The 1,127,981-nt window shown below is 39.9% G+C and overlaps 4 protein-coding genes and 2 non-coding genes across 15 annotated transcripts; 2 read left to right on the forward strand and 4 right to left on the reverse strand.

Moving 5' to 3' along the window:
• The first annotated feature begins 70,179 nt into the window (after positions 1–70,179).
• Syt1 (synaptotagmin 1) lies at positions 70,180–575,972 on the forward strand. 2 transcript variants are annotated; one of them, XM_028873036.2, is made up of 11 exons: positions 70,180–70,576; positions 173,625–173,725; positions 247,504–247,569; positions 384,475–384,657; positions 431,595–431,779; positions 437,837–437,959; positions 441,633–441,800; positions 445,233–445,400; positions 487,844–487,961; positions 569,350–569,483; positions 572,809–575,972. In XM_028873036.2, the coding sequence occupies exons 4-11, from the start codon at positions 384,492–384,494 to the stop codon at positions 573,013–573,015; spliced, it is 1,269 nt and encodes a 422-aa protein (XP_028728869.1). In that variant the 5' UTR covers positions 70,180–70,576; positions 173,625–173,725; positions 247,504–247,569; positions 384,475–384,491; the 3' UTR covers positions 573,016–575,972. The 2 variants fall into 2 exon arrangements, with proteins under 2 accessions (XP_028728869.1, XP_028728871.1); XM_028873038.1 differs by having other exon boundaries at positions 437,846–437,959.
• Trnaa-agc lies at positions 103,043–103,119 on the reverse strand. Its single transcript has one exon. It is a non-coding gene; the product is annotated as a tRNA-Ala (tRNA).
• Positions 374,047–377,823, forward strand: LOC114695639 (lys-63-specific deubiquitinase BRCC36-like). The gene has a single exon (XM_028873039.2). It carries the CDS (start codon positions 375,110–375,112, stop codon positions 375,986–375,988), a length of 879 nt encoding a protein of 292 aa, XP_028728872.1. The 5' UTR covers positions 374,047–375,109; the 3' UTR covers positions 375,989–377,823.
• A 51,272-nt stretch (positions 575,973–627,244) lies between the features above and the next one.
• Positions 627,245–627,363, reverse strand: LOC114695672. The gene has a single exon (XR_003734896.1). It is a non-coding gene; the product is annotated as a 5S ribosomal RNA (ribosomal RNA).
• A 34,631-nt stretch (positions 627,364–661,994) lies between these two features.
• Positions 661,995–691,049, reverse strand: Pawr (pro-apoptotic WT1 regulator; the record flags this gene model as incomplete). Its single annotated transcript, XM_028873098.2, has 5 exons — positions 661,995–663,181; positions 664,719–664,823; positions 667,193–667,343; positions 682,361–682,395; positions 690,894–691,049. Coding segments are annotated over 5 exons (534 nt in total), but the record flags the coding sequence as incomplete, so codon positions are not given.
• A 110,830-nt stretch (positions 691,050–801,879) lies between these two features.
• Positions 801,880–911,203, reverse strand: Ppp1r12a (protein phosphatase 1 regulatory subunit 12A). Of its 9 annotated transcripts, XM_037196780.1 has the most exons (27): positions 910,816–911,203; positions 872,119–872,249; positions 858,694–858,812; positions 850,060–850,219; positions 846,412–846,556; positions 839,814–839,888; positions 839,145–839,233; positions 838,663–838,820; positions 836,759–836,883; positions 831,386–831,499; positions 830,799–831,014; positions 829,508–829,602; positions 829,108–829,212; positions 828,058–828,225; positions 827,478–827,654; positions 821,928–822,018; positions 820,694–820,894; positions 820,310–820,484; positions 818,968–819,092; positions 817,275–817,340; positions 814,687–814,703; positions 813,429–813,564; positions 812,641–812,745; positions 810,240–810,287; positions 808,316–808,346; positions 807,534–807,584; positions 804,201–804,290 (listed from the first exon to the last, which is right to left on the reverse strand). In XM_037196780.1, the coding sequence occupies exons 1-26, from the start codon at positions 911,050–911,052 to the stop codon at positions 807,553–807,555; spliced, it is 3,141 nt and encodes a 1,046-aa protein (XP_037052675.1). In that variant the 5' UTR covers positions 911,053–911,203; the 3' UTR covers positions 804,201–804,290; positions 807,534–807,552. The 9 variants fall into 9 exon arrangements, with proteins under 9 accessions (XP_028728864.1, XP_028728863.1, XP_028728865.1 ...); XM_028873031.2 differs by lacking the exon at positions 808,316–808,346 and having other exon boundaries at positions 801,880–804,290; positions 828,058–828,189; XM_028873030.2 differs by lacking the exon at positions 808,316–808,346 and having other exon boundaries at positions 801,880–804,290.
• Positions 911,204–1,127,981: the final 216,778 nt, after the last annotated feature.

Here is a 1,127,981-nt window from a genome sequence, read left to right on the forward strand (position 1 = left end):
CTGAGCAAAACTATGTCGAAATATGGGCCAAATTGATACACTGATAGAAATGAGAATCTTCCTTCTAACTATTTCAGCTTTTCCAGTGAAGATGGAGTACAGACACACAGAGATACTGCTCATAGTTGACTACCACTGAAATTCTTAAAGGTTCTTCGACAAATCTTGTGCTGGTTATCATTTGAACAGGAAACTGATATTGTACTTGTGGATAATTAAATACATGCTCAGAAAAGAAAATGAAAAAAAATCCAAGATAGAGCATGCCTTCAGTCCTCAGTTTTCTCTGCTTCAGAAAATAGAAGGAAATAAGTGGGTAGATGACTTCTCTCTGGGATGTATTTTGTGGGGACTCTGTTTATGCGTTTGTGCTTTGTAGATCTACTGAGTTCCTCACTATACAACACTCCTTTGTGGCATCCACTTTTGGTGCAGTAACAAACAATAACAATATAGACAAAAGTCTTGTTCTTGTGGAATTTACAAAGTAAAAGATAGAAATTTAGCAAATACAGAATACAAATACAAAGCTTTTTAGAAAGCAAATTGAATTTAGATAAACTCCTGATTATAACATGTGTGAGCAGTCAAGACAAATCCTCCACAGAAAATCCCATTTAATATTTTAGTATATCATGTGAATATATGTGTGTGTGTATAGATACATATATATATATATATACATACACAACTACATATATGCATACAATAACAATTAATGGAAAAGAGGTCATGAATTTGATGGAGGGCAAGGAGGATTTTGAGGTAGGAAAGGGAAGGGAGAAATGTAATTAAATTACAATCTCAAAAATAAAAAATATTATATTAATAAATATAATAGCATATTACATATAAATATAATAAAACAATATATATTATCATGCTGATAATACTGTAGTCATCTGAGAACTATTAAAGTAACAAGAATTTGGAAAGCACACTGCTGAGCAATGAGCAATCCCAAGGTTAAGTGAATCCACAGTTTAGACAGGCTTTTTTTTTCATATAGGCTCCTAGCACAGGGTAGAGATCAGAAGCATAGCATGTGCCTGGATGGAAGTCCACTACTAATAGATCCTGAAGCAGCAGAGCTTTTAACATCACCACAGGGACAGAGACAAAAATAAAAACCTAAGGGGCCAGATTCCCAGTTTAAAAAAAAAAAAGTGTTATGGAGAACCAATATCAATACCCTGCCAGGATCAGTGAGGGTACAATATTAAGAAATAAAGCAGAAATGTAAAACAAACAAACAAAAAAAAATGAAGATTTTTCAGAAGCCTGTGTATAAAGGAAACCGAGATGAGGGTTTAGAATTTAGTTGTGAACATTTCAGATTTAATCAGAGTGCTACACCCGTGATTGTAATAAGCCAAAATGAGAAAAAAAAATCCCTTCATAAAAATGAAATTACACTCAGCACAGCACCTGCTTGAATTTTAAGAGTCATGTGCAATCAGAGCAGAATTATTAGATATTTTAGGGCAGACTTTCGGCTTCTTTCTTTCATTTCGTGGGGGGGGGGACAGGAGGGGTGTGTTTGTTTCAGTAGCCCTAACTATCTCTATGTATTGGAAGGTGCTCTTGAAGTTCTGCTCTTCCTGTCCCTCCTCGGTACAGGGATAACAAGTGTGTACCATACGTCTGATCAGTGCTTTGCTGCTCGTGGAAACCAAGCCTTCATGTACACTAACTAGGCAATCACTTCACCGCTGTGCTGTATCTCCAGATCTTACATCTCCTCCATCTTCTTTCTTATCCATAATGCCTGAAATGTAAGTTGTTAAGAAAGGAATTGTGCATTTAAAAATGTAAAGCTCCAGCAAAGAAGAGGGAAAAAAAATTAAAAAAAAAAAAAGAAGATTCAAGAGGAAGAGGATTTTGTTCCACAGACAGAACTTAAAAATAGCTTTGATTAATCTGCTCAAGGAGGACCAGGAAAACAGATTTTTCCTGAGATCCTTGAAACTGGTAGAGATAAAGTTAAATTCTACAGCTGAAAAAAAAATCAGCATGATAGACACTACCAGGAGACAAGATACAATTAGCTGTACCTTCCAAAGATGACTTCAGGATTTTTCCTGTTGGTCTTATTTTGCTCTCAGTACAGGTTATGGAAAATAAGTCTTTTTAGATCCTTTCTGTAACATGTAAGAATCTTTGCATGGATTTTTATACCCAGAAAAAGAAAACAAAATGAGAGCAACTGATCAGGCAGTCACAAAATCACAATTGCTTAACTGAATGAAAACCACAAGTCATGATGTCATCATACCTTTATATCTCAGAGAAAGACCTACCTATGGAAAACATAGACACTCTTAACAGAATTCCTTCCTGTTTTATGCACTGAAATATTGAAGTGAACTGATGAATGTTGCTATTTACTGACAGTGATGGTAGTTTTGTATATGTGTGTCAACTAACCACAAAATAAAACTAAGTGAATAACTTTTTGTCTTACTTTTCTGAAATTCTATCAATATAGGATGATACAGCCTGTCCTTACTGCTCATTATTATTACTAAAAAATAATGTTTAATTTTATCAAATGCCATTATTGCATCTTTTAAAGTGACCATGCAAGCTTGACCTCTTTGAGTTAAGATCTATGAAACTTGTAAATATGTGTGTCCAGACTTCTTACTATGTATATGTCCAGTTGTTAAAAGAGAAAAGAACCTGTATTTTTTGTGTGTAAATTATTAAGTCCTCACTGTCTGGAAAATGTGCCTGATATACAAAAATCCATCAATAAATGTTTTTAATGGATAATGCATATCATAGTTCCTATATTAAATAATTCAAAAAGAAAAGAAAACCATGATTGTGACTAAGGCAGTGTCTTTTTAATATATGGTTCCTTCCATCTGAAGGTGATCTGACTGCAGCATCTGGGACCGTATTTCTCTGTAGGGATGATTTACTGGGTCTAGCTCACTAAGCAAGTATAGTCTTCATTTGCCAATGCTGCATATGTGTCCCTGTTATACATGCATGCTTAATGAAAGATAATGCCATTTCCTAGTAAAGAGGACCCATCTTTGGGCAAGAGTACAAGAGTACCTATACCCCCCTGCTTGAACTTCCAACAATCTCTCAATCCATGGTGATCTAAAAGAAAATGATTTTGGACCCAAATTTTACTTACTATGTATGTCTTATGCTTGGCTTCATGTTTTATTTTGTCTAAGTAATGAAGTCAGGGTTTTGAAGGATTTCTACTGAGATGATATTGGTAATGCTATTAGGAGGGAACCACAAAATGGATATTGTTTGGATATTTAATCTTGTATTCATTAAGGTTCCAGAAAACATCGTAATAAATAGTAGCTTGTATCTCAGTATTCTGTCTACTTCCTATTAAACAAAGAGTTCCTTAGATGGTTCACCAAATTCTTACCAGGAATTCAGCTCTTATAGCTAGAGTCCATTGGTTTTAAACCAGTGAAAGAAAACATTCATTTCATCTAACAGCTATAGAAAAAGTGCATAGTAATTAGGTTAGTTTTGTTGAATTCTTATGTTCCAGAAAAAAGAAAACACTAGACATTTTAACTTTAGTTATATCATTTAATCTTCATAAAAATCTTGAAAGAGGCAGATCTAGGGTTGAAATTGAGCTCTGCTTCACTAAAGAGCACAGTTAGAAGGACATCAAGGACTTTTTTAGGTAAGCCTGGGAAAAGGATGGAAGAAACCCTCTTACAGGTTGAAAAATAGTACAAGAATCCCTTTAATCATATTATTAACCATTTTTTTATGTTTGAGGAGTTTTATTATCCATTGACAAAGGTCACAACGTTTGGAAAAAGTGGAACCAAATTGCTTACTATTTCTGAAATGCTTAAATGAATGATTCTTGCAACCTTTCTGCACATTTTCTTCAATGTCTTAGGTGTAGGATTTATATTGTAGGCCTAGCAACTGAGAATGGGCACTCCTTGGTCATTTGTCTACATTTTGTTCAGCTGTGACACTCTGTACTGGCCTCTATCTGCTGAATAAAAAAGTTTACTTGATGAAACTTATCTATGGATATAAACTTTAAGTATTTGTAGTACTTAGAATACAGTTGAGAATTGGATTTGCTTTGAAAAATTGCTGTAATAGTTCTTTTCTAGGGTCTATGGCTTCTCCAGCCATAGGTGGTTGGCTGGGTTTTCAGTACTGGACATTGATGCCTTCCTTTTAAGAAGGGCTTACATCCAATTAAACAGTTTTTTGTTACCCTCCCCCCTCAAGATAAAAGTCCCATTATTGCTTTATTAAGAATAGTTTGCCAAGCCAATCATTTATTTGCAGGTAGGTAGAACAAATTATGCTTTTCTCTATTGGTAGCTTAATCATTACTTTCTAGTATTCTGAGAGCTAGTCCTCAGGGAAGAGACTCCTAGGACCATTCCAGCTTGGTTCCTCCAAGTCCTGCATCTGAAGTATTTGCTGTCTTCAGCAATCATATCTTTTCTTCAAATTCTGGGAAGAAACAAAATTCAGTGGCAGAAGCCTATATTATTTTTGGAAATTCTTGTATTCCCCTGACAAATAATTCAAAGGAAGTTTCTCTGGCCTGGCACTGGGATTATTGTGAGATAGTCCCTGGCTCTTTGTCTTTGGGGAACATTATCACCCCTTACACTACAAATATATATATATATATATATATATATATATATATATATGTACATATATATTTGTGTGTGTGTTGTGTGTGTATAAATAAATATATGTATATGTGTAAATATGTATATATATACATATATATGTAATGTTTTGACAATATATGTGTGCATATATATGTTCACATGAGTCCAACTATTCTCAAAGCCAGAAGAGGACAACAGATCATCCTTAGAGTTGAAGTTACAGGTAGTTAAGAACACTGATATGTGTTCTGGGAACCAAACTTGGATCCTCTTAAAGAACAGTGATGTCCCTGTATCTTATTATTCCCCCCTTTAGATTTTTCTCACCCCCTCCCCAATTGCTTTTTACTTTTTAGGATTCTGCTGATTAAGAATGTTTAATTTATTCTTAGATATTATTCCTCATCCATATCTTACTTGTAGCATCCCATCACATATGTGCCAAGAAATGGTGTAATAAATAGGTGTTAATGATGGGGATCAAACCAACAGGTTTTAGTATACTTCCCCAGCATGTCTAACATAGTCTGTGTGCTGAATATTGCACTCTTAGCATGTAAGTATTTGCAGTATAAAGTAATTGCAAGTCAACTATCAATACTCACCACCTGAGTTTAAGAAGTATTCTCAAATTTTATTAAATTGTCTTATTATTTAATAGAACAATGTTTGTTAATAATAGGTGGTGGGTTAACTTACATTATTTCAAAGTTGATTTTTATGAAATTTTATACTAAGTACTCATATAGATAGAGATTTTCTTTAAAGACTGTGTTCAACCCAAGTACAGTGGCTTATGTCTGTTGAGGTAGAGAGAACAGAACCAAGACTGATTTGCATTTAGTGGTAGCTCTACAATATGCATAATCAGAGGATATATAATTTTGAAAGCATGTGTAGTTTTTAAGTCAAGGGGAAGAAAAAGGAGTAATGTTAGAATTGTTTTTAAAGATTAAAGGTAGGGTTGCTATGCTGGTCACGTTCCAGTGAAAAATCTAATTTTATTTTCCTGCACTGGTTGTTTTAGCATCAAAACCATAAAGTCACAATTTTATTTTTAATTGTGGACTCTCAAGTTTCATGCTTTACATATCTTGATAGAATTTCCCTTGCCAGTATGCATCCCAGAGTGACAGTCTCATTTTCTGTAACTTGTGGAAATTTATGAAGCATACTTCTTCATGAGTTCTTAAAATACTATTTTCTTTTGACCTGCCATGTGAAAATATTGGAAGCCGGTGATAATACTAAGCCCATTTCTATGGAAATGTTGTGGCTATTATTTAATAAATCTTCCTGGATACTGAACAATTCATGAATGGCTTGTTGAAATGCAATAAGCTGTTAATGAGCGGTTGAATTGCAGGACTCTGTTCTTGTGGGATAAACAGAGTGGGAAATACCACCAGTGATGAATACTATCCCTTCTATCTCAACTGGTCCTGAAACACCCCGGGTTTAAACTTCTCCTGAGTACATTCTCAGCAGTAAGAAGGATGAGGTGTGACTGCAAAGTCATGACCTTCATTTTCTTATGGTGCTTAGAAAGCCAGCCCTCTCCCCACAGCTCAAGAAGAGCTCAAAAATGGTTCAGACTACAGCAACGTTCTTTTAAGCGACAGTCTGTCTCTCAGGGCTCTTCCTAATATCAACACTCATTGTGGTATTGGTTAATAGTCATTCTTGTTATCGTATTGTCACACCTTGTAGGTTGGTGTCAGGCACTTTGAAACTGAACACATATCCCTCCAGTGCCCTTGGAAAGGACTGTGCAAGGAGCCTTGTTCATGTTTGAAGAGGGCTGGTCAAAGAAAAGAAAATCCCATTCCTTGCATCATCAGGGCACATCTCCATCCTGCCGTGGATACATTTTTAATTGCTTTCCTTAAAAGCTTGATCTGAAAGCCTTTGAAGTAAACAGCTCTCTGCCATTATCCCATTAGAAGTGAAAGGCCTCTGGATCCTGCCCTCATTTTCAGAGAGAAAGACAGGGGGAAAATAAGCATTTAGAAATCATTCTGAAATACAGTTTCTGCTGAACATTTTCCTGTGGGTGATCTTAGTAGCCTATTAGACACTGGTAATCACACAGAGCTTAAGCTACGGAACTGCAGGCATGTTAGCACGGTGGTGCGTGATCTCAGAGCTCAGAAGGCAGCCAGGATTCACGGTGAGCGGATTTCCAGAACTGTAGCAGGCCCTTGGGGAGCTGAGGCTGCCAGTCCACCCTCCTATCTCCCTTGGAGAAGAATAGGTGGTAACAACAGTCCATGTGGGTGGAAAGTGAAGAAATGGGAAACTGAAGTAGAGGAGGAGGGGAAGTTAGATCACGCTCCACGGCTGTGGAATAAAGGACACAGCTTGAATTCAGCCCCGCTTTCTCTCCCTGTCCTTAGACTGGTGATGTGAATTTTTTTTTCCACCTTCCTTTTTAAATTAACAAATCTAATCCTTACCAAGCACCTGGATGCCTTGCTCCTCAACGGCATCACGCCCATGCCTGTCTCCTTTCATGTCATTTTTTTATCCAAAATATGAATGCAGTCTCACTGCTTCAACAGCTTCACTGGGAGACCGTTGCGTCTCCACCCTGCAAAGCTGAGAATACTTAAAAACACATCTTTGTCTCAGAATTCTGAGAATCAGAACGATGAAGGAGGGATGACAGCAATAAATAAACAGGTTAGGAGAAAAATCACAGTCTACCTTGCCCAGAGTGACAGCTTTAAGAATTCTGAGGCTAGCACAGTGTCAGTGTGGAATAGCAGATTATCAGGAAATGCTATATTCCCGCTTTTGTTTCTTTTCTTCCAAAGGAAGGGAAAAATTCATAGGACATACATAGCACAAATTTTCCAGCATAACATAAACAGCCCAACTATAGAACTATATTTTACTTGGTTTGATAAATACTGAAATTTTTGTTTTGTTAGTCAGTCGGATGCCCCTTTCCTTCATTAGCATGAATGCAAGTGTTTGAATCTCTTTTAGACAGTCATGTGGATTCAGTCCAACCATTAGTCCTGTGCGTTGTTGCCATTAGCTATAAAAACACAACTCCCAAGGTTCACTCTTTGAGTCTGGGTGGAAATGTTTTGGCATTTCATCAGTACAATCAGATGGGCTTGCTCACGTGGCCCACAGGAGTGTACAAAGCCATGGTGGTTTGGACTACCTACAGTCTTCTCAGGATTGCTTGCTATGGTAGGCAGTCATTAGTTAATATAGTTGAGTCTAAACACAAAGAAGGATGGGAAAAATGTGAAAGCTTTAAGTATTCCGATCATTGTAGGCTCCAGAGGTTTTCACAGAAGCGACAGATCAGCCAGATTTGTGTGTTGGCCTGTGTGGTTCCAACCTACTGTTCATTTGCCATGGCGGCTTCTCCTTCATGTTATGTGAAAGCTTACATACTAATGGGGATTCATGACTTTGTATCAACACAGATGGTGTGTTAGGCACTCTGCATTGCTGTGACAAAATGCCAAAGGAAATCAACTTGAAAGAGGAGAAACTTCTCTTGACTGATCCCAGAGGTCTCAGGCCATGGTCAGTTAAATCCACTAGAAAGGTTATATTATGGCAACAGGATTATGAGGCAGAGGGAAGCTTGCACTTCATGGGAAACAGGAGGTTGAGAAGTGTGAGTAAAGGAAAAGAAAAAAAAAAAAAAAACAACGGCTAGGAACAAGTCGTATCTTAAAGGCTCCCACTGACCTACTTTTTAGACTAGGTCCCACCTCTTAATAGGACATTCAACTGTAAATATATCAGAGGACTAATCCACAGATGAGGTTACATCTCTGATCCAGGCTCTGCCACAGCTGCTAGCTAGAGGCTAAACCTTCAACACTTCAACATCAGAAAAGCAGTTTCTTATACACTATCCAAGATACTTTTAATGGAAACATAATCAGAATGTGAATCTGGTTTTTAAAAAGCCCAGTAATTAATGTATTGTAGAAGATATCCAAATATGTGGATATTTCAGCATGTTTAAGGAAATTCCACGTCCAAAATGGTGGTATGCAGTTCTCTTTAGCCTGAGATAGGACTGTGAGTTTGAGACTAGCCTGGGCTAAGTGGCAAGACCATGTCTCAGCAAACAATGAAAAACGAGTGTTGGTATAGATAGCACATTAGCATTTGGAAATATTTTAACACGTCTCATGTTTCAGGTGTATTCTTCACAAGTATGCTGCATGGCTGATGTGAAAATAGCTCAGTTCCAAGTATGAACTCTTACTTCTGCTGCTGCATGTATCCATTTCTGAAAGTAATTAGATTGCTTAATATTGTGGAAGTTTCTGTTTTAAAAAAATTCATGAATAAAATACTTACCAAGGTTGTCATTTGACAATGTGTGAAATAAGGAATCCTCCTGCCACATTCAAGTGATGAAATTATAATCTTGCATCTGATTAAGCATATTCCAAATGCGCACTGGAGGTCTTTGAGTTACATCATTATTTCAGCTCTAGTAAGCACCATGGCCTTCACGATTCTGGTGAAAGTTGATTCAGTTACAGGTCTGGCTCTTCATAGGAAAGACGAGTTCACCTAAGCTGTTAAAAGCCTTCCATACGTTGTGTCAGGTTCACAGGAGCATCTGTTTAAAAGATAGTGTGAACACTTGGGCAGCTTTAGTAGAGCGTATGTATTACTTGATGGTGTATACTATTAGTCACAGGCTATTGATTTAGAAGAACTGGAATTTCACTTGATGGCCTACTACACAGCTGCTTTTATGGCCTGAAAAAACATGAAGTAATCAGTTTCATATATTTCATACTTATAAAATGATGATGGCAAAAAGTTTGAATATGTTATTTAGCATAGTGGCTAGTACATATTAGATATGACATGTCTACTGTGATTCTCTCTCTTTCTCTCTCTCTCTCTCTCTCTCTCTCTCTCTCTCTCTCTCTCTCTCTCTCTCTCTGTCTATCTATTCAGGTTTTTATTAAGGTGGGCGTGAAACCTCATTCAGCCCAGGATGATGTGAATCTTGGGTTCAAAAAGTGCATTCCATCTCCTTGGCCCAACCATGAAAGAAAGTATTCTAATGCAGTTGATTTAACTTTATAATCAATTAAAGGCTTTTTTGAATGATCCAAAACCCAGATGGTGTATTTTAGATAAGAAATAGCTAAGTGTTTTACCATTTAGTTTTTGTTAACTATGGGCTGAAAAGGATTAGTTTACCTTTTAGTTTTATGGCTTTTGTTATGCATAAAGGAAAGAAACTACCAGTCCAAATCCCCCTTTCTGGTTCTTTCTTACTAATCTGTGGCAAGCAGTTTGAAGTTTTACTGCAATATTTGCATTTGAATTGTTTTTCACTTTTAAAAAAGTGTTTTATATTTATTATTTTTTCCTTTTATTGAAAATAGATTCTTTCCACATACAATATATCCTGAGTATAGTTTCCCTTCCCTCTACTCCTCCCAGCTCCTCCTCATCTCCCCTCCCCTCCAGATCCACTCTGTTTCTGTCTCTTATTAGAAAGACCAGGCTTCTAGGAGATAACAATCAAACATGACAAAATAAAATATAATGAGACAAAAAAAAAACCTATCATATTGAAGTTGGACAAGGAAACACAACAGAAGGAAAAGACTCTGAAGAACAGGCACAATAATCAAACAAAATTTTTTCACACTCAAGAGTAACATAAAAATACAAAGCTAAAAGCTATAATATATATGCAGACGACCTAGTATAGACTCATATAGGCCCTGTGCTTGCTGCTTCTGTCTCTGTGAGTTCATATGCAACTTGTTTGTTGATTCTTAGGGCCTTGTTCAACAGTCCTGGTGTCCTCCATCCTCTCTGGCTCTTAAACTCTTTCTGCCTCCTCTTCTGCAGGATTCTGTGTGTTCTGAGGGGAGGGATTTGATGGAGACCTCCCATTTCAACTCTCTCCTTGAGTAATCTCTGGCTGTGGGTCTTTGCATCTGTTCCCATCTGCTGCTAGAGGAAACCTCCCTGATGATGACTGGATAAGGCATTGATCTATGAGTATAGGAGAATGTTGTGATATCCTCTTACATGGCTAAACCCTTTTTTTCTCCTTAGTTTCTTGCCTTTTAGGTTGATAATGTCTTAGTTCACTTTTCCCATAATCTCATGCTCAAAGAGAACAAGAAAAATATAAGAAGCAAACTCAATAAAACTAGTTCAAAAGACAATTCTATTATTCTATGCTGGAAATGAGGTCTTTGAGAATAGGTTTAACACTCCACCATTACAGAGAATAATAAGATGAGGAGACAAGAACATGGGTACCACATGATTCATCAGTTCTCACTGGAAATTTTGGCTCTTCAGGTCAGTAGATCAAATGTGATCTCAGGTGGTAGAGCAGATTAAATATACCCGTTGTTTCTGCAGTTAAAATGGCAGGGTGTGATTAAGCTCTCATCCCACCCAGGTCCACAGCAAACTCAGCTCACCCAGCAATGAGTCACTTGCTCAGATGCACTGATTGCTCTGGGCTGAGCCAAAGCAGTGATTAAATAGCTCAGAGCTTTGGAGCTGGAGGGAACCTCTGAACTAATTCTCCTTCATGCTTAAATTGAAGCTGATTCTGGAGGCTAGCCAGTGATTGCTAGGGATTTAGGAGGTTGGTCTTCTGCAAACCGTCCCCAGGAATCATGCCAACAGGCTCTCTACCGAGCAGATGAACTATGGGCTGGGGAGCCCTTGAGCTAATTTGTTTTTCATATATGGCAAATGTTTTCAAATATAAATTATTAATTGTACTTTAAAAGTTAACTCTATAAACTGAATTTTCAGTTAACCTTCTCTCCAAATGGCCTGCAAAAATAACTAAGATACAAAACCTTCCTTTACTCAACATAAGATTGATCTATTCTTTTAAAACAAAACACTGCTATTTTCTCTATACGAGAATAGTTGAAACCAGTTTTGTCACACAGAAAGGCATTATCATAATTATCCTGAAACTTCCTTTCTAAAGTACTCAAAACAATAGATTAAAAATGAAATGGTGCAGCAGGCTGTGTTGGGTGCTAGGTACTTTTATTAGTTGACCTTTGTGATAATGTTGCCAAGGTTGGTTTAAGTTCTGTGTGTAGGTTGCCAGAGACAGCCATGCATTCATGTCCAGGTTATCCTTGGATACCCATAATTTTATGCCCAGGTTATGTGTGGATACCTATGCATTGTATATTCAGCTCTTCATAGAGAAAATTTGGTTTTATATGTATTTGTGCACAATTCCAAAATTCACAAGAATATTTAATTGCTCAAGCCTGAAGTGTAAAAAGAACTTTAATCAAACTATCGCCACTGTGAAAGATTTTAAGTTAAATATATTTTCAAGGATTATAACCACAAAATGCATTTGCTTTGTATTTGTTGTGATTTTTGAAAACAGATCTTATTATAATGAGATACCCTCCAGAAATGTGGGGCAGGAGGTAAACATGACCTCATTCTTGGAATTGTCCAGCCTCAGGCTCCAGAATTGCTAGAACTACAGCAATGTGCTGTCATGTCCAGCACATAATGCATGTATTAACAAGGTGACTCAGATCGAGCCAGAACTCTACAGGCTTATAATTAAGAGCAAACAGAGCAAACAAAAGAATGGCAATATATAGTATTATAATGGTAAATGATATATTAAATGCATCCATTTGGATATCATTACATTGTGAGCATTTTTAAAAAGTACTTCTAGAAGAAAGAACAAAAATAATACAAAAAAAGCAGTGTGCCTTACCTAAGATCTCACTGTCTGATACATACACTTCTCCATAGTCATGGTTTCTAAATTTGATTTGATGAAAATATCCATGCACAGTGGAATAAGTGGGATCGCCATAGTGTAGAACACAGATCTGAGCTTGCTCCCAGAAACTCAGTTGTCTCATTGGAAGAAAAGATGAAATTTCTCTATGCCTTGAGTTTCTCTTTTGACAAAGCAGTTTGCAAGCAACAGGGATTGTTTAAAAACAACGTAATGTTTTCTGACTTCTTTTATGCCTGGCAAAACCCCAGATATTCACTAGGTGAATATGGGGTGCAAAACTGACTTATCATTTTTAATTTATATATTTAAAATAGTCTCATATTCATATTTACCTTAAAAGACTCGAAAGTAGGCTTTACATATCTGGCTAGTAAGACTCATAGAAGATCAAATGATGTAGGAAAATCATAAGGGGAAATATATATATATCTATGCTTAATGAAAAGCAAGTATTTCTTTCATTGGCTACACTTGTATGAAGAAGTAAAACAAACATACACACACATCCAATGAATATCTTAACAAATCATAAGCAGATCACTTTCTCTTTCCCTAAGTCATTTAATACCTAATCGTTTCATTTTTATAATATACTGCTGTATTGCAAATCACTCTTATGATTAAATCTGCATGCATTAGATGACTTAGTCTTTCTGTCCCCTTATATTGCTTAACAGAAAGGGCAATCTTAATTAGTAGACATGTATTAAAATTTTTTCCGATAAGTTTCCTAATACACATACATACATACATATAAACATTATATATTTTGTTCTCAATTTAGCACTAGAGAGAGAGTATAATATGGGAATAATATTGATTTGCATGTCACATATGGAATGTAGCACAAATTTATGAGTTAAATTCAGAGATATTAAATTAAACTACTGAACTGCAAGTCTATAGCTTAACCTGGACTTTACAATAGACTATACAGAGGATACAAAAAATAAGACTGGGTAGATAGTTCACTGTAGTTGAAGAGTTTTCTCCCACCAAGCCCTGGTAGTCCGACAGCCCATTTATAAAATAAACACCCAGACGCTTATATTATTTGAACTGTTTGGCCTAATGGCTCAGGCTTCTTGTTAACTGTCTTTTATCTTAAATTAAACCATTTTTATAAATCTGTACCTTGCCATGTGGCTCGTGGCTTACCAGCATCCTCACATGCTGCTTGTCATGGCAGCTGCTAGCAGTGTCTCCCTGACTCAGCCTTCCACTCCCAGAATTATTCTCTCTCCTTGTCCCACCTACTTCCTGCCTGGCCACTGGCATTTCAGTGTTTTGTTTATACGGAGCGATATTCACAGCACATCACCCCTTTTTTTAAAAAAAAAAAAAAAGGAAGGTTTTAACTTTCACATAGTAAAATTACAGATAACAAAACAATTACCAAGCAAGAATTACAGTTATAATATCTAGTCTATTTATAATAACTATTTTATTTGGCAAAATTAAAGATGTCCTATCTCTCTTATATTTGTGAGTCTAAGGTTTTATATCTAATTTATCTTTTATCATAACTAAAGAAAATTATATCTAGCTTCATCTACATCAAAGACCTCCAAAGGATATAATATTACCTGAGAAATGGGAGAATGATACAAGCAACTTTTGGGAGTCTTGCAGGATAGACAGAGACACCTGGCAGCCTGTACAGTCATCCAAAGTTCTCTTGTAAAGTTGGGGCACCTGTCTTCAGCCCACAGGGCTAGAGTCTCTCATTCATTTTCTCTGTGTCCTGTAGAAAGTCTAGCAGTTTTCTCTGTGAAGCAGGAACCTAAAGGACCATTTTGCCAAGCAAAGTTCAGTGGTCACCTTTTTATGGGTCTTGTATGTCCAGTGGATCAAGCAGTCCAGGCAAGAACAGTTTCTTGTCCAAATGGCTATTTTTGCCAAGGTGAAGATAAACTCCATATGCAGTATCTTTGATGCCCATCCTCCTCTCTGAAGTAAATTGGTGCTGCCAGGAGCAGACATGTCTTACTGTCTAGAAAGTCTAAATTTTTAAAATATTTTAAATGCCATATTCTGTAGGTCTTTGAAGTATTTGAAGATTACCTATCTGAAATATATCTATGTATACCTAGAAGACTTAACTAACATGGCTATGAGTATGATTATCATAGACGATTAATTTTAGAAAGAGATCGTATTTATATTCAACCTGTTTTAAATAAAAATATTGTTTTTGTTTTGTTTTGTTTTTTGTCCCATACCAGAGGGCTCTTTGGATTTGGGACACAAGAATCTCTTAATCTGTTTTGTTTTGTTTTTTGTTTTTTTTGTTTTTGTTTAGCAATATGTCTGGGTTTAAAGAGGGAATGAGCAATTCCATCTCCAAAGCCAGCTTGGTATATTTGGGAATTTGGGCATAGCTTTTCTTACTACTTCCTGTTGGAAGGGGGTGCTGTATCTTATGGGGACACAAAGAAAATTTTAGGATTATGGAGTAGTCCGTGAGGGTGTATCATCTGAGCCAGTTGCCTTGAAACAGTTCTGGATGTTGGATTATCTGGGCCATGGAAACCTTTCAGGCCCATGGAAACGATTTCAGGAAATCTGAGACCTTTCAGGTGGTCTTAGCTGGTCAAACCTGATGTATCTTAATCTGAAACAAATATATAGCCTCTGACTTTCTTTGAAAACAAAAGTAGAGCCTCCTTTCTAAAGCAACATATCCTTACATCCAAATTTTGAAGTTAAGATATCTTTAAAGCATACATTTTGGCATAACTCAACAGCTTTTACAATCAAATGTATCATTATATTCCTTCTCAGGTCTTTGATGGGATTGAAGACTAGCAGTTATAGTTACAACTTTATATATATATATATATATATATATATATATATATATATACATATATATATTATATATTATCTTAGATAGAACATATTAAGTATTAGATTCAGGTTCTTTAGCATAGGACACCTTTTGGAATGATCTTTGTAACATGCCATTTACCTACGCTCTAGACTTCTCTGGATTTTAGTATGTTTTCTTGCTTAATACTGTTCGCATTGGTTGTAGTTCCATCTTATCTAGGTCATTAACCCTCTTTACCCCTGGACAGTATTTGATAACCTTTCCTTGTATATAGTCTTGTATTAGGTTAGAACCTTCTTATTTAGACAAAAGGGGGAGATGTAGTGGGTAGCCATTCCAACCTTGATCTGGAAGTTCCAACCCCCACTGAGGCTTCGGTAACTGTCACGCCTACAAGGCGGGGCCAAGAGAGGACCCTCAAGACCGGAGACCTGGATACGCTGTCTCTCTTGGTTCCCGGACCCTAGACGCTGGAGGTAGACTGAGCAGTTTTCCAGAGAACACCGCTGGACTGTGCTACATCTTTCCCAGACCCTGCAACCTACCTATCCCTTCATTTGTAAGTTACGCCACTAAATAAACCTCCCTTTTAACTATGTGGAGTGGCCTTAATAATTTCACCAATAGTTCACTAGTATGGTGTTTGAAGCATGGGGACCTAAGTTTGCATTTCCAGAAAAAACTCAGGCATGATTGTGGATGCCTGTAACACTAGCACGGGGAACACAAAACAGGATGATGACAGTTCACTGGCCACCTAGTCTAGACAACCTTTGTGCATTGGGCTATATTTCAAAAGTAAGATTTGGCATAATAGAAGAAGACACCTAACATAGTCCCCTGTGTGGGGTCCTGTTCTCGGGTTCCTCATGGCTTTACCCAGCAGGTCCACATAGAGGATGATTAGGACCACGGGCCTGAGTGCAGGTATCTGAGATGGTCTGCACTTGGCTGTGCTGGGCGAAGAGGTCTTTTGCTCCACCCCTTGGCGTCTCTATAAAAATCCTGGGGCAGAGACAGTCGGGCCGTTAGAATAGGTTCCAGACCCTCTAGAGGCTATCTTTTATTTTCTATCTGTTTATCTCCGCAGTATTCTCCGCAATAAATCCTTCTATCTAATACTTCCTGCTGCTCACACTCAAGAAAACTCTGGGGAACTGTGGGGGTGATGGGTAAATGCCCCACACCCCTGGCCTACACAAACACATAAGTACATGTACACAGACAACCAAAAACACACATTCACATATTTACTATACAGAAATTTAAAAAATGAAATAAAATAATAAATACAAAAATAAAATAACAAGCTTTAGCTCAGCTTACTAAAGCATTGTGTAAGAGCATATCAATCCCTTAAAGATGATAAAATTAAGAAAAATATTTAATGCGTGCACGTGTGTGTGTGTGTGTGTGTGTGTGTGTGTGTGTGTGTGTGTATTTGTGTGGGGGGGGGGGGGGGGTGAGAGAGAGAGAGAGAGATAGATAGATAGATAGATAGAGAGAGAGAGAGAGAGAGAGAGAGAGAGGTGTGTGCAGGTAGCCACAAAGACTAGAAGAGGGTATCAGATCCCCTGGAACTGGAGGTAGAGTCAGTTGTTTGCTGCCCAATGGTCCTGGGAACTAAATCATGGTTACCCAAAACAAATGCTCTGAACCACTAAACCATCTCTCAAGCTCTTTAAGTAGATCCCTTTCAATTCAATTCTTATAGTCAAATTTGGTTTCTGTTTCTATTTTATAGCATTTTCTTTATTTTCTAAAATTTGACACAACTCCAATTTTTAAGCAGAAGCATGCCCATTCACTGGTATTCTAGTGTGACCCATAGTCTAACAGGGGGGAAAAAGGAGGTGGTTGTACTGTTTATAGGATTGCTAGAGTACAAGATAGAAAAAAAAAATGTTTTTATTTCATCTTTTAAACTTTAATCTAGGCCTAATTCAGCTCACAGAACTTTTCCACTTTTTATGTATCTTTCCTTTGTGAAAGTAATAAATGTTGAAAGGTTCTGTAAAATACAAGCACTACCTGATATGCTGATAAAACACATCTACGAAGAGTACACTGCACAGACAAGACCCAATTGAGCGTGAGTTCTAACTGTAATCTTAGCTGACATTTATCTCAAATTGTCTCCAACTTCGTCATTACACTATTCCAGGTACAAGCTTTGAGTGGCCCATAAATCAGGCATTCTCTAATTCTGTCTGAAAAATCAAGGCTGATTTATTTAAATTTATCTGAAGGCCCAAGGTCCTTAGAGAATGGATTATTAAATGGAGATGTATGGCTCTCTAAAAGGTGGCAGACATTTGCACTATGGTCCATAAAAGTTCCACACTTGCTCTAGACTCTTCAAACCCTTACTGTGTTTGAAAAGCTCCAATCCATCCCATGCCATTTCCTTATACATAATATCCCTTTAAGTCATGACTAGTTTTGTAAGAGAATGCATGTGTATGCGTATACATACATAGATTTTATATATATGTAAAATCTACTCCAGTGAAGGGATCACTACCAAAGCCCTGTCTCTCAATTTCTCCCTCTGATAGTGTTTTTCATTTACTGTAGGCAGTCATAAGAAAAAAAATTTAGAAATTTTTACATATATTAAATTACTCTCATTCTTTATTATATTTCTAGACCAGTGTTTCTGAACCTGTGGTCATAACCCATCTGGAGGTCAGATGACCCTTTCATAGGCATTGCAGATCAGATATCCTGTGTATCAGAAATCTACATTATAATTCATAACTGGAGCAAAGTTACAGTTATGAAATAGCAAAAAAATAATTTTATGGTTGTGGATCACCACAACATAAAGAACTGTGCTAAAGGGTCACAGTGTTAGGGAGTTTGATAACCACTGTCTAATAAATTGTCTTTATTTTAGAATAAAAAGATTTGGGCTTTTAAAATGACATCCGAAAATAAACTAATGACTACAAAACTCTAGTTTTTAACTTAAGCCATGAACAAAGCTGTGGTTGAATGATTATCTGTATGTCTTATGGTTTCTCTGTTGCCTTACACATTCCTATGTGAAATTTTCATCTGAATTTAATAACTTTTGTTTCACAAGATTTATATAAGCAGTAATTTTAGTTGCTCGGCAATTCATTTAGTAACTCAGTGGAAAACAAAATTCACTAACTTGAAAGCCTCCAGAAAGCATTTCTTTCTGCCCTAATTGTGCCTTCAAAACATGAAACTATAAATTATGCATTTGAAGGAAACTATATTTTAAAGCTAGGTTGTCAAGATTATATTCTAAACTAAATATACTGGTGAAATAAGCATTTTTTTAATCCAAAATTGTCTGCCAGGTAAATTTACAAAGATCACCTTGCTCCTGAATCACCACTAATTACAATAGCTCCCAATAAGTTATTCATATAGAGATCTAAGACAGAAACTGTGTGCTGAAATTCTACATAAAAGCTCACCAAGCCTAGAGCCTTCACAATGGAAAAGTCCTGTTACGACTCATCAAACTGTCCTCAAAAGGGAAGGACATCACAAGGATCCTTAGGAGTCAGTGATGTCTGTTCTTCCATCTTCTCACCTTTCATTCTTCCCCAAGGTGAGCAACAGAAACATTTGTTCCTTGTCCCCAGAATGGATCATGTGATAATCCCTTTGCTCAGAGCCAACCATGAAGTTAAAAATAGTATTCTGATGTTCCCCTACTGTAATAATAAGAGGTGGTCACAATGAAATTCTGATGCCTACATTGATTATAGGCCATGAGATGATCATTCAGAAAGGGCTTTGACCCACACCCATGGTAACAGAAAGAGTTCAAAAAAACCAAGAAGTACTTGAGAGGTGGCCCTTGCTGTATCGTACCCTCCGTCTATTACAATTAGGTACTCCTCTTTTGATTCAATCATATTTCTGCACAGCTGTCCATGCATAATTGAACTTAAGCACAATATTTGAATTGAAGATCAGAGATCGACCAGGAAATATTCAAAGGACTGCTTCAAATTAAAATTTCCTATATACTACCCAGGGTAACAGATGTTTGTAAGAGTGCAATATACTTGAAAGCATTTGAAGATGTTTTATTAAGTTAATACATAAAAGGCAAATTTGTAGGTCATTTAGTCAAAATAATATATTAAAAAAAAAAAAAAGCCGGGCAGTGGTGGTGCACACCTTTAATCCCAGTCCCCAGGAGGCAAAGGCAGGCAGATCTTTGTGAGTTCAAGGCCAGCCTGGTCTACAGAGCGAGATCCAGGAAAGGCACAAAGCTACACAGAGAAACCCTGTCTCGAAAAACAAAAACAACAACAACAACAAAAAAAAAATAATTCCTGAATTTTTAACAATTGAAGAATTCTGGCAGCAGGGTCAAAATGTTGTATTAAATTAATTTTTAAAGTTTCATATATTTGTACTGTATTTATATAAGTTCTCTTCTCTCTCTCCTGCCTTCAACATTCCTGTACTCAACAACTCCTCAATTTTATATCCCTTTTTTCTTTAATGAGATGATGATTGTTGCATTATTTTTAAAATTATTATCATCCAGTATATAATCACATAATTGTTAATTTTATCTTATATAATTGTTCATTATTATTGTTGCATATATGTGTGAATAAAAATACATAAATACAACATGTTAATCCATTTACTGTGGATCCTATATGTATGGTTTTAGAGTTGGCCATTTGGTAGTGGATAACCTATTATGAGGCTCGATCTTTGGAGAAGAGGAATCTTCATATCAGCCATCATTAATTGCTTATAGCTAGGGGTGGGACTCTTGAGATTTCCCTACCTAGGCTGGCTTGTCTGCTGGTGCTGTCATTAGTCAGGTCTTGATTATGCAATGATAATGCTGAGATTTCACGGGGGGATAGCTTCTCTAGCACAGCTGGAAGGCACAATTTCAAGAAAGTCTTCTTGGTCCTCTGACTCTTACAATCTTTCTGTCCCCTCTTCTGAGATATTCCCTACTGAGGTGATGTTGTAGATGTTATCAGCTGGGGCTGAGCACCCCACAGCCAATCATTGACATTTTGATCAGATGTGGCTTTCTGAAAGGGTTTCTACCAACTGCAGAAAGCATCTTTGATGAGTAGTGAAAGCTACTCCTGTCTGTGGGTAAAAGGATAAATATAAAGGAATTAGTTATCCATTACATAGGCTTAAGAAATTGGAAGCAGCAGGTTTTCCTCTTGGATCCATGACCTCACTAATTGCAGGTAGTCGTGGTCATCTAGATTTTCAGTGCCAGGCATGAATTCCCTCTTATTGAGTTGCCCTTAAAGGTCCAATTAGACAGCTATTGGTTACCCAAGATATAAATGCCACTATTGTGCCTTTGAAGGTAGCTCGCCATGCTGGTCATTATTGCAGTTTATGGGTGTCACAGCCAGATAGGACTATTGATTCCTTTTCTATCTTAGCAGCTGGTACTAGGAAATCTAGTCCTTAGGGGTGAGGCTTCTGGGTCAGATCCATCTTGATTCCTTGAGTCCTGCGTCTGAACTACAAACCGTCTTCAGGCATAGAGACTCAAACGTTCAATTTCTGGGGGATAACCAAAGCCAACAGCAGTAGCTTATGTTGTTTGGGAATCTCCTGGACTCCTCTTACCAATGACTCAAAATGAAGTTTCTCATGCCTGGCACTGGGGGTTTCATTAGCTTATCTACGGCTCTCAGTGGGGAGCATTACTAGTGCTCCCTCATGGAAAGAAAGAGGAAGAGAGAGAGAGAAAGGTGAACAGAGCCCACCTCTTAAAGCAGACTAAATGCATGCACAAATTGGGTATGTAGGATGACGTTATCAGCAGCCTGCGGGGGCCAAGGTACTGCCTGCTTACAGGCTAGGTCCCCAAGGGGCCATCCAGGTGATATCTAAATGCTAACAACACAGAAAATTGCATATGAATAATCACGCCATCTTATTCCTGTTCACTACAAACTATAAAGCCCAATGCCCCTTATTTAGAGATAAATAAATGGTGGCATGAATCGTACAATAAAACTAACCATTTTGAACAGTAAGATTGCATATTGAAAGCATTATATAGTAACTAGAAGAAACCCAAGGCTAATAAGAAAAATCAAATGCTAGATAATTACATGTATATGAAATTTTATAATAGGTGAATTTAACAACAATTGTAGGTTTGTGGTGAGAATTTACAAAAGATGTATTACAAAATGTTTAAGGTGCCAGTTTTGAATGTTGGAATTATTTTATAATTTCTTCATGATGAAGTCATGAGTGCAATCGTACACATTTGTTTCAAAGCTCATCCTATCATTTACTTAAAATGGGTGAACTCATTATATATTGGTTATGCCTCAATTGAAACGATTATAGAATTTCTTTAAATTAGTGTTTTTGAAAACAGAACTTTCAACAGCCATGAAGATGGGGCAGAAAGATGGCTCAGCCTATGAAGACGCTTGCTTTGCAAACCTGGTAACTTGAGAATTCGATTCCTGGAACCCTAGTGTGTGGTGGTATTCTAATTGTACTGAAATGTGATTTTGATTGTATGTTAATAAATAAAGTTGCCCGGGGGTCAGAGCTATTAGAGCCATAGACAGAGTGTGGCGGTGGTGGCACAAGCCTTTAATCCCATAGATCTCTGTGTGTTCAAGGATACAGCCAGCATTGGAGACATATGCCTTTAAGAAGTAGGGGGCTGTAAATTCAGACAGTGACGAGGCAGTCACGTGTTTGGGTTTACAACCAATGAGAAGGCAGAACAATAATACTATAAAAAAGACGTACAGACAGGATATAGCTCTCTTTTGGGAAGCTGGGACAGCAGAAGGAAGGGTGAGATTTTAGCTCTGAGTTCTGACCTCTTGGCTTTCTCTTTTACATTGTTTCTGTGTTTCTTATTTAATAAGACAGTTGGTTACATCAACACTAGTGAGGTGAAAAGAGAAAACTGGCTCCTAAAAATTTTTCTCTGAATTCTATATGTATTCTGTAGCACATGTCACCCCTCACATCATTCACACATACACAATAATAATAATATATTTTTAAAGTTCACTAAATAAGTAAATTAGTACAGTATAAAAAATATATATCCAAAATATTTATATGAGGAATAGCATTGCAATGAATAAGTACAACATGCATGTAATGAATTTTTAATTTTAATAACTATAGAATAGATCTTCTAAGAAGTAGAAAAATTGAGATTTATAATTATGGCATCAAGCAGTTATAATGAGAAAGACACTGGACAGCTCAGTGCTCAGTGATAGACATGGCTATAGAGAGATGTATCTGGCTTTTAGTGGTGTTCGCTGGTACATATTTATTTATTGCAATGAATTTAACAATAAGTGAAATGTACAAAGTACTGACAATGATGAGTACAAATAATGAGACAGGGTTTTTAATTCACCTGATTGGATATCTATTTTGTATTTTTAACAAAATTAAGAAATAACTAATAATCACCAAGTATTGTTTTATGTGTATGTATTTCAAGATGGCATGGAATACTGGAATTTTGTATTTAAACTCTGTAACTTTTTATATTGGCAAGAGAATAGTTCTTTAAGGAATTATTAATGTTGGGACACATACTGCATTGCAACTCTATTTCATTAAAACTTTTAAACATACGAAGGAAAAAAAAAACAGACATATTTCTTTGTAAATATATGTTAGGACTGGTCAATATTCCTGCCAAGGGAAATACCTGCACCATGTACAAATTTGTATGTATAATTTTTATATATTAACTATCAGGGAGCCCATACTGTATTTGTATTAGTATATATACATACACGGTCATTGTTCATTATAATAGTAAAAACAAATTTAACTTGCTAATCAAAACACTTCTCTGTACCACCATAGGAAATATGCCACTTAAGGAATATGTATAGATTATAAATAAAATGTGCTGAATACTTTATAAAATCTAAGAGAAATCAGAACTAGCTCACTTACTTTTTCAGTGAATGTGTGCTTACAAGCCCAACAACATAAACTCATTACATCTTTTAATCCTTGAGAAATGCAATTGACTCCCACCACAAATGTGCTCGGTGGCTCATGGCTTTAGTCCCAGCTACTCAGGAAACTGAAGTAGGAGGATAGCTTAAGACCAGAAGTTCAGGGTGGCCCAGGCAATATACAGCTTGTCTAAAATAATGATAATAGTAACGACAACAAATTATTGACAGTTTCATAAGAAAAATAACAAGGTCCAAATTTTTAAAAGGTTTAAACCAAGTATTTTTATTCACCTACACTGACACTTGTTGTGGAATATTAAAGATGTGTTATGTTAATTTATGTTGTGGTGTATTTGTTTAATGATGGAAAGATGTGTTGCATTCTTTTATGTTGCATTTGTTTAACTCTGTGAAGCTGTGTTACTGTTCCTGTCAAAAGCACCTGATTGGTCTAATAAAGAGCTGAACAGTCAGTAGCTAGGCAAGAGAAAGGACAGGAGAGGCTGGCAAGCAGAGAAAATAAATAGGAGGAGAAAATCCAGAAAAGAAGGACAGAGGCCTCCAGGAGCCTCTGTGTACCCAGCTACACAGCAAAGTAAAGAAAGGTGTACAGAAGAGGAAAAGATAAAGGCCCAGAGGCAAAAGGTAGAAAGGATAATTTAAGCTAAGAAAATCTGGTTAGAAACAAGCCAAACTAAGGCCAGTCATTCATAACAATGAACAAGCACCATGTATTTATTTGGGAGCTGGGTGGTGGGCTCCCCACCCCCAAAAGACCTAAAGAGTAAGAAATAACCAATAGGCACTTCTTTATCTTTTACAAACTTTGGAGGCTTTCAAAATTTTGGTTTCCACTCAGAAAATACATTTGAATAGGTAACTACCTCCTCACTTAGAGCTACACATGGAGCCCACCTGCATCTGTATGGAAATACAAATCTCCTGGTTCATCTCATCCATCTCTCATGAGTTTCTATTGGAATAATCAATTTTGGATGCATATGTGTTCTGATTCTACAAGACCTTGAGCATCCGAAATGAGATTCTGATGGTTTGAAAGAAAATGGCCCCCATAGGGAGTAGAATCTACCTTGGAGTAGATTTGGCCTTGTTGGAGGAAATGCATCACTGTGAGGGTGGGCATTGAAGTCTCCTTTGTTGAAGCTATGCCCATTGACACTGTTCACTTCCTGTTACCTGTGGTTCAAAATTTAGAACTCTGAGCTCCATATTTTTTCCATATCTGCCTGTGTGCTACCATGTTTCCTGCCGTAATGAAAATGGACTAAACCTCTGAAACTGTAAGTGAGCCTCCGTTTCATGTTTTCCTTTATAGAAGTTGCCAAGGTTATGATGTCTCTTCACAGTGACTGAAACTCAAACTAACACAGACATACCACAAAATTGAAGAAATAAGTCCACCAACCACATTTTAAGGAGGTAAGCTCAAGAATAGTTCACTTCTGGCCGGGCAGCGGCGGCGGCGGCGGCGGCGGCGGTGCACGCCTGCCCTTAATCCCAGCACTCGGGAGGCAGAGCCAGGAGGATCTCTGTGAGTTCGAGGCCGGCCTGGTCTACAGAATGAGTTCCAGGAAAGGTGCAAAGCTACACAGAGAAACCCTGTCTCAAAAAACCAAAACCAAAACCAAAACCAAAAAAAAAAAAAAAAAAAGAGTAGTTCACTTCTTACTCATTTATCAGTTGGGCACATTGATTCTAGTCTTCCATTATCTCTTCTTTGAAGTAGAAAACAGGTAACACAAGGGAGTACTATGTGTAGCCCCATCTTACTGTTAGTCTTTTTAGCATTTGCAGTCTGTGTAGGGATAAAGAGCAGAATTATACCAGCAGTCTTTCAGGGTGTTTGGTTTTCTTTTTGAAACAGGCTCTTATGTAACCCAAGGTGGCCTCAAGATCAGGTTCACCATGTACCTACCAGAGACTGGCCTTGATCTCCTAATCCTCCTGCCTCTACCTCTCAATTACTGGGCTTATTGCTCCACCCATCTTTTTAACCCTCATCCCAAACAAGGAACTTTGTCTTTGTTCTGATCAATTCTTTGGCTACATTCCAAAGCTTATTTATGCCTAACCACAAAGATTAGGGCTTCTAGTCATATTGTATGCCTAGAAAGAAAACAAGTAAATGTCAATAGCTGGATTGCAGGTTTGATAGAGCAATTGATTAATTTTGTATTATATTTACATACCTACTTTTAGTAAGGTGAGAAATCAAAGGTCCACTGTTGGAAACCATGTAGCATAACTTATAAAAAGAAGATGAACTAGGAGTCATAATTCCTTGGGCTGGGCTATCTGTTTCTACCTTTACAACAAAGTCAACAGGCAAAGCATTGATTCTGTTAAATTTCCTTTTCAGTAGTTTTTTGACTGGATCAGTTAAGATGAGCTGCAGGTTTGAAATGTTCTAGTGATACTTTCACAGTTTCAGAGAAGTACAACCTAACTGTACTAAACAGCAAATTGGAAAAGCTGTTAAACTTTTTTGGCTACATGTCTGATGTATTATATGTCAGAAATTGTATATTTCTTCTTTGAAATTAAAATGAAAGTGGCTAATAAAATTATATACCAATTATTTTAGCCATAACTTCAAATATTCTATCATTTTAATTGACATAATTGCACATATTTGTAGACCAGATTGTGAGATTTGAGACATGTATATAGTGTGTACTGATCAAATCAGGGTAATTAGCATTTCCAAGTCTTTAAACATTTATCATTTCTTTGTGTGAGAAAATGCCAAACTGCGTTTTTCTGGTTCCTTACAGAATAAGGAGTAATTTGCTATATACCACAGTCACTCTACTGTGTGCCTGGACACAACAATGTAATCCTCTTTTCAAACTATTTTTTGGTACCCTCTATGATGATTTTTCTCTGTTCCCCTTTGCCATAGTTCCTTGCCTCTAGTATATATTATTCTAGTCCCTGTTCTATGAAATCCACTTACTTTCATTTGATTCTACACAACGAGACCAGGTATTTGTCTTTATGCATCTGGCTTATTTCATTCAACACAATGTCCTCCAGTCGCTTCAAAGAAATTATAGTTTTGAAGCATTGTTTGCTGTCGGTATTTCTACCAGCACATAGTGCACACTCAGTATAAACTGAAAAAATAGAGATGGTAGAGTGAATGCAAATTAAATTTAGCCATTCTGACCTAACTTGGTATCAAAATCATCTCTTACATAAGCCTTACCTCCTTAGGTACATGAAAAAAATATTAAAAATCTCATATGAAATTTTATATTTATAATGCAGGTTCTCCAAGTTTCCTGTCTCAGAGTACTTTAAATTAAATTCAGATTGGTCTAATTATTAAACTGCCTTTAACAGAAATCTAAAAATGGTAATTCCACAAATGGGACTGGTAAATGCGTAGGTATCATGTAGTTCAAAAGAAAGGGACTGCATTTCCCACAACATATTATATATCAGAATTGATATTTTCAAATAAATTTCCTAAGGGAAAGAACCACAGAAGAAAAATGGAATATGTAAATGTTGGTCCTATTTTTATTCATTATTTAAAATGTAATAGCAATTGAGTGTATAAAGTGAGAAGACCTACATTCTGAATCCAGCAGGTTTCCAGACCTTGTAACTGACACATTGACACATATTTCCTATTCTAATGTATAACTTTATCCTGATGCCCACCATCTCAGAGGACAGTCTGCCTTCTCAGGTATTTCTGAGAGGGGATGATTCACTTACAGAAAGTGCAAGACAGTTCTTCTATAAGCTTATATAATTAATTCCCACATTTTTTCATTTCTCAACAACTACTGGCCAGCAATTACCTTGGGGTAGGCACAGCTTTAGATCTGATTACATAATATGAGCTACAGACACATTTTTCAAGGCAAATTTGACATTCAACAGTTGTAGAAAGCTAAAGAATCCAAAGCCTAAAATTAACATAAAAAAGAGATAAATGAAGTAAATTAAAGGAAGGTTAAATCTTAATCCCTCTTAATATTGATATTCAAAAGTATATAAAATGTTAGAAAACTATGTATATATTATAGATATAAAAATAAAATTTTAAAAGTTGATATTGTATATTAACTCATTCTGCAAATATTTATTCAGTTCTCATTCTGGGACAAACATATGAATGTTTAAAATACAGACCAAGGGAATTGGGTATGACATGGTCTGGAATATCTCACTCTCATGTTAAGATTACTAACAGAGTTGTAAGAGGAGTCACAGATGTTCCAGAAAAGGAAAACATAATTGGCAAAGGTATAATAGCAAAATCCTCATGACCTTTGACTGCGTGAAACTGAATGTCCAGTTTGGTGAATTTTTAGTAGAAGAGTTATTTATTATAGTAAGACCTACCAACTATTTCCCAGTAGGGCATCTTCCCTTTCTCTCTATGTTATGTTGATAAAACTACAGAGTGGTATGGTTTTTCAGTCTTACATTGTGACAAATAGAATAATGATATCTACTGTGGATATCAATCGCTCTGTATGCTGTGAATGTATTGCTCTGATTGATTGATAAATAAAGCACTGATTGACCAGTAGCCAGGCAGGAAGTATAGTATAGGTGGGATAGGAGAGAGGAGAATTCTGGGAAGTGGAAGGCTGAGTTAGGAGACGTTGCCAGCCACCACCACCATGAGAAGTAAGATGTAAAGTACTGGCAAGCCACAAACCACATGGCAACTTATAGATTAGTAGAAATGGGTTAATTTAAGATATAAGAACTAGATAGCAAGAAACCTGCCACGGCCATACAGTTTATAAGTAATATAAGTCTCTGTGTGTTTACTTGGGTCTGAGCGCCTGTGGGCCCAAGTGGGATTGGAAAAAACTCTAGTTACAGATATCTATTCACCCAAGACAGAGCACAAAAGACAGACTTAAGAAATAATTCCACTCAAGTCTAACTTAGTCAACCAGTGAGTTTGTTGGAGTTATTTACCAGTCCATGAGTGACTCAAAAGCAGATCTATCACCAAAAAATCCACCCCAGCATACCAGGAACTCCTTGTAGTAATTACAGGCAGCTGAGCTAATGGCAGCATCTCCCTAGCAATTGCTAAGTGCTTATAACCTTGGGTAGGGGTTTTGTGAATCCTGTAAGTTTCATGGGTTCCCTGAGACTTGTAAGTTTCATTTACTTCCAAGTCTTTAGACTTCCTCCAGAAGAGAATATTTTAATTAAGGAGAAATGGCTGCATAACAAGCTAGAATATAGAGGGTAATAGAGATAGCATGTAGCTACCTTCCAGTCAATTCTCCATGAGGATGAGTGTTGCCACAGCATGAAATATATCTTTATTATAAAGTGGTGAGGTGTTGGTTCATGATAAGAACATAAACTAATCTAAATTTTAGAGCCTTCCCTTGAAAGAGTCTTCAGGGAAGACTCTTCAGCCTGGAAAAACTTGAGAGGCAGAGACAAGCAGAGCTCTGTGAGTTTGAGCCAGCCTTGTCTACATTGTAGGTTCAGGTCCAGCCAAGACTACATAAGGAGACATTAATAAGGATATAAACAGCAAAATTTGAAATAAAACCCACATCACATGTAGTAAAAACACTCCAATTCAGACCATTTAATAATCTCAGATCTAAACTGACACATCCCAGGCAGCATTGTTGGTGTCACATGATATGACAGTGTGCATACCACAAAGTGCTCGTGTTACGTTCAGAACCAAGGCTGCAGTGTAGTCCTGTGACACAACATAGGCAACCACTGATAGAGACAACTTACTCTGATTATGTGATTTGATTTTGAATTACATTTTGGTTGTTGGTCATTCAGAAACTTTTTACTGTCTTCAGATATTTTATGAATTCCACATGCAGTTATCCTGCCCCACAAGACATTACAACTCTCGGCTTAAGAATATGTGCAAGCTAAATAATCTTTTCTGGTTTTATTACAAAGACATTAAAAGTAGAGCTTTAGTGCAATGTCTTCAGTCCTTTGATTTGAAGTTATGAGTCTCAAAGAATGTTAAATATTATAAAAAGATGATACAGGGACACTTCTCTTTGTGAAGCTAATCTCCAACTCAGATACAGCACTCAATCCAATCCTCAGGATCTGTTTTCTACTGTGGTAAGATGAAAAAAAAAATGTATTCTGAAAACCCTATTTTCATTATTGATTTTGAAGTATTTTCAAATATTCTACTTAAACCTTCAGAACTCAATTTCAAAGGCAACAAAGGAAACCTTAAAAAAAACTAATAATGGGTTATTTTACACTTAATAAAACTACTGATTACTTTTCAAATTGGCACTTGAATGAGTATTTTGACAGTAAATTGACCAATTGTATCCTGACCATTGAGAGGTAGTATGTACCTCCAAGATTTCTCAGATAAAAATATGCAATTGTCTGAAGCCTAAGGAAATTTTTGTTGATGTTGACACAAGCTTAGTGTACATCACCTTGAAGAGAAACAAAAAGCATTGCCAATTTTGTCTTTCTCTGCCTACTTACGTTGATTTTTTTTTAAACCTGAAAATAATGAAAACAAAATTAACAGTTTTACCCATTGTATGTGAAAATTGCAAGGAAAGTCTCGTATTATTTGCACATGTTATAAACTCTTCCTAGAGATTCCAGGACTAGATATTGTTGTCACAAATAAACTACATTTTCTAGTTTTAGAGTTCCCAAGATAATAAGAGACAAACAGAACATGAGAAAGGTAATTTTGTTTTAGGTCATATAGAAGATAGAACTACACTTACAAAGCTTTTTCTTCTGTGTTTATTTCATTTTCATGGAGGAGATGAGTGCTGTTTCTACATGTGCTTGATAATTGTAGTATCCTATTAATATTTTTTTAAAGATTTATTTATTTATTGTGTATACAGCATATAACTGCAGGCCAGAAGAGGGCACCAGATCTCATGACAGATGGTTGTGAGCCACCATATGGTTGCTGGGAATTGAACTCAGGACCTCTGGAAGAGCAGTCAGTGCTCTTAACCTCTGAGCCACCTCTCCAGCCCCAATATTTTTTGATTGTTTATAATTATGTTGTTTTCCACCTGTATCATAGGAGATATTAAATGCATTTGTATTTAGGGCCAGGTTCCTAAGTAACTTCTAAAAAAAAAAAAATAAAGTCAGTGCATTCTTTTTTCGTAAATGCATATTTGAATGTCTGATTTACATAAGGATTAATTAGCATATGAAAATTGCATGACACTTTCATTTCAGATCTTGCTGTGCAGCCCATTTGTCTTAATCCTCTTAAAATAGGGTCTATCCTTTTGATTAAGGCCTAATAAGATTGCCTAGCAAGGACCTTTGTTTATTAAGTATTATTAGAAATAAGTCTTAGGGGTTCCATGAATAAATTTTTGTAATTAACTTTTTCAGGTCATGCTATAGGCATTTGTCATATACTTTTTACAGTAGACTATGCTAGAATTTCCCTGCTAAGGTAAAACTATAGGATAAGAATTACCATAGTCTCTTGCTTTGCCCCGGCACATACAGTACTGCAGCAGTTTAGATACCCACGGCCACTCACTTGTTGAAGGTGTCAACTGAAGTGGTTACAACATAATTTGGATGTTATTCTTTGAAAGAATATATATGTTGGTCATTGCCTGACTTAAAAGGTACTCTCTCCAACTTGGGTAATCCGCAAAATGAATTAACTCTGACTAGTTAGAATCCAGTAAACAACCGATAAATGTGGAGAAATAAGATACATTTTCTATCTGTGTATTGCATTTCTCCAACAGGTTTTGTTGATTGTTTTGACAGTACTAATGTTCTATTAGTCTCATTTTCTTGTCAAAATGCTTGCAGTGAGATCATTGTATGAACAAGCACATAACAATGAAAGTATATTATAGATTACAAACTAAGGTTATCTTCAAGTTTGTCAGTTGTACATTTTATTAGTTTCCTAAATGAAAGAATGATAAATCGTAGTAGTGTCCATTTGTCTAAAAGAACATGAAGCTATAAACATAAAGTTTAAAATCATAACTAAATGTATTATAGTGAGCTTGATAATTCATGGCGTTTTAACACAAACTGGCACTTGGCTAAACTCATGACAAGGGAAAAAGCAACATTTTCCTGGAAAATAAAAATATTCGAGGATCTTGGGATACAGGCTAGTGTGAGTTTCAGGCTGGCCATCAGTTTGTCCTGTAGCCCTTCTCTGTGAGCCCACACTCTCTACTGCTCCTCTGTATCCTTTATTTTTGTCCCATGTTCTATCTTATTTTTCTTGAAAACTCCCCAGGGACTGCAGACATTTTTTCCTAACGGGTAATTTTTCAATGAAATGTCATTTTGGCTTTGTGAGAATCCTTAGTGGCATGTACCAAATGACTCATTTCATTTGTGACCAGAGCCAAATTCAAATTTAATTTTCCAGAGGGGACAAGTTAATGTATAACCTATTGTGCCACCTGGCATCCTAAATTCAATTTCCTGAACTGTTTTCACTGAGAGCAGAATCAGCTATATTTTTTTTGTAAAGGCATTTCCAAAGTGTCAGCTGTATCTGCATTCATATTTACATCTATTAATTAACTTGTGTGTTATAATTAGTAAATGACAAATACCAGGATTCTTGATTCAGAAAAAAAATGGCAATCAGATCATTCAGTTCTATGGGTCTGTAATTCTCAAATATTGAGCATCATAGAAATTTCAAAGCCTTTTAGTTGAATTTCCATCGTAAATCATATATCCAGATGATGAGCATCCTGAATACTCTCATATATGGAGAGTTACATTAAAATAGTTTAAAATTCAGAGTAATGATTCCCAAGTTTTCTAAAACCCATGCTTTCCCACTGAATAACAGTAGGTATTTTATTTTTGTAGAAAGTGTAAACAGCATTATTTTTTTATAGAAAATAGTTTATGGTACACTGTTATGAGACACAATGTTCTAATAACACTATATACATAGGATAAAACATGAGATTAGGCTCAATAGGTTTCTTAAGAAGTTCTGATTAAGGCCATTTGCTGTCAGAGCAACCTGGCATGTCACCAAGACACAGTAATTATCTCCAGAATAATATATACCCTGTAACCCAACAATTTACATTCCAGCAGTAACTAACTCAATTTATGCAAATTTTTTTTTACTTAACTGAAACAAAAAAATGAACCATTTCCCAATAGCAAATGATCACTTAACATTGTATTTAAAATAGTTAAGTAAGAGGTGCATTAACTAAAAGGAAGTAGTATCTTCTTTTGTCCTGTATTTGACGTTTCATTTCTTATTAATTAATTTTGTTCTTTAGCAGTTTTATTCATGTATATAGTGTATTCTAATTACACTCTTTCCTATCATCTTTGTCTCCGTTTCATTCCTACCAGTCCTATCCTTCATCTCTATCAATCCCTTTCCTGATTCTTGACTTTGGTTTTGGTTTTGTGACTCACTTAGATTAACTATAGGGCCATCTCTGTAACCGTTAGACTGGAGCTATTCATTGGATCCTTATGGAGATGAATACATCACTGAAGGGAATGATTCCTCCTCACCTTGAATCTACCAGTAGCAATTAGTTGAGCAGTTAGAAGTAGCACGGTCCTCCTGTGTTTATCCATGCCTGACTATTAACAGGTCCGTTGTTGTGCTGACCCACTGTAGATACTCAATGCTATGAGTTCATAATTACATTGGCTGTGTCTTGCCCAGAAGATGACATTTCATAAACCTTCTCCCTCTTTTCCTGCTGTTATATTTTTTATCCTCCTCTTTTGCAGTGTCCCCTAAGCCTTTCAGAATTTTAGGGATTAGACATTGTATGAATGTCTTGTTTAGAGTTGAGCACTTATCAATCAGTTACTCTCTAGTTTAGGTACCTTTTGCAGCCATGAGTCTCTGGATTCAACACAGTTCACTGGAAAGAGAGACTCCTCTGATGAAGGCCAACAGCAGCATGTTTATATGGATATGAAATATTTAGAGAGTAGCCTAACACTATGCCAACTTACTAAGCAACAGTATTCAGTTTCCCACAAGGGTCTATGACCATGTTTTTGTTTTTTAAATCAGGTTTACAGTACCAGGTGGAGATTCTGGACTGAATCTCAAATTCAGTTGTTTTCCCTCATACCAGTTGTAACATGACTGCACAATTGAGTGCCTCTTGCCTGGCAAGGACTACTAAGGTTGGAGAGTTTTAAGCAGCTTCTTAGTTTCTTTTCTGTTACTGTTATTAAAAAAAATAATAGCGTGATCAAAAGAGAAATTCGAAGAAAAAGGCTGATTTTACCATGTCTACTGTTGTGGAAAAGTCATCACAGAAGGAGCTTCCATTGCTCCCATTGTTTTTGTAGTCAAGAAGCAGAGAAGAGTGAAATGATCCATGCATGCTTGGGATCAACTTTCCTTCTCTGATCATACCTAGTTCAGGATCTGCTCCCTAGGGAACTGTGCCACCCACGGTGGATAGGTCTTCTCACATGAGTCAGTGTGGTCAACATAATTCCCTGCAAACATACCCACAAGCAAACTCGACAAGAGAATCCCTTATTGGGACTCTCTGGGTGATTCTAGACTATGTCAAGTTGACAATTAAGACTAACTATCAAATAAAAGAGTAGTTGAGAGACGAAAAGAGAAGAGGCACAGCAGAGGGTTGGCCAAGAGAAAGATATGAAAAATTACTGTCTTGCAATCAAGTTAAAAAATATAATTTATATCTAAAAAATGAAGGGAGATACCAGGCATGACTGAAAAAAAAAAAAAAAAGAAAAACATATTCCCAGCAGCCATGGGATAGTAAACAAAAGCCCTAACGCCAGGTCTGTGATACCTCCTTACAAATGGTTTGTCAGGGAGGTACCAAAAGCTCCTCAAATAATACAGGCTTTTGCCATTCCTGTAATTTTAACTAGATTACAAGTCCCTGTTGCTGATGGCATTATATATATTGGATGCATAATATAGCCAATCAAACTGGAAATGAACTAGTAGCTTCCTCCTTGCTACTCTGGAAAACCTCCAGTTTTCAGGGTGCTGAAAAGTGCTATGCCCACTGCCAAAGGAGAAAGGTCAGGCATCAGTAGCCTTCTTCAGTCTTATTTCAGAAGCATATACTTGCCTGTTTCTTTCCTAAAAGGTAAGATATTTAGCCAAAGTTAGACAAGTATTCAAACTCCAGGTCCACCACCTCTCAGCTTGGTAACATTGGGAACTCTACCAATCTCTCCCTGACATTGCTATAATTTGCATATTACAATCGTGATAGTTTAGTTAAGCAGTTATGAAAATTTGGCCATTTTGTTTCAGTGAAGTACTGCAAAAAATCCCTGCATGTAGTGAGCACTGACAAAAGCCTGTGTTATTACTAAAGACTTCATATTTGTGGCATTTTAGCATGCCAGATGATCAGTTTATGACACTTAGTTCTGTGTTGCTTTTTGTCCTCTTTGCTTTATTTCCTCTGACAAGAAATTAGAAAGAATAAAAAACACAATCCATAGTGTCTCCATCCAAACACACGTGCTACAAATGTATAGAAAGAAAAATATTTCTTCAGTGCCTCAGGAATATAAACTCATACTCATAATGTAATATAATGCTCGCTTTTACTTTATTAACATAGCATTCCAACAACAGAAAATTCTACTTACCAAGAATCATGTAGACATTATTTTAAGTATTTATGGAACTGATTAAGCCATGAATATATACAAAGTTATTCAACTATCTTCATTTTGCGTATCACTTATTTCCAGTCTTTTGCTTACCATTGCAGATAATACTTTGGATCAGTTATTCACAAAAGAGTCTTTTTTGACCAGAATATTAATAAAGCCAGACTATAAATATATGTAAATTAATATAATATAAATCTCTCTGTTTGAGGCCAGCCTGATCTACAGATTGAGTTTGAGGACAGCTAAGCTTAGGCAGTAAAGGAAACCATTGGAAACAGATAGCTGCTGCTGATATAATCAAATGAGGGGGCCATGTTCCAGTCCCAGAAGCCAGCAGAACTTGGCAGTTTTGGCCATGTGGTTCTGGCTTTAGAGTCAAAGATAGAAGAAAGTGGTTATGGAATCTCCCTCTGTGACTCAAGATCGCTACTGAAGCCAGGTATATGTCATGGGTGACCCTGCATGGAGGCCAAGAGGTGCCATTGCGTGATGCTGTGAAGGTGAAGCTTTGATTGCCTTAGAGACCCCAAAATGTTGGAGTGGCCAGAGCCATGCATACCTGCCAAGGAGAGCTACTAACAAGGAGTGGAACCAGCCCAAGAGAAAGGAGTGTGTTGCAGACAACAAAACTAAACGGAATTGGAGATCTGAAGAGCATCTTGACATCCGACATGGAGATGTAGAGTATGGAGCTTGCCCAGCTGGTTTTTTGTCTTGCTTTGGTCCAGTCTTTCCTCTCCATTTTCCCTTTCTCCCCTTTGAGATGGTAATGTATATCTTATGCCATTGTTTGTTGGATGTATGTGATCTGCCTTTTCATTTTGATTTTATAGGGGATTGCAGCTCAGAGATTACATGAGTCTCAGAAGAGACTTTGAACTTTGGACTTTTAAAGAAGTTTGAGACAATTATAGACTATGGGGACTTTTGAAGTTGAACTAAATGCATTTTATATGGCTATAAGCCTATGAGGACCAGGGAGTGGAATATGGTGGTTTGAATAAAAATGGCCCCAAGAGGCCCATATGGAGTGGAACTGTAGGTGTGGCCCTCTTAGGTGTGGCCTTGTTGGAGCAGTTGTGGTTTTGTTGGTGGAAGTGTGTCACTAGGGGGCAGGCTTTGGGGTTTAAAACGTTCAAGCCAGATATAGTATGAAATGCACTTCCAGTTGCCTGTGGATCAAGATGTAGAACTCTCAGCTCCTTCTTCAGCACCATGTCTGTCTGCATGCCACCATGCTTCCTGTCATGATGTTAATGGACTAAACCTCTGAACTGTAAGCCAGCCCCAATTAAATGTTTTCCTTTATAAGAGTTGCCATGGTCTTGGTGCCTCGTAACAGCAATAAAAGACTAAGACAGGAAGAAAAGAAGCAATCAATGTACTCATGCTTTTTGGTGATGTTATATCACATACAAAGATTATAAAATCCTTTACACTGATATGAAATAAATGGTCAGGCAAGATACAGGTACAGAAGAAAGTAAGGTAGATACAGGGTACATTTGGAAAATTTCCTTGATGTGATATTTGAATAAAAGACACTGGAATGAAATGATGATTCATTCATAAAAGATATAAAGCATAATTTAATATAAATCTCTTTGAATATATCTATACTTATGCAAGGCTTAAACATCAATAAATGTAGAAATCCCAAATAATTGCACTTTATATCCTGAAGTATTCCCAGAAAGCATTTTAAATGAGAAAATCAATAACATGACACCATCTAAGCCATTACAAAATAAGCATATTCAATCACTGGCTAGGAGATGAGACATACAAAATATGACTCAGAAGTTGTATAATTTCTGAGGCTGACTTGCTCTTCTAATAGGTCAAATATCTGAAAACAGACTGTAGCTTTATATTTAATAGCAAAATTCATCATCACGTGGCCTGGTGTGGTATTGCATGCCTGCAGTCCTGGAATTTGGGAGGCTGAAGCAGAAGGATTACTGTGAGTTCAAGACCAGTTTTGAATACATAGTGAAATCTTTTATCAACCAAAGTAATTAGATAACTAAATAAAAGATTTTTCTACATCTAAGTGTGGTGACTCATATTTGTAACCTCAGTGTTTGGAAGGATGAAACTGGAGATTTAGAGCTACTTTGAAGCCAGTACAGTGAATTCTAGGCTAACGAGGTTAAAGAAGAGACTCTCATTCAACCCCCTACCTTAAACTTTTTCATCTATTTATGAAGGAATATGTGATAAAAACTCCTGTTTGTGTCCCCAACAACCTAATCTCTTTTTGAGTTCACTGGAAATGACCTAGTTTTATATATATTTACACTAATAAACAATCTAAAATCTGCCTGTGGATCCCAGTAGCTAGAAACCTATTCTATCTGTGAGATACAGCCCACAGAGGATTTTTCACAGTCAGGGAACATAATGGAGGACATCCCTGCTTAGAAGTTTATGTAATCACTTAGTCAGCCTTCTTGCAAACTTCCCACATTCAGCACTGTGACTCTTTGATCATAATGCAATAGGACAAATGTCAGGAAACATATTCCTATAAAGTGAAATATATCTCGTTCTTTAACCCAGAAATGACTACAAACATTACTTTCAGGAGAATTTCATTCACAGCCATATTTTTAGATTCTGTAAGGGGAGCACTGAATGGTAATTAGGAAGTGGTGTTTTTAATTAAGGACAAGATTAAACTTTATCAGATTCTCAGGTAGTACAAGCTGATAATTTTCTGCTGTATGTTACAGTAAAAACATGACACTTTGACCTCAAAGCATTTGGGCTTTATAAGATTTTTTTCTATGGCTAAAAAGCCTGAAAATAATTTTAATCCTTTCTCAAGATAAGAAAGTACATACAAAAACTGTGTATATATTCTTCTAGGGCATGTATGTTTGGATATGAAGTCCAGAATAGGCTTCATTTCGTTTGCTATGATGTGGTATAGAAAGTTGCTGAGCTCAAAAACTAAGAGAGAGCCATGAGTTCATCTGAGTCTTAACTGGGGACATGTTGGATTTGAGAGTGGAAAGTGGAAAGGAAATATGAAAAGTCAACAGAACAAGCTTGCAAACTGTAGGGCAGACTCCAAAGGAATGATGGACATATAAGAAAAAGAAGGAATCAGTGAAAGAAAAAGAAAATAGACATCAGTCCTGGGCATATACGTACAAGTGACATTATATAGACTGAGCATGTCGTATTTGTGTATTTAGGAATGTACATATGTATGCATGTATGTATGTCACAACATTTAGTGAAAAAGAGTTCATGGGTTTGAAAGAGAGCAAAGAGGAGGATGTTGGAAAATTTAGAGTAAGGATAGGGAAGGGGTAATAATTTAATTGCAATATAATCTCAAAAATGAAACAAATAATTTAAAAAGGCAATGCAACAAAAAAACTAGTTAGAATCAAAGAGGCAAAAAGTCGAGTATCACACTAGGTGTCGTGGATCATACCTTTAACCCAGCACTTAGAGTTACTGCCAAGCAGATCTGTCTGTGTTTGACTTCACTCTGGTCTACATAGTGAGTTCCAGTATAGCCAGGGCTATATAGAGACACTGTCTTAAAAAAAGTGTTAGTGGGTGTTGTCCTCAGCAATGGGGCCCCACTGTCAGTTTGCAGAGAGCATCCCATTGTCTTAGAATGTCTTAGCCTGCAATGTTTGGGGATTTCTATGGGGCCCCTTTTGGTGAACAACTCAATGGAATGCAACCCAGTCTTGATAGTGGAAGCCTCAGTTCATGATGAGATGGCCAGTTGAGACTCCATAACCCCCCTTACTAGGCAAGCTCATTAGGATCACCTTCATATATTTTAGGAATTTTCTACTTCACTAGGTCTCCATTTCACCCCTCAAATGCCTCTCATTCCAGCTGACTCTCCCTGCATTCTCTCCTTCTAACCAATCTCTTCTCCTCCTCCCCATCCGACCCTCCCATTCCTGTCCCTAACTGCCTCCTGTCCACTTGTGAAATATATTTCCATTTTCCCTTCCCAGAAAGCTCCGTCTGTCCCTCCTAGATCCTTCTTCTATACCCAACCTCTCTGGGTCTATGGATTATAGTTTACTTATCATTTACATAATGGCTAATATCCATTTATAAGAAAATGCTTACCATATTCATCTTTCTGGGTCTGGGTTACATCACTGAGGTTGCTTTTTTCATAGTTCTATCCTTTATCTGCTGCAGGAAAATCCCTTTGTACACTGTAAAGATTTATCACTTGAACCGGTTTAGTAAAATGCTGATTGGCCAGTAGCTGAGCAGGCAGTATAGTCAGGGTGACCAAACTAAGGATGATGGGAAGGAGAAGTGCTGTGGATATCGCTATATGTAAATAAATCTGATTGGCCGATAGCCAGACAGGAAGTATAGGCGGGACTAACAGAGAGGAAAATTGAGGTAGGAGGAAGGAGGAGAGAGACTGCCTGGAGCCGCCGCCAGGACAAGCAAGATGTAAGGTACCAGTAAGCTGAGCCATGTGGCAAAGTATAGATTAATAGAAAAGGGCTAAATATAAGACTGAGAGCTAGACAATGATAGGCCTGAGCTAATGGCCAAGCAGTTTAAATAATGTAAGAGTCTGTGTCTTTATTTTATAAGTGGGTTCCGGGACTGGTGGGATGTAGGAGCTGGAGAGAAATTCTCCAGCTACAAATGGCGCCCAACGGCTCGAGTTTCCACCTTAAACCTGAGAATATTTAATAACCAATTCTAAACAGAGCCAAAACCAGGTTCCTGCTTCTTGTCTCATATGAGCAGCTAGACGCTGCAAAACGCAGGTTTGAACACTGGCGGGTTCCTGGCGAGTGCGTTTGACCGGCAGTATGGCGGGAATGAGGGGTCTGCCAGAGGCACATTATGCTGTGTAGTAGATTTAGTCTTTACTAGTATTTTTTTTTTAAAAAAAGGTTTCTGGGCTACATGCTGCTTTGATAAAAGCTTAGACCCACTATTTCTGAAACTTGATGACTCCCAGAGCTGGCGGAAAACGTACCACTGCCATGTTGGGAAGCTGAAGTGGGCGGAGCCAGCAGCCACAGCGCTGTTTCAGGCTTAGAAGGATGCAGTTTAAAGCAATAGGCTCACAAAAAGACTGATTCAGATAACATCGTTTACAATGTGTGTAAAATATACGTAGGCTTGAAAGAGACAAAAAATTAATGTAAAAAGACACATAAAGATGAATATTACACAGACAATCTGGATTGTGTTGTCTTTGGTATTTTTAACTGCAAAAAAACATTTGATCAAAAAAGATGCTGAATTAAACCAATATGTATATTTTAAAGGTAACTTGACTTCAAAATTTGGATTTAAGGATATGTTGCTTTGGAAAAGAGGTTCTGCTTTTGTTTCCACAGAAAGCCAGAGGCTATGGATTTGTTCCAGATTAAGATACATCAGGTTTCACCAGCCAAGACCCCCTGAAAGGTCTCCGATGACACCATGGCCCAGATGATCCAACATCCAGAGCGGTTTCAAGGCAACTGGTTCAAACAATACAGCCTCACGGACTACCCCATAGGTCTAAAATTTTCTTTGCATCCCCATAAGATACAGCGCCCCCCTCCAGCAGGAAGTAGTAAGACATGCTACGCCCAAATTCCTAAATATACCAAGCTGGCTTTACAGGTGGAATTGGCTCACTCCCCCTCTAAACCCAGACATATTGCTTTAAAAAAAAAATGGTTAAGAGATTCTTGTGTCCCAAATCAGAAGAGCCCTCTGGTGTGGGACAGAGAGAAACCAATATTTTTATTTAAAACAGGTTGATTATAAATGTGATCTCTTTCTAAAAAAGAAAAGGGGATATAATATAGATATATAGGAGGATATGGAGATGATAAGATAAAAGGGTAGATTAATGAACCTACTTTTAAAGAACAACTTGTTTAAAATGTTTTACATTGGTATAGGTTTTAGTTTATGTTTAAAATGTTTTACATTGGTAAAAATTTTAGTTTATTGATACAAGCTTGGAGTTAATTTTGTTATACTGTATATATATATATTTCTATTCTTGTTTGAGGTATTATGTTTAACTCATTTAAAATTGTAATGGATGTTTAAAAATAGATTAATAATCAGTCATCTATGATAATCATATTTGTAGCCATGTTAGTTAAGTCTTCTAGGTATACATAGATATATTTCAGATAGATAGGTAATCTTCAAACACTTCATAGACCTAGAGAATATGGCATTTAAATAACTTAAAATTCTGTTGATGTGAGACACAATTGCTCCTGGCTGCACCAATTGATCCCGAGAGAATGTTGGGCTTCTAAGACATTTCCATTTGGAAGTTTGTCTTTTTGGCACAAAATGGCCTACTGGGCAAAGAACTGCCCTTGCCTTGACGGCTGACAGTACAAATGCAATGCTGTCCTTTCTGGACAAGCGGGACACAAGGAAAGCGACCACTGTACTCTGCCAAGACAGGGTAAGATGGTCTCTCAGAATTCCTGCTTCTGAAAATGGTCTGTCAGATACTCTAGGCCTGTAGCCAATTTGAATACACCAACAATGCTGAGAAACATCAGGTGACTGTCCAGGCTGCCAGCTGTCTTGGTCTACTCTTGCAAGATTCCCGAAGTTGCTTGCATCCGTCTACCATTTCTCAGGTACTATTATGTTCCTTCTCAGGTCTTTGATGTGGTTGAAAACTAGATAGTTGTAATTTCCTCAGTTATGATAAAAGATAAGTTAGATATAAAACCTTAAACTCACAAATATAAGATAGATAGGACATCTTCTTTAATATTGTAACTATAATTCTTGCTCGGTAATTGTTTTGTTATATGTAATTTTACCATATTAAAGTTAAAACCTTCCTTTTTAAAAAAAAAGAAAAAAGGGGAAGTGCTGTGGATATTGTTCTATATAAATAAAACACTGATGGCCAATGACCAGGCAGGAGGTAGGTGGGACAAGGAGAGAGGAGAATTCTGGGAAGCGGAAGGCTGGGGGAGAGACACTGCAGCCACCGCCAGGACAAGCAGCATGTAGAGACTCTGGTAAGCCACCAGCCACGTGGCAAGGTATAGATTTATAGAAATGGGTTAATTTAAGATAAAAGAACAGTTAGCAAAAAGCCTGCCACGGCCATACAGTTTATAAGTGATATAAGCGTCTGAATGATTATTTTATAAGTGGATTGTGGGACTGCGGGGCTTGGGGAACCTGGAGAGAAGCCCTCCAGCAACAGAGAAGGGTGGAGTTACAGAATTGGTGGCAAAAGCACAGAAACAAGATGAGAACGCCATATTGAGAAAAGGCACCAAGCCATGTGGCTAAGCATAAATAGAAATATGGGTTAATTTAAGTGTGAGAATTAGCTAATAATAAGCCTGAGCTATTGGCCAATCACTTATAAATATTATTAAACCTCCAAGTCAATTATTTGGGAAGTGGCTGCCAGGTATTTGGAAACAGGGAGTTGGGACAGGAAATGTCCATCTATAATTATCTGCAAATTTCATGGTGCCATTTTTTTAACAGTTGAGTAATATTCTATTGAATAAATATATCCCATTCTCTTTATCCATTTTTCTATTGAGGCATATCTAGGTTGTTTCCAGTTTCTTACTATTATGAATAAAACATCAATGAATAAAGTTGAGTATGAGTAAGGTAGGATTGGGTGCCCTTTGGGTATTTGCACAAGAATGGCAAGGCTGGATCTTGAGACAGCTCAATTCCCAACTTTCTGAGGAACTGCTATATAAATTTCCATAGTAGCAATACAAGTTTGCACTCCCACTAGAAATGGAGGAGGGTTCTGCTTGCTCCACATCCTTGCCATCATGAGCTGCCACTTGTGTTCTTGATCTTAGAGATTCTGACATGTGTAAAATGGAGTCTCAAAGTAGTTTTGATTTGCACTTACCTTATGGCTGAGGATATTGAACATTTCTTTTACTGATTCTCAGCCATTTGTGATTCCTCTACTGAGAATTCCCTGTTTAGATCTCTACCCACTTTTAATTGGATTATTTGGTTTTTTAAAATCTAGTTTCTTGGGTCATTCATATATTTTGGATATTAGTCCTCTATCAGATGTGGAGTTGGTAAAAAAAAAAATCTTTTACCATTCTGTAGGCTGCTGTTTTGTCCTAGTGACAGTTTCCTTTGCCTTACAGAAGCTTTTCTGTTTTATCAGTACATATTTGTTGATTGTTGATCTTGGTGCCTGTGCAACCAGTGTTCTGTTCAGAAAACCATTTCCTGTGTCAGTGTGTTCAAGGCTGTTCCCCACTTTCTTTTCTATCAGGTTCTGTGTACCTGGTTTTATGCTGACATCTTTGATCCACTTGGACTTGAATTTTGTGTAGGGTAATAAGTATAAATCTATTTGCATTCTTCTACATGTAGACATCAGTTTGACTAGCACCATAGTCTTTCTTCCAATATGTATTTCTAGCTTCTTTATCAAAACTAAGGTGTCTATAGGTGTGTGGATTTATGTCTGGGTCTTCAATTCAATTTCATTAATCAGCATGTCTGGGGGGTTTTTTGCCCATATGATATAGTTTTTAATTACTATAACTTTGTAGTACAACTTGAAATTGGGAATAGTGAGACCTCCAGCAGTTCTTTTATTGTTCAGAAATATTTTAGCTTTCCTGGGGCTTTTATTTTCCATATAAAGTTGAGAAATATCCTTTCAAGGCCTGTAAAGAATTTTGATGGAATTTTTATGTGAATTGCATTGCGTCTGTAAATTGCTTGTGGTGGGGTGGCCATTTCAATCTTTACAATCCATAAACATGGGAGATCTTTCCAACTTCTGATACCTTCTTTAATTTCTTTCTTTAAAGACTTGAAGATTTCATCATTTAAGTCTTTCACTTGTTTGGTTAGTGTTACCCCAAGATATTTTATATTATTTCAGGCTATTGTAAAAGTGTTGTTTCCCTGATTTTTCTCAGTCTGCTTGTTATTTGTATATAGAAAGATTACTTATTTTTGTGAGTTAATTTTGTACCTGGCTATTTTACTGAAAGTGGTTATTAGCTGTAGGAGTTTCCCAGTGGAATTTTTTGGGTCATTTATGTATTGGTATCATACATCCTCAAATAACACTATGTTGACTTCTTCCTTTGCAATTTGTATTTCCTTAATCTACGTCATTTGTCTTATTGTTTTTGTTTTATGTTATTATATTTTATTTTGTCATGTTTGGCTTTTAGCTCTTAGAAATTTGTTCTTTTCTAATAAGACACAGAAACAAAGTTGATCAGGAGGGGATGGGAAGTGGGGAGAAACTGGGAGAAGTAAAGAAGGGACTCTATAACTTGGATATATATTATGACAAAAATCTATTTTAAATAAAAAGGAAATAAAATATAAAAATAAAGAAAAGGAAAATATGCAGTCAGTTTTAAAATTCTTAGACCAATTCTTTAGAAAAAGTGTTGAGTGTAGATTAGATTAAGTTTTAGGTAGAAATAACAATTCAAAATCTGTTTTGAATTGAGGTAATCTCAGAGAAATCTCTGTAACTTTTATTTAGTTGATTTTTGTCACTTAAATTAAGAGGGACCAAAATGTAAGATCTTCCTTTCTTTCATGGGATGCTTGAAGCAGAGAAATAAGTAGCCCCTTAACTCTTTGGAGCCTTCTTTTCCCTTAAATACTTTACTAGAATTTTCATTATAATAAAGTAAATTGTATAAGCTTTTTTTTAAAAAAAAAAAAAAGAAAGAAAGAAAGATAAACTCATGAGGGCTGGAGAGATGACTCAGCAGTTAAGCTCACCAGCAACTCTTTCAGAGGTCCTGTGTAGTTGTAAGTTTTCTCTGGTCCTGCCCAACTCCTACAGCACCACGGTCCCACTCCTGCTTGGACCCAAATAAACACACAGATGCTTATATTATTTATGAACTGTATGGCCTAATGACTCATAATGGCTTTCACTAGCTAGCTCTTACATCTTAACCCATAAATCTTATCAGTGTTTAGCCACATGGCTTGGTACCATTTCTCAGTTCTGAATAGAAAGAAAAGGGGAGATGATGTCATTCTGCATGCTGTGAATATGTGTTGCTATGATTGGTTAATGGATAAAGCTGTTTGGCCAGTGGTGAGGCAGAATAAGGTTAAGCAGAACATTCTAACTAGAGAGAGATGAAGAAAGAGAGCAGAGGAGACACTGCTAGCTGCAACCAAGAGAAGCAAGATGTAAAGATACTAGTAAGTCACTAGCCATGCGGCAAAACATAGATAAGAATTATGGGTTGTGGTGTTACACCTTGCACAGCCTTGGTGCAATGGGAAGGGGCTTGGACCTGCCTAGGTTCAGTGTGCCAGGCTCTGCTGACTCCTCATGGGAGACCTTGATTTGGGGGATGTGGAGATGTGGGGTGGCTTGGGAGAGAGGGCTGGGGGGGAGGAAGGAGATGGGGTCTGTGGGTATATGCGGAGTGAGTAGAAAATTTCTTAATAAAGAAAAATTTAAAAAAGAATTATGGGTTAAATTAAGTGTAAGAGCTAATCAGTAATAAGCCTGAGCTAATGGCTGAGCAGTTATAATTAATATAAGCCTCTGTGTGCTTACTTGGGGGGGTGCAAGTGGGAGAGATTTGTCCCGACCACTGGCTGGCTGGGACACAGGAAAATCTTCCAATTATGGTCCTGAGTTCAATTCCCAGCAACCATATGGTAGCTCACCACCCTTTATAATGGGATCTGACATCCTCTTCTGGTGTGCAGATATGCAAACAAAAGCACCCATATGCATAAAATACAATTTTTTTTAAAAAAGGAGAGGGGTAGCATTCATAGAGAAGAGTTCATCAGACCTCAAAAGTAAGTAAATAAATATTATCAGTAAAACAGACAAAGAGAATGTTTCAGAAAGATAAAAGAGAAAGTCTAATTCAAAATTTTTAATTCAGAACTACACAGACCTTCATTACAATAGGTTGACAAAAAGAGAAGGAGATAAATTAACAAATACCTCATAAGAGTTCATCAGGATTTGGGAACATGAGCCATGGAAGCTCAAGCAGATCTTCCTGAGGACCAGGTCCAGGCCCTGAAGGCTGACAGCACCAACATCTCTCTCCCTCCTCTTTTTGCTACTGGCTCCAGACTCTGTTCTTTGTAGATTACCTTCTGGTTGGAAGTTTAATTTTCTCACAGTTGCCACTTCTTCTTCTACTCAGGATGATTAACAGCAAAAAATGAGATTTTTTTTTTATTTCAACCCCCAAATTATCCAGGGGATTTTTATTTTCATCTCATTGGTGTCTAGGCTCTACCTTTACAGCGAGCCAGCTAAACAAGGAAGTAATAATTCAAGGGACATTAGTCTCTGACCTATTATGGGTCCGTTCTCTGAGAAGGGACTGAGCGAACAGACAGGGAAGTCTCTTCTTTAATTATCATTTTGGGAAAATTATAATTTTTTACTTATTAATTCTTAGAATTTATTCTTCCATGAACAAGACCTCTTGAGGACAAGGATTCTTCCATGAACAAGACCTCTTGAGGACAAGGACAAACTTTTGCTTGCTTTTGTGTGCGTACTTTTTTCAGAGTGCCAGGTACGTAATAACACTGAAGGAACAAATGTACCTTACGGTCAAGGTGGAGGAAAAAAGTTCAGAGGTGTTGTTTGTTTTAAGCATTTCCATAAATACATTAAATAAACACTGTTTGTAGACAGTAGTAAGATTTATTATAGGAAAACAAACATTGTTGGGACTCCTATGTAATTCTTTACATCAGATATCTCTTTGTCTTTTTTTTTTTTAAGGCCCAGTGAGTTGGCTTAGCAGCTAAAAACATTTGCTACTAGATCGGCAAACCTGAATTTGATCCCTGGGAAACACATGGTAGGAAGAGAGAATCAACATTTGAAAATTGTCCTCTGACTTCCACAGGCATGCTATGGCATGCAGTCCCATGTATGCACACACATAAACAATAAATCAATACATGGGGTTTTTTGCTTTTAAAAAAAAATGTCTTCTGTTAAGTAAATATTGTTTTCCCAATAGGAGAGACTTTGCTAGTGAAGATGAATACCCAATAGCCCATTGTACAGATTGTTGTGTTCGTTCCCTGTGATAACCCAACAAAGAGTATCAGTTTGCATCAATACTGAACAGAGTGGCAAGAACAAAGTCTAGAGCAGGAAGAGCTAAATCATCTTCCTTATTACTGACAAAGGCTAGGTAAGGATACAATGAGAAAATCCCACTGCCTTCCAAAGGAGACCCTGAGAAAATGGTCACTTTACCTAAGAAGCTACACTGCACTGGGCCACCCACCAATGCAGAAGAACCTGCCACCACAGGAACTAAGACATGACCACTCTCAGTACTGAGCAAAGAGAAGTGACTTGACTTCTATAGTATTCTGAGCTAGCACACTTATATAATAAGTAAAATTCATGAACTGAGACCCTATCTACATGATCTACAAAATAGCTACAAATTATAAGAAAATTTAGACAAAACCCAAACATTTTGTTAAAATGTCCGGAGTAGATAAAGACTTAAAATTCTTCACAAATTATACAATTGATACTTGCTAGTAATTAATATATCATTATAGTTTTTTCATTTCTTAATGATAGCAGCTAAGGCTCTGGTTCTAAATTCTTCCACATTAATTTGGTGGAAGCTATCCAATAGCAATCTATTAGATTTTCCCTGTTAAATTAGGGTGATGGACTTTTAATGAATCTTAATAAACAGCATGATGATCAAGAATATTGTGAAATCAAAATAACTCTCAATGACATCTCTCACTTTGTGTAGTATGTCCTCAATGTCACTGGCGATGTTAGCCCTCTGAGGGTACCTCAAATGTATGATTAATATATTTCTGCATTGCAAGCAAGACAGATGACATAGTAAACAGATTAATCCAAATTTAACAAGATTTAAAAGGCAACTTCTTTAGTACGAAAATGCAAAAATTTTAATTATGATTTCCCACTCCTATAATCTTGCCCAATAAAGAGCACATAAGTCAGTGGGGCTTGACTTCAAACTGAAGATGATAGATGAGCTACCTATTTGTATTTATGTGTTACGTTTACTCATCAGTGATCCAGATCACCCACAAAGACAAATCATGGGGGTTTAATTTAACTGGATTTCAAAATGGCATTTCCTCTGGGATACAATTCTTAAGACCTCGGTGTGTAGTCAGAGGCTGTGTCTCTTTGCTTCTATGGGTAATAGAAATCCTTGGATTGGTAGAAACAGGACAGCTTTGTTAGTTTAACCTGGCTTATGCTCTGAGACTCCTACAGGACATACCCAGAGTCTCCTAGGATATAGTTTAAAGACATGTCTGCAGGTAGCTGAGAGCTGTCCTTTATGCAGCTGCAGGAATGGAATGAAATGTGCTTTCTCTGGGAACAATGACTCTATCATCCGTAAATGATGTGAGCTCTACTTAAACAGTTTGTATTGCTGCAGGGACAGGAGGCCTTATTGATGTTTTCTCCTAGAACCCCCTCTTGCATATAAGCATTGGACTTTCTATGCAGGAAAGGCAAATTGCGTCACAGTCTTTGGTTGATTTTAATTACATTTTTATGACTCATGTATTATCACTAAATAAAAATAAAATATATATAAGAAAACAAGGAGGTTATGTTTTTCCTTGAGCCAACATTTATTTATTATTTATGTATTTTTACCTTAAATATCAGTTTCACTGAAGTACTATTTGCATCCAATAAGATAGATATTTTATTGCCTTGGCATTGGACATGCCTGAATAGTTATAACAGTTACACATTACAGTTTTAGAATAGTTCCATCATACCTGAGTTTCCTTGTGCTATTTTGCCACCAATCTGCTCTCACACACCTGATCTCTATAGATTGTTAATATAACACTGAGTTTTCTAAAATCATATTTAAATAGAATTATGCACTAGATAGCCCTCTGAGCCTGGCATGTGCACTTAGAATCATATATTTAAGACTCATCTATGCTGTTGCATGTGTATTAATAGTATGCCACTCTAGTATTGGTATTTAATTGGATGAATGCGCCACAGTCTTACTCATTCACTAGTTGAAGGAGTAGTTTCCAGTTTTTGATTACCATTATTAGTAGGATGGCTATGAAAACTCTCTCACATGTCTTTATTTGGACATTGTTTTAGTTTGTGTCCATAAATAACTCACATGGGATTTCTGTATCCTGTAGATGTATATTTGATTTTACTAGAAGCTACCAAACTTTTCCAAAATGTTTATAGCATTTTTTTTCATTCCTGAAAACATTGCATAGGAGTTCAAGTTGCTTCACAATATCACAAACAATTTGCACTGCCAATTTATAATTATGTTTACCACAGAAAATGTATGCAATGTTACACTGTGCCTTTTATTATTATTATTATTATTATTATTATTATTATTATTATTATACAATCTGAGCCCATCCATTTTCCAGCCATTGGTCTAGGTTACCTCACTCAGCATTTTCTTTTTTATTTTTCTATTATTGAAAATATATTTTTCATACACTATCTTCTGATTATGGTTTCCCATACCACAACTCCTCTGAGATGCTCCTCTCTGATCCAAATCCACACCCTTTCTGTCTCTACTTAGAAAATAACAAAAAAAAAGCATTTAAAGAATAATATTAAGCTGGGCGGTGGTGGCGCAAGCCTTTAATCCCAGCACTCGGGAGGCAGAGGCAGGAGGATCTTTGTGAGTTCGAGGCCAGCCTGGTCTACAGAGCGAGATCCAGGAAAGGCGCAAAGCTACACAGAGAAACCCTGTCTCGAAAAACAAAAAACAAAACAAAACAAAGAATAATATTAAGATAAAATAAGGTACAAATAAACAAAGAGAAGTAAAGGAGATAAGAAAACAAACCCAAGAAATAAACATGGACATACAAACACATTTGTACACACAGAAATCCCATCAAAACCCCAAACCAGAAGCCAAAATATATCCACAAAGGAGCTGTAAAATAAAAAATAAATAAATAAGTAAATAAATATTCCTGGTGAAACAGTATGAGACAGATAACCTCCAAAGGTGCCATTGAGTTCATTTTTTTTTTTTTTTTTTTTTTTTTTTGCCATCTACTGCTGAGTATGGGGCCTGTCCCTAAGAGTGGCTTGCATCTATAATAAGACTTCATTGGAGAAAACTAATTTGCAAGTGGTTATCGAATGGGATAACTTCGGGGTTAGGAACGGGGACTTGGATCCATTTCTCAGCACTGGGACCTCCATCTGTCACAGATCCATGTAAGCTCTATGCGTGCTGTGACAGTCTCTGTGTTTTCATATGTGTGTTGGTTCTGCCTGTTTCTGAAGGCCTTGTTTCTTTGGTGTCTTCCATCCCCTCTGGCTCTTATAATCTTTCTGCCTCCTCTTCTGCAAGGCTCCCTGATCCATGAGAGGAAGGATTGAGTGCTTCATGGCCTCTCATTCTCTGCATATTTCCTAGCTGTGGGTCTCTGTATTTATTACCATCTAGTTCAGGAGGAAGCTTCACTGAGCAAGGCACTGATCTATGAGTATAGCAGAATGCTGATAGGAATTGATGGGAGATCTATCTGTCCCCAGTATTCCCTTGCTCTGTACCTAATCTCTGTGCTTATATGGATTGTAGATTGCTTATTAAAGACTTAACAGTTAATATCCACATATAATCAAGTACATACTATATTTGTCTTTCTGGGTCTAGGTTACCTCACTCAGCATGATTTTTTTTCTAGATCCATCCATTTACCTCTGAATTTCATGATTTTATATTTTTCAAGGCTGAGAAATGTTACATTGTGTAAATGTATCATATTTTCTTTATGCATTCACCTGTCAGTAGATATCTAGATTGTTTCTAATTTTTGTCTATTATGAATAGAAAAGCAATGGACATGACTGAGCGAGGGTTTCTATAAACATATGTATTTTAGTTAATAACTATTCAGAGATTTATATGATAATATGCATCCTTTAAAAAACCATCTGATTCCCAACTATATATAAAGATTTAAGTTGTATTAATCTTAGGCTTTCTAAATGAACTCAAAATTATAGTAAACTTTGAAAAGTAATCATATACATTAGGATTTCTTCAAATCTTTGATTTTGAAATAACTATCAAAATATTTCAAGATGTTACCATGTGTTTTACTTTTTCCAGTTTGTATGTTGCTGAAAAATTGGGATAATTGAACAATGTTACACCATATGAATATAAGTGGAATGATATCACTACCATATTTGGCAAAGCCAGTTTCTTTGAACATAGATTTCCAGGCTTTTCTAAGGAGGACTAACAGTTTTGGTACAACATAGGAAAATTTACTTAGTCATATTGAAGTCTATTTTGTGTTGGTGAATGGTAGTAACATCTACCTCAAATAGCTGTTGTAGAATCAAGAGCACTCAACATTTCATATAACTTATATAAAATGATTATACAGTACTGTGTAATTTTAAATGATATTATAGACCTAGTATATAATATTAATTATATACTTTAAAAACATTAACTGGGTATAGTAACACACATCTTTAATTCCAGAACTTGGGAGGTAGAGGGAGGTGGATCTCTGAGTTCTAGGCCAGCCTGGTCTACAAAGCAGGTTCCAGGACTGCCAGGGCTACACAAAGGAACCCTGTCTCAAAAACAAACAAACAAAAAGTCTTATTTTGTTATGTTTACTAAATGGCTTTTCACATCAGCACTTAAACCATAATATTGCTCTGCCGTTCAACCTTCATAAACTTTCATAGTGTGTAATAAAGTATTTTCATTTTTTAAAGTATATCTCCAACTGAAATAATTATAAATGTATCTTCATTCGTCAGTTTATTTTCTTAGAACACTTTGCTAAAGACTGGAAATCAAAGAGTAACTAGTATTTTCACTTTTTAAAGTATATCTCCAACTGAAATAATTATAAATGTATCTTCATTCGTCAGTTTATTTTCTTAGAACACTTTGCTAGAGATTGGAAATCAAAGAGTAACTATCTGAAGAATTTTAGGAAACAGAGAAACCTGCCTACTTAAACATATTTGAATATTTAAAAAATATGAATAAGTACAAATGAGTATCAAAATACTTTCTGATAGCAATATATGTCTTTACTTACATTTTTTATACAGAGAAATAATAGAGGAGAGTCATTTAGTATCTTACATTCTCATAAATAAAATAATCCCTCACTTACCAAGTTGCTTTCTAGAAAATTTGTGCCATACATCTTCTGTCCCTTAATTACATGTTTTTGAAATATTTAGGCAGAAATATAAATCATGTAGAACATAGGAATATGAAGAACTGCTGATGCATAAATATGTTGTGTTCACAGCTTTAATATTCAAAGTGTTATTAGTTATTTAGAATACAACTGTCCAAATGAGGCACTAATGACGTATGCATTCTAGACTACATTCCAAATATTTTCCAATCCCATAGTGTGTCAGAAATTAATAACCATGTCCCCCAATCTAGTACTGAAAGCAGTTGCTCACAGTATGAAGACTATAATACTCCTAACTCTCCTAATACTCAATATTATTACTTAAGACTTGGGAAGGTTGACTTTCCAAAAGAAAGTCTACCACATGACTATGTGAAATTTGGATGTAACAGAAGGATGGATCCTGATTTCATATCCATTCTGTTAGCCTGTATCTTTTTATAGGTGAATTGAGTCCAGAATGGCTAAGATCAAAAACACTGAAGACAGCTTATGTTGGAGAGGATGAGGAGCAAGGGGAACACTCCTCCACTGTTGGTGGGAGTGCAGACTTATACAGCCACTTTGGCAATCAGTATGGCAGTTTCTCAGAAAATTGGCAATCAATCTACCTCAAGTCCCAGCTATACCACTCTTGGCATATACCCAAGGAACGTTCAGTCATAGCACAAGGACACATGCTCGACTATGTTCAGAGCAGTATTATTCTTAATAGCCAGAACCTGGAAACAACCTAGATGCCACACAATGAAAGAATGGATTAAGAAAATGTGGTACATATACACAATGGAGTACTACTCAGCAGTTTAAAAACAGTAACATCAAGAAATTTGCAGGCAAATGGATGGAACTAGAAAATATCATCACGAGTGAAGTAACCCAGACTTGGACAAACATGCCTTTCTCTAGTACCTGATGGAAGCAGATGCCTAGATCCACAGCCAAACACCAGGCCAAGTTCTAGGAGTCCAGTCGAAGAGAGAGAAGAGGTATTCTGTGAGCAAGGGCATCAAGATCATGATGGGGGAACCTACAAAGACAACTGAACCAAACTAGTGGGAACTCATGAAATTTAGATCAACAGCTGTGGAGTTTGCATGGATCTAGACTAGGCCCTCTGCATACAGGAGACAGTTGTTTAGCTTGGTCTGTATAAGGGACTCCTGGCAGTAGGATCAGGATACATCTTTGGTGCATGAGTAGGCTTTTTGGAGCCCACTACCTATGATGGGACACCTCACACAGACTTGAGGCAGGGGGAGGGGCTTGGACCTGCCTCTACTAAATATAATTCCTCATGGGAGGCCTTACCTTCTTGTAGGAGGAAATGGGGGGTGACTTGGGAGAGGGAGCATGGAGGGATGGGAGGAGGGAAGAGGGGGATCTTTGATTGGTATGTAAAATGAATTTAAAAATTGCTTAATAAAATAATACCAAAAAAAAGAAAGAAAGAAATTTGGAGTGGAAGAATTAGGAGAAGCTAGAAGAACAGAAATAAAAGCAAAAGAAGTGTTTAAATGAGAAAGCATTCATTTAGAAATTACAACAAATTTAGAAAGACAACTTTCTAAAATTCTGAAACAATGATGGGAAGAAAACAATACATTATATAACTCAGTGACTTCTCCTTTCTGAGACATACATTTGATAATTTTACATTCCCTCAAAACAAGAGACCACAAAATCAAATCAAGGTGAATGAAAGTAAAAGAATGAGAGAAAAGAGGAAAAATACACAGGATACTATAAATAAATTTATCACTGGCTATTTTTAGCTTCAAGGATTGACCCCGAGGCCTCAGACATGTTCCTCAACTGTTCTTGACATACCCTGACCTTGATTTTTGAGACAGAGGCTCACAAAGTAGACTAGGCTGGTCTGGAACTCACTGCTTTGCCCACGTTAGTCTCAAACTCCCAGTATCCCTCTATCCATCTTCCGAATGTTGGGGTGGCCGACATGTTCCACTATGCCTGGCTTTATCATTTTTTTTAAAGCAGGTACTTCTTTTTGTTAACAGATTAATATCATCAACCTGCATAACAGGAAACAAAACAAATCTGAGATCTAGGTGTTGACATGCACAAACCTAAAGAAGAAAGCTTGAGTCCAGCACACTCAGAAATGGATAAGCAACAAGTATGGGAAGCCAGGAAATAGTAAGGAGAAATAAATATAAAGCAGAGGAAGTTTGAACAGCACAATTAGTATGTTTGATCGAATTTCTGTTTGTAACTTGTTCACTAAAAGATTGCAGAATGCATGTTTTTGTTTGATGTTTAGTTTTTGTTTTAGTTGTTTCTGGTTTCTCCAGGACTTAGAACTTGTACAAATTAGAACACAATTGATAGCAATAAACAATTTAAATTATGTTTCAAAAAAGTTATAATATTTGGCGGATTAGACATGACCTTTTCCACTGTAACACACCTAACTCGGGAAGAAGCAAACTAACAGTAATTTTAGAAACAACATGCTTTTGTAAATGGAAATCACACTTCCAAATTACTTGGTGTTATGCAATAGGGCATAATCGAATTTTGAAATATGGAATAATGATAATGGATACAATGGCAAACATTGAAGGACATAGCTAAAGTGGTCACCCATGGAGAATATACCAAATTTCAAAGGTTTATGTAAGAAAAAAATATTATCTGGGCCAATAAGATGGCTCAGCAGGTAAAATTCTTGACTCTTTAGCCAGTGTGATACCAGAATTTAATCTCGATGATCTGAGTTCCATCAGGGGTGGAAGTAGAGAACTCATTACCAAAACTAGTCCTCTGAGCTCCACATGTGTGCCATGGCACACAGCATACACACAGTAGTAATAATAAAAAATAGATAAAAGCTTATATTTTGGGTTGTGAGCCTAGCCTTTAATGGCTGAGCCATCTCTCCAGCCCAGGAAGCCTTACCTTCTTGTAGAAGGAAATGGATGGGTGCGTTGAGAGAGGAAGGCTGGAGGGGCAGGAAGAGGGAAGAGGGGGCTCTTTGATTGATATATAAAATGAATAAAAAATTCTTAATGAAAAAAACAAAAAATAAAAGCTATAAATAGCTATAAATTAACAAGTCAAATATTTAAAATGTTTAAAAACAGAAGCAGAAATGGAAAGAAACAAACAATGAAGATGATTGCAGAGAGTCAAGACAAAATAGAGATGCAGATATATTATTCTAAAATATAAAAATAAAATCGTACGTGGGGACATTGGTCAAGAAAAGAAGAAATCATAATGAAGACTGCTAAGAGATGAAAAAAGCAGACTACAGGATGACATTTACCTGAAATTGAGTGTGCAATCTCAACTTTAAAATGTCCCAAGAACATCCATGAACTGATGGACTGGCAAAACAGAAGATTTCCATAAAATAATAAAAGAATGTCTTTTATATAACTGCACAAACAGCATGATATTTACTGTAAACTTTGTGACTACTAATCCAAGACTGAGTAAGAAAGAGGTCATTGCTCTCTGCATAGACTCAACTCTAGAGCAGCCAGGAAAGGTGGGGAGTGAGAGATGAGCTTGTATTGGAGACAACCAAATGCGTAGCAATCACATCTGCAGATAAATCCCCAGAGTTGACGGAAGTTTGCTAGATGGTACAAGACAACAGTCCATTGTACTTTTCTGGAAACAAACCAGACATACAATTTGAAGAAGCAACATTTACAAAGGCATGAACATGGGTAATTCTTTGTAACAGGTCTCACAGGCAATGAAGACTTTCATGGAAAAAAAAATAATGTTGGGTGCACACATTTTAAAATCCTAGTGCTGTCTTCATTCAGCCTTTGTTCACTGCTGCATTGAATTCAGGTCAGCAGGCTTGCTTACGTGGCGAGTGCTCTTACCTGCTGAGCTGTCTCGCTGGCACAGCTACTATGCCTTCCTTACATTAAAAACCTTTGCAAATCAGTATCTTCCCATGTGTGAATACTTGAACTCTATCCTTCAATTTTTACTGCTTTCCCCATGAGCATCATTCCATGTTTTGAAGTTCCATTGTGCTTTGTAACAGCACGGAGTAATTGAGAAGTCTGATTCTTGCCTCCCAAAAGTCTCCAGAACATACTTGTATTAACCAGTTTCTGATCCCCAAAAATATTGGAGAAAATCAACATAGAGGAGGAGAGGTACATGTTTTTTTTTCTCCCTCAGGATCTGAGAGGTTTGATTCTACGATCATTTGGCTCATTTGATCCTGATCCTGTGGTGAGGCAGAACATGGTAATAGGGAGCTTGTGGCTCCCATATTGCCATTATGAGATGGAGAGAGAAGGGAAAGGAAAGGGAGAACAGGAGGAAGAGAGAATCTCCAAGGACACGATGCTTCTTGTTGGCCTCATATCTTCAGTTTCCACTATGTAATAGCCCATCACATGACGAGCCAGGCAATTAGGTCATATACTGATGAGACCATATCAATCATGATCCAGCCATTTCACTAACGCCTGCCTCTGAGCATGGTATAGTTCAGGACTTTCAACACATGATCCCCTGAGGACATTTCTGGCCTAAGCCATAACAAGAGCATATGCACAATAAATACTTTCAGTGAAAAAGAATGAAAAAGAAAAATAAACAATCCAAATTCTTGGGAGGTAGAGTGAGGAGGATCAGGGGTTGAAGGTCGTCTTCTGCTATACAGTGAGTTCAAGAAAGCTTGAGCCAAATATATATATATATATATTTTTTTCCCTGAATAGTTATAACTGGAGTGATGCTTTAACACATCCGTATTTTATAAAACTGAACAAGACAGTGCTAAAATGTGTTTAAGGAAAATAATTTTTTAAAAGATATTTTGAAGACAATTAAGGAAAAACCACTTGATCGAGGATCTGTTTTCCATAGCAAATGCATCATTGGTCTTGATATCAACAGAACATGAGGGTTGTGATTTTTTTCCATGTCATCATTGGCATCTATACTAGTGGATGTGAAAGAGTGTATCACTGCAATTTTGGACTTGATTTTCTCAATCATCAATCTTAATGTACATTCCAAGTGACTGTTGGTTATTTGTGTACCTTATCTGAAAACAGTAGTTGGTAAATTCATTGGCCTGTTTACTAATTTGGTTGTTTTTTTCCTTAACAATAATATTCTTTATACAGTGTGGCTAAGACTCAGATACAGGATTTGCAAATATTTTCTACCAGTCTCTAGCCTGCCTTCAGCTCTCTAGGTCATGATCTTTTATGCACAGTTGGCTGACTTGATTTTGGTGATGACTAATTTGTCTACTTTCTTTGGTTGGTTGTACTCTTGGTGTCATATCTTAAAGGAACTGCAAAATCTAGTCATGAGGGTTTGCTTTTGTTTTCTTCAAAAGTTTATGTAGCTCTCTCTTCTCTTTCGGTGTCTGGTGCATTTGGATTTGCATTTCACTTGCAGCACAACTTACTCATCCCCGCATGAACATCCAGCTGTCCCTGTGCCAGTTGCAGACAGGGCTAGATTCCTTCCCTCGATGAATGCTTTTGACACCATCAGTTAACCGTAGGTATTTAGTTTACTTGAACATTCTCACTTATTCGTTGGTTTATATGTCCATCCTTAGAATAATGCTAGACTGTTTTATTGCTGCCACTGTGCTGTTAATATTCCAGAGTGTGAATCCCTCACTTGTTAGTTCATTCGTTAATATTTGACCATTCAAGGTTACTTGCAATATTTTATTAATTTCAGTATCATATTTTCATTTCTTTATAAAAGGCCCTTAGCCCTTTTTAGATTGGATATATTGAAGTTATTATGTAGTTGATGATGATTTTGAACTTCTGATCCTCCTGCCTGGGCATCTTGAATGCTGGTATTACAGGTGTATGCCACCATATGTAGTTTACATGGTGCTAGGAATTGAAGATAGGGCTTCATACAGGCTAAGCAAGTATTGTACCAACTTAACTGTATCCCCAAGCCCAGGACATTGGCCTCTGGGAAAAAGATATTATTTGATGTGTACATTAAGCCACTCATGCCATTTTAACAGTATCAGATTATCCAGTTCATAAACATGGAAAGCATTCCCATTAATTTAAGTATATTAAAATTCCTTCTGGTGATATGCTTATAGTTTTAGTACACAAGATTTACTTTTTTAAAATAAAATTTGACAATTTTATTTTGTGGTGCTATTTATTTCTGTACTTCCTTTGTAGACTGTTCATCAATGATATATGGAAATATAATTTATATTTGTGTATATATGAAAATTCTTTCTAAATTCATTAATTGTTGTATTATGTATTTCATAGAGTTTTACATACTTTGAGATTATTTTGTCTGAGGTAGTTTTACTTCTGTTCCAATTTATTGACTATCTATGTATTTAGCATCCTAAATGCTTATTTTTATACTTCTATTATAGCTCTGAATAGGGTTGCAAAAGGGACATCCGTGGCAGCCTGACTACCTTTACAAAATGGTGTTGGATTTTTGAACTGCAGTTTATGTATCGCTTGAGGTGATGATGTGGATTTCTTGTTGTGTATGCTTTTTCTTTCTCTCATTAGTGGGACTTAATGTGTTGCCTTTTCGGTGTGGAATCCATCTGCATTCGTGGAGTAAATCTCACTTGGCCAGTGGTTTATTTCTTATTTGGTCAGAGTGTATAATCTCTGCAGCATGTTGCTGTGTAACCTTTGCTACTGTATTCCACAGTTAATCTGTGGTCCTACTGGCCATTGTCCAGCTTCCTTAGGCTGTCTTTGTCTGGTATTTTATCAGACTGACCTCGAAGAATGAATTACAGCGCTCCCTTCATTCTTTCATTTTTGAAAGTGTTTGAAAGGAATTGCAATGGAATCTTGGTTAAATGACTAGGGATAGTGATTAAGTTGAAAAGTTAAATCCACTCTGGATAGATACATTTAGATTGAATTTCCACATTTACTATTAGAGATGAACTCCATTATAAAACTAAAGAAGCAACAAATTATTCTGGGGGAGGATACTAAATTATAAATGTCCATAAGTATGAGGGAGAATGCCCCAAAACCTAGCAGTGATCCAAATACTGGAATTAACAGATAAGTACATGGAAACATTCATGACTGACAGCTAAAGAAACCAATGGAAGCATTAGGAGAGGAGAGACATGACTAAATATATTATATGAAAAAAATATAAATAAAAAGGTAAAGAAATCAAATAAAAAGGGACCTATGTGAATAGTGAGGAAAGATGTGGTAAAAGGGAACTGGAGACTGTCAAATGAATCCAGTTATTTATAAATAAATTATAAAACATTCAGAGAAGCCATAAATCATGCTTTAACCATAAGCCCTGGTTTAGTATCTGACATTTAAAAAAAATACCTAATGTGTATGTAAAATGCCTATTGTGTATATATAATTGGAAATGTGAAAAAGCAAACAAGAAGACTACAACTGCAATGCATGTAGGGATCACTGGCATATTTTTATATTGCATTAATTAGAATTTGGACAGAAATTTGGGAAACACATCCCACAAGAAAGAAATGAGGCATACTCAATAAGCATATGACAGTTATTTCCAATTTTCTCAAAAATCAGAACAACAGTAGTTAATAATTCAAAAGTGTATGGTTGACATTCACTAAGTAAGACCCATTAACATGAGCCATTGTTTCCTTTTTTTAATCCAAGTAAATAGCCCCATCCATGCCTCAGCTAGTGCTACTTTGCTCTTTTATAAAGAGGAAATTATGTAAATTTCAGATCCACAGAAACCAATACCAGCTCTTAACCTGGGTATACTCAAGAGAGGCTTCTGCAGATGAAAAACAGGGAGTGTTGAGCAATGTTCATTGCAGCTTTGTACATGATACAAAATATTCAAAATTGGAGGGAGACTCCAGAATGGGAGGAACTGAGAGGAGTTGAGAGAGGGGAATACATGATCAAAATATACTGAATGAAAACCTTTTAAATAAAAATAAATAATTTTTATATACATATAATTAAATATAGCACATGAGTCAACTATGGAAAATGAAACCCAAAGCCTATTGTTTTCATTTTATTTTATTAAAAATTTGTCTATGTGTGGTGTGCGTGTGTCTGCATGTGCTTGTTGAGGTACACGGGTGTCTGGAGGCCATCATTCTCTTACCTTACATTTTGAGACAGTGTCTCTCACTGAACATAGAGCTTGCTGTTTGGGCTAGGAGGCTGGCTGTCAGCCTCTTTCTGTCTCCATACCCAGCAATGGGTCTGCAGATGTGAGCTGGTGCTGTGCCTGGCTTTATGTCACTGTTAGAGCAAACTCAGGTCCTCATGTTTACATATAGTAAACACTTCAGCCACTGAGCCATAGTGCTAGCCCCCTGAAGTCCAAATCCCTTCAGTTTTGTTCTTTACATTTTATAACTCTCTCTCTCTCTCTCTCTCTCTCTCTCTCTCTCTCTCTCTCTCTCTCTCTCTCTGTGTGTGTGTGTGTGTGTGTGTGTGTGTGTGTGTGTGTACCAGCAATGGATGTCAGAGGACATCTTACAGAACCGTTAGGTTCTTTCCTTTTACCATGTGGGGTCTGAGGATCCAACTCAAGTCATCAGTATTGGAAGCATGCAACTCTAACCTGCTGAGTGAGCCACGTTATGGGCCTTTAAACCCTACAATTCAACTAAAAAATGTCTCTATGTGTATGTGTGTGTGTGTTTATACACATGGCACAATTCTATTATAAAATCTTCAAAAACAGGTACACCTAGCAATGACATTTTTATATATACATACATACAGATGTGGTAAAACTGAATAATGGCTAATCCATAGTAAGTAAAAAATACAGGACAGTAGTTCACCTGCTGGTGTAGGCTGGAAGGAACTATTGAGGACAAAGATGACATTTAACACATGAGCTTTGATTATGCAAGGTAGACTTACTACTAGCTTTAGTATTCTTTATTCCATTCATACTATTTCATTATGAAATTTCCAAGACTTCCTAGGTTCACAGCCACCGCTCAGTTGGAACCTCATTCATTAAGAGAGTGACTGATAAAAGATTCCTGTCCTTGCTTGAATTTTCCAATAAAGGGATAATTATACTAATAAAAGTTTTCTGTTTATTATTGCACAATTTCCCTAAGTTATTAAGGATTTCTGGAGTCTCCAAGAGGAGAACTTGCAGTCCTTGACATAGTCACAGTTATTTTTGGTGCATCTTAAATGTCTATTAACCTTGTCAAGTCTGTGTGGTTAAAATGTGAAAGGTGGAACATTTGCCAGCTGTTGATCTCTGGAAGGTTGCTTAATATTTCTGCATCTCCATTGTTGGTGAAAATGTGTGTTATTTATACTCTTGGTATCCTAATTCTTCAATCTATGCCTCCAGCTCTACTTGGCACTCATATGAGATATACATATAGGATACAGTACAACCTTGATCCAGGAGATGTTGTTAGCACTAGATCCATACAGAACATCCCTCAGCCACCTGGAATGGAAGTATGCTTCTAAGGAAGATGAGACATCAATTATCCAGAGATCTGTCACCTGCAAGCTGTCTTCAATATCCCAAATTCTTGAAATGGGAGCATATCTTGATCTATAGGATGTTAGCTTTTTATTTATTGTCATGTTAAGTTAGAAGAAATTAGACCAAGCTTCATGTAAACAAGAAGGAAATGTACAAGATCCAATACTTTCCAAAAGCAATTCAGAATGAACCAGTTCTTTGCTTTTACAAATCTGACCGTGAACCACAACCCAATCAAATCATAAAGTGCAGGCTTTCATTGTTGATTATCCTTTATCCAGAAATAATATCGTTAAGTCATTTTAGTTTGTTGAGAACACAGACTCTTGTCTTGCCTGAGGTCTGACCCTTCCACAACTTTGGATAAGTCAATTACTCTGCATAGTCATACTTTTCACATAACTTGAATACAGCAGGTGAACTATCATTCCCTATGCTCAGTTGAACAGAAACCCTCCCCCGATTTCAAATGTTGTTCTTGCTTTATTAGCAAGCCAGTTTTCAGTAGTTTTCTTGAACGACAGAGTATTCAAAAAATGTATCAAATGTTTCCTTTCTCAGCCTGTTGCTAGAATTAGCTCAAAATACTTTTATTTTGCCTTTGAGATAGATCCCCCTAAATAACATTTTCTTCACTAACCTCAGCAGCCTGACACCATATATTGCTTTTTGAGTCACTGTTCTTCTTTTCATTACCAGTATTTTCCTAGCTATGTCTTTAAGAAAGGGCTTTTGTGAAGCCACATTGAATACTGCTAGCTCTTTGATTTCTTTTATCTGCACATCCATTGTAAAGTACTGTGATTCGGGTATGGGACTCTAACTCTGCAGCAGACTGGCTCTGTCTGACTTCATTTTCTTTTCTTTCCAATTTGAGCTTTCCTATCTTAAACATCATGAGTGTTTACTCAGAAAATCCATGACTTCATTTCTTTTCATTTAATTTTGATATAGAAAGCCTGATTATTTATCTCTTACTCGACTAGCTATAAAATCATTGGTGGTCTTGGTCGTATACCCAAAGGATACTTCATCTTACCACAGAGACACTGGATCAACAATATTTATTGCTGTTCTATTCACAATGGCCAGGTTTTTGGAAACAATGTAAATGTTCCTCAACAGATTAATGGATTTTAAAAATGTGGTATATTTACACAGTGGAATATGATGCAGCCAGTAAAAAGTTAAATCATGAAACAGACAGGAAAATAGATGGAACTAGAAAAAATCAACCCGAGAGAGGTAACACAGGCTCAGAAAAACAAATATGGTGCATATTCATTTATTTGTAGATATTAGCTGTTAAATCAATGATAACCTATTCAGAGGGCCTGATCCAGTTGTAGTTAATTGGCTTGATCTGTTTGGGAAGCATCTAGGCAGTGGTACCAGGTCCTGTGCTCATTGCATGAGTTAGCTGTTTGAAACCTGGGACTTATGCAGGGACACTTGGCTCAATCTGGGAGGAGGGGACTGGACCTGCCTGGACTGAGTCTACCAGGTCGATCTCAGTCCTCAGGGGAGGCTTTGCCCTGGAGGTGGTGGGAATGGGGGGTGGGCTGGGGGAAGGGGAGGGGGCAGGGAGGGGGAGAACAAGGGAATCTGTGGCTGTTATGTAGAACTGAATGGTATTGTAAAATAAAATAAAAGAAAAAAATCAATGATAACCCAAGCTACAATCCATAGAAACATGGAAGTTAGGTATGAGGAGAGATCAGTCTCCCTAGGAATGGTAAATGGTAAATAGAATAGATACCTATGGATAGATAGGGGCAAGATGTTGGACTGGGAGGATCAAGTGGTAAAGAGGAAAGGAAGGAGAGAAGAGGGAAGGAACCCAGGGAGACATGGCTAAAATTAAGGGTCATTTGAGGGATAGTAGAGAAACCTAATACAGTAGAAGCTTCCAAAATATATATGCATATATGAAGGTGATCTGAATAAAATAACCAAATAATGGGGAAGCCAGAGCCCCAACTGGACGTCTCTTGTCACCAAATGAATCTTCCAGTACTGAGACTGAGTTATATCTAATTGATTTGTTGACCAAAGGTGTCCCATGGGAATCCCCAAACAATCCTGGATGTTGCCAAGACTATAGATTGTTCTCCAAAAACTGACAGCAAGGCCCCATTGCTAAAGACAACACCTACACAACTTATTGAACATGGAGAAGTTCAAAGATGATACCTATATGGAGCCTCACCCCTACATGCTAACATCTTTGGTAAGGGAAGATACTCTGCACACTACTGAAGGAGAAATGTAAACACCATTCCAGCTACAAAACTTTGATCTACAGTGATGTTTTACCTGCAAGACAATGTTGTCACAAAGCTTGTGGGAGTAACCAATCAATATCAGATTTGACTTAAGGCCCATTCTGTAAGATGAAACCCACACCTGACACTGCTTGGGTGACCAAGAACCTGAGACTACATAGCCTAGGGTCCTAGGATAAAACTAAATGTGACTGTTCTAAGTAAGTAGATAAAGTAGCAATGAAATGACTCCAGATGACATTGTGCTATACTCATAGATCAGTGCCTGGCTCTGCCATCATCAGAGAGGAGCTTTCTCCTGCAGCAGATGAAAACAAACACAGGAGCCCACAGTTAGACATTAGCAGAGAGTAAGAGACCTTGGAACGTTCAGCCCTAAAGAGGATGTCTCCATCAAATCCCTCCGTTCGGGGTTAAGGGAAGAGGAGGCAGAAAGATTGTAAGAGCCAGAGGGGATGGAAGACACCAAGAAAAGAAGGCCCTCTAAATCAATAGAATCAATGAATGTATGAACTCACAGAGACGGAAGCAGCATGCACAGGGCCTGCACAGGTCTGCACTAGATGGGGTTCCAGTGCCAAGAGGAGAAGTTGACACATACCCCTATCCTTGACCTAGAAGCCATCTCCAATTGCTAACCATTTTCTAATGAACATTTAGTTTTCTCCAAGGGAGTCTCGCTGGGGCAACAAACTACTGTTAAGGTTAAGTCAAATGTCCACCAGGAGATGGGCAACAGAAACCAAACTCAATGGTGTCTTTGGAGGTTCTATGTCTCAAATAGGATGTTTTCTTTCATATATATATATATATATATATATATATATATATATATGTGTGTGTGTGTGTGTGTGTGTGTGTGTGTGTGTGTGTGTGTGTGTGTGTGTGTTTGTGTGTATGTATATTTACCCTATGGGTTCTTTGCTTATATGACTTGTAGTTTTTAAGGGATTCTTGAGTATGCAAACCAGTTGGCCTCTGCCTCTACATTTGTTTCTTGTGTGGTTCCATGGGCTTTTCCCCTTCTGTTTGTTTGTCTTGTCCTATTTCAATGTATTTTTGTTTTATTATGTTGTATTTTATTTTATTATTATTCCTTAGAAGCCTCACAGAGACTGAGACTGCACCCACAGGGCCTGTATGGGTCTGCACCAAGTCCTCTGCATATATATTATGGCTTCCAGTTTGGGGTTTTTATTGGATTCCTGAATGGGTAAACAGTGGGTCTTTGATTCTTGTATCTTTTCTTGGGCTCTGTTCATCCCTTTTTCCCCACCTTGTCCAACTCCAATATGTTGGTTTTTGTTTTATCTTATTTTATTCTGTTTTATTATTATCCCTGAGAAGCCTGTTTGTTTTGTAATGAAAGACAGAAAGGGGGTGGATCCAGATGGGAGACGAGGTGGGAGGGACCTGGGAGGTGTAGAGGGAGGAGAAACTATAATCAAAATATATTATGTGAGAAAAAAATCTATCTTCAATGAAAGGGAAAAAGAAACATTAGTGGTCATGCCAGGGCAAATGATCTTAAAAGAGAAAGGTAGAAGAAAAATCAAAATAGAAGGCTATTGTTGTCTTTAAAATATTGTCCAGGGAAAACAGTGTCCATCAATTATTTTGCCATTAGAATAGGAGGTTTCTTCATTTTCAAGACTAATTCCAATGAAAAATGATGACGCTTACAATTTATCACCTTGAGAACAACACAGGGAAGATTGGAGACTCTTGATATTTCATTATACACAAGTTGTTTTTCTTTTCTTTCTTTGGTTTGTTCGGTCTTTATTATTCATGTGTATGTGTATTATGTATTGTGTTTATTATGTATAAGTATGTGCCCGCTTATCTGTATGCATACCATAAACATGTAGGCACCCATGGAGGCCAAAAGAGGGTGTCAGATCCCCTGGAAGTAGAGCTACAGGCAGTTGTAAGCTGCCTTACTCTGATGCTAGGGCCCAACCCTGTGTCCTCTGCAAGCGTGGCACAGTTCTTCACAGCCAAGCCATCTCTTCAGCCCCAATGACCAAGTTCTTGCAGATTTTCAAATTCAGGCAAAGATTCTGTCTCAATATTGGCTTAAGTAGATGACACGATAACAGAAAATTCACCCTCTCAGCAACCTGGGGGGAAAAGAAAAGAACTCAAGGTAGAAGCAATGAGAGCAATATAATGATAAAGTAATTAAAATGGTTAGTGACCCTTATTACCTTGTGATGTGGTGGGAATTAGTACCTTCTGAGCAGTGTTTTCTTTATCTTTACAAAAACCCTCAAGGTGTATGTTACATATTATATATACATGAGAAATGTGAATCGTTCAAGGCCACACAGCCAATTAGTTGTAAGGCTTGGCTTCTACTAAATTCTCAGATAAGAAAAAAAAATAATGCTTAGTCAATCCCCTCTTAAAAAGAAAAACCCGAGGAGAGGGAGGGGCAGTATCTTAAGAAGCCATTACAGAAAATGAAGTTAGAAGAACCAGCTATGAATCTATATAAAGAATGACAAAATTAGAAAAGTTGGTTATTTCTCATTTTTCACAGCTCTGGGTAATGATCTTTTTGGGATAGCTTTTAGAAGATTACTGGCTTAACAATTAAGGATGTAAGGTTAATGACATGTGAAAGTCCTGATGAACTGGAAATGTATGTGCTATCGATCAATTGGCTATCACAGCCTTTCCACCAAACTGTGAATTTTATTGATACAGCTCTCATGCAAGTATCTTCTGTGGTCCACAGAAAACCTTGGCTGGGTTTATGCTTAATGCTTCTCTAGTTTCTAAATTCCCTAATTCCCTCTCTTACCATAAGACACTCCTCTCTGCTCTTTATCTCCATCTAATTTAGTTTCTATTCTGATCTTGTAAGCTAAAATAGATGGCAAAAAAAATCATTAAAATAGGAAACAGAAGAGTTCAGTAAGAAAGGAAATTTTGATAGTGAGACATGATTCATAGTAAAGTAAATATATGTATGTGTACATATATATACATACATATGTGTATAATTCTCTCTATATAAATATATATGGGGGGGCTTTATTATGAAAGAAGCAAAACATCCAAAGTGGAAAGAGTTTCCAAAATAACAAGTAATTAAGATAAGACTCCACACCATAAACTCAGGAAAGGAGTTGTTTTGGCGGTAATGGAGATAGAAATCCTAAATATGAAAGTAACTATAAACAGGCTAATGAAAGTGAATGGAATGAGACAAGTTTATTGAACTGACCTTTCTTTTTAACAAAGGACAGTTTGATAAAAAGATGAGAAACCATATGCAGAGTCTGCAAGAGAAATGCATCTTGGGATTAAGGAGATAGCTGGTAAATGCTTGTCATGTAAGCGTGAGGACCGGAGTTCAATCTCCGGCACCCCCATAAGAGCCAGGTGTGACAGTGGGCACTAATAATCTTAGCACCAGGAAGGTAAAGACAGAAGATCCCTGAGGCTCAGCAGCCAGCCAAACTTAGGAGTTCCAAGCCAAAGAGAGATCCTGTCTCAAAGAAGTTGGATGGTATTCCGATGACGATATGTATTCATGAAGATGATAACCAAGTCATTCCTTGGCCTCCACAAGCATGTATACTGGTATGCATATATGTGCTTTCACAGACAAGCAGACACATAAACACACACACACACACACACACACACACACACACACACACACATACACACAAACAAACAAACATATTTTTTTTTAAAAATCTCATGAAATACTAACCAAATAGGGCCTGGCAGGGTCTTCAGTGAATTCCCCAATGTTGACAAGAATATGCAAATGGAAGAGAATAAAAAACTCAGTCCTTAAAAAAAAGCTACTCTATATCCATAATCAGTATATAAAGTTTTCTTAAGTAAAAATGCCATTAATTCTAAAATTAAGTACACTGAAATAGGTTCACAGCCTAGTTCTTATTGTAGACAGCAGTCCGCTTCAAGAAACACTATGATTAAAAAAAAAAAAAATCTGACACATTCATGCCCTCTAGAATGGTACCCACTGAAGGACACTGTTGGGTATGATATGAGGTGGGCAGAAAAATAAGTTGACTAAAATGATGATAAAATCAGGGTTTGGAACAGAAATTCAAAAATGACATATTCCTATTCTATTCATTAATATGTTCTTCTTTTCTCTACACATTGCTCTTGGTAACTAGGCAAAGCATGCAGTTTTTAAACTAGAGAACCTAAAGAGAGAGATGGGTATATTTTAGAATACAATTTTCTGTTGGGTGGATGTTATAATGATACTCTCGTGCACACATCTTTATTGGAGAACACAGATAAGATACTGCCTCCTCTTGAAATGTCCCTACCCCTTGCTCATCTTCTAAGGTCTCTCCTCTCCTTCACCAAACGTTTAAAATCAACTTTAAGTGTTTGTTATTTCCTTTCTTTGTCTATGAAACTATTTTCAAATAAGGGGCTATTTTGGAAAGCAGAAGGTAGATATTAACATAAAGTTACAATTTGAAAGTGTATTGTTTTCTTTGTTTACCTATCTTTCTAAATTCTTAATAATACAAACATATCACTAAACTCAGGCTGTGTGTCCCAGGAGGATACACTTATACGACGGTTGTCTTCTTTCCCCGTGTATTTAGAATAACGTTCTTAATCTTAAACATTATATAAATAGAAGAGATTTAATTAAAAACCCGAAGAAATGTGTTACCGTTAATTGAATTCTCGCTACAGTTACCTTTGCACACCAGTGTTAATAAAACTCCAGTTCAAAGTGGATGAGTTTGGGGAATTGAAATAGCTATTTATTTCCTTACCTGAGATGCCAAGATCATCCTGTCGGGAAAATAAAGAGCCCAATTAGGAGAGTTCTCATTTGTGGCTATTGATCAACTTTACACGAACTGCTAAGATTTCTAAGCAAACAAGAGGTGCAGAGGGCACAGAGCAAGGTCGAGTGAGTGAGAAAGGAAAATCCCTTTTAGCGTCATGAAAGCCTTTTACCTGTGGAGCCAAGGTTCCTGCCCTGGGGAGCTGGGCTCCACTCCGGGCCATCAGCCCGCCCGCCCGCCCTTCCCTCCAAGCCTCTGAACCTCTGTTTGGCACCTCTTGGTATTACCAAGCTATAAATTGCCCGAGAGCTTAGAGACAATCAGGTCAGCACTGCTCTCACAGGGGAAAAGCTTCTTATTTCCGAGCAGAAGGGTTCAGCTAGGAAGAGTGGAGAGAGAGAGAGAGAGAGAGAGAGAGAGAGAGAGAGAGAGAGAGAGAGAGAGAGAGAGAGAGAGAGAGAGAGAGAGAGAGAGAGAGAGAGAGAGAGAGAGAGAGAGAGAGAGAAAGAGAGAGAGAGAGAGGAGAGAGAGAGAGAGAGAGAGAGAAGAGAGAGAGAGAGAGAGAGAGAGAGAGAGAGAGAGAGAGAGAGAGCCCTTTGGTCCTCACTGCGCTGGCAAGGGGTGGAGAGACACGCGGGCGGGGGCGAGCGCAAACACCGGAAGATGGGGAAAGCGTGCCTAACAAGGTCGCACTTGACCCAAGTCTCCAAACTTATTGGTCGCTGCGTGGAAACTCCCCGGGCACACTCCACAGCCTGGCAGCTGTAGCTGGGTGGAGCCGAGCTCCTCCGCCCCACCTATGGGACGGACCTTGCTTACATCCCTGGTCCACCACACCCTTCCAGGACAGTCTCCAGGCATCTAGCTGCACTGACATTATCGGAGCCTGGCTTCCTACCCCAGCCCAGATGGAAGGATGGGACTGCTCTCCCAAAGCAAGAAGAGCTACCTCCGTCTCAGTTGGCCCTGCTTCCCCAACTCCGCCGGGTCAAATGACCAAAGACAAACTTCTGCCTCTCCCGTCCCAGCTCCCACCTTTTCAATCTAGAACTCACACATATCGAAACTCCTAGGGTGCTGTGGCAATCTGGGCATGCTCAGTATCAAGGCAGGTTTTGATTGAAAGTAAAAAAAAAAAAAAAAAAAAAAAAAAAAAAGCTTTGTATTATGCTTGCTTCTTATCCTGTGCATATGGCTTACTGAACAGGTTGTGGGCATTCCCGAGTCTGACCACCGGGTTTAGCAAATGTCCTTTAGTGTTTCTCCTTGGGATCTGGTCCCCTCTTAGTTCACCCCACCCCCGCCACCCTCCTAAACCCCTCTCTCTTCAGGTCCCTGTCCGCTGTGGGGATGGAGAGACACTAACAGAACTGGGCTGGGCTCCGTTGCCTGAGAGGATCCACCTATTATTAGTGCCCTCTGATTGGCTCCTCTGAGCAGCGTACCTTGGTGGGAACCAATCAACAGCTGGGGCTGGGAGATGATGGGCGGCCGCCTCCTCACTGGAGGGATTCCTGGAGAAGCTGCAGTGTGGGGATGCTCTGACCGAGTTCAGCCCCCAGTCTCTTTCCTCCTCCTCCTCCTGCAGCGACCGCATCCGCAGTTAGCAGTGGGCAACTTGAGGGTGTACCCGGGGCAAGCCCCCAGGGTCCTGCTCATCCGACAGGGGGCTCAGCGCCCCGAAGGGGTGTGTGCAGGGTGGGGGCGGCCAGCTGGGACCAGCTGGTGGCCCTAGAAAACCTCCCCCACACCCACACCCACACACCCCTTTTGTGTGTTGCAGGCTGCCCCTCTGAGAGCGGAGGCAGCGAGAGAGTACTCGTGTTGCCTCGCACCCGGTCCGCGGTGAGAGCAGTGAGGACCAAGACCCGCACCACCTCCCGCTCCTCGCTCCAGGTAAGGCAACCCGACTGGCAGCGTGGCCACCTCGGTGATACCTCTGAGCTTGAATCTGTCGAAAAGACCTAGGTACACTTGGGTTGTGGCGGTGGGAGACCTAGGGAGGGGATTCCCCGGTAAGCCTATTGTGAGAAATGCGAGACCACAAGTGCATCTCCTGGAAAAGCACTTTGCACTGGGCTGATGATTCAGAACCAGGAGTTGATGTTGGGCATCCCCCATCTTCTTGTTTCTTCCATTCTCTCCTCTGTCCTCCAATCCCCAGCACCACCCCCCCTCCTCTCCTTCCTCCCATTCTAAGCCAGCACAGGGGTTCTTTCTCTGGGAAGATTGTCTTTCTTACAGGGAAGAAGGGCAGTGAGGAAGAAAGATTTCTTTCTGTTGGAGGGCAGGGTAGAATGCAACCCCTGTGAAAACAGGAGTCCAGGAAGCGATGAGACCGCACAGGGAATTACACTGAATGAGAGTCGACAAGGAGCCCAGCTCCTGCTCTCAGAAAGGAAGTGTCAAGTTTGACTCCATCACCTCCTTGCAAGAGGCTACAAATGGAACAAAAATAAACCAACACTCCAGCCCACTTTCAACTGCTTAATTGCTGCTGCTTCCCTGCGCCAGCTAACTGACTCTTCTTGTTTGCATCTGCCCTATGGGGCTGACAGTTTGGGATTGCACATCAGTGTCGCTGTCTCTACTTTGAGGGCTTCTTGAGTTTATAAAATGAAAACTGGATCATTACTCTCCTGGGGTTCCTCCATGCAGCCTTCATAGTGGGATGCAAAAAAAAAAAAAATGGGAAGTTTTTTAAACATTCGCAAGTGACACCAGCATTATCAGGAGGCTTGGGTTTTACTTTGAGATTGCTAAGCTGGTTAGCTTTTGTGTACGTGTTGATGTTCACTTCCCCAACATTAACCCTCTGGTGAAACACAGGAAGTTTAAGTAGCTTTGGTGGTAAAGCTACTTTTGTGTGGCGTTTAATTCCATTTTGTTTTAGCCTTTCTAGGTTCCATTTGCATGCTACCATCGGGATATTGAATTCATGTCTTGACACACTTTCTTTTAACATGACAACATTCAATGGATATAAAGTGATGTTTCTTCAGTTTCCAGGCAGCTTTCAAAAGGTAGATGTAGGTTTAGTTGACAGAATCCTCTTGGACTAGAAGAAAGTTTAGGAAGTAATGGAAGGAAGGTAGTCTCAATTTTAAGAGGTCTTAAGAGGGAAAACAATTCTCTTCTCACATCTTGTTAAAGGAAAGGCGACTTCTTCATAACTGTCAGAATAACAGGTCAAGCACATCTTGCTTGTTAGGCGGAGTCTTGACAGTAGCTTCTCTAATTCCATCATCTCTGGTCTAAGCTTTGTTTTCCTACTATTCCTCAGAGACTGATAAGCGATTACTGTCAGCTGGGAGGGGGTGAAGAGAAATATCCAGTTAAGTGTAACGGGAAAGCACTGCAAAGCGGGTCCTGCATGAGCAGAGAGAAGTCAGCAGATGCTCGTACCAAGATAAATCATTTTTATCAGGAGAAATGCCAAGTCGTAGTTTTTTCTAGATGTCCATTAGAGATAAGTAGAAATCTTCCTTAACTCTATCTCACCTTCCACACCAGCCGGGGGACCCTAGGAACTCTTCTTCAATTACATACCTTTCATATGTAAGTTTCTACACAAACTTAGAAAAGAGCTGAGTTCACATGCTATCGGTGATATTGATTTGTATATTGATTAATATTAATATTGTACATTATTTTCAAAACCATTTTCCACTCTAGGCAATTATCTCCCCTACCTAAGCAGACTTCACACACATATTCATGTACACACACACACACACACACCATACACATACCACACATACACACTCACACATATGCACACAAGACTATTTTCCCTAAAGCTTTAATGTCTAAATGACTTCTAAAAACATACTGTCTCTGCTGAAATATGTCACTTTTCAGAGGTGACACTTTCTGGTTACAAGGACAAAAGGGTAACCACTTAATTACCTCATGTGTGTGTACAACTGAATTAACAAGTTTAGACATGAGAAGACATATAAAAAGAAAGGACTAGTTTCCATGTGGAAAAAATAAGGCTCTGTTTGCTTGTTTTTCCACTGTGTTGGGGAAATGTGAAAGTTTGGACTTGGTTTGTGACATTTATTTACGTGACTCTCTAAAATATTAATTATAGCACTAGCATGTGGAGAGATGCTTATGAATGTGGGGTTTTTTCATATGCTGAAAAATTGAGCCTTTATGTACATCTAGTCATATCTCATTGTAACATGTAATGCGCAGATTGGAGACTTTAAATGATACAGAAAATTTATGCTCTCAATTTCATACCGTCTTCATTTTTCACCCTTTAAGATGATGTTTTGGTAAGTCTTAGTAATGCTACAGAGTGGATTTGATCATTGTAATTGAAAATGTCTTTATCAGCGCTGAAGATTTCAACTACAGAAGGGGAATCCTAAAGTACTGAAGTATCACATAATAAAGAGTTATCAATATTAGTTGTGAGCTCTGTGTCTTGATAAAAGGTGTTTGCTAGTCTAGCTGATTAAATTATTGGGTGGCTCTGATCTGGTGGTTCAAGACATGCTATTTACTCTCTAAGACAGGCATATTAGACTTGTTGCTAATGAAAATAAAACTAGAAGAGGGTAGCTTGTCTTAATTATGTTTGCAAAATGAGCTGTAAGACTAGTTAAAAAAATGAGTGCCTTAGAAATCTGAAAGTTAATTTGAAATTCCTGCTAGTGTAGTAACACATTGAAATAATAACAATTCATCTCTTTATATGTCAGTGTATCAAATCAATTTAGAGTGTATCCCCAAAACAGATTCTTAGAGCCATCTAAAGGGAAAAACAAATTCGATTTCAGGAGACAATTTATATGGCTGTCAAACTCTTCTGATTCTTGTTCTTTCCAATGTATGCACTACCTGGGAAGGGTTATTGTTCATTGTAATTTCTAACAAGATATTTATCTTCCTAATGCTAATGATGACTTGGTTTGGGGATAAAAAAAACAAAATAAGACAATTTGATTATATAATAGAGAATTTTATCTAATATTATGGGTAACCAGATGAAACATAGACTTTTTGCCAAAGTATATAATGTAGTTATAAGTCTTACAAGCATTTTGCAAAAATGTAATGGATTTTTGTTTCAATATCTTATCCACTTGTAGTTTAAAATGTTTAATATTTATTAGTCATAAATGGATCTGCACTGAAAGCTTAATAGATATGAGATGATTCCTAGTTGAATTTATTTTCATTAAAATTAGTCAAATCTATTTATGCAGGGGTAAAACAAATGAGTATAAATACCTAATTTTAATTTGGATTCAAATATATTCTTTTTCATGCACAGACATATATTCTAAAATTATGTAACACTTTAAAAACAGGTGAGAATTTAATGGGCAGTAGGCTATAGTGTGTTGAAACTCGGAGGGTACTCACTTACCATGTACCAGCCGAAAAAAAGATAACAACAACATGTTAGGGATGCTTGAGTGAGTCTTTTGGTAGAAAGACAAGGAATACCTAGAGACAAAATTAGTGTGAGTCAAGAGCATTGCTTTTACTGGCAGATTCTTCCTCAGGTTGGGGAAGAAGAAATGGAATGACTCCTCAGTATGAGAAGGTATTCCTCTATGCACATTTAGCAAAAGTTGAAATCATCACGTTGTTTAATTTTGGATATGATCAATGATGAAGTCCGTAGGGCTTTTAGCAGCTGTTTCAGTCACCATTTATTTACATTTAGGTAAACTTGTTCATCCAGTTTGATAATTTTATGTAATCGATGGCATGATTATCATGTCTTCTTTGAACAGGGAATCTTCACATCTAATTCTTCAAGGAATGATCTGTGGTTTTCATTCTGCTTCATAAACTTAATCCAAACCTTTTCATTTAACGTGTGCATTTTCCTCCAGAGAATTTTAATATTTCCGAGCAGAGAGGAAACAGCAATTTTCTTTTAGTCTCTCAGAGAGGTCTGAGGCACTACTTTCATTAGCAATGAAGTAAACAATGATAGTCTGGCACGTGAATAGAACCCTACTCCAATGTATGTATTGGCAGTGGGAACATAAAGTTCTTTCAAATTATGAAGGTCTGATATCATAATTCAGAAAATGTCCTTTTCTATCTATATAAACAAAATGTTGACTTTGGCTGCTTTAATAAAAAATGAAAACTCTTCCTTTAAAGCAGGGTCATCCGCCACTGTAAGATGATGTTGTTTTAGACTGCACTCATAGGTACCCTGGAACCCATGCAGCCTGGCTGCATGTTGAACCTGAAAGTGTACAAGAAAATAAATTGCTGTGTTACAGAAATAGTAACCACTGAAAATGTTGTTTGTGAATTTTTAAATATAATCTTCAAAACCCATTGCAAAGGAAACTTTATAAATGACATTCAGTTTTTATTCATTTGGAAACAATACTGAAGATAGTTATGAAAGGCTATCAAAAGTAATTTATAATTTTTTTAAAAAAGCACATTTTTGGTACTGTTACGAGTTTCTGGCCATGCCCCTGAGAAATAAAAGCTCACAAAGAACAGCAATTTCTGTAATTTTCTATTTAATTTTTATCTCAAGTTCAAATTGTGTAAATTAATTCCAATTCTCTTTGATTTTGTTTTGTCTCTCCAAATACACTTAGTGCTTAGAAAAGGTGTTGGCTCGCTGGTTATGGTATGAAGAGCAAAGGAAGCGTGCTGGCCATTTCTGTAAGTGCTTTGACTACAGACAGAATGTTTGTTGTTCTGATGGTGTACATAGGGAGGCACTATGTTAAAAGGGGTCTCCAGAAAATTATGACACTTGTGAAGATAAAAAAAAATACCGCCTAGTTCTTAACTGTTTGTACTAAATGAGAGATGGAGGAATTTTACATGCAGTGAGAATGGCCTTTAAGTCAGCATCAGAATCAGGTCAAATTGTTGGCTGAAGATGTAATTTAGTAACTTTCTTAGCAGACCCATCACACAACATTCCATAGCATGCACTAGGTTACGAGCATGCTACTGAAACCACAAATGATGCACATGAAACACATAGCTAAGTGCCTCAGTCAGGAATTAATTCTTCATGGAAATATCTGATGGATCCCATCCAGGTTTGTATAGAAATGGCCATCCGGTGTCTTTGTGAAGGTATTGCTCTTATTTTTGAAATGTACCTTCATGAATGTTTCCAACATGCCTAGTATTCATATAATTAATTTTACCAATGGATATTATATAAGGGAAACTAGTTGTATATTATTCTCTGTGAGAACTATGTGATTTATTTTCCCACTTAAACAATCCAGCTACTTAATCAAGGATAAAATGTGCACACATACTCAAAGGCAAATATAATTGAAGATTTTGAAATGTCAAACATACTTTCCCTGAATTGCTTAAATGAGAACTACTGTCTTTGTGTTTTGTCTTCCCCTCCCTGACCATAGCCATCATTTCAGTTGTGTGGGAACAGAGAGAAGAGCAGACATACCCACTTCAGTTCTCTGGTGAATTTCCTGGTGCCCCTGCAGGTTGCCGCATCCTGTTTTGCCCGTGGCTCATTTCTTCCTTACCTATGATCCCATGCCTACCCTAGATAGGAAGCAGGTAATTGGATTTACTAATTGCTACTTTGAGATTCCTTCATCAACAAGAAGGCAAACGCACATGGAAATATTCTGAACAGGCACAGCTGTACGAAACTCATATTAACCCTTTGATGCATGGTACAGACACTTAAGTAAAATTTAAGGCCATTTATAAAACAACTTCTCCAGGAATTTCTTTCAATTCCTCACAGGTTATGTAAGCCAAGGTCAAGGCTATTAAACCAGGAGTTGCTAGAGCAATTTTACTTAACATCTGAGGATAAGACTGAAATGCCTATAAATAAGGAGTTCCAAGTTAGGCATGGTGGTAGACACTTGCAACCCAGGAACTAGGAAAGTTGAGGCAAGGGGATCAGGAGACCAAGGCCATTCTCAGCTAAATAGGCTAGCCTGGGCTACAGGAGACCCTCTACCAAACCACACCCCTACCCCAGAAAAGACTTCCAAAACAAACCTTTTGGAATCCAAATGTGTTCAAGATTAAGACCTTTAAAATGGTAACATATTTAACCCTCTTTAGCAAAAGATACTTGAGATTATATTTGTTCTTCCGGATGTTTAGGGTCTATGTTGAAGCAGCAGCACATACAACAAGATGGTTTTGAGGATGCATCCTTAATAAGGCATTTTCAAACAAAGCTGCACATGCATTTACTTCACAGGTTACCAGCAGCCATGCAGCAGGGCACAGCCACTGAGACTGGCATTAGGAATTGTTTGCTGATAAAAGAGCCAACTGAGCATCCAGTTCTGGTGTACTGGCGTCCAGTAGTCTATACAGTGAAGTTGGTGATGGGACGCCATTTACTGCTATGATGAACGGAAACTGCATAGCTGCCTATCTTTGAGAAAAAGAAAAAAAAAATAGAATAAAATCCAGAAACGCTCTTTAGACAAATGGTTTACTGTCCTCTGAAGCTAGAAGAAGTGGGATAGCAGGGTATTCAGGCACAGTGGGGCAGCTCTAGATTTTAGATCTTGAGTTAGCAACGTTCTTAAGAAGCCAAGTTGACACAGTTTCCTAGTAGCAAGGCTGGGTCGCAAAGCACTGAAATCTCTTCCTGATGTGCAGTGTATGCCAGATCCTGGCTTACCAAGCTGGCTTCCTGCCTAATCCCTAGCATTTTCATCAGATTTGAGAAATGAATAAAGCCAGACACTGGGCATTAGAATATATTTCTAGAACATCTAGGACCTCTGCTATAAATAGAGTTGCCTCACCATGCTACTTTAACAAATATTAAGAATACAAGGCCATGGATGTTAGATTTTTAAAAGTATGTACACCTAAACAGGACTGCTGTGCACATAAAAGTGATGATGTTTCAACTCTGTGTGTAGATGTGTGTGCCACAAGGTTAGGTTTCCACATTCCATAAAAAAAAAATAGCCCTCTTTTAAGGGCTTTTTTAAAAAAATGTTAAATTTTTAAAGTTAAATTAAAGCCTACATGTTCCTAAACCCAAACTACATTGCTTATTTCAAATTGTTTTTATGTATGTCCTTCCAGCTTATGATAATTCTTTTCCCAAGGAGTCATAGAGACTTTTTGAGCAACTCCTAGATAACACAAAATGAATATTGATGGTAGGAGAGAACTAAATCCTCCAGGAACAAGGAGAAGAGATGAGTTCTTCTGTGGCTTTGAGATTCTTCCATCTTGTATAGATTGATCACAGAGCAACCATCTTATTTCTCTTGACTCCTGACTTTTACACCTGTACTTAGGCACTGAAGCATTTTGCTGCTGACTGCATGAGCAGAAATAAATTATTTCAGTTTTCTGGCTGTGACAATACTCCAGGAATTCTCTGCAGTTTCTTCCTTCCTGTGTGTCTACCCCCTCTTTCAATATTCCCCTTCCTACTCAGCCCTTTTTGCTGCCCACCCCCGACTTTTTAAATTTTTTTTAAATTTTCTTCTCTCCTCACCTTTCTCTCTTTTTGATATCTTCACACAACTTTTCCTATAAATGCAGTGACAGGAGGCTCCTTAGTCTTAACTCTGTTGACACATCTTTTACCAGCTTGGGTTCAGTTTATTTTCTACAACCAAGACATCTAACTCCTACTGTGTATACATTAGCTTCACAAAACATGCATACAGATGAGTACAGGCGCAAGATCTTAATATGTTTACCTAATTAACATGCTTAATGGAATATGCCATGACTTCAATGATGTTAAGAATGTGCGTGTTCAGGCCTCTTGTGTGACTGATTGCAGAGAAAAATGGATAATTATGCTTTAAAACCAAAAGTGAGAAGCTAGCATGGAATGCACCCTACCTTTGGTAGTGTGTTGCTGTTGCCTTGATTAGTACGTGGTTCTGTATTGTGGAAATATTTGTGTTGCAGTATTTAATCTTTACAGTAGGTTTTTCCATTGTGCAGATGCAATGAAGAAGACTCAGGCGCTAAGTTAGGTGGCTGCAGTTACATACTTAGCATGGTTTTTTGTTTGTTTTGCTTGTTGATGTATGGTGCCTTGGTACTTAATAATGAGAATCCCATGTTTCATAATCATCTCCAGACAAAAGACTTAGTTTGCTCTTGCTTATCAGAAACAAACAAACAAAATCTATCATCATCACTGAAAATTAAAGTCTGTGCCTCATTGAAAAGATAAGGAAGTTTTAATATTCTGTTATTTCAACAATGCTAATTTTGAGGGGATTAAGTTTGTCTTTTAAAGTTAATCAAGGGCACTTTCTTAGTCTATGATTAAATAAAAAAAACTCAAAGCCTATGCAACTACCTCAGTTTTCTTTTAGTTACCACTGTATTACTATGATGTCAGATTAATCATCTTTTTCCTCCTTCTTTCAAAACTCTGTAGTTCTAAAGTATCAGGTAGGACTCAGAGACTTGTGATTGGAATAATAGGATATTGTTTATATTATTAGTAGGGTATTACTTATATTATTAATAATTTAGCTGTGCCATGGCTTCCTGAAGCCCCGCCCCTCCTTTTCTGTCCTTGGCACTCATTGATACGGTTTCTCACTGTTCCTCAATTAACACTAATGGAAGCTATTGAAGCTGTGTGATGCTAGTCTTACCTTACCTCGCCTTGCGTTGCTGTGTTCCTATTCCTATTTTACCCCCAAGAGAACATGTTCAAACCCTAAGTGTAATTTATCCACTGTGTGTAGTCTCTCTACTGGCAGCTTCTATGTTCAGGAGGAAACATTAGTACTCATGAGCATTGGGATATGAATTAATATCATTGGCTCCATGGTTACTCTTAAATAAGGAAATGAGAATTTTCATTGAGAATGGGTGATAGAAATAATGGACTCTTGGATGAAGAAAACCTCACCATATTCTTATTTCTCCCTACATATCAGGTACTTTCCCACATGGTTTGAATTCTGAATCTTATTTAATATCACTGATATTATTGATAATACATCCATATCTTTTGATTAGAAAACTATGGAAAAGCCCATTTAAGTAACTTGCCCAGGGTCATAGGATGCAGTTTGGCATTGGATAAAATCCAAGCCATCTGTTCACAGAGGCAATATTTATCTATAAGCTTCATATTATCCTTGAACTTATAAATGGAAGATGATGAAAGAATAGATAGACGGTGACCCATACTGGCTAACAATACAGATAGAAAAGTCAAAGGCTAACTTTTTTACCCCAAAATTTGCATCAATTTGACCGTTGTGTCACTGAGATAAAAGCATGAAACATAAGGCTTTGACATAACAAAATTTAAAGGGATATATTACTGCTAAATATTTATTCAGAAATAGAAATGTGACAATGTTACTACTTGTCTAGTACTTGGTGGTATGTAACATATCAAACTACAATGTTATGTCTTCAGTAAGTACAATGATGTGACAGTTGTATGACAAGTGCTGTTTGGACGTTGGGAATATAGAAGTAAACATTGTGGACAAGTATTCTATTTTTATGAAGTTTACATTTTAGGAGAAAAGACAGAAAATTAATAACAACAACAAAACAGAACTTCAGTAGCTTCACATAGTAGTAAACAACAGGAACCCACCCAGGAGGCTAATAAATCAAACAACTATAGTTGGGAGTATGAGAAAACAAAGATATAGAAGTTGAGATGGAAAAGGAAAAGGATCCAGCCCCATGAATGTCAGGCAAAGGCATTGTTGTCAAAGGAAAAGACAGTGCAAATGTGAGTGGAACCAGCTCTCAATACTTAAATATCCAGTACTGCTTCAGTGAGTTTTAATCTGCCTTAATATTCTAATTAAAAGCATTCTGCGAACGATAAGAAATATCCATTGTTCTAATCATAGATGATCTCACCATGTTCTAAATTTATGGGACTTGTTTCTGTATATTTCCTTGATTTGTATATGTGCTGGAGTGGCTTCAGAGTTATAAGTATGGAGCATGAAGTGAGTGGAAACTATTTCTGTATACTCTACACAGACTCAAATCCACTCTTGAATGTTTTATAGAAGGATATTTTTATTCTCCGTTATTATGTGTTGGAATATACTCCGTATACACGTTCCCAATTTCTTTTGTTAAGTCTTAGTAACTTTTCTCCTTTTCCATAATTTATGAGAGAATGAAGTACATGCTTTCACCCAATTTTATTATTTTTATGGATTTAAGTGAATGCGATAGGTTTTTTTTATCACAGTAATGACTTTTCTCAATGTAATTTCCTCTTGAGTATATTTTTTATTACAGCCTACACAACTCTAATTTAGATTTTGAGACAAAAGTAAATAAATATGGAGAACATAATGAAACAAATCATTTTGTGTCGATTATCATTTAGACAACACAGATCTTGAAACATTAACCGGAAATTATTTTGCCTTTATCTTGTTTCATATCCTGGTTTCAAGAAGATAATAACCCAAGCCTGCCTGGGTCACTCTGTGATAGTCAAGCAGGTGTTCACAAATGCCCATTGTCCTGTGCAAAACCACACCGCCACTTCATCTGCTGCAGCAGTTATTAAGTGATAATTAAAGCATCAGTCTTAAGTGGCCCACTTTTGTCCTTCCCTAAGATTCTTTATAAGCTTAACACTAACAAGGTATTTTTAAAATGGAGTTATGTTTGCTAAGCTAAGCAGGTTGGTCTGCAATTGACAGGGATATATATATATATATATATATATATATATATATATATATATATTCCTTGTCAGTAAATTAAAGAGCCTTGTGTTCTTTTTTTTTCTGTTATACATGCATGTGTATTCAAATTTTGAGTTTTAGTTCATATGAAACCAACGTGAGTTTTACATGATTTTTCAATATTTTTATCACTTTGATTCTTAATTCCCAAGAAGACAATAAGGAAACCTTTGAAAATTTAATTACTGAATCTATTAGTGATATTTTGTAACATTTTTACTGACATTTAAACTTACTACACAATCAAATGGACACATAAAAATAAGAACAAATATCCTAAGAAGTATTTCTGCTTCAACAGTCTCACACCAGATATTTCATTTTTTTACCTAGTTCATTTAAAAAAAATTACTGGTCACTACCAACTAAGATGACACTACAACACACAAAAACCTTTAGGAATTTTTTTTTAAAGATTTGTTTGTTTTTTATGTGTATGTGTGCTTGAATACACACACACACACACACACACACACACACACACACACACACATACACACACACACACACACACCCCTTATGGGTGCAGGTGCCCTTGAAGGTCAGAAGAGGGCATCAGATTACCTGGAACTGGTGTTACTGGCTGTTGTGAGTCTCCTGATATCAATGCTGGGAACCGAACCTGGGTCCTTATCAAACATGGGAAGTGCTGTTACACACTGAGCCATACTTGCAGCCCCACAAACTAAGACTATTTAAGACTATTGTATTTTTTCAATGAATAGCAATGCATTTAAGAGATCTTCATCATATGGCTACAGTGTAAAAGGTAGGAATTGCCAGTGTCAATATATTTTAATATATTAACTATAAATGTATAAAATGTAATGAGCGCTTTGTTGAAATTATGCTATTTTGCAATATTCATATGTTGGTAATTTTTGTGAATTTTCACATTTATGTTTTTCTTTCTAATGTCCACAGACCATCTGGCACCACTGTCTATTATTCAGTGGCATGTTGTTCTGCTGCATATGAGAAATTCAGTTGATAGTGTTCATGTTGCCTTTTGTTTGAACAAGGTCAATACCTCGAACTCCTGTTTACAATTATGGATAAACTTCCTTGTAGAATAGAGACAGTTTACACACACTAACTGATTCTCTGCCTAACACACTGACTGGAAAATTTGTCTATGAAACAGTGAAGACTGAGCAAAACATTTAGAATTTTAAACATTAATGGAAATAGTTAACATGGTCTACAAGGCCCCTTATGACTTATTGGCCTAGAATCTCTACATTATTTATTACTCTAAAGACTTCTCTGCTGTTCACTCTCTGTGAACATTTTCCATCCCACACTTTATCTACTTTATATGGCACCCATCATGTATCATTTAGTTTAAATTTATATTCCTCAAATAAAATTTCCTATCCTGTGTCTTTAGTTCAGAGTTTATGTTATGTGCTTGATTTTTTCTAGCATTACATTTATCTATTTTTTATAATTATCATTTTATATGACCATCTACTTGTTAGTCAATAAGCCCAGTAGGGTTAGAGAGTTAGAGAGTTTATCTTCCTAGATAGATAAAGAGTACTTGGACTTGGACTTGGATACACACTATTAATCCTTATGATATCTTTTTTTTTTTTTTTTTTTTTTTTTTTTCCCGAGACAGGGTTTCTCTGTGTAGCTTTGCGCCTTTCCTGAATCTCGCTCCGTAGACCAGGCTGGCCTTGAACTCACAGAGATCCACCTGGCTCTGCCTCCTGAGTGCTGGGATTAAAGGTGTGCGCCACCACTGCCTGGCTTTTTTTTTTTTAATGATATCTCATTGAACAGAAAAAGGATCCGTCTTCTATAGTAGGCACACAAACTAGGCAGTGTCTAATTTTGTCTAAGATAAACCTGATTCTTTCATTGGTCATTATAGTGTGGGAGAGAGAGAGAGATTACTGTGACCTAAGATGACATAAAAACCACACAAGCAGAGCTCAGTAATTATCTTCAAAGGAAGTGAGAGACAGGGCAGGGGAGGAAGCTGAGGAGAGAGAACAAACAAAAAATTCTACCTGTGGATGCATCTCTACCCTGAGACAATTTCAAAGCAATTTCTCTTCCACCCAAACTAGATCCATCCCTCCAGCATGCACTTCGGTCATAAAAGCTGTTTCTGATCTCTTTAAGAAAATTTTACCTCCCATTAATTTCCCATAGCATTCTGTATTTTTAGGGCTCTTTTATTTTGTCATTATGTATTTATGTATCACACACTATGAGAGACCATTAGAAACAGAAACTATAAGATATGAGGGGCCATTTATGTCCCCTGTTGTCTTCTTCAATGCCAGCCATAATACTTGGCTTATTAATAGTTGTTTAAGGTATGTTTGCTATCGTGTACCCCAATAAAACTTGCCTGAGGATCAAAGGACAGAGCCAGCCACTCACTAGATTAGACATGGAGGCCAAACAGTGGTGGCACACACCCTTAATCCTATCACTCTGGAGGCAGAGATCCCTCTGGATCTCTGAGTTCAAGGAAACAGAGCCAGGCAGAGGCAACACACACCTTTAATCACAGGAAGTGACAGCAGGGTGGAGAAAGGTATATAAGGTGTGAGGAAACAGGAACTAAAGCAGTTCAGCTGAGACCCTTTTGGGTGAGGACTCGGAGGCTTTCAGTCTAAAGAAACAGGATTGGCTGAGGAGTTGCCGAGGTCAGGTTGGCTGTGGCTGCTCTGCTTCTCTGATCTTTCAGCTTTCACCCAATATCTGGCTCTTGTTTTTTTTATTATAAGACCTTTTAAGATTTGTGCTACACTACTATGACATCTGTAGCTAATTAAATTGTATGTGAGCATTGGCAAAAAAATAAATAAATAAAGTATGTTTGCTGGAGGTCATTCCCTAGAACTTACTCACCCTCACACATCCACATGCACACACACACACACACACACACACACACACACACACACACACATCAACTAAGTAAATGTAATAAAATATTTTAAAATAAAAAAAATTGTCAGGGAGTGTATGGAGATATAGCTCAGTTGATCAAATGTCTGCCTACCATTCTCATGACCCTGGATTTGGTCCTAGTACTGAATATACTAGATGTGGTAATGCATGCCTGGATCCGTAGTACACCCAAGGTAGATACAGGAGAATCAGTTCATGGTTGTCCTCAGCTACATGAGCAGTTCACGACCTGTGTGTCCTAGGTACTTTAATCTCATAAAAATGACATTTGTTGAATGGATGAGAGTATGTATCAAAGCATGTAGACTATGTGTACTTTGAATCAGTGCCTTTTCTGTTCCCTACTCTTTAGACAATAGATTCCATCTATGGTGAATAGAGAAAAGAAAATACATAGTTAGACATGGTTGAGGTAATATAACCTATGCATTGTTAAAATACATTTTCGAGCATTTCACAATGACTCTGTTATACTTCAATAAAAGTTCAAGATCGGTATGGATACAACTACTATAGGTAATCACATAGATTGTAATTTTAGACCTGTAAGGCGACTCTATATTTTTAGCTGAGCCTGGAGACACATGACTGTAATTTCAGGGACTTGAGAAGCTGAGGGAGGAAGCTCCCAATATGAAGGTCTACCCACGAAGCTTTGAGTGAGACCCTGTTTCAGAAAAGGAAATTTCACAAAAAGATGTTAGATGTATAGCTTATTGGCAGAGCACTGGCCCAGCACACATAAGGTCCTGGGTTCAATTCCAAGTGCTACAAAGGAAACAAATAAACATCAGCCAGTTCTCACATTTCCTCTAGAAATGTCAAGGGTTGGCAAATATTGTGTGGTAGATGCTTTTGTGCAGACTCTGAAACCTTTTTATATTTTTGGAAATCCCAAGTATGATTTAAGTCTGAAAATGTTGACTCCTTAGCTGATTTTAAAGATGTTACAGATCCATATCTAATAGATGAGGAGACTAATTTTAGTTGAAGGAAATTTGAAGTAGAATGTAGAGAAATGATCTACATAAATGCTGCTACATTTTTGACTTAGGATTCTTCCCCAATTATTTTGATAACATGTATTCTCTCAAAATCATAGCATCACAGTTTTTTTCCCTGTTTGTTTCTTTTCTTTGTAATGGGAACAGTCTGTGATCTTACATTCTCTAGGTGTGAAAACACATCTTCAAAATCTATCTGAAAAAAAAAAAACAGATCTTCTAGATAAAGATAAAATTGTGAAATTGTGAGAGAAAGGCAAACATACTGTTTTTAAATATTTCTGATTACTTGATTTTTTTTTCACTTGAGAATAAATAACTGTCAAAAGTCCCCAAGACTTTTTTCTCTATTTTTCTTCCAGTAAAAGTGCATCAAATTATGAAATTAAACCAACAAGGAATCCATGCTTACCATACCAACACTCTGACTCAGACTGGGCTTACATTCTGTAGGATGTTGGATAGTTTCTGTGTTGTTTCCATCATACCCCAGAAGCCCACCTTTTAGGACATTGTGGGAATGTACTAAGGAAGCACACATAAGCTTCTGTTGGATACTGCTGAGTGAATTTGCCTTCTGATTTTTTTTTTTTTACCATGCCCGTCGTACTCATTTCCAATTTCCCTCTAACTCCTGTGCTTGTGTAGTTTTGATAATAGGAACCTTACTGGACTCAATATTTGTCAGTCAAGTCTCCTCTGCATCCAAGGTAAGATGTGAATACCTTTCTCTCTGCTTAACACTGTGTGCCTGTTTCGGATATGGAAGAAGGATGCATTCTCAAATAGGACAGCCAATACATGTCACAGATGAGTATAAGTCTGAAGCAGAGGCACAATTACACTGGTCCGATGGATGCCTCTAGTTTTACAGCAAAACAGAGACCAGATGTGTCATGTAGAGTGGGCTGAGGAAACCCAGCCAAAGCCATACAGGTCTGTGTGGTGCTGGGCTTGTTAGCTTTTATTCTGATTGCCTTGGGGGGAGGGGGAAGCATGGTAGATTTTCAGTAGAACCATAATACTTTCCAACCTAGAGTCTTGAAGAATCATTTACAAAAGACTATTCAGGGCCAGGTGGTGGTGGTGCATGCATTTAATCCCAGCACTGGGAAGGCAGAGGCAGGTGATCTCTGTGGGTTTGAGGCCAGCCTGGTGTCCAAAGAGAGTTTTATGACAGCCAGAGACAACGGCCAGAGAAACCCTGTCTCAAAAAAAAAAAAAAAAAAAGGAAGGAAGGAAGGAAGGAAGGAAGGAAGGAAGGAAGGAAGGAAGGAAGGAAGGAAGGAAAAGACTATTTAGTAATTAGAGCTGGGATGGAAACAAGGAAAGAATTGGTTTTTGTGTGTTTGTGTTGAAGCAATATGTTGCAGATGTTTTCTCTGTGAATTTCTGAATATGTCATAGCCACTGGATTAGCAGAGCAGTGGGCAGCTCAGGATGGTGTTGTCACCAAATTTAGTTTTCTTGTTTTTATTAAGAATGCAGCTAAGCATCTCTCCTATGTGGCCCCATTTATAACACTGGCTTGATTTTATTTTTAGCATGGTTTATGTGCTTTTCTCATCCATGTGGTCAGCAAATGTGTTGCCTTTGGGCAAGTACATAAAAATTGGGCTAACTTCAAGGCTTCTGGAAATGTGGCAGGTAAAAAAAAAAAAACTGAAACACTAAATACACTATCTGACGTCAGAAAAAGACACATGTAGGATTCATGAATTTAGAGTGAACGTGATTGGTTCTGAAAGCTATCCTCCACAAAGCACCTGGTCTGCTATTGCATGTCTAGAAAATTATCTTGAGGGAAAATTACTCTTCAGTATTTTCTATTTGGTTTCACTTTAAGCAAAAAAATACAACACTATGAGCATTCTAAATGGTATTCCTTCCACTCAAGGCTGATTTGGAAACTTGCAAGATACCTGATACAGTGCTTTAAAATTAACTGTCACATAAATGTTGCTGACCATATTCAAATACATCATCAAATTTTCAGTTAAGGGGTTCTAAGACCCAGATATATGTGAGGCTTTGTTTTATTTAGTGCATTCTCCAAATTTTTCTGATAAACACTATTTATCCATCGCCTAATGCAAAATCAGCTGGTATTTAGGTGACAGACCAGAAAGCTTTCTTCACTTGACTTTTTTTCTTCAGGGAGAAATTGATATGATACAGTTAAAGAGCTAGGAAAGACTCAGAAACTACTTTCAGAGAAATGTGTCAGCCTGGGCATTTCTTATTGCAATAAAGAAAAACGGACACTTAAGAGGCATGCTGGACAAGGAAACCCCTCCTATTTAGGGTTAAGGTATTTGAGTTTTCATAATCTATGCATGTTATTTTGTGATAGTCTCTGGATACCTGCATTCAGCAAATAAAAAAGCATGCTAGCTGATAGGTGAAGGTTTAGAAGGAGTTTTCATTGGAGTTGAGGAGATTTCTTGTGACACATTTTCTACCTCATTACAGTTGTGTGTGCTCCTTATCTTTTCTATTAGAAAATATGTGACCAAGTGTAGAAAGGAAATCTACTGGTATTATTGAATGTATGTGTATTAACTTGTATGTGTAGTCTCCTGAAACACTAAAATGTCATTGCAATGTGTATCTCTTTTTTCAACACAAAAGTACAACTAATTCTTCTTTTAAAAAAAAAAAAACTGATCTTTTCTCAAATGGGTATGTGCCTTTTGGTCCTGTAAAGACTATATGTGCCGAAAGGCTGTACTTATATATTTAGAAACAAGTATGTATATACAAATACATATATATATTTATGTATATATATATATGTATGTATGTGTGTGTGTGTTAAAAATGAAAACAAAAGATGTTATGAATTTGAAAAAGAGCAAGGAGGAGTTGGGGGAAGATTTGGAGAGAGGAAAGTTAATGTAATTATATTATGATCTCAAAATTGAAAGAATTAAAAATTAAAAAGGGAAATGTGTATGTGGTAACAAAACATTACCAAAAAAAGAGTCAGCCATGATTAGGTTAATTTCTAAGGCCAAAGCTTTTGTTTTTCTTCCAAATCCCCCACTCTTTCCTCTCTGGAGACCATCAACAATTTCATGCCCAGTTCTATCAGAGTGCCTGGTTGAATCAGTTTTATTAAACCAATAGAAAATTAACTAAATATCTAAGGTTAATACATGCACAAGTATATACTGGATTCTTATTTCAGTGTGGATGGTGATCAAGCATTAATTCAGTTATTTTAAATTATTTATTTGCTTACTAGTGTTTGTGTGTGTGTGTGTGTGTGTGTGTGTGTGTGTGTGTGTATGTGTGTGTGTGTGTGTGTGTGTGTACAGAGGACAGTTTAATGGACTGGTTTATCTCCTTCAAATACTTGGCTTCCAAAAATCTAGCTCAGGTCATCAGACTTAACACAGCAAATAATTTTACCCACGGAGACATCTCACCAGCCCCAATTCAGAATTGTTTAACCCACAGATCATGTTTCCACAAGAATTTGGAATATTTTCTCTAAAATTATACATACAATCAAATGTGTACATTTGCATAGGCATGTTTTTGGAGAAGAAACTCTAAGGTTTTATCACATTGTCAAAAGATTGTGATTCCAAAGTGTTTAAGATTCACCCAGCAGGTGAGGAAAAATAGACATAAAACATCCCTCCAGTTGAGGACCTTGTGAGGTAAGGTATGTTCATACCATAAAGTGTCAGCATGAAAAGGATTGTGAATGGGTGTACAACATGTGAAAAAGAGGCACAGTTAGTATTCATAAGGTGCTGTGGGATGTTCTGTATGTCTTGTGGGAGCCCGTTCTTGGGTTCCTCGTGGCTTTACCCAGCAGGTCCGCATAGAGGATGATTAGGACGACGGGCCTGAGTGCAGGTGTCTGAGATGGTCTGCACTTGGCTGTGCTGGGGGATGGTCTGTATGTCAAGTTGCTCTGATTGGTCAATAAATAAAACCTGATTGGCCGTGGCTAGGCAGGAAGTATAGGCAGGACTAACAGAGAGGAGAAATAAGAGAACAGGAAGGCAGAAGGAGTCACTGCCTGCAGCAGCCACCAGGACAAGGAAGATGCAAAGTACCGGTAAGCCACCAGCAGTGTGGCAAGTTATAGATCTGTAGAAATAGATTAATTTAAGCTATAAGGACAATTAGCAAGAAGCCTGCCATGGTCATACAGTTTGTAAGGAATATAAGTCTCTGTGTTTACTTGGTTGGGTCTGAGCGGCTGTGGGACTGGCGGGTGACAAAGATCTGTCCTGACTGTGGGCAAGGCAGGAAAACTCTAGCTACAATAAGGGAAATGAAAAATTGAAGCCTCACAAGAGTTTAGAAAGGCTTTTTTTTTCTTATAAAAGTTCTGTGAGGCTTCCATCTTGTGGGAAAAAAGCATCAACAGAACCTTGAGGTTAATATTGATCAATGTTTGGGAGCATAATAAAGAGCCCATGATGAGGGCAATGCTGATCTATAAATAAATAAAAGTTATTGGACATAGAAGACTGTAATGATTTTTATAGATTGAAATACTGAATAGTAAAATAACACATTTATAGTTCAGGTATTATGATTTAGACTGTAAAACACCAATTTTGAAAATATAAATCATTATTTGCCAAATAACTTCTAATAGCAATGATCATCATAAGATATATAGTTGAGAAGGACACTAGTCCAATTACCAGAGAAAATAAGCACAGTTGTTTAATAGCAAATAATATCTCATTTATAGTTCAGGGTTTTTTTTTTTTTAAGTATAACCAGTACATTTTCTCACTGAGCTTTTCTTTTATCTGGTTTGAGGAAGCAGCGTTGAAATTTCCCACTTGATTTCTCCAGTATGGTGTCAGAACTAATGGGTTTTGAACTCGATGGCTACTCACGATGCGCTCCTCCCTCTTCATGTACTTTTCCCTTTCCTTACTGCGTGGCTTTATCCATTGCAGTGTCTTTGGGTCTCACTATCTCATCCCAGCACTGTCTCCCTCCTGTCTAAAAACCTCTGTCTGGATGTTTTCCTTTTTTTCCATCTTTCTCATTCTTCCAAATCTGGTAGCATTTCTACTACCTCTCCTTTCTCCAGATCCAGACTCTTTCCTCTAGATCCTCTAGATCAGTTGAATCTTCAATGCTTATGTGAAATGCAACCATTGGCTAGGATGTTGCCAGCATTAACCACATGCTGTCTATCTTTCGGTTGTTTGTTGTTGTGTTCAGAATCAATTACATTGATTCTTCATCTACTTATTCTCTCACCTGTATCATCATAGTGTAAGCAGGACCAAGTGTTCTTTGTTCTTAGTTTATTGATTACCTTGCTTTGTTTTGTTTTCATCAGCCAGATCATTAGGCACAAAATGGATTCTTGATATTCCTTGATTTCTTAAGACATTGGCATGGTTTTAGGGGGGAAATGCAAATAACTAATAACCACAAGTGTATGTTGCAATTTCCACTGTGCAAAGGACTTTCACATATTTCTTTCTCAATTACTAAAAGGCCATTATATATCATCATCATTTTTCTATGAAAACAGGTTTAGAGAGACTCATTATTTGGATCAAAAATCTAGATACTGGCTGATGCAAGCATTCAATGCAATAGGAGGTTCTCTGGGCTCCCCATAGATGTGATATAAGGTAGAAGTTTATGTAAAAAAGTTCTAAAAGTGCATAGTTCTTAACACCATCTAATCAAATAGAAATCTGAAACATTTGTTGAGGTTAATAGAGATACTAGCTGTTAGTGGGTTTTTAAGTACAACAGTGAAATAGTAGTTATTGAATGTTTATGTATAGCTAGAAGTCTATTTTGGGAGCTTTTCAAGTTGTAAAACTTAAGACATCTCAGAATTTGGAATATGAATGTGAGATGAAAGGAAGCCTAGAGATTTCCAAAGAGATCTTTGGAAATTTTAATTGTGCTTGGGAGGAAGGCCACAGACCACAGACCACAGCTTTGGTGACACCCATTGAGTTGTCTTTGCCCAGCATCCCCTCTTCAAAGGCTGAGTGAAAGCTACTAAAATATATCAGGCTCACCCCTACAGTGTATGTTAATCTCAAGAATGGCTTACTGTATCTGCTAAGCCAGTCCTGGGGGATGGGGTTTAAGTGCTGATAATTATTTTAAGTTACTTTTCTGTATGTGAAATGTGTTGAGGAGATACTAGAACATCTAAGATAACAATGAATAAGTTCACAGCTATGTCATATATTTAAACTTTGGCTTCTATTTATGCTATTCTTGATGTGTGTTAGCTGTGTCTCCATGCTATGAATTCAGGATCAAGGTAGTCTGCTTAGTTGCCCTTCCATATCTTGTAAGATATACCAAACTGTGAATTTAATGAGTCCTTGCTGAACTTGAACCAAGTGGTACAGGCTAAATGGAAAAAGGTTTTGCATAATTAAAAATGTGAACCTATATATTAACCTCTTTTCTTGGATTCATTGCTATGAACATACCATATTTAAATATCTTAGCTTGAAAGGACAACTTTATCAGTATTCAGATTATAGCGCATGTTGAGTTCTGGACATAATATTCTTTAAAAAAATCAGTTTGATCACCAACAGCCTAGAGATTAGCCATTGCAATTAAATGACCAAAAAATGTTTTAACCCAATCCTCAATAATATAAAATATGGAAAACATTGCTGACAGAAGTAAAGAAGAGTAAAGCAAGTGGATCTTTAGTTGAATGTGGGCCACTCACTAAGTTGGAAGTTAGTGTTGAGTATCTGTCTCAACAATAGTCACTAGCACAAGAAGGCAAGCTCTTAGCTCAGCTTCTTCTCTCCATTGCTGAACATACTCTTCAACACTGAAGCTCCCGGAGTTTTAGATTCTGACAGAGAGAAGACTTGATTCTCCTATAGGAAATAACGCTTTGTTTAATGGTCTGACATGGAATTCAATAAAATAATAAGTGCATGCAGTGAAACTGGGAAAGAAGTGGAATTTAACTTGTATCTTATGATACAAGTCTGTGTGTGACTCAGCAGCACATTCATTCACCCGGTTCTCTCAAGGAAAACCATTTAATGACTCGAAGCAGTGAGGGAAATTCATTTTGAAATTCTCATAACAGGAATCACTGACTATGATTCCTAATATGAGAAGAGTCACTTTGAAAGTGAACTCCAGGCATACTTACATCAAAGTTTTGAATTAGGAAAATAAGATATCCAATATCATTGTAATGCTGTCACCACATTAACTAAATTTTCAGATGAGTTGCTCTGCTAATGAACTGAAACATTCAGAGTGTTTGCCAGCCCTCATTATAATTCCCATCACCATAGCCAGTATGGATGCTAGGCAGGTGCAAATAAGTGAAAAAAAGTTCCTGAGAATTTATAAGCAATTTATTAACAGCAACAGTCATGATAGTGGCAACTTTGTTCCTTCTTTAAATCAATAAATCATAGTTCTAATCATAATCTACTTTTATTTTCCTTTTCATTGGCCTGGAACAGATTGGCTGAGGTGGTTAACAGATATTAAATGTGTTATTGTCTAACACTGAAAAAAGTTTTTCAGAATCTAAACCAATCAAATTTCCCAACAACATACTTTTCATCTTTTCTTTTGCTGCGTTTATATCCTAACCTACCAACTTGAACATACAAGGCATACTATGCCACTGAGGAATGCCATCATTGTAACAATCATATTTTAAAACTGAATTCTTTAGAAACCCCAAAATTAATTAATTGATTAATGTAAAATTTGAATCAACTTTAAGTGTAACTTTCAAAGCCAGTTCATCTAGGGATATTCTTTCCCATGTGTATTGAGGAATAGTCTAAGTAGAAACATTCTCTAGCTATTCATAAATTAAAAGGATGCAGACAGATCTTATGAACTCTAAGTTATTATGAGCTAGAGGCAATAATATCCTGGCTTTCATCTGAATAAAATTCTATATGAGTACTGTCAAAATTGGGAAAATGGATGTTGATGTATTACTGGAAATAGCTTCTCTTAACTAAATATACAGCCTAAAGAGACAGGTCTGTTTAAGACTGGAATTTACCTGTGTTGCATAAATAACCCATGAAATACACATCAAGATACATAGAAATAGGTTTAACATGTATTTTTAGAGACGTGTTCCTGCTTTTGCTAAGGCAAAGATAAAACATAAAGAAGGCTACCCTATCACTTTCTCCTCTGGAACTCAGCCTTTAGGGTTTCTCATGCAGGAGACTTTCCAGGAATGTAGGCAAATAAGGTTAGCAATGGTGAGTCCTTTCATAAATGAGCAGAGATAAAATACATTCCACAGTTAGCAAAGCTACTAGCTCCTCCCACTTACCTTTGCATTCATACTGCTTTTAATATTTTGTTTTACAAAAGGGTCCTCAGACCTGTGAAATATCAGGAAATCCAGCACCTGGCCCAATGTCTACCCTGCCTATATTCTGCCTTGAATTTTTTTTTAACAAACATTCAAGGTATACCCCAAAATTTTCCTCTGCCTAGCAATGTCATGTTTCCTTTGCAACAATTTGAATATGTCTACTTGGATCATGTGTCTTAGCCTTGACTTTTTTTTTTATTAAGAAAAATTTTCCATTCATTTTACACACCAAAGATCCTCCCCTCCCCTCCTCTCGCCCCCCAGCTTCCCCCTTCCATCCCACCCATTCCTCCCCACAGGAAGACAAGGCCTCCCATGGGGAGGCAAGACCAAGCCCCTCCCCCTGCCTCAAGGCTGCGGGAGGTGTCCCATTATAGGTAGTGGGCTCCAAATGCAGACAGTATCTTGTGTTGCCCAATCTGTTCTTGAATTTGCTGTGTATCCAAGAGAGACCTTGAACTCTTGACCTTCCTGCCTCTACCTCCCACTTTCTGGAATTATTGGTGTAAGCCACAATGCCTATCTCAATCTTATTACAAATTTATAATTGTGACTTTTTAATTACTGTTATCTAGCAACAAAAATCTAGTAACTTGGGCTCTCACCCTAGAATTAGGCTTGACAGTAGCTTCCTCCTAAGCCTTGTGCATTCCTTTCTATGTGGCATGGAGTTCCAAACTTTCTTCCTTTCTCTGAGCAGGAGTTCTTCACTAGCAAACGGACATCAAGATAATACTATTTGCTTCATAGACTTGTCAGAAATCAAGAAGAAGGTACCGATTAAATGCTTATCAGAGAGCAGACAATAGTAAAAATTAATTATGAGCTAGTCATTAATGTAACAGCATTTAATGCCAGACAGGGGGAAATAAATACAACATGACTCCAGTTGCATGTAGAATTGGAAGTGGAATTCCAAGGAACTGGAGAGATGGCACATATGGTATAAAGTGGTTGCTGGGTAGGCATGAGGATATGAGTTCAGATATCCAGCATCCATATTTGAGAAAGCCAGGCTTGCTGGCTAGCCAGCCTACCCTACTTGGGGAGTTCTTTTGAGGGTTGGGAGCACTGGAGAGATGTTAGTCAGAGCACAAACTTCCCATTAAAGGCTAGATTAAGTTCAAGTGATCAACTGTGTATCATGATGACTACACTTAAAAACAGTATGTTACATATTTGAAGATTAATGAGGTTTGATTTGAGTTTCATCATTAAAGACTATAACTATAGACATCCACATAACCTTGATTTAGCTATTCCACAGCATAATTGTGTATAAAAAATCATGTTCTATATCATATATATATATATATATATATATATATATATATATTTATAAAATGTTTATTTGTTAAGTAGTGTTCATGTTAATTGCATTGGTTTAAATGTTCCAAAATATATTCATATGTAATTAAACATGTTGTATACTGTGAATGTATTTAATTTTGGCAGTTAAAAAAAATAAAGTTAAAAATTAACATGTTGATTATTTTAACCAGAAATGGTAAAAAGTTCTTTCAGTTTTCCCAAAGAATACAAAAAAAACACATTAAAATCGCTATTTATTGAAATGAATTATTCATAATAAAATGGATTCTTTTGAGAAATAAGACCATTGAATACAAAATGAGAAAAGGTAATAAAAGCTTACTCATAAAACTAACTTATGACATTTAGTATTATACGATTAAATAATCAACATTAAATAAAACAACAAAAAGTCTTCAATTATAATGTTTATTTTGTTAAATGCTTAATGTAAAAAATTTGTTTTAGGAGTTACCAAAGACTTAGCATTTGCGTACCTCCTACATAATAAGCAGAATCTAGAAAGACTTGTTTGGTGCCTTGAAATACAGCATTTTACTTGAAAAATAAAATGTTGTTACAGAGCCATTCTCGTTTTAATTATTCCAATTTTTAAATACTTGTAATTCTGTAAAAAAAAAAAAAATTCTACCTTTGAGTTGTGGTTTTTTTTCTGCTGCATAGCAAAATATTGCATCCGGTGCCATAGGACACCCAAATGAATGCTTATGATGTATATAAAATACTTGAAATTGGCAGCCAATTCTAAGTCTAGTTAACACAGAGAAACATGAAAGTTACAGTAACCATCAAGATACTTTCTCTGGACATTCAGACATAAGCTGCAGTGCACATCCTCAATAACTAGATGGATTCCATCCAAACCACTAGACTGAGGCCTTCATAAAAAATATGGTAATGATATAGATGAAAGAAAATAGGTTAAAGAAGTGAAGGGCGAGAAGAAAACTCAGGCATTTAATTGTCAAGCTGGGGGAGGTTATTGGATTCTTGAGCTTTTTTTTCTCAAGTATAAAATGGGAGTTATAATACATGCTTTTAAAGGCAAATGCGACATAATGCACAGGGACCAGTTTCTTATATAGTCTATGTGGTGGTTTTAATGAGAATGTCCCCCATAGGCTCATATATTTGAATACTTAGTACCATATTCAAATTCCATTGGTGGAACTGTTTGGGAAGGATTAGGCCATGTGGCCTTATTGGAAAGGGTTTATAAACAGGGGTTGGGGGGCAGGCTTTGAGGTTTTTCAAGGCCCACATTATTCCTTTAGTTCTCCCTACCTCGCAGTCATGATGGTGTGAGTACTCAGCTACTGGTGTGCCTACCTGCCTGTTGCCATGCCTCCATGGCCCATGGACTCTAACTCCCAGAAACCATAAGCCTCAAGTTAAATGTTTTCTTTTATGACTTATCTTTAACATGATGTCTTATCGCAGCAATAGAAAAGTAACTAAGACATTTGGTTTGAACTGTGTGAATAAATGAAAGTGTTTGTTTCTAGAAAGCCAGCTCTACCTATCATAAAGTCCTGCTATTGATCTTTATTCCCAAACTATTTAGGGTAGTACTAGTACCATGCATTTACTTTTTGGGCATTTTGATGCATTTAGATTGGTATGGTTCCTTTCTGCACACTTTCATGCTTGCTTTTACTCTTCAAATAAAGAACTGGCTATTTCCACTGTTGAACCTACCAATGAATGCATGGGGTTCTCACTGACAGTATGAGAAAAACACACTGAAAACATACTTAAAAGAAAAAAAAGATATATGATAAATGACCAGGAAAATTCCTATAGATATATTAGGAAAATAGTGTAGTTACTCTTCTGTGTTGAAAAAAAAAATAAAAAATGAGGTCAATGAAGAAGAGTAACTCTATCACAAAATATTTACTTGTAACAACTCCAGTTTCATCTGAATGTTATTCTTCATAAGACATTAGATACATATCTTCTGAAACGTAAAATTGGGAGCTTAATTGGAAATAACTCAGCCATCCACCGCAAGATAAAATATTTCCCATCTGTATAGCCTCATGAAAATTCAGAATTTAAGAGTTAATGATAGTTCTATTAAGTATTTATAATATGCATATGAAAATCATTTAACTTTTACTTAAAATAATATAATATATGATACTCCTTAAGATATTAAAAATATGAAAAGGTATCTGAATTATCCATACTTTTCATTGATGAGTATGAAAAAAGGTAAGAGCAGTAATGTTTAATTTACTGTTTGGTACTTTTAAATGAATAATGAGGAAATTCAGATTCAACCTATAAAACTTCCCTCTCTTCTGCAAAATTAACAAAAATCTTCAGTTATGAAATTTATCTTTCCTCAGTCTCAGACCTTAAATCCACAAGCCCCTTCTTCCTATACACAGTAAATCCATGACAGTGTTCACAGTCCACTGAAAACAAAAATTTCAAGATCAATTCTATTTTAAACTTAATTTGTTACACATATTTCATATAAATACCCAACAAACCCTTTAAATTAATCCATAACATTATCCTGAATAAATTAATGTGTGATATATAGAAGCCTTTGCACTTTTGAAATATATATATATATATATATATACATATATATATATATTTCACTTGAATAATATTCAGGCTTATTTGTCTCTAACATATGTCAAATACCAGTATAATATTAATGATGTTTTGGAGCTGAAAAGAAAGATGATGTTTCTTTCTCTTCAGTTCAGAAGTACTGAGTTAAGACTATACTTAGTCGGAATGGGAGTCCTTTGAGTAATTTCATTCGTTATTGTTCTGGTTGCTGTGATAAAATACTTTGACAGAGGACAACATCAGGGAGAAGGAGTTTATTTTAGACCACAGCTCAAGGTTTCAGCCTGTTGTAGTGGGCAAGTACCGAAGAAGGATTTTAAGGCAAATGATCATATTGCATCCACAAGCAGGAAGAAGAGAATAATAATTGCTCTTGCTCAGCTTGCTTCCTCCCTTTTATGTTGTCCAACATCCAAGCCTATGAGAGAACTGTCTGTAATCAGAGTGAGTCTTCTCACTTCAGTGCATCCAACCAAGAAAATCCTTCACAGGCATGCCAAGAGGCTAACCTGAACCAGATAATCCTTCACAGATCTACACAGAAGTTTGTCTCATGGTTGAACCTAGATCTTGCTAATAGGACAGTGTTAACCATCACAGGCATGTTTAGTTTTGCTTTGTTTCTTTTGTATTGTTTGTGTACAGGGTTTGGATGCAATACAAATCAGGAAATGGATATCTTCATTGCCTCATGAAACTCTGCAAGCCTGATAAATGGCCATCTATGATTTTTGTGTAGATACACAGGCATGGTTTATCCTGATCCCTTAAAAGGAGCCTGATGATAACTGAACACCTATTCAAGTGCCATCCCAAACACTGATAATCTCAGTTACACTCCAGACAATCTATATAGTTTATTAAGCACCACAGGCATCCTCTGTTTTAGGACACTACATATATCAACTCCAGCTCTTGCAAAATTATCACTAACCTGTTAATAAGTAAAGATAAGTTTCAAATTAGAAATTTGGGAGCATTCCCTTTCCACCTGGAAATACTATGTTGCCTAGGGGATGTAGATCCAAGGCTTTGATGTCCTCTTATGTTGTATTGTACAGAGCATGTAAACACAAGCCTTTTTCCTGGGCAGACCTGAAATTACCAAGGTAGAAAAGGAACCCAGAACAAAGGCCACTCCGAGGCTGTTCCAAACTCCTGCTTAGTTGGTCTTCCTTATTTCCTCCTTGAGAAGATGGACCTTGCAAACTGAAAAGCCTTGCATTACCAACCAGCTTCCCCAAGGCATTCATGAATGCTTGGATGTCAATGAATGTGGCTTATAAATCCTTCCCCTGTGTGGCGAAGTGTCCCTGGACTTTTGCCCTCCTACTGCAGTGCTGAGTTGGTTATTTGATCTGGCTTCATCTTTCTTGCCTGTGAAATTGAAATAAGCCATGGACTACTTCATAGCCTTGTTTTGAGATTAGAAGTGCCTTAATAAGCACCAGGATTCTTGGACAAAGACCTAACAAAAACATTGTTAATGCTTTTGTTATCATTTCACCTTCAGGGAATTCCTGTAGCAAGCTAAAATGGTTCAATTTGAAGAAAGGAAAAATGATAGTTAAAAAAAAAAAAAAAGGTTGTTTCCTGAATGTTTACCTTCTATTTAGTTTTTTTATCATTGTGTCAAAGATGGACAAACAAACATAATCTCCATTCTGAAAACTTCCTCAGCTCTCTGATCTTTCCAGAGTCACAGAAAGTAGGATCTGAATGGCTTTAATCCAGTTTGTCTTAGTAATAGACCCACAGTCCATCAAGAAACAAATGCCATTCTATGGCTCTAGTTAAACAGAATGCATGATTGTTTTTTCCCTCAGGACCACATTGCAACCTCAGCCGACAGTGGCAGCCAGCCAGAGGGCTCTGCCTGCCAGCTGGCTCGCTGCTGTTCTCTGGGTTTTGGAGAACAGGAGCACAGATATTTTTGATCCTGCAGGCGAATTCAAGCATGATTTACAAAGAAAAAGCAAACCTTTGACAGTGATTTCACATGGAAGGAAAATAGGATTTTAACATCACAGAGTCCCCAAATTCCTTAGTCTCTGACCCTTCCAAAAGGACCTGTGGCAACTGTCAGTTAACCTGGACATTGAAAACACATCACTTTTTCCAAGAGTTGATTCCTAGTCTGTGAAAGGAATACAATGACATAACTTTTAATACTGTAATATTTTGTTCACTCTGCTCTAATTCATCTGTTCAGTCCATTTCCATGAGGGACTACAATGTTGCATTCATTCATTATTAATGACATGACTTGCCCAATTCTTCTGTAATAGTGTTTCTTATAATTACCAGCAGGAGAAACTCTTGTTTACTGTATAGAATCACTTTCAAGTAGGATACAAGATTGAAAGTTATCCTTGAACTCTCTTAACAGTAGAGATTACTGGTAAGTTTCTTCTGAGTGGCTCTCTTGTAGGGGACTCAACCTTGTCCTTAAAGTATACTGTTGAAGCTAGAATAGTCCCTGGTGCAGATTAAGAAACATCCAAGGCAGTATATAATTTGGTGAGTAAATATGAAAATCTAAGCAATATAGAATGTCAGACAAATCTCAAGGAATAAAAAACTACAAACACTGGGCAAAAATGTTTTTTTTTTTCAGAAATCTCTGTGATTTTTTTATAAATAATTTCATTTTTTAAATTGATATTAGGTGCAATCAGAATTTAAATATTGAAGGCAGATGCCATCTACTTCAACTGCAAGTTTTTAAACTGTAGCATGACATATTAGTATTTCCTCCTTAGGTGATGATGATGATGATGTGGGGGTGAAGTTGGGGGGTATCTTATTCAAGAAGTTTTTGTCTTTGAAACTTAATGTCTATGTTAAAAACAGGGGTTTTTTTTTTTGCTTAATGTACAAGATTTATATAGTTGGTATTTCTGAGTTTGCTTTTACAGCATTGTGAAAATATTCCATCAGATATATTTAGTGCGTTTTATATTTTTAATATTATTTAAGGGAAACTACAGAATTATTTTTTATTTCATTTTATTTTAATTTATTTGGTCCTGCAGACCAAATCTAGGGGTTTTTTTTTGTATTTGCTAAGCACCCTACCATTAAGCTACACCATTAAATCCTCCAAAATAATCTTACCAGTGAATTATTTTGTAAGTAAAGTGGGTTATTTTCCAATTATGAAGGCCCCTTGTAGAGAATTAATTATTTTTTTTCTAAAATTGAATATATCTTCTAGTTTTTTAAATGTAAGGTAATTTTTGAAACACAAGCTAAGAAAATTATATGAGAAGGCAGTTTCCTTATCTAGATTAAAAATATCATTATCTTCCAGTATCAAAAGCAAGACAAAATAAAAGTTTTATGAAACATATTAGCCAAGTAAGTAGTTATTGAAAGTTGCTAGTAGGTAAATGTGAATAGATGACTAAGGAGGCTGTAGTTGAAATAGCTGTGATTCCATAGTTTCCTGGAAAGATTCCAGTGTTGATAGCATTAAATCACTAAAAATATGTTTGTTTATGTAATTTTTCTTTTTTATCTCACAAATATTTTACTTGATTGTATTGTTCTCTTCTGTCACTAAGACTGTATTTATCAGCAAGCTATATAATACACCTATTCTCTTGGAACTTATTTTCAGGAGAAGACAGATATTAATACCTATGAAGACATAGTGAAATTAAGCAGATTAACCCGTGAGAAGGACGGAAAGATTGGAGAATGACAGTGGGGAATAGAAATTTAGATTAGAGTCAAGAGAATCATCGTTGTAGAAACACAGCAATTGGAAGATCTCAGGTACTGTTCTCTCAATGAAGTGAGCTATAGAGGTCCCAAAAGAGACATGTTCTTGGTGTTTCTGTGGAGAGGGAAAGAAAGCAGGTTTGACTAGAACAGTGGCATTGAATGAATGGGTAGAGAAGAGACTTGTGTGCATGCTGCATTTCATTCTCTAGTTCTTATAGGCCAAAGAAAGGCACACCGAATACCAAGAGCAGTAGAGAATTGCAAATCACCTTGTGGCAGGATCTTACTTACATTTTAAAAAATCTAACTATGTAAAAATGAATTGTTCTATAGTACTTACAGTAATGTGAATTTGGGTCTTTGTTGCTGATGCATTCCTGTTTCTTAATTTAAATGCTCAACACTGTCAACTATGCATACAATTTTAATGGGTTTCACGAGAACACTAGCAAGCAATTAAAATCACTTGACATAATATTTTCCTTTTCATCCTATTTCATGAATGCATCTTTACGTTCTTTTATGAGATATTTCTATTGAACAATACCCATCCTTTTTATCTCACTGTTTTCTTTTTTACACAAAACTACACATAATATTTTAAAGGTATGTGTATCAGTTTCTCTATCTAATTGGATTGATACTAATCCATTACTTCTAGAAAGAACATTCATGAACACTGTCTTTTAGATGCAAGCACCCATTGTGTCATGAATGTTTTTATGAAGATAAAAATTAACTGTTTTCTAGAAACATTAATTTTAAGTTGCGTGTGGAGCTCTTAGGAGGAATTTTGCCTAAATGAGAGCATCCATCTAAGATTGATGAAGAGTACTGTTGGTTACTCAGTCTGAGATTTTATTTTGGTGTGGTATTTTTCCTTTTCTTCATTTTCCAGACATGAATATCTGCCAAGTGAACACTATATTTAAACCCCTGAGAAGTTCAAAAGAGATTGGAGACAGCAAAGGGAGTTCTTTTATATTTCAATATCCTCTGTAATTAACATTTCTGTCTCGGTATTAAGAAAACTAAGCTTTGCCTGCTTTTGATTTTCATTTTAGTGGTTGAGGCCATTATTATTTGTGTGAAAGGACAATCTAGCTGTTAATAGTAACACAAGTGTAAATTGGAGAGTAATTGGAAGAGATAATTTGTTGTTATGAAAACATGTCCAAATATTTGTTCATGTAGTTGTCAACAAAATGGTGAGTGTAAGACCAAGCAATATTCCCCCACAAACACCAACTGTGTTGTTGAAGGTCTGCCTTCTACTAGCCATGTGATCAAAATATATCACATGTCATTTAAAATGGAGTATACTCTTAGTAAAAGAAATATGGGTGTGTCTGCCTAAGCACTTTCTTCTTAAGAGAGCATCCAAATACTTTGCTGGATCTCTATTAACTATGACCATATATGATGCTTAAATTTTAATATTGGGTGTATGATAATAGCTACTGATTCTAAAAATGAAAATACATATGTTTAGACAGACTGTTAAAGTTTCTATTAAAGGCAAGCTCAATAAATGAAATGCATTTCAGGGTACCTCTATATATGCTGTAGCAGGAAAATAGTATGTAGGAATTTATATAGCCATCTTCTAGAGTATGTGCTTTATAAAGACCATTGGTTCTCAACATGTGGGTCATGATCCCTTTGAGTCACTTATCAGATATCCTGCATATCATATATATTTTTTTTTTTTTGGTCAGGGCTGAGGATCGAACCCAGGGCCTTGTGCTTGCTAGGCAAGCGCTCTACCACTGAGCTAAATCTCCAACCCCCTGCATATCATATTTTTACATTGCAATTCATGAGAGTAGCAAAATTACAGTTATAAAGTGGCAACTATATATTGTTTTGGTTGGGGGTCACCACCTCATGAGAAACTGTATTAAAGGTTGTAGCATGAGGAAGGCTGAGAACTACTGTTATAAATAATAAAGTAAGGCTTCAGCTATATCTTGGTGTAGAACACTTAGCTAGCATAAGCTAGGTCCTAGGTTTGATCCCCAATATTGCAAAAAATTAGCAGGTAATATAAATTTGTAGAGTGATTAAATTATAGAACAGTAAAAATAATTTATCATTCATAATAGCTCTTACTGAATAATATCTTTTAACACATCAAAATTATTGTGTTTTTCCTAAGATTTTTGTTTTTTGTTTTTGTTTTTTTTTTTTTTTATAAAGTGGAAGACCATCAGTGGTACAGAGCATCCCAATCACAGTTTCGCCTACTTCCACAGCTTCCCAGTCCCCGCCCACCTCTGCTCTCCTCCAGATCCACTCCTCCTCCTTTTCCCTTCAGGAAAGAGCAGGCCTCCCAGGGATACCAACCAAACAGGGCATAATGAAATAACAATAAGACTAGGCACAAACCCTCTTACAAAGGCTGGGCTAGGTAACCCAGTAGAAGGAACTGGGTCCCAAGAGCGTCAAAAGAGTCAGAGACACCTCCACTCCCACTGTTAGGATTCCCACGAAAACACCAACCTAACAAGGACAACATAGATGCAGGGGACCTACCTCAGACCCATGGCGACTCTGTAGTTGCCACTTCTGTGTCTGTGAGCCCATATGAGCCCTGCTTAACCGATTCTGTGGGCCACGCTCTCCTGATGTCCTTGACCCCTCTGGCTCCTGTAATTCTTCTGCCACCTTTTTGACAGGGTTCCCCAAGCTCCAAGAGGAGGGACCCAATGGAGATCTCCAACTTGGGTGCTCTCTCTCTGTCTAATGTGTAGCTATGAGTCTCTGCATTTGCACCCATCAGCAGGTAGAGGAGGAAGCCTCTTGGAATAGAGAATCTTAACTGAGAAAAATGCCAATGTAGAATAGGCCTGTAGCCAAGTCTGTGAGGTATTGTTTTGACTTGTGATTGATACCTACTGTGGTCAATGCCACCCCTGGGCGGGTGACTCTGAGAGCTATAAGGCAGGCTTAGGAAGCTACGAGGAGCAAGCTGGTAAGTAGGGTGCTTTCATGGCCTCGGCTTTAATTCCGCCTCTGGCTTCCTGCCCTGGCTTCCTCCCCATTTTAGCCTCTATGATGGACTGTGATCTGGAAAAGAGAAAATAAACCCTTTCCTCTACAAGTTCCTTTGGTCATGGTGTGTTATCACAGCCATAGGAACCCGATTAAAGCATGATGTAGAAAGAGGCCTGACCTCTGCACCCCAGCAGTCAGCATTATTTTTCTCTAACATTGCCCAGAGATGAAATTCACCAATTCTAGAATTCATCATGACATGCAAACCAGCATCAAACACAGTGAAACTTTCATTGTTTAGAAACTCTTTAAAAATAAAAGGCTTCAGGATATTTTCTTTGACATAGGGAGGCAAAATACCAATATTCCCCACTAATAAGAAACCGTCTGTATTTAGTCTTGTTTTATGTATAATGTCACATGAGCTGTACTCTTCAAAACATAAAAATATACAAAAGCATATACTTTGTGTCCTAATAATGTGCACAATCTGACTCCCACATCAGATTTTAATTATTAGTTTTATTACTTGGTGGTGTTATTAACTTTACTTAATAAAACTGTTTTTAGAAATAATTTCTTAGAAAATTCCAATATTTAAATAGAATTAATTTGTTTTATTTTTAAAGACATTTTTATTTCTAAACCTTTAATAGTTTTTAACATAATTTTTTAGTTTTTGAGTCACGGTGTTCATGATAGTTTTGAATCACAGAACTGGAAAAGCAGAAGATTAATTGAACAATCCACCAAGTAAGAATCTCTTGCAACTCTAGCATATTGTTTCTCAGATCTTGTTTGAACAATTGAAAATCTTTCTTTTGTATGCTAATCAAAAATTAATTTAAGAGGCACATTACTATGCAATTAAAACTATGTAAATAGCTGATTGAGGTGGTCACACTATAATCCCAGTACTTGAGGGGCTGAATGAAGAGGATCACAGTTTTGAGGCTGACTTGAACTACTTAATAAAACCTTTCTCAAAAAGTAATATTGTAACATATTGCCCATACATTAAACTTTAATATGGAGCAAAAACATTTTAATTGTACGTGAAGTAGCATCAAAGAAGTATTCTTCATTGCCCCTAACTCATGGGATGCTCAAATAAAAAAAAATATTGCCTAATAAGTGCATGGTTATTTAACTTTTGACAAATAGCCATAAATATCAGCCCAGTTTTGAATGTTATGTATTAAAGACTTGCCAGTAATAGAACAGAAAAAGCTGTCTGTTTTCCTGGAACTTGTCTGTTAAAATTTTGGGGAACACTTTTATATGAAAGCATCAGATATTCAACACATAAGGTAGCAAGCTAATATGGAGAAAAGAATAAAGAAAAAGATCTGTGGTCAGTGTCAGAATGAGTAATCTATGGGGCCACCATTAATTGAGGAAGTTTGAGAGGTTTGAGAGGTAAGCTGGAAGTCCTTAGCTCCTGTGAGATGGGAAGATACATTCTGCCTCTTGAAATAGGTCGTGATCAGACTGGAAGCATCCTGGCAGAGGACATGAGAAGATTCCTTCCCAGAAAAGGCAATGTTCTAGGCTCTGTCTTTATTCTGCCAAGTGCACAGTATTCCTAGATCATATTGATGACTCTGTCATTTCACTTCAACTTCTCATCACTAAAACATTGACTTTGGAGCATGTCACACTGTAATGAAGATTTTACAACTACACATGAAAAGCTTCACTTCTAGTACCTTCATATCCTACTACTGGTAGTATATTTTACTGTAATTATTTAAAGATAAGTTTCTGATTTTGGTTAATTTAAATATGCAATCATGGCAAAATGTGCTTACAAAGGGAAATCACCACTGAGGGCTGTCACTGGTTCTGGTTCCTGGAGTGGTTGTTCTATACAACCTACTTCCTAAAATCAGTGCGACAGCCCTATGGGCTACATGTCACAAACCCGTTTACAGTAAGACCATAAAAGATACAGGCAAGCTCCACAGACAGCTGACCCCAAAGTCATTATTCTCTGTGTAAAAATGTGCTGTGTACTCAAACCACACAGTAAAATAGATTCACATCTCTCAATGATATTGTTACATTTTTACACACAACAGGGAAGAATTGACAACATTATAGAAAAATGCATCAAACCGTGTGATGCTGCGAAGTGAATGAATGTATTAGTTCATTAGAGTGTCCTAGAGTGTCCTGTTCTCTGATGAAGGACCCAGTGAGAGAGTTTGTTGAGCAATGATGGAGTTGGATGTGGCTGCTGAGGGATTTATGTCCTCAAGGCAGTCCTTTTTGCCAGAAGTTCCATAGTTATTAGAGCATTAAATGCTAAATTCTGCTTTTATGTACTGATGGAAGTCTCAAAAGAGGAGCTGTCTGAAGCCAAACTATAAAATGCCATATGTGGTTAGGTCAAACGCTCTAATCTGCTTCTCAGTTATTACTGTCACGAAGCTACTTTTTATTTTGTCAAGCGAAATGAAAATGTGAGGTTGCCTGGGTCTTGACAACCAGAAAAACATCATCAAACCACGCTTTCCTGAACTTAACAGAAGCAAAAGCATTAGGAGCCTTGCTTATACAAAACACCGATCCCATTCTTAGCTCCATGCTTTGAAGGGATGGCTTATTTTAATTACCTCTCAGGTATAGAGGGAGAAGCACTTTTCTCCAAACAGCTTCTAGAGTCTGAAATCACAACTTGCTTACCCAGCAGCCCGGCTGCTGCCTGGGAATATATGCAAATTGTGTTTCCTGCAAAAAGGTCAAAATAATTAACGGGATTGGTTAGTAAGAAAAACTTTCACATTTCACAATAGTCTTATTTTTGAAATTCTGCTTCTCTTATCACCCTGTTTACATGCAAGAAGACACACATACCTTTGTATAAGCAATTGTCATACAGTTATATGTGTACCTGAATTTATTTTGTCTCTGGAAAAACACAGAAACGCAAGGAAAAGAATTTGTCAAGGATTTTCTAGGTTTCAAAACTAACCTTTATTGGGTAGAAGTTGAGTCAGGAGGGAATCACTTTATCTCCATTAAGCTCTGTTTCCTCTTATCTATAATCTTCAAATTTTCTTTTCAGTCAACTAATATGCATGGGATGTCTATCTTTATACACAGCAGATCTTTCTTATTCCACGGTTTTAGTGAAATGATCATCATAAACTTGCAGAATTTGAAGCTAGATGTGTTTTATTTGAGGACTAGTTATGATATTCCCATATATAATATCACTTTAAGGGTATGTGGTACAACCTCAAAAAGCAGGCAATCAGCCCCTGCCAGTATTGGTAATCTAATACCTCTATGACTTAAAATAGAGCAGAATTCTAAGGTCCCTTCTTAGATGAGAATTTGTACCAATAATACTATTCTACAGATCTGAACTGAAAGGCCAAGATTTTCCCCTAATCACTAAGACACAATTTGCCACATTCCATTCGGTATTGATAATATTTCCAATTTATCTTATAATATAAACCTGTTTTATAAACAAAACAGGCTCAACAAAATCATAGCTGTTACAACTGCAAAGAAAACAGGAGCTGGTGAAAGGGAGAGTCTGTTGTTTTCATCCTAATCTGAAATCACTTCAGGAGCCGGGGCGGCGGTGGCACACACCTTTAATCCCAGCACTGGGGAGGCAGAGCCAGGAGAATCTCTGTGAGTTCAAGGCCAGCCTAGTCTACAGAGTAGGATCCAGGACAGGCACCAAAACTACACAGAGAAAAACCTTGTCTCAGAAAACCAAAAGAGAAAAAAAAGAGAGAGAAAAGAAAAGAAATCACTTCAGTAGGCAATTGAAGTTTTCTGTTATTTCTACTAAGTCAATTTTGTTTCTGTACTTGGGGATTGAACATTTCTGGATAACCATCTTTATTGCACACATCCATAAGGAACCCGTTTAAAATCAGATCACAATTTACTTATGTAAAATTGAGGGCTTTTGATCCAGCAAAAATTTATAATCCCTACAGGACAGGAGGACTTTTGAATTACAGGTTATTTCTATTTCTTATTGAACCAACATTAAACCAGTACATTACAATTCTATTTTTTTCCATACCCCATAAGCACTCCATGCTCTCATTCCCATTTCCATTAACCTCTTGTAACTATGATTATCTTATATATGTGTGTGATTAGTTTAATGACTTTCTGAGATTAGATTTTCCCTTCATTTCTTATCAGACATTTTTCGAGGCATCATTTAGGGTGAGTTATTTTTCTTTATCTCTTTGTTTCTTTTTTAAATGCATACCATTTTATAATTATGAATTTATAGAATATATACATTTCCATTTTCAGGTGATACACACACACACACACACACACACACACACACACACACACACACAAAGCTTTACAAAACTGAAAATAATGTATTTGTGAAGCAGAACTTGACAAGAATTCTCAATTCCAGGAGCCACACTCCAGTGATTTGTTTCATTTTTTCGATGTATGTGGGAGGCAGTGAGGGGGAGAGGGTAGTATAATATCAGCACTAGAGACATCGTTTCATTGTATAAGTGACTTGTTTGAAACTCACCATATAAATCAAGCTGGCCTCGAACTCATGGATGGTTCTCCTGCCTCAACTGAGATTACAGCTGTGTACCGTTGCACCCAGCTCCAACGTCTTTCTTATGCTCAAGAAAGCTGTCAAATTCCAAATGTAGCCTATCCAATAACAAGTTAACAGATTACTAATTTGAGAAGGACTTTGTACCATAAGATGCACTAATGCTTATATGTGCTGTATATATGAAATGTATAAACACAGAATTATAAATACAAATAACCATAATAAGGAAATGCTTTTTCAAGTGAACGATAGTGGTAGGGCACTCAGAGCCATGTTTTGAACATTGAGGATGCAAAGCAGTCATACAAAATCTCCTTCATGAAGGCTTCAGGAACTAAAGGGACAATGAACCACTTAATTTTAGCTCCCAAGTAAAATATTTTCTTCTCTTCCAATTTCTGTCTATTATGAATAGAGCAAAAATGAGAAAGGCTGAGCAAGTTTCGCAGTGGTAGGATGAAGCATTCTTTGAGTATGTGCCCAAGAATGGTAGAGCCAGATATTTAGATAGTTTGATTCCTATCTTCTGAAGGAACCACCAAACTGATTTCCATAGTGGTTGTAGAAGTTTGAAGTTCCCCCAGCAATGTGTTTCCATTACTTTACATCCTCACTGGCATGAACTGTCATTTGTTTTATTGATTTTAGCCATTCCGATGGTTGTAAGATGAAATCTCAAAGTAGTTTTGATTGACATTTCTCTGATGGTAAAGGACGATGAACAGCTCTGTGTTTCTCAGTCATTTGAGTTTCCTCTTTTGAGAATTCTCTGTTTAGATGCATATCCCATTTTTTAATTGGGATATTTTTTTCTTGATATCAAGTTTCCTAAGTTTTGTTATTGGATATTAGTTCTCTGTCAGATGTATAGTTGATTAAAAAAAAAAAAACAACTTTCCAATTCTGTACATTGTTGCATTCCCAGAATGACAGTAACCTTTGCTGTGCAGCTTTTCAGTTTCATGAGGTCTCATTTATTAATTGTCGATTTTCATGCCTGTGCTAATGGTGTTCTGTTTAGAAAGGATTTCCCATGCCAATGAGTTTGAAGCTATTTCCCAGTTTCTTTTCTATCAGGTTCAATGCATCTGGTTTTATGTTGAGGTCTTTGATCCATTTGGAGTTGGCCTATTAGCAAGAATGGGACATCAGAGTCTTCTACTATCAGTATGTAAAGGTCAATGTGTGATTTAAGCTGTAGAACTGTTTCTTTTATGAATTTGGTTGTCCTTGGTTTTGGTACACAGATGTTAAGAATTGCACTATCCTCCTGGTGGATTTTTTTCTTTGATGAGGGTGTAGTGTACTTCTCTATCTCTTCCAATTTGTTTTTGTTTGAAGTCTATTTTGTGACATATATAATAGCTACGCCAGCTCACTTCTTAGGTCTCTTTTCTTGGAGTATCTTTTTCCATTCTTTTACCCTGAGGAAATGTGTACCTTTGGTGTTGAGGTACATTTTTTGGATGAAGCAGAAGCATAGATCCTGTTTTTTGGATCAATTCTATTAGTCTGCATCTTTTTGTTGGGGAAAATTTCAACCACTGATGTTGAGAAATATCAATGAGCAGTATTTGTTGTTATTTCCTTGTTGTGGTGGTGGTAGTAATGGGGTGTGTGTGTGTGTGTGTGTGTGTGTGTGTGAGAGAGAGAGAGAGAGAGAGAGAGAGAGAGAGAGAGAGAGAGAGAGAGAGAGAGAGAAAGAGACCTTCTTTGATTTGTTGGTCTGGTTATTTATTCCTTGTATTTTCTTGTGTGTTATTAACCTCTTTAGGCTGGAGTTTTGTTTTTAGCACCTCCTGTAGGACTGAATTTGAGATAGATATTGCTTAAATTTGATTTTATCATGGAATGTCTTATTTTCTTCATCTATTGAGAAAGTTTTGCTGGGTATGGTAATCTGGTTTGGCATCTGTGGTCTCTAGAGTCTGTTTGGCCTCTATTAAATAGCAACAGATGACTCTGTCCAGAAAAGCATGTAGGCTAACTGCATATCTTCACTTCTCCCTCAGCTCCCCTGAAATCAGTCCCCCAGTCTTATTGCAGGCTCTGTAGAAGACCACTCCCCATCATTTTTTCCAGTGAGTCACACAGATCTTCCCTTCCAAACTTCATTTCCATGGCTCAATGTTTTATCCCAGCCCCTAACTCCAACAGGCATTTCCTGGGAACAGGAAGACCACTCCAGAGAGAGAGAGAGACAGAGAGACAGAGAGAGACAGAGACAGAGAGACAGAGAGAGAGAGAGAGAACATAACTGCAGATCCTCACCTCTCCTTCTTCCCCTCAAAATCCAATCCCCTAGTCTTATCACCAGATCTGTAGCAGACCTTCCACTGTGGCCTCTACTTTCTGCCCTATTCCTAGGGGACTAAGAAGATCCTGGTGGAACACTTTGCTTGCCTCCACCTGTGGACCTCAGCCCTGCTTCCTGGCCTACCCTCATTCTTAAGTGTCAGCTCCCAAAACCTGGAAACAGATTTTTACTTGGAGCCCAAGTGGACACATCTATCAGGATTCAAGAAGAATTTCCTACCAGGCAACACACAGTGGCCGCACTCTCTTAAGAATTAGAAAGAGCAGTAGAAACAAAGGAACAAAACATCTACCCAACAAAGACATCAGCAGCTAGAATTACATTATTCACAAACCCAGTGTTAAAACATAGTCAAAAACAGTAAGAACAAAGTGTCATGATTATTGTAGCATAGCTGAAGAACAAGAAAAAAGACCTTAAGGCCAGGTAATTGTGGATCATGCCTTAAATCTCAGCACTTGGGAGACAAAGGCAGGCGGTCACTCAATCTGTGAGTTTGAGGCCAGCCAAGTCTACAGAGTGAGTTCCAGGATGGCCAAAGATACACAGAGAAACCCTGTCTCTAAAAACCCACAAGAGAAAAAAGAAAAGAAAAAAAGGTAAAAGAAAGAAAGAGTTTAAAAGAGCTTTATGAATATGATAGAGGTCTTAAAAGAGAAAATGAACAAATCCCTAAAGAAATCTATGAAAATACAAACGGTGAAAGTGAATGAATAAAACAGTTCAAGACCTGAAAGTGGAAATAGAATCATTAAAATCCAAATTGAGGGAAATCTGGAAATGAAAAAATTTAAGAACTCAAACAGAAACCGTAAAAGCAAGCCTCACTAACATAATACAAGAAATGGAAGAGAAAAATCTCAGGTATTGGGAACATGATAGAAGAAATGGATACCTCTGTCAAAGAAAATGTTAAACCTAAAAAAATCCTGGTTCAGAACATCTAGGAAATCTGGGACAACGTGAGAAGACCAAATCTAAGAATAATAGGAGTAAAGGAAGGAAAAGAAACCCAGGTAAAATATACAGAAAACATTTCACTTTCAACAAAATTGTGGAAGAAAATTTCCCTAATGTAAGGAAGGAGATACCTATCAAAGCACAAGAAGCACACAGAATACCAAACAGACTGGACCAGAGAGGAAATTTGTCTTGGTACACAATAATCAAAACTCTAAATGTACAGGGTAAAGAAAGAATATTAAAATCTGCAAGGGAAAAATACCAAGTAATATATAAAGGCACACTTTTAGAACACCTGAATTCTCAGTGGAGACACTAAAAGCCAGAAGGACCTAGACAGATGTTCTATAGACTCTAAGAGACCACAGATGCCAGCTCAGACTACCATTTGTTTATCTATCTATCAATTTTTTTCAGGAGATAGAGAAGGGTTTTTTTTTCATCTTAAGAGTGTAATGAAAGTCTGGCTGTGACAAAAATAATGACTACAAGATTAGGGTTTATATACAGGGGAAAAATAAAGAGACATCTGTGGTGTTTTTCCTTCCACCTAAAGATAACTGTTGTTAAAACCTATCAGATGTACTTGTTGACACATTTTCCTTATGCTGAGGTCTTGCTGGCACCCTAAACCTGGGTAGACTGAGATTCCAATACATAATATAAAAGCATTGTCTTTGTTACCCCATCAATGAAGGAAAAAACACCTACAGTGACTATAATTAATATCCTATCTCTATTTTGTTGAACAATGTCATTATTAAATTTTTACTTTGACTTCTGTCTCAATAAAATCCATTTTGTTTTTAAAACTTTATTTTACTACAGTCTATAGTATTCCATTTTAACTTGGCCAGCAATGTCAAATGTCCCATAGAGAGTTGTTATTTTTAAGTTGTTCTTTCTTCAAAAGGCAATCAATATGCCATAAATATGATACCCCAAAACATGTTACCTGATTCCTTCCACTTGTGTTCAAGTACAGCAAGCCTGAAACCTCTGCTCTACCAGTCTCCATGTTAGATAATATGTTTCTCCCAGAGACACTAAAATCCAAACCCACTGAGAAGTGAGAAGCTGTTTCCTCATTATTGGCTGTGAGCTGGTAATGCTTCACCTGTTGGACTGTAAGCTTCTTATAGGCAATACTCTCAATTTGTATCCAAAATGGGTAACATAGGATAAAGTACAAATAGGTGTTTGGTGCTTATTAAGTAGATGGCTGAATGACTACTTAAATAAACAGAAGATGAATCTAAGCTGCTGCTATCTTCCAACCTCATGTTTGTTACATCTTTTATCAAATAGTCCGTGTCTCCATTAGAAAATATTGGTTCTCTGCCAAAATCCTTCTATTAAACCCATGTCAACTTTCTAAATAAGAGATGGCCTAGAGATTTCTCCTGCCCTACTGATTCAACATCTCACCTTAAACTTCCGTATACTTGTGTGCCTCACCAATTCAGGCAACCACTATTCATTGGCCATACATTAGTCTTGTGTTTATTTATGCGTGATGTATTACTAGAATTTTGGTAATAAGGGCGAGTAAAAACAAAGAAAGAAACAAAAAATAAATCCTTGTCTTTCAAAAATTATAGTCTAGAAACAGAAAAAGTGAATAATAGAAAAATGATCATAAGAAATGCCAAGCTATAACTCCAAAGTAAGTGCTATTTTGGGTCAAGGGCTGTATGTGTTCTGAGAGTGCATCACAAGGTAGTATGACCATATGGGGAAATTCAAGCTTCTCTCAGTTAGGCAAATGTGACCTGGTCTCTGAAGGACAAACTGGAATTTAGCTAGGTAAGACCACAATAGATAGAATGTAGGTGAACCCTTGAGACAGAATAAACAAGGAACTGAAAAGGCGACAACATGGTTCAGAAAATGCAGAAAGACAGGACATCATCAAAATCATATCCGTCGAATCGGATCATACAGGGCATCTCAGGTCATGTGGAAGATTTGTTTGAGAGCAATGGGAGGCCACTCAAAGGTGTTGAACAAGTGACGGAAACAGGCAGATTTCATTTTTAAATTATCACCAAGCCTCAGCGTTGTGGCCAGACAAAAGGGCATGAGGTGGATGTGGATAGATTAGTTTGTTGTCAAGGTGAGTTTTCAGGCTTGTGCAACTAGATGGAGGTGGGTGTTATTCACTGTGATAGAAAACACGCTGGGTTGTGTGGGAAGACTGAGAATTTGATTTTGGACATGAATTTGTGTTGGGAAATAAATCCTAGGAAAGATGTCTCATAGGAAATTGAACATATTGGTTCAGCACAGAGCAGGTATCGCTTGTGTCTAGATCATAATTCAAGTTGTGGAAGGAGAAGATTGGACAGGATAAAAAGAGGGGAAGCCTGAGACTGAACTTAGGGTGCTCTATCATTCTGTGTCTTTGTGCAAAATAAATAAATAAATAAATAAATAAATAAATAAATAAATAAATAAATAAATAAATAAATAAACTCCTCATCGAGGAGCCAACACAGACAAGAAAGGGAAATGAGGCGAAAATGTGCAAAAGGCCTGGGACGTTCCATTTTAAAGAGAAAAGATGGTGTATTTTAGAAACTCGGTAAGACCATCTAAAAAACTGGAAGTGTCTAATAGAGTCAGTGACATAAAGATCTCAGGGGTATCAGCAAGGTTTGTTTCACTGGATTCATGGAGCCAGAGGTCATGAAGGTGTGGGAATGAGCAGTGCCTGAAAATGAAAATAAAGTATAGACAACTCAAGCCTCTCTAGGATTTGGGAATTGTGATATTGACAATACCTTGGGATAGTAAGGAACTTAAATTGGTCCTTAGGAAAGTGCTTGTGATAAAAAATATATATATAGTCTACTCATTGAATTCTCCTATTTTCTTTTTTCTTTCTCGTCTCCTCTTTCCCTCTTCCTCTTCCTCTTCTCCATTTTCTTTATCTATCTGTCTATCTATCTATCTATCTATCTATCTATCTATCTATCTAATCTATCTCTACCTCTCTTCCAAAAAAAAAAAAAGTTAACTCCGGCTGGCCTCCAAATCTATTTCCCCAGTGCTGTGGTTGCAAACATGTCTGCAATAAACTATTCACTGTGTGTTGTATTGGAGATAGAACCTAGAGCCCCATGCTTGCTAGAAAGACAACCTCCTATTTATTTACATCTTCAGCCCTGATTAAATTACCAAATATGATGAATATTTTGACATTATATTTCCTAATGTGGATCAATAGAACCTTCATGTCCTGTAGGAAGCTCAAATACACTGTAATTCATGACATTGGTGTCTGACCCCAATATCTTTCATCATGTTTCTATGGTATTTTTGTAAGAGACATTGAATTAAAAATTAAGGTGCAGAAGAAAGGTAGTAACCTAGATGAACTATTAGATTTCAATGATTAGTGATAAATCACAAAAAAGAAAACGGACCTATTATTGAATTTTTATTTCATTCACTTCTTTTCTTCTTTCTCTATATTCTCTCTTCCCTTCTTTAAATTTTCTGTTTCATAAAGGAGTATCTAATGCATATTCTGTAAATCACAAGGGTCTAACTGCTAAAAAATGAAATTAAGAAATAGTAGCTAGTACATTGAAGGCAGTATCTGCATAAAGATAGAAAATAACAAAATAGAGGAAATAGGTGGGAAAACACTGTTGAATGTACGGTTAAGATAAGGGGCAATCAGAGCACCATGGAGAAGACAAAGTTGAGCAGAGATTCATGTAGAAGCTCAGTGGAGGTCTAAAGGAAAGAAATGTTATTTACTATAATCATTAGATATGTGTCTTATGAAGGAAAAATAAACAGAATGAAAGAAATGGAAGCATTCTCAAAACTCAGTAACCAAAACTGGAGATGTGCTAAAGATAAATGTAGTGAATTGGAAGTCATTTACATGAAAGCCATCTTAAAGGGAGCTGTGTAGACTTCTTATTGCCTTTTGCACATCATGGATTGGCAGGACACCCAAGTGTATGTGTACATGTATGTAGACTTATGGAGAGATGGCATCAGAAAATGACCACATACTTAGAATTTTACATTGCAGCCATATAACTCCAAATTCTCATGAGATCTTCATAATTAATATTTTTAATATGCACTCTAGTTTGGTAAAAGAAAGTGAGAATGTCCATTGACTGAAAATATATGACAGATCTTTTGAATTATATTTGCTTACCTCAGATGGGAACATTAGATTATACTTTTAATCATAGAGTAAAATCATTTTAAATGTTTTCCTTTCTGGTAGGTTTTGTTAAGTATTCTTAGAAAATATACATAGAACATTTCAACTTTGTTGTAAGAAACCATAAATGATAATATTAACTACCCAGGGGTATTTTTTTTATAAAGAAAGCTTTTTTTAAAGTATTAAATTGTTTGCATTCATTTATTTATCCGTGTATTTGTGTATGTAAATGTGATGGTTTGCCCATGCAACGGAACACATGTAGAAGTCAATGGAAAATCTGTGGTAGTCAGTTCTCCCCTCCTACCATGTGGGCCCTGCGGATCAAACTGAAGTCATCAGGAAGTGTCTTAGTTATGGTTACTATTGCTGTGATAAAACAGCATGACCAAAATCAAGTTGGGGATGAAAGAGTTTATTTGGCTTACACTTCCACATCATTGTTCATTAATCAATGGAAGTCAGGACAGGAACTCAAACAGGGCAGGAACCTGTAGGCAGGAGCTGATGCAGAGGCCATGGAGGAGAGCTGTTTACTGACTTGCTTCCCATGGCTTGCTCAGCCTGCCTTCTTACAGAATCTAGAACCACCAGCCCAGCAATGGCACCACCCACATTTGGCCAGGGCTTCCCAGATCAATCACTAATTAAGAAAATGCCCTACAGCTGGAACTTATGGGGGCATTTCCTCAACTGAGTCTCCTTCCTCTCTGATGACTCTAGCTTGTGTCAAGTTGACATAACACTATACAATACACCAGGCAAGCATTTTACCCACTCAGCTGTCTAATCAGCCCCAAAAGGTTTATTTTTAAAGAACCAAATTTTAATTTCATTCTTTTTTCTTTTATGTACATGTTTAACTTACTTTTTGAATTTTTCTTGCAAAATAATTCGTGACTATATACATTTGGCATCAGTTTACATTCACTGTGAAATATGATATTGACTGAGAATTGTTATATAAACTGAGTGTAATCTCTTTTGCCTTATTATCTGAGTGAGTGCTTGAAAATAACCTTAAAGATTGATATAAAAAAACCCTATTTTTAAAATAATTAAATTTTATTTAATATAATTTCAAAACTTGGATAACTAAAGAACTATGCATTTTTTTGTTTTAGGTTTCATAATGACAACATTCATACATACTTCAACATGCTTCATTATGCTTACTTTACAGGTTGTTTAATTTCAGATTAGTTTTCAAATGATGGTTTTAATATTAAAATTTAAGTTTTAATTTTGTGTGTGTGTGTGTGTGTTTGTGTCTGTCTGTCTGTCTGTGTATGTGTTTATGTAAGTGTAAGTGCAGTACCAAGGATGGCCAGAGAGGGTACCAGATCTCTGGAGATATAGTTCATGTTTGTGAAATATCCCACATGAGTGCTAGGAAATAAGCTTAGGTCCTCTGAAAGAGCCGTTTATTCTCTGGACCACTAAGCCACCTCTCTATCCCTAGTAGTAATAAGTTTTACAAAATATAAAATTCTTCCCTCACTCCATCCTTGGAACAAGTTCCTCATTTGGTTTTCCTTGTATAGACTGTGTGGCTTTTCTCTTTTCTTTCTCTGTGACTAGTATTCAAATCTTGTGTAATAATTACTTGATCACGTAAAATATATGATTTACTTGACTCAATAGCAGATGCAGGAAATGCTTGAACTCAAAATAATTGAAGTCCATTAACCAAGAATATAGTTGACGAGAAAAGTAATCTTATATGTCACTAGTCATATACTCAGAAAAATTGGAAGATTGTAATGATTTTTCCCTGTCTAGATTATTGACTTGGTATCTGAAGTCCTATAAAAATTTCAATATGTTTGAGAAAACCAGGTAGATTTCAAAAGACATGGAATTGGGTTTGCTTTGGGAAAAATCTGGATTATATTTCATTTTAGTTTTCTTTATTTCTAAAATACAGATCACACATCCCTGTCACACAAGTTCCTTCTATTAAGATAATCTAAATGATGTTTTTGAGCCAGAAAAAAAAGGATATTAATATTTTTGTTTGTTTTTCTTACCTATTAATTCCATTAACTAGCAAAAAATTGAGGATGTACAGATATGTTTGAACAGGGATTAAGGATCTTTTATACTGAAGGATAATGAACTATAGTAAAGATGTACTTGAATTATTTCTGGGGTAGAAGGTTATGCTAATACTGAAAACCGAGATACAACCTGGGCACTAGAAACAGTGGAAAGAAAATTGTCTTTGCTGGTTTGCCTCTCAGATCTATGCTGCTAACAGTCATGACCTCTGTGCCAGCTATTTTCAAATGCCTTAGCCACAGGGAATTTAATGAGTTAAGCCTACTTTAACAGCAACAAATTATACAGTAATTTGTTTTCTTCTATTGATGTATATGTTATATATGTTTCTACTTTAATGTCCTCATTTACATAAGTTTAAATAGGCATGTGAATTACAGCTCTGAACCTGGTCTGACATAGTTAATGGGTCCCTACACTGTGGATGCCTGCTTGAATATATATGCGGCAGGAATTCAGTATTAGAAGCATTTGGGGCCCTGTAATATAAACTGTGCACTTAGCCCTGAGTTCAATATCTAGAATAAAAGAAAATAAAGAAAAAGAATAAAATAGAAGCATTTTTATTACTCAAAAACATTTAGTTTTAATCTGAGTCTATTTTGTACATTATCTCTGCAATTGTCTGTTTTTTAAGATATATATGTAATATTAGAGTCCTCATTTTACTTGTACAGCTAATTATGATGCAAAAGTGAAAGCTGTTAATAATGTTATACACTAATGAAGAAGGTATAGGCATCATGGAGAAAGTGGTTGTGGAGCTGCACCTCAAACTGTCAGAAGAAATTTTTTTTAATGAGACTGTGTATCAATGACCATCAGTTGGGGGGTCTTGGAACAAGGACATTGGAGATGTTTTTGAGACAGATTGAAATGGAAACTGGAGCCATGTAGATGTGAAGGCAGTGGTAGATTCTATTGGTAAATGATCACTTCCACACTAGTCACAGACTAAAACCTTCCTGCCCTAGAAGCCCCTGCACAGATATTTTTTAACTGAAATTTCTAGATTCCTTGTCTGAGGCTGACTCAGGGTGTCTGAGACATGGTGACTCCAGAGGCAATTTTTAAAACCTACAGAACAGATGTGACACACAGTTCTGGTTAGGGTTCACGGGATAAAGCAACTGGCATTCACGATCAAGACTAGAAACAGGATAAGGAGAAAGTAGAAACAGAAGAAGAAAAAGGCTGCAGTGAAATGAAATACTATTTATTAGAATTACGTTCATTGCCTCTTGTTCCGTGACAATTTATGGTCACTTGCATGTATATAAAGTTCTCATCCAAAGTTCCATCATTTCGTTACTACATTAAGGTCTCTTCCCCTCCTGTGTTCTCTTTCATTTTTGGCACCACAACACATTGTGTCTAAATAAATTAAAAATATTTCTTCTTCCTATATATTCTGTCTAGAATTTTTAAACATCCTTTTACAGCTACGTTTATGTGGATAATGACTCTATTGCTAACATGGATATTTTTAGGGAGAAAAATTTCATATGAGAAAACAATTATGTCAGTGAGAGTTATAAAGGCTTTGTTCTCATCTTGGGTTCTATATTAGGATTCTGTGAGTCTCAAATTCTGTGTTTATTAAGATTCCCAGATGCATAAAGATAGAAGCAGTGATCTATTTTTAAATGTTCATCTGAAGTATTGCTGTTTGTTGGTGTTGCATCAATGGAGTGTAATTCTAGACTTTAATCAGATGTTTCTTTGCCTAAATGAAATCTAGTCTTTTTTAATTAAATAGTAAGACATGCTAAAAATGATAGGGAAGCTGCAGACAAAGGACCCCAGTGGAGGACTCAGGTTTCCTTGATTGCCTTTGTAAATGTACAGTCGTCAAGTTGTCTTGTTGAACCTTCCAGGCTGGTTCTGAAATCATGGTATGGGACCCATCTGCTGACTTATAGCTTGAATTTGTTTAAATGATTGGATAAATTAATTAACCTACTATGTGGTCTTCTGTTTAATATCAGTACCTTAACAAAACCTGAAATTCTTAGGTAAAGCAAATAAAATCCTTTAAAATGTAATTTTCATACAAGAATATCTGAAGAGGGAAGATTCAGTTATTACAACCAACATTCCTTTTGTTGATGTATTACTCTTTTTTACCCCCAAATTCCCCTTAGCTAAATCCACTTATTATCCCCTCTGTCCTTCTCACCTATTTTCTGCCAACAAACAGCATTTTGTTCATTACTTATTTGTCCATCTGTTCCCTCCAGTGACTTCTTTTACATCATGTACATATGAAATGACTGTGGTGTTCTCTATTATGAGGGTCTTGGTTAGTCATAATTATTGAAATTATCAACCCCCTCTCTTAATTCTTAGAAAACTCTCTCTGTAAAATACTGCATTTAATGTATAATATTGATGGATTACTGTCAACTACCTAAATCCCTTTGATTTTTAAGAATCCTTTTGGAACAGTTTGAATTTCACAACAAAGTCAAGAAGCTGAAGGTTGGCTGTATGGTTTCCGTGCCCATATATGCATTTCCATTTTGTATAAAATGTGGAAACTTGAAACTTTTCAGTCTTGATATAAATGTTCAAAGCATTTACTTGTCCTTTACTAGAAAGGTCTTCTTATATTGAGTTGAACTGTTTTCTTGTATTTCCATCTATAGCTCAATCCCTTGTGGCTATAAAGAGAAATTTTATTCCACACAACAACCCTTCAAGTATTTGAAGACAGTTAGATTCATCCTGTACATCTGCTCCAGGCAGTTTTCATGAGTCATGGCTTTGATTCTTTACCACCCCGTCTTCTGAATGCATCCTAATTAGTCTCTGCACCCAAAGGTGACTGCAGAGCCCCCAAGTTATTCTGAACATCACAGAATGAAGTTGGAACTGCTCTCGTGAATTCTCACTCTTGAGAATTAACAAAACCCTCCATGCCACCCACCCACATTTACTGACATACCTGCTTGATCACATTAGCTCTTTACTTAAATGACCGTTTCATAATTTTGGTTTCCATTAAATTTAAATCTCATTGGAATGGGCCACTGGAATAGAACTCAAGAATATGTTATGAAATGGTAAAAACAAAGGGAGCTGGGGTCTGCTTTGGAAAAGAATCTTTTAGGAATTTAAGAACCCATCCATTTATTTTTTTGTAATTTATAAGTTTTTGATGAGTTTTTAAGTACTTTCACATCTCATCTTATGTACAATAATTACTTCAGAAATATATAAATAAGAGTAACATGGATTTTTAGCTTAAATAAGAAAACAGGTTCTGTAACACACAGCGTCTATTAAATGATGCCAGGGTTCTTTTTTGGGGGGGTTCTTTTTTTGTTGTACCTGATAACAAGCTAAAAAACGAAGTTGAACTCATTCATTCTTCCAACTTTTGCAAGAACAAAAGTGGAAAAGTAGCTTTGGTGTAGAGGATGGAGCGCATCTGTGAACTCTCCATGTTCAGAGTGGCATGTTCCCTCCAGGGAAGCAATGATGTGAGAACAGCCTTTGCCTTGCCATTCTGTCTATTCCAAGCAGGTCATCTGCCAAAAGGCTCATCCCTGTTGCTTCAACTGCCAGCATTAGTTCTTGGAGCATGCAAGTATAATTTTTTTTTTTTTTTTGGAAAGCCATATCAGGGCAGAGTTGACTGATTGAGGGAATTAAAAGATTCAGGCTCTAGGACAGGAGCACTGCCCTTTGGGCACATGAACTAGTTACATATTGGTTCCTTTTCAAATCAGAGAGTGGCAGTTCTTGGTAGGCACGCAGAGTAGGCTAAAAGAGCTATTTTGAAATCACTGTCAATCAATGTAAATGATGCTCACTATAGATGCATTTTTCATATGGATCTCAGCAGAACCCTACCTAGACAAAAACAAAACACAACAATGAAGACCAAGACTGTCTGGTTCCAAATTTAAGAGAAAGTGTGTTTTGTCTAGAATTCTTTACATTGGCTACAAAAAGGCAAGCAGTCTAAATGGCAAACATTTATAGTAGTAATTATAGCACATTCATAGCAGAAGACTTTTAACTATTCACTCATGTACAGCAATGCTAAAGAAAGAACTTAAATATTTTCATGAGAAGATATTGTAAAAATCAGACATTAATGCAATGTACATATTTTTTAAAATACATAAATGATGTTAGAAAACAATGGAGATCAGAGATGGGAATAGAGGAACAGATAAAACAATTACAAGCCAGACACCCTAAAGATGTCTTTATGTTGGACTTGCTGATGATTTCTGGGCACTTTGTGACTTCAGTCTGTACATATGTCTCCTGCACACATCCCAGAGATACTAAAGTTACAACTTTTCTTATGAAAGGCTGTCTTTTGAAATTTTTAGACAGTAATTGTGACAGCAAGAAAGGTAAATTGTGTAGGTTACAAACAGCCAAGAGCACCTCTGGGGCACTAGAGCCAGAAAAGGATGCGTTAAGTGGTCACTCAAGAATATGCAGAATCTAAGGATGGCTGGATCATGTTTAGAAAGAAGTCTGGGAAAGAATGAGACAACCAGACTAATATTCATATTTATGTGGCACATAGGAATCTGTCTTCTTCCTAGTACTAGACTTAAAAAAAGAGAAAATTAAGTTTCAATCATGCAAACGCATAGGTAGATTAATAATGTAGTGATACCCTCTTCCAAGAATAACAACATTGAATGAAAATATTCTGTTCACTTTTGTGAACTGTTTACTGGACCACAAAGGAAGTTGTAGACATTAGTGCCTGGTACTGTTGTTTTATGAACTAACAGACAAGAATCAACTAATGAAAATCAAAAACAAAGACATGTCATAGACAAACAGTTTACAATGTCATTTATAACACGTGCTAAAGAATATTTGATGACGTTTGCACATTGCATTTACTCTAATGGCATTTAAGAAGCCGTAAGTGTCTCAATTCATATATTTTAATTTCTTACTATTACCCATTCAGATGTATTTTGTAAACTGTTATAACCAAAATATTTCCAAATAAGAAATTTTATTTAAAATGTAAAAGGAATTTTTTCACTAAGGAAGATGAGAGCTGTGAATAGTTCTTAAAATATTGTTACTACTTTATTCTATGTAAATGAAGTCTTATTATGATCTATTCTGTTGACATCAATTTCTTCCTTCCCCTTCAAGTCTCCACTGAACTTTCCCTTTATCTGTATCACCTGATTCAAGTCTGAATTATATGAAGCTAAAAATAGTGAACTTTTGATGATTAGTGGAGCAAAGCTTAAATAGATTAGCTAATTTGTTCAAGTCCATTCGCCTCATAAATAAGGTACTAAATTCTATCCTGAGCACTCTGAATATATTTCTAATCCCTATATCTTGGATATATTATATCTTTCTTCTCTGGATCATCATTTTATTTTGAAGTTGAGGTATCTATCTCATTAGTAATAAGATTTCCAAAACACTGAGGATCATAGTAACTTAAAAATAAGTACAACTACACAGAAATGTGCCAAAATATTCACTCAGTTGTATAGTGTGATTATAAATAATTAATCTCATCCCTTAACTGCCTTAATGTACTTTCCTAATATTCCATAAATGAATAGATGTCTGTATAGGGAAATAATGAAGGACAAAAATCTTAGTCCCATTGGCTTTTACATTTATATGGACTAATTATCTATTAAATACATTGTTATGTATTATGTTGAGTTATAAACATAATTTTTATTCATTAAAAGGACTAAAGTTATTAGTAAAGGGGTTATTTAGTTCTAAGAAAGAAAATACATTATTTATAAAAAATAAAGAATCATATACTATAATTAAGAAGTTATATAAATGGATTTTGCCAATTATGAATGCTACTTGCTTCAATGTTGCTTCATGGAAGCGTACTAGTGCCACTCATATCAGGAAATCATAGACTCTGTACTGAAGGTGACCTTCAAATGCATTCAGTTCAGCCATACTTTTGGTACTCTTTAACCCAAATAGTGACCTGATGGATGTGAGAAATGCATTTAATTTCAAACAAAAGGAATCAACAACTAAACCACCAATATTTCCAAGACTTGCTCTGTGAGTCATAAAGGTGCAATCTTTTGTATTCTTTTTTTTAACGTCATTTAATCCTCTCAAAATCCCCTAATGAGGATACCGACTTAAAAGATGAGGAAATCTAAACAAAACAAATGTGAAGCTACTTGCTCAGAGACTAGTAAGTTACCTCATAAATCCTCCAGTCTGAACCTGAATCCAGATAACCTCAAGTTCATTCTCAAAGTCAGCACAATTATCAGTCCCCAGGAGACACAGACTATAGGAACACCCTTGGCTTTGGGGATATAATTGGAGATGAAAGCGAAGCGAGTCTTTGCATTATTATCACTGTTTAGCATCTGAGCCAGCTCTGTGGAACAGACCTTTGTGTGCTCTGTCTACACTCTCCTTTGACAAGAAGTCCAAGGGGCTCTTTTCAAGTACTTAATATCTAGCCAGTGTGACAAAAGAACCAATGTTTAAGTTGTAATAACTTATTTTAAAATATTTTGGTTTCATATTTATTATTTTAATATCATTGAGAATGTCATACACTGTGTTTTGATCATGTCCATCCTTCCTCCAATTTCTCTCAGTTTCATATCTTCCCGCCCCCCACTACTCATCCACCTACGTGTCCCCTCCACCTCTGTATTTGAAACCCTTTTTTAAGTCATAAATTCCAATTTGTGCTGCCCATATATTCAAGGATATGTGGCCATCCATGGGAGTGTGGTCAAACTAGCAGGGCCACACCCTGAAGGAGAAGTCTCTCCCTCTCCTAACAGTTATCAATTGCCAGCAGTTCACCAGCTATGGATGGGACTTCCTGCCCATTTTCCCCTCCATGTTGGGATTTTTTTTTTTTCTTTTTTAGAAGATATACATTTGAAAGAATGCTAGTATCTAGAATTTACAAAGACCTCAAACAAGTAAGTGTTAAGAAACAACCCAGTTTTTAAAACGAAATATGGAAGTAAACATTGCACTTGATGGAAACAGATGCAGAGATCCACAGCCAAGTCCCAGGTGAAGCTCCAGGAGTCCAGTTGATGAGAGAGAGGAGGGATTTTATGAGCAAGAGATATTGAGACCATTATGGGGAAAAGTACAAAGACAACTAGCCAAACTAGTGGAAACACATGAACGTGAACTGAACAAATAGCTGAAGAGCCCCAATGGAACTGGACTAGGCCCTCTGGATAAGTAAGGCAGTTGTTTAGCTTGAACTGTTTAGGGGACCCCCAGGCAGTGAAACCAGGACCTGTCCTCAGTGCATGAGCTGGCTTTTTGGAACCTAGTGCCTATGGTGAGACTCGTGTAGCCTTGGTGCAGGGAGGAGGGGCTTGGACCTGCCTCAACTGAATGTACCAGGCTCTGCTGACTCCCCAGAGGAGACCTTGCCTTGTAGGAGGTGGGAATGGGGGGGGTGAAGGGGGGGAGGCTGGGGAGTGGGAGGAGGGAAGACAAGGGAATCTGTGGTTGATGTGTAAAATGAATAGAAAATCTCTTAATAAAAAAATTTAAATAAAAGAAACAACCCAGTTTTTAAAATGAGATATGGAAATAAACATTGCACTTGAAAAATGAAATACAATTGGCCAAGAAACATTTAAAGAACTGCTCAGCCTCCTTAGCAAATTAAATTAGGGAAATGAAAATTAAAACTACTAATACTTTTAGGTATTCAAAAGAACTGTATCTTAATGAAGAATTTTTGTAAATTAAATAAGTGTATAAGATGACTTCAATGCTTATAGATTCTATATCAAAACTCTTCATTTTTGTCTTTTCTGGCATAGGTGTCAGCAAAGCATGACATGTGGCATGCATATGTTAGACACTTTCCGGTTGATGTATTCTGGCAAGATGAGTCAAAGTAGTGACTAAGGATTTAGATGTTAAGCTAACCTACACTCAAAATTTCCTGTAGGTCTTATAGTGTGTTTCCGTGCCTGGAGCTGACATACCCTTAAGTTGTGATCATTGAATTATATCATAAAACTACCTTGTTAAATTCTTTTTGTTTTGTTTTGTTTGTTTTCTTTTGAGACAGGGTCTTGCTGAGTAACCCTTGGTAACCTGGAACTTGCTATGTAGACCAAGCTGGCCTCCAACTAACAGAGATCTGGGCTGCCTGTGCTTCTGTGTGCTGGAGTAGAGTGTACATCATCACACCTGACTTGTGAGAGAAAGGGAGAAAGAGAGAGAGACAGAGAGAGAGAGACAGAGACAGAGACAGAGACAGAGACAGAGAGACAGAGTGTGTGTGTGTGTGTGTGTGTGTGTGTGTGTGTGTGTGTAAGGGTGTGTGTGTGTGTGTGTGTGTGTGTGTGTGTGTGTGTGTCAGTCAGTATTTTCCTGGATCATTTAAGAGTAGGTTGCAGATAAGATTCTCCCTTCCTCTACTACATACTTAGGTGTATGTTTCCTAAAAATAAAGACATTATCTTATATAAATCAGAAAATTAACATTGACTAGTCATAATACTATTATCTAATCCAGAGATCTTATTAGATTTCATCAGTTGTCCCAATAATGTCTTTCATATCCTGAGAAGATACCACATGATGCTCTGCCTTCCACGCTCATGTTAGGGTTCCTTTCCTCTTCTTCTTTTCTCACATTCACAGCTCCCTTCTCTAAAAGCTCAAAGCTGGCTCTCATTATCCATGACATACCTATTTATTTGTTCATCCCACAGTAATTAGAAATTTTAAAATGTGTGTGTGAGAGATAAAAAGAGAGACAGGACAACAGAGAAAGAAAGACAGAGACAGGAAAGGTGTACACAAGCGAGGTCAGACACACTTGTGAAAATCAAATAATGACTTTGTTATTAATCCTTGCCTTCAGTTCTCTTTGAAAAGCTCTGTGTTGTTCACTGCTGCATATGACAGGCTGACTGTTCCACTAGCTTGCTGGGATTCTGCTTCCTCAATCCCCCACCTCCCTACAGGAGCATTAAGATGACAGATGTATGCTTTGCATGAGTTCTAGGGAGTTGGACTTGGGTCTCCATATTCACATAGCAAGCAGTTTGCCCACTGAGTTTTTCACTAGTCCCATTCTCAATTTTCTAATCCAAGAATTCTAAAGAAAAAAAGAAAGACTAGTTGTTACACTTCAATATTCACTTAGAGCACATTTGGCTTCTAACTAAAGATTAATCATGTATTCTAAAATCCACATAATTCTAAAGTCAACTGAATTTGTCCTGATATGGTGGCTGTTACTCATTTGAATAACTTTTGTCATGCTTTTGTTTTAAATGTTTAGGTTGAGCTCCACCCACCTCATCCCCATGCTTGATGATTTTTTTTTTTCTTAAGTGTATGGAATCTCAACATTTTCATGCTTAGAATTTTAGAAAAACTGTACTGGGGGATTATTCTTTTCCCTCCGTTATCTGGTATTTCTTTGGAGAGTATGTGAGATTATGAATATTTAGACTCATATTAAGCTCTCAACAATCCAGTTTATCTATTTATCTGATAATATTGCTTTATCTGTGTTCCGTTTCACACATACTGGGTATTTTGTACCCTTTTCTCACATCTGTGAAGGCAATCATAAGGTTAATGTTGCAGAAACTCTTCTTACACGTTGGTATCTTGACTCTTAAGAGTAATGGAGTACTTGAAACCTTGTCACAGGTGTTCACCAAATACTGTATTTACTTTCCCAGGTTAGAGCCAGTGGCCTGTTTTACTCCTTAAAAGAGAAATGCAATTAAGGCTTATGGCACATACGTAAGTGTGATCTAAGAATAGTGTAGAAACCATACCAGGGTCAGACCTCTTTTCAGTGGTGTTTTTCAATTGAACAAAACAGATATAATTCTGTAGGAAGGTTATAATTGTTTGACTGGAATGAAACAAAGACTCCTCAGGCATGTCTGAAAAGATGAGCTGATTACACGCTTAACAAATTCAAGAAGATAAGGTTTCCAGATTAAGTCATGCTCTCACAGGAAACAAGAAAGGAAGCATTATAGCATGAGAATCAATTTTATTTTAATGCATTCCTTTAAATCAAAAGCTTTGTTTCTGGAACTACCTAATATACTGTATTTTCTTCCTGAAGTCTTTTGTGCATAGCAACTGCTGGTCTAATATGTGTAGTTCACTAGTAATAATAATAAATGAATCAGAACCCATTCCTTTTCCTGGCTAAATGTTTGCAGTAAAGTTTATGGATCGAATTGGACATATTTCTTACATTCCATGAAAATTATATATTCTTAATAAAGAACCTTTTTTACTTTTTTATGATCATGCATTAAAGTTTTGAGTTTCATAAAAAAATTTTAGGACACATTTAATTTTACTACAGTCTCATAACTGAGGGGAAGAAAGAAAAAGGAAAAGTATGTTCATGGGCTATTTAGAAATAAGAGAAAATAATTCCAAGTCATACACATTTATGCAAAGCAAATTGAGATGGTTGTGTATGAAGAATTTAGCTATACAAGTTATCATCAACATAATAGGAGATTATGAGAGATTCTTTTTAAATTTACTTTTTATATTCTTAATCATATTTCAAAACATATTTATTTCCCAGCTCTTAATCAAAGCATGAATTTAGAGTTAAATTATCAGTTGTATGCACCTACAAATGTGTCTCTTAGAAAAAGCCTATTCACATATACATAGATTTTTAAAGACTATTCCTTAAGCCACACAACTATGCTTACCAATTGGTTTGTGCCCAATTTTCATTATTCTGAGATCTTGTCTTCTGAAACAGAGCAGTAGAGCAACCCTTCTCCAGTAAAATATCTCAGAATTGAAGTACATCTTTGCAGCATGTATAAGCTATAATCCCAGTACTTGTCATTTTTATTTATCTTTAGAAGATATCAAGATAATTTATGACCTCCAGTAGTCTAGATTTTCTCTCTTTTAATTTTGAAATTATTGTGAAAAAAGTGAAAATGCTGTCATCCATTTGCCGCATATTTTCAGCAGGATGCTTCTGTTCACATTTGCATTTTGTCTAATGATACCCATCACAAATCCACTAAAATAAAATCAGTGGTTCGCCACATATTTTATTTTTCAGTTTTTCCTCATTTCATCTGCCTGGAGTAGAAAATGCACAGTTGAATTCAAGCAAATTATTCTAATTGGCAAAAAGTATTAAAAGTATTCTAACATAAGGTGAGATGTAAGAACTTCTAAAAATGTAATTTGCAAGAATAATAAAAGAATTTTGGACATATTTTTCCCTCTGAACTCATCTCCTTAGTGACTATTATACTGTCTTAAAGTGTAAATATTTGACTCACTCAGTTGAGAGTAATTTATGTAAGATATGCAATATTTTACTTTTGAACACAAAGGTTTACACATATTTAATATTATAAAAGATGATAGTTTCTGAGTATAGATAACTTTATATGTATTTCTAATCTTACTCAACTCTTAGATCAGTTAAATAATTTAATATACACAAAATTCAATAATTTAGTAAGACCATTACTCTATATTTCATTATGTAGAGAAACTTAAAAAGGTATCATTAAGACCTGTGCTTTAGGAAGAATTTAGAGTGAGCTGCTAATAATCAGATTCTGTCAAACGAATGACTGGTGTTATTTTGATTGCGTGATCTGAACACCAGCGTCTTGCATGTAACACTGTTGTCTAGGCCATGTAAGGAACCAACAAAGAGGAAGCATTTGAACTTTGTATAGTTCTGACCCTAACCTAAGACTGATCTACTTTTAAGAATGCTTCCTCCACCTGCAAGATACAGGGTAGTTTTAAGGTGAAAGTTAAGATTATTAACTGAAAAAACAACCAAAACAAAAGTTATAGAAATTGCATGTATATTTATAGTCTGTCTGAAATACTAAGGATAACAAATTAGAAAAATTTAGGCAAATAAAACATTTTACAGTAATAATTGTGTGAAACACAGGGAAAATAGTTATTAATTTTATTTTTAAGTTGACAATTTATGTCATGTTTTGATGACTTATAATGAGCATCCCTTTTCTATTTTATTTAGAAAAAGCAGAGTAGAGTTATAAAAGAGCCTTATGACATAATAAAAAAAAGTAGTAACATGAAATTAGTTCTAAGGTGTATACAACTTATAGACTCCTAGATACAGTAGAAAAAAGTGGAAGCCAAGACCAATATAGAGACCTCATGTTTCAATGGGATTGGTAGGGGTAGATATGGATCCAAGAGTACAAAGTTTCCATGAGGTGATAGATATGGTAATTAACTTGACTGAGTCTTTCTACCTTGCATACTTAGGTACACAGAGAAAGAACTTTAACATGGAGATCATCTGGGAGGAGTTGGAAGAGGGGGAAAAACATGATCAAAATTATTGCATGAGAAAAATTAAATTAAAAATGCTTCCAAAAAACTCAGATTCCATCCCTGGTGTATGAGCAGGCCTTTTGGAGCCCACTTCTATGATGGAACACCTCGCACAGCCTTGAGGCAAGTGTAGGGGCTTAGACCTGCCTCTGCTAAATGTACCTCCCCGTGGGAGGCCTTACTGTCTTATAAGAGGGAATGGGAGGTGTGTTGGGAGGGAGAGGCTTGAGGGGTGGAAGGAGGGAAGAGGGGAATCTTTGGTATATAAAAAAGAATAAAAAGTTCCTTAATAAAAAAAGAAAAAGAAATAAATAAAACCAAAACCCATTTTATAGTTTTATAAATATATAGTTATTGTTTTTAAAATAAAATAATGTTTTTAAAATAATTTTAAAATAAAAAATAAAATATGGTAATTAAAATAAATTACCATAAAAACATTAAAAAATTGAAGATAGAAGTTGAGGAAAAGGTACAATGAAAGTGTATTGGATGGAATACATATTTAAACCCGATAAAATAGCTGCTGTTTAGTTCTCAAATAAGAAAGAACAATTGAAGAAAATTTTACACAGTCAACAAAGAAGTTAAAATTTAAAAAATAAATAGAACAATTGACAATGTGATTTTATAGGAAGAGATGTAAAGCTCACGAATGGCTATTAGATTAAAAATGAAGGTCAAGGTCTCAATCACACTCAAATATTAGTAATGACAAAAGTCATGTTGATAATGTTTTCTAAGACTGTCCATTTCATAGATATATAATGTATTTAATAATAGCTGGAGACTGGGGGAACAAGCAACAGTTAAATATAGTTTGATGATGGAGGTATAACTTAATCTATTGAGCATAAATAATGATTCCATGGCTTTGGGTTATCTGCACATCAGGTGAATCAGGTAAGCATTACCATATAACTGATGGATCAGATGAAGCACAGATCCACCTTCCACGGCCGTGCCCTCTTGTCTAATTTCTTTTTTCTTCGTTGAACTTCAACTTTTCTTAATTTGTAAAATGTGGATAAGAATACAATCACATAAGGTTATCAGGAGAAAACACTAATGTTTTAATACTGATATTGAACCAACACTCACTAAATGGAATTTGCTTGCAGTTGTTGGAAAAATAGACCAGGGTTTGGGCATCTGATTGGAGAAGTGAACTAGTCACAGAGCTTTCCTTCCTGCCATGGACTCGGGACCTTCAATATGCAGCTTTTGGTTATTTTGGTTATTGATTATTCACAAATGAGTGAACATGTGTGCAGGCATGGTGTTGATTTATTTAGTTTTCTCTTGGTGGTTAGTTGGACAATTTTATTTCTAAAATCCTAACAGACTATCTGACCTGTCCTATTGGCAGGCTTCCATTCTTTACCATCCCTCAGTGGAAACTTGGGACAATTTATGTGATATCCCTCCAGAGAAGACTCAGGCCATTGGGTGCAGAGTGTGCCCATCATTACAGATGACTCCTCTAGTATAATGAAGCAGAGAGCAGAATAGTCAGGACACAGTGCTAGTCACGGCCGTCTGTTCTCTGCATGCACCTGTGCCATCTAGGCGTGAATTGGTAGTACAGATTTCTACAAACAATCTTAAAAGTTGACACATCTTGACAAGAATGGCATGCTGTGGATTCCTGCATGCAAGTCTGTTCATGGCTGGACTTAGTGCCTGGACAGCAACTTTCCACTGCTGCAAGTCCCTTTCCCTTTTCATTCCCTACAGACAGCTGACTTGATAAATAGTTCCTTGCCAGTGAGGCTATAAGACACTATAAATATTGTTCATCCTCAAAATTATATCTTAAAAATATAGCCTAAATATATAAATTTAATTTTCAGTTTCATTTACCTTTCTATCATCTATTATCTATCAAACTACCATTATTCTAATTATTGATCAATTGATTATCAATTGACCTATCAATTGTTTTGTCTATATGTGTCTGTCTCTGTCAATGTCTCTATCTATTCCTGTTACTATAAGGCCTTCCAAAATGGAAACTTAACTGTAATATATATACCAATGCCGTCATAACAATAGAGGAAACATAAATGCCTACTTTCTTTATCCTTTCAATGACTCAGTATCTTCATACATATTAATATGACATATGTCAATATCTTTTACATGTTTGATAGGATTATACTGAAATCCAGTTGTTCTTTTTAAAATAAGTTTTTGAGATTATAATATAATTCCGTCATTTTTCCTTTGTACTCTACCATGTAATGCCTCTACCTTGCCCCAATTCATGGCTTCCTTTTCTTTAATTGTTACTACAAATGTGTGTATGTGTGTGTATTCCTGAATATATAAATATAACTTCTCTCAGTCTTTAGCATTACTTCTTTGTATGTGTTTTCAGAACTGACCATTTGGTATTGGAGAATCAATCAATGTGCTCTTCCTTGGGGAAGGCTGTTTCTCCTGCTCTCGACATTGTTTAAGTTACCTGTAGTTCTTTGTGTAGCACTGAAGCCTACTGGACTTTCCACTGTCCATGTTAGCATGGCAATTGGTGTCGCACTTGTTTGGGTCATATTTAGGCAGTCATGACGGTGAGACTTCTTACCTTAGTGATAACTAACAGCTCTCTAATTGAACTTATGATCCACTCAACAAGAGGGAATTGTGCCTGGTACTGGAAGTCTAGCCAAATAACAAGGGCTTATGCTTCTTCTAAAACATTTTGAAATGTTGTGCACGGAGACACATTCATTTAATGACGACTACTAAAGAGTTTGACACAGAGGGATAAAAGGTGAAGGGACTACCTGAACAACTTAGCAAGACCCAGACTCAAAACATTCTTTTAACAATGTTGAGATACAGCTCAGTGGTAGAGTATTTACACAGTATGAATGAAGCCTTCAAATTCGTCACCAGTACTGGAAACAATATAAAGATATTCGCCACTTAGGATTATCTGTTTTTTCAATTAATAACTAATTTTAAATGATCATGTTTTAATATGCCATTAGGTTTAATATTTATATTTAATTGAATTTTACTGAAAGAAAGCAAAAAAAAAAGACACCTCAAAATAAATTTCCTCTATGAACTTTTGCAATTTCTTATGTGTGTGTATGTCAGTGTGTGTGTGTGTGTGTCTGTGTGTGTGTGTGTGTGTGTGTCTGTGAGAGAGAGAGAGACAGAGACAGAGACAGAGACAGAGAGAGAAGGGGAAAGGAGAAGAGAGATATTTGAGAATTGAACTTGGAACCTCACCCGTGCTAAGCAAGCCCTCCACCACTCGGCTATGTGTCCAGCACTTTTTACGTCCTATGTTGACACACTGTTTCTCTCTGAGCTTTCCTGTCTTAGCCTCCCATCAAGAGGATCATGAGGAGAACATAAAAGTGTCTGCTCTGAGGAAAATGTGAAAATGACTGCTCAGATAGGAAAAGAAATTAAGTCTATAAGATTTTTGAAATCAAAGAAAATTAATAAAATTTTGTGTATTCCATTGTAGTGATTTAGTAAGTAAATATTGCTATCAGAAAAGAACATTGTATTTTTTTAATCTCATTCTTGAACTTGAAAAGGCCTCTCAACCAGTCAGACCAATTACTAATCCCCAGTGGCCTAATATTTCTACAGCCCAGCTCTTACCAGTCTCTGTTTTTGAGGAAGTAGAGACCCACTTACTTCCAGTCTTTCTCTCCTATTGCAGTAACCTTGAATTGACTCTTCTTTGTTGATGCAAAACAGTGGCTAAATACAGAGAAAATGACAGTCCATATGTGTTCATAGTTTATTATATTAATTATTTGGGTAGTTAAAGAAGAAACTGCAAACCAATGAAATAGCTAAAGAACAAAATGAGAGGCTAGAAAGATGATTGACAGCTATTGAGCATCCAATACAAAGTAAGCTCTCAACTATGGACATACAGACAACAAAAATGGACTCAGAAGGTTGGATTTATACATTTGTGCATGCACATGCATATATCTGTTACAACAATAATAATCAATAAAAAGAGACTACCAATTTTACAGTTGGGGATTAATGGGAGGGGTTGGAGAGAGGGTTCCTGAGAAAGGCTAGGGGGAATGAGAAAGAAGGGGGGAGGTGATGTAATTCTATAGTAATTTTAAATGTATTAACATTTTTATGTAAAAGTGCTCTTTTGGGTCATAGGAGTTCATTTCCCAGGACCTGCATTAAAGAGCTCAAAGTGTCCTTCTGTAGCTCCAGGGTATCTAGTGCTGTCTGTCCTCCTTGGGCACAATATACACACACACACAAACAGACACACACATACACACACACATACAGAGAGAGAGAGAGAGAGAGAGAGAGAGAGAGAGAGAGAGAGAGAGAGATAACAATGCATAATAAATAAAAATAAATTTTAAAAAATAAAGAGCAATTGGCCTAGAGAGATAGTTCAGCAGTTAAGAGCATGGGCAGCTTTTATAGAAGACCTGAGTTCAATTTCCAGCACCCATATGGTGGCTCACAACTATTCCTAACCTCAGGCCCAGGGAACCACCACCATCTATTGGCTTATATGGGAAACAGGCATGCATATGGTGCAGAAATACACTCAGAGAAAAAATATACATAAAATAAAATAATAAATTTAAAAAATAAAGAGCAAAATGCATACATTAAGAGTAAGTCTGAGTTGCTTTGGGGATTGGACACTGAAATGTACCACACAAATGAGCCCTTATTGTTTCTATGGGTTATGAGACATAAGCCTTAGCTTCAGAGTACAGCTGAGAGATTGCCGCTTGCCCTGAAGGTGGGTGAAATCTGGAATGGTTGATTCCAGAAAAGGATGTCTACTCATCAACACATAAAATTTCCTGTTTATAGTTGAGGAATGATAGAAAACCCCAAAGGCCAAGATCCCGACTTGCACTCCACCGGAATCTTGTCTTACCCCCATCCAGATTAGGGTGAAGCTAATTCTATTGAATGATAAATAAGGACGCCAGAATAACTCAGGTCGAAACATAAAAATTGTAAGAGTCAAGGTGTAAAAACAGCTTATTCTGGACGTGGGGAAGGTGACTATGTCTCTGGACCGGAGCATAAACACGGAGAGCAGGTGGGCTCCTGTGGTGGCTGTAGAAAATCCACTTCCCTGGGTGCACTGTTGCTCCTCAGGAGAAATGCTTTGAAGTCCAAAGTAGAAGTTCTCAGGACTGGCTCTGGGTCTCATTGACTCACTGAATTACTCACTCAGTTAATTAATTTTTGAGCTCCTGCTATGGTTTGAGCAAGATGTTCAGCCCTGGAGCGTCAGTGTAGGCCTGGTTCATGCTTTCTGCAACCAAAATTATATTGCTTTGGTAAAATTAATGTTATTAATCAAGTGAGGCTAAAGACTAAATTATAGAATAGAATAGAAAGGGGACCCTCCAAAAGTGGAAATAAATGCTTAAGAATGGAAATTAGAATGTAACTTTAGCTCAGGTCAATAAAAATATAGAGCAAATTAGTCTTTCCTTTCTGCTGAGGACAAAGAAAAGCAATCTGTCATATTCATCCTCTCCATGACTAGTGCTTTTATACATTGATCAAATTTGCCATTTACCAGTATAAGGCTTTTAACGAGAAATTATAGAAACCGAAGTGAAGACCTCTTTCCTGTGACACCAGGTGGTTAGGGGAAAGAACATATATAAGTGAATATCTTTGTTTGAAAGTCATTGGAGAGAGAGACTTCTCTACGGTTACCTTAGTGCAGTGGTTCTCAACCTGTGAGTCACAACCTCCACAGGGGTCACAGATCAGATATTTACATTACAGTATCAATAATTACACTTACGAAGCAGCAATGAAATAACTTTATGGTTGGGGTCAGCACAGCATAATGAATGGTATTCAAGGGTCACAGCATTAGGAAAGTTGAGAACCACTGTCTTAGTGATATCGGAGGAGAGTAATCACCACCTGATCATATATTGTAGAGCTCAGAACTTTATAGTCCCATAAAATAATTCAAAGTATGAAGAAGTGACTTTTCCTTTAAAGTGACAAAAGAAACGTGGTGGTTAAATTTGTGGGTCTGAGATGGGAAAATACTATCTAAATGAGACATTTTTCTCATTATCCTTAAAATCAATAATTTAGATTTATTGTATTCCCTTCTTTTAGAGATGGGTGGGTGAAACTCAAAGCTTTGTCTTTTCTTTGTTTACAAAGGCGAAGTGATGAAAAGATCCAGTCCTATGTGGTAGTGTTTGCTTGTTAAAGACGGAGTGCTTATCCTCCCTCACCTGTAGCACCTGGTGTTTAAGTCAACCTTACCTGTTACCTAGTAACATGAACAATGATTTTGTGAGCCCCGGGGAGTCAGAAGTTCAGTGATAACTGGTATACTTACTACTACATACTCAACAAATGGAAACCCATTATTTTAGATTTTTAAAAAACATTCTATAGATAGTACAGCTTTTGAACAGCTCTGATGTAACTCACAGATTGGCCTTGAAGATATAAATGTTTATGGATGCATTGGGAAGAGTATTAGATGTGTTTAAGTATAATTTGTCCTTAACAAGAAGCCAAATGTTAGGCTTCCTCAATGACTTGAAGTGTATTACTTATGATTTCACATGGATAATCATTTTCTCTGTACCTAACCCACCTTGACAACTTTTTGTAAAGAATACGGCCTATTCAGTCTTTGCGGTAGAGGAGAATGGTGGGAACTTAGTCCAGCTCTATTCCACTAAAGCAGCAGAAGGTTCTCAGAAGCTGGACTGGGAGACTCTTCTTGTTTTATTAATTGGCTCTCTAGAAAGAAAAGGACACTTTTCTCATCTCTTCAAGGCAGCTATGGAGCAAAGGAAAGTAGACATCAGACTTCTACCTTCCCCCTGGAGATTTCAAGGCCGAGTACCATTGACCTCTATGGTAACAATTCAAAAGGATGCTCCCAGCACCCTCCCCTTCTTCTTTTTTTTTTAAAGGCATTTCTAGTTTAGAAAACTGGAAAAGGCTTTGGAGAAGATTTACATTTCAAAGGAAGAATGATTTTGCAATTACAAATTTTCTATAGCTATCACTTTCAGGAAGGAGATCAAGGACTGAGGATCAGGACTCAGCCGTTTGAAGGACAGGGAATGTTGGTATCAGCTTGGTCACTAGCTAGGTTGTGATTATGTTGTATTTTATTTCCCAAGGTCCCTTCACTGTGGACCTTCTGGGTTTGATATTTGGACACTCTGAAAGAGAGAAAAGACTACAGGTGCCTCTCTCTCTCCCTCTCTTTCTCTCTCTCTCTCCCTCTCTCCCACCTCTGCTCATTATTTCTTCAGAGATAAACAACCTCTAAATTTCACCAAGTAGATATTAAATATTTATCATAGTAACAACAATGAGCATACCTTCAGTTGTGGCAACTGGCCGGAATATTATCATTGAAAGAGAATTAATCGTCATCTTTTTAGGACTTTCATGCACCAAAACCATGGTGGTGACTAGGAAAGGGGTGTGGATACATTGCAAAGATGTTGTCTTAAGGGTGAGTCAGGATGCACAATGACTCCTGTACACTACTCACATTCTTATGTGACCAGCTGCTTACCTTCAAACAGGAGTTCAAAGGCAAAGGGTGTCTGTGGCTCATTTTCCTAAAGAGCTGTGATAATTCTAAAGTTGTCTTTGGTTGTTTTGGGTTTTTGTTGTTGCTGCTGCAGCTGCTGTCGCTGTTTTTGTTTTGCTTTTAGCCAAGATCTCAGTCTGTTCCTCAGACTAGTCTGGAACTCACTTTGTAGACTAGGATGTCTCCTGTTCACTGAGATCTTCCTGTCTCTGCCTCCCAAGTGCTAATATTAAAGGCATGGGGAATTGCCACAGCTTTTTTGAAAACTCTGTATTTCTACAATGCCAGAAACTATTAGATAAGCATTTTTTAATTGTCAATAAGAAAAATGACTCAGATAGTTCTCTGAAAGTTATGGATTTATTTATTTATTTATTTATTTGGAAGCTGTTTGGGGGTAATTAATGGGCTTTTCCAGTTATTTGAGCAAGAGCAGCTATGACTAAAAATCGTGAGATCATAATTTCATATCACTAATGTGATGCTGATACAATGGAATGGGATGGTGAGATAATTAACTATTTACGTAGAAGTTTTGGGCTGGGGGTCATAACACATTCACAGCCAGGGCTGCAGACCCCAGTACTTTCCCATTCCACTCTTTCCTTTTTCAGTCTCTTTCTTCTTCCCCATAGTAGTGAAATTCTTGGGATCTTTTTCTTTCTTTTCCAGTCATTTTCTTCCATTTTCCCCTTTAGTGTACACACACACACACACATGAAATGACACAAAAGGATTTCCAACAGCCATTAGGGAGTAACTCCTAATCATGCCAGCACTCAGCAAGCCATGTCTGAAGACTCAACCTTCCGTCTACGTTTAATAGGATAAAGCTGTAGTGGCATAGAATTGAGAAATGTGGTTGTCGTGATAAGGAAACCTTGCAGTAGGGTGTGAATTAGCAGCAGTTCACCAGATTGCCTTCTGGAGTGCCCCATTGCTTTTGTGATATCCCTTTTATCCTTGGGTTTCTATGGACATATGATCCGGCATAATGGCCCTCCATCTATTTACACAGGTGCAAGGGAAAAGGGAGAGGGAATAAAACGTCTGTTCACGTTCACATATATGTAGGCGCACCAATTACAATAAATTATGGAAAAGAATAATGCATCAATAATGTAAGTGTGTTGAGCCCTGTGACTATCCTTCATGATTTACTCATAACAGAAATTACGAAGTAAATTTGACGTAAGTTGATAGCACAGAGCTAAGCTGTCTGGGAAGTGCCATTCTGCACAGTAGCACTGTGGGAACATCTGTTGTTTTGTGTAGCTCACACAGCAGCTGCTTTTGTAGAGTAATGAGGACAAAACCAATTAGCAGAATAGAAATTTACAGAAATCAGAGGTACTCTGCTTAAGAATGTTAAAAATGAATAATATTTCTGGCTAATGTTACTCTTTGTTCCTCTAAGGGTTTATTGCATGAGGGTGTTACCTGTGAATACCTGTCTCTTGGGAGAAGCATCTATCATGCCTTTAGCAAACACCATAAACAGAGGGCCAGCTTATCAATCTGGAAATTCTGAATTCCCTGCCCCAGCCTAAAACTTTTAATCGGGTGTTTCTCTAAAATAAGATAAGCCAACTTCATAAAATGAAGTGTTGAATAGTTAAAAAAAAAAAAAAGAAAGAAAGAAAGCATTTCAAAAGATATTTCATTTAAATGCAAATGTGGACCATGAGTTATTAAAGAGAATGTGGCTTTTCATATTCTTGTTTTCCAGACACCTGGGATCAAAGTCACCTTCTGAACTTGCAAAGCTCCTACTCTTAAATCTTACTGTCAGGATTTACGTTTTTTATTTTCAGTGTGAAAAGGCAAGTGCTTCCTAAAGCTTTATCAGAAGCATTCATTTTTCCTATAAAGACAAGGGAACTGCATTAACAGGGGAAAGAGTAGGACCCTAGAACATTAAGGTCATGGCTTTGGAAAGAGAGCCCAGTAGTTTTGTACATTGAGGATAATTAAAATCAATACAGAATAATTACACAGCTCCAAGGAGATCCATATTCTTAATCCAGTCCCCTCTTTCCAGGAGAAACTAACACTAAAGTCCACAGGCAATTGCACTGTATGGAGTGAGAAGGACCTATGTTTATTTTCATATCCTGAGAGAAGTAAGGATATCATTAGTGTCACCCAGTGATCTACAGTTGTGAGGTAACAATAGAAGGTTCTGATGGCCAAAATCATTCTGAGATTTTACCATTTCCCACAGGTTAAACAGGTCTGCTGTGTTTGGTGTATTTTGTATGTCCAGATCAAGTTGCACTCCCCCACTGTTTTCTTTGTGTACTAAGGCTTTGGGATATATATGTAGCTCTGTAAAACAGATAGGCATAACTGCATAAAGTAACTTTTGTCATTTATCCACCTAAGTGAGAATGCCTTCAATGCTTTCCTTAGCCAATACCCATTGAATGCTAACTAACAATACTTATTTCTTATTCTGATCGAAAATAATTCTTTTTGCTGTTCTCCAATCACAAAAAATGTTGGATCTCCTGACAGATTTTAATTCTCTATTCCAATATTATGATTTCCTTTCTTCTTTTTAAGCTTCCCTTTTTGTTATATGAGATCAAACATCATGAGAACGAATTAAAGCAAATATTTCCAAATTAATTCAATGATTTTATTTTATCTACATAAAATATAGCATGACAAAATTACTTTGCAACTGAAAATCATAAATGATCCCTTGCAGTTCAATTTTATTTTAGGGGGTGCATTTTCCTAAAGAGAGAACAATGGTCAAGGCAGCTTTTTATAATTCAGTAAAATTCAAACTCTCTAAAGTAATATGTCAAATTAGATTAGTGAACTAGTCCAACAATACTTCTCCTTTCAGAAAGGTCAACATTCAAACCTTATGTGCATCTGTCTCACTAAATTTAACTGGTGATGTTGAATATTTAATTGTTCATTCTGTTAGAATAATTTGACCAGATTCATACCATTTAGAACGTTCCTTAATAGAACACACACACACACACACACACACACACACACACACACACACACACACCATTTAATATCTTACCAAAAAAGAGATGCCATTTTTCATTGTGAAAGAAACTCTTAGAAAAATTTTATGTGCTCCATCCATGACCTTCTTTGGAAAGATAGAAGATATCACCATCCAACAGCAGCCCCCTTAGGGAACTGTACCATATCCAGTCCCATGTTTCCTTAGCACTGCTGTTCTTTACTACTCTCTCTCCCAAAAAAAGACTCTTATTAGAAAGATTAATCATCATTTCTGCAATTAAATGCCAACACAGTTGCTTTTTGCATTCTCCAATCTACATTCTTCATTTATATCTAAAACATTCTTAAGCGAATGGAAATATGACTATTTTATCTGCAGTCAAACAAAGGCAACCCAAGTGAAGGCAGACCACTTCCTTCTAAAGGGGAAAGGTATATAGTTCTTCTCAGTTCCCATTGCCACTCAAGTATCAGCAACTATATCTCATGTAATTTTATGATCATTAAGAACAGTAGAATCTGGCTTACTTTCTTCCTTTTTGCTCCAAACCCAAGAATAAAATGGATTTGTGGAGAATTTATCAATTTATCCCAATAGCCTGCATCAGCTCTCTACTCAGGAAATAGAATCAAAGGTCAGATAGAAGGGAAATGGCCTACTTTCATTGGATTCCTTGTTAGAATCCACCCCCAGCTAGTTAGCTCACTCTTCTGTCTCTCCTCTCTCTCCTCTCCCTCTGTCTGTACCATCCCTTTCCAGTCCTTATGTTGTTTAACCCTTTAATTACCAATTCCCTTGACCCAAAGCACAAAACTAATCAATGGAACTGCTTCTCATGACACATGTCCCAGCTTCATCCTGTGGCAACCAATAACCTTCAGAGTTGCTACTGTACTATGTCTACAATATTATCCAGTAATTTCCCAATTAGACCTGATTCTCCAGACTGAGTCTTCTTATGACCTATTTCTGTCTTTTCTAACATCCTTACAGGGAAGAAGACAAGTGAAAAAAATGACAGCTCTTTCCTTCCACTACATACTACAGGGCTAGGTTTACATATGACTTTTTAAAAAGTCTTCAGTGTTAGTTTTCCACCCCATACCCCCCACTTTACCTGTCAGTTAGTAAAATGCATCCATAGTTGAGTAACATAAAATATGAGCTATGACTTTTGAGTTAATTTTTTTCAGAGAATTTGATGAATAATAGAAATGTCCCATGTAAAAATGAGGATGGATAACAAAATGCAGAAAAAAAGATATAAATTTTCTACATGAAATCACCCACAAATATTTTAATCATTTAACTAGGTAAAGAACACATTTCCCAGGTAACTTAAATCAGATTTACTATAATGTATAATATTAAAGTCCTTCAAAATGAATAGCTTAGTCATACAATAACACTTTCAACAATTAATGACATATTTAATTTTCATTTTTAGTCAGGTTGCTATCTTTACTCCTAATCTAAATATAATTTAGAGAATGTACTATTTCATCCATAAGTTAACAGCTGGCTTGTAAGAAACACTTAAGTCAGGTTAATTGCAGCCTTTAAATTTTTTATAATACAATGCAACAGAAAATTAATGATGCTTGCAGTATTTAGTAGAGTTTATAACCTGCATTTTAATGAAAATATACTATTAATGATTCAGATATATGCCAATTGCTGATCACTTTATATATTTCTTATATAATACCACAAATGAAGGCAGATTTATTCTGCTTATTAACTTAGAGTTCATGGAATAAATCTGCATTCATTATATTTGTGTGTATGTAAGATTATATGAATTTAATCAATCCAAGCTTGACAAGCAGTGTTGACTGGCAGCTTCTCAAGATTCTAATCTGGTCAAGATGGCATTTCCTTTCATCTTATCACAGGCATATGAGCATCATAAATGAAACTGAACATGTTAGCATTTCAAATAGTACCTTTCAGTTCATGTGCACAGCACAAACAAACAAACAAAAAAAAAAAGAGCTAAGTATCTACACAATGTTCGGAGAGGTGCTTCCATAACACATTCTAATATCTAATGCCGGCTGTCTCTAGTTCTGCTTTCTCAAGTGAAAGTTTCTTACAGAAGCTGAAGTTAAATCCCTTTGTAAGAAAGAAAGAGAGGGAGAATGGAGGGAAGGTAGAAAGAAGGAAGGAGAGAAAGAAACTAAGCAAAGTCCTAATGATATATCATAACAAATATGTTCCTCAAATAGGGTCACATCTACCTTTCATTGGCAAGCGATTGACTGCAGAACTTCTCCTAGCCAAACATGACAATTATGAAAAACATTTATCCCAAGGCTAATATGGGTAGTTGTTTTGGAACTGAAAATATTAAAGTTCCACATAGCATGCATTAGAAGTTTTATTGTAATCTTGGGAGATACAGAATTTTAATGGAATACTTGTGGGAAAGCCAGTTAATTTATTGTATAGATAATTTCTATATATTGAGTATGAAATAAGATTTCCACTACCTTTGTAAAGCAATGTCAAATGATTTCTGGGCAAAGATATGATAATGCATAAATTGTGTCTACTGGTTGTGAAGAGTCTTCCAAATGAGAACAGAAGATAGGAGTTCTCACAAAGTCATTCAGCTCAGCTTTGAAAACCTAGCACTACTCACTTGAGGAGACCTCAACCAAAGCCCCCATTTCATTTGCTGTTCATTTCCAAGTATCTGTGCTCTAAAGGTTAATGGACAGTGTGCTTCTGAGTCACTGCTGGAGAAAACACCTAAGATGCTGTACAGCAGAAATCATAAAATGGAACTGCAAGAGTTCCCAGTATTTTTTCTGTAGACAGAGGGACTTTAAATTATACTTCTACAAGAGATTTTGATTTGTTACATCATAACTGAAGAAGTTCTGAATTTCATAAGATTGTGGGTTATTGTAGAAATGGGTATCTCTTATTTCAAGAGCATTTCTTAGAAATTCATTTCTGAAGGACAAAATGTTGTAGACATTCAACTCTTTCTGTCTTTCTTATTCCATACCTTGAGGAAGAAACTAAAGGGAAGGACAGTGTCCACAGAGGGGACTAATGGGGTGCCTGTTTGGTAGCCTGAAAGAGCAAACAGGAAACATGAGAAAATGGACAGCCTAAATGATAGGTGATTATCTGAGGAATAACCTTGAGATATGAATTTGCTTCTTATTTAATACAAAGATCAGTGTGGAAAAATGTAGTTCAGTGATGAAATGCTTGCTGGAAGAGTAGATGAAGTGGCCATTATTACCAGTTTCTTCATGGAAGAGAATAACCTTTATCTCAAAAGTTACATATATTTTAGTTTTTATGTTTAATTAATGTTCTCTGTTTAAAAAAACACAAGAAGCAACTCTCAATGGAATTATGTCTCCTAATAGTAACTGTAGTCATCAGTTTGATATAAAACTTTCTAGGCTCTTAATAATTTATAAATATATAATTTTACACTGATGACATTTTTCTCTAGCACTCTGTCTGTTGCAGGTCACCACTGCAGTCAGTAATTTAATGCATGAACATACCATGTCATTGTGTTAACCTCCAGTGGAACTCTTCCTTAGACTGTTTCTTGAGTATATGCATAGTGGTCCATTTAGTACAATAAGATGTCTTTCTGGAATGTATTTTCATATGCTAAAGTGATAGACAGGGGATGAGGCGGTGCATATATTTCTAGTGGAAATGTATACTTTGACAGGATCCAATAAGCCTACGTGATGCAATGCAGAGCTAACTTTTGGCAGAGGATACAAATTGTCCATGGCACTTTTTCATGTGTTATTTCCTGAAGACCTAGCAACACTTGTAGAAGTTGTGAGCATCTTTTCATAGCAATAGACAACATGTTTCAAAGAGGCTAAAGACGTCCATTAAAAGACACTAGCTAAAAAATTTGACAAAGCTAAGACACAAAATAGTTGTGTTCAAATACTTCCTTGCTTATCCCAAGTTCACAAACCACAACAAAGTTATTCCAAATATATAGTATCACTTGAATAGATAGTGCCTACTTAATTAGGTGGTTTGGCTCAAATTGGTTCTCTTAACCACAGTTCTTGGCTGAACATTTTTATGGAGTCAATAATTGTGTTTTTCTCCTAGCATCCCTAAAAGACAGCCTGAATTTTTACATCAAAATGGAGTAGCCATTGCACCAAGGAACAAAGGATCAAATGTCAATTACTTCAAAGGGGAATAATAAGTTTTTGGTTTCTGTGTTTTTTTTTTTTAATTTTGAGTACAAAACAGCATTAGCCATGGACATCAAGACATGCACTTCTATAGTATAATGGAGCTACATAGTTTGGGTAAGAAATTAAGTGATCCTGTTTTGATCAGATGATTTATTTCCCTGGAATAATTAAACCCAGACTCTTAATGTGAGTTGACATTTTTGCTTAGTTTAGTCACCAAATTATTTCATGATAAAACCTTAAAGTAAACTTTTTTATAAAATAAAATTTTTGGCTTTGTGGTCAAAAGTTTTCATCATCTCCTAATTATTTAAATGTCACTCTGTTATGGGGCCAACAGCTTCATTTTACTTAATTTTTAAGCAAAACATATAAGATAATTACTATATATTGAACTCCAGGACCCAAACACAGGTGAGACATAAAGCTGATATGTTCATGTAGTAGATACCAGTTTAGTAGGCAAGAAAGGTACGTGAGTGAGTAACTGATATGAAACAAGATGTCAGGGGAATTAAGAATTCAGAGACTATTTGGAGTTTTACCATCAAAGTCAATGAGTGGCTGGGCTAGTAGGTCAGTAGGTAAGAGCACTGGCTATACAGGTGTAAGGACCTGAGTTCGAATCCCCAGTCACCACACAAAAAGCTCAGTGTAGCCGCATGCTTGTCTATAATCCCAGTGGCATGGGGTGGAGGTGGAGGATCCTTGCACCTTGCTGGCTGCCAACCTAGCTCCAGCTGCATTGAGAGACCTTGTCTAAAAGAAATAAGGCAGAGAGAGAAGAAGCTTCTCATGGCCATACCTGGGGGTGCACATTTACCTCCAGCCAAGTCAAATGAAAACTGGTCTTATTTACATTTTCAGAACGACTTGAGATTTAATAATGTAAAAGTTCCAGATTGGCTGGTATCTACTGCTAGTGCTAAGTGTATCATTTCATATGTGATGTCACTCTGTACCTGCGTAAAAGATGGCTGCTTAACATAAATAAGACTTTTCATATATACTGAGTCAGTGCAGAGACCGTGATCTTTAGTCCACTGTTTAGCATTGTGGTAAATAAAAGACAGATGAATGACCTGATATTTGTGTTCACCTGAGTGAATATTTTGCTCTGTGTCACTGCGGGTGCCACACTGCACCCCATGACTTGGCGATGAGATGGCTTACTGGAGCATGTGTGTCATCTAGGGTGTCTCTAGTGTCCTCCCTTCTGCCTGCTCTAATGACCACACGCAGCAAGCTCCGGCTTTGGAAGGAGACTCCACTAATTAGCTTAGCCGATAGAGCATCTGGTAGCTGGTTGGTGAAATAAACAGGAAAGACTCCCGAAGTGAAGGGTAGAGAAATGAATTATCCATACCATAAAAACCAAAATAAAATCACCAGCATACAACCCCAAGCCATGAGCTCCATCGTTGAACTAGCTCCCTCTTAACCCATGGCCCAGCTCGAAAATCCCAGGCCCCAAATGCAGACGATGCAGAGAATTACACAACACTTGGGACTCCAGCTTTGTAATGTAATAAAACTTATCATTCATGAGCCTGTCTGCTTTTCTTTTTTGACAAACCAAACAAAATAAAACTGAGAACAATTTGATCTGTCCCGCTCCTGCAGACACTGATGCAGGTGGTTTGAAAACAAAGCATTTCATCAGGCAGGGTTTTACTTAAGCTACCTGATGATTCATCATGCAGCCCTGCTCAGTGTCAGCCGGGCGTCTCCCAGCTATTATTTATAGAATATTTAAAGAGCCTGGACCACATGTGCCTCTGTCATGGGTTCTATTGTACTATAAATTATAGCTCCAATTTGCTTCCAATTCAGCACAAGTTGTCAGGACGCTGTGACTCATCCTCTGTGCAGACGAACACTGTATAGTGGCTATACCAACAAGCGCCGTTGTCACTGTTAATTTATTGGCAATTCTAGAATATTCCTAGACAGCCGTTTTGTCATGTTTCAGCACAATAAAGTCACTCTATTTCTACAACCCAGATAATTTTTTTTTCTTTTTCTTTCCCGACAGAGCAAAGATAAATCAATAGTTTAATGTACACTGTAGCTTCTGGTCTCCTGAAATGGCCACTACTATACAAAGATGTCCCAGATGTCACTCTGTTTCTCTGCCATGAAAAGAGATTTGGGGGTTGCATGGTATTTACTGCATAGAGTGCTTAAATCACAATCTGCATCCTGGAGTGCTTTGTTGTTGATTTGTTCATTTCCTTTATTTGATTTTTTTTTGTCTTTATCCATTTGTGTGTGTGTACAAATGGATATGTCTAAAAGAGAAACGAGTCCTGTGGTTGGGTTGTAGCATAGAGAAGCTGGACAAAGGGCTCCGAAGACTAGTAAATGTAAGGTTTGGAGCAAGTACTGGAGCATGTGATGTAGACAGAAGCTGGAGACACTGAGTGTGTACTGGCCTGACTCTGTCTCATCAGGAGTGCCCCTCTTCAGTACAGCATGGTAAGCACGCTCTGTTGTACCCATAGCTTGTGCTGGATGTAGCTTGAGGGGCACTTAGATGCAACTGGTTCCTCTCTTTATTTCCACAACACTGTATATTTCTAAGTCCTGAGAGTGTTTGTATGGAGAACCTGACCTATATTGCAGTCCAGCACCGTCCTCATCAAATGCTAAAATCATGGCCCATTTGAACAGAGTTGAAATCATTATCTTAACATACTATAAGCTAGCATACACCAGAAGCATTGTTGAAAGGAATTTGGGTATCCAGTAAGCGCAAAGTTTTATATAGTGTGAAAGATTAAAACCAACAGAGTGAAATTGACCAACATAAGCAATATTTTGAAGGTGGAGATATTTCTATTTTTTATAGAAAATTCAAAAAGTAAAGAAGAAAGAACACAAAAAGAGAAAGAATATAGGAAAGGGAAGGGAGAAAATAATGCATTAGAGTTTTTATCTGTGCTGCTTTGGGTTGCTGAGGTCCTTCATCAGTCCTAATTTTTATTTTTGTTTTGTTTTGTTTTGTTTTTCGAGACAGGGTTTCTCTGTGTAGCTTTGCACCTTTCCTGGAACTCACTTGGTAGTCCAGGCTGGCCTCGAACTCACAGAGATCCGCCTGGCTCTGCCTCCTGAGTGCTGGGATTAAAGGCGTGCGCCACCACCGCCTGGCCCAGTCATGATTTTTAAACTTACTCAGACATCAATAGCAATCCTCAGTGATATATATGCTGGCATTTTAATTGATTATATTTTAGAGTCACTGATAGTCAGGTCAAGTTGTAGATTTACATGGCAGACACGGGCACTTGGTATACTCCTTGGAAGACTTAAAGAACAATAGATACATTTTTCCTTGCTACTTCATCTGTGGCCCCAACGAAGGAATGCATTAATCTGCAGAAAACTGTGTCTTTTCCAGGATGTTTACCTGAGGTGAAACGTGTAATTAGACATTTAAAATTGCACGTCCCTTCCACCCACAGGGCTGACACATGTTGTTTTCTCTGCGGTGCCGTTCTGTGTGAAGATTCACTCAGGATGTCCGGAAGTCACCTTGACAGTGGAAACAAGGTCGCTGCACATTATCACTGCAGAATTAACTCCAAGTGTCTCCATTACTGCATTCTCCAACTGAAATAAACAAATACTTAGTTTAAAAAAATAAAACCTTTGTGTTTGCTTTTTAGGTACTACTTTTACATAAACTTCATATTTGAAAGTGTAATAATTAGTCCTCGAGATGATTAGTATTGAGTGGCAGACATCAGTATAATGGTCTCACATGGTGCTCTTCCAATCTTTTGCTCTGATAAGACTATATTGGAAAGTAGAGAGGGAATATAAATGTATGTAAGTATAATAATAGTGAACTAATTTTAACTTTACCAGTACTTACATATAGTAATTATGGAGGAAATTTTCCTTTTTTTTTTTTTAGTAATGGAATGTTTGTTAAAGTTAATAAATGCAAATTTATCTATTTGCTTCGTTATTTTGATTTTCTGAGGAAAGGTCTCCTACAGCCCAGACTGATTCTCTGCTCTCAGTGTAGCAAGGATGGCCTTGAACTCCTGATCATCAGTCATCTACCTCCCAGTTGCTGGAATTACTTGCAGGCATCACCATGCACAGATGTTAATTTAAATATCTTTAATTGTATATTTTTCATTTAAGATTGTCATAAGTATAGTACATGAAACAAAGCATATAGGTAACACATATATAGGACACAGAAACACATGCGATATTAATTTGATAACGTGTGCTAAAATGCAATATTGCCTGTACTGCATTTCTCAACCCTTTCATCGCAATGTGAATCTGGAATTTAATTTCTATTTTGGGCAGAAGATCATCCTTGAGGACGATGTGAAAAGGAAGTGATGATGGAATTTTTATTTTAGTGTTAACAACAGTTTTGAAGGGAGCTAATTAAAATCTTTATCTGTACCTTGAAGAAGGGGGAGCTGTGAGTGCAGACGCTCCGTTCATGTGCCTTGAGAGATTTTTCTTTTCAGTTTTATAATTTCATATTTCAAGGGCTTTTATTTCATCCTTTCTCATCATTAATTCGGCTTCATTTTGATGTGACGGTTAAAACAGGGGTTCTAAGATAATTTTGAAATAGTTAAAAGGCAAACTTTTTTTTCCCCAGTAGATAACAATGCTTTAGGAGTTTTGTGCAGCTCTGGCCAGCTGCTGTACAGCACCACATATTGAGGTAGCATCTGGAAAGCCAGAAGGGTCAGAATTCAGGAGGTGAGAAAAGCATTACTTGATCTGTGTTCAAACACTTTATTCTGGCCCTGACAGTAGATCTTGAGTAGTATCAAAAAAAAAAAAAAATGGACTTCAAGAAGAAGCATGTGCTTCCTTTATCATGCTGGTGTCTGGTTATTATTTCAGTGCATTCGAAGTGCTATAACAAAATGCTTTAAGGCCAGGTAATTCACAAACAACAGAAAAGCGTTAATTACAGATTTAGAGTCTGGGAAGTCTAAGATGCAGACACCTGCTTGTTGAGTCTCTTCCTTTAAAAATGGCATCTTTTATGTGTCTTTTGCTTATATATTATGGTTTCTGGTTCTGTGTTTTTATGAGATTTTTGTGTGTACAAATATGTGTCTCCTCCATCATGGAAGCATTGACAGACAAGCTCCCCAGGCTTATTTTGGATGAGCACTAATCCCATGCCAGAGTATAGGACCTTTATATGATAATCATTTCCCAAATGCCCTCACATCTGATCAGGTCACTTTGTGGGGGGTGGGGGTAGATTTCAATATTTAAATTTCTTTTTTTTTTTTTTTTTTTTTTTTTGGTTTTTTCGAAACAGGGTTTCTCTGTGTAGCTTTGCGCCTTTCCTGGAACTCGCTTTGGAGACCAGGCTGGCCTCGAACTCACAGAAATCCGCCTGCCTCTGCCTCCCGAGTGCTGGGATTAAAGGCGTGCGCCACCACCGCCCGGCCTAATTTCTTAAAGATTTATATTTAATTATATATTTGTATGGGGAAGAAGGGGGGATGTGCACATGGTGGATACAGGTGCCTGGGGTAACAAGAGGGAGACAATGGATCCCTAGAGCTAGAGTCATAGATAATTGTGAGCATCCAGATGTGTGCACTGTTACCAGAACTTATATTCTCTGGAACAGCAATATATGCTCTCATCTGCTGAGTGATCTCTTGGGCCCCTCAATATTTGTGTTCTGAGTAACACATTCAAACTATACTACTTGGTGAAATTGGTGGTGTTGGTGTTGTTGACCAGGAAGAAAGTAGTCTTTTCTTGCCCTGTGTCTAGCAGATTTAAGTTGGGGGGGGGGGAGATGCATACATTGTTCTTCTGCACTGTGATCATCTCACAACCCAACTGTGTCTTCTCACATCTTCTGAAATTTTCAAGGTCAAATTACAGCTTAAGACTAATATTGTTCTTTTGCTAAAATTAAATTAATGTATGTGAATGATTTGGTATAAGAGGTCCGGGTGCATGGATAAGAGTGGAAACTTTCAGGACAAGAAGAAACAACATAAAACCAAGATGCTTTATGCTGTTTTGAATGTAGGTACATTCTTTCTCTGAATAGAATTGAAATGTTTTGTGTGAGAGAGAGTTCCTTTGTAATGATGGGGTAGCTGGTAGTATGTGTGCATTTAATCATGTTTCATGAAAAGTAAATAATATTTTGAGAAGTAACTGTAACATAACTTTAGATATTTTTCATATACTATATTCAGATTACAGTTTTCCTTCCCCCAACTCTTCTCAGATCCTCCCCACTTCCCCACCCATCCAAATCCACAACCTTTCTTTCTCTTTCTCAGTAGAAAACAATCAGGTATCTTAAAAAACAATAGGAATAATAAGATAAAATAAGCTAAAATAAAAACAAAACAGGATGAAAGTAGGGTGAAACAAACAGAAAAAGAAAAGAACCAAAGGAAAACCACAAGAATCACATACAGACACAGAGACACACATTTGCACACATACACAAATCTCATAAAAACACAGAACCAGAAGCTATAATATGTAAGCAAGAGATCTATAAGGGAAAAAAATCACACACAAAGCATTAATCATTATAAGAAGAAAAAAAAATTCCAAAAAAAACCTTTGAGTTCATTTTGCGTTGGCCAACTATACTGGCCACAGGGCCAGCCCTTAAGTGTTGTATGAACGCACTGTCAGACTCCAGTGGAGAAAATTGATTTTTTTTCTTCGAGAACTGCTGTCAATTAGACATAGCTTCTCGTTTAGGGATGGGGGGTTGTATCTACTTTCCTTCTCACTTTTGGGACCCTGTAAGCTTGGACTTATGCAAGCCCTGCACATGGCACCATGCTCTCTTGGAGTTCATATGTGCCTCAGTTCTATTATTTCTAGAAGGCCTTGTTTTTTTGGTGTCTTCCATCACCACTGGCTCTTACAGTCTGTCTGTCTCCTCTTCTACAGAGTTCCCTGAAGGGAGGGATTTGATGGAGACTTCTAATTTAAAACTGAGTCTTCCAAGGTCTCTTCCTCTCTGCACATTTTTCCAGTTTAGGTCTGTTTCTATCTACTACAGGAGGAAGTCTCTCTGACAGTGGTTAAGCAAGACACTGATCTATGAGTCTAGCAGAATGTTGTTAAGAAATATTTTATTGGTACATTTCTTTAGCAGAATCATAGTAGTGGGTTTTCTCTTAGGCCTATGGCCTATCTAATCTCAGTTACATCTATATACATCAGGCAGTCAAGGAATCTGGAGACTCACTGCTTATATTTCAAGTCTGGCTTCCTCTCTGTTATTTTCTTTTCTTTTTAATTATTAAATTGACCTTATTACTTAAAAATTTTGAAAAAAAATTATATACCAAAATTAACCATATCCAAACCCTATACATCACAATGAACATGTATGTGTTGTGTGTGTGTGTGTGTGTGTGTGCGCGCACACGCGCGCGCGCGCGCGCGTGCATTTAGAATAGGCATTATGAATCTGTAGATCTTCACATTGGATTTTACACTTTCACCATCAGGTATATATAATATCAGATATCAGCTATTATCTATTTTATATTATATATTATATATGTGGATTTGTTGACCAGGTGTACATCCACCTTCTACCAGGCATCTATTGAATGGCAAAAGCTGATGGACAAAAATGTGCTTAGTTTCCATCTGCTGGACAGTATTTATGTATCTCCATTATTGAGACTACATTAGAGGCACTTGTTTCTTTTCCTTTTTGTTTAACTGAAAATGCTTTTTTTCTCTCTACCTTAGAGAAACCTCCCCTGCTTTCTCATTCTGCTACCTGTGAAGCACTTAGGCGCCTTAGCTCGATCCTCACATTATTTCGGCTAATGCAAAAACCCTCTGGGATTAAGAAATATTACTTTATTTCTGCAGCTTTCCAATGGGCTCAGAAAGATTAAGTAATTTACCTGTGGTCATACAGCCAGTAGGTGGGTAGAGCCAGAATTATTTTTTATTTCTTTCAAAAGGAAAGCCTTTGTTCCCTCCATTTTTTTTTTTTTTTTTTTTTGAGAGCCAGAATTCTCTGAGCTGGTCCAAATATACTTTTTCTTTTTACTTTATAAGGCAAAATGTACACACACACACACACACACACACACAGAGAGAGAGAGAGAGAGAGAGAGAGAGAGAGAGAGAGAGAGAGAGAGATTTAAGGTATTTTTAAATACTCAGCAAATAAATACTGAACCCCTGTGAAATGGAGTAAGTCCTTAACAGTAGAGGAACTACATAGCTGAGAACTCATTTTTAAAATCAATAACTGAATCCTATTTCACCCCTCATACGCTAACGTTTCCTGAATTTCCTCTTACTACGTAAATCATTATGGAGCTCCATTTGATAGCAGAGGCTTTCAGGATTCTGTGCACATTGTCATGTTCAAGAGAAAGAATCGTCACTGGGGGGCACATTTGACATCTTATCATGTGATGAAGGTTGTAGTCTAAGATAAAGATCTCTTCCTTTCCATACACCCTTCAGTTAAAGGGTTGCACTTTGGAGGCACGGGTGGCCACAAGCAAGACAAACACTGCTCACGGGGCCAACTGCCTAATAACCTCGGAGGAGCAGGAGACAACCAAGGAATCAGCAAACACATCTCTTTGACTTCACACACAGAGCAAGGCTTATGTGCCATCTCCTTGTCATAGTTCGGTGTTGTTGTCTTTGGGTGATGCCTGCCTCTCCCACAGTGACACTCAGTTGTTTCCCAAAGGTCAGTGGACATGTATGCATTCCTGCCAGTGCTCAGGAAGTTTTACTGCTTCTTTTCTACATGTGGGTATAATTTTAAACAAAGGAATGGGCACCACAGCTTGTTCCATTTATGCCCCTCTGAAACACTTTCAAGATCTTTATAATTCCAACTCAGAAGAGTCTTCACAGGACCTAAGGATGTTATGTTTGCATGATCTATGTGAAATTCTTCTCATATCCATTTATTATTATAGTATGCTCAACTTAGAGCTCATTTCGTCATTTTTACCACAAATTGTTCAGTCACTCAGTTTTTTTTTCAAATACAAAATGCTGTCCCCAAAAGTGCTCTTAAGTAATGACTGATTCAACTAGAGCAAAGAATTTTCTTATTAAATATATGTGGTTTTATTTTTATCAAGTATAAAATTACATGTAACAGTGAATTTGTCCATTTAAGATGTATGCTTAGAGCTGTTGAAATTACATTTTTTAATAATGTTTGTAATTTAAAAAGCTGTCTTACATGAAAAGCGGGCTTTATTGAGCTTCAAATAGTCTTTCATCCTCCCTTGTACAGCTGATATCTCAAAAGACATTGTTTAAGAATTGGTGCTGCAACTTCTAAATGTAAATGAGAATATTTTCCACTGGAGATACTTTCCTACCAACTATAAAAGGGAGACTTCATAAGCACAGTATTTCAGTGGATAATTCTAGGAAGAGATGCCAAAAAAAAAATAATAACAATCAATCAAACAGGGTTTAGTTTACAATACAAAACATTAGATATAAGGGCTTTGTAAGAATATGTGTACCCATCACAGAATGCTACTGATGTCTACCCCATTTCAGACTAATAAAAACACAGTTGTGCTGACTCTTTAAGCTATGAAGGGACTCAGTGGAAAAGTGAGATAACAAACAGTTGGAGGCGCCTTTATGTCCTCTGTAACTCTAAGTACATTTGAATGTGATGTTGTGATCAGAGAGGCCCCAGAAGCAGGCCATGTTCTGAGGGACGTTTTTCTAAAGAGTTTGAACTCCAGGATCCAAGAAACAAAGACATGCTGCAGTGTCTCTGAAAGCAAGTCACAGCCACAGGAAGAACTGGCTTCTAGAACGAACTGCTTTCACGTTTCATTTGAATTCAAAGTAATTTGTGTAGACCTGAAAAATCCTATATTTGTTTTGCAGTCTAATAGTCACATGTTAGCAAAGAAATTGAGCAAAATGACAACTTTCCTACTCATATGTGCTGGGAGTTTTGCTTGTCATTAAAGAAAGTAAAAGGTGAAGGTGAAAGAGAGCTTAATTGTTTGGGATTTTAACTTTGTTAAAGTTCACTCTTTTATAGATCTTTTTGACATCCTTGATTTCTCTAAGCTACTATTTTAAGTAGCAGCATGAGTTCCAGATCTTTTTGTCATGTGTTTTTTTTTTTTTGGCTGTAATTTAAATATATAATGCAATCTTCAAAGTCATGACTAATTTCCTAAGTAAATAAATAAAAGTATATGAAACTTAAAATGGGAACATCTTTCTGACATGGACTTTCAAGCTTCCTCACTTACCATCCTTCATCAAAAGAAAAAGAAAAGGAATAGCAATAAAAATAAGAATGAGGAGGAAGAAAGGAGGAGGCAGAGGAGGAGGAAAGAGGCAGTCTTTTAGCAACTAATAAAACCATTTGGTGAGCTAGACATATAAGGGATAGATTGACTTACTCACTGACTCAGGAGCATCACTTTCTCCTAAATAGGACCCTAGATTTAAAAAAAAAAAAAAGCCAATATAGAGTGAAACCATTAGTGTCTTGTTAAAACCAGGTCATGGTACATGATGAGGTTTACAGGAAGATTCTCTTCTGCATCAGTTCAGCTAAATATGGCATCTGGGAAATATGAACTGCAATGATGAATGACCTAGAAATTTTTCAAAGAACCAATAGGCTAGCTAAAAATTGTAAAGAAAGACCTTCCATGTGTTCCCAGGAGAACTAAATAATATTAGTTTATACTGTAATGATAAAAGTTTTATTAAGCCTAATGGTCTACACAGTGGCCCCAAGGAACATGTGGAAGAGGTAGAAAGTAATATAAAACTATTAGAAGTCTTTCTTTTATAGCCCAATATGACTCCTTCACCCATTAATTAGCTAAAAACTTTCTTCAATGGCACATATATCTTCGTTCCTCCTCTCTAAAGTAGACCATGTCTGCGCCCACACACCCATTGTGTGGATCAATTTAGTATTTATTATGCCGCAGTAGTCTTGATCTTGTGTCTTCAGTCTTCCTCTCTAATTCTACTGAAATAAGATAATGTGAAGAAGTTCATGTTGTACCAAACAGTTGCTTTTATGTTTAAGGAATTTAACCATGTTCCCTTTATCTTTCAAGACACTGATGATGTTGCCTTTAAAATCATTTCCTCTGTGCTTCCTTGGATCCCAAGCATTGAAGGAAATACACACGAGTAGGTGGTTGTCGGTTCCCGTGTTTAATAACGAGGACTTATTTAAGCTTTACTAAGCCTTGCAAACTGCTCAGGTAGAAGAGTTTTTAATACCAGGTAAAGTGATATCAACTGCATTCATTTTACTCAGAAACACTCAAAACTGAGAGATTAAAACACCCCTAAGATTTTGTAAATATTCCCTATTTCCTTTGAGAAGTATATTGAGATGGACTTACCAGACTGTGGAGTTGTATTGCTGCTCTACATCTTTATTCCCTTTTCTGTTGCTATTGTTGTTTTATATGTTTATTCCCTTGGTTTTGGAAATAATGTGATCCAATTTGTTTTAGTTTGGTGTTAATTGGCTTCCTTCAACATTTAGGGCTGTACTTATATAGGTAATCTGTGAAGTTTGAGTCACTCTTCTGATTTAGGTAATTATTTCATGAGGGTATACAGTGGATCACATATATAAACAGAAGTTATTGGCTATGATTCTCACAAAAACTAAATTACTTAGTAGTATTTAAAGTACTTCCTAGAATAGGGTAGTCACTCTGTAGCATTCTTTCTGGAATTTAAAAATCAATATACTACCTCTAGAGATGGACTATTTTCACTTTTTCTGTTCATGCTTATTACATATGACCTACAACCCAATCAATGAACACTGAACATCAGTACTGGAAAACTATCTCAAGGCTGCATCTACCAAGATGAACCAAATAGATCAATTTTGTAAAGAAAACAGAAACATGCAATAGATGTGTATGAGTGCATACACATATGTGTAAACACATGTGTGTGATTATGCATGTGTATCTTGTATGGTAAGAGTAGTAAAGTTTAGCCTATGTGTGCTCTCAGTCTTGATCTTCACAGGATATAGTATGAGTTAAGCTACCAGAAACATCTTTCTTAACACTAAGCCATATAAGAACAAGGAAATTAATCCTGACTGTAAGTAAATGACATCACTTTCCTCCAGCATCATTGTGTCCCTGAAGTCTTTTTACCCTAACATACTCGGTCCCCCAAAAAATAAGACATTTTGAAAAGTCAACACCAATTGAGTTGAATCCTCTCATGCTACTTGAAAATCTTTATTGTTTTGTTGTATTGTTTCAAGAACACTTAACAAAGCTATATCATCTCAGGAATGATTTGATTTGAATATTAAGGATCAAATCCAGGGCCTTGAACATGCTAAGTGTGAAGTTTACCATGGAATTATGCCCCTATCCTCCCTCAAATGATTTTTAAGGATTTTAAACAATATTGTAGACCATAGGCACAATGTCACTAGAACTCATAAATCCTCCATACATTCAGGCAAATTTCTCATTCCCCTCCTTCCAGCCTTTCTAGTTGGTTTACTATGAGCTTGACTCTGTTGTTTCCTATAAGTGGGATCATACCGATTTTATCCTTCTGTGACTAACTTATTTCACTTAGCAGAATGTGTGCATATATTCTCTTGTGTTAGGTTTGTTTTGGGTTTTCCGTGTTTTTTAAAGCTGAATAATATTCCATTCCATGCAGACGCCATATTTTTAAATCTGTTTATCTGTATTCTGAGAAGAAACAAGGAGACATATGACATTGGCCCCTTCAATGGTTCCATGGATGTGAAAATATTACAGAAGCAGCAAAAGCAAAAATAGATTAAAATGGCAGTGCAATCAAACTAAATTATCTGTGCACCACCAAGGAAATAATAAACAATGGAAGGAAATATATGCAAACTATGGATAATAAGGAGTTATTTTCCGAAATAGATGAGGAACTTCCAGAAATCAATTGTAAAACAAGTATTAACCCGATTGAAAACTGTCCTAAAATCCTAAACAGATATTTCTCTAAAAGTAACATGTAAACCGCCAAGTATGCGAAAAATTACTGAACATCCCCGATCATCGGGGAAAGGCAGATCAAAGCTACAATTATGTATACTGTGCTTCCACTAAGAATGGCTAGTTCCAAAGAGACAAGTGACAGCAAGTGTTGGTGAAGATGTGGCAAATAGAACACCTACATGATATTGGTGAGAATGGACAGTAGAACAGTTATCCTTAAAAGCTACATAGAAATGACTCAAAAAATTACAATTATCAGGTGGTCAAGAAGTATCACGTCTGATTTGTTTTGTTTTGTTTTTTGCAGACCATGATTGAAACTAAGATCTTGAAAAGTTATCAGCATGCTCTCATTCATGGCAACATTATTGACAATATCTGAATTGCATAAATAACCTGGCAGATGAATGGGTGAAAATAATGTGCATACGTTGTGCTTGTATTTAGCTTTTAATAACTTTCTAAAGTGTAAGGAGAATGAGCCAAACCCTCCATTGACATTCAGTGCTTGGGATAAATCCCTCCTCCTAGCTTTAGGAATCAATATTCCTGACTGGTCTCTGTGCTTCAGCTCTTCTGGTCACCCTGCTCACTGCCTTTGAAACCTCTATTCATACTAAATGTCCCTGGAAACATATCCTCCAAGCTCCACGCAACTAAGGTTTCAATTATAACCTAAATCTCAAACATAGCCTGTAAGAAAAAAAAAGTGTTACACTATTACATAAATAATTAATTGAACATGTATTTTCTAAGAAACATCAGAAAGAATAAACATTTTCCTTGTCTAAATCATCTATTCATCTACCTCAAATTTGAAAAGGTGATAGTAACAGAAAAAAAAAAGAAATTATTTATTATATTATCTTTAGCTTTAGGGTTAGTATACTGGCTATAGGATGGTATACATTCTGTTTTTTAGAATTTTGGAATATTTATATACAAGGTTCAAAGATTACTCAACTGGAATGGAATTGAGTGCACACCACACTTTTATTGAATGGGTAAAGCCATAAAGATATACTATATGTACCATTAAAAAGGGTTTTTCTAGATGAACTCTACAGAATATTAGCAGTGGTGGCACACACCTTTAATCTTAGCACTCAGGAAGCAGAGGTAGGCAGATTTCTTAGTTCCAGGCCAGCCTGGTCTACAGAGAGAGTTCTAGGAAGGCCAAGGCTACACAGAGAAATCTGTGTAAAACAAAACAAAACATATAAAGATAAGAAATAGTTTTTCATCTAATTTTTCACATTTATCTATTTAGTGTGTACACATTTGTGTGTGAATGTGTGTATGTGAGTGTGTGTGTGAATGTGTTGTGTGTGTGTATGTGTACATACGTGTCCACATGTATGTTTATGTGCCATACTGCATGTGAGAATTCAAAGGACAACTTACAGGAGTTGATTTTCTCTTGCTACCATGTGGGTCCTAGAAATTAAACTTGGATTTTTAGGCTTGCTTGGAAAGCACCTGTGCTCACTGAGCTATATTTCTACTACAAGAAAAAAAAATCCTTAAAAGAAAATAAAAATGTATATGGAAGCATTATGGCATTAGTCTCCTGCAATAGTCCTGATGCCATCTCACCATAGCCTGGGTATTTTTAGACAAAGGAATTGTGAATTTACCTGATAGAAAAGATATCTGTTTTCTCCTATTTCTGGAGGATAACAAAGGAAGAAGCCTACAGCCCTGCTGCCCTTCTCTCGACATAGAACATGCTAGCTGTGAGCAACTGAATGTGAAGGATATAGAGTTATGCACAAGCCTGGAATATTACCATAAATAACAAGATTTAATTGTTAATTACCTAAGGTTTATTGTTACTGAGCATACTGACATAATTTATGCACACTAAGCAGGCAGATGACTCAATCTAATAAAGAGAAATTACTCTTAATTTTATTTTAAGATGTAAATTACTTTTAATATTAAATCAAGCTTTTACCTCCTGTGTCCATCTCCTTTTGTAGCATATCATCTCAAAAACAATATTTGTAATTCATGAAAAAGTAAGAATTGAATTTTGTAAGATGTTTAAGCCTTGAAGAAATACCATTTTCTTTAGCAAATGCTTACATATCCTGGTTAGGCTGATATTGTGGACATGAAGGTAGAGAATATTAAACACATGACACAGAACCCAGGGTGTCCGAGAGAACACAGTCTCTAATCCTCTATTTTAACTTCCTGATGAATAGACCTACTTGATTTACAGGTTGATATTTCAAATAATCCATGTTTAAGTTCAATCAAATACATTTCTTCCATCAATTCTACCTTTACTGATTCTCTTGCTTAACCTCTTTAAATATTATGTCAGCTATTCTTTATAGGAGATGCTTCTTGAGGGTTTTCACTGGTGAGAAATAGATTAGTAGAGCTCAGGGACTTATCAGTGATCTCACAACATATAACCACAAAGTTAGGTATAGAGTAAGGGAATAGGGGGAGGATTGGATCACCCTAGGGAGGGGAATTGGGATAGACAGATACAGATGGATGGGTTGGGGCCGGAACAGGAGGACTAAACAGGGAGAGGGAATGAATCGGAAGAGGCAGGGAATTCAGATGGACAGCTAAAACTAGGGGTCATTTGAAGGGTCATTAAAAAAAAGACCCTAGCAAATTCTGGAATCACTTAGTTGCTATGTCTCTTAATCATCATGTGATAGAGTGTTATCAAAGATATGACATTGCCTAGAACCAATTAGGTCATCAACAAATATTCTGAAGTAAATGAAATAGTGAATGCTATCTTAAATCGGAATTCACAGCTATTGACCATGTCTGTTGTATGTCTTGTTGGTTTAACAATTATACACCTGAGTCATTCATCATACCCCATGTCATTTAATCCCTGTAGCTGTAAAGCAAGCACCGGTACCATAATTTTAATGATGAAAGACTCAGTGATTTAGCAGTAGTCTCAATATGTCTGATCTAGTTGTAAAGCTGCAGTCAAAACTAAATCTCTCTAAATCTCCAGTTTTGCGGTCTGTCGTCTTTTCCATCTTGATTTATTTTGCATAATAATTAGTTTTCTCTTATTTCAACTTTCGGCTTTGGCAGGGTATATGTTGCATGTATCTATCATATAACTTATGTCAGATCACGAAGAGTAAGAGCATACTGACAAGGTAAGTCATGTGTGCACTTACAGAGCTTTAGTCTGAACCCAGAATTCTCAAATTCATAAAGGTAGATTAATTCCCCATTCTGGTATCTGGTATGATATTTAAGAAAGTATTTCTTTGTGTGTTCTTCATCCTCATACAAAGCACAAGTTAATATTCATGAAGATCAAACTTAACTGTAATCATCACTGATTTTTTGCCTACACATGAAATCAGTATATGGTTTCAAATTCTCTTAACTTTTCCAGTATGTTATTGAATAATTCCTTGCTCAAAAAATAAATAATAAGGGCAATAAATATAATCTTAGCTAATATTTGCATGTAAAGCATTAAATATAACAGTGTCCTTAAATTTTCATGTGTCAGAACAAAGAATGACATCTCACCCAGCCTAGTGCAGCATGATACATTTGTTGAATGGTCTTTTCTCACGTATCTTTTACTCAACTTAACAAATATATATTGGGTTCATACTGTGGCCATGGTAACAGTGTGGGAGCTATGAGAAAGACTAAGATATCATTTGTGCCCTTGAGGAGTTAATAACCTGATAGCAAAAGTTGACATGTATACAATCCAGTGCAGTAGTTTCAAGGATAAAGTGAGTGCTTTAGTAGTGATAGAAAAGGCTCTGTTAGCATAAAGAGTGCAAGGCTAGAGGGCAGAGCAATGCAGAGCTGGCATTGAAGTGGCAGGATATTAAAGGCAAGATATCAGTCACAAAACCAAAGCGCATACTGACCTGAATTACTTAGCGAGCTGATGGTATAGAGGGAAAACTCTCGGGGTCATTTCATGGAAAACATCAATAATTCGTGACACTTAATCAGATTTGCCAGTGAAAATTGGGAGAGGTCAAAGGTCGATTCCCATTTCTTATCAGATCCTGAGATAGAACACACAAAATTAGAAAATGCTCTGGGGTAAGTACGCAACTTTTCATTTGAGAAGAAAGCCATGAGTAGTTCATCATCACTTGGAAATTTTGATCAGAGGTGCAGCAAAAACACCAGCCCTAAAGAGACAGTATTGAGATTATTGGTGTGCAGTAATATCTGAAACCATTAGAGGGACATAGAAAGTTATGGAAAAAGAGCAGGACTAAAGATCAATAACTGGGGAGTCAAATACAGATGTAGTATAAGAAAAAAAGAAAAAGAAACAAAATACAGATCTAGGAAATCCCCCAAAGAGCACACACTGACACATAAGCAAAGGTTTAAGTGGAGCAGAAAGGCATCCAACAGTTTAACCATGTGGAAGTGTTCCAATGTGAGAATAAGGAGTAGGTTTGATACTCAGAAGGTTGATGCTGATATCACGGAATGGGATAGGGAAGCAAGATTGCTGAAGATTTTGTAGACACAAGTAATTAAATTATAAAAATATATTTTCAAAGACTCGTTTTAAGGATGAGAAAAATGAATATGTGGTTCAATGAGTAGGCAAGGTGCAATTAATATTTTGGCTTAATTTTGAAGACATTGAGCATACTTGTTTACTCAAAGGAACAAAAATGAGGGGAAAAAAAGACTCTTAACCATGTGTCCAGAGAGCCTAGTCCTCATTTGGGCTATAGATTGTTTATTTCCTGAGAATAGAAACAGTGTATCCAGCATATGTAATGTTTTATTTTCACAATGACCTGTACACCATATAACCCTATAATTACCTCAAGAAAGGAGAGAGGAAGAGAGGAGGGAGAGAGGGAGGGAGGGACTGAAATTTCTAAATGAGCAGGCCATTTTTCGAACAATGGTCAAGGACACAGAAATATAGTGCAAAGAAATGTGTGTTCTACATCATTTTATTTGAAACTCATCTGTGAACAATGTTCCTGGTACAATTTGTGTGTGTGTGTGTGTGTGTGTGTGTGTGTTTATATAGACGCATGTATGTATATGTGTGCATGCACAGTGCCCATCATGTTTGAAAGAGGGTGCCAGATCCCTTAGAGCTAGAGTTACAAGAGGTTGTGAACCACAGCCATGATGCTGAGAACCAAACTCTAGTCTTCTGCAAGATTAATGTGCACTCTTAACCACTGAACCATCTCTCTAAATTTCACCGACACCCCTAATCCCCCATTTATAAGATATAAAGAATGATCCTCTTCATTCCCTCTGAATTCTGAGAAGGAACTAGATCTGAAAGGTCGGGTAATATGTAGACATCTGTCAAACTGTGGTCCTTATGTGCCAGGTGTATCATGGGGTCCTTTTTGTTTGTTTGTTGTTTGTTTTTTGTTTTTCAAGACAGGATTTCTCTGTGTAGTTTTGGTGCCTGTCCTGGATCTCGCTTTGCTCACTCTGTAGACCAGGCTGGCCTTGAACTCACAGAGATCCACCTGGCTCTGCCTCCCGAGTGCTGGGATTAAAGGCGTGCGCCACCACTGCCCAGCTGAGTGGGATCCTTTAACTCAAGAGAATACCTAAGCAGGACTTGAGGGGCTTCTTAACAGTGTCATATTTAATACTGTTGTTTTGTTTTTTTTAGCATACATAATAGTTAAGCTGCAGTGTGAAAACAAATTTAGAGAGAACTTATTTGGGATAGAGTCTAAGTTGTGGTATTTGGTGAATGAATAAAACAGACTTTTCTACTTTCATGCATTGTGTTCAGGGGAGAAAAATTAGTGAAGAAGCAAAGGTCATCTATAATGTCATGTGTTGACATTATAAAGAAAATATACACAAAGTAAAATTACTGGGATGAAAGGGAATGTCCCTATACAAAAATGACTTTTGAAGAAAGACTAGGATAAACTAAAACAATATACTGCCAATGTCCAGGAAAAGACCATGAAGGAAGACAAAGTGTTTGGAATGAGAAGAGGAACAAAGTATGTTGAGCTGGAGGAGTGGTCAATGTAGCTGGAGAGTTTCTCACCGGGTCCCACCAAGCCCCCACAGTCCTGCAGCCCACTTATAAAATAATCACTCAGAAGCTTATATAACTTATAAACTGTATGGCCGTGGTAGGCTTCTTGCTATCTAGTTCTTATATCTTAAATTAACCCAGTTTTACTAATCTATAAGTTGCCATGTGGCCCGTGGCTTACTGGTATCTTAACATCTGTTTCTCATGGCGGTGGCTGGCAGCATCTCCTGACTCAGCCTTCCACTTCCAAGAATTCTCCTCTCTCCTTATCCAGCCTATATTATACTTCCTCCCTGGCTACTGGCCAATTAGCATTTTATTTATCAGTCAATCAGAGCAACACATTCACAGCATCCCCAGCAGGTCAACATAGCTAAATCAATTTGGGAGGATGGAGAATGATACAAAACACTGTATGATGTCAGGCATTTGATAAGAACTACAAGTTAGGCTAGAGCAAATAGACTGACTTATTCTAGGTGTTGATTTGACTATGGTGTAAAACTTGACAAAAGTATGAACAGGTAGAACTGGAAGAGCCAATAGTGCCCAGAAAATAAAATGTCATTAAATGAGTCCAGATGTCCTAATCAAAGCTTGAATATTTTAAGTGAGCAAGTGACATAATTCATCAGTTTTTGCATTTTTAGCTTTGTGTTTCTACTACACACATCATGGAAAATGCCTTGCTAGAGAATCTAGATTGTCTTCAAGAAGAATATGTCTAAATTATGTGCCAGAAGTTGTTATCTATTGCTCTTTCTGCCAGCATCTTTCTTGATAATGGAAATGGTTTTCTAATCAAGTGCGTTAGGAAAATTAACTTTATATTGGTGTTTAGCATGGATCAGATGTAGCAAGTTATTCCAGAATTTATCTCAGTCTCTAAGTATAAAGTGATAAAGATTTGAGTCAGTGTTCTCAATATTAAGAGTGGAAATGGAGAGCAAATGTGTCTTTTGCAGACATAGGAGAAATCATTGGCAGAACTGTGGCTGGTTACAGACAAAAAGAAGGAGCAAAGATGGATCGATCTGATATTCATAGCGAAAGTATCTGTCCTTTGGATTTATGTTATTCACCTATTGTAAAATGGCCAGGAGACTGTTTAAAGTGAATATTGGATGACCAAGTAAGGAAGAAAAGACAGAAGGTGAGGGAGTTGTCTCTAGTCTTAGGCATTTAGAATCTGAAGAAAAAGTAGAAAAGTCCTTACCAGGATTAAAACAAATAGTTATAGTCTATTTTGTTCATTCTGTCTCCTCTGTTGACTTAGCCAGGAACAACTGTCTTTCATTTATATAAAGATGTGTTATGGTCATTAGCCTGAAGGCAGACAGAAATCCAGTCTGAGCTCAACTTCCATCTAATAGTGTCACAGTGAGCATGTTACATAATCACTTTATTCCCAATCTTCTTAATTGTCCAGTGAAAATTGTATTATCTTCCTCATAGGAAAGTAAGAACTAGTACATCAAATAACCATTTCACAGGGGTCACCCAAGACCATCAGAAAACACAGATATTTACATTATGATTCATAACTGTAGCAAAATTACAGTCGTGGAGTGTCCACAATGTAAGGAACTGTATTAAAGAGATGTAGCATAGGAAGTTTGAGAACCACTGTTGTACATGATCATTGTTAATGAATTTAGCAATGTCCCAGAAATCTGTGGTTTGCAGATCAAAGATATCATTAGATAATTAAACAGATTAGATTCTCAAAGAAGATACTGAATTGAATATGAATTGATCTCTTTGTACAAAAAAAATTAAGTACAATGCTTTTTACAAAATAGATACATGCTTAGATAGTAGTATATTAATATGATTTGCCCTGTTTCTTATACCTAAAGAATAAGAGGTCTTAAAGAAAACATTGCATTAGTTTATCAGTATATATTCTAAAAGAACATGGAAATAATGAAAGCCATTTAACATTTGTTCGTTTTATATAATGTTCTAAAATTTTATCTGTCATTAATTGGACTTAATTATAAACACTATAAAATTCTAGCTTCAATAGTTTGAGTACCTCTTTGGGAAATGCATGCTACTTACCTAGCATGTGGAAAGCCCTGTCTCCAAAGCCAGCACTACAAACAAGAGAAGGGTCTCTTCATAATGCTTTCAGAAGTATGAAGTAACTTTAGAGGGTAGTGATAAGTATTAGGCCTCCTGAAGGCCTCTCCACCGTCGCAACAAACTGAATCAGACCAAGTCAGGAAAAGCCCAGGTTTAATGGGTAAAACACTCCCAGGCATTTCCAGGCACCAGAGAGGAGAAGGGGACAAGATCTGAAGAACCACAAGTCAATTTTCAGGGATGCTGCTTATGTAGCCCCTATGGGAGTCATCCTGAGCCTCTTTGCGGGAGGAGCTGTGTTTGTCAGGCTTAGAAAGGGTGGGTTTGGGGAGGAGCTGTATGAGGTGGAGCTCCCACCCAAACATTCCAGACCTTTTGGGTATGGTGATGCCAGGGTGCCAGGGTGAAGGGGTTGAGGTGGAGCTCTCACCCAAACAGGTAGAAGTCAGTTTCCTAGTCTTTCTTTTATCCAGTACAATCAATTAACTAAAAATCTAATGGGCTTGGGGAAATCTAACTTGTTGGAATAAATTATGGCTTTTTACATTTGATGGGAGAAACGTGTAAAAATATGCAATTGCCCAATTAAGAGTGAGGCTCATTCTTTCCCTTCCTTTGTTATTACCTAAGGAATATGAGGATTCCAGAAGTGGGTAGCTTAGGGAAATGGGAGTGAGAAGGTCTCTGTCATTACTCAACCTGTATGAACAGCAGTTTTCTTGTTCTCTTGGTACCCACTGTGTCCGGTTTTCTTCCTTAACTTCTGAGGCTTACTGTGAAAAGTATAAGCTTAGAAAAAGCAAAATAGTCTATACAAAATAGACAATTGTATGATAGTAAAATTTGAAAATGACTGTAGTTTTATATTTGTTTCCATTAATATGATGACTTTTTTTTCCATGGATTAAAGCCCCTTACGTAAATTATAAAACTATATATGGTGGCCTAACTACCACTATCTCCAACATAGTTTCTTTAAGATTACTTATCAACATAAAAAAAAAACACTGTAACTTATTCACTTGAAAATAATACTTAGCCATTCAATCACCATAGATTCATTATAGGTGCATGCTGCCTTTTTGTATTTTGGGTAACATTTTGTTGGTTTGTTTTTCTTTTTATGTGAATATCTATGTTGAATTGGATTAATTCATTCAATGTCCAGAATAATTATATTGGAAAAATGATTTAACATATTTTTTGGTGTGGAAAAATCAAAGATTGAACTAAATTCAAGTTCACTTGTTATACTTTTAAAAAGAAAGAATTCCATGGTAACCAAAGACTAACAACATTTAGCAATCAATTAGTGAGGATGAACAAAGCTCTCAAAAGATTTGAATATCACTCAAAAGGGCTTTCCCTTCTGGACTTTGACCACTAATTCCTTAACTTAAATCTATGGTAAAATAAATGGTAATATATATTTCAATATATTATATCACACTATTTAAAAGCTTACATGACGTATACAGTATGTTTTTTTTACTGTAACATTCAACGGGCATCCTTTAAAAGCATTTGGATCTGAGGAAAATCTTGTGTCAAGATGCTGCAGGTTTGAGCTTTGATGGCGCTGCATGCATTCTCACCTCTAGGAAAGGCTGTCCATTCTCTTCTCCTTTGCCATTCACTGCTGTCCCTCAGTCTGCTGCAGTTCTGAGCTTAAAGGGTTGATTGTGATTGCTGTGGGAAGTGAACTTTACATCTCTTTGCTTATTCAAATGAGACTGTGACTGGATCTTAACGTTGGTGGCATGAAACTAATTACTAGGACTTTAGTTCCTACCATGAGGGGGAGGGGTAGAGAGGAAGAATCAGCTTGTATGCTTATGTGCTTTATCCCCAGCTCTGTTGCATATGCTTTGGCTCAGTTTACCTACATTCTCACAGTGATGGCTATTGCTAGACAGACAGCTCTTGGTTACCTAGTAGCAATATGCCACTGTGACTCCACAGAGCTGGAGCTTAGCGTGTGTAGCTCTCTCACAACCGGTGGTTTCAGCAAGAAATCTAGACCATTCTTTGCTAAATAAATATATTCTACAAAAAGGTCTAAGCCTCTTTTGAAATATTTGGAATCAAACTTTAAAACGAATTTACAAAAGAAAAACCACATTCATTAGTCCTTGCTAACAAAGGAATAGCAAAAGTAAGCTAATCAAGCGAACAAAACCAATTTTTAGCAATTCACAGCATAGTATGTGTTAAGATTTTAGAATTCAAAAAAATACAAAAGCAGATGATTTTTTTTCATGGACTCAATCAGGCAAGAGAGACAACCTTTTCAAATTCACTTTTATCTTATAATTGTACAATGAAAAAGTATATGAAATACCCTTGTGCTTTTCATCTCACAAAGAAAACAGTTATAAAAGATTTTTTCCCAAGCATTATTGTTAAAAGACAAAACACCTTAGTTTTAATAAACCAAAACTTTCTAAGTATCTTTGTTACTTTAAAAGTCTGAATTTTTAGGTAGAGGTAATATGTAATGCTGGTTTGATGTAGTCTGTGTGTAGTAGTGGGGGCAATGTGTAGTCTATATGACAAGGGTGTCTGTCACTAGGTTGCAACCTAAGAAATAGGGCTCATAGTTCAGTTATACCACCAACCAGCTGTACATTTGGGCATCTGAGTTTCCATTCATGATCATCTTTTCAAGGAGCAGCATTAGGAAACTTTGTTGAGTCTATAAATAAGCATATAAACACAAGCAATTTGGCAAGCTGTATTTGGAGTTATAGTCTTTTACAAGTCTATTACAGACTTGGAGTTATTGTCCATAAAGGAGGTAATAGCAGGAAATGGATAATTCCTGAGGCTTTTGTTTGGTTGGTTTATTGGTTGTCCTTTTGACTTTTTTGCTTGTTTGTTTGTTTTTTATTTGTTTTTCCTTTCTAGGTTTCTAATACAATTAGAAAAACATCTAATCTTAAATTATTTCTTCAGCTAGGAAAAAAGAATTAAAAATTCAGCTTTACCTCTTTCTCTCCTTCATTTTTCCTTTGCCTATTGTAGACAAGATTCCTCTCATGCAAATATAGAGCATTTGGGGGGGGAAAAATCAAGTATGATTATTTTTAAATGTTCATGTCTTGGGTAATTGACCGATGTATTGTCTGTGACTTGCTTATCCATGAGGTCAAATGCATGAGGTCAGGCATCCTAAACTAATTATTTCTATTTGCATTTCGGAGGTTCATTGAATCCGTTACCCTACATTGACTTCTCTAAAGTTAATTTTCTATACTAAAGTACTATTCAAATTAGCCTTTTAAAAATTACACTATAAGGCCAACCATAGACAAATGGGACCCAGGAAATTACAAAGCTCCTGAACAACAAAGGGAATAGTTAACTGTGTGAAAAGACAATCTATAGAATGAGAGACAAGTCTGTCAACTGTACATCTAGCATATACAAAGAACAAAAACTAAACAAGAAAACAAACCAGTCTAACACACTGTTTTCAAAAGAAGGCATACTATCAGCCAGTAGGTATTTTTAAGCTGTTCAATATCTTTAACCATCAGGCTAATGCAAACTAAATCTATTTTGAGATTCTATCCTACACCAGTCATAAAGGCTGCCATCAAGAAAACAAATAAAAGCAAATGCTGGGGAGGATGTAAAAAGTGAAAAACTCTTATTCACTTCAGTGAAAGAGTAATTGGGTACAGCCATTATGGAAATCAGTGTAGAGGTTTTCCCAAAATAATAATCGATACTCTGTGATACTGAGCTCTCTGACTCCTGGGCATAGTCCTAAAGGTCTCTCTATACTACTACAGAGTTATTTGCTCATTTTTGACCTTCTGACAACAGCAAGGAAGCAGACTAAATCTAGTTGCCCATCACCTGACGATAGATAATGAAAAGGCGCTACACAAGGGAAAGCTATTTGGCCACGAGGGAATATGAAATTATGCATTTGCAAGAAAACGGACAGAACTGGGAAGTACGTAAAGTGATGTAACCCAGGCTATGGAAGGCAAACACTGCATGTTCTCTCTCATCTGCAGACCTTAGCTTCTAATATTTTCATATGTGTCTTTATGTGGAGTGAGTATAGATGTCAGCAAACTGGAAAGGGGCCTCCTCCATGACAGGGAATAAAAAGAGGCCTTAAGGGAAAATTGTAGGGAGAACATAGAGTACATGTGCTGTGAATGTGAAAGGGGAATGATAGGGACACAAGGGAGGGAAATGGGACAGAGAAAGCAGGTTGAGATCAACCCAAATCAAGAAAGTGTGACACTGCCATAAGGAATTCTACTATTTGAATGACAACATGAAATAATTACTAAAAAAAAAATGGAATGGGGAAAAAAATGAACACATGTCAAAATTAAGGGCATCCTGAGGAAGTCATTTGGACAGTTTTTCTTGGAGGAAAAAAAAATGTATCTTAAGTACATTCCCTCAGGTTATTTAAGATTCTTAGACTATTAGAGGAATCCATTTCTAATCTAACAAAATTTATAATACATCTGTGAAATAGGTGAAAACAATTGATAAATTAAAAGGCATCTCATTCCTATGACAGTCTGCCAATCATCTGATAGTGTCATTGAGATGGAGGTAGCATTAACTATCCTCTCCATGCTTTGGACTCTGTCGGGCACAGACTCGGCCTTCAGCAAACGGTTTATAAGAGAAATGAAGAATGGATTTCTATAGAAAATGTCTTCAGTTGATAGCATGTTGTTTTATGCAGCTCATGGCAGCGCTGTTTCTGGCCAGAGCTGGAAATTTTCTTTAACCCTGTGACTTTGCTAACAATTCTTCTAGTTTAGTCTGTGTATGGAAGTCTATGCTTCCACTGTCTCTACTGCAGACTGCTGGAAGTCCGTGGCTCGTGAGTAGCCCCACAGTCCCAATGACAGATGGCTTTTAATCTCTACAGTTTGGCTCCCAGAACTCATATGCTTTGCTTACTCATATATTTTTCCTCATTGTGGAGATACTGATGCTGGTGGCCCTCTTTTCTGAGGAAGTAATAGTTTTGAGACACAAAGTCAAAGTCATAAGAGCAACATTATAGATGTTTGCTGGTGGGAAAAGCTACTTTGTGCTGGAAATCACTGTTGAAAAAATAATCCAGTTGTGAAGGGTTACAATTGTGTAACTATCAAGCAGTCCCAGGTTGTAATAGCTCAGAAATGTAGTGTTTGATTACCTCATGCCTGGTAATATGCTGAAGAATACACATACACCCATCTTTACCTATGTCAGTGATAACCTCTTATACTTCATTCACAGTGAGCACCTATAATTATCCTTGAGAGTGAAAAAACATTCTGTGTGTGCCTTGGCATATCCTATATATGCATTGAGCCACTTGGCAATTTCTAATTTTTATTTCTATATGCCTGATTTTTTTTTTTAAAGAAGAGAGTGTCTGTCTTTTCTCTTTTTAGTCTCTAAGAACTCCCTGCCCCCCAAAAAAAATGCAAGGCAAAAATAGTCAAATTTCACTGAATAGATTACAGATTTTAAATTAGTAGATAGAGATAGCCTGAGTGAGAGACAACTAACCTTGTTCTGTTCTAGCCAGGAAACTGACTCAAAAGCCACTCAACAAGTAAACTCCCATGTAGCATCAGTTCTTTTAAATCAAGGGCTTTGATTTTCCCAAACCCAGAAAACTATCACCTTGTCAGATGGGTTTACGCCAGGGTGATCCTGGTCCATCAGTTGGTAAATAGTGTCACTTAACAACTGCAGATAGATTACTAAATTGTATGTGGACTGTGGCGAAAGCTGCAGGGAATTACACAATCACTTAGGATATTGTAGGAAAACTTGAATCCTCAAATAACAGGGTGTTGCCATGTAAGCTTCCTCCAGAGAGTTGAAAACCAAACTGTAAATAGAGTAGCATTGTCTGCCTGATGTCAGCACATCAATTCATCTTTTGGAATTAACTTATTTATTTTCATTGACAAATGGCAAGCCATGTGCATTGATGGTGTTCAACATGATGTCCATGCACAACCTTAATTCCAATTTAGGATGAAGTCCTTACTTAGTGCTTTACTTCTTAAATATAAGATTGTAGGTTTGGCGTGTAGAAACAGGAGGTCCAGTTATTTTTATCTTTATGTCAACTAGAATAGAAAAGGGCAACAGGAAATAGATTAAAGGGAACAGAAAGGGAAGGTGTAAAAGAAGAGAGAAAATACATGATTAAAGGAGCTTAGGAAGACAGTGACTAAGGACGGGAAGCAAGAATTGAGCCTCTGGAATACTCGACACAGCATCTTTACCAATCAGATGCTTATGTACAACACACAGCATTTCAATATCTTCCCTGGGTAAATAGCAATGTCTTTCCTTTTTATTAACTCTGCTGCAGCTGCTGTGGCTCACAAAAGAGATGCACAAATCAGAATAGACTCGGTTTGCTTTTCAATGATTCTAAAAAGGTGGGGGAACATTGCCAGAAAAGGACAGCTCTCCGCTATCCTAACATGGAGTCTTGTTAGCAAAACAAAATGTGAACTGCTTGGAGATAATTCCCTGTTGCTGGTAATTCCACTGGGGACCTTCTGTGGCAGCGGAGGCTGTTTCTCCTCTGTGGACCCACGCCATTGAACAGCATAGATCTGAAGGAATATAAAAAAGTTGCCTTTAAAAACCAAGTTGCTCTTCTGAGATGTCTATTCTTCTAGGTTTTTGTTTGTTTGCTTGATTGTTTGGTTGGAGATTTTTAATGTCAGCATGAGTCATACCTATCGGTTCTTAGCCTGGAGCACCCAGCACAACTAGGAATCGAGGAAGCTGGAGTCGCGAATGAATAATGAGTGGGCTGTGTAAGCAGAAGTCTATATTCAGTCAATAGTAAAAGCATGTGCAGAATTGCAAGCCAGCATGTTCATGGATTCTCTCTGTTTTCTCTCTCAAGGAAAGCAAGAGCCAGTGAGCACTTGAACAACCAACACCTGCATTCAGATCGAAGACTCTGCCCTTGCCATCCCGAAAGCTCCACTGGACCATCTCATTAAGGTATTCAGGGGGAAAAAATGATGTTTTTGATAGGTTTTGCTGATTAACAATGTGCATCCCATCCTTATCAGGATGTGGTGGGGGCATTTGTGGAGATAATGAAACTGTATTAGTTACTTTTCTTATTGTGTTTACAGAATTACTCATATTAAATAATTTATGGTAGGAAGCAGTCATGTTTTGCACAAATGGCCTTTTTTATGCTATTTTGTGCACTATTCAGTCTTTAGTTATAAGCAGGGTATAGTAGAAAAGTTCACTCCACAGCATGCTGGCCAGGAAGCAGATAAAGGGGGCTACCTTTCTCCTTAACCCCTTTTATTCAGTCCTGGTCCACATCTATGGTGGGTCTTCCTCTGTTCAGTTAATCCCCACAAATACAGAGAGGGGTGTGACACCAGTCTCTGAAGGAACCCTAAATTCAATCAGGTGGACAATGAAGATTAGCCATCGCAAATTGTGTCTCTTTAAATTTCTTTTTTATATTAAAGGGACATTATTATTTGTCATGCATTCTGGAATTGTGACTTTTTTAAATGTGTCTGAAGTGCTAGTTTAGTTAGTGGGGTACTTAGATAGTACTTTGGATGTTTCCCCCAGTTAGTTTGGACTTTGTCAATTCCAAAGCTGTCACGGTTCATTATCTACAGATGATCTTGAGCAGCCTTGCATTCTGAAAGAATATGTCACGGCATCTGCCTCTGTGCTTTGGGGGCCTGCGACACAGATGATATTTTAGCTAGAATACTGGGTCGGGGGGCAGGAGGTGTAAGCAAAATTTGTTTCAGAGGAGTGTTTTCTGGGGCCACAGCATGTCCCTTCCTTTCGTTTGGTGCCTAATCCAGCAACGAGGTGAATGTATCACATTGTAACGATTACATGTGTTCGAGTGCATAATGGGGTTGTAAAGTAGCTGCTTGAATGTCTTATCTAATGAATGCCATCAAATTCAATTATCACTCTTAGACTCTTCATTAACCAATCAAATTACTCCTTTGCACTAAGACATTTCGAACACACTTTTACTAGGCATACACACAATCCTTTATAGTATATTGGTGACTCACAGATTTTTACTTGGACTTCTGTGTTCCTGATGTTTAGGATTCCTAAAGCATTGCCTCTGTCATTACTGTCACTCTATGTAAGAGGAATATTGTTATTATGAAAAAAAATAATCTTTGTATCTTTATTTCACACTACTTATATCCATACTAGGAGTTATACAAGACTGGTATGTGGCCCTGTGTCTGTAATCCTAGCACTCAGAAGGCTGAGGCAATGGGATGGCTATAAGTTCAAGGTTGTCTTGGACCACTGAATGAGGTTGTTTCTCAAAGCAAAAACAATAAAACTTTTTAAGTAAAACAAAAATGAGTATATAGGAACTATGATTTCTTTTTGTTCAGTGGGATCATGTAATAACAAAAGGTTTGGGCTTTAGAGATGAACTATTTCAGTTCTAGAACTGTCTGTCTTCCTCATAGGAAGATGCCACTGTATAGGACCATACGTGTTATTGTTGAACTGTGCTTTTCTAAATTATCAGAATTTCTTCACATGGGTTATTAAAAGAGTGGTCCTAAAACTGCTCATACCTGTTGTAAATAGCACCTTCATTTTCTATGAAATAATTACAGCAGTGCTGATATGTAACAGAAGCATTTCATAATAAGAGCTGCCTGCCATCATAGGGTGATTCTTACCATACAGAGCTTAAAATAGTTCTGTTTGGCTGTCTTCTACTTTGATGTCTTTAGCTGTCTTCTGTCTGCAAATATTTTGGAAACATTTCAACAGGTAGCCTAAAATCAGGCCACAGGCATGGATCAGAATCTTTGGGAATGGACAATAGATTTACTGTTCAGTTATACCTATCTGGTTATTGCTCTATACCACAACATTCAATGAGTACTGTGTAAGAGCAAGAAAACAGCTGGTAGGAAATCACAGTGAAACTATGCATCTGTCATTGACAAAGAAAATAGAAATGCTGAAATTAAGTTTGGATTTCAATTTTCTTATATACATGAATTTCCTGAGACTACACTAAACAATATAGGTGACTTAACTTATTTGCCTTTTACTTATAAATTAATATTTAGAAATTAAAAATTCTGTATTTGTTGTTCATTAATGAAGCCAGAGGCATACACATTGATTTCAAACCTTCTAGTCAGTGATCTTTACCATAGTGAATAAACATTCAATTTGTCATCTGTACAATCACTATTCTCTTTGACTCCATATCCTTAGTTTTGTTAATATTTCTAATTAATTAGCTTATATGTTAACATGTTCTTTATAACATAAACACAACATAACCTTTTGTTATGACATGATTCCACTGAACAAAAGTCCAATAAGCACTGTTTCTTCAAGAATTCCAGCGTGTACTTTTAATTCATCCAACTGGGACAGCTCTTGTGGGTGTCTAAAACAATGCAACACTGGTAAGATTATGTAAATCATGGAGACTGAAGTTCATGATTTCTTCAAGAATAGTCATTCTTGTCTGCCGAATTTTCTCATTGTTTTAGTTTTAGTGCAAACGAAGTAGAGTATGCCAAGCTCTAAAGTAAGTATACATGTAAATGAGAGTTAGGGGACAGAGCACTGTCTTCTGAGCTGTGAGAATACAAAATGCTGTGATTACCTCGGGCACATGGGAGAAAGCAAAAATCACCACTGACACTAGCAGAAAAAAAAAAGACTATTTGATGAATATTTGACCCATGAAATTAATGCTTGCCTCCTCCATGGTGAGTCCACTGAGGCAAGGGTCTAAAAAAGAAAAAAAAATGGCCACAACTTTACTTTTGCAGGCTGACATTGTAAAAATGATTGTATCTTTAAAAGATAGGGATGGGTTAAATTGTTTTTCCAAATCCAGGAGCATCCTTGATAAATCAAAAGGGAAGAAAGGAAGGGGAAAGAAGAGTGAGGAAAAGAAAGGGCTTTTGTCAGCTCCCTTCAGGACTGCCTGTAGAGAAAAAACAGGAACTAACTTAAAGTGTGTCGTTTTCTGAGTTTTATTCATAAATTAAATATTTGAAATCTAAAACATATTCTACATAAAAAACAATGCTATAAATCATGTTTGACGCATTGATTCATTTTTTAAATTGACAAAATTATACTAAAATTTTATGATTTGTAATACTTGAAGTGAAGAGCAGTAGAAAACAATGTTTTCTGATTCCTAAGATTATACCAATTAAACTAAATGCTTCCAAATTACTTATTTGCTCTAGATATCAATACCAAAGGAAAGCAGGTTTGATTATAACTAGACTCAAGACTGAAAAGGGATATAAGCTATTTTTCTAAAATGCAGGGATTTTCTAAAATGTGGGGTTTGGGTAGGAACTGTGTTCTTCTGAGCAGAGAAAAGGGAGATGGAGAGTTGAGATGTTGATAGAGCTACTGGAGGAAAGAAAAAAATGCCCAAGCAGTACAAGATAGTATTGATATCAGGCTGGTAAATAGAAAAGATGAAACTGGGAATCATTCTTCATCCCTGGGATTCCAGCACTCAAACATCTCAGACAGAAAGGTTGAAAGGAACCCAAGACCAGCATGGGTTACTTAGTGTGTCCTGTGTCAAAAATAATAATGTCCATTAAAGGTTATGTCTGTAACTTGGGAAAATAGGTTCTCTTTTTGAGAACCTTACTATAGCAGCACCATATCCATTTAGAACTCAGGTAAGGAGACATAGTGAGCACAAACACTGATTTGGTGGATCTCAGTGGACCCCGTAAAGAGAGAACTCCTCAGTCCTTGAGTTTCTACTGATGCTGTTCCTCAGAATTGCTCAATACACAGCTCAGGCTGTATGATCTCCATTTGTAAAAGAGATTTGATACTTTGTGTCTTTCAAGAAGTAAATAAAGTGTCAAGTAAACAAAATTCACTAGTTCTTGCCTTTATCCACATAGCTATTCAGTTAATTTATTAAATATTTACTGAATATGTACTGTGTATTAGGATCTATGCAAATTTTATAATTTATAATTGGCATATTAGGACACAAATAATATTTTGTTCTATTGTTTTAATTTCTATATTTTATTTTACTATTTGATGTTGTGGAATATTTGTTTACGTTGTAAAGATTTGTCACTGCCTAAGGCAAGATTGGTTTAATAAAGAGTTAAATGGCCAGTAGCTGTACAGGAGAGATAGGCAGGATTTCCAGGAAGAGAAAGAAAGAAAATGAAAACTCTATGTACTGGAATTACACTAGGGAAACACCATGAGACTCTAAAGAAGTTGGACATAGTGTACAAAGTAGAGATAACCAAGGCACATGAACGAATGTACATTAATAAAACCAGGCTAATTTAAATTATAAGAGCTAATGAGACAAGCCTAAGCTAATGACCAAGCTTTCATAATTAATTATAAGTCTCTGTGTCATTATTTGCATGCTGGCAGTCCCAGTGAGAAAGTACTGCTACATTTTATTTTTATTTGTGTTTATTAAATCTGAGTAGTTGGAAGGAATAGGTGGTGTTAGCGTTTGGGAATGAAGGGCCAGGAGTATACAATTACCTCAAGGAATAGCTTTCAACTCAAGTATTGTCTTATTTCTTTTTTATTCAGACATTTTTAGGAGGTTATAGTGTGCCTATAAAGATCCCCTATCACTTCTGTGTAAACAAAACAAGAGGTTGAGAATGGTAAAGTCAACAGAAGTATTGTTCATAACTAAATTTCTCTATTCAAAGTGAGGAAAAGTTCATAAATTCAAGGTAACGTCCTTCCTATAGCATCTCTTTATTTGACCTAAGCCTCACTGCTTATCTCCAGGATAAGACAGAAACTCAAGAGCAATCATGGAAAAACAACAGCATATAATTTTTGATCGACTCTAGTTTAAGTTAAAGAAAGCTAGGAGAATCTGTGTTCCTAGTAGCTTCTATGGAAAGTTACCATGTAACTCTCTAAACCCCTCAGTGTTCAATACATCTTGCCTTGAAGAAAGCTGTCAGGAAGGATCTTTAAATGTGACCACAGCTCCTTTCTATCATGTTCTCAAGAACTATAAGCAAAATATAGACTAGAGCACTGAAAACATGTGAGGAGTTTTAGGACAGACAGGCAATGTTTCCTCTCAATCTCTATTTAGTAGCTTCCAGAAAGTACTGTACAAACCTGAGCTTAATCAGATAACAGTATTATTGCTTTCAAACCACATATAAATGTCTGGGGTCAGTTGATTACCCATCTTTGGAAGTGATGGTTCAAAGTTGCATGAGTGATACTATAATGTCAAGTATTGTCACTGTCACATATGAAATTCCTTGATAATGGTCCTTGTGTTTAGTTTTCCAATCAGCTTGTCTTTGTTTTATTCTTCCCTGGTCCAACCAATCTTGCCCATGATGGAGCCCGAGTCCATCAGGCTTGAGCCTGCAACAATAATATTGCTAAGGTCTTAAATTCCAGTTTCAACAGCAATCTCTGAGTACTGGTCCCAGTTCTCAAGGAGATTTCAATTTTTTTTCCCCAGAGACATGGATGATTAATAAGGGACAAATACACCAATTATCAGACCCACCAAATGTTAGTGTACACTAATTCTAATCATGTGGTCTCTTTGCCATTTCCCCACTCAAAAACCCTGTTTCCATTTTAGCCTCACTGTTTCTTACTGTGTTCAACCATGATCCAAAATCATCTGCTCCACTTGTATTAATCTTATAAAAAAAATACATTGATATAAAAGTTGTGTGAGTTGCCTGAGAAAATCCTTAGGGCCGGGCCTAAGTAATGGCAGGGTGCATGTAATGTGTCATTTGTGGAATCATAACCCATAGTCTGGGCCGGAAAGGCCTTTTATCTAATCCTGAGCCTCTTCTTAATTACATTTTACAGCAACTAAGTGTACTACTCTGATACATCAAAATAAATATTCCATTCTCTGTTGTTCGTCTGGCAGAGTGACTTTGGCATGTATTAAATTGGGCTAGCCAATTCCAAGTTCACTCAGGACTGTGTGTGACTACTCAATATAAAAATAACAGGCTGGACTTCTGAAATTTTGTTCACTTAAAGAAAATGATTGAATTGGGATAGTAGTGATAAATCAGGGAACTGATAATAAGACAGGACATACATCAACTTTGGAGAATGTTTACATTCACTGAAACAAACCAGTGACTTGAGAGGTATAGAAATTTCATAGCAATGTTTCATCATTTCCTGTAAACTAGTGATTGATTGAAATAATATCAGTTAAAATGACCTAATAAGTTAAAAAATATTTATTTGAGCACTACTTTAATAATAAAAATTTCTTTTTAAATTTTATTATGTTGATATTGATTTCCACCAAATAAAGTGTTTTATAAAAGTTTTTTCTATTTTAAAGTAATAAAAGAAAAAGTTTTCTTTTTATTAGTTGGCTTATTTGGTGTTGATTTATATTATCGGGATGCAGTTTTGCAAAGTATTTGAGACATAATAATAATCATATTGCCTGAACCACCTTTGAGTTGGTGGCGTCCTCAGTATCTTGACTTAATCTGTGTCAGCTCTGGTTTGTATACTTTGTTCGGGTTCTGTCAGAGTGTGGGAAACTTCATTAAATAAATGCAAATCTATAATTACTACAAAACTAAAGGTTAATTCAAAAATATTTAAAAATAAAGTTTATATTCAAATCAATAAAAAAAAGAATTATCATTTTGCCATACATACAATCTCTTTAAATACTGTGCTGCTAAACGTAATTTGAACACCCCAGAAATGTCACATGAACATGGAAAAGATCTTCCCATAATTCCATTTAGAAGCATAAATGAAGCAAGAGCAAGATCAGTCAAATGGAAGAATATTTTCCAATACTCAGTAAGAACACAAGGCGACAAAGGGAATCACTAAAACATAAATTCACTTGGATCTCTATAGTTATGAACCTTGGGAAGCTTTCTGTACTGCTCCCTGAGGCCTGCTCTCACAGAACACCATTAGACGGTGAAGTTTATGAACTATAGAAATGAATTTACCAAAGTTCTCTGGGCTGGGGAGTCTAAGGTCAGGGTGCTGGCAGATTAAGTATCTCTCAATGGCCTATTTCCTACAGGACTGTCTTTCTGTGGAAGCCAAACACAGCAGGAAAGGCCAAGGGGTCTCTCTCAGGCCTTTAATGTAAGAGCATTAGTCCATAAACATAAAACAGTTGGTGAACTCATCACCTTCCAGAGACTGAGGGGTTAGGATTTTAACATAGGAATGTGGGGAGGCAAAAACATCCAGGTCATAGTACTGTCCTTCTAACATTGGCCAAGTGCAGCATTGTCTGATTTTAGTTTGCATCTAGATTCCCGAATCGTCACCAACAACAAAGTTGCTTCCTACAGGCAGTGTTGGTGTTCAGCAATAAGAAAATGATCACCTTGATTGGACATATACATGTCTTACTCAGAATGTGAGCATTCCTGAAGACACACATCAACTAGAAATAAACAAGCAAACAAATTACCCTGAAGGCCAGAAAAGGAAAAGTCACAGGCACCGCTCAAGGACTAAGGGCTGATGTCACAACCATAAGGGGAGAGGTAGATCCCTTTATCGATCCCTTTATCGGGTCTTCGATGGCAAAAGGTTTAGTGCTAAACTGGTTAGCAATCATGAACTGAAAATCTTGCATAGATCCATATCCATAGACATGTCACTGATTTCTAGAAGCAACAAATGAAATGAACATAGTAGCCAGGGAAGGTGCCCAAAGCTTGTGTACTTGAGTATCTACATGCAACAGAGAAGAAACAGGAGAAAAACAGAATGTTAACCATGACAAGGCCAGGCCTGGGCCTACACACTGTGAAGCTTGACTATACGTGCTCTGTGTACATGTGTCCTTCAAAGCCTCATATAGAGACACTAATGGAAACCCACGACTATATAAAGGAACATCTTTGATGCAGGGCACAAAGGACCACTTTAGAAGAAAACCCAAACAAAACCGAGGTTCATCTTACAATGAAACAGCTAAGTGATTCATGTTTCACATGAGACCCAGAGTAACGAAGACCAAGCAGGCTGCAAAAAGGTGAGACTTTTAAAAAAAAAAAAAAAAATTGAAAGCACATATAAACCATTTTAAATTAATATAAATAAAATAATAAATAGAAATCATTATAAATACTAGGACTCAATAAAGGAAAAATAGCTCTTTTAGAAAAGCCAAATTTTACATCAAAGAAAGGTGCAGTTTTCAAACTTAAAATTGAATGGAAAGATCTAGCAAAAAAAAAAAAAAAGGAGAAACAACCAAACAGGGCATAACGGAACTGTGAGTCATATCTAAAGAGCTTTTATGGATTGCTCACATGTGGCAAAGACTGGAGATATGAAGTTAAGAGACACAGAGGGAAAGCTAACTATGTGCCTTCTAGGACTTCCAAAATCACATTATGAGCTAATTCCAAATAATTTTAAGATTTGAAAAAAAAAAAATTACTTTACCTGAAGAATCATTCCCAAAGTGATTTCATCATGAGCCAGATGAAAACAACATAGGATTTCTGTAGCTTTCTGTAAAGTCTAAGACAATGCAAGGATCATAGAAGTCAGAACAGTTAACATATAAAGAAGACAGGGGGGGGAGAAAGAATGGGCACCTTAACAATAAAAATATGATAAGATAACCAAAAGAATAGACACGGTGACAATGAGGGGTAGCCTCGGGTATTACAGGGGTTAGCCTCAGGTATTAAGAGCAGATCATCAGGAAACTCAAGTTCCAAACTTACATGAGCTCACTATCAAGGATGAGAAACAAATAAATTCATCTCTTCAGAAAATAACTAAAGAAGTCCTCCACTCACAAATAAGATTTTCTTATTTGTTGTTGTTTGCTGCCTTGAGACAGTCTCATTCTCTTGCCCAGCCAACCTTAACCCCATGGTGACCTTCTGCCTCTGTCTGTCTAGAGCTGAGACAGCAGCATTGAGCCACCAAACTGGCTTGTTAGACATAAGTAAGTAACTTGGAGTAATAAAGCAGACATTCCCTAACATTTTGGTGAAGCCCTGGGTGTGATATTTAGGCAGGAAAACCATTTTTGTTCTAGTCACTGAATTAAATGTTTTTATATCAATGAAATTATGTGAAAACCAGCTTTATTGTTTGATACAGCTAATCAAATGTTTGGAATCATAGCAATGTCAGAGTAGTGCCTTCCTGAGAGCCAGCCAAGTGTTCTGAAATAGTAACTATACCACATCTTCACCATGTCATGATTTGATCATTTAGTCTTTACATTGCCATTGTCTTTTTTTTGTTTTGTTTTGTTTTATTGTTTTTTGTCTTTTTGGTTTTTTGTTTGTTTATTTGTTTTTTCAAGACAGGGTTTCTCTGTGTAGCTTTGTGTCTTTCCTAGATCTCCTCTGTAGACCAGGCTGGCCTTGAACTCACAGAGATCTGCCTGGCTCTGCCTCCCGAGTGCTGGGATTAAAGGCGTGCACCACCACCGCCCGGCGCCATTGTCTTAAAACCAATTTTAAATGTGAAATCTTTGCTCCTATGAGATTTCCCTTCTAGTTTTTGAAGTATCCTTGGATGTGATCTATTGTGTTTTGAAGATTTGCATCCAGTATTTAGAATTATGCATATGCAAAGCCCTACTCTGCTCAAGTATCCTGGAATAGTGGAAAAATCTACAAGTTAATTAGTGGACATACCTGCATGCCATCCTTTTGCAACCCCATGTAGTCAGTATAGAATGTTTGAGCTAGAAAACATGGGAAATGCTGTTAGGATAATTGGAGGATGCTTCCAACATAAAGTTTATAGTCACAGACAACTTCTCCATGCTGAAAAGTGATTTCTTAGAAAATAACTAAGGAATTGGAACTATTCTTGAGTAATAGAGTACAATATCATTCCATCTAATTAGGCAGACAGACCTGCAATTAAGTGTGGTTTATTAAGAGTTTATCTTGACCAGGAACAGAAGAAAATGCCTGGAGACAAACCAGTTAATAAGAAAAGGAACTCGTAAAAAATATTTGTAAAGAGGGCTAAAGAGATGGCTAAGTGGTTTGGAGAATTGGCTGCTCTTCCTGAAACACTGGGTTTGGTTCTCAGCACCTCTACTGTAGCTAACAACTATCTGAAACACCCAGTTGGAGGACATCTAGTGCCCCCTTGTGGCCTTCGTGAGAAGCAGGCATAAAAGTTGTGCACAGACAAACATGCAGGCAAAACACCCACTTGCATTAATTAAAAATAAACATGAAATATTTATAAATAACTTTACTAGCTTATGGATGGAAAATTAACAAAACAATTGCAGCACTTCGCATACCTATGGTGTGGTTTCTTATGCCCTGGACATAACTTACCAAGATAATTAGAAATTAAGAGACCTTAGCAACATAGTAGCATTTAACCATTACAATATGTCCATTTTATTATCTTCTTGAATATAAACTGTACATGTAAGTTGTTATCAAGAAGCAAAAATAAACAATGGAATTTGAGAGAAAATATTCTGAAAGTCTATATCCATGAAAGCAACTCATTATATGACACAACACTATTGTTATTAGATACATAGAAAATTAGGGTTTTGGTTCATCATTTATGAGAAGCATAAACTGCTTAAAAGTAAACATTATTTCAAGGTATTCAAATAGAATTATCATAAGAATAATCCTAGGTATGTCCACTTTATTAGAGACTTGACTTTTTAAGTCTCATAATTCAAGTTTAAGTATTATTTAAATCTCATAATTGAAAAAAAAAGAATATAGAAAGAGCAGTATGACCACACTTATTTGCAGGTTGTAACAGAAGAATAAAGAAGTTTCAAAATGCTAAAATAATAAGAAATAAAGATATATTAATTGTGAACCCATACCATCACACACACACACACACACATACACACACACACACACACACACACACACACACACACACACACACGTATATACTAAGACCCAAAAAGATTTAAAACAGCTTAAACAATAAAAAGAATAATGAACATTTGATGGAGAATGTACTTCAGGCAAGAATTGAAGTCTGTTCTTATCATATTTGAATGAGAATTATTTAGCTTTTCGTGGAAAAAAACTCAGTACGATTCTGGCTGACAATGAGAAATACATTTTGTAATACTTTATTACTCAACTCTTTATAGATAAGAATTGAGACTAAACAGTACAGGAAGCCTGGGGATTTCCTGGAATATTAAGTTGTATGATAAACCTGAAGTTTCTGAAATATGAGCACAATATCGCAATTCTCTAGGTGATAGGATTTTGTTACTTCACTCACTTGGAATGAGGAAGGGGTGTGAGCAGGCAGAAAGAGGAAACAAGAATTCTCTAAATCTGCTCCCTGTTGTGATGGCAGCTGAGCCCAGGAGATAAATCAGATTAACCCTTCGGGTATTATAATGGTTTTGATGTTAGGTAAGAGGAAGATTGGCTAGTCCACAAGATATTTCCACAGCTCTTCCTAAAGCAGACTAGAATCAAACTGTTAACCATTCCTCACAGGCCCTCCTTCATCTTAATAGGCAATTGCAAGAAGAACTTGATAGGTTTCTTTATGTCATTCAAGGACTTTAACTCTAACAATATTGGAGGCTTTACCTGCCAGGTAACTTCAATATAAATGTAAGAAAATTCTAATTATAATTGAATTTATAATTTAGACTCTGGCATAGGACACTATAGAATGATTCATAATCAGTATAGCTCAAATTTATATGCACTGCCTAATGTTCTCCGTGTAAAATCTACTGTACTCAACCCAAAATATCACCTCAAATTGTATTTTTCCAATGAAAATATCTGTAGTTAACATTTTGTAACTAGTTTATAACAACATCTCTCTTCCTTACTTAAAAAAAAATAACACTTTAGAGGATTGGGAAATATTTTTTTTAATGGGAAAGATACATTACACACAACTTTGAAGAGTGTATGTTCTTGACCTGCATTCTGCTTGGCCAACACTCAGATTTACATGGTCTTCTCTGATCCCATTCTGTTGTAAACACAGGGGATATTTTCCCAGCAGTTCCTTCTAACAAGATGAAACATTGAAAACAAAAAGCTAACATTGTATTCTTCCAGTGCAAGAAGTACTTTGGTGTAGTATGGGAGAGGATTTATGTGCATATGCCTGACCTTATAAAAATAATCCCTGTGTTTACCATAAAGTTGAATCACATTACCATCAAACATTTCTTCATTCCGTTATATCTAATAGTCTCTCTAATTTGTAGGTCTCTAGTGCCTAAGAGCATATTCCATTTTAAAGAAATTCATGGGTTTCCCTAGAATTCATTTTGTCATTTCCTCTTAATGAAATAACAATGGTTTCTTTCACAGTTGTTCAAATTTTTGCAATGTTTTAGTCATTATATTGTGCTGACTAAAAATTACCATAGTTTCCATTGTTCAGAACTATAATATTAAATATACTGATTAATTGACAATTATATTTAGAAATGACAGTGAACATTATTTGGTTTCCTGTGCCTGTAATTCTTGTTTATATATCATGCAATTCACATTTTTACTGCTGGTGAGAAAATACTGCTCCTTTGCATTAATAAAACCTTTCTATTCATGTCCTGAAACTACATTTTTTAGCTCATGGAATATAAATCATCCATTTATTTGATACGGATGCTGAAATTTAGTTCGTGAAACAGAATATCTGTTTCTATGCCTCACTGTAATAGGATTCTGGACTGTGGCAAAAGATTTTCCATATATGCATGGAGGAATAGATACATATCTCTCTCCTTTCCCTAGCTCCCAACGGCATTGTCAGTCTCACAAAGTAAGTGGAAAAACTGCCTCTGTGTTTCTAGTATTTCTTATTAAAAATAGTAATAATGAAGTCTTGAGAAATACTAAAATGTTGTGCAGCATAACAATGAAATAATCATATTTTCAAAACAAAAGCTCATTCCTGGATCTGATATGTAAATAAGTCTTGACGTTCACTATGAACATCTTGGAGTTTCATTTCAAAATAACTTTCCTATCACATTTTGGAAGCTTTTCAGGCCAACTTTATGCACCAGGAAGAGTTTTTCAACATAGGCAAGAAGGCATTGTGTTATTAAAATATGTGCCTCATGGAGGGGTCTTTCCAAGAGTTGTGAACCTTCTTTTAATGAGTCTGTCTTCTTCAAATATAATGGGCTTTCATCAAGTACCTTGTTATTTAAATGGCGCTTTTTGTTCCAAACCATTAGATATATCTATCACATAGCAAGGGGAATCTGAGGCATATGGGCTCATAAAGTCCCATTTTGGATATCCAGCCTCATAGATTCATGAAGTTGAGGTCCCATTTAAGGTTCTGGTAGACCTGATAGATTGCATCCAGATTTTATGTTTTTAAGGTGTGGAGGGGAAAAGGAAACAAGGAAGGATAGATTTAGGCTAATCAGTGAGAGCATAGTCCCCTGTTTTATTCGCCTCTTTTTAAGATATTAGCTCCATCTTATGTCATACAGCACATATGGCCCTTACTAGAAACCATAGCCTTTCCTTTTGGGCTGTAGCACTTCACTGCCACTCATAGTTCTATGCAAGTAAAGTTTTCACTCGATACTTACTTTGGATTATTAGGATTATGTAAAACTGGTCCTAAGAAACCAAACTCAGACGTGTTAATTAATAATTTTTACCAAACATTTAAGAGAGCATGCTAGTTTTCTGTAGGATCTCCAGAAGATATAAGCATAAGGAACTCCTACCTCATTATATGAGACAAGTATCACAAGACAACATTCCAAAAAATACGAATGACAGATCAGTGTTTCTCATGAACATAGACTCAGAAGTCCTCTGTAAAGCCTACAAGCTTTCATGCCAGGTAAAAAGGGAACTAAAACTAAACAGAGCTGAGCATGGTGAGCATTCCTGCAATCGTAGCACTTTGGTAGTAGAGACAGAAGGATTTGGTTCCAAGATCAACCAACTTTGGCTACATACTGAGTTCTAGACCAGCCTAGGCTACATAAGGTGCTATGTCCAAAAAAGAATAAAAAATAAATAAAAATAAGTTGTAATGCCCTGCCTTTGAGTATATAGTATTCCATTAGTCAACTAACATATAACCCTCTGCACACTTTTTTTGTATTAGCAAGTTATCAGAATTGTCACCATCTCTCATTGTTCCTCTACTGATTAATTCACTAATGTACTAAATATCCTTAATGTACAGTGTGTTAGAGACATTACTGAGAAATTCAAGAGTGAGAAAAATGGGTGAATTCCTCACATCATGGAGCTGACATATTCTTAGGGAAAAAGACAAGATGTATTTGTAGAGTGCCAAGTATGCCCCTGATAAATGCACTGGAAAAATTGTCTGGGTATAGAAGTGAAATTTATTGTAAGAAAGTAATTGAATCCAAAAGACATTAAGGAGAAAATCTTGACAGTGTCTCCTAAAAGAGAGGCCAACAAGGAAGCAGTGTGCAGGGAAAATGGGACATCTTTGGAGACCTGAAGTCGGAGCCTTATGTGAAAATCAAATCACATGAAGATTTGTGGCAAAGAGTTTGGATTTTCAACTAGGGCTGAGGGAAATTTGGAGGGAATTTTGAACAGCATCACCATCATAAAATGAATGACAGCTGTAAAAAAGTAACTTCTGGGATGGTGTGAAACTTTAGGTCTCTAGACAGTAGATAGCTCAAGACAGCAGATAGAAAGCAGCAGGCTGTGTGGCCATGCTCTACATGAAGTAGCTGCCAGGTTTTCATTAGACTAGTAGCTGTGTAATAGCAAAAAGTTAATAGAATTGAGATATGCTTCAAGTAGAAGCTACATGCCTTGTAGGGTTAGATGAGGGGATGGGGACTACATGGAAAATCAAGGCAATGATCCCAGTAAAGAGGAGTTGAACTTGGCTGGCACCATTTACTATGAAAGAAAGACTCTAACAAGAGCAGATAAGGAAGAGGAAGGGAGCAGTGTTGTCCTCACACACTATGTTTGAGGGCTTCATTGGCCTTCTAAGAGATACAAGATGACAGGTACAGGGAGCTACAAGTGAGAAGAAGGTTAGCAATGGAGATGTTGGATGAAGGATTCTATCGAATAGGATGTTCTTAGCAACATGCTAGAGAACCCTTTAGTAAAAGCTGCTTAAATATTTACTTGTTATTTGTTATCAGCTTATCGTATATGCTTTAGGTTGATCTATCAGGTGATTAACATCGAAACTCAGCGTTAGGGAGTGTTGGTGTGTTCCCCAGAGTTCTGTTAATTATTTAGCTTCTTAAGGCTCAGGTTCTTGCATAGCAACAGAGAGAGCAGGGTAGATGATGGGAGAGTATACAACAGAAAATTTATTGTATTATTATTATTATGAAAGTTATTATTTGTCTTAACAGATAAATTGTATGTGTTTACTGTGGACAGTGTGATATTTGGATATACATCTGTGAAACCATTAAATCTGGGTCATTAACATGTATTACTTCAGATAGTTACTTCTCATTGGTTGTAAACCCAAACACATGACTGCCTCATCACTGCCTCTAAGGACAGCCCTCTAGGTCTTAAAGGCGTATGTCTCCAATGCTAGTTGTATCCCTGAACACACAGAGATCTATGGGATTAAAGGCTTGCGCCACCACCACCACGCTCTTTCTATGGCTCTAATAGCTCTGACCCCCTGGCAACTTTATTTATTAACATACAATTAAAATCACATTTCAGTACAAATAGAATACCACCATATTTCCCTTTTTCTATTTTAATAAAAAAAAGCAAAAGGTTATAACTAACAAAAGAAAAACTATATATAAAAGTACAATAACTATATACAATATATACAAGTAATAAATACCTAAACAATGTCTAGTCCATTTGTATTTGACAAATCAGAGAAAATAATTCCATTATCTATCCTATTTTGGTAAGTCCAAAATGTATCTAATTCACTTTCTATCCTAGTTAATCTTCAACTATAACTAACTAATCTTCAACTATAACTAACTAATCTTCAACTCCCCCAGAGACCCAAGAAGGAAATAATATTAGCTAACAAAAATAAAAACAGGAAGTGCATGCAAGCAACTTCCAAAAAATTTGTGAGTTGACAGAAACAGCCAGCTGCCTGGTCAGTCACCTGAGGTTTCTCCGCAGTGTTGGGGCATCATTTTCAGCCTATAGTTTTTATATGTGAACTTCATCTTCAGCCTATATATTTATATGTGAACTCTTTATATTCACATTGTTGGTATTCTTCAAGAATATATGATATTATTAATTATAGTCATTATTTATATATTATATATTTATATGAACTTATTCTTCCCAGCAACCTAAATATTTTAGCTTTTGTTCAACATTTCTTCATCCTTCAAACATTCTCAGACTCTGATAACCACTATTGTGCTTTCTACTTCTGTTCAATGAAATTGTACCTTCCACATGTGAGTGACATCATGGGACACTTGTCTGGTTTTTTGTTTGTTTGTTTGTATTTTGCCTAGCTTATTTCAGTCAATGTATCCAAGTGCTTCCTGATTGTTACAAATTTCAGGATTTCACATTTATGGCAGAATACTATTAAATTCTATGTGTCTATCTGTTCTCTGTCAAAGGAGTCACTCATGAATACTTCCATTGCTCCTATATCTCAGCAATTGCAAATAGTGTTTCATAATCATGAAAGTGTAAATATCTCCTTGACTTATTGACTTATTTTGTGGCCGGTAGAAGAATAAAAGTCTAAAATTGTAAAAATAAAAAAAAAAAAATTCTATACCCCGAAATTTAAAAGTATGACCTAAACTTTGATCAAGGATTTTTTTATTAGATAATTATCTAGTTATCAAATACAGTTGATAATTGATAGGCACAGAATTGTATATTATTATTCAAATGTGGTCAAGACCTTTGAGTGTTCAGCAGCCTATTTATAGATAGGGCATGAGGTAATATGAGTAAAAATCTGAACATAAAGAATACGGGGAAAATAAAACACAGTGAGGAAACATTTTTGAGGAGAAAAAACAAAACAGTTTTGTAGACGAATTTCTAAATGGTCTTATTAAATAAAAAATATGGAGCCAAATATAGGGGTGAAAGCCTTAGATCAGGGAAATAGGAATAGCCACCAGCCAACCTTACCTCACCAGCTATGCAGCTTCCAAATGCAAGCTACTTCCTGTCTGCCTTGATGTTCTGCCCTCTCATTGGCTCTTAGCCCAGCTACCTCACTTCCTTGTCACTGCCTGTCTGTACAGACCTCCAGGTCTCCATGTTTGGTACAGGGATTAAAGGCATGTATGTCACCATGCTTGGCTCTGTTCCCTAGTGTGGCCTTGAACACACAGAGACCCTGCCTGCTAAGTGATCAGATTAAGGGCGTGTGCTACCACTGCCTGACTTCTGTGTTTACTTAAAATGGCTTGCTGTTTCCTTCGATCTCCAGGCAAACTTTATTTATTAACATACCAATAAAAATATCACCACAGTTTAGGTATAGATATAACTGATCTGGAACTATACTGGAGAGAGAATGAAATCAGCTGGGCGGGGGTGGGGGGGGGGGGGGTGGGGGTGGGGGTCGGGGGTGGCACGGCGCGAGGAGGCAAGAGAATACGTCTACCCTGAACTTGGACTGAGGAATCCCAGCTAGGCTATAGCAGAAGTCATAGAGAAGCTTAGAAAATTCACTCAGGGGAAGCTGAGTGGTACAAAGTAGGTATGTGGGCATGAGCACAAACGGCAAACAGACATTAGGCGAATTCAGGCTCCTGATAAGAATGAGTTGGTGGCCAATCACTGCTATTCCTGAGTGGGCTTAATATTCATTAACTGCCCCGTTATCTATTGAAACCTCCAATGTACTAGGGACTGAGCCATCAATAAGTCAAAGACAGAAGTCCTGCCCCCAAAAGGTCAGAATCCTTGATGAGGAATTGATTAACAATATCAGAAGGTGTTTGTCCCAACCCGTTTATTACTGCACTCTTTTTCTGATTTTTTTAAAAAGCTATAACACAAGCCATCTACTGTCACATAAATCATGACTATCCTCCCATACAGTCACGTTGTTCTGTTACAGAGCAGACAATGCAAGGTGCTATCTGCATGTATTTTTAAGTACCAACTCTTATCTGTGTCTGCCATTGCTCACTATGATGAGCAGCCCAAAATTTAGAATCTTTCTTAAATTTAATTATCTGGTACTTTTCCCACAACAGCCTGTCTCCTCTCAACATGCCAAATTTCATTTTGTTCACATATCTCTTACGTGTGTCCCCTTGATACTGATAACGGCGGCTGGTGTAAGTGCTTATCTCCCTTTGGTTCTGAAGAAAAAAATAATAATAAAGAAGGAAAATACAAAGTAACAGCCACATGTACTAATTATTCAAGCATCCATCATCCACTTTCTGTATCAAATGAATGTTGGGGGAAACATGGCATGCATGTCCCAGAGTGTCAGCTCTGCGGGAAAACAGAGAAAGGCCTGTGGCAAGGGACTAGGAGATGGAACTGGAGAGAAATGCAACCAGGACCGGAATAAGAAAGGGTAAATGGGCCTGATGAGAGACTTCGTTCTACTTTGAAAGCCCTGTAATCTTTGAATGTGGCTCATGGATCCTATTACTCTTTGTAAGCTTCAGAACAACAGTACTTTCATTCTTACCCAAAACTCATGAGTACACATAGCAAGAAATTTAGACAATTGGGAGATATTTTATGATTACTGCCCTTTGATTTTGCTCTATTAATATTTTTTTTCCAATTTAATGTCATCACAACTAATCATCAAAATTAAAGTTATGCTTTAAAAACTAAGTCTCCTTTGAGAGGGGACTTTTAGGTCTGGCAGAAACTCTCAACCTTACGCTTAACTCAAATCTTTGTATTCAGATTACTGCTGGTTTCTTCTTTTTTCCCAGGTAATTGGGAACATTTCCCAGAGTGTCATGTGTCTTTGACCCATGGCCAATGCCAAAAGCATATTAGTTAATTAGCACAGAATTTTAAAATTCTGGGCTCATTGATTATTTGTTTCCTTTAGATTTTACAGATGAAAATAAAATTTTATTTGTACCCAAGGGAAGAGAAGGATTAATTATTTGGGATCACATTTCATTTATGTGCAAGAGGGAAAGAAAGATGTATCACCATTGACTGAAAATCAGAAATCAGAGATCTTTACTCGAGACAATGCCACAGAAATATTTTTTCAATTATGATTTTTAAAATGCAGACATTCAGCAATGCCCTTTCCCTGAACCCTTTCTTCAGCTAGCAAGTTTTTCCAAATGAATAATTTTTAATGCTTCTTATAAAATTCGTACTCATACACTTAAGGATTTTGTAAAATATGCTCAATTTCTGTGTGTAAAATTTCTATTTATGCCCAGTTGATTTGGCTGTGTGTTGATTGTTGTTTGTGAGAAAGACTGATCTTTTTTTAATTAACTTAATTTATTTTACATCCTGACCACAGTTTCCCCTCCCTCTTCCTTTCCAATTTCCTCCCACACACCCCCTCTGCACCCTCCCCAATCCACTTCTCTGTTTCTGTTCAGAAAGTGACAGGCTTCACATGAATATCAAAAAAAGCATGGCATATCAAGTTGAGGTAGGATTAAGCACCTCCCCTTGTATTAAGACTGGGCAAGGCAAACCGGTATGAGGACTGGGTTCCCAAAAGCCAGCCAAAGAATTAGGGACAGCCCCTGCTCCCTTTGTTAGAAGTCCCACAAGTAGACCACGATACACAACTGTCACAGATGTGTAGAGGGCCTAGGTCAGTCCCATGCAGGCCCCCTGGTTGTTGGTTCAGACTCTATGAGTTCCTATGAGCCAGTTTAGTTGTTTCTGTGGGTTTTCTTGTGGTGTCCTTGACCCCTCAGGCTCCTACAATCCTTCTCTCTCTCCAGCAGGATTCTGCCCCTGTGTGCATTAAATTTTATTAAATTATCCCTCACTATTATAAAAAAAATGTATATAGTTTTTTTTCCTGAGAAATCAGGACAGAAATACAAGTTAAAAAGGAAGCCAAAATACATGGCACATAGACTACAGACCAGTACTCTGGATAATGGGGACAAAAAAACACTGATTGTCCTCCTATCTGTGACTGCCTGAGGTCTCTGACACCTTATTATATCATACAGAGACACTGAGCTGTCCTGTTGCATACATGTGGTACATGGGCACTCACCTGTGACATCATCTGTACGATTATAGGAGGAAAACTAATGGATTTGTGCATCTTTATGTATGTAAGAAGTGCTTTGGGGCATTTTCCTCAAAACCCATGACAGAGTGATGACTATTGAGAGAATTTTCTTTGTCTCCTTTGTGAACTTATGCATTCATTCTTTGACTGGTTTTTTGTTTTGTTTTGTTTTGTGTTGTGTTGTCTTGAGGACAAAGATGGCTACTCTGTGCTAATAAAACCCTGGTACCTTGCTCTACAATTCATCCATCCTAGAAAGCTCTATAGCTAATGATTTAAAGTCTATATTAAATATCTCTATATTCGGAAACAGAGTGTAAAGCTGTCAGCCCTAAATTATCCTGGACCCCAATCTGTGTAAGAACACATAATGACCAGGGAGATATGTTCCCTTATCAGAAAAAAACAGCTGTTCCCAAATATTGACTGAGCTGCATAATCATTTGGACCTAGTATATCTTGCAAAGAAGGACAATAATGTTCCAATATCTATATGTTTTCTGTGATTTTTGTGTTTTCCTTTGGCATTAAGAATTTTCCAAGTTCTGGATGAAATCAGGTTGATGTGTTAAATCATCCATATTTGAACATATGAAGGCTTTGACATTAGATCATGAAGTGTTATTTGAATATTGTTTACTAACACTGATCCCAGCCAGAAATTCAGTTTTTATACTGGAACTCTTATTTTCTGTTTGTGTGTGTGTGTGTGTGTGTGTGTGTGTGTGTGTGTGTGTGTGTAGGTTTAGGAAGAGTTACCCAACTATAACATTTGTTGTTTTTTTCTAGAGAGAAAAACAGCTATTCTGCACTTAATTTACTCTAAACCCTTTAAAATAAGAAAATGGTGAACACACACACACACACACACACACACACACTCACACACACACACACACACACACACACACACACACACTTATGAGCCATATGAAATTGCTGATATTTGACATTCTTGTCCTGTAAGATTGTGATTTCATTTAGTTTATTACAATATCACCTTCAAGAAGTAAGGTAATATTAGATATTCAATTTACAAGATTTTTTTAAATATATATATATATCCTAGGTTCTCTGATTTCAGGCAGGATTACATGTCGTCCACTCCTTTCTTCTTATATTTAACGACACTTCCCTAAGTTACTGTTTGGCTTGGAACACCAGTCAAAGAGAAAGCAGATGCACACTCTTGGGACACATGTAACTTTTTAAATTTTTGTCTTGATTAACAGCAACCTGGAAGCAAACACAAAAAGTTATATGTTTCTTTTGCTCACAAAATGACACAAAAATCAACTCTCACAAACGCATGCATTTTCCTTGAGCATTCTCCGAGCTTGGGACTGCCACTACCAAATGTTTTTCGTTTCTTATCCCTGTATTTATTTGTCCCTGAACAAATTCGCCTGACAGTCAGCTTGCCAGGGTAATTTCATCTTCCCCAGGTTTTGTTCTCCAATCTTTAATATTGATGGTTTTTTGCAAGGATTTAACCACCTCAGGTCTCCCTGTTCCTTGAAGCATTAACAAGACTCTCATGCAAGTGTTTTAACATTTTAGCTGCACCAGTATTGATTGATAAAATAGTAGATGTTCACCTTTTTTTTTCATATGTGGAAGTAGAATAACATGTGGTAGTCTACACACTCCCCTTTTTGTAAGACATTCATTGAAATGTCTGCCTTTGGTTCATGTACAGCTCCGTTCACATTCACATTAGAGATTGCGTCACACACGATTGCCTTTTCTTCCTTTTCTGGTTCCGTGGTTGGTAGCACTGAAGTGACTGTATCTTATTGTCACTCCTGGATGCTACACATCTTTTGTTTCCTTTGAGGTGTTCCCATTGGAACTGCACTGGACCAGTACAGCAGGATGATGTACAAAAGCCAGAGATAATCAACTTTTGCATCCTGTTAGAATCAACCACCTAGGAGCTTCAAATGCATGCCTGGCTTCACACCCAAGATTCAAATGCACTGGTCAGAGCAGGCCATTAGGAATTTAAGCAACTCCCAAAGGATTTCTTAATGCCCAGAAAAGTCTAAGAACCAGTAATTTATGTTTTAATAAGACTCCCCCAGCGTAGGTATATGGCTGTAGCTTCATTAAGGCCAAGGCCCAAATGTAAGGGTAGACAGAAATGAAATATTTGTGTTCATGTTCAATAACCAGTTTAGAATTAGGCTGCTTATCGTTAGAAAGTTTTCACCATCCACCATCTGTGCCAAGCCCATCAGAATGAGGCTCAGATTTCAACTGGGTGAGAAACATTATCCGTAATGGCCTTCAGGACACTCTTTGGTATCCACACTAGATCATTCTGCTCAGCTGACAATTTGGGCAGCTTTCTCCTGAGAGTAATTAGCATCTGTGTAAAGATGTAATCACCTGAAGCAGCTATGTAAGCAAGGGCTCTCTCAAGAGCTTTTGTTTCCAACAGCAGAGAAATTGTATTACAGCAGCATTTGCTAGCGTATCTTAGACAATCAGTGTAATCAGTTTTAGAATGAAGCATTGTGGGACCAAATAACAGAAAGAAATTAATTTCTATTGAATATCTACGGCGGGTTGGTTCGCTTAGGCTAAGGAAGGCTAATGCAGGATTTTACCCAAGTTCCTTTGAGTCTGTATCCAGTTCCCTACGGCTGCTGCTGAGGTTCACCAGACAGAGGAAAAGAGAGACAACAAGTGGCCCCAAACATGTAAGTGATCCCTTCTTTAATCACTGTCCATCCGAGCTGTAGTACGATTTGGAATGCGTCTTGATTTACACTGATCATATACATGTTGGTTTATAAACAAAGATGGCTTTCTTTCTCTGTAACAATATTCACTTTTTTTTTTTTGCCAGTATTCACAACTTCTTTAATAATCCACGTCTAGCTGTTTACATTTGTCACACAGAGGACTAGTGATGTAATTTTACCTCTTGCTACCTTTGTGCCTTGTACATAAGGAGGGTTGGAAGGTTTCTGTCGGATTCTGCCACGATGTTTCCATGCCTCCGTACCTCAGGTGCACTTCACTAACAGGCATTAATAAAATAGTTCAGCAAATGTATTTCTTTTCTATATCCAAGTCTGTCTGCTCTCACATGAACTCCCCAACCCCTCTGTAACTATGACTTGGATTTTTTAAAAGTATTTCTAAGCACTGACTTCCACCTAAAGAGATTTATATGGGGGCGAGTCATGGGGGAATCATCCAAACACACAGCCATTTTATATTGATACCAATTATAAGAGGAGAGCATAAAATGGTAACTCTACTAGGCTTCTGCTTTGTTATAGCGTCAATAAAAACTGTTGGTAAGGGCTTTACACAATCTTGGTGGTTGTTGATGATTGTTTGTTTTCTCCTTGGAGGATAAAGTTTTATTGACAAGTCAAGGAAGGAACTTGGGTAAAGGTATCACCATAGCTATACCCATCACCAAGAGTATCTTGCTGCCGCCAGCTCAGATGGCTTGGGGGTGGGTAGGTTGTTATAGTGGGTTTTTGTGGCCTCCAAGTAGGCTGTGGTAGGTGGCCTCTCCTGCTCCAAAAGTGACTTGATGTCCATAAAAACTGTCCATACTTCTGCTACTGCCTAAGTCAGCGTGCGCGTCACATGGCTCAGCTGGGCTTCAGTGATGCTGATCACAGACCAGATCTGCTCCAGCTAGTATCCATTGTGGACCTCTGGGGGTGGTTTTTACAGCTGGTAGTAATGTAGGTTCTTAAAGGAAAGTCCATGCTCTTTCTACTAATCAAGAGCTACGTTTCTATATCAGCACGTGTGTGGAGTAAGCTCAAGACTGCTCTGAGATGAAGATTCTTTCCAGCCCCATGCTGTTCCTTACAACTCTCTCCCTGTCCCTGTCCCCCTCCCTCTCCTCCTCCCCTCCCCCTCTCTCTCCCTCCCTCCCCACCCTCCTTTGTCTACTCAACTCCAGTTTAGCAAAACCCAGAAAATGGGGCAGGAAATCAGAAAGAATTTCAAATAACTCAGAAATGCATCCTTGGAAACCCAGTGTTCCAAAAGGAGAGAAATGGAGTTTGGCCTTTCACTGGTTACACAAAAGGCTCACAGTATTTGGGAACCCTAAGACTTCGAAGCTTTTGACTTTGCATAAATCTCTACGATTTTATCTGAAGAAACCAGGAGATCTACAAAATCCAAGACAGCGTGAAACTTTGTGTATCACAGATGCAATGTGAAGCAACTTTAATGTGTCCCCCCTAAGGCCCAACAGTTGAAGACCATCTCAGTTTCCAGGGAAGAGGAAATCTGTTCGATTTTCCCATTTGAGGTTAAGGGCCATCTCATAGTAATGAACACTGGTCAAGAACATAGCTCTTGAGAGTCAACCATTTCTCACCCAGGAGGACCCAGACAGCTAACTTACCAGGATTCTATAATCATTGTCAAAGACACATTCAACTGAGAGAGACAGACAGACAGACAGACAGACAGACAAAGAGTCAATATCCATGTTACTTCCAATCCTCATACATTTTGACTTAGCCTATATTTTCTTGTATCATTGACCAGTGAATTATTACTGTGAACAAAGAAAAGATGTTGATATCTTGATTTGTTAAAACAGAGTTCAAGGAGTTCCAGAGAACACAGCTATATTGTTTTTCTCTTGAGCTTCTTAGCACCGGAGGGGAAGAAAGAGTTGGCTCCTAGGCTTTGCCTTGCCATGCTCTAGTTTCGTCCCCCTCTGCTTGGTTTTCTTCCCTATTTTAGGAAGATAAATGGGGAAGGAAGCAATCAAGTGAGGGAGACAGAATACATGGGAAGGAAGACAAAGAGAAAGCTGAAGATGAGAGGGCGGGCTGGGAGAGAAGAGTCTCTTTGAGAGGTCTTATGATCCAACAGGCATTCCCTCACTCTGTAGCCCAGTGGTTCTCAACCTTCATAAGGTTGCAAATCTTTAATAAAGTTCCTCATGTGACCCCTTAACCATAAAATGATTTTCATTGCTATTTCATAACTGTAATTTTGCTACTGTTATGAATTGTAATGTAAATATCTGATATGCAGGATATCTGATATTGGATCCCTATGTTTAACCCCCAAAGAGGTCATGACCCACAGGCTGAAAAACACTGCTGTAACCTAACAGAAGGTGAGAAGGATGCTGTTTACAGGAACATGCTAGATAGTTGAAGCTGGCCTAGTCACAACTGTCCATTCTCACAAATTTAATCTAAAGTGACTTTATAGAAAAACCCCAGAACCTGTAGCCCACACTTACCAAAGAGTGACCAAGTGGCTTTATAATCAAAACCTTACTGATGGTGTCACATCAAATCTTGATAGCTCTGAAAAGGAATAAATGAATGACATTATCCTGTCCTTAAGTGGGGGGTTATGCAGAATCTTTGAAACACCCCAGAAATAATCTCAGTTCCTTCATAATTTGACTAATATTGGCCTCGATTAAAAGAAAAAGCTAAGCTGACCGGTAGTGGCACATGCCTTTAATCCCAGCACTCAGGAGGCAGAGGCAGGGGGATCTCTGTGAGTTCGAGGCCAGCCTCGGCTACAAAGTAAGTTCCAGGAAAGGCACAAAGCTATACAAAGAAACCCTGTCTCAAAAAAAAAAAAAAAGAAAAAGAAAAAGAAAAAGAAAGAAAAAAGAAAAGAAAAAGCTGTCAATAAGGAACAAAAATATTCAAATTGCAACTAACCCAGCAGATATTTTTATAGATACTTACTTTAGGTAAAGGAATTTTGGCAAGACACAGGAATTAGAATTTCACTAAGAGATTAATTTCCCTCCCCTCCTTGAGTATTTCTAGAGTGGAATTTAGCGTAACAGTTCTTGGAAGTCTTTGCCAGGGAAGAACACAGCTGGCTTTCTGTAGGGCACCGAGCTGTGGGATAATGTGAGAGCATCCACCATGGCCTGTCAGCTCTCGGTCCCCAGATGCTAGCACGGTGCTTACATGAGCAGGCACCGAGTGGCATTTGCTGGAAGTACAAGAAGCCGCAAAGCAAGAGTGAGACTGGGTAGAGAATCTTGAAGAGCAGTGGAGTGTCAGCTCCACAGTGGAGGTGTGGAAGCTTCTAGTTCAGCTAAATTATTCAAATCATGATTCTGCCATTTTCCAGCCTGATGATCCCTGCTGATGGGTTTAACCTTCTGAATCCAGCTTCTTCCTCTGCAAACCCAGGGATAATGGCATGCGATTCCTGCCTCACGGGGTTGTCCTTAACAATAAATCAATGATTAGACATGAAGCATGTAGTGCATCTGTCACCCAGTCACACTCAGACACTAAGTATGACCAGCAAACAGGGCTAGATGTCAAGCCCCATGAAAATTTAATCGATTTCTTGAGTTGCAGTGTTGGTAAGGGTTGTTATTATTATTATTATTTTGTCCTATTCTTTTCTGATCAAGGAGTGAGTAGAGTGAAGATCACGAAGAAAGATTTTCTTTGTTGATTGCATTGCTATTCTAAGGTGGCATCATTGAGTGACTGACAGAATAAGGCTTATTACCGTCCTCAGTTCTGTCTACTAGCCACTGAATTGATTTTCAAATATTCCGGTAGGAAGCCCTGATCCAGCATGTGCTTCTGGAATTCCTATGTGCTGTTTTTGTTATATTAGTGTGACTCGAGAACATGGACCTGCTCCTGGCTGTGATCCTGAGTGTTTTTCGGTCTCCTTTTGTCACATCCACCACAGAAGGTGGCTTATGAGTCAGTGACAACGTGATGAGATCTGGAAAAGAAAATTTTTTTTTAAATTAATTTATTTATTGCCGGGGAGGGAGACACACACTTGCCACAGCATGAAGGCCCGAAGACAATTTAGCAGAGTAGAACTCACATCCTCTCGGCCTTGGTGACAAGTACCTTTGCCCTCTGGGTCCTCCTGAGGCTGTTTATTTGGAGGATGCTTTTTGCTTTTGTTTTTCAACTTGGCCAGTGTTCTGCCATGGGCTCCAATCCCAGGTACAAGGGGAAATTGTTCAGTGGATCAATAGTGACACTTTATTATGCTTATTTTTAAAATCCACCTTTGACATATATATATATTTGTCTCAAAGTAGGAGACTAATGGTCCTGATCCAAACCAGGATAGCCATGCTGAAAACTCCGCCAGCCTTCTGACGACAGGCTTAATTCTGATTGGCATCATCCCCGCCATTTTAATCCCTCCTGCCTGGCAGAGAGCCTTTACTTTGGATTAAAATTGTGTCTGTCAGAACACAAGTGATTAATAGCAAGTAGAATTAAATTAATCCCACACTCAGTATTTGAATTCACATGTTATAGAACGGATAGATGTGTACAGTGCAGGGTCCTGAAAAACACTCCTGCACACTGTGTCACGGGTAATTCAAGAATCAGTCACTGTCAGGAGTTAATATATTCAGCCCTGGTGTGGGGAGGGGACATCAGTAAACTCATGGAAGCTCACTCACATTCCTACTGAGAATTCATTAGCTCCAACAAGATATGATACCGGCAAGGACGATTCTATCGACACACTTTTAAATAAGTTCTTGTATTTACTTGGTGGCCGGGCTGGATTATGCAACTGGGTATTTCATACTAAGAGAGGTCTGAGTGTCTGAAATGCATCAGTGAGGTTTGTGAGACTATGCGAAAATGGAAAGAAAAATCGACACAAGTATGACAGCTATTATATGAGATCATATTAAATTGTATTGGGATGTGTTAAAATACAACAGTGCGTTTCTAAAGCAATGCAGAACATATTCACCATTACTAAGATGTGATTCAGCTGTAAGCTAAAGGGAAGCAGCTATTTTTTTATTCTTATAAGCAGTGGGAAGATTTAGAATTATAAAAGTACCTCTTAGAAACAAAAATTTCCTCTTGATTCTGAACATAAATACCATAAAAATTACTTTTTAGAACTCTATTTAACCATCTTTTTATTTTTAAAACATAAAGCCATCTTTAAAGGGAAGTCATGCCTCTTCTCTACAGTTCAAGTTATCAAGGCCTAGGCTGGATTTACTGATACATACTATCTTGTAGCTAAAAGGTTCCAATCTTTGTTCCCAACAGAACATTATGCCATCATGTTTTTATGCGAGGGATCTTGTTAAGACCAGGCAGTATAAACTTGATATCAATATACGTTAGTAAGGTATCTATTTACTTAAACAGTCCAAAAATCCTCCAGTTTAAATTTTCCAGGGTATTTTTTTCCTGAACATAATGAGGGAACAGTAACTATCTTCTTGGTCACATTTTCAGAAGAAATCATTTAAAGTAACATAGTTAACAGCATCTTCCCAAGGATTGTGCATGCTCACTCTCAATGTCAACCGACACCAGCATTGTCCCCACTTTAATCCCAGTTCTCTTCTCCAGTGGAAATGAAGGTGCACAATAATTGTAATATAACCTTTTAATTAACTGTAAGTACTTAAGACATAAACAGTTCACCTGCTTATCATAATTGACGGACTAAAATGATACTAGATGTACCCTTTATCCACTATAAAATTAGAATTGTGTTAACAAAATAAAAATTAAAAATAAATTCTGAACCACCACCACCACCACCTTGCCATGCCTACCTAAAGCTCACACTGAAGTAACCATAGAACATTCTGAAATTTCAACATTCCTGGACAATATAGAAGATAAATAACATCCTAAGACTGAAAGATTCAAAACTTAATGCTTAGTAAACCATAGCATACAAGCAAAATACCAGTAAGAAAAAAAAAGAAAAAACCCAAAAAACAAAACAAAATAAAAACCAGCATGAGATAAAGTCTACAAAAACACCATTTGAGTTTGTTTATGGCCATCTAATGCTAGGCATAGCCCTGCCTTTAAGTGTGGTTTAATATACTCCATGAACAAAACTAAATTTGGGGGTTTTGGGGGTTTTTGTTGTTGTTGTTATTGTTTTTGGTTGGTTGGTTGGTTGGTTGGTTGGTTGGTTGGTTGGTTGGTTGGTTTTGTGTTGTTTTGTGAGCAGTCATTAGCAGGAGATAGATTCTTGATTAGGGGTGGGAGATAGTGTCCACATACTGCTCTCTGGGAGCTGGGACCCAATAGGACTTGAACCTGTACAGAACCTGTGTATGCTGCCATAGTTTCTGTGAGTTCATACGTGCATCAGTCCTGTTGTGTCTGGAAGTTTCCTTGGAGTCATCCATCCCCCCTGGCTCTAACAATAGATGTTTCTTGCCTTATTTTTTTTCCTTTGTTTCTTTTATTCTGGTTTGATTTTTTTGTTTGTTTGTTTGTTTTTTGCTTTGGTTTTCTTGTTTGTTTGCCTGCCCATTTGTTGTCTAAAGAGAGTAGCGGGCAGGGAATCGAGGAAGATCTGGGAGGGATTGTGGGGCGGGATATGTGATCTGAATATTTTGTATGAAAAATAAATTTTTCAATTAAAAAAAAACTTAAGGCTTAGCATTCCCCCTCCTCCACCATTAGTGCACATTGTTTCAACTCTAGATTATGTTCTAAAGAAGAGAGCATGTTATCTAAGGCAAGATGGAACTGCAGCCGGGGAGACTGAAGATGTTACAAGACTCTCCCTACAGTCCATCCTAACCTGTGAGAAGATGCTGTGCTCTTAGTAACTATGCAAAGGCTACACAGAGTCAGCATACCGCAGTTATCCTACTAATTGCTTTGTGAAGTGCTTTTAGAAAAATTGGAACTGAAAGGCACTCTATACCACCAATTTATGGTCTATTCTTAGTGTCAATGATGTCTGGGAGAACAGCACTTTGTAGAGTCTGCTTATTTCGGATGCTAATGTTTTAGTCAAAGTGATGCAGATTTTAAAGGACTCTCTCCCTGAAAAGCACCTGTGTTATCTTTTGGTTTTCCTGATGGGAAGTTCATCCTGTGCCTGTTGATTTCCACTTGAACATTCTTCATCAAAATAAACCTCCCCCACCACCACCTCTTGCTCTGAATTTAAATGAAGCTAAACGGTACAAGGACCAACTGAGAGGTTTTGCTTTTGGTAATTTCAAGGTCCTATAATTCTATTTTAACTGTGGTCTCTGCTTTAATCATCTGCATGGCAAAACACTAAAATATTTAAAGAAAAATACTGCCGGTGACAGGGTGCATATGACTGTTTACAGATCTTCTCTCTTTGTGGACAAAATTGTATCTTTGATTTGTCCTCACCACTCTGAAAACATTAAATCAAATTTAACAAAAACTTCCTTTAATCCTTTGGTGGCTAAAAGTTTGAAGAGAGATTTTGGATGGATAAGGTATGTTTTAGGGATAACAAAGAACATCTTTGTTATCCAAAGGCTGAAATAAAAGCCATCATGGTGATTTGCTTTCTGCTTATTTACTAAAAATTTCACCTCTCTACAATTTGGTCTTAGTTCAGACTCCTTTTCAGGAAGACAGTGGACTTCTGAACTCACAGTGAATTACTTCTTGTTGGCTTTCTTTCCAAGGTTGTGTTTTGACCTAATTATGACATAGCATTTTGCTTAGAATAATGCTGTCTCATCACTGTAAAATGTCTTTTGCTAATGAAAATAATCTGGCTTTTGGACCACAATGTAAATATCTAGGTAGTGATCCATACAGAGAGTAACGTCATGCTGTGTTTATTGAGATGCCCTACATTTGGCGCTTACTGCATTTCTACTCCATGTCTACTCTAAATGTGAATGTAGTTTTGCAGCTCTAAATGCATTACATTTCCTTAATGACTGTGTATTCCTAGAGCCTCAGATTCCCTGAGTCATTCCTTTGGGATCCTTCTATTGTCAAACTAGATAAAGAGGTAAAGTAAGGCAGACAGAGAAAAATGTCAGAAGACAGGAAAAATAATCCAACAGCCTTAAACGTTTGCTTACATTGTAAAGAAAATGATTTCATTGCACATTCAATATTGGGCTTTAAAAAAATGTATCTGTTATATTGAGATCAGTATGACACTCTCTTTTCAAAGGAGTACCTGAGTCCTGGATTTATACAGTACCTCTCACCTCCTAAGGAGTGTGTTACAAACTATACAGAGCAGAGAAATCACTTTACCTACTACTGGAGTGGAACACAGCAGTTGTTTAACAGACCACAACAATACTGAAACATCATTTAAGAAAGGAATTGAATAAGACTACAGCATTCAGAAGAAACTACAGGGGGGTAAAGAAAAGCAGACTACAACCTCTTGGTTTGGAGTTTGGCCAGGATATTCAAGCCAAACACTTCATTCCATTTTTTTTGTCCTAAAAAAAGATAAATAAATAAATCATGGTGCTTTTGACTCAACAATTGGTGTCTTGAAATTTCAGTGTCTCTACCATAGGACAGCTATTAGACCTAGTAACTCAGCAACTGCTGATCGAAAAATTGACTCAAAAGAAAACTCTGTTCTATGATTTTCTAGTATTCACTCTTCTCATGCATCTGGCATCCTCCATTTATTTCCCTCCAGTATTGGGATTGAATCCAGGGTCTGACACACACTAGGCAATCTCTCAACCACTAAGAAATATCCCCAGCCTTGGGTTCTCTCGGAATCCCATTGCCAAATATAAGTCCTAGACAACGTAAGCAATGAGGTAAAGTGTATGTTATTTAAAATCATATTCCAAAATAGAGAATAGATTTTTCTAATGTCCTATGACCAGGAAAAGACATATGCTTAAAACGTACTGCAAAATAAGAAATATGTAGTAGTGGAGTTCTATAGACTAGCATAGTGGTATAGACTAAAGTAGTGGGGTTCTACAGACTAGCATCGTGATAAAGTCTATCGACTCCATGTCATTGATAATATTTTTGCTGCTTGGCCTTTAATTTTTAATGGTTTATTTATTTTTATTTTATGTCCATTGTTGTTTTGCCTGCATATATGTCTATGTGAAGGTATCAGACCACTTGGAGCAGGATTATAGACAGTGGTGAGCTGCCATGTGGGTGCTTGGAATTGAACCAGGGTCCTCTAGAAGAGCAACCAGTACTTTTAGCTGCTGAGCCATCTCTCCAGCCCTACTTTTTGGATTTTATACAGAAGAGTGTCTACTGCATTGTAGATTTTCCCAAATGTAGGAAGAGTAAAAATCATTTTCCTGGTGACTTGCATAAAATTCTGGTCCCCTTGGGAGAAAATATTGTGCGTTGTCATGTTTGTAACATGTTTGGAGCTCTACCTTTTGGTGACGTAACCTACTTTTGTCCATTTTTTAAGTATGATTGACAGTCCATTTCATCATATATAGTCCCGTGGATGCAGCTAACTTCTACAAAGAAGAGTGTAGACTTGGAATCATATTAGAGTTACCTTTTTTCATTTGGTAGTTGAATCATCAATCCTCTGATAGGATTAACTTCTTTTGTTCCATTTTAAAGTAACAGTTATCAACATCTTGAAAGATATCAATTATATAGAAAACCTATCATGAGTAAGAGAGCCATAATAAAACAGGAATGGGGGTATAGTTTAGTGGTCATGTGCTTGCCCCACATGTGTGAGATTCCAGGTTCAACACACAGGACAAAAATTAAAAAAGAAAATAAAAAAAGATAATAAGGTCATAGTAAAATTGTTAGCCTGCATCATAAGAGAAACAATAGTTCCAACAGAATGCCATTTTCAGTATTTCCAATGATCCTGCTTATGAAAAAATATTTCAGTATATGTAATATATACATGTATATAGATGAATGCATGCATATTTGATTTTTAGGTATTAGCGATGAAAATTATGCTGAAAATAAATGAATGCCTGAGAGTGTAACTTGGTAGTAGAACAATTACGTATCAACAATGTGTAAGGGCCTGGTTTTGGTCCCAACACTTCCAGTTATATAAAGAAATATCATAAAGATGATGATAATTTCTGTCATATAATTCTGCTAATTTTATCTTCTGTTATGTGCCTACTAAATTTCATGATTTAGATACAGTGGGCCTCCATTTCATGATTACTTAGAAGAGAGCTGGAAAATATTGAGCTCTATACAAAATTTGCTATCATCTTTATATTATTGTTTCCTTGCATTAACATAAGTAATTGTGTTTGAATAAAATCCCCATAGCATATTATGCTTAAGATATGTTTTTCTGTTAGCTTGAGGCTAAAGATAATAGAGATTTGATGCTGCTATTGGTTTGGGATAGTTCATTAGAATGCCAGCAATTACTAATAAATGCAAGGTAAAAATAATGCAGTTTGGTTATATCTGTGAGGAGACTCCAAATCATTTTTTAATGTTTGCATTTCAAGTTCCTTTAAGCTTCTTATCTTATTTTGCTTCACAAACCATCATAGTGGAAATATTATTTCTGTAGTTAAATTAAAGGAAATGGAACAGCAAGATGTTTGGGAGCACCCTCTTTTAACAGTTATAAGTACTAGATTAAACATGGCTGACTCTAAGATCTATTCTTCTGAACAATGACAATAGTTTGGTGAATAATAGTTCATATAACCTCAGCTTTGAAAACACTTGTATAAACCACGATATTTCACTCTTTGTGAAGAAAAACCCCATGAAACCACAGGACATTACCTAGAAGCCCTAGACAGCACCGTATAAAGAAGCTCCTTGCTATATGGCCCCAACAAAGCTTCATGGCAGTCCTCTGAATCCTAGCAAGCAACAAGCCCTTCCTGTGACAGTGCTAATTTTATTTGCCCTACATTCCATCCAGGGTTTTCTTGTGGAGGCAAACGGTGCCCACATACAAAGATCAGTTATATAAAGCATAGAAATTGAAGTATTAGATTACTTGGGTCATCCAGGCAACTTGCTCCAGACTGGCCAATGCATCAGAGTGCCAGCAGTTACCACCTGTTTGACTAAACTTGCCAAGGGTTGGCTTTTAATCAGAAATGGTTTCCTTTATACTCTGGAGTTGTAATGTGCAGTGAGGATGAGAAGGGAGTTCAGAAGCAACACTGTCCTCCCATGATGCCTAGGCAATAAATGCATCTGTAGAGAAACCAGTTGTGTCACTAAGAGTGGTAGCAGCTCCAACTTAGAAGTTTGGCTTTCTATTCATTTGGCTATTAGGAAGGATGAGCAGTATTTGATGCCATCTTTCTGAAGGTCCCTGGAATGCCATCCATCCTATTTTCTATATTTCTGTATATATGACTACTTTTTGGTATGTTATCTGTTCTGTTCTTAGGGGGTTGGTATCTCCAATGTGCGATGGTAAGATTAGATACTGAAAGATGCTATGAGAAACCTCCAGAGTGTAATTTAATAAGGGTGATGTAGTAGAAGATGAGGAGGACCAGGCCACACAGTCCTCATTTTCTCCATGATGATGCATGTCAGAGCTTATGGTGATACTATCTTGATTAATGTCTTTGAAGTACAGTCTAGTTGTATGTGGTTAAAATGGTTTTTAGTGATTAGGGAAGCCAATTAATAAATTAGCTACCAATATTTTGTTGCTTTGTACATTTTTGGAGCCACCAGGACAGTTCTGAAAAGAAAAAGTAAAAGAAGTAATTTGCATCCACACCAATGTATTCCTAGCTCCTGGGCTCATTAACATTTCAGCTTGTGAAAATTTTAAGTGTTTTCAGCCTGAAATTATTCACGGTTACCTTGTTGGCCATTTTTCAGCAAAAGGGCTGTTGCTGCTGACAGCCTGGCAGCAGGCCAGGAGAAACTGGGCTTGGAAGACAAGGAAGCTCCTCCTCCTTAGGTGAGGGGAAATTGTGTGCCTAAATATAGCAATGATTTCAATCCATCTGCAGTTCACAGGCCTCCTCCAATCCCCCCTGCTCTGTAAGGCCACTGTAATTACTCTAGGCTTTGTTGACCTCTCTGTCCCCTGTACTTCACGGCTCATAGTTTATTCAGGAAGACTTGAAATTAAGATGTTCTATGTAAGTTCATGTGTAAGTTCATCAGTTAGCTCATGGAAACTATTTTCCCAGGAGCAAAAAAAAGTATGTCTTACCTAGTTATATTTTTGGTGTGTGGTTTTTTATTATTATTATTATTAGATTATTTCCTCTAGCAATCCATAAAACTTTAAAAAAGAAAACATCATGTAGCAGAAATAGCAGAAACTTGGTATATTTAGAGTGATGTTTTATGGCTCAGTTCCACCTTTTAACAGCTAGATCATTTGAACTCAGAAAGTAGAAGGTTGAAAATGGAAAGAAAAATATGGATAATACTGATATGTCTCTTAGTACTAAACTTGATACTAGTTGTCAAGAAAAGACTTTGGAAGCCGAAGATGGATAGAAGTTTGAAAGTTTAATTCTTATCAGAAGGACAACAAAAACTGTTCAGTGTAAAGTATCATTAAACATGGGCTGAGTGTAGTTTAATGGTACAAGAGTTGCCTATCTTGTGTGGAGTTGTTGTATGGATATCTGTTCATCCAGTATAGGACAGTAACAATTATGTGGCCAAGGAAACAATTCTGTTCAAGTCCATCATGAAGAAACAAATATTTTAATTGGGATTATCCCTAAAAGCATGAATGGGGGCCCTTTATGAATGGCCAATTCACTGAAGGAAAAAAATCCCTCTTTCCCCAGCAATGGCTAACTATAAATTTTTGGAGAGGAGGGGAAGCAGTCTTGTGAGCTCCCCTGATGATGAACAACATGAACAATTAATGGACCCCGTCTTGTGATGATCTTCTCTGGCAATCACAGCTGCTGGCAGTTCAAGATAACACTAGCCACGTCATGCCCAGAGAATAGCATTCCATAATCTCACCCTTCCTTCTGGCTCTTACAGTCTTTCTACATCCTCTTCTACAATATTCCTAGTCTAGAAAGAGGTGATGTAAGTGGTCTGTTTAGAGCTGACCAGCCAACAGCAGCATATTCTCAATACTTTGACTTATAGTGGGTTTCTGCAGTTACTTCTACACACTACAAAAATAGATAGATAGAAAGATAGATAGATAGATGATAGATAGATAGATAGATAGATAGATATATGATAGAGAGAGATGCTAAATAAATGATTGATAGATAGATAGATAGATAGATAGATAGATAGATAGATAGTAGAAAACTTCTCTGATCAAAGCTGACAACAGCAATGATCTATGGGCAAAACCAAAAATGTTAACAAAGTGGTTTTTGTCAGCCATCCATATCTACCTAGCAGAACAGCAGAAATAGCTTCTCCACACAAGCCTATGATCTTCCTAGCTGCAGATTTTGATGGGGCTTATAGCACCAGACATGTATTCTCTCTTGTGGAGTAGATCTTAAACACAATCAGCAAGCAGATGGCTACATCCATAACTGTCATGCCACTCTTGTATAAGCTGATACATCACACTTGGCATGTTAATAGTATGGTACAAAGGGTTCACAGCCAAGTAGGACAGTTGGTGTCATTCTTCCCCAGCCACGTGCTCAGTGCCTTCTGGCACTACAAAAGCCAGCCAGTAGAGAAGAAACTTCCTGTTCATTCCCAATCTGATTTCTTCATGTCCTGTAACCTAAGCACTCAGCATCTTCAGGCACAGGGTCTTAACATTTAGTCCAAGCCAACTATGGAAATAGCCTTCATCATTTTAGGAGTCTCTCAGGCCTAAGTGGCCAACAACCTTTAGGGTGATAAACAACCCTTGGCACTGGAATTTTCATTTAGTATACTGTTGGCTTATGGGAACATCTTGTTCCATGCACAAATGACTTCCACTCAAACTCTTTAACCATTGTTTAAGGTTTACAAGCACAGGCTGTTGAAGGATTTTTTTAGTTCATGTTGTTGTATATCATCTGTGTCTTAACATGTCACAAAATCTCTAAGATTTTCAAAATATGCCTGGCCCTTGCACCCTATGTTGACAGATTTCCTATCCATACACTCTTAGATGTGTTTGCCTCACAGTCAAATGCTTTTCTAAACCAGTAAAACACTTACAGTTAGCACTGTATCATCTACAAAATTAAATATTTTTGCAAAGCCTTGGCAGGGTCTCTGAAGACCCATCACCAACCAATTGCCAAATGAAGTCAGGAGTCAACAACTAAGGGGATACCAAAGAAAAATAGTGACAATGTCCAATATATCGTGGAACTATTACACCATATTTATTAACTATTTCTTCAAAAGATCAGTGATGGGTATGTCAGTTATCAGTATAGATAAGAAGGAGCCATCTCAGCTCTCAAAATTTCAGTCATTTCCCATGTCTTGTGCCATCTACTCATCCTTAGATGATACCAACCACAGGGCTGTTGTTCATCTCCTCACCTCCAAAGGGCTGAACAGGCCCATTCTAGCTTTCCTTACTCTGACTGGCCTATGACTCAAAGGAAGCACAGCTACGTTCTCACTTGCTGAATTCCAATAGACTCTCAGGTTCTGAGAGTCCCTGGATCTGAGCTGTGGCTTACTACTACATGTCCACTGGTTAAACCTGGCTGGGAAGAGGATGCTGAGTTAACCAATTTCCATCCCTAGTATTCCCTCTTATAGGAGAGAAATGTACAGAACCTACTCTAGGGATTAACTGCCCGCTCATGGGGTAAACGTGGTCTTTTTCCAACATTCAGACCTTCATTAAATTTTTACTTAAGCTTATATCCTTTCCTAGGCTCATAGCTCTGAATTGGCTTGTCAGGTTTTTTATTATTGTTGTTTTATTTTGTTTTTGTTGTTGTTGTTGTTGTTTTGTTTTGTTTTTTCCTTCATAACCCAACATCAACACACATCTTACCACATTTTCTTTGGAGGACCCAGAGAGTCTTCTTTGGTCTGCATTTCGTTTTCTCATCTCTCGTCCATTGCCTTAGCAGTTTACAAACCTGATTTATATATCAGTTAAATCATGCAGATCTGCTAGAATGCCTCTTGTGTCTCACTCATGAGGTTCATGTGAAGTCGCTGAAACTCCATTCCTCTCTTGTGGTCCCTGATGATTCAAACTTTCTTAGCTCTCTTCTGAACACAGTCCTATCCAACACAGCAAACAAGACATCAAATACTGCCTCTCTCATGCTTAGTATTCCCAGTAGTGCCTGCTCTTCCTCTGTTGTTCTTTCAATCCATGATATTCATGGAGAATTCATCAAAACGAGTGTCGATTTACTCCAGGTGGGGCACCAGAGGCAGACTGAAGAAATGGTTCCACTTAAGTCTATTTTAATGAAGCAATGAGTTTAATTAGGGTTATTAAAGGAACAGGGATGACTTATGGGTAGCTGAACTCCAATGCCTCCCCCTAGTAACAGTTAACTATGTATAAATCCTTGGGGGATGTTGCCTCGTGAGCTCTCCTGGTAACTGGTAACTGTCTATAACTACCTGGAGAGAGAGTGGCCTCAGATGCCACTATTCTTTCTATGACAGAAAATTAATGGGTTCCATCAGGTGAAAGTTCCCTTCAGGTTGTAACTGTTTGAGAGAAATGGCCATAACTTATTAGCATGAAGGTATTCTATCACAAAAGCCCTGGGTTCACTCCTCAGCACTGAAGGAAAAGCCATCAGAATTGTGGGAATTGAGGTTGGGAATGTATGTGAATGCAATTTGGGGTAATGGCCCCTTCATTGATTTTCATATTCTCCTAAGAGATGCTTCCTGCATGTGAGGCATTTTAAGGGGGAATTGAGCATACAGTAATAAGAATGTTAACCAGTATGCCTGATTTTGGAAGTTATACTTTGTGGAATATAAATAGTGACTACAGTGGTGGCAAAGCCCCACAAAGACAGACATGGAATCATGTATAGCAAATTGTACATAAGTATAAGGTATGTAGAAGAGGGTTAGAGAAGGACGCTGTGAGATGGTGGCCTCTGAGTTGAAGCCTAAGAGAGGCAGCCATCCTGATGTATCTGCAGGAAGAAGATTCAGGATTCTTCATGAATACAGATCTTGAGACAGAGATGATTCTGATTGCTCTAGTGCAGAGACAAGAGTATACCCCAAGCTTAGTAAAAGGAGAGAGAATATGAAGTGATAAAGAAGCCTGTGGGCTCTGATGACTGATTGGCTAAGTTCTAACTGTAAAGTAAATCTACCTAAATGCTTTAAGCAGAGAAACATCATGACTCTACTCTATGGTTGAGAAGCTTCTCTAAATAATGAGTAGAATATTATTAGGGGGAAAAAAGAATAAAGAGCATGAATCTCTCATTCATAATCGCCATTATGTTGTAATTGTGATAGAGCTGTGGGGATGGTGAGAGGTGGTATTATTCCAGTGCCTGTGTGGAAATAAAATACAAATGTCTTGTCCATGTAGAGGTAGGAATTGCAGAGGATCCTGCCAGGTCCTGGTCTCAACAGCAGACTGAGGCTTCAGAAGCCTTCAATCAACTCTTACAGTAGATTAGCCAGTTTTGCTGGCCCCATTCTCCAAAATAATTGTCCTCATGATGGGGTGTCCCAATGTTTCCTGGGTCTAGGATAGAGGGGAGACCAAGAGTGAAGCCATGCAACTCTCTACCACCTAAAAAGAGGAAATGCTATTCACTTTATTTCATAGGAAAAACATTGTGGGAAATTTTTCAAAAACTTCACTTTGCTCTCAACATGTTCCCGTGGTGGCTTGGAGCATTATTATTCCATCCACAGACCTTGCATCAAACCTAAAATCCAAGTTGTCACTTTCATTAAATGTTTATCTTGCTTGCAGATGCCTCTTTCATTATCATGTGACAACTTCTGTTGTATATCATAACGGTTGTAAGATTGAACATAGTATTTTAATAGCTTTGTGAGCTTTAATATGTCCCTTGAGAAAACAAGCCTGTGTGAATATTTATATGTTGTATATTTCTGTATTATTAACTTCCATCTTAGTAGCTTTATCCTTGAGGTATATGCCAGTTTTCTCCCAGTTGTTTTGTTTGGTACTTAAAGTTGTTTTGTTTGGTACTCAAAGTTGTTTACATAGGTCATATCCTCTGGGGATTGCTGAAAGCTGGGAATAGCCCTACTTACACTTTCCTGACATCCCGAATAATCTGGAAGTTGTCTACCTGCTTCATTACTGATGAGCAGTGGGGAAAGACATCAAAGTCATAACTATTAATACTAAATTAGAGGTAGTAAATTCTACCTGACACTGAGATAACCACTTGAATGTTTTATTCTATTTAATCAAAGTAAATAATCTATGATGTAAGTTGTATAATTAACCTCACTTTCCTGATAAAGAGTGAAATTCAAAAAGGTTAAAGACCATGCCTAGGATCACACATGCCAATTGCCATATATCCATGTGCTTTAAACTCAAGGTCTGGCACAGGTTGTTCTACATTCAGTCAGCCCTCCACATCTATAGCCTCCACCTAGATTTAAATGAGATAAAAAAATAAATAAACCACAGAAATGTGTACAGAATTTTTTACTTTGGAGATGTACATAGCATTTGCATTCTGTTGGGAATTTGCAACTTTAAATCAGAATAATTAAAATAAAAGTCAACAACTCAAAGCTCTATCTGTAGTGAATATTACTCATTTGTGTAAATTCAACCCTCCTGGTTGTTTCTTTTATTGTAGCTTATGGTTTAAATGTTTTGACATTCCACGTGATTTAACCTTCATCTCCTCCTCGTTTGTCCATGACTATCAACTGTACTTGCTTCATTTTCTAATCAGATAATAAGCTCTCCCCTCCTTTTTCCATGTTTTCCTCCTTAGTCCTCATTTAGAGCTCTCCTCCATAGCATGCTGTAAGGACCTCACTGTGTTTCATGGCATTGCACTATCAGGTCAGGATCCTCTCTCTTCAATTGATAGGATGAATGCTGGCCATGTTCCCAAGGCTTCTTCTTCCTTTCAGCATCTGTGATGGAATGTTCCCGTGTTGGGTTTGAGGTCTGTGTCATAGATTGGATGGGTTCCTTTTTTACGGCTGGATGAAATCCTTGGCATTTCTATTACTGCAGGTTAATTTTTCTTTTTCTTGTTCTTTTGATGTTCTCTAGTACACTGGAGAAAGAGGTTAAAGCATCCATAGGATCAGATGTGAAACGAGACCATGACAAGTTGAAAATTGGAGAGAAACAAATAGAATGTTTTTCCCCAACCAAAGTTCAAGATTAGAGCAGACAATTCTCATTTCTCTCAGAAAATAAAACATCAAGACTAACTCATATGTAGCTATATTGTGTTTTTTTACCCTCAGTTCGGTGCCTTTTATATAGTCTTCCATTCTATGCCACTCTATTCTCAATGGTGCTGGAGAGATCTCACAGTGGTTAGGGTGGGTACTATCATTTTAGAGGACTCAAGTTCAGTTCCCAGCACCCATGTCTGATGGCTCATAGTTCCCTTGAAACTCCTGATACAGGGAGATCTGATGCCTCTAGCCTCCATGGGCACTGTTCCGTCATATACACACACAAAAATTAATTAATTAATTAATTTAATATCTAAAAAAAATGTACCTTTGTGTTGATCTTGAAAACATAGTGTTTGTTTTTATTTTAAAAAATTTATTCATTTTACATACCAACTACAGATCCCCCTCTCATCCCTCCTCCTGTTCCCCCAGCCCCGGCCTAACCAACACCCACACACCCACCCCTTCTCTCCTCCAAAAGGGTAAGTGCTCCTATGGGAAGTCAGCAAAGCTTGGTACATGCATTTGAATCAGGACCAAGCTCCTCCCCTCTGCCTCAATGGGATCCAGAAAGGCAGCCTATGCACCAAGGATAGATCCTGATCACACTGCCAGGGGCCCCTCAAACAGACCCAGCTACACAACTGTCTTCCGTATGCAGAGGGTCTAGTCCGATCCCACAAAGGTTCCACAGCTGTCGGACTAAAGTTCATGAGTTCCTTTGAGCTTGGTTCAGTTGTCTGTAGATTTCTCCATTGTGATTTTTGTCCCCTCTTGCTCATATAATCTCTCTTCCCTCTCCTGAGTGGATCTCTGCATCTGCTTCCATCAGTTACTGGATGAAAGCTCTATGATGACAGTTAAGGCATTCACCAATCTGATTACCGGTGTAGACCAGTTCAGGCACCCTCACCGCTATTGCAAATAATCTACTCTGGGGCCATCCTTGTGAATTCCTAGGAATTTCCCTAGCACCAGGTTTCTCCCTTACTCCATAATGTCTCCTCTATCAAGACTGTTTTTAATAACCCATCTCATCTTCCTTCCTTCATGAGTTCTACACCATGGTGGTTTCTTGGAACATGAGAGAACAGAGGAGGCACAACATTTGAATCTTGCATTTATCAGTCCACAGAGCTGATCTGCTACTGAGTTCATCTTCTATATTCATAAGCTCTAAATTCATGAATTCATCCAAACATGGATCAAAACCATTCAGGAAAAGCTTGTTGGTACTCAGCGAGTTTAGATATTTTTTTTATTGTTAGCCCCTAAGCCACATAGTACAGCAGCTATTGACCAAGCATTTACATTCAACTAGAAATAGATGATCAAGGGATGATTTAAAGGTTATGGAAGGGTGTGCATAGTTTACAAAAGGAACTTGAACATTCTTCGATCTGGGTATCTGGAGGATGGAGTCCCTGTGGATGCTTAGGGATGACAATAATCATTTAATCTTTCAGTCAAAATCTCTACTCCTTGTTGATAACCTCCGTGTGTCCTACCAAACCTACAACACACCCAGATACCCTTGACCTCTAACCTCTCTTCTTTGCCTCTTTCTTCTCTGCAGAAGTAAGAGATGACCTCTGTGAACATGAAGACTTTTTTTCTGAAGTCCACACTACCATTTCACCTTTTATCTGCTATTCGCAATTCACTTCAGTCATTGAAGAAGATATTTTTATCTTAAGGGATAGTGTCTGAGTGTGCCCTTTCTCAATGACTGTTCATTTACTGAACAATCTTGTTCCCATAAGAATTCCTTTGCTTTCCAGAGGCATTTGCTTTTTTTTCCTTTAAAAGGAAGAAAGGATACCTAGAAAGTTGTATTAGAGCCTAATATGAAAGAGTAAATGAAATAATGTTTTTCTAGATGAAGAATCATTAATAAGAAGGTCAGTGTTCAATTTGTAAAAACATTCTTGGATACATACTGGATAGTATTTTCATTTACTGAGTATATATTGACAGGATCATCTGCTCACTGATCATATGATAGATACGATGTCCATGAGTTACACACTAGCTTAGTAGTTTATTTGTAATGTTTACTATAAAGAAATGTATAGGTGATGTGGATAATAAAGTACAGACAAGAGTACAAATATATAACATAAAGCCAAGATGGAAATAAAATTCCATTTGAGTCTGGAGAATGGGAAGGAAGTTGGTTTTGTCTAATGCTGAAGGGAGAAGAAGATAGTGCACAGACTCAAATAATTTACAGTGTGGGGTATGTGTGTTTTCTGAGAGATCTTACTGCAAATTTCTTACATAAACTTGGAAGACAATCAGACTAGTGGCTTTCAATGTAAAATATTCCTGATCTTTTTATTTTTTACATGTGTCTTATTTTTAAAGGATTTCATATATGATTACTGTACTTTCATCCACTCTTCCCCTTTCCATACTCCCTTTCAAATTCATGACTTCTTCATTAAGGGTGTGTGTGTGTGTGTGTGTGTGTGTGTGTACCACAACTCCTATTCATTTTGAAACACACTTATGTTTAGATGTCATCCCAAGTCTCTTGACTTAAAAAGTTTAGGTGGTGCTCCTGGAATCCTGTACTTTGAAGGATCCCCAGAATGACTCTAATAAATATGAATATGGGTTTCATTGAAAAAGATCTAAGCAAAGGTTTTCTTACAAATAATAACCTGTGGTTGTTTAAATCTACAGTTCCCCAAGGTCACACCTGAGAACCCAACAAAGATATAAAATAACAGGCCTAAAAATGTCACTGTTAGGCATTATCCAGCTGGTTGAGGGTGGTGGTATATGGGCCGGACATAGAAAAGCAGTGTCCCAAAGTTTTACAGACTGTGGTTTGTTACAGAAGTCCATGGACTTCATACTAACAATTTGGGTTTGGTTTAATTTGGTTTGGTTTGGTTTGGTTTGGTCTGTTGTAGTTTTTTAATATAGGTTGGATCTAGTCACCTGGATACTGCCTTACTTTTGATTATATCTGGTACAAAGCCTCTATCTTTCTGTGTGTACAGAAAGCTCTCAGGCTTTCGCAAGTCTCTGTCTTGTTATTGTGACACCAGGCATCACAGTGCTCATGTCAGTATTGTATTGCTCTTGTTTTCAGAAGCCATGGTGGACATTTTTATTATCATATCTTCTGACTCTTTGTGAAGTGTGTAGATTATACTGACAGTTCTCCACAGACAAGCATCCAGGGCCCCTGAAATAATAATGCACTTTGTAGCTCTTCCTTGTTACCTCTTCACAGTCAGCCAGTGGTCGGCAGCCAGAATGATTCTTTCCCTTCTGTGGTTTTTTTTTTCCCTCCTTGTTTATTACACTACAGCTCCCAAATGCAGCTGAATATGCTAAGTGGGATGCAGCTAACCCACCCCTTGCAACAGTATCTCCTTCTTCCTGTGTATCCTTAAATCTACCATTGTCACTTTCTGATATAGGGCCTTTCTTCCCAGGTCCCTGGATCTTTTTACCACCTCTGCTTCCTAGCCTGGCTAACGTTTAACTTGCACCTATCTGATCTGAAATAACTCACTAGAGAAAATTGTCATGAATCAGGGTCAAGGTCAAAGTCACTCTTTATTTACTAATTCTGTTTCCTTTTGATCATTATTTTGTTGCTTTGGTTTTGTGTACTCTTTCATGGGTGAAATTGTCTGGCATCTCTAACAACCGTCTGAAAGCAAAGGCTATATGCTTATGTCTCTTTGTTCTTCAAATGATAGATGTTCATTAAGTATCTGTTGAAGAAGTAAATGATAATGGCCTATAATAAAGTACAATCTATGATTCTGTCCACTCAGTGGGTTTATCAAAGAATTATTTAATATGTTCTCTGTGCTGAATACAGTAAAAGGCTCCAAAAAAGCCCAGAAGGATTGTGTTTATGAGATGTAACCACAGCAAGTAACTCAGCTTTAGCCAGTTTTCTTGGGAGTAGATGTAACTGAATTTGTGTGTGTGTGTGTGTGTGTGTGTGTGTGTGTGTGTGTAATCATATGTGTAAGTGGGATCCTTTCCTCACCAAATCATTCTCCTCGTCTTATGTACAAACAATGCAAGAACATTCCTGTATGTCTTTTGCTGACCTGTACAAAACTAGGAAGTTAAAATGTAAATATATACTGTCATGAGTACAAGAAAACAAACTATAACATCAGATTGTTTCTTCAAATAATGTATGAAGAAAGCAGTTTTCTTCTGTAGAGTTGGTGAATACAAGGACTGGGTAAATATATTAGAAATTGTATGATATATAGCAAGATTACATATTATATGTATATTATATACTTATATAATATATTCTAATTATACATTGTTTATTAGGAAGCTAAGGTTATGAGAACTTTCTCCATATAATACTAAGATTTTATCATTGTACAATTTTGCTTAGAAGTAAATCAAAGGTATTTTAAAAACTTACAGTGAAAATAAGACCTATTATAAATACTTCATCAGTAACAACTTTTATGCCAAACACAATTCAGTTTTTCTTAAATTAGAACTAAGTTCCATATACCAGTGTGATTACAGTTCTTTGAATAGTTCGTAACTTGTAAAATAGGGTGTTCAGAATTCTCTGTCCCTTTAAACATTATATACCATGACTGTATTTGATGCACTTCTGTTATATGCAGAAGCATATTTAGAGCTCTCAGATTAAGTGAAATTAAAGATTCACAACTAAAGATATACTTTGATAGGAGATTTGCTACACAGTCCTAAGCCCATTTTAAATATGTATACAATATCATTGCCTTTAATTTAAATGGCTTGGAGTAACCAACTCTTCCCCTCTTTCCAGACTGTGCACGTTAATTTATACTATATGCTTTCTGTTTGGCAATTTATTTTGAGGTGATTAATTTTTTAAAAAGATTTATTTTATTTATTATGCATTCAGAGGAGGGCGCCAGATCTCATTACAGATGGTTGTGAGCCACCGTGTGGTTGCTGGGAATTGAACTCAGGACCTCTGGAAGAGCAGTCGGTGCTCTTAACCACTGAGCCATCTCTCCAGTCCCCGAGTTGATTAATTTTTATTGCCTCTATCTCTTATTACTTCATAAATGGTTTGAGCTAGGAGAGTCAGAGCCTAGAGAAGCAGAAAAATAAAAGTTCATATATCAAATATATTTATTCAAATGAAATTGCATTTCTACTATTCCAATTTATGCAGCCAGAATGTCTGTATCTAGTGGATCAAACATAATAATAATAATAATAATAATAATAGCGCCTGCTTGTTTAACTGAATCCTAAGTTCCTGGCTATTGAAGTACTCAATTCCACAGGAAGACAACTTGTCCAAATGCTTACCTGAATTACACAGTAATATTCATATCCCATCACTTTTCATCCTCTCAATCAATACTTTTCACACTCATACTTATTTAATATATTGTACCAATGTTTATTTTTCCATGTCAAGTAGGCCAGGATTCATCTCTACTTCCAAATTTAAAAAAAAAAAAAAAAAAAAAAAAAAAAAGATTCTATGTTAACAAGAGGTTAAATGACCTTCCAAAGGTCATATAGGAAGTCCACAGTCCACATAAGATGAAAAAAAAGTTCCATGAGCCATGGTGCCTCCTGCCCTGGGCAATAATCTATCAGGCACTTATCCCAAATCAAGATTAATTGGGTCAGAAGAGAGCTCTTCCTGCACTGAAGCACACTGGACTAATACGGCTGAGTGCTGTTATTTGCATGTGTGTGTCTTCCGTGCGGTGCTAATGAGACGGCGCAATTCAGGACCTCGCACGTCTTTCTCTCGAATCCATCAAATATTTATGCCCTTCCATTCACACCATCTGTGTGAGGTAGGGCATGAGGAGTGAATTTTCTCACATATTGGGTCCAGAGAAAAGGCTCAGATGACGGCTGGGGCTTTAGGTCTGTGCAGCTCTCCCCTCCTCCTTGATTCTAGACTTAAACCACAGCCACTGTGTCCGCCAGCAGTATGCTTTCCTTTGAAGCCCCGCTGTCCCTGTTTATAAACAGCTTTCCTCAGAGCCACGGCTGTCGCTTCGGTTGTAATTATAGTTCAGTGGCAAACCCTTGTTGCACTTATTTATAACTTTGCAAGAAAGGACACCTTAAACTCCGTAGAGGTCGGTTTTTCCAGAACGGCAATCAATTAAATTATTGACGAAGGGTGTCAGTGTCAGAAAAGTTATCCTCTGGTATATTTATACTTTTAATGGGAAAAAAAATTCAATTGTACATTCTGCGGGTATCAAATGGAAGCCAGTGCTCTGCAATTTAATTTGAAGTGGACTTCTTAAAGGAGCGCAAGTTGCTTCTAATGGTGTCATGGTGAAGGCACAGTGATTATAGGGTACTTTTATACATGCTCAGAAGTTAAATCGCTGTGTTAGTTACCCTACTCCATATGCAGCAGCTTAACGAATAACTCCCAACTAGCCAGGAATTTGAGAGAAAAAAAATTGCCTCTTTTTGTTAGTGAGATAGCTGTCTGATGGATAACAGCCATCATAATCTGTTTCACTGCTGGTCATCCTACTAGTTATATTGACTTTCAACATGCAAAGAGGTATAGTGTGAGTCTCTTAAATTATAGGCTCTCAGATAGAGAAGGGGGACTTAGTGTGTTGACACAAATTCTCTTAATTCCCAACATCTACTTTTCAAGGTGCCAGCTGTGAAGATTTGTTGACCTATTTGGAATCCCCGATTAGAAGAGAGGAAAAGTGTAGGGACTGTGTAATATGTCATAAGAATCCCAAAAGAAGATTACTAGCAGAAACCTAGGGTTACTCCGCTTTGGCTCTGTGGGAATTTTCACATTTAAGGAAAATAATGCCCCAGATCAGAAAACACGAATATTAGCAATATAAACAGGACACCGTGGTGCATTCCTATAATGTCAGAAGATAGAACAAGGAGGCAAGAGGATCAGAAGTTCAAAGTCAGCTTAGACTACATGAGACTAAACAAGAATATTAAAAATTATACTGAATACATTTTGATGACAACTTTTAGGCCCTTATTTGAAAGCAGGCCCTCCTGCTAAATAGTAAGCTCCTAAAATGATGGTCTGTATCTTCACCGAGCCTACAACCTACTAAAACAGTGAGGCCGTTCAGCAAATCACCAGACATGAAAGGTAGTAGCAGTCTGCCAGGGAGGCATAGAAATAAAAATTAAGCAGGGTAGTTTGAAAAATATGGAGCTTGTGATGCAGCTTAATTGATAGAGTGCTTGCCTACCAAGCAGGAAACCTCCAGCATTGCCCAAAGCTAGGCATGGTATAATAGGCAGGTAGCCCAAGCACCCTGGGACTGGAGACAGGAGAATGAACATGCCAATGTCATCCTTAGCTACGTAGCAAGGTTGAGGCCAGTTGGGCTACATGATACCCTGGTCCCCCCCCCACACACACAACAAAGTAAAAAGAGAAAGAACGAAAAATTTTACTTAACAAAATAATGGTTTTCCCATGTTAGAAAATATAAATGGATGTGCCTTCAGCACAGTCTGGGCATTTGAGGGTCAAGAGCAATGATGGAAGAAGCCTGTAGAAGTGTAGAGCGTGGGTTGATAAAGGCCCCATGTGCTCCATTCACTTTCAATAAACTGTTGTCAAAGACATTTTACCAGGAAATTGGCACAATTATAATGAACTTTGGTTAAAACCAACTCTGACAAGTTTGTATATGGATAGAAAGAGTAACATAAGTTGTTCGACCCTAATGGCAGAGACCCAAGGAAGGTAGCCATGATTCGAGTCCATGCAGTACAACTGATACTACTGGAATTCGTTTGAAAGGTGGTGGTTCATTTTCTCTAACTGACGTGTTACAAGTGCCTTGAGAAGACAGAGATACTAGAAATCGATTTTATGGGGTTGGGTAGACCAGAGCTCAGTCATAAGCAAGCCTACTGGAAGCTATTTGCTCTCTGTGGATGAAGAAGAGTCTAGAGTCAGAACTCTTCCTATGGGGGGGGGGAGTTGTCTAAATGAGTAACATTCCATTATCATCAAAAATTGTTGAGTTATATTATAAACTCCTATTTATGGTTTGTCTATATAAACTAATGTATGTAGTGGTGAAGTATATAATTATGATAAATATTTAAAAGTTTAGAATTGCTGCAAATAGCATAATCCAAAGGCCTTCCTCACACAGGAGCTGTCAGTACAAATGTAGTGATCAATAGTACTCATCAGGAAAGATAAAATTTTCAATGATTCATCACCCTGATACTATGTTAGTTCCTTTTAACCTTGTTAAGTCAAAGGACATTGGGAAAAAACAAGGGTGTAGAAATATGTAAGCAACCCATACCATTTTTCCAAATTCCCTTCTTGACAGCAAAAGGGAACATGCTGACTAGAAATTTCAGTAGGATTTACAAGTGGAATCAAGCAAAATTCTAATCAATTCTTCTTATATGTATTAAAATGCTTTTATTTTCAGAACCTATCTGATAAAAGATGCTTCCTGTGATACAGTAATACATTATATTTTTTTCTTTCTGCGTTTCTATAAATTTCTTTTGCATGGTATACTGCATCATAGGACACTTAGACAGAGAGCCAATATACAAACTCATTTTAAGAAACAAAACAGCTTCAGTTTCTACAGCAAGAAATAGTACATTACAAGCTGATACAGGATCTGACACTTTGACACTTCAAATCTAAAATAAATTATTCGGAAGGCCCACTATCTCTTCCCTTGACCTCTGAACAAACAGCTTTGGTGACCTTGAATGTGAGTGAAATACAACACTAAGGCTGTTCTTCATCATGATGAATTAGCATTTTTTAATGTATGCTTCTGTTATCATCAGTTTATTTTTCAACATGTAATTTCTATCTCCCTAAATCAGTTTAACCAGCAACATGTTGTGAATGTGACTCATTTTGTCTTTGCCTGTGGTTAGCATTACGTTGTTGCAACAAGGCTACCCGACAGATTTCTAAGCATAGGAAATTGTCCATTTCAATTAACAGGACACCCCAGACATTTCCCTTCCAGGGAATAATAAAAGTGTACAGTGATTGGCCTCCTCTCTGAAAAAGGTGAAAGCACTATGTACTGAAAGTAGGGAGTCGGTTTTTATTTTTCTCTTCAGAACATAACATCTTAGTAATATATAAATTATATAAATATAAATATAAATCACAGAGAATGATATGCATTGATAGAACTTTACGTAGTATGGTTTCTTCAGTCTCTGCGTTTGTGTGTGAGCACAAGACAGAATTTTTCTCATTCTGTTACAGCAGTAGCCAGAGAGATAAGCATAACCTTGCAGTTCTGTTACTGTGAATGCTTCTTGCTCCTCTTCCACAATAGATCTTGGCTTTCTAGGCTGTATTGTTCTAATGTTGAGGTCTTGTTTTCTCTGTGGAACTTTTTTTAATTCCTGCTCCAACACTAAAGAAGACCAGCAATCAATTGATGCTCAAATACAGTATGGTCGTGACTTCAGATAGGAGCTTTTCAGTGATGCTATGAGGAAGCTAGAAACCTCAGCATTATCTCATCCTTTTCATGGTGAACGATAGACTTCTAATATAATTATATGTGCAAACCATAGCTCTTTCGGTCCTATTCTGCATATGCCCATTTTGTGTGTGTATGCATGTGTGTGTATGTGTGTGTTTATGTGTTCAAGTATACATATGTATTTACACACACATTTTTCCTTAAAATTGTAAAAGTCAACATCAGAAAGAAACAAAAAAGAGAAAACCAACTGAAGTAAAACTCTTTTCAATGTAGGAACATCCTTGGAAATGGATGTGGGTGCTGTTTTGATAGACTGTTTCGTATGGTTAAGTCTCACAGACTCATCTCTGCATCAGGCTGCACATTTCACTGAGAGACAACTGAGTTATAAAATTGGTTTTGGGCTACTGAGAAAAGAAATGGAGCTAAATAAAGGGTAGAGATTCTATCCTGTGCCCCATAAATAGTAACTCTTTCTTCTGGTAAATTCTTCTTTTCTATGACCGGTTTATTTTCCTTTATGTATAGAATGGTAATTAGAAATTCATCCAATCCTATCCCTCATATATAGTGACCCTCAATTTATTTATGTAAATCTAAAGTATTGCCAAGATCTTTCTTTAAAAAAATCCAAATATTAGCCAGGCAGTGGTAGCAGGTGCCTTTAATCCCAGCACTCAAAGAGACAGAGGTAGGTGGATCTCTGAGTTTGAGGCCAGCCTGGTTTACAGAGCAAGTTCTAGGATAGATAGCCAGGGCTATGTAGAGAAACCCTGTCTTAAAAAAAAAAAAAATCATCATCATCATCATCATCATCATCATCACCACCACCACCACCACCACCACCACCACCATCATCACCATCATCCAAGTACTATTTTACAGACAAAGAATCATAGCATTTTGCATTTCAGAAGCTAACATGATAAGCCCTTAACCAGTAAAAACGTATTTTAAAGCTGAATTGCCTTTGACAAAGGGACTGATAGGTTCCAAACAAGAAAATTAGCCACAGATAGAAAAGCTGGTAGGGCGTTCTCAATCTCCCCCTCAAAAAAAGCATTTTGCCCTTCAGCATGTTGCATAACTCCACAGTAGAATCAGAGGTTTTTAAGTTTTCGAGTCCCTAAACCTATCGTTGTTAGTTGTTTCATTCTTTTCTGAAGCAGTTGCTCACAATGTAGCCCAGGCAGGGCCAGCACTCATTCTAAAGGGCCTGCTGAGCTTGAACTTGTGGCCATCCTCTTGGCTGTGCCTCCTGAATGCTGGAATTACAACTACATAGCACCATGCCAAACTCAAACCTATACTTTAAAAGAAAATTATTTAAAGCAGTTGACATTTTTTTTAGGATACCTCCTGAAGATTTTGATTGCTTATAAATAGCAAACAACTCATTCACTAACATGTTTATTATGTTGTCAAAATGAACGTATTTCCTCTTTATATCCCCTTTACCCTTGCAAGTAACTATTGCATTGGCTATCAAAGGTGACTACAAGATCAAAATGACTGTTCGTGTCTGTGTTTTTCTCCTCCTACTGAACACTGGGGAAAAGAGAAATAAGCTATAATATCTTCCCATTGTCAAATAATTTAAGAGATGTAAGCATTATTGGCCCTATTGACATTGACTGTAGTATGGTGGGACTGAGATGCTTGTAGAAGAAGAACAGGAAAGTGAACTTACTTTCATGAGCTGCACAGGCATGTGTACAGCTGTGAGAAAAGTTGTATGTCTGGCGTTTCGAGAAATTCCCCATGGAAGGCATCACCCCTGTTTCCCAAATAACAGATATGTTGGACAGAATACTCATATTCAACCCAAGCTCTTCATATTATATTTGAAATATTTAGAAGCAAAACTGGCATTAAGACAGAAGCCACTTCAAAATGTGTGTTTGGTGTGCTGTATCAAAGCTTTGCAAGTGTGATCTAGGAACCTCAGGGGGCCTTTGTGATGCCTATGACATTAAAAGGGTGTGGTTTATGCTGCTGAGTTTTTTTGGGGGGGGGGAGTTATCTGCTTGTTTTGTTTATTGGTTTGTTTTGCAGTATCAAACCCTTGAAAATGCTAAAAAAAAAAAAAAAAAAAAAAAAAAAAGTGCTCTACCAGTGAGTGATATTCCCATGTGGAAATAAAAACCATGTGCATAGTTTTGGTATCTCACTGTAACCATTGCACAGTAGTCCTTCAGAGGTTAAATTAACAAGCTGACTGAAGAATTGGAGCCCCCAGAACTTTCCATTAAATCAGACATTTTAACAGTTTGCAAATATTTAAAAATATTATCACTCTTCTTGATATTTTTCACTGGAAAATAATTACTTTTGTCATAACAATTATGTTAAGAAAGCATAGGCAGCTTGATTAATTAAATAATTGTGGGACTGATAACATTGAAGAAGGAAAAAGCATTATTTTGTACTTCCTGCTTTTAAGTTTCAGTCGCCTGTGTATCTCCAGATTTAGCTCACATACCCTAAAGCTTTGAGGAATCCTTAAGTTTTAAGGATAAAAATAAGAGGTAAGAGCAAAACCTCTATCTATCTATCTATCTATCTATCTATCTATCTCTATCTTTGTCTCTCTCTCTCTCTCTCCCTCTCTTCTCTCTCTCTTTACTTTTTGAGATTATAATTACATTTCTCCCTTTCCTTTCTTTCCTCCAAGCCCTCCCATATATCCCTCTCCACTCTCCTTCAAATTCATGGGCTCTTTTTCATTCATTGTTCTTGCATGCATATATTTATATACATATATGTGTATATGTATATTTATTCATATGTATATGTATATACACACATCCTCGTCGGTCTGTATAATGTTACTTATATGTATGTTGTGAGAACTCAAGCTTCCTCACTGTGTGAAGTGAAATGGAGAGCAGCAGCATGCAGCTCAACAGCCTTATATCTAGCTTTCTAACAAAAAAGTATCTATATATTAGTGAGCTCTCACGCTAGGAATGATCTTTAGAAAAATCCTGGTACCACAATGGAATTTGTTTACTTACCTCATTCTATAAGGCAATCAGTAATTATTGCTCTTTTACTGGAGGCCATGACTTATGGATTATTACTGCAATCCGGTATTTAAATCAAGCAGATCTAACTTAGTTTCAGCAAAGACCTAAAAGTCCAAGAAGAAGGGATTGCTGATAAAACACACATATTCCAGAATGAAAGATTAGAATCGCCAAAGACTTTCAAAGGTATTTTTTTTTAAATTGGTTGGATTACACCTCTCCTACCTAAATGATGTAAATGGACTGTGAAACAGAGGAAGCCATCTTAGAGGAAATTCAATAATTTGTTTGAAGATGGCTTTAGTGTGCCCCAAGTCTTTATGGAGGAGAGACAAAGATGATCTCCCAAACCCCCAAACACAGAGAACCGGGCTTTAGAGAAACCAGCTGCAGATCCTACTCATTAGTACATGGAGCTTCTTCACCCTGGGTGATACCTGACCATTCAGGAGCAATGACTGTAAGTGGGATGCCGGCGAGCTCATCCCCGATGCCACAGAGCATGAACAGGGGACTTCTTTAAGTAACATTCTCACTAGAGCCAAGGAAGGTGAGTATTTCCTCTGTGCCAGGGACTGGGCCAATCTTGACTTCTCTTCAGTGGCTTCTTATTTTCTATTTTTAAATCACTTTTACTGACACATTTGTTATGTAATTATGTTTGAATTTTTTAAAAAATGAAGCCAAAGGAAACGGAGCCAGTTTTATTTCCCTGATACGACCTGTGTCTTCTTGAAATCCTGCTTGTATGTTGCATATTTTATCATCTTGACAGCTGTGGGGTAGCAGATATTTTATCCTGCCTTTATCCTGTGACTAATATTTAATTGTAAAGCTGTCGTCCTCATTTACAGTGTGTTTATGGAGCCGGGATATCACTCAGTCCCTGCGTTCAATCTCCAGTGTTGATTAATTAATTATTAACTAACTCATATGCTTATGAGATATTTCTGTAGGTAAATGAAGATATAGTCAGATGGTAAAGCTCACATAAGTGTATTCTGAATATGAAGTTTGAGAGTTGATCTCTAGCCAAAGGTATACACATGGTGTCACATTTAGACAACTATGATTTCTCTAGAAGTATTTTGACAGGGTGCACCTTTGAAACATCTTTTAAAGACCTGAATTCAGAGTCATTTCCCCTTGGAAGGGATGTCACACGAATGAGTGTTGCTCACAGGCACACACACACATGAGCCACCATCACTTCAGGGCGGATCATGAGCCTCACTAATGTCATTCTATTTTCTTCTAGTTTATTTTAAAACTGCAAGACTAAAGCCAACAGTGTAATGATATTTGGGAATCTTGTAAATGATGTTTAAATTGTACTGAGTTTTGATATTATAATGACTATTTCTTAAATCAAGAGTAACCAAATTTAAGGGCTTGCTTTGGGGATATTACTCCAGATTCACGAATCTGAAGAACAGAATAATAAATATGCTTTGTGTCAGATTTCTGATTCTTATACATTATAGAATACATTATACATTATTATTAAATAATACATTATAATTTTGTTTTTAATTTGTAAATTATTTTAATTATAAAATAAAAAACTATATATACAAATAACCTGTTTGTAAATGCATATTTACATATATATGTATGTATGTATATATATGTATATATATATATAAATTATGTTATATACCTAGGTATCTGTAGGCTATGTGCTTTGCCCTGAAATGCATGTATGTTTGCAAATACATGTATTACTACCTAGTGATAACAAGTGTCATAGGTTGTTTGATTCTAGGACAATTCCTCTTTTTAATATATCACTCTGTACCAGCATAGGTGACCTTTTGAGAAGATTGGCAATAATAATATATACTGACATTACCAAGTAGTTTATTTCCATTTTCCTAAAATTCCATTGCTTATGTCAATATGAGTAAACAAATACTTCAATATGAATCTTTCCCTCTATTAGATACTATATTGACAACAGCTATTAAATAGACCTTTGAAAGGTCTTTGGCATAATATTGTATGAGGAATTATATTCTGAAACTTGATTTGTTGAATTTATGCATCATTTCTTTGAGTTTCTCATTATTTGAAATGGAATATTATTCAAGCATTTATAATCACTTTCTTTGTAATTTTAAGTTAACAAAGTGACTCTAGAAGTTTATGCGCTGATTGAATATTTTCAAGAGAGGGGAAATATTTACCTGCAGAGACTAGAAATTATGTCTGTTCCATAAATATATTTTCAAATACAGTTATTGATGCTTCCTGCTGAATCATTGGTAGATGTTTCATGCACTTGTTCATCACCTTGACAGATTAACAAGTTCGAGACCAGGACAGATGAACATCTTCATATTTGATCAGAGTACCAGAGAAAAGGGGGAATGTGTTGAATATCCCCAGGTTTACTAGGTGACACTTTCAGCCTTTTTTTGTAGATATTTAGTTCAATTTCATTGTCTAAAAGATGTTTTCATTAATAAATACATTCAAAACTTCAGAAAAATTAGTCTGATAGAAGTTACTGGTATATCCTTTGTCTAGTTTTTTTTATGTCTTACAAACCCTGTCAGATATTTATTTACTCTGATGAAAAAATATACACTTAAATATAACTTTACTTTATTCTTTTTTTTTTTTTTTTTTTTTTTTGGTTTTTCGAGACAGGGTTTCTCTGCATAGCTTTGTGCCTTTCCTGGAGCTCCCTTCGTAGCCCAGGCTGGCCTCGAACTCACAGAGATCCGCCTGGCTCTGCCTCCCGAGTGCTGGGATTAAAGGCGTGCGCCACGACCGCCCGGCTACTTTATTCTTATTGTATAAGTATAAACACTGCAACATAATGCAGGTTCCTCACCAACATAATAAAATAGAGGTTCAAAAAATCCAAAAGCACAGTAATGAGGTAATAGGAAAACAGCTAGTTTCAAAGTTTTTTCCCATAGTGAAAGATAAAGCACACATATTTATTTCAGAAAAACTAATAGTTTGTACTGTGAGCATTAGTTTCTTGGCATTGTTAGACTCTGCCCTTCTTCCCCCCAGGATTCTCCTCATCTGGCTCTCCTGTCTAACCTTATTTTGTCTAGGTATTGACCAGTCAGCTTGTTTATTAAACCAATCATAGTAACATATATTTACACAGTGTAAAGGAATATTTTACATTTCCCCATTTTTGTCTAATTAAAAAGGAACATTTTAACCTTAACATAGTAAAACTGTGTATAACAAAACAGTTATTAAGTAAGAATTACATTTACAATATCCAGTCCATTTGTATTTGGAAAAAAAAAGAGAAAATACCCTATTATTATCTTTGTGACTCTAAAGTTTTATAACTAATTTACCTTTTATCATAACTAAGGAAAATTTTAACTATAACTATCTAGCCTTCAATTCCATCCCAGCCCCCAGAAGGGTGAAATGTTACCTAACAACAGGGACATCTGGCTGCCTGTAAAATCACCCTAGCTTCTTCTGTAATGTTGGGACATCCATTTTTGGCCTACAGGCCTAGAATATCTTACAGACATTTTTGAGAAGTGGGAATCTTGAAGAACTCTCCTACTCTACTCTATCTTGGCAAAGTTTGGCAGTCACCTTTTTTCATCCTGCTGGTCCAGTTTGGACAGTAGCTGTCAGCAATTGAGGCAATGGCACAGTTACTTTGCCCAAATGGCTAGCTTTTGCCATAAAGACAAACTCCATATGGAGGTTCTTCAATGCCCATCATCTTTTCTGAAGTAGATTGGTGCTGCCAGAAGCAGACATGTCTCATTGTCAAAAAAACCTTATGCTATTAAAACATCTTAAATGCCATCTTCTGTTGACCTCTGAAGTGTCTGAAGACCACCTGTCTATCTAAAATATGTCTCTGATCTTGAAAATATACCTAACATGACTAGAAGTTTGATCATAACAGGTGACTAACTACTAACCTGCATTTATTATCCCAAATAGTTTGTAATAATATCTTTCAAGGACTAGAAATTTACAATACATTGTTAAATAAGCAGCATAGGTATAATACTTTAAACAAGAATAGAAACATATGTATAGTATGTTACACAGTAGATGTTCACTACCTCTTAGGAGACAAAAATATTTGCAGATAAGACAGGCATAATGGTACATAGCCTTAACCTCAATACTAGGGAGGCTGAAAAAGGGTTGGCAGTTTGAGGCCAGTCTGGCCTATAGAAAAATTCTCTGGCCTCAGAATAAAATGCAAGGCTTTATCAACAATTCTTCCACTCAAGAAAAAAAGAATTTTAAAACAGTATTAGGCATTTCAGTATAATTGGTAAATAATAATGTAGCCTTCTATTTAGTCTAAAAAAATACCTGTTTATTGAATATTAAAATATGTTCAGTAAGAAGTAAAATAAATAAGCATGATTTTTGTAATTAGGCATAGATGGTATTTCTCTAAATAAAAAATACGTTTGTTACTGACCTTATCTCAAGGGCAACAGAGCATTAGAAATGGGTAGAAGAAACAGAAAATGCATGTAGGAACTGGTTCCTGGCATTCACAATGGAATAACAGTAATAGATTTCCTGAGAGTGCCATATTAAAGAGTTCTTCATATGAATAGTCCTCACACAAATATCTCCTTTTTCATTATTCAGTGGTTTGAACATGATGCTCTTAGGCAGGAAGCATTAAAAGATGTATGTGACTTTTGAAGTCCTACATGGTAGTAGCACTCATTCTTCTCCCTGGATAATTTCTGCTAATGCAGATATCAATTACACTTTCAAACTTTTCAATGCCTTGCCCTTGTGTGTTATGAGTAGTGTAGATTGCTTTTGCTTTCTAGCCTTTGTTAATGCATTTGAAGACTGCATTTGAAGAGCCTGAGAAAATGATTCCATACCTCAGCATCGGCAATGAAAATTGTTTTCTTACCTTTGTTTCTTTAATCTGAACACTATGCTAGTGTGATACATTGTGCAAATAAGGCTTTTTTTTAATGATTAAATTTGTCCTGGGAAGTGATAGTCCTGAGGGAAATACATTTTTTTTAAACTTCTCAGAGTTGAGCTGCAGACGTAGTAAAAAAAATAGAACATAAAACTAAACATTCACTTAGCTCTCTTCTAACCATACAGACTCAGAAATGCTTGCAGTTTCTGACTTGGTGACTAATTTAAACTCACTTGTAAAATGAGTGTAATTAAAATATTTTCCATGCATGTAATGCTATTCTCTAGCTAATGAACCCTGGATGAAGTTTTATTTATATAGATGTGCTATGTATGAACATACAAGTTTACAAGGTAATTAGAAGTTAATTAATTAGTTACAGCTGCAATAAATGTTTAAGAACTTCATTTTGAATAGTATCTTGCCCAAAGCACTAAGAAGTTTTATAGTAATACTTTTGCAAGTAAAGATAATTTTATAACTAACTGTGCTGTCAAGATAATGGTTCGATATTCAGTTGTGGAAAAAGTCGTCAGCCAGATGTCGAATTACTAACCACATACACAGCATCAGTTCTAATACATTTAAGTCCACTTCTTTCTTTTCTTATATCAGACCTGATTTACTGTCCACACTTTCATTGTCTACATACAGCTTGTCAGTACTTCATAGGTACTAAGTCCCTTTTAAAATTATTCCATGCTAATTAGTTTATTAAATATTGTTAAAGCACAGGTTTTTAAAATGTGTTACCTAGTGAAAGACGTTCAAACAGATTCCCTTGCTCTATTAATTTTCTGAATATGTTCTCTTGAGAAATCTATCTTTGCTCTATATTGGTTCCTATGGCATCATTCTAAGGCTGCCTACAATATCTACTTTTTCAGTTTATTCCTCTGTCTGTGTTTATTCTCCTGAAATACAAGAAAATTGTTCCAAATCCAAACCTACTCAATTTAGGTAGAATTGATAAGTAGTTTTCAGTCTTGTATTTGGTCTAAAGCCTGTCTGTTTTATTGAGCATAATATTAAAAAGAAATAGCTCTATAATCACAAAGTGACTGGCACCTCTAAGAGAAACATGTCTCTTTCCAATTCAGAAGATGTGGTCATCCTTTAAGGACCAGGCGTCTCTGTGGCTTGCTCTTCTATAGTGTTTAGTTTATATATATTGGGAATTTACCACAGTCTGCCTTGAGCAGAGTTAGCAATGGGTTTACCTCCTCACTGAGTACTTCATCTTCTCAATTAAAATTTTTTGAGAAAAAAAGAATTCCTTGAGGTGCCTCCATTGTTTTCTATTTTGAATAGTGCCTTACCCAAAGCATTTGATCAGCAAAACATTTTGAATGAATACATGTGATGAATAAATTGATCATTTGAAGAAGCTATCAATCTAGGAAAAAAAACATGAATAGTCTTTTAACAGTTTTTTTTTATTAACTGTAAAGAGAGAGGGATAGATAGTTCAACTTTAATTTGTCTTAAAAAGTATGGTTACATTTTCTTCAGTGACTAGATTTAGGTAAGATTAGTTGATTCCATATATATATATATATATATATATATATATATATATATATATATATATATAGTATGTCAGGGAATTACAATAGGTTTCAATTATTGTTTCCGGAGTATAATAACTCTAACAACTCCTATATAAATTTTGGATCTAGCTCTCATTTGTTTATATTCCAAAAGGAATAAATCACCTATGTATAAGTCAAGACTATACATTCATTGTGGTGGTTTGCATGAGGTGTTCCCCAGAGTGTCAGGAATTGAATCTTTGGTCCCCAGTTGGCAGAACTGTTTGGGTAGTTTTAAGAGGGGTGAGCTTGCTGGAGGAAGTAAGTGACTGGGGATGGACTCCAGGTCTATCCCCCGTACTTGTTACTGAAATGCTTCCTTGCTATAGTGGTGATGGACTCTTATCCCTATTGCACGATAAACCCAAACAATCCCTCTCTGTGCTGAGTTGACATTGTCATAGTGTTTTACCACAGCAATAGGAAAACATATTCATCTATGGTTGCAGATGTAGCTCAATAGTAGTAGAATGCTTGTTTGGTGTAAGCAAGACCCCAACTTCAATTCCCAGCACTTCAAATATAAATATAAGCAGAAAAATTAGGATTGCTATAAACTCTAGTTTATATAAGCTTGATCAATAAAATTTAATTTGATTGAAAACAATCAAATTATTAAAAATCAAATAGTTTTAGTAATATCCGCTTAACATCAATTATTGATTCTTTTTGTATTAAAACTGTTTTTTAAAGTCCATCATCAAGCACTTTGCTGTGAGATGTATCTTCTGGGAATATCAGAAGCTACACCCATAAAGTTTTACCAACATGACTGCCCAAATGTGAGCTGAATAGGACACCAGTGGACATGCCAATGTGAACAGAAACAAACAAACAAACAAAAAAGACACCCATGCACAAGGAACTACTGGCAACTGAGAAAACTGAGAATGAGAAAGGTGGTCTTCCCCACAGAAGAGCACACCAAGTGGTTGTCCAGTGCTAATGGTCATCCCTGAAAACATATGTACAAATAATTAAACATGTTGTACTTAGAAATACACATACAATAACAATTAGTGGGAAAGTGAGGCCATGAATTTGAAGGAAAGTAGGAAGGGATATAGAGGAGGGTTTGGAGAGAGGAAAGGAAAGAGAGACATGTTGTTAATTATGTTATAATCTCAAAATTAAAAAAAAATTAAGAAAACTAATGGAAACATTTTTAAAAAGTGGATAAAATTAGCATATAAAATTTATTTTTTGCAGCCAGGCTGTGGTGATGCACGCCTTTAATCCCAGCCCTCGGGAGGCAGAGGCAGGAGGATCTCTGTGAGTTCAAGGCCAGCCTGGTCAACAGAGCGGGATCCAGGAAAGGTGCAAAACTACACAGAGAAACCCTGTCTCAAAAAAAAAAAAATTATTTCTCCTATATTTGCTTCCTACTTGCAATTAGTGTTCTATTGTTTTTGAGAAGACACTGTGACCAAGGTAGTTCTTATGAAAGAAAGCATTTAATTGGGGTTTCATACAGTTTCAGAGTTAGTTCATTATCGTTATGGTGTAGAGAATAGGAGCATGGTAGCACATATGGAGCTATAGCAGTTGCTAAAAGCTACACCCTGATCCATAGGCAGCAGACAAAGAGAGACACTAGGCCTGCTGGGAGCCTTTTGAAACCTCCAATGCCCACTTCCAGTGACACACTTCCCCCAACAAGGCCACATCTACACCAAGACCAAACTCCCTAGTCCTTCTAATCCTTTTAAATAGTGCCACTCCCTGGTGACTAAGCATTCAAATATATGAGTCTATGGGAGCCATTCTTATTCAAATCACCACAAATATAAATTTTTGAGTTGTAGTAAATTGTGCCTTTGTTGGCCAGGTTTCCATGTCCATGTACTTTATTGGCACTTGTTTATTTTTTAAAAAAAATGAACATGAATACTATTTTTTCAAAAACAAACATGAGTACTATGCAATATATAGAAACAACCACTTAGGATGATAGGCAATCTGCTGTAAAAAAAAAAAAAAAAAACATGCAGAAGAATTGCAAATTTGTAGGTTGCATGTTTACTTCACCAATCTGTTGAGTCCAACTCCCTGTTCAGGTGACTTTCCTTGATAGTCCTCTATTATATGACCCTCATAATAAACACATCATAGCCGGGCGGTGGTGGTGCACACCTTTAATCCCAGCACTCGGGAGGCAGAGCCAGGCGGATCTCTGTGAGTTCGAGGCCAGCCTGGGCTACCAAGTGAGTTCCAGGAAAGGCGCAAAGCTACACATAGAAACCCTGTCTTGAAAAACCAAATAAATAAATAAATAAATAAATAAATAAATAAATAAATACATCACAAAATTAATTCTGGCTCTTCTTCTTATTTAATTGTATTAATATAAAAGCAAATGAGTTCATAGACAATGAGTAAGATATAAGGTACAAGGGGTAGCATTTATCAGACAAATATAGAGAAAACAAAGTGTAAAATGTAGTATGTTATGATACAATATTCTACTTTTGGAGTTCCTACTCATAATAAATGTATAATGTATACTCACAAAGGGAAAAATACCTGACATGCCACTTTTACCATTAGTGATCTCAAAGAATATTGAATTCACTTTATATATCCCTGTAAAGGATTATTTATATTGAAAACTTAAATGAGTAATATTATGGAAGGTAATTATCTCCATATCCACACAGTGACAGCTGTGACTAATAAAATAAATATCAGGTGAAGTTTAAGAAGCTAAGCATGTGAATTACAGTAAGTGCCCAAATGAAACTTTTGATTCAAAGTTGTGAAGATGGTAATAGCTCTAAAAATCGAGTATATTGAACTATCCAGTTGCTAATTTTTATTAAACATTTTCATACAGTGAAAAATTTAACTATATATCCTAAATAGTTGAACTATAAAAGAAACTCCATGGGATTATGTATATGGACATTATAAGGAGCATTAAAATTTAGTCCACACTAGTTGACATGCACCAGGGATGGATCCTGATCCTACTGCCAGGGGGCCCCTTAAGCAGATCAAGCTACACAACTGTCACACTTATGCAGAGGGAAGAAGGGGATCTGTGAGTGGTATGTAAAATGAATTTTTTAAAAAATCGCTTAATAAAAATAATAAATAAATAAGATAAAATTAAATCCAAGTGCAATTGCAGACATGGGTCAGTTTTGCCACCAAAGGAGCAAAGAAAGTTGTCAGTAATACAAAGCTGTTAGTATGTAGAGAAAGGAGATTGACAGGGTGCTTTAAGAATTCATTCCATTCAACAGGCATTGATTGAGAACTCTGTATATGCCAGACAATGTGCTGAGAACTGTGAATTGAATGTAGTTAGATTCTCTCGAGAAGCTTCCATTGCCACAGTATTAAATAACAGCTGTTACAGAAATAGATATCAGTGTTATAATGCACTGAGCGGTACATGATTGAGATTGTAATTGTAAGGATGGGAGCAATGACTTATACTCTTTTATATACCACAGAGCTCCTAGAATGTTACCTTAGAAAAGCTGTTGAAATTAGCCTGTGGGAGACATGGAACCTTCACTTCACTGGAGGCAACCTCCAGTTTTAACAATAGGACTGTGTATTTGTATTCATCTCAGACAAAGTTTGAACTTTCCGTCAACCAAGTTTTGCCATTCTTAATGTAGTTAGCACTTAAATTATTTAATGATCTTGGTGTTTTAGTTTGGATTGCTATTACTAGCAAAATTAAAAATCCGCATGTGGTAGACTTCATTTAAGTTGTTAGAGTGAATTATTTTGTGGTGGCATTTTTTGTTGTTCTCTATATCAAGAGTACAAAAAACAGTTGTGCTAAAAATAATTTTATTTTTAAAAATGAAAGATTGAATTGCAATAAGAGATTATTCAGTAGATACTTTACAAAATAGAGCAAATTCTCTTGCTATAAAGGATATAACTCCAAAGGAATTATAATTTCAAACTGAAAGTTGGTTTCCCATTTAGTTTTATATCAGAAAGCCCAGACACAGATCATTATAATCCATATATATATATATTACCATTCACATTAGACATCTGAAGGATCAGAGAGAGGAAGCTGAGAAAACACTTCATCCATAGGTAAAAGGAGACTCTCTTTCATAGTAGACAAAATACTGTCACTTTTTAATGTGAAATTCTATTGAACTCTGCCACAGTTCTCAAATGGCCATGCACCTAACTGCTGCTTCTAGAGAAAAATTTAGTGTGACTTAACTGTGTTCCCTTTCCTAACTGGATAGTCTCCATTTCTTCAATTCATAGTTGTTTATCCAAAATTTTTCTCTGAATAAATACACTGGTTTAGAATTTTGGAAGGTTACATTTGTGTCCATTTTAAAGGAAAAAAATCAATTCAAACTAAGGGGTTGGGTTTTCCATATGGCAAACATCTTTATGAGCATGCCCTTCTACTTTTTTATTCTCTATACATCCTCTGTTTTTCTCTTCTGATGGATAATCTAAAGTCCGTGTTTCCAAAACAATGACTTAAAAGACAACCAGTTTCAGAATTGAAATTCCATCATGTTCTTTGACAGTCTTCTCATCTCAATATGAGATGGAACTTTTTCTCCCATGGCAGGGGCATTGCTTTGAGTTTGGGGGGTTGTTTGTTTGTTTGAGACAGGATCTCACTATATAGGCCTGGCTGTCCTATAACTCTGTGTACACCAGGCTGGCCTCAAACTCATACAAGGCTGCATGCTTCTCCCTCTCAAGTGCTGGGACTAAAGTTGTGTAACACTATGCCAAACAGTAATATATGATTTATCCAAAGCACGTTTGAAATTTTTCCTCCTAGGGCTTTTGGAATGGAACTGTTATCCTTTTTGCAGGGAAGTCCAAACTTACTCTCTACATGTTTGACTATTTGAATCTGTTGAATAAACTAGCAATACATGGTTATTATAACCAGACAAATAACAGGACAAAAACCATACAAATTTAATTGGTCTTAATTTTACAAGACAGTGGAGTTCTCAAAGACCCAAAGACACTGAATGAAAGATCTGTTATTATGTTTAGGATTGGTAAAGCATGGGTAGCTATGTGAAACACGGTTGTACAAAAAGGAATGATCCAATAGGGATGGGTCCAAGGGCAAAGATAATAGACAAGCAAAGGCTCTCTGTAGCTCTCCTTCCACCCACAGGGCTGGCCCCTTTTGGAATGTGGGTTTCACGACCTAAAATCTAACAAAGCAACTGAGAGTCCTCTTTGTGCCTGTCCCTCACATAGACAGTCAGGACAATTTTACAGCAATGCTTTTAAGTAGTCTGGCTTTAGGAAAGAGGTTGTCTGCTTTCTACGACCTGCACTGGAGAAGAGAAATTGAAGGTTCTGCAGCGTGCCTTTGGGGAGAATAAGGGATGATCAGAGGAAATCTTAGCTTCCAGGCCCTAAGCAGAGAATTCCTTTCCTTATATCTAACAGTCTAAAGAATGTCAAAGGTAGCTGTTTGGTTTGTGTGGACTTTATGCTCCCCAGTCATTGCACAAAGCTTTACTCACTGGTCCCTAGGATGATGATTTCAACTTTCATTTATGACTTATTGACTCTCGTTTTGAGAAAATGTATCTTTAGTGCCCAGTGATCCTCTGGTTTTGTTTACTACGTAATATGATTCTTTGGGGACTACATGGAAATAGATGCCCTGTCATTAAAAGGTACACACAAAAATGTCTTCTACATCTCACGATAAGTGTATGCTGAGGGCCATCTGACTATATGGAATCATCCCATTGCGAGTAGTATGCTTTTTTAATTTGAGAACCATTAAATTGAGAAATTGTGATAATGAGCATTAATTATAAAACCAATCAGTTTAAAGAAGTTTCTGTGATGAGGCGTGAGGACTACACTTACATGTGTGTGTAAGTTCAAATACATAGAACGTAGTTAAGGATTATGCTGGTTTGGTAAAGTAGCAGTATGTAACAATTCATTTTAAAATGGTTGTGCATTGGAAAGAAATCAAGGAGTGTGGCATGATAAGAAATAGTGGGGAAGGAGGAACAGAAAGATAGAAATGATATAATTTACTATAATCTCAAAAATAAAATTAGTAAAAAAAATATATCCATATTGCACATTGCTTGGAAAGCTTTAATTTTTTTTGAAGGCTTTAGATCCTGAAATGTTAGAAACATAAATCAAGTATATCTCAATAAATGCATAGATTTAGTTTATTTTACTACATTTTCTATGTGTAGTGTAGAAGCAGTGATGATAACATCCGTATGTCAATGATTTCAAGATGATGCCCCTAACACATGATAGACAAAGACCTAGAAAATGGGTTTTCTACCTTCTCTAAGTCCAGCAGCAGCAGCAGCAGCAGCAGCAGCAGCAGCAGCAGAGCAACCATATTGCTAGGTAAAAATTAGATTTATATACTGACAGAACTGAATTTAGATCCTGGCTCTGACACTTACTACAAAGAAGTTGTGAATTTCACTTGCTCATATGTGATTCAAGATATTTAACACCTACATCACCTCATCCCTGTGACGATGAGTGTGATAAACAGATTCAGTCTACTGAGTGCATGTTATTAAGTAGCAGTAATAATCTTTTTAACTCGGTTGTTTTTTCAAATGATGCATGTTATCACTTACAAGATATCCTGAAGAGGATAACTTCTATCATGTAGCTTCTGTAGTGTATAACCAAAGAACCCTTCCTTTATGGCTGTGGTATTGTCCTGGTTGAGCTAGCACTTTTTAAGCTCTGTACATTGGTACCCTGGCCACCACAGGGGATGGTGCTGAAATGTACTCAGAACACCAATGATGAAGCTACTGCCATCGAGCTAGGGAAAGCTCATGCCATGTTCCAACATCTCATTTATATATGTTCCCCAGCACAATACTGGTTTTGAATTCGCAGCAAACCAAGGGCTACATGAATCATTTTCTCTTTCGTCAGCCTAAATTTTGCCAGAGAATTGCTACTGCACCCTCCCTGTTCAAACACTCAGAAACACAAGAAAGCAGAGTCAATATATTTTCATTTCTTATGACTTCACCATCTTTTGTCCTGCCAGGAAAGGTATGTAGTTTATGTAGTAAATTTGGAACTCTGTGTAAAGATATCTGGGGATGACTTTTTATATTTTTTTATTTAAAAAAAAATCCTTTTACATAGCAACCTGTTTCCCCTCCCTCATCTTCTCCCACTCCCCCCTACCTACCTCCATCCCACCCTCATCCCCTCCTCATAGAGGGTAAGGCCTCCCCTGGGTAGTCAACACAGGCTGGGGCTGGACCTAGCCCCTTTCCCCTGCATCAAGGCTGAGTAAGGCATCGCACTATAGGAAATGGGCTCTAAAAAGCCAGTTCGTGTGCACAGGATAAAACTATTCATAAGACTAGAGCTGGCACTTAGTTGCAGAATGTTTGCCTGACTTACATGAGGCTCTCTGTTTTATCTCCAACCCCAAAAATTAATAAGCCAGAAATAAAGCTCTGAGCTTGGGCCTGTTCTTTCCAACCCTACTTCCCTTGTATCTGCCTTTTCTTTTGTACATCTATTACCCCAACACCTCCAAATGCAGAAATACAAATACTGCATCCAAATATGTGTTTGCTACAGTCGCCTTGGTTTAAATATAAACTCATAAGACATACTCTGATCTGTTCTAATATGGCTAAGAAAACAGCCTTCCTCCTTTGTAGCTGGAGATTTCTCCAGTACCATCAGGGCCCGCAGACACTCAGACCCAAGTAAACACACAGAGACTTATATTACTTATAAACTGTATGGACATGGCAGGCTTATTGCTATCTAGTTCTTATATCTTAAATTAATCCATTTCTATTAATCTATAAGTTGCCACGTGGCTTGTGGCTTACCAGTACTTTACATCTTACTTCTCATGGTGGTGGCTGCTGGCAGCGTCTCCTGACTCAGCTTTCCACTTCCCAGAATTCTCCTCTCTCCTTATCCCACCTATACTGTACTTCCTGCCTGCCTACTGGCCAACCAGCATTTTATTTATCAATCAATCAGAGCAACACATTCACAGCATACAGAACATCCCACAGCACTTTTTCCCTTCCCTTAGGAGTAGATCAGACTTCAATGTCCAAGAGTCCTGCCATATCTTTGTAAGCTTTTAAGAATGAGTTAGACTTTTGCCATTAAAAATCTGCATTCCTTTCACCCTCAAGTCATAAATACCCTCACCTATCTTCCCATAAATGCCTGTGAAAATTAAACAATGATTCCCAAGACAAGATAGAAGTTTTTAGAATCACCAGTTAAGTTTGATAATGGAAAGACATTTTTGGTAGCTTCCAGACTGCATTCCTGTCCATGTCTGAGCTCAGAATATGCTCTTTTTTTTCTCCACCCATACAGAATAATGACTGGACATTGACTCATTTAATTACCTCATTTAAAGGAAACACAGATATGTATGGTAATGTGGCCAACTCTAGTTGGAAAGACAAAAACATCACAGCTGAATTAGGGACACAGCAATTACATGTACATGTTGCTGAATGGTGTTCCAGAAGGTAGGGCCAAAAAGAATCATAAGAACAGAAAGATACAAGGAAGCCAGTATCAGGGTAGAAGAGTTCATAGATATGTCAGATGCTCTGCCAGATAGGGCCTGAGTCTGAGATTGTTCCATGGAATTTATATGGATCTGAGTTTCTCCAGCCTTCTCTTCTCTAAGATGGACATTCCCAGTTCTACAGAGTATAATAACATTTGTCTGAGCTCCTGCAGTTGATATCTTATTTTGAACACTGGACTCTCTTTGAGACTCTAGATGAGGATGCAAGCAAGGTATGCTGTCATTCTAATTATAATAAAATTATAAGATGAAGAGTTCTTCATCTGCCTCTCATTGTCAGTTGTCCATGCAAATGTCACTTCATGCCTACAAAAACCATAAGCCACCCCTACATAAAAATATTTTATTCAGTAGGATTTATTTTTCATTACTTGAATAAATGCATTGCTCCATTATTCATCTTTTCTGGTTTCACCAATTCTCTTCACGTAGAACTCATATCAGGATATTATCTTCTACAAAAATGTTCCCAATTGACTGTTCTAATAAACAGAACTATATACAGAAGTGTTTAGAGCTGGAAGGCACCTTGGAGAGTGACCTTTTTCCACTTTCATTTCACAGATAGATGAAATTGGGGTCAGAATAGATTAAGTGATTTGCCTAGGGTCAAACACCGGCTAGAGGAAGAATCAAAAATGTATAAGATGAAACTGGATTTTACTTTTGTCAATATACAATATTGTTCATTCAACAAACATTTATTTATGTGACAGGAACTATTCTAGGAGTTGTGAAGCCAACCAAGGCAGCCCTAGGCACTCTACGACTCCTGCTGTTTATGATTCTGCCTAGATTTTCTCTCCTAGGTGTGTGCAGTGGGATGTCCTGCTATATCTTCTGTTATAGTTTCATTTCTTTCTGCTTTGATAGTGCCCTTATCTTTCCTCAGCCCCAATTAACTTTTCCCAAGTTTCTTGTTTAATTAATTCCCATCCTCCTCTTCAAGGTACAGACTGGCTCTCCCGATTTAATACCATTCTGCCTCATTATCATCCTCCATTCTAAAATAATTATTTTGAGTATAATGAAAATGTTAAACATGGTTGAACCCAGCGTGTGATTATAGTACCTCCAACTGCCAACAAATGTTTTAATATTTGTTGACTTGTAAAATAAAGTGTCATAACAACAAAACAAGGAGCTCCTTCATTGTTTCCCCCTCCTTTTCTGTCCTAGTTGCTAAACGCTTGCTTCTATCATAACTAGGACAGGCTCATAGACATAAGCCTCGCAAATGGTTGTCAAAATGGTTAGATGAGGAGGAGGAAGAAAATAGAGAAGTTCCCTTGTTCTACAAATCTTCTTTCTCAAACAAAATCTATATCAGTACACTTTTGCCTTTTATATATACCTCCAAAAAGTACCATAGGTACCCACCATGATGGCATTCATTTAGAAAGCATTTCATAGTCCACTGCTTCACTTGATAAATTATACATTTTTCATTGTCTGATACTTTCAAATATCATCCAAATAAACATTTTTATCTTTTATAATTAAATACAAAATGATCTTATGCTTAATGAACAATCTCAAATTAGCCACCATTTTTGTAATAATATAGAACTACTGAAAATGGCATTCTTTTCTCAGTTAATATATTTTGAAGATAGTTTTATTGTCTGTTATTTATCTTTGTTTCTCTGTAACTATAGACCCTTAACAAAAAGGTACAAGAACATTACAAATCCCCATGTGCCCTTGTGGTGATTCACCAGTTGTTTACATGAGTGTTATACATCATCATTCTTTTTCTCTCTTCTCTCTTTATATATGTGTATATACATACATATGTGTGTGTGTGTGTGTGTGTGTGTGTGTGTGTAGAGACACAGTCCATTTAGCAGTAGCCAGAAATTGTTCATATATGTTATTCTAATAAAAATCCTATTTATGAAATTAAGCAATATACAGCATTTAGGTATTAATAATTCTGTAAATACTTTAGTTTCTGCTTTTGAAGGATATACACACAACATGTAATCTACATGTATAAATTATATATAGCATATATTTGGTTATTATATTTTCAACCACTTGAAATTGCACTGAGGCCTTGGGATGTCATATCTTCCCTTATTGTGTATTTCAGTGTATTTTGTGTAACCAGGCTATATTCTTATATTGCAAAGACTAGTTATCAAAGATGGGCATTTTCCCACTGACACACTACCATTGCCTAATCACAGCCCACAACTAAGCTTCCTTATCTGTAGCAATGGTGTTGGCAGTGAGTTGTTCCTCACCGCCACCTTTGACCATGCATCTAATCTGGTCATGCAATGTGTTCAGCTGGGCAGTGTTTTATTTATGTATCTAAAAGCTTACATCCATTCAATCAGTAATGACCTGGATAATATCCTGTTACCAAGTAATAGCTGCTTGCTGACTGTTGTTCCAAGAATACAAACATGAGCCCAAAAAAAAAAAATTCTAACCAAATCCCTTACTTAGGATTAGAAATATCTGTGCTAAGAGCATCACTACTCAGCCTTACAGCTATGCCCTAGCCGTGAGTTTCAGCAATTCTGTCCGATGTAGTCCAAGAGAGAAAGCTGTGAGTGTATCAACATCTTATAGCTTGGCAGGTAAAGCTTCAGGATCGGGCTTCTGTTGTGAGTCACTTGACTTAAAGCTAAAGAGATGGCACTAGAAGGTGACCTTCTTGCAAGATTTCATAGAATTTTCACTCTAATTCCAGCCCTAAGTGAATATTTAGCAGTATGCCACGTTAATGAATGTTTTGTTAAGATTAGTAACTCAATAAAAACAGAATACTTGAGAGATCTAAAACTAAAGTTTATACTTAAATGTTAATTTTTGTTGTTATTGGGAATAAGCATATTTCTTAAAGCTTGATAGCTACTTTTTAAGTCTCCAATATTAAGCTACTATGGATTTTTCTCTGCCTACAAAAAAATGGCAAAAATGTAAAGCATGTTCATAGTGTCTACAGTATGTAGGGTTTGGCTTAATTCTGTAAATTACATTTATCATAAGAGCTACAGTTATGAATGGCTTGCTTTCTATCTACTTCTACCAAGAGCAATCTGAGTCTCTTTCTTTCCTCTTTGTCAAGCCTGCTTCTAACATTAGATGAAAACATCAATAATACCTCATTAGCTTTATTGACTGAGTATATCTAATATTTCATTTAAAAATGACCAAAGCAGATATTATTTTTTAAGTTCCATGTGAAATCATAACAAAACCAAGCCTCAATACAAGAAATTAACTGAGTGATTGGGACTGCTTTACTTCCACCAATATGCAGATAAGTGATGAACGGTCTACAGCCATGATGTGGCCTGCCTTTTGTTTTATTTCCCCTCTAGATTAAAGAGAAGACATTTATACATCAAAGAGACAGAAATTGGCTACCATGAAAATAGTGTATACACCCATATTCCGAGCATGGACTAAGTATGAAATAATTATTTGTACCCTACAACAGAGCAGGCTTTCCCATTGATCCTTGTGTTGGATATGCATGTAAAACCAAAGTGAAATCAAAAGCCTGTAGATAGCACAAGTCACAAAGGCTGTTTAAGCCTTTCACAGCTACCCTTAGGAAAGCCTGACCCTTGGTGAGTGATAAGGTTAAGTATGTATACCATCAAATCATCTCTTATTTTTTGATAGAATGCAGGTTTTTTTTCTAACACATTTCTCCAGTTTCTTATAAAGTACTAAATGCCACTGTGTTTTCATATGTATACACATAGAATGTTGTTGTAGGTTTTACATCAATTTCAATATGGCAGTATACTAAGATAATCTGCTGAGCTTTTTACATAAAATTAACTATGGCTTGAAATTGTATATTTAAGAGGGAGTCGGGTAAATTTAAGTGCTTTCTCACAACCATGTTGCTTGTGAATTTTACTAGAAAACAGTCGAGTTTCAGGCAGGGATAAAATGAAAGCAGTCCTTGGAGACAAAACCACTCCACAGATGCAGTGAATGTAGCTTGGAAAGTATCGCTGTCACTTCAGATCTGTTCCACTCAGCACCTCTGAGGGCCAGGAGCAAGACATGCTGTCATTGTAATGTTTTCATAGCTCTAGTGAACAGACCAGAATATTGCTTATTGGAAACCTGTTTGGAAATACACGGTTGTCTCTCAGCTTTCAACTTCCACTCTGAGAACTGAAAAATGATGAAAACTTGTAGTAAAAAGATACTTATCTTCAGGCCTGTTAAATTTTCATTTATGAGTTTCTAGCTTGTCAAAACTGAATCAGAAATTTTTGATTACATTATTTACTGCATTAAAGCAACTGTGATATTGAGTCTTGAAAAGGACTTTACATTATTATTTTCTGAACTATATTAAATGCTGTATGTTTAATATACTAATGTGTACTTACTTTTCTCCTAATGCTTGATGGGTTTGTATGTCTGTTTACATGTGTGTTTATAGATATATCCAATGTGCTAGAATAGGATAAAATTATATCTAGACCATGATTAATCTCTGAAAATAGGGAAATAGTCATGATGTATGGAAGGTTTTCTAACTCTAAGAAAACATATAAAATTTGAGATAAATGTATAAGATTGATTTATAGCACTTGTATCAATTTTTGTTGTAGAAATAGACGTGAACAGACTGGAAATTGTGTGAGACTTATAACGATATTATAATGATTCGATATTCTCTCATGACTTCTTATTTTAATTTTTAAACTGAAACACATTATAAAGAGCATAATCTTATAATTTACCTTTTGTAAAATGAGTATATAAATTATCCACATAGTCCTCCTCAAAGTTCTCAAACCAGTTTTACAGTTCTTTTTTTTTTTCTGCCCTATATTGTGTATAGTAAATACTCATGAGAATGGGATACTTTGTATTTAGGTGGACATGTTGCAAGAATCTAAGGTAGAAACATTAGTAAAGCTAATGTCCTATTTAAGACTGTCTCAAGTGATTGTCACATGTACTGTTTTTCTTTTAGACTGAAGAAAGGAGGTTCTGAAAGAAACAAACACCCCCAAATACTCCAGAACATCCCAGCAGAACAGTAAGTGCTCTAATGACAAGATAATTATATCAGACCTTCTGCAAAATTAGATCATCTTTTACACAAATATTCCCCTTCCTAATTTTTAAGATTAGAGATCAGAATAGCAAGCAAGAGGTGCCTTCTGAGACTCAATTTCGATTCACTAGAGTCCACTGGAAATGATTTATCCTATAATCCTCTTAGATAAATGGGAAGGTAATCTGCGTGCTGCATCTCCGGTGCTGAAATATTTAGGTTGACTCTATATATTTTTGGATGACATTGAATCATTCCAGGAAGAAGTGGGAAAATATAAAACGCACACATGATTAGTTTTCTTTTATGTGATAGAAAATTAACTCACTTTGGAAAAATTTTAAAGGTTAATATGCGTGGCTTATTTACAATCATTAAATAGAGTTGCATAAAATAATAGTAATAAAGTGCAGCCTTAAAGTCTGTACTTTATGCTCATTTCATTTCTTTCTAATCTTATCAAGACTTAACTATGAAATGTATTTCCATCTCTAGCTATAACTTCCTACCAGCAATAGTTTTTCTAAATACATTTTTATTAAACAGAATTATGTATATTTTGATGGTATCATTTTGTGGTAGATTTTGTGACATTATAGAGTTCTGAGATGCAAAGAACTATAACATCTGAACGTGTGAGTATCAAAACCAATGAAATAGAGATGTAACATCAGAATCAATAGTAATGACCCACATCACATGACTTTAATAGTGTAGTTGATTTGAAAAGAGCTGGAAATGGTAGGTCTCCAAACATCTCAATAGGAATATTATCATTTCTCAGACCTCTAACTGTAATGTCACTGTGAAAAGTTATCAATGACCTTTTTTCTGATCTTATCTATACACAATTATTTGTTCTATTGCTTGAGTGCATTGATAAAGTTCTTGGTATTTTCATTTGTGAATTTTAGTAGGACTCAGTGAGGCATGTGTTAGAAGGCTCACATTCTTATAATGAGGCATATTTATTAATTTGGAATAATCCTGAAGAAAATAGCTTGTTTCAAAGAAAGAGCTTGTCCCTCTTCTGTGTGCATTACTTGTGGTGTAGTGCAGTCATTCATCTCAACTTTGTCTTCTACTTAACAAGTGTGTGCTAAGTTGCTCGGAGATAACCACGTAAACAATGAAAAAACTGAATCTAATCTAAACTTGTATGCTTTTTTAATGTAATTTATTCCATTAATACATATTAATATATTTACGGACAAAACACTTTGATTTAAAAGTGAAATGATTAGACGGTAAGTGTCTCATGAATACTTCAGTCTTTAAAGACATCACTATCTCAGAGTTGTCATTGTGTGGATTAAAGCATGAAAGGTAAATGCACTGGGCAGTTCCTGATGCATGAAATAATAAAGCTCTTATCATTTGCACTGAATTAAAAAATAAATGTAAAAGTTTAGGTATCAGAGAATCATACAAACTCCTATAATACTGCCATAAAGCTCAGAGCTTTAAGGGAGAAAAAAACTGATAATTAAAATATTACTAGAAAAAAAAGTTTGGAGTACAGGCATTTCTATTTCACAAAAGTTTTGTGATTAAAATAAGGACTTGGGGATAAAGGGTTGCTGAAATTGTTTTTGAATAGTAATTTTCTTCTCAATCTCTGAGTGCTTAGTAACACTATTCAGAACACCATGGTCCACGCTCTCTGATTACATTAGATAATCATCATAGCAGAGGGGAGACGTCGAAAAATCACTCAGACACTCAGGCATCCTCCTTGGGAGCTATTCATATTATCCTAGATTTGCTAAATCTCACTAAATACTTGTGGGAGTTGATGTTCTCACTCAAAGAACAACTGTTAATAATGGCCTCGCTTTCCTGGGATGACAAATACAGTGTGAAGTTTCCATTTTAGTAAGAAATACTCTACAAGAAAGAAGACTTTAACCAAAATGTTTTCTCTGTGGATTACCAGATCATAAATATTATTTAGAAATGATGCTCTCAAGTTTCATTGAGTAAACTCTTTCATTGTTAGAAGTAATAAGTCACTGTTATCAAAAACTGTAAGCCCGAGTAGAGTATGAGTGTGGTCTGTGGCATCTGTACTATGATAATGCCATAGAGCTAGGAGAAACATACACGTTCTCTAGTTTAATGTCCTCATCTTATTGATTGTCCCCTCTAAAATATAGAGGGTGAGGCAGGCTAGCTCCTTTATCTGAACTCTCATATGCAGCAACAGAAGTGAGGATTCTAATCTAATTAGCCAGCTAACATTTTTCCTATGTGTAATGTTGACTAAATGTACACATATAGAGAGATGATCGATGAACAGATGGACCGATAAATTACAAAGAAAGAAGGAAGCAAGAGGGGACAGGGAGAGGAAAGCACAAGGAAGAGGAAGGGAGGACAGAAGAGAAGAGGAGAGGAGAAGAGAGGAGGGGAGGGGTTGAGAGGAGAGGAGCAGAGGAGCTGAGGAGCGGAGGAGAGGAAAGCCATTTATTTGGGCTTTTATTTGGTTGCAGAGACTCTGTTAGATACAGAATTTGTTTCATTTGGTTGTCAAAAGAAAACAAATGTCCCCAGGCTTTCACAGATGATAAAAATGAGGACTAAATACTATATGAAGATAACCTCCTTTGTAAGCAATAGATAGAGTTACTGTTAAAAAATCGATCTTTATTTTTCCCTTCTCAAGTTACCACTCTTAACACAAACAGCTTGTAAAGGCAAGGCATTTTTTTTTTATCCTCCTACATAAATGATGGCATGATGGGAGTAGCAGAAAAAATATTAAGTAAACAGCAATATTATTGACTGGTAATGGGAAATGATCTTTTCAAGATGCCCATCTTATTAGCAGTGATTAAATTATTTAATATTCTATTCAGTGATTTATTTTAAATAATCCAAAAAGCGATTTCTTATTTTTGTTTCTTTCCTTTTGGACATTGGTTAAAATAGGTATCCTGTAATCACTGAGTTTTTTTTTGAAAAAGCTAAAGCATATTTCCTGATGCAAGGTATTTTTTTTGAAACACCACAGAATTGTCTTTAATAGGTTTATTTTAGCATCCTAGCTTTGGGAAATTCTTGGGGTTCAAATCCCAGCTGTGCCATTTATTAGCTCTGGTATCTAGGGCAGTGTAGCATACCTCTATATGTTTTAAACCCTCCACTGAGTGGCTGTGATCATTAAGTGGCAGGAGATGTGCCATCTTTGATGGGGGCTTGTGTGGTAGATTTAGCACACTCTACATTATAGTTTCTTACACTAACTACCTGAAATAATCTAGCCCATTTCTAGAAATGTATATTCATTTTTGATTTGTGTTTTCTTTTGTCCTGAAAAACTTAATCTTCCATGATTCTGAAAGCTGCTAGAGTTGGAAGGAGGCATAGAGGAAATTCATTCAAGTATTATTTGTGTTTTAAAACATACCATGTAAACTTCAAAGTTGCAGAGGTTAAACAAAATGACTCTGCTCTCTGAACAGCCGATTTTAATGCTCTATGATTCTAGTCCACTCACTTCTCTACTGCAGCTCACTATTGGGTGACATTGTTTTCCTTTTTAATTACAAATCCTTGTGCCCTTCAAGTCCCATTTCTACCACCTGCTGGCTCTGTGTCCCCAAAAGGAGAGTATAAAGTCTGCCTCTGTCTCCTCTATAAAAGTTAAAATAATTTTTATTTTACAGGTTGTTTTTTTTTTTTTTTTTTTTTTTGGTTTTTCGAGACAGGGTTTCTCTGTGTAGCTTTGCGCCTTTCCTGGAACTCACTTTGGAGACCAGGCTGGCCTCGAACTCACAGAGATCCGCCTGCCTCTGCCTCCCGAGTGCTGGGATTAAAGGCGTGCGCCACCACCGCCCGGCATTTTACAGGTTTTTAATATGAGAATGGTAAGACAAGTTCACTAACTGCTTATTATAGATGTTCATACAACGACATCAGTAAATAGTAATTTCATCAATTCATGGAAAATGTTTTATTATTTTTTCCTTAAGTTTTATCTTTGTGTTTTCCCTATTCCAAAGCACATACAAGACGTAGCATAGGATCCACTGTATATGAGCAACTTCTGCCCCTTGCCCTTATGGCTAATACATATTCTTTGCCCTGTCATTATTCAGTGTTCCATTTTCACATAAATCCTATGAAAATTATTTTTGGAGATTTATACAAAATGTTTCAGGCTGTGGGGAAGCTGTTTCAAACAAATACTCAAAATACATTGGCTTATAACTCATATGAGATGCAAAGTTATAGTCTATGAATTTTCAGGAGCTTGAGATGTATTGTAAGGAATAGTTTTTGGCAGCCAATTTGGAAGCTGAGATTCTCTTATGCATTGTATGTTCACTGTCCTCTATATCATTTCTTGAGTAATTACTGTTTATGAGATATGCAATATTTCAACTATAATGGAATTTTTCCCTTACCTTTAAAATTTTTGCTATTGTATAATTTTCTGTTATATCTTGGAGCATGAATATGTCACAGAATTTATCATGCCATTGTATTATAGTGAGCGTGAACTTTTTTCTCTGAATTCTGCCTATTGACATAGCTCTAGAAAAATGAGTTTGCACAGTTATGTAATGCTGAATATATCCAGTTTCTAGCTACATAAAAATTGAATAATTATCAATGTGGTTCATCAAAGGCAAAGCCATAGACAAATTTATCATTAAGTGAAAAGGCTGCGAACCAAGAAAGACGAGCAGTCTTCAGCTTGTGAGAGTTACATAACAAATCCATTTTAAGATGCTAGCTCTCATTTCATAAAATGGGTATTTACCCAGAATGGCCCCACAGCAAAGCTGTGAAAATCCACAGTTCACACCCAGACACAATATTTATAGCTTGGGGAGTGGGGACTGTGAGCGTGAGCGAGAGGCAGACAGCACCATCTTTCTCCATTTCTTCTAACCTCATCCAAAATTTGAAAAGTAACTATAGCTGATTTCTCACGTGGCCTCTGTCTTTCTAACCTTTGCTGTATTTTTTTTCCTGATGTAAACCTGCTTCAAACCAGGTATTCTTCCTTAGTCGTATTGTCCTTACAGTGTTCTGCATGTCACATACCATTACATTGGTCCTATATTTCTCCCAATCAAAATGCCCAGTGCAGCGGTTGTGGAGAAAGTGCAAAGAAATAGTGGAGTATAAGTCTTCATTTCCCATCATCCCTTGCATTTTGTTCTTTCCTCCCTTCTTCTACAACTGTCAACCCAAGGAGACAAATGGTGCAGGGATTTTAGGTCGTATTAGGACAGGACAGCAAACAATATAGAAGAGGCTGTGCTTTTTAGGCAATATACCTCCACTGCCCTAGTGGTGGTGTTCATTTTCTTCTAATCCTCTGCTTTGAGCCCTTAAGGTCTTTATTTTAATATGAATACCTTGTCTCAATGGATCTACAATGTTAATGGGAGAAGCTTTCAAATCGGTACAATGGACTAGAGATTATCTATGCTTTTCATATGTAAGGTAAGATGTTAACACATACTACATGACTGAGCCCATACATCTGCATCTCAAGTACCCCACATATGAAAGTACACAGTAATAGAATAAATATGTAATTGTCCCTCTATATAAAGGAGGACATTTGTTTTTGTTTTAGTTTTTTTCTGTGTGTGTTTAGACCCCTCTTTGAAACTGAAAACTTAGGTTAGGTAAATAATCTTCGATTTTTAATGTGTGGCTTTTAGCCTGACTTTGGGCACAAATATAATCAATATGGCTTTGATATTACAACCCCACGAGCAATGATTGAGAAATGTGGCTGCACTTCCTTCTGTACTTGTGTCAACAATTACGGAAGTGACATCATAGGTGGGTCAATCTGTCACACATAGTTATGCCCAACTATTACCTGGGGGCCCAGCCAGTGCAAAGGTCTCCTGAGAACTTACTGCAGCAGTAGAGGATGCTCTTAACTGAGCCCTTGCTCTCTGCTGAGCCCTTCACGTGCCATGGCACGCCTGTGAGGTGTCCTGTCACATCAACTTTTTATAAAGAAGGACAATGAGATTCTGAAGTGCAAACTGACTTGCTCAAGCGGCACTCACATACATTTAGAGCCAGGTACAAATCCCATGCTGCAAAATAGCTAGAACCCGAAGTCCTGGGCATTCTGCAAACCCTTTCCCGGGCATAGAATGGGATGATAGTTTGATGAATTATAATTCATTATCTCTGTAGTAGGCAAGCTGCTAGGTGTGATGAGATCATCTTTGATCTCAGATCCTGAAACAACAGGCATCTTCACTAGAGTCTGAACCAGTGACAAGAGCTCAACCCAGATCTGTCATAGTAATGCATTCATTAAATGTTCTCACGCCTGATTTCTTCCTCACTGATGCTACATTAATGTGTGTCCTAAACAGTCCATTACAAAAGCTTTTATTTTCCAAAGCTATGTCTCTGGCATTACACAAATCCATGATTCATTTTAGACATTTCTTAACTGTAGTGAAACATATAGGACGAAAGCTTTGCCATTTTTAACCGTGTTTAGGTAAACTCCATTCATTGTTCTGCACTCGTCACTGTGGTTCAAAACACATATACACTAAAGTCTTCATTTTCCACACCTTAACTTCAGACCCATTGAACAATGACTCTCCATCTCCTGCTCCATCATTCCCAGGAAACTTCCAGGTTCTGGACCACAGAACATTCTGCTTCTGTGAATTTGAATACTCTCCACACCTCATAATATTGGAATCACATATTTACCCTGTGGTGACTAGCCTATCTCATTTAGCATAGTACCAAGTTTTATCCCATATAGGAGTATATATCAGAGTGTCTTGTTCTAAGGCTTAATATTCCAATAACATGTCATTACACTTTGTTGATCTATTCAAAGTATAACTTAATAATGTCACCATATAAAGTGGATATACTTTCTGCCAATTCCATAAAGAACATGATTAAAATATAGAAGTAAAATATATTCATAATTTGTAAGATATCTCTCTCACTGTAGCATAACTTATAAAATTAAGGACAGGAAAAATAGTTCAGGATAGACAATCAGCAAAAGTGAAAGACTGGTTTGATAATTAGGGTCTCAGAATCACAAATGTAACATATAACGGCTCAGCTTGGAATTAGCCAATCTTCATTTGATTGTCTGTTTTCCTATATTGACAGTTCCTTAGAAGATTTTTAAAGCTAGACTTTCAATTTGATATTTCTCTAAAAAATAAATAGAATGGTCCGGGGACTGTTGATTCAAAGCAGAAGTGTAAATGTATTGCCTCCAAGTTTGTTTGTTTGTTGTTATTGTTGTTTTAGTTTTACTAAGATTTATTATCTGTATATTATGTAATGCTATTCAAGATTACTGGAAAATCTTAAATCAATATAAGGAAAATGACCTTTCCTCCCCTTCACACTTTTAACAAGCATTCTTCGTGTACTTCATAATATTTTCATAGCTAGAATTTATTGAATATAAAATACTCACATACATACACATCTTCTGATACAAATGTTACCTTTATCCTGTAAGGCAAATGTAACAAATTTATAAATAACAAAGCTGGGGATTTGAAAGGTTAAGTGACTTTCACAGTTAACAACTGTCAGAAATGGAAAAGGAGAACAAGGCTCTTACTCCATTAGTCCACGTGCCCCCTTCCATTAGAGAAGAATGGAAGGCCACTTTAAATTGATTATAGCACAATCGTATAGAGAGGGTATGTGTTTTGGAAGGCAGTAGGTGGAGCTAGCTTAATTACTGCCTGAAAGGCTTTACAAAGAAAAGAGCATTTCATCCCGGCCCTATGTGACATATTTCCATGCTGATTTTCCATTTTAATGAGCATAAAACCTTTAATTAAGCACATAGTATGTGTTGTGCCTATACTATGTAAAAATTGTAAATGAACACATTTGTGTCCTTACACTATGTCAGAAATTGTTGAATAAACATACATTCACAAAATACAGTGGTGGTTTCAATAATAGTAATTTGCTGGATAATTTCACTTTCCTGAAAAAATCCTGCTTAAAGTGAACACAGGATCTTTTATTCCAATTTTAATTACTGAAGTTAACTCCCAAGTAAGACATTAAGTATCATGAAGTGTGTGTGTGTGTGTGTGTGTGTGTGTGTGTGTGTGTGTGTAGGTAAGAAAATGACTGCAAAGGGTTAAAGAAACAAGGAATTTCAGAGAGATTCAAGGAGACCTAAGAAGCAAAATTTGTAGGAGTTCAGTGATAGGTTAACAAACCTTGAGTAGAATGGAGCTACAGACACTGGGAAAGAGTCTATTGATAAGTTCCTTGAATAGAATGGAGCTACAGACACTGGAAAGAAGTCTGCTGATAAATTCCTTGAATGGAATGGAGCTACAGACACTGGAAAAGTGGGTGGCTCTGGGCCAGGCCATGGCAAGTCCCTGGTTTGAGACTGAAGCTACAGAGTAGAAAACAGCAGCCAAGGAGAAAGGGCAGGACTGGACAGGGTCCCTCCAAAGGAAATGTGGGTGGATGGAGTTTGGGTCTAGATAAGCAAAGAGGAGCACAGGCATTGGACAGCTAAGTGTATCACTAAGAGCTTGAAGTGCCCTAGGACAGTCAAAAGAACATTCTACCCTTTCCTTGGTCTGTTGTATCTGATACATCCTAGGGCTAGGTTCTCTAGTGTGACTGTGATAGACCCGTGTGTTCCCTCAGTGCATGCTGGTACGTTCACAGGGTGGCACCTGCTCCCAGGGATAAGTCATTCATCATTCTGTGCCCCATGGGTGGAGCCAGGCAGATGGTGCTGTCCACCTGTCCTCTCAGACACAGAGTCACCCTCCAGCCTCAAAATAGAAAGAAGCTGATTAGAGAACGGAGACGTTTGGAGCAACATACAATCTGAAATAATAAATAAGCTATCTATCTTATGCAACGTGGAGTCAGCCTGGTCTCTGCATATGGTTGGTTAGAGCTAAAGCTGTAACAAGATCATCAGGGTTTAGTACTTGAAGCTTGCCTCTACACAGTAAGAAACAACTGTTTTAATGCAATTTTGTTTCTTACTCATTTTTCTACATAACGATCTATTCTGTAGAAGCCTAAATAAGGGAATAATAGTAGGAGGAAATATGAATTCAGGAAAAGTAAATTTTCTGTTAGTTTCTGTTCTTAAGCATGTGTCTATGACCTTGTATCATGTCTAGAACCTTCATGCTTCTTGAGTGATGCCGGACACTAAAACTCATGATGAGGCTTCATTATTACTCCTTGATGTGTTGCGTGAGGCACTAGATCCTGCTCCGCTGTTGCTTGAAGTTACTGTAGTGGGGAAATTTCACAGTTCTGTCATGCTTTCAGCTAAAATGGTTTTGTGTTTTGCTGGGGGAAGACAAGTCTAATAGTATCCTATCGATTCCGATGCTTCCTGACGGCGGCTGCCTGCCAGGTTTACCTTCATTGACTTTTCAATGTTCTGTTACAAATAACTTGCATGTACAATCTGGTATGGAAGAGCACAGAAAGTTCCCCACTGTGCATGAAGTTGTAGCAGCGCTGTGTCTTGGGATGGAGATTGCTTATTATCATTCTGAAAGTCCCCCACTTGTCCTTCACTGCTGCCATGAAAGAGATGTGTTTTCTCTCGATGCTTTTTCTTCTCTTTCTTGTTTTATTTTCACGGACCTTCAAATGTGCCACTTACTCTTGAAGGTTAAATTTCGTTCTTCAAAATTCCCCATGATGACAGAAATTTGAAGTACAAAGTTAGACATGTTTTCTTCTTTTTCTTTTGAACACCTGGCATTAAGACAACTTGAACTTAAGTGTTGTCTGGGTTCATACAATTCAGAAAAAAAAAAAAAAACTTTCTTTATAGGAATTTTCTAAAATGATGGATGGTTAGATTATAATGCCTCTTGTAATTGCAAAAATAGGTATGTTTATTGAATGGCTACGATGTTCCAAGATCTGATCTTAGCAATTTTCTCATGTTATGTATAATTTGGACAACTCTATCCAGTAGATATCATTACCTTATCTTACAGATGAAGAAATTAAGATGCTGAGAGACTAAGCGCATTTCTCATGATAATAATAATCATATTTATCTTTCTAATCGTGGCTGACTTTTAATTACCTCAGTGATGGAAATGGTATTCAGATTGTGGTCAATTATCACAAAAACTGTTGTTTATACCTTATATTTTACCATGCTTTTGTGATAGCACCTAAGGCCATAAATTTTTAGGTAGGTTATAAATAAACAGCATCATCTGTGATAATAGCTTCATTTTTTTCCTACCAATCATCTATATTTATATTTCATCAGAGCAGGAGAAAACTGCATAACTTATATGTTTTATGCCCTTGGAACGTGAGTGGGATTATGTTTATTCAGTCAATAGCTACCTGGAGCAAAATAATAATAGTGTCTGAGACCAACTTATGCTGGCCTTAAAAGCTATATAAGAAATGCTTAGGTGCCCACTGTTTTCTGCTGTCTCCCGTCAGGATTCCATTTCTGCCCTTTAAGGTATTATAGACAGTGCAGTCTGTCTTCATATGGCCTTCTAATCCAAAGCATACATCAATTCATATGCAATGATAAATGTCTGGAAGACATGGTGAGGGGAGCAGGTAGAAAGAGAAATGCTCTATTGTGTTATATAGTAAGGAAAACTTGGCACTAAGTATCCAACTATCTCATCACCAGTAATTCACAAAACTAACGACACCATAATCTCTGAAATCATTTAGACTTTTGAAAATTGAGTTATGTTAAAAACTAAGCACAAAATCTGTAAGGTTAAATCAAGGAGGATTTTAAAGCACCTGAAGCAATATGTACTCTGCCTCCTGCAGCCTACATAGGAAACCTTTCCACCATTGCCAAAGGTCTCATGGTGTTTATACTTTAGATATTTAAGACGTTTAACTCCTTCTCTGGCCTGACTTTTCCTATGCTGCTGACCTTCTCTGCTGGGCATTGTGTGTTTATACTCCCCTTTCTTCCCTATGAGATGTCCTGGATGTGGGTGACATGAGTGGTCTCCTCACTTACAGAGCCAGTTGAGAATAAAGTTTGGAGATGATTCTTTTCGTTTGTTTGTTTGTTTGTTTTCATTAATTTTACATACCAATCACTGTTTTCCCTTCTCCTCTCTTCCTGTTCCCTCCCCCACCTCCCACCTACCCCCTACCCCCATTCACTCCTCTTCCATTCCATAAGGGGCAGGCCTCCCATGGGAGTCAACAAAGCATGGCATATCACATTGAGACAGGACCAAGCTCCTCCCTCTGCATCAAGGCTGGGCAAGGCGTCTCAGTCTGGGGAACAGGGACCAAAAAAGCCAGCTTATGTGCCAGGGACAGGTCCTGATCCCAGTGCCAGGGTCCCCACAAAGAGACCAATCTGCACAACTGTCACTTCCTGCCAGCCATGCAGCAGCACTGGCCCATGAGTTAGGGCTCAGTGCTATACTCATTCAAAACAATGTCTACAGGAAGGAGCAGAGTACAGGACACTGAAATAGATAGAGGATGGAGGAATGAGAGAGATGGGAGAGAAAGGATATGGGGAAGGAGGGAGAAGAAGGATGCAAATATTAAAACATGAAGATTTAGCCTGTCATGAAGCATTTCGTCCAAACCTTGTTGTTTTCAACTGAGAATATTGACAGAATAAATATTTCAGTACCAATGAAGAAAATAGTTTCGGTATTACCCATAGGTCTCAGAAGTCTCCTCTCCACTGATCTGGAAGTTCATTTTTCTTATTAGTACAGTATTTATCCTTTCATATATGAGGTGAAGCCTTTGCATATGCTTCACCAAGAAAGTTCGGAAAGGGTATTATGTCTTTACAGTGAACAGATGAAGCAAGCAGACACAGAAATATACTTACTACTAAATTGAAATGTCAGTACGTCAACCAAACCCACCATGACCATCTGTGTCTGGAAGTGTCTATGTGGGTCTCCATGAGGTTAGTTACACTAGCAAATATGTACTCCTAATCCTAATAAGCACATTTCAAATACAGACTATTCCCTAACACGCGCACACACACACACCATTTAATATTCATTCACAGCCCAGATGCACTGGAATTTAATTCCTATCTTGCTATCTTTTCTTGCCCACACCTCTTCTTTAAAAAATAAATCCCAGAGCTTAAAAATTTAATAATAATTGTGGAACCTCCAGGGATTCACATACCACCTAAAAACTCAGGGCCAGTACAAACATCTGTGGACCAGCTACCCTGTTTGACTTGATCAAAACTCTGGCCAAAACATTGTGGGCAGGGAAATATTAAATGAAGCCAATTCTGTCGTCGTCGTCTTCTTCTTCTTCTTCTTCTTCTTCTTCTTCTTCTTCTTCTTCTTCTTCTTCTTCTTCTTCTTCTTCTTCTTCTTCTTCTACTTCTTCTTCTTCTTCTTCTTCTTCTTCTTCTTCTTCTTCTTCTTCTTCTTCTTCTTCTTCTTCTTCTTCTTCTCCTTCCTATATCTCTGTCACGTGAAGCTATATAAATACTCTAGTAACACTATTCAGCAATATAATCAATGAAATAACATGATAAGCAGGAAAATAAAAATAATCATAACAAAACATTAAGGATGACTCTGGATATTTATTATAGTTGCTTAAAATCCATCATTATCATTTCCTAACAATTACATATAACTTTAATATGTATTCACAACTATCTGCTGACATTCATAGCGCAGATATCATGGTTATAGATGGTTAACTTGACAGAGTCTAGAAGCATCTAGAAGACAAGCCTCTAGCTATACCTGTAAGGGATTATTTAACCTCTGGACATGCCTGAGAGATTTTCTTGATTATGTTCATGGATATGGTTAAGACCCATCTTAACTATTAGGCAGAATCATTCTCCAGACTGGAATTCTGGGCTGTATGCAAAGGAGAAAAAGAGCATGATGCTAGCATTTATCTGTCTTTGTTTCCTGATGGTAGATGAGATATATTTCGATCTTCTATCACCTCAAGCCCCCCATGTGGTGATGGATTATTACCTAAAACTGCAAGCCATACTAAACCCTCTGTCCCTTAAGTTGCTTTGGGCAGGTTATTTTATCAATAGGAAAAAAACAAGACAATAAAAATGATATACTGAGAAAGAAATATTTATTAGTTGTTATTAATTTGGGGACATTGAAGACATGAAGTGAGTTGACTTTAATTTTCTTTTTCATGATCAAGTGTTCGTTTATAATCAGCAGAAAACTGAAAAAAAAAATTAAAAGTAAAAGGGAAGAGAGGAACCAAAAGTTAGTGCCCTAGATAAAAGGGATAAAACTAGAAATGAGCCAAGAGCATTTTAACAAGATAGAAAGATATTTCATCTTAATGAGTTGGACCGTGGAAAGACCTCTGGTAGACATACCACACACACAAAGTCAGGCCCATGTGTATAGCCTCCATCATAGGTATCACCCCACGCATCCACCCACATTCATGGAGTCCACCCTTAAACCTAGGCTCACAAACACACTCATAGCAGAGGTGTGCTCCCAATTAAATTAGGTAAGGATCCATTTAGTCAGAAACATGGTGGTCACACGTGATGCAGGATGAATTTGTTACACATTTCAGCATTCACCATATTTATTTAGCCCTGTTATCTCCAGACTTTGACCTCACCAAATATGTATCCAGGTAGCAAGCCAAGAGGGAGGAAGAAAACATTCCCAAGTCCCTGGATAACTCGAGTTCATTTGCAAACTACCAGACTAGATATGACCCTTGACTGTTTCGTAAAACCGAACACACTTGTCAAACCCAGCCATGCACAACAGCGCCATGATGTCAACTTCCACTTGGGTTTAGTGCCAAGTGGATTGAAGTCTCCTGTGGGATTGGTAGCTGTATTTCCTCCTTTTGGTTTTGGAGAGTCCAATTAGTAAGTCAAACTTTTCAAAGCTGTCTAAAATAATTAATTAGGTCATAATTACTCAGAAGCATATTTTATAGTGTACTGTAATCTAGTGTCTGGCTTAAATGCATGAAGAGGGTATCCGTTTCATTATTAAAGAATTAATTATAATTGGGCCTAATCCTTTGGTGACAGAAGTTGAATCAAGTCTCTGGGGATCTACGGTTCACGTATATGAAGTGGATACATTCTTCCAGATCTCAAGAGAGCTAAGTTGTGCTCTGAAATTATTTTCTGCTTGTAATATGTTTTTCTTTTCAAACACTATGTTGGGCTGGGGAAGTGGCTCAGCAGTTAAAGGGCCTTCCATGCAAGCACAAAGACCCAGGTTCTAATATATAGAAGACATAGATAAAAGCCCAGGGGTCACAGTGGCCCACTTATAACTCCATTGTCAAAAGGCAAAGCCAGGGGATGCTGAGAACAAGCTAACCAGAATCAAGCTCAGGCCTCCACACACGTACACGCATACCCACACACTTGCAATCACACAGGGAGACCCACCACACAAACACGTGTAAAGGAGGAAGAAGCACTGGATATGGCACCCACCAATAACAACTTGGTAGGAAAAGGGGCCATCTGCCAGATGTGCTTTGTCTTTGTTTCCTCCTACTGTGAAAGACCTCTTCATTTATAACACATACTTATCAACTTCTATCCTGAGCTGCTGTGTAGACTATTCCTTAGAGACTAAAGTACTTTTAATTTCTCAATCTCTACGTCATTTTTTTTTCCCACTAGCACCAATGTTCTTTGAGATTCTACATACCCCGGCATCAACAACTCTGAAAAAGAAAAAAGCCTAGTCATGGACTTTTAAGTTAGAGTTAGATTGCTGGTTTTTATAGAAATTTTTATTGAAAATAAAAATATCAGGAGCCAACATGTGCATCTGAAAGAAGAGTAGTTATTTTATCAAATGATTGTGAAGGAAGATAATTCATAATATTCTATGTGTTTAATATTATTATTAGCTAATTTTAACCAGACCACTGAGTTATCTTTTATGTATTGTTTGCTCACTCCTGGCTTACGTACATTTTAATGAGTTCCTTGAAGCCTGGAATGATAATATCTTTCTCTCTTTCATATGCTAGTACAGTATGCTTTTATTTGACAAACTGTTTTTTTAGACTGGCATTTCTAATGCCACATTTACAAGAAATCAAGGAGGAATTCTGAGCACAATTTGTTTTGTCAGCAATAATGTAGGTTTTTAAAGAGCTTTCTATGAAGAAAGCTATGTGAAAAAGATAATATGTAAGAAATGGGAAGATACCAGTAATACTTCACACCCCATATATACAAAATAATGGAGTTTCCTACCAGTTGCAAGTGAAAAAAAAGCATGTCTTCTCTTAATGATATTACATCATCTTCTAGAAGCTAATTTTCATTTTAATTAAGGTTCAATAATAGAAATCCTCTCTGCAAATTAACCCAAAATTTCTCATTTAGAGCAACAGTCTAAATGTGGGTGGGGAGGGTATGTGTGTGTGTGTGTGTGTGTGAGAGAGAGAGAGAGAGAGAGAGAGAGAGAGAGAGAGAGAGAGAGAGAGACCATTAAAGACACAACGTTTTATGAAGATTAATTCTCTATAGGCTCTTCTTTCCTGATGGAGAAGAAATGTCAACAGGAAAAACACGATTTCTTTCACTTCCTTATAATTCTTTCCAGTGTTCTTTCATGATCTAGAAAAATCAAATTTAAAACCTTGACTCATAAATATTCACACTACCTGAGACCTGTGCCTTTTCTTGCCAAAGAGAAGAAATAAATGCAGATCATTTCAGACTCCCTCCCTGCTAAGAAAACTGTAAATCCAAAGCTGAAGATTTTGATAAATAAAAAACTGTTCATAATTATAGTTTTACGGGTAAGTTGTTGCAATGAATTAACGTGTTTGCCGAAGAAAGAATGGGTATGGCAGATGTTCCTCTATGAATGGCAATGAGTGATGTGCAATAGACAAACAGGTGAAGTTTCTGGAAGGGCTGTGCAGCATTACAAAAGAATAGAGCTTAAGAGGTAAAGAATATTGTTAATGTGGCATTCTCTCTACATTTCAGGACACACAAAATATATTACATGTACAATTTATGTTGTAAGTCATTATGTCCACATTAAAATATTGTTTGCTGAACTGATTCAGATATATTCATTTTACCATTTATTGTTATGTATTTTTACCCAAAGTCCTATGTTATAACAAGTGATAGTTAAACATTTTCCTTTTGTAGTGTTATATTTATAGATGCTATTTTAAATTATTAGTATTCAAGATTAATAAAAAATGAAAAGGCTGTGCTTCATATATAAAATCATGTCTACTAAATAAAACTGACATTCTTGTTATTGACACAGAGTTATATAAACATGTCTGGCAGGGAATACATGTAAGTATAAACTATAGATATTGTCAAATGGTAAAATTACTTCCTGATGTTCAGTGTTCTTTTCAAGGTTTTATGCAACTCTTGATATTTTGATGGTAGTTCAGAACCTAGGTGAAAGAATTATTTTTCCTTTTATCTCCTTTAAAAACTGAATTTTCTGCTTTAAGACATGCAAAAATGGAAAAGCTGAATAGAATTGAATTATCTCATTGTCCTACCGATTCAATAAATAGTGAACAAATAAATAGAAAGAAATTCAAATAAAACCTTGAACATGACTCCCATTTTCATCATCTTAAACATTTCACAGGCTACTTAAGTTGTCATAGGTAAATAATGCCTGCATTATAGCAAAAAAAAAAAAAAAAAAAAAAAAAAAAAAACTTGTCTGTTGAGTGCAGTTCAGAAGCAATCCCTGCTATTTTATAAAGCTGTAAAGGTTCTGCCCAGGCCCACCTTGAGTGACATGCCAGCTGACCAGGGCAGAACTAGAAACACAGGTATTCCTAAATGCAAGCATTCATTTGTCAAACCTTGAGGAATTTTGTCTTCAAAACTCCTTATAGACATTTTAAAAAATAGATTAATACCCCTGAGAGGCAAATAACTGTTATTAAAATATATGGTGAGAAATTAATGGCTAAATGTGTTCCAGAACAAAGAAAGTCAGATTAGAGTTTCTGGGCTCAATTTTCTTGTTCTGTTATTAAATAATTATTGGTACTGCATGAGCCTTCTTTTTTAGTTTTTTTCTTTCAAGAATGTGAAATCATCTGTTACTGTAAATTTTTGTTGTAGGTTTATTTTTATACTGGAGAGTGCATTTCCAGTTTAATGACAGTTTTCTTTTTTAAGATTTTTATTTTCCCCACACAAGCTTTACTTTATTCAAAATAATAATAATAATTAAGCTTGAAAGTTGTATTAAAACTGCTGTAGTCATGTTTAAATGAGCCAAAATGTTCTAAATAATAGCCACATGTGGTAAAAAAAAAAATTAAGCTTCCTATAAATAGATGAAAATATCTCAAACCTAGTTACTCCCCGGAAGGCTAAGTCTTCATTTAAGATAGTCCTGACTTTTAAGACTAACTATGTATGGGTAACACAAACAACTAACTTCAAATCCTGATGCTTCCTTTTCCACTAAATGATGTCTTAACTCTAACTTGAAAAGGAGCAATAAATTGGAAAAATTTAGTCTGTATTTAATATGTTTATTCTCGAAACTAACAGATATTCCTTCTTCAGTAGTTACTGGACATAATAAGTGCAGGGAAATTGTTGCAAATGTCATTCAAAGGGAAAATTATTACTAACTACATCAATTTTGTCTACTGATTTCCATGCCAGATGCTGAAGTTATACTAATAAATGATATGGACTTTGTCCTTCAACAGCTTAAAGTCTAAGACAGAAGGGAGGAAATGGGTGGAGAGATCATGTATGATAAATTTGTGCTAAGAGGTGTTCCAAGAGAAGCAATAACCATCTTGTAGACACTAAATATTTTATACTGAAAAATCCAAGCCCTCATGTACTAGTTCACTAAATTGTATTTTAACTATTATGTTATTATTAATATTATATCATTATATTTAGTTCACTAATACCTACTTCATTTGATGGCTTAGACTACTTTATCAGTTGCCACAAATCTGGTGGCTTGGAAGAAAAAGAATGTACCCTCTCACAGCCATGAAGCCAGAAGTCCAAAGCAGCTTAGCAATGTTACCTGTAACTCTACCCCAGAAGGAAGTTTCCTGGTTTCTGTCATAGCTACTCACTCCAAGCTTTGTCTTATGCCAACTTAACTGCACATTCTACCTTCTATGCATGACTGGCTTCTCTATGTCTCTTGACCCCTTTCACAGAAGGACAGCATTCATGTTCACTTGAGAGTTGACTCTACTCCAGAATTAGCTGGTCTAATTGCATCTTCACACAAAGTGTCTGATCCATTTCCATCCATCAAGACCAGGGCTTGGGAGTTCAGCCTATCTTCTGAGGTATACCAATTCAATACATAACACTCACTGTCAACCACATGGTCATCAAGACCCTGTCCTCCTCTCCTGCTGGGTATATAGTGCAATTATCTAATTAATACACTAGACAATAACACATTTTGCACTCAAAGGTGCATATATGGTCCTGTCCATGTACAGTTGTCATTATATTACTATCTGTAGCATTATTCTGTCTTAGAAGATAGATCATAGTCTCTGAACAAAGAAAAATAGACGATTAAAGGTCTATGTACCAAAGAGCAACAGCCTTCAAAAATATGGGATCACTTTCTAATGATGTGTTTAAATAAGCAAATGAACTAAATAATATTAAACTTTTGCCCAGAGTTAAAAGGTTAGATTATGTAACCCTTTAGTATGTCTTCACTGATTTAACTCTACTAAAATTCAAAAAGTTTAAAAAGGGTCTACCTTAGCAGAAACGGTACTGGTCAATTTTACCTGCAAATACTTAATATCCAAGTGCATGTTCAACATGAAAAATACTGATTTTTTTTTTTAATATTTTGTGTTTCCTGTGGCCTTAGGTATATATAAGTGGTAAGAAAAACACATTCTCTAATCCTGTCCTTCCTATACCTGAAACTTACTGTAGTAATCAAATTCCAAATTATATGGTATACCCTGCAGAGAGAAAAAAAAATATTTCTCATCCACAAGGAGCTTATTCTTCCTGCAGGTGCTATATTTGAATACATTCTGGCCTTACAAGATTTCACCACAATAAGACTGGAATTGGAGGGATGTTTTAGGAAAATAAATGATAATCATGGTCAACTCGATCAGTATGTTCTAGATTTTTTTCCTTTAGCAGGCACTGGTCAGAGTGCTGCAAACGCAGCAACAAATACGAATATCCTAAGGGCCAAGGTTTTATAGAGAACTTATGTAACAGCTACCTGAAGCAAAGGGGGCACCCAAATTACATTGCCCGCTCTTGCCTTTGCATAGAAGAAAATCTAATTGGAAGGAATGGGACTGGGGGAACAAAGTGTAGGATGAATGACTGAATCTGAATTCCAGATATACTGGGTTGTTTTTTCTTTTTTCTTTTTTTTTTTTTTAATATAAGTACATTCCATGCAATACATGGATACTTGGTCAATTAAACGATGAATAAGTTTCAGTGCAGCTAACACAAGAAAATTATCAATATTTTAGCATAGGTAAGTCTGATGCATTAAATAATACATACTAAAGTTTTCATGAACTCTAAATTCAAATTTCACCAAGTGCCCTGTATTTTTATTTGCTGCATTTGATCATCTCAGTGCTGGGAGAGACAGATAATAAAGGCACAAAAATAGCATGCTGTATGGTACTAGGTTCAATGGAAAAAAAATTAGGGAAACTGAGCATATCATAAGAGAAGAGTCAATATCACCTATAAAGAAAAAAAAAATAACTGGTAAGCAGGTATTTGGAACACTTATCTCTGAGGGTATAATCTCCTCCAAGCCATGGAGCCTCCCTGGTGAAAAATCTCAGGAAATTGATAGAATTCTCATGAGACAGGAAATGTCCAAGGAGCTGGGACAAAGGGCGAAAGAGCAGTGGAACATTTTCTTGGTTTCCTTTTTTTCAGGATGTGCTATTAACCTGAATTAATAACTCTGACTGTAATTAAAACATGACCGTTAGTTCACCTCTCTACCTACTTCTCTCTGGGTCTCCATCTCAGCCCCTTTACAAATGAATCTATACATAGTAACAGATGAACTTAGAGACCAAACACAAAGAAAGTACTGGCTGCTGCAAGGGGAAACGATAATGAGAGGCTTAATTATTCTGGGACTTATTTACTCCGTGTGATCAATTTTGATCGCTTGCTTTATTTAACTAAGATGCTCGATTTTCATCCCAATGATTAGCTCCCATCTCTAAATAATAACATATTCAGATTCCATGAGTGTGTTAGCATTCTACACATTTTGTATATTGCAGCAGAGACACAGGGAATATTTTTATTTAATGGAACCTCTAATCAAGTCCTGTGGATTTCCTAGCAATTGGTTAACCTTTACAAGAGCGTCGCACATCGGAGTCTAATGCCCAAATTTGTTAATCTCATGCTTTGTTTTGAAAATCGCCCTCCATTGAACGTTCTGTCACGCTGGATACCAACCAGCTCCTCCAGCCCTCTCCTCCGCACAGCTGTGGTCTCCATGGTCCCAACATGTGGATTCAGCCCAGTCCTTGATTTAAAACTGGGGGCTTAAATAGCTCCAGACACAGGTGGCACTGGTGCTCAGCCTCTGCCTCCTCACCTTTGCCTCCTGCCTTGCCAACTACGTCTCTACCCAGCATTATTAAGCTTTCGGAGACTTGGGGCGCTACTCTTGTCGCATTATTAGCTATTCTAAAACTCACCTGTTTTCTGATCCCTCCTCTCGTTACTGAAGCAATCTTACCTGCTGATAAAATTTTCTGAATACAGTGTCAGTGTTTTGAGCATTCTTTGCCCCTGAGTCCTACTCACTCATTTGTAGTGGCATTCCAAATCAGACCCTGCCTCCTAAAAAAAACTTGCCCCAGACTATCCAGCTAGCTGCATACGTAGATCAAAGCTTACCAGGCAGATTGAACTTTTTCCAGTATATTACAGGATGTGTATGTTCTTGGGGTTCCCTCCAGCCTAATGAGCGAAGGGGGTCCCCAACCCTCCTTGGATTTGGCAAGATGAAGGCACTTAGATTTAAAGTGGTCTGGACCCTTGTTCTCAGTAGTGAAAATGATTGGATATTACTCCTTATTTTTTTTATGTCAATGAGAATTAAACCAAGAACACTATAAACTTCACCTTGTATAAAAACATCATTATAAATATCCTGCATCTAAGGTCTCTGGTTAGATATACGATGCAATATTGTTATTAATCCTAGACCCAAGCACTAGGCAAATATTTCCAATATTTGCAGAAACTTGAAACTTACATGGCGTATTTCTAATCTCTTCACTTTTGCATATTCTCACAAACCTGAGTTCTTCCCTCTCAGTTCATCTGCTCTCGACTTAATCATCAAGGCTTTAGAACCCCATAGTAAATTTATTTTGGTACACAGACCCTTTCTCAACATTTTTTTTTCCATTTCTTTTGAGTTTCTTCCCTTATATCCACTTCACTGTCTCCCTTTGTTTAAGCTAATCCACATGGGTTTTTCTGTCAAGCTCTGGCATACATGTTTTTTTTCTTCCCCCCAAGTGTCTGTCTTAAAAGCCAGATATAGAGTTGAAAAGAAGAACCTGTTACTGGTGAGTAGAGCTGTGGTGCCACATTGACTAAATCTCAAACTGAAACATAAAACTGTCCTTCATACTGTGAGAAAATAAAATTCTGACACTTTAACATTTGTGTTCCATGTCCAACATTGTAACTGTAAGATGGATGACTTGAGTCCCCAAGACAGATTTCCTTCATTTGCATAATAAGAATTTGGTTACTTGACCAAGGGCACCACAGTCTATGATGCCATCACTCATCATGTGTGGCAGATACTGTCCTCTACCTAAAAGATACAGAAAATTCAAATGATCACAGCCATGATTTTTGTCCAGTGTGGATTTCTATCTTCCCCAGGCATGTAGACAGTTTTTTTTAAAAAAAAAATGTAATAAAAGGAAACACTGCTAACTAAAGTCAATGTGTATAAGATTATAAACCATAAATTATATCAACTCTGTAGGGGGAGATTCCTTTTCTAGCCTATAACTAGCTCAAGGCTGGAGCCCTCACTTAAAAAGTATTATTTTAATGAAAGAAAAGCATTATGAATGTGTCTGTAGAAACATCTGATCAGACAAAAGTCATGATGGTATGATTTGGTGATAATGAACAGGGGGAAGTCAGCAGGTCCTGTTTGTTGACAATATTCACATGCTCCCGTCTTCAGTAATAAGAATGCATGGCAGACTCTTCAGAAATGAAGAAGGGGAGGGGGATGGTGAGAGAGATCTTCTGGCTTCTATCATTTTCTCAGAAACGGCTGCACCATACTTTATGATAACATGTCCAATCTTCAAACTTTAAAATAGAGTAAATAATACCACAAGTAGGGATGCGTGCTTCAAATCCCAGCAATTGGGAGGCAGAGGGTAATGACAGGTGGAACTCTAAGCCTGAGGCCATCCTTGCCTAAATAGCAATGTAATTCCTAGCCTCATTCTTCTGTTTTTACTTCCATATTGGATGGCATAGGTAAAAGGTATTCAGTAGGAGCCTAAGAGTTACATACACTGCAAGGGTACTGCAGAAATAATGCTGCCCCCTTTGTTTTATTCCCTGGCCATTGTCCAGTTCCAGTTTAACTTCCCGATGATGACCTGATGTTTGAGAAGAACGCAGTGCCTCTAGAGTCAGGCGGATGGGGAGCTAATCAGGTCTCACCACATACCTTCACTTACTCTTTTTTTTTTTTGAGCTTATAATCCTCTAGCCCTCAGATTCTCTCATCTCTAAACTGGATGAATACCAACATCTCTAAACTGGATGAATACCAACATCACCATGAAAACCTTCAAAACAGGCAGTGTATATAAAGTATTCAATCTGCTGCCTGACATGGAGTAGGAGCTTAATAAAAGAATTATTTAAAATGTCATATTAATTACATAGCTCTGGAGGAATGGAGGCAGATGTGATAATTAAGTGCTTGAATCTATCCTAATTATACTCATGCTTTTATAAAAAGCCTATTATATTTTCCCTTCTTTTCTTATACTAATAAATTACTTTTGAAGGGAAGAGCCCCTAAGAGTTTTCTAGGTGCCTAAGTCCATGTAAGAGCCTACTTTTTTTTTCAAAAGTTAAATACATGTACATGTAAACACACACAGTGAGGGGGAAGGATGGTCACTTCTGGCTTTAGATTTTCAAAAAGTTATTTTTTATGTTGCTTGTCATTGAATAGTAAAGAGCATTAGCCGTGTAATGCAAGACCATGGACAGTGAAATGTGTTTATATGTTATAAACAGACTCAGCTATATTTAGAGGTAAGAGTTGAAGGCATAAAAACTAAAGAGTGAAGAATAAGCAAGTCCCCCTGGAAACTTTGTTCTGAAATGGAATTACAGTACAATACGAAATCCCCCAGACATTTAGCCTTCTAATGATAGGAATACCGAATCAAAGCTAGGAAATAGTTGTTAAATTGTAAAAGTGTTAGACTTGAAATCACAGTAGAATGAAAATAAGGCTGATATTGAATCTGTTGTCACAGCTAGGCAGAACATGGGAGAAATGTTCCAAGTGCTTTATTTCATTTCTCCTTTCAGTGAGGTTTAATAGAATAATAATTTTTGCTTAGATAGTTAATCTATATTAAAAGATACTGATTGAAATGGATCCTGTGCCATGTGGGGCATTAGATATACCAAAGTCCCTTGAATCAAAACTGTAAAAGCCTCAGAAATCTATAAAATAACTAGCATGTTTAAGATTATATTTATCAAATGTAGACTAGGAAATTGTTACTAGCTAAACTTAAGTTCCCATTAATTCAGATTAGCATCCCATTGAAATTATGTTCTATATGTTGATGAGTGAGATGTTTTATGCATAACATGTAGCAAATGAAATTAATGTATTAATGTACGGTACTAGAAATGACATTTTCAGATTTTTTTCTTAATTACAGCAATCTTCTCTATCAGCCACAGAAACTCTAAAATATGTATTTATCCTGTTCTTATGAAAGCCCACAATAATTTCACAGAACGTCCTCAGTTGATGAACATTAATGTGAAACACATTGGTGGAATAAATAAACAGTTAGGTTGTAATAGCTGTCAACGTTAAACAGATTCCTGAACATAAAAGTTGGACTTACTCTTCTTTCTGATGACTCAAGGAGATCTTAAAACTAAATCAGCTCTTTCAAATGTCCTGATTCGCTTCAGTTTAAAAAAATCTTAAACTCAAAGCATGTTTTCTATTCCTTGTGTGTGAATCATTCTTACCATGTAAAACCCTCCTCTCTTCATACATAAATACATTCTTTTGATGGGATCAAACATTTGGCATGTGACTCATTTTTTATTTTTATTTTTATTTTTTTTAGTATTCTACAAATCATTTGCTAGGAAAGTAGTCTACTTTTGGGATATACCACCAGCCCAGCCCCTACTCATTTCATATTTAATTATGAACTGTTGGTGCTATAGGAAAACAGCTAGAGGAATGAATATATTGACATATGCCCAGTTATATGATGTTGACATATTTAGACAGAAAAAGAGGATTATGTAAATGATTTTCTAACCTTATACTGAACATCTGCATTACCTTGGGACACCTGGATATTTGACAACCACCAACCTCAACATGATTAACTAATCATTTCAGGTTTTTAATATAAGTTATTTGGCACCAAGGCAAAACAATTTTAATGATTATTAATTAGCTTTCAGGTACAAGGAGAGTTAGAAAAATTTCTGCTGTGAAATATATGAAAAGCCATGCACTACACTTAGACTTTGCAGCTGAAATCCAAATCTAAAATAAATCACAGTTAATTCTGGAAGACATGCCTGCAAGTAGATTTTCTTCCATCTACAAGAGGGAAACTAAAACACAAAAAGATTATAGGGGCTGAATATTTGAGGTTTGTAGAGTAAATATCAAAGGTGAAAATTTGAGGGGAATGATTCATTGATTTCAATGATTTATATTTACTGATATAAATTAGCAGCAATCATACCTGGCCCTATTTATCCATTATCTTTAAGTCAGACTCTGAGCAAGTAAGAACCATTAAAGCCATCTGCTTGGCTGACACATTACTAAAGAGACCACTGCAGCCACAAGGATGCTCTTAGATTGATACTTCCTCTATCACTAACTTGTCAAAAAAATTTAAGAAGACAGATGGAGTATAGAATTTACTAATCTTGATAATAAACACAAGTTTGAAGAGTGTTCACAGCCAATTTGTAGCTCTGTGACGAAAAGGGATTGAAAGGGAAAAACTGTTGTGACCAAATGGGAATTTAGCCCAGGCCAAAAGCTATTAGGAGCATGTGGAGCAATAGATTTGGACAGTGTTGATGCTGAGGCTGATGGAAATGGCATGTGAAAATACAACATTGGTGTGATTGCTCAACATTTTTGACAAGTCGAGTGTGTATGCAGTCATGTAGGAGATGCACCTCTCAGCAGGTCGGTGAATGTGTTTCAAGAGAAGTTTTACAGAGGAGAAAAGACTGGCCTTAAATGTGTGCTGTACCAGTCCATGACTTGGGATCTTCTTCTAATGCATAAACATGAAGAAAGGAGAAAGTATGTTGAGCACCAGCATTCCAACACAGTATGACCAACTACTTTACATTTGTCTGTCTTACATTCCTATAGACTACACTCCTCAAACTGTGAGCTGAAACAGACTTTTCCTTTATCACATTATTTTCGATGTGTATTTTTTTTTCACAATGATGAAAAAACTAACAGAATTTGGCATCACAAAGATTAAAAAGCTAGAGGTTAGTTGCTGTACACTCTAATTTCAAGAGCATATACATGCTGGCCTCTTTTCTCATCAACCCCCTTGTTTCCTATGTTCTAGAGTAAGCAGCACATCTGTAGATGTTTACTGTTTATATGTAAAATACACAAGGAAAAGAAACGGAGTGGCTAGACTTTCACGTCTACAACAGAATTTAGATATTGCTGGATGTTAGAAATCATGTTTTATACAAGTTAGGACTGAATCCTCTTCTCATGTCTCTCGTAGTTTATCCTCATTTCTCTCCAGGTTCCAGCTGCTTCTCTCTCTTTCATGCCATACCTTCTATTTTTTCTGTAATTTATTTTTATGGCAGTTCAAGAGCCTCTGCCCAGGTTCCTTCAGAGGCCAGTGGAACACAAGTGACTGATTATGAGCTCTTCCCACTGCAAAGAAGTGATCATTCGAAGCTTTTATTTTCCCCTTATATTAAGATCATGTGACCTTAAAGTCTTATGGTTTTTTGTTTTGTTTGGGGGGGGGGTGCATCTTAATTTTCTTCACAGAGTAGAATTAGTATATACATTGACAGTAAGGGTTTTTTTTATTTTCAATAGGTTTATTATCGCTAAAATTAACATACCAAGTTGGACTTCCATAGTTTGTCTGATAGTAAGCAAGGGCAAAGTCAAACAGAGGTAGAGTGCAAATGGTGGCCCTTTTATAGATACTAACTCAGAAAGGCAACAGTCTTCATTCACGAAGGTATTTAAATCTATCTCCCACAGAGCAGTCTTTTAGAAGCCGCTTCAGTCAACATCACATAATAGTGGCCCTGTAAGTACTGCAACTGGAACCACCATGCATTGATTCATTTGCTCTCAACTGGCCATGTACCTGCTCTGTCCTTGATAGTGATCTACACACAGGACTTTCAACTCTGTGTCTCCTCGAGGAACTGGCAAATAAAGCAGAAATCAGACAATCAAAGCACATACTGTATGAGAAACCCCCCTACATACACATATTAATTTGTAAGAGAACTTAAATTTTTATTTTAAAAAGAATAAAGCATAACCACACACGCAGCGAAGTGACATGATAAAGAAAAAAAAAAAACTGAGCAGTGTTAGAGATGATAGGGGACGGCAGGAAGGGAATAGTTTGAATCCATCTCTGGGAACCCTTTTGCTAATGGATCCAAGCCAAACAGATGCTGAGTGAGGCTTTGGGTTCTGCTTGGATCTTAAAGAAATGGACAGTACAAGAACCTGGCATCCTGAGCCAAGGAGGAGGCAACGAGCAGTTGAAGAAAGGCTTGAGGGCGGCCTCCAGAGGAAGTGATGAAATACAACAAAAGCCTAGCCTGCGGGGCAGATGAGCCAAGCCTGCCAAACAGAGTGGTCCCTGCCAGGTGGACCATTTCCTCTGGTGTTGGGCAGCTTCCAGGTGATGGACTTTTTAATTGGGAAGCAAACGTTATCCAATAGGGTTTTTCGAAGTCCTTACGAAAAAGTAACTCAAAAACTCAGTAATAGAACAAGTCAAAACCATAAAAAAAAAAATTTTTTTTAAGCCAGAGGGGGAAATGAAATGAGTGAACGATAAGAACAGTCCTTATCTTGAAAAGTTAAGATGCCGATAAGACCGCATCAAAGTATGGCAAAGCTTGGAAGCTGCCTCCAAAATAGGACTTTGCTAAAGAGAACTGACCAAAGTTAACTGAATAATGACAGGTGACAGTGAGACTATGGGAGGGGAAGCACACGTTATTGATTGAAGTATAAGTTACCTCTGCACGGAGAGGTCAGATTTGAAATTCTTGGAAGATCTAAACGTGTTCCTGAGCCATGACACAAGAGATGTTCTGCTAAAGGGATGTGGGGGAAGGGCTCCAGCACGTTTCCATGGTGACTTACCCACCATGATGCTCCAGTCAGCTCCCTTGGAAGCGGTGAAGCAAAACAGAAAGGTAGTTATATTCCTCAGCATGGGAAATAGATGAACTGTGTCCACCCACAAAGATAGCAACTGAGATTGAGACAAATTAGCCACATTTGCATATGAATAAATTGGCAGTCACCATGATACTCCTTGAAAGGAACTTGCGAAGCACGTACAATTTAAATAATTTAAGTTTGTAAAAATGTAAAGAGTGCATTTGCTTAGCAAGCGTGAGGACCTGACCACTGTGGTGGTATGTCCGTGTCGCATAGGAAGAAGAGGCAGAGGCAGGAGGTTCTTGGGTTCAAGGCTAGCCTGGGGCAAGCATGAGGACTCACATTTGAAAAGTGTGGCATGCTGGTATACACTTGTCTCAGCTCTGTGGAGATGTAGATGGGTGGATTCCTTGGTGTAGCTGGAAGTTTTCCTATGTCCCAGCCGGCCACTGGTTGGGACAAATCTCTTCCACTTGAGTCCCCCAAGTAAGCACACAGAGGCTTATATTAATTATAACTGCTCGGCCATTAACTCAGGCTTATTATTGACTAGCTCTTACACTTAAATTAACCTGTAATTCTTATCTATGTTTAGCCATGTGGCTTGGTACCTTTTCTAAGTTCTGCCCTGTTATCTTGCTTCCTCTGTGTCTGGCTGGGTCCTGACTCAGCCCTTCCTCTTCCCAGAATTCTCCTCATCTACTTGCTCTGCCTATACTTCCAGCCTGGCTACTGGCCAGAGTTTTATTAAACCAGTGTACAAAAGCATTATCCCATAGCACCTTGGCTCACTACCCAGGCCAACCTCACCTAGGTAGAGAAAGACTGTGTCCAACATGAGAAGTGTCTACAACAGAGATTGTTCTGAATGACAACGCTGGAGGAAGCCCTCTGGCCTTCACATGCACACATGTAGATGTGCATTGCACACACACACACACTCACACACACACTCACACACATACATGCATGAACACACACAGACACACACATTTCTAGTTAAAACACACACACATATTCCTATTTAAAATTTTATAGTTTGAAAATATCACATACATTTCTCCTATAGGTATTTTATAACTGGGAACTGCAAGATAGCTCAGCTAGATACAGATGATTGTGGCCAACCTTGTTAATCTATATTTGATCTCCAAAACTGAAACCTACTTCCATGAGTTGTCCTCTGGCATCCACATGAGACTATGGGATACATATGCCTACACACACACACACACACACACACACACACACACACACACACTCACTCACTCATGCACACTTTCACACTCCTACAAGTTGCCCTTTGACTTCCATGTTAGCATTGTGGAATACATGACACATATATACAGAGAGCAAAAAAGTAAACAAATGGAAATTAGAAAGCATAGGTACTATAGAATCTAAAATTATGGTATAGCATATATATACATATACCCATAAAAACATACAAATTGAGTGACTGTAAATAATCCTACGTACCTATAATTATATATAAAATTGGGCATAGTTCTCATATATACTTGAGGAAACTGATTACATTTAAGGGAAGGGGCAAGAAAGTGTAAGCTTAGGAGCAACACTTGGCTATTAGAGAGTACATCAGCATGTCACCATGCATCAACATGTCAGCATGGGTTTATTATTGCATGAGGACATGCTTTTACTGTAATTTTTATATTAGATGAAATCAAAATTATAGTGGTGGATTTCACAAACAGACATAGCTCCTAAAAACACAAAAATCACACATTGTTGACAGATGAGGGACATTGAGGTTGTCTGATATAATAGAGGCGTAGAAATTGGATCTAGTGGTCCGCTTCGAGAGCAAGTGTGGGACAATCCAGATGCCACCAGGCAGCAATACTGCTCCTTAAAGATGCAAATTTTCCCAGCATAATGGGGAGGTGACAATTGAATATGCTTAATGGTGAAGCAAAAGTAGAGTACATTCTTGCCTACACATTAATATGGCATACAAGTTATTGTTCGCACTGTGCCTGAAGTCAATGCTGAAGAGCACATGCTCCATCTCTCATCTAGTCATTGTTGCAGTTTCCAAGGTAAAACATAGTTATTAGGAAGATATCATGAAGATAAATGGAACATCTCGCTTAATAGTGAGCTCCAAACACTTCCTGGACGGTCCTTCTTGCCATCTTATAAATAGTCATATAGTGGCTCCTCTAGCAAGTCTGTAAGAAGACCTGGGATCTAAAACTGTGGTGATTTGCCTAAATTGCCAGACTCATGGGAGTTCCAGATTAAAGACAGCTTCTGACCAGCAAGTCCTTTGACTTGTATTTACACTGGGTCCACACAAACTAGAGGAGCTTAAAAATGAGAACCATAACTCTAAACATTGCCTACTTGATGACTAACCAATAACTCCTATGTTCAAAGGACGGCATTTACACTTGGGGTGTGTGTGTGTGTGTGTGTGTGTGTGTGTGTGTGTGTGTGTGTGTGTATGTGCATTCACATTGAGACAGTATATTTCATTTATAAAGCAAATGTGAGCACTATTTTAAATAACACAATGGTTTAATTTGGAATGCATGATTTTAAGCTGTTTTCCAATGTATTTTTACAGAATTTAGTGTAGATAACTGACTGAATGTCACTTTGGATTTAATAAGGTTGGCGACATAAATCATACAACAATGAACACCATGCTAAAAAAATCTCAACTACTCTCTTCTAAGTTTTAAATTAGCCCAAAAGCTCCAATGTGGTAGAAAATTCAGTTGACTGTGTCCCGTGGCCACATCCTTCTTCAGTGGTCCCTCTGGAGCCTGCTGAAGTTGTGTTCCTTCCAGTGAGGTCTAGTGGTATAGAGAAAGACCTGGGTTAGGGCGCTGAGTACTAATTACAAAACTCCCAGGAAGTAGGAATGAGGCCTAACACCTGAGCCTCGGGGCCAACACTCCAGCTGTCATTTCCCAAATATGTAAATGGAAGCATGGAACAAAACCATAGTAGTCCTCAAATCTGTTTTACTCTCATGACCCTTTGTTTTCTTAAACTCTGTGCAAAAGTCACATATGTAAATTTGTACCTAAGAAGGTGATTTTGAGAATCTTCTCCAAGTCCTTGGAGACATCTCAAGGAGCTCTTTGGAGCAACTCAGATAAATTCTTGCGAGGGGGGAAATGTGGCCAAGAAGAACTCTAAGGTTAAATTAATTAAGGAGAAGATTGTAGGCTATCCAATATGATCACTAGGGTTGATGACTCCACCACATTAGTAAATTGCTCTAAAACCATGTAGATTAATTTGCATGTTTATGAAATACTAAGTAAGGTAATGCATATGAAATATTCACACATCTAACTAGAGTGGAAAAAGCAAACCAAAGGAATGTGTGCAATCCATTCACCTTCTGCTGAGTCCTGAAGAAACCTGGGACAAGTCTCATTCAGTACCTGTGTCTTGTGCCAGAACTTCTTACCCACCCCCCTTCCAAAACCTGTTCCCCCAGCTTCAGATTCCTATACAGCTTCTCCTTTTGTCTACACACTCTCTCTTGGTTCCCATGCGCTCTCTTGGTTCTCTTGTCTTCCTCTTTCCTCTCCTCTTCCTCCCTCGCTGCCCCCCCACCTCCTCTTATGGCCCGGTTCAGTCCGCTGACTTCAGTTTGGACCCTTCCAGATGCCTCTGGCTGTGCTCTCTGGCATATCTACAATAGAAAGCTTCTCCTCAACCATACCTAAGACTAGTCATGTCCTCTTTTTTATTAACCTTCATCTACCATTGTTAAATTAAGCAAATGTATAAAATAATGATGATGATGGTAGCAGTAATCCTGCCAATTGCTTGATAACATGTGTGTGTGGTCGTTTTTAATCCTCATAAATTTTACTTTCCTACCAATCTATTCCATATCAAGTATTGGAACTACAGGTTAGGATAAAAGGTAATGAGGTGTGACTAAGCAGATTTCAGAATACTGTGATGGGAAGTAGCTGTTTTCATCAGATGAGAAAGAATGCTGAGCAAATAGTATTTGCATAAGTCATTTTCCTCATGCACAGCCAATTCCTGTCTGACACCCTGAATACTGTATTGATTACATCTCTCCTGGATACACACAAGCTTGTGAAATGGTCATCAAATGACAAGATGCCATCACTGTCCTGTAAAGCTGGCCCTGTTAGACTCATCCTTTAGGAACCACTTGTGTTGGCTCACCCTTACTTTGCACAAGTTGGCCACTGAAGCAGGAAATGTACCACCAGGGTGATCAAATAGTGCTGGTGCAGTGTGTCATCTGTGGACTTGCCTGGCAAGCTGCCAGTGCCCCTTGACGATGGTGTTCTCCCAGTCTGGGCACACTGTGTACAGCAAATCCAGGCTGAAAAGATTCACACGTGGCAGGGTAGTCTTGGCAGGCATTTCACATTCATTTATAAAACCTCTTCTTTCTACATCAAATTAATCTTATGTTCTTCCCAATCACCATGGCAATATTCTTTTGACTTCATCTTCTGACAAGCTTGAAATAGCGTTTGATAGGCTTGAAGTATAACTTAGAGTTGCAGCACTCTGAAACGAATGAGAAATGAAACCCCAATCTGCAGTTACCTCCACAACTGTGTTCATATGCAATCCAGCCCTCTGCTAGCTTTATGTTTCCAAATGATGTCTTTGTTTTGAATTAAATTGTGTGTATGATGCTTGCAGAGCAGTTAATCCATCTCCCGAATGTGTAACACTTCTGCTAGTTCTGCATCTTTTATTGCAACGAGAACTTCAGTGTCTGGTTTATGGGAGAGCTACCAAAACAACAGAAGGAATGTTATCACAAATCCTTTATGGAAATCGTTAGCTTGTGGTAATTAATCTGAATAGGACATTTATTTTCATTCCATCTAAGCAAATCAAATGCAATTTCCTTTTCCTGGCTATATAATTTACACCCATTTAGAATCATATATTATATATGATATGTGTGAGTATATGTGTGTATATATATATATATATACATATACATATACATATATTTAAGTTGTCAATCATTATTGCATTACTGGGTTATCTCTTCTTTTAATAAGCATATATTTGGCAGCTTGTAAACACCTGACTCTTGGGTTTCAAAGATGGATGAGACATTGTCCCAACACCTAGAGAGGTTTTAGCCATGCTAAGAAGCAATGAGGACAGTTCAGGAAGCCTAGTGGTCATGTACTGAGCATCCAAGTAACAGCAGAGAATGGGAACTGAAGGAGAGCTTCTTGGGAAAAGAAATGTCTGAACTGGATGAAAAGGGATAAAGCAATGGCAGCCAGGGAGTGAAGTCAGGGTTAGATTTTTGCTAACCAAAAGGATCCAACTGAAAAGAACCAAGTTGAGGCATGAAAACAGATTATGTGTGGTTTAGATTTGTTTTGATTTTTTCCTCTCGTGTGTGTGTGTGTGTGTGTGTGTGTGTGTGTGTGTGTGTGTGTGTGTGTGTGTAAAACCCTTAGGGTATGTGACCTGATTCTCTTCTTGTCCAAGTTTGGGAACTGAATTTCAGAGTTTCCCCCTTAGGAACGGGCCATTGTATGAGATGATAGAGCAAGTGTTTACTAAGGGACTACTGTTCTCCCTGCCTTAACTCCTAATCTGTAATGTTGCGTGATAACTGCACCTTTTTCTTGGAATTACTGTACTCACCATGCCAGATACTCATTTAAAGACTGAGCAAAATGAAGGCTCCATTTCATGGTGTTTTAGCCTAGTGAGTGCGGAGTAACCCAGGGGGGGAGTAAAAGCAAATGAAGCTGAAAGCATATCTAGGGAAGAGCAAAGCACAGACTGCATGGGGATTCATAATCTGTGGTGAGAACTCAGAATTTCAGGCAAAACAGAAGCAAGACCTAACTTAAATTTTAAAAGAATTTCTCATTCTAAACAGGGGGAGAGAGGGGGGAGAGAGGGAGGTTAGCTCACTAAAATACGCATGGCTCAGGACCAGATGGATGTGTACATGAAAGGAGTTGTTTTGGTGTATGCGTATAAGGGGTTAGGGAGAAATGAACAAAATCTGGATTCGTTTTTAAGATTTGCCAAGCAAAAAAAAAAAATCACTAATAAGTTCAACATAAACACTAGACAAGAAGGAGTTCTAAGAATTTGGCCAAAGTAAACAAATTGTAGCTAGGAAAAAAAAAAAAACTTGATGAGGAAAAAAAATCTCCCATGGAAATCTAATTTACAGTTTAGACATGTTAGCAATAAAGAGATTGGTGAATACAATAGGATGTTGCAAAGAACAAGGACTTGTCTTGGGTTAGCTAGATCAGTGTAAAGGGGGAAAAGCAAGGAAGAAAGGCATTAGATACTATTATGAACTGGAAATTGAACCTAGGAAGTGGGAGACAAGAAGGCTTATAAAATAGTTATTGTTTATATATAGTATCATAGCCAGCATTTCATGGAATGGCAAAAAGAAATAAAATAAAAATAAATGATCAGAGTTTAGAGCACTAACATGAGTAGCTTTAGTACAGTTAGTTGTTGATGGACAGCAGTTAAAATTTTAATGCAAGTTGATTTGAGATAAATACATTAGCATTTATCATCTTATGCAATACAGACTCATCCAATTCTATGTTTTGTTCTCTCCCTAGACTTACATACACTCTTTGTATTTTATTCATCTTTGTACTATGACTGGGTATCTACCATGGTGCCAGTTATATGATCCATAGCCATTGTGGGAGTAAATTGGAAAAAGGAAATGATTTGTGCCAAAACATGGACTCTAATTAAGAGAGTAGACTCGTTGGTCCAGTCCAACCACTAATGCTCACGGAGCGTCCACCTTAGTTGAGAAATCCCGGACACCCATTCAGCATGACACAGAGCACTCACACCTACTGTTCACACTTGATAGTAATTTTTATTATCCAACTACTACCTCAATTTCCACCATCCTAGAGTTGACAGCAACTTTTCAATGTTATCCCTTCTTTTAATTTGCCAGCCACCATGTCACATTGAATCCTGGGCACCCTGGAGAAACGACAGAGCTTTTATTGTTCCTCCCCAACTCAGGTTCATTTCTCTGTACACTCATTCACACAAAACCCCAAGGAAAATGCATCTGTATCAAACCATTTCTAGGGCATTGATTGCTCCCGTGTGATTATTCCGAGAGCAACTGTGGAAAAGCATAGGGGTGAAAGAAATCACTGTAGTTTGCCTCACGTAGCCTCTAACTGTGGTGAGACAAACAATCGAAAATGCATCTCTATTTTCTCTGCTGCTTGTCTTTCAATACAAGTTTATTTACCATACCTCCTACTTGCTCTTAGTGGGTGGTATGTCTTGAAGATAGAATAAATTCTGTCTTTCTACTTGAGAGTTCAATTTCCTTATACTGTAGTAAAACTGTCCCATCAAGAAAGTTCTTTGAAAGATTTAAGAATAAAAGTTCCTTTAAGGTGGTAGAATCTCTTCAAGTTTGACAGCAATAAATGAAATTAAAGGACTAGGAGACTATTCTTTTTCCTCCAGTCCTACTGACTGCAGATCACTCTGAAACATCAGCTTCCATTTCGGTCCCACATTTTGTTTGTGGGGCCACCAGAGTTCCCTAAACAGTATTAGGGTTCATGAAAAATGAAACCTGCGTGATGGCAAGCAGGTAGCCATTTGGGAAAGGCCATTCTGTTTGTAAGGAGCATCCTTCTTCAAAGAAAGCTACATGAACAAACTGTGCTAAGGATGTTCCATACTTAATACCTAGAGCTCAGAGAAGGGAGCCTTCAAGACTTCCCAGGGAAGTCAATAAATATTTTTCGCCTGAAGGCCACAGTCGGTATGCTCTTTAAAGATGCTAATATGTTTGCCAAAGAAAGGAGGCATTTTAGAAGAAAGAAGCAGAATGCTACAGAGGATAAGGGAGCTGTAAGGTGGAGGAGAGAAATTAACTGTGATGGAAGAAGGAGCTATGATGGAGTAGGAACAATGTGCTAGCTGAGCTGCTAGGTTGAGCACGGGTTTACCATCCTAACATTGAGAGCAGTATTTAAGATGAATTATCTTGGGTATCAAGGTCAGATAAAAGTCTATCATCATATTCATGAGAGTGGACAAAGACAGACTTGGACAAAGGAGGAAGCCAGGAAGAATCAGCCTATTTTTAGAAATCAGAATCCCTGTAGGTTACTGGCAAAATAGGGAAGGCAGGACAAAAGAAGGAAAGGAAGTCGAGGGTCCTTCATAGGTGTCTTTCACCAACCTAAAAAATGAATGAGATGTTGGCTAGGGTTGCATTGGGTCAATTAAGAAACATGTTCTTTAAGTTGTGTTCATACTTGGGACTCTGAGGTTTTAGAGAGTGATGTTTAAGCTTCATAGAAAAAAAATCTCTCCTTTTTATTATGACTACCCATAGGAACTGTTATCACTATGACATACTGAATAGTATTTGAAAGTCTCTCTGGAAAACTAACATGTTCACAAAATAAGTTAGGATCTTGTCAGATTAGACCTCACTAACTCCACTGAAGGGGGAAAGCATCCCTGCAAGCTCTGAAAAGAAAGACCCCTGGGTATTCTCCTCTAAGGAATATAAATTTATATTTAATGATAGAAAATTGTAGCTTTTAAGGATCCAGCTTAGAGATTTTAAAAAAAAAAAGCAGAAATATCAAAGCTGCATTATCCTGACTGGAGATCTTATTTCTTCACCTCCTTCAGGATGACTTTGCAATGTCATACAATCACTTACCTGACTCACAGATGGACACACTTACCTGACACCCTATAGACACCCCATGGCCTTTTAAAAGTTGGGCTAGGGGTATGGCTAAGCAGGAGAAGTGTGACCCAGCATGTTGAGGCTCTAGGTTCAAATCCTAGTACTCTATGTAAAACAAATAAATGAATAAATAGTTTTCTCTTCCAAAAACCCTTCTCCATTCTGTTCTGAGCTTTCTTTTTCCCTTGGCTATCATTTACTGAGCTCTTTTGCTATGCTAAATCCTAGTCATTGTTTGATATTTTTTCCTTCTCACTTCTAGCAGTTGTACATATGAGATATTTGTAACGTCTGGTAATAAACGTGAATCCCGATGTGGGAAAATCTTAACAGTACTTCTAGTATCACCCATCTAGAAAGAGGAAAAGTGGGTGTTCTAAACGACGTGTTCCTGACACAAAATCCCCCACTGCATCCATGGAGGTGTTGTCTCTAAACAAGCTAGACAGAACAAGGTCACTAGAAACTCTTACTTACCTTGAATCATTGATTCTAGAACTGAGTGCTTATTATGAAAATTGTTGTGTTTCATTAATAAGAATAGTTCCAATGTGTTGACAATAACAGTACGATAAATATAAAATACCCAGCAATTGGAACCTCTTCCATTACGCCATCTAAAGTTATATATGATTCCCCAACCCAAATACTATAATTCCAGATTGTGAGACATTACAGTTAAATTGTTTCAATTATCCTCAAAAATATATTATTTTTGTCTTGAAAGTAAAGGAAATAAAGCTTTTATAAATTTGGGGGAAAAACAAAAATAATAGCATAATTTTCTACATGGATAAGGTTTCAACACTTGTATTAATGCACATGCTAAATAAAGCAATAAAAATGTCACACTAAAAATAAATTCTTTTAGAGCATGTCCAGTGGAATAATAAGTGAAAACATTCGGCGATCTGGAGATCTGGAAATCTGAAGAGTGATCAGTGGGTTGGGATGTTTAACCTTGACTTCTTGGATGTTTAACCTTGACTTCTTGTATGTTTAAGCTTGACTTCTTGGCCTACTGTAGTCTTAAAGCTGCTTCACTCTGAGACACTACGGTAGGAGAGAACGACACACTGGAAGAGACACCTGTCAACACCTGAAAAGGGCCTGAATGTCGTGAACTAATAAATAGCTCCTCACATAGATCTATGAAACAGAACATGACTGCTGCACAACCTTCCCCTATCTCATCCGTAATTCATGAACAAGACTATAAGCACACTGACTAAAGAGCAACTTCAACAGCCCCAATGTACGATAGTATTTTTCTTTTCATCCTTTAGGCTTTATTGAAGCCACTCAACAACAGTCCAAGAAATCATTTCAAAAATGGCAGTCAATGGAATTTTTCTACATGGACTGCAAACACAAGAAAGTGGTAAATAATAGAAAGAAAGAGAAACATTCTTAAGAGCATCCTTAGGAGCACTGTTTAAATTTGGTGGTGATAAACTTATAAACTTTACCAAATCTGGCAACCTAGCCAGGTAGGGAATCTTACTGGTTGGCTTACCTTTCATTATGTTACCAACTGTGAGATTTCTCATTCATGTCTATAGTGCTGAGAGATTACTTGGGGCTTTGTGCATGCTAGGCCTCTACTACTGAGCTATGACCCCAGCTTCCTGAGAAAACATTTAATTCCTCAATGATGCCGTTTAATCCCTCTCACCAATTGAGAAATATGTTAATTCAAAAAAATCCATTTCTCTCATAAAAGAAAAGCTTTCTCACACGAATGTTCCTTTGTCTACCTATAATTTATTCATTGCAGCTGGGAATTTTTTCAAACAATACAATTTGGAATAAACATATGCCTAGTTAATGTTATCCTTTAGAGAGAAATAAAGGATTAATAATTTAGAACCATATAGTTGGTTGGTATCTGGTTTGATAGAAATGTATTCTTGAGGTAGAACAGCAAAGAATTATTAAAAATTCAGAAACATTGGCAGAATTGCAACTTCCTAGATGGTAATAGAGCCCTTTGTAAGCAAGAAGTAGGATTTTTAACCCACATGTAGGTTGTCACCCTTAATGGGAAGAAAATGCTAATAGATGTCTTTTTCTGTAACCTACATCTGTGTTAATGACAAACACCGGGACACTTGGAATTAAAAATTAGTGTGTCATTGTGGTGTCAGTGGCCTAGACACTGCTCACTGGTGATGGCAGGAGCCTTCATACAGAATTCAAATCCCAGAACTAAGGCTTTGGGGTATCATTCCAGTCTCTCTATTCAGATCCTTCATATTAGGATCCCAAGTAATGCAATCCCATTCAACATCCTGCTAAGCCTTGTTGCTGCTGAAACTCAAGATTCCAGCAGTTCATATGTTGCCTAAAAATTTCCCCATTTTAGTTACATACTCAACTGAAAATTTTTATATAACTTTCATCTTTTAGATACTAAAATACTGTTATATGTAATATAATCTTAAAACAAATTTCATATTAAAATAATAAAATTTTGAAGTACTTTTGGTCCCAACTATTATCTTAATTAGTAGTCTATGAATAATAAATTGTTGAGTGCTCATATCAGCTGTATAAATGGTTACATTTACCCACATTTTAAGAAGAGAGAACAATGCACGGAGAGAAAATGGATTGCTCAAAACCCTACAGCTCTCATGTAGGAAAGTCAATTATGGCTTCATGCACTCTGAATCTCAAAGCCTCATCTGAAACTCCAGGCCACACCAGATATCAAAACACTTTTCCTTGAAAACCAGTCTTCTTAGAAAGTTATAGTGGTAGGAATACATTCCCAACACATTGTGGAGAACGGGGAGGGGGGGGCGTTTAGAGAAAGGCCTTACAAGACAATACAGGCAGACATCTTTTATAGATATTTATGAAAATGTGCATAGAAAAAAACTGAAATAGACATAAACCAAAACACTATTTCCTGGTAATGGGGTTGGGGAGATTTTTCATGTTTCCTTTAAGGGAATGAGTGTTCATGAATCATTCTTATAATCAGAAAACAAAAATCAAGTCAGATTTTAGAATTCTTAAAATACTTATTGTTGACCTATTTTATGAAATATTAATTAGTTTAGATTGTAATTTTATTGTTTTCATGATTACTAGCCTAAGAGCTATACAGATATAATCTCTCTATATTTCTGTAGCTTTATTGCTGAACAAATTAAACTTTGCATATGGATCCTTCAGTTTTAATTTTAGTTGTTCCATGAAAAACAAAATGCAAATCACTTTTCCCATTGAAAATAAACATGCAGAACTTGGAGTTCAGCTCAGGCAGATAACATGGGGTTGGCACATGTGAGGCCCTGGGTACAGGCCCCAGGATCAGAAAAATAAATACTTTCTTAAAGGAAAACTAAGTGTAACATTTATATACCACTACAATGAAAAATTTACACACAGGGAGTTATTTTGGCTTAGGCCTGAAATCCTGGCACTTAGTAGGCAAAACCTAGAAGATTCCAAGTTTAGTTCAAGGCCAGCCTAAGCTATTTAGTGGGACCTTGTCTTAAGCAAAACAAACAGAGATACTGAGGAGCAAAAGGTGACAAAGGAATAAGGTTCTTAATTAGTGTTAGTATTTAATTTTTAAAATCAGAAATTATTTTGATGTTAGGATCCATAAAAGTAAGCCAGACCTTATATATATATATATATATACATTTATACATATATATATATATTCATAACAGCATCATTCACAAAAACCAAAAGATGGAAGCAATTGATGATGTTAACTGACAGATAAATGGATTGAAAAAAATATGAAGCATTCATACGATAGGGTGAGCATATTTCAGTCTACCAATAAAAAAAAAATTCTATAAATAGAGGGGAATCTGGTGGGAAACATCATGCTAAGTTAAATATATTGAGAATACAAGAACTAATGCTTTAAAACTACACTTATGTGAGGAAACTAGGGCAATCAAATGCATAGAGCTAGCAGCTGGAGTGGTGGCCTCCAGGCACTGACAGGAGTGAATAAGATGGTTAAGTGCTGAGAGGCTGGGGAAGGAAGAGGACAATATTTTGAAGGTAATGGTTATGATGTGGATTTATTCAATGCTCCATTATTGCCCCTCTAAAAATCAGTTAAAATGGCAAACTGTGTTATAAAGAATTTGACACCATAAACACAAAATAGATTAAAAGGCATTAAAATACTATTTATTCAATTTATTATGCCTTCAAGAAAGATATTTTGAGAACTTGGAAACTGATCCATTTATAAGGGATGTACTCACAAAGATTATTTAACACACACACACACACATACATACTAAATGACATCAATTCCTAATAGTGACAAAATGCTGAGACCCATTAGAGGAAAAGTGATCATAAACTACATGACTGGGGGGATAATAATGAAGAGACAGAAACCATGTAATGTCACCATCTTAATTTTGACCTTGAGTTCTTGGTAGACTAGTCAAAGGAAGGGGTCTCCTTAGTACACAAATAATAATTTTGTATTATATTATGCATTTGACCAAGGGGTAGACAGGGTTGCTTATACAAGCCCAGCTAGACCCCAACTCACATAGCTTTTAATAAGCAAGTCAGTTGCTGGGCAGTGATGGTGCATGCCTTTAATTCCCAGCACTTGGGAGGCAGAGGCAGATGGATCTCTGTGAGTTCAAGGCCAACCTGGGCTAAGCTACACAGAGAAAGAGAAACCCTGTCCTGAAAAAAAAAAAAAGTCAGTCATTGGATAAAATCTGATACTTATCAATGACCTATAACATTAAGAAAAGAAAGAAATGCAATAGAAATGATATACAGAGTATATCAAGGAATCTCTTGGTAAAGTAAGGCTTTATAAAGGGATGGCAGTAAGTAAATACTAAAGGCCTGTTGAGTTTTTTTAAAAGTCATTTTACTTGACAACAGGGTCTTATGTAGCTTAAGTCAGCCTTAAACTTACTTTGTACCTGAGGCTGGCTTTAAACTCTTGATATTATTGCCTCCATCTCCCAAATGTTGCCACAATGCCTGTAATAATATTGCTAACAAATTAAAACTTTTAAAAGGAGAGACAGTCCTTATTTTTTCTTTTGTCAACCTGTTACGTAAAATATATGCACAGTTTTGAAGTTCAGTGGGATTAATGTGAGAAAGGACCCTCCCTGTGCCACTTGAATGGGAAAATCAATAAGGAAATGGAATCCTTTTGGCAGTTGGAATTTTTTAAATGAATTTTCCTTCAAAAAAATTATTGCTTTTCTTAATTTATGTATGAGTATCAAATACTGTTTTGACCCAGATTCCTCTCCCTAATAAATTATTCATAATATTAAGTATTCTACATGAAATTACACCATTTCTTCTTATGGGGATGCTAACTGGTAGGTACAATAACAACTATTATAATATTAGAGTAGTTCCATGTTGAACGTGCCATGTGCTGGATACAGTCTTACACGCTCTGGGGGCATATGCATACCGAATCATCAAGCCCTTTCTAGAAGACATTGCTGCTTTCACAATGAGGGTCAAGAAACATAAGTAAACTGCCGGGCGGTGGTGGCCCAACCCTTTAATCCCAGCACTCGAGAGGTAGAAGCAGGTGGATCTCTGCAAGTTCGAGGCCAGCCCGGTCTACAGAGTGAGTTGCAGGAAAGGCACAAAGCTACACAGAGAAACCCTGCCTTGAAAAACAAAAAAAAAAAAAAAAAAAAAAAAAAAAAAAAAAAAAAAAAAAAAAAAAAAAAAAAAAAAAAAAAAAAGAAAGAAATTTAAGTAAATGTCCAGCACAGCATGGAGACTCAGCCGTATGGTCTCAGCAGTAGGGTGCAAATACGTGTGCCTGGCTCGGTTGCTTGCCTAGCCATCTGAGAACTTACTTTAGCCAAAACGCCCTCGGTTTGGCTGTAAAATGAACATAATAACCCTGAGTAATGCTGGGGAAAGCATATGGTGTCATAATATATAAATATTCTGAATGGCGAATTCTCTGAGTACCTGGGACTGTAGAAACCTGGAGGTTCGTTTAAATATTTGAGTAAAACTGATTCTCTAGAAACATCTGTCTTCATTTTACCACTAATTTGGGGGCCAGCATTTTAGAAACACTGTGATGTGTAATAAGGGTGACAGGTTCTCCTCTGGGTCCAGTGTTGACACTCTAGCTGTACTTTCCCTCCGCTCTTTAATTAATGACTTACCTACTAGTGGTCCCCTAAAAATAACACATCCATAGATATTTTCCTGTATACAATTTTACATGCAGTAAATAATAAATGGCAAATTCACAAAAGCTTTTATAGTACTTACTACTATTGCTAGGGAATGGCAGATGAGATAAAAGTGAACTGAAATTAGCCACATAGAAGTGAAATGTAGTGGACACTTTATAAACAGTGGTTTTTTTTTGACACTTTGGATAAATTTTGTTGGAATTACATTACATTGGTAACACTTCGTTTCACCCTAAATTTTGTGGGGTAAGATGTTTTCCTGTTGATTTTTGCTTCATTTCACAAGAGAACTGCAGAGACGTGACTTTTTTTTAATTCTCTCCTTTTTTTCCATTTATGAGCAGAGATTGAAGGAAGGTCCTGCTATGAATACTGAGTCTTACATAAGAAACAGCTAAAGACACGAAATCAATTTATTTAAATAAAAGAAAGCATACTCACCTTTTAATATTCTCTGTTGAATTTTTGCTGTCATAAGCATAAAAAGTAAAGAGAGATAATACATGAAAAAGATAATATTTTTAATACTAAAATAAGTTATGAATACAGATTTTGGATATCTTTTGGAGTCCCTCTTTAAAAAATTATATATGGATTTTAAATTTTATTTTCTAAAATCTGACCTGTTTTAATCACATGCTAGAAATCTAATAGACATCTTATTTCCCATTCATAATTGACATATTTACATTTATATTCTAATGTTAGCTGTTGGTATCCCATTTATATCTTTGCAGCATCTAATTATTTAATGAAATGGACTTTTACTTTTGTACACTTTAATGTTTCATCTAAGAGCACAATGTAACCAATACATTTTAAACACTTATGGATCAGTTAAGGCAGAATTTTAATTCAATGTGAACTTAGTGCATTAATAGAATTACATAGAAAAAGATTCTTATTATTTGTTGTTAGGAAGTTAATAGAGGCTACTGTTTGTTGAACTTGTGTTAAGTGCCACATGGATGCTCAGGTATGTGTTACTTCTTTTAATGTTCACAGTAATTTTGTAATAGAATCACTACTGTTATTTCACAGCCACATGCTTCAGAGGCCTGCTGTAGAAGAGGTAGCAAGACCGTGATGAAGTTAGGCTGCACCTGTTATTTTGACTCCAGAAGCAATATGCCTCACCTCCAGTCCACACTGTGGAATCATTTTAACTTACTTATTTTTCACACTATTCACTATATAAATTGTAGCAGTGGAAACCAATGAATTTTTAAATCTAAATTATGCTCACCTAAAGCATTAAAAAAAAATCATTAGCTTTACTTCAGAGAACACCAATATGTGTCTCGATGTCCTGGAGGAGTTTTCCTAACAAAGCTGGAAGCAAGGGCAAAAGCCCAGAATACAGTCAGTATTTTATGCCATGTTTCTCCCACCTCCCAATGCCAACATTTCTCAAGTTCTTTCTCATTCCTTACAAGCTTGTTCAAACATTGTCTCTTTCAGACATACCCTTCATGTTTTTTCTCCACTTAGGCTGTAAGTTTATCCTGCATCTTTTGTTCACATATGAGGCCCCTACCCTGAGAAGCCTTGCTTCCATACTTCCTAGCCTTTCTCCTTCTTTCCCATAAGCACCCTGCTTTCCATCTCATTGGAGTGTTAATACATACTTGTGTGCGCACGCGCGCGCACACACACACACACACACACACACACACACACACAGCATTATTATTTTTTATTCATAGGTGAGTCTCTTCTAAGTTACTTGAAACTTCAAAACAGGTGGAGTGAGTTTTTCATTCATCTTTAGGTGGTAATGAATTATAGTGATCATAGTAAATTATAAACTAGCTACCCAGTGGCTACCCCAGACTAACATGCCAATATTTGTTGAAAAAATATTTCAATGTGCTTCACCATTTACAATGCATTTTCTCTTACATTGTCTTATATATATTTCATGGTAAGCCCCTTTGGTTAGTGTAATATTCTAATTTTTAAATGACAAGGAGCCTAAGACTAAGAAGAGTTAAATGTTATACAAGGTCGCAGATGAGGCAATGGACAAAGATGAGATTCTAACTCATTTTGAGTGGTTTACCCAGTGTGGTCTTCCCTTCAGCTCAGATGAGGAATTGATCCCCCGGTGATGAGCAAATTCAACAAATTTCATGCTCTAATAAAATTTTACTACACTGGAGTAGTTGCATTCTACAGAAATGTTTTAACCTTGCATTGCAAGTTAACTATTTATTGCAGAACAGAATGGCAATAAATAATAGATACAGTATTTGCCCTTGAGAAAAATATAAAATTTAGTAGCAAGGATCACAGAAAAACAGAAATAACTCATTTAATGCAAGAAAGAAATGCTGAAAGAGTCAGGAGTTCATCAAATACACATTTATTAAATAACTAGTCTGTGTGGCAAGCTCAGCATACTCTGTGAGGATATAAAAAGAGTGGGTGTGTACATGTCCCACAATGAATGTCATCTAAAAATGTGATTAAGAACATTCAACCGAAACAGAAGGTTCTTAGAGGAGATGTGAAGAACTGGGAAACTTTTAAGTATTTTTAGTGGGTATGTGTTGTATGCTTGAGTGTGTGTACATGCACCATGGGTAAGCAGGAGCCTTCTGAGGTCAAAAGAGGACATCAGACCCACTGGATCTGGAGTTATGGGGTGTTATGAGCTGCCATATGTGGGGGTGCTGTGACTCACACTCTGTCCTCTGCAATAGCAGTAAATACTCTTAGCATTTGAACCATTTCTCCAGCCCCAAGTAGTTAACTTTTAAAAGACAAGGGTAGAGATGATCATTCTAAGAAGATGGAATGACAAAGAGAGAGAGAACTGGTTCAGTTAGAGTGCTAATAAGAATGGAACATTAAGCCGGGCAGTGGTGGCGCACGCCTGTAATCCCAGCACTCGGGAAGCAGAGGCAGGCAGATCTCTGTGAGTTCGAGGCCAGCCTGGTCTACAGAGCGAGATCCAGGACAAGCTCCAAAAGCTATAGAGAAACCCTGTCTCAAAAAACCAAAAAAAAAAAAAAAAAAAAAAAAAAAAAAAAAAAGAATGGAACATTAAAACCCTGAATGCTTGTCTGGGAGATTCATTTAACATTTGATAGGCAATTGGGAAGCCATTGAGAGTTTGGGGTGTGAAAATATAGTTATTAGAGCTGGAATCTGTAAAGACTGATCTACCTGGTAAATGCTGAATGTGATGAGAAGCTTGAAGCAGGGGATACTAGGCAGATGTTCTAGGATAACAATGATAGAACGGTGTCATCAAATTGTATCATTATAGTGCAGAAAAAAATATCTTGAAGTTCTAAAGTAAAGACATTCTTTTGGTTTATTCCCTAAAATAGATGAATCCCTTCTGACAGAGTCTCCACACATGAGTTTTCGTATTAAACAAAATGCTTAATAGAGTGAGGGATGGCACCTCCGTCCCGTTAAATTAGATCTGCTCTTCCTTAGAACTAAAGTCCCTTTGGTAGTTGTGGGGAATGTCTATTACAGTTTTAAAAAGAAGAACATGAAGCACACAGCAATTTTTCATAGTTATTACAGGTGACATCTAAACTGGCAGACTGCAGAGCAAGGAAAGCCAAATAAATTAGACAAATGAAAGAGTTTCTTTAGTCTCCTCAACAGACACCAACAGCAGCCCATAAAGAGATAATGAAGATGTCCAAAGCAGTTGCTGCTGAATGAGAAAGCCCAGATATCTATCCATTCTCAAATGCATTCCACAGAACAATTACTTTCAATTGCTATTTCTATGTAGAGTCATTTTTAAGATAGTTGTGTTTCCCGTAGGTTAATCAAAACATTTGCACATGTGTCAATTATAATGGGGTCAATGCGAACTATAGTCTACTAATTATTATATTTGGGATCTGTAAATACTTTAAAGGATTGACTTCACCAATTTAACTTGATGTTTTTATCAAGTAGAATAGAAAGATTCACATCTCGGTACTGACCCCTGGGGCTGGCACTGAAATATTCATGCTGAATAAATAGTTGTTTAATGATAGTTACTCTGTGCTCTAGAGCTACAGCTCTAAATGTATGTAGTACTGGTTGGTCAAAACAACTGTCTTAGTTAAAAATTCTGTCAGATGAGTTACAAAATGCACTTTCTTTATGAATACATTGTGGAGATTTGCATATTTTACTTTGGAGATCTATAATGCATATTACCATATTGAAGTTTGCTATGTCCTGACTAGATAGAAATCCAGCTTAACTTGATGGTGTGAGCTCTAAATTTCCTGGGCCACATACTCCATTTATTTTTCTTAGGTATCTATTCATTTTCCATGTAAACTATACAGAATACTGCTAGAGAACAAGGAAGGCAGTCATATAAGAAAATGTGAACTCTTAATATAAAGTTTTATCTCTAACTATACATCTAACAAATTATGGTTTGAGTCTACACCATGGCTGCCCAATACAGGTGGTTGTGGAATCTCCATATTCCTAGCCAGTTCAGCCTCAAAAGTAAGATTTGATTTTTTTTCTTTTTGTCTCCTCATCTCTGCTGCCTCCAATTGATCACACATTTGATCCGTCCTCTGACTCCATGACAGGAAAAAAATGGTGAATACAGGAGACAAATGGCAAACAGACCCCAGGAGCCCCCAAACAGGCAGTGTCATAGAAAAAAAGGACAAGGAACAAGACTGAGAGATTTTTTGATGGGAAAAATAAATTGCATTGCCGGATTAGCTAGATCCAGGAGTCAATTCAAATCTGCACTATGAGAATGTGGGAGGTAATGAGTTTCCAACAAGGGTTCTGTGTGAAAGAATATGACTTTTAGAAAGAGCAAGAGTAGTCATTGCCTCCAAGCATGCAGTATAGAACCCCGGGAGCACCATTCTCAGGGGATCTTAGAAGCAACATTCAAGCCTTGGTACCACTAGCATGAAATAAAGGTAGCAGGAAGTGGCCCTCTCTCCTAGAAAGTTGGTCTTCTGCTTCTGATTGGGTAGCTGGAAGTACTGCAAGATGGGAGATTTATATTCAGCTCTCTTCCAACCACTAGATCCTATGATTGAATCCAAAGTTGTAAAGGACAACATAGTTAAATCACAGTTTCTCTGGCTGTTATCCAATCCAATAGGAGATCCTCCATACAGCATTTGACTCAGAGGCGTGACTGTAACCACACCATAAGACCAGAGTAGTTCTTTATTGAGGTAGACTATATCTCTTTGAAGTATGTTCACAAAACAATGTCAAGTTAGAAAACTGGCCCAAGCCTATAGGGATCTGTTTGCCCTCATTCAAAACATTAATTTGTGGGGGAAATCGAGTAGCTTATAAATAGCTAAGTATAAGACCATAGATAGGCGAATTTAAGAATTTGAAAATGGCACCCTTTTCTTACAGACTCACATTTGAGAAGCTGGCAGCATTGTGTGCAAGTGAAGAAGAAAACATTAAAAACTGGATAGCTGGACAATATTACTGTGTCAATTGTACATTTTTTAAAGGCAACAGTTACCAGATGCTGTAGACCATTTATCATCCTGACCAGACCTCTCTCACTCCTTTCTCTTTTAGAGTTGAAAATGGTGCAATTATTCTGTTATGCCTCACAAAACAGTAAATTATCTCCAATTACTGTAAATTCATAGTCGCAATAAAACGCTTGCATAGAAGAACATACTCCCCATGGCCATCTTGAAATTTATTATAATATCATAAAATTATAAATCTGAAAGGAGTTTCAGAAGCATGTTTAGCCCATTTGTCTTGTCTCTGGGCAGGACTAAGCTGCAAATGATTCCAGGGAAACAGCTAAAGAAAGGATCTAGCAATTACTTCTGTTAGCTATGGGGTTCAATTACATTTAGATAGTGACAAATACCTCATCCCATATGGTACATTTCTTACATGATTTCTCATGTTGATACTCAGATATATTAACACACACAAAAAAAAAAACCCACATGTTCTCGCATCTCAACACAAGCGAATGATCTCTCGGCAGCAAATGAATAAATAAATAAATCTGTGATCAATTTTACCCACTTGAGCTTTGGAAATCTCCTTCATTGCTTTGAGTTGTTCTCTCCCTTTTCATCAGAAAGACAGCCCTGCCTACACGGACTTCTAACTTTGTTAGAGGGAATATCAAAGTAGTATTTGAAGAGAAGTAGGGCACTCTAACCTTTGTGTAAAACAGTTTACTGCTCCATTAGAACCCATAAAGCAAGGAGAGCTGCAGCCAGGGAGGTCATTAAATATTAGCAAACTTTAAAATTGTAGTCAAAAACTTTGTTGGGAATCGGGATATGTCAGGTATCGTGTATGAGATTTTAGCACAATCTGCTTTTATTTTGTGTGCAACTTCCCAGGTAATCTCCCATCCAGAGCGGGCCCTCCTATCATCTAAGGTTGGCTTTAGTGTTTCTGGGGTGCTCTGAAGCTCTATCAAACAAGATTTATTAAATCCCTGCACTATTTACCTCATGGCTTTAGAAAAAAAAGAAGAAGAAAGCAATTCAAAAAATATTAGAAGGAAAGAACTAGTAAAGATCAGAGTTTGGGAGAGGAAGAGATTTGTGGTTGATATGTGAAAGGAATAGAAAATTTCTTAATGAAGAGGAAAAGAAAAAAAAGAAATTGTAAAGATCAGAGTTTAAATAACTGAATCAGAAACCAAAAGAATACAAAGGGTTAATGAAAGGTTAAGCAGGGTGGGCCAAATTCCCTGTATTCTATGAGCTACGAAAGAGAAGCATCCATTGGAGTGAGAAGTACAGCATACAGATTTAGAAGTTAGATCTCCGTTTGATACTTACATCTAGAAAACATCACTCACTGGTCATCTAGATTTTGGCTCTTGTCATTGAAACAGGAATACCTATAGGTTAGAATAAGGATGGAGATAAATTATGGAAATTAATAGATAGCCAAAAAACTCAGTCCATGTTTAGAGTTGCCAATGCCAATGCTCTTGTTGTTTGTAGTATTAGTGTCTCTCTCTTTTTTTTAACTTTCCTTTTATTTGTTCTTTGTCTCTTTGACATCATGCATCTCAACCCCATTCATCTCCCTGTCTCTTTGTATCTCCCCTCTGCCCTTGTACCCTCCCCACAAAATAAAATAAAATTTAAGAGAAAAGAGGGGGAAAATCTTGTCAGGGAAGCTGTAGTGTGACACAGTGAATCACACAGTATATCCTTTAGTCCACATTTCTTTACTTGCAAATGTTTATCACAAAGAGTCATTGTTTTGGTTCGAGGCCTCTGGTTTCTGCTACATCATCCACACTGGGACTCCTCTCTGATATCCTGTTGCTGCCCGGTGTCATGGAGATCCTGCAGCTTTGGATCTTAACAAGACTTAGGGAAGTCTCAAAGCATGGCAGAGAAGTATCTGATGAATATTATAATGTTCACAAGTACTGATTGGGGTTATACCCCATCAGGGATATATGCAAGATTTAAGAAGACCCACACAAAACCTAGCAAAGAAAAAGAGGGCTGGAGAGATGACTCAGCCATTAAACGCTAGGCTCACAACCAAAACTATAAGAAAAAGAGAGAAATAGTCTTACTTGGATCCTACTTTATAAATGAGAGGTGGTTAGCTTACCTTTGTCAAGCCTTTTAGCCTCAGGGGCTGGCAGACCCTGGCTCCTGTACAATGGCTACATTGCTACACACAACTCACCTGCCTCCAACAGTATTGATAGAACGTGCCCAGCTTGACTAACCTAGGATCCGAACCCAGGACTTCTGAATCCAAGATCAGTGCCTTATCCACTTATAATCTTCAACCTCTGCTACTGGAGCAGTCCTTTCCAAAGTCTCCTGTGACTCCGATCACTTATATCGTGGCATGTTTTGAATTCCCACAGCGAGTGATTGACACAAGATGATAGCATAATTATTTGTTACATTGTCTTGCAGGGTCAAAGAGAACGTCATCTTTGTAACTTAATAAATCTGAGTTCTGCCTCCAAAGGTCTCAGGGACAGAGTCATTCCTCTAAGCATGTAGGCCAGGCTTCTGCCCAGGATCTTATGAAATCTAGATATCCCTGCCAATACAGAAGTGTCCATGTAGGCATCTGTAGGCATCGGTAGATCGATGATAAATGGTTTTGTGCAAAACCATTCTGTTCGGAACTAAGGATAAATTCTTAAGCTTCAGGCTAACTCCGTTAAAAAAAAATACTGTTATTGAAGAACATCCTCCACCAACAATATAAAAGAAAAAATAGTGAGAGGTTGTGGTCCCAGTAAAATAATTCATAGCCTAATTAAATTCCCTCTCCACTCTGTTTTATTGTAATTATAATGTAAAAGGCATGCTTATGTTTTGATGCCTTGATACATATTGAGAAATACAATATTCTTAAGTGGGTTTTCCCTCTGCACTTCCCTGCCTAAATATAATGCAGTCATTATCCATGTGGGCCCACAGTGCACTGTGTTAAATTCGCCAACTGCTGTTCTGCACATTCCCTTGGCCAATTTATTTCAATTTCAGAAGGAGCAACCAACTCCGCAGTGGGTGACTGCTGACTGCAGTTCCACGCCATCACTCTTGGAGAGTAAACTTGTATCAAGCAAAAAGCCACCAAGTCTGAGCGTGGATGAAATCAATCCCCTGTCAAGCCTTTGCCCCAGGGGCTGGCAGACCCTGGCTCCTGTACAATGGCTACATTGCTGCACACAGCTCACCTGCCTCCAACACAGAACTGGCTTCAAATGCACATGGTACAAAATGTAAGGAGAGAGCACTAGGTTCTGAGGGAATTAGTCAAGCCAGTCCTTGCACATATTAAGAGCCAGGCCATGTCTATGGCATTAGTAATGGAAGCCCAGTGTCATAAATGCTGCTGTCTTCTTTGGAATTTAAACTCTATAACTCTTTTTTTTTTTTTTTTTTTTTTTTTTTGGTTTTGGTTTTTCAAGACAGGGTTTCTCTGTGTAGCTTTGCGCCTTTCCTGGTACTCACGCTGTAGACCAGGCTGGCCTCGAACTCACAGAGATCTGCCTGCCTCTGCCTCCCGAGTGCTGGGATTAAAGGTGTGCGCCACCACCGCCTGGCTAAACTCTATAACTCTTAGGGGATACAGCTTACAACTCCCAATTTTCTAAGTTAGGGACTGGGAGCCTAATCATAAAACTTCCACAGATTGCTATCACCAACTTAAAATAGCTGTATTTACCAAATAAATATGTTCTAGGTAGATACACAGGCAGGAAAATCTATAGCACAGATTTAGTAGGGACCACCCTCCATCCTTTTGACGTCTTCTTCTGTCTGTTCTATATTGTGAGTCCATGGATTTTTTTTTTTTTTTTTTTGAGACAGGGTTTCTCTGTATAGCTTTGCGCCTTTCCTGGAACTCACTTGGTAGCCCAGGTGGGCCTAGAACTCACAGAGACCCGCCTACCTCTGCCTCCCGAGTGCTGGGATTAAAGGCGTGTGCCACCACCGCCTGGCAGAATCATTTTTTTTTTTTTAATCACAGGAAAGAGGATCTAGCCAGGTATTGGACAGCACATCTATTTTTGGCCTACATTATCACTTACCACATTACCCTGCACTTAAGAATAGAATATTAGAGTGGTTTGTTTTTATATCTATGATGAATGTTTATGAATTATTGCTTATGTGTTATCAAACTCCAGGTAAGATTATGAATTGAATCTAGAAGCTACAGTTTCTAGTTTATATAAATAGAAGAATATGTCTATAAAATCTTTTCATGTTAGTTTTTCCAAACATAATATTGTTTCATGTAATCAGAATACTCAAGCCATTTCATTCATGTCTAAATAAAATTCCAAATCACTAGTCTTCAGTAAAATCACATAGTATACTCTTTCTCATTTAAAATGATAAACAGTCAAGCTTACTGATTTTAAACATATAAAAATACACAAACCCAGTACAAAAAAATTAAGGAGAAGAGAGCACCTAATGAACAATGCCCAGTCAAAACAGGGCATGTGTTATCACTTACATTCAACACCATGAAAACTAAAGTAGTTATCATTATGTTTAGAGATGTTTAATGATTTATGGGACCTACGTGGCTGGCTCTTTAAGTGCTGTACTCCACAGGCCTCTAAATGAGTGCTTTTTCTGTGCTGTGTTATTTACCTGGTAGATCTTTTCTGACCTGGCTTTAATGGCTACTTAAAGCGCTGATTACTGTCAGTCCATTGCTTTCTGAGGCCACTTTGGACTGAAACCTCAGACCAGTACCTCCACCTGCCTCTTGATTCTCTTCCCTCTTGCTTTCCCTGGGATGCTTCATCCTCTGGCATACACTTTTCGGATCCCCTGTCTGCTCTATCTCTGATTGCTCAATGTTTCGCAAGTGCTGCTGGGAGCTCTGTGTTCCCCTTTTCAGCCTAGCCTTCCTTGGCTCTTGCCTGCTCTCCCCACAGGCCTGGCTCTCAACCTTAAGCCAACCGGCGCCCACCATTGCAAATGGAGAAATCTACTTAAATAATGCAAATGTGCCATCCCTGTTTCTTTGAACCTCTAAAGACCCCAGTTTTCCATGGGAAGCAGGTTAGGCTCTCCAGCAGGTCCCTCATGGATCTGACACACCTTTCCTTCCAGGAAACTTCAACTCCCCTCAACCTTTGATCCTGCTTTGTTCTTTTGGTATACCAGCTTCTTACATAGCCTGAGTTTTCCGTAGTCGTTAATCCTTCTGCCCAGAGGTTCTTATTTTCACTCTCCCCACCACCACCACCTTTCTACATGATGCCTCTGCACACTTTACGATCCAGTGAATATCACTGTCACCAGAAGTTCTTCTCTGACCCAGTCAAAAATTGATACAGGGCCCATGTTTGTAAGGTGACGAGCTAGGTGGCCTGAGAGCTGACATGACATTACTGATGTTCAAGCTTTCTGAGAACCATATGCTTGGCAATGAACTTGAAACCCTAAGAGCTGCAGAGAAGGAGGCACGTGTCACATCAGTTAGTCAGATTCCTTCACTTCCTAAATTAATTCATATGTTGTTGATGTTGTTGTTTTTCCTAAGCTAAATCACTTAAATAGCCTTATTCTCCCCTTGAGAAAGGACAAAAGATAATTAGACATCCTCCAAGGCACAGATGGGGAAAATATCATCTCCCTTCCTCTTTTCTTAATCCCAAATATAGCCAGATGTAGTGCAGGGTCCCAGCTGCCTCTTAAAGACTTACTCAGAACGACAGGATCCAAGCAATTGGGACAGTCACTCAAGCTTAGCTTTCACATCCAGAGGCCTCCCCAGAAACAGTGAATTAAGCTCCCCAAATCCCTATCCAGTCTACCTCATAAGGGAAATACCTCCACGCAAAAGAGAAAGGCCTGCGCATGGGGAGGAAAGCCATTTACAAAAGGCAGAATGCGCTCGTGTGATGATATGAATGCAGGCAGTTTAGAGGGATAGAGCAATTGATATCTGTGCAATCACGAAAGCATGGCATGGAAGACCGTGAAGACCTGCTCAGGTGATCTTTCATGTCCCCACTTGAATTTTTATTTGACACTGGGTGTTTCAAACTGTGGGTGTCTAAGCACTTAATCAGTCAAACATATCCCATTCACCTCTGGTACACACATCAGCTGAGTGAAGTAGGAGCAATCCAAAAGAACCTATACTAAACAATTAGATCAACCCAAAGTGCTGTGATGCTTCTGTGCCTTAATTCGTTAATTTAAATTTTCCATTGTCACAAGAGGGGTAGGACTGACACCTTCTGATGGAAACTGGTCACTTTGGCACATGGAAATCCAATTGATGGAGAGGCTCAGGAGCTCTCAAAATGGCCGAAACTGTATCAGCATCCACAGCTGAGGACCCTGACCTCAGAGGGAGTCACACAGCTCCTTGCAGCCTCCTCCTTTCCTCAATAAATACAACTTCATTCATGTGAGACAGTGTTGAATGTAGGGTTCTGAATCAATGGAAATCACCCATGCATTGGCTCCAGCAAGTTTTTATGGAATTGTGGGATGTTGGTCCAGAATATCATATGCGTGTGTGTGTGTGTGTGTGTGTGTGTGTGTGTGTGTGTGTGTGTGTATTCTAGGGTTGGCATCTGTTTCTTTTCCTTTTTCTCACTTCTAGTAAGCTGTCTGCTTCTTTCCCTCTTCTCTGGAAAACCTGCTTTCTAATCATGACCATCATGGCATCCATTAGCCACTTCTCATTGTTCTAGAATTCCTAGAATTGAGCTTTGCATACTGCTTCCTCTTTCCCAGTCATTCCTGGACTGAGTACATGACTGATTTTGGTCTGCAGAAATAGACAGTCTCTTGTGGAAGTTTTTGATATCTATTGGATTTCTGAAGTGTCTGGTCTTGAGTAAGTAGAAAGTTCAATGGCATCAAATAGACTTTATTTAAAAAAAAAAACATAATAAAATTGCTATTGAATAGCCTCTTGCTGATTCCAGAAGCAAGCCCTTGGTGATGAAGAAGATACTTCTACACCTGCATCCCATTCCCACTTTGCCACTCCCGGCCATCACCCCAGTGTCAGTAGCAAGCAGGCCAGAGACTACTGACAGGCAGTGAGTCTGCTCTACTTCCCATGCTGAAAACCAATGAACGACTTTAAAAACAATTTCTAGAACCCAACTTAATTCCCTAAGGACAGACCTTGTATAGAGAACCCAAACCTTAATCTGCTTAAATATCATGAACCTGATTATATATTAATCACACTATGTGACAGAAAGTGTAATTTGAGCCAATTGGCTTGTATTAAGTTCCTACTGTAATATATATTAATATATATTATATATATAATTAAAAGCATTCTTCCCTAGCTAGGGAGAATTTTTAAAAACTGCACTTAACCACACATGCTAATGGAAGTGTTCCCCTCTTATCACTGCTTTTAGCACTTTTTGAAGTGACTGCTTTCTGTCTGTCACATTTGCTGGTAAGATTTATATGATCCTTCAAATTATAGACAGATTACACATGTCCTGAGTATACTCTCATTTCCCCAACTTCATCAGTCATATAATTAGATATAAAAGGCTGTAAAGAGACATTCATTTCCTTTGAAAGAAGGTCAGTAGATTGATATCCCCAATAAGTGTATGAACTTGTAACTAGTTATTAGCAGTCTCCTATAAATTGAGCTGTTGCTTCATTTGAATATATCTGATTCAGATTCCAGATGTGATTACTAAAGCCAATTGCTTTCTAATCATATGTGATTTGTATCCATTTTGTTGTCCATAAATTGAGTCTAGCCACTTTGAGACACATTTGAAGTATTGTGATGTTTAAGGCAATATATGGTATTCAGTGAGTTCTTAGTAAATAATAAAAATCTTTTTTCCCAGAAACATAGCTATTATCATCCCCATTTTGCCTGAACCTCCGCTTTAGTATTGTAATCATCAATCTAACTTGCTACATTATTATTTTTAACAAATGATACCACATCATAAATAAGGTGATTATGAGCATCTATTATTAATAAAAATTGCTTCACTGAAAATGAAGATTTATGACAAGAGAGGACCATGATTTTATAAGAGTGCTCTCAACCTTCCAGAATCTATGGCTATCCACAGAAACGTTTTAAATTCACTTTGATGAGAGATGGAATTTTTTTAAAGTTTTTCTTACTCACTTGCCAATTTTTCCACATGTGTCTACAAGGCACCAAGCAAGTTCCCATCTCAAGTATGTATCTTAGATTGACAGCCTTGGCATGACACTTCTTATCCATGTGTTCAGTCCTTTGAGCCATCCCATTGTTTCTAGAGGATGCTGTCCAGTAACACAGAGCATGCATTCATGTGCATGCATAAGGGGAGTAATGACAGAAAGAAAAATGAAAGAACATGAAGAGCCCCTTAACAAATTAAAATTGATTTTAAGATTTTTAGCTAGCTAATACTCTAGAGTCCAGTGAAGTAAGTCCTAGAAGAAACTATATATATCAAGCATATATAATATATATTTTTTAAAAAAAAATCTGATATCAACCTCATTTGTTTCAGGAGGTGTTTACTTCACCTCCATTCTACAGAGGCTCCTAGGAATTAAGTAACTTGTTAAAGGCTACACTATTAACAATAGCAATTCATAACTGCATCAAAAACATTTTGCTTATTTATAATTTAGAAGCACATTAAGTGCATAAAGCAGTGCTTTTGTGCATATAATCTTACTTTATTTTCCCCTCTAGCTGAGATAAAAATCAAAGTATTTTTACATTAGCTCAATTGCCAGCAGGTGTCTAATGGTTTAGTTTTCCATTTTTGGTGTTAGAACATTATGAGCTCCAACCAGTAGTTCCTGATAAATCTGAAACCAATAAATAGGAATGGCTTGAAAAGTCTGTTCCCATTTAGTGGTTAGTTAACCATGTTCATTTTGACTCCCCGCCCCTTTCTCTGATTGTCTCTCGTTGAAAGTCAAAGGTAAAATAATTTTTGTATAAGTTAGACCTGATTCATCTCAAATAAAGCCAAAGGTTAGAGAGTGGAGTGATAAGGTTGGAAGTTGAGAGAGACAGAGACAGAGACAGAGAGACAGAGAGAGAAGAGTGAAAATATGTCATGACTCTCCCCATTCTCTGCCCTCCTATAGCTCTATAGGAGCTATTGAAAATATAAATCTTGAGTCTTCGTCTCTCTGAGGAAGTATAATACATCTATGCTTTGATGAGTGTTATGGCACTTAGCAATTGCTATGTCACAAAAGGTTAAACTTCTAGATCCTCGAGAAAAATAGAAATAATTTAAAACTACAATTAAAATATAGCATTTGTTTGTTGTCTTCTTCCTAGTTCAGGGCTTCATTCTTCTGTGGCATACACCACAGTGCAACAAGAAGCCTTCAGAGTTCTCCGTTCATTTGCACGAAAATGAAATTATAAAAAAATTCCTCCATGCATTCTAATATTAATCAAGCATTAATAGGTATGTCGTGCTCTGGCATCAAGGACACTCAGTCTCCTGGAACAGGCAGCTCCTGGCTCCTTCCAGTCTCTGCACAAAGGCTTCCTCGTGGAAAGGGGATTTTCATGACTTTCAAAACCCCCTTGCCATCTCGGTCTCTGTTTTCTCAGAGCACTTGTCCCCATGGAACATCTGTTTGTTTCATGTCATTCTCATCCCATTTAATTGTAAGCATCATTAATCCAAGACTTTCTTTTCTTCACTGCTGCATAACACACAGGATGAATTCAGTGATAGTTATTTCAATGTCTTTGGTTTTTAACATGAATTAACAATAGAGGTTGCTGTCTGGAACACCAATGTTCAGAGGGGAGTAAAGATAAACATAAGGGTATTGAAGCATTTTTGTATCTTTAATATACAATATGTGTTGTAATATATAAGATATGTGCAGTGATACACTATTAACAATATTTGACCAGTGTGCTAAAATTGTAACTGAACTCTAATGAGTTTGCCATTTTAGATCTACATGTGCAGTCTCAAGTGATCACATTCTAGGTGTCTATCTGGATACCTCAAAATGTTGTTGCTAATAATTATTTCCAACCATCATTAATACCGAGCCCTAGATGTTCCATAGTTACTGCATGAACAGGCATGAGGGGCACCAGAGAGAAAAAAATCCAGAACCAGGGATGCTGCTACATATCTTGAATGCAAGATAGTTAATAGGTGAAGACTAAAATTCCCATTGACTCTGTGTTTGCAGATCAACCCTATGACGTAATGGTAAATTCAGACTTTTGATTTGAGAATTAGCACCCTGGCTAAAGTGCTACTTTGTACCATTCACATTACAGGGGTCTCTTATTTAAGAGCACAGTTCACAAGAAGATTGTCAAGATGCCACTGATGGCATCTTTCAGGACTAAATTTGCTTTTCACATCTAAAATGTAACCCCAAGATTTCATATTAGATTGAACAAAATCAAAGTTCAAGAAGCTAGTGAGATCACTCAGATGGTAACATGCTTGCCAGGATGAGGAACTGAATTTGGATCACACACACACAACACACACACACACACACACACACACACACACACACACACACCATAAATTAATAAAAATTTTTAAAGGAAGGTTCAAGGGTTATTGAACTATCTTCCACTAAAATCAGACAACTGTACTTGTTACTCTACCAAACTGATCATTGGAGTATTTTCCTTCTAGAGGCAACAATTAATTCTAACTAAACAATCTTGTTCTTCATTTTATGTTTCTGAAAAACACAGTAGTACCTCTCATATGACTTTCTGGAAAATATCTGACTAGCATACCTTTAATCTACATTTGTACTTGGTGTAAAACTACCCCAAGAGTTGTAAAAAGGAAAGATAATTTTCTTTGTGTTATAACAAATGGTTAATGATGTTTATGAGGAAGAGCTTTGAGGCCAATGCAGTATGTACTGTACTTGAGTTTGCTACTTAACACCCATGGGAATGGTGCTGCTTAGGATTCCTACAGTTCAACTGTGAAATATGGGTGATAACAGTACCTACCTTTGATGTAAGGGTATTAGTAAGTCCTGGAGAATGCTGTTGTGAGAACCAAGTGGCACAGTAGACATGAAAAATAACTCTTCCTATAGATCAGTGGTTCCCAACCTGTGAGTCACGACCCCTTTAAGGGCTGAGCAACCCTTTCAGAGGCATTGCATATCAGATATCCTTCAAGTCAGATGTTTACATTATGATTCATGAAAGTAACCAAATTACACACTTATAAAATAGCAATGAAAACATGTTGGGCGGGCCGCCCCAACATGAGGAACTGTGTTGAAGGGTCTCAACAGTAGGAGGGGTGAGAACCACTGCTATGGATGGAACACAATTATTTCCTATCCCCCTTCACTCTGGAAGAACCCAATGCGTGGGGCTTTCCTATGCTACTACACACTGCACTTGCATACCTGTTTCTGTTTGTTTCCAGGGAGCATTCATTTGTGGCATAGTAAAAAAAAAAAAAAAAAAAAAAAAAAAAGCTGGAAAGAAGTGGAGAAAACAAAAACTTTACCTTTACTAAGAGCAAGTAAAGGAGAGGGAAATGATTTGCTTGGGAAATAAAGTTGTATCATGATAGAAGAGATAGTTTATCCTGCTTAATACTGGTTGTATGAAATATCTAGCCAGATAGTGAGACCACAGATAGGACAATCAGATACAGTAAAGAGTGGACACATAGTCGATAGATAGTAGTTGGACACAGAACAATCAGATAAAGTAAAAAATGGGGAACATAATGGATGGATAGATAGATAGATAGATAGATAGATAGATAGATAGATAGATAGATAGATAGATAGATAGTAGTCAGAAAGGCAGATGTTTTATACGTGGATGAAGAGACATGAGCAAAAAGATGTCACAGGTTGAGCATGACATAGAAACACCATGATTTGACACTGTGCCTGTTAGTGATATTATGGAGTTTGTGGCAAATATTTGATAACCCTCATGTCTAATAGGACCATGGATGTTTTTCTCTTGCTTTGTAGAAGCATTAGTAAACCCCAAGAGGGATCCATTGTAAAATTTGCCTTCTTCATCATATAAAGTTGATGTGCTTTAACCCCACTAAGTATGAAGGTCAGCAGAGAGTCAATGGATTCTGAGAGTGCAGAATATTGGGAAACTCTAAGCTAAACTTTAATATCTACATCAGACATCCTGATATCTTCTGGTAGCAACACAGAAAAGAGGGTGGTTCTGTGCCATAGGCTTCTGGTACATTGAAACTACTTGAGAATGCCTACGAATGTCATTTAAGGAACAGTTATTTGCATGGGATGTAATCCTATGCCAAAAATGACTCAATCTGAATATATTATAAATATTTGCAGAGATAAATTGTGCCAATGGGTAAAGCCCTATACAAATGGGCACATGGGTAGAATTTTACATTTACAAGCAAAACTAAGAAACTGATTAAAGATTTTCTGATCCTCATCAGAAACACTCATTTAAAAGTCAACTTTTCAATTCATACATTAAAACAGAAAATTTGATAAAAGTCAGTGGGGAACCACAGGATATACAGCAACCAAAGAATAACTTTATGCTAATCTAGAAGAATTATTTCCAACAAGTTCTTTTTTTCACAGAGAGTGACAATATATGTAATAATACGAGGCTTGTTTGAGGATTTTAGGATATATTCAAACAAGTTTAAATTAGTCATTGGCCTATACCAATGTTTCTCCACCTCCCTCATGCTGAGACCCTTTAAAACAATTCCTCATGTTGTGGTGACCCCCAACCATAAAATTATTTTTGTGGCTACTTTATAAGTGTAATTTCACTCCTGATATGATTGTAATGTAAATATCTGTGTTTTCTGATGGTCTTAGGTGACCCCAGTGAAAAGGTTGTTCAACCCACAAAGGAGATACAACCCACAAGTTGAGAACTGTTATTCTATACCAAGGTTTTTTTCAGGCTTTCCTTTGGACACATTAGATCATAAAGACACACCAAGAATAACACCTTTTTACCTGGCTACCACTGGCTATTCTTGCAATTCTGTCCATAGTCTCTAAACACTGAAACTCACAATCATACTCTTTATAGAAACCATAATTTTCGATAAATGCCTCACACTTGTTTTTGCACATCTCAGAAGCACAGGAACTGGCTGCCCCACTTTTGTATTATCTTTTCAAGAATGTTTTATGTCAAACAGCTTGAGATCTCCAACAGTACTTAGGTTCATCTCATAATAAAAATGACTCAGATTTTCTATGCTCGTGTTTTCTATGTTGTGATAAAAACCCATTATGTGCACAGCTTCCACCCAGCCTATGGCACACCATCCCCACAGGACTCGAACTGTCAATTGTAACTTTCACAAATAAACCTCATGCTGCTTGTTATCTATCTTGAAGGGCAAAGTCTTTGTCTTTGACCTAATAGCTTTAAGTCTTTTGCCAGCACTTATGAATTTAGAGCAGACAACGATTACTTTACAGGTAGGACAAAAACTCAGCCCCTTCACGTATTATAGGGCCAAGCCCTGCAAATAATCATTCTACTAATTATATTAATTTGAGTTATATCTCAGATAGAGTGTTTGGCAATGATCCAGAGGTACCCAGGAGTACAGGGATCTGCACCACGAAACAGTAGACTCAAGCAAATTATTTCCTTTCTCTTTAATCCTCAGTTTGCTTGTGAATAAAATAATCATGGAAAGGAGGTGATCTGAGAGTCTTTTGAACTCTAAATTATTTTTAGTTTCCATTATTATATATAATCTGTCTCATTTTTAATCAGACTTGTATAGCTTGCATATAATAACTTTTAAACCAAAGAGTATTGAGTTGAGACACCCTTTAGAGGTAATCTACTCTAGAGAAATCCATAATTATGTCCCAGCCAGCCCCAAATATGTATTGGAGGAAGGGCTTCAGAATGTTTGAACCTTTTCATGTGAATGTTTATTTTTAAGTGTAATTATACAGTATATATATTCTAATATGTTATAAGCCAGACATTAACATATACAAAGCTAACAGCAAGTTAACATGCAATCATTGACTTGCAAAATGCAAGTGTTATACAGTCCATTTAAAAAATAAACCTACATTGATACAAATTTTTTAACTGTCTTTGAGATGAACATTTAGAAATAAATCACTTTAGATTATCAATCAGAAATAGGAAACAGTAACAGTATTAACAACAATGATGTTAAAAACATAAAAGAAGCTGAACGTGAAGCTATAATAACTGAGCTGAAAGTTTTATTCTTTTTCAGTTGTGAACATATGTTAGTTGTTGAAGTTGTTTAAATTCTGTGGTCATTTGGGATGTGGTTAATCAGAGTGGCTTATATTTCTATTAGTAGTTGTTACTTATAACTTCATTTTATTTTCTTTGATTGGCATTTCTACCTTTGAGAATAAAGTGACAAGTCTAAACTTTGAAAGAACTAACCAAAATGGGAAAAGTAGAGATAGAGAGCTATGAAAAATTAATATGAAAGAAGAAATATAGAACTCAGTGCATAACTTAAGTACAAAATAATAATTCTCTACATATCAGTGACTAGGAAAAATGATAACAGTTTTGTTATAAAAATAATCAAGTATTCTCTAAATAATGCAAGGAGGAAAAACATGAAAACATCAAACAAAGAAGCCAATTTGGAAGAAGAACTCTATAAGCACAATTTTTTAAAGTTCTAATTTAATAAAAATCTGATTTCATTCTGTCATTATTCTTTAGATGCCAGTTTGTATCTTCATGAGAGGGAGAAAGGAAGGGTATAGATTTGTGTGGGTGATGAAGTGAGGAGAGCATGAGAGGAGTTGGGTGAGGGCAAATCAGAATCATTTATTTAAGAAATCTATTTTTAATTTTAAAAAGTTTTAATTTGAAAAGACAGCTAATCCAAAGAGTACAACCACAATGAGTAGGTCAGAATTCAGCATGGAAGTGTAGCTAGAAATATAAATTTGTTAGTCATCTATGTTGTGAGATTGCAAGCATCGTGTATCAGAAAGCATCTGTTATTTTTGAATCTGGAGTTCTCAAGTCATGCTGGCAATTTCCTGTCACTCTTTCCAATAACAAGTCCACCTTGTGACCTAGTAAATTGTTTCAATTCTTGTACACTTTTTTTTCTTATAGTAGAGTGTCAAACTCAGATCAGCCTTTCCTTCACATGGGCAAGTCTTAAGATGACATTGTGTATATGCAAACTGAATAATTATATCTTCCTTTACCTGAGAAATGTGAAAGCAAGATAAAAAATAATAAATCATTTTCCTCAATCAATGTGAGTGATTTAAGCCTACAAAGGCATATCTGAATTACTGTAAAAGAAAAAGAGACCTGACAATTTCTGTTTGATTGTAGGATGTATGGCATCATCAAAATGACAAGGTAAGCGCTGAGGAACATTTTTCTGAGTGTTGGAAGAATTGACTGGGTATTCAGCAGAAGCTAAATGAAAATGTCAGGGTAACGATAAAGATTTTGCACTTTAGCACACTCTGGTGATTGGTACATGGCGAGATTTGATTGTGGCTTCAAAAAAGAAATTTGAACTTTCAAAGATATTGCCTGACTGGAATGCTCTCTTATTTTGCATTCAAAATTTTATTGAATATATACATTTTAATATCATGTAATGAGATGCTCTATTCAACAGATTGAATCTCTACATCAAATTTTCCCCCAGATTTATATTTCTAATTGAGCATAAACTCGTTTGAAGCTTTTTTTTTTAAGTTGTAATCAGTAAGCAACATGGGTTCAGTGGCCAGATTTAATGTGTGTCCCACAGGGGTGAGCATTTGGAGATGCTTTCAAAGTTCTTCTGAGGGTACAAGTAATTGACATGAGCTGAGGACTGCTGGGAGAAATAGGAAAATACGGGAGGATGTTGGTGAAAGGGGGAATGTTTTCAAATATAAAACTGAATATTGTGATGCATGCCTTTAACGCAGGCACTCACAATACAGAGGCAGGAAGAACAGAAGCTCAAGGTCATCCTTGGCTACATAACAAATTCAAGGTCAGCATAGGATATACAAGACCCACACGTCTCAAAAAAAAATTAAGTTATAAAATTCATAAGTTCCAGGAAACTAATATACAACTCAGTGACTGTATTTTATACCTGAAATTAGTGCCTATAGATTTTAAATTTTACCAACATCCAAAAAACATTTGGTGACTTTGTAAGCCTGTGGGTATATTAACTACTTGATTTTGGTAATTATTTTATAATATGCATTTGAGCATTGCGCTGTACATCTTAAGTGAATGTAATTTTATTTGTGAATTATTCCTCAGTAAATCTGGGAACAAAATAAACTAGACTTTGTGACATCATGAGGCATTTATGAAATATTATTTAATTACTTTGTTCCCATTGCAGAGTCATCTTAATGAGTTCATTTGTACATTACTGGTATGCTTATCGAGATAAATATGATGTAGCCTTGTACCTAAGAAGAAAAGACTATAAGCAAATATTAAGCTGCTTGAGGAGAAAATTTAGACACTCATAAAATAATTATTGAGCATTTCATTCTTTGAAGGAGAGTGAGAGCATTGTAAGGAAACAGCCCACTGTTTGAAATAAACATCTTCCTCTTGATGGGTAAAGGAACCTTACCAGAATATTAACTTGAAAATTCCATGACTTTACTTGTAGGGCCATAGGAAACAGAAGACAGTGGGGAATGAATCCATCGTGATTCTTTTGATACAAGTAGGATGGCTAAGAAATTTCATGTATTCTCAAGGGGTTGAATTTCTGAGCAAATAGTGTCCTAACAAGAATAATTAAAATAAGTAGCCAATTAAAAGCCTTTGCTTTGTGAATTTGAAGAAGCAAATCAAAATGGAATGTTTTCCATGTGGATCACGCCGTTATTCCATATTCCTAAACAATAGCTTGCAACCCGACATTTCCTAAATATTTTCAGAATGTCTAAAGGGAAGGCATTGGATTGAGGTCAGCTTACACTGGGAAAAAAGAAATATGGCTACCTTCAGAGCAAATGATGGCTTTCCTGTTTTAACATTTATGAGTGCAAGCATCCTGTTTCAGTTTGTGAGCATCCTCTCATCTGCTTCCTGTAAATGTCTTAGTATCAACCAAATGTCTGTTTTATATGTTCTTAGCATAATGCAATACTCTAAAGCTGGTATATTAAGTATCCAATTTTAACAAAGGAGGGTAAAAAATAAAAGCCATGGAAAAGTTAAGTAGCGGGTTGGGGATTTAGCTCAGTGGTAGAGCACTTGCCTAGCAAGTGCAAGGCCCTGGGTTCGGTCCTCAGCTCCAACAAAAAAAAAAAAAAAAAAAAAGTTAAGTAGCTTGTCCAAAGTCCATCAACTTGTGATCATTGAGGCTGACATTGGAACACAAAAAAGACTCACCCAAAGCCACCTTCTTAACTGTCACCTTGTATGGCAATCTTGACCAAAACTAAATTCCAGGAATACCCTATCTCAAGTGACCCCTAATGTCCATTTTTATTGCCCATTATTATAATACTATTTTCTCAGTTCCCAACCATATGATATTCTAATGACATTTTAATTGACCATAGTGACTACTGTACACTTGTAATTTCCACTTTTAACACATTCTCCAAAGCAATCTCTGATAGCATTTGGTTTGGGAGAGCAATCCAATGCTTTCATTAAACCAGAAAAAAAAATCTGTCAAACAAAGTAACTTCATGTAAATGTAAATCCCCTAAGTCTAGAAGAAAATCATTTCCTACATTTCTCATTAATTATAATGACAATTGACCGATATTATCAAATAGTTTCTCCTTCTGCATATTAAAATTAACTTCCTCTCTAGTTTTAATTCTATTGATATTAATATGCCTAAGAAATAAGCAAAATCACAAACTACTTCTACCATTTCATGTCTGAAAAGTAAGAGTAGTCATTTCTTCACTCCATGTCATTTGTTTTCCCCAAATACTGTCCCTTTGCCTTCACAGACAATAAAAATAACAAGAGTTAGAGGTGGCATTTGTAATTCCATAAATTCATATTTTACAGGCAATATAATGGGAATGAATTTGGCCTTGGAAGTTCATGTCCATTTTATCTCATTAATACAACCACCTCATAAAGCAGTTATCATTATGTAGAACTACATAAAAGTCCTGTGGCCCCAGAGAATTTCAGGAACTCTCAGGACTCATAAATTATCTATGACAAAAGCTGGTTCTAAATCAGGAGTGCCTGTCTCATCCCACTACTTTTTTTAATTTTTGAAGTTATAATTACATCATTTCCTTCTTCCTGTAACACTTAAAAAAAAAGGCACCTTGTCATCACCAGTGTATATTTTAAAATACTGAAAACTGAAAGCTTAACTATAAAAAGTGAAGTCTTGAACTCACTAATTTTTTTAGTTTGTTTTTTACAGTCATTTTAATGCAAGTCTCTGACTTGGGGGTTACAATTCTAGGAAGCTGTAATTCTGTACTTGTTTCTTTACACGCTCCCTCCAGTAGTAACCTTTGTCAGCCTACTGATCCTCTCCAACTTCAGGATGCATACAGGGGACACTGATTTGTCACTGGCTGTAGAGATCTTTCATTTCTATCCCCCTGAACAAATCTCCCTGATGTCAGGTTGTTAGCCGATATTTATTCTGGTCCTGCAAGCAGTCACACATAAAAATAAGATCATAGATATTCATGTCCTTTCTCAAACCCCAACACACACTGACTTAACCATCTCATCATTCATAGATATTTATTTCACTATGACATGAAGAGCAACATAAATAATTAATATTGATTCCCCTGATCCTGCCTCTAATCCAAACACTGTTCACTAGTACTGGATGATAGAGACAAGCTTCACCTCTGAACCTCAGTGACATTTAAATATTTAACTTCCATTCCACAGCTCTCAAAACGTTAGTGCTGTACACAAAATTAAGTACTAAAATATCAGTTGTTCAAATGGAAAACAAGAAGTCAATTGAAACCAATAAAATTTCATGTGAGATTTGGGGAAAATGCCTGTAGCAATTTGCATTCTGGGCATCAAGTTTATATTTTTTCACTCTCATGCAAAGAGTTATGAAATTATCATTCCATAATAAAACTTTGAATTTAATTTCACTGCTTCCCTCAATGGATTGACTATAACTAGTAATCTATACATATTTATGATTTGTTGTCTTAACTTATTAACAGATCTTCCTTTCTTAAGTGTATTGCTATTCTTTTACCGTTAGCTTTGAGAAAAATCCCTTGACCTTCTCAAGGTTTTCTTCCTCCTTTGTAAAATACAAACTTCACCCACAAGTATATAGAAGTATTAAATAATAGTGATAGACATTATATACTATACATATATGTACTGTGTATTATATATGTATACATATGTCAGTATCTACCACATAACCAGCAAGCTTGTCTTTCTTTTTGTAAATTTGATTGAATGAATATGTGTATACTTAAATATTCTATATTTTGTGAAGTTTTCACCTAGAGTGGGGTCATAGGTTAAAAACAAGTAAATATAAATTTTAAGATAGTGGAAATAGCTTACCATCCAAGACAAAATAGTATTTTAAACATATTTCTAAACACCATATTTCATCAGGAATCCCATGATGCACAAAATCTCAAAATGTTAAATATTAGCAGATGAGAGATAACCAGTTTTGTTTCGTCTCAGAACTGCCCTGTCTCAGCCCAGCACTCTTTACACTAGCAATGCCTAAGCTTGTGTCATAGCTCTTGAGGATCATCACAGAGCCAGAAGAATTCAAAGTGGCCGCACACTGGTCCTCGGCCTCATGCTGTAGCTCAGTTTGTTGTTTTCTTTCTGAATTTAGAGGTTGAAAAGTTTATGAGCTTGAACTTGGGAATAAGAAGGAGGCATGAAGTGAGAACTCAGAAAGTAAGGTTGCAGGGGAGCATCTATGCAGACACGGAGGTCTAAAGATGCAGGAGCTCCATTCCAGAACTTGCTGAGGTTGAAAGGGCAATAGATAAAAGTCTTTTTTCCCCATTTTGTTTTATTTTCTTCTTCAATAATGGTTTTTGACTGTGTCATTTTGTAGAAACCTGAGTCTCCATGATGACTATTGGAGGTATAATATGAACTTCTGGTTCCTTTAGACCTAGGACTATAATGGAATTTCCCATAGTTATTTTTAACCTAGCACACTTTAAAAAAAAATACTCTGATTATTAAGAGTTACATAAGCACTCATCCTATGTGGGCATAGTGTCAATTTTCATAGTACTTTTTGGTAAATGAAAATGATTGGATACCCTGTCTGTATTCTCTTGTTCTTTTGCATTTTACCTGCTTCTAGCTATTTAAACATGCCTCTGAAAGAAGTGGCCCTGGAACAGGATGAAGAAGTGACAGTGTTTATATCTCTCCCCCACCATTATCAAATCATACACACAAAAATAAGTTTAGTTTATGCTGCTTTCTGTACAGTGTTGAAGGCAGGCCATGTCGTAAGAGGAAAAGACACAGTCTACGGAAAGTCACTGATTGACTTAACAAGGATGCAGAAGGTAATGGAATACCAGTGGCTCTGCACAGCAGGAGCTGATAGGCAGCATATGGCTCTCTTCTTGGCCCAGCTTCCCTGAGGGGCATGCAGCTGCTGGAGACACTGTATCCAGGGAAGGTACTGCTATTGCTACAAACGCAGCCAAATTCTTGCTAAGCCAAAGCCTTTCAGAACGCAAGGTATATAGTATATTCCAGGGAGGTATAAGCTAATAACCTGGGAGCTTTCATTAAGAGACTGTTTATCAAATTCAGATTCTACATGCTCTACAAAACATGCTACTGGAAGTCTGCGTCCTCCTCTAATGAAAACAGGTCATATTTCCCTTTAGAATAGCTTCCTCTGTGTTTCTGGTACCTATAAAGGCTATTTTTCTAAAAGAGAACCCTTTGATATAGATTTACCTGCATGCTTTTTTCAATAGGTAGTCTGTTCTAAGGGTAACAATGGATTAGCTTCTCTGAAAAGCTTTAGTCCTTACTCTGTAAGAAGTCAAGTGTTTGAGACAACTTCAATCCCACCAAACACTCTACAGATTGCAAGTATCAAGTCCACGTGAATTACAAATGCAGAATTTCAGATGGCGATCTAGCTAGGGAAAAAAAAAAAAGATACCTAACTACTAAACTATCATATTTGGAAATGAGGATCAGGAACTGCTTTTTCAAACTCTTACTGGATCCTAACTGTCTTACTTCTGTCACAGTCTGATAAACTGGTTAACTGTGGAGGAGAAGCTAATAGGTTAACATATTGTCACCAGCACTCTATCCATTTGTCTTTCCTTCCCTCAAAAGAATAATAATAATGATAATCATTGTGTGGTTTTGCTGTTGGCTAGTCACTACTAACCCCAGTCCAGCACTGCTTGCCTCTATGAGAGTGAGCTGATCGGCAGGGCCAGACAGTGTGAAGGCAGTTAGACTTCAAAAATGTTCATCATGGAAAATATAGGGCAGCTTTTCCCCTTTGGCTTTCTGTCTTGAATTTTGTTAACACAAAACTGTTTTTTGTCTGTAGAAATAAGCATGTACACCATCTGTTTCCCTGCAGATATCAAAGTTCTATATTGTTTTTCATTCTACAACAAATATTTATCCCACCCTTCCATATGATATTTACTCATCCTCGGCTCACTTCTCACCCGTTGCAGTTTCATCCAATCAGATTGGTACATAAACTGGTGCCTAATCTAGTCTTTACCCTTCATGTTGTTCCTTAGGCACAAGGAACTTTAAATTTTAATATTTTGCAACACTCCATGAATTCTTTATTTCTTCAAAATTGTGACCCTTTGGAAGTAGATAAATAATGCATATTTGTATCTTTGCCATTTCTTAAATGAATTATTAAGCAGGTGATGTGTGACATATAACTATTGACAAAATATAGTAGATTGTTTAACATAAGTAACCTGCTTTGTTTTCTTTTTATAATATTGTATAACATATAGGTTAATACATTTGAAAAACAAGAGAAATAGTTTAAATGACTTTGCATTTCATAGCCTGAAATAAGCAAAACTAAGAGTCCTAGCATTGTCAGTGAGGAAAAGGGATATGATTGGATAACTAGGGCAAAGAATGAAAATTACTATATCCATAATGGTTACTTGGCCATGGAGGAGTAGATATTGTCTATTTTAAAAACAAATACAAGCTTCTAATCAGCAGTACTCTACTTGACATAATGAAGTTGGCCTTGGATATGGTATTCATTGCTTCCAATGCTCTCAGAATTTTTCTGTAGCTTATTGAGCCCATATTTTCTAAGAAGCATCATGGGGCTGTAAGAGCACATTGCATCCGGATGCATAATTCATTAGGTTAAACAGTGTATGTCATTGACTTGGGTTTCTTTCTTCAGGGTGCTTCCAAAGTGCATCAGGACCCAGTTTAGCTAGCAGCAGCTTGAGATGCAGAATTAGCATATTGTTTCTCAGGGAATGCCCTTGAATGTGCTTGAGTAGCTGTCATGTGTGAGGCGTGAGCAGAATTGCTGAGAGCCAGTGAAGAAATGGGCTCCTGGCAATGTGCAGTAGTCTTGTATGGCAGTGCCAGGCTTGGCATCTCTAAAAAGCTGCTTAGGAAATGTCAGAATCATGGCTGAATGATTAAGGTAGAGACCATGCATGCTAACATTGCACCTGGGGCCTCACAGGTCACTCATATTACAGCACACCTGTGCCTGCATCCAAAGAAAGCAGGGTCTCTGCTGCCAAGTAAGCATCTCACCTTGACTCCTAATGTATGAAACTTACAGACAGGACATCATAAAGAAAGTTAAGCTGCTACTTTGTTCTATGAGTTCAAATTTTACATCATTTACATGTGGGGCTAGCTTAATGTGTGCACCTTCTAAAGGAGATCATCGACATAAATAAATATAGGCCTGTTTCAGGTAAATAAACTGCAAATAAAGCCAGGGGAACAGAAAAGAAAAACAAGCATGCATGTGCACTAACCATGAGAGACTGCACAGTGTGACTTTTTATTAATCTCACATGCCAGGAAACACTCTTGTACTAAGATAGATTGAATAGAATTTTTCCATTTGGCAAATTGCTTGCAGGTGAAGAAAAATCCAATCAATCAAATGCAAGCATTAGTAAAAAGAGAAATAAAGAACTCTGAGCATACCACAACTCCATATGGATTTTCATTTGTCTTTGCGTCACTGAATAACACGGTTGTCATTACTTTTAGTTTCCTGAAAACCAGATTCTCTTTAGATGTCTATCAGTTGTTGTTGAATATACATGTGTATGAGTCCAAGAGCTACCGTTCTGAAACAGAGAGTGGTTTACTTCCGGGATTTAAGCAAGCTTCGGAATTCGTAGAAGATGATAACTTTTGCTTATAGCAAACTGAAATAGGCACTGAAGGGGCATCACCCTGTGCCTCCAGCGCATCGTAAGGTTATCTTCCAGCCATATGTCAGCAAATGAGAAGCAGACTTATTAACAAGGCGTTAAACCCTATCCCAGCTTCATGCAAACTTGCAAGACTATCACTTTTGGGGAGATTTTTATGTTTTAAAAGCAAAAGATGGCTGGTTATGTATAGAGAGTAAATCGGTTTCCTCTGATGATATTCCAAAAATTGATCGTTAAAAGCAGATCCTATTAAGATCTTTTCATGTTGCTAGGAGCAATTGTTGCCATAGGAACAATGATACTTGTAAGCATCACCTACACATGCATAACACACAACCAAAAAAGTAATATAATTAGCATGCCTTTAAAATAATAAATGGTGTGTGTGTGTGTGTGTGTGTGTGTGTGTGTGTGTGTGTGTGGTGTAGTATAGCTTATTAAGCCATCTTTTAGGCAAGCATAAGAAAATTTTCCTACTGGCAGTTTTCATTAGTTTATATCCTCATCACTTTGTTACGCTGAAGTTTTATCTTTTGTTGGCATAGAAGCAAAAAGCTTTAGTATTCCAAACTGTCATTATTCTTACAGGGAACATTGAGTCCCAGCAGCAGTGGGTACTCAGCCTTGATGGGGCCACTGTAATCACACAAGAAAATCAAAGAAAACATTTGCCCCCGCAACATTCAGAAGTAATGCTTCCCCCACAACCCAGTCATTTTCTCTTCACTGGTAGTTTGAAAACACAAATCAGAGCAAGTGGCCATGCTCACTTTCCTCAAATCATGCTTTTTCTAGTTTCTGAGAGAGAGAGAGAGAGAGAGAGAGAGAGAGAGAGAGAGAGAGAGAGAGAGAGGCAGAGAGACAGAGAGACAGAGAGACAGAAAGACAGAGAGAGGAGAGTTAATAAGACTTCAGTGCACACATACTAGCTACAATCCCTAGCGCAGATTGTTCAAATTTAGGCTTAAGATTTCTCCAATACCAAACCATAGTCACCTGAATTCTAGATTCAACTTGCTAACATATCCAGAGAACTACTCGGTAAAGAGTCTCCATGCAATCTGCTCAGATCCACACAGTGCCTATGGATTTCCTGGATTCTTGCACATCAGGGGTTCAGTGAGGTACTAGAGAAGATAAAGAACACTGTACTTGACCACATTAGACTTCTGCTAATGGCGAATTCATCATCACCTCCTTGACTTATCATTTCCTCCAAAATTGGCTCATTTATTTTACTATAGGTAGAATTACTTTTTAATTTCTGTTGATAAAGTGTGTCATCTATTATACAGCAGCTCTCCAATATTCTGGCGAGGCACTAAGCTGATTTCTCCTGAGTCCCAAAATCACACAAGAAAAGTAGAGTCAATAAACACAGCTGAGATGAATTATATATCCATCAGGATATAGAGGCTACTTCCTGTGTGATGTAGAGCACAGAGCCATGAATCCTAGGTGGCATTCCTTGCTGAAGCCCTCCTAATGTTTCCAATGAGCAAGAGTGCATTGCTCAGCAGGCTCCATTGCGCACACTCAGATGAGGAAAAGAGACCCTTTCTAGAAGCAACCAGTTTACAGGCTTCCATGGCTCGGGGTCACACAATCCTCACTCCTAAGAGAACAGGCAGCAACAAGAAGTGTGCCTTGCAGTGAGACTCTTCACAGTGGGGTGCTGATGACTGAGCACTAGGAAGACCCAAGTGCCTCCTAAGTGTTGGCATAGCATGGTTCGTTTTGTTTCTGAGAATTTCATTTGCCATGGGCTTAGCCAGAGGATAGGCTTCCAATAAGCTTTGATTTTAGAGAACAGTAGTTCTGTTTTACCTTTTCTAGGGGGAAACAGCCTCGTATCCATGTGCACCTGACAAAATCAAAACATAGTTTCATTCCTTTGAGCTACTTACAGCTCCAAGGCATGTGTCAGGGGTCTCTAGCACATTTCAGGGATTGATGCCTTGAGGAATGAAGTGTAGCCAGGACGTTGGGCTTTTCCCTGGTCCTGGATCCCTTGCTTTCTCTACAGATACCTTAGGAAAAAAAAAAAAAAACAGGATCATAGAATCAACAACTTCCTAAGTCTTCATTTCCACATATAAAAGGAAAGATAGTTAATAAGGGTTAGTACAATAGACATAGAGTATCTCTTCTGCCATTACATAATCCATAGGACTGTTGTTATAGCAACTAGAAAAGGTTGTATTTTACCACCATATAATCCATGTTGAAAGTAAATGTACAATTATTTGTAGCTGGGTTTTTAGTTAAGGTCCATGAACGAAGCAGCATTTTCTTTGGTACTCTATCTGTATCCCTGCTTACTGCAGTGGCTCTAGCATGGCCTCTTGGTGTTTAATGCACAATAAATATTAATTGAACAAATGAAGAAAAATATCAAACAGTCATTAATTTAGGCCAAAGATGACTTGGTTAATTTATATCTTCATCATTAAGCAAACCACCAGGGTGTTCCTTCCATGGCTATGAATGACCGAGGAATATACACTTACCTTGGGCTAATTTTTCTAAAGAATCACTGGTAGTGTTTCCCATGCTTTCCTCAACAAAGATATTGGTTGGCCGGAATCTATTTGATTTCCTGCAGAGTCATTTCTCACTGTTGGAATTTCATTCTCCTGGTGGAGAAGTACGCAGTAGGGAAATTGAAGCCACTGGAGTGAGTTAAATTAGAGTCGAAGATGCAAAAATGTGGACTTGATGCTAGGAAAAAGTAAAAGCTAGATTCTGACTGTAATAACCAGAGAAAGGCAATTAACTCCTGTGCCAGTCATTTTAGTTAAAAATCATTGCAGCTGTTATCCACAGGATGGGAAATTAAAGCCTGGCTTTTATAATTTCATACATTTTAATTTTGATGGGCGATCTATTTATTAAAAAGAAAAATACAAACATAAAAATAAATATTTGTAGCACTTTTGGTCTAACCTACTACATATCTGGTTTTAAAAAAATATCTCTTGTATTTAATAAATTCAATATTCAAAGAACTAGAATATTCAATTTGCATATTTCCAATACAACTCATAAGTCACTTTTGGCTTATATCCAGTATGGCTTTTTAGAAATTATTTTCTCAGTTATCTAATCCATTTACTAATTATTCATTTTAGTGCCTAGAGAATCTTCCACTGTAAAATACTAACATGGCCATATCTAGTCATATCCAGTCTTCACTCAGATATTTAGGATGATAACAAATCCCATTTACTCTTGCAGAGTATGTACTGGTTGTGCCTAATAGTGCATTATCCAATCTTCTTTGATTCACTTTTCTTTTAAAAAAAAAATCTACTCTTTTTTTGTCAACTAATCAGGGATTAGTGGAAAGCACAGGGCCTGCCAGAGTCTGCATCAGGTCCTCTGCAAATAGGTTATGGCTGTTAGCTGGGTGTTTGTGTGAGATTCCTAGCAGTAGGGAGTGGGTATCTCTAACTCTTGTGCCTGCTCTTGGGACTCTTACCCTCCTATTGGATGGCCTTTTCGAGCCTTGATATAAGGACTTTTGCCTTGTCTTATTGTATCTTGTTCTGTTTTTGGTTTTTGACTCCTGAAAGTTACTCTTTCCTGAAGGGATCTGGGCAAGAAGGAAGGTGGGGGGACCTGGAGGAGTGAAGGGAGGGGAAACTGTGGTCAGATTGTATTGTATGAGAGAAGAGTCTATTTTCAATTAAAAAATAAACTCGTTTTATTTATAATATTGACATTTTTCAAGAAATATGAGCAACTTGATTTTCTTATTGCTGTACATAAGCATTAAAAAAATCTCCATAATTCATCAAGATAATTTAAGAAGATTTTTTTTCTAATTCTTGAAATACCTTTAGCCAAAATGAGTCTTTGAAATGGTAAGAACTAAGTCAAGTTAAGCATAACTCTTGTCTTAATTAAAAATCTTCATAATTTGTGTGTGCTCATGATGTCCAGGTTCTAATTTTCTTATTTATTAAAACACATTCATCATAGCAATCAGTCAGTGCAATGGCATCAGCAACAGCTTTGTTTTGTTATGAGTGAGCAGAAACACAAAGGGTTTTAAGTAACTCCCCAATATCACAGACCAATGGCTCAAACCCCAGCTGTTGGGGTTCAGAATTCAAGTTTTAAACACCATGCTCACTTCATTCCCTCTGTTTATACACTCAGCATTTCAGGCCCTATGGAGGACAGGAGAGGAAGAAAGCAAATAAACACACAGGAAAACAAAATCCACTTCAGACCTAGAAAGTGTGTTGACTGACCTAGACCAACATCCCAACCTCGTACATTTAAGTGAAAGCAGATTAAGAAAAAATATAAGTTGTATTTTAGAGGACTATCCATTAAAACAACTAAAAGTCATTTATAAATAAATGATCAAGTCTCCGATGGACCCTTTTGTTAAACTCTCTCATGTAACCTTCCTTTACAAAAGGGAAAAGTGAGGCTTAAGAAAATTCAATACCTTTGATGAAGACCACACAGGTGATTAGCAAAGTGTTGGAATCACACGAAATTCTTTGTCCAGCACTCATAGACTGCACAGCACAACACCAAGGCCAAACATCAGCTCCCAGATTGAAAAGACAAAGCATGGGGAAGTAGGAAATGCTAGTACATGTTAGAAGCCCATCTCAAGAGCCAGGAAGAAGTGCCAGCATTTGAAGAAGAAGAAAAAAAAAGAATGTCTACATTCCAGCAGTCCTGAAAGTCATAAACCTTACAATATAGTTTCATGAAGCTGGTTGAAATTCATCCTGGAAGGTTTTCTGAAGAGTTTTACATCTGAAGTGGGTTTATGAGGACAAAACTGTGCTGTGTCTACAGAGGAAGGTGACAGGACATTACTTTGGAAAATAAAGTACAAACTCTAGAGTCCAAATTGCAGTTATAAGACCCATGTTTGCCGTGAAAAACCAAAAACCATTAAAATGATTCTGTTTGTTTACCTGGTCGGCGTCATAAGTGACACGTGCTTCTAAATAGCATTCTTTTTCTTCCATGATTATGTGAAAAGACTTATAACCTTTAAAAGACAAAAATAAAAATGGTGTAGCTATGCTTTAAGGTCTATAGCCTGTCTGGTTTGGGGTTTTCGTTTGTTTTTCTAGATCTATACTATAATTTCTTTATTAAGTCTGTGAGTGAGGAAAAAGTTTTGGATTTCTTTTTTTTTTTTTTTTTTTGGTTTTTCAAGACAGGATTTCTCTGTGTAGCTTTGTGCCTTTCCTGGAACTCACTTGGTAGCCCAGGCTGGCATCGAACTCACAGAGATCCACCTGGCTCTGCCTCCCGAGCGCTGGGATTAAAGGCGTACGCCACCACTGCCCGGCCTGGATTTCTAATTCAAATCATTGTGACAAAGCTCTGAACAGGTTTAAGTAGACTTTGTGACAAGTAAACTACACCAATAGATCTTAAATTGATAAGTTAGTCAACTAGTAAGTATTTCAAAGTCATATACTGGTACCTAAGAAGTGACTTGAACGGGTCCATCACAATGATTCAAAATACAATCAGTCAGACAAGGGAACCATTACACACGCTGAACTTATAAAAACTCACTGGGAACACCTATGAAATGTCAACCACAGGCATTTTAAAGTTTTAGTATTTGTAAATCAGGATGAGGGACACAGAGAAAACTTTCCAAGGATCTATATGGAGATCTTTATTTGACGAACTAGGAATGAGTTCCAGCAGTAACATATAATTGTTTAGAAATAGCAACTTTTGATGCCACATCTGGAGAATAGAATAATGGAAGCCTCAACAGGTAGTAATTACTGAAGGTAATTGTAATGCAGCTTGAGCGGTAAACATTAATGAAAAAAAAAAGATTTCTAAGCAAATAAAATCTCAAGCAACAAAAAGACAAAAAGTTTGTGATAAATGGTTCATTTAGGCATGCAGTGCTGTGTGGGCAAAATTGGATTGCAATCATAGCCATTTCAAAAAATGAAAACATTAGGAGAAAAGAAAATTGGGCAGAAATGGCATGGAAATTACAGCCTTTGATCCATTCTGAAGAACCTTTTCTGAAGCATCATCATGAGTGGGCAGCAAATTCCTTCCAGTCTCCTGTTAAAACCTTTCTAAAAGCCTAGAGACCAAGAGATAAAAAGAATCAATTGGGGACAGACAATGAAAGCATTTCTCAGTGATGATCTTTCTTTTTTTTTTTTTAAACCATAAGATCCTACAAAATTAATTCTGCTGTTCAATTGCTGTCTGATTTTTGAAATTGATACTTTGAATTTCAAGAGGCTGGCCTTCCTGACTCATTTTCACGTGCCCACCCAAAGATCAAGCATAGGCTTCTTCGGGGTAACTAGTAGAGAGATCCCACAAATTCAGAAAAAAAAACAAAGTATCTCAGTGTCTCCCACTGTGCATCATTGCCACTGACAATACCATGGATCCCTGACTTGTTCTATGAATGGAAATGAAGCACGTGGAACATTAGTAGGCACTGTGCTACAGCACCAGATCTGCCGTTGTACGTGGTGTGCTGCTGTTTCCAAAAGCATGCAGTGCTGGATCCAGATTTGCAAAAACTTAAATTAATTCCTGCAGGGTTGAAACAATAATGATCACAGACTTGTTTAATCACTATTAAAATGTCAGTAATTTGATTCTAAAACATTTATATTTGAAATTATCCATTGGCTTTCTTTATTAAATACTGGTAATTAGTCTTTTGACAAGGTTTTCCGACCTATTTTGTTAAATCCTTGTCTTTAAATTATCTTTTTCACAATAATTTAAATGAACTCTTGTACATAAAATTATTTTGGGTTATTAACTTTAGGAGAATGACACATCCTAAGGTTAAAAAGAGAAGTGTGGGCAAATATTTTAAGAATGTCACATTTCAGTAAACAGCTGCTTCCTCCTTCTGAAAAGATACTTTCAATCCTATTTGCAGTGCCCGAAGCAAAATCTAGATTTATTTTCTTATTTTATTTGACTTGACTACATTCTGCTTTCATTAACATTTTCCATTTGACCTTTTGAATTATAGACCCCTTCCATCGTTGGATGATGTTACAATAAAGGAAAACTGTGTCTGTTTGTTTTATGTCTTGGAGAGTGAGTACTGACTTCTTTTTTTGCTGTTTGGAAATATTAAACTATAGAAGTGTAAAATCTCAAATGAAAAGATTCAAATCTTTCATGCATGAGATTTTTGATTCAACTAAGGTAGTTTCCTCTCTAAATTCTGTTCATCTAGATATAATTGAATTAACTAAAATGCGCTCTATGTACATATATTTTAAGACTGAAATGAAAATTTTGTCTAAATTATCTCTAATAGCTTATAGTATAAAATAATTTTCTAACTATCATTTCACTTAGGTGATTATACCATACAGCACTTTACTTGAAAAGGCTGAAAATGCTTGCCCTAGACCTTTGGAAAGCCTTATTGTTTAATAGAAAACATTGATGAGTAACAAACTCTGCCATAAGGTAATGGCTGGAACAATTCAGCCTATAGACTGCTGCCAAGGTCATGATCTCTGTGAGATACCACCTTTCACTGAGTTTCCCATGAAAATACTCTATACCTTTATATGATAATTCTTCTTTTTAAATCTGTCTTCACAGTGGACATGAACAGGTGGGGCTCCATGGCTTCTCTCTTACCTTAGTGACTTTGGTACCTACTATCATCTATGAGACAGTGCAGCTGCTTTCTACATACTTGTAGACAGAAAAAGATGAATGAAAATGGATGGATGGATGGATGCATGGGTGGATGGATGCATGGATGGATGCATGGATGGATGGATGGATGCATGGATGGATGGATGGATGGATGGATGGATGGATAGATGGTAGAAAAATATCCACTTTATCAGGAACTGTAAAGAGAAAGCAAGTGAATAAAATTTGCAAGATTTGAACACTAAAGAGACATGTAAAAAAGGATTGTTGTAGTGCCAGGGAGGAAATGGGGGTGTAGCATCACAAGTTACCTTGGAGGATGGCTCTAGGTTATGGTAGACATATATTGAAGAATGGATCCGGGGAGTTGGATAGGTACAACTTTGGGTTTTAGGAATCTAAGAACTGACAGCATGAATGGGTGAAATAGAAAGACACATGTCTTCCATTGGCATGGAAGGCTAGATGTTCAGGAGCTGGGAATTAACTAATTTACTTAGTTTCACAGATTTCTTATCACCTAGAAAATAAAAAGCTTTAAGTTAGATAAAAATCATGCTTCCTGTTATCAAATAAATAAGCCTATGATTCTAGCTAACATTCATCAAAGTTATGGGTAAGGAATGGTAATTGAATGTGGTTAAAAAACAAAAAAACAAACGACAACAACAAAAAACCTCTGTTCTTTGAAAAGAAAATGGAGCTACCACGTTAGTGGTATATAGGTAACCCTACTGCCATCTATGTCTTCGAATATCAAGGATGAAAAACTCAGTAAATAATATGGATGCATCAATTATGACAAAAATAAAGATGTGCAAAGATGGGAATGAGCGTTTGTAAACAAAGTACCCAGCAACAGGAGAGGTTTGACTCAAACTGTCTACAGTGGCAATCTTCTTATTCTAGTGGTGTTACTTCCAAATGCTTTTACTCCTTCAGTAAACTTAATTCAGGATAATCTTCTGGCATGAAAAAAAATCACTCAGTTGCCATCACAATAGCTTGCTAAGTTTCAAAGATCAGAAGTCTTTAATTAAAATGAATCATTATAATGCTGCTATTTTCTTTCTATGGTCTGTCTGCTCAGGTTTTTATTCAGACATTGAGTTCAGAAATTAAGGCAAATTGTATGTTCATCAATTAGATAGAAAGATTCTTCAATCTGGACATTACTATTAACATTCGTATCTTAAGGTTAGTTAAACTAATGTTCAGAAAGGCTAAAGATTTTAACCGGTAAATCTGAGAATTTTGCCTTTGTTTTTGTCAGCTTGAAGCCTATCAGTACCCTCATACAGTCTTCAAGCACTGTCTACTCAATCAGGAATAAAATTGAACCCAAGCTTATGAGTTTGTGTTAATAGCTGTCTGTGGATTCAGTGTATATGAAGTAAATCAAAGTTACAACACTCAAAGACAGGTTAAAAAGTCACAGAAGATCTCCCAAGAGTTGAGAAATTACTGGGAAAAAAGGAAGAACCATTATTATTTTAGATTAGTCCAATGTTATATGAGATCTTGAGTACCCCCGACATTGTTCTGAGAATTGAGGTAAGAATTTTTATTGAATTTTCAAAACACTTCTATGGCCTGAGCACATTTTCTTCATTCCATAAATGAAAGGTCTGAGGGACAGAGAAGAGAAATGCCTTAACAAAGCCACACAAGTAACACAATTGGGATAAATCTGTCTGGCTTCAGAGTCCATTATGTATAGTACTACTGAGTAGAGGGTAAGGAGATCATGATTTTTGTTTGATTCAGAAGCTGGTGATGTACATACTTCAGTAGGAAATGGAAAAATACCTAGAAGTATTCAGAAAACATTACTGTTGCAGAACATGGTCACTAAACAGGAGCTCCATGGTCATTTCCATGAGTAGAGATCTTGAACCACCTTTAGGAAGAGACATTGAAGGCAAAATGCATCACAATTCACAGGAGAGCATATGAGGACAATTCAGAAGGCACAGTTCATAAGCTTAGACCTTGACATGAAAATAGCCACACTACCTGTGTAGAATATGGCTACCTCCTTTCTTGTCCCTGGCTACATACTATGAGCTTAGAATTGTTCTTTACTAAATACGGCCACAACAGTGATTCTCAACCTGTGAGTCGCAACCTCTTTGGGGATTCAATGACCTTTACACAGAGGTTGCATATCAGATATCCTGCATATGAGATATTTCCATTATAAATCATAACAGTAGCAAACATACAGCAATGAAGTAGCAATGAAATGATTTTATGGTTGAGGGTCACCACAACATGAGGAACTGTATTAAAGGATCACAGCATTAGGAAAGTTAAGAAACTGACAAGAGAGCCAGGAACTTGTCTCTACTCACATATGAGACAGACAGATGGCCAGAGCACCTCCTTATAACTCCCAAACTGTTGAGCTGTGTATCTGATGAGCAACAAAAAGCAAAGGTGACTGTTTGGCTAAATTAATGAGGCACATTTAAAAGCTGAAGGTTTAGCTATATCAAGTTAATGGGAAAATGAAATTGTTGAATACGTGTACTACCTTGCTAAAGGACACACTAAAGGACTATCTTCACAGCCATGACAGAGCAAGATGTAAGAGGTGAAAACAAAGCACACAACTGGAAGGTGCTATTAAAAAAATAACATTTTATGATGGGTGTAATAAAGCATTAGAATGGGCTATCTGGATGGATGAGCTAGCAGCTGCCTCTGAATATTGAAGTGATCTTTCATCTCTATTAATTAAAATTTCAGGAAAGATAGGGTCTCCCTAGCATCCCACTGTCCAATATCAAAATTGACACTCAGTTGTCTCTGGTATGTCAATAATCAAACCTGCTTGAGATTGTTAGTTGGCATTATATTCTTTTAAAAATAAATTAAAAGTTTTCTTTTCATCTGACTTTCCAAGTCAATTCTGCATGTTTTGTTCAAAGTCAATGAATAATTTACAGTGCCCTAGATTTACAGGGTAATATTTTTAAATATGTTCTATTTATCAGAAAAGAACTGCCTATTAGAGTAAATGAGTCTATTACTGTACCCTTGCACAACTAGAAATATCTAGCTTTACTTTTATTCAATAAAATGGAAGAAACATTTTTCTGGCCAACTTTTAACGGTGAGTCCATTTTTGAATGCCCTCACATCTCTTAATCTTTCCAGAAGAAACACATTTTCATCCACTTGAGACTAACATTTGATCAGTGCAGTACCACCTCATAGATTGCAAGCCAAGAGTATCGTAAGTGCATGGGAGACCTTATGCTAAGAGCAACCTCAGATGAGTAGGTACCATAATTACTCTTCTCAGAAAATAAAAAGATTCAATATAGCCTCTCTTAATAAAATGGCACAATAGAGAGTATCACCGCTGCAGCTTTACCTAACTATAAAGGCAACGATCAATGCTCAGGGTCCTGCGACCCCTATACATCACAGAAGCTCACTCGGTGTTCCTTCCATGCATAGTTTCTTATGTGGATTAATTAATGTTTTTGAGGAGATCTACCCTCGAGAGTCTAGGCTTACCATAAAATGCAGACTGTTCAATCTCTTGAACTCAATTGGTTAATCAGACAAGTCAAATTCAGCTTAAATTTCTGGTTAGATATACCCAGTGGCTTCACTCTGTAACGTGTCCCATTGTAAGCATCATTGGCGGTTACCATGCCTTCTCTCTCACTATCACAGGCAGGAGGTTCCTAAGGCTTCACCTTCAGGATTTGCTTAGGCAGGAGAGACACATGATTAAAAAAAAAAAAAAAAGGTGAGAAAGGAACAGGAGGGAATTGGAGTGTGAGGGTAAGATAGAAGAAAGAGAAGAGGAATTTAATCTTAACCTGAATGTGGGTCTGGTTTACCCATTCCTTCTTCTGCCATGCCCATAACCTACTGTGTGTAGGATCCTGTCCTTCCTAATGTCAGTAAGTTCATTCACAAGACAAAGTGAACTGTTTGCAGCCTGTTGCAGGGGATCATCTTGGCACTGACCTTTAAAAAGCACAGTATTCTATTGGCATGCCTATCATTTCCTCTTTTCTTTGATGCAGCTAGGTACAGCTATGACACCGGGTTATGCTCCTTAGGCAATTAAAAACTAAAAAGAGACTGGCGTGGGGTTAAAAAAAAATCAAAATAGCTACACAGAACCAACCTCAGATCTACCATTATTTGAAGTCTTTTTGCAGCAGAAGTGAGCAAGAAATTTCCCCCAGTTTAAGTGAAACCCAAATATATTTAACTCTTTTATACATAGAACCTGACAAAACAATTTACCCATTTGGATGTATGACAGTTTAAGGCTTCGATTCAATGCTTGTTTCCTGCATCATTTATCTAATGAATACCTATATGTGGAAAATTACATTGAGGGTTAAAGATACAAACAAAGAGCAAAATGTGTCCATGTCATGGAAAGACTTGGCCCAGAGAGGTTATGTCACTTACAAATTCATTAGCATAAATCAGATTCTCCCTCCTAAGACCATGTTTTCATGCACATGAAATAAAAATGTAGAAAGATGGCTCTCTCACAGGAAGCAAGAAATGCTTCTGAGAGATGATATTAGAAGTGAACTCTAAAAGATAGCTTGAATTTGATCAAAGAAATCTTTCAAAGCAAATCATATAACATGTCCTGGGGCATGACAGTTGGTTCAGGGTGACTTGATAATATTTGTTAAAATGATATTTAAGTGGTATGGGAGGAAAAGGCAGAAATAAAAGGCAGAAAAAACCATCAGGAGAAGATTGGGAAGGATTTCCTGTGTTCCCATAAGGGGCTTTGATTTGGGTCTTGAAAATGAATAGAGACACCAAAGTAGGTAATTAGTAGGTAAGAGTACAGGATGGCCGATTTTTGCCTAGATGATGGGGAAAGTGAAATGAACAACATGAGTTAGAGATTATGCAAACTTAGACCCAGCATTATCTGTAATGAGTACTGGCACAGAAAGCATTGTGAGGCAAAGGAAACAGAAGACATAAAGGATGGGTACATATTCAGTGAAGTATTAGGGCATTTCATCCAAGATATCCAAGGCATTGTAAGTCATAAGGTGCTTTATTTGAAGAAGCACTAAGAAAGAAAAATCCTCCCATTTAAGTACAATCTATCATAATATGCATTCCAATTTCATAAATGTTAAGAATATATAGTAAATTCATCTCAAATCTCATGAGTTATAGTTTATAATAACTCAGGCAAAGGTAGAGTGAATCACTGGCTCCAGTCACTGAGTAAATTAGAACGTAAATTAATTGAAAAAAATAATGATTGAGTACAATGGAGAAGTTGGGGAAAGTTGCCAGTAGTGATTGAGGGGAAGAGATGGTAATGAATATAAGATAGTTAGGAAATGAAATTATAGAGCTTATTTGTGCTGTAGAATGCAGATGCAGGGAGAGAGAGAGCTTTCAAAACAGCCGGTAATATCAAGATGGCTTACAAGCTAATATCTTAAAGACTGAAATGAAAACTGCATATGGCCAACATACAAGTTTGCCTTGTGAGGTGATGTTGATTTGATAAGTAAAAAACAAAAACTAAATGGAAAGGTGTTGATTCAAAACATACTATGAAGCAATTTTGAAGGTATTGATCATTGACAGTCCTTGGAGCAAGAGAAGAAAATTTGTGGCGGTCCCACTAATGCAGTCGATCACAAAAAATCTGGTGACAGTGTTTATTTCAAATTACCATTAAGAAAAGCACTAACGACGTGGAATTTAAACAAGAGTATAAACACTGTGGTCCAAAAATGCTGCATAGAAGATTCCAGAGTGCAGAATCGAAACATTAAACTGTATGCTATTCTAGGTAACCTGATGTAGTCTCACGCTATCATATTCTTTCGCCCTTTGTTCCACATGCTGACATTGGATGCTACCCTACCTGTTGGTCACACCACTGCCTCAGTTATGTGATCAACTGCCTGGGTATTGGAGTGCTGTGTTCAAGTAACCCCTTAATAATGGTTGATGCTCTTGCAGAACTCTTCCATTCCATAACTTACCTCACTTCTTCTCATCACATAAGCCTTTATTTTCTCATATAATGGCAAAGAAATGAATATAATGACATATTTTGAGGGAAAAAAGAGCAAGCCCCATGTAAGTTTTGTTACTGTATATTATCAGATTGATTATAGACTGCATATTATTAGACTTGTTATTGTTTTTTTTTGTTGATAATTCCTTACTGTTCCAAATGTATATTAAACCTTATCATAGTTCAGTATGTATACACAGAATAAAATAAAATAGTATATGTAGGGTTTGGTACATAGTTTCAGTCATCTTGGGGGAGTCTTGAACTGCATCTCCTACAGAGAGCAACGACTCAGGTTATGATGTGGTAGTTAGGCTGAAAAGAGTGAGCACTGAACCATAGATGTGTTATGTCAGAAGTGCCTCTGGGACATAAAATAAATTTGAAAGTCACCTACTCATAGCAACATGAGTAAAACTGTAGCATGAAAGACTTTTATGAGGAAAATATAAAATAGTTCAAGCATAGAAACTTCAAGTAAATTTTATTTAGACAGAAAAGGTAGTTCTGACTTCTACAAAGTAGAACTATTTATGAGAAACTAAGATATTATAATATATTAAGTGTCGATATACATAAGGCATCTACATCTGCTGTTTATAATACTTACAATAACTGCATGCTACCTATTCAAACCTCCTGTTTATGAATAAGGGAACTGACGAACCTCCCTGGCCCCAGGGTCATACAATGTACAAGTGACTAAGCAGTGCTCTGAGCTCACAGTTCTTAGTTAAAAATCTTTCTGGCTCATAATGCATGCCCAGCACACAATGCCTGACTTGCTATAATTTTCATACATTGTTCTTAACTTACTTACAGAGAGCTTGAAGCAAACCCAAATGCTTAAACAAATTACAAATATATGTATGTAATTTGCCATACAATATATATATTGACTTGAACTATGCCTGGCATCTAGAATTATATGCTAGATGTTGATAAGCTTTTATTTATTTTTTACCTATAAGGATATAATCTTCAATTCTACAAAAATAAAGTAGGTTTCCATAAGACAAGCATATAACCTTATTAATCTATTATTGTTTGTTCCCTTTTGATTATGATAAGGAAATAAGAAACAATTCTATGTTCTGGTAAAAAAAAAAAATAAGTGGGAGTAAAAGCAACCGACCCTTGGATTCCATGCTGTATGACAGGAAATAGGAAGGATCATGTCCAAGTGGAAGAAGGTAGCAGTCTAACAAAGTTCTGTGCTACTGATCATTAGATTTCATACGGGGGAAAAAGGGAAGTTAAAATGTTTCTTGAAGCCTTTGGTTACTGGTTTAATTCACATTGTAAACACTCTGACCACCCAAGAAACACTCTAGTTTATACACGCAACGTGGTGACATGGGGAAGCCTCTAGTTCTAATGGTATCATTTCTGCCTTACACCCTCAAGATGTATGTTTTCAATTTTTTCCCTGGTGTTTCTATTGCTTAACTTATAAAACTTTACTCAATCAAAGACTACTCTGCCAATATTATTATGACAACTACCACTAACCGTATCTTATACCTTCTGCCTGACTCCTTCAGAACTCAGTAGACTTCTCCGGACTACATATAAAGCAAACTTGATTTTTCTCCTCTTTAGCATTTATGTGTTTCGTTGGTACTTGGTATGAGTTAGCCCATAAAAATATCTTAGCTGCTTTTTTCACATTCCGTGCTCAAATAAATCTTGTATATATAATACTTACTGAGTTGAAGCCATCTCGTCATAAAATTAAATACAAAACTTTATATTTTTCTTAAATTTTATCGTACTTATTGGGCCTATTGGTAATATTTTAGGCTGTTTTCCCTCTTCTCTTTCTCCAACTTTGGAGAAAAGGGATGTACCACTCATTCTGTGGATGATACATCAAATGTTCATGAGAAATCAGATCTTTTGATGTACCATAATTTTCAGTGGCCCCAAACAGAATTGTTCCATCAACAGGATATTACACTAGCCAAGGAACACTACATCTGCCACCGCCTCCACAAACCAGGGCGTTATTTGCATTTGTCTGAATCATTTCTGTACTGACAGAGACACTCCACACTCAGTGGTACACCTTTTACATGTGAGAGATAAGTTCCCTAGCTTTGTCTGCCATCATCCAGAATTCAGCCTTTGAGGCTTCTACAGTATTCATCTTGGCCATTGTAACCCCCTAGGTGATATTATTAGGCATGTTTGGTCATGAATTAACAAGCATTCTCCCCTGTTCCTCTGCTTAAAAGAACTAATACACGCACATGAATTTGTTTGACTTCTGGAAGCATTGCTCCCCTGGTTTCTTTCTGGCAATTTTACAGGCTCTGTCATTGGTACTGCCAGGAGCTCCTGCTACCTTAAGGGCTCACTATGTGCCAAGTACTAGGTCATGAACTTAATATGGGGCCGTGGCCTACATTTCTTAGCAACCATGCTCAAAGAACTTTTATTACACATGCTCAGTGAAGGAACTCGTTCTGAAAGAACCTGAGAAGACACATTAACAGTCAGAGTCAGTTTTCCCACGAGTCTGACTCTACTGAAAACCCTGCTGTTAGTTGTTGTTCTCTCCCCTCGACAGGTCAGCTGATCCTATTTTGATTTAGTCAAATACATTACCTATTATACAGAGGCACAATTACTAAAGAAAGAACTTTGTGTTTTGTGGGGGGGGGGGCTGAAATACTGTATTAGAAATGAGGTATCTAACCGTAAGGTAGAATTTAGATGGTCTATCGCTAAGCCTCTAAGCCTGTGATTTTAACTTTTTCCAATCTTGAGGAATACGTTTTCAGACATTGTTATGACTTTGAACATTCTGTTAGTGTGGCTTCATGCCCACCCTTCATTTGTCCAATCAGATTGTCAGTAAAATATTGAGTAAAAAAGAAATGTGAGCTGTACCACTGTGGTATTGTGGTACATTTACAATGTGAACTAGTTGTTCATGTCATACATATGTGTGTTATATCCCTTCCTAACTCTACAGCTTCTTTTTCATTACAGAGAGTGAGAAAGAGAGAGATCAGTAGCATAAAATGGCAAAGACATGTTGTTACCATAAGAACAATATCAAATCAATTGTACCTTTTAAGAATATAATTAAGAAAAGTGAACACAATGAATTTCTGTGGTTTCAAGACACCATCACAAAGGTCCACTTAGCATGAAGCATTTATGGGCAATTCGGTATTTTTTTTTCCTTTTTGTCTTTCCATTATTCTCTTAATCCAACTCTTAATTCATCTAGAGTGTATTCATTGCTCATTTTCCCATTTTTTTAAAAAATCATGATAAGTTGTGCCTTAGTAAATTAAAAAATGTACATATGTGTGTAGCTGGAGTTATCTCCAGTCCCACCTGAGCCCACAGTCATTCAGATCCAAATAAACACATAGATGCTTATATTATTTAAACTGTTTGGCCTAATGGCTCAGGTTTCTTGCTATCTAGTTCTTACATCTTAAATTAACCCATTTCTATAAATCTATATCTTGCCACATGGCTCGTGGCTTACCGGTATCTTACATGTTGCTACTCATGGTGGCAGCTGGCAGCGTCTCCTGACTTAGCCTTTCACTTCCCAGAATTCTCCTCTTTCCTTAGCCCACCTATACTATACATCCTGCCTGGCTACTGGTCAATCAGCATTTTATTTATCAATCAATCAGAGCAATACATTCACAGCATACAACTATGCACAGCATAATGTGAATAACAATCTGCTCTTTAATTGTCCAAAACAGGACAAGCAGTTATAAACCAGACATGACTAGAAGAAAAGAGCTATGTCTCTCTGCCTGCTTTGGAGACTCTCTGGGAACACATACTTGAGAGAAATTGGTAGTAATTATCCTGTCTCAATGGCCACAATGCCTCTTGAGTCTTCTGTTTTTGTCTTGAGATCTTAATATTTAACCATTGTCTTAATCCAGCAAGATGTTTCTCCTGGGAGGATATCTGAAGAAGCATGCATTTGGAGATGACCATTTACTTGGCAATTGAATGAATTTGACTTAAATTTATTTTAAGTGGGTCAATAAATAATCAAAACATATGCTTGATTACTAAGAAATCACAAATATATAAAGGTGAGATGATGATATTTATAGAACCATGAATAATATGTACATTTCTACTGAGGGAGGTTTAAATGACATTTCCTTCAAGAATGACCTTGCAGCTAACATTACTCTTTGTGAGGGAGTTGGGCACCATTTTGAAAAGAGGTAGGGACAAAGAAGTCTTGTACACAATTCCTTTAGAAACTAAAAATGAGCAATAAAAGAACTTCTTTTTTAATTCTCACAACAACAGTTGTTTTTTTTTTTTAATTTCATCATCTTTGAAATTGTTGCTCAAGGACATTCTATTGAGTTTTAAAATACAACTTTCCTAAGCCAAATATCAGCTAAACTCATTTAAAGGAAGCTTGCTCTGGGTAACATTTGTTATCACATTTATCTTTAGAAACAATTTTTAACTCTGCTTATTCTGCGTCATTTATGGCTAAAAGTTGTAATTGAACAGTTAGAAAAAGTCTCTGATGATTAATTATATATTTATATGGTATTTAAATAGCCACATTTATTACTATTTGTAGCATGAGAGGATTTTTCACAAATAAAAACTTTTTGGGGTCTGGGCATCCACCCAACTCTGATTTAGAGGAGCAATGGGAAGACTTTTGTTCTAGAAAATTATTCTGAAATTTCTAATTTTTTTTAAGGAAGATATACTTACTGGTTTTACTTGGTGGAGCATCATGAAGACTCTTCTATTAAAATGTGATTCCATGAAACTTTATTCTTCCCTCCCATGACTAGAAATTTTATCTTGATTGCAATAGGAGATGCCAATTTGGAATAATTATTTACCCTTATAATAACTCAAGAGCTTTTATCATCAAGCACTTGCTATTTGAAGACCTGGCTCCTATCTCTAAACAAGCAAGTATAATGTGTCCTTTTCAATCCATGCAACCACATCTTAGTCTTTTTGCTAGTCTATTCTATAAGCTTCTGAGTGAATAAAATATGTCTGAATTTTTTACCTTCTCCATTGTTTCCAAGGATGTGTATTAAGCATACACAACAGAATGAACATTTTTCAAGATTAATGCTATAGGAAATTTTCTTAGCCAAACTCTAGTTATCTACCCATGAAATTTATCATTTTTTGTTTTTTCTTAGTTCAATTACTTGCTATTTACTACAAGACAGTATGATAATAAAATGAACCACTCTAATATTTTCTAATAAAAAAGACAATGTAAAGACAATAACTAATATTGGATGATATACCAGATTCTTCCATATAAATTTCCAGAATTTTATAGAATGACATGCAAAATGTCATTCTATAAAAATCAATTATTTGTATATCATCTTATTAATACAGTTTTTGAGAAATCAGCTTACAAGTTTGAAATACATGTCAGATTCTGTGATGAGTTTTGTCAGTTGATTGTTTAATTTCAGTTTTGATCAGTTCTACTTTGAAAATTATAATAGAACATATTAGGGGTGGACACAAAACTTAATGTAACATGCAAACTAGAAGTTAGTGGCTGTATTAATAGTTATCAATTCATCATTCATGGAGGGAAGAACATAGCCTATACAGATGTAAATGTTAAAAAGTCTTCTAGGGCACTACTTTAAACATAAATGTCCATGCTGTTTTTGTGATGTACTGCCCTAGTAATCATTCAGCGGCATCATAAATAGCTTTAAACCCTGAGTTGTACGAGGTAGACATCAAAACGTGTACAAAAGTAAATACCTCCTTTACTAATATGAGATCAGTTGAGATGATGGTTGAGAAATCTCCCTAGATGTTGTGCTGATGATGGTTCAATGCTATGGAAAGGCTGTAAACATAGTTTTGCACAGTGGACAGACTCTTGAACTAGGCTTTAAAATGTTAGGTTTGGGAACCTTGTCCTACATACATCATTAGAATTTAATTCCTCTGGGTATCATTATTTAATGTATAAAATGGGTTTAATAATTTCTATAACAGTTCTGTTTTATAAATCATTTCAAAGCAGAAGAACAGTGTTAGGTAAACAGTGAGTTGGAAGACTAATACAACATTCTTTGAGTGATGTACTTATTAAATATAGTGTGATAGAAAGAATTTACTTACAAAAAGTAAATGTAATTAAGTGAAATGCATCTTCAGAAAAGATGGGCAACTAAAATAATTTTATCTGATGAATACTTAGTGTATAACTTCTGTATCCCTAAAGTGGGTGCAGAGAAATGGTAGACAAAGTACTGGCCTTGAACCTTTTAAGATTTCAGTTAAAGGTGGGGGTTACTTTGGATATCTAACTGATATAAGAGAATTAAGCAGAAAAAAAGAGAAAAACATTCATAAGCCACCTTAAAAGTGAAATATATAGCTTATATAAATGCTTGTCTATTAAGAATAAATTGTGCTGGGTGGTGGTAGTGCTGGGCTTTAATTCCAGCACTCGCAAGGCAGAGGCAGGCAGAGCTCTGTGAATTCAAGGTCAGCCTGGTCTACAGAGCGGGTTCCAGGACAGACTCAAAAGCTACACAGAGAAACCCTGTCTCAAAAAAAAAATAAAAAATAAAAAGAATAAATTGCATCCAATAACTGATGGAAACAGATGCAGAGACCCACAGCCAAACATTAGGCTGAGCTTGGAGAACCATGTGGAAGAGAGGGAGGAAGGATTGTAGGAGCCAGAGGGGTCAAGGACACCATGAGAAAACCCACAGAAACAACTAACCTGGATCATAGGAACTCACAGAGTCTGAACCAACAACCAGAGAGCCTTCATGGAACTGACCTAAGCCTTCTCTCTATATATGTGACAGTTGTGTAGCTTGGTCTACTTACAGGACTCCTAACAGTAGGAACAAGGGCTGTCCCTAGTGCTTTGGCTGGCTCTTGGGAACCTATTCCTCATATTGAATTGCATTGCCCAGTCTAAATACAAGGGGAGGTGCTTAGTCTTACTGCAACTTGATATGTTATGTTTTGTTGATACCCATGAGAGATCTGCCCTTCTCTGAACAGAAACAGAGGTGAAGTACCTTGAAGGGGAAGGCAGAGAGATGGAGGAAGGGAATGGAAAGAGAGGATGGAGGGGAAACTGCAATCGGGATGTAAAATAAATAAAGTTAAATTTTTAAAAAAGAATAAATTACATCAAAACATTGTCCAGTGCATTGAGAACATTATGTACATATATTTGGCTAATACAGTTGAAATGTGTTCTCAAGAACATATACGATTATTTTTTATCTCTCAGTAAGTCTACATATTTGAGAAACATAAATTTTCATGGTAAAAACGGACCATAGAATGAGTACCAAGTACCTTATACAAGGGTGTTTTATTATTAATAAGCCTACTGTGTTAAACATGGATTGATCACTTTAGAAATAAACAAGTTTAAATGCAATTTAGTAGGAAGTATTTGTGGCTATTTTTTCCCTAAGGTATCTAACAAGTTAAAATTAAAAATTTTTTAATTAAGAATAAATTGTAGTGTGATCTAACAAATACATATACCCTTAACTTTCTGGTCTTCTGATGATTTCTTTAGACAGACAAAGAGAGGAAATTTAGGTGACTCACCCAGTCCCTCTGAAAGCTTACATGAGTAGCAGTTTTGAATAATCCCCATTTGCTCATCTGAGAAGAAACTTCCTAACTTGGTAGGTAAGGACTCGATGTTATAAGGAATAAAAATGACCAAAGCCAAGCCAGGAACTTGTGTGGGACAGAGAACAATAAGCAATTTGTCAGTCAGTCAGTCATCCGTATTCTTAATACACTGAGTGACACATCCATAACCAAGATGAGACACCTAGCAACACGCTTCTTTCCTCCTCACAGAAAATTGCTAGTTCCTACCGATGAGTCATAAATATTTACAGAAGAGAGATATCTCTCACATTCCAATTTTAAATTTAAATTCCAAGTTTTTCTCATACTGTCACTGAGTAGATAAGGCATAGGGGTTGTTACAATTAGAAAACAGCAAATTTCCTAAAGACTTTTCATTGAAAACCATGTTTGTAACTAGAGCTTTGTCCTCAGAACGCTTTGCACTTGTGTGTAGTCAAAATGAGACCTCAAGGATGAGATTTTTAAGGTCATACCCAACTATTGTATGCTAAATGTGTGTAAGATAAAATGAGATGAACGGCTAATTATCTATAGGTTTGGTTTAATTAGCAGATAACATTATCTCACCTAAGGAGATACTCATCAACAGTCGGTTTTCAAATAGCTTCCTCATATCCTATTGGGCCATTAGTTCGCTCATCTTAAAAGTTTTCAATATTCTTTTCAAAGCATCCTGAATACTTGAGCAGCAATCTTCCCTGTGTGCAGCAATCACCAGTTCCATGCTTTTGTGGACGGGAAATTAAATGGGTTTTCAACAATGTAGATGCTTTGAAATGAGAGTTCCAGTGAAATTAGAGATGAATCAGGGGACAGCAGGAAGTCTGTGATTTTCTCCACTTGCAAATGTCTTTCTTTAAAAAAATAAAATGCCTTTAGAATTCTTTCCAGTTCTTAACCCATTGATGCAAGCAAGTACCTTGTGTTTCCTTCTAATTCTCATGCTCTTTTTTGATGGCATCCAGAGATCACATAGTAGTAGTTGGTAAAGCATCAGCCAACATACCAGATTATATAATGAACATTATATGTATTCCTGAGCACTGGAGAATTCCTACAGAATTTATATGTCCCTCACTTCCAGAATTGTAAAGTATAAATGGCATGAAGATGTGTTAAAATCTACAGAGAATATAAAAACCCATGGAGAGAAAAATAAAGTCTGTCCTATTGAGTAACATGATTATCATATGACCCTGTGAACAGGATGATTTAAATTTAGTGAATACCATTTAGTGAAGAGAATTTTAACATCTCTGAAAGAAGATGAAATCAATGAAGCTTCAAATTCACATGCAAAGGCTGCAAGCAGATTTGGCCTATGGGAACAAATCTAACTATGGCTGAACTTGAAAGGGCACTGATTAGGATGTACCACATAGACCTCCAAGAAGATTGACATGAACACAGTGATTCTTTTTTTTTCTGTTTGTTTATTCATTTGTTTTTTGTTTGTTTGTTTATTTATTTTACATCCCTACCACACTGTTCCCTCCCTCCTCTCCTTCCATCCCCTCCCCCTACCTCCCTTCCGCGCCCGCTCATAGTCCACTCCTCCTCTGTTTCAGTTTAGAAAGGGGCAGGCCTCCCATGAGTGTCAACAAAGTATGGCATATAAAGTTGCAGTAAGACTAAGCACCTCCTCTTGTATTTAGTCTCAGCAAGGTGACCCAGTATGAATAGGTTCCCAAGAGCCAGCCAAAGCATTAGGGACAGCCCCTTCTCTCGTTGTTAAGAGTCCCACAAGTAGACCAAGCTACACAACTGTCACATATATGCAGAGGGTCTTGGTCGGTCCCATACAGGCTCCCTGGTTGTTGCTTCAGCCTTTGAGCTCCTATAAGATAGGTTAGTTGTTCCTGGAACACAAAAATTCATAAAAAAATCTCATTCTTGCTACCATGAAATAGTAACAGTAGACTAGCAACACTAGTGGTGGTAGCATATAATGGTGGCATATATATCACCTTGTTGTAGGCTCTTCAAGATAATTCCCATTCACTGTGTATTCCTCCCAGAATTCTGTCATTCAGCAGGAAAGGCTTAATTGTTACAAGACTTGATTTTCCAAAAGACGGGTTGGGTGAAAAAATACCTTCAAATCGTGGGCTCTGGAGTTGGAGTGCCTGAGCCTGGCTATACCTCATGCTAGATGCATGATATGGAGTAAATATTCTGACCTCCCAGCCTGAGTCTTCTCATCCCCTTCCCTATTTCAATGAAGGATTAAATAACAGCATGCTGAGTGAGCTGTAATTATATCTGGCATATTGCAATTGGTAAATAAATGATGGATATTGCTGCACTTTCTAGGTTTGAAGGCATTACTTATTTTATGATACCTTATTTTTTTACTCCAACAGACATACAATTCTGTACTCCTTTTTCTAACTCTGTAATAATAGATAGAATAATATAGAAACAGAAAAATCCAAAACAAATTGTCAAAGTGCCTAATTTGTAAACATAGTATTAAACACTTTTAAAGCATGCAACTTTATTGCTTATCATTTGACATTTTTCTCTTAGATATATAGGAGAAGCATTTTATCTGGAAAATATTGAGACTATTTGACAAGAGCCCTAGGTTGGAAATTGTAAATTCATTTCCCTGCATTGACAGCTCAATTCTGTAACTTTGCACCATCATGCTAACTACATGTAGCCCAACGAAGTCCTCTGACCTCAGAGAGAGGGAGAAGCGGATCTGTGTCTAGTAAGAAAGATTCCCAAAGACAAAAGAGTGTAGCTTGGAATCTCAGGTACTTGATTCAGAGCATCTCCATCCTTTTACTCCAGAGTCCAGGACCAGTTGAAAAGTAAGTCAAGGAGTTATGCTACTCCAGATGAACACAGTGGCTTCTTGGAGCTAGTTAATTATGAGTCTGTATGTGTAACCCTAGTGTGAGGTTCTTTTAATTGAGCTTACAATTCAGACCTGGAATGTTGCTCTAAATGGGCATAAAGTCTGCTCTGTGAGCACACTATACGTCCAGTCAAAACTAGCTTGTAGACAGGCAGATAAGGGTAAAAACAGAAATATCTGAGCAAGCAAACTCAATTCCTTCTTCCAAATTCTCCTGTCCCAGCAGCCACTTCTGTTTTGCAGCGGATATAAGGAAGAAAGCAGACCAAAAGATGTAGGAAATTCTCCCTTTGTTCCTTTAGGGAATACAGTAGAAATTCCCCCTTTACTTGGTTAGATGTGAAGAAAGTTTTCCCATTCTAAAATAGACACCATGCATGCTGTTCAAAGAGAAAGATCCCAGGTGGTTAGAATGAAAAAAAAATACTTCAGAAAGGAGATGGAACGTAAGAGAGGCATGAAAGGGGAAAGCAGAGTAAGACAGGAGAGATGAAAGGAGAGGAAAGCCAGAAGACCCGTGGTGGAAAGTCCAGGAGAGAGAACTGGAAGATTTCCAAGCATCAAAGAGGGTCAGGGTGATACTGGAGTGAATTCTTAATGAACTTAGTGTGATTTAAGACTTGCTTTATGATACTTAAGAAACAAGAATAAGGCAAGCATGATCAAGTGTTTACAATTCGGAAGTATGTATCCTTATGCTGAAGCTGACTTGGTACTCTGTGGTGACAGCATACCATGACAATAGATGTAGAGTTCAGGCATGGTATCTGGCATTTGTGTCATTACTGAGATGAATAGGGACTGACAAAAACATTAAGGAGGTTTGCAGGGAGAAGGATAAAGCAGATGCTTTAGGATAAAAAAAAAGTAAAAAAATATTTTCAGAGTATATGATATTGAACGTCGAACAAAACCCAGAAATGAAACCCAAACTATAGAAGTTATATCATGAAAATCAAAGGAGTGAATTTTCACGGACAAATGCCAGAGAGCCATCCAGCGGGTCTTGAAGACTCTGAGGGTGCTAGCAGAGTACAGTATGAACCACCCTAGACGTCAATGATGAACACCTAATGGTGTGAGGATAGAAAAACACATGACTCAAGGAAATGCTTCTCGTTGTCTGTAAACAGTACTGAGTGACAATCTTGTGGTTTGTTTTATGTGGCCTCATTATAGAAATAGAACAGAAGAGTTTGAAGAAAGATTTGAGTATTTATTACAATATACGATCTGAGATGACAAGCTTCTGATGGTGTTAAGACAATGGTATGAATATAAGAGGCTTGGGAAGCAAGATCAATATATGTAGGGAAACAAAATGAAGAGGAGGGAACAAGAAAACAATGGTTTCAGTGAGTAACTTCAGGGAACTGTTGACAGAATGAAAGGTGGTGTCCTCCCCATGGCATTACCACTTGACTTTGGGATGTTGAAAAGTTGAATCCCTTCAGCATGTGTGATTGGGAATGGGTATTGGCATCATCCTGTGGGAACATGCCGCTACCACCGTGCAAGTTTGTAGAGGCAGACAGACACAAGGGTTTACAGACGCTGCCTCATGTAGTCTTGATGCCCTCCAGTGGTTGCTTTGGTTATTTTATGGGAGCTTGCTCTTGCTCTTTAAGAATGCGTTAGCAGTGAATATCTATCCAAGTTTCACAAGCTCCCAAGAAAAGTGCTTTATTTTATCTTCAAAACTCACAGAGGAGAGATTTGATTTGCTCTTCACATCTAAGCTAATGGAGTTATATCCAGCTTGTTTTCTATATGTGTTATGCGCCGAAAAACATGATTTAGCCTGTCTTCTATCGAAATTAATGCAATAAGGAACCATGAAATAATAGGGCTTACACTGTACTCAATTTTAGCTCTAATAGAAACACAATGAAAATAACATCTGCGGCACAGGCCTGGCTGATCAGAGGAGAGTAATGGATATTTGCTGCCATGATTTTATTGCTGTTCTGGGTTTTATCCTTCACAGGATTCTTATCACTATAGTAATAATGCAATAAATACTTTTAATTTGACTTATATTCGCTCTCAGTTTGTCTGTAAGGTCATCTGGGCAAAGGCAACTGAACGAATTTAATGTGGCTATCAAGATACTAGTATAAATCTGGCTACCATTAGAAGGGACCCCACCCCTTGAAATATTTATAAAAGGAAAGCTTGCAAGTTCACCATGTCTCCTTGAGAATGCATATCTTAAAGTCACTTTAGAAAAACCTTGTTTGAGACACTCAAACTTTTGACAAGGTAACTTTCTGTTCCCACCAAAAAAAAAATCATTATTTGAAATTTCATGGTAAATGACTTTATGAGTTATCTATGTTAATTATTTCCTATGAAACGAAAGTGAGAATACGGACAATTTTATTACCTTTACCATCACTTGTTTGTGAAATCACTAAATATTTTATCTGTACTGAAACCAAGAGAACCTTCAGTTAACTGTCTAACAGTAAACATAAACATGCCTCCAGAAAATAAACCCCACCAGAAAAGTCAACAATGACACTATTCCTAAAGACTTGGGGGGGGGGGTTGTCACTACAGTCAGTGATTTTTTTCTTTTCTTTTTGAGATTATAATATGATTGCATCATTTCCCCCATTCCCTCTCCTCCCTCCAACCCCCCCCCATATATCCCTCCTTGTTCTCTCTGAAATTCATGGCCTTTTTAAAAAAATTTTATTACATGCATATATATATATATATATATATATATATATATATATATATATATATTCCTAAATATAACCTGCTCAGTCTGTCTAACGTTATTCATATGTACGTTTGGGGGCCTGACCATTTGGTATCACATAATCAATGGGTGTGGTTTTCTCTACGGAAGACTGTTTCTCCTCCTCTCGGCATTCATTAGCTGCCTGTAGTTCTCTGGGTAGGTTCAGGCCTTGGATGCTTTCCCTTCATCCACTCTGGCCTATCTATTGGCATTGTCCTTGTTCAGCTCATGTTTAGGCGGTCATGTTGGTGAGACTTTGAGTGTAACTTCTGACATTACTAGGAGACACAGTCTCACAGCAAAGTACATGATCATCTGCAGTAGTCACACATATACCTTGGCAAGAGCCAACGGTATCTAACACTGTCCACGTGATTTTTGAACCATAGTCTGTCACTGAAGTCGAAGATCACCGATTGACTAGACAGGCTCTGAGCTCCCTCCGTGTTAGTGCTGGGGTCACAGACACCACTGCACCTGACTTCACCTGGGTGTTAGGGGTCCAAACTCGGGTCCTCATGTACAACAACCACTGTACTGACTTTGCCATCTCACCAGCTCCCTAGACTTCTTTTTTTTAACTGATGAGTTCTTACTTACACTCCCAACTTGAAACCTGTCCCACAAAATTTTCCTCACATTTCCTCAGCTTAGCTACGCACCTGCCATCTCTCACTATGAAAAAAAAAATGGCCTCTAACAGCACCAATGTATTTTACCACTAACTATATCCTAGAATCCACAAAATAGAGTTTTAGAATGTATGTACCAATAGCACTGCTCCAAACAAACCTGCAACATCAAGTTTTAAGGTTTTTAATTACCTTCAACAATGGATCTTGAAGCAGACCCATATCACTGCAGAGAGATGAGCGTTTGTTCTGGCTTTATGCCTTTGTAGTCCTCTAATGTATGGCCCCGCCCAAATTTCTTCAACCCTCTGATATTTTTGCATCAAGCCCCGCCCCCGATGTTATGAAACCATTTGCATTGTGCGTGTGTTGCTTTTTACTGGAGAAGTCATATACTCAGAGTAGATTTTTTTTAGACAGGATATTGCCGCGTTAGAAATACAGCAGGACCGGAAGGCGAGACAGGCATGAAGTACTGTGAAACTTTAGTATTTATTATGGCCATCTCTCTTAGACCAATCAAAATATAATACACAGAATGATTCATATAATGGAAATTGTATAGTTGAAATAAGTCTTGGAGACTTACCTTTGTGGATGGTATTAACAGGATGCAGATACTGATGGTAAAAGTGTGATGAAATATATATTGCACTTTTATTTCTATCTATGTAGTACTTCTGCTACTCTCAAAGTCCAGTCTCCTTCCCTTTATGTTTCTTCGAAGGCCCTCTTTGCGGTTTGCAGCTTTTCCACGCATTTTTTTAGATTTTCAGTGTTGCTGTGTAAATAATCCATATACTCCAAACCTGCTTCTGTGGTTTCCACTCTCAAATAGCTCAGTTTGGCCACCCACATCAAGGCGTTGGAGTCACTGTAGAGTCCCCACATGGGGGCTTACACTGCTACTCCCAAGGCCCCACTCCAATGAGAATCACCCAAAGATTCCTGTTGCTTTTCCTCTCAGTTGATGGCCTTGATCTTTCAGTTACAGAATGAGAAGAGTATGTGCATTCCAGCTGTGTTCCTAACAATGCTGCTGTTGCCACCTCTTAGCATCCTTATTTTTTGCCCTTCTGGTTTTCCACTCTCTGGGATAACGTGGCTCCCACTCCAGTTACCATGAGTCCTCTCCTCTGGTGCTATGCTGGGTAAATCACCTTCTTTTGAATGTGTAATTTTTTAATCTTCTGGCAATTTCTCTTCCTGCACGTACTTGCAGGTCTCTCTCTCTTAAAGCATTTCTTCCATCTGATATAATGGAGTTATTTTACCTTGTCTTTGTTCTTTCACCTGGTAGATTCTGAAAGTAGCTGTTATAAAAGAGCCTTTAAATGACTAAGCATTCCCTTGACATCTAACTTCCATTTGATAAAACTGATAATAAAAAATTTAAAAAAAAACTTGTCTTTTTGGAATGTTTACTTGAAAGAATTATATACATTTTTTTAAAAGACTGTCTAGTGATCTTTAACCTCTAAATCCAGTAATCTCTTCTGTTGCTCATCCTTAAACTGTCTGTAATAGGTGGTAGAATTGAGTAGTCATTCATTTACACTTCTATCCCATGATGTTAATAATATTTCATTGCTAATGTTCTCTTCCTGGATACCCTTTCTCACTCTTGCTCACTACCTTACCTCGACTCCTGAGTTAGACATTCCCTGGAGCATCTTCATGAACATTATTTGAATGGTTCTCAGGTGAACGAGTTGGGGGACCATAGATGAGGCAGTATCTCCTGATAATGTGAAAATATCATGACACAGGGGCCTGACACCCAAAGCCCAAGAGTAGCGCAGAAGTACAGACACAGATAGGTCCAGCTCTCCTGCATTTACAGGGCTTGCTTCCTTGAACCAGTGGTTGGCACGGCAGAGTTTTTAGCTGATTGCAACTTAAAGAACACAAGTGTCAACACTTCCCTGAGTATTCATGCTGAAAGAAAAATCTTTTAATCTGAAAACTCAAAGCAAAATGCATAATATGACCATGTCTAAAATGCCCTTGTTTGTGGCTTTAATAATCATCTGTTACTTTTAATTAGAATCAATTCTGTTTCTCCAGTTTTAAATGTCTCAGAATTTTGTAATAGGAAAGTATTTTACATGCACATATTATCGGCTTTGTTTGATATATATCATTTTCTGATATGACTTGGTCTTGGTAATTAAAATTCAGAATAACGAACAAATATAACAAATGTATTAATGTAGTTTGAAACTTCATAAATACTCAATTACCCATGTATACCCTTAATCAACAAATATGTATTATCTGCAAGTTAGTTTTCTGGGTAACAAAGGCTGCTCAGGAAAAAAAAAATGTCTCCTGGAAGATGTCCCTTTCATCAGAGTAATTTAAACTGGATAAGATGGTAGAGTATGTGTGACTATTATTTGCCTCGTTTTACCATGATGTAGTATTGAATAGATGTGCCAGATTTTTGTAAACACATTGAGTTAGACAGGGAGGAAGATATTTGCCTCCAATAAGAACTGGTTCATACTGCCAAGGATAAGGTCCTCTACCAAGGGTAAAGTCCTCTACCAAGGGTAAGGTCTCCAGGGGTTATTTGGCAATATATGAAAACATTTTTTACTTCCAAAATTCATGGGGAGCGGGTGCTACTGTCATTTAGAAATGCCACTAAGCATCCTGTAATGAACAACAGCTACTTCCCAAACAGAAATATGTGGTTCTCTGAACCTAGGGGCACACGTGGCTTTGTTCCTGGATTCTCTTAGAACAAAGAGCATAAGCCACACACTTCTCCTCTGACTATTTCTTTTCAGGCTTTTTCTTCTGATCTTTTGCTGTTGTTGTTGTTTTTGTGGGTAGAGTGCAGTTGAGAGTTGTACCTTCTATTTGTTTTCTTGGCTGTTCTCAAGGGTCAATCACTGCTTACTAAAGTTTCTGAGCAAGCACTAAGGTAGTAAGTTCCGTGCCTGCTGGGCATAATTATAGGAAACAACTTCATTTTTAAAATCTCATAGCATGAAGTACAAGCACAATCACAAATTATAATTCCTTTCCAGTGTTTGTGCCCTCAGTGGCTCTCAGCGGGATAACATCACAGTCTCAGCCAAGCAACATTTTTTCAGCCACCTCTTGAAGCATCAGAAGTAACAAATCTCCCAAAGTGGGGAAATATTCTGCATTTTTGCCTGCCTGTTTAGTATGTTCCCAATATGCTTGTTATCATCCTATGAAATAGACAATGAACTATTATTTAAATATGAACAGGAAGAGGAAATTAGTCATGCTAACCATTATTACTATTTTATTGCATACAGAAAAAAATTCACACGGAAACTGATATTAGTCTCAAATTCACTCATGTTTTTATTTTCTTTTAAATGCCAAATAAAATTATTGTATTGTTGTGGGAAGTCAGCTTCCACCTTTTGAAGGGTTGTTATGGGGAGGAGAGAGGGATAAGAAAATGTTAGATAGAAAGAGAGACCTAGTTGACGAGAAGAAAGACAGAAACATAGGATAGCTTCAGGAGGGCCTGGATCACTACCCAATGGCCTCTTCTGTTTATTCAAAAGGGCTTTTTATAACAATGCCAAGGGATGGGGCAAAAGACCTCCTCCTTGCAAGATCAAGGCACACTGCTCAGCCAAGTGTAGACCTTTCCAAACACCTGGTAACCATGCCCATGGTCATTAAAACTTTCAGGGGCAGAATTCAGTGATGTATTAAATGAATGGTGGTACTAGCAAGCATGTGAACCCTGGTATTGAGTTGATATCACTTGTCTCCAACTGTGTGGCCCTCAGCTGAGATCCCACTATCAGAGAGATTATAATGCAAGTAGATGAATGTGAGCATTCAAATAACTTTTGTCTGACGTCATCACCAGATGGTCAACTTGAATGTGTCTCTTCTGGAGGTACAACTTTAAAAAAAAAAATCCTAAACTTATCACACATGATGTCCAGAATTCTAAACTGGTCAAAATTAGGTGGGTTTTTAAAACCCATTTTAGCTCTTTTTCCCAGCTAAACAATTCTATCTAGGCATAGAAGTACAAGAGCAAAAAATGTAATTGTACCTTCGTGGTTCTTCATATCACCCATATTTTGTTTGTTTGTTTATTCTTCTTTCATACAATACATCCTAACTGCAGTTTCCCCTCCCTCGACTCCACCCACTCCCACCACCACCCCTCCAACACACACACACACACACACACACACACACACACACACACTCACTCACTCACTCACTCACTCACTCACTCACTCACACCTCCCTTGCCCCAGATCCATTGCTCCTCCATTTCCCTGCAGAAAAGAGCAGGCCTTCCAGGTCTATCAACCAAACATGACATAACAAGTTAAAATAAGACTAGGCACAAACCCTCATATTAAGGCTGGATGAGGCAACCCAGTAGAAGGAACAGGGTCCCATGAGCAGGCAACAGAGTCAGAGACACCCTAACTCCCAATATTAGGAGTCTCACAAACACCCGAAGCTAAACAACCACAGCGTGTTTGAAGAGGGCGTACCACAGACTCATGCAGCTCAGTGGTTGCCTCCTCAGTCTCTGTGAGTCTCTCTGAGCCCCATTTAGTTGAGTCTGTGGGCCATGTTCCCCTGGTGTCCTTGATCCCTCTGCCTCCTACAATCCTTCCTCCCTCTCTTCTGTGGGGTTCCCCTTTCTTAAGATGCACAATTCTGAGTATTTTAGGTTCGGCTGGAAAGGACTGGTAATTAGAAAAGTAATGTATCTCTATAAGTTGTAAAGGTTAAGCATTTCTCTAAGAAGTTTTCTGTCTCAGAATTTCTCTTCTTGCCTAAGATAAAACTGTGTCACCATTCACCACTCATAAATAAAAATGTGATCTCCCAAGAAGGGGTTCCCAGATTGGGGTCATACCACCATGCACAACCATCTTGGCCAGTAGCTGCTGGTCCTCAGGAGCCACTGGCTACACCCAGAAACATATAGTCCTAATACCAAGACCGGATCTTTAGAGTCTGTGAATTTTGAAATACTGTGCTTCCCAGAAGCCAATCTCTCATGCTTATGAAGAGTAACTTATTTAAATGACAAGTTACACTTGTTGGAAGAATACTGAAAGGGCATTAAATGCTTCTTTGTTTACTCTTCACCTACAACTTGGCATTTCAAATCACCCAGATCAGTTTTCTAGGAAATTCTGTTGTGAATGATTTGTGCTTGTAATACCAGCCCTATGGAGGTGGAGATGGGTGGATCTCCAGGGCTTATGGCCAACATGTCTGGCCTAACTGGTAAGGACTGGGTTCTAGTGAGAACTCTTGTCTTAATAAGTAAGGAGGGCACCTCCTATGGAACAACATCAAGGCTGAACTCTGGCCTCCACATATACACACATATGCATATGTGCCCACATATATGTGTATGTACCCACATGCGCACACACACATTCAGACAAGCATACTTGCACGTGAAAAAATAATAAGTTGTAGAAGATCACAACATCAACTGTTTACAGTCAACATAGGCTAAAGATGTCAAATGACACTATACAGAACTGATCTTAAAAGTCCATGCTTGCTCTTAAAGAGGACCCAGGTTTGGATCCCAGTACCTACATCAGGCACTTATTACCACATGTATCTCCAGTTACAGGGGATCTCTTGGCCTCATCTTGCCTGCTCAGGCACCTGCACTCATGTGTACATACCCATCGATCTGTACACATAATTATGAATAAATATAATCCTCTTTAAAAATAAAAAATGTTCATAATTGCATGCTGGCTGCATCCTACCAAGTCACTTATTATTTACTGATTGGACTTCTAGAAAAGCTACATGTGTCTGTTCTTTTAAAAAATGTGAGGGATATAACTGCTTCTTTAAAATTCTTCACCAATTAGGCTAACATATGTTTAAATGCAATTGTGTGGCACATGAGGTGCTGATGTGTTTTATCTTCTAGAATTTTTGTCCTCAGAATATGTTTTGCTGCTACAGCAATGTTATTATATCTCCTTTCTTTATTCAGCCAGCTCTGCCATCTCCCCTGAGAACATAATTTTCTTTATGAGCAAGGATCTTCTCATACTCACATCTTCTAAGTATTTCCTCTGGAGTTTTCTTGCAAGAAATTTTCTAATATCTTCTGATTTGACTTCTTTTCTACGTACAATTTTTAACTTAAAATTCAATGAGTCAATTATAGACATTAAAACTTCCTCTTACCATTTCCACATCCCAAGGGTAATACCTTTAGTTTGCATTTTAATTATGCCTTCTGCACATGAAGTATTACTCTGCATTTTTTTTTTTTATCAAAAGAGTGGGAAGCCTTAGTTCTAGTCCTTCATTGTTTGGGACTTTCTTTGACTATAGATTGGAAAGACTGGGACTGACATGAATTTGTTACCATTCCCAGATCTAAAAAAAAAAAAAAAAAAAAAATGAAAAAATAAAACTTTTCCTTTGAGAAAAGAGAAAATAAAAAGGATCATTTTGTGGTGTCTGTCACAGTAACTGTGAATATCTCTGAAAGGTTGAATGATTCCTCATGGATTAAGTATCCAAGAAGTAGTCAAGTTGGACTAAGACCCTCGATCCTTGGTTTCTCACCCATTGGTGCAGCTGCAAGGCCTTCCTACCTTCCTCTTGACGTTTCAAGTTATTGTATTCCAAGCAGTAGACAACTAAGAAATGAGATCAATTTTCCTTACAAATGAATAATTAGTCAGTGTCAACTTCCTGTGTCCTCAGCCTATGCAAAACAAAATAATCATGTTAAATGATATAACCACCCTGTTAGCTATGAGTTTATACTGATTCATGGTGACAATGAATGTAAATATTATTAGACCTTAAAAGATCATCTAAGGTGGCCTTATTAAATCTTTACTTAACATTTGTGTTCTCCATAAATTCTTTTGGAGTGTTTTGCTTATTACACACAAGAAAAATATTTTAGTCTTCTAAACATGATTGTGTTTATAATTGCTTTTAGGTTTTTAATGTTTTTTTTCCCTCACCCCCTCACAGCACAAGGTTTCTCAAACCTCAAGCAGCTTCCATCTGGCTGGTTTTATATAACTATGTAAGCTCATTCAAGTGGCAATCTACCAGTGACGAACTCAAATAAATACATTGGACAGAGCCCAGGAACTGCACCTAAAATAGCTTTTTAAAAGTCATTGAGCATCACAGTGGGAAGACAGGGAGGTCGTGAGTGGCTGGTTTGGGAACACCAGAGAACTGGTTTCCTTTCATCCTGAAATCCAACTGTTTGCTCTATATCCAGAGGAAAAGGGAATCAATATCTGAAAGGCATCTCTACTCCCATGTCTGCTGCGCCTCTGTTCACAGCAGCCAAGACATGGAGCCAACATGGCCATGCATTGATGAGTGATTGGGAAAAGAAAATGAACAAATATCCATGATGGAATGTTTCCCAGCCGTGAAGTGAATGAAATCCTAGTATTTATATTAACACAGGTGGGAAAGGCTATGGGAAGATCACATTAGGTGAAATAAGGCAGACACAGAAAGGCAAACACCGCAAAGTCTCACTTAAGAATGAAGTTGAAACACGTTGATCCTACAGAAGGAGAGACTAGGGTCATGATTTCTAGAAATTATGAAGGTAGAAAATATGGAAGAGAAAAATAATGGAGAGAGGATGGCTAGTGGGTACCAAAGTAGAGGGATAGGAACGCTAAGGTGCAATGTGTTGATAACACAGTATGATAAGTATGGTAGTTGACCACATTTAATTGTAACTTTAAAATACATAGCAGAGAACTTTCTGGTCTCTTTGAGAAACCTTGATGGTTTTTTGTTTTTGTTTTTTCATAGTGGTTGTACTAATTCGTTGTCCCAAACACAGTATTCAAGAGTTTCCCATCATTCGTGTCCTTGTTAGCATTTACTTTGGGGCCTTATACACACTTGTGTGAATGGTAGTGATGGTGATATGTGGATGTTCGGTGTATGCCTGTGTATGTGTCAAGTGGTTTTCTTGTTTGTCCTCTACCTCACTTTTTGAGGCAGGATCTCTCACTGAGCCTGGAACTCACAGATTCGGCCATACTGAAAGGCCAGTGAACCCCATAGATCTGCATCTCTTTCTTGCCCCACATCTCTGGGGCTGAAGATACATGCCACCTTACCTGGATTCTCTGGACGTTAGGAATCTAAACTCAAGCCCTTGTACTTTTGAAGCAAGCACTTAACTGAATAAGCCAGCTCCTACCTTTTGATAACAGCTACCCCAAGTAGGGATGATATGATATGTCATAGTGGTTTTGATTTGCATTTTCTTGATAAGTATCTGTTTTACACATTTTTCCTGTAATTCCTATTCCTTTATTTATCTTGTTCTGAGAAATGTCTATTCAGATAATTTGCACATTTTAGTTGACTTACTAGACTTCTTTCTGCTGAGTTCTTACCATATTCATGATATTAGTCCTTCTTAATGAATATCTTCCAAATAATTTCTCCCATAATTTAATTTTGATTTTTCTAAAACAACTTACCACAGTCCACTCTTTGCCTCTTGTGAAATATCAACTTACCTTTATACTTCTATAATCTCTCCAACTCTTCTCCTTTATATTATTTTAAAAAGTGTCATGTTTTATTATTCCCACAGTTCTTTAATTAAGATCAACACAATTGAAAATGAAATACACAGTCAAAGCATGCACATAAACACACAGTACAGTGTAATTTTTATCACAAATAATTTATTTGTTATTAATAGCTTTTGACTTTCATATTTCATGTGCTATTTCAAATACTTATTTGTCTACATTCCTTACTAATCCAGAAATTTTTGCAAGATTGTATAGCAGGTAATATAGTGAAAAGCCCAACATACCAGAATATATTTTTAGAATGGAGACATTCAACAAATGACAGATTTTTTTCCATTCTTAGACCTTATGAAATATGGATTTGGAACTTATAAAAAATGTATCTGGAACATCTGAGTGCAAGAGTTCTGATTGGATTCAGAATTCACATCTCAGATTTAGAAGTAATTCCATCCTATCTGAAAGTGGTCATGGCAAATTGATCTTTTAAGGCACAAGAAAGAGTGTAATTTGGATTTTGAACCCTTTTCTTGAGACTAACAGAGTTTTCACTTCTGTTTACTTTCTTTATCCCTGTTGCATCCTAATGGAGCCAGGAAAGCATGTGTTTTGACAATTCTTTTATAAGGGTTTGTCAAAGCCCAAGGTTTAAGCCTTCATTTTTCTTTGTACCCCTTAGCCTTTAAGCCATACCCATAGTGTGACTTTCTAGCTAACATTCCACTGATATCCATTCTAGTATCTTCTGCCCATGAAGATCTCACTGAAAATAAAAATCAACCTGGCCATCTTTCTTTAAAATTGAGTAATTTTATAACAGGTATGTGCTTTACATCAGTTCTTTTCCACATTCATCATGAACTTATTTTAGCATATGTATCCCTTAAAATTCATAAACCCAAAGAGTTTCCAAACCACAAGTTATTATACCCTTATCTCTCTAATCAAAATTACATAGGATAGATTAAGTTTGTAGAGAAATTCATTTAAATTTATCCAGAAATTTACCTTTAAAAAAAAGCAATTAGTAAGAAACAGCAAGTAAGAGAACCACAGAAGAAAACACATCAACACACACACACACACACACACACACACACACAGTTTTCAAATGTAAGAACCAGAACTTTGATTCCATGGCTCCCTATAGTTGGAGAAAGTGAAGACCTTTGAAATGAACACATTTCAATCCTCATGTTATCACCAGACTATAGCAGCTCATAACTCTTTACTCTCTGTATTAATATTCCGCTCTCAATAAAAGGACTTCTACCATGTTAAACGACCTGCCCTTCATTTGGAAAGCAATTCTACCTACCGTCATTACTCACTAATATGGGTTGATGGGCTTTTGAAAGCCCACCTTTTCATCAGCTGTTTGCATGACTAATTTTTATAGCAATTGATCATTTTTCTTCTGGTTGCTCCTTTGTATTCCACAGTCATTCTTGAACAATCTCTTAGATGTTTCTGTCTGCCAAGATGTGCCTACATCCCTTAATTATAAGAGCTGATCCTTTCAAAGACAAACAGAAAGGTTTATTTCTCCTCCTTTACCAATAAGATAATTAAAATGTGAGTCTTGAAGCAGATGAGATCAAGAGTTTAAGTACTTTTATAACACACATTACTGGCTATGAATTTGCACTGAATGTATCCATATAAATACTTGGCTCCATTCTCAAGTGTCCTAGGGTTCATTTATTCTTTCAGCTGTTATTATTGTTAAATTAAAATTAGTCATAGGGCCTTTTGTCATATACCACTATTCCTTTCCAAAAATCCAATAATGAAAATATGGACTGTCTTGATGACAGAAAGCTATGAAGATGGTACTGATGTTCCCATTATCTAAATCTGCCTGAATAGTAACATTTTTTCTTACTAATCTTTTCTTATCTAGAACATATATAAAAATATATTTGTTATTTAATAACACACATGTGAAATTTTCTCATAAAGTAGTGGATTATCATACAATATGTAAGGAGCCTTAGGAGTGAAGAGGAGAAAATGCTCATGATTATAATCATGATCCCTGCTATTAGAATTATTTTTAATCACAATATGACCTCTCATGTTTTAGGTGCTACTCAAGTAACAACTTTCTCATATATATGTAAACACATAAATGATGCAGTTGCATTTTACTGGAACTGAGATTTTTAAGAATTTTATCATTTTTGTTTCAAAATTATTTCTGTTTATCATTAACAAACTTACTCTGCACATTTAAGGATAACATTGTGTCCCCCAAGCATAACATGTGTATATAGCTCTTCCATTAATCCTCAGACTCTGTGAGGTCCTTGCTGATCCAGTGTGAATAAATGAACACAAACTCAATAACCACAATTTAAGAAACATCATGATAATGACTGCCATTGCAGGGTAGAGCAAACCCAAATTATGAACATCGCCCACAACCTGACAGAGTGACTACAACTGTAGGTGAAACATTTTGTAACATCATTCTGTTTTGCCATATTGACTACCACTGTTCACAGAAGTCATTACCAGTTCCAGTGTATGAGAGTTTCCTGATTGGCATAGACCTAAAAGCCTGGATCACACACCTCTAAATAGGATGTCACCATCCAATCCCTCCCCTCAGATCTCAGAGACCTTACAGAAAGAGTGTAAAAGCCATAATGGATGGAGGGCACCAGGAGAACAAGACCCTCTACATTAACTGAACAAAGCTCATATTAACACCCTGAGACTAGGCAGCAAACACAGAGCCTACGTGGGTCTGTACCAGTTTCTCTGTATATATAGAATAGCTTTCAATGTAGTGTTTTTATGGGACTCCTGGATGTATGAATGAGTGTGTCTCTGTTTCTTTTGCCTTCTCTTGGGCTCTTTTCCTTCTGTGGGTTTGCTTTGTCCAATTTCAGTGTGATAGTTTTTGCTTCATCTTAATTTTATTTTATTCCATTATGTATTATTGTTATTTTTTAGAAGTCTGTTCTTTTCTAATGAGAGACAGAAATGGAATGGATCTGGATTGGAGGGGAAGTGGGAAAAATAGAGGGAGGGGAAACTATAACCAGGATACATTGTACAAGAAACAAAACTATTTTTAATAAAAGGGAAATTTTTTAAAATAAAAAAGTTACCATACAATCAAATTTAAAAGCCACTAACTCCTAGTAGAAGCAAAGCAATCAGCATGCTTTTTTCCTTCTTTCTTTTTCCATAAATCAGTATCTGTAGAAACAAGCACTCCTTTCAAAACTGTGAAGTCTCTAACAGGGAGACCATATCAAAGCAAAGGCCAGTTCTTGTGCCCAAGTTCCACATGCCATTCTACACAATGCCATGGTCAGGAGATGACTCCAGTGACCTGACCTCAAATGACTCCTTAGTGACCTAAAAAACTCCAAGGAACTTTTTCACAAATCTGAGGTCCATGCAGGAAAATGAAGTAAGATCAAGAAACGGTTTTGAAACACTATTTTGACCGGGGATATGCTACACCTGATGGGATGAGAAGATACCACAGATGCCAAGGGAGGTCAGAAAAAGGTAGTAGATCCCTTGGAGCTGGAGTTACAGGCGGTTATGAGCTGCCTGACATGGATGCTGGGAACTGAACTCTGGTCCTCTACAAGAGCAACACTCACTCTTAACCACTGAGCCATCTCTCCAGCCCTGATAGTCCACACGGCATGGATAAGAGTCCCATTAAATTTAGGTTGATTTTTTTCCTGTTTCTCAGTAAATCTAGCATATTATGGGAAATACTCCAATTCAAAAAAAAAATCTTTGTTTGAAAAATACACAAAATAGCAACTTTGAGGTAGATGTTATAGTATATGAAAACATACAGTTGTTACTGGTTATCTTTTATGAGTGGTTGCATGTGGTATCACCTCTGTTGAACTAGACAACTATTGGAGAGGCTATCAGGAATAATCCATAGTAGAAACACATGGAAGGCTTTCTTTGTTACTATTGTGTTTCTTTATTTTATAATTTTATATACATACATGTACAATGAAATGTGATCATATCTGTCCCTGGTTTCTTCCTCCAACTTGCCCCATCATCACTCTGGATCTACTTGCTGATTTTTTTTTAAGGTCAGTCACAGGCTCAGCTCTCATGAGATCTAGAGTGAAGATTGAGAAAGTGCATCTCTAACGAGTTACTGGTGCTGTGAACAGAGCTGGCCCAGGGACCTCAGTTTGAGAACCCACATGTGTATATATACCAGTATACAGGCACACACAAACACCTGTGTTTCAAAGGCAGTTATTGAAAGTGAAGGGTATGCCATTTTTAAAAGATATCTATATGCCTGTATATCATTTATCCAACTCCAGCTGTTAATCTGTTGCTCTTTTTTTTTTGTACTTCTGTAATAGTGGGCATAACACATCTACCCTATTGGGCTTTGATGCCCAAAGCTGCCCAAACAAATTCTCAGCTGCTGCAAACACTGTAAATGCTGAGGTCAAGTTGTCAATAAAAATCTTGCCGGGGCGGATTTAAGGCCAGCCAGATAGATGCAGAATTGGCATTTCAATAAGCTCCTTGGATAAGCTTTAATACATGAATTCTGTTAACCTGCAAGCCCTTGATTAAAACACTAGTAAGTGAGAAAACCCCTATTGTGAGCTCAGCCCATTTTGCATACTTACCGCCACCCCTTGTAATTGTGAGGGCATGTTGGACTCTGTAACGAAATTGGCTCTGGGTTGCAAGGTCTTAGGTTTGCCCATTCTGTGTTATATTACATACAGATGCCTTCATGGGCTTAGTGGCGGCTTATTGACCTGCATTAGGAAAAAGATTAAAGCCCCTTAAAGACAGTTTCCTGGCTCTATCACTCCATTCTTAACTCTCTAAATTTTACCTATCATTGGCAATCGCTGCTCAGAAGCCAAAGATTTTTAACTTATTTTTCACTTAATCAAAAAATTTAAAAATAGCCATATTTAATTTTTTTTAATGTAGCAACGTGACGTTTGGTCCAATGGCATACTCAGGCATGTAGTTTTCTTATTTTGTTTTAACTGAAAGTTATACCTTGCACAGTCTTGTAAGTCAAAAGGAGAGAGAATTAGGGGGAGAGAGAATACAAATAAGCTAGGGAGAGAACGAGACAGGACAGAGGAGACAGAACTACACAGAAGCTAGCTAGCCTGATGGAGTACGACACTGCAAAATTTCAGAAACATAAGGACTGTTTTGTACATAAATAAATAAATAAATAAATAAATAAATAAATAAATAAGGGCAAGCCATCCTCGGGCTTTGAAACTGTATGTACAGAAGAGGCTGCCCAATCAGATAAAGCAAACCTTAATGATGTAAGTCTAACAGGTTAAAAAAAATGAAAGAAAGAAAAAGAAAAAGAAAAACCTGCCACACTCACCATGCTGTCCCATGATCTACCTTCATTCGCAGGCTAACTTGGGGGAAACTAAGAAAGAACAAAAATCAAGCTGCTCGCTTCTGATGGCCTATCTTCATTGTCAGTCACTTAGGAGACACCCCTGGGGATGATGTCTATCAGGTTGTTTCCGCAAAGATTTAACTGAGGAGGAAAAACCTCACCTTGAATGTTGGTGGGCACCATTCCATAGTCTGGGACTGGGTCTCAGACTGAACTAAAAGGAAAGAGGAGCCCCATGGACTCTGGACTGATAGCTGGGGGGCTTGCATGGGACCAAATTAGGCCCTCTGACTGTGGGTGAAAGTTGCGTAGCTTGGTGTGTTTGTGGGTCCCCTGGCAATGGGACCAGGACTCATCCTGGGTACATGAACTGGCTTTTTAGACCCCATTCCCCATGGTGGGATGCCTTACTCAGCTTTGATGCAAAGAGGAGGGGCCCGGCCCCAACGTGTTATGCCAGCCTGTCAAGGGAGGCCTTACCCTCTGTGAGGAGGGCATAGGGGGTGGGATGGGTAGGTGGGGAGGAACGGGAGAAGGGGAGGGAGGCAGAACAGGGGTTGATATGTAAAAGGAAAGAAAAAATAAATAAAAAAAAAGAAAAAGGAAGAATGTTTATTGAGCACCAGCATTCCTCACCACCACCCTCTCTCCCTCCCTTCCTCCCTCCCTCTCTCCCTCCCTCCTGTCTTCCCTTCCTGAGGATTCAATGTCACCCTGCCTCACACTCCTCCAGCCATGCCTTCCCCAATCAATTGATGACCCAAAATAAACCTTCCCTCCTTGAAGTTGCTTTTCCTGGGTATTTGGCCATAGTAATAAGAAATAATATATGAAATACCCAATGCAAAAGAGTTTCCTCTTTTTCACAAAGCTATGTAAGACAAAGTTGAAACTTGAGGTGTTACTTTGGCTCTATAGCACCATCAAGAACTGCCTCCAGTGTCAGAAGTAACTTAAAACTGCTTGCACTTTTTGTGTCTCAAGACTGAATTCTGTTTATTCAATCTTTCATTCAACTAATTTTTACTCTACAACTTCAATGTGTGGCTTATTAGAGGAAGAAAATAGAATTGTCAACAAGGGTCTCTTAGGCACTACTGAGGCTAACTAGGAGCCTTAACTAATGGCTAAGATACAATGTAGCAAGGCTTTCTGGACCTCTAATGCTCGGGTACTCCTCTCAAATGTAATGAACCCTAACTTAGAATTAAATGTAAACATGTGGAAGAAAATTCAACGTAAATCTTATACTTTTCCATTAGTAATCACTGCTGAGGAGAAATGTGTGCCTTTAAGCTTTGGGGGAAGATATTTCCCCTTTCCATGAAGAGGGCAAAGCCTCAGATGAGAACTAATTGTTCTATGATTGATTGATGGTTTCCCTCCTCTTATTACACACCGCCAGATGATGCACACTATACACACAACAGGGGGTAAGAGCGTCGATCAATTAGGGGAACAATTAGTTCCAGTTTTTACAGTGTATTTGAGATCGTAGATGAAATTGCCCGAAAACAATAAGAATTGTTGGAGATCAGGGATGAAATCTAAAGAAGCAAATTTATATTAAAACAAAGACGGAAGCCGGTTGCCTCGGTCTTCCACACATGGGCCATGTTAATGCAATAACAATTAGAGTTTGGCAGCAATTCATTAATAGGCTGTCAGAGCTAGTCAAGTTGTGTTCACGGTTTCGGAAGGCTGAAGATTCTTATCATTGACGTGGCATGGCTGAGGAGTTACTGGAAAGCTAAATATGATTAATTACTTTCATGGATGCAGTTTGTGAAGCTCCTTCTGTGGGTACAAGGTTGAAAACAGGGGCAATCAAACATTGCAATCCCATGCCTTCTTTGGCGTACTTGTTTAATATAGCAAATATCATATGTAAAAGTGTTCCAAGATTAAAGAGACCAAAGAACGTGTATTCAGAAAGCATGAGCCACCTTGCAGTAGTTCAGTTTGATAGGATCCTTGGCTCACATAAGACTCTAGATGTAGTGTTTGTTATAACTATCAAACTGTAAAATTTAGGGTGCAGAAGAAATCCAGGCCGAGGTGGATGATGGGCCAGGTGCTGAGTCCAAAGTCATGTCTCATGTAGAGTAGTGTGACAGTCTGATCCTGGCCAGAGACTTAAGGTTCCCTAGTCCAGAGAACAAGACAGGAAGCAGGAAGAAGTGAATACTAATGCTCAATAATATTTCATTTAAGAGAGGGGGAAAGAATCATTTATTAATTTAATACAAATTGATTCTTTTAAAGAAAAATATAGAAAGGAATTTGAAATCATCACTCCAGAAGTCTGTGCCTAGAGGCTAGCCTTAGACTGACTGGTCAAAGCTACCTCTCCCAGACTATAAGACCCTAATCAATCCCATGTTGTTTGTTAGTTTCTCCAGAGTTCAATAAAGTAATAAATAGGATATTACTGAATATGTGGGGGGAAGAGGGTGCTTATCTTTGATAATTAAAACCCAAACATGTTCTGAAAAGAATTATCTACAGTTACTGAAACCCCATCCCTCAGAGATAACAGGTTTTGGGATTTTTTTCTTTTTAAGGGGAAAAAAAGTAAAACAGAAAATTACTTCTAAATTTTAACTTCAGGATAAGGAGGAATTTATCTCATTTATCTCATGCAAATTTTCCTAACAATCAAATCATGTCAAAATTTGTTACTAAATTCCGTTTTGTAATTATATTCTAGGAATTAACTAGAAAGAAAAACAAATTGATATTCTCAGCTCCTTATCTTTGGTATTTTAATGCTTATATCTACTTCCATTTTAATTAATTTTACTAATCCATTTAGTTAATGAATAAGTAAATCAGTACCACGGGAAAAAAAACATCAGTTGCTGCAGTGGCAGAGAATTGTTAATTCAGAAGTGACCCACAGCTACCAAAGTGAACCTGTCAACATAGCTTTGCTGTTTTGTTAATATTCTAATTTCCGTCTTATTGTTCTTCATAGAACAAAATGTTTCACATTTAATCTCTATGGTACTTTTGTTTCTAAGCTCTCTAAAAGACTATTACTTGGCAGTCACCAAGTATTTGAATATAAATTGATTTTATGCAATACACTGAAAACAAGGATTTTATTGATATAAATGGTTTCTTTATTTGTAGAATTACACAAAAATTATTTTGAAGCAGCAGGAGTCATATCTGGATGGTATTAGCATTTCATGCCTAAATCGAGTTGAACATTAATTTTATGAGTTTTTTTGTTGTCGTTGCCCTTCTTTTAGGCAGTAGCATAAATGACTATGGCTGTAAGTATCAGGGGATTAGAGATGTAAGGGAAGAAAAGCTTTGTGAAACAAGATGTTAGAGATGACAAAACACTTGCTTGGAGATGGTAATAGTCCTTTCTTTCATTTTTTTTGTTTTTTTTTTTGTTTGTTTGGTTTTTTTTGGGGGGGGGTTGTTTTGTTTTGTTTTGTTTTTTTGTTGTTGTTGTTTTTCGAGACAGGGTTTCTCTGTGTCGTTTTGGTGCCTGTCCTGGATCTCCCTCTGTAGACCAGGCTGGCCTCAAACTCACAGAGATCCGCCCGGCTCTTTCTTTCATTTTTATTCATAAAGAACATACTAAAATTTGAGGACATTAGTCATTTTCTTTCCACTGATTGTTAATAGATAGCTTAGTACTAAATTATATATGTAATACAGAAAATATCAAGACATCATGGAGACTGACCCCTGGAGGAGGGGAAACCCGAATGAACTTTTGAAAAGTATTCACTTTCTGATATCAGTCTATATTGTGATATTATTGATTCCTAGTCTTCTTGAACCAAAGAAGTGGATGTAATCTTAAAACCAACATGGCCAAAAGAAGAGTCTCAAGAGCATGAAAGAATCCTGCGACTGTCTAAGTTCTTTCGATGCACTTTAATGCATTGAAGAGACACTTGTGTCTCAGGCAAGCTGTTTTATCATTCCCAACTGGGTGTGCAGTCTCTGATGATGGAGTTCTCCACACTACCATCTCAATCAGCAGATTTACACAGTTTTCTCTCTAACACCTTCAGCAAAATGCTGCCTGGACTCTTTAGTTGTGATGAATAACAGCGTGATTTTTGCAACTACGGGTTCCTACTTTCAACACTGAAGGCTCTATATCCATTTCCTCTCTGCCAGCTGCCTTCTCTCTCTCCGCTATCAGCATTTTGGGACATACGAGATTCAGTAATGATGTATTCCCGGTATCTTGTAGACTTTATATCCCCTGCAGTTTTAAAATGCACCTCCATTCTCCTTATTAAAATGTCCTCTCATCTCTTTAAATACCAATTCTCTCCAAAACTGAGAGTCATCTGATGTAACATGGAAAACCCAGAAATGTACTGAAACCTGCCCAATATCAGAAAATAAATGAAGATGGATGGGCAAATGTACCTAAGCTTGTATCATTTTAGTCCTGTATAAGGACTAAAAGTAAGGCAAAACAGAGATGCAGATTCAGTCAGCAACTTCAAGCTCCTGCCATTTCTTAACATAGACTGTGATATGCTAAGTGTTGTAAAACTAAATTCTTTTTTTTTTTTTTTTTTTTGGTTTTTCGAGACAGGGTTTCTCTGTGTAGCTTTGCACCTTTCCTGGAACTCACTTGGTAGCCCAGGCTGGCCTCGAACTCACAAAGATCCGCCTGCCTCTGCCTCCCGAGTGCTGGGATTAAAGGCGTGCGCCACCACCGCCCGGCGTAAAACTAAATTCTTAAGTAGAAAATCGTTACTATAATTCTACAAATGCAATAATAATACATAAAAATCCTGATCTTTTTCTTCCCCAATATAAAATGGATAGTGCATTTTATATATTAAAGAAAAGAAAAATGAAATGTTCTCCTTAGGATAAATGGAACTCGTACTCCTTGTAGCATATTAACCAGAAGTGCTTGTTTATGCTTTCTTCCAGCTATCACAGTGCTAGGAAAAACACGAAAAAGGGAAAAGGACATGAGCTCTGGGCTCCGAGGAAATATCTTGTTAAACCAGAAATTCTGAGATGTTTCTAAAGCATAGAAGGCATTTTATAATCATTGATGACATTAGCAGATTTGGGGCAACAGCAGAACAGAACTTCTTGCAAGAAACCGACTCGGGAGAGAAGGCTCATTTTTTCCACATGTAGCAAATCACACTGTGTTAACCCTCATGAGTCAGAGTAGAACTTCCAGGCTACACGCTCTGCAATAGAGGTGCATATGTCACCAAAGGAATCAGACAAGGTATTTTCATTACTCACGTTGTACCAGTGCAGTCATCACTGACCAGCATGCCTATAGTGCCATTATTTTCTTTCTTTTCAGCAAAGGCAGGAACACTGGTTGAGAATAGAAGTGATACCCATGCATCTCTAAGTCAAGGAAAGACAATGTCATAACAGAATCCTCTAAAACTGGTCATGCTAACACACCCTGTGTGCTTGGCGGGGAGGGGGGGGGGCAGGGGGGCCTCTTAACTCCACCATATCCCTTGAGAAGATTCCCCTCTCTCTTTAACAAACTGTACAGTATTTTTTAAAAAACCCTAATTCTGACATTTCATTTTGAACTTCCTTTAGGCATGTATACTTTTCACTTTAAAGGTTTTAAACTTTATAATAAACTGTCTATGTTTAGCATGAAAATTCTTATATGAGGTTACCTTAGTTTTTTTTTAATATTTATTCATTTAGTTTGAATGAGTGCGTGTGTTTGTTTATGTGTGTGTGTGTGGAGAGAGAGAGAGAGGGAGAGAGAGAGAGAGAGAGAGAGAGAGAGAGAGAGAGAGAGAGAGAGAGAGAGAGAGAGAACCATTACGCACATGATGTCAAAGAGCAACTTCGGAAGTTCATTTTCTCATTTGGTCTTGTGGGTCCCAGGGGTCAAACTCGGGTCATCAGTTTTGGTTATGAGAGCCACTACCTACCAAAACATGGTGCCAGAGCCAGGCGGTGGTGGCGTACACCTTTAATCCCAGCACTCGGAAGGCAGAGCCAGGTGGATCTCTGTGAGTTCGAGGCCAGCCTGGGCTACCAAGTGAGTTCCAGGAAAGGCGCAAAGCTACATAGAGAAACCCTGTCTTGAAAAACAAAAACAAAAACAAAAACAAACAAACAAAAAAAAAAAAAAAACATGGTGCCAATCCTAAAGTCACCTTTTTCTTTAACTTTTGTATATTTTAGTTTGATTTTGTAAGTTTAATGCATTAGGAGCACTTTACTAGCAATTTCTTCTCTCCTTTTTTTTTATAGCACAAAACTTTGTCAAAGTTTTCAGTCATTTTTTTTAAATCATCCTTGATTTTTGTCTTTGATTGCAAAAGCTGCTGAGAGGTTCCTGTATACCCTATCACTGGTAAACAAGTGGAAGTTTATTGAGTCATACCTCTTAATTCATTCATATCTCACCTCCTAAAATACATCGTGACTTTTAGCTGATTAATCAACACTCATATTTTATTCATGCTATCAGCATATTTTTACCATAATAAAAATGCTCATTTATCTATACTCTGATATTAAGGTGTGAATCTGTACTGGTATATCCTCACTCAGAAATGTCTCCTCAGCCATTTGGATATTAATTTAGGGTCAGCTACATGTGTTACCGATTCTGAACATTAGAGGCACTGAAGAAAAATATCTGGCTAAATATGAATGTTTTCTTGAATACATGGAGATGACGCCACACACACATCACAGTCTGAAACCTGACTGAAGACGTAACCTTGAAATTTGAGCAATCAGCAACCTTGGTTTTCCAAAAGAAAATGCCACAGATCCTCCCTGTTTCTGTTGCTTTCGTTAAAGATGGTGCCTACCTGTGAATATGGAAAAGTGTAGTAATGTCACATTTTAATATTTTTTTTAAGTTCTCTAATTTATCATTCAAAGAAGATGTTTGTCACCCTGATTTAGAATCACTTTTAGTTTTCACATGTAGGTCCTAACATCAATTTGTTGATAAAGATGGAGAAGTTGCCTAAAGAGATGAGCAAGCCACCTACAGAATAACTTCATATTAATAGGATTTTAGTGCCTGTCATTAATAAATGTGAACCAAAAAGGTACTTTTGCTCTCTATGGCGCTATTATCGGCAAGCCAGGCTGCCAGTTCATAATGCTGATGAGTAGGTGTGTACAGAGCAGGTATTACAGAGCACTCTTCAAACACAAACCATGTCTAGCCAACTTTTTCCTTTGAAGATTTGCAATACAAGCTGTGACAAGTTCCTTCGTGTGCTCATTGAGTGCCCTATATGGGGACATTGATTGTTCTAAAGAAAGCACAAGCTTATAAACCACATCTTTTATCAGTTACTGTTTCTTCAAAGTGTGGCTCTCAGTGTGTGGTCATGGTGTAATTACATTTTAGAGGACATTTGTTCATTTTTTCCTTTTGTTGAAAATAGACTTTTTTCTCACCTATTATATCTTGATTACGGTTTCTCCTCCCTCAACTCCCCCACTTCCTCCCATCCAGGTCCACCCCCTTTCTGTCTCTATTAGAACACAAACAGGCTTCTAAGGGAAAATAATAAAATAAAAACTAAAACTAAATCATCGAAGGACAAAACAAACAAACAGAAAGAAAAGAGTCCAAGAAAAGACACAAGAAATAAACACAAATCGAGAGACCCACTCGTTTGCACACTTAGGGATCCCATAGAAACAAACTCGAAGCTATAATATACACAAAAAAGAACTGTAGGGTAAAAGAAGAGAAAAATGAAAGTAAAAAATATGTAAATAAAATAAAAATTAATAAAAAATAAGATGGAATTTTTTTTAAAAAAAAAAAAGAAAGAAATACCCTGACATGACAATATGAAGCAGGGAACATCCAAAGATACCTTTTCTGTTGGCCATCTACTGTTGGGCAGGCAGCCTACCCTTAAGAGTGGTTTGTTTCCCCAGTAAAATTCTCGTGGAGTAAACTAGATTTTCATTGGCAAGGGGTTATCAATTGGAGATAGCTTTTGGGTTTGGGGTAGGGGCTTGTGTCCACTTCTCCTTTCAGCTCTAGGACCCAATCTGGTGTAGATGCAGGTAGGCACTGTGCATGCTGCCTCAGTCTTTGTGAGTTCATATGTGCTCTGCTCATGTTGATTTAGAAGGTCTTTTTTTCTTGGTGTCTTCCATCCACTCTGGCTCTAACAATCTTTCCACCTCCTCTTCTGCAGGGTTCCTTTAACACTAAGGGGAGGGATTTGATGAAGACATCACATTGCAGGGCTGAGTGTTCCACAGTCTATCTCTGTCTCTGTCTCTCTGTCTGTCTGTCTCTGTCTGTCTGTCTCTGTCTCTGTCTCTCTGTCTCTGTCTGTCTCTGTCTGTCTCTGTCTCTCTCTGTCTGTCTGTCTCTCTCTGTCTCTGTCTCTGTCTCTCTCTCTCTCTCTCTCTCTCTCTCTCTCTCTGTATAATGTCTGGCTGTGAGTCTCTGTGTTTGTTCCCATCTGCTGCAGGAGGAAGCTTCTCTGATCTTGGCAGAGCAAAGCACTGATCTATGAGTATAGTAGAATGTCATTAGGAGATATTATATTGCTACATTTTTTTTTTCTTTTTGTAACAGTAGTATTTGTTTTACCCTAGGTCTCTGGGTTATCTAGTCTCAGATTCTTGGTCACCTAAGCACTGGTGGGTATGAATTCCATCTCTGGGAATAGGCCTTAAGTCAAATCAGATATTGGTTGGTCACTCCCACAAGTTTTGTGCCGCCATTGCCCTAGCATATTTTGCAAGCAGGCCACCATAGTAGATCAGAGGCATTGTGAATGGGGTGGTATCAAAGTTTCTTCTTTGGTAGCATGCAGAGTGCCTTCCTGTACCAAAGACACTAATGTAGTAGTGAAGACTATATAGACATCAACTCCACTTCTCCATGTTCAATGAGTTGTGTAGGTGTGTCTTTAGCAATGGGGCCTTGCAATCTGTTTATGGAGAACAACCTATGGTCTTAGCAACAGCCTGGATTGTTTGGAATTTCTCATGGGACCCCTTTGGCCAAAAAAACTCAATTAGATGTAACCCAACTCCAGTATTGGAAACTTCATTTGGTCACAAGAGATGTCCAGTTTGGGCTCTGTCTCCCCTATTAGTTGGCAGATTTGTTTAGATCACCTTCCTATATGGATATATTTCAGGAAGCTTCTACTGTATTAGGCTTCTATACAACCTCATAATTGACCCTTAATTTTAGCTGTTTGTCCCCACATCCCCTCCCTTCTGCCCCTCTCCTCTGTCCTCCCCTCTCCTTCTTATTTGATCCTCATGTTCAAGTCATAATTATTTATTCTATTTCCCTTTCCTAGGGAGAAATATCTGTACTCCTAGTACAATATTCTATACTTAACCTCTGTGGTTCTACAGATTATAATTTGGTTTTCATCTACTTAACAGCTAATATCTACATATCAGCAAATACATACTGCATTTGTCTTTCTGGGCATAGGTTACCACACTCGGGATGATTTTTTTTCTGGTTCTATCCATTTACCTGTGAATTTCATGATTTCATTTTTTAATGGCTGAGCAATATTCCATTGTGAAAATATACCACATTTTCTTTATCTGTTCATCCATTGTGCGACATCTAGGATCTTTCCAGTTTCTAGCTCTTATGAATAGAACAGCAATGAACATGTATGAGGTCATCTCTGTGGTAGGATGAAGCATCCTTTGAGTATATGCCCAAAAGTAGTGTAGCTGGGTGGATTCCCATTTTCCTGAGAAACTGCCACACTGATTCCCACAGTGGCTGTGTAAGTCTGCATTCCCACCAGCAATGAATAAGTGCTAACTCTCCTTCCTCCACTACCTCACCACATGATCTGACATGAGTTTTATTGATCTTAGCCATCCTATGGGTGTTAGATGAAATCTCAAAGTAGTTTTGATTTACATTTCCCTGATGACTAAGAATGTTGGACACTTAAGTATTTCTCAGCACTTTGAGTTCCCTGTATTGAGAATTCTCTGTTTGCATCTGTACCTCATTATTAAAAATGGATTATTTGTTTTCTTGACATCTATGTTTTTGAATTCTTTATATATTTTAGATATTAGCCCTCTGTCCAATGTGTAATTCATAAAAAACTTTTCCCATTCTATAGGCTGCTGCTCTGTTTGAATGATGGTGTTCTTTGATATGTAGAGGTTTCTCAGTTTCATGAGATCACATTTATTGTTCAAGTTAGTGCTTGTGCTGAAGGTGTTCTGTTCAGAAAGTCTTTTCCTGTGCCAATGAATTCAAGGTTATTTGGGTTTCTCTTCTATCAAGTTAAATGCATCTGGCTTTATCTTAAGGCCTTTTATCCCTTTGCAGTAGACTTTTGTGTAGGGTGATAAGTGTGAATCTATTTGGATTCTTTTACATGCAGCTGTCTCGTTTGACCAGCAATATGTGTTGATGAAGCTTTTTTTCAGTGTTTATTTCTAATTTCTTTATCAAAAATCAGGTGTCTATAGGTGTGTGGATTTATGTCTGGGTCTCCAATTTGATTCCATTGATCAGTGTATCTGTTTTTATGCCAATACTATGCTGTTTTTATTGCTATATCTCTGTAGTACAATTTGAGGTCGGAAATGGTGATAGCTCCAGCAGTCCTTTTATTATTCAGGATTGTTTTAGCTATCTTGAGTGTTTTGTGTTTCTGTATGAAGCTGAAAATTGTCCTTTCAAGATCTTTGAAAAATTGTGTTGGAATCTCAATGGGAATTACCTTGAATATATAGATTGCTTTTGGTAGGATGGCCATTTCTACTATGTTAATCCTACTGATCCATGAGTATGGGCATTCATTCCAAAATTTGTTTTTTTAAGTATATCTCTTATTTGTCTTTGAGAATTTCAAATATGTCTATAACATGTCTTGACCTGACCATTATTTTAAAACCACTTTCTTAAAGTGATGCAATCTCAGATTGTCAAGAGGAAATAGCCATGAGAATCTTTGTGGATGCATTTCAAATTTATGAAAGCTTGACTCATTGCAGAGATAGACTACAAATTGCTTCTTATTAAGAAACAAAAAAAAGCATAAGAAGGAGAAAGAAAAAAAACAAAAGAGCTGCCTACAGAGTGCTTGAGGGCTATACCCCTAGTAATCACAGGTAGATAACTGGTGTTACAATGTTTTTTCCAATTTAACTCCCTGATTCCTTTCTAAATTGTCCCCAGTAGATAAAGTATAACTGTACATTGCTGTTACACATATTCATTGATGATGAGCATGTTAAAAGGTAGACCATTTAAGTTAAATATTATGTACCTATGTAGATCTTTCTCTAAACTCTTTTCAGCATTTAAATTAAAGGAAACTAGTCACAAACCAATTATCTTATAGTTCATATTAACTCATTTCTTATCTGTCTAGAATGTGGGTGGGTTGCAGGACATTACACTAATTTATAAACTCAATGTATGGAACAGTTTCTAAATAATAAATGGGGTGACTATCTCTTAAACCTGTTGAGAATCTGAAGCTAAGGGTCAGAGGTACACACAAGTAAAGGGCATCAGGAAGAAATCAAATTACCAAAACATAGCATTAAATAAGGCTGTAAAAAAATAGATGTTTGTATTGTTACTGTGGGGCTCAGCTTGAAGCGTGTTTATACGTACTGCCTCCTGGCTACAAGCAACAGGCAGTGGGACATAAACTTGGCTGAGCCTTAAGGAAAGCCTTCTTTTGCAAGTCCCAAGATGAGAGGTGGTTAACACAACTCAACATCCCTACCAGCTTTGGATCCTGTCATTCATACAGTATCAGTTTTCATCAATAGCTTCTCTTGTGTTCACAACAGTTCCAGCTCCCAGAACAACCACCGTACCAACCAGCAGAGAGGTGTTGATTTCTGTACATATCTTCATTATTAAAGTCAGAAAAAAGTTCTCAGATGGAACCCATAACACTTCTTCTTATATCACAACATTCCCAAGGTGTATCCCATGGTCTCCAAGCAACCACTGGTAAAATGAACCAGGTTATCATGACTGACACATAAACTAAGATTTCCCCATGAGATATGATTAGGTTATCTCCCTAGGACCACAGCTATCCAGAAATAACAACAAAATAGTGTGTTTGTTTTAAATTGTAGGGAAGGGATGGTTTATTTTATAGATTATGGATACTGTTTGTTTATGTTTTAGGTTTACAGAAATCCATTGGCATAATAGAAGAAGGTAGAATTTGGGAAGGCGGAAGCAAAATTGATACCTTTCATACTTCATAGCTGAGATATTTAGAATACAAACAAACAGTACTAAACGCACGGTTTCTTTGTGGCTCTCTTAGTAATTTTCCATGTGATGTGTTTTTCTCAGTACAGTCTCCCACAATAATTTCTCTAGCAAATAACTGTAACTCTGAGCTTTTCTTTCTCAACAGGTCTGAGAGATATCCATTTCATTTATCTTCATTTAAAACAGGGTGAGAATTGTTCAGAACACTTTGTCATATTGGACATATTGTAGGCAGTCGATTTATTCATTCCATCAACATTTATTTCCTCACTAGTAAGAAAATTTCATGGGCTAAGAAACCAGCCCAGTTCAGTGCAAACCTTAGCTCCGCTGTTTCCTGGCTGTGCAACCTCTGGCAGATCTTCTCATCCTTAACACACAAATGATAACATGCCCTGATTTATGAAGTTTATTTGTCAATAGCAGATGCACTTATATGCTCAAACTACTTTTTCAAATACCTGAATATTACACATTAATAAGTATTGCCTTCCTTTGTTTATTAATATACTATTTCAAGCTGAAAGACTGGGGCATTTTCCCAACCATTGAGTTTACAATTGGAGCTGTGGATCGATTTTCAAGCTTTGCTTCACTGTGTGACAAAACAATGACAGTTGGAGCAGTTTGATAAAAGAGGGCTTTGTGCTCCAAGCTTAGATTTCCTCTCAAGTGCCTGCAGCTCAGAAACAGTAAGAGTTCAGAGCTGAGCCTCAACAAAGCAAGGGAGAATGGGAATTCCAAATCATTTATCTGTAGTTTCTATAGAAAGCATTTTGAGAGCCAGTTGGCTTCAACCAATAAACCTGTGTTTCTTCAAACACTGCCAAAGCGTCTAATTTTATCTTACCACACAAAAGGAAAAGAGTAGCTTCAATTAATATTGTACTTTAGAGCATATAAAGTTGATCAATGGGAGATGTCAACTCCAAAAGAAATAGTAAACAGCAGCAAAGATAAAATAAAATCATGGCTATCACCACCAAAAGGGTAAATGCTAATTTAGAAACCATCCAATCTATATTATTTTTATTTCTCTCTGGGTTTCTATGTTCATCTTTCCCATCAAATGTAAGGAAGGGAGGGAGGAGGGAATGATGAAGAGAGGGAGGGAGAGAAAAAGGGAACGCTAGAACGTCACCATTTTTATGACACTACACAATATACTTGAAGTCTCTCCAATACATTTGAAAAGCTATTGTGTTTTCCCTTCTTGACCACAATCTTGTCTTTCTAGATGAAATCTTGGGAGACCCATTAAAAGCATAAATGCTCTTCAGTGTGGACTGGCAATTTAAAAACAAGTGTGGTTTTGAAGTTTCAGTAATAAAATATTTTCTTAAAATAGAAATGGGTGCAAAATTAGCAATGTTAATTTTATGAATTCATTATCAAGTGCTTTTAGAAAGAGCTCTAATGTCCCATGTTTTTAGAGATTTGGGTCCTTACTCTAGAGGAGATTTCAGGTTTATAAAAGATTTCTTGATGTTTTTGTCATTATTGTAATAGTTGAATGTTTAGGTTTAGACTTAGGTACTTGCTTTACTTCTGTTATTTTAGCCCATATTATAATGATCTGAGAGAAAAACTAATGTAGCAATGAATTGAATTTTTATTTTAACTAATTCCTATAAAATTTATGCTGACTAAAATTACTAAACATAACTGAGAGAACGAGATACTAAGCTTGTTCAAATTTTTATGAAGCTCATCACCTTATAATATTTACAAGTAATGTTCACTTTTTAATGTCATGGTTTTTGACTCTAAGAAACCATTAATTTAAAATTCACTATCCCTTTATATTCCCTTACCAGGAACGATTGCAAAGTAAATTATGCTGATATAAGTTCATAGCATTGAATTTTATGTTTATCAAAAGATCTCAGATTTCTTTAGACAGTTTAACTTGGTGGCAATCTTGTAAACACAGTAAAAGGGGGGAAGAAAACATAGGATCTCCCAGGGTCTGGTAAGCAGGCTTCACCCCTGCTCCAGGCTCCGCCCCCGTGGGACCCGGCCCCTCCTCCCCTGTGCCCCAGGCTCCACCCCTGTGGAGCCTCGCAAGGCCCGCTGGGAAGCCTGCCTCTGCGCCTCTGATTGGTCAGGCTGTGGGGGGGGGGCAGGCCAACGTGAGTGGAGCTGAGCAAGATGGCGGCGCGGATGATGCGGAGGGTGCAGGCGGTTCATCTTGAGTCTGACGCTTTCCTGGTTTGTCTCAACCACGCTCTGAGCACAGAGAAAGAGGAGGTGATGGGTCTGTGTATAGGGGAGTTGAATGATGGCGCGAGGAGTGTCTCCAGACTCACACACGCTGGCCCTGAAATGGGCGCGGTTGCCGAAACGATGGATGCCCCCGCCAGGGTTGTTCACATTCACTCTGTCATTATCTTGCGGCGTTCGGACAAGACCAAGGACCGAGTAGAAATCTCTCCAGAGCAGCTGTCCGCAGCGTCCATCGAGGCAGAAAGGTCAGCCGAACAAACAGGTCGTCCCCTGAGAGTTGTTGGCTGGTATCATTCCCACCCTCATATAACCGTTTGGCCTTCCCATGTGGATATCCGTACACAAGCCATGTACCAGATGATGGATCAAGGCTTTGTAGGACTGATTTTTGCTTGTTTCATAGACGACAAAACCACAAAGACTGGTCGGGTACTCTACACTTGCTTCCAATCCGTGCAAGACCCAAAGAGCTCAGAATATGAGAGAATTGAAATCCCAATCCATATTGTACCTCATACCACCATCGGGAAGGTATGCCTCAAATCAGCAATAGAGCTGCCGAGGATCCTGTGCCAGGAAGAACAAGACGCATATAGGAGGATTCACAGACTTACACATCTGGACTCAGTAACCAAGATCCATAATGGCTCGGTCTTCACCAAGCATCTGTGCAGTCAGATGTCCACAGTCAGTGGGCCCCTACTGCAGTGGTTGGAAAACAGACTAGAGCAAAACCAGCAGCGTTTGCAGGAGTTGGAACAAGAAAAGGAAGGCCTTATGGAAGAACTGTCTTCCCTAGAATAAATCAGGAGGACAGAAATGGGTGGATGAAAATACTTAGCATACAATTTATAAGCTAAATTAATTTCAAAGAAGATAAGGTTGGAGGACTCACATTATATAACTTCAAGACTTCTTATAAAGTTGCGGTAATGAAGATACTGTGGTATTCATGGAAGTCTAGACATATAAATCAAAGGAACAGAAAAGAAAACCCAGAAATAAACCCTCGATTGTATGCCTGACTAATTTTGACAAAGTACAAAAGTGTTTCAAGGAATAAAGGGCAGTCATTTTGGCAAATTGAACTTCTACAGGCCAACAAAATAAATTCTAACAGTACCTCAAAAATGTTTCATGGATTTAATGTAAGACAGAGACCTTTTAGAAAAATATCATATGAGAAAAATCTTCAGGAGACATGTTTTTAAAATTCAGCCCAAAAGGACAATCTGGAAGAACACAAAGTAGACATATTGGACTTCACCAAAATTAAAACTTTATTTTGTAAAGAAAGAAAAAAATGAAAAAGAAAGAGGATAAGAAGATAAGAAATTAATTGCAACCCTTGTAGTATCTAATACCTGATAAATATGGAAAAAAGAAATATGATTAAAACTCAAAAATAAACCATCCTAGTAGGAAATAAATACATCTTTTCACCAAAGAGGATATATAGATGGCAGGTAATGTTCTGAAAACATGTTGAACTTCATATGTCCTTGAGGAATGCAAATTAAAACTAGAATGTGGTGTGACATCCACTTAAGAGGTTTGCTAAAGAGACAATAGTGAAAATACCAAATATTGTTATGGATGGAAACTATATTTCTCAAACACCAAAGACAAGGGTGTCAAATACAGCTACGCTGTAGAAGAATTTGGAAGTGTTTTATAAAGTTAACTGTACACTTAACATGTGTCCCAGCAATTGCACTGCCTGGGCACAAAAACTTTGACAGAACGTTTCATAGCAGCTTTATTTGAGATAGCCTCAAATGAGAAACAACCCAACTGTTCTGCCATGGATAAGTAGTTAAACCATTCCTACCATGGAATACTACTCTGTAGTAAAAAGGAACAGACTACTAAAGATATACAACTTGAATGAGCCTTGGGGTATATTATATAAATGAAAAAAAAAAAGGGTAATCTCAAAAGGTTACTTGCTGTACAGTTGCATTTGTATAGCATTGTAGAAATGTCAGAACTATGGAGAGGGAGTAACAGATGAATGATTTCTAGGTTTCAGGACTGCATAGTCTATAGGATATATATCACTATGACATTATAGAATAAGAGTTCATTTAGGCTGATGATATTTTGTATATTGCTTCCAATGTTTAGTACATAAAACTATTCTCAGGCTAATATTTTATATATCTGTATACACAAACACTAATTTGTGTAAAAATCTAGCGGCAGTGAATATTATACCATTGTCCTAATTGGTTTTGAAGTTGCACAGTTGTAGGATACCCTACAACTAGAGGAAACTGAATAGAGGATATGTGGGATTTTGTACTATTTTTCTAATTTCTGATAAGCCTATAATTATTGTAAAATAAAAACTGTATTTAACAAAAAGAGTGCTGGATAGAGCTTTTCCATTAATATTGCCTCTAAAGTCTTGCAAACTTCTTGTCTCTCATTTTGCTAGTGTTTATGGTACATGTTGACACAGGAAGGCTTCAGACAGCAAACAGGATTCATTACCTCTGCTCAGCTTCCCCCGAAGTGATTCATGGCATGGACCATTGCTGAGGATACCAACCATCCTGAGCATACCTAGGCAAGCAACAGTTTATCCTGGCAGAGAGTGAATATGAGATGCCATAACATCTTTAAAAAAAAAAAAAAAAAAAAAAAAAAAAAAAAAAAAAAAAAAAAAAAAAAAAAACTCCCACTTCAGACACACACAAGTGTGAATATATATTGTAAAAGAATATATTCTGTTGAGTGGTCAGTCTATCACTCAGCATTCCTTCTAGGCTATGTAATAGGAGCCTCCGTATCACTCAAAATTGTCAGATATCTGTCTACCACATACAGGAGTTAGGGACAAAAATATGAACTTAGTAGCATAATTTGCCAGTTTTGCATATAGACTGCTCTGAAACCAAGCATGCCTAGGGAGCCCACACATGCAGTTTTATTTCTTGTTATGCTTTCTGGATCCCATGATGCAGATATGCAGAGAACTCTAAGTGTGGTGTTAGCCTGTGAGGAGCCTTTCTACTGAAACTCAAAGGGATCTGAAAGACTCACACCATGCAGCTGGTGTTGTGGGAGAGTGCAGCAAAGACTGTAGCAGTTCTGGGGGAGACATCTGTGTTGGAATCCTGGCTCAGCAAAGCATATCTGTGTTCTTTCTTTTTTTTTTTTTTTTTTTTTTTTTTTTGGTTTTTTCAAGACAGGGTTTCTCTGTGTAGCTTTGCGCCTTTCCTGGAGCTCACTTGGTAGCCCAGGCTGGCCTCGAACTCACAGAGATCCGCCTGGCTCTGCCTCCCGAGTGCTGGGATTAAAGGCGTGCGCCACCACGCCCGGCTCTGTGTTCTTTCTTATGTGTATGCTCTGGGCCCTTCAGAGCATTTCAGAAATTACATACTTAGATAAGATTTTTAATTGGTCGGACTCTCCTTTGCATTTATTATTATTATTATTATTATTATTATTATTATTATTATTATTATTTTAGATGCATGTTGGTATTCTGATGAGGGTGAGAAAGAAAGTGTGTGAACTTGGGTGGGTGGGGAAGTGGGAAGGATCTGCGAGGACATTGGGAAGGGAAACTATAATATTGCAATTAGAATATATTGTATGAAAAATCTATTTTCAATTAAAAATAATTTTAAAAGATGGCTCAGTGGGTTAAAGGTGCTTGCCTCCAAACCTGAAGTCCTGAGTTCGGTCCCTGAGGTTCACATGATAGAAGTAAAGAATCAAGCACCATAAGTTGTCCTCTGACCTCCATGTCCATATACTATGGCATATGTGACTATACATGTCATGCACACACAGATACATACACACAAATATATATATATATATATATATATATATATATATATATATATATATATATATTTTTAAATAAGTAACATGGAGGTAATAGACCTCCGTACTTCACAGGCTATTGTAAGGATTATGGTAATACATATGTGGTACAGTTAGAATACCGCTGCATGTATGGCAAAAGATTTGTTTGTATAATTGTTGTTTATTGGGTTTAGACCTGTGTGGAATAAGATCCTGATCCCTCCTCAAATCTGCTATGATATGACTATGGCCATATGCTGTCTACATAGGCTTTTCCCATGATCAGAGCCTGTGAAAAGGACTGAGAAGGTGCTGCTGATGGACCAACACTAGAATTTATGTCTTGATTATGTCTCACACTCACCACCTACACGGTTTAGGGACAGAAACCAAAGTTAAGATAAAAAAAAAATAGAAAGGGGAACAGGAAAGCAAATATTGGTGCTTTAGACACATTGGGGCACCTTTAAGTAAACTTAGAAATGACATTGTTTTTGACATAGGACTAATTTCTCTTTATTTGTTGTGTGGAAACTCATAACAGTGTTTTCCAACACTTCTCGCACCTCTTTATCTAACCCTTTTATTGTATCTGATGCCAAAAACCAGGCTCCACCCACCATAAGAGAGCCCTGTAATCTCCTGCTTTCCTCTTAGATCTTCCAAGAACATTTATTCATCTGAGTTGGAGAGAAGATGCACCTTGAAGCTGCCATTCACACACCTGCAAATTTGGGGGAGAGTTTGATGTGCTGCTAGGCTGCTACGCTTCACTTATTGCTTAAGGATCCTCAAGCAAGGAAAGACTTTAAGTGAAAGCATTGACTCATTCATTATTTTTCCAAATTCTTTCAGAGCAAGTATGATCATATTCCCTGAGAACCTTACCTGGGTTTGACACAGTTCAGTAAAAAATGCTTTCTATATGGTATTCTAGAGGGAAAAACTGAAATGCATTGCAACAGGCCATGGTTGAGGCAAGAGATGGGTTTGTGTATCAGCATCTACTAGTGGTAGGATTACAGTGGTCTTTAGGGAAGAGAGGTTGACAGGCCAGCTCCTCTTGGCCAGGTCCATTTTGATGGAAGAAGTCTTTGGCTATGTCTGTCAGCATCTGGTACTCTCTGAACGTAGTATAAAGTGCAAGACTCCTTACTGAAACTGAGCATTGAGATAGGGTCAAGAAGGATGCATGGGCACCTACGTTGGCTTCAGACTCCTCTATGATTGGTAGAAGACACTGATGAAGTAAAATCCTTAAATTCTGTTCTCCCCTTCTAATACAGAACTGCCTGTTTCCTCATTTCTCCTGGACTATTTTTAATGGTTAGTCCAAAAGGAATTTACAGGTTTGGATCTCTTATGTATTCAAATATTTTCTTTGGTAATTTTTTTTTATAATTCCTTGCCCGTTTGTTTGGTCTTTAATTTTGTATTCTTTGATTACAAAATACAGTACTTAAATAGAGATGGAAATAGTGATTTCTGTAGAAATCATTATGTTTATGCAATATTATAGATTAGCTCACTATATTATCTGAGAAAACTATACCAAGTTTTAGATCTAGAGATAGACATAATTAAAGTCCTAAAAAGAGTAAAAATAAGAGAAGGAATGTCATAACAACAATGATCCTGATTTTCCTCAGGTTATACTACAGAATTTTAGCCTTTATGACACTTTACTACAATTTTGTCTACATTGTATTTCAACCAATGGCCATTTCATGTATTGTTGCTGAAATTTTTGCTTCACTATTTTCTTGAGATTTAGTTTGTGTTTGAAAGTGTTTTCAGTATGGTACTGGATTACTAAAATCATACTGTAGGGTTCAGTTTTCATAAGAATAAACAATTTTAAAAGGATTTCTATAATTTAAAATAACTTAGACTTACACCGTATTGAGAACATAAATACATAGGACAATGTTTCTCAGCCTTCCTAATGATGCAACCCTTTAATACAGTTCCTCATCTTGTGGTGATCCCCAACTATAAAATGATTTCATTGTTACTTCGTAACTGCAATTTTGCTACTGTTATGAATCATAATGTAAATATCTGTAAATTATGCAGGATATCTGATCTGCATACCCCAAAGAGATCACCACCCACAGGTTGAGAGCCATTGACATGGGAGAAGGTGAAAATTCAGCCAGAAATTTAGCGTTTTGAATCTATCTTTCCAACCTCTTTTCTATGAGAGTCCTTTATTTATAAACATGGCACAATCTGTGTAATATCTCATAACCTGTATTTTGCAGCTAATACTCCCTGTGCTACCAAGTTCCTAGCTATTTAAGACAAGATTAATACTACTGTTGTATAAATGACCACACTTAATTCACTCTGTTAGGTAATTTCTGGTATTATAGTTCCTATGAATGTCTTTATATTAAATTTTCTATCAACAGTTCTTTATCAGTGATTCCGAGAATAAGGAAGAACCCTTCCACGGGTTTTGATATGTTCTATTATTTTGGGTCCCTGGAGTATGTTTCTGTTCTACCCTTCCTAATTATCCAGTTCCTTATATACTGACCTTTCTTATTAATATTTAGCCAAAATTTTAAGTGAATATATCCTTTTTATTTTAATTTTCAGTCTTTTAATATAAAGAAAGACTCTATCAGGCTATCTTTCCCTGTTTTAGAAGAGACTTTATGTTTCTATCCAGTAATAGTTTTTCTTTCAATTCCAATTTTTGAGCAATTCCAATGTGCTAAAATTCTTTTCTAACAAGTTAAATGACTATGGATGTAAAATTAAGCAATCTGTTTCCTGCTAGTGAGATAACATGTATTTTCCATTTACTAGTAAATAGTAATTTTTAAAAAAAAATCATAAATACACCTGTACTGAGTACTTCAATGGTACTATAATATTTGACTAGCAGAAAGGACTAGATCAGAGAAAGTCTATGGTAGTGCAAATGGCTTAGGTATGATAGCCACATCTCAGTTTTTTCTATTTTTATTGAAAAGAGTTTTTTCATACAGTGTTTCCTCATCTCCTCACCAATCATACCAACTTATCTACCCATCCAACTCTGTCCCTTCTTTCCCTCTCTTTAGAAAACAAACAGGCAAATAAAAAAGACAAACAAAATGAACAAACTGATAAAGAAAGAACACACGCACCCAGAGACACACACAGGCACACACACAAAACTCAGTTAGTGGTGATTTCTACGAAGAGAGCAGCATCATTGAGGTGAAATCTTCTGGGAAGTATTTCCTCGGGGTCAGTACACATAAGCTCTATTCCAGAGATGACTTGGGCCAAAACTTGGTCATGTGTAAGAATCTCCCAGATGATAACTGGTTTTGAGAGATGAAAAGGTCGTAGAGAACAGCTGAGGCTTGGCACTGTGAGAGGCCAGGGGAGGCCACTGGTGACGGTGTAGCCTTGGTAGCAGTTGAAGGTCCAGGATTGAAAGGGATGTTCAGTGAAGTTGAGGCTTGCCACCATGAAGAGTGCCCAAGAGAGGCTATTGGTAAAAGTGCAGCCCAGCTGTCATAGGAGACTCCAAAATTTTGCAGATACCAGTGGAGCTGGCTCAGCCCGAGACTCATTGTGTGTGCTGTAGCAAGCCCTTTGGAGCCAAGAAGACTGTGAGTGAATTACAGACATTGGATACTGAGTTATTTGTACTGTTAGAGTTCATTTTTGTTGTTCAGATTGTGACTCTGCCAGGGTTCTTTTCTCTTGGAATAAGAAAGTATTTAATTTATTTTGATTTGACAGGAACCCATATAGTTGAGAGACTGAGAAGTTTTAGAAAGACTTTGGATTTTTAAATAGACTTTAAAGAGATTTGCTGTGTTGTTGTTGTTGTTTTATTTTCTGGAGCTGAGGACCAAACCCAGGGCCTTGCACTTGCTAGGCAAGTGCTCTACCACTGAGCTAAATTCCCAACCCCCTTTAAAGAGATTTTAAAGAGATTCAAATTTGTAAAAGCTGGGAGTTTTAAGGTTTTTAATATGTTTTATATTGTGATATTTATCAGTACTAGGTTGGGGGGGATAAACAAAAAAGGAATAGTTGTTGTCAACTAATGTTGTATTGTTATGTCAAGTTGACAAAGGGTCAAATGTCCTGGCTAGTTTTTAATGTCAACTTAACATATTCTGGAGTCATCTGAAAGGAGGAAACCTCGATTGAGAAAATGCCTCCATAAGATCCAGCTGTAGGCAAGCTATAGGACATTCTCTATTAGTGATTGATGTGGGAGGGTTTAGCCCTTTGTTGGGGGCAGGACACCTTTGAGTTGATGGTCCTGGGTTCTATAAGAAAGCTGGCTAAGCAAGCTGTGAAGAACAAGTCAGTAAGCAGCACCCCTCCATGGCCTCTGCATTGGTTCCTGCCTTCAGATTCCTGCCCTATTTGCGTTCCTATCCTCACTTCCTTTGATGATAAACAGTAATATGGAAGTGTAAGCCAAATAAACTTTTTCCTCCCCAGGTTGCTTCTGGTTATGGTTTCATCACAGCAATAGTAACCCTGAGGAAGACAGAAAGCAGGTTTATTTCTTCCCACTTTGTAAGGGTAGAATTGAGAGGTCAGATGATGTTTCAAAATTCATTTAGCTGAGGAATAATACTACAGTTACTGTCTTCATAATTCAATGCCAAAATGTTTTCATTTACAACCTTAGAATTAATTGGATTTTTTAGTTCAAAGGTAAACGAACATTTAAAATGATTGAATGAGTGAATTTGATAAAATAATTCAAGAAGATAAGCTAGGTGAATTTAAATAATTAAGCAGACAAGCCATTTCTTTATTAGTGTCTTGATATATGGAGTCAATTATGCCACATTTACAGTGACCTAAAAATACCACATAGCAGAACAAGTAAATTATTGATTAGAGCATCACCTACAGTAAAGGTCAAAAAATGACTAGGGGGAAAACTTATCCTTGATATGAGATTCAAGACATTTGCTGTAGAACATTTATGGTGTCCTAGGCTTTCGGTATTATGCTATTATGTACAGTTATTTTAAGTCACTAACATTTTGAATGTATGCAATCACTTAGCAACATTTCCAACACTAATATGCATGATTTGTGTTTTTCTTTTAAGGTAATACAAGATGCTTAGAGTATAGAACAAGGATGTGTCAACAGTCATTTCCTGCATACTTTGGGATGATATCATTAAAAGTTAAATTTACACAGCCAAATTGGGCTTGTATACATAGCTAATGGGTTTGACAGCTTACATAGTACCATCGGTAGAGAATGCTGTTCAGTAACTACATTTGGTCTTAGCCTTCCCGGAAGGAGCTCTCCACTCACTGTGGTTCCATAAATATTACATGAGCCAACATAAAGTAATATGCTAATGGCAGACTGCTTATCCCGTGAGCAGGTGCATACAGTGTGTTTTCATCTCGGGTACACCTGTTATATGGGGTCAGGCATGCCTTCTGAGTTAGCTTTCTCTTTCTTCCCCCTGTTAGTTTCACCTGAACCAAAAATGGTGAGTGAGAGTCATCATGAGCGCCTGGCCGCCCCGCCAGTCACCACTGCTGCGACTGTTGTCCTACATAATGCCACCGAGCCAGCCAGTCCTGGGGAAGGAAAGGAAGATGCCTTTTCAAAGCTGAAGGAGAAGTTTATGAATGAGCTGCATAAAATTCCATGTGAGTACCCTGTTTTCACTTGAATAAAAAGAAAAAATTGAGCAGTCATTAAAATCATTAGAAAATCGGCAGAACTCAATATACTATTCTTCATAGTAGTATCTGTCATATGGCACTCCAATGATACTCCAGTGATAAATGAAGTGATTTTGGAAATGGGATATGATTTTTTTTCTTTAACTGTGTTTTGAAAATAATAGCATAGCTTATAACAAAATTTTGTGTGTTGTATTTAATGTAGGTTGGTCCTTCATTTTCTGTTTCTCTGAGGATAGTAATGCCTATACGTTGTGTTATATGTAGTTTAGATTCATATCGATGGAATTGTTACATAAGAAAGATTGATTATAGTAGCTGATACTTTCCCACTATTACAAGTTTGATTTTCTTTCCTTTGTTAATAGTTTTTAAAATGTGTTTTCTTTCATTACTTTGTCAGTATTTCAAAAGTGCTTACCTCCTTTTAATATTTTATTTGTCAGTGAGAAACACAAAGCCTAGAGCTAAGCTTATTTGAGTGAACGTAGCACAAATCTAATTAGTGATATTTAGTTTTCCAAATTATTTTGTATATTTATAGATATACTTACTATGTGTAATACAGTAAGTAATACAGTATTGAGCTATAAATACTGTAAATTGATTAAATCTTACTAAGTAGCATAAGTGCAGTACCTCACATAGGACCATTTCTTACTGCGAACAACATTCATTGTCTTAAGACTCAAGATTCTGCCGGGCGGTGGTGGTGCACGCCTTTAATCCCAGCACTCGGGAGGCAGAGGTAGGCGGATCTCTGTGAGTTCGAGGCAGCCTGGGCTACCAAGTGAGTTTCAGGAAAGGCGCAAAGCTACACAGAGAAACCCTGTCTCGAAAAACCAAGGGAAAAAAAAAAAAAAGAATTAAGTAAAAAAAAAAAAAAAAAAAAAAAAAAAAGATTCCTGCAGCCCATGTTGTGCAATAAATCTCTTGAACTTACTTTCCCATCTAAATCAAAGTTTACATCCTTTGACCAGCTCTCCTACTCGCTCTCCAGCCTCCTAGACCCAGGTCATTTGACCTCCACATGAGCTCTGTGGCACATAATGAGCATGTTCACGCGCGTGCGCGCACACACGCACACACTGACACACATACACACACATACACGTGCTACATTCACACACAGTAATAATAATAAATAAAATTTAGAAATGAAGGTTAATGTTCTTTCTTAGTGTTATAAATAGGATTGTTTTCTTGGTTTATGTTTGAGATGGTGCATATAAATAATGCTGACCTTTGTACATTAATGTGTTCATTTAACCTTACCGAGTCCATTCATTGCTATTAAAAGTTTGGTAATGGAACTTTTAGATCTCTTTATATATATGATCATGTCATGTGCAAACAAGGAAAATCTTTTCTTCCTGCCCACTTTGGATATCTTTTATTTGTATTTCTTGTCCTATTATTCTGGTTAATACCTACCATACTAAGTTGCATCAAAGTGTGAGGATATCCTTGCTTTTTACATTTTAGAGGGGATGTTTTTATGTATTATCTCTGGGGCTGTCATGTGCACCCTTTATCATATTGAAGTATAATCCTTCTATAAATAATTTGTTGACCATTTGTTGTCCTGAAAGAATATTTGATTAATTTTTAATGATTCTTTCTTTTGAAATGATCATATTGCTTTACCCTTTATCCTATTAATGTGATCAGTTGTATTTATTCATGTACAAGGATTGAACTGTCCTTGCCTCCCTGAAATTAATCCAAAACCATCATGGTGATTGATGTTTTTTAGATGCCACTGACTCAGTTGTTCAGGAAAAGCCCTGGACACAATTTCTATGACCAGAAGTATTGATTGGCATATAGTAGTTTACTATGAGTTTTTTTTTAACTCTTTGGCTCTCATACCAGTGATGCTGGCCTCTTACAATTGGTTCAAAAATATTCCTTAACAAGAGCAGCAGAATTTGAATCTGTGTAGCAGAAGACAACAGTGTATTAGGACCTGAGGATGACTTGGATGCACTCAGTGAAATAAAATGTGTCTTTTAAGAAGAAATGATAAACATAATATTGAAATATTCCAGATGGAAGATAACATTTATAAAAATGTATCTATAACAACTTCTCATGCCTCAAAGATCAGAAATATGTTACTTTGTCCACACTATTCACAAATTCAACTTCCTCTGAAGCATATGCTAACAGGGTCATTGGTGATGACTATTCTCAGCAGGAAGCCCCTTAAGGGAGGAGCTGGAGATGGAGAGATGGTCCAGTAGCTCAAGCCCTTGAGTAAGAAAAACAAGATCTCAGTTCCTTGTTTGCTCTACTGCTCAGCTAATGGACTGATATAAAACTGGGAGTGCTTTTTATATACTTTAATGTTAGAAATTCAACATATAAAACATATGCATGCATTGTAGATATAAACTCTGACTTAAAGAATCCTTTATCCAAATAGTTGCCATGAGAGAAATGTGTCATAGTAAATCAGAGAAAACAATGGAAGAAACAGTGAGACACATCTCCTGCCTTGTATTCAACCATCTCCTCTAAAAGAGTAAATGGTAGGAGACACATAGCAAGCCTGATAACCATCGAACTATATTGTGCTCCCATCAGCACCCTAACTCATTTCCTCGTCTCTTTTATGTTCATACAGTGTCATCTTCCTATTTAAGATTAATCCAACCACAGTATTTACAGTTGCAAACCCCTTTAATTCATCCATTGTTGCCAGCATTTCTTCCCCGACTCTTGCTCTTTTTCTCGCTATGTTATTTAGCACCACATACCATAACAAATATTCCTTATTACTTGGTTTTTAACTATTCTAGACCCCTCCAAAGTAATAAAAGTTCTATGAGGGAAGTAAGTTATATATGTCTTATGAGTAGTGATGTCATTCATGGTAACTGGTACATAGAAGGCTCTTCACACATATTTGATGAATAAATGAATGAATGAATTAATGTCAGTTTCACTTATACCCTACACATCCCCTCTTAGGCTCTGTAGCCTTAAGATGCTAGCAAATCAAAACAGTTTTTTACATTGCTAGTGTTAAAACTCCATTTCAGTTCTTGCCGATGCCATTCACTTTTAAAAAGCAAAATATTTCCATCTTTATGATGTCCCCTGCTTCTTTTCCCACAAAGATTCAGCTATTTCACATTTTTTCTCCTCTCTTCATCAGTACAAAAATAATCAACTGGAAAACATTACATATGAAATCCCTTATTTGGGATTTTACTTCACTTGCCTAGCTTTATCTTACTCCTTCCCAAGATATTCCCCAGTCTCCCGCTCTTTACTAGGTACTAGAAATGAGACTGGATGGAGGTATTTAACTCCAAAGGGGTTTGCTTGTGACCTGCCCCCTAAAAGACTAGAAACGTGAGGCTTCCCTAAGACCTATGCAAAGTATTATGTTGCTAGTGTTTTCCTTGCTATTAGAAGGTGAAACAAATAAATATCTAAGGTATTTTAAAAGTAAATATGTTTTAGAAAGTCATATTTTTAATACAGTCATGCAGTTCTATTAAAATGTCTAGCAGTAAATATTCTACATTTTCATTTTAATTTATCAAAGTTTTTATGGCCTGTGTAATTGAAATTTCTAATGGGATTTTTCAGATAGGAAGCAACCCTGAGCAAAATGAAATATGTCCCTAAACTCAAATTCCTTTGGGGCATGTGCTATAGAAAGACTATCACTTTTGACTTGGCATAACACAATAAGATGCTAACGACAGGTAACAAATTAGAATATTAATCGATTTGGGTCTCTGAACTAAATCTTGGCTATCTGGCAGATGTGGTTTTTGCAAAATTGATAGCAAACAGCTTTAGTCTGTCACTTGAAATTCCCACTTGTAAGAGGAGAGGTGTCATGGTGGCAAGGAGTGTGCATGTCATTAGTTAGGCAATCTACACAGTCCAGTGTGGGGCATATTCAAACCAAATCAAATTGCCTGATGTTATCATCCATAACATTGTGGGGCTTGCATTTAAGAGAGAGAGAGAGAGAGAGAGAGAGAGAGAGAGAGAGAGAGAGAGAAAGGAAATTGTAAATGCTCTGAGCAATTTTATCTTTCAATTCATTCTGCACACTGTTATCTAAATGAAGCAGACAAGGATTTCCAGAATGCTTCTTTATTTTGCAACTTTGATTTTAATGTGACGAAGGCCATGGTTGGTTTGTAAAGCATGAACTCCTGTCATCCAAATAGCTACGATTAAGGTTTTGATATTCATGAGCTCCTTGAAGTTAGAGTGCGTGTTTCCTCACACACAGCAAAATAACCAAATCCCTACTCTCAGTCCAGAATAAGAGTGAGAGGTCTAAGGATAGCTGTTGATGTTGATGCAGAAATGTTTGGTGATATGCACTTTGATACAGGAATAAACACAGTTTATGGGCATGGGCTGCCTGAATCCAAGTCTTATATCTACAGTTCAGTGTCTTTGTGACCTTGGGCATATTAATTAATCATTTTATGCATACATTTCCTCCTGTTACAAAGATAAGATCTTAAATAGTATCCTTGTCGCTAATTTGGTGGGTAAAGGCACCAGCGTATACAGAGTATAGCGGGGTGTCTAGCACAGAAAAAGCACACTTTAAATGTTAGCTATTATTAAATTCACACTGTCGTTTTAACAAGTTTCTAGTTCTATTTTAGCAGAGCCCTCTATTCAGGTCAGTCACCCAAACTGAGAAAATTCCAGAAACTTTGCAGCTGAATATGTGTGCATTGTATTCTTGAAGCCTGTTTCTGTGGTGCCTGTTCCAGGGAAGAAGATGGAAGATTTCCAAAGCCCCCCTTTCTTCTCTAACCTTTTCCTTTTCTGCTGACCTTGCCTTTTGTCATCCCCCTTAGCCTACTGTGTGCTCATAGGTCCCATCAGAGAGTGCTTAGCTAAGTTACACACAGCATGGGTGCTAAAGGAATCCAATATGCTTGCTCCATGCTCTAATAAAAGCTCTTCCCCTGACCTTGCCTTGGTCAACCTACTTGTCTGTCTTCTCCCTTCACACCCCCACCAGAGTTAAAAACACAGCCTGGACCCCACCTTCTCTCCATGCCCTTTGACAATCTAGTGAACACAACCTGGACCCCACCTTCTCTTCATGCCCTTTGACAATCCAGTGAACACAGCCTGGACCCCGCCTTCTCTTCATGCCCTTTGACAATCCAGTGAACACAGCCTGGACCCCGCCTTCTCTTCATGCCCTTTGACAATCCAGTGAACACAGCCTGGACCCCGCCTTCTCTTCAGGCCCTTTGACAATCCAGTGAACACAACCTGGACCCCGCCTTCTTTTCATGCCCTTTGACAATCCAGTGAACACAGCCTGGACCCCGCCTTCTCTTCAGGCCCTTTGACACTCCAGTGCCTCCTACTCTGATTTCCATCCTCATGCACTGTGTCTTCTTTAAACTCACTGGGTACATCTTGATACAGTGAGAGTTATTGTCAAATTTCAGGTAGGCAGATATTTCTGCAGGTTATCACTAATTGGCCACTGTTGTCAGACAGCTTCTGCCTTCACCCTCCTTTGCTTCTTTGCCATCTCCCACCTCCTTATTCTCCTCTATAGGTTGATCCTCGTTTTTTTTTTTCCATTATCATTCATTTCTTAAAATGATGTGCTGTTTTCCAGGGTGTCACCTTGAATTCACCTCCATTCTTACTCTGCATTCTTGCCATGGGAAGTTTAACTAAGAACTCTTATTGTAATGCTGGCCACGATGAACTCTCTCCACCAGTTTTCCACCTGAATTTAAGCCCTTGAACATTATCCTGAAATATCTCTCAAACTCATTGGCCCTGATATACTAGTTCATCATTCAAGACCCAGCTAATTTATCACTATCAGAATGAGTAATCCCTCTTTTCAAAGGTAGGACTAGATGAGGTCCCCTCTTTCCAAAGCTCTCCATTCAAACCTCTCACCTCTCATGGTTATCCACAGGGGCTTCCTGCTTGCTTTCCCAGTGAGAGGTCAATTCTCTAAGCCCAGGTACTCACACATCTTTGTTTGTCCTGTACATTGAAGGGGGGGCTGACAACAAGGTGTAATGTAATTGGGATCTGAACATTACTGTGCTGAGGTTATGACCAAGAAAAATCTTTTTCTCCAAAAAGAGGTGACCTGGATCTGTTTTGCTTGATACTAAATCAGTTGATACTAAAAGCAAACTGTAGATGTCATAATTCAAAACTTACCATCACAATGAGTAATATGGTCCTTATCCTATGTTTGCAGAAACTAGACAATGAAAATAAATTGCAAACCTTTTAAGCCAAGGGTCCTTTTCAAATTAAATAATACATGGACACTGAAAAGTAAAATACGGATAAAGCAAGTCTCAACTACTATTACAGTTCAAGATGTCTTCCTCACTCATCCTCCCATGATACTATATCAGCAGCTCCAAAGACAGCTGTATGGAAGACTTTTTGAAAGGGGCAACCTTAAAACTCAGTAGGCAGATGCCTAGGAACTAAGCAGGTTGTGATGATACGATGAAAATAATAGAAGCATTCGCACATCAGTGAAGTAAAGTGTAGTGGGATAACTTTGTTTTCCCTCATGTGGCTGCAAAATGAAGACAAAGTCATTGCCCTACGTCAATGTCATGAACAATAATGTTAACGTCAAAAAGTCGATTGCAAGACACAAATGAAGAGACCTTTTAGAAACACAGTGATCCGTAGCATGTGAACAACAATAATTACTCTACTGATGATCAAGTTTACTGAGCACTTAGCATCCCTGTGTGTGCTGTGCATATATGAATCGCCAATAAGCCTTGTGGAAACCGCTAAGTAAAAACAGCTACTATTCCTATTATATAAATAAAAAATCTGAGGCTTTCTTAGATAAAAGAGTTGTCCAAATAAGTTATTTAAAGTAGAGAGTATAGGGGGGGAGGTGTTGTCAGAAAACATTTCCAGTTTTAAGATTCGGCCTTAAGAGAATGTCACAAAAGCTTCAAATCCTCTTACTATGATAAAATACTGAAAACTATTGATAAACTGTAACCTGCTCAAAAACAGTCATATTTTATTGATATTGTAAACGATTGAATACCTGAAATGTGATTTTAATAGAATCCATTTTTTTTCTACATCCCCCAGCTTGATAAGTGGGTAGTTATTTACTTCAGTTCCACATTCGTTTAATTGTCCTTCCTGCACTCAGATACAGCCATGTTCCTCGCCTGCTTGTTTACATTGAAAGCAACACATTCTGGAAATGAAGTACCTATCTGAGTCAACTTTCCTACTCTCTTTTGAGTCAGTACTTCCTCAGCTGCAGAGGGCGTGGCTAACATGTTTCGTGAAATTATTAGTAACTTCTAGTAAATAGAAAAAATCTGCAAGAAAAAGGCTCAACTCTGATGAATGGTATTCTCAGAGTAAGAACTTTGCAATATCGACTTCATCGGGACAGTGATGAGAGTATTTATTGGAAACAGAGACATTGTAGAGATACAGGTTACAGTTCATCACAAGCATCATGAACATCACAAGACGGGCATCTGCACTTTCACTCAACAAAAATATCCTTCATTTTAGTTTAGCTTATCTAGTTTAGTGCTATCATCGTCTATTATCATTTTAACTCAGTACTGATTAAGAATACTGCAAATGTATGTATGTATGTATGTATGTATGTGCATTTTTCTCCCTCCCTGCCTTTCTCACTTCTTCTCTCCTCCCTTTTTCCTCTCCATCACCCTCCAAGCGTGTGTGTATAGTTACCACCACCACCCTTACAATTTTAATTCTAAAGTAGAAAGTCTACTTCACCTAAAGCAATAGTTCTTAATGCAGTTTGCACTGCCCCCTGCAGGATATAATGAATATTTGTCGGGCTATTTTTAGTGTGCTAAAACTTGGGCATGGAGACAGGACCTGGCACTTAATGGATGGTGTAGATCCAAGAACCTACTCATCCTGCAATACTTGGCACAATCTGCATCCCACACAATTTCAGAATCTCCAGAGTACATACATATATAAGGAAACTGTTTATACCTATGTGACCTAGCACAAGGTGTGTGTGTGTGTGTGTGTGTGTGTGTGTGTGTGTATGTATGCAAGGTGGTTTTGCATGTTTATCAAATATATGAAACAGTTGATCTTTTATTATAATATTTGTCTAAGATCTAGTCTTTGATTTTTGTTCCCAATAATCTTTTGATTTTCTTCTCTAAAGAGCAGTGAGTTTCAGGCATCTGATTATTTCATTGTGGTTTTTTCTAGTGTAGTATAAATAAATATTAATAATAATAATACAAATAATATTATAATAAATAATATAAATAATTTTTGTGAATTATTACAGATTATTTTATTGTAACTCATGGCCTTAATTCTCCTTTACAATTAACACATTTCACTGGTTTTTAAAATTATGTATGTATTTTATATTATCTGTTCAACGTGTGAGACAGAAAACTGAAAATACGTGTCACACACTGTAGTGTTGTAGATAACACTGAATTTAAGCAAGTGTGCAATAGAATTCTAGCAATATTCTGGGGTCGGGGTGGCACCTCAGTTAACTAACTGCATGCTACTGGGATTGCATTTCAGGAAGGAGGTTTATATGTCCTTGTGGTTTCCTTCAGAAATCCTATTATGCAGCGAAATCCCCCCAAGCAATTCACTCCTTTAAAATGAACAAGTGTTAAGGGATTCTAGAAACTTCCAGAGCATAGGGGTATGAAGTAAATGTAAGCAACATAAAGCTACCCAGTGAATTAAGATCTCAGCTAAGTTCCTGGAGCTTCTTGAGCTCTATTTTGTTGGCATCTCAAGGATATTAAGTAAGCCCATAGAAGGAAAATAAAGGATGCAGATAACACCGTGGCCTGATATTTAGCACAGCCAAAGAATTACCTCACTAGGATACTTTGCAAGTAGAGAGAGAGGCTTGTGAATATCTCTAAAAATCAATTCCTTACCACATAAGTTAGAATATGACACACAAGCCTTGTCATCAAGTGAACCTGTCTGCAGGAGCAAATCCATAAGGAAAGTTACAGATGTAAAAACCTGGAGCCTGTTGTTTTGCTCACACTTAAGACTATATATAAGACCAGACGGTGGTGGCACATGTCTTTAATCCCAGCACTTGGGAGGCAGAGGCAGGTGGATCTCTGTGAGTTCAAGGCCAGCCTGGTCTACAGAGCGAGGTCCAGGACAGGCACCAGAGCTACACAGAGAAACCCTGTCTCAAAAAACAAAAAACAAAAAAATAAAAATAAAGGACTATATAAGACCCTTTATTATATGGCTATCAGGTTTGGACCAGTTTCTTTTGCTCTTGATAAAGAATTCAGAGCAGAAAGTACAGGAAGATTATGTGGTTATGTGGGGGGCAATTACATTCCAGCACTTGGCTTTATTTTTCTTTGTTTTGGTTTTCACTTAAGAGAATATTATAATAAAGGGATTGAAACTCACTATATTCTGAGTCCACATGCCTCCCCTGTCTGTCTTTTGAATGAGCGTAGATAACTTTGAAGTAAAGAATAAGAAGATATTGGGCCATTTAAAGATTTTCCTCACCAAGCAACACTTTAATTGAAACTGCTGCCCTGAAGAAATTCTGAAACCATTTGGACTCTCCTATTTTTTTTATCTTATCATTAAGACTCTTTATTTTTTTATTTTTGTTAAAGTTCTTTATAATACACATACACATACACACACACACACACACACACAGAGGAATGGAAATAACATAATAGATTATAAATACTAGAAACATGTGGCTGATAAATATGCTATTATCTGAAAGCAATATATACTTGTCTACAGTCTGGTTACTACTATAATTGAGAGTCATATGGTTCAATTCCTGGAAAGTAAAATTTTATTATCTTTTTATTTTTGTAAGGACTGAGGCTGGTTCTTTCAGATAAAGTAACTATAGTAGTGAGTTAGAAACATTTCTGTCATAATTTTGTAATTGCATTTCCTAAAGCCTTTGAAGCATTTCAGTGGCTTAGAAGTTGTTTGAAGTGCTGTTAATCACTGGGAGACTGGCCCAATATGAGGAGGCAGAACGGGGGGGGGGGGGGGGGGAGTTGGTGGGCCTTGTTCTGATGCAACACTGTGAAGTGAGATGGTTTATATATAGTGCGAGTTGATCTGTCAGGACTCAAAACCCTCACTCTGTCATTACTAATGTATGACCTTGGTCAGATAATTTAATTTGCATATACGCTAAGAGTAGAGTTGTACTACTTCCGTCTCCAAACTCACTCTGTAGACCAGGCTGGCCAAGAACTCACAGAGATCTGCCTGCCTCTGCCTCCCAAGTGCTGGGATTAAAGTCATGGGCCACCATGCCCAGCCTAAGTAAACCATTTTAAAATGTTCTGGGGTCTCCATACTGTCTTTATTCCATTCTCAGAAGGACTTCTACACTAAAGCACTGCATCTTACCTAGACATCTACAGCTTGGTAGGCAGGAATGGATGAGGCTTCCACATCTGCTCCAAGTCCATCTCCTGATAGTCACTCACTCATCTGCTCCAAGTTCATCTGATAGTCACTCACCTGCTCCAAGCTTATCTTTTGATAGTCACTCACACACCTGCTCCAAGTTCATCTCCTGATAGTCACTACTCACACACCTGCTCCAAGTTCATCTCCTGATAGTCACTCACACATCTGCTCCAAGTCCATCTCCTGATAGTCACTCACACACCTGCTCCAAGTTCATCTCCTGATAGTCACTCACACATCTGCCCCAAGTCCATCTCCTGGTAGTCACTCACACATCTGCTCCAAGCCAATCTCCTGATTGTCACTCACACACTTTGCTGCAGCAGGAGAGACTCTCCTTGAATTTTAGTTTAGCATCCCCATGCTTCCAGATTGTCACACACATGGCCTCCTCTGCCTGAAATACTGCTTACCTCTGGCTCCTCTCACCCTTTTGAGAGCTATACTATTCCAAGCTGTTCTTATCCTCTGGCCTCAGACCTCCCAATCTTCTATTAATCACCAACTCAGTTTTTATACTTAGCTGTTTGTGTCTGTGAATACTATGCAACCTGAATGGTTGAGGATGCTCTTTTTTAATCCATTTTTCCAGTCCCAGCAAAAAACAAGCTCATAGGAGGTAGAATTATTATTCTCTTTTAGTTCAGAGGAACCTATTAATTGCATTGAGTCATCAAAAAAATGACTTTGAAGAAGCCTGTGGAAAAGGCTTTGAGGGGCGTAGTAAGAAAGGTAACATTCGCTATTTTATTGAAACGAAGATGGGCAACCTTTCAGAACCATTTGCTTTGCACTCGACTTTTCCATCTCAACTTTTCTCTCCTTTTATTTTTGCTTTGGTGAGTCTCTGTTCTTGACCTTACTTTAGTGCTGTCACCTTCCGTTCCATTTTCTTCCTACTTGTCTGTACAGCCTAAACATGTCCCTTGTTTGTTTTATTATTCTGAGCCTGATGGCAGTTAGTCTGGTGCAGCTGATAAGCAGGCAGTCCCAAATTGGCCCTCTGGGGCTTTCCCTGGTCCTTCCCATACATACTTTTATTACAGTGGAGATCTGGGATACACTGCTGATTTCATCTTTTAGCGTTAAAAAAAATGTACTATATTAGAATGGCCAGGATTCTAGATCAGCTCATTTATATGACAGCTACCTGTTCCCCACGCTTTCATGGACAGAACTCAAGGGACAGCCTAAATGTTGCAGTGGCCGTTCCTGCAGTAGCCATGTTGGTGAGGTTTGCTTTATTGAGTAGCAGTTTACAGTGACCTTGCTCAGGTTTCTCAGTCTCCTCCATCAGGCACACAAAGCCCAGCCTCTGGGGCTGCATGCTACTGTCATTGCTGATAACACTCCAGCAGTGGTTATCGCTTGAAGTGGTGATTCAGCCTGGCCTGGCCTGCCGTCTCCTGCCCACGCTGATTGGAACTGTTCCACATCGCCTCACCTTTCAGGGTTGCTGTCATCCATCCACTTTTCTCCCTGCTAACACAGTGTTAATGTGGTTTAACTGGCTGCCTTCCAGGTCCTCATCAGTGGTGAATCTGTTTTGCTAGTTTGCATTAAGTAGGCTTCAGCCATAACACTAGTACTTCTGATGGAAAGCCAAATACTTCCATAAGGGTTTGAGTTTAATAGTCGTTCTAAAAGCTGAGAGCACCACATGATTTCACCAGTGATTCCACTGCAGAAAGCATGTGGACCATCCCTACAGTCCATTCTATTGCTTATAGCTTCAGCTAGAGACAGCTACATCTTGCTACTATGTGGATGACTTGACATAATATTCACTCAGCCAGAGACAGTGGAGCTAGGTGCAAAGGCAGCCTGCCCCTTGTACCTTGCCTTGCTTTGGCTTGTGATCCTCTATTCCAGCAGTTCTCAACCTGTGAGTCATGACCCCTTTGGGGATTGAACAACTCTTTCACAGGGGTCACATGTCAGACATTTACATAACGATTTATCACAGTAGCAAAACTACAGTTATGAAGTAGCAATGAAGTAATGTGGTTGGGGGTCACCACAACATGGGGAACTGTATTAAAGGGTCATAGCATCAGGATGGTTGAGAACCACTGCTGTATTCTCTCCTGTTTCTGAACACTTTCCTTTCCTCTCTCTCTCTTCTAACTATAGGCAGGTAAGCTATCCAAAGATGTACCTCGGGCATTCATTCTTCTATCTCTATGACTCCTTCATCTTTTCAGGATTTACAATACGATTTCATGTCATTCAAAACTTCATGTAACTCAAAACTTAATTGCCAGCCTTGATAACTCTATTGAATTTCCTGCTCTCCTTAATTCTATTTAAGAATGGTTTGCAAACAGTAAGTTGCCTGTCCTGCACATGCTTAATTCTGAATATTTCACACACACACACACACACACACACACACACACACACACACACACACACAGGAATACAATGTACTCGTCACTCTAAAAGAAATGTTCTTAATATCTTTATAGTAATTTCTGCTCTAGCACCTCTAGTTTTAGATACTAATTAATCTTTCTGTCACTGTAAATTGGTTATTTCTTCCATGGTTTGTTAGCATGAAATCATACATTGTATAGTCTGTGTATCTTGTTTCTCTCCTTGTGTGATGTTTTTGAGAGTGGTGTTGTCCACACTGTTGCCTGTGCCACTAATACATTCCTTGTTGTTGTTGTTGTTGTTGTTGTTGTTGTTGTTTTAACAGTAGTACATTATTGAATATCCAGAAAAGTAAGCCAACATTTTCTTAGCCATGCTGTCTTTTGATGGATATTTAAAGTATTTTCAATTTGGGGCTTGAATAACGAAGATGCTTTCCATACTCTTATACAATTCTTTTGGTGGGTATATACCTGTTCCAACTCACTTGGGAAATAGCTAGATATGGGATTGCTGGGGTTTACACTGACAGCTTATAAACATTAATAATCTGGCCAAGCATGATGGTGTGCACCTTCAATCCCAGCATTCACAAAGCAGAGGCAGAAAGATCTCTTTGAATTTTAAAGCCATCCTGGTCTACACAGTGAGTTCCAAGCCAGCCAGGACTACACAGTGATAAAGATGTCATGTTTGTATCCCCACTAGTAATGTGTGAAAGTCTTGGTTCTCTGTGTTCTTGCCAACACTTAGAGTTGTGTGAAAGTCTTGGTTCTCTGTGTTCTTGCCAACACTTAGAGTTGTCGGCCTTCCTCATTTTGTCAGTCTAGTTATTGCAAAGGATATAGCATTGTGACTTTAATTTGCAATCTCCTGGGAACTCCACATGGACTGTGATGTAAATGTAAAAGTTAAAACTAGAGGACACTGGGAGGACTTCCATGACATTGATATATGGAAATGTTTCTTGAAAGGTACCAAAAACATTGACTATCAGTATAACTTGGTAAATAAGGCTTTGTCAGAGTAAAAAAAAAAAAATGGGCTTTTTAAAATGTAACAAAGACAATGTGAAGAGAAGTTACAGACTGGGACAGAATATTCAAACTACATAGACGTGACAAGGATTTTTCCAGATTTATTTAATAAGAAAAAACTTGTAAAACTCAGCAGAAAATTGAGGAATATATTTGAATAGACAATAAATCAACACGTTAAAGGGTGATATGTGAAAAGATACAAAATAAAACAATCAAAGTTCTGCCTTAGATCCATTCGTCTGTGTCCCGTCTATAGTTAGGATTCAGCGTGTCAACACAGATGTGCGTTTCTCTGCTCTGAAGCTCAGAGACACAGCATCATGTTAGTCTCCCTTCTTTGCCTCCACGCTCTCCAACCAGTCAGTAAGTCACATTGCCCCGTTCTCTGCCCCCTCTCTCATGTGTGCTCCCAGTGCTGCTGCTCTGACCTGGGACTTCATACATGTTATAACTACAAGATCTCCCTCCAGCCGTTTTCCACACATCCGCGGACAGTCCACGGAACATACATTGTCCATATGATTCTTGTTGCTGAGGTCAGAACATACAAGTTCCTCATTCAGGAACCAGTACCACTTCCTTTCATCTGGTTTTCGACTCCTTTATTTGGCATGCCTCTCCTAATTTTGGTGCAGCGCTCCTCTCCACATTATTGCCATCTCAATACATGCTTCTAGACACTAGACATATGCTTCTAATGCTTCTCTTCTTACCTTAGCCTATGGTTTGCTCACATCAGAAATGCCAGTACTTCCATGTCTGCATAGCCCTATGCCTCCATGGTCAAAGACCCAGGCCAGTTCAAATACTGGCTCTTGTATACATGCCATTCCTTTTATAGTATTATGCATTAATATACTAATCTCTGGTGAGAAGCAATCTGATGCCATGTTGCTCATTAGACGACTTGAGAAGGGTCTGACCAGTTATTCCAGACTGGATACTACACACTGCATGCTTAACAATTGTGAGACATGAATGTGTGTGTGTGTGTGTGTGTGTGTGTGTATCACAGATGCACATCTAATAGGGAATACAGAAAAAAAAAGGAGCACTGTGCTATGTAGTTTCTCATTTCTACCACCAGTTACCTGACAAGATGCAGCTAAAGAAGGGAAAGGTGTATGGTCTATAGTTAGAGGGAACAAAGTCCATCATGATTCGAAAAGACAAAGAGGCAAGAGCAGGAAGCAGCTGGTCACACTGTATCTCCTATTCAAGAAGGGAAGAGAAAGCGGGAAATTGGGCCAGCCTCCAATAATCCACTCCTATAGCAAGGCTTCACCTTTTAAAGGTCCCAACAACCTTCCAAAACAATGTCACCAACTGAGGACCAAGTGTTCAGATATGTAAACCTGTAAGGACCATTTCACTTTCACACCACAGGAGCCGACATACTCTAATAGAAGTTAGATCTGCGTGGACACAGTGAAAATAGGGTGCATGCTGAAACTTAGGAGATCTAAAGAAGGGCCCTCAAAGAGTACCCGGAAGCTAGGTTAAAGGTGACCATTGATACCAAACTAAGAAAATTAGACTTCAGTAGTCCAAAAGGATTCAGGAACTAATCAAGATAAGCATGAAGTAGGGTCATTATCCTCTTGTTTGGGGATCATCAGTTGAGCAGCAGGATGTGGGCGGATAGATGGGGAGGGAGAACCAAAGAGAGGGACATGCAGGAACAAGTCACTTGAAGAGACCCTAGAGTAAGCCTAAAATTGCTAGTGGAAAGAAAGCGCCTATGTGACAGACTCTGGGAGTGTGCTGCTGACAAGCAGTGTGGCTGACGACTCTAAAGGTGTGAAGGAAAGAGAAAATGAAACTAATTACAGAGGTGCCGAATAACGATCCTTTCCAGAGCCTAGAAAAGGGAGGGAATGCAAGAAGACTTCAGAAGTAGGCACTGAGATTTGGGAGTTGACTGCATGGGAGTTCAGTTGGGGTAAGTGGTTTCTTATCGTTAGCAAGGCCATATACCAGAGAACAGAAGAAAAGGAGCATCAGAAAGAAAGTCTTCGATTTCCAAACTCACAGAGAAGTAGAAGCTGATGAGGAGATAAATGTGGGCTGTGAGAAAAGAATGGGAGAGTGACAGGACAGCTAAGTAAAGACAACTTCTGAGAAAAAGTAATCAATTTGAGTCTAAGAAAGTGGTCCTGAAGCTACAGCTTGAAAGTTTGACTTAAAGGAAAAACAACTCATTCAATCTGCCTTTGCTGTTTGAGGTCTAGGAGAAGAGAAGCAATGAACATTGTCATGATCACCCACACTTTCTGATTACTAGGTACAGGCCCTTGTCTATGTATTAAATTACAATTCAACCAATTATTACTTGCAATCATAGTTCCAACTTTATAGTGAAGTGAAGAGTTTCAAAGTTAGTCAGCAAATTAACTGCTAGCACATAGAGAGCAGCATATGTGTTAGAGTTTCAAGTAAATGGGATACAAAGGAAGAAGATCTAATATGGCAATGAGGAAAGAGGGTAAGAACTGTGCCTGAAAAACTTTATATATGCAAAGAAGTACCAGGAAGTCAAATCATACTGACCAACATGAGCATTACAGAAGATTTCTGTTAGAAGTGAGGCGAAGGCCATTGGATAGAACACACCCAGTGGTGTAGTTGGAAAGGGAAAAGAAAAAAGCTTGACCCTGTTTTTTAAGAAATGATAGTATTTTGTTGAGCAGGGCATGATGTATTCAGCAAACTATGAGCCTCTCTGGGCTTTTAAGAATAGGATGCTGGCCAACTTACTTTTTTCTTTTTGGACGATGAGAAGAAGCCTGTTGGCCTGGCAGATGCTGCAAATAGATCCTAGGGGATTATGCCTAAGAAGAGTCCTGCAGAGACAGAGCTCTTTAGTGACCTTGGAAAACCTTTTCCTTAGAGAGCTGGAGTGGGGAGTTGATTGACAGGGTGTGGATGAGGGGCTAAGAAGTGAGAAGCTCGGGGAGAAAGTAAAGCAGTAAGTGTGAGCCATTCTCTCCGTCAAGAGTACAAGAAGAATTACAGCCCACATGCTCGGAGACAAAGAGAAATTAGATAGGTGCTGAGATAGGGAATAGAATGCAGTGTAAGGAAAGAATACCTCTTCCATAGACAGAGGTCTTTTTCCTGGCAACTTCCGAATGCCTCCACAGATTCCCACCCTGGTGTTATTGCCTATCAATTCCTCATATTTTTGGAACAGAATTCCATTGATCACCCAGGATACAAAAGTGGCCATAGTTCATCAGTGCACTGAATGTGAGAGATGCTCTCTGATTCAGACATGTGACATATTAGCATTGACTACACACTGTTGCAAAGACCATTCGGCAACATTCTCACCCCGTCTTGCTTCCTTGATCAGAGCCTCTCTGCCTTTGGACTCTCCATAACCTGTGCTCAGGATGCTTGCCAATTTTACTCTTACATTCTAGATGTTTATCTTCTAGAATATTCTAGAATCTTTTGAGGTAGACAGAGACACTTTGTATGTTGCTACTATCCAGTAGATACTACAAAACTATCTAATTGAGTTGCATAGACTATGTTTTACTGTTACAAATATATGCAAAAATTAGCATCTAGAGAAATGGTGAGTTTTCTATTGCTGCATAAAAATTGATAGGTTGTAGGATTTCAATGTCTCACAGTTTATATGGATCAAGAGTCAAGCACAGTTTAACTGAGCCTTCTGCAAAAGGTCTTTGCCACAACATAGAAAAGTATGAACTAGATAGAAGAGCAATTTGAGAGCCTTTTCCAAGCTCTTGGAGAAATTCAGCTCCTAGTAGCTGAAGGGCTGAAGCCCTTAGTTCCTTACTGCCAATTCCAAAGGCAGTTTATAATAACAGGACTGTGTGTTTCTTCAAGACCAACAAAAGAACACCTTTTTCACCTTAGGGAGAGCCTGTCCATCCCTAAGGTCTTAAAGCTGATTGAGCTCTCCCAGAAATACCTCCCTCTTAATGAATTTGTATACAACTGATTTGTGATTGGGCTGTGAGTTACATCTATAAGTCACTTTCTGCTTTGCTATATGGCAGATCCATCATAGTCACAGGTTTTCCAGTGTGCAAGGGGAGGGGACTGAGAGGGCATGTTTATAGGTGAGGGTGGAGTCTTAGCATTCTGCTTACCATAGATAGAGAGGAAGAGAGCCTGGGAGCAAAAAGAAACTAAATTGTACCCTGTGAAAAGGTAACAGAGACTTTCTCTTTTCTAGCCAATGCTCTTGCACCATGTACTTTCACTTTTTTAGAGAGCTAGAAGAATTTGAACATCTTTGTGGTTCTTGCTTTGTTTTCTTCTTTTTAGTGGTGTCCTATTACGGCTATAAAGTACTGTGATTTCCCAGGGTGAGCAACAGCATGTTTATAGAGGGTGGGTGTACCCAGGCAGGTTCTGTGTAGCCCTAGCCCCATTAAAAGAGCCTGAAAGCTGTATCAGCTGGCTATTAAGTTCCATTCTAGCAGCAACTTCAGAGATTTCATTTGGTGATGGTAATTAGTTCACATCCATAAATTCCAGAATGTCCCTTTCCTAGAGTGTCAGACCATCTATATCCCAGGGTGAAAATGCTGTTCCAATTCCGAATGTTTGCTTTTTAAAAAGGAAAAATGGTTAAGAAGGGGAGTTTCTGATCTTGGTTTGATGTCATGTGCAGGTCATATAACTAGGATCTTGTAAGTATTGGATCGCTCTGGTTATGGAACGTGATAGCTTTATGAATGAAAATGACTGTGTATGGCAAAGTCTTGACACAAGCCTTGGTAACAGGGAATTGCAGATGAAGAAATAAAAATAGGGAGTGGAATAAATAATTCCTTTGAAAAAGAATACATTTACATTTGAAAAAGAATACATTTACCATTTTAAGTGATAAAAAACCAAAAAGTGTAAAATGTAAAATGAGCAAGCTTCATGCTCTGTAAACTATCCTGAATACATTAGGATTTTCATCGTTCAGAAAGTGACACATGTCGGCTAAAGGAAGCTTTCAAAAATATTCAGAATTTCACCACAAAATATAACTTCCTAGATCCAAATACGGGAAACATTAGCCATCACCTAGAGGGTGAATTTTGTTGTCTGTTATTTTTTAAAAAAAGAAGAGGTTTTTAGATCCTAACTCATGAGAATATTCACTGAAAAATTGAGACATACCTTCATCCCCAGAGCTATGTTTACTGCATTCTTGCTGCTCCTCTAAGGAATTTCCAGCTGTTGTGAAAGAATGGGACCAGGAATATAATGAGGAAAGAGAAAATACTGTAAAATGTGTTTTATTATTTTTTTAAATTTAAGTTTCAATGTGTTTAGTAGGGAATCATTTGTACTGAGTGCTTTTTAATATGTTTCCCCAAAACATAAAACTCATATTTTAAGGAAAATAAAGAAATGGGTAAATAGAAATTAAGTGATGTTGACAAAGGGGAATAAATAACTGATCCACATTAAGAAATTGGAAATGTATTTCTTAAATTGAAAAGTATGTAGTGGGTGTTAGAAATTGAATTCTCTTCCCAGAAAGGCATGTTCAAGCTCCCATAGGCTGCGTATGAATTTGAGCTTATTGAGGAATAGTGTCTTTGAAGATATAATTAGGTTCACAACAGGTAGGAAGAGGCTTACTCCAACATGACCAGTGCCCTTAAGAGAAGAGACATAGACACTAAGGTACACAGAACATAGATGGCAAAGTAGCAGTGACAGTGCTTGGTAGCAGTGATAAGAACAGGATAGAGCAAGGCAGAAGACCACAGGGATGGAACAGTGATAGACCACAGTGATAATAGGGCAAGGCAGGAGACCACAGGGATGGATGTAGCAGGAAGTTTTCTCCTGTCCCACCAGGCCCCGCTCCTGTAGCCGCTTATAAAATAATCACTCAGAGACTTAATATTATTTATAACTGCTCAGCCATTAGCTCAGGCTTATTACTGACTAGCTCTTACACTTAAATAACCCATAATTCTTATCTACGGTTAGCCACATGACTTGATACGTTTTCTCAGTTCTGCCTTACTTCCTCTGTGGCTGGCTGGCCACTCCTGACTTTGTCCTTCCTCTTCCCAGCATTCTCTTTGTCTGAAGGTCCACAGGGCCAGGCATGACTGGAGGAACGCAGACTGTGGGGCTGCGGGGGGACCTGAGAAAGCTTCTGACTACAGATGGAACAGTGATAGACCACAGTGATAACTCACAGTGGCAGGACATAGTGACAGAACACTATGATAGGCCACAATGACTGGGCACAGTGAAGGCCCCAGTGATCAAGGGCAGTGATAGTTCATAGTGACAGAGTGTAGTGCTAGAGCACAGTTACAGACGACAGTAACAGATCATAATGACAGATCAATAAGCCAGGGAACCCTATAAGCCGATCACACGGCTGCAACTATAAGAAGAGCATACAAGAGCTCTCCCCTACAGCCTTCAGAGAAAGCGTGGTCTGCCTGTGACCTTGATCCTGGACATCTCACCTCTAGAATTACATAACACATTGATTTGAAGCCACTTATTTTGTGGTTCTTCATGCAACAACCAAGGAAACAAAGCAATGGGCATGTGAACCAGAACTTAAGACTGCTTTGCCTCCTCTGCCCAGAGTTATTCCCAATCACTTCCCAGGCCAGGAAAGCAGTAGAGCCCAGGGAAGCCAGAGACCTGGGCTGTTTTCTTACCTCCCACTGGCCACATCAGTCTCTATTAAATGTGTGAGTTCAAAGTCTAGCCTGAGCACATTCACCATGAGGCAACCCTTCCTTGTATGTCTACTGGAAAACCCGTCCTGCAGTGTGACCAGTGTCATACAACCTTCCAATGACTGTGCACCCACCTAGTGGTGCTGTGTGCGTCATGACATTTATTGATTGTGATGACCCTTCGAGGTAGATCCTAGCAATATTCTCAGCAATCACAAAACTGAAGGTTAAGGAACTGTATTAACCAAGGTCATTGGACAAATAAGTAGAACAGGATTCAGACCTAATAGGCCAGGTAGTCTCATATCCAGACAAGCTCTCATCCATAATAAACTGTTTGGGCCTCCCAATCACACGTACTAAGACTGTGTGTTGAGCTTCACATGTAACTTGTATGTAATTTACACTGAATATATAACATAACTTTTCTAAGATAAACTTTAAAGATTGATGGTAATTTTCTCATTTCTTCACATTTCTTTTCCTCTACAGCTTAAATTATGCAAATAAACCGTGCTGGTTTTCCTCAGTGTCAAACAAAACATCATGTAGAGGGAATTCTTTTTTACACTGATGCAACTTTCATGATAAATTAAGATAAGAATACTTTGTAGATCCCTTTTGTCTTCAGTATTGTTTTAAAAAGAAAACCGAATCAGAACAATAGGAAACAAAATGAGGGCCTTGCATGGACATAAGGATGGTTAAAGTGGGACTATCAATATAGAAAATGGCATTGCTTTGCTCTTTCCAAACTCCAGGACCCTGAAGCTTTTAGCCTAGCAAGCAGGAGGTCTCTAAAACTGTAGCTCCCCCGGAGTGACAGGCTGGTTTCATTAGTGCTAGATTTTAATTGAAATGTTAATTTCAAACTTCTCCATAAACATGCTCAGTATCCTTATCTCAGGAATAGAAAATAACATTAATAGGGCCATCAAAGGAAGAAAAATGCAACAGTGAAAATTTAGTTAGCAGGGAAAGGGGAAAGGAAGGGAGCCGTGCAAGGTGGGAGAGATGAGGCATAAGGAAATGAAGAATTAGGAAATGCCAGGAGGAATGGGCTGGTAAAATGATACCGAACAAATCTTAGAATGCTGCATAAATTGCACAACATAAAAGCATAATGCTGTGTGACTCTTTCACAGAGTAAAAGAAAAGAATTACACTTTTACCCAGCTTCAGGAGGTACTCTCCCCACATTTTCAAATGTGTTAACACAATGGATCAGTTCATCTTAGCTCCATAATGGATGTGGTAAGTCACTGCACTGAAGCCCTACCTGCTGGTTATTATTAGTATTCACTGCTCTTCCTGACCTAAAATTATTAGTCTGGTCAGCTCATCGCTGGCTCTGCAGAGCGCTGCGTTCTTACTGTCTGTACAGTCTGCTGAAGCCTTTTCTGTTGGTAACATTGATTCTTGAGAACTTTCCACATGGTTTCATCTCCTTCATATTTCATTTGCATTTTTTCCTCTTTTGTAGAAACCGTCATTTTCTTTCCCCTTCTGTGGAAAACACCAATATCAGATCATAAAGCTGAAGGGATCTGCACTGTATTAACCTTTTGCCCTAAGTCCCCTCACATTTCAACATAGTACCCAGAGCTCATGAGACTGAGTGCCTATTTTAACTTTGGAATTGCTTTTCCTTGTTTCCTGAAGGGATTTCTCTCTCATTTCTTTTCTTCTATGGCAAGAATGGAAAGAGCACTTTTAAAGTTATTCTAAAACTTCGTCTGATGAAGTAGGCGTCAGTTATGGGGAACAAACTCAATTCCTAGAAACTGTTTCCATGGGAATGACAGCTATTATGGCTGCAGGATCTAGTATGAGAAATGAGTTTTCTTGCCAAAGGAATGACTCTGAAATTGTCCTACCTCCATGTAGAAGTCATGATTTGAGAAATATCACCTTGCTTGTTGCTTGAAAGCTCAAATAGAAGTAAATAACTTCTGACTATGCACTGACTTCATAAACAGTACATTATATATTTGTGCAGACTTTTATGAGGTAACATTCATGAGAAGAAAATACACCATGAAGAATAAGGACAAAAAGGACATAGCCAATATATCCATTTGAAATCTTGCCAGCTGTTACTGTGAAGAAAGCGAGTTTTCTAAATAGCACCTTAATAGAGACTCCTGAAGATAGTCCTGTCTCTGTCTAGTTAAGTTCAAAACAATCTCATGACAGGGTTTCTCTGTATAACAGCCCTGGCTGTCCTGAAACTTCCTTTGTAGACCAGGCTGACCTCGAACTCACAGAGATTCTCCTGCCTCTCCTCCTGAGTGCTGGGATTAAAGGCGTATGCCACCACATCCAGCCTTCAAAATGATATATTATTGACCACTTAGAGCAGTGGTTCTCAACCTGCCTAATGCTGTAACCCTTTAATATAGTTCCTCATGTTATAATGACCTCCAAACATAAAATTATTTTCGTTGCTACTTCATAACTATAATTTTGTTACTGTTATGAATCATAATATAAATGTCTGATATGCAGGGTTTCTGACGTGTGACCCCCCAAAAGGGTCATGACACACAATGTGAGAACCACTGACTTAGAGGGAAGGAGATGGTGGAATATTGGTGTTAGTATGTGACTGTTCCGGTTCTTAAGGTATTCAACAAAGTAGTTTAAGAGGATTCCATAACAAGAAGGTAGACCAGTAGACCACAAAAAGACCTGTGCCTTCCTTAGAAAAAGAAAGCAAACTAGCAGCTGTATAGTTCCATTCTGAGCATAGCAAAACCAACCAAACTGGAGAAACATCTGTGTGGATATGGAAAGTCAATCGAGTACCACTGTGTGGAAAATACAGTTAGCTTCTAATCATAAAGCATTTTTTTTTTTTTTTTTTTTGGTTTTTTCGAGACAGGGTTTCTCTGTGTAGCTTTGCGCCTTTCCTGGGACTCACTTGGTAGCCCAGGCTGGCCTCGAACTCACAGAGATCTACCTGCTTCTGCCTCCCCAGTGCTGGGATTAAAGGCGTGCGCCACCACTGCCCGGCATTTTTATTATGAGTTAAGATGAGATATATTGGCCAAAAAATGAAGTATTGATTTCTTAGATTTTATTCATAGGATAAAAAATTTAAAAAGAAATGATGCAAAAAGAACAGAGGAGAGTCTAAAGACGTATTAGTGATCCATTCTAAGAGATAAGGAATTCTGCATAAAAGGCAGTGGTCTCCTTCCTTGACATGTATTTCTTTCGCCTCCATTGCTTGATTGTGTCGCCTCCCTCTCTCTCATGGCTCTGCATGTCTGAGTTCTGTACAGAGTTAAGAACACTGACTGCTCTTCCAGAGGTCCTGGGTTCAATCCCAGCACCCACACGTCAGCTAACAAATGTGGGTAACTCTAGTTCCAGAGGATCTGATGCCTTCTTCTGGCCTCTGAGGGCCCTCTACACACATATGTGCATATATGTCCATGTAGGCAAAACATCCATATACATAAATTAAAAATGCATCTTGAAAAAATTTAGACTTAGATGTCAAGAGAGGCAATCAGGTATCTCTGTACAACTGTATGAAACGATATTCTCCTTTTACTTAAAGCACTTTTGATTCACTGATATCAAAAGTTGCCAGCCAAACCATTTACAAAACAGGAATGCTTTTGCTCATATTGGACTTCATAGTTTTTATAAACATTATTAGAATTAATAAACTACTGTTGGGATATACAGGATATAATGCAAAGAAACACAAGCAAAACTAATGAATCATTTGTCTTCGCTGTGACAGAAATAATTTCTGGAGAATTACCAAAGACACGAGGGATATTAACATTCCAACAGCAATTGAAAAAGAGTAAAAACATATATTCCTTTCACACATGAAAGAACATTTGGCATCCACCTACATGTTGGCAGTGGGTCACTCAACATTAAATGAATGCCTGCTGTGTTCTCAACAGTCTCTTAGAATACACAACAATGACGGGGAGGGAGAGTTATAGCGCGATACATATTTATGGCGCACAGGCGTAGCTTCACAAAAGGCTCACAGTTATATATAAAAAAAAAGCATTCAAATAGTTGTAGAACACTGAAAAAGAGTTCAAGGGTCACAGGAAATAATAGTACAATAAAACCTAGAAATGCATACAGTGGAAAAGAACACACTGGAAAGACAGTAAGAGCAACATTGAAGGGAAAAATACTTCTTTTGAGAAAGTACATCTTGAACTGAGTTTCCAGAAAATGAATGTCAATCAAGATCTGACTGTTTTGAGGTGGTTAAGTCCAATTTTTAAATGTAACAGAGGCAGAGACCATTGGATGCCATTATCATCATCGTCCATTTTAAACCCCTCCATGTGTTCCACACTGAAGCAAGTGAGCTAGTCTCTCACTCACACACACACACACACACACACACACTGTTAATGTCCTTCATCAACAGTTACAGTATCAATTTTACACCAAAAAGCCAGGACCAATTAGTAGATTGATGAAGTGGGGGAAATGGGCAATACAAGATTAGATTGCTTGAAAGAAAAATACCTTATTTTTAAAAACATGTGTGGTTGATATATTGTGCACCCCCAATAAACTTATCTAGTGGTCAGAGAACAGAACAGCCACTATATTAAACATAGAGGATAGGCAGTGGTAGCACACGCCTTTAATCCTAGCCTTCCAGAGGCAGATATCCATCTGGATCTCTGTGAGTTCAAGGCCACAGTGGAAACAGCCAGGCATGGTGACACACACCTTTAATCCTGGCACTTGAGATCTCATGTCTTGCTTGGGATGGACACCTTTAATCCCAGGAAATGATGGCAGGAAGCAGAAAGGTATATAAGGCGTGAGGACCAGGAACTAGAGGCTTTTCAAGCTTTTAGGCTTTTAGCAGCAGTTCAGCTGAGATCCATTTCAGATGAGGACTCAGAGGCTTCCAGTTTGAGGAAACAGGATCCACTGAGAAGTAGGTAAAGTGAGATTAACTGTGGCTTCTGTTTCTCTGATCTTTTAGTATTCACCCCAATACCTGGCTCCGGGCTTGTTTTTATTAATAAGACCTTTTAAGATTTATGCTATAACCATGGGCTCACTAGAGAGAAAATGGGGTTGGGAAGCTAATAGAGCACCTCTTGCACATGCTATTGAGAGGATAAAGTGAACATATCTGAAAAAGACAAAAATATATAAACAGTAGTAGCATGAGGAGCTAAGGCCTCTCTTCTTGCTTAGCAACCATCATAGCAATTTAAGTACAACACTGTCCCAAGCATGTGTGAGTATGATGTTTGTTAAAGTGGATATCTGAGTCTCAAAACGCCCTCAGAAGGGATTTGGAAGTGGGTTAAGTGTACAGTTACAGAAAAGAATATAAACGAAGCCCCAGCTAAAGCCAGAAAAATGAAGATATTCCGTGATTGCTGAGTGGAAAAGCTGACAGGAATCCCAGTTGAGGTGAGGGTAGGCAAAACAGGATTGATTGTGGAGTATGCCAGGTTTCCAATACTACTGACCCAAATGCCTCTGAGGCAAAAGTGGAGGTCAATTAGAGGTCTTTGACAGATAGAAAATTAGAGTGAACAGCCCCAGTAAAGGAGGTAATTGGTGGCCTCATCGATACATAAAGATTATGTGGACAATCTGAGCACACTGGCCAACAAAAATTCATGATATGCATTAATCCCCACTCTTAGCAATAATCAATCTTTGAAAAACTAAATTGGTTTTATTTTTCCCTCTGTGTGTTAGCCAGTTTTCCAGCACATGAATGGCTAGTTTCCCAAGCATATTGCTGTTGCTGTTCAGGCTTAGATGTAGTGTGGAAGGGCACTACTGTGCCATTTTTTGCTTTTCCCCATCTGTTCTCCAAACTTCCATCCAAAGACGTAAACGAGGTGCTGGTGAGGAAACAAGCCCATCGATAGAAGAGAGATGCTGGAGGATATATGTAACTATTAACAGCCCACCTGGGAGTTGGGTGGAAGACCAGTGTGAGCATTTTTAAAGCAGATGGCGGTGAGACATTTTGAGCTGGTGGGAAATGGTGAGTGCCTTACTTCCAGAAAGGAAGTAGAAGACAGGATGGGATCATTGAGAGATACCCAGACAAGTAAAATGGCAGGCAATAGCAGATGCCCAGCCATGAGGCTAACTTTCTTCCTTTGGATAGATGAATATATGAAGGTGCCCTGTCCTAAAAGAACTAAGTTTAAGACTTTTCATCCAAACAACAGGTAATGGGAAACTAGATGGGAATGTAAAATATCAAGGTTTTGAAGCCTGTTTCCTAGAAGTTCATCTCCAAATCAGGATAATGAAAATAGGTAAACCTGGGACTTCTGAAAGACTTCATGCAAGAAGTCAGTTGTTCCCCCTGCCCAGAGCCTGAAATGGTAATGATAATTGTCATTGACTTGCTAGCTATTGAGTGTGTTACCTTAATAATCTTGTTTAATCTTCATGAAATCTTAGAAAATGGCTATTACCACTACTTCATTTTAAAAGAACCGACTCGCCCAAAGTTACACAGATTGTCTAAAGCAAGAAGGATAAAAACATTGTAAGTAGTAACAAAAAAGGAAGAGACGACCATTGTTAGTCATGTTTGGCTTCTCTGATAATTTATCTCCCAGTATGATAGAGTTCTTAGCTTGCACTCTTAAAAATGCTCTCTTAAAAATGTTTTAATTCCAGTCTTGAATAGATTTTTCATCTTTATCAAGTACTTTCTTAGTTCTCTCACTGAAGTTGAATTATTGTCAGATGTCATTTTGCTTGAGTCCAGAAAAAAAAACACTTAAAATATTTGAAACTTGAAAACAGTTCTCATGCACAATGTTAGGAGATCTGCCAGTGGTTTTAATGTTGCAATATAGATTGTCTTCTGCAGCAATCATAAAATGTTTGCAAATGAAATGTTTAAGCCAGTGAATTCAGGTTGATGTGATTTGGGCCATTTTATTATGATAACTCCAAGATAGAAGAGTATCCAAATATTAAAATGGTTCATTAGTATTTCATATTCTTTTGGTGAAACTCAATCAAACATGAATAAGAAATACTAAGGGAAATGACTGACTCATAGAAAAAAGAAACACTCACTTGCACTGTCTTCTGTGAAGCTGTACCCCAGAACCCAAACAGAGTTCAACGTTGCTTTCCACTTTTTTGCTTGAATTTATGCAGCTATGACTTCTTTCATGGGTGTGTGTTTCCCATGGAATAGCCACCTAGAAGCTCAAGGATTACATGCAATCAACACAACACCTTAAATATCATAGTCTCCTCATTTTCATTCATTCAGTAAATATATATGTTTACAGTGTACAGATAGATCAATAAAGACAACAAGAAAAATCTCTGTTCTCTGTTGCATTTTCTAGATCCACCATTTGTCATAGTAGTTCTAAGTCCTGACAATTAGCACAGTGCTTGAGTCATGTGTCAATGGATGAACCAGTCATCATGTTTCAGGAAAATGGAACTTCTTCATTCACCAGATATGAGACTTAAATCCAGCCTTCTAGAAGGGAAACCAGAACCCATGACAATCAGACTACCTCAACTAAGAACGAGGACCAGACATTTTTCTAAAGAAGAACTAGGCCAATTTACCAACAGTGGATATGTATCTACAGAAGAGCAACTTTTCAATTAAAACTCCAAAATCCAAATTCAAGAGGTGAAATTCTCTAGGAAATCTCCCAAGATGATCTCCCCAGAACTCATTTGGATAAGAAGGAAAGTGGGTCCAGTAAGCGTCAGGAGTCATCAAGCCCAGGTTCACTCTCAGTGAGTCACTAGGCCCTGCTAAAAAGAGAGTTCTCTAATAGGGAATCCTCACGCATATATATGCAGCAGTTGTCTGATGCACTGTGTATGGAAGAAACCTGAGCATCTACCATATAAACAGCTTTGGGCTACAAATGCTTACTTCTTTCCATGGACAGTAAAGAGTGTATTCAATCTTATGTCACTACCAAGTGAGCAGAGCTCAAGCTATTTGTGATTGAGGCCTCAGGCTTAGTAAGTTATAAAAATATATCTTGGTCTTATGTCTACAAGAATAAAGAACGAACCGTATGATTCTTGGAAAATTGATTAAAGATTTGTCCAATATAAGCATAACTAAGCGAATTGGAACTGATAAGTTCTAGTGAAATTTTATTTGTTATAATTTACTAATAGTGTCAGAATTTACACTTATTTTTCACAGTATAGGTGTATCTGTGCATGTATGCATGTGTATGTAGAAAGATAGATCATAGATAAATAGATAAATTTAAAATCAAAATTGTTAGAGACAGTACTGTCATACATTCTACAGTTTGAGTATGTTAAAATCATGACTCTGTTAGTAAGTTTCTTTATGAACATGAAGAGAAAACATCTCAGACCATTTTTATCCAAATAGTGAGAATAATAATAGAACATTAAAGTTACTATCATATAATACTAGAAATGGTTAAAATATGATCATTTAATCATTTGGCACTATTAAGATCATCATCACTATTTTCATCAGAATCCCTCCATTGCAAGTAACAGTATCCTAACCTTAAGCAGAATAAGTGGTCTTTAGTACCTGTTCAACAAGTATTTCCAATTATCTGTGCTTTGGGGTGCACAACATAGTTGTACTTACCTTCTTGTAAGTAGAGTGTATCATTAGTTCTGGAGCCATGAGCAAATAAGTGTCACTTTGGGCCTATAATGTTTGATTGTGGTTGTGAGACCATCCAGAACTCATTCTTTATATGCTCCTGCCCCATCAGCACAGATCCCTGGGTGACTACAGTAGGTAGAGACCTTGCTAAAGCAGGAGTAAAACGTATGCCTGTGTTGTGCCAAGCCCCTGAGACTTGGCTTGTTTGTTACTGCTGCTTGAGCTAACTTACCCTAACTAATATAGACAACTTAAATCATAACACATTTTACTCATTCAGATGAACTGAAATTTTAGAACAATAGTTTCCAAGCTAGTTTATAGGTGATTGTAGCAATTTGGAGCCCTCACTGTTTAAAATTATAATTGTGGCAGCTCCAAACATCGTATGTTCACATGACAATCTAACTAAAAGTAGTGCGGTGTTTGAGGATTTATTTTCCTACCAGCCCATCTCTTTTATCACAGAGGAAAACACTTAGCCACAGTTGTCCACAGATTCCTCTAACATCTTGCTGGCAGTATTGGGTCTTCTGCCCAACTGTAGATGAATCAGTGAGAGAAATAGTGGAATTCCAAATACTGATTTAATTCAATCATAATTGACCCCATCCCTATGCCTGTAAAGAAGTAGTCTATTATTACTGAGTATACTACTCTCTATGTGATAACGGAATATAATCAGTATTCCCTTAGTAGAGAAGAAAGAATGACTGTTTGAACAGTCAACAGAACTTTTACAAGACCATAGCCTTCTGCAAGAATAGAAGAGGGCTTCTTAAAGGAACTTCCTTGTGCCTGTGCATTTTGTTACAGTAGCGATTTTTACATCCACCACCAAGAGGCAGGTATATTGGTAAATCACTGCTTAAATGTCATAATGGTTAGTATGGATTTCTAGATACATTTGCTTAGCCACTGTAGCACAAATCTTAAAAGGTCTTATTAATAAAAACAAACTTGGAGCCAGGTATTGGGGTGAACGCTGAAAGATCAGAGAAACAGAACCAGCCACAGCTAACCTCACCTCACCAATTCCTCAGCTGATCTGTTTCCTCAAAGTGGAAGCCTCTGTGTCCTCATCCAAATGGATCTCAGCTGAACTGCTGCTCAAAAGCCTAAAAGCTTAACCAGCTCTAGTTCCTGGTCCTCACGCCTTATATACCTTTCTGCTTTCTGCCTTCTGCCATCACTTTCTGAGACTAAAGGTGTGTGTCACCATGTCTGGCTGTTTCCAGTGTGGCTTTGAACTCACAGAGATCTGGATGGATCTCTGCCTCCAGATTGCTAGGATTAAAGGTGTGTGTGCCACCATTTTCTGGCCTCTATGTCTATCTAGCCGCTGTTCTGTTCTCTGAACCCAGATAACTTTTTTAAGGTGCATAATATATTGGGGGACACTATCATCACAAGCCACACTATTAGAAAGGCATCTAACAATCTAATAATGTATTCTACAGTATGTTAATAGGGAGACTGCATAACCATTAATTACTACCCCTGTTATGATTATTCACAATTCATTCCTAGAGTGCAAAATGCATAGTGGTGCCCTTTGTTCTAAGATAAGAGATGGAAAATTTCTTCCCAGAGAGGGATGTCTAATCTGCTGCGCTGTTAACGGCACTAAAAAGGGACACAATTTGCATTAAAGCCACGATCCCAGTTAAAAGCTAGAAGCAGATGACTCCCTTCCACTTCTGTAAAGCAATCAAGTAGACAATGGAAGAAACAGCAAAACAAATTCCTCTTCATGGAGCACTTTTTCTTTATTAATATTTGCAATTCCAATTTTAATAACACAGGTGTATTTAATTGCCTCTAAATATTACAACGCAAATCTATTCAGTGTTCAAAATAGGACCTGGAAGGAAAATTGGGCTTTGTCTCACTGTAAAATCCTGTAGCTAAAGATTGACTTTAATATAGCCAGGAAAAAAATATTTTTTAAATTTCTTGTCATTGTGCTTCTCCGAGGTTGACATTTGAATGAAAAGGTCCATTAGCTTCTTAAACACAGTGTCCTGCCAACTCTTGTGAGTTTTTAATTGTTTGTGCCAAATTACAAATTTGACTGAATATTTTATCTTGTCCTATGATGATAGCATGTATTTTCTTCATGCTTTTGTTCCGAGATCTTTTGATCCAAAGAAATATACCACTATTACAAAAGTTCGGTAACAATAGGAACCCTTCTTTAAAATGTAAAATGAGTTACTCTGTCTGATGCAAAAAAGAAAAATGCTGTCTACCAAAACTAATTAATCAGCTTATCTCATTTGTTTGTCCTACAATTGAATGTTATCTCTGGGTGGCAATATTACAACATGTATGCATACAATATGATATTATTTAATGTTTTCATATATTCCATGATCCATCCATAAGTGAATGTAGGAAGCCTCAAATCAGAGTTTGCTAATATGAGCTTTATTTACAGTGGAGGTCATATTCCTAACATAAGCCTTCAAAGCAGTTTTCTAGGAACATACCTGAATGGTCATGGCCATGACAGATAACCTTGTGGCTAACACGGAAGACATTTCCTTAGCAGGGACAAGCAGCATGTTACAAAATTCAGCTCAATCTGAAGGTAAAGAAAGCATTTCATCAGCTTAGTGTCTAACTTTATTTTGCCTATCCCTGTGGATCACACTAAAGAAGGCTGTTTCTAATTTATTTTGTTTTAAAATGACTGGTGGTGTTTGATGTCAAGCCTTTAGGTTTTTTGTTTTATTTTTCTGACTTAACATCTTGTGTGACTTTCAAATAGTCCATGTGACATGAAAGCCCTGAATAGGCAAGGGAAGTTGTACTTTCTCTGTGTCCTCTGTAGCATTTATTATTTTGGTCGTCTGGGAACAGCCATTCTCACTGGAGGGAGATGTGTGATTGTGATTCACATCTCCCTGAAGATCAGTGAGACTCTGCTTCTTATTTTCGTCTACTTGGTCATTTGCATGTCTTTTGAAGTGGTTATTTTTAGTTCTTTGACCTATTTGGAGGGTTTTGATGGTCAGCTCTTTTAAATCTTGAATATAGTCTCAGTGTTCGTTCCTTGTCAGATAAATAGCTTGTGAATATTTTCTTCAATTCTTTGATGAGCTGAAGCTTCCTAAATGTAGTTCCTTTTTTCTGTTTTTACTTTTGTAACTTGTGCCTTTGGTGTCCTATCTAAAAACTAATAGGTAAATAGGTAGGTAGGTAAGATAGATAGATAGATGATAGATAGATAAATAGATAGATAGATAGATAGATGATAGAGAGATAGAGAGATAGAGAGATAGATAGATAGATAGATAGATAGATAGATAGATAGATAGAGAGAGATATAGAGATGGATGGACGGACAGACAGACAGACAGGCAGACAAAAACCACTGCCTACACTAAAAGAAGTTGGATGGGGGCACTAGTCTTTGTGTAAAGTTTATCTCTTTGGACAAGAGAAAAGATAGAATCAGTTCTGATTATGGGCTTTCCCAGCACCCAGAACTTTATAATTCTTCAGCTTGGTAGCTGTAAGTGATATCATAAACTTACCCTTTTTACTTGAGTTGAATTACAATAATGTTGGATAGAATTGAAATCTATAGAGTCCTATGAGAAAATTCATAGTAAAGAGCTGGGTGCAAACTTGTATATAAGTGAGGGATAGAAAAGAAAACAAAGTAGTATGTTAAGAAAGAATTATAAGAAATGTGAACAGAAAATGTTGGGGTAAATGGCATACAGTTTTGATGGTGAGAAAAGGGTGAATTTCATCATCTTAAGAAAATTTGAGCTTCTCGCACATAAAACTAAGAGCATAAATCAGGGTCAAAAATATGAACAGAAATTTTCTCCCCATCCTTTCATTTAGCTAACAAATTCTTTTACATTCTTCTGATTAAAGGGAAAACAGTATCCAAAGGAGGTAAATATTCATAGTTCTACAAGAAATCATAATTCCTAGATCTAAACATACAACGGTGTTAGCCATACACTCTCAGGTTTTAATGTTACAAACCAAGTTTCTGACATTAAATGGAATTTCCTATGAATTTGACCTGGTCCAATATTTTTGGTCTTAAAGATTAATTAGCCATATAAAACAAGGCAATGGCAAAAGAATGGACAATTCTGGTCCTTAATGATGTAGACAGATGTAATGCCACATAATGAAAATTATGGCATAATGCTACGTTAGAAATAAAATCCAATTTAATGGGCTCAAAATGACTATTAATAAGTATTTACAAATCTTCCCTAAAACCCAGATTGACATCTTTCCTTATGTTTAAGTATTTCTGGGTCAGTTACCATCAACTACAAGACGAAATTGTGCTCTGTCCTAGTGTACCATCCTCATGAAGTGTGTCTTGCTTGTGCCTTAGGTAATATATAGAATGAAGATCTCTATTCCCTTGCTTAGCTTTCTGCTGGTCTTCTTAACACTCCTAAACTCAACATACCTCTCTCCATTCCATATCCAGCCAATGATCACAATCTATTCAAAAATTGAAAATCCAAATATTTATATCCATCTGAGTATTGTTAGATTGTTTTCCTGGGAGAAAACTTTTAGTGGAAAGTCTTCATTTTTCTTTTAGTTGACTTGAGTCTTAAGCCATTCTGTTAAAAAGAAAAAGAATAATATTTTATTAAATATATGTAATATCATGAGATTAGAAGAAAATTGTCTTCTGGGTTCTTAAGGTCCACAAGTGCCTCCCGAGTACTGGGATTAAAGGCACATGCCACCACCACCCAGCTTCTTTTCCTTAACTTTTAAGAGAGAGAAATGGAATGGAGTTTTTACAAGAAGCCTAAAGAATAACATATAATTGAATATTTATATCTAAATATTTTAAATATTTCTAAAGAATACTTTTAGAATTTAAAAAAATCTATTTTAGAGAATTTGATACCTAGGTTTTATTCTTCAAAATGTCAGAGAGATGAAATATTTATTAAATTCCCTGTATGCTAGGTATTCACATAGAACTTCATGTAACTCGCAAAATTATCATTATGATATCATTCCTACTTTTCATAAGGTTAAATTCCAAAAGAAGAAAGACTTCACTGAGTTTTAAAGTCAGAATCCTCTCACCCCAAACCTCTAGCACTTTCTCTAGTATTATTGTAACAAATTTGAAGTAACATTTAACACTGTAATTGATTTTGATTTTATTGTTTCCCTTATTAAGTTCCACATTTATTAAAATTCAACCCCAAACATTCTTTTAATTTAAAGTCATATTATACTAACATGATGCCAAAGAGACAGTCCTAATCCACTCAGACTAGATGGTACTTCATAATGAAGTAGGAAAACACTCAATCATAACTCCACAGACATTTCAGAAATTTATTTCCCATTGCTGAGTATTGATCATAGTCTGACAAGTTGGGATTCACAAGTCTCTATCTACCTATACTTGACTGTTTCCAAAGGAGCCCATTTTATTTCATAGCACACTGGGAACGTTGCCTGAAAAATTATAAAACATCTCCAAATAACTAGTAGCTATTTTAACTTTCTAACGAAATAGAAACTTCTCTTATCTAACTCGAGCCTCATGACTCTTGTGTGACATTTTTCTAGCTGTAGGTGTTAGCATCTGCTGCTGTAAAATCTTCAGTGTTGCTTGGTGGGACTGAGACAAGGAATAAAGCCAAGATGACTTTTTGCAGTAAATACCATACAACCATGCTGCAAGACCAACTCCACAGATTGCTGGTGCTTTACAGAAGAGCATACGTCTCTAAGCTAGCATTCATTTTCATGTTTGTCGTCTCGAGATCAGACCTGAGCTTCTCACCCACATAACCCTATAAATAAAGCAAACTGATCTCTCCTGGCAGTGTGGGGACATGGGGCTGCGAACTGCTATCTCTGCCACTTGCTGGGGGCTGTGGAAGCTGAAATAGCTCGACTCTTCTGCAAATGCTCTGCCGTTCCGATCTCCTCACCTCCTCCTCCCCATCTCACAAGTTGTGCTGCTCAAAGGCAACCAGAAAAGTGTTCAAGAACAAAGTAGCTCACAACAGATCCCCCAGCTCTGAGCTACACCCTTCCTTCTCATCTCCCTTGCATAGCGAACAGACCTAAAGCATCCCAAAGTGGAGGGCTGATAACTGGAGAGAAGCGAACAAGGCGCGGGCAGCATGGTGTACTTCAAGTAAAGCTATGAACAAAAGACTCGGTTAACACAAACCTATAGTCGCTGTCCCTTTGAAAAGTCCCTAGAATGCAGTCGTAATTTATGTTCCATTTGTCACAAATGCATAAGAAGACTTCAGGCAGCAGTGACTAAAGAACTGAGCACACTTGTTCACTATTTATAAACCATTGAGCCACTTCTCTGGGTGAGTGTTTATCTCTCTCTCTCTCTCTCTCACACACACACACACACACCACTCATTCATTTCTGTATTTTCCCCCTCTCAAGATCTGCTTTTCAGTGGTTTGTGACCAACACTCCGATATGTTTTCCCTTTCTGCTCAACACTATTAAATTTAAAGTAAATATCTTTTTCATACATATTAATTTAACCCTAAGTCAAACAATTTGCCCTTTATCACCACACTAAGTTTGCCAGTTTTTAATCATTCATTGAAAGGCATTAAAAAGGGACTTCAAATACTGACTTGTACATTGCTGGAAAGGCATTGGCCTAAACATGTTAAGCAATCCATCTACTGAAGTTTTTTAAAGAATTTTCAAAAGCCACAGGTCTATTGAGATAATTACATTTCTCCTAGGCATTAACAGGATTTCAAGATACTGTAAGCATAAAAGAATAATGGCTGTAAAAACTCAGCAGTCATAGTGGTCAAGCTCTGACTTTAATCATTTTATTGATGTGAAATACAGAAACAAAATGTAAAACACAGTTATCCCTTCCATTACATTTCATAGCTTTGATGTCTTAGTAAAATCTTTGATTTCACTATTTTACTAATTCATACTAAAACATGAATTAAAATATGAATAACCCAAATACTTGGGGTTAATGTTCCAATTCTAGTCAAAACCAACAAAAGAATGCTGTGGACTCGTGTTTTCAAGAAAATTATGAGAAAAGATAGCAGAAAATGAAGGTTTTCCATAAACAAACAGGCATCTCCATTGGCACAGCAGAATAGTAGGAGGCCAAATGTTTCACCCTAAGTAATTTAAAATCACTGATTTGAAACAGGAATTACTAGAAATTGGATTAACTCAGATTCTGCTGGTTCAAAGAACTTAGCCTGAGATTGGGTCATGATTCTTTTTTTCCAAGAATCTCCTGAGTCAGATTACTTTCTGTAGCTGAAATTGGCCATCACAAATAAAGAGAATATTGACTAAATGAAATGATAAGCACAAATATTTCATAAATCATTCCATGGATGCATTAAGTTGATTTTTAATTTTAAAAAATGGATACTAATTAAATGGCAGTAAATATTTATTAGCTATTAAGAGTGGCTTTTGGGGTGTGTTTCCCAATCTCAAAATTCTTAGCCAGTTCTGGAGGAAATGTAACACTACACAGAAGTACATCTTGTTACTAGTTTACGCACAGCACAGCCTAAGCATGTGTTGGAGCAGACCTGTCATCCACCAACAGAAAGGGGGAATTTGTACCACTAACATCATGACTGCTGTGTTGAATCATTATCTTGGATAGTATTGCCTGGGGGAACCAATTACTGAAGCTACAAAGAGGTATATGTTTCTTTCCATTACTACAAGCTTAATATTCTAGTGGAGCTTACATTATTTGTAGCTTCTAATGACTATTTTTATTCTCCTCAAAGTCTGATTTTTTTTTTTTATGATTTCTCCATGAATTGCTTGAGAACTATCAAAACGCCTTGGCTTTCAGATTTTGCCAGCAATCTTTGTTTTAGAATGTTGCCCTGATATTCTGCTATATCCGTAAGTGAGAACATGCTGAAAGCAGCCGGGCAGTGGTGGCACATGCCTTTAATCCCAGTCGGGAGGCAGAGCCAGGCGGATCTCTGTGAGTTCGAGGCCAGACTGGTCTACAAAGTGAGATCCATGACAGGCACCAAAGCTACGCAGAGAAACCCTGTCTCGAAAAACAAAAAAAAAAAAAAAAATGCTGAAAGCATTACAAGTTAAATCACACATAAAAAAATTGTCCATATTTCATCTAGGTAACTTGGCAGGAGTGAAAAGCAAACAAACTTTTTAGTATTTTCAAGCTATGAAATTTAATAGAACTTATTGTAAAGGGCTTTAAAAAAATCTTTAAAATTCCCCTTTGTGATGTTCACTATTCTAAATACTTTCAGATTACAAAGTCACATATCACAAATCACACATATGCTTAACCCTTCCTTCCATTTCCCATAATACTGATCGTAAAGATGAGGTTCATAAAGTTGAAATGACAGGATCCAGGCATTTGGCAGTTTAACAGGCAGAGCTTAGAGTATATCCATTATCTATATTATATTTACTGTGGTCCTATTGTTATAACCAATAACAATTATATTTTACATTCCATTGATTTTTGAGTAGCTCAGGAAACCCTGGTAGGAATACTCTAAGTTTTACAAAACTAAACTGTTCTTGGAAATAGTAAAATTGCCTAATCGGTTTTCATTGTGGTCACAAAGGAGTATATGGTAAAAGAATCAAAGCTGGATCACAAAATCCTAAGGCTGATCCCAACTCTAATAAGAATCATGTCACCAAAGCACATTGCAGATCCTCAAATGTTCTGGTCAGAAAGCTTGAAATAATGCTATCTTCCTTAGTCCTTCTTCAGTTTGATACATAAGGTCAAACAAGTTGAGATGATGTGAAAGGGTCTCAAAGGGGGGAACACCTCCAAAACTAAAAACTAGTATACTAACAATGCAGATTTTGCATGAGGAAGCCATATTATTATCACAAATATACATTCAATAGGCCATGTTTGAGTAGATAAGTCATTTCAGATAAATCATTGACAGAACAGTGAGCTCCAGAGTCATTCCATGATCTCTGAAAAATAAAAAGAATAAATGTACAATTTTTCCTGAAGTATCTGGAAAACTGTTATAGCTTTGAAGTTTTATCAAGCTTTGACTGAAATACTAAAAGAAAACAGGAAAACGGTGTTCAAAGAAGCCATGTCTTCACAATATTTAAGAAGGGCTCTCTCTGCCTCTAATTATTCTTTATAATTCAATAAGCATTTGCTGAAACCTTCAAGAAGCAAAGCAAAGGGAGAAACCATATCACTCTAGGTAGCTTCTCTCGTGGTAAAGACAATAGTCAGCCCAAGTAAGTATGTATGAATAAATTATTTTTCTTTCTAAAAAGTCAAAAAGCATGAATAAGTGTGGATGAAATACAAGGTAAAGGGGTTCATGCATGTTATTAACCAGATCGACATTTAAAGTAGATGTCTAGTGTTGGTGAAGAAAAGAAAGCAAACAGAACTTCATATTCCTAGTGGAAATCTTTAAGAACCATTAAGAATAAGCATGATTCATGCAAGGCCTTGAGGTCATATGCTGACAGTCGCAAGGCTGAGACAAACTCCAAACACAAGAATAAATTTTTAAACAGAAAAGAATAAGCCCCAAGGGAAAATCCACCATGTACAAGAATGACTAGATAAGGTGAAAATAAATCAAGGATCATGGGAGTTCTACAAAATAAAGATGAAAGTTTATATCCAAGAGCCAATGAAACAAAAAGGCAGAAACAACATTTCAGCTCGGGAAATGGACGTGTGAAATGGCCATGGAGAGAAATACATTGAAAGGAACAGAAAACAACAGTTTGGGAAGAAAATTAATGTTTGGTCTAGAGCAGTAGGGATCCGTTGGATAATCAAAGTGAAACATCCTGTGGATAACTAGACAGGCAAGGAGCTTCGTTCTGTTGTGTACCTGTCACTTTGTGTAGTGATGAAGTTAATGAGCCGGATGCTTCCTTTGCTTGACTGGAAAGACCCAGGCATCCAGCTCTCCACTCAGACACAGCTGCCACACAATTCTCCTGTCAGCACAATCAACTCTCCAAGTTACAGGAATTTCTAAAATTATGCAGTCTTGTTTCGAGAATAAGTACAGTGTGCTGGGGGAAAATTCTGCCAAAAAGCATATGATGCAGTTAAGTGGAATTTTGCTTGTTATCTATAGTCATGGCCTGAAACTGCTAAAAGAGCAGGGAGCAGATCCACCCCTTAAGCTGATATGCTTTTTCTCATAACTAAATTTCATCTTAATAACATTAAATTGCTGAGAAAGGAAACATATATTGATAATAAAATATTGGATTACCCCCAAGTTACCAACAGGAGCTGTGTTCCATTCTTAGAATATATTATTTTCCTTGGGCATCTTTGCTAAGACAGGAAACAGATTAAAGAAATTTTTAACCAGTTCAAGACATCAAAACAGAACCAACATGAATAGGCTCAAAATCCAAAAGCTATTTATTTCAATTTTTTTCTTATATAGAATGTGAGAAGATATTAGCTGCTCTAATGGGAAAAAAATAAATAATAGCTTGTTTTAAGAACAACTTAGAAATCATAACTTGAGAGAAACTTGCTAAAAGGCCCATAGAAAAATGGATTTCCCTTTAGCTACAAAATTGTGTTGTCTGCAGAATGATTGAAACCTGCTACGAACTTTCAGAGGCCTGAGAACTGATTAGCTGGGGAACAGCCTTCATCTCTGCCAACTCATCTGGCATCCTTCCTGTTTACCAAGACATTCCTCCCAGGAGCCTGCTACCAGCAAGCTGGTGGGCAGACCTGCATCTTATCTAAATCCTCTAGAAAGTTTACCCACCCAAGACCAAACATCATTTTCTACCTCAAATTCAAACCTTCCAGGACTGAGAAGATATGGTCTTATCATTCACAGCAGACTGTTATAAATATAGATACTGTATGGAATTGTTTGATTAATCCATGTGCAGATAGAATGGCCATTAGTCAGAATTAATCATGGCATTGAGAAATGTCAGTGCCCCAAGTTATTCCACAACATATATGAAATTGATCAACAGCACAGTAAAATCTGAAATCAGATAAGGGATGGAGCCCCTGGTAAAATGTTGCTAAAGAAGAGCCAGTGGCTTTGTGCATATCAAAGCAATATATGTTTACTGTGTATTTGAGAACTGGTGTACAAAAAGAGGCCGAGTCCCCCTTTGGCCAGAAGTACCATTTAATGTGCCATTTTCCATGTTCTGTCATGTTCATAGGTTTGTATATGTTAGAGCTACCCAACAAGAATGAAACTCTTTAAGTCAATTATTTCGGACTTGGTTACATTTCTCCATCACACCAGGCATTGGCGTGCCAGGTAGCCACTGAGAGTAACCAAAGTGGACTGACCCTGAAAAGCCAGAGGCATGGTTCCCATCAGTGCTTGCCATGACTTCGGTAGCATCCTTGCGTGGACAGATCTTCCAGTCTGCTTGTTGCCAGGGACAGAAACTGAAAAGGGAAACAAAAGGAAAGAGAAAAAGGAAAAGGAAAAGGAAAGAGACAAAGTGGGTCCCTAAGAAGATGACCCTGAGTGCCATTTGGTGAAGGGTTTGTGAATGTTCTACAAGGAAAGTAGTCTCATTTTTTTAGGGTTAAGAAAAAAAAAATCTAATGTAGAGTTTGGTGTCTTTATTCTGCTGAATGCTTGGTTTAAGAGGGTCATCACCGGGTAATTAGTGAGATTAAAAGTTTAGAAAAGCAAAGGAAATAAGCAAAGAGAAGGAGGCAGGGAGAACATGAAGTCCTAAAAATTGTATTTTCAGAGTAGCACGCACACACGCACATACACACACACACACACACACCACACACACACACACACACACACACACACACACACACACACCACACACCACACACACACCACACACACACACACCACACACACACACACACACACCACACACCACACACACACCACACACACACACACACCACACACACCACACACACACCACACACACACACAAAATTATGTTTTTCGTAATGAAGATTTAACACTTTTAACATATTCTGAAGGGAAAGTCTTGTTACAAAAGAAGTCTAAAACCCTCATTCAAAAAAGTGAGGAAGAGAAAATGTATCAAATACCTAAATGCCAACTATTTGTATCCATTTTAGCTTAGAATAAGAAATTCTTCCTTCTGACTTCTGTTTTTATCTTAAGTTACATTCTACATGCTATGTGTACTTTTTCCAATTTTGCATTTGATGTTCTGTCTCCAGAGGTAACTAATGATACCTTAATTCATATATATCCAGTGTTTATTTTTCCCACTTGCAATTCTCTCATTTATGAAAAACTTCAACATACAAAGATTGCTTTGCTTGTGTTTTGTGCCAATCTTTCTAAGATGATTATCCTGGTATTTTTAAAAATTATTCATAAACAGTTTCAAAAGCAAAGCTTTGCAATAGATTCTTCTTCCTACTAGCTAATAGCAAAATAACCATCTTCATATTGTATTCTTCATCTTGGAGGATCATAATAATCTAGAAAGATGATGGATAATTGGGGGCAAACTAGAAGTTGACGAAAAGCTTCAGTGATATATGAATTCAGAAGCCTGGAATTTATTCATAAAATTCATTAGAGAGATGTGAGTGCAGAAGTGAGGCTTTCCTTGGACAAATAGAGACGTGTCAAATACAGAAAATACCTGAAGTCACTGCTAAGGTTTTTGTGGTATCCATAGCAACAAAATTATCCATGTTGTATTGAGGTCTCTGGCTGGTCTAAGACTAGTGCAAATGGACAGGCTTCTATTTCCCAGGCAGGAAATAGCAGCAGCCCATCCAGGAAAAAAGGGACCTGCATTTAAGGTGATCTCTTAAGATGATGAATGGTAATGCACCTGACAGAGTGCGGAGCTGACCATAAAAGTGAAATCAAGCCTGAGATTTAAGAATGGGGGGGGGGGGGCCTCCAGTGAGCAATGGCTCTGACCTCCTGAACTAAAGCAAGATCCCAAAGAGTAAATTCATGAGATGGTGTGTTGGAAAGGAAACAAGAGCTGTGGAAGAAGGGAAGAGGAACGAGGAAGGAGGGAGTTGGAGCTAAGGAGCTAGAATTAGGGGCCCCGACGAAAAGCCGGGGTGGAGAACGCAACAGTGTTCTTACTCCTACTGAAGGAAGAGAGCATGGCTCTGTGGGTTTCTACAAGCTATGCGCTGATCTCTGAGTCACTCAAATTTCCTTGGAAATGAGGGTTGGAGAGCTCCCTACCTACCGAAGCATCCCTGGGCCACAGCAGGGTGCTCTGTATGAATGACTGAGCCTGTGAATCTGAGTGTAGTGTATTCTGACGGACAAGCTTCAGATTTGGGAGCTCGAATGCTCGGTGCAGTTATTGGGGAATGCTAAAGATTCGCCTTTGAAAAATGTACGCTATACAATAGCTTTGCGATTGTGGAACTTACAGTTCATGATCCTATATTTGAAGTATCCATGTTGAAAAAGAAGAAGAAATTCTTCAGAGTTCCTGAAGTAGATAGTTTTCTTCAAAATTTATTTTGTGCCATAACCCTCTTGGAGAAAACAAATGTTTTTTTCAATATCTTTCTGGTAATTTTAATCTAGAAAGAATAGTTACTAGTATTTTAATAGATATGCCCATGCAGCCTAAATTTATACACAAGAGCCTATTAACCCATGTAGATCCTATCTGAAAATGCAGCATGTTATGTTTAACAAAATGAGAAATTACCTTCCCTTAAATGAAGCAAATGACATCTACCTTGTAACACTAGAAAATTAAAAGATCAATATGCAGCATTAGACACAGCCTGCTTAATTTGTATCCCAATCTTGAGAAAAAGATCCTGCACATAGTAGGTACCCACAAATGTATTTTATTACATATTTCACTATTCAGTTTATACCTACCTTCATAGAAGAGTAATCTTTCTTCGGGGAGGGGAACAGTTCTATTTTATTTTCCAATAACAAACCTATTAAGGGAACTTTATTTCAAAATGTTAACTAATATTTTCATTGTGTCTATGTCAATATTGATGTTCACCTCACAAATACTCTACAAAAACCTGAGTTTTAAATCAGTAGGAACTGTGTTTCGTGCATAGGAAAAGGCTATATTAAAATGGTTTTCAAGGATATGCAGATTTAAAATACTAATTATTATTTTAAATGATCTTATGCCAGTTTACTATAAACCACCCAATATATTACATCACATAGTCAGTATTCCCACTGGAATTTAGCAAATGTGTCTAGTGATTTTATTTATTTTATTTAAAAAAATGTTAATGCTAATATGTGTGGTAAGCCTGAAAAGTAAATAATTAGATGACTAAAGAAAAGAAAGAATGACATTTCAAAAATAACATACCTAAGAAAAACATAGTGGTGGGTATGAGCAGGGAAATTCCAGTGTCCTTAATCTGTTCACAGCTTCCAAGAACCAAGAAGTTCAAGTCATTGAGGGACTTGTTTTCCGCCTACCCCCAAGTCTAACTTAAACTATCATTAAAAGTTTTCTTTCTGCTTAATTCTCATGTACCCTTTTACCTTCAGGTCAAGAAATACAGGAAAAACTAATCCATTAACTAGAAAATTAAAAATAATGTCCTCAGAGTTTTCATCCTGTATATCATTTTCTGCTGAAAGCCTTTGAGTTAAATGTTACAATTCTGATTTGGAGTTTCATTTGTTGGTAGTTGGTGGCGATAAGCTGCAGCCGAACACTGTGCCAACAGCAATGTTTTGATGGAAGTGTATTTATACCAAGGAAATCGCTCCTGGCCACACTTGAGACAGTTGTTTATTTGCTTTATTGGATTTTTTTCCCTTTAAAATGTCCTATGAAAAAGGCCTCAAAACCAGACATGACTTTTTCTTTTGTATGCTTTTTTTTAATTTACACATTTTTTTAGCTGAACAACCTGAAGCCATTGAAATTTCTCAGGATTTCTTGAGTTTTTCTATGTAAAGTTGAAGTGATAATGAACAAAATTGCTGTGAAGATTAAAAGAAATAATATGGCGAAAGTCCTAGCACCATGGTTAGACCATAATAAGTAGATTTTCAATAATCCAAAATATATTCCATGAGATTTGCTCACTATACTAAAACTGAATGCTGAGGATAGTGGTTTTTTAGTGAACTTGCTAAATCTAAAGTATTCCATGTCTCTATTAAATAGTAAAATTTAATGAAAACACTGTATTCAAATAATTCCATTTATTAAAAATGGCTATTCCTGTGCATTATTATTGCCTTTGGCATGGATGTACAAAATAGCTAGAGTAAGATTTTGGGTTTGTGTTTTTTTTTTTAGTCTATCTAAAGGCAATAATAAAAATGAGGAAAATTCTAGTTATTATATTACATTATATTATATATGATCATATTATATATTATAATATTCAATATTATATACATTAAAATTAATCTGCACATTAGATCAACTAAAAGCAAATAAGGCAGTCAATAATGCCTTAAGAAATGAAGGTCCCAAAATGAAACATTTTCAGTGGTTTGAAATTACCTCCAGTTGTACTCTTTCAGAATTCTTCCTGTGACCCCATGTTCCTCTCTCTTTAACTTTCTTTGATTAAATAATGTTCCTCTGCTCTTACCACTTATTTTCTTTGTGTGAACTTGTCAAATCATCTCAGTCTTGTCTTTTGTAATTGAAGAGGCCTTTATGTAGCTCTCTAAGAGACTCTCACAAAAGTCCAACTAGGAGAATAATTTATGAGACTTAGAATGAAGGGCCATTATTAACATTGTCTTGTGTGCATTCAGCACATAGCCTCCCATTCACACACGGCAGGAGTTTCATTCAGTCATCAGAGGTAGAAGTCTCTAAGAGAAGTCTTACGAATAATATCATTGGTTCCATATGCTTGCATTGACTTCCACTTTTTAAAAAAAAAAGCATCGGGGCTGGAGAGATGGCTCAGCGGTTAAGAGCACTGACTACTCTTCCAGAGGTCCTGAGTTCAATTCCCAGCACCCACATGGTGGCTCACAACCATCTGTAATGAGATCTGGTGCCCTCTTCTGGTGTACATAATAAATAAATAAATAAATAAATAAATAAATCTTTAAAAAAAAAAAAAAAAAGCATCGACTGTTCAAGTAGGTTAAAGAACATTAGCAAAACATGACTTAGGGTTTGTAACTATCTCTACTGTTCACACAAGTATTTCTGTGGCTATAAACATGATATCAAAAGTGATAATTTTATATGTCCTTGGGTTATTATCTAATATTCAATAATATGCAAAGTGAATTTCTTCACTACAAGGCTAAATGCAGACAGAGCATGCAAGAGTGGATTTTCTGTTTTGAAGAGAGGTTAATTTTAAGTGTTTTTACTTTATCAGAGTACTCCTGACTTGTGTTCAACAATCATTGGCACTAATGATGTTTATGCGGCTCAAAGAAAATTATGCTTTTTCTTACTCTTTCAGTGCCCAATGTCTTTTTCTTATTACAACAGACAAATCTAATTACTTCTGATAAATTTGAAGAGCTGTGATTTGAATCATGAATAATTCCATTCCAGACAAAGTTAGATCTCAAATATTCCCATGAAACTTAGCTTTTTATAAGCCAGTTACACATGGATGCTAAATAAGGAATGTTTTAACTGGTAACACTGGACCACTATAATAGAAAACTCTTCATGTGCATTTTTGTATATAATTTTTTATGTTAAACAGAGCCTATAAATCAACCTCTTCTATTATCCAGAACTCACGACTTCCTCCTCTCCATCCCCTGTGTGTTCTCATTGAGCACTGTTCATGGTGTCTGTCTTTCTTTTGATATCCCTCCTCATATATCTCATGTCTCCTAAGGATTCCTAACATTACTGAATCCTACCCTTGAATATAAAGAAATGATAGCTACCAGTACTTGAGCTCCTGCTGTGTGCTGGATGCCATTGTAATCAGCTAAAGAAAATGGGTACCACTATATTCTTGACTTGATAGAGAAGAAAACAGAAAGGACCATTAAGCAATCAGGGCAGTCATGTAGCCTCTACCTAGCCAAGCCCTCTACATCTCTCCATGAGCTGCTCTCAAGACACCAAGCACTTATTCCTTGCCTTCAGTGTGGTTATACTTTTTACATTTGATTTTCTGTTTGTGTGACTAATGTCTGCCCATTCGACCATGTCATAACATATTAAGATAACATCTAGTATTTGCTTGATAATTAATTACAGTTGACATGAATTAAGCTTTTATCATGCTGGCCCCTGCATCTTAATACCTAATTCTCCCAAGACTCACTAAGGTACTTAACCAGTTTTACCTCTCCTGAACAGATGAGGAATCTGAGGCAAAGAGCAGATTTGTCAAAGATAACAGAGCTAGTCAAGGAAGAAACCAGTGTTCAAACCCAGAAAACTGGCTGGAGAGCTGTGCTCTGAATAAAGGAAGAGATGAATTAATGGAAACTTAATTTGGAGCGTAAGGGGGAGGTGACATGGGATCTATGCAGAGATAGAGGAACAGTCCAGGCCCAGGCGACAGAGCCGATAAAACCCAGGAGAAGAATCCCTCTGGAGCAACGCCAGCCCTGGGGGAAATCCAAGTGCAAGGACGGTTGTGTGCTGCGCTGGGTTAGCCAGTTCTGTTGCTAATGTTCTTTTTTTTTTCCCCCTCTTTTCAGTGCCACCGTGGGCCTTAATCGCCATAGCCATAGTTGCGGTCCTTCTCGCCGTGACCTGCTGCTTTTGTGTCTGTAAGAAATGTTTGTTCAAAAAGAAAAACAAGAAGAAGGGAAAGGAGAAGGGAGGGAAGAATGCCATTAACATGAAGGACGTGAAAGACCTAGGGAAGACCATGAAAGATCAGGTAATGCACACGCCCCTTATTTACCCCGTACACTCTTCAGATGATAAGTCACCAGGAAGGGCTTTGTTCTTTCATGCCAGATGCTCACAGGAATGAACAACTTGTGGCTACTGTTGTTGCTTTTGTAGAGATGTTTGACAGTCCTTTCAGGCATTACTCATTCTCCCAAAGGGTAGTGGAGACAGGTCCAGTGGGTTTTATTTTTTTTCTTGTATACACACACGCGTGCACGCAAGCACACACACACACAAAACCAGGGAAGGACTCTACACCATTAGGTGTGGCTTCATGGGCTTGGAATAATAAGATAATTCCTGAGCATTTTTATTCCATCTCCTTAGCCAATCTTGATTAGAATTAAAAAAAAAAAAAAAACTAAACTAAACTGTAATACAAGGTATACAAGGTACCTGAGTTCTTTCCCTCTTGGATGGGGGCTCTTCCTGACTCATCCACTGCCCTTGGTCTCTGTTAGGTAACTTCATCATGCTTGGTGATTGCCAACATTGCCACACACTCTGCCAGCTCAGCCAGCAGTTGCCAGAAACAATAAGTTATGTGTGGTAAAGGGAGATAGGGCCCAGTCATAAAGAACAAGACAGAGTTGAAAGACAAAATTATATTTCCTCAATTAGTGATCATAATTAGAACCATGATGCTGTTGATCAACTCTGTGCCCGAGCTGTCTTCCCATGCATAGAGAAGATATTTGGGTTGCTTTGATGTTGTTGCCTATTTTTAACTATGTCAGCTGGACAACTTAGTCAAGGTAAAGTTTAATGAAAAGTATTAAATGTTTCTTTAATTTTGGAGTAACACTTATATTAAATGTTTCTGAAGAAAATTTAACTCATGAAACAGAATGTAAAGATTTTTTTCATAGAAATATTTATAGTTATTGTTTCCTATCAGATAATTTTGTTTTAATAAATAAAATAACGTTTTATTTATTCCCAAATAGGAACATGTGTAGGCACTTTTTCCAATTGTTTTATAGTATTAATTACTATTAACTGAATCATTAACACATGAACCTAAGAACAATTTGATCACGTGTTAATACAAGGCTCATAGTACATACATACAGCTTCCTAGTTTCCTACACACACTGACGTTCTGCCTCTCCTTCCCAGTTGGAGTTTGAAACTCCTTCTGGAAGACACTGTAGTGTCTATTGACCGCAATTTCCCAGGTGCTCACTTCTCATTCGCTGCAATTCAGCTTGGTCTCAGGGCTATAGAATGGATGTGAAATCCGTTCTGATGCTCAGAGAGCTTTAGCCTGAGCTTGGGGTAGCAAAGGTTCAATTTCTCTAGCAGTTTCTCATCAGTTACAGAAGCTCATGTACAACTACAGATAACTAAGCAGGATTTGTCTCCATGTTTAATTTGTTAAGTAGATGCGCAAATTTTGAGTTATAGCAAGTAGGATTTAATACTGATTTTTCTTCCTTTTTTATTCATTTAGGTTTTTTTAGACAGGATCACAGATTTTTTTTAATCATTTTATAATTAAGTATAGAAATAACTTTCCTGTATAAACATGGGCTAGAAAAAGGATGTTATTTTAGCAATAGCTTTGAAAACAATAATTTGAATGTATAGTGCTGTTATTTTTGTAATTATCATAAAACTCAATTGAGATTTTCTTGTGTACTGGAATTAATACTTAAAGGCATTGATAAATGTTAAACAGTAACTATAGCATTCCTTTCTAGGATAAGAAAGCTATATTTTCATTTGTGGATTTGTTTTGTATGATGTATTAGTATAATTGATGGCACAGTGCCATTATCCCCATAACACCATGGATAAATGACCAAGATCTCACATATAGGCTTGATGATGATTTCCCCATCTGTCTCCTACTCATTTGGATGGAGAGGGGCAGAGAAATATGAATCAAATAAGTAAATACTAGGAAAAAGTCAGTGATAGTTGATAATAACTTACAGTTACAGCAAAGTATTTAGAATTCCAACCACGTAAAATGATTTTAATTACTTTAAGCCAACCATTTTATGTACTTTGGGCTTGAACTAGGTATGATTTTTAATTTTAAATTTATAGAATGAAATATAATTGGAATAGTGAAATCATCATGCCCTGATGATAATCATGTAACAGCAGTATATCAACCAATCCTTACAAAAATAGCTAATAGCTATTGGTGAAATTATTAAGGCCACTCCACGTAGTTAAAAGGGAGGTTTATTTAGTGGCATAACTTACAAATGAAGGGACAGGTAGGTTTCAGGGTCTGGGGAAGGTGTGTCACATTCCGGCAGTTTTCTCTAGAGAACTCTGCTCTATCTACCTCCACCATCCAGGGTCCAGGAACCAAGAGAGGTGGCACATCCAGATCTCGGGTCTTCAGGGCCCTCTCTTGGCCCCGCCTTGTAGGCCTGACAGTTACCGAAGCCTCAGTGGGGGTTGGAACTTTCAGATCAGAACTGGAATGGCTACCCACTACAGTTAATAGCTTATGAAGATGAAGGCTAAAGATGAAAAATAGAATGCACAGATTTTAGGAGAATGATCTGTCATGTGATGTCCCATGATCCTCCAAAGTATACCAATGAAATTCACTTTTAAACACTATATTTTCAAAATACTTTAAGCAGCATATCACAGTGAACGTGGGGAAGGGAAATAAGATCAGTATATGACTCTCTCATTTAAAGACAGGACAGACAGGAAACTCCTAAAGCTATATAGGCTTGAGGGCAATCAATAAGTTAGTACTTCCTTCTAGACTCCCAGAAATTCAAATTTTAACACTCATGGCTATATATCTTCTCTAGAAAGGTTTTGTAATCTTTAAGAAATAATCTCTTAAAATTCAGCAATGACTTCAAAAGTAAACTCTAGATAGTATATGTTAGATATACTATAGATAGATCAGATAGATAGACAGACAGACAGACAGACAGACTATATATAGAGAAATAGAACAAAAGATTCATATTTAGGATTTTTCAATATCTTGAATCTTGAGATCACTAAGCATACAGGGGAGATGATCATAACTTACAGAATCATAAGCTTAGAACAGTCATTTCTCCATGGTTTTCACTGCTGTGTGTGGATATTTTAATTTCTATTTCTTCCTTCTATGTCCTCCTTATCTGTGTTATGTCTCATGACTGTTCTGGACTGTCCCTTGCGGTAGGTCTCTTCTGCTGCTAGCCATTCCTAATCAGTGCTGGTGGCTGGGCTCCACAGCTGAGGGCTTCCCATTCTGACATCAAAAGGCTGAACTCAACTGATCTGCAAAGATGAAGTGTATCGTTTTAAACAGTGTCAACTTGGGCTAAATAGAACAGGATCTGCAAGTTATACATAGATAGAGAGGAAAGAAAGTGCAGTCCCTCATGCTACCTTTTTACATGCCTTACCAAATCCCGTGTGAACAGTGTAATTTAGAATGAGCAAATACTTTTTTTTGATGGCTGTGGACTAGATAAATTTTGAATGTCAAAGCAAACCACAAGCATGTCCTTCTAAACCTGGGAACTCAATAAAAGGCCTGATAGTCCCAACAAAGCTTCCCTGTTAACGATTTGCCTGACTTCAGAACTCCTGGGCTTACAAGCCTTTTCATGAGTTTTGGTGTTTTTTGGTTTTTTTTTTCTTATGGAGGGAAAAATGTTGTACTCAAGATATTATAATAGCTACTGACTTAATAGGTCTGAATTTAATGTGATGGTACAGGGTACATCTTGATGAAGCTCGGCCTCTGGGACAGGAATAGACTTAATCACTTCAGGGATGAACAGGAGCACTGAAAAATTATCAAAAATTTAGCCCCATTTCAGGCAAAATAATTGCAGAGACGGTCCTGCACCTTCTATTCTGGAAAAAAAAAAAAACACTCAGAGAAAAGGAGATTTAATATCTTGGCTATTTCAAATTGCATTGGGCTGAAACATGAGATATAAATTGTCAGCTCTGAAAGGACTTTTGAAAAAGTATTTAAATTCATGATTTTTTTTTTTTTTTACTGTGGCAATGGAATGACATGTAGGTATTTTCAGTCAGTGGGTACATTAAGGAATGTTCTATTCTTAAGAAAACAATCAAACTGTTACAAGGAGGCAAACTACCTAAACTGTAGTTTTCTATATACACCCTTTATGACAGTGCTAAAGATTGAACACAGCTAGGGTTCTCAGGGACAAACGGAGTCCACTGCCTAAAGTGTTCAAGCTAGACTCGGACATCTTAGAGCCATTCACCGGTAACTGTACAGGTCCCTGCTTTGGTTCTTACACGGTTATTTTAATATTCAAGGAAGCACCCAAGTATAAATGAGTCTTTCTAAATTAAGTGGTATGGGGCTAGCCACATTTGAGAATGGTAATTTTCAGTTTTCCAGACTCATTGTAGACTCCTGAGCTGTGTCAAACACAAAGATTGACCCGTGCAACAGCCGCACAACTCTGCTCAGATGTCCTCCTAACCAGAGCAGAACCAATGAGCCCTGTCATTCTGGCTGCAAACAGATTTGGGGGTCATTATAGGGTTGGCTTGAAAGACCCAAACAGGAAGACGTTATAAATCCAGGGACGGGGTTGCCGTTTCAAGCACCACTAAGGTCTCTGTGTGATGAGTGAAGGGAGCTTCTTCACTGAGAATGACGATGGCAGAGAAAAGGTCCATGTGGGTAGGGACAGCAAGATGGTGAGCCGTGGTCTGATGGCCCTGGGGCCTCTTGACAGCCTGGCTAACACTCTCATATTTGACTTCTGGACGAATTCCCAGATCAGCTTGAGAGCTGACGGTAGTTATAGAATAGTAAAGATTCTTCAGTGTTGTCAGAGATTTAAGACAGTCCACGGCTCACATGCCTTATTTCAATTTCTGTGAGATTCTGCAGCTGCTTACACACAAGAAAAATGAGATAGGAGAAGGAAATGGATAGCATTTGCTCATTATAAACAAGTGAAAAATGACCAAGAGAAGTGGACAGTGACCAGAACAAAATATGTGAATGGCTAATATAAAGACTTTTAATTTTTCAAACATACTAGTAAACAGAGAAATGGAACTTTTCATAATTTTTAATTGTGAAGAATGAACATACCTGAGTTTATATATATATATATCCCCATAAGGAATCTACTATTATAAACCTTTGTAGTGGAAATATCTGGAGTAATTTTTACATATTAGGAAAATTTTATATACTTTAATTTTTGAAGTATAGAAATTTTGTATATTTTATGACATAATGATCTTTCAAATATTTTAATTTATATTTTACCATTAAGATTGAAGAATGTTTAATTGTTTAGCTTTTTTGAGTCTAGTACCATGGCCCTGTTCTTTAATGCAAAAGGAATTTTATACGCATATAAGTTTTTCCAAAATTACAAACATAACTCTTGTCTTTGATATTAAATAAAGTCAAATCAGTTTAATTCAGCCTTGCTTTCTGTGGAGCTGTTACGAAAATAAAATGATAATGTTCAGCTGGAAATGGAGTGAACTTCTCTCTAAACATGCATTTGCTGGTGGCATGTTTTCTCTTAAATGTTACAACCATCTATGTGAAACACAGAGAATTTACATTTCCTGACGGTCACTCAGCCATCTTCGGCACAAGCAATAAGGCAACATAAGGCCGTGCATTCCATATGAATCTCTCCACTGCATGTACCAACGATGTTTTACATGATGCTGAGCACCTCTGCAGCTACGAGAATGTGAAACCCAGCCTGGAAACGAGCATGTCTATCATAGTAGAAAGAGACAATGTAATCAGAGCCAAGGATAATACCAAGTTGACATTTTCCTTGCAACAATTTTATCGTTTTGCTTGCTGAACTCTGAGGGGGGCTTCTTCCATTGCTTCCATGTTGCTTGCTGATGGGGGAGGCAAAGGTCCATGCACAAGTGAAATTTAAAAACATATGTATGTGTAAGCAACAAATGAGAATGTCTTAGACAAATAGATTTCAGCATCATCGTGCTTGCTTCAAACAGCGTGGAGGTATGGCCAGTTTAATTTGGACTTTGAAGAAAATTCATGGGAATTTCTTTTTCCTATTCATAGGCCCTGAAGGATGATGATGCTGAAACCGGACTGACTGATGGAGAAGAAAAGGAAGAACCCAAGGAAGAGGAAAAACTGGGAAAGCTCCAATACTCCCTGGATTATGATTTCCAGAATAACCAGGTCTGAGGGGAAAATGTCTAATTCCATTACATTTTCTGAAATTACTGAGTAGCAATTGAAGCAAGATACTCTTCTTAAAACATTTCGTTTGCTGTGAGGGGAAAAATGCAATTATCAAAGCTATTGATGAAATCATTTCTAAGTACAGGCAGTCCCCTAGCTGCTAATTTAACTTCTGGTAATTAGAATTCACAGTATTCGGCCAATTACATCTACTCGTGGCACTGACGGGGGCAGACAGAATACAAATGAACTCCAAGCCATCCATCGGTCTGCTGCTGAGAGCTCCCAGCCAGCTCCGTCCCAACAGGTCCCTCAGTGTGAATAGGAACCACCTTCCCTGAACTGTATAGACTTAGATCCCAAACAATATCAGGGGCCTTTGGGACGAGCTGCCATCCAAGCCCACATTCGAGAAATAAATTTGGTAAGCAACAAAAGAATGAAACACTGGGCAATGCTTTCTGGCTCTTAAAGGCAGTGATACCTTATGTGTAACACCATGATGCAAGGTGAATGTCCCTCAAGTGACTAGACAGCAATTCTGTCAATGCAGGAAGATCAGCAGCTTGATTATCAGAGCCCAAGAAGGCTGCCCAGAAATGACAAGACTAAAGACTGGAGAAAAAAAAAAAAGCATCCCTACTTCTATTTCTCAAAATGTGGCGGGGTGCATTGAGATCAGTGACAACAGTAGCCGCTTTTCACTGAGTAGCTATTATCCAGGTAGCTCCCAGTGTGGAAAATGCCTTCAAAAACCCTTCTAGGTAAGATCCATAATGTTCATAACTATCCCTTTGCTTTCTGAGTCTCTGCAGAATAAGCAGAATAAGCTGAGTTCAGAATGTAGCCCTTGAGCTACTAGGGAGTTCAGAGATCTCCCACTCATTTTGCACCCCTCTTCCTTTGCTGGGAGAGGAAGGATGGTACCTCAGTACGGTTACTGGAATGCAGCATATGCTAGCGGTACCCTGTTTGATGAGCAGTGAGTGGTAAGTGAATCAAACATTAGCAGTCGGCTTTGATGGCTGATGTCCAAAGTCAGAGTTGGAAGCAGTGGCAGCAATTCTGTATGTTATTTGGGGGCTGATAGTTCAGGTCTTTGAAGCTTCAGAGTAGCCCCCTTGAAGGATGTGTGGGATTTAAAAATGCTTTTATTTGATCAGCTTTATTATAGCCCTGACTAGTTATTTCAGGATACATTCCAGATACCTGCATATTGGGTTTAAGTATGGTAAGTATGTATTTATATAGGACTATATGGAGAACATTAACATCTTAGAATTAAATACATTTCAAGTCATTTCTACTACTTCTACAAAAAATGTGAGCATTAGGATTTAGTTGGGTGCAAAGTAACTTATTATTTACATAATCCAGGAAAGGTAAAGGTTAGCTTATATTACATTACCGTGAAGGTTTCCAACTTTTTAACATGCCTTTATTTACCCTTCTTTTTCTCCATTCATATTTCCCAGTAGAAATCTTGTAGCATCTCATACTGATTAGGTATAATTTTGAAACTTCTAAATATTTTTTGTATATATATGTACCACATATGTACAATGTGGCTATGGAGATCACAAGAGGGTGTTGGATCCCCTGGAACTGGAGTTATATACAAATGGTTATAAGCTGCTGTCAGGGTGCTGGGAATCGAAGCCCAGGCCTCTGGAAATACAGCAAGTACCATGTCTTCAATCCAACAGTACTTTTAAGAATAGAATTGATTCTGTTTTACCCAAAAATAATGTGTATATTTACTACTCTGTTTTTATCAAACATTCAGTCCAAATATATGCATTTTGTTATGATGGTCTAAAAGATTTTACTGATAAATACCATGCATTGATTTTAATTACAAATGTTCCTTGCTAGTTTTCATCTTCATATGATTCCTATGAGTTAGGGAAGGTAAAATCTGAGGAAATTTATAGACAAGGCTGTAGTCAAATATGAGTATTTGTTTACCCAAACCAAAAAAAGTCTTAAAATCCTTGAATTAAGAAGCTTTTGTGGTGGGAAAATGGAGTATTCCATTTAAACAGAATGTGAAAGGAATGTTAGAGGAAATCACTCTATCCTCTAATGACAAGAGACTCAAGTCTCTAAACTACAATGATCACGCTTTTACCAAGTTTCAGTTATATTTGTAATGTTGCCCAAAAGGAAATCATTTGCAAAAATGAAAATGAGGAAATAGAGTATTACTTATAACAGAGAGACTGTGAGCTTTCCTAATCATGTGTTTATGATCTAGTGCTTCCATTAGCTGTTCTTGGGCCATGTCTCTGTTAGTGTACCTGCCTTCCAGCGCTCATTGCTCCTGCTGAAAGACAATGCCACAAACTAGGCAATGAAGCCTTAAAGTGGAAACAGCATACTCCTCCTTCAGGGTAGGATCCAAGTTAGATCCAAGTGAGCCAAGCGGCCAAATGCACTGAGGATGCACTGGGTCACTTTACAGAAAATGGGTGCAATTTCTGTAGGGAAATGCATTGCTTATCCACTCCATTGGCTAAAAACTTAGACTCACATATTCAGGTCCTATAGTGAAAACCTGTGGTGTGTCCACATTTACTGAAGAATCTTGTAATTACAGGGTATCACATTTTTTCTTTTGTAAACATATTAACAAGATAGAATCTGAGTACTAGAGAGACTGAGGCAGGTGGTTTGCCACAACTGTGTGGCCAGCCTGAGCTATAGAATAAGATTTTTATCTAAAATAAACTAATATAATAATGCCACATCATTTTAATATTCCCAGTGAAAGTGAGAATTTTATTGGTTAAAAAATACAGTGCGGAGAAAATTACTGTATTAGGAAAAATGAAAAACAGTTATTTAACATGGATATTCAAATTTTTGAGAAAAAAATGATAGATTTTATTCCCATCTGACATTTAAATGCAAACTTTCTTAGATAATTAGAAATTATTCTATCATAAACCAAGGTTTTAAAAATGCAGATATCGCAGGGCGGTGGTGGCGCATGCCTTTAATCCCAGCACTCGGGAGGCAGAGGCAGGCAGATCTCTTTGAGTTGGAGGCCAGCCTGGTCTACAAAGTGAGTTCCAGGAAAGGCTCAAAACTACACAGAGAAACCCTGTCTCAGAAAAAATAAATAAGGAAAAAAATGCAGATATTACACAAGAATAGGTCAAATGGGATAGAATCATGAAGCTCTCATTTTTTATTTCAAAATATTAGTCAGTGACTAAGAAATTTCCATCTAGCTGCTCTGAGACTTCAGAAAATAAAAAATTCTGTACTTTGCAATTACAGACCAGTGGTTGTTTAACGACTTCTTTCCACTTATAAAGCATGATCTGAAAAGAAAAACCAAGCATAAGAGCTTTTAGCAACTGGGAAGTTATTTGATTGCAACCCTTCTGCAAATATGAATTCCATATTTAACTGTAATCAGCAACCTTTTAAAAGCCTCTTTTGTACTTAAAACGAGGCTTCCTAGAGCCCACATCTGTCATAATTCGGTTTCTGAAGTCTACCAAGCTTGCTGCATTGGCCCTCTGTATTCAGATTCTTGAGAATAGAAGTTGACTAAAAGCAAAGGGAACCGGGGACATCACAGTGTGCTACACTGTGAACAAATCAGTCTTCCTCCAAATGGTCATCCTTTGTGTTGCTCAGTCATTGTTATTCATTTCAGCTGTTGGTCGGGATCATCCAAGCTGCTGAACTTCCTGCCCTGGACATGGGGGGAACATCTGATCCGTATGTCAAAGTGTTCCTGCTCCCTGACAAAAAGAAGAAATTTGAGACAAAAGTTCACCGAAAAACCCTCAACCCTGTCTTCAATGAACAATTTACTTTCAAGGTAAATTTGTGGATAGAATTTATGTATAGCTTTTCCTTCATTGTTTTAGATGAAATACTAGTTTCATCCTGACCCACACAGACGCATAAGCATGGACAACTCACTCTAGAATTCACCACACTTGTATTTGGAATATTTTACTGAAAATTAAAATTTTCAGTCTAATGAAGAGTCTGCATTGTAGGTTTGGGCTGTGTATTTTCAGAATAGAATCTTTCAATATCAGAGTGACACCTAAAAAAGCAAGGTCTTGCCAGGCGGTGGTGGCGCACGCCTTTAATCCCAGCACTCGGGAGGCAGAGCCAGGCGGATCTCTGTGAGTTCGAGGCCAGCCTGGGCTACCAAGTGAGTTCCAGGAAAGGCGCAAAGCTACACAGAGAAACCCTGTCTCGAAAAACCAAAAAAAAAAAAAAAAGCAAGGTCTACTCATGTAGACCTCAATGGACTTTGGACTTTGACACTGCACCCCATTGCCTCAAAAAATAAAGGCCAAGCTATTATTTTCCAGAGTTTCCAAGGCTCTGAGAAAGGGACCAAGTCTATAAGGACTATTGAAGTCAGATTGAAGGAAGCTGTTCTCCTGTGCTTACCATGCTATCATGGGGAGGTTTGAGCAATCTAAAACTCTTCCTCCTAGCAATAAAAAGGTTATGGGCCTCTCTATCAGCATTCCTTTGCTCTAGGCTCTTCTCTGGTGCTCTTCATCATGTTGAGACACATCAGTTGGCAAGCAATAACCAGGAGACATTCTGACCCTATGACAACTCATCAAAGTGACATGCCCTGCAAGCCACAAGACACCTTATAACCCTTCACTTGAAGTCATTCGTACAAACAGTGCTTTATGTGGAATTATTTTAAAATATTTTCCTTAGAACACTACACTTCTAAAAAATGAAATTTCTGTGAATATGCCAGCAGGCTGATTCAAATTACCCTGTCCACCAGCCAGGCTTAGCAATAACACGTGCCCTGTGTTGGCAAACATTCCAGTGGGAAATAAAACGCGGCCATGAGTCACCTCTTCAAATCTTGTTTGCAATTTCATAAAAGAACAGTCTTTCTCTTCTTTGAAGTTTTTGAGTTTTAAATACATAAATCCTTTAGCTTTTCTTTGCCTGGACCATTAAAATAGCATTACTAAGAGTCTGGAAAATCCTGATTTAAAAAAAAGTCATTATTGGTCCTATACCAAATAAGTTAAATATCAATCACTTAAGATCTTGTAAAGAGTAGTCAATCGCTTTTTATTTGGCCATCTTTTTAGGTCAGCAATTTCTAAATGGATCTTAATAGATTTTGAAATAATATTGTAGTGCCTTCCCCTATTATTTGCATATTATTTCTTTGAAGCAAATTTGTAAAATTCTATAAACCTTTATAATTTCTACATTATTTGATTTCAGGAAAGTAGATCAGGCCATAACATACATATATATTCAAAGTATAATTATTTTGGGGACATTTAAGAAATATGTGACTTCTCCAGTACACATTATAAACTGTATCTTGAAATGCCAGGCAGCCATGCAATATAAAAATAGAAGCATAACTGACTTTATAGATTGGCTTTCAAGCACAGCTAAATGTACTTCAAATTAACAACATGCCCCAAAATAAATTCATCTTCTTTCGTCTAAAATAAAATTCCACTGGAAAGGGGTAATAATAATAAATGATTCTTCAGTGCCTCCAGTGGGCCAGATGTTTAAAATATTCTCACTCATTCTCAAAATGCCTCCACTGAGTGCAGACTTCTTTGCTGTGGTTTGATAACTAAAGAAGCTGAGTTAGTTCATTTGCCCCAGGTCTTCCTGACCCAAAACACAGACAATACATGGACTACTTCAAATATTCAAGAAATACAATTTCAATTTTTAAGGGTTTGTATACTCCCTCTCCAAAATTTTGCCAATTCTACTGAAATTCAGATCTTTCAAGTTTATGTTAGATTCTTCCTAAAGTAGAAAAACATTATACTTAATTTTTATTCATAGGATTTTAGAAAATAACCTGATTTGACTATAATAAATGACAAAACATTCTTTAGGAAACCCAAGTTTCTTGTACATAAGTGGTCAAGTAGTCTTTCATCCCTTCCTCTTCTTAGTAAGAAGTAATTAAGAAATGTTCCAGTTAATTGAGAAATGTATTCTAGGGTGTAAGACAGCAATGCTGATAAAATAGTACATGTATAAAAATTGATCAAATATCTAGTACAAGCCTAAACAGCCTCTCAATTAAACATTTCTACCCACTTACTGGAGTGTAGCTTACTTGGACTCCACAGCTTTCCCTGAATATTAAAAATGTCACTAATAAACTTCCCAAACCATAACATCTGTCCCAAATGTATTTGGGAACAGCTGGAGAATTCATTTGTTCTTGGCCTTTCGCTTCTATTCATGCTAACGAGTATCACACTTACAAATGAACTTCAAGATCCACATTATAATGAATCTCTGATATTCAAAACATCAATTTTCTAGTCAGCTCATGTCAATCACTAAATTATTTTAGAAAGTATGTGAGGCACTTTGTGAATTTCATTTATATCCTTTTAGACTACTAGCCTAGCTTTGGAAAAGTCATCCTTCATTTAACTATGGTCTAGAGCAGTGAGTGGTTCTCAACCTTCTAATATAGTTAGTTCCTCAGGTTGTGGTGACCCCCAACCATAAAATTATTTTCATTGCTACTTCATAACTGTAATTTTGCTACTGTTAAGAATCACAATGTAAGCCGGGCGGTGGTGGCGCACGCCTTTAATCCCAGCACTCGGGAGGCAGAGCCAGGCGGATCTCTGTGAGTTCGAGGCCAGCCTGGGCTACCAAGTGAGTTCCAGGAAAGGCGCAAAGCTACACAGAGAAACCCTGTCTCGAAAAACCAAAAAAAAAAAAAAAAAAAAAAAAAAAAAAAAAAAAAGAATCACAATGTAAATATCTGTGTTTTCTGGTATTCTTAGGGGACCCCTATGGAAGGGCCATTCAACACCCAAAGAGTCACAAGCCACAGGTTGAGAATCACTTGTCTAGATTTGAAAAAGTGGTATCCATTAAACTGTATCCAAATGACTTGAAACTTTTTGAAACAATAATAACAATATTATTTTGCAAGAGATAGTTATATAGTCAAATACAATTGAGTTCCTTATTCTTTCATTGATCATGAAGTATTTAGAGCATAACTAATAGGAAGCTCCATTGGTGATAATACCAACTGCTTCTAGAACACCTTAGAATAAAATGATAACCCACGAGAGCAGTTTTCCTTTTCTCCCAAGTATCTCAAGCTCAAGCAGTTGGCTAAAAGACTCAGTAGAGGAAGAAATCCTGTTCTGTTTCTCCAGTATACATATTACCAGCTGTATAGAAATAGCAGGTTTCAAGCATTTTGTGACCAAATGTCTCTCCCTCCTGTCCTTTCATGCAGGTGCCATACTCGGAATTAGGTGGCAAAACTCTGGTCATGGCGGTGTATGATTTTGATCGCTTCTCCAAGCATGACATCATTGGAGAGTTCAAAGTTCCTATGAACACTGTGGATTTTGGCCACGTGACCGAGGAATGGCGTGATCTCCAGAGCGCTGAGAAGGAAGAGGTAGGGAAATCAGTAGTATTTCTAACATGGCAAGTTGTATTCATTCATCTGTTGCTGTTCAAATACTAAACCGTAAAGAGATGATCTTCCTGGAGGGGGACATGGGCCTTTAGACACTGACAGCTGCCAAAACAAGAGTCAAAGGGACTGTATGACCCTGCTGCAGTATGTTCAGGACCTCTGGGTGGAATTTAAAAGACAATAGAGAGATGCATGCACTGGGAATATAAGCAACCCCTTCTTTAAAAGGACAGTAAGCAATCATTTTGCATTTGCATGGGTTTTAGAACTATTACAGTGAAATGAAAGGGTACTTTTTCCTTGATTATGTGTGCATATTGAAGTTTGTTGTTTCTCATGCAGATATCAAAGCATAATAGGCTAAAAAAAACTAACACAGGAAAGCTGATATTAAGTCCATTTTTTTTAATGACTCACATCTTCATAGTACTGTTCACATTGTTTTCTTCCTAGTTTTAAGAGCTTTGCCCAGTATTTTTCTGACATTTTTTTTTCAAAAGTTCAATATCTGTAGTGCATTTACACTCCATAGTAACCAATTCTGTTTGATTGTGCTATGCCTGCCCAGCTGGGGTGTTTTTCTGTGTGAATGTCTCAGCAGCTAATATTGGAAAAACAAGCAGCCCCTTAGCTTCTCCCAGTTCTAAACAACTCCTTTCACAGTAGGATACTGGCAGATACTTTCCCAGGGGCCCACAAACAGCCCAGGTCATCCAGGATCTCTAACATTTGGTACTATGGGCCGCATAGACCAGAGAGTGAAACTCAGTCTCCTTCATTACCATGAGGATCCTCCTCCGGCTCCCACTGCTAACTCCATACCCTTAATGGAATATGAAAAGCTTTATCATGGTATATTGAGATTAGGTTTTGTTTAAGCTTGAAAATTGCTAATTTGTTGTACAAAAGGAAGCAAATGATTTAAAGCTCTGCTTTGTGGAAATTATGTTAATCAAACAGGGCATTTTTTAATATTGAGATCAGAGTTTGCCCTGCTGTGATTATTCGCCAATCCAAGAAAAATCCTGAATTTTCAACTTTCATGATTTTTATACATAACTCTTCCTGAAGAGTGAGCTAATATTGATGTCAACTCAAGCACACATGTAATGAGAAAGCCGGCTATTCAGTAATCATGTTTCTAAACAACAAGGTAGTGAGATATTTCATGAGTTTTTGTATTTTATTTGAAAGTAACATGTTGACTGGTATCAATTAATTAACTAGCTTTTGTTTGGCTAATTGGTTGAATATGACCCACTTATACCTAACAAGGCAAGGGCCACTTGTCCAGGGTTCATGGGCCTCACTACTTACCAGGTTCATGAGGTAGGATTCTACAATCACACCCAGTGAGTATTTTGCCTGCATTTAGGAAAATTTCCTGGTAGTCTGTACTCCCTCTTTTAAAAATTTCTTGAGTGAATGTAGATTTTAAGACTTAACACTAAACTAGTACGTTTGATCTAGGTAGGCAAAGACTTTCCTTCTCCCCCTTGGTACCACCTTCTTTCCTCTACCGTTCTCATCTCCCATAACTTCTTGAAGACATTTGTCATCCAAATCATGGAGAACAACTCATTCTGAAAATAGTAATTACCAGGTTCCTGGAAAAGTGCTCCTGTACTGTTAATGAAAACAGTAGGTGCCTATAACAGTCTTCTGTGGCCTCTTTTTCTACCTCCTACCTGTCCTTGATATCACCATCTAAACTGGTTTCTGGAGAAAGACCTAGCTTACAGTCAAAATTCTTCATCATTTCAATTCCAGCTAACCTCTTTATTAGCCCTGGTACCTAGAACACTTAAGTCACTTAAGTCCTTTCAGATCCATTGTTTTATTCTGAAAGGTGGCGTTACATTATCTACACTATAAGATAGTTAGAATGTAGAACTCCTCACATAGAGACCGGCAAATGGTAACTCTTCAGTAGAGGAGTGAGTGATTGTTTTCCTAATCTCATCCTTTGCCTCCAACTCTTTTTCTCACCACCATTGTGCTGGCTGAAAGCTCCTGGATGTGTTTTTTTTTGTTGTTGTTGTTTTGTTTTGTTTTTTCGAGACAGGGTTTCTCTGTGTAGCTTTGCGCCTTTCCTGGAACTCGCTTTGGAGACCAGGCTGGCCTCGAACTCACAGAGATCCGCCTGCCTCTGCCTCCCGAGTGCTGGGATTAAAGGCGTGTGCCACCGCCGCCGCCGCCGCCACCCAGCGCTCCTGGATGTTTTTAATGATAAACAACAGACCATTGTCATTTGGTATTGAAACACATTCCTCTTTGGTCTTCACTCAGGAAGAGTAACTTTGCTCCAATGGAGAGGCCATTTTCTCTATTGTGAAATAGGAAACTTCCTAAAATAGATATCATTAAACATATCTTGGCATGACTAGATGCAGGTAGACACTTTCTCATAGAAAGGGAAATAAGACCCAATTACATTATATATCTCAAGAATCCCTTGTTCTCCAAGATATGTGCTGTGTCTTTTTCTGTTAAAAATAATTGTGTGAATAAGCTGAAGTCTTGGACTAACTTCAGTTTTCAAGACTTCAAAAAACTATTTTCCTGTTTTCCACTTGAGCTATTGTGTTCTTGATCTTCATTTCACCTATCAGTGTTAAATGTCATTTTAATGCCATAGTGAGTGGAAAGATTTAAAGGAACAACTTTGAAACTAAAAAAAATATATGCACAGGAGGCTCTTCAACCAGAGACGTGAATAGAAGCAGGTTAGACCAGGCTCACAGAGTTCTATGCCTGAAGTGTTCATAGAATGAGGTAAGGGTGTCTTACCGGGAAGTTGACAACCCTTAAGTCATAAGACAATGAAGTATGGAGTGCTTGCATAAGCAAAAGGGTGGCATGCTATTTTAGTGATCGATTAATGTGTAAGCAACTTAGAAAGGGATGGACAGTGGGCTAGTGTGAAAGCTTTGGCTGGAACACACGACAGCACAGGTTCAGACAGGAGGAGACTCTGAGCTGTGGCGCTCTCTAGACTTCAATTGTTAGAAACCATTGCTGGTGACGTTTCCATTTAGTCCACAGTGTTCCTCCAATACACATCCTCCAAGCTGCCATGTTTTGTTTGTTTGTTTTGTGTAATATGACTGACTATCCCCACCCCTTCTACCTCCCTGTTTAGCAACAGAGGAAGGTGGAATTTGGCCTTGGAGATGGTATGACCTTTCTCTCAAGAGGTGGCTACATATAAAACCATTAACTTTATCCAATTTTCCTCTCAGTATGTGTAGCCTCAAAATCATTCCATATAATCAACAGATATGGTTTCCTTCCATTTTTAAAAGGCTTCCAATATGAATTTATCAGGCTGTCTATGTTAAATTTTTCATATTTTCCTTCTTTGTTTGATCACTCAAAATATAATTTCTCATGTCACCCAAGGTCACTTCTGGAACTAACCATCATACTTTCAGAATAATCTACTCATTTAGTATTTTCCTACATTACTCTAAATACTACAGTCAACAACTATGACTGCATTTTTGTTTTTATAAATTGCCTAGTTTAAAATTTGTCTCATTCCTGCATCCAGTTTAAGGACATCAGTGCATTTTCATCCTTGACATTTTTGCTTCTTATTTTTCGTCTTGTTTCTAAAATGATAGAAGAAACACACAGCAGTAGAAAACACCTGAGTCTTTTTTCTTCATTTGCACATTTGCCCCGATGGCTGCAAGCTCTCAGGCCTGGCTCTGTTTTCTCTCTGGTAGAAAGTAAGTCTATCACCTCTCTTTGTGTGAATTCGTTTGAGTGCTTTTTAAATGAGGCTCCATAATCCAGTGCAAATGGGAAAAAAATTGATTGCTGAATTAAAACAAGTTGGGACATAATTTAATTAGTACCCAGGCAGAAGGGAAGAGAAACTACTTTAGGTCCTTAATGGAAAATCAATTTTGCAAGAAAATTTCACATTTTTAGGCCTAATTAGAAAAACATTTACTTCACAGAAAAGCATTTTGAGAATACATATTCAATCACATGGCAGATTCTGGCTTCCAGTGGTCAATTACTTGGTAGTTCCTTGAAATGAGTTAAAGTCATTTCTTTCAGCATCTTTATGGCCAAAGATCATGAAACATTTGATGTTGTTTCTAAGCACGTTTAGAAATGAGATGGCAAGTCAAGCTCTCGTGGCCATTCCCCCAACATATACCAACAAACAAGTACTCCGATTGGAAATAGTGTTAAGTGATCTGTCAACAGTAGTAACCTTGCTTGTCACCCACAGACCATCGCCTTTAGGAAATGCACTGGAAACATTCACCTACATCCACAGCCTTTCAGGAACACATAGATAATATGCCTCCAGGCTGGAGCTGCCCTTACTTACTGTTCCCGGGGCAGGATAGACACATAGGAAAATCACCATTGTTACTTTGAGTGGACAATTGCAAACAAAAACGTGACAGATTGTATCCCACTCGTTTTTTGTAATGTCCTGTTCACAGTCTCTTTCCCACTGTCTCCTAATCTTCATTTTCAACCTGTTTCTGTGATTCATGTAGAGCCTTCTAGGTTAGTTTTAACAGTAAAGGTTCAACAGCGATGTAAGTCTCTGCTTGAAACATGAAAATTTACCCAGGGGAATATAAGAACGTGTTTTAGGGAGAATTCAAATAATATGACCCATATCCAAATTTACCAGGCCTAGAAAGTTTTTTGCTGTTAAATCAATCTATGGTATAATAGATATCACTTAGCAGTATAGAGGTATTTTATAGTATATTAGGCCATGATACACATCAGGATTTTTAGTATCTATGTGTCCATTCTTTGGGATTTGGAATTTATTTCACTTTACCCTACAGAAGCATATTCAAGTTGGTGTTTTAGTGGTGTGTCTTTGACCAAAATTTCAATCACTAATTTTATTTTAATGCATAAAATAAATACTGTCAGCTTTATAAAGTGGTTAAGAAAAATTTTTTTTTTTTTTTTTTTTTTTTTTTTTTTTTTGGTTTTTCGAGACAGGGTTTCTCTGTGTAGCTTTGCGCCTTTTCCTGGAACTCACTTGGTAGCCCAGGCTGGCCTCGAACTCACAGAGATCCGCCTGCCTCTGCCTCCCGAGTGCTGGGATTAAAGGCGTGCGCCACCACTGCCCGGCTAAGAAAAATATTTTAAAAGAGCAAACAACTTGAAATATCCCAGTAGTATACATAGGATGGCAGTTTTAGACAGATACATTCCAAATCTCACATAATGGATCCCTTAAACAAAAGCTTAATAATTGAAGATTCTCCATAAAAGTTATATAAATTGGACTCATTTAAAGCAAGGATTAACCTTGAGGAAAGGCCCTGGATATTATCAAAATGCCATCTGACTAGCATCCATCGTCCCTACTCCGACTGTTAGCCTCTCCTGCACTGGTCTAATCATACAAAGACCTGGCTCCTTTGTGTCCAAAACTCCCCAAAGATGCCGGATGTCCTGCTCTGGTTTTTGAATGTACAGGCACCTGCATGCTCATGTGTGCGCGTGAGCACACACACAGAGTTCTCATAACATTGTGTGAGAAAACTAGTGACCAAGAAAATTTCGGTGTCTCGTCCAAGTCCACACGGAAGTACTATTTCCATACAGTTCTGAACTCCGCATGCTAGTTCCCTATAGCCTTTAAAAAATTGTCTCTTTTGATATTTGTAGCCTTAAAGTATAGCTATAAATTATATATTAATTCAAAATATCCACTTTGGCTCGCTTTTTGAAACCTGTGACAACAAGTCAGTTTGTTTTAACAGCTTGCAGTGGATTAGGGTGGCTGTGGTACTGTGGAGTATAGGAATGTCTGTGTATATTGATAGACTAGTCCTTTTAGATATTATAACGTGTTGTAAATATTTACAAGATAGCACAATCTCATTAACTGGAGCATTTACTATTTCACAAAGGTATTATTTCATAGATTATCAGAATGATTTCCATCCAAAATACAAAAACCTTAAAATTCAATATTACTCATTAACACAAATGTATCCTTTTTGTGCACGAATGTGAATAAATACAAGGAAACAGGATTTTTACTTTCCATGAAAAATACTATATAAAATACATTTCTTTCATTCATCCAAAACATATATTGAATATCTGTTAAATGATCATGTAAAGAAATAAAATATATAAAACAGAGAATGTTAAATGCATATGGAAAATGGTTGTTCAGATTAGAAATGGGGAATGAGGAAGCTCCATAGAGAAGAGCTTGGGATACTGGGCTAGTGCTTAAGGCTGAACAGGGGTAAGAGAGCCCACTCAGTGGGCAATGGCATTTATTGCCTAGCCTGATGATCTGAGTTCAGTTCTAAGACCTACTTGGTGGAAGGAGAGTGCCAACATTTTTTTTTTTTTGAGACAGGTCTCACTATGTAGCCCTGGCTGTCCTGTAACTATCTATATAGACCAGGCTGGCCTCAAACTCACTGAGATCTTCTGCCTCTGCCTCCCAAGTGCTGGGATTAAAGGCGTGTGCCACCAAACCCAGCCTGCTTGAGAGTCAACTTCTGAAGGCTGTTCTCTGATCTCCACATAGACACTGTGGGACATACGCATGCCGGCATGTGCAGGTGTGCCCACACACCAACACAATAAATATAATAGTCCTTAACCGAGTAGATTTTGAATAAACAGAAAACCAAGGACAATTTCCTAGTAAAAGCGATCAGCAAGAGCAGGCCCAATTAAGAGTGAAAACTTGAATTGGTGTCTTGGGGAATAGGACTGAAGTAAGTGACTTAATGACAGTCTGTCCCTGAAACACTGAACTGATAAATTTCGACTAAGGACAGTAAGCTCTTAGAACGAAGACGAGACATCAAACATGAACCTCTCAGCCCCGACACACTGCGCCAAACATCTGCTTCTTAGGTCTCATCGTCTATCATTTCTCAACAGCCCCATGGGGTTACTCTTCATGTTGCCATTTAAGGTATAGAATAGCGCAGTTTACCCTGCGCTACCCAGAAAATCAACAGCCTAGCAATGATTTAGACCCAGGCCTGTCAGACTCTAGAACCCACGTTCCCTTAGCTCTGCTGCATTACCGCTGTGCTGACTGACCTCAGTGAGTACGGGTTTATTTGTGCCTGTGCCTGGTTTTCCTGCAAAACATACAAGAAGCTTAAGCATTAGTTATCAGTAAATTGGCTGAACAACTTAAAAAAGAAGAAGAATCTCCTTTCGCATGCATGCATCACCAACCATATAACATTCAGGGGACTGTCGCTAGTGAATGCCCAACTATCCAGGTGAGCACCACTGCAGAAAACCATCAGGTTCCAGCCCCCATCTCGGAAGCTCTTTCTTAGCATACAGAACATTATTCTGCCTGGCCTGCTCAACAGGGGCTTGTCTGTCTTTGTGGTCCATTGAATTGGCCTTGGAGAGTCCAACAGTGATAATGAGTTGATGAGGGAACCAGGCAAAAGAATTTGAAGGTACTTGGAAAGCAATCAGGTGGGTGTTCTTTTGAAGCCCGTATTCTGGTTCTGACCAAAATGTTCCGAACATTAGCAGTGTTCCGTGGTCTCTCAAATGGCTTATTGTGGGGCAAATTCTCACTGAATTTCATGAATTTCTCATCAATTTTGATACATGTTGTGCCAAGGAAATCAAATTTTTGTAAAAATAGAAATGAGTGTAGGTGTTAGGGTTTTTTTTTCTTTTTATCCAAAGAATAAAAGAAGTGAGAGTTTTTAGTTGAATTTTAAGTAAAATGGGGCAGAGTGGTGGGAAGCAAAGGTTGCCAGAGCAGGAACTGAGTAGTGGGAGCCGAAGCAGGACCAAACCCAAAATGAAAGAACCAGGGAAAAAATGGATACACTAAAGCATCCTGGAGGTGTCTGATTCCATAGGTTTTTGTTTTTGTTTGAGTGGAAAGCAGAGCAAGAGGATGTCTTGTTCTGTCTTTCACATATTTGAATCTTTCAAAATGTAATCTTTTCTGATGAGCTCGTCATATGTTTTGGCACAGTTTTTGTTATTACCCTGTTTGTGGATCTTCAGATTAAATGTTTTTCCCTTCTGTCTTCCGCCTACCTACCTTTGGGCGGGCCAAATGTTTGTATTGTGAAATCGTTAATCCATTCCAATCTGTTACTCGACAACTAGAGGAAATGTCAGCGGTTGCCTTGTACTAGCTGTGCTACGGAGGCTGGAGGAAGACTCCCTGACCAGTCAGGCCTTACGTAATTAGAGGAGACAGGAGAACACACAGACACACCCCCGCCTGGGAACAGGAGCTTTAAAATACTGCTAAGTAACTTGGTACTTTTGTTTTGTCGACGTAAAATGATTACGCCCCTTTGATAGGACGACCATTGTGTTCGTTTCTGGGAACATGGTAAATGACATGGCCTGCTCCACCTAGGCAGTTATGAGTCAACATTGAGACAGAACCATGAGGTAGATTAAAACGACAGACTCAACTATGTAAATCCAACCATGACTCCGCTTCCCCCTGGGGAGTATTTGCTCTTATTATTTGGGTGAGTGTTACTAATCTCTATGAAGAAGCTACATTCTAAAAGAGATCTATAATGCTCTTCCAACAATATTTGGCACCAGGTAAACAATAATAGTTATTTGGGGTACTGCAAATACCCCCCTCAGAGCTCATTTTCTTGCCAGCTACTAAGGCAAGGCTGTGACTACTTATGTGTTTCCTTGGTGAAGACACTGAGACCAGCCTAGGAGTTCAGGCGACACTGTTGATGTCGTCACGACAGGAGAATGTGCCTGGACTTCAGGAGCAGGAGTCTTGGGGGAGTATGAATATTACCCACAAAGGCCAACCCTGGCGAAGGCTCAGCAGGTACAAATGGAAGGTGGTACAGTGTAACCAAACACAGTGTAACCAGCTTCAAGCTTCACTAAACAGATTTTTTTTTCTTTTTTTAACCCAGGTAGTAACAAGTACTGAGGAAATTGCACAGAAATTAGGAATGTTGTCTGTTGCTAATGGAAAGGATGTAACACTTCAGAAAACAACCTTACATTCCCTCAGAATGATGAGTAGAGTTACTATATGGCCTAGCATACTCCTAGGTATATACCTACGAAAAATGAGGAAATGTGTGTGTCACTATCGTACGGAAAATATTCATAACAGCATTTTCACAATAGACCAAAGCAGAAACAGCCTAAACGTTCATCAGCCGGTGAGTTACTAAAAAGAGCCATGTGATGGAATATTATGAAGCACTGAAACATGAAGCACCAAGAGACATAATATCACCAGTGAACCACAATAGGCAAAAGGACAGACATACAGTGTAGAGACAGCTGCGGGGAGGAAGAGCTCAGAATGGAGATAGAGAATGGCAGCTAATGAGTAGGGATTTCTTGCTGGAGTGATGGAAATATTCTAAAATAGGTAACGGTAGTTACATAACCCTGTAGATCTATTAAACTGTGTGGATTAAATGTAAACTTTATGATATATGAATTACATCTTAATAAGGCTATTAAAATCCTCAGCTACTGATACTCCACACATGAAGCAGGAGGCAGTTCATCTGGAACTCCATTTGAGAGAGCTCTGGCTGCAGGTGCCACTCTAGAAGTAAATATTAAAAGAGATAGTTCTTCAAATATTCTAGTATCGCTTAAGACTAGGGCGCTTGTTTCCAAGCCCATGTTCTTGGCTCCCAAAACTCTTAGCATTAGGTCAGGACTAGGATTCTTCTTTTATAGACTCCAAACCCTAAAACCAGCTGGTAACACCTCAGGACTCATACAGACATTTTCCACAAGCCCACCTCCCTTTAGGTAAGAATTGCAGAAGTAAATTCTCCTAATGCAAAAGCATTGTTCTAAATATCAGAACTCATCCACTTTGTTACCCATCTTCGTGTGTTGGCTGATCAGAGATCCCCAGTTGCTCTTTTCTGGACTTTTTTATGGCCTCAAGAATGTGTAAAATGCAGGCAATATACACTAAAAGCTACTGCTGTTATTTTGCTAAGGGGACATATCATCCAAATGCCTTCTAAATGATATCCTTACACCTAGTGCAACTCTCGCCCCTCATCAGAGAAGCTGCTTATTGAAGTGGCCAGAAGTTAACATGGACACTCAGAACTAGCCAATGTACAGAGAGGAAGTGACTGCCAAGTGTTCATGCCTGAATGGGACGTTTATATATCACCCCTTCCCTGCGAGTCTTAGGAACATTGCAAAGTTGGGGGAGCACAAAGCAAGCAAGAGACCAAGGTCAGAGGGGACTATCCTCTGGACATGATGGGGCCATTGCACTCATAAACCCAGTGATGGCTACCTACACAAGGTCAAGACAGTCAACATTCTAGCGTGGCAGGAGGAGCCTCGTGAGGACCCTACTCTAGCTTAGATCTATTGGTGAGTTGATGGCTGCTGGAAAGAGGGTCAGTTTTCTTCATGGATGTGGCCCTTGGTTAGTTGACCATTCCCCTAGTGGCTAGCCCTACACCTAGGTGCGTGCTGGCAGCACTGGTTAGACAGGTAAGTTAGAAAGAAGAAAGAAGAGAATGTGAAATTGGGAAAGATACAAGATTGGGGGCGGGGCTTCTAGGAGAGAATTTGAAGGGGGTAAAGTGGTGGGTAGATGTGATCAATACACTGTATACAATTTTCAAAAGGTAGATGAAATCATTTTAAAAGTACAAACTATAAAATGCACAGGGTTAAGTTCATTGAGCCCTGGAAATTGGAAGCACAGTGTAGCCACTACTCTAGTTTAAGGTACACAATATTTCTTAGCCCCAAAATGTCCTTCATACTTCTCGCCAATCAATCCCCAGGACACACCCCCAAAGGAAACCTCTTCTAATTTTTATCACCATATAGTATTGTGTACAAATCTCAAAATGTTAGTCATTTTCCTATTGGTGGACTTCTGTGTTGTTTCCATTTAGAATTATTAATGGAGAGGAGCTGTTTTAATGCACTGAACAACTTTCCATAGACATGTTTTCAATCTCCTATAATTTCTGGTTCATGGGAAGGTGTGTGTGTGTGTGTGTATGTATGTATGTATGTTTGTGTGTGTGTGTGTATGTTACATATATCAAACTTTTTTTAAACCTGGGATGATTAGGTTACAGGTAACAGTATATATATATATATATATATATATATATATATATATATATATATGAACATATTACAACATTCATTGTATAGGGTTCGCTCATATTTCTTCTCTTTTTTACTTACCTCCCAATTAGTTCCCAGTGCCACCCCACCCCTGACCCCGGCAGTGCCCATCTATCCTGTACCACTCACCTATCACCTCGCTGTTTGCATCCTCCGACACACAGAGGCACACAGTGCTCCAGCAGGAGGAGAGGCCTCTTCTACACACATAAAGATTAATCTGCACATCACGATATGTAGCTCTTAGGCAGAAATACGTCATATGGCAAGTGAGTCTGCACCTCCAGTTCCAAACTCTTCAAACTTCTGAACCTCATTTCCTCATTGAAAAATACAAAATGGATTGTGTACATGTGTCTTTGAAATGTACACGTTATTTTTTCAACACAGGGCTGACTAATATAAAATAAATGCCTAAAATTTAAAAAAAAAAAAAACAGGTACATGGAATAGCTTTTTTTTCTTATGGATAAAAACAGCCCATAGTTTCGAGAACCACTTAGAGGTGCATGGAATATTTTTGCTCTCCCAGGGGTGAGGGGACCAGGGGCAGTCTCAGTATTTTTGCCCCCCCCCCTTTTCACTCTTTCCAGACTGCACTTAGCTGAGCTGGAGATAAAGTAGCACAGCACTAAGCTTTTCCATATAGCTGATAAGAATCTTGTACAACAGCTTCATCCAAAACAGCTTCTGGCCCTTCCAGTCTTCTTGCCTATCTTATCTCCCTCCACACACACACACCTTTCCTTATCGCCTCTGTTTTCTCTCCTCTCCCACTCACTCTCAATTTAAATGCCTCCCAATCACTAGTAATATGCAATCCTTTTCCTCCTACTGCAAGTCTCCAAACTCTGTGAACTCGGTGTGCACAACCAAGTGTGTCCCTGGGACCTCTTGCTCTGCTGCTTTGGGAGCTGAGCCTGGGGCAGTAGGGAAACCAGCCCAGCGAGCCCCCCCAGAGCCAGATCACCTATTGACCACCGTCAGATGCTTCCTGCTAGGGCAGTGCTCCTCACAGATTTCCTTCACCGTCCTGGGATGAGACCCATCTCTCAGCATCCTTCCTCAAAGCCCTTTCTGCATCCAAATTGCACTCTTCTTGTGGAATACAGAGCGTGATTGGGAACCAGTTTGGGGGCCTGGTTCAAACTAGTCCATAGAGATGAATGTTTGGGAGTGAAATGGAAGATCCCTACCTACAATGCTAGCCATAGCCAGAAAGGAAAATTCAAACCTACCCTTGGTCAAGATTTTTCACCTGTTAAGCTGCATCCAGTATAGACTATGGGTGATGTTACTGATCACCAAGTTAATCATCTGTTCTTTAGTTTGATATATTATATCTATAAGTGAATCAATAGTCTCACAAAGTGCTTGCTGAAATTTCTACTTTCTGCTGTGTTTAAAAATAGGATGGTAGGGGGAGTGTTTCAGTTTAACACTGAATCAGTGCAGTGTTAAAAAGTCTTGCTTAATTATATCTCAGTGTCAAAAATAAAAACAGAGATTAGAATATTACAACTGGGGAAGATTTTGGAGTTTCATGGGTTTTTCAAGTCTATTTTTGGATCCCTGGTGTCACAAAGAGGGAGTCTATAGAAAGCAGCCTTTGAAAGGTCTGCCTTTGCTTCTCTTACAACCTGTGCAGGGGAGAGACACGGTTCTCTTTAAGGTCACTGATGTTCCAGGCAGTCCCACACTGATGCTTTGTGCGCATTGAAAATGATGCAGGCTGTAAAACCTAAGGGTCTCGGTAGGATTGCCGGATCCTAGCTTGATATAATGAAGCCATTTGGGTTCTTTCTGGTAAACAGTGCCTCGGATGCTCTGTTATCTGAAAAGTCCAGTACAGTGCTTATCATAGTTTAACAGGGCTATAGAGTCACCTCTACAGAGTGTTTGGGGCCAACGCTGTGCCAATGTTGTGTTCTGTCATTTACTCTTGATGCTAATACTATGGCCTAGGCATCATGATTGTGTCTACCTTAATGACAAGATGCTGGAAGGCAAAGATGAATTACATGTGGCCGAGCAGGTGCTAGAGGGAGGCCTTCCATCAGACTGTGTCAGAAGACTAGTTAGTACACTGTGTCAATTTGCTTCTCACTGTGAAAGAAGTCACAGGGCCATTGCTCTGGCGATGTCTTGTTTTTCCACACACACACAATCTGCACACAGCCAGTAGTTTATTTTCCTCATTCTTGTTCTCCCAACTCCAAGGTCACTACCATAAGGTGCACAAGAAGATCCACAGTGGCCTTTGTCTGCACTATTTCAAAGTTACGCATCTCTAAGCCACCCATTCCCAGCATAGACACAAGCGACAGATGCCAGACAGGGATCAGGTGCCTCTCCTCCCACTGTTCCCCGTCCCTGTAGTCTACTACACAGCATGTCCCTGGAAGGAGAACTGCTTGGATCTCTTTCATCACACTCCCTTATCCAGGGATGGTGACCTGCACAGTACGGAACATCCCACCTGATAATTATACTTCAAGAACCAAGGATTAATGTCACATTCCCCAAATACAGTTTAAAGAGATACCTGAACATGGCAGAAGCTCCTTTGAAAACAGATTTTCATTCACAGAGGATTTCATTTTATAGTACTCTGTCTTAACTGTAGGTTCTAAAAGAAGAATTAAGGCGTCTCTATCTTTGTTTTTTCATTTCTTTTTTCATTTTTGGATTTCTTTCAAGACAGAGTATCACTATATAGTGAGTTCCAGGTCTGCCATAGCTACATAGATCAGGCTAGCCTCAAACTCACAGGAATCCATGTGCCTCTGCTTCCCAAGTGCCGGGATTGAAGGTGTCTTAGTCACTGTTCTGTTGCTGTGAAGAGACACCATGACCAAGGCAACTCTTATAAAGGAAAACATTTCATTGGGGCTGACTTACAGTTTCAAAGGATTAGTCCATGGTGGACAGCATGGCAGCATGCAGGCAGGCACTGGAGCAATAACTGAGAGCTACATCCTGATCCACAGGCAGAGAGAGAGAGAGACTAGCCTGGCATGGGCTTTTGAAACCTCAAAGCCCACCCCCAGTGACACACTTCCTCCAACAAAGCCACACCTACTCCAATAAGCCACACTTCTTAATCCTTCTAATCCTTTCAAACAGTTCCACTCCCTGATGATAAGCGTTCAAATATATGAGCCTACAGGGAACATTCTTAACCCAACCACCACAAAATACATGCACACTGTGCCTGACTAAAAGAAAGAAAAATAAATTTTTTCCCATACCCCAACTCTTCTCAGATCTTTTCCACCTCCTTACCCACCAATAAATAAATAAAAATAAAAGAAAATAAAAACTGAAAATTTAAACAAACCAATAATACAAAAAATGCAATACTGAGATAAAAAGCCCACCACAAAAAAAAAAAAAGAAGAAAAGAACAAAAGCCCATTTTATGTTGGCCATTGATTCCTGAGCATAGAGCCCTCCCAGGAGTGTGGTTGACACACCCAGCATCACTCCATTAGAGAAAAGTTATTTCCGTCTCCCAGTAGGTATCAATTGCAAATAGCTTCTTGGTTACTTGTGTCCATTCCCTTTCTCAGAGCTACGATTTTCTCCACTTTGGACCTGTACAGGTCTCTGAGCATGTTGCTACAGTCTCTGTGAGGCTCTGTATGTGTATCAGCCTTGTTGTGTCTGAAAGATGCTGTAAATGTTTTGTATGCTTGGAGTTCTGAGCCTTTGCTCCACAGTGCAATGAAAGCTATCTGTTAACATTATCCAGCAGAGTTAAGATATTGAGCTCTGCAGACTTGTTCTATTTTTTGTCATTATGAAAATAATAATTTTTACAGATCGATAAAGCTGGCAGAAATGAGTAGCTCCAGTAGAAATGACTGCAATTTGAAACATGGTATTGACCATTCTCTTAGATTTCTGTTTTAAAACTTACCTTTTATGAGAGGACCAAGGCCAGCCAGGGAGGAATAGAAACAGCCTGCCCTACACATCTTACAAAGCCATGTGATGATCAGATGTGTACCATCAGTCCCCAATTTATCCTTTCTCCAAATGAAAACTAGTCAATTTTTTTTTTGAAGACTGTATTGTAACACTCCTGCATTAGAGGTTTTCATGTGATCTTTACAGAAACTATTTTGACCAATCTCACATAAAGCTTAGCTACATTTTTGAACACTTCTTGCCAGGTCTGAATTTTAACAGTAATGAAGTAATTTAATGAAGTGACCTTCCTTAAGGGACGAGTCATCATCATTTCTAGTTAAAACTTTGAAGGCCTTGTATTAGCTGTTAAAAGCAGTTACCTCTGCCAGTAGGCTCTCTCAGGTGACTTCTAGAGACCTTGGTTCTCACCACAACAACATACCCTGTGCCCAGATTCTTCTATTGGCTGCCTGTGTTCCCTCTTCAGTACTTTCTTAATTTTATTGTTGTATGTGTTGATCAATCTTTTTTGCCAGGAACATAGTAAGTTTGACTTAAATCTGAAATAATTAAATACATTGAAATAATGAAATACATTAGCTTGATGAAACCTCCCTGTGCTATAGATATTCAACTGATTATTGAGGAAAATCAGACTCACAGAAGTGAATAAACTTGTCTGAAATCATATAACCTACAAAGAATGGTCAGAATCATAATTGTTTGCTTTATTCTAGGTCCTACATTCACTATTATTTATCTAAAAAATTCTTTGTATCAGGAACTTCATTAAATCCCTACTTTTGGTCTTTCAGTAATACTGTGAGAAAAGTATTAAAACACTGGTAATTAACTCTTTGAGGAAATGAGGCTTTGAAATATGGTGACAGGGCTGGGGACATGACTCAGTCAAGTGCTTATACTGCACATGAAGACGTGAGCTCCAGTCCCCAGTCCCCATATAAAAAGCCATGCGTAGTGGTACACATCTGTACCTGCAGCATTGAAGGGTGGAGATAGGCAGATCTCTGGACCTCTATCTGACTTGATCAGCTAGGTCCCTGCCTCAAAAATTAAGGTGAAGAACAACTGAGGAAGGTACCCAATGTTGACCTCTAGCCTCTACACACACACACACACACACACACACACACACTCACACTCACACACATACTCACACACTCACACACACACACAATATGGTAGCCTTTCTCTTTTAACAATTAAGGGATTTTTTTTTCCTGAAGAAGCAATCGAATTCTGCCCCTTTATCATTCTCTTTATCATTTGATGTGATAGAGGAAAATGAGATTTGTTTTTCCAAATGACTTCTGTCCCTATACAGCACAACCAACCAAGAAAGAAACAAGGATGGGACAGAGCTGAATTTTAACAAGGCTTATTTAGGGGAGAACTGCTCTGTAGGGCTTCTGGTTTGAGTCTGAAGTCAGTGTTGATCAGAATGTGTTGTATAAGTCACCAGGGAATAAATTCATGGAAAAAAGCCAGTCCTTAGTTACAAGGATCCAAGCTTCTCTCAGATCCTCTTGTTCAGCGCGTAACGAATTCAGTGCCCTGGGCTAAAACTTCAGTAACTGGGAGCAGAAACAGGTTCATCATGTGTAATCTCCACAGGCAGATAATGCCTGATATACTGTGTGATGTCCTCTAAGTGGAGCCCAGAGCCACTTGCCCAGCCAGCCATTAGTTAGAGTGCCAGGGCGAATGAAGGGAGGTGGAGGCTGAGAGCAGACCAGGGAGAGAGCTTATGATTGTTTCAGTGCCCTGATGGGGTGGCCCGCCACCGCCTCTGTACTCAGCACATGCTTCTGTGCCTTGTTCCTTAAGAAATGCTTCAGCACGTCTCCTTTCCAGAGAAAAATCACGTGCTCTTGCTTTCAGAACTGAGAGCTGAAATGGTTCTTCTAAATGCAAGTTCTGATATCCCTAGACAAAGATTTTTTATACACACTAAGCTAAAATCTCCCAAGGATCTCAGTTTAAGATAGAAGTTATTCAAACATACTCTGAGCCTGTGGAAATTGAGGACTCATCTGGACCCAAATAGAAACTGCTGGTAGCATCATTTTCTAGGCCTGTGCTTCAGCCTTCTTATTTAAAACTCAAGATTTCAAAAACAATGAAGAAATAAAATAAAACTCAAAGCTTGCGTTTGTTTGGACTCTTTCATGTTTCATGTATTTCAACCTTTCTCAGTCTGTGTTTCTGAGCAAATTGTAGGTCGGTGTGAAAGTCCCACTTTTGCAGCGTCTTTGAACATCCATCAGTGAATCTGATAATACTACCTCACTCTCACACATTTCCATGTGTGCTAGAAGCCACGGAGACCTGGCTGTCCAATTCAAACTGTCTTTTCACTCCAGCCTTGTAGTTCTAGTCGGACTCTTAAAACAGATGAACCAGAATCTCCTGAAATGAGAGATCTCAGTGGTGACTGCTTTCATTGGGGGGTCAGATAGCCACTTAAGTCGATAAGGAACGACTTTCTGAAGACCCCTTAGTCCAAGAAGTCAGAAAGACATGCAGGTGTAGGAAGAACCAATTAAACCGGAGAAGACCTCTCTGGAAGTGTGAAACGTTAAAGCAGATGTCTCCGAGAGCCTACCTCTTTGGAAGATTTTTTAAAATAAGAGTTGGGGCACACGTTTGCAGACCTGCTTCAAGGTAAAGGAACAGACACGGTAATCTCCCATGGGATGATTCATCAAAAACGTGTTTAAAAAGCAAAGCCCTTGGAGGAAAGGAGCTGTCTCATCAATCTAAGTCAAGGCTTTTGTGCACCTTCTCTCCCGTTCCTGCCTCCTAATCTCCCCCTCCATTTTCAGAAGACCCATCACATACTCGCTCCAATTACCTTGACAAACAATGATAACAGGCACTGAGCTTTCCGCTTCTTTTAAAGTAATCCATTTTTTGACAGTGAAAAATCAAGGAAAGAGATTCCTGGAGCTATGCACGGCAGTGACAGATTTAGGGAGTGAGTCTAACAGAGTGGGTTTTCATAGATCGACCTCCGGCTGTCTCGCTTGGGCCAATGCCCACAGGCAGCAGCCCTCGGTGAACATACTAAAGACTAAAGTCACATCATCTTGACTTTCCTACCAGGTAACACACACACACACACACACACACACAAAAAAAAAAAAATCAGTCCAGAATGTAGAATTTCACATTATAATAAGTTCCGGTAAACAAAATTCTGAACAAAACTGAGCCTCGGCTGTCACAGTTCCATTTCTGTAAATCCTCATGTTCATGCACCAACTTACAATTATCCACAATAAAGTAGGCTCTGTGTTCAACAATAACAAAGAGGTTCTACAGTCGAAGTTACATTAGGTATATTAGGTAGACATTAGCTATAGTTACATGGGAAAACCCATTACTATGTTAAGTAGAAATGGCAAATATAAAATTGCATTATTAAATCTACAGATAATTGCACTGTAGTGGGATTTTAGAAGCATTTGTCTACAGTATCCTTGGATGATAAGACTATCTTCTTTGGGTCTCATTTTAACATGTATATAAGGAAATGCATGCTCACGTGGAAATATACAACAAAAGGATGTAAGAAATCATTATTTTTTTCAAATTCCAATCCAGTATATTCTGGATTCCAAAGAGATTCCTTTTAGGGGTCCTCACAGTGAGTCCTCAGAAAGGGGGCGCTCACCCACCTGGTCCTGCCTTCTTTTCCTTCTCACTTTCCAAGAGCCCTGTCAGCAACACACACACATACACACACACACACACACACACACACACACACACACACACACACACAAACTAGGTTTCTACTTCAAATAATGACTGGCAAAGAAAACTTCTGTGATGACATTTCCCATCAATGGAATGAATAAAAATAAGGAGCTATAATCCTTAGTGTCATAGAAAATATATTGTTTAATATACTCACATTGATCAAAAACCCTTTCTTGAAACCTGGATTATTCTAAGAACATATATTTTTAATGCTAGCTGGGCTGTAAGAAGTGACCAGATGTTGGCTCCCTTTTCCTAGCCACCACAGGAAGCTATAATGGCTGGCACGTTTGCCACGTTACAGCACCCACCCTGGGGAGAACAGGGCGGCTGGGGAGCTGCCAGACTAGCCATTCGTTTCTCCAAGACTCTTGACCTGCTGCTGACAGCTGAGGAGATTTGCTTTCCCAGCAGGTCCAGCAGAAGCTCAGGGAACGTGACTTCCCAGTACTTACTGTTTTACTCTCTAAATCACAGATTCCCGGTGTGATAAGTAGCCCTTCCTGGACTGGAAAGGGCTGTCTTGAGGCTCAAAGGAAACTTACAATCTGCTTCTGGAGGAATATGGAATGAGAGACCATTAGACACGGAACAAAGAAAATAACTATCTCATGCTAAGTTTCATACAAACATACATAGAACTTATTTTTAAGCTCCCCGTGACTTTTAGATGTCCAAGTCAAGTCTCTCTTCTAAATGCCAGTTTTGGATAATTTAGAAAATTTTGGAAAATCCTTTCTAGAGCTAGGGAGATGGCTGGACTGATAAAGTATACGCTGCACAAACCGGAGGACCTGAGTTCAATTCCCAGCACCCACGTAGACGAGCCAGCCATGGCAGAATACACTTGTGATTTTGGCCCTGGGGGAAAAACAGGAATCTCACTGGCCAGCCATCCAGCTAGCCTAATCAGGAAGCTCCATGTGCCAGGGCAAGACCCTCTGCCAACAAACAAGGATCACTGCTGCAGAGCATCTGTACCCAAGGTTGACCATTAACTTCCAATATCCATATGCCCACACATTCACACACATCATTTCTGCGAAACCTAAAATTTGCAGAAAACACATAAGGCCTGTATTTCCTAGTCCCATTCCCTTTAGATATAATTTGACTACAGAAAGAGTTCATAGAAGAAAAAAAAAAGGAGAGATGTCTTTGGAGTCAAACAGACTAGTTCAAACTACCTAAACAAACCCTCTGCAAACTTGAAGACGTCCAATGACCTCTGTGTGCATTAATTTCCTCATGAGTAATATGGAGAGTGTAAAACCTCTGCACAAGTTATAATCCAGAGGGAATGAGATCCCCTAGGTAAAAACATCCAACATTAGTAAGTATACCATGGACCCCTTTCTCTTCTCCCTTCTATTCTTTGATGCACTTTAACAATAAATTGTGCTTCTTACATTTCCTACCACCTCTTCAAATACAAAGATATCCTCATGGAAAGAATAAAAATTAAAGCTGAAAGCATGTGCCATAAAATGTTTTTAAAGAGTAGACCTGAAAAATGGAATGGATTTTCCTGACTTTCATAAAAGACAGCTCCTTTTAGCATAATTAAAATCAAACCAGCTAGTTTATTTCTTATAATATCTAGAGATCCAACACATCCTTTCCATCAATTTCCTCCCTTCTCAGTATTAGAGTTGGGCCATGTTCTCTGAGAGGTTTGTGACAAGCTATAGTTAATAAGTTTTCCATGGTGTCAAAAGTAATAATGTTAACGTGCCGTTGTGAGTTAAATTAATTTTGTTTTGTGCACTGGCTTGCATAAACGTGAATGACATTTGAAAATGCGATCCGGCAGGAGCTGGAAGAAGCCAAATGGCAAGGCAGAATGAGACGTGGCCATCAGAGCAGAGAAGTCAGCTGCCACTGTTCATGCGCACATGCGGGGAGGTGTGATGTACTTTGACAGCAAACTTAAGAAGGCTTTGTTGGAAATTATTTGCCCTTTAAAAAAAAAATCCCAATGTTGTTCTGAGAGAAACAAGAGGTGTTTGACATCCTAACTCAATATTTGAAGATGAAAGACCATTATCTTACTAATCTCTAGTCTTGGTGTCTTTGAATACACAGACGTGTTTCCACTTTTACTCTGTTTGCAAGGGGGAACTGACTATTAATTGCTTTGTTGATGTCGTTGGTTTTAGTGTTCAAAATTACATTGTGGGGGGGGGAGAAGGGGACACACACTCACATTTGTGTGGAGGTCAGAAGACATCTTGCAGAACTTGGTTCTCTCCTTCTATCACATGGGTCCAGGAATTGGACTTAAGTCACCAGGAATGGAGGCAAACACCTTTACCCACTGAGCCGTCTCTCCAGCCCAGTAATAATTCGTAATTTGAGAACCATTAAAGATCTAATGGTCATATTAATTTCAGGTAGATCTCTCTCTCTCTGTCTGTGTGTGTGTGTGTATGTGTTAGACACACACACACACACACACACACACACACACACCACTCTCCCATTCCATGGCATAGATACATATGTTATTTGTAAATAGTTAAAAGATACATTTGTTGTATCTTTTATTTACATATATATATATATATATATATATATATATATATATATATTTGCTCACACTCAGAAGACTGAAGCAGAAAGGTCAAAGGTTAAGGCTAGCCTGGGTTACTTAACAAGACCACACGACAAAAACATAAAAAGTTTGGGATATAACTCAGTATGTGGAAAAGTGTTTGCCTAGCATACATAAGACCTTGGTTTCAAACCCCAGCATAGAGGGGAAAAAAAGATACATGTTGAATGTAACATGCTCAAGACTATGAGTTCTGTCCCCAGCCTTGGGAAAAAAAGGGTGTTGGTTACAGAAAGAAAAAAGTCTTAGGACCAGAAGAACAAAACAGCTGTGTATTTTGTCATTTTCCCTGTGAACTCTAAAATTTTGCATATTTTAGTTGGAAATCAAATTATGAAGAAAAAAGGAAAATAGGAATTTTTTTTCTCAGGGGACAGGGTTACAAGACTGGGTTTCTCTGTGTAACCCTGGTTGTCCTGGAATTCCCTCTGTAGGCCAGGCTGGCCTCAAACTCACAGAGGTCTGCCTACCTCTGCCTCCCGAGTGCTGGGATTAAAAGTGTGAGCCACAACTGCCTGGCTGGAAACAGGGATTTCTTGTGAGGTGGTCACTACAGATCAGAAGTAGTCAGTGGTTTGAGAAGGTTTTGCCTCTTATATTTATATTTATTTATACTTATTTATTTAATATTTACATTATATTTTATATTTTATATTTATAGCTTGCTTTATGCAACAACTCACAGGTATAGTTCTCTATCTCCTTCACAAATCTGTAGCAAAATATTTTTCTCTCTTCAGAAGTACTGTGAAAGTACCAAAGTTTTTAATGTGTATAAAGTTTGTCTGTTTTCATAAAATTAAAAGTACTGTTTTCCAGATTATACACACTATTTAAAACCTTCAACCTTCCTACTAATACTGAAGTGTTGCCATTCTCATTTCACAAAGGAAGAGAGAAAGGGATTCCCTCCAAACTTCCCAGTTGCAGTCTCTATTTCAGTTCTCATCCGCCTGACTCTAAAACCTGTGATTCAGGTAACCTACAACCACCAAAGCCCATACCCTCTTTCTTCCCAATCACCATTTCTCAATGCCTTCATTGGCTCAGCGCCTTCCACATTGGACTATATAAAAAAATGACACACAAAAGCTAAGGAGGTGATTTCTCCAGAGAAGGTGTCAGTAATTCTAGGTTTCAACTCAGCAAGCTTCCATCTGAAGCTCGTGCCTTGCTGGGCATGATAGGAAGATCAGTCAGACACCTTATCTGTACCCCGAGAGTTTAGAGGCAGCGCAGAAGGCTTGATGCTGTGTGGAAATGGGACGCTGAGGAGAGAAGTGATCAAAATGTGAGTGGAAGTATGTTAGAAAAGATGGTAGAGTTGAACATCTTGAGATGAGGACTTCCAAAAACAGGCTGAGCTCTGGGGACATTTAGAGGCTGGAAAGATGCACGGATCTGATTAGAACACAGGAGAGGAATGAGAGGCAAGGGTAAACCAGAGAAATAAGACAGGGTCCTCGTGACGGGAGGTGGTTTGTTATTTTCATAGTGAGGAAGGAGCCGGTGGCCACATCAGTTGTGTGTTTAAAGACTAACTCTTTGGTGGTAAGGATGTGTTAGAGGCTGGACCTCCATAAACAAGCTAGGTTGTTGCAGGGTCTATGAAACTATATAGACATGAAGATAAAAATACCATTTTATGAAAAAGCTAGGTTATGGAATTTTCTTAGTGAGCAGTAGAAGGGTTGGGGATAGAGAACTATTGAAAGTGATTTCAATCTTAATTTAGTTGGTAGGCAAATGTGGATATAAAGCAAATGAAATTGTAGAAAGACATACAAATGTTAAAGGAAACATAAGTTCTGTCTTGGTTGTTGAGTAAAACAGTTCATTTCTTTTTAGGATCACATTAATATTCCCTTTTCCCAATTTAATTCAGTGTCTTATATTAAGTCCTTGCTAGTAGTCTTCTAAATAGTACTTACAACTCCAGTCGCTTGATGGTGTTTCAAGTGTTTGATTCTGGTATCACATTCCTGTCAAATGACCTTCCTAAAATTGCTCAGAAATAAAGCCAAAGGCCAAATTTTTCTTTGAAACAGAAGCCTGACTGTCCCCACCCCCCTTGCATTTTAGGCAATAGAGGTATATTTTCACGTTTCCCTGGGGATTTTGTGATTTTTTCATTTCCACCCATCCCATTGCCTGCTGTAGCCAGGTTTCAGTTGATCCAAACTCAGGCCTGCCAAGAGTGCCCATGGGGTTCAAATGCAAACTGTGATTTATCAAGATGGAGGATTTAATGGGCTTCAACTCTGGAAGACCCACCTTGTGAGGGCCCCGGATCATCCTTATAGGAGAAGGAAAGCCTTTGAGAGGGTTCATGCAAGGTGAGACACACATGTCCATGTAGGTATGGATCAAGCACCACTCTATAGTGTGTAGCCATTCCAGCTTTGGTCTGGAAGTTCCAACCCCCATTGAGGCTTCAGCAACTGTCATGCTTACAAGGCGGGGCCAAGGGAGGCGCCTAGAGACCTGAGATCTGGATGGGCCAGCGCTCTCTCTGTTCCTGGACCCTAGACAGTGGAGATTGACCGAGCAGAGCTCCAGAGAACACGGCTGGACTGTGATACACCTTCCCCAGACCCCACTACCTACCTATCCCTTCATTTGTAAGTTACCCACTAAATAAATCTTCCTTTTAACTACGTGGAGTGGCCTTAATAATTTCACCAATACCACTCCTTGGCTACTCATGTTCTCACTTAAGTCCAAGAACAACCTAGTAAGAAGGGTGACTCAGCTGGGCAGTGGCAGCACACGTCTTTAATCCCTGCACTTGGGAGGCAGAGGCAGGCGGATCTCTGTGAGTTCGAGTCCAGCCTGTACTACAGAGGGAGTTCCAGGAAAGGCACAAACCTACACAGAGAAACGCTTTCTTGAAAAACCAAAAAAAAAAAAAAAAAAAGAAGGATGACTCAGGTTGCTAAGTCTGTGGACACATGATAACAGTATCCGCTCACTAATTACATCAGTGAAAATGCATCTTCTTTGTTCAAGGAGATGTACCAAGGACGGAGTGGAGAATGTAAAACAATGACCATTATGTTTTAACTTTGTGTCAGCTGCATATGGATAGAGATGGTATTGTACTCAGAATAATAATAATTAGTGCACATGTTCTTTTACCACATTCTAGGAATTGCTCTGAGTTCTTTCTGTATCTTTTCTCATTCCATCCTTACAACAGTTGAAATCAACAGCTGTTATCCCCGTCTTATATCGTAGTAAACTGAGTGAAAGGATAGAAAACCTCTCAAGGTCACTCAACATGTAAGCGGCAAACCAGGTTTCTAAATTTCCAATTTACAATTTGAATACCTCTGTCTCATTTTTCTTTTCTATTGCAGAAAACTTTCCTTGCCTGTTTTATCTTACTTGACCTTATTAAATCCCCGTGAGGAGAGAGGAATGGATTTTTCCCATCCCTTCTGATTCACGGCAGTGTAATACATCTCCTTTTAGTCAATCAATTTAGCTGCGGCAACCTCGGGAGTGGACAGGAAAATTGGGAACTGCTGTTTGGACATGCTCAGCTCCTCCGAGAAACACTTCCACCTGAACATCTACAGATGTCCATGGAAGACCTTGAGATGGTCATTTAGGAATTTTAGCTGCTGCATCCTGTTCACTTAGGAAGAGATGAAAGAAATTACAAATTGCTTAACAGCTGATGTATAATATTCAAGATGCAGAATCTGACTGTGAACAGTCACACCAGGGAGGTCCTGGCGTGGGATTTTTTTTTTCAGTTCAGCACTTTGTGCTAACAGAAGTCTTTCTGCCTTATAGTGAGTGCTAGGTATTATTAGATATGATCCGGAATAGAGGGAAACTAAACATTCAGAAATGTTTACTACAGAGAAGAAAAAAGATGGACTTCGGTGCTGTGTAGACCTGTGCTCTGAGTTTAATAGCTGTATTATCTTAGTCGGTTATTTCCTAAGACAAAGCTTTGATCTGTCCATTCACAAAGATCATGATGCCTGTGATGGTAATAAAGAAATTGTTCCTACCAGTGGCCAACATTTCCTGAGCACTTACTGTGTGCCAGGTTCTGTTGTGTGATTTCATGGGTGTCACTTTGGTGCGACTGTTAGCATTCTCATTTTACTAGTAAGGATGACAAGGCTAAGAATCTTCTCAGATCACACACCTAGCAAGTGATAAGCCAGACTCTATCAGCAGGCTGGCTGCCACCGTAAGCATGGTACTGACTGTGATTTGTGTGAGCCCAGCTCTCTTTTAGAAGAGTATAGACTTCATCTCCAGTCTGTTTTCCTTCCTTGATTTATCTATCGGCCAAGGAAACTGTTTCCCCCGTGAGCTCTGCAGCAGCAGCCCCAGTTTACTTCCGTACAGTTTCATTTTGTTAACTCTTAAAACGGGGAGGGGACGTTGAAGACGAGAATGGGAGGAACAGTGTGCCTGTGTAGACTAGAGACCAACATTAGGTGTCCGTTCTCTCCTTCCAACTTTACATAGGGCTCGAACTCATGTCTTGTCAAACTTACGTAGCAAGTGCCTTTGCCCACTGGACCATTTCGGCAGTCCCTGTTTCATTATATGCTTATATACTTGAGGAGTGTCAATAAATTATTCCCTTTCTGTTCCGCCCTTGCCTGTAAGCAAAACCTTTGGCTCCTTTCTCTACCATTAATTTACTCTGGATATGGGTAGAAATTCTTGTTTTCACTATCATACATTTTCTTTACCTTTCTGGGTAATTTCTCCCATAAACTTAAACCTACAACACTCTTTTAGCCCTTAGCATCTCAAAAAAAAAATGTTTTTCTCTGTATCTGTGATTCATCTCTGTTAACCACATGTTATCAAATATTCAAGGACTCCAGCTGCCTAAAGCCTTTTCTCAGATAACACAACTGCACACATGGTCTCCTCCAGCTTAGAATTCAGGATACTCTACCTTGAATTTTTTATATTCTATTAGTTGATTTTTTTGAGACCATTTGAAATTATGCAGTAATTCAAAACTATATCTTCTTTTCAGTCTCTTTAGTTGCCAAATTTTAATTTGCATATTCAAGCAATGGAAATAAGGATTACTTCAAGCTCTTAATTTTATTCTTGTGCAGCATGATGATGTATAACAGTTAATGCTTTTATGACCTACATTTCAATAAATGTCTGCAAACAACACGAAGGTGCCATGTTAGTCCACATGCATCGAGGATGATGGGATTTAACAAGTGTAAAAGATACCATTGCTCTCCATTCAGTGGGATGTTGCATAATCAAATCAGAGAATGAGTCATACACAAGAGGAAAATCGTGAGAAGAGAGCGATACCCATCTGATGAAACTGACCAGAAATGTCTGAGTCCATTTTCTCATTTGCATAGTCTAGAAACTTCCTAACTTTCCTTCATTAAAATGTGATGCTAAAAGTTGACAACAGAATGCCATTACAAAGAAAGAGGAAAGCTGCCGTGCCTTAAAATAAGTTGCAATTACATAACATATGCTGTTTTAAAAATGTCTTCTGGTAGTCATTCCTCATAAAAATCTGTGCTGTGCTTTACATAACTAAAGCTCCCTACCATCCCAGCAGGGTCCCTCCGGCTGTCAGTCTGAACATGTGCAAAATGAAGCAAACAGCGCACCTATGAGGGGAACGGCTTCCATTCAGATTTACACCATTCTTATTTGGTTATCAACTCTGTGTTTACTTTTGTGATTTACGGACATCACACGTTCATGCACGGATCCATTGAAATTTTCCTAATGATGTTCTGATTTTCTTACCAATAAACACCAGTGAACTTTCCCCTAGGCAAACCAGATGGAAACAAGATTGTTTCTGCCAAATGAACAATTTGAGAAATCTTGAGTTCCGAATGTACTTAAAGATGATCATGACTTTCTTTGTAAGTCTGCTACAACACGCTGTACATTTGAGGCCACATGGGAGGTGCACTAATGAGATGCCTAACCTTTAAGCAGGAATGAATGAGAACAGGAGATCACCGCATTAAAGTTAAAAGTCAAAAACTGAAAATACCATGCAGATGAGGAGACCACTAAGAACCGTGGTTGGATACGGTGCTCACTCACCTCTCGTCTTTAACCAATTACCTCTCACTTAGATGTAGCTAAGGTTCCTTCACACTGCTTTGTCAGTTAAATCACTAAGATGAAAGCATGCATCCAGATTCCCCATCTCTATGCCTACAATTATTGTCCCACATACTCCCATCTGTACCTGAAACCTGAATTAAATAGACTGAGCATGGGAATGATTATGTTTCTATTGCCCACTGTCTATTATTTTCGTAATGACACTATACAACTCTCAGGTAGGTGAGGCAAGCCTGTGGCAGAAAAATGGGCTTTGCATCAAGAAGCCACGAGTTGGGCTGGCGAGATGGCTTAGCGGTTAAGAGAACTTTTTTGTTCTTGCCGAGGACCTAGGCTTGATTCCCAGCACCCATCTCGAGGCTCACAGCTGTCTGTAACTCCAGTTCCTGTGAATCTGCTGCCCTCTTCTGGCCTACTGAGAGGGCTTTGTATGGACAGACAGACATGCAGACAAAACACCCGTACATATTTACAACAAATAAATGATAAGTATTTCTTTAAACGAAGCCACGGGCCACTCCCTTCAGAGGCCTTAGCCTCCTGCCTCATGCTATTAGAAGTTCTTTGTTGTACAATTTCATTTTGCTGGCCATCTTTGTCACACTGTCTTTTCCCTTACATAGTGCCACGGCAGGCCGAACTTCCCCTACACCTGTGTGATTTGTACCTCCAGGTCTTTTGAAAACTATTCCTTTTCACTCCGTGATTTCACTCTCTCGTCTCCGAGTCTCCTTTCTTTCTTTTGCTGGAACTTGGGTTTCACCACAGAAAGCCTGTTATTTAGGCTTCTCCCTCTCCTTTGCTTCCTTTGTATTTCTGAATGCCTTGCCTTGGCTCCTCTGTGTCCCCAGTTCTCTTTTCTTCCTCTGTCGACTTCAAACACAGGCCTCTTCTTTCCTGGGTGATGCTATTTCCTCTACCCAAACCATCTTCTTTGGGCAGTTTTATTTTAGCTTTGGCTCTCAATTTATACCTGCTGCACCTCCAGTCATGATTTGGAAAGAAACCTAAATAACATCTAGTGCTGTTCATATTTTCCTCCATAATACCCTCTACCCCAAAGCACCCCTTTTTAGGGCTACATACCTTCCTGTCTTGTTCAGCACCTCATGATACCTTGCTTGCTTCTAAGATCTTCTCCAGGTCCTTTCTGCTCATGTGATCTGTGGTTGTACATGTTCATGTTTGACTGTCTCAGTAATAGCCGGGGCCTCTTTCTACCCCAGACAAGGGAACAGTATAGTATCCATGTGCATCTCAATAGTTTGTTTCATACTTAACTTTTGCTGCTCTGGGTAAGTCTCACTGTATGGTCGCTATTTGTCATTTCCAATGCAATTGCCCTACGTCCCACATCCCTTTTCCATTCTGTAGAGCACAGTCTTTCAGCTTTAGTGGGCATGGAGAAATCTCTAAAGCCCTTCATGCTTTTCTTCCCACACAGTCTACAGAACACCTTTCCTTCCTGAGGTGCCTATCACGCTCCATGTCTGTGGACGCAAACAGCTGCAGATGACTGTGTTCTCCCCAGGTGAACTAACTATTAGAATCTCACCATGCAGTCCCAAAGTGGGCAGCACCTCTCAGCCATCAAGTTATTCCTCCCAGAGAACTCTTCAGTGTCTTCCCGTGGCTTCGCTCCTGATTCCCAAGTTGCTGATTTCCCTTATCTCCTCTTCCTTCTGGCGGATTTTTGATGGAAGATTAAACAGAAAAGCCCAGAACTTTTTCCTTAACTCTTTCTCAGACTCCTCTTCCGTTTTTTTTTTTTTTTAGTCCTTTATCTAGTTGTCTCTCCTGCCTCGTCTCCATCATTTTTCTACCTTTATAATTACAGGGTTCCCACGTGCTATGGCTGGAGCCCGCGAGAAGATCAAAAAGAAAATGTCGCATCCCTCCTCCCAGCTCCCTAAACCTGCCTTGCCATGGCTTCTCTCCCCATCCCAGCTTCAGTGTGGCTTGATTTGGTTATGCCCTGCCCTTTTATCTTACTCTTGTTTTCCTGCTCTGTGGCTTTATGATCTCTGGCTCACAGGTGAGCCTTCCACCGATCTCAAGACAGACAAAGCAAAGAGTATGTGTTTTGATGGTGAGACAACCACTTGCTCAGTGTGTGTGTGCGGCGCGTGAGCTGGGTGTGTGGAACACTCGCCCTCCTTGCTCATCATTGCTCCCTGACAAGGACAGCAGGGGTCCTGTGCGTCAGTGGCATCTCAGGATCACGTGGTCATCGACACTCTTCCTGCCATTTCCTCTTGGGCACCATCATCCCGGAACTGAAAAGCAGGAAGTGTCCTTTTGATAACAGCTCCTTAGCTTCTGTGGTTTTCTTCCATGAAGATTCCCTTCCCCAGTAACAGCCCCTGAGCTCATGAGGATGAGCCCTTGATGCAGCAGCTGTGAAATAACAGAACTTGCAGACAAAGCCATGCTGTTGTTAGCACGATTAGTAAAGCTTTGTGTTACTCTACCCATCAGTCATTCAGATGCATGCCTTTGAACTGGAGATGACCCTCTCAGGGCCACAGTGACATGCAATACCTTTTTTTAAAAGATTTATTTATATATTATGAATACAGTATTCTGTCTGCAGGCCAGAAGAGGACACCAGATCTCATTATAGACAGTCATGAGCCACCATGTGGTTGCTGGGAATTGAACTCAGGACCTCTGGAAGAGCAGCTAGTGCTCTTAACCTCTGAGCCATCTCTCCAGCCCCACAATACCTTTTTCAAGAGTTATCGAGAATTGCTTTTCAAGAATGTTCTTAGACCAGTGGTCCACTTTCTGGAATGTTTACTTAAAATACCTCCTTTATGGCTATTTTGGTAATCCGCATTGTTATTTACAAAGATGTGATCTCCTATCACAACGCTACTTGAGTCCATATTACATTCTAATAAACTAAAACATTAGTTTTCGTAATTCAGGTCCCTGTTTAAGAGAGGCTCCTTTTTATCCCTTAGCAGTAAAGTGTGACTGAGAAAAGAAAACGGAGTATTGAATGTTGAGTCTCATTCAGAAAGTCAGTTGACTGACAGAGAACACTAAAGGGCAGAGCAACTTGGTAAGGTTGGTGTTGGGGCACCCCACACAGGCGGTGCTTTAGCTTCCTAACTCTGTTACAGGAATTTCTACCCAGCCTGTTAGTAGCAAAAAAAAAAAAAAAAAAAGCACTCCAAGCAAGAGAGCGAGGGATCATACCTTTCTGATAAGTTGATTCAGAGAACAGTCAACTAAGTTCACTTCCATGCCAGATGCCAATGTTACCCACTAGGGGGCAAAACAGTGTTTTGTATTGTTTAAATGTCTTGTAGAGATCTCGACTTTTAGCTAAAAGGATGGAAAATTAAATTTTAGGAATCCCAGCACACTAAAACATGGACCTTTTTCTTTTAACTTTTTAAAATTTAGCTCGTTCTTGGCTTTATTGAGGTATAATTGAGAAAAATTAGATAAATATATATGGCGTGCAGTACCCAACAGGAAATTTTGAGACATGTGAACATCATGATAGGACTAAATGAAGCTGTTTAACAAACCCAACAGCTCACATTTTTATCACTTTTTGTGCTAGGAACTGTTTGGATCTACTCTTAGCAAGTTTTAAGGACATATTATGGTTAACTGAATCACCATGCTGGAGAAGAGATCTCCAAAAGGATCCATGTGTAAGACATTGTGACCTTTGGCCAACCTCTCTTCACTCAGCATCTGCCATCCAGGTCCCCATAATCTTCTGAGTTTGACTATTTTAGTGAGATCATATATTTTCTTCCCATGCTGGACATAATTCACGTGGTATTATGTCCTCCAAGCTTATCTTTGTCCCAGCAAGGAGATCTTTCTTTTTTTAAAGCTAAATAATATTTCATTCTGTGCATAGATGTTTACTATGTCTGCAAATATAATAGTTTAACATATTTATAGTATACTATGATATTTTAGTACATGTATACACAGCATCATATTTAAATAAGGTTAAAGATGTCTATCTCCCAAAATATTTAGCATTCCTTTCTGGTGAAAGCATTCAAAATCTTTTCTTCAAGCTTTTGAAAAATAGGTATTATCATTATCTCTAGCTACCCTGCTGTACACTAGCACACAAGACTGGCTTAATCCAATCTTACTATAGCTTACTATCCGGTGGTACAAGGTGTACACTATCACACAACACTGGCTTAATCCAATCTTACTATAGCCTAATATCCGGTGGTACAAGAAATCTTCTGTGGTTCTATGGCTTGCTACCCTCTGCTCCGTCCTTCACCACTCATCTATTGAGTATACACAGTAAATGTCCCTATTTTCTCTATCGTCACCCTTCCTAATACGTTTCTCCGTGGGCACATACAGCTCAGTTGGATCTTCAGCTGTATGCTTCCACACTCCAGCAAAGATAGGTTTCTTAAAGTCAAGGTCAACTTTGAATCAACATTTGTTTCTAACACTTAGCATAATGACAAATATGCTGAGAATACAATAAGCATTTAGAAAACTGGATTAATAATGGATTAAGGTCATACTTTGCTCATTTTCTACAGCCCATAGATGATAAATGGATCACTAATCACACTTCTGAAAACAATGTTAAAATTCATTCAGTTACTTGCATTGTGTCAGGATATTAGCCACAGAGTGAGTTTGAGGAGAATTGAGGTTACATAAGACCCTGTCTGAAAATAAAATTTTTATCCAGAGTAGGCAACAGTCACAAATTCACAAAAGACATTTAAAGGCTGTTCAGCAAAAGATACAATGTTTTTTCTTGTTTACTAGGATATAAACGTTCTAAGTTGGGAGGTCCAGCTCTATTAGCTCCACAGGAATCCTGGCTTAGGCATCTTCTGCCATCAGCATGTAGCTTCCAAGGCCACCCAGAGGACATTGTCACACACAAGAGGATCATGGGTAGCAAGTCTAGGGGACTGGTTCCATAAGCAATGCACATCACTCCATTCACACTCCAGTAATCAGAACCCAAATCCCAGGGTGACAGCTGACTGTGAAGAAATCACATGCTATACATGTAAGTGTCCAAGAAGAAGAGATTGGCTTTTGATGAACAGCTAGCCATCTGTTCCAGAGCTGAGTACGCAGTGCCAGGTCCTATGCATATAGATAAATGGATGTCCATATCCATGACAGTGGGATCTAATCTAATGATTATACAAATTGGTATGTGATTAGAACCTAATTATATTTCAAAAGCATTCAAGAATGGCCTGATTGGGTGAATGGGCTAGGTAAATAAGTGCATTTTGAAATGAGGTCTGAAAGATGAGCAAAATTTCTCCAACTGAAAAAAAATGTCAAGAGTAGAATGTGCCAGCCAAAGCATCAGTTCATATAAAGGCTGAGAGCATGCAGGTGACAGGCATATTTAAGGAGATGAGCAAGGCTCTGCCCATGTTGTATGAGTAGTGTAGGATGAGAATGAGGCAGAAACAGGAACTAGAACTTAAGGAGTATTGTAACCTGGACAGAACTTGAGTCTTCATTCCAAGGGGGATGGGAGACTTACTTAAGGGTTTTAAGTAAATGTAAACGGTGACCCTGCCAACTCTGTTCCAAAAATCTATTTAAAGGTAATAATTGAGGGGTGGTGAAATAAGTAGTGAAAGGGATAAGGATGGAGCTTTAACAAATCGAACATGAGACTTCAAAAGAAGTCAACAGTCAATGAGAATGCCCAGTTGTCTCACTGGGCAGCTGGTTGAATGCTGGTACCATTTGGTGAAAGAGAATGAACCAAACTTAGTGATCACTGGTGAATTGATCATATCTGATCATAAATATAGATTTTCATTTGAGTCTAAGCTGTGTATTCTCTTCAGTGGCAAGTAGACAGTTGGATAAATGAGTCCGGGGCCTGAGAAAGATGGAGGCTTCAGATATAAATGTGGAAATCACCTCTGTATCATCAATCTTGGGAATGCCTATTAATAATAATCCTCCTAAATAATTAGGAAAAGAAGAAGGGCTTGAACTAAGTTCTGTGAAGGATGACGAAGAAGTGGACAAGGAGGCAGAAAAAACAAGCAGGCATTGTGTTTCAGACTCCAAGAAAAGGAAAAAAAAAAATCAGCAAATCCAGACAAGGGTCCATGGGTAATAAAACGTGGAGAATATTTATGGTTCACTTTCGTGGGTGGCATTTGAAAGCTTATCAACAGGCATTTTAATAAAAGGATGCAGGAAAAATCAATAGAGCATGAATAAAGAGGGACGGCCTCCTTTTAATTCCTTTAATATAGTGGGCTATAAAGGAAGGGAAATGTCCTGGCTAGAGAAATGTGGTTAAAATGAGATGTGTTAATAATACCAAGCACACCTATTTATGGGCTTCTAACTTCTTTGTACACACTAACTAATAAACCTAACATATAAGTGAGGCACAAAGGGGTAAGTGATTTGCCCAAGGCTTAGCGGCGCTTAAGCAGCAGACCTGCACATTGAACCCGAGTTGTCTACCTTCAGAATCTGTGCTGTTTCTCAATGACTGACCCATCTCCTACGGCACATTTTAATGTTGAGTAAGACATTGCAAGGTGTATTTTGTCTTCTGATAGTAAGATATGTGCACATATGCCCAGTATATCTGTATTTAAATACAAATGATATGCAGATTATGCTGCGCCAACATATTATGTTATTTAAAACATTTCATTGAAATACAGAAAACAGTGAAAGTATGAGATAAAAATTAATATGAAGACGAGTCTATTATTTTCTTCCCATTTACCATTGGGTCACCTACAACCTCCACAATGGAGACAATTACAGATGAGAGAGAACAGGTAGTCTTTAACAGTGGTTCTCAACCTGTGGGTCCCAACCCCATCAGGATCACATACCAGATATCCTGCAAATATTTGCATTACTATTCATAACAGTTGCAAAAATTACAATTATGAAGTAACAAATCATTTTACCATTGGGGATCACAACATGAGGAGCTGCATTAAAGGGGTGCAGCGTTAAGAAGGTTGAGAACCAATGCTTTAAGAGGAAGAATGAACTGGATGCCATTTTGGTTTATGTTACTATCTGACAAAGTTCCCACCAACTTAGTGGCTTAAAATGTGTATCTGTTAGCTCACCATACATTAGATAGGACCACCACTGTAATTACTAGCTGTAATTACTAGCAGGTAAGGACAAACAATCAAATCATGTGAACACACCTTCCCCCAGCTAGATGACTCTGCAGATCCTGTCAGAGACCAGGAAAGTGAGGCCAGATGGTTGAGGGTTCCTTCAATGCCTTCTCAGTGAAACCACCCCTGATCTCCCTGGGTGTTGCTTTAATGTTTATTGTTTTAAATTAGCATGCAAGGTAAGAGCTATCATTATGTCCTTTTGGAACAAAGTATGTTTTGGTCAGTTATCTTTTCCTTTCTCCCCACTGTTTTGAATGATACTCCTTAGCCCTAAAATGCTTTCTATTTTCCCAAAGTACATACCCCAGCCAAGAATAGTCCACTGTTTTGTTAATTGATTTTGTAAAGTTTACTGACCAATGGGCCCCAGGGACCAATACATTTCCATTAAGTAAGTGCATGGTGAGCTGATGTCCACAGCTGGCCACTGCTGCTGCCACGGCCCTTTGCTCAACTGTGCTATTACTTACTTTTAGTAGACATATTGACTTTCCATTTTTGCAATCCCTATTTCCATTTTTAAGTCCCTTATTTAATATTGCACCAAATATCCACTTTTCAGCTCTTAATTGTTTCTAATAGGACTGCCTATATCTCTTACTCAAAACATACAGATATGAGGAAATTTTGGAAAATCTAATATATTACAAAGCATGGGTCTATTGCTCATTAAACCTCATGAGTTTCACACTGTACAAAGGATAATACATTTTAAGCTGATAAATGGTTCAAGGGCTTTTTTCGTATCCCTATGCCTAAAACATCTGCATGAGGTCCATCTGGACTCATCCTTCTGAACCTTCATCTCAGCATAGGTAAAGGCTCCTCCTGACACTTACATATTACTGTCCCCTCTCTCCATACATGCTAGCTCTGGTTATAAGGAAAAAAAAGTCTTAAAACTACTTGTAGCACAGCCTGGTGGTGGTGGCACATGCCTTTAATCCCAGCACTCAGGAGACAGAGCCAGACGGATCTCTGTGAGTTCGAGGCCACAGAGCGAGATCCATCCAGGACAGGCTCCAAAGCTACACAGAGAAACCCTGTCTCGGAAAACCAAAAAAAAACAAAAACATGTGTACAGCAAGCATCTTTGTTTGGCAAAGCACTGTGCATTTGAGATCACTTTGAGAAATTGATGATGATTATGTGAGGAGGCAGGGGGTTATCAACAATTAAAGTGTCTTTCTCCTTACCTCTGTCACTAGATTCTAGAATGTTTCAAGGTTCCCTTTCCACAGCGTTTCTGCTCTGTCTGTGGTGTCAAAACACTATATTGGGTAGCCACAGGGACTACACTACAGTTTAGAATTAGATAGTAGAATTCAGTGAGTATTTTCTATAAAGGTGAATCAGTGAAATCATATAAAATAATTTTTATACAGTATCTTCATAAAAAAAAACATTCAAGGGCATAAACTGCCCCCACTCACCTAAGCGATGTAGCGTATATTTGTAGACTAGGGCAGACTTGGTCTTTCTAGCCTGGGTACATTTCATAACAGCATTCACACTGTGACCATCTGGTCCATTAGTTGTAAATACCGATTTGGCAGAATCTTCAGGGTATGAGCATCGTGGTGGGAACATCAGGAACTTGAAAAATCCTATCACCCAAAGAACATATTACCTTTTAGCTAATACAGTCCGTTATCCCATCCCAATAGCCTTCTTAGGAGAACATTTACGCCAGGCATGGTGGCCCATGCCTTTAATCCCAGCACTAGGGAAGCGGAAGCACATGGATCTCTGTGTGAGTTCAAGGCCAACTTGGTCTACATAGGGAGTACCAGGAGAGCAGGACTACATAGAGACCCTGTCTCAAAAAAACAAAAAAGAGTGAACATTTCAATTCTTTCACTGATGAAGAATATGCAAATAATCTGAATTTCTATTTTGAACAATTAGACCTCCATTTGTTTCTCACTTCTAAATAGACTCCTGACCTTGGGGCAAAGAAAATCTACTCATCAGAGAATCTGTTGCCAATTTAACACACAGAAAAAATCATTTTGCAATTAACATAAATAGACTATGTCCTTTTAAAATGGCATGGCACCATGTCATTTTAGGTACCTTTTATAAACTCATTCAAAGGCAAATTATTCCTGAAAAATATGTGAACTTAGCCCATTTGCAAAGGCCATGAAAGTGAACTTTTTTCTTACATTAAAAAAAAATGATGGCTAGTGCTGTAGAAACCAAGAACATTTTTCATTCGCAATCAAGCCTTTTTGTCCATTGGAGATGACCTTTGTTTTAATACCTATAGTGCTTTTCAAAAAGGAAGGGATTTCTGAAGTTGTCCATAGAATCATTAATTTGTGTCTTCTCTATTCAGTGGCTGCTTAAAAAAAAAAAATAATGGAATTATCAAGCTGCTCTGAACAAAAGTACCTCCTGATTGTCAGCTCCATAGTTTAAAAGAGCAGGTTAATTTCTCTGAATCTCACAGTCGGAACTTTCTAACACTAACTGGCAGTTTCTACCTAGTGATCAAGGCAATTCACTAAAATAAATTATACATAAAGCTGAAATTCCTAATAGTAATGAGGCCCCTTCATGAGATAATCACACCAGCAAAAGCATTCATCTGTCAGCTGCTACTCAGCGGGGGCTTGAAAACATCGGTGGAAGAACAGTACCTTCGCAAGGATTAGGTCTCTAGCTTCAAGGCATGGTTAGCATGGCGGGGTCCGAGTGCTAGGCACAAAGGAGAGGCTCCAGGTGAACCTGTCAGTTGACCCGTTGGTTAAACTGGAGACAGAGTTGATAGAACACCAACATCGGTGCTCTTTATAAAGTGGTATACTGGTGAATTTCTCATTTCAGTACACGCAGCCCTTAATTATTTAGAAGCCCTCCAGTGTGTTCCTGGAGCAAGAACGGTAGTAGAAATTCCAACCCCTGGTCTTCTAGAGTCTACAGGTAGCTGAACTCTGCGTACATGAAGAGAGAAAACTCAACTGCTGGCCATAAAAAAAGAAAGGACTAAACTTTCCAAACCTTAGCTCAGCCATTGATAGACAAGCTGCTTTAGGATTTGTAGACACTGAAACTGAGGAGTTATTTCATTAGGTTTTGCAGAGTATGTCAGAAGTGGTTAGGGTTTCATTTCCAACACAGTGAGGGCTGAGTAATGGTTCAAATGAAGTATGGGCAAGAAAGTAGAGGTGATGTTGTCGGTGCTGAAGGCACGGTGGTAGACATGGTGGTGACAGTGGCAAATGCCATGTTGCAGGTCATTTTGGAAGTAAGCATCGATGGCAGGTAGTTAAGGCAGGTTACAATGTCTGGTATAAATAATGAAAACAACTCAGTCTGATACACGTTACAGAAAAGGATAGGTCAAGGCTTATGCATTAAAGGAAGAGGATAACAGAGAAATAGAAGTTAGCCTCTAGGGGCTGGAGAGATGGCTCAGAGGTTAAGAGCACTGGGTGCTCTTCCAGGGGACCTGGGTTCAGTTCCCAGCACCACATGGCAGCTCACAACTGTCTGTAAATCCAGTTCCAGGGAACTTGGCACCCTCACATAAACATACATGTAGGCAAAACACCAATGCACATAAAATAAAAATAAATTTGAAAAAAAAAAAAAAAGAAGTAGTTAGCCTCTAGAAAAAGGTCTTGGAAGAAACAGTTAAGGCATACATTGAACATCAGTTTGGAGATATAATTTTGAATGAGAGTGGGATACAAGGTAACTTATCAGTTAGATTATTAGTTACTGTCATTTCACATACAGTGTTAAATGAGCTTGCTTCAGTTTCTTATTGAAACCACCTACCTTCCTGTGACCTCTCGCTCTCAAGTATCCACTTATAAAATGGACATAGCAGCAGCTGATTCACAGGCTCTTGAGAAAATGCTAATTGTTAATGTGTCCTAAGAATCTAGGATGGAGACTTCTGTGTTAGTTACTTTTCATTGCTGTGACAAAATACCTGAGAACATCAAGGTAGGAAAGATCTACAGTTTCCTTGTTTTCGGTCCATAGTGTGTAGGCCTGCGTGAGTGAGATAGCATGGTAGATAGCAGCAGCAGAAAGTAGAGGAGGCTTCCTTCCTCCTGGACATCCAAAAGAGGGACGAACAAGGAAGAGTTCAGAGAGAAGATGGATACTCTTAGTGACCCACTTCCTCCAGCCAGGCCCTGCTTCCTAATCTCCTCCATTTCTCAAAAATGCCAACAATGACTATAGATAAAAAAAAAAAAATCTATTGATTAAAGCAGACACCTCATTTGGATCCACCAGTGTGAGACTAAATCTTTAATACATGAGTTTGTGCAGGGAGGTGGTAACACTAGAACACTGGTGTGGCCAATGTTTTCAATCAAAGGATTATAATGTAGTTCTCTGGGTATCCTTCTTACAACTTGACATATCAAACTAAGAGTTTGATCTAAAACTGTCCAAATAAAGCTCTCAGGTCCTTCCAGTGCCCTGTATGGATGAAGAGCTAGAGTAAAACCTTCATAAGCTAGAATAACATTATAGGGCAGGGGAGTGGTTTTCCTGACCACAGAAGTGAAGGAATAGACTTCATTAAGGGAAGGACATACTGGATTTCAACAATTCATGAGTGTCTGAGCCCCTAAATCTAAGGTCAGGAGCTAACACACTGGATTACCATGTAAATGTAGGTAACAACCTTGTCTCACATGTGAGTAACAGAACACATATTCAAATACCAACACCCAGTAAGTACTGACACTCAGAAAATATACCATCAGGCAAGAGTTTCCTTCAGCTTGACATCAGAAATTCTACAAGTTGCGAGAGGGGGCCATGACTAGCTTTAAAATAGCTGTTGATTCCGAAGTAATTAAAACTTTAGAAAGTCATTTCAGTTCATTCATGTAAAAATAATATTTAATTTGGCATACTGGTTATGATAATTTTATGAGCAAATGAAAAAATTTCCCATGTTAAAGCCTCTAAATTAATGAAATGCAGATCTGTAAAGAGTGTTAAAATAAGCCCTTTTCCTTCTCTGGATCTTAAAATACCAAAATTCGTTCTTTGTTCTTTTACACACCCATTTTTCATCCAGCCCATAGGCTTAAAGTTGCAGTTAATCTCCCATATTTCTCCTTTATCCAAAATTGTGTGCTCTCTTTTGAAGCTAAATATTACATAGAATTTTTTAAATTCTCTGTGTGTCTTATGATTGAAGAATGAAATGACCCTGCAAGAAAAGTGATATGACATTTCTTCCCTTCAAACAACTGGGAGCTCTGTGTGGTGGTGCATGCCTGTAACCTTCAGTACTTGACAGACACATGAGCAGGGGGATCAGAAGTCCAAGGTCATCTTCAGACACAGTCGTTTTGAAGCCACCCTGTGATACATGAATCTTTGTGTCAAAACATTTTTAAGTAGAAACATGAAGTTTGTTTGTTTTTTAAGTTACCTGCAATTTTGAAATTATGGGATGGAAGAGCAATAAGTATTGAAAGAAAAAAGGGTATTTGTGGGGTAAAATAGAAATATGGAACTCAACTTATCTTAGCACCCTAAGTTGCTCATGGAGTCCAATAATGAGCCATGTAGGGATATATGATCTAGGATAGTACGGTCATCTCTGGCATGCTTGGTGACATCATAAGAGCAGTCTAATTTGAAGTACGGTGAGCTTACCAGCTCAGATGGTCATGAATAACATAAATACCATGAATGCACATAGAGCCCTCCTCCTAATGACCTTTTCAAATAGTAACTTTGTCAATGTACATTTCTCTTCCCTCACAAAGTTTAGAGTAATTTGTCTATGCTTTGTATCAGTTCCCTGACACTAATTCCAACTCTGTATTTTCATAGACTATGAACAATAATATATCCTACTAACTCCCCAATGTGTCAGTTAACTGTCAGGGTGGTTAAGCATATGGAGTGATTGGTATAAGTAACTCTGCTAGCCACAGGGAGTTATGCCCTCTGTGATCCAAAGCAGGGAGATTTCCAAAATGTTCTTGTAGTTATGTTTTTGCAAAGGTGAGCTAAAGTGATATCCATGCTAGGACCTTGCCATCGGGAAAGGCCCAGACAAGTGGGAGAATTAAACCGTCTGTACAGTAATCTGAAAACGGTGTGTTCTCATCAACCTAGAGGCATGGGACACAAAGGGACTCTACAAGTGAGAGGATTGCTCCCCAAGCGCGGGCGGTTGTCATTTTCAGTAGAGCACTACTTCAGCATGGGGAGAGGGGCTGGTTTCCTCTTCCTCCCTCCCTTCCTCCCTCCTCCCTCCTTCCCTCCTTCCCTCTCTCCCTCCTTCCTTCCCTCCCTCAGTACTCATCTACAAATAAACCCACTCTTTCTTCTTTGAAAGATGACTACAGTGAGAACCCCCACAGAAACGAAATTACATCCCTTACACTGTTACAATACATCCAGGAGGGAATTTCCACACTGGAGACAAGCTCATTTAGCACCTATATCTAGCTACAGATGAGGCCAAATGGAGTCCCACTACGAGGCCACCATGGAGAGACTTAGGCTATCAGTCTCTATATCCCCTCCCTATGTTACAAGTCTACCCTCTGAAGTCCGACACAACTACTTCCCCCTTTAGAGTCAAAATTTAGACTTGGGGAGAGGAACACTAAGGAAGGAACTCTGATGTACCATACAGCTAATTCCCTGGGTCGGATGGCAGTAGGCAGGCTCTCGTCTCAGGAGATGGGTACAACAATATCTTAAATTCTTTTCAGCCTCTCCTTCCTCGCTTCCCTACTGTGTGCTTGCACCACACACACATGTGCACGTACACACATACTCACACAAAACAAATTATATTCACATTGACCAGCATGTTAACTAGTAGTAGAAAATAATAAGTAATCCTAAAAACTCCCAATATTCCACTTAAGAGAAGAGAATAAATATGAAGCCTTTCTAGGAAAGGAACATTTTATGTACCATCATCATTTTCTACTCTGGATAAATTCTTTGGAATCACCTGATCACAGAGTTGGTGGATGTTCTTTGAACATCACATAGCACTGAAAGGAGAAGCTATGAGGATGTGCATTGTTGCATGATGTGTTAGTTTTCCAGCCTGCTGTTAGATTTTTACAAATTTAAAGACAAAGAAAGACTTCATTTGAAATGAATAAAACTAAGTGCACAAAAACACATACTTGAGTGCATTTGCGTTACGAGAATTTCAGTTTTTTAGCAATAAATGGAATTGAGCTGAACAAAGACATCTTTCTTCACAAAACCTTAAACATGGGCTTTTAGATAAAATCTTATTGAAAGAGGAAAAGACAAAAACCAAGATGGGTTGATTCTAATAAAAAAAAATGAGTAAACCATACAAAGCTCTTTAATAAAGCAAGGGGATTTTTCTAAGAGTTTCACAATGCTATTGAGTACAGTCTCAAAGAAACTCATCTTGGTCTTGTTTCCAGACCCATTGAATTATAGACATATTCTGTTGGATGTTCAAGTATAAATGGCCTTTTTTTTTTTTTTTTTCAAAAGCTGAAATGGGTAATCTTGAAAAAGAAAAGACTGGTATCACATGAAACCACCACTATAAAAATGCCCATGGACTTAGAAGTCTTGAGACTCTAATTGTCCTAACTGTCCTTATGGGGAAATGACAATGTCTAAGAACAAACATTTCCATTTCACGCAAAAACTCACTAATACCTCTTTGTTGCTTTTCATAGCAAGAGAAACTGGGGGACATCTGCTTCTCCCTCCGCTACGTCCCTACTGCCGGCAAACTGACTGTTGTCATTCTGGAAGCGAAGAACTTGAAGAAGATGGATGTGGGTGGCCTATCTGGTGAGTCCACAGTGACTATTGATTGTTGTAAATGCTGTTTCACCGTGGATACTGAATGCATAGCACACATGCTGCGGCTCCCCATCCTTAATTGATGGCAGTTCTCTCTCCTACGGAGCTGGAAGCAGTCTCCGAATTCAGCCAACGCAGGGCCCCAGGAAGCCACTCTCGGTTTATTGGAATTGGCAGAGAAGATGAAATCTATTTTCTTTCTCCATAGCCAAAGTATCAGTTGTCATTTCTATGTCATTGAAAGCTAAAATTTTGGCTTCTTAGTTGAAATGCAATGCCTGTGACAAATTATAGTTTTGAGGATTTTTTAAATTCACCCTTAGTATTAAAATTTGTATTTTACCTGAAACTTACTAATTAGGTGTTTGCCAACCTGACATAATTTTTATAATACTTTTATATGAAGACAGCATTTCAAATCTATCCAAATGTCTTTGCCTGAGAAGAAACCCAGGAACAGTTCATGTCATTCATTTCATTCTACAGCTTAAGACTGGAGTGGGGGAGGGGAGACTTCAGGCTAGAAAGTTCCATGTAACCCAAGCAGGACACAAAATAGTCAGTGACGGGAACTCTTCCACAAAGCAAAGTCAACTCAAGGACTGTCGCTTCCAGGGCTGTGCGTCATTTTTTTCCTCCTCCATGTGGTTAAATCAATTATAATTTTAATGTTCCAGTAAATCATTAAGGTGTGAGGGATTTTCCTGACACAACACAAGGTCATCCATCACAAATAGATGACAGTTGTCATTGTTTCTAGCTGTGGAGTTACACACATGACTCCTTATTCAGTGATTTGGGCTTTTTTTTTTTACTTAAAAAAATAAAAAAACCTTCTAAACATCACACTATTGCAGCACAGTGAGTTTTTATACTATGAAGCAAAACAGCTCAAGATTGTTGAAGCTGAGTTCTAGTTATTGACCCAGTGACTTACCAGCCAAATTCTCTTGCTATCCACATTTATCTCTCTCTATGAATAAGGGAACTTGAGGAAGCTGTATTCGCTCATGTCTTGCTACTTAATGTCCTGCTTTCGTTGTTAATAGTATTACTGGGAAATTTTAAAGCAATAGCATTTTTCCCCCTAAAAACGTGGAATACTTGGTGTGCTTATTTGTAAAACATACACACAGAAAAGTATTAAACATTTGACAATGACATTTTACTCCCAGGTCACGAATTAGTATCCTGAGGAGACTTAAGATGCCTAAGTAGCCATGTCCCACTAGGAGGGTGTCTGCAGCACTCATACCTGCCCCCCTCCAAATGTCCATGTGACTTCTCGCCACCTCTGTCTTAGCCCCCCACACACACACACACACATACAAATTAATCCTGTATTAGCCACTGTTCAGCTCCACGACAGCTTTGCCACAAAGCTGATAAAGCTACCTCCTCCTGACTTCTTTCTGGGACTGAGAAATGACTTCCCAGCACCGCACTGGCTACTTTAGCCAACCTTCAAGACTGCTGTCTCCTTCTGTCCTGACCTCTTGCCAAGCATCCCTTCTCATCTTCGGGATCTGCGTGAGGGAACCTGGTCTGGCGGGGATAGATCTGAGTAGTCACAGTCATGGGGCGTATACACAAGCTCCCTGATAACAGCCCAAGCAAAAAAAACACCAAGGACCACTCCCAGGTCCTGTCACACTAACTTAGCAGAAAAGAGGCACAGCCAGAGGCCAGATCTAATTCAGTATCCATCCGTTTGTAGTCTTTTTTCTAAAGAAAAGCAGAACATTTTCAGAACCCACAGAACCTACATCCACCCCCATATTTGAATTACCTGGAATGATTATCATCATTACCAAACCCTAATTTTAAGGGCTTCCTGCTGCCTGTAGAATTAAATCATAATTACTCTAATCACCTAATGTAGACACTTTCAGGCTGCGCCATTCTGCATCTCATTTTAGCCAATGGACCCACACACTCCTCTCGTAACAAGCTATGGGACATGCTGCTTCCATTCCTAAACAAGCTCCTTCATCTGGAATTTTCTTTCTTCCAACCATGTCTAGCTAAATCCTCCTCAGTCTTCAGGCCCTGCTGAATTCTCATTCCTTCCGGTTACTCAACGAACGCAACTGTGACTTGACTTTGAGTCAGGCTGCAAGCGGAGCACTGGGTTGGTAATCATGGCTGAAACAGTCCAAAGACCCTGCTAGCCTGCAGTTTTCATTTGAATGTAGAGACACAGACAAAAAAAAAAAGCCAGTAAATTAATAAAGCATGCAGTGCCCTGAGATATCGTGAACATTAGGTGGAAGTGAGGCAAAGAAGTTGGATAAGCCATGTTTGGAAGGTTTTGTTGTTGTTGTTGTTGTTGTTGTTGTTAAATGAGGAAGTGACAGCCCAGGCAATGATAGGACAGATGTGGGGGGGGGGAAGGTTTAGCGTGGTGGGAATGCTTTTTCTGATCCATCGCAACAGAACAAATCTTCGGCTTTTTAAATTGCCACTAGGAGTCTGCTTCCGGTCCTCCAGCACCACACTCCTTTCTCACTAGACTGTTCGGTATTTATGTCTCCCACAATGTTCTCACTGACGGGTAGCACGGAGCGTAGCTGCTCCATGAATAATGAATTATTTACAAAGGAGCCGTGGCCTGAAAAACAAGTCTTGCATTTCAAATTTGCTTAACCTACTTACCATTAAGGAAACTTTAAGTACTTGAATGGGTTGTGTCAGAGTAAGCTGACCTATACACAAAGAGACCACAATTATGTAAGATCTCTCCAAGTGATTCAAATGCCAAACTCTATTTGCCAGAAATGGCTTGTTAACTGGAACCACGGCTGGCTCTTCTGCCAGAGCTGAAACCACACTGTGTCACTACTAACAATCGACATTGTTTTGAGGTCCTAGAGCTCCAACTCTGTGTAAGCACTCCGTCACAGAACCACACATATTGACATTGGATGGGTTATTTCTTCTAAGCCTCGGTTGCATTGCTTATAAAGCGAAAGTGCTAAGAAGACCCCATTCACGAGAAATAAGTTATTATGGGAAATAACTGAGAACCAAAGTAAGTGCTCACCAAATGTCACAGTGGGTATTTCGATTAGTAACCACATCAAGGCTGCAAAAGGTGAAACCGATGGGTTATTTTACCAACTGCTTAATTTGATTGGGCGAAAGACTTAGCTGTTTGCTAGACCTGCCAGGTCAGTTCAGGATAATCAGGAGGCCAGGTTTTATACAGGCTCAGAATGAATTCTGACAAAGTAAGGAACCGATCAATAAAACATGGAAGAAAATGGGAAATGGACATTTAAAAATGTTTTTCTTACTGGTCTCTGGCCAGATCAAGCAGCGTCTTTCTTACTGTGTTCATTCAAATGGACAGCATAAAGATTTTGCCTACATCACACAGTCAGCGATCAAAGTGCCCATCCTTCATCGTCACAATGACAAGTGGGGTTGGACTATTCATAATTCTGCAGCAGACTCATTTTTTTACATTTATTTTTGAGAACTTTTTACATAAGAACTGTATTTATATCATTGTACTCCACCCCCACCCCCAACTCTTCCCATTTCCCCATGCAAATTCCCAACCTTGTCTTCTTTAATTATTACTATTGCACCTATATGTGTAACATATGTGTATGTGTGTGTGTGTGCACATACATATGTAGATATAAATACAACCCACTGAGTCCATTTGGGGTTACATGTATGTGTTTAGAACTGACCACTTGGGATTGGCTAACCTGTCAACTTATTCATCCCAGAAGACTGAATCTCCCTATCTGTATACACAGGCACATACACAGATACTTAATTTATAATAATAAAAATAAACTCCATGCAGCCAGCCATGGTGGCACACGCCTTTAATCCCAGCACTTGGGAAGCAGAGGCAGGAGGAACTCTGAGTTCAAGTCCACCCTGGTCTACAAAGCAAGCTCCAGGATAGCCAAGACTATACAAAGAAACCCTCTCTCAAAAATAAATTCAAAAAAAAAAAAAAAGATTGAATCTCCCTTTTTTATGTTTTTGTTCATAAATATTACAAAAAAAAAAAATAAGTTCTGAGAGAGACAAGGCAGTAGACAAGCTGGAGGGAGCCCCTGACTCCTACTGTGGAATATTTTTAACATACCATTCATCTTTTCCTACATTCCCATCTTCAAGATGGAGTGTATGGTTCCAAGGTGTCTCCACTATCTGGGACTGAAACATGAAAGTCCTCAGAATAGGTCAGGCTAGAAATGGAGCCTGAAAGAGTTTTTGGAAATTAGAGCACTCATGAAAACTGGGGGATGTTGGGAAGTAGAAATCCCTGGGAATATTCCCACGCAATTAGCTCTCTCTTTGTCTTCTCGGAATCACAAGTTGATTCTCTCTTCTCACCTGCGACTTCTGCCCAATTATCCTCGCCGCCTGGCTCCACATTAAACAGATTCTTGCTCCATAAAACTCTTCTAGTCCTGATTCTCCGCAGAGGGCACACCATCCTTAGAGACTTCCTTCTATCATTTCACCGCTGGAAAACCCTGACCACATTTAAAAAGGACAGAAAGGGTGCAGTCCTGCTCCCTGGATGAGGCTTAAACTCACCTCACATTTGAAATATGTAAATAGGCCGGGCGGTGGTGGCGCACGCCTTTAATCCCAGCACTCGGGGAGGCAGAGGCAGGCGGATCTCTGTGAGGTCGAGGCCAGCCTGGGCTACCAAGTGAATTCCAGGAAAGGCGCAAAGCTACACAGAGAAACCCTGTCTCAAAAAAAACAGAGAGAGAGAGAGAGAGAGAGAGAGAGAGAGAGAGAGAGAGAAAGAGAGAGAGAGAGAGAGAAAAGAAAAATATAAATAAACGAAAGCAAAGCATATCAAGCATGGAGGAAAGGTGGTTGGGGAAACCCAGGTAAAGGAGGGCGGGTACCATGAGCATCTGTTCCCATGCGACTGATGGACGTTAAGGAGCAAGAGAGGAGGCCAAGAGGGATGGAGTGGATGCTGAGAGGGTTGAGAAGCAACAACAGCTGAGCAAGGTATGGTTAAAGCACTGGTTCTCAAACTATGAGTCAAGACCTATTTGGGGTAAAACAACCCTTTCACTGGGGTTAAATATCAGAATTTTTATTTATTTATTCATTTGTTTGTTTGGTTGGTTGGTTTGGTTTGGTTTTTTTTTTTTTTTGAGATAGGGTTTCTCTGTATAGTTTTGGTGCCTGCCCTGGATCTTGCTCTGTAGACCGGGCTGGCCTCTGCCTCCCGAGTGCTGGTATTAAAGATGTCCGCCGCCGCCGCCGCCACCACCACCAGGCTAAATATCAGATATATTTACATTACGATTCATAACAGTAGCAAAATTACTGTTATGAAGTAGCAGTGAAATAATTTTATGGTTGGGGTCAGCACAACATGAAGAACTAACTGTAATAAGGGGTCACAGCATGAGGAAGCCCGAGAACCACTGGTTTAAAGTGTCCCCATCATTTTTCTGCTTCACTCCTGCCATGTCCTCACCCCCAGTCTTCTTCTGGACATCCTCCTCCAAGCTTGTCCCTAGCATTGTGACAAGCCAATGGTGACTAGAACATGGTGATTCCAAACTCATGATGCTGAGGCAGAAAGCTTTTTACATTAGCGTGGCCTCCCATAATGAGAGCCTGCCTCCAAAACTTAACTAATTTAATTAGCAAAACAAATAAATCAGTAAGAACAAAAGGCCTGGCTCCAGGAGGTGTCTGTTTCAGATAAAGGGCAGCAGCTATGAAAAGGAGGGGATGGAGTGAAGAATTGGGACTGATGCTGGTAGGAAGTTAATGTGTGGCCCAGTGAGTTACACACATACACAGATACACACAGACACACAAACATACACAAACACATACTCTTTATTATAGGATCCTACATTTTAATTTTTTGTAAATTTGGTTTTTCTCAGCCTGCTTTCCCGCCATCCTACAGGTATCATTTAGGAAAACAGAGCCACATATAAGCACTCAATTCAGAAAGAACAGCTCACGTACTCCCAGGTACCCATTAGATTCAATATAAAAACCATAATCAGCAGCGAGAAATCGTTCCCTTCAGGCAAAATTTATCAAGTGGTGACATTTTGACTGACTTGAGCAGAATCATCAGGAAAACATGTTAAAAATGTAGCATTTCAGGAACCACCTCAAACCCAGTTGTAGTGAGAACCTGAGTTGTTTTTAACATCTTTATTGATTCTTCAGGAGTTTCATATTATGCACCCCAATTCTACTCAACTCCCAGATCCACCAAACCCTCCCCCCTTTCCCCTGCAATGCCCCCACACACAGAAGAAATTTTTAAAAAAAAAATTAAAACAAAGCAAGCAAAGAAACAAGAACAAAACAAAACAAAACACACACAAAAAAACAAACAAAAACAAAAAAAACAAAACAAAAACAAAACCTCTTAGCTCCTCCATCTTTCCCCCTCCCCATTCATCCTGGTGGCATTGGGGGCCTCTGTGTGTGTCACATAGTACACCCTTTTGTCCAGTGAGCTTTACTAGCAAATGTTCATTGCACTGTTCACTGGTCTGGTTCAAGGCCTCTGGTTTCTGGTTCACCATCATCACAGGGTCCTCACCGGAACACCTCTGGGATATCCCCTGGCTGCACTGAGTCATGGAGACCCTGCGAGTTTCGTTCCACAGGTCTGCTAGGACCACATCTCCCTTCACAAGCTCCAGCAGGTCCTAGATGGAGTAGATGTTAGGGTGGGCCAACCCCAGGCCAGGCTGTGGGCCTGAGTAGTAGTCCAAGCCACTGGGGCCACCCAACTTGAGTAAGGAGGCAGAGTCAGCTCCCCAATGCCCTTACTCATCTTAAACTCAAAACACTTTAAAAGCTTAGATGGTATATCATCTTTTTAGCTGAGACCTGTGTTAGCCAAGACCTAAGGTAGAATTTTGTTGTCAATAATATAGGGAAAAAAATCCATCCTTTGTCTTATATACAAATATGTTCTCAAGTAAAAGGTTATATTTCATTTAGGAATCGAATATCCTCTTCCCGAAAAGTGTCCTTGACCACACGTTAAATTCTTATCACACCCCCACCCCCCACCCCAAGTCTCTTTCACTGAAAGAGGAAACAAAGGCAGATGTTTCCTTTACAGGTCCTGCAGTCATTTCTTAAGGCCCCTGACCACCTTCCTGTCTGTCCATTAGTAATGAAAGCATAACGAAGAAACCCACTCCAAATTCAATTGACTTGAACTAAAAGCCACTAGTCTGGGAGCTAGGCCAATAAATAAACAGGCAGAAACTTATTTGAGCCAATTAGATAGGGATATGCAAATTAATTGGCCATGATATCGGGGTCAGGCAATAATATGCAAATGTACTGGCTTCTTATTGAGCTAATGGGACAGGAATATGCATAATAGGTTGGCAGTGATGTCAGAGGCTTCATCATAATTTTAGGCTTGAATGTTACAGTGTAAAATTAATTCTGCAACATTTCAAAATGCTTAATTATAATATTGATAAAAATAATAGGAAGCCCTGAGAAGCGAACAGACTGTTCTGAAGAGGAAAGGACAATTCTTGAAATGACATGGTTCTTGAAACTGAGTTATTAAAAAGAATTATAAAGAGTAAGTCCATCCCAATGCAAGCTGAGAAGCAGGCACAGTTGCTAGTATAACAAAAAGAAGAAAAATGTAATGCCTGAAGGACTGAACAGTTTTAAGGAAGTAGAAGGAGATACGGACAGACCTTGGGACAGATTGAAAGTAAATGGCGGGCTGAGAACTACTCATTCAAAACAGTAAAGAACACTCCCTGTAAGCTCTGTAGCCATCAGGTATGTCCCAGTGACTCACTGCATATCACGTGAGTTCCCATTCTGTGCCAGGCATCATACCTGTCCTCAGTCATGTGAGCACAGACACTTGCCCAACACAGTGGAGGTAGATTCTGTTTTAAAGCTCTGGGTGTGTTAACAGATTTAATCCCTCTTCCAAACCTATGAGATACAGACTATTTTCAATGCTATTTTATTGATGGAACCAAACTACAGCTCAGTAAACAACTTGCCCAAGGTCACAATTCTCTTTGGCACAGCTAGGACATCAACACAAATAACTCCATCTTCACACTCCATGAATAAAACATGACTTTTATGTCCCACCAGAGTCAACCTGAAGAGCAGGTGACTGACTATGTTATAGATTGAACCACATCTAAACTTTAACTGGATTTCAAATATCCTTTAATCCCAGCTAGAAATTGCATCATGGGAGTCACTAATATAAATTACTTGGTTGGTCGCTTCATGTCACTTGGTTACTTACACAGCAAAAATGGAATTAGTTACTCTATCAGACTAGATATCGGATACTAATAGATTGCCATGTTTCTTAGATATAAGTTGTCATGCTATTTTGATGTGTGATTCTTTGCACACAAAAGTATGTACAGTTTAAAACAGTGACGCTCCAGCCATATCAGAGGCACAGTAGAAGAGATCGTATTGAACATGATAGAAAAGAGTCTAATTATAAGAAATGTGAGTGTCTTTTAGGCAGGAAAAAAAGTCAAATGAAAATGTTTATCTATTCAATTTTATTAATGGTTGATTCTAGGTGGGAGTGTATGATATATCAGGAAAGGGGACAGTATAATGTGAATACAAATGCTTCCTCTCCCTGTAAATTGCTACAGGATTCTGTGGTTCAAAGTTACATATTAAATATTAAAATATTTTAATTGAACCAAAATAATCGACAAGGCATTGAATTTGCAATCAACTACTTAACAGGAAAGGGAAGATGAGCAGGGAAATGCTGCAAAAGGAGCCCACAGATGGAAACATAGATGTGACCCTGATTCTTTTACTAGTCACCTTGAACCCCTCCGCCACTATGAAATCGTGTGTTCCCAAGCACTGACTTATGAAACTCAATGAGTCAATGAAAAAAATCCTTACCTCGAGCAAGCCCAAAACATAGAATAGTTTGCTATAGTTTGTATGTATCTATTCCTCAAGAGGTCCACACATTGAAGGCTCCCTCACTGGCCTGCAGTGCCTCTGAGGAGAGGCAAAATGGGACCTTTAAATCATAGGATGTAGTGGTAGGATAAGAAGAATATTGGGATCCAAGACCCTTTTCCTTGCTTACCAGCTGCCATGAGATAAGCATCTTTGGTCCCCCAAGTGTTTTCTGCTGTGACATTCTGTCTCACCCCAAACTGTGGCATGGAGCTTCCAAAACCAGAGCCAAAATAAACCCCAATTGTGTATTTCAACTATTTTTCTCACAGGAACAGAAAGTTACCACACATTTCATTGTGGGCAATCTTAGAAATAATTCACTAGGAGGGAAAACTATAATCCAAATTGGATTATGGAATTGTAGAGTCAATGTAGGGTTAGAGTTCTTCCAGAAGATTCTGTAGAGATGAAAGGGAAATGCCCTGTATTTGTCCATGTGTGGAGTACACACATTGTCACCCACCTCAAAAAAGACAGTGGTGTTAAGTGACTAGCCACCAGAGAAGGGCAGCCTAGACAGAGGGATCAAGGGGCTGTCTGTGAAGACAGGCTAAGAAGTTTGGGGCTTTGTAGTCTGGAAAAGGAAACCAGAGCACAGACATGATTAAAGTCATAAAATCATGAAAGGTAGAGCTAGAGTAATACCCACCTGCCCATTCCACACTAGTAGAATTAAGAAGTGACCTTGATGTTTGAAAGAAAACAGATGATGAAAAGAACGGCCATTCAGGGAGATCTCAAAGGTACCTTTCCACTCAGAAATTCTTAGTAACATTCCTTTGCTACCTTTCAGTTGGGTAGCAAAACCTAGTTGAGGATCTGGGACAGACAGAAATATAAGGCAGAATTCAGTAGATGAGATTTTTCTGCTACAGGCTTACAGGGGGATATTGCTAAACCTTGTGTGTTATCTCGTCAGAACCCCCTCCCACCATACCTTTGGGTGAGTACCCTTGGAAGCCCCACAGCTCTGTACCTCACTGTCTAACCCAGAAGATTGGGTGACTGCACATTCCTCCCTCACTTAACTCTTCTGTCCCCCCCTCATTCAGGTCAAAGAAAAGGAATGAGGGGTTTGGAATTTCTAACAACTAACCGGAGTAACAGAAGTATTCCCAAATACTTCTATTTTTAAACATTTAGCAAGAGTCGCTGCCATCCTTCTTTTCCTTTTATAAGGTTTAAGATTCCTGATAGCAAAGCCTGCAATGCCTCAATGACAAAAGCATACAGAGTTTTGATCTCACAGAAAGAAATACGAGAATGAATCCTTCTAGCGCTCAGCAGTTAAGAGTTCTCAGTACTCTTCCTAAGGGCTAAAGTTCAGCAGCCAGTACTCACATCAGGAAGCTCACAGCCACCCCTAACTCTAGCTCTGCAATGATGCCCCCTTTCTGGTCTTCAAGGGCACCAAAACATATGTTGCATACAAATACATAGACCCAAACACATAAAGAAATCTTTAAAAGAATGAGTCATTGTTATAAAAATTATAGCCAAGCTGAGTAGCTGATGCCTGGAACCTCTGTACTCAGGAGACTGAGACAGAAGAATGAGGAGGTTGTAGGCCACCACTGGCTATAGAGTGATACTCTAAAACAGCCAGAATTGCATCTTTTTTATACAGCCATTCCTACTTTTTGTGTGTCCTTGTATGTGTGGTGTGCATATGCATGTATGTGAATACATGAATGTATGCAGACACGTGTGTGTATAGCGGCCAGGAGTTAAGATTGGGTATCTAGCCTAGTATATATTCTCATCCTATATATTCAGCCAGGGTCTCTCACTTAAACCCAGAGCCTGACCAACTTTGCTAATTTACCTAGCCATATTGCCCAGCACATTCCCTATCTCTGCCTCCCAAGAACTAGGATTATAGGCAGGTTGCCATGCCCACCTGGAATTTACATGGGAACTGGGGACCAAACCACAGTTCATGGCTTGCGTGGCAAGTTCTCCCAAACCCGCCACCACTTTCCAGAGGACATCTTCACTGACCCTCACTCATTTCATTCAGAGATGCCTCACTCTTTCCTTCTCCATAGTCTTGCCACATGCTTTACTATAACCTACTGTAAAAACCGATTGTTCAACTTTGGCTCCTGTTCTCAGAGCCCTGTCATATATATATTACAGAAACAAACCTCGCCTCACCAGGCATAATGTTAAAGCTCTACCATGTTCTGATTTTGTCTTTATCTTCTGAATGACTTAATTTTTTTTCTCCTTAGTGAAATTCTTTTGGCATCATACAGTGGTACTATCATAGCATCAACTTGAGAAACACAACTAGAAAATCTAATTCTTGACATCGATTGGCTATATTAACAGTCATCTTCAGGGATTTTACTTAATTCTCATTTTATTCTCTTTCTCCACCAGCCTTAATAGTTTAAAAAAAAAGGTGGCATACTCAATCTTCAAGAGATAATAGTCTCATAAACATAGACACGTTACCATAGTTACACCTGAATGATGGTCATAAAGACATTTTTCAAGGAAGAGGTAAAGGCAGAGAAGAAGCCCTGGTCAGATCTTGTGCCCAGCATGAGAGGACAAGGCTGTGATTCAGTATGACATGCCTGCTATTTTATGGACTATCTTCCTCAGAGGAGGAAGTCAGAAGACCATAGCCCTGTGATTTCCTAATGGCCTTGTTTGGGCTGGGCACTGTTCTCAGGGGCTTCCTATTGTTTTCCCTACAAAGAAATGACCTTAAGCATTTAGTGAAGAAAAAAGTGACTTTTTAACTTAAAACCATGAAATGAGCACATTTAATCTTTGGGGATGTTGAAGCAGCCTTTATCTGAGACTAAATCAACAAGATTGATTGACTTAAGACATTCATAGATTTCAAATGATTGATGTCAGGCAACAATATGGCTGTGTAATTCATTAACACATTCCCCCATTAACAAGGAGCCTAAATGTACTTTTAGTGATAGTAGGCTTGCAGTAATATTGTGCATACATATGTGACTGCAAGATTACATATTTATCTACTTGATAGACTGAATTGTTCATGGGCTTCCATTTTCTGATTAATTAAGGAAAGAAATGTGTTCACAAATGGCAGTGTTCCAAGATGTTACTAGAATAACAGCTTTTAAATCATAAGGACATAAGAAATAAAGATGAAGTAAACCATAGCCTCATCACTTTCTTTAGGATGCACATAAGACCTTCAGTGCCCCAATCAGTCTCCATCTTCCTGTCCCTTAAAGGAAGCTGTGTCAAGGGCACAACTTAAGATTGTGTATACTCTTCCAGATTTTCTTCTCTGCCTGTATCATTTAAACACATACATACATGTATATATGTATACACGAATATATGCATTGTATACAAATGAGATCATATCACATTCATTATTATTTTGGTCTGCCCACTGTGGTATGTAACAGAGATCTTCTAGGCCATATGTATAAAGCAGCCATTGCATCTGTTGTTTTATAGCATCTTTTTCTGGATATAGTATCATATGTTTAGTAATTTCCTTACCAATAAAACTCCATTGGGAAAACTAACTTAGCCAAAGGTCTCCAAACAATACTTGAATAATGAGCTCTGAGATAGGAAGAAAAGTAGAGAAAAAAAATCCCCAACTCCTCCTGAACATCAAGCCAAGCCAACAGCTCAAAAGAAAGCTTTTCTCATTATCCCTGTGATGCAGCAGTCCCTACCCATAAGTACAAGAAAGGATGGCGATGGCGATGGGGAAGTCTTTGTTTTTCTAATATCCCTAAACGTGCATGCTGATGCCGCCTCTGCAACTGGCTTCTGTTGCTGAAAAAGACGACGTTACAGTTACACAAGCTCATCATGCATGAATAAGAGGGGATTTTAAAGTAAGATGCAATTATCCTACGTTCAAAACCTAAAAAATATGTTGCTTCAAGGACAACTGGTGTTGATTGCAAAGAGGTGCCCCCTGCCAAAAAAAGGAAAATCTAGTGATCAACTTGTAAATTTCTAGACTTTCCTCAACTATATTTGCAGAAATTTAAATCCATTAAAATACACTCAATCCAGCAGCGTAGTAGATGGCAACCGAAATAAACCTGTGACAGCCACTAGAAGTCAAAATAAACCTTTACAAGAGGCAAAGACAACGTTTTTTTAGAGAATTTTCCAATTCCTGGACTTTACCAAACCACTTATATGTAAGCTGCTTCTGCGGATTGTTTACATAAAAAACAGCTTGGTTTCTCCAGCACTGTCTAGAATAGAGGGTAGACACCGGAAGTGAACCTAACCTGAACAGGTCAATGGCAGCGAAGCCCCAGTCAGTCTACCTAGCGATCTGCCTTACTCTTCCTTGAAATACCTGTTCATGCTTTGAGAATCTTACTGAAATTAGAAAAAAAAAAAACAAATAGTTCAGTGACAGAGATTTTTTAGAAGAGGCACTGATGCTTATGAATTATGCAAGTCTGAACTTTCATTTTAATAACATCATTAAAATATAAACATCTTAAAAGCCTGCCGACAGGAACTTCACTTTATAGAATGCTTTCTGTGTGCCCTGACCTTGCCAAGAGGCATGCCTAAGGCATGATTTAACAGTTATTACAGGCCAGAGCCAAATAAGAATTAGGTATTTGAAAATGCCAGTGTTTGTCCTCGCCTCCTTGGCTTCCAGGGGAGATGGAAGTCAGCTGTGAACAGGGCCTCTCCTGAGAGCCAACAGGGTGCAGAAACGGCATTGCAAACCCTGAATCTAAAACTCATGACCTTTCAGCCCCTCAGTCTGCTCATCCATAAAATTGGGATATTAAGCGCGGCTTCATCCTTGGGTTCCCAAATGAGATACCATTAGGCGGAAGTGCTAAGTAGAAAGCATTGAATACCTGCCAGCTACTTCTAAGCAAGAGAAAATTCCTAGTTAGCGTTTAATGTTTTTGTGCCAAGGCTCGGTTCTAGGAGAGTGTGTTTCTCCATCATTGATAGAACTAGCATGTTATGTCATGTGTATGGTTATTAGATGTTTGCCGCAGCATTATTTGCAATGGTCAGAAAAAGTGGAAACAACTTTGCTAATGGATGAACAATTTCCACACATGCAAGGACACGGCACTCTGCAGTAGAAAGCGACAAAATAGAAAAGGATGTACCTGGCAGTGTGTACCATCTCCAAAGCGACAGAGAAGACAAAGGGACCATAGGAAGACTCTGTGCCTTATATTGTTGGACAGCTTCTCACTTACTTATCCTTTAATTTACTGAGAAATAAATAAAACTTAGCTCACAGCGTTGCTCTTGAAACTACCCCTGCTAGTTTTGTGGGTGAGTGTATATATGGTCTCTGCTCTGGTCGCCCTGCCTCTACTGAGGCCTCTTTCTTCTTATACTCTACATAACCATGAGAGTGAATGAAGTCGAAAATAGTAGCAAGATACCACAGATTATATCATTCAGCAGTGTATAAAATTAGGCCATGTGTCTGGGGTACGTGGGCAGGAAGTATGTACAGGATTTTAATGTATGTCTTCTCATTAACTGAATAACAGTCCTGAGAGCATTCAGAAACTAGCCTGGCAAACTCTCTCCTCTCCTGATAGTATTTAGCCACAATTCCCAGGATATTTTTATAAGAAGACAGATAAGATATAATTCTCAGTATGGTTGTTGCTTAGTATCTTGTTGGGAATTAGTTCCGGGCCCAACCCATTCAACCCTAGTACGTGCCCCAAAGCTGAAAATGTTTCAGTTCTATATACAAAATGGTCTAGTCTTTGCAGCTAGCCTACACCTGTCCTAGGGTAACCTTCACACGCTCTCTTCAGTTGACCTGTCAATCCTGATGCAGTGTAAACACTATGTGGAGAGTTGTTTTGTTGCTGAAGGAATTGTGACGGGCAAAAACAAAGTCCGTCCATGTTAAGTATAAACGCAGTTTTGTAATCATTTAACAGTTGGTTGGATCCATGGATACAGAGAGAAGCCTTCAGCTCACTGCCACACTCAGCTCTCCAAGCTCATGATTTGATTGTTTAAGATAGCAGAGTTCTCTTCCAGATGCTTCCTTTGTGAAAACATGTCCAAGATGAGCTCAGTTAACCAACAGAAGGAAAGAGGAAGGCTCGAGTCTGCGTTTTCCTCATTATCAAGTCAGAACCTGACTGCCAGACCTAATACACTCCCCTCTGCAGTGAACCACCACGAGCTGGAATCTGCAGGAGCAACATGAAGTTGACTCGAAGTGGCAGGGCCTGGTCCCTGGGCAACTCCCTGTGGCCTGGCCTAATAATTTTACCCTAGCTAACAAATACCTAATTAGATGCCATGAGTCAGCAGTCATTGCTCATTGTCACATAACTGAGTGGTCAAGGTGGTAACCTTCACTGATCTCTACAAAGCTTCCAATCTCTGCAGACCTCCCTCTCTCTCTCTCTCTCTCTCTCTCTCTCTCTCTCCCTCCCCCTCCCTCCCTCCCTCCTTCCTCCTCCCCCCTCTCTCTCTCTCTCACACACACACAAACACACACACACACAAATAGCACTCATTTCAACTCACATCCATTCAAGACCCTTTAACCCTCTTTAGCTTGTTTTCTTCCATCTTGAAATTTCATTTTCTATAACACACTTGTCCTCAGGCTGTGCCCATCCTATCAATTCAAAACATGAAGAAAATCTCTGGTCGGATTGTGCCTCAGCCCTGTAGCCCTCACCTAAAATGAATTGTTCATCTTGCTGAGAGAAAAGCCTGTTCCATTAAAGTATTTACTAAGAATCTATATGAACTGGGGGGGGGGGACCTGTGTATTACTTAGTCCCAGGGCAAGATCAAATATTCCCTGTTTCCCTCTGTTGTGTTATTTAGCTAATTGCTAAATGTGCCCACATCAGCCCTGTTGAACTGTGCCTCCCTCAAACAACTAGGCAGCCTGCCTGAGCCAAGGTTAAAGCAATTGCTAAGGATGCATTCTCCATGATGCTATCTACCTGGGGACTGTGTTGTAGACTCGGGTGTTGACATGAAATGCCAGGGCAGGCAAAAACAAAATTCCAAGGTGCATTTCAGTGAGATCCTCAAATGAGAAACTTCCCACAAATGTATTATCATCAAGGCTGCTTTTTTTCCCCCTACATAAAGATGGTTTTAGGGTGCCTACAATAGGGTTCAGTGCCAGAGAATGAAAATTTACTGTGTGAGTTAAAGTTAAGAAAAGAGTGCTAGCCTCAAGCCAAATTATATAGAGACTGTCTTTTAAAACTCTCTCTCAAATATTATAGTGTGTGTGTATGAGTGTGTATATACACACACACACATACATATATATACATATATATACACTATATATATATATGCTCATAACTGCCAGTTGAAATTCATGCAAAGCTAATCATTAAAAGATGCTAAAACTTAATATTTGCTTACAAGCAAGGTATCAGCATGGAATGTTTTTCATCCTGGCTTAGTCAGTGAGAATAAAGCCATTTCCTTTTATTTCCGTTTGCTCAATATACATGGTCCTGGACAATTCCTTCCTCGTCTTCCCATTCACATTTCAAAGTGATTTAACCTGGACTGTAAAACAACAGTGGAATCTTATTATCAACGAGGATTATTCATTTCGAAGATGGTCCCCAACCATGGAGCTCCTGCACCCTGCACCGAGGGGCAGGGATGCGACATTCATTTCTAGTAACGCATTTAACTAGAGGGACATTAACTTTCTAAAAGCAAGCGCAGCGGGAAATCGGGGTCATGCAGAGGGCAGACACAGCATCAGCCTGGAACTGTTTGTGGAACTGGAGCTGTGTAAGCTGCCAAAGAAGAGACTTAAAGCGAACATAACAACTGTCTGGAAAGAACTGAACAGATCAGTTCTCTCCGGGAATGATTCAGATTGGAATGGGAACCAACAGGTATAAGCAGTGCAGATCCATACTTGGTTATTTCCATTTTAGTTCCAAAAAGACTTGAGGCAAGCTTGTTAGAAGGACTGAGTTAAGATTTACTGTCCCCGGCTCCAGCTGTCACAGGTTAGAGGCCGACCTGTGAAATCCCTCCATCTCCTAAAACACTTCCATTTCTGCCTGGGAAGTTCTAAGAGACACCAGCCACCCTAAAATACCGTGAAAGAAAGCATCTATCCCAAACCTGAGAGTGGTTTATTTTGTCCTTGAAAATAAGAGGGTGGCGGACTGCTGGTACCAGTAACATAGTAAGTCTAATCTGGTGCTAAGCATTCGTTAATTTGGATTCGGTTAACTGTGAACATAATCCCATGAGATAAGTGTCATTATCCCTACGGACACAAACAGAGACCAAGGTTTGGAAGTCAGTGGCTTGAGCAAAGTCCCAGAGGGAGGAAATGGCAGGATCTAGCTCCTTGCTGCACCCACCCCTCTGTTCCCCAGGCCAGCCTGGGACCCCACCCTATCTCATTGTTTACACCATGTCAGTTCAGTTGGCCATAATCCCAGTTCCAGAACACAATGTTGTACAACGATCATCGTAGATTATTTTGACAAAGTAACGGTATCCAACTGTGCCTGCAAATAGCACCACACGCACATCCCAGCAACTCCGTGGATGAACACGCAAGTGCCCTGATGAAGCAATGGCTCCTCACTCATTCCTGTCACTGCTTCTTATTTCTGGAAATAACGTCCAGAAGGGAACAGTGTTCCTCTCAATGACAACACAGAGAGGGAGAAGAGGTTGCTGTTTACAGGTTCATATAATACACAGAGAGCAGGCGTGGAGCTGTGAGCAATGCCTCCCCAGTGGGAAGGCAGGCACAGGCAGCCACGGAGATTCTGGGCAGCTTTAATTGCCTCTTAATCGGAAGTCGTGCCTCTAGTCGGGGAGGTAAAGAACTTGGCACTTCTTGTTTTTCTCTTCCTTTCTGCCCCTCCTTTTTCAGTTGGGCAGAAGGCAGTGGAGGTGGTGTTAGATCTTCAGGACACACCCGAGCTCAGCCCATCACATCTCCGCCACACTTTACCTCTTGTCCTGTCCACACTGTTTCCTTCGATCTCTGGCTGCTGTGGTTTTTTTCACGGTGTCCTGCACATGCCATTTGTCACTCAAGACACTGAGTTATTTAGTGACTAGCAGTGAAAGCGCCATCACTGTTCTTGGCTCTGTACCCCTCTGACCGCTGATGCTATTGCTTCCCACCATTTTCCACGTGCTAGGGGTCAGCAACTCCTGTTCTGTGAATAGTTGCTTTTTTCCAGAGACACACCTTAATTCACTCTTGTGTGGCCATCATCTAGCAATGCCTAGCATGTGTAGGCTCCATAAGGAACTTAAAATGAATCAGTTCATTGTATCCCCAGTATTGAACATATAATGTGAATTAAAGTGGACTAAACTAGAATCATAAAAAAATCAAAATGAACTGAATGAAATATTTTAAGGCATTTAAGGTTGAATCCATAACATTACAAAAAAAAAAAGTACTATCCCGAAGAAATTTATCCAGACTATAGATAGCAGTTGACCAATTGATTAGTACACTCTAGCTATGATGACTCGATGTTATTCAATTAGTATCTGATTTTTTTCTTACTATTACATTTCCCTTGAAACTGATATTATAGTGAGGTCTCTAAGCCAAATCCATAATGGGAGACATATTCTAAATTACCATATATTTAAAGAATGGCCAGGAAATATAAACTATATTAGTAAGTCCAAAACAGCAAGTGGAATAGAAGTACTCTAAACCAACAGTCTTGGTTATACACAGAGGAGGGTCATTCCCCAAACGTGATCCTCTTGGACCTAGGTTACCTTCGTGGTCCAAGCTTTGCTGTGATCTCAGAAGAGGAAGTCAGATCGGTAGTGACAACCCACATACACCCAGAATACACACATCGTGTGCGCACACACACCCTTCTTCTCTCATTATTTCAGATTCCTAAACCTCACTGGTACACCTGGTCCAGTCTGGATCAGACCTGGTACTGTGTACCTGAAGTGGCATCAATAAGATAGACATTGGCAGGCATGGCAGCGTATCGGTGTAATTTCAACACTTTGGAAGTGGTGGGTAGAGTCTAACTAGTTCTAGTTAGCTATACTGGGCTGGAGGGCAGGGGGGTAGAAGGAGACCTGTCAAAGAGAAAGAGAGAAGAGGGAGGGAGGGAGAGAAAGCCAACAATGTTTCACATTCCTCTTTTTTTTTTTTTGTCTTACTAAAGACACAAAAATATATTGCCTCAATTTTTCTCTTTAAAAAATCAATTACTCATTAGCCCAGAACAGAGCACTGTAATATATCAGTGTGATACCTAATTTTAATGTAAAAATAGTATACATGCTAACAAGTGGTAATTGCTTCATAAATCTTGGAAATAATGTCGTGTTTGAAGAGGCAGCTGAACTTTTAAAAATAGCAATAAGCTAGATTAGTTTCTGTGTTCCCACCACCATGAAAGGCCCAGCATCCACTGGGTAGCTGGAGGGCTGCTCATAGGCACTGGAAAGGACGCAAGTCTGGAATCACAAATTTGGCACATATACATGTGAATTACCTACCTACCAACTCCCACTGTGGGCCAGGAGCAGAAGAGCCCAAGCTAAGTAAAATTCAACCCCTGCCCACCCAGGCAGGGAACACTATACAAAATTACTGTCTGTGATTTAGATTAAAAGTGGCAAGCTTATTCTTCAGGATACCAGCTAGTAAATATTTTAGACTTAGCAGCCCACATGGCTTCTTACAAGCATTCAGCCTTGCCATTAGAGAACAAAAACAATCACAAGACAGCATGGTACAAATGGGCAAGGCTGTGTTACCATAAAGCTATTTCGAGATAGGAATTTCATCTCATGAAATATTAATCTTCTTTTGATTGTCTTCAGCTTTTAGAAAGATATAAATCTTCTTAGTGTGTGGCCTACAAAAACTTGCAGTAGACGGATGCGGTCCCCAGGCAGCCATTTGCTGACCCATAAGACTTTATAGGAGTTTGGAGGGAGAGAATTGAATTCCGACGGGGAGCGGGATGGTCATGGAAACTTCCTGGAGGTAAAAACCCATCAGCTGAGGGCCTATTTAGGGCAAGTGAAGAGGCTCAGAGGACAGCCTGAGCTAAGGCATGCTCCTGTGAAACAGACCGGGAGCAAAGAGGCACCACTAAGAATGAAGTTAGAGAGATCTGCCAGGCCCCAGAGCCCCATCAAGGAAACTGAACCTTATGCTCAGGATGAAGACAGGTTGCGGGCTGTTGGAATGGTCCAGAGTAGAGAGTCCTGTGACGTCACCCCAGCTATGTAGTCAGTATTACTTGGGTTAGAGTCCCAACTGTGCCACTCACTTAGATGTAGCCTCAGAACATATGCTTATCCCCTGGTCCTCACGTCCCTCATCTGGAAACAGAGATAATGCCTACCTCGCCATTTGTCATCCTGTCCTTGGACCTGCGTGCTTCATTTAACAATGTCCTAACTTTTTGCAAGAATGTCATTGCTAGCTCATTGCTTGACTGGCACTCCCTCTGGATGGTAGGACCACATCGTCAGTGATAGTTACCAAATAACCTAGCACCAACTCAAGAGGATTGATGAGTACATGGGGGAGGGGCAACTAGCTAGTCACAGAACCAACATTCCACCACCTTATTCCATCACAGTTTATACCTGCAGTTACTTTACAACGATAACTCTGTAGCATCGTTTATTTAAAACTCAGGGGAAAGTCATTGAATGGAAAAAGAACAAAACAAAAAGAGTATTCCTTCTTTAAATAAATACTTTCCCGTAATAAGTGTGTTTTCTTGAGCAAGTTCTGATTCCATTTCCCTTTGCTACATGGGTATTTCTTCTGCCAGTAAGGTATACTTCCTTCGAGAAGCTTTATTGATCTAACTGGGTTCTCATTTATATTGCCCTAAATTCGAGGTGAGACAAAAGATTTTCATTGCGTAGTTTATCAGGCTGGGTTTTTAACTTAAGCATCGAGCCACCATAAGAAGCAAACTTCATGAATGGGCTACAACGGAATACATGCTTCCCCCTATAAATTGTCCAGACTTGATACATCACATTCAAATAATAAAAATGTCATTTATCTAGTCATTAGATTTTCAGAAATTTGTTTTAAGGCAAACCAGAAAGTAATAACATCAATGTTGAGTTTTCACCGAAATTTGTCCTTATTCATTCATTCATTAGCTATTAAGATCTACTGTCTGCTACACTCAGCTAACTCTTTCCATTTGAATAAGTTTATTTTTACTGCTTTTTGTTGTTTGTTTCTTTCTAGATTTGTGGAGTGTTTTGGGGGGGAGGAGTAATTTGACTTTTTGAGACAGGGTCTCACTGTGCAGCCTAGGCTATCTTGGATTATAACCTGGTCTGCCTTAGAACTCTGCATGCTACAAGCCCCAGGCTCCCGGGTGTTGGGATTACAGGTGTAAGCCATCACACCTGCTACTAAAGAACTCAAATCGTGACCACCAATTTGTTTTCCCTACTGTATGTATGGACAAGACATACATATCAATAGAAAAACGCTTTAATTTTAAGAAGAGTGTTCTGATTTGCTGTCCTATTTTTCAAGAGAAAATATCAGATTCTAAGTATATTTAGAAGAAACAATATACTCTGAGAGCATTGATTTGGGCCTGGGTAACCAGAAGAGTGAAGTTACGAAGCCCTGTTCAGAGGTTCACAGTTGGCCAGGATGAAGGGGATGAGCAGCATGCTGAGCTGGGGACACAGGAAAGCTGTGTTACCAATTCGAACAAATGGAGATGTCTCCCAGGTAGCTAGACACCAAACATAACTCTGCACGTAAATACTTTAAATTCCCACTGAATACTCGTTTTCATGTTAACCGTGGCAAGTTTATCTTCTCTATCACTTTCAGCATGTTTGGAGTCAGGCGGTTTGGGCATGTGCTTCATGTAGTCTTTGAATTATCTAATTCTGAAAGCTCCAGCTTATATGCAGCACAGGAGAGAACTTCCCTCATCCTCAAAATGGAATCCCCACCCTGGACTGGCAGCCCCACTTTACAGCACATCATCCACAAAATCCTTTTCTCTCAGACTGACAAACTCCAATCCCCTTCCCTAAGGGAAATTTCAAAGAAGATAGTTCACACCAACAGTCCCTCTGATCCCGTACTACCAAGTAGAGCAGATGCATTGCCTGGTGATCCAGTTCACAGCCATGGACTTGGGAAGAAAGGAGTTGATTTAAAGAATCAACCAAAAGTCTACTTTATTAATGGCCTCCTCTTCTCCTTCATTAAAAGCAAGTCTGAATCATGATTTGCCAGTGAATTTCAGAGTCTTCGGATCCAAAAAAAAAACCATTTTCTCAAGGTCAAAAAGCACATTTAGTTTCCTTCTTGGCTATAAAAACAAAACAAGACGCACAGTGTAATAAATACTTTGGTGACACACTAGTGTTATGAAGTCACTAACCCATGCCAAGAACAAAGTGTAGAGATCAGATCAGAAACTGGATCAGTAGTGATTAAGCAACCCCAGGAACATGCTGGAAGGTTCATACACTGTACTCAACTGAGTACCATATTTGGGGAAGCACTAAATATCCTAACTAAAAATGAACATTAAAATAATTTACAATATTTTACCTGTACTCACATGCGTCTCGCAGAAGCCCACACAGAGACAGAGTCAGACAGATCCCAAGCAGTCACACATATTAAAAATCTTTTTAAAGGAGAATTTGCAGCCACATTGAGAAAGTTCTTACATTAGTTACAGGCACACAGAACCTGGACAAGTTACAGAAGTCAAGCTAGTGACTTCTGAAACCAACTAAAAAAATAAACGCATGCTTGAAAGCTGGACCTGGGTCAAAGTGTCTCTCTTCAGCATAGGAGTTGGAGTCGAGGACCTGTTACACACTGAATTCTTCCCTGGTAATTTTCTCCTGAGGAAAGAGATGCATTTCATTCTGATGTTCCTGTACGCTTCTGACAGTTTACATCCTCGTTTTCACTTAGGAGATTATGGTTCTGTAAATGGTCCTTGGACCCAGTAAGCATATCAACAGAGAGTTTTTTAGTGTGTTAATCAAAATGTAAGAAAGACAATGGGATATGCTTGAAGTAGCAAATCACTTGATTACTTAATTAGGTTAGCAAGACTGCCACGAAGTGAAACCATCATCTTTTTAAGCCGCAGTTAAAAATATAACGTGAAAATATGGGTAATGTTTCAAAGAATGCAGAAAATAGGAAGTTTTGAAGGCTCCTGTAGGATGCCAGCTGTGTGTTACTCCAAGGAGTCCTCTGAGAGCTCTGAAAATGCCTGTAGGCTTTATTAATCAACTTATGATCTCAAAACACAGTGTACCCTGAACAGTAATCCACACAAGGCTTCCTAGTGTTTTCTAGGAAGTCTTGTTAGCCCAAGCTTTTGGATTCGTTTAAGTTTCATTTCCAGGCTCGGTAGGAAACCCCTGGAAAGTGGTGATTTAAAATAAATCTCTCTATTACATATTTTGCCTCAATGTAGTAACCAAATATCTATTTTTGTACTAAAACACCATCTAGTAGGACTCTAATTTTGATACATCTGTTTACAAAGAGGATACTAAAATAAACTACAAGAGAATATGACAGTAAAAATATCCAAGGATATAGTTGAAAGGTTACTGAATGTAATATATTGCATGCACCGTATCTTCACACCATACCTGAGGCTGACATCACTTACCACTTTGAAAAACTGGAAAACATAGCTGAGAGCTTAAATAACTTACCCAAGGTTATAATCGAGAGAAATCAATGAATCACTCACTGATCGAACCCATACGTCTGGGTCCTGTTTTCTGATGCAAATCTAAAGCCTATTTCTAAAATAACTTGACATCTTTGAAATTTTTGTTTTAGGAGAAAAAAAGACTATTTTATCTAGATTCCATTTGTTATGAAGATTAACCAAGTAACTCTAATCTCAGCCTTCCTTTGAATGTTGTTTTAACATTCCCTCCATTGGGGGTGGGGGATAGGAGAAGTACACATGCTTACACACCAAAAAAAGAAGAAAATAAATAGCAACACCTGTTACTTGGATCTTTTAAAACAGTAACAAGAGCAGGAGCGAATTAACATATTCTTGAAGGCATGGCTTTGAATCAAGAGAGGTTCTTTGGCAAAGATGCAGGCAGTATCAATGTGTTCCTTGAGCGCATCCATACCTTATTCAGTCAGTAGATTTCTCCCATGCTTCTGTTTGTGAAGATGCAGCCTCCCTTGCAGCTGCCCAAAGTACTTGTAAAAGAACCTCCCCTCAATCCCACCCACTTCCTAGATAGAATGCTCATACTTCCTTCAGTGAACCTTTGGCTTCAAGCTCTGGTGATATACAGTAGCCTATTAGCATAAAATAACAGCTACCTTACTCAGCATACTGTGTGCTAGGCCGTATGTTAAATACTTGACAATCCTCACTTCCTCTTAATTCCCTCCATAACTCTAGGAAATGTTGTCATTCTTCACAATTTTCGGTTGAAATAACAATGGCTTAGAAACATATGACATCTAGAGTCTGTGTTCATAACTACTTCTCCTATCGTTTAGAAGTTTTCATCCCCGGAAACACTTGTGATTGATGGCCAGTATTAAGCTAGAATTGTGTCATTCTTAAGGCTCTGGTTCCTTCAATTCTTTACTACTTTAAAATACAACCGCCTCAACATTTTAAAGGTTACATTTGTGTTTCTTTAGATCAACCAAAGGAACTTATCCTTTGTTTGAAATCAAAGCTGTATACAAAACCCTGTGACCCTCTCAACTTCCTATTGAGTCTGGTGGGCATTATCAGATCTCCTTGAAGATGAAAGAGCCACCATGGTTACAAAGTACAAAGCTTCAAAAGCCAAGGTCCAGCTATCCGTACCTCATTGAGATGCAGGGAGCATCCCTAGGCATCACTCCCATCCTGGCCTGTGGCATGGCAAGGGATTTAGGATTTGAATTCTGAACTTCCCATAGAATAGAATCTGCCCAGAACAGGCGCTAAAATGTGTTACCTGCCCTATAGAGAAAACTGTAGAGTTTGTCATGCAGGTCTGTGTCAAGATGATACCTACAACTTGTTGTCAAGCTAACGATTCAGATACAGCCGGATGAAATGGCAGGTCTGATGTGGGAGGGTTAGGGACTGTGGCTGAGCTACAGATTGCTCAGAAGCAAGCTGGTTTTAAGTTGCCATGGCAAAGAAAGTGCAGACAATGAAAAGCTTTTACATTGGTACTGTCTACCTCTTGTTATAGGATTGTCCAGCAGAGGGGCACTTTTTTTTTCTTCTTCAAACTGACACGAACAGATAAAATAATAAACACTAATTACAGAGTATTATAATGATTTCTGGGCTTGCCTCGGAGGGGCGTACATCTGGCTAGGTAGGTAATTACTTCTTTGACAGATAGGTTTTACGTGAGAATGAGGGATGATGAGCCTAGTTTATTGCCTGCTGCTGAGAGCGCGGGGGAGGAAGGTCGTGAGGTATGCTTATTAAGACCATTTTAGTCAACGTGTTTTTCAGTCAGTTGTCAAGGTACCCATCCCTAGTTAAATACTGCATATGAAAATGGCACAGTAACTCTCAGTTGTGAGAAACTCTTACTTTAGGGAAGGAACAAAATGGTAGACTTTTCAGGCTGCCTTGCAGTGAAAGGCAGTTTTTTAAAATAGGATGCCTTCATCTGTAATATTCTTTTTTTTTTTTTTTTTTTTGGTTTTTCAAGACAGGGTTCCTCTGTGTAGTTCTGGATCTCGCTCTGTAGACCAGGCTGGCCTCGAACTCAACTGAGATCCACCTGGCTCTACCTCCCCTGTGCTGGGATTAAAGGTGTGCACCACCACCGCCGCCCAGCTCATCTGTAATATTCTAAAATTTACTTCTGGTGTGAAAGAGAGGGCCAATCTCTTCATTACATTTAAACTCCTGGAGAGATTAGCTTCCCCTACTGATTCAGATATAAGTTTCTACAGGATTCGGAATAACACTTAAGCCATCACTGAACTCAGGTATTTGTTTACCAAGTCCAAAAGCAGATCCACGTTTTACTCACACTCTCTGGAGTCTAACTGAATTTACCAGGAGTAAAGAACAGTGGGGACTGACTCTTTCCCTCTTGTTATAGAATACACATGGCAGGGAGTGATCTGGGCAGGAGAGGAAATCACAGAAACTTAACCAGAGGAGGAAAGCATAGAAGCAAGGGCAGGAAATGACATTAATCTATACAATAACCGTGTACGAGAATGCCCAGAAAGAAGCCATGTCTGCAGAGGCTTTTTGTGACTAATCTGAATTTCAGTGATGTAAGAGATTGCAGTTGTGCAGGTCCAGAGCCTAATTACAGTTTTTCTTGGGCTATCTTTTGCCTACAAATTAGCCATTCCTCACCCACCTCTGGGTTTGATCTAACATCCTATGACTAACAGATAACAAAAACTTGTTCTTTACTAGTCAGAGATAAAGAATTTCTCCATTTGGCTATAACCCATCTCTCTGATGTTTCTGACAACCTATTTTTAAATGCCTTGATTTATGTATGACTTTCTCTGTTCTATTACTATAAAATTTTTATGAAACTACTTCCATGTTGGAGCATAGAACTTGAGGTAAGTTAATCTGTTATTCTATTCACTCACATCTGGCTCCAGAATAAACTCTCTCTTTCCCCCTTTGAGGCAAGAACTATAATATTGCTGAGGAAACTAGATGAGGTATCTCAGCCCTTGGCTACAGCATAGAATAAGATGCGTTAAGGAGATCTGAAAGACAGTTTTACATTTCTGAGATGCCGATAATTCTAGGCATCACATACTAGAAGCCTGCTCTCTACTTGGAAAGGGGAAGTAAAAACAAGCGTAAGATGTTGCATTTGTCTCTGGTACCAGGCCCACCAAAGTAAAACACAGAATGTGGCATACCCACACGATCCCTGACCCCAAGCTGGTACTGAGCTCCAGACCCACCCCAATGCCAGTGCAGGAACTCATGGCCTCTGTAGCATGGTTTTGAGTTCACAGCACCATTGAATAACTTCAGTGGCCTTGGGTTGTGGACAAATTTCAGCCATCATTTGGTTCATGCTTCCCTCCAGCACTGTGCCAGTTTTGGCTGATACAGATTTCTAACTCCATGCCAGATCAGATGTGGAAGCCATGAGAGTCCAGCCTGGGTTGTATTAGCCATGCAGGTTCTTGGCCTAGGACACTCCCAAAACTATAATGATCATAGGCTTAGAGACCTCAAAACAGTTTGCCCCCAAATAATCATACAAGCTTCCTGTTAAAGGATATTCCTACAAAGAGCCAGACTGCAAAAGCTAGATATAGACGGACTTATTTAATGCATAGATACTGATGAATAAATACAGATCAAGAATAATAGGGAACTGAGCATAATGGCATATGCCATAGTTGAAGTGCATCCTAGGTTATATGACAATAGGTCTTTCTCAAATAATAATTGTAATCAATAATAATGATGAAGGGAACAGGACAGTATAAAATGGAAATAAAATGCCTTGACTGTCAGGAGAGAGAGAAAGAGAGAGATGTATGAACAAGAATGCAAAATAGGTATTTAGGGATGTTTAATGAAATATAAGAAAATACAGAGAAACAGTTCAGACATTTCAAACTCAAGCAGAAGTCTTAGAGCTGAAAAATACAGTGAGTGAAAGGAAAAATGTGCAAGAGAGCATCAGTAGTTGAAATCAACAAAGGATAGACTATCAAAGTCCAAGTTCTACACTTAAAAGACTCAGAATGGCTTAATGGATCAAGAACTTAAGTATGTGCTGCCTACCAGGAACTCATTTCATTTGCAAAAGCATTCATAGATACAATGGGAGAGGGCAAAAAAAGACATACCATGAAAACAGAAACAGAAAGCAAGCAAGAACAGCTTTATGACAGATAAAATGGAGTTTTAGTACACAACTATAAAGAAAGTACATAAAGTTCATTACATAACAATTAGTCAACTCAGCAAGTGGATATAACAGCTATAAATACATACATACTTATATAGTATATATAAAGCAATAATAAATATATAAATAGAGTTAGCTTACAATACAGTGATAGTAGAGAGTTTCATACCACACCTTCAGTGAAGCTTAAATCATGGGTAAGAAAATTTTTTAAGAACAAACATCAGACACTTAGGTAGTTTTTAAATAACAGACATTCACAGAGCACTCCACTCAATACCACAGAATATACTTTCTTCTCAGCTGCACAGGTTATATTCTCCAATATGGGTTATGTTAAAGGCACAGAATAAGCCTAACATTAAGAAGATTTAAATCCTATGAAATGTCTTTACCACCCACAGTGGGGAAGACAGCAGGAGGGACCTCAATAACATTATAAGAAGAAAGCAGGTGCCATTCTGCTGAATACAAACTCGGTCCATGAAGAAATGAAGAGGCGTACCGAAAATGTTCTCAAGATGAATGAAGTCAGGAAACAAATCATGTATCAAAACCTGAGAAATAGGGCTGGAGAGATGGCTCAGAGGTTAAGAGCACTGGCTGCTCCTCCAGAGGTCCTGAGTTCAATTCCTAGCACCCACATGGTGGCTCACAACCATCTGTAATGAGATCTGGTGCCCTCTTCTGGTGTGCAGGCATACATGCAGGCAGAACACTACATACTTAATAAATAAATAAATCTTTAAAAAAAAAGAAAACATACCATATATAGACAAGAAAATATCACTCAGTCATAATAAATGAGGAAATTCTGGCATTTGTGGCAACTTGGAGAACTTGAGTGAAAGAAGATATCTAGAGATAAATATTACATCTCATCTATTTGTCAAATCTTAGAAATAGTTGATCTCTTAGAAGTAGAAAATAGAATGATGGCTGCCAGAGGTTGAGGTGTTCGTTGAGATGAGGGAAGTATTGCTTGGAGGACATGTAAACTGAGAAAAATGGGAAGACTGCATCTGAGAGATCTAGTGTGCTGGCTGTGTTGATAACGGGCAGTAAGTATCAAATTCTTCAGATGCTGTATTCTCACCATGATAAAACTAAGTGTCGGAACACATTTACTAATTAGCTAGACTTAGCCATTTCACAGTGTGTGTTCTTCAAACCATGCTGTCTGATCAAGACATAATTTAACATGTCGATTTTAAAAATAAACAATTTTAAGACCTAAGTAAAGCTTAAAGAGAAATCCCAATAGCTCTACACTGACCCTCCTGAAACCATTCTCAGGGTTAAAATGATTCTGTTTCTTGCTTGCCTTTCAGCCTCACCCCAGTGGTGACACTCAGGAGGAAGGTAGTTTCATAGCTTTAAAACAAATGAAAATACTCCAAACTTTGAATAGGGATTCTTACTATTTCACGAACTATAAACCACAGACTAGCCTCCATTTTGAAATTCTAAACTACCTGTGTATATTTTTTAAAAAGGAAAAAAAATCTAGCATATTCTAATGTATGCATATATACGCAGGCATTTCTTGGCAGCTCATAAAATATGATTTTTTTCTCCAAAACAATGTATGTAATTTGAGGCCAAGAATAATTAGTAACTCTTGCTCTGTCTGCTCTGAATGCACTAAGCTAGGTTCGCCCACACCTGAACACAGAGTGGAAAACATTTATTCTGTTAGAGGTCCTTATGATGCTCTGTAGTGAACATGCAGATTTCTGTTTCCTCATCAACTGGAAATACCATGACCCTGCCCATATATTCTGTAACAATAAAGTAAACTCATAGTACAGATAACTAGCTATTCAAGACATTAGTTTGATTGTTTAACAATGCATTTCCCACTAAAAGCAATTCCCTCTGCTTCTCTGGTTACCTCCATGTGTATCTCAGGGTTGTCCTTGGCCGAATTTAAAGCATTGGCTCTAGCACATCAGAGTGTAATTAGGTCTGTTTGTTGTTGCAAGGGCTTCCCAGGTTCTCTGCACCTTATGAAGGGCTGAACCCCAGGATCACTCACAGACTGAAGGACAACACAAGTGTGAAGGGGACCTTCCCCGGCACTTCTTAGACCTTAGTCACAGCAAGTAGACAAGCTGTGAATCTCTGTCCTCACTATGTTGATGTGCTAACTAGATGAGTCCCTAGGACACAGTAAACACTAAATTGTGAAAAAAAAAAATAAACAAACAACCAGCCCCATGCATGTAACTGTCCTTGAACATAACTAGTATTTGGAGAGTCCCTGGGGAATCTGGGGGTCTTACGGGGCATTATTTGTGTCCTAATTATTCAGAACAGAGGATTTCCTGTCCTCAAGGAAATTGAATGCCAAGAATGGACTGTGAGGTGATTGTTTTACTCTGGAAGAGTTCTTGTAAATACAGATTTTTGAGCTTCAGTAGTTAGAGCGGATTCTCCACACGCATCGTGTTTTTGTATTTCATCCAGTGCTGACCTATACAAGAAGGATGGCAACTGAAAGGGGATGGGGGCGGGGGGGGGGGGGGCCTGGAGAGCTTCCAGCTCTCAAAACAGCCAGCAGAGATGTAGGGATCGTGGTTTGCTCTAAATACACTCTTTGGACAGATACGTGGTGCAATTACTAATAACAAAGCTTTTGTGCAAAAATTTAGATAACATTTTATACACTAAATGTAAACAAATTCTTGTATGGATTACATTTGAATGTAATGCAAAGGAAGTATTTAGACAGCTGCTTCTATGTCTGTAATTTTTGGCTATCAAAAATGAGAGTAGGGGCTGGAGAGATGGGTCAGTGAGCAGGACCCCAGTTCAGTTCCAAGCACCTGTGTGGGTCTACTCACAACCACCTGTAACTCCATCTCCAGGAAATTCAACACCCTCTTGTGGTCTCCTCAGGCACTTGCACACATGTGTACATCATGCATGCATGCATGCACACACACACACAAATATAAAAACAAATTTTTAAAAATCAGGACTAGTTAAACCATTTACTTTTAGAAGATGTAGAGTAACCAGGTAGCCTGTACCTGTACTAAAGATTCTTAAAGGGCAGTTCACCCCCAATGTGTGGAGTGTATGTCATCCAGTGTGTGTGATGTATGTCATATCCACATGTAAAGAGAAGAACAGCTTCACGCTAGTCCAATGTGTGGAATGTCAGTCATAGCCACATGTAAAGAGAAGAACAGCTTCACACCTCCCAACTGTATGGGAGCCCGGAAGTGCCATACACTTAGAGTGAAGTGACTTTGATTCCGAGTGCCATCATTTCCTCTTGGAATGGAAGGACATCAGTGAACAAGAATGAAAGTTGATTGCATATTGCTTGCAGATGTGACAGAAGGTCAGAACGTATTGTCTGGCAGGTTTAATTGGCTTCTCCAGAATTACAGAAATATTATAAAATGAATCTGTTTACAGGGGTACTTAATACCCAGATCCTTGAACTACTTGTCCACAGTCTTTTCTGTAGTAGTCATTCTCACTAAGTAATAGTTATTCTCACTAAGCAATGGATAACAAACAGCTACTCTGAGTGAAGAGGGGGGTAAGCTGGGGTCTCAGTGTGAAACAAGCTATTATCAAAAACAATTTTTTGACCCAAACTCTACAAAGATAAGGTCTATAATGGGGTATTGAGAATAAATTCTCAGGATTGTTTACATAATTTGTTTTCTATTTGTGGCTGCTCAATCAAGGTTTATATATATTCATTTTTTTTCAAGCGTGATTAGCTTCAAAAGCATAATAAACTTTAGGTTCACCATCCCAAATTAAAATCACAGTCATGATCCCAAAATTGCTAGTGGCAAAGTGCTACTATTTTCCATTCAAGGTAGTATCAGAGCAAAGATAAACTAAATTAGCTCCGTGTGAGTGTGAGTGTTGTGTGTGTGTGTGTGTGTGTGTGTGCGCGCGCGCGTGTGTGTGTGTGTGTGTGTGTGTGTGTGTGTGTGTGTGTGTGTGTAAGCCACTGTGAATTCTAGAATAAGTTGGTGTGGTAAAGTGGCATTATCAAGTAGGGGAAAAGCACTCAACTGTGCCTATAAATTCAGGTATCCCTGCTTTGTGAAGTCAGGAAAATGTACCATATATGGGTGTGTTAAACAAAATAAACCCAAGGAAAGACAATACCATTGGCATCATAGGTAAAAACAGCTAACAAAATCAGTGTCATCAGAGAGAAATCTAACTGTTCAGAAATTCTCAGGCTGACCCTGGATAGAAAGCAGTGTGGCAGTCAGGGGGAATGTCACTGCCATTGCCAGGGGCTCTGACACAGCTGTCCTGCTATTCTAAATCAGTGTTGGCTAATCCTTGACCTTGAGTTCTCCTCTAAAGTTTAGAAGGATCATTATCCTGCTGTTAGGTAAAAATTGCCGTCAACCTCATTCCCAAAGAAAGTCCTCCTATCCCCCTACAGAGAAAAGTCATTTCATTCTGAGACTCCGCCAAAAAAACAGGTATGTAAATAAACAGCTCCCAGCAACTTCACAAATGGAACATTTCTTTGGAAATAGCATTGGTTTTTTTCCAAATATGGCTCTAGGTGATTTTCCCTCCCCTTTTGTCCATTTGTTTCCAGTGCCTGGACTATGTCCCATGCCTATTGTGCTTTAATTTTAAAAAAGAACGAATTCCTGACATCTCCCACTGTTTGGGTCTTTAAACACCTATTGTGACTATAATTTCTGTAATAGAACAGTGCTTTGCACAGATACTTGGTGCCCTGAAGTTAGCAGTTTCCCGGCGCCCTGGGTGCCTAGAGTCCAGTGCATCTGTGGCCTGTGGGTGCTGCTGCAGATTTCTCATTACTGTCCCATTTCCCCATCACCTCCCACCTCTCTCCTCCAATCTTGTGACTAGCCAGAATTTTTACAACGTTTCCGTCTGCTCGTCATTCTCACTTTCTTTCCTAGCATTAGCCTTCATATGCAAAAGACAGAATATCTTATCCCAGGATTTAATAAAGTCATTCTGGGTGCATCTTATATGAAGATGTCCACCTAGTCTTCTGCCTGTAGGGGATGAAGGAAGTGAGTTCAAGATCGGAGAAACCGTGATCTTGACTAATATCATAACTTCTTTAGCCCAATTCATCTCAATTTTCTCCCATGTTTAACACTTCTCTCACTATCCTTTCTTGCCCACCTTATAATTTTTGCATGTTGTATCTTAACTGGTATGCTTCATAAGGAATATTTTTGCACATATTATACATTCTTCCTTGAAGCGACAGTGATTCACTGTCTCTGAGACAATGGTGTCCCCAAAAGAGACTGAAAAGTTAATGATAATTCACAAACTGTGAGATGGCTTCTTTTTTTTTCTACCATTGGTAAGTTTAATGGAGAGGGACTGCATAGTTCCTGTCTCCGTTCTAACATAATGAAGGCCACACTATGGCAAGTGACTTCCTTTGTCTGAACATCAAGTTCACAAAGAAAAAAATTATACTGATGTTTACAGACCCCTTTCATCTTTCAATCGATGGTTACTTTTTTTTGTTTTTAACTAAGTGAAGTTTAGAAGTCTGGCTTAGCAAATGAATTTATTGTAAAGAATAAAAATATATATAGTTAGCTTTTCAAATATGAGACTACTTAAATATCAGCTGAGAAAGTTTCTTAATTTTTAGGCAAAGTATTGTGCACATAGTCTTTCTCTTCTTTTTATAAGTGGTTGATGAAAGATGCACACAATTCTCTATACCAATATTTGTTACTCATTTTAGAAGAGTCTTACAAGAAATGTTACGATAGACAAGAGATTAAAATACTCAGTAGATGACCATAAACTTTCTGTAATATCAAAATATGTATAAGCAGGGACTACTCATCTTTGACACAAATATAAATTCTGGGAATTAGGATTGTTTGACCAATATATATAGTTAAGTGAACATGTGTTCATTGTTTTCATGGGAAATTGTTTTATAGTTGATATATGAGGTTTTGGGGTTTGCTTGGTTTTGGGGTTTGTTCAGGGTTTTTGTTTTGTTTTGTTTCATTTTTCCAGACAGGGTTTCTCTGTGTAACAGCCCTGGCTGTCCTGGATCTCGCTCTGTAGACCAAACTGGCCTTGAACTCACAGATCCGCCTGCCTCTGCCTCTCAAGTACTGGAATTAAAGGTGTGCACCACCACCCCCTGACTGATATATGAGGATTTTAAGTGATGTGTTTAATGTAGAATCTTTGCTATTTCCTGATAACCATGAGTTTGTCGTAAATATATACCTGTTGGGTTTTGTAGTTTGCCTGAGTCTCGGGCCATTGTTTTATACTACGCTCTTCCTGCATATTTAATGTAGGTTTCTTTCTACCAACCACCTCCTCTAACAGTTGAAGAGATTCAGCTCTCGGTTTAACCACAGCACTAGCATAAATGTTTCAATGGGGCCGGTGAAGTTATCTAAGTGTGCTTTGTTTAATTTCCCCATTCTTTAAGGTGAATGTGAGGTCTTTAGAGTGTTTCACTCCAGTTACTCAATGCAAATGATGTTGCCAGGAGCAAAGGAAAATCACGACTTGACAATCAGTCACAGTGGTCTCTAGGCCCAGTAGTTAACAGAGTTATTTTCAATCAGCACAGAGCATAAGCAGCTACTGGAATGTTTATTAAAAGTGTGGTGGCCAGGCCCACCTCCATCATTCTGATTCAGTCGTTCTCTGATAGCAGGTGTCAAGCATGTGCATATTAATAGCTGCTGGTGCAACGAGGAAATGGATCAGTTGGTAACACACTTGCCTCACAAATACGAGCCCTTGAGTTCAGATCCCCACAAGCACATAAAAAGCTGGACAGGTGGACACATGCCTGGAGTTCCATGGATGGTGAGGGGAGAGGTGGGGCCAGCTAGCCTGGCCGGCTTGAAGTTCCTGGCCCATGAGATACCCTGTCACAAACAAAAAGTGAAACACACCTAAGGAAGGGACACCAGACATCGTCCTCCAAGCTCCAAACGTATGCTATACCTGGGCACACCCAAATTCACATCCAAAAGAGTCAGCTTCTAAGAAATAGTCAATTAAAAATAGACAATGAAAATAACAAAGGGCAACAATGACTTTCACATTCAGCCGTGAAAGCAGCTCTCAGAACATCCTTCCCAGTTCCAAAATATATACGTTTGGGGTGGCAGAATAATACTTCTTAAACTTTTCAGAAAGCTCCCTAGGATGGAAAAACTTAATTTAATAAAGCATGCCACAGCCCATAGGTCATTAACTCCAATGCATGTGTTAGGAGGATGGCCAAGAGCTAGCGTGGCCCATTTTCATTATTCACTGAATGTGGAAAAGATTTTTGCCAAGAGCAAAGGGAAAAAAAGACATTATCTTTTGTAGTCATTGGAGCAGAATCTTTAGTTGATCCTCCCACAGTTGTGAGTAGACAGTAAGAATTACACATGATTATACCACTTAGGGAAGCTACAGAACGAAAGAAATGGATTTATTTTTATTCAGAGTGGCTGATTTGTTGTGATCAGAAACCAAGGGATTTTAAAATCCAGGAGTGCAAGGCTGCATGTGCGCGCTGTAAGACACTGGGCAGACTGCTAGCTGTCACAACTAAAAATGGGGCCCGCGCTCCAGCAGTTTTGAAAGCTGCATGGCAAATGTTAATCCATTGTTGAAAGCTCGCAGTGTAGGTTTTAAATTCGGACTGAAAATGTACAACAGCCACACCACGTGAATAGTGTACATTCCCGCAAAATCATCGCTCGTGCAAGAAAGGGTGGGGAGCAGCAGACACATGCCCCTGCAAAGAAAAGCAGCTAGATAGTCTTTTTTTTGTCAGAGTCTTAATGGTTGCAGCATTTCGGTCTTCCAAAAAATAACCAAGGAGGCAAGGCTTCATGGGAATTGGACAGTGATTTAAAGACAAAGTAATCATCCCAAGTCATCTTCTAAAAAAACGGTTTTCATTTCCTAACCGAGCCACAGAAGCCCAGCAACTTTGGGGCACTTGTGTAGCACAAGAAGTGATGCTGTAGATAAATTTCAGTTTGCACCAAGACCATCTACTGACCCAAGATCATATAAAAACATAGCCAGGCCTGTGCATTGTTGATACAGAGGAAATACACAGCAGGTCATAGCAAATGGGACGAGGAAGATGGAAGGTACTTCTTCATTCCCCACTTCACTGTGCACATGGGATAGAATTTACATGGAATATAAGGGACAAAAAATAGGGGACAGGGCCAGGTGGTGGTGGCCCTCGCCTTGAATTCCAATACTCGGGAGGCAGAGGCAGGAGGATCTCTGTGAGTTCAAGAGCAGCCTGGTCTACAGAGTGAGTTCCAGGACAGCTGGGGCCACACAGAGAAACCCTGTCTCAAAATAAAATAGGGGTACAGGAAAAAAATCAAAATCAATAACCCAAATAAGGATTGATATAAAATGGAAAGAACTATGTCTAGTGTAAAGAAAGCATAAAATGGTTAATAATTCAGCTTAATCTAGATTCATCTGGTCCAGTTAATTTAAAAATAAAAAGCAGTATGCATGTCTATTCTGACCATGTCTGGATAGACAATCCTGAAAACTTCTCTTTAGACCCATTAATCTCCTCCTCTCTTCTTTCACCCCATTGTCTCTGATTTCTTCTGTCCGAGTGGGAAGTGAATAGTGGGCATTCTCCTGGTGTGTTCTGCCAACCCCTAACTCCTCTGCCCAGTTTAATCCTGAGAGAGCAAGGACCAGAAAGAGCTGCCACAACAGTGTACACCTGGCTTCTCGGGAACCTAAAGGGTGCAGCAGAGGGTGGCAGTGAAGAGTTCATATGTGACAGTGTTTGGGGCTACAATCTCTTCTGATGCTTTAGCATCTGTTACAAGCTTTATTTAAAATCAGACAAATACATAAGCCGTATAACCCAGATCGCTTGACGATAAACACCTTGGCAGCACCAAGATTCTGAAGATGGGTATTAACCTGAATTACAATGGGCGAGCAGATAGGAACACGGTCCCGGGTGTCACGGAAGCGGTTGTTAAAATGGAAATACTGCTTTTACCAAGAAGGAAAATTGAGGACACTGAAAAAGCAGCTAGTAAAAATTACAGGCAGGAACTCAAATGCATGTCAGGCTTACCCTGGGCTGGCAGCTGATAAGCAGATTGCTGTAACAGCGGATAAAGAGACTTCAGGATGATGCGCTATCAAGATAGGGAGCCGCCTACACTCACAAAGATCAACACCAATCAGAAGTCGATGGCACGTGACCCACCCTTTATTCTCATGCCTCATCTTAAAGGTTGACACAGTTATAGAATTAATCCATTCATAGGTACGTGAACTATCGGGATAGGGACTGGTCTATCGGGTTTATGGTAATGGAAACTTGTTTCCACTTCTATCAATAAAATGTGAAGCCTAACAGAATTAATCAGACCAAGGTCTATAATCTTAAAAGGATGGTTTTATTCTTTTTAATTTTTCAAATGTCACAATATCAGGACTACATATTGTAGTAATGACACACCTACCTACTCAAGAAAGTTGGTTTGCTGTTAAGGATCCTTGGTCATTAGATGGCAAAGCCTGTCTACCTCAAATTATTTCCGTAATTATCACTATGAAAAGACTAAAGTGGATGAATCACATTAGAAGCCCAGTGTTTGAAAACCTTTTATTTATTTTCCAGTGCCCAGATGATTTTAAGGTACTGTCTACGTAACATACATTAGACAGATTCATCTACTAAGTCATGGGGGAGAAGTAGACAAGAGGTCTCGTGTGCGATTTCCCTGGTTTGGTTGTAGATGAGTAAAACGGCTCAAAACTTATCAGACATTTTTTTTTTTTTCCCGAGACAGGGTTTTTCTGTGTAGCTTTGGAGCCTGTCCTGGATCTCGCTCTGTAGACCAGGCTGGCCTCAAACTCACAGAGATCCACCTGCCTCTGCTTCCCGAGTGCTGGGATTAAAGGCGTGCACCACCGCCACCTGGCCTTATCAGACACTTTGATAGTGTAAGCCCAGATGATTCACAAAAATATTTCCTCCTAGCCAATGTGTAAGACATATTTTACTCAGATTATAATAAAAGAGGAATACATATATAGAAAGGCTATCAACAAATAAGAAATGTGAGTGCCACGATTCTTGAAATGGAAAGAAACCTTGTGTGAATAAAGACTATCTTTAAAGCTTGAACGTTAACTTAGCCAGACCTGGGACACCACTGGGTAATCCAGAGGACCAGCCTCTGATAGGCAAGCAGCAGTCAGCTCCTGTACAGCCAGCAGGCTATGGGAAGGGAGCCTTTTATATATTCCAGCTTCACAGGGGAGTGAGTAATGGTTTCTCCTTGCCATTCTCTAAAGCATGGGGCCTTGTGCCATGGCTCAGTGTAGTTCCGTTGATAATTGTTTGCTCTGCAAGTGTGAGGACCAGAATCCAGATCCCCAGCCCTCATACACCCCTGTTACCCTGGTTCTGGAGGAACAGAGGCAGGTAGATCCTGTCGGCACATTAGCCAGCCAGTCTAGAAATGGTGAGCACTAGGCTCAGTGAGAAATGGTCTTAAAAAAAAAAAAAAATAAGGTGGAGAACAAGCCAATCGGTAGTGGAGCACTCCTTTAATCCCAGCATTCGGGAGGCAAAGGCAGGTAGATCTTTGTGAGTTCGAGGCCAGCCTGGTCTACAGAGCAAGATCCAGGAAAGGCGCAAAGCTACACAGAGAAACCCTGTCTCGAAAAAAAAAAAAAAAAAAAAAAAAAAAAGATGGAGAACAGTGGAGGAGGGCAGGGACAGATGGACATGGACAGACACACACATATACACTGACGAGAACTCCTGAACAGAAGCTGTGTCTACAGAAACTGACTGATGAGAACAGCAGTCCTGTAGAGAAAGCTGAATGGTGCGGGTCCAGAGGCTATACTTTATCTTGTGCTAATTCTAGACTGTGGAACAGCCATTCCTTGTCCACCTCTGTGTCTGAACTAAGATCTTATGACTAATAGATAAAGCCTTTGGAATCTCTTAACTGAGCAGACCACTAGCTTCCACTAACCCAGAAGTTAAGTATGTTATCAGATAGCATCAGGGCCTATAGGAAAGCTTCCCCCATCTTGCTGTAACTGCCTTTCTGAAGTAGCCACCAATGTATTTTTAAACTTGGCCTTGATTTATAACTTTATTTGTTTTGTAAAACTATGTAACTGCTTCCACATTGGAACATGAAATTTGGGGTAACCTGAATCTGTGTTCCTGGCCCATGGGCACTTAAAGTGGCTCCAGAATAAACTATCTCTTACTCTTAAGGTAAGAGCTGTGTTTTTTTTTCCATTGATCACACACGCAGACACATGACACATGCATGGTGCACAAACACCACACAATCGGCATACATACCATACACACACACACACACACACACACACACACACACACACACACACACACACACCACTCACACCAGTCTTCCTCTATTTCTAGGAATATGTAATGACCTAATCCAAACTGCTGCCAATTTCAGAGTTTATATAAAGTTTATACAGTGGTGTCCCACTAACAACTCTGAACTCTGTGTGCCCATGTAGAAATAAAATCTCTGGCTTTTTTTCAAAACAAATTGAACTTTGTGCATCTTATGAGTTTGGGTTATGCTCATGCTAGGTGTTGGTGACATGAGCGCCCCAAGGCATGGCTAAGGGAAAGGCTTTTATCGTTGCTGAGAGAGAGAACAGCCTGAGGCATCTGGAAGAGTTCAGAGCAGAGAAAGTAGTATGAACATGGCCAGCAACTGGACCTGGCCAAGAGAGACACAGGAGCGGAGCAGACAGAGAAGAACATCCAGAGAGGGAGAGCGGAGAGATGGGCAGGAGAGAAACAGAGAGAAGGAAAAGGAGACTAACTAAAATAGCAGGGTTATAAGGAGAATGAGCCGCTACTGCGAGGGAAGCCCCCTTCCCCCCATCCCACCTCACCCACCCACCCACCCACCCCCTGTACTGGGGAAGTTAAGGATAGAGGAGGAGAAGAGCTAGGGTGCTAGCCTGGACCCTGAAATGTGTAACAGGTACTTGTTGTGATGCTGCGGGAGCCTGGAGGCCAGCTAGTAGGCACTGCCGATGGCCATGTGTCCCTTCTGCCTTTGGAATTTGAGGACATGGAGTTTCCTTTGGATTGAACACTAAACAATTTAATTATAGACTACTACTTACAGCTAAATGCTAACCTACTAATCTCTAAATAGAAAAAGGTTTTCACTTACACATTCCAGAAAGGGTAGTCCAGAAGGCAAGGATAGACTGACCTGCAAAAAAAGTCCTTGGTACAACATAGGCTAGGCCCTTCTGAACCAAGGGAGAATTTGCTCAAGTGACTCTGGATGAATTTCCTACTTACAGAAGGGAGACCATCTGGGGAGAGGGAGGACCAGTGGGACCGAGGAGAAGGGACAAGACGGATCATGGGCAGATAAGCATGAAAGAAAGAAAAAAAAAAAAGATGTAATACATGAAAACATTGTAATGAAACCCATTATTTTATATTCCAAGTAAAAAAAATTAAAACAAATAACTTCAGTAACAGCATGAAAAAAGAATTCCCTAATTTTTATAGACTACTAAGAATTAGCTATGCTGAGTTAATACTGAGTTGCTAGCTTATGTTTTTGGATTTTTGTTTGTTTGGTTGGTTGGTTGATTGGTTTGATTTTTCAAGATAGGGTTTCTCTGTGTAACTGCCCTGGCTGTCCTAGAACTCACTCTGTAGACCAAGCTGGCCTCGAACTCACAACATCTGCCTGCCTCAGGCTCCTGAGTGCTGAGATTAAAGGCATGTGCCACCAAGCCTGGCTTATCTTATTTTTTGTTTGTTTTTAAGATTTATTTATTTATCTATTTTGAATACAGTGTTCTGTCTGCAGGCCAGAAGAGGGCACCAGATCTCATTACAGATGGTTGTGAGTTGCCATGTGGTTGCTGGGAATTGAACTCAGGACCTCTGGAAAAGCAGTCAGTGCTCTTAACCTCTGAGTCATGTCTCCAGCCTGCTATCTTATGTTTATAGTTGATTTGGCTCTTAAATAAGCACGGTCTTAAATTAGCTTTTGAGTTATTTTGAATTGTGCTTATCTCTTAACTTTTTATACTGTCAAACAGCTAGTCATTCATTTTCCTTGATGACACAGACAAGACTTTTACATGTGGAACATGAGTGTTAATGCCTATATAGGTGCAAAATAAGTTAATAAATAGTGGATAGCTATTGAATGAAACACTTGATAGACTATATATCTCTGCCTCAAAAGTTAATAATAGATTTTTAAAGTGTGATTCATACTAGCTCATTCAAATTAGCACATTTAGGTTTTATCAGTAAGAAACAAAGAGTAAAGCATTTACAAAATTTATTTATTAGTAGATGTCTTCAGGAAGACTCATTTATCTTGCTGTTTTTAAAAGTAAAGTCTGAATATATGGAGTATGCTTTACAAATAGTACAGTTTGCATGGGAGAGAGAAGAAAGCTTAGCTTGGGGGCCAAAAAGCAATTTTTCTATTCGACATTAATTCCGTTTCTAGTCAACTTCAACTCCTTGAACACTTTCCTTAACCTCTCCTCCACATTACACTGTCCGGCTCAATCTGACCATGCACACAGCCAGTGCTGTAGATCCAAGGGCAGCGTGTGCTCGCCAGTCCTCATTTCTGCCTCCCTGCTTAATTAGCCAATGTTGACATTAATGCATGGTCCAGTATTACCGTGTTTGCTCTTCTGTGAAGCCTGAGGTCTTCGAATCCTGTTATTTCAATGTCATCTCTTTTCTTGGGGGAATGGAACAGGGCAAGGATGAGAAAGAATATTTATCTTTCCCTTGTTTCTTTTCAAGTTTTCAAGGTTTTGATGTGCTTTATTCTTAAATGTGGATAATCATATTGTTGTGCCCAGATCGTGAGCCCCCAGAGAGACCACCAAAGACGAGCATGCCAGAATGCAAAAGCAAGGTTTAGTTCTGGATATCCAAAAGCAATACAAGCCTAGGCAGGGACTTCGTCCAATACATCCAACGCAGTGGAGGCTGGAGGAAGTGCCCACCTGTCTGCAAGCTCAGCTTTTAAAGGGAAAAAATCACAAGGTTACATCACTTAGGGGTGCTAGTACAGGTACAATTCTGATTGGCTCGCTTCTAGGGACTTCTAGAAATTACTTCTAAGGGAGTGGTTGCCTGCCACCATTCTCATTGGCTGCCCTCAGGTGGGGGCATTTCTATGGTCAGTTACCCTGGAAACCAGGGAGAGGACATTCCATAGTCTGGCAGGCATTACCTCATGACTACCTTGTGACTCTGTACTTTTACACTTCCTGGTTTCTGGAATCTGAACTGACTGGTTTTAGTATTTTGAAAGCATTTTGGTCTTATTTCTAAGATGGCTCATTTTGGTCTAACAATATGACATTGTAACAAATTGTAATTTGAATTTTGCTCTTGCCTTTTGAAATTTTCAATCATTATCTTCAGCCAATAATCTCAAAGAAAACAATGTGATAAAAGGAAAAGTTAAAGATTCAGATGTGATATTTCTATTGTTTAGATGTTATACTAAGTTTTAGTCCAAAGTGTTCAGATAGATTGCCAAAAAAGGAAACATAAAAACTACATTGCCTTTGTTTTAACTAGGAACTGTCTACATAATTGCATTTCTCTCCTAGTCCATAACAAACCAGGAGAGAAAGTAGACTACATGACATCCTATGAAGTACATTTGATAACTGCTGCTGGCTGGGTTTGTTTTTAAAGTTACTTTTGTACATACAAATGAGGAAGGAAATTTAAATTCCCGTGTTGCCCTGTTACAGGGTAAACAAATGGCCCTCAAACTTGTGGAGTGCCACCGCCAGCAGGTGGCTTTGCAAAAGCTACAAGTTGCTGAGCCCACCTCCTGCGGTCTGGGTGGTACATACCTACCAATTCTCCAGCTGGTGCTGATCTTGCTGATGTAACCAAAGGAGATTTCTGTTGCCTGGTTTTCTTGAAAAGTCAAAGTTACAAGCTGATCGGGGCCATCCACGGAATCACGTGGTTGAGAGAAAGCCCCTGCAGATCTTTAACTATTCTGATGTGCAGTTCTCCTCCACAAAGCAAAGTGAATCCAGTCAACACCAAGCCTCTACCTGACCCTGCTCTGCTCTCCATCCCAGATGGTTGGAATATACCTAGTCCTTTCTGAAAAGTTTCCGTACCCCCCCACACACACACACCCAATATTGGGGTTCTCCACTGATGTGATAAATCAGATCAGGCCAAATTAATAAATTCAGGTTTAATCTGAGCAAAGCATTCCCGGGTGGTCCCAGGGAAAGAGGAGAAACCATGCGGCAAGTCTATGGGGCGGGTCTTAAATACCCTTGTAGGCATGGTCTTTGAACAGTGTAGAGGAGCCAACCCTTGGCAGGCTTTTCTGAGGGGCGGGGTCTGGAATGGGAGGAGTGAGGCTGGAGCCGAGCTTCCCAACACTTTTGGCCTACTAGTGGAGCCCCAGTTTCCCCGTAAGAATACGTTAGTCATACTCCATCCATCAGATGCAAAGTTCTCTCTCCACTCACTCCTCTGTTCCAGAATGATCCTTTACATTTTCGGATCTAGCATGACATCATAGAAAAAAGGCCTGAGATAAATTACTGGGTTGAGCCACCGTTTCTCCAGCAAAACAAAGATAATAGTATCTGCCCTGCCTAGCTGCATTACATGGGTCTGAAGAGGCGGTGTATGTACAGAATCAAAGCACAATTCGGAGCCCACAGGAGGCCACTTCTCCAACTACACCCGTGCTCCTCAATCTTCCAGCCTCTGCATGCTGTGGCATTAACCTCCCTGTCAACCATACTCCATGACATCCCCCACAAATGCAGAGCGTCTTAGTCAGGGCTTCTATTGCTGTGAAGAGACACCATGACCATGGCAACTCTTATAAAGGAGAATTTTAATTAGGGCTGGCTTCCAGTTCAGGGGTTTAGTCCGTTATCATCATGCCAGGAAGCATGGTGGCATGCAGGCAGACCTGGTGCTGGAGAGATAGCACAGAGCTCTACATCTGGATCAGCAGGCAGCAGGAAGAGACACTGAGCCACTAGGCCTGGCTTGGGCTTTTGAGACCTCAAAGCCCATCCCCCACCTCTCAGTGACACACTTCCTCCAACAAGGCCACACCTACTCCAACAAGGGCACACTTCCTAATAGTGCCACTCCCTATGGGGCTGTGGGGGCCATTTTTATTCAACCCACTAAACAGAGTGAGGGGATAAACATGTTAGATGGGGGGGTTCCGTTTTTCAAAAGATAGAGAAAGCAAGGGTTATGACGTTTTGCAAGAAAGTAGAGCCCCTGAAGTCAGAGCTATAGAATCTGTGGCCATTCTAATCACCTCTGGCCAAAGAGCCTTAGCTCCAGCTCACCTTGCCATCAAACAGAACACAGTACCTGAAATGGCACAGCTTATGACAGCCACTTGACAACCAGGGACATCACTGAGAGGCGAGCATGACTGTTTACTTCCACGCCAACTGCTGTCTTACACGATTGCCATGTTCCCTGGGGTGTCTGGAGTACATCGGATTCCCATGAGATACATGCCCAAGCTTTTTTCAAAGCAAAAAATGGAGTATCTCCTTTCCATGCATCCCTTTCAACAATAACCACAGTAATTTCTAGAACTAAATAGTCATCCCAGCTGGACTTAGAGACGGTACAGCGTAAGTCCTTTCGAAGCTGGACTTAGAGACAGTACAGCATCAGTCCTCTTGAAGCACACATCTTGCATCCCCAGACAGAACACTCGTAAGCAAAGAAATTTTGCATCTCTGTTGTAAGTGATGAAAGCTGTTCTCTTGCCATAATTCCATAATCTCTAAGCTGTTCATGGATATGGTTTATATTGGGGTTGGTGTTAAAAGTCGTCTAGAAATGACTTAAGTTATCCAACAGGATTACACAGACTGTAGGCAAATATCAGAGCATATTATATGGAGAATATCTGACCATGTCTAGATATTTGCAGGTGGGGACAGTCATGGAACCAACCCCCCATGGATACAAAAGATGATTCTCCTTGCAGCAAGGCATGTGCCATCTAGACACTGTAAGTCCTCTGGGTACTGACTCCAACAATGTGGTCTTGAATAAACCATATTTTTAAGCCAATAGAATACTGGTGACCAAATTTAATATATATGTATATATACATATATTAGGATATATGTTTGTATATATTCTAATATATATTCACTAAAGTCAGGTGAGTCCACCTTCATATACATGAAGTGGGAATGGGGCATAATGTTCTCATCATGCTCAGTATTCCTGCAGTCAGTCATGTGTGCCCCTGCATAGCAGCAGTGATAAGCTCAGGTTTGCCTCTTCCACTCTAGAATAAATGTCTCCTCAATTCCTTTTGTTGGTCAGTAAGCAACTACCACATGAAAGGAAGCTATTAGAAACAAATGTTTATGAGTGAACTCGTTAGGAGGAAGGACCACTATGAAGGCATCATTCCCTGGCTTTGTTGATGGGACATGTCATAGCATACTCCAGCACTTACAGAACCTCAAAGCCTCCTCCAACCTTCTTCCAGCAGAGTTGAGGCCGCCTCGACTCCACCCCTTCACAAGTGAGGACAACAGTTTCCCCCATACCTTTCCATCAATGGACACACAACCCTCGCAGGAAGTACTGCTCATCTTGCAGGAAGTACCGGCTACTTTCTACAGCTGCTGTGTCCCACCGGGCCAGCAGGTGCTGCCATGGGAACATGCTCAATCTTCCGATCTCTCCTCAAGTTCAAGCTTTGAACTACAAGAAGAAGAAAAAAAAAAAATCTAAGTTTCAAAAGTGATTTTAAAAAACAAACTTTTTCACAGTAGAGATCGAGATTTGATAGATTATGAAGGGTCTGATTTCAGTTCCTCAGTGCACGGGAAAAACACCCCTCTAAGACAGGCAGGCGAAGAGAGAAACTCCGGCAAGTGTTTCCTCTGTGTGCAAATCTAAACAGCCCCCCCATCCATTCAATCACAACAACGCCAGAGGCGAGGAAAACGCCGCAACAAAGATGAAAAGCAGGCGAGTTCAGTAAAGCCCACAACTCCCCTGGAGCTGGTTTGATGTAGAGATCTCTGAGAAAGCTCCTTAAATCCTGGCGTGCGAGGGAGGGCTTAGGGAGAAGCATAATGAAGATAGTAAGACACCATGGCCATCCAGACTGATGCTTGTGAAGTAATCAAAACACACCCCGGAAATGCTGGAGACTCCCAGGAGGTTAAGGGTCTGGATTAATGCATCTGGTTAAAACCCGCTCTGGATTCACAGCTACATACTTGAGATACAATGTGACAAACAACCCTACTTTAAAAAAATCAATCAAAGAGCCTGTCCGGGGCTGCCCTTCTTGAAGAAAGTGCAGTCCCCACATCCTGCAAATATCCAACATATTTGAATGAACAATTATGGAGTCATTAAATGACATGAAAGTATGAGGAAAGACAACCTTATGGGATTACTTTTCCCAATACTTTGGGGGTTTTTTTGGGGGGGGGGTGGTGGGAGGTCATAAGAAAACTTAATGCTTCCACAAGAACCTAAACATAAATGTTTATGAGTTAGGAGTCTCCCAAGAAACAGAATCAATAGAATGCTTGTAGAAAGAGAGAGTAGAGAAGCGGGGAGTTTACCTTAAGGAGTTGGATGTGCAACCCCAACATTTACAGAGCACGCTCAGCATGTTGGAGACCCAGGGAAGAGTTCATGATCAGCCTGAAGGCAATCTGCTAACAAGACTCCCTCTCCTGGAGGAAGCCAGCCTTAAAGCCGTCAACTGATTGGATGAAGCCCATCTAAGGCCTCTATTTTTATTAACCACATCTTTAGAGACAGTTGCATTTTGGGGTACCAGAAGTTAGAATTTCAACAATACAGATGGGAAAAGATACACAATTCAACCCTAAGATATCTTAATGGGTTTTGATATGGAGGAATGGGGCGTGGGGGGAGATGGAGGGACAGAAGGGCCCAAGGCAGGTGAGGGCGGGAAGGGAGAAAAGAGGAAAGGAAGGGGATAGAAGAGATTGGTAAATAGACTAACTTCTCAGAGCAGAGATTCTGAAAAGGTCACGCCAATGAGCACCAAGAACAGAATTACCTGAGAAATGTTAGGAAGGAAGTGTCTCAGCTCCCACCCCCAACATGGTGAACACATAGACGAGGCCAGGCAGTCTGGCTCATCAGCCCTGCCTGTGATCCCAGGGAAGGCTAACTTGGGAGGGCAACTCTCACGGCAGCTGCTGTGTTACAAGAAGGGCGCCACCTGAGAGCATTTCCAACGTGCTTGTGTCAACAGTGTTTAAACTACATGTTTTCACCAAACATACTGTGCTGAATCATGCTTTCTAAATAGGCCTCCCATCCATTTTCCCCATACGATAGAAATGAAGCCACATTTCTAAGGCTCGGTATCATAACAGTATAGCCAAGGCCCTTGGTGCCTGAATAAAGACGTCACTGGGTAAAAGAATCATGGGTATCCAAGAGAGCTAATTTATTGAATACTAGAACAGGCTGATTGCTGTCTGTCTGCTTGTGGGCCTCAATTAAACTTATACAACTCCCATGAACAGGAAAACTAAATCCTAATGGTTTAACTTAGTATAATTCTTTCTACTCTCTGTAGCAGGAATCTTAAAAGTTCTTATTAATAAAATAAAACCCGAGGTCAGTTATTGGGGTCCATGCTGGTAGATCAGAGAGATAGAACAAGCCACAGCTATCTCATCTCGCCGGATCCTCAGCTGGTCTTGTTTCCTCAGACTAGAAGCTTCTGTGTCCTCATCCCAATGGCTGTCAGCTGAATTGCTGCTCAAAAGCCTGAATGCTCAACCAGCCAAAAGTTTAACCAGCCAAAATCTTCTAGTTTCTGGTCCTCACGCCTTATATATCTTTTTGCTTTCTATCACCACTCCCTGGGATTAAAGGCTGGCTTTCTGGGATTAAAGGTGTGTGTCACCATGCTTGGCTATTTCCAATGTGGTCTTGAACTCAGAGATCCAGAGGGATTTCTATCTCTGCAATGCTAGGATTAAAGGTGTGAGTGCCACCATTTTCTAGCCTTTGTATTTAGTGGCTGTCTGTTCTCTGACCCCAGAAAAATTTATTAGAGTACACAATATTTTGGGGAACACAATACCACCACAACTCTCTTTAAAAATAAAAACACCTACACAAAGAATTTTCGAGTGGCCTCTTTTGAGCAAGAGTCAATTTTATCCCATGCCTCCAAACGCCTCACAACATTAGCCTTTTAACAGTTAATACACAAGGCAGTCCTCATCCCCCATGCTGTTTGGGAGCCTCAAGTGTTAGGAACAAAAACTTTTCATTTGCTGTGGGCATTTCCAAGCCTTGGTGGATGGTCAGATCTGCAAACAAGGACACAAATTATCAACTTAAAGAAATCAGTGCCGCTGGGTGGGCGGTGGTGGTGCATACCTTTAATCCCAGCACTTGGAAGACAGAGGCAGGTGGATCTCTGTGAGTTCGAGGCCAGCCTGGGCTACCAAGTGAGTTCCAGGAAAGGCGCAAAGCTACACAGAGAAACCCTGTCTTGGAAAACAAAAACAAACAAACAAAAAAAAAACTCAGTGTCACTTGAAGCGTATATGCTAGCTGGCGATGCAGGTCCATGCCACTAAACATGGAGCTTATGTCCAGGAAGCCTGAGTCTCTTGTCCCACCCCGTTCTGAGCAGTAACATGCCAGAGGATACTGCACAATGCACCTGGAGCTGACATGTATAATCATTTATGTAAATTATGGATACAGAATTTTCCAGTGTCTAGGAGAAAAGATTATTGTGTGTGGAACCTAGTTTTTCTATCAGTAATCGAGAGGAAGATTGTAAGTGAGTCTTTCCCACTGGACCTGAATCTGAATATGTCTCCTTTAGGTCATTCCGTCGCGGAATGACAACCGTGAGATTAATACCCCCGGGGCAGGCCTGATATGAATGAAGCTCCAGAAGTGCTTACCAGGTACACTATTTAACTGGGTCCACATGGAATGGAGAGCATTCTCGGACTGAGCAATTATACCAGCAGGCCATCGATTGAAAAGTTGATGTTCGCCGCTCGCCACATGAACAAGAGTGCGCGCTGTCATTTTTAAATAAAGGGACTGTTTGTCACTAGTTTCTTAAAGAATAGAAGGCATTTGGTGTGAGGTTTTTTTGTTTATTTTTTTTTCTTCCTGTTCAAATGAAATCTCCACAGTCTCTTCTTGTATGAGGAAGGCATGGCGGTAATTTTTTTTTTTCCAAAATTGTAAGATTTCACAGAACCCAAAGTATTTTCTTACCATAAGAATTTTTCATTCCTGAACTGCCAAGTTGTCAGGAATACATATTCCATGGTTCCATGGGATGTTTGCATTCTTCAGTAGGCAACTTTTTTTTTTAAATCAGACTTACAGTTTAAATGTCAGTTAACTAAAATAAAAGGGCTGAATATATCCGTCTGTGGGAAACACAAGACAGATGCATATCCTATCATCTCTTCTATCTCCAGCATGAAACAGGAATTTGCCAGATTTCTAACCCCTCACAGATTCCTGGCCTCCCCAAATTGAGGGTAAAATGGATGAATTTGAGTCAAGGCGGCACCAAGTTGCAGATAACTCCGAATCCAACCATGACGCCTGGAGCAGCCCCCACCCTCCAGTTCTGGGGTAGATGGATCAGGCAAGAGAGCGCTAAGGGTTTGCATGGAACTCTTCTGCCCAGTGTTATCGCACAGTCCTGACTTCCGCCTTATCTTGTGGGTTCTCTGGAGCATCCAAAGGTACTATCCATTCGTAGGTGATTTGGCAGTGTGAGAAATAAGACAGAACTTGCGTCGGAAGGGTTCACTCAGAACCAAGGTATAAAATGAGGACCCATTCTGGTGCTGCGGTTCCTTCACGCTTCCTTGTGCTTTGTCCCCATGATAGAAGAAACAGAGATGTAGAAAAGAATCACTGACCAGTTAAATGTCACCAAGTCTGGTCACCTACTTCATGCATTTGCCTTGGCATCAGAGTCAGAATCTTTCTTACAACAACCTCGGTTCTCTATGCCCTCCTCTGGAAGATGCTTAGGACAAATACTGCCTCTCTCTCCCCAGCTCAATAAAGAAGAAAGTGTGCTCAACTTGGAAAGTGGCCTGCACATGTAGGATCTTGTTTTTGTGACTGTCGTGTTTTATGGATCTGACAAAAATGCACATTATTGTGGGAGCCATAAAAGCTTAGAGCAGCAGTTCTCAACCAGTGGGTCGGCCTAAGACCGTGGAAAACACAGATATTTACATTTCGATTCGTGACAGTAGCAAAATTATACTTATGAAGTAGCAACAAAAATAATGCTATGCGTGGGGGTCCCCACCCATGAGGGAACTGTGTTAAAGGGTCACAGCATCGGGAAAGGTTGAGAACCACTGCTCTGGAGGGATGAATTGCTGGCCCTGAGACTCAGTCTCCTCAGGTGCTGAAGAGGGTGGTGATACGTTCTTCATAGGGAGGGAATGCACTGAACTGACCAGCAGTGGGGCTTTCCACAGGCCCCAGCAAGCAGTCACATGATCTGTATTCTTCTGTAACTGCTCCGTGAGTCACTGTTTTCTCTAGATTTATCTCTGGAAATCCCCTCAAAGTGATTCGGACTTGCAGCTCATTATTTTCTGTGTACTTCCCCCATTAATAGTGAGTGAGAAACAAAGTTAAATTTAGTGCCATGAGCTGTGTTGAGAGGAGAACAGGTTCATAAGAAAAACCTCTTAGGGTTCTGAGAAGAAAAGATGTCCCCAAACACAGAGGGGCTTTGATGATGGAAGAGGTAGGGACACAGTCAGCCCCTGTGGCCCTTCAGCACCACGTGGCAGTACCACCACCCCTCTGCCCCACTCCCAGACCCAGTCCAGTGGCCTGAGAAGCAGAAAAGCAGCAGGAAGCTTGAGTGTTACACTACGGACCCTCCTTTGACATCTCATCAAGATGGCGCCACCCTCGTACACTCACTCCAAATTGAAAACACTAGCCTTGGGAGACACTGTCTTCTTTGTAGGCCGCTGCCATCCACATTGTGAACCTCGTGCGTTAGATAGCTCTAATCTATGGACAGCACAGATTTACTTATGCCGAGGTATATCCAAGCTCCTCCAATGGTTCATCCTAAAGTGAGATAAGATCTGACTTTTTCCTGATAACTCACACTCAGAGAGGAAACATTTGCTATTGTTTAACATACACACATGGCATGCTCTTTTTTACTTTCTTCTCTGGCCACATAACTATTGTCACCTCCTCTTACAAGGCCCCTCCTCCTCCTGCAAACAATAGCCCGTCACTACCTCAGTCCAGTTCACACTGCCTTCTCACGGTTGTTGCTTCCAGATGAGACTGGGTAGGGAACCTCTAATCCGCGGAGAATATTCTTCCCAGTTGAAATCCTTTGAGCCTGGCTAAGGACACTTGAATTGAAAGCAGTGCGTAGAAGGGCAGTTCAAGGTGAGCCTTTCTGAACAGGAGGTGGCAGCAGCAGCCAGGGATTGCGCATCCTCCCCTGTCCCTGCTGACAAGAGGCACTTGCCATCAACTGTGGATTCTGGGCCGCAGTCTGCCATTCGAAAGCCCACATGCCTGACATGCCTGCGGTCGGCCGTCCTCAATGAGCAACTGTGGAAAAATCCCCACGTTGCCCGGATTGAAAGCTGACCGAGCAAATGAATGAGCTGTGGGGCTGTTACCAAGTCCTTCCTACAGAGGAAAGGAAGAGCCCTCAGAGCATCAACAGACAGGACTTCAGGAGGGCTGGCCTGGAGGGGTTCACTAGAGAGAGCAAGGACATCAGAGCCAGGCCACGCCCTCACTGACACTTACCAAGGGGACTCAGGCAAGCCCTCCTATAGATTAGGGGATATTGAATCCTATGCCCTCTGTAAACAAAGAGTCCAAAAACACATACCAAGATAATCTGATTTCAGATCACCTGTTGAATTTTACCCTACCTCTCAAATTCAGTCCACATTTTTTTTCCTTTGGCTCCCTGTTATAAGGCCAGAAGCAGTTGAAGCCTGGATCTATTATTTCTCTGATAATTATAATTTCCCAGAGAGTTAAGGCCCACAAATTACTTTGTAATGGCTTTACATTTTTTGCCTCGTCTTTGGTCTACAATTATGCACTTACCCATGCTCCTGTCATCTATTGTCTTGATTTATGAAACCTCTGTTCTCTGATCTCATTTCTTACCTCTGCCTCCTTTCAGACTTACAGAATGTGGCTGCAAGGTCAAACTTCTCATCATTACACCATCACACCCTCAGGTGTGATCATTACAGTCTTAATAAGGCGGGCAGTTAGTTCCACAATAGTCTATTTCATCCACTAGATAATTGCTCAGCCTTCAGTATATAACCCCCATCTTATGCCTTGTTCGGAGTCCAGAGTTGCTATGTTCAAACATCTATTGATTTGGCACATGTATTAATTAAAAACTTATTTCTCACCAAGTATGTGATAGATCGACTGCCATGCATGAAAAAATAAAACTATAATTAATCTTAACCAATTTCACTTGTAGCAAAAACAATGTAACCAGAAAGTTTCCCAGTGACTGGTGGACAGTTACCACCACCTTTTCAAAAGTTAAGACGAATAGAATATAGCTCAGTGGCAGAGTGCTTGCTTAGGAGGTATGAGGCCCTGGGTTCTATGCTTAGCCCTGGGTAGAAAAAAGTCCAAAATTTATTTATTTATTGCAGAATCAGTTTGGTATCAAGGTCAATTTATGAGGCATGCAACCAAAATGTTTATGTTCTTAATAAGGCAGAGGTACATAATTTTGTTTCTGTCTACTTTTAACCCAGAGTGAGCTGAATCCATAGTAAAATTTGTCATACTAAATTCTTATGCCTCGATGGCAAAGAGGTGTAGAAATTTCCAGAACATCCTTATTAGAGTGGGATAGCTAACGAGACCATAGGCTAAAGCCAAGGCTCGGTTTTATTATTTATTTTTCTTCCTTGATCATTTTTCTCTACTCACTTGGCCAGAAGGCATAGACCTATTCCCTGTTGATTATCTCGACTTGGCCCTGGGTTTCTGCTACACATTTTCTTTCCAAATATGGTAGCAGGAGAGGGTTTTGTATGAGTTCCAGTGAATTTCTCTGGGCTTGTGGAATGTGGGGAGGAAAGAATCCTACAGAGATAAAAACATGCCCATTTACATTGATAAAGAAAAGAAAAGAAAACTAAAAAGAGTCAGTTCTCTTAAAACTGTCTTCTGTTTCCTTACTCTGGACACTTCCACATCTACTATATCTCACCTATCTCTCCCGTGGGGCCGTGAGAGGAATTAACACGGTTCTTTTATTGCCCGGAATGTTAATGTTATGAGTGCTGAAGACATGGTGAGCGTTCTGCAGAAGGAATTCTAACAAAATGAAGTTCTCGTCATCATCAAAATTGAAATCCTCAAAGCGTCCCCACACTCTGTGTCGCTAATTAGCCACATAACGATGAAATCTCAGAGAATAAGTCCCACACCCCTGAAAGGGAGTAATAGATCACGCTCTCTCCTGACAGCGTACAAATTACACTGTTTGTCTTCATTCCAGAGCTGTGTGAGCCAGCGCAACAGAAATGACTCCGTTGCCTGTCCATGTATTGACTGTTTTACAATTCAATACAGTTTGTTTCTGAACAAGGTCACAAATTACTTCAAAGAAATATTCATTTGATAAAAATTCTTTAAGCAAGGCATTCCAGATGAAGAACTTTCATTTAGCAATGGGTCCCTTCTCCCTAAATTTATTTACTGAGCTCCTTCACACTTTTAATAGACCACATTTGCATTGATGTAAAAAAATAAGTTATTTTCAACATCATTCATATTCATTTGATGAGTTACTTTTATAGAATTAAGAATTACAAGCCTGGGAAATAGGTTGAGGGTAGAAACTTTGCCTATCTATATGAGGGGCTAGGTTCAGTCTCCAGCACAGACACTATTTGTTAGCTTGACACAAACTAGTGTCACGTGGGGAGGGGCTTAACTGAGGAAATGCCTCCATCAGATTGGCCGGAGGGGCTGCCTATCTTTGTGGCATTTTCTTGATTGCTGACTGGTGTGTCTCTTAGGGTTTCTGTTGCTGTGAAGAGACCATGACCACAACCACTGCAACTCTTTTGTTTGTTTGTTTTTCAAGACAGGGTTTCTCTATATAACAGCTCTGGCTGGCCTCACACTCACGGAGATCCTCCTGCCTCTGCCTCCTGAGTGCTGGGATTAAAGGTGTGTGCCGCCGCCGCCGCCCAGCAAACAGGGCAACTCTTATAAAGGAAAACATTTCATTGCAGTGGCTTACTTATAGTTCAGAAGTTTAGTACATTACCATCATGGCAGGAAGCAAGGCAGCATGGTGCTAGAGAAGGAGCTGAGAGTCCGTACATCTTGACTCACAGGCAACAGGAAATGGACTGAGGCACTGGGCATGGCTTGAATATATATATGAGACCTCAAAGCCCACCTCCACAGTGGCACACTTCTTCCAACAAAGCCACACCTCCTAATAGTGCCACTCCCTTTGGGGACCATTTTTTTTTTTCAAACCACCACAATGTGGCCATTTTATTTTTCAAACCACAGCCCACCGTGGACAGCACCACCCCATTCACATGGGCCTGAGCTGAGTAAGACAGTAGTTGAATAAGAAAAGTGAACTTGGGCACAAGACAGTAAACAGTATTCCCCATTGTCCTGACTTCAGTCCTCCAGGTTCCTGCCCTGAGTTCCTCTGCTGACTTCCCTAGTGTTGAACTGGTACCTGGAAGTTTAAGATGAAATAAACCTCCTCCTCCTCCCCAAGTTGTTTGGGTCATAGTGTTTTCTCACAGCACCAGGGAAGCAAACTAAGACGAATATATCAAGTTAGGACTCCCAACACTGATGGTATCAACGTTTAAGACTATGTCCATCTGGCTTATTGCAGAAACAATTTTTATCAGAAACAATTTTTTTTAATAAAAAACTATCTAGAAGTCATAGAAATTCAACATACTACTGTAGATGGATGTGAAAGTATGTCTTTATGATACTCCAAGTGTTTTCTTTCCCTGAACAACTACTTTATTGAGATGCCCTTAAGTGAGCTGGGCAACAGTGGCACACACCTTTAATCCCAGCACTCAGGAGGCAGAGGCAGGTGGATCTCTGAGTTCGAGGCCAGCCTGGTTTACAGAGTAAATTCCAGAACATCAGAGCTGTTACACAGAGAAACCCCACCTTGAAAAAAACAAAAAACAAAACAAAAAGCCATTAAGTGAGGGACTCTTCACATCCTCAGCATCTGACTCTCATGTCACAGAACTCTGTGCCAGCCGTATAAAAAAGAAAAACAAGGAGAAGGAAGGGTGAGCCTATGCCCTTCACTGGAGGTCCTGAAGGTCCCATATAATATATTCACTTGCATCTCAGGGTCAGACTCAGAATAGCCTTGATCATAGCAAGGAACGTAGAAAGGGTCTCTCTTGATTCTCAGTGGACAAGATGCTCAGCTAAAAGCTGGGCACTACAGCTGAAGGCAGACCACATCCTGGAGCATGTAATACATCATCACCAGCTTAGCCTCCCAGATATATTCTTGACTATTTAAATTAGAAGTAGCTTTGTTACACACACACACACACACACACACACACACACACACACACACACACTTGCTGTGGAAAATCTGAAAATGAAAATTAGAAAACTTGAAATCACCATAAAATTGACCACACAGAGATAAGCAAGGTTAATTGGGGGGGGGGTTGTATTTCCGGAATGATTTTCATGTCCGTATATGTATCTGGAGCATACAAAGCCTGGTATTTTAGTCACACCACACTTGCTGTCTCAAACATGTTTTCAGCATTGGTTTGGACCTCTTTAGGTCGTTTCATATGATCATTCCATAATTTCTTTAGCTGGACACTTTTTCTATATTACGAGTCACAACTCGGTTGTAACATCTTTTTTGCTAAAGCTTTGTTCAGTTCTTCAGTTACCTTCCTTAGAAAGTAGTTCGTTGATCAAGGGAGGGAGGGAGGGGGAGAGAGAGGGAGAGAGAGGGAGAGAGAGAGAGAGAGAGAGAGAGAGAGAGAGAGAGAGAGAGAGAGAGAGAATGAATGCGTACAAGCATGTCTAGGTGTATTTGGGAAGGTTGGAGGGTTTTGGCTTGGTTTTGGTTGGCTTTTGGCAGGGCCTCCTTGTATAACCCAGGCTGGCCTGGAACTCACTATGTAGCTCAGGCTAGACTGCAACTGAGCTTCCCAATACCTCAGCTTCCCAAGTGCTGGGACTCCAGACATGCAGTCGCCACACCTGCCTAGTAAGTGTGACCTGTGCTCAGGCTTTGAAAGGTCACATCCTCCCTGTGAAAGGTAGCCGTTTGTTTTGACAACTCTACCCAGTGAGCGTTGTGTGGCTTTTTCCAATCGTTGCCAGTTTGATAGGCCAGTGTATGAATCTCATTTTCAGCATGTCTTTGACCACTGCTGACGTGAAGCATTGCCTCCCGCCTTTACATTTAGCCTCCTTTATTATTATAAAGAGATGTGATGGAAGAAAAGGGACCTATGGGCTCAAACTCGGAAATGTTGACTTTAGCCGGAAAGAGACAGATCTCTGGCTCTCAAGATAAGCTGTGGGCTCGAACATGTGAGTGGCAGCATGAAAGGCAATAAGGATCTATGCATTCCAACCTTCCTCCACCCCCCCCCCCACATACACAGTCACTTCCTGACGGTACCACCAGTTCTCTTGTGGCCTGGAAGATGGCTTCACCACCCCTCACTGCAATAGCCTGGCCCTGCTTGTTGACACCTTGTACAAACAGCAAGGAGCTGGCAGAGGGTTTGAATGAGAAGTTCTGCCTTTAAGATGCTGGTTGGTCTGAGTAGAGCAAAAGTTAGTGGGAAGCACTCTCTGTCCAAGGCTTCCACCGCAATGTCATCAACAGGATGATGTCTGCAGTAGCTGTCCCTGAAACTTCATCAGAGCCTCGTAGATGGCATTTATGGACAAGTGCTTCTCAGTGGGGAAGACATGCTAGAGCCAACAGGAAGTGATCATTATAAAATATAAGAACGTGGGATCATATCTCTGTCTCACTCAGTCTGGAGACAAGGACAAGGTCCAGGGTTTTTTGTTGTTGTTTAATTCCTCAGGAGATTATAATGTGAAACTAGAGCAGGTAACCACAGATAGAATTATCAGTGTCACCGGGTGCCTCCAAAGCCAACACGTAGCACAAGCGCTTGCCACTGGCCCCTCAGTTTATTCATTTTGAATAAGTAAAGCCAACAGCACCACAATTTCAGATTTTCAGTGCAGGGATCTCACTCAGGGCTTTACACTCCTAGTCATTCTTTAAGAATTTATTTCTACACACCACCCCACACAGAGCTTCTGTTGGGAAACTGTTGAGGAAGGAAGTTATAGTAAGACGTACGTCGGAATTAGCCAAGAAGAGACAGCTCTGAAGAAGCTTAACTGGTTTTCTGTAAGTCCCATTAACCTCGCTTGCTTTCGGCTTCCTCCCACCTACCCCTGCCCCTGTGAATCCGCCGGAGCTAAGGCAAGCCCACATCAGCAGAAGTAGGGCGGGTATGATCACATTGGCTCCAGGAGCTGAATGTCTGATGCAGACACTCCAGATAATGAGACTCGATTACGGACACAAGCAGACCTCTGCAGCCTCAGCTGTCCTGCTGCCAAACGAGGAAGGTGCTGCGCTGTCTACACGCGGGGACTCCGGACTTGCAGCTGAGGCTGACACAGAGTGGCTGGATTTTCCAATGAAATAGTTTGTGCATGCAACAGTCAGAATATAATCGGTACCCATCTACCCAACCCGGCCAAAGACGACATAAAGAACACACCAGCATATCCTGCGCACTTATTTCCCTCACGTTCCTTTACTATTATTATTTATTGCTGTGAACTTGGCATCTATGATTCTCAAGCCCCTTTTGTTTGTTGCTCCCATGCATGTTTCATTGCATACACACTTAGTTTTTCCATGTTTTCAGATATATATTATATATATAATATATTACATATATTATATATATATATGGCACTAAACTATGTATCTTGGTTTTTTTTCTTCAAACTTTAAAAATGACATCATATTCTAAATATGCAGTTTACCTCTCCAAATACATGGTCTACAGATGTAGTGTAACTTTGTTAATTTTATTGATGTTCAGCATGGATACTCAAATTGTTCTGAGGATGGTATCTGGGTTATTTCCAGTTTATGCCGTCATAGAAAACTCAGTGAAGAATATTCTGCTTGGGGACTGGAAAGGTGGCTCAGCGGTTAAAAGTACGGACTGTTCTTCCAGAGGACCCAGGTTCAATTCCCAGCACCCACATGGCAGCTCACAACCATCTGTCATTCCATTTCCAGAGGAATCTGACTCCCTCAACACAGACGCACATGTAAAATACCAATGCACATTTAAAAAAAAAACAGTTCTGTTTGTGCAAAGTGGCAGAGGATATCTATGATAGTTACACACCAGTGGGATGCTGGGGGTGCAGGGTCTGTGCATCGTCAGCCTTCCTGAACACAATCAGGAAACATCTCAAGCAGAAATACACAAGTAGTTTAGGGGTTCTTGTTACCCACACATCCTTGCCACGTTGGTATTCTCACACTTCTTAAGTCTTTGACCTATTTTAATGGGCAATACTCCGCCCCCTAAAAAAGTCCTGAAGAGGGCAGCAAATCCAGGTAATTGGTAACTGCTTGCCATGCTCCATCCTGGCTCCTGGGTACCTCTCTTCTTTGCCTCTTAAAACCTTTGACCTTCTTCTCTAAGTCAGCTGCTCCGCCACCCACTGTCACCTCCATGGGCCTCTGGCGGTCTCTCCGGACAGATAAATAGAACGCTATCTGGAATCTTCCCGCCTGCCTTTTCATTCCACATTCCTCGCACATTTCTGCCCAACAGGAAGGGAGGGGAACAGAAACAAGCCAGGCTTGAATTAGAATTCTTTTTCCAGTTCAAAGTAGCATGAAAGAGACATGATGGGAGTAGACAGCCGCGTCTTCCCCCATTCGGAAGCCGTGGCATGAAATCCAATTAGAAGGCATTGCACACCAATCTAAACTACACTTATGTAAATTGGAGGGACACTGAGGGCTTGGGTGAGGCATGGCAAAGGAGCCTGGGTTGGTTTTTCTTCCGGTGAACGGCAGTTGCTCTTTTCCTTCTTGGTCACATTGTTCCTGCTTCCACAAGGCGGGAAAAGCGTTCAGGTTTAGCACACCTTCTAGAATTTCCCTCCTTTCTACTAAGCTGGAATCTTGCCAGCATCCAGATTCAGCCTTCAAAGATGCATTATTTTAATTTAAAAAGGGGTTGGGGGCGGGGGGAAAGGCACATGGGGAAATGGAGTATTTGTTAAGATTGGAAGTGAGAGCTTTAGCGAGTACCTATTCTTACTGCCTTCCGAGGTGACCGGCAACAGCCACTTAGCCAGGAGGGCTTGCCCCGCCCCAAAACCGAATGTCACATTTCATTCTTATGCAGTAAGTGAATGGACAGACAGTTCAGTGCTGTTCTCCATGTTGTGACAAACTGCTTTTCGATCGTTACTGTTCTGGGTTTTAAAATCCATCCCCGCAATGGTATTCTGGCAGATCAAAGGTTCTCCAAGTGGGATGTGCCACTTTTCAACAAGGTATGAAAGGGCGTGGAAGTGACGGGAGATGGTTCAGTGGTTAAGAGTGCTTGCTGCTCTTGCTGAGGACCAGAGTTCTGTTCCCAGCACCTACATGGGGCAGCTTACAACCAACCATAACTCCAGTTCCAGGGCAATCAACACCCTCATCTGGCCCTTTCCCAGCACTACTTCCCCCAACACGTGCATGTGAGTACAGACATACATAGACACATAAAAACAAATCCTTTTGAGAATATTACCAGGTGGGTGTTCTGGGGAGGAAAATGTGTGTCAGAATGGTTTAAAGCAGTGGTTCTCAACCTTCCTGATGCTGTGACCCTTTAGTACAGTTCCTCAGGTTGTAGTGACCCCCAATCATAAAATTGTTCTCATTGCTACTTCATAACTGGGATTTTACTACTGTTATGAATTGTAATGTAGACATCTTTTTTCTGATGGTCTTAGGCTCTCTAGATCAGTGGGTCTCAACCTGCGGCTCTCCTTTTTGCAGGGGTCACTTAAAACCACTGGAAAAACATAGTTATTTACATTACAATTCATAACAGTAGCAAAATTACAGTTATAAAGTAGCAACGAAAATAATCTTATGGTCAGGGGTCACCACACCATGAGGAACTGTATTAAAGGGTCACGGCATCAGGAAGGGTGAAGGCCACTGCTCTATCTTCTCTATTCCAATGACTTCTCCTGGCTTCCACTTCCATTGATTCTAACATGTTCCTCCTACGCTGTGTCTTAAGAAGGAATGTGAGCTATCATCCACTTGACTCCAGTCGGGGGTAGATCGAAAGGGGGGGGGATAGCTCTGCTGAGACCCTGGGGGATGCTTTAATAACTCAGAAACCCCGAGTCCTTCCACTCTTTTGGGATTTGGTTGATGTGTTGCTGCTTTGTTATTTTGTTCAATGCACTGGGAACAATGCCCAGGACACCAGGAAACCCAGGCAAATGCTTTATCACTTATCGACATATTCATCCCTTAGATATTTTGAAGTAAGTTTTAAGCGTTCTCTTCACTCAAGACATGCTGGCACTTGTAGGGGAACGCTCTGGGGTCGTTTTCTGGAGCTGTGGTTTGTTTAGTTTTTCAGATACTCAACAACTTTTTATTGACTCTCCTTTATAAGACACTAGGGATAAGCTATGTAAACAAGTAAGACAAATGAGTTCATAGTCAGTGTGGAAACGGTACCGACATATGGTGCCTGAAAGAACCAGCTCACTCCTAAGAGTTGATGCATTATCCTTGAGAAAAAAACGGAAAGATAATGGAGAGAGTCATTGGACTAGCAGCCTCCAGCCTTGAGAGCAACAGTGAGACATGAAGCTTCCATCAATCCCCCAGGAAGTCTACAAGGACAGGCTAGAAGGCAGAGTTAGGAAATGCCCTGCATCACTTGGGGACCTTCTCTTTTTCTGGACCAGCCTTTAGTGGGAAGAGGAGCTGAAGGAAGGTCACAAGTCTTGTTCTATTGTCTGAGTTATTAGGGTGAATTCTGTCTCTTACTCGGGGGCTGCAGTACTGAGGAGGCAAGAGGCTGATTTCTTACTGTGACATTTTCTTCAATTTATAGAGGACAGCACTGGGAGATCTTTCCTCTGCTTTTCCTTTATAATCTTAATCGGGAGGCTGGAAAGATGGCTCCTCTTCCAAAGGTCCTGAGTTCAATTCCCAGCAACCACATAGCGGTTCACAGCCACCTATAATGAGGTCTGGTGCCCTCTTCTGTATGCAGGCAGAACATTGTACACATAATAAATAAATCTTAAAAAAAAAGAGGGAAAGTATAATCTTAATCAGAAGCAGCGGCGGCGGCGGGTCCTTCAAATTCGAATTAAACACCCTGCCCTATGACCAACACATATAAGATGGTTACGAAATAGCTCTGTCCTCAGAAGTGTTTTTTTAAGACATAGACACACAATCCTAAAGTTGAAGTACATTGGTTAGGCTATCTCTCAGCTTAACATCTTTCTCTTTCATGTCCTTGAACTATGGAGTACTTGGAAGACGTGAGGTCACCTTGTCCCTCAACAGCAAGATGACTTCCTTCATATCTAAAAATCACACTTGTTGGAAAAGTTGAGTTTCATGATTTCCGATGTTCATAAGTATTCTTGCACAAAGCCACAAGAACACTCTTCAGTTTGTCAACTCCCTCCCTGTCCAGGCAGCAGAGTCAGAAACAGGAAGCAGTGGTAACACCTTATCGCTGGACTTCCGCCAGCATGTGGGGTTCTAGGTTCACTTTAGAAGCCCCAAATACCTAGATCCCTTAAGCCAATGGTTCTCAACCTTCCTAATGTTGTTCTCCTTGAATACCGTTCCTTACGTTGTGGTGACCCCCCAACCATAAAATTGTTTTGTTGCCACTTCATAACTCTAAGTTTGCTACTGTTATAAATCATAATGTAAATATCTGATATGCTGGATAATCTGTTATGCAGTCCCCTGGAAAGAGTCACAACCCATAGTTTGAGAACCACTGCCTTAAGCTTAACCTAAGCAGTAAAGGAGACACTTGTGTTTTTAGATCCTTTAGTATCGGGTGAAGCATTACCTATAAATGTTCCTCCTGGTAAACCATTCCTAACTCAGATAATGAAGACTGTGTGCCAAGTGCTGTACTCATAGGAAACTCCAGGTGGCGCTAGCTTGCAGCCCCTGGCTCACTCCCTCTCCTATTGTAATTTCACCATCCCAGACACGGAATCCGCAGCCAGTTGCCTTGAAAGCTGGTTTCTGTGGAGATGACAGCCAGTAATGTGATGACCTCTTTGGAGGAATTTCTGTGTCCCCAGAAAATAAATAACCACAGAGACGGCCCTGAAAAAGAATCGTGCTCCCTCTCTGAAAATGCTTCTACAGACAAATGCCATAGATGTAGACAGTTGTGGGGTGTAGATTTGCCCATAATTAGAACCAGTGGGGATTCCTGTGAAACTGTAGTTTAAGCTTGCAAAGTAGGTCATGGAAACACCAGACATCAGCATTGAGATGTTTCTCATCCTCCCACAGGCTGGCGTGTGTGGCCATTAGCTCAGCGCGGGTAGCATGTCTTCATTTACAGCTTTTTCCTTCCTTAGCCTCTGTTGGGGGGGGGGCGGTTCTGGAGAAGCTGGAGCATGATTGACAGGTGATCGGTAAGGGCTGCTTTTCACAAACTGGCCATTAAGAATTCAGAAGGAAAGGAGGAATGCTCAGTCTTCAAAAATCTGCACTCTATCCTCTCCTTGGTCCCCCAGTTTTCTACAAAACAAGTTTCTGTGACTGTATGCAGACGTGGCCTTTTAAATTTCTGAGTGTTTCCCACTTATCATTGTTCTAATCTTTCTAGAGACTGATACTTCAGCTAATGCCGCCCTTTTGTTCTCTTGAGAATGTTTCTGGCACTGCTTTACTATGCACTTGTAAAAATTCTCATGCAAAGAGATAGATCTTGATTGTGTTTGAAGAAGCAGCAAGGAACAATATAAGCCATGTGTTACCAAAATAGGTTATTGATTCCATAAAAGGTTGACTTCCGTGCTTCTCGCAGGGTTGAATAGGAACACGGTTTCACCTCAAATGCCTTAATAATGCTGATTGCATATGGCCTTTGACTCATTTATATTATTTCTTAAAAGAGGCATTAAAAACACCAAGTGCTTTTCCATGTAATCAGAGCCCATAAATGGTAGTTTCTCTTAGAACATTGTGTCTACCCTCTTATTCGTTTATTCAATAAAGGTTTTTAACTACCGCTCTCCAGTGGCCTTCAGATTAAGTACCAAGTTGTGAGTTGTTTGAAGTGTGTTTACAGCCAGCACGGCAGGGTAAGAATTAGCCCTTTTGAAAGCAGATTTGGAATCCTAATCACCCAGAATCGTTCTGGACAAGATTCAAAGTCAGGCCTCTGCCCAACGACTACTCAATTAATTCTCTCAGCGCTCTCTTGGATGGATTCGTCCAGGCAAACAGAGCTTGTTTTAGAGTCCTCCCTCTTTGTCTACTCTTCACGCCTCGGGAGGACAGTGCTGGGCCCTTCACCCCAGCAACCCTGCCCACCCTGAAGCTAAACTGGGAAGAATGTGTACAGAGTGTTCTAACCCCAGCTACACCACAGTTATTTAAAAAAAAAAAAAAAAAAAAAAAAAAAAAAAAGCAAACATTCCTCAGCCTTTCAGTAGATAATTTGCTTTACAAATAGGGACAATCTTCTGTGCAATGAGACAGCTTTATCCTTTCTCCAAAAGGAATGTCCCTAACTTTTAGATCCAGTGTAAACCATTAACGCCATCTGTCTTGAGACGCTGTATGATGATTTTAATGTAATGTGATAACCTGTAGACCCGCTCACTCAAGTAAGCTTCTCAAAAGGCAAACGCAAAGGTAGAGTCATGTCACAGAACAGTAATGCTTCTGTTCATTACAAGAATTCTCTAGAAAGTCTAGTTGAAGATATTAACTCCCTACAATTAGCTGGTAATTTTTATCAAGTTCTAGTCAGTCCACGGCAGTAGCTGCTAAATGTTTCTAGTGAGCATTTCAGAAAAGGAGCTATTAGATAAAATATTTGTTTTGATTTTGCCAACTCCCATTAGGCATCTTCTCTGTGTCCAGTGAGGTGGCTGTTCCTTTGAGGTTTCCAGAGACAGAGCTGCCAGGGTGATGCCATAGAAGTCCCAGCGATGTTGATAACCATCACTCAAAGGCATTTATATACCACACAAATGCATGGGCAAATGTTGGTTTTTGTGGGGAATTATAAACGGTGTGGCTAAGTTGGAATGAGCAGTCCCAACAATTCCAGGAAGAAAATAATGTTAGAACTGATCATAACTAAAGATGTGTTGGGTGGGATGCAGAGGAGGAGACGGAGGACCCCAGGAAGATGTGTTCTACATGCGAGATAGATGACTGGGGACCAGAGGAAATGGAGCCTGGCAGAGGTTCCCCACGTGTATATGTGAAACTTGCTCTAGTGCATACTGGAGCTCCCTTTGAGAAGTGGAGCAAGACAGGGCCCCCAAACAAACTCCATCCATGTCCCCGGCTCCATTGGGAACTCCGTAGGATATGACAAGTCTAATGTAAAACTGGATTCCCTGGTCATTAAAATGCCTATATGTTAAGATATAAAAATAGAAAATACATAAAACCACAGGTTGTGGTTGTAATTTGGAGCTTTCAACCCCTTACCTTGGTAGTCTTAATCCTGTGTTTTATAAATTCTGGATACCATATAGAATTCCATTTCACTGAAAGTACCCTGAACTTCCCATTTACAAAAATCACTTTAAGGCACTCATGATGTCCATTATGAGTCAGAAGGGTAGAAAAGGCTGCAGGAAGAAACAAGTTCAGAGGAAGACAGTCCACCCAGTGACACCCTTTCCTCTCCACATACGCACAAACAGAGTCTGAACGTCACTGTGTTCATGCTTGATGATACTGCACTTCCGTATGTGGAAGGAGAAGATATGAATGCTGATGATTTTTGGAGTTAGCAAAAGGCTAGCTCTCATTAACCATCCTGCTTGTTTAGACTCCCTATGTGTGTACTTTCAAATTCAAATTATTTCTATTGAGTGAAAGGAATCTGCCATCTTGGGATTCCTCTCACAATTTTTGCTGGATAAATCATTTGCAAGGAAATATGGTCTTAGGTTATCTCTTCTACCACAGAAATATATCGACTTAAGCTTGGTTTCCCAAGGACTTTATTGTTGTGGGATATTTTGATTGCACTCTGATACTCCCGAGACTGCCAATAATCTGAATCGGGACAGAGGTACTACTAGCTGACCAAAATTAGCCATAGAGGTTTTGGAGGACCAAGGACATATAGAGACATATAGGAAGTAGTAGGGAGGGTTTTAGAAAGATTCTTGGCTCTTTTTAATTGAGAAAGGAGAAAGAGGTCACTGGTCGCTTCTCCACTGCTTCTCTGACCATTCAGGTTCTTACCACAGTACCTGACTCCTGAGTTTTTACTGATAAAGAATAATTAGACAAATGCTTCAATTTACGTCTTCTCAACTACACTACGGGTGCTTTAAAGGACAAACTTCACCCCATAGTCTCTGCCCATCCTCATACTCTGGCAGTCCCTGGGTGTTTGCTTTTTATTGCTACATGTGTCACCCGGCCAAAGCTTTCTTGTTCTCTACTGTGTGCTGGGCTCCACATCAAGCCTGGGGACATAGGACTGAACAGTTCCCTCACTGCACAGTAATAACCAGAACATGCAGTGAGTGGGTGGTTGACTCAGTGAATGAACCCTGTAACACAAAGCATAGGTGGAAATACAACGAAAACGTGAATTATTAGTTAAGCTGTCTTAGCCCCAAGTCATCAAGGTGACTGATGTCAGCCTAATAGAATGCCTGCGGTTCAAGAGACTGGAAACTGTGGAATAAAACCAGCCCCCAGCATCCAATCTTCCAGGCCACCCCTATGGCCACTTAGTATGTGATTCTGGAAGCTCCCCAATTTTTCTTTTCTCCTCTCCCTCCCCCCCCCCTGAGATGGGGTTTCTGTGTAGCCCTAGCTTTCCTGGAACTTACTTTTAGACCAGGATAGCCTCGTACTCAGAGATCCACCTGCCTCTGCCTCCTGAGTGCTGGTTTAAAGGCAGCTCAATTTTTCTAAGTAAGAAATCAAATGCCTCCTCTCATTTCTCAAGCACTAGGCCTCTTATATAATTTTTAAAAACCCAAGATATAAGTGTGAAAAAAGAATTATTACTGTAGTTTTTCTAAGATCTGAAGCATTGTGTGGTGATTGGCTTTATTCACAAATTTGCTTCATAGGAAGCAGTAAAATTTCACAGAATGGTATTGCTCCATGTCATTTCCCTTTATCTGGTATCCAGTACTAAACTGAAGCCTTGGTTTATGTTTTTCTTCTCATATTAAGAGGAAACTGGAGCATGAAGGTAGAAGTTACCTTCTTGAGAAGAATCCTAGCCGATTTCAGACTCATGCAGCTTTATGAAAAAGAACCATATTTAGTCATTGATGAACTCAATGAAATCTCTCTCTGGAAGGACAGCATTCAAATAAAAATCTCAGTAACAGGCCAGCCAGGTGGCAATTCTTTTTTAAACAAGACATACATTATTCATACTGCAAAGTCTCAAGTCAGAGTTGGGATATATGCTCTACCAGCAAGATGCTGAATCTTTTCTGTATGTCCTCACCACATGCTTGAATATTTTATTTTTACTTTATGAGTACATTTGTCTGTGTGAGGGTGTCGGATCCCCTGCAAGTGGAGTTACAGACAGTTGTGACCTGCCACGTGGGTGCTGGGAATTGAACCTGGCTCCTCTGGAAGAGCAGCCAATATTCTTCACCACTGAGCCATCTCTCGAGCCCCTGTGAATCTCTTTTAATGCCCCTTTTTCTAATGAGGAAACAAACTGTCCTCTTCCAGTTCCATGGGCTCAGAAAGGTCCCTTAGAATACAAAGAGGGAGCGTAGAGACAGCAGCTCCCGGAAATGTAACCGTTTTCTTTCTGAAACTGAAGAAGAAGGGTTAGGACCCGATCCACTAGCAAAGCGCAGCAGCCATTACCTCACCTCCTGCACGATTTGCCTAGACCTGCAGCAAGTCCTAGAACCTTCAGAAGCCTTTCCAGATCCTTCCCTCAGCAATCCCAAAGGCATTTCAGTTCATAAACTTCCTAGTGCAAGGATGGCAGAGTTTTAGAAGATGGGTGGCTATCTTAAAGCAGGTGCATGCAAGGAATAGGAAGTCACTGGGGATCGGCGATTGTTAACCCTTTGTAAGAAGTAGATGACCAGTCAGGCAGTGGTGGCACATGCCTTTAATCCCAGCAGTTGGAGGGCAGAGACAGGTGAATCTCTAGGAGTTCCAGAACAGCCTGGTCTACAGAGTGAGTTCTAGGACAGCCAACACTATACAGAGAAACCCTGTCTCCAAAAAAACAAGAAAAAAAAAAAAACACTATTGGATTAAAAACCCAATAGCAGCATCAACCCCACTTAGGCATATGCATGGGAGGGTACCTCTGTTCTCAGCAGTTTCCATGTGCACTTGTTTGCACTGCCGGGAAGCTGTTTTCATGTAGACAGACACCAGGTAGCATCCATTTGTCAAATTGCTCATACTTAAAAATGTAGCATTGTCAACAAGTGGCCTTTTCACCCATGTATTGTATCAACTGGAAATGTTTCCCCATTTTCAGTGCGGTATCTAAGGGCCCTTCCCTCTGTTATAAAAGACCAAGCCGAGCTGGGTGGTGGTGGCGCACGCCTTTAATCCCAGCACTTGGGAGGCAGAGCCAGGCGGATCTCTGAGTTTGAGGCCAGCCTGGGCTACCAAGTGAGTTCCAGGAAAAGGCGCAAAGCTACACAGAGAAACCCTGTCTTAAAAAAAAAAAAAAAAAAAAAAAAAAAAAAAACAAAAAAAAAACAAGCCGAAGCCTTCCCCAAAGGGCATGTTTCCAGTCAGATTTGTTGTCTGGTATTTTGTTTTTCCTTTCGGAATCATCGGACTGTTTCTGTGTTGGGTTTTGTCTGTCAGCTCATACAAACAGCTTATCCTTGGTCATTCCACTGAACTCTCTGTAGCCATCCAGAAAGCATCAAGCATAATTACTCCTTTATCTACTCATAAGAGATTTTCCTAAGTACAAGAGAAATATGCTTGAGTTACAGTTGAAAGACTCATCTATAAAAACTGAACGGGGGAAAAAAACCCAGCTCATTGAAACAAAATGTACTCCTTCCTCTCCCGGGAATGGAGCGCTGTATGCACACAGCTCTCTTATTTCACGTAACACACCCACCCATGAAATCTTTCCCTGCTAGCCCCCTCTCTCTGGGCTCTTCTCTGTCTTCCACTTGGTGTCTGTGCAGTCCCATGCTGTTACTCAGGAAACTTGTAGTCACATAGAAACCATTAGATGATCCTCAAAATGAGAGGTGGAATTGGGTGGTTTCCACCACCCGTGCTTAAAAAGAAAATGCCTTCCATTTAATTCATAATAGCATTGGGCCTTTATGCTTTTTATCTCTTCAAAGCATGCTGCCACCATTAAGGAACTAAACCCGCCTTTGCTATTTTCTGATCTGTCTCATTAAAATGGGGTTGGTTTTCTCCGTGGTAGTCACTTATGTAATGGTATTTTCTTCTAGCAAACATTGCACTTTACCAATGTAAATTCATCTTTAAATTGTCTGCTCACTTGGAAAATTTCCCCCAGAATATATTTTTAATGTTACAACCTTGCTAGAGCATTTCAGGGAGCATTTTAATCTACGCAGACATTTTAAACTATAGAGACACACCAACTCTTTTATATAGCCTTTTCCAAATGCTTATACATTATTTATAAAGATTCCCCTCAAGAAAACACGCTCAAACTGCCAGTGATAGAAATGAGAATTGCTCTTTGGACCTGATTACTATTTAATTATTTGTATACTGTTAAACAATTGGCTTACTGATAGAACGAGACTTAGTAAGTGCAAAAAAAGAAAGGATAAAAAAAACTGCATTTGGCAAAGAAATGCTGAATCCTAAATCTACCATTTTGCTCTCCACAGCCTCTCCTACTACTAGACCACTCTACACAAGTATTTGGTGCTTCATTTCTGAGAACCTGCTTGAATATGAGAAATGAGTCTCTTGGCAAATAACTGTGACTCCATTCCCAAGTTTAGGCAGAGGCCATCACTGAAAACTCCATAAACACCCACTGGTTCCCTCTCATCTTCTAGCCCTTCTTTGGGTTAAACCCTTCTAATTCCTGCTGAGAGCTATCCTCCCCCCCCCTTTTTTTTTGGTTTGGACAGGTTTTCCCTATGTAGCCATAGCTGTCCTGGAACTCTCTCTCCAGCAGGCTGGCCTCGAACTTAGAGAGCTACCTGTCTCTGCCTCCTGAGTGCTGGGATTAAAGGTGCATGCCACCACTGCCTAGCTGAGAGCCGTCCTTTATTCTGCTCCTAGCATTGAACTTTGGATGCAGCAGATCCTACCTCTCCCTCCAAAAATAAGTCAACCTGACCCTTCCTCCTTATTCATTAAAGAGGGACCTAGAACTTAGATCTAGACATACTTGGCTCACTCCATTTAGCGTATGGACTTTTAGAGCAAGAAATTTTCCTATGCTATCCAATCCAGAGTAAATTTGGGGCTTTCTTGGTAATCCTATATGCAGACTCTTCTCCCTTCAATAGTGTTTTGTGATCACATGAGACGCAGCTGGTACTATTATTGGCATTCTGAACAAGAAAACCTAGAAAGGCCAGCAAGGCTACCATGTGCAGTTTAAGACGGACACCATAGAAAAGACAGCTGAGACGTGGGCAAACCTGGAACCTGCTGCCATCACTGGATTCCTACCATCTATGATCCCCACTGAACTGCTGTGATAAAGATAACCCAAAAGACAAGATTTAGTTTCCCTATTCCTCGTCTTCCTTACATCTGTAGATGGGAGTGTGGCCAGGACGGGTAGGTGGTATTCGGGAGGGATGCAGACTCTTCCTGCCTTCTTGTCCTGCTTCCCCATTGTCCTGTTATCTCCACCTTGGTCAGGCCTGGTCAAGGCAACTCCACTACCCACTCATCACACCTGTGCCTTAAAGATGTAGAGAGTGAGAGCTGATTCCAAGGTGGGGCTTGTCAAGTTCATGTCTATTGATATTTTGAGCCCCACCTTTTCCGTTGTGGTCTATCCTGTATGTTGTAGGATATTTAGCAGAATTCCTGCACTGATCCCCTGTATTTCCATAGCACACTCTCGTTTCTCCGTGGTGATATAAGAAATGTATCCAGACACTGCCAGAAGTTCCCCCACACTGACAATCACAGTCTGAGATGCTGTAGAAGTCGGTTACGTCACCTCTAAGCATCAGGAGGTAGTCAATCAGCCATGGTGTCATAGAAGAATTAGAGGAAATGGGTGTTGGTGGGTAAATTGGTTCCCACCTTGAACTTTAGGAGTTTATAACTCAAAAATAATTAGGGAAAGGATTTCAGGGGACATTCACTACCCCTGCCACAGAGGCCTACTTCTGGACTTTTCTATCTTATAAAGCCTTATAAGGGACCCTCTGATTTGAACCATTTAGAAATGCATGTTCAATCACCAGAGCCCTAACTGATGTAATTATCACTTTCTTCAGCCAGTAATGCAAGTTGAATTCGGTGAACATTATCCAAAGAATAAAGGATAAAAAAATATATATATCTGAAGTTATTCAGAAGCTGGGTACCAGCTCAGGAGGCATTAAACAAAAAGCAGCTGCAGTGAGGCTAATTCTTCCTGCGAGAAGTCTTTGAAATCGAAGGCCATGGTCACCAGGGCCCACGGTCACTGTGGTAGTTAAGAAAGAAGACAGTATCATCAGGCAAAATTGCCCGAATTAAAACGGCAAGCCTCGTGCATTATCCGGCTTCGAACTGCCACTTTCTAATCCTCGCTGTAAATACAGAAAGCCTTTAGTGGCTCCTTTATATTTCATTGCTTACAGCCAGCTGTTTGGCAATTCTGTTTCTATGAAATTAGCACAAATTGACATTAGAAGGGCCTGAGGGAAGAAGCGGGTGGAATGTTCTAGGGTTTTAAGGTAGAGTGTGGAATAGTAATGGGGACATTCCAATCTTAGGAGTAGTCGGCCTTCCCCAAGATCATCACTTAGGATACAATTCTCCATTCAAAAGCGTTTTCCCAAAAGACGAGTGTTCTTATGTTATCTGCATAGCACAGAAGTCCTCCCATACCAGAAAAGCAAAAAAGTAGAAAAGGAAAAGGCCACCGGCAAAGATGATCTGCTTAAAGCTGCCGAGGGAGAGGGTACTGATTGTTCCTTCTCTGGAAATGAACCTTCTGGAAAAATCTTCAGGGAGGAGGTGACTTTTAAGCCAAAGGTAAGACAGGTAAAGAAAGGGCACCCCAGGCCAGAAAGAGTGTCTCAAAGCCACGGCATTTAAAGTTCCGTGTGACGAACACTGAGCGTCAAACACTGAGCGTCAGGAATGCGAGACAAAGCAAATGCTAGGACGGACCAGCCATACCCTGGTAGGGTTCAGATGGGACGCCGCTAAAGATTTTCAGTGGGTGGTGTGGTTACTCATAGCTCTAGCCACTACGTGAAGGATCCTTTATGATCAACAACTACGGGTCTTTCTGGTCTTGAGCAATGGTGATGGGTTAGGATGGACTAACAAAGGAAACCAGGAAGGAATCCTAGCCGGTTATGAAACCCAAATACGCAAGAAGGAGGAACCCTGGCCCCAGATGTTCTAACTTTTGGCTTTAGGAAGGCAGAATTAAGGTGAAGAAAAGGTATGGGGGGGGGGGGGGCTGAGTAGTTTCCGGCTGAAGGACGAAAGAAGGGCTGAGGCGGCTGTGGTTTCGTGGCACATCACGTGTTCTGTGCCATTTCTGCAGCACGCTTGCCCATTGAGGCCACACAGCTGAAGGGAAACCAGCTCATTTTCTATTTAGCTCAAATTTTCCGTGCTTCTGGGGTGATGGCTCTGCATGTGAAAACTGAGCTGGTGACAGTATTAGTGAAGACAATGTATTCAGGTACCAGGTTCCATGGTCCGGGACTTTGTTTAGCAGAACTGAGTGACATTGGGATTATCAGGCTGCTTTGTAGAATGTCTGAGAAAAGGAGCGTAAAGAAAAAAAAAATCTTGTGAAATGTGTTCAAATAATAGTAAAGATGGCAATCTCATAAAATACATCAGCAAGGATCTCAGGGCAGGGAAATAAAAGAAGAAATCATCATCTGATTCTCAAAGAGAAAAATAAGAGGAACAAATACCAGTGCCTGGAAATGATCTGCAAGACAGCTTTCTGAGGCGTCTTTTGATGCTGACAGCAGACTTGCCCATTTCACCAGCCCCTCCAAAGACAAGCTCATCGGAGCAAGCAAACCTTGTTCTCCAGTGTGCCTGAGGAAGGCAGAGAAGGAAGGCCGAGAAGGCCGGCCAGTGACCAGAACAGCAGGGGAGAGGGGTGTGGCTACGCCATTACTCTTATTCCATGACCGAAAGACAGTGATGGTCTGGGTGGAGTGGTGTGAGCCTTCAAGCCTAGCACTTTGGAGGTTGGAGTGGGTGGCTCTCTGACTGATCTACCTAGGGAGTCCCAAGGCAGCCAGGGAACACTGTGAGACACTGTCTCCAAGCTCTGTGTTTAGGGTATGTAGGTGAGAGTTGGGGATTGGAATGAATACAGCACCTGAGATACTCTGGGGTGACAGTTCATCCTGCCTAGAGATGGATCCTGGAGCACCAGGGCCAGATCAGTTTGACAGAAACTGGCTCTCTTCAGCCAAGAAAGACCTACATTAATAGGAGATATGTATGAGAACGTATATGAATGTGTATAATTCTTTTAATCATGCTTGAATGTGACCACAATGAACGAATACAGTGGCACTGGACCCCATGCTGGCCACCTGATGACGTACTCAAAAGGTGTCTCAGTTGGGGTTTCCATTGCTCTGAAGAGACACCATGACCACAGCAACTCTTATAAAGGAAAACATTGAATTGGGCTGGCTTCCAGTTTCAGAGGTTTAGTCCATTATCATCATGGCGGCATGCAGGCAGACATGGTGCTGGAGCTGAGAGTCCTACATCTTGATTGGCAGGCAACAGGAAGTGGTCTGAGGCACTGGACATGGCTTGAGCATATGAGACCTCAAAGCCCACCCCACAGTGACGCACTTCCTCCAACAAAGCCATACCCATTGCAGCAAAGCCACGCCTCCTACTAGTGCCACTCCTTATGAGCTTGTAGGAGCCAACTACATTCAAACTACCACAAAGGGGATGCTCAGGTGACAGAGCTACAGAACCACCTTGTCATACTCAGAGACCCTCCAAGCTGCGGCTGACTAAGCAGTCATAAACCTTGCCATACATGGCCTGCAAAACTGAAAACAACGGAGACTAGACTGTTTATCCCGAGCCAGAGATCCCTTGGCAGCCTCTTACCTGGGGGAGCTCACTGTTCCAGGTCATCGTTGCCTTAGTGCGAGGATCAATAAATGAGTGGACAAATCATATTAGGATAGCCTTAACGTAATGATTTCGTGTCCCTCCCTCTGGATGAGAAGCAGAGAGGTGAAGGGGGAAAGGGGAGGGGGGAGAGGGAGGGAGGGAGGGAGGGAGGGAGGGAGGGAGGGAGAGAGGGAGAGGGAGAGGGAGAGGGAGAGGGAGAGGGAGAGAGAGAGAGAGAGAGAGAGAGAGAGAGAGAGAGAGAGAGAAGGAAGCAAGGAAGAAAAGGGAGGGAGGCAAGAAGAGGAGGAAGGGAAGGAGGGAGGGAAGGAGGAAGAGAGGGAGAGAAGGTTCCATATCGAAGTGGAAACTAGACGGAAGAAACTAAATTATTATGAAATTTTCTCACAGTAAAATACATGAACAGCCAGGCAATGGTGGCGCACACCTTTAATCCCAGCACTTGGGAGGCAGAGCCAGGCAGATCTCTGTGAGTTTGAGGCCAGCCTGGGCTACAGAGTGAGTTCCAGGACAGGCACCAAAGCTACACAGAGAAACCCTGTCTAAAAAAAAAAAAAAAAAGGCCACACACGTGAACAGGAAAAGGGACACAGATATGAGACTTGCCAGCCACTGGCATTACCACATCCCTGACAACAAATCTCAATAGTGAGCGAGTCCTCTCTACTTCACTTTTAGCAACATAACTATTAATAGTTCATGTGTGACGTGCCCAAATATGTCAACATTTAGCTGGCTTCAGAATCCACAAAGGCTAGACAAATAGTTTGACTCCTACTGTCCAAGATGGTCAGCGAAAACATTCCGCTTTGGTCTCTGACTTTACCTTCCCAACTCTGTGTGATTTGAGCCATTTACTTCAAGAATGGGAGAAAATCTTGCAAGCTGCTAAATTAGTTTTGTCTTACACTTTGAGATCGCCCCATAAAGCAATGATGTCTTTGATCACATACATGATTAAATTCTTCATGAGTCAATTCTTGGCTGGAGAAGGCATAGTGCTAGAGATGATTGTCTCTATAAGGAATGGGACAGAGAAGCTACCCAGGCAGACCTCTCTGAGGGCAGAAAGCAAGCTTTATTGAGAAATCAAAATGCCAAGGCCGTCTATGAGAGTGGGGCAAAGGGATGGGAAAGCAAGCAGAGGGTGTGAGCGTTAGCAGGGTGGGGATCCGAGGTGGTGCAGGCTTCCAGGTTGATCAGAACTAGGTGCCCTTTCCAGAGGTAGTTGGCCTTTGTGGGGAAGGCTAAGGGGGTTCCTAGAGGATTAAGGGGTGTTCTGGAGGATTAATGGGGGTTCCTGGAGGATTAACGGGAGTTCCTGGTGAACCAAAACTGCCTTAAGAGATCTGCTTTTCTAGTAAACAGAAACCTTTAGGCTTGTTTACCTGATTGCGATCCTCTGTTTACCCATCAGAGTCCCTCTGTTTAGGACAATGTCACCAGCACTGCCATTTGGAGGGGAAGGGTGACTTTGGACCTGACCTTCTCACTGTTGCAGCCAATGAGAATTTTTTCTATTTGCTAGGTGTGGGCACCAGGTCATCAGAGTGAGCTAGGTGTCAGTCTGGGTCCTAGAGCCTGCTGTCACTTGGCCCACACCATCATAATAATATGTGCCAGCCTTGCGTCAAAGCACTTTCCATGTGTTTAATCTTATAACTCTATGATGAGCTATTACCATTTTCCCTAATTTGCAGTTGGAGAACCTCCCCCCCCTCCCCCCCCCTCTCTCTCTCTCTCACACACACACAGGTTAAATAACTTCTGGAATACCACACAGCTGTGAGGAATAGAGCCAAGCTCCAAGTTAGTCTGACTTCAGCATCTGTACTTATAAACATTATGCTAAACTTTCTGCCTGGCAGATCACAGAGGACAGCAGATTTTGAGACAAAAGACCTGGATTTGGGTTCTTGAGGGGAAAAAAAAAATCAGACATTCCCAGGCATTTCCTCACAGGGATTATTGTAGTATAAAATGACATGATATAATTTTAAATGGTAGATTTTATCCAATTTCACTAGTTTTACCATAGAGCCTAAAAAGTATAGATATCAATATGAGTTTTGGATGGCATGTTTAGTATTCTTTTTCTTTATTTTTATTAAAAGAACTTAACATTTCTTAAGGCTTTTGACTTGAAGGTCAAAATAACCACTTTCAGGAGAGTGGAGAGAACATCAACATTTTTCAAAAGATCAGTTTCTAGACCTATTAACATTTGAAGATTGGAGAAGCCATTCAGAGCGCTTATCTGGCATGTCTAAGACCCTGGGTTCAATTCCAAGCAACACACACACACACACACACACACACACACACACACACACACACACAATCTTGAAAAACACCTTAACTCTCATCCCCACACCTTGCTTGATAAAGAACAGAATCACTTCAAAGTTGGCTGCTTTATCCGTTTTTTGTTGCCACTGTGAAAAAATCATCACCAAGTCCATGTCTTCAAACAACACACATGTGTTTTCTTATAGTTGTATGGAGTTAGAGAAACCTCACATGCATTTGGAGAAGAGACCTCTCCATAGAATAGACCTATTGTATGATGTGGTAACTAATCAGTAAGCGAATATTCTTGAAAATCTCTAAGGTAGTACCTTAGAGTCACCTGCCTCTGCATCCTAAGTGCTAAGATAAAAGGCTTGTGTCACCACTGCCCACTGTACATGCAATTTCTATGTTCCAATGTAAAATATTAGCAAAGGAGTCTAACACAGCCCTCAATGGTCCCAAATCCACGTGTGGACAGGGTGGTCCCAGAGGCTCTAGAGAAAAGGACCTTCCTTGTTACTCATTCGTCATTTCTAATTTTTTCTTTCTTCTAGCAGCCACCCACATACCTGAGCTTGTGATCCATTCTTTCAAAGCAAAGCGTTGCAGTTTATTCTTGTAATACCAGCATTTGAGAGACTGTGGTAGAAGTTGGAGGCCAGCCTGAGCTACAGAATGAGTTCCAGGCCAGCCGGTCTCAAATATAAATAAAGAAAATAACCCAGCACATTGGCGCATGCCTGGCCCTTCTTCTGTTGTCACATTTCTGTCTTGTCATAGCCAGGAAGGGTCTCAGCATTTTTAAGGGCTTCTGTGGAAAGAGCGGGTCCTTTGGAAACACCAGGCCGACCTCATCTGAAGGTCCTGGCTTTAGTCACACTTACAAATCCCTCTAGCCATGCAGCACATTCACGGGCTCTCAAGATTAGAATGCCATGTCTGTGGAAGAGCTATTACTCTGCCTACCATAACTGTGAACATTAGGAACCCAAACTGTAATATGGTGTATGAAAAAGACTTGTCGACATGTAGGTTTGAGAGTGGTCACATTAGAGCGTCCTGAAAAACCTCCAAATCAGAACAGCTAGTATGACAGGGAGGAGATGAAGTCCAGAGAACCTGATTTCCAACAAGAAAAAAGACAGCCATGCCACGTTGGCTAAAAGCAGCAATGGCACAGAGAGAGCAAACGAAACCAAGTGAGAGACCTGAGCATGACCCAGAGTAGGCCGTGGAGATCTCATGACTGTTTCGCTGACAGAGAAGTCCTCCTTTTGATTCTCATTCTCATTCTTTCTCTTCTCTTTTCTTCTCTTTTCTTTTCTTTTCTTTTCTTTTCTTTTCTTTTCTTTTCTCTCTCTCTCTCTCTCTCTCTCTCTCTCTCTCTCTCTCTCTCTCTCTCTCTCTCTCTCTGCTTCTCCCCCCTCCCTCTCCTTTCTCTCCCCCCTCTCTCTGGCTCTTGCTCTCTCTCTCCCTGAGTGTGTGTGTGTGTGTGTGTGTGTGTGTGTGTGTGTGTGTGTGTGTGTGATGCATGTGTGAGTACAGGCACACCTGTACCATGAAGCACATGTAGAGGTCAGAGGACAACTTTGTGGAGTCACTTCTGTCCTACCTTTCTGTGGGTCCTAGGAATAGAATTCAGGTAGTCAGGCTTTCCTGATGCTGGTCTCCAGCCTATGTTGTTTGTTTGTTTGTTTGTTTGAGTTGCAGCTAAAGATCATTAGAAATTAGAGAGCAGAGAAAAAGATCTTTCTTTCTACTAAAGCCTTAAAAGAAATAGACCAGTATTTTTAAATAGAAATCAAACAAACGAATGGCATGCCACGTGTCTCAGTCTTGTGACTGTTTGGGTGGCAGCCGGGACTACTAGACATTGCTGAAGAAGAGAAAGATGTCCATGACTGCTTGCTGCTGGGAACTGGAGGAATCCACAAGCCACGGGGACACGGAATGCCTGAGGGCGCAGCCCAGTTCCATTGCTTGCATAATTCCCCACGCTGTTTACACCGTTTCCAAAACCCCAGGGGATGTTCCGACACCATGCCTCATGTTTAGCTGCAGAACTTAAGACACATTAGTAAGTCCCATTACAGCCTATTGTACCATTTCCATAAAATTGTTTCTTATGACCCAATTGCCAGGACTTTTACGCCACCGTGACACTGGGAGTTGACAAGAACTTGCTTTTCAGAAAAACCCCACAAATAGAGCAAACTAAATCATACAGAGGCCTGCTTTGCGGGAGAAGTGGTCTTCACTTTCAAAAATTTGTATGTCCTCAAAGTATAGGTGTAACTCACTACATGGCTATCTTCTTATTTAGGGGTCTCGTCTCAGCAAGGAGTCAGGGAAACCAATGCAAGATTTAATCGCATAAGAGTCACTAATGAGATAATCCAGGAATGAGGGCCATCTGCAAAGGGATCAGAATTCAGGCCAAGACCTCAGTGCAGTAAGGGAAGCCAGGGAACACTTGGGAATTGAGGCCGTCAAGGAGCAGAAAGTGGAGAAGCCTGGAGAAAATGGAGAAACAATCTAAGACTTCGGATTGCAAGGCTATGAAAAAGGATCCCTTGCCTGAGTGCAGCACTGGAAAAAGAAAAATCCCCAGACTACACATATCCAAATACTTAGGCTTTGGGGCAATCAATAGGAAGAAGACAGGACCAAGAGAAACCACACTGTGAAACCCTAAATGCCTCCTACTTGTAAAAGACTGTGGGGTAGACTGCAGCTGGTGGCAGAATGAACCCACAGCATGCACGGGTGCCCCCCAAAATCTTTACTGTGTGTCGGACTGTTTCAGTAAAGTAGAATAGTGAATATAACAGATAAGTTTCTGTCCTTCAGGAGTGGCTTAGTCAGGGTTACTATTGCTGTGAAGAGACACCATGACCACGGCAACTCCTATAAAGGAAAACATTTCACTGAGGTGGCGGCTTACAGTTTCAGGGGTCCAGTCCATTGTCATCATGGGGGGAGCATGGCCCTGTGCAGGTAGATGTGGTGATGCCGACATCTTGATCAGAAGGCAACAGGAAGTGGACTGTGACGCTGGGAGTAGCTTGAGCAAGGAACACAAAGCCCACCCCCACAGTGACGCACTTCCTTCAACAAGGCCACACCCACTCCAACAAAGCCACGCCTCCTAATAGTGCCACTCCCTTTGGGAGCCATTTTCTTTCAAAATACCACAAGGATCTACATTCTGCTGAGGTGCAGAGAGAGAGGAGGAGATAAAAATAATGTGTTTAATCTGCAGCTTTCTAAAACTATGTGGGCATTAGATTGCTGGTAACATTTCTCTCAACTAAAGTTCTAAAAGGAGAGAGAAAATTTGAAAGGCTTATCAGTAGTTATTTTGGATGATACTAATTTTTTTTATCATTGCCTTCTGGTATTTTTCTGTAATGAACTTGCATTATATAGGAAATAGAAATTGCTTAAGAAAAACCAGTAGGGAGTTGGTTTTTTTTTTTTTTTCCCTTTCAGTCATAGTTTCCTGCAAGGTGAAGGCATGTCACTCATCCATTAGTAATGGAAGCCGTAAGTGAGTGCTCTCTTGCCCCTTCAGTAACTGGCTCATCATTTTACCTTTGCCTAATGAGGCTTGAGGCAGAATGCTCAGAGAGTCACCCCATCCCTTTCCTAATCACCTCTTCGTGCATTGTCTTTATTCCTTGCACACACGGGAAAGAAGCTATGGCCAACGTTTGAAGGCTTGGTATGATCCCCCTCTCTAATACACACACACACACACACACACATGCACGCACACAACAGAGAGAGAGAGTTGAGTGTGAGCAGGTAATAGCTTCTCTTCCTCACACCCTCCCCCATCTCAGCTCCAATTCATCCTCCAGAGAGAGAGGTCTTCTGAGCAGTTTTCCCATTTTATCACGTACTCTACCCGTCAATCTTGGCTCAGCTCCGCCCTTGTTCCCTGCTCGTCAACTTCGAATTTCACATGAATTCCCCTTTCTCTAAAAGCTTACTATCCATTGCTCCACAAGTCCAAGATCCCATCCTGAAGGCAGAGATCTCTTGTGTTCGACATTGCTCCTGTCAGTGAGAGGGCCTAGCACATCTTAGCCACTCAGCCAGCGTGCTGTGTGGTCGCTGTGTGAATAAACAAATGGACAAGGTGGCCACTTTGTCCTCTCGCTGTCAAGCTTTATTCCCATCCAATAACAAGCAGGAGCCAAGCCCTCTGCCAGCTCACAAAAGCCAACTGTTCAATTCCCAGAAACTTGACAAGCCAGTTGTTAAACTGTGGCTTAAAGTGGGCCGTGGTGAGCACACTTACACCACAGAGATCTGCAAATGCTACATGTCAAGACATTTTCCCCCAACGAGGTGGTTTCCCAGCATACCACTGTCCTTCCCTTCCAATGTAACTGGGAAATTCAGCTAGCATGACAATAAGCCGACCACAGAGCTTGCTTAAAACCTCTCGATAAAAGGTGCTTGACGTTTTACAACATATTAAATAGGAACTAAGTAATCACTTACCTGTTGGGGCTCAGTCCTTTTCTCGGCTAATTAATGATGTAAAACATGTGGCTCTGGCTGGCTAGCAGGCTCACACTGGAAAGGTACTTGCCAAACCTGATGACCTGAGTTTGATCCCTAGGACCCACATGGTAGAGGAAGAGGACAGACTCCCATGAGTTGTCCTTTGGTCTCCATGCACGCACTATGGCGTGCACCCCACCACCACACACAAAATAAACAAAATGTGTACCAGGCTTTTTCTTTTAGGCCAGCAACCAGCTCCCAAATCATGACACGGAGACTTATTAGTTTTGAATGCTCGACCTAGCTTACACTCGTTTCTGGAGCTTACGCTCGTTTCTGGCTAGCTCTTTTAACTTAAATTAACCTGCTTCTCTTTATCTACCCTTTGCCTCAGGGCTTATTACCTTTCTTCCTTCTGTGTATCTTACTTTCTCTGCTTCTCTATGTCTGGCTGGCTGATGACTGCCTGGCTCCTGGCCCCAGACATCTTCTTCGTTCTCTCCTCCTCTTCCTTCTCTCACCCCACTTCTTTTGAGCCTAGAGTCCTCCTCCTATTTATTCTCTCTGCCTGCCAGCCTCACCTGTACCTCTTCTGCCTAGCTATTGGTCGATCAGTTTTTTATTAGACCAATCAGGTGCCTTAGGCAGGCAAGGTGAAGCAGATGCAAGACATCTTTACATAATTAAATACACATCCTTACATCATTAAACAAATGCAGCATAAACAAATGTAACACACCTTTACACAGTTAAAGTAATATTCTGCAGCATAAACAAATGTAACACATCTTTACATAGTTAAAATAATATTCCACAACAAAAATGTAATAAAATATTTCAAATAAAACAAAGCACACATCTGGTCTCCTAAAACTCCTGTATCTGTTTTTCAGATCCTTATGTAAAGATTCATCTGATGCAGAATGGCAAGAGGCTGAAGAAGAAGAAGACAACAATTAAGAAGAATACGCTTAACCCCTACTACAACGAGTCCTTCAGCTTTGAAGTTCCCTTCGAGCAGATCCAGGTAACGTCAGCCGTGCGTTTGTCCTTCCGTTCAATTTCATGCCTTCAGATCCCATCAGTGGCAAGCATAGACCCTGCGGGTCGGCCGAGCCCTTGCCTTCATCAGAACTGCCCCGTGCACACTGGATGCCCGAGCTCCTCCAGCCAGGACATAATAAGATACCCAGCATGAGAAGTGCTGAGGCATTAGCTGGAACGGCGAGCTGCCTTCTGCTGGGCAGAAATAAGGTGGAAAATAGAAAACCAACAGAACCACTTGGCTCTGTCAATAAGTTTGTCTGTGGACTCCAAAAGCCAAGAGAGAATGAACTTGCCTATTTACTCCCAGGCTGCAATGCGCAGTCTGCTTCGGTAGAGCAAAACTAACCGCCCCCGACCTTCTAACATTGGCCCGGGTTTGTGTATAAGCTAGCTCATACACCTTTTCACATGATAGAAAATTGGGTGGATTTGCTTATTCTCAACAGCTGTTAAGTAAGTAAATGTTTCCCTATCCCCAGTGACTTGCTCAGCAGTCCGAACCTGTGAGCACTTTGGACCTTCTGGCAAACACTGGGAACATCAGTTTTCTCCCAGAATTTATTTTGCAATATCTGCTCGGTGAACTTTTTGAGTTCTCAGACCTTATTCCTATGGAAACTGAAACCTCCTGGCATTTTGTTTTTAATTCCACAAAACAATACAAAGCAAGGTATTGAGATGAAAAAAAAAAATCTTCTTGTAAACTTGCTCCTTTGGGCTACAATCCCATACCTATAAAAATACATTTCACCTATGAATTTCAGAAAGTAAAAATATATTGAAAGGGAGGCATATTAAAAACAAAATAAAATTTGTGATTTGGGGTGGCATTTCAGAGGAGAGAGACCCTGAGCCTGACATGAATCAAATTGGACTTGGGAATACTCAGCACCCACTGGCTGCATCCTGCCATCACTGCGCCTACAAATTAGGTTTTTCTTCCTTTTTTTTTTTTAATCCAAGATTGCTGTTTTCCCAGTCTTTGTATTTCCATAAATCAGTGGTTCTCAACCTTCCTAAGGCTGTGACCTTTTAATACTGTGCTTCATGTGGTGGTGACCCCCAACCGTAAAATTATTTTCGTTGCTACTTCGTAACTGTAATTTTGCTACTGTTATGAATCATAATGTAAACATTTGTGTTTTCCAGTGGTCTTAGACGACCCCTGTGAAAGAGTCGTTTGACCGTCATAGAGGTCGTAACCCACAGGGTGAGAACCACTGCCCTAAGGACTACAGTCTTAACTGCTAACAAAGGGGGTTAGTTTTCTCTTAGGCTGAGATGATAGGATTATGTGCCTGTCTTCGGTCTTCCTCAATCCCCCTGAAACATTCTGTGAAGGAAGCAAATTATGCTAATTTCTGAAAGTGTGCAAAAAAATGTCATGGCCACCACCATCAAAAAATGGAGAAATAAACCCCAGAGGCAACTGCAGGGTAGATCCATTGGGCACCCTGATCAATTCATTCCTCAATAATATTATCCAGTTTGTCCTGACTCTGACAATGTGCATTGTGTTTCCACATAATGTTCCCATGCTGGTCCCTGCATGATGATTACATCACGGTGCATTTGCTTGGGACAAGATCTGAGAATCAAAACCACACATGCCATCTTACCCTTGCTCCCAAACACTACCTAGTACATAGGTAATTCATTTATTGTATTTATTGGTGGTGCCAGGGGATGCACCAACCACCGCGGAGTCATATCCCCAGCCTAAAAGGGTGATTTTCTTAATACTGGCATCATAGCAAGGCTGCACACAGACGATGGTGCTACAGTTTGCTTTCTAAATTCCACATCCCAAAGTGACTGTTGAGCCCAGGAGATGGCTAAGTGGATAAGGACGCTGCCGCCAATCATGATAGTCCGGATTTGATGCCCAGGACCCACGTGGTAGGAGCAGAGAACCAACTCTTGCGAGTTGTCCTCTCCACATCTGCAGCATGGCACACGGGCCTGTACACACACACACACACACACACACACACACACACACACACACACCACACACAAAATGAATAGATCAGTGTAATAAGAGAATTGCTTTTTAAAAAAAGAAGTAGTTGTAGAGTTTGTTTTCTTTGGGGTGGTGGTGCAGGGGTGGAGGGTGGATTTGAAGGGACCGGGAAATGGATGGGATCAAGATGCATGATGTCAAAGATGTATAGAATAAATCAAGAGAAAGGGAGGAGGAGTTGTTTCACTGTCCCCAAAACGTACCCCGGTGGCATCTCTCAGTGCACTGACAGCGTGGTTATGTCCTCAGAGTCACAGTCCACCAGTGCCGTCACTCAGCGGATCTTCACCTGGGCCTGGCTTTCATCGTCCTATTTTTCCTCCCTCTAATGCTGGCCACAAATTGATAGCGCTATTTAATCTTTCATCTTTATATCCAGTGTCTAGATCAGAGCCGTCCATATATTCTGACTAATCAAATTCATTACTTGGGAAGCAAAACTGAGATATTCTTTAGAGAGTGTATCTCTTATGCTATAATAATATGGATTTGCTTCTGTTGACTCAGTCAGTCCAATAGAGGGAGTTATTAAATAAACCCTCACTATCGGATGGAGTCCCAAAAAATCATGTGTGTCCTAAAGCGACACCCATTTAATGTCAATGCTGGTTACACAGTAGTTACTAATTCATGTTCATTAAGAGAATCATGCTCAAGAAAAATCATATTTTATTTAGCTACTGCCTTTTTAAAAGATGTTTACTATATTGTCACTGTTCGTGATCAAATTATATGATCAAATCCTTTTACTTTTGCATAAAATGCTGGCTGTCACCTCTTGAAATGAGATCCTAATGAATGATTACTCAGAAAGTCTTATTAAGAGCAACAGCAGCTGGACAGTGGTGGCACACGCCTGTAATCCCAGCACTGAGGAGACAGATGCAGGTGGATCTCTGTGAGTTCGAGGCCAGCCAAGAGTGAGTTCCAGGGCAGCCAAGGCTGTTACACAGAGAAACCCTGTCTCAAAGAACAAAAACCAAAAAGAACAGCACAGCAAAAGAGAATGTCCTAAGTCCTAATGCAAGGATGCTCGTGGGTGAGACTCCTTAAGTGGTGGTGATGATGATAGCCGTGTTAGTGACAGTAATGTAGAGCTAGAAGAATAAAAACTGGGCTGACGTGTCCATTGTCAAGCGCTTTAAGCCTCATTCTGGTGGTTAGGAATGGAGTCTTCAGTGGTCACTCCTCAGCTCCCACGGAAACGCTGTGTGTCCCCGGGACTTGATCTGTAGGGCTGGCTGACACGTGTGCATTTCTTTTTGTGTGTGTCCTCTTTCAGAAAGTGCAAGTGGTGGTAACTGTTTTGGACTATGACAAGATTGGCAAGAACGATGCCATCGGCAAGGTCTTTGTGGGCTACAACAGCACCGGCGCCGAGCTGCGACACTGGTCAGACATGCTGGCCAACCCGCGGCGACCCATCGCCCAGTGGCACACTCTCCAGGTGGAGGAGGAGGTCGATGCCATGCTGGCCGTCAAGAAGTAAGGGAAGAAGAAGCCTTTCTGCATTTGCCCACATAGTGCTCTTTAGCCAGTCTCTGTAAATACCTCAGTAATATGGGTCCTTTCCGTTTCCAGCCATGCATTCCTAATACAATTCAGTGGTACTTCAGATCCCGTTTTGATTTGCACAAATTTAAGTGTAGAGAGCCCCCATGCCCTTCACACCACTGCCCTCCAAATCTACTCTTCTTTTAAGCAATATGATGTGTAGATAGAGCATGACTGAAATGATGTATCGTATCACACCGTTGTATATACCAGTATGCTAAAGATTTATTTCTAGTTTGTGTATTTGTATGTTGTAAGCGTTTCCTAATCTGTGTATATCTAGATGTTTTTAATAAGATGTTCTATTTTAAACTATGTAAATTGACTGAGATATAGGAGAGCTGATAATATATTATATGGTAAATATAGTATCGTCTGCATTCCAGCAAAAATATCAACTTGAAAGGCACTAGTATGGTTAAACTGATATCTTAAAGGACAACTTAAACCTGAGCTTTCTATTGAGTCATTTGAGTACCAAGACTCGCCCACACTACATCTTCAGTGGGCAAACCCAATTTTGTAGAATTCTTTCACAGGCAAATAGCATGAGCCAAGCAGCATCCAATGCTGACCTCAAGGAAGGAAAGCCACAAACCAGAACAGCATCTGTCTGTCTGTATGTCTCTGCAAAGCTAGAATCATGGCTTCGCTCTCACGTTCAGGGACGCGATGAATAAGGAGTCAGTGAGGAGTTCCTGTGACTGCATCTGGAGGCACACCTCATGGTGTTCTCTGTGTGTGCGCGTGCAAGTGTGAAAGTGTAAAAGTGTGCACATGTGTTATGTGTGGTGCATGCCTTTGTTTGGGGTTCGGGTGGGGGAGGAGACGGTGAGAGAAGTCAGCCTTTCTGAAATATTGCCTGACTATTTCAACAGAAAATAATAGCTCTCCATTATCACATTTATATAAAGCGTGCAACCTGTGAATTCTGATCCAGATTTCACACCAGTAATGATTCCAAAAGGTATGCACGTGAGACTTTGTAACAAAATATTTTATTATACAAAAACCAGATGAGAAGGAATGCAGAATATTTTTAACACAGCAATCTGTGCTTATGACACAAAATCACTTTGTGGTAACAGACAGTATTGTAATCCCATCAAAAGATGAAAACTGACAAACAATTAGCCATAGTTCTGAATGCACTTCGATTAAGCCAAAACAGACAGCTAGTGATCTTTTTATATGCTCTTTTTACTTAAGTTTTAATTTGTCCTTTAAACAAAGGTGAAACAAAACCAAGAACAAGTTCTGGTGAACTGAAGCAACCTCTTATGTACACTAGATGCTCGATTTAGGAGGAGTTTTTCCATGTTTTCAATGTTACTCTGTAGTAAACGGCACTATTCCGAAGCTACTAGTCATTCCATAAGAGTCCTAAGGATTGCTCTGTGTAACACTGTGACTGCCCTGTGTGCTTAGACACGTAGTTTCCTCAGTGGATAGCACTCAACTTACTCTGTAGTGATATTGTAACAATACTGCCATTCCCTTATTGCACTGCCCAACGTGTGTGTGTAGCACAAACAGTTCTCATTACTAAGGACCAATTCAGAACTGAACAGCTATGCATAGGACAGAAAGATACATAGAGTGGGGGGTGGGGTGGGGAGAACACACAGCATTTTGTCAACACTGTGCCCTAGTCCATATTTGTCCCGCTGTGGTAGACAGCCGCTTCAGGAAGGCGAGCTGCTACCTAACGCTGCTTCCAGTCTCTTCCCTCACTTGCTCCTGTGACCTGTCTTCACCTCTAGGCCACAGAGAATAGCGATGTTCTGACGTGAGAGACTGTCTTCAACAGGTACCAAAATCAAATGGAGGAATGCTAAGTAAGCATGGCCTCGTGTTTGATCTTTAGGATTTAGCTCCATGTTTTGGACAAAGCTCTCAAGAGAATCCCAGAAAAGGGCTGTCGGTAGACTTTAAACACGGGGTTGGCTGTTCCACACACATACATGCACACACACACACACACACACACACACCACACCACACCACAACACAAAAATCAACTCCCAATTGGGATTCCTTCCTCATCAGCGAAGAGGCAAATCCATTGCCTTTCATTCCCATCACAGCAAACTCTTTAGACACGGAACAGACACGAAGGACAAGGAGAAAATCCTTTGCTGTGGATGCACAGCACTTTTTAAAAACTAGAGACATGGGTAACAGGAAATGCACCCTCACAGGTGAGGTTAAACAGCAGTTTGAAGAGGAGACTCAAACAAGACGTTTGCCTGTGTAAGGGACCAAGTCCTACCAAAGAGAAGGAGTTGACTTTTAAGAACACCGTAAATACCCGACACTGACATTTCATTCCCCTATCACTCTCGTTAAGTTGTACACAGTGAACCACCATTTCCCAAGAAGCAGCCGCCCGATGCCCAGCAGACATGATTTCCTGCAGTACAGTACTGCTAGCACATTCTCTTGCAACACTGCCAGTGTGGGATTGTTACCATAGAATTAGTTGGTACTATATCATCTCTCATGAGCCGGTGACTGGACCTGCTTTATGACCAAGAGTCATCCTCTGATCTGCCACCTGTACCTTTCTGACAATGCTGTGCAAAGTCTTAGAAGCTGATGCCCTAGAAAGAGCCTAGTTGCCTTTGTGGATATTTACTGCCTGCTTGAGTGTCTCTCTGTGTGGGTTTTCCCTGTGTCCTGTAGAAATGTTGGGGTGTTTTCTCCTGCCATAAGGCTCGTGGCCCGCGAGCCAAATCCTTTAGCTGTATTTTCCCTTCATTTTTTGATAAGTGGTTTAAATTTTGTTCCCCTTTGTGTAGTGAATCCCATGGTAGTTTTCTGATTGTTGTTAAAAAAAAAATGACTTAACATATTACATGGATACTCAATAAAAATGTTTTATTTCCTGTTGATGGTTGCTGTCTTCCAACTCTCTTTGTTACCGACTCCGACTCCGTTGCTAGCAGAGGACAGGTTGACCTTGTGGGTGGCCAGAAGCGGGGGCAGCTAAGAGACAGCTAGCGCTAAATGCCAGCCTCGAAGTCACTTCTGGGACAACAGAGCGGCTGCAGGGGAACAGTGCCCAGAGGGCATCCGTCCAGTAGCCTTCCTCACCTGCCTTTCTCGGTGCCTGTCACAAAGCCCCTTAGCATAGTTCAGAACTATTCCGTTTGCCTAAAATGTGTCCTGGAGGGAGTTCACTTCAATGCCACCTAACACACACTTCCCCAGAATGAAACTAAAATCAAATTGCTTTAAGTGTCTCTTGGGAGGATAGAATGAATATTAAAGTCCACGCCGGCTAAAGTGATTAGAAGCCGATGAACGGCTTTCCGACATCCATTCAACATCCTTGTGGTGCTTACCGGGTACCGGTTCTTTACTAGATGCCAGGTCCCAGCCTCAGATGTTATGTAAACGACTGTTACGCTGCCTTATGACATGCAGACTTAAAAGCAGGCACCTTGGAGGCTGAAGAGGTAGATCGGTTTGGAAAGGGCTCACCGTGAAAGCCTGAGGACATGAGGCCAGCAACATAGATCAGTGGGGAAAGGCAGCTCCATAAATGTCTGACAACAGGGCTTTGATCCTTAGAATCCACGTAAAGAGAGCTAGCACCATGTAGTTGTCCACTGATTTACACATGACTGCCTTGGCACATATACACATACACACACACACACACACACACACACACACACACACCATATATATATGTTTCTTTTTTTTTTTTTTCCCTGAGACAGGGTTTCTCTGTGTGGCCCTGGCTGTCCTGGAACGATTTCTGTAGACCAGGCTGGCCTCAAACTCAGATCTCCCTGCCTCTGTCCCCTAAGTGCTGGGATTAAAGGCATGTGCCACATCGCCTGGCTAAAAATTTTAATCAAAAGAAAAAAGCGCCGGGCGGTGGTGGCGCACACCTTTAATCCCAGCACTCGGGAGGCAGAGCCAGGCGAATCTCTGTGAGTTCAAGGCCAGCCTGGGCTACCAAGTGAGTTCCAGGAAAAGGCGCAAAGCTACACAGAGAAACTCTGTCTCGAAAAACCAAAAAAAAAAAAAAGAAAAGAAAAAAGCGTAAGAGCCTAGCTCAATCTCAGAACCCATGTTAAAAAAAAAAAAAAAAAACCCTGTAGTGGTGGGATCATACAGTCTCACAGAGCTGACCTGAGGAATGCTGCTCGAGATTGTCCTGACCTTATCACAAACACACAAAAGTAAGCACCTTTGACCCACACACTTTCACTAGACCAATGGTAGCACATACTGTGGTGTGTCATCTTGTCCCCTTTCAGCATGGAGGGACTATCCTACAGTTTCTCTGGGGTTGTCTGCTGACAGTGTGCCCTGTCCTGTAGATGTAACCAACCGTCTTATTAAATAAGAAACACAGAAACAATGTAAAAGAGAAAGCCGAGAGGTCAGAGCTCAGAGCTAAAATCTCACCCTTCCTCCTGCGGTGTCCCAGCTTCCCAAAAGAGACCTATTTCCTGTCTGTCCATCTTTTCATAGTCTTTTGTTCTGCCTTCTCATTGGTTGTAAACCCAAACACGTGGCTGCCTCGTCACTGTCTGAATGTACAGCCCCCCAGGTCTTAAAGGCATATGTCGCCAATGCTGGCTGTATCCCTGAACACACAGAGATCTATGGGATTAAAGGCATGTACCACCACCTCCATGCTCTTTCTATGGCTCTAATAGCTCTGACCCCCCGGGCAACTTTATTAACATACAATCAAAATCACATTTCAGTACAATTAGAATACCACCACACTGTCCCTTTCCTATTGGTGGGGGCCCATGTTAACATTCTGATCCTCCCTTTGAAATCCCACCCCTTTGTGCCGCCCTGCGTCCTGACATAAAAGCCTCATCCTAAGGAAAAACTCCTCTCTTTCCTCTCGCTTCTGCTTTTCCTCCCAGGAGGTACACAAGCTCAACCTCTCTCTTTCTTTCTCTCCATCTCTCCGTCTCTCTGTCTCTCTGTCTCTCTCTCTCTCTCCCATCTTTCTCTTCATCTATTATAATAAACTCTCCACGTGGATGCAGCATCTGGGTTGTGAATTACTAGCCACATGGCATGCACCTGTCCAGCCCACTACTGCATCTGCCCAGCATGTTTCCCTCGGAGGTCACCCCTCAAAATAATTCATAACAGTCCCACCTAAGTTCAGGAAGTAGTCAACATTCAGGAACTAATTCAAGAACTCTTATCTCAGCTCCACAGCCCAGAGTGGTGGTTCAGGGATATGTCCACATTCCATGACTGATTCAAGAACTCTATCTCAGCTCCTGGAGTGGTGGTTCAGGGATATGTCCACATTCAATAGCTGATCCAAAAACTCCACAGCCCAGAGCAAGGGTGGAGAAAGCTTTTGCAACAGTTCTGTAGTTCAACCTCTGCCCAGTTTTCTTCACCCATTTGCAGGTGTGGTTCCTACAAGATCTCCTCAGTAAAACCTTTCTCTGTAAGCTCCATCCAGGGGATTCCTACATCATGGTCTTTGACAAGGGAGATCACAAGAAGTTTCCTAGAGAAATGAAGATAAGAAAGGAATCCTAGCCAGGCATGGTAGTGCCAGCCTTTAATCCCAGCACTTGGGAGGCAGAGCCAGGCAAATCTCTGTGAGTTCGAGGCCAGCCTGGTCTACAGAGTGAGTTCCAGGATGGGCTCCAAAGCTACACAGAGAAACCCTGTCTCAAAAAAAAAACAAACAAACAAACAAAAAAAAAAAACGGAAAAACCAAGAAAGAAATCCTAAAGGTTCTGGCAGGAGTCACCCAAGCCATGGCATGGGCAAGACATTTTTTTGACAATTTTATCCATGATAAAACTCTCTGATGGCCAGCTACATCATACTTCCTGTAATCAGCTCCATTAGTCACTCCAAATGAGGATAGGGACCAAGCCTCAATTGCTTTAAGAGCCTGGGGAGAGACCACGTCATTACTAAGCACTATGAGGTGGCAGTTAGCAAAGACATCTAAATTTAAATTCAAAACTCAAGGCAGGCCAGGTTACAATCAAAATGGCATGGTAAGTCCAACTGTTAGGCTGTCACTGAAGAGGATTTTGTTTCATGAAAAACTCTCAAAATCCGATCCAAAATGAATGAAAGAATGTTTCTAATGAATTACCAACCACAACAAATAACCGCCCATGCTTTTCTCAATTTCTGCTTTCCCAAAGGGTTCCTAAGTCTATAGCAAACACACACTTCTTAGATATATTAGTCAGAAAACAAATCCACTTCACATATTACAAAAGGACATTTAATATGGGGGATTCGTCATATGGAGAATGCTGAGAAAACAGATGGGCCCCCCAGAGATTATTAGGAACCTTCCATACAGTTAGAAGAAAGAGGATTTGGTGTTGATGGCACCTAGGCTTGTCAAGGGTCTGGAACCCTGGGGAAGGTGACCTGAGGTAAGGACTCCATGACACTAAAAGACTGTTGGTTCAGAGTAGAGTAGGTAACAAAATAGAGCTCCCCGGGAGGCCAGATGGCCCTTATCAGTGGCTGCTCTGGGAGCCTGAAAGGAATTCTCTCCCCTCCCTCCTACCTCTACCTCAACCAGTGCGGCCCATGGGTAGAACCTGATCCCCAACAGGCAAGAGATTCTGGGAAACACAATCTTCAAAGGTTAAGGTCACATCCCAAGTGCATTGTAGAGTACAGAGTGGAGAAAGAATTGGGAACCGAAGCCTGTGGCCAATGTATGCCAAAGCCTTGGGCCAACCTTGAGCACTTGACATGGATGTTTATCCCTTCTTAAGATGCCTCCGATGTTCTCTTCTGAGCCACCCACACAATACTCCCTCCATCTGAGAAGGTGGGTGCATAGTAATTGCGTCCTCACACTGTCCTGCAGGGAACTTCTTCCTCCAGATTCCAGCCTGCTCTTCCTGTGGCACATCTTTGGTACCCAGGCCCAGGATGCTTTGATTTTTAGCAAGTGACAAGCTCCGCACAAACTCTTACTATTAAAACAGTCAGATGGCAACCAAGTATTTAAAAAAAAAAAAAAAAAAAAAAAAATGGCAGGAAAATAACAATGAGAAATACCATGGTACTCTATGGACAAAGGAAATTTCCAAACGCACCAGGAAATAATTATCCAATTATTTCCTGAGATAAGAAGGACCCAGTAGTAACCTGCTGGTGTGAGCCCGCTGATGACTTGGGTGACATGGTATGGTTACACATTACCCGGATTTAAAAACCCCTGCTTCAGCCCTCTTGATTTCCTCACCCCTCACCCCCGCTGGTGTGGGCCCGTTTCCATGGTTCCCACATTCCCCCTCCTTCCTTGACGGTAGCATTTTGCCAACCAGGCCTTTCTCTGGTGCAAAATGTCCTTGTGTCTGTCCGGCCTCTTGGGAGGTTAAAAAGCATTTTCCAGGGAATAAACGGAGACTCCCTTCCTTTTCCGCTCTTATCTCTGTCACCTCCCCACTTCCTGTGACTGGGGAGAGCACAGCCCGGTGGAGATGCTTTTGGTAAAATGGTTTGAATGGTAAATGGGGGAAAAAATAATCCAATTAAAGCTGGCTTAAGGGAATAAGAGAGGGAGGGGGGGAGGGAGAGAGAGGAGCAGGAAGAGGGGGTGGGGAGGAGACTGACTCTTGGTTCACTTAACTAGGAAGGTTAGAGCAGCTCTATCATGAACAGCTGGATTATAATCAGGGTTCCCACGCCCTCCCCTCTCCTCTCTCCCTCCCCCGACACCTGGGCAGAGGACGATTTTTTCACATCATCATCAAAATCCCCATACTTCGCTTTGCGTGTCTGGGACACATATCCTGAAGACAAACACCGTGGCTACGGGATACAAGATTTCCTTTTGCCAAAAGGGAGGCCGTGTCTGTAGATCCAAAGGCTTGGGGATGGGGCAAGGTTAGCCCCTGAACAGAAAATGGCGAGAGTAACATGGAAAGGGAAGGCGTGGTTGAGCAAACACAAGCATTAGGCTCCTGTTTCTCTGCCTCTGGTATAATTCAACACCCGCGCAGGCCCAGCAACAGTCCGCGCATCCTTCCCTTTGAGTAAGAGCACTGATGAGAGAGGGAAACTTAGAAGTTTGTTCCACCTTGCAGTCACTGCACATATCTATTCACCTATTTATTGCCAGGAAAGCCAGTCCCCTGCTGTGTGTTCTAAATAGGAGCTTGGGGGGAGGGGGGAGTGTTGAGACAGAAGCATCATTTCCGATTTCTAAATCCAGGAGTAAAAATATTATTATTGAATGTTATCATTAAGTGAGCTTAGCAAGAAGACCGAAATGGAGAAGGAAACAGATCACTCGATGCAACACCTAACAATTTTGTTTTCACACAGAAGTTCATGTTCTTGGTTCATACATAACCACCGTTCAGCAGTCATAATCCATTGAGGCTGATATCAGTTTCTTTTACTTATTGTGAAAAGCTGTTTTTTTCTGGTTGCTCCATAGTCTTTGTTTTTCTTTTTGTTTTTTGTTTGTTTGTTGCTTGTTTGTTTGTTCGTTTGTTTGTTTTCTGAGACAAGGTTTCTCTGTGTAGCCTTGGCTGGCCTGGAGCTTCCTCTGTAGACCAGGCTGGCCTTGAAATCACAAAGATCCTGCCTCTGCCTCTGAAGTGCACTACATAGTTTTTGTGATTGGTATATTGTTAGTGGCCTCCCTTAGTCAGGCAAGCATAGAGAAAAGTTCAGCAACTTGGTGCTCCGCTTGGCTTGCGTGATACACACACCCCTGTCCTAGCAATTCACCTGGCATACTAGGACCCCCACTCAGATCAGGCTGCAGGCATATCTGCTTTGAACAATGCAAACAAGTTACTCCTGCCTCATGCCTCTGCAGAGCTGTTCATGAATGTCATTAAAATCAGAAGCATTGTGGGAAAGGGCACACTCAGCGAGCAAAGGCTTATATAATCCAAGCCCGCCAATTAAAATGGGAATCACCCATGCTATACTACTTAGCAGTCAAGCTTCTTCTCTTTGGACCCCGTAAATGGAAGCCACAAATGATAATCAAGGTCCTTGAATTTCCCTCATTTCAGTGGTCCACTGCCATTCTCAACAGCATATTTCTGACCTGTACTACCAGTTTGCTTTTGAATAAAGTTCCTTTACTTTCATTTTATTTATTTTATTTTGAGACAAGGTCTCACTGTGTAGCTCTGGCTGTCCTGGAACTCACTCTGTAGACCAGGCTGGCCTCGAACTCACAGAGCTCTGCCTGCCTCTGCCTCCCGAGAATTAGGATTAAAGGAATGTGCCACCGTGCCTAGCTTCCTAGCTACTTTCCAATCTGTGTGGATTATTACAATTCTTTTAATAAGAGGCTAAACCTGGAAACACCCAGTCTAAACCCTGACCACTGACAACAACCTGACTTTCCTTCAGTTCAGTGGTTCTCAACCTTCCTAATGCTGTGACCCTTTAATACAGCTCCTCATGTTGTGCTGACTCCCCAATCATAAAATTATTTTTGTTGCTACATCATAACTGTAATTTTGCTACTATTATGAATCATAAAGTAAATATTTGTTTTTTGATGGTCCTAGGCAATCCCTGTGAAAGGGGTCATTCCATCCCCAAAGGGGTTGTGACCCACAGGTTGAGAACCACTGCTTCAGGTGGCCATCTTAACCATGTTTCTATATTAGTTGTTAAAGCCAGGCAGCGTTGGCACACACCTTTAAACCCAGCACTTGGGAGGTGGAGGCAGGCAGATCTCTGTGAATTTGAGGCCACCCTGTTTTTTGAGGCCAGCCTGGTCTACAGAATGAGTTCCAAGACAGTCAAGCCTACAAAAAGAAACACCATTTCAAAAAACGGAAAGAAAAAAAGAAGTAGTTGTTGAAGTTGTTAGTGATTTATTTCTTGCATAAGTAACATTTCAACAGGTACCCTAGTGAATTGATAGATGGGTAAATATGTGGGGGTGGAGATAGATAGATAGATAGATAGATAGATAGATAGATAGATAGATGGATAAGAGAAAGGATGATAGATTCTTTCCATCTGGGGTAGATATCCAGAATTCGGATTGCTGAAGTAAAGAGTATTTCAGTTCCCAGTATGGTTTCTTAGACGGCCACATGCACTACCAACATTCTGTATTCCAAGGCATTTCAGTGGGCGTGGTGATTTTAACGCCTGCCAGGTGACAGATAAGAAGAGGCTTAGAGCCGGCATAGGATCCCATAGACTCTGGTGCCACTGCCTCTTTTGTTACTTGAGGCATCTGTGTCTGAAAAGAAAACTCAGTGACATGAGGCACACATGGCGGAGAGTGGGGGAAGGGAGCTGGAGGAGAGACTGTCCTGGAAGACTGTGCAGGGTGTGGCTCTTCCCTCTGCTCTCCCTCCCACGGCATCCCACGCTCTGGACTGAAGTTCCTTGGCCTCCCTTGCCCACTGTGCCCTCATCGGACTCACATGACACCTGCCCTCTGGTGCGACAGTAACACAGCAGACTCTCTGAGTCCCTGTCGCTCGCCATCGAGTAGAAAGCATTAGCTGCCCTGGGCCCAAATCCTGCTTCATTCACTTGGCCGCGTGTCCCTTGACAGGTCACTCAATTTTAACAACTCAAGATGATGGGCATTAAAACTTGATGTAAAACAAACCTTTAATAAATGGTAGTTATTGTCTTAAACTAGTCAAAGAGCTGACAAGTGTTGGTAAAGAATCAAATCATAAATAGATTAGGCTTTTGACAACATACTGTCTATTTACTCCTCTATCAGGTCTCTCTGTCCACTCCAAGCAGAATACATTTCCTTTTGCCATAAACTATGGCCAAGCCAGGCGGTGGTGGCCCATGCTTTTAATCCCAGCACTCAGAAAGGAGAGGCAGGTGAATCTCTGTGAATTCATGGCCAGCTGGTCTACAGATTGAGTTCCAGGACAGCCAGGGCCACACACAGAAACCCTGTCTCAAACAACAAAACAACAAAAATAGGGTGTTGGAAGTGTTGGGTATTGATGGTACACATCTGTAACCTAGGGAGACGAAGGAAGGAGGATTGATGTAGGTTCAAAGCAAGCCTTGCCTACGTAGCAAGTTCTTGGACCGCAAACACCAACAGAGTGAGACGCTCTCCAAAACACAGATATAAAAAAACTATAAAAGTCATAAAAATATATACACATGGCTCTTATTTACTACACACCAACATTTCCATTCTCTCTGATTTGTTTTTTTGTTTGTTTGTTTGTTTGTTTGAGACTAGGAACTGGCTACGTAGCTGGTGATGACCATGAATTCTGGCCTCCAAAGCCAGAAGGGCTGGGATTACAGACATGAGCCAGGAGGCCAAGTCTAACATTCAAAGTCTTTAACAAGGCTGAAGGCTGTTCCTTGTATATAAAGTAAGGACATGACTGCTCCAAGATATGGCTGAGGGAAAGGTTTTTCTTGCAGATATGTGGAAGAGAACAGCCAGAGGCACCTGGAAGAGCCCAGAACGGAGAGAATGGAGTAGACTAACATGACCAACAGACTGGCCATGAGAGAAGAGAGAGATGGAGGGTGAGAGAGAGAGAAGAGAAGACCAAGAGAGCATATGGCCGAAATGGCAGGGTCATATAGGAATGAAAACTGGGGAAGGGAGGCCCATGAGCTGGAGATGGTTAGGGTAAAGGGCCGGGTGAGAAGAGCTGAGAAGGGCCAGGAGGCCATTTTCTGCTGACAGAGCCTGGAGGCCAGCATGCACTTCGGTATGCTAATAGTTTAGAGTTTTCTTTTGGACCTGACACCTAGGTGTTATTCATTCTCTCCCCTCCCTCTCCCTTCCCTCTTTCCCACTCTCTTTCTCTTCCTCTCTTCCCCACCCTCTTTCCCTTCCCCTCCCTTTTCCTCTCCCTCCCTTTCTCCCTCTCTCTCCCTCTCCCTTCCTCTCCCTTCCTCTCTCTTGGTCACACACACACACACACACACACACACACACATACACACACACACACACACCACATTTCCTTTCTAGCTGCCCAGCTCTCTGAGTGTGCCCTGTGCTCTCTCCCGTCTCCAAGGCTTTCACGGCTGCCCTTCTCCTCACCTGAAGTTTCCTGATAAAATCCCAGGGGTTGGTGAATAAGGGTAGGGGAAAGGGACGGGTACCACAGCTGAAGGCACTCGGGCAACTTGAGGAAACACCGAGACATCTGTTCATAAATGCACCGTACCCGGCACCGTAAGACTCAACCGCCAGCCTTCTTCGGGCTTAGTTCAGTAATGCTGCGTTCGGGCTCCCAAATGGTCCACCCGACCCACAAAGGCCCCGGGCCCTTAGGAAAGCAGCAACCGTGCCAGGAAAATACCCCACTTCCCTAGACCAAGTTACAGAATATTTTAATCTGGACACAAGGAACACACATCACCAGCAAATGTACAACAAATCATATATATATGATTTATGAAAGGAACTGGAAGATAGGTCCCTGTGTCCGATCACTGTCGCGGTGACTTCATTCTCTTACATCGGCCTCAAAATATTTGCTTCTGGGCTTTTCCCAGTCAGGAATAGAACTCAGGCACTTCAAATCAGGCAGAAACCTATGGTCGAGTGACTCATGGTCCTTCCTCCTGCCTCGACTTCTGAAGATCACTGATGATAAACTGTGGCCCGGCAGGGAACTGGGGCAAGGAAGAGGCCATGGGGGCCTCTCTTCCCTTCCATCTGCATTAACACTTGGACTGTGAACTCACGCAGACCTGCGCTTGCGCCCTGGAAAGCCTCACCCATTTGTTGAGTTCTCTTTGTTAGCTTTAGTTGTCAACTTGACAAACCCGGGAAGACTGAACTGCAATTGAGAGGCTGCTTCCATTGCTGACCTGTGGGCATTTCTATAGGGCATTTCCTTAATCTCTAATTGATTCTGGAGGACCCATCCCACTATGGGTAGGGTCATCCCTGGTCAGGGGAACCTGGGCTATATGAGAAAAGTAGCCGGGATGCGGTGGCACACACCTTTAATCCCAGCATTGCCAGGAGACAGAAGCAGGAGAATCTCTGTGAGTTCGAGGCCAGCCTGGTCTACAAAGCGAGTTCCAGGACTGCCAGGGCTATTACACAGAGAAACCCTGTTTCAAAAAAAAAAAAAAAACAGAGAGAGAGAGAGAGAGAGAGAGAGAGAGAGAGAGAGAAGAAAAGAAGCTGATATGCCAGGGGAATCGAGCCAGTAAGCAATGGTTTATGATTCAGTTCCTCCTTGAGTTCCTACCTGACTTTCCTCGGTGACGGATTGTGATCTGGGGGTGGTAAAGTGAAATAAACCCTTTCCTCCCCAAGTTCCTTTTGGTCACAGTCTTTATCATAGCAAAAGACAATCAAGTAGAACAGCTGCCCATCGTGGGAACTCTAGTCAGCAGTATTAACATCTCTCCAAGTAACTAAGAGAAAATGTGTTGTGCTCCATATTGTAGAACGGAGTCTGCACACCCATGTCCTCAATAGCCCAGCACCTAGACACTGTTAATATTTGTTCTGAATTAACCCCCTCACCAGGCCAGAAACCCTGGAGGAGTACAAGGGCGATACAGGCAGGCAGATGAGAACCAAACTTGTGTTTCAGCACGTCAAGAAGTCCGTAGCCCAGAGATACACAGACTGAGGGAACAGTACAAGGGATGATGATGGGAATAACATAGACATAGTCTCATAAATGTGGCTGACCACCTAACCAGAGGGGCAAGACTGAGCTCCAGAGCGACTGATTGTCTGTTCTACACACACACACACACACACAGAGTTCTCCACATATGTGGGGGGCCCACCTTACTTTTTCCCCAGAGTACTCTTGAGTAGGGAGAAGAAAGAAACATGTAGATAGAAATACAGAGAGGAGAGAGACAGAAAGGCCCTCGGGAGGGCCTGGATCAAAACCCACCAGCCCCTTCTGTCTCTTCTAAAGGGCTATTTATAGAAATGCTGGGGGGGGCAAAAGACCTCCCCCCAGCACAGCCAAGTGCAGACCCTTCCTTCCAAACACCTGGTAACCACGCACATGGTCCATCCATCCCCTTATGCAGCCCTGCTGGGTAAAGCAAGCTCAGATCTCACTGGAAACCTTTGTGGGCTTCCACACGCATATGATCTGCTGGCTGGAGAAGACATGTCAAGCACTTTTTAGGTGTCAGCCATCTATCTGCCTTCTTGGACGGCCAGGTCTCGGGATGAAGCACAACTTAAAAGATTCAATTCCTGACGCTGCTCATCGGCATTTGCAGTGACAGGCATTAGGAATTCCAGCGCTCTGGTTACAATACCACTGAAAATGACAAGTAAACAAGATGATGGATATAATAATTAGCTTAATTTAATCATTCAACGTTGTTTACATGTATCAAACCATCGTACTGTGTCCATGAATGTATGCGATGATGAGTTGTGAATTTAAAATAATTGCAAGCTGGAGGTGTGCAGGGTAGTGCTGTGTTTACCCAGCATGCACAGGGTCCTCCTCCAGAACCACAAAAACAGTAATAATGTCAATTTAAAAATTTAAGCTTTAAATGAACAAACAGGCTCATCCATAATAATAATTTACCAACTACCTGGCTACTGTGGTTCTAATGGTTGGCAAACAAACCCAACTCATGCAAGTCTTCCTTGTATTAAACTGGTTTACAGTGTCCTCAATGAACTAGTGAGACCTGCCATGTCTGATGCAGCAGCCACTGTCCAGAGGGGACTAACAGGCATCTGAAATGGGGCAAGACCAAGGCAAGATATGCAGTCAAACTACATTTATAGAGGCAAACCCTGACATGAATAATTTTACACTGATCTCATCTGAAGGGATAATTTGGAAGTACAGTCAATTCCAAGTGCTCCTACAGCATCCATGAAAACTAGCACAAATTTGGCAGTATGAAACAGCATGTGTTCATTGTGGGGCATTTCTGCAGTCCAGAAGTCTGACAGGGACCCAGGGGACCACATTCCAGGTGTTGGCACATCTGGTCCCTTCTGGAGGGTTCAGGTAGAAATCCACTTCCTTCCCTTTTCCAGCTTCTAGAAGTGACTACATGCCGTGGCTTGTGTCCTGCTCCATCTTCAAAGCCAACAGTTATCTCTTTTTTCTTCACTCTACCTCTTTCACACCAGCTAGGAAAACTTTCTCCTTGTTGCTGTTGTTTTTGTGTTTGTTTTTTGAGATAGACACTACATAGCCCAGATTGGCCTTAACTTCGTAATATCCCCAGCCTCTGCCTCATGGACCATCGTGATTATTCAGGTTATTTATTTATTTGGTTGGTTGGTTGGTTGGTTGGTTGGTTGGTTGGTTGGATTTTAGAGACAGGGTTTCTGTATGTAGCCCTGGCTGTCCTGAAATCTGCTCTGTAGACCAGCTTGGCCTCAAACTCAGAGATCTGCCTGTCTCTGCCTCCAGAGTGAGAGGATTAAAGTCATGCACCACCACCACCTGGCTCCACTCAAGTATTTTAACTTCATGAGAGAAGCTTTCACATTCCAATGACCTTGCACATCTTTAAAGTCATGACTTCACTGAGTGAAATAAATTACATTATTAATCTCACTCTCTTAAACATTCTTAGATGGGTAATAAGACATTTGGAACTACGTATTAGATGACATATGCCTCTCAAATCATTTTCACTTGCATGTGACCCTTGGATGTGCCAAATGGGTTTCTTCTTCTGCTCAACATCATTCTCTAGAGAGCTGAACATATCATTTCTTTATTCCATTTAGTTCTTGATCAATTATCAAATCATCAGCACACAATTCCATCATCTCCTCCCCACATCCTGCCTTTCTCCTTAAGACATGACTATGGCATACTATTGTTTTGTTTGCATGTTGCCTGTTTTTTCAGGGTGTGTATATGGTGGGGGGGGCAGGAGGGGGATTTGTATTAACGTGGGCTGAGGTTTTCATCAACTTGTTCATTGCTATATTCCCAACATTTAAAGCACTGCCTGGCAGCTGCTGGCATAGTGGCCACTCATAAATACTGGACAAGAAGTCATAAACTACTCAGAAAGGATTCAAAACATTATGCTGACTAAGAATACACTAGATAACCGTGTATTTGATGTATGTGGTTTGGGACACACACCTGCCTCCGGAACTGCATTATTTCATTTTGGCAGGTCTTAAAAGGCAGTTTTCAAGGCTTATCAACCACGCTAGCCAATTTCCAGATAAGGATCCTTAGCCGACAAAGAACTGGTGGCTTCCAATCCTGATTGCCCTTTTGCCATTCAAAACTCTGGTTTTTTTTGTCCATGAATAATTATTTAAATCTACTCTTTCAAGCAGGCAGAAGAAAAATGCAGATAATTGCTGTTACAATAAGTGCAAAAGCAGCCAATATGACCAATTTTTTTCAGTTCATTTAACCCCTAATCAACTGTCAAGCAAAACATCCTTCCCAGCTGACAGCCCCAGTTAGCAAAGCGTGGGGCGTCCTTTCTCGCTGCACCCATCACATTGCAAGTGTTTCAGCAAGTGAGATAATGGCTTATCACTGTGCAGAAGGAAATCGGGGAGAGGGGGAGGGCGAGGGTGTACGTCTTACTGCACAGCTGTCTGTCCTTCCTGGCTGATTCCTCTGGATCTCCTGTCCTCAACTTTTAAATTGTCTTCTCCCCTCAACCATAAATATTTCAATCATCGAGCAATCTCCTTTTGCTTTCTTTTTCCTCAAAATCACACTGAACTTGATATCGTTTCCTCCTATTCTATGAAGAATCACCCAGTACTAAAGAAACTTCCAAACTACCAAGAGTCTCCGTTTTTCTTTCTAGAAAATACTGGGGGCGATGTCTACACAGTTGCCCAGTTGCTAGTGACATGGCATTTAAGGGCACAAGAAAGCAAAGGGAACCGTCCACTGGATCAGAGAGAAGTCAGACCTATAGACCATTACGAGGTTGAAAAGACATATCCTAACTCATAAGTTAAAACAATACTAACACTAAACTTTCCGTGACACATATTGAAAGGTTATTTGGCAGCTCGAGGGGAGGCTCGGCAGTTAAGAGAGCTTGTTCTTCCAGAGAACTGGAGTCAGCACCCACATCTGGTTGCTCACAACTGCCTATAATTCCAGCTCCAGGGGATCTGATAGGATCTTCTGGTTTCCCTGAGCACCTGCACACACACACACACACACACACACACACACACACACACACACACCATAAAAGCACAAAATCAGAAAATAGACAAGCACAAGACCAGCCAGATTTTTTTTTAATGCCCAAAGCATTATGAGACCAAAAAAAAAAATTTGCAAAAATCCCATTGAGATCATTTTGTGTCAGCTGTCTATTCAGAACACGGTGCCTGCCCTTACATGTGGTTTATATATCCAGTGAGACCCCAATGGAGAAAACTAATTTTTTCTTTGCAAGTGGTTGTGAATTTGAGATGGCTTCTTGGTTAGGAATGGGAGTTCGTATCCACTCCCCTCTCCGAGCCCTGGCTTGAACCTGTGCAGGCCCTGTGCATGCTGCCACGGTCTCTGTGAATTCACTGGGTGGCTTTTGAAAGGAGGAGCACAACTTTCCAGGACAGCCTCTCTCCCCATCATGGCCATGTTTACATCCTGCTTTTCAAATGTGAGCTCTTCACATCTTGAGTTGTGGCCAACCTCTTGGGTCATGTGAGACTAAGCCCAAGGACAGAGTGCCATGTCCCTGAAAGTTTTCCTGTGCCCACCCAGATCCTGCATCCTCATGGTCCTGCAGCCACTCAGACCCAAATGAACACACAGAGGCTTACATTAATTAAAATTACTCGGCCATTAGCTCAGGCCTACCACTGAATAGCTCTTACACTTAAACTCAGCCCATTTCTGTTAATCTATATGTCACCACGTGTTCTGTGGCTTTACCTGTGTACCATTACATGCTGCTCCCTGGACGGTGGGCTGGCATCTCCTCACTCAGCCCTCTTATGCCCAGAATTCTCCGTGTCTGTTTATCCCCCCTATACTTCCTCCCTGGCTACTGGCCAATCAGCATTTTATTTATCAGCCAATCAGAGCAACACATTCACAGCATGCAGAGCGCCATCACTCATCAGTGCCAGTCTACTGAAGGAGGTAAGAAGCAAAGCTGGGTGTTTGGAAGCCTCCCTGGGAACTCAACCCATCCCTCCTTTTGGATTTCATGATATGTGAAAGACAGTCTCTTAGAATTTCAAGCCTGTATTAGTTGTTGGTGTTGTACTTACAGTCAGAGAATTCTTAACTGGTATAGAATTTAAATCTCTTGTTTTCTTTTGGAGAGTTATTAAGCATTCTAAAAACATCCACTGAAATGACTACTTCCTATTCCAAAATCTTCCCTATATTATGGTATCTTTCTGGATTTTTATATTTTATTCCATTGGGTACCTGTGTAGTAGTAATCTATAGGATTTTTTATTTCTCTCTGTGTGTGTGTGTGTGTGTGTGTGTGTGTGTGTGTGTGTTTTCTCCTGCTTGTCTTCTAAGAAGAGAGAAAAAGAAGGCATAGAGATTGATGGGGGGGGAGGTGGGGAGGATCTGGGAGGAGATGGGGGAGGGGAAACTGTGACCAGAATATATAATATGAAAAAATATTTTTTTTTAAAAAAAAAGAGCCATGCAGAATTCCTTCTGGATCTCACTGGCTGGCCTACACACGTGACCATTCCTTGCTGCAAAGGGTGTGGAGTAAACTAGCATCTGAAGTTCTCAGCCTCTGCTCAGATGAAGGTGGACCAGGGGCAGGGGGCATGAAATGGAGACAAACAGCCAATCAGACTCCTTCATGAATATCACACACACACACTTCTGGTCCTGATGAGAACCGCCACCTCCCCTTTGCTCTTGTCACTCACTGCAGTTAGTAACAGCCTCATCCTACTTAAATAAATGAGTACAATACTCTGGACCCAAAGATGGCAAAGGATGTGCTTTGCTTTGTTGATTTTGAAATTCTTTGCCATGATCCACTGGTCTCTCTGTGTTGGACATGCAGTTACCTTTAGCAACACACAGTAACACATTGCTACTCTTGATCTTTTCTCCTTTTTGAGGGGAGAGGATGAAATCCTAGGTACATTTTAAAAAGCTTTGATTTAGTTTCTCTATACTACATTTTGAAATTTTAAAATAAGGGAAAGAGAAGCCCGTTTGATGCAGTACATCCGGGGCACGTGAGTGTTTATGTGCTCTATTTACTTTCTCTCTTCCTGTTATTCTTGAAAAGTTATTCATCTGCAGCTGATGACGTTCCAGATACATGCACAGGAAAGAGGGACACATTGTCCGAATCAGGCACCTTGAGAAAGATGCCTTTTTTCCTTTCAGCCTTTTTTGTATTGAAGGAAATCAATCACTGAGCGCCTTAGAGGGCCAGCCCAGGTAACGCTCTGACTTTATCACGTAAGAGGTATGTTGGAAGAATGAGTTTAAGTAATGATGTTTCCTTGGCTTCTTGCTGAGCAGGAGGAAAGGGGCTGCTGAGCCAGAGTTGGCTGAACTAGCCGCTAACGTACTCGGCACCATGGACTTTATTCTGGCCTCCCGAGATCCCCTAGGCCTTATCTGTTCAACCATCCTTCCCTCCTGGTGCATGTATCAGCCTCACCTACATGCTCTCCCAAACCTTCCTGTGCAGAGAGAGCAACCTGTCCATGGGGGTGCAGGGAGGGATCCTAGACGCATCTGTAATTCTGTCTTGTCCTCCGTTCCAGTCATTTCATTGCTCACGTGATTCAGACCCCGAGGAGCACAGGACGATTTTGATCAAAAGAATCGCCAGGTTGTGGCGGGGGCGTGTCTTTCATCCCAGCACTCGGGAGGCAGAGGCAGACAGATCTCTGTGAGTTCCAGGCCAGCCTGGTTTAGAAAAGAAAAGGGGGTGTGAGGGACATGGGAAGCGAAGGTAGATGCTGATAAGCCTGGCTCTTTAAGCAGAAAAGAACCTCTGTGGATGAGAGACAGGGGGATCCAGAGAGATCCAGTGATTTTCATACTGAGCAAAATATTTTTGAAATGTTCTCGTCCATTCGACCAGAACTCACAAAAATGTATCCTAAGGACAGTCTTAACTCAAGTTCTTGGACACAGATAAGATTCTGCTCACCGCTTCTCCAACTGCAGGTCCTTTCATAGTCTTAAATCAGCTCTCCCTGTGACTTATACCATGCCACAAAAGTCAGTTCTGCAGCTAAATACGTTTAGGAACTGTGCCGTCTTACCCTTTTTATTATCCTCTTTGAAGAGTTTAGAAAGGAAAGCCCCTACTGTTTAACTACGCTTAACCCAAACTTCCCAAGTCATTTAACACAGACACCTTTTTAAAATATCTATTTATATTTCATAAAGCAGTCCAGGGTATTCTTGTGGGATTTAACATTTTTTAAGTGTTTATTGGACATGAAGATCTTAGATGCACCTGCTTTTAGACTCCGTTCATGTAAAGGACACTGGACATACCACATCCTAAAATACCATTTTCCCTTCCACCTTTAGAAGCAAAGCAACCCGATTTAGTCCAAGGCAGCAATTGCCCACTCCGCTGGAAACATCCATCTAACTTAGATCTCACCGTGGACATGGACCCGACCTTCAGCAAACGTGGTCTAAACAAAAATAAAACACAGGCGAGGCATTTCAAGTCCTAGCCGTACTTGTATGTCCACTCAAGTTGTGTGTGTGTGTGTGTGTGTGTGTGTGTGTGTGTGTCCCCTTTTATCTGGCCTGGAACACCATCATGAGTGCCTCAGTACCACCAGCAAGAGACAGAAAGCCACACTCCAAGGGCAGAAAAGTAGGGCGCTGGAAGTAGCTGAGGGCCATGACAACCTTCCCGGGTGGCCCAGGTCTTCCCAGATTCCTTTGTTTGAGAAACACAAGATTCTTCCTTACTCAGTCCACTGTCCACTTTCTCCTTAAATATTTTGATATCTTTTGAGACTGCATTTCACATACCCCAGGCTAGTCTCCAACTCACTGTGTAGCCAAGGATGGCCCAGAGCTCCTGAATCTCTTTCTGAGATAACAGGCGTGGGCCACCATACCCAAAAGCTTTCCTTTCACTTAATCAAGCACATTCCCCACCAAGAGTCATATTGGTGATAGTATTTCAGATACTTTTTATCTTGCAATTTGATGATCACTTTGAAATTTTTCAATTAATTTTTTTATTGTTTAATTTTATGCATATGGGTGTTTTGCCTGCATAAATGCCTCTGTACCACATGCACCCCTGTTGCCCAAAGAGGCCAGAAGAGGGCTTCAGATTGTCTGGAATTAGATCTGCCATGTGGGTGCTGGGATTCAAAACTCTGGAAGAGCAACCAGTGCTCTTAGCCACTGAGTCATCTCTCCAGCCCCCCATCATCACTTAGTAATCTTACTCTTTTATGACGTGTGAGTCAATAAAAATGCATGTACTTGCAATTCTTAGAAATTCTATGCCGCATTTTTAGAACAGTAATTAGAACTAAATGTACAATCTGCAATGATGTGCCTAAGCCTAAATACTGATTGAAATGTCTAAAACTGTCCACTCTATTTTTGAACAGTTGCTTTCTATAAATGATGTGTAGTAAACTTTGTGTATCAGTTAAAATAATGAAAGCAATTTGGGGGAGGAAGAACTTCAATCGCCCTTTGTAAAAACTGTAACCTCACTCACACACCATAATCTTGGAATGGAAAGCCAGGATCCTGATTAAATGCCTTTAAGCTCTTCTCTGATCTCTTTGCTTGAAGAAAATCTGACCTCCTCAGGCTTCCTAACGTAACTATTCTAGGGAATGCTGGGAAAGATGTAACCCTAAAACACTCAGGAAAATGAAGGGAGCTGTAACTCACTAAGCATTATCATCTTAAAGGCGCTGTCATTTTCTTCCTCTTCTTTAGACATAGATTGCTGACTGGGAAGGGAGATGAGTTGAACTCTCTCAGTCTAAGCAAGAATGGGAGGACGATAACCCAGACCACTCTCAAGGGTCTATTGAAGATGGCTGCTTTGCCGTCATTACAAATTGACCTGCAATTTTCAAAGGTAACTGGAGAGTTGAAATTTTCAGCTGAGAAAAAAAAAAAGATGATGAGACAGACTCCAAGCTCATCTAGGAAGTCTCACCTGACTGAAAAGGAGCCAAAGAAATCAAGCTCAATTCTGGAAACCTCCGTGAGATTATTTCTTCATAATTACAAGTGGAACTCTGTTGAATTGCATGGTGCTGTCGGTTAAAAACCTTCTAAATAATCTGCCACAAAGAGCATGCTATCAAAGGGTAATGTATGAGATAAATTAGGAAAGTGCCTCATAGCTTTGCATGAAAAAAGAAACTCCTTTAGGGCCATACTTGGCCTATAATAGAACGTGAGAAATTAACAGGGTTATCAAACTTTGTGTAACTGTGACTAATTAAGCACCGAGACTCATCCCAAGGACACTGAAAACATTATATAGTTAAAATATGTAACTTTTAAAGAATTACCACAAAATAGAAAATACAGGCTAGGTATAGAGAAAAAAAAGAAATAATAATACATAGACTTTGCATCTAAGCAACCCCCCAGGGGGCTTCAGGATCCCAAAGGATTAAATGAAGTATGGTGTTTTAAGCGTTATAAACAGGCAGAACCATGCTTAAATCTCTGTCCTATTCATTCCACCTTGGAGATCTAACCACGTTTTTACATTACCTACCTATGCCCCAGTTTCTTCAGTGGGTTCAATGACCTATAGCACAAGGTTCTTGAACAGATTAAATATGAGGATATATGTAAAATACTTCTGGAGTCTTGTTAGAGAGGTGCATAATCAATAACAACCTTGGTGAGTACTTGTGAGAGAGGTCCTAACTACCTACAGGAGTCTCTGCTACTTCGTAGAAAACCTTTCCAGGGATCTGTGAAGGACTGAGTCCAAGCCTATGAAGGAGAGAGGCCATTACAAATAATTAACAATATTATTTTGCCGGGCGGTGGTAGCACACACCTTTAATTTCAGCACTTTGAACTCGTTTAATTTTTTATTTTATGTTCATTGGTGTTTTGCTTGCATGCATGTCTGTGTGAGGGTCTCAGAAGCCCTGGAACTGGAGTTACAGACTGTTGTGAACGGCTATGTGGGTGCTGGGAAGCGAACCAGAGTCCTATGGAAGAACAGCCAACGCTCTTAACCACTGAGCCACCTCTCCAGCCCCCAGCTTGCTTTCTTCTAGAGCCCAGGACCACCATCCCAGGGGTGGCACCACTCATCATGGGCTGGACCCTCCCATATCAGTCACTAATTAAGAAAATGCCTTACAGCTGAATCTCATGGAGGCATTTCCTCAATTGAGGTTCCCTCCTTTCAGATGACTCTAGCAAGTTGACATAAAACTAGCCGGGACAGATATGATCTGGCAGGAGTCAACACGGGGAGATGGGAATGCATAGGGCATGTTTTGGAGTTAATCTAGAGTGAGCTAGCAGTAGTTTTGAACTTTTTTAAAAGAATGAATATAGTAATGAATAACAAAGCAAAGGATAGAAGCAGCAAATTTACAAATTAAGGGGAAAAATCAGAAAGCAAACATACGGGAAAATATTCAAAACATGCAGATTTAAACACAGTGATAGAAAGGCCAGCTCAAGATGGTGGATTACGTCACATTCTAATGATTCCCTTAACTCCAAACCCCACAGATTACTGGAATGCAAAGACGACTAGAACAAAAATAGCAGCAGCAGCCTGGAAAAGCTATGAAAGTCTTGAACTCTAAAGATCTTACCAAAGGTGGAAAGGGGGCAGGTGCATGATGCACACCACGAAAAACAAAGAGTGTGCAGATAAATACCACCGCAATGACAGCTGGAGGAGGTTGGGGAGGGGATGAGCCAGGCGATCTCTAGGTGGGGGGCTGTTATCATTGAGTTTGAAATGTCCCCTGCAGGCTCCTGTGTTGCATTTTTGGTCTCCAGCTGGTGGTGCCACCTGGGAGAGGTTCTAGAAACCCTGTGAGGCGGAGTAGGGCACTGTGGGGGGGGGGGGGAGCAGTTGCTTTGGAGGGTTACACCTGTCTTGAATTCGTTACAAACTCCTGCTGCCTAATGAGCCCAGACATGTGTAGAGCCACATGGACCAAACCCTCTGAACAATAAGGGGGGGGGGAACCCTTCTCCCCACCCCTTGAAGTGGTTTATGCCATGAATTTTGTCTGAGTGAGGCCAAGGTCAATTAATACGGGGTTGTAACAGAGGCATCCCAATCTCGATGTTCAATGTGACCGACATGTATTTCTCCTACTTTCCCCACAGGAAGTGGGCAGGCGGACGAGGAAGGATGTTGCACACAACCTTCCCCCCAGACGAACATTCTGCCATGTTCCATCATGAATCGAAGTATTTCCCTGGCACACACACACACAAAAGTGGGGAGCATCGCCACCTTTGACTGCAGTGACTCTGTTTGGGGCCCCACCCTTCAGACATTCCCCTGGACCATCTTTCTTGACACTAAGGTCTGGCATCTGAGACAGTCTAGGGACAGCAGCAATGTCCTCCATACCAGGAATGTCAAGCCTGGACTTGATCCTGCATGGTTCCTGGCCACTAGAAATCCCACAATGCAATCCTTAAAGCTTCCGTCCATGACTTGAGAACACGCCAAGGCTGAAGTGTGGCCCGGCGAGGGTACCTCAGGATAGGAGGACACCTCAGGGGAGGACTGGCTTCTGGTAGGTTTCTGCTTGAGCTCTTGCTTTCAGAGTACTCCGTAGTGATCTGTAAATTCAGAGTTTCATCACACTCAGAAAATTTTAGAACTTCATTTTTTCATATATTTTAGGTTGTGGGATGCTGCACGGTGCAGAAAGCTCTGTTTAGGATTATCAAGTCCTCTTGCTCTGTTCTCTTTTGGATAGCTTATTTACTGTCTTGTTTTGTTTTATACAGACAGGGTTTCTCTGTGTAGCGCTGGCTGTCCTGGAACTCACTCTATAAACCAAGATGGCCGCAAACTCAGAGATCCGCCTGCCTCTGCCTCCTGAGTGCTGGGATTAAAGGCGTGGGCCACCCAGTTATGTTACTGTCTTAAAATAAACTTACTTTACTTTTTCTCTCCAACAACACATCTGCTGTTAATCCAACCCAAGAAGGGTGTTTTTTCTTTGTTTGTTTTTTTTTTGTTTATTTGTTTGTTTGTTTGTTTGTTTTTTGGAGGGTTTTTTGTTTGTTTTTGTTTTGTTTTGTTTTTGTTTTTGTTTTTCGGTTTGTGGAGATAGGGTTTCCCTGTGTGGTTTTGGTGCCTGTCCTGAAACTCATTCTGTAGACCAGGCTGGCCTCAAACTCACAGAGATCTGCCTGCCTCTGCCTCCCGAGTGCTGGGATTAAAGGTGTGCGCCACCACCACAGCACCCCTACCACCACCACCACCACCACCCAGCAGAAGGGTGTTTTCATCTTTAAAAGACCCCTTTGAGTCTTAAAGTATATAAATACACATACACACATGTCTATACATACACCATCTTTTTCTCTTCTAAATGCACTCTTTTTCTTTGACATTCTTGAACATATGGTGCATATTCATAATAGATACTTCGTTATTTCCATCACCTGTCTAGTGTGTCTTACTTCTTTAAATAAGGCTGAGCGTCTTTCTGGTATGTTGGAAGGTCACTTAGAGTCAGCTGGCTGCTCCCAAGTTCTGCTTCTAAGCTTTGTTAGGTGTATTCAAAGCAGTCCTTAGTCTAAGGCTGCTTTAGGCCTGCTGCTAAGGCAACCCCGTTTGAAACTTTCTACCAAATCTGTGCACGGTGCCCGGTGGGGACAAGAGCTACTACCAAATTTATTTATGCTGCAATCATTGCTCTTCCTGTTGCTTTCTGATATTTGTTTTTCTGATCTTGAACACACACACATACACACACACACACACACACACACACACACACACACATCGATACTCAGCTGAAACCTCGGCCCTAGTACCTGCCTGCATTCTTTCTCTGCCCCTTCTCTTCCCACCCCCCATTTCTTACTCTACTTACCCTTTTTCCCTCTCTCTTCTTTGCCTCCTCCATCCTCCTCTCCTTCCTCCTTTCTCCTCCCTTCTCCAGCTCCATTTTTTTCAGGTACTCAGATCCACAGATCCTTGCCATCTTAGTTATCCCAAACTGCCATTTCTGCCTTTTCACCTCATTGTGCCAGGCTCTGCTTACCCTGCTCAGTGGCTGGAAGCTGCCGTCACACGATGAGCTATCTGGACTGGACATAGAACTCAGCTCATGTACCTTTCTTCTCTGTGAAGGATTTCTGCGATGCCTATTATCCAAGTTTAGGAACTGATTTAATATATAGTTTGCCTAATTTTTCAGTGAATGTTAGAAAGTAAATCATGGCCAGGCGGTGGTGATGCATGCCTTTAATCCCAGCACTTGGGAGGCAGAGGCAGGTTGATCTCAGTGAGTTTGAGGACAGCCTGGTCTACAAAGCGAGACCCCCCAAGACAGCCAGGCTGTTACACAGAGAAACTCTGTCTTGGAAAAAAAGAAAGGAAGAAAGGAAGGAAGGAAGGAAGGAAGGAAGGAAGGAAGGAAGGAAGGAAGGGAGGGAGGAAGGAAAGAAGGAAGGAAATCTTGTCCTTTTCTTCTGCCTTGGCTAGAAGCTTGTCACTATGGCTTCCCTTATTTTTCTCTGGTGCCGAGAAAGGTGTGAACCTTCCAGACTCAGAGGGACACTATCTACTTGCTCTACCACCGAGTGTCACAAATTGTTGTTCCCAGAGCTTGGAGAGCTTCCGGCATCCATGTCACAGTAAAGACTGCCAACTTTAAAACACAGAGGTCAAAATAGGAAATGCCAATTCCCTGAAATTGTGACAAATCCAATTTAGTAGAGCGAGACTCTGTAGAGGGAGAAAAGAGCAAGTGAAATGTTATTAATCAGAGAAAGTAGTATGTTCATTTAAAATGGTTTATTATTTAAAAGGGGATTTCAGAGAACCAAAAAAAAAAAAAAAACATGCTTTCAAATTAAAAATGTGATAGTCGGGATAGAGAGGAAGCAAGCTCGGTGGTTAAGAGCACTTGTTGTTTTTCCAAAGAAACCAGGTTGTTTTCAGCATCCATATGGTGACTTACAAGCAATCTGTAACTCCAGGTCCAGAGTTCTCTCTGCTGGCCTCTTTGGGCACTGTACACATATGATACACAAGCATACATGAAAGCAAATCACCTGTATATGTAAAATAACATAGTGGCTGTGGGAGGAGAAGCCAAGAGGAGCTGGAGGAGGAACAGAAAGAGAAGGGGACAAGAATAAGAAATGAAGAGATTCCCCATAGGTTGCACAAAACATGCACACATGTTTACACACACACACACACACACACACACACACACACACACACACACACACGCAATGTCTTGTAATAGAATTCCACAGGAAAAAAAAAAAAAAAGAGAACATTATCAATGAAGTATTGCAGAAGGTATCCCATACTCACGTAGTAAGTGCACGTGGTTCCAACTATGTGCATTATATGACTAGAGAGAAAGAAAGGAAGGCAGTCATTCCCAAATGAGGACGGTGGCAGCATTTCAAAGGTCATGCAGGGTTTTCTCAAAAACCCAGAAGTTCCAAGTGACAGTAAGTGCATTATCCTAGTAGCTCTCAAAATTCAACGAGGTCAAGATTTCCACAGTCCTCATCTGATAAATAGGGAAGCTGAAGCTGGCACCATTGAACAGTTTGTTCCTTACAGCTAAGAGTAGTGGACCAAGAACAAACCCCAGTCTTCTGGCTTGACATCTGTCCCTTGCTCTGTTGTCTGGGTCATCTGACCTCTTTTCCACCTTGCTGTCCTTGTACTCTTCCGAATTAGCTGCTTCTGCCTCTGAAGTTACCATGATGGAGCTACATTCTCAGTTACCCGGATTAAGCAGGAGGAAGAACACGAAGCACTTAGCAGAAGACGACCCTGCAGGCAGTGAGTGGCCAGTGATTGTTATTGATAATACTAATGCCAATGAGAAGAAATGAGCTGAAATGCTACTCGACTAAGCATTAGGCATGCAAGAATGAATCCCAGTGCACAGAACAATGGCATGTAAGAATGACGCCAAGTGCACTGGCCAATGGCATGTAAGAATGACTCCAAAGCTGGGCGGTGGTGGCGCACGCCTTTAATCCCAGCACTCAGGAGGCAGAGCTAGGCGGATCTCCATGAGTTCGAGGCCAGCCTGGGCTACAGAGTGAGTCCCAGGAAAGGCACAAAGCTACACAGAGAAACCCTATCTCGAAAAGCCAAAAACAAACAAACAAACAAAAGAATGACTCCAAGTGTGCTGACCAATGGCATCCAAGAATAACTCCAAGTGCACTGACCAATGGCATGCAAGAATAACTAACTCCAAGTGCACTGACCAATGGCATGCAAGAATGAGTCCAAGAGCACTGACCAATGGCATGTAAGAATGGATCCATGTGCACTGGGAACAGACCGCACCAGGAACCTCTAAAGACTGGTAGAGGTATACACAGTGTTCGACTGGAACCTCCAGCTCACTCCTGCTTGATCCGGAAAGCCCCATTTCTCTCTCTCTCCAAACTCCACCCTCTCAGAGAATCTACAACAAAGAAAAGTCACTAAAAAGCCCAGTTCCGCATTCTTGGTGGCTGCATCGGCTCCTCCCCTGAAGTTTCCAGTAGCTCAAGACCTCACCTAAAGCGGTCAGCTTTTGACCATACTTGGGCACAAACCCAGCTTGTGGAGGACTCGGCATCACCCCTCCCCTACAGGGTATATAAGCTCCCTGCTTTAGTTCAGGCATGTGACTTCTCAGCCCCTGGGGCTGGAGGGCTCACCCGGGAGATGCTTTGCTCCAATAAACCTGTTCTTTTACTTTGTCAGTTCGGCATGATCTGACTTTCTGCATCTGCAGAAAAACCTATTACCGGGTTACAGAAAACCTATTACACAGGACACAATGGGAGCAGAGAGGAGAATCATGTAGAATGGGGCTGGCTGGCTGAATGTGGATGACAGAATTTGCCTGCAGATGTACAGCTGAATTATGAGGAACATAAAAGGAAAATGATAGTGGGAGTAGAGGGAAGGACAATATAATATCTAGAACTGCATTAGATGTAAATATATTTATAATATCTAGGATATTACTGTGCTAACAGACAAATCAAAGGAATTAAGACCCAGGATCTTTTACACAAGTAAAGGATAACTAATGGCCTGGGGGTGCAGCTCAGTGGTAGAGTACACATTCAGCATGAGACCTTGGGTTCAATCCCTAGCACAAAAATAAGATAACTAATATCAGAAAAGCTTATACATGAGCTGGGAACTACACAATATCAATGGTATGTTCTCTTTGCTATATATGCCATGGCTGTTTGGTTTGTAAATGTACTTATAATGCCTTTATTAGGGTACATTTTCTACAGCCAGTATTCACTTTCAGAATTGGCCAGCAACAATAATGAAATGGCAGAGTGACAATTATTGTTTAATGTATCATAAAGAAAAAGCCAGGGTTTCGGCAAGAAGGATAAAAATACTTTCACACATGTTTTATCTGATTTTTATCTGTTCCATAGTAAAAGATTTAAATTTAAAAAAGAATCACTCATTATCTTGAAAGAAGCCATTTCGGATCCATGTGATGGGTAGAAGGTAAGTTCCACGGGCCTGACATTGAACCTACAGGAACGATGGAGGCAAATTCATACTGAGTGATGCAGAAGCTCATAGAACAAGCAAGATTGCTACTCAGGGGGAAAAATATCAAACACTGAAGGGACCCCAGCCAGCACTGGAGTGTGGACCACACCAATCACCCATAGTCCCACTGATCTGACCGAGTCCTATCAGTTAGTTCCAGGACACACTCTGCCCCAGCTTAAGGCTTCCAGGCCAGGAAGGGAAGGGGTTCTGACCCAGGTTGGAGTTAGTTATCTGAACTGTTGACATGGGCACAGCATAAGATAAAGCAGGCTGCATCAGCCACTGGAGGTGTCAATGATATTTCAGAGACGCTCTGAGTCTCAAGGATCAGTCTAAATTCAGCCTGACTTTTTTGGTTTGAAATGGCAGCAAGCTGCTTCAATGGTTACCCACAAACAGCGTCCATACACTCCTATACTAAATTTAACAATGTAGGAATTTTGGCTCACCCATTCTCCATACATCAGTTTCCATGGTTCATCCTAAATGAGGCCATGTTAGGACAAATTTTGCTCAAAACAGTTGTAAGTTAAAAATAACGAGTTACTTGTAAATTTATCCATCTTCTCTACACAGATCCAAAATATGTTTACTACCTTTTTGCCTTTATCTATACAAAAACAGTATCTGAGTAAGTGGTCCTTTGAAAGCCAAGGGTTGTCTCAAATGCTTTAAAAAAAAAAAAAAAAGTAGAAATTTGGCCTGGTGAGGTAGTTCAGTAGTAAAGGCCTAACTGCCTGACTTTGGTCCCCCAGAATCCAGTTAAAACTGAAAGGAGAAAACTGACTCTCTAAAGTTGTCTTCTGACTTCATTCATGCTCCATGGACCACTCCCAGCTCCCTCCCCTCACATTAATAATAAACAAGTAAACAAAGAAAGAATTAAACTCCCAGCACCCTCCCCTCACATTAGCAATAAATAAACAAACATAAAGGATTTAAAAAAAACACACTAGAATTAGACTGGAACAAATAATTTTAACAAGGCCAAAGAACCCAGAACGATCTGTTGCACTGTTTGGTTGCGTTAATGGAGCATCACTAAAATTCCCTCCCCCAGTCACTGCTTGAGATGCAAAGCTGGAGAAATGGTCCAGGAGATGCAACGCCAGCCTTCCAGATAGCATCCCCAAAACCAGGCTTTTCCGCCCACCCAGGAAACTGAGCTGTGAAATGAAATGCGGGCACAATGCGATCCGGTGGCAAGTGTCCCACATCTGCTTTTCTGAGCCAAATCCACTTTCTGCCTCTGGTTAGTTAGAGCCACAAAGATTCCTTACCCAGTGCCCAAATTTCTACCTCTCCATCCCTGTATCGTTGACTCATCCTTGGAGGCAGCAAGTATTCCATGGCAGTACGCTTACGCCTGTGTGTGTGTTTAATTCCCTGGGACGCAATCCATTTTCCCTCACCAGGAATTCTCGGTGAGGACACCTTGAGAGCGATTATTCTCAGAAAACAGCTCACCCAGTTCCAGGCTCCATTTGTCTTTCCCCATGGGTCATTTATCACAGGGAGCTGGCTTGTGAAGGTGAATCCTTACTGCATGTCTGTAGCATCTCCTATGTATAATCGTATGCCAGGGCTGAGCCAAGGAGATTATTTTGTACTTTGAGTATGTGCCAGTATAGAAATAGAAGAAATCCTAGGAGCAAGGGACAAAACAAGCTCTATCACATTTTGGAAGAGTCTTCTAATACTTGAGGATTTATCGCCTGATATCACAATTTACATATGTACCTGCAATCTCCCTTCTACCAAAGATTTTCTTTAGATAGGAGCTGTAATTATCTTTTAAAAATACATAAATTTTTAAGATTACAATTTCACTGGGGGCTGGAGAGATGGCTCAGTGGTTAAGAGCACTGGCTGCTCTTCCAGAGGACCCGGGTTCAATTCCCAGCAACCACATGGCAGCTCACAACTGTCTGTAACTCCAGTTCCAAGGAATCTGGCACCCTCACACCAATGCACACAAAATAAACTTAAATACACTATTTTTAAAAAGACTATAATTTCACCATTTCCCCTTTCCTCCCTTTGAACCCTCTCATATATCACTCCTTTTTCTCTTTCAAATATTTTTCTTTCTTTTTTTTTATGGCACTGGTGTTGTGCCTGCATGCATGTCTGTGTGAGGGTTTCAGATCCCCTGAAACTAGAGGTACAAACAGTTGTGAGCTGCCATGTGGGTGCTGGGAATTGAACCTGGGACCTCTGAAAAAAACAGCCAATGCTCTTAAGCACTTAGCCATCTCTCCAGCCCCTTCTCTTTCAAATATATGGCCTTAAAAAAAAAAACTAATTGGTGGTGATGGTGGTGGTGGTGGTGGTGGTGGTGGTGGTGGTGGTGTGTTCCTAAACACTTAATTACAATCTACTCAGTCTGTACAATGTTACTTCCCTATATATGTTCTCAGGACTGACCATTTGGTATTGAATAACCAATTGATGGGCTCTTCCTGGGGAAGACGATTTCTCTTGCTCTTAACATTCCTTAGCGGTCTGTTTTTCTTTATACAGGCTTGAGGTTTTGTGAGTTTTCCCCCATCCACATAGCATGCCTATTGGCGTCATCCTTATTTGGTTCATCTTCAGACAATAATGTTCATGAGTCTTTATGGGTGTAGCTTCTGGCAGTTCTAGGAGACACAATCTCACTGCAAACTTCTTGTTCCTCTGGCTCTTACCATCTCTCTGTCCCTTCTCCCCCATTGATCCCTGAACCTTAGGTAAAGGAGCTGTACTGTAGATAGACCAGTTAGGACGAGGCTCCACAATGCTGCATGTTGACTGGTTGTGACCTTCTGTAATGGTCTCTGTTGTTGCAAAGAAAAGTTGCCTTAATGCAGAGGGAGGAACACACTTATCTGTGGGTATTCAGACAAATACTTAGAATGTAGTTGGGGATTGTGCTGGTTTAGTAAAGCGGTGGTTGTATGCTCTCCTCAAGATCTATGACTTCATGTGCCCTGGTAAACTGGCTAGGTTTGATTTACCTCTTAAGTAGGTCTTAAGTCCAATTAGAGAGTTGATGGTTACCACCAAGGTATGTGTGGCACCACCACACAGTTAGTGTTATTGGATCACACTGTTTATGTGGTTAAAAAGCATCATAGCTGGGTAGGACTGATGGGTGCTTCCTTCCTTTGGCAAACTAACTTGTGCTTTCTGGTACTCCAAAAGGACCCTAGAACTTAGTAGGCCCCCAGACCTTAGCACAATTGATGCCATGACAGGAAAACCATTCAGGCCTTAGAACCCAGCATGTAAGCAGTAACCCCTGCCTACACGAGAAACCTAATCCATCAAAGCCCATAGTTCTGAGAAAGCCCCTAAATGAGCTTGTCTTGGTGTGTGGCTTCTGCAGTCCCACTTCTGGGTAACTGGGCAAGCCAGAATGTGGTCTTTGCGCTTAAAAGTTCACCCCGAGAAAAGCTCAAGACTCCAGACCTAAACCACCATTGTAGTCAGCAGCCAGCTACTAAAGACTTTCTATTGGTTTGAACTCATGTCCGAATGGTCTTCTCTGGTAGACACCTTCCAACAGCACCATGAAAGCCAGTTCCCAGGGAAGAGACTTTCAGGTCAGTTCCAGCTCAGGGGCCTCTGGGCCCTTTGTCTGAAATGCATGGTGTTTTCAGCAATAAGAACTTACCTTCCACCTCCTGTTGGGATGGGGAGCGAGCAAGGGCAACAGCAATAGCTTGTAATGTTTTGGGGTCATCACTTGGACAACTCTAATAACTAGGCATGGTGTTGGGGTTTTTGTTAAATTGTCTATGGCTCTTGGAGGGAGAATTGTCAGCCCAGATGTGACAATTCCATTTAAACTTTTGTAACTATGTACACATTGACTCACCTGTATTATAGGTATGTTAGGTATACATTCAATAGTACAATTCCCTATTACCTTTTCAGACATCCTTAATGTTAATGTTATTTTACACTCCTCACTCTTTCTTCTGAACTTATCCCTCCCTTCCTAGTTCAAGCCCCTCCCTGTTTTTCCTGACCCCGCCCCCTTCAGATCACTTGTGCCCGGCTATCCCCTCTCCCTTGAGGAGCTGTAATTATCTTATAGGAACCAGGATGAGAAAACAGGTCCCAAATGGAGGCATTTACATACATCCACTGCCTAGTACTCCTCCACCCTCTCTCTCTACCCTACCCGTATAGTAAGTATTGTTGGCAGGATAGCGGAATCCACTTATATTAACTTGGGGCTACTCATCCATTTTCATTCATTCAGCAAATGTGTGAGCATCCCCCATACTGCAGACACTCTGAGAAGCAAGTCCTCCTCGCTGGAGGAAAAATCATTTTGATTCTGAAAATCCATTATGCACCACAATGATGTCCACATTGATTCCTGACTCTCAACGCTCAGGGATGATCCATACGCGAGGTGGGAATGAGGTTAAAAATGCACACAGAGCGGCGTGTGAGAATTAGCAGAAGTGACGGCATGTCAGCACATGACAAATGCTGGGCTGTAGGAGGGAGGCACAAGTGTTTGTGGGGAGGGGTGGGGATGAAGAGACTGTCTGGAGGCAGCAGAAGAGAAGTAAGAACAGAAAGCTGTCCAGGCCACAGAGGTCAGTCGTAGACACGCCTCTTGTCCGGTCACATTGCGTGCACTCTGGCATCATGACCTCAGAATAGTCAGAATAATAATGTAAATTGTAGCAATCCCACATTCTTCTCCTAAAGAATGTACATGTGTATATATGTGTATGTATGTATATGTATGTATATATGTGTGTATATATGTATGCATATGTGTGTATATGTATGCATGTATATATGTGTGTATGTATATGTATGTGTATGTATATGTGTGCATGTATGTATGTATATATGTGTGTATGTGTATGTATATATACAGATGTAGATATGTGTGTATGTATATGTATGTGCTTGTATATATGTATGTATATATGTGTGTGTGTATGTATATGTATGTATATGTATGCATGTATGTGTATATATGGCTAGTTTTGTCAGAGCCAGGAAGAGGAAGTATACAAGGTTTCTGGAAGAGATGTGAAGGAAGAAATAGCTTCCCATGTTCTTTAGACACTATTTGGATTCATTTGTCGTATTTATTTCCTCGGGACATCATATAGTGAGAAAATGTATTTTCTTTAGTACTCAAACATCGGAATTTTCTGGGACTAGCAATTTAACAACTCAACACACTACAGCCCACAGAGGAACTCAAAGCAGTGGTTTAGCTCTCCTGAATGGAAGAGGAAAGGAGGGCAAGAGTATGTAAATGAAGGTCCGTAGATAATATATGTTGCTGGAGGGCTTCTCTCCATGTTCCACCAAGCCCCGCAGTCCCACAATCCACGTATAAAATAATCACTCAGACGCTTATATTACTTATAAACTGTATGGCCGTGGCAGGCTTCTTGCTAACTGTTCTTATATCTTAAATTAACCCATTTCTATGAATCTATACCTTGCCACATGGCTGGTGGCTTACCGGCGTCTTTACATGCTGCTTGTCCTGGCGGTGGCTGCAGTGTCTCCCTCCCCTTCTTCCTGTTTCCCCAATTCTCCTCTCTCCTTGTCCCGCCTATACTTCCTGTCTGATCACTGGCCATCAGTGTTTTATTTATATAGAGCGATATCCACAGCAAATATACCTATGGTTGCATTCAAAAAGAAAGAAGAATGGAATGCTGGGAAGAGTGACGTAGGTATCAGAAGAAATGGGAGCTTAAAGATGTGGCCAGGCGGAAGGAGCTAGCTCATTTGGTAAAGGACTTGTCACATAAGCAGGAAGAGTCCCATCCCCAGAACCCATCAGGCATGGTAGCAGGAACCTGTAATGCCAGCTCTGGGAGGACAGACACAAGGGTCCCTGGAGCCAGCTGCCCAGCCAGCCTCGCCTACTCAGTGAGCTCCAGGCTAGTGAGAAACCCTGCCTCATAGAACAGGAGAGACAACACCCAAGGTCTGGTTTCCAGCACACCTATCTATTCACACACACACACACACACACACACACACACACACACACACTCACAGACCCACACCACCAGCATGGAGGAAGTCAGATTGTTAGATGTTGCTTTTCACCACAAGGCCTTTTCAATTTTACTATTTTAAAAAAACTATTATTTTGGTAAACGTTTTCAATTTTAACTTTAAAGTAAAATAAATTCAAAATCTGAACAAATTAATCCTTTTTCTGGAGGCACTAGAGATAAAATGGGATTTTTTTTTTCTTCCTTCACTCGGAGAAATCAGCAAGTTCACAGAAGCACTTTTCACCCAGGCAGCCTTCCAAGGGCCTTGGTGCTGTTCCGCGACGTTATTATTTTCCTTTCCGCACAGCTGTGGATTAGGCTTTTGGCAGCAGAAATGTTTAAAATCGGAGAGATAAGGAAACTTGGAGGACAAAAAAACCAGAAAATTCCCCCAAACTACTCTCCAAGTAGCTTTCCGCTCCCTCCAAATGATGCGGCTGACACCGACTCCCTGGTTCCTTTCCGGTAAAACAGGGATAGCAGGCGGAGAGCTAGCCAGGCTGCCTGTGTCCCTCTGAAGTAAGACATCAATTCTCCCCACCCTAATTTCACTCTTAAAGCACGAGAGAAAATTGCCCTGGTTATCTCGACAGTTTCCTTGGGGATAGGAACTAAGGGCACGCTTCAAACTGGTTCTCCCTCACCTGCCTGACGCCAACCACTAAAAGGTACTAATGGCCTGGCTCAGGCCACCAACACTGCCTTCAGTCACACAGGGTCGTCCACTTCAGCGTACCCAGTGCTGCCAAACCAGGGGAACAGAGCCACCAGGCAAGTTATGGGCAGGCAGTAACTACCCCGAGTCCAAGGTGAATAAATATTTCTTTGCCACCTCATTAATGATGTCCTAATGCACACTCAGTCAATAGGCCTTCGGCTTTAAGTGTCTTTCAGTACTACAAACAATAGATCAATAAACCAATAGATAGATAACATTTGAATTCATTTATTCTATCCATTCATTTATTTTGAGACATCATATTAGGAGAAAATACATTTTTCCATACTTCTTAAATATTAGGAATTTCTGTGGTGTAACAGTGCATCCAACCAAACACACTATATAGCCCATTGAGGAATTCAAAAATGGTGATTTAGCTGTACTGAAAAGAACAAGAAAAAAGGACAGGGAAATATAAGTGAAATGTACATGCACAAACACACACATATCTCTCATATGAATATTTAAAGTTAAATCCTAACCACAATCCAAAACTAACCTATCACACAATTAAATATCCATCAACCTAACCATATATGTATTCTTTGGAATATCTCACACACACACACACACACACACACACACACACACACACACACACAATCAAGTGCCTTTTTATGGCAAAAATAAATAAAAAATTTAAAACCCTTGGAAAAACTTAAAAGTAATGAATCTGATAACTGTGTAATATCACCCAAGTTTGAAAACCAAAATAAAAATTAGATAGAACTGAGAATTAATAAACAAAGATGTCCATTTGTATACAGAATATGATTCCATTTTTGTTTTAAATATGTGTGTGTGTGTGTGTGTGTGTGTGTAGTGATCTGGGTGCACACGATTACATGCTAGTGAAAACTACTATGGTGGTTTGAATGAGAATGGCCCCTGCAGGCTCATACGTTTGAAGGATTGGTTCCCAGTTTGTGGAACTGTTTGAGAAGGATTAGGAGGTGTGTCACGGGGGTTGGGCTCTGAGGTTTCAAAAGCCCATGTCAGGCCCAGGGTCTTCTGTCTGCTGCCTGCACATCAGGATGTAAAGCTCTCAGCTACTGCTTCAGTGCCGTGCCTGTCTGCTTCCTGCCATGACGATTATGCACTAACCCTCTAAAACTCTAAGTCAGCCCCAGTTAAATGCTTCCTTTTATAAGAATCACCGCTGCCGCCAGGCAGTGGTGGCGCATGCCTTTAATCCCAGCACTCGAGACGCAGAGCCAGGAGGATCTCTGTGAGTTCAAGGCCAGCCTGGGCTACAGAGTGAGTTCCAGGAAAGGCGCAAAGCTACACAGAGAAACCTTGTCTCAAAAAAATGAAAGAGAGAAAGAAAGAAAGCAAGGAAGGAAGGAAGGAAGGAAGGAAGGAAGGAAGGAAGGAAGGAAGAAAGAAAGAAAGAAAGAAAGAAAGAAAGAAAGAAAGAAAGAAAGAAAGAAAGAAAGAAAGAAAGAAAGAAAGAAAGAAAGAAAGAAAAAGAAAGAAAGAAAGAAAGAAAGAAAGAAAGAGAAAGAATCACCTTGGTTGGGGTGTCTCCTCATGGCAATAGAACAGTATCTAAGACAACTAATTGTTTTGAATTATTATCTTTTTTTAATTACACTCATGATACTCATTAATTACACTCATGTTATTAATTACATTTGTGATATTCATTGATTACATTCACAATATTCATTCAATAACTATATGATATTCATTAATTACATTAATTATATTGATTTATTACATTCATGATATTATGTCCTGATACTACTGTCCATTTGTGGAGCTTTTCCATCACACAAAACAGAGATTCTGTACTTAGGAAATCATTGCTCTATATTCCTTTCTTCTCCATCTTGAGATAACGTCTAATCTTTCTATACCTATGAATTTGTATATTCTATATATTTCATGTAATACAATTGAATTATTATCTTAATGAGACATTGTTTTTATATCGAGGGTATAAAATGTATTTCTTGGGAATGTGAGAAAGGTTATTCCTCTCTTTAGGACCATGAGTAATGTAACAATTCCTTGAAAACATGTCCCATTTTTAAATATCATCAGCAGGTATCATATGTCGTAACAGTTTCTGTTTTTCAAAAGGAATCGCCTTCAGTAACAGCACTAAGTTTTTAAATCCATTTCACAGGTGAAGAAAAAAAAAAGAAAGAAAGAACTAGAATAGAATCACCTAACTCTAATCAAGGGGCTTTCCGGGACTAGTGGACGCGGCAGTGAAGCCGCTGCCCTTCCGATTAGCATGTGCTGTTAGGTCCTGACTCCGAGGCAAATCCTTAGCTTTAGTTCAAAGTCAGTCATTTTTTCTGTTTTTGAGACTGAGTCACTTGTAACCCAGGCTGACCTTGAACCCTCTATGACGCCAAAGATGAACTTGAACTCCTGACCCTCCTGCCTCTGCCTCCCAAGCCCTGGAATTATGGGTGTGTGCCACCATACCACGCCCAGTTTTGGAGTGCTAGTATGCTAGGCAGGTACTCAAATAACTGAGCTACGCCTCCAGCACAAAAGTCTATTGTTGTTGTTGTTATTATTATTATTATTATTATTATTATTATTATTATTATTACCAGGGGCTGGGAATTTATCCCATGGCCTCATATGTGCTAAACATGAACTCAACCACTCAGCTATACCTCCAGGGCTGAATTCAATTATAAATGAAAATGCCATCTCAAAGAGTTACTAAAAGCAGCCAAAGGAGAAAAAAATTTCCTAGACCTCAACAAATCACTTTTACTCTGTTCATAAGCCTCCAGAAGACTGGCATTCATGAACCATGTGCCCTGGCCCTCAAAATCCTAATGGTTCTGTCTTATCTTCTAGCCTGAAATCGACTTTTTAAAAATTCTCTCAGTACAATCTGTCCAAATTCTCTAACTCGTTCCAGACTTGAACCAACACAGGCATCATCCTATATGTTGAATCGAACCTAAAACCTTCTAAAAGCTAAGGGCCTGTCCCCACCTCGCCCTGCCCTGTAGGCACGGCACTCTCTCTTGCCTAGGAACAAAGATTAAAACATTGGAAAGCCCAAGGTATCTGATTCTAACACATTTTCAGCTCTGCTTGCACGTGGCTTGTCATAGCCGGCCTTAAATTTTGTCTGATTTGTCAGCAGCTCGGTGGGAAGGACAGCAGTCAACAATTTTTTAGAGGGAAAAGCTCATTATGGCCGAAGAAGAAAACTCAGCAGGGGTCAGGAAATGTAAAGCACAATAAATAAGAAATGGGAGAAGACAATAGGTACCAGGGAGGAGAAGGCCCTGGCTCCTGGTGCGGAGCCCGCAACGTGCCTGGATTGATGACGGATGCCATATTCTCACTTGGCTTCAGTGACCAGAAATACTTTTCATCCCATCTCGCACTGGTCGGAAGATCATACTCCCCAGGGACCTAACACTTCATAATAATGATTCATTATTTATTCCAGCCCCAGGACATTTCAAATGAGTGTTTCAACTACTGCTGGTTATTATATTGGATTTAACTCTCCTGATGCATTTATGGACACCACAGGAATCACTGAGATGCGGTGGTCTCCATGGTGCTCTGAAACTGCATCTTTATTTGATTTTGTCTTTCATGAACACTGAAACTTGGCCTAGAGAATCTTTTCTGCAATAATTAATCTAAATAAATATGCTTGTGAGTTAGCTAATGAATGTCTTAACACACTAGCAGAGTAAGAATTAATGATAAAAGCTGTACCAAACTGGTTGTTTTTCTTAAGGGAACATGCCAAGTCATGCCCGGGCCTGTGCCAAGGTAACCAGTAGGGTGGAAACCTATCTAGGGACACCCTATGCAGCTTTGGAAGAAGGACATGACAACCATATACCAACACATGCTATTCTCGTTCTTTTTTTCCTTTTATATAAGTGCTGTGAAGTACAAACGGAAAACTTCTATCTGTTCCTCATAATACCTTTAATCTTTCTGCCTGGGCTCACTGCTCACCCAGTCCCAGCATGCATACATCCTACAAAAAGACACATCAGACCATCAGAAAATTCAGTAGGCTGCTCCAGGACATGGCTGGAAAACCAAACTCTTCGCTCTCAAGAGAAGAAAGCAAGTGGCATCCGAAAGATCCCCTAAAGGTCTAGATACAGATAATGGACTACAGTTAAGCTGAATCTGAATGTGGCCACAAGTCTTCAAGGCTGTGTTTGCTTCCCTCCTAAGAAGGATCTTAGGCCCTGCGGTGGTGGCGCACGCCTTTAATGCCGGCACTCGGGAGGCAGAGCCAGGTGGATCTCTGTGAGTTCAAGGCCAGCCTGGGCTACAGAGTGAGTTCCAGGAAAGGCGCAAAGCTACACAGAGAAACCCTCTCTCGAAAAACAAAAAACAAACAAACAAAAGAATGTAAATTTTCCAGCTAGCTGAGGGACAACCCCGGGGTTCCACCATCATGGCCACAGTCCCCTCAAATTGCAAGGGTCCCTCTTTGCCCACTCCCTTCCTGCTTAGTAAAGCGACCCTCCCAGAAAAAAAAAAAATCTTAGAATGGCGGTTCTCTGTCTTCCTAATGCTGCCACCCTTGAATACAGTTCCTCATGCTGTGGTAACCCCCAACCATAAGATGATTTTCACTTTTACTTCCTGCCCGTACATTTTCTCCTGAGTGGTGTCTCGGTTCCTATGGCCATTGGAAATGTGTCTTTTGATGGTCACCACCCACAGGGTGAGGGCTGCTGCCTTAGAGGGATGAAATGATGCAGCTGGTGGTGTATGTGCTCAGCCGTAGACTTCTTTTCAGTCATTTTTTGCACTGCAACAGTGCTCAGGTTATAGCATGTGAAAAGCTTAGGCTGTAACATTGAGAAGTTAATGCTGTTAACCAACCAAATGACTTTCTTATTCTGATCTAAGAACATTTGGTTATGGAGTTTCACGGAGGTATCTGTTCTACCTATTTCTTCCAACTTGGTGCCAATGCAGTCACAGTGGTCAAGTCATAGCTTTGTATATGATGGAGGCCTCCAAAATGAATGGGTCCAGGCAGAGTTAAGGGTATTCCTATTCATTTTCATCTCTGCACTGTTGCTACAGCGATTTTCCTAAAATGCAAGACTAGATGGAACTATCCCACACGTTCGACCCTCCAGTGGCTCAAGATCACCCCTCAACACAATGTCTACCTCCTTTCAGACTTGCCACCAAACCTTTCCGACTTGATCCAATCAAACCGGTCCACTCACCACTACTCATTTTAACTATGGGAAGTTGATAGTATCTGTTAGACAATGATAATAGTCTCTGTAGGTCTAAAAGAGTGCTTACCAACAGCAGGTGCCTTTTGGCTGAGTAAATAAACAAATAAATAAATATTATTCTTTTTATAAGATTAAGCCCAGTTTTGATCCAAAAATTGCTGGTTCATATTCACAGGAGGGAAATATATATAACTATCAATACTTACAGTGATAAAACATTCTCGCTGTGTGCTGTTTGGATGAGAATGACTCCCATAGGCTCCTATGTTTAGTATTTCATCTTCAGTTAGTGGCTGTTTGGGAAGGATTAGGAGGCGTGGCCTTGCTGGAGGAGTTGCGTCACTGAGCCGTGGGCTTTGAGTTTTCAAAATTCTTGCCCTATACTTGCAGATCAAGATGTGAGCTCAGCCAGGCGGTGGTGGCACACGGTGGTGGCCAGCACTTGGGAGGCAGAGGCAGGTGGATCTTTGTGAGTTCAAGGCCAGCCTGGTCTACAGAACAAGATCCAGGACAGCCAGGACTGTTACATAGAGAAACTCTTTCTTGAAAAACAAAACAAACAAACAAAAGTATGAGCTTTTGGCTATTCCTTCCACCATGTTTAACTCCACCATAATGGAGTTCTCTGAGACCATAAGTTCAATTAAATGCTTTTTATTTATGTTTATTTTTGGCTTTTGGGGACAGAGTTTCTGTGTATTCCTGGCTATCCTAGAGTTCACTATGTAGATGATGAGGCTGGCCTTGGACGCACAGAGATCCTCCTGCCTCTGTCCCACCACACTGGCTGAAATGCTTTCTTTGATAAATTGCCTTGGTCATGTGTTTTTGTCACAGAAATGGAAAAGTAGGACAGTCCTCTATCTATGTCCTATCACTATTAAAGTGAAGCAAAACCAGGTCTGCCTGACTTAGATAAGGGTGTGAGGCCAAGAAACTGAAGGATTTCCCTCTCGTTATTTTCTAGTTCTTTTTCTTTTCTTTCTTTCTTTCTTTTTTTTTTTTTAAGACAGGATTTCCCTATGTAGCCCTGGCTGTCCTGGAACTCATTCTCTAGACCAGGCTGGTCTTGAACTCAGAGATCCACCTGCCTTTGTCTCCAAAGTGCTGGGACTAAAAGCATGCATCACCGCCACCAGGCTTATTTTCTAATTTTTAAAGCTAATATTTCTATCCTCTGAATATTCCAAAAGGCCTATAACCAACTAACAATCCATTTGGTTGAAAATAAAAATTGTTAACCCAGTCATCTACTGAGTTTGAATTTGTTAGCATCTTGACACCTTACAGTCATTACAAAAATCAATTAAAGAAATCATACATTAGTATTAATGTACCACATGGGTCACAAATTATAGGCTACAAGGGAATAAGCCATCACATAAGAGTCCCCAGCTATCATTAGCTAAAATTATTAATTCAGTTTTTAAACCAAACAAATGGAAAAGGTTAACACAGAATGAGTGGTTCTTTCAAACAAGCTTGAGAAGGACTCTATAGACAACGACTTCCTCATAAAATGCTGCTTTACTCCCGGTATCCTGGAAACTTAATCAACAGCATCGCCACCTCCTCATGGGTCAGATGGAAATCTTAGGGCCTAAAGAGATGGCCAGGGCTGGCTACACAGAGGAACCCTGTCTTCAAAAAATAAAAAAAGAGTTTAAATGGATCCACCCTATAATGGGAACATCACAGCATCACAGGCCGACAAATAAATAGCCCATTGCCAGGAATGAGTTACCTCTTTTGGAGTTGTTGGCCAGTGGAACCACATAGTCCAAACTTCCAAACATGATAGGCTATCGCCTACTGCTCTTTGGTTAACCCTCCCAGAACTCAGCGGTAAAACTCTTCTGCTAAAAACACCACATACTTGTGTACATGGAAGAATCAAGCCGGTACTCACCTCAAAGCTTCATCCCTATGGGCTAGCTTTTATAGTGTTGGAAAGGGAAGAACAGTAGCAGAGAAGAAAAGTAGTTTGCCAGTCCTGCCGAGCTGAGAACTCTGTAAGCTACAAGGATGACTGGCCTGGAAAGAGATACCCACTGGTGGGGGTGCTGGAAATGTTACAGATGCAACCAAACACTTTCTGATTGGATTTGAGGTCTGCCCCATGAGCCGGAAGTCACACCCAACACCATTATCAGAGCCAAGAACTAGTGGCTAGACAGGTCATTAACCTTAAGGGAGAGCCTAACGCCATTGTTCTGCTAAATGGGTATAGTAATACACTGCTCACTAAGCTCTTATCTTTATAAGTATAGGTTAGTACATCTCAACCCTCATCAGAGAAGCTGCAGATGACCATTAGCAGAGACCCACAACTTCGAGAATAAGAGACTGCAGCATGCCTATCCCCAAATGGAACATCACTATCACACTCCTGCACTCAAGACTTAGGGATCATCAAGGAGGAGATGACTGAAGATTTTCATGAGCCAGAGGTGATGGGAGACTACAAGGAAAAAGAGGTTTCTGAACACATCAGGGCAGTCACATGCATGAACTCAGAGCTGTTGTGAATGCATGTATATAACAACTTTACAATTGGCAATTGATGGCTTCTATGAGAGGAGAGAGAATCAGTTTTCGGTAAGTGTATAAACCTTGGTAGATCAACCATGCTCCAGGGGTTGGCCCCACATGCAAAAGTATTTGAGCAACACAAAATAGGCTTCGAAACAAGAACAAGAAAGAAAATAGAAGGCGCAAAGTTGGGTGGGTGGGGAGGTGGAGGCGGATCTGGGAGGAGTTGAAGGAGAAAAGATGAAAATAGAATATATTGTATGAAATTCTCCAAGAATTAAGAAAAACTTTTACTGAAAAAAATTAAGTGGAGAGCAACTGAGGAAGGTATGCTATGTCAACCCCTGGCCTCCACATATACATGTTTGCCTAAATCGACACATAGGCACACATGAACACATATACACAAAACAATAGCAAAACCCCTTAGTAGTTGTGGTGGTTAGAATAAAAATGGCCTCGCCGGGCGGTGGTGGCGCACGCCTTTAATCCCAGCACTTGGGAGGCAGAGCCAGGCGGATCGCTGTGAGTTCGAGGCCAGCCTGGGCTACCAAGTGAGGTCCAGGAAAGGCGCAAAACTACGCAGAGAAACCCTGTCTCGAAAAACCAAAAAAAAAAAAAATGGCCTCATAGGTCCATAGGGAGTGGCACTATTAGGAGGTGTGGCCCTGTTGGAGTGGGTGTGGCTTTGTTGGAGGAGGAAGAGTGTCATTACGGGGTGGGCTTTTATGTCTCAGCTGCTCAAGCCTGGCCAGTGAGTCTCTGTCTCTTCCCACTGCCTGTCAATCCAGATGTAAAACTCTCAGCTCCTTCTCCAGCACCATGTCTGCCTGCACACGGCCATGCTTCCCACCATGACAATAATGGACTAAACCTCTGAAACTGTAAGCCAGCCCTAATTAAATGTTCTCCTTTATAAGAGTTGCCATCCTCATGGTGTCTCTTTGTGGTGATATTGTGTTCCCCAATATATTGTGCACACTAATAAATCTGGGGTCAGAGAACAGAACAGCCACTAGACAGACATAGAGGCTAGAAAATGGTGGCACTCACGCCTTTAATCCTAGCCTTCTGGAGGCAGAAATCCACTGGATCTCTGTGAGTTCAAAGCCACACTGGAAACAGCCAGGCATGGTGACTCATGCCTTTAATCCCAGGAAGTGATGGTAGAAAGCAGAAAGGTATATAAGGTGTGAGAATGAGGAATTAGGTCTGGTTAAGCTTTTAGGCTTTTGAGCAGCAGTTCAGCTGAGATTCATTCTGAATGAGGACTGAGAGTCTTCCAGTCTGAGGAAACAGGATCAGCTGAGGAATTGGAAAGGTGAGGTGGCTGTGGCTTGTTCTGCTTCTCTGATCTTGCAGCATTCACCCCAATAACTGGCCTTGGGTTTGTTTTTATTAATAACACTCTTTGAGATTCAAGCTACATCTCTTCACAGCAATAGAACACTGACTACGACAGTAGTCTTCTGTCTTGTATAGCCTATAGCCTGTCCGCTGAAGCTACTGATAATCTTAGCTATAGTGTCTCTAAACTAATCATGTCATCTTTACTAGTACTTATTTTAAGTTCACTAACACGTCCCTCAGCCACCTCGCTTGCCCTCATTTTCTTCAGACAAATTTTTTTTTCTCATTATATTAGACCTTATTCATCCTATATAAAACATCCAGCAACTTACTGTTGGAGAATATTATTTTAAGGTGTGTTACTTTTGTTTTTTGTTTTTTTGCTTTGTTTTGTTTTGTTTTTTTTTTGTTTTTTCCTTTTATTTTACAATACCATTCAGTTCTACATATCAGCCACGGATTCCCTTGTTCTCCCCCCCTCCTGCCCCCCTCCACTTCCCATGTATTACTTTTGTTTATGTTGCATTTGTTTAACTCTGTGAAGCTATGCTCCTGTGCCTGTCTAAAACACCTGATGGTCTAACAAATAGTTGAACGGCCAATAGCAAGGCAGGAGAAAGGATAGGTGGGGCTGGCAAGCAGAGAGAATATATAGGAGGAGAAATCTGGGAGAATGGAAGAGATCAAGGAGCCGAAGAAGGAGGAGGACTCCAGGGGCCAGCCACACAGCAAGCCATGAAGTAAGAGTAAGATTTACAGAAGTTAGAGAATGGGAAAAGCCCAGAAGCAAAGGGCAGACAAAATAATTTAAGATAAGGAAAGCTGGCAAGAAAGAAGCCAAGCTATAAGGTCAGGCATTCATTCATAAGTAATAATAAGCCTCCATGTGTGAGTGATTTATTTGGGAGCTGGGTGGCAGCACACCCCCCCCCCAAAAAAAAGAGTAAAAAACAGCTAACAACAACTTACAGCAACATGTACAACTTATATCCTCTCCAAGGCCACAGAGCCTCCCGTGGCCCAGTGGCCCTGTCTTTCCAGCCATGTCTCCTTTCACTGGCTTGCCCAACATATCCCAGCCTCCTGGCCATGTTTCTGGTATGGTGAGTTTGACCCCTGTCCCCTCTCAAGCCTGTCTAATGCTTTCTCCCCTGTATGCAGACCTGAATCCAGACATCACCCTCAAGTCCATCTCTACCATGGTGCCCTGCTCTACCCTCCCCAAAGCTGCACTTTTACTATCTGTCTCCTTCTATAAAGTAGAAGCTCCTTATGGACAGAGTCATGTGATCCATCCTGTGTTCTATCCGCGTGGACCTGTTCCTGGCATAAAATGTATCTCAGTAAATGTTTGTCAAGCGACTGAGTGACCCCTGCCCACAGGACCTCCTCTTCCAACTACTAAATGCCGGTGTTTTGTGGGACACAGCACACCCGGAAAGCACGATTTTCCAAAACAAACAACTCGTCTCTTTGGAGGGGATGTTTCAAACCACAAATGTGATAAGACTGCATTCCAAAGTAAAGAAATGACTTGTCACAGGCCCACGCCACAGGCCATTCATCTTCCATTCCCACTGGATTAAGATCTCAGAGGCTGATCTCAGCACCCTGATCTTCAGGCTACACCTGATGAGTTATTTCCTTTCTCCAGACAATTGATAAGCAGAAACTCCTGGTCAATTCTCAGTATCATTTCCTCCATCCTTCATCTTTGGAAACCTGTCCTCAGCTTAGTGCAGCTACAGCTCCACTCTGTGGAAAAACAAGGAGACGGAGTAAGGAATACGATATTGGTATGTTTCCTGGGTGAACACTGAGGAAATCTGCTAAACTATGTATGAGATGGTAATCCATAAAAAATACACACACACACACACACACACACACACACACACACACACACAGTAGAATGACAAAGACCATTTGTTTCTTATTAGATAGGAGAGTAAAATTTCTAAAAATTAAATATGAATCAGGGTCCGATCAATACTTGGTAATTTCCATGCTCTTTTCCCCTCTCCCATTCCTTATTTCCAACCGACTTGAAACTGTTTAGCAACATTCTCTGAGGTATTTCAGCCCTGACAGTAGTGACTTAACACATGCATTTTAAAAATTCAGAAACACAAAACACAAAGTTCATTCTGGCCAGACCTAGAAACGAAATAATTAAAAGCAAATGATTTCCTACGTCTGGATGGGAGATTTCAGCCATGGCAACAAGCAGAAGCAGCATGCCCTTTTCTGGAAAGAAGAAGGGGGAAAAAAAGACTGTTTTTCACTGATTAGCATCTCTTGACCCTGGCCCAGGAAAAACAATCCACCATGAGGCCGCCAATAGATAGGAGTAACAGCAAGTCAAGACCTCAGCAGTGTCCATCTGGCACAGTTTCCTGATCAGGTGCAGGAGTGAGTTAATGATACCTGCCAGAAAAGCCCAGAAATACTCTAACATGCCTTTGAATGGGCTGCCTTAAGATCACGGGTCTCCAAGCCACCACAGCCAAACTCAGTTTCTCAACTCAACACAAGAGATGCAATAGCTCCTATCCTCACAGCCAAGATCTGAAACCATTTCAGACAGACCAGCTTCCATGGGTGGATGATGGGAATATGGTTACCGTCCCTTCTCTAGCCCCCACGAGTTGAGTGTGAGCTCCAGTAGGCATTGGGTTTTTCACTGAACTCACTCACTTAGAAAGCTTCAACTCAGAGAGACTAGAAGCGTAGGGAAGTTTATCTTTGCTGGCCTGAGATAAACCCTGTCTCCTCCCTCCCTCCCCCATGCTTCTGGCCCCCGTGAGCCCTCCCATTCATTCCCTATCAAAACAGCCTGAAAAACAGAGGTCTGAATTCCTTAGCTCTAAAATAAATGTTTGCTGGAGCTTCAAGAGTGACCTTCCTCAAGGAGCTGAGTAGGAGGCAGAACTTTGAGATACAGCATGTGCAAGCATCCAAAAGCAGGCCGGGCGGCTTGCAGGGGAGGCGGCTCTGGGAACCTGTGAAACCACACGCCACTGCAGCTGCCGGCTCTGCCCACACTGTGGCTGCAAATCCATTTCAAAATGTCAAGAACAGCCTCTTTCCTCAGGTAGGTCGTCGTCCACAGACGTGTAAATACTTCGTTTTTCCTTTATGAAAATAAGCGTAAGGAGACCTAAGGGACAGTTGGCACAAAGGGGGAAACTATTACAGAGGAGACAATGACTGGACTCGGTTCTCATGAATGAATAAGAATTAGTCAACATAGGCCGGGCGGCGGTGGCGCACGCCTTTAATCCCAGCACTCGGGAGGCAAAGCCAGGCGTGTCTCTGTGAGTTCAAAGCCAGCCTGGTCTACAGAGCGAGATCCAGGACAGGCACCAAGACTACACAGAGAAACCCTGTCTCGAAAAACAAAAACAAACAAACAAAAAAGAATTAGCCAACAGACATGATTAAACCATCATAAGCAATGGATCAAAATGTACAAGGCAGGGTAGAATAAAAACCTTATTTTATTTTATTATATTTTATTCATTAGTGGGAATATTAATGTGTCTGTCTTTCCCTTCCAGAAGCTTCTTACCTTAGATGTTATGAACTCTGTTTACAAGTATCAGTGTTCGGTATTAGAACATATATATGTACTGAGACTATGATTGGCGGATAGTCATCACTGTATTCCACACAGTGACGAAGACACAGCCCACCACAAATCAATTTACAATATAATAGGTTTACACAGAAATGTGAGCAAATAATATCAAATCACTCAAAATGGAATTCAGGAAATCCCCAAGTCTAGACAGAGTTCTCTTCAAGGCTGCCAGGGGCTGCTCCTGCCTGGACCAACCTTCCCTCAGCCAACAGCATAGAGGTCAATTAGAATGAGCAGGGCTTTGCTGAGGCTGCAGATATTGACAACTTGTCCGTCCGTCCCCCACCCCACCCCCCGACCTGTGGCTACATCAGCCTGCCTAGGCCTCTGTGTTGAGAGTTTGAGCTTGATGACCAAGAAGCCTTAAGGCTGAAAATGTCTAACAAATTGGGCAAATGTTCTCCCAAGTTTCTGGTGTTGGGTCAACCACACTTTTAGCAAAAGAGCTTCATCCCTTCTCTTTCTACCTTTTAAAGACATGTGGACAAGTTTTGGATTAGCTGTTGCTTTTTTTTTTTTTTAACCCCTTTCTTCTGGTTTTGTTGATTGTGGGAATGTGGACAACTCAAGTTTAAGACGGTCTCTCTCAGGGGGGCTGGAGAGATGGCTCAGAGGTTAAGAACACTGGCTGCTCTTTCGGAGGTCCTGAGTTCAATTCCCAGCACCCATACGGTGGCTCACAACCATCTGTAATGAGATCTGATGACCTCTTCTAAATAAATAAATAAATCTCAAAAAAAAAAAAAAAAAAAAAAAAAGGTCTCTCAGCTGGGCGGTGTGTGTGCCTTTAATCCCAGCACTCGGGAGGTAGAGGCAGGCAATCTCTGTGAGTTCGAGGCGATCCAGGACAGGCACCAAAACTACATAGAGAAACCCTGTCTTGAAAAACCAAAAAAAAAAAAAAAGAAGGTCTCTCATCTTGACAAAAGCATGTAGGTCCGGTTTCACATCTTCAGATTCCCATCTGTATTCTGACACAAGTCCCACTGTAAAAGCATCCTTTCAAAAGGATAAAAAGGTGGGGGCTGGAGAGATGGCTCAGAGGTTAAGATCACCGGCTGTTCTTCCAGAGGTCCTGAGTTCAATACCCAGCACCCACATGGTGGCGCACAACCATCTGTAATGAGATCTGGTGCCCTCTTCTGGCCTGCAGGAACACATGCAGGCAGAACACTGTATACATGATAAGTAAATAAATCTTAAAAAAAAGATAAAAGAAGTCTCAGTGAATATGAATTTTTATTTGATGGGGAAAAAATATACAGAGGGGCTAGCAAGATGACTTGCTGAGTAAAGATGCTTGCTACCAAGCCTTCCTGCCTGAGTTTGATCCCCTTACCCCATGTGGAAGGAGAGAACCAATCATTGCAGGTTTTTCTCTTAACGCCCCCCCTCCATGTGCACCATGGCGCATGTGCCCTATCCCCACACACATAATATGCATGCATTTATTATGCACATACATAATAAACAACTGTAAAACTGTATAAATAGGACATTTTGACGTTGAGACTCATAGGCACAAGTAAGTCTCAGCAACCATTCCATCCCGTTGCTTATTTTATGACATTGATTCATTTTGTCTGCTTTGAGGCATTGATCCGAGGGCCTCTCACATGCTAGGTGAGTAATCACTGAGTGATATCCCCAGTCTTCTTTTAATTCATTTGAGATAGGAACTCACTAGGTAGCCCAGGCTGACCTTGAACTCAGTCTGTAGACCAGAAAGGACTTGAACTTTTTTTTTTTTTTAAAGATTTATTTATTTACTATGTATACACTGTTCTGCCTGTGTGAATGCCTGCAGGCCAGAAGAGGGCACCAGATCTCATTACAGATGGTTGTGAGCCACCATGTGGTTGCTGGGAATTGAACTCAGGACCTCTGGAAGAACAGCCAGTGATCTTAACCTCTGAGCCATCTCTCCAGCCCTGACTTGAACTTTTAATCCTCCTGTCTCAGCCTCCCAAGCAGCTGCAATTACAAGCCTAGACCATTAGACTTGCTCTCCTATTTGATGAATGAAGGAATTCACTCTTATTCTACGTATTCGTTCTTTCATCTGAAATTGGCAGGTTGTATCCTAGTGACCGCTAACGTGTGATTCCTCTTCCAGTGACATCAACACCCATTTCAAAGACGGACATTATTGAATTGTCCCCCAGGTTACCACATCAGACCCTGTGGAGGAGAGGCCAGCAATTGGTAGTTCAACAAGATGTTCGAACACACGCACACGTCTGAGGAGAGCTTCACTGTGCCCTATTAGTCAGGTGTATTAGTCAGGGCTCCTTAGCTTAACTGGATTAAACAGAAAAGGGAATTTTTAGGCCACGCAAATGAAAAATTCAGGGAGTAATACTTCTTCCAGAATAATCTGTGAAAAATAGTATTTTTTTTTCAATAGCTTCAAACGCCCTGCTCTGTTAACTGAATACTCCTTTGTTGGGGTTCCCCACCCCTTGCCCCCAGGTAGCCAATCCCGCTGGTTTCCTGTTGCCTTCCAACAGATATTTTGGCAAGGTCCTTGTGGTATTCCATTCCTTAACCACATCATGTCCATGCCCCCTGTTCTCACGGCGTCCGTGGCATAACCTGGGCCAACACACTTACCATTCTCTCAATCCCATCAGACATCGCGCCTCAGCTTCATGAGCAGGTTCACGTTCTACCACTGCATGGAAATCCTGTGTCTGCCCCAACCCTTCCTTATACATAGTCTCACCAACTCCTGTGCTATCTAGGATCTGACCCACACCAGGCAGCCACTGATTCTCATTCTGTCGGGAACTGTTTTATGATTTCTAAAACTGGGCACTCGTTCCAGCCAATCCACATGATGGTAAGGACTAGAGAATTTCACATAAGCCAATGGTTGGATGATTAAACCTTCACGGGGGCGCTGGAGAGATGGCTCAGATGGTTAAGATGGATGCTCTTCCAGAGGTCCCGAGTTCAATTCCCAGCACCCACATGGTGGCTCACAACCATCTGTAATGAGATCTGGTGCCCTCTTCTGGTATGTAGGCATACATGCAGGCAGAACACTGTATACATAACAAAAAATAAATTAAAAAAATAAAAAATAAAAAAACCTCCACAGGGTAAAAAAGGACTTAAGTATCAGATGAACAGCACTTAGTCGTCATGTTCAATGTGCTTGAACATAACAGGACTTTTGTCCCTAATCTTCAGTCTGTTTCCCTCACCTAATCAGGGATGTTGGGAGAAGCCATCATGCTTACATAGCTCCTTCCTCTCTTCATTTTGGGGGGCTTACAAAGGGAGCCTTCAAAAGATTCCTGCATCAGGGCGGGATGGGGATGGGGATGCAGGCAGCCTGGTGATTTTGCAAGTTCATCTTTAACTAGATGGCTGCATTCACATCTGAGTTGAAGTTACTGAGACTCTTGTACTGAAAGGTGGACATTCTCCAAGACTGCTTGATCTGTAACAAGGGGCACTGTAGCTGGGCACTGGCCCACAATCAGGACAAATCCTTCTCAGGTCTTTGATGGGATTGAAGACTAGCAGTTATAGTTACAACTTAGTGTGTGTGTGTGTGTGTGTGTGTGTGTGTGTGTGTGTGTGTGTATAAAATCTTAGATAGAACATATTAAGTATTAGATCCAGGTTCTTTAGGATAGGACACCTTTTGGAATGACCTTTGTAACATACCATCTACCTACGCTCTAGACTTCTCTGGATTCTAGTATGTGTTTCTTGCTTAATATTGTTCGCATTGATTGTAGTTACATCTTATCTAGGTCATTATCCCTCATTACTTCTGGACAATATTTGATAACCATTCCTTTGTATATAGTCATGTTTTAGGTTAGAACCTACTTATTTAGACAAAAGGGGGAGATGTAGTGGGTAGCCATTCCAGCTTTGTTCTGGAAGTGCCAATCCCCATTGAGGCTTCAGTAACTGTCACACCTACAAGGCAGGGCCGAGAGAGGACCCTGAAGACTCGAGATCCAGATGGGCCGGCTCTCTTGGTTCCTGGACCCTGGATGCTGGACGCTGAAGGTAGACCGAGCAGAGTTCTCCAGAGAACACTGCGGGACTGCACTACGCCTTTCCCAGACTTTATAAACTACCCCTTCACTTGTAAGTTACCCCACAAAATAAACCTCCCTTTTAACTTCATGGAGTGGCCTTAATAATTTCACCAATAGAGCACTCCATTTCCATTTGCTTGAGTTAATCATTGGTCCCCTCGGGTGATTTGAAATTCAGGAAATAAAAGTAAATAAAAGTAAAGAATAGACAGCAATCCTATCTTGTGCTATCTCGAGTTGCAGATCCCTCCTGGAGAGTCACTCAGTTCCAGACTGAAAACCACCTTCTTTGCCATTTATTTATACTGGAGTTGCCTGCCGTGAGTGACAGACCACTCATTTTTCACCAAATGTATTCTCTTCTGTTTTATAAAAGATAACAGGACATCTAAATTTTAAGGTGGTAAGCCACAGCCCCAAATAAAGACATTTCTCACTGAGATGTCATGTATGTAAGCTTGGCAATGAGGGCTAAGTGAAGGAGTTACTTGAGAATTCTGGAGAATATCGGAAATATGGGCAAAGTGTAGTCTTCGCTTCCAGATTCTTCCTTTCCATTCACTGAAATGCAACCCTCAAGTCTGGACGGAGGGTGGTCCTTCTGAACCGTGAATTGGGAGACAGAACAGGCTCTTTTGTGCTTGAGACAGCAGATGGTTCAATATTCAGGAATTTGCAAGCTGCTTGTGAAATCCTTGTGGTTTGAAATGGTTCATGGTCGGAATATTTTCACCATAGGAATTAAGCAAATGCTCCACAAATCCAGACTCCTTCCTTTCTACCCCTTGCCCTAAAAGCCGGTTTTTCCACATCCTACTGTTGAAACGGTAGAGAAGGGCCCTGAGGCCCTGGGAGTCATGAACAGCTCATCCTATAAGCCTTGATCTAGATGAGAGAAAAGTCAACCTCCATCTTTTTTTTTTTTCCTCTTAAGCCTACAGCACCCAGTATTCCCAGGCGGTCTCCCATCCAAGTACTAACCAGGCCCGACCCTGCTTAGCTTCCGAGATCAGACGAGATCGGTCGCGTTCAGGGTGGTATGGCCGTAGACGTCAATCTCCATCTTGCTAGATATTTCCTCGTTTGCTTTCTGCCCAACAAAGTCAAGCCTAATTGTAACAAATACTCACATTGAACCCTGGGGTCTGACTACCACATGAGTGTAGCTTTGAGATAAATCTGGAATCTGAAAAAGAATATCTGACTAGTTTTGTTTAGGTCAACTCTCCGCATTCTTAACATAGTCTGTAGCAGCCAGGGATGTGGGTTCCAAATGGCCCACCCCAAACCATCTTTGTAGTAGACCCTGTTTGTTTACATCTGCAAAGAAGCTGTGGGCTATAAGCATGGAGTCTGCGGTAGTTCACGTTGCTACCATTAACATACAGATATCTAACGTCATTCATTCTACATTGTCGAATGCATCCCTTTTAAGCCTATATGTCTGAATTACTTTCCAAAATTACTTTATCAATAATTTCAATGTGCTCTTTTTGTAATTGCTAGATACAGATGTTCTGGGCTGTATGCAGTCTATCATTTTGCATTAGCTTCTTAGCCATTTAGTGTTGCACCATGCTACCCTGAGCTTCACGTCTTGCTCATTCCAATCTTCTCTCTCTCTCTCTCTCTCTCTCTCTCTCTCTCTCTCTCTCTCTCTCTCTCTCTCTCTCCATTTGTTGACTCATTTATTTTTGTTCCTTACAAACAATTCTAACCAGTAATGCCTGAGCAGAGCTATTCATATGACGATGCTTTATCTGCAGAAAGGTGTAAGAGGGTATCACAGGCAGCCCTCAAACGCCCAATGCAGTGCAAGTCAAAACACACACACACACCAGCTGGGCGGTGGTGGCTCACGCCTTTAATCCCAGCACTTGGGAGGCAGAGGCAGGCCGATCTTTGTGAGTTCGAGGCCAGCCTGGTCTACAAAGCCAGATCCAGGAAAGGCGCAAAGCTGCACAGAGAAACCCTGTCTCAAAAAACCAAAACACACACACACACACACACACACACACACACACACACACACAGGAAGAGAGTAATGTCCCTTAGACAACGAGAGGTTGGAGAAAGCCCTTTGACCCTACGAAAGGCCCAGACATCACTGCATGGGGGAGAGTCACAGACCTGAATAGCTGGAGGCATATCATGATTTCAGGAGAAAGGCAACTACAAAACCCACTGCCACAGTAGAAAACGCAATGCATTTCCAGGGAACTCTGACATAATGACCTTTATCCCACTGAATCGATTCGGGTACGCAAATTCAAGGGCCTAACCTTAGCACTAAATTGCGCACACTTAAATGAATTCACGCGTGGTTTGTTATTAGTTCCCTAATTGGATCATACACTCCTGGGAGATCTGAGCTGAAGCACACAAATAGGACAAGATTCTTGACCAATGAAAGAGAATATTGAGGAGCTGGAGAGATGGCTCAGCAGTTAAGAGCACCGGCTGCTCTTCCAGAGGACCAGGGTTCAATTCCCAGCACTCTCATGGCAGACCATAACTGTCTGTAACTCCAGTTCCAGTTGATCTGACTCCCTCACACAGATATGCAGCTCAAACACCAATGCATATAAAAAATTTTTTAAAAATTAAGAAAATGTTGAAAAATGGTAAACAAAGTGTTCCCAGAGAGGAAACAAGCTGTGGTGTCCATGACAGCTGACTCTCTAGTACCTGTCCCACCCCACAGGAACGGGCATCCATGGGTCCCAGTGCCTTCACTGACCCCCAGTTTTAAAATGGACACAGGACTCCAACAAGGTCAGTAAGACACAAAAGCAAATAGAATGCTTTATTAGAACTTTATTATATAGTGTCTTTGAAGGAGACACTAGGCAGAGATGTCCCCTCCCCGCCCCTGGGTTGGCTGCCTCCCCGGAAAGAAGGCTAACTGTAGAGGCGTAGGCTCTTCTTCAGCAGGTTAAAAAAAAAAAAAGAAGACTCCGAGAGGAAAAGAAGAAACAAATAGAGAGACAGAACAGGGACTTTAAAGGTCGTGGGAGGAAGCGGCATTCTTCTTATAGTCTCCAAGTACCAGAAGAAGCATAATTTAGGTTCTAGCCAACCTCCCGAACAAAGAGAGGAAAGAGTCAAAAAGTTGCGTCTTAGAAAGATCCAAAGAAGCACATGCTGGTTGGTAGGGACTGAACTACGGAGCAGGAATTCTGGGAAGGAAAAAAAAATAGCATCTCATTAAAGGGATAATTAGTCTACCTAGGTTTTTAGAATGGCTTAAGATAAGTCTACCTTCCTGGAGCAGTCCTGTCTTTCCTAGCAGTGGACGTTTGGCCAGCCAATGGACTGACCCAACTGGACGATTTGATCTCTACCCAGGCCAGAGATGCCGTCCTTCTGACGAGAAGGATGTAGCTTCCCCTGAAGAGACATTTATTGCTGCCCGTGTCTTCATTACTTCACTGTACCACGTGCTGAGTATCAAGGATTGTTGAGGAAGGCCTATCACTAAGAACAAAAGAAAACTCTCCATCATGGTCCGTGTTTAAAGAACTTGCAGATAGGAAGAACGGGGGGTTGAAGGCAGTCAACCTTTCAGTCAACTCTCTTCTCTGATGAGAAGAGGGAGAAGACTTCAGAGAAAACAAATGATGCATTTTGCAGAATAGCTCAAGTCCCTCCATAGCCCCTTCTTACTTGGAGTGCATTGGACTGGGCCCTCCACAGGATGAGACTGCAGTAGGTGAGTTACTTGCCATGGCCTCACCGAGTTGTGGGGTGGAGGGTGGCTTTTGGTGGAAAGGTGCGAAGTCTCTGAACTGAGCTAGCGCCTGAGCCATGAGAGAAATTCTGATGTTGACAGGGTGGGCCATTTGTTTAGGCTGTATACTCTGGGCAGCGGCAAATGCCAAAGGATTCCTCATGGCTCTTACCAACCACAAAGAAAGCTAAAAGGTGGTTGGATTTAGCCCGGCGGTGGTGGCGCATGCCTTGAATCCCAACACTCGGGAGGCAGAGCCAGGAGGATCTCTGTGAGTTCGAGACCAGCCTGGTCTACAGAGAGAGATCCAGGATAGGCACCAAAACAACACAGAGAAACCCTGTCTCAAAACAAACAAACAAACAAACCAAAAAAAAAAAAAGTGGTTGGATTTAAACCAACAGGCTTTTCAATTAAGCTTGTATCATGATGTGAAACAGAACACGGCACCTTGGAGAGAAAGTCACCTGCCGCCCCATTAAGGATGGCGGTGGGAGAGGCGTCTTAAGAGCCAGTGTGTATAGCTCAAGACGGAAACCTCAGGTTTTCTATGTAAAAATCAAGTCAGTGCTAGCCAGATAAGCAGCTACAATCTATAGAGAAAGATTATAAGCAGCTATATAAGCAGCTATAGAGAAACGCCGCAACCTCACTAGGGCAAGGAAGAGGAAGTATAGGCTTCAGATCCTGCAGCAAGGCAGCCCTGGGGGTGGAGGGGAAGGGAGGGTGGAGGGAGGGGGTTGATGGGAAGGGTTGACACTAAGGATTAACACCTCTTTAGAGGAGGCGGCACCCGGGGACTTGGAAAGCAACTGCTTTTAAACTTTTTAAATGAATACTGCTGAGTCCTAAGGTTTTTTTCCGTCGACGTGTTTTAATAAGCTGAAAGTGCCACAAGTCGGGGGCACCGAGCGGAGATGCCATTAGTGAAGCTGATAGCAGGTAGCAAAGCAGAGAGTTTTGACAGAATACATTTAGTAGCAATTACAGCAAAAAGAAACTCACCCTTTCGTGTTTATAGCCTGACCCAAGCAAATAGTCTCACGAGGCTGCTCTCCCGTTAATGTTTGCACTTCCTGCACCATGCAGGGCGCACTGTCCCTCCAAGGAGGCTTCTGTGGAAGCAAAGGGTGGGACAGCAGTGGCCATGTGACGAGGTTGCAGCGGTTGAGGGCAATGGGAAGTCTTCGTCAAAAGCCAGCCACCTTGCAGGAGAAGAGCTAATTAATTGAAACCAGGGGCCAGCCTCCGAGGCCTCGTGGTCCCAGAGTCGGTCTCAGAAAACAAATCACATTCTTCGTGTGCAATTCCAGCCGTCACAAAGGTTGCTGGGAAAGCAGTTGGAGCCTGCCGACGTGGTCTCATGCTTGTGTGAATTCAGTGCAGACTCAGGTATAACCAAATTATGACTGGGAACGGAGAATCAGAACAAATGTTGTGTGGTGACACTTGGGAGTTAAGCCCTGGCCATACACACACACACACACACACACACACACACACACACACACGTATACATATATATATACATATGTGTATATGTATATGTATATATACATATGTATAATGTATATATATACATGTGTGTGACATATATATACACGTGTGTGTTGTGTGTGTGTGTAGGCACAAGTTAAGGCATGGGGCTGTAACCTCACTAGGTCAAGGAAGAGGAAGTATAGGCTTCAGATCCTACAGTAAGGGCAGCCCTGGGGGACGGGGAGTGGATGGTGAAGGGGTAAGAGTGGGGTTAATAGGGAAAAGGTTGACACTAAAGATTAACATATATAACATATATATTAAGGATTTTGTATATATAAAGTTACTTCAGAATCTCTTTGGCATACCAAACCAGATAGAGTGCCTAACATCTGAACCCTGAAGGAAAGAAGGGTCATAGGAGATATACAGTTGACCCATTTTTTTTTTCCTTTTTTCCCTAGCTACTGAAGTCTTAGAGCAGCGGTTCTCAACCTGTGGGTCATGACCTCCTTGGAAGTTGAACAACCCTTTCAGAGAGGTCACCAAAGACCATTGGAAAAACCACAGATATTAACATTCCGGTTCAAAACAGTAGCAAAACTGCAGTCATGAAGTAGCAATGGAAATGATTTTATGGTTGGGGGTCACCACACCATGAGAAAAACTATTTAATGGTCGCAGCATTAGGAAGGTTGAGAACCACTGTCTTAAGAATAAATAACTCGTGATGAAGAATCAGGGGCAAAATAATTTCACATCAGGCTGGAGAGATAGCCCAGAGGTTAAGAGCACTGGCTGCTCTTCCAGAGGACCTAAGTTCAATTCCCAGCACCCACATGGCGGCTCATGACTGTCTATAACTCCAGTTCCAGGGCATCTGGCACCCTCACACAGACATACATGCAGGCAAAACACCAATGCACATACACTAAAAATAAATAAATAAAATTTCGCATCTATCAATTTGATATGCAACTTTTCCCAGGAGGCCCTGTTCCCAGGTCGGGCAGATCGGGAGGACTCCACCAGCAAACACTTGGGCTCAGAGGTCAGTTCCACATCCTCAGGTAACTGTGGTTAAGGGTAAAGATTGCTCCCTGCGTCGCTCTGAGCCAAAACTTCCTTTCCCGGAGGGTCTGGAAAGGAGCGCCAGACATTCTCCGCATTCCCGTCATTCCCCAAGGGCTGAGGCAATGCTCCCCCGTCTGGGGCTCGGGCACCTGAAGACCTGGACCACACTAGCTCTGCTGGGGAGAGCCGAGTTTGTTACAAAGACAGGAGAAAGCCCTGAACTCCACCCGGTGGAGGGTAGAAAAGTTCAAGACCCACAAGCTTGAGCTAACCTGCACCCCAAGGCTCCGCTGCTCAGCCCCGCGGTGGCTCACCTAGGAAAGGAAGTAGGGTCTCAAAACCCTCTTCGCATCCATCCCGAATAAAGATTTTCAGCTAGAACAACTTTCTGGGACCGTGGGAAGGGGTGGGAGAGGGGCGGGATATGATGGGGACACTACTCACTGGATCTCAACAGCTCAGGCAGAAGACTAACTAACCCAGCTTCAGGGGCCTCTGTGCTGAGCTCTCCTTAGCTTCCCGCTTCCTCTGTCTACCGTCCTGTCTCCTTCTGTCTTTCCCTTCCACGATCTCGGGGAGTTTGCTTTAGGTAACCTGGAGAGCTGGAAGGTGGCCGTGTGTTTTATTCGTGAGCGCTGCAGGCGGCCGCCAGAGGGCAGTGCCGATGCCGGTCTCTCCAGAGTTCCTCTCTCGCCCAGACTCAGGCTGGCCCATCCGCACATCCTGGAACAGGATGTTTGCGAACTCTTCCTTCAATTCTCCATTTAAATAAACAACCCCGGGTGCTGGATACACCCAGACTCACATCCCGGTAACCCCACGGATCACGCAGGTCCAGATTCCTGGTAAATCCACAATTTTGCCTGCTTTTATAACCCACCACAATGAGAGCTTAAACTCGCATTCTGCCTGAGTTTTGGAATTCCTTTCAAACGCTGCCCCTCAGAGTAAAAAGAACTTGGCAAAGAAAGGGCAAGTTAAGTGTTGTTGGGGCAGCTTAGTTGTACAAGATTCCTTTTTTTTTTTCTTTTCTATTTTCGAGTTCTCAGGGTATGCTTTGAATGCTGAGCGAAATCTGTAAGATTAGTCATGTTTGTTACCCAAACACCAGGACAGAGAGCCATGAATGTTTGTCTTGGAATGAGGCACTGTGGGTATAACCTGGGGGTCTGCCGAATCTGTCCCAGTGTCTTGGTGGACCAAGAAAAACCAAGGTATAGAAAGCCTTGGCTTCCAGGGGGCAGAATTTCTCTTCCAGATAGATCAGCTTAGGGCTCACAGAGACCTTGCACCCCTGTTCAGGAGCAGGCCACCATCTCACTGCCCCAAGGTATTAAGAGTAATTATGAGTACTAGAAGTTAACTGTCTACACCAGAGGTTCTCAATCTGTGGGTCGTGGCCCCCTTTGGCAACTCTCTAGCTCCAAGAAAAAAAAATACTCACATTACAATTCATAACAGTAGCAAAATTACAGTTATGATGTAGCAATAAAAAAATAATTTTATGGTGGCTGGGGGGGGGTCACCACAGCATGAGGAACTGTAGGGTCACCGCATTAGGAAGGCTGAGAGCCGCAGGAAACCAGCCTGAGACGGAAGACCTAGGTGAAACGGTTGAGGCAGGCCTGAAGAAGAAAGATGCAAGGCTCACCCACGGACAGTTTCCTCAGCCCCGGGTCTGGAGCTGGACTTCTTCAGACAAGGACTGATACCAAGCTTATCACGGGTTTCTCAGCAAAGGCCGATAAGGTGAGGGAAATATTTGTAGGCAGAGATTTCTGGAATTTCCCCACAGTGCTGAAATAGCATCCAGAGTTCAAGAAGGCCATATTTGGACAACGATAAATATGTGGTTTTTTTTTCTATCTTTTGTGTTTTCACTACTTTATAATTACATTTAACTTTCTTTACACAGGGTCAGGGCTCCTGTCTTAGAACTGTCCCAGAGACCTCCCCTACCCAAGGACAGATCCCAGACCCTCCCAGAGTTGTGAACTACATACTATGTTTCTAAAGGGAAAAGTACTAACAGAGGCAGAGCTTACTGAAATCAGTCAGGTGGGGGAGTGTAACTCAAAAACCTTCCTGGGGAGGCAGAAGATGAAATAGACAGACAAAACGACCCAAGGTTAAATATTACAGTGGCACAGAAGTCTTTCTTCCAGGGCTGGGTCACACTTTCACTACAGGCCTAGAAAGAGGAGAGTCCAGGAAAGCAAATATGGAGGGTGCATTGCAGGAAGCCGCCCCGGGAAGGGAACCAGAGACTCTGGAAGATCACTCCTGACCCAGCAAAACCTGAAGTAGAATGTTGACAAAGGGCGGAGGTGGATTCAAGCCTCCTCCTCCTCCTCCACCGCCACCACCTCACTCACCTGCTCCTGACCTCTGAGACATTATCAGCAAGACATCAACAGGAGCTTTGCTCTCTTACACTTTTGCTTACAATACCGTGTGCCCCAGGAAAATCGGGCAACAACCGCCTCTTCTCTCCCACGCCACCTTTACAAATCCAAGGTCTGGCACACTGCGGACAAATGAAAACAGAGCCAAAGAAGAGAAGGTAAACAGCCCGTGAAGTCCTGGGAGGAACTTGGCTAAATAGAGTTGTTTCTGAACATGACAAGTTGGCCTCGTTCTGGGCTCTTCTGACTGTATAATTGATGTGACCCATCTGTTTCCAGTAAAGGAACTTCTGTTTTGCCTCTTCTACCCTCCCCGCCCCCCCCTTTTTTCTTCTTCTCCTAACTTTCACCCAGAACAAATGGCTTTCTCCTTAGGCAGTGTTCACAGGCTCTCAGAAAAATGTGTTGAGACCAGAAAGCCCCACCCACACCCACACCCACACCCCACCCATGCCACTACAGTTGAGTCTGTTCCTTCCCATTCTGAGTTGGGTAGATGAAAAGTCCTGCTGGTCTCCTTGCAGGGAGCTTCTCAGGGGAGACTCCTAAAATCCACCCGGCCATCTACTCAGCACATTCATCACCCTCCCGAGGCACTCTCCTGAATGTGTGGAACGGCAGCCAGAGTACAGGTTCCCACCCTAACCCCTGTAGTTCCTGGATTTACAGAAGGGAAGCAAGAAGAAAAGCCTTTTAGGTCCCCAAGCTCATTCTGCAGGTATTTACTAAGAACTTAGTCCACATCTCATTTACTGGAGTGTGATAATGATTACGCTCTAGTAGAGCAAAAGGAAGCCTAGCTTAGCTTAATTCTTGTCTTTACAAAGAAATACACCAGTCCAAAAAAAGGGCAATTTTTATTTCACATTAACAAGGGAAAGTAGATATTGGTGGTGATGGAAAACCATGAGTCCTCCCTGGTCTATGGCTGATGGTAATGTAAAATGGTGCAGCTGCTGAGACTAAATGTCTGGAGGTTCTCAGGAAGATGCCGGGTGACCATATAGCCTAGCGATTCCACCCATCATTGTACTCGTAAGAGAACCAGAAGCATGCTTGTTCATACAGCAACTAGTGCACAGATAGTCAAAGCGGTATTGCTCAGGCCCCACGTGGGAACAACCCTCCATACAATGACAATCATTCAGTCACACAAAAGGAATGGAGTACAGATACATATGATGACATGGATTAACCCTAAACTATGCTCCGTGACAAAAGTCAAGACTCACAAATAATGTATGATTCTGTTTATATTAAACGCCCAGACAAGGCAAAACCATAGATAAAAGTAGATCAGTAGTTTGCCATATAATTGGGAGGAAAAGTAGTTATGGGAAGGGGTACCAATGGGTATGTGATGCTTTGGACTTGATAAAAGGGTTCTGAAATTACAGTGGTGATGACTGCACTTTTGAATATACTAACATCCTGAATTATATACCTTTTTAAAGGGGGACACGGATAAACTAGTGCTCAATAAACAAGGTAATTCTGTCTCATGCGAGTAGTGTCATCTTTGATCCAAATGCTGTTCAGCACAGTTGAACTAGAGAAAGGAACTCAGAAAGTATTCTTAAAAGGTGAGACTTTAGCCTGGCAGTGGTGGCGCACGCCTTTAATCCCAGCACTCGGGAGGCAGAGGCAGGCGGATCTCTGTGAGTTCGAGGCCAGCCTGGTCTCCAAAGCGAGTTCCAGGAAAGGCGCAAAGCTACACAGAGAAACCCTGTCTCAAAAAAAAAAAAAAAGGTGAGACTTCAGCACTCAGGAGGCAGAGGCAGGAAGATCTCTGTGAGTTCGAGGCCAGCCTGGTCTACAGAGCGAGTTCCAGGACAGCCAAGGCCACACAGAGAAACCCTGTCTTGAAAAACAAAACAAAGCGATACAGAAACCAAGCAGAGCCCGTGGATGGGAAGTGGGAGGAAAAGGGTCAAAGCAGGAAGAATGGGTCGATGCTCAGCAAAGAGCAGACCATACCTAGTGCTGGGGGGAGCAGAGGGCACACATCCATTGGAGGGGTACAGCCACTAATCCCAGTGGGCTGAAACAGTGTTGGCAATGCTCATGGGACAGCAGTGAGGCTAGGGGGTGACTAAGAGCTGACAGGCTAGAGTGTGGACCTCGCCCCACTATCAACAGGCACCCCGTGAAAAGGAGAATGACTAGACCGTATTTATTCTTCGGAAAGGCAGAGTGGAGACTGGACCGGAGGTGGGACAAGATCAAAAAAGCTGGGAGGTTTAGCTGGGAGGTTATTGGACTAAGTCAGAACTGGCTTTTCCCAAATAGGGAAATCGTGAGGTTGGGGAAGTGCGTCCAAGCTCCCTGTAATTCTCTGCCAACCATAACAGCACCAGGCTCCACCAGGAAGAAAGATGCGGTTTCATCAGGAGGCGGAGCTGATCCTGAGGCGGCAGGCATGTTCGACAGCAAGCCCTACTCTGGGTTTTGGTTCAGGCTGTAAATTCAATCTCCTCTACACCCAAGTTCCCCTTATCAGCCCAACATGACGACGAAGATCCCCAACGTTGGCCATAGAAAAAGATCTACTACGAAGATCATGACCTTGAGAGGCAAAAAAAACCCCTCAAGTTCAAGTTCCTGCCTCCCCACTGCCAAGCTTAAGCTCTGGTCTCAGCTTCCTCTGATGTGTATCAAGGAGTGTTATACACAGCACAGCTTTGTGCTGAGAAGAATAGGCAGCTATGCATAAAAAAAAAAAAACCTGCATCAGGCCTCAACAAACGACTCTGCGCCATTCAGACCACTGGGATCCTAAGTTTGTTTGTTTTTCAAGATAGGGTTTCTCTGTCTAGCCTTGGCTGTCCTGGAACTCACTCTGTAGACCAGGCTGGCCATGAACTCACAGAGATCCGCCTCCCTCTGGCTCCCGAGTGCTGGGATTAAAGGTGTTCACCACCACCGCCCGCCTGGCCGGCTGGATTCTAATTCTATAATTATATAACTGTAATGCTTCAATGTGAGCCCTATACCAAAAAGTGACTGTGCCTTTTGACCTGGAACTTCCAACCTTTTGGTATGCTAGGAGTGGCCATTAAACTGTCATCCTAGAAACGATATAGATGTTTTGCATCCAGGGTTCCTTAAATGCCATTTAAAAGCCAAATGCAGCTCAGTTGACCTCTTAAAGGTCTCGAAGCATCTCAGAAAAGTCACCAAGCCGAGCTTGTTTACTGTCAAGCCAGGGGAGGCCAAAGTTCCAGGTAAAGGCTCCCCTTCCTAGAACTCTACATAACTCCAAGGCAGCCGACCATATAAACAGTTTGAGGCAGCACCGAACACATGGAATGTTGTCTGGAATGATAATGTGGGAAGAGAGAGAAACAGTTTGTGTAAACACCGCGGGCTGTTTACTTTACAGAGGACCATCTTAAAAAGCTACGGAGAGGCTTTCCAGGCACAGTTGTCGTCCAGGATTTTCTGCAGAAAGGGAGAAGTTTTACAAAGTGGACAAGGGAAGACGGTATCCAAGTGGGTCTCAGCCACCGAGGTACAGAGCCATCAGCGCCGTGGAATCTCCTCCGCTAGGGTGCAGTTTCTAATGGTAAAATAGAATTTTCATACTGATCTAAAGAAGTGAAAACAAGCTCCTAGACCTCCTCCCTCTCCCCACCCCCATCTCACACACACACACACACACACACACACACACACACACACACACCCTTATGGATCTTCCAGTTGATCCCCCTCCCCCTTCCCATACTCTCTGAGGTTAAACTGATTTATCCGCCCCCCACCCCTCCACCTCACCTTTTTTATGTTCGCTGATCACTGCAGTGGATTTGAAGAAGCACAAGGTGGCAGAAGCAGGCTAGAAATGCAGCTTCAAAGAAACCGAGGGCAACCTGAAGAGCTTAGAAACAGAAACAAAAAAACGTCCCTCCCACCCTGCAGACCTGATCTATGAGCCGGAAGACACAAGACAAGACACAAGATAGGGAAATGGACCAGGCCAGGATATGGAGAAGCGTTTGAGTTTTTATCCTGTGCTTATTAGCTGTGATTATACCAGATAGGCAACTTCTATTATCCTTCAAGCATTTTTTTTTTAAATTTTAAACTATTTTTTAATTTAAAATAATGCAGTATTATTAATTTTAAAATGATCAAACTTTTAAAAGTAGCAGGAGGGTCATATCCAATTTCACATGCTGGAGCATTGATTTCACAAAAGATTTAAGGTGTCTGCATGGATCTGTATTTGTTTGTTTGTTTTTTGTTTTTGTTTTGTTTTTTCGAGACAGGGTTTCTCTGTGTAGCTTTGAAGCCTTTCCTAGAACTCACTCTGTAGCCCAGGTTGGCCTCGAACTCACAGAGATCCGCCTGCCTCTGCCTCCCAGTGCTGGGATTAAAGGCGTGCGCCACCACCGCCCGGCAAAACATTTTTTTTAAGACTTGATTTCACAACAGCAACTGATTATCCGAGATAACCAAGATCGAACAAATGAAACAGTGACCTCTTCGATTCCAAACCGAATGAAATGAAATTCCTTTTCTGCCCGAACATCTTTCTCTCTAAGACCTGGGTAACTTCAGCTTTTGAACCGACCTGTAACTCCTTGGACTTTCATGGTTTCGCTTGTTTTAATCTTTCAAACCCCTCTCTCTGCAGCGGGTGTGGGCAATCATTTTCCACGTGGAAATGACGTAAAATAACTTCCTAAATACTTAAGTATTGCTGCAGCAATCAAAGCCACTTACACTTTTTTTTTTTTTTTTTTTTTTTTTTTGAGACAGAGTTTCTCTGTAATTTTGCACCTTTCCTGGATCTCACTCTGTAGACCAGGCTGGCCTCGAACTCACAGAGATCTGCCTGCCTCTGCCTCCCGAGTGCTGGGATTAAAGGCATGCGCCACCACCGCCGCCTGGCTCACTTACACTTTTCACAGGCTGCAGCTAAAGAGATTTGCTCCTGGAAAATTCACCAGAGCCGTAATTCACCTGCTGCTTTTGAGTCACTAGAGCTGAGGCAGTAAGGAGCGGGTACAAAATCATTTCGTCACCTGCTTTAGACAGGTGAAAATTCACCCAACAAGGACTACACGGATCTCAGGCCTCTGCGTGGGAGACTGGGTATCCTGAACCCTTCATCAAATACTTGTAAAAATTATGTACTATAATGTCTTCATTTTTGTGACCTTAACTCAGTCTTTTAATCTGTTGGTCAACAGCTACGAAGTTCAAAGCAGTATGAAGAAACTGTTTCTCTTTTAAATGAATGCTAAGTTTGCTGTAGTCTTCCAGGAGAAGAAATTCAATTGTCAGGAACAAGCGTTACTCAAGGCTCCGGAGTGAGTCTCCTTTGTAAGACCCCAGCAGAGGGAATTCCCTTCAGGAACAAAGTCACTGGGATAACCTTGAAGGATCTCACTGATGGCTTCCTCTTTACCCAGAAACTTGGACCAAGTGCCCATCTTAGTCAACGATTCCCGGCCAGCTCGGAAAGGGGATTTCCTGGACTCTGTGTACCTAGGTTAAGTCGGCAGTGGTCCCACACATCACATGATGCAAACGAGCAAAAGAAAGAAAAGGTCATCTTCAAGAACCCGTAAGTGTTGAGGATTCCTGAAGGCCTCAGGCGTAAAACAGTACAGACTGGGGCCCCATCGTGTGGCCACGACATCAGCATTAGAACTTTTTTTTTCTTCTTCCCTGGTTAATAAGGTTTCTGAGAAATTGAGGGTATCCGTTTCCAGAGCCCTGGAAAAGATTTAAAAACAGGCACTATATTAAGTTCTGTGTCTTGTCTCGGGCGCATCTAGATTTTAAAAGCCTAGAAATCATGGCTTGGGAAATCTTGAAAAATAAACATGAACTCAGATGACTGGAGAAATTAATCTAAATTCCTTTGCTCTCAATCTTGTCCCCAAACCTCTAATTATTTAAGTTTTGGGGCCTAAACAAACTTGTTGTTCTACAAGAATAACTCCTGTCTCTGTTCGGTTTTCCTCCACGTCGGTTCTTCCCACGTGGATTAAACCAAGTAAGACCCGCCGAACCTACGCTGATTCTAATCCAAGCCGCACAGCCCAAAAGAGAACTCCATTCTAAATCAAGTTTAATTTACTGACTTCCTTGGGTCACAAATGCATGACCTACTGGAATCCATGATGGGGTCACAGAATGAGATTACAGGCTAATGGAGGAATGCAAAAACAAAAACAAACAAAAAAAACAAAACAAAAAAAGCCCAAACAAGCAAGACTGCAAACAACCAGCCCCAAGTCATAACTTAGGAAAGATGTTTGTTGCAGAATTTGAACGTAAAATACCAATTCTTCCGCCAAGAAATGCAGCCAACAGACAGTGAATGCCCCTGAATTCACTCACTCATTCATTTATATTATAAACATCATAAAATCACAACCATTGTTTTATATTAGGAAGTAGAGGTACAAGAAAGAGAAATGGCGGTCACTTAAGCATGAATCAAATCTTAACTATGATCAGTGTTCTAGGGGTAGTTTAAAATTTAAGCCATCAGTGTGGCTCCGTGGGTAGAGGTGGCTGGCTCACAGGCCACACAACCTGACTTCAATCTCCGGGTCCACAAGGTGCCACCCTCCCACCCCTCCTCTCCCCCACCCCCCCACCCCGCCAACACACACACACACACACACACACACACACACACACACACACACACACACGCACGCACACATACACATATATACACATACGTACACACGCACACATATACACACATACATACATATACATACACACATATACACACACATGCATGCACACATAGACACATATACATACATGCATGCACACATATAAATTTAAATAAATAAATGAAATTTAAGCCTATGTGTTCTTTTCACCAGGGTTTAGGATTGCTAGGCTCCCTTAAAATTCAAAATGCTTTTTACTTCCTCTTAATCTCTGGATTTGCTTTTACAACAGACAGACCTGTCTCCATTGGCTCAAAAACAAAAGTTAGACACATGAGAACACCTGACTACCAATACATCAGAGTTTTATAATATTCACCGCTTGAAGACATCAGCAGGCAAATGGGAAATTGGAAAAATGATGTTAGTCCACCTTTTAGCATTATTTCATGAGTTTACCTTGGTCCCTCGGATTCTCTGTCTCTTACTTATTATTGTTACATGGGCAGAAAACTGTATTCTAATTTTTTTAAGGAATAAGAACTCATTCATTACAAAATATTTCAAATAGTACCTAGTGTGTTTTTTGTTAGTGTAAGAATTTTAAAAAGGGGGAAAGAAAAATAAAATCTCAGCTTCACCTGATGTAGTGTCTCACTGGACATGCTCTCCTGCCCCCTCTTTTAAGACTTCCTTGTTTAGTATTTAGAACGCTGTGTCCGCATTCAGTGAATTCCTCACATTCCTTTCCTGGCATCCCTCTAAACCAGGAATCCAAATTAGGTAGTCCTTTACCTGTTACACAATAAATCAATTGTTCTGCACAAGTTTCACAGTGTATCAGTAACAAGAAGAGAGGTCAAATCTCTGATAATATCCTAACCACACTGGGATCATTAGTGCACACCGTGGCTAACGGGATCTCCTGCGGCACCCGAATTCTCAGAGCTGGGCCTTAGTTAAACGTCGTTTAGTTTCTGGAGGCTCAAGATTTTGTTTGTTTTTTTAACCAGCTCCGCCTCTTTTTGTCTGTTCTTGATGGAGAAACAATAAGACAGTTAAAAATAAAAAATAAAAAAATAAAAAAGCAAAAAGCAACGACTAGATAATCCCTAACTGGACAGTCCCACCCACTCAGTCAGCATTCTGGCATAGCCTTCTGCTCCACAGCTTCGAAAGTGAATGTCCGTCAGTCATGAGGGCTTCAGGATTTAACTGCAAGGCACAGGATGAATTCAGAATAATAGAGAATAAGAAAAGAATAATATGAAATTGTTGTTGTAGTTTTGAGACAGGGTTTCTCTGTGTAACTGCCCTGGCTGTCCTGGAATTCACTCTGTAGACCAGGCTGGCCTCAAACTCACAGAGATTCACCTGTCTCTGGCTGGGATTAGAGGTGTGCGACACCACTGCCCGACTATACATGAAATATTTTTATAGCCAAAGTGACAAAACTGAAATTAGAAAAATGCATCAGTTGATTTATTAAAAAGGAAGAGATAAAGTCCATCACCAGGGCAAAACATGCTAAAGAAAACACACACACACACACACACACACACACACACACTTAAAAAGGAAAGTCTAGTCACCTAAAGAATGTACTAACTGACTGGCTCGAGAAGATGATCTAGAAAGAAATATACGGAAAGCATGGGGAAGGATGGGGACATGCCTCAGAGCAACAGCACTTGACCAGTGTGAACAAGGTCCTAGATTCAGATACTGTAAGGAAGCAGAAGATAAAACACCAATCCCAGGCTCTACACCACCACATCACAGACCCTGGCCCAGGCTTTCAAAGATACAGGCATTCATTTAAGCATTGCTTTGGATATCTAACATAGTCCCCTACCCCGAGACAGTAGAGTTTTCAAACTCTGGGTGCATAAGAAATTACCAGATTTTGTTCAAAGGACAAACCTATTCCCTTACTGCAGAAAATGTTAGGTGGTGTATCCGGTGACTAATTTAAATAGTTCATAAACATTTAGTAAGGACTGTATAGGTTTTTAACTCCCTTTTATAGAGAAATAAGAACCATGGGTATGAAAAGCAGTGTTGCAAAATTTATAATGGATAATGCAGGTTCTCTAAAGGAAAATGCACCAGAAGTGAAGAAAATCTTATTTCTTCACTGTTCACGGACCATTCTATAGTACTCTTCCCCTCAGCCAGAAATTCAGAAATGACATGAGAAGAGGTAGAACTTGAGAAAACGATGTGCTGGCTTTATTTCTAGAGAGCACACCCCAGTTTAAGGGCTAGCCTTCCTTGTTTGGACATTTCTTTTTTTAATTTGAGACAGGGTTTCACTATGTAGCCGTGACTGGCCTGAAACTCACAGCAATTTATCTGCCTGCCTCTGTCTCCTGAGTGCTGGGGTTTCAAGTATGCATCACCACACCCAGCTAATTGAGCATTTAGTTTTCTTTTAAAAAAAAAAAAAATTATTTTGTATGCATTGGTGTTTTGCCTGCATCTATGTCTGTGTGAGGATGCCAGGTCCCCTGGAACTAGAGTTACAGACAGTTGTGAGCTGCCACACGGCTACTGAGAATCAAACCTGGGTCCTCTGGAAGAGCAGCCAGTGCTCTTAGCTGCTGAGCCATCTCTCCAGCTTGGACCTGTATGTGTGTATACACATATACAGTATTTCCTATAGAAAACTTATGGAGGTTGGAACTCATTATTCAGCTGAGAATGACCTTGAACTCATGATCCTCCTGCCTCTACACCCAGAGCACTGGAATTCCAGGTGGACACTACTATCCCTGGTTTATGTGGCGCTAGGGTCTCAAAGGGTTTTCACGCATGGTCAGTAAGCATCCTAGTTACATCCTCAGCTGGGAAGTATTTCCTGTGGTACTGCCTCATTTGGGCACCTTTAAGCTGTTCAAAGCTTTTCAGCCGCCCCATTAAATCTACATTATCTGACAATCCCTTTCAATTCTGATTGCTGTCCAAAATATTCTCACTTAGAAAGATTCTATTGCACACTTTTTTTTCCCTTTTAATTTCACTCACCAGAAATGGGGGAGGTCCTATTATTTCTGAACTAAATTTAAACAAGAGATTAAACTTTTATTATATTTCACAAAAGTCACAAGTAGATCTAGTGTATTTGAGATGAGCAGGGTTGGTATGTAACTCGACTATATTCATTAGCTGTGTAAGGAAAGTGTGAAGATGAACAATATAAAATCCAGAAGGTTTGAAGAGAAAAGTACAGCACAGAGGATTTAGCCGTTGTCTAATTTCAATAGCGCAAAATCTACATTACAATTAGGTCCTCTTTCTAGATCACAGGGCCAACACTACTTTCAGACTTGCCCAGTTCAGCAGGAAATACATTTTGTTCTGAACTTTTTTTTTAAATGTATTGTGTGGCCTTCGGCAATGAGGACAGATCTTTCCTCGTGCCAGACGTCTGCCATTGTTTTTCTACTGTCTTGTACTTGTGCATGAAACAATAAAAATCTGCTTGCCGTCCAGGAAGAAGCTGGACAGGGAGGAACGCCTCGCTTTGGACGGCTATTAGGACACAGCAATCACAAGTAACAAACAAATAATAATAATAATAAAAAGCCACAAGTGGAGAAAGACACTGTCTTGTTACCGTCCCACCTGCTCTAGCTAATTCACCTGGTAGCTTAGTTCCTGCAGCTGCCCAGCTAATGACATGGCCCTGGAATAGATCTGCTTCCTGCTCCAGACAGAGAGACTTCTCGTAACGGTAGCAGACCCAGATCGTAGCTGGGGGGAGAGGGGGGAGGGGGTCTGTGAGGAAGAGTAAGGTAAAAGGTGGATGCTGGGAGATGTTCAAGTAAATTAGCTGGAGGCCTTTTCTTTCTAAAGGTCATTTTCCCTTCATTCCGGACTTCCTTCAGTGTCCCCTGAGCAGCTACAATTCACTGCGCTGGTAGACAGCTGTGCCGACATACACGTTGTCCTTTATTAGCCAAGTTCTTCCTTTTTTTTTTTTTTTTCAAAGAGGACAGAAGATAGTTTATTCTGGATCCAAATATGAGTGACCCTGACCTGGGAACACAGATTTAGGTCACCCCAAATTCCACGTTCAAATGTAGACATAGTTTCATAAGGCTTTATATATATATATATATATTTTTTTTTTTTTATTTTACAATACCATTCAGTTCTACATATCAGCCACGGGTTCCCCTATTCTCCCCCTCCCACCCCCTCCCCTTACCCTCAGCCTACCCTCCATTCCCACCTCCTCCAGGACAAGTCCTCCCCCGAGGACTGAGATCAACCTGGTAGACTCAGTCCAGGCAGGTCCAGTCCCTTCCTCCCAGACTGAGCCAAGTGTCCCTGCATAAGCCCCAGGTTTCAAACAGCCAACTCATGCAATGAGCATAAGACTTGGTCCCACTGCCTAGTTGCTTCCCAAACTGATCAAGCCTGTCTGATCAACTGTCTCACCTATTCAGAGGGCCTGATCCAGCTGGAGGCCCCTCAGCCTTTGGTTCATAGTTCATGTGTTTCTATTCATTTGGCTATTTTTTTTTCAATAATTGAGTAAAACTGAAATTTATTATAAGCCACAGTCGTCCTGAGTTTCTGAGGATGGACTTCCCCTAGCAGAGCAGAAACACACAAGCCAATGGTGGCTTATTTGATGCGGACGGTTCCTCATCATCATTTTTCATTTCTGGAGAAAGAGACATTATAATGCCCTCAACTTCCCTATTGGGACAACCCACACACAGTGATGTCGTGTAGAGTGACATTGCCACTCAGCGAGTATCCCATTCTTCACACTGTAGATTAGTAAATTAGTAAAGCAACTTGTATAAGGTCACACAGAGAAAGAAGTAGAACTGGGATTTGGATTCAAGTCAGTCCGGATGGAAGTCGGTACCCAGGGTGAATGTTGTGAAGTAGGATCAGCCATTCATTAAGCAGTGCGTTCCTAGAGACTCATAAAGGAGGCCCTCAGACACAGCATGGTGGCTCTTCAGAAACTGGGTGTCTTTTTCTCAGTCTTGACTAACACGGATGCTAGCTGAACTTTTTCAATGCTTGCCTCAAAAGCTAGATCCTTAAGAATTCTCCATCAGTCGTGTGTGTGTGTGTGTGTGTGTGTGTGTGTGTGTGTGTGTGTGTGAGAGAGAGAGAGAGAGAGAGAGAGAGAGAGAGAGAAACAGACAGACAGACAGAGATGAAGAGACAGACAGACACAGACAGACAGACAGAAGATAACCTCATGTCATTCCGTAGGCACAAGAGCCTGATTCCTTTGAGACCACCTGTCAGTCCCAGGTATCAGGCATACTGACGGGATGACAGGCAGGGATGGGAGGGACTTTCATACTTAAAGAAACATTCCTCCCACCAGTAACAAATAGAAACCAGTTTCTGAAGGAGGCAAAGGATAAAATCAGGGTGAACCCACTGGACTAAAAAAATACTTTTATAGTATTTTAAAATCTTTAAGTGTCCTTTTAAACAGACTATGCTACATACTAATTCATTATCATCCCCCCCCCCCATGCAACCCTGGTCTCGTCTCTCTTCATAATCCTGGCTGTCCTGGAATTCACTATGTAGACCAGGCTGGCCTTGAACTCACAGAGATCCACAAGCCTCTGCCCCCAGAGTGCTGGAATTAAAGGTATTTTCTGATGCTGGCGGAAAACTGGATTGGGTTTTCTCACCATGTGCCTTTTCAAGGTGAACAACCCCCCTGCCTGACCTTTCATTCCCAGTCTTCAAAGAAAGCCAATGCTTTAGTTTCAAAATGTTATGATGGAATGCCTTTAAGACTGGGGAGAGAACGTTCTCAAGTCTCCCCCAGAAAGGAACTAGTTAAAGTATCTCGGTTGTTCTCTAAAGATTCTAAGTTTGTAAGTCAATCCTGCAAACTTGATCTCATGCTCTCAAACACGCTCTTCCACCCCTAAAGAAACCCTCAGACAAGAATGCCAAAAAAGAATAAAGCGTCCGCAATACTCAGCTACAGAAAAGAAAAGAAGTTAAAAGGATGAGTTCAACCATGCTAAGACTCTTTTTGAAGTAACCAGATACAAAAAGCTGGTCAAGGTCTGTTCTTGGTTCCACTTCAGTTGCGACACTCAAAGGAAAGACAGGCACAAGGAACGCTTTTGCTTTACCATAGTGGCTGTGGGGATCTTATGAACTGTATGAGCACAGGTCCTTGGAAACTCATTACAAAACTAAGAACGTTTCTGGAACCATCTTGGCGCTTGAGATGACCAGAATGTACTAGAGAATGTGGGACTCTGACCCCTCCCGAGGCCTTAAAAGCAACAGCCATTAAAAAGTAAGACTTCTTGGGCAAGAGTAAAATTCATGTCGCAAACAAAATGAATGGAAACAGGACTTCGTCCTCCAAATCCCTCTTCACTCACTGTTTCTCAAGATCAAGGGCATCCACGTCATTTCCACACGTTAAGGCACAATTCTTACAGCACAAACCACAGCCCGGAACAAGTCCTACTGTGATCTCAATAACTGAGTTCAGTGCTCACTTTTTGGAAAGGAACAAAGGATTTATTTTGAGAAACAACCCTTCCTCATCCCCAGGTCGGTACTCTTTCACTGGGTCAAGAAGTCGTAAAATGGTGTGCGCTAGGATCGTTTTGGTTTACTCTTAAGTCCCTGGTACCTGAACTGAGCCCATCACAAAGGAGGCATGGCAATGAATTTCTGTGAACTAATCTAAAAAATACAGTGGGGGTGGTGGTCTGAATGAAAATGACCCCCATAACCTCACAGGGAGTGGCACTATTAGGAGGTTTGACTTCGTTGGGGTGGGTGTGGCCTTGTTGGAGGAAGTGCGTCACTGTGGGGGCAGGCTTTGAGGTTTCCTATGCTCAGGACACCGCCCAGTGTTTCAGTTGACTTCCTGGTGCCTGCAAGATGTGGGCCTCTCAGCTATTTACTCCAGCACCACGTCTGCCTGCATGCCGCCCTGCTCCCCGTCCTGGTAATGGACTGAACCTCTGAAACTGCAAGCGAGCCACCCCAGTGAAATGTTTCCTTTATAAGAGTTGCCATGGTCACGGTGTCTCTTCTCAGCAACAGAAACCCTAACGAAGACCGTGGGCCCTTCTTTTTCAATGGAGAGATCATTAGTAGTAGAGGAAGGGCTTGCCAGTTTTCACTGCCACGTGGTCCCCTGGGTAAAAGCTGCTGGCAACTAGGCTTTATTCCAAGCACCCAAGAGACCCTTGGTTCATTAATCATCACAGCCAACTTCATGACCTGCTTCTGAGGATCAGCAAACATGCCTGCCTCAGAACCAGCAGTAAAAACTTAGCAGTGATTCTACCTCTGCGTGTACACACACAAACACACACAACACACACACACACACACACACACACACACACACACACACACGCAATGAAATGAGACCTTGCTGTGAAGCATGGAATCTCTAGTAAAACTTAGGAGTTTGGGTCAAGTTTTGATGAATGGGCAAAGCACAATCTGGGCATCACTATGTGTGTATGTGCTTGTGCACATGTGTGCACAAGTGTGAGTGTGTGTGTGTGTACATGTGAGCACACGCTAGTGAGTATGCACAAGTGTAGATAGGTCTGAGATTGACCTCATGTATCTTTTTTATTTATTTATTTTGGTTTTTCGAGACAGGGTTTCCCTGTGTAGCTTTGCGCCTTTCCTGGAACTCACTTGGTAGCCCAGGCTGGCCTCGAACTCACAGAGATCGGCCTGACTGTGTCTCCCGAGTGCTGGGATTAAAGGCGTGCGCCACCGCCCAGACCTCATGTATCTTGCCCAATCCTTCTCTACCTATTTTTGAGATAGGGTCTCTGGAGCTCAGGGGTTGAGCTAGGCTGGCCTACCTGAACCCCAGGAAATCCCCCCCCCCCCCCCGTTTCTACCTCCCCAGTGCACAACACCGCGCTGGGCTTTCTATGTGAGCTCTGGGGACTCAAAGTCAGGTCCCTGTGCTTTCACGGGCCTTTTTTTTTTTTTTTTTTTTTTTTAATAATAGTTTTAATTTTTATATACCTTGGTGTCTTTTTCACATGTAACTCTGTTGTCTATACATTTTTATATAGTTATGTGGCTACATTCTAATTTGCACACAACTTTATAAAGTGCTTTTAACTATTCAAAACAAAACAACCACAATAAAAAAAATCCTCAACATTTCTGACTGATCTCTTGATGTTTGCAATACACTTTAGTAGATATCTAGTAGGTTCCAAGAATCAAGCTAAGCCTAAGAATGAGAAAAATGAAAAACCCTCTTTAATAGATTTCTGAGGCTGGGCGGTGGTGGCGCACGCCTTTAATCCCAGCACTTGGGAGGCAGAGGCAGGCGGATCTCTGTGAGTTTGAGGCCAGCCTGGGCTACAGAGTGAATTCCAGGAAAGGTGCAAAGCTACACAGAGAAACCCTGTCTCAAACCGCGTGCCCCCCCCGCCCCCCAAAAAAGATTTCTGGTAAACCAGCCTGCCTCCATTTTAGACTTGAAAGACTTGAAAGCCATCTTATAGTAAAAGACAAACTAGGTCCCCTTTTTAAAAAAATGTAACTAATAAAGTAAATGCAGTGATAGGATTAGATAATAATCCTGCCACAAAATTTAATGATCATCCCTTTTCCTGAAAACAGCGGAGATTTCGGCTGGGCCTAGTGATGAGCCCTGTAATCCCAGCTGCAGGGGTAGGCTGAGGAAGGAGAATGGCTAATTAGAGCCTTGCCTGGGATTTCCAGTGCAACTCGCTTGCCTAGCCTGGCCCATGTGAGGCCTTAGGTTCAATTCCAAGAAAGACAGGAAAGGAGTGGGGAACGGAAAGACGGAGGGTTGGAGGGATATAGGGAAGGAGGGAGGATGGATTAATGAGGAATTCAAAATAGAGAAACGGTTACTAGAAAGGTAGTAACATTTGAATAAGCAGTCTTTACATCCTGAAAAGACAAGCAGACATTTTGGCTTTCTCTCGTGATGCGATGGGAATTGCATGCTGTCCAGTCTGATAAACACTCCATCTAACAACTTACAGAAAAGAGCGGGTGACAGACCGGTATGTTAAATAGTACCACAAAGATTCAAACAGTCAAATCCTGACCTTGGGGAGTTCTACAAAGCCAGTTATCCAACCTCTTCCATTTAATGGCATTAAACAGAATGAGGGAGGAATGAATAGGTTAAAAAGGCTTAGCTATACCAAATGCAATGAACGCCTCTCAAAATAGATCCTTACCAGAATCAGCCAACGGGCAAAGGACCCTTTCTTCTTCCTTTAGTATCTGGAGGAGGTTTGAACACTCAACATTCGACGATGGAACAGCCCACGACAGGAAGGTCTTCAGATGTCAACTCTGAGGTGTTTAACTGACTCAAGGACTGCTGTTATCATCCCCCCCCCAGCCGCTCATGCCCATCTTCCCACCCCCTCCCCCATAAACTCTTAAAGTGGGTTCTGTTGTATCTGGTGGTCTGTTCTCGAGCTTTGCAAATAATAATTGCTGTGCTCTGAATCCAGTATAGGCTTCAGCTGGGGCCACCTTCTTCCTGGCTTCTCAGAGGCAATCAAAGAACGGAGCAGGTCCACTGCCCAAGACTCGGGGCTCCTCAACAGGAAGCCCCTTTGGCTGGAGGATTCTCCATCCGCTTTAAGAACGTCTTTCCGGAACAACCCTTCTACCCTCGCCAATCAGCCCTGCATCTTGGACAGCTTCCTCAACCTCCTCTAGCTCCCTCACTTTCCTGAAGTTTTCTTCTCATAAACCCAACAGGACTGTCTCTCTGAGAACCCCACCAAAATACATATTAAAGGAACCACACTCATTTTTACTGCCATGGCAATACTGTGGTTATTATTATTATTATTAGTTTTAGTTCTCACTGCAGGAAAGCCATAAGGAAATGTGTATAGGAAAACAGACTTTAAAAAAACAAACAAACAAAAAAAAAGGGTAGATGGTAAAATAAGATCATAAGATATTGAGATTTCCTGTACGTGTGTGTGTGTGTGTGTGTGTGTGTGTGTGTGTGTGTGTGTGTGTGTGTTGTGTGCCTAAAGGAAGATGTGACCAATACTGAAAACAGCTAAGGATGTCAAAATGAAGGGGGACATCTGAGAAATGGTCCCAGCCGGGAGGAGGTTGAAACACAAAGACAGAACTGTGTAATCTGCAGTCTGAAACAGGTCTTGGAACATGCACACGTTTTCTCTCCTCTCTCTCTCTCTCTCTCTCTCTCTCTCTCTCTCTCTCTCTCTCTCTCTCTCTCTCTCCCTGTCTGTCCCCTCTGTCTCTGTCACACACACACACACACACACACACACGGAAACAATGAAGAAATGTGAACTGAGTAATTTATCAATATGAATATGCAATATGAAATGTAAGATATAATACGGGAGACACGAGGTTTAAGAATTCTCTGTATAACTTTAATTCTGTAAAGCTAAACACGAACTAAAGCTACCCCGGTCCCCCCCCCCGAAAAAAATCTTATTTGTTGTAGAGCTGAGGCAGGTGGATCTCAGTGAATTCAATGCCGCCCTGATCTACATAATGAGTTCCAGGCCAGCCAGTGATTATACATAGGAATACCCTCTAAAATCATAATATATATTTTTTTAAATTTAAAAGCTTATTTTTTTTTAAGATTTAGTATTTTTATTTTATTTTACAATACCATTCAGTTCTACATATCAGCCACGGGTTCCCCTATTCTCCCCCCCCCCCCCCTCCCTTACTCCCAGCCTACCCCCCATTCCCACCTCCTCCAGGGCAAATCCTCCCCCCGAGGACTGTGATCAACCTGGTAGACTCAGTCCAGGCAGGTCCAGTTCCCTCCTCCCAGACTGAGCCAAGTGTCCCTGCATAAGCTCCAAGTTTCAAACAGCCAGCTCATGCAATGAGCACAGGACTTGGTCCCACTGCCTAGTTGCCTCCCAAACTGATCAAGCCATGATCATTTCCTTAGATGCTGAAAAAGCCTTTAACAAAATCCAACACCCCTTCATGATAAAGGTCTTAGAAAGATCAGGAATACAAGGAACATTTCTAAACATAATAAAAGCAATTTATAGCAAGCCAACAGCAAACATCAAATTAAATGGAAAGAAACTCAAAGCGATACCACTAAATTCAGTAACAAGACAAGGCTGTCCACTCTCCCCATATTTATTCAATATAGCATTAAAAGATTATTTTAAAACATCATGTTTACGAAACTAATGTCCCCAATCTGTCACCAATGAGCCATTAGCTAGAAAGTGCCACTTGAGCCGGGCAGTGGTGGTACACGCCTTTAATCCCAGCACTTGGGAGGCAGAGGCAGGCAGATCTCAGTGAATTTGAGGCCAGCCTGGTCTACAAAGCAAGTTCCATAATAGCCAGGGCTGTTGCACAGAGAAACCCTGTCTTGGATGGGGAAAAAAAAGTGCCACTTGATTTTTCGGAAGAAGAAAATCTGAAACTTTAGTTTCCCTGAGAACCCACGCAATGTCTGCACTGTACCTGCAAAACAAAAACTAGCACCCATGAAGCACAAATTTATTTCTTCCAATCGAGTTTTAAAATTTGATTAAAAAAAAAAAGACATGGTTGTTACTAAAACACCCTTCAGGAAATCCTTAAGAAAGAGAACAACCCAGATTCTGTTGCCCAATTTCTTGGACTTGTGAATGCACCTGATTTCCAGAGAAAACACTATACTAATGGGGTGCATCAAGCTGCCCACGCCTGTGTGAGGAAGACTGACTAAAAATGTCTTTATCAACGAAAGCAACAAAGACAAGACCAAAATTCACATTATCCTCTTTAGACAATGTCTAAAACAAAGCAAACAACAATAAAAAGAGACAGACGGCCGGGCGTTGGTGGAGGACGCCTTTAATCCCAGCACTCGGGAGGCAGAGCCAGGCGGATCTCTGTGAGTTCGAGGCCAGCCTGGGCTACCAAGTGAGTCCCAGGAAAGGCGCAAAGCTACACAGAGAAACCCTGTCTCGAAAAACTAAAAAAAAAAAAAAAAGAGAGAGAGAGACAGACATCTTTGCTTTGATTGAAACATAGTAACATGCAGTTGAGTGACTTCAAGATTTCACCTGCCAGATGACTGGACATTATCCTCGGAGTTTCTAATTCGGGTGTTGGGTGGGGACAAAGACTTATATTCCTACGAGGTTCTTAAGTGAGGCTAATGCCGGTCCTGTGAGAAACTCGGAGAACACAGGCCCAACACTTTGTAGGGCAGTGATTACAGATCACACAGTCCTGGAGTCAAATGCCTGTGAATTGCCCTCCAAGGAAGCATGATCACAGGTTTGGAGAACCAAACCAAACTGTCTCAGATACACCGAGCACACTGCGGGGACTCCCACATGGACAAGAGTCATCAGAAGCTAAAGCATATTGACCTTGAAAGGGTTGCAAGCAAGAGGCATTCTGAGGCTGCCTACGAGCATTTTTGTTGTTGTTTGTTTTTTTGGCGATGAGGATTGAACCCTGGGCCTTGCTCTTGCTAGGCTACTACTGAGCTAAATCGCCAACCCGAGCATTGGGGTTTTTTAAGGTCTCACCTACTCATTCCATGAAGATGTCTGGGGACCTCGCTGATCTCAGTAGGTGAACCTGAACTCGAGCAGCATCACCATACTTTGTCTACTGTTATTTGGGGTCCTTGAACATCTGCACATGGAACCCTCAACGCCCTACAGAAGACTAAGCTTTCCAGCTCTCCCTAATGCTAACTAGTGAGTGTCTTCTTATCAAAAGCGATTCTTCTGATTCTCCTTCCGTGTGGATTCCTTGCCTCTGACCCACAGCTTTGCTTACACTTTTCCACTCCAAAAACAGTAAAAGAAACCTGATACCTTCCTGTTCATTTTTCTTAACAATTTCCTCCTATAAAGTTAAAATGCCCAAGGATGACAGCTTCTACCTTAGGTTAACCACAGGAGATAGTTCAGATTTTAAAGGAAGATCCACACTTCTCTGGCTAGAAGCCTGTAACATAAATAAATACGTGCTGTTTATAGCCCCCAGAATGTCTAAGTAAGAATAGCAATTGACTACTCATTGAGGCAATATAGCAAACAACAGCACATTTTAACATGAAGATATTGTATTAACCTTTTTTTTTCACAGTTATCAAGTGAAAGCTCAGACTTTTTTTTACTGACTCATTAATGTTTTCCATGCTGCATCCCTAACACATAGATTGCCTTTCCCATTTTTTAAAGGCACTAACAATTGCAGGGTAGCTAGTTAGCAGCATATTAGTACCTAGCATGTATGAGGAACACACACACACACACACACACACACACACACACACACACACACACGTTATGTCTCAGTCACAGGAATTTTCTGCGACAGTGAAAGTGTATTCACCCAAGATTAAGAAAAAGTTTAACTTCATAGCTTTCTTTTTAGCCCATCAGACATTAACAAAATAAAAGGCTGCAAAGGACATTATAACCAGCCCCATAGGTTTAATATGAAGGTTTAACATGATACAATTTTTCTGAGAGGCCACTAAAGATAAAATGAGGAGCAAGTGGAGGAAAAGGGTCAGGGAACGGGGGAGCTTTCAGCTCAGCAGCTGACTAACGGATGCATGCACACTTGCGCACGCGCACACACAGTAAAGCGGGAACTAAAAAAGCCCGGAGTTGTGACGAAATCCAAGATAAAGGTTTCCATTTCGATTAAGATTCTGAGCTCTTTGAATCTGAAGGAAGGCAGACAGCGGTGTATGGAAGAGTTTGGAGGGAGGAATGGGAATGGGGAAATGTTGTGATTATTATAACCTCAAAAACAAAACAAAAAAAGATCGAGATCTTGCACAAACTTTTTCACTAGGCGTGCTAATTAGAGGAATACGTTCTCACAAGAGGACTTGAGACCTTAGCAAAATACCCTGACGAAAATGCCTGGGCACTCGCTAGAGATGTACGGGATTACTGAGATTAGCGGAGAGTTCTCCGGGGAGAGGGGGCTGGTTAGCTGGAGCAGGTGTACAAAGAATGGAACCTTAGCTAAAAGGTTATGTAAACCATTTGCTGCAAAAACAAAGACGGGAGTTTTGCATTCCCCAACCCAATTATCTGTTTCGGGCTATCTGAGACCTGACATTCTTTGAACACCATCAGATTGGGCTGGTAACAGTTCCAACTCTGAATCAGAAATCATTTCTGTAGTTTTAAAACACAAAAACATTTTTCAGCCACAACTGAACCTACATACACCTTAAACAAAAAACAAAACAAAACAACAACAACAAAAGATTTTTGAAGCACTGCTATTTCTTTAAAAGACACAGGATATCCTGTAACTTTTAAATAAACTCCTGGCCAGGATTCCACTAATAGTATAGAAGGGAAAAGAAACAATTAGCTGGTGTTGAAAAGATGAAAATGTACTTTTTTTTTTGTTGTTTTTCGAGACAGGGTTTCTCTGTGTAGCTTTGCGCCTTTCCTGGAACTCACTTGGTAGCCCAGGCTGGCCTCGAACTCACAGAGATCCTCCTGGCTCTGCCTCCCGAGTGCTGGGATTAAAGGCGTGCGCCACCACTGCCCGGCGAAAATGTACTTTTTATTGAGGATTCATTTTTTTTTTTACATTTAAAGCTTATTATAAATGTGAATCTGTACTGATGTACTGAGTTGACTCTGTCATGATGGAATCCACACAATGGGAATAACCAAAGCTGTTTACGTAACACTTCGTTCAATTACTTAATCCAGAGAATTTTCACGAATATTTGGGTTCAGAACTTATAGTCTTAACCAGACAGAAAGTCTTAACTGTCTTATGACTTTTGCTGGTAGCAATGGCGCTTGCTTCTTAAATTTAGAGAAAAAAAATAATAATACATAAGAATAAAATCCCCACATAGTGAAGCCAAATTTTTTAAAAAGTTGACAAAAAAGAAAAACAAAAAAATAATAAAAACCCCACCACAACAACCACCAAAAAAACCCAACAAAACAAACAAAAAAAACCCATACACTTAATTTGGTATGCAGAAGGAGAACCAAAATAAAACAGGGCAATCAATCAATGTCCATCAAGTGATTGTCATTAACATTTTAATTACTAGAGTGATTGACAAGGCATGAACTGAAGGTTTGATAGAAGATGGCATACTCAAAAAGAAACCATGCCAGGCAGTGGTGGCGCACGCCTTTAATCCCAGCACTCGGGAGGCAGAGCCAGGCAGATCTCTGTGAGTTCGAGGCCAGCCTGGGCTACAGAGTGAGTTCCAGGAAAGGCGCAAAGCTACACAGAGAAACCCTGTCTTGAAAAACAAAACAAAACAAAAAAAAAAAAAAAAAAAAAAAAAAAAAGAAACCAGTAATGAAGACTGCTGTGGGATGTCTTTCTGTATGCCGTGAATATATGTTGCTCTGATTGGTTGGTAAATAATGACGTTTGGCCTATGGCAAGTCAGGTTATAGCTAGGCGGGAAATTGAAGAGAGAGAGAGGAAAAAGAAGAAAGGCAGAGTGGAGAGAGATGCCAGCTGCTACCCAGGAGAAGCAAGATGTAAAAGTACCTACCAGTAAGCCTCGGCCACGTGGCAACTTATTAGATTAATAAAAATGGGTTGAGTTATAAGAGCGAGCAAGCAAGAAGCCTGCCATAGGCCATGTAATTGGTAATTAATACTGAGCCTCTGAATGATTATTTTATAAAGGGGCTGAGGGACCGTGTGGCTGGGTGGTACTGGAGAAATCTTCCGGCTACACAAGACTGCATATAAAAACACCAATTTGAATATAACCAATATAACCAACACTCTTGTGTGTGTGACACGAATTGAATTCTTTTTACTTGATGACATTTCTTAATGGTCATTTCCTAAAGCGTAATTACATTAAAATATGGTTAAGATACTTCCCAGCATGCATCAGTTCCTTCCCTTTGCTGCTCAGAAATGTTGCAGCAAATGAAACAGACCCTACTGACTACATCCAACAGACAAGGGCTGGACAGAAACAAAACCTACTCTGGAACCAGCCATTCAGACTGGACAGACTAATGCTAACTATGGCTGTAGTTCACGCGACTGGTACACACTACATGGCCCATACTCTGCTAAATGGAAGAGTGAGCAGATGCCCACTTAAACGTCTGCTTGAAATGCGTGTGAAAATTTAATACAAAATAGACTAATGTATCACCATTTGATTTGGGATCAGGGTGAAGACATAACTTTAACAATGTTAGGAAATACAGCTAAGCAAAATAAATAAATAAATAAATAAATAAATAAATAAAAATAAATAAAAAATTTTAAAAAGGCCTAGGCAGTAGGATCATGACTTTGGAGCTTGTCTGGATAACAGAATGAGTCTCAAGCCAGGCTGGGCTATAAAGGGAGCAATATGGGCTCAGGTTTTCTCAAATAATAGTTATTATTTATTTATTTATTTATTTGGGTTTTTTTTTTTTTTTTTGGTTTTTCGAGACAGGGTTTCTCTGTGTAGCTTTGTGCCTTTCCTGGAACTCACTTGGTAGCCCAGGCTGGCCTCGAACTCACAGAGATCCGCCTGGCTCTGCCTCCCAAGTGCTGGGATTAAAGGCGTGCGCCACCACCGCCCGGTGGTTCTTATTATTTTTACATTTAGTGTGAGTGTGTGTGTGTGTGTGTGTGACACATTAAACATACAGAAGTCAGAGGACAACTCGTGGGAGTTGGGGTCTCCCTCTACCACGGGGGTCTGGAGTTGGAAGCCTGGGGCTTGCCAGTGTTGGAAGGAGGAGCTTTTACCAGGTGGGCCATCACAGGCCCCGCCCGGTTCAAGTCTTTAAGCAGAGAATGATGGCATCACCCTCTACACATCAGAGAGCAAGTGAGCAGCATGGAGGGTGTGCCTTTGGCAGGGGCTGACCAAAAAGACTATTGCACATATTAAGGTTCTTGTAGCAGGAATCTTAAAAGTTCTTCTTAATAAAATCAAACCTGGTGCCAGTTATTGGGGTGAACCCTGGATGATCAGAGAAGCAGAATAAGCCACAGCCACCTCACCTTGCCAATTCCTCAGCTGATCCTGTTTCCTCAGACTGGAAGCCTCTCAGTCCTCATCCAAATGGATCTCAGCTGAACTGCGTCTTGAAAGCCAGAAAGCTTAACCAGGCTCTTGTTCCTGGTCCTCACACCTTATATACCTTTCTGCTTTCTGACATCACATCCTGGGATTAAAGATGTGTGTCACAATACCTGGCTGTTTCTCCTGTGGCTTTGAACTCACAGAGATCCAGGTGGATCTCTGCCTCTGGAATGCGAGGATTAAAGGCGTGTGCTACCACTGCCTAACCTCTATGTTTAATATTATGGCTGTTCTGTTCTCTGATCCCAGATAAGTTTGTTAGGATGCACAATATTTTGGGGAACACAATACCACTACAGGTTCTGTTGTCTTCAGTTTAATGGAACATAACAGCATCACATCGTATTGAGGTACGCATTGTAAGTTAAAATTCTTATCCATAGGATGTCCTGTGGAATTTACAGAGCTCCATGGCGGTCCAGCACTTAACCCCGAATCTGTGAGGTTCTGAGTTCAATTCTCAGTACCACAAAGAATAACAGTAACTATAATTTAACGATTAAAATGGGATGCTCTTTAGTTCCAGGATAAAAGAAGTCAGTCTTTGCTGGTGCACACTAGGATCAGTTCAGATGCAGACATGGGTGTTTGACATTAATTTTAACTTAGAGCTTGGGTCCTTAAAATGTTCTTTTGCATTTTACATCTCTCCTCTAATGCAAAGCTGGTGTACCTGGGTTCATATAGTCCAATGAGAATGCATGTGTAAATCCTGGAGGAAAATGATAAAAACCATGACTAACTATTAATAAGTAAGTGTCACCTTTACTTGCTAAGTGTCTGTAACTTATGAAGAGTCACTGGCTCCAAGTCTGCTTAGGAGTGGGAGCAGGGAGGGGACCCTGCCACTGTGCAAGGGGAAGTTATTCCAAGGACTTTGTTCAAGGTCTTTGTTATTTTGTCTTGTATTGTTCGACATGCCGGTGCATTTCCTACACTGATTTGTGCAGTTTTCAAACACAGAAGGAAAAAAAAATGGACTCAAATGTTTACATTTTAGTTTCCAATTTGAAAAATCCACATTACTCCAGAAAACACAGACCACATACAGGTTTTTCTTTTCCCCTATTTTTTTAAATCTTAAGAATGCATTGCTTCTATAGCTATTTAATTTTTAAAAATTACAGTGGGGTAAAAAGACTACATTACTTCATGTATCTGGCTGGTGTTTAATCCCTACATCTGAAACTACTTGACCAAGGGTAACACTGCCAATTATTATTGACTACCTCTCTCAGATTACGGGAAGACACACAGCCCACCTCCTTTCCCTGCTAACGCAAGTGTACCACAGCAAAACCACCAGGAAGTCGGGAATGAAGGAGATTCTCATAGCGATGAGTTCTTGTCAGCATCAGGAAGGCCCCACCCTGCTCATTTTGGGGGAATAGCAAAGTCACCACTCTGTAGAGAGCCCACGCTACCACCCGCTCACCATGTCTGAAAACAGAGACAAGATAGAGCAGGTCATTCGTCTCAGGAGAATGCCAAAAATCTATCAGGATGTTGGGCATGCTTTATTTTACTATGCCACAAATCACCGGGTGCTAATGAGAAATACTAACAGAACTACATTTCACAAATATTTGTACTTTACAGACATCAGTCAAGGCTTCTAGATTGCTCTACATATACTTAAGTTATCTGTTAAAAATTCCTGTGAACATTTGTTCTTTTTTATTTTTTATTTTTTTTTTTTTTTTGAAACAGGGAACTCTAGCCTGGGCTGGCTTTGAACTCACAATCTTACTGGTTCTCATTCTGAGTTACAGCATTGCAGGTATGAATCACCGTGCCTGGCTCTAAACCCCAATTTATTGATGAGCAAAAACTGCTATTAGTCTTGTTTAACATTTTTATAAAAGTCTCATTTTAAAGGAAAATTGTAGTAGATGCTATGTCTTTTTCAACAGTGTGTAAACGTCTGTATGTGAAATAGATACATATTTTAAGAAGTTGGGGGCAAGGGCTCCAATAAAATGCTCTGCCTAACTCCCAGGCTCCTGTAGTTCTGCCTAAGTAAGTGCACCTGCTGATATTATGTTAAAAACAAACAAACAAACAAAGGTGCTGAAAATACTCCACATTGACTGAATGGTAAAAACTTCAAAAACAGCTCAGTTTTTAAAAACTTGCATAGCTGATGTAATCTTTAAAAAGTAAAATTAGCTGGGCAGTGGTGGCGCCCACCTTTAATCCCAGCACTCGGGAAGCAGAGGCAGGCGGATATCTGTGAGTTCGAGGCCAGCCTGGTCTAGAGTGAGTTCCAGGACAGGCACCAAAAACTGCACAGAGAAACCCTGTCTCGAAAACACAAAAAACAAAAACCACAACAAAAAAAGTAAAACTAAATGTGCCTTTATGTACAAATTAAATAGGAAATTCAAACTATCATATTGAAAATCAATATACTAATGTATTTTAGGGTTGGATATTGACGGCATCTTTACAACATCTAAAGGTAAACAAGGACTAAGGCAACAAAGATATTGCTGCCATAGACCTAATGATGACCAAAGAGATGAGTGCCTCACAGCCAAAGGGGTGACAGAGCCTGGCACAGTACCTCCATATGTGGACAGAGGGTCACTGCTGGGGAGGCCGGTGAACAGCTAAGGTAAAGGGGAAATGCAGGACAGTAAGTCCCAGCTCCAGTGACTTCAATGGGAAACACAGACGGGAATACACAGCAGCTGCCGGCTCTATCGTTAAGTGACTCAGAACCAGCGGGTGAGCAGCCGCAGAAATTCTGGAAACCAAGGTCTAGACTACGCCTCTCCAGGAGCTACCGCAGGGGGCTCTTGTTTCTGTTTCTCAGGTGGTTCCGATGAACGGCCAATCCCGAACTTCTGAAGTGAGGAGTTGGGGAGACACTTGTGGGATGCAGAGATTTCTGGAAGATAGCCCTTATATGGACCACTCTCCGTCCTGTCCTCCCCCCAATTGTCTTATCTCCCCTGTTTTTCCAACATTGGCTACATGAATGGATTTGGTAAGTAGAGGGGGAAAAAAGCTGGCAGGGAACCCAACAGGATTTTACTATGCCCAAGGTCTGAACACTGATGAACACGCTGTCTTCCTGAAACTCACCCACCCAGTCGCTCAGTAGCAGAGTGCCTGCCGGGTTCAGTCCCCAGAACCATTAAAAAGAGGGAAGAGAAAGGGAAAGAGATTCAACTATGAGGCGTCCATGTGTTAAGGGCGGGGGAGGGCTCTTAATATGAAAACACAACACACAACAAACCCAAATACTAAGGATATTTAACAGAAGACAACTTTATTTTATGAATCTTCAAATATGATCGCTTTCCAATTTTCAGTGTTAGGGAGCAGTAGCCTTGGGATATGGAACTATTCTCTCATGAGGAAAAATATATCCCAATGCTTCTCCAATTCAGGGATCAGCAGAGCTATTCTGCATCATATGTATATATGCTTTCATATGTTAACAAATGTATAAATATTTTAAGTGTGGAAAAAATATTTTGTCTCTGACTTTGAAGCACATGATTATTAAAAGCATCAATTTTCTTCTTCAACACTGAAATTGTATACAACTTGAGGCCTGAAGAATAAACAACTTTTTAAATATTCCACATTTACTAATAAACCCTAGAGCAGTTAAAAACAACAAAAAAACGATACGATAGTACCTACATAAGAAACTATACATTGACTGTTTTTCAGAAGTAATTGAAATTTTTCAATATTCAAACACAACATAGTAAATTTTCACTTACTATAACACAGTTCAAGTATTCTCTTAAGTTTATATTTAGCCAACTAGAACATATTAAGTGACTTTGTAAAATAGCTTTCCTTTCAAAGATTATTGCTATACAAAATAGTGTGTCAATTACTACTCGAAATCATTAGAGCACGTGGAAGGAACGGGTGACAGGAGCCAGGTCTTTATGAGTAACTATCAACACACAGAAGGCCGCACACATTAGTAATAAGGCATCTGTGGGCAACTCCCCCAAGTATTTGAATTCATGTAAACAAAGACTATGCATATTCCTTTAGGGAGAATATGTACTAACATAGATAAAATATATGCAAATGGCTGTTACTTTGAACCATATATTATTGGGATATCACACAAAACCAAGAGGCATTACCTATTATTGTAATAACTAGAAATGTCACTAAGTTGTGAAATACAAGGTTGATGCTTTGTAAAACTAACAATGAAAAAAAGAGTAATTTCGAAAACCAATATCCATCTGGTGTCTAGAAATAAATATACAGTTATCTGAACGTATTGCATCACAGGAACATCATCTTTGCCTTAGTCTCGACATTCAATCAGTAGTTTAAAGACAGGTTTTCCACACCGAGTCTTGGGTCTTCTACCTTGTCAGCTGTCCAACAACTTTCAAAAGAGTTTTATTTTCCTGCTTTAGCTGTTCATTTTCATCTTCTATGTCATCTAGGTCCTGGGGGGGTGGGGGGTGGAGAGAAGGAACACTTTAAAAATACTGAAAAATATTCTAAAGGGGAGTTGAAATAAAAATAAAACACAAAGATAACCCATTGACTCAATTAATTTTGAAGTAGTAAGTTCTAAAAAATTACATGGGATATGCCCTAACATTACTTGAATGGGCCAATTCTTCTGGAACACTCAGTATTTCAAAAGTAGCCAGAAGTCAAGGTATTAAGATTGTGAATCTAGAGAGAGAGAGAGAGAGAGAGAGAGAGAGAGAGAGAGAGAGAGAGAGAGAGAGAGAGAGGGAGAGAGAGAGAGAGAGAGAATATATGTGTTCCGTGTTAGAATTCTAGCCACAAATCCATGGCCATGTGGTCAGTACTAAAACCACAGTAAGTTGTAGTTATGAGAACTATCACTTGAAGGAAGACATGTAAAGACTAATCTTTGCAGTTTATAACATTAAAACTTGACAAAGCACTGCTGTGAACTTACACTTTGCCGTTGGACTATCAGGCAGATGACCAAAACGTTAGCAAAGTCAGAATCTGCACTTGTTCACAGACGGAATAATGCCAAGAAATAAGTCTGTTCAGACTATTAAAAAACATGAGGTTTTAAAATTACTACGACTGAGACCTGCCTAAATTTAAAATTAAATGCTATAATACATTCGTGCATCATTACCAAACTATACACGTGAAAAGGGTTCCTAGAATTGAAACGGTTCAAACACACTCACGAATTGTGACTAGTTTATCGACTTAGTAAGGGGGATTTTCTGATTCTTTTTAATGCTCTTGGTGTCTGAGACGGCACATCATGGGCATCCCAAATATTTGCCGAGGCTCTTGAACGGAATTCCAGCGCAAATAAAGACAAGCTCCGAGTAGCATCGAGATGAAAGACGACATAAGCCCCAAGTCAAACACTACCTCGGCCAAGGACGACGTGCAACCTGCCTCTGAGCTGCCTTAGAAGAGGCTGGCACTGGAGCCCCCTCCCTGCCTGTGGCACATGGGATCAACCCATGGCATTGCCCAACCTCGCCAGGCAAACACTGGACCGTTTAATTACTTTGTGGTTAGGAGTTGAGACTGGATTAGGGGACCAAGCCTTTTCTCTCTGAAGCCAACGTTGCTTTCTTCCATAAAACCCTCTAAAAAGGCAGAGCAATGGGAACTCTTCCCATCACCTCATAGATGCTCTGGCTTCGGAGGAAGGACATTCTAGGGCTGAACACAAAAAGGAGGGTCTCCGAACCCAACACTGTAAGAGCGTGGGACCTCAACCCAGAGCTGGGAAAACTCCTAAGCGCGTCACCCGAAGAATCGGTGAGAATCCACAGCTTATGGAGTGAACCGGTAGGTCTCAGCATTCGTGACTAGCTCATTAACCAAAGAACAAACCGTACCCGGAAAGGAAAGGGTTCTACACCCTTCATGCCTTCATTCAGTCACTCAAAAAACAAACAAACACACAAACAAACACACACACAAACACACAAACAAAACACCCTGGAATTGAAATGCAAAGCTACTTACCCTATTTAACAAATCAATCTCTTCCTTGAGTTTCCCGATCATTTCTTCTTTATCTTGCATCAGTCTCAGGAGTCGGAGGTTTTCTTGCCTTTCTCTCACTACTTCCTGGTGAGTAAAACATCACAGAGCATTAACCAACCGGGAATGGGTTGCTCACAGTATTTTAACATGGCCAACACCCATCAGTAATGGCCGAAGACTGCAAACATTGGCCACGCCCCTTTCGGCCACAGGGGACACTGACGACAGAGCTGGGACAATGCCACCTCCCCCCTTGGTCAAGGAAGAAGGGCATCTGCATGCTTGGCAAAAGAACACTATTGAGAACATTTGGGAATTAAAGAGGGAGAGCTGTGCTTGCGGCTACTCTTTTCCTTTCCAAGAGATTCTATTCGCAGGGCACGAAGACCACACTTAATTGCTACAGTTGGGAGTCAGAGGCAGGAGGTGAACTCGAGGTTGGGAGTTCAAAGTTAACCGGAGCTAACCCAGTAACAATGGTGGAGGGGGAGGAAGAGGTGCCATGTTCTTTAGTGGTGCAGTCAAGGACAAGACGCCTGCTGTGAGCTTATAAACAACCCCAAAGCAACTCACCGGGACCCACACACAGAGGCGAGGCTGGTTGGGAAAAGGATTAATGAGAGTGGGGGAGGGGGAGATGAGGATGCATGTGACCAACACACATCATGTACGTATGTGAAATGTCATCATGAAACCTGTGAGTAAAAATAATATATTCTAATACGAAAGAACCTTCTAGGAGATTAAGAACGCGCACCCCTGGGCATGCTTATACGGAACAAAAAAGGCAGAGAAGCGGGTGCGGAAGCAAGGGCTCGCTCCTCGGCTTCCTGACAGCCAGGAGGTGAGCATCTCTCTTCCACTCCGCCCTTGCTTCAAAGACCAGAAACAACAGGGCCAGCTGATCACTGGCTGTAATTCTAAAACCATGAGCCGTGGGAAATCGCCAGAAGAAATAAACAACAACCATAAACCTCTACAGAGCACCTCACTCCAAGAACAGACAGAGCTGGGAAACACTGTGGTAAGTGACACAATCCAGTCACAAAGACAAAAACTGCATGTTGGCGGGCGGTGGTGGCGCACGCCTTTAATCCCAGCACTTGGGGAGGCAGAGGCAGTCGGATCTCTGTGAGTTCGAGGCCAGCGTGGTCTACAGAGTTCCAGGAAAGGCCCAAAGCTACACAGAGAAACCCTGTCTTGAAAAACCAAAACAACAACATCAAAAACCAGCATGTTCTCCCTCATTCGTAGACCCCATCTCTTAATGTATGGAAACAGGTGTGTGAGCGTTGGTATAGGTTATGAAGCTAGATACCATAGACCACTAGAGAGAGAGCCAAGAGGTGTTAAAAAAAAAAAAAAAGTGGGGGCAGGTGACTTGTGAGAAGAAAGAAAAGATACTGTGCAAGGCGGGGTATAAGAGAGGAAGGGAGAATGATCGAAAAATGCCTTATGAAACATGATACTTTGTAAGCTAATGAAAATGCTTTCTAATTAAAGACAAACAGAAGAAAGAAATCTTTATTTAAAGGTTTTTGAATTCAGGACCTCAAGCCAGGTGTTTATTTTATATACCTGTGATCCTAGCGCTTGGGGGGTGAAGGCTGGTAGATGGGGACCAAGAACATCTGCTTAACTGAGCTACAGGAGACCCTGTCTCAGTAAACCACAAACAAAGGGCTCCAGGGCCTCTGAGCAGAGCTGGAAAGGTCTCAGAGAAAGCAGCCAACTACCCAGAGCCATTAAAGGCTGCCAGATGCCGGCAACTAAGCCCAGTTCTTCTGCAGCCTCCTTCAGAGGAACGTGTTAGAAACTAATAATGTGTGCTCTCTAAACCTTTAATTTAGATACTGATTCCAATCAGAAATGGGTTCAAGCTTAAATGCAGCCTAAAAAATAACCCCTGTGTCCGCAGGAAATTAAAATAAATTAACCTCAAAATCGCCTTTGCGTCACAGGGCATAGCTTCCATTCATTAAAACAAAACACATTTCAACCGATTAGTTCAACACCATTATCGATTGCAGATCCACGTCTGTGGGACGGACCTGAGATTCTGCAGCTCCTAACTTTATGGCGATGCTCATCCAAATGGCTGTCAAGACATCTGTAAGCAGGTTTATCTTATTCCTACATAAAAAAAACGGTTCGGCCACCAAATACGGACCTAACTCAGAATCACCCAAAGGCCTAGATTAACAATCCGTTCAGATGACGCAGGACACGGAAGTACAGACCACAGAGCAGACATCTCAGCTCTCAGAAACTCTGCTCTTGGTACTACGTGGCTCGGCAGAACAGGCATGGCTACGGACTGAGGAGTTCAAGAAGTGCAGGTGTCTCCCGCCAGTGCCCCACCCCTTCTTTTTTGGGGGGGCATAATGCCATGAAACCAAGAGAAGAATGCTAGGACGTGTTGATTTTGTTTTGAATTAATTGCTAACCCGTACCTTTTCGAGATCTTCAATTCTCTTTTCCAATGTGCTGCTACTCGAGGTGAAACTCCCTGCTGCGTTTGTGTCTCGGTTGTGTCTACCGAACCCGCTTCTGTCTGCTCGGGGATATCTACTTGAGACATCATCTTCGGGGGCAGTGGTTGCGCTGTGGAAATCAAAGTGAGTATTTCATAAACATTCCTAGCCGTCTGGAAGAAAAAATGCAAAGGCCTCTTCAGCCCGAACAATCGGCACTCCCTGAGGACACACCGTTAGAACTTATATTAATTCTCATTCTAACATGACGGTGTGTGTGTGTGTGTGTGTGTGTGTGTGTGTGTGTGTGTGTGTGTGTATAAGAAGCACATTCATTCTTTTGCCGAATGCCCGAGTGGCTGTGAGTGTCAGGTGCTGTTCTAGGCACCAAAGATGTCTATAGCAATCACAAAACACGGGCTGTCCTTTCAACAGGGAATGCCACCAGGTACAATATGGTAGCACAATCACCAATCTTTGGTCAAGGCTACACATAATAGGGACCAGAACACACTGGCTCGCCTAGACTGTCTATGGTTAAAATTCACTTTTCTTTTCCTTCTTCTCTCTCTTTCTTTTCTTTCTTTCTTTCTTTCTTTCTTTCTTTTTTTTTTTTTTTTGAGACAGGGCCTGTGTAGACCTGGCTGTCCTCGAACTCATAGAGATCCACCTGCTTCTGTCTCCTGAATGCTGAGATTAAAGGTATACTGCCTGCCTTATTTTTTTCTTTAAAAAAAAAAATGCTTTTTATTTTCAAAGTTCAATGTCTCGTTAAATCCCAAAACATAATTAGAACAGAAAGAAAAGAACTGCATAAACTTGTATATTTACCAACTGAAAGTTTGCTACAGGCAACTATTTACACACTTGTAACTTATTACTCAGACTGCAAACTTAACCAGAACTTCCTCAAATGAAATACTAACTTACGGCTGAGGACCAGCACTGTCGATATTTAAAGTATTCAATGGAACAAGCTTTGTTTTGCTCTCTCTCTCTATTATCTCCTACTACATAAAAAATTACCCCCAAACTTAATGACTTAAGGTAACACACATGCGTTGACTCAAAGGTTCTGCTGTTCGGGAATTTAGAAGCAGCTTAGGAGGTACTTGAGATCGAGGGTCTCCTGTGAGCCTTTTGTCAAGATGCTGGTCCACGCTATACTCATCTGGAAGCTTCCCTGAGCTGCAGATGGGCCTCCAAGCACAGGCAAGCACCTGTGGACCAAAGTATTCGGTGCCTCCCTGGCTGTAGGCCAGGGGCCTCAATTCCACCCTATGTGGGTCCTTCCAGTGGGCGACCTTAACGTGTGGCAATCGGCTTCGAGAGAGAACGTGACTTGGGAGAGAACTAGGCCAGAAGCTGCGCCGGGTCGCAAGGTGACACCCCATCACCTCTGCCTCCTTTTACAATACATATGGATCGCCCTGGTGTAACACTGAGAGGGGGGATTACAGAGGCCTGAGCACCAGAGGGAGGGCTCCCCTGGGGCCAGCCCGAAGGCTAACTACTGCATTTGTTGATTCATCTATACTACACTAGTACACGGTACCTGTAAGAGCAAAACAATTGGTTTAACAGCACTTTGTTTAACTAGTCTCATAGAAGCATGTTGACAAAAATACTTTAAAGCAACTTCAGAAAGCTCAGAATAATCATTTTTTAAAAAATGTTCGCTGAGCCGGGCATGGTGGCGCCTGCCTTTCATCCCAGCACTCGGGAAGCAGAGGCAAGTGGATCTGTCAGTTCGAGGCCAGCCCGGTCTACAGAGTGAATTCCAGGACAGAGAAATCCTCTCTGGGGCAGGGGAACAGAAAATGGACAGAATATGCTTTAAAATTTTTTTGCTTTCAGTAATGGCCACTTGAAATATTTTATGTGCAAATTTATTGTAAAATCTGAAGTAGCCTTTAGAGGAAAAAATGGATTCCTGGTGTATGAACTTCCCCACTCATAGATCTTTTCATCCTATCTGATCTTAGGGGATCTGACAACCACCTACTTCGTCGATTATTCTAACTTATTATGAACCCAGGACGGCAAGCTATAGAAACTTCACCCTATAATTTCTACCTTTTTTTTTTTGTTTCTTTGATCTTATCTGCCATTGAAAAACATCTGACATTCTTTCCTTGCACAAAAGGTTAAGATAATTAAAAAAGAGAGAAGTGGGGAGAGGGGTGTGTGCCAGCAGCCAAGCCAGCCCCAGGCATGTATTTATAAAGCTGGCGGCCAAACTCCCGTCCTTATCTTGCAAAAACAGCCAAAGTTCAGCCTGAAGTTCAAAGACTTCTGGCTGAAATTTTCCCTTTGAAAGCCAATGTATAACCACTTAGCATACAAGAGTCGATTAGCCTGGATGATAAGATCAACCCGGAGCTAACAGTTTTCAGGACTCTCTCATTTAAAGCATTAGTGCTCATTCCCCCAATGCCTTTTAGTGAACGACTGCGAATTCGGTGGATGGCGTCCGGCTAGCACAGGGAGGCTTGCGCAAAGAGGGAAGCAGCTCCCGGCTTCCACTCGGATGCAAACGCCAGCATCATCTCTCGAATGTGGCCTCTTCGTCATGATCATAGCGTATGACAACAAAAGCAAAGCAGAAACTGCAAACTACATGTAGCCCTTTTAAAATTCATACAGCAAGCTCCGTCTATCAGCAATGAAACTGAAAATAATAACTTACAGCGTGTTCTGTAACACGAAGTGCTCAACCCAGGGGCAGATACTGGGGTGGAAATCCTCAGCCCAAGAGAGAGCTACTTCCTGTATACCCGAACCTACATACCTTTCTGTGCCCTGCCATCTTACTTCCTCTCTCCGCCCAGCTACATCACTTCCTGTCTGTCTGTAGAGATCTCCAGATTAAAGGCGTGTGCCACCATGCCTGGCTCTGTCCCCAGTGTGGCCCTGAACTCATATAGATCTGGATGGATCTCTGCCTCCCGAACCGCTAGGATTAAAGGCGTGTGCTATCACTGCCTGACCTCTATGTTTAATATAGAGGCTGGCTTTGTCCTTTGATCCCCAGGCAAGCTTTATTTGTCAGAGCACAAATAAAGTGTCACCACATTGTTCCTTGTTGTGCCAATAATCAACGTGTCCATCAGTCGATGGAAGTTCTTATTTGTCTGAGAGCTGACCTTCCTGAACACAGTTTTGTTTCCAATAACATGCAACACCCCCACGGTTCCTTTACTAGTATACACACTATACAGATCTGACTAGTCTATACCTTATGCACAGATGATCCCTTTAGCATTGTCACATTTATTTGTTCACTTTTTAAAATTGAGATAGAGTCTCTCCGTTTGCCCGGAGCTCACAAAATAGAGTAGGCTTAGCAATCTCCAGGACCCACTTGTCTGTGCACCCGAAGTACAGGGATTACAGAGGCAGGCTCTGGATGCCATGGCTGATTTTTTTATGTGGGCTCTGAGGATCAAACTCGGGTCTTTGAAATCTAGGGCAGAGTCATTCCTCCAGCTCTGTCCTGTTTTTAACATTGGCAACCTGAAGAAAGACTTGGTAAGGAACTCACTAAAAGTACTAATTAATGATTATGATAATACCAATGAAGCCAAATGCATTCTACCAGTCAATTTATGTTGAACATATTTATGTCCTGCATTAAAATACCACGTAAATTTTAATGCTTACACTGTTTCATTAGCCAGTATGTCTTTGCAAGCAATGCACTTCTCCGTCACTGTGGCTAGAGCCTGAACTCAGCTATATTGAGAAACGACACTTCTCAACCAGACTCGTGAAGCTCCTCCTGTACCTTTTTGGAATGACTTCTACTGTTATCATTCAATTTTCTACTACTGTCACAATCAGATAAAGTGTTTGTCCTCATCAAAAAAAAGTCCAGTAAAGCTTGCTTAGTTGTTAGTAAATTAGAATCCAAGATAAATACAAATTTCCTAAGATTTAGGAAACATTTTGAAAAGCAGAAACTTAAAATAATGACAGTACATTTTAATTTATTTTGGTAGTCATTTCTATATTTAAGTTATTTTATTTGTGGAACACAAATCTGACTGACATGAACACAGAGTTTTTAAGCGTAATAAATGCTTGTACCTTCCTCAATTCTTACACATTTTTGGAGTCACAAATGACTGATACAAACGTACCATATGTTTTAACAGCCTCCTTGTGCCCGACTAACAGGCAGCTTCCCACAGTCCTTGTCCCAATCTACACACTACGGAAAAATGACCTATCTATACCTATGCACAGATCTGAACAGTATAATCTATGCACAGATCTGAACGGTATACTCTATGCACAGATCTGGACAGTATACTCTATGCACAGATCTGAACGGAATACTCTATGCACAGATCTGAACAGTATACTCTATGCACAGATCTGAACAGTATACTCTATGCACAGATCTGAACAGTATACTCTATGCACAGATCTGAACAGTATACTCTATGCACAGATCTGAACAGTATACTCTATGCACAGATCTGAACAGTATACTCTATGCACAGATCTGAACAGTATACTCTATGCACAGATCTGGACAGTATACTCTATGCACAGATCTGGACAGTATACCCTCTGCACAGATCTGTCCACTAGCCATCAACGTGGAAGCAAGGATGACCACACAAAATGGCAACTCAGGATGCTAAAAGCTTCCTCTAGACTTCTTCACTTAGGTTGTCATGGGTTACAAAAAAGTCTCCAAGGGCCACACTTGGAGCAGTACTGTGCTATAATGTTTAAACTCAGAAGAATCAGAGTGAATATCCCATTGGAGAAGCAGCACAGCCCAATAAGGCTAGAACATAAAGTATAAACAGAAGATAAGAGGATAGGAAAGCAAGCAGAAAACCTAAAAGCATTTTTTTTTTTTTTTTTTTTTCCCGAGACAGGGTTTCTCTGTGTAGTTTTGGAGCCTGTCCTGGATCTTGCTCTGTAGCCCAGGCTGGCCTCGAACTCACAGAGATCCTCCTGCCTCTGCCTCTGGTGTGCTGGGATTAAAGGTGTGCGCCACCACCACTTGGCTCCTAAAAGCTATTTTATAGAAGAATTCATGCTAATTCAAATTCAGAAAAAAGTTTCCCATTTTGCTAATGGCATATCCATATTAGAATGTGTGTTCATTTACCCACTATTTTGAGGGATTGATGAATACCATATAAAATAGTAATTACTATCTGTTTTGCCAAAACATAGAATACAAAGGATTAAAAAAAGACTAAAATTTGTTTTATTTACTTATGCTCCAAATATTCGTGCTTACAGGAAATCATCTTTAATTTAGGAGGACAGACTTACATTGTGTATTTTACCACCCGACCGACCAGACCACGTGGTCAGGCATCATCACCTCTGCACTTATGTATATGGCTAGGTTTTCTCGTAAAGTGCCCAAGCCCTGACTTACCTATTTTGTGGTCATTAGCTAAACTAGATAATCTATAAACCCATTGCACAAACAGTCTAACTTCAATACTGGGCAGCAAGGATGAAGACAAGAAGGAGGAGGAGGAGGAGGAGGAGGAGGAGGAGGAGAAGAAGAAGAAAACAAAACACCACCTCGTCTCTTAGTGCTTTCAGCTTTGTTCAAAGAACAAACTTAAAACAATGTGTTGGAAATAGGACGGAAGATGGCTGACTAAAGACAGCCAACACTGTTTTCCTCCCAGGAAAATCATAACACCTCAGGGAGAGTGTGGGAACTCAGGAATCCACGGAGACCTACCTGGGATGGCATCATGAATTATAACAAAGTACACTATAAATGTGACTCCTACCCCAAGCCAGGGGTAACTCCGTGAGTCTCCACGATCAACCACGTACTGCAGTTCTAACAACAGAAGAGTTCCTCGGTCCTCACTGGCTCTGACTCTTACTTTGAGGACCTGCCTGATGTCTATGCACACTTAAACTCACAGGAGAAGGGAACACACTCGGGACCTCTCTGCTACCGCTTCGAGCCCAAATTCCCATACAGCATACAGCCATCTGAAGAACAGAGCTGCTCTGAGGAACAGTAGCCACCGTATCCTCTCATCCCTGGAGTCTCACAAAGGTGTTAGAGATGCTTGCGGAGACAGCTGCCATCTCATGACCCTGGCTGGCTAGATCAGGTGGAGAACTGTGATCCTACAACACCAGTCTACGCAACGCCCTGTACCTCAAGATTAGGTAGCGCGGCTCCAGCCAGGTGCACTGTCATGCTTAGTACAAAGGTCTCTCTCCTCCAAACTCCTACCTGGTGCTTCCACTGAGGTCGCAGGTCATCAGCACGCTTCCGAGAGGCCTCACAGGCCTCTTATCGGCCCCTGAGCCCCGCGCTAGAGACTGACACCAGACGTCTCCCCATTACTTTTGATCCTCTCACGGGGCCTGAGAACATGCTAACTCGGCACCCCGGACGGAGCATTGCAGGTTACACTGACGGAGAGGGCGTGGTGCCGTCAGTGCGTGCTTCTGCAAGGTCCGAGAGGTACCTGCCCCTCCGCAGTCACCTCCCAACTATTAACACTCAGTGTTGCACATTTGCCCTTCTGCAAGCGGCACCCCAGCCTTGCAGCTGGACCACGGCCATTCGGACCCGTCTTTCGGCAGGACCTGTGGTCCCCACACTCCGGGTGCCCACGTCCACCAAGAAGCTAAACCACCGCCTCCACAAATACCAGGAGTTTAGACGGCCCAGGCGATGACAACTGTGGCTGGAAAAAGAATCATATGAGAGGCCACACTTCTACACTGGTAACCAAAGCCACGACATCCATTTAAATGCCCCCTACAATCCATGTAAAGGAAAAAGGTTTCCCCTGCAAAAACCTACTACAAAAAATTGAAAGAAGACAGCACAGAGGCTGTAGAGACAACATAGGAACACAGGAGACAAGAAAACACAAAGGAGCATTGTAAAGGTATCTTCTCCACCCTTGACCTTGGGATAAGCGGCCCAAGAGAGGTGGTGCTTCTGTCATTGTACATGATCTCTTATAAGGAGTTGGAGAAGGGTCACACGATGCCCGGTTAGCTCAGTTGGTAGAGCATGAGACTCTTAAGCTCAGGGTTGTGGGTTCAAGCCCCACGTTGGGTGCCACTTATTGCGATCAATCCACGTGACTCTATTAAATGGGTAACAGAATTTATTAAGTTATAACTTGAGGAAATACACTCACGAATACAAAGCAGAGTTGACAGCTGAAGTCGTCCTCTGATCTGACTGGGAGCAAATTCACCTCGCAGGCAGGAGCAGGGAGAAGGGGCATGTGACCCTTCTCCGACTCCATATCAGAGGTCACGTACAAGGGCAGGAAGCACCGCCCCCTTTGGGCCTGTAGAGCCCAAGGTCATGGGCGGAGCAAATACCACAACATTGCATATATCCAACAGAGCAGAACAGAGTAACCCTAGAATAGTGGTTCTCAACTGGCAGGTCACATGACCCTTTCCACGGGGTCACATATCGGATATCCTGCATAACAGATGTTTGCATTATGATTCGAAACAGTAGCAAAATTAGAGTTATGAAGTATCAACAAAGATAATTTTATGGCTGGGGGGTCACCACAACATGAGGAACTGTATTAAAGGGTCACAGCAGTAGGAAGGTTGAGAACCACTACACTAAAAGATGACGCCAACATGAAAGACATTATCTATTAAGTTGTTGAAAAGAAAATTCAAAATAACCATACCAAGGAAACCCAATGGGATACAACAGAATATAAGTTCAATAAGAGAAGGACACAGCCATGAGATCAATGAGAAATTCAACGGCAATTAAGAATCCTAAAAAAAAAAAAAAGAAACCGGCAGAAATTGAGAAACCGAAGGACTTAATCAATGAAAGGGTCACAAGACACAAGAAAGGTTGCGTGCTGTGGGATGTCCTGTATGTTGCTATGATTGATTGATAAATAAAATTCTGATTGGTCAGTAGCCAGGCAGGAAGGATAGTGTAGGCGGGACAAGGAGAAAGGAGAATGCTGGGTGGAAGAAGGCTGAGTCAGGAGTCGCCAGCCGCCAACATGTAAGGTACTGGTAAGCCACAAGCCATGTGGCAAGGTATAGATTTATAGAAATGGGTTAATTTAAGATATAAGAACAGTTAGCAAGAAGCCTGCCACGGCCATACAGTTTGTAAGCAATATAAGTCTCTGTGTGTTTGCTTGGGTCCGAGCGACTGCGGGACTGGTGGGTGAGAGAGATTTGTCCTGACTGTGGGCCAGGCAGGACTAGGAAAACTCCAGTTACACATGCGTGTGAAGAAAAGGATGGGGACAGAGAATAAAAAGGGTGGTGGAGACAGAGGAGGGTGAAGGTAGAAGTAAGCAAAACGCACTCTATATGTGCATGAAACGATCAGAGAACTTTGATCCAACACAAAAAAAGGAAATGCAGCAGCATTGGTACACAAGAATGTACTGTCCAGCATAATAAAAAAGAACCAACTCTCGTCACTGGTGGAGAAATGAAAGACATGCTAGGTGGAAAGGCACGCAGGCTGGGTACAAAGGTCTATCATCTCAGAGAGGACAGGAGAGCGGTGACCACTAGAGACTGGGGAGGGGGGGGAGGGGGGAACAGGACATGGAGATTACATAATGTATACAAACATATAGTTCCACAGGAGGAATTTGCTATGGTATTCTAGATCACAGTAGGGGAATTTAGTCCACAATAGTTTATGATATACTTTAGAATAAATATGAGTACAGAAATTCCTACAATAGTCATATAACCAACATAAGGGATTGGATATCCTAACTGCCCTAATTTGACCATTACACTGTAAGCATGCAGTGAATTATTGCATTACTCTATAAATATGAAAAAATAAACATCAATTAAAAAAAGTGGCAAAACCAAGTTTTAGAAGTTTCGCTTATTAGCTGGAAGACCCTTGAACGTTAGGCATGTCAATACACGTGTAAAAGCAAAGAATAACTGCAGAAAAATTAAATCAGCTCTCTATTCCCCTCATACATACCAGATTTGAAAGAAATGTGGTCATAATCATGAGACTGTGTTACTTGATTTCGTTGCCAAATTTAGCTGTTTATCCTAAAACAGAAATGTTTTCAACCCATTTTGTAGGCCGGATATGCACAATGGAAAATATTCAGAATGAAAAATTGTTTCATGAACTCCAAAAGGTTTGCGATGTTCTGGTTAGGAATGTTAACACAGACCCAAGATCCACCGAGAACCGTCTACTCTTGGCCACAGAGATATTAAATATGATGGTCAGTAAAGGGAAACTAAGAAGCAGGATCATCAAAGACAAAGGGCACCCCACCCCCTTTACTGGAAGTTTTCCCCTCCTGGGAATTTTCACATCTTCTGTGAAAGATGAGAGGGTACTGCTGCGCTCAGGAAAATAACACTGTTATTCTAAAGCTCTCATGAGAATGAGATTGGTAGCATTAAGAGATTACAGGCGGAGGAATTTTCCACTAATACGGACACTTTCAAGCTCAGCAATGAGACGAAATGCAAGACCCATGGGTAAAATCCTATTAAACAATGGGTATCCAACATTCAGAGGTGTTGGACGGATCACGACCTTCTAAGCAACCAGTGAGCACACTGCTGGGCTGCAATGGGCTGCACACCCCCAGGCTTTCACCGCCCTGCTGGGTACCACGACCTGCCCTGCACCTCCCCTTCCTTGAAACGCAAGCACACACAACTAGAACTCAAAGCCGACACCTAGACTCTATGAAAACTGTGACACGTACTCCCTGTAAGGAACAGGGGGGAGTTTCAAAAGGAATGGCTTTCCATGAAAGGGCCACAGCCGCATCCCAAAGTTCTGATCGTCTTTCCAGACAATTTTTTTTTTAAATTCAAACGTTTTCTCAGGTTTATCTGTCTAGTTTTACTTACCCCCATGCTCATGTGGTGACTGCTGGCTTAGAGAAAAGCAGAATGTGAGATAACCTGAGCAGTGCCAACTAAGGATGCCAGTGAGGTCAATTCATCCCTGCATCCCTTCCAACCTCTGAAATGTATAAACGGGTGTCATTTTATGTACCCACCTGGTATTCCTTCTCAACAAAACTAGTGCACATACAACGGGAAATCTGAGGAAGAGTAAGCTTGTCCCCTAAGGCACCAACCAAGACCAACTTCCTTTCCAAAGCAGGCATTACATCAGAGCAGACTCTGAAGAGAATGTCAGTCTTAAAAGAATCGAGCCGGGGCGGTGGTGGCACACGCCTTTAATCCCAGCACTCAGGAGACAGAGGCAGGAGGATCTCTATGAGTTTGAGGCCAGCATGGCCTACAGAGTGAGTTCCAGGACAACCAGGGCTGTTACACAGTTTAGAAACTCTGTCTTAGGGAAAAAAAAAAAATCATGCTCACACTTTCCTCAAATAAAAAAGCAGCTGTGGCTTCCCAAAGCCGTGGGTTTTGTGCATCCCCGTGCTGTGTATGTTGAAAAGGCAGAAATTAAGTGGCGGACATCCACGTCACACTGAGGAGCGGACAGGATGTGTAAATGCACACCTACTATCATCCGTACAAGATGAAAAGCCACTTGGAAAAACAAATTAGCAATAAAAAATAAAACTAACCGCAACCGTGTTTGTTGGGATGACTGAATTAGGTTTTATTAATACTAACTTTCTGTACTCGTCACATTTCCACTAAGAAGGGCATGTTGCTTTTGAAGGGCAGAAAACAGGGCCTGTAAGATGTCTCAATGGGCAAAACCTCTCACCATGCAACACCTGTGAGCTGAGTTCAATCCCAGCATCCCACGGAAAGACGAAAGGAGAAGTCTACGTTGTTCATACTGTGATCCTGCCTACACCTGGCAGCCTGACTTGAATCCCTGGAACCCGCAGAAACGTGGAAGGCGAGCCAACGCTACAGAGACTTCCTCTCACCTTCCCATGTGTGCTCTGGCACATGCACCCAGCCACACTCACTTCATACATGCACAGAAAAAAAAAAAGAAATGAATTATTAAAGGTATGGAACAACAGTATGTGAGGATCAACCCCTATATTCTCAGGAGTTGAAGAAAATTGTAAAAGAAGAAAAGTAATAATAAAGTTACGTTAACTACAGAACGGTGAGATGAGACCTGCAGTTTTCTCTCATAGCACAATTTCTGGTCACAGAGAATATGGCTTAAGAAATGTTCACTGAACTTAAGTCCCTTTTCTCCTATAGGTATTGGAGGCCTACTTGGTGCCCGCAGGCTGTGACTGGGTAATAGGCATGCAGATGTAACTTGCATAGGAAGAACATTAAGAATTACTTATTAGCTGGGCAGTAGTGGCACACTCGGGAGGCAGAGGTAGGCAGATAGTGAGTTTGAGGCCGACCTGGTCTACAAAGTGAGTTCCAGGACAGCCAAGGCTGTCTTGAACTCCACCACCAATAAAACAATCACTTACACCGGGGAGGTGGTGGCGCACGCCTTTGATCCCAGCACTCGGGAGGCAGAGGTAGGAAGATCTCAGTGAGTTCGAGGCCGACCTGGTCTACCAAGTAAGTTCCAGGACAGCCAAGGCTGTCTTGAACTCCACCACCAATAAAAGATCACTTACACCGGGGAGGTGGTGGCGCACGCCTTTGATCCCAGCACTCGGGAGGCAGAGCCAGGCGGATCTCTGTGAGTTCGAGGCCAGCCTGGGCTACAGAGTGAGATCCAGGACAGGCACCAAAACTACACAGAGAAACCCTGTCTCGAAAAACCAACAAGAAAAAAAAAAAGAAGAAGAAAAAGAATTACTTACTAGCTTACATAACAAACCAGCTAAAACTGACCCAGATGTGCTTCTGAACGCCCAGGGAGTCACTACAGACCAGTAAAACAGAGACGCTTCACTACCTGTTGCTTGCATTCCGCATTCAAATGCAAGCGGCACAGTCTAACCCAGAAAACCCCATCCTTGCCAAGGCCTTGGGCTTGCGTCATTGTTCCATACCTTTAATTAATTCATTTCTTATTTTTCATGTGCATGTATGAAGTGAGTGTGGCTGGGCGCATGTGCCACCTACCTACCTTCTCTTTCTCCAAATGTAATCAAGGTGTTAGAAACCCAACCGACTAAACACTCTACTGACAGAGTTGCACACTGGGAAAAATAAAAACCCACAAACACCTGCCGGTGTCCCGTCTCTCCCAAATTGAATATCAAAAATGACACCGTCTTCGTCTCCAAGGATGTAAAATTTAAAACGAAAACAACAACAAAACAAACAAAAAGAAAAACAAAACAGAACAGTGAGTGTGTACAGGACTTTCTAGATGAACAAGAGTCCAAGCACCGCATGGCCTGCCTGACGCTTCATGGAGCCAAAAACCTGCACCCTCACCATTTATAAGAGGGAACGAGTGTGGAATTAGTGAGCGAGAAGAGCACGCGGGGCCAGAGACTCAAAACCCCTAGAGACCGTTCAGTCATTGCCGTCTGTGTCTGTACAAGTCATTTCGTGTATAGGAAATACCGTCTCCCACGTGATGGCAGCGGCGTTTTATCTTTGAGGCCATTCCTCATTTTTGTCGTCCCCATTTGTCAAGAGACACCCTCGTCAAGACACACCCATTCTCTGATGGCCGCTACAGCTTGCTGACAGATTGGTGAAAGTAATGAACTGTTGACAGACGTGGAAGAGAGTCCTGGGAGACGGAGACGGGGTAGTTTCAGATACAGACTCCCAGCTCAACACTCGGACTCTATTGGAAGAGTCACTCCAACTCAATGAAAACTTACTACACATTTAAATTTCATTATTTACTCATTTAAAACCCGGTTCTCACCAAACAGCTCAGCCTAGCCTCAAACTCATCAGTCCCCTGGTCCTCTCGGGTGCTTTGGCTATTTAAAAGTATTCTCAGCCATATTAATCAGGGCTAGATCTTTGAAAGCTGGCAAGTAACAAATCACATGCTTTAGGCTACAAAAATAAAAGTGTAAGCAGATAACATGTCACATGGAAAATAATGGTTTCAAACCTTAAAAATGAAAAAAAAAGAAGACATACCATGGGAAACAATTTCTTACTAATTTAACACAACAGCAATTTGTTGTTAACAGTAACAGCTTTGGAGAGGATTGTTTTTGTTACTGTTTTAAAGTGTGTGCATCCGTGCGTGTAAGTGCAGTACCAACAGAGGCCAAAAGAGGATGACAGAGCCAGAGCTACCAGCAGTTGTGAGTCCACTGAGGTGGTGCTAGGAATTGAACTTTGGTCCTCTGCAAAAGCAGTCCGCACTCTAAACTGCTGGGCCCTTAGTGAGAATTTTAGGGGAATCAATCCAGTTCAAGAACACCAATATAAAAGTGCAGTTTATAATTTAAATTTCAATTAGAATAAATACGTATAACACCATTGATAAACTATCAAATTTTATCTTTGTTTCCCAGACAAAAAAAAAAAAAAAAAGGATGGCAATTTTTCTTTCTTTTGAAAATATGTCTGTGAATGGGTTCAAATCAAAGCTAATTTGGCCATGGTTTCTGGCAAAAGAAAATGTGTTCCGTTTGGATGAATCTAGTCATGGTAAATAAAACCTACTCGGCACTACATTAAAGAAGCATGTTTCATTATAGGCACACCAAGATTGTGTAGACATGAAACATAAAAGCAGCGGCCAACACCGAGTGCTCTCTATGGGTCGGGGATGTTCGGGAGCACTGGCTGACTCTCATCCTTCTCCTCTTCACAGATCCCACCAAAGATATAAGCACAATTACATGTTACCTGTGCTTGCCTGGCGCTAAAGCTGGGAGTTCTTATTAGTAAAATCCCACCCTTTAACATATGAACAGACAAAAGCAAAGGTCTGATGTGTGTAAGTCTCGGGATGACCTTGTGTATTTAGTTAAGCATATGAGCTGGAGTGAGACCATCCGAACTCAGATCTAATATCTGCTAGCAAGTAGGTTTGTATTTTTAGGAAACTATTCTACCTTTTAAACCCTGCTTCCTTTATCTACAGAATACAAGTAGGTATTTGATCTACTTTATAAGCCAACCAAGAGAGCCGCATGATTGAGATACGTGAGCATCTATCTTAACATCTCAACAAAACCCTTCTCCAACTATAGCACCCTCTTGGCAACCTTTGTGGTCTCCTCAGGGAAGAAGGTGCCGTGATGTGGTGCACCAAACAGGTACCGAAGCCCTAACTGCCCACGTGATGGCTGTGGAGACGCCAGAGCTGGGAAAGAATTAGCTTCACATGGCGTCATGGGGGTGAACACCCTCACGGTGTGGTTAGTGCCCTTAGCAGGACAGAGGATTTGATGTCAACTCTGACAAAGAACACAGCAAGATGCCCAACTGCAAACCGGGTCTTAGAGACCACCCCTTTCCCCAATATATACCACTACCATTGCCGCCAAGACCACCGCACCACCACCGACCATGCAGGCTGGCTCCCCAGTTCTCTTGGGTAAGCCAACTAGTTTAGGGCATTTTGTCATTATGCTTGGCCTCCTATGAAACGACAAGGCTAAAGCTCTTAGTGGTTCAGAGTTTCACAGAGAAGTCCAAACCTGCTTCTTAAAACTGTCAACATCATATCTACAGTCTATAATAAAAAAATAAAATAAAAAAAACCTGCAGTCTAACTGCTCGTGTGTGTGTGTGTGTGTGTGTGTGTGTGTGTGTGTGTGTGTGTGTGTGTACGCTTATAAAATATACTTATAAGAGAAAAACAGAACCCGAGAGGTCCATTTGACTAATATAGCTACAGGATAACACATTGGCCTGGTTATCGTTACCAAACTCAGAGATGTTTTAAGATTAGGCCTAGATTTGTTTAGCTCAGATATATTTAATAATGGTCCTCAAACCTGTCGTTTATGGCATTTTGTTATTACACATGGTCTCCTTGTATTGCCCCTGTGTAACTCTATAGAGGAAAACCAATTCTAAGTTTCTATGGAAGACCCATGAAGATTCACAGCGCGGAGAGTTTTCAAAGGCTCCGGGAAGGGACAGAAACAAGCCGGGGCTGACTGATGCTATACTTCTGTCTACAAGGGAATTTCTTCTGAAGAACACAATACTACGGTTCTGTTTTTTTGGCCTCTAAAGAGAGTGACTCAAAGCGGTTCTAGTGATTCCAATCAACATCAAGACAGGCACTCGCCTCAAGCCTGTAAGTAACAATGCCAGGATTCTTACCTCTTGTATCTGCCTGGAACTGTTCTTGACGGGTCCTGTAAAGTAAAATATGAGACATCAGCTGTGTGCGCGTCAAAACACAACTACAGGTGGCAGAACAACAGTAACAACCGCGCTTGCACCGAGAAGGCCTCTCACAGCTGATCACGCAAAATGAGCCTGTGTCCCGTTTTTCCGCCCAAACCAACCATGTTTTAAATACTGAAATGCTTTGGCTGTGAGCCTAGCCTTTAATGCCTAGGCCATCTCTCCAGCCCGGAATATTTTAAAAGCTTAGAAAACAAACATGGGGTGTAACATAAATATTCAAAAAACACAATTGTTACAATTTTCATCATCTTCTTCTTCCTCCTCCTCCTCCTCCTCTTCCTTTTCTTCAGGTGGAAGGCCTGGAACCTGCTGGGGGGCTGAGGATAGCCTTGAACTTCTGATCTTCCTGCTTCCACCTCTGAGTGTCGGGATTATATATGTGTGCCATCACACCCAGATTATGGCAGGGGATCGATCCCAAGGGCTTGAATGTGCTCAAGCAGGCATTCTGTCCTTCTAAGGTACTTCTCCAACCAATCATTATAGTCTTAAGATTACCTCCCTGGTTTTTATTATGGTCTCATTTAAAAAAAAAAACAACAAAAAAATGGTGCACACCTTTAATCCCAGCACTCAGAAGGCAAAGTCAAAAGGATCTCTGTGAGTTGAGACCAGCCTGGCCTACAAAATGAGTTCTAGGACATCCAAGACTAAAACAAAAACAAACAAAAAACAAAAACAAACAAGGCAATGGGGCAAGTGAGATGTCTCAACCCTAAATGTACTGGCTGCTCCTGTAGGGCTCAAGTTCAAATCCCAGCTCCCCACCAGCCGCTCACAACCAATGACATAACCCCAGTTCCCCACCAGCAGCCCACAGCCATCTACATGACCCCAGCTCCCCCCAGCAGCCCGCAGCCATCTACATGACCCCAGCGGCCCGGTGCCCTCTTCTGGCCTCTGTTGACACTTGCACTTACATAGACATACACATACATAGATATACACACACACATAAAAATAATAAAAACTTAAAAAACCTATAACACCACACACACACACACACACACACACACAGAGAGAGAGAAAGAGAGAGAGAGAGAGAGAGAGAAATTAACTTTTTAAAACTATAGCTAAAAATAACAAAAGTACATATTACTGCAATGATCCTAAGCTACAAAAATAAAAAGAGGAGACAGACAGACTGCTCAAAGTTAATATTAACTAGGGTGGAAATTTACTGTGCAAATAAGTAGGCAGTAACTGTGATAAGCCTGGGCTCCTGACATATGTTTTCAGTTTCATCTCAATAAAAGACATCAACTTTAAGTGGCGAGCCTCTTTCAAACCGATAACGGTGTTATGTCTAAAGGCGATTGTATAATTAAGGAATTTCTGGTCTGGTTAAAACGAAAGGATCAGCTCGCTTTATAAGGTGACCGGTTCTATGGCGAAACGCTAACGGCGGTGGACTGCAACTCTCTCACGCCACAGCATGGCAACCCTGGCAAGAGTCGGGCAACCCGATCAGGAGGAAGAACCAAACCAACCTTCCAACCCGACATGCAACTGAGACCATGGGTTCAGGTTTCTCCTGGTGCCCGAACAGGAAGCAGCAGTCATGCCCACTGTATCGTGGGATTACAGGATATACGAGAACAGAGCAGTCGGCACAAGAGGCTGGCAGTGCAGAGTTGGTGTGAGTTTAGAGAGCTAAATGGGGTATAAAATCCTTGTCAACATTTCCAATATACATGAACTATTACCAATAAATTCTCACTATAACGGCGTAAACCACTAAAAGATACCCTTATCTCAGGGTTTCATTTTTTATTCCTTATTCCTCAGGTAAAATATGAGCTTCTGGAAGCTTGTCCCTACCCCCAAAATCTAGAGAAATCACTTCCTTAGCAATCTAACATTACAGGAAAGGAAAATAAAACCAACAAAACCTAAGCACTTAGGAAGTTATCAGGGGTCAAAAAAGTCAGCTGACAGGATCCTGGAGTGTCTGGGTGAGCCTGATCCTCATGAACAGAACTCAGAACTACTGGGAATCCTCCTGTGTTAGCTAATGTAAAGACAACCTCACTGGCCTGGCTATCAGCTGCTCTTAATGCAGAGAGAGCAACAAAACCTTGGCCAGATGTTTAAGACATTTCTTCTTTGTCATTTTAAAGGCATCCCCTAAAACGAGGAAGGTCAGTCTTTGCTTTTATGTAGTTAACTGAGTAGAATATATTCTCTGTTTATAAAAGCATGCTTATCTCCAGAGAATAACAGGAAAGGACAGATATGTAAACTCTAGCTACCCACGTAAGCGCAACATGATTCTTTTATAAGGGGGAGAATGTTCACTGTTCCTCCATGTGAGAATGGAGTTCTACACAAATATAAACTCTGCCGTAGATCTCATAGCTAGAAATTTCATTTCCGTGACCACAAAAAAATCCCCAAGCAGAGGAGCTAACTAACTTTATAATTACTAGGGACCTGCGTTAATAACTACAGGTAACTGCTGCAAAACTTGACAAGTCCACTCTATGTGTGAGCCAATCTCCCTCGGCTGATCTGATTTCATGTATGCCTTCCATCGGTTTACACATCACAGGACCTCAACTGCTCCTGTACCGTGTTCCTGAGATTTCCTCATGGACTGTTCTACGTTCCAATGAGGCCGGAGTTTTACTTAAAACTCACGCAAACCAGTTTGTGCTTTGCCAACATTTACCCAGCTCCGCACAGGTACTTCCCCCTCCCTTGAGTGGTATAAACTATACCCTTGCAAGGAAGATTATGTTAGGAAAAGTAGACTTGAAATCTGTTGCGTAACAGACCTGGGGTTTTCAAAGGATCTCATTACATGGTCCCTGGGATTTCCAAAACTCGGATCAAGTTCAGTTGTACTTTCTACAGGCAATCAATGCAGGAGACTTTCTCTGTTTTGTTTTGTGTTTTTGAGACAGGGTTTCTCTGTGTAGCTTTGAAGTGAGCCTGTCCTGGAACTCGCTCTGTAGACCAGGCTGGCCTTGAACTCACAGAAAAAAGCCCGGCCTTTTCTCCGATTCTTTACACATTTGAGCTTCCCACAAGTAAACATGACTCAACCCAAATTTTTAGCTATGTCATCAATTCATCTGTAGTCTTCAAAATCTTCAAACAGGTTAGGGATGGGAAAGATCAGGAAAGACTAGAGAGCGCTCTCAGACCGAGGGAGGGTCACAGACAATGACAGCAGCATGGGATTTGAATTGAATTCCTCTGCTCTGCCTTGGGACAGGATTGGGGCGACTAGAAAAACTTTAATGAGGCCTGCGTTTGAGTGAAGTGATGTGCTTGCTCACTCGGTGGTAGACCTTGTTCTTAGAAAACCAAGTATCGAGGAAGCAGTTTTAGAGGAAGACTGTTTTCTGTATGTTCTTGTGACTTTGCAGCAAGTTGAGACTGTTTGGAAGTAAACATTACCAATGCCCACGCAGCAACTACCACTGAGAACCAACAGAGAAATCTTGCAAGTAATTTAGATGATATGGAGCAGGGCACATTTTTTTTCCTTCTTTCTTTCCTTTTTGGTTTTTTGTTTTGTGTTGTGTTGTTTTGTTCTTTTCATGACAGGGTTTTTCTGTGTACCTTTGGTGCCTGTCCTGGAACTCGCTCTGTAGCCCAGGCTGACCTCGAACTCACAGAGATCCGCCTGCCCCTGCCTCTCGAGTGCTGGGATTAAAGGTGTGCGCCACTCTACCTCCCGGCCTTCTTTCTTTTTTTTAATCTGGGAAATGCATTGTGCATTTTCAATCATGAGCTTTTCTCTGTAAATTTAGTCAAAGAAAACAATTCAAAACACAAATGGTTTGATACATAAAGCTGTCATTATTGGTGCTTAAAAGAGTAAGAGATTTTAACCATTCATGATTACCTTTAGTGTCTAATTTGTGCTAATTAGTAAGGTTTAAAAAGAAATTCTATGCTACTGAAAATAAGTTTTTTGTGTTGTTTGCTTGTTTGAATGCAGGGTTCCATGTTTCCTAGGCGAGCTTCTATCTTAGTGTGTAACAGAGGCTGGCTCTGAATATCTAGTGTGGTAGAATTACTGACATGTGCAAACACACTTGGCTTGAAATAAGTTTTAAATATTTTTTTTAAAAAAAAGTTCAGTTGAGTGGTGGTGGCACACACCTTTGATCCCAGCACTTGGGAGGCAGAGGCAGGCGGATCTCTGTGAGTTCGAGGCCAGCCTGGTCTACAGAGTGAGTTCCAGGACAGGCACCAAAGGTACACAGAGAAACCCTGTCTTGAAACTCCCCCCCACCACCACCAAAAAAAAGCAGTTCATGCTGGAATATCTACAAAGGGCATTTCAGAAATATAAAAATTCCAAACATACACTTCTTTTCACCCAGCAATTCCAGTGTCAGGATTTTATCACGCACGTGCGGAGGAATGTGTTCAAGTTTTTCCTATACAACACTTTTTAATAGCAAAAAAATTTATAAGCAACCTTAACAAAATTTAGCTCAAAATTTTAGTACATCTCTATGTAAAATGGCATATTCTGCATCTGTGAAAAATAATACAGAAGCCACTCGTGGACTACTGCAGAAGTCCATCTACAGTATCAGGTGGAAAAAGTAGGATGCAATACAGCCCAGATACAATACTACAATGACAAAGGTGTGTCAATCGGCCTTTCATTACCTGGACAAAATTCAGGATAAACAACTTCAAAGGAAGTTGGCTTAAACTCCCTCCTTCCTAGTTGCAGAGGTTTGTGGCCCATGGCTGTAGGCCTGTTGTGAAGCAGAGCTGCATGCCAGAGGGCAGAGAGGCCTACTTCATAATGGCTGAAGACACGACATGGCCCCCCTTTCGAACTAGGAACCATATCCCATATCCCAGTAATGCCATCAGATTATGTCATCCACCAATAGAATAATCCTGTGATGAAGCCAAAGTCACAGCTAAACATTGCTATGGGACCGAGCCTTTAGCATACAGGCCATTTTTTTGAAGAACATTTTGTATTCAAAAATGGATGGATGGATGGATGGATGGATGGATGGATGGATGGATGGATGGGTGGGTGGGTGGATAGATAGGTAGATGGATGGATGGGTGGGTAGATGGATAGGTGGGTGGATAGGTGGATGGATGGGTAGGTGGGTGGGTAGATAGGTGGATGGATAGGGTGGATGGGTGGATGGATGGATGGATGAATGGATGGATGGATGGATGGATGGATGATAGGTGGGTGGGTGGATGGATGGGTGGGTGGATGGGTGGATTGATGGATGGATAGATGGATGACGGACAAACAGACAGAGATAGCTTTCATTTGTAGCTTAGTTCTGAAGCTGTATGTTGAAAAGAAATACTAGCTGCTTCCAAGAAGTCAGCCAGTTGACAACTTTTAACAACATAGTTATGCCCTTTGAATTTTGTGTCACATGGTCACATGCCTTCAAAAAAAAAACCGAAAGAGTAAGATTCCATGGTTCATAGAAAACAGCAGAACATAAAACATAAAGGAACTTTAACAACCACACCAAGTACCATTTCTTTCCATGTTCTATTATTTTCTAAATTGAATTTAATTGGAAAACATTGACTTAAAAAGCTCGCACGACCATGTTTAAAAGCTGTGTGGAGCTATGGCTAACAACAGGAAAGCATCTGAATCTTCACTGTCTATTACCATGGTCGGTATCTCACTAAAAACTTGAAACCAGAAGTAAAAATATTCTAACCACTCACAAAGCGCGCCATCAAGCCAAACTCATACTGGCATCTGCAGTCCTCGTTTCTAAAGGGCCTCCTTCCCTGAGCAGCTCAGATCTGTAGGCAATGCCAGGATGCGCCCTTTCTCTCAGTCCTATTAACATTAAACAAGCAATGATGCTAAGACGCGGGTCTCTTCTCCCTCTTCCTCTCCCACACCACTCCTCTAGATTCGGGTGCTGTGGATATCTATCCTTTAGGAGCAACAGGGACCACAAATTGAGATTGTTGCTCGGAGAGATGTCAACTATGTGGACGGAGCATTTCCTGTTCCCGCCGCCACCTCTGATGAGGCAATTAGAGAGGCCCGTGGAGAAGATTCCGCTTCCCTCTCATGCTAAGCAAACAGCCTGGCAAAATACATTTGAAGCCAAGGTCACCAGCGGGCGACCAACCTTTAATCCCAATTACTAATAAAACAAACAGACAGACAGAAATGGAAGAAACGATGAGCAGGCCCGGGAAGAGCTCAGCACAGTTAAATGAAGACAGATGCATGGGGCCGGGAACTCTTGAGGGCCAGCTCGGCTGAGCCGGAAGTCCATGTTAGTTAGCGTGTTTGCCCTAGACATAATTAGACTGCAGCAGACCGAGCGTTTTTCTATAGAAAGAAATCAGCCCTGTGTCCACAGACACTGTCTGATGTTAGGTTCGCATGCTTTCATTCTTAAAGTGTCCAGAGCAAGCAGATGGGCAAGAACGGAAACCAGGTGGGGTAGACTTGCAATGACAATGGTGTATTTTCTCCACCTCAGGAAGTTCAACTTTCATGGTGTGGAAGTCATCGCTGAAAGAGGACCAGGTTTAATTCCCATGTTGTTAAACAGAAAGGTGCTTTAGGTTATGGCCAATCACACACACACACACACACACACACACACACACACACACACACACACACACACAGTTGAGAGGAGCTGTGAGCTTAGCACTGTGACAGGGCGCTACACTCCACAGAGCCGTGGTGGCCATTACTGACAGGAACGGCAACTTGCGGGGATGGGAGGGGGAGAGGAACCCCATCACTCTGTGAATCTCTGTGTCAGTAACTTCAGCCTTAGGGAAGAGAGAGAAGCTCTTCTCTGTATTTCCTAACCGCTTCCAAACAGTCTGCCTCCCTCCGTCAAATGTCTTATTAATGCTGCAAGATGGCAAGTAGACATGGATTTAACGTGTTCACCAATTGAGCAGAGAAGGGTGTGTGATCCTCCGAAATGCCTTTTAAAGCCGTATAATAATGAAATGAATTTAGAAAATCAAGACTAGGGGGCTGGAGATGCAGCTCCGTTGGTAGACTGAGTGCCCACCAAGCATGAAGGCCTGGGTTCATTTACCAGCACAGCAGAGCAAAGCTGTGCATGGCGGTGCACACCTGTAATCCTAGCACTCAGAGAAAGGAAGAGCAGAGGTTCGAGGTCATCCTTGCTACCTAGGAAGGATGAGGTCAGCAGCCTCAAGATATTAGACTTTTCTCGAGAAAAAGGGGGAGGGGAAAAAAGAGGAGGGGAGGGGAGGGGACTCTGAAAACACATGATGATCTTAGTATGCAAACTGTATACTGGCAGCACTCAAAGGCAGAGGCAGGGGGATCACAACTTTGAGGCCAACCTGGGGATACACAGCAAGTGCAAGGCCAACCTAGGCTACATCGCAAGACCCTGCCCTAAAGTAAGAAAAACCTGGGTGCAGTGGCTCATGCTTACAACGCCAGCTCCAGGGAGGCAGAGACAGACAGAGCCCTGAGGCTGACTCACCAGCCAGCTTTGCCTACTTGGCAAGTACCAGGACATCGAAAGACGGTGTCTCAAAAGAAGTGGACAGTATCCGAGAAATGACATCTGAGGTGAGTTGTATCTTCTGGCCTGTGCATGTACACACAGATGTGGAGAGAAAGAAAGGGAGAAGAGAGGGGGGGGGAGAGGGAAAGGGAGAGAAAAAGTCGTGTGTGTGTGTGTGTGTGTGTGTGTGTGTGTGTGTGTGTGAGAGAGAGAGAGAGAGAGAGAGAGAGAGAGAGAGAGAGAGAGAGAGAGAGAGAGAGAGAGAGAGGGGCCAGGCAGGCAGACTTACAATGTCACAAAAATTAACAAGACCCAGATCAATTATATTTCAAAACACACTTAACAACTGATTCTAGAGATGAGAGACACATCAGGGCAGTGGATTCTGTGTCCTGAGAAGCACCCAAAAAAATATTCTATAGTGTGATCTGTTTCATCGTCAAAGCAAGCAGCTCAAGTGAAACCGAATTACATTTTTTTTCAAAAAATACTTTAAACTAGATAGAAAGGCAAGTGTTTCTGTGAACGTTAACATGACTCTATTCACAGCGCCAGGCTCTGCTCAAGACTGTATCGTGTCTAAAGAGTTGACTGGGGAAACCGGGTCCCAGGTTTGCTTCTTCAACGCAGTTAGGATCCAAAAGTCAGCCTACGACAGACCGGGACACTCAGCTCAACCACTCCATCCTTACTTTTGAGCAATAAGAAAGCGCTTATTTTTCTTGGTTATTTTTACAGCTGATGTCACCTAAACCCAGCCAATCAGTCAGACAATAACAGTCTTTGCTCAGGGACAGAGCGCCAAACAATGATCAAGTCAGTAAGTATTTGGATAGAAGGGAGATCGGAGGTTAAACCCACAGGAAGGGAGACTGGAAAGATGATGAAGAGCAGTTTAAAAGACTGTTGTTCCAATAGCCAGGGACTTGCTGGCCATTTTCAACGCTCACCTGGGACAGGTAGGAAGCGCCTGGATCTAAGAGGCTGGCCGCTTCGTTCTGGATGGTGTTCTGTTGTGTGATGGCGTCTTCTCGCTTCCGCTCTTTCTGACCCGCTTCATCATCGTCGTACTCATCTAGACACTGAAAGAAAGGAGAGTCTCCATTTCAGGCCCCATCTAAGTAACAGAATGCTTTAGCAGTATTTAAAAACACACCGTCTAGCATTTAAAAAAAAAAAGTCTGTATTTAGCCGGGCAGTGGTTGCGTACACCTTTAATCCCAGCACTCACTGGGGAGGCAGGGGCAGGTAGATCTCTGAGTTCGAGGCCAGCCTGGTCTATAGAGCGAGAAGAGAGTCCCAGGACAGCCAGACCTACACAGCAAAACCCTGTCTCAAAAAACCAAAACGAACCAAACAAACAAAAACAAAACACAACAAAATCTGTATGTGGTCATAAATTAAGTTCATACAATAAAGATGGTTCCTTTTTGGCAATATATGCATTTCATTCCTGTAAATTAAACTGTCTCCTAAGTTCCAACACCTTTATATTCTCACCCATGACAACCTATCTCTTCAAAGCTCTAATTACTAATGACAAGTTTCTCAAAGAGACGGCTCATTCCTTCTCTATCATTCATTCAACACGGAAACTCACTACACCTGCCTGAAACAGGCGCTCGGCACAGGGCAACACCATAAGCATGGAATTTACAGTTCCGTGAGGAAGGAAGGCGTGTGTGTGTGTGTGTGTGTGTGTGTGTGTGTGTGTGTGTGTGTGTGTGTGTGTGTGTGTGTGTGTGTGTGTGTGTGTGGTTAGTGATAAGGTCATTTTTTACCTTCACCTTGCCTACAGGAATATAAGGAAAGAATATTTCCACATGGGAGTTAAGAAAGGCTCTGGAAGAACTAGTAATTTCAAGGATGGCTATAATTTGGAAGCACACATCGGGACAAAGAGGAATTTCAGATGGTGAGAACAGCATCCTGAAGACGCTTACTAGAGGGTTACTGACGAGCTGAATCGACAGCAGCCATTATCTGTCTCCAAAACCTGCCACAAGGAAAGAAACTTGACCCAAATCCCTATCCATTATGCTGTCACGGCGATGGCTATGAGCTCCTTAAACGCACAGCGAACCCAAACACTGACCCACTTAGGTTCTCTCTGAGATCCAAAAAACCCTGTCTCTGGGCATTACCTACAAAGACATTAAGACACTAACCAAAACCCAGGATGGCAGGGGGACACCAAGATCGACCTGCAAGATCAGGGCGGGTCTCTGGAGACACCAAGAAGGGCCACTGGGAGACGTGGAACGATAGTATGATGAAGGGCAACTCAAGGACGAAGTGGACAGTGACAGACTTGGAAAGGCATCTACCTAGATGGAGAGGAATCTGGCAACAGACCAGAAGGGCAAAGGAAAGGCGTGAACAGGCTGAGACGGTAGAGCGCGTTTAGACCCTTCTGGAAAGCAGCAGGGTGCTTACACAGGTATGACTCACCTGCGGTTCAGTGGACTAGCCGGTGAGAACTTGAGTGAGAACAATTATGATTCTGTGCTACTGTTACTGCTTGTAAGTCTACTGCTCTTGACTCCAAGCCAGGAGACTGGTGGCTTCTGCTAAGACTCACAGGGAGTCTTAGCCTGTGAGCAGCTCCTAAGGGAGGCCCGGGAAGGCAAAGACTCTGATCTCCAAGAAACAAAGACAAGCAATAACCCAAGGACTTCAGGCAGAAAGCTGTCACAGGACTTGGAATTGATACATGACCAGAACTGGCTTGGGTGGTGTGTGTGTGTGTGTGTGTGTGTGTGTGTGTGTGTGTGTGGCGCACGCGCGCGCATGCATGCATGCTGGCAACAGCAATTAAGTCCAAATTAATAGGGAATAAAGGTGTTAAGGCTAGTTAATAGAATTGATTATTTTGAGTTCAGAAAAAAAATATATAAATCCTAGGCAAATAAAAGGCACAGTCAACAAAAGAAATCCAATAAATGGTACAAAACTGCCCATTAGTCCTAACGGCAAAAAGACTCTCTCAGGAGTTTAAGGGGGGAGGCCTTTCTTAAACCAACAGAGACTATCTTGGTTAATGACAAAATACCAACAACATTTAAGAGTAAATGACGTTCTCTACCATGGTCTGGAAGTGGTGGGTAACAAACCAGCTCAACTGTGAGAAAGGAAGCAACTATCACCATTTTATATGATTTTTAAACTGTAAATTTAAAATATTTATTATTAAAGTTCCTGAAGACTTTTTTTTTTATAAACACAAGGAATGAATACCTTCCCAACACAACAGCAACACACCCTGAAGTAATGCCAACCCTTCAATTCACAAGAAGGGCTAAGAGTCAAGAGTAAGAGGGAGAAGGCTGGGCATGGTGGCGCACGCCTTTAATCCCAGCACTCCGGAGTCGGAGGCAGGTGGATCTCTGTGAGTTCGAGGCCAGCCTGGTCTACAGAGCGAGATCCAGGAATGAGTAATCCCGTCTTCGGTCTTCTGCTCTGGTAGCAATATCTAGGCTCATTGCCCAGGATCTAAACAGCCAACATCCCTGAGTCTAAGATTTATGATCATCGGAAGCTCAAAGTCGGAATTGTAAATCACAGGTGAGTAGGGTAGAAAGCCAAAGTTGAGGCAGGTTAGCCGTAAGCTCTCTGGACACTGGATGTTCTTTGGTTCAAGCTTATTTTCTGAGACCCAGCCCCTCAACTACCCTTTCCTCTACCACTTCCTGAATAACTGCAGACCGCCCCCGCTGCCAGCAAATGGAAATCAAAGTGAAGAATCCAGGAATGCTTGATAATGAATTACTAAGACAAGACACACTGAGAAGGCAAAGAAAGTTACCCTCATTAAGCTCTGCATGTTCTTCCCACGGCACATCCTTTTACCTGCTGCCTGGGCACCCATTCCTTCACACATGACATCTCTGTAGGAGAATGATCCTCACATTGCAGGTAATTATCAGAAGGGATTATATGATTATTTACAAGCTCTTTGGGACCAGCTGGCAACCAGTCCGGATCTTCCAGATACAGATATTCTAAAAACCTTTAAGCTGTTTTATATACTTGAGATAAAAGATATGGAAAACAGAAATCTTATTTGGGGCTGGGAGGATGTTCAGTGGTCAAGAGTGCAAGCTATGCGAGTTTGAGGACTTGAGTTCAAATCTCCAGCACTCATGTACAAAAGTCAGTTACAGCCATATGAGCACCTGTAACCCCAGCATTGTGAGGGGTCAGAGACATGGGGATCGCTGGGGCTTGCTGACTGCCAGGCGGGCTTTGGGGTCAGTGGAACATTGTCTCCAGGGACTATGGGGGCGGGGAATGGCAGAGATGACCTATGAGTGAGCCTCTTCCGGGCCTCTGTGGACATCCACACGCCACTATGTGCACGTACCACACATGAATACAACTTCACTCTTCTCCAAACCACCTTCTCTGCCATGGAAATCTCACGCTTCTGTGACAGGTAGTTCAGCCACGGTCAGTGCCCTGTCACCACATCTCAGGGCTAAACTCTAGCAAGTCGCCTAAACAGCAACATCCCATCCTAAGAACGCTCTGTCATGCATCTCACAAAAATAATAAACTTAGTTGGGTAGCTTTTAAACAACAAGATGACATTTCCCCCGATAACTAAATCAATCAACCCGCATTATGAAAAACCTTGAACAACAGAGACGAAGAAGAAAATAAAAACTCTCGCTCCACTTAAACGGCTACTCATGTGGTACAAATCTTCCCACAGGCTTCTCTCTAAGCGGGCGATGGGAGCCCGGCTCGGCGACGTGCTTACGTGGCCTTGTCCTTTGCAGGACAAATCCTGGCCCCGGCACAGCACAGACTGTGACTGCAGACAATTCGGCCACTCCTGTCGGTGTAGCTAAGTAACCCTTCCTTATTAATGTTTGGATGTATTTATAAGTTCCATGGCTCTTTAAATACGCTACCAATTTCCATCCCCAAAATCTTACAGGAGGCGATCTGACAAGGACGCAGATGATGATGATAGTGATGATGATGATGACTACAACTATTATTTTCTTGAAAAACTTTGGGGGAAATAATGGTTTCCATGAGCCTCAGTTAGTAGGGTGAACTCTCACAATTTTACTGGCTTTAGGAATCTCTTTATACATCTTCATTTTCCTAGCCAATATCATCTCAATTTTTGTTATTCACATTCTGGGCATCTATGAGGTTCTTTATATAATGTAAAGATAGGAACGTTTGTGTATCACCTATAGTAAAAATCTTTCCCTAGTTTACATTTTCATTGTGACTGTCAGACATACATTTTTCCTTGTGGTTTTATACTATGGTTTCCAACTTAATGATCTAGTCAATCATGTATTTCCTATTTTTGCTACCACATTCATAAATTAAATTTATTATATAATGATCTTGGGATTATTATATGATGATCTGGTTTCTTCTTTCAGCAACAACTAACTGTTTTGCATGAACAGTCTAGAGCTGTAATACTGGTGGTAGGCTGTATGAGCAATGGTGCCCACAAGAACCCAGCACCCCTCAAATTTACCCAGGAGATCTACGTTCATCTCTTTACCCTCCATTCAAAATGGTATCTTCAAGTGGGGCATAGTGGCACAGGCCTTTAATCCCAGCATTTGGGAGGCAGAGGCAGACAGATCTCTATAAGTGCAAGGCCAGCCTGATCTACACAGTGAGTTCTAGGACAGCCAGAGCTACCTAGTGGGACCCTGTCTCAAAGAAAAGGGAAAAGGGGGAAAAAATCTCGCTTTATCATGTATTTTTACACGGGTATGCTTTTCACTTTCTATTCTGTCTCACTGATCTCTATATAGTGTGCAAGGGACACTGTTTTTACCATTGTGAGTTACAGCGTCTAAGAACATCTGCCATTTCCGTTCTTATTATTCATTGCTAAATCTTCCTTAGTCATCTCTAGCCAACTTATTTTTCCCATTTGGATTCCTCGGTATCTTTCAATTAACATATAAATTACTCGAAGAAAACTGTGGATAATATTTGTTGGGGTGTAACCTTGTAAAATGGGGACCCTATCAGTACCTACAAAAGAGGGTTGCGATCATACAGGTTAGCAGTGAATTGAAACTAAGAACATCAACGTTCACATGGGCCATGGGTAGACTTACAGCAAACACAGGGAAGTGCATGGAGGAGAGAAACATTAAGAGTAAACAGTAACAAGCGCAACTCCTCCTCTTTAACATTTGAGTGTCAAGTCGAACAATGTGGAACTGAGAAAGTGTGGTAGAGGACTTCATATACTGATGGGACACAAGGTAAGCGGAGGGACCCGAGGGGCACATGAAAGATGAAACACCTTGCACTAAGACTCTCAAGAAGAGTCCAGACAGATCAACGTAGACAATACAGACACATAAAGCGGGGTGCTCTGGCGGTAGTCTCCACTGTCTGGGGTGACTCCCCCCTTCTGTGATGAGCACAAACAGAATAAGGTGAACATACACAGGAAGCGTAGGATAGATCCTGGAAGCAACGTGAAAACCAACTAAATAAAAACGTGGAGGAATTTCCAAACAAGTCCTGAAGGTCTTGGGACGGGAAGATGACTCTTAGACTTCAATGGCACTAATCTATAGTATTTCTAATTAGCTGTTACTGAAATGATATTGGTGCTATTCTCCTTTGAACATGAGGCATATTCACATCTTCAGCAAGCTTGTTTATTCATCCATTCATTTATTTAACTGTTCATTTTTTGAGGTAGGGTCTTGCTGTGTAGCCCAGGCTAGCCTTGAATTTTAGCAAGCCTCTTGCTTCGGCCTCCCGAGTGCCGGTATCTCAGACGTTGCACCATCAGACCAGACTGCCTCGTTTTAGGAATGAATGTGGGGGGAGGTCACTGCATCTCTTTCCACTGTTCAGACAGGTTACTCGGAAGCAAGTCTTGACAGGCGGGGTATTAACGATGCAATTATATTTGAACCTACTTTTTGTTAATGGCATTTTCCAGCAACATCTGACTCTTTCCCCCCACTGGCATTTCTTCCTCCTTCTAAGTTACTAAATGCAGCCAAGAGTCTAGAACAATACTAGTTTTAGGTGGAAACCCTTTCCTGGGAGTTACATACTTCGTACGCTGGATGTTATTGCCCACAGCAAACATTCCAGCCTCAACAGACCTGTCTCAGTGCTTTCCAGTTGGGAGGTAAAGTAAGCCTGGGTATTTACAACTTAAAAATTCCTCAACGTGAGTCACACCAGCACAGAGGAAAACAGTCAGCACTAGCACAAGGAAGGAGACATCTTAAGAAGAAACCAACAAACAACGCATTGTGGAGAAGCCACTCCGACTCAGATAGATCCCGGACGGCTTTTAAACCAGCACAGTAGAAAGCCAAGGGCATCAGCCTTTCACAACGACAGCTACGCACGCTCCCAAAGCCTCAAGGGTCGGAGCCATCAAAGACAGCAAAGGCCCTTAAAAAAAAAAAAAAAAGCATTTGGCTCTCAAAGTTACCATATTTATTTAAACAGTCCAGTACACACACAGCCTTTCCTCGGTGAATGCAATGACGAAATCTAGACCCTAAAAGTTCATCTTGAATTTCCTAGTAGCTTGGACACTTCATCACCCGATGCCTCGGTTGCCCTCCTTTCTTAATAGCACCAGCTATCACCAGTACTTGCTATGACTGAACCAAAGAGCCCCTGGGGAACACCCAGCATGACTGACACACAGCACTCCATCAATGTTCCACTGTTGTGATTACTGTAACTGCCACCAAAGAAGCATGGCGACAGTAATAATACTGCTAGCTTCAATTTCTAGACTTGCGTTCAACGCATTTCAACTGGAATCACCCCTTGACCTCTCTTGTTAAATCAATCCACAAATGTCCAGTTCTTCATAGAGTGAGCGCTTCCTATTGATTCGCTGAGTGGAAAGGTGTCCTATAGTCTTGAATGTAAGATGTAAAACCCAAGTTCTAAGAGTGACAGCTCAGTGGAGTTGGCACTCGCTGAACAAGCATGAGAGTCTGAGTTTGGGCCCCCAGCACCAACACAAATTCCGGGTGCGGGGGCACACAGCTGCAACCTCGATGCCAGTGTATGTGTGTGTTGGGGGGTGGGGGATCTGGAGGAGGTTGGCAGACCCTGCGAGTGTTCTGGACAGTCCAACCAAAATCAAGGAACTCTAGGTTCAGCCAGAAAGCCTGAAGTCTGACTCAAAAAATAAGGGCAAAGCGACAGAGAAAACCACCATGGACTTCAGACCTCCACACATTCACACAGATACTGTCCACACACAAACACAAAAGTTGATTACAAGTTTTTTTAATTCCTTCATTTTCAACAGTTTCGCCCCTTGACACAGGGTCTCACTATATCCCCAGGGCTGGCCTTGAGATCCTCCCAACAGGTCAAGAGTCGAGAGCACACCATGTGCCCAATTCAGCGGTTTACACCTTCTACAGCCCTCTTCCCTTCCAAGTTTATAAACCCGTACTGTCAAATGATTCAATATTCCACAAGGCAGAGAACCGACCCCAAGGCTGATTTAGGGTCCTTCAGACGCTACTCAGCAATACCTAAAGAAACAGGAAACTAATAAATATGAATGGATACTCCCTGGTTTAATACTTCCTAAGCTCTTAAGCATAAAAAACTTAAATGACTTTAATATAACATGTTTGCTTATGAATTCCTTCCTTCTGCCTCGGAATATAAAATAAAACCCTTCTGAACCAAGAAATGCCTTCTGAACCTATGTCCGTGTTACCCCGGGCCTCATTTCACCGAGGCCTCACAGGACAAACTGGACATGCAAGCCTCTCACACACAGCCTGAGTGTGCAGAAAGGGCACTCCCAGAGGTCACCTCTCAGAGTAGAAGCCGTCAGTATGAATCACTGCAGACTCCACCACACTGGCTGGACACTATCAGAAGCTCCAAGTCAAGCTGTAGTGAGCTCTGACACCTCACGTAAGCCTAGCCTCGCCAGTTTGGGTGGGAGTCTTTGGGGAAACACTAAGAACTGCCCATGTCGGGGGACAGAGAAGGTTAAGTCGCTAGCAGTGACGAGAGAGTACCGCATGCTGAGATTCCTCCAAGCCCATATGTTTTGCTTGAGGATTCAGAAATATTTGGAACCACCCACTGGCAGGATAATTTGTATACATACTTGGGCAGAAGGGATGACAGCACAGGATCCGTGGGGGCTTAGCCATCACCCCACGAATCACACGGATGCTCCTGAAAACAAAACCAAATGGCTCCTGACTCCTTTCGGGCAGAGTTATGGAGAGAACACCACCATTTGGTAAGGATTACTCGGGAGAGGTCGTCACAGGGAAGGGATCCTGCCAGCACAGCACAAATCTGCCCTTTGGTTTGCTGTTTATGTGGCAGACCAGTCCCAGCTTTTACGACCCAGGGTACTCTTGAGTAGGGAGAAGTGAGAAATATTAGCTACAAAGAGATACCTAGATGACGAGAGGACAGACAGAAACACAGGATAGCCTCGGGAGGGCCTGGTTCCTTATCCACTGGCCCAGGACTTTATGCCAAAGGTCTTTTTATAACAATGCCAAGGGGCGGGGCAAAAAAAAAAGACCTCCCTCCCTTCCAGCACAGCCCAGTGTAGACCCTTCCAAACACCTGGTACCCAGGCCCGTGGCCCAATCAACCTCTTATGCAGTCCTGCTGGGTAAAGCCACCAGGAAACCTCAGTGGGCTCCGACATGTTTATGCTCAGCCTTTCTCCCCTTACTCTCGAGGAGCGTTCTTATTTAAACCTCTTCTCAAGGTCCCTTCACACATCCATCTGAAAATGCGCAGACCTCATCAAGCAGTCATGCATTCTAATATGTCCTGCTACTTAGTTTAGAACAAACCACAACTGGCTTAGAGTGGTAAGCCTACGCTTATTAGCACAGAGGCTACAGCCCCAAAGGTCCATCAGTAGTATTAAGGAAGTGAATGAACGATGTCACAAATAAAATCACCTATTCGTGCTTTACAGTTGCCCTGTTCCCGCGCAGGAAAGGCCCCCTTGCTCATTTCTATAGAGTCCCTGTGATAGTCTCAAACTGTCAACATCACACAATCCAGAATTAGGAGATTAGGTTGGGCTGGGGATACTCCTGTAGGGGATTATTTTCATTAGTGGGAAGACCTGCACGCCGTAGGAGGCACCATTCCCTGGGCTGCAGATCCTGGACTGTTTCAGAATGGAGAAAGTAAACTGAGCAGGAGCATGCATTCATTCAGGGCTCTCTGCTCTTGACTGACGGTGGAATGTGGCCGGTCGTCTCAAACTCCAGCCACAATGACTTCCCTGCCACAGTGGAACGTAACCTGGAATTATGAGCCAAACAAACGGTTTCTTCCTGAAGTTGCCTTTATCAGTCTTTTATTACAACAGGAAAAGAAACTAAGTTTGCTGTGAGATAATCCTTTCGTAAGCTAAATATGTATTACTCTCATTGGTTAATAATAAAGTTAATTGGCCTATAGCGAGGCAGGATTAAAGTTAGGCGGGACAGTCAAATTGAGGACTTGGGATGAAGAAAGGCAGAGTCAGGAGAAACACCAGGAGATGCCCAAGAAGCAAGATGCTGGAGGACAGGTAAAGTCATGAGCCATGTGATAATACATAGATTAACAGAAATAAGTTAATTTAAATGTACAAGCCAGTTAGTAATAAGCCTGAGCTATTGGTCGAGCATTTTGTAATTAGTATAAGCTTCTGTGTGTTTATTTGGGACTGGGCGGTGGGGATGGGTAATGCCTGTTTTCATAAATTCTCAATCCTCCCTTTTCTTCCATCGCTCACCAGGCAGATGTAAAGACTTGATACATTTGCCGAATCCTCTTTCCCTATCCCAGGCTTAGACCCATGCTGAGACCAAGAACGTAACTACAGAGACTCTGCCTCTCCAGCTTCACTTTGCTGGATACTTAGCCCTCTGACATAGGAGGAGAGCGAACCCCTAGAGGAATGGGCATGCCAGTGAGAAAGCCCTGGAAGAGTTTGCAGTGGGGATCTTTGATGGGTGCTGTGTCTGCGGACCCACCCGAGAGTGTGAGGTCAGAAAGAACAGCAATGTGTGTCCGGTGACACTGGAAATACCTAGATACTAAATGAAGTGGGAAAAGAAACGGAAAATTTCAGTCCAATTCTATCTAAGCAGTATACAATGTACCCATCATTTCCTGTTGGATCTTCAGTTCGTCTTTATTATGTAACATTAAACCCTCTGTCTGTCCTTCATTCTTAAGCAAGGCAATTAACCGCTAAAGCTTGTTATCGTTTGCGAATTTCGTCCACGATGATAATGGGCTTTGATCAAGCCCACCCCGACTCCCTCCCCTCCAACTCCTCCTATATTCCCGCTACCGCTTGTCCCTCGGTGTCACGTATTTAGTGCCGTCAGCATGCACATGGCTGCAGGGCCATATACGGGAACACAGGCAGCCTATCAGCCACATCTGAAGAAAATGTAACACACACACACACACACACACACACACACACACACACACACAGAGACATCAACTGTCAATAGCTCGAAGGACTTTGTGAATCCCGCCCTCATCTATCCATGTTAGAACTGTGATTGGCTGGAACTTGTGTCTGTCTTGAGCCTGCAGCCACAGCTACTGTGAGTCAGCTCATGTGTGCAACTGCCCTGTCGTGGTCATCTGGCTCATAATCTTTCCACCCGCCTTTCCTCCATGATCCCTAAACTCTCAATCACATAGCCCGGTTTAGAGGCCCTGATGACCCTTCTGTACTGACCTGGAAGAAGCTACGGGACAGGCCCATGTCACTTCACTAATAAGCAATGGGACTGGGACTTAAATGCAGAGCAACCTGGCTGGAACCAGTACTTAACTTCTAGACTGTATTTACTGCTTTATGATACTAGGCTTGTTCCCAACGCTAGCCATGGCAAACACAGCAGGTGTTTTATATAATATGCCATTATGAGAAATGTGAAGAAAGGCGTCACTAAAGTCTAAGACAACCATCACTTAAACCTTCAACGCACAGCTGCTTAATAAAGGAAACGGTCTAAGAAAATGCACGACTCTCGAAATCTGTCCTTCTCAAAAATCTATCTCTAATATGGAAGAGATCAAGAGCTAACATCGTCATAAGCAAGGCATGGCGTCCCACACCTGTAATCCCAGCACTGTAGAGGCAGAAGCGGGAAGGACATGAGTTCAAAGCCAGCCTGCGCTACAAAGCAGCAAGTTAGAGGACAGCTTAGGACACACAGTGAGACCCCTTGTGAGCACACAATCGAAAAGCGAGGTCTTGTGGTTACAGAGATTCTTAATAAGGGAGACTGCTTTGCCAACCAAAGCACAAGAGAACCTCTGCAATAGTTAGCCAGTACCGCCAAAACAAAATACCACAGGTATGAGGCCAACCACAGAAATTTATTTTCTTGCAGTTCTGGAGGCTCAAAGTCCAAGATGAAAAGTCCAAGAAGGTGCGAAGCCTCCCGAGGCCTCTCTCCTTGGCATGCAGGTCTCCCTGCCGCTGGCACGGTCTTGTCATTGACCGAGTGCATCTTTGGGATTCGTATTCTCTTTCCACCCTCTGCCCCTTCTCTCGGTACTGAGGGCACACAAATCCAGGGGTACAAAACAGTCTATAACAACACGCAATAGCTGCTCTTACTGGAGCCCGGTCCTAGAACATGGAACACTATTTGTCAGAAGCCACCGCAGAGCCCACAGTGATGTGAAGTTATTTCTCCATTAGGGTCAACTATGAAAAAAAAACCAGTAGTAGTACTTCATTTGAGATTCGTGTTGGTAACTACATGGAGTGCTCAAAAATCTTGGTAGGGCCCAAGAAAATGCCCTTATGGTTAGTTCTTGTTCAAAAAATTACATCAGGGCCAACGCACAATCTGCATTATGGAGTAGTTTTCTCCACAGCGCTCAAGAACAGGACTGCCATGCATGTTTGCCTCACGGGGGCCTTGCGAACTGATCTGTCTGCATACAGCACTTGCTCAGTAAATGCCAGGGGTGAGGAGACAGGCAGAGGCGAGCAAGAGGGAGTGGAGGGGGAAGACATCTATCCCCTTACAGTGCAGTACTTCATCCTTCCATGTTTTGGGTTGGTACTCTGTGGACTGACACAAAACAAGATTTTTAAAAAGTATAAACGCACACAGAAGTTTAAGGTGTAACATAAACCTTGACCGTTTCTTGGCTCCATGCCTCAGCTCGTTAAAGTTGAGAGCAAGAACACCTTCTGTGTCAAATACACACACACACACACACACACACAAATGATCACACTGACGCTGTTCAAAAGAGGAACTGTTCACGCAACACATCATTGCCAGGAGTCCACTCAAAATTTTGAAATTCTTTAGGGTTTTGATACTTAAGGACGGAACCCAGGCCCAGACTATGATTTGAAGCCAGCTAATTCTGCTGTTTTTGCATGCCAACTTTATTAAAATGTTATCTCCCCAACAAAAAGCTGTCACAAAACACAGCATTTACATATAATATCTACTTCTAAACCCTAGGTATCCAGAAACCACCCTGTGTAGGCTGAGCTCAGGGTTTATTTACATGTGGGAGTCAGGTCCACAGAGGTAAAAAAGGAAGCAGGGGACGTAAGCGATAGCTATCGGTACATTCCTGTGGTCCTTGGCCATCAGGGGAAGCCATCACTTGACATGGTAAAAAGAAAGCAGGGCCCACACAGCGGGTCCTCAACCATCGGGGGACATGTCCTGGCCCTGGACTGAGCAGCACTGTGAGCGGATCACGGTTGGTGCTTCCTTCTCACACACTTGCTTCGGGCTGAGGCAAATGCTACTGAGGGCAGCAGTACTACCCACCACGTACTACTCACGTGTCAAGCCAGACACTAAAACACAACAGTCATTTAGAAGGAAGACATTCCTTTGAGGCAAACACGCTTATTATGTGGTCTCTCCTCTTTGTCACTGAAATTTAAGATTTGTCTAAATTGCCAAACTCCCATTATCGTCGGGTTTTAGTTTGTCTTAAAAGGACCCACAGATCCTGATGTCATGTCAGAAGGACAAACTAAGACTTTTACAATTAAAAAAGAGAGAGAAAAACAAAACGTTTTCAGAAAGTTAAGCTAATTTGTCTTCATTTTAACATTTAGTGGAAAATACTCTTGAATATCTTTTCTTTGCAAAGCCCTTTAAAGAATGATAATAATATGCCTTTTGCATTACACAGCTCAGATCAAATTATATGCCTAACAATTGCGACCATGAAGTATTCATTTACATACCTTCCCTCAGTGTTCAGAACTGGGACCTTCCATTTAAAAATCACTCAATGGGAGATTTAAATGGGACACACTGCATGTCTTATACATCACTTGCTTTCCTGTTGTCTTTATCGAATAACCAGGAAATAATGCCTTTCTTCAGAAAGTTTTTTAAAAAAAATCCTATTACTTACGTAAGGCAGCCGAGGAGGGAGGGAGCGGGAGAAGGGGGCAGAGGCTATCTACAAAGACAGGCTTATTGCTGTTTTTACTTTGTTAACAAAAATACTTTCAATTTAAAACAAAAAATACTAAAAACAAAAAAAAAAAAATGCTATGTGGTCTCAAAATGAAACTTAGAGTTCCCTTAGATTATAAACCAACAAGTCAGCCGGGCGGTGGTGGCACACGCCTTTAATCCCAGCACTCGGGAGGCAGAGCCAGGCGGATCTCTGTGAGTTCGAGGCCAGCCTGGGCTACAAAGTGAGTTCCAAGAAAGGCGCAAAACTACACAAAGAAACCCTGTCTCGAAACAACAACAACAAATATATATATATATATATATATATATATATATATATATATATATGTATATGTATATGTATATATATGTATGTATATGTATGTGTATGTACACACACACACACACACACACACACACACACACACACACACACACACACACTTGTTCCAGGGCCAACAGTTCTGAAACAAAAGATGGAAGTTCTCAATCCAGGCCAAAAGCTCAAAGGCTTCTCCAATTTTTTTTTTGTAGGAAATAAACTTAGACATCAACTCACTAACTCATGGCAGTTCTTTAAAGAAAAAGATACTTTTATATTCTAAGCACCACGTCTATAAAAGCCAATTTCTTTCTTCCCTTTTTTTTTTTTCCTTTCTTTCAGACAAGGTTTTTCTTTGTAGCTGTGGCTGTCCTGGAACTCGCTCTGTAGCCCAGGCTGGCCTCGAACCCGGAGATCCTCTTGCCTCTGCCTCCTGAGTGCTGGAATGAAAGGCGTGTTCCACCACTGCCCAACTAAAAGCAAATTTCTTTATGAATTAAAAAAAAAAAAAAAGACATCTCTTCTAAATCACTGTGAAACAGAAATAAAGATAGAGCTTCCAATCTGATTTTTAGGATTAGGAAGTTGTATAGTGCCCCAAAGATCTGTACATAATATAACAAACATTTTTGAAGAAATTCACAGAATTGAGGTATACTGTTTATTCAACTGGCTATTGGGTTCTTAGGACATATTTGGGCTCTCTGAACAGAAGAATTAAATAAATGGAACCACCATGACAAATCACAAGTGACCTTTCACCTGGGTCTGGTGTCTCACACTCAGTAACCCTAGCTATTTGAGAGGCTGAGGCAGGAGGATCTCAAGTTCTAACTCTGTTGGGACTAGAGTTCCTTCACGTCAGCCTGGGCAACTTAGAAACCTTGCCTCAAAATAAAACCTGGGGTTTGTAATTATCACAAACATGCTTACATTATCACATAAGACATTACAAAAATGTATTTAGCAGATTTTTTTTTTCTTTTTCTGGAGCTGAGGACCGAACCCAGGGCCTTGTGCTTGCTAGGCAAGTGCTCTACCACTGAGCTAAATCCCCATCCCCTAGCAGATTCTTCTCCACGCTCATCTCGCCCACCTGTAACTTAGAGCCCAGTTCATGGTCCACTTTCATGTCCCATGTGTCCTTCTGTCCTCCTCCCCGCTTCCTCGTCACCTATTTTTACCTCTGTCTGTCTCCTTGCTAGTTTAGGCTTTATCCATATTTATACTCATTTACATACATATATGTACACTTCACAAGCTAAGATCCGCATATGAGAGAGAACATACAGTTTCTGTCTTTCTCAGCTTGAGTCAGATCACACCTAATAGTATACTTTTCAGAATCTTTTAATTCCCTATAAGTTCCATAATTTCCTCTTTCTTTAAAGCTAAATGAAATTCCAGTGTGCGTGTGCATGTGTGTGTATACACCATATTTTTTTTTTTATCTACTCATCTGTTGACGGACATCTATGCTGTTTCCAATTCCTTTGGTATTGTAAACAGGGCAGAAATAAACAGGGGTGTGTGTCTTTGTGGTAGGATATGGACTCCTTTGTGTATGTATATGGTCAACAGTGGTATACCTGGCTCATATGGTTTTTCTCCTTTTAATTTCTTGAGGTACCACCAAACGGGTCTCCACAATGGCTATACTAGTTTGCACTCCCACCAGCAGGGAACTGGGGTTCCCGTTTCCCCATCTTTGCCAGCATTTGTGGTCAGATTTCTTGACGCTAGCCAAGATTTTTTGATGGCAACCATTCTTATCAGAGGAAGGTGGTGTCTCAAAGGTGTTTTAATTTGCAATTTCTTGGTGGCTATGAAACAAGAGAACTCAGTGGTAAAGCAGAGAGCAATTAGGTAGTTGGAAGTTTTCCTATGTCCCTCCTGGCCCGTGGTGGGGACAAATCTCTCCCACTCGCGCCCCCCAAGTAAACACAGAGGCTTATATTAATTATAACTGCTTGGCCATTAGCTCAGGCTTATTACTGACTACTTCTTATACCTAAATTAACCCATAATTCTTATCTATGTTTAGCCCCATGGCTTGGTACCTTTTCTCAGTTCTGCCTTGTCATCTTGCTTCCTCTGTGTCTGGCTGGTGACTCCTGGCTCAGCCCTTCCTCTTCCCAGAATCCTCCTCTCTGCTTACCCTGCCTATACTTCCCGCCTGGTGGCTATTGTCCAATCAGCATTTTATTTATCAAGCAATCCGAGCAATACATTCACAGCATACAGAGCGACATCACCCATCACAATTGTACGGTAGTCATGAAGTCCAGGTTCAATTTCATCAAGGGTGACCTACATCACGGACAGCGCAACGACTGTAATAGGATGCCAAATTACTAAGACTGCATCACTATCAGTATATAATGCATCCGAGGGCACTGTGAAAACATGTCTGGGCTACCAGTGGTGGAAAACTGGGAACCTGTGGATATGGCACAAACTGAATGCTGCCGGGAATAGAACAAAGCCGAATGAAATGTTAATTTGTCTTACATTATGATCAAAAGTCTGTTGGGGGTGGGGGGAGGGGTAACTCAGTCGATAAAGTGCCTGCCATGCTAAGATGAGGTTCCCCAGGACCCACGTAGAAGAGGGGGAAGGAGTGAATTCTGCAAGAAACAAGGAGTGAACGTCCACGCACAAAGCTGGGGCTTTCCCAGTCCCTTCCCCACGTGGTCCAAACCACTGAAAAAGAGTGTCAAGACAATCAGCTCTCACATCACAATGTTTCCGCCACACTGTATTCAGTTAAGTATTTATAATGGTTCCTGTCCACCACAAAGCCATACTGCATCATCAAGGGAAGAGCAGGAACCATGAGAGACTGAGGTTTGATGATCAACCTGTCAGACAGGCTCTACTAATGAACACCGAGGTAATTCAATACAGCTTGAGGTCATAGTCAAACAAAATTGATTTTTCAATACGTACTAGAAAAAAGAAAATAGCAGTCTCCTAAGCCTTTGAACTCCAGGCACTGTTCTTAGCCAGGGCTACATTTAGAGAAGGGTAAGTAAATATCAACCCGGGCGCTCTGCAAAAGGCAGTGGGACATGTCCAGGGACACTCCTACAGTGGCAGTTACTACACGGCATGGTCAAGTTAAAGCCAGACCGTCCCAAACTCCTACCAACTTTGATGGATGATCCCTTCAAGTATCATTATAGAAACTTTTTATGAGATTTTTAAATCTTCTTAGTTTATCTTTTGTATACGGATGTGTTTGCCTACTGTATGTCCGTTCACCACATGTGCGCTTGGTGCCAGTGGAGACTAGAAGAGGGTACTGTGTCCCCCGGAACTGGAAATACAGACGGCTACAAGCCATGTTGTGGGTGCTGAAAATCAAACCCCAGTTCCTCCGGAGGAGCAGCCAATGCTCTTAACTGCTGAGCCATCTCTCCAGCCCCTAGTCCTGAAAACCTTCAAAAAGACTTAAGGATGCAGATCTTTTTGGATTTATATTGACTCCACATTGGCTGGCCACAGACATTCTTCTTCGGAGACATTTTCCTAATAGGAGTAAACACTTAGGCAAATTAGGTCTTTGAACTAAGCTAATTTAAAATAATTCACGTGTCACTGAACTTACGGGGAAGAGAGTTGAAAAAGTTGAAAAAAAAAAAAAATCCTAGCGAATATATCACTACAATCAAATTCCCGATATATCTTTACACCATTTCTAACCTTAGGGCTCCTTATAAAATCCATAAGTTATATAAAATGACTTTAGATTCACAGGCAAACAAATGGCCAATAAATTAGGTTTGCTGTTTGGGCATCTATCTCAGAAAGGTACTATGCCCAGGGTCAGGGGATACCCAAAACTTTCCATGTGACAAGACAGATTCGTGGTGCTCACCTTTCACTGGCTGAGGCCTCAATTACATTGTGGTCTCCACCAATGAAAAGACGTAAATAGAAACCCCGATGATCTTTAAGTTCCCAACAGTTCTGATTTTTAGTCAAAGTCAGAAGTCATCCCAATAACAAAAAAGCCAGCTACACACACACACACACACACACACACACACACACACACACACATTTCCATGCATATCACACACATAACCACCTCCTGGTTAATGCCTTACACTATCCACAGACACACACACATGTCCATGTGTATCACATGCATACCCACCTCCTGGTTATATGCTTTACACTTCTATGGTTTGTGTTCTCACAAAGCAAAGGATGTTTTAACAACTTTAAATGTAAACTTCTCTAGAATTCCAGAAATCCCACCCCCCACATCTGCATTATCATAACAAGTAGGAATTTGGTAAGACTGAGGGGAGATCAGCTATTCATGTTTTAAGTGTGCTTTTAATTTCCCTGTGATGTGGGGCTCTAACAGTGTCACTTGGGAAACAGAAGGCTGAGTGCGCATCTGGGGGGTAAAAAGGAATGTTTTCACAGGCACAGCTGGTAAATAGTACCGGCTCTAGCTGGACCTTCTTTCTTAACTGGAAGCCAATCAATTACACTTAAATGTCCTTGTTCCACAGGGCAACAGCAGGTCTTGCTGTCCCAACTGTGTCTTTGGTTAACAGTGATGGGTTAAACGATTATGTAAAGAATGACTGCTGTCCACTCCTTTTTCTTGTATTTTCACCAAAATCCATAGATCCAAGAGGTCGTGTTCAACTCAACCAGTAGTCAAAATGCTCAGAGAGTGAGTCCTTCAAACTGGGCAGTCCAGGGGCTGACCTAGTACACCACCTGCATTCACTCGGACCTATGCAAACATCCAATTTGCAAGTTACAATACACGTGTTCTAAGGAAGAAAAACAATTCGTGGGGCCCAATACAAAGCCTCCATGCCACCGTACAAACGATGTCCACAGTCTGAAAGAAAAGCAAACTGTCATCAAAAGAAAACTGGCTAAGAGAATGATGGTACAAGAGTTGCATTTGAAACTTTTACCTTGTAAGCCTGGACCTGGTCCCAGATGGCAGTCTTCCATGTTTTAGTTCTGACCCTGTACATGGAGCTACCTCAATCGGGTGTTCAGTCTAGATCAGGCCAGAAGATTAGACTATTCCCATACACAGGCATCAAAACGACCCAAGTGATGCTGCAAACATCAACAAAGAAAGGTACCGTTCCTATTATTCAATTCCTTGGTACCTCCCACAGGAACACGGAGGATACGGGACACAATCAATATTTAAAATCTGCGCTACAGAAGCAAAGAAATGTGTTCATCCACCAACTGATGTGTGGACGAACCGCCACACGCAAGAAGTGGAAGATGACTCAGCACTAAAGAAGGAAATTCTGCCATGTCATCATAGGACTAAGCCTTGGAAGACACTGTGATACACGAAACAAGCCAGTCACAAAAGGAAAGGCGGACAGCTGGTGGACAATCCCACTTCTGGGAAGTACCTTGAGAAATCCCAGTGACAAGAGACACAAAGCAGAATGGTGACTGCCGGAGGGTGGGGTTAGGGGGTAAAAACACACCATTCTTGAGTTCATGGATTCCGAGTTTCGTTCTGTAAAGACGAAAACGCGCTGCGGACAATGTGATGTCGGCACCATGTACGTATGTACTGAATGTACGTGCCTAATGCCACCGAATGGTGTAGTCTATATCATGTGTACTTTGCATAAACAAAATCCAAGGAAAGATGAGAGCAATTATGCTTGCCACCCCTGTTAGAGACCCTGAGAATCTCAAGAGTGTATATGGAATTTAAATATTTAATTTATTAAGCAATTCGAAGACCTGCATTGGCTAAATGTACCTTGCATTACAGACTACAAAGTGAGTGTGAGAATTCGTGCTCATTAACGGAAAACTTTCCACAGAAATCACGGCGAGGCTTTTGTAATGAAGAGGCTTCCCATCAGAGACTCTGAGGGTACAAGTCTTTTCAAGAGACCCTTGGAAGGAGTTCAATCATCCAATAGATTAAAAAAAAAAAAAAATCCAGTGTATCACGAAGTTACTTCATTTTCCAGCCTCTCTATTAACCTATGCCTGAAATGCATTGTAAAGAATGCGTGTTTGGCAACAGATCATCCCATCAGTCACCATCTGAAGACCTTTGGCTGGGACACATCGCATTCCTGGGAGGATTTCAATTAGTTTGTGAGGGACTGAAACCTGGCTTATCAACACAGGGCTGGGCCTAGGACTCCACAAAGAGCTCCCTTCCAAACAACTCACGCGATGCCATCGTGAGTTTTTCGTACTGTCCACCTACCAGTAAAGGACCAAAATCTGAATTCAGCACACGCACTGGGGGGGTTGGGTACCCATGTCTTCTGTTGGCCGTACCCGTCTACCGTGATAGAGCACTTTAAGTCACATTTCCACTTTCAGCCAAAAGATACGGAGGAGGTGGGGGAGGGGATGAGCAGGGGGGGACTACATCACACATCTGGCTATAAGAGAGAGCACCTGCTCCAATGCATTCCGAACCTAACTGTTCTACTTTTGAGGGCCAGTTCTCCTCTGCTAGAATGCAAGATAGGTTTTTGTTGTTGTTTTAATTGCTGCAATTTCAAACTCCTTAAAATTTTTCATTTGAGGATTTGTGTTTGCGTGTGGCTGAGACAGTTTCATACTACCAGGGCAGGCTGGAACGCCCAGCCCAGATCCTCCTGGCTCAATCTTCTAAGTGCTGGGATCATGCGTGCACACACTGTCACGTGGGCTCGTTAGTTTGTCGGTTTGGGGGACCACACCTGAGCACACCTGAGTCCTCACGCTTGTGTGGCCTGCACTACGCTGGCCCGGCTCCCTTCGCCGCCAGCTCTTTGGCTTTCTTTGTTAAAGTCTGAGGCCTCGATTGTAGACAATGGGACTCGGTGACTTTGGCCACTTCTATTTTAAACGCACACAAATCTGACGGCAACTGTGATAAATCACAGCAAAGTCAATCACCACTGGGAATACTGTTTCAATGAGATGCGACCTTACTAATAACCACGGAGTCGTCCAATCAGCGTAGCTCATAGAGTGAATCGCCTAAAACCGTTGAGGAAGGATGGGGGCGGGAGGCTGTGCTTAGTAGGTAAAGCGTTTACATCACAAGCTGGGACCTGAGTTTGGAACCTCAGAACCCACATTAAAAGCTGGACACAGTGCTCCGCACTTGCAATGTAGCTGTGAGGAGATGGGAGGAACCCCTGGAAACCAGCAGGCCACCTTCTGGGTTTAATGGCAAAGTGTAACATGAATCTTAAAAGGTCTTATTAATAACAAACCCGGGAGCCAGATATTGGGGTGAACACTGGTAGATCAGAGAAGCAGAACAAGCCACATCCAACCTCACCTCGCCAAGTTCTCAGCTGATTTTGTTTCCTCAAACTGGAAGCCTCTGAGTCCTCATCCAGAATGAATCTCAGCTGAACTATTGCTCAAAAGCCTAAAAGCTTAAAGGGGGTTCTAGTTCCTGGTCCCCACGCCTTATATACCTTTCTGCTTCCTGCCATCACTTCCTGGGATTAGAGGCATGTGTCACCACGCCTGGCTGTTTCCAGTGTGGTTTTGAACTCACAGAGATCCAGATGGATCTCAGCCTCCGGAATGCTAGGATTAAAGGTGTTTGTGCCACCATTTTCTGGCTTCTATATCTAGTGGCTGTTCTGTTCTCTGACCCCCGATAAGTTTATTAGGGCGCACAATATATTGGGGGACACAATATCACCACAGTGAAGTTCTAGACCAATTAGAGACCCCATCTCTAATAAAAAAGGGGAAGGTGTCTCAAGACTGATCCTTCACGCACTAGGCACACATGTACCCACACCCAGGTACACAAGTGTGCACGCACACAGCTACTAAGAATCTGAGCATAGAAAAATTTAAAACAAAAAGCCAAAAATGAACTGGCAACCCTTGAGAGGACAGAGTAAAACCAAGATTCTTATTTAAAAAAAAAAAAGTCCTTTGGCTCAGAAATACAGTATCCCAAATGAGCAACAATCTACCAGTGATGCTGGTTGGCATCCATGTGCTTAGTACAAATGTCTGGCTGCATGTGATTTCACTTCAGATTTATCAGGAGTACAAATACTATTTCACCAAAGGGAAGTGAGAGGCATGGACAAAGCAACTCAAAGTCATGTGACCAATAATAGTAATAATAATAATAATTGGACAGAAATGTAACTAACTTGTTTTTAAACAGAGGAGGTGCATGCTTCCACAGAGGCAAGATTCACATCGATTCTGAAACAATGTCTCAAGAGACAGCTCTTCTGTCTCCTATACAAGAGCCACGTGCTACTCTCTACCCAGGAGCCGAAGGTCTGCAGAGCTGGCTTTTCCTTGTTGGAAAGCAGCTCAAAAAAAAAAGCAAGGGCTTCCGCCACCCCACCCCATCCCATCCCATCCCCACCGGAAGAGGCGCCCCCATCTAGGTGGGGGGGGGCACTTAAAAGCCTGCCTTCTGTTCAATAACTCTTTCAGCTTGTTGCCGTGCCTGCTACTCAGGGAAAAATGAAGGAATCGGAAATAATTTGATAGGGAAAAGTGAAGGAAGCGGAAATAATCTGATAGTGACGTCATGGTGCCCAACCCCCGCCCAACCCCCACCCACCCCACCCACCCCACCCACCACCACCCAGCATCATTATAAGTTTTTGACGGGATTGCCCAGAAGCTTGATAGAAAATGAATCAGACCTTTAAACAAACTCCAGTTTAGGGATCTGCATTTTTGAGCAGGCCTTGAGCTACAGTTGTCCTTAGGGTGGACGAGCGAAAACAGCTCCACATCTGAATATGAAGACGAGACCCCAGGAAGACCCAGGCAGCCAGCCGAGCCTGTCAACTCAGGCAGAATAGCGGAGAGACAGCCTAGAGTCTCCTCTTCGAGTCAACTGTAGGACGAGCACATGCACCTGAGGACACACCCCTAGGCTGAGAGGAAAAAACCACCTGTAAACAGGCTTTTGTCCTCATAACAAAGGTATCCATGTTTTCGACTGTGCTATCAAGTTGCAAAAAAAAAATTCACACAAATTAAAAAAAAAAAACAAAAAAACACCTCATATTGTTTCCCTTTTAAGTCGGGTTGCACATGGGTGTAGCTGGCATTTATAACCATCCTGGGACCCACAGGCCAGGGGCTGGCCACATCTGTGAGGGAGTAAACATAAAGAAAATTCATACAGGCAACATGGACTCGTCTCCAAAATAAACGTGTTAAAGTGAAGCCCAATTTGGGGGGTGGAGGTGGTAAGCAATGTGGAAAATGCATGATCGCAGTCATGTGAAATTCTAGAAAATGTGAAAAGTAAGCTATTGTAGCAGACCAGAAGGCTGGGCAGGGGTTGGGGTGGGGTAAGGGGGGCTGCCGAAGAACGCTGGAAAACCTTATGGGGACTACTGTCCCTTGAACATCTCAACTGTAGTGACTGCCTTGTGGTTTTATGTTTGTGCTAGAATTAGTCAAAGTGTGCAAATAAATCAATGCAGACTGCTGTGTGCTAACGGAACCTCAATAACAACCTTCAGACGCTTATCAACACACACATACATGTTAACTACAGCCATGGAGGTGGCTAATGTTCCTAAGAAATACTAAGATGCTTAAAAAGAGGGGCCAGAGGGCTGGGGATTTAGCTCAGTGGTAGAGTGCTTGCCTAGCAAGCACAAGGCCCTGGGTTCGGTCCTCAGCTCTGGAAAAAAAAAAAAAGAAAAGAAAAGAGGGATGAGAATAGGAGCGACACAAAACGCCACCAGCATTTAAGAAAGCAACAAAGCCAAGAGATTAGGAAAGCATCTCCAGAGAGCAAGAATTGAAACCCAGAGAGCCTGACATCTTTGAAATAAAGGAAAAGGTGGTTTGGGGGGGTGGGGGGTGAATGGGGGTAAAAATGAAAGAGCTATTCACGGTGTCAACATACGGGGGGAGGGGGGAGGGCCGGAGTTCAAAGTACAGAAATGAGAGAGAGGAGGAGCCAGGGAAGATGTAGGGAAATAAATGGGCACCAACCAACAAATTCTCACCCTTCCGTCCAATGATCTGTCATTTTCCCTAAATACAGAAGAAACTGACAGCCCTGGGGGAGGGGGAACAAACCCAGGGCCATGCCCTTTCTGAGACTACCCTCTCTCACCGAGCGGCACCTCCAGCCCTGATGGAGGAATCTTTAGTTCATATTCAACAGTTAGGAAAAGCTAGGACTCCACGATGCCAAAGGCATCTTGCACAGGTGTCCTCCTAACCTTTAGGCCTGTAGTGAACATAAACAAGAATTAATTGCCCTTAATTGAGTCTTTAAAGGAAATTAAATCAGAATTCATCGGAGTTATTAATGCATATACTCATTAAGCATGAAGAAAAAAATTCACTCTGGAGAGCTATCTTTCCATCTAACTGTAATGGGGAGCTAAATACTTGAAACCCTGCCAATTTTTCTGTTTTAATGAGTAGCAGGAATATTTATTTTCCTGCCGGACAACCCCAGAGAGAAACAGGTTTATTTTTAACGTCATATGCTATTGTAAAAGCCTGTTTACATGTGGATGGCCATCACCAGTGTCTGTTACAACATCTCCACAGATTAAATGCAACGAGCAATCTTCAAAACACACGCAGGTTTCTGCTACAGAAGGCTTAGAGGTTAAAAGCACAGACTAGTCATTCCTTAAAGGAAATGTGGGGAGACAGCTATGTTTAATACCTTACTTTTTTTTTGTTATTGTTTATATTCAATTTACTAAGTATCTCAAAGTGGATAGTTTTATAAGAAGGTTATCTGGTCTCTTGACTCTCATCAACCACTGAAAAACCACATTTAAACACAAGCTTTAAAAAAAAAAAAACCATGTCATATATTATGAAGCTTTAAAAACTGTCACATATTGTGGAAGGGAGGGCATTTTAGACTGATGAAAAAATAAACAAACGTGGAAGGCCAGCTCTAACCATATATAGTCACAATGACTGGATGTATTTGCTCATGTCCTTAAAGACACCGCCTTTGATCTCTACCCCACGTCAGCCGATAAACCTCCAACAGAGGTGACATCCGACAAAGGCTACCCCAAACAACCAATCCTGGACCTAGAGTCACACGTTAACAACATAAACGTTCACAGCAGGCCCCCGTTTCCCAACTGTGCGCATTCTTTATCTGCAGTTACTCAGAATATTTATTGCATTCTTAAGCAACCGAAGAGGGAAATACACTGCCGTAGCCTGAGAGGCCCCCATTAATAAAAGTCTAGCAGTGATAAAGAGTGCAGTAATGACTTTTTAAAAATTATTTTGTCGTATTTAGAAAAGATGTCTGCGGTCCATCCTGTTCACATTTTTTCCCCCTGATACTTAACAAAAGAGATTACTTGGGTTTAAAGGACTACATACTCCCCTAAAGCAGTTTTACAGATTGTTCAAAAGGAGGAGAGGCAGGGGAGTAGGAAACAAGGCAGGGCCAGAGACTTCAGTCGGTGACTCTTTTATTACCTAAGAATGAAGGAAATTATAGTAAAAAAAAAAAAAAAAAAAAAAAAAAAAAAAAAAGATTTTTTTTTTTTTTTTTTTGGGTTTTTCGAGACAGGGTTTCTCTGTGTAGCTTTTGCACCTTTCCTGGATCTCACTCTGTAGCCCAGGCTGACCTTGAACTCACAGAGATCCACCTGGCTCTGCCTCCCAGTGCTGGGATTAGAGGCGTGTGCCACCACCGCCGGCCTCAAAAAAACCAAACCAAACCAAACAAACAAACGAACAAATACTAGAAACAATACACAGCTGGCACTAAATATGGCTATGCTAACTGTTTGGGAGAGATCCTGGCCACGAAAATATGCCCCAGACACTGTGTTAAAATGGTATTAGAGCTCAGACTGACTGAAGTCGGACAATTTTACTCCAGGGAAAATGAATTCAAGGAAACAGATAAGACTTGGACCGGGCGGTGACGGCGCACGCCTTTAATCCCAGCACTCGGAGGCAGAGCCAGGCGGATCTCTGTGAGTTCGAGGCCAGCCTGGGCTACAGAGCGAGATCCAGGACAGGCACCAAAACTACACAGAGAAACCATGGGGGGGGGGGGAGATAAGACTCGTGATGCTTTTTCCAAGGACACACTTCATAGAGGCATGGACAGGAGTCTATGTGGTATACCTCCTCACAGAGGCATGGACAGGAGTCTGAATGATTCTTTCCTGATCAACTTCAAGGAGGAAGCTGAGACTGAAAGGAATCATGAAGTTACATATCACGGGTGGTACTAACAAGAACAGACATAATCAACAAGCATGCTCAGAGGCTGCATTCCCGGAAGGAACCAAAGGAAGGCCAAACAGTGGAAGCAGAGCCTAAAGCTGACTTGCTAGAGAGGCGACAGGCAGGAAGCCAGGACCATCAACGGCACCCCTCCCTCTTGAGGTCAGAACCCTTCCCTCCCTTACAGACTTGCACAAAAGCCCGTGTGCCAGTTCTTAACTACGACGTGCATGGACAATGCCTGGAGAGTCTGCTAAAAAGAAGTAGTTCTGAGGTGAGGCCAAGGGCATTTGCACGTCTACCGAGTTCCCGGTGATGACATGTTGGGAGGAGCACTGAGAGGTTCAGCTCTATACTTACCCTTCCATAATCTGCAGCCATCTTATGACCACTGACTAATGTCTGTCTTCTCCGGGCAGAGGGACTCCATTACATACATCACTGTATCCAAAAATCTACTGAATAAGGACCATGGAGAAACACATGGAAGGTGAGGAGAGAAAAAGGGGGTGAGGTGGGGGTGGAGAGAGATAAGGATTCCGAAGAGATAATGTAAATTTACGAGTGTTTATACCAAGAACCACTCAAGTCTTTTTTTTTAATGATTTGTTTTTGTTTTATTTGCGTTGGTGGTTTGCCTACATGTATGTCTTTTGAGGGTGTTGCAGCCCCTGGAACTGGAGTTACAGACAGTTGTGGCTGCGATGTGGGTGCTGGGAATTGAACTGGGGTCCTTTGAAAGACCCTTAACAGGGTTCTTGATGGCTGAGCCATCTCTCCAGCCCCCACTGAAGTCTTAAACTGCATGGCATTGACTGGATACTGATTTTATACAGATAGATAGATAGATAGATAGATAGATAGATAGATAGATAGATAGATATTGATTTTAAAGGGAGGTCCTAAGTCAGAGCAGTCTGTGTGACCATAAAAGAGAAGACAAAAGCTAGAAGAATGCTCCATCACTAAAAAGATGCTTTCAGGTAGAGGTGGCTGCAGAAGGGGAACCTGGGTTTGATCCCCAGAACACACGTTTTGAAAAATTAAAATTGAGAAAAAAAAAAAAAAAAAAGCTAGACATGTGGTAGAACATATTTGTAATCCCAGGGCCAGGAAAGCAAAGCCAGGCCAGGCCAAAGATCCCTGGGGTGAGCCAGCCTATGGTACTTTGTTCCAGACCAGGATGAGACCCTGTCTTTAAATTAAAAAAGAGCTAGCTACCCGAGGAATGACATGGGATGTCATCTTATGACGCACCCCCCCACACACACAAATACAAACAGGCATGTGCACACACACACACAGAGACACACACACCCCAAAAATGTATTTTCACAGTGGAAAGTCCCACCAACTTTTAAAGTACAAGGAAGACGCGTGATAGATGTGCTGTGTTGAGCTATCTTGGACCTTAATCATCATCACTAAATTCACTGCCTGTGGGTTGAGTGGACACAACATTAAACGGCCCCTCCAAGACAGCTATTCTCTACAGTTTATAGATAAATAATACTGGCTATTGGGGGTCCAATCATTCCCTTGGCAGTAAAACCCAAAACCTCTAATCTGGGGCCGGAGAGATGGTTCAGCCCTTGACAGCTACGCGCTCAACCAGAAAGACCCGCCTGCTTTTCTTTTCTACCTCATCTCAGCAGAACGACCCTGGGCAAAGCTTTCCCCGTTCATTCAAGTGCCGCTTCCTCATTTATGTGTTATTCTTTCTGGTAAATCAATTCTTGTTGTAATGGTTTTATCTGCATTTTGTTTTCATCTATTATTTAATGACGACTCATGAGGTACCTCACGTACTACAGGATAGTCCAAGCTGTAGAGTATAAACTCCATGAACACAGGCGTTCACAGATCTGAATTCCAGACACAGTTTCATTTACAAAACAGGAGTAGTGTTATGACGGCAACCACACGTTGGACCAATGGTTCCCAACCTTCCTAACACTGCAACACTTTAGTACAGTTCCTCATGTTGTGGTGACCCCCAAATATAAAATTATTTCATTGCCACTTCTTAACTGTGAGTTTGTTATTCTTATGAATCATAATGTAAAGATCTGAAATGCAGGATATCGGATATGGCCACGGCTCACAGGTTGAGAGCCACCACTCAGTAGTAACAGTACTGGCTTCGGTTATCAACGCCATCACCATTCCCAATACTAATACACGTAGTAGAGGCTATCCCCATTTTTACAAGTGAGGAAATCCAAGTTGGGAGACTTTAGGACCCAAGATGTAAAAAAAAATCAGCTATATTTAACTTAAGTTACCCAGTGAGCTTAGTTATCTTTTTTTAAAATCTATATCCAAAATCCTGTCAATTCAAATCAATTCTCAACAATAGTTGAAGAGTGTAAAAGAGGAATCAAAAAGAAAGCTTTCTCCACAATTATGTTCAGAACTCACAGGTAGACTCAAGGTAGACTTGACACGACAGGGATCTACTGAATTCTGATTTTAGGGAGCACATACACTACCTAGGAATACATCACCGAACCCTGGTTTGCAGAAGCACAGTTTTTTTTTTTTTTTTTTTTTTTTTTTTTGGTTTTTCGAGACAGGGTTTCTCTGCATAGCTTTGCGCCTTACCTGGAGCTCACTTGGTAGCCCAGGCTGGCCTCGAACTCACAGAGATCCGCCTGGCTCTGCCTCCCGAGTGCTGGGATTAAAGGCGTGCACCACCACCACCCGGCAAACACAGTATTAATAGAGTTCTACCGGAAGAGCTGGAGTTAACCTGTAAGCCCCAAGGAATGCTGGGGGCTATGGCTCTTGGGAAATAACGAGCCATGGTTTTCCTACCCGAAACACCAGATGTGCTTGAATGGATAATGGGTGGGAGGTACGTCGGCAGGAAATCCGTCAGGGTGTATGCTTACTCCTGATTGGACCTGATCAGAAATTTGATTGGCCCCATGGTTTTGATTTTTTAAGCTTCTGCAAAAAAACGTGACTCATCACCATTTCCTAGGAACCCAGGGATGGACCTGGCCAGAGTCCATCACCCTGGTCAGTATTTAATTAAAGCTTGCTTCAAATATGGCTCAGACTTGTGGAACTGGATTTTCCCTCCCGAACCTCGGGTTTAACACTACAGCAGGAAGGGTATTCAGAAAGTGAAGGAACGGGCCACCAGAGGACCAAGACCTACGCCAAGCCAGCACACCCTGAGTGAGTGCCTTGGGATACAGAATTATACCCTTTCCTGCCTATAAGTAATTCCATAGTGGACTTATGTAATAACCCTGTGACAGAACGTTTAATCTCTTTCTACAGTTAGCAAAAATGAGGTTCACATGACCAAATTTAGACAACGTGTTTGTGCTGTGTAACAAAAACAACCCCTTTAAGAGCTTCACACTGGGGGCTGGAGAGATGGCTCAGTGGTTAAGAGCACTGAATGCTCTTCCAGAGGACCCAGGTTCAATTCCCAGCACCCACATGGCAGCTTACAACTGTCTATAACTCCAGTTCCAGGGTACCTGACACCCTCACACAGACATACACACACTGATGCACATAAAGTAAAAATAAATAAATTCTTTAAAAAAAAGAGAGAGAGAGCTTCATACTGTGTAGGTCTGGCTGGCCTGGAATTCACTATGTAGACCAGGGTGGCCTCCAACTTACAGGAATCTGCCTGCTGAGTGCTAAGATTAAAGGCGTGTGTGCCACCACACTCAGCCTAAGAATAGTCACTTTTATAGCTGACATTTATAGAAGATTCTCCACCACTCCGTTTTAAATAGATATGCCAATGGCGGTGGCAGCACAAACCTTTGATCCCAGCACCTGTGAGGCAGAGGCAGGTGGATCTCTGAGTTCAAGGCCAGCCTGGTTTACATAGAGTTCCAGGACAGCCAGGACTACCCTGAGAAACCCTGTCTCCCAAAGCCAAAAACAAAGAAACAAACAAACTACATATGCCAATAACTTCTGCCAAGCAAATTACTGCTGGCGCCTGGTGGTAGTGGTGGTGGTAGTGGTGGTGGTAGTGGTGGCGGCGGCGGCGGCGGCGGCGGCGGCGGCGGCGGCGGCGGCGCACGCCTTTAATCCCAGCACTCAGGAGGCAGAAGATCTCTGAATTGGAGATCAGCCTGGTCTACAAAGCAAGGTCCAAGACAGCCGAGGCTATGTAGCAATTAAAACAAAAAGTCTAAGAAAAAGTAAAATTACTTTAATATATTTAACTCAATATATAAAATTTTCAATGTTATAATTTATAAAATATTAATAGAGATTTTTTAAGCTTACTATTATTTTTAACTTATTATTACTTTTATTTCACAGAAGACAAGTGTGTATTTTACAGTTACTGGACAGCTCTCCTCCAGGCTCTCCCTATTTCAGGTGCTCAAAGCTACGCGTGGCTCAGGAATCAGTCGGGAAATTCGAAGAACAAAGGTTTCCATGAACCGAAGGCTCCAAATTCCTGCCATTCATGCCTAGCTAATCTGGCAAGCAATTAAGACAGAAGGGCTTTATTCACCTCCTCATTGATTGTGTGTCAGAGCAAAGCTGTGAGACTGAATGTGTTAGCAAAACCAAAACGCCTATCATCAAAGGCAAAAAACAAAAAACAAAACAAAACAAAACAAAAAACCCTACGAGTTAAGATTATCTGGGAAGAGTGAAAATTTATTAATGGAGTACCTACGATGTCTAACATTCATTCATAAAAAATCAAAAAAACAACAACAACAACAACAACAAAACACTAACAACCTCTTTCAGTCAGAGACTCCAGAAGAGTCAGATTCAAACCCAAGTAAACTAGCTTCCAAACTGGGAAAGTGCCGGAAGCTTTTTGCTGCTGCCAGGTTCCTCTGGTCACGAATCCACACAATCTTCCTTTGGCCAAGACCACCTGCTACCCCGCCTCCTCTTCTGGCCAACCTTAGAGAGGACACAACAGGATGCTGGCTACAAACGCTTCTTGCCATCTTCTGGGCAGCTACAACCTAATTTTACTTTAGAGCTTTACTTCTCCTTCGTGGAGTCCTCACATCCTTCAATGTATTTGAATAAACGCTGCTCCTTTATTTGGATAAACTGTACGCCACCCCACCGACTCCTCACCACGGCCTCCTCCCTGGGTCTAACACATTCTCTGTCCAGCTTTGACATCGTTATACAGACCGCTTTTGCATCTCACCGCTGCCTCCCTGGGTTTAAGACACTCTTCAGCTTTGCTATCTAAGCTTCTTCCCTAGGGGATCTCTCTATTCTCACATGGTCTGAATAATTAATTCGTTCTCAAAGGACTTCCCTGGAGTAATGACAGTATTGCTTGGGAACGAGTCAGATGCGCAAGTCCTCGAACGCACATCAGTGCTTCCGGAATGAGAAACGGTTCGGGTAAAACCCAACAGTGTGTGTGCAGCACACGCAAGTGCTGCTGCTGGGTGTGCACAGGCTGATGAACTTGAAAGCCTATCTGCATGTCAGACCTCTCCCCTCGGCTTGACTGGACATGTCTAGTAAAATGGTCAAAAGCATTTGCTTGTATTTTTTTAAGAAGATTAAATTCTTCATATCAACACAATTAGTATAAAGAATAAAAGCATATGCAAAAAACTGTAAGATCTTACATTTCTACTCTTAAGTATAATTTCATACTTTTAAAATAATTTTAGTATGTATGTGTGTCTGTGTATAGGTATGTGTACATGAGTGCAGGGTCCCCCAGAGGCCAGAAGAGGATGTCATATCCTCTGAAGCCATTAATTAAAGGAAGTTACAGATATGGGTGCTGGGAACCAAACTCAAGTCCTTCAGAAGGGCAGTAAGTGTTCTAACCACTGAACTGTCCCTCCAACCCTTTAAGGGTATATGACATTTCCAATGCAAAGGATTTCAAATCCATTATACTATTTGCTAACAATCATGACAGAAAAATCTCTGGAAATGACTATACATATTTATTGTAGAAAATGGATCTAAAAGGACATTTAAAATGTAATATTTAAAGCTCCATTAATAGGTTGGGCATTTAGAACACTCGCTGTTCTTGAAGACAACCAAAGTTTGGTTCCCAGCACCCACGTCAGTAGCTTACAACCACCATAACTCCAGCTCCAGGGGATGTGAGGACCTCTTTTGGTCTCCACAGGCACACAGAGAGAAAGAGAGAGAGAGAGAGAGAGAGAGAGAGAGAGAGAGAGAGAGAGAGAGAGAAGGAGGGGGAGGAAGGAAAGAAAGAAGGAAGGAATGCAGGAAGGCGGATGTAAAAGTTAGTAATCATAATAATACATAAGCACAGGCCAATTCCCATGTGCTGTTGATTTTGGTCATTGCACTCATCACCTACACAAGACAGAAGTCCTTCAATTTCCAACTTACTTGAAGGGGCAGTTCACAAACCCTTTTCCCGAAGTCTAAAAAATGTATACTTTGGGGCTTGAAAGGTATCATTTGCTCTAATAAGTATGAAACAGACTAAAAACGATGAAAGAAAAGATCTAATTTCTTCTCTGATTTAAGACATCTTTCCATGGAATGACTACACTATGCACAGGGTTCTGTTGTAGAATATTATTTTAAGGGGTGTTTCTTTTGTTTATGTTGCATTTGTTTAAGTCTGTGAAGCTGTGTGACTGTGCCTGTCTAAAGCACCCGATGGTCTAATAAAGAGCTGAACGGCCAATAGCAAGGAATGAGAAAGGAGAGGCAGGGCTGGCAGGCAGAGAGCATAAATGGAAGGAGAAATCTGGGAGGAAAAAAGAAGTAGCCCGAGAAGGAGAGGAGGACTCCAGGGGCCAGCTACCCAGCTACAGAAACCAACAATGGAGTAAGAAAGAAAGGTATACACAAACAGAGAAAGGTAAAAGTCCAGAGGTAAAAGGTACACAGGGATAATTTAAAGTTAAGAAAAGCTGGCTAGCAACAAGCCAAGCTAAGGCCGAGCATTTATAATTAAGAATATGCCTCTGTGTCTCTGTGTGTGATTTATTTGGGAGCTGAGTGTCAGGCCCCTCAAAAGAGTTAAACAACAACAGGGTTCTAAAAAAACACCTCTAATTTTGTTTGTTTGAGACAACGTCTGACAGTGTAAAGTTGAGGCAATCCTCCTGCCTCAGCTTCCCAGTGCTGCGATTACAGACATAAACCACCACAAAACAGCTTCACTTTTTTTTTCAAGGACGTTGTATATATAAAAAAACTATTTCAATTTCTCTTCTTTGCAAATATCTAACTTGGAACATTCTTCAGTCCATAACCATGCTATTAACTTCTTATCTCTAAAACAATTTTCACCAGGTCCAAAAACAACACAGAGTAAGTCTTAACTGGAAAAAATTTATTTTGCCGACAGATAATTATACTTGGTTCAGCTTCCTCCCATCCTTCAACTCACATACTTCCCACTGCTAACCCACATTAAATAGCTATTTAAACTGCCAAATATTTTAAGATCTATATATAGTTAGCTCAATAAACCTGTCTCATCTATTGTACCATAAAAATTCCAGAAGTCAATTAAAGTACCAATTTTTAAGTACAGGAAAACTGATTTCACATTTCCTCTCAAGCATACACAAGTAAGCAATTAAGAAGAGCTCTCTTCATTCACAGCTAAGGAACAAGAACTGAATTTTTATTGTGCCTAATTAATCTACTCTTTCTACTGCACTAACATGCACCTCCCCCTCTCCATTTCACTCCATTCCAAGTTTTAGTCTCTGAGCTTTATCATGTATGCCTTCTTACAACTTCCTGTCTTTACTCAGGAGTGCTCAAATTTGGGAAGTAATTCTGGAAGCAGATTAAACAGCTCAGATTTTTTAAGACTAAACTGTAGCAAAGCTCTACATCCTGTTACAGAGTCTGTTTTTTTTTTTTTTCCTCCTCCTATGGAGTTAACAATAATCTATCCCATAATAAACAGGCTCTTTAAACTATGCACAGACGTTATCTTGTTAATCTTTACAACATTGCTATAAGGAAGCTGAGCGGTCACAGTCTCTAACTGTGAGGATCCTGTCCTTTTTAGATTCCTCAAGCAAGTTTCTTAGATTATAATGTTACTTGATACTAAAGCAAATGGCCTGTAAGATGCAACTCCACCTCAATAATTCAAGGGAGCACAGCAAATGGATCAGTGGCCTTCCTTCACCTGGAGAGCGCTCTCAAGTTGGGCGTGCTTCAACAGAGCTTAATCCTCTAGCCATTCTCTCACGTGGTCGGTTGAACAGATCCAGGAAAGAAGGGTTCTAACTCCCTGTAAAAAAACATAGCTAAATGGCTAATCTAAGAAGGTCACTGATGTCTAAAAAAACCGCCATCAGAGTATCTCCATTTTGCAACCACTAATAAAAATGGACCAAACCCAAACAGCTCTAGAAGCACAGGCTAGGCACCACAGAGATCCCAGAGTCCACAACGTCAAAACTATTTCCACAATACCACTATGTACCTGGCCCTCTGACTCCCCCCACCCCACCCACTCTCTCAGGAATGTACATCAAGCTGCAAAGACTCCATGCCATACGATTTCACAACAAACTGAGTATGATGCAGATAAGCAATGATGGGAATCCAGCTGTGCTCTGCAGCTGGAGAGTTAAAGACGCAGAAGTGCAGAACATCAGTCTTCAGTTTATGTAAATACATGAGACAGTTTATTCCTGCTACTTCTAAATCACAGAAATCTCTAAAGTTTATCAGTCTTGTGCCTAGCTAGACAAACATTGGTAGATCTAGTAATCTTTAAACACAGACCAAAAATATCTGCGAGCCCTCAGTAATTTGTGAGACTATGAAGGGATCCTAAAGGTAAAAAGTTTGGTGACAGGTGTCCAGGCAACTCATTGGTCACGGCAGACATCACAGAAAAAGAATGGACCAGACCGCCATTCCTCTTATAAAAACAGAGAGCCAACTATGAAAAAGCCATCTTCCCACAAAAGCAATGACTGAAACTGTGCTTAAATCCAGTTTAAGTCTAACCTACAATTTACCGGAAATAACAAATTCCAAGGGGTGCATTAAAGTTTAAGAGAAACACTACGGAACAAATGACCAGCTCTATTGGACCGCCTCTATTTAACAAATAAATTGCAAAGGCAGACAGACAGACAGACTGACTGACTGACAGACAGACAGACCTGCAGTATACAAGACCTTATTTGGTCAAAATATAAAACCAGAAGACACACATGGAAATCTGAATTCTGGATGGCCCATCTTAAGGGATTATTTATATATAATAGTGATAGAGTGTGGGGGGGTTGTTTATATATAATAGTGATAGAGTGGTTATCGTAAAAAATAAGTATATATCTTTCACAAATTCATGCTATTTACAAGTGAAATGTTATGAAATCTCAAAATAATGGGAAAATGGGTGAAATAAGATTGGTCATAAATTGCTAGTTATTAGAGATAAACTAGCACCCGTACATACAGGTGTTTTTTTTATATACCATCTTGTTTCCTTTGCTTGTTCGATTTTTCTCAATCAAAGTGTGGGATGTTTTAATGTTCCCAGCAACAAGAATATTTACTTCCCTAGGGTAAGTGGAAAGAGTTCAGTGTCAAGCCTGGGGCATTAAAGCCAGCAGAAGTTCAGGTAGGAACTACTTCGGCTCCGGGGCATCTGGAATGTTCTGTGTCGCCCACCCTTCTACCCTCTCACTCTCTACGCCTGACTGGAGAGGAACATTAGATGATGGGGTGGGGTGGGGACTGAAGAACCAGGACAGGGGTTACAGGAATGCCCTACGCTCACTAAGGAGACACAAGCAAATTTACACAAGGTTTCTGGGTGCCACTCCCGGGGACCACGGGAGGAAAGATTCAGGAGACAAACCCAGGGATAAAGACCATGGTACACGTTAAGATAATTTCTCCTGCCTTGACCTGTACATTCCAGATACTTCAAAGACCCTGACCAGTTTTGTTAGAATGACCTCAGTTTTGAGATACTGGAGGACTAGCCCTAAAAGCTGGTGGCTGAGATGTGCACAAAATTCCCCATACGGGAGACACTACGTAAAATGAGCAGAGGCCAATAACCTTAAATTCAGGGTTTTACTTATATGCACACGGATCTTAATGCAACTTAAAACAACAACAACAACAACACACACACACACACACACACACACACACACACACACACACACAACCGTGCAGAAGTCTCAGAACTTCCTTTGCAATGGCAGGACAAAGGTAAACCCTGTTGCAGGTCAGGGTTATGCCTAGTCATCCGAATTACCTTTATCGTCATCAGACATTATATATTGATGATTGGTTCCGGGCCTATGATCTGTACAATCATAGACTTAAGTAACGTGGACACAATGATAATCATCCTAACTGGTATTTTTATCGTCTATCTTTAGTGAAGGAACTCTCAAGTATTCCTTTTGTTAAAGGCCTAAAGACACATGGAAGAAAGACATATACTGAAACTGTTAAATACGTTATTTATAAATAAACAGCTATTCTGTTCTTCCTTTTCACTGGGCTGCTGCTAAAAGGGAAAATGTCAACAGTTTTACCCTAAGAGTACACAAGATGGCAAAAACCAGTACGCCAAACAAACTTATGTTTGACATAAGACAGTATTAATCACATTTTCTCATTACTTAAACCACAGCAACTTTGGGGGGGAGGGTTCCCTTCATTTTTAAAATCACCAAGTTTTTATTTTGTTTTATTTTTTTATGTCTATGAGTGCTTCACCTGCCTGTATGTCTGTGTACCACCATGTGGCGTCTGGCGTCAGAGACCAGGAGAGAGCATGGATCCCCAGAACTGAGTGACAGACAGTCATGAACTGTCATGTGGGTGCTGGGAACGAAACTCAGGTCCTCTGCAAGAGCAGCCTGTGTTCTTTACCACTGGGCCATGTCTTTAGCCTCTGCTGGCACCTTCTATAACCTGTGTTCCCATGGATTATCACAGAGTCAGGCAATAAAAGCTTCAAAAACCAAACTATCTCATCCTTGTCCTGGACCAAGAAAAGACCATATAAGCAATGCATTGTACCACCTTATGTATCACTATAATTAATTTCTTTTGTTGTTGTTTTGGTTTTTTTGAGACAGGGTTTCTTTGTGTAGTTTTGGTGCCTGTCCTGGATCTCATTCTGTAGACCAGGTTGGCCTCGAACTCACAGAGATCCGCCTGGCTCTGCCTCCCAAGTGCTGGGATTAAAGGCGTGCGCCACCACCGCCCGGCTATGACTAATTTCTTAAAGGGCAAAACAAATGCCCACTGAAATTTCTTCATAGGAAAAAGTATTTGTTTTCTAAACTATTAGTCAATTATATTCTAAAAATCCACATTAACTCATCATCATCATCATCATCAGGCTTCCTGAGACAGCAAATATTATATGGGGATGATTTGCATGATATTACATGGGAATCAATTTGCATAATGTCAGAGTAACAGCAATGGCTGTAAGTGACTTGTTCTGATGTCCACACAGATTATTGACAGGTATTTCCTAACATTCACTATTAAAGCTGTAGTTCGCAATTTTCAAAAAGAACTAAGTTTCACTCTAAGTTTTAAGTGTATTCTCAACATTTGTGATTTTAGAGAACTCTAGGAGAAAAAAAATAAATAAAAATAAAATCATTACTCCACCTGGATAGAGATCCTATTCTTTGACAATTCTTCTTAATCTTACACGGGCAAATAAATGCTGAAGAAAATTCTCAAGAAAAAAAAAATAGTAACAAAAAGAATTACCTTCCAGACTTAAAGCTGGCCAACCTACAAAGTAAACGCTTTTGTGCTCATGGGTTTAAACTGTAATTCAACAAAATGCAAAGTGATGGAGAATGTGATGAAAATAAGCAGCTCTGGGTTCAACCTCAGCACTACCCAGACCAACCAACCAACCAAACAAACAAACAAACAACCCAAAGGGTCAAGATAACTTCAGTCCCTGACCCTGCCGCTCCCTGCTGTCACGGCCCTTACCTGTCCTATCTCTTTGCGCACAGGCATCACTCCAGGTGTGCAGACCTTTCTGATACATTGCACACTGCAGGATCATTCCCCTGGAGCGTGTTCTGTGCTTACTACCAGAACGTCCCCCTCAGCTCCTTCCTTTCATTTCTACACAACTGGTCCAGTCCCCAAATTCAGATCTCAAGTCAAGAGCGTGGTTTCACAAAAGGCTTCCCCGGCGGCCTTGACACAGGCCAGCCACTCTGTAGACCTCTCTCTTAACTATTTCTTAGGCCTCCCCACAGTACTATTGCCAGATTTTCTATCTGCTTTTGATCATACATACACACTTCTATCAGAATCGTTTTAAACTTACACCTAACACACACACACACACATACCCCTAACTTTTTTCTATAAAATTGCCAACAGATAGGCAGTAAAGAAGGTAATAAAATGTGTCCTCATTTGCACATGACTAGTTTCAATTTTAACATTTCCATTTACTTCCCGTCTCAACACTGCAGACATAACCCATCTGAACACAGTAACGCACAATCCCGAAGAGAAGTCTTTCAAAATACACACTAAACCACTATCCCACCTAAAACCGTGATCCGTACTTCCTCAATACTGTGCAATACCCAGTTTGGACCTGGAGAGAGATAGCTCAGTGGTTAAGAGCCCTGGCTGCTCTTCCAGAGGACCTGGGCTCAATCCCCAACACCCATCTGGAAGCTCACGACCATCTCTAACTCCAGTTCCAGGGCATTCTGGCCTCTGAGGACAATGCCCACGTGTGGTGCAGACATATTCGGGCAAAACACCCAAAATAAATAAATAAATCTGAGAGAGAGAGAGAGAGAGAGAGAGAGAGAGGGAGGGGGGGAGGGGGAGGGGGAGGAGGGAGAGGGAGAGAGAGAGAGAGAGAGAGAGAGAGAAATAATTTTCTTAATTACTCTGGCCAATGCTTCATGGGCCAACCCAACCCTATTTCTGTCAGATACTGTCCACACAGATAGAGGAGAAAGCTAGTCCTCTGCTTGCTGGCATGTCCTGCCTGTCCCCTGTTCCCATCCGCTTCACCTGGACGCTTCTTCTCTACCATGGCAGCATTCCTTCGGGTAGCATCAGCGATCAGCCTTCCTGCGCCCCTGTCCCTCAGGGACCCCTGCAGCTGACAGCTGGAGGCACCATTCCAGGGTCTGAGTGCGGCCCCTCACTGAGCAGCCCAACAGTGCCCTCTTCTCCGAGGTCTGCATTTCAGCCCAGGGGCCTCTGAACAAGCCTCTAAATGTTACCCCACCTGAAGTTTATTCCCAGAAACATGCAGAACCTTTAACTGTGGTTTGCACTACTACAAGCTGAAACTGTGTCCTTCAGCTACTCATTCATGTGCCAGTAAGGTATGGGTCATCTTTTCTGGTTCGCAGTTAACAATCCTCTGAATTAAATTCCCTGTTAATAACAGAAACTATTTCTTTCTCATAACTGGAAACAAAAACTGAGACTATTCTCTGGCTCCTTAGTAAGGACCTATTAATATAAAGCTAAACAACTAAATCATTCTGATAGAGATTTGATCTCTGAGTGCAGAAAATAAGAGCAGAGAGTAAGCGGAATACTGTGTGTTAGTTCTGGATTTTCACACAAATATCTCAGATATGGATAACATTGGAACTTCTAAAACCTGGAGTCCTGGGCTGTAGCTCGGCTGTAGAGCACACACCCTACCTTTGCGAGGCCTTGGAAACATCCCCAGCATGGCAAAGGAAAAAAAAAATCAATTAAGATATCAAGTGAACAAACAATATCATCAAAAACCCGAAAGCATGAGTTACATGAGGGTGTCGGGTTCGCTCAGGCTTATTGTAAAAGGTGACCGTCATCCCATTGTGCCGCTGGACTCTAGACAAAGTACCAGAGGAGACAGACCACAGCCGGCAATGAACTTCGGAAATCACAATTTCAGAACGGCTTCTCTGGGTCTCACTGTTACAGCTGAATGCAGGTCAACAGCATTCTCCCTGAATGCAGGTCTCAAGATTAGTGACTGAATGCGTGCAAAATATTCATACAAATAAAATATGTCTAAAACATTTTTAAATGTTAAAAAAATGTAAAATTCATGACATAGTGTCAAGTTTAAAGGAAGATTATTAATTATATACATGAAACAACACAGTATATAAAAAGAAAAGAAAGCATATCAAACTGGCAAATTTTAATCTAGAGTTGATCTTGCACAAAACTCATTTTTAAAAAATTTTTGAATACATTATTTTTTTTTAGTGGGAGTGTCTGTAACACAGTACATGTGGGGGTCACAGGACAACTTTCAGGAGTTTTTTCCCTCCTTCCTGATTACCTCTGTCATCAAAAGAAAATAAAGAGGTAGGGCGGTGGTGGCGCACTCCTTTAATCCCAGCACTCGGCAGGCAGAGGCAGGCGGATCTCTGTGAGTTCGAGATCAGCCTGGGCTACAGAGTGAGTTCCAGGACAGCTAGGGCTACACAGAGAAACCCTGTCTTGAGAAAAGAAAAAAAGAAAGAAAAGAGAGGGGCTGGAGAGATGGCTCAGTGGTTAAGAGCACTGGCTGCTCTTCCAGAGGACCCAGGTTCAATTCCCAGCACCCACATGGCAGCTCACAACTACCTGTAACTCCAGGTACAGGGAGGGGATCCAATATCCTCATACACACATGCATGCAGGCAAAACACCAGTGCACATAAAATACGAATGAATAAATCATTTAAAAATGTTTAAAACAAAACAAAACTGGGTTTGGTGATGCATATCTGTGATCCCAGCACTGGGGTTGGGGAGGGAAACAGACACCCCAAACTTGACAGCCAGCATAGCCTAGCCCCCAAAATGGCAAGTTCTGGGTTCAATGAGCAATTGCCCAAAAATAAATAAATAAATAAATAAATAAATAAATAAATAAATAAATAAATAAATAAATAAATAAATGTCAAGAGGAGAGAAGGCTCTGCAAGCAAAAGAGTGCTTGGTATGCCAGCTTGAGGACGTAATTGGAATCACCAGCACCCACATACCAAACAGCATGGCTACATGAACCTCAGTGCTGGACAGAGGGAACAGGCAGATCCTGGGGACTTGCTGGGAGCTCCAGGTTCAGTGAGAGACTCTGTCTTAGGGAGTGGGGTAGAGCACAACAGAGCAGGATAGCTGACATCCTCCTTAGGTCTCTGCACGTGAACACGCAGGCGTGCACACTCACACGCACGTGCAGCCTGCCTCACATGTACATCACACACTTGCACACGTGAGACAAAGTGAGTCGCCGTTCTAAAACCATGATTTGGAAAAGGCCCCGAGTTCCTCCAAAGCACAAAAGGAGAGGAAGGAAAATGTGGAGATGCCGCACAAGCAGCCGCTAAGAATGCAACAGAGACCCGGAAGGCAACAGAGACCCGGAAGGCAACAGAGACCCGGAAGGCAACAGAGACCCGGAAGGCAACAGGGACCTGGAACGCAACAGAGAACCGGAGTGCAACAGAGACCCGGCTTTCTTTCACAGTCCACAGAAGTCCAAACTCAAGAAAGAACAGTAAGCTGTAAACTTCCAAGTGATTTATGCCCAGATCATATTCTGATAATTAAAAAAAAGAATGTATTACATTAATTTTATTTATTCATTTATTTGTGTAACAGGGGAATGGAGTGTGTATGCCACGGTGTATATGTGGAAGCCAAAAGACGAGTAGCAAGGGTCAGTTTTCTCCCCTCACGTGGTCCTAGGGAGCAAACTTGGGTTTCCAGACTTGTCAACAGGCTCTCTTCCCTCTGAACCATCTCACTGGTCCAGATCCAGGACATTTAATATCAGCAGAGCCTCTTCATCTCACCTCCAAAGTCATTCACAAAACTATTCATTATAAAGTTACATTTGTGTCGGATTCTATCCCCGAGTCTCTGTCTCTGTCTCTCTCTCTCTCTGTCTCTCTCTTGTTTTTCAAGACAGACTTTCTTTGTATAGCCTTGGCTGTCCTGGAACTCACTCTATAGACCAGGCTGGCCTCAAACTCACAGAGATCCACCTGCCTCTGCCTCCTGAGTGCTGGGATTAAGGGCGTGCGCTGCTACCACCTCCTGACCGGGCTACTTTCTAACTCAGAAATTTGAAATTCTTTCTGTTTACCATGTGTCTACTATTTTACACTACTTTATACCGTTCATTAATCTTCGGGAGATTTACCTGCTCCTGAACAAAGAGCCCTCTTCATAAGGATCTCACACTAGACAGGTAACCTTTTTCCTTTCCAAAAAACTAATGAGAGTTATTGTATAAACAGGTATGGACAGAGAAAGGAAGTACCCTGCCAACAATATGCACCAAGAGCAACAGCATCAGCTGGATTCCTTGGGCTGCCTCTGGATCCATCCCAAGCTGAGCCGGTCATTCCTCATTAACTAACTGTTCTCCACCTGCTTCCCACCACAGAGCCCCCCACATATCAAAGCCACCTCTGTCAGAACAGATCCGAGGTGCCTCCAACCATGACAACCAATGTGTCAGCCAAACAGATCCCAAGTTAAGACCTAGTCCTGCCGGTACAGCCTTTGGCCAAGACACAGCTTCTTTGAGGTTCAAATTCCTTGTCTTATACAACGATGGGAAAAAACCCACCTTGTGAATTAATGTGAAGAAATAACATGGGGAAGGCCCTGCTCTGAACTGCACAGACAATAATCTATGTATGCAAAAGCTACTATCTCCCTGCTCTGAAAGAGAGGTATGCATTCTTAACGGCAGAGTCATATGTCCAGCCCCCAAAATGTGTACTGTAAAGGGACGGATTTAGGATGTAACTTTTATTCATGTCCTCAAGCACCACCCTCTGAATGATAATTCTGTTCTTTGCAACAGAGATTTACATTCTTTTCAATACTAAAATATTCTGCTACTCTGAAAGCAATAAAAAAATTAATTCACACATTAGACAGCAATTTCTCAAAGAAATACTAGTTTGTTGACATGCCCATAGATAAGTTTTATTTCTTGAATTACAAAATAGATATAGAACAGTAGTACATCGTTTTTCACATCTAATTGTCATCAAAAGGTCACTTCGTTTGGGCCTTTTTCGGAATTAATTTATAGGTTGTCGTTAAAATGCCGTGGCCTTTCTGCAAGACCCTGTTGTATCCGGTAACGAAAGGAACAAGTAAACAGAGTATATCGATAACGTAAACCAAATATAGATAGTAGTCCGCACGAGACACAAACATGAAGCTCTGACTTTGAAAATCTGCCATGGACGTAGAGAAAGAATTAATAAAGCAAGGAAGAGATTGATAGCAATATTAACAGACGAAGGTAGGAGGTATCAGTTATTCATACCATCACCTCACAACTAGTTAAACGAAAACCAGCAATTACCGTAGTACTGAGATAGATGAGGTATCACAAGAAATAGAGTAAGATACATAAAAGTCAACCAAACCAAAGGCAATACAAAAACTAGATAGATAGGAACGAATTATAAGTAAAAGCTGGCTAATACACAAGGTTAATTGCCTAGAGCATAAGAAGTGCTGGAACAATTTATAGTAGTTGACATATAGCGCGCGTGTTTGATCTAAGGTAAAGTATTCAGGAGGATGACTGGATTGTTGTAATGATAGTTCGCAACGAACGTAAATAACATCATGATGGACCAAAGAACAGAATATAGTCAGAAATATCAAACCAACAAACGGGTATGGTATGCTTGATGACATGAACTATACTAAAGTTACACACTTCCTAATCGCAACAATAATAGTGTTTATTCAAGATCTGAAAACAAAGGATTCGTGCACACCTAAACCTCTCACATCCATTACATGAACACATTCTTGCCAGGAGACACGCACAATGACTGCAAGAGCAACAAACAGGGACTAATAATTTCAATAAACCTAAATCGTCTCCAATCTTTTTCTTCAGTGAATTGCAAAGGCGAAGCAAAAACAAGAAGATGGACCTTTAAATGCTTGGGGATACATCTTGTATAGACTCATGCATACTCTAGGAATCCCTATCGCTGCTGCAGTTTCAGCAGCAGGGAGGGCGCCTATAGCGCAAACCAGTTAAGAGTATTCTCTTTCTGGCACGACTTTACAAATTCGAGCCCAACAAAGGTCTAGCTATGGAGATTTTCAGTGTACAGTCTCAGGCTACACGATAGAGAGTATGCTCACATCTTCAGTGCTGAGAAAACTAGAGGAGAAGGATGAAAGACGGGACGAGAAGAAGACCAACAAAATGATTGTTGACTTGATCATCAATAAAAAGGCCATTCGAGAGGCAAAGCCAGCGAAATAATATTCGAAATAAATCCTGAAATGGAGTTATTTCTCTACTATGGAACATACATAGTTTTGCCTACTTTTAGGGAATAACTCGGTCGTGTGTCTTGGTAGAACTAAGCAATGTCGTCATCGAGCGTGTGAGGTGACGTACCACCTCGAGAAAAGTATCTTGATTCGGGACAGTACAGAGAAGCTGAGCACTTGAGTGAGTTGCCATGGCAGCCAGGCGGCATGATCGCTGTTTGCATAGAACCAGTGGAGAACAGTATAGTGTAATCAGGTAAATAACGACCCTGCAAAGTCCATCTTGGCCATTTTGACATCAGTACGCACAGCGCACAAAGGAAATAAGACGCCAACCGGCTGTATGTTTTGCTCTTGCGCACCAAGATCACAGTGTCTATAGGCAGCTAGAGTATACTGTCTTATACCATCATGTAGAAACCACGAACCGTTCGTGATTTAACACAACAAGACAACTCGAGATTAAATAGTTTTGCTGAATATGGCCAGTAAAAATGAAGACAGTAGTGACCCTTGCACCAATTGTCATGCACTGAGATCAAATCCCACATAAGGACGTGGAAATTGCGTGCATGTTGATCTACCCGTCGTTACAGACGATTAAACTCACATCGAGAGTGATTAACAGCGACGAGTTATAGTACGTATAGAAATTACTAGTAATAAATTAAGAGATTGAAAGGTTAATTAAGACTAATAATGGTCTTAGCTTTTGCAACAAATAAATCTAGGTACCTTAGACCGTGAATGCAAGAAAGTAAGCATGCACCGTTCTTGAAGGCTAGTTATATAAATAGCACGCTGGCTATATTCATTGTAAGAAACTCTCAATGAGGTAGAGGCAGTAAGGATATGATACTTCTCCAGAGAAGTCTACTTGAGAGCGTCTATGTTAAGTATGATTCTCATATATAAGAGTATTTAAGATAAGAAGCAAACACAACCAAATAGAGAAATTAGCTCAATCCCACATTAGTGAGAAACAAGTTCTGATTAGTCCACCAGACGACAGACAAACACGTTACACAAACAATGTAATTAAGTCAGACCGACATAGCATATGAACATTTTGTCATGCATGAGATAAAGAGAGAACGCATTATTAGCGTCGGTTGAACACGCGAGAGATCAGGATGATCATCCGCGGGAAAAGGATGCTAGAAGCATGGTTCTCTATAATGAAAACCCTCAGTATTTCCTCCTGGCAATTAGCCTCTCGCAAGAGATTGGATATTGCAATGATGCACGCTCGCAATACTATTAATAATGTCCTGTTATGAGACAGTGAATCAATAGACTTCAAGAGGTCTGAACTAACGAGAGCAAAACGATATTATGAACTATAGTCTGAGAAATTAGATGCACAAGTTCTGGATCACCAGCCTAGGCCGATCAAAAGCCAACAGTCTCGTACGTCAGACCGAGTAAACAACTGACACCACTGCTAAACCTCCAGTGCTAAATTGCCGACCTAACGTACAAACCATTATCGATCCGAGAGATCAGCCTCACACTCATTCCCGTACACAGAGTTACAACGAATAAGAGGAGAAAGGTAAATAGCTCCACATAACCAGCTTGCATTTCTGGGATATTGTAATTATCAAATAACTGATACCGTGAAGAAAATAATCACAGTTGGATAAGTTGTACACGCACTCACCAGTTCTTGTGCTGTCTCCATTTGAAGAGCTAGCGAGTATTCTTTTCTGAGAAGTGTGGACCGCGTGACTAAAAGTTCGTAGCTAAGTACCTGATTGCCAACTCCTGTTCTCGCGTTCAATGCAGATGTAACACACGAGCTCTCCCTCAGTTGTGTTTCGCGGTCTCTGTTGCGAATCTCTGACTCGAGGGATTACCTCTCTGAATGTTTGCCGGTTCCGGGGAGTCCACTGCTCAATGCCTGTATTCTCGGCTCATCTTCTGTGTGAATTTCATAGTAGATTGGGACAGCAAACTTCGTCTGCAAAATAAATGATACTACCACACAGTATTTTCCCATTCTTCTTCCTTCTATTTGTGTACAATTTAGGACGCGAAACTCGGGGCCTCTAACTACCAAAAGAGATTATTATATTGCTAACATAAACCTAGCTGTGAGGCAACTTTGGTATCGACGTTGCGTCGCAAAGTGTTGCAATGCTTAATAGAAAATGGTCGAAAGGCTAAGGCATGCAGATCTGCCATGTCAATGGGCCAACTATTGCTGCTCGTGTTTCTAGTGAACATAGAAGAGAGCGTCAACCCTTTACGAGTGAAGGAAGGGTTTCAGCTATCGAATTCATGCTTCTGTTCGCTCTAATGCAAGTATTTACCTCGTCACAGGTTACGTGAACAACTATTGCACTTTACTGAGCGGAGAACTAAACCTCGCCACCACAGGCCAAGACTAAAACATTCACCCCCTCAAAGAAAAAACAGAGAAGTACTATCACAAAATCTGAGACATGGCAGCCAATCTAGTACCAAGGACTCACACTGCCTGCCCTCTTGACCTCGGATTAGGGCCGCAATTGAAATTAAGAATAGACTGCGGTTGTTGTAATGTCGACGGTTCTCTCCGTTGCTTACTTGCTTCTGTTGGCCTCTATTGCTGCGCTCAACATAGATGTGGCCATTCGTCTGTAATTTCTATTTGCAAAGCACTTATTTTCTTCTTCTTTTTCCGGGCGACTTTGTATCAATAAGATACGTGACTAATGTGGGGCTCCACTTACTTTAGGCCTCCATATGTGGGCGTCAAATTTTTGGGTATCTGTTTTTTAAACTGCGGCTCATCCTTCATGGAGCTGTGGATCTTCTCCATGTCTTCCGGCCTGTCTTCTTTCTTAAAGGTGGTAGTACTATAAACAAAAAGAAAAAGCTTGGATTAAAATTCGTTCATTCGAGTATTGTAACCTTAAAAATGATAACTGAGCTGAAACCTTTGTGTAGTTCAAGTTATCCTATTTAAGACCTACCCAGTACGATTAAGAAATCTAACCTTTGGGGGAGATGAGAGATGCTCCGAGTTAAGACATTGACTGCTCTTCCAGAGGCCTGAGTTCACATTTCCCAGCACCCACAATCGTTGGCTCACAGCTCATATTGCAGGTATTATGATATGGTTGTGCTCCTCCTTCTTGCTCGCTTGCATACATATGTAGAATATAAATATACAAAGTGAATAATATATGTAAATAGACATATGACATAAAATGGAAGACTGGATTATGGTACGATACCATTTGTGGTCCAGACGTGGAGATTGATGAAGCTCTCTATTCATTGAGATTCACGTAAGACAATCTACGCACAATGATCTCCTCCAGAGACAGGAACACTTTTGACATGTTGTACATTGGCGGCTGGGTTTTGTGTGCGTAGTTGTGTTGTTCGTGTCCCAAAAAGCAGGGTTTTCTGTGTCGTGTGTGTGCCGTGTCGTATGATTATTCACTGAAGCATGACAGCTTTGCTATTAAGAACAGTTGACTTGACGTATACTGATTAACGTAGCAACACCTCAAAATAACATAGAACGATCCGCCTGGACTTTTGCTCACGTGTGATACCAAGAAAGTAACATCGATGCCATCAAGTGCAGAGCATGGCGTCAACAAATGCCATTACTCACGGCCGCCCGATAATAACCGCCTCCCATTGGAGAAGATCTCTTTAATTTCTTCTTCTTGATGAAACATTTAGTAAACAGATGATTCATCCAGAGCGCTCGAAAACCTAATACTAGGCATCTGAGTTACAAAAGTTTCCAAGTACGCCTAACATGTAAGTGTTACACAGCACACTACTCGCACAGCGTGAAAAAAAAAATATAATCTATATTATATGTAGGTTATATTATAAGCCATATAACAAAATTTTGTATATAATAGAGAGCACGTAGACACGTATAAAAAATATATTGTCTCTGTTTTTCATTAGAATCTTACTAAAGCTACTAGATCTAAAATTTGCCAGTTTGATAACTTTCTTTTTTTATATACTCTGGTTATAGATGATAAATAATACATATGAAAAAAAATATAAAATTTCCTTAATATAAAACTCTACTAGAGGTATGAACTCACAACTAATATCTTACTTGAAATTTAAGCATCTTACTAAATTTCGATGCTTAAACAATGTGTTTTAATGTACCATATTTACTAGTTTCATAAACCTCTGACAGCAAATTCATATTCTTTTTAAATTTGCCCCAACATCGCCCCTAATACAAACACTCACTAATCTTTAGTACATATAACATTCAAGACACGGGGTAAGAAAAAGTGCTTGATATGAGAAATCAGCCATCTATACAGCTGTAAACAGATGAGACCCAGAAAGAAATAACGTATTCGCAGAAATTGGAGTGCTATTTATCCTGAAGAGAAAAAGCTTCAGTTTCTGTCTTCGGTGAGCACATCTAGTCTCCTTGCGTAACTATCTGTCCTATGAGACCAAGCGGACACAAATGGCAGCACACTGAAGCGATCCCACTCACATCACAAATACGACCCGAGAAGCACACCCCCAGCAGACACACATACAATAACGCATCTACAACCGTCTTTTCGGAATCACAATCTGACTGAGTCAGATACTTGATGTTATATCGTACTTGTATTTTCGTATACTTATTAGAAATCTTTTGATTCATTTAATATCCTCTATCTGCTCTACTAATCTGCTGAGGCATCGGTTACCAAAGAGACCGGTATACCGCTAGCAACAGGGCTACGCGCGTGTATGCTGCTTTTCTATACTACACTGCTTACAACACTAGCAGGAAGCTCAAAGCCTAGGTAATTAAGTATAGGTCTCTGTTGCCCATATTTAACACAAACCATCTTTATCCACCGGAATATTACCCTGGATCATACTATATTGATGGACCAATTGTCCGAAATAATATCTGGCCAGAACAGCTATACAAGTAGTAACTCTATATAAATTACAAGGCACTTAATCTCACTGCTCTATACATCTTCTCATCGATAGTCACTCACTGACGATTATACATATCCTCTATCAGAATGATTTGCTTGATTTGAGCCGTTTAGTGATATATAATAGTCCTCATGTTAGGTGGAGAGCCTAATACCACCACCAATATAGTCTCACTAACTATTCCTTATCTGATCTTCAGATGTACAGTGGATCAGAGAAAACTTGTCGACTATTATGTCCATCGCCTATCTCACATTGAACAGTAAGACGACCAATGCTTCTATATCTCTTGACTCTTACAAACTAATAACGCCGATGAAGTTACCAAAAAGTAATGTCCATAGAGATGCTTCAACTCACTAAACAATTTACATTGATCTAACATAGGATAGTAGAGCAAGAGAATGAAGAAGCACAACACGAGGATAACATTTATACTTTGAAAGTTCGCGGCACAATGATTAAGATCAGGGGCAAGCTAGCAACACAAACAACAAGAACCATACAAAACGTTGTACTACGTCAAATATAGTCTGGCGATTGCAGAACTAAACAGTACTATTGAGACCAGCTGATGGACAGACGAGAGTACGGAATCAGATAGAGTAGGATCGTTCACACCAAAGACATCTCATCTGTTCTCCAATGCATGATTACCCCACGCTCAATCACATCTTTACTCCCTTTGAGACCGCACAGAGAATAGCACTAAGAGAGAGAGAGCCAGACGCATGGGCTGCGTTCCCACGCCTTGTTCTATGTGAATAGGCCAGGGCTCCTTCGTCACAACTTATGCACTCGCTGGAATGGTTGCATCAAGCCTGTCAGTCGGCCATGGGCAAATACTGAGATGGGAACAGAGGCGCAAGGAAGTTGGCGATCTTCGCGTTTACACCATCGTACTTCAGACATAGCAACGAATGGAACAACATACCTACGAGCAACGAGCATATATGTCGAGAGATGAGCATAACCAAGACAGTAAGACAGCGTAGTAAAGTCGTGTCCACACCCAGAGGAACATGAGCAGACATGGAACTAAGTCACTACCAGACACCACACAGGAGAGAAGGTAAGTTAAGATATATCACCCTGTGCACACACAATCCAGGTGGAAAGAGTTAACAGAACACAAACACAAAATAGCAAATTAAAGTAAGAGAGCAAATTGAATAATCACCTGCATGCGCAAGGTGTAGTCGTGTGATGAACTATTGTAAACAGCAATTACACTCATAGCTTAACACAAGACTAAGAGTACCGACCTAAATATCCTATATTTGCCCTACTCGCCATTCTTACTTCATCATCTCCCATTTCCTTCTCATACAATTCTCTCCCAGTGATCACTGGCTATGTCTCCGCCCCGCTAGCCAGTGCTTCCTGCCAGCTACACCCAAATATTAAACCACACCACGATCAATCAACGCCGCGTCCTGCGAATACGCTCAGAATGCACTTACGTCACATACGTCCGCAATGTTTCTATTGTAGTATCTATATTTTAGTTGGTGGATTGTGGATATTGTTACGCGAGATTTCACTAATTACTACCCAGCAAAGGCACTCCATGCGCACAATAGTAGTGAATCCTCTAGCACGCGGCCAGAAATCTGGCCCTTACACCTGACTCTTACGAAGATCTGCCGTGGATGTGACAGCCTATCGGAGAACCTAGCAGCCGACTCAATATGCCTTCTTGAAGTGAGCAAAGATAATCAGGCGCGAGCAGCCACTACGCTATCTAGATAGCTATCGACACAGACTCCAGAGAGTCTGCGAACTAAACGTGGTGTCGAATAAATGCTAGCTGTAATGAGATGCACAGATCTACTCTCACAAGTATAACGACTACTTCGGTTTTGATCACCTAGACACCGTAGTGAGCAGCTTGTAGAGTGACCGATATAAAGCTGATAACATACGAAGCTGCAGTTCTATTATAATAAAGAGGTGCGATAGTGCAGTCTTACCGTTACCCTATCTGTGCAGAGAGAGACTTATCCTACTATCTTCGTACAATATGCCGAGGCTATGCACAATTCTCAAACTAGACAACACTCCTGAAATGCATAAGATAGTTTATTGTCTGCAGTGTTGAAAAGAATGCAAAATGGGAAACTTTCAACTATCAACAGCCAAATATTATGGAAAACTTCAGTCCACTTCGTCCAAACACATGTAAAGGAGACAACTATCAAAAAATTAAAAACCATATAATTAACACATAATACTCTACTAAAAGTCTCCTAATCTAGAGGGTTACAAGATTGAGACACTTATAAGAAGTATAACATAGGCTTAGGATTGAGGTATAAATCGGTGTTAAATGTGATTAGTGGACTTGTTTTGAGGTTGGACTCACAAAGAATATAAATATAAAAGAGAAATTACATGAAAACAAGTCAATGGATATCATTTGATAAAAACAGAGCAATAGAGTTTAACTCAGATATAGATAATCTGCGAGACCAACAAATCCAGCCTCACACATTCCCGCGATCTGTGCAGAAGCTAAGAGAAATAGTTGAAAGAGACAGAAGAGCACTATAGTCGAGAGAGGTAGGACTGTGCCTGTCCATCAGACCCAAGAGGACAACAGTCGTAGCGCAAAGCCTTTTGCTGGGATATAACCTATCCTCCTTATAGACCACTAGTATTGAAAATTTAGGCAGTAATGTCAACTGACCGCACAGAACCAAAATGAGAGTACATTCAGAAATGATAATGAAAGGACGCACTATCAGAGAGCGAGAGCGAGTCATCATCAATTCTTGCGTCTAAGTGAACACACAGTATCACCGCTCCAGGGGCACCACAAACCGATGACACGCCAGCGAATCGACAAATGTGAGTAATGCATAATAAAGGTATAACAGCTCCTTCGAGGCAAGGTGAATGAACTGTTCGAGCACAACACGATTAGCATAGTTTCTCAACTGGGTCGTGTAAGCAGGTATTCTCTTCAGAGGGCTTTCTCTATGTTTGTGAGTGAAACTTTAGAGAGAGAGAGAGATATTTCATAGCATAGAACGCCCAGTCCAACTATAGAAAGAGAGGAAAGTGTTCATACATTCTTGCTATAAAGATTAGTTCCTCAATATTAGAGACCTGGTTCATGAGTGATAACCATTGAAAATCGAGGTGAAGTATAGAAAAAAACGACGAGGTATTCGTATGAAAATTTGGACATAACTGCTTCCTTAAAGATCACATGAGCCTGAGGAATAGTTAGTTCATATAACCAAAGCTTCTTACTTCCAGTCTCCCCTTAGAGCTATCATTTTTTGAGAGCGAGTGTAAAATATATAAAACAATTTAAAGCCAAGCACAACACGAGAAATAATGTTATTAACACATCTCTTATGATAGTTCGTCCATCGATAGTAATTATATGAATGTATCTAACAGATAGTCTTCGAGTACAAGTTAGTTAAATTGATCTATGAGCATACAGTTTTTTTCTCTTGCTTGTATAATCAATTCTCTACAACTATTCACATATATACAACATACTAAAAATTACACCCCTTACCTAGAAGATCACATAAAACACTTTGAGTTTCATCATAGAATATGGACATACTTAATTTAAGTCTATCGCAGAACTATTAGAAATTTATACTATATTTTACTATATTATACTTCTTACTACATATATTTGTAGTTAACACCACAATAGATGAATATGCTCTTAGTAAAAAATTCAAGCGTGATAATGGCTTGGAAGAAAAGTGGTACATACTAGTACGCATGCGACACGAAATCACAATACTGCCAGAGTGATGGACATCAAAGCACATTTCCTCTCATCCTCTTCGAAGCTAAAAATTATCACACTGTGTGACGCGCAGTAATCTGAGACGAATCAACAGCCTTGAGTCAATTACTTAAAATGAAGGACAATGCCACCAAACGCTACCTAGAACTGAAGCTCTACACGCCTCGAGTCCCAAGTAATTTAGCAAATATTTTAAGGTCACGTATAAATCTGAAAAAAACCAAAAAGTAAAGCATGAAGTTATCATGACAAGTTGAAAAATCTAAAGTAATAGCCACCGACTAACAGATGTTGGCTGACATCATCGGGTGAAAGCACAATCCTTAGCGTATTTCACATGCCCACACCCATAAAATCGCATTTGTTGAGAGAGAGCCATGCTCCCTTTCAATATAGGTAAAGTAGCAACAAATAATCAACACTGGTAGAGAAGATCATTGTGCACACGCCACAACCTAGAGAAATTCGCACTCACAAATGCTTAGCGACTGAGTTAAAAATGTTTGGTAGTTAAACACGCTTAAGAAAAAATTGATACCATTCGCTACCTAACACCCTCTCTACAGAGACAAAAGAAACAAACTCCATCCCACATATTGTTCCTTATTTGACACCGATATATATTCTAGATGACGCTCAAGATAATTGCCATCTTTGCCTTTAGGAAAATAGTCATAGCCGGCGGTTGAGTGGCGGTCATCCGCAACCCTTCGAACAGATTGGTACAACACTTGCGATGACCCGTACTTGTCACAGCACCTAGAGCTCCTGGAGTGATTCGTGTGGGTGGGAGTGGTTCGAGGCGGCGATAGCACTGAGGGTCTCTAACTCACCAGAGAATTTTTATATTCTCTTGTGAGGAACACACCACATCAATCACGCTTTACAGCAGCCAAGAATAAGGACTACACCTGCCTCTCAATAATATATATATCAAGACTAAAAGAAGATGATAATAAAGTCTATATAATCAGTGGATGACTCACTTTAAGGTCGTACATTGTACATACAACTGTCGAGGCGTAAACAGGAATAAAACATAAAAACACTATCTTCGCGTCATACACGACCGAAGAGTGGAGAACGATGTGGAGAACCTTGAGGATTTTAGAGAATAGCCGTTTTATCCCTCTACTTGCATGAAGTCGACTCTTCCTTGAAACTCGAATGTCAGCGCAACAAACAGGCTATCCACCCCAACAAGCCTGGCCCCAGACAAGGAAGCATAGAGAGAGAACGATGTAGGCCTGCCACATAGTACTGTAGAGGAACCCACACTATCTAGCTCGACCATTACTTGCGAGAGAAGTACGCAACCTCAATTTGCGATATGCTGCAGCGGCGCAAGCATTAAAGGCGAAAAAAAATCAAAACTAAGTCCTACTGTCACTTCAAATTCTCGATCGTCACGAAACTTCACCATGCACTACCTCATCTTCTGTGACCAAGTGAAAACACTCATCCATCGCGCTGAAGGGAGAGATGACGCGACGAAAAAGTTGGAAGTAGATCTACACAACATACCAGGCAGGTCCGTATATCGAGGGAGCATCTCCATTGAGATGGCAACATAAAGAAACAAAACACACACAAGAGAGATATGCGATAACTCCTCTGGGGAGGCTCCAGCATCGCCCCGACGGGCCAGGAGATTCACGAACTGCGGGAGCCGACTCGTTACCCACGCCCGCGTCGCGCCAAAAGCACTTCTCCCGCATGGCTGTGTCTCTCTTACGCTAGAAGACTGCCACACATTGCCTGGATTTCACTACTGACTGCTGTGCTCTCCCATATGCTGTCGGAGAGCCTACATAGTTGTTTTGGCGTTACTGGTTTTCTGAGCGCTCAATCTGTGTTACTTTCTTAGGTAAATTGTTCTGCATTTTTTTCTCCTTTTTAGCATCAGCCCAGGGCAATAAGGCTAACCACAGCGCACCGATCCTGACTGCTCTAAAGTTCGTTCATGTCTCCAGAACGCACCTGAGAGGTCCACGCTCGGCATAGCACGAGCCGTGAGGTAGAGCATATTCATGTCTCTTCCGTCTCCGCACTGAGCCCGGATAACGGCGCGCTGGGTGATACAGCAACGAGAGAGAGTGAGCCTTGAGAGAGACGCTAGTCTTCAGGCGACCTAAAGAGATCAACACAGCGATAAACATACCAGTTAGGAGTGATTATCAATCTGTGTCACGTTTACGTAAGGCATGCTATTGCTGCTTGTACAGAATCGAAGTGAGCCCCGAACGCGCCACTGGCATGCCGCAGATTATTAGAGTAAGCTCCGCTGGATGACGATAACAGTGCTGGAGCGAGCGCGCGCAGAGCGTAGGAGCGACATAGCGCCCCGACCGCGACTCTATGGCGAAGCGAGCGGCTGGATATTATACCGTGCCGCGCCCGCCGAGTCTGCCCCTCACAACGCGAACCGTCGTAGAGGACTTCTTGCCGAGCGGTTTGTTGGTCGTGCTGTAACATGATTGGTGCTTTGCTGTCGGTCGTTGCTGTGCTCTCATCTGCTCTGCCAGATAGTTGCTTGTGTGGTGGTTTGCTGGTGCTTGTTGCTTGCTGTCAAGTCCGCGCCGTAAGACCGCCAGTCGCCAAGTTCCCCCAGAGTGGGCCGAGTGAGAGGAGCGCCACCTCACATCCGCGCGCAGTTCCTAGGAGCGTCTCCCGCCGCTCACGCCGCCGCCGTCCGTCGCCTGCCCCCACGTCTCCGGGATCAAGAACAGCAATGAGTGGTGGACCCTCCCGCGCTGAGCGAAGCGCTTGCTTGCTGACCGACCCGACAGATTGATCACTCTGCGCGCCAAAGCACACTTATCACGGGGCTAGGAGGAGAGGAAGGGCTGAAAGGTGCCGTCCACGCGTCAGGTCAAATCACGACGAAAGGTACCCGAGCAGGACAGCAGACTCAGAGAGCACTGGCGCCATGCTTCGGCTGTGAACCACACGATGGGACGCACCCCCGCGCCTCACCCGAGAGCTGAGAACGCCCGGAAATTAAATCTTAAAAAACGTGTACACAAAAGTTTAGTCCTGGGTACTGTCGTACTGAGTACACACCCTCCCTCCGTTGCTACCCCCTGCACGATCTCCGACCCGGAGGGATGGGGAAGAGGGAGCAGGCACAGCGAGCCACTAAACCTTCGACTCGCCTCACCGACAACCACCCGGTGCTCTCGGCTGTGACTCTGCCGAGCGCCAACGGAGGGACACACCTCGCCGCGCCGTACCATGTCCGACACCGTCCCCGTCGTGCGGTGACCGTCAGTCCCCCACCTCCGCACCCTCATCTCGCTCGCCCCTAACGCACGAAGACGCCTAAGTTCGCTCCACCCAGCGGTACCACCGGGGGCCATGGAGCTGGCCCCGAGCGAAGTAGAGGGAGAAGGGTGGGCGACACAGAACATTACATGAATTGCCGCCGACCGAGTATGTTCCTGACCTGAACTTCTGCTGGCTTTAACCTGCCCAGCTTGACACTGAAACTCACTTCCACTTAACCCTAGGCGAAAGTAATATATTTCTTGTTGCTGGGGAACATTAAACAATCCACACTTGTGATTGAGAAAAGAAATCGAGACACAAAGAACAAGTGTCATATAAAAAAAACACCTGAATGTACTGTCTAGTTTATTCTAATAACTCAGCAATTTATGACCAAAATCTTATTTCACCTCTTCCATTATTTTTGGGAAAGAATTTTTTCCAAATAAAAATTTTCAAAACTTGTAAATAGTCATGAGATTGTGAAAGATATATACTTATTTTTTACGAAACGCACTCTATCACTATTATATAATAAAACAACCCCCACATCTCTTATCACTATTATAAATAAAATAACCCTTAAGATGGGCCATTCCAATTCAGATTTCATGTTGTCTTCTGGTTTTATATTTTGACAAATAAGTTTGTAATAAACTGAAGGTCTGTCTGTCTGTCAGTCAGTTCAGTCTTCTGTCTGTCTGCTTGCAATTTATTTGTTTAAATATAGGCCGGTCTCAATAGAGCTGGTCCATTATCTGTTCCGTGATGTTTCTCGTAAACTCACTTTAAATGCACGCCTTGACTATTGTTATTCCGGTAAATTGTAGGTTAGACTTATATACGATGTAGCACAGTTTATATATGCTTTTGTGGGAAAATGGCTTTTTCATAGTTGGCTCTCTGTTTTATAAGAAGAATGTGGTCTTGTCCTTTTTTCTGTTGATGTCGACCGTGACAATGAAGTGCCTGTACACATGTCGACCAATACTTTTACCTTTAGATCCCTCATAGTCTCACAAATTACTAGAGGCTCGCACAGATATTCCTACTTGGGTCTGTGTTTCCAACGATCGACACCGCGAAGTCGAGACAAGTCTCTAGCGACAGATATAGAGCGATGAAGGGTAACGCGGTACACACGATGCCCCAGACGCCAACGGTGTAAGACGCAGCGCATTTTACCTGTGTCCGATTATTATGAGGATAAGGAGTGCACGAAAGCGCGTGAGAGACGCGGGTGACAGAGATAATGGGTTTACATACACTTGAAGCCGGAGTCGCTCAGAGACTCGCGCACTGCACCAGCTCCTGGCACGGCAAACCATCGCCGGCTGGAGCTCTCGGGGGGCAGTCCCTGGCCGGAGCGAAGGAGGGACGGAGAGAGGGAGGGAGAGAGCGAGGGGCGGAGGGGGGCGGGAGCCGAGCGGGGCCGAAGCGGGGCGGAAAGGGCCGAGTCCCCGTGCGGCCGGCTCGAAAGCGGGAGGGGGCGAAGGGGGGGAGGGCGGGCCGCCGAAGCCCCGCCCTCCGCGCCCAGGTGCGCGCCGCCCCGCCCGCCCCGCCCCGCCCCGCCCCGCCCCGCCGCTGCACCTCCTCCCTCCCCCGGGTGCGGCTAGGGCGCCGGCGGCGGGGACACTTCATTCTTTCTTCCCACCCACCCCCACCTCCCTCCTTCGGAGAGTGGGGCGGGGATGGGCGGCTCCACGCCCCTCTCCTCACTCCTCTTCCCCGCCTCTCGGGTCTCCCACCACTCTTCCCTTTTAAGTACAAGACCGTACGATTCCAGGGAAAGTTGGGACTTGCTGGAGGCAAGTGCCACCAGCTGGTGATGATGATGATTCAGGGACCTGGCTCGCCAGGGTGGGGGAATACCCACGCGTCCCTTCCCCCTCGCCACTTCCCCCCCCCTCCTTTTCGCATGCAAGGGGGTGGCGGGTAGGACCCTGAGAAACCCAGCCAGCCAGCCCCTTTGGAAACAGCCAGGGTCGCGGGAAGAGGGAGTTAGCTAAAAGGAGCCGCTAAAATGAATGAATGATGGAGACTTTGCTATTCTCCCCAGCTTTTAACTGGACGTGGTTCCTTTCCACGCTTCCCTGTATCTGCACTTCATCCCCTCTTCACGCCGTCTCTACACCTCTTGTGGACGGATTTTGCAGCAGATCTCCCACCAACCTCGTAAAGCTGGATCGTCTCCATTTTTTTTTCCCCAGCCCTACTATGCTCCGGGATGAGTCCAAACACACATACGAGTCGTCTAAGGTCTCTAGATCAGGGGTGAATGGGCTTCCCCCCCCCCCCCCCGATCTCTCCCATCCATGCAATGGCAGTGTGCATCCCTATCAGGGGCTGGGAAACCGTGTCTTCACTTCCAAAAAAGTGAGAGCCGTGAGTCACACAGGCTGACCTGACAAATCGTTCTCATTTTGCTCAGGTGGCATTATGTAGGCAGGGAGGCAGCAGGTACCTACCCCAGCAATGGGAACAGGCGATCATGACTCACAGGCTCTGCATTTCCCAGAAGCACTTCTGGTCTGCCTGTTGGGCTGAGCCTAAGGTTAACTGGGAGAACGCTTAGGAAGTGGCTTGGTAAAAGGTCTCCCCGGAGAGAAGACTTCAAAGCAAACTGATCGTGAGCCTCGCTGGTGTGAACTGAGGTGCACCACCCAAGTTTCTCGGAATCGTGGTTTTGTTTTCTGAGGTTGTCAGAGTTGAGATGAACCTGGCGGCGGCGCTCGCCTTTAAGCCCAGCACTCAGGAGGTAGAGGCAGGCAGATCTCGGTGAGTTCGAGGCCAGCCTGGTCTACAAAGTGAGTTCTAGAACAGCCAGGACTACACAGAGAAACCTTTTTTCAAAAAACAAAACAAAACAAAAACAAAAACAAAAATGACTATAAATTTTCCCATTCATGCATTTCTTACCTCAGGATGCTCTCTTGGAGGGCTGTAGATTATGCTGGAAAGAGAACATGCTTAACCTTGATACACATGCATAATTTGCCACACAGACTTTCAGCATGTTTCAATTCTCTGAAATTCAGTAGCTTTCTTTACTATAAAATCAGTAATAGCACCATGTGTTTTAAAGCTGTTTTAAGAGTTGACGCTGATTGTAGTATGCATGATTCAAGGACCTTTCCTGTTAAAATATCAAACTGTCAGGACTTTCTGTATGGGGAGACAGAAAGGAGGAGGAAAAGGAGAAGGAGGAGGAGGAGAAGGCAGTGAATATATATTAACTTGAAAACAATAGACCTTGAATGAACAAGGGTAACATTTATGAAAATATATTTATCACTGCATCTCTTAGTATTAATCGCTTCTGAGTCAGGAGTGCAGGCTGGCTTGGCTTTGGGTGAGTTGCTTAACTTTTGTGCCTCTGTTTACCTGCATATAAAATGGGGATAATGATACTTCCTACATCTTAAGAGCATTGTGAAAGTGCCTCAAGGTCCTTAGATAAAAGGTACTATGTGAGAACCAGAGCAGTTACTAGTCTATAAAGTGCCCAGGGAATCGTGGATGAAAGAGATTATTAATGTACAAAGCACTCTATTTTGTTATTGTTATCGCTTATTATACCTTTTGTCTTGACTTTTCCATTCTCGGTATTCCCAAAGATACATTGCACAACCAGGCTTCCTCCAACATTCTAGCCAAGTCTAAGCTGAGTCAAGCCTGACCTGCAAGATGTTTGCTGATCATCTTTATGTATAGACTTCTGATGAAATAGTCCTCAAAGACATGGGGCTTGGTTGCTCAGCCTCCACACTATTGACATTCGGGGCTGGGTGGATCTTGGTTCTGGGGTTTGCTCCATCCATTGTGGCAGGCTTAGCATCATCTTGGACTTCAACCTTCCAGATGCCAGACGCATTCACCAACCTTTTGTGGCCTTGCCAAATGTTCCTGGTCAAGAGCGGAACCCTCTTGAGTTGGCCTAACGTAACTCATTTTAGCAACCCACTTGTACTTAATAATGCAGGAAAATACGCTGATGCTAACAGAAGAAGCAAGGTTTTCTTTGAATGTGTTAGAGTGAAAATAACTTTAAACACTAACCCTCACTTATCACTTCCAGGCAGTAGACCAGCTGGATCATGAGCTAGCCTATTTGTATGGGTTGAAATAATGAATAGTATACTGGGGAAATACCCATTTTTTATTTCACTGCAAATATCTATAGAGCATATATTGCATCCTCGAGTCAGAATAATAGACAAGAATGGTGTAAAAGTTACATCTTTCGGGTCTACAAGGATTATAGCAAAGCACAGCCACTGCGCCTGGCTGTATGTGTTCAGGGGGTTCCAGCTTACATTCTCACGCTTCTTCAGCGCTTTCTTTATGCATTGAGCCACCTCCCCAAATGCTGGTTCCAATTTCTGAACCTCCCCTCAGGGGCCTGCAAGACAGAGCCCATCAAGCCTTTGTGTCTTGCTCAGCATCAGAATTCACCTTGCTCTACCAAAGTCTGTCGGCGTTCCATCTCTCATCACCCAAAACTCTGTTCTTAGGCCCATCCATTTGCCTTTACTATTCTCGAATTTTACTTTTGTGTTCTGAACATTACTTGAGGAAGTAAAGTTGAATGTGTATGCTTAATCTGTTATGCTTATAGGAAATCCAGTTCCACCTACTTCACAGATTTCCAGGTAGATCAGCAAACACCTCAACATCCTTTTCCTTACTCATTGGATGACGTCATAGTCCATACCTGGTGAGTGACAATTAATACTACAACAAAGAACTGCACAAAATGTTTTAGTTACACACACACACACACACACACACACACACACACACACACACCTATTCACCTCAGAAAGTTAACGCACAAACCAAAGTAGGGATTTCGCTCAAAGTCCAACTTGATGAACTAATGAGTTTTTATTGGCGTTGCTAACAGGAGTATGGGTCAAGAGTTACAGGAGCAAGAATAACTCGAAAAAGCAGCTGCATAAAAAAAAAAATCCAAACATAGGTGAAGTCTCACAAAAGCAATATCCTGGAGCTTTCTGCATAGCATCTAGGGAGCTCAACAGTCCCAGATCGCTGCTCTTCACAACTCTCTCTATTTTGGGTCAGTTGACTCTCAATGTCAATTTCCCCTCCCCATGCCATTTAATATAACCCCAAGCTCCGTGAAAAAGAGCCAGAAGGTCTTTAGTACTATACATCCCCATACTCTCTTAAAGAAAAAAGTTCCCTAGACTCCAAGATGCAATCTTTTCAGTGTTGTAGTTCTGAGTTCTCATGTTCACTGTCAACAGTCCTGAAAGAATTGTCTCTAGTCACTCTTGTTACCTCATTCTTACCATTCTTCTGATGATTTCCCAATGGTCCTCTCTCCTTCCCACTCCACTTACAGACTCTTTACTTGTCAAAATTATCAACAAGCTTCATGTTGACAAACCCAGAACTTGCATCATTTAAAAAATCCTACTTAAGCCAGGTGATAGTAGCACATGCCTTCAATCCCAGCCCTTGGGAGGCAGAGGTAGGTGGATCTCTCTGAGTTCAAGGCCAGCCTGGTACACAAAGCAAGTTCCAGGACAGCTAGGACTGTTATACAGAGAAACCCTATCTGGAGAAAAAAAAAATCCTACTTAAGAGGGCTAGAGAGAGAGCTCAGCAGCTAAGAGAACTGACTGCTCTTCCAGAGGACCTGGGTTCAATTCCCAGCAACCACATGGCGGCTTACAAACTGTCACTAACTCCAGTTCCAGGTGATCTGACACCCTTACATGCAGGCAAAACACCAATGCATGTAAAATCTACAAAAATCCTACTTAGGTTTTTCTTCATTATGTAGCATAATGACATTTGCTGTGGATGATTGACTGATAGATAAAACACTGACTGGCCAGTAGCCAGGCAGGAAGGATAGGCGGGACTAGCAGAGAGGAGAATTGAGAGAACAGGAAGGCGGAGAAGAGGAGACACCAGCCTGCCGTCCAGGAAGCATCATGTAAAGGCAGCAGGTAAAGCCACAGAACACATGGTGACATATAGCTTAACAGAAATGGGCTGAGTATAAGAGTAAGAGCTAGACAATGGTAGGCCTGAGCTAATGGCTGAGCAGTTTAAATAATATAAGTGTTTGTATGTTTATTTTATAAGTGGGCTGTGGGACTGCTGGGATTTGGCTGGACCCGGAGAGAAAAATTCTAGCTACAGACATTCATTAATTCAATTTTCCTTTTTATAGTTTAGTTTCCAGAAGAACTTATTTTTTCCCACCGAGTTCACCAACGCTTCTCCTCGGTCTCTTCACGGCCTCGAGAAGCTCGGGTCATCCCAGAACATAAGTTACTGTTCTTGTTCTCATCTTCCTCAGGCAATATCCTCCCTAGATGATTCCAAGGAATCTCGTGGTTTTCGAGAGCACTGCCAAATGAATGCCTTAAAGTAACCTTTTCCTCCCTAAATTCCAGACCTTCACTGTTCCATCTCCCTGGGTGACATCTCCATGCAGCTGTCCACTAATCCTCTCAAAGAGAATGTGGCTGTGCAAAACTCTCCATCCAGCCGGGCGGTGGTGGCGCATGCCTTTAATCCCAGCACTCGAGAGGCAGAGCCAGGCGGATCTCTGTGAGTTCGAGGCCAGCCTGAGCTACCAAGTGAGTTCCAGGAAAGGCGCAAAGCTACACAGAGAAACCCTGTCTCATAAAACCAAAAAAAAAAAAAAAAAAAAAAAACAAAACCTCTCCATCCTCCACTTCTCCATCTGATCCAACCCCACTCCTCTCCCATTTCGCCCCTCCTTTGATAACTACAGTTCCCATTGATCCAGTTGTTCAAGCAAAAGCCGCAAAGGCTTCCTTGGTTCTTGCCTTTCCCTTACCACCCATGTTCATGGCAACCATATCAGCGACCATTTCAAAATTCAATCCTTAGAGCAACCAGAAGGATCTGCTCCAAATATAACCCGAGACAGGACTCCCTCAAGATGTCTTCCCTTGTATGTAGCCCCCGAACTCAGTGTCTTCAGCTGTGGCCCATGCTGGTAATGCTTGTCAGTATTCATGGAGTGCCTGGTCTTCGGCGGCCATGGCAGCTTCCACTGAGATTTCAGCATCTGGGAGGCTAGGCAGAAATTTGCTGCTGAGCTGGAACCCCGACAGACAGCCCCGGGTGGGTAATGAATGCCTTGTGAAACTATGGGCATGGTGCTATAATGGGGACCCCAACATGTAAACCATTTTTTTTTACAGCTGTCAACATCAGGGTGTAGTGTAAGACTGTGGGCAGCAATTAGCAAAGCCCTAAGGTCAAATTCTGCAATGTTTGGGGCTACCACTTACGGCACCATGCACAGGATAGAACTACAAGTATGTGTTGTCTGCCTTACTGGGTTTTGACCTTAGTGTATAGTTACTGTTTTATTCCTGTGAAGAGACACCATGACCAAGGCCATTCTTTTTGGGTTTGTTGTTGTTGTTGTTGTTGTTGTTGTTGTTGTTGCTTTTATTTTTTGAGACAGGGTTTCTCTATGTAGCTTCATGCCTTTCCTGGAACTCACTTTGGAGACCAGGCTGGACTCGAACTCACAGAGATCTGCCTAGTGCCTCTGCCTCCCGAGTGCTGGGATTAAAGGCATGCGCCACCACCGACCGGCAGCCATTCTTATAAAAGAAAGCACTTAGTTGGGGGTTCGCTTACAGTTTCAGAGGGTTGTTAGTCCATGATTGTCATGGCAGGAAGCAGACAGGCTTGGAGCTGGAGCAGTAGCTGAGAGCTTTACATCCTGATCCACAGGCTGCAGGCATAGGGGGAGTGAAACTGGGTCTGACAGGGGGCTTTGGAAACATCAAAGCCCACTCCCAGTGAGGCACCTCCTCCAACAAGGCCGTGCCTCCTAATCCTTCCCAAACAGTTCCACTAACTGATGACTAAGCGTTCAAATATGTGAGCTGTAGAGGCCATTCTCATTCAAACCACCACACTTAGTTTGAGCTCATTCCTCCTTTCTTTCTTTCTTTCTTTCTTTCTTTCTTTCTTTCTTTCTTTCTTTCTTTTTTTTTCTTTTTCTTTTTTTTTTTTTGGTTTTTTCACGACAGGGTTTCTCTGTGTAGCTCTGAGCCTTTCCTGGAACTCACTTGGTAGCCCAGGCTGGCCTCAAACTCACAGAGATCCGCCTGGCTCTGCCTCATGAGTGCTGGGATTAAAGGTGTGCACCACTACTGCCCGGCTTCCTCCTTTCTTTCTACTCATCTATTTTCTCTATTGGAGCAGGAACGTTAATCCTGTCTCTATCTTACCATTATGTCTTGCAAGTAACTAACTTGATTCTTTTACTTCACAGGGGTTTCCATCTGAGTTTGCCTTGGAGTTCAGAGGAGACTTTGCACTTAGACTTTTGAGTGATGTTGGAACAGTTAAGACTCTGGGACTACTGAGGATAGAACATGTGTTTTTTGCTTAGGGGTTCAGGATAAATATGATGGTTGGATTTGGGCTATCCCCTAGAGATTCATGTGTTGGAAGCTAGAATTGTCCTGATGGAGAGTCAAGTGAGAGATCATGTAAGACATTGGAAGCATACCCTTGCAAGTGACTGAAACTCCACTCTCTTTGGCTTCCTCTTTGGGTCCATGGTCACCTCTCCGTTTTACACACACTCCTACTGTGTGCCGTGAGATCCCCCCACTAAGCTAAACGGATGCCAGTGTCATGTATTTGAATGTCCACAATTTTCAGCAAAATAAATTACTTCTCATAAAGTTACCTTACCTCAGGCATTTCATTCTGGTAAAGAAAACCTCCCAAATATAGACCTCAGTTCATTTAGTTCCTGCCTTCGCCACTGGCTATAAGACAGATGACACCCTTTTGCACTACATTCACCTTTATAACTATTCTTAAAATAGCTTAACCTCATTCTTGTCTTAGTCCCTAAATACAGCCATACTTTCTTTTTTTTTTTTTTTTTTAAGTTTTTTGGGACAGGGTTTCTCTGTGTAGCTTTGCACCTTTCCTGGAGCTCACTTGGTAGCCCAGGCTGGCCTCGAACTCACAGAGATCTGCCTGGCTCTGCCTCCCGAGTGCTGGGATTAAAGGCGTGCGCCACCACTGCCCAGGCAGCCACACTTTCTTATTATTGAGATTTCACCTCAACTGTCACCTCCCCTGAACAGGCTTTCCCTGATCGCTTAATCTAAAAAAGGCCAAAATCTACATCATAAACATCAACCAATATTATTTTATAGCTCATTATACTGTCAATGTTGGGAACCATCCATGCGTGTTTATTGTGTCTCTCCTCTCACTTGTTGATGTGACCTTTGTGTCCCCAAACACCAGTAACTTCTAATAAATGCTAGGTATTCACGAGAGAGTAAATATTAGATGTCTAACCTAAGTTCTGGGGGAGGTTTGGAAAGCCCTACAGATCAAACAACATATATCCCACTGTTTGGCAGAGAATCTGTATGAATGCAAAGAAAATTGTTTAGAATGTCAAATTATGACATTATAGAGTTCAGTAACATACAGTTTTCATATCCTGTTATCCATCCATTGTTAGATACTGAATATATACTGCTGCTATGATAATAGACATCTGGCTCTGCCTACAGCAAACTTAGCTTAAGCACCCCACCTCCACCACAGTATTAAAGCTGAGAAGGAACTACCACGGCAAGTAGGGTTGTGGTCAAGAACAGGAACTTAACTATACTCCTTTGTAGATGTAATTCTGAACGGTCTTATTAAATGAGAAACACAGAGCCAAATAAGGAGTTAAAAGCCCAAGAGGTCAGAGCAGTAGCTAAGAGCTGAGACTAAAACTGCCTTCTTATCACCTGCTGCTGCTGCTGTCCTTCCCCTCAGAAAGAGACCTACCTACTTCCTGTGTGTCTGTCTTTTTATTGACTTTCTGTTCTGCCGTCTCATTGGTTCTAAACCCAACCACATGACTTCTTCATCACTGACTGTCTATACAGACCTCCAGGTCTCTATGGTTGGTACTTGGATTAAAGGCGTGTGTCACCAAGCTGGCTGTGTCCTTGAATACACAAACTCTGCCTGCCATGTAATCAGGATTAAGGGCATGTGCTACCACGGCCAGACTTCTGCTAAATGGCTTGCTATTAGCTCTGACCCCCAGGCAACTTTATTTATTAACATACAAATAAAATCACATTTCAGCACAAATAAAATATCACCATACTCCTTCACATCATACTCAGGTATTTTCAAGTCGTGTGACCTTGGAGGGAGTATTTAAGTTCTTGGTGAAGTTATTTACCCATGGGTTGGGAACATTAAATGAGATTCAGCCTCTGGATTATGCTATTGATGTAACCACTGAATACACACACAAGTCACAACATACACACGCACATGCACATACATGTATAAAGATTCTTGCCAAGGAAAACCAAATTTCAATAAAGTTGAAAGAGTGCCTTCTACCTTGTAATTTCTCCGCCAAAAAAAGAAAATATAGAAGAATAAGAGATAGCTGAATGTAGTCGGATGTTTCTCTGGTCCCACCAGGCCCCCACAGTCCCCCACAGTCCCGTGGCCTGCTTATAAAATAATCACTCAGAAGCTTATATTAATTATAACTGCTTGGCCATTAGCTCAAGCTTAATACTGACTAGTTCTTATACTTAAATTAACCCATAATTCTTATCTATGTTTAGCCCCATGGCTTGGTACCTTTTCTCAGTTTTGCCTTGACATCTTGCTTCCTCTGTGTCTGGCTAGTGACTCCTGACTCAGCCTTTCCTCTTCCCAGAATTCTCCTCGTCTGCTTGCCTGCCTATACTTCCTGCCTAACTACTGTCCAATCAGCGTTTTAGTTATCCACCAATCAGAGCAACACATATTCCCAGCATACAGAACGACATCCCACAGCAACTGAAAAAGATGCAGTATCTTAAGACATACTTTAACCAGACAAAGAAGTCAATCATAGCAAAATGAAAAGGACAGCAGGATGGAAGGATAGAATTCAGTTGCCTGTCACACAAAGAAAATTATCCAGAACACCGAAAGAATTACGACAACTTATTAAGAAAAAAAACAACCGCCGGGCGGTGGTGGCGCACGCCTTTAATCCCAGCACTCGGGAGGCAGAGCCAGGCGGATCTCTGCGAGTTTGAGGCCAGCCTGGGCTACCAAGTGAGTTCCAGGAAAAGGCGCAAAGCTACACAGAGAAACCCTGTCTCAAAAAACCAAAAAAAAAAAAAGAAAAAGAAAAAGAAAAAAAACAACCATGAATAGGAATTTTCCACTCAAAGCATTCCAAGCGATAGGAAAAGATGATCAAAAAGAAATGCCCCAATACACCAGAAGGTATCATTTTACACTTACTGTAACTGGCACGGTTCAAGACGGAAAATGCCACAAGTGGTGTGGGAGGGAAATGGTTCGAGCTGAGTAGTAACCGATCCAATGATTTTGGGGGAAACTTTGGCAATATCTACTGAAGATGCGATTACCCACAACACAGTATTTGTTTCTAAGTATCCACCCTAGCGACATCCTGACATCCTTGCAAGGACTCTTGTGTGTGCTCTGTAGCACTGACAGCAACAGAAACTGTGGGAAAACCACCTGTAATCCGTGGTCAGGTGGACTTACAGGAGAGCGTGTTTTTCTCCCAGCACTCAGCAGGCTAAGGCAGGAGGAAGGTGAGTTTGTGAGTGAACCCAGCCTATACAGTAACATCCTATTTCAAAATGGCAAAAGAGAAGTAAAATACATTATAGTTTCGCTGGGCCATAGTGGCGCACACCTTTGATCTCAGGACTCGGGAGGCAGAGGCAGGTAAGTTTGGGGCCAGCCTGGTCTATACAGTAAGTTCCAGGACAGCTAGGACTGTTATACAGAGAGACCCTGTCTTGAAAAACCTGATGATGATGATGATGATGATGATAATAATAATAAATTATAGTTTCTTTTTAATGTAATGGTATGTTGTATGATAACTCAGAATTTTAAAAAACAAAACAGTTTTCAGGCTGGGAGTAGTGGTGCATGCCCCTAATCCCATCATTCTGGAGGCAGTAGCAGGTGGATATCTCTGAGTTCAAGGGCAACCTAGTTTGCATACAGAGCTCCTCGCCAGCCAGGGATATTCAGTGAGACACTGTCTACATAAAAACAAAACAGATTTCGCATGCTGGAGTGATGGCTCAGCAGTGAAGATACGTACCCCATTCTTGCAGAGGGCCAAAGTTTGGTTCCCAGCACCTACATCATCAGGTGGCTCACGACTGCCTGTAACTGGAGCTCCGGGGCATCTGATACCCTCTTCTGGGCCACGAGGGCACCTGCCCTCCCATTCACTTATCCACACACAGTCACGCGTGTACACATGATTAAAACTAATGGACAGCGAAAGCATTCACTTGTGTAGATTTCTAAAACATACAAACGGTAACATATACTGTTGGCAGATACGTACTTTTGTAACAAAAATACAGATACGCCAGAATGAGTTTATCAATCACTTCTCAGAACAGATGGGGAAAAAATATATACGTGCCCCACGACAGTGCCTGGGCGGGGTAACAAACTTGGGGCCTTGCACACACTAGGCAGGGACTCGGTCACTGCCTCCTCCCTACCCCTGCCGTTCTCTTCTTGTACAGTTTTTGTTTTTTCCCAGTGAAAGATAGTGAGCATAAATGTTATAATCTGCTGAATCTCAGTGTGCATATATAAACTGTTCACAATTGTAGGTATGTGTGTAGATGGTAGAATCTAAAACACAAACATAAAAATAGAAATATACTAGAATGAAAAATAAACTTTAAAGGAAAATATCCAGCTTACAACAATCTTCCCATAAGGAAAGTTTGATTTTCTTTTCTTTCTTTTTCCTTTTTTTTTTTTTTTTTTTTTTTTTTTTTTTCCTTTTTTTGGTTTTTCAAGACAGGGTTTCTCTGTGTCGCTTTGGTGCCTGTCCTGGATCTCGCTCTGTAGACCAGGCTGGCCTCGAACTCACAGAGATCCGCCTGCCTCTGCCTCCCGAGTGCTGGGATTAAAGGTGTGCGCCACCACCGCCCGGCTAGAAAGTTTGATTTTTAAAAGAGCTCAACTTTAACAAACTTGGCTATGCCCCAAGTTGTCATGAGGCAACATTAACCCCACCCCCAGCCCCTTGACAAGTAAAATCTCCACCTAATTGGAAAGAACATAGTGAAGCCATGTGCCCTGGAAATGTTTAAAATGGTTTGTGGCTTGGAGCAAAACAAGAGAACAGAAGCCAGGCCCGTTCAAAGTCCCTGTTCCCTTTAGTATCCCTGATCTCTCCCCTGATGTCACTGATGTTCCTACTAGTATCTAGAAACAGATCTCAGAGCTGGTTCTTGGGCCTCTGCCTGGCCAGGCAAAGAGCCGGATGGAACTTGCTATGTCTTTTCAGCAGACTCGATTCTCACCCTTTACTTGGGTGCTGCTGCTGAGGCCACTGAGAAACTATTCTAACTTTTCTAAAACGTTTCTGAAACCTTTCTTTTTTGTTTGTTTCTTTTTCTTGAAACCTGACGAATCATGTTCTTTTTTTGACGGCAGCGTCAAAGCATCTTTATCAAGGAAAACTGTGCAGATGTCCACACAGAAGGAGCCCCTAAGATCTCCGGGTTGAGCTGCCTGCTGAGGGCCACACTGTTGTCCTCTCCACAGAGGCTGGGCCACGCCTGCAGTTCTAAGAAAAGTCTTGTCTACTGCTGCAGAAGCCATCGGGTTCATGAGGGCCCAGTCCCGGCTTCAGCTTTTCAGAGAAATTTTGCCCAGGAAAAAAAAAGGTCAGAATGGAAGAAAGCCACACAGTGTTCTGCCTTTCCACGGGACAGATCTTCAAATCTTTGATGGAACCTCCGCAGCAGGGGCGTGGGGAAACCTGTTTAGACCACTTCAGGACTCATCCTGTTCTTGTTAAACTGGGGATAGCTTCTGGTTCTGAGGACTAGGGTGAATCTTCTCATCCTTGATGCTACAAAGAGTACCATGGATGCTACTGAAGGAGTCCAATAGCGTTTTTTTTTAGGGACCGACCACCATTTTAAAAGTGTAAGTGATACATCAAATTCCCTTGCAGGAAGTACTTTCTCTGGCCTGAATCCCAATCCCGGTGGGATTCTCACGAGCTTCTCTGCCAGCAGAGATCTCAACTATCTAAAAACCCTACCAAACTCATTCTCCAGGATTACTTCTACTCAGCTAAACTTAAAATTAAATAATCAGTTCATCATCCTTTTTGACCAACACACACATACACATAAAATCTTCAAAGCTATATACTTCACCAAGGCATGTTCCTTTGAAGTACAATAGTGAATGAGTCATGAAGTCATTTCTTTTTTTTTTTTTTTCTTTGGAGACAGGGTTTCTCTATGTAACAGTCCCAGCTGTCCTGGAACTCGTTTTTGAAGACCAAGCCGGCCTGGAACTCACAGAGATCAGCCTGCTTCTGCCTCCCAAGTGTTGGGATTAAAGGTGTGCGCCACCACCGCCCAGCTATGAAGTCATTTCTTGTCATGCTGAAGTTGTATTGACCTACATGGATCAATGCTTTTCACCGTTTTCTGAAGTCGACTAGAGGGCAGCCGTGACATCACCCATTTGGACAAATCAAGTCGTTTTCTGCTACTGTTGTACTATTGAACAAAACTAAAAGCTGGCTTTTATTTTTTGACGTGCTTGAATTAAAAGTGGGAAAGATAATATTTCATATAATGACCATAGCGGGAATCCATTGTTGACGATGAGTTGAACACGCTGGTGCCCATTTTATACACAGTGCCTATTGTAATTCTTTAGAGAGTCCCAGGAGAGAAGGATTACCATTCCTTTCCACGAATCAGGAAAAGGAGGTGTAGAAAGATGAACAGTTAGGGCATGGTAATGCAAAATATTTTAGCATGTCTGTCTGGTTCCAGAATCCATCCTTAGTTTATACACCAAACAGTTCATTTTCAGCGAAATAAAACAGTGTGCAAATAGCATTTGTGTGCATGTTTCGAGGTTTTATTTGGCTTTCATCGAAAGGATAGGACTTTGTATTCAATAAATGACGAAGAGTCCCTGGACTAAAGCAAGCCTATTATTTTGGCTCATCTAAGACAGTCTTCACATGACCATGCCTGACATGCAGCAGGCGTAATGTCACAAGTATTTGTCAAACAGCGGAGAGTCGGGTTCCCCTCAGAAGCTCTTAGGTCTCTGCTTGGGAAGTCCGGACCCATCAGCTCTGGGAAATAATCTGTGAGTGGATCCATTCGTCTAACAAGGCGACTGCCCCTGCGGGACTGATGGCCATCCTTCACAGGTGGTCCGCTGGTGATCATGTTTGGTCAGGGAGCGTTCAGGTGAGTTTTCTTATTTCTAAAAAGGTCAATTGTTTTGAAATATAAAGGTTTTTTTTTTTTTTTTTTTTTTTTTTTTTTTTTTTTTTTGAGACAGGGTTTCTCTGTGTAGCTTTGCGCCTTTCCTGGGACTCACTTGGTAGCCCAGGTTGGCCTCGAACTCACAGAGATCCGCCTGGCTCTGCCTCCCGAGTGCTGGGATTAAAGGCGTGCGCCACCACCGCCCAGCTGAAATATAAAGTTTTAATGCAATATATTTTGATCATATTCTTTCCTTTTCCCCAGCTCCTTTCATATCCTTTCCACCTACCTATCCCCCCCTCTCTCTCTCAAAAAAAGGGGGGGGAGGAGAAAATCAAAACAAAAAGGAAAATCAATAAGACAAAAATAAATAAATAAAACAAAAAGCACACATACACAATCACACGTAACTATGGAGTCCATTTTGTGTTGGTCAACTACTCCCGGGCCTACCCCGGAGTGTGGCCGATACACGCAGGGACGCTCCAGTGGATGACGTTGATTTTACCCTTTCCCTGCAGGCATCCGTTGGGAATACCTTCTTGGTTAGGGATGGGACTTGGTGTCCTCTTCTCTTCTCCATGCTGGGATTTTGTCCGGTTTGAACTCGTGCGGGTCCTGTGCACGCTACTGCAATCTCTGTGAGTTCATGTGTGCTGCGTTAGTTTTCCTTGTCTGGAAGACACTGTTTCTTTGGCTCTGGCTCTTACCTTACATTCTGCTTCCTCTTCCCCATAGATCCCTGAGCTGTGAGGGGAGAGGTTGAACTTTTAATGTTTGATTCTCTCAGAGCGCTTTGTGTGTGTGTGTGTGGTGTGTGTGTGTGTGTGTGTGTGTGTGTGTGTGTGTGTGTGTGTAATGTAGTGTCTAGCCCTGTGAATGCCAGAAATTAGTGTTTTGTGTCTTTCTCTACTTTATTTTTTTCTGGACACAGGTTCTCTCTGAACCCGGAGTTCACCGCTTGGCTTCTCTGGCCAGCAAGCCTCAGGCCCTGAGTGCTGGGGTCACAGGTGTGCATTGCCATGGCTGGGCTTTACTTGACTGTTGGGGATCAAGACTTGGGTAAGCACCTTACCTCCCAAGCCGTCTTCCCAGTCCCCTTCCAGGGCACTTTTATGGGGTGACTATTTTGATATCAGTTCAGAGTATTAGTAACTAATATTTTAAAAGCCCCCGGAAGGAGGTCTGACTCCTTCATCTTGCAACAATAATTGCTCCTAGTCTTAAGATAATATGTGAGCCACACGAAGCAAAGGAGTGTGATCCTTTCCTCAAGGGCTGTTGTCCCAGGGTTTTTCTATGAATTGTCAATCTATTACTGCAGACTCAGTGATAAATCTGACTGCTTAGTCAGGAGGTATCCGTCACTGCAAGTTCTGCACCACACACCATAGAATGGAGTTCCCACTGAGCAACGCGGCAGCGTGGGTTTCCTGAGGTGGGGACAGGGAAACAGAACAACAGGAGAATAGCTGACAGTTAACACCAGCTTCTGTTGGTGAGGATTAAGGCAGGGACTTCCTTATTGCTCTGACTCAGGTAGGCTGGATCTTTGAATCTTCAGGAAAAACTGGTCTGCTTTGGGATCTGCTTCCTTAAAGGTCCAGTTTGATCTTGGTGGCATTCAGCACGGAACGACACACCGCTTTGATTTGCTTCACACGGAACGACACACCGCTTTGATTTGCTTCGACCTGTTCAGACCTATAGCAAGACCTCCGCTCAAAACACCGTCCTCAGAATTTTTGTTCAAGCCAAGCTGTCGTAGGCAAGGAGACACAAAAGCCGCGACTCCACCCTCAGAGACTGCAGTTGTGGAAAGGAATGTGTAAACCAAAGCAGGTGTGGAGAGAACATCCAAGTGAAAAGACTTGTAAAAACAGGGTGGTTGCGGGCCCTCTACAAGAAATAAGAACACACTGCTGTGGGGAACTCAGGACAAGGAGATGCTTCCCTGGGCACGAAGAGACTCTACAAGTAGATAAAACAGGCACAGAGAGGCAGAGCATCTACAAAGAATGGGGGCAGCGGTGTCCTTCAAAAGCTAGCATTGAGGATGGGCTGAGACCATAAGCTCCCAAGGCAAGGCATGGGAGACCTTCCCTCCCTCCTAGAAAGCTCAACTTGGTGGGTTCACTGCTTGGGCTTTTTCTGCATATTAACCTTGCCTCAAAGCTTCTATTTTCGTCAGTTTATTCTCTAAACCAGCTGGGGTTTTGTTTTGTTGTTGTTTTCTTTGTTTGTTTTGAGACAGGGTCTCTTTCTGTAGTCCTGTCTCTCCTGGAACTCACTGTGTAGACAAGGTTGGCCTTGAACTTACTAAGATCCACCTGCCTCTGTCTCCCAAGTGTGGAGATTAAAGGTGTGTGCCACCATGCTCTGCTAAACCAGCAATTTTTAAAAAATGATCTATTTTTCTTTTACATGCATTGGTGTTTTGCCTGGATGTATTTCTGTGTGCGGGCATTGAATCCCCTGGAACTGGAGTTACTGACAGTAGTGAACTGCCATGTGGGTGCTGGAAATTGAACCCGGGCCTCTGGAAGAACAAACAGCCAGCGCTCTTAACTGCTGAGCCATCTCTCCAGCCCCTTCAACCAGAATTTTTTTTTAAATTTTTCTTTATTAAAAAATTTTCTACTCACTCCACATACCACCCACAGACCCCACCTCTTCCCTCCTCCCCCCCCCCAGCCCTTTCTCCCAAGCCACCCCACATCCCCACATCCCCCAAATCGAGGCCCCCCATGGGGAGTTAGCAGAGCCCGGCACACTGAGCCTAGGCAGGTCCAAGCCCCTTCCCACTGCTCCAAGGCTGCTCAAGGCATCACATACAGGCACCGGATTCCCAAAAGCCTTCCCATGCACCATGGACGGATCCCAATCCCCCTGCCTGGGTGCCCCCCAAACAGTTCGAGCCAAACAACTGTCTTCCGTATCCAGAGGGCCTAGTCCAGTCCCATGGGGGCTCCACAGCCACCAGTCCACAGTTCATGGGCCTCCACTAGTGTGGCTGGTCATCTCTGCACATCCTCCCATCATGATCTCAACGTTCCCTGCCTGCAGAATCCCTCCTCTCTCTCATTGACTGGATTCCCGGAGCTCAGCCTGGTGCCTGGCGGTGGATCTCTGCATCTGCCTCCATCAGTCACTGGACCAAGGCTCTATGATGACAGCTAGGTTATTCGCTAGACTGGTCACCAGAGTAGGCCTCAATCAGAAATTTTTAAAGTTAGTTTTGATTGTATAGTGCATATATATTGTCCAATATTCAAATCTACATGTGGAAAGTAGGGTAAGGGAACTGCACTTCTGATGGCCAGTTATATTTTTCTTTTATCTCACCTGAGACAACCAGTGGACCACTTTTCTATGTATCTTCTCAGAGAGTCTCTGGATGGGCCCACACGCACACGTTCAGAATTCAGGTGTGTGTTTCTACACTTGGTGCATAAGTTTTTACGTGAAGACTAGATTGCCACTGAACCTTGTTTTTTTCACCTTCACATAGATTTGGGAGCTCTCTCACCTTGATTCATTCGATATTCATTCAATAAGTTCTTCTGTAGTACAACCGCATGCCAGATATTATTCATAGGTACTGAGGATGTGGCATTGAACAAAATCCATGAAATGTCTGCTTGCACAGAGATTACATTCCAGTAGATGCGTGCCAACAAGAAAGATAAAAGATGAACAGTGATATATGTGGACAAGTATCAAATGGTGACAACATGGTGTAACACATTTCACTTTATAGTTCCAAAAGGGCTCATTGATTAAGGGAGAACCCCGATCAGTAATGCAATTGTCAAATGTCAAAAATGGGAAGAGGTTGGGCGGTGGTGGCGCACGCCTTTAATCCCAGCACTCGGGAGGCAGAGGCAGGCGGATCTTTGTGAGTTGGAGGCCAGCCTGGGCTACCAAGTGAGTTCCAGGAAAGGCGCAAAGCTACACAGAGAAACCCTGTCTCGAAAAACCAAAAAAAAAAAAAAAAAAAAAAAAAAAAAAAATGGGAAGAGGATACAATACCCGTGCTACCCAATGGGAAGGGGATACAATACCCATGTGACTCAGTGGGAAAGGGATACAATACCCATGCTACCCAATGGGAAGGGGACACAATACCCATGTTACCCAATGAGAAGGGGATATAATACCTGTGTTACCCAATGAGAAGGGGATATAATACCTGTGTTACCCAATGGGAAGGGGATACAATACCCGTGTTACCCAGTAGCACACTAACTTATCAGCCCTTAACTGGCCCCAAACTCCCCTCATCTAATCTATCAATACTCAAAATACCCTGTCAAGAAAAATGGCCCTGAGACAGTGCAAAGTCTTTCATTTTCAGCCCCCGATCCCCAAAGGCCTTAAAAATAATCGATGTTAAGACAATCTGTTGAATGAGTGATTGTTAGGTAATTAGTGTGCCTGGTGTGGTTTCCTATCACAGAAATGTTGCAGTGTCTGGGGAGAAAATGATGGGTTTTAGTCAGTCTGGCACACACATCAATTTTTTTTTTTAAAGTTCATAAATGTGGATAGTTTCAAAATGTCCTATGACTACCAAAATATCATGTTTATAAACTGCTGAAAATTGGATTTATACTGAAACTCTATCAACCATTATGGTTAAAATTTATTCTCTCCTCTGCAATTTAATTTGTTTTTTTTCCTTTTCAAACATCTCAAAGGCGATGCGTGCTTCTAAATCTGTTATTTATTAACGGCATACATGCTGAGCTAAGGACATTTCTAATGCCCCAAATTGCTGACTTTCAGATGTTTTGGTCTCGGTTTGACTCTTCTTTGAAGTCTCAGTGGAGGGGTAAAGGACTGAGTGCATGTGATATTATATTCTCTACACGTGACAGGGTAAGACAGAAAAGTTTAATTGTCTGGAAAAGATTATTCAAAACAATCCCCTTCAGTTTAATTCTCCAACTCTTCAGGTGGCCGTTCTATACGACCCATCACAAGTAAAAGGGGTTCATCCTACACACATACACACACACACACACACACACACACACACACACACACACACACACAGAGTACGTAGTGACTCCTCAATTCAGTTGGCCAGCACTTCACAATTGACATTAAATGAATAAACTGGATTATCCCAGTTTACAATTCCACCTTACCTATCTGTGACGCTGAATTTGTAGGTTTCAACTTATGATGTCTGACTACAATGAAATATTTCTCAACACCTGATATTTTTCCTTAAAAAAACGAGAAAGTGTTCATATTTACTTTCTTATCATCATCAATGATTTAGAACTTCAACACAATCAAGAAATAAGATGACAAAACACAATAGAGTTTTATATACGGTGCATCACATTGATGATGGCTGATCATCGATATTCTCTTAAAGAAAACACTTAACTCCTCCATTAAGTGGAACCCGAGAAGCAGAGAAGATTGGAAGAACACTGGACCTTACCAAACACAGGGCTCACCACCACCAGTGGCAAACTTGTTTCAGGCCAGCTTTGTTTTGATTCTCATTTTGTGTGTGTGTGTGTGTGTGTGTGTGTGTGTGTGTCCGTCCATGTGTGTGTATGTCCATGTGTGTGCGGGTATACATGAACATAAACATCTGCAGAGGCCAGAATTCAACTTCAGATGTCTTTACCTCCTGCTCTCTTTAACCAGCCGAGTCTGGACCTAGCTAATTTGGCTGGACCGGGGCTGCCCGATGATTCCCAGGGATCTTCCAGGCTCGGCTTCCCAGTGCTGAGATTACAAGCGTAGATCACTACGCTTAGCTTTTACGTGAGTGTTTAGGATCTGAACTCAGGTCCTCATACTCGTGTGGCAAGCGCTTTACCAACTGAACCATCTCCCAGCCCCAGACTTTTGTTTCAGTTTTCCGTCAACGATCGGAATCCTTCTCAAGGGTCAAGCACTTGATCATTCTGTAAGTCTGTCCCTAAACTCTATCTCCTAGGCTCTTCACCCAGCTGCCGAAAATACTATCCCCTACCTACTTGGTTCCTACAGTTCTTTTTGAATAAATTAGAGCCCAATGATAAGGCCCACGGTGCTTAAAGAAATGTGATGTCCATGCTCCTGTCTACACCAGGCAACAGCTCTCATAGTGAAACATGGATCACAGAGGTTTTTTTTTTTTTTGTGTGTGTGTGTGTGTGTGTGTGTGTGTGTGTGTGTGTATTGATGGATCAGAGGCTGCTTTCTCACATTTTATAAGGCAATGGCCAGTGTTCCGGGCTCTTTCTGGTTGCCAGGGAGAGCTTTATATTCAGTGTCTGTCTGGTGGTGAAGATTTAGTAAAAGGAAATGGCAAAGCAAGAAAGACAGGAAGCCATGGTAGCAGTGAAAAGGCTCCGTGTGAAGAACCTTATCCAAGTAAACTACAGCCGCAGATTCAACAATCTGCCAGTTCGGACTTATCCAAGTAAACTACAGCCGCAGATTCAACGATCTGCCAGTTCGGACTTATCCAAGTAAACTACAGCCGCAGATTCAATGAGTTACTGCCTCTGCTTTCTCTCTCTCTGGTTTTTCTTCCTAGCCCAGGCCCCATGGTATACATCACACCACAACTTCAGAAGAAGGAAGATTTGAATGACCTTATGGTCACAATTCAGTATCACTTTCCTCCAGAGCAGGGGTCCTTAACTCAAGTTCCAGCTCTGGGTCAGAGGTAGCAAATATTTTGACCATGATATGCAGGAATAAATATATTTGATAAGGTATCTTATGCGTACAGTTGTGATCATGCTTACCTTAACTGTATGCTGTACATTATGCTATTTTCTATTACTAACCAATCCTATCCTCCCCCATTCCACCCTACACATTTATGAAATCGGCAGCAGTGGTGTACCCAATGGATTTCCCAACTCTCTGAGTTGTGAAACACTTGATCGGTATCTCTGGGACTTTAATATACATGCAAATCACCGACGGGGTCCTGTGTAATATGCAAAGGCTCGGCTGAAGCATCTCAGAGGTAAAGCACATGTTGAGCAAACGCCAGGCCTTGCCTTCAATCCTCGACATAAAACCAACAGCAACAATCCAGTCCCCATCCGCTTCCCATCCCTCATGGTTGATGACTTTCTTCCTCTTATCTGATTGTCTTCTCTGAAAATGGTTCATCTCCCCCAACTATGTTAAGCCTAAGGTATGGCCATGTGAACAGCATACTACAGAGGAAATAAAAAAATAATAAAAAAAAAAGAAGAACAATACTGGCAATGAAGTAGACAAACCGCCACACATAATATGTTCTCGAGTTCGGGCATGCATTAAAACTGTGAAAACGAAGCACCACTTAAAATTGATGAAACTTGTATTGCTACCACTGCGTATCTAGTCAGAATCCCAGCGGTGATGCTAGGCTGCCCCCACCCCCCCAACCCAGCTCTCACGTCTTACCTACTGCAACCTTATCTTCCATTTTGAAAATTCTTACCTGTTCTAAGCAGGGGTGATCCTTTGATGTGTAAGTGGTCTTTCACATAAAAATTAAGAAAAAAAAAATCAGAATGAGCCATGAGAGGTTGAGTCCACAGTAGCCCCCCATACCCTCATCTCCCCTTTCCTTTTTATCTATGTTCCTCTGACCCCTCTCCCTGCAATGGCCCTTTCTAATTCCCTGGCTTCTGTGGGTGCCCCTTGTACCAAAAGAGAGATGGAAGAGACTTACCCTGCATGACTAGGTAGCGCTGATTTCAGAGGCAGTGTGTTAATAAACACAACTCCAAGACCTAGGCATGGGATATCTCTGCAGGAGTCGGTCAGGGAGGCCCCGGATGCCCCCCAAACAATACAGGCTCTTACCTGTCCACCAGAATGAGAGGATTGCCAGAGAAAACACACACTTAGGTTGTAAGATATTCAGAAAGTAAGGTGGAACTGGGCTAGACCCTTCCAACCTGTTGGCTAGCAGGCAAAGTCATGGAGGGTGCTAGAGAGGCTTCTGAAGGATAAAAGACATCGTTGGGCTTACCCCTCTGGGAACTCTATGAGTAAATGAAAACAAAAAAGAAAGAGAAGAAAAGAAACAGCAAACTGCCAGGAAAAATGTACACAGCAGTGGCACCCTTGTTGTGGGAACCACCAACTCTGATTGGGCGTTGAGGCCGGTTCCATGGAAGGAACACCAGGCCTGCTATTGAACGCCCAGTCAACAATCCATGTCTGAAGAGGTTAGAGGCCCAAGTGGGGTAACCCCATGTCTGAAGGGGTTAGAGGCCCAAGTGGGGTAAATATAGCATCAAACTGTTTTCTAAATACGTATTTTATCAACTACTTTTTTTGTTTGTTTTTTGTTTTTTCAAGACAGGGTTTCTCTGTGCATTTTGCGCCTTTCCTGAAATTCACTCTGTAGCCCAGGCTGGCCTCGAACTCACAGAGATCCACCTGCCTCTGCCTCCGGAGTGCTGGGATTAAAGGCGTGCGCCACCACCGCCCGGCATCATCTACTTTCTAAATATGTATGTTTATATGCATAGACAAAGGCTACTCTCAGCTTCCTTCAGAGAAGCCTTTCTTTACAGACTTAAGATGCTAAGAGTAACTGATAGCTTGAGACTCAGGCATAAACAAGATGTTTACAGGATTGTCTCTAAGGCTCAGGGGACATTACAGATAGGGGACAAGACACACAGGGAACAAGACACACGTAAGATTTGGGAGGTAGGGTTAAGGGTTGTGAAAGGCCATCTTCCAGCCTTGATAAAAACCATTGCAATCATGAACTGATAGCTGTGGTTATCAGTTCTTATCTTTATTGCCTTTTCAGCCAGGATTGGGAATAGAAACAGAATAGCATTCTGGAATGGCTTCTCCTCTTTCCTGCCCCTTCTGCCTTGAAAACATGACATATACTTTAAGACTCAACCCAAATATTGATTCTCTAAATACAACCTTTCTTTGACACGCTTCATACCCACTGCCCAGGGACCTAGTGCTTCTCTCTGTCCTTAGCCTTCATCGTATTTTAGAATTGCTAACATTTCTTTCCTGTGAGTGAGCCACACAAAGTCAATGAATATATCCTATACACCGTCATTCCGTTCAGTATATAGTGTTGGGCCTGATACCCAAGAAGGCCCCTAGCAAATGTTTGCCACGTGTATAAGCAAGTCATGGGATATGAAAATGCACCACCCTTAATAAACATAAGAGATGTAAAGGTTATGAAATAAATATCACTTCAACTTTGAAGAGCGAGTCATGGCCAAAGGATAATCTTGGTCTCTGATGTTCCTCAGCCCCCAGAGTTAAGTTTAATGGTTGAGGTGTAGGGCCTCAGTTCAAGAAGGAATTAGTTAATCATTCTCTATGTAAATTGTTCTTTTAATTCTTCTAAAGCCAACGTAGATCTTTTTTTCTTTTTCACTGTCCATTTTTCTGTATCCTAGCCTCTCACAGAGGGCTGGCATCTTGTAGGTATTTAATACACACTGATTAATAAACGCTGAAAAGAGGCCGGGCGGTGGTGGCACACGCCTTTAATCCCAGCACTCGGGAGGCAGAGCCAGGTGGATCTCTGTGAGTTCGAGGCCAACCTGGTCTCCAAAGCGAGTTTCAGGAAAGGCGCAAAGCTACACAGAGAAACCCTGTCTCAAAAAACCAAAATAAATAAATAAATAAATGTTGAAAAGAGAAATGGAGTTGAAAAAAAAATTTCTGTATATTTTTTTTTAGCCTGGGGTTTATTTCTTCCAAACCCGAGAAAACAGGGAAATTCAAACTCAGTTTCTAAGGTACTGCTCCACTGTGTCCTAATGCTATTACAAGATTGATGCTGCTGGGCAGTGGTGGCTCACGTCTTTAATCCCAGCCCTCTGGAGGCAGAGGCAGGCGGATCTCTGTGAGTTCGAGGCCAGCCTGGTCTACAGAGTGAGTTCCGGGACAGCCAGGGTTACATAGAGAAACCCTGTCTCAGGGAAAAGAACAAAACAAAACAAAAGAACAACAACAAACCAACATGGCTATCACAGCAAACGAACAAAGTGATGTTTAAAGGATAGCAAGTAAAAAAAAAAACAACAGGCTTACATTGGAAGGAAGGTGGGACCAAATCTCTTATTCTGTGAGATTACTCTTGGTGTGTGGCATAATCTTCTGAGTTTTGAAAGATTTGACCATTAAGAGAGCATTATAGGCCTATTCAGGAAGTCAAGGATGGATAAGAAAAGACAAATATTTACACACAACTATAAAAATTTGCCATTGTGTTCTGAAAACGTTTGCGTATGAACAAAATTCCTTATATCTCAACCTAACTGCAAAAGGTAAGGTGAAATGCAGGGGAGTATGGGTGAAGGTTTGTGCACACCATCTCACTGCTCTGAAGGACTCCGAGAAATGAAGACAGCCCTTAGCAGCAGCAGCAGTAGCAGCAGCAGCAGCATCAATATCAGCACACTAGTTAAGGGAGGAAGCTTTTTTTTTTTTTTTTTTTTGGTTTTTTTTTTTTTTTTGGTTTTTCGAGACAGGGTTTCTCTGTGTAGCTTTGCGCCTTTTCCTGGAGCTCACTTGGTTGCCCAGGCTGGCCTCGAACTCACAGAGATCCGCCTGGCTCTGCCTCCCGAGTGCTGGGATTAAAGGCATGCGCCACCACCGCCCGGCTGGGAGGAAGCCTTTTAAGAATATAGAGTTTTAACTTACAAATAAGCTTAAGTACATTTATACTCTATAGCATGCTGTTTTGAAACCATGTATACATCGTGGAATAACTAAGTAGAGCCAGTTAACATGTAAGACTTCACATTGCTTATCACGGGGTAGGGGAGGAAATACCTAAAATCTCCTGTTTTAGCAATTTTCAAAAATACAATCCACTGTCATCACACAGTGGAACCTGTGAACTTATTCTGTCTATCTAGCTGAATTTTGTATCTTTTGACTAACATTCGATTTTGTTGTTGTTTTTTCAAGAAGGGCTTCACTAGGTAGCCCTGACTCTCCTGGAACTTATTATATAGACTAGGCTGGCCTTGAACTCCTAGAGATCTGCTTGTCTCTGCCTCCCAAGTGCTGGGATTGAAGGTGTGCGCCACTTCAGTTGACTTACATTTCAAGTCCAAGCTGATAGGCTTTCAATCAGAATGCTCTTATGGGATGTCTTTTGAACAGTGAGAAAAGACCAAGTACGTTTGCTAAAATACACCCGGAAATGTGAGGAGTGATACAAACAGAATACGAACCACAAAAGATCAGACCCAGTTGTTTTTCAACATATGAGAAGTGTTTATCTAGAAAGCCGCAGCTAGACATCTCTGTGCGTGCAGAAAAAAGGATGGAGTGAAGGAAGGTATCGCAGCTGTCCGTCTGATTAATGGAAAGGACAACATCAGCGGTTATAGGGAAGCTGCTTTCATATAACTTGAAATGATAGAAATTGATACACCACCTTGAAACACCTCACTGGCCAGGAATGCGTTTTCCCCCTTGAGGCCCAGGCGCTTTGAAGCTTCAAAAGCCACATGAAGCATTTCATTGTCCTGTGATTCACAAGGCTGGCACAGCTTACATCACACACAATTAAAGCACCGTGCCTGTTTCCATACATCAGAGACACGGAAGAGCACGGAGGCAGGTGAATCGGGTGGCTGCTACCCAGAGGCTCCTTCGACAAGCCTTTGCTTTGATTACAAAGGAATAAATCCGCATGGCAGAGTTATAATTTCATTATTTGATCTTATATGGAATGAGTTCCGATCCAGAACCTAGTTTATTGTACTTCGCATCTCACTTGTAAAATGGGCATAATATTCAGCATGTACTACATTTGGTCACCGAAAGCATCTGTCACATGTTTAACCATGTTCATGAGATAAAAAAAAAAAAATAACACTTACTACTCAGGACGAGGCCATAAAGGCTTCTTTACTCCACCAGAGCTTTTTGAGGAGTCATGATTACTTACCAACCTGATCTTTTTCTTTTCTAATTGATTTATTTGTGGTTTATGTGCGTTGGTGTTTTGCCTGCACGTATGTCTGTGTGAGGGTGCCAGATCCCCTGGAACTGGAGTTACAGGCAGTTGTGAGCTGCCATGTGGGTGCTGGAAATTGAACCCGGGTCTTCTGGAAGAACAGCCAGTGCTCTTAATCATTGAGCCATCTCTCCAGCCCCTTACCAACTTCATCTTCACTGATCACTTCATTTTTTTGCTCTCTTTGGTGGGGAGAGACTAATATCTCAAAGACGGGATTAAAAAGAACAGAAATAAGGCATACTTCTGGGAATATAGAGTGGGCATACCTCACTCATTCTACTAACTACAACCAAAAATCCAGTGTCGTCTATAAAACAAACTAAATAGACTCAGGAAGAGGGGGAAAAGGTAGACCAGCTGTGCACTGTGGGACTCAAAGGATATCATAGCTCCAAAGCCCTCAAGTTTTCTTCTTGTTTTATGGATCTCAGATTGTAGAGAAGCAGCCCAATGTACACTAATTTCATTGGCACAGACCATAATGTGATGCCCCCTCAAAAAAAGAAAGAAAAAGAAGAAAAGAAAAAAAAGAAACAAATGAAGAAATAAAGAACTGCTTTTTCCCAACTGAAAGACCAGGAGAAGGACAGCCTAGAAAGGCAGAAGGAGATCATGAAATGCCATGGGGGTGGGGGTGGGGTGGGTGTGGGGTGGGTGTGGGCGTTTCCTCTATTCCTATCCAAACAAGGAAAAGCCAAACGGAGACGGAAATTCCATCTTCTTCAGGTTGAAGTGAAGCGCCTCAGAGCCCTCAACAGCCTGGTGTAAGAGAAATCTAGGCCGGGGTAGCTTAGGACTGGCATTCCCCACCAGGCAGCAGTCAGCTCTCTCGCCTCCCCACACTCCCTGACTCTGAGAATCTGGGTTTCCTCGGCCTTGTGGAGAGGTATTTGCCCCTCCCACCATGGTGGTGTTTGAGGAGGCCTGGGGGGGGAGAGGGGGGACTCGACACAAGATCCTCACTACTGCCTAGAGCAACAAGGCCTACAAGGAGTTGCTGCTGTGAAATATTTGCCAGATCCTTGTAATCCACCTGCCAGGCGAGGGTTGGCAGCCTTGGCGCTTTCTTTCTTTTGAATGCAGATTCGGGTCTTCCTGGTTCTTGGTATGACTGATTATTGTGGTGTTGTTGGAGTCAGGGCATTTGGGTTATGGGGTTGTTTTAGTCAGCTCCATGGGTACTATTCTCGAAAGGGAAGATGGGCGGTGGCATATGATTCAACGAACTGTTGCGAACATACATATCCAGCCACTCAGGAGGCAGAGGCAAGGTCTCTGAGTTCGAGGCCAGCCTGGTCTCCAGAGCTAGCACGCAGACAAACAAACAAAAACACACACAGAGAGAAACAGAAAAAAAATGTAGAAAAAAGGAAGACACAACCTGAGCTCCACTTCCCAGTGCGATGGGATGGGATGGGGCAGAAGCCACAGTCACAAAGTAAACCTGGAGACGGCGAGCAGCCATGGTGGTAACAGGCTTGGCAGTCCCACCAACAGAAGAAACCCAGTTCTCACCAGCCTTAAATCCCAAACTGGGATGTTTTATGATGGAGATTCTACTGTGTGTTAGCCTCCTGTTGAAGAAAAATCCACAACATCACTCCCTAGATCAAAGTGCTACAGCCGGGCACCATCTTGAGAGGAGATTATGCTGGGGAACTGAAAAAAGGGAAAAAAAAATCACAAATACCACAACACTGTACCAAATCTCTCTCTCTCTCTCTCTCTCTCTCTCTCTCTCTCTCTCTCTCTCTCTCTCTCTCTCTCACACACACACACACACACACACACACACACACATACATGATGCTGTACCATGGTACTCCGACGGCAGTCATAGAAAGAGCAAGCACTAGAGGTGGACTGAGGAGAAGTTTAAGCACCAGAGAGCAGGAATGTAAAAGGTGTGGTGGATTCACCCGTGAGTTAATGTGGAGGCCGAGCACTGAGCACATAGCCAGCCTTTGCTTGATTTTCAGAGTTATCTCCCTGCCATGTGTGTTTTTAGGGTTCCTGCTCCACAGGACAGGAGCATAGACCCTAGGTTTGACAGGTCTCTAACTTTCTCCACATAGTCTTTACTGCCTGCAAGGGTCTGAAAACATGAAATCCAAGAGACGGAGTGGGTGCCAAGCTGCTTGGTTCTCTCCTTCCGGTACACAAGTCAGTGCTCTGTTTGCCGCCCCTATTCTGGGGCACGCAATTGGAGGGCACTCTTTTCCTGTGGTTGGTTGTGTGACGCACTTGGGTACACACACTGGGGAGAACCCAATGTGTGTACCCAAGGGTCACACACATGCCCAACCCACAGGCTGCAAAACTGACTTGGACAGGCAGCCCTGGTCCACAAAGAAAAGAAGCTTCTAAAGTGAATATGGTTCTGGTCCCGGCAATGTGCCACGGACCATAGAGCACACAATGGCAACCCATGTGAGCAAAGATGAATTGTTATAGAACTCAGGCATGGCTGGCTACTCACCCCGTCCTCATCCCAATTCCTGATTTTCTCCTCTATTTTCTGTTTCATTTTTTGCCACAGTGGTTTGTTCTCCCCTGGGGATTGAGTCCTCAAGAAAAATCCAGTCACTTGGAAAACTCCTACAGAAATCTAGAAAAGATATCCATAACAACAGACACACAAATCATAGCATAGAAATAAAAAATATGGCTGGGCGGTGGTGGCTCACGCCTTTAATCCCAGCACTCAGGAGGCAGAGGCAGGTGGATCTCTGTGAGTTCCAGGTCAGCCTGGTCTCCAAAGCGAGTTCCAGGAAAGGCGCAAAGCTACACAGAGAAACCCTGTCTCGAGAAACCAAAAATAAAAATAAAAATAAAAATAAAGAAATAAAAAATATGAAAAACTAAGTCAACACGACTTTTCAATAGTTCATAACTCTTCAATATCCAAAAACTACTGAATGATTTAAATGTTATACAAAGACTTTCAATGTCTAGTTTTAAAATGATCATTGACCTTGACCTTAATAAAGATGATTCAGTAAACAGTTGAATTAAATAAAGAAGTCAATTTAAGACTTGGATGAGAAATTCAACAAAGAAATAGATATTCTAGGAGAAAAAAATCACACACACAAATGAAACTGAAAAGCTCAATAAACAAAAACTCAACAGATAGACAAACTAGTATCAGGGAATGAAGATAAGGTTCAAGAATTATTCATATAATAATACAGAAAAGAATCATGACCATAACATGCATGACCTCCGGTTCACATTTAAGAGACTTGACCCTGCAGATTCAGATCTATATCGGTTACAGAAAAGGAAATCAACATGCAGACTAAAGGCATAGAAAATGTATTCAATGAAGTTACAGTAGGTACTTTCTGGGCTCTAAAGAAAGAAATGGATAACCAATTGCAAGAGGCATTTAGAGCATAACACAGGCATGACCAGAAAAAAAAAAACACCTTTCTACATCATATAATGCTCAGTGCCAAGAGCAAAGACCAGTGGATGAGGCGGGCTGCATGACAGAAGGGCCAAGTTATGTACAAAGGGATTTATCACAACAGAAGTAGACATCATTGCAAGACTACAGGAAGGCATGGAGTCATGTATTTTTTTATTTTTTTGGTTTTTCAAAAAAGAAACAGGGTTTTTTTTTTGTGTGTGTGTGTATAGTTTTGGTGCCTGTCCTGGATCTCACTCTGTAGACCAACCTGGCCTTGAACTCACAGAGATCCACCTAGCTCTGCCTCCTGAGTGCTGGGATTAAAGGCGTGCGCCAGCCGCTGCCACCACCACCACCTGGCGGAGTCATGTATTTTTAAACCCAGAAAGAAAATAACTATTAATGGGCCTAGAGAGATGGCTCAGTGGTTAAGAGAACTGGCTGTTCTTCCAGAGGTCCTGAGCTCAATTCCCAGCAACCACATGGTGGCTCACAACCATCTATGATGGGGTCTGATGCCCTTTTCTGGTGCGCAGACATACATGCAGATAGAAGACTGATACATTAAAGAAAAGAAGAAAATAAAATAACTATTAATGAAGATGAATATATACAGCATTAGTCTTCAAAACTAAAGGAGAAATAAAGACCTTCCATGTTAAGTGCTGAGTAAAACAACTATGTGTGGTGTGCAGTGTGGCTGTGCACACCTATGTGCACGCACACACAGGATAAGCAAATGTAAACAATACGAAAGCTGGGCGGTGGTGGCGCACGCCTTTAATCCCAGCACTCGGGAGGCAGAGCCAGGCGGATCTCTGTGAGTTCGAGGCCAGCCTGGGCTACCAAGTGAGTTCCAGGAAAGGTGCAAAGCTACACAGAGAAACCCTGTCTCGAAAAACCAAAACAACAACAACAACAAAAAGTATGTATTGAAAAATGTAAATCCATATCTAGGGTTGGCTCAGTGGTATGATACTTGCCTAGCAGTCTGCCTAAGTTCTGTGTTTGACTCCCAGCCCACACATTGAAACAAACTCCTAAGAGTACATACTGTATGATTCCATTTCTATAACATTCCTGAAATGTAACAAATTAATATGATGGTAGAATGCATATAGTATAAAAAGAAATGCACGGATTTGTGAGGGGTGGAGCTGTCTATGTCTTTTGTTTTATTTTGTTTTTTTGAGACAGGGTTTCTCTGTGTATCCCTGGCTGTCCTGGAACTCACTCTGTAGACCAGGCTGGTCTTGAACTCACGACATCTGCCTGTTTCTGCCTCCCAAGTGCTGGGATTAAAGGAGTGTGCCACCACTGCCAGGCTTTTTTTTTTTTTTTTTAAAACCATTTACTTATTTTTTATATATATTACTGTTTTGCCTGCATGTCTGTCTGTGTGAGGGTGTCAGGTCTCCGGGAACTGGAGTTACAGACAGCTGTGTGAACTGCCATGTGGGTGCTGGGAATTGAACTCAGGTCCTCTGAAGAGCAGCCTGTGCTCTTTAAGCCCTGCACCATCTCTCCAGCCCCCAAGAAGTTGTCTGTATCTTAACAGTAGTCATCCTGGATATGTAAGTGCTATAACTTTGCCAATGTTACTGTTGGAACAAACTGTGTAAATGGTACTTGGTATTCCCCTTCCTTCCTTCCTTCCTTCCTTCCTTCCTTCCTTCCTTCCTTCCTTCCTTCCTTCCTTCCTTCCTTCCTTCCTTCCTGCCTTCCTGCCTTCCTGCCTTCCTGCCTTCCTGCCTTCCTGCCTTCCTGCCTTCCTGCCTTCCTCCCTCCCTCCCTCCCTCCCTGTCTGTCTCTGTCTTTGTCTCTGTCTCTCTCCTTTTCTTTCAGTGACCTATGACTCTAGAATTTTCGGAAAATAAAAAGTTTAATTACAAAACCCAAACAGACCAGAAGGTCTGAGTTCTGGTCTAGGCTTAGGTGGACTGTAGAAAGATATTAGTCACTGTCTCCTGGAATTGGGCAAGAAAAGTTGGAAAACACTTAAACCCTTAGGCATAGTGCTACAGACTGAGCCTGAAAGACTCCAAGAACAGACAGCTTTTAGTCATTTTCTGTTTCATTGGTGTCCAAATTACTACTAATATTATTATTATTAGTTGTAATTTTGCTTTGTTTCTTGTTTGAAATACATTTTCCAGATAGTCTCAGCGAACATTCATTAATGTTTTCTTCCTGTTTTTTTATTTTAGTATTTATTTAAATTAATTTTTTTTGTGTTTGTTTGGGTGTTCAGTCTGTATGTATGTCTGTGCATGGTGTATGTGCCTAGAGCCCATGAAAACCAGAAGCGGGCATTGGATCCTATGGAACTGGAGTTACAGATGGTTGCATGCCGCCATAGGAGTGCTGGAAATCATACCTGGATCCTTGGGAGAGCAGCCAGTGTTCTCAAGCACGGAGTCATCTCTCCAGCACCTAATTTTTTTAAAAAATATATATTCTAAAATTAAAATATAGTTACATCACTCGGCCCTTCTATTTTCTCCTTCCAACCCCTCCCCTGTTGGTGGCCTCTTTTTATGATTTTTACATGTATATGTATATGTATATGTACAGATACATGAATACAACCTGCTGAGTCTGTTTTTACTTGCGTGCCTGACTTCAGGACCGACCACAGGTTAGATAGTGAGCTAATGATGAGAAGCAGGGCACGGGTTCCCTCCCGGTTTCCCGCTCTTCCAGCATCCTGCTCCATTCCCCTCCCTCTCTCCATGTTTACTTCTGTCTCCATATTACAACCCTGAAGCCTTCAGCAGCATTAAAACAACAACAATAGGTTTTACTTAAGGGATTTGAAAACCAACTCCTCTAGTCCCAGTCTTTCATTTTTTTATCAATCAAGAGACAAAGGAACTGGCAAGCTGTGACCAATGGAAGACACCGAGGTTGTTGGCAGTGGATTCAAGAACAGAGCAAACGCACTTCATCCCCAGGACCACGGGTTCTTTCTTTTCACCTTTAGTCACGGTGTCTTATATTTTCATTGATTTCCCAAGGTTTTCAGCCTTTAAGCGTCTCTTTAAGCATCTAGTGATTTGCCAAAGCAACACGGTTCACCGTCGTGTAAGGCACACTATTATCCGATCTTACTTGTCGGGTGCGTAGAAGGCTGGACCTGTGGAGAACAGGGCTCTGGAACGTGGTTTCTGAGAGGTGGATGCAAGGTGTGTGAGCAGCATCTTAAATCGCCTTGGCTTAGCGCGGACTGGGAAAAGCCTGTTGGCACCACCTAGTGGCGGAACTGAGAGCTACGCCTATCAGTATTCCTTATGCATCCATCACGGCTAACTCGGCCACTTCTACAGTGTTGTACGTAGGTTTTTAAAAAACGCGTTTTCTAATAAGAAGAGAGAGAGACTGACTTTTGGCTTATCTATAACCTTATCTCTTTTCATTAAAGTATTTCTTCTTGCCCGACTAACAAATTAATTGTAGTCATAACCCAAGATGGCTCAGTAGATAAAAACACTTTGCGGTGCAAGCCTGATATCCTATGCTTGATTTCTGGAACCTACAAAGATATAGAAGGAGAAGACAGACTCCATAAAGATGCTCTCTGAACCTCCACATGCGTGTCCCTCCCATCACACACACACACACCAAAACAAAAATTTAAAAATTATAGATAAACCAAAATTATTTGTTACTCTTAATTCTTTACCCAGAATAGCAAGTTCTTACGTAGTATTGTATGATTCCTATAAAATTAATTGCTGAGTGCCATGTGCTTAAAACTATTAACATCTTAAAGAGAGAGAGAGAGAGAGAGAGAGAGAGAGAGAGAGAGAGAGAACTCGCCTCTTTGATCCAGACTGAATTGGGCATTATTCTGTGAAAACGTACTTGTGGTTTCATATTGACTCTCCTATGAAAAGATCTGCAATTAGAATTAAGGGCACAATTTAATAATGCTTAGGCGCTTTTAACTGTTTGAAGTTCCTTATGTACGTACATTTCTCTCCACGAAATAACCCTCGTCCCAACATCAAAGAAATTATCTGATCAGACCAAACCTATCACTCCAGCCATTGAAGACTTAAAACACTTAATTACATCAACATCCTCACCATCCATCGCCCGTGTTTCTCTCAGGAGGGGTCATGAAGGGTGGTGAATCATAAAATAATTTGTTTGCTCAAGGTGTGATTAACTGTAGAAATTGCTGGTCTTTTCAACCGGCCCCGCTTATCCCAGCTATTTCCAGGACGATTATGACAATGATGAGTAAGTGCGTAAGGGCACAGAGGAGCCCGAGCAGACAGACAGGGAAAGGGGAAGGAAGCGTGGCCGGTCTATACAGGGAACCACGATGAACAGGCTACCAAAAACAGCCGTGGAGAGGGGCGGAGCGCGTGACAGGAGGAAGCGAGAAGAGGTTTAGGAGAACGAGATGCCACCATGGCAAAAGACGATCTGGGATGATGTTTGTAAGGGCTGGACAAGTGCGACTCATTTGAGAACTGAGAAATGGATTCAAGGGCCCGATTCAAAATTTCAACCGGAGGTTGATGACCTGACTTTGATCCCAGCACCCACACGGGGAGAGAACTCGATCTTGAAATAAGTCCTCTGTCACACACATGCCGTGGCAAGCATTGCACCCCATATGTAAATAAGGACATTAATGAATTTCAACCTAGGAAAAGCATCATGCCTTCATTTTTTTCCATGCTTGTTTCATGAGTGACATTTTTCTTTTGAGACAGCGTCTCTCTCTGTAAACATTATGTCTCTCTCTATAGTCCTGGCTGTCCTGAAGTTCTCTGTGCAGAGCAGGCTGGCTTTGAACTCACAGAGATCCACCTGCCTTTGCCTTCCCAGTGCTGGGGTCAAAGGCGCGCACTACCTACCATGGCTCATGACTAAGTTTTTAAACAATCAGGTAGAGGCATGTTTTTCAGATTGGCGGCTCAAGAGTTACTACAAAAACATACAGATACAGCTCATTTCCAGCGCACTGGGATCAGAGATGGAGTTGATGAGTATCATTGTACTGTCCATCAATCACACCAGGATGTAAATCTTCCCCAACAGCTAGAAGGCTTGCCATCTTTAAAAGAGATAGGGCAGTGAAACAATCCCCAGAAAGACTCTTCAGAATTTTTTTTTTTTTTTTTAACATAGTCTTGACTGTCCTGGGACTATGTGGACAAGGCTGTCCTCAGACTCAGAGATCTGCCTGCCTCTGCCTCCCAAGTGCTGGGATTAAAGGTGAGCACCACCATGCCTGGCTATCCTCAGAATTTTTTAGTTCAACAGTTCCCAACTGAACACTAAAGAGAAGAGGGGGCAAACGTGGGCTTTGGAAGATATGCACATGAGGACTTTTCCATTGATTTCTTGAAGCTTCGTGAAACAGGATGTGCAATACACTGGACACTGTTTCAACCTGGCCTTTTGGGGTGTTTCGCTTTGGTGCTGGGGATCAAATCCAGGGCTAGGGCATGCTTGGCAAGCACTGTCCCTGTGGCTAGCCGGCTTCAAGGTTGATGCTTGGATACCTTCAGCTCAGAAGTTCCATTTCTTCCTCTGGAAGGCGGAGAGTATATGGTTTCCTACGGTCCCCGCGAGAACCGACCCAGATGCTGTGCAGAGTGTTTACCAATGCCTGCCTGACCGTAGATACCGAGAACAGTTCCTTCCTTAATCCCGGTGAGTCAACATACCAGACATGCTTAGCGAAGCAGCAAGCCCAGGCCTCAGAGTTCTTTCCCACACTCGTTGATTTCATATGTTCGTAGACTTGCTTTGGTAGAAAAGCCACAAGTCCCTGCCCCCACTGCCCCAAACAGCTTTCATATAAAATTCTTATTACCCAGAGAATCTATTATTATGTGTAATTATAACAAGTGGATTTTGTGCCAGTGGTGCATATTTTTAAATCTAATAATTATACGACAGTGAGACTTACTTGTTCCATTTCAAGTTGAACTTGCGAATTTCGTAGTTTGGAGCCAGCATCATAGAGCTTTCTAAAGAGAAAGGGACTATTAAATATGTAAGTTACAAAAATAACACTTCTATTTATAGCATCAGAATCAAATGTGAAATGGGGATTCTAAAGATATTTGTATACCAGGACCTAAGAATAGATTCCTGCTGCTATTGAAGTTTGCAAGGATTAAAAATAAATAAATCATTAAAAAAGGGGAGGGGGCTGGGGAGATGGCTGAGCCGTTAAGAGCACTGACTGCTCTTCCAGAGGACCCGGGTTCAATTCCCAGCAACGACATGGCAGCTGGCAACTGTCTGTAACTCCAAGATCTGACACCCTCACACAGACATATGTGCAGGAAGAACACTTTTGCACATAAAAAAAATTGCAAAGATCTGTGAGTAAAAGTGACAATTATTAATGATTTTACTCAATATTCAGAACACCATCTGGTACCCTTACAGTGCCAAGTCCCAAAACATAAAGTGCTTTCACCAGCAAAGAGTTTGTACATCAAGGATCCTCAACAACTGTGTAGACAGCAATTCTCACCTGTGGGGGTCAAGCAACCCTTTCAGAGAGGTCACATATCAGATACTTACATTATGATTCATAACAGTAGCAAAATTACAGTTATGAAGTAGCAATGAAATAATTTTATGGTTGGGGGGTCACCACAGAGTGAGGAACTGTACCAAAGGGTCACAGCATTAGGAAGGTTTAGAACCACTGATGTAGAATATACTTACAGTTCCTACTGATAGACAACCATTTAATTCTGTGATGATGAGTTTAACAAAAATAAGAAGGTGGTGTATTGCGAAATGACAAGCTGTCAGTTTTTAAAACGTGGCAATATACAAAGTAAAGTTACAGTGTAATTTCTTAAAAACATTTAAAATGTGAAGTACTAGCTTTAGATTAGAAAATAGCACCTAAATGTGCCTATTAGATGTATAGCTTTGCCATTTAAAATTCATTCCCTCATTGAGCTGCTGAATGGATTTCTGTGATCTTCCCCTAAGTAAATTCTTTAAAAAATTAGGCCTGCCATTTTGGGTGCTTTTTGTATGCTTTCTGTGAGCTGTTATTGTCTGTTGATACTCATCTAACCTTGCTTTACTTACTCCCTCACTCAGTATTGGGCTCATGGTGGTTTGAATGGGAATGGCCCCCACAGGTTCATGTATTTGAATGCTTAGGGAGTGGCATCAGGAGGCGTGGCCTTGCTGGAGGAAGTGTGTCACTGGGGGTGGGCTTTCGGGTTTCAAAAGCCCAAGCCAGACCCACCGCTTTCTCTCTTCCTGCTGCCTGCGGATCCGAATGTAGAACTCTCAGCTCCTTCTCCAGCACCCTGTCTGCCTGCATGCCGCCATGCTTCCTGCCATGAAGACAATGGACTGAACCTCTCAACTGTAAGCTAGCCCCAGTTAAATGTTTTCCTTTATAAGAGTTGCTGGGGTCATGGTGTCTCTTCACAGCAGTAGAACACCGACTAAGGCAGGCATGGCTCACAATGTAGAAAACTTGGGTTTGCCCGTTTCTGACGTGTTCACCGCAGCCAACGAGTCGGGAGAAACGCTCGGGAGGGTGTCATGTTCCTCGGGTACAGCAGTGAAGGTGCTCTCACACTCCTGCCTCTTCCCAGCTCACAGACAAACGGTGTGAGCACAGGAACTTCCACATGTGGCTCCAGATGTAGATGTGCAGCGGAGAGTATGCGTCTAGGGATAAACACCAGTTATGACCACTGGCATGTTCAAGGAATTTCTGAGCCGATGAAAATGTGGAGGAATTTTTTTAAAAAGTATTTTTATTTTCAACAGTATGATACTTGCATACCATACACTGTGACCACACTCATCCCTCCCTGTAGACGAATTGCTAAACGGTCTTATTAAATAAAAGTGTATTTATTTTATTTCACCCCTATATCTGGAGCCCAATAAAGGGGTGAAAACCTGAGAGATCAGGGAAATAGGGAAAGCCACAGCTAACCTCATGTTACCAACTCCACAGCTTCCAAAAGCAAGTTACTTCCTGTCTACCCACGCCTCTATGCCTTGCTGTTCTGCCATCTGATTTGCTCTCTCTGTCCAGCTTCATCACTTCCTCTTCCTGCCTAGCTCTGTCACTTCCTATCTGTCTGTACAGACCTCTAGACCTCCATGGTTAACTAGTGTTGGAATTTAAGGCATGTGCCACCACACCTGGCTCTGTTCCCCAGTGTGGCCTTGAACTCACAGAGATCCAGACAGATCCCTGCCTGCCAAGAGATAGGATTATAGGCGTGTGCTACCATTGCTTGACTTCTATATAGTGGCTGGCTTTTTCCTCTGATCATCAGGTAAATTTTATTGGGGGACACAGTATATTGGGGGACACAATACATCCCCACACCTCCCCACTACTCTTCATCTCCCTCTCATGCTCACCAACCCCTTCTCCCCAGTTAGCTCTCCGTCTACCCTAGTGTCCTCCTCTCTGCCTCTCTTCATCTCTTCTCTCCAGGCCCCATGCAGGCTATTTTTGCAGCTTCTATGTGTTCATGGCTTCAACAGACCAGAAGATGTTCAGAAGAAAATACTCCAGCACATTTCTCCCCCTCATTTGATTCATAGTTCCTCCATCTCCTCTTGCACCATTTTCCCTGGGTCTCAGAGGGGTGACATGGATGTCCTGTTTGGGACAGGCACTCAGTAGTCACTTATCCTCAGCGCTTCACCCTGTTATGATCTCCTCGTTGATCATTTGCCCACTGCCCAAAGCAGCTTTTGCTGCAAGAATTTGCTTCGTTCACATCCTGGCTCATTGGCAGGCAATCTCTCTGGTCTATTGAGGGAGGCATGCTAAACGTTTCCTGCCTCTGTCTCCCAAGTGCTAGGATTACAGCCTTGCTATCACCATGCCCAGTTTTATGCAGTGCTGGGGAGGATCCCAGGGTTTTGAATATGTTAGGCAAGCATGCTACTATCAATTGAGCTAGACCTCAAGCCTCTTGATTTTCTTTTTATAGCACCACAGCCAATATTACACCTGCTACTTGTTAATATTAGATCCCTTTGACTAGGATATGAGTTTAGCTACCGAAAGGAGTGGCTTTAATATGCTTACTCACATTAACACTAATGCCTACATACAGAAGGTGTCTTAGTTTGTGTTCCTATTGCTGTGAAGAGACACCAAGATGATGGCAATTCTTTTTTTTTTTTTTTGTTTTTTTTTTGAGACAGGGTTTCTCTTGCGTAGCTTTGCGCCTTTCCTGGAAATCACTTGGTAGCCCAGGCTGGCCTCGAACTCAGAGATCCGCCTGGCTCTGCCTCCCGAGTGCTGGGATTAAAGGCGTGTGCCGCCGCCACCGCCCTGCTCGATGGCAACTCTTATAACGGAAAATATTTAATTGGGGATGGCTTACAGTTCATCGGTTTAACCCATTATTATCATGGTGAGAAGCATGGCGGCATGCAGGCAGACATGGTGCTGGAGAGGAGCTGAGAGTTCTACATCTGGATTCACAGGCAGCAGGAGAAGAGCATGAGCCACTGGGCCTGGCTTGAGCTTCTGAAACCTCAAAACCCACCCCCTATGACACACTTCCTCCAACAAGGCCACACCTTCTAATAGTGCCACTCCCCATGAGCCTATGGGGGCCATTTTTATTCAAACCACCATAGAAGGTTTCAGTTAAGTATTAGGAGAAGGAAGAAAGCAAGAAAGGGGCCAGCTGGTGGAGGACTTTGAACACAATGCCCAAGTCTGCCCGACGCTGTGTAGTCACAGCGGTGCCCATTTCTGAGACTCTCCAGAACTTTCCATCTTTCCTTCTCTAACAGGGACATATTAAAATACTTCACCCAGGAGAAAAGCAGAGGCAACCAAGAGCTACTCATTACATCAACAACTACTCATCAAGTCCCTATTTTTGCCAGCTTCTGGAAACACACCAAAGACCACCGGGACTGGTATATGCTCACAGAGCTCACGGTGGAGCAGGAAGTCGACAGTGAATCGCCACGGGCGAGTTAAGAGAGAAGAGGCAGGCTGTACTGGAGATTGGGATGCTCCGGCAGATACCTGAGAGGTGAGTCAGGCATGTACAAAGGGAAAGAGTAACAAGGAAATGGAGGAAAAAGGAAGTGAACAAGGCGCATCACTGGGCTGGACCTCTAGATTCTCTGTCTTCTAGGTGCTTGTAAACTAGGTGGCAAGAGACAATACGGGCATTGGAGGTCATTAAAAAGTGTATGTACCTCTGGGGAAAAGAGCAGTGGTGATGCTGGAGACTGTTAGTCTCTTAAAAAGGAGAGGGCAGATGAGGAATGTTGGCTAACATGGCCTGCATGTCCTCAGGGAGCAGACAGGATGCAAGTGGAGCATGAGAAAAGACTTGCGGGGACTTGCAGACTGGTAGCCAAGGAAGAAGACAGAAGCCGAAAACAAGAGAGGGTGTGAGACGGTTTGGTGAGCGAAGAGGTCCTTGAAAACAAACCAGAAGAATTGATCTCGATCTTGAAGATGATTTGGAGACAGTGAAAATAAAATGCCAGGGAATAACCTATTAAATGACAAATTTTTTTTTTTATTTGTTTCTTTTTTTTTTTTTTTTTTGGTTTTTCGAGACAGGGTTTCTCTGCGTAGTTTTGCGCCTTTCCTGGAGCTCACTTGGTAGCCCAGGCTGGCCTCGAACTCACAGCGATCCGCCTGGCTCTGCCTCCCGAGTGCTGGGATTAAAGGCGTGCGCCACCACAGCCCGGCTAAATGACAAATTTATTGAGTAAGCATCATGTACAAAGTGTTACATGTCTCTGTGTTCATGGAGGCTGCATAAAAAGAAAACACTTGGGGTGATAAAAGATACACTGGGTACCCGGGGCAGGAAGGTTAGCACTCACCATGAAGGATGTCCATAAAATGCATTTTGAGTGAATGGAGGCAGGAGGTCTTGTACAGTGTGGGAAGTCTGCAAACCAGGCAGGAAAAGAGCTTGCGCTTTCTTGGCTTTGCTTTACTTTCCCACCTTTCAGTCTACACTGAAAAGATTCTCCAAAGACTTATCAAAAGATTCTGAGCTCTCTGCAGCCTGAACTTTTCTAGGTCATTAGATGTATGAGCTTGTGGGTGGTATACGATGTGGAAGCGTTTGTGTGTGCCCGTGTGTGCCCGGGGAGGCCAAAGTGAACTCTGGTACCCTCCTCCGCTGCTCTCCACCTCACTGTTTTTTTTTGTTGTTTGAGACAGGGTCTCTTCACTGAATTTGGAGCTAGCTCACTGACTGTCCAGACTGTCCAGCCAAGTGAGCCCTGGGGAATCCATCCATCTCCATCTCTCTGCCCATGGGTAGCAGATGCTTGCTTCCACGTCCAGCATATAGGTGGGTGCTGGGGATCCAAAATCAGGTGCTAATGCCTGCAAAGTAAGCACTTTCCTCTCCCCACTGAGCCTTTTAAGTCATAAAACATTTCATTTGTTTACAAAAAAAATTTGTAATGATCAAATTACTTAAAACACAGTTCCTCTGAGCGTCCCCTTCACTTTTCATGCGTAACTTAGCTAAACCACTCACAATCTGTGTAATAATAAAAGCCATAATTATAAATCATAACAATAGTAAAGCAGAAAGTGTGCTTTGCACATAGAAAGCAGTCAGAAATATTTGTTGCATGAAGGAATAAAGTTTGCTGATTAATTTAAAAAAGTAGAGCAGACTCTGTTTTTTTTCTGATAATAATGTTCTTCCCATTGTTTTTAATTCTAATGTGCTTTCCTGGCCAGCTATGGGAAAAAGGGAGTGGGGAGATTCTCACCACAGGCATTAAGGGAATGTCTCAGGATCTACAGTTTATCCTATCCAGGCCTGAGGCCACACACTGAAATCACTGGAATGTGAAACTCGCCCATTTTGTGTGTTCCAGGAAAAAGTATTTTAGAGTTAGCGCCTAAAGAAGCCACCCCCAAATCCCCTCACCTCAACTTTACTCCTTTTCCTTCTTTTATGTCCCTTTCTGAGTTACATCTAAATACAGTAGTGGTATGTGTACATTGTATTCACTCGAATGAAATGCTAATTTGGCGATTTAAAATAAAGTAAAATTACAAATAAAATACGCTCAGCTATCTCTGGTGGATGAGTTTACTATACAAGGACTCTGGCAGTCATCTGAGCTTAACTGCCTCTGTATATGGTAGAGCTTGTTTCTTTACAATTCTCCAATGGCTCTCCGCCCTTCCACAGCCAGCCTGTTCTTACCCAACAGCTGACCCAAAGATGACTCACTTCTTCACGCAAACACACCTTTTACTGTGCCCTATACCCAGCCTACAACCTGGAACACCTTTTACTCCATGCTGATTCTACCTGCCGAAATATAGTGTTTAGTTTAAAAAAAAAAACCAAAACAAAAACAAAAACAAAAAACCACATGTAGGAAATAAAAGAAAAAATATTATCTACAAAGTGATTCTTATTCTCCTATGCTTTCTGTTTTTAAGTTAATGGAGAAAACTGTGTAATTTTTATGGCGTATCATGTGATAGTTGATATATGTGTACATTGTATAATGTTTAAATCAGTGTAAAGAGAATTATCTTCCCAATATTGACCACTTCCTTGCAGTTAAAACATTCCTCCCAGCTATGTGAACTCTATGGGGCCTTGTTATCTGTCCTAGTCCTACTGTATTCATTTAATGGATGACCTTTATCATATTGAGCAAGTTCTCTATATCCCTAGTCTGCTCAAAGTTTTAAACTATGAATGGCCCTTGTATTACATTAAGTGCTTTTTCTTTAAATTTTTTTAAAAAAATATTTACTTTATTTGATGTGTATGAGTGTTTTGCCTGCGTGTGTGTCTGTGCACCGTGTGTGTGCCTGATGCCTGCAGAAGCCAGAGGAGGGTGTCGGATACCCTGGAACTGGAGCTAAGCATGGTTGTGAGCCACCATGTGGATGCTGGGAAGCAAACCTGTGTCCCCTGGGAGAACAAGTGCTCTCAGCCACTGAGAGTCAGCCCATTAAATACTTCTTCTGCATCTACTGACATGCTCACACAGCTTCTCTCTCTCTCTCTCTCTCTCTCTCTCTCTCTCTCTCTCTCTCTCTCTCTCTCTTTCAATCTTGGTATAACCCACACTTGATCATTACTCAGGCTCATTTACCACCTTTACCTAGGGACTAGGTAATGGTGGCAACCATTTCTGCATTTGTCTTCATGAGGGATACCGATACCACAGAAGCCAGCACCTTGTTTCCTGAAGACTTTATGCAACACTTGCACATTTCTTTCAAAAGTTTTGGTAGAATGCACACCATGGAAATTATCTAGGTCTTAAGATTTCTTGAATCACATCTATTTTAAAGACTTGCTGACCAAAAGTTATATATAGTGTTTAAAAAAAAAAAAAAAGATTTCAAGAATCTTTTTGTGCAGTTTAATTCTGGATGCTACTTGGCCAAAAGAGAACTGTTTGGCAGAAATGAAAAACCAGCTAATACTCCGACCGCCTTTGTGGTTATAGCCGGGAGACACAGTTGTGGAGCTGGTACCTTCGAATCTATTCTTCTTCATGTTCCACTGCCTAACTGCAGAGCATGGAGGCCAGCAATAACCACAAGCTCACCATTGGATAAAGAGACGCGCTTTCCAATCAACCCGCCTAGGCTTTCTTTGCAAAGTTAACTTTGGGAGCTGAGAGTGCCTGGCTGTGCGCTTCCTGGACAAGCTCATTTGGCAAACAGTGTCAATGCACTGAGGAGGCGGGCCCATGACGTCAAGAAGAGGGGGCGGGCTCACGACATCAATGCTTGACTTCAGTCCTCAGCATGTTCAGACCCTGCTTCAGTTTCTCTTGACCTTGTGAAAAGTATCGCTACAATAAATTCCTTACTCCGCATGTGAATTCAGCCCTCCTGATTGGATCGGAAGTGAATAAAACTCCAAGTCCTGTGGTCCCCCTTTCTGCTTTCTCTTCTCTTTGTGTGTCCTGTACGTTTTTTGTTGCTGAATTCTGGACAGGTGTGTAAAATGGGTAAAAATGCTGGGCCCACAAGTGAGGATGATGCTATTCCTTCCAGAATCATATTATGATTTTTGTACTCCCGGCAGGGAGAAAGGGCAAGGTTGAACCATTTTACTACTGTTGAGGATTGAGCTAATCTCAAACCTTAACGAGAGCTTACTTTATTTCTGGTTTGGGCTTTTCTTCTAACATGTAGCCCCGTGGGATCCAGACTAAAAGCTTAGAGTTCCTTACTGTAGGCAGATGTTTTCAATCTCCTTCCCTGTTCAGTTTATCAGGCTTTCCCCCGCCCTATCAGTTGGCAAAGTTCTTTGGGAAAGTGGTGCTGAACGCTGGTCTCTCTGGGATCTTGGTCTCTCTAGCCAAATCATAAACACAATGGCCTATGCTAAATTTCTATTTTCTCATTCTCACCTCAACGACTGACCTGAAACTGGGTCTTGGGAGGTTTGATATTGCTACATTTAGTGATCAGTCCTAAGTTCTGGCTGTAGCAACAATTGCTGCTCCTTGGAAACATTTTCTTTTCTTTCTTTCTTTCTTTCTTTCTTTCTTTCTTTCTTTCTTTCTTTCTTTCTTTCTTTCTTAAATTGAGATCTCTCTCTTTTTTTTTTTTTAAGATTTATTGAGCTGGGCAGCGCTGGCGCAGGCCTTTAATCCCAGCACTTGGGAGCCAGAGGCAGGAGGATCTCTGTGAGTTCGAAGATTTATTTATTATGTATACAGTGTTCTGTCTGCATGTTGCCTGCAGGCCAGAATAGGGCGCCAGATCTCATTACAGATGGTTGTGAGCTTCCATGTGGTTGCTGGAATTGAACTCAGGACCTCTGGAAGAGCAGCCAGTGCTCTTAACCGCTGAGCCATCTCTCCAGCCTGGAAACACTTTCTTACTGCTTCAGATGTCAGTCTTACTTCTTCCCATCTCCTTGGCGGACCTTTAATTCTTTACTAGTTCCTCCTCTTCCCGTTACCTAACACTGGGTAATAAAATATTCTAGGGGTACAACCTTTCTGACCTTATTCTCAATTGAATCTCCTCTCTCCAGGTACACATACACACACACACACACACACACACACACACACACACACACACACACACACCATGTTCAGGATCCCAGTTTTAATCTCCAGTTGGATTTATGTTTTGAATTCAACATAAGGGTTTTGATGTTTAATAAATACACAAATACGTGCCTCAAACTTAACATGTTCAAAACTTTCTCATTAAATTGGTTATTTATCCTTAAAAATTGTGAGCACACTTCAAGGTTTAAATCTGAGTGGTTAGGTTTCTTTTAGATTGTATTCATACTAGCCGTTTGTTTGCCTTTTCCCTTTTCTGCTATAGCTTCCTCCCTTGGGAAGAGGGTACTACTGTTTGTTGTTTTATCTGTATTTTCTGCTGCTACTCACCACAGAACTTCAATTTACTCTTCCCCAGGGTAGTGTTCTGACCAATCTGTACTCAGCTCCAGGAAAAAAAAAAAAAAAAAGTATCATGTCCTGGATCTTAATACATTAGATACTGTGACAATACAAAATATTTCTTTATTCCAGAGACTTCTGTCACTCATAGGATTTCTCTCTAACCATATGAAGGAAGGTCACCTATAGTGAGAGAGGTCACTGCACTTAGAGAGGGAACGGGAGGTGGAGATGACACTCAGTAGACTGATCTTGACAAAGGGCAGGATGCACCTGACACTGACCCGCCCACCACAGCCTCACCTGTGACCAATGTGCTATATCTGTGTGTAATATTCAGTGTATAATCTGCCTGCCCCCACAAGGTTGCTCCTTTTACAGGAACCCACCGGAGTTAGGCTGTCCTTTTGAGATGATTAGCTGCAGGTCGAGCTAAGCCATGACTCTGAACTTCCCTAACATTCCAGAGATTAAGGTCTTTTCTCTTTTTTTCAGACGAGGGAACAGAGTCAGTGCTGCATGCGAGCATGGCTGGATTTCTCACTCCCTGTTGAGAACTCTTTGCTCCGACTCACAGCCTTGGCAAAAAAAACAAACAAACTCACAGCCTCAAAACAAACAAACAAAATAAAAATATCTCCCTAACCCACCCCCCATAACATTTTTATTGATTCTTTGGGAATTTCACATCATGCACCCTGATCATACTCACTTTCCAGTTATTCCATAGTGACCCCCCCCCCCAAAAAAGAAAGAAGGTCCAATTTGTGTTATCTATATACTCACTGGAGCATGGTCAAACTCTCAGCAGCCTTCCCCTTAAATAGAGCCGAGTCCTTCCCCTCCCGACCCCCACCAGAAGCAACACTTCAGCATCCATATCACACTTTTCAAGACTTCTCTTCAATGGCTTCCCATCTAGGCTGTCACCTCTTTTTGGGAAGGGGGTGACAGAAGTCTTCCATGTCCCTCCCTCTCAACTGTGAGTCTGGAGGCATCGATATCACAGCAAAAGTAGCCTCCCTGCTCTCCACAGTGAGCGTTCTCTCTCTAATTCTTAGTTCTACGTCAGTTCCAATTATTTAGACTTGAAACCCAAGGCCAGCAGTGCTTAAAGGTTAGCTTGCAGCATAATCCTTTGGGAGAACTTGAAGACAGTCAGGCTATCTTCACTTTCTCGTGCAAATACAACAGCGACACAAAATCAGCAATCAGTAATGATCTGGGGATCTCTTATTTGGACTTGCCATTGTGCATTCCTGACAAATTCCTTCATAACGCCGATACTGTTGGTCTCAGAATACCTTTTAGAGAAATACTAATTTAGACTCATATGTGAATAGGACCTATTTAATCCAAGGCAGCTATCTACAGTAACTGGCAGTGATAGAGAGGAAGAAGTGGATCAGGTAGGTCAGTGATCCCAAAGAGCAGCTCTGAGAATGTCCTTGCTGGAGGCCAGGTATGCTACAGCGGAGTTCTGGGTCCTCGTCATCACATACCTTTGTCTGGAAGCAAATCCATCCATCAACCCTGGAGTGAAAGAAGGAATATTCTAGATGTGCAGGGTGCTGTTTCCAGGATGATGCCCTCTATACAATGCAGGAAGCCTGAGTCTTACAGGAAAGGAACAGTTGTGCTGGTTTGCTCAATGCTTGGTTTGCAAGTGACCTTAGTCATTGCCTCCCACACGGGGAATCCTAAGGTTTTTCTCTTAGAGAAGACCCTTTCTCAGAGCTAAGGCAGGCTACCCTTCACCTCATTAAATGGATGGGACTGCTGTTGGGCTGTCTACCCACAAAAAGGCCCTTCCTGTTCTGTTGTTCTGGCAAACTGACTGGATTTGTCAGTAGCAAGGCTTCTCTACTGGAGCGATGGGTGGGAGAGGACTGAATGCATGCTTTAACAATCACCAACGAGCCGACATTTGCTATCTGTCTCACACAATCTCCGTCAGGCGATGAACACTTCACACCTACATTGTAAGTTCTTGTAACTTAAACTCTGGAGCTCTCCGTTCCCATTCTGAAGAGGCAAGTGGCATCAGTATCCAGCAGGCTTCAGACTGTGGTGTCTGAACCAGCAGTATCAGCACCACCAGAAGAACTTGATGGAAATCCACAGCAGGGCTCAAACAAACTGTGTCTGAGCAAGTTCTCTAGCAGCTCAAGTTGAAGTGCTTCTACCAGAAAAGAAGGGCCGTATAACCACGCCTGCGTGAAGATGGTGGCCACTTCACACGGTGACAGTGCTCTCACCTCTGCTGGAACTATGCCACGCACACCTTAACAGTCCAGCTTCTCAGAGCAGGAATCCGCGATCTGAACATTAGCTCACACAAAAATGCACGCAGGCAGCTACGGAAGTGGCTCAGTGGGTAAGAGGACTTGCTGTGTGAGCAGGAGGACCCGAGTTCGAATCCCCAGTCCCCATGTAAAAAGTGGTCCGGCCTTAACCCCAACACTGTGGGAGAGAAACACTGAGTCTCCGGACTCACACTGTGAACTTGTGGTTCAGTGAGAGGCTGTCTCAAAGCAGTAACAAGGGGACTGATAGAGGAAGACACTCCTTCCTATGATGTCCTGCCCTGGTCTCTGTATGTGCACATTATCCACATTCACATGCATACACCACATACACAAATCCAGACAAGAAGGAAAGACAATGTAAATTAGGTTTATAGGTCAATGAGAAAAGCTGTAAGAACTGGTAAGCTTCCTTTCTACTTGTAGTAATCAAGTTCTCCTGTCTTTTGTAGTGCTGGAGGCTGTGCCCAGGGCCTCACACACACTACTGAGCATCACCTTCTGCCTAGCTTTTCACTTCTGACTTGGCTCTTCGGATCGCTGGATTAAGTACTCACCAGGAAGTTCAAACTAGGCTCTCCTTGACAATTACTCTTACCAACTCACAACTCAACAATCTTATTAAAAACAGCTCTACAATGATAAGCTAAGAACCACGACTTCTTAGGAAACCGTAGACAGACAAGGTTTTCTGAGGAAACTGTGATTCGGTGCAAGCACAGCAGTCCATGTAGTCCGTGTGTAGGTAAAAAGCTGCTCTCTCCTGGTTTTCTCACTCCTCTGTGACCGCATTGGTCTTACTGGTTTCCAATCCCGAAGACACATGCATCTGAAGGCCTTAGCTTCTGTTTTCTCTGCCTGGAAATGTTTTTTTCCCCCCAGAAACTAGAATAGTTTTTTCCCCCTCAATCCTTGCAACTTTAATCCTAGCTCTATTCTACATGAAGTTCTTCCCTGACTACTTTCCCCATTAATTAGAAAATCTTATTTTGCTGTTTATTTCCAAAGTTAATCATACTTCTAAAATGGTACATGCTTCTTCTCAATCTTTCTGCTTCCACAGGTAGGGTTTTACTTTTGCCCACTTATGTTTGGATGTATCCTCTCCATACAGGTTAGTGCTGGGCATATAAGTATCAATAAGAGATTATTAAATGATTGAAATGAAGTCTGAAAAAAAATCAGAGTATTTATTTTTATTGATCTTTTGTGCTTTGGGGCTAGAATCTGGGGCTTTGTACACGATAGGTAAGCATTCCACTGTTGAGCTACAGTCCCAGCCCAGCGGTGTCTACCGAATACCTTCAACTAAACAGCAGTATATACATTTAACAGCATTCTTTTTTTTTTTTTTTTTTTTTTTTTTTTTTTTTGGTTTTTTGAGACAGGGTTTCTCTGTGTAGCTTTGCGCCTTTCCTGGGACTCACTTGGTAGCCCAGGCTAGCCTCGAACTCACAGAGATCCACCTGGCTCTGCCTCCCGAGTGCTGGGATTAAAGGCGTGCGCCACCACCGCATTCTTAAAAACCTACATGCCACTGCAGAAGGTGTAGCCCACTGACAAAGCATTTAATGTATGTAAAGTCCTTGACTGGCTCCCCAGCACTGGAAACACATACATACACACTATAGACGCCAGCCAACTTTTTTTCTTCCATGAAAGTTATCGATCATAACCCAATTATTTAGCTTTACTACTTCCTTAAAACATTTTCATTCATCATCACCATGTATGTTTGTGTTTCTGGCTTTTCTTCCACCATGGGACCCAGGGATCAAACTCAGCCAGCTCTACCACTTCCTTCTTAAAAGGTCCAATAATCACCTACTGTGTGTCAGGAACTATGCTAAATGTCGAGACATAGAAAAATGAACGAAAGAACCTTAGAAAAAGGAAAGACGTATGTGTAAGGTATGGCACACAGTAAAATACTAAAATACAGTCCCTCCTTTTTTCTGCTCTTGGCCTCAGTAAAGCAATGATTAGGTATCGAGGTGTAATATAACAGACGGTGCAGGGCAAGAATGAGGTGGGCAGGACTTACGTATCAGACCCAAGAGAAGAGAGCACAGGCAGGAGGTGATAAGGGGACATCAATATATGCTGTGGGATGATCTGTATGTCCTGTGGGAGCCCATTCTCGGGTTCCTCGTGGCTTTACCCAGCAGGTCCGCATAGAGGATGATCAGGACCACAGGCCTGAGTGCAGGTGTCTGAGATGGTCTGCACTTGGCTGTGCTGGGGGATGGTCTGTATGTCAAGTTGCTCTGATTGGTCAATAAATAAAACCTGATTGGCCCGTGGCTAGGCAGGAAGTATAGGCGGGACTAACAGAGAGGAGAAATAAAAGAACAGGAAGGCAGAAGGAGTCACTGCCTGCAGCAGCTGCCAGGACAAGGAAGATGTAAAGTATCGGTAAGTCACGAGCCATGTGGCAAGGTATAGATTTATAGAACTGGATTAATTTAAGTTATAAGAACAGTTAGCAAGAAGCCTGCCACAGCCATACAGTTTGTAAGCAAAATAAGTCTGTGTTTACTTGGTTGGGTCTGAGCGGCTGTGGGACTGGCGGGTGACAGAGATTTGTCCTGACTGTGGGCAAGGCAGGAAAACTCTAGCTACAAATATATGTGTGTGTGTGTGTATACATATACCCAAGTATGTATGTATCTATACACACACACACAATTTGGAGACAGGGTCTCAATGTGTAGTTCTGGCTCACCTGGAACTCATTATATAGACAAGGCTGGCTGTGAATTCATAGAGATCCACCTGCCTCTGCCTTTTTTTTTTTTTTGGAGACAGGGTTTCTCTGTGTAGCTTTATACCTTTCCTGGAACTTACTCTGTAGCTCAGGTTGGCCTTGAACTCACAGAGATCCGCCTGCCCCTGCTTCTTGAGTGCTGGGATTAAAGGTGTGCGCCACCACAAGTGGTTAATGATGAAGTATCAGTAACATAATAGCCCCCACCACCCACCACGACAGTCTGCAGATGGCAGCTATAAGTCATGCTACTACTCTGCGGACTCCCCATGGGAGACCTTGCCTTGGAGGAGTGGGAATGGGGGGAGGGATGGGGGGGAGGCTGAGGGGTAAGAGGAGGGAGGACAGGGGAATCTGAGGTTGATATGTAAAATGAATAGAAAATCTCTTAATAAAAAAAAAATGAAAAAAAAAAAAAAAGTCCTGCTACTATTCCTTGTGTATCTCCGATGGTAGCAAGCAACTGGGGCTCATAAACAAACTCACAAGTGCATCAGTCAGTGTCCTTGGCATCCTTTAGGACAGACGGGGCAGCTCGGTCACAGGTACTCTCTTCTCTGCAATGGTGTTCAAGGAAGTCCTCTGAAATCCGCCTCTTGTATCTTCCTCTCACTCGTCTCAGAGCAAGAAATTAGAGGTTCATGGTCTATTATTTCAAACTTCTCTTCTAGTATATTCTAGTCAGGAACAGCATCAAAACTCCTCCTCCTACAAGATATTTAACTCTGACATTCATCATGGAAAGCTGGATCTTCATTTAGATCTGACTGAATTCAAAGACCCATTATGCCAAAGGTCTGCAAGTTAGTCCCCTTTAAGTTTGGCAAACGTGTCGGACAGATCGGAGTTCAGTTCAAATTTCACCTGCTTAAATTGCTTTATTTTTGGAAATTATCAACTCAGAGGCAAAGTTGTAAAAACTGCAAATGCATGTGTGTTCATTTGCCTGTGTGCCCACAGGACGACCTAAGGTGTCATCCTCAAGCATGTCACACACTTCCGTAAGATGGTCTTTCTGACCTGAAGCTCACCAATCCTGTCTCTACCTCTCTGAGATAACATTAAGTGGCACCATGCCTGGCTTTTGACATGGGTTTTCAAGGTGGAACTATGGTCCTCATGCTTGGGAGGCAGGAGTTTTAGCCACTGAACCATCTCCCTGGCCAATAATTGTAATCACTATTATTTTGGTTTTTCGAGACAGGGTTTCTCTGTAGCTTTGGAGCCTGTCTTGGAACTTGCTCTGTAGCCCAGGCTGGCCTCAAACTCAGAGATCCATCTGTCTCTGCCTCCCGAGTGCTGGGATTAAAGGTGTGCACCACCGCCACCTGACAACTAATTGTAATTATGGAGGAAATTAAAGTGCTAACTTGCACTGTGAGGTTATCACAGTACTTGTTTTCTTCACTGTTGGACAAGGCAGTAACACACTTAAAATGCAGGCCACGCACTCTATGTGACATTGGAGCACAAGTAAACACAGGCCAGATACACCTGCTCAGGAATGCTCTGTCACAGCCAGGAACTGTGGGGGAACAAGTGAAGGGGCCATGCTGCCCTCCAACACAGCCTCGTGGAGGCTGGTTTAGAGGATTACTGGGGGCAGGGCCCAGAGTTTACAGAAGTGCAGTCTCTTTTTATATATTCAGCATTCTATACATATCTACCGTCACCGAGAGAAAAACATACCACGACTATCAAAATTGCTTATCTTTCCAAAAAATAAAGTCAGCTTCAACTGACGGCTGAAGGAAAAAGATCTCTTTTAGAACTAAGACTAGGAAAGTCATCTTTTTTTTTCCTCACACAGGAATGTGCAATTTTTTTTTTTTTTTTTTTTTTTTTTTTACAAGCATGATACACTATCGACCATGGCTGGAATCTGCATCAAGGAATCTAATGCTGCTTGAGTATTAGATCACATTAATTAACAAGAAACCCACCTCGCAAATGCTGTGTGTTACTATATTACAAAACAAAACTTTGCACTTCAAGACTGTTGGTGTACACACACACACACACACACACACACACACACACACACACATTCTTAGTACTTTGTAATCTGGTTATTCTGTAGGCACCAGAGATATAACATTTGTTATTTACTCAAGAGAAAAGGTACTGTCATTTATATAGAAATTAGACAGAGATGCTTTCCAAAGCCAAGATATGGACTTAGTACTGAGATATAGTAAGAAAGTAATATTTCATTCTAAACCTAGTATTTCTGTATAGTACTATTTTTATGTATGTTATCCTTATTGTACATGTGTACTCAGAAGACACACTCACATGACTTAAGACAGAGCATCACAGCCGGGCGGTGGTGGCGCACGCCTTTAATCCCAGCACTCGGGAGGCAGAGCCAGGCGGATCTCTGGGAGTTTGAGGCCAGCCTGGGCTACCAAGTGAGTTCCAGGAATAGGCGCAAAGCTACACAGAGAAACCCTGTCTTGAAAAACCAAAAAAAAAAAAAAAAAAAAGACAGAGCATCACAGTAAAGACCGAGTATCAGTTCTCTTTCATCTTTGTACTAGAGATTTTCTACAGGAAGATGGGGCTGGTGGCTATATAACGGCTCAAAGCACTTGCTCTGTGTTCTATGTATAAGGTCAAAGAACACCCACAAAGCTCTATGGCCTTTAGAAAATATGGTCCGGTTTGGAGAGAAGCATCTGCTCCTCTGCACATTTTCTTCTTGTAACAGACCCAGTGAGTCCTGGCCTCAGAAGTCATGACTGTCAGAGAAGCCAGGAAAACTAAATGGTAATACAATTTATTTTCTTGCTTATTTGAGACAGGGCCTCATATGGTATAGGCTGGCTTCGAACCTGTTGTGTACCTAAGAATGACCTTGAATACCCGATCTTCCAGCCTCTAAGGCCCAGTTGCTCAGATTATAGGTATAAGTACGCCAGCAATGAAACTGAAGTTTTAGGTGAAAGAATGAAGAAGCCTAATGGATGAGCAAAACTCCACTTTTCATAGGAATATTCTTATGCTTTCCTTCTTGGGTTTCAAGATATTTGCATATGAAATTTTTTCTTCTTTTAAGCACAGATAATTCTGTCAACACAACTGGGAAAGTATTGGAAACCTGGAGAAGAGAATCTAGTACTTTGTTAAATACAGGCTTACTTCGGGTCCCCTTCTCAAAGGTCCACATGAGAAATTAAAAATGTGTCGTAACCACTTAGAGCTCAGCTGGTAGACTGAACCTTGGACAAATCTAAGTTGGAAAATAATCTAACACTAAAGGGAAAGTTTTAAATTTCAGGGCAACAGTGCATGTTCTTAAGCTTGAGTTTACAGCTAAGAAAAAAGCAGAAGTTGAATGTTTAAACACTGCAAATGTTTATGAAAATGAAATCTCATGCTACAAAGCAACTATCTTGAGTCTCAGTTACCAATATTTTTAGCCACTTGTCATAAAAAACTAGTTGTCAGATTCTGCATATAGATAGCTTTATGTAAAATACATAAACATTTGTTCAAATTGGTACACAGATTGCATAAATATGGCAATTAAGATCGCATTTACAGATGAGCATGTACATTGCTGTGCAAATTATCACAATATTACAATTTCAAAAATTATTCAAACTGGTATCCAAGTAAAGCAATTAGTGAAAAAATACCCATGCAGAATTTAAATATCTCAGAACAAAATTTAAACTGTTTTCATTAAAAGTTCACACATTTAAAATAGTTTTATTCATTTTATTTGTATATGTCAAAATACATTTTTATTTCCAAAATAGTGGGTTTTGCAACTAGTTTCATGCAGAAACAAGGTCTGCTCAATACTACCAATAAAGTCAATATAGCACAGTAGCTGTTCAATTTTAGATACAAAGAATAAATAACCTAAATACAAAACACTAAAATATTAGAAACATGTATTTCATCATTCCTCACAGGCATCCAAACTTCACAAATATAAACCACAGCATGCCTAACTGTTGTGCACCCAGATCACGTTGCAGTCACTCAAACTGATCAATTATCTGTGTATTTTACCTCCTCAATAGACCAGGAAATACTCTGTATTCAGACCCACCATTCATACAGTTCAAATATAACCAAAAATAAAATCCTCACACCTATCCTTGTACCTTTAAAATCAAGAATCCTGAGCTTGGTAGTAAGAGTATAACCTTATATCTTCATAAAACCAATCAAGAGAGAGAACTTACAAGTCTACTTACCAAAACACCCTTCCCCAACCCCAAAGTCATCTAAAATAGGCAGTAGAACACAATGACCTTTTAAAATGAAGGGGTACAAATTCACATTTAATGTAGTATACAATACACTCAATAATACAGTCAGCTACCATAAGCTTTACAATGTACAATTTATTCAAATGGCTGAACTGTTCAGTGGTTAAGGAGACAGTTATGTGCCAGGAAGATGTAATATATATTTTTTGCATGGTTTAATGAAAATATAAAAGTTATTTGTCCAAATAAAAGCCATTTTCATCATGGACTTGGTTTTGCTTATTTTTTTTTTCCTTTAAAAAAGGCCACTGAAATGTATAAAAATGGTCTGAACATGATGATGGTATCAAAGCTGATGCCTCTTCACATGGCGATAACAGTGCACTTAACATTAGTCACAGATTAAGTCTGCAGATGATTTCACAGCACTACTTTGGCTAGCACAACAGTTGTAGACAGCACTCAGATAAATATAGGCATGTGAAGTGTGAAGCAATTCTCTTATGCAACTTTAGTATGTTTGACTACTACCAAATGAAAATGAAAGGAAAAGCACTTTACAGTAGAAAATCTTGTAAAGCTAGGGCTCCATAAACCGCGTCACTGCTAAGGTCCTGATATCTCACTGTTAGCAAAAGTTCTGTTTTCAACACCAGTATGGAGTAGCCTACTTTGCATTAGCAGACATTTGAATTAAGGAAATAGTCAAGCATGCCATGTGGTGGTCTAAAAATCAAAACAATACACTTATTTATATATACAGCATCACTCAGTACCTGCTAAAATGAATGTGAAGATTACAGAATCTAACATCTTATACTACAATAAAGAACAAAACAAAAAGTGACCAATGAAGGCAGAAGATAGGACTTAAAAGATCAACTCTCAATGGACTTGAAAGCATTCATGTAAGAAATAAATGCATATTGCACAAACAGTGACAGCAAACGTCCCACCGAGCACTTCAGTTCCAGGTGGGAGACAGCACATTAGTCTAACGCGTGACGAGAAGCTCAGAAGAGCAGTTTCTTTTCTGTCAATGAGAAGGGTGGGAACACAGAGAGACTCTGCCACATGAAGAGCTAGAAGGAAAAGATACAAACCCAAACTCAGATGTAAAGCAAAAACTTTAAATATGGAGAACCTAGAAACTGTGGCACATCAAAACAAATGTTGAATAACTGTCTTCTGTGAGAGCTGAAGTTTTTGTTGACACAAAAGTATTTATGTACAACTAAGGCTTACTGGTTAAATATCTGAGGCATATATGGCCTTGAACACTTTCTTTATTTGCTGGAGCTGTAAACAAGTTTTCTCAGTCATTGAAAAAAAGAATCTTCTCAGCAGCTGCTTTAACATGAAACAATGGTCTTGATAACCAAGGGGTGGGGGCAGAGAATTAAACGAACCCAAACTCCTAGATAAGAGGGCATTTGGCAGGCGATGGGAGAAGGACAGTCTCCGGAGGTTCCTTCCGGCGTCCAGTGACTGCCACCATGGTCCACTGGGGAGTCTGTGCCAGTCCTGCTGCTCTGCTGGCTTCTCTGTCCTACTTGGAAAGTTTGCTTATGACTCTGATCAAGGCCCCGTTCTCATCCTTTAGCCTCTGGTTGTCTGCTTTCAAGTCTGGTAACATCTACGAGGGGAAAAAATAGAAAAAAGTTCCATTGATGTAAATAAGGCGAAGCAACATTCTTCACAAATATTATGAAGTCACCACAAAACAAATGATCACGCTTTGTCAGTTATATGTATTTCTAATGTCTAAGACATATACCATGAAGGAAAAAACATTGTCAATCTAATTAGATTAATAAATGATGGAATGAAAGTTTCTCTCTCAAAATTATCAGCTTCTGAACTACTTGATTGTATGACTCACAAGCACATATTAGAGCAGCCGTGAAATGAAGCCTGTTTTTGTTAGGATAGGATCTTCAGGTGAGTTCCTTTCATAGCTCCTGCCAACGCCTCCATCAAGGCCTTGTGCTCTGAAGCCAGACAACACTAGCTCCACATATGACCCGCTTAACTAGAGAATTCCGAGGGCTCATTCTGAATTAGTAAATTCCTTAAAGAACTCATCTACGGGACCTAATTCTGATGACCTAACACAGTGTCTGATCCCAGAGAGGCAATCATGAAATGGAAATAATCAATGTAAATAGAGTAGTATATGTTTACAAGAAAGCAATTCAATTTTCTGTTGGCTACACAGACAAACTGAAGGAGAGGGTGGGAATGTAAGAAATTACATTAACTTTCTTCTTAAAAAATTATTTATCTTAATTTTTATTATGTGCACTGGCGTTTTTGCCTGCATGTGTGTCTGTGTGCAGGCGTCAAACTCCTGGAGCTGCAATTATAGACAGTTATGAGCTGCCACGTGGGTGTTGAGAATTTGAACCCAGGTCCTCTGGAGGAGCAGCCAGTGCTCTTAACCACTGAGCCATCTCTCTAAGCTTCTACAGTAACTTTCTACTAAGGGTAACTGAAACTTTATGTTCTTTGGCAGGTTGACTAGGAATGGAATAATTTTTATTTTGGATATGAAAATAGATTTTCGCCAGGCAGTGGTGGTGCACTCCTTTAATCCCAGCATTCGGGAGGCAGAGCCAGGCGGTTCTCTGTGAGTTCGAGGCCAGCCTCGTCTACAAAGCGAGTTCCAGGAAAGGCTCCAAAGCTACACAAAGTAACCTTGTCTCGAAAAAACCGTGTGTGTGTGTGTGTGTGTGTGTTTTCAAACTATTTAATTCTCTTTTCAGTTTTCAGAATGTGCTGTGACACTGGTCCATCAGGGAGCACAAAAGTGAACTTGTCAATCTCTCCATCCAAGCCAGGCCTTGGAAGAGTGAAGTCTCCAGGGAGGCACAGTTCTCACCATGCTCAGTGTTCAGAAACACAGTAGAGAGCCAGAGGCTGACACTGAGTGTAACGACAGCGGGTGTGTGTGTGTGTGTGTAAGGGATGGTGGCTCTGAGTGCAGACGATGCTACTGGAAAAGCAGACAAAGCAGGATTCATCTCCAGCTTCAAATGTAATTAGAGGTTGCTTGTTTCTGCTTCATAAAGGACTACAAATGCTAGATATACCTAAACTATTTTTGAAGTGAAAGAAATTTGAATGAGCTTGACAAAGACAGACAAGTCTTTTAATTCCTAAATCACTCCCTAATTTTACTGTGGTTTATCAGTTGCAATATACAATTAGTAGTCATTGTAACATTCTGAGAAGCCATGCAGAATTAAACAGTTATTTATGTGATAAGCTCCAGACACATGGTATTTATTAATTTGTAGTTGTGAGCTTTTACAGAACACGCTTACTAACACGGAAACACCTGCCTGGCTCTACCAGGACGAAATGGTGAACTATCACTTATAGGCTCACAGACTGCAGGTGCCTACAGAGCCCTGAGCGCTTGGCTACCACTCTGGTCAAGGCCCTATTCTCAGTCAGCAGCCTCTCATTTAACTCCCTCAGAGGTTCAGTTTGGTTTATGTGGTGCAGGTTCTGCAGAAGTCAGAACATAAAGAAATAGAAATAAAAAATAAGAAAATACTCAAAAGTACAATAAAAACATAGAGAATCACAGAAAATGAACCCAGAAATGAAATCTTAAAGGAACACTCCAGTGCATTTGGAAAGGCAAACAATTTATTCCTAGAATTCCATGTCAAGCTAAGCAATATATTAACAAAACTCAAGAGATTCTACTTTTCAAAGCTACTTAAAAATAAGGGTCTAATTACAAACTAATTCAGTAAAATGTATTAAAACTTGAAATTCTAATTTCATGGGCATAATTCTGATATGGGAAAGATATCTTATAAAAGACAATGTGGTGACTGTTAATCAATTAACTACACCATTTTATCCCTTCAGTGTCCAACATTCCAAATAAAAACTTACTACACAGGTAATGTAGAGACTGATGCCTCTGTCTGTCACAATCTCAGGTCACTATTTTCCTCTGTTAATACTGAAGACTAAATGTAGGACTTCTAGGGCTGGCAAATCCTCTACAACTGCATTATGTCCCCAGCCTCAATAACTTCTACTTTTAAACAAGATTTCATTTTTTCTGTTCCCTTCTATAGTTTACCATGAAAGAAATAGTGAACTACATATAGAAATGTAAACCTCACTTACATAACTATTTAATTTTAATACTTGAATATCAGAAGTACCATACAAATTAATTAGCAGTCCCATAGTTCCAAGATGAAGTAGCTTTATCCCAGGCAGAGGCAGGTAGATCTCTGTGCACTCAAGGCCAGCATGGTCTACATGTAGAGCAAGATCCAGGAGAGCCAGGGCTACATAGTGAGATGAGACCCTGTCTTCTTGAAAACACAAAACAAACTAAACCCATGGTCACACAGATGGCCTGGGCAATCTCAGTGGGTCAGATAACAAAACAAAGAAACTGAATGTAAGAAGGGAGCCTGCAGGGAGAAGAGGGGGTAGAGGCTTGAGGGGGGAGTGAAGTTAGAAGAAGGTGGCAGATGAGAGTAACCAGAATGAATTATACACAGGTATAAAACTCTTGAGAAAAAATTAATAGAAATTATAATATGGAAATGACTTTGGCCTGGCAAGATGCCTTCAGGCCTGAGTTCTAGCTCGAGTTCAATCCCCAGGATGCACATGGTGGAAGGGAAGAAGGGGTTCCCCAAAGGTCCTCTGTCCTCAACACTCATGCACGGCACTGCACCCGTCCAAATGTAAACACAAAATAAACAAACCAATAAAGGAAAAATGTGACAAAATGTTCCAGGATTATTTCCTCTTCTAGATTACTAAAGAGAAACATGATATAGAGAACTCACAAATTGGGTCATCAGAATTGAGAACATGAACAGCATGGCTTACTTACTTTGAGCTCTTCTTCCATTTCAGATATTCTTCTTTCTAGAGCTCTTCGTTCCTAGATCAATTTAAGGCATCAATAATTATTTGATTATATTCCCACTATCTTTTATATTGTGAAATAGTGATACTTCAGCATTAAAGATAAAATCAAGAGCAGTGAACACAAAGATGTGAGGCCAGTGCTGTGTAAGGAGCTTTCCAGAACTGGGAAACAAACTGAAGATCTTCTAAAATTACTTTCCATAAGCTCTTTCTTTAAAGTTCTGTTTTTCTAGTAAGATGTTACACAACATATTCAAATGATTATTGTTTTTTAGTTCTGATAAAACTGAGGGACAGAGTAAGGCAATGGTCAAGGCTGAGGACTATACAGAAGAGAACACACGCACACACAAAGATGCAATTAAACACAGTGTCAGGAGCAGAGAGGCAAGAAGCAAACGTGCCGAAAATACGTGTACTTCACAATCCCCAAGGACTCCTGAGAAACTCCTGTCCCCTACTCACAAGGCTTACTGTGAATTAGTTACGCAGTTCTCTTTACAGCTTTAGCTCTACAAATTTAGTCAGAGTTTGATACTGTGTGCTGCATTAATGCGGTGAATATAGGAGAGCAATTACAGCATTTACTTTAAACTTAGTTCCAAGAGTGGCAGGCAAAGCCAGCATACAACATATTACTGCAGTGTACTGTTTTATTTTCCCTTATCTGATAAGCATTTCTAGAGTGTTATACACAAAGCAAGCAGCAGTCATTGATGAACTGTAAAACTGGTTAGGTCATACCGCCCAGAAGATACTGACTCTTGCCGGTCACCTTTCAGATACAAACCATTGACATTTAGTTTAACAACACTGAAACCATTTCAATGACATTCCTCCCCAGATTAACAATTAAATGTTAATATTTAGTAGTACAATTACTGTAAATGTCAATGTGTTTAGAGCAGGTGCTTTTCAACAGAGGGACGGAAGCCCACTTACAGACTTATAAGTACCATGTTAGATTCATATAGTATCAACATGCTTAAAAATGATTATAGACATGTTACTACTTTATAATAGGCCTTCCTTCTAGCTAAAAACACAACCATGACAAATTCACATAAACCACTGTACTTCTCATATTTGATCCTTACAACTTTGTGGAATATATATGTATACACACATACACATACACACACACACAAAATCAATTCTGGACTGATAGGTAATACTCTCATGAACCTCAATTTTACTAGGTGTCTTCAAGATTTTAAGTCAATTATAGGGTAATACAAGAACACTATTCCCAATTGCCTGATCCTAATAGCCCCAAAAAACTGTTACTTGTCAAACTGAAAACCATGAACTATTTAGTACAGTGTCTGCCTTATACATTGAGAACACCAAATTAGTGTTAACACTTCTTAACCTTAATCTGTAATACTAATTTAACTTCAATCTACAGTCTATTAAACAGGAACACATTAGCTACCTTGTGATTTATCTGCATTTGATGAGCAGAAACAAGATTGCCTGAGAAGAACAGAATATAAAGGTGTGTGTACCACTACGACAGGCACTAAATTAGCAACTATCTACACTTGATAATATCACTGATGATTTTGCTTTCTTCTTGTGCTAATATTTGTGTAATAAGCACCGCCTTCATAAAAAATATTCTTCAAGCCGGGCGGTGGTGGCGCACGCCTTTAATCCCAGCACTCGGGAGGCAGAGCCAGGTGGATCTCTGTGAGTTCGAGGCCAGCCTGGACTACCCAGTGAGTTCCAGGAAAAGGCGCAAAGCTACATAGAGAAACCCTGTCTCGAAAAACCAAAAACCAAAAAAAAAAAAAAAAAAAAAAAAAAAAAAATCTTCAAAAGTGTTGTTGTGAAACAAATATAAACTTTACTTTATTCTACTATGTTTCCCATATCAATAATTTATACAAGTACAAGAACTGATCTTAGTAATTCTACATGTCTTGGGGATAAAATTCAGTGTTACATATTGTAAGATATATAGCAGTATGAAGAACATGCAATAATATTAAATTTAATAAAATATGTGATTCTGAACTTTTAGCAATTACTAGTTACTAATCTTTAAAAATGCCTCCAAATACTAATTTTAAAATTTGGTGAAATCATAATAAAAGAGGAATTACTGTAGAGAACAACTCAATAAATAACAGACATTAACAGCCTATAGTTTATTTTCTTTTACTCTTTTTTTGTTTTTGGTGAAAAGTCAAATTGGTAACTAAAAAAAGTTGGAAAAGTGCTTCCACATCAACTGTTTATTCTGTTTATTGTTTGTTTATTCTTTGACCTCAAGATTGATCACAGTAACCATGATGCATGTTCTTCTCCTCTACACCTTGTAAGTCTAGCTACTGCTCAGATGTGCTACATTCTAAAGGTTTTCTTCCTACATCTGGATCACTGTTACATTCTCAAGTTTTCAGACTAAACTGACAGATGTACTCCTACTGCCATGTCTAGATTCCTGAGTAATAATAGTAATTGGAGAGAAATACAAGTAAAATACTACAACCAACGTAAATATTGTAGGACAAAAGAAAATGATGTAAGGGTTTCCAATATCAACATTTCTTCTTGCTTGCAATACCATACTACATACAGTCCATAGAAACAAAACAAACCCCCCCTGCTTATCCAAACAATACAAAGGGAATGGTACTAACTGAGTAAGATGGACACTTACCCTTTTTTCCATCTCCAATAGTGACCTATCAGCAAACCTTTCTTGTCTCTGTAAAAAAGAAATTAAAAAAGCAGATGTAAATGCAATTAATGATGAGGGAATAGAACGTAACTCTCCTTGGTAGATGTTACAAAAAGAAACAATTTTCAGGCGGCGTAATACAATACAGGTGGTATAAAAGGCAAATTTCAATAAAGAAATAAAAATAAAAACAGGATATGTGTTGAAATGATAGACAAAAGTGATGTTTAAGAGTGGAATGGTCTTTATAGCTCTCATTTTATATATCTTCATTTTTTCCTTACCAGTTCTAGTTTGAGGGTGAAAACGCGCAACTAAAACAGCAGGAAAAACATCCTAGCCTTCCCTCAGATGCTCACTTTCTTGTTGAGCCATCAGCAAGGGCTCAACTGACTGGCCAGACTCCAGCACCCTGAATGAAGTAGGCTTCTGAACAGGTTGAACGCTTTTGTATGAAGCAGGCAGACAGCGCCTCAGCAGGACACTCAGAAGACAATCAGGAGGAGTCTGTATGTATTCATGGCTGTAGAAAAATCCCTTTCTTTTCTTTCAGACCCAGTCCTAAGCACACTTTCGACTACTGATCCCCCATGGCTCCTCCACGGCATCCTTCTATAAGCTGTGCAGTGACCTTACACAGGGCCATGTTCAGCTAGTCACATTCCAGCAGATCTATACTGGAGAGTAATGGACTACTGTCACGTCTCTGCTACAGGAAAACGAGGTGGCGAAGGGACACAGAAAAGGAAGGGCACAGAGATTGAGTTCAGCAGAGAACACACAGCTTAGCTTAGTCACCATGTAACAGAGCGCCACACAGGTGAACAGTGAATGCCAACTTTGCTGAGAAAACGTGACCAAATCCCGGGACAAAACAATGTCCAGTGTCCTTGTTTTATGCTCGCAGGCCCGGTCAGTTATTTATGCAACCTGAAGGTCATGCCAGTTATTTTGACACCGTCAAATAAAGCATGCTCTTGTCTGCCTTACTTCTCTGTTTATCTTCACAACAAACTCCCAGCAACAACTGCGTCTTTTTACTTTTTAACACTATGGTTCACCTGACTCTGCAATTCAGCACACCATCTGCTGTGCATAGACAAGTGCTTCGTGATACAGCAGTAGTTAGAAGGGGAAGGGGAAAGATCCGCTAACAAGAGTTCCACACGGAAAATAAACTTTTAGAAATAAAAAGTAGGCATAAAAACTGGCTAAGAAAGAAGCATGTACAGTTCTTTCAAGTTGGACTCTAGTAGCTGTTCAACAAGTTTGTTTTCTTAAGAGTTGGTGTGATCCTCAGAGTCCATTTTCTTGTTTGCTTGTTTGAAATGATGAGGCAAAGGAGGAGGAGATACACCTATTTCTATTTCTCAAAAATAGTGTTCCATGGGAAAAGACCTTGGGAGACAATTCCAAGTTCCTAGGTAAATTCTGAGCTTTGTCATTGCTAAGCTGTTCCACAGAAAGAAGTTATAAAGGAGTAAACATTATCATCCTCCAGCACTATTACATCAAGTACCTATATGTGTGTGTATGTGTGTGTGTGTGTGTGTGTGAGAGAGAGAGAGAGAGAGACAGACAGGGACAGACAGACAGACACATACACACAGAGACACGGGTATGAGCGCCCTCGGAGGTCAGGACAAGGTGTCAGATCTCCTGGAATTGGAGTTACAGGCAAATGTGACACACATGGGCATCAGGAACTGAACGACTTAAGTCCTCTAGATCAGCAGGAGGTACTCAATTGCTGAGCCAGGCCCTCAAATCACTTTTATTTGAACAAAAGGAACTGTTCATGACACATACAAAATTACTCTTTAAATTAAAAAATAAAAAACACCTTTATACACACACACACACACACACACACACACACACACACACACACACACACACATATATATATGAGTGTTTTCCCTACATGTATGTCTTTGTACCATGTGCCTGAGGTGCACACGTAGGTCAGAAGAAGATGACATCAGATCCCCTGGGACTGGAGTATAGACCATTGTAAGCCACTGTGTGGATGCTGGGAATCAAACCTGAAGTCTTGGGAAGCCATCTGCATTTGGGAGATGTAGCTCAGTCTTGTATGTGCAAAACTTTAGGGTTCGATTTTCTGCACCATAAAAAGCTCTTGAATTCTTTCCATGACTATAATTCTGTATTTTTATATTCCAGAAATCAGTATTTAGTTAACTGTTAATTATGTTGATTCCTTTTTATCACTAAATAAAGCATTATAATTAACCAAACATATGTTCAGAAGTAATGTTTCAGAAAAATTAGATGTAAACTTTTAGATATACTAAGATATACTAGATATACTAAGTCACCCCTGCTATCTTGAGACTAACAAAGAGAAAAGGATACAAACCTGGGTAGCCTTTTCCAACTGCAACTTTAGATCCGTTAGTTCCATATTTGTATCATGTAGCTGTGCCTTTAACTTTTCATTTTCAGCTAAAATTTGTTCATAAAGCTGGAAAAGTTAAGGAAGAACAGATTACTTTCGTGGCTCTCCTAAAGAGATCTCAATGACTACAATATTAAAGTGGAAAAATTAATGTAAATGTGTTATACTCTGACAATATATTTTAATTATTTAAATAGAAACAAGTCACTTAGAAGTAACTTGCAAGTTTGAGGTCAGTCTGTGCTAAATATAAATAGTAAGGCTCTGTCTAAAGAATAAATGCAAAGATAATGAAACAAAATATGTCTATGTACATATGCATACTTCTTTCCTTCTGAATGGCCCTTTCCAACTCATTCCAGCAACAGACAGAGACAACACATATAAAGCCCTGGGTACTTTCCTTCTCTCTCTAAGACATGGTTATTCACATGTTACCTAACAATGGTTGTCAGAAACTAATAATAAAATAAGGCATTTCAAAATACTGATTTAGGCTGGGTGTGCGGTGGCACATGCCTTTAATCCCAGTAGTTGCAGAGGCAGGTGGATCTCTGTGAGTTTGAAGGCAGACTGGTCTACAGAGCAAGTTTCAGGACAGTCAGGGATACTACTCAAAAAACAAACAAACAAAAAAACCGAACCAAACACAAAGCCCCTGATTTCTTTATAAGCAAGTTTTACAGAATAGTATTAATATATATGCACATTATATATGTAAATCAATACAAACTAGAGAGCCCAGATACCTTTTTGAAGTCAGTTGAGTCCTCCTTCTCTAGCCTGCTACTATAAGGTTTTCTTTCTTCTAAGTAACTGTATGAACTAGAGCGACCCAGCAAGGAGTCATATCGATCACTTGATGACGTGGAACTGCTGTCATACCTTCAAAAGACAAGTTGAAAACAAAAACTTTATTATAGGCTTCCACAAATTATGTTAGCACACACTGAGTACAGAGCACCTTGATATTCCCAAACAGTAAGTAATAGTCTAAGTTGTTATTGATTTTTGTGATATATAATAAACAAGAAGTTATTCTTAATTTTTGTATCTAAAAGTCAAAGCTAGTTTCATATTATGCTAAATTATTTAAGGGTTTAAACCTTTTTATAATTTATTATGTTGTAACACTTTATAACATATGATTCATTATCATCCAACTGGTGGCACTGTTCCTTTTTTTGGTGATATACAGTAGTGTTTAGAATCTGTAGCATCTTATATTTGATGGAATAATGAATTAATTTTCTAAGTGTCCATAATGGTTTGTCTTTAAACAGGAAGTGTGTGTTATCAGTAACTTGTGAATTCCTTGGTTATTTGGTTCTGAATTCAGGTTACCTCTTCTGATAAGTGCTATTGCTTTACATTTCAATTCAACAGAATCATCAGCATATAAAATTTATTTTTAGTCTCACAAGGACCATGATCAACAGTTGTGGGCAAGGGAAATGGATAAAGATTAGAATTAAGGACTGAGTGATTTTGAGCTGAGATGATGAGAAAAAAACATCTCAACTCATCCATTTTCTTTCCCTTTTCTTTTTTTCCAAGACAGAGTTTCTCTGTGTAACAGTCTTGGCTGTTCTAGAACTTGATTTGTAGACCAGGCTGGCCTCGAACTCACAGAGATTCATCTGCCTCTGCCCCCCAAGTGCTGGGATTAAAGGCGTGCGCCACCACTGTTCACCATCTTAATTAATTTTTAAAAAAGTATGTATTTTCAAAAATCATTTTGTGTGTGTGTGTGTGTGTGTGTGTGCGTGTGCCACAGCACGCACGCACACCCCACTCTGGGTCCTGCGGACTGACTCGGTGTCAGGCTTGGCAGCAAACCCTTCACCAGCTGAGCCAGCCACTCTGCCAGCCTAGGTCATCTACAGTTTCACAGATTTTTATTGCCCGTTTAATACTATAAATCCAAAAAATTCCTAAGTATCCAGCAACATATTCCTTATCAAAGGTAAAAATGGAGAAAAAAATCAGGAAAAAAGTTAAACATACCTAGAAACAGAATCCGTCTAGAAAGTAAAAACAAAAAACAAAATGCATATTAAATAATATCCTTTCATTACAACAATGATGTTCACACTATTAACCAAACTTATTCATTATTCATGCTTTTCACTTTAGTATGGTCATTTTTAGGGAATTGTAGAATACAGAATCACTATTTTTGCATGTATAAAACCATACAATATCATTTTGAAACATTTTCTGTTGACTTCCTGCAAAACTGAGCATATATTATTATTTAAATAGTTAAGAAAAATAAAAAGGACTAAGAAAAATACCCATTACTCATTATCACTCAGAGGAGAACGTGACATAAGAAAGTTTACTGTGTGACACCTCAAAACAACCACTTTGCCCGTCCTTGTTTTTGAAGACATTAGGATGAGGCAGACAAATGGCCATCACGTTTCTATAGAACAGTATACGTACAGTTTATCTAAAATTCTAAAAACAGCTTCATATTCTGTCTAGATTGAGCAATTAACCGATAAGAAATATGATTATTTCCAGCATGTGGCAGGCTACATTGAGTTCCCCTAACTCTTCTTATCATGAAATGGTTAACAGGATAAATCATCATCAACTGGGATTAATGTAAATTCTTTTGGTGAGATGGTATTTAGTTCTCCCCTTCTACTATCACTTTATCTACAATTTTCTGTAAAATAATTATTCAGAATTGGTTTGTTAAGAATCTTGGGTTTGGATATTTGTAACTTTTACATGTTCTAGAATTACTGTGTTTCTTCAGAACTGTTTAATCTTTTTTAGACTAACAAGGGTTTACTAATACTAAAGCCTGTTCAATTTTCTTTGCAAAATTAATTTTGTCCTTGTTCCTAGTACTTAATATATTTATTTTATTGACTTAACTCTACAGTTTTATAGAAATCTAACTATCAAGAAGACTTAAAATTTAAAGATTAAATTCTGTAAAACAATCAGACACCTAAAATATGTATATGCCACATTTATTATCAGTTTTGTTCACTGACCCTACCAGTCAGAAATCACTCAAATTCTATTTGTCTTTAAGAATCATGGTGTTGCCATTATTTCTTAAAGCTAAACTTTGACCCCCCCAAGCTCCATAAAGTTTACTTTCTAAATAATTTTAAATCAAAATTTAAATTATTTCAATGATGTATAATAAATAGTGTTACATATGCTCACAATGCTATGAGATCCAACACACAAACAACCACCTCTCTCTTCCTATCTCCTCTCAGTCCTGGTGAGCATAATCTGACATTCTGTTTCAAGAGTCTGACACTGTTAGATACCTGAATCAGGGCAAACATAGTATCTGTCCTTCTGTGTCTTGCTTACTTCATTTAGCATTCCCTTGCTCTCTAGTTACACTTTTTCCAAAATTAAAATACCCTTTACATCTTTTTAAGTAATAAGTTCACGTAAATGTCTACAGTTTATAAACGTCTACACTTTCCCATCCATTCATCCAATCCCTAGACAGTATCTTAACTATTCTGTAGTATAATACCCATACAAATACAATAGGAACTTATGCACATACATTTAGTTTCCTGTTTTCAATGTTTTCTTTTACAAGCAATGTTACAATGTATTATTCTCTATAGATTTATCTTTACATACTTCATTTACATCATTGCGAATAAATATCTAGAAGTGGAAATAATAAAGTTAAAAACCTGAATAATTTCTTAATGCTTCTGATATGTACTTTTTAATTAAAATTTTAGGATGATGATGATGAAAAGGATGCTGTATAGTGTCTTTGGGGTACATACTTGAGGACAAGCCTTGGGAGTTGGTTCTCTCCTTCTGCCAATGTGGGCTCTAAGGATCAAACTTAGGTCCCCAGGCCTAAATGGCAAGTGAGTTTACCTGCTCAACTCCTCAGCTCAGTATTAATTTTCTCATTGGCCGCTATCTACCTACTTAGCTAAAGATCAAAAGGATCTTTTGAGTCAAAATAGGTATACTTGGACCTAGAAGCAAGTCCACAGTTACCTAGTACATGTGAAAAGAGTCTTTACATGTTTTATTACTCTGGACAGCCAGTAGAGGAGCTGTAAAAACAGCCAGGGGAAGAGGAAGCTGCAACTGTACCATGGGGAGGTGTCTTTTCAGAAGACCCTTGATGACGTGGTGTGATTAAGGTATGATTAAATCAATTCTAAAAACATGTAACAAAGTCAGAGGCATATTTTCTTTAGATCACAACTTTGTCAACTTCAGGAATAAAACCTGAGTTTATGACTTCTAGATTTCTGCCACTTAGAGTACCTTCCAGTATTTTCCTTTGGTCAATATATGCTTACACTTCTTTATTTCACTTTTTCACTCCTTCCTTTTACACTTGCTCAACTCTGTACCACTCAGTGTATGGTGTGATCAATTCTGACAGGCGCTGTACCCTCCTCCTATCACCTCTAAAACACTCTAGGCCAGTTCAGCCCACCCAGACCTGAAGCAGTCATCACCCACACCAACCGCAGTGTGAGTGTGCGGTAACTATTTGGAATGAACAAATACAGTTGAGCATGGTTAAAGGTAATTTCCAAGGGCACTCAGTGCGGGATAATGTCATTTACCTGGGTTTCCTTCTTATTGGAACCATCTTCTGTATCCGACAGCCGTTCTTGCTCGTTTTCTTCACTCTAAAGCACAGTGTCAAATCGAGTTATAAAAAACAGACACAAATGCTGAACACTTGATACTTTTGACTTTTTGAAGTTAAAATGATTTCTGCAGAATATACCATGAAACTTTTATGTATGTTCAAACTTTTCAATATTAAAAATTTTAAAGGAAACAAAATACATTTGCTTCCCCCTTTTTCCTTATCATTTATGCATTATTTCCCAACTTTCAAAAGTTATTTTTATTTTTAATCTATTTTTAATAGTTTTTGTCTGTACTTCAGGAGCTGTAAGTTACATTTCTGATATAGGACTGCTTTAAGGAAAGTTTATATTTTCCTAATTTCTTTATTTTATTTATTTTTTTTTGTTTTACGAACCTTAAGTTCTATGTGGATATTATATCTAAGTTTCCTTAAAACAAAACAAACAAAAAAGCCACATACATCCTTGATTACTCAATTGTACATGCAAGCATTTGGACATATTGGACAATGTAAAAACGTTAAAAAAGTATTCAACCTCATTTAACATGTTCTTATAATCTATGATACTGTCCTCATAGCCCCTTATGTATTTTAGATTGTATATGCCAATATTATTTGTACTACATGTAATCATACTTTTAATATAAAATAAAATGAAGATAACTAAGCCTCCAAAATTAAAAGGTAAGTTTTTTTTTTTTTTTTAAATTTGACTGGAATACATTGTTTATAGGAAAAGTAAACTGAAAATAAAAGTTCTGAAAAGATACATTATAAATAAATTTATGAGAAGAAAGTTTCTTCCCTTTAGAAGGTGGTTTTTTTTTTTTTTTTTGTTTTTTTTGTTTTGTTTTTCGAGACAGGGTTTCTCTGTGTAGTTTTGGTGCCTGTCCTGGGTCTTGCTCTGTAGACCAGGCTGGCCTCAAACTCACAGAGATCTGCCTGCCTTTGCCTCCCGAGTGTAACCTTTTGTTTTTTTCAATGGAGGAATGTATACAATTTAGAGATTCAAATATTTTATAGAATGAAAGCATTGCTACATAACAGTACAGATGTAATTTAAAGACAGAATACAGCTGTACTCAAATGAGCTTACTAGTTGACTTTGAAAGCGAGGATGATAAAGAAAGAATATGGGGACTTTGTATCATCATCATCATTTTTTTTTTTTTTTTTTGAATTTCAGGGCTGAGGACTGAACCCAGGGCCTTGTGCTCGCTAGGCAAGCACTCTACCACTGAGCTAAATCCCCACCCCCTGCATCGTCATTTTTATGCTGTCAAGCTATATATTTATTAATAATGTTTCTGGATAAACATCATACTTCAGTAAAAAGGTTTTCTGGATTGAGGTTGTACCTCACCAATAAGGTATTTGTTTGCCTAGAACGTATGTTGCCCCAATTTGACTAACCTCAGCTTTATGAAGAAATTACTAAAAAATGTTAAAAACAGAAAAACTGTACCAAGAAGCTACATTTATTCAGGTTTTTATATATGTGCATGCGCGCGCACATTTGGTGACTGTTTATAAAATATTTAAAATTTAATGATTGGACTGATGATCTAAAACATATATACTTTCAGGGATGTAAGAATCTGAGCAAGTACTTCCGGGAAGGTTAAGTATACTATCAAGTGTTTTGAACAGGTTCTCACATCTTGTTGTGTCCAAAAGGAAACTCCAGTAGACCGTCTTTTCTCTCTAGGCCGCCGTCGCTCTCTGATTGATTTAGCCTGTGATTTATCTTCACCTTCTTTTTCCTCTTCTTTTTTCTCTCCCTCTATTATGGATTACATAAACCACATGATTGCGATTTATGCTGACAATGTTTGTACAAGCATATGTCCAAAAGATTCTAGGGCTGGCTAGATGCTTCAGTGGGTAAACACAATTGCTGCCACACCAGGGGACACACACAGTGGAAGCAAAGAACAGATTCTGACAAGGTGTCTTCCGACTTCCACAGGTGTGCCATTATTCTTACCCTCATACATAGGTCCTCGCCCAGCACATACAAAATAATAAATGTTAAAAAAAAAAAAAAGCCACACCCCAATTCTAAGTCAGTCTCTTTTGTGAGGCCTCCATTCCTCCAATTACAAGCAGGTTTTGCCTTCATCAGCACTCGTGTGTATCTGGTATAAGCATACATTTCAATCTCCCAATACGACACACTTATGGTCATGAGAACAAATTATTTCTACTTTCTTGCTATCCAAAATAAAAACATAAAAGAAGACATAATATTTTCAAGTAGGAAAGAATGGAACTGATGGAAGAGCAGGGCTGCAGTTATTGATGTGTGGTAGCAAGTCATCCCCCAAACTAGCCACGTGAGAGGGTGAGAGGGTGGGATAGATAGGTGGTGGGAGCCCGCATCAGCTGCTGTTCCACCACACTCTCCTAGGACTTCAGAGCCACTCCACCTCCTTCTAAGGGCAAACTCTCCTTCTGAAGACTACAGCTAGCTTTCATCAAAACCAAATCAACATAAACATGACTTCTGTTTCCTCTTGCAAGAATACAGGGGCCTTTGAATGTGCTGAAAATGCAGACACACATGGAACACGACTGATTACATTGTTTATTTCTGTTCAGTAAATCAGTTTAAGATGTTCTTCTTAGGGGGAGGGGCTTGGACCTGCCTCAACTGAATGTACCAGGCCCTGCTGACTCCCCAGGGGAAACCTTGCTTATCTGAGGAGGGAATGGGGGCATGGGTTGTGGGATGTGTGTGTGTGTGTGTGTCTGGGGAGCAGGAGGAGGGAAGAGGGGAGGGAATGGGGGCATGGGTTGTGGTGTGTGTTTGTGTGTGTGTGTGTGTGTGTGTGTGTGTGTGTGTGTGTCTGGGGAGCAGGAGGAAGGAAGAGGGGGACCTGTGGTTGGTATGTAAAATAAATAAAAAATTTCTTAATTAAGAAAAGATGTTCTTTAGTTGCACTATTATTGAGGGAAACCTGCTCAAAGGATTACTTGAAAGAAAAAGTGCTTTCTTACCTCTTTCACTTTCTTTCGTTAATCCTCGGGAGTAGGCAGAAGTTATACCTACAAGACTGTTTGGCCTGTTGAGTTGACTTGATGCATAGAGTGAACTGCTTACAGTAGTAGAAAGAGAAGAAGATGATGGAGTGGTTGAACTGGAGGTCGATACTGGTCGGTAACGTGTGTAAGGCTGTGAAACATTAAACCCATTGGAAACATTAAGTACAGCAGAGACACGCAAGATCCAACATTGGTTTCACAGGACAAGCACTCTTCTCATCATGCCCAAGCCGTTCATGTATGTGGTACACTGCTTATCAGGCCACACGTCTCAGCACACTCAGAACCGTAAGAACCCCTTGTGACAGTCTGACTCAGCTGTGCTGCCCACAGCATTACCTCATCGTACGTTCTCGAGTACTTCTGTTTATAGTCATCTTCTCTAGAAGCTTCGGACTCCTTCTTTTCTTCTTGTTTCTCCTTATCCTGTTTCTCTTTTTCCTCTTTTTCTTTCTCCTCATTTTCTTGTTCTCTGGTTCGTGTGGAACGACTTCTTCCTATTGTTTTTTCAGCTTCCTGAAGATCAGTCAGGGTTACCCCCTGCACACCACAAAAGCACAAATAGTGAGACACGCTAAAGCTCATTTGGAAAGAATACAAGTTAAGAACTCAAACAGGAATGTAACTTTAATATAGCAAATCACATTTATTTTATGAATGGCAACAAGGATAGGAACTGGGGAAGTTATAACCACAGATAGGAAACTGTCTACATTTAAAAACTAACAAAATACTACAAAAGATAGAAAAATCTGAATGTATGCTTCTATTTTCAGAAGAAGAGCCAATCCATATAATACACCATTTATAAAATACACTACATGTATTCATTTTCACACATTCACTTAAGGTTTGACAAAATTTTCAGTAAGTACTGTTTTCAGGTTAGACCACTGAAAACAAGGTAAATGGAAAAAGTAGTTTAAGACCAAGCAAATGCAATGCTTTGAAAGGCAAGTAACGGTAAGGTTCAAAAAGGTGAATTCGTACTATGGGGTTCCTCCACTGTAGGAAAGATACCTATCATAATTAGAATGATGAGCAGGAAGTAACACAGTAACTAGCCTGAGAGACACTGAACTTCTATTTGCCCATTTGGTGTTTTCTATACCAAACATAGGCCTATTCTTCACTCCGTCATCTCCACATAGTCATAAGACTGAGCGGTGGTGCACACCTTTAATCTCAGTCCTCATAAGGTAGAGGCAGGAGGACCTCTGAGTTTGAGGCTGGCCTGGTCTACAGAGTGAGTTTCAGGACAGCCAGGGCTACACAGAGAAACCCTGTCTTAAAAACCCCCCTCCCTCCAAAAAACCCCATCATCATATGACTAATTCATTTTAACACCTATGAATACTCTGTACCAGAAAGCAATTTAGGAATAGAGGACTAAAAATAACACTCACAAAGACAAAGGACATAATGTGATACCAAAGTGTAACCTTATATATAAAAGCAGGGTATCTACAGCAGCCTTTATCTTTTCTGAGTATTCACACAGCAAAGTGAAATGAAGAAAGAGGTCATGTATTAATTGTCCACATGCTCTTTATGTCATACAATTTACATATACCTGTGTTGACCTTCTAGACTGTCTTGCTTGTCTAGATCTTGCTTTTCTTTGGGATTCAGACTCTTCGTCCCTAACAGGAGTGAGGTATGACCTATAGTAATAAACAAGGATAATGTTTAATGGGTTAAAAAAACAATCTTCAGAAAATGTCTGTACCTACTTTGAAATTCATTAATGCAATATAACCATTGTTCTTATTTAATTTTTATTTTATGTGGACGAGTGTTTTGCCTTCATGTATGTCTGTACTACTTGCCTGCCTGATGCCCACAGAGGCCACTGGATCCCCCTTGGAGTAGAGTTACAGATGGCTATCAACAGCCATGTGGGTGATGGGAACCGAGTCCAGGCCCTCTGAAAGAACAAGTGCTCCCAAACACTCAGTAAGCTCTTCAGCGCATGATTATTTCTTTCTAGACAGGAACTAGTTATATTTAATATAGCATGTTGATTTCTTTCTTGCTATATTTAATTAATTTAAGCTTAATTTAAAAAATAATGTAACTTAATTTTAAGGAAGAAACCAGAGAACTGAAGATTATGTCTCGTTCTACTGAAAGAGGCATAAACATTTCATTAGCAAAGTGCTAATTCATAGATATGGAGAGGGTGAATCTAACCTCTGAGAAACAACTCATTCCATGTTACTTTGCTAGGACCCCACAAATCCATTTATTAGTACTGTCCATTTAATGGACCAAGCTCTATCATTTTTTACTATATAAAAAAGGAGGGGGGGTTACCTTTTCTACACTTAAGAATTTTTAAGTCCATCTTCCTTTCCAAACTGGACTCCCAACTCTGGAAACCACCCCCTTTGGCCTGTTTTTCTTTGTCACCCTTAGATGACGTGTGGAGATGTCTGACTTACAGTCTCTACTGGAAGTGCTGGAATGGCTGGATTGAGATGGGGATACTCTTTACATTCCTGTTATTTAACTCTGAGTACAAATCATATTCTTTTGTTTTGTTTTGGAGACGGTTCCTCTGTGTAGCCCTGACTATCCTGGAACTTGCTCTGTAGACCAGGCTGACCTTGAACTCACAGAGATATATTTGTCTCTGCCTCCAGAGTGCTGGGATTAAAGGTGTGCGCCACCACTGCCCAGCTATAAATCATATTCTTGTTCACATTTTGAACAAGGACTGAGTAGTCTGCAAAGGAGAAGAAGCCTTGCCTCTAGTAACCAGGACTACTTGGGGAAGTTCAATCATCAACACCTTCTGCCACTGAACTCCTCACATCTGTTTGGAAACGTTATGGAGTTCTCCCATCGTCTATGGAGAGTTTAGTTCATCCCACCCGCTCTGCTCTCCTAGTTCATGGCTGAGTCATCTTGATTCAAATGAGACTTTTAACAGGGCTCTTTGTCAGCTTTAGCACTCGTCTCATTGTTATTCATTCTATTCTGTAACTGGACACTCTTCATTAAAGCACACTAAGCTCCTGAGCTGACTATTATTTTCATGCATCTGTATGTCCTCTACGAGCCTTTTAAAACTCCAAACTCAGAGAATCTAGCAGCACATGCGCAAACTCTTTGGAATCATCCACAGTGCCCCCCCCCCCCAATTCTTTAGAGGGCTCCCATTCCTTTCAAACACACGGGAACGTATTTATTACTGCCCATACTTGTGACTGTTTCTGAAGTCTGCCTAAAACTAGAATATACGACTCACTGTTCCTGGCATCCATTTTCTTAGATAAGTAACTATCCATGACAAAAATTAGTGGCTTTGATCTCCGCAGTTAGGTAAATTTAACGGTGTGACTCAAGTGTGAAAGGACTGGCTTTCTTGTTGCCTCTACTATGACTACAGCAACTGAGAGGAGCTTGGGAAACTTCAAAAATGCCATTTTTTCCCTTTGAATGGGGGCACTTAGCAAATTTACAGAAAGGCAAAATTACACCCCAGCAATTACTCTGACTTAAGCTGTTTTTATGGCCTCTGTGGCTAGCTAGTTTTATGTCAACTTGACATAAGTTAAGAGTCATTTGGAGAGGGAACCTCAATTGAGAAAATGCTCCCACCAGACTGGGCTGTGGGCAAGCCTGTGGTACATTTTCTCCATTGATGATTGATGTGAAAGGGCCAAGCTAACTGTGGGCGGTGGTCCTGGGCGCTATGAGAAAGCAGGCTGAGCAAACCATGGAGAGTAGGCCAATCAGCAGTGTTCCTCCATGGTTTCTGCATCAGCTTCCTCTCCAGGTTGCTGCCCTGAGTTCCTGACCTAACTTCCCTGGATAGTGGACTACAAGTTGTAAGCTGGAAGAAACCCTTCCCTCCTCCAGTTGCTTTTGGTCATGGTGTTTGTCACAGAAACAGCAACCCTAACTAAGACAGCCTGACTTCAGGATATACTGTGTAGCTTCATCTGGTTGAGTGTCAGACCTTGGTCAGAAAGATGTAACTCTTCTGTTTTGTCCTCTTAACACCTATATTCAGGCAGTTTTCACTTTGACATTGCTAAAATCCTAGAGGATTTCTTTCTGCTGTCACAGCAGGACTACATCTATCTTAAGGAGTAGTTCTGTAACTAAGGCATTTCACAGAAGAATTCCTTCTTACCAAATCTCACCAAAATACTTGTTTTGACCTAAATTCACAAACCAAAATTTTAATTTTTTAAATCTTTTTTCCCTGAAACTTTAATGTGTTCTAAAAGTGGAGGCAGGAGTTAAAAAAAAAAAATCAATAAACCGAACATCTATCAACTTTTCCCGAGTTTGAATTTCCTATCACTCTTATTCCAGATTCTATTATACATGGTTTCATCAGTACCACTGTGAAGGAACTGTGTCTGATGAGTACATTGGGGACCTGACATCCTTTCATCTTCTCTGCCACACTAAGCTTGGTTTGTCTCATTTACCACTGTTGAACAATGCTCTTTCTATCAACTACCGAATCCCCTGGTTTTTACTTATATGTAACAGATATTTCCAATTTCCACATTTACACAGGATTTTCTATGTCAAGGGATTTGAAAGGAGGAAAAGAAAACTCAGCAATCCTGGTATTAAAGTTTAAAAACATCCTTGTGTATCATAAGGGTTTAATTTTATAGCCTCTCTAGGACAGCCACATGTAAAGAATGGCAATGTAGTAAAGGAAGTACCAAATATTTACCCAAATCATTTAAATAAAGGACTTTCCCCCTTCCTTTCCTTTTTCCTTTTTGTGTGGCACATCTATTAAATGTCGTGGTTCCTTAAAGTGAGAGCTTGTCTAGATAGAGTAAGTGTAAGAGGCCAGACAGCGACATCTATCACTTCAATCTTCATGAGCTGCTTTGTAAGCAAAGTAGGAAATGGACTGCTGAGTTCTGACTTCAGCTCTGTATGGAAACTCTACTTCATTCATTCTCTGTCTCATGTGTAGGTGTGTATGTTGGGGGAACATGTTTGTATGCATACATATGTGTGCATATGTGTGTGGATGCACGTGAAGGCCTGAGGTTGACATTAGCAGCCCTTCTCATTTGTGTTCCAACGTACTCATCAAAGCAGGGTCTCTCAATTAACCCAGAGCTCGCTGGCTAGAGCTCACTGGGCTAGCTCCCTCGCCACAGCCTTGACACTGATGTGGATTCCGGGATCTGAATTCGACTCCTCACGCTTATGTAGTGAGGACTTCATCCAATGAGCCATCTCTGCAGTCCCATGTCACTATTTATTTTACCCTTATGGAAAACAGCACTAACCTCAATCTACCCTTTATTCCAATAAGCCTCGATTCTTTTTAAATTCACTTCCAAATTTCCACGGATGTTAATGTCTCATAATTGTTTAACATATGCAGGTTAAGGAGATAAGTTACTAGTTGGAAGGCTTGTAAAATCTGTGCACTTTAATTTTCTGTGCAGTATGTCTCCAATTAGCATAAAGTCCTGACCTATTAACCAACATAAAGTTTTTTTTTAATTAAATATTTTTTCTAATGATTTATTAAAAATTTATTTATATTTTATGTATGAGTGCTCTGCATGTATACCTGCACACCAGAAGAGGGCATCAGATCTTATTATAGATGGTCATGAGCCACCAAGTGGGTGCTGGGAACTGAATTTAAGACCTCTGGAAGAGCAGCCAGTGCTTTTAACCCCTGAGCCATCTCTCCAGCCCCCAATGATTTATTTTACAAAATTTTATTTTACTGATATTACTGAAACACTGTATTTACTTATAATGCTATTTTAATTGGTCAACCAAATTATATATTTAAGCGTCTTCCTTCTAGAGTGAATACATTCTTTTAAAAAAAGATTTATTTGTTTATTTAATGTGCACTGGTGTTTTGCCTGGATACACTCTGTGTGAGGGTGTAAGATCCCCTTGAAATGGAGTTACAGACAGTTGTGAGTTGTCATGTGGGTGTCTGGAATTGAACCTGGGTCCTGTGGAAGAGCAGCCAGTGCTCTTAACCACTGAGTCATGTCTCCAGCCCCAAGTAAATACATTTTTTTTTTTTTTTTTAAAATAGGGTTTTACTATACAGTCTGGACTGGTTTGGAAATCATTATATAAGCTCAGATTGGCTTTTTATCTTTTGACTTTTCTGTCTCAGCCTCCTGGGTGCCGGGATTATAGGCACGAGCCACCATGTCTAGCTCAGAGGTATATTTGTCTTTTTGTAGTTAAAAGAAAAATGAGAGCTATGGGAAAATGAAGGAAGAGAGTAACCATACTAAAATAATAGTTGCGTGTAAATATGGAATTACTTATAAGATACTCCTATGCATTTAAAATTATGGTAAATAATAAGCACTTACACTGAAGTATTTTCTGTCATCCTGTTCTATCTAGATTCTATCATAGCTATTCTACCTGTCTGATGTTAGTTTCTTCTCCTTTCAAACAAAAATTAATTATCAGGGGGTTCTGAAGACGACTGACTTCTGGGTAAGCATACTTGCTATGTAAGCACGAGGGCCTGAGCTAAAACCCTTGGTTCTCACATAAAAGCTGGGAATGGCTGCACACGCTTATAACTAACTCTAGCATGAAGGGCCGAGACAGGCAGATCTGGAAGACAGAGCATGTTCCCTGAAAGACTATCTCAAGAAAGCAAGCAGATATATGTGTGTGTGTGTGTGTGTGTGTGTGTGTGTGTGTGTGTGTGTGTGTGTGTATACACACAAGTATGCATGCATGCTGCAAATACCACAGAAATGCTAAACCACAGTGCTAGGGCTCAAAACCAGTGGAGCTGCTTGAGGAGGCTTTGGAAATGTGACCTTGCTGGAGGAAGAATGTCACTGGGGTGGGCTCTGAGATTTTGAAGCGGTCTACTGTTCCCAGCACTTCCTCAGCACCCTGCTCTAGTCACACCTGCCTGCTACCTTCACCCCGCCATCATGGACTCAAAGCAAACAAACCCTCTCTTTTAGAAGTTGTCACGGTGTTTTTATCACAGCAACAGAAAAGTAACTGATATCCTTACCCCATTTCTGAGAATAACACAACAAAACAAACAAGCAAAGAGCACAAAATAGCCCAAACTGGGCAAGCATATCAGCAGAACTATACTGTCGGGACCTTTACACACCTGCGTCTCTCCCTGACCTCCGATGTGGAGGAAACAGTGCCAGCAGTAGTTGTAGTCAGGGTTGGGGTAGAAGCTGCAGCATTTACAACAGTTGGAGCGACAGGAATGGTCACTGCGGTAGGAGCACTGTCCTTTTCTTTCTCAGTACTATCCTCAGCCCACAAACGATCTGAGGCACTATAGCATCATAAGCAGCAACACAAAAAGAGAAAAGGAAAACAGCTAAACAACGAAAGCCATTTCTAGAAGCTGAAAACATGTGACAACAGGGATGGATTTTTTAAAAACACAAGATGAGACTTCTTGCAATTAGCAATCAAAAAGCTCAACCAGAGCTGTCAAAGAAAGAAATTTTTATTTTAAGCAATACAATTCAAGACCTTAGGTATTTGTTTTTTTTGTTTTTTGTTTTTTTTTCCCCCAGACATGCACAATTGCTTGTTTTGGAACCAATTTTTGCTTCAGAATGATTTTAACAAGGTAAATAAAAAAATCCAGAGCCCACATTCTTCTACACAACAACGCATGCACGTACATAAGCACACAGGAGACCTGAACACAGAATGTCTCGGGGACTCACCTGCTCTGTGTGCCTGCGGAGGAAGACCCCGGGGGAAGCTTTGCAGTAGTGCTTGTGCTGGAAAGGAGGCTTCTCTGAAGCCCAGCTGCAGAGGTAACTGTTGGTGTGGACGTGGTGCTTGGAACACTAGAACTAATCAAATCATCTTGTCTTCTACCAAAGGAGCAACTAAAGGAAAGAGTCATTTCTCTATAGGCTGTGTCTGTATGTGTAGTCTATAGTCACTATTGTACACATCACACAATTTCACACCAGGAAACACACTGTGTTCCTAATCGTAACCACCAGCTCCAGCACCAAGAGTTGCATCTACAACTTGCTAGAGTATTGATTAATTTCACCAATTTGAGAGTGTAGAATTTTATGCCTCCTCCAAATGCCTTCAATAACAGTCAATATTGCACATTTTTAGAATATGCTAAATCATATGGTCATGCCAGGCTGGTCCTAACAGAAACGTGGAATGGATTCATTTAAGGAAAATAAGGCACCTGACATTTCTGAAGAAAAGTTTTTAGCCATGGGTTAGATCCTGAGGAGTGACCCATGTCTACAGAACATGTATTCACATCTTCTCCTTTCTCAGCTGAGAAAGAAGTTCTTTTTCAGTTCAGTTTAGTTCTCTTCTTTCTGCACAGAACTGGAGTAAAAGTTTCCTGCTCTCCAAAATAGCAACACCAAGATTCTAAATGGAAATATTTTCATAGCTCTGAGTTCTAGTCCAAACAGAAATGTTCCAGATCATAGACAATGGCTAAATCAATTATGGCACGGACCCATTTCAGCTGACTTAGTCAATCATAAGAAGTTCCACAGAAGTGTTAGAATCTAGAGGATACTTCATAATACACCAAGTTTAATGAAATATACATGCAGAGAATAAGTTAGAGCAAGCCCATAGCATCTTTAAATAAATACTGTGTTTCTAAATTAAAATTTAACGCAAAAAAACAAGATACGATAGTTAAAAGAAGAGATTTGCATAACTGATGTTAAATTGAGGGCTGTTTTTATAAGAACACAGAAGCCACTAACAAACTACATTATTACCTTCTATGGTAAGTGGATCCTTCATTGATTGAACTATTTTTTTTAAGATCATCTTCCCATTTTCTTCTCGTGTAGGAACTACTTGTTCGCAAACTTGAAGAGTCTCTGTGAAAAGAACATCCTTCAGACTCTGGTAGATTCTGTATTACTGTGTCCTCTTATTTTGCAACTTTCCTCTTTCTCTGGCTCAGCAACAATGCCTTCCTTACTATTTATGAACACACTACGCCTGTACATCCTTATCACTTCAGGACTGTGCAGCCAGTGTTCTGCCAGGACGCTGTCTTATCTCTTCCTGAAACCCCCATCCCACATAGTTACAGTCCTCTTACTAACACCAATGGTAGATAATAAAGGTTCCTTAGGGAATGCATAAAACCATCATCCCTACTCCACGTACCTGTTCTCTTTCTCTTCAATGTCAGATGTACTGGCTAGTCTCCTCGGGATGGTAGGCGCGACATATGCAAGTCTTGTTCCTTTACTATCTTTCTCCTGACAAAAGGAAAAACCATGCATGAAAATGTGTGTTGAAAATATTAAGAAAAGGTTTTCAATAAGAGATGGCTTATATGACCACATAATTAACCGTTCAGTATTTTCATAGTTTAGTTCCTGAACTTTAGAACTGATACAAACCAATCAGGTACTACAAAAGGAATAGCTGGCTCAACCAGTTTTCTTTTCATTTTCCTTAGGTTAAAATTAGACAATAATTTACTATAAAAAAGGAAGAAAAATCCCTATTAATGACTTTTTTTGATTTCTATAAAGCTAAAGGTAGTGTAATAAGTTATTATTTCTTTTGAAGAAGTAAGGTTCAAATACAGTTCAACAAGGAGTCACTTATGTTGTATGAGCTGTTTACAACTACAATACATGATTAAAATATTAAGACATTGACAATGACACAGTGCCAAGTATACTTGGAAAAAAATGGGTAATAAAGTTATAAAAAAGCAAAAACATTAAAGTGAGTGGAAAAGAAATTTATATTAGAATGTCTAACATAAAGTAACACTCAGAGAAAAAAAAACTGTATTAAAAAAAACAACCAAAAAAACCTAAAAAGTCCAATCACAGTAAGAAAACAATTTTGAGGTGCCCATTTGATGCAATATAAATACTGTCTTTCAAAATGTAATTAAAATTGCTTATTAAGGCAAAGATATTTGTATCAGATCAGAAAGCTGACCTAGCAATTGCAGATAAAAGATGAAAGTAACTTGATCATGATCACATACTAGAAAAATTTCAATTCCTTAACTCCAGAAAACGTATTCAATAATAAATCAACAAACCTATTCATTCCCTAATACATTCTATTATAAGAAGTAGGATTTGGGGGGCTGGAGAGATGGCTAAGTGGTTAATAATACTCGATGCTCTTGCAGAGGACCTGGGTTTGGTTCCTAGCACCCACACATGCTGATCTACAACCATATTTCACTTCAGTCCCAGGTAATCCAACATCCTCTTCTGACTTCTGTATCACACTTATGTGATGCACACACATATTTTGCCTACACATAGACGTAGGCAAAATACACATGCATATCAAATAAGTAAATAAATCTTTAAGTTGATATCTAGGATCTAATGATGCCTAGTAGAAAATTTATCCGACCTGCAGACTTTGTTCCTGGGAAAGCAGTTCAAGTTGATTGAACCCAGATTATGCGACAGATTACCTTTTCTTTATTATCCAAAGAGGAGGAAAGCCTCGGACTTGAAGCTGACCGTATCACACCTGCAGTGTCTTTCTCCTTCTGGGCCTCTTTCGATGCGGTGATTTCAGCCAGTGCACCGTAACTGCCTGTCTTTCTAAGTCCTAACCTCCACGACGCAGGAGACTCATCCTTTCTTTCTTCTTCTTTGGGAGAAATTTTTGTAGTTGAAGTTGGAAACTGTTTTCATTTCATGAAAGATAAAAACAACAAGTTATCAAAACCAGTCCTTAGTTTGGAAATAATTAGTTTTTAGATAATGTCTAAAACTTTAAGTGACAGTTTCAGGAGAAAACACATTTACTAAGGTTAATGTCTTAAGGCAAAAATTTAAAAATCTAAACCTTAAGGAGTAAACAGACCACCTTTCCAGAGGTTAGCTTTACAAAAACACACTACACACTTCATATCACACAGAAAATTAAGATGCAGATACAGAATGAAAGATGAGCACACCGTAAGAACTTAAACCATGCATCTTTGGAACCACACTCATACGAAGCTTGTTATGTTGTAACCCAGTATCATTCTTGCACATAGAAGTGCCTCACCATGGATTTTTCGCCCTTACTGGGCACCAGCACAATGCCAGTTTTGCGCAAGCCCTGCCTCCAGGATGCAGGGTCTACTGACTCCACAGGCATGAGAGAAGCAATGAAATCAAACTAAAGCCAATTAAAATAAGACAGGTCAAGAGATCTAGACTGAAAGCATGAAAACAGAAAAGGGAAGTTAAAAGGAAACAACGACAACACTTTCCCCTACATTTCAACTTTATAATAAACTAATGCCCAGTAACTGTGTGATGGTCTAACCTTTGAAAGCCACTAAAACCAATTCTAGTTTCAGCAAGAGGTAATTGGGAAGACTCTAATAAAGAAAATTCCAAACCAGCTAATGGCATACAGAGCAACACAGCATATTAGTGAACCAATTACTGCATGTGAATTTTGTTCAGTGATTTATACACACTAGGTAAACATTTTTCTAAGCACATTTAGTTCAATAATATTTTAAATATCATAACTTTAAATTTACTGTTTAATTTTCCTAATGAACATTAATTTCAACATTTTAGTTAAAAACTATTTTTATGCATAAATAATTACTCTACTTCCAGGGTTTTTCAGCAATACTAAAAATATATTAGTTATCCTTAAATAGTTTCACTGATATTAACTTCATCTTATCAATTTGAGAATTTTAATCATCAATGTGCAGAGAGGAGAATATAACAACTAAATATAACAAGGTACTGTTAATTAAAAAGAAAAATATCTTTTATTCATGGTCAAAATTTCCTAAAATCTGCAGGTTAACAGAGCTTTAGTTACAGTGACAAGATGCTGGCAGACCAGTTCTTTAAAATTCTTCTGGCACAGGATTAACTGTCCCCCATGGGAGAACTTACCCTTCTGGAGGTGGGGGTGGGTGGGTGGGTGGGCAAATAGCGGGAGAAGGGATAAGAAGGGGATCTGTGGTTGGTATGTAAAATGAATGAAACATTCTTCTGGTACATCTTGTAATTAATTTTCATCAACAGTCTAGTTAGTTCACACTTCTCCAAATGCACACTGAATTATTTCAGGATATGAAACAAAGAAACGAGAACTCTAACGAGAAATACAGCAACATCTCCTGGACACTACACAAGCTGCCAAGATCTTATCTGCACCTAAATATTTCATAAATGAAAAAAGCAGTAACTAGCTAGCCTGCCCTTTTCCCTTTCTTCCTCGACAGTGTCCCAGGACGCAATCCAGGCGTCCAGACTCTGACCTGGCAACCCTTCTGTCTCAGACTCTCTAGAATATGCCACCATGCCTGGCTACAAATGCACGTACACACGCACACCAAGCCTGAGAATTTGGTGATATTCTATGCAGTGTGGTAGGTATCGGGCAAAAACTTACTGATTTCTGTGTTTACAAAAACACTGATTATGAATGAATGTGCCTATGCTCCAATAAAAGTTTATTCAGGGGCAATGGAATTTGAATTTGTGTCAATAAAATAGTATATTAGATATTTTCTCCAAGTATTTAAAAACGTTAAGACCATTCTTTGCTTGTTTACTATGGAAAAATAGGAAGGACTGACATTGGCTTACTAGCTACATTTTGTCAATCTCTGCTCCAACTGCATCTCCTGCAAAATGAAGTTCTTTTCCACCATGACAGAGCAAACAGATAGCAGATAACATTACTTGAACAGTAGAGGCCAACATTTAACAAATGTCTGCTCATGTCTAGCTCTGAGCTAAGCTCTGTGTTTGAGTTATCTTACTGTAACACTACACTAGAAACACTACTATTGCTCTTTTAGACTAGACACAACCAGAGCAGGAATGCTGTATTTTAACAGTTGATAAGTCTCCATCCATTTTATTTAGATCCAGATGGTCCAGATGTTAAGAAGTACCTTTCATTTTGATATGGTACATGACGAAACCTATTGAAATGCTTAACTGTAACTACCTACTTGAAATTCTCTTCTTTTGTTTTTAATAATGGGATATCACATCTCCACTTTCTTACTCTTCAGACCACTTCTGTTTTGTTCTGGCTAGCAACCTGCCTTTGCTTACTCTTTCAACAGAAGTATTCCAATAGTCTGCTCCTAGATATCCTTCCTTTTCTTTTTCTGCCAAGGGTTGAAATTAGTTTTACCTTTCAAGCTAAGTATTAAATTTACTAAGCATATTCTAAAATTTGCAATTTTCTAGTCCAGTCCAACCTCAAATTCCTAGTTTTAAGTTTCTTTCTTTCTTTCTTTCTTTCTTTCTTTCTTTCTTTCTTTCTTTCTTTCTTTCTTTCTTTCTTTCTTTCTTTCTCTCTCTCTCTCTCTCTCTCTCTCTCTCTCTCTCTCTCTCTCTCCCTCCCTCCCTCCCTCCCTCCCTCCCTCCCTCCCTCCCTCCCTCCCTCCCTCCCTCCCTCCCTCCCTCCCTCCCTCCCCCCCCCCCCCTCTCTCTCTCTCTCTTTCTTTCTTTTTTTTTTGAGACAGGGTTTTTCTGTGTAACAGTCTTGGCTGTCCCAGAACTCACTCTGTAGACCAGGCTGACCTTGAACTCACAGAGATCAGCCTGCCTCTGCCTCCCAAGTGCTGGAATTAAAGGCGTGTGCCACCACACCCAGCTACCTAGTCTCAAATTTCTTAATTTAAAAAAGCCATCTGTCTGTCTGTCTGTCATGTATGTGCACCTGCCCATGTGTGCCATGGCATGTGTGGAGTTAGAGAACAACTTATGGGCTTAGTTTTCTCCTTCCACCCCGTGAGCTTCAGGGACTGAACCCAGATTACTAGGTTTGATGACAAACGCCTTTACCCACTGAGTCACCTTGCTAGTCCTAGACTTACATTCTCTTCACCTACAGAACGGACTACTTAAAATTGCATTTGGAACTTAAAACATAGCCCAAGGCTATGTCCCAACTTATATTCTTTATCACCGTGGGCAATCTTTCCTCAGTATCTCATCATCGTTAAATGTACTTACAACATTAAATGTCAGAGTAAACAGCACTGTTCACATATTTCCTGTAATTCCTTACTATTAAATAAATCATAAATTATTACCCTGGAAATCAAGGTATTCCATATTTACCCTCATTTCCTGTTTTACTCTGTACATGAGTGCTGTGAAACTAAAGTGATCAATTCCTTTCCCTATTAGAAACCATGCCTGGTCGCTCACTGTTCCTTTTCTGTCAAGTAATCAAAAAAGAGACAGCTGGTAACTGGCCCAGACATCAGCAGTAGCATAGAGGAACTTGAAATAATCCTACTGTCTTAACAGACAATCAATCAAAACATCTAAATGAAAGAGACACAAACTTCGTGTTCATGGAAGAAGTGTATGACAGTTGTAGAAGTAGAATATAGCTCAGTTAAGCTTTGCTGATGCTAGTTATGACCTGACAAGTCTTCAAACTGGTACCAAAGTTGAAGAGCATTTCATGTCAAGCATATGGAATTATCATCATGCGAACTCGAGTTCTAAGAGGATTGAAGAAGTCCTCACTGAGTTCCAGAGCGGTGAGGAAACAACTTACCCCAACTGCTTTCTGATGTCCTAACTACACACCAGTGACACCTACACAGTTCCAGCCCTGAGAAGTTATGTTGTTTTCCCTAGACTTTCCTCAGGTTGAGTTTTGTTTATTTTTCCCCACTACAGGGCACTAAACATAGGGTTTCATGAATTCTAGACAAACATGCCACTACTGAGTTATGGCCCCATCACTCAGAGTTTTAGAAGAGAGTTATACTGACGATGCAGTTTTAAAAAAATCCCCATATATACAATTAAAAAAACTGAAAACTTCACATTTTAACCAACTTGCACATGGCTGACAGTCGTGAGTAGAAACACAGTGGGGATTCAAAATCAGTCCTCAAATCCCTTCAACTCAAACACTGCCAGATACGCAACACAACAACAGCTACAACAACCAAACACAACGTCCAGTTTCTACTGGGACTTATGGTGTGAAAACACAACTCAATAAAAGACAGTACTGAAGCAGAGTCTGGAAGACCTGCACACACACACACACACACACACACACACACACACACACACACACACTCACTCATTAGCTTAGATTATATTATTATACAGATCATATACTGTGTATTATAGCAAAGTTATCTCTCCTAAGCATGATTATTTTACTGTGGGAATGAAGGATAATATGTCTGCACCTGGGAGACACAAACTGATATATTCAGGGTAAAATTTAATGGTGACTGCATGCAATACACACATTTTTAAATGTTCTGGAGGAAAAGAACAAAACAAAACTGTATACCTTTTAGAAAGGCACAAGTGAGTCCACTAAGGTAAGCAAGGGTTGTTGAGGACTGCTGTGGATGATTAATAAATAAAACACTGATTGGCCAGTAGCTAGGCAGGAAGTATAGGTGGGGCAAGGAGAGAAAAGAATTCTGGGAACAGGAAGGCTGAGTCAGAGATACACTGCCAGCCGCCACCATGAAAAGCGAGATGAAGGTACAGGTAAGCCATGAGCCATGTGGCAACTTGTAGACTAATAGACACGGGTTAATTTAAGATAGAAGAACTAGATAGCAAAAAGTCTGCCACGGCCATACAGTTTGTAAGCAATATAAGTCTCTCTGTGTTTACTTGGTTGGGTCTGAACAGCTGCGGGACTGGCAGATGAGAGAGATTTGTCCTGACCATGGGCTAGGCAGGAAAACTCTAGCTACAGAGGACAAACCTTTATGAAGAGACCAGAAGGTTAAGAAAAGCAAAAGCTGTTCATCACTGTGTTTACAAAGAGCAGCACACCCTGGGAAAACAGCTTTGGTGTAGAATGGAGGGGGCAATGGAAGAAACATCGCCAGCATTTTGGGATTATCCTTCATCACTGGTCATGCTCTTGTCTCAACTAATTTTTACAGTATTAATTTTATTTGTCTTTGTTTTGTTTGGTAAAAAACACAGTAATTTGCTCAAAATGAAAGTAATTAACAAGGGTAGAGGTCTGGTTTTCTAATGTGCTTTTCCTGGCATTTGACAGTGGCATGCCAGGTACCTTGTAGGAGATGGAAAAATATCTAGATTAGTGTTTTCCCCCTGACTTGTGGGCCTTCACTGGCTTTTCATGCTGTGCTTTCCAAGGGAGTAATTACCAGAATACACCTCTAGTTAAGAGACAGAAGACACAAAACTGGAGCTTCTCAAAAGAAACGCTTAACAGAAATAAAAATTACCATGCTTGCCAATTCTCATATTGCAAAAGCTTTTGATTTCCTGCCATACTTTATTAGCTATTAAGTACAGTGTCAACTTTCTATCAATTGTAAAACACCAACTATAACCATCGCAAACCATTTTAACCAGTTAGTGCAAATGGTACGTAAACAGAATACTTATATGTTTCATAACAGTCTCGGCTTACCTTTTTAATAGGTGACGTAGGGGTCCCCTGACTGGAAGACAGAGTAGGTGTTGTAACAGCTGCAGGAGCTGCTTGTGTGCTGGAAGTGTGAGCATTAGTTACAGAAGCCATTGGTTTTGTCTTATCTATTAAAAACAAACAAAACATTAAGAGTTGAGAGTCTACGGAATTAGGCTCCTGTGGCTCTTCCCTTATTACTATCCGTGTGTGTGTGTGTGTGTGTGTGTGTGTGTGTGTGTGTGTATTTAATGGTTCTATATCTGTTCACATGTGTGTGTGCACACAGAGGCCCAGAGTCAACATATGCAGTTCCTCAGTGAACCTGAGGCTTACCAACTCCAGCTAGTCTAGCTAGCTGGCTTCCCCAGGAATCTCCTGTCTCTGCTTCCTGAAGGCTGGCATCCCAAGCAGCCAGCATGCCTGCCTGGCTTTCCTATGGCCTCTGGAGCTCTGAATTCAGGTCCTTATGCTTTATCAGTTGAGCTATCTCTCTAGCCCAGCTGGAAGGTCTGAAAGGAGTTTCTAGAAGTCTGTCTTTAGGAATGCAGAACTTTAACTAACATTAAAAATAAACACTCAAGGGCACAAACAGGCCCTCACTTCAATAACTCTTAAAACTAGAGCAGTGGTTCTTAACGTGTGGGTCGCAATCACTGGAAATATATTTTCCAAAGGTCTCAGGAACTGAAATGCCGCTCAGCAGCAAATTAGTTATGAAGGAGTGGTGAAAATAAATTTATGGTTTGGGGTTCCTAAGACCATCGAAAATACATGTTTTGTGATGATCATGATCCAAAGGTTGAGAACTGCTGAACTAGAGGGAAAAATTGTAGATAACATTTAAACTTTAATTGCTTAGCAATATTAGTAAAAAACCTACAATAGTCATTAATTTTCTAATGGATAAGTAACTGTTATTCAAGATCATTATTCCACTAAATCTAAAAAAACTACTTCTGACAATTTATACTCATGTCAATATGGCTAAGTGTCCCAGAGAATATGATTTTCTTGACTGTAAGAAATCTGAAGTTAAATATGCACAATTTCATTTTTTTTGAATTAATGTACTTAGCTTACAGGGTGTCATTCAAAAAAACACCCATTGTCCCTATGTTTCAAGCACTGTTGTAGGCACTGAAGATAAATCAACCAATGAAAGTGTCAACTCTCCTAATTGCATTTTTCTCTCTATTAAGTAAACAATGACTCTTGTATTATAATACAGTTCTTACATATTTCTTGAGTGTACTATAAGAGTATAGACACAAACTAAAAGAAAATCTCATGATTTCCTTTTGGGAAGGAAGGATAGCTAGGTAGATGGTAAAGGAATACCTTAATTTTACTAAAAGGAAAATCTGAAGTATAATTGAGCTTCAAAAGTTAATACATCTGAAATCTCAGTAGTTAAGAGCATGAATGTTTATTATATTGCACTTTGCCGTATCTTCAAATTTCTCAAAACAAACCAATTGTGCCATAGCCTCACAGGAGAGTAACTTGTCTCAGCAGCCCCTCCTTTCCGTGGGCACTTAAGGAGAATCTGGGAGGCTGACACAGCCAGCCTTCTAGGCTAATGAAGCACAGGACTCAGTAGCTGTGCTCTTGAACTGCTGGGAAGACGCTCAACTCTATCTGCACTGTCCTGTAGGGTCCTAGGACACTCTGAGAAGCCTCTATATCTTCTTCTTCAAATCTGAACGCACATCAGCAAGAAGCAGAGGTGAGCCACAGCCTCCTGACAGGCAGGCAACAGTAAACTCCCAAGTTCCCAAGACAGACACAACAGGAATGAAGGAGCCAATCTGTACAAAAAGCTTATACCGCAGCCTGTTCCTATGTTACATCAAACTGCAAGAACAGTACAACCATAACAAATGTATGCATGCTTCTCATCTTACCAGCCTCCCCTTCCGACTCTGAGTCGTCCTCCTCGTCTTCCTCGCTGGAGCAGCTTGACTCATCCTTCTTCCCTTCTTCCTCCTCATCAACCTTTTCTTGCTCCAGAGACTCGATGCGAGATGCATTTTTCTCTGGCTCAATAATCAGTGTTTCTTTGCTGTGAAAGGAAAACAAACTTCAACTGATTGTAAACATGAAAGGTTCAAATACATTACTATTTTCCCTCAGATCCACAATAGTTGCTCCAGTGACTACTGTTAGTCCATTCATTTTTTTTTTCTTGTTTTTTTGAGACAGGGTTTCTCTGTGTAGTTTTGGTGCCTGTCCTCAATCTCGCTTTGTAGACCAGGCTGGCCTTGAACTCACAGAGATCCGCCTGGCTCTGCCTCCTGAGTGCTGGGATTAAAGGCGTGTGCCACCACCGTCCAGTGTGTTATTCCATTCATAGCAGAAACGAAACCTTGCTTCATCATTTACTCACTTTTTAAAAGTCTTCTGTGGTTGATTATTTTCCATATTTGCTGTTGACTCAATTAGTGGAGATTTCTTATCCCGTTTTTCACTATGGAGCTTTATCCACAGTTATGCAAAGGAAAGAAGGGTAACATTAATTAGCAAAGTACAGAGTACAAAGAGAAGGAAGTTATAAAAAATGACATCTTAAAAAGATTTAAATTTTAACTGCAAAGAAAAAGCTTGAAAAACACTTGACAATTTAAATAAAACACAACAAACCCCAGGAATTCTAACCAGCAACAAAAAGAAAAATGTCAATCTTTCCATTTTCAGCTCACAGAAGTCAAGATCCACTGCCTTCTTAAGGTGGTTACTGACAGTAACTTACTTAGACTCTATCTCCTCGTTATGGAATCCCCTGCTTGTTTGGGACCTTCTATTTTAAATTCAAAGTTTACAGTCATATCTTTAAAGCATATTGTCTTAGGAAATTAGAAAAACATGTTGTAAGTACTCATTTTGTTAAAGACAAGACACAGAAACAGGCAACCAACAAAATGGGTGACACATCACCACCACCCCTATATTCTAACCCACTGTCATTTTGTGATTACTAGAGTAACTTTAAAATAGTGCTTGAAATTCAAAGCTTGGAGAATTCATTAATATAAGCAATTTTAGCAATCAAACATACCAGATTTTGTTTTTTTTGCAACTCTTCTAGATATCCTAAAATGTCTTCATCTGCTACATCAAAAGCTGTTTGGCCCTAGACAGGAGATGAAAAGTAGTAAAAAGTCAATAAATCATGAATTTTGATAAATATAAATACATCCAAATTTTGAATAACAACAGAGAAATCTAGGTAACTGTGTGCACACACATTTCAGATTCATGTAGGTCTATATGCACATGTGTGAGCACCCATGTGGAGCTCAGAGGGCAACATGAGATCTGCCCCATCCCTTTCTTACAGACAGGGTCTCTTACAGGTCCGGAACTCACCAAGTAAGCCAGGCTGGGCCAGTGAGCTCCAGCTCCCCCTGTCTCTGCTCCCCAGCACTGGGAATGAGAGCTCAGGCTACCACACCCAGCTTTTTATATGGGTTCTGGGGACTGAACTCAGGTCATAAGACTTGCAAGGGAAACACTTCAGTGATTTCGCTAACTCTCCAGTCCCTGGAAACATTTAACATAGAACTCCAATGATACGTGAGAACTCAGGTGAGAGAACAGCGGAACAGAATACCTTCTGTATGTTTTAACACCAGAATGACTCAATGTTGTATATGGATTCAGTGTTTGAGAATATTTAGAGTTGTAACTTCTACAATTTTAGAAAACTTTCACCACCCTCAAGATAATAACCAAATCCTTTAGTGTCTCCCTATCTTTTTCCCATTTCTCGTAACCAAGGCAACCACTAACCTACCTTATATCTATGTATTTGCTTATGCTAGACATGTTATATGAGTCGAACCATACAATACTCCTTTAGATAGGTTTCTTTTATATGTATATTTTATTATAGAGTTCTATGTATATATGTGTCTGTGTATATGCAGCTCTATTGTTTTCCATGTGCTGTTACATGAATCTATGGATGAAAATACATGCCAGTATATGTGTAATTATATATACTATTTTATGTGCATTGTTGTTTTGCCATGGGTGTTGGGTTCCCTGGAACTGGAATTACAGACAGTTGTGAGCTGCCATGTGGGTGCTGGGAATTGAACCCAGGTCCTCTGGAAGAGCAGTCAGTGCTCCCAACCTCTGAGCCATCTTGCCAGCCCCTAGACAGGTTTCTTTCATTTCATATGCTGCCGAGATTAATCGCAATAACTTGTATTACTAGTTCACTCTTTTTCACTGAAGAATGCAATTCTGACGCATGGTGACATCTTACTAATCTAAACCAACAACTGCTCATTTGCATTGCTTTTCTGCCTATGATATGAAGCATTACTTGGATGAAGAGCATGACTGTTCCCACAGAGGATCCAAGTTCAGTTCCTTGTGTTTACACTGGGTGACTGCCTCTAACTCCAGTCCTAGGGGATCTGATGCATCTGGCCTCCATTCTAGTGTACCTGCACTCAAGTATGAATACTCATAGATGCATGCACATACAAATAATTAAAATAATAAAGTCATTAAAAAGGCACTGCTATGAAGACTGTTGTACAGGTGTGTGTGTGTGTGTGTGTGTGTGTGTGTGTGTGTGTGTGTGTATTGTATGTGGGGGGGGCAATTTCCATGTTAAAAGTGAAATTAATGAGTCATGTGGTAACTCTAGGTTTTGAGGCCTTTTAATTTGATTATTTCCTAAAAAGTAAAATGTTCGTGCGCATGTGCATGCGTGTGCTTATTCAGCAGCCTCAAGTATTGCTTAGTTTAAAAATTAGTTCAAAGGAACATTGCCAGTGTATTTGTATTTCCTGTGGAAAAACACTGTGTTTTAAAAAGTCACCTTTCTCTACCAAACCAAGGGGTAAAACTCCAGCATCTCTCCTGTCCCATTTCAGTTGTAAGCAGTAAAAGCTAAGAATTAAATTGACTTAAAACAAAACAAAACAAAACCCAAACCAAGATCTGTTATAAAATAACTTGTTCAGAATTTTAAAGGCAGAAATTCCAGTTTTGATATATTGTACTCTCTGTACAATTAGCTTTAAAATGTTTGAAGCTCTACATTTTAATGCAATTCGTATTTTTAAAAATCATGTCTTATGTTCAGATTAACTCACTGATTTCTTAAAAACTTACCAACCCTTATGAATAAAATCCCATCACGAATTTTATGAATTGTAATTACATTTGTGCAGCAGTTAAATGAAAAGGGAAGAATTTCCCTTTTTAATAGTTAGAAACTGGGTTACCTTACTAACCTTTCTTTTCATTTTCTCCCTTGATTAGTGAGTCTACTTTGCAAACTGCAGCTGACAGAAAATGAAAACTAAAGTAAAGTGCGGGCTATAAACAGAGAAAAATTCAAGGTAAACAGCATCCCACCACCACCTATGAACATCCATCCTTCAGTAACACAAGCATGAGCTCCATGCAGTCTGTAAGACACTAGGGAGCTCAGCGAAGCCTGACCATGATGAGACTAGCAGCAGCATCACGTTCCACGGCTTTACTCATGGGATACAAGCACAGGAAGGCACAGCTTCCTCAGGGAAAGCAGCTGCATACAACTAAGAAGGACACAGTGATAAGACGACACCGGAAAGTGAGAACGTGTCAAACTAAAACAACAAAGCAAGCTGCTTGACAAATCAGCTCAATATGCCTACTAATTAGCAAAGCCACAGTGCTGTCAAGGCCATGGTTTGAATCCAATGTCAGTCTCTTCATTTTTTCTTTCTCACTTGTTCTAAATGAACTGTATTTGCAGACATATTTAAGTCTTTAGAACTACCAGTGAAGTAGTTCCAAAAATTGTTCTGATTTCAGTGTTTAGCTGGGAAAGCCCGAGTGGTAACTGGCCAGGGTCATGGAGGGAAGAGAGAGGATGTGGGGATAGAACCCAGGTCTGCACTGAGGCAATTATGATGTGACTTCACAGCAAGTAAGAACGAGGGCAGGCAGGATAATGATGGAAAACAAATACCCATGCCATTAGCAGCAGAAATACTTAAACTTGTATGACATCAAGCTAAAAACATGTTCTAATCATTGTGCATTGACAGAAACAAAGAAGAGGCAATAGGTACATTCTAGTAAAACAATTATTTTAATAAGCCAACAAAGCAAAATAAAAACTTTTATATTTAAAAATCAATATTAAGAGTTAAAATGATAAATGTTTTATAGTTTGCAGACAAGTTAAAAAGTTGAGAAAAAACTTCTATTTACTCTTAGAACATCATTTCCATGTAGACTTTTATAAACTTTATAGGATTTGTACATTTTCTATATTATTTCCATTATCATACTTTCATTTAAAAAATCTTTCATGTATGGTGTGACATGTATATGCATGTTGGTATGTATGTGGGCCCTGAATCATGTTCTCTACACTTAATTCATATAAACATTCATAATACTTTAAGAGCATTTACTTGATGTCTTAAAGAAAACAAGGACTCATGAACTGACTGGGTCTGGAGAGATGGCTCAGAGGCTAAAAGCTCCAACTGCTCTAACAAGGGAAACAAGTTTAAGTCCCAGAGCCCACGTGGTGACTCACAACCATCCTTAGCTCCAGTTCTTGAAGATCCAACCTCTTCTGGCCTTTTGGGCACTTTATATACATGGTGCACAGAGACACACGCAGGCAAAACACCCATATGCATAAAGTAAAAATAAATCTTAAAGTACTAATGAACGAATGAAAGAACATGATAAATTCATATAGCAGCTCACACAGTTGACACAAAATGATATGCTCTAATTAAACATAAGATATGTCAAGTAGGGAGGCTTACATCTATAATCCTGGCATTAGAAAGTCTATGGTAGAAGAATCAAGAGTTTGAGGTCAGCCTGGACTACACACTGAGTTGAGGATAACTTTGAACTATTTTTTTTTTTTTTTTTTTTCGAGACAGGGTTTCTCTGTGTAGCTTTGCACCTTTCCTGGAGCTCACTTGGTAGCCCAGGCTGGCCTCGAACTCACAGAGATCTGCCTGGCTCTGCCTCCCAAGTGCTGGGATTAAAGGCGTGCGCCACCAACGCCCGGCTAACTTTGAACTATTATAGAAAGTACTTTCCCCAAAAGAAAAAGGATCCCGGATTGGTGCCACATGCCTTTAATCCCAGCACTCAGGAGGCAGAGGCAGGCAGAACTCTGTGAGTTCAAGGCCAGCCTGGTCTACACAGTATGTTCCAGGACAGCTAGGGCTATGTAAAAACCCTGTTTCAAAAAAACAAATGGGGTGGGGGAAGCAAACAGAAACAGCCTGACATACTGTTTTTAAGAGTAGTCAGTAAAAACCAAAAGGACTGTTCAGAAATGGCCCAGCATAAAAGCACTCCTTGCCAAGCCGGGCTGTGGTGGCACATGCCTTTAATCTCAGCACTTGGGAGGCAGAGGCAGGCGGATCTCTGTTTGAGGCCAGCCTGGGTCACAGACTGAGTTCCAGGACAGCCAGGTTTGCACAGAGAAACCCTGTCTCAAAAAAAAAAACGAAACACAACACAAAACAAAAAGCCATTGCTGCCTGCATTCCATTCCCAGCATATAGGCATGCTGGCCTATAGCCATTGTAACCCTCCAGTTCCAGGATCTAAAGCCTTTTTGGACCTATGCAGGTACCAGGCATGTATGTGGTGCACATACATGCATGCAAGCAAAATACTTACACACATATAAAAAAGATGAAATAAAACAAAAAACAGAGAAGACAGCTGGACCCACATAGAAAAGTTACATAACTACTGATTTTTTTAAAAAAATAAACAAACCTAAAAATTATGACTAAATATGGCATAAAAACATTTAGAATTCTGTCTACCTTATCATGTCTATTAAAATGTTTTTAAAGCCTTGCATTTTAAAAGAAATTTTATTAAGATAAAGGTTAAAATATTTTATAAAAGAAGTATTTGTACAAATAAAAGAAACAAAATAAAAAATTGTAGAGAAACAACAGAAAAGAGAGAGAGAGAGAGAGAGAGAGAGAGAGAGAGAGAGAGAGAGAGAGAAAAGAGGGGAGGGGAGGGAAGGGGAGGGGAGGGAAGAGGGGAGGGGAGGGAAGGGAGGGGAGGGGAGAGGAGGGGAGAGGAGAGGAGAGGAGAGGAGAGGAGAGGAGAGGAGAGGAGAGGAGAGGAGAGGAGAGGAGAGGAGAGGAGAGGAGAGGAGAGGAGAGGAGAGGAGAGGAGAGGAGAGGAGAGGAGAGGAGAGGAGAGGAGAGGAGAGAAAACCTCAAAGTGAGGCTTTAGGAAAATTATTCAACTTCTCTGATCACTTTCCTAAATCTGCAAACACAATTTCTGTGGGTTGGTGAAAGGATAACATTAGATAATACACATGAAAAGGCAGGACAATAGAGAATAAATATGGGACTTATCTCAAAATCATTTACAGAGCCACTAACATATTGGAATAAAGAAATACAAGATCAAAATTTATGGTGACAAAAGCTGCTATAATAGTAATAAGAAAACTCAATGTGATGAAATGAAATGTTTTATTTTTCCTGTCTCTCCATAAATAATTATGAATTATACCTAAGAAGATAAATAAAGGCCAAATGCAAAATTAAATAATTCTTCTCATATAGATTATATATTATATGTGTCTCAGAGAATATCAACCCGGCCAGGGAAACAGCATATTCATACTCAGAAGTTATAGTCTTTTTGGAAAACTGTTTCCATCAATTAAAAAACTACCTTCTAGTCGTTTTTGGAAGTCACTATTACTAAATAAACCAATTATCAGCAATACTCATGTGAGTGAGTAAGTGGCCTATAGGGTACTCGAAGTTGAATTGCAGACCAGAGCTCAGACAACAGATAGAACACATACTTTAAGCTTTTAACTGTGAATACGTGAAACCTGTTTACCAACATGGAGTAGGAGACTAGCTAGCAAGAATACTGCTGTCGCTACCCATTTGAAAGGGAAAAGTGATCTAAGAAACCTGGTGACTTGAATCTGCATGTTTTTGTAAAAATATGATGTACAACATTTATTTTCTCCCTCATTTCCTTTATCCAATTATGGCTCATTAAGTAAATCATCTACCCATGGAACTGTTTTCTTGTAAATGTTGTATCTCAATAATCTCGTTTCAGTATCCACTATCACTTAGCTACCGTGAGCAGGCTAGTAAGATTATCATCAGGCACCTGGAGCAGTGTAAGCCTGTAATCTCAGTACACGGGAAGTGGAAGCAGGAGGTAAGTTCAACATAAACCTCAGCCACATACAGAATTCAAGGTCAGCCTTATGTGAGACCCTGTCTCAAAACAAACAAGCCCAAGCCTTAAAGACAATCAGCCAAAAAGAACGAGAAACACCATGGTACACTGTTCCAACTTCTACTGACAGCGGCAAACACTTACACAGACACATAATTAATTTATGAGTACCTAAGAATATAGTAGTGATGCAAGTACTCAAATGTTCTGTATATGTACGACAGTATGATTACTCAAGGAATCCTAACTTCCTTTTCTGCAGAACAGAGACAAACACCTCATTCAGAAGCCAAAACAACTTAAACATTAATAAATAAATTCCTGATAGACAGCAGATAAAGGTCACATAATTCATAAACTTGAATTATCATATTGAATTAGAATTTTGTTTCTAGTGTTAAAATGTTTAAAAGGCCTACCACTTTGTTGACCATGTCCATATCACACAGATTGTCCACTAAAATTCGACATGCTTCTTCTTTACCCCAATGAGCTGCAGCATGAAGAGGTGTCCAGCCATCATAATCTTTAATATTAACATCATAGCCTGCCTGTATTAAAAGTCTAAAGAAATTACAGTGAATTAGATAATCATTAAAATCTAGAAATTAACAAACATGATCAATAGCCTTCTACCATGCAATTTAACCACAATTTACAATTTAATTCTTTTCAGACTTCCAATTCCTCCTCCTCTTAATGAATTAACTAGGGCAAATAGAAAGTAATTTAGAGAAGACACTCAAGTCTTTGCCACAATGAGGTTTTAATTAATTCTAATCATTTTAACTCTTATAGTTTGATATGACATTGATTAATTCTTGTTAGTATCACTTGCAAGTGAAAGTTTTCATGAAAAGCCCAGTTTCAAGGGTAAGATTAAGCACAATGGACCAATCTGTACATAAAGCTTATTTGCTGCAAGAGCTATCTTTAGATGTCCAGATGATACATCATCTCAGGCCAAATGTGGCCTAAAAATATACCAGAATCCAAGAAGCTTGTTCTGTAATGCTTAGTTGCTTTGTATTTGAGGAAATGGTTCATGGAAGCTTTGTGAACCTTTATGATCTGCTACAAAAAATTTCAAAAGAAACTGATAATCTGTTAGGAACAAACAAAGCGAAACACATATTTCAAGGGTATTGAGTCTTATATTTTGCAGCAGAAAGCAGATATTTCAATCACTAACAAGCTATAAAATAGGAATAAATTTTAATACAATGCAGAGAGTTACATAAATTAGCATGCCCTTTTAACTGCATAGTGACATCAACCTTTGTTTTATTCAGAAATCATGTTCACATAATGAACCTATAAGTTGCACATAGCACAGCCCCACACACAGGCAAACGATGCTTTACATCAGAAATCTAGTATACTTTTACCTGACTTTCCAAGATGGTGAGCTTGAGAAGGGCTTCTTTTTACCTACAGGAGGTGGTAGTGACAGCTAATATATAATCCTCTCTACTTGTTTACTGTTAAGAAGTGATGGTTATATGTAAATGTTCACATGTAATCACTGCACTTAGGTGGCTGAGGCAGGATGACTGCTGCTAGCCTGGGTTACAGAGTGAGATTGTGTAAAACAAGCCAAAACATAAGAAATATAACCCAGCCTATTTATTAATAATATCTAGCTACAGCAGCTGTTTCCAAATTGTGCTCAGTAACAAAAGCCATGCTAAACACTTGCTTTAATAAAAAATATTCTCCAGGTCAACTGTAGTACTACTGGATCAGCGCCATAGGGCTCTGTCTATCCAAATATATTTTGCTGGTTTTGAGACTATCTTGCTATATACGACAAGCCAATGGTGAACCTGTCTCTGTTTCCTAAGTGGAGGAAATATAGGCGTGTGCCACTGTGTCTGCCGGCCTGCCTGCCTGCCTGGCTATCTATACCCCTCCATCCCTAATTTTACATACAGGATATCTGAACAAAAATAACCCTTATTATAATGATTCTATATGCTTCTTATAATGCTGCCTGGCTCTTGTCTGCAGACCAGTATTTAAAAGCAATGATCTGAAGAGCAGGCTAACAGATGTAAACAGACCTCTACTACTGTATGTATGATCAGAATTTGTATTAATAAGAAGGAAAAATAACACTAGACTATTAGATAATAAAAACATATCCTCATTAGGAAATATGAACTTTAACGATGTTAATCTCTTGAGCAACATAAAATTATAAACACTTGGGAGTGGGTGCAGAGGGAAGACTGAAGCAGGAAAATACATCTTCAACAAACATGGTTCTCTAAATGTGCCAGGTCCTATGAGGAGGACACTTGGAAAAACAAAGAAAGAAAGAAAATAGACAAAAATTAAAAGAAGAAAAAGAGAAGAAGAAAGAAAGGAAAACAAAAGCACCTATACTCAAAGAGCTCCTCTGATGGACAGCAAAATGGGAAACGGCAAACCAGCCCCAGGGCAGGGGCAGAGGAGGAAAGGCACCTGACCCGAACCGAAAGGAGCCGTGCATGTGAACAGGGAGAGAAAGCAGAAGACTCCACTTGGAAGAGGTGTCTTCTTTACCAGACTCATTGTTTCTACTTATTCATGTAAGTACCAAACATAACCACACACCCACTCACCACAGCCCACACCACATACACAAACATACACATTACAGACCACACCACATACATGAACACACACACATGCAAACATACATGCACACACACTACAGACCACACCACATACAAACACACACAATACACATACCCATGCTACAGACCACACCACATACACAAACACACACACATATACAAACATACACGCGCACACACACACTACAGACCATACCACATACAAACACGCACATACACACACACACACACACTACATACACAAATGTGCACACACACACACTACAGACCATACCAATACACAAATGTACACATATACACAAACACACACACATGAACACACACACAAGAATACAAAAGGAGGATATTTTCCCAAGCTGAACATTGATAATTAGTTTTACTTTACATGGTTTTAACAAAACTATAGATTTTGACAACTCTATGGAGAAATTTCATCTACAAATCTAATTTTTAATTTAATACTTATTTCTTCACTTGATTTTGACATTTCATAATAACCCTAGCATTCATTCTATAATACAAAAGAAATTTTCTCATTTATGTTTTAAATGCTACAGAGTCTTCCATGGAAACTATGTACCACGATTTATGATGCCATTTTTCTACCCTTATTACAAATTGTTGCTGGCACATATCTTTCTTCTTAAGTGGATGAAAATACCTGTAAAAAAAATTCCTAGAGGTAGGTAAAATTACCTGCTGGGGTAAAGAATAATTATTATTTGGTTGGTAACTCACTATGTTCATATCACTTATTAATGGAGTTAGAAAAATACAGAAAAGTTTAGATTAGAAAGAAACAGGTAAGGACAAGAAAACAAATGAAGCACTTTACTATTCTAAGAGAGACCTACATTACTGAGGGTGAAATGGTCAGGAAGTCTGGAAAGGGCTCCTTCATTGTTTTTATTCAGAGGATATTAGACACACACAGACACAGACAGACAGACAGACACACACACGCACACGCACACACACACACTCTCTGCTGCAAGGAAATTAGTCGACCAACATACAGTCTTATATAGTCATGGTGTTTATGGATTAATATTTAATATTATAGTATTAGCAAACTGAATTCTAGTGTTTCTATATAAAAAGAAAACTATTAACATATTGTGTTTATTCTCAACATCTGGTCAATGTGGGAGTCTTCAGCGACTCTATGATGTGTTACCTATCAGCCTGACAGGTAACATAACGGTTGGCTGACACTTAAATCCATTTTATGAGAAAATTATAACTGAAACAAACAAAAATACCAGAGAACAGAAATACTGAAAAAGTTTTAGATTTGAGGAAGAACTTTAGAAACAAAAGCAATTTTATTCGAGGTCATCTTTTTCCCTCCTGAGAACAAACATTTATACAGTCTGCTTCAAAATAATGTTGGCACGTATGTTAAGAGAGTGAGTAATGAGAGACTCCGTCAAGAGTGATACGCACTTCAAAACTTCGGTGTAGCCCTTGGCAGCCGCCACGTGCAGCGCGGTTCCCCCGGACTTGGCGTGCCGGACGTCACTGATGTGGCCGCTGTTTAACCACTGCCTCGCGTCTCGGAGCATTATCCGCTCCTCCTCCTTTCGAGCTGCTTCTATGTCGACGCCTGGTGGGGAAAAAGCATGTATGTTTTCATTCTTGTTACTGGAGAACAGCCTTCCCATTGCTACGCAGTGAAATAAGATGAAAAAATTCACGTTTAAATGAAAACTAACAATTAAACCATGGTTTTGAAAAATGGCTACTGATTATTGAAAAAAAGAATGTGAAATACAATAGATATTTTATTAGCCTTCTCAGTCAATTATTTAGCTTTTGCTCCACAGTATTATTCTGGATATGTTTGTTCTTTGAGACAGGGTCTTACTGTGCAGCCTTGGCCAGTCTGTAACTAGCTTTGTAGACGAGGCTGGCCTTGAACTCAGAGATTCACCTGCCTCTGCTACGTGTTACCACATTCTCAGGACACATATATATATATATATATATGTGCAGCTCTGCTCTGCACGAGTCAGGTGGCCCAGGCTCTGCCGTGTGGAGGAGTGTGAACGCAGAATCAAGCCCTCACCGGCCCTCTTTCCTCTAACACCCTTTCTTTTCAGCACAGCGTGTTCTCCATACGATCAGTACTGTTTACTTCCAGAGAAAGGCTTTCATGATAAGCACTGCATTTGGCTAACGTGATAAAAGGGGGATAAATGTAAAAAACAAATACGATTTTCTCATTCCAATCTTCAAAGAGCTCCATATCTTGAGGGAAAAATTAAATTAGGTGAAATTCCTAAATGATCTTATCTTGTCTTATGGCTTCAATTAATGGTTACTTAATAAATGACACACGACAATTTACTTATAAATTATAAATAAGCACTGTATTCCAGAATACTGAGCTTATCAAAAGTAAAGATAGTCTCTTATTTTATAACTCCATCATCTGGAGAATATAGGAAATAAGTTTAGTGGTAAGGAAATAGTTTCTGAGGGAACAAATAAATGAATAAAAAATAGGACAATGCTTTTTATCTCCTTTAGCTAATATAGTTTCATAATCTATATCCATATATGCAACTGTCTGGTTAGGATCTTTCTTTCCTTCCTTCCTTCCTTCCTTCCTTCCTTCCTTCCTTCCTTCCTTCCTTCCTTCCTTCCTTCCTTCCTTCCTTCCTTCCATCTATCCATCCATCCACCCACCCATCCACCCACCCACCCTCCTCTCCAGCCTGGTATGTACTGAGTGCCCGCTATGAGTACTTTATGAGAAGTGAAGCTGCTTTTATTTATAAAGCAGAAAATGTTATATCCGTGAAAAAAAATAAAACAGGACAAAAATGACTGTGATTAATGAGGAGCTTTTCTACAGGCTGGTAAAGAACAGCATCTAATTAAAATGACATTAAAGCAAGAAATACATCAAATGATGCCACACCATCGTTTGGGAAAGAGGGAATGTAGTACCAGTTGGCTTCTGGGCGGGAATCTACACAGAATGTTCTCTTTACAGAGGATGTCAGGCTTTCTCTAGAGGACAGTGAACTGTGTGACCCAATCATCTTAATTTAGAAGCATCACTATGCTGAACCGTGAAGACAGGAAACAGCCGTACAGTATGGAGGCAACTACACCTTTCACTGGAGTGGTCATCGTAGAGGCAGTGAAGCACCTCCTTCTGGATGCTTCATGATCCAGCAACAGAATCTGCTCTTGGTCTCGACAGATATTAATTTGGACACAGAAGAAAACGATGTCATACACACAAAATAGTAAAATATATTAAAAATAGAACTGATTTCATTTGGTGGCAGGGCCAGATAAAATAATGTAGTTTCATATGCACAATTGTCCTGCCTCATACAAACTTGGTTAGAGATGTTAAGATCAGCTGCATATCAGCTTAAGAAGCAGAAAAACAGGAAAAGAAATAATGTAGTGGAACACTGGCATGTGTATCTCAAACTCAGTAGTAAAAGCTTAGCAACTTCTGGGAACTAACCTGTTGCTGCGTGTGTATTTCTACACCACGTATGAGTTTATCCAGAACCTTGGCAGTCACTGTCCCTTTACCATATCCCTACTCAGTTAGTTAACAGATTCTGAGGTGCCATCTCCGACACCTCAGAATCTGACAGTTCCTATCACTAGTTCACTTTACACTGTACTTTGATCATTCACTTAACTCATTCCTTCCTTCCAGTTCAATACTCCTACCACTGCCAGACTGGAATAGCCCAAATTTGGTCATTTCATCTCTCTAGAATTTGTCAATGGCTGAACATTTCTTCTGAGACAAGGTCTTGGATGACTTGCATTTTAAACTTCATCTCTAGTCTTCCTCTTCTACTTTCAGTCGGTGGGAACAATCTGGATCTCCATCTAGGTTCCCAAGTGCATCACGCTATTTAAGCAATTATCTCCTACACAGATCATATCCTCATTTTGCTTGCTTGGAAAATTACCACTTCCCAGGATACAGCTCTTTTTAGAATTTTTTCTACTTTCACTATCTTAAAACATTCAGACTCTTACTTTGGTGTTTATTTATCTTTATCCAATTACAAAGCAATTACTCCCTTGTTGTACAGCAGTCTCCTTGGAATTGAAGCATTCTTCCAGGAGGCTCAGGAGGTGAACAAAATGTCACGGTATCTGAGAAAGCAGAAACTTGTAAGATTCTCAAAAGTCCCTCCCCAGCATTACAGAAGTAAACAACTACTGAAGGAGGAGACTGACGAGCTGGGAAAGGAGAGTGCAGACTGATGGAGCTGCCTGCAGACTGTGCAGCCAGCTCCAAGGACACAGCTTTCAGTTCACTGCCACTCTTGTTAGCAAGACGGCTTCTCAGCGATCCAGCTGCACTGGAGTCCTCCCGGCTCCCTCCCCCATACACCTGTCAGAAATGCCAATACAAGCTCCCTGGCTCTCCTAGCCACTCACTGGTACAGTTCTTACTTCAGTCTGTCAGGGGCTCCCTTTCCGAAGTAAGTAGAAAAGTGTGTGTTGTACCACCCTGGGAAGAAAGTTCCTCACTTAACATCCCTTCTGCCTCCAAATCTTGCCAAAGCAATCCAAGTTTAAGGTATGCTGTAGAGGAAACATTTTGAAAACCCAGCTTATGGAAAGATAGAAAAGAAAAATTCTTCTCATGTTTTATGTGCATGGGTGTTTTACCTGCATATGTGTACCACCTGTGTGATGGGTACCCATGGAGGTCAGAAGAGGGTGTTGGATCCCTTAGAACTGGAGTTATAGATGGTTGTGACTATCATGTGGGTACCGGGAACTGAACCCAGGGCCTCGGGAAGAGCAACTAGTGCTCTTAACCACTGAGCCATCTGTCCAGATCTCTCTTCCTTTGTTCTTAATTTTTTTTAAAAATGCAACTAATGTTTAGTTCATCAAAATCTAAAACAAAACTATCAGTAAGTCATGTAATTTAGTAGACTTGTTTTTAAATTTCAGAGCTTTGATAAACTAACTAGTGATGCTGAGAAAGCCCTAATTTATTTGGCTATTAGTATGATAGCTTAAGAACTAGAAGTGAACCCAGACTGGCTGAGATTGAACCTGACTTGGTACTCACTAGCCATGGGAAAAGCATGCATGCTCTGCTTCAGATTATTCATTCGTGACATGAGGAAATTATAGTACCTACCTGACAGGGTTATTTTGAAAATTAACATATATAAAGCTTTAGATCAGGAACAAACACAAAGATGTTAGCAATTAGCACCAGCTCTAAAACTGATTCTGCTTTTCTTTTATTGCCTTATCGTCTAAGGGTATCTACTTAACAGGTCCTTCACTCATCTGCTATAGTTCTAATACTTTTAAACAACGCAAATAGAAGAGAAAACTAAGTAGGATATATTAAAGTGATTAGACTATCAACTGTCATAGCAAGTTATAAAAAAATGCATCCAAATCTCTCAGGCATAATAAAGAACCAATTTGGTTAGCTAACATTAAAAAAACTTATTTGTGCCTAGTGGTGGCACATGCTTTTAATCTTAGTACCCGGGAACAGAGGCAGGCAATCTCTGAGTTCAGGCCAACCTGGTCAATGGAGTGAGTTCCAGGAGAGTCAGGCTACACAGAGAAACTGTCACAAACAAACAAACAAACAAACAAATGTCTGATCTGTAACCTTAGCTTTTAAAAAAAGGCAACAAAGAAGAACAAAAAAAAATCACATGAAATATGAAGCAAAAATTCTTTTAGCTTCTGTTCAATCATTACTAATTTCAAAATCAATTTACTATTTACTACTATTTACTACTCAAATATAGTAGAATAAGAAAGCAAAAGGCAGGCACTCAGGAGGCTTAGACAGGAGTATCTGAATTTAAGGCCAGATTGGGCTACCTACCAAGTGAGTTATAGGCTGGCATGAGCTACATAACAAGATCCCTCTTTAAAAAGGCAAAGGCAAAGAATTATTTAACAACTTCAAGTGGGGCTGGAGAGATGGCTTAGCTGTTAGGTGGTACTTGGCTGGCATGGTGCAATGCCAGCGCAGGGAAGGCAGAGACAGAGGAGTCCCCCAGGCTCCACAACCAGTCAGCCTTCTTTCTTCTTTGTAATGTTTTATATTTCAGATAGGGCGGAACCCAGCACTGTCTGGAACTCATGTTCTAGGTTCCTTCTGATGTTTTCCGTGTCCTGACATGATAAGCCTGTACTGCCAAGTCCATGTGTACCTATACTTATCGTCAATAACTGCTAATGTTATATAAAAAGCAGGATGAAAAGATTTACTTTATTTAAAGAATTACCATTATTTGACAGAAAATTACAGCTTTCCATTTGAATACTCATCATGGCAAAAGAGATGATAAGTTTTTCTTAACTGCATATGGCAGCACACATGTGTAATCCTAGTACTCAGGAGTCGGGAGGCAGAATTGTGAGCTTGAGGCAACCTGGGCCACAGGGCAAGGCCCTTATCTCAAAGAAGCAAAACAACAGAAAGGTTATGTATTATGCATCTCTTCTTTCAGATTCTTCAGCTCTAGAAATCCCATGGAAGAAACACTCACCCAGAGCATGGACACCTAAAGCTGTGTGTCCCTGTTTTATAACTGTTTTCTAATATGTGTTATTTCTTCTGGGCTCTGGCTGCCTTTTATAATCGTCTACTTCAGCTGTTCAAATTATTTCCTCAGAAATGGAATAAGCTTACATGCCCTTCAACAGATGAACAGAGAACGAAAATATGGTATCTATACACAACGGAATTTTATTTAGCTGTACTGAACAGTGACATTATGAAATTTACAGGGAAACGGGCAGATCTGGAAATTACATTCAGCTCTGATGCACCCTAGATTCAGAATAGCGAACATGACCACATGCTTTCTCTCACGTGTGGATCCGGCCCCATTCTTCCATATGTCCTACGTACAGGATGGGTCATGACACTGTGAGAGGGAGGGGACACTTTAGGCAGGAGTATGGGAGAGGTAACAGAAGAACACGATGAGTGAAAGGGCAGAGAGTGTAAGTGGGTGTGGGGGATCGAAACAAAAAGTATGAAGTGCCGTAATGAAACCCACTGCTCTGTGTTTTAATTAAAATACATCCCCTCAGTTTTCATGCCTGTTTATTTCCAACAAACCAGTAGTCAAGGGATTTCTCTAATCCTAAGGAACAAGAAGATTCCATTTTCCAGAGTTTTATCTAATTTCTATTCCTTTATAATCTTTTATCTTCTACTTCCTGATGAACCATACTTCAGCATAAGCCAACTCTTTAAAACAACACCACATATCTTTCCTCAATTATTTAACTTTAGTATAACAGTTTTGATAATACCTGTATGATCATAGTAATTTTATAAATACAGTTTAAATTAAAAAATTTATGGCAAAATACATATAAAAGTTGTCATCTTGAATATTGTTTGTCTGCTGTTTTGCAGCAGTGAGAACTGAGCCCAGAATGTTTGATATACTAAGAGAACACTATCACTAACTACATTTCCATTTCCTTTTTGGCTTAAAATTATGATTTTTTTTTAAAAATTCAAGTATAACTGATACAAGGCTCACGTGTGTACAATTGGGAACGTTTTAATAAATACACACATTTACAGAATCATTACCACAATCAAGTTAAAGAACAAAAGTTTATCACTCAAACTTCTTCACGTTCACTCTAATTCTCCCTCTTGCCACTGTTGATCTTACCCAATACTAGGCAACCACTCATCTGCAGCTTGCTTGTACTTTTGAGAATTCTGTAAGATGGAATCCTACAGCAAGGATTGATTCTATCTAGTTTCTCTCCTTCCCAATAACTGCTTTGTGGCCATGCTACAGGTACCTCTGACCTTCCTTTGAAAAGAAATATACTGAAGTATTCTATTTAGTTAGCTGGAAAAAAAAAAAGTTAAAATTGTCAACCTATTCATAATTTTTAAAGCCTGGAGCCATTGCAGTAGAGAAATTACAGTTCACGGTATAATGTGTATCACTACCAAAGCACATAGGCATCACCCTTGAAGATCTGATAGTTACATGCTTTCATTATTTTACAATGTGTAAGTTCAAACATAAGAAAAGTTACCTGAACGCTGTTGGAAATTTCCATTATATCTTATAATCTTCCTTACATATACAGACTGCATCTTAAAACAGCTTGGCATGTCTTTTCAACTTAAGGAAGGTTATGCATTTGACAGGAACTTGAACATATACCATTTTCCTGGACTAGTGATCTGTGAGTGAGCTCTGACTCTCATATTGCTTGGCAGCAACAGCAAACTGCAGGTCCTAGCCATACACCCACACGGGTCACCTTAACCAATTTGAACAAGCATTCCATGAGGGAAGTATATTAACAGCTATATAATGAACCCTGACCTCCTTCTTATCACGAGACTGAAATTCTGTATCCATTGAACAACTCTCAGGCCTTGTTCAGCACCTTTCTCCTTCTCCTCTTGACACAGGTTATCCCAGGGCGGTCAACGAGGGCTTGGAACTCAAAATCCTTCGGCATCTGCCTCACGGTTACTAGTTTTCAGGAATGTGCCCACACCTGGCTCTCCTTTCTCCACCTTTGACTACTCCAGGTCCATCATCTAGGTGGGATGACACAGTGCTTGTCCTTCTTCGTAGCTTATGTCACCCCATACAGTCTCTCCCAGGCTTTCTAGCATATCAGAAGGCCCTTCTTATTAAGGCTTAACAACAGCCCATCGTACCTATGCCCTGCTCTTCGTTGATTAGTCTCTTCATCAGTAGACCCTTGGTTTATTTCCACCTTTTGGTTATTGTGAACAATGCTGCTACAAACAGGAGTGCACACATCTATCTTTAGGGACTCTCTTGTTTTTGGACATATCTCCAGAAGCAGCATTGCAATATCCTATTATATGTGCTTTACAAATTCCTTCAAGAGATAACCTCATATTCTATTTATAGTATACGGTTCAGTATTCTTAGAAAATCCACTGTTGTGCAATTGTTACTACAATCAATTCTGTAATCCCCATCATTCCTAGAAACAGCTCTGTACTCATTAGCAACCATTCTCTACCACAGAGGTACCTCTTACCATATATCTCCACCCTGTATCTCGCTCCAAATTCACATATTCAACCGCCTGAATATCTAACAGGCAAAACAAACTTAGCATGTTTAAATGATCTTCTAAAACATAATTCTCACAATCCTCCTATCTCAAATAGAAACTTAATCCATTCAATCGCTCATTTAAAGATCTCGGATTCCTTCTTTCTTACATTTCCTTTATCTTATCACTCAATACTATTCTTGGCCAGCTATCAAACTATACTCATAATCCTCTGATGTAGATATGATGACAAATACTTGTAATTAAAGCATTTAGGATACACAGCAAAACCCTGTTTTATCCTGCGATTACTACATATACGTACACACACACACACACACACACACACACACACACACACACACCTTCTAATCACTTAATCTACACCCAACTCATGTCTAAGCTCACTGTATCTAGATTATCATAATTATTTCCTAAATATCACACTTCACCCCTTCAATCTACTCCTGGCCTAACAACCAGAAACTTCTAAATATCACATCCCGTTCGCCCTTTGCCTCGATCCCTCCAACAGCTTCCTAATTTACTAGTACTAAAAGCTAGACTCTGTAGCACCCATGGCCTGCTGCTACTACTGCCCAACTTCGTCTAGTAATTTTATTTTGTTCTGCCACATTGATGGTGCTCGTCCTCTTGGGGGAGCTTTGGTTACACCAGGCACCTTCTCACCCTTCCATTTTTGCTTCCTTTGTCCACAATGCTCTTTTTCCAGATTCACACGACTCATTCTCTACCCTCATGCAGAGCTCAGCTCAAATGCTCCTGTCAGCAGGCATTTATGGCCATCTTGTTCAAATTTGCAAGGTGACCCATTTATCTTGTATGTCCTTTTGCCTGCTACTTCACTCTCAAGTTATTCTATATACTTTTATGGCCACGTCTTATGATACATACTCAATTTTGAAAAACATTATAAAGAGAGAGGAATAATTTATAAAAAACCAAACAAACAGACAAATAGCTCTGGACATGTCCTCTTTGTATTACCTTGCCGATTAACCTCATTTTGAAGCAGCTCTTCCATTGCCTCCTCCTCTGCAATATCTAAAGGTGTGTCTCCTTCACTGTTGACAGCTCCTACATGTGCTCCTTGACCAATCAAAAACCTGGAAAATCAAAAGAAGGACAGCTAAAGGAGTACCGCTGAATGAAACATTGTGTATCCTGAGTAAAGTTCCTCTGTCAGGACAGCACAGGGAGAAAAAGAAAGTGATAAATATACACATCACTCAAACAAAATTATCACAGAAATTTAAATTTATAATTCTTAAATGTTCAACAAACATACTTGCTTTACTAACAGAAGTGTAGTTTTAATAATAATTAGAAAGCCTTTTATAGCATCATTTTGGACTGCCCCACTGAGACTTCTACTTTTTCCATGTGTACTGGTTTTCTGAGTTTCATGAGAGGTGGGTTTTATTTTGTTGGGTTTTCTCCCCCGAGACAGAGTCTCACTATACAACTAGCCTTGAACCCCGAGTCCTGTTTTACCTTCCCAGCTACTATAATTTCAAATATATTCCACTACAATGAAGAAAGGGTTTAATAATAATTATTATTTAATAATAAGCAATAATATTCACTGTTAGTAATAATAATCTGGAATAGAATTCAGTAGGCTCCTAAAAGTCAATTGACTTAGACTGATTAAGGAAGGCTAAGAAAGGAGAATTGCTACAAGTTCAAGGCCAGCTTGGGCTACAGTGAGAATCTGCCTTAAATACACAAAAAAAGAATAAAGTGTAAGTTGGCTCAGCAGTTAGCAGATATTAATCATACAGAGGACTAAAGTTTGGTTCCTAGCACCAATGTCAGGCAGCTCAAAACCACCTCTAACTAGCTAGCTGCAGATCTAATGTCCTCTCCTGGCCTTGAAAGATACTAGTACTCAGTACATACTCACACATGGATACAAATCATTCAAAATAAAATAAGTCTTAACAGCTGAAGAGATATCTCAGGGTTAAGAGCACTGAATGGTCTTCCACAGTCCCACACGGTGGCTCACAACCATATGAACTAGAACTAGAGTTCTAGGGGATCTGAGGACCTCTTCTGGCCTCCAAGGACACCAGACACACATGTAGTACATAGATATAAATGTAGGGAAAACATTTACATAAACTAAAATTTCTTTAAAAAGTCTTAAGAAAAAATTATATTTAATGCCAATTATTATTTTGAAATGTATAGTAGTCACCATGATAACCACTATGAGGACACTTTACTGATCATGTTAAAACAAACAGAAACACAACTACAAATAAATCTTGGTTTTCTGTATTTTGGCAAATGGATTCCAATGCTTACACTTGTGTATTTTACACACCTTAAATTCATTTTTAAGAAACCACTCACAGGAGTCCTCAAACTTGACAAAGGAATCTAGAGGCTTCTAGAAAGATGATTAATTCTTTCACTGTATCAAATGCATACCTCTCAGAACCACTGACTTACTGACATTCCTCAACCAGGAAGCACGACGTCCCTCAGTGATTCACCACTGCCTTCTATACAATGCTATTCCTCTTGTAACATACTTTGGTTTTTTGTTTTCCACACATACTTGAGCCTTTTTCCTCTGTGGGGATAGTCTTTTTGTAAGACATGTCTGTCCTTCCTCACCTGCCTAAGGCACCTTCTGATTGCGTTAATAAAGAGCTGAATGGCCAGTAGCTAGTCAGGAAGAGGATAGGTGGAACTTCCAGGCAGAGATAGGAAATCTGGGAAAAAAATCTGAGGCAGAGGATTCACCAGCCAGATGCTGTGAAGTTGGACTTAGGGTACGGAGGAGAGGCAATGAACCATGTGACAGAACACAGATGAATATAAACAGGTTGATTTAAGTTTTAAGAGCTAGTTGGGAACACGCCTAAGCTTCATTACAAGGTTTTTCTGATGAAATGCTAGGGATCAAACCAAGGCCATGAGCATGCTAGGCAAGTGTCCCACCCACTCAGCTGCAGTGCTAGGACCCTTCCACAAACACAAGTCTACAGTGGGGAAGGGAAAAACAGACACTCACTTGATACCTTCCCTTACCATCATGCTCCTTCTTTCCCTAGAAGCAAGCACCATCGACAGCACACAAAATCTTCAGTACCTCTGCTATGAATTTATGTGCATATAAACATACATGCACAGCTATTTTTGTAAAACAAAATTAACAAAACTAAGTGAACTGGAATGTAATTCTTCCTGATAACTTAAAACTATACCCACAATATATTAAGGTCATGTCTTTATTTAATACTACCCCTTTAATGAACATGCTTTTAAATGGTCACTTGATATTACCAATCTTTAAAATAATTGTCAACATGGAGATACAGTACCTTGTCTTTGCCTTTTAATCTGTATTCCTAATTACACAGAAAGCTGAAAGTTTCTACTGGTATCTGTACTTCCCCTTTTGTGAAACGTGTTTACATATTTTGTTTGTATGTTTAAGGTAATCAGTAATTTAAAAATTATGTATGAGCTATCTAGTTGGCTACATGCCAGCAATATAATAATAAGCATGGACTTTCCTTCAGAGAGCTTACATTATAGCAAGAGTTAGACACAATTACACACAAATGTAAAACTGTCTGTAATCCCAGAGGCTGAGGCAAGAAGATGGCAAATTCCACCTAGTCTTGGCTACCTAGCAAAACCCTGTCTTAAAGAAATAAACAATATCAGCCGGGCGGTGGTGGCGCACGCCTTTAATCCCAGCACTTGGGAGGCAGAGCCAGGTGGATCTCTGTGAGTTCGAGGCCAGCCTGGGCTACCAAGTGAGTTCCAGGAAAGGCGCAAAGCTACGCAGAGAAACCCTGTCTCGAAAAAGAAAAAAAAAAAAAAAAAAAACCAAGAAATAAACAATATCAACAAAAAGTGAAACTGTGTTTAGTCTTAAAATGATGTGTTATTTAAAGAATAAGACGAATATTCCTTATCCAAAATGTTTGGGACTAGAAGTGTTTTGAATTATCTATTTGGGGTATTTTTTGAATAATTGCATATACCTAATCCAGTATCCTGACAGTGGGCCTTAAGACTAAAGGCTAAACACCAATAACACATAGCCAGCATCACCTTATATAATACCTTTATGTAATTGTGCTTTGACTGGGCCATAATATGAGGTCAGGTGTGAACTTTGCACCCGTGTCACAGGTTTGTTTGTTTGTTTGTTTGTTTGTTTTAAAGAGTATTTTGGATTTTATATTTTCTGATTAGGAATGTTCAACCTCTAGCAAGAAAACTGATTGGAAATCAAGAAAAGATTATCTGATGAATGTGTAATTTCATTTCAACAAAATGAAACACACACATAGCAGAGGGACAATGTATATTCTAGGTAAAAGAGAATAAAAAGTGCCAACGTTGTGTGGCAGGAAGTATTATGTCTCAGGGACCAAAGACATTTTCTTAGAGTAACTGAAAAGACTGACCAGACTCTACGTCTTTAGCACACATAAACACACCTAACACGGAAACAGAAAGGAAAGGAAGACTAGGTACTTGAAGTGGGGCATGTAGCTTTAATGTATGGAACAGAAAACTGAAACTAAGGCAAAAAAGATGTGAGAAACTGTGCTTTGTTTCAAGACAGTATGTCAGTCAATCTGCTAGGCAGACCCCGGAGACTAAGTTCAGAACGCTTCTGCTAGGGTGTTAGAACATAAAGACTGAAAACAAAGCACACACCTCAGAGTAACTGAAGGGTTCGAAGGGTAAGCTTTATGAAGCACAATTTCAAAGAAACACCCATCAAAGCCAAACAAATAAAGCACATAAACATGATAGACGCCATAAGAAATGAAAGAAAGCCAAGTTCTGTCTTCAAATGCCAAAACCTTAAAGTCTATGAATTATGCATTCATGTATTTAGCAGATACCTGATAAAACTATGTAGTATTCTAGACTTGTCATTTATAACTATAAATATTTTAAAAGAACATACAAAATTAAACAGAATCCCATGGCATTAATTTTTATCTATGACTCAAGGTTGGCTGGGCAGAGAAAAGCACTACTCTGTGTTCTTCAGAATGTGAGCTCAGCATTCACCTCTACTATCTGATTGACATTCATGAATTCGACTTTCTCTGGTTAGTTTCAGCATTAACCAGTGATCCTACCCTCCATTTTCTACGGCTTTTGTGCATACTCAAAACCTGGTCCCAGCAAAGCAAAAGTAAGCCAAGGAACAAGGTCATGCAGCATTATTAAGCCAAGCTGTAACATTCTTTGGCAATATGAAAAAAAAAAAAAATCCTTTGAGCTAAAAATACACCTACATCAAAAATGTTATCTTTTAATTGGCAAAGAATACACAGAATTAGAAGGATGACATCTTAGACTTGATGAAACTCAGAATGAACATTATAAAATTCTATTCCAGTTGCTACTGGACCTTTCCCACTGGTACCTCAAGGGAGAGTAACCAAACTGAACTTTCTAAACTTAAATAAACATTAACCATAAAATTCTCCCAATTATAAAGGCAAGAAGGGAGGCACAATCTTGTTTGGGCTGAAAATGCAGACTTGAAAAGCTAGACTATCATGACTCAAATACTAGATGTCACTTCCTACATGGGACTTTTCTGACTTGTTTTCCTCATTTATTAAGTAGACTTATTAATATATAATTCTTCATCAGAATCCAAATTTCAGAGTTCAGAAAAATACAGAATAAGTTACATAGTCACCGATTTGAGGTAGCATTCTATAACTAAACTCATTAATATTTCTGTAAAACAGAAATTTATAATTATGTGGGATTTGAGGTAGCATTCTATAACTAAACTCATTAATATTTCTGTAAAACAGAAATTTATAATTATGTGGGATTTGTGGTCATGTTTTATTGCTCCCCAGGACTACAGCAAACTGTGTTTACCAACTTTCCCTTTCCCTTGGAGTTTCAGTATTTGGGACTGTACATGAGGCAACTACAGGACAGTTCAAATACATTTTTATGTGATTATGAAGACAACTGAAATTATGTTAAAGGATTGAGAATGGTGAAAAGACAGATGGTAAACACGGGGCAAATGTCAGCTATTGTTACCACCACAACTCCCTTTCAGTTTCCCACCCACTTTAACACCTTAGCCAGTGAGTCATTTTTCTTATTACCACTCTGAATCTCACTTCCCTGGTTCTCTTGTCCCCCTAGTCTGTCAGAGACAGTGCAGCTAACAAAACAGACTAAATATGAACCCCAGCAAAGGACAAACTCAGTATGGCACAGAAATCTCTGCATACTGCATCTGATATACTCTCCACAAGCTAGTGTCTTCATGAAAAAGTCCAAAGAAGCCCTATATCAAGACCAGCATTTGCACGGTTAAATTATCCCCCAAACCCCAGTGGATCATAAAACACAATACCTATAAAAACACATTTCCTTCAGCACCAAATAGATAAATTATAATAATTAACTCATCCTATATTGAAGATCAAGCCTTTTCTTTGGATGTTTCTAATATCTGTAAGTCTTCTGTGGTACTTTTGTTACATAAACCATACCTATAATGCTTTAGTTATGTATTCAAAGCAGCTTTTTCAAATTAACAAGCGAAGAAAGCTCTATACATAATCTAGTTTTTTTCCTTCCAATCTTTTAGTTGTCTCACCAATGTCTACTTATGTAGCAGTAGGACTTGCCTTTGAGTCTTTCCCAAGTATTCAACTTAGTTACTATAGCAAAATTTCATTTCTAGCATGTTTCATCTACCTGGGATGATCCAAATACATTACATAATGTAAACAGGCTTTAGTTCGCCAAGAATACATAACTAACTATTGAGAAATCGGCAATCTGAGCATGGGCTCTGCCCTGGAATGTGGTTGATATACAAGCGACATTCAATGAGTGAAAACTGATGTTTCTTTTGTCAGCAGGAATCAACTGCAAATAGCTTCTTGATTAGGGACAGGACCCCATGTCCACTACCCCTCAAGACTGAGACCTCCGTCTGGCTTGAATCTGTATAGTTCTGAGCATGTCTCATGCCCAGGGGTAGTTGGACAACACACACACACATACACACACACTGCCACCGCCACCGCCACCGCCACCGCCACCACCAACAAAAACCCCTCAATGTTATTTTTATTGACGTTTTCCTTTGGCATTTTTTTCTTATTGGCCTTTTGCTTGTTTGATTTTCGTTTCTGTGTGGATTTTTGTTTTTGTTTTGGGATGGAGGGGAAACATAAAGAAGAAGTTATGAAGTTGGGTGATGTCTTAGTCAGGGTTTCTATTGCTGTGAAGAGACACCATGACCATGGCAACTCTTTTAAGGAAAACATTTAATTGGGGCTGGCTTACAGTGTCAGAGGTTTAGCCCATTGACATCATGGTGGAGAGCATGGTGGTGTGCAGGCAGACACGGTGCTAGAGATGGAGCTGAGAGTTCTACATCTTAATCCACAAGTATGAGTCTATGGGAGCCATACCTATTCAAAGCACCACACACACTTCTTACAACAAAGCCACACCCCCTAACAGTGCCACTCCCTATGGGCCAAGCACTCAAACACATGAGTCTATGGGAGTCATACCCACTCAAACCATCACAGGTGGGTAGGGAGCTGGGGAGAATCTAGAAGCTGGAGGAGAAAAATACTATCACAATGTATTGCATAATTTTTAAAAACTGAAATTAAAAATTTAAAAAATACCAATATTGAATTTTAGACAGAGGGAACAAGCAGATCACAAAGGAAGATGTCTAGCTAGTGTAGAGGCTCAGCAAGGAAACCATAACAGGTACACAAGAACCTAGAAAAGGGTCAAAGATAGAGCCAGCAAGTCAGGGTGGTGAATGGCAGACAAATCAGTCTCTTGTAGGTCCGTATCTTTCTACCCTGAACCCAGTCCAGATGCACTGGAGGCTCTGTAAGACTGTGGTCCCCAGCTTAAGGTGACAGCATCCTGTCAGCCACACTGAGAAACAGGTGAAGAGAAGATGACAGTCTAGTGCAGGAACTAGAATAACCCAGCGGGAAGCAAAAGTACCCAGGATCAGAGAATAAAGGAGGCGGTAAAAAGTAGTTAGACAGTGGATATATATTGCTGATGAGCCAACAAAAATCTTGAAGATTTTGGTAGAGTTTATGGATCAAAGTTATAAAGAGGAAAGACCAGACCATAACTAAACTACCACAAACATCTTAAAGTTATATCCTTAAATAGCCACGTCTTCAATGATCAAGTGACAAAGATAATGAAGCTTTTTTCCATGTGCTATAAGTAAGACCATGGAAAATGTTATTGAATGCAATGCTACAAGCCTTTTGAGATATGAAATCTTTAATACTACTTCATAAAAAATACTTTAGTGTACTAATTTATCAGGCTATATTCTATGAAACCATATATGGCTAACCTAATAACATAGGGTTAATTTTTTTATATTAGAAAATTTTATGGCTACTCAAGATAAAAGCATTCCTTAAGCATTTATAGTGGAAGCTTAAAAAGGAAATATAGTAATGAAACTAAAATACAAAGAATCACTTCAACAACTAAAACACTAATTAAATCACTCAAGATATTTTTTTAAATAAACATAGTAATCACTCTGTTTCCCAAGAATTAAAAAAAGGCAACTGCCAAGACTAAAGATATAATTATTGAACTACACAATGTTCACAGGCTAATTAAGTGGATCAGGTAAAACTGACATACACAGCCATATACATGAAACGATCAAAGACTTATTTCTACACCCAAATACGAATGACCTCCAGAACAGCACGTCATTTTTAAAATTAGTGCAGAGGAATATTTGTGACATTTTGTCACTTATCTATAAAAGTAATAAAGACTACTTATTTTCACTAATATTTAGATTTAAAAATCCAATTAGAATATTAATAGGAAAAATGTATAATGGCTATCTATAGGATATAGGAGGAAATTAAGTGGTTAGAATGTGGCATTTTACTTAAAAAAATTAAAATGGAAAAGAATCTAAAACTAAATTTAACCAATGAACCAAATGTACTGTCAACTTGGTAGCATCACCAAGAGCAAAGAAGTATTTCAGCTGGGTAAAGGGTGCATGCCTCTAATCTTGGCTGAGGATGGAGAGTCATTAGTTTGAGGCCAGCCTAAGCTACATGTCAAGTACCAGGCCAGCCCAGATGGTATAATGAAATCCACCTCAAAAACAAGACAAAAAGCCATTCAATGCATTCACAAGAATACCCTAAAGACAGAAAGAAACTACCAAAAACAAACCACTGTTACCAGTAGTGGGCACTCAGTTGAATGTATGTGTAATACATGACAAAGTTCATTAGTAATGGTGTGTTATTTTGATCTTATAATGTCTGGCAATGAAGAAAGGACTAAAGGATAACACCTCTACTGATTATGAATTGAGAAATTACCGATCCAGTAGCAATGTGCATTTTTAGAACACATTACAAAAGAGTAGGGCTTCTTCAAGAATTATGGTATAATTTGTTAACCAAGTAAAGGCAACTGTCACAGGCTGAAGTACATCAAATGTTCAAATGTATGAGCTTCAAAAGATGCTTAACTTGAAAAATAATCAGTCCTTGCTGAAGGTTTCTCATGGGACAACTCATTATGCTAAAAATCAATATGCAAAAACAGTAAACCAAGGAGAGGAAATAATTGGGGCATAAGAAGAAAATGAGGACATCAAAGCCTTCTAATCTGTAGATTATATAGTTCTAAAAATAAAGAGACCCTCAAGACTCCACCAGAAAGCTCTTAGATTTGATTAAAAAAAAAAAAAAAAACAAACTATCACCAGAATAGCAGGATATAAAAATCAACATAAAAACACCAACAATTTAATATATGCCAATAATATTTGAGAAAGAAAGCAGAAACACTTCCACAATTGCCTCCAAAAATTAAATAAATAAAACCCTACAAACAAACAAACAACTCAATAATACTCTGAACTACAATACATTCAACCTAACAAAGGAAGTGAAAGGCGTCTACAATAAAAACTGTATAACAGTCATGAAGGAAACTGAAAAAGATACCAGAAGATGGAAAGAAAAATGATTATGAAAAGAAATCTAATACCAAAAGCAATCCATAGATTCTATACAACTCATCAAAATCCCACAGTTATTTATTATAGGAAAAAAACCCACCTTACTATTCACATAGAAGCACAAAAGACCCTTGACAGTCAAAGTGCTGCTGAGCAAAAGCACAATGCTGTAGGTATCAGCATAACCTGCTGCAAATTCTATTACAGAGCCACAGGAGAGCAAAGCACCAGCACGAAACAGAGACGGAGATCAGAGCTCAGTGGAATGTCTGTAAACACATGTAGCCACCTGACTTTGAGAACACAGCCTCTTCACCAAGCGGTGATGATGGTAAAACTGCATATCCACACATGGAGAATGACACTCTCTTACCCTGTGTAGCGATCAACTGCACATGGATCAAAGACCTAATGCTCTGAACCGTTCAATGGAAACAGCAGAGGCAACACTTAAGAAATGGGAACAGGAAAGATTCTCAACAGGACTCCAGTCTCGCAGGAAACATGACAACAGCTAGCAAATGGATTGTTTTGTTTGTTTGTTTTTCGAGACAGGGTTTCTCTGTGCAGTTTTGGTGCCTGTCCTGGATCTCGCTCTGTAGACCCGGATGGCCTCCAACTCACAGAGATCCACCCGGCTCTCCCTCCCGAGTGCTGGGATTTTATCAAACTAAAAAGCTTCAGTTTAGCAAAGGAAATACTCAAATGAAGGCAGCCTATAGAAGGGGAGAAAAATTTTCCTAGCTTGTATTTCTGACATAATTAGTAGCAAGAACATGCAAGAACTTAAAGAACTAAAAAGGAAATCAAACAACTCAATCAATAAATGAGATAATGAAAGATGACAGTTCTCTAAAGATAAAGTACAAATGCCAGAAAACATTAAAAAATGTTCATTCGCACTACAAGAAATGCACTATCAAAGAAATGTAAATCGAAACTAAACTGAAATTCTGTCTCATCCTAGTTATAATGGCAGTCCCTAAAAAGAAAACTCACCCCAAATCATGGTGAGGATGTGACAAAAGAGACCCATGCTATGCCTGTCGCTGGTCAGAATTTAAACTACTGCAGTCACTATGAAGTCAGAAAAGAACTTTCTCAAAATAAACCTAAAATATATCTACCGTATAACCCTACTACACCACCAACTTCTGGGCATTTGGGCAAAGGAGTCCAAGTCAACTGTGCTACTTAGTTTTATGTCAGCTTGACACAGCTGGGGTCATCTAGAAGAGGGAACTTCAGTTGAGAAAATGCCCCCTCAGACTGGCCTGTAGGCAATTCTGTGGAGCACTTCCTTAATTAGTGATTGACTTGAGAGGGCCAAGCTCAGTGTGGGTAATGCCTGCCCTAGGCAGGTGGTCCTGAGTTATATAAAAAAGTAGGCTAAAGCTGGGTGGTGGTGGCGCACACCTTTAATTCCAGCACTCAGGAGGCAGAGGCAGGTGGATCTTTATGAGTTTGAGGCCAGCTTGGGCTATAGGGTGGGTTCCACGACAGGCTCCAAAGGTACACAGAGAAACCCTGTCTCAAACAAAACAAAACAAAACAAGAAAGCAGGCTAGCAAGCCATGAGTGAGCAAACCTGTAAGTGGTATTCCTTCTCGGCCTCTGTTTCAGTTCCTTTCTCCAGGTTCCCATCCAAAGTTCCTGCCCTGACTTTTCTCAATCATGGACTGGGACCTGAGACTTTAGGCTGAAATAAGCCCTTTCCTCCCCAGGTTGCTTTTGGTCATGGTGTTTTATCACAACAACAAACATCCCAACTAAGACATCATATGGCACATCATTGTTTACTATAGTACTATTTAAAAATAGCTAAATTATGAACCCTACCTAGGTGTCAATCAACAGAGTAGACAAGAAAATGTGATAAGTACCTACAATGAGATTTTTTTCAGCCATAAAAAAGGGGCTCCTGTGAAATATGAAGAAGGTAATTTTCACACTTGACCCATTTTTAATTAAGCTCTTAGATGTGGATGTATAATGCCACAAATCTGGAACTGTGGTAATAATTTGTGGACAAGAGGAGACATGGCTAACAATAAAATCAGTAACTGGGATATTCAGAAGAAAAACGTGAAAGACTGTAAGTCCTTGCTGGTAATATTAAATAGTTTAATAAATCTGAATGAATGAATGAAGCCATTCTTCCAAACAACATACTATTGTATATGATGAATGTCCTTACTGATTAAGTCGTTTTAAATTTTGAATTCTGTTACACATAACTAAAGGTATCACAACTGAATCAGCAGGTTTATGACTCAACTGAATCTATGCAAGGAAATGATACAGAACTGTTATTATTGCCTTTTCAAATTCAAAAGCACGATTTTAAAAAGGAAGCACAAGGATTAGCATCTGAAGAAAGTGGCTGGATTTCATTTTTTCCAGAGGAAACACAAACATAACTATCAGAAGCTAATACACACCAAGGATTTCCTACGTGCCATATACTGTGCTTAATAGGCTACCCTCGTTAAGCCTTACAACAATCCTATGAAATATTAACTCCATTTTATAGAGGAGAAAATTGAAACTTGGAAAAATGAACCTGCCAAATCACAACCCTCAACAGTGGGTAAGGAAGCATTTGTAACCCGTATTAGCTGACTCAAAGCCTAAGTGCTTAAGCTTTAAGTTATCTTTGAAGAACAACTAACAACTATCTCATTTTTTTAATGAAGAGACCTCAGTCCCCTACTAAGCATGAAAAGTAATAAGGACATAAAAAACTACCAAAGCACTATTTTAATTTTGGATAACCAATGCTTTGCAATGGCAAAATAACTTCTCAGCTAGTGCTGAGGAGATAGCTCAAGGCAGTACCAGCCTAGTAACTTTGACCCCAAAACACAAGTTAAAAAAAAAAAAAAATCAGGTGTGGTGACCTGTGACTCTAATCCCAGTGCCAGGGGTGTGGAGCTGGGAAGGTCTCTGCACCTTGGTGGCCAGCCAGCTTCATCTACTCACCGAGTTCCAGACTAGTGAGATACCACACCTCAAAACTCCGGCAGAAAGCATCTGATAACTAGCACCAGAGCTGTCCTCTGTCCTCCACACACACGCCCACATGTTCATGCACATCTGCACTCATGCCAACACCTCACACACATACATCAAGACGTTCCTAGTCTACAGACTAAATACTAACAAGCTCCAGCCTCAGAAAGAAGAAACAAACTTCTAACACATTAGTGCAGTAGTGGCAGACATAAAATACAGATCTTCCAGTTTCTAGGCCAGGTCACTTTTTATTACACTGTGTTGTTTCCCCTTGAAACATACCTATCCAATTCTCATGTACACGGAGAAAAGAGAAAACGCAGTGAGACACACAATGAAGGCTTACTAAAAGTGAATCACAACAGGCCCCTCTTATCTGAAGCTTTTCGTTCTGTAGTTTCAAAGCTGCTGTCTGTCAACTATGGCCTGCAAATAGTTTTTTTTTCCCTTTTTTACTCTCACATTAACTTTTATGAAAGCGTATTAAAAGTGCTTTACTGTAGTAGTAGTTATTGTTCATTTTTTTGTGCTTAAGTTATAATCAGTATTCAGTACTTGATAAACTCTGATATAAGAAAACAGCCGGATGGTGGCGGCGGTGGTGGCGCACGCCTTTAATCCCAGCACTCGGGAGGCAGAGGCAGGTGGATCTCTGTGAGTTCGAGGCCAGCCTGGTCTACAGAGTAAGATCCAGGAAAGGCACAAAGCTATACAGAGAAACCCTGTCTCAACCACCCCCCCCCCCAAAAAAAAGAAGTAAAAAAAAAGAAGAAGAAAATAATTATACAATGGTATGCACAGTAATAAAAACTAATTTAAGGAAAACATTTTGAATGTATTTATATTCCCATATTAAATATTTGAACAAAGTACTCATCCATAAAAGGCGGTTGGGAATACAGTGACTCTCACTAAACATTCTACAAGATGTAAATCCAGAAAATGATCTTCAGCAAAGCTAATGAAGTAAACTGGAGAATTATGCATCATTCTCCCTCCAGCGATGTACCTCAGTTAAGAACAGTTCCTTCTGACAAGTCATGATTACTCAGGAGTAGACAAGACTGCTAAATACTAACCCTACATCATTCAGCCAGACTATAGCTATCCTCAAAAAACAAAACAAAACAAAACAAAAAAACAAATGGAAAATGTACATATTACTGATTTTAATACAAAATTCAGAAGGCCTTAGCAGTGAGAAACTCAGTATCCGGATGCCCAAGAATTGCTTGTTTTCTTTCCTGGGAAGAATTTTTAGGAATTAAAGTAATAGGGTTAATCATTTACAAGGATTTTTATAGAAACTGTTTTTAATATTAGCATAAAACTAAAACACAGAACTGGCTTACTCTGCAATATCAAGATATCCACAGGAAGCGGCTGCATGGAGTGGTATCCAGCCTTCATTGTCAGGTTGATTGATATTTGCTCCATTTTCTACCAGAAACTTCACCATATCAACATTGTCATCAATGCAAGCCTGAAAACAAAACAGAAAGCATGACTAGAAAAAAAGTGACTCAACAGTCTGAAAAACATGTTAATAGAATAAAATGCCTGCTTATATATCTTTAAATATATCCTCCGTAAATTAATCTGTAACAATCATGATTGGATAGCCACCAAACAGTACAATGACACTAACTAGACTCTTCAGAACCCTCCCTTAAATACATGTAATAGTACTGCATGCGGCTTCTCTTTATGCCACGTAGTAAAACCAACACAACTCACTAAAATGTAACAAAACAAACAAACAAAATCAAGCCACACACTCTGGCACACACCTGCAGTCCCAGCATCGGAAAGACAGAGGTAGGTGGATGCCGACAAGTTTGAGGTCAGCCTGGTTTACACAGTAAGTTCCAAGACAGCCAGGGTTACATAGCATGGGCCTGCCTCCACAAAACAAACGACAGATCTACTTAACAATCAACATATTCTAGTTCAGTACTAATACCTTTACGATAGCAGTGATTTCCAGAAGGTGGTCTAGTGGGAGACTAGGGAGTGGGAAGGATCCAAGAGCCTTTTAGGAAATTACCAAAATATTTTCAAAATAACATCAAAATACACTTTATGACAAGTATGCTTGGAAGTGCAAAATCAATAGTGATAAAAATAGATCTGTTTTAGGCACAAATCCAGGCAGTGGTGAATAAAACAACTCTAGTAACAGTCACTGTACTGACCACTATGCACTCGGGACACTTTTTTAAAGTTGTTTTTAATTATAAGTGCCCTTGATAAAGCAGTGAAAAAAATGTAGATTGTACCAAATCTCAACTCTTGAATCCATGTTTGTCTAATACTCTAGGGAGTAAAGTAGGAAGTATATATTAAAGCACTTTCCTGGACATGACAGGTATCTTGAGAAGCATTTATACAAATGGCTTATTACAACTAGCTACTTTCCCAATGAGTATTACTTTCCCCTAAAGGACAAGCTACAGTGAATATATGGTGAATTTGATTTCTGGAAATACATTTTCTTGAAAATGAACAAAATCAGTCTATCACTTCAAGAACAGCAATTAACATCAATATTAGACATACAACTAAACATCACCAATGTGAAATTCAAGTTTTTAAAAGAAAATGGTTTTAATTTGAAAATATTCTTTATATAGTACGAGAAAAAATGAAATCAATGTATCATTAGTACATGCATGTGGGTGCGCACACATGCACGTGTGTGGCGGTCAGAGAGTAATTGTGAGGAGTCAGTTCTTTCCTCCCACCTCTACACGGGCTCCAGATAGACCTCAGACCACAAGTCTTGTAGAACAAGCACCTTACTTGCTGTGATAGCTCATGGGCCAAAAACAAATTATTTCTAAGTTACCATAATTTTATTTGATATTTTAAATCCTCATTTCTAACATGTGACTCTGTAAATATTAATGTAACCTGTAAGAATTCACTGACTCTTCACAACTTAAGAGTAAATAAGGCAGCCTGGAGAGGGGGCTGGAAAGGTGGCTCAGAGGTTAAGAGGACTCTTGCTGTTCTTTCTCACTGAGCAACCAGGCTCAGTTATCAATACCCACATATGGTGACTGACAACTGCCTGAAACATAATCCCTCACCGGAGAACTGAGAGGTTAAAAAAAAAAAAAAAAAATACGTAACCAGTTCTCAATCAAAGCATCTGCTGATACTTAGGAAAAGAAAATATTTTCTAAGAAGGAAAACAACGAAGAAAAGATTCTAATGGCAAAAGATGATCTGAAACTGAGAGATAAAACACAAAGCCCTTCTTTTCTGTGATATTTATAGTAAACTTCTTATATTATAGTTTTTGTTGACATTTCATTTAACATAATTTCATAGTTGGTTTATGCTCAAAATAACCAGCTAAAGCATATACATCCTGTATTTTACCATGAGATTTTTTTTTTCCCCACAGTGTTCTGAGCAAAACCATGGGGTTTCAGTGCCCCTAATGCTGGTATCTAATATTTAATCCCTTGAGATTTTATCTGTTGATACAGAAAGTAGAGAACATCATTACCAAAAATAAAACTGCATCAGGGTATCACTAAGCTCTTAGGTTGGATACTCACCTCCTCTAATGGGTTGTAATTTTTAACAGTGCACCCCCCAAATTAAATGTCATTTTGTTGTTGTGCTGTTTAAGTAACATGTCAAATGACTTAAATAGGATGCAGTTAGCAGAAGTTTAGAGAATTTTTTACTTCATCAATCCAAGCTGAGACGTGACTATTATGAATAGTCCACTCAACATTCAAAGTCCAAGTCTGCAACCACCAGCAAATTGCACCTATGATTAGAAGATAGTACACCATTGTCCAGAGTTGTGGAATTGCACTCTCAGCATATCAGACAAGGCCCCTCATGCAGCTGAGAAAACTCAAATTTACATGAATTCTTTAGACACTGGCACACCCTCAAGTTCACCAAGGCTCCAAAGAGGAGGCCAACAGTCAGTGACAGCATACTATCTGCTTTTGGGTAGCCAATGATTCCAACAGTAGCCACCAGTGTTACACAGCCAAAGACAAAATAATGCAAAGGCACTCACTAGTGGGCCAATGAGCTGTTACATAGGTCTCTCTCCTTAAAGGAGACCACACCAGGCCTGCATTCCAAGTCTTAGAGTGTCTCTTTTGAAGGTCTGTGCTTGTGGCGCAGGGTATACAAACCATATAGTGAAGTATAGCAGTGAGGATGAACCCCTCTCTCTGTGTCTGTGTGTTATAGTATATGCTCGGGTACCCCAAAAAAGAGCTTCACAAAGATCATTTCAATCTAACTAAAAGCAGTTTGGGGATGACTGATGTCAGAAATAACGAACTAGTCTTAGATGGAAGAACTGCATAAATGTCTGATTTCACGAGTGTTTAAATGTCCACTTTTAATTACCTAACTACTCTGTGTGTATGCACATCTGCAGAGCCCAGAAAAGGGTGCCGGCTCCCTCGGGGCTGGAGTCCTAAACTGTTGTGAGATACCTAATAAGGGTGCTGGAAAACTCTAGTTCTTCGCAAGAGCAGCAAACACCCCTCACTCTTGAGCAATCTCTCCAGCTCCTAAGCAATTACAACAAATTAGTTTCACAGATTCTTTTGAGGTGGGGTGGGATGAGTCGGTGGTATTGGGAACTGACTGCAGGGTCTTATCCATCCTACGCAAACACTGAGCTCCAAGCACCAGGAAATGTCAGCCTGTTGGTAAGATCTTTTCTGGTTTCCATATAAAAACCACAAACTCCTGCTCTACCATTTTTCTCTGTGTCACTTATTCCACAACACATTACATATTTTTGCTTAATTGCTTACCACCTATTTATCTTACTGCTAACACGAAGGTTTGATAAAAAGGTATTTTTTTTTGTAACCCAGTACTTTATGGTATTTGGCGCGTGAAAGGATGCAGAGTGCAGACTTTCAAAGACTTAAAAGGATTTAGCATATGAAGAAGTGACATGAGCAGAAAACACTAGTCCGGACACTAACACAGTTGTCTCTGGTTTTCTACACACAACACACTGCGTTTCCACGGATGTCCCCGGGTCAATGTATTTCTCACCTCTCTGTGGTCTCTACAGAGGCAATTATACTAAGTCATTTAATGAGCATTTGCTGTATAATAAAACCGATTCTGCTTTACTTTCTACAGATCAAGAGAACTGCCGCCAGCAGCATTTCTCCGGAGAAGGAAATTACAAGGGCAGAGGAAACGGCTCCACCGGGGAAGTGCCTGCCACACAAGCGTGAGAACCTGAGTTTGGATCCTCCGAACTTGTGGGAAGCCAGGCTCAGAGGCATGCACCTGAAGCTCAGTGCCAGGCCAATGGAGGCAGGAAGATTCCAGAGGTTTAAACTGATGAGCTCCAGAGAAAACACCTGACATCAACCTCTGGCTTCAACACGAACCCACCCACCCACCCATCCACCATCATTTGTCACATTGGTATCTTAGTATTTCAAGTCGAGGGAAGAAGCTAATATTTACATACCACTAAAATTCCCTATCATGTTAAGTTTCATACATATCTGTGACTCCCCTCTCTGTACCAATTTATAAGCCATGGAGGGGTCCAAAGTACTTAGAACATATTCTGTACACAAGAGATCATAAATTAATATGTAGCAGTTATTATTAATTTAAACCTGTGGTCATTTGTGGTCAGTGGTTAAAGGTAAAAATGTTAAAAGGGATTTGAGAACCACAGCTATGTAATATCAAAACAAAGAAGCGATGCAAAACTTTACTGTGTTAGGAAGTACTTTACAGACTGTTATTTAAAAAGAAATAATACCTCATGTTGACTTATTGAAGATATTTCTAAACATAATAATCATTTTCCTTAAAGAAAAAAAAACTGAATTCTCTTCACTTTTCAACCTTTGGTAATTCCCATAGGCTCCAAGACAATATTCTAATTATCACCAATAAAAAATATAAAACTACTCAACCACTGTTTATAATACAAACCCAATTACGGTTTTCAAGACAAATCAATCAAAGAGGAAACGGCTCTTTATAAAAGGATCCACTCTGCTCCTGCAGTAACAGTGGCACACTGTAACAGCAGCGAGAAACAGAAGAAAACAATGTAGGATTCAAGGTGCCATCTGAAAATGTACAGAATTTTAAAGTGAAGGAATGCCATGATCCTATCAGGATCTCAAAATGATCACCATAAGCAATGTGGAGAGGGGCGGCTATCTTCATCCTTTAATTCTAGGTACGGGCAGCAAGAGCAAATGACAAGAGTGGAACTCTACTAAGAAAATTTAAGTAACTTAAAGAAAAAAAAAAAAAACAAGGTCACATTTTGTAGTGTTGGCTGGCCTGAAACTTCCTACATAGAAGCGGCCGACCTAAACTCAGGACCCCCTGCCTCTGCCTCCTGGGACTAAAGGCTAATGTCGAAACTTGGAGCAGCTGTAAGGTCTAATGACAAATTAAGGGTAAGGGCAAGGAAGAGCCACTTATGGGAATGAAAACTAGAGTGTCAAGGCGCAGACAGAGGCGGAAACGTGATTTTATTCATCCTGAATAAGTGAGCTTAGGCAGCTTTCAGCTTTGGCAATAATATTTCGGAAATCATCTACACTGAGGTAATTATTTAAAATAATGCGATGGGGGGGTGAAATGACATAATTATATCTCCAAACAAACAAAATAATGGTACCTGAAATCATTGAAGAATGAAGGGAAGCGATTGTAAAATCATAAATAGGGAAGTATTCTGTGGAATAATCCTTCTGCTCACTGTGAATATATATTACTTTCATTGGCTAATGAAGAGCTGACTGGCTCATGGCTGGGCAGGATTTTTGGGGCAGAGAGAGTGCTGGGAAGAAGTGGAGTCTGAGGAGTCAAGAGAAGAACCCATGAGAGCCAGAGCAAGCAGGATGGGCAGTACTTAGATGAGCTAAATGAGCCTCGGGGCAGCACACAGATGAAGAGAAATGGGTTACTTTAAGTTATAAGAGCTAGTTAGTAACACGCCTAAGCCATTGGGTGAGCATTTATAAATAATAATAAGCCTGTGCGCTTATTTGGGAATGGGCTGGCGGGACAGAAAAGTCCGCCAATAGAAGTAAATTATGATCAGCATACCCTGCTTAGAATAAAAACATCTATAGCATTTTATTCAATTAACAAAGCAAAATATGTTTTAAATAAACATAAAAAAATAACTGGGTAACAAATCCTTGTGTAGAAAAAAAACATGAAATAGAACATGGTAAAGATAAACGCGAGCAGAATCCAGAATAATCTTAGTTGCCTTCTTTTGAAAATTTTTAGGGGAAAAAGGGATTTATTTTTAAAGTTTCTTCATTTGATAAAGGCTACTTGAAAAGAAATAGCAATTAGGAGGTATCTACAGTAAACTGCCATTTTAAAATATGTATACATTAAACTCAATATAATGCACAAAATAGCACAAATATATAAAGCTAAATCTTAGTTCATAAGGTGTAATGTTTTACTCTTAGTGCTAAATTCACTTCCACAAACTTGTATCTGCATCCCAAATTCACAGTGTGAATTGTTCAAACTGTTCTCCTAAGCATTTATAAACTACACATAAACGGGCAAGGCATTCTCATAAAATGTTGTCTAGAAGAATCAACAGTTAACCCACGCAGCACATGAAGAGACACATGACTTGAGACTTCAAATACTTGACTAAATTTGGTCAGTTACTGAGCCATACAAGGTAAGAAACAGAATGAATCAAATATGTTTCTAAAATCTTAACAGACATGGCTTAAATTTTTACTGAAAGCACATCCAGAGCAATATCAAGAGTAAATGGCTACTGGAGACATCCTCTCATCTTGGATTCCAGGCAGCACATTAACTTGAGCTGCAGACTTCCTCAACAAACTGGTTCAAGTACATAAAAGTTATGTTTTCATTGTCTCACATGTGTGTTTGAAAAAAACTGTGAAACCTACATAAAGGGGCTACCAAAAAAAGGCTCAAAGCAGAGTCCAAGATTTAAAGACAAAATTTGTATTGACCCTGTTTAGCTTCGATAATCACTAAACTGTATTCCTAAAATAGGTCAAAACCAATGTGTTTAGCAACTAGATAGTTTCATAGAGTAAAATCACAAAAACACAAATATTACAAAAAATAGTATTTAAAATAAGTTCTAGTACTATTTGACTCCTTTTCAAAGTATTTGTGTTAAAAGCACACTCTAGAGGCAGACTGGGAGTCATCTCCTTGGGGGACTGCTCAGTTGCTGGGATAGAGCATCTGGAAAATGAAGGGAATACCAGTATCTAGCAACCCAGAAGTTTATTATGAGAGGCACACGAATGAACAGCAGAAAGCAGTACCCACCCAATGGTCAAGCTACTATTTTTCTATAACTACACACTCAGGTGCTAAACCCTTCCCACTTAATTTTTTTTCATTTTTAATATTTTTAATCTAAGAATAAGCATTTTCTTTCTTTACATTATAAAACAATGTTAAATGGTGAAAAACTGTCAAATATTTATTTCTTTTAGTACCACTGTGGTAAAAGTCCCACCTATAAATGACTTCTAAGTGGATGATGAAGTTTTAAATGATGCATTATGAGTTATCTTAGGGATTCCAAACCTTCTTCAAACAGCCCCCATGAGCTTAGTCATGCAAATTAGATAAGACGCAAAAAGCAGAGCAACTGGAAAACAGTAGTTGCATATGAACGTAATTATAGCAATTTAGCGTGAAATTTTAATTACCGGCAATAATTAAAATGCTTATGCTTAATCATTAGTACCAGTTATTGGCATGTAAAAGACAATGTGAAACATAAACTCTGCATGACTCTTATAAGGAACAAAGTTCTACTGATAGAAACAACAATCTGTGGACACACCAGGAAACAGTCCATATACTCATGTGACACACATGTTGAGATGCCAGTCTGTTCTAAGAGGAACTGAAATGTCAGTGTCAAAATAATGGTTTCATTCTATTTTAAAGTGAGCAACACATTTCAAAAGAGGAATTGTAAGTGTGTGTTAGCTAATAAGGACTCCAGGCAGTACTCTTATGCTAAGTAACAAGCACCATGGTACTGCACTAAGGATTGCCAAATAAATAAGCATGAGAATCCAGAGGCCATCTACTATACCTACTTATGAAAGCAAGGAGGACTTCCACACTGCAAAAGTTGAAGCTTTCTACTGTCCCACCATTTAGGCAGATGTATGGTGCACGAAGTCTGCCCTTTCAAAGGCATACATCCAAATGGTCAAATGACCAGAACAGTCCAAAAGAGATTCAACATCATTATTAATCCAGAAGGAACCCCTTGTTTCAGAAAAGGAAAAGCCCAGCTTATATCTGTGCTAATACATATATAGTGTCTTTTCTTTGACAATTATATATATGTATTAGTTGAATGAACTAGAGATGGGCAAATACAGACAATTAAAAATAATAAACATGACAAAACTATTTCACAACAACTTAAATTTCTACGGGGACAGTTTGATTTAAGCACTGCTCAAACACTCACTCAAGACTAAGTACAAGAACACTCCAAATGAAAACAAGCATCCAAAGATCAAAACTAAGAACAAGAACACACAACTGAAAACAAGCATCCAAAGATCAAAACTAAGAACAAGAACACACAACTGAAAACAAGCATCCAAAGATCACAACACTCAAATCCACTTACAGTTTTCTTCCCTTTATTGATAAAGATCTACAAAGTAGAAGTAAACCTAAAATTGTAGAGGCTACACTTTCATTTAGAGATTTAGAAAGAACATTTCTTCTGAAGTTTACAATTCCGAGAACTATGAAATGACTCCAACTTCAACATCACTCTCCTACTAATAATTTCTACTAATGCCCACTCTGTGCAATCGATCAAGCCAGGTATTTTGTAGAGCTCAAGACCAGCACTAGAGGGCACATTCTCCTTGATTTCCTTCGCATGGTGGCTGCTCCATAAGTACAGAATAAATATGAGACGTGAATCAAAACACTAATCTCCTTAATAAGTAGGCGGCACTAAAGACATGGTGTATAAATACATACATAAAATTATGTTTTGTACTATATGAGGCATGCTATCTTATTACAGCTTCATATATTTACAGTTTTTACTCTCAACTATGGTTCCTGAAAAACAAAAACTGCCTATACATTACATAGTACATAAAATGTTATTTCAGTGATATGCATGACAAGGGACTAAAAATCACTTACCTCAGTCTTCAAGATATACTTTTTTTTTTTTTTTTTTTTTTTTTTTTGGTTTTTCGAGACAGGGTTTCTCTGTGTAGCTTTGCGCCTTTCCTGGAACTCACTTGGTAGCCCAGGCTGGCCTCGAACTCACAGAGATCCGCCTGGCTCTGCCTCCCGAGTGCTGGGATTAAAGGCATGCGCCACCACCGCCCGGCAAGATATACATTTTTAATTAAGAAAAAAGAAAAGATTTAAAAAACTACTGTGTAATTTATGAAAAATAAGAGAAAAGTCAACATGAGACTAGAGACAAGTTATAAAGCAAACTTCTGGAACAAAATAAATCTTACACCAGGTCTTAGTACTATTGGAGCTCTGGAGAAAGGAAGCAACTACAAGCAGCTATTTCTTCATAAGTCTGAGTTTAGCACTGATGATTACAATCTCAGATACAAGAGGTTAGTAAATCAATTTACCAATGAGAAAACGGCGTTAGTTTTAGGGGAGGAAATAAAACTGTCTACTATTTTATCCATGCAAATGAAGAGAAAAACCAAACAGGCTACAGAAGAATATGTATACAGTGGGTCTGGTGACACAGGTCCCATCTACTTGGGAGGCTGAGGCAAGAGTACCCTAAGTTCAAGGCCAATGTAGGATACAGAGTGTGTTCTAGACCAGGCTGGGTAAGCTATGAAAGCCTGTCTCAAGGCCAATGTGGGATACAGAGTGTGTTCTAGACCAGGCTGGGTAAGCTATGAAAGCCTGTCTCAGAAAGAGGGCTGGGAATATAGTCTAGCATTCATTAAGCCCTGAGTTCAATTCTTAGCACAGCTCAAAATTACACATAAAGATGCAATTCTTGCCACTGATCTTACAAATGAAACTAAGTCTGAATACATACCAAATAATTAATGAACAGACATCTTTAAGTCACTGCGTTGTTTTGTCAAAGTGTCTTCTAGTGAGGACATTAAAGTTCTTACAGCTTTCTAAAACAAACAGATCATAACATCTAATAGCTCCTACTAAATTAATTAATTTAATATTAATTATTAAACTCTTCAATGTTTAACAAGTCAGGTAGCCATAGAGAACATGGTTTCTCCACCAATTCAACAGTTATTGAGTGCCCAGTGTTGGCTGCTAGGAATACAACAGTGAAGAACACAGACTAGATTTCTGCACTCACAGACTTCATCGTCCAACAAGAAGAAACATAATTAAACTTAAATAAAAAGAGCTATTGTAAGTTGTAGGAAACTAAAGTACTAACCTAAATTTGGGGGCATAGGTATGGGGGAAAAAAATCTCTCAGAATGGTTCCATTTGAAGGAGTTTTTAAACCTAGTCTGTGAAATAGAATCTCACTAGACTTTTAACACGGCTGCCCATGGTAGCTGATACAGAGAAACAAGGCACAAACAGCACATTTAAAACATACTCAGAGAAGCTTATGTCACAGAACAAACTGACAATCTCCAAAATGGAAACAACAAATAACAACAGAGGCTGGAGAGATGGCTCAGTGCTTAAGAGCAGTGACTGCTCTTTCAGGCAATGCAGGTTCAATTCCCCCACATGACGGGAACCCACATGGCGGCTCCCAACTGGCTGTCATTCCAGTTCCAGGGAATTCTATGCCCTCTCTGCGCCTCCTTGGCCACCAAGACACATACACACACACACACACACACACACACACACACACACACACCACACACACACACACACACACACACACACACACACACACACACACACAGTGCATGGACACACATCTATCCCACAATACCCATGCAGATAAAAACAACAACAAAAAGAATCAGAACCAGAAGCATTACCCTGAAGAGAAGGAAATAAACAGACCAAGTGTAGTGTTCTATGCAAACAAAGACAATGGGGAAAAACTAAACAAAACCTGTAAGGAGGTTAAGTGCTTCCTAGCAATGAGGGCAAAGTTGAGGGCACACTTCATTGAACCTGCCTCCTAAATAAACACCAACCTTTCTATACCATTTCAGGATGCTAGAAACTGTTCTAAGTGCTTCACGTACATTAACTACATTATCTTCATAGCAACCCAATATTTAACAACTATTATCATATCATCATTTAATAGCTGATAACTAGCAAGACTGGGTTTATAACTCACAAGTCTGGTTCTACTACTTGTGTCTCTAACCAACATGCTATACAACTGACTAAACAGTAACTGCAGCACAAGGTACAATAATATCCCAAAATAGGTGGTCCTAGCTACTATCAAAATTTCAAATGCATATGCCCTGGCTTGTCAATGCAACTTCACTCTAGAAACTTACTCTGTAGATATGCTCACAAAATTATCCATGAAAAGCTGGTAAGTTTAACTACCTTTTAGTAATTAATTCACAGACTGTCACAGCTGCTGTCAACTTGATACAGACCTAAACAAACTGGGAAGAGAATATCAATTGAGAATTACTTCCATCCAAATGGCCTGCAGGGATTGTCTTGGTTGCTAATTGATATGGGAGGACCACACGAGCAGTCCACTATGAGCAGGACCATTCCTAGACACAGAACATAGGAAAAATGTAGCCGAGAAAGCCAGGAACAGCACTCCTCCAAGGACTTTGCTTCAGTTCCTACTTCCAGGTCCCTGTCTTGGTTCTCCTCAAAACAAAGACTGTGTTCTGTAAGGCAAAGAAACCCTTTCCTCCCCAAGTCTCCCTTTCATGATATTTATCACAGCCAATAGAGAATCAAACTAGAAGATAACCTAATTTTCATCAAGGAAGAACTAATTTATGGAATAATACGGAATACATTTATGGATATTTTACCAAGTGAAAAGCATTAAGTGTAAACATGATTAAAGTTTCTAACTAGTGTTAAAAATAAAAGCAAAGTCATCAATACATATTTATATACAAACTTTTCACATCATAAATTATGCCTGAAAAAATACCAATTACAGTAGGACATGGCTGGAGCAACTGTCAGCCACATAAGCTGGTACAACTTTCATAGGAAGGAAAGGCTTTTATGGTAATATAATGAGGTGCCTCTTCTATTTTCCTCAGCAACTTAAATGTTCCTCACTCAAGTGAGCCAGTGACCCCAACACACAAAGAACCATGGAGAAAAGCCTATGTGGTGGCGCATAAACCTAGATCCTTGGGAGACAGAGGCAAGAAAAATCACTGGCTACACAGTGAGTCTGAAGTCAACTTGGGCTACACAGACTGTCTCAAAAATTCAAAGATGAACTGGAAAACTAAATATCCCGTGTTTCTGCTGATTTATCTTCCTTGTACTATTTGCTTACCATTTAGTACAATTCTATACTAAGTCTAACTTATATCTAAGAGTTCTTGAGTCTGGAAGACCAAGGCATGGGCAGATTCAGTAATTGGTGAGGATCCAGTGTCTGGCATTTTTCTAGCTATACCCTCACATTTTGGGAGGACAGACAAGCCCCTGTGGAACTCTTTTGTGGTTACAATTTGTCCTATTACAACGTTTCCTTAGTATATCTTAGAAAATAGCAAGGCCTTAAAACATAGGCCTGTAATTCTCTCACTTGGGAGATGGAGGCAAAGTCATCCTCTGCTACGTAGCAAGTCTGAAACCGGTCTGGACTTCACGTGACCTTGGCACAGTAAGAAAAAAAAAGTTACAAAGCACACCAAAAGGGTTTCTATAGAAAGGTTCTGAAATGTTTTCTAACTGACTGACAGCAATTACAGATAATCAATATTTAATGGGAATCACCATTGCATTTTGGCACCAATCACAGAATCCAGATCAATGCTAAAAAATGGCTAAGCTTTGCTTATAATAAGCTTGGCCCATCACACATAAAAATACCTAGAAATGAATTTAGAAACCCCACTCTCCAGAAGCTTATCTGTATTGCTATGTAGTGAATGATCTTAACATTGTAATGTCAACTCCAAATCTCTGAGACACTAATAATCAATAATGTGAATTAAAATTCAATGAGAAAAACTGCATACAAATTTTATAAACCACTGACCACACATCCAATGATTAAGTAAAATTACACAATTTGCATATTTGGGAAGAATTCTCCCATTCAAAGGTTTAGTATGTGCACAGGTTTCTCCCATAGAAAGTCAGACATTACAAAATTCTGCTAAGATAACTAAAGTTCTTAGACGAAACAAATCCCATGCTAAAAACACAACAAAAGCACATCCTTAGCACATCCTGTTAAGGTCTGGCTATGGCCTGAGTATCTTCCTCACGATTTCTTGTTGGGGACTGGTCCTCAGAATGGCAGTGCCTTTTAACAAGGTGTGATGGCTGCAGTCACTGCCCTCCAAAAAGATTAAGGTCATTCTCTCTCCTACAAACTCCCCTAATTGGAAGTTCAAGAGAGAAAACAGTTGAAAGGGGGGGGGGGAATCTGCTACCAAGAACTTCCAATCTTTTCGATCCTAAGACTGAATGTAATTTAGAACTTGGTAACTTCTTAGAGGAAGTCAAAGGATGTACATTCTTGGGCTTCACTAGGTAATGGTTAAGACACTGGCATACCGTCCAAATTGCTCAATGTCACCTTCTCTCAGACCTCAGCATTTATTTTAACATCTTCTCCAGCTTGTGTAAACATTGCTGAGATCAAATGACTGTTTTCTATGCCATCATGAACATAGCTGTCCGAACACACTTCACTTTTTGACTCGTAATTATTTACTCGTATCTGCTGTTTCTCTATTCCTTTCCTCCCGCGTCAGTCTCTCCTACACTACGAACCCCGATCTCAAGGGCCCACCTTAGCTGTCCCTGTACCGACAGTATCTAGAACACATTAGAACACAGTCAGACTGACTAGGAGGAGCCTGTAGAGCGATGCAGCCTCACCAGCAGGACTCAATGTACAAGCTGGCAATCTTTGCTACTCATAGCTCACCATGATCCCAGAAATTATTCATGTGTGTGTGTCACAGACTGACTTACTATGAGAGATGGGTTGATTAGAAAGCCTTTAATGTTAAATGAGAGAAAATAAACTTCCCTTTTCTTAAATGGAACTGTAAACCAACACTAAGACTTTTCAACAAAATATTAAGCTGTCTTAGAGTTAAAGGTATAATTAAATGATACTAATAATCACTCAGAAAAATCATACCTACTAAGGGAAGATTATAATTCTGCTAGATCCGAGTAAGAAGCAGTAAAGTTGAAAGAAGTTATCCAACAGTATGCTGGCTCTGCTTCTGAATGCCACATCCTTTTCATGTGTCCTCTATTCAGACTGCAGCAATACCACGACAGAAAGACTCCTAAGCAGCAATTTCTATTTTCAGTTTCGACAGCACTGTACCATCAACAAATTCTGTATTTCCTAGGTGTGACACAAACAGATAGAGCATATCCCCTTTGTTTACTGTAAGACAAAATAACCAGAATTGTGCTGCAATTCTATTTTTTAAAATCAAATTATATAACCAATGCCATGGAACATTTGTTAATGTTAGTTCTAGCATAAAAACACCACCACAAAAGGAATTCCTTCCTAAGTAAGATGACTACTAATGCAGCACACAAGGTTCTTAGTAATTCGGCTACTGTGGTAATAAAGGCAGCCAAGAACAGTGAAGACAAAGGAAAAGCCAGCCTGCATTTTTTTTTTTTTTCTTTTTGGAATGGTGCCTTGCATTTTACTGAAAGTCTGAAAGCTGAGTCTTGACCATATAAGGTTCTGGGATTCCCAAGGAAGAAAAAGCAGAGGGTTAAAGTCAAACTTAAAAACCTTGACATTCAAGAGCACAGGTACTGGATTACCATGAAAGAGTTCACATATTTTATTCTGGGATTTCTGACAATTTCACAAGTGTTACTGAAAAGAAACAAGCAAACGAACAAAACAAACTCACAGTGTGTAAGGCTGACCGACGGACGGCACAGGGACCGGGTTCAGTCTCCTGTGGTGCAAATCTGCCTCTGTTGTTACCTAGTCCTTTCTCACGTTAGTCAAACACAAAAGAGAAATTTACCTTTGCTCTATTAACTCCCTCTGGCATCAAGGATCATCTCTAATGTTAATACATCACTGATGTATGCTTCTGTAAGTAATCAGAAGCTTATGCTTATATAGTTAAAATGATCCTGATCGTGTTTCTTGGAAAACACGTTTTCTGGGAACAAGGTTTACTGTCTTCTAGCTTGCTTTCAGCTACTACCGTTTAAAATGACACCACAGCATGTTACTTTCCATTCTAATTTATGGCTCTTAATTTACCAAACATTAAAAAAATTGGAGCCTAAAGTAACAGTACGTAGAAATAGGTGAGGTCATCTGCATAATGTAATATAGTCTTTATGCCTAAGCACTGTGAGAATGCTTTTTCAGTTCTGGAGTAATACTTTTTTCCCTCACTTATATGTCAGGTCATAAAGTTTCCAACACTGGATGAAAGTTATTAGAGGAATTACAGCCTATAAAATCTAAAGGGGATAACCAACGAATATCAAAACTGACCACTCCTGGAAAAAAAAAAACCACTAAGAATAACAGTAGTCTTGCTTTTGTTTCATGGAGGTGATTTAGAAACCCACATGAAGCAATCCCTACAGTGAATTTCAGAACGCCTATGGGAGAAAAACAAGATCAAAACAGTGAAAGCTCAAGGAAAATGCATAAAGACCCTAAGCTAGCACCCCACCCTTGCTCCCCATCTTATCGCCCTGTCTTTGACAGGCTTTTACTCTGTAGCTCATACCAAACTTGAATTCATGATCCTCCTGCCTCAGTCACCTGCAAACTAGAATTACAGTCATGTACACTCTGCCTGGTAACTGTCTTCAATATTTATTAACTTAATTACAATTTTACATACTTATAATTTTAGAATAACTATACTAGCAAATCATGTCATTTATCTCTCATGTTTACTAGGACAAAAAGAGAGGAAAGGATATAAAAGACCTAAGTTACATCTAACACATATGAAGTCTTATCTGATGCAACTCTTAATGTTAATATGAAAGTATAAATAAGATATGCAGGCAAGTCTGAAAGCTCTTTTTTTCTTTTTATTGTCATAAGCCATTTCTTCCAGAAAAGTCCTTCAAAAGATCAAAAATAGGCTTGTTCTCTTTTTTCTTTTTTACTTTACTATCCTTCACCACACTGCTCCATTGTTTACGTCTTTTCAATAATTATTGGGCACCAACCATTTCCTCAGGCATAGGATGGACATACTGTAACTGATATTTCCAAACAGAAAGAAGAATGGTATTTCTCTAACATGGCAACTACCGTATTTCTTTGTAGGAGCTCAGAAAACCCAGCAACAGCCTAAGCAGTAATGGGGCTTCTAGGAAACACAATTTAGAGCTTTAAAGAAAAGACGGCAAAGGTAAAAAAAACTATTTAAAGGGGGAGAAAAGAGCAGTGTCTGATCCTGAACACTTACTACTGTCCAATGGTCACAAGGTGAAAGAAGAACAAATGGCTAGACAAAAATTAAGTAGACAGAAGCGGAGGAGAGAACAGTTGTAACCGACTTCATAAGCCAGACTAGGAGCCCCAAATTTAGTCTGCACAACAGACTTTTTCAAATGGGAGTAAAATACAGGGGTCTTGGGGGGAAAAAAAAATCTTAAAAGTTCTCTTAAAATTGGCCAAAATTATCTTACTATGTTATTTAAATAAATGCCAACATAAACTTAGGCCTCTGTACACAAACTACAAATGGAAATAAACTCTGACATCACTTCACCTGTAAAGGGTCAGTTAGGGATGTCATTTTGCAGAGAACCATCCCTCCTCACTTTAATCATGACATTTTTATTAAAGCCACCCTGGTCCTTCCTCATTTGTCCATGACCGTCAATTTATTCTATTTGTAAATATTCCCAAACAAAAGCAAATACATGGACCGACCCACCTGACCAATTGTGTTCATAGATTTTCCTTCCCCAAACTTCAATTAGTAAAACACACATGCTGAACTGGAAATTCAGACAGACAGGTCTGAAGAATGCCTCCTAGTTTCCATGTTTTTGTGATTAGGTGGTGGATAAGGCCCTCTTCTGCATGCCACTGGCACCAGGCACACAAATAGTGTACAGACCCATGAGGCAAAATACCCATACACATAAAATAAAAATAATAAAACTCCAAAGACAAATCCTCTTTCTTGTTGTCTTGGGTAAATACACAAACTGGAATTCTGTGGTGTACGATGACTCTTTTAAGCAGCTCCCTGACATCTCCCCAAGTCACTGTACCAGCTCACAACGTCATCACAGAGGCCTACCCACTCTCCACAGCCACCCATGTCTGACAGTGCTGTCACGTCTGTAGGCCCTTTGGGCAGGTTACACTCTGCCCTTTGGGGACAACTGGCACTGCACTGTACCTTTTATGTCACTTTGTATGCTGTGACTTAGGTATAAATCACATTAGCCATGTCCTCCTACAACATTTACAGGGAGAGTTTTGGAAATCAAGCGAGCTGTTAGTTTAACTGAAGTATTTACTAAAACTTCTTTACTCTTTCTTTTCTGAAAAGGCTGGCGGAGGTGGGGGGTGGGGGGTGGGGTGGGGGGGTGGTCATCAGAAGAACTATCTATGAACTCAGGGTTCTCAGATGATAAAGGTTTAGCAACTACCTACCAATTTTATCTTACTCTTTTCTGATTCTGTTCCCTAAAAACCATTATGAATTTTTACAATGGTGTCATTATTTATCTATCCATCCATTTATCATCCATCCATCCATTGTCCGCCTATCCATCCATCCACCCACCCACCCATCCATCCACATTATAAAAGCATAAGGAAATAGAATAGAGGCTATACATAAGAATGTCCAGGATTTTTGTTTGTTTTGGTTGTTGATGACTCTAAGTACCTACCACACCCACAATTTGAGTAAATACATACAATTTCCTAAGTGGGTTGTCAACAAAGGATACTGTACTTAAACCCGGAACAATAAAGTGTCTTATAAGCACAGCTTTTAAAAGGCCAAGCATAATACTCACAAATCTATCCTAGAGTAGTGGGTTTCTACCCAGGATTCAAAAATATTTCCAGGAGGAATCTTTGCATAGTGTGTAATCATTCCCTTTAACTTAAGAACATGGTGTGGTAGTTTGAATGTAATTGGTCCCCATAATCTCACAGGAGTGGCACTATTAGGAGGTATGGCCTTGTTGGAGGAAGTCTGTCATTGTGGGGGTAGGCTTTGAGGTTTCTTATGCTCAGGATACAGCCCAGTGTCAGACTTCCTGTCACTTGCAAGAGGTAGGATTCTCAGCTGCTCTAACACCATGTCTGCCTGTACACTGCCATGATCCCTGCTATGATGACAATGGACTGAATCTCTGAAACTGTAAGCTGCCACCCCAATGAAATGTTTTCTTTAGAAGAGTTGCCATGGTCATGGTGTCTCTTCACAGCAATAGAAACCCCGAGACAGATGGCTTCTGGGTGAAAGCACACTGAATTTCAATAGAAGGAGAGTATTTCTAAATGACCTGCAAGGCTGTACTAAAGAGACCCAATCTTCAGAGTTGTCAGGTGCCCCAGTCCAGGGCCAGCTCTCTATTCAAACTTCTTAGTCTTGCTACAGATCTGGCTGTCTATCTGTATACCAAGTTAAGTGAGGAGAAGCACTTTGTATTTACTTTAAAGATTTAATTTAACTTTATATGCATGGGTAGTTTGCTTGCATGTATGTATGTACCACATGCATGCCTAGTATTTGTGGAGGCCAGAAGAGGGTGTTAGATCTCCTGGATCTGAAGCTACAGAAGGTTGTGAACCTCCACGTAGACTCAGGGAATCAAACCCGAGTCTTCTGGAAGAGTAGCCAGTGCTCTCAACTGCTGAGCCATCTCTCTAGCCCCGTAAGCAATTTTAAACGTTCAATTCCATTTTAGGTCTTTAATATGAAGTCTTTGAAATGACTCGATATGAAGAGAATCCTCCATATCTTTAAACAATTCCTGCATGTCTAGCGATCAATAGTCTAGGTGCCGTATCAGGTACTAACACTGTGAAGACAAAAATCAAGGAACTTCTATTTTAGTGAAAGACAATCAGGAAGATAATCACAGAACTGGTAGACACAGTAGATGTATGTTGGTCAGAATCCAATTAAGATAAGCTTCTTGGCAGAAGCAACTACTTAGAATGATTACATAAAACAGAAAAATGGTGGTCATCCCTGAAGGAAAATTTTCATAGCAATCATGATCAAAATGCAGCTTTAAAATGAGCTTTTAAAAGAGGGCTTTAATTTTCAAGTTAAATAAAAGCTAGCTGTGGTGGCTGTGATCCTATCATTCTGGGAAGCTAAGGCGGGGCAACTGTGTAAGTTTGAAGGGAGCCTGGGTACTAGATAGTATCCTATTCCTGAGAAAGTGAACCAAGCAAATAAAATCCAAGCTGTAAAATTAGTACTGTCTAGCTGACCAATCCCTGTCAGTAATTATGCCAAATCCCCATCAATTGTGGAATAAATTGATATCATTAAAAATGTTTACATAATCTACTTGAACAGGTTAAATACTAAAAATCGTCCATATCTCCATATTCAACTAAAACAATATGCAATACAAATCAAGGGTATGGTAAAGTATTTCTAATGGGTACTAGAGTAGCACAACCCTTTGGGGCAATTTGGTGATGCTCAAGGGATTAAAAATTTCCTTCACTGTGAGAAAAACAAACAAAATCAATTCAGAGAATTTAAAGAAATTATCCTTTTACTGAAAACATCATTCTGTATTACATATTCATCAAATTTTTGGCAGGAAACCACGTGAGCAATAGATCTTTGCTGTTTGAATGAATGAATAAGTTAGAAATAATGAAAACTGGAACAGAACTACAGGCATAATTGTTTAGAACACTGAAGCTTCTTATTTAATGATGACATGAAGAAAATCAGCTTTTCACTGAGATAAATTGTACACCATAACCAGAAGTACACACATACACACAGGCATACAAAGTACATAAAGATACACACAACGGGACAGTGGGCTGCAAGGAAGTATGTACCAACATAGTAACCTATGGGAAGGCTACAGTCTTTCACAGTTGAAGGTATGTAAGACTGATCACACTTTTCAAATGACTGGATTTTAAAGTGGATTTCAGGAACAAGTAACCAGGCTATAACAGCTCTGGTTTTTCTGTCCCAGGCCCCTGGGAACTTTAGTATGAAAGGCAGGTAGGGCTAGAGAATGATTGCCACCTCAATAAAGCCCCTGAGGAAAAGACGTGGAAGAAACTTAAAACATCTTTTGAGCCGGGCGGTGGTGGCGCACGCCTTTAATCCCAGCACTCGGGAGGCAGAGCCAGGTGGATCTCTGTGAGTTCGAGGCCAGCCTGGGCTACCAAGTGAGTTCCAGGAAAGGCACAAAGCTACACAGAGAAACCCTGTCTCGAAAAACCAAAAAAACAAACAAACAAAAAAAAAAACACATCTTTTGATAAAATTACCCCACACTGGGTTAGAAAGACGGCTCAGCCATTAAGAGCACTTGTTCTTGTGGAGGAGATGTGTTCAATTCCCAGCACCAACATGGCATCTCACAACTAGCTGTGACTTCAGTTCCAGGTGACCCATGCTGCTTCTGGCCGCCACAGGCACCTGGCACGCACATAGTGCACACACATACACACAGGCAAAACACTCACATATATGTATGTATGTATGTATGTAAACTAAAAATACATTTTATAGACATATTATTTTTAAAAAAGCTAATTTTGTAGGTTTTAAAAATTACCCCACATGATTCTTAACATCAGGCCATATCCATTTCCTTTAGTTTTAGTAATTCATTTGCTACTTTTTCAACAATAAGATAACTAAAAAATACTACTGAACTTTAGAGCTACCCTCCAAGTAGGGAGAAAAAATACGGTGAAAAGAAAGGTGAGGAAAGAGATACTTGGCCAATGCTAATGAAGAACATCAAGTTACAAGTTAGGGGCTGGAGAGACGGCTCAGGGGAAAAAAGCACTCGCTTCCAGCACTGCCACAGGAGTTGAGCTCAGCCCCCAGCACCCACATCAGGTGGGCTCACAACTGCTCGGAATTCCAGTCCCAAGGCATGCAACATTCTCTTGTGTCCCCCATGGGCTCATGCAGTGCATGTGTACACATAAATAAAAGGAACATTTATTTTTAAAGGAACATTTTTCAAAAGGTTAAACGAAACAAAAAAATTAAATCATATTATTATTTCTTTCAGAGACGATAAAAAATAAGATACTGATAAATAGCACATGTCTACAAAGGAGGAGAAGCATTCCTCCTATCACTAAGTACTTTTACTAATGTACTTAATTTTATTACTGTATATAAAATTATATTATTCTTAAAAATACTAGAAGACTAATATAGTTTAGAGTTGAATGGATTAATACAATTTTCATAGTATTTTTAATGGCGTAAACGCCATTATCAACCCAGAGAGAAACCAGACTACTAGTGGCTACAGTCAGTTTCTGAAAGAACAGAATATTTCTTCATAAAAACATGTACAAAGGGCTGGAGAGATGGCTTAGTGGTTAAGAGCATTGGCTGCTCTTCTAGCGGACCGGGTCTGGTGTCCAGCACCCACATGGCAGCTCACAATCATCTGTAATTCCAATTCCTGGGGAACCAACACCTTCTCCTGGCATTCGCAGGCACCAGGTACCCACGTGGTGCAGAGACATACATAAAAGCAAACCATAAATATAAAAAAAATAAAAATAAAACAATTTAAATAGTCTCAGTGTGAAGTTAGGAGTTTTTAGCAATAGTTATAATACTAGCCCATAATTGATTTTCCCAATAAAAAGCTTTCTCTAAACAATACTAAGTCCTGCAGTATCTTCAGAGTAATTAAAAAATTGTCTTTCCTGAAAATTCATTTCTACTTTCAACAAGTAATAGCCAAAGTTATGTATTTAATTATTTCCTATCTTCAGAGAGTGCACTGTTTGTACTACTATAACTTATAACTGTCCCTGATAACTACCTTCCCTAAACTAAGCTTTAGTTATACTTTATTCCAAAATAGGAAAAGAACAGTTAATAATAGAAAAAAAAAACTTATGAATTTTCTGCTGAAACCCAGAACTGCTTTTCTTGCTGTCTAGATTTTGTTTTTATCTCCCTGTCATCCCCAGCCATATAAAACGTAGAAGTTCTAAACTTGGAATCAGATCATCCAGAAATAACAAACAAACGTTTAGTAATGGAAAAACTGACAACATAAGAGCAACCGCTAGCAGAAAGCAGGTAGATGGTCCCGTACCTTCAAAATGAAACGGGCCAGCTTTCACTAAAGCTCACACCACGTTGTCTGAGCAAAGACCCATCTTAGAAGACTGTGACAGGACCATAAAGTGCTAACATTACGACCTGTGACTTCCTAGTTCTATGCAGCACTTCAATCATTGTGTGTTAACATCATTCTTCAGGTTAAGGGAACTGAGAAGCAAGGGCCATTATAAAAATTAGCTGTTAGCAAAGGATTCCTATTGCTGTCCAGTACCTCCTGATACCCTAACCAAGAGGTTCTAGGGCAGCAGAGGAAAAGCTGTGCCTTGACAGTCCTCTGGCTCCATCAGCAGTTTCTTGAACAGTTCTTTGGTTCAGTGTCAGGAGATAATGGACCAACTCTGGCCTATCAACTGTCCTATAATTAAGCCCCAGGGATTCCTGAAGCTACCACAGTGAGAGAATCTGGTTCAAGCAGTCAAGAGTCACTACAGAAAAGTGGGTTAAGTCCAGTAGTGTTTAATCACTATGTTCATCTCTCAGCTCCGCAACACAGTAGTCACAACTATACCTCACTTTGTTCACTGGGATAATGAAATAATCCTTACAAAATCAATGCAAACTACTGTAACTGTCTAAAACAATGCGTTACACATTTGTAATACACATACATATTATTGTTTATTATTCACTATTCTAAGCAGATCCCTCTAAAGATGCAGCTATTAATTTTCACATTTGTTTAATAATAAAAGAACCTGTTATAGTCGAACACTTGACAACCCAAATGCAACCTATCTTCAATGCCACATTCATCAATACAAGAATAATTGTTTAAACTGACAAATATATTTCTCACAGGTGAGGTTAAGAAGAAAAGTTTACAGGATGAGAAAAAGGCCTAGATATGAGCTGTCTAAAAAGACTGTGCTCATGGGTCGCCCAGAGCTCCCTGGTTATCTCGTTTTGTTAAGCAGTGAGTTCTGGGTGTACAGAGACTGTCTCAAAAGTGAAGATGGGGAGCAATAAAGGAAAGGCAACCAGTGTCAACCTCCAGCTCTGCACACACTTGCTTCTCAAGTCTGTCCATTGACGATTTCAACCTACATATGGCAATTGTAAAATGTAATTTTACATCAATACCATCATCTTTCATCTTCTTATTTAAAACCCACTTCTGTGTGCTTTTAAATGTTCCTGAGCTGTGCTGACGAACATGCCAGCTAGGACGGGGTCAAAAGAAAGAACCAAGGCATCTGGACTGATACAGAACCATTTATCAACAGACTACCATCCTGACAGTGAGTCACCCAGGTGGTAGCCACCTGGTCCTGGCTGCTATCTGTGACAGACCTTTGTCATGTCAACCACAAAGGCAGTATGAACTTACCCAAACCCTGTACTAGACATCAAACCATACTTAGCTGGCAATATTTCCCTCATTTGAATTTACATAGCTTGTCAAAAAAGGAAGAAGGCAGACCAGTGAGCTGGCTCAGTGGGTCAAGTTACTTCCCCCTAAGCTGGAACTTAGACCCTCAGAACCCACAGAATGGACAAAGAGAGCCAACACCCACAAGCTGTCCTCCTCAAACCTCTGAAGGTGCACTGCGTCATAAACACACAGACAGACAGACACACCACACACGTAATATAAAAAAGGTCAACAAAAGTTGTTTAAAAAAACTCAAATAGACATCTAGTATTCAATACAATTTCTTCAAAAATTACCTGTAATTCAATGGATATTAGAATTTTACAAGTCATTTAAACTAAACACACATATAAAGCTGTACATGTAAATGCCATTCTATTGCCTTCTTCCTAGTCCCGCTCTAATTTATAACTTATTTTTTATTCTTTGGCAATCTCACACATGTATGTAATGGATCTCACCATTTTTATCCCCCATCCTCTGTCACTCGCCCCCTCTCTTGCTGAAGCCCTTCTTCCCCCTAGACCTCCATTCCATTTTTATGTCTCTTTTGAGTATGGCCAACTGAGTTTAATCAGTGGTTGCTTGCGTGAGCACAGACGGGGTTACAAGCCTGACCCGAGAGTAGACAATCTGTTAGGCACACCACCACTGAAGAAAATGGCAACCCTTCTCCCACCAACCAGTAACTGCTCAGTCTCTCAGGGAGGGGGCCTCATAAAACTCTTCTAATTTGTAAGTTTCAAGGTTATTCTTTCACAGTCTTCGTGTGTGTGTGTGTGTGTGTGTGTGTGTGTGTGTGTGTGTGTGGTGTCTACATGTTCACATGTTGTGCACACATATGTGTAGAGGCCAGAGGCTGACACAGAGTGTCTTCTTCAACAGTTCCGTACCTCTCCACCTTACTTTCAAGACAAAATCTTTCCCTGGAACTTGAGTTTACAGGACTGGCTGGACAGGCTAGTAGTTCCAGGGATCCTCTTGTCTCTGCCTCCTCTGTGCCAGGGGCTACAGACACATTCGGCTACACCCAGCTTTGTGCATGCAGCCTTTTAAGTAGGCTCTTCAGATCTGAACCCAGGACCTGAACTCAACAGCATTTTCTTTCACCAGCTTCAAAATATTTTCCAACAATTCATATCACTCTGAGCGTTAATATCCCCAACATTTTTTAGAGATTTGTGGCCATATTTCCAACTAATTCTTAAAACAGATCTTCATCACCAAATGCTTCTTATATTCACAGTTTACAAAGCAAAAAATTTCACTGAATAAAAACTGCCTTATGGACTTTTTTCTTTTGTCTACATCTCTATGGCTGGAGTTGTCTAAACTGCTAAAGTCCAAATGATATCTTTTAAAATCTAGTTCCCTCTGAAAATCATTTGCCTTTTTAGTAGTAAAATTGTTTCTGAACTTTCTGTGTCTATTTGACAATAGCTACATAAACCTAATGCTACCTTTAAAAAAAAAAATCACTTAAAAGCTCTCCTGAGGTGTCTATCACATTACCAACCCTTCCTCGTGAAACAGAAAGGTGAAAAGAAAACACAACACAGAAATAAGCACACAGCCATCAACACCAACCCCGTGACAAACTAGCACACGAATACTCAATTATGTCCAAGTATCAGTATTTAGCCCTTAAAATATTACCAGAAGTAGTCATTAGGGCATTTTATTTTCTTGTCCAAACAGGCAAAAAAATGTTTTTGCTTATAAAAATCCAAAGATGGCATAATTAAAAATGTCTATTTCAGTCATTATTAATTTCCATATTTTTGTCCTACACAAATGCTTTATCTCCAGATGATATAACATATATAGTCATTCAAGTAGCCTTTTTACATTGAGGTGTTTTTAGAAAGGGTAATTTACAAGCCATCAGTTCGTGTCACACAGCGCACGCGTGAGACACACACACACACACACACACACACACACACACACACACACACACCAAGATTAAATGTCAAAAGTAGGTAGAAAACAGCATATTAGAGTTAGAATTCAACATATGATAACTTCTTCCTGGATCATTTAAGCTGAAACAAGACTAAACGAGCTTGCTCCAGGTCAAAATAGCCAACAAGATCTGTACAAGAGCTGCTTTCCACATTAACTATACAACAAAAAATTAAAATGTCAAAAGAAAAACTTCAGAAATCAAAAGCAAGTCTAGTAATATTTTCAACAAAATCATAATGACATATTATTACACATAAGAAAAGCCTACCCAGCTATTGTATTTTTTTGCTATAGGCAATGTTTTATTTTCCCTGAGAACACCGAGTAAATTTAAAAGTTGAGGGAAGTTGCATGCAGTTGGAGAAATTCCTAACTGAATGATTCTTAGGAAAATCTAGCATGCTCTTAGCAACTGTCCAGTCCCCATCCCCCTCTTACCCCCGAGCTTTCTTTCACAGTGCATCATCTCAGCGGAAGTACCTGAAGTCACTACAACCACTCCATTACTCTTCCCACACTTTTGAGTATCACTCACATTGCATCCCTCAAAACACCTGCTCTCAACACCTCTCAGCAATCATCAAACATCCTAAAACTGAAATGTACAGGAAAAGTTAAAAAGAGAGAGAGTGTGTGTGTTTTAGGCATATGAATTCTTGTGGTTTTTCTAACTTGGTCCCCCTCCCTCAATTCAATATATATCATCTACTCAGATAACGCCCATATGCACTAGCATGGCCACCACATATCCTTTAGACCACTGCTCCCACTCACCTGTAATGTCTTCTTTCTTGTCTGCCTCCGTCAGTTGTTCTTACAGACCCCTCTTCAGACAAACAGTAAGCACATGGTATAGAACCCTCACTTACACAGTGAGCCACATCAGAACCCAGACCACACAAACCTGTGGCTTTCACTCTCTCAGGACAAGCTATCTACTACTTTTAGTACCTACCAATTCCTTGTCTTAACTATATCTTTAACCAATCTATTTTCTGGCCCAACTGCAAGCTTGCTAGTTACAGTTAGTTCTTGTAGACTACTCAGCTTTGAAAACTATTCCCCTGTCTCTGGCCTTATTCTTCTCTCTCTCTCTCTCTCTTTCTCTCTTTCTTTCTCTCTCTCTCTCTCTCTCTCTCTCTCTCTCTCTCTCTCTCTCTCTCTCTCTCTCTCTCTCCCTCCCTCCCTCCCTCCCTCCCTCCCTCTCCCCCACCCAAACACTTCTCTCATTCATAACCTGTGGTAACTTCAGTCTGCCAATCAGCAACTCAAAGCAAAAGCCTTCCCCTAGCCCTGACTCTAGTGTGGATGTGCCTCCACATGCTTCCCCAACACTCTGTAGTACAACTCTAGGTCACTACCCATAACGGACAATTTCCCTTCCCTCCTCTCCTCCTGTTCCCTCCCCCCACCTCCTTTCTGTCCCGTGTCCCCAGCCCCATCCACTTCTCAGAAAGAGTAAGGCCTCCCTAGAGTCAACAAAGCAGGGCATCTCAAGTTGAGGCAAGACCAAGCTCCTCCCCCTGCATCAAGGCTGAGCATGACATTCCACCATAGGGAATAGGTTCCCAAGAGCCATCTCATGCACCAGGGATAGGTCTTGGTCCCACTAGTGGGGACCCCCACAAACAGACCAAGCTACAAAACTATTACCATATGCAGAGGGCTTAGGTCGTTCTCATTCAGGTTCCCTAGCTGTTGGCCTGGAGTCTGTGAGCTCCCACGAGCTCCGGTCAACTGTCTATCAAAACTTCTAAAACATCACAATTATAATCTTTTAAAAAACAATGTACTTCTTTTAAAATTAATTAATTGTTAATTTATTTTTATGTGTATGGATGTTTTGCCTGCATGAATGTTTGCCTGGGGCCTGTAGAGGCCAGAAGAGAGCCCTGGGACTGGACTTATAAACAGCTGTGAGTTGCCATGTAGCCCTTTGGAACTGAACTCTGGTCCTCTAGAAGAGCAGCCAGTGCTCTCAACCACTGAGCCATCTCTCTAGCCCCCTGGAATTAAGTCTATGTAAAGAAAAGCAGTGAGTCAGGGATGTGGCTATGGGTAAAAACACTTGCCATGCAAATGTGAGGTCCTGAGTTAAAATCCCCAGAACCAATGTAAAAACCTAATATGTAACATGAGCCTCTGAAACACTAGTGCTTCTAAGAGGACCTGGCAGGCAGAAACAAAAGAATCCCTGGAAACCCACAGGGATTTAATTAGTCTGGCATGTTCACTGGGAAAGGGAGAGTCTCCATCCCCAACAGGGTGGAAGGCGAGCACCAACATCCAAAGCTGTCCTATGACTTCAACATGTACATTTCCCAAGTTCTCCCCCACCACACATGCCACACACATACATATGTGCATACATACACATTCATACCAAAAGAAAAAAAAGATGAGTGAGGAAAAATACTCTCATGTCTCTTTCCCAGCTACTTCTCCCAGTGAATACAACAAATTTTACACATTCACACAGGGTAATGAAACAATCAAATAATCTTCCTATGGGTGACTTATGGAGGATGACATCATCACACAAGTTTAACAGATGTGTCATCTGCAGTCTGTTCAAGGTCAGTCTCCTATATTTTATATCAGAAGCTTCACTGAAAACTGTCTTCTAAAACAAGTACAGAAACAATATAATATTTTGAGCAAAACCTAAAACTTTAGGTGACTTTTTTGGGAAGCAATTCACAGAATACAATACGATAAGAGTTAAGATAAACGTAGTCTAGTATTTGCATGCTACATCATGAAAAAGTAGAAAAGATCAAATCAGAAAAATAAATTTAGACACATAAAAGGAAATTTCATATAGCCAGTGTATATCAACACTGATTAACAAAGATGATGTCCGATTTTAAAAATAGGTTATATACAAGAAAACTAAGTATAATCCCACTTATGAGTAATCACATACTTCTATTAAAGTGAGTTTACTAGACTTTTAAGGGGCTATTTTCAACCCTGAACCTTTGATTAGCACTAAACACCTTCTATTTTTTTCTATGCATTTTTAATTACCTAGGCATTTATATTCGCAATAATATGCTTATGTAACAACAAGCATAAATTTAAACAATGCTAAGAAATAAAAAGGAGAGAGAGGCTGAGGCAGGAGGATCAGGATTTCAAGGCCAGCCAGCACTACATGAAACCCTGTCTCAAAAGCAAACAACAACAAAAACAAGTGCAGAAAGCACTGAAATCTTAATAACCACTCGCAGCTTTTCATATCTAAGATAAATACACTGAGAGTAGACATTTAGCCATGTTAGTTGAGAAAATGATGGCTGAATGGATTAAGTCGCAACAGACATTTTCAAAGGAAAAGACAGGTGCTGTGCTCTTGTGTGGACTGCCTAATGGACTGTGGAAGGATACAGAAACTGCTGAGCATGTGATCTGCTCAAAAGTTTTAAGAAAAACTATACAGACTAACATGTCTTTAACCAAAAAAAAAAAAAAAAAAAAACAGCACGCAAATATGGATATAGCAACATCAAAACTTCTGTTGGGAACAAAAGCATATATATACAAATGTTCAAACTGTCAGGTGTAACACTGACTTGTCATGGAAAACCTGGAACATAAACAAAAGAATATACTTGGTTCATTATAGAGAAATTCTTAAACAACTTACACCCAACGTAAAAAATGTGCAAAGAGTTAACTAAAATCTCAGAGGGCCTCTTTATGATCACATTCCAATTAAAAATAAGCTTGTGGGCTGCTACACAAGATGAAACTCATGCCTGGCACCATTAACAGGGCCAGGAATTCATGGGTAGATAGGTCATAGACCTGAGGAAGAACCCGGTATTATTATCCTGCTGAATGGACATAAAATTAAACAGCTGCCTAAAAACTTACCTTTACACCAATAGATGAGTGTACCTCTCAACCCTTCCTTCTGCAATGATGGCAGTGAACACAGAAACCCACAACAGGTCAATGTGCAGGGAGGAAGAAAGATCCTAAGTGCCAGAAGTGGATGACTGCGGGGAGACAGTGTTTTCATGGCATAACAGGACAGCTGCACACATGCACTCATGGAAGCTACACTGTACACATACAGCCTGTATAAGACCAACCCAGACAAAATCTCATGAATGAGGGAGGAGCCACCAAGTCTCACTTGTAGCTGAAGAGTTAAGAGAATCAGGGTGTTTTAGGGAAGAGGCCTGCATACCTATATTGGCAACACTAAGCAGACTTGGTGGGTTTCAAATATAGAACATATGAAATTGGGAAGGAATAGGGATGGGATAGGGAGGAGTTAGAAGAAAGAGAATGGAGAAATACATTTGATCAAAACACCTTACATGCATGTATGAAATTCTCAAGCAATAAATTTTTAAAAATAATATGTAGTTACTGATACTATTTATTAATGATACCATACTTATTATCACAATCTATCTTATGCACCAGATACAACTCCAAATGATCAACATTTTCAAACTGTAACTTTCCTGGATATATTTTAATACAGAGGACATCCATTAAAATGTTCTAGAGCTGATGCTCCAAGAAGTCTACAAATGTTTCAAAGCAGATATTTCCATCCAAAATAATTTTGAAGGATATATACTTATTATATATATTATTTTATATTTTATATATTATAAATATATAAAATCTCAACATAAGGATGATTCATGAATGTGCATGTGTATGCACACTTGTGTATTTCAACAATCAGTTCATGAAGAAATACTTTCCTATCTGGCTACCCAACTTAAAGAAGGCATCATTTCACACCTCATCAAATCCAATCTCCTTTGTATTATTTAATACTGCAGAAAGCGACAGTTGGTACAATCCTGAATTCTTTCCGGAGACCGTGATACACGGAGATGCAACCAGGCCAATATGAGGCAATGGTCAAGCTAGAGCTTTCTACTAGGTAAGGCTCTCTCCATGGACTCTTTCTTGATGCATGTAACATACTTAAAGAGGTTACTGAAAAGGTGACAGCTGAGAAATGCTTCCACTGCCTCCATGGTTTCTAGTGACTGTCATTTCAGACATGCCTATATGACACATGACAATGTGGAATGTCTCCACCCATGAAAGAACATTTGAGTCAAGCAGGCACGGAGGATAGAGAGACAGAAGTGACGCCTGCCTTTTTATGGCTAGCCAGCACAACAATGAAAAGATAAGCACCCAAAATACTAGTGAGGCCAGGCGATTCTGGCATATGAGGGATTCATAATGAAAACATTCAGAAAAAGAGTCTGTAATTAGCAGCACTGCAATGTATGTATTGCTTTTACTGCTGTGCTACCAAGGAATCCTTCCCTAAAGAGATACCAAGGATTTGTTTAAAGATATTCATCTTTAAACTAAATTACACAAACTTGGCAAAATTCGATTTGTGTTAGTAATCAGTAATATATTCCATTTTTGAAGTATATCTAAAACATAGACTATTTTACTCTAATAATGGCTACTTAAACAAAAGTTGTTGGCATATGCTTTACTGATACTTTTTTTTTTTGAGACAAGGGCTCTCGCTGTAGTTCTGCCTGTCCTGGAACTCACTATGTAGACCAAGTGCTGGAATTAAAGGTATGTGCCACAACACCCTGCCTCTCATACATTTTTAATTTTAATGCTATAAATACTGTCATAGCTGTCCAGACAACTTATCAGTTCATTTTCTACGAACTCTGCTGTTAAAAATTATAATATTCAGGTTTTTTTAAAATTAAGACACTGATTGTGCACCTACTGAAATAAAATGCAGACAGAGAAAAATGAAAAACATCTATATAAAGGAATTTTCTATTTTGTCTGAAGATAAGAAACACTTGTAGTAACAGGTACTATATAAATGCTGAAAATATGCTTTAGGAAGTGCAAAGACTCACCATGCACTTGAGCGGTTAAGACCTCTCACAGTTTGTGCTTGGAGCTGTGCCTTCAGAAAAAGAGAAGCCGGGAAATATTCCAGAGGCTAACAAGAAGCACAAAGATGTATGGAGGCATGCAGTATGGAACCAACGGCCCCAAAGGCTTCTTTCCCCAATCCCCGCTTCAGACACATTCCTTGTTTCCTATGTCCCCAAGAGCCGCAGTGCTTAAGCTCTGACGATACACAATACCACAACCTGCACTCACCATGCCCTAGGAAAAGCAGAACACATGGACAGCACAGTCATGGATCTGCCAGCCTTAGCCACAACTGTACTTTCGCCAAAGCACAGAGAACATCTGTGTCAATCTCCTGATAATTTTCTAGATTGACATGCGAATCTCAACAGCCTTTTATTTTGATGCTACATCCTTCTGCTGTTAAAATATTCCATTACTTTACGAAATGATGACACTACCAGGTGATCAAACTACTTGTTTTAAATTCCCCGATGGAGCAAAGGAAAATAAAAAAGATGTACTTTAGTGACTGAAATAAATATGTTCACGTAAATAATATCCAGAGAACCAATAATGGGCAACAAATAAATCATATTTCACATATTTACCAAAACAAAAAAAATGCTTTCATTTTTTCCAAATTGAGACCTGATACAACTTGGCTACACTTTGTAAACTAATTCATGGAATACATAGCTTGATATTCTTATTAATAAGAGGCAAATCAAGCATGATTAACACTTAAAAGCCATTTTACCAGCTCAGAAGCCACATTATTAGCATTTTGTATAACAGCCCATGTCCTGATCACAAATATCAATGATTACTGTACACAAAGTAAACTGAAGAAATTATGCTGCATACTGATGGCAAGTTGAGATTATTTTTTTCTTTTGACACAGGACCTCACTCTGTAGCCCTGGCCATCCTGAAACTCACAGAAATCTGCCTGCCTCTGCCTTCCAGAGTGCTAGGATTAAAGGCCTGTGTCACTATGTCCAGCTGACACTGTCTTCTTTAACAGCTCCGATATGAGTCTGCCTATAGTTTATCTCCAAGAACAGAATGTACACTTAGGTATAAAAATCACTGTAAATAAGTACATACACCAAAGGTAGTAATATAAATTGTTACTAGAAGAAAAATGAAATAAAAAACTAATTCTATATTCTGCAAAAATAAGTACTTTTGTAGTAATTTCCTTTGTAAATTATAAAAAAAACAATAAAACCTACATGATCAAGTATTCTTTAATTAATGATCAGCAAAACAATCTTAGCAAGTCCTAAAATTTAGGGCAGTTTTGAATTCTAGATTAATTAAAATATATTACTATTGCCTATTGCATTTTTATTACCTCAAAAGATCTCAAGTGTTAGTTAAAAGTACATTAAGAAAAAAAAATGTAGCCAGGTGGTGGTGATGGTGGTGGTAGTAGTGGCGCACACCTTTAATCCCAGCACTTGGGAAGCAGAGCCAGGCGGATCTTTGTGAGTTTGAGGCCAGCCTGGTCTACAGAGCAAGATCCAGGATAGGCACCAACACTACACAGAGAAACCCTGTCTTGAAAACAAAACAAAACAAAAACCAAAAATGTACCAGTACAGGGAAAACTCCAATACTAATCATCAATCACACAAAGACTTAAAAATGTTTCTTCTTCAGACTTAAAATAGGGCCCTGGCACACCTTTAACTCTAGCACTCAAGAGGCAGAGGCAGGAGGATCTCTGAGTTTGAGGCCAGCCTAATCTACATAGCGAGAGCTACAGAACAGCTAGGACTACATAGGGAGAGAAACCCTGTTAAAATAACTAACTAACTAGTGGGGTACCTAGATGAAAGCATGGGTGCTTTAGAATTCTAGCTGTCATTCACTGTGTTTACACCTTGAGCAAAGGAAGGAAGCTGTGAGAATTACAGTGATACTGTTTCTAAAACACTGATAAGTCATGGCCACTGCACAGTCAACCCTAACTTAAAATAAACTTAAAGGAACTGCTGCTAGAGGTCTCCAAATCTCTTCACTGTGATTATGGAAACCAACACACTTTCAAAAGAAAGATCTAATAAAAGATGGCTATTATTAAACAGCACCTTTAGGAAGTATTTATTACTATGGTAGTAATAAAATAATGTTTTGTCCTTATGCCTAATAAAGGTTTCTAAAAGCCCTTTCTTCAAAATCACTTAGACTTTGAAAGGTGTTTCTCCTACTGACTAGAACATGGTCAGAGAGGGTGATAAAGCTTCCTTTGGTCTCCCCAGCGCTTCTACCTGGCTACACTCGAAACTGCTCAGTCACAGCTTGCAATCACACTGAAGCTGGTCTTGGTTCTGACACTTCAAAGTCAGACCACAGGACTGCTGCCAGGAAGCAGAGGCAGCAAGTGCAGAAGAAGGCATTCTCGCAGCAGCAGTGGAGGCGCCCAGCTCTACCAGCACACCCCATATATGGCTACGTTGGCCCTGTACTGTGTGAAGGAAGGGACCAGTTTGGGCCTCGCCATTTGTTTAATACATTTAAAAAATGGACTTTGGAGGATCTCAAGAAAGAGTTTTATGAGCCATCAGCATAAAGTATCATAGCTTTTCTAAAGGAAAGGATGCAGAAAAATAATTTCACGTACATTTTTGTACATTTTTAACAGAAATTTTATGTACTTTTTAATACTTTTTATAACTGATCAAAAACCTTAACATTTCATTGCAAAAATAAGAGGAAAAGGTTACAAAATTATAAATGTATTCAGTTTAAAACCAACTGCCCATATATAGTACCTGAACTATTCTGCGACAAGCAATTCCGAATCAACTGCTTCTAGTATCTCTAACCCTTTGCTTCTTAAGGAAAAACTACACTACTCTTACATTTTACAAAGAAGCTTTCAACAGGTCCCTTACAGGTTGATAAAACTTGTATTTAAGAGCAAAATGATTTAGTATTAAGCTTCTCTACAAGTCTGTCTGGTTGGAGACAAGGGAGGGTATAACTGTAAAATTACAAAAGAACACAGACAGTTTAACCTTGGGTTTCACTATAGAATCTACCTCAGGTTCTTAGGAAATCATTAACTAATGGCTCAACTGAATGTATTTTCTACCAGTTAATCAAAACTGAGGCTGGTTTAGGACTTTTTAATATAATGGGATGATACTTAGAAATACTTTAAATTTCAATCAAAAGAAATGTACCAAACATCCATTTCCACTTTTTTATTTATTTCATAAAAACACAAATTCTGTAATATTGGACCAATATTCTAAGTATCTGGACATGCAGGCTTCACATATATATATATCTCACAGTACACAAATAACCATAAGACTTAGTCAAGAAAGGGAATAAAACATATAATTCAGTAATAATTTTTAGTGAGTCAGCCCCTGGAAACATTCTTTAAGTTTGTTGAAGGTCCTGATTCTTTAAGTTTGAGGAAATGAGCTTCCAAATGCTATCCAGTAAGAAGTGTTTTTAACAATAAAGATGGACAGAATATGAGGACAGTGAGCAGTTGGGAAGAACGCACGTGTCTCTGCTACCATAGTTACACAAAGAAAGATCCCTTTTGGTTGGCAGTTGGGTGAAACCTTGAAGAAAACTAATTTGGACTGGTAAAGAAAGGAAGGATATTTTAGTAGAGAAAAAGAGACAACTGAAAAGTATTGAAATGAAAAAAATATAAAGATCCAGTTCCAATGAAAGTAAGTTCACCAATTCCAGTCATTAAGCATAAGCTAATGAGAATGTTTCAAACCTATATTAAGAGGCTAGGCACAACACAGGTTTGTTAGATTATCTGAAATTGTTATGTATCCTGGACTAAACCATACATACATACATGCATACATGCACACATAAAGATGGGAATTGTTACTGTAATACCAGGATAAAAATATAAGTGCATGGAACAGGTTGATAAACTAGTGAGGAAAAGAATTAATACAACAGTAATTCTGAAGGACAGGTGATTGAATGGACATATGTACACAGGGAGAATGAGTAAACTGTAACAAAAATGTTTAACTTTATTTTGAGATTCATGACATCATTAACAGAAATAGAGGTGCCAATGAAAAGTCGTGCCTAGTCAGGAACGATGTTCTAGTCTGAATTTTAAGGGGAAATTCATGATGATTTAGAACTAAAGCTGAATATTCAGATTGCATAAAAAGGATTCTATATAATCTCAAGACATGAAAAAATAGTTAAATAAGTGATAAAAACAGATTACAACTCAATTACAAAACCCTTTTCTGAACAGTAAGAATTCTTTAAAGAAATGTTTTGTGAAAACAAAGTAGCTGTCAACCTATGGCAAAGAAGCAGATCTGAATATACATGACTAATTAATGATATAGTTTTAATTAAAATTACAACATACAGTTATATTTCATTTTATAACCAAAAATTGGGCGCTGTACAAGAATGGAAACTGGAAATGAAGACTTGAAAACCATTGGTACAGAGGAAAAGTTAAGATTTTGAGGTTAAAATAAAAAAGCTAAACTAGAAATTGTCACTCTTGCATTTTAGGCACATCAGCAAGGGCATTCTATACATAACCCAATAAATCCGGAAAATGTTCACGAAGCATGCTAGAATACAGATATAATCATATACTATAAATAAAACTCTGCAGGTGAATAATTGCCAGCTAACAAGACAGAAATTGTACTCTAGACCTCAGGTTTAGAAAAAAAAGTCAGATAACAGCATCATGCACGTGAAAGAGGAAGGCTACTCTAGAGACTGAGACAGAAGTTTGCTTTCTCTCCATACGGACGGCATTTCTATACCAACGGGATAAAGAGCAGTAGCTGAGTTTCTTTCAATGAGAGCTCATTCGATCAATAAATAAACCTTTAAACACAAACAACCTACAGTATAAATGTACAGAAAATGCAGATGTTAAGGTATATTAACATGGGTTGTGAAGTACCCAGAGCTTTTCTCCTGCTAACAAAAACTTGGGTTATTTTATCCAAACTAAAAAGGTGAGTGAATACTCAAATAGACTAAAGAGAAATTAGGCTGGTCATATATTTCAGTTATTTTATGATCTTTTGGGTATTAAAATATTCAAAGACTAGTCACCAAATCAGTTATGCAAATGGCATAAACCCCGAAACTTCTCATGTGCTCGTCCACTCCAACAAAACACTCAATGATAAAGATTGTATGTACATTCACCAAGCCAACCACTGAATTCAGTTAATCAAGAACTTATCAGGAGGTCTAGGCTCTTTAAAGAAGTGAAAACTGAGAAACAAAAGTCTTTAAAAGCCAATTCCACATGTTTTCTACTATCTAAACCACTACTGCGATATTAAAAAAAAAGTGGGAATTGCCCTCTTCCTCCAAGACAATACAATTCTCTCCACAGAAGTAACTTTACATTTCTAATTAGCAGTTTTAGAAGACACACTGACATGAACTATTATCCAAGTATTCTGACATACAATAACTGTGTTTCAGAAACCATTTCACATTAAAACTTGCAAGGACATTTGAAAGAAAACTTTAAAGTTTTTTTCCCCCCATTTTATATAATTACATTTTTTAATGCCAAAGTTGCTCTCCTTCTCAAAACCATGTTTTCTGATCTTGAGTTATACTATGTATTAAGCTTTAGGCAAATGAAGTTTGCACTACATTAGAGAACCACGCTGTATTTTTCACTGGGTGCCATTCTGAATTCCAGGTCTGTCCGGCAAACTGTCAGTCATTTCAACCCTTCCAGTCAACTTTGTAAACAAAGGCTAGACGCCAAGTGTGATATGCAAATGTGATTAAATAAAACTTAACATGGTCATCCCTTACTAAAGCAGGAAGCAATATAAGGAAAATATACCATGTCTTTCTAAAAGGTATAAAGTTAACAGTCACAAAATAAAAAGTTTGGATACAAAGTATGAAGGTTTGTTTCAACCCCTCAAATGAGTTTTTACCACAGTATTACTCAAAACAAAGCTGATTTTTCCACACAACCAGGACGAGTTTGAGATGGCCAGAAAAGACTTTTTCACTGTAAAATTTCTAGTAATTCTAAGTTGCTTAATATGAAAATAGAAAGAATATGCCATGGCACCTATTACCAGCACTTAAAACTTGCTTTTCAAGCAGGACTCTAAGGGTTTTGTTGCTTTTGGCTTGTTAAAGGCAAAGCAACATTATCTCTGGATTGCCAATAGTTTCTCCTTATTTGGCTAACACTGAGAGATCCCAATCGCACTACTATAAAACTTTAACATGCACAAAGCATCCATTTTGAGAAAAGATTGTGATTAGCTTTCTCCCCCCCACACCCTCCACCCCAAAAGAAAAAACAAAGTTTGGCAACTGTCTTTGAGGAGTGCACAGTATTTATATTCTCTCCCTAGCCCCGGTGCACACTCCAGGAGCCAGGGCTTGGGGATCTGTGCCACTGTACAGGAATCCACAGACTGCAGTGAAGAGGTGGGCAAGCCCCCTTGGGAAGGCTTCCTTATCCGATCCACTACCATCCCCTCTCTTCCAGCCACTGCAGATTAGCTAATTACACCCCGTTTTTCCCCTCCCCAGTGACCAAGAGTAATAAAGGAGAAAACAGGAAATCGTTCGCTCAGGGCACCCGGCTACGGCTCTTGATTACTATTATTATCATCATCATTTGTAATCAACTCCTAAAAAAAGTACACCAAAACCGATGTCCACCTCCAGGCCCAAGGGGGTCCCATCTGCCCAAGTGACCGGTCCCCGACGTGAGTGGTTTTCAAACAACCCTTCTTCCCCGCCACCCCAACAAGTCTATCACTGACACCGGGCCTCGGCAAAAACACACACACACACACACACACACACACACACACACACACACACACACAACCCATTAGACACTCCTGGCTCGTCCTGACCCCACCGTACCAGACACATGTCTACAAATGGCCCTGGAGGAGGGGTGGGTGGGTGTCCCCCCCCCAAAGAAGACCACACAGTCCATGTTGCCCCGCGCCCAGGACACCAGCCGGCTCCCCCAACTGCACAGGCAGCGTCTCCGAAGGGGGTCCCCCCCTCTCCCGGAGCCGCCCCCTCACCCGCAGCAGGGAGTCTCCCGCCACCCCCGGAGGTGGGGTGGGGTGGGGGGGTGCTCCAAGCACCGGCGACCGGGAGAGGAGAGGCCCGGGGGCGCGAGCCCGACGTGGGCCACCCCTTCCCCGGGGGTGGGTTGGGGGGGGGAGTGAGGTGAGGTGAGATTGGGGGTGGCTGGTGGTGGGGTAAGGTGGAGGGGGATCGGAGGGCGAGCGGGGCGAGCGGCGGGCGGGCGCACAGACCTGGTGCAGGGCGGTGAGTCCGTCCACATTGGCGTAATTGATGTCGGCGCCGCGGTGCAGCAGCTTGAGCACCTCGTCCGTGTCGCCGCTGGAGCAGGCGGCCAGGAAGACGGCGCCGTCGTCGAACTTCACCTTGGTCTTCTGCCGCTTCACCACCGGCGGCTCGAGGTCCGTCTCGGAGCCGATCCAGCGCTTCAGCTGCTCGTTCCGCTTCTGCTTCGCGTCCGCCATCTTCATCCCCCTCTCCTCGGCCGCCGGCTCTTCTTATCGCGAGCGGGGGGGGGGTGGGGGGAGCGGGGAGGGGGAGGGAAGGGAAAGGGGGCGGCGGCGGCGGCGGCGGAGGGAGGACGAGCGGGGGGTGGGTGGGTGTGCGAGCGTGTCTGCGAAGAGAGAGAGAGAGAGAGGAGAGCGAGCGAGCGGGCGAGCGGGCGGCCCGGAGCGCTGAGCGGAACTGCGAGCCGGGGAGGAGACGCGCGAGAGACACTTCCAGTATCCCACAGAGCACTGGGGCGAGCCCGGCAGGAGCGGACCTCTCTGTCTCTCTCTCTGCTCTCTCTCTGCTCTCTCGCTCGCTCGCTCTCGTTCGCTCTCTCTCGCTCTCTCTCTCGCTTCCTCCCACAGACAGGACGCCCTCCCGCCCCACCCCCCGCCCCGCCGCACGGCCGCCCGTCAAAGCCGCGGCCCCGGGCTGAGCGAGCGTAACTTCGCGAGATCGCGGCGCCGGGGAGGCGCCCCTGCGGCCAGGGCGCATGCGCGCGCCGCCTTTTTTCCCCCTCCTCCCTCCTCCCTCCTCCCCCGCCCTCCCCGGGCCCGGCCCAGGAAGAGCGCGGCCGCCCCTGAGTGCGGCGGCGGCGGCGGCGGCAGCGGCGGCGGTGGCGGTGGGGGCGCTGCTACCGGAGGGAAGCGGGTGTGGCTCTCTCGCTCTCTCTCGCTCTCTCTCTCTGGCTCAAGTGGGGGGAGTGGTGGCTGGGACGATCCTGGAAAGGGAGGGAGGGAGCCAGGGAGCCAGGGAGGCCGGGATGGAAAGGTTTGTCCTGCGGGACCCGGGCTTTCACCTACCTCCCGGGGCTCGCCCGGGTCGGGACGGGCCGGGCCACCGTGCAAGGCGTCCGCCCCGGGCGGAGGGTTTTTCCTATTGGCTGCGTGGATTTGAATGGAGTGGACACACACACACACACACACACACTCAGGGCGAGCCTTTAGGTGCTTGTGGGTGCTCTTTCCAAGGCAGGAACTCACCCGGGGAAGGGGTGGGGGAACCCGGGCCGCGGAGTTGGGGATGGAGAGCGCTTTCAAACTGGTGTGTGTGTGTGTGTGTCTGTGTCGTCCCTACCTATCTCCGGCCCCTGGGTGGCAGGGACCGAGGCGATCGCCTACCCGACAGGGGTTGACCTCCGGGTAATTGCGGTCGCTTCCTGCTTAACACCCACAGCAGAAATGTCTTTCCTCTTAGACTTGCTTGTTAGGGTTGTTTTGTTTTGTTTTTTTCTTCTTCTGCCTCCTAAGCCTGCGTTGATTCCTCTTCCTTCATTGCTTTTCAGCCCTGTGTGTGGCACTGCCCAGGAGGTTAGCTCAGCCTTGTTAACTGGTCCTGACCTTTTAAGGGATTTATGGATCCCAGCTCCATGGCTTTCTATGGAGTAAAGACCCGGCTGCGTCTAGAATTCAAAAGGAATGTGGATAAAGGCCGTTAATTCGACCAATGATTATCGAATACCTGTCTAGTAAGTCAGGACTTCCTAGGCATTGAAAATACAATAAGTAGGATTTCTTTGAACCCGTTTCTTAAATTCACATGCTGTAAAAGACATTATTTATCATTAAGGGGTTTTAACTTTGCCTTTTCTGAACACCCCCCCCACACACACACTCTAGGTCTATCATAAGCCATAAAACACTTTCATTGAATGTTTTGGGGTCCTCTAGTCTACAGTCTGAGATTCAGCCTAAAACTGAGATTCCCCGCCCCCCCCAAAAGAAAAGAGTTTCATTTCTGGATCAGGCTTGCAGGGGCTGCCCATCTCCATGCCCCCCACCCCTACCCCCAAGCCCAGTGCCTGTGATACAACAGTGAAAACTTATTTTCGTATTCTCAGCATGTTGCCTTTCTAGTCGACTACATTAGAATAATTGAGTAAAATCTGCTTAGGAAATCACCTTCCTTATAGAACTGAATATTAGGAATTGTAATAGAATCGAAGATAGGATTAAAAAATACTCCCTGTGAAACACAAAACGAGTGTGCTGCACGTGAAATACACTATTATGTCTTCATAAAATGTGCCAAGGATTGTAGCATCAGGCCTTTTCATAACAGTGATAATAATGGTGTTGGGTAGTGAATTTTCTTAGCACTAAAATATAAAATCCCTATGTACAGAACATAGCCCTCAGAATAAAAGAAATTGGGGATAGCCTTGTCAGCTCTTCTATCTACCAAGAAAAATGACTTTTCCTTGTTTTCTAAGAACATTCTGATCTATTTATTAGCTCTTAAAAGTGCCCTTGGAATATACGTTGGTATCAAGTTTTCCCTTGGGCAAGAGGAATTTGATGGGAGGTATGACGTTTCTGATCCAAGCACTTATTTCAGGATATAAAAATAATATAAAAACTAAACAATTATTAATAAAACATAGTAAGTCCAATTCCCCAAAGCTAGCAATTAAAAGAAAATAAACAGAAACCTCAAACCTTGGGCTGTTAACTTGTCCAGACTTAACAGAATTTAGCTTTCTTTCTCCATAACTTTTTAGGTCAGGCAATTCTTGCAATTACTACCTGCTCTGTCTTTTTAGGGTGTGTGTGTGTGTGTGTGTGTGTGTGTGTGTGTGTGTGTGTTCTAGACAATTCACCCTATATATATTCTTGAGGATATACATGAGTATATACACTGAAGACCTATAGTTAACTCAAAAATGAGCAAAACTTTTTATTAGCACATACAGAAAGCAACCATTTCATATTATCGTAATTACTGAGTGATTGCTCTAAGCAGAGACTGGAGAAATACAACTATTTCCATTTCCTAATGACTTGTATGCAAGTTAGATTGTGAAATTTAAATCCTTTGAGATGAATGGTGGCGCACACCTTTAATCCCAGCACTCGGGAGGCAGAGCCAGGTGGATTTCTGTGAGTTCAAGGCCAGCCTGGGCTATAGAGCGAGATCCAGGAAAGGCACAAAGCTAAACAGAGAAACCCTGTCTCGAAAAACAAAACAAAACAAACAAAAAAAAAAAAAAAAGAAAGAAAAAGAAAAAAAAAAAGAAATGTTGAGATGGAAGCATGTGTGTTTAAGAACCTAGAGAAAAGTTTACAATTGGCTAACGTAAAATATCAAGTCCCAACCAAAGAGTTGACCAGAGTCAACAATGCACCACCTGAACCTTCTTTGGACTACGCCTAAATTCATCTGTACTTCTGGATCATGGCATCTTAAATTTTTTGCCTCTGGACAAAGTCGATGAGATTTCATGCCTCAGCCCAGTGGTTCCTTGTACTACATACGCTGTGGTAGTTAGCTTTCTTCTAACTCTTCAGGACAGATTTTCTGCTACCTTGGGCTTTATCCCAAAGATCTAACCTTAGCAAGTAGTAACTACTGTTTCCATGACCTGACTACATTGGTTCCCCTAAACCTGGAAATCAAATGGATATCTGACAGTTACACAGAGGGCAGGCATAGTGCTGAAGAGGCGGAACACACCATGGTAACACAACTCCCAGCCTCCTTCATGCCCATTATTGAAATACCAAGTGGCTATTAATATCAGTAATTCATTGTTTCACATATCACTTTAATTTTGCCAGATTCAAGGCCCATAAATACTATTATTAATGGTTGATTTAGCCCTTTAAGAACTTAAATAGAATTATTTTAAAGGAAATACGATGCATTGGTAAGTAGAAAACATTTCCTATGGTCATAAATAAAAAGAAGGCTGTGAAAACAAATCATTATTCTATTGAGGTTGCCTATCAAGAATCTGAGTAACAATCCAAAATGCATTTTAATTTATAAATTGAAAAAGAATATTAAAGGTTGGACATACTAGTATAAAGTTAAGGTTTTTCTAATTAGAAAAATAAAGGCTCTTGAAGAGTGACTTCTTTGCTGTGAGTCCAATTATTTAATGGTGCATCTAGGTAAAATTACTTCCTGTACCCACATCTGCTTGTCCGATGCCTTGGAAAACTAATTAGCTTCAACTACCATATATAACGATGATTAGAGAAGGTTACAGAAAATACTTCACAGCATGTCTGCCTGTTGCAGAGGATTGGGACAGCCAATGGAAAGGAAATTTATATGAAAGTACTTATGTGCTCTGGGAGAAAAGCTAATCGAAATTTCAGAACTGACTTCTAGAAAGAGAATTTAAGTGCGTGAGCTCCGTCTGGAGATACCAGTATTTATTTAGTTGAGAGGCCCATTCAATTGTTATTTTTTGATTTTGTGTGTTTGTTTGTTTTTGAGACAGGGTCTCCCCATGTAGTTCTGGTTGTCCTGGAACTCACTATGTAGACCAGGCTGGCCTTGAACTCAGATCTCCCTGCCTCTGCCTCCCAAGTACTGGGGTTACCTGCTTCATTTGTTCTTCTAATTAAATCCCACGGAAAGCTTCTAAATTCCCCAGGGTAAGATTAAAAAAAAAAAAATGGGGTGATAACACACATGGCATCTACTTGAAGGATATTTATGGATTCAATTTGGGTAGGTGTGAATAATGCTAGTTCCTCCATCTTCAAGATTAAGGGGATAGATAGTGTGTATGAGAAAGAAAAGATTCAGGTGTTTGTATTCTTATCTATGCTCCTTTTCTTTCCCTTACTCAAACAAACAGCAACTCTGCTTCCTTGCCTCAGGGCGCTTTTGTGGCTGGGGAGAAAAAGGAGAAGCAGTTTTCAAAACTGTTTCCTTCCTAGCTTGAAATGGCCACCCCCTAATTTCTATTTAAGAAGAGTTTAGGGCCGTTAATCTGGTAGCAACTAGCATAGGAGATGGCTAGAAACCTATTGGCAATACATTTGGGTGCCATTAGATTTCAATTAAAATACCACTTTCTACAGGAAAGGTGCAAAGCTACACAGAGAAACCCTGTCTCGAAAAACCAAAAAAAAAAACACTTTCTAAACCTGTTTGTTTACCTTGTCTTACACAAAATGTTGATCCACAGTACAACAACAATAATGTGTTATTTTCAGTTAAGATGCCGAAGAGACACCAAGCAGAGGGGTTTTGTTTGTTTGTTTGTTTGTTCGTTTGTTTTGTTTTTTTTTAATCTAAGCTGCCCTTGGTTGTTGTCATGGTGGGGACAAGTTTTCATGGAGAATAAAATTTCTTGTCTAGACCCATGAAGAGAAGAGAGAAGCCTGTGGGTCTCTTGAACTGTAAGGATTTGATCCTTCATACTTGGAGGGACCTCCTGATTGGGACAGTCTCAGAGCAAATTGCTGAAAGAAGCTTCAGAGAGACAGGGATGTAAAAGGTGGGGACGCCTAGACATACCAGTGCCGCACATATAGAGAGAATGCCGCAGTTTGGTGGATCGGGGGTCAGCCCAAAGATTCACTGCAATTGACCTACTGTCAGCCGTTAATTCTAGGTTCCTGAGTTCATGAATTCTAGTTGTGGAATGAATAAAATAAACAAAGCACTCTGCCATCCATAAGCTTACACTTGAGGAGTCCAAAGCAATACCCATTGCACTACAGAGCCTCCAATCAAAAGCGAACATTCTTTGTGTGTGTGTGTGTGTGTGTGTGTGTGTGTATGATGGAAAATAAACACATTTTACATTGAGTCACCCACATGAATACAGCTTTTGCTTTATCATGGCTGAGAAGCAATTGAAAGCACATAGGAGTAGCCTCTTCAGGAAGTCTTGGGGAAAAGTAATGATTCGTGAACTTATCACTGGAGTAGAGATTGGCTAAGCACAAACATGGTAGTACATGCAAGGGGAGAGGGGCATGGTGTGACTTACATACGTAAAAGCATGAAAAGAACAGTCAGGGTTGGAACGCACAGCAATGAGAAAATTGTCACAGGATCCAAAGCAGCGTAACCTGGTCACTAGAAGTCTTCTATACAAAGTAGGTGACATGTTTATCATGATGCTGGGGATGATTCAGGATGTGTGTGTGCTGTGGGATGTTCTGTTTGCTAAATGTGTTGCTCTGATTGGTTAATAAATAAAACACTGATTGGCCAGTAGCCAGGCAGGAAGTATAGGCGGGACAAAGAGAGAAGAGAATTCTGGGAAGTGGAAGGCTGAGGCAGAGAGACACTTCCAGCTGCCATGATGAGAAGCAACATGTTAAGATACCAGTAAGCCACGAGCCATGTGGCAACTTATAGATGAATAGAAATGGGTTAATTTAAGATATAAGAACAGTTAGCAAGAAGCCTGCCGTGACCATACAGTTGGGTCTGAGTGGATGTGGGACTGGCGAGTGAGATTTTTCCTGACAGTGGGCCAGGCAGGAAAACTCCAGCAGCCCTGCATAAAATGTAAAAGCTTTATTTATGGAACACCTTCCTCCTTGGTAAGCATTCATACTGCCTCCCCTCATTGCTATTAGTGAAATTAATTCATCACTGCCATAAACTGAGACTATGATATTTGATTTGTTAATAGGGCTGAAAGTATGACCCATCTCATTTTAAGGGAAAATTCTCAAAGACTAAAAAGTCATTAGTGCAGTGATATACCCTGGTGTTTGTACACTTGGATGGGTGTTGCTTTTTTCTGTTTGGAAGTCTGGCTTGGATGGTAGCTGAAGATCCAGTGGAAAGCTAGTGGATGATGATGGTTGTGTGTCTTTCTCCTCCTCCCTCCTCCTCTTTCTTTTCTCTTTTCTCCATTCTGATAGAATCTTGGGACATTAGAAATGTTCTCTTGGGCTGTCCCATTTGTGTTACAGCCAAATGCTTTGAGTGGACTGAATGACCCAAAGATTCTTGTAAACTTCCAAGGTATGTTTATTTCTACCATGCCAAATGAATAATTGAGGACTTGGAACACCCTGTTAAGGAATGATGGTGACTTATGATTAGAAATTATTCACAACTATTTGAGGTCTCTGGGCTGTCACTTAAGCTGGGAAAGGTGGTAAAGTGTACCTGAAATTCTAGCGCTTGGGAGGCTGAGGCAAAAAGATCACGAACTCAAGGGTGGCATGGACTGTACGTAAGAAGACACCACCTAGCTCAAAACCATAGCAAAGAAACTATGAGTACAGGCTGAAGGTGTAGCTTAGCAGTATAGTACTTGCTTAGACTAGGTCAGGATCGGGGTTCAATTTCCAGTGCTACATAAGTCAGAAGCAACAACAAGAAATCTATTTAAAAGACCTGGGGAAATAGATAAAAATTAAATATAAACTAACTTTTAATATAGATGTGCGAGCGAGTACAAGTGCATGTGTGTGTGTGTGTGTGTGTGTGTGTGTGTGTGTGTGTGTGTATGTGTGTGTGTGTGTGTATACACTGTAATGCATAGTAAACATCTGTTTTTCATTTCTCTAAATTTCACCTGTCTGGCATCACTTCTACTTCCTATTAATAGCAAGATATAGGTCTACTTGCACAGAATCTGGTGATATTTCTTAAGGTACTTTTGCCACCACGAACATGAACCAACTGAGGTTCTTTTTTCTGGGGGGGGGGCTTTCAAGATAGGGTTTCTCTGTGTAGCTTTTCACCTTTTCCTGGAACTCACTTGGTAGCCCAGCCTGGCCTCGAACTCACAGAGATCTGCCTGGCTCGGCCTCCCATGTGCAGAGATTAAAGGCGTGCACCACCACCGCCCAACCAATTGGGGTTCTTGATTGCAAATAACAGACATTGATACTGCCCTCCTTTTCGGCTGCTGTGAGAGGCATGACCACAGAGATGAAGGCTTAAAACTAGACAAAATTTAAACCCATAGTTTCCCTGGGCCAAGAGTAAATGATACATCAGTGACATTCTCTACTCAACATCATAGGAGGCTGAGGTCAGGATGCTGGCAGGTACATTCTCTCTGAAGCTTGGTTCCAGGCTCACTGGTTGTTGGTATTCTGTTTCATGTGGAACCATGGTCCTATTTTCTTGCTGGCTATCAGCCCGCCACAGGCTGTCCCCATGTCTTTGTTGTATGGCCGCCTCCATTAGGCAACTAACAACACGACGTCTGCCCTTCCAGACCAGCAGGAAAATCTCTGGAAAGGACCTCGTGTCTATTTTAAGAGCTTTCCCTCAAATTCAAGTTCATTTGAGACAGCCTCCCTTCTGTCCCCTTTAGTGAGTTATTGTGAAAATGTACACTGAAATTTTATCAGTTAAACTTATTTTGTGGCGGTAGTAGAGGCGTGACTCAGAGCTTCTTGCATTCCACACAAGTGTGATCGCATTGAATTACATCCTCATCCTAGTCATTTTGAGCTGCTTTTAAGTGTACAGTTCAGTGGCAGTAAGTGCGGTAATGTTTGATGCGTCCATTGCCAGCGTCTGTTCACAGAAGTTGCTCACCTTGCAAGGCAGAAACTCAGCATATTGAACAGAATTCTATGCCCTGTTCCCTCCAGTCCTGAGCAACCATGAGTCTTATTTTGAGAGTTTCACTACTGAGTAATTCATGAATAGAATTACATAGTATCTATCCTTCTGTGAACAGTTAATTGCCCCTAGCCTAATGTCTACAAATTGTATTCATATTATAGCACGTGGCAGAATTTCCTCCTGCATATTATGGATAGGGATGTATCATGTTTGACTTATCATTTTACCCATTAATGATCGTTAGGTCGCTTTTACATTTAGGCCACTGATATAAATAATTATGAGTATAATTATCTACTTGAGAATCTGATCACACTTCTTTGGTATATACACTCAAGAGTGGGATTTCTGGATCACATGGCTGTTCTAGCTTTAATTTGTAAAAGCCCATCATACTATTTTGTGCTCAAAACCATTTTACACTCCAACCATTCAAAATATTTTACTTCCCCAGCCCCCAGGTTCTCAAGATAGGACCCAGGGCTTCATGCATACTTGGCAATTGCTCTACCACTGGGTACACCTTCTGCCTGAGAAACATTTTTTTAATAACTAAGAATCAGCAGATTTGGAACATTACTTGCATGGGTTGAAATTCTTTTGGTTTGTGTAATATAACCTTATTATGGAGCTGGAACCCTTTACATTCACAGTTCCTCCTGCCCTCAAGTGGAGAGGGTTATATATGGTGAATACACCAGAGATAAGAATTTTAGGGACCGACCAACTTTGAATTCTACTTACTGTACTTTTAAAGGCAAAAATATTTATGTAAAGGATAATGACTGGCCTCAGAGTCAGTGTGAAGGCTGCTAATTAGCCACCATAATCAGTAGGGAAAAAATGTGAGGAAGATAATATCAAACAGATCACCCTATGTGAAAACTCTGTGGAATGGCATTGCTGGTATCACTGTTGATGTTGCCTGAGACAGTAAAAACCAACCCCCCCAAAAAAACAAAACAAAACAAAACAAAACAAAACCCACTGTGACTAGCCTCCACAGAGCTCCTTCCTCCTAGTATTCGCCTTTATATAAAGCCTTCATCTTGTTTCTCTGTTGCTCTGTGTGACCAACAGGTACAGCAAACATAATAATCTGTCACTTCCAAGATGAAGAAACTAAGAAACACTGTGACCTCAGTCTTGGATCTCTATCACTTGGGTGAATCACTGTCCCTGGGAGTATTCTGCTGGTGTGTCTGGAGACACCCAGGGCAGCCTTACAGAGAAGCCCACATGGTAAGGCACCAGAGCCTCCATCTAAGCGTGTGAGCCTTCTGAAAAGCAGATTATCTAGCCCCGGTTAAGCCTTCTTGTAAATGATTACAGGGCTGACTGCTGGTGAGCTACAAAGGTTTGTTTTTGTTTGTTGGTTTGTTTGTTTGTTTGTCTCTAGGAGTTTTAAACAAAGCTGAACACAAATAGAGAATTGTCAGAGGGGAACTATGACCACCTGGTCCTTTGCAAACAGATGGTTGGTCTCACTGGTGCAGATGAAGCTTGCCGACCCTTCCATTATGGCTACCAAGATCAAACATGAACAATTCTGCATTTTTACAATATTTTCCCCAATCCAAAGTCTAGTAAGTAACAAACTTTCAATGGTTTTCCCCTTAGCTTGGTCTGTAACCAAATGCTCTAAATTTCTGCATCCAAAGCCATCTCTTTCTATCTTTCGTTATTAATGAAGATAAGTTTAGGATATTATTTATTTATTCATTTAGCAAAACACTATTAAACATTTTTCCATAAGTCAAATCTTATGCTGGCTTTAAGAATAGATGGTATTGTCTTTTCAAAGTGACTCAAAAATATGGAAATATCCCAACTCAATCTAAATCAATAATATTAATGTGAAGTTTTAACAATATAAAGACTCATCTTGTGTAGTCACCAATGTCTAGTGGGCAGTTCAACTCCTGTGCCAAGCACAGCACCACTAAGAATAGGGCAACCTTCATTAAGTATTTTGGTGTTATCTAGGTTACATTTCTTTTTCTAATAGGGATATCCTGAGCCCAATAAAACTCTCATATCAAACATATCTTTCTAAGAAATATAAAGAATAGAAGAGCATATTAGATATTACCAAAAGGATTTAATCAGACATACTCAGACACACTCAAAATGTAAAGTAGTCTATTAGGACAGTTGGCCTGGTATATTAATAAAAGATCATGTTGTAAAAAAAAATTTAAATGTTTAAGAAATGATTTATTTCTGTATATGCATGTCTGTGTGAAGGTATCACATATCCTGGAGCTGGAATTACAGACAATGGGTGCTGGGACTTGAACCGGGGTCCTCTGGAAGAGCAGCCAGTGCTCTTAGCTCCTGAGCCATCGCTCCAGCCCCAATTTTGTTGTTGTTTTGTCTTTTTGTTTTGTTTTTTGCTTTTGGTTTTTCAAGACAGAATTTCTCTGTGCCCTGGCTGTCCTGGAACTAGCTCTGTAGATCAGGCTGGTCTCAAACTCACAGAGATCCACCTGTCTCTGCCTCCAAAGTGCTGGGACCAAAGGCATGCACCACTGCCCAGGTAATTTTTTTAATTTAATTTTAATTTTAATTCTTTTGAGATTATTATATAATTATATCATTTCTCCCCTTTCCTTTCTGCCCTCCAACCCTTCCCATGAATAACACCTCCCTCCCCAGCTCTCATTAAAATTCATGGCCTTTTTATCTTTAATTGTTGTTGTTGGTGGTGGTGGTGGTGATGGTGGTGGTGGTGTGTGTGTGTGTGTTCCTAAATGTATAAATACAACTTTCTTAGTTTGTAGAATGTTACTTGCATGTACATGTTTTCAGGACTGACCGTTTGGTGTTCAATAACCAGTTGGTGTGCTCTTTCCTGGGAAAAACTATTTCTCCTGCTCTCAGAATTTCTTAATTGTTGTAGTTCTTTGTCTAGGGTTGGGGTGTCATGAGCTTTCCCCCTTCCATGTTAGCATGTCCATTGGTGTTGTCCTTGTTCAGGTCATCTTTACACAGTCATATTGATGAGTGTTTATAGGTATAGCTTCTGTAACATTTCGAGGAGACATAATCTCACAGCAAACTTCCTGTTTCTCTGGCTTTTACACTCTTTCCATCTCAAGCTTTCAAAGGAGGGAAGCAACCCATAGTCCTACCCAGCTGTGGAACCCATAAACCACAATAATGATGAGTATGGCACTTTAACTCAAAGGGTATAATAGTGGCACACATAACTTGGTGGTAACCAACAGCTCTCTAGTTGGCCCTACAACCAGCTTAACAAAAGGAAAATTATCCTGGGAACTGGAAACATAGCCCAACTACCCAAGACTAGTGAAGTTATAGGTCTTGGAGGAGAACCTACAACCACTGATTTACTAAACCAGAATGTCTCTAGCTACATTATAAATATTTATCTTTATACCCACAAATAAGTGTGGTTCTCATCCTTTATCAAAGAAACTTCCATTTATCACAGGTGGAAACCATCATAGAAAACCATAGCTGATAAAAAAAATAATTATTATTAATAATAAATGATAATAATGAGAGCTAACCTAGGTTAAAAGAGAAAAAAATGTAACAAAATTGCCCATGTAAATTTTGATAGGCTCTGGTATGAAACTAGTCCTGATTATTGGAGAAATTTGAAAACTGGTTGCATCTGAAAATGGTATAAAAGATTTTTGTTAATTTTTGTTCAAAGATATGGTAATAATGTGATCATGTAGGGATTTAAATGGATGGATGTGTGGCTTTGTAATGATGTTGACAACTTCTTTTCAGATGTTAATAAATAAAGACAAGCCTGAGTAATATGAAGCAAATCTGGCAATGTTTGAACTTTTGAGTAAGTAGCAAGCTTCCTTTTGGGCCACCAACCAGCTTCCAAATCATGCCATGGAGACTTATTAATTGTGACTGCTCAGCCTTATCTTACGCTTGTTCCACTAACTCTTATAACTTATTTTAACCTGTTTCTCTTCATCTACATTTTGCCTCAGGTTTTTTTTTTAAACCTTTCTTTCATTCTGTATGTCCTACTCTGTGTCTTTCTAGCTAGAAGCTGCCTGCCTGGCCCTAGGCATCTCCCTCTCTTTCTCCCTTGTTCTCTTCTCTCTTCTTTCTCGAGCCCAGATTCTTCCTGCTACTTATTCTCTCTGCCCACTAGCCCTGCCTATCCCTCTACTGCCTAGCTATTGGCTGTTCAGCTTTTTATTAGACCAATCAGGTGCCTTAGGCAGGCAAAGCAACACATCTTTACATCATTAAACAAATTCAGCATAAACAAATGTAACACATCTTTGCCTACTTAAAGCATCTGCAGCATAAACAAATGTAACACATCTTTACACAGTTAAAGTAATATTCCACAACAGATATTCCCATATTTACTATTCTTTCAGATTTTTTTGTTTGAACTTCCACCATCCTTAGGGCAAAGGATAACCACAAGGCCTTATACACATTTGGCAAAGTGCCCTACCTTGGAGTTATGTACCTAGCCCCTGAAAATTTGTTTTCCTTTTCCTTCTTTTTATGTGTATGTGTGTAAGGTGTGTGTGTGTGTGTGTGTGTTTGCATATGTGTAGTCACATTTACATGTACAGGTGCTTGCATATATGTGTGTCACGTGGGTACTATTTCCTTTTCTGTAGCCGTGGTAAAATATCAGACAAAAAGCAAATTAAGGGCCAGAAATGGTGGCCCGCACATTTAATCCCTGTACTTGGGACCCAGAGGGAGGCAGATCTCTGAATTCTGAATTCAAGGCCAGTGTGGTCTATATAGCAAGTTCCAGACCAGCCAAAGCCACATAGTGATACCCTGTCTCAAACAAAACAAAACAAGACCAAACAAAACACAGACAGACAAGTTAAGGATGAAAGGATTTGTTTTGGTTTATGTTTCCAGATGGATAGAGTCTTGGTTGACCTTTTAGCTGACTAGAAGAGTCAACTTGACACAGGCCAGGTTATTGGGGGGGGGTACCCCTATCAGATTAGCCTCTGGACATGTCTGTGGAGCATTTTCTTGATTGCTAATTGATTGAGAAGGGCCCAAGGCACTGTGAGTAGCGCCATCCCTAGTGAGGTTGGCCTGGCCTATATAAAAAAGGTAGGTGGATGCGAGACTAGAGTCAGGCTGGTAAGCGGGAGTCCTCCGTTGTTTGTGCTTTCAGCTGCTTCCCTGGCCTCCCTTGATAACGGAAGACGACACAAACCCTTTCTCCCTCGTGTGGCTTTCTGCTCAGGGTGTTTGTCACAGCATCAGAAAAATAAACTAGAATAGAGAAGAAGGAAGCTTAATAGCCTGGGAAAGCCTGGCAGCAGGAAACCTCCCAGGCTTTCTCTTTTCACAGGTTGGAGGTGTGGTCTTGCCCCCAGGGAAGGGTGTCTACTGTTCCAGTGCAGAGCCCGGAGGCTTCTTTTTTAATGATACTATCATGATTAACCATTGGAGCCTATTTTTCAGCATGTGACTTGACTGCAATCTTAATCTTCATGGTGCTCTTTTTTTTTTTTTTTCCCCTACCAAACGTCACGGTTTTCATTTCTTTCCTGCACTATTACTTCGTTTCACTGTAGACCTGCTTAAGTGTAATCAGTAATAACAGTCCTGTAGACTCCCTGTTAATGCTATCTAGAAGTTCATTCCACCAAAGAAATTAAAAGGATCACTCTTTAATGCAGCCTCAAGTAATTTCTCAGAATGTGGGCAGAACACAGCCAGGTTCTTTGCCAAAGTAGCATGGGTTACCCTTTTTTTTTTGGTCCCCTTGTTCCCCTCTGTAACCTCCTAAGCCATGCATCTATTATCTACATTTTTCTCGGCATTTTTATCTTCCATGTTCTCACTAGAATGGCCTATTAAGCTCTGCTTCTAACATTAACTACTTCTCTCTCCCAAGGTTCTGAAGTCCCCTATTAAGCGGTCTGAAGGCATAAAAGCCATGGATCAGGTTTTCACAGTGCACCCCACTCTTGATACCAATTTCTGTATCCATTACTTTCCTGTTGCTATTATAAAGTACCCCGACAAAAATCAAGTCAGGAAAAAAGAGAGTTTTATTTTGATTTATAGTCCCAAAGAGATAGAACCCATCAAGTCAGGGAAGGTACAGCTGCAGGAGCCCAAGGCTGGCAGATCACATTTTCATCCACATGTCACAAGAAGAGAGGAGGTGCAAGAAGCGAAATGAGACTATAAAACCTCAAAGCCTACCCCCAGGATATACTCCCACCACCAAAACACTGCTTCCTAAAAGTTCCATAACGTCCCCAAACAGCACCACAAGCTTGGGACCAAGTATTCAAAACATAAGCCTGTGGGAGACATTCCTCCTCCAAACCACTAAAGTGTATGTGAAGGGCTTGAGGTTGATGTTGGGATTTTTTTTCCCATTGCTCTGCAGCTTATTCCTTTTGAGGCAAGTCCTGTCAGCCAAAGCTAGAGCTCACCAAAATGGCTATCCAGCTTCCTCTGGGGATTTCTTGTTACTACTATCAGATATTGGTATTATAATAAGGTGGGCTGCCATATCCATTCTGCATTTATGTATATTCTATTGATCTGAATTCTGGTCCTCATGTTTTTGAAGCAAGTGTATATTTGCTATATATCTAGGCTATATTTCCATCCCCTGTCCTTCGGCATGAAATTTTAATAAGAAACTGGTGGGGGGGGGGAAAGAATGTTTTTGAGGAGACCATTACATTTTCCTGATGGTACATGTCATGGCCTAAGATGCATTTGAAATGTAGGTAAAGCTATTTATAGTAATCGAAATGAGTGTGGAACATTACTGTTGTTATTGTGAGGAGGTTAGAGGAATTCTAAATAATGGGTAATATATTGGGATTCTCTAAACCACCATGAATTCACTTCCTCCAAATGCCAATGGCTCCCCTGAAGATTTATTTATGGCCTCCACTGCTTACGTTCTGTGCTTCCCCCTTCCTAATCAAATTTGATTCTACAACCATCAGTCCCTAGAGACTGGTCTTGTCAGGATGGATGCTGATCTGGCTGCAAAATGTAAAGGCTACTTGTTAGTATTTAGCCATGATTTCAGTCCCTCTTTTGAAGTGTTCTCTTCATCTTCCATGAGATGGGGAGAAACCACAATCTTCTAGTTGTCCCCCCAACTCTGTCGTTGTTTTTAGATGCCTCTAATGAGCACTTATTTTTCTCTGCCAATGTCTTATTGTGGATGAATTTGTAAACTGTTATCAAATAAGAAACACAGAGCCAAATACAGAGGTGAAAGCTGTAAAGATCAGAGAAATATCGATAAGCCACCAACTAACCTTAGCTCACCATGTCGCTGCAGCTTCCCAAGAGAACTAGCTTCTTCCTGTCTAACCTACGCCTTTATTGCCTTGCTTTTCTGCCTTCTCAATGGCTCTTAGCCCAGCAACCTGACTTCCTCATCACTGTCTGTCTTTACAGACCTCCAGGTCTCTATGGTTGGTACTGGGATTAAAGGCATGTGTCACCACGCTTGGCTGTATCCTTGAACACACAGAGACTCTGCCTGCTATGTGATCAGGATTAAGGGCGTGTGCCTGACTTCTGTTTATGGCTGGCTATGACGTCTGATCTCCAGGCAAACTTTATTAACATACAAATAAAATATCACCACATTTCAGCACAAATAAAATATCACCACATCTTATTTCCACGATTTCACTTCTAGCTGTCTTACCACCTCCTTGTTATCTGTGTAGTTTTTCTTAGACCTCCCCCTACTTCAAGTTCAAAAATAACATTTAAGTTCAGCAGCACCCCACATACACTTGCTCTTCCTTTTTCTCTTTTTCATTTGGGATAATGCTTTCAAGTCCTGTTGGACACCTATTCCAGGGAAAGGAGGGGGACGGGAAGGTATGAGTGGCTTCTGGGGGATGATGACCCTTTCATGCAGCAATTTATCATACGGGAACTGGCTGAGATGTTAGGAGAATATGCAATATCTGCCCGAGGACGGGTGTAAAACACGAAATCTAGTAAAACCACCCCTTGACGTGAAAACAGTTCAGAGTGGAAACACACATGGGTTTTGATGGGGAAGGACTGGTAAGAGATGTTTGGAAAGGTGGGCAGGAAATAAACCATGTGAAGCCTTTTTCTGCCGGGCTTAGTAATTTGCGTTTAATTCTATCAGGTCATAGTCCACCAACTGATTATGTTCTGGCTTTCGGGAGTGTTTTGTTAGGTTCATGCTGTGCTTAAAAAATATGGAACTAAATATCAACATTTAAAAATCAGAAATTTTATTCACTTCTCCTTCTGGCTAAGATGGAGTGTAAAATTAGAAACTTTCGCTTAACAATCTTAACTTTTCCCTACCTCACCCAAACTTATGATCTCATCTTTAGTTTTATTGTACATATATATGCATGTGTATATACGCACATGTGTCTATATAATCTAATAAGTCTGAAATTCTCAAAAGAAAGGAAGGAAGGAAAAAGGAAGAAAGGAAGGAAGAAAGAAAGAAAACCGAAAAACTATTAAAAAAAAAAACCAAACGAACAAACAATCAAAACAGAACTTCTGGCCTCTCCTGAAGAGCCGGGAGTTCTGAGTTCTTTGCTACATTTTACAGTCTCTGTTGCTGTTTCTCAGCAGTGAAGAGCTGGGAGTTCAGAGTACTTTGCTACATTTTATAGCCTCTGTTGCTATTTCTCTAGTGAAGAGCTGGGTGTTCTGAGTACTTTGCTACATTTTCCAGCCTCTGTTGCTGTTTCTCCGAAGTAGTCCCCGGCTGATCTGCTTTATTTCACTGTCACTTGTACCGCCTGTTCTGCTGCCGTGGGCTTTGGCAATTGCTATTTTGGTTTCTGGGCACGGGGGAGCCCTTTAAGACCTCTTAGCGGGAGAGTAATATCAGCCATTATCTGCATCAAAAAATGAAGATGATTTTGGAAGAAAAACAGAGGTCAAATTCTGGGAAATAGAGGGGGGAAAAAGCTCCAAGGAAATGAACATGAAAATTCTGTAGTAACAATAGACAGTGTTTGGGGAAGAGGAGCAGATTCCTGACCCCATTTCTACACCACTGAGTGGACCATAGGAAGCAGGGCTGTAGTTGTACTGGGATGGTGGCTGAAGACAGCCTTGGCTAGGTCAAGGACAGTACAGATGGACAGGAGGGGCAAGAAATCAATTAAGCTGAATGGTTGATGGTTGCTGAAACCAGAAAGAGCGTGTCATCGTTTCTGAGTGGACGATGGATGGCAGGCTCTGATTTTTTAGAAAGCTTCGTTTTTCACACTGCCTGTGAACGGATCACTTCTGTACTTGTTGTATAGATTTGCATCTCCTCGTTCATTAGGTGCACTCGCACACTTGCTAGTAACGAAAACTCATCATTCCTGAAAAAAACACTGAGCATCGAATTAAGTGCAAAGTCAAACGGAAGTTGAAGAAGAACTTTGTGCTTGCTAGGAACATGGCTTTTGAAAAATGGGCCTTGTGAAACCAGTATGTTGCCTGTTTTAAGAATGCTGTGCTGAGCCTGTATCATGAGGAGAGAGACTCTGACAGAAGGCTCAGTTTGAGAAATTTCTCCAGGGAGAAGTACCTGACTTTCACTAACTCACATGAATTTTCAAATTATAAAAGCTTTCTGTTTACCCTGAGCATTCTCCACATTTTGCTAGTCTCTCCTAATTTTATTTTCCCTATTGTACATACCTTACCTTTAACTCATTTTAATACACACGCACACACACACACACACTCTCTCTCTCTCACACACACACACACACTGTAGTTATTCTATATGAGATTTTGCTTTTGTTTTAATTTACTTCCAAGTTAATCCCTTTGAACATTGTCTTTATTCATTTTATTTTTATTACTGTAAGTAAAATTATGTAGCCTTGCCATTCTTTTAATGTCTATTTAGTAACTATTGTATCACTACTAGAGTCTAACAATGTAAGAAGTTCTATGTTTCATTAATATTCAAGAAATGAAAAAAATGCTAGTAGGGAGTATAATTATGTTTACCACATGTATATAGCTGTATTAAAATATGAATAAATTGAGATTATAAGTGAGAATGTCTTCAGTATTTTATAGTAGGGCAACCAGGCAAGATATTTATGTCTGGGAAAGTAAATGATTTCTATATTTCCTTTGGCACAGTTAAGCACAAACCCTGGCATGGATAAGGCTCTTTCTTTTTCTTGAGACAAGATCTCTGTGTAGACCAGGCTGGCACAGAGTTCAGCCTACCTCTGCCTCCTGAGTATTAAAGGCATCCACCACTATGTCTGTCTGTCTGTCTGTTTCTCTCTCTCTTTATTTTTATTTACTTACTTTCCTATGTGTGTATGTGTATGTGTATATATGAACGTATGCCACAAATATGTTAGGAGGCAGGACAGGGCATCAGATGCCATGGATCTACAATCACAGGGACTTTTGAGCTACCTGACATGGGTGCTGTGGACTGAATTCCAGTCCCCTGGAAGAGCAGCGTGTGCTCTGAATGGCTAAACTCCCTCGACCCCATTCATCTCTTCACTTTCATGAAAACCACAGCAGTGTTCTAATCTTTCAGGAAGAGGACTATTAGTTACCATGTCATCAGAGCAATTGGTTCTGATAGACAGGAAAGTGTGGGAAAGTCTGTGTACTTTTGTAGCCATCTTCTTTACTTTGAAACTGGAATACTCCGAGTTGTTTTATCTTCAAACTTCTATCGCGGTTCAACACTACTTCATTTCTAGAGTTGGCCATGGATAGAGTGTTGTTTTCTCATTTGTAAAGATTTCTCACATGCTAAGTTAATGCTGAAGACAAACATTTCCTCTTGCTTGAACAAGAGAAATAAAGGAATAAAATGGATGAAGAATAAACTCATTTTTTTTCAGTGAGTTTTCATATTGATCATGATCATAATTATATGGCGGTTTGAATAAGAATGGCCCTCATAGGTTCCTATATTAGAATACTTAAAGAGTGAAATTATTTCAAAGGATTAGGAGTTACGGCCTCGTTGGAGTAGGTGTGGCCTTGTTGGAGGAAGTGTGTCACTGGGGGGTGGGTTTGGGGTTTCAACTGCTCAAGCCAGGGCCAGTGTCTCTCTGTTCCTGCTGCCTACAGATCAAGATGTAGAACTCTCAGCTGTCTCTTCTCCACTGTCTGTCTGCATGCCGCCATGCTTCCCAACGTGATGATAAAGGACTGAACCTCTGAAACTGTAAGCCAGCCCCAATTAAATGCGTTCTTTCATAAAAGGTGCCGTGGTCATGTGTCCCTTCACAGCTATAAAACTTTGACTATGACAGTGGTAGGAACTGCTTAATTTTATAAAACTGTAACTAAAAAGAGTTAAATCTATTGTGACTGAAGTGCACTTCATTACCAAATGAGACAAGGGCAGACTAATGTTCTAACATGTCTATGTACCCAGGAAACATGTCACATTCATATTCAAATGACACTTTTCCTGTTGCAATGTTAAACATTTTATAATAAATAATAATCCTCGCTGTAACCCAGTTTTGCTTATTCTCTTTTTCAAAGTTTTAACCAAACTGGTACAAAATAAGAGCGGTAGTTAATTCTGATTGTCAACATGACTGGATTAAGAAGTATGGAAGAGTTCTTTTCTGTGGTGCCTCCTAGTCAGCCGGCTGGTCAAGATGAAGTTGAATATCTCCTTCCCAGCCACTGGCTGTCAGAAACTCATGAAGTAGATAGTGAATGCAAACTTCAGACCTTTTGTGAGAAGCTCACGGCCACAGACATTGCTGCTGAAGCTCTGGTTGAAGAATAGAAGGGTTGTGTGGTCCAAGGCGTGATGAGAACGGCAAACAAGGTATTCCTATGAAGCAAGGTCTTGACCCATGCCAGAGTGTGCTTGCTATTGAGTAAGAGGCATTCCTCGCACAGACCAAGGAGAGCTGGAGACAGGAAATAAAAAAGTGTTTGGGGGTGCATTGTGGGTGCCAATCTGAGTGTTCTCAATCTAGTTATTGTTGAGACACACACACACACACACACACACACACACACACACACACACACCCCAGTCTCTCTAAAGGAGATGATGTCCATCAATATGCTGTCAGAAAGCCCTTAAACAAAGAAGGGAAGAAGCCCAGGACCAACATACCCAAGGCTACCTCACTCTAGGCCTAGAAACACAGAACCAAGTGACCATGGACTGAAGTCTCCATGCTGCACCCTGGTTGTTGTGATGTGAGCTGTCCTGTTCTATCACACCTTCTTGTCATGGTATGATGAACCCTCTGAAACCATGAGTTAAAATAAATGTCTTCCCATTGAATTGTTTTCAGTTTTTTTTTGTTGTTGTTGTTTTTTTGTTTCTTTGTTTTTTGGTCACAATGACACAAAAGTAACTTACAGTGAAAGTGTAGATGACCATCGGCCTCCTCATATGGTTCTTGACTCCTCATGCTGACATCGTTGTAGATCACTCATGCCCCTGAAAAAGCGTGATCTACAGAACCAATAGAAAATCAAGGATATACAGAGTCATTTCCTAGCCTAGGCCACAAAAGTAGTAGGATTTCTGTTCTGCTCATTCAGGATTACGAACTTGCTCTAAGGTAGTAGTTCTCAACCTCCCTAATGCTGCGACCATTTAATACATACAGTTCCTCATGTTGTGGTGACCCACCCAACTATAAAATTATTTCTTTTGCTACTTCATAACTGTAATTTTATAGGAGTGGTGTCTCAGTTTCTAAGATCATTGGAAATTTGTGTTTCCAATCATCATGACCCCACAGGCTGATAACCGCCGCAGTCCTATGAAGATGTCCACATAGCAAGGAACTGCTTGCTGAACACAAGACCACACTATCTTTTTTTTCTTTTTTTAAAATTTTATAATTTAATTTAATTTTACATATCAGCCACAGATTCCCTTGTTCTCCCTCCTCCTGTCCTGCCCTGCCTTTCCCCCAGCCCACCCCCCATTCCCATCTCCTCCAGGGCAAAGACTCCCCTGAGGATTGAGTTCAACCTGGTAGATTTAGTCCAGGCAGGTCCAGGCCCCTCCTCCCTTCACCCAGGCTGAGCCAAGTGTCCCTGTATAAGACCCAAGTTTCAAACAGCCAACTCATGCACTGAGTACAAGACCTGGTCCCACTGCCTGGATGCCTCCCAAACAGATCAAGCTAATCAACTGTCTCACTTATCCAGAGGGCCTGATCCAGTTGGGGGCTCCTCAGCTATTGGTTCATAGTTCATGTGTTTCCATTTGTTTGGCTATTTGTCCCTGTGCTTTATCTAACCTTGGTCTCAACAATTCTTCCTCATATAAATCCTCCTCTTTCTCACCAATTGGACTCCTGGAGCTCCACCTGGGGCCTGGCCGTGGATCTCTGCATCCACTTCCCTCAGTCATTGGATGGGGTTTCTAGCACGACAATTAGAGTGTTTGGCCATCCTATCACCAGGGTAGGTCAGTTCGGGCTGTCTCTCGACCATTGCCAGCAGTCTATTGTGGGGGTATCTTTGTGGATTTCTGTGGGCCTCTCTAGCACTTTGCTTCTTCCTATTGTCATGTGGTCTTCATTTATCATGGTCTTTTATTCCTTGTTCTCCCTCTCTGTTCTTGATTCAGCTGGGATCTCCCGCTCCCCTAAGCTCTCATTCCCTTGACCCTTGCTCTTCATTACCCCCACTCACGTCCATGCTGTTCATGTAGATTTCATCCATTTCTCTGTCATTGGGTGATCCCTGTGTCCTTCTTGGGGTCCTGTTTTCTAGGAAGTCTCCCTGGAGTTGTGAGTAGCAGTCTAGTCATCTTTGTTTTACATCTAGTATCCTCCTATGAGTGAGTACATACCATGTTTGTCTTTCTGAGTCTGGGTTACCTCACTCAGGATGATTTTTTTCTAGATCCATCCATTTGCCCGCAAACCTCATGATGTCATTGTTTTTCTCTGCTGAGTAGTATTCCATTGTGTATATGTACCACATTTTATTTATCCATTCTTCAGTTGAAGGGCATTTAGGTTGTTTCCAGGTTCTGGCTATTACAAACAATGCTGATATGAACATAGCTGAGCAAGTGTCCTTGTGGTATGATTGAGCATTCCTTGGGTATATGCCCAAGAATGGTATAGCTGGATCTTGGGGGAGATTGACACCAAATTTTCTAAGAAAGCATCATATTGATTTCCAAAGTGGTTGTACAAGCTTGCATTCCCACCAGCAGTGGAGGAGAGTTCCCCTAGCTCCACATCCTCTCCAGCATAAGGTATCTTCAGTGTTTTTGATCTTAGCCATTCTGACTGGCATAAGGTGGTATCTCAGAGAAGACGACACTATCTTAAGAAGATCTTCCAGCCCAAGAAAAACCTTTATGTGACCATGTGTTGATTGTGACCAATCAGACCTAGAGCTGGAGTCATCTATTTAATTTATTCTTAAATTTCTGATCTGTAGACACACTGGAATAAGAAACGTCTAGCACCGCTTTCAGCTGCTAATTGTTGGAGGGAGTAATTTATTATGTAACAATATGCTAATAGTTACTTGTTTTTCTAAAATATATCCAGACTCAAATTTACAGATTTTTAAGGCAGAATTGTAAGCTCAGTAATGTGAGCATATTGCAATATGTAGAATCGTATACAATATACTCCCTGGTACATAGAAAGTGGTCAATTGGTGTGATGACTTGGGAATATTTACAAAAATAAGAACCTGTTTATTCATAGAGTCAAGTCTTAATCAAACAAGCTTGAGGAAAACAATTATAAAAATAAGTAAAAAAAAAAAAACTTCACAGAAATCATATTCAAGAGGTTTTTATCCACACCCTGGGGAATCAGAAACTTGTAAGATGGTTTGTTAGCTTTCTGTTATTACAGTAAAACTATTTTGAGACAACCAACTAACGAAGTTGAAAAGCTTATATTGGCTTACATTTTAAAGGAGTCAGTTTATGACTCACTGGTCCTATTACTTTGGGTCTGGGGCAAGGCAATAGAGCATGGCATGAAGTGTGTCGCCGAGTAAGCTGCTCATCTCACCATGGCCGGGAGCATGGGAGGGAAGGAGGAGGCGGGTGCCTCTAAAGGGGCTATGGGACCATACCCCTCAATCACACCCTCAGTGACCAGATTCTCCGCGATCGCTCACCTTTTATGGATTATTACACGACTTCCCAACAACCCCAAGGTGGGGACTAAGATGTCAACACTCGTGCCTTTGAGGAACATCCCATGTCCAATTCATGGCGTAAGTTGTATCCTCCTATATCTTCTCTTCCTTTTGGTCTCTATGTTGCCACATCCATCTTTATGCTTTTGTTTCTCTCCCCCTTCTCCCTGTAGCCCTTCGGTCCCCTTCTCTTTCTGTATCAATTTTCCCCGACCCTAAATCCTGTCTGCTTTTCAAGCCATCTCTCCTTCTCAGCCATCTTCCCTTCTTAAATTCTCTACATATTTTCTTCACCCTTATCCTCCTCATTGCCTTTTTCCTTCCAGCTTTATTCTTGGCCTTGGATGACGGTTCATCTTTATTTTCACCTTGACTGGGTTGAAAATCACCTAGGAGATTAAGTGCGCCTGTAGATGTATCTCGCGAGGGTATTTTCCCAGAGAACCAACCGAGAAGGATGACTCATCCCGAATGTGGGTGCTTCCACCCCCTGGATGAGAACTCTGAACAGGACAGAGGTGGGAAAGGAGCTAGGCAACCAAGTGTCCACGCTCCCCTTTCTTCTCTCCTTGGCCTACCACGGCTTGAGTGACTTTGCTGGGTCAGGCCCTCTCTACCGTGATGGAGCAAACAAGACTGTAAGCCACATTACATCTTCCTTCCTTCAAGTTGTTTCTGTCCAATATTTTGTCATAGCAACAAGGAAAGTAGCAAACACCCCTGGCATCTATTTTAACTGTAGTCTTAAGCGACCTTGAAAGTTCAGTTCCACTGTGTTTGATTATAGTAGGTTTACAAACTGGCATTTCCTAGCCGAGTTTGGCTCGCAAATGTATCCTGCTTGATTTAATCTATGCTTCTCCAAATGTCAAGTGTCTCTCATAAATTTGGAACACGAGAATCACAGATTACATCAAGCAAAATATTCTTATGCCCTTTAGTGGTCATTTTTCATACTGTAGATTAGTTTCATAGTGGAAATTCATTATAGTACATTTGAAGAAAATGTAAGATCTTATTCAGCTATTTAAGAACAAATAACTATTTTAGTAAAATGTATTTACAAAATAATATTTAGGGGCTGGAGAGATGGCTCAGTGGTTAAGAGCATCGGGTGCTCAGCCAGAGAAGCCGGGTTAAGTTTCCAGCACCACATTAGGCAGCTAGCAACTGCCTGCCATTTGACTTCCGGGGGATCCGACCCCTTCTTCTGACCTCTACCGGCACTTGCACACACATGGTGCACATACTTAGGTGCACAAGCACATGCACACACACACATACACATTAAATAATAACAAATCCTAAAATAACATTTAAATGTGAGCTCTTGACTGTTCAAGAACCTGTCTGATGGTTTTTAGTGAAAAATTTAAAGGTTGATGCCTTTACAATTAGTGTTTCAAGCAGCCATGTAAAACACATTAGAAGTCTGCACCAATATCATCCTAGACACAATCACGGAACCAGTGCAACAAGTACCAAAAGACAGATTTCTTTACCTCCATGAACATCGCATTCTTTACCAGTTAATAGTAACAGAGCCTGGTGTTTTTGGTCTCCTGGTTCATTTAAGGCGGATTCGATTTCCTTTACCCTCCTACACAGGGAAGCATCATATTCCTCACAGTTCACATGCTGGGCAGGTGCTGATGATTAATTGAATTGGCTCTGGGAGCCTGTCCAAAAGCTCTTTTCATGTGTGGTGTAGACATGTACACGGCAAAAATTCTCTGAGGAAGGACCAGAAATCAACCCCATGCCCCAGATACCTATCACTGTCATTATTGATAGCTTTTGTTTTCTGATTATAAATTGATATCATCGAAAAATTGTAAGGAAATAATAATTAAAGAAGACAATGATGTCTCTTGTAGTTATGTTACTCAGATCTGCTGACATTGTGGTATTCAAATTGTTTTTAACGTACCCACGAGTACATACATCCACATACGATTTTAAAATTCTCACCTTTTCAATATAATGGACAAAATGAACTTGTCTAGAGTTAAATTTCATAACTTGACTCTTCGGCATATGCATACATTGTGAGCTTATGTACTCGCTGTGCGTGAGCTTAACATGTTCACCAAACTCCCATAGAGATCTCTTAATAAATTTTGGATGTAGAATGTGGTATTGTTAACTGGGACCTCCGTGTTGTGCTTTAGATCTCTGAAAGTTATTCATGGTATACACTTTACTCTCGAACCCCTTTCCCCCGATTCTTCCACTGTCACTCTGACAGTCACCGTCCTACTTTGTGGCTCTTTGACTGCAGCTGTTTTACAGACCACACACGAATACCGCCTTTTCTGTGTCTACTTACTTCACTTAGCATCCGGCCCTTCATTATGAAGGCAGGATTCCCTTCTTTATTGAGTCTAAATAACACGTCATCCAGCTCGCACACATCACATTTCTTCATCCATTGACTTTGTTCTTGGGCATTTTGGTGTCCGCACATTTTGCCCTTGTGAATAATGATAGAAGGAATGTGGGGATACTTACTTTACTTCCTTTGGATATGTACCCAGATGTGGAATTTTTGGACCCTATGGTAGCTTTATTTTTATTTTTTTTGAAAAAGGTTCATACTTCTTTCTTTAATGACTGCCCCAGATCTTTGTGAGTTCAAGGCCAACCTGGGCTACAGAGTGAGTTCCAGGAAAGGTGCAAAGCTACACAGAGAAACCCCACCTCAAAAAACAAACAAAAAAAGCCCAAAAACAAAAAAAAAAAATCAATAAATAAAATAAAAATAAAATAATGACTGCCCCAATTTATATTCCTACAAACTATATGCAAGCCTTTCCTTTTCTCTATAGCCTCTCCAACATTTTATATTTTATCTTTTTGTTCCAGACATGCCAATAGATGTGCAGTAATATTATGGTTTGATTTGCATTTCCCTGATGATTAGTGATTCTTTTTAGCACATGCCCATATATTTGTTGACGATTTGAATATTATTTTTGGGGTAATGCAAAATTGTCTTTAAAGATTTGGATTATTTAATTTTTTTGAAGTTGAATTTCTTATACATTTTAGACCTTAATCCATAGGTATAAAGTTTGGTTTTTATTTGTTTGTTTTTTGTGACAAGGTTCTCTAGGTAGCTCTCCCTGGTTGTCCTGAAACTTGCCTGTAGACCAGGGTGGCCTTGAACTCAGAGACCCACCTGCCTCTGTCCCTCTAATGCTGGGATTAAAGGCACGTGCCACCATGCCTGGCTAAGGTATCCAATTTGTAAATATTATAAGTATTGGGAAATTGAACCCATGCCTTAAGCATGAAATGCAAGTACTCTACCATTGAGCTATAACTCAGCCCCCCCTTTTTTGTTCAGAGTCTGGCTCTAGAGTTTATGTTATCCTTGAATTTGTTATGTAACCCAGGCTTGCTCAGAAATGGCAGAATGCTAGGCAGTTGAGTGGTTGATTATTTAGTTGAATTTCAGAGAAAGGCTTTTGGTGAATTTATGTTCAGACAAATTCATGAGGTTTTTTTTTTTTTTTTGAGTTTTTTAATGTAAATCAGTCGATATAACAAAGTTGATACAGTGGTTCAGAGAAAGCACAGCATTTGGTATTTGACATCTGAGGATGGAGTTTCACTGTTTTCACCGCTGCAGTAACTACTTAGAGCCTTTGTTTTCTCATTTCCAAAAGGGAGAAAATTCCCGAGTTGTTATGAAGGTTAAATGAGTTAATATAATGTAGCTGTCCGTGGTAAGCAATCAAATAATAACCAGAACATCCCAGTCCTTATCATGCTGCCTTACTTCTAGCATCTACACACATTTATGCTGCAGAGATTTTGGAATACACAAACTCCTCACGTTAACAGTGACCATCGCATTGGATGCTTTCCTTACGATGATTGCCAGCACCCAGCATGATGAATTAGAGAGGAAGGGTTTATTTCTGACTTGCAGTCTGACGGTGCGGTCCCCCGCCACTGGGAAGGCAAGGGGACACGAGCCTGCTTGCTCATACCTTGCAGCAGATCAGGTAACAGAGAAAGATAAATGCTTGCTTTTTGTTGTTGTTTATTTGCTTGTTTTTTATGACAGGGTTTCTCTGTGTAACACCTCTGGCTGTCCAAGAACTCACTTTGTAGACCAGGCTGGCCTCGAACTCACAGAGATCTGCCTGCCTTTGCCTCCAAGTGCTGGGATTAAAGGCATGTGTTACCATGTCCTGCTGAAGGCTTGCTTTTAACTGGCTTTCTTCTCCCCCATTCTGATTCAGTCTGGGACATCAGCCCATGGGACAGTACCTTCCACATTCAGGATGGTTGAACCTCTCTGGAGAGACCCTCAATATCAGACCCAAAGGTGTGTCTTCTAGGTGATTCTAAATCCAGTCAAGTTAACAATGAAGATGAACTCCAGCAGCCATTTAGCTTTACTCTACATTAAGCTAGAACTTTTTTCTTTAAAATTTTTGTATTTATTATTGTGCAAAGTATTATTTATTATTTTTTTCTTCTCATATATTACATCTTAACTGCAGTTTCCCCTCACCCTACTCTTCCCAGCTCCCTTCTCCACCTCCCCTCTCCCCCAGATCCACTCCTCCGTTTCCCTTCAGAAAAGAACAGGCCTCCCAGGGATGTTAACTGAACACAGCATAACAAGTTACAATAAGATAAGGCATAAACCCTCATAACAAGGCTGGGTTAGACAATCCAGTAGGAGGAAAAGGGTCCCAAGAGCAGGCAAAAGAGTCAGAGACACCCCTACTCCCACTGTTAGGAGTCCCACAAGAACACCAAGCTACACAACCATAACACATATGCAGAGGACCTAGCACAGACCCATATGGGCTCCCTGGTTGTAGATTCAGTCTCTGTGAGCCCCTATGAGCCCTGCTTAGTTGATTCTGTGGACCGTGTTCTTATGGTGTCCTTGACCCCTCTGTCTCCTAAAATCCTCCCTCCCACTTTTCTGTGGCATTCCCTGAGTTCTGCCTAGTGTTTGGCTGTGGGTCTTTGCATCTGCTCCTTAAGATACAACTTTGAAAACTTTTGTGTATAATCTTGAAAATACATAAAACCACACTGTTGTTACTGATAGAAGAAAGCTCAAATCATTTAAAAAAATGAAACTTTTGAAAACTTAGGATAATTTATATTAACTGTAAGTCTGTTTAATAACTGTAAGTAAATAAAAAGAATTGGCGATGCATTCTTTGAGGGAATGCATTTTTTTTTTTTATAAAAGTAAAATGGTGCATTTTCATTTGTTACTAGTAAGGTATTGTACACATTTAAACTTCTCCTGCATAACCCATTCAAGTAACTTAAAATGTTTGCACTCTCAAATCTCACTCTCACATTTTACTCAAAACTAAAGACAAAATTGGACAGCCTCAATTTTAAAAGGATTTATAAAAGTATAGTTTGATTCATTGTGACTTTTTTTGCCATGTGGATTGTCTTTATATAAAAATCTGGATGAAAGAAAAGTGAGAATAAATCAACTCTGGCCTGGAGGCCACTTACATTTTAATTTTAAACTTGACATCGAAAGCAATGTTAGACTTGAACTGAAACATTGTAATGCTTTAGAGCCCCTGGGGCAGCTTCAATCTAAGTCAACTGATAAATATTAACCATGTATTATGAGTCCAGCATTGAATTGGAACACAGAGATGAACTTAATGTGGCTCTTGATGCTGGGGGGGGTGGGCGGAAGTTTTGTATAATTTAATACTAGTCCCTGAATAGACAGGGAAAGAAATTAACAGCCCTGGGAGATGCAGTAGCTTTACCTCAGTTGGCAGATAAGCAGCAGGTCCAAGATGAGAACATTTCTAGTTTGGTATTTCTTGCATAGCTTTACAGTCCTTGCTCCAAAGTTTTACAAAAGATAACAGTTTTTCTATTGGCTAGAGCTCTTGTGCCTGGGCTATCCCAACAAAGCAGGTCGGGAACATTTCCATGATAGTCAGCATCTCAAAATAGCTGCTGGTCACTGCAGCTTTGTTCCCAACTCTGGAAGAATGAAAGAAATTCTAATTATACAACTGGCAATGGACAAATAGTCCCTCTCAACACACATTCGAGTGCTTGCTATGTGCCTGGCTGCGTGGTATACCCTAGGAATATAAAGTAGACCCCAGACAGTCCTCATCCTCAAGAAACTAATGATCTAGTGGAGGAAATAAACCCGAGAAGCAATATTTTAGTAACAGTTCTCAGCTCAAGCCAGTGCCCAAGGAAACACATTCAAATTCTCCTTCTAAAATAAGTATTTTTTAATTACTTTTTATTTGAAAATGCTTTGACCACAGTATAAACATTTCCAAACCCAAACTCAATACTCCTTCAAGACGTCTCTGTGGTTGGAATATGCAAATGGAAAGCAGGGCTCACTCTCCGAGCCCAGACCTCAATGCAGAGGAAGTGTAGTTTTAGAAAAGCAGCCATTCCTTCATTCACTGGAGCTTAAATGGCCAGAGACAAAAGCCCCACCTCCCCCACCAAGTTTACCCTGGAGATTTTTTAGATGAGGCCCCATGGAAGGAAGAAAACTAAGAGAGAAAGAGGGAAAGGGAGTGGAGGGAGAGAAGAGAGAGACCATGAGCGAACTAGCTGATTTGTAAGCTTCTCATTCCGGACCCCCTCCAGTCATAGGAAGAGAAGGGAAGAGTCCTTAACTCTGAAATGTCACACGTGGGAATCTCACACATTGAATAGGGCCAATTCAGTGACCTCTGACCTACACAACTCTTCCTCACTACCCTGGTGAGATTGTGTTAGACGTTTATTCCAATATGCTTTTTCCTTCTCAATACCAAGTAACACTCTTGGGGAAAATTTTTTTAACTTTAACTTTCTTTATGATATTTTTCTCTTTTAATGTTATCAGATTTAAGTGATTGACTTTCAATAACGGCGTGAATCATTATTTTAACTATAAATCCTGCATCTGTTATTCGCAAGTCAAGAAAGTGTGTCTAAGCCGGGCGGCAGTGGCGCACGCCTTTAATCCCAGCACTCGGGAGGCAGAGGCAGGTGGATCTCTGTGAGTTCGAGGCCAGCCTGGGCTTCCAAGTGAGTTCCAGGAAAGGCGCAAAGCTACACAGAGAAACCCTGTCTCGAAAAAACCAAAAAAAAAAAAAAAAAAAAAAGAAAAAAGAAAGTGTGTCTAACCTTGGAAATGCAGTCAGAAAGGATGTCTATTCTTGTTAGCGATCCTGACTCAACAGAGATGCTGGACACTTCTGCAGAGCTTTGTTTATTCTGGGATGGCTCACAAGATGGGACAATATTTTGGATAAATATATACCTTCAATTCTACTGTCAACCCACTGTTATTTTAAAAATTCCTTTGCCCTGTTTGTCTCCACATTACACAAAAAATGGACAGCCTAACAGAACATGATGAGTATCTCATGAGGAAACACGCATACAGGAAAAGCAGCAATCTCATCTTTCCATAAATATGATCTCAGCAATCCATAATACACGATGTTTGCTTTCTTAGCTTATCGCTCGTAGTGACATCAGGCATGTATGTTTTTGTAAGTCAAACTTCAATGGTGGTTCCATGAAAAAATAACATTTTTATTCTGTCATGAAGAAAAAAATACATTTAGCCACCCCCTCCAGATTATAATTGCTAGGAAAGTTTATCTTTTGATTTGGTTACTCAATTCAGTCTTATACAAATCAATTGTGTACTTTTATGTGTTGGGCCCTATGCCAGGTGCTGGGAATACAAAGATATCAAAAACACAGTTTCTGTTGCCTATAATTCACAGTGTGTAAGAGTGTATGCACTTTACTAGCTTTGATAACATATTGAAAGATGCTAATAGGAACAATGGGATCACAGTGCTGAAGGACAGAGAATGGAAGCATAATTCAAAAAATTAATTATATTTTCATATATATATACACATAACACAATATGTACATGTATATGTATGTTGTATGTATAGATGTATGTATATATATATGGTGTGAGTAAATATATATGTATACATACATGCATACACATACACATATGTGTGAGGTATGAAGTATCTACAAAGTACTCAATCTAATGGATGAAAATAGACACCCACCAATCAAAAAATTAAGTTTCAGAGGGAAATGGAAAGCTTTAGGAGAAAAAAAAAGTGGCCAGATTTACGGGATAAAGGTACAACTTTGAACTTGTCACTTGTCTGCAACAAATAAGAAACCAGCCAGACTCCACTGTGGAAATGCCTTCACCATCCCCCCCAAAAAATGGCTGTCAATATAGGATGATTTTCTCCGGCAAACTAACCAACTGTGGCAGTGGAATAAAGATATTTTAAATAGTTTCAAAACTTTAGCTTCATCTGCCTTTCTTGGGAGGATATCATCCGAAGGGATTCACCAAACCTGGAGGGTAGCTAGAGAATGGAGAGCCATTCAACTTGAGAAGCAGGTCTCTGTGATGCCCGTGGGTACAACAGACACTGGAGGCTGTAAGGACAACGATATGAAGAGCTGCCCCCCTCCAGCCCTGCTCTTTCACCTAGGATATAATATGCTTCAGGTCTTGGAGAGATGGTTCATCTTGCTGAGGACCTGAATCTGATTCCCAGAACCCAGGTGGGATGATTCACAATTGTCTGTAACTCTAGTTCCAAGAGAATCTGCTGCCTCTGGACACGACATGTATCCACATTCACATATACAACGGCCCCCCCACACACACACATAGGGGAGGTGGTGGGGGGTATAGGACAGACAAAGTTAGACATGTTTGTGATATCAACACACCCAGCTTGAAAAAAGACTGACTAGCCATCAGGACGCTGAATTTGGGAGGACTGAATTTGTTAAATGATCTGAGTGGCAATGATCCCATGTACTATTCTAAGGATGTAATTCTTGATAAAGAGCTAGGAGGTATCTGTATTTTTAGATATTTCAGTAACTTTTATGCAGTTTAAAGAAAATGTGAAAATGTCTAATTCAATGGGTGCTGGAGAGGTAACTATAAATATATTTCTTTCTCAAAAGCCTGAATAGTTTGTCCATTTACATAGTACTAATTTATGAAGTAGCAAGAAGATAAACCATTTGTATGCAAGAAGCAAAACTGTGTAAGTTAGTCCAGGAACTTATCCTGTATACTTGTGGCTCATCAGAAAAGGGGCCATAAATATGAAATAAAAAAATTATTAAAAAAAAAAAATCTTCCCAGTGGCACTTCCTGGTGCCCGGATTGTGTCTGTTGAATCCTCCTCCAGAGGAACCAGGTTTCTTTAAGGAAATAGATGGTTCCAAGTGTGAGGCAGCCAGGTAAAAATAGCAGCTCTGCTCCCTTGTGCCAGCAAACCAAGCAAGAAAACGCACAGACATTGGAACCAGCTTCAACCAGTTTCCACTGACCATTTTCGGAACAAATTAAGTATCTGAAAAGAACAGATGAATGATCATAAAACATTTACTAAATAAAATTCCATGAGTTCTGAAGGAAGAAGGAGAGAGAGGGAGAGAGAGAGAGGGAGAGAAAGAGAGAGGGAGAAAAAGAGAGAGGGAGAGAGAGAGAGAGGGAGAGGGAGGGAGGGGGGTGAGGGGGAGGAAGAGGGAGAGAGGGGAAGGGAGCGAGAGGGAATATGAATTTATATCCAATTCTTATTCTGAAAAATCAGAAAAACAACTTTTAATCATGTCATCTTGGAAAGAACTGTTAAAACCAGTTATCTGCTGGAATCAATGAATCTGGCAAAGATTGTCAATAGGAGGCAAAATCTTTGGTGGGGAGGATGATTGGGGGAAGGATATTCATATAGTGTGTATGACATCACCCCAGAGATTATCTGCCAATAGCAAAGGTGGAAAAAAATCTTCCCGTTCCAATGGAGATAGCCCACCACTTAAGATAGTAATTAAAACCAGTGTCACCAACAAACACTCCACAGAGCTTGTGGCTGCTAGTGTAGCCATTCCATTGTAACGTCAGTGTGGTAGTGTTCATGCCCCAAACTGTTAACTTAATCTAACCAGACTCTTATCTGATCCTGAATTTACAGGAAGGAGGAGAATGCAACAAACAAACCAACAAACACCACAAAAGAACGAGCCGTATGACACCAGGAGGAGACAGCAGAAGAGTGTGAGAGTGTGTGTGTGTGTGTGTGTGTGTGTGTGTGTGTGTGTGTGCATGCGTGTGTGGGGGTATGTGCGCGTGCGTGCGTGGGTGTGTGTGCACTTTGAGCAACCAGCATCCCACCTGCTATGGAAAGGATATTCCTTTATTAAAATCTTCTTCCTCGTTTGGATTTGCTTTCACTGTTTTCAATTTGCTCACTGGCCAGAGACACCGATGGCAGTTTTGTATCTGCATCACTAATCAGCTCCTGGATATATATATATGTATTTTTTTTTTCAAACAACTGTTTGAATCAACTACTGGAATATTGTCCACAATAAGCTGGAAGTTTGTTATAGTTTGCCTCATCACTGCCTGTAAGTACCGCCCTCCAGGTCTTAAAGGCGTATGTCTCCAATACTGGCTGTATCCCTGAACACACAGAAATCTACATAGCTCTTCTAACCACCACGCTCTTGCTATGACTCTAACAGCTCTGACCCCAGGGCAACTTTATTTATTAACATAAAATTAAAATTACATTTCAGTACAAATAAAATATCACCATATTATAAAAGAAGGGCGGTGGTGGCGCACACCTTTAATCCCAGCACCCGAGAGGAAGAGCTGGCGGATCTCTGTGAGTTCGAGGCCAGCCTGGTCTACAGAGTGAGTTCCAAGACAGCCAGGACTGTTTCACAGAGAAACCCTGTCTCAGAAAAAAAAAAAAAAAAAAAGAAAGAAGAAGAAGAAGTCCATACTTCAGAAGAGCGACTCTGATTTTGACAGGAAGAAGCAATTTAAATTTGAGAACCATTGAGGCCTACCTATTGGGCACTCCTTTTATGAATAAAGAAAAAAGAGAGATGGTTCTTGACTTAATATGGACATTCTGGTTGCTTGAGTCCACTGATCTTTTTGGTTGCTGGCTGCACTGAACTCTCAACGGATGTGTATTCTCTTTGAATCTCTAGTGTTGATTTAAAAAAAAAAGTTCTTTTCTACACTCCTAACTGTATCATTGTTGATGCTGTTCCATAGCTATGGCACTTTGGACTTTCGCAGTTGACATTAGAATTACTCTTCGTAAGTTTTATCTAAATTGAAGCAGAAGAGAGAAGCATGTGAGTCATTCCTTGCTGGTAGAGTGGACAGCTCATCCCCTGCTGAGGATAATACCATTTCCTGGTATTAGAAGAGAAAGTCGGGTGGATGGCAGAGGAGCTGTGTCCTGTTTCTGAGAGAGGGGAGTCTTCAGGCTCACCTCATTGGGGATGGCTGCCTGGCAACATGGCTGTGAGGAGACTGACCTGCTTTTTACCACTGACGACTCCACCCTTGAGGCTCCTGAAACACCCTCCAGTTTTTCCCCACTTTTTAGACTGTATCATTTTCTTCCCTTATTGGTTGGCACAATTACTCCTGTTAGATAATAACTAGATTTTCTTGTAGAGTTTGAAGAAGTCCACTTTGCCACTTTCTGGCAAACACTAGATAGGTAGCCCGTCAAGCCTTTGTAGTGGGCAGAATAACTAGGTAAGAGCTAGAGTTTAAAAGTGGTAATTTTCTTGTATTGGTGAGTAGAGCACTTCATTTATTTTTTAAAAAATAGTTTATTTATTTTTACTTTATGTGCATTGGTGTTTTGTGTGTATGTGTGAGGGTGTTGGATCTTGGAGTTTCAGACAGTTGTGAGCTGCCGTGTGGGTACTGGGAATTGAACTCAGGACTTCTGGTCAGTGCTCTTAACTGCTGAGCCATCTCTCCAGCCCAATAGAGCACTTTATAATCCCATAATAGCTTGCTCTCTTGATCTAGGCCAGTGCTTCTCAAGGTGTTGTTTCTGCATAAGAATCACTTGGAAACTGGTCAACAATGCAAGTTTGGAGACATCAACAACCAACTTTCTGAATAAAAAGTTGGGAATGGAGCTTAGGCATCTAAAACCATACAGATGATTCCTTTTGCAGATGAATATTCTGGAAACACTCTTAGCATCAAGAGTTCCCAAATTCCTTTATTGAGTTTCTGGGGACCATGATACACAGGGTAGTAAAAAATCAGCCGTTTAGGATGGGTGTAGAATGCCCAGGGAGAGGAGTTTTCAGAGAACAGTGTTACAGCCATTCTGGCAGTCTGTCTCCCCTTCTGCTGCAAGTCCCTGTGTTAAAGTTTGTAGCTAAAAGACTGTGACATCAACCAACAGTAGGAAGATAAATATGATCCAGCTACAGAGAAGAATGGTATCTTAGCGGAGTGGTGGTGGCCCACACCTTTAATGCCTTTAATCTCCGGAGGCAGAGGCAGGTGGATTTCAATGAGTTTGAGGCCAGCCTGGTCTACAGAGCGAGTTCCAGGACAGCCAGGGCTGTTACACAGAGAAACCCTGTCTCGAAAAACCAAACACCGACACAAAAAGAATGGTATTGTGTACTTGTAGTCAAATAGAAGGAAAGTGGAAAGAGCCAGATACAGAAAGAATAGCACTGTGCATGCCTTTTATGTGGAAACTTAAAAAAAAATGGTTTACTTGAAAGGAAAACAGAGAGGGATTACCAGGAACTGAAGAGTGTAGGTCGTTGGGGAAGGATGGAAGAGTAGATGGGCATGTACGGTAATATCATAGTGAGTCTAGCAACTTGTTCAGCTGATATGCATTAATAATAATTGTTTAAAAAACAAGCGTGTGTGAATCACATGAACCAAAGGAGGCAGAACTGACATGCATTTATAGAAAAGAACAGCAGTCCCTGGGATGCTTGACGACAGCATGTTTTTACACTCAAAAGTATAAAAAAGGAAGCCTTCTATTTTCATATTCAGAATAAAGAGTTAATAAAGAACATTGGGAAATGGCCTGAGAGAGGGGAAGGGAACTGAGACGATCTATTCTGAAGGGAAAATTTGTCATGCACCGTTTGCATAAACAGCATTATCTGCCCTTAGCCTGTTGACTCAGCTGGTTGGAATTCCATGTCACAGACTGGGTTTCCTACAGAGAATGGAGAAATTATCCTTATTCTTATGGTGCGTCCACAGTGTGTAGTCTTCCTATATCACAGCCTACTGTATCACTTCTAGATGGAAGAGGAAGGAGGGGAAAGATTGAGCATCACATCATTTCTCATTTATCGATAGCTACTCCTGAGCAATAAATAATAAGCAACAAATGGACAACAAATAATAAATTTTTATAGGTTTTTTCCCCTGAAGTTTTCATTGATGAAGAGATTTTTTAAAAATATTCAAATTGAAGAAAGAACATAGTAATTTTTTTCTTGTTGCATATTTTTGAGACAGTCTCCTATAGCCCAGGATGGCCTTGAGCATGTATTTAAGGATGATATTAAACTTTTGATCCTCCCACCCGCCCTCAGAACATAATTCCTTAAGGAAAGCTGATAGTGTACACTTGTAGAGAGATGACAATTTCAGCATTAAATAACATGTAGAATGTTTCTTGGTAAAAATGCTTCATTAAATATTTATATCAACATATAAGCATATTAAACAGGGTCTGGAAGATACTTTTAAAACTCTGGAGTTAATCTGTTACATCCTTAAGAAGTAGACACAAATTAAAACTCCTTTAAAATATAGCAGGCTGTGTCCACTAACACTCACTAGGGATGTATCAATGCTTCCCTGAAGGGCCTTTCCTACCTCAGACAGTTACCCCTAGGTAAAACTTGAACAGAGTGGTTTGTGACGTTTCTGAGTATTAAGTGATTTAAAAAGAACACATGCCAGAATCATCACAAGCAACTTTCTCTCCTCCGTCTATTTGAATCAATAGGAAAAGTTTATAGAAGATATAATAAAGCACCATCAGCAGAAATGAAGGCATATTCTCTTTATATTTCACCATGTTTTAACATGAAATATGTCTCCTCCATTGCTTTAATGAAATCCTCAAAATATGGCAAAAACAACAACAACAAACAAAATCTTTTCTGGAAAGAAAGACATGCAAATATATATGAAATTTCTATAAGCTGATGGCCAACTACCTTGATCTCGAGCTATCGCTGTGGAAATATGCTTTATGTATGGGGATAATGTTATTCAGTGGCTGTCATTCAGATGTTGTACTAATAGTGTTGTAGATAATTACAGGGAATCTGTTTTCAAAATTGTATTTTAAAACATAGCTAATAATCCGTTGAATAGAAGAACTTCATTTTTCTAGACTAAAGTAGTCAATGTGTGTGTGGGGGAAATCTTTTCCTTTAAAGGCTCTTACAAAGAATTTTTTTTTTTTTTGAGACAGGGTTTCTCTGTGTAGTTTTGGAGCCTGTCCTGGAACTCACTCTGTAGCCCAGGCTGGTCTCGAACTCACAGAGATCCGCCTGCCTCTGCCTCCTGAGTGCTGGGATTAAAGGTGTGCGCCATTACCACCACTGGGCTACAAAGAATGTTTTTGAAAACAGTAAGAAAGAACGTCTTTGTAAGGGTCTCACTATCCATCACAATAGGAGGAAAAAGAGAAAATACAACCACGATGAATTAGTTTACTAGATCGTTTACAGTACCGTTTCTATGAAATCCAGGAATTGCAGAAGGCTGGCAGGTAACACAAACAGCAAAGCAGTGTACGTATAGCATGGAGATAATTTCTAACCTGCAGGTATATACTTACTGTTGGAAGTAACGGCCCTCAGCTCAGCCCATACACTTATATGAGCCCCATAGTTCTCCATCTTTTGCCTGTTTATAGACTCTCCAAATCCATACATATATATTTTTAAAAGCAGAAAATCATCAAACTATGAAATCTTGGGAAATTCTTGAAAACACTGTTTGCCAATCCAAATACATCTGTAGGATATGATTTATTCTGAGATCTCCCAGCCTCTACTACTCTTCATTTGTAATCACGATTGCCTATCACCTTCCTTGACCACATGGCATGCTGAATGCCAGATATAGATAATCACATGAATTGTATCAAATAAATGAGGAAAAACTCACTACTATTCAATGCTTTGTGAATAAATTAATAAAATATGCACTTTATGGGTGAAGGCTACCTCAGTGCAATCCCCCACTGGCACGTGACTTGTGAATCTGTTTCCACAAGGAGAATGAGATAGGAATATTAATTTTACTGACACAACACCCAATGCATCAGTGGTAAGAATCTCTCTCTCTCTCTCTCTCTCTCTCTCTCTCTCTCTCTCTCTCTCTCTCTCTCTCACACACACACACACACACACACACAGGGTAGCAGAAATCAATAGAAATCACTGTGTAGTTGTGTATCTGAAAGTCCAGAGTCCATATCCTTATAGATTAGTTCTATATAGTTTCAATCTAGTATTTGTGTCTAGTAAACATTAAATGGTTTCCAGGGCTTAATAGATTTATGCCATTTGAAAGTGACAGAAAGTGTGTCTGTATGACTCTTCTTATCTTCACTAAGCTCCTAACACATGAAAATCCAATATGGATTATCAGTAGGCATAAGTAGTCTTCGATGTGTACGAATGAGCTTGTGTTAATGAGTTATAGAAATCCATATCGAAGAAAAGATAAAAATTGTTTCAGTTTTTTTTTCAAAGTGTATTTGCTGTTATAGTGTGTGTATGTTTGTGGTAGGTATATGTGAATACAGGGGAGGGCAGAGGAAACCTATCAAGAGTTGGCCATCTCCTTACATCGTGGGCTCCAGCCAAAGAACTCTGGTCATCAGATTTGTGTGTCTAATCACAGGTGTTTTCACACTCTGAACCATCTCTCCATCCCTTGTTTTACTTTCCTTTGCTGATGATTAGGAGTGTCACCCCCTCAGTTGACACCTGTTCAATGTGTGAATTTTTACTATTTCTCTCTCAAAAAAGAATTTACTTCTGCTTTTACTTACCGGTATGATTGTGGATCTGTGTGTCCCATGTGTGTGGGTGCCTTCAGAGGCCAGAAGGGGGTGTCAGATCCCCTAGAGCTGGAGTTCTAGGTGGTTGCAAGCCACTGACATGTGTGCTGGCAAATAAACTTGGGTCCTCTTGAAGAGCAGCGAGCACCATTAACCACAGAGCCATCTATCCAGTGCCTAAAGTAATCCTTTAAAATTTAAGTGTAACGCACTCACAGAAGCATGCATGCATATTAAATAAATTAATAGATTTTTTTTTTGTTGGGAAAATTGTGCATTATTTTAAGAAAAGGCAAGCCTTCATGTCTTATTGTATGTAGTGTATATGTGTGTGTGTGCATGCATGTGTATGTGCATGCATGCATGCATGTGTGTGTGTGTACAGATGTACATATGTGTGGTCAGAGGTTGATGCTGGGTATTTTTTAAAGCATTCTCTATCTTGTGAAGTAAGGCAGGGTCTCTTACTTGAAACTAGCTCAGCTCATGTGACTAGCCCAGATGGTTCACTTGCTCTAGGGATCCCCAGTCTATGACTCCCAAAGGCTGGGATTATAAGGGGGTTACCCATGTGCTTGACCTACTGAACCCCCAAGGCTTAAAGCCTTTTGAAATGACTTGGTTGCTTTGATGTAGCTGCATATTTACAAAATATTCCTATGAAGTAATATTAGCTCTAATTTGTACATTTATTTTTTTTAATCCTTCTTACTCCCACATTTGATTAAACTTCAGATTGCTCATTTCTGCAAAGTATACGTCACCTAAACTCTTGTATCACACAGCACCAAGCATCTAAGCAAAGTGATCAGGATTACTTCTAAAACATTCATTGGGGTTACAAGAGGAGCATCCTCTAGTGAAAATAAAAACACCACTTTAAAAAGATACAGTGATGAGACTTCTATATTTGCAAATGAGCCATCTTGCAAAGAAGGGCAAAGAGGTGGTGCATTAAACTCTCATTAAAACTGGAGTCTGTCATAGACTCATGTAAGCAATTTTACTTTCGAGTATACACCTATAATCACATTATGTAATGCCTCTTGTCTGAATCGCCAAAGCAGGTCATATATCACAATCAAAACAATGATAAACAAGCATTGGTAACCTAGAAACATGATTAAAAATTTCATTATGTTACATAATCAGAACACTTAAGTAGGTGAACCAAAATGGTCGCTTGTGAGCATGCCTATCAGTCCATGAGTGTAGAAGAAAGTTTGCTGCCTGCCCATGGTAAGAATGCCGTGGTATTTACTTGAACCTTCTGACTGATTACTTCCACAGGTTAGACTATTATGATAGTTTCCCCCCCCCACCCCCCCCATACCCAAAGATCCCTGGATTTTCTCCAGCATGATGGTATAAAGGAACTTCTCTGTAATTATAGTGGAGGGAGACCGCCCAAGTTTGGAATGCTTTCTTTCATCTTTGAAGATATAATATGCACATTACAGAATCATAGGCCATTGCATCTGCAAACTGCTGAAGAAAGTATCTCATGTAGACTCAGCAAAAACATTCTAATAAAGTACAGTTTTTTTTTTTTTTTTTTTTTTTTTTTTTGGCTCGGTGTGGTGATGAATGTCTATAATCCTAACTTCTGGGAAACTGAGGCAACAGGATCTTGAGTTCTAGACTAGCCTGGGCTACATAGCAAAACTGTTTCAGAAAAGTTGAAATGTCTCTATAATATTTTAATTACTTCCTTACTTAATTATTTTTTTTGGTTTTTTGAGACAGGGTTTCTCTGTGTAGCTTTGGAGCCTGTCCTGGAACTCACTCTGTAGCCTAGGCTGGCCTCAAACTCAGAGATCCGCCTGCCTCTGCCTCCTGAGTGCTGGGATTAAAGGCGTGCGCCACCACTGCCTGGCCATATTTTAATTTATTATACCCTAAATTTATTTCTAATTCACAAAAGTCTAATCGATTGCACTGTGCATGCCAAGGTCTAACTGTTCACACAATGGTCCCGATGTGAGAAACAGGAAATGATGTTTTGAGTATGGTATGTGACTCACCAGGAATTGGAAGTAGTCACCAAGTCTTACTACGCTAAGTGCATAAGTGATGTATGATTTGGTCAGTATCTAGTCAGTGGGGCAAGCATATAAGGCAATATTTCAGAATGACGTTGGGAATATTACATTAGAAGTTGTCAGAGAATGGTACTGGAACACAGATTTACGTAGACTATGGGTTTTAGAAACGTGCATCACAGTATGGGGAATTCAAGTAAGGACAATTGAAGTACTCTGCACAAAGATGATGAAAGCCTGGATCCTGCCAACAGCTTGAGGGGAGGGGAAGGAGCCAGACAATGTGTAGGATGTATAATAGGCGAGATTAGGTAATTGAGCAGATAAGAGGCAGGAATGGATGGAACAATATATATGGCATGTACACATATACATATGTGATAGATTTCTGGCTTGGTTAGAGGTACTGTTTATCTACACTCATGAGAAGTTCCTTGTCCTACAGGAGGAAAGCCAGTTTTGAAAGAAAAGAATATAATGGTGGGAGCAAAACAAAACAAAAAAATGCCGGGGAGTGAAGTGTGAAACTGAAGGTGAAGTGTCCGTGGCATATCTTTGCAGATATATCCATACAGTTTTAAAATATTTATTTGTGTGGGACTGGGGGGAGGGGCACGCATCCCATGGTGTGTGTGTGAGAGTCAGAAGAAAAGATTTTTCGTTTTTCTCCTTTCACCTTGTTTACGAGGCAAGGTCTCTGGTTATTTCTGGCATTTGACACAAATGGGGCGGATTCTCTTGTCTACGTCTATTGTCTGTTTTGTTTTTTATTTTTATTTTTATTTTTTTTTTTTGGTTTTTCGAGACAGGGTTTCTCTGTGTAGCTTTGCGCCTGTCCCAGAACTCCCTCTGTAGTCCAGGCTGGCCTCGAACTCACAGAGATCCGCCTGCTTCTGCCTCCCAAGTGCTGGGATTAAAGGCGTGCGCCACCACTCCCCGGCTTGAAGTTTTGTTTGTTTTGTTTTGTTTTGAAATGTGTAGCCCAGGCTGGCCTCGAACTCGTGATCCTCTTGCTTCCGCCTCCTTCAGCAAATCCTACCGGCGTGAGCTACCACAACCGGCAACTGAAATGTCTATTGTCACCGTGCTGTGGGAGTGAGTGTTTTGGGGTTGGGGTTTACAGATACCACATCTAGCTTTTTTATAACATGGTGGGTTTGAACTCATGGTTGCACTGCACGTGTTTTGCCCACTGAGCTGTCTTGCTGGCCTCATCCTCTAGTTTAATATAGAGTCCGAACTTTGATTAAAGGCACGGTGCCATTTATGGACAAAGAATGTATCCCTATGATGGTGCTCTGAACCACTGCATGTAATATCTTAAATACTCCTACACTCTCTGATTCAGCTCCAAATGCTACCCCATCCTGAGTTCACCCAAACCAATTATGTTTGCACTCGGGAAAGTGTATGAGCACTTATTCTCATACAGCCTGGAAGCCGGGGCTGTTTTGATGTCTTCTTGCTTCAGTAACAACAGTTCCTACTATGTTGGCTCATGGATGAGTCACTCTTCTTAGTTACTCTAATCTGTGCCCAAACTACCCTGCGTCGCCTTCTCCTATCAGAGTTCCCAGTTTCCATGCCTAGGGTTTGCTGGGAGGTGATCTGACTCAGCAAAGCCCTGTCATGCCTGGCCTGCTACGTCTTTGTGGTGAACATTTACTGTCTACGCATCTCAGAGGTCACACTCCTTCTAGGAAATATCTTCAATGCATTTTCCTTTGGTGATTCCCTTCTTCTCGCTCACACTGCTGGGTACCATGAAGCAGGCACCACTCCATTCTCCAAGAGGGTCTAGACAGTACTTCACATGTTCTCAAAAGTCTCAACTCTAGTTAGAGTCTCAACTATGATGTCCAAGTGGAAGCCATGTAGTTAGTATGCAGCATGCTTCATGCTTCCTAAGATTCATGTGCTTTGAAAGATCCCTCTTTGTTTCTGTCTTCCCCCTCTTTTCTTGTGATTGCAAGAGTACATAGCTTGGGTAGGTGTGAGTTACCTGAAAATGAAGTCATCTTCAGGAAAAGACAAAGAGACCACATCCTCCCTGCATATATATATATGTAAATCACTGGGATTTTTCAAGTTGAGTTGTTTTGGTATAAGAATTTTTTCTAGTTCCTGTTGTTCAACTAAGACTGATTCATTATTCTCTCAGTTAAATAATTACAGAGGAATCAGGACAATGTCAGGATGGGTGAGGTGTGCTTATGGCAGAGTAAGTGTTCGAGGCAAAGGTCTTTGCCCTTGTGGGGTTCACACTGATTGGAGAACATCCTCGGATTTCCTTAACTAACGATAAGGACTTTGCTCAGTCCTTGGTGGCGAATACTTCCGACTCCGGGTTTTGCTTGCCAGGTCATTCACAGACTCTCCACCACTGAACACGCACACACTTTTCCTTCCTGTGTGGAGAGCTTTGCATCTTGTAGGCATCCGTATTGTGGGCAAGCACATTCAAGCATCTTGCCAGATTCGGCATTTCAAGCGCCACGGCTGTTCTCCATGCTGGCTGACCTGCATTACGGCAGACCTAATTCTAGGCTGTTAATTGATATTGATTAGTCAATTGGTTAATTAGCGTTCGTGCTTTGTTTTGTGTGCTGATTTTCAAATGTCATAGAAATAGGAACTAAGAAAAAAAATTTTTAAAGTCAGATGGTGGGAAAGAAGGTGGGGGTTGAGGAGAGTGCCCAAGAGCAGAGTGCACATTTGCTCATAAGTGCCGATACTGAGCATCATTTCAGAGGCAGCTGATCGAAGAGAATGATGCTGGTCACAACTAGCATAGTCATCTTTAATCTTCCTCCCTACCTTTCTTGCTTTATTCAGTGGCAACGTATGCATGAAACTGCTATTTGGAACTGTTTTAGTGGTTGAGCTGCAGCATTAAATCCACAAAGCCCTTGTCTCGATGAAACTGGCATTCTAACGAAATAAGGCACGGAGTTCAGAGCCTGCACGTGAAATTCCATTTCAAGCTTCACGGTTCAAGAAGCAGGTCATACAATGAGGGGGTGGGCATGGCTAGGTCCCTTGTCCAAAACCAGAGTAGGGGCAGAGAGAAGATCCACCGTGTTTGGTTCTGAAGCCCATATGTGTGGCAGAAGAAATTGAGTAGGTTGGAGGTACACAGTGTTCAGAGTGAGCTAGTGGGTTGACATTTGGGAGAAGATACTTTAAATACAAGTTGAGCACATTCTGAAATAGAATGCTGGGAACCATAAAAAGAACTCAGGCAGTTTTCAAGTGAGATGGAGATTTAAAAAAAAAAAAATTAAACAAACCAACAAAATGTATGTCAGGGGTTGGGGAGATGAGTCAGTGGTGAAAATCACTTGCTACTCTTCAAAAGGACCCGGGTCTGATCCCCAGCACCCACAGGGTGGCCTGCAAACACTTGTGACTCCAGTTCCAGGGGATCTGATGCTTTCCTCTAACTTCCGCAGACACCAAGCCGATGAGTGATGCACTTACACATGTGAGCAGACATTCTTTCGTACACATGAGATAAGCAAATACATTAAAAAAGACACTTCAGAGGTTGGAGTTTTCACTTAGTTAATGTTTCGATAGTGCTTTGAGAGAGATTTTAAAAGGCCATTATTTTCACGAGAATATTTTATGTCTTTTGATAAGGGATGACGCAAAAAGGATCAGTGTATACATATGCACACACATACACCCACGTATATACATAGATATATACAAACATACACATACATGTGCATGTCCTATGAACTACTTCTGTTTTTTTTGACTTAGAGGGACTCAGTGGGATGATGACGTCAGGAACAAAGCCCAGAATTACTTGGTAAAAACACTCAGCCAAGATTCCATCTCGTTGGGACTTTTAAATTTGGAAATCTAGTTGGAATTTCAGACTCTCTGTTTTCAGAAGACTTTCTAATACCATTCAGACCCAGGAAGATCTGCAACTGCTTGTGGATTTCTTTCTTTTTTGTTTTTGTTTTTTTGTTTGTTTGTTTGTATTTTGGTTTTTCAAGACAAGGTTTCTCTGTGTAGCTTTGGAGCCTGTCCTGGAACTCACTCTCTGAGACCAGGCTGGCCTCGAACTCACAGAGACCCACCTGCTTCTGCCTCCCAAGTCCCAGGACTAAAGGTATGTGCCACCACCTCTCTGCTGTGGATTTCTTGTTGTAGCTAGACCAGAAGTAATTCAGTCATGCTGTTGACATCCTTCCTTCATCGGTCAGATCTCTTAGTCTAAGCTGACCATACAGATGGTATGTTTACATTGAAGTTGTAGTCTTCAACCAGAGGTAGGAAAGCATGTTAAGCTAGGGGACGGCAGCAGGGGTTTTAGAGTTAAGCTCTTTCTTTTTTTGACAATGTGAAGGTAGCCTAGATTGTAAACTAATGATGTCGGCAAAGATGACATTGTGGAGCTGGTCCCCCAGCCTCTACTTCCCAAGTGCTGAGCTTAGAGGTGTGCACCTCCACACCCAGATGATTAACTTTGGTTTTGAATCTTCTTGGTGTTTGTTGGCGTATCAAGAAGTTTCATTCACACCATCCAATACCTGCCAAAAGGATCTAATCTAAACAAGTAGACGTTTCTGCCAGGTCCTTAGTCTGTATCCTAATTGAGTGTTAGGCTGAGACCTCAGCCACATAACTGCTGGATCTGCCATTATATTGATCAGGACTCTTTTGGTTGCAACAGAAATAATTCAAATTATTTTGATTTTAAAAGGTTATTGGTTCAGATAACTAACCAGTATAGCAGAGGTATCCAGGCGTGATATTAATAATCATGAAAGATTTGTCTCTATAAAAGCTGGAGGTGCCAGGTGGTGGTGGTGATGGTGGCGGCGGCGCACGCCTTTAATCCCAGCACTCAGGAGGCAGAGGCAGGTGGATCTCTGTGAGTTCGAGGCTAACCTGGTCTACAAAGTGAGTTCCAGGAAAGGCACAAAGCCACACAGAGAAACCCTGTCTCAAAAAACCTAAAAAAAAAAAAAAAAAAAAAAAAAAAAGCTGGAGGTGATAAAGGGGTAGGCTGGCTTTATGTGTAAAGGTGGTGTCTAATTTGCTTTAGGTTGCTTTGGTAAAACACTGATCAATAAAACTTGGGGAGGAAAGAGTATATTTGACTTACATTTCTAGGTCACTGTCCATCATCGAGGGAAGTCAGACCAGGGGCTGAAGCAGAAACCACAGAAGAACACTACTTACTGGGTATCCCTTTTACTTGCTCAGCTAGCTTTCCGAGACAGGCCAGGCCCACCCACTTAGGGTTGGTGATAGGCACCGTAGGCTGGGCTGTCTCACATCAATCATCAGTCAAAATCTCTCTCACAGATATGGCCACAAGGTAGTCTGACCGAGGCAAAATTCTTCAATTGAGGTTCCCGTAACAAGTCTTTTTCTGCCCTGCCAGCCAGCTCCCAAATAATGACATGGGGATTTCTTATTAACATGAAGGCGTGGCCTATAGCTTAAACTTGATCCTAACTAGCTCATAACTTAAATTAACCCATTTCTATTAATCTGTGTTCTGTTATGGGAGTTACCTCTCTTCCATCTTGCACCTCTTGTTCTCTGTTTCCTGTGTGCCTAGATTCCTCTTCCTCCTCTCCCCTTCTCTCCCCAGAAATCCTGTCTATACCTCCTGCCTAGCTATTGGCCATTCAGCTTAAAAATAATATTTATTTCATGTATGAATGCTCTATCTGCAAATATGCCTTTATGCCAGAAGAGTCAAACTCAGGTCCTCTGGAAGAGCAGCCCACTGCTCTTAAGCCCTGAGTCATCTCTCCAGCCCGGCCATTCAGTTTTTTTTTTTATTACACCAATCACAGCCATACACCATCACACAGTGTACAACTATCCCCTAACATGTTCCTTCTTCCCGGGTGGCTCTAGGTTGTGTTAAGTTGACCATAAAAACTAACTAGGATAGTGAGAACTAGCTAGGCCCTGGAGGCCTGGATTAGCCGAGGTGGAGCCACAGACCTAGCTACTAGAAGCCTCATTTTGGGATCTGTCCAAGCTGAGGCACAGATGTGAACAGAGAGGGAATGAATTCAAAACCAAATGAAGCAGTCGAGGAACACCAAGAAAGAAGAGGTCGCAAGCAAGTGTCCTAGTTAGCGCACAGAAAGATTCCAAGGGCCCACGGCAGACACACTCCATTCTGAGTACACAGACTCAGAAAGGAAGAGATGGAGTGCCGGATTTGTGGACTCTGTGTCACGTGACCTTCAGGGCTGCCACCACGCCTGCCATTGCTGACATCCACATGCACTCAGTACATAGTTTTTTTTTCGCCCCCCTCCCCCGCTGCCCCGCTTGATCCCTTCCTTTTGTTTTTATTATTTTTCTAATTCATTTACTCATTTGTCTATGTGTATGTAGAGGTACACGTGTACCACAGCATGTGTGTGGAAGTCAGAGGACAACTTGGGAAAGTCTATTCTCTCCTACCGTGTGGGCCCGGGGGTTGTTAGGCTTGCTGATAAGTGCCTTTCCCGATTGAGCTGTATCCCAGGCCCCAAGATCTATTCTTTTCATTAGTATTTCCCAATGCCTCCTAAGCACTGCTTGAGGTGCTAGGGATGAAACAGCAAACAGAAGGAGACCTCAGCCCCTGGGAGTGTGTATTCTGTTGGAGAGAGCAGAGCAGAGGCAAACGATTAGCTCTAACCTTAGGAGTATTGAGAAGCACCACGCGGGGAATTAGAGCAGGGTATGGAGAGTGGGAAAGCTTTGTTTTGTTTTGTTTTTCCTTAATTTCCCCCGTACAATATATTTTGTTCATATTCCCTCCCCCCAATGCCAACTCCTCCCAGACCTTCCTCACCTCCTTACCCACCCAACTTTGTGTTCTCTTAAAAACAAAAATCCTCCAAAAATGAAAAATCAAAACAAATGAACAACAACACCCAATGAGAAAAAAAAACAAAAACAAAAAACCAAAGCCAAACAAAACAGGTACAAAAACCATGGAGTTCATTTTGCGTTGGCCAACTACTCCTTGGCATGGCGTCTGCCCTCGAGTGTGGTTGTCTTTCTCAACTGATGTCACTTGCAAATAGCTTTTTGGTTAGGGGGTGGGGCTTTGTGTCCACTCCCCCTTCTCAGTGCTGGGATACTGTCTAGTTTGACCCCTTGCCTGTCTCCTGTCTGCTGTCCCAGCCTCTGTGAGTTCATGTGTGTCTGAACCCTGCTATATCCAGAAGATGCTGCTTCCCTGGAGTCATTCACCACCGCTGGCTCTTGCAATTTTTCTTCCCCCTCTTCATCCTAGATCCCCGCGCCTTGCGGGGTAAGGAGTAGAGAAATTTTATGCTTGAAGTAGAGCAAGGATCCGAATGAGCCCTCGTGGAGTGCTCAAGGACAAGCTTTGCATGCCTAGGGAATTGTAAGTGCAGCCCAAGTGTGCTGGATGTGTCTGGGGTCCTCAGGAGGATGGTCAGTCCTCTAAGGAAGGAGAGGACGGCAGGAGAGGATCCAGGGGGGAAGGATCTTCCAGCTCTTAGATAGGGCTCTGGATCAGGCGACAATTGCTTTCTGATCCTTCTAAAACACCAGCTCTTTGTGTTCAAGGTCCAGAGGGTAGAAAAGGAATGAATCAGAGATAGGGCTTTGCGAGCCCAGGGTGAGTAAAACCAGCGATAAGAGTGCTCAGACTCTGGCCAAACTGAATCCCATCGTGCTGCCACACCCTGTTCAAATTTCATTTCTATCTTTATACTGCGGTCCGAGCGGAATGGGAGTGTGGGGTCAGGCAGCCTCCCTGGAAGAATTCCCTTCAGATCTCTGCACTTTGAGATGAAGAGCTCAGAAGATTGGCACACAGGGGTATGAGATCAGAGAACTGCGCAGCTGATACTTTGTTTCAATGGGATCCTCACATTTCCCCTCCCCTTACAGTATCGGGACAACGCTTCCAGCAAAAAGGCTGACATGCAATGATGCTTCCCTGATCTGTTCTGCATTTGAACTCAAATTACCTGTTAGGCTGCATAATTGTTTAACTCAAAGACATGGAAGACACTGTGTAATGACATCTACAGGTGTCTTTATAATGCACATTAAAGGAAAAAAATCACTATAAGCGATGGGCCTGGTGGTTGATTTTTTTTTTTCCTCTTACACTTTCATTGTTAAATGGAAATGTATCTATCGGAGTTTCTTTGTGTCCTGGAACTTGCTCTGTAGACCACTGTAGAGCAGGCTGGCCTCGAACCCATGGAGATTGGTCTGCCTGTGTCTCCAAGGGCTGGAATTAGAGGCATGCACCACCACCACCCTGCTGTCATAACAACTGTATATGAAAGACATCTGATAATGGAATGGGATGAAAAAGTGAATGACTATACTTAGATCTGTGGTTTGCAGAAAGGAAGGCTAGATTGACATAGAATGAAACCAAGTATTTTGAGAACTTGGGCATTCTTTGAAATTAATGCTGATTTTTTTTTAAAACATGAAATTGAAAAGGTTTTGCTCAAGTTTGAAGTTTTTCTTCTAAACTTTACGTGAACGTTTAGGTAAGTTTTTCCTTTTTTCTAACTTTTGGTCCTCCTTGTTCTTTAAAACATCATTTTTAGTGTGATCATGCTTTTTGCAAGGTGTGTATCCATATTATGGGAGAAGGATGCCACACATTGGGCTATAGCATTTGGGGAGAGTTGGCTCACCATTTCTTTTAAATATATATCTATGCCTATGTCTCCATTTCTAAAGAATTAGATATGGTCTTGGGACCCAGCATACTTACACACACGAGTGTACAACCCAAATAAAATGCCTTCCTTCTTTTTTCTTGTCTCCTTTATTCTTCCATACTATTTCATTTCATTTTGTTTAATTAAAATACATGATCTTTGACCCATTGAAATAGTTTTATAACCCATTTGAAAGTCACAATCCACATTTAGAAAAGGAAACACAGTTTTGGAAATAAAAAACCCACCTCTTTTGGATTTAGAACTAAAACATAAGTTATTAACCAGTGAGAAGATGCATGAGGCTATGAAGAGAAGCTGGAGATGGTCTGGGTGGTCTTATTCCTAGGCTAGGGGTCTGCTCTCGTACCTTCTGGATTCCTAGGCTAGATGGCTATGTGTAACCTTCTTCAGTCTGGCCACAAATGCCATTTGTTTCCACCCATGCCTTCATCCCTGCGCCACGAATTAGCTTAATTCACCCAGCAGAACCAGAAAAGTTACAAGTTCTTGAATCACCTGCTATCTCACTCATACAAAGATTTATTTTAGTTTTATAAGTCTAAGCTTTAGTAGCCATGGAGAAGGGGAAATTAAGCGAGAGCAAAGTTCCTTCCTTCCTTTCCATATGAAACTCAATCATTAGTTCAAAGTTCACTGCAAGCCTTTCTGGGCTAGGAAAGTTTTAATCTTGTCCACTTCACTTAAGTCCACATACGCTGCACAGAAGTCATCAGAATATCGATCTACTACTGAAATCTCTCAGGAGACACAACTATATTTTAAAAATCATTTTGCATTAGACGATAGAAATGTGTTGAAGCAGTTAACTGCATTGTGTCCAATTTCTGACCTTGTCTCCTGATTCTCTTCACCTTGGTGTAAGCTTCAGGGAGATGGGACCAAATCTATACATAGTTCAGAGTGTTCCTATTTCTCTGTCAAGGGCACATGCAAGTCTAACTCCGGGCTGCCCCTTATTTGTTGTTGGAAATGTTCCATCTCTCATCCTCCCCAATACCAAGTATTCTTCTCTTCTGGGTTTTTCCAGTCTGAGGATGAAGGGACCCCAGTGTGTCTGTCCTCATCTCCTGGATTCATCTCTGATCAGTGGTCCACAGCTCCCTTTTCCACAGCCTCCTGAAACTTACTCGAAAGATTTTCAAAGGGACTTGAGTCTAATCATTTCTAGACCTCCATGTCTAATTTGATGGTATCTTGTTCTGGAAAGGGTTCTGAACCACCGTGTTCATCTGACAATATCCTGTCATTTTCACGGCTGCTGTTTTGTGTGAAGGAGTCAAGAGACTGATTGACAGAGTGAAAGCGGGTACCTTCATAGCTGCTCTGAGTGACAAAACTGGGAAGAATGGGTCTATCTAATCTTCAAAGTTTAATTTAAAATCATGTCGGGTATTCTACTTCAAGAGGATTTAACTGAAACACTGAAACTTCCATCTTGGTGAGAACAATTTTTGATGGAATCACAGCTTTTAATATGTATACTTTACCTACACTGTGAAATGGTTTCATAAAGCCCAAAACATAAGAAGGAAAGAAAGAGGAAAAAGAGAGAAAGGAAGGGAGATGCTTTACACTTTTTGAGGGAGTGCTCTACCCAAGGCATCTGAATACTATTATTCATTTGGGACTTTTATTTTGAAGCAGTTAGAAATCAATTTAGCTAATGTTGTCACGTGACAAATTTCATTTGGCAAAACACTCTGGAAAAAAACCCTGTTTTTCAGGAGAAAATATTTTTCTTCTTAATGAAAGGTATTACATTTGGAGTATGATACTTTGATCCACCTTATGTTAGTGAGTTAAAGTGGTACCAGCAAATAGACACATGCTGGTTCCATTTCCCTGAAAGGACAGATGCCATCGAAAAGTTCTACAAAGAGTCCTTTGCGGGCGTGGCGACAGTACCCGGTCCTTCTTTACCGACAGGCTTAGCAGCATTTGCAACCGTGAATACAAATACTTTATTCTGTATCTGGGTCTTAATAGAAGAATAAGCAATGAAGGGATACATTTATCATGAAAACACCAGCGAGGCAAGATACAGGGCAGGGCCAGTCACTGCTGAATCGCTTTAAATGACGCGGTGCGAATGGCTGATGCTTTTGGCTACTCTGCTTTAGGCACTAGACCATTAAAAGCGTAAACCCGGGTTGAGACAGTTCGGTTTCTAAAATGCTTGGTCTGCAAGTAGGAGCACTGGAGGTCAGATCCCCTGCACCCAAGTAAAAAGGAGGAAACCGGAGGATGGAGCTCTGGGGCTCCCCGGCCATCCCCGCACCTCCGCCCCCCTTTTTTGAGTCAGGGTCTCTTACTGGGACCTGGAGCTCCTAGGATGGGCTGGGCTTTGCTGGCTGGTCAGCAAGCTTCAGGGATCTGGAGGGATTTGTTTTTCTCTCTAGAGCGGAGCTTCCAAGTCTGTGCCACCACGCTTGGCTTTTGACGTGGGTGCTGGGGACTGAGCTCACGCCCTGGAGCTTGCAAGCACTCTGCTGATGGATGGAGCTATCTCCCCAGCTCCTTGTCAAAGGTTTTGTTTACTTTAAAAATTTATTTAAAAGTTGTTTTCATACAATGTGTGTCAATCATGTTTTTTCCCCTCCCTCAACTCCTGCCAGAACCTCCCCACCTCCCTACCAACCTAACTCAAAGTCCTCTAATTCTCAAAGAAAAAACAAACAAACAAACCAAACCCCACCAAAAATTCAAAATCAACAAAAACCAAAATGTTCATTGTGCAGTTCTGACAGCATCCACTCAATTCCCAGAACCCACGGTGGAAGGAAAGGACTGACCCCTGAACATTGTCCTCCACACATGTGCAGTGGTGTTCATGTGCCCGCCATACTTTCATACACAATAACGCTACATAGAAAGTAATATCCAGCACTTACTGAATACCTATTATGAGATGGATCTCTGAGGTTCTGGGAAGTAAAGAACAATAAATCTCATTAGACATATACCCTGTTGGCAATTTATGGCCTAGAACAGGTATTAATAAAAGATAACTTATGGACTAAGTCCAGCTCATTATATAACTTTGAATGTAAAGAGGTATGCGTGTGCGTGTGCGTGCGTGCGTGCGTGCGTGCGTGCGTGTGTGTGTGTGTGTGTGTGTGTGTGTGTGTGTGTGTGTGTGTTTTACAGTACTGGGACTTGAACGCAGGACACTTCACATTACTACGCATACTAGGCATATCACTGAGCTGCGCAACAACCCTTTGCTATGAAGTTTCATTGAATAAACATTTTTTCATTTATGTATTATCTATGGTTGATTTTATGCTATAAAAATAGGCTCATGTAGTTGCAACAGACTACATAGGCCCAAGTAATTATTATTCTACTTTAAAAAAAACTCCGTATCTCTGGCCCAGAACTGTCCTTTTTGAAATATATGTAATGAAGGATTATTTTTAAAATGTTTTAAAACATCTAGTATGGACAGATACTTTTATAGGTGATAATGAAAATGAGTCGCTAGCAGAACAAAATAAAAGTATCAAACACTCAAAATAAAAGCCCAGATAATGGTGCCAAGCTGTTGTAAACGTTTCTAAACACAATCTTGGTTTCTGTATTTATCTCCTGGTGGGTGAGTGATGGTCTGCAGACTAGAATTGGCCAGTACGCCACACTTGGAATAGGTGCTAGCACAGAAGTGACGGCAGAAGCCAATCAAATAACGACACAAATAAAATTCTCTGTCAGATTTTATTAAGAGTTGAGATGAAGTGAAAGAAGGCTTTGTCGTAGGTGACGGAGATGAGACTGTATTTGAAGAAATGAGCTCTGAGGCTGAGTTTTAAAAGTGAGCGTAGTTGGATGCAGTGGTACAGGTTTGTAATTCCAGTCCGCTGGGAGGCTGAAGGGGAACAGCTCAAGGCCAGTTTGAACTGTATCCAAGATCCCATCCCAATAAACAATAGCAATAAAAGTATTAAATACTTACAAATAAAGGCAGATTAAGCAGACAAAGAATGTAGTTTTGCTGGACTCCGATGACGGCAGGATTGCATCCTTGAGGTGGGAAAGGGTTGATTTCCATGTATTTGGACCTCTGCTATTCACATTGTGTGTTTTGTCTGTAATACCCCCAACAATCCCACAAGGCCATTGTCGTCTCACTTATGCTATCCACAGTTAAGTAAGCAATCAATCAACATGCACATTTTATCACCTATTTGTACACGAGAGCCCTTCACAACTACTCGGCCAGCCGTGAAGTGGTAGAGGTGGAATTGAATTCCAGATATCTGATGCCATGGTCTATGCTTTCATCTACTGTGTTAGACTATCATTTTCATGCTAATAAGCTATTATTTCAGCCCTATAGCATATGCCAATAGTTCCTAACAATCCTAATCTTGACTTCCTTGGCAAGGTTAGAACTTATAATTAGTGTTATTATATTTCCAGCAATTTTCACTGAGAAAAGGAGTGTAGGGTCAGAATATCCAATGCAGTTTATTTCAAAGCAATTTGCAACTTCTCATAGGAGGAGAGGAATATAACACACATACACACACAATACACACACACCACACCACACCACACCACACACACACACACACACACACACACACACACAACGAATGAATGAATGAAAGTGTCAGAATTAGGTTTACTTATGAGTTGTAGAAACCTCAGGCAATTGCCTCTCGATGATTCAAATTTGTCTCTCTGCCATATAAAACTCCAGACAGGTGTGGCTCAGAACTCTATTTTGTGAAGCCATAAAGACCCCCCAGGCCTCTGAGCTCCATATCAAGCCATGGTCCCAATAAATAGTTTCCTTTCTGCTTTCACATCATTTATTCCACATTGGGATTACATTTTCTTGCTGTTGCTTAAACCATATAGAAACAAGCTTGTAACTAGATTGCAAATATTTGAGAGAATCTTCATAGAATCTTAGTATTCTTCAAATTGTATATGCAATCAAAAATGTCAATATCACATTCATGTTATGGCAACTAGATTGCCTTGTGTCAATGTCTTTGACATTGAGAGTTATGGGCCCCCTACTGCTCCTGAACCGGTAATGACTTTGTTTAGAATTGCCGGTAACCCTGGATGCTGCACATTGTCTAGGGAGCCCAAAGGAATCAGCAAAGTTTGTCTGCTTGAAGGGTGGAGGAGGTTAAGCTTTGGTATAATGCGTAAAATGGATGTGCCCTTCAGCTTAAATATAAATGTAACATTAGGTTATTTGAGGTGAAGAGCCACTGCAGGAGACAGTAACAATGTACATCCTTCTTCTTCCTCCCTTTGATGAGGCCTCTTTCTCCCTCCCTCCCTCCCTCCCTCCCTCCTCCTCCCTCCCTCCCTCCCTCCCTCCCTCCCTCCCTTCTTTCATTCTCCTTCCTTATTTTCTTCCTTACTTTTTTCCTTCTTTTTCGGAAAGGTTGAAAAGGTACTTTCTTTCCATATTTGATAGTGTTACATGGAGATAGATAGTCTTGCTGAAACAATGTTACTCCACATGATTCTCTTGTATCCAAAGCAAATACTGGTTTCCAGTATTTTGTCATTCTCAAAGAGGATTGTGCAGGTCCGGGTTCTGAAGTGTATCCATTCTGCTACAGCTGGAAAGGCTTGGCCAGTGATTTCCAATGAAGCACTGTACACCTTATTAGGTGTGTTACCTTTAAAAAAACACACACACACAAAAGGATTTGGGAAAAACAAGCTGATGGAATGTTTTGAGAACATATTATCTTGATTTTCTAATAGGGAAAAATTAAACCTGATCAGGACAATGATCATTTTTTTTTTTCAATTTTATGGGTATCTGGTTTTGGGTTAACAAAACTGTAGTTTCTCTCTAACAGAACCTTTAATATTGTATGAACTAACTGTTATTATTAAAGCTTGCTTTGCAAAATACTAATAAAGTATGGTGCAATTTGTCTCCTAGTGGATATATTGATTTTGATATTTCCTAAAACTTCTTGTTGAAATAAGAATGACAAAACTTGCATTTATTTTTACTGGTGAATTTGAATCTATCCAGATGTAGTAAATCATTGTGAATATTCTTTTTCTTTTCCCAAGTAATGCTGATATATTATTTGGCTTGAAGGATACATCACCACCACCACCACCACCACCACCACCACCACCACCACCACCATTCCTTGGGATATCCAAAGGGCTATTAACTTGTTCTCTGTGTACCTGTCACAAATTCATTCTCAGGGAGGCCGATTTCCCTAACCGGAAAATCCCCTGCCCTCATGTCCAAACTTCACGTTTATCTTATAAGTAAAGCTAGTACCAGATATTTCTGGAATCCTTGTATTGCTCAGTTATTCAAGAACACCCCTGCCCCTTCCTTACCTCCCACTGAATTGAGCAGGAGACTTTTATATCTTACGTGTCTATACTTAGAAACCTCCTTTGCCTGAGCACCTGTTGCCTGTCACCAGTTGGAAAGACACTGTCATCTGAGGTCCCCGATCCCTGCTGCTGTTCACAGTCTTTATAGAGGAAAATTCAAAAGGATCGTATATGATCAAAATCAAACAAAAATAAAAAAAAAAAGAATTGCAAATCCCCTCCCTGAGGACTAACTTTTTTGGGGGGCGGAGATCAGAAGGTGCCATGACAGCTTCCAAAGGAGGGAAGTAACCAACATTTCTACCAAGTTATGACACTACGAACCACAATAATAACCAGCATGGCATGATAATCCTAAGGGTGCAGTGGTGGCCCACATACCTTGGTGATAACCAAAAACTCTTTAAATGGACCTAAGACCTGTTTAGTAAGAGGAAAACCTTGTCTGGTGCTGGAAACCTAGTCAACTATCCAGGGCTAGTAAAGTTCTGTATCCTGGGGGAGAGCCAACAATCATTACTCTACTAAACCAGCACAATCCCTAACTACATTCTAAATATTTATCCTTATACCTATAGATTAGTATAGTCTCCACCCATCATCAAGGAGGCTTCTCTTTGCAACAGCAGAAAGTTTGCATTACAGAAAGTCACAAGCAATCAAAATGCACAGTTGTGGAGTCCAGTCTCAACTGATACATCTACGACATAGCTCTTGCACCTGAAGCTCAGGGAACGTGGCAGAAGAAGGGTCTAGAAGATTTTAAGAGCCAGAGAAACAGGTAGTTTTCTTGGGTGAGATTATGCTGCTTCGTAATATCAGAAGGTACACCAATAAAATCTCACTAACATGACTACCTAAAGGTGAGCTGGACAAGGACAACACCAACACACATGTTAATATGGAGGAGGGAAAGCTCATGAGGCCTCATGCCTACATACAAAATCTACACGCAATTAAAGATGTGGAGAGTAGGAGAAACAGTTTCCTCCAGGGAATAGCACACCAATGAGTTATTCAATATCAAATGGTCAGCCCTGAAAACATACATACAAGTAACAATATACAGACTGAGCAGCTTGTACTTATTTGTTTAGGAATATATATATATATATATATATATATACACACATGCATATATGTGTTACATATATATATACATATAATTACACACATATATGTAATTATGAAAAAAGAGGCTACAAATTTGAAAGTAGCAGGGAGAAGTTTATGGGAGGGTTTGAAGGGAGGATAGGGAAGGGAAAAATGATGTATTTATAGTATTCTCTCAAAAAATAAAAGAAATAATTTTAAAATGCTTACTCCATCTATGGTGATTGAGAGTCTTTTTTCTTTCTTTTTTTTCTTTTCTTTTATTTTACAATACAATTCAGTTCTACATATCAGCCACGGATTCCCTTGTTCTCCCCCCTCCCGCCCCTCTCCCCTTCCCCCCTGCCCACCCCCCATTCCCACCTCCTCCAGGGCAAAGCCTCCCCGGAGGACTGAGATCAACCTGGTAGACTCAGTCCAGGCAGGTCCAGGCCCCTCCTCCCAGGTCGAGCCAAGCAACCCTGCATAAGCCCCAGGTTTCAAACAGCCAGCTCATGCAATGAGCACAGGACTCAGTCCCACTGCCTGGATGCCTCCCAAAGAGATCAAGCCAATCATCAACTGTCTCACCCATTCAGAGGGCCTGATCCAATTTGCTGGATATAATATTCTGGGCTGACATCCATGGTCTCTTAGTGTCTGCATAATGTCTGTCCAGGACCTTCTGGCTTTCAGAATCTCCATTGAAGTCAGGTGTTATTCTGATGGGTCTGCCTTTATATGTTACTTGGCCTTTTTTCTTTGCAGCGTTTAATAATTTTTTCTTTATTCTGTATATTTAGTGGTTTGATTATTATGTGGAAAGGGGACTTTTTTTTGGATTCTAATTTTAAAATGCTATAGTGAAGGAAAATAACAGCTGTGAAAGAAAGCCTCAGAAGTTGCTGCTTGCCCATGCCCTGATGCACTATTCCTCACAGGGCATGACATTCATGGATATAGGATGTGTTTTTCCAGAGCCCCTTCTACCTCTGTTCTGGCTCTAGAAGCCTTAGAAATCTCTGTTCAGTGCACCTGTCTTTCCTGGGCTGCTCCCCCTCCCCTTCTTCCCTGAGCCCGTCTCTCAAGGGTTGACAGTCTCATGGGTGTGCCCCTCAGCTGCCAGAGGATAGTTGTATTCGAGGACTGTGGTTGGATGAAACTTCAGTGGCCCAAAGTTGCACTTGATGGAAAAGGGATAAGGCCACATGCCACCTGTCTTTCAAAAGCCACTTTCTATTGTGGAATTCTGAAAAGTCCAGAGTTTTAATTTTTCCAAACATTACTTCTCATGTGATTATAGTGTACATTTGTCCAAATTTTTGTACCATCATCCCTCTTTTTCTAGAACAGTCCCTGGACACTGGCAATTGTAGTGTGATGCTTGGATCTTTCAGTACAAAAGTGTGGATACTCCCAAAGGAGTCATCCATTATTATTTTCCACTGTGTAATCACTCAAAATAGGCCCAAACCTTTAAATCTCTTGGCTTTACTTGCTTTTTAAATACTCCAATTGGGACACAAATCAGAAGTTTATGAATCACAGCTCTTTTGCTTTTCAATTGTTCAGACTGGCTTGTTGGTCATTACATAACCCAGATGATTGCGAGTTTTAGAAATGCAGAGATGAAAATGATCAAAAGTCACACATGCAAGTCCTGCTGTGTATGATGCACACAGTGGCACTGTATAAGGGGGACTGTCTGGCCCCGCCCGGATTCGGCTCTGCTGTGTGTGGAGGAAGCAGAGACACTGGCTGCCTTTAAAGAGCTGTGTTTGAATGCGCTTGTGTGTGTGTGTGTGTGTGTGTGTGTGTGTGTGTGTGTGTGTGTATACTCTCACCATGGTGTATGTAGAGGAGAGAGGACACAGGACATGACAGAGTCAGTTCTTTCTTTCCACTGCATGGGTCTTCGGCATCAAACTTGGTGGCAAATGCCTTTGCCTGGCGAGCTATCTCATCAGCCCCAATATTTTTTCTGATGTGGATTTGTATTGACATAATCACTTAACATATTCACTCTTTTGTTTCTTCCAAATAATTTACATAAGGAAAAAATTACCTCTTCTGTAAAACTTTGGGAGCACATTTGTGAAAACACTTTTATGTAGGTTTTTTTTTTTTTTTTTTTTTTTTTTTTTTTTTTTTTTTTTTTTAATTTTTCCTTTAGTGCAGCTTCAGGAAGTTTTTAGTTATTTTGATTTGCTCTATGGTTATAACATATTCATATTTTCTATTTTAATTTAAAAGTTATTATTCCTGTTTAGATTTTAGGATTTATTGGCATGTAATTTTCCTAATATTTCTAATCTCTGCTGTAGTGATAGTTGTTTGTATGTATCCTTTTACTCTGTGTAATTGAAAATAGGTTGACCATATTTTTCCAAGTGCAGGAAGAAAATCAACTTCAGGATGTGGGACCCTCTGGATTCACTGGTGCATTGGACATGCTTTGAATCCTGATCCAAAGCCTCGGCTGCTGGTGGGAGCCTGGGATGCATCTGATTTACCATCTTCTTTTTCATTATTTCTTAAGGTTGCCACCCAAGAAACCTTTCTTTTTCTTAAAGAATCAGATAATAGATACGTTAGGTTTCTGGAGGCCTTATGATCTCTCTTGCGATATAGCACCCTGCTGCTGTAATGCAAAAACAGCCAGAGGCGAGCATGAATGAACATGACTGCTCGGATCCAGTGAGTCTACTTTTATGGATGCAGAGATTTGAATTTCATGTGCTTTTCAATGCAGCAAATATTCCTTTTCTGAAAGAAGTCTTCACTCTTTAAGAACATTAAAAGCAAAGCAAAACAAAAAACCAAAAAACAAAACAAAACAAAACAAAAAAAACAGTCTTAGCTCCCAGGTCAGACAAGATCCGGCAACGGGCCAATTTGTTCCACAGTCCATAATTTCAATTCCTTTTTCAGATGGAAGCCACTTCAAAACCTGATTCCCAGAGGGAGGTAAAATAGAGCAAGCCTCTGAGTGACCTACAAAGGATATCCGGTGTTTGGAGGGGGGGGGGGAGGAAAACTTGTTATTTTAAGACTCTTTAGTTGCTTTCTATATGACACCCTCACCCAGCTCAATCTAATACACCAATTCTGTTTTAAGACGCTAAGACAGTAACAAATAACGAGAAGGCATAAGTCAATGGGATGAAAGGGAGGGGAGCCGAGAATCAGCCACGAGTTAAAGAGCTCGTTAAAAATTCCGCCACTTCATCCATCTTGCTCACTGAAAACTTTTATCTTTAAACCCTGAGCATCTATCCACCCACACTCGTAATAATGTACGTATTATTCCTCCTTGGGAGATTTTGGAGTGTTGATAGTGAACAAAAAAAAGTTATAGCGGGATTTTCACGCAGATCTGCAACCCTCTTCAGAAAGTCAGCAAGGCCCAAACAAAGAGTGCCGTTAAGACATTCCATCAACAAAAATATCTCTTCTCTCCCTGCCATGGCAACTCCAAAATAGTAAAGAGTATGGAATATGCAGTATCCTTGTTTGAACCAGGATGCTGACACTCACGCAGCCCGCAAGTGTCTATTTTGGTGGCAAGAAGGGGCCGCTGCTGAAGAGAGACTGTTCGGATCCCACAGCCTTTGTTGCCTGTGGTCATTTGTTAGTGGCGAAATTGAGAAGAGACGCAGCGTGCCCCCCTCTCTCCACAGGCTCGGGACTGTGCAGTCATCCTGGAACTGTCGGAGCCCTGATTCGCACACAGTTTGGGGCTCATTAAAATAACCTTCCAACCCCCAGCTCCCTCGATGGGCCCGAACAGGGAAGAAAAGAGATGGTGGTGTCTGGAGTCATACTTGTCGGAGCCTCCTGCCCTAGAAATGTTGGTGGGAAAACAGTCCTTATTTGATCATTTCTGGTGAGAGGGAAATGAAAATAAGTTGTGTGCAGAATCTCTCTAACTCCCTCGGGGCAGCTGAGTGGGAGAAAGGAGGCTCTTTGGAAAACTTACAGTTTATTCTTACAAAACAATGTAACCTCTCAGAAAGTCGAAAACATTTGGAGAAAGTACTGACATGAAAAGCATTATTGTGTGAAGCTCAAACTCTCAGTGGGGGGGGGGGGGAGAAAAAGGTGCTCTATAAAAAGGCTTAGACTTTGCTTTTTGCCTTGGAAATCCTCTAGGCTACAAAATGATTTGTTTGAACGTGGCACTTAAATATTTAAATGTAGCAGGCCCTATGTGTTTAGTTTCTTTGTTTAACTGCCGCATAGTTCCCCAACTATGTAGTGACTAGTGTGAAGTGTGGGGCTGTTCTATATTTATGTGGTTCAGCTTTCCAGAGAGTTTGGATTCTGGCCTTAAGTATGTACAGTGTCGGTTTTTTTTTTTTTCCAGCAGTGGTCATAGATACTCATACATGTGCATTATTTTATTTTAAATGTGTGTATGTATAGTGTCTGTGTGAGGACACAGTTTGTATGTGCGCACTTGCGCATATATGTGCATGCATGTGGATGCCAGAGGTCAACCTCAGGTATCGTCTCTATCACTCTTTTTCCTTCTTTCTCTCTTTCTTTCTTTCTTTCTTTCTTTCTTTCTTTCTTTCTTTCTTTCTTTCTTTCTTTCTCTTCCTTCCTTCCTTCCTTCCTTCCTTCCTTCCTTCCTTCCTTCCTTCCTTTCCTTCTTTCTTTCTTTCTTTCTTTCTTTCTTTCTTTCTTTCTTTCTTTCTTTCTTTCTTTCTTTCTTTCTTTCTTATTTATTGATAGACAGAGTTTCTCACTGTGCCTGGAACTCAACAGTTGGTTAAACTGGCTTGTCAATAAGCTCCCGGTACCCATCCATTTCCACTCAGGTACCCTTTCTATCACTCTCTACCTTATTTATTTATTTACTTACCTACTTACATTTATCTATCTATCTATCTATCTATCTATCTATCTATCTATTGACAGGGTTTCTCACTGACTCTGGAACTCAACTGTTGGTTAAACTGGCTTGTCAATAAGCTCCCGGTACCCACTCCCATCACCAGGCTGCCACTGCTGAAGTTACAGATGTGTCCACCATTGCTTGGCTATGCACGCATGTTGGGGATATGAACTTATGACCTCATGGTGGCATGGCAGGCACTTTCCTCGTGGACCCATCTTCCTGACTCCAACTATATTAATATCATAGTCCCCAAACCCACTTTTCTGATACACAATTAACAACAATAAAAGCATTTAGGTCATAAAAATTCAGAGATTTCAGAGAATTCCAAGTAACATCTTTTTTTTTTTTTTTTTAAATGTGGAATTTTGGCAGCTGCTGGGTAAACCTTTCAATTATTTATATTTTAAGCAACAATTCTTTCAGTATATGGATTCTTTGTGCAATGCCAGTATGTAATTTGATACAACAATTGTCATTCAGTAACATGAAACAGCCATGAAAAAAAAAAAAGGATTTGAAAATAATTACTTAGCTGATTTTGTTTCCAAAACAATGAAAATGTTTTTGAAGAGAAAAAACAACTCAGTCTTCTCCCCTCATGAATGGTTTGATACAGAAATGAATCTGTTGTCTAACAAAGGTCTGGCTACCCAGGCACCCTGTCACACAAATACATTACCTTATTCTAAAGAAAAGAGGGGCAAATGTAGATTTCATGGTTTGGTTATGACATGACTGAATACATGGAACCTCTCCCTGGGGTGGGTCATTATTAGATAGAGGTCAGCAACAAGAATTTGCCCTGAAGGAAATCATGAATTGATGAGAAAGCAGAGAATTTGAAAGGGTGCATATTTTTTTTCTACCAGCCGACTTTTATTAATCTCTAGGAAGATTGTATATGATTTAGACAAAGTAGTTTCCACTCCTGGGAATTGGAGCCCAGGGCAAAAGCAAATGAAAGAATTTAAACAAAACAAAGAAAAAAAAATCAGCCTGAGAGATTTAAAAAAAAAAAAAAGAGCAGGAGAGAGTTGATTCCAAAAAGCACATGCTGGATTCCATATTGGACAATACTCCAGTTAGATATGATTTTAAATCGTGCATATGTTCTTAAGATAAAAGGAATATTATGGCTCTAATGAGCAAGCCATGCAGATCTTAGAGTTAATATAATAGGCTCTAATGCTTCTATGTATTCCACAGGATACCATTAATCTGGAAGATTGTGTAGTGTCTCCTAATGATTGACCTAGAAGAACCAGCTTCCTGAAAGACAGGCTGGTGGCTATTGCTCTAAATCAACATTTAGAGTAGACAAGTGCTACCGGCTGAATTGTGGCCTCATTTATCTGTCCAAGCCCGAATCATGGGACCTCAGAGTGTGAAGGGTGGAGGTGTGATCTTTAAAGAGATGATTATGTTAAAATAAGGCTTCTAGATTTTAAGACTATCAGTTAAAAGACAGTAGCACACCTGCACAAGACCAGCACACACACACACACACACACACACACACACACACACACACACACACACACACATTAGAAAGGCAGCTAGCTGGAAGGAGAGGGAGTGAACAGAAGTGAGAGGGGCGGCCGGGCGGTGGTGGCGCACGCCTTTAATCCCAGCACTCGGGAGGCAGAGCCAGGTGGATTTCTGTGAGTTCGAGGCCAGCCTGGGCTACCAAGTGAGTTCCAGGAAAGGCGCAAAGCTACACAGAGAAACCCTGTCTCAAAAAACCAAAAAAAAAAAAAGAAGTGAGAGGTGAGAGGGGCCTATGTGGGGGTGGGAGTAGTATCACAATGCACTGTATGCAAGTAAGAAGTAGTCAAAAAATATTTCAAAAAGCGGGCATGCGATACTTCCTGTCAAATTGTCAATGAGAGGTGTCCCAAGAATAATGTGGGCTATTGTGATTGCTCTTGGCTGCCCACAAAAACTTGATGGTACGACGCCATTGCTCAAGACACCACCCACTTTGGTCACAGGGTATGGATGGAGAAATGAAGTTGTCACTGACCAGAAAGGTGCTACGTTGAGAAAGGGGTGGTCACCCACAGTCTTACCTAGCTGTGAACCCTGTGAACTCCAATAATAACTAGTGTGTCAAGGTGTGCCCATGGGTGAAATAGTAGCATAAGTATTATGGAGGTAGCCGACCTATTTCTGGTTGTATTTAAGGCTTGCTCTACAAGAGAAAGCAAATGTCTGGTAGTGTAATTCTAGCCCCAAACCAATGGTTGGGGTGTTCATAGGCCCTAGGCGTGAACCTGTTACCACATAATACCAAACTGTTTTCTAAATTGGTGTCTCTATACCTACAGATTAGTGTAGCTCTCAGACTTCATCAGAGGAGTTTGTGCAGTCAACTATAATAAATGCGGAAACTCACAATTGTTCAACTGGAGAGAGTGAATGTCGGGGGAGTGCTAAGCCACAAACGGGACTACCGTAATATACCTCCCTCAAAGGCTCAGGGACCATCATAGAAGAGGGGTGGAAATATTTTAAGAGTCATAAGTCAGGGAGGACCACAGTGAGATGGTGTCTTCTGGACACGACAGGACTCCTGTACTCATGAACTCATGGCCCCTGTGATGACATGCACAAGATCAAGCCACCTAAGAGTCCAGCATGGGAGGGAAGGGGTTCATGAACCTTCATCCTAACTGAGGAGCTATGGACACTTTATGGTTTCTAGGGGAGGAGGAGCCAGCTTTCCTTAAAGATGTGGCCCTTAGTAAGTCTATGAGTGGATGATCCCATACCCAGTAGTATATGGGCAGCACAAATTGAATTCAGTGTGTTATAAAAAAAAAAAAAGATACAGGTTGGGGGTATAGAAATATGAGCATGGATCTGGGGGGCCTGGGGGAGGAGTAGGGAGTAACTCTGATCAAAATATATTTTATGAAGTTCTCAAAAACTTATAAAAATATTGTACTAAAAAATTGGGGGGAATAGAGAGATGATTCATTCAGTGGCTAAGAGCATTTGCTGTTCTTCCAAAAGAACCGACTTCAGTTCCCAGCACCCTTATTAGGTGGTTCAAAACCACCTGTAACTCCAGCTCTAGGGCCATCTAGTGTCTCTGAACTCTGAGGATATCTGCATTCATGTGTGTGCGTCTTGTGGACATTTTCAATGCCTTTGCACCTTTCTTTCTCTCTCTCTCTCTCTCTCTCTCTCTCTCTCTCTCTCTCTCTCCTCTCTCTCTCTCTCTCTCTCTCTTTCCTTCCTTCCTTCCTTTTCTCTCTTTCTTTCTCTCTTTCTTTCTTTCTTTCTTTCTTTCTTTCTTTCTTTCTTTCTTTCTTTCTTTCTTTCTTTTTCTTACTTTCTATCTGCTCATGGTGTAATTCCAACTGACCTGCTTTTGAGTTCATAATCTTTCTTCTACTTGATCACATCTGCTATTGGAACACCCCTGTGCTCTCTGTGTAACTCACTGTATTATTCAGATGTTCATTTCTGTCTTACTGTTTTTCATGATTTATGTCACAGAGGTTAGAACCCATTTATTCAACAGTGTTTGTTGACCTCCCAGGTACTAGGTACTGTGCGGAGGTACTACAGCTCTGACATTTTGTTCTAATAGAACTTTCAGAAAGCAGGCTCAGGAAACAAGTGTTCCTGTCTGTACTGGCTGGTTTTGTGTGTCAACTTGACACAAGCTAGAGTCATCAGTGAGGAAGGAGCCTCAGTTGAGGAAATGCCTCCACGAGATCCAGCTGCAAGGCATTTTCTCAATTAGTGATCAATAGGGGAGGGCCCAGCCCGTGGTGGGTGGTGCCATCCCTGGGCTGGTGGTCCTGGGTTCTATAAGAAAGCAGGCTGAGTAAGCCAGGGAAAGAAAGCTGGTAAGTGGTACTCTTCCATGGACTCTGCGTCAGCTCCTGCCTCTGGTATCTTGCCCTGTTTGAATTCCTGTCCTGACTTCCTTCAGTGATGAACAGCAATCCTGAAGTGTAAGCCAAATAAGCCCTTTTCTCCCCAACTTGCTTTTTGGTCATAGGGTTTTGTTGCAGCAATAGAAACCCTAACTATTTTTCCTGGGGTTGGGGTTTTAGCTCAGTGGTGGAGCCCTTGCCTAGCAATCACAAGGCCCTGGGTTTGGCCCTCAGTTCCGGAAGAAAAAAAAAGTGAAAAGATACTTTCCCTTGGGATGGTTGAGGTACATTTCCTTTTGGTCACTCTCCTAATTCTGCACATAGGTGATACTGTGGGAGAGACTGTTATAGTCAGTCTTGGCTTTGAAAATGCAGGGAGATGTCCACTGTCTCCCATTTTACACAGAATTTGTTTCATAATTCCTGTTACTGTGGCACAGCATTGCCTCTTCAGAGTTGGTCTTGCTGAAGCATGTCATGCTCAGCATCTTTTCATTAGCAAAGTCATTGGTAATGTTATATTGTATGAATGCATAGAATGGCTTCTGATTGTTCCTGTGGTAGAATATTATTTTAAGGTGTGTTATCTTTGTTTATGTTGCATTTGTTTAACTCTGTGAAGCTGTGTTAGTTCGCCTGGCTAAAACACCTGATGGTCTAATAAAGAGCTGAACAGCCAATATCGAGGCAGGAGAGAGAAATAGGCTCTATGGGGAAGAGAAGAGGAAGGGGCCAGAGAAGGAGGAGGACATCAGGGGCCAGCCATCCAGCTACACAGCAAGCCATGGAGTAAGAGTAAGATTTACAGAAGTAAGAGAATGGGAAAAGCCCAGAGGCAAAAGATAGACTGGATAATTTTAAGTTAAGGAACGCTGGCAAGAAACAAGGCCAGGTATTCATAAGTAATAATGAGCCTCTATGTGTGATTTATTTGGGAGCTGGATAGTGGACCTTCCCCCAAAAGAGCCAAAAACCAACCAACAACATGTTCCAGTGGTGATATTTTATTTGTGCTGAAATGTGATATTTTATTTGTATGTGAATAAATAAAGTTTGCTTGGAGATCAGAGGTCATAGCCAGCCATAAACAGAAGTCAGGTGGTGGTAGCACACATCCTTAATCCGATCATATGGGAGGCAGAGTCTCTGTGTGTTCAAGGACACAGCCAAGCCCAGTACCAACCATAGAGACCTGGAGGTCTGTAGAGACAGGCAGTGATGAGGAAGTGAGGTAGCTGGGCTAAGAGCCAATGAGAAGGCAGAACAGCAAGGCAATAAAGGCGCAGGTTAGACAGGAAGAGGTCCTTTTGGGAAGCTACAGTGACGTGGTGAGTTAAGGTTGGTTGGTGGCTATTGCTCTGATCTCTACAGCTTGCAACTCTGTATTTGGCTCTGTGTTTCTTATTTAATAAGACTGTTTAGAAATTTGTCTACATGTTCCCATTCTCCTCCCTCTCATATGTCTTGTCCTGATTCTCAGCCTCTTCCCTGATTAATCTCATATAGTAGCACACACACACATACATACACACACACACACACACAAACACACACACACAAACACACACACCATCATCATAGTAATAGTAATAATAATAAAGAGTAAAATAAATACTTGTGATTGTATTATTTATCCCATTCAGTCCATTTTCTTATAAGCATAATTTTGTTCTTTATGGAAGAATTATATAATATATATTTTGTTTTATATATATATATAACATCTTACATAGTATATAAAACACATCATATAAATTACGCTTTCTTTACTTATTTATCCATAGATAGGCATCTAAGCCAATTCCACAGCCTGGCTGTTGTGACCAGTGTAATAAAATGCAGGGATCTTTATTGTATGCTTGCTTCCATTCCTTTGGGATTAAACCCAGGCATGCTGTGTAACATCTTACATAGTTCCCTTTTTAGTATTTTGAGGGAACTCTATACTGATTTACATGGTGGCTAGATAAATTTACTAACAGCATTAAGTGTTCCCTTCCTCTCCAAGCACTTGGGATGTTTGGGAGGGTTATTTTCTTTATGTTAGCCATTCTAACCAAGTGAAATGATGAAAAAGAAAAGTGTTGTTTTTTTTTTTTCCTTCAAATTCTGGGAAGCATACCATTGGAATCTTAATAGGGATTGCACTGAATCATTAGAGCTCTGTTGGTAATTTAGTGATTTCACAAAGCTAACTCTGCCAATCCACAAACACGGAGGGCTTCTAGTGTCTTTTCAACTTTCTTTGTTGGTTTAAGGTTTCCACTGTACAGTACTTTCATCCCCTTGGTTAGGTGTGTTCATAGATCTCTTTTTGAGGCAGTTGTGAATTGGCGTGTTTCCCTAATTTCTTTCTCTGTGTGTTGGCCATTAATATAAAGCTGTTGCTTTTATATATTGATTTTTTTCTTTCCATTTTGCTGTAAGAGTCTAGAATAGTCTTAAGCACAGTGCTCTATCATCTACAAATAGGAATAGTTTGATTTTTTTCTTTCCTTTTTCTTTCCATTTTGTGGATTTTTCTTTTTTCTTTTTCTTTTTTTTATTTCTTTTTTTTTAATATCTTTTTTTTTCTTCGAGACAGGGTTTCTCTGTGCAGCTTTGCGCCTTTCCTGGATCTCACACTGTAGACCAGGCTGGCCTCAAACTCACAAAGATCTGCCTGACTCTGCCTCCCGAGTGCTGGGATTAAAGGCATGCACCGCCACCACTGCCCGGCCTTTTTCTTTTCTTTTCTTTCTTTTTTCTTTCTTTTTTTTTTGGTTTGTTTCTATGGATAACAGTTCAAACAACATTTTGAATGAGAAAATAAAAAGTGAACACTTTTTCTCTTTCCTGATTTTAGATCGAAATGCTTTTAGCTACGGGCATGTTACGTGTAGGTTTTATTACATTACTAGTTAATGCCGTGGGATATCTTTCTGTATACTGTGATCATGTGTTGCTCTGATTGGTTGATAAATAAAGCTGCCTTGGCGTATAGCGAGGCAGGTAGACATCAAAGCAGATAGACAGGAAGAGAAAGGAGAGGCAGAGAGGCACCATCCCGCCGTCCAGGGAGCAGCATGTAGTGGCACACAAGTAAAGCCAGGGAACATGTGGTGACATATAGATTAATAGAAATGGGATGAATTTAGTTATAAGAGCTAGCTAGCAGGAAAATTGAGCCACAGGCCATGGCCATGCAATTTGTAATTGATATAAGCCTCTGTATGTTTACTTGCATCTTAGTGGCTGCAGGATTGGGCCGAGACACAGGAAAACCTCCAGCTACAAATGGTGCCCGGATGTGGTGGCAAGAGTCTCCACCTAAAACCTGAGAGAACTTAATAAAATATCCTAAAACAGAGCTAAAAACAGCTTCCTAGTTGTGTTTCAGGCAAGCAATGAGCCACAGTATGGCGGATTTGTGGCATGTGGGCTTGGGCTACAGCATGGCGGATTCCCATTGAGTTACACAGAGGTTTCCTCAAGCCATGCAGTATGTTGCATGGTAGATTTGACTTTTGCTACTACAGACCAGAAAAAAAAAAAAGTTTCTGGGCTATATGCTGCTGGATGGAGGCATAGATCCACTGTCTCCCAGAGTCGGTGGAGAGCATGGTTCCCCCAGAGCATGTACCATGTTAAAAAGCTGAGATGGGTGGAGTCAGCAGCCAAGGCTGCTGCTTCAGTACTGACCACTGCAGTTTAAAGCAATAGATTCACAATAAGGCAGATTCAGATGGAACAAGACTTTAAATGGTTTACAATGTGTGTGAAAATGTATGTAGGCTTGAAAGAGAGAGAAAATGAATATAGACAGTTATATAAAGAAGTATCGTTTCAAAAAACAAAGTCTTTAAAGAGACAGTAAAAGTAATATTAAAAAATAAGCCATGTAAAGATGGAAACAAATAGATTTTTAAAAGAGAAATTATTTTGACGTCTGTTATTCATTAAGATTTGTTGTATGGCCTAAAATGTGACCTGTTTTGGAGAGGATTCCATGACCTTTCCATAAAAATGTTTGTTAAGTCTGTTTGCTCTATGATGCAGATTAATTTTGAGGTTTCTTTGCTGTTTCTCTTTGTCTGGACAATCTCTCTTTTGATAAGAGTCGGGTATTAAAGTCACCCACTGTTATTGTATATAGACTCACTTTACCCTGTGTATCCAAGTGTGCTGTTGGATATTGCGTGCACGAAAGTTCACATCACCATCTCTTCCTCGTAAATTGTTCTGACTCTTCCTGCTAGTTTTGTCTTGGAATCTGCTTTGTCAGATCTGAGTGTTGCTGGTCCTCTTCTTTCGCTTGCAATAGCATTTTCAACCCTTTCAAGTTCCGTCAGTGTGTGCCTTGTCAATCAGGTTCACTCTTGGCAGATGTGAACCGCTGGGTTGTGTCTTAATTTGATGAGCCATTTGAATCTTTTCATAGGAGAGCTAAGACCATTTACATTTAGTTATTTTTGAAAGATATAAGCTAATTCTTGCTTTTTTTTTTTGTTTTTTCGAGACAGGGTTTCTCTGTGTAGCTTTGCGCCTTTCCTGGAACTCACTTGGTAGCCCAGGCTGGCCTCGAACTCACAGAGATCCGCCTGGCTCTGCCTCCCGAGTGCTGGGATTAAAGGCGTGTGCCACCACCGCCCGGTTTAATTCTTGCTTTTTATTCTTCTGATTGTTTCAAATACTCCGTATTCTGCCCCTTTCTTTTATTTATTGTAAAACTTTGCTGTAATTCTGAATGAATAAGGTTTGATTAACTCCCAATTCTTATTTATTCTTCCAGTAATATATTTTTTTTTCCTGAGCTTTTGTTGTATATTCCTTTGTGTGGTATTTCTTAAAGTACCTTTTGCTGTTGGCTTGTAGCCATAAATTATATTTGTGTTTATCTTGGAAGAGCTTTATCTCTTCTTTGATTACAATGGATAACCTTGCTGGATATAAAAATCTTGCTGTTTTATTTCAGGACTTGAACTATATCACTCCATGATCATCAGGGCTTTCAGGCTGCTGGTGAGAAATCTTCTTTGATGATCTTGCCTCTGCAAATAACTTCCTGATTTCCTGTCACAGCTTTCTAAATATTTGCTCTACCCTACTCACACTTTGTAATATCCCATGGCAATTAATTTTTCTGGTCATGTCACCTTGGAGTTCCATTTCACTCTTGACTTTGGATACACATGTGTTTCCCTAGACTTGGAGATTCATGCCACTATATAATTAAATAGGTTTTCTATACCCTTAATCTGCATCAACACCTTCTTCTATACAAACAACGCCTAAGTTTGGTGTCTTAATCATATCCCAGCTTTTCTTTATTAATATTTCAATACAATAATTCTCTATGCTGATATTTTATCTATTTGGATTATTCTATTCATGATGTTATCCAGTGAATTTTTAGTTATCCATTGAGCTTTACATTTCCAAGAATTGAAATTTTCCAGAAATTTTCAGAATCCCTCATTGCTGAATTTTTCTGTCATGCCTTATATTGTCTTCTTTGTTTCACTCATTTATTTATTTATTTGCATCCTGTTTGAAGCTATTGACCATTTTTCAAATAATCTTAAACTATACCTTATACTTCTGGCATTTCACCTACTTCGCTATCTCCAGAATTTTGTTAAAGAGTTACAACATTTTGGAGGGCTCACGTCGTCTCCTATCGTCCCTATTTTTCATATTCCTTTGTGGTGACATGCATATTTGGAATAGATGTCTTTTCCAGACTTCTATGAACAAGCAGTCCTCTTTGCAGGGCTCAGTCCTTAGCTCCACTCAGGAGAGCATGAACGTCTGTATCAGCCATAGGGCTGGAACACACGGCCACAGGGACACAATAGAGACAGAGACTAGATGCCTCTAGCCTGTAATCTAGCACTAGGGAAGCGGAGGCAGAGGATCAGAAGTCCAAGGCTAATCTCAGCTATGGAAGACAACCATCAAATCACCGACAACTGAAGAAAATAAGGAAAAAAGTAATATAGACTGAACTCTGAATAGTAATAATGATAATCAATAAAATAATGAAGATTTTTAAAAAGGAAGGAGAAAGGGCAAGTGGCAGCAAGGTTGAGGAAAAGAGGAAGAAAAGGAAAATTTTATAAGGAAGTGAAAGAAAAAGAGATTTAAAAAAATCCAATTTAGATTTGCAATTACATACATAACCTTATATAAGGTTAGGAATAAAAGACAAAATATAAAAATAGCAATAGAAACTTATCCTAAAAATCTAAAAATCACAGGACTTAAAGAAGAAAAGTAAAAAGAGAAGGGAGATAAACTAAAGATTACCCTTGTTCTTGTCTCTTCCTTATATCCAGGCTGGTGCTGCTGTGGGCTGTAGGGCTGAATTCACCCTAGCGAATTCTTACTTGCGTACCTGGAGCCAATGCCGAGTCTAAGAAGGTGTGATTCCCAAGGGCTGGTGAGTTCCCACTTGCTCCAGAGGCACCCTGTCTGTGTATCCATCCAGGTACCTGGACATTGTCCAAACCTTGGATTGTAGCCAGAAATTTCTCTGGTCCTGCCTCGCCCAGCAGTCAGAATGAATCTCTCCCACCTGCGGTCCTGTGGCTGCTTATAAAATAATTACACAGAAGCTTGTATTAATTACAAACTGTATGGCCTATGGCTTCAGCTTCTTGCTAGCTAGCTCTTTAATCTTAAGTTAACCCATTCCTATTAATCTATATGTTGCCACATGGCCATGGCATGACCAGTCTGCTGACATCTTATTGCTCTTTGGGGGGCCGACTGGCTTCTTCCCCTCTTCGCCCTTCTTCTCTCTGTATCTCTGCTTGGATTTCCTGCCTGGCTGTAAGCTTTCTTGCCATAGGCCAAAATAGCTTTATTATCCAGTGGGAGCCACACATATTCACAGCCTACAGAAAGACATCCCACAGTGTTGGATATCCTCAAGAGCACGGAGCAAAGAGGTAGCCAAGCAAAGCAATGAGTCTGCCCTGGAGAACATGAGTCCCGACCATGCAGCACTATGCTTGCCTTGAGTTTCTGTGTTTTCAGATTGCTCCCGCTGCAGGGAGAAAGCCAAAGAAATCCAGTGAGCCATTGGACTCAGACTCAAAGCTCTGAGCCCTGACTTGCTGCCACATACATCTGCAAGGGAGTAAGCGTCAGAAACCAAGTGATTGGCTGAGCTCAGAGGGCATGGAGTTCTCAGTTGCTAAAGTGGTAGGACTCACCTTGGAAGCAAAGGGCTACCAGATATCATTTCTTTTGTGGCCCCAACAATTTGCTTCTTCGTTGGTCCATGTATGATAGTCTCTTTCTCCATTTGGGCCTCTTATCCCCACCTCAGAAGGTCGTAAGAGGGTGTTTATAGGCACTCTGACTTATTCTTAGTTTCAGATTCTTACAATGGTAATGTGTGTGTGAATGGTGAATGTACCTGTGTACCTGTGTGTGTGTGTGAATATATCTGTATGTGTGCATGTGAATGTACCTGTGTGTATGCATGTACCTCTCTCTCTCTGTGTGTATGTTCATGTGAATGTACCTGTATATGTGTATGGATGTACATATGAAAGGCAGAGGGAAAACTCAGGTGTCCTCAGATGCCATGCACCTTAATTTTTGAGACAGCACATCTCATTGGCTTGGGGCTCAATGACTAGGCTAGTGAGTCCCAGGGATCCACCTGTCTCTGCTCCCTGGGGCACTGGTATTAAAATCGCAGGCCACCACATCTGATTTTCTTCCATGGGTTCTGGAGATTGAACGCAGCTCTTCACGATTGCCCAGCCAGCACTTGGCTGAATGAGTGATTGCTCCAGCCTTAGAGGAACACTTCTCATCTGGAGTTTTGCCCAAGAACTCTCTCCTTCTTCATTTGAGCTCATCGTTTGCAAGGACTCAAACGAGAGATTTAGTTTCTCCGAGTCTCTGCATACTGTATTTAAAAATGAATTGCACTGAAATACAAAGGCTTAGAGTAATGGAGGGTTTAGTCGGAGCTGGGTGAGCTGGGGGCCTGACCCCTTAGCTGTGCGTGTGTACATCTGGGTAGTATTTTTTGAAAGTAGCTTTTAGACTCTGGTGTCCTAAAGAAGAGAGCCTACCGGGCATCTTAAATGATGGTGAATTTATTGCAAGAGTCCGAGGCTCTGAAGGACTCACTGTAGAAAACCGTGTCTGTGCTTTATGAAAATGTGAACAATTGTTTATCAATTAATAAAAAAGATTGGTTCTCTCAAGTTCTTGGTTTTCAGATTACCTTCTCTAGTCACGTGGCCGCGTAGCTCTGCTAGCTCTGAATGTCTGTTATCTTTGCCTTCTTTCCCAAGTCTGGTTCCTTGTTATTTCTCTTTGGCTCAGGTGCATCCAGCGGTCACCAGACCCATCTTTTAAACTCTTGCTGACTATTGGTTCAGTGACCGTTCAAGCTCTCCGGGGCAGGGAGAAGTTGTGATGGGACCAGCACGAGGATCAGATGTTCAACTCTGAGCCAATTAGCTTCCTGCCAAGGAGGAATGACGTGTCTCACAGAAAACCTGAGGCTTGGGAGACGCAGCTCTTAGAGAGCAGGCCATGGGCTGAACACCCCAAAATGAGCCGATGACGAGCAACTTGATGTGTCCAACTAAGAGTTCTAATTCAGAGTGTCTTTGCTGAGGAAGGGTTTAGAAAAACACTTCACAGAGAAAATCTCTCTCCCCCTCTTTCTTCTCTCTCTCTCCCCCTCTCTCCTTTTTCCCTCTCTCTTTGTGTCTTTCTGTCATTCTTTAATTTACTAATGTTGTCTTTTTTATTCTCATTTGTGCCGACATAAAAGGCAACGGCTGCAAAGCTCCGCCACAAGCTCGCTCGCACGCAGCTAAAGCTCTACCGAGAAACTTTTAAGAGCTCCTGTCACACACACCCTCCTCAAAGCGGAGATGTTTTTCTTCTAAAGTCTGTAGTCTTCCAGGGCCCAGTTTTCTTAGTCAGAATATTTTCTACCCTCCAGTCCCAGGACACACTCCTGTTCTTAGAGCCATTTTTGGTGTTTAGATTAGTTTCTCTCTTGTTGGGACCTGCTTTTTACTTTCTCTCTCTCTCTCTCTCTCTCTCTCTCTCTCTCTCTCTCTCTCTCTCTCTCTCTCTCTCACACACACACACACACACACACACACACACACACACACACGAGAGAGAGAGAGAGAGAGAGAGAGAGAGAGAGAGAGAGAGAGAGAGAGAGAGAGATCATTGTGATTCAACGGAATACATTTTCACCACTTGAAGTAAAAGCCTCGAAGGGAACATGTTGCCCGGGGGCCTTCTTAGAAAATATAACACCGTGTCACCGGCTCTTGAGCACAAAGATCATAGCGTAAAGGAGCTCCAGGAAAAGACTGCGAAGCTGAGGACTTGAATTTGCCTTGGCCATGTATCCTAAAATAGCCATCTAGCCTAATGCACCATGAAGCGTAAGTTATTGTTTTGAGAGTACATCATGTAGTTCCAGGATTCTGAAATAAAGACGCAGAAAACAATGGGAGAAAAAAAAAATCCGTTAAGTAACAGCGACTCTCATCAAAGCTGGCCGTTCTTGGATGTTTTTATATTAAGTTGAGAAAAAGATGGTGCTGTTTTATTGTTATAATCGCAGCACTGTTTAAAAAAAAATGTCCGGAAACCAAATCAGATCCAACATGTTGCCTAGCAACGAAAAGAAACAAATAACTTCGTTTCTTAAGCTGACATTAAAATACTACCCAAGATTCCTAAAAATACCTGCTTTGGAGATCTGTTCTCAGCTAATCGTCCCAAGCCTGTTTCCCCCCCCACGGGAACACGTGATGTTAAAAGCCCCGAGATTAAGGAAATTAGCTGCCTTACAACTTTTCCTTTCAAACAAACAAACAAAATCTTGAGATGAATCTGTTATCGAAGTTACCTCCAGCATTGGCATTCTACAGTCCCAAATCAAATGCCCATATGCAGCGAGCTTTGCAGATCTGGGGGTCTGGAATGTAACTGTAAAGGAGGAGGCACCCGGGGCCAGAGGCCCTGGTGCCCCAAGGAGTGTGGCGTTCCAAGGCATTTACAAGTGAGTTCCCACCGACTGGGCTCTTGTCCTGAGAAACAAGTTCCTGTGGCAGGGAGCCAGTCTCTTTATAGCCGCATCCCCGAGCTGTGTCCTCAGAGCCGGATTATAAAAAATTATGTCTTCTACATCGGGCCCTTGCCTAAATAGGAAGTCTCGAAAACACCTGAACCAAGACTTGGCTCTGTGGCTCCCGAGGGCAATTAGTTTATATTCTGGCTAGTGATGATATCCTAAGTCACTATTTTTTTTAACCCATACATTTTAGAAAACACTATTCCAGCAAAGACAAATTACAGAATGTAGATATATCAGGTGAAGAAGCTATGACATGGCTAGGGAAAAAAAAAACAGTCTTCATTTAAATCCAGAGAAATAGGAAGGATACAGGGAACTGAACATGAGTTTTTCTCAGTCTCACGTGACCGAAGCTGTTTATCATTCACCCTCCCCCTTGAAGCAGATGGCTAGTGCAATCATTCTAAAAGTGAAGAGTTCGTGGAGAGAAAGTTTAGGGATCCTGCCCCAGGTCACATATAAAAAAGTGGCAGAACCGGTTGTAATCCTAGTCTACTCCAGTGCCAATTTGGTCTTGACCACGTGAGTTCATTATTTGCTCCCTTCTTGTTCAGCATTAGTGACTGATCTGCAGTACTAGATTTCGTCTTGTTAGGCTGTGAGATACTCAAAACATTAGCAGATTTATTGGAAACTGAGTTCCCAATAAATTCCCCCGAATTTTTTTTTTAAGATTTATTTATTTATTATGTATACAGAAGAGGTAGGTGCCAGATCTCATTACAGATGGTTGTGAGCCACCCTGTGGTTGCTGGGAATTGAACTCAGGACCTCTGGGAGAGCAGTCGGTGCTCTTAACCTCTGAGCCATCTCTCCAGCCCTCCCCTGAATTTAATCAAGATTTAAAAAAATGCCTTTAATCCCAGCACTTGGGAGGCAGAGCCAGGCAGATCTCTGTGAGTTCGAGGCCAGCCTGGTCTACAGAGTGAGATCCAGGACAGGCATCAAAAGCACATGGAGAAACCCTGTCTCGAAAAACAAACAAACACACACAAATCAAAACAAAACAAAAATGCCTCAATGTGAGCCGAGCCTGTAGTTCGGTGTTTGAGTCCTTATCCAGTGTGTGTGAGGCCATGGATCCCTACTAACACCATGGGCTGGGAATGTAGCCCTCAGTGAGCAGAGAGTGCTTGCCTAGCATGCTCAAAGCTCTTGTTGGATCCTCAGAGCAGCATACACCAGCTGTGGCAGCCCACACCTGCAATCCCAGCATCCTGGGAGTAGATGTAGGATTAGGAGTTAAAGGTCATTTTTCAGCTGTGAACGGAGTTTGAAGCTAGCCTGGGCTACATAAAACTGTCTCAAAATGCCAAAGACAAAACACATGTAATCAATAACATAAGAAAATGAACACATGCGTGCTTAAAGGCAGCTTACCTTAGATTTATTCTGTTTTGTATAATGTTTATAATCTTATTACCCTAAACCTCAATTCAGAGCCTTAAAAGTAAATGCTCAATGTAATGTTTGCTGAGTGACTACAGGTGATATAAAATCCTATAGTCATTTCTTCGCCAGTTACACCTTTCAGTATGAGTTGATTTTGCCAAGGTCTAGATGTAGCCACACACAAGCTCCAGGATCACAGGGACTCTAAAGCACCCATAGTGCTTTGCAGGAGTCTGATTACATCACTTGCTCTTTAAGATAAGCTTGTGAGATTAGTATTGATGGGACTGTCTTACAGATGAGGGACCAGAGGAAGAAAGAGGTTAAGGAATTGTCCATGATCATATAACCTTTATATAAAACAGTGAAGATTCGACCTTAGGCTGCCTGAGTCAGAAACTTATAATTTACAGTTTATAACTTCCATAGGGTCAAAGGAGAACTGAGTAGTAAGTACCAGGTTGGCTGAGAAGCAACATGTTGCTCTTCCTTTCTCTTGTCCTTCATTTAAACTCACTTTCTCTGCCATGCCTGCTCTGATTCTGTACCTTACTTCCAAGAAGAAATATATCTTGGGTGACTATGTTACTCACTCTGAGTGGTTAGAACAAGAACTATGGACTGAATGGCTTGTTTCAGAAGATACTCAGCAATGTATTCTCTCTCTCTCCTTCCCTCCCTCCTCCTCCTCCTTTCTTTTTTAATTTGAGACAGGATTTCTTTGTATAGTCTTCACTGTCCTGGAACTCGCTCTGTAGACCAGGGTGGCACAGATATCCAACTGCCTCTACCTCTGCCTTCTGAATGCTGAGATTAAAGACATGTGCCACCACTGCCCAGCTCTGAGTAGCTTGTTTAAATAGCAAAATTAATTTGCATAGTTCTGGAGGCCACAAGTCCAAGATCAGGGTGCAAATAGGACCGTATTCTGTGAACCTTCTCTTAGGTTTCAGGCTGCTGAGTAATGAATGTATTCTTACACGATGGAAGAGTCAGATGAACCTTGTAGGGTCCTTCCTGAATGGAATGCTGACCCCACCATGATAGCTCCAATCCAAAGAGAAGATTTCAGCATGTGAATTTAGCTGGGGTAGAAATATTCCATCCATTGCAACAATCAAGTTCTTATTCATATTGACAGAGACTTTTGAGGGTAAAAGGCAATTTGATAGGTCTTAGCAGTAATCGCGTATTACACTTCGCACCTTCCTGAAATTTGAGATTTAGGGTCACATGCTTCTCTCTCTCTCTCTCTCTCTCTCTCTCTCTCTCTCTCTCTCTCTCTCTCTCTCTCGTGGGTGTGTGTGTTTTGGAGTTGCGAAGTTGGCAGTTTCATCAGATTCGAAGAACATTAATCTGGATCCAGGAGTTTGTTATGAAAAAAGAGGTATATACATCACCTTGTGCTTTCATATTCTATACGGGGGTGTGTGGGTAAATCTGTGAGATAATCTTGGAATGTATGCTTGGCCAAGGAGTGTGAATATTTGTAGCTATGATAGGCATTTCAAAATCACACTCCAAAGTGTTTAACCAATACCTTTTCTTACCAACATACATGAGAACGCTTGTTCCCAATATATTCGCCAACAGATTATGCAATAAAAACTTTGGCTCCTTGCCTATCTGATAGGTGAGAAATGAGATTTCACTTTGGAGCTTATTTGCATTTCTCTCATTTCATTTCCTTTTTGATGAATTGTTTATTTGTAATCTTTCCTATTTTTTTCCCCTGTTGGATGGATGGCTTAGCTATTTGAGTAGTTTTAACCCTTACGTCATGTCTTTTGTGATACCAGTTGAAAGCACATTTTTCAAATCTATCATTTGTCATTATACTTTGCTGACAGTTGCTTTTTATTTGCAGAATTTCTCTTTCACAAAGCTATTTTTACATCTTCTATTATGTTTTTAGATTTTGAATCTCACATAGAAAGTCTCTCATAACACATCATTGCACATTGTTCTTTAAAAATACTTATTTTTATTTTTGTGTAGGTATTTGTCTTGCTGTGTGTGTCCTGTGCCCTCAGAGGCCAGAAGAGGATTTCTGGTTCTCAGAGCTGAAGTTACAGGTAGTTTCAAACATCATCCTGAGGAAACTCAACCTTAGGGCCTCTGCAAGGTAGCAAGTGTCCTTAGCCACAGAGCCATCTCTCCAGCCCTAAGATTCTGAACCAGCCATGATTCCTTTTTGTAATGTTTTATATTTCATTTCTTGTGCTTTGCTATTGATACATTGTTTTGTTGAAAGATGTCACAGATAGAATAAACTTGTTTTGCAGATCATGACTAACCAGTTTCTCAATACCACCTACAAATCCATCTTTCCTTCACAATTCAGAATTCCATTCTTTATTAAATCCTGATAGATGTCTGGGTCCATTTCTAGTCTTTTCGTAGTGATGTTATACAGATCATGTGCCACTCAGTTCTTCCTTCAGTCTTGTGTAGGTACAGACTGAATTGTGGCTTTGTAGTGAGTTTTAAATATCTCTCAAGTCAAATACCTCTACTTTATATCTCTTTTTCAGAATTGTCCGACTCTATTTTTCTTTGTTGAATTGATTGACAGTTTCATACATTTATATAATGAATTTTCGTCATTTTCTCTCTGCCATTCTGGTCATTTGCCCACCCGCACCTTTCTCCTTAACGAGTCCCCCTCCCTACTTTCAGGGCTCCTTTGTGGGCGTGACCCATTGAGTTGAACCAGAGTTACTTGCCTAAGTGTGGGTGGGATGTTGTTATTCAGTGGATCAAGGGCAATTTATCAGCGACTACACCCTTGAAGAAAGAGACTCCCGTCCCCCAACAAGCATTGGCAATAGTCCCTCCGGGAGGGGCGGGGCCTCGTGGGGCCTCCTCCCTCATCCATGATGAAATGTTTACCAGCCTGATCTTGTGCAAGTCTTGTGCAGTTAACCACCGCTGCAATAGGTTCATGAGCGCAACAGCTATGTTGTGTCTAGAAGACGTCTTTATGTAGCACATCTCACCGTCTTTGGTTCTTTCATTCTTCCTGCCCTCTCTTCTGTGACGTTCTCTGAGCCTTGGATAGTATGTTATAGCTGTCTGAGTGGGGCCCACCACTCGCCATCGCTTTTCCTTGGACTTTGGCTAGATATATGAGCTTTTGCATTAACCGAGTTTTTAAAGTCCTGTTCTTAACATGGTGTGTTGGTAAAAACCAGGGTGATAGAAAGGTCCCATGGGCGGTAGGGGGGGAAATAGTTGAGCACATCAGTCTTATGTATTTTATATATTTATTTTATATGCGAATTTTGGAAGCAGCTTGCCTAGTACAAAAAAAAAATCCTGTGGCCATGTTAATAAGATCACATTAATTATATAAACTATGGTTGAGAAGATTATTATTTGTTTTATTGTATATAGATTTAAGCATGAGTATTAAGGGCTGGAGGGAAGCCAGGGATGGTGGGTGAGTAGCACATACCCTGAATCCCAGCCCTTGGGAGGTAGAAGGTGGATGGCTCTCTCTGTGTTCAATGCCAGCCTGGTCTGCATAGAGAGCTCCAGGACAGCCAGGGCTACATAGAGACCTTGTCCCAAAAACAAAACCAAAAACAAACAGAAAGAGCTGGCGGGAGTGACGGAAGACAGTAGTGCATATCCTAGAATGGATGTGGGCTTTTCAGAAAGGTCACTGTGCCATGCACTTCTATCCAAGAACATGTCTTTCCACCTTCCCATGTCTTCTTTGGCTCCTTTAGACAATACTTAACACATTTTTTTTCATGAATATTTTCACATATTTTGTTATATTTATTTCTTGGAAGTTTGTCTCTTCTTGCTATTGAACATGGGACTTTTCAAACCCCAAACCATGTTGTCGAGATGGCTGAGTGGCCTAAAGTGTCAGACTCAGAGCCCAAACCATTCATGAAATAATTTAGTTCTTTCCCTCCAAAGAGCTCCACACTTGTCCCAATGCTGCTGTGCAGGGCCAAATAGTCACAAGCAGAAGATTTACAAAGATCCAGTGAGATCACCATGCACACACATCTGTCTATTGCCTCCAGGGCTCTCCTTCTATTTACAGTTAGACAGTCTCCATTCTATTAGCATGACTTTTTCTTTTCTTTAATTTTTTTTCCAGCTGGTTAAGTCATAAGACTTCACCTTAAATTCGTCGGCTTTGTTTCTACCACCTTTCTTGGAATCTCATATTGGTAACATCAGCTGAAGGATTCTAATTTCTTTAAGGAAAGTAAAAAAAAAGAGGGCAAGGAATAACAAGGGGAAAAAAAAAAACCCTAAAAAACTCGCAAAGTTCACTGTTCATGGTCGGCTCCGCAGTCCCTGAGAAGAATTAGGAAGACATTTCTCTCTGGGATGTAATTGTGTTGGATTCAGAAAACATTTATTTACTCAACTCAAGGAAGGGGACACATTCTCTCTTTGGGTAACAAATGTGTTTTGCCTCATTAGCTACAGAAATAAAAGCAGTGTTGTGTTGAGGCCACAGGCCTCTCTTCCTCCCTGTAATTATCTTGCTGATACAATTTGCCAGTCTCTTCAGTAATCTGGCTCACCTAGATAAATTTTGTCTTTTTTAGTGACCTAGTGACATTGCTATCAGAAGGAACAGGGCTGGCATTTATTTAATCGACACACACAGGACTGTCAGTGATCAGAACAACGCTGCTCTCACTTTTTTTTTTTTTTTTTTGTCCTGGTTGAGTTTGACTTGGTTTGGTTTTTTGCCCCCAAAGTACTTTTTATAGTATTTGAGGGAAAATGTCTTCAATAAGAAAAATAAGCATAGCGGAGAAGTTTCTACCCTCACCATCCGGAATGTTTGTTATGATTGTGCCCTTGAAGATAATTTTAGAAAGTCGTTTCTGTACCACGAGAGAAGTTGTGCCCCTGTTTCCTGACAGCCCAAAGTGTTCAAGATGGGGACTTCTCTAAACAAGTGGCTTAATGTGAAAATGATTTTAAATGTTTGGAAATTCCGTGCCGGGTGTGTGGAGGGGAAAGTGTCACTGTGTTAGGAGGTGAATGTCACTGCTTCTGTTGAATGCATTCCGATGTCTCAAAAAGGAAACATTGGACGGTGCGAAAGTTAGAGATGCAACTGGGATGAGGTTTTCTAGCTGAACAGTGCCACCGGTGGCCATTGAAGTCAGACAGGCCTGAAAATGAACCCAGCTTCACAGTATACAAAGGTCACGAACTTGTGTGCTTGCCTTAATCTCTCTAGACCTCAGATTCTTCAATCATTAACACAAACTCTCCTCTCTCTCTCTCTTTGTGAATGTTAACTCCGTTGAACCAGCTAAGGCATAAAAAAAAAAAAAAAAAAAAAAAAAAAAAAAAAAAAAAAAAAAAACCAAAAAAACAAAAAAAAAAAAACAAAACACTTAAGAGCTTTGAAATAGTGGAGATGGTTTTTAAGCTTAAAAGGGGCTGTTGTAAGAACGTGATGAGAAACATTAACATAATTGGGATGTCCCGACCGTAAGTTCATAGAGTCAGAACTCAATGGGTATGCACCTGTAGCCCCAGCCACTCAAGACATTGAAGCAGGAGGATTGCTTGAGCCTAAGAGTTCTAGGCCAGCCTAGGCAACAGAGTAAGGCTCACATTAAACCATGAAACAAGGTGATACGGAGATGGTTCAGTTGGCTAAAGTGTCATACCGGTATGAGCCCCTGGGTTTGCATCCCCACCATGCATGCTGGGTGTGGCAGTGCATACCTGTAATCCCAGTGCAGGAGAGGCAGACATAGATGGGTCCCTGGAGCTTCCTGGCCACCCAGCCTAGCCTAAGCAATGAGCTCCAGGTTCAGTAAGAGATCCTATGTCATGAAATAAGGTAGAAAGAGATTGGAGAAGGTAGCTGACATGTGTAGCTGAAGTTTTCTCCAGTCCTGCCCAGCCCCATGGACCCCGCAGCCACTACTAAAATAATCACTCAGAAGCTTATATTGATTTCAAACTGTATGGCCTCTTGGCTCAGGCTTCTCACTAGCTAGATCTTACATCTTAAATTAACCCATTTCTATAAATCTATACTTTGCCATGTGGGTCGTGGCTTACCGGTATCTTTATATCTTGCTTCTCACGGCGGCAGCTGGCAGCATCCTCTCTGTTCTGCCTTTCAACTTCCTCTCTCTAGTTAGAATGTCCTGCCTAACCCTATTCTGCCTCACCATTGGCCAAACAGCTTTGTTTATTAACCAATCAGAGCAACACAAATTCACAGTGTACAGAAAAGACATTTCCCCCATCACTAATGGACCTCTGACCATGTACACACTTGTACCTGTACACCTGACACACACGCACACACACATGACTACATCTACTCATATATCCTACATATACCCACAAACAAAAGAAAACAAAACAACAGAGCGACACTGTCCTGCCCCCAACAAAGACTCAACAGGCAATTTTATTCTACTACATGGAGCTGGCAATAGCAACAATGAGCTTCTAGTGCCTTGAACATAAAATACTGTGGGGCCCCTTGTGAGCAAAGGCTTCGAGGAAGTGCTAAGAGGAAAACACTATCAAATGGTGACCCTCTCCCTAAAACCTTTGCCATAAACAAAAGTTGTCACATGGGATATGCTGTGGGATGGTCTGTATGTCAAATTGCTCTGATTGGTCTATAAATAAAACACTGATTGGCCCGTGGCTAGGCAGGAAGTATAGGCAGGACTAACAGAGAGGAGAAAAGAAAGAAGAGGAAGGCGGAAGGAGTCACTGCCAGCTGCCGCCATGACAAACAGCATGTGAAGATACTGGTAAGCCACGAGCCACGTGGCAAGGTATAGATTTATGGAAATGGATTAATTTAAGCTATAAGAACAGTTAGCAAGGAGCCTGCCATGGCCATACAGTTTGTAAGCAATATAAGTCTCTGTGTTTACTTGGTTGGGTCTGAGCAGCTGTGGTACTGGTGGGTGAGAGAGATTTGTCCTGACTGTGGGCAAGGCAGGAAAACTCTAGCTACAGGGATTTTCTAACTATATGAAAATACTCTCAAATCAGGAGTTCAGTTCCTGCCCCAAGGAGATTACTACCTTGTTGGCTTTGTCTTTGAGGGAACTCATGATACCCACAAATAGGGCGACAGAATGCAGCTTTGCAACAAACCAGATTGTGCACTAAGGTACCAAGCAAATGCAAAGGGTTCTTGCCCAGATTTTGGGATGGCCAATTGCTTCTGTTGTTTGGAGACCCCTGCTCCCTTCTTCACCCACTTGTTTTGGAGTACTAGCACTTTCCCAGCTCTGGCCACGCAATCGTAGATGGGATTTGTAATTCTTATTTCCATGTTTGCTCTTTATACTTTCCCCAAGTTCATTGTCTTCCGGGCAACTCACATGCCACCTCACTACTCGCAGGGATCCATCATGAAGTGAGAGAATGACTCAAGTCCAGTGACATGGCACAGTGCCCTGATTTCTATTGCTGCTGACACGTAGCTGTGAGTCAGGTTCCTGTCACACTCTGCCGGAGTCTGAGGTTTAAGTGCTTCTGCCCTCTAGGCCCTGCTCACCTCATGTGCCTATTTCGGTCATGAGGATGATGACTGTAGGTGCCACTTAAGTCTGACTCAGGCCCCTCTCTGTGACAAACTCCAGAGATGTCCCTTTCCATCAGAAGCACAAAAGGATTCGTTGAGAAGAACCCAAACAATCAACAAATTCAGTATGTAATCCCTCTCTCCCTTTATAGGCAGCCATGAGGTGGTAATGTTTCCACTTTCTGGATTTATGACCTGGACAACTTAATTTTGTTGTACATTGAGTATAGGATATTATACTTCTTACCTAAGAGATAGTATAGGGTAATAGTTAAGAACACAGTCTGTGGGGGGATTTACTGCTGTCATTTTCTCCCTCTATCATTTACCTGCTTAAGGTTTGTTGTGTTTTTAAGCAAATTGCTTCATCTTCAGATGCGGTAGCTTACATGTTTTTAAAACGGTGATATTGCAATGTCACGTTTTGTCCCTCCAAGTTTCATATACAGAATTTCTACTTCGCAGTGGGATGGCGTAGGAGGTGGGGCCTTTAAGGGGTAGTTATGTTGAGAGGGGGCCGTGTATGTGGAGGTCCCAATGTTGGGATTAGTGTCCTCACAAGGAGAGAAGGAGATTGAAGTCTGTTTCTTTGCCCAGTGATGAGGACAAAGCTCAGGAGAGTGGGTCCACCGTCTGTACAGCAGAGTGTTGTGGGACAGTTGCCCACTGTGTGAAGATGTATTTGCTGTGACTGGTGTAATAAAAAGCTGCATGGCCAATGGCTAGTCAGGAGGTATAGGCAGGATTTCCTGGGAGAGAAAGGAAGAAGAGATGAATCTAGGTGTATGAGAGACCCCAGGAGACACAGAAGAAGCAGGATGGGTAGTACGTGACAGAATGTAGATTAATAGAAGTGGGTTAATTTAAGTTATAAGAGCTAGTTAAAGACAAGCCTAAGCTAAGACCAAGCAGAGGAATGTGTTCAGTAGACAGTGGATCCACCATCTGTGCAGATCATATGGCAGTCCTATTTTATTAATTATTATTATTATTATTATTATTATTATTATTGGTTTTTTGAGATAGGATTTTTCTGTGTAACACCCCTGGGTGTCCTGGAATTCACTTTGTAGACCAGGCTGGCCTCAAACTCACAGAGATCTGCCTGCCTCTGCTGCCTCCCAAGTGCTGGGATTAAAGGCGTGTCCCACCACTGGCTATCAATAGTCCTATTTTAAACCTTTTAAGAAACCTCCATCTCATCTCATCTCATCTCATCTCATCTCTCTCTCTCTCTCTCTCTCTCTCTCTCTCTCTCTCTCTCTCTCTCTCTCTCTCTCTCTCTCTCTCTCTCCTCTCCATTTCCATACAAATTTTAGATTTTTTTTGGCTGGTTTTGTTAAGAACATCTTGGGGGCTTGGTCCAAATGCTTAGTGGATAAAGATGCTTGCAGTGTGAGCTTATGACCTAAGTTTGATCCAGGAGCCCATGTAAAGTTGGAGGAGTGAAGTGCCTAAAACACACACACACACACATATGCTCACAAAATAGTAACAACACACTGTCTTTGGGGCTTCATTGAATCCTCAGAACACGTCCAGTAGTGTGATACTTCTAATAACACTCATACTTGAATTCAGAATCTCTTTTCAGTTTTTTCCCCTCTCTCAAATTTCCTTAATGTCTTATACCTTCAATTATACAAGTATTAATGTATTACTTTTTGGGTAAAAGTTGTCTTTAGGTATTTTAATTTGAAGAGCTATTGAAAATGATATTGCTGTGTCAGCTTCTGTTACAGATGATTTTCTGTGCTATTGCATTTAATATGTTGAGCTTTGTATCCTGCGGCACTGTTACATTCATTTTTAGTTGTAATTGTCTTTTGGTAGAATCTTCGAGGTTTCCTTTATCGATAATTATAACATCCCCAAACTGTGACAGCTTGATTCCTCTTTTCTTGATCGGATAGTCTTTCCTCTTCTCTCCTCTCCCCCACTTCCGTCCCCTCCCCCCTCCTCCCTCTCCCCTCTCTTCCCCTCCTCTCCTCCTCCCCCTCCTCTCCCTTCCCTCCCTCCCTCCCTTCCTTCCTTCTTTCTTTCTCTTCTCCCCTCCCTTCCTTTCTTTCTTCCTTTCTTCCATCTGATTCCTCCGTCTAGGACTTCGAGTACTGTGTTGCATTAAGAGTGAGGGCAGTGGATAGCTTTGTCTTTTTTCAGACCTTAGTGAGGAAGCTTCCGGTATTTCCCTGCTCAGTATGTGTTAGCGGTTGGCTTATTATATACAGCCCTTATTACACTGAGGCATTCCCCCCCAGCACCTAATTTGTTCGTCACTTTTATTAAGAAGATACTACATTTTCATCAAGTCATTTTCTGCAACTATTGAGACAATCCTATGGCTTCTGCTCTTCGTTGTGTTGATAGCACGTTGATTGATGGTGTGGAGTGGTCTTTGTGTCTTTGCAAATGGCTTTTCAGCCTCTGAACTGAGAGCATGGGGTATTGAAAGACAATGTCTAGTGTAGTTTTCTGTGGCTGCCATATTGGTGCTTCTCTGCCGGCCATCTCACCACTATCGCCCTTTGTATCATTAATGTAAACATGCGGACAATGAAAAAGACTAATGATGTATAACAGTATTCCATATTCTTAGATTGTACTTTGAGGGTTGGGAGGGTAGAGAGACCTGTTTGGAGGTTGCCGCCAGATGAAACTGAAGACAACCTAAACACAGAGATTTGAGAAACTATGAGTGCTACCCTAGTCAGCACATCATACTGTATCAAAATACCATAGACTAGGTATTTTATCAATTATCGAAGTTTGTTCTTCACAGTTTGGCGTCTCCTAAGTCCCAAGGTTATGACTAGACTCAGTGTCTGGTAAGGACCTCTTTCCTGATTTATAAATGATGCCTGCTAGCTGTGCTGTCACGTGAGAGAGGGGACAAGACATGTGAGGCCTCGTTTAAAAAAATTGTTTTCAGCCGGGCGGTGGTGGCGCACGCCTTTAATGCCAGCACTCGGGAGGCAGAGCCAGGCGGATCTCTGTGAGTTCGAGGCCAGCCTGGGCTACCAAGTGAGCTCCAGGAAAGGCGCAAAGCTACGCAGAGAAACCCTGTCTCAAAAAAACAAAAAAACAAAACAAAACAAAAAAATTGTTTTCAGTTAGCCTATATTAATTATGCACAGCAATGAACTTCATCGTGATATTCTCTTTTTTTTAAAAAAAGATTTTATTTATTATATATACAGTGTTCTGCCTGCATATATGCCTGCTTCCCAGAAGAGGACCCGAGATCTCATTATAGATGGTTGTGAGCCACCATGTGGTTGCTGGGAATTGAACTCAGGACCTCTGGAAGAACAGCCAGTGCTTTTAATTGTTGAGTTGTCTCTCCAGCCCCCGGTGATGTTTTCTTACACAATAATATATTTCAATCATGTTCACCCACCTGTTACCTTTTTTTTTCTTTCTCACTCCCACCAATCCACTTCCTCTTGCCAACTAACTCTTCTACCTTCACGTCTTTTTATTTTCATCTATTTTGGTGAGCCAGTGACTTTCATTAATGTTGCTTACAGAGCATGCATTTTAAAAGATGATTTGTTTTATTTTGATTTTTGGATTTGCATTTGGGTGTTTTGCCTGCAGGTGTGTCTATGCACCAGGTACTTGTCATGTGCCTGAGGAGTCCAGATGAAGGTGTCAGATCTCCTGAGACTGGAGTTGCAGACAGTTGTGAGCTGCTGTGTGGGTGCTGGGAATTGAACCTTGGTCCTCTGGGAGTGCCGGTGCTTTCAACCACCGAGTCATCTTTCCAGCCTCACAGGAGCATGAGTAGAATTTTGTTGATAGGAGCATGTGTACCCTATTAGTAACTATGTCACTGAAGAAAATATCTCCTCTTCCCCCATTGGTTATAAACTTCATATAAATCCTCTGAGAGGGTTGAGGACCCCTTAGCCCCTCTCCTTCCATAATAGGGCATTGATATTTATTTTTTCATATTTACCCCTTTCACTCCCTCCCTCTGTTACCACTCTCTCTGTCCTTCCACCCCTTTGCACCCAACTTTGAGATTAACTTTTTCTTTTTTTTAATTGTAGGAGTCCAGTTTATGTTGTCCAGATTTTCTGGGGAACAGAGTCTGCTCTGGAACACGGTCAACTTCCCAGGGGACACATCAGCATACAGCAGCTCTCAAATGCCAAGAGCTGCTCAGTGAGTGGCGTGATTCCGTTGCTACCTTCCCACCTCTATGCTGGGATATTTGTCTGGCTGGAGTTTGGGCACCCGTGCATGCTGTCACAGTAACTGTGAGTTCATGTGTAATGGCCTTCTTGTGTCTGAAAAGCAGTTTCCTCGATGTTATCAACTACCTCGGGCTCTGACAGTCTCTCCGCCCCCTCTTCCGTGCAGATCTCTGAGCCTTGAGGGAAGGGGTGTGATGTGAGTGTTCCATTTATGGCTGAGCACGCCAGAGTCTTTTATTTTTGTTCTCTGTGATGGACACAATCTTATGGGGATCTTATGCAGGTAATTACAGCTGCTGTGAGTTCAAGAGGGCAACAGCCATGGTGTTCTTGGAAGTCACTGTCCTGTACACCACCCACCACCTTCCTCTAGCTCTTATTGTATGTCTGCCCCTTCTGGAACATTTCCAGAGCCTTGGCAGGGGTGTCCTGGATCTCTCATTTACATCTGGGCACCCCACAGTCATTTATTCTCGGTGATTTGACCAAATGTGAGTCTCTATAATCATCCCTGATCATTGTTTAAGCTTCTCTGATCAAAGCTGACAGCAATACTAATTTGGAACCATAAACATAGTTATTTGGAAGACAATTTGACAGACACATCACACTTGTTTAGCCAAACAACCACTGTAGTTTTGTCACTAGGGCCTGTGACATTCTCAGCCACAGGCATTTGGCCAGGTTTATCGTACCAAGTGTGAATTTCTCCCTGTGGGAATAGGCATCAAACACAATTGGGAAGTGGCTGGTTACCCCTGTAACAGACTTGCCACTATTTCACCGGTGGGCTCACCTTTCCTGAGTGGTTGGTATGGATGCGCACAGGGTCCACAGCCGAGTGTGAGTGTAGATGCCAGTTCTCCCTAAGTGGTCTCAACAGTACCTTCCAGCACTGTGAGAGTTAGCCAGCAGGGAAGAAGCCTCCAGACCAGAACCAGCTTGGTTTCTCCGTGTCCTACAACCAAGGCATGTGGCATTCTCAGCAGTAAGGTCTTACCAACTAGTTCTGCAAGACAACCAACAATAGGAATGATTTGACTGGTTTTGGGGGTCTCGGATGTCTCTTTGATCAACAGCTTATAGGGAGGTAACCCAGCCTCAGCCTTGGCATTTTCACCTAATGAACTGTGGCTTCTGGGAGCAGCTTTGTTCACCCACACAGGGAACCCCCATTCAGCCCTTACATTTTTTTTTATGTGCATACCAAGTATCAGAATTCTGTATGGCTTTTTTCATACACATCATTAGTTATGGTTGACCTACCCCTCACCACCCCTCTCCTTCATCTCCCTGCTTCCTTCTTTGCTTAAACCTTTGTATTCCATGTATTCTTCATTCCAGTTTCATACTGCATATACTCTATGTTATAAAAAATCTCTTTCCCCCTCATGGACCCCTACTTACTTTTGGAGGCTCTACACATACTAATTCTAGCATAGATGCACATATATAAAGATTAGGGGCAGGATCCACATATTAGAACATGAGGTATATGTCTTTCTAAGCCTGAGCTACTTAATATAATATTTTTCAATCTAATAAATTTCCGGCAAGTTTAATAATTTACTTTTCTTTACAGATGAATAATCTATCTATCTATCTATCTATCTATCTATCTATCTATCTATCTATCTATCTATCTATTTATCTATCTATCTATCTATTTCATTTTCATTATCCATTTTATTTCCTTGCTGTTATGAATAGAGCATCAATAAGCATGGATGTACAAGTACTTCTGTGGTTCTGTGTAGCATATAGTTCTTACCAATATCATGGTATGTATAATCACCACAACAACCATTTGAGATAGATGCTATTTATTTTTTCTTTTGCCAGAGGAGTACACTAAGTCACAAGCTGGTTAAGAAAGTGCTACACTGGAAATACACACATGCAAGTAACATAATACAGACTGAACAGATTGTATTTATGATTCAGGAACACAGACTTGTATATGCAACAGCCATTAAAAAATAAAGAGACCATGAATTTAAAAAACAACAAGGAGGGGTATGTGGAAGGGCTTGGAGGGAGAAAAGGGAAAGGGGGAATGATATAATTATAATCTTAAAAAATAATAGAAAATAAACTGGCAGAATTAAAGGGTGGATCTTTGCAGACTACAGTCTGAACAGTCATGTGATGCATGCACATTGCCATGTCTTCATCCATCCTGTCAGCAGATGGATGTCTCCATGTGGTAGATTGTTAAATTGTAATTTTTCTGTATTTAGGCTCTTAATATATATACGAATGGATAACCAGGTATATGTAGTTGAAAATTTCAAAGAAAGCATCGACTTTGTGTGCCTGCTATGGTTTGTTCCCAATATTAATATGTTGAGTTCCTAACCCCAAAGGTAATGGTACAGTCTTGAGATTCCTGGGGTATGGTGGGTCCCATGTTCAGAGCACTCATGAATGATATCAGAATTCTCATGAAAGAGGCTTTGGACATATGCCTAAGGACTCTACATCTCTGCACCCTGTATACTGAGTGCTTTAGACTAAATGGATTTCTTCAAATTAATTTCAGAATCAGTTCCTCTGATTACAAAATTTTTACTATGTCCCTGCTCATGAACTTTCTGTGGAGAGCATACTGAATACTCTTTAATTTGGCCACATTCCTTTTTCTGTATTATCCTTACAAATCATATTTTATTTTATTTTTCCTATTTTATTTCTGTCTATCCCTTTACTTAACATTGTATCTTTTAAAGCATGTATATATATATATTAGAATATTTTTTCTGTTATATTTTCCAATGGATTATTATTGAGGCTTAGGAATATGATATCACCTTTTATATACCATTTTTTAATCCATAAATCTTTTGATTCTTAAAATTGTAATAGATGAATATGAAGATTCTTGGATTTTCTGAGTGGAAAATTTTAATTTCCACAAATGATAATCAGCTGTCAGTGTTTCTAATATTTATACCAAAAATTATTGACTTGAATTTTCTCAAGCTACACTGAAATTTTCAACAGAAAGCAGTTGATGGCATCATTGTCTTTCTGGTTGTTACTTAAAGGAATAAGTTTTCAAATGCATCATCTAGGAACTTATCGACAACTTTATCCATATATGTCCTTGCTGTTTTGAGACTATGCTGCTGTTGTTAGCTGTCCTTTCAGCAAGATCTCAGGCTCTTTGGTTCCTGTGGTCCCCTTTCCGCCTCCCAAGCAGCAAGACTACTGTGAGCATCCCTCTGAACCAGCATTCTGAGAGGGTCTTAACATTTGGGTCAGTCTGTGTTGCTTTAACTCTGTCACTAACACTGTGTCACACTGTGTCTCTGCCTCAGTTTCCTCATATGTAATAAGAGAATGATAGCACTTACATAACAGTTTCTTTTGTAAAGATAATGAGTTAATGCTTGCAAAATACTAAAAAAAACAAAACCCAAAAAACCCTGGTATACGGCATGCATGGTATGCATTCTTTGTGTAAATAAATTGATATGCATACAGTATATTTCTTATGAAATATATTACTTTAACTGATATTGTGACATAATTGTATATTATAATAAATATAATCACATTATAGCCTTTGAAGTAAGCCATTTATGATTATGAGTTTAAAAAACTTTTAATTTCTACTCAGTGTTGAATGGAGGTTCTAACTAAGTAAAGCAAGCAAGAAGAATAAATAAAAGGAATGTAAATTTGTAAAGAAGGGGTACAATTATATACAAGGTAACATGACATTATATACAGAAATGGTAAGAAATCTATAAAAAACTAGTAGTGTTAATAGTCAATAGCAATATTTTGCAATATTGAAGACTATAAGAACCAGTATACAAAATCAATTGAATTCCTATATACCAGCAATAAACAATCAAAAAGAAACTTAGAAAATAATTCAATTTACAGTGCATCAGAAATAATAAAGTAAAACACATTTTATGATTAGATTTATATTAAATTTCCAAGATGAGAAAACTCATATAGACAGAAGAAAGATTAAAGATTTCTAGAGCTTGGGAATCTAGTTGATGGGTATGGGATGCATTGTTGGGTTGATTAAAGTGCTCTGGAAGTTATATTGCTGTGTTTGAGGCTATTCAGGCACACTTCAGCTTTGTGAATCAATTAAAAAATGCTTTGTGCTTTAAAATGGTGAATTTTGTGAGCATTTTCCTCAAAATGAAAAAAAATCATTGATGAATTTAGCTTTTTTGCCTTTTCTTCATATATTTGCACACATCCTTATCTTGAGTTTTACTTTTTTGCTCTTTTTTTAAAAAAAATTATTTTATAATTTAATTTAATTTTATATATCAGCCACGGATTCCCATCTCCTCCATGGTAAAGACTCCCCTGAGGATTGAGTTCAACTTTTTTACTTTTATACTATTTTTAATTTTGTTTCAGAACACAGATAATCTGGCTTTCTTTGAAAATAAAATATAAGTATATGTACTTTTAGAGAAATTTCATGTTATACATACAATTTTGCTACTTAGTTTGAAAGAAAATTTACATACTAATGAGATGGATGTACTTACTTATTTTCATATAAAGCATTAAATATTAATCCCACATATGATGAGGTTGAACATAGAGAAGCTTCGTGTTTTTCAGGCTTGATAATCTGATTTTATAATCGTCAAGGCTAAGGGGGACATTTCACATAAATACATAATACAAAGTGGCAGAAATATATTTAGGACCATTTTATAAATTGTTGAAAATTCTGTTTTAAACCCACACCAACAGTATTTTAATTATCATTTTATGAAACTCAAGTCAGAAACTCAAACAGCATTTTAAAAGTCAAATCTCTTAATATAATACAATACAAAGATAGACTAATTCGATTCTTAAATAAGGAAGAATGATGTTTTCCCTTAATTATCCCATTATGTTTTTAATTATACTATTATGTTTCTATAAAAGTAGATAATGTTGTATATTCAGTAAAAGCACTGCAACTCATCATATCTTGTCTTGAATCTGAGATGTTAGATGAAAGATACCATATATCTGAGCCATAGAACATGGAGAAGTCAAGTCGTACATATCTAGCTTTCAAAGTGCTGTAAGGTTCTACATAAGCTACAGTAGGAAAAAAGTAACCATCAGCTATCCCTGTGAATGTTGTGAGCTCTGACAATGCCATGTCACTGGTGCAACAGTGGCATGAACATCATGGGGACAACGAATCACTTTCTGAATGAACTTAAGTCCCACTCCGCAAGATGGAAGCCATACTTGGCACCATTATTGGGTTAAGGACCTATGGCTAGAGAGGTCCCAGGCCCTTGGCAAGAACCTACTATTGTGCTGCTAAATGAACACAGTCTTAAACCAACTCCTAATAACTTATTCTTATACCCATAGAGCAATGCATCTCTTAACCCTATTTGGAGAACTTTTCTTTGTAATAGATGGTGGTTAACACAGAGACCCAAAACTGACCAAGGAAAACCTATGATTTAAAGAGCAGCTCCATTTTAAAACTATTCACCAGAATCTTTGCCAGAATAGTGTTCCTTTTGACTTATTAAAACACACACACACACACACATACACACACACACACATACACACACACACACACCTTAATCACATACCAAGATTACTACATGTTATGCCAAGTAGAGGTAAGTGACAAGCCCTTGTCCACATTCAAGGGGTGGGATTTTACAGGCTATTGAGAGTAAGTCCAAGTCCATTTATACTTCCTTCCATACTCCTACTCTGCTTGGTTTTTAACTCTGGAATTCTAGGGATCTATTGTTGGGATTCGTTTCTTCCTTGCTTACTGAGATGGGTGTGCCCTGTCAGCTTCTCTCTCTTTGTTTTTTCTTCATCTCTTCTTTGTTTTCTGCATGGCCATGATTTGAGAACAGCAGGTTCCTTTGCCCCTGAGTTCCTGCTGGAGGTTGGAAAGAGGATAGCATGGGTTATTTATTACTCTGACCTCCTGGCCAATGGGCTGCTTCCAATGACTCAGGGCTTCAGATCCAAATAAGAGGAATCTCAATTAGTGACCTTCTCCCTCTTGTCAGTAACTCCTCCTCCCCTTGGACCCTTTGAAGTACCCGCTTGGGGGACAGTGCCTTACTAAATTGTCACTCTAAATTCTGTCATGCTCTTTAAATAGGCACTTTCTAAATTCTCACATCACATGCATGGAGCAGCTACTTAACTGACTCACGAGTCTGTGCCCTCTCCTTTTTCTGACCTCATCTCTGGTCTGGTGGATTTAAACTGCATTATCCCCCTGCCTTACCTTTTCATCCACAGCCTTGTTCTTCTCCTTTAGCATCCCTACTAGAAGTTTCTACCAGATTATCTTCTATATATTTCCTACTTCACTTGTCTCAAACCTTCAGCTCCAATTCTCACCTGCTTTTCAAACCTAACCTGTCCATACACATTCCGGTCTTTGTAAGTATCAGTGTTAATCTGGAAGCTAGGAAGACCTGAAGTCTGGAGTCATTCCTGACTCTTATCCTTTCCTCCCAGTACCAAAGCTGACAACAACCCTGTTATCTCCTCCCATATTCAGGCTGTTATCACTTTTTCTCATCTCCACTGTTTCAGTCCTTACCCTAGCCTTCATATTCTTTTTTCTGCGTCACACAATCTCCCTAGGAGGCTTTTAATTTGTCTCCTTGCTCCTCCTCCTCCTCCTCCTCTTCCTCCTCCTTCTCTCTCTCTCTCTCTCTCTCTCTCTCTCTCTCTCTCTCTCTCTCTCTCTCTCTCCCTCTCTCCTTCTCTCCTTCTCTCTCTCTCCCTCCTAACTTTTTACTTCAGATTTTACTCATCAAGACTGTTAGGATGATCATTGCGGTCTCTAAGCCACATTGCATTCCTCTTCCCTTCAATGCCACCTCCCAGTGTCCTCTCATTACAAGGAGAGCAAAAGGCCAAGATCATAAAGATGTTGAAACTATAGAAATAGAACACAGAATGATAGTTACCACAGGCTGGGAAGCTGGGGAATGAGTGGTCAGTTGAGTTGTTGACCAAAGAATACAAAATTAGATATGAGAAATAAATTTAAAATTATGCTATAGGGGTCTGGAGAGATTTCTCAGTAGTTTTAAGAGCACTGACTGCTCTTGTAGAAGACCTAGGTTTGGTTCCTAACACCCACATGGCAACTCACAACCACCCATAGCTCTAGTTTTAGTGAATCTGTTGCCTTTCCTGACTACTGTGGACATCAACATGAACATGATGTACATGCATAGATGCAGGTAAAACCACTTATACACATAAAATAAAATAAATACAGCTAAAAGAGCTGTTTTGTATAACATGGTGATTATAATTAATGATGATACAGTCTATCCTTTAAAAAAATGTCAGAAGAACCCATATCAAGTATATTCACACAAAATGATGACCATGGGAGATAATGCCTTTGCTAATTTGCTATATATGACAGTCCCATAATGGATATATGCATCAAATTATTACATTGCCTATGATAAATAATGTTATCTGTCAATTAAAAGGGCCTAAAAGGCCCCCAAAGCTGGTCCTTCTGTGGAGCTCTGGCTTTTGCCCTGGCCCTTCTTCGGCTCATTTCTCTTCTGTCACATGAATCTCCTGCTCTTGGTTGAACCTGCCATACATGCTGCCATCTTCAGGCCTTTGAACGTCCTGTGCCGTCTGCCGATGTAGCTGCCTCCCTTAAGTGTCACATTCTCACGGGGTCCTCTGAGTCTTCATCTGAGTTAGTGCCCATCTTCACACTTCTACTTTAGTTTCTTCCTACACTGGTTTATTTGTTTCCCCTAGAATGCTTTTCCTCTGACATATTGTTCATTTACTTACTATTTGTGACGTGGTTCCCACACTGGCCTCCTCCCAATTAAAGGCAATCTCAGTAGGATACAGATCATTTGATTGCCCATTTTCTCTCAGGACCTTGCATGCTAACTGCCTTATAAAAGATATAGAAAATAATTAGACAAATACAAATCATTGTATCATTAAGGTACTATCATTGTTGAAATTAGCTTCAGTTGTCAACTTTACACACTTGGGAAGAGGGAACCTCTCTGGGAAGCAGAAGGCTGAGGCAGATAGACACTGCCAGCTGCCGCCATGACCAGCAGCATGTGAAGATGCCGGTAAGCCACCAGCCACGTGGCAAGGTATAGATTTATGGAAATGGATTAATTTAAGCTGTAAGAACAGTTAGCAAGAAGCCTGCCACGGCCATACAGTTTGTATGCAATATAAGTCTCTGTGTTTACTTGGTTGGGTTTGAGCGGCTGTGGGACTGGCGGGTGACAAAGATTTGTCCTGACTGTGGGCAAGGCAGGAAAACTAGCTACAAACCTCAACTGAGGAATTGCCTCATCAGACTGGCCTTGTGGACATGTCTGTAGGGATGCTTTCTTGATTGCTAATGGATGTAGGGGGGCCCAACCCTGTGGCAGGAATCTTAAAAGTTCTTATTAATAAAATCAAACCCGAGGCCAGTTATTGGGGTGAAATGCTGGATGGTCAGAGAAACAGAACAAGCCACAGCTAACCTCACCTGGCCAACTTCTCAGCTGGTCTTGTTTCCTCAGACTGGAAGCCTCTGAGTCTTCATATCTGAATGGCTCTCAGCTGAACTGTGCTGCTAGAAGCCTGAAAGCTTAACCAGGCCAAATGCTTAACCAGCCAAATGCTTAACCAGCCAAATGCTTAACCAGCCAAATGCTTAACCAGCCAAATGCTTAACCAGCCAAATGTTTCTAGTTTCTGGTCCTCACGCCTTATATACCTTTCTGCTTTCTATCATCACTCCCTAGGATTAAAGGCTTGCTTCCTGGGATTAAAGGCGTGACTCACCATGCCTGGCTGTTTCCAATGTGGCCTTGAACTCAGAGATCCCAGATGGATTTCTGCCTCTGGAATGCTAGGATTAAAGGTGTGTGCTATCACTGCCTAACTAGTGGCTTTTCTGTTCTCTGACCCCAGATAAGTTTATTAAGGTACGCAATATTTTGGGGAACACAATACCACCACACAGCCCACTATAAGAGGTCCTATCCCCAGGCAGGTAGGCCTGTGCTACATTTTAAAGGTAGCAGAAAATAAGTGTGGAAGCAAGCCAGTAATCAGCCTTCCTCTGTGGTCTCTGCCTTGGTTCCTGCCTTTAGGTTCCTGCTTGAGCTCCTGACCTGGCTTCCCTTGATGATGGACTATAACTTTTAAGTTGGAATAAACTCCCAAGTTGGTTTTGTTCAGTGTTTTGGCATTGCAACAGGAAGCAAAGTAGAATAATCATATGAGTTTAGTAAACAGTAGCTATTAAACCTGCAGAATGGCTTTGGGGGCACCCAATTCATTGTGTATTTAGAGTTGATCTATCAATGGTGCTTGAGGGTCTTGGGGTTAGTTCCTAGTCTTAAGGCAGTGTTGTTCTTCTCCTCCTTGCTCAGGTTCCACATTTCCTAATAAACCACATCCCTAGCAGCAAGGAGATTGCTGTTTATGCTTCCCCCACGTTTACAGAAGTCTCAACCTGGCTGCAGTTGCCAGCAGACTGCCTAGTGCTAGCCACTGGCCTCTTCTCACTGCCTTGGCTCTGTGTTCTGTTTGTGGTTCATGGAGATATTTATCTTGATTTTGTACCCAGCTAATGCCATAAGGCTTTTTATCTTCTTTATATAGTTCTAATCATGGCTGAATGTTTAGAACAGGGAGGGTGTGGTGATTTATGAACTCACCGAGCTCTTTTGATTAGAAGTCGCCATACATTTCTAAGCAATGTTTGAGTTGTTGCCACATTGAAAATCCAGGAGACAGCCCATAAAAATTCAGACTTACAGTTGATCTTAAAAATTGGTAACATCTGGCAACAGGAGGTCTTTGTTTCTCTGTGTGACAATGGCTAGGAGGTGATTAAATACTGAGAGAGGCAGTGGGTCATGTCCTCTACCAGTTGCCAAGTTCATACTTTCCTGAACCTGACAGGATGACTTCACTTCATTGCCTTATCTGTGTGACCCCTGGAGGTCTTTTAATTTGTGGTCCCTATTTTGAGTTCACCATGAGCTAGAGCATCAGACAATTTATTAAAAGCTTAAAAATAAAACTCGTGAAACAAAAACCTTAGTCTTTATTTTGAACAGGAAGGGGAGAGAGAATGATGGAAAATGAGAGAAAGGAGGGGAGAGAGAGAGAGAGAGAGAGAGAGAGAGAGAGAGAGAGAGAGAGAGAGAGAGAGAAAGACAGAGAAGGCAAGAGAGAGGGAGAAGGAGGGGGATGAGAAAGGGTGGAGGAAAGGGTTGACAGACAGAGACTGGGAAGAAGGGAAGAAGGTGGAGGATGAGAGAGAGAGAGAGAGAGAGAGAGAGAGAGAGAGAGAGAGAGAGAGGAGAACGAGTGTGTGTGCATGTGCGTGTGCGTGTGTTTGTGAGAGAGAGATTGAGAGAGAGAGAGGAGAACGAGTGTGTGTGCGTGTGTTATTGAGAGAGAGAGAGAGAGAGAGAGAGAGAGAGAGAGAGAGAGAGAGAGAATTTGATGTCCCCTCCCCTTCATGGGAACAAAGCTCCAAACTCTACCAGACCTGCATTTTTCCTGTTTTAGGTGAGACTGTGCCGTTAAGGAATGTTTTCCCAATAAAAATGTCATATGAAACTTTATATCAAGGGGTGCCCTGGACTAGAGTGAGGTGTTTGTACAGAGAGGAACTGGGCTCTGGGCCTGTGATGTGTGCTCTGTCTTGTCAAGGTAAATCTAACTCATCAAAACAGAGCTGACTCATTTGAGGACACTGCTAAGTTTCTCATCCTAAATGGAACTGTGAAAATCTGATGTTTTTTAAGACTCAATGCTCTATAGGTAATCAGCTCCTTTTGCACACTGGCTACAAACGCTTCGTGGTAAATAGTGACTTCTGTCCAGTGATGCATCATTTTTGCAGGGGTGACAATGGAGTAGACATTGGCTGGGGGGAAGCCTGAGGTCGATGCCCACTGGTTTGTGTGTTGTGTGCAGCATCAGGACATCCTGTTTCTCACCCTGTTGGTATGCCATCATGCCAGAAGTGACCATGTTCCTCCTTTATTCAGCGTAATGTTATGAAGCGATGGCCGAATAAGAAGTACATCCTCTTAGGCTCGTGGTGCAGTTCAGGCTTGCATGGGTGGTTTACACAGTGCTGCTCACCACGTCCTGAATACTTTGCCGGAAGACTTCCTCCACCATGACTTTCTGCTTGTATAGTTTTTTTTTCCCCCCACTTACTTGTACTCAGGTAAGGACACTTATCCATGGTCCAGAGGGTTTAACTTTGGAAAGTTCATGTCATTAATTTCATTCTATAGTCTCATTAATTTCATTCTGTATTGTCATTGTAAATGGTGCTGTGTTGCGTCTGAACACATCCATCCATACATTATACATTGAAACTCCGCGTTTGAAGTTGTATCTGTTTTTCTGTTTTATTGCTATTTCCTACCTCCAAAATTTCGAACGCTTTCACAAAAGGGAATCATCACCACAGGGATGAGAGAGGAGATCTACCGATTTCCAAGACAGACCCACTGCATGGAAGACACTTAAAGAAAATGAAACATCAAGCAGAATGAAAGTTGAACAATAAAACACCATGAATCTTTGATAGCATAACCTTTTAACCCATTCTCATCTTTCTCTTAATCTTGTCACAAATACTACTTTTAATTCATCATTAATTATAAATATTGTTATTTGTTATTTTTGTTTTGTTGTTGGATATGACAAGTTCCAGGGATGGAGTCCATTCAGTGATTGATCTCTCTTGTAAAAGGAAAAAAAAACCCACTTTATTTAGGAACTAAAAGTCAAATTCCAATGTTTTGAGAAAGTTTGGTTTGATGGACAGAAAAATGTTTTTTTTTTGTTTGTTTGTTTGTTTTCTTTGGTCTTTCTATATCACCTGATCCTAAGGCGAATTAATCCTTTTTGAGCCATCTAGACTTGTTTTTCTCTTACATCAGGACATTTCTTCCCTGAAGTTCTGGTGGCATCCATTCCCCGCCTTACTATTCTTGTGTATTTAAAGCCCGAGTCCTCAACCTCATCCACCTTGACTGCTGATCCTAGTTAGTAACAATGTCTTTTTCTCATCCATCACTTCACAGATTAGCCTCGTTTGCCCTCCTGAGCTCCTGAGATGCACTGGAAGTTTATGATGAAATTCTAATTTCAACTGTTAATTTTTAAAAATGTCTGTCCGTTTTGGTGTTCCTGGTGTGTGTGTATTATTGCTGTTCCCAATGAATTGCAGTCTAGTTGACCAAGATGACAAGGCGTCGTTTTGTTTGGTTAGACTTTCCTGGGTTTTGCAGGACAGAGTTGTTTTGTAACTCCATGTGCTTGGGATGCTGGCGAAGGTGCAATGGACTTATGCACTTAGTAGAATCCATTTAGCACTGCTCAGAATTCATCTTCTGCAGTTCTAGAGACCCCAGAATGACCTCCTCACCTCCTTCTACCTCTTTGCTTAGATTCAACATTATGTTTGATCTTATTTGAGAGTCTAATTTCTTACTCCCATTAAGTTTGATTTGTAGCCAGCACTATCAATATTTCTTGAAAACTTGTTACACATGCAGATTCTCAGGACTCTCTCTCTCTCAACTCTCATACTCTTGATATTATCAGGAACCCCGGGCCTTGAGAAACACAACCCTAGTGTGCTGTCTCAGTCTCTTTTTTCCTCTCCCCTCTCTTCCCAACTTCCTTTCTCTTTCCCCCTCTCTTCTCTTCTTCCCTCCCTTTGTAACATGAATTTTAAAAGGTCTTATCATAAAAAATCAGAACCAGATATTGGGGTGAAAGTTGAAAGATCAGAGAAACTGAACAGCCAGCTACTAGCTTACCTCTACAAAATTCTCAGCCTCAAGTGAGGCTATTTCTTGTTTCCTCGGGCCTTATATACCTTTCTGTGCCCTGCCATATTACTTTCTGGGATTAAAGGCGTGTGTCACCACTGCCTGGTTCTGTTTCTCTTATGTAGCCCAGTGTGGCCTTGAACTCACAAAGATCCACATAGATCTCTGCCTCCAAGTGATAGGATTAAAGGTGTGTGCCACCACTGCCTGACCTCTATGTCTGATTTAGTGGCTGGCTCTGTCCTCTGTCCCCCAGGTAAGCTTTATTGGGGTACACAATATATCACCACATCCCTTTTTTCCTTTTTCTGGGGACAGGGTCTCATGCGCCAAGACTGATCTTGAACTCACTTTAGAGTGGAAAGTGACCTTAATTTCTGGTCATCTGGTCACTATCTCATGGGTGCTGGGATTACAGGCATTTATGATGCAGTGCTGGGAATGGAACCCTGGTCTCACGCATGCTAAGTGAGCCCTCTCCCAACTCAGCCCTCGTCTTTTCTTGTCCTTTGGTTATCATTATCTGGTTTAGCCCCCACAGTCAGTGGTGTGAGTAACAAACACTCTCACAGATCCTGATGATGCATCGCTGCCCCTTCTCTAAGCTTATAACTGAAGCAGCCTGGGACAGCCGGGAACATCACTTCACTGGAGCAGGTAGGTGCCAAGGCACTCATCTCATGAAGCCTGCCAGTGTCCCTGTTTCCCTGGCAAGCCTCTTCCTCTCTGCCACCACGGTTTTGTGAAAATTCTGCATTCTGTCCAAGCATCGTGCTTTCTTGACTCCTCATTTTAAACAGATGAATTTCCCTCCTACTTCCCGAAGAAAACAGAAGGCATCAGATGGGAACTCCCTCAGCTTCTTGCTACCAAACCCTTGCCTGTGTTCTCTTTTTCCTCTATTTTTGTAGATGGTTATCAGCTGATCTCACCACCTGTGTTTAGAATCCCACCCCACTCATCTTAGACTCTCACTCAGTTCCTTCCTCATCCTCAGTGGTCCTCCACTCTGCTGTTTACTGAGCATCTTCTCAGTTGTATTATTCCCAGTTACACACAAACCTATCCTCTCTTCTTCTATTTCAAAAACAACCTTTTTTTTCTTTCTTGAAGACCATATTCTCTTCAACACTCCCTTTGTGTTTTCCTCCCAAGGGTTCTCATTATATAGTGAATTTCTTTTCTCATTTCTAATTCCTCAGCCTCATCCAACTTGGCTGTTGTTCCTAGTTAGCAACAGTGCTAGCCAAGGTCAGTAGTGAGCCCCATGATTTAAATACAATGGACACTTTCCAGTTCTTTTTTCTGGGTTCCTAACATTCTTACCCATTCTTCTTTCTTTTGTGTGTGTGTGTGTGTGTGTGTGTGTGTGTGTGTGTGTGTGTGTGTGTGTGTAATATATGTTGTGTTTTATTTTAGCTTCTAAGACACCATGCCATTTATATTTGCCTTCTTGTTTTCTAGCATTTTCTTTCTATTACTTTGTAGTTATGTTTCTCTAACTGTGGTAGTAAGTACTTTGCTCGTCTTATTATCTACTTTATTAGGTGACTTTTCTACATTGCTTGTGATTGAGATTAGGTTTTGAGTGCATCAGATTTATTTTAATCAAGGTCCAGTGGGGCTGGTAGAGAGTGGCTCAGTCTATGAAGCACTTGCCTTGTAGAGATGAGTTTGATTCTAAGAACCCACATAAAAAACGTCAGGTGTGGTGATGTATCTTTATAATCCTAGTCCCAGGGATGTGGAAAAATTAGGTTCTCCGGAGCTTCATCATCAGTGAACCTAGGGTAATTGTTGAGCTCCATGCTGCTGAGAGATTGTGTTTCAAAAGAGGTGGATGGTATTCCTGAGACTAACCCTTAAAATTGTGCTCCAGTCTCCACTTATACATACACACACATGCATGTGCTTCTGCATACACATGCACCCACACATGAATGTACATACAACCCCGTGCATTAAAAAGTCAGTATCTGGGGGAAAGAAGACTGTAAAGAAAAAAGAAGTTGAATTTAGAAACAGGACCTGCAAAGCTTTGGTCACACCAGCAGGTGTTCCGAATCACCTGTTCATCTCTCATGAGACTGACCTGTCTTTACCTTTTACATGGCTGCCTTGTCATTTGCCACATGTGGATGCCCAGAAAGGAATTTCCTGTGCAGAGGTTTAGATAGGACAGACACCAAAAGAGCTCAGAGCTGGAGAGTCTTCCTTCTAATCTAATGCTTGTCATTTGGGGCATCAGAACTTCTTTTGGCGAGAGAGATCTGTGTAGTGCATCTCTCTATAGCTCACATATTCTATTTTACATAGATATTTTTTATACCTATGACACCTGTGACTCAGTTTTTATCAGTTGTCTGAGAAGTCCCAAATTTACATGCAGCCTTCTCAGTTCTTAACCCTTATGCCCAACTGCTTATTCAAAATCTTTACCTGGGCATCTTGAAGGATCCCAGGGTCAACATGTCTAAGCCACACCAATCAACAAAGCTTGTCAGATTTCTCTCTTACATCTCTGTGAAGTCATTCATTCTTCTTTATGCCATTGACACCACGGTAGCACACACTACTACTTTCTCTAGCCTGAACTTGTGCAACGTTTTTCTATTTGGTTTTCCAAGGCCCTGTGTCATGTCCCTTTTCTGCAGTTTATTCTGCTGTGACCACACAATGCTTCCAAATGAAATTTTGAGTACACGGATTTCTTTTACACCTAAAATTCCTTCAGTGCCTTCTCAGGGTTATTTTTGGATAAAGGCTAACATAACTTTGAAGGAATTTTCTGTCTGTATTCTGTGACCATTCTAATCTGACTACCCTTTTGCTCAATTCCCATATTCCAGTGACAATGTCTCCCCAACCTCTGGGAAAGGGGGAATTCGCTGATGGTAACATGAAGTCTCTCAACACTATTTCCTTTGTTACAAATAATTGCCTCTCATTCTCCAGCTTGATATCTTTCCCATCTCCATTTCTTATCTCAGGCCTCATTTCACAGATAAGCCTTCAAGCCTGACTCTTGTAGCATTTTGTTTTATTTATTCATAGTATGTATATTAAAATGCAAATGTTTGATTTCATTTAACACTATAGTGTTCCCTATGAGTATAGAAGACCACTTCCATTTTTAAAAATTATTCTCAGTGCCTGACACTGCCCCAGAATGTGTCTCAATATATATTTATTAAATCAGTGAAACCTAGGAGCACCTGGTTGGTTTGTTATCCACCATTCAATATGGAGTTTAGTGTGCAAAACTTATGTCCTAAGCTATTCAATAGGCTCTTGTTTCAGCCTATCCAAGAAAGAGATTTATCGAAGTCTGAAGGAGCTCATCCCATGTCAACTTTGTGTTAAAAGGTTGGTGTGGTTTGCTTTTCAGAAGGTTTGCATTGTGTGTCTTAAGCAAATGAGAGTCTTTTCTCCACTTTAGATACCAGACTGATTATGTATATTGACTAAATGACACTACAGTCTCTGGTGAATATAAAAGGAATAAAACCAGGTCATACACTGTTTCCCTGGCTGGGTACAATGCCATTCTAGGCACAGTTCTTAGCAAGCAAACCTTTCCTAACCTACCGTTAACTACTACCAGGTAGAGTTGTAGGAAGGTTAGGGATGCTCACTGGAGCTGAAGATGGCAGAAACATTAAACCATTGTGCTCATATAAGCCCATGAAAAGTGATGGATTCATTTGATTGAAAAACTCTCAGTGTTGTTTGCCTGCACACAGAAAGCTCACCCGGCGAGCCAGGTCTAAGGCTGCAGCTGGTGGTAGCTGTTTAATGCAGCACGATAAACCTTTCAAAATGCAAATTGCAAAGAAATACCTTATTCATCTGCAGCTTCAGGGGAAATTGAGAAAGCCAAATGCAATTATGCAAATGGGACAGATGCCAAAGAAAGAGTTGGCCAACATCTTTAATTTTGCAAAGAGGGATGTTATCAATTTATATATATATACCTCCATCTGCCCCTGGAGAGATAATGAGTCCTCCAGGGTACAAAGTGAAGAGATACCTTTCATGGAGAATCACTAATATATAAACAATAATGGTGATGCCAATGTACATATAGTATCTCCTATCAAGCAGACACAATTATGCTGCATAAAATTAGACAATATTAAGCATTGGCCAAGGTCTAGAATTTTCTTTATGAATGAGTTTTTATTTATTTATTTATTTTTTTGTATTTTGAACACAGGAGCTCAAGGTCAGTCTTGACTAGCTAATGAGTTCAAGGCTGGCCTGGACTGTATGATGATGCTCTGTCTCTAAAACCAAAAACAGAACAATGTCAATATATAAATTGGTTTATTTCCCTCAATATAGAATCATTGGGTTGGGTACTAGCAACATATTGGATGTTAAATATACAACCACAAGCACAGTTTCTAAACTCTTGGAGTTTATGATGTAATGAACATGGCAGAGCTTAAGCAAGCAAACATACAAAGAACTGTAAAGTCATAGATATAGCAAAGCATGTCAAGGAGATGTGCCCAGGACAGTTGTATGAAAGATGAAATCAACCTAACGGGTTGGCTATATTTAGAGAGGTCAGAAGGGGCTTATTTAGAAACTGGCAGTTTTAGCAGGATGAAAACAACTTTGGACAGGCAAAGATGAGCACATATATGGTAGGTCTGGAGTGAGAGGTTGCGCTATCTGTGGGGAAGAGCAGATGGAAGGCCACTGAGGTTACAGTAGCAGCAACACATGGAGGTCAGCCATGACTTGGGCTGGCAACAGTTATAAATGCTGTGAGCGACACGTTAATGTATTACTTCCTTTTTAGAGCAATAGAAAATGTCAAAGTATCTGACTAGAAGGTAACCAAGTCCAAGCTCTATTCACTTACATTAACTCCTAAGTTAATCCCAATTCAATTCAGAATATCAATATATACTTGCTAAAATGTGAATAGAATAGCATGTGTACCTGAAATTGGTGCATATGTTGTTTCACATCCTTGTAGTTGAGGGTTTTTTTTTCCCCTCTGAGATTAAGGATCTTACTTGTAGAGCAGGCTGGCCTTATCCTCACAGTTCTGCTTTGGTCACCCCCATACTAGGATTGCAGGTGTGTACCACCCACACACCCATCTCCTATTTGAAGCATTTTAAATTTTTTCAGTGTAGATGAGTAAAATGGCATACTCTCAGGAATAGAAGGATGGGGGTACATATGGGAGAGAGTGAAAAGTACAAGGTAAAGTTTGGATATTCCAAAATATAAAAAAAGTAAGGTTAAGTCTCAGTGAAAAAATGTTTAGTCTAAATTCCAAAGAGATACTTGGAAGGAAAATGAAGATGAGTTTTAGGTTTTGAACCCCCACCCACCTTGTTTGGTTTGGCCAACCCTTCATGTCTCCACCCTAACACAAAAAGAAAAACAAAAATCACGCTAGTCCATGTTGTTGATAGGGACTGACCACACCTCCCAGTTCTGGAGTAGCTGATCCGAGTACTTCATTTCTTGTACTACACTGATTGACTTAGGGATAAAAAGGTACAAGGGGAAATCATTTTTGAAATTATTTCTGAAATGAATAGGAAGCATGTATTTCCTGGAGCAGGAGGCAGGAGTGGAAAGATGACTCCATTACAAGGAATTAAGATTCAGTTGTGTTCCTTTGCCACTAAAGAAGACATTTCCTGCAAAATGAGCTGACAGAAAGGGAAAAAAAGTCAAGGAATGGAGAAGAAAAGATTGTCAGTGACAATGGCTAGGCCCCTGAAACCATGCATACATCTAGGTTTCCTATTATCTATCCCTTTGATGTCTTCTATGTTTAAGGTATTTTGAGTTCAGTTTCTGGCATTTGATCCCTCTCTTACATGAAAGTTGCAAGAAACTCTTGTTTTGGTCAGTTTACCCATCTATTTTCTCTGTATAATAAAATGTTTCTATGTCCCCTTTCTTGGAAGACCTCCTCTTGGTTTCTTACCAGCTACCTAACCTCTGTGGTTATTCTAATTGAACACACCTATTTGGATCTTAAAAGATAACATCCACATATAAAAGAAAACATGCAATATTTGTCTTTTGGGGTTTTGGTTACCTCACTTGGGGCAATTGTTTCTTGCTACATCCACTCACCTGAAAACTTCATAATGTCATTTTTTTAGTAGCTGAATAATATTCCATGGTGTAAACGTACCATATTTTTCTTACCTAGTCATTAGTTAATGGACATCTAAGGCTGTTTTTAGTTTCTATCTATTATGAACAGAGCAGCAATGAACATGGATGAGCAAGTATCTCTGTAGTAGGATATAGAGTTCTTTGGGTATATGCTGAAGAGTGGTGTGGGAGCCCGTTCTGGGGTTCCTCGTGGCTTTACCCAGCAGGTCCAAATAGAGGATGATCAGGACCACGGGCCTGAGTGCAGGTGTCTGAGATGGCCTGCACTTGGCTGTGCTGGGGGAGGAGGTCTTTTGCTCCACCCTTTGGCGTCTCTATAAAAATCCTGGGCCAGAGACAGTCGGGGCCCGTTGGAATAGGTTCCAGGCCCTCTCGAGGCTATCCTTTATTTTCTATCTGTTTATCTCCGCAAGATTCTCCGCTATAAATCCTTCTATCTAATATTTCCTGCTGCTCGCACTCAAGAAAACTCTGGGAAGCTGTGGGGGTGGTGGGTAAACGCCCCACAGAGAGTGGTATAACTGCATTTTTGGGTAGGTACATTTTCATCTTTTTAAAGAACCTCCACACTGATGAAATAGTGGCACAATGTTATGGGAATAACCAGTCGGTTTTTGATGGATAGATATGGTGGTATTTTATTTGTACTGAAATGTGATTTTCATTGTATCTTAATAAATAAAGTTGCCTGGAGGTCAGAGCTATTAGAGCCATAGAAAGAGCGTGGCAGTGGTGGTTCATGCCTTTAATCCCATAGATCTCTGTGTGTTCAGGGATACAGCCAGCATTGGAGACATATGCCTTTAAGACCTGGAGGGCTGTACTTACAGGCAGTGACAAGGCAGTCACATGTTTGGGTTTACAACCAATGAGAAGGCAGAACAGAAAGACTATATTAAAGACAAACACACAGGAAGTAGCTCTCTTTCAGAGAGGTAGGAGCACCGCATGAGTAAGGGTAAGGTTTTAGCTCTGAGCTCTGACCTCTTGGCTTTCTCTTTTACATTGGTTCTGTGTTTCTTATTTAATAAGATGGTTGGTTACATCTACAGATAGATTTAATACCCATTCCATAAGAAAGAACCCATAGCCAATATTGCTATTATAGCCAAGAACCCGAGACTAGATGGGTCATGGCTCTAAGGGAAAACCTACTACTATTATTCTGATAAAGGAATATAGCAATAAAATGACTCCTAGTAACATATTGCTATACCCATAGACCACTTTATTACTCAGTGATCATAAGAGATGTTTCTTCTTGTAGTATATTACAATTGACACAGAGCCCCACAACTGGAAAATTTTTCAGAGAATGAGATGTTTGGAGCACTAAACCCTAACAGGGATGCATTTATTAACCCCCTCCTCACTTTCTCAAGGCTCAGGAATCTATATGGAAGAGGAAGCGGAAAGAGTATAAGTGGCAGAGGTGGTGACTGACTCTAAGAAAACAGCATCTTCTAGACACAACAGAGTTAATACACATATGAACTCCCAGAGACTATAATAGTGTGGACAAGACTTGAGAAATTCAAACTAGATAGTCCAAGCAAGGAGAAGGGAAAGCAGACATAATGTCCCACCCAAACCAAGAAGCTATTTGCAATTGATAAATGCTAGGAAAAGAAAAATCAGTTTTGTCCAGTGGAGAGGCACAACATACCAACTACACTCCAGGATAGGACCCATATCCAAGAGGAGTTGGCTAACACAAAACAGACTTCATGTCTTTGTGTATTTTTGTTTTGGTATTTTTTGTCTTACTGTTTTTTGTTTGCTTGCCTGCTTTGATCTTTTTTTTTTTTTGCTTGAGAGAGAGAGAGAGAGAGAGAGAGAGAGAGAGAGAGAGAACATGAAGAGTTGAGTGAGTAGATGGGGAGGATCTGGGAAGAGTTGGAGGAGGGGAAACAATATGATCAAAATATAGTTTGAATTTTTTTGAAATAAAAAGACTTAATATTGAAGGAAATAAAGTAAGGATTATCAGTAGAATTTCATGAAGTTAAAGGCTTCTTCATAGTCAACATCAAAGAGAAGAGACAGTCTATGGAAGTGAAGGTGGAGAAAATCCTTGTTTGCTGTCCACCTCACAGGGCAGTAATATCTAGAATATGTAAAGACTTCGAGAGATAAAACACCAAAACTCCACTGGTAATTCAATCAATAAGTCCAGGAATGAACTGAATGGAAATGCAAATTGAAACTAAATTTAGATTCCCTCTCAATCCAGTCAGGATGACTAATGAAAAAAAAAAAAAAAAAAAAAAAGTAGACAATGTATGTGCTGATAATGGTGCAATGAAAAAAAGAATCATTTTTCATTCGATTGCTGATAGGTATGCAAAGTAGTTTGCACTCACCATGGAAATCAGCATGGAGATTTCTCAGTCAACTAAAATTGAGGTCTGGAAAGATGGCTCAGCAGTTAAGAGCACTTATTGCTCTTGCAGAGGACCTGGGCTCTGTTCCCAGCACCCACATGATAGCTCACAGTCATCTGTAACTCCCAAGCATCCTTTAGTTTTCAGAGGTTCTGCATGCACATGGTACACTTACATACATTTAGACAAAACATCCATATACACAAATTTTACAAAATGAGCTAAAACTGGAATTTCTTTATTATCCACCTACACCACCTCTTATGAATATATCCCAAGGAATCCAAGACAGCTTAGCATAGAGATACTTGATTGTGCATGTTTATTGTGCTTCTGTTCTTAACAGCCAATTATGGAACCAGTAAGGATGTCCACTCACAGACAAATGAGGTATACATATGAGAGAGAGAGAGAGAGAGAGAGAGAGAGAGAGAGAGAGAGAGAGAGAGAATCAATTTGTCATTTGTAGGAACATCTATGAAAGTGAAAATACTATGTTTAGTGAAATTAGCCAGACTCAAAGTATACATATATATCACATATTTTCTCTCAAGTACAGAGTATAATTTAAGAAAATGTAAGGTATAGGATAGTAGACAGGAACCTGAGAAGAAAAAAAAAAGGGGATCAGTAGAAGAGAGGAAAGGGTGATAAAGTCTAATGAAGATGAATATGATCAAAATACATGATACCTGTATATGAGAATGTCTTAATGTAACTCATCATTTTACCCAGGGAAAATGTGCTAATAAGGAGATACATTACATTGTTATTAAATGTCCACATACACATTATGTTGTTCTTCGAATCTCTTTAACTTATTCTATCCAACTGAAAGTTCATGCCATTTGATCAATAGTTGCCCAACAGACTACTCCTTTCTCAATCCATGTCTTTTCACCATTTCATTCTGCTGTATGAGCTTAATTTCTTCTTTTCTTCTCTTTTATCCTGTCCTGTCCTTCCCTTCCCTCTTTCTTTTCCTTCCTTCCTTCCTTCCTTCCTTCCTTCCTTCCTTCCTTCCTTCCTTCCTTCCTTCCTTCCTTCCTTCCTTCCTTTGTTTCCCCCCTCTCTCCCTATCTCCCTATCTCCCTCCCTCCCTCCCTCCCTCCCTCCCTTCCTCCCTCCCTCTCTCTTTCTTTCTTTGAGATTTATGGTTTCACACAGTTCAGGTTGGATTTGAACTCACTAGGAAGCTAGAGATGGTCCCAAACTCTTGGTCTTCCTGCCTCCAAAAGCTGGTATGTCAGGCATGTACCATCATGTCCAGCAACCCCAACTTCCTTAGCTCTATATGTGAGAAGATACTGTCTTTCTCCTCTTCTGTGCTTAGATCACTCAGCATATTGTCTTCCGGACTCATTCATGCTAGCACAAAGAACAGGATTTTCTTTTTAAAGGAGAATAGTATTCCAAATTGTATACATGTAACACATTTTCTACATAATTCATTTATCTGTGGACATTCAGGTTGTTTCCACATCCTGTCCTCTGAGGGCCATGCTCAAAAGAAGATGGGGGTGTAAAAGTCAGCAGCAGTTTCATATAGGATTTCACCCATACAGCCTAATAATTTTTAAAGAACATTTCATTTTATCCTGTATTCTCTCAAGTCTACCTTCACTCTCAGTAACTGTGGCTGCAGTTTCTTCACCAGGAAATTGAAACTATCTGATCAACTTCTGTGTTCACCAGTGGCTCAGCATCTGTACTCAGTCCTTCCTTCCTTTTTCCTCCTGGTACCCAAGAAGAGATGTCCTTGCCTTGCTCAAGATAACTCCTTGTACTTGGCTTTCTGTTTCCTCCACCGCCTTGTGAACCTCACTTTGTCACCCTTGCTGCCTCCTTTTAACAGTTTCTGTTGGGGTTTCCTATGTAAAAAATATTCAATTACAATATTCTTAATTTCATATCCTCTTCTGCCTTTGATCCTCCCCTTCCCTCCCCTCCTCATCCCTTCCCTCCTTTCTTCTCTCCTTCTATTCCCTTCCCTCCCCTCCCCTTCTCTCCCCCTCCTCTTCCCTCCCTTCCTCTTCCCTTCCCTCCTCTCCTCTTCCCTCCCCTCCTCTTCTCTCCCCTTCCTTCCCCTCCACTTCCATTCCCCCTCCTTTTCCCTTCCCTGCTCTTTCCTCCCCTCCTCTTCCCCCTTCCCTCCCCTCCTCTTTCCTGCCTTCCCCTCCCCTCCACTTCCCTTCCCTCCTCTCCTCTTCCATTCCCTCCCCTCCCTTTCTCTTCCCTCCCCCTTCCTTCCCCTCCTCTTCCCTCCCCTCCCCTCCCCTCATCTTCCCTTCCCTCCTCTTCCCTCCCTCCCTTTTCCCTCCCCTCCTCTTCTCTTCTCTCCCTTTCCTTCCCCTCCTCTTCTCTCCCTTCCCCTCCTCCTCTCTTCCGTTCCCTCCCCTTCCTTCCCCTCCTCTCCCATATCTTCTTCTTCCCTCGTTTACCTTCCCCTCCCTTGCTCTGCTTTCATTTTCTTCCCCTTCTCTTCTTTTTTTCCTTTTTCTACATAGTCACTCAACTTGAAAGACCTATAACACACACACACACACACACACACACACACACACACACACACACACACACCCACACACCCCTCCTTCACTTTTCTTCTGTGTTTTAACTTACTATAGCCGGAGTTTTGCCCCTAGCTTCATCAGATCTGTTCAGGCAAAGCTCACCCTTGCCTTCTGTGTTCCAGGTCTGTTCTCTCCTTATCTCCATTGACCTCTCTGTAGCACTTGGCACTGTTGATGGCTCTTGCTTAGGAATGGGTTTCCTCCTTATCTCTCCTGCCATGAGCCTTCTCTTTCATGACATTCCTTCTAGCATTTATAGCTGCCCACCGATGACTCAACCTGCCTCATGACCTGGACTAGCTAATATTAGAAATTTCATTCACTGGATACTGATTTTAGTGCCAAACCCACCAGCTTATATAATTATAGTAACTCTTTGAGGTAACTAAGATCCTTGTCTTGGGAAGTGAGGAGGTGAGACTGAGACTTAGCTTGTTCAAGGTTGTGCAGGTTGGAAGACACAGAGTCAGGACTTGGGTTCACAATCTGCTTTATGATGAGTAGTTAGGTAAATGATGAAAGTATCATATACAAGCAGAGGATTGGACAGTTCGGAGGGGCAGACCTGAATGGACTTTAATAAAGTATATCCACTTTATTAAATTTATTTATATTTAAAATGTATTTATATACATTTATATATACTTTATTAAATTTATTTATTTATATTTTAAATGTATTTATATATCTCTGGGGAACCAGTACACAGACAAAAGACAGAATGTTCCTAGCATTCTAGACTCTTTCTATCATCATGGCATCCCACAAAGGTAAATGATATCCAGAATTCTCACACTGACCATAAGCTTGGCCTGTTTTCAATCTCAGATAAATAGAATTGTGGAACCATGCAGTGTATGTGTGACATGTTTTATCATTAAGAATATGCAAGAAAAGCTCATTATTAAGCTTTAGTATTTCACCAGCATTTCACTGTCTGGACACAACCATTGTTCTATTCTCCAGAGAACATTTAGGTTGCTCTATGTTTTTCTATGACAAATAGTGCTTATTTATATTTTTCTATACCCATTTCAGTGGACATCACATGTATTTCTCTCTGCCGTATGCCCAGAAGTATGTTTTTGGGTCATGAAGTATACTTGGATTAGTTTTAGTAGACACTTTAAAATAATGTCCCATCAATTTTTTGAAACAATTGACTAAATCAGATATTATCTTTCCAAACTAAAGATATAAATTTTCTAGTATGACAAGAATAGTTTGGATTTGAAAGATTGTTCAGTGGTTAAAAGCACTGGCTGATCTTCCAGGGGCTTACCTAGGTTTGATTCCCAGCACCCAAATGGCAATCCACAACTATCTGTAAATCCAGTTCCGGGGGATCCTACATTCTCTGACATTGGCTGGCCTCAGGTATGCTTGTGGTATACAGAAACACATATGGGCAAAACACCTATACATGTGAAAATAAATCAATCTTTAAAAAAGGTTTTCTTGTTTTCATTGACCATACCTGCATGTATACTTCAGTTAGATTTTTTTTTTTTTTCTGGTTTTTCGAGACAGGGTTTCTCTGTGTAGCTTTGCGCCTTTTTTGGACCTTGCTCTGTAGACCAGGCTGGCCTCGAACTCACAGAGATCCACCTGCCTCTGCCTCCTAAGTGCTGGGATTAAAGGCATGTGCCACCACTGCCCAGCTTCAGTTAGATTTTTTTTTTTTTTAAAGAGATTTCTTTATATGTGTTTCTGCTGTGCTTGCATATATGTGCGTCACATGCATGCAGGCGACATGGAACCAGAAGAAGACATTTGATTGCTTGAACTGGAGTCATAGCCAACTATGAACTACCTGGTGTGGGTTTGGGAACCAAACCTAGGTCTTCTACAAGAGCAGCAAGCACTCTTTAGCTGCTGAGCCCCAGTATTCGTTTTTAATTTGATACTTTTATTCATTCTAAACTCTATATTTATCATTATTTTAACATATCTAATCTTCATTCACTCTCAAAGAATCTTTGTTCTTTTTTTTTTTAATCCTATTGATACAAATGCCATGGCTTTATCTGTTAGCAATTGTCACATGTGTGGCTGGCTTTTCCCCCTCCACCTCAGGCTGAAACGCTGTTCTTATATTAAGAAACTACTAAAAGGAAAAACCATGGTCTCATCATTATTTAAGCTTTCTTCTGGGTGGGGAGACTGTACTTCAGCTAGTGCTGCGATAGTACAGTGCTCCAATTGTTATTCCTGCTTGTATCAGGGGACTGACAGAACACCATGTGTGATGGATTACAGGCTGCTCACCCAGTGCCTCTGGGTAAAGGGACCCCATTGTGAGGACCATTTTCCACTGTACACTTTTGAATAAAGTCTCTCTTCATTCTTTGAGGGATTCTTCTCTCCCACAGATATGCATAAGCTAAAGCCTGGCATTACCCAGCTCAAATGTCATGTGAACATATGCCAGCAAAAATGCTCCAAATAATACCCCCATGTGTTTGGTTGACTTATATTTGATCCACGATTGCATCACTCATAGGCTCCATTATCTCATCTCTCCTACCCATTTCATCTAGCGAGCCTCACAACTGCCCGGGCACCTAGTCCTACTGTTTGGTTTAACAGGCAGAGAACAAAGCTGTGTATTTTATTCTTCCATGAAATTCCATGTTAAAAACATATATATGTGTAATATAAAAGAGTATGCATGTGAGCACTCTGGAAAGACACACTTCAAGATTACCCACTATCTGTTGTGGGACACCTTACACAGCCTTGAGGCAGGGGGAGGGGCTCGGACCTGCCTCTACTGAATGTACCAGGATCTGCTGACTCCACATGGGAGGCCTTACCTTCTTGTAGGAGGGAATTGGGGGGTGGAGTGGGTGGGTTGGGGAGGGACACTGGAGGGGTGGGAGGAGGGAAGAGGGGGATCTGTGGTTGGTATGTAAAATGAATAAAAATTTTTTCTTAATAAAAAAAGTTGAGGCACATGGACTCAATGGTTAACAGTGCTTACTGCTCTTGCAGAGGTCTAGAGTTCTGTTCCCAGCACCCAACTCAGGCAGCTTACAATCCTGTGCCTATAGCTCCAGGGGATCTAACACCCTCTCTGGCCTCTAAAGGCACTGGCACTCTCCTGCACACATGATTTCTTATAAAAATTTTTATCATTTTTTCTTTTAATAGTAATTATGTTGGCCTAGTTTTCAGTAGCTGAAGTCTTTCTGTGTCTTGCCTACTCCACAGCCAAGCAGACCCAAGTAAACACACAGAGGCTTTGCCAGTAGCTCAGGCTAACTACTGACTAGCTCTTACACTTAAACTCAGCACATTTCTGTTAATATTTATGTTGCTACATGTTCTGTGGCTTTACCTGTGTGTCAATACATGCTGTTCCCTGGACAGCAGGCTGGCATCTCCCTTGACTCAGCCTTCCTCTTCCCAGAATTCTCCTTGTCTGCTTATCCTGCCTATACTTCCTGCCTGGTTACTGGCCAGTCAGCATTTTATTAAGTGTACAAAAGCATTATTCCACAGCATTTCCCCTTTTCTGTTTAATTAAAAAGGAAAGTTTCAACTTTAACATAGTAAAATTATCTATAACAAAACAGTTATCAAGCAAGAATTACATTTACAATATCTAGTCTCTTTATATTTGGTAAATTTAAAGAAAATGTTTTATATATCCTATATTTGTGAGTCCAAGGTTTCACATCTACCTTATCTCTTATCATAACTAAGGAAAATTATAACTATCTAGTCTTCAACTACATCAAAGACCTCAGAAGGATGTAATATTACCTAAGTAAACAGGAAGAGCATTGTAAGCAACTTTCAAAAATCTAGAATGACAGAGACAGCTGACTACTTGGACAGTTACCCAAAGTTCCTCTGCAATGTTGGGGCATCCATCTTCAGCTTATAGGCCTGGAGTCTCTCAGTCACTTCTCTGTGTCCTGTAGAATTTTTGGCAGTCTCCTCTGTGAAGTAGGAACCTGAAGAACCACCTCATCTTGCAAAGTTCAGTGGTCACCTTCCTATGGGTCCTGCATGTCCAGTTTATACAACATACTGTCAAGCAGTCATCGCAAGGGCACTTTTTTTTTTTTTTTTTTTTTTTTTTTGGTTTTTCAAGACAGGGTTTCTCTGTGTAGCTTTGCCCCTTTCCTGGAACTCGCTTTGGAGACCAGGCTGGCCTTGAACTCACAGAGATCCACCTGGCTCTGCCTCTCGAGTACTGGGATTAAAGGCGTGTGCCACCACTGCCCGGCGGGCACTTTTTTGCCCAGTGACTAATTTTTGCCACAAAGAAAGCAAACTCTATAATGAGTTTCTTCAATGCCCATTATCTTCTCTGAAGTAGACTGGTGTTTCTAGGAGCAGACATGTCTCAATGTCCAGGAAGCCAAAGTTCTTAAAACATTTTAAATGCCATATTCTGTATGTCTTTGAAGTGTTTAAAGATTACCTACCTAATTGAATTATATCTATGTATACCTAGAAAACTTAACATGACTATAAGTTTGACTATCATAGAAGACTAATTATTAATCTGTATTTTTAAATTATCCATTACAATTTCAAATGAGTTGCACAAACAAAATATTTAAACAAGAGTAGAAATATACACAGTACAAAAAAATTAACTTTAAATTTATATCAATTAACTAAAATCCATAGCAATGTAAAACATTTCAAACAAGTTGTTGCTCTTTGAAAGTAGCTTCATTAATCTACCCTTTTATCCTATACTATCATATCTATATTATCCCCTTTTTCTTCTTTAGAAAGAGATTGCATTTATAATCCATCTGCTTTAAATAAATATAAACATTTATAAACAATATTTTAAGATTTTGTGTGTAGCTTCTCATACTACTTCCTGAGGGTGCTGGCAATCTAATGGGAATGCTGAGAAAATTAAGAATTATGGTCAAGTTCTGACTGGAATAGTCTGTGACACTGTATTCTCTGAGCCAGTTGCCTTGAAGCTGATTTTGGATGTTGGATCATCTGGAGACCTATCAGGGGGTCTTCCTTGATCAAACCATATGAGCCTGGAAGCAATCCACAGGTTCTCATCTTCTGTGGAAACAAAAGCAGAACCTCTTTTCTAAAGCAATGTATCCTTAGACATAAACTTTGAAAGATATCTTTAAAATATACATATTGATTTAACTCAACAGCTTTTATAATCAAATGTCTCTCTGCAGTTAAAAATCCCAAAGACATTATAATTCAGGCTCTCTGTGTGATATCCATCTTTACATGGCTTATTTTTTATACTACTTTTACTGTCTCTTTAAAGACTTAATTTTTTAAAACTTTTTATTTCTATATATAACTGTCTATACTCCTTTTCCTCTCTCTTCCAAGCCTATGTACATTTTTACACACACTGTAAATCATTTAAAGTCCTGTCCCATCTGAATCTGTCTTATTGTGAATCCATTGCTTTGAACTGCAGCATGATCAGAACTGAATTGGCAGCTTTGGCTGCTGGCTCCACCCACCTCAGCTTTCCAATGTGGCGGAACTATGTTTACAGCCAGCTCTGGGAAGCAGTGAGTCTATGCTTCCATCCCGTAGTATCTGGCCCAGAAACCTCTTTTCTTTTTTTTTTTTTTCTTCACTAGCAAAGGCTAAATCCACCATGCAGCATAATGTGCAGCTTGGAGAAGGCTTTGTGTACCATGGAAATACATCATGCTGCAGGTCAAGCCCACATGCCTCTATGAATCTGCTATACTGTAGTTCACAGCTTGCCTGAGAGACACAACTAGGAAGCTGTTTTTAGCTCTGTTTTAGAATCTTTTTTTTTTTTTTTTTTTTTTTTTTTTTTTTTTTTTTTAAAGCTTTCTAAGGTTTTAGGTGGAAACACTTGCTCCACGTTTTGGTGCCATTTGTATCTGAAAGTTTTCCTGCGTCCCACCCAGTCCGAAGCCTCTCAGACCCAAGTAAACACACAGAGGCTTATATTATTTTTAAATTATGACCATGACAGGCTTCCTCCTAGATAGCTTTTATATCTTAAATACATCTCTATTTATCTATATTTTGCCACATTTTCTGTAGATTTACCTATGTGCCATTACATGCTGTTCCCTGGACAGTGGGCTGGCATCTCCCCCGACTCAGCCTTATTCTTTCCAGAATTCTCCTTGTCTATTTATCCTGCCTATACTTCTTGCCTGGCTACTGGCCAATCAGTGTTTTTTTTTTTTTTTTTTTTTTTGTATTGGTTTTTTCGAAACAGGGTTTCTCTGTGTAGCTTTGCGCCTTTCCTGGAGCTCACTTGGTAGCCCAGGCTGGTCTTGAACTCACAGAGATCTGCCTGGCTCTGCCTCCCGAGTGCTGGGATTAAAGGCGTGCACCACCAACACCCGGCAAATCTGTGTTTTATTAAACCAGTGTACAAAAGCATTATTCCACAGCAGTTTTCTTTCTGTTGCTGTGATAATACACTCCAACCAAAAATAACTTAGAGGAGGAGGGAGTTTATTTTATCTTTTACTTCCAGGTCACAATCCATCACTGGGGAAAGTCAGGGCAAGAACTCAGGGCAGAAACCTGAAGCAGACCATGGAGGAATGCTGCTTGGTACTTTGCTCACTGATTCATGCTTAGCTAGGTTCTATATAAAGCCCAGTACTTCCTGCGCAGGAAAAGGTGCCTTCTACAGTGGGCTGGGTCTTCCTACATCAATTACCAATTAAGACAATTCCTTGAAGCCATGCCCATAGACCAAACTGATAAAGACAATTACTCAATTATCCCTAGTTCATGAACAGGCCAGCACAGCAGGCAATTCACAGCATCACACTGTCTAAAATAATTAAAGAGGAAACAGAAACCAAGAAGCAAAACACCTACCCAACAAAGACAAATTCAGAAACTAGTACCCAGAACTATAATCATCCCAAACCCAGATGTCTAGATGTCATTGTAAAAACATAATCAACAATAGCCAGGGCAACATGTCTCCACTAGGACCCAGCTATCCCACTACAGCTGGCCCTGAATGTTCTAACATAGCTGAAGCACAAGTAAAGGGCCTTAAAACAGCTTGTATGAAGATGTTAGAGGTCCTTAAAGAGGAAGTGAATAAATCTCTTAAAGATATCCAAAAAACCACCAAAAAACAATGGGAGGAAATGAGTAACTCCTATAAAGAAATCCAAGAAAACACAAGCAGTGAAAGGAAACAAATAAAACTGTTCAAGACCTGAAAATAGAAATAGAATCAATAAAGAAACCCAAACTAAAGAAGTTCTGGAGATAAAACATTTTAAAAATTCAGACAGGAATTAGAGATGAAAGCTTTGCCAACAGAATCCAAGCAATGGAAGAGAAAATCTCAGGCATTGGAGATACAATAGAAGAAGTAAATACATCAGTCAAAGAAAATATTAAATCTAAAAAAACTCCTGAAATAAAACATCTAGGAAATCTGGGACACTGTAAAAAGATAAAACCTGGGAATAATAGGAACAGAGAAAGGAGAAGAATCCCAGCTCAAAGGCCCAGAAAATATTTTCAATAAAATGATAGAAGAAAATATCCCTAAAGAAGGAGATGTCTATAAAAGTACAAGAAGCACACAGAACACCAAATAGATTGGACCAGAAAAGAGTTCCCTCAGCACATAATAATCAAAATACTTAATGTACATAACAAAGAATGGATACTAAAAGTTGCAAAGGAAAAAGACCATGTAATACGTAAAGTCTGCCTTACTAGAATTACACCTGACTTCTAAGTGGAGACTCTAAAAGTCAGAAGGGTCTGGACAGTTGTGCTGTAGACTCTAAGAGACCACAGATGCCAGCCCAGACTACTGTGCCCAGCAAAACTTTCCATCACCACAGGTGGAGAAAATAAGATCTTCTATGATCAAGTTAAACAGCATCTATCTACAAACCCAGGGCTACAGAAGGTGCTAGAAGGAACACTCCAACCTAACGAGGTTAACTACAACCATGAAGACATGGGGAATAAATAATCTGACACCAACAAAATCAAAAGAAGGAAAGCACACACAACACGCACGCACGCACGCATGCAAACCACCACCACCAGTAACAAAATAACAGGAATTGTGGAATATTTCTTTATACTTTGAAGTTGTTGCTCTGATTGGTTTAATAAAAAAGCTGAATGGCCAATACCTAGGCAGGATTTTCAGGCACCGAGCATGCTGGGAAGAAGAAGGGAGAGACATGGGGACACAGAGCATGCAGCACAGGCATTACAAAGTAAAAATAATGAGCCATGTAAAAGAAGTAAATTAAGAGATATGGGTTAATTTAAGTTATAAAAGCTAGTTAGAAACAAGACTAAGTCATTGGCGGAGCTTCATAATTTTTTTCTTTGTTTTTTTTTCTTCTTTTTATTTTATTTTATTTTACAATACTATTCAGTTCTACATAACAGCCACAGATTCCCTTGTTCTCCCCCTTTCTGCCCCCTCCCCTTCCCCCCCAGCCCACCCCCATTTCCACCTCCTCCAGAGCAAAGCCTCCCCTGAGGAATGCGATCAACCTGGTAGACTCAGTCCAGGCAGGTCCAGTCCCCTCCTCCCAGATTAAGCCAAGTGTCCCTGCATAAGTCCCAGGTTTCAAACAGCTAACTCATGCAATGAGCCCAGGACCTGGTACCACTGCCTAGATGCCTCCCAAACAGATCAAGCCAATCAACTGTCTCACCTATTCAGAGGGCCTGATCCAATTGGGGGCCCCTCAGCCTTTGGTTCATAGTTCATGTGTTTCCATTCGTTTGGCTATTTGTCCCTGTGTTTTATCCAACCTCGGTTTCAACAATTCTCGCTCATATAAACCCTCCTCTTTCTCGTTAATTAGACTCCTGGCCGGAGCTTCATAATTAATAATAAGTCTCTGTGTCATTATTGAGGAACCATCAGTCCCAATAAGAAAGTTTGTCTACAAGAAATTAACAGTTATTGCTCATTGATATCTCTCAATTTTAGTGGTCTCAATTCTCCAATAAAAAGACACAGACTAACAGAATGGATTCAAAAACAGAATGCATCCTTCTGCTGCATCTAAGAAACATACCTCAGCATCAGGGATAGACAAATCTCAGGGTAAATGGTTGAAAAAAGATATCCCAAGAAAACAGACCTAAAAAACAAGCTGCCGTAGCCATTTTAATGTCTAACAAAATAGACTTCAAACTTATACTAATCAAAAGAGATAGAGAAGGACACTACATACTCATCAAAGGAAAAATCCACCAAGATGACATTTCAATTCTTAACATCTATGCCCCAAACACAAGGGCACCCCAATGTGTAAAAAAAGCACTGCTACACCTTAAATCACATACTGACCCTCACATCGATAGTGGGGGACTTCAGTACTTCATTTCACCAACAGACAGACCATCCAGTCAACAACTAAACAGAGAAATACTGGAGCTAACAGGTTATAAACCAAATGGACCTAACAGATATCTATAGAACATTTCACCCAAACACTAAAGAATATACCTTCTTCTCTGTACCTCATAGAATTTCTCCAAAATTAGCTACATACTCATACACAAAGCAAGTTTTAACAGATACAAAAAGATTGAAATAATGCCCTGCATCCTATCAGACCACCATGGATATCAAAAAGAGAAACCACAGAAATCTTACAAACTCATGGAAAGTGAACAACTCCCTACTGAATGAAAAAATGGGTCAAGATGGAAATACAGAAACTGAAGACTTCCTAGAACTCAACGACAAGGGATACACATCACACACAAACTTATGGGGAAACAATGAAAGTGGTGCTAAGAGGAAAGTTCATAGCACTAAGTGCCTACATAAAAAAAATTGGAGAGATGTCATACCAGCAACTTAACCACACATCTGAAAGCTCTAGAACAAAAAGAAGCAAACACACCCAAGAGGTGTAGACGAACAGGAAATAATCAAACGGAGGGCGAAAATCAATAAAATAGAAACAAAACAATACAAAGAATCAATAAAACAAAGAGTTGGTTCTTTGATAAAATCAACAAGATTGCCGGGCGTTGGTGGCGCACGCCTTTAATCCCAGCACTTGGGAGGCAGAGCCAGGCGGATCTCTGTGAGTTCGAGGCCAGCCTGGGCTACCAAGTGAGCTCCAGGAAAGGCGCAAAGCTACACAGAGAAACCCTGTCTCGAAAAACCAAAAAAAAAAAAAAAAAAAAAAAAAAAAATCAACAAGATAGACAAACACTTATCCAAAATAACTTAAGGGCAGAGAGAGAATATCCACATTAACAAAATCAGAAGTGAAAAGGGGGACATAACAGACACTGAGGAAATTCAGGAATCATATCGACATACTTTAAAAACCTATACTCTGCCAAATTGGAAACTTTTAAGAAATGGGTAACTTTCTCAATACATACCACTTACCAAAGTCAAATCATGTAAACAATTTAAACAGACCTATGGCCTCCAGTGAAACAGAGGCAGTCATGGAAGACTCCCAACCAAAGAAAGCCCAGGGCCAGATGGTTGTAGTTTCTCTCTCTGTGTGTGTGTGTGTGTGTGTGTGTGTGTGTGTGTGTGTGTCCGTCCGTCCGTCCGTCCGTCCGTCCATGTGTTCATTAGGCTGGTGTTTCCTTCCACCAAAATTTGTGATTTCTATCAGGTAGCTCGCTCTATAAGACTTGCCTGTCTTCAGACAGAGAGTGTAACATCCTCCTAGAACCAGCTCTAGACTTCTTCCATCACCTTTTCTATTTTTGGAAACTTTTCCCATTAAACTCTCTATAGATGGCCCAACTTGAGTTGCTTGTGGTTTCTACTGTAGTCCAGGAGGGCATGGCAGACACGTTAACCTCCAAACCTCCCTTACAGTGACACTGGATTTGTTATCAGTATAAATCTCTCTAAACCAATGGGATATATTAAAGCATTTGCCTAATCAGGTATTCAATACATATAGTATGTATTCTTTCCCTCTATCTTACTTGTTAAAACATTATATAAAATTGATTCTAAAATGTTTTTAACTTTAAACTTCTTTATCCTCAGAGTGAGTGGCTTGGGCACCATCCCAGGCCACTGTGGAGAGCCATTGTTAAAGCAAGAAGACCTCAAATAAGCAGTCATTTAAGGAATAAGCAGCATTTTACTTGTAGGGAACCATTTTTGAAGTTGAAAGTTTAGGGAGGTGAAGACGATTTATTCCTGGGAAGTAAGATGAACTGAATTTTTAAAGGGAGCATCAAATGTGTTCCCTTTCCTTGATGAGAATTTTGACGACCTTATTTTTAGTATCTGAATAAGTTCAGGTGAGCGTCAATCATAGAAGACGTGTGTTAGCATTTACACCGGCCTGCCCTCAGGGGGAATCCAAGTGACAGCAGGACACATCACCACCAGCCTGTGACACCGTGGCTATCAGCACTACCCCATGCAGTCACGCTCTCCCTGTGTGCATGTGCTATATGCCCTTATAAGAAGTAATCACCTCCTCCCCTTCCTCTCTGTTCCTTCTGCTCTCTCTCAGTGGCTGCCTCTGCATTCCCACCCCCCAGTAAACCTCTCAGGGGAGCTCGGTTTCATGCTGTGATTTGTGGCACCGCTTGGCTTCAACTGTTAATCCCATCAGCTGAGAATAAAACCACTACCACAGTTTGAAGTCAAATCTGAAACAAGCTTTAACTAAATACTGGCTAGGTGGATGGGCTCTGGCCAGGTCCATCTGTACCCAGGTTCCCTGGAAATGGCCTCGAATTAAGTTTTGCAAGGGCTTAAGAAGGAAAACCCACAATTCATTGCATTTCCGAGGGGCAAGCAGACATCCTAACATATTTCCTGCCTACGTACCTCCTGCCCACATGTGATCAAGCGCCTTCGGTGTAGATGGGTGGGTCAAATAAACATGTTTAGGGGAGTGAAAACATAAGACTTGTTATCTCCCATAAACAATATCTCCAGCATTTCAGGAACTTTCCTTCCTTGGGCAAGGGGCTTATAAATCACAGGAATTTTTGTTTCATGGATCTCTAAGTCATAGTAATTAAAACTTAAAATGTAACTTTGGCTCTCACACAATCCACCAAGTTACCTTTGGCCATTAAATCATTACAATATGTAAATTACAGTTACGGAGGTATATAATTCAGAAGTGAAACATTGGGCCCAGAAGGCAAAAATACTCTTCTATTGTTTGTTTGGTGTTGGATGACCTAAGAGAAGTATTATTGAAAAATTAAAAATCACCCTATGTATCCCTTTCTTTATCTAATGATGGGAATAACTTACCTGAGAAGATCATTGTTTGGAGTGAACGATCTAGTACATAAAATCAATTAGAAAGGAGCTTCACATATAGTAAGCAATAGAAAAAATAGATTTGACAAAGACAGCTTTTTTCAATGTCAATCAATACAAATTAAATAATTCAATACAAGGCATTACAAATTAAATGTGAAGGCTTCATTCAAATTAGGATGCAAACCTCTATAGCTATAGAAATTAGAAGGCTTTCTAATAGCATTTTAAACATTTCCTAAAAACTGCTCAATGTCGACAATTTTCTTTTATTAAAATATTGTTTAAATATACATAGGCATTACAATAGTCTTAACTTCCTAGGGCCTTTAGTTCTTACATGACAATAAAATTAAAATAAATGGAGCAAACTATAAAACCAATAAAATAGAAATTAGAGACATTAATTTAATGTGATAGGTGATGTCTTGTTGAAAGGAACTTGCTACTTATGAAAACTCATTTTTATAGCGTTGGGTCATTTGAGTCTGGCTGCCTGTAATATATTTGATGATGACTCACTTTTACCACCTTCAAAAGAGTTAGAGCACAAGGAAACCTCTGTACAGACTTCCATGATGTCACGTTGTCTTCATGGAAAATAGTCTCATCACCTAAGTATTTGGTCCATCCCAGTTCCTTCTCATTAGGCAGTGACAAGTGAGTCAGTGATCCCTGTTGGCAGCATAGTCATGATACGTAGGCATCAAAGCTGAGTGCTAGTATGGAGTCACAAGAGCAAAATAGCCATGCTGTCTTCTAAATGTATTCTCTTAACACCAAAGTCAAGACATGCTTTTTCTAAAAAAAAAAAAAAAGAAAAGAAAAGAAAAGAAAAGAAAAAGAAAAAGAAAAAAAAGGAAAACCAAAAACACCAAACAAACAAAAAACCAAACCAAACCAAACAACAACAAAAACCCAAACCCACAGAGAACTCTTAATCCCTCCTACGCCCTTCCAAGGACATTTGAGAAATAACAATGCATAGACTTTTTTTTTCCCCTAAGAGACTGGAGATATCACTAAATTTAAAAAAAAAAAAAAAAAAAAAAAAAAAACTTGTGAAAGCATGTCTTATAATTAAGAGATGATATGATTGGAAAGAGATGATGATGTGGGTAAAGAATGCATCTTTTGAAGAAAAAAAAGTGTAAAAAGTGTTAATACAGTACCTTACAGCTAAAGCAATTTTATAATTTATCCAAGAAATGTGTTACCACTTATCTAGTAATTTAAAAGTAGGGCAATAGGTAAGTCAGGATAGTAAATAACACAATTCTTAGACATTAGAAAAGGTCTCCTTGCACATGTGATTGAACTATTGAAAATGTCATTTAAAATGATATTCATTGTTCCTGCATTCAGAATTCACAGTAACTGAGACTGTTTATTCTTACTCAAACAACACCATAAACTCAGCAAATCAAAATTCAAAACAAGACAATTACTCTATAACAAATATTTGTTAAAATTTTACATTGAAAAATTGTCATTGGCCCTTGAACTGTCAGCCATGTAGTGAATTCTTCCATTGTCTGAATTGCTCATTTCTCGATGAAAACATTAACCAGCCACATTGCATTATCAGATGCTAACAGCAAGAGTGGAATGCATCTATTTCACAAGGTCTAGTAAAGAGGAATGCTCCACAAGGTCAACTGAACAACTAAGGTGGCATCGAATGCATTGGATAAAATATAACTACAGAGCATTTTATGGCTGTTCAGAATTCATGGGTGAAAATAAACACTGTGATATCATGTCCATTCTTTTCTGTGAACACATATATCTAAACAAATGGAAAAAAGAGAAAGATGAGCCAAATCTTGTACATTCTTACTTTGAATTTGAATTTAGTTTTATTTTTTACTTTTGGGAGATATGTTAATTCTTGAATGTCATGACACAAAAAGGAGAGCAAGATGCAAATTTCATATTAAAAATGTTCTGTTTTTAAAAGTCAGTTGAGTTCCTTATAAACAGAAGTTACAAACAGACAGAGACATATGGTAGTGACATATAAGAATTAATATATTATCAAAGGTAATGTGATATATATATATATATATATATATATATATATATATATAGTGTAACGATCAAGTCAGTGCAATTACCATATATTGTGATGGGAACCTTTACATTTCTTTCTCTGTTGTTTTTATTTGTGTGTGCATGCGTGTGTGCATGCATGCGTGCATGTGTGTGTGTGTGTGTGTGTGTATACATGTATGTGGGTAATAAGCATGCTAATTCGTGCTCATGACTGTAGAGGACGGAGGTCCACCTTGAGTGCTGCTCCTTGAAGCTGTCTGTCTTCCTTCCTGATACATGATTTCCGGTTTCTCAACAGGTTCTTTGGCTCACTTGTTTGACCGGGCTGACTGGCCGGAGAGCCTCAGGAATCCTCGTGTCTCCATCTCCCCAGCATTAGCATTCCAAGCATGTGGCACCACACCCAACTTTTTTGCACGGATGCAAGAGACCAAACTCAGGCTTGCAAGTCAAGTGCTTTCCTGACTGAAACCTCTCCTCAGTCCCAGTTGTGAACTGCAGTTAGTCTACTGTGTTATAATACTAGAACTCATTTTACACATAGAGCTGTATTTTGATGCCTGATGCCTGACTTCTATTCCTTCTTTCTATTCCCTTCAATAACTTCTGATGACTTTTGGTTTACTCTCTACAAAAATCAACTTAAAAAAAAAGTTCTGCATGTAAGTGAGAACACGTGGTATTTGAATTTTTGTGCTTAGCTTATTTCAGTTAACACAATGACATGCATTTCCTTCCACATTGACGCAAATAAAAGGATTTCATTTTATTTACACACTGAAATGTATTTTCTTGTGTTATATACCGCAATGTCAATATCTGTTCATCTATGGTTGAACACTTTTTGTATTAGTTACTTTTCTTGTTTCTGTAATCAGTTATATGGCATAAGCTACTGTAGTGATTTGAATAAGAATGTCCCACCCCAAGGCTCTTATATTTGAATGTTTGGTTCCCAATTGGTGAATGACTTAGGAAGAATTAAGAGATATGGCCTTGTTAGAGGAGGAGTGGCATTAGCAGTGGATTTTGAGGTTTCAAAGGCACATGCCATGCTTCCTACTAGGATGGAAATGAACTAATCTTCTGAAACTGGAAGTTAGCCCCCAATTAAATACTTTCTTTTATAAGTTGCCTCGGTCATGGCATCTCTTCACAGCAATAGAACAATAACTAAGAGAGAAACTTAAGGGGGGACAAATTTATTTTGGCTCTCAGTTTGAGGATGTAGTCTATCATGGTAAGGAAGTCATGGTGGAAGGAGTTGAGGCAGCTGGTCACATGATATCCACAGTCAACCAGAAAGTGATGAATGCTGGTGTTTAGCTTACTTCTTCCTTTATTTCAGTCTTGGACCCCCAACTTGACGGGTACCACCCACAGTTAAGGTGTGTTTCCCCACCTCAACTAACCTGATCTAAAACTCCCTTGAAGATACGCTCAGAGGGTAATCTCCTAAGTAGTTCTAGATCCTGTCAGAATGGCAATATTAATCGTCACACCTTGGTTAACTTTATGTACCTTGGCTAGTGAAAATTTTTATCACACAAATCTTTCACTTTCATGGTTAGCGTTCCCTAAAGATATATTATTTGAAGGTATTGTGAGAGGTGTTGTTTCCCTGATTTTATTCTCAGTCTGTTTGTCATTTGTATATAGGAGGACTACTGAATTTAAGTTAAATTTGTATCCAGCCACTTTGCTGAAAGTGTTTATCAGTTGTAGGAGTTCCCTGGTAGAATTTTTAGGATCACTTATGTATAATTATCATGTCATCTGTAAGTAATAATACTTTGACTTCTTCCTTTAAAATTTGTATCCGCTTCATCTCCTGCAGTTATCTGATTGCTCAAGCTAAGACTTCAAGTACTATATTGAATACGTATGGAAAAAGTGGACAACCTTGTCTTGTTCCTGATTTTAGTGAAATTGCTTTGAGTTTCTCTCCATTTAACTAGATGTTGGTGATGGGCTTGCTGTAAACTGCCTTTATTATGTTTTGATATGTCCTTTGTATCCCTAATGTCTCCGGAACTTTTATCATGAAGGGGTGCTGGATTTTGTCAAAAGCCTTTTTGGCATCTGATGAGATGATCATGTAATTCTTTTTCTTTCAGTTTGTTTATATGGTGGATTACATTGATAGATTTTCTTATATTGAACCATCCCGGCATCTCTGGTGGATGATCTTTTTGGCATGTTCTTGGATTCTGTTTGCAAGTATTTTATTGAGTATTTTTTTGCATCTATGTTCGTAAGGGAAATTGGTCTGTAATTCTCTTTCTTTGTTGGGTCTTTATGTGGTTTGCTAACTGTGGCCTTATAAAATGAATGGGCCAAGCTGGGCGGTGGTGGCGCATGCCTTTAATCCCAGCACTCGGGAGGCAGAGCCAGGCGGATCTCTGTGAGTTCGAGGTCAGCCTGGGCTACCAAGTGGGTTCCAGGAAAGGCACAAAGCTACACAGAGAAACCCTGTCTCGAAAAACCAAAAAAAAAAAAAAAAAAAAAAAAAAAAAAAGAATGGGCCAATGTTCCCTCCATTTCTATTTTGTGGAATAATTTAAGGAGTATTGGCATTATCCCTTCTATGACAGTCTGGTAGAATTCTGCACTAAAATCATTTAGCCCTGGGCTTTTTAAATTTTTTTTAAATTTATTTTTTTGTTGGGAGTCTTGTAATGAGTACTTCTGTTTCGCTAGTGGTTATAGGTCTATTTAAATGTTTATCTGATCTTGATTTAATTTTGGTAAGTGGTACCAAAATTAAATATTGAGAAAACTATTCATTTCTTTTAGATTTTCCAGTTTGGTGGAGTCCAGGCTTTTAAAAGTATGTCTATATAATTTCCTGGTTTTTTTTTTCTGTGTCTGTTATTATGTCCTCCCTTTCATTTCTGATTTTGTTAATTTGAGTATTCTCGCTTTACCTTTTAGTTACTTTGGGTAAGTGTTTGTCTATCTTGTTGATTTTCTCAAAGAACCAATTTTTTGTTTCATTGATTCTTTGTGTTGTTTACCTTGTTTCTATTCTTATTTCAGTTCTTAGTTTGATTATTTCTTGCCATCTCTCCAATTTTTTTTTTTATGTATGCACTTAGTGCTATGAACTTTCCTCTTAGCACTACTTTAATTGTGTCCCATAAGTTTAGGTATGATGTATATTCCTTGTCATTGAATTCTAGGAAGTCTTCAATTTCTGTATTTCTTTCTTTTTTTTTTTTTTTTTTTTTTTGGTTTTTCAAGACAAGGTTTCTTTGTGTAGCTTTGCGCCTTTCCTGGAACTCACTTGGTAGCCCAGGCTGGCCTCGAACTCACAGAGATCTGCCTGCCTCTGCCTCCCAAGTGCTGGGATTAAAGGCGTGTGCCACCACCGCCTGGCCAGTTTCTGTATTTCTATCTTGACCTATTTTTCAGTAGGGAGTTGTTCAGTTTCCATGAGTTTGGAAGCTTTCTGCTGTTTCTATTGTTGATATCCAGCTTTAATCTATGGTGGTCTAATAGGATGCAGAGTGTTACTTCAATTGTTTTTGTATAAGAAGGTATATTCTTTAGTGTTTGGGTAAAATGTTCTGTAACTATCTGTTAGATCCATTTGGTTTATAACCTCTGTTAGCTCCAGTATTTCTCTGTTTAGTTGTTGTCTAGATGACCTGTCCATTGGTGAAAGTGAGATATTGAAGTCCCCCACTATCAGTGTCTGAGAGTCAATATGTGATTAAGTTGTAGTAGTGCTTTCTTTACAAATTGGGGTACCCTTATGTTTGGGGCATAGATGCTAAGAATTGAAATGTCATCTGGGTGGATTTTTTTTTTTGATGAGTATGTAGTATCCTTTTCTATCTTTTTTGATTAGTATAAGTTTTAAGTCTATTTTGTTAGACATTGTTTTTTAGGTCTGTTTTCTTGGGATATCTTTTTTCAACCAGTTACCCTGAGATAATGTCTATCCTTGATGTTGAGGTGTGTTTCTTAGATGCAGCAGAAGGATGCATTCTGTTTTTGAATCCATTCTGTTAGTCTGTATCTTTTTATTGGGGAATTGAGACCATTGATGTTGAGAGATATCAATGAGCAATGATTTTTAATTCCTGTTATTTTTTGTTGTGGTGGTGGTGGTGGTGGTTGGTGGTGCATGTGTGTGTCTGTATATTTCCTTTCTTTTGAATTTGTTGGTTTGATAATATCTATTCCCTATGTCTTCATGGTTGTACTTAACTTCTTTAGGTTGGAGTTTTCCTTTTTAGCACCTTCTTTAGGGCTGGATTTGTAGATCGATGTTGTATAAATTTGACTTTATCATGGAATATCTTATTTTCTCCATTTGTGGTGATTGAAAGTTTTGGTAGTATAGTAGTCTGGGCTGGCATCTGTGGTCTCTCAGAGTCTGTGGCACAACTGTCCAGGCTTTTCTGACTTTCAGTGTCTTCACTGAGAATTCAGGTATAATCCTTATATATTACTTGGTTGTTTTCCCTTGCAACTTTTAGTTCTTCCTTTGTTCTGTTCATTTAGTGTTTTGATTATTATGTGCCAAGGAAACTTTCTTTTCTGGTCCAATATATTTGTTGTTTGTAGGAGTAACCAACCGTCTTATTAAATAAGAAACACAGAACCAATGTAAAAGAGAAAGCCAAGAGGTCAGAGCTCAGAGCTAAAATCTCACCCTTCCTCCTGCCATGGTTCCAGCTTCCCGAAAGAGAGCTATTTCCCTGTGTGTAAGTTGTTTCATAGTCATTCTGCCTTCTCATTGGTTGTAAACCCAAACACGTGACTGCCTCATCACTGTCTGTATGTACAGCCCCCCCAGGTCTTAAAGGCATATGTCTCCAATGCTGGCTGTATCCCTGAACACACAGAGATCTATGGGATTAAAGGCTGTGCCACCACCGCCACACTCTGTCTATGGCTCTAATAGCTCTGACCCCCAGGCAATTTTATTTATTAACATACAATCAAAATCACATTTCAGTACAATTAGAATACCACCACAGGTGTTCTGTGTGCTTCTTATACTTTTATAGACATCTCCTTTTTTATATTAGGAATTTTTTTTAAAGTTTTTTTTAAATTTATTTTATTTTACAATACTATTCAGTTCTACATAACAGCCACAGATTTCCTTGTTCTCCCCCTTCCTGTCCCCCTCCCCTTCCCCCCAGCCCACCCCCCTTTTCCACCACCTCCAGATCAAGGCCACCCCCGAGGACTGAGATCGACCTGATAGACTCAGTCCAGGCAGGTCCAGTCCCCTCCTCCCAGATTAAGCCAAGCATCCCTGTATAAGTCCCAGATTTCAAACAGCTATCTCATGCAGCGAGCCCAGGACCTGGTACCACTGCCTAGATGCCTCCCAAACAGATCAAGCCAATCAACTGTCTCACCTTATATTAGGAATTTTTTTTTTTTTATGATTTGGTTGAAAATATTTTCTGGGCCTTTGAGCTAGAATTCTCCTTTCTCTATTCCTATTATTCCTAGGTTTGGTCTTTTTATAGTGTCCCAGATTTCCTGGATGTTTTGTTTCAGGAGTTTTTTAGATTTAATATTTTCTTTGACTGATGTACTCATTTCTTCTATTGTGTCTTCAATGCCTGAGATTCTCTCTTCCATCTCTTGTATTCTATTGGTGAAGCTTTCCTCTGTAGTTCCTTTTTGAATTCCAAAATTTTTTATTTCTATCACTACCTCAGGGTCTTCTTTATTGATTCTATTTCTATTTTCAGCTCTTAAACAACTTTATTAGTTTCTTTCCCTTCCACTGTTTGTATTTTCCTCGATTTCTTTAAGGGATTTATTCATTTCCTTCCATTTGTGTGTGTTTTCTCAGATTTCTTTAAAGGATCTATTTATTTCCTCTTTAAAGACCTCTATTATCTTCATGTAGCTGGTTCTGAGGGCTTTTTTTTTTTTGCTTTAGCTATGTTGGAATATTCATGGCCTGCTGTGGTAGGATAGCTGGGCTCTGGCCGAGGCATTTCCTGGCTTTTATTGGTTGTGTTTTTATGCTGGTCTCTTGGCATCTGGGATTGGGAGGATTATAGTTCTAGTTGCTGATATCTGGTCTTGTCTTTGTTGGGTGGGTGTTTTGCTCCTTTGCTTCTGTTACCTCTTTGATTTTAAGGAGAGTTTGATGGCTGTGTAGGAAATTTTCTGTGAACCTGATAGGTATGGACATTGCAGTTTCCAGGTGCAATGTCTTTCCCGGTATTGGGAGTTGAAACTTAGGAATGGGGACAGGCTGTGGGTCTGAGGGGGCTCACAGGAGGGAGGAAAGCAGAGTGTTCTGCCAGGACTTCATTTAATCTTCTTGCAATGGGGCCAGAGAATGAAGAGAGGTCACCCCCAGAAGGTCTGCCATTGAGCTGGGGATGAGACTAGGGGATTGGATCTAGAGGAATGAAGGAGAGGTGAAGATTTGTAGTTAGCCTCCTTGTTTCCCTGGCAGGAGTGACCTGTGGGTACACAGGGAATGCCTTCTGAAGCTGGATGCTGGGATAAAACAAGGAGCTGGAGGAGGGAGATAAGGAGGGGATGCTTGATTAAATGTAATTGCCCCCTCCATAAAATCATAGGGAATGGCACTATTAGGAGGTGTGGCTTTATTGGGATAGGTATGGATTTGTTGGGTGAGGTGTGTCACTGTGGAGGTGGGCTTTGAAGTCTCCTATGTGCTCAAGCAGACACAGTATCTCAGACCACTTCCTGTTGCCTGCCTATCAAGATGTAGGACTCTCAGCTCCAGCACCATGTCTTCCTAAATGCTACCATACTCCCAGTTGCCATGCTCCCTGCAATGATGATAATGAACTAAACCTCTGGAACTGCAAGCTCCCACCTCAATGAAATGGTTGCCTTTAGAAGAGTTGCCATGGTCATGGTGTCTTTTCACAGCAACAGAAACTCTACGACAGAAGGTTGAGATCCATGGTATCCATGGGAGATGTTGGGGTAGTGGTAGAAGGGAAGGCTGAAGCGAGTGTGCTTTTGCACAGCTGGGGATGAGACTGGGGGATTGGATCTCGAGGAAAAAAGGAGAGGTGAGATCTGCTGTCAGCCTATCTGCTTCACTGCCCCCTCCTTAATGGTATATCTTGGATATCCTTCAAGGACCTTCCACTGAAATGTAGCCTACCTGCTTCCCTGGCACCCTGCTTTCTTAACAATATATCTTAGATATCTTTCAATGAACTTGCATGATTGTTATTAGTCCATTGTGTCATCATTGGTTTAACTAGTTCTTTATTTATGTCTTTGGAATTGTTTACAGATTTCTGGCATGAATGATAGGTATAATCAGTATAGTGATGATATTCAATTATGTAAGACATGGTGACTGTGTCAGTCAGAATAAACCAAGTTATGCTTTATTAAAAAGGTTATGACTAAATAAATTAGTTTCTTGCTCATGTAAATTGCTCTTGGCAGGTTTAGGTGAATCATCTGAACAACTGCCCCCATGTGTTGGTTCTGAATTATTGGATGCTTTGATCTTATGTCTTACCTATATCAACAAATACTTTTATGATTACTGTGTTAGGAGAATTATGAACTGGAAAGCCAGGTAGTGGCAGTCGTACTATCCTAAAGATAACCTTTGCTACCATATTATTAACCCAAGAAAATCAAAGAGTCATGCTTACCTTCATGAAATCAAGGGATGCCATTGTTCTTGGGGCCAGGAGTACAGGGGATCTCAATACTGAAACACAGAAGAGGTGGACTACCACAGAGACTGGTTCACTGATTATGGAAAATAAGGGAGGCCAAGATAGCAAAGGGGTTGTAAATTTAAATAAGCAAAAGGATTCCATTAATCAAATCCTAGGTTTCATCTGTAAATGATCAGTTAGCTAAGCTAGGACACAGGTTTCAGGAATGAATGGAATCAGAAATAACACAAGTTCTTGACTGGAAGAATGGCCCAACAATTTCTGTGGACAGGGGATTTCCAACTAGAGAAGAAAAATCAGTGATAATACTGAGAAGTTAGTGAGAAGGTATAGTCTCAGTGTAGTTGGCAAGTAGCTATCAGGAATAAGAAGGTGAGCTGTTGTTCTGTTGTCTGAACAAGTAGTTGGAGAACAGGACTGGGAAATCCATAGTTGATGGCCCCTGAAATTCTAGCCTCACAATTGGATTTGGAAAATAATATGATAATAAGCTTCCAGAAGGTGTGACTGACTCTCATCAACTTCTACACATTCTAGCTGGTAATACCTCTTCTATATTTCCATTAATTTCTCTTTATCACTGTCATCACCATAGCTCAAGCTAGAAACCTATGTCCTGGATGTTAAAGTTTTGTAATTTATCTATCTTTAGCTCCACTGGCTGTCTCTAATTTATTACCCATACTGTAGGCTTCTAGTTAGAATGAATAACACGTACACACCCATTGCTTTAAAATGATTTAAAAGTTTTTTTTGTTGACTTTAGAATTGAGTAAAAAAAAAAAAGTACTGTGTTAATGATCTACAAGGGCATTAGTATTGGTCACAATCTACATTTCCTTTTTAAACTCACAATATGCCTTGATCATCCTAAACAGCCTGCATTGACTGTTCATCTGTGTTCTCTCTTTTCCCTGATTTTGCAAATTCCATTCCTCTGCTGTGAATACTATTCATACCATCCTCCCCTTTAGATGATGTGAATATATCATCTCAGTCTTTGCTCAAGTGTCTTTACCCAGTGAAGCTGTCTTAGTCCATTTTCTGTAACTATAATGGAATTCTTGTGACTAGGCAATTTATAAAGAATAAGTTATTTTTACTCACAGTTTTGTATGGCAAGTTTTCTTGTCGGACTATCTTTGGATTACCAGCCCCCAAATAACAACACAGAGACTTCTTATCAATTATGAAAGCTTGACTATTAGCTTAGGCTTGTCCCACTAGCTCTTATAACTTCAATTAACCTGCTTTTACTGATATATGTTCTGCCACGTGGTTTGGTCTCCTCTACTCTGCACTGTATGCCCAACCTCTTCATTGTCTCCCTGGTGTCTCCTGCATGCCTACACTCCTTCTCATCTTCCTTTCTCTCCCTGGAAATCCCACCTATCTTCTCCTGGCTTGCTATTGGCCGTTTAGCACTTTATTACACCAATCACAGCAACACATCTTCACACAGTGTACAAATATCCCACCACAGTTTTGGAGGCTGGGAATTCTGAGAGCGTGATGCCAGTGTCTGCAGAGGTTTAAGCGAGGGCTTTTGAATTACTTACTACAACTCATGGCTGAATGTAGAAGAGGAAGGAGACACCCGAGAAACACCAGTGCTCCCTCCTTTTTCAACAGCCTACTTTGGTGTTTATTGATACAGTCCCTTAAGGGGGAGTCTTCCCGAAGTTGAAAAAGTACATAAGTCTATTTTGAGGTTTCAAAAACACTAAAAAAAAAAAAAAAAAAAAAAAAAAAGGAAAGGAAGGATATACTGGTCTCAAGCTAGAAAGAAGGGAAGAAAGAGTTTTGAAAAACAAACAAAATTTCCCGCAGATTTGGTGAACAGGAGATTTGGGAGGCCTTGAAGAGAGAAGCAATAGACATAATAGCCGGGCTTCAAGGAATTAAGGAAAGAGAAGAATGCATCCAAGGATATAGATTGTTCTTTTCAAGAGTGTGGGAGCCCACAAAGATTCCAATTTGTGGATTGTTTCTGTTTTGCCTCAAGGTCAGAGAGTCAAAGTTTATGTTGCTCTCCAAGGCTGCATAATAGGATGCTTTGCTCTAAGGCGTGGCTACCAAATGTTTAGAGAATTAAGAAAGGGTCTACACTTGTTTGTACTTTGTATCTTGAAAGGGAGAGGAGGTCTTTTGGCTTTTCCCTTGCTGGTGTGTGAAAAGCCCATTAGGAATAAACTCAAGGCTCTCCTGAAGTTATCCTGTTTCTCTTTTTCTTCTTCTACATCTATATTTTTTCCTATCTAGCATTTTTCAATTCTTCACTGTCCCCTTTAAGGACTGTTTGACAGGTCAGGGCTGGACCTCGACACAAGAGTGCTCCTAATAACCATCAGTATGTACTTAAATGTAGACAGAAAAAAACTATGACATGACAAGAGAAAACAGTTAGAAATCAAAACTGTGAAACATTAACTTAGAAGAGTCAACGTACAGAACAGCCTAAATATTGACTTACAGGGTATAGATACATCAACAGCCGCCAATAGCACAAGTTAGGGGAGGCTTGAAAGGGACCACTAAGTTCCCAATAGGTGGGAGGGTTCCAGAAAGACAGTTTCTAGTATTACATGTGGGGAAAAAAACCCTATAACCTAACTTGTGGCATAGGTCACAGAAGCCACTGGCTTTGTCTGAGGATCCTTGGAAGGAAAGGACGCGTCCACGGAGAGGACAGGGCTGGCACGACACAGCTACAGGTCTCATTGTGAAGGTTTATGATTATGTCATTAACCCTGGGACCTTTAGGAAGAGCCTCAGGCCACTTTGAGTTGTTGTTTCCCGTTCTCTAGAGCCGTTGTCTGCGGAGGTCAGCAATGATGAGATGTGGTCCATGTATACTTATATACACTCACTTCACACACATCATCAAAGTTAATGTCCACACTGAACCTCGGAGGCAGATTCTATTTTTTTTTTAAATTTGGTTCCTTAGAATATTAATAAGAGGGTGGGAGAAACATGTGGGATTCTCAAGTTGGAAGTCGTATCTCTTCCTAGTCAGTTGGTACTAAGGATGAGAAAGGATCCCAGTATTGGTGGCTGGTAGAGAAACAGGGGATCCCTGTGTGCCCTGAGTCACAGCTGCTAGAACTTTATGCTGGGTAGACTGGGATGGAAAGCCTGTTCTATGGGTGTCAGATCTCACAACTTTTTAGAGGTTGTACAGAGATTTTTTTGGGGGGGATAATTGAATCTTATGGCTTTTACCTAGTGATGTTGATGCATTAGAGAAAGAGATCTCAGGGTCCAACTTACTACAAGTGACGTGTGGAAGCCAGAAAGAACATCTAAGTAACATTACTGAGACTTATCAGCTGCAGTGGCCTAGGCAGGAAAGGTCCAGAGAGGTTTGTGAGCTTCAGGGAGCCTGCTTTCCTAGACTCAGGATTTTGCCTGAGGAGGATTGGGACCCTGAGACTTGAGCCGGGGACAGCTGTTGTGGATGGACCTGAAAATCTCGAAATTCCAGATTTTCCTGAAACTCGGGGTCCTGTGGAAGTGACTCACTTTTGTGTTTCTTCTTCCCCAGTGTGAGAAGCTGAAGAAGACACTTGTCCAAGTAGTATATCAAACTTTCCTCTCTCTTCTTATCAATTTTCACCTAAAAGAAAAAAAAAAAAAGGAATTTGAACAGAGGTATCTCATATAGTGGGCGGATAATGCTTTCCCAGGAGCCATAAGCTTTTAAGGGAAAACTTCCGTGCTAGGCTTGGGATACTTCCTTACAAGTTGCTGCTTAGGGAGCTCACAAAGGCTCCTAAACAATACAAGTTATTGCCTTGCTCTTGGTTGTACATTGTGACTAAATAGCAAAACCATATTTCTGAAGACACCACCCACTTTGGTTGTAGGATATAGAGATATGAAACTGCAGTTGGCCTCCTGCTGGATAATTTTCATAATGCCAGAACGTACTATGCAAGGAAGAAAAGTTATCAATAGTCTTACCCTGCAGTGGGATCTGCATGCTACAGTACTGACCTAATAGGCAAGGTGTCATGATAGAGGAAATGGTATATATGTATTGCATATGATATATATATATATGCATTTCCATGTTATCTATATATTTTTTCAAATCTCAGTGTCTTTATCTATAAAAGGATGTAACAATATCACAAATTGTATAAAGATGTTGTAAAAGTTAAATTAATTGAGCTAGGAAGTTGCTTAGATAATATGTAAATTAGGATATTTTGTTTTAGATATTATTAACTGATCTACAGGGATAAACTGATCATATATATATATACATTATATATATGTACTTTCCTATTTAAAGAGGAAAGTGCTAAGAATGTTTAAATTCAAACCCAATTTTGTCCTTAGGACCTATGATTTCAGAAAGTTGTTTACATTTTCTTTCTGTAAGATTTTTAATAGTATGGTTTTAATGACTAAAAGGAGGTACTGTATATAAATCACTAAATAGTATTTGAAAATCGTAGCTACCTAATATATAATGGGGATGAGAAATCTAAAGGTTAGATTATCATGATGGAAATTTACGTAGATGACATCACTTTCCAAAATGGTTTTCTAATGAAATGTATGTCAAGAATGAAGAGAGTGAAATTACTTCAATTTTCAGCAAGTTTTATGGGTCTGTCTCAGTCCTAGACAATGTTATATATTTAGAGGTGATGAGATTCCTTACTGAAAGGAGTTTGCCATTTAACGTGGAAGATGAATCATCCCCACATGGGAAATTGCTTGTAAAACTATCAGAACTCTGATTGCTTCCATAGTGTTGACTGCTGTTACCCACAGATGTGAAGTCACCACTGTTGTAGAGTATTAGTTTACGATGTATTACTTTCGTTTTTTTTTGCTGTGGAACATTTGTTTAATGATGCAAAGATGTGTTGCATTCTTTTATGTTGCACTAGTTTAACTCTGTGAAGCTGTGTTACTTTGCCTGCCTAAAACAACTGATTGGTCTAATAAAGAGCTGAACAGCCAATAGAAGAGGGAGGAACAAGAAAAGAAGAAGGAGAGGAGGATTCCAGGGGCCAGTCACACAGCCAGCCATGAAGTAAGAAGGAAAGATATATAGAATAAAGAGAGGTAAAAAGGCCAGAGGCAAAATGTAGTTAAAGAGAAACAAGATAATTTAAGTTAGAAAAGCTTGCTAGAAACAAGCCAAGCTAAGGCCAGGCATTCACAAGTAAGAATAAGTCTCCATGTATTATTTGGAAGCTGGATGGTGGGTCCCCAAAAGTAAAACAAAACAAAACAAAACACAAAACAAAATAAAACAAGAAAAACCAACTGTACATCACAGCATGGAAGGTCACAGTAAAGCACATAGGTTCCTTTGATCCTTTAGCTAAAACATCTTTCTCAGCGATCCACACATAATCTTGTCGAACATGCTTCTGTTTATGTTTTTGTTTTATTTATTTACATGTGAATGTGCTTGTGCATGTCTACGTGTGAGTGCACGTTTTTCAATGTCTGTGAGTACCCACATGAGTCAGTGCACATCCATATGTATGTGGTTGCACGTGGAGACCAGAAGCTGAAGTCAAGTGTCTTCCTTGTTTGCCTTCCGATTTATATATTGAGGCAGAGTCTCTAGCTGAAAGTAAACTGTTAAGATTCTGCCTCGGTCCACCTGCATGACCGCACATGTGCAGTTCAGGAGCTAGACAAGGGGTCTTGCATCTTACATCATCAGTGTGTGCTGGTAATTATGTATGCATGGTGTGGTCACACAATCTGCACATGCGTGGCATAACTCCATAAGCCCACCTGCGCCTTAAAGAGCCAGACACAGACCCCACCTTCTCTCTCAGTTCTGTTCTCTCTTCCCCCTACCATCTTTCTCCCTCTCTCTGCTCTCTGCACGTGTGTCTCCCCCAGGCCCGGTTCTTCTGCCCCCTCTAATAAAGCTCTGATACTGATACTGGGTTTTGTTATGGCTCTGACCTTTCTGCAAGGTAACCAGCACCAGTAACCAGTGCCGCTTATCATTCTTACATAGACCTCACCAATTTGGTAAGTCTAGCTAGCCGATTTGCTTCCAAGATTCCCCGTCTCTGCCTCCCAGGGACTGACATTACATACTGGCTGCCATTTCTGCCTGGCATTTCTGTGGGTTCTGGGAACTGAACTGCTCTCACTGAGCCATCACCCAAGTCCCTTGTGTATCTATTTAAACCTTATTGAATGAACATTTTTTATTTCTTAATATTAAACTCATGGCCAACAGCACTGTACCTAGTGTTCGAGTGATACTGAACATAAATATTATCTTTGTAAAGCCCACCCAGACTTCTTGAGCTTATGTCTCAATAGCAGGTCAACAGTATGTTCAGGTCACTTTAGACAGCAAAATCATGAGCAAAAGTGGAAGGATGCAAAGCACATGGCACCAAATAGACCATGAAATGGTACTTATTTGCATTTAGGAGAAGCTGTTCTACTATGCAGAGAACATACTATTCTGTGTATTTCTTTGAATGATCTCAAAAGTATAATGGATACTGATTCTTTGACTGTGGTGGTGGGTGGTTGTAGTGATGGTGATGGTGGTGTTACTGATACATTTTTAGCATACACTAAATCCATGAATAATGAAGATAGATTGTATGTTGTAAACCAAGAGGGCTTCATTGAGAAAATGGGTGTGTGGTTAGTTGAAGCTTAGTAATCAAGATGGGAATAATGGATGAGACATCTCAGCTCCTCATGGGTTCTTGTTTCATCACATTCTCCAAGTGCTGGCCACAGACCCTCTCCTTACTCCAGTATGCCATGCTGTCCTCAAGCTGGACCCTTGAACTTCACAGCATATCACAGAAAGAGTTTCGCAATAAAACACAAGAGACACCAAATTTATAGAATGAATATTATTCAGTCTTTCTTCATATCTAAGATAAACTTCTGTCTGAGAAGTAGAGAAATCTGGAGATTTCATTCTTGTAGAAATATTTTAATTAAAAGGCTTTTGTCCATCCAATACTAATCTTCAAACCAGGACAGATTATTGCTATTCTTTTGTTGCTACACACCCACGTTTGACAGAGCAGAGATAAAAGATTGGAAGGTGGTTAAGAGACCCTCTCATGTCTCCCACTCCCTAAATTAGCTTATGTTATCTTTGATTGTCTTTGTTAAGTGGGAAAAAATGAGCTCCCCTCACTCTATATTTCAAACATTACATCTTAATTGTGATAAAAATAGCATGTAGGTATTAGTCAAAGACTTGTTTTCTCAAGATTTGGCTCAATACCAAACTAAAACTTCCATGTACTCCAGTAAACCTAGTGTTTCTCATAGGTTGCTATTTTTGATCCCTGTTGCCATGACAATGGACTTTACATCAGCAGAAAGGGGATGAGGTACTGAGTGATTTATACCCACTGTTTGATATTTTAAGCCACTCACCACTGCTCTTTTCCTTTTCTGTAGAAAGAGTATATGAATATTTTTCTTGTAGAGCTTTTGGATCTCCAGATAAAGGAGTTAAAAAAAAAAATCCAGCCCTCTAAAGTCACATCAGTGTCTCTCTTGTGAGATGTGTGGCAAGAAGCTGCAGTGGTCCTAAAGAACAAACACAGGAGTTATAGTCCCTGACCTTCTCCACTGAAAATTGTTCAGTGGAAGTGAAAAGTCCATGAAGCATTAATTCTGTAATGCCGAATTGGGGGAGAAAAGCATTTAAAATTATTATTAAAATAAATTAGCTCAAGAATGATTAAGGATAGCTGATTTCCCTTTGAAGGCTAATTTTTCCCCTAAGTCCAAGGCTATAGCATGCTCACTAAATAGAAAGGTTTATTTCCCTTCCAGAGGGGAGTCTAGCAATTCTGATGGGTTCACTTGTGGCCCATGCTTGGTGGGCATCTTTGTTGTTGATAATATGTTAAAGGAAAATGTTCACTGATCAAAAAGTCAGTTTGGAAAGGGTCAGTGGAACACATGGCTCTCACTTGCATCCTTTTAGTCTCGGGCTAATCTTTTCTGACTCCCCAGAGTCCAGAGGTCAGGGGTCTCCTCCATCCAAAATTAATACGTTAACAGTCGGAACGTTTGTCCGTGAACTCAGGGCTTTGAGCTGTCCAGTTGGTAGCAAGCACTGTAACCTTAAAAGAGTATTTATACCGAGCTTATGAACAATGAGGGGAGGTTGATAAACACTTATGTAGTTGATTGTAACTTTTGGAAACACTGTCTTCCAAACTACTAGAAAGCGTTAGAATTCACTGGAAGCTAGCAACACATTCGGCATTTAACAGAAGCCCACCACTTTCTTAGTTCCTTCAGGCTGGGGTTAGGTACAAGGCATTTTTACAACTCTAGAACTTCTTGATTCAGAGAAAATGATTCAGCCAGGCTGCAGTGATTGCAAAAATGAATAAATCTTTCCCTGCTTTTGTTTCTCCAGTTCCTCTACTTTCATTGGGTCCCTCCCTGTCGGTCCCATTTCCAATGGAGAAAATGCCAAGACAGATAAGAAAATTCTTCTTTCTTTCTCCCAACCTAATGCCATCTGCAAGCCTGGTGTCATTCCTGACCCCCGGACCCTCTTTGTTTGCTCTCTACATGCCCTGCTGTAGCTATCACCTCTCGTCAAAGAAGCTTCTCTTTACAGCAGCTGGAGCCACCACCAAAAACTACAACTGGGCATAATACAGAGATGAATGGACTGCGGGGAGCCCAGCCCCGATGGCTACATCTACGTCTAAGGAACCTCATGGAGGAGGGCGCGGAAAGATTGTAAGTCGGCTGTGAAACAGTCTCTCTCGGAGAGAGTTGCATGAACAAGGCTGGGCCAACGGGGCAATATCAATAAACATGTTAACATGGAAGTGGGGAGATTTTATGGGGTCCCACCCCTAGGCAAAGAAAGATAGGAAAATAGTGACTGCTGGGAGAGGGAGAATTAGCCAGTATTGCTTGTCCATACCAAGTGGTCATCCCTGAAACCATATACATATAGACAGCACAACAGACTCATCAGGTTGTATTTATACATTTATACATATATATATATGTAGGTAACAGTAATAATTAATAAAAAAGAGGCTATCAATTTGAGACTGGGAGGACATAGAAAAGATTGGAGGGAAGGTACCTGGGAGGGGCTGGAGAAAGGAAAGGGAAGGGAGGAAGTGATGTAATTTTGTTTAATTGAAATGTATTAAAATAGAGCTTCAAGAAAAGATTGGGGAACCGATTCTTTTCAGTTACCACAGCTTTAATATATATGTGTAATATATAATCTATACACGTGTAAACATCTCCATATATGCTCCTCCCTCTAATACAGGACAGACTTGATATTCAGAATTGTTCTCTTTTTTAAAGAAAACCAAACTGTATTAGCTCTGGGTTCTCAGTTACTGCTGATCAGAGACCATTAATAAATGCTTGATGAAAATTTTGTAATTCCAGCATGCTGGTGAATAAACATTCACCGAAAGGCAAACTGGAAAGCCCCAGTTTTAAAGAGCGAGTTTCTCTTGCCACAATTCAAATGTTTGCTTTAAGAGCATGTAAGAAGTTCCTGCAGAATCTCTTGCTCTCTCTTAGGTTGGACAAATATGGCTTGCTCCTCCTCCGGGAAGGTTGACGTTACCAGAAGAGTTTAAATAAACGTGTGGTACAAGTCAGCACAGGCCGAATGCCTCTGAGTTCTTTTAGTTCTTGTGGTGGTGAGTGGGTGGAATGCACACACAGTTTTGTTTTTTTTTTTTTTAACACAAGGAATTCTAAGTACTCTGAAGAGCTGGTTGTAAGAATCAAGGTAGTCACACAACTCCTCACTCTGGAACTTTCCCTTCTCACCACCCCTTCTCGACATCCTCCCTTCTCATGGGAAGGCTCTTGAATGCTTGCCAAAAATAGAAAGCTGGGTAGAGACTATTCTCCCTCTCCTCTGTGTTTTATCCCAGCTGCAGCATAATTCAATGAATGTGAAAAAAAATGATTTCATTATTTTTCTTATGATAACATGCTTATCTGGAGGCTGTGAGGAGGGATGGTGTAATACAGATAGTAAAATATGAAGTCTTTGGTCCTTGTATTGAATTCATATCTTCTAATTATTACAGTAACATTTTTATTAGGAACTCAGTGTCTTAAGTCTTCTTGTAATAGATAACATGAAGTCTCATGCAAGGGATGTATTTGTTAAGGACGCAATTAAGTATATGGAAAACTTGAGATATGAGCCCCATGCCCAAAAGTAAAAGGGGGAAGTTGCTATAGGTAAAATGCTATGATATTGATGTCTTCATTGCACTAGAAGAGAAAACTCTTTGAAAAGGACTCAGTAATTTGTTTCCTTTGACGTTAAAAAAAATTCTGGTGAAAGGATGCTTAGTCTCTAAGGATCATGCCATGTTGTTAATTCTGAAATGCACTCTTACGTTCTTATGTAACAATTTTTCCAAAAAAAGTATTTTTCTTTCCTCTCTCTTTTTTTTTTTCTTCAGACTTCTGCTGATTCTAGACCCATGAATCCATTAGTCGACAAATGTGCGTTGCCTCCTGAGCACCTGCAGTTGGGACAATCAGGCTGCTGCATGTGGCCAAAGGACTCTACTGTACATTGTGCAGCCGAGTTCCTGGTATGTCACTATGCTTATGAGTAAGTGGAGAACATGTAGACCCACCTCCCAGACCAGCTGTGACACTCTGGGAAAGCACTATACAGATGTGGGTGTCTTTGTTCTTGACACGCACAGCAGTCTAGGGACAGCATCACTGCCATGTTATTATTATTATTATTATTATTATTATTATTATTATTATTTGCTTGCTTGTCCCTCTAATGGCCTTACTGCTCTTCCTTGTGTGAACTTCATCAGCCAGAAGACTGGGGTTAGCTTTTATTTCCTCTCTTCCATCACCTCTATGTTCAACTTATTATCAAATCTTGCTGATTTACATTTTAATGGTTCTGGGACACATCTGCTTACTTAGAGACACATTTTGTTTACTTAGAGGTACCTTCTCCCTTATTTTGACTACATGAAGAGACTTGGAGATGATCTTTTCTTTGTACCCACTCTTGCATCCTTTCTCCTTACTGCAGTCACAGTGGTTTGAACGAAATTTGACTGCACCCACCTCAGCTTTCACAGTTTCTTAGATGCCAAAAGCGTTTATGAAAGTCCCACTGCCTAACCACCTCATGGGGAACCGCTCTTACCATTATTTCAATGCTCTCTGGCCTTGTCATACCTTTTCTTCTTCTTCCTCCTCCTCCTCCTGCTCCTCCTCTTCCTCTTCTTCTCCTCCTTCTCTTCTCCTCCTTTTCCTTCTTCCTCTTTCTACACCACCTCCTTTTTCCTCTTTTCCTTCTCCTTACCCCTCCTTTTCATTACCCTCTTCCTCCTTTTCCTCCATTCCTCTTCTTCCTCTTCTGTAGTTTTCTTGTTTTTGACTACAGGATCTCCTTACTTGTTTTTTTACCACTGCCAGAATATTTCTCTTCTCACCCCATGGTTGATTATTAGTAGTTATTTAATGCTTATCATAAATGTCATTTCGTTGACCACATAACTAAGTTGGATCTATTTGTCATATATCCAAATTAGTTCTTGTTTTCTTTTCATAAGATTCATTTAAAATGTAACCACATCACTTCGGAGCTTTCTTTTATGCTGGCATGCAAGCTCCATAAAGGCTGTCATGTAACTCCTGCTCACCTTCCACCAGCAGAACGATATGAGCATCTTTGACATTTATTAAATGTTTATTGCCTGACTATCATCACTTGGAAATTTAGAAATAGTTGAATGTATAGGAAGTTCTGTATATTAAAAATATCCACACCAGGCGTAGGGCATGTCGATTAGTAATGAAGTTCATAAATGAGATACTAGATTTAATCCAACACCCCCATCCTGCCTCCCCACAAATCTTTGCCAACAGTTGAGTGTAGTTTCTAGATACTGTGTTCTAGACAATTGACAGAAAACTCTCAATAAATGCTAACTTTTTTTGATTTACTTCTGAGCATTCAGGTTTGATTGGACCTTATGGCTTGGGTTTTAAATTTTAATGTAGTTCATATTGGAGACAGCCTCATAGTTTCCTGACCTATTGACTTAGCTTACCTACTAGGGTTGTGATACAAAGGTAAGGATTCTGAGTGTTCATTTTCACTTTAATATGAAAATGATTTCAATTCTATTAGGTGTGAAGCCCGAGGTAGGTGCTGTGAGGGGAAACACAGAGGTACTAGGCAAAGAACCAACTCTGAAAGCAGTTTACAAATCAACAGAGGAGATAAGAGAAGCATTTGGATATCATAATTAGTTACTTTTGCTGTAGATTTTGCCAAAATCCTGCCAGAAACTACTTAAGGGAGGAACAATTTATTTTGACTCCCAGGTTCAATCCATCTCAGTGGGGAGGTTGTGGGAGAAGAGCTCAGGTCACATCCTGTGGGGACAGGAAGCAAGAGAATAAGAGAGGATGAAGCTAGAGATGATATGTGCCAAGGAGTTACCCCCAGTGACTGACTTCCCGAAGCTTGGCCACTCCTTCCAGGCTTGTAGGACCTCCACAAACAGCATTCATATCACGAGCATATGGTAGACTTACCACATCCAAGCCATGATCATATCCATATGCAATAGACTGATGGAGGGGAGAGGATCTACTAAGAAATAGTCCAACCCTTCTTCTGGTCCCCTGTCCAAAACTAGAACTTAGAATAGCTGGAAGCCTCAAGATTATTGGTGTATCACATCTTGCCTTTCATTACAATCCCTCGGGGAGCTTTAAAAGATATTTGAGTTCAGCTTCAGTTTAATTTGAGATGCCACAAGGACATGTTCCGTGCTGTGTATGGTATTGTTAGACCCCAAAATCTTGGGTCTCAAGTGGGCGCCCCAAGAACCCAGACTCCGGTCCAGTTGATGCAGTAGCAAGAGGTGTTTATTGATGCGGCTGTACAGTCGGGCAAACTCTGCTCCAAAGAGCAAGAGTCGCATCTTACTACAGCCCCGTGGGGGCTTTTAAAGGAAAAACCCACAAAAGCCATAAGATTACAATTCCCATACAATTTCGTTTCACAAGATCATGGTCTGATCACAGAGTGGGTACAGTCATGTCTGCATGTACATTCTTCCTGAAACCTCAAGGGGGGGTATCAGGGTGGGAGTGGAGTTTACACAAATGTCACAGTGGTCCTTCTTGGAACACTTGCAACTATCCCAGTCACAGTTGAGCACATCTCTTAACAGAAATCTTTTTGCATTGTTACATTGTAGGGGTGGTTGAATCATGGCTGAGTCAGGTTGCCCTTGGAACTAGATTTTTAGTTTCTCATTTCCTGGGGCTTGGGGGGTGGTGGTGTAAGCCTGAAGGGTTAGGGTCTTTCAGTATCAAGCGTGTACACATTTGGGGAAGGACCCGGCTCAGTTAGTTAGGAGACAGTGCCATGCTTCCCCATTCTTTCAGGAAGGCAGCCCTGGGTAGGAGGGGGCTAATAGCAAGGCGTTAGGGGGGGAGAAGAGCTGCCTGCTTAGGCACGGCAGTGCAAGGTGCTTTCTTAGATGTCTTATGAAAATGTAACACAGAAATGTTCATAATCATTTTGGTTTTTCAAGACAGGGTTTCTCTTTGTAGCTTTGTGCCTTTCCTGTCATAATCATCTTATTACACGGATCTTCAAAAACATCTAGGTGAATTAATCAGTTTTTAGATTAGCAACCAAAACACGTTAGAACATGAAAAGTAAAATTGTAAAAATATGCTGAGAAAAAAAAATGTGATGGAATTAGCAATTCTTGGCTTTGAGTAAAATTTATTTAAAACTATTCTAAGAACATATGTAATAGAAGTAAGTGTGGGTTACAACATTTGTGGAGAGGAAGCTACATCAAAATAAATGTAATTATAAATCAAGTATAAAATGTGGAGATAAGTCCCAGGGCTCATCTTTTATTTTAAAGTCAAGGGTATAGAGAAACAACTTAGGTTGCTTGCCTAGGTCACACACTAACTGTTTGGGTATGGTTTCTTTCACACTAGCTAAAATTTCTAAAGGAAGTGGAAATAGTGATATTAATTCTGAAGGTGCTATTTTAGGATAACTCATAAGTTTAATCTTTGCTTTATGTATTATCATTGTTTTTGAACAGTGCATTAATCAAAGTTCTTTAGAGCAACAGACTTCAACCTATGGGTCTTGACCACTTTGAAGGTCACATATCAGATACCCTGCATATCAGATATTTACATTACAATTCATAACAGTAGCAAAATTACAGTTATGAAGTAGCAATGAAAATAATTTTATGGTTGGTGTTCACCACATAATGAGGAACTGTATTAAAGGGTCACTGTAGTAGGATAGGCCCATAGGGTCTAGGAAATTGGCTCTGACCAGTTGCCAAGGCATGCACATAACAAACTGCTTATGAGCCAACCTGGAGTCTGCCTGAGGGCCTAGCAACAGGCACTGTTAAGAGTTCCTGATCATGCCCAGCCAATGAAGGATGACCAGGCAATGCCACCAGATTTTGACACAGACTTGGTGTTGGGAGGAGGGTATATAAGGCCTTCCCCATTATTAAATAAGTGAGTTTGTTGTTTGCCTTCAACTGACTTCAGGTATCTGTGCTGTTGATGCACCCCCCCGCCCACCTCCCCGAGGGAGCCATTAGAATCTAGCAACAGGTCACAGCATTAGGAAAGTTGAGAACCACTTCTCTAGAGGAACAGAATGAATATAATGATTATAATGGAAAGGGGGTATTTCAACAATGGCCGTCTTCACACTGAAGAGGGTGAGAACTTGTTCCTGTTCAGTTCATGAGGCTGGATAACTCAGTAGTCAACCTGGAGAGACTCTGGTCTTCAGTCAGTGTTGGAAGGTGGACGAAGCTGGGTTCTGACATCAGGGAAGGATGGCAGTATGGTGGCAACAGCAGTAGCAGTGGCAGTCACCACAAGGACGGATTCTCTAGCAAGATGCAGAGGCAGGCAGCCACAAAGCCACGGCTTTTCCCTTGGAGCTCTCTTCATCTGGGTCACCACAGGAAGATGCTGCCTACCTTTAGTGCTGGTTTTCTCACTTCAGTTAACTCAATCAAGAAAATTCCATGCAGGTTTGCCCAGAGGCTTGCCTCTTAGCTGATACCAGATCCAGTCAACTTGATAACCAAGATTAACCATCACAGACAGTGTGCAAATTATGGTAGTGACATGAATCAGTGAATTAAATGGATTACTTTTTAATCATCACCTGTATAAACATTTAAATATACATTAAAATTTGCAATGATCATAGACCCGGATGTTAGTATGAAAACTTACAATTTTAATGACATTTTGTTTTTTGAGACAGGGTTTCTCTGTGTAGCTTTGCACCTCTCCTGGAATTCGTTCTGTAGACCAGGCTGGCCTCGAACTCACAGAGATCCAGCTGCCTCTGCCTCCTGAGTGCTGGGATTAAAGGCATGCACCACCACCATTTTTATATCTGCCAGACAGACTTTGTTTTCTCCCTCAATATGCTTGTCTTTGCCTACTCAGGTTTCATGATTCTGGATAAGAAATGGTAAATTGCTGTGATTCCATTTAAAGAATGCTTACTAACAGTAGTTTATGGGGCAGCTGACAAAAAACCTGGGGCTTTGCTAGCAATATGTGACATTATTTTCCCCAGAAATCTTGACAAGCGGGTTCCCAAAGGTGCCAGGAAAAAAAGTCACTTGCAGATAAACATTTTTTTTCCCACCAAAATACGAGCAGATTATTTTTTTTGTGTGTGTCTGTTCAGTTAAACACAGGACCAGAGATTATGATATCATTAAAAATGAAGAGGAACCCTTCCAAGATCCACAGATTCAAATCATAATTGCTATGTAGGATTGACTAGCGCTTTTGTTGACTCCAAAGCCATGGTGCTTCTTAAAAATGTTAGCATTCAGTGTCTGTGTGTGGCCACGCTCATGCCGAGATGATGAAGGGAGGCCTTTGGCTCTTGGCAGCTGCTCCTTTGTATGAGATCATTAGTTTTCCCTGCCCTCCTTGGGACAAGGTAACCTCTATATTTCAAGGACTATCTTCATGTTGACGGCATAGCATCTGGTCTGCATAGATTATGTCCAGGGACCCAGAGCCTTATGCTGGTAATCATTTTCTTAGGTCTATTTCTCAGTGGATGGTCCACATTTTTGTTTGCTGTATTTTTCCAGAGATTGTCTATCTTTTATATCTTTCTTCTTCTTTTCTGACCACATTTTTAGTTATCTTTGCCTTGTCTTCTATATGAGTTTCCTAAACTATATAGAAGGCACACACAGTTCTTTAGGTACATATCCTACAAGAATTGCAGACTTTTGGAACTCTCTCCTCTCTCTCTCTCTCTCTCTCTCTCTCTCTCTCTCTCTCTCTCTCTCTCTCTCTCTCTCACACACACACACACACACACACACACACACACACTATACCCACTATACCTTATGCTGCATTGTGTGTGATGCTTTGGGTTGTATTATTCTACACTTTATAAGCTCTTTGTCTGTACTTAGCAAGTCACAGCAATGGCTTAAACTCTCACTGGTTGAACTTATTTGTCTACTTTAAGAAAAAGCAATTTAGCCACAAATCCTATAACAACACTGCCTAATCTATAAAAATAAATGTCTTTGAGGTATTTTCTCACATTTTGGTTAATTTACTGAAAATTCTGTTTGATCAACTATTTGACAACTTTAAAAAATGTTTCTATTTGCCAAAAATGTATTTGTTGGAATTGTTCACAAATTTTATAGTAATAAATTGCACAGAGTGTTTTGTCATTTGCTTTGCTTAAGCTGAGATTACCCCGATATCTGGGACCAGCTGCTGACATGGCTGTGAACTGAATTGTCTAGGATGGCAGTATGAGTTTCTTATGGCTGCCATAACAAAGTATTTTGAATGTGATAGACTATTTTCCAGATGGTTGAAAGCAAAACCCCACTTATAAATTTTAGTGTTAGGAAGTTAGCATGTAGACATAGTTTTCAATTTAGGTATTCAATCAATTTTTTTTTCAGTGAACTGATTTTAGAATATTTGATTTTTGGCATATTGACTTGCTTCCCTATTAGATATGTTATGTCATTTGAGTTTTACTGGAATTCTGATTAACACAATAATTCTGAATAATTCTTGTGGGGGACAAGTGCATGTACTTCATATCCAGTTATTTGGCACAAATGATTTTAAAAGCTGTGACTCATATCATAAAGTGTTATGTGTTGCCATTTTGACTCAAATTGTTGTAAAATTTGATTACTTAGCTAGAATGATATTTAGTATATTTTTCCATTATTACATTATTTTTTCTCTTTGTAGTTGATCATAGTCTACATGGGAGTTTCTTTCAAAATATGAAAAAATTCACTGTATTAAACTTCTAACCAATGTTTTAGGATCCATTGATTACTCTTGCTTGAATCATTTATTATATGGCTGGTTACACAATGTAAATTTTCTAATATTTGTAACCCTTATTTTTGCTTTTTATGCTTATGGGTGTTTTGTCTGCATGTATGTCTTTGCCCCACATGTGTGCAGTGTTGGCAAAGGCCAGAAGCGGATATCAGACTCATCTGGTGTTACAGACAGTTGTGAGCCAGCATGGGGGGCTGGGAATTGAACCCGGGTCCTCTGGAAGAGCAGCCAATGTTCTTGAATGCTGAGTCATCTCTCCAGCCCAAGTTTTCCAATGGTAATATTCCTTCTACATGTGTATATTGGCTACCTCGTGCATTGTTGGTACAAATGCCTGGCCAAGTTAAACAGCTTAAAGTTACTGTAACTAGCGGTCTAAAGGTGGAATCCATTATGGCGGGGAAAGCACAGCAGAAGGGGGATGAAGCACCTGGACCACATTGCATCTGCAGTCGGGAAGCGGAGAGATGGATGCCGGAGTGAGCTCAGCTCACTTTCTCCTTCCCTTCGGAGAGGAGCCCAGTCCAGGAACTGTGCCACCCACAGTTAGGATGTATTTTCCACCTGAATTAGCACATTCTAGAAAATCTATCACAGATATCCCCAGAAGTTTGTTTCTGTGGTGATTCTAAACCTTGTCAAGGTGACAATCAAGATTAGCCACTGGTTTTTAAAAAATAATTCATTGTTATTATTATCTCTGATGCTCAACTTAGCTCAAATCTACAGTCATAACTCCTCTTGTGTCTTTATGACTTTTCTTCATTAGATTGTAGGCTTCTCTATGTTCATATCACACACACACACACACACACACACACACACACACACACACACACACGGGGAGGGAAGAGAAGAGAGAGAGAGAGAGACTCCCCAGTCTTGTCTAGCATGGCCTCTGTCTGACATACAAACTCATTAATTTTTTTTTTTGAGACAGGGTTTCTTTGTGTAGACCTGGCTGTCTTGGATCTCCCTCTGTAGACCAATTGGCCTCAAACTCACAGAGATCCGCCTGGCCTCTGCCTACGAGTGCTGGGATTAAAAGTGTACACCACCATGCCCAGCCTGAAATCATTAATTTTTTTAAGGAGACAGTGTGGAACTTAATGTTTTCACTGTTAACTAGGCCTTTGCCATGTTCAAACCTTCATAGAGGTCAGAGTTAAAATTAAGTCACACTAGGCCAGGCGTGGTGGCCCTTGCCTTCTTTCCCACCACTTTGGAGGCAACGGCAGGCAGATCTCTATGTATTTGAGGCTCTCCTCTGGAGTGGGCCTGAAGTCTAATTAGACAGCTGTTGGTCACTGACAAGATTTCACTGTCATTATTGTATCTTTAGGGATATCTCTACATGCTGGTCGTGATTGGGTTTCATAGGCATCAGAGCTGGCTAGGACTACTAATTGTATTGTTTCCATCTTTGGCAGCTTGCATGGCACCTCTCCGTATGACGAAAGCTAGACCTGAGAGGACTGGGGTCTGCGGGGCACGGTAGGAACAGGTAGACACACCAGGCTGGGTTCCCCTACAAGATATGCAGGCTAGGCTAGGCCTTGTGATTAGATATGGTATAGGTGGATTGAAGTCAGGCAGTCACAGAGTAGGGCTGGCTGGCACCCAAGATGTATATCCTGGCCTAACCCTGGAGGTTAGGGATCACACTTGGAGAGCTCACCAGACAAGGCCAGGCCACTGGATGTGGGACCCAAGGTAGATATAAGCATTGAAAAGCTAACAGGGAAGGATCAGACTAACAAGACTGGACTCTGACACAAGATGTGCCAATCTGAACTTTTTTTTTTTCATTTTGAGGGAGGGCTTTTTTTTTTTTTTTTTTTGTATTTTGAAGATGGTCTTACGATATAGCCCTTAGTGGCCTAGAACTCATGATACAGACCAGGCTCAGGGAACATCATAGAAGAGGGAGCAGAAAGATTGTAAGAGCCAGAGGACCAGGACGTCTGCTGCAAGATTGTGTCTCCTAGAAATGACAGGGAAGCTACAGCCATAATATCTCAACAAGATAGCTGTCTAAACAAGGCCGGAATAGTAATAACACGAATAGACACGCTAACTTGGAAAACAGAAATCTCATTGGGTTACACCCTAAGACAAGAGGGAATTAGTCTTCCACAGCAATGAGCCCCCTAACTGGCTACTCAACACCAAGTAGTCAGCTCTGAAAATATACACATACTACACCACTAAATGAACTCAGCAGGTTGTATTCATATATTTATGTATTTATATGTAACAATAATAAAGAAAGAGACCATGAAGAAGGATAGTTAGTCAGGAAACATCATTTTATGGGGATATTAGAAATACCAGATTTTTAAGCATTTGGAGTTTGAACTTGAACTGGTCCACCTTTCTTCAAGTCATATTTCAATATTTCTATCGTCACACCTGGTTGGTTACATACAATTTCAAAGGAAGGGAGAAGCACAAATCTACTATATGCCTAGCAGAAAACCTGCAGTGACAATAACATTGATGATCACACCAAACATTTTAATTGTTACTTTAGTTTTACTTTTACCATTTATGATGCTAGAAAAGGAACCTCATTCATGCTAGATAGTGCTTTACTAGTGAGCTATATTCCCATGTATGTGTACACATGTATATGTATGTGCACATGTGTACCTATTTGTGTGTGTGTGCAGATGCATGTGTGTGATCATAACAATCTTAATGACTAGAAAGTTTATAAAATATACAACCAACACATCATTGGTTGCTAAGGCTTCAACTATTCTCTTAGATCAGATCCCCCAGAAAATAAAGATTGAGGTAAGGGATCTTAAATTCAATCCCAAGGAACTCATTGTGAGTGAATAGAAGAATGAAACAGGGACAGAGAATCAAATGACGATGTCTCCTGGGCTGGTCTTTGTACGACCTTGTATCAAACATGACTGCTTACTCAGTCTTGGAGGGCCTCCTTCCAAGAGGCTGAGTTAAACTCCTGAGCTTAGGGATGCTATTGCTCCACTCTGGAAAGAATTCAACCTTGATCTCTCATGTCCCATTGCTCAAAGGATTCCTCTAAAATGGTTTGCTTCCATGAACTACAGTGGTGCTTGTGTGTTTTCTGAGCATTTGAGGTGGGAGCATCTGCCTCCGTGGTAGTAGGGAAGTCAAAGGCGAAGAAGATGAAGGATGATCTGTTTGTATGGGATCTGGGCTGTTGGAGGAGCCTATTGAAGCTCGCACAACAGAAGAATATAAGGTATTTTTTCTACCAAAGATGGCCATTGGATTCCCTATGTATACAGTATGCAATCATAAGCTGGCAATAAATTCAACACATTTATAAAACGCAGTAATCAATAGCTCAAACAATTAATCTGGGCACAGTCATCTGACATAGTTATTGATCAGTCACATGAAATAGGTTTCATTGAATCATTTCAAACACTCAGTTGTCATTTGCTGTAGCTGGGTGGAGTTATTTTTACTAATCGCACAGTTGGGGAGCAATGAGTCTTACTGCGTGTAAGCTAACATTTTGTACTAGTTAGAACATATTTTGGTAGGAAAAAGATGAGTGCTAAAAATAGCCACCTGGAAAAGCCATTTTTATCAGGCTGATTTGACTGAGAAAAGTCCTTGAACTCTAGTCTTAAACATGAGGTCTATTTTTCTTTTTCGTTATCTTATGCAATGAAAAAAAGATGACTTCTTAGTGTCGATGTTGGATGTTAAAAAGTTTATGGTTTCAAGGCAAATAGAAGTTTATCTGTGGAGAAGAGGTTTCTTCTAAGGAGAAGACTGGCTAATTTTGGCTCAGTTCCCTAGAGTCACAGTTCCTCTCCGATGGGAATTCGAGGAGCTGGACTGTTTATACTTGAGAGAAGACGGGGATAGAGAGAGTGACTTTTTGATCTAGCTGACAGCCACAGAATCTAAGGTTTTGGAATTAGGATTGCAGGGCATTGGGGGCGAAGCTCCTTGAGGCCAATGAAATGTGACCGTGAATTCTGGGAACACCAGACCTGTCTGTCTTGAATCTATCAAATTCATCCCATCCTTACAGGATTGATGCATCAGCTGGCTGGCTGAGCTCCTTGACACCAGATTCAGCCTGACCTCCAATTGGTGTGAGGATCCGATCCTGGTGTCATAATGGCAGAAAGGGTGTTTTTCTGGCAATCAATGATAAAAGGTTTTTTAAAATGTAAAATAAAATAAAAAGGGAAAAAAATAATGGATTTTTCTAAAGTAGCAAAATCAAAATCCCCTATGCTTATACACTGCTCTTGGTCATAATAAAATGTTTAACCACCTAAAGGTGACCGTTGCTATCACTTAGCAGTCCTTCTCTATGCTGCTACTGTATTGTACTGACTTGTTGAGTTGATAGGCACTTTCATACTTAGCCAGCAAGTTCTGTGTTTACTTATATATTTTAAATCCCGGGTCCTGTGCTTATTGCATAAGTTGGCTGTTTGAAACCTGGGGCTTATGCAGGGACACTTGGCTCAGCCTGGGAGGAGGGGACTGGACCTGCCTGGACTGAATCTACCAGATTGAAGTCAATCCTCAGGGGAGTCTTTGCCATGGAGGAGATGGGAATGGGGGGTGGGCTGGGGGGAAGGCGGGGGTGGGGGGTGGGGGGTGGGGAAGATGGAGGAGAACAAGTGAATCCATGGCTGATGTGTAAAATTAAATTAAATTATAAAATAAAAAAATCCTTTATATATGTGTATATATATATATATATATATATATATATATATATATATATATATATATTTGTATGTGTAGACGTGCGTTCATGTGTGTGCATGTGGAGGTCAGTGGTCAATGTCAGGTGTTTTCTTCAGTGGCTCTCCATCTTGCTTTTTGAGACCGTGTCCCTCACTCAACCCGAAGCTCACCAGTTCAGTAAGACTGCCTTGTCAGAAAGCTCAGAGAGTCTCCTGTCTCTGTGTCAACACCTCTGCAGTCACTTCCCGGCTTCAGCTTTTGTATGGGCGCTGGGGATTGAGTTGAGGTCCCCACCCTTGCATAGATAGCGCTTTACCCACTGAATCTTCTTCCCAGTGCCCATATTTTCTCTAGATGGTAGGTGCTGAAGTTTGGACCCACAACATCCTTCAAGGACTCATTCGTTAAAGGCTTGGTTCTTAGCGTAGCATTGTTGAGAGGTGAGGACTTCTATGTGATGAGATCTTATAGATGAAGTGAAGTGATTTAGGGCATGCCTTTAACATGATATTGGGGGCCTGTCTGTCTTTACATTACAGCTGCTTGGAGGCCAGCCACTTGGCCTCACCATACACTCCCCATTGTGATATGTTGTCCCTTGTCACATCGACAAAAGGGCTGAGTGACCATGGAATAAAACTTATGAAGCTATGAACCCAAGTGAGCCTTTCCTCTTTGTAAGCTGATCATCTCAGGTGTGTGTTACAGCAATGGAGTCTCACTAATATAAGCAGGTATTCCTTACAGTTTTGCATTTAAAGATGTTATTTATTATTACGCAATTGTGTTTCCTTCATTCAGAAGGTACAATTTAACTAAAAAAAAATGATGCTTGCTATGTATCTATTACTCCCTAAGATCTAGATTTCACAGACTTGTTTCACTGGTTGTCTTTAGAAACTCAAAGAGTTTTGCTTGATTTTTCTCTCTTTAAAAAATATCTTCCCTTATGAAGCAATGCTTGAGTTTTTTTTTTAATCTTAAAATCAAACCTGTCACATGTTTACACATTTGTTTTTCTCTGGAAGAGCAGAGTTTGCAAGTAGCAATACAGGAGGGATTTAAATCCTAGTGTCTCTCATTCTTGATTACAAGTGTTTCCATCATTCCTGTGTTTTTTAAACTTGAAAAACTTACAAACTCCTTGGAGATATACATACATACATACATACATACCCAGATATGTATGCAGGTACACACATATATACACACATATACACACTCATACACACATGTTCACACACAACCTAAGAATCTTCTCTCCTCTGAAAATTCTCTCTCCAGTTTGAGAAAGACTGATGTAAGAAAGCAATGTTTTATTCTATGGAAATTGTTTTCAGTATGAATCATGGCTACAAAAGAATTGTAGATTTATAAAGGAGTAAAATAAATTATTAAATGATTCCATCAACTTTAAAAAATTTCATAATTTTGTGTGTGTGTGTGTGTGTGTGTGTGTGTGTGTGTGTGTGTGTGTACTTGGGCCTTTAGGTAGTGCCAGGACTGATGGACTCTTTGGAGCAAGACAAGGGGAATGATTTGTGCTCCTGCATCCTCCATTTTCCACTCCCATAGTGTGTGCTCTGTGCTACGTTCTTTCCAGCAGAACCTGCTGTCAGAGCTGGGACCTTGTTCCCTTGGGAATCACAAGTGCTGGGGCCTGAGTTTGTTCCCGATCCCTCCTCATCTCATTCTTGGAGGTAGCATAATCTCTATGGCTGGTGGATTGGAGTCTAGGGTGGGATAAGAGCGGACACATGGACAAGGAGGCATGGCTCCTTGCTTCAATTCAGCTCCAATCTGAGGGGACAGTCCTTCTCCTGAGGACCCTATGGGACGCACCAAGGCCTGAGCTGAGACTAGGTTTCCAATCAAACTCTCCCCATGTCTCACCCTATCTCCTTCAAATCCTTGTCAGCATAACTGATGTAAACATCTCCCATACAATCACCCCTATGAAAGTATCTGGCTCAGGAATCCATACAAGACAAATGGCGAAGTCAAGGAAATACTTAATTGAAGTAAAAGAGAATGTTTTCTTGGTGCATTTAGCATAAGGCAGGACAAGTGGGTCTGCTTCTCAGGCAGCATGCGTCTTGTAAGCTCCTTCTTCACATATTCCAGAAAGGAAACACATGGACCCTAGATATCAAAAAGCTGTGACCACCTCTTCATTCTGAGACACGGTTTCACAGAGCCCTCTTATCCCTCCCTAGACGGGAGGATCTGTACAGCACAGTGGATTCCACCAACTTAGGCATTTAGGCAAAACCAGACAAACCCACAGAACCAGCTCAAGTCATCTTTTTTGGTTTTCTGAATCAGCCAAATAATTAGAACCATGATCACAACTCTTCGCTCTGGATCATGGAGGTGATCTACAATTATAATGTGCACTATTTAAGCTAACGGAGCTCAGCTGATGTTATGAGCACGGCAATACAGTATAAATCAGGAATAGGAGCTTCTCTATGGGTTTATGAGGGACTAGCGTCCAATCCTTGTATCCTTTAGTAAAGTGGGAACAATTTGTATTGCGTTCCAGTGGCTGGAGGTGTGCCTGAATTGCCGAGGAGTAAGAATGCCAGAAACGCACGGGGAGAATACAGAGCGACAACTGCTGAGAATGTGAATTTAGTTTTTGTAAACATACAATAGAAAAGAATGTAACATCATCATATGACTTGTATAAATCATTAGAGCCCCAATCCATCTTTGGCTCAGACCATCTCCTTTGAACCTTTGTGTGTGTGTGCGTGTGCGTGTGCGTGTGCGTGTGCATGTGTGTGTGTGTATGTGTGTGTGTGTGTGTGTGTGTGGCTGCTTTTTAAAAAGAACTACCACAAAACCCACCCCCCAAAATAATTGTCCAATCCATTCTTCCTTTGAATCATTCAGGTTAAATTAAACATATTTGAGATATTGTTGAGGTTGAAATGCCTGTATACCTCTACCGTCTGAAGGCAGTTCTAGGATAACACTCTACCACATGAGCAAGAGAAGAAACAATTGAGCTCTCACCCCAGCAGCAAAGTAATTTCCAGTGCTCGGGTGTTCCTTGTCCCTGGCCATCAATATATGTTTGAGACAATCAGTGGAACACAAAGGTGACACAAAGGCTCTCATTTCACTATGCTGTGAAAAGCAACAACAACAACAACAAAAGACAAGCCTAGTCAAAAGGGAAGCTAGACTTGAGACACAGTGCAAGGTACAGTGCATTGCTAATTGTCATTATCGAATGAAAGAGAGGAACTCTCTTAGCTGGTTTAAAATGTGGCAGCCAAGAAAAACTCCAGATGTAGATTCAAGAGATAATTTCTGTGCGTAGTCCTCGCTGATGGTGTTTATAAAAGTAAATGTCAAGGTAAGCTTGGCAAGAAACAAAAGGGATGAGTCACATTCCTGCAGTCCTGCTCCCCAGATGCTGTCTGTTACCTTTCGGAGTGTGCACAAGTCTGCGGCTGGGTTTCTGCTGGGAAACAGTATGCAAACACTCAAGGAACAGCAGGACAGTCATTTTTCATATAAGCTTTGTTTTCATTGCTGCGATTTGGAAAAGTCCAAGTTTCCAAATGCAGAAATCCATGTAATTGCTCTGCAACTCGAGTCCTTGCTTGCCCTCTGGACTTTATAAAACAGCTAGGTTGAAAAAAATGCACTTGGAAGAAAGCGTGCGTGAGCCCTGAATTAAATGCCCCCTCCCTTGTCTTGATTTTATATCAGACAAAAGCGAGTTTGTTTAGAGAACAGAAAGGTGTGAGGAACGGTTGTCAGGACCTTGGCTGGTTTTTGCTTTATGCATATTTTTTTCTGTGACTGCACCTGTGCCATCAAGGACTATGTCATAACCCATGAAGCCAACAAGGGTCCTGAAACGAGGTGATCCAGTGCCTTCTAGGATACGTTGAATTTAAGAATAAACGTGTCAACTAATTTGCCCATTAATTAATTGGATTATTTATCTTTTTGTTATTCGATTTTTTTATTTAATTATTTAAAATTTCTCCCTGTATTTTAGATCCTCAGTGGGATAAATATCTGATATAGATGTTTCTTTCATACTAAAGGATGTCTTATCTGTTGATTGTTTTTTTTGGTGTACGGAACTTTTAAATTTGATACAATCTCATTTATCAATTCCTGCTATGATTTTCTGACCCACTGGAACCCTCTTTAGAGAGTCTTTGCCTATGCCCACATCTTTTTTTTTCTTTTAAACATGTATTTTTTTAATTGATTCTTTGGGAATTTCACTTTATGCACCCACTCATTTCCTAGTCCCTCCATGTCTGCCCTCCACCCTTGTAGCCTCCCATCACCAAATTAAAGATGCAAAAACAACAACAAAAAAAACCCAACACCACTTTGTTCCTCCATCTTTCCCGCCTCTCCATCACCTGTTCATTCATCTTAGTGGCATTGGGAGCTGTGGTGTGTCACGCAGTACATCCTTTTGCCCAAACAGCTTTACTTGAGAACGTTCATTGCATTGAGTTGTTGGTCTGGTTCAAGGTCTCTGGCTTCTGGTACAGCATCAATACTGGACCCTCACCGAAACGCCCCTCCGATATCCTACTGTTGTCCTGAGTCATGGAGATCCTGCAGCCATGGTTCCACAGGACCAGTCCTTTCACTCACTCCAGCAAGTCATAGATGGAGTAGATGCTGGGGTGGGTCAGCTCAAAGCACTGGATGTGGGCCTGGGTGGTAGCTGAGTTGTTTAGCCTGGACCTCAGCTAGGACCATCCCCCTCAGATGTGTGGAGGGGCCAGCTCTTCTGTGGCCATGGTGAGGGGTGGGGTTGGCTCTTTTGAGTATGGGGGTGGGTGCGAGGGCCAGACCAGCTCAGAACAGCCCTCAGGCTTCAGCACGCTATGCTTACATCTTGAAGTGCTTTCCTCTAGTAATTTATGGCTTTCATGTTTTACATTAAGGTCTTCATCTATTCAGAATTGGTTTTTGTACAGAGTGGAAGATGTGGATGCGCTTTCCTTTTTCTACATGGAGACATCCAGTTTTTCCAGTGCTATTTGTTGAACGATTTCTCCTATTTGTGTAGTTTGGTTTTGTGCCAGTTTGATATCAAGCTAGAGTCATTTGGGAACATTCAATTGATTGGCTTATAGGCAAGTCAGTCAAGTATTTTCTTGATTAATGATTAATGTGGGAGGGTCCAGCTCACTGTGGCTGGTGTCAGTATTGAGCAGGTGGTCCTGGGTTGTATACAAAAGGAGCCTGAACAAGGCATGAGGAACAAGCCAGTAAGCAGCACTCCTCCATAACCTCTGCTTCAGCTCTGACCTCTAGATTCCTGCCTTGAGTTCTTTCCTTTGACCCCACTTCAGTGATGGAATATGGCCCGAGATAATTGCAAGCTTATGGTCGTGGTGTTTTAGTTTAGCAATAGAAAACTAACTGGGCACCAATGTATGCTTTTGGCATCTTTGTTGAGAATGATATAGTAGTAACTACATGGATTATTTCTAGAATGCTTATCCCATTCCACCCATCTTTACGTTTCTGTGTTAGTACCATGCTGTGTAGTACAGTTTGATGTCAGATATGGTGATGCCCCCAGTATTGATATTTTTGCTTAGGATTATTTTGGCTACTTGGGGATTGTTTCTGCTCTCATATGAATTACAGAATTATTGTTCCAGCTCTGTGGAGAATACCATTGGAATGCTGAGTGGAATTTTATTGAATCTGTAGATTGCTGTTGGTCCTGTGAACATTTTCTGTTAATTCTGCCAACTGAAGCACAGGTAAGGTACCTTGTAAGATATAAAAATACAGATAGCCAAGAAGGACACATTTTCAATGATGTAGTCATGATGGAAATATAAATCAGACCACACTGAGATTTCACTTTACTCCAGGCAGACAAAAAAATGATTAACACAAACATTATGTCTCTGTCTCTGTCTGTCTGTCTGTCTGTCTGTCTGTCTGTCTGTCTGTCTGTCTCTCTCTCTCTCTCTCTCTCTCTCTCTCTCTCTCTCTCTCTCCCTTCTGGTAAGGATGTGAGGGTAAAGGAAAGCATGTGGAGTAAATCAGTGACTTGGAAATCAGTATGGGGGTTCCTCAAAAGTTAAAAATAGATCTTGCATACTATCAACATGGAATATATGATCCATACGTTTGTGGGTATACCTCCAAGGAAATCAAAGCCAACTTACTATAAAGATAACTGAATATCCATGTTGATTGCTTCACAATTTCCAAACTATGAAATCAGCTTCAGTGCCAACAACAGATTGTGCTGACTAGTGTTTTGTCCACTTGGCACAAGCTGGGGGTTATCTGAGAAGAGGGAACCACAGCTGAGGAATTGCGCTCCTAAGATGGGCCTGTAGGCCAGCCTGTGGGACATTTTCTTGATTTAGTGATTGATGTGGGAGTCAGGCCCACTGTAGGTGGAGCTATACCCGGTCTGGTGGTCCTGGGATGTATAAGAACATAGGCTGCACAAGCTATTAGGAGCAAGTTGGTAAATAGCACTTCTCTATGTTTTGCCCTCAGTTCCTGCTTCCAGGTTCCTGTCCTGAGTTCCTGTTCTGACTTCCTGGTTCATGGACTACAAGCTGTAAGATGAAATAAACCCTTCCCTCCCCAAGTTGCTTTTGGTCATGATGTTTTATCATAGCAATAGAAAGGTAGCCAAGATATAGATGGATGAGGAAATGCATATTTTATGTATTTATACATATATTATATATACATACATAAATATACACATTTTTTATTTATAAAGAAGAATGATATGTTGTTTGAAGGAAAATGAATAGAGTGAAAGATCGTGTTAAAAGCTCAGACACTGCATGCTTTCTCTCCAACATGGACTCTAGAGGCAAGGAAGATATGAAAGTAAAATGGTAGTATCATGGATGGGGGAGAACATAGAGGGATAAGGAAAGGCAATAGTGGAGGTTAAATGATCAAATCTCATGACATGCATGCACAGAAATGCTGCAACAAACCCCTTCCTTTGCATAGTTGCTAGGTGTTGAAATGTTGATTATCATTCCAGGAAGACACCGTTTTTTCAGGCTACTCATGACTCTGTAATGAGGGCAGGATGCTCCTTCCTCAACATCAAGATTGTGAATCATTGTTTCATGTTTTTAACTTTGCCTCCATTTCCAAACTTCCCTAAACCATTTGATACATGTAACCTCACTTCCTCGCTGTCATTATTTCCTGGTGTCTGAATTTGGCCTCCTTGCTTTCTGGAAGTTTTGACAGTCACCAGTGACATTTTAGGAAGAGTATGTAAAGACTCTTGAAGGCTGATTCATCATTTTGACCTCTCCATAGCACTCGCCTTGTTGATCACCCACACTGCCCCCCCAAAACACTTCCTTATTCTCTAAATTCCATGAAGCTTTGAAACTGATTCTCATAACCAGCATGTCTTCTAAGGTTAGGGCTTAAAACCATGAAGTAATTTTTGATGCTCTTCTACCTCTTTTTTTCTAAGCCTTCCTATATTTCCTTTGTAATATTCTACTTATATGGTTTTAAATCTCACAGCTCCTACTGTTGTTCAAGTCCTAAGGTATGCTTGTTCTTAAGTGAGTTTTTTCCCCTCATTCCAATCATTAAAAGAACTACTGTGGGTTTTTTTTTTCCCCTCCATAAACCACTTTTTTTTTTTTTTTAAAAAAAAAAAAAAAACCAAATAAGCTACTCCATCATGTTCTGTGTTTGGGAGAGGCTGGATTCAAGCAAGTGGGAAACAATCTGTTCTAATGATACATTGTTCTTAATAGCAGAAAAAAAAAACCCCCCCAAAAAAAACAGACCAGCCTTTGCCATGAATAGATCAGAACCTTGCTCAAATCCTTCCCAGAGAAGCTTCTTGCGGTAGATGGGAACTAACAGAGACCCACCACTGGACAATGTACAGAGAGCGAGAGATTTTGGAGCACTCAGTCCTGAATGGGATGTTTTCATCAAAGACCTCCCCTCAAGGCTCGGGGATCTTAGTGGAAAAAGAGGCAGAAGGACTGTAAGAGCCAGAGGTGATGGGTGACTCTGAAGGAAGAAATGTCTTCCAAGGACACTGAGGCTCATAGGAACGAACAGAGACTGTGACAGCATGCACAGGACCTGCACAGGCTTAAGCCAGGTAGGATACTAGCCCTGTGAAGGAGAATTAGGCAGGAGTTCCCATCTCTATCTAAGAAGCTGTCTGCAACTGATACCTGCTGGGAATGGCAAAGTCAGTCTTCTCCTGTAGTGTCATTGAGTACATCAACCACATTCCAGGGTAGGTCCCATGCCTAGGAGCAGTTGACCAGAACAAAATGAACTCTATGGTTTTGTTGTTGTTGTTTTGTTTTGGTGTTTTTTTTGTCTTACTGGCTCTTTGTTTTGATTTTTTTTTTTGAGACAGAGGTGGGGGGTGGGGAAGCAGAGAGAACATTAACTTGGATAGTAAAGGGAGGTGGAGAGGATCTGGGAGAGTTGGGAGAGGGAAAATACAATCAAACTATATTGTATAAAAATCCTGCCTGTCCTGAAACTCACTTTGTAGACCAGGCTGGCCTTGAACTCGCAGAGATTTGCCTCTGCCCCCCCCCCCTTACCCAAGTGCTGGGATTAAACTCATACACCACCACTACCTGACTATTTAAAAATTTTCTAACACCCAAATTGGTCATTGTATCTTATTTTTCTCTATTTTTAATACTAAAAATATAAGATAAGACAAACACTAATATATCAGAGCTGGACAAAGACAAACAGATGGAAAAGAGCCAAGGGGAAGACAAAAGAAATAGAGACCTATTCTTTTGCACACTCAGGAATCTCATAAAAACACTAAACTAGAAGCCATAATATGTATACAGAGACCTGGTACAGAACTATGTAGGCACCAAGCATGCATCTGGCATGCGTTCATACATGCACAGGCAAAACAGTTAGGCTGGCAAGGTGTAAGTAGACTAAATAATAAGGTTAAAGTTTCCTAAGCTAATTTGCCAATGCATCATTTCTCCATGAATCTCTTTATATGAACTTGTTGTTTTAACTATCTCCATCAATTACATTTTTACAATGTATTCCCCCCTCTGCAACATTACTTATCTATCAAGCTATGATAAGATCCTTCTTCCCAGATTTACATGATTTCTATCTTTCCTTTGATATTTATCACATTAAGCTATTACCAATTAGTTCTTGACTAAAAGAAACGGGAGCAAGTGTCAGCTAACTTGGCTTTCTGTTACCCACACATGCTCCCGAAGATTCAAGGAGTCAAAACATACTGGGAGGCTCACAGATTCCCACCCAGCCAGGAAATACATGTAGGCACTAAGGAAGCTCTGAAAGAAGCAAGAAGCATAAATATCATGGCAAGATGAGCCTGCTGAGGACTATGTCATTTTCACTACTGCTGCCATGACCTTGACCTCACACTATGCCATGACCCTGACCTCGAAATTACCCTTGTCCTGCTATCTGCCTCAGAACACCAGAGAGCATCCAGTTAGACTTCCATCACCCGCCAATGACATGCATGTTTCCATTTATGGATGGAATATCTATCCCGGTATTGTATGAAGAACATTAGCTATAACTGAGTTTTAGGTTGGAGACTTTCCCAAGGAGGAGAGTAGAATATTGCTTAGAAATGGATCATCAGAAGGGGCCAGTCACTCAGCCACACAGCCAGATGTGGAATACAAAGTAAAAAAGAAAGATATACAGGAATAGAGAAAGGTAAAAACCCAGAGGCAAAAGGTAAGTGGGGTAATTAGTTAAGAAACAAGCCAAGCTAAGGCTGAACATTTATAAGTAATAATAAATCTCTGTGTATATTTTTTGGGGAGCTGGGTGGCAGGCCCCCAAAAGAGTCAAAGAGCAAAAAACAAACAAACAACAACTATACTGTACTAAATAAATATTTTAAAGATTATGTTGATCATATATTTCCTATTATGGGGTTGGTATCCTATGAGAATTTATGGTATGCTTTATTTATTTTCATGATGATTGAACCAAAAGAGGGCAAATAGCCTTTACCATTCACTTACTATTTGTCAGGGAACCATGGAGAGAATATTCTATCACAAGAATGAAAATAAAAACTTAGCTTTATAACCATGTGTATGTATAACTCTGGGTGACTTATGCACATCAATACCTTTCATGCCTCAACAACCAACTAAGATAGGTCCTTTTGTTTTGGTCCTTTTATAGGAAAGGGTATTGTTAGGTTCTAAAGAGGTAAGTTGAACACTGGCTGCTTTTCTAGAGGACTCAGGTTCAATTCTTGCCACCCATAATGTATGGCTCTCAATAGCTCACACTCCAGGGTATTGGACACCTCTTCTAGCCTCTGAGGGTGACTTCACACATGTGGTAGACACATGGAACAATACACATGAGTAAAAATGGAATTTTTTTTTTTTGAGACAAGGTTTCTCTGTTGTAACTTTGGAGTCTGTCCTGGAACTCACCCTGTAGACCAGGTTGGTCTCAAACTCACAGAGATCTGCCTGGCTCTGCCTCCCGAGTGCTGGGATTAAAGGTGTGCACCACTACCACCACGCGGCATTTTTTAAACAAATGAAATGGATATTATTGGTTACAGAACCTTAGTAAGTTTCTCAAAGTTTCATATCATGTAAGTGAAGAGCTGGAATCCAAAGCCTCTTTGGTATTTTCTATTGCTGGGAAAGCAAGAACAGCTCAGGGAAGTTTCCCTTGCCTTGAGGACCAACCCCTTCAGTTTCTTATTATGAACTTATTTGAAATGCAAATTCTCTGGGTCTCTACCACATCAGCAACCGTGGAGGAGGGGCTGTGAAATCTGTATTTCAGTCAGCACTCCAGCTGATTCTAGAGTACATCAGTGTCTGAGAACTACAAACTGATATTACTTCTCCCTATAAGCATCCTCATATGCCTCCACACATTCATGAGTTGTGCTTACTGTCTGATTACAGCATTCTTTTGTGTATCATTACTTATTTGTTTGTATTTTACCATAGTTTTGTAATTCTGCTTTTGAAGGCGTCATTCCTTTATTTGTATATGCATGGACATTTTGACTGCATGTTCATCTGCACCATTTGTGTGCCCTGGTGCCCTCAGATGCCAGAAGAAGGTGTCAGATCCTCTTGGACTAGAGTTACGCACAGTTGTGAGGTGCCATGTGGATGCTGAGGATCAGGATCTGTATTTTTAACCCTTGTACTAATAACTCCCTACCTTCCATTGATTTTTTTCCCCCCACGCTAGAGTCTTTGGTGGTTTTCAAATATCCTAGGAATACTCAGGCTTTAGTGTTTGCTCTTTTCTCTACTTGGAACATCTTTTTCTCCAAATAGCCGTAAACAAGGCTATAGGTCACAGTTCACATTACCCCTACCAGAGAGACCTTTCTTGCCCATCTTGTTTAAAATGACTATTTTCACTCTACTCCAATCCTTCCAACTATGCCACCAATCTCTGTAAGTTTTCTTTTTTTCTCTCTATAATGGATTTTCTTGACATCTGATATACTATATGTTTCATTTATTTACATTTGTTTTTTACATTTTCCTTTCCTTCCATGCTGCCAGAAGATAAGATACGTAATAGTGAAGATTTTTATCTATCGTATTATACTATATTGTCAGAAACTTGTATTTTGCTTAGCACATAATAGTATTTCATAATTATTTGTTGGCTAGATTAGTGTTCTCATTTACATAGAATTTTATATTTGATCAGTTTTGTAAATGAGATTTTACTAATTTAGAATGATGATTTTCTTTCTTTTATTGAAAATGATTTTTTTCATACGATATATTCTGATCATGGTTTCTCTTCCCCAACTCCTCTGAGATTTCCCCCACCTACCCTTCCATTTAGAATAAAATGTCTTGGCCATTCAGAATAAAATCAACAGGAAACAGTTAAAATTTTATTCTATCAAGTCAGGTGTAGTTATCCAAAAGTCCTTTGTGGTATTTATAATGAAATGCTAGTGGCTACTATAATTTCATATTATTAATGAGTTTCTAGGTTACTAGAGGAAAAATGTCACTTAATTGATGTTTTCCTAAACACCCAATTACCGCTTAGTCGCAGATGCTTTTAGTATAATTCTTTGTGAGTAATTGTTCCTTTTATGTTTACATAACAAAGGCCATTGGTAGCAAGTTTCAAAAGGATAACTTCAGCTGCCTGGACAGAACTTTGATGAACTTGTTTAGAAACAGAATTGACCAAAATCTCTTGCCAAATTAGACAGCTGACCCCAAACCGGATCAGAGCACTGATGTTTAGCTTGGTGCTCAGGACTTAATCTACTTTCCAAACAATAATTAATGCTGAAAGATATATGAGAGTTTAATTTTCATCCCGACTTTACAGATGAGGAGCCAAAGGAGGAAGAAGTTAAATGGCTTATTTAAAACCCATTACAGATTAACAGCAAGCTGGGACTCTGTGTGCGTTTCTCGGCTTATGTTTGGAAATTCATTCCTGCCTCTCTATTGCTAGTAAAATCACTAGTTGCTAGGCCTGAGAGGTTGGTAATTGATAATTGGCCTTCTCCAGTGCTATTGTGCTGACTGGAAGCTTCCATTAAAATTTGGTCTTCTGACTGAGACCTGGCTCATGTTGAAAAAAAAAAAGTGACTCTCTAAACTGTATTCGTATCATTATTTTGGTTTCTCCCAATCCTTTAGACAGAGAAGTTAAACTAGTAGGAGAAATGAAAAAAACAAAAACAAAAACAAAAAACAAAAAACAAACAAAAAAAACCCCACAAAGTTTCACATATCCTGATGTTAGCAAAGAGCATATTATTGTTTATAAATAAATAAGTTTGGGATTGTGATTTATTATTGCCAAGGTGATAAGAGTCATCATATAACACGTGTAGACCATCACAACTCAATTATGGAGATGTAAAGGAGAATGTAATAAAAATGCATCATTTCCTCCTAGGGAACAGATAATTCCTATTGAATCCTGCTTTTTGGGTATGGGCTCCTTTATTTTAAGAAGAAGGCTTCAAAGTGTCGTTATACTTGTAAAACCACCAATTTGTCGGTAAGATGATTTTGTTTCCTCTGCTCCATATTTGTAGTTTGCTCATCAAATGGTGGTTACGGTAAAAGTTCTCTAAAAAAAAAAGTTGCTGTAAGAATTAAGATAAAATGGTCCAGGGTGAGTGTTTCGTACAGTGCTTGGGATATGACAAGAACAGTATAATTATTATTGTTATCAGTCCCTTCATCTTGTTCCTCCTTGATATCAAATGATGATGGCTGTTCAGTGAAGATGGGAACAGTATCCTCAATATGAATAGGAATGGGGATAGTATGTGATCATTTTTTCCATCCTTGTCTTTCAAAGACTGGCTATGAACACTTTCCCTAATCAGACACAAGAGGCGTCCATTGCCGACTTGAGTTGTCAAGTGATTCCAGTCCTCAGAACTGACAGATCAAGCTATAATTAAGCCGCAAAAGTCAAGGAAATATAATATTTCTCTCTTAGAATAGAAAAGAAAAGGCAAGAGCACGTTAACTGGCTACAGCTGACTAGCGAAACAGTTGTCTCTAGACAGTGGACTCAAGAATGAAAGCAGAAATGCAAAGTTACTATTGATCTGTTGTATTGCCAACTGAGATGCCTTTTGAGTAAGTGTGTATGCGAACTGGTGGATGGGAAGGTAATTCCTGTCCTAAGCACAGCCTCTGGACATGCCTAGTAGGACAGACATGTAGATTGTTTTACCTAACAAATCATCAACTTCCTTTCAATGAGTCCTTTTGCTCTGCAGAGAGTGGAAAGCTAAAATTCCACATTTCCCAGACTTTATTAAGGGAGGAATATCTGTCCGATATGATTTGAGTTAAGTCTATCCAATGAATTCACGTGAGACTTCAACTCAGATCTTGAATTCCCCAGTGTAGAGAGGAAGGGGCGGGGGTGGGGGGGGTGGGGGGTGGGGAGGAAGAATCTGTTTTCCAGAGTACCTGGAACCAGGGCTGGTCTTGGAGGTAGCTGTTTCTAGAAGCTGTTATCTCAGAAGTCCATTTCTTGGGCTGGGCCTTGGTGGTTGTCCTAGGACACTCTGCTTAAGTGTATTAACTTGGCTATTCTAATCATTCGGTAAAACACTTAATGCTTGGGGAGGGTAGCATTCTCTTTCTGTCCAGAAAGGACAACATAGATTCCATCTGCTGTAACTAAGCCTTGGCTAGGAAACAGTTTCCTCCTGGTTAGAATTTTCAGTGTTGAAATTTGATGGCACATGGGATAAATTCCAACTTCATTCTTTCTTCTCTCTCTCTCTTTTTTTTTGATCTTGTCTTGGTTAAACTCCACTTTCCTCCTTAAATATTCCCCAATGCTCCCCAGCTAATTTCCTTCCTTTGATCCTCCAGTTTTATAATTTTATAAGTATGTGGGTTTGTTTGTTTGGATGGATTCTGTTTGATTTCAGTTTTATCTTCTTACTCACCAAATGCAAGTGCTTTGGGGGACTGTAATACTAAATACTACTTAAAGGCCTTTGCATTTCCACAGTGCTTATCACAGTGGCACAGGGGTAGTGAGTGCTGGAGGAATTTACCCAGGATTACCTGGGCAGGCTCCCTTTGAAACACTGTGCCTGGGGGTCATTTACCTAGACTTTGGACAGTAAAATGCTTGCTAGTGTCTGCTCAGTCTCTCTTCTTCTCTCTTGAGCTTAAGCTCCATCCTATCCATCATACCCAGGCATTTCCACTCAAACACGCTGCTTACACCCTAAGCCAAGCATTCTTCAAACTGAACTCATCACCTGGACCTGCAAGCCTGTCTTTCCCTTAGGCTGCTGTTAATAAGTAGGAGATATCATTTTCTACACCATTTAAGCAATAGCAAATCAAGAACAAAGTTGACCAGCAAGGATTCCAGAGTTAAGGTAATCTGGTTAGGCTCATCCTGGCTCTGTCATCTGATGATTTGGCTAAGTGGCTTAATTTCTGATTATTTTAGCTTTCTGTATAAAATGTGACTGATAATCACACCTTCTGCTATAAGGGTTGAATAAATGAGATTATAGAAAGTGTTTATGGTGCCTAGCTCATAGAAAATATGTAGTATATTCTATTACTATTAAATATTCATTTGGTATTATCAAGCTTTTAAATTATCTTAATGTTGTGAGATTCTTATTAAAGAAGAGATAAAAAACAGTATCTCTCAGAAAATATACAAATGTCAGTACTTTTTATACTTAGGCAACACCCCCCCACATTTATGGAATAAATGAATATAGAATAACGTCTTTAAATTCACCTCATCTATTGACTTTAACCTCCAAAAATTTAGTGTCCTCAGATAGGGTTAAACCCTGAGACCCTGTTAATGAAGTATAGTTTGCTTTATGAGACTCATAAAGACCTGCTGATGTTTATATAGCTCTTTCAGATGTACCCTAAAACTTGATTATCTTTTTATTCTTGTACCTCTAATTTGTAAAGGAAGGCACTGGTTATAATTTGCTAAATTTCCTGGGCTCTTTTATTGTATAATGTAGCATGGTAACATCAGGGAAAAGAGGCAAAAAAGTTTTAAAATTAGGAATTGAAATAAAAGTAGGATGTGTACTTATCTTCCTGTTCTTATCTCTTAACCTTATTTTTAATCCTCACTCTCTGCTGGGCAATAAGCAAACTTTCAGATACATGAAGACATCACACCGAGATTAACCATACTCAAAGTCTATACAAGTTCATGAGCTCATATGGAGTTGTGAGTTGTCGTTATCCCATTTTAATGGGAAAGTGACTTCAGAAGACTTGCTTTTTAGCCGTGAAGATAGGTCATGCAAATAGAAAACTGGTACATGCTCACTGTCTCCTGCTTTTGACCGGAAGATGCTGCTGCTTCCAGTAGAGGTTAATGTCCTTCTGAACCCCGCCCCCCAACCCCCCCCTCTTCTGTACTCATGCTCAGCCCTGGTCTCTCTCTACTCAGGACACACCCACTAAGTACAGTAAGAAAAGACAGACTTAGTTTACTAAAGAGTGCCAGTCTGTTTTTACTTCTTTCCCTGTCATGTTCTCGGGATTTCTTAGACTGAAAGGATCAACTATCCTTTAAGATTTTTTTATGTGCATTTCACAAATGGAAAAAAAAAAGGCCCAACTCTTAAGTCATTTGGATTCTCCATAGACTCTGAAGAGTTTATAATGATAAGTGGTTTTTCTATCAACGAATAGAAGAAAATTATTTTCATTTTTTTTTTTTTTTTTTGGTTTTTCAAGACAGGGCTTGTCCTATGTGTAGCCCTGGCTGTCCTGGAACTTGCTCTGTAGACCAGGATGTCCTCAGACTCAGAGAGATCCACCTGCCTCTGCCTCCTGAGTGCTAGGATTTAAAGGTGTGCACCACCACCACCTGGTCTATTTTCATATTTTAAAGGTAACAGCAGAGTTCATTTTGGATAGGCTATGTGGTGGTTTGAAAGAAAATGGCCCCCAAAGGAAGTGGCACTATTAGGTGGTATGGCCTTGTTGGAGTAGGTGTGGTCTTGTTGAAGGAAGTGTGTTACTGTGGAGGCTTTGAGGGCTCATATGTGCTTAAGCCACACCCAGTGAGACTGACTACTTCCTGCTGCCTGCCTATCAAGATCCAAGAACTCTCAGCTACTTCTCCAGCACCATGTCTGCCTGCATGCTGTTCTGCTTCCCACCATGACAATAATGGACTAAACCACTGAACTGTAAGCCACCACAATTAAATGTTGTCCTTTATAAGAGTTGCTGTGGTCACAGTGTCTCTTCACAGCAATAGAAATGCTAAGACACAGAATGGCCACTCTGAGAAGGACATAGGCAGTGTTCCCTACATTCTGTCCTTTTTATCCTCACTCCTGGGGTCAGTCAACTTAGCATAAACTGAAATAAAGAGAGAACTGTCTTGCCCATTTAGTATACCCAGTGGGAGAAATTTAAATTTCTGAAACATGGCTGAGGGTGGACTTGATGGGGGTGGGGAAGGGTGGACAGGAGGGGCTGTGGGAAGACTAAGATCAGCACTCCCCATTAAAACACAGGAAGTCATACGGAATTTAAATTTTTTAGCAACTACACTAAGAACTAAAAAGAAACAGTAAAATAAATGCTGTGTTTTCATTTTATGTGTCATGTCATCTTTGGACACACGGAGTCAGTGGTTACATACTGGACAGTGCAGTTGGACAGAGAGGCACATTGAGGCCAGTTGTTTGGAGTTCTTCACAGAGACGTAGTTAAGGTTCTGAGTTGTAGAATGAACAGGATTATTAATTTAAATAGGTTCATTCATTCTCACCCCTATATCATCAGGAAATCTAAGTTTTTTTTTTTTTTTTTTTTTTTTTTTTTCAGTACAGCTTCTTTGTGTCTTCTTGGTAGGAGTTACTGTTTTCTAACTATTCACCCAAAACCCTGATACAATGTTTCTCTCCTACTTCACCAGGGAAGATGGATCTTATTCATAACAATTGCACAGACACCTGCATCTGTGTCCTCTACGTATACTTAGATTTGGTTGCATTTGGCATTTCAAAGGAAATGGGGCTGTGTCTTTTGTAGTTGGGTTCCACGAGGCAGGGACAATGAAAACAGTCATCAGAAGGAAGATATGAGAGAGCCAGAGAGAGCTCCTCCCAGCAAAGAGGAGCAGTTTGGATGGTAGGTGAGCCTGAGGAGTAGGTTTCCCAATCTATGTTGATGGGAGATGGGATCTTTCTTATGTAAATAGTGAAACTTGATCGGGAGAAGATGCCTACTTAGGCAACTGGTGATTTTTATGGAAAGGTGTATGAATGACAAGCTGGGAAAGATGGGTCATGAGGAACTAATCTAACTCTTCTAACGTAGGAAAATAATTTGGTGATAAAGGTTGAGCTAACCTACTTGACATGAATTGGCACAAAGCTGCACATGGTCTTTTTTTTTCTTCTCACATATAATGGGAATCTGTTTTTTAAAAAAATTATTTAGTTTTATTTTATGTGCATTGTTGTGAAGATACCAGATGCCCTGGAATAGGAGGTACAGACAGTTCTAAGTTGCCATGTGGGTGCTGGGAATTAAACCCAGGTCCTCTGGAAGAACAGCCTCTATTCAGTGCTGAGCCATCTCTCCAGCCCAGGAATCTTCATATATTTAGCATCAGATATATTAATGTTTGTGAGTACTTCCCCATGCCTTGCTAAGGGAAGTTACAAAATATAATGTATTCAAAAGATTCAGAATTTGAAATTATAGCAGTCTCTTAGATTTTTTGGGGTGGGGACTGTGGGCTTGAATTTGGATTTGGTACTGGGGTGAATGGATATAGTTTCTTCTGGTAACTCTTAAATCAGCCTGGGGGGCGGGGGCATTGCTGAAATAGCCTGTCTGTATTTAACGTAATACTTGTGGAGGTAGACACACCCATTAGATTAAACATGTGTTCTTATTTCCACCCTTCCTCTCTGTTTGTCTTCCTCCTTGGCACTGGATAAAGTTCCCGACATTAAATTCTCTCATTGCAGGTCTTGAGAGGACACGCTGGAGTTAAGAATGCTATTACTCAGGAGCGTACTTCAGAGTTTTGTGGAGACAGGAGAGGATGTGGGTCCATCATGGCTGATGTTTGTTGCTCTTGACGACATGAAGTCGGAATGGGGATGATAAGCATGTGCTCAGTGGTGCCCTGCACTCTGCTTTTATTGTAGCAGAGACTGATTGTGTAAGTGAGGTATAAGCCCCTCTAGTGCTGAACTATTCAGGGGTGCTCTTTTGATGTCTAGAAGGTTTTTCAAGCTAAGAGATAAAATATTAGTCTAGGAGGGAATAATTTACACTCACAATACAACGTCTTACATTTAAAAGCACTTCGAAATACCTGGTCATGTTTGTGCCTCTCTTAATATGATATCTGAAGGGGGAAGATGGCCACAACTGTAGAAAGGAGCATGTTCTTCTTCAAAATAGAGTCCTGCATGACCAAAGGTCTTTGTTCTCTGTAAATTCTCTCCAGATTTTTTTTTGGTTGTTTACCTTGCCGAGCCAAATTTCTTTCAAAAAATTATATCTGTCCTCTATGTGATATTCATTTTAAAAATGCTTCTTTGTCTATGCAGCTATGGCAGAATAATGTGTTCCTTGCTGAGCAGAATGCCAAGTAATTTCTTATCCAATAAAAATGAAAAAATGAAGCTGTTCAAAAGAAACTTCCAAATTTCTCTGCAAGCCAAGCTGCAGAGGGATATCCCAGCAACCCTGGGGACTGGCAAGTACTGCCCAGGACCCCTCCATCTCTGCTTATGTCTCATCTGGGCAGTGGGCAATGTGACAGCCATTGGATGCTTGCAATTTCTTCCTTCCTTCCTTCCTTCCTTTGGTTTTTCAAGACAGGATTTCTCTGTGTAGCTTTGTGCCTTTCCTGGAACTCATTCTGTAGCCCAGGCTGGCCTTGAACTCACAGAAATTGGCCTGCCTCTGCCTCCCAAGTGCTGGGATTAAAGGCATGGGCCACCGATGCCTGGCTGCTTGCAATTTCATGACAGTGGATGTTAGTGAACTTTAGACCTACCTCTGATTTTTTGCTTTGTATACAACAGAGTAGCAGAGCTTCCTCCAGCAACTGCACTACTTGTTTTGTGTGCTTGCAATTTCTAAGACACAAAACAAGTAGTGCAGTTGCTGGAGGAAGCCCTGCTACTCTGTTGTATACAAAGCAAAAAATCAGAGGTAGGTCTAAAGTTCACTAACATCCACTGTCACGGGTTTTCAGTGAGGTCCTAGTGGCAGGAGATAGCTACTGCTTAATGTCGTCATGGATGACTGACACATACAGACCCATTCCCCAGAAAGATGCATGCACGCATGACAATTTCATACATTATGAGAACGTGCAGATTCTCTGGAAATCTCATGTTTTATACATAGTGTTAATGTATAAAAACAAGAATAGAAAACAAGTAGGCGTAGATGCTTTTAAAATGTCTTTTTTTTTTTTAAAAAAAGGCTATTTCTGTAAATTATGTTACTTTCTATGTATGTTTTAAAGAAACAATAATGCATCCAAATAATGTTTAATTATTTAATTATGGAGTTATTTATAACTGACACAATAGATAATAGAAATCACAGCAAAATTATTTTCAAAAATCCTTGTGAGAAAGGTAGGTCCAAAGGAACCATCACAGATTTTTGCCTAAGTTCAAAATACTGATTTGTCTGGAGACATTTAAAAAAGAATTACATCTACAAAAATCAACGGACAGAGAACTACCACACTCGTATTTGAATTAGCACCGCTGTCCCAGAGCATGGGATTTTGCCTCTTGTTTGCTGTCACCTTTGCATGGACTCCTTGCACTCTGTGAATTGTTCAGAACAGAAGGGATGATGGGAGCGAGAAGTGGGAAGCAGTAACAAAGTCTGTTACCATGGTGAGTGTGGATGGCTTGCCAGCTTAGGTGATGTTTGAGCATCGCCTTCTACTTATAGAGCATTACCTAAAGGGCTGAATTAAAGCCCAGCAGACACGGTTAAGTGCTCACTTTCCCAGACCTTTGTAGTTCACTCCACAGGGGCCAGTATAGTCAGTTCTCTATACAACTGTGGAGCTTAATCAGTATTAGTTATTATTATCATTCTTACTTTTCAGATGAAGATTATTAATGTCAGAAGTGTAAAACAACTGTCCCCCCACCCTCAAATTCAAATAGTTAAAGATGGGGCATACGTGTGAGTGTCTTATGTCTCTCCTTTTCACTTAGTCAAGAACAGTTCACTTCCTACCAGCGACATCTTGTCAGTGAGTCTTTGTGCAACTGGACCATCTTCTCCTCATGTGGAAAGGATGAGGGTTACCTGAGCTTGTTGGGCTCACGGTCAGAGAAAAAGACCTGACCTCCAAAGGTAGCGCTTGGGGAAGAGCAGTGGCTTATGGGTACTAGGAGTTTGGTAGTAGAGAACAGAGAGCCAATTTTCTTATTTCTTGTAATGTCAGAGATCACCCCCAAATAGTATGGTTTGGTGATGAGGGAAAGAAAAAAGAGATCTTTAGGAAGGTAGAGGGCAGATGCCTAATCAGTGCTGTGTTTCATTCTTTGCTAATGAAGATCCTGACATTTTTTTTTCCCTCCCAAATTCCAGCTCAAAGCTGGAAGCCAGAGGTGCTTGAACAAATAGCGACAGAGACACAGTGTGTTCTAAACTGCGTGATAAAGTGGATGCAAATAAATAACTAAACTTGAGGGCGTCTATCCAAAGGAACGCAAGGAACCCAGGACTAAGGGTCTGTGGCTCTTGGGCAACTTATAGTCAGAGATGACCTTGGCATGCTCCTAAAATTTGAGGATAGCTATCAGACTCAGTTTCCTGATTCAAAAAATCCAGCATATATATACATATATACACCTTATTAGTCTGTAGAACCATTTTAGATTTACTACAAAGTAGAGAGAAATGCACATAGATTCTGCCTGTATCGTCTGTCTTAGTCTTTTGGGGCTGCTAGAATGATGTGCCCTCTGTGTGGTGGATAGACAGTAGAAATGTGTCTCTTAGAGTTCTTGGAGGTGGGAAAACACAGAAGAATGCATAAGCAGATTTGGGGTTGGATACGGGCCTGGAGCCTTGCTCACAGACAACTGTCTGTTCATTGTGTTTTCACATGGCAAAAGAGGCAAGGAGCCGTATGGGGTCCCTTTTATTACAATGCTAATCTCATTAATGAAGGCACTGCAATGATGAGTTAATCATCACTTGTAGACTGTGGGATAGTCAGTTAACTTTTTTTGTGGCCCAATTTTCCCCCTTGGAAAAAGTCTCTTATTTAATAAGACTGTTTAGAAATTCGTCTACAATCACTGAATCCCCTTACCTGACCCAACAGCATCACTCTGGGGATTAGGGTATCAATATAAGAATTCTGAGGAGCAGCAGTAAAAAACAATGATATCATAAAATTTGCAGGCAAATGGATGGAACTAGAAAATATCATCTTGAGTGAGGTAACCCAGACTCAGAAGGACAAACATCGTATGTACTCACTCATAAGTGGATACCAGATGTGAAGGAAGGGATTGCTAGACTACAACCCACATCTCCAGAGAGGCTAGCTAACAGGGGAAGACCCTAGGAGGGACACATGGATGACCCTGTGAAGGATAAGTGAATGAGATCTACATGAGTGGACTGGGTGTGTGTGGGGGTGGTGGCAGAGGGCGAGGAGTGGGGGATGAGAACATAGGGAAATGGGAGGGTCAAGCTGGAACAGGGACAGAGTGGGAGGGCAGGGAGAAAGATATCATGATTGATGAGGACATCATGGGAATAGGAAGAGGCAGGGTGCTGGGGAGGCTCTCAGGAATCCACAAGGTTGATCCCACCTTGGTCTGCTGGCAGTGGTCCAGAGGGTGCATGGACTGGTCTACTCTAGTGACCAGTCTAGCAAATAACCTAGCTGTCATCACAGAGCCTTTGTCCAGTGACTGATGGAAGCAGATACAGAGATCCACGGCCAGGCACCAGGCTGAGCTCTGGGAATCCAATTGATGAGAGAGAGGAGAGATACTGCAGGCGAGGGACTTGGAGATCATGATGGGAGGATGTGCAGAGATGACCAGCCACACTAGTGGAAGCCCATGAACTCTGGATATGGAAGATGGTTGTTTGGCTCGAACTGTTTGGGGGGCACCCAGGCAGGGGAACAGGATCTGTCCCTGGTCTATGGGCAGGCTTCTGGAACCCGGTGCCTGTGGTGTAACCTTGCATAACCTTGGTGCAGTGGGAAGGGGCATGGACCTGCCTAGGCTCAGTGTGCCGGGCTCTGCTGACTCCCCAGGGGAGACCTCGATTTGGGGGATGTGGGGATGTGGGGTGGCTTGGGAAAAAGGGCTGGGAGGTGGGAGGAGGGAGGAGGGGGGTCTGTGGATAGTATGTGGAGTGAGTAGAAAATTTCTTAATAAAGAAAAATGAAAGAAAAAAAAAAAGAATTCTGAGGAGATGTGTCCAATCTACAGCCTTCCTTGCTCCATACAGGTAGCATCTCCCTTGTGTCTCCCTCTGTCAACATTCTCCTCCACTAGAGCGGTTCATTTGTTACAACTGCTAACCTAGGCTGACACATTGTAATCACCTAAACTCAGAGGTCACATCAGGGTTTCCTAAATTTTTACCATTTGTGACCCTTTTCCTCTGAGAAACTTTATGCAGCCCCAGACTTTTAGGTATATAAAGTGTGTATTCAAACTAATTTACTAATAAATGATGAATAAATTAAATTTGCAACCATTCTTTGGTATATATAAAATTTTATCATGTATTAAGGACAAACATGGTTGCACACCAGTGATATGGATGCACTTGTTTATTTTTACATAAAGTATTAAATCTTGTTTGAGTATTTGATACTGCAGGACAGAGCATCTTTGGTGTGCTTCAAAATATTGACCAATTTTTATAATCATCAATACTTTGGATGTGGTTTCACATAACTATCTAGCACAAAATAGCAATTTATGGTCATTTCAGAATGGTTAGAAATTCTGTCTGACTTGCAATCCAAAATTCACTTAATGATTTTTTTTTATGAAGCTCAAGTCAGCAACTCAGATTTTTTTTTTAAATGAAGCATTCTAATGCAACACAATCCAGAGATACATTAACATGAGACTTACATGTAGAGGCATGAGGATGTTAAAAAGTCTTTGTCCTCCATAATCCAACCACAAGTTTCCGTAAGAGTGGAAAACCTTGCACCTGCAGTAAAACGTATCAGTTGGTAGCGGGTAATAGTCCAGACTCTTAAGCTGAAGTGCTTCAGACAGCTCTCACTGCTATCACCTGGCGTAATGGCGTAGGTACTGTAGAGCATGCGTTCAGAACCAAGGCTTCTGTGCGGTCCTGCTATGCAACATGGGATAGCGAGGCCAGCAGGACCTCACATTCATTATGTGTTTGGTTTTGAATGAAATTTTGGTTGTTATATGTTGGAAAGTCTTTGACTGGTACCATTTGTGGTGTGTGTGTGTGTGTGTGTGTGTGTGTGTGTGTGTGTGTGTGTGTGTGCGCGCGCGCGCGCGCGCTATCCCTTGGTTATATGTCTTCAAATGGGGCTCACTCCTGGTGCTTTAACAGTCTATGGGTTTGTATAAGCTCATGTGAGCATGCGTCCCACGTAGTAGTGTTATATAACGGTGTTTTCCTTGTCTTAAGCCCCTGCCCCTCACCCCCTCAACACCCCTCGCCGTGTTCTGCTCCCTATTCATCCTCCCCACTCTCTTCTCTTGCAGCCATTTGTCTTTCCATTTGCTCCTGCAGTGGTGTCTTGACCAGGATGTCACGTCGCTGGAATCATAGTATGCAGATTTACAGACTGTTTCTCCTAAAGTAGTTCCATGGATTCAAGCTTCCTTCCTGACTTTTCATCGCTTGGTGGAGCATTTCTTTTTAATCCTTCTACACTAAATTCAAATGGAGACCAGGCCTGAAGAATTCCAGAGTAGACAAAAACCAGTCCGACCTCATAAGTGACTTCATCCTTGTTTGACTGGCAAACAGAAGTGAAACTTAACCTGAGCTGTTTCTTGTAAATGCTAATATTAAAAAAAATGAAACTAAAGTTCAACCCATAAATGCCACAAATTAACTTTTAAATGTATAACTAGAGCCTTCTATCAATGCAGACCAAATAAGGCAATTACCTAGCCAGAACCAAAGTTATTCCTGTTCTACTTGTACATGGGTCTTATAAAAGTTGTCCACTTGCAATTCTGTCTCCAGTGCTGTGTCATCCATAAGTCATTATTTGTCTAAGTAAACTCTTTATAATTCTATTGTCCTGAAGTTTACCTTTAAACAGTGTTGACTATGATGCACTTATTTTGAATAACACAATTGTTTTTGAAAAGACAATTTATTTATTATTAGTTTGAATAAGACAATGTATTTATAAACATAACTGTTAAGTTGGAGCTGTCATAATAAGACTGTTTAAAATATCCATGTACAAAATCTTGTGGTTTCTTTGTGTGTGTGTGTGTGTGTGTGTGTGTGTGTGTGTGTGTGTAAAACCCAAACTTTGGATTCTTCTGGGTAAATACTAAGGAGGCTTATATTCCCATGGGGGGAAAATGTGCTTGGTTTCATAAGAAATGGCCAAACCAGGGCTGGGATTGTAACTCTGTTAGTAGAGTGTTTCACTAGCATGACGAAGTATGATGGTGCTTATCTATAAGCCCCACTCTCTAGGGGTGGAGGCAGGAGAATCAGAAGTTGAAGATTATCCTTGGTTGTACAATGAGTTTGAGGCCTGTCTTTGCTGCAGAAGACCGGTTTCAAAACCAAGCCAAACAATAAGTTCCTACCAAAGTGTCTTGCAAAACGGCTGTACCATTCTGCATTCCCAAAGCGACAAATCAGAGTTCTTGCTGCCCTCCACACTGGCCGGCACTGGTTGTTTTTTTGTCTGCCTTCTAGGTGTGAGCCATTCTAATAGCTCTGTACGTAACTGTTGTAATTTCCATTCTCTGATGACATATGACGTGAGTTGTCTTTTCTTATGCTCATTTGTCATCTCTACCCCTTCTCTACTGAGGTATCTCCATGTCTTTGTCCTGTTTGATGATTGGGGTGTTTGTTTCCTCATTGTGGAACTTTAAGAGTCCTTGTGAATTTTGGCTTATGGTCTTTATGTGTCTGTTGCATATAGTTCCTGCTACTCTGGAACTTACTTTCTCATTTTATTCACATAGTTCTTTTTCAACGCCTCAGTTATTTTCTTTCATGCGTCTTGCCTTCTATATTGTACTTTTAACGATTATTACCATGCACTTTTAAAGATTGTTGCTAAGTTATGCAAGGTTCCTCCTTTGTTGGTTTATAGTAGCTTTCAATTTAATTTTAGGTTAATTATCTATTTTGAGACAGTTTTCATGAAGATCTATTTCTAGATACATTTTTAAAATAAAAATACCAAATTCTAGCACATTCATTGAAAAGACTATTCTTTGCCAGAGATAAATTGACTATATTTATAGCCTACTTTGGGTTCCTTTTGTCTTCCTTGATCTATTTGTCTTTTCTTTCATGCCTGTCACTGTCTTGATGGTTGCAGTTTGACAGACAGTTTTTGAGTTGTGCCATGTCACTTTTTCAACTTTATTTTTTCCCTTTTATTAGCATTGTGTGGGTTATTATGAATCTCTTGCCTCTTTACAAGAATTTTAAAATCATTGACATCTGTGAAATGACTCACTGGGATTTTGAATTGGATTGCATCAAGTCTGTAGGTCAAATCTGGACTCACTGACTTGACAGCTTCTGCTGGGTAGGCTCACCTTCCTTTCTTCTTTCTTTAACCCTGGGTTCATGTAGCATTGCCACCTCCCTTATCTGCACACCCTAGAGGTGGCAGACACCTGCAGATAGTACTTGCTTTGTGGCTTCTTCACTCATACCTGTCTGCTCAACTTCTCCAGTCATTTATGTGACCGATGCCCTAAGTCAAACTTTCTGTTATGAATTCTGAAATGGTTCCTCTTTCTCTGGTTGATTTCTTATTGATGCATGAACATAAAGTACTTAGTATAGTTAGTACCTGCACAATAATTTCTCTGATGCAATGGATATAAACAAAATAACTGAGGTGGAAACTGGTCAGTCTATATGGATTTTAAATCTGAGTAAAGTACCATTGGCTCACAACCTCTTTTTCGTAATTTCCAAATCTATAATTCTCTAAAAACTGAATTTTAAAAAAAATTGTAGAAAATTCATTTGATTGCAAATTCTGACTTGAATTGATAAGAAGCTACCCATAGCTATTATAGTTGTTTCAACTACAGGCATTATTGCAAAAAGATTGATGAATTTGATTTCAGAAGACAACCAGTGAGGAGGTAATGAAATAAATGGAATTTGCATATATAAACTCCAAATGATTCAGGGTTCAGAAATCCATTGGACCTAAGTATAGGGTAGAAGTTTTAGGACTCTATTATAGTTTAATTAAGAAAGAGTTATCTTTGAAATGGGTCTTGTGGAAGGGTGAATAGCGGAGATGAACAGTAGGGGCACTCTGGGTAAGAAGAAAGCTATGAAGAAAATTGTGGAAAAATGGAACATGAGTCCATGTACAAAATACTAAATATTAGTAGGAGTAGGTAAAGAAGGGAACACGAGTATGAAATAAAAAAATAAAACCATCAAATATTGAGTCTTATAATTAGGAACTTGAGAACTTTTAAGGATAATGACTTTGATGTTGTGCTGATAGTTATTAAACTAAATGACAGGCTTAGCTTACTGGGGAATTTTGGAGATGAGGTACATGTAATAGGCTGCTTTAGGAGAATGAGCAAATGAATGGAAATAAAACAACTTTGCTCCAGACAAATACAGATTATATGAATATAGAATCTGTGAAATGTGATAATTGGCTGTATGGGCGTGACAGGGCAGGGGGAAAGGTGGGTTTTTAAGGTACTACCAAGAGAAATAGCCAAGGTGGGGGTGGAGCAAGAGTTGGGAGATGAATGTTTTAGTTAAGATATGCTGAGGAACTCAAATATGAAAGCCATCTGGAGCCGATGGAATTTACTGAAGATGGCAAATAAATATCAGCCTCCCTAAAGTCATTTGTGTGGATTCATGGGTTATGCAAACGCGATTTCAAGTATGCTCATCATTTGAAATTAGCATATGGAAATTTGACTTTGGAATGGGGAGATCCGCTTTCACAGCTCTTCAAAACAAAAGTCTTGCCAATGCTAAAATTTTAAATAGATTTCTGTAACTAAGAATAGAGGCGCCCATTTCCAACGTTCCCTGATACATAATGCTGCGGCTTCCTAAGTACAAGCCGAGTGGACACACAATTATAAAACGAGATTTCAAAATGATTCCATGGTTTAGACTTCATGATGAGTTTGCGTGACTCATTCAAGGGTGGTATGAAAGTCTCATTCCTCAAAAGTGGTGTATTAGACCATTTCCCCCTTCCTTTGTGCAATGCCAGCCACAAAACCACAGGCATATTTTTATCATTGCTCAAGTAGCATTGAAACTGCTCTGTCACAGCGGCAGATGGACCCCTCTTCTTACGGAGACACTGTCTTGCTTACAGGCAAACATGGTCTTTAAATTTACAGCTAGTTTCTTTCAATCAAGTGGGTCTCTTTGTGGCTAGAATGGGATAACCTGTGTTATCTGTATGCCAGGACATTTACATTGCCTAGGATTGTGGGGACAACCTACCACAAACTGAATTTTTACTACCTTAGTTTTAGAAGCTAGAAACCTGACAGCAATGTGCCAGAGAGCTGTTGGTGAGATGGTAGGATCTGTCCTGGACCTGTCTCTTTTATCTCATGGACTCTGTCTTTCCTTGTCTTTGTCACATCATTCGCTCCATGCCTATCGTTTGTCTCTGTGTCATTTTCTCCTTTTATAAGAATGCCAGTCACTTTGGATCAGGGTCTACCCTGATGCTCTCATTTTGATATATTACTTTTATAAAGACCCGATCTCCAATTAAGGGCACACTTTGAGGTGCTCAATGTTAGGAATCCAGTGTGTCTTTTTGAGGCACGTAGTTCAAACTGTAACAACACATTATTATTAGGTGTGCTCCTGGGACTTATGTGTTCCTGGTCCCCACTGCAACATGTAAAAAAGGCTGCTACATGGGTTCAGAACTGGATAGAACTGGCTACTGGGGACTCATCATGGGCCTCTTGGATGATGGGTTGGCCCAAGTAAAAAAATGGATTACCAATTTGTTTGTAGACTCTTCCTTTGCTGTACAGTAATGATAATTCCTTGGGCTGAAAGTGTAGATAAGTGACAGAGTGCTTCTCTAACATTCATGAGGCTCTGGGTTTAATCTCGAGCACTGAAAATTTATTTTCTGTAAAAAAATAAAAATCTAGGCTGGGTGGCAGTGGTGCACACCTTTAATCCCAGCACTCGGGAGGCAGAGCCAGGCGGAGCTCTGTGAGTTGGAGGCCAGCCTGGCTTATAGAGCGAACTCTAGGACAGGCACCAAAACTACACAGAGAAACCCTGTTTTGAAAAACCAAAAAAAAAAAAAAAAAAAAAAAAAAAAAACAACAAAAAAAACCCAAAAAACCCCAAAAATAAACAAAAGTAAAAATCTATTATAAATACATCATGGCTGTTTCTCTGTGACTAAAAGCAACAGTTAGTTATGGAAAAAATGTGAAGAATGGCATTTTATTTTACTTAATTGTCATAATCGTCCTTATAAAACAGTGTTTATTGAAGCATTGCTTTTAGTAGCAACAACTAGAAGAAACATGCCTGCCTATTTATAGAATGTGTAAATAAATACTGTATATCCCTGTATAACGGATATATTGTGCTTCCCGTAATTAATTTTTATTTACCTGTGGTAAGTTTCTGATTGTTGGGCTTTGTCCTTTTTCCCAGCATATACGTTATTTAAATGAATGAACTGATTAACATATCATTTATGAGAGTCTATTATTACCACTGCTTTATCATTCAGGGAAAATAATAAAAAAGATGAAACAGATAATGGAGTGACCATCTCTAATTATCATAAAAACACTGCAATTTTAGAACCTAGACACTGGCAGAAGGAATCTACTCCCTTCTTTTACAATGCCAAATCAAGGCTCAAAGAGATCCATGTTTCTGACTTTACCCTGCAAATTAGTGTCAGGATGAACAGCAACACTACACAGTTGAAGAATCAACTAAGTCTTCTTGTTGATGTTTCTTACACAGCAATCTTTTAGATCTGCAGGTCAGTTGAGGGTAGGCTGATCTCAGCCTGGCTCAGCTGGGTGGGCCTCTCGGGGATCATCTGGGCTCACTCGTGTGTCTGGAAGTCAGCTGGTGTGAGCTTGGCTTGGCTGGGTGACCTTGCTCTTTTGGTTTCTGTGTCTTGTTCTTTCTTCTCTTGGGATCAGTGGGCCAACTTGAGTTTGCCGTCGTGGTAATGACCACGGAACAAGGGAGCAAACCCACGTGCTTCAAGCCCTTTCTGAGCCTCAGGATATGTTATGAGGTTCAAATTCTATTTGATGAAGTCAAAAGGCTGCAGCCAAGGCAAAAAGGAAGGATATACTCTCTTCCCAGTGGGAGGGATTATGAGGTCACATGGCAAATGGTATTGATATGGGGGGTGCTATGAAGGATTATTGCCACTATCCAGTCACAAACGGTACAAGATGGGAATGGAAGGGAAAAAAAGGAGAATACATGAGATGTGTTTTTTTTTTTTTTTACTCCAAGCATATGGTATATGAATCTTTGCTTTAATGTGCAGCTCTATGAAAATTAGCTGTCTTAGCTTATTATAAACAGAGTTTACAATATGTGTATTACTGAGTAATTATAAAGAATAAAGAGATGCCATGTATAAAATACTAGTCTTGTAGAGTATCTTGAATTATGTCAGAAAATTTCCAGTTTATCCTTTGGGGTATGATTTGGGGGGCCAACATACTTAAAACTGAAAAAGACAAAAGTATCCAGCAAAATAAAGCATATAGTGACATTTTTGTATTAATGAAGAGGAAGAGTAAGGGGAAACTTTCCTGGCATGAAGAAATTATCCAATGAACATTGATGGAAAGGACAGGGAGGGTCTTCTAAGGGTAGAGTGGAGACTGGCATAAAACCAAATGTAAAAATGACGTTGAGTACACTTACCAAAGTATCTCTAGATAAGCGCTTTCCCTGTGTGAGGAAGAGACTTGGCAAGACACAAGGCGGTTATTTTTTCTCTTCTCTCTGATAGCTTTTCTTATCAGATTCTCTATAAGCTTATAAAACTGGAGAGAAGACCCAAGGAGCCTGCGACTCAATATGTTTTTCTTTTTTCCAAGCTTCTGACCTTTCCCCAACCTTACTAACCATTATCTCTAAACCTTGCTAGGATGTGTGTATTCTTATGTTCTTTATTCATCGATTGCTTCCCGGGGCCTCCAATGTGCAAGGCATTTTATCTGATTTGGGTAGGGCTGTTGAGGAAGTGGTGACCACATGTCTGTTTAGAGGTCAATGACAAAGCAACTGACATGGTCCAAGTGTCTAGATAGCCTATATTTGCTTCCCAATAATGTCTATTGTCTTCTATATTGACTTCCCTATTCTGTGCCTCAGGCTGGTGTCTATGAACAGCTGCAGCCGAGTTTTATGGCCCTTTGGCTTCCATTTGTGTCTAGGTAGGCCGGAGGATGTGCCAGCACCAGGGGTGGCCAGAGGCTGGGAAGGCCCTCCTGCTGGCCCGAGGATTGGTGTGACTACACTCACAGATGTCCACTTCCATTCAGCAGGAAGAACCAGCCTCTTCCTTAGAGCTCCAGCTGCCGTCGCCCTGAGTTCTGGGAACGATTTCTTCTCTTGACCAGCAAGACCTGCTCCTGTTCACCCAGAAGTATTTCTCCAGCACCCCACACATACTTTTTTAGTCCTTTCACTCAACCTATTCAATTTTTCCCCTTTGTGGCATCGGTGTCTTGTGGAGACCCTGACTGGGAGCTGAAAGAACAAAAGCTCCCACTGTAAAACTAACAGATGTGTTGAAGGCCAAGTTGATAATGTGTTTCCTTCCCAAATGCAAGGATTTCTGGGTTCATGATACCTTATTTCATTTTCATACATCTTGGTTTGGAAATACTTTTTCAATCTATACTATTTGACTTTCCTGAGTTACTAAGGGTAGCATAGACTGTATGGTATAGCATTTCTCCCCACTCCTTCCTTCCTTCCTTCCTTCCTTCCTTCCTTCCTTCCTTCCTTCCTTCCTTCCTTCCTTCCTTCCTTCCTTCCTCTTCCTCTAAAGCTCCTTGCTTCCCTCTTGTTCCCCCTCCCCTGCCTTATTTTTCTTAATTTCTATGTGGAGGAGGTCAAGACAGCAATGTATGAGGTCAAAGTGATGTTTGGGCAAAACTATAGAAATAAAAGTAATGATTTATGAAAAGACATAAACATTGAGGAAGACAAATTGATATCCATGATTTCATCATAAAATTTGAGCTGCTATTATTTCCACTCATGCATTATACCTTCTCATGCCTTATAGTTGTAGCCCGAATATTCTTCTCCCAGGAACTTGTAGGTCTCTCACAGTTTCTTTTAAAATCTTAGATATTTCCAATACCTTAGGGATTATTTTCTATCCTTTCTATAATTTCCTTTTACAGTTTCATTCGGTGGTGTATTTGAAATATGTAAAAAGTGAATATTCAAAGGCTTAATACTTGTGTTTTCCCTGTAGAAAAACTCAGCTTAGCTCACAAACAGCTCATGTAGAATCTTGTTGGGAGGGCTGGGGTGGGGTGGGGTGGGAGGAAGGAGGACAGGGGAATCTGTGGTTGACAAGTAGAATGAATAGAAAATCACTTAATAATAAAAAAATATTTCAAAAAAAAAAAAAAAAAGAATCTTGTTGGGAGCTCACACTTGCTGAGTTAAGGAAAACTCAGCTCTGCCATCTTCCTGGATGGAGCCAAGCCTCTTTATATGGACTATCCGACAAGCACCTCATCTGCTGTGTAAGAACTGCTTATAGTTTGCTGACTCACTCTTTGATGGCCGATCTCTCTCTGCATGATGTCACACTGACCCACTTTCTGTTCCCCAAACAGTGTACTTGATGATTTTCCTGACTCTGTTTTGATGATGTAATTTTTTTATTCCTTTATCTTTCTTCAGCTTCTTTGCTTCAGATGAACAAATGCCCACTCTATTTGACCTTTCTCATATAAATGATGAGCATCCAAAGCTCTCTGGAATAAGGTCATTCTCATTGCACAGGTTGGGAACTGAGGCTGAGAGCTTTACCCAGAACCATAAAATTGCTAAATGTGTAAGTTGCCAAGGTACAGTTAGTTGGAATTTCTGCTGTTTCTAAATTTTGTGTCTCACTTTATAAGTCAGCTTTGTGTTTCTATATTAAAATACTTGAGATAATTAGATTAGAAAGATTAAAAAATGATTTATTTGGCTTACAGTTATGGGGGTTACTGGTCCAGTAATGTTTCAGGGAAGGTGGTTGAGGATACACACATTGCTCTGAACCTCTGATGAGAAAACACAAAATGGCAAATGTGTAGCGGAGCAAACTTATCAGCTAAGAAGAAAGAGGAAGAGACTGGGTCTCATGATCCCTTTAAGGACATACCCTCAGTGACCTATAGACCACTAGGTCCACTTACTAAAAGTTACCTACCTTCCATATCCTTCCCCTGTGCTGGATAGTTTAATGTCAACATGATACAAGCTAATGTCATCTGAGAGAACCTCAATTGAAAAAATGCCTCCATAAGATCAGGCTGTAGGCAAACCTGTAGGGCATTTTCTTAATTAATGATTGATGTAGAATGGTCCAGCTTATTGTGAGTGGTGCCATCCTTGGACTGGTGGCCCTTGGTTCTGCAAGAAAGCAGGCTGAGCATGCCATGAGGAGGAAGACAGTAAGTAGGATCCCTCCATGGCCTCAGAATCAGCTCCTTCTGCTCGGTTTGAATTCTGTCCTGACTTACTTTGATGATGAACAGTGATATGGGAGCATAAACAAAATAAACCTTGTCCTCCCCAACTTGCTTCTTAATCATGATGTTTCATTGCAGCAACAGAAATGATAACTAAGACAGCTCCATTATGGAATCCAAGATTCCATCATGGAATCTCCATTATGAGATCCAATTTATGGATCTCATAAAATGTGCTCATACAATGAATGAATGTGGGACTCATAATATGCCCTAATTGTGACAGAGAAATTAAATGGTAGTAGACATAGATACTATGCTATGGGAAAGCAAGAGAGTCCTCTTGGAGAGCTAACCTTTAAAGGTGTTAAGGTCACCTTTAAATATAAGCCAGATCTTCTTAAACGGAATGAATTTCAGGTTGAGATAATTAATACTGTCTTTATTTGAAATTTTGACACTTTGTTTTTCGAGCATCTTTATATTGGTTTTGGCTTTTTAAAAAATCATATTTAAGTAGTTGTCTTGATACTTGAGTTCTTCCTGCAGTGAATGATACCTCTTCTCACTCTGTTCTTTCCCCAGGAATAGTTGCGACATTTTTCACGAAGTCACAGGAGAGTCATCCTTGGTGAGGGAAGGGTGTGAATCTGTGGAGATGGTGGAGGGTGTCCAGAGATGGGGCTTCAGGTGGTTGTGAGGTGGCTTTCTAATGGGCTGCAAGTTTTTATCCTCACTTTTTGAAAGAAAAATTGAAAGCATTTTTAAAAATCGAGAGTGAGGTAATTAGATTTGATTTCTGGAAGATCCCTTTAGAGAGGCAGTAGATGGGATCAACACTTGAGACAGAGCAGGAAACAAAGAATTTTATCAAATAAGATGAAAAACTTTGAGAACCCAGGTAAAAGCCATAAAAATAGGTAACGATTTGGGGCAATGTGAATTTATAATTGAGTTTTCCAAGTTTCTTTTGCTAATTACACAGTTACTAGCTTGTTCTTCAAGAAAGGCTCTGGGATTGGTTTAAAGATGTCATTATTTGATATCTCTTTTAATATCTTGCTTGTCTTTAGTTAAGGGATAAAATATGGTGAAGTAAGAACATTTCTGCACATCTACCACACAGTATCTTATCTGATGAACCCTGCCTTCCTTTGTTCTAAAGACGCCAGCAGCAGGAAACCTCAGTTTGTTTCACTTAGCACCCTACCACCTACTGAGGTCCAAAAGTAAAATAAGGGTGAAAGTCTGAGGAATTGAATGTAGATTCTCGTTACTCAACCATCTCCTTTGTAAATGGTTCAGCTTGGGGCAGGAGAAAAGGCCTCCACAACGTCGATGTTGACTTCATCCTACTGTGGATGTCTTCCCTTTCATTTGTTGACTTAGTAACAGCTCCCGACTCTATGAGGTCTTAAAAAGATTATAGCCTAAGTTTTATAGGAGTAAACATTGGTTTAGTTAAGGAAACAAGTATCTTTGGAAGACAATTTGTTCAAGCATAAGTCAACAGTGGTTATGTTATGCTTCATTACTTAAAATTGTGCTAAATTGGTCAGGAATATCAGAGTTACTATTCCAGGATGGTAAGCTATAATAATATGAAAATGATAAATGAAAAGGATAAAGGTCTGAGGATGATGGCATTTAGTGCTTCCAACCAGTTTGCTTTAAGCTTTCAGCAATATGAAAGTATGAGCTTACAAAGACTAGGGCTAAGGCTGTAGCAAGGTTTCCTGGAAAAATGTGTCACGTTGGGAGGTGATAAGTAACTTTATCTTGGCAGTGGCTCCTGGCTCACTTGGAGTGTATTGTTTAATAGATTCTTCTAAGTGTTTTCCTAATAGGGCATCTTCCTCACAAGCTTCAGTGCCAAGTGCCTTATCCTGGATATTACATCTTCACATTCAGTTTACTCAGGGAAGGGAGGTGAATAGCTTCTAGTGAGTTTGGGGATAGGAACCTTTTCTAGTCACTGGAGTCCTGCCATCTTTGTCCTTCCTCTTCCTTGACCATTTCCCCCCTTCTTTCCTATTCACTTGGCAATTTGTCTCTTCCAGAAGTTTCAAATAACATCTCTAGGCTTGTGACTAACCCATACCAACGCATTCCACGTTTCAGAGACCCAGAGCTACAGGCTTATTTACTCTCTGGACTTTTCTATCGGGATTGCTCATTTTCTGTCTACTTAAACTTGTAGCACGTGATCAACTTTTGATTCCTTTTTTTGTCTTCCCCGTCTCCCCACTCTTTTCTCTGTTATCTTTGCATGCCTGTACTCACAGTCATCATAGTAGGGCACTCGTTATGACATGCCTAGACCATCCCCAAAGCTCCTCTCCTCATCCTTCTAGGTATATTTGCCTCTCCTTATTCCTCCATTCTCTCCTTTGCCCCAAAGACACGAGGATTGTTATGTTACTCTTCTATTAAAAATCAGGGGAGGGGATTCAACTCAGCTAAATTGGTAGAATGTTTACCTAACAAAGGGGAAGGTCTAAGATTTGGTCCTGAGCACTGAAAAAAAGGTCAGAAATTATTGTCTCATGCCTGGATAGACAGCTCAGTGGATTGCTTGTCTTCCAAGCACAAGGCTTCAAATTTGAGCTGCAGAACCCACACTAAACACAAAGTCAGGTGCGGTGGGACACACTTTTAATCCCAGCACTGGGAAGGTGGTGATAGGTGGATTTGTGGGGTTTCCTGGCCAGTCAAGGTTCTTCAGGACAGTAAGAGATCCTTTCTCCAGGAAAAGGTGGATGACGCCTGAGGAACAACCCCTGAGAATGCCTTTTAACCTTCATATGCATGTGCACGTGTCTGTGTGTGTGTGTGTGTGTGTGTGTGTGTGTGTGTGTGTGTGTGTGCGTGCGCGCGCGCGCGCGCGCGCGCACACACAGAGACATACAGGCACACACACAGAGACATACAGGCACACACACACAGAGACATACAGGCACACACACACACACACACACACACACACACACACACACACGTGTGTACAGCCACACCCACCCACCACTGTCTGCTTTTCTTTTTACCAATTTGGGCCAAATATCCCAATCCTAACCTATCTTTGTTTTATTATGTTTTCTTCTGTTTTATGTTTGAATTTATGTAGCATAAAATTTATTTTTTTGTGTGTGCATGTGTGTGTGTACGTATGTATGTATGTATGTGTGTGTGCATGTGAGTGTGTGTATATGTAGTTCTGGGCATCTTTTCATTATCACAGTAAGTATGTTTTATCTTTCTCAATTCTCCTCTCATAATGTTTCTCTGTAACTATATTCTTTCTTCATCCTTATCCTTGTTAATCATTGATCATTTTTCTATCCTTATGCTTTTTCTTTTCCAGATCATGCTGCAAATAGAATCATACAGCTGATTCTGGGTTCTTTCCAATAGCATAATGAATTTGAGATTTATCCTTTCTATTGCACATACCAATAATTCATTCTTTTTTTTTTTATTGTTGAGCAACATTGCTTATATGGACCACCCCATTTTCTTATTCATTTATTCATTCATTCATTCATTCATCCACTGAAGGATACTTTTCTTCATTTTGGGAAAGTTAAATGTAAGTTAAATACAATTGTTTCTATGTAGCTGTTTATGTGAATATGCTTTTATTTCTCTACCGTGAACACCTAAAGTAGAATGACTGGGTTGTACAGTACATGCCTATTTGACTGTAAGAAACTGATGAATTATTCTGTGATGTGATCATACCATTTTAATTTCAACAGCAATGTTATAGCATCCCCATTGCTCTATACTCACTAGCATTTTTAAAAAATGTTAATTGAAATAGAATTTCATCATTTCTTCCCTCCCTTTTCTCCCTCTGGCCCTTTCCAGCACCCCTCCTTTAAACTCCTCTCATGGCCCCCCCACAGTTGATAGTCAAAGAAGGTTTTCAGTGATTCAGGGGCAGAGTTTCAGCCAGTATGGGCAGGCTTGCTGCTGACCAGTTATAATCTCTCCAATGACTAACCAGTTTTCATCAGAGGAGATGACAGCTGTTCGCTATGGTGGCTACCTGGTGATTTTTGTCCAGTATTGGACAGTGACTGCTTATTCATGACTAGTATTGAATTCATAATTCAAAGAGTTTTGTTGCAGATCTCTTCTCAGAGACCCCTATACATACCGCAGCCCAACACACACACACACACACACACACACACACACACACACACACACACACACAATGTTTTGCCAAACAGTGATATTAATATTAAATTTTTCTTGAATGTTGATTGACATACATTTAACAATATATATTTAAAATGTGAGATGGTTGAGTTCCAGTCCATAGGAATACATAGGTAGACCCTATCTTGAGGGGAAAAAAGCACAATGGTGAATTTTAACATATGGACAAACTCATCAAAGATATACAACCATAACAAAATAGGAGACATCCTCATTATCTCCAAAAGATTTCCTGTGCATCTTTGTAAACTCTCCCTCCCATTCTTTTGAAAAGAATGACTCTTCTTTCCCCTAAGGTAGCCACTGACCTACTTTATGTAATTGTAGATTACTTTGTGTATTCTGAATTTTATAAAAATGCAATATATACATTATATGTCTTTTTGAGTTATTTTATTCAGCATACATTTTGATGTATGATCTAGAATGCACAAATTATTTTATTTTTCTATTGATGAGGAGTATGCCATCATTGTGAATATACTTCAGTATATTAATACATTTATTTTGTCATGGCATTTGGATTGTTTTCAATTTTGTCTATTACAAAAAACACTTCTATGGATATTCACATATAATTTCGTGTTTACAAATGATTTCATTTCTCTTTGTTAAAAATTGAGAATGGAACCATAGATCAAATGATAGGTATATATTTGACTTTATAATTTTTTTCAGGATTCTTTGTAAAATGATTGGGGCATTTTGCACTTCCATCAACAGTGGGTGAGAAGTCCAGTTTTTTCTGTTACTACTATTGACAAGATTGATAATTTTTACTTTATACTGCTATAATGACTAGTGATAACATGCTTTCATGTGCTTATTTATTCTCCACATGTCTCCCTTTATTTTTCTGTATTTTAAAAGTCAGATTGCCACAAAGTTGGCATGGGATAAGGAGGTGGAGGGTAGACCTTGAAGGAGTTGTGGGGAGGCGTGGAGGGTAAATACGATTTAAATACATGGTATGAAATTCTCAAAGAATTGATAAAATATTACATAAAAATAATTTTTCTTGTGTTATTAACAAGTTAAAAAAATCTAACAAAAACAAGTTCTAGGTCTCATTTTTAAGTGGTTTTTTCATTTTCTTGGTATTTAATTTTATTCTGATGTATTCCAGGCACTAACTCTCCATCAGATGTATAGCCGGTAAACATCCCCCACCACTTTGTAGGCTGCTGAGTGATGGTGCCATTTACAGTACAGAAACTTTTCAGTTTCAGTTGTCAGGATCTTGTTCAGAAAGTACTTTCTTGTTCCAAGGAGCTCAGACATATTCTTTACTTTCTCCTCTATTAGATCTAGGAATAATAGGTCTTATGTTGAGGCCCATGATATATTTGGAGTAGAGTTTTGTTCAGGCTGAGAGATAATGATCAAATTTCATTCTTCTACATGCAGTTCTCCATTTTTTTTTTTTGTTTGTTTTTTGTTCTTTTGTTTTTTCGAGACAGGGTTTCTCTGTGTAGCTTTGCGCCTTTCCTGGAACTCACTTGGTAGTTCAGGCTGGCCTTGAACTCACAGAGATCTGCCTGGCTCTGCCTCCTAAGTGCTGGGATTAAAGGCGTGTGCCACCACCGCCCGGCTTGCAGTTCTCCATTTTGATCAGCACCATTTGTGGAAGATGCTGTCTTTTCTCCAATTCATATTATTGGCTCCTTTGTTAAAAACCAGGTGGATTTAGGAGTGTGGATTTATGTGGAGGTCCTAAACGCTATTACACTGATCAATGAGTCTGTTTTCATGCCACGGCCATTCTGTTTCCACTACCATAGCTGTGTGGTACAACGTGAAATCTGGGATGATGATTCCTCCAGCAGGTTTTGTGTGCGTGTGTGTTGTTGTTTGTTTATTGTTGTTGTTGTTTGGGATTGTTTTGGCTATTCTGAGTCTTTTGTATTTCCATATGAAATTTAAGATTTTAAAAAATTTTCTGTGGAGAATTGTATTGGGATTATGATGGAGATTGCAGTGAATCTGAAGATTGCTTTTGGCAGGATGGCTGTTTTCATGGTATTAATCACGCCAATACATGTGCAAGGGATTGTTTCCTTGATTTCTTCCTTGGTGTGTTTGTTGCTTATCTAGAGGAAAGTCATTTTTTGTCTGTTAATTTTGTATACTGCTACTTTGCTAAATGTCTTTATCAACTGTAGGAGTTGTATGGTGGAGACTAAAGTACAGAGCCACAATATCTGCAAATAAAGATACTTTGAATTCTTCCTTTCCTACTGGCATCCTTTTATCTCTCTATCTCTATCTCTATCTCTATCTCTATCTCTATCTATATATCTTGTCTTATTGCTCTGGTCAAGACTTCAAGAACTCTAACAGGAACAGAGAGAGTGGGGTTCTTGCCCTGACTCTGATTTTAGTAGAAATGCTTTGAGTTTTCTCTGTTAAGGGTACTGTTGACTGTGAGCTTCCTGTCTGTTCCCTTTATTATGCTGAGGTATGCCCTCTGTATTTCTATTCTCTTCAGGATTTCTATCATGAATAGACATTGAATTTTATCAAAGGCCTTTCTGAATCTAAGGAGATGATCATATGGTTTTTGTCTCTTAGTCTATTTACGTTGTGGCTTTAACAACTTCATTTACACATATAATGCATTTTTATTATCTTGCCTGTGTTATCTTCTTTTATTTCTCTTTTCTTCCATCTGATCCTGTTCATATTTTTAAAAAACATCCCCTTCTGCATTTGTGCCTTTTAAAATGATCCATTGAGCTTAACTTGGGTAGCATGCATGAGCATGAGTAAAGGTTTTTACTGTGGGATGGTCTGTATGTCAAATGTGTTGCTCTGATTGGTCAATAAATAAAACACTGATTGGCCAGTAGCCAGGCAGGAAGTATAGGTGGGACTAACAGAGAGGAGAATTGAGAGAACAGGAAGGCAGAGATGGAGACACTGCCAGCCGCCGCCATGACAAGCAGCATGTGAAGATGCCGGTAAGCCATGAGCCACGTGGCAAGGTATAGATTTATGGAAATGGGTTAATTTAAGATATAAGAACAGTTAGCAAGAAGCCTGAGCCATTAGGCCAAACAGTTTAAATAATATAAGCATCTGTGTGTTTATTTTATAAGTGGGCTGTAGGACTGCCGGGGCTTGGCGGGACCCAGAGAGAAAACTCTCCAGCGACAGGTTTTCTTTTTGTTTTTTTAACTGGGGGATGCAAACTCACCAGTGCCCATACCACTGATGAAAAATGACACCAATTCCTCCAACGGTAAGTACCAGTGGTTGCTCAGCCAGAAGTTAGTTCTCATGAGCCCCTTCCCCATACATGGTGGGATGTGGAATCTTGACCAACTCAATCCTGTCTACATATAGGCAGCTGCTCTAAGCTGGGTGGAATCTCACTGTTTGCCCCAAGGTTCCTCACAGTTCTTCCCAGCACCATGTACCTTCCCCATGCAATCTCTCTAATAACTGGTAGTCAAATTAATCTTTCTAAGGTACTGTTGTTTATAATAACCACTATTCAGAAGCCATCAAACATGTTCCCACCTATTAGAACACACATTTAGTGACCAACCTTCTATGAGGACCCGGTCTTTTGAGGGAGCTTCCAAGGCCTGGGAGTTGTAGTTTACTTTTGCTTCTAGTCTTCCTCATTAGACATCAAACTCTCTGATGGAAATGACAATGTAGTATACAATGGGTACATATTAATTATTTACCAAATGATAAAATGAATGGACTTGCTCCTACATACTAGCTGGCAATGTAGACTAGTAAAAATTCCTCTGGAAAGAAAATTTCCACACTAATATTCATTAAGATATTAATAATCTTTGACCTTAATATTTTTGAAAATGTATTGCAAGGTGATCTTTCAGTTGGGAAATAATATTTTTTTGAGATATGCCCTATAATAATGAAATGTCAGGTGGACTAAAAGCAACAATAAAAAAAATGATTAAGTACAGTAAGATAAAATCCACTCAACTGAATACTACAGTCAATAAAAATTATTATAAAGAATAACTGGCATGGAATATTCTTATAAGCAATTTCTCCTTTCAAAAATATTGAAAATTAAGACTGTATCTCTGTGGTTCTTCTACTGTGGGTCATGACCCTTTTTGTGTAATGAAATCCAATATACAAAGAGCAACCAGGTCACCCAAATGACAGGTATTAGACTGTCACTAGTCTACCTTTGTGTGCAGGAACTGAGAGAATATTGAATTCAGTTTTAGAAAAGAGAAAAGTGAGCCTACTCTTAAAGTTAGTAATTTATCTTCTTTCAAGAGGACAGCTAGCTACTTGACATAAGATCCTACCTCTGGAGGTCCCCATTCCTTCAATATGAGAAACTAGCTACCTCTCCATGCCACGGGATGTGCAAGTTGAGCCTGAAGGAAATGCTGTATTGATAAGGGGAATCTGGACAGAGAGGAAGTAGGTGTAGTGTTTAGGGACATTGACTCTGAGGTCAGCCCATTTAGGTTGTGATGTAAGGTTTGTTCTATCACAAGTTAATATTAACCTCACTGTGTTGCAATTTCCTTATCTGTAAAGTGGGATCATGATGTAATGACCCCAGAATGTTGTTTTATTAAACCCATGATTAAATGAAATGATAGATACAAAACTTTTAGTGTCTAGCACATTAGTTTTCAATAAATGCTAGTGATGTGCATTTTACAAATGGAAAATGACTGTGTCTTCAGGTTTATGTAGAAAAATATAATGATCAGAATTAATAGATGCTCTCACAATGTATTATAAAAAGGTTTGTGGTAACCCTACAACAAGGTCCACACATAATAAGACATTCCTTAACAATCGTATGCATTCTAAGAAATGCATTATTATGGGAAGATCATAGTATTTCCACAGCAGATACAGTCTTATGAAATCATCATTATATGTGTGGTCAGTTGTTGTCCAAAATGTTGCTATGAGACACGACTGAAATAATAATCGAATAAGGAAAGAAAGGGTTGGGTGAAGTTAGCAGGGCATAGCTCATGAATGCGCAGCACTGTATCTCCAAGTGAGTCATAGAGTCAGCACTGGGATTCCATCTGGGGGGAAGAAGAGTTTACAGGAGGCATTCATGACTAGTTTTCAAAACAATCTTTGGGGCAATACCCTTTCTGCATTTCCTTCTACACCCCATTGTATCTTAGCAGTGTAGTAATGGCTTCATTTCTCTGGAGGAGAAATGTTTCCAAAGCTGAATTCACTCCTGTTGCTTCCAAATGAGTGGCTTCTTCCTGGATTCTTAGAAGTTTAAGGTCTTGACTCTGTGATTAAATTTCAGATGGGAAACCTGCAGCTTACCTCAGTTCCTTTTGGCCTTCATCTGTTCAATAAGGACATCTTCTGTATTTCAGTGTCCCCATCAGACCCCCTCTCTCAGTGACTGATCTTCCTGGTTCAGTTTCTCACCTTTTGTATTACCCTCTGGTTTTCCTCCCCCACTTTTTTTCTTCTCACTCTGCTTCAGTGTCTTGAATACATCCTACTCAGATGCATTTTTCCTGGGAGACAGAGTCACTCATGTGACTGCAAGCTTTGTGGGATTACTCCATGGGTAAAATCGTGAGCTACCAAGTCTGATGATATGAGTTCAACTCTCAGGTCCCACAGGGTAGAAGGAAAGAACTGATTAACTACCACAAGTTGTCCTGACTGCCACATGCAGGTGATGCCGTACACATACCCATGCACACACACACATTCTCTTTCCCCCTTTCTCTCTCCACTCAATATTTAAAAAAAAAGATTAAAAGGCTTTGAGTGATTTTCATTACATTTCAAACCAAGAAAAACAGCTTGATAACCATTTTTATCGAATTCAGACTTCTCCTTCAGCTATTCTAACTGCTCTTCCCAGGGCTCTATTATTCCCTCCTTATTTTTGTGTATGTCGATATGTATTCTCTTCCTTTTTATACTGCACATGACACGGAGTACATTTGCCTTGCTTTGGGAAAGAGTTCAGTGAGAAACCAAGGATTTCGAGTCCAGAGAATTCAAACTCCATGTAGTGCTGCCCTCTTTTGGTTACAACAGCCAAGAGTTCCAACCACCAAATACGGAATAGCGCTTGCTGGGTGTCTGACTCATCTTTTCCTTTCAGTCAGAGCCCTCATGGAAACAAACAAATCGGGGTGAAATCATTCCACTCCCTTTTCTCATTTTAACTGACTTCAAAGATTATTTGTTTAGGGAGACAGGAAGAAGATACAATCAGTACAGGAAACAGAGCCTTCATATAGTATACGTATAAGCTCCAGGAAAGCCAATGGGTTACTTTGATCACATCTAGTATCTTCAGATTAACTTAGACTTCTGTGTAGAAGGTAGGGGCTGATCAAAGCAAATGTTTCCTCAAGGCTCTTTCAGATTGAGAACGGCTTCCTGGTTTAGGGACTGTAGGGGCGAGTGCTCTTAAGTATCTGCACAAGTAAGAAACAGAGAGGCTGGCCTAGAAGGTAAAATTCTCCTTCCTTGGGCCTCCCGTGTGCTAAGCCTGCAATAGCCATTCTGTTCTTGAAGATCTAGTGGAGGCAAAGCAGAGGATGACTTGATCCCAGCAAGAATGGGAATCTCACGTTTTTAACAAATGATGACTGATGACACATTGACAGGAAAGGGTGCCCCAGCGACGGGGGCGGGAGGGGGGGGGGAGGATGTCGTACGGTAGAAGTTCTAGGGCTGTTGATTTGAGAATGCTCTTACTGCGTCTTTGTTAGGCATCTCACCGAACATCCCTGGATACAAAGACGACGACAGCAGGCAGGCATGCACTATTAATAACAGGAAAGCTCAATTAAGAGTGGCCTTGGGCTTTATCTCCCATGTGAATAAAACCCAGCTTCCTTGGATCTGAAAGGGAAAGGCATTCCAGAACTGAAACTCAGCGGGTGACAGGAAGTCCCACACCTCTCCGAGGAGGACGTGGAAAGGCTTGCCTGTTGGTGTTTCGTGCAATCTTGGCACCAACTTTGATTAGGAGCTAATGTTAGCAGACAGATCAGGTGTCCATCATGAGAGAGGCTGTCCTCCGCTGTCCCGAGAAGGTCAGCAGATCCCTGCCCCTTCTTTTTGAAACATGATCTGGGGTCCACAAACAGCCACAATGAGTTGGCTCACTGCCACGTGCTCTAAATTGGGCTAAAGAGGCTGACTTAGTGCCGGGACTTAATACAGGATGCAGCTTGAAATATTTGACTGGGGAGGGGGTTGGGGGTTCTTTTTCATTTTCAAGGATGCTATTTGAGGAGCTAGGATTGTATGGGATCATCAAAGAGTAAATTCAGTGTGATTTGTCCTGCACTGAGCAGAAGAGAACCAGAAACGTCTGAAACTTTCTTGCTTTCCATTTTAGTTTCTTTAGCTCGTGTAGCTGTACCAGGAAGGTGATGTTCCTTTTAAAAGAGGTTTGCCTCCTGAAACATTAGACATGTGCGCTTTGGAGAAAGGCTCATCAGAGACGAAGGAAATCTGTCTTCCAGGCGAGGAGATGAATGCATGGATACATACAGTTTCTCTTATGGGCGTGTGAATTTGCAGGCAGCACCTCACTGGAGCTGAACTTTTGCTGTATAAATAAAACCATCTGGTGTATCCAAGAATTTCAGTCTCTAGAGGACAGGATCATAAACAATCGATCCTCCCCGGGCTTGTCAGTGTTTTAGTTGGAGTAAGGCTTTCCCACAGCACTGCCCTAATTGTTCTAGCCTTTTTAATTTTCCAAAGATTTTAGAACTTGGCTTTTCCAGTTGAGGGTTCTTGGGTGGTGGGGAAAAAGTTTACCCCATCATTTTGGCAGTGTGACAGAAGAACGATGCATCCTTTCAGGTGTTTTGATGAATGACTTTCCATTAAGTATATACATAGGCAGATTAATAGAATGTTTGGAAGAGGACATTTTCTGATGGGAAAATGAGACAGAGTGACAAGTTCAAGGTCCCATGTCCCATAGCTATTAGCTTCAAAACATGATCCAGATTTTGTGAGTCCCAGTTGAATAATCTTTTTTTTTCTCACAGTGACTTTAATTTGATGTTTATTTTCTTTTAAGCATGGTTAGCAAGCATGTCTCTGAATTAAATATAGAGAATCTAGTCTTTGACCAGTTGATCAAGTATGATCTAACACCTGGGACATTGATTAAGTTGCATGAGATTGGATTTCCTTTCTTTTTCTTTAACCTCTCCTGCGTTTCATTAACAACAATGTTCAGTATCAATCTACTTTTTAGAAAAATAATTCTGAAACTAGAATATAATTGTTTGGAAGACCAAAATGGACTGCTTGCAAAAGTCACATCATTGAATACTGACTAAAGAATATCCACACCCAGAAAGTTCAACAAGAAATCATCTGGGAAATGCTGGGAACAGATGAAAAGGCTTGGGTCCCTTACCTAGAAGGAAGAATTTCACTGGTCCAGGCAGGGCTCCCTAAGATGATTCTAAATGTTCAGGCTGGGTTTATGAATACCTGTTGGCTGCGCCTGGAATTGCCATAGTGTGAATAGGGATTCTTATCTTTATCCTAGGGTGACTTCTTCATTCAGCAATAATTTGAAGTGAACCTAACATTAGTGATGGGAAAGAGAATGGTTTAAATAATGGGAAAACTCACTTCAATGTGGTTTCTTTTCATTGAGGTTGACCAGATCTCTGTTGTAGCCTCAATGAGTGCTGGGAAATAAGTTACAAAGCCTCACCTTCTCAGCTTCAGAAAGAGATGGCCATGAGACCTCAGGCTTTAAAAAAATTTTGTTATAATATTACAGACTCTTCCTATTTAATCTGGATGCAGAGCAGTGTTGTTATTAGTGTGATTTATGTTGGCACCTAATGGCATTTGTGGCAATTATCTTCACTGCTGGATGCATACACTGATACTTGCTGAGTCATTTGTTTGGGAACAGTGTGTGCTCTGGATCTTAGTGGACCCATGCAAGAGCTTCCCCCAGTCTAGGAAAAGGCAGACTTCAACTAGTACACGGTTAAAAACCATAGTGCTTCAAAGCAAAAGAAAAAGTCCAAAGAAGTACAATAAATACTTAGAGCTAATGTCTGCCTTTTCCTTTGAGGGTTGAGGCTTCCCTGTTAGCAAGCAAGTGTGTGCAGCTTGGTGAGAAACAATTCGTGACTTTAGCTTTTATCAAAATTGCAGGCAGTAAGTCACTGCATCTCAGCTCGAAAGTGAATCCAAGGTTTGCTTAGTGGTCGTATTCTTAGTGGTTCCTTTTTAAAAATAGTTCTTCGTTTGCTTTGTAGTTCATGCTTTTCCCAGGCTGGTATAGTGAGCCTTGCTAAGTCTGCAGCTAGTTGGGAAGCCAGCCTGTGCATTCAGTGAGGCTGGGGCTCCTGTTAAGCAGGCTTTCCACTCCTACAGGGCAGTGGGCTGTAAGCATGGGGTATGCAGTCCACAGGCCTTAGATGCTGTTTCTTTACCTCCCAGAGTTAATCAAACCTTGCCAAAAGACATCTTGAAGTTTGTTTTTATATTGTGACTCTAAAATTATTGGATCGTGCCCAGAAACTGTTTTAGAACAAGAGAGGAAGATCTGAGTGAATTAAAAAAAAAAAAGGAAAGAAAACAGCAACAAAAAAAACCCCTCTTAATGTTTCTTAATATATTCATATCAACTCAAAAGAACCAAATATGGTTATATTTTATGAAGGTTTATTCTGGTTGTTATTTGTCCTTCTAAATGAAACATTTGAAACAGTTGACCCCCACAAGATAGGATACTGAGTTTTTATTGACTTCTGAATCTGTATCTGCTTTGCTGATGCTTAATTATAGAAAGCAATGGAGATCAACAAGAGTGAGTTCTGGTCTCGGCGTTGTGACTTTGGACAAAAGATCTTAAGCTCAGGGTACATGGGAGGAGGGTGCAGGATCTGCTGCAGCACCTTTACTGTGTTGCATTTGGTGAGATTTATTTTTTCATCGAATCCTAGGTGAACTCTTCATTCCGACTTTCGTTCAAGAACACCATATAGGAATGTACGCTATTTCATCCGTCATCCGCCAGAGGACTCAGGTTCTTCTCAAGAATGCAATATTTAGCAAATTGTTTGTGAGAGACACATTAGTACTAGCCCTGACCATTGTTTTTCTTACTTTTCCCCTCTCTTCCTTCCCTCCTATGGAAACCATCTATTCCCTAGTCACTGTATCTTGGAGACTTGGACACACTATATTTGCCATTGTTGGGTATGTGCAAGATAAATGGTGATCTTTTGGAAGTGTGGTGAATTTTTTTTTTTTTAATGAGGCAGGATGAGACCAGAGGAAACTTTCTATTCAGCTATAGCTTCTGTTCAGAACCTGAGCAATACCCAGAAACTCCAACCTCCTTGTCCAGCCAGAGTGGAGCCCATAGCCCTGACCAAGATGGCTGCAGTTCAGGCTCTACCAGGGAGCCTCCTTCTCCCCACAGAATTTTCTCACCTCCTTATTTCAAACCCTTCCTTCTTTCTTCTCGCCATTGGACGTTACTTTCTCATGGATTTAGTGGAAAAACAGAGCTGTGCTCTATTGGTTTAATGTGCATTTCCACTTGGAAACATTGCTGTTAGTAGAATACACTCTTAGACCTTATGTAAAAAGTACATTTCTCCAAGGTGCTGGTGAGGGATTACTCAACTGCAACCCTGGTTACCAAAATAAAAATAGCACACACTTTTAACAAGCAGAACATTTTGAAAGAAAATGCCGTGTTAAATGGAGTGAAAAAAGAACATGTATATTTTTGTCCGATGTTTTATTATATTTTTAACAAGATCAGATACCTGTCAAAAGGAAAAGCTTTCGGTAGTTGATAAAAATGATTAAAAAGTAGAAAGTGGTTTTTAAAAATCATATTTACTTTGTGTTTGTGTGTGTGTGTGTGTGTGTGTGTGTGTGTGTATGAATGTATATGTGTTTATATATATGCAATGCTATGCATGGAGGCCAGAGGCTGATGATAGAAACTCAGTTGTGCCCCATCTCATTTTTTGAGACAGAGTCTCTCACTGAGTCTGCATATTGCAATTCAGGTAGCCTGGCTGTCCACTGAGCTGCTAGATGCCTCTGTCTCTACTTCCCTGAACTGGGATTGGAGGCATACATTTCCACAGTCTGATTTTTTTTTTTTTTTACATGGGTGTTGGGGATCTGAACTCAGGTTCTCATGCTTCTGTTTCAAGTGCTTTCCAACTGGGCCATATCTCCAGCTGCTCATATTTCAATTTTTTTTGATTTATTTATTTATTATGTATACAGGAGAGGATGCCAGATCTCATTACAGATGGGTGTGAGTCACCATGTGGGTGCTGGGAATTGAACTCAGGACCTCTGGAAGAGCAGTCGGTGCTCTTAACCTCTGAGCCATCTCTCCAGTCCCATATTTCAATTTTTAACCCATAAAAACTCTGAGAAGTAAGAACAGAGTACATATTTTGTGACTATAAAAATAAAATTATCACTCAGACAATTGACAGTTTTCAATTCTTAGACATAATGGGCATATTCACTATATTCTTAAAAAAATGTGATATGATCTAGAAGACCTTGGTAGAATTATAGCAAGAATTGGAGGGCTGTAGACATCTTTGAGAAGCCCCCTAAACCCCTTAAACTGAAGAACTCAAAACGTCCTCTAGATGGAGCACCAGGCTTTGCTTTATGAGGAAAAATATTCGTATTTTTGTGAAAGTAATTTTAAAATTTTCATTTTAAACAAAAAAATAATGTGAAGAACTGTATTCTTCACCATGGAAAATATTCCTGTGAATTCTACCTTTTAATGAGAAAAATGTTATATTTTGTGATGTAGTTTATTCTTGTAAACACCGCAGTGAAGTAAATTTGTGTTTAGATTTTTTCCATGAGAAGTTCACTGAGTTCCAGAGCCTCGTGGTTTCAGATCCAAGAGCTGGGGAAGCTAGAGGTGACTGCAAAGGATTTAACTACTCTGGAGAGGGAAGGCTATTGAGAATTAGGACCGCAGATGTGAGGACAGGTCCTTTTGTGTAGCTGGAGACATTTCCAAAGGTGGCTTCAGGGTCTCCCTGTAACATTTGTGAGCATAAAGCATAGGTGCTTGAAGTCATCAATTGCATCCTTCTCATTTTATAAAGGAAACTGAGACCAAGTGGGGTGGCCGCTTCTCTTCCCTTGATGGAGGTGGTGGGGCAGAGCGTAATGAAAGAGGCAGTGTTGTGGATCTTTGCTGCTTTTGCTGTCTTTTCCTAACATCACTGTTTTTGCTGCTGTTGTTGTTTTCTTTTTTTGAATTGCGTTCTTCCAAGTACTTGGAGTCTTGGAAAGCTAATAAAGGACACTGAGGAGTCCCAGGAAACTTCTTATGTGTAACCAGACATTAGGCATGTGACCAGTTGGCCACTTGGGAACTTTACCTCTTCAGCAGTTTGTAGAGAAAATGAAGCCATAGGAATATCTTCCTTTAGATGATGACCTAGGATCTAAGCCACCTGTCTAATTGTCCTCACAGTTCTGGGGAATTCTACTATAATTTTCTGGCAAGTTCCCTTTGTTTCTAAACTGGCCAAAGTTAATTTCTGAAGTTTTTGTAACCAGAGGACTCAAGTTGTTCCCACATCTGCCATGTTCTCCAATCACAAAGCAAGATCCTTACATTGCAACTTTAAGGCACTCAGGGAAGTGACCAAGGATAATAATAAGAAACATAACCATAGTTATGCATCTTTTTAGCTATGGGTTTTAATTATGGTTAAGATTAGCTGACAACATAGTTATAATAAATACTTATTGAATAAATGAAACATGTTTTCTATTATATGACATTATACCAGAGAATATGCTAAAAGTCATATCTCAATATAGCTTTTGCATTGACTCTTTTCTGATTGTAAAGGTAATATGTCTTTTGCCCAGCTTTTCCCCTAGGTCTTAAAAACTATGTGAAACAAATAAACTTATATATGTGTTCCTCTTGAAAATGATGGAAAAACAAACTCCATGCTACCAAAATACTACAAGCAAGAAGGCTTAGAAAAATATGATGGCTGAATCAGACTCAAAGGATGAGAAATGATGAGGCATGGAACATTTTTTCCCCCTTTCAAATCATTCTCACAAACATCTGGCTTAGCGCTGCTATTTATAAAATATGTTACAAACCCTCGTATTTTCTTTTTAGTGGAATTCTTTTTCATGTATATAGCAAGCAGACCCCCTCCCCCTTTGAAGAATTAAGAATGCAAAATTTAAAAGGAAGTTTGATGGTTATTAGTTTCTTTGGTTATATTAGAACTACTCTATGGACTAAGACAACATTGCAATTTATGAACTGACTTGTTTCCTGTATTAACAGTGAACTCTCCTAGAAGCAGTGAAACCATTTATTTCTAATGGCATTTCAAGACAGAGTTTGCAATTTGGCCCAGCTTGGGAAGATGGGTCTAGGAAAATACAGAACCCCATCATAGACATTGATTTCCAAAAGTGAACAGCAGAGGGCTTCCTCTGTACTTGCAACAAATGACTTGTTAATGGGCAATCTCTATCACAATTGAAGAAAAATTACTTTATTAATATAAACACAGGTTAAGGGAAAATCAGTTTCCTGGACACAAGCTTTGTTGAATAAAAATAAAATAGAAAGATTGGTTAGATGAAAAAAGTTTATGTGACTCTGTGAGTTTCAATAATTGGCTTGCTAATGTACTTCTTGAGGTATATTCCTTAGAGCAAAGCATAGGCGGCGCATGCCTCCCCAGCACTCAGGAGGCAGAGCCAAGTGGATCTCTGTGAGTTCGAGGCCAGCCTGGTCTACAGAGCGAGATCCAGGAAAGGCGCAAGGAACCCTGTCTCGAACCGCAACCCCCCCCCCCCAAAAAAAAAATCCAATAGTTGGTGAGGTCCACTCATGTTAGATTTTGCTATATACAGTGCTCTACTGAGACTTTTTAACTGGGTTACAGTGGTGTAATTGATCCAGTTTTTACCAGTTCATGAATGATGATTACTAATCTGCAGGAATTTTATGAGCCACTTGCAATTATATTGTACTTGAAGTTGGCAAAAATGTAAAGATTTATATCATGGGAACCCTCAGATGCTGCATACTGTGGTCCCTCATTTTGCTCAGCATTGGCTGCTAAGTATTTACCAGTGTTCCATTGGGCATAAAATCCTGCCCACACCAGATGTCAGCACAGTTGTCCCTGAAAGTGTGACTCCATCCCTTCATCTGTCCATAGATCCAGTTGACTCTTTCTTCACTGCTAAGTGAGCTGGAGGCTAGAGGTAGAGCCACCTTGGTCTGTGGTGTGCAGGGCAAGGTGTGGGGAATGAGGCAGTGAGTGGATGTAACTGGAAGTTTTCTTTGGTCCTGCCCAGCCCTGTGGTCCTATAGCTGCTTATAAAATAATCACTCAGAAACTTATATTAATTACAACTGATCAACCATTAGCTCAGGATTATTACTGACTAGTTCTTACACCTAAATTAACCCATAATTCTTATCCATGTTTAGCCATGTGGCTTGGTACTTTTTTTCAGTTCTGCCTTGTCATCTTGCTTCCTCTGTGTCTGACTGGCAACTCCCGACTCAGCTTTCCTCTTCCCAGAATTCTCCTGGTCTACTTATCCTGCCTGGCTACTGGCCAATCAGCATTTATTAAACCAAAGTACAAGAGCTTTATCCCACAGCAGGGCAAGGTGTGGGGGATGAGGGTCATGAGCGGAAGACTTGATGTGCCTGTGAGTACTGATCTGCCATTGCTGTCTCTGTATTTTCCTGGCTTATTTAGTCCTCCCTGTCATTTACATGGTGTGGTAAATGACCTTTTCCCAGGTATATTTAACCTATGTTTTAATACTATCTTTTAAAATGTTGCCACCTTTCATTGACACACTTCATACAGCATCTGACATGGTCAATGTACTAATACTTTTATTCATAAATGTAGTGGGATTTCGGGCGTTGGTGGCGCACGCCTTTAATCCCAGCACTCGGGAGGCAGAGCCAGGTGGATCTCTGTGAGTTCAAGGCCAGCCTGGGCTACCAAGTGAGCTCCAGGAAAGGCGCAAAGCTACACAGAGAAACCCTGTCTTGAAAAACCAAAAAAAAAAAAAAAAAAAAAATGTAGTGGGATTTCAGATTTATTAACACCACACTCAGACATGCAAACAAATAATGATTTTTGTGCATTTGATCCTAGGAAGCTGTTCTGTGTTCTGTTTGGAAGATTTGGACAAATGTCTTTTAGGATTCCAGTCCTGTTCCTTGCTGGCATGTAGATGCGGGGCTTGGAGATGGTTTGTGTGTCTTTGTGTCTAACAGGTAGAATCTTAGGTCTGGGTGTGCCATTCTCTGGAAGTGGGCCAGCCAGTGGCTTGTCTGAGACATTGCTTGGGCTGGGGATCTCTGCTACATAGTCAGTCTTTCCCTAGTATGCTGCGATGTCCGTAGCTGTGGATGAATGTGGATGTCACGTCGGCTTTATTTTGGTTGTTTTCAGTGATGATTCAGGGGTCTTTATTAGCTCTCTCTGGTTTGAGGGCCTCTTGAAGTCTGTGAACTCCTGCCCAGGTGGTCAGCCAATGGACTTCCATTGAGGTGAGTCTTTCTTCAGAGGGGGACCCTCTTTCAGTCTTGAAGCCAGACTCTTAACTGAGTTTCACAGAAGTTCCTGAGAGACAGTGGTGTCATCTTTCAAGTGGACCTGAGAGCTAGGAGGTCTGCCCTTAGATCCTCCCTTTGCTTACCAAGGCTTCTCCAACACCCCGCCTTTAGCACATCTGCTGTTCTACCATCTTGCTAGCCTCTGATTCTCTGTCCTCCCCATAGCCTTAACTGTAAGCAACGGACATTTTTGTTTTGAACGCACTGGGAATTCCGTCATATATTATTCTAAGATTCCATTCTTCATGTTTGCCTCGTACCATGTTAGATGGAGAGACAAAAAGCACAGAAAATTCCTTTGGTTTTAGAACAACTTGGTTGTCAAATTAATTTAATATTTATTGATTAATGTCTTTAAGATAGTCTCATGTAACCTGGGCTTCTTTCAAATTCCTTATGTGGACTAGTCTGTCTTAAACTTCTGCTACTCAGCCTCTCAGGTACTGGGATTGGAGGTGTGAGAGCTGGGTGGTGGTGAATGCCTTTAATCCCAGCACTTAAGGCAGAGGCAGGTGGATCTCAGAGTTTTAGGATAGCCTGGTCTACAGAGCAAGTTCCAGGACAGCCAAGGCTACACAGAGAAACCCTGTCTTGAAAAACAACAACAAGGACAACAACAACAACAAAATGCGAGCTTATATGCCTGGTTTATTGTCTTTTTGAAAACAATCTAGTTTTCTTTCTTTTCCTTCCTTCCTTCCTTCCTTCCTTCCTTCCTTCCTTCCTTCCTTTCTTTTTTTTTTTTTTGGTTTTTTTGAGACATCATTTTTCTGTGTAGCTTTGTGCCTTTCCTGGAACTTGCTTTGGGGACCAGGCTGGCCTGGAACTCACAGAGATCCGCCTGGCTCTGCCTCCCGAGTGCTGGGATTAAGGGTGTGCACCACCACCTCCTGGCCACAATCTAGTTTTCTATGTTAGAAGCTGACTATAACCGGAATCCCAAAGGTGACACACCAGCACTGTTGAAAACAGCCTTCCCGTTACATGTATTGTTGGTACGTGTATCTTCATGATGCGTATTGTGTACTTTTCATACTCCTTAAGAGAAGACCCCTGCCTCCTCAAAATGGTTCCCTCTTGAGCATCCTCTCCTATATTGTCAGCACTTTACTCTTTATGACACCATGTCTATCAGTTTTAAAATGACCACCTGAAGTCACATGGAATGGTGCCTATGATGCCCGTACTCTGGAGCCTGAGACAGGAGGATTTCATTATCAAGGCCAGCAGTGTCTACATAAGAGTTTCAGGTCAGCCTTGCTACATAGTAAGACTTCCTCCTTCAAACAAAACAAAACAAAACAAAACTTGGGACCAGCCAACCAAACCAAAATAGTCAAATCAAAAACCAAACCAAACTAACCAACCAGCCACACAAACAACTTGCAGTATATTTCATGCTATCCAAACCCGCATTTAATCAAAGGTCTATTGCAATAAATGACATTACTGCCCATTCAATTAGTCATCTCAGAAAACATAAACTTTCATATTCCCCTCCCCTCTAAGAACCACACTTGATTAAATAGAAATTCTATTACTTTATTCTAAATATTTCTTGACTAGGATCTTTCCCCAGGCTCCACCTCTTCCGTCCTAGACTACCTTGCTCTCATCTTTTGTGGACTTTTTCCCACCATGCCTGTTTTCCTTCATTTCCTGGTGTTCTCCTGGAATACAGACTGACTTTGAAAGCTGACGGAGATGTGTGGGTGTGTAAATCTCTCTGTGTGTTCATCCTTGCATAGGTGTGCATACGTGCACACAGTCCTTTGCTCCTTTGTGTCATATTCTCCACCGGCTTCAGGGTTTTTGGAGAACTAACCTGAAGGGGTTGAACAGCCTCCCTTCGCTATCTCCACATTCCAGTCTTCCTCCCAGCACTCCTCCGTCCGTTCTACTCCAGTCCCCCTGGGCCTTTCAGTTCCTCAAGGTTTTTCGGGCTCCTTTTCTTTCCAGTCAGCTACATAAGCAAGTTTTCCTGCTTGATCGTCTTGGGTTTACTTTAAACATCACCTTTCAGACCCTCCATTTTTCCACAACTGTCTCAGAACACCTTAACTTGAATCACATTCCCCACAGTTGCACTTTGGTAATTATTTTTAGAATGATTTTTTTAAATGGAGTTTATATTATGGGATTCTTTTGGCGGGGGGGGGGGGGAAGGGTGGGGGGAACACAACTTATTCTTTCCCCTATTTCCTTTGTCTAGTGTTGCGATGCCCATTGGATTAACTTTACAGGTGATTTATAGGTTTTATTCTTTGATGTTTCTTGTCATCTAACATAACATTTTAAATTATAGCAATGATCTCAGAACTCATATCAGTCATTATTTATCATTTTTTTTGTGTGTGATTGGTTGGATTTTTCCATCTGTCCATTTCTAGGAATTTCTGTCTTTTTCTTGTCTATGTGAACAGCAGAGTAACTTACCTCAACCAGGAAGTAAGCCAGATGTTAGACCGTAAAACACAGAGCGTAATGGCATCACAGAGCCAATCTCTCCTCACCTTTAAAATTTTGTTTGATTTCTAAAATTATTTTATTTTTCAAGATTATAATATATTTGCATCATTTCTCCCCCTTTCTTTTCTGCCTCTGGCCCTTCCTATGTATCTTCTTGCTCTCTCTCAAATTCAAATATGCATAGGTGTGTGTGGGTTGTGTGTGTGTGTGTGTGTGTGTGTGTGTGTGTGTGTGTTACTGTGATCAGGAAATAGAGGAGAGGATACCTTCAGAATGGATTAGTATAGGTTTTATATAATCTTGAGTGGTTTCTGTTGTTATAAATATACAGACCTCGACTCTCAGTTATCTCTGGCTTCCCATCTTGCTATGTGATCTACTAAATGAGAGTCTGCCGTCTTGATCCTATCTGCCATGAGGACCTTACTAGAATTAATTTCTCTTAGCTTTCAGCCTAAATCTTTGTGCACTCAATATACTTCTTTCAAAAATAAGGATATGTTGTTACAGTAACAGAAAACGGACTAAGATATACTCCTGAGGAGTGGATCATTTTATTAGGTAGGATTCCACAGAGAAATACAGTCAACAGGACACATACACATTCCCACACACAAATAATGTATAAAATAAACATTTATATATGAAATTGGCTCATGGAACCTGAGAAATCCCACAATCTGCAATTAATGAGCTGGAGACCAAGAAAGCCAATAGTTGGACTCTAGTGTGAATCTGAGTCTGAAGGAAGAGGAAAACCTTTTTTTTTTTTGCTGTTGCTTTAATATAACCATATATAGAGAGTATATATATATATATATATATATATATATATATATATATTTTGCTAATTTGATCCTTTTTTCCTTTAGGCCCTCAGTGGATTAGATGAGGCCTACCTGCATTGGGAAGGGTGTCATGCTTTAATAAATCCACTGACTTAATGCTAATGTCACCCAGAAACAACCCTACAGAAAACCCAGAACAGTTTGTCCAAATATCAAGACACCCTGTCATCCAATAGAATTGGCACATAATATCAATCATCATAACTACCCACCTTTTTTTTTTTTTATCAACTATTACTGTATAGCAATTTTCCCCAAGATAAAAACCATCCATCTAGAAAGAAGCTGATGAAGACTCAGGATACCTTCCTTTTAGGGAGTTAAAGCATTCCATCCTGTAGGGAAAGTCCTTAAAATGCAGGAAGGGAACAACTCAAAAGCCCCAGGAAGTCCCTGAAATGAAGCAGATTCACTAGACTCCTCTTTCCCCTCCAATAAAAGCTTATATAAACACAGTTAGGATTACTAAGAGACATTTTCAGACAAACTTAGATGCTTAGAAGAGGCAGCCAAGTTGCCTGGAAAGCAAACCAGTTGAGTTAATGGAACAGGTTCAGATCAACTGAATTGCCTCTAAGAATTACTCTCTGACTTGTTGGGCTGCCTGCACACTGTGCCATGAGCTCCAGAGTTCCATCTTTCATGAGCTCTCACCCATGCTTGGGTGGACTTTTGGTGATACAACTGTCTTTGAGTCATTTCTCCTTATGTAAGTAACTCGTTACCCATATTCTTATAAGTAACCCTAATACAATCATTGGTTCGTCAAGTTGGACTTTGATTGTACCCTTACCTATTGTTGATTTCCTATCCGGGGTGAGTAGATATTTATTCATGTCTTCCTAGGAATTGTGTTACACAGTAGCTATGAACCACTGTCAACAAAAAATACTAAGTTAACTAAAGTTAAGTGGGAGTTATTGGATAGGTAGATGTAGCCCTGATACCACTTGTTTCTTTGCTTCTTTCTGAGCAACTGCCTCATTCTATTTCTTTCTGCAAAGTACCTGATTGTGTTTGCCTATTTAGTAGCACAAACATGGGTGAAAAAATAGCTGCCATCTTCAATTCTGCCTGGGCCCACAAAGGCATGGCTCACAACGTTAGGACCACAAATAATTTTTGTCTCTGTAATTTATGTTTCAGTATCTGAGAAAGATATGGATCCGTTCTCAGACTAGACGTGTTCATTTTATGGAGGACCAAGTGACTATATTGGTGGATTGGGGATATAAGTGCTCTTTTGTTACTATAACAAATTACCATAGACTTAGTGACTTAACACAACACAAATGTATCTGATAGACTGGGATAGCAGAAGTCTGAGATGGGTTTCATTGGGCTAACAATAAGACATGGGCAGAACAGCTTTCTTCTCTGAAGCTCTGGAAGAAAATAAATTCTTTTGCATTGTAGAGTTTCTAGAGGCTGTTTTCTTTGTCCATCAGTGTTTCACTCTGTTCTCCACACTTAGCCATCTCTACCCTGGGCTCACAGGCATTCTCAAGGATAATCTTCTCATCTAGAAAGCACAACCACATCTTTAAAACCTTTCTTTCGTAATAAATTTCCCAGGTTCTGAGAATTAGGACACAGACATCTTTTCCTAAGGGTTAAGTTCATGAGAGAACAGCACATCACACCTCTTCAGTGGGAGTCTTGAAGGTGTGTTGCCAATGGACCAGTGGCTGTGAGTGGAAGGAGCTGCTTTGTGTAAAGAACCTGGAAAGAGTAGAAAAACTGAATATGTCCATGTCATCTCTCCACACAATTAGCTTCTCCACAGTGGGCAGGTATGCTCACCTTTAATCCCACTTAATTCTTCACCTTCTGTTTCTTTGTATTCCAAAGGATTTCATCAACTCCACTGTATTTACAATTCGTCTGTATTCCCTTTTCCCTACCTCTTTTGTACTCTATTCCCTAAAGCCAGATTCTCTCATTTTCAACACATAGATGCCTTATGTTCTTGACTCAGTCAGAAAGTATGAACTGGGGGGAAGGTGGGCTTGGGAATCTGCGTATCTATATGCTCCCTAGGTAATTCTTGTACACACCAGTTAGAGAACTATCACTGTGCTCTAGGTAAAGTTGATAAACTTATCTTGTTAGAAGAGAAGACTGAAGAAATGCTTCTAACAGACCAGGGTATTGTCATTGCAGCTTTTGGAAGGTCATGAGAACACTTTTGTATGTAACTCAGTAAGAGTCTAATTCAGGCTGGGAGTAGGAAAGAGGTCATGTCAAGATAAGGGGTGCACTCTTGGGGGCTTGACCAACTGTTATTTGATTCTCAAATCATAACGAAGAACTGGGTTTCTTCTGTTGTTTTCATACTGATCTGTGGTCTGCTGAAAAAAAAATCACAATAAGACCATATCTCCAAAGACAATTCAGTGTCAACCTTTCCAATTCAGAGGAAGTGTGTGATTAAATTGACACTGGACACTATCCAGTGGTTACAGTGGCAACCA

Source organism: Peromyscus leucopus, chromosome 18 (assembly GCF_004664715.2).
Source record: "Peromyscus leucopus breed LL Stock chromosome 18, UCI_PerLeu_2.1, whole genome shotgun sequence".
Taxonomy (NCBI): domain Eukaryota; kingdom Metazoa; phylum Chordata; class Mammalia; order Rodentia; family Cricetidae; genus Peromyscus; species Peromyscus leucopus.

Bases quoted from the DNA above. Each gene is read 5' to 3' on its own strand.
- LOC114695639 (XM_028873039.2), top strand. From the start codon at position 375,110: ATGGCGGCGCGGATGATGCGGAGGGTGCAGGCGGTTCATCTTGAGTCT.
- Syt1 (XM_028873036.2), top strand. From the start codon at position 384,492: ATGGTGAGTGAGAGTCATCATGAGCGCCTGGCCGCCCCGCCAGTCACC. The intron at 437,960-441,632 runs GTCTGAGGGGAA...TATTCATTTCAG, and splicing joins ATGATTTCCAGAATAACCAG to CTGTTGGTCGGGATCATCCA. The intron at 569,484-572,808 runs GTAACGTCAGCC...GTCCTCTTTCAG, and splicing joins TTCCCTTCGAGCAGATCCAG to AAAGTGCAAGTGGTGGTAAC.
- Ppp1r12a (XM_028873030.2), bottom strand. From the start codon at position 911,052: ATGAAGATGGCGGACGCGAAGCAGAAGCGGAACGAGCAGCTGAAGCGC. The intron at 827,655-828,057 runs GTGAGTCCCCGA...ATGATGCTATAG, and splicing joins TCCGCAGGCACACAGAGCAG to TGCCTCAGATCGTTTGTGGG. The intron at 820,485-820,693 runs GTAATGCTGTGG...AATGTTTCACAG, and splicing joins ACTCGAGAACGTACGATGAG to CCTTACACACGTTACCGACC.